The 983,682-nt window shown below is 41.1% G+C and overlaps 1 protein-coding gene, 1 long non-coding RNA gene, 1 other non-coding gene and 1 pseudogene across 5 annotated transcripts; 3 read left to right on the top strand and 1 right to left on the bottom strand.

Moving 5' to 3' along the window:
* The first annotated feature begins 39,608 nt into the window (after positions 1 to 39,608).
* LOC138845111 (small nucleolar RNA SNORD77) lies at positions 39,609 to 39,676 on the top strand. The gene has a single exon (XR_011381825.1). It is a non-coding gene; the product is annotated as a small nucleolar RNA SNORD77 (small nucleolar RNA).
* A 46,026-nt stretch (positions 39,677 to 85,702) lies between these two features.
* On the bottom strand, positions 85,703 to 647,043 carry ADARB2 (adenosine deaminase RNA specific B2 (inactive)). 2 transcript variants are annotated; one of them, XM_051832432.3, is made up of 10 exons: positions 645,650 to 647,043; positions 269,989 to 270,075; positions 258,865 to 259,772; positions 167,587 to 167,701; positions 139,286 to 139,454; positions 134,149 to 134,300; positions 125,447 to 125,615; positions 107,021 to 107,202; positions 88,880 to 89,058; positions 85,703 to 86,952 (listed from the first exon to the last, which is right to left on the bottom strand). In XM_051832432.3, exons 1-10 carry the CDS (start codon positions 645,747 to 645,749, stop codon positions 86,776 to 86,778), a joined length of 2,238 nt encoding a protein of 745 aa, XP_051688392.3. In that variant the 5' UTR covers positions 645,750 to 647,043; the 3' UTR covers positions 85,703 to 86,775. The 2 variants fall into 2 exon arrangements, with proteins under 2 accessions (XP_051688392.3, XP_051688393.1); XM_051832433.3 differs by lacking the exon at positions 269,989 to 270,075.
* On the top strand, positions 119,099 to 119,267 carry LOC127487298 (U2 spliceosomal RNA; annotated as a pseudogene).
* Positions 291,630 to 301,834, top strand: LOC149122768 (uncharacterized). Of its 2 annotated transcripts, XR_016219394.1 has the most exons (5): positions 291,630 to 291,934; positions 292,586 to 292,808; positions 297,541 to 297,631; positions 301,310 to 301,460; positions 301,654 to 301,834. It is a non-coding gene; the product is annotated as an uncharacterized LOC149122768 (long non-coding RNA). The 2 variants fall into 2 exon arrangements; XR_016219395.1 differs by lacking the exon at positions 292,586 to 292,808.
* Positions 647,044 to 983,682: the final 336,639 nt, after the last annotated feature.

Below are 983,682 nucleotides of genomic sequence, written 5' to 3'. Positions count from 1 at the left end.
GGGAATGGATTTGAGATCTGTTTTCGCACCTAACCCGAACTGACCAGTCAGCATCCTCCCTCAGACGTTTTGGAATTATAACTGAGGAGGTCAGTTTCTGATAGCTCAGAAGTAATGGACTCCAAGAGTGAGCCTAACTGTGTTTTTTGCCTGTAAAAAATAACATGAGGTGCTTCAAAGTGCAATGATGAGAAAATTACTAGAATTGTGTGCTCAGGAAAATTATCAAACATGAGTGTGAAAGAAACATAACTTGGGAGTAAACAAGCACAGTGTTCACTGATACACCTTTCTTCATGGAACGTCTGAGGAGATAGGGTCATTTAAAGCAGTTTCAAAACTGGCAAAAATGCCAAGGCATCTGCGTTAAAAAAATGTGTGATTAGAGTTCAGGACTTCAGTGTACTGTTTGATGAGGGACTGAGGTCGTGATTAGTCTTTAGGCTGGTAAATATGTATAGTAAAATTTCAGGGGTGAACACATAAAAACCACTTCTCAGCTCCCATCATTGTATGTGTCAATCCCTCATAATGTCCTTTCTAGAGAGTTCTTTAAAAAATCATAAAAAGTAGAATTAAAATATAAATTTATTTCAGTGCAAAACATGAAATCTGCATTTTTTGTTTTTTTGTGTTTTTCCTTTGAAAAATAGGCATTTTCCATGAACTTTGTGAAGGCTACTCATATCTCTAGAAATCCAGTTGTTTCTTTTGCTCTGGAGAACCTAATACAATGACTTGTTTGATTAATGGTTCTAGGGCTACTGGTTATTCAGATGATGTGAAATACTGAACTTGGGCCGGCGCCGCGGCTCACTTGGCTAATCCTTCACCTGTGGCGCTGGCACCCCAGGTTCTAGTCCCGGTTGGGGCGCCGGATTCTGTCCCGGTTGCTCCTCTTCCAGGCCAGCTCTCTGCTGTGGCCCGGGAAGGCAGTGGAGGATGGCCCAAGTGCTTGGGCCCTGCACCCACATGGAAGACCAGGAGAAGCACCTGGCTCCTGGCTTCGGATCGGCGCAGTGCGCTGGCCGTGGCGGCCATTTGGGGGGTGAACCAACGGAAGGAAGACCTTTCTCTCTCTCTCTCTCTCACTGTCTAACTCTGCCTGTCAAAACAACAACAACAACAACAACAACAAATTGAACTTGTATCCGTACCATACACCAAACAAAAACCAATTCCAGCATCAACTGTTAGAGGAAAAGTTAAAGGAGAAACATTAAAATTAAGAGAATGAATAACTTGTGTTTTTAGGCAATGAAACCATTGATTGGAATATAGAATACAGTGACTTTGAAAAGAACTATCTTGTGGATCTAGATGTGTGAATACTTCATACTCCAGGAATTACTAATGTTTGAACAGTGTTTATTACAGAATTATGTCTTGAGCTCTTGTATTACAATCATCTTCAGGGGATGGCGCTGTGGCGAAGCGAATAAAGCCATAGCCTGCAGTGCCAGCATTCCGTATGGGTGCCGGTTCAAGTCCCAGCTGCTCCACTTGGAATCCAGCTCTCTGCTATGGCCTGGCAAAGCAGTAGAACATAGCCCTGCACCGGCATGGGAGACCCGGAGGAAGCTCCTAGCTTTGGATTGGCCCAGCTCCAGCCATTGCAGCCATTTGGGGAATGAATCAGCTGATGGAAGACTTTCTCTCATCTCTCTCTCTCATCTCTCTCTGGCTCTTCCTCTGTGTAACTCTGCTTTTCAAATAAATAATTATTTTTAAGAGAATCATCTTGAGGGTTTGTTAAAATGGAGACTGCTAGGTTCAGGCTCAGAACTTTTGACTGAGAATATCCAGGGAGAGGATACAAGCCTGCATTTTAAACAAGCTCCTGCTGTCCAGTTTGACTACCTCTGTCCTTAAGGAACCTCTTCCACATATACACTAGAAGGCATATGCAAGGTTATAGAACCAAACTAGAAGCAACCCAAATACCCTTCAGTGTCCCAAGTAAACTGTGGTGTATCTACACAGGGAAATATACTACATGGCAGTAAATATCAGAGAACCACACACCATGACATCCAGTTCTTGATCTTAAGAACATAATATTGAATAAAAAAGGCATTAAGGAGGACCAGCGCTGTGGCATAGCGGTTAAAGCCGCCGCCTGCAATGCCAGCATCCCGTATGGGCACTGGTTTGAGTCCCAGGTGCTCCACTTCCAATCCAGCTCTCTGCTATGGCCTGGGAAAGCAGTAGAAGATGGCCCAAGTCCTTGGGCCCTGCACCCGCGTTGGAGACTCAGAAGAGGCTTTGAATCAGCTCAACTCCAGCCATTGCAGTCAATTGGGGAGTGAACTAGAGGATGGAAGACCTCTCTCTCTCTCTGCTTCTGCCTGTCTGTAACTCTCCCTTTCAAATAATGCAACCCAAAGTAAAAACAAGCAAAACCCACCAATGTTATCTGTCTATCAAAATCTATTGTCACGTTTTTGCGGATATGGGAATAGAGCTAATAAATTTAGTGTCCTGTTCTCTGGCCGGGAATGGAAGGTGGACTGTGGAGGCAGAGGATGGGATTGGAGAGAAACTAGAACTGATTTGGATGGTGGAAACATAAGTCTTTGTGTTTCAATTTTCATACTTCATAAATTTATAAAATTTTAATGCCTCTAATACTATAAAAGAGTAATATAACAATTCTTAGAGAAGATGTGTACTCTGCCAAAGATGGATAAAGTGAATGCTGATTAAATGGGAGAATTTATGATATTTTTGACAGCATTAGTTTCAAATTTTGTTGCATAGCCATATTTTATTCTCTTCAGATATTCGTTCTTTTCCATTTACAAACAGGTAGTTCTATTATTGTAAAATGGCTGACTTTTAGTCAATGTGTACACTCCAAAGGAGGAAATAAAAAGCCAATTTTGTTTCAAGGTAGTGTTCTTAAAAAATGGTCACTAAGGAAATTGTAAAAAGACTGTTACATTGTGTCAAAATTGGGCTGTTTTCAAATATATTTTAGAAACCCTAGCTTTAAAGTAGGAAATGTAATAAGGATTTCATTTACCAGGTGTGATCATAAAACAATAAAAGTAGTTTTCTTATGTTGCTCATAAACTGGGACTGAAGATAATTTCAAATCCAGGAGATAGTCCAAAAATTGTGTTGAGCATTGGCTACATAATGGAATAGAATTTTTATTCTCACAGTTTGTGTTTTGGGAAAATAATGTTTGTTTGGACAGGTGGATAAGTTCTGGGATATTTGCAAAAAGATCATCAAATGTATATGCTACACAAATGCCTACTAGCTCCTGAAGCAATTCAATAAATAATACTAAAGTGTTCTATTAGTAAAAACTTTTAAAAAGCGTCTTCACTTGTATATATTCTCTAAACAATCATTAGATGGAGCTAGTTTTATATTTTCTGTCTTTAAATGGATTTATTGTGTAGTTGACAGACAACACGCTGAGATATTTAAAATTTAAGATTTGATGAGTTGTGATTTATTTACCTATGAAATCATCACCATAATCAGGGTAATGCATGTATCAATAACCCAAAAATGTTGACTCATGCCCATTTTCACTCCCTCAAATTGTCCTTCCCCACCCTATCTCACACTTAGGGAACTACTAATCTATTTTCTGTCACTAAAGATTAATTTGCATTTTCTAGAATATTATATACAATATATATATTACATAATATGTAATTATATATAATATTCATATATATTATACATTATATATTTATATAATATATAACACATACATTTTATATTTACAATTATAGATTTTAATATTATATATATTTTATATTTATAATTATATATTATATGCATATATGATATTACATATAATATAATTACATAATATACACATATGTAATATATATGATAAGTATTTAAGTATTTAGTTTTAGCTTCTTTCAGAAAAATTGTTTTGAGATTAGTTATTGCATATATCAATGTATTTTTTTAAAGATTTATTTCTTTATTGGAAAGTCAGAGTTAAACAGAGAGAGGAGAGGCAGAGAGAGAGAGAGAGAGAGAGAGCAGTCCTCCATCCACTGGTTCACACCTCAGTTGGACACAGCGGTTGGAGCTGCGTCAGTCGGAAGCCAGGAGCCAGGAGCTTCTTCCAGGTCTCTCATATGGGTGCAGGGGCCCAAGGACTTGGGCCATCTTCTACTGCTTTCCCAGGCCATAGCAGAGAGCTGGATTGGAAGTGGAGCAGCCGGGTCTTGAACCGGTGTCCATATGGGATGCTGGCACTGCAGGCCAGGGCGTTAATCTGCTGTGCTACAGTGCCATCCCCCAACATATATCAATGTATTACTTCTTATTGCCAAGTAGGATTTCATCACATGGATATACTAAATTTGTTTAATCCATCGACCTGTCGGAAATTTAAATTGTTTCCAGTGTTTGGCTATTTCAAATAAAACTGGAATGAACATTTGTGTACAAGTCTTTCATGTTGATATTTACTTTCATTTCTCTTGGATAAATTTCTAGGAGTGAAATGTCCAAACCATAGAGTTGGTATATTTTTAACTTTTTCAAAAAAAATGTTTATTTATTTGAAAGCCACAGTGAGAGAGGGAGAGACAGAGAAAGAGGAGAGAGGTCTTCCATTCACTGGTTCACTTCCCAAATGGTTACAATGGCTGGATCTGGGCTGGTCTGAAGCAATGAGTGAGGAGCTTCTTCTGGGTCTCCCACATGAGTGGAGGGGCACAAGCACTTGGGCCATCCTCCGTTACTTTCCTAGGCGCATTAGCCGGGAGCTGGATGGGAAATGCAATAGCTTGGTCTCGAACTGGTGTCCATGTGGGTATAGCTTAAGCCGCTCTACCGGCCCCAGTATATCACTTAAACTTTTTAAGAATCTGCCATACAGCTTTCAAAATGGTTTTACAGGAGACTTCCAGTTTTTGTCCCAGCATGTCACATGTAATGAATTTGAAAGTTGCCTCTCTTTTCCTCATATCAAAAAAAAAAAAAATTAAAGGTCAAAAGCTGAAAATCGATCATTTTTTATTAGATTTATTACAAATTGAGGTCACAGGGCAATTACTGTCTCCAAACTTGAGAAACAGGCAAGCAGATACAGAGAAATGCAGCCTACGTGAAGCAGAAGGTGTTGGAGCCAGAAAAAATTAGGACACTTAATTTTGCTGAATTTATGGAGGCTGAATGTAGTGGACTGGCTTGAGAGTTACAGTTCCTAGAGGTGCAGCTTAGACTTGGAGGTGCCCACAGTTTCATGGGTTTTACTTGCAGAAGCACCTCCCGCTTCCCATGGTGAAGACGAGAATGAGGGTGCTTGGGAGGAGGAAGTAACTACTTTCAATAAAACCACAGCTTTCTCTGTGGCAGAGGTCTGGTGTGTAAGGGAACACTCTTGACCACAGCCTTTTCTAATTTGGAGGAGTGGCGATTTCTCAGTTACCCAGGAAAATACATTCAGAATCTCTTTGGAAGGTCACAGCCAAAATGCATGGGCTCACAAAATGTCCCGAAGGGCCCAGTTGTGGGATTTTAGAATACACACCCGGTCCCCACAACCAGGGTCTCCTGTGCGTGTAATTACAGAAGGTCATGGCTGAAAGAGTTACAGCTTCAGACTGTGTTTCCGGGGGTGGCTGATCTGGCGTAGCAGATAAAGCCACTGCCCGCAGTGCCGGCATCCCATATGGGTGCTGGTTCAAGTTCTGGCTATTCCACTTCTGATCCAGCTCTCTGCTAATGCATCTTGGAAAGCAGCAGAAGATGGCCCAAGTGCATGGGTCCCTGCACCCATGTGGGAGCCCTGGAAGAAGCTCCTGGCTCCTGGCTCCTGGCTTTGGCCTGGCCCAGCCCGTCATTGAATCCATTTGGGTATCTACCAGCGGATGTAAGATTTCTCTGTCTCTCTGTCTCTCTGTAATTCTGCCTTTCAAATAAATCAATAAACCTAAAAAAAAAAAAAAAAAAAGGTGTTTCCAGGGAAGTCCAAGACAGTAAGGGAGATAAAACACAAGAGGATACAGAAGCTTCACATAACACCTACAACAAATCTAACCCTAATAAGCATAACTCCTAACTTGGTAAATATAAATTCTCAAGCTAAAGACCTCAATTCCTTTTAATCAACACATCGTGTCCAGTTTTCAGTAAAAAAAATTATGATGTACTAAAGGTCGAGAAAAAAACAAGAGACAAAGTAAGCATTAGACCATGTTTAGATATGATAGAGATGTTGGAATTATTGGAGAGTGATTTTTAAAACAACTGTGACTTATATGTTAAGGGCTAGAAAAGTAGAACAACAGGTAAGAACAGCTAGATGATATAAGAAGTAAAAATGTATGGTTCATTCGCAAAAGTAGAATATTTAGAGAAGGGGTGAGAGTCATTGCCAGAGGTTGTGGGTGGAGTAATGCTGCCCTCCTGGGTTGAGAGAGATCACTGGGGACTCTGAGAGACAACATTTCAAGATTGGCATTGACTATTCTCTCCCTGGTTTGGGCCTTGGTTGGTCTTTATCTCTTGCATGCCAATAGGCTGTCTTTGAGCTAGTTTTTTAGATTTATTTATTTATTTGAGAGTCAAAGTTACACAGAAGAAGAGAGAGGGAGAGGGAGAGAGAGAGAGACTCATCCATCCCCTGTTTCATGCCCCTGATGGCCATAATGCCATGCTGGGCCAGGGTGAAGCCAAGGAGCTCCATCTGGGTCTCCCGTGTGGGTGGCAGGGGCCCAAGCACCTGGTCCATCTTCCACTGCTTTTCCCAGGCTGTTATCAGGGAGCTGGATCAGAAGTGGAGCATCTGGGATATGAATCAGCACAATAGGATGCCAGAGTTGCAGGCAGCAGCTTAACCCTCTATGGCACAAAACTAGCCCTGAGCTTGTTGGTTTTAAACTGGCATTTGTAAGCAAGTAATTTTTAAATAGAAACTTTTAGCCTTTTTCTTCCTTCTTAAATAATAAAATGTTTAGCTCTGAGTAGAAAATTACTGGTAGCTAGCTTGCATAATAGCTTGCAGATGTAGTAACTACAGTTTAACACACAAAAACCGGATGTCGTCGAAACAGGGCAGAATTGGCTTAGTGGAACAAGCAGACCATTTCTAGAGGCGGGAGCTTGAACAGGAGAGGGAGGGGGTAATTTGCTTACATTAGAATAATAAAAATTATGCTATGTCTGGGAGGGTTGTAATCCCATAGTACTCAGCCAAGGAGGAACTGGGGAGGGAGCTTGGGCACCAGGGAGTAATGTGCTTTCTGTAACCATGCTGGGTGTGCCTACCAGACAATGATCTTGCAAGACCATCATTAAAAGTGTCTCCAAGTCCATTCTTTGAGTTTGGGCATGTGGCTGCTTGTCACAATTTTGAGGGTTTGTTAGCTCCCTGCTAATGCACCTGGGGAGGCAGTGGAATATGGTCCAAGTGCCTGGGCCCCTGCACCCACGTAGGAGAAATAATGGAAGATTTCTCTCTCTCTTTCTGTAACTCTGCCTTTTTTTTTTTTGACAGGCAGAGTGGACAGTGAGAGAGAGATACAGAGAGAAAGGTCTTCCTTTGCCATTGGTTCACCCTCCAACGGCCGCCGCGGCCAGCGTGCTGTGGCTGGCGCACCGCGCTGATCCGAAGGCAGGAGCCAGATACTTATCCTGATCTCCCATGGGGTGCAGGGCCCAAGCACTTGGGCCATCCTCCACTGCACTCCCTAGCCACAGCAGAGAGCGGCCTGGAAGAGGGGCAACCAGGACAGAATCCGGCACCCCGACCGGGACTAGAACCCGGGGTGCTGGCACTGCAAGGCGGAGGATTAGCCTATTGAGCCGTGGCGCCGGCCTAACTCTGCCTTTCAAATAAATAAAATCTTTTTTAAAAAAAACAATGACAATAATTACATCAGACTTCTTATCAGAAGCCATTAAAGCAAGAAGAATGAAGTGAGATATTTAACATCTTGGTGGGAAGACCAAAATCTAGAATTTTGTATCCAGGCAAAAATAAAGAATTAATTTATACATTTTTTTCTAAATTTGCCTATCAATTCTAACAGCTTTTTTGAAAGAGATGTTTTATTTGAAAGGCAGAATAACAAGGGAGGGAGGGAGGAACAGATTTTTCTTCTGCTGGCTAATTCCCTAAATGTCCACAACATCTAGGTTTGTGCAGGACCAAAGCCAGAAGCCAGGAACTCCATCCAGGTCTCCCACACGGCGGGCAGGGAGCCAAGCACTTGGGACATCTTCCACTGCCTTCCTAGGTACATTAGCAGGAAGCTGGATGGCAAGGGAGCAGCTGAGCCAAGGACCAGCACTTTGATAGGGGATGCTGGTATCCCAAGCAGCAGCTTAACCCACTATACCACAACTCCAGCCTCTATTCTAGCTTTTAGAAATAGATTCTGTCAGATTTTCTACATGGGATGTTTATCTACACTGGATGTCTATTTCCTTCCTTTGCCTTGTTGTGCTGGCTAGAACCTTAGTGTAGTGGAAAATGAACTCCCTTGTCCATGTTCTGAGGGAGAAAACACCTAGTATTTTAGCACTGATGAGGATGTTAGCTGAATGGTTTCTGTAGATGTTCCTTATCAAGTTGAAGATGTTCTGTTCATTGTTTGCTTGGGTTTTTATCAGGCATGGTTATAGGATTTTTTTTTTTAATTTTGGGGAGTTAATTGAGATAAACATTGGTTTTCTTTTATATTTTGTTAATATGATTCGCACTGATGAGTATATATATGAGTGTTAAGATAACCCTGGGGCTGGTGCCGTGGTGCAGGTTAATCCTCTGCCTGCAGCGCCGGCATCCCATATGGGTGCCAGTTCTAGTCCTGGCTGTTCCACTTCCGATCCAGCTCTCTGCTATGGCCTGGGAGAGAAGCAGAAGATGGCCCAAGTCCTTGGGCCCCTGCACCCACATGGGAGACTCAGAAGAAGCTCCTGGCTCCTGGCTTCAGATCGGCTTAGCTTCATCCATTGTGGCCAAATGGGGAGTGAACCAGCAGATGGAAGATCTCTCTCTCTTTTCTTCTCTCTCTCTGTAACTCTGACTTTCAAATAAATAAATAAAAAATTTTTAAAAAAATATACCCCTGCATTTTGGGAGATAACACCATTTTGTCATAGTGTCCTCTTCTTGGTTCCATTTCTGGATTTGGTTGCTCTTATTTTGTTAGAGATTCTTGTGTCTAGGTTTATGGGAGATCATACTCTGCGGTTTCCTTGCACTGTCTTTGTTTGGTGTTAGTCTGAGTAAAATGCAGGTTTATGGAATAAATGGGAAGGCTTCCCTCTTCAGGTTTCGGGAAAAGTTTGTGTAGAATTGGTATTAATGATTCTTTGCATGTTTGGTAAAATCTGCAGGTGAGCAACATCAACATGGAGTTCTCTTTGTTTGATTTTAAAGTATAAATGAAATTTATTTTAATCCCTGCAGATGTAATATGCAATGGTTTGAATGTCCCTTCCAAATTTCATGGAAATTTAATTGCCATTGTGATGGTGTTGGGAGGTGGGATTTTTATGAAGTGATGATGGATTAATTCTCTTATCATGGAGATAGCTTTGCTGTAAAACTCTATTTCTTTTATTTTTTTATATTTATTTGACAGAGTTATAGACAGTGACAGAGAGAGACAGAGAGAAAGGTCTTCCTTCCATTGGTTCACCCCTCAAATGGCCGCCACTGCTGGTGCTGCGCTGATCTGAAGCCAGGAGTCAGGTGCTTCCTCCTGGTCTTCCATGTGGGTGCAGGGGCCCAAGCACCTGGGCCATCCTCCACTGTCTTCCTGGGCCACAGCAGAGAGCTGGACTGGAAGAAGAGCAACCAGGACTAGAACTTGGTGCCCATATAGGATGCCGGCGCCGCAGGCGAAGGATTAACCAAGTGAGCCATGGCCCCAGCCCCTGTAAAACTATTTCAAGAGAGAGTGCTGTCTCCCTCCTGTCCTGTGCATGCTGCTTCCCCCGTGTTGGCGTCTCCATGCTGTGACACATTGAGGAGACCCCACTAGATGTGACCTTTGATCCTGGACTTCCCAGCCTCTATAATGGTGTGGAATTAATTTACATGAGTTAAGCCTTGGTAGTTTGTGCTTTTCAAGAAATGTTTTCATTTGATCTAAGCCGTTGCATTTATTACAAAAATGTGTTCATATTATTTCCCTGCCAGCCTTTAATAGATGTGGAATCTGTCATAATGTCACCTGTCTTATTTCTGATATTGGTAATTATGTCTTTCTTTCTTTCCCAGTCTGACTGGAGGTCTGTTAACTTTATTGATATTCTTAAAGGAGCAGCCTTTGGTTCACTGATTTTTCTATTATATTTTGTTAATTTTTTCTGTTTTGGTATTTATTTCTTTTCTTCTAATTATTTTGGGTTTGATTTGTTCTTTTTGCAGTTTCTTATGGTGAAGCTATGATCATTGATTTGAGTTCCTTTTTTTTTTCTTCAGGTTTCCAGTGCTGTACATTTTTTCTAAGTACTATCTTAGCAGCATCCCACAAATTTTGATGTCTTGTTACCGTTTTCATTTGCTCCACAATACTTTCTGATTTTGCTTTTTATTTTTTCCTTCACATTTTAAAAGACTGTCAGTTTCCAAATGTGGAATTTTCCAGACATCTTTGATTTATATCGCAATAAAAAATCGTACTTTCTATGATGAGTTATTGATAAAGGAAAAACAATTGTGAATTTCTCTTTTTCCTTACAATTCTGTTTTTACTTCTTGTTTTTTGAAATTTTGTTATTAGGTATAAAAACATCTGGCTGATTATGTCCTTTCGGTCAACTCATCCTTCGTCACTGTGAAGTGGACTTGTTTATTCCTGGGAGGATTCTTTTTCTGAAATCTACTTCATCTGATGTTGATTGAGGGATTCCAACTTTCTTTTGATTATCTTTGCATATTATAATCTTCTTCCTCTTTAAAATTTTTCTTTATTTGTCACTCTGTGTGTGAAAGCATTTTTAATACACAGGATATGGTTAGGTTTTACTTCAAAATTTTTTTATCAAATGTAATACTTTTGCCTTTAACCGTGGTGTTCAGGTCATTATATTTAATGAGAGTATACATATAGGATTGAACATGCCACCTTACTCTTTGTTTTATCTGTTGTCTCTTTTCTCCTACTTTTGTAATTTTTCTTGGATTGTTTTTATGATTCCATTTTTTTTTCTCCTTAGTAGGCTCACCAGATAATTCTTTATTTAGGAAAAGTAGAGTAACAAAAGCATGCAGGTCCTCTTACCAAAACAAAAGCACATTTCGTTAGCTCTTTGTATTTATGAAACACTGTAGTCACTTTACACTGTTGTTTTCTCAAGAATGGAATTCTGTGTCCCCTTTCCTAGGAAGGAGCTGAGTGGTACCAGACTCCTTATACCTCTTAGTGTAGTCATGAGATTCCAACTGTAAGGTTCTGATCAAACCGCTTCCCCCAGCCATGATGGATTTTCATCTCTTCCCTGGCCTTGCCTTGCTACTACTGCCTATCACACGCCACATGTGTCATTATCACACGTTTTTACCAATGGAATTATTAATGATGCTTCCAACATCTGTTTTTAAAATCCTCCCCTAATGTGTTTGTTTATGAAAGGTATTGTTTTCCTTTTTTTAAACTTTTATTTAATAAATATAAATTTCCAAAGTACAACTTTCAGATTATAGCGGCTTTTTCCCCCCATAACCACCCTCCCACCCACAGCTATCCCATCTCCCATTCCCTCTCCCATCCCATTCATCATTAAGATTCATTTTCAATTATCTTTATATACAAAAGATCAATCTAGTTTACTAAGTAAAGATTTCAACAGACTGCACCCACAAAGACACACAAAGTATAAAGTACGGTTTGAGTACTAGTTATCCTGTTAATTCACATAGTACAACACATTAAGGACAGAGATCCTACATGGGGAGTAAGTGCACAGTGATTCCTGTTGTTGATTTACAATAGACACTCTTATTTATGACATCAGTAATCACCTGAGACTCTTGTCATGAGCTGCCAAGGCTATGGAAGCCTCTTGAGTTCACCAACTCTGATCTTATTTAGACAAGGCCATAGTCAAGGTGGAAGTTCTCTCCTCCCTTCAGAGAAAGGTACCTCCTTCTTTGATGGCCCGTTCTTTCCACTGGGATCTCACTTGCACAGATCTTTCATATAGGTTTTCCTTTTTTTTTTTTTTTGTCAGAGTGTCTTGGCTTTCCACGCCTGAAATACTCTCATAGGCTCTTTAACCAGATCCGAATGCCTTAAGGGCTGATTCTGAGGCCAGAGTGCTGTTGAGGACATCTGCCATTCTATGAGTCTCCTGTGTATCCCACTTCCCATGTTGGATTGTTCTCTCCTAATTCTGTCAGTTAGTATTACCAGACACTAGTCTTGTTTATGTGATCTCTTTAACACTTAATCCTACCATTATGATCAATTATTAACTGAAACTGATCACTTTGACTAGTGAGATGGCATTGGTACATGCCACATTGATGGGACTGTATTGAAATCCCCTGGTGGCTGGCGCCGTGGCTCACTAGGCTAATCCTCCGCCTTGTGGCGCAGGCACACTGGGTTCTAGTGCCGGTTGGGGCGCCGGATTCTGTCCCCATTGCCCCTCTTCCAGGCCAGCTCTCTGCTGTGGCCAGGGAGTGCAGTGGAGGATGGCCCAAGTGCTTGGGCCCTGCACCCCATGGAGACCAGGATAAGTACCTGGCTCCTGCCATTGGATCAGCGTGGTGTGCCGGCCGCAGCACGCCAGCTGCGGCAGCCATTGGAGGGTGAACCAATGGCAAAGGAAGACCTTCTCTCTGTCTCTCTCTCTCACTGTCCACTCTGCCTGTCAAAAAATAAAAAAAAAAAAAAGAAAGAAAAAAAAGAAATCCTCTGGCACATTTCTAACTCTACCGTTTGGGGCAAGTCTGATTGAGCATGTGCAGAACTGTACATCTCCTCCCTTTCTTATTCCCACTCTTATATTTAACGGGGATCACTTTTCAGTTAAATTTAAACACCTAAGAATAATTGTGTGTTAATTAAAGAGTTCACCAATGGCATTAAGTAGAACAAAAAATACTAAAAGAAATAAAGTAGTAAGTTGTTCCTTGACTGGACAAGGGATCAAGTCATTGTTTCTCATAGTGTCCATTTCACTTCAACAGGTTTCCTTTTAGATGCTCAGTTAGTTGTCACCGATCAGGGAGAACATATGATATTTGTCCCTCTGGGACTGGCTTATTTCACTCAGCATGATGTTTTCCATATTCCTCCATTTTGTTGCAAATGACCAGATTTAATTTTTTTTAACTGCTGTATAGTATTCTATTGAGTACATATCCCATAATTTCTTTATCCAGCCTACTGTTAATGGGCATTTGGGTTGATTCCAGGTCTTAGCTATTGTGAATTAAGCTTCAATAAACATTGTGGTGCAGACAGCTTTTTTGTTTGCCAATTTAATTTCCTTTGGGTAAATTCCAAGGTGTGGGATGGCTGGGTTGTATGGTAGGGTTATATTCAGGTTTCTGAGAAATCTCCAGACTGACTTCCATAGTGGCTTGACCAGTTTGCAGTTCCACAAACAGTGGGTTTGTGTCCCTTTTTCCCCACATCCTCTCCAGCATCTGTTGTTGGTAGATTTCTCAATGTGAGCCATTCTAACCGGGGTGAGGTGAAACTTCATTGTGGTTTTGATTTGCATTTCCCTGATTGCTAGTGACCCTGAACACTTTTTCATGTGCCTGTTGGCCATTTGGATTTCCTCTTTTGAAAAATGTCTATTGAGGTCCTTGGCCCATCTCTTAAGTGGGTTGTTTGTTTTGTTGTTGTGGAGTTTCTTGATCTTTTTGAAGATTCTGGTTATTAATCCTTTATCAGTTGCATAGTTTGCAAATATTTTTTCCCATTCTGTCGGTTGCCTCTTCACTTTCCTGACTGTTTCTTTTGCAGTACAGAAACTTCTCAATTTGATGTAATCCCAATTGTTAATTTTGGCTTTGACTGCCTGTGCCTTGGGGTGTTTTCCAAGAAGTCTTTGCCAGTGCCAATATCTTGCAGGGTTTCTCCAATGTTCTCTAATAATTTGATGGTGTCAGGTCGTAGATTTAGATTTTAATCCATGTTGAATGGATTTTTGTGTAAGGTGTGAGGTAGGGGTCTTGCTTTATGCTTCTTCACGTGGAAATCCAGTTTTCCCAGCACCATTTATTGAATAGACTGTCCTTGCTCCAGGAATTGGCTTTAGATCCTTGATCAAATATAAGTTGGCTATAGATGTTTGGATTGATTTCTGGTGTTTCTATTCTGTTCCATTTGTCTATCCATCTGTTTCTGTACCAGTACCATGCTATTTTGATTACAACTGCCCTGTAGTATGTTCTGAAGTCTGGTATTGTGATGCCTCTGGCTTTGTTTTTGTTGTACAAGATTGCTTTAGCTATTTGAGGTCTCCTGTGTCTCCATATGAATTTCAGCATCTTTTTTTCCAGATGTGAGAAGAATGTCTCTGCTAGAAAGGTGTTATTTTCTTACCCATTGTTCAGTGTCTTGCAGAGACTCAGTAAATGTGTTGCTGGCACAAACCTGAACAAACTGAGGATATGTCAGTGCTGTCTTTATTATTGTATTTTTGGGCTGAAATCTTGGGATTGTATTGTTGCTATCAGGATCAATTGATTCTCCGTGTGAATCTTTTAAAAGCACTTATTCACTCACATGTGTACTTTGGTATACTTTAAGGGAGGATGACTTTGTGACTCCTGAGCTGTGGACCTCCCAGTACTCACTTAAGATATTTGAAGTTCTTTCAGGAAAAGAAATAAAGCGTTGTGGTTATGACTGACAAGTGAGGCTTTGCAACTGGAACTGTTCAGGAATTTTCATGCAAATGAAAATGAGCTCATTTAGTGTTGGAGACAGTTGTGAAGCCATATACACATTTTTTGTAAATTTTCTAGTTGGTGGTCATATTCTGTATTTCAAAGATTTCCAGGGGCTGGCGCTGTGGCATAGCGGGTAAAGCTGCTGCCTGCAATGCTGGCATCCCATATGGGCTCCAGTTCGAGTTCCGGCTGCTCCGCTTCTGATCCAGCTCTCTGCTATGGCCTCGGAAAGCAGTAGAAGATGGCCCAAGTCCTTGGACCCCTGCATCCACATGGGAGACCCGGAAGAAGCTCCTGGCTCCTGGCTTCAGATCGGCGCAGCTCCAGCGATTGTGGCCAACTTGGGAGTGAATCAGCGGATGGAGGACCTTTCTCTCTGCCTCTCCTTCTCTCTCTGTGTAACTCTTTCAAATAAATAAATCAATCTTTAAAAAATAATAATAATAATACACAGTGTCTGAATGTATACTTGGCAGTGGTCTTTGGGATTTTTGGCAAAATCCTTATGAAATTTGCAATGATGGTTTGGTACCACCAGTCCATCTTCACATAGCTGCTCCAGTCATGTGCCACCTACTGAAAGCCTTGGGCTTACAGGTGATCCAATCCTTTTATCTAATTGCTGGAAGAACTATACAATTTCTTAGGAATTCTGGATCCCACAAGTAGGAATTATTTGAGGGAATGTTGCTGGATTCCTCTTTCCTGGCACATTTGGAAATCTTTTTCTTTCTTTCTTTCTTTTTTTTTTTTTTTTTTTTAAAGCTATGGGATTTTTAAAAAGGATTTATTTATTTATTTATTTATTTGAAAGGCAGAGTTACAGAGAGAGGTCTTCCATGCACTGGTTCAATCTCTAGATGGCAGCAATTGGCTAGAGCTGTGCTGATCTGAAGCCAGGAGCCTGGAGCTTCCTTCGGGTCTCCCATGTGGGTGCAGGGACTCTAGGACTTGGGCTATCTTCTACTGCTTTCCCAGGGTGTGGTGCCGGCCTCATATATATATATTTTTAAAGTTAACATTTACGACTAACATTGATGAAGCGGAAGGTTTATAGTTCAGATTTTTGCCATTTCTTGAAAGTATTAGGATATCTGACAAGTGGGCCAGCATCTCCATGTTGCAATTAGCTGGAGCTGAAGAGAGCTGCCCCATTTAGATAGCTGAGCATGGCTCAGGTTAGCCCAGGCCCACTTTTCCCAATCATCCCAACTGCTTGGTTCCCGTGAGAATTTGCATTTGTACCCTGCAAAACATATACAGACTGGTTTTCATCTTCAGAGCCAGCGACTGTGCTGAGTTTAACAGACTCCAACACATGGAGGTCCCAGATGTCCTGGGTGACCAAAACTCACTACATCAAAGTTTATTTTTTTGTAGTATTTTGTCATGAAAGCTTTCAAGCCTAGAGCAAAATTGAAAGAGTTTTACAACACAAAGCCATATTTCCACCCATTGGCTTTGATGTGTAACATTTTACGTTCTTGTTTTATCACATATTTATCTATCCATCCTTCTATCTCTTTACCAATCCATTTCTTTTATGTTTAGTTCTTACTTTTTAGGACAGTTTTAGGCTTACAGCAGAACTGAGCAAAAATGGGGTTATTCCATATAGCCACTGCTTCCACACAAATTCAGTCTCCACCAGCACACCCTCCCCCCCACCAGAGTGATTCATTTGTTACTATACTGACATTATTATTATTATTATTAATATTAATGGACGGCATACAGTAGGGTTCACTTTTGGTGTGTAATGGTATGATCTACCATTATGGCATCACACAGAGAGTTTCACTGCCCTAAAAATCCTCTATGCTCATCTGTTCATCTATCCCTTCCTCCTAATCTTGGGGAATCACTCATCTCCTAATGTCTCTGTAGTTTTGCTTTTTCCAGAATGTCATGTGTAGCCATTCATATTGGGTTTTTTACTTAGCAATATGCGCTTAAGTTTCTTCCATTTTTTTCACAGCTTCAGAGCTCATTTTTAAAAATGAATTAATTTATTTGAATGACAGAAATAGAGACAGAGACAGAGAGACAGAGATATCTTCCATCCACTGGTTCACTCCCCGAATGGTTGCAATGGCTGGGGTTGGGCCAGGCAAAAGCCAGGAGCCAGGAACTGCATCTGGGTCTCCCTATGTGGGTGCAGGGGCCCAAGTACTTAGGCCATCTTTAGCTGCTCTTCCAGGCACATTAGCAGAAGTGGAGCAGCTAGGACTCGAACTGGAGCCCATATGGGGTGGCGGCACTGCAAGCAGAGGCTTAACCTATGCAACAGCATCAGCCCCAGCTCATTTAGTTTTAGCGCTAAATCATATTTCATTGTTTGGATGGACCACAGTTTATTTATTTGTTAACTTACTTACTTAAGGGCATCTTGGTTGCCTCCAAGTTTTGGCAATTATAAATAAAGTTGCTATAAACATCTGTGTGCAGGTTTTTGTGTGGATATAAATTGTCAGCTAATTTGGGTAAATACAGAGGACTGCGATTGCTGAATCTTACAGTAAGAATATGCTTCATTTTGTAAAAAACTTTCACACTGCTTTCTAAAGTGTGGCTGTACCATTTTGCACAGCAATGAATGAGAGCTCCCACTGTTCCACATCCCTGCCAGCATTTGGTATTGTCAGTGTTTCAGATTTTGACCATTCTAACTTTTGGTGGTGGAATGTAATTCCTCTCCTAATGTGCGATTATGTAATGATATCTGATGGTGAGCATCTTTCATTATGCTTACTTATGCATCATCTGGGTGAGATGTCTGTTCAGGCTTTTGCCCATTTTTAATTGGGTTGTTCATGTTATTTTTCTTTTTGAATATTTTAATTTTAATAGTTTTTAACAGGTTCAGTGTGCTTTGTAGATATAATTCTAAGAACACAATGATATCCCTCCCTCCCTCCCTCCCTCTCTGCTCCTCTTTCCTTCCCACCCTGCTTCTTCTTCTCTTCCTTTTTTTTTGTGTTTGAGATGACATATTTTAAATTTATATTACAGTAAAAAGGCTTGATACTTTGATGAATAAGAAGTTTAACAAGTAAAAAGCAGAAAGACCCTAATTTAGTGGAAATATAGACAGCTCTAAACAGTAGTGGATGGGAAAATGACCACTTCACTCATATACAGTAAATTTCAAAGTGATCACAGATCACTAAAACTACAGTAGTATAGTGTTCTTAACCATTGGTTTGACAAAGATATAAGATGAATTTTTATGAAAATATATCTATAGCAATACTGGTACACACAGACATTTCTTTCGTTTTTGTTTTTTAAAATTTTATCTCCCACATATAATGGACAACATGCAGTGTTTGTCTTTCCTTTTTTTTAAAATATTTATTTTATTTATCTGAAAGACAGAGTTGCAGAGAGAGGTAGAGACAGAGAGAGGGAGGTCTTTCATCTGCTGGTTCACTACCCAGATGGCCACAATGGCTGGAGCTGCGCCGATCCAAAGCCAGGAGCCAGGAGCTTCTTCTGGGTCTCCCACGTGGGTGCAGGGGCCCAAGGACTTGGGCCCTCTTCCACTGCTTTCTTTCCCAGGCCATAGCAGAGAGCTGGATCGGAAGAGGAGCAGCTGGGACTAGAACCTGCCGGCGCTTGTATGGGATGCTGATGCTTCAGGCCAGGGCTTTAACCCACTGTGCCACAGTGCTGGCCCCTACAGGGTTTATCTTTCTGGGTCCAGCTTATTTCAGTCACATGGCGTCTTCCAGTTGCATCCATTTTGCTGCAAGTGGTAGAATTTCATTTTTTAAAATAGCTGAATGATGTTCCACTGTGTATATATACCACATTTTCTTTATCCATTCATCTGATGATGGACATCTTGATTGATTCCAAATTTTGACTCCTGGGAACAGTGCTGCTATGAACATGGTGTGCAGGTATCTCTTTACTATACTGTGAAGTCTTTTGGGTATATACCCAGTAGTGGAATTGCTGGACCATGTGGCAAATCTATTTCTAGTTTTTAAAGAAATCTCCAAATTGTTTTCCACTAATTTACACTCCTAGCAGCAGTGTAAGAGTGTTCCCCTTTCTCAACATTCTCGCCAGCATTTGTTGCTCTTCTGTGTTTTGGGTTTTATCCATTCTCAACAGGGTGACCTGATATCTCATTGTGTTTTTGATTTGCATTTCCTTGATGGCTGGTGATGTTGAGCATTTTTCCCCTATACTTGTGTGCCATTTGTATTTCTTCTTTTGAGAACTGTCTGTTGAAGTACTTTGCCTGTTTCTCATCTGGATTGGTGGTTTTTCTGTTGTTGAGTTTTTAAAGTTGCTGATATATTTGGGTTATTAATTATTTGACAGGTCATTTGCAATTATTTTTTTCCCATTCTGTTGGATGTCTCTTCACTCTGTTGTTTTCTTTGCTGTGCAAAAGATTCTAGTTTGATATAATCTCATTTATTTAGTTTTGCTTTTGTTGCCTGTGCTTTGGTGGTCTTGTCCAAGAAGTCACCCCCTACACCAATGTCTTGGAGTGTTTCCCCTATGGTTTCTTCTAGCAACTTCATAGTCTCAGGTCTTAAAGTCTTTGATCCATCTGGATTAGATTTTTGTATATGGGGAGAGGTATGGGTCTAATTTCATTCTTCTACATATATGAATCCAGTTTTGCTAGCACTATTTGTTGAAGAAACCATCCTTGCTCCACTGTATGGTCTGAGCACTTTCATTAGCAATCAGTTGGTTCAGGGGCGGCACTGATGCACAGCATTTTAAAGCCTCAGTTTGCAGTGCCGGCAACCCACATGGGTCCCTGACTGGAGCCCTGACTGCTCCACTTCTGATCCAGCGCCCTGCTAATGAACCTGGGAAAGCAGTGGAGAATAGCCCAAGTGCTTGGGCCCCTGCCACCCATGGGGGAGACCCGGAAGAGGCTCCTGGCTCCTAGCTTTGGCCTGACCCAACCCTGGCTGTTGCAGCCTTTTAGGGAGTGAACTAGTGGATAGAAGATCTCTCTGTCTCTTCTGTGCTCTCCTTATAACTCTGCCTTTCAAATAAATAAATAAAATCTTAAACACACACACACACACAAATCAATTGGTTGTGTGTATGTGAATTAATTTTGGGGCTTTCTATTCTGTTTCCTTGATCTATGTATCGGTTTTTATGCAAGTACCGTGATGCTTTCTCTCTCTTTTTTTTGAATTTTTATTAACCTTTTCAACCTTGATTCAGGTAACTACCTGTCTCTCCCATCAAAGGAGAAGGGTCCTGCACATTACAACAAGCAAAAAAGGCTTTTAGGAAATAAAACTTTAAATTGATCCATTATAATTTTCTAAATTTTCTTGAGTACATTGGAAAGTGGGAAAAAGAGGAAAACATGGTACTTCAAACAAGGAGACTGTAATAACCTTAGTTAGGTTGGTAGTCTATATATTTTTCCTCCAGACAACAAAGAGGTTCAAATGCTCTCTGTGGATGCTTTTCTATACCTTAGTAATTTTTTTTCATTCCCAGTACTCCCAACCAGTGTTTGTCTTAACTCTTTGAAGCACATTAAGGAGTCTAATTATGCAAAATAACCCTGGGCAATCACAAAGGGGAACCAGTATTTCTCTTAGAAGTACTGAAAAGCTGTACCTAAACTCCATTATCAGAATTGAGTTGCCAGTTCAAGATGGATAATATGCAGCGGTTAAGAGTTATGTAAAAGGTAACAGAACTTGACCAATACAAGAGTAGGAAATGCAGATTTTAAGATGAGAAGATCTTTCTGGAAGGACAACAAAACACAGTGGAGAACAGGAAAGAAATGGGAGGAGGGCTTAGCTTGCTTACACAAACTTTTTTTTTTTTTTTTTTTTTTTTTGGTAAAGATTTATTTATTTTACTTGAAAGAGTTACACAGAGAGAGGAGAGGCAGAGAGAAAGGTCCTCCATCCGCTGGTTCACTCCCCAATTGGCTGCAACAGCCAGAACTGCGCCGATCCAAAGCCAGGAGCCAAGAGACTCCTCGGGGTCTCCCACGCAGGTGCAGGGGCTCAAAGACTTGGGCCATCCTCTATTGCTTTTCCAGACCATAGCAGAGAGCTGGATCGGGAGTGGAGCAGCCGGGACTTGAACCGGAGCCCACATGGGATGCTGGCACCGCGTGTGGCGGCTTCACCCGCTACACCACAGTGCTGGCCCCTTTACACAAACTCTTTACCTGCTACCACCTCTTTCCCAAGAGGAAAATAAAAAGTTCATGAAAAACATTTTAAAATCTATTGCAAAACGCTACAATAATTTACTGAGGCAATGATAGTTCTGAAGAATAAAAAAGAAGGGAGAATAGGAAGTTCCTAATCAGTATAGGCAAGGAGAACAGTGTATTTTCCCCCATCTCAGAAAGAGAAGATTTAAAAAAAATGTGGTTTGCTTTTGTGTAGGTGGCTATCTGATGACTAACCACTGCAAATGAAAACTTATGGAGACAAGTTTACATGTGACAAAGACAATGCTAAGTGTGGAACATAGATGCTAGCTAAAAGTACAACATGGACTTATTTGCGAGTGGAACAACTTTGCGGTAGCTCCATCCAATCTTAAAATATTTTTAAATCTAAGTCAACTTTGAATTCTTTTTTTTTTTTTTTTGACAGGCAGAGTGGACAGTGAGAGAGAGAGACAGAGAGAAAGGTCTTCCTTTTGCCGTTGGTTCACCCTCCAATGGCCGCCACGGCTGGCGCGCTGTGGCCAGTGCACTGCGCTGATCCAATGGCAGGAGCCAGGTACTTCTCCTGGTCTCCCATGGGGTGCAGGGCCCAAGCACCTGGGCCATCCTCCACCTCACTCCCTGGCCACAGCAGAGGGCTGGCCTGGAAGAGGGGCAACCGGGACAGAATCCAGCGCCCTGACCGGGACTAGAACCCGGTGTGCCGGCGCCGCAAGGCGGAGGATTAGCCTAGTGAGCCGCGGCGCCGGCCTAACTTTGAATTCTTATTGTGAGCAGGAAAGCGTATCCTATATCCCTTCTTCTATCCTTAGTCCATGTTCTACCCCCACATTGAAGGGACACTCTAAGAAACAATAGTGCATTTACGACTGTTCACTGTAGGTGTCTCACTCCCTGTTCCCTGGCATCCCAACCACTGACACAGTGGGCTGTACAGTAAGTCTCCTTTAGAGATGACATTTTTTTATCCTTCTTTCTGGGAAAAAATAAAGAGAAAACTGATAAATTTTGTAGCATGCTTTTTTAATTACTATAGCTTTGTAGTATGCTTTGAAGTTAGGTATTGCAGTGCCTACAGCTTGATTTTTCTTGTTCAGGATTGCTTTGGCAATTCTGGGTCTTTTGTGATTCCATGCGAAATTTAGAATTGCTTTTTCTAGTTCTGTAAAGAATGTCATTAGTATTTTTTTTGAAGATTTATTTACTTATTTGAAAATAAGAATTACACAGAGAGAGAAGGAGAGGAAGATAGAGAGGTCTTCCATCTGCTGGTTCATCCCCCAGTTGGCCGCAACAGCTGGAGCTGTGCTGATCTGAAGCCAGGAGCCAGAAGCTTCTCCCAGGTCTTCTCACGTGGGTGCAGGGGCCCAAGGACTTGGCCATCTTCTATTGCTTTCCCAGGCCACAGCAGAGAGCTGGATCAGAAGTGGAGCGGCTGTGTCTCAAACCAGTGCCCATATGGGATGCTGGCACTGCAGGCGGCAGTTTTATCTGCTATGCCACAGCACTGGCCCCATAGCACAAATGTTTTAATAGTTGTTTTTGATCCTAATTTGAAAAAAAGAAAAAAGAAAAAAGATGGAGGCAGGTATTTGGCATAGGCATTAAGATGCATCTTGGGATACCCACAATGGAATGCCTACGTGGCAGTCCCCACTCTGGTAGAAATTTCAGCTGCCTGCTATAGTGTACCATGGGAAGCAGCACAAAATGGCTCAAATACATTAAGTTCCTGACAACTGTTCTATGCATTTTAAATGTCTTTAAAACTTCCCGCTTGATCCATTCATTATTTAGAATAGTGTTGTTTGGATCCTCCCTCCCTCCCTCCCTCCCTCCCTCCCTCCCTCCTTCCTTCCTTCCTTCCTTCCTTCCTTCCTTCCTTCCTTCCTTCCTAGATTGATTTATTTATTTGAAAGAATTACAAAGAGAGAGAGAGAGAGAGAGAGAGAGGTCTTTCCTCTTTTGGTTCACTCTCAAGATGGCTTCAACAGCCATCAGAGCTGTGCTGATCTGAAGCCAGGAGCCAGAAGCTTCTTCCTGGTCTCCCACACGGGTGTAGGGGTCCGAGGACTCGGGCCATCTTCCACTTCTTTCTCAGGCCATAGCAGAGAGCTGGATCAGAAGTGGAGCAGCAGTTGGGACTCTATCTGGCACCAGCACTGCAGGCGGTGGCTTTAGCCACTATGCCACATTGCTGGCCCCTGCATACTTCTTTGTTGTCTTTCTGCTATTAACTTTTAGATTCTTCCATTACTGTCTGAGAACACACTATACTTTTGGTTTCAATTATTTAAACTTTTCCGAGGTTTGGATTATGACCCAGGCTATGTTCTTAGTGAGTGGTCTGTGAGTGATTGAAAATAGTCTGTTTTCTGCTGTTATTGGGTAGAGAAGCCTCTAAATATATCTTTTGGGTCAGTGGTGTTGCTCAGTTCTTTTATGTCTTTGATGAATGCCTTTCTAGCTGTTAAATAAATTACCAGGAGTAGGATGTTGAAGTTCTCAATATAATTTTTGATGTTTCTATTTCATTTTTCAGCATCATCAGTTTTTGCTTTACCTGTTTCGAAGCTTTGTCGGTAGTAGCATGCACATTTGGGAATCAGTGTCTTCTTGGTGCTTTGGTTTTTTGTCCCTAGTAATTTTCCTGGCTCTGAAGTCTATTTTATATGTGACCACTCTTGCTCTTTAAAATTAATGCTTTCATGGCACATGGTAAGTCTTTTTCCATTCTTATTTGTTTAATTTCAACCTTTCTGTCTGAAGTGGAGTTCTTATAGAGAATGTATATATTGGTCAGGGTTTTTAATTTTTTAAAAAAATCCATGCTGTCAATTGCTGGCTTTTAATTACTGTATTTAGACTTTTTAAAAAATATTTATTGATTTATTTGAAAGTTGGAGTTACACAGAGAGAGGAGAGGCAGAGGCAGAGAGAGAGAGATCCTTGATCCGCTGGTTTACTCCCCAGCTGGCCGCAATGGCCAGAGCTGTGCTGATCTGAAGCCAGGAGCCAGGAGCTTCTTCCGGGTCTCCCACGTGGGTGCAGGGGCCCAAGGACTTGGGGCATCTTCTACTGCCACAGCAGAGAGCTGAATTGGAAGTGGAGCAGCCAGGATTTGAACTGGCGACCAAATGGGATGCCGGCACTGCATCCCACTACGCCACAGTGCTGGCCCCATATTTAGACTTTTTATACTTAAAGTAATTATAGATATGTGGGGGCTTAAACTGTTGCCTGTTTGTTTCCTCTTTACCATTTCTTTTTTCTTAACTTTCTGTTGGTTTAACTTTTTTTTTTTAACCATTCCATTTTGATTTACTTACAGTATTTGTGAGTATACTGCTTCATGTAACTTTCTCAGTGCTTACTCTAGCCAGTACAACGTACATGCATAACTTCTCACAGTCTGCTGGCATCAACATCTTGCCACTTTGAAATAAAAAAGTGTACTGTCCTTCCTACTTTTAAAATATCATTATTATAGGGGCTGGTGCTGTGACATAGCAGGTGGGGCTGCTGTCTGCAGTGCCAGCATCCCATATGGGTGCCAGTTCGAGCCCTGGCTACTCCACTTCCGATCCAGCTCTCTGCTCTGGCCTGGGAAGGCAGTGGAGGATGGCCCAAGTGCTTGGGCCCCTGCACCTGCATGGGAGACTTGAAAGAAGCTCCTGGCTACAATGGCCAAAGCCAGGAGCTACAATGGCCAAAGCCAGGAGCCAGGAGCTTCTTCCAGGTTTCCTACTTGGGTGATAGGGGCCCAAGTACTTGGGCCATCTTCTATTGTTTTTCCCAGGTCATTAACAGAGATCTGGATCAGAGTTGGAACAGCTGGGATGTGAACCCGTGTTCATATGGGATGCCAGTGTTATAGGTGGAGGCTTAGCTCTCTACCCGACAATGTGGGCCCTGGAACCTACTTGATTGGACTTGATTATTAGAGATCCTTTTACTACTTTGTGCTATGTCACATTGCTGTGCCTTTGCCTGTGGAACGTGGGCCTCGAACACATTTTATTCCACTTCCCCCAAACTCCTGGAGAAACTGTGACTTACACCTTAAGATCCTGCCATTGATCCAGCCATCTGTCAAGCCTGATCTTCAGCCACCACAAGATTCCAAGCCACTATCATAATATATTCGTACTATTTTTTGGTAATTCTTCACTTTATTTTATTTTTTACCATCTTGTAACCCTAAGATCCATCAGAAATCATGTCTTATTACTACCATTGAAGCTAATTCATGGTCACACTTGAAAAATGTTTGCTAGATGAATCAGTGACAATGGATCCTTAATAAAACTTGGTTTGACAAAGCATTGTATACCTGTTGTGTTTCCTGGCCATATGCACCCAATACATTCACTTAGGAGATTTCAGACTTCATTTATTCTTGCTGTCTTCCCATCCTACCTTCCTAGGAGATCCCACCTGCTTGTACCCTATCCCACTGTGCTCAGTAGTACAGTTCCCTGCTGAGACACCTTTTCTCTTGTTCACAGCCTGAAGGATCATCAATTTTTCCTGACTCAGTTTAGATGTTCCACATCATGTGTTCAGTAAATTTCTCTAAAATCTCAGAAGAAAACAGTATATACAAACAGCCACCAACACTTTGCAACCTCTAAACTGTCAGTAGCATCTTTTAAAAAAAATCTACCTTTCAATCCAGAAGCATTGAATTCCCAAGAAGTGTCCTAGCCACATTTCTGCCTGGCTTCGGAAAGCTAACACCATCTTAACCTCTTGGCCGCAATAAACAGCTGTGGAGACCACAGCTGAAGGAAGCGGAAAGGCAGTGTGTGGGTTACTATGGCAGTTATCAGTGTTTTCAAATATCACAGGGTGGAAATTGCCGCACTCAGCAGTGTCCATTTTTAATCTGCACATTAGTCCTTTCTGCAAATCAGTCCGTGGTAGGAAAAACTGATCTATTGTGAGATTGAGTGGCTCTGGCAGCCTCTCTTTGTGGAAGCAGGAGAGATAAGGGAAGAGGAAATATTTTCCACAATCTCTGCCATTCTGAAGCCATTGATCCTAACTGACAGGAAAGACATTTTAACTGGTCTCAGGAGCCCGTGTACAGTGGGAAGGCTGGGCTTAGCGTTGGTGGGCAGTGCCTGCAGGAGACACCCAGGGCACAACTAAATGGCTGTCTGCTTTGTCCTTAAGATTCCTTTCCATTACTTCTTCCCTCCTAATCTATCCTCGGGTACCCACTGCCCCCCTGATTTTCCATCTGTCATGCACACACACATAAGCACACTCACACAAGCACACTCACATAACTCAACCATGCACATACCACCTAAACATGCACATATATCCCACAAACATGCAAAGCTGCATCCAGACATCACAGTGTGCTCATGCACACATGCACAAACAGCACGCGTCTGCATACATGTTGCACTTGCAGGGCAGCGATATCACATAAGCATCTGTTTGCACACGCAAGTCTGAAGGCAAGGTTGGAGATGTGCAGAGGACAGATCCACTGCAGCAGGGTGGATGAGCTGCCTTCCAGGACAAGCGTGGTGTTGAGAGTGAGCTGAACCAGAGTGGTGCACTCAGGGAGTACAGGGAGCTTTATGGTTAAATTCTAAAACCCTTTCTGAGGATGGCAGAAGGAAGGGGCAATGCTATCCCAGAAAGGAGACCAGTAAAGGTTACAGGAGAGAGGTAGAGAGTAAGAGAAAGGGAGGAAGGGCAGGAATAAGGTGAGAAAATGTGGCTGGCTAGCTCAACTGAGCACTGAGGGTGGAGAGGGTTCAAATGTGTTGTGCCTTCAGTAGGCATCTTATGTGAGATAAGCATTGTGGCAAGAAGGTTAAGCCTCCTCTTGGGACCCTGGCATCCCACATTCGAATGCCGGTTTGAGTCCTGGCTACTCTACCTCTCATCCAGTTTCCTGTTAATGCACCTGGGAAGGCAGAATATGTGGGCCCAAGTGCTTGGGCCTTGCCACCCATGTAGGAGACATGGGTTGAGTTCCAGGCCACTGATTTAGACTGGGCCCAGCCCTGGTTATAGCAGGCATTTGGGGAGTGAACCAGTAAATGGAAGATTCTCTCTCTCTCTCTCTCTCTCTCTCTCTCTCTCTCTCTGCCTTTCAGGTAGATGAAATAAATAAACATTTTAAAAAGAAGACTTACTCGGCCGGCGCCGCGGCTCACTAGGCTAATCCTCCACCTTGCGGCACCGGCACACTGGGTTCTAGTCCCGGTCGGGGTGCTGGATTCTGTCCCGGTTGCCCCTATTCCAGGCCAGCTCTCTGCTGTGGCCCGGGAGTGCAGTGGAGGATGGCCCAAGTGCTTGGGCCCTGCACCCCATGGGAGACCAGGAGAAGCACCTGGCTCCTGCCATCGGATCAGCGCGGTGCGCCAGCCGCAGCGCGCCGGCTGCGGCGGCCATTGGAGGGTGAACCAATGGCAAAGGAAGACCTTTCTCTCTGTCTCTCTCTCTCACTGTCCACTCTGCCTGTCAAAAAAAAAAAAAAAAAAAAAAAAAATAAATAAACATTTTAAAAAGAAGACTTACTCTATGAGGAACATCAGGTAATATGGCTCTGCCATGAGAACATCCTCACAGTTCTTAATTGTTCAGACAGGACAAGCCCTGAGGGACAGAGCTTACAGAGCTTCTCCCTGATTCCTGTTTTTGTCCTGCTCAGTGGTGTCCCTTGGCAAAGCAGCCTTTGCCAGGACTACTGAGATGAATCAATAATCCATGGAGTTTGCATAATACATCTGTGGCATGAAGGAAACCTGCCATGTATGGATGCTACCAGAATGTGTTCTTATACTTAACAGTCTCATGAGCTGGGGTATAGGGAGAGAAGAATTAATACTGCCTTTATCATAACGGCCTCCAGGTACAACCGTTCTGTTGCAAAAGGTAGGATAGATTTCATTTTTTTTTACAGCTGAGTAGTATTCCACCATGTGTATCAACCACAGTTTCTTTATGCAGCCATCAATGTATAGGCATCTGGGTTGATTCCATATCTTAGCTATTGTGAATTGAGCTGCAATAAATGTGGGAGAACAGGTCATTCTTTCATATGCTGATTTCATTTTGCTTGGGTAAGTTCCTAGAATTGGGATTGCTGGGTCATATGATAGCTCTATTTTCAGCTTTCTGAGGCATCTCCCTACTGTCTTCCTTATGGTTGTACTAATACATTCCCATCAACAGTGGATTAGGGTACATTCATCCCCACCCGCAGCAGCACCAACATGCATTGCTTTTTGATTTCTGTGTGAGAGGCATTCTAACTGGGGTAAGTTGAAACCTCATTGTGTTTTTTATTTGCATTTCCCAGATGGCTAGTAGTCCTGAGCATTTTTCATGTCTGTTGGCCATTTGTATTTCATCCTTTGAAAAATGCCTTTTGCCCATTTACTGACTGGACTGCTTGTTTTGGTGTTATTGAGTTTTTCTGAGCTATTTATAGATTCTGGATGTTTATCATTTATTAGTCGCATTGCTTGCAAATATTTTCTCCCATTCTATCAGTTGCCTCTTCACTTGGTTGAGTGTTTCCTTTGTAGTGCAGAAGTTTCTTTCTTTTTTTTTTAAAAATATTTTATTTATTTGAAAGACAGAGTTACAGAGAGAGGTCGAACCAGAGAGAGAGAGAGGTCTTCTATTTTGCTGGTTCACTCCCCAAATGACTGCAACGGCAAGAGCTGAGCTGATCTAAAGCCAGGATCCAGGAGCTTCTTCCAGGTCTCCTATGCAGGTGAAGGGGCCCAAGGACTTGGGCCATCTTCCACTGCTTCGCCAGGCCATAGCAGAGAACTGGATCGGAAAAGGAGCAGCCAGGACTCGAACCTGTGCCCAAATGGGATGCCGGTGCTCCAGGCTGGGGCTTTAACCCACTGTGCCACAGCGCCAGCCCCATGCAGTGCAGAAGTTTCTTAGCTTGAATAATCCCATTTGTCTATATTGGCTTTTGTTGCCTTTGCTTCTGGGGTCTTTTCCAAGAAGTCTTTACCTATGCTAATATCTTGCAGAGTTTCCCTGATGTTTCCTGTAGTCATTTGATGGTATCAGGTTGTAGATTTAGATCCTTGATCCATTTTGTGTTGATTTTTGATAAGGTGTAAGGTAGGCATCTTGTTTCGTACTTTTGCATGCACGGATCTGATTTCTCCAGCGCCATTTGTTGAAGAGACTGTCCTTTCTCCAGGGGTTGACTTTAGTTCCTTAGTCAAGTGTTTTGCTGGTTGTAGATGTGTGGATTAATTTCTGGGGTTTTCATTCTGTTCCATGAGTACTACACATCTATTTCTGTGCCAGTATCAAGCTGTTTTAGTTATAACTGTCCTGTAGTATGTCTTGAAATCTGGTATTGTAATGTCTCTGGCTTTGTTCTTGTTGCTTTGGCTATTTGGGATCTCTTGTGTTTCCATGTGAATTTTAGCATCATTTTTTCTAGATCTGAAAAGAATGTCCTTGGTATTTTGATTGGGATCACACTGAATTTGTAAATTGCATATGATACTGTGGACATTTTGATGATTTTCATTCTTTTCACCCATAAACATGGAATATTTTTCCATTTTGTGGGCCTTCTATTACTTTAATGTTTTATAAACTTCATTGTTGAGATCTTTTACATCCTTGGTTAAGTTTTTTCTACTGCTGATGGTGAGTCCAGAAAGATGGAATGCAAGTAGGTTCTCCTCCTATGTCCATTGAGCAGATTCCAATGGCACTGAGAAATTTTAGAACAAATTATTCCAATCCTAGTTTTGCAGGGTATGGTGGGGGTCATTACCCAGCTTTCCCAGGGAGACAGTAGATTTTTTTTTTATGGGCTGCAACTGATGTTAGCCCCTAGCAGCTGAGGCGAATCCCCGACTCACATGCCTGAGCATAGCTCTGGCGACAACGCCCACAAACTCCCACAGTTGCAGAATGCAGGGAATCCGTCCTTTGCCCTTCAAGTTGCCCTGACTCTGACGCTGGTAGGAGCAGAACGGAGGGGAGCTGCACAGCTTGAGTATGGTGCTCTGTCCGGGTTGGGGAGGGAGGAAAGAAAAGCAGCCCGGCCTCCCTGCTGTAAGCCCGGCAGGTGTTCGGACCTCAGTCAGCTCTCCAGGCTGAGGTTCAAGTCAGTAGGAGACTGGAAGTCCCTGTCAGCTAAAGCTGGGATTGGCGGGTGTGAGATGATTTCTCTCCACCTTGAGGCAGTAAGGCTCACTGCCCAGATGGCCTCAAGGGCTGGAGCTGCACCGATCTGAAGCCAGGAGCCAGGAGCTTCTCCTGAGTCTCCCATGTGGATGCAGGGGCCCAAGGACTTGGGCCATCTTCCACTGCTTTCCCAGGCCATAGCAAAGAGCTGGATCAGAAGTGGAGCAGCCAAGACTCGAACCGGTGCTCATATGGGATGCCAGCACTGCAAGCAATAGCTTTAGCTGCTACGCCACAGTGCTGGTCCCCCAACTTTTGTTCTTTTCTTATTTAGCACAGCTTAAGTTAACGTGGCTATACACTATTCAGCAATTGTCTAAAGTTATCATTTAATTCTATATTTACCCTAAACTTTTTGAAGTGCTATGTATTTTTGCAAATTTCTCACACAAGAACAAATGCCAGACTTACTACTCTTAGTCAAAAAGTTAGTATGTTAACTTTTTCTGCATATTGATTTGTATCCATCTCTATACTAGGGCAGTAGCCTAAGGAGCACTCAATAAATAGAAAAGTAGAAGTGAAAGCTGATGCCTTAGTTTTCTATTGCTGCCATAGCAAATTACCAGTTAGTGCCCTAAACCAGCACATGTGCATTACTTTTCAGTTTTGTCAGGTTCAAAGTCAGACGTGGGCTTCACCAGGCTTAGTCGACGTGTCTGTAGGGCTGTCTTCCTTTCTGGAGAATTTAAGGGAGGAATCTGTTTCCTTTCCCAGTTTCTAGGGCCCCCTACATTCCTAGTCATAGCCCTCCCCTCTGTGTACAAAGCCAGGGTTGTTGCATCTCTTTGTATCTTCCTTCCGCTGTACAGTCTTCCTGTGACTCTTGTTTTGCCGTCCCTTCCACTCAGGGTCCCTGGAGATATCATTGAGCCCACTCAGTTAATTCACAATAATCCTCCTCTTTCGGGGTCAGCTGATTAGCAAGTTTAATTCACACTACAAGCTTCACACTGCAAGCTTATTTTACTTTGTTATTTTAAAAACTATTTATTTATTTTGGGGAGACAGAGAAAAGGGGAGAGAGAGAAAGAGACAGAGGAAGATTCAATTGCATAAGACAGAGAGAGAGAGAGGGAGAGAGAGAGAGAGAGAGAGAGGGAGAGAGAGATCTTATATCCTCTGTTCAAAGCCGGGGTCTGCATTAGCAGGAAACTGGATTCAGAGCCTGGAACTGGACCCAGATATTATCATGTAGAATGTACCCATCTTAACTCTTTTTTTTTTTTTTTTTTGGACAGGCAGAGTGGACAGTGAGAGAGACAGAGAGAAAGGTCTTCCTTTGCCGTTGGTTCACCCTCCAATTGCCGCCACGGCTGGCGCGCTGCGGCCGGCGCACCGCGCTGATCTGATGGCAGGAGCCAGGAGCCAGGTGCTTTTCCTGGTGTCCCATGGGGTGCAGGGCCCAAGCACCTGGGCCATCCTCCACTGCACTCCCTGGCCACAGCAGAGAGCTGGCCTGGAAGAGGGGCAACCGGGACAGAATCCGGCGCCCCAACCGGGACTAGAACCCGGTGTGCCAGCGCCGCAAGGCGGAGGATTAGCCTAGTGAGCCGCGGCGCCGGCCCATCTTAACTCTTAACTGATAGGCTAAACAGCCCTCTCCGCCGTAAGCATTTTTTTTTTAAAGATTTATTTATTTATTTGAAAGTCAGCTGCACACAGAGAGGAGATGCAAAGAGAGAGAGAGGTCTTCCATCTGCTGGTTCACTCCTCAATAGGCTGCAACAGCTGGAGGTGCGCTGATCCAAAGCCAGGAGCCAGGAGCCAGGAGCTTCCTCTGGGTCTCCCATGTGGGTGCAGGGGCCCAAGGGCTTGGGCCACCTTCCACTGCTTTTCCAGGCCATAGCAGAGAGCTGGATCGGAAGTGGAGCAGCTGGGTCTTGGATCAGCGCCCATATGCTGGCTCTACAGGTGGCGGCTTTACTCGCTATGCCACAGTGCTGCTCCCACCCCTTAAGCTTTCACCCCTCCTTGCTAGGTAATATAGTATAGTATAGGATTTGGATTATACTATACTAATATAGTATAGTATAGTATAGTACCGTATAGGATTTAAGATGTGAAATTTTTTTGAGAGGTTATTATACTGCCTACCACAGCTAGTATGAATTTTATATTACTCTTTTAAGTAATTTCCTTTCTGTGGAAACAATGCAAATTAAAGTAATTGTATAATATTTGAAAATATACGTGTAGTTTTCAGTTTCTTGTGTGTTTATAACATGTGAACAATTTACAGGTTTTATAATAAGTATCTTATACACTCATTAATTGTCAAGCATTCTCTGAAAATGTTTTTGCTGGCTTTTTATCTCTCTTTTTTCCTTTCCAAACCAGATAAAATTGTTTAATGGAAACAATTCATTCTATGCGTCTCAATTGCCATATCTCTAAAATGAGATTTTTGGACATTGTGCCAATTTGTTATAGACATCAGAGTTATAAATATGGTTTTTGCTGGTGCTGGCGCTGTGGCCTGACAATAAAGCTGCTGCCTATAGTGTCGATGTTCCATCCTGGCTGCTCCACTTCTGATCCAGCTCTTTGCTGTGGCCTGGGAAAGCAGTGGAAGATGGTCCAAATACTTGGGCCCCTGCACCCACATGGGAGACCTGGAGGAGGCTCCAGGCTTCTGGCTTCAGATCGGCTCAGCTTTGGCCATTGTGGCCATTTGGAGAGTGAACCAGCAGATGGAAGACCTCTCTCTCTCCCTCTGTGTGTTCTGCCTTTTTCTCTGTAACTCTGCCTTTCAAAATAAATAATCTTTTTTTAAAAAAATACGGTCTTTGTTGGAAAAAATTTACAAATATGATAGATCTTCAAAAAGTTAATGGAAAATGCATATTATGAAACAATGATGCTTGGATTTTATTTTTTGCACCAAAATAAACTTATCTTTTAACTCTATTTTCCATTAATTTCAAGATTATTGATTAGTTAATTAGAGTTAGGGTTAGAAGACTGAGAAAGAGAGATAGAGATAGAGATAGAGAGAGAGAGAGAACACATCCATCTACTGATTCACTCCTCATATACCCACAATGCCTGGGACTAGGCCAAGTCGAAGATAAAAGTTGGAATTTAACTTGGGTCTTCTATGTGTGTTGCAGGAATCTAACTAATTGTGATACCTCCCAGGTTCTGCATTAGCAGGAAACTTGGAGTCAGGAGCCAGAGCAGGGAATTGAACTTAGGCATTCCAATATAGGATGTGAACACTAGAATTGGCATCTTAATCACCAGAATTTTTTGAAGACCTTTGTATAAGAGGAGGCAAGGCATGTCTCTAAATGGTGAAGATATTTGCAAGGTTGCTTATAATTTTATTTGGCATTCTCTTCACCAAAGAGAAGGGGAGTGCTTTCACATACAAAGAATTCACCTAAAATGTTAGTCTGGATAAGCACCTGCACTTTCTAGGCGATGGCTTAGCAATCAATCCTTGAAGTGGATGGAGAGTGGGTACTGGCACAGTTCTTCCTCGCTGTGTTCAGACATTTGTTGCCATACTCAGTAATACATGGAGGGCAGAAGAGCTTACTTGATTATTTGGCTGTTTGAAACTTTCCTAGTTTTCTGAATCTCCCTGAGGCATTTTATTGGATTTCTGGTCTCAACAAATGTCTCAACCGTGTGACATTTGGGTACCCGACAAGCTGTCTACTGGGGAGGAAAGAGCCCAAGGAAAGAGAAACATATAACCCCTCACTGGTAGCTCTCCAACAGTTCAAATAAACAACAACAAAAAATCCCTTGGGTCCTTGGGATGTCCGAGTGATTGGTTTTATGGTTATTGAACACCGCTCTTCAATTTTCGCCCGTTAAGCCCTTCCAAGCTGAACGTCTTCCCATCACACAGAAACCTTTGCTGAGTAACCCTTCCTCCTCCCTGCAGCCTCGGTTGCTTTTCTGGGGTCTTCTCTTCAACCTGCAGCTTCCCTGAAGGTGCCTTGAATGCCCTTTGTGTTGGTCCGCCTCGTCTCCTTCTAATTCTGGTGGAGTCAGGTGTGTCCTTGTCCTGTCGGCTTTGTGTCCTTCCCGTGTCACAGCCGAGCTCACCTGTTTGGGTCTCCAGTTCCTCACCGGTCCTGGGGCTTTTCAGGACCCTAAGTTCTCTGCAGAGCTCACCATGAGGGCAGAGAACCCTGTCCTGGCTGCCAGAACATTTCCAGGCTGATTCCAGACGGGTTTCTCAGGTGCAGGCTAAAATACGTGAGTGTGATTTATGTGCCCGTAGGCACTGTAAGGTAATATAATTGGCCTGTCAGGGCAGCGGTGTTGTTTGCTTTGAAATATGCCTATCAACAACCTCTCTTAAAACTGGTGGGAATGTGTTGTGACTTGCGATGCACTGATTTAAAGAAAACCCCCAGGCTTACCTGGGCCTCATTCATTAACCTTTTCCACATCCACATTTAGAAGCACAGAACAAATTCATCAAAAAACTGTGGCTTGGTTTTCATATTTGAGCCCTGAAAAAGCACTTCTGCTGTAGTTGATGATTTTCAAAAAGCATGAGATCATTTTTATGATGTGGTGTGTATCAAATGCCTGTGTCATGCGGGGCTGTGGAGAAGAGGTGCTGCTTTGCAGTGCTTTGTTGTCATGTGTGTGTCATCAGCTCGTGTGTGTGTGTGTGTGTGTGTGTGTTCTCTTGTTACAAAGGAGAGAACACCATTTTCTGGGTGCAGACTGTCCATATGGGATGCCTTCTGGAGGAGAAATCCCCTTCTGTTATCTGTCAATATACGTATCTAAGTGAGCAGCCCCAAGCTTTAAGCAGAGATCCTGAGAGATTATTTTCTTGTTGATCTTTTTTTTTTTCTCTTCTCACTGTTGTGTTAGGGACGGGGAGCAGTTATGCGTCCCAGCGGGAAATGGGTGAGTGGCAGCCGATGATGCCCATGGTGCTGCCCACGCGTGGGTGCTTCTGAGTGGAGGAAGTTGGAGTGGGGAGCTGGGGCCAGGTTGTGCATCTCTTCAACATCTCTGTGACACTGGCCGTGCTGGCAACACTGATGCCACGGCAGTTAGAAAGCATCATGAAAGGTCTTTAGAAATGTCTACATTTTGGGGCCGGCGCTGTGGCATAGCGGGTAAAGCTGCTGCCTGCAGTGCTGGTATCTCATATGTGTGCCGGTTTGAGTCCTGGCTGCTCCACTTCCAATCCAGCTCTCTACTGTGGCCTGGGAAAGCAGTGGAAGAGGGCCAAGTCCTTGGGCCCCTGCACCCACGTGGGAGACCAGGAAGAAGTTCCTGGCTCCTGGCTTCGGATTGGTGCAGTTCTGGCCATTGTGGTCATCTGGCGGAATGAACCAGCAGATGGAAGACCTCTCTCTCTCTCTCCCCCACCACCACACACCCTGCCTCTGCCTCTCTGTAACTCTTCCTTTCAAATAAAATAAATAAATAAATCTTTAAAAAATGAGAAATGTCGGGCTGGCGCTGTGGCTCACTAGGCTAATCCTCCGCCTGCGGTGCCGGCACACTGGGTTCTAGTCCCGGTCGGGGCGCCAGATTCTGTCCCGGTTGCCCCTCTTCCAGGCCAGCTCTCTGCTGTGGCCAGGGAGTGCAGTGGAGGATGGCCCAAGTGCTTGGGCCCTGCACCCCATGGGAGACCAGGAGAAGCACCTGGTTTCTGGCTTTGGATCAGCGCAGCGTGCTGGCCGTGGCGGCCATTTTGGGGGTGAACCAACTGAAAAGGAAGACCTTTCTCTCTGTCTCTCTCTCTTACTGTCTAACTCTGCCTGTCAAAAAAATAACAATAAAAAAGAGAGGAATGTCTGCATTTTAAGAACTGCTAAGTATTCACCAGCAAAACAATGCTGAGAAGGAAACTTAGGACTCCTGTCAGACTTTCCTCACTGTGTGTGTGTGTGTGTGTGTGTGTGGAGAGAGAGACAGACAAAGTCTAAGTATTGTAGGAGGCCAGGAAGGGATGTGTTAGTGTGTTATTGGAAGGAAGCCTTTGGCGGCTTTGTGAGGGAAAGAATTGTCTTATGTAAGCACACAGGCAAGAAGGAAGAGCCATGTAAGGAGAGGGCAAACATTAATTTGTCATTTGGTAGCTGACTATTGTCTTTAATCTGTCACAGCTCCTGGCACACTTTCCTAGACATTATTTGCATAGCAATTAGCAGGTATTCAATCAATGTTGATTTATTTCTATTTTTAGTTTTTTAAAAATATGGTTTGATCACGATTCTAGCTTCCTTTTTTAAAAATTATTTATTTATTGGAAAGGCAGAAAGAGAGAAAGATCTCCCATCTGCTGGTTCATTCCCCAAATGCCAACAACAGCAAGGGCTGGAACAGCCTGCAGCCAGGAGCCAGAAACTCAGTCTGGGTCTCCTATGGGGGTGGCAGGGATCCAACTACTTGAGCCATCACCTGCTGCCTCCAGGGTGTGGGTGCTTCTGAGTGGAGGAAGTGAACATGAAGCTGAAATAGGAGCACAGCCAGGTATTCCGATGTGGAAGGCAGGTGTTTTAAGCATTAGGCCAAACACCCGTCCCTCAATCAGTATTTTTTTAAAACTGAAAGGTTGTGCAGGTAACTGGGAATGGGGGGAGAAAGGTGATTGCACTTAAGAGAGAATTGGACAAAAGCTCACAGAATTCTTGGAATTTTATATAGAATACATGGAACGTCGTAGGTCTAGGAGGACTAACATGCTGACATGGCTGACATGTGGAAGTTTTTCTTCTTCTTCTTCTTTTTTTTTTTTTTAAATTTATTCATTTATTTGAAAGGCAGAGTTACAGAGAGGCAGAGGCAGGGGGTGGGGGTGGGTCTTCCATCCACTGGTTCATTCCCCAGATGGCTGCAATGCCTGGAGCTACGTTGATCCGCAGCCAGGAGCTTCTTTCAGGTCTCCCACACAGGTGCAGGGGCCCGAGGACTTGGGCCATCTTCTACTGCTTTCCCAGGCCAGAGCGGAGAACTGTATCGAAAGTGGAGCAGCCAAGACTTGAACTCAAGTCTGTTTGGGGCTCAAAATAATCTTCAATGAAAGCTGAGCCGTGACTTCTTGAACCTCCTGGCCATGGGTGGAGGGCTGCAGCCTGCCAGGCACCGAAAGTATTTGGTTTAATACCACGTGACCTTGGCAGGTTCCATTTCTGTTCTGTTTCTGCAAAAGAAAAGACAGTGACATACACTCTCAGAAACTCAACTTTAACTCCATCCTTGGTGCTTCACCAAGGAAAGAGTTTGGAAATCACTTTGACCAATTAAAAAGGAAATTATAATCCTAAGACACCAAAAATAAAGTAAAATGCAGATAGAAAAAAATTAAATGATATTTAAAAGTAACACGTTTCCCTCCTTTGTAACTCTGCCTTTCAAATAAAACAAATCTTAAATTAACACAGTTCTGGCCAGTGCCGCGGCTCCCTAGGCTAATTCTCTGCCTGCAGCGCCTGCACCCAGGGTTCTAGTCCCGGTCAGGGCGCCGGATTCTGTCCCAGTTGCCCCTCTTCCAGGCCAGCTCTCTGCTGTGGCCTGGGAGTGCAGTGGAAGATGGCCCAAGTGCTTGGGCCCTACATCCGCATGGGAGACCAGGAGAAGCATCTAGCTCCAGCACGGTGTGCTGGCCGCAGCGGCCATTGTGGGGTGAACCAATGGAAAAAAGGAAAACCTTTCTCTCTCTCTCTCTCACTGTCCACTCTGCCTGTCAAAAAAAAAAAAAAAAAAAGTAACACAGTTCTGTAAAGTCAATTCAATGTATTAACTGAAATAAACTTGAGAAAAAGCCCCCATTCTCTTTGCTAGCAAATAGATGTCCAAAACTTTTTCTTTGGGCTAAAAATACAGCTTTGCATCTTGCAGAGAGTTAGGACAAGGGGCAGGCTTGCTTACCACCTAGGACCATGATAGCCTGAGCTGACACCAGGAGCTCTTTGCTCTCTGCGTGGGGCAGCTCTTCTTGTGGCAGAAGCCACTACGTTTTCACTTTAGAATTCCTGGAAGAGGTGCGTTTCTGAATGCTTAGCTGTCAGCAGCAGCCGCTGAACCTTCCAGTAAAGCTTCTGCTGTTGAGATCAGGCCGTGCCTCCAGCCGGCTCAAGGCTGTGTGTTTAAAAATGGCCCAATTATAACCAACAGAGCAGCATGCCAGATGCCACTAGCCAGGCAAACACACTCGGCTTTTCGCTGGACCAAGGCAAACCAATCCCGCGGAGGTGGGAGCTCAGGACGAGGGAGCAGTTTCAAGAGACTCGCATGGAGGAGAGGAGCGGGCTTCGTTGGGTTTCAGACCTCCCTTCCCACACTCCAGGCTCCTGTCTCAGTAACAGCACTTTTACCTCCGCATGGGTGATCAAAGGTCAGCTGTCTTCAACAGGAGAGAGAGGGAGAGAGAGCGAGCGAGTGAGCGAGAGCTGTGCAACCCTCAGAGCCAGTGTGTAATTTAGCTTCCTGAAGAGGGAAATTATGAGAATTTCCAATACGGTGCTTTTGCATCACATGCATTGTTTAAACTGAGAGATATTACAGACAGCAAAATGCACGTAAGTGCAATTCTATGATGTTTTAATTTTTAATTTAACTTAATTATTTACTGAGGTAGGGGCAGAGAGAGGAGAGAGGAGAGAGGAGAGAGGAGAGAGAGAGAGAGAGAATATTTCCTTCTGTTGGTTCACTTTTCAAATGCCTGCAACAGGTAAGCCTAAGCCAGGCTGCAGCTGGGAGTTGGGAATCTGATCCAAGCCTCTCACGTGGGTGGGCAGGGAGCCAGGTACTTGAGCCATCACCACCGCCTCGCAGGGTCTGCATTAGCAGGAAGCTGGAGTCAGGAGCTGGAGTCAGGTGTGGAACACATGTAGGATGTGGGTGTTCTAACTGGGAACCTCCATCAGGTCATCATCTGACTCCACACATTTCCAGTTTGCCCTGCAAAGGTGATATTTGAGCTGAGATGTGAGGATTGAGTACATTTTCCAGGGAGAATGGTGATTCTGTTTTTTATTTGTGTCCTGAATGAAGTTGAGTGAAATAAGATCTATTAAATGGGGTATTGTTTGTTTTTTTTTTTGACACTGTAACAGAGACAACCCAAGTCATAGTAGTTTAAAGACGATGGAAATATACTTCTCTCTCAAGTGAGATAATAGCTGTTTTCATTAATCAAGATTAGCAGTGAATGATAGAACCTTCCCAAACAAGCTCAACCCCTTGTTCTTCAAAGCGTGGTCTGTATTTCTGCATCATCTGTATCACCTGGGAGCCTTTGGGACCTGTCTGGTCTTAGGCTCTGTAGTCACAACCTGAATTTTGATGAGATCCCCTGGTATTCATAAATACATTCAAATTTTACATTGCACTGGTTTAAAAATAGGTATTTACATACTATGTGGATTGCATAGCTCATCTGATTGAATTCTGAAGATACCTATCATTGGTCTGATGTATCTGGGGAAAAAAAAAGAGGCTTATTTTCCTCTCCTATTTAAGCCTGGAAATGATCTACTGAGGCCTACTGTGTGCTACATGAAGTCAGTGAACCTATACATACATATATATATTTATATTTATATTTGTATATATATATATTAATCTTCCAGCTTCATTTCTAGGGTCATCTGGGAGTCCAAATAGTTGTACCTGTACTATACATTACACCCATATTCCCAGTAAGGACAGTTCCCAGAAGTTGCTCCCAGCTACACTGACCCCTCATACGCTATCTCATTGGACCGTGGTCATACTCAGCTTTCTTCCTTCCTTGACTGTTTTCTCCTGGGAGCAGGGCCTTACTCCCTTGCACTGACATCTTTGGCTCAGGGACTGCTTCTGTGAGGACCTGAGTCAGGACCGACAGCGAAGGCAAGGCGACTGCCCCACTTCAATTGCCAGCAAGGTAGAAGTACTACTGCTTTCCAGGGCTGGCCCCCGAACCAGGAGCCACGCCGCGTCCTTTGGTTTTGCTTTGCAGTATCTAAGGTCACCTTTCAAGAAGGTTGTATCTCCTTGAGCCACCTGCTTCCAGAACAATTAAATCCAGTTAGATAGCTGCTGAGCCATCAGACCTTCAAACCCCAAATCACGTCTTAAAAGATAAAGAGCCTGTGGGAAGTGATTGGAGTTCAGCTGGCGTGCTGTTGGAGCTGCCTGAATGAAAATCAATTTGTTATTTTTGTTGGTTGGCTTGTTACAAAAAGTAAATAAGTAAAGAAAATAAAAAAATGCAGTAGCTTTGAGGTAGAACAGAAAATTCAGCTAGCATTCTCTGTGTTTGTGAAAGAGAAAACTAAAGATTCATGTTTCTAAGAAATGTCTCTTTCACTTTGGTAGCACCATGATCGTCTGTGATTCCTTAAATTAGGCAGTGCTGGTGCCTTTGTTCTGTGCACATATGCAAATATTTCAGAGATAATCCGATGAATAGTCCAGGGCCCCATTTTGGAACTCGTAGACACTCTGGGTGGAAATGTAACCTAGTGCAGCCACTATAGAAAAAGTATGCAGATTTCTTAGAAAACTAGAAATAGAAATGCCGTATGATTCAGCAATCCCACACTACTGGACATGTATCCAAAAAGACTCGGAATCATTGTGTCAAAGAGATGTCAGATCTACCATGTTTTTTGCAGCACTGTTCTCACTAGCCAAGACAGAGGTCAAACGAGGTTCCATCATCAGATGAATGGATCAAGAAAGTGTGGTCTGTACACACAGTAGAACACTATTCAGTGGCAGAAAACAAATGGGAATCCTGCCATTAGCAACAAAAAGGCTAAAACTGGAGGACAGCATGTTGAGCGAAAAAAACCAGGCGCAGAGAGATGGCATATTCTCCCTCATGTGGCGGGTCTAAAAACACCAACTCAGTCTGAACACAGAGAGATGACCACTAGAAGCTGAGAGACGGGGTGGGCAGACAGAGGGAGCTTGGATGATGAGCAGCAAATCAGAATCTTATCCAAGGAACAAGTTCCTAGTATCCCACAGCATAATGGGGATACTACAGTTCCCAGTAACCTAGTGTATGTTGTATGAACAAACAGAAAGAGGAAGCTCCCAACCTCTGATCATAAAGTCATGTCCAAGAAGGGGACAGGCTGACGATCCTGTTTTTCTCAGTACACATTGTGTATATAGATTGAAACATCACACTGTAGCCCATACACATGTACAATTATTGTTCATAGAAAAGTTTAAAAAGAGACCTGTGTTGATGTCAGGCTATATGCTGGCCCTGTGGAATTCCTGGGGCTTGAGGGGAATTTTGTTTTTTGTTTTTCTCCAAGGGGTTTTGTGTTATTTGGGGATAATATATGCTTTGGGGTACAAGAGCAGTGTTCTTCATGGCAGTTCGGTCACTGAGCAGGCAGGAACACTGTAATGGAGAATACAGAGGAGAGCGTGTTTGGCCCTGTGGTAGGGATACTCACCTCCTGTAGTGGTGTGCCTGGGGTTGAGTCCTGGCTCTGCTTCTGATTCCAGCTTCTTCTTGGTACATATGCTGGGAGGCAGTAGATAATGACTCGTCTAATTGGGTTCCTGGCAGATGATGGCTCAGGTAATTGAATTCCTGGCTCCCAGCTTCAGCCTGGTCCAGCCACAGCCATTGGGGGCATGAACCAGTAGATGGGAATACAGACACACACACACACACACTCTCTCTCTCTTTCTCCCTCTGAACTAAAATAATACATAATATTTAAAAAGAAAATACGCATACTGCAAGCAAAGATTGGCTTTCCCAAGGTCTTAGAGACCCTGAGGTACATATCACACACCAAGAAAGGCAACCTGAACAGAACTAGTCCCAGTCCTGAGACATTTGCATCATGAAATAAGCAGTATGTGTTACATATTAAGTTTGTATAAGAAGTACTGTGCATTAGGTAGCAAGCACTATGTATTACACAGCAAACACCATGGCTTATATATTAAGATTAAGTAGTAAGTATTGTATTTCATGTAGTGCTGCTCCTCTTGCCATCCAGCGCTCTGCTATGGCCTGGGAAAGCAGTAGAAGATGGCCCAAGTCCTTGGGCCCCTGCACCCTTGTGGGAAGAAGGTCCTGGCTCCTGGCTTCGGGTTGGCACAGCTCTGGCCATTGCGGCCATCTGGGGAGTGGACCATTGGATGGAAGACCTCTCTTTTTCTGCCTCTCCTCTCTCTGTGTAATGATGACTTTCAAATAAATAATAAAATAAATCTTTAAAAAAATTATGACTAAGTACTATTTGTTATATCGTAAGTATTATTTCTGACACAGTAAAAATATTTAGTGACCATCATGTATTATGAAGTAAGTACTATGTGCTATACATTAAGATTATAAGTACTGTATGTGTTAGGCAGCAAGTACTATGTAGCATATATTAAGATTATGTAGTGAGTCCTGTGTGTTGAGCGAGTACTACATATTAGGCATTAAGATTATACACTAAGTCTTGTATCTTGACATTTTAGTCTGGCATCTGGCAGCTTCAAACACTTTACACGGCTTCGGAGGTGTGAATCTGATAAGGTCTGGGGAGTTCTAATTGAACAATGAGCCTGAAACTGGAGCTCTGCAGCACTGTTGAACTGAGACCTGACTGCAAGAACAGCTGCCTGTGCAGAATGTGGCCACATCTCCTCTGGCCCCTCACAGTCTTCAGTCCCCAAGGATTTGGGGGGATTTGATACTGACATCACCTCCTGGTGAGCAGTGCCTCTCCAGAATAGACAACAGCCTTGTGCATACAGACAGGAATCTCTGGTCTGTCCCCTGGCCTTGAACCATGCTCAAGTCTATCGTAAAGCATTCTGATGAAATGGAAAATGGTAATTCCATCTCAGACATGCATCATAGTTTATTTACCATGTGTAAATCTTTTTTTTATTGAACACCTCCAAAGTGCTCCGTATTTTCCTTTAGGGTCACAAAAGAATGAGTCCATCATCTCTAAGTGGGATTCTCTTTTTGGGTTTTGGTATTTTCTTAGGATAGAAATTTCCCCAACAGCCACTGGACTGTTGGAAAATACAAGTAGATTTCACTTCGTGTGCTAGATAATTTCCTAAGAGAAGGTCTGTATCTGCCAGTAGAAAAACAAAATGGTCTTCTACCCTAGGGATGGTGGTGGGAAAAATTTGTTAGCAAAAAAGTTTCTCTTGATAATAAAGACACTCTCTTGTTGAACTAATAATGCAATTGTACTAGATCAAGGTTTAGTTCCAGAACTTTGTACCTTTAGATAGTTGGTTATTTAGAATTTCTTTTGCTGGTTTTTCTCACAAGGGAACACACACAAGTACAACTCTCTATCTCTCTTTCTTAAAGATTTATTTATTTATTTGAACGAGTTACACACAGAGAGAAGGAGAAGCAGAGAGAGAGAGAGAGAGAGAGAGAGGTCTTCCATCCGATGGTTCACTCCCCAACTGGCTGCAACAGCCAGAGCTGTGCTGATGTGAAGCCAGGAGCCAGGAGCTTCCTCTGGGTCTCTCACATGAGTGCAGGGGCCCAAGGACTCGGGCCATCTTCCACTGCTTTCCCAGGCTATAGCAGAGAGCTAGATCAAAAGTGGAGCAGCCAGGACTTGAACCAGTGCCCATATGGGATGGCAGCACTGCAGGTGGCAGCTTTACTTGCTATGCCACAGCGCCGGCCCCCAACTCCCTCGATGTTGGGGCCAGGGCTCCCTGCCTGAGGTAGCATTTGTGTCTTGCTGCCTGGAGAGCCCCAGAAGCACTTGCCATCACGGCAAGGTTGTATTGATAATAGTAAGCTGATGCTCAGAGGTGGCCTACCTCATTACAATGAACTAGGAGGGCAAAGTAGATTCCTCAGGCTTCTGTTTCTCTTTATTTTTTCCCCAAGAAGAAGCAAAGATAATAGCAATAATAATAATAATATTAATAATAAACCCTTTCCACTGAAGGAGCACACTTTAAAAATTGATCATATAGAGAAAGGGTAAGCTATTTGATCTGAAATTAATGTGTGAATCCCTAACATAAGCATGTTCCCTGCTTTTAAGTAATGCACTCTCTACAAGTGGGACAAATACATATACAATTATACCCAATTATGTTGACTTTTTTTTTTTTAAGATTTATTGTATTTATTTGAAAGATAGAATGAGACAGAGAGGGAGAGGCAGAGATCTTCCATCTGCTGGTTCATTAATAAATGGCTGCGATGGTTGGGGTTGGGCCAAGCCGAAGCCAGGAGCCTTGAATTCCGTCTGGGTCTCTCATGTGGGTGCGGGGGCCCAAATTCTTGGATCGTCTATTGATGTCTTCCCAGGCACATCAGTAAGGAGCTGGATTGGAAGCAGAGCTGCTGGGGCTTGAACTGACGCTCCCATATGGGATCTGGAGTTGCAGGCAGAAGCTTAACTTGCTTATCAATGCCGGCCAGATGTGTGTGTTGATTCTTCTGAAATAAGAGTTTCTCCTTAATCTGTACCACTATTGGATCAAGTTGTTGAGCACCAGTTAACTAAAAGGAATGGTAGCTGGGTCTGGCACTGTGGTGTAGCAGGTAAAGCTATCTCCTTTTTTTATTTAAAAAAGTAAAAGGAACAGTAGCTATCATTTATCCATGACTGTTTACATATCAGACTTTTTTTAAAAAAAGATTTATTTATTTATTTGAAAGTCAGAGCTATACAGAGAGAGAAAGAGAGGCAGAGAGGCAGAGAGAGAGAGAGAGAGGTCTTCCACCCGCTGGTTCACTCCCCAACTGGCGGCAATGGCTGGAGCTGCGCTGATCTGAAGCCAGGAGCCAGGAGCTTCTTCCGGGTCTCCCACATGGGTGCAGAGGCCCAAGGACTTGCACTATTTTCTGCTGCTTTCCCAGGCCATAGCAGAGAGCTGGATTGGAAGTGGAGTAGCCGGGACTCGAAGTGGCGCCCATATGGGATGCTGGCACTGCAGGCGGCAGCTTTACCCACTACACCACAGTGCCGGCCCCCACATTAGACACTTTTTTAAATAGAAAACCTTTATTTAATAAACATAAATTTTGTAAGTACAACTTTTGGATTATAGCTGTTCTTCCCCCCATACCCGCCCTCCCACCCGCAAACCATCCCATCTCCTACTCCCTCTCCATCCCATTCTTCATTAAGATTCATTTTTCATATTAGACATTTTTACACACTTTATTTCTGGTCTCCTAAATACCATACAAGAGAGCTGCCATTACTCTTTTTTTTTTTTTTTTTTTGACAGGCAGAGTGGACAGTGAGAGAGAGACAGAGAGAAAGGTCTTCCTTTGCTGTTGGTTCACCCTTCAATGGCCGCCGTGGCCAGCGTGCTGTGGCCGGCGCACCGCGCTGATCCGATGGCAGGAGCCAGGTACTTATCCTGGTCTCCCATGGGGTGCAGGGCCCAAGCACTTGGGCCATCCTCCACTGCACTCCCTGGCCATAGCAGAGAGCTGGCCTGGAAGAGGGGCAACTGGGACAGAATCCGGCGTCCCGACCGGGACTAGAACCCGGTGTGCCGGCGCCGCAAGGCGGAGGATTAGCCTACTTAGCCGCGGATACTGGCCTGCCATTACTCTTATTCGATAACAGGGACAACACAGGAGAGGCATCAGACAGGCAAGTGGTGGAACCAGGTTGTAAATTCAGGTTGGATTTTCTCTGCTGTCCACATACAAATCCCACCCACTGGGCTGCATTTCCCAGGAGAGGATCACGCACACTGTTCAGGGGCAAAATGAGTAGTTCTAGGTAAAACTTGCTATGTGCTCTGTCCATATGAAGCATTCAATTTTAATCAAGCTAATAGAAGGTGTCATTGGATGTGGCCAGAAAAGTGTGACATATTTGATTACAGCGGTGGCTTTAAACGCTCTCATCTGCAGTGCGGCGTAAGCATCCTGTGGACCCCAAGGACTGTGCGAGCATCAGGTTAAGTCTGCAGAGTGGGCTTGGCGGGCACAGGCTCCACAGATGGCGGTGGGCACGGGCTCAGTATTGGCGCAGCTGAAGCGTCTTTTGCAGGACTGTGTGAGGCTGCACGCCGAAACGTGTCTTTCTGGGCGGCTGGCTCAGCGCTTCGTGGTGTAACTTCCTTTGATCCTTTCAACAGGCCTTGGGGGTACGTTCAGCTGCAGCAGGGGTTGTAGGTAGAACTGATACATCGCCTTTTCCCTTTGGCTTTAGAGCATTTTATTTATTCAGTCATGTATTTTTAAAAGAAAATAAGGGTTTACTCTTTGCTAGGCAAGTCAAACATGATTTCCTGCCTTGGAAGGGCCATGGAAGCAGGAGACTAAAAGCTGTGTTAATGTGAGTATGAGAGGCTGACGCTGTGGCCTAGCAGGAAAAGTTGCTGCCTGCAGTGCCTGCATCCCATGTGGGCACTGGTTTGAGTCCTGGCTGCTCCGCTTCCAGTTCAGCTCTCTGCTATGGCCTGGGAAAGCAGTGGAGGATGGCCCAAGTCCTTGGGACCCTGCACCATCGTGGGAGAAATGGAAAAGCTCCTGGCTCTTGGCTTCAGATTGGCTCAGACCTGGCTCTTGTGGCCCTTTGGGGACTGAACCAGCAGATGGAAGACGTCTCTATCTCTCTGCCTCTGGCTCCCTGTAACTCTGCTTTTCAAATAAATAAATAAATCTAAAAAAATGTGCAGAGGCCAGTGCTGCGGGCGCAGCTGGTTAACGCCCTGGCCTGAGGCACCGGCATCCCATATGGGTGCTGGTTCAAGTCTCGGCTGCTCTACTTCTGATCCAGCTCTCTGCTATGGCCTGGGAAAGCAGTAGAAGATGGCCCAAGTCCTCGAGTCCCTGAACCCGCATGGGAGGCCCGGAAGAAGCTCCTGGCTTCGAATCGGCGCAGCTCTGGCCGTTGCAGCCATCTGGGGAGTGAGCCAGCGGATGGAAGACCTCTCTCTCTCTCTGTCTCTCTCTGTCTCTGCCTCTCCTCCCTCTGTATAACTCTGACTTTCAAATAAATAAATAAATCTTTAAAAAGTATATGTGAGCATGAGTTATCTATTGTGGGGAACAGAGAGTTGGGAGCGTGGTCTGTGGATGCAGCGCTGGGCGCAGGGCCAGCCCTCCAGTAGCCCACGTCATTCCTGTTCTTGGAAGCCTGCTGACCACCCCCTGATGCCTGTTCGCCCATCTCGCTATCAAAGTCCTGTGTCTGGCCAGGCGAATGCCATGCTGCGCATTAGTGAGACCGAGTGTAACTCGCACGGGGGCATGCTGGCTATTTCCAAGCTTTCCTTCGTGCCAGGTTGTTCCCTGGGGGAGCAATACACTACTGTCTTCCATAAGCCGCTTATGTTGTTGTCTACAAAAGCAAGTGAAATCATGACCTAATGCAGAGCACTACGGACTTGGCTAAATATACTTCACTGAGATTCTTGCTCCTCTTAAGATCTTCAGTCTCTGATTAGGTCTGCAATGGAACGGATCTGGAAGCAGTTGCCCCTGTCCGGTCCAGGTGGGCATCGTGAGCCAGTCATTCTCCTTTCCTTGTCTCTGCCAGCTGAGTGATGGATGGCTGGCACCAAAAACACTACCCTAGCTCAAAGTGTGTCCCAGTGCACAGTTTAATTTTGGTGAGTTACATCTACAGGCTTGTCAAAGAAATCATTGCCTTCACAGTCTTGTATTTAAAAACATATAATGTCCACATGAACTGTACAGCTTCCAGCAGCTTCCAGAAGAGAGCAGCATAGTTTAGGTCTTGCTGTTTCCTCCTTTAGTATCAGAAACTGGCCTCACAAGAGGACTGAGTAGAAAGCCAACGGGGGCTGTGGCATTCCTCCCTGGGTCCCCAGCTGCCAAGGCCACCTGTTCCCGCAAAGTGCACAGGCTCTGAGCTCCTGCTTTCCCTCACTATCAAAATGCATCACTGGCGACATTAGCTTAGCACTGGGTGTCCAGTGTCACACTCAGCATTTTGAATAGGGTCCTGGTCACGTCACAAATGCTTACAAGGCAGGTTCTATCACTGACTATTTTATGGAGGAAGAAACACAGCTGTGAGGGGGCAGGGACCAGGAACGCACTTGTCACCAGCAGGTGTAAGTGCCAGGGTTAATCACTGCTAATCCTGCTTCCCTGGAACCCCCCTCTCTCTCTCTAATTTAAGGGAATGCACTCTTCAGGTATCAGCAGGGTGACTTGACAATAAATTCAATTTAATACAACACCTACTGCTAGCTAATATTTGTATAGCTCATTACAATTTATAATGTAATTTCCTATATAGTAGTTCATTTGATCCTTATATTAACTCCATGTTAAACTTGAGAAAAGGAGACGCAGAGATGAACAAGTTTGGGTAAACTCGTGTCACTAGTAAGTGACATAATTACGTGTGGATGGAGAGCTCTGGGGACATTTACCGTTTTCTCCTGCTCTTTGTGCAGGTGGCAATGAACACAGAAGCCAAAAGAGGAGCCTCTTTTCGGCAAGCATCTTCAGATACTGATCCTTTTTGGCTGATACACCAAATGTTAGAAACTCTGCTTTTTGAAAAGTGGTCTGGGGCCGGCTCTGTGCTGCAGCAGGTTAACACCCTGGCCTGAAGCGCCAGCATCCCATATGGGTGCCGGTTCTAGTCCCGGCTGCTCCACTTCTGATCCAGCTCTCTGCTATGGCCTGGGAAAGCTGTAGAAGATGGCCCAAGTCCTCGGGCCCCTGCACCCATGTGGGAGACCTGGAAGAAGTTCCTGGCTCCTGGCTTCGGATCGGCGTAGCTCCGGCCGTTGCAGCCAATTGGGGAGTGAACCAGCGGATGGAAGACCTCTCTCTCTCTCTCTCTGCCTCTCCTCTCTCTGTGTAGCTCTGACTTTCAAATAAAAATAAAAAAATAGAAAAATGGTCTAGTTTCATCCCCACAATACGTGTAGGAGGCAGAGCCTTCATCAAGGATAGATCTCATCATTCTTATTACAGAACGAGTAAAGCAAATTTGAGGAGTTAAATATTCTTTTCCAAATGACAGAACTAGAAAGTGGCAGAGCCAGGATTTGATTCCAGGTCCATTAATCACCTAACCTTTTTCTCCTGACTCCAACCTACAACAGTGCCGTATGCCTGGGTGGGTGTCAGGAGTGCTAGGAGATGCAGAAGAGGCATCCAAGTCATCCCTTGCAAAAAACTCACTCTCAGCACAAAAAAATCTTACACACGGGGAGACCTCCAGGACATTTTGAGGCAGCCCATCACTCAGTGCACATGTGTATAGCACAGAGGGCACAATGCATGGAGAGGTACAGATAGCACTTTGGAGGGAGAGGGAGCTGAACTGCTTCCAAGCAGGACAAACAGCATTGTGACCCCTGGAGGTCAGAGTCAGGGCAGGCCCTGGAAGGAGAGAGAGCACATAGGCACGGGGTGATTGAGGAGTGGTTAATAAAGCTGCGGCTCCAAATGTGGGCAGGGTTCAGGGAAATTGACAAAGGTGCATGATCCTGGGCTTAGTTAGTGCGGTGGGGCTACATGGATGGGGGAAGAGGCTGAGGGAATATTGACGAAGCCAGCAAGAAGGGGAGTGAAAATGGAAACACTGACTAGATCACACTGTTCCTGTGCTCGGCTCTCTTCAATGCCTCTGGTTTGCTAAGTCCAGTATGCATCACACACACACATGCACACATACATGCACCCACCACACACATCACATGTACACACATGTTCACAGTGCAAAACGACATAGCACACTCATGCATACTCACACACCACACATGCATGCACACGTACACACAATGCACAGCACACACACCATCATACACATACACAATGCACAATGCAGCACGTGTACACATGTGTAAAGTAGAGGTGCACACTCATGTGCACAGGCACACGGATACACACAGCAGATGTGCTCACACTTACACACAGGTACACATTGCTGCGTTCTAACTGGAAAAACACTGAGGCACAGACAGAATCAGAAGGAGGCTTCTTCACCTTAAACGTTTAAAAACAAAAAAAATTTTCATTTTATTTAAAAGGCAGAGAGATAAAGAGAAAGAACACACACACACACACACACACACAGATCTTTCATCTGCTGTTTCACTCCCCAAACAGCTGGGGCTGGACAGGCTAAAACCAGGGCCCTAGAACTCCACCTGAGTCTCCCACAGGGGTGGCATGGTCTGAAACAGTTGAGCCATCACCTGCTAGTGCCACAGGAAGCTAGGATGAGAGTCTGAGCCAGGACCACAGCTCTCTGACATGGGATGCAGGCATCCCAAGCAGCATCTTCACTGCTGTGCCAAATACCTGTCCCTTGGTTCCAGATCTTGCTCCCCTTGGCAAAAGCACCATTCCTGCCTTTCCAGTGTCTAGCAAATATATCCGTTCCCTTGCACCTGAGACCAATTGCCTCCTGCTTCCTCTCCCTCCCTCTCCCCTCTCTCCCCAAGGCCATGCAGCCCTCATCGCCTGTTTTCAGTTCTGTCCCTCACCTTACCTAGAGGCAGGGGATTTTGCCTTGGGTCTGCTTTTGGCAAGAAAGAAGGAGGTTGATAAATGCTTAATTTTCTTTCTCAGGGACAGCAATCATTGTTTCCTTTCTTCCTTTTGTTCTTCTCAAACTACTTATTAAGGAAATGTCCAACCACAGACAAATGGAAAAGGCTGAGTTCAGAGAATCCATCATCTCAGGGCCTGAGTCTCTTTATGTCTGCTCCTGCTCTCTCTCCACCATCAGGCATCCTGTGATTCTTTTGATGTGTACGGTTAACATTGTGTGGGTATTTGATTTTTAAAACCTAAGTCTAAAGGACATTAGGATTGTAGCTACTAACTCCATCACTCACTATTTAAAAACATAACTTAGGAAGATGGAAAACTGGGGTACACTATGAAGAAGATTCTTATATTTTGAGTGACTGTGGCATCTCAAGAGGAAATATTGGTTGTGTCAGTCTATAAAATCTTAGGGTTGAAATGAAATCAGCATATGAAGGAGTTATCTATACCCTCATGTTCATTGCAGCTCAATTCACAATAGCTAAGATATGGAATCAACCCAAATGTACACCAACTGATGACTGGATAAAGAAATTATGTTATTTATATATTGTGGAATACTACTCAGCTGTAAAAAAGAGTTGTACTTTGGAAATTTATATTTATTAAATAAAAGTTAAAAAATAAAAAAATGAGGCTTAATAGGCTAATCCTCCACCTTGCGGCGCTGGCACACCAGGTTCTAGTCCCGGTCGGGCGCTGGATTCTGTCCCGGTTGCCCCTCTTCCAGGCCAGCTCTCTGCTGTGGCCAGGGAGTGCAGTGGAGGATGGCCCAAGTGCTTGGGCCCTGCACCCCATGGGAGACCAGGATAAGTACCTGGCTCCTGCCATCAGATCAGCGTGGTGCGCCAGCCGCAGCACGCCAGCCGTGGCGGCCACTGGAGGGTGAACCAACGGCAAAAGGAAAACCTTTCTCTCTCTGTCTCTCTCACTGTCCACTCTGCCTGAAAAAAAAAAAAATCCTGTCTTTTGTAACAAAATAGATGCAACTGGAAACCAGTATACTTACTGAAATAAGCCAGTCCCAAAAAGACAAATACCATATGGTTTCCCTGATCTGTGGTAACTAATAGAGTACCTAAAATGTAATGTATAGGAGTGAAATTGACATTTTGCACTCTGATGACTGTTTATAGCCCCGACCAGTGTTTTTTTCTTTCCTTCTTACTATTTGTTGAATTCTTTACTTAGTGTAAGGTTAATTTTATGAGTATAAAGTAAACTGAAAGTAGGTCATTGTACACATTAAGAGAGGGATTAGGAGAGGAAGGAGGGAGAAGGGTAGGAGCGTGGGCAGGAGGGAGGGTGGGGTGGGAAGTATCACTATGTTCCTAAATCTGTATACATGAAATTTGTATACCTTAAAGAAAATTAAAAAAAAAGAAACAAAACTTGTAAACATAAAAAATAATCTTAGGGTCTTGTCAAGCGCTGGTTGCTTCTAATTTGTACATCCAAGTCCGGCATGGCAGTCCTCTGGGACACTGATCTCTCTGGCCTGTCCTCCTCGTGACAGCCCGTGAAGCTCTCTGTTCATCCCTCCTGTGTGAAGAACTGCCCACAACAGAGAACTCGGCTCTGCAGGCAGACAGGGGAACTGGTGCTTCCTCCTGCCTTCCTTGCTCTGCAGCCTGCCTGCCTGTTTCCTGGACCGCAGAGTGTGATGCCTGAGAACAGACCTGTCCTTATCCATCTCCATGCCCACAGCAGCTAGCAAGGGCCTTCTGTGCAGTAGATGCTTAATAAATACTCATTGCAAGTTCATTCACGCTGCGTAAAGTGCCCATTGTTGTTGATTCATGAGACTGCGTGAGAAATTCCACTCGCGTTGTTGGTTAAGTGAGGAAAATGAGCTTCTGGGTCACCTGGTGGTTAATTCCAACCTTCAGAGTGCCCTGGCTCCTGTGGTCCACATCTCCCGTGCTGGCCTCCTCGCCACACCTGTGGGAGCTCTCAGGGTCATTTTCGGCCATGCCTGTCAGGGAGTTTCTGAAACCCAGCCTGACACTTTGCTTTATTTTGAAAAATGATTTTGTGTGGAGTCAGCTATGGAGCGAGGCCAGGCAATTTTGTGTGCAGTGAGGGAGGGCTGGGAGGGCTGAGAATTCCATGGACAGCGTAGGGACCTTGTATGCCCAGGCCTTGAACCTGTGGACCCTGAAGGAGGGGCAGGTCAACTGAAAACAGCCCCATTGCTCTGGGCTTGTTATGGAGACAGTTCCATCTACAGCAGCTCTTAAGTACCATTGTCCTTCTGAGCTCGGTGCCTGATTCTTCCTCCATCAGAGGGCACAAGCAGGATGCCATACGAGTAGCTGTGCTACAGGAAGCTCAGCTAAACAAAATTGTACTGCTTAGGGGGAGTGGATGAAAATGCAACTGAGGTCACGGCACGCCAAAGGGAATTTATTGTATGAAAATTCTATTGTAAGAAATTCATAAATCATTATTACTATTTGTTGCGTGCTTACTTTGTGGCCAGGCACAGAACTGAGCCCTTTACCTAACCCTATGGATGAGGATTTAAGTACATCCTGATTAAGTAACTTCCCAAGGTCTGACAAGTTATAAGTAGAGCCTGTGTGTGAATATAGGTGCACACGGTCTCCAGATTTGCTGTTGAAAATCACTGTGTCCCACACAATACATATTTAATGTGTGATAACTGCTATTATTTTTAACATTGATGAAAATGCTAAAAGGACAAAAATCCCCTACTGAGTTGACAGTAATATTGCCTCCTTTACTGACTAGTGAGGGATGTTGGAGGTTGGCAGTGGTCAGGGCAACTCTGTGAACAGGCAATCATCTTTCTGTGTGACTTGGGCTTCTAGCAGCAAGGTGCCTGGTTATGAGAAAGACTCTCAGAGGTGGAGCCTGTCAGGAGATTTGGAAGGAAGACTCCATATGATCTGATTTCAGTGGTCACACTGGTCCATGGCCACCTTGTTTTGTCAGCAATAGGCTCTGTCCAGTTCCTTGGAAGTAGTTCATTAAGTCTAGCCTACCCTCAGATTGGGACTGGAGGAAGAATTAAGCTCTACTTCTTGGTGCTGGTAGGGGGAATAGCTCCTATAACACTGGAAGTCTTCCATAAATAAAATTCATCTCTTCTCTCCATCCTTCATTTAATCAGTTACTTATATTAGTATGCTCTTGCCGGTTTATAGTTTCAAAACATTTGTGGGAAAATGTAACTAAAATACAATATGAATTTTCCAGAACTTTTTTGGAAACATGCTGGTATAAGATCATAACTGTGTAAATAGAAATAATTTTACTTCCACTTTTCCAATTTGAATATCTTTTATTTTTTTTAAACCTTAATCCCTTGGCTATAACCTCCAGTAAAGGGTATTGGATTTTGTCAAATACTTTTCCTACATTTTTTGATGCCATCATTTGTTTTACTATCTGGTATGTTTTCATTTCAGCCAGAAAGACCAAAGTGTTTCTTGGCAGGCACCTCCGCAAGTGACAGATCATCAGTTTTGGTTTGTCTGCGAATGTCTTAACTTCTCCTTCCTCTTGGAAGGATAATTGGTCTTTCTGTGCCTGCCATTTTGGTTGACATTCTTTTTCTTTCAACACTTTGAATGCATCATCCCAATTCCTTCTGACTTCATAATTTCTGATAAGAAATGCTTTATTTACAATGAGGGCCCCCTTATATTCATGAGTCATGTCTCTTGTTGCTTTAGAGATTTTCTCTTTGCTTGCTTTCTCTTGGCTTATTTTTTCATATAAGTTGTGGATTGGCAAATTTGCTTAAGTTTTATTTTCTCTTTTCTTCAGTTTTATAGAAAAATTGGAAATATTGCTCACAGAGTTCTTATTTTTCCTTACTGTTAACATGTGTTGTATTTTGTGCATCTAGCTATGGGTCTCTTTAAGTTTATCCTACTTAGAGTTGGTTGAGATTAGTATTTTTAAATGAAATTTGAGACTTTTTTCTCTTTCATTCCTTTGAGAAGGAGAGAGGGAGAGAATGAGAAAGAGTCAGACAGATGGAGATACTTCTCACCCACAGGTCTCCTTTCCAAATGCCCACAGTGGCTGAGGCTTAGCCAGGGTGAAGCTGGGAACTCAATTCAGGTCTCCCATGCTATGGAAAGCGAAGGTCCAGCCACTTCCTAGGGTGTGCAATAGCAGGAAGCTAGAATGGAGAATGAAACTGAGACTTGAATCCAGGCACTCCAACATGGGACATGGACATCCCAATTGGTGGCTTAACCATTAGGTCAAATGCCCAATACCAACGTTTGAGAAATTTTTGACCACTATTTTTTCAAATCCTCTTTTTCTAGCCCTTTGTCTCTCTCATCTTCTTCTGAAGATTCTTGTTATACTTATGGGAAAAGGTAATTAAAAGATAAACTTATTCTGGTGTAAAAAATTGAAATCTTGCATAATTTTCTTTTTCTGTCACTTTCAAATAAATGAAAATGAATAAATAATTTTTTAAAGATTTATTTATTTATTTGAGAGTTAGAGTTATACAGAGAGAGGAGAGACATAGAGAGAGAGAGGTCTTCCATCTGCTGGTTCACTCCCCAGTTGGTTGCCACGGCCAGAGCTGCGCCAGTCAGGAACTAGGAGCCAGGAGCTTCTTCAGGGTCTCCCATATGGGTGCAGATGCTCAAGGACTTGGGCCGTCTTCTACTGCTTTCCCAGGTCATAGCAGAGAGCTGGAATGGAAGCGGAGTAGCTGGGTCTTGAACCGGCGCCCATATGGGATGCCGGCACTTCAGGCCAGGGCGTTAACCCACTGCACCACAGCAGTGGGTATGTTTTTTAAAAAACAATACACAATTTCCATGAGCTTTTACAAGAACACTTATACATGGAATATTCTAAGGAAGAGACCACAAGAACTATTACAACTAATGAATATGTTTAACAAGGTTGCAGGATACATGATAAGCATACAACAATTTATAATATTTCTATGTGCATTAAATGGATAATAGAAATGAAATTAAGAAAACAATTTCATTTTCAATAGCTTCAAAAAGAATAAAATATAACTTAGAAATAAACTTAATTAAATAAATCCAAGACTTGTACATTGACATTGCTAAAAGGAATTAAAGAACAACTAAGTACATAAAGGCAATTCCATGTTCATGGATTGGAAGCATTAATATCGTTAAAATGAAATATAAAGCTCTCAGAAGGAGATATAAGGATAAATATTTTTATCTTGGGTTTGCTAAAGATTTCTTAGATATGGCAGGAAGAAATGAGAAGCAAAGATAAGTAAAAAATTGGATTTCACCAAAATTAAATATTTTTGTGCTTCAAAGGACACCCTTGAAAAAGTGAAGCAAGTGTGCATAGAATGGGGGAGGGAGATTTACAAATCATTTTTGTAAATATCTGATGAAGTACTGGTATCCAGAATATATAAAGAAATGTTTTAGGGAGTCAGCATTGTAGTATAGGAAATTAAACCTCAGCCTGAAAGGCCAGCATCCCGTATGGTTGCCAAATCAACACCCAGCTGCTCCACTTCTGATCCAGCTACTATTAATGTGCCTAGGAAAGCAGTGGAGGATGACCCAAGTCCTTGGGCCCCTGCACCCAAGTGGGAGACCTGAAAGAAGCTTCTGGCTCCTGGCTTTGGCCTGGCCCAGCCCCAGCTCTTCCTGCCACTTGGGGAGTGAACCAGCAGATAGAAGATCTCTCTCTTTCTCTCTCTGCCTTTCAAATAAATAAAAAATGAAAATATTTAATTAAAAAATAAAAGGACAAATAACACAAATTTTAAAGAGGGCAAAGAATTTGAATAGATTTTTTCCCCAAGAATATATGAAACTATAAACAGGCACATAAAATTACTATCATTAGTCATTAGGGAACTGCAAAGCCAAATCACATTGAAATGCTGCTTCACACTCACTAGATCTCTAACAAGACATGCGAATCATACTAAATGTTGATGAGGACGTAGAGAAAGTGGAATGCTCCTCTGCTGCTTGTGGAAATGTAAAATGAGGCTACTGCTTTAGCAAGCAGTTTTGTGTTTCTCAGAATGCTAAACATAGGATGGCACTGGATCCAGAAGTCCCTCTGCTGGGTATAAAACAGAGAATTGAAAATATCAGTTGAAAACTTGCACATGGTTGTTTTTAGAATTATTATTAATTTTCAAAAAATGGAAACAACTCAAATGTTCATCAACTAATGAATGAATTAACAAAATGTACTATATCCATACAATGGAGTACTACTTAGAAATAAAAAGGAATAAGATAATGACACATTCTGTGACATACATAAAGCTTGAAACATTACTCTGAGTGAAAGTGGCTTCACACAAACCCCACAATTGTGTGGTTACATTTATACAATATCACAAATAGGAAACTACATAGTCAAAAAGTAGATTTGTAGCTACCAGGGGATAGGGAGCATTGGCAACAGGCAGTGTCTAGTAAGGGTACAGTACAATAATCCTTTTTTTTATAAAGATTTATTCTATTTATTTGAAAGTCAGAGTTATACAGAGAGAGGAGAAGCAGAGAGAGAGAGAGAGAGGTCTTCCATCCACTGGTTCACTTCCCAATTGGCTACAATGGCCAGAGCTGTGCCAATCCGAAGCCAGGAGCCAGGAGCTTCTTCCGGGTCTCCCAAGTGGGTGCAGGGGCCCAAGGACTTCGGCCATCTTCTATTGCTTTCCCAGGCCATAGTGGAGAGCTGGATTGGAAGTGGAGCTGCTGGGTCTGGAATGGAGCCCATATGGGATGCGGGCGCTTCAGGCCAGGGCGTTAACCTGCTGCACCACAGTGCCGGCCCCCGTACAGCGATTCTTTTCAGGTGAAGGAATGTTCTGGATTTAAGTAGTGACAATGGCTATACAACTTTATGCTTTCCCTAACACAGGCCAGAATTTTAAGCATGGTACTTGCTACCTAACACTTCCCATTTTTTTTTTTTAATTCAGGGAACTTAGTTGAAGGATAGAATTGGGGAAAGGAGAGAACAAGGTGGTTTCCTTTTCTTCCCCCATTAGACTGAAATTTCTTATTTTTAAAATTTCTTAAAGGGAGATACAGCATTTTCTATAAAACTTGTATTGAGTTCTTTCTTTGTGCCATATCGCTTTTGTCTCTTGTATTTCTAGAAAGGTATTCGCTGTGGATTCTTAGTCCTTGTTTTGGATTTAACTGTCTTGAGTCAAGAGACAGTTCTCTTTATTACTGAAGCTGCAGGGCAGGCAGCCTTGTCTGCCCAGCCTCACAGGCCCCAGGATGACGGGAACTATATCTACTTTATTGTTCTCACACAGCACTGTACTCTTGTGCTCAATAAAACTTCTTTGATGACGAGGAAGAGGGCAGTTTTGCACTTCTTAGAAAGTAGAAAAATGCACATTTACTATTCCAGCTAAAGATCACTAGATCCTGTAGCTGTTGGGATGGGATTTGGCTGGCTTGTTTAGCATATGCAGACCAACCTGCTTAGGTGAGTTATAGTACTGTCACAGAATCTTTGTCTTTAATTTTATTGCAACTTGAACTTTTGTTGGTGCTTGCTCCCACCTACTACTGCAGGATTCCAACTCTCCATAAAGTTTTCTGGTGTGCTTAGGTCCTCTAGCAATGCTTTTAGATTTGTCTTCCTGCAATGAAATGACAAATGCAGGAGTAATATAGGCAGGGTTTTCCTTCTAATACCTGAAGAAAAAAAATAGGTCAGCAGCCTGCCTCTCACCTAAGTAGTTTCTGTTTCACTTGTCCTTTAAGTAACATCAGCACGGCAACAACTAACACAAGCTGAGTGTCTCTGTTTCAGGCACTAAGTGTTTTGTGTATTAACTCCTTTAAACTTTACCCATGGAGTACCTACTATTATTAACCATATATTTTTAGAGATTTATTTATTTTATTTTAAGTCAGAGTTACACACAGAGAGAGGGAGAGGCAGAGAGAGAGAGAGAGAGAGAGAGAGAGAGAGAGAGAGTTCTTCCATCTGCAGGTTCATGCCCCAATTGGCCACAATGGTCAGCACTGCGCCAGTCTGAAGCCAGGAGCCAGGACTTGGGCCATCTTCTGCTGCTTTCCCACTTTCCCGGGCCATAGCAGAGAGCTGGATCAGAAGTGGAGCAGCTGGGACTCCAACCGGCGCCCATATGGGATGCCAGCACTGCAGGTGGTGGCTTTACCCACTATGCCACAGCGCCAGCCCCTACCCATCTTTTACAGATGAAGAAACAGAGACATTGAGAGGTTCAATACTTTACCAGTGTCACATGGCTCATAAGAGACAGAAGTGGAATTCTTTTTTTTTTTTTTTTAAAGATTTGTTTATTTATTTGAAAGGCAGAGTTACAGAGAGAGAGAAGGAGAGACACAGAGAGAGAGAGATCTTCCATCCACTGGTTCACTCCCCAAATGGCTGCAATGAGCAATGACTGGGTCTGGGCCAGACCACAGCTAGGAGCCAGTAGCTTCTTCTGGGTCTCCCACCTGGATGCAAGGGCCCAAACACTTGGAACATTTTCTGCTGCATTCCCAGGCACATTAACAAGCAGCTGGACTGAGAGTGGAGCAGCTGGGACTTGAACCAGCGCCCAGGAGGGATGCCTGCCCTGCAGGCTGTGGTTTAACCCACTGTGCTACAGCGCTGGCCCCAGAAGTGAAATTCTAGCTCAGACAGTCCGGCTCTGGAGTTGGTGCACTCACCACTGTGATACTCAATACCTTGTGGGAACTTTGAGTCTCTGCGACCCCCGTGCACCTCTCTGGCATTCATAGGTAGTACAGTGGCTCAAACAGATGGACAGCTTTGCATATGCTTGGGGGCAATCCAGGCTAAGGTATCCAGTGAGTCCACTGTTCATAACCAGCCTTTCTGTTAGGCAAAAGATCACAAGGAACATGCATCCCATGCTCCGGTGAGTTCCTCTGATTACTTTCTCTTAGTTATTCATGGATATATAGCTGGATGATCCCCCATCTTCCTTGGGTCTGTTCTACCTTTTGTCTGAACTCATATATTGTACACACTGTTTCGACATTGAACCTCTGGGTTGCCAAGGAGTTCTCCATCTCTCAGTTCTTTCCTGCTTGTCTCAGATTTTTCTAATTTCAAACCACCATTAGATAGCCTTTCAATACTTCTTAGTCTGTACTCAAGCATCACGTTAAAGTTTGTTCATGCTATTGTTGCTGTGGGCCATAGCAGTGGTTGACCAGAAAGCTTCTTTGTTGGTTCTTTTGGTTTAGTCACAAGCTGAGTCCTAGCTACAGCTATCCCTGCTCAAATCAAAAAGTCAAAATGAAGTCCACAAACAGTAGGCTTCATCGAATGGGATTTTCCAAAAAGCACAGGCATACGCAGAAACAGTACAGCGGATTCTGAAAGCCCTTTTTGCTCCAGGATTGTGTCTCCATCACAATCAGTCACAAGAAAGTCAGAATGAATATGAGGACTTTGAGAAAGTTGATGGAAAGTGGAATTAGAAGTTTTATTTTGGCACAAAAATCTTGAAATCAACGCATATAGGGGCTCTCTAAAATGTTTATGGAAAATGCATATTATGAAAAATGTATCATGGAATTACAATTTTCTGCATTCCTTTTTATTCTGAACTTATTGGAGTACCTTCTGTAGGTCTCTCTAAGAGATTTCTAGATTTTAATCTCCAGTGTCTGCAACACTTCACACAGTTGCTGGCTCCTAAAATGACTTCCTTGGTAAGGAACTACATGACTAAGACCACACATGTTTATAAATCAAGAACTTGAAGCATCTCTCCTCGAGGCAAGGTAATTTGCCTCCTGCTTTCTTTGTCTATAAAAATGGTGTGTGTTTGACCCTTCCCATTTGTTTGGCCCTGCTCAGTGTATTCTTGTGCCTCTGATGTTACACTGCTCACCCACCCCCAGTGCCTTTATGTTCTCTCAGCTTATTCAAACACTACTAGTTGCTTGCTGCTGCAATCAATTCCATCAATTCCTCATGCATGAAACTTTCCCAAATTATTCCATTTTATAGCTCCCTTTTGCTTCAGATTTAGAACACTATTTTTTTTAAATTTTTATTTTATTTTATTTAATTAACATAAATTTCCAAAGTACAGCTTATGGATTACAATAGCTTCTCCCCCCTATAACTTCCCTCCCACCCACAACACTCCCCTCTCCCGCTCCCTCTCCCCTTCCATTCACATCAAGATTAATTTTCAATTATCTTTATATACAGAAGATCAATTTAGCATATATTAAGTAAAGATTTCAACAGTTTGCACCCACACAGAAACACAAAGTGTAAAATATTATTTGAGTAATAGTTATAGCATTAATTAAACACCTAAGAGTAATTGTGTATTTTTTTTTAACAGGCAGAGTGGACAGTGAGAGAGAGAGACAGAGAAAAAGGTCTTCCTTTGCCGTTGGTTCACCCTCCAGTGGCTGCCACGGCCAGCGCGCTGTGCTGATCTGGTGGCAGGAGCCAGGTACTTATCCTGGTTTCCCATGGGGTGCAGGGCCCAAGCACTTGGGCCATCCTCCACTGCACTCCCTGGCCACAGCAGAGAGCTGGCCTGGAAGAGGGGCAACCGGGACAGAATCCGGCGCCTTGACCAGGACTAGAATCCGGTGTGCCGGCGCCACAAGGCGGAGGATTAGCCTAGTGAGCCGTGGCGCTGGCTGTAATTGTGTATTAATTACAGAGTTCAACCAATAGTTTTAAGTAGAACATAAAAAATACTAAAAGGGTAAAGTATTAATTTCTTTTTTTTCTTTTTTTTTGTTATATAGTTTTTTTTTTATTTAATAAATGTGAATTTACAAAGTGCAACTTTTGTATTGTTGTGGCCCCCCCCCCAACCTCCCTCCCTCCTGTGGCCCTCCCCTCTCCCACTCCCTCTCCCATCCCGCCCTTCATCGAGTTTCATTTTCAATTACCTTCATATACTGAAGATCAGCTTAGTATATACTGAGCAAGGATTTCAACAGGCTGTACTCACACAACCGCACAAGGTATAGGGTATTGTTTGACTAGTAGAGAACACTATTGTTTAGCTCTGTGACAGCTCTTACATTCTCTTCATTCTTCATTTCTTTTGTTTTAAAAAGTTCGATTTCACCAACAAATCTGTCAACTCCTTGGCTTCAGGGATCATGGTAACCATGTATTATTATCCCCAAGGATTTGATACTGTGACTCATTCACAAGTCTCAGCAAAAGCTTACTGAAGAGCCTGGGAGAGTGAGGGGAGCCCACAGTGCTAACTTGAATCTTCCTGGTCGGTGACTATGAAATCCCAGTAATGGTGGGAAGAAGCCATCACCAAGAACTGTAAACAGGAGAATCTTTCTTGCCTATGACAGTACTTGTTACCATTATCATTCTTATTTGTTGACTGTTATTTTCCCCTTTATATAAATCATTTCATTCAATCCTCATAATAACTCTTTAATGTAGACATTATCATTCTAGTATTAAAAGATGAACTGAGATTCAAAGGGAGAAAGGTAGCTATATAACTCAGAGCTATATAGCAGGTGCAGGCCTTTCTGATGCCAGTCTGTATGAAGATGGCCTTCACTCACTGAAAAAAAGCCAACTTGGGCAAACACCCAGGGTAAATCAAGATGAGTGAGAAAGTCACCATGGCATGAATTTGTGTGGAATTCAGTTCAGCACGAGGTAGGCACACTGGGTCTCAGTCTAGGGTCTTTTCTCCCCTTTATGGGCAGGGATAGGTGATCTGGACAATAGGCCATGCCGTGCATAAAGTAGCCCCTGTCTTTTTTGTGAGTTTTTGGATACTACTTTTTCCTTTGAAATGCAAAATAGTCTTTCATAAGAAACAGAAAACTCCAAGACCTCAATCTTTGATATTTATGCAAAGAAGCTTAAGGGCTGCATGAAATTCGTGCAGTAAGGCGTTAGCTTGCTTTGCTGTCCTTCAAAGACAAGCTAGGAAGAATGCAGAGTTTGTAACTTTGTGAGGAAAAGGAGGTTAAGAAATCAGATGCCATATTGAAGTTGGATGGAGGTCCCACTCTCCTGCAGTTCCAATGGGGGCTCAACAAGGAAGAGCTTTGCTCTTTGGATCCCTCCCTCCTTACTCATTTGGGCAATGCAGCTCCTTCAAAGGCTTTACATATTCTGCAGTAAATGTGGGTTTTTCCTTGGTGTGTCACATAGCTATTCACAAAGGCCTCCCATGTCTTCTGAGAAGCTGCGAGGACTCCTCATGCGCCACATCACCCAAGGAGATAGACGCTCCCCTCATTTGGAGGTGCCCTGTATTGCATTCCTGCCCCAGGGCTGCAGGTGCCCTGTGCTGTCCAGACTCAACTGTATTCATGTGGGAGTGAGACTGTCTGACTTTCTTCCATTGTATATTTAGCACAAAGCTTCATTGCCTTTTAGTCCAGTGTAGTAAATTGAAAGTGTTTTTAGTGAAAACAGCAATTATGGGACTAGTGTTCTGGCACGGTGGGTTAAGCTGCCATTTGTGATGTGAACACCAGTTTGAGTCCCTGCTGCTTTGCTTTCCATCCAATTTCCTGTTGATGCACCTGGGAAGGGAGTGGATGATGACCCTACCACCCACATAGGAGACTTGGCTGGGCACTTAGCACCTGGTTTCTGTATGGCCCAAACCCTAGCCATTGTGGCCATTTGGGGAGTGAACTAGTGAAGGGAAGCTCTCTTTCTCTACTTCTGCCTTTCTCTCTGTTGCTCTGCTTTTCAAATAAATAAATCTTAAAAAAGAAGATATAAATTACAATTTACTGTACTCTGTTTTCCTTATCTATTTCATGAGTTCAAGGAGATGGAAGGGAGAAGAGCGAGGAGGAGAGGGGGAGGGAAGAGAGAAAGCTCCCATCTGCTGATGAATTCCAGTACTTACAATAGCTAGGGTTGGATCAGGGTGAAGGCAAGGGCCCAGAACTCAATCTGGGTCTCCCATATGGGTGGCAGGAACCCAAGTAGTTGAGCCATTACCTGCTGCCCCACAAGGTGCACATTAGCAGGAAGCTAATATCAGAGCAGGAATGAAGACTTGAATCCAGGCACTCTGATAAGGAATTCAGGAGTCCCAAGTGGCATGTTCACAACTGTGCCAAGTGCCCCCACCTCTGGCAATGCTGTCTGGCTGTTCTGCCAACCATACCTAGTCATGTCTGAATCCAATAAAATTTGTAACCAATCTGTGATTCCTGCTATGCTGAGAATCAAGATGAAGAAAGAATTTCAAAAGCAGAAATGACTCTTTGGCTTTTTAAGGGTTAACAAAAGATTTCTTAGACACAGCCTTAGGTAAGTAGCAAGTGCCGTGGCTGTTTCTGTTCATTCTGTTTCTGAACCCATTTTTATGTAGGTATTACACTAACTGTCTTTTGCTGGGAGCAGAATATCGGATAAAGATGCATACAGCACATGGTTTTTGTGGAGGGCAAGCTGTAACGAAAAAAGCCATGAGGATAGCACCAAGGAGGAGCCCAGCTTCTGCTTGACCGCATGGGGAGACCTGGGAGCAAGAATTGAACCAAGAGGGTTGGTCTTTTGTCCTCTGTTTGTCATTGGCTGTGGTCTTGCCTGGGGGTGGAAGAGATGCACTGACTCCTGCTTGACTGACAGCCATTGTCTGATAAAAGCAGTAGCTGTGAGCTGTAGAAGTCTACCCTGGAAAACAGTCTGTTCCAGGGATCTCTGGGCAAAAGCAGTGTCTATCAAAGATTCTCACTGGTCAGAAGTTCTGGGAAAATTTCAAGAAGACGAGTTCATGGGACTCATATCAGCTCCTGCTGGCTGTAGCTTTTCCTGTAACAGAAGCTGATACCCACGGTTTCTTTCCTTTGTCACTTCTTCTAGATCCCATCCCTTCTTTCCCCCAGCCACTTGTATTATTGATGCCATGAAGTGGAAGATCATCTGTTGACACCGACGCAGATTTATCCCTGTGGGCGGGGTGTCTGAGCACCTGGGAACCATGTTCTTACCAAGTTCTGGTTGCTGTACTTGCCAATTATATATATATATATATATATATACACATATATGTATGTATATATATAAATATATATATAAAGATTTATTTATTTGAAAGGCAGGGTTACAAAGAGGCAGAGGGAGGGAGAGAGAGAGAGAGAGAGAGAGATCGTCCATCTGTTGGTTTACTCCCCAAATGGCTTCAGCAGCCAGAGCTGCACAGATCCAAAGCCAGGAGCCAGGAGCTTCTTCCAGGTCTCCCACATGGGAGCAGGGGCCCAAGACCTTGGGCCATCTTCCACTCTTCCCCAGTTTATAGCAGAGAGCTGTATCAGAAGTGGAGCAGCCAGAACTCGAACCTGTGCCCATATGGGATGCTGGCACTGCAGGTGGTGGCTTTACCCACTATGCCATAGTGCTGGCCCCACCAATTGTGTTTAACAATAGCTTTGTTATCACCAAAGAGATTCCCCTGAGTGATAAAAAAATGTTGCCTCTTCCCCCTACCACGTACTGTATGATGATCACTGTCCATTTCCTCTGCCAGTACAAAAACTCCCCTTTTCCTACTTGTCCATGGGCATGAGGAGCCTGAAGTGACCTGGCAGTACTTGCTTTAAGAATAATGTGGCTCCTCTGAAGGGAAGAGAGAACTTCCACTTTGACTATGACCTTGTCTAAATATGATAAGAGTCGGTGAACTCAAAAGGCTTCCATAGCCTTGGCAACTCATGACAAGAGCCTAGGGTGATTACTGATGCCATAAACAAGAGTGTCAGTTTGTTAAGTCAACAACAGGAGTCACTGTGCACTTACTCCTCATGTAGGATCTCTGTCCTTAGTGTGCTGTACATTGAGATTTAATGCTATAACTAGTACTCAAACAGTATTTTTCACTTTATGTTTCTGTATGGGAGCAAACTGTTAAAATCTTTACTTAATGTATGCTAAACTGATCTTCTGTATATAAAGAGAATCGAAAATGAATCTTGATGTGAATGGAAGGGGAGAGGGAGTGGGAAAGAAGAGGGTTGTGGGTGGGAGGGACGTTATGGGGGGGAAGCCATTGTAATCCATAAGCTGTACTTTGGAAATTTATATTCATTAAATAAAAGTTAAAAAAAGAAACTTTATGTCTAACATAAATAAATAATTATAAAGCCTGAAAAAAAAAAGAATAATGTGGCTCTTAGAGTGGACTTTGGTGTAGTGGTTAAGATGCCACTTGGGATGCTAGCAGCTAGCATTAGATCTTGAAGTGCCTGACTCGAGACCCAGGTCCTCCACTTCTGATCCAGCTTCCTGCTAATATGCATCCCAGAAGCAAGCAGGTGATGGCTCAGGTAGTTGGGTCCCTGCCGTCCCTGTGGGAGACCTGGATTGAGTTCTGGGCTCCTGGCTTTGATTTGGCCCATCCTGGCTGTCATAGGTATTTATGGAGAGAATTAGTAGATGGAGGATCTCTCTCAGTCTGTTGCGCTCTCTCTCTGTCTCTCTGCCTTTCCAATAATAATAATAAAAAGCCAGCGCTGTGGCTCACTTGGTTAATCCTCTGCCTGTCGCGCCGGCATCCCATATGGGCACTGGATTCTAGTCCGGGTTGTTCCTCTACCATTCCAGCTCTCTGCTGTAGCCCGGAAGGGCAGTGGAGGATGGCCCAAATGCTTGGGAGACCAGGAGGAAGCACCTGGCTCCTGGCTTCGGATCGGCACAGCGCCGGCCGTAGCGACCATTAGGGGAGTGAACCAACGGAAGGAAGACCTTTCTCTCTGTCTCTCTCTCTGTCTATAACTCTACCTGTCAAAAAAAAAAAAAAAAAAAAGGAAAGAAAAAAAAGAATAGTGTAGCTCTTATCATGATCCCTGGCTGAAGCATTTCCCTAAAGTTTCAGACTGAATGCACAAATTCTACAAGTGTATAATGGAATTGTAAAGCAATTCAACCTACTCCCATTTTATATCTGTTGGGGACACAGAACCATGTAATGCCATTGGTTTATAGTATGTCCTACAACCTGATTGACATCATTCCACCCTTGTGAAGAATGACCCCAAGCTAGTTCCTCAGCTGCATATTCACGAGCCCATTTACCACCCCCTCTGTTTGTATGGTCTGATACATGGGACTCAGTGTTGCATCTCTTTTGATGTGAAATGGGTCCATGAGTCTGATCAGGTTTGAAGCTTCTATTGCCAGATCAGAGGCTTTATGTACATGGATAGGGGTTTGGCTAAGATACTATTTGTAGAAAATGCAAACCCATACCCAGTCTATAAATATATGAATGTTGCCGGCGCCGTGGCTCAATAGGCTAATCCTCTGCCTAGCGGCGCCGGCACACCGGGTTCTAGTCCCAGTCAGAGCGCCAGATTCTGTCCCGGTTGCCCCTCTTCCAGGCCAGCTCTCTGCTGTGGCCAGGGAGTGCAATGGAGGGTGGCCTAAGTGCTTGGGCCCTGCATCCCATGGGAGACCAGGAGAAGCACCTGGCTCCTGCCTTCGGATCAGCGTGGTGCACCGGCCGCAGTGCGCTGGCCGCGGTGGCCATTGGAGGGTGAACCAAGGCAAAGGAAGACCTTTCTCTCTGTCTCTCTCTCTCTCACTGTCCACTCTGTCTGTAAAAAAAATGAATGTTTATCAGGATGGATGGCTGTCTTTTTTTCCAGGGCAGAGAAGTCCTGAGGTCATGAATTTGCTGTTGGTCTCTTAAAGGAATGAAGAGCCCTGGTCTGCTCAGTAGCATGTGTGAGGGTTCAGCACCAGCAGTAGCTGAACTAGCCTTGATGATAGGGAGCCCACACTGAATGGTCTATACATAGCCTCTGTTTCCAAAAGGCTACTCTGTCCATGAGCCTGTGGTGCAGACACTGGGATGTCAGAGAAGAGGAGATGGTTGAAATTTACTGTCTTGATCATGCACTAAGAGGGGCATCAATGTAGAATACAAAAATAGCTGTGTGTCTACTCCCATAAGCCCAACTATTTACCTTTGTTTCCCCAGACCTTCTTGTATTTGAATTTCCAACCTTTCTACTCCCAGGCCCCCAACCAAGCTGGTGACTCATTTGTCATGGCTCATGCATCCATACATTTTCTTACGTTGGGCCAACTTTCTCTCCAAACTAAGTGGATTACTCAGTCCCCTGCTTGAAGCTTGCTTTTGGGAAGAATGACCCCTCACCAGTTTTTTGTGGTTGCTTCTGAGTGGGGCTGTGGAGCAGAGTGTCCAGCTGTGGTTTGCTTCCCTGCACTGGGTCACCTCATCAGAGAACCAAGTGCAGACTTTCCCCTCCTCTGTCCATTGGCCGTAGAGAATGACCCCTCACCAGTTTTTTGTGGTTGCTTCTGAGTGGGGCTGTGGAGCAGAGTGTCCAGCTGTGGTTTGCTTCCATGCACTGGGTCACCTCATCAGAGAACCAAGTGCAGACTTTCCCCTCCTCTGTCCATTGGCCGTAGAGAATTCCCCATGAGGCCCCAGGTAGGCAGTAATGGAGAGGCAGCTATGCCACTGTGGTGGTGTTGTGGGATAACGGTCCACTTGTGCATGTGTACAGTTATTCATACCCCCTGGAGCAGCTTCCAACAGATCTTGGAGGTAGCATTTCCAGTTTATGACAGGTTGTTGATAGTCCCTCCTGATCTTAAGATTCTGTGGTCTGACAGCAGTTTCAGGCAATTCTGGATACTAATGTTCCATGATTAAATGCTTGCCTGTACTGAGCCTAGTCTCACAGCAGGAACTGATTTTTGAATAAAGATGGCACAGACTTGCTTCAGAAACTTGTGGGACCCAAACTCTCTTACTGGAGTTTGCCAGAGATGCACACTTTATACTCTTAATTCCATGGGATTTGAGGGCAAAATACTGCAGTTATCAGAGCTGCTTATCCCACAGACTGGGATTGATACAATGTTCCTTCTTTCTCCGAATCTTACCCAAAACCATTCACTTTATGCATCTCTCAATGCTTGGTTCAGATCATGCTTGGTTCAGTCATGAGTCAGAGAAGTACTGTAAGGCATGAAATATGCTGCCTACAAAACTAGAAAATGCCTACTAGCTTTATGTATTAGTTGTGGACGCTTCAAGGCAGTAACTCGTCTTTTGCTTTGGAAGGGATGTCTGGCCTGCCCCAAACTATTGGACCCTTTAAAAACTTAATTGAAGTAGGAGGACCCCAAGTCTGTTTAGGATTTATCTCCCATTCTCTGTAGCATATGTGTCTTATAAAAGCATGCAGAGTATTTTCTACCTCGTGTGCATCACAATGATTCGTATAGAGACCAAGGCAATATCCAGTGTGGTATTGTGATGTCCAGATGGTCCCTTTGGACCGTGTTGTGACCGTGTGGGAGGGGGGAGTCTGCAGCTGTATATGATAAATGCATCGGGTTAAAGTAAATGTGTACTGATGTTCCTCCTGTGCAAATGCAAGATGCTTCTTATCCTCCTTCCTGATTAGTGTTGCCAAGAACTTGTTCTTTGGATCAATAGCCATTTACTACATAACAGAGGCTGTGCTAATATGCTCCAGTAAAGAGAGAAAACGTTGTAGCTGCTTTTGTGAGTTCAATTTGTCGACACTTGTAGTAGTCAATTGTCCTCTACCATGATTCATCTGGTTTTTGCAGACAGGACTGGACTGGTGAATTAAACAGGGATCTTCTGGGGCCCTCTTCTGCGTCTTTCAGTCTTGTGGATGGCACGAATTGTTGCCACTCTCTCAGGCTGTGGTACTGCTTTGATTCACTATCTTCATCCAAAGAATGTACTTTGGAGAGTCCTCTTGATCTTTCCTATTAAAATAGCTCCAATGCTGTAGATTAAGGAACCCATAAAGGTTCTACTTCTAGAATTTCTAAGGATGTTTGTTGCTTATACATCTGTAAACTCAGGAAAGACCACTGATGATGTCTGTGACTCCAGTTGACCCCTTGTGAGATGGACTTGAGACAGATTCCATTTATTATTTCATACCCACGGGCCCCTACTCTCATGGGAAGGTCATTGTGACGCATTTATTTCCTTGGGTGTCAAAATCAATTTGGACACTGAATGCAATAGGTCATAAAAGGACTGAGTATTTCCCTTTCCTCAATGCATGTTACTGTGGGTTATGGCTGTAGGTCACTTTGGGGGGAAGGTCTGGGTGAACCACACTACTCTACCACTTGCAATAAAGTTGCAGGCTCTTCACTTCAATTGATGCTGAGAACTTGAGATACTGAAGGAGAAATCCTAACTTTCCTTATGGTGGCTGACTTCACTCTTCTGCTCATCCATTCTTCATCTACTTTGATTTTATGCATATTGAGAAATATCCTTGCTGATAGACTATCATGTGAACAGCATGTTCTATGAACCACAATCATGGATCCCAGCACCCGGGCCCCTCTAGCTGCTTGTTGTAGCAATGATGCCCTCCTTGCTTCTGACAAATAAATGCAGGCTCCTGGGCTCCAGAACTCTTACATTCCAGAATTCTGTCATTCTCATCACCTCTAGGGAAGTGGTTTCCAAACTTTTCTACATGTTGGAATCAGCTGGAGACCTTTAGGAAATCTAGATGGCCAAATTATATCCCAAACTGGTGGTTTTTCCACCAAAGTAATTTTGTTTCCCAGGGGACATTCGACCATGTCTAGAGAAATATTTGATTGTCACAGTGGAGGTAGGGGATGCTACTGGCATCAGTGGGTCAAGACTAGGGTTGCTGCTTAATATCCTCAAAGCACAGGATGACCTCACACCCCACGAAAAAGAAACTACACTAAAACCATAGATAAAGTAACAGTTTCTAGTGCTCCATAGCGTAATGGAATGGCATGGTTCATGATAGCATATTATATACTGTGTAAAGAATTCCAAGAGAGGAGCTAGTAGGCTACAAATATAAAGAAAAGGAAAAAGGCAGACTAATTGCTTAGTTTGATCAGTTACATTGTATATATGTGTTGAGATATTATAATGCAGCCCAAATACAAGTATAAGTAGTATATGTTAATCAAAATTTTTGAAAATAAAATAGGAAAAGAAATGAAAAACACTCAAGTGATTCTAAGAAGGGTTCAAAAAAAAAAAAAAAAGAATTATGTGCCAAATTTTCAGAACTCCGACCCACGGCAAATAAGCCAGAATGTCTGAAAGTGGGAGCCAGGTGATTCAATGTGCAACAAACTTGGGGATCATTGTTTTGGGAGCCAGCTCTGTGAAAATGTCCCCTGCTGTCATCCCTGGCCTCCCTGGGACAGCCACGTAGAACCTATCTTATTGCTTTGGTAAATGAGGACTCTCTGGAGTGAGCCTGTGCAGTTTTATATGGGGGCTCATTCCAGCATCCCCACTTTTGAGTCCTTTGGTCACTTTTCCTACAGTCATTGGTTAGTCCTTGGGTATTTGTTTCATTTAATGGAAGCCAACGCTTTTTCTTAGCTTTGAATTCAACCTGCAGCTTATTAGAATCATCCTGTTGGGACTCCTCAAGGTGTCTGTTGATTAATTTATGGTTAACTTTCCTGGCGCATGGTATCCAGGGTTTTGCCCAACACTAGTTCAGATGTTACTATGAAAGTATTTATATAAAGTGAAATTAACATTTAAATCACTAGACTTTTAATGAAAGCAGCTGATCCTCCATAATGTGAGTTAAGGCCTTAAGAGGAAGAGAATGAGTTTCCCCTGAGGAGGAGGGAATTCTGCCTCTAGATGGACCTCAGACTCAAGCTGAAGAATTGGGTCTCTAGCCTGCTGGTCTACCCTGTAGATTTTGAACTTGCCAGCTTTCATAATCACATCAGTCTATTTCTTAACATAAATCTCTTTTTTTTCTCTCCATACACATCCCATTATCTCTGTTTCTATGGTGAACTAAGGGTAAATCTTGTATGATGGAAGAGTTCCATGCCTTCATGTAGACAAACTTTCCTTTCTCTAACTTCTCATTCCTTTTTGTTGAATGATATACTCAGGGTCAACTACCAATTCCTGCCAATACATGTTAAAAGATCATGTAGGTTCAGCCGGCGCCGCGGCTCACTAGGCTAATCCTCCGCCTAGTGGCGCCGGCACCCTGGGTTCTAGTCCCGGTCGGGGTGCCGGATTCTGTCCCGGTTGCCCCTCTTCCAGGCCAGCTCTCTGCTGTGGCCAGGGAGTGCAGTGGAGGATGGCCCAAGTGCTTGGGCCCTGCACCCCATGGGAGACCAGGAAAAGCACCTGGCTCCTGCCATCGGATCAGCGTGGTACGGCGGCCATTGGAGAGAGAACCAATGGCAAAGGAAGACCTTTCTCTCTGTCTCTCTCTCTCACTGTCCACTCTGCCTGTCAAAAAAAAAAAAGATCATGTAGGTTCTTTGAAGTCTGACCCCTCTCCTTCCTAGCTAGGTCCTGCTGATGTGAGATTTTGACCTTGATTATTCATCTGGTGGTTGGAGGTCAAGTAGGAGCTCCTCTGGGGAGAAGCATTGTCTACAAAGGAACCCAATCATTTGAGGTTTCTATCTAGTTTTCAAGCAAATAGAATCACCTCTGGCAGGCCCAGAGATCTCAGGATAAGCTAGGTGAACAAAATTGTTAAGTGAATCTATCCTCATATTCCTATTCTCTTAGGATCCCACTCCTTCTTGATTTTGGTGTAGAATTGTCTCAACTGTCAATTCAGCCTCCTTAGAAATTCTGTGCCTGGTTTCCAACTCTGTCTACCCTCCAGCTGCAGGAGATGATTTTTGCTTAAATGACCACCAAAGAAGCTCTCTGACAGCCACATTTTACTCTAAATTGATAATTTATTATCTTGAGTCTTTTGTCTCTCTTCAAGGCATCGATGATACTTAGCAATTATCACTGAATTTGACAGCCTCTGTAATATTGCACAAATGTCGGAGTTATGGCACCAAGAAGTGCATTCCCTTCCACTTGCTGTTGTTCTGTGCACAACAGGTAAAAAGTTTTAGCCACAGCACTAGGGAGCACCAATCTTCCCACCCTTTTTTGCCAGTTGGTTAGAGAGTGCAGAATCCCATTGTTGCAGTATATATTCTAGGGCCATCCTTGATGACAACTATCTTAGGTCATGTTCCCTAGAAGCAAATCCTGACAGAGATTTGGGCATACGACTCATTGAAAATTTTTTCTCAGGAGAGTGGCAAAACAGCTAAGCAAGTCCCTGGTTTCTGCTGGAGTCTTCCTCCAGCTTTTCCCCATGGGGAGTCCAACAGCATGAATTGCAACACAGCACTGGTTTCTTGTTGAGGCAAAGGATATGGCTTTTTGACTTTCTCTGTCAGTCATTGGCTTTGGGCTCTGCCTGATCCGTGGGAAGGTGGTGGTATCTAACTGTCCAAGTGAGGTGACTTCTACTTAGCAAAGGAAAATCCTCCAGAGAAAAATAGTGTCTGTGATGCATCAATAACACTCACATCAGCTGGGGAGTTAGTGAACTAGCCATCAAATTGTTCTAGATTTTGCACCAGCAGGGCCCACAACATGATGCTATTATGTAAATAATCATTGAGGGAAAAGTCTATCTCCTATTCTAGAAGACAAAAATGCTAGGTATTTATTTCTGTGGTCTACTCTTTAGCTAGAGAATTGAATTGTACTCAGACTACCAATAATGCATCCAGATTGAACTTGGCATATCTGATTGGTGGAACCTGGGAATGTACCCAACTCCCTGCCTTTATTTAATATAATCAAATTATGAATACACAAGGATGCTTCCCATCTGGTGTTTATGGTAACTATTTATTCAGCACATAACTGGGATATGGTTTTAGATATTTTTCTTTGCTTCAGAGTTTTAAGCTTGATTCTGCAGTCCTTCTAGTAATTTTGTGGTTAATTCACTTCTTCTACCACTTTTATTGAACCCAATTCCTGCTTAATGGAGCAAAGTTAATCTCTGTTGCTGGCAAATAAGAATCTTGAATGATGTAGAAAGAAATTAGGAAATGTGTTAGCTTAGCATTGTGTAGAAAGTGGACAATACTGAGAAAAGCTCTCTAGCTGAACTGTTGACTTCAGATTTGACATGGATGGGAGGAAACAAACTGTCTACTGGTACTGGAGGGGAACAACTGTTGACAGACGGGTCAATGGTTTGAACACTCGGCTGGGGTGAGCTGGACCTTTCAGTGCTGGATGGAGTTCTCCTCTTCTGCACAAAGGTGTTGATCTCTCATAGGGAAAGAGAGAGATTCTGCAATTTTGGAACTTGAAACTTAGTTCATTTCAAGGAATGCTTATCAGGTAAGAAGTATATGCTAAGCATTGAACCAGATACTGGCATTTATAGATGGATATGGGACAACTTCTGTTCTTGAGGGAGCTGCAGGATACACAGTGTCAGTAATTGGTATGTGTGTGTATGTGGTTTTGTGGGACTCAGATGCTGAGACTCACTATATGGCTGCAGGAGAGGAAACAGGGAAGGCTCCTGGTGAGCATGATGCCAGGCAAGGCTGGGAAGAGAGTGGAGTGTGTTTCATGTATGCAGTGGTTGAAATTATGTGTCAATTTGACTGGGCTATGGGATGCCCAGATATTTAGTCAAACTTTATTCTGGATGTTTCTGTGGGATTTGTTTGGGATGAGATGAACATCAATGGATTTTGGATAAAGAAGATTGTTCTCTTCAATGTGGGTGGGCCTCATCCAATCAGTTGGAAGCCTGAACAGAACAATGACTGAGGTCCCTAAGAAGAGGAATTTCTGCAGCAGATGATCTTTGGATTGGGACTGTAGCTGTTCTATGGTCTTCAACCTGTTGTCTTTCTCTGCAGGTTTTGAACTTCGCAAGCCTCCACAATCCTGTAAGCCAATTCTTTAAAATAGATCTCCTTTTTTATATGCATACCCATCCTGTTGGTTCTTATTTCTCTAGAGAACTAATGCAATGTGTAATAGCAGTGTGAGCAGGGGCATGTGGATGTTTGCCTCCATGGTGTGTTAGCAGTTGGTTGTGGCTACAGCAAAAAGCATGAATGAGTAAAATTCTTGGGTTCTGGCCTCCTTGGGGACCACATTTGGTTTCACAGAAGATAATATGATTCCCTACATGTTTTAACATATTTGGGAAAGTGGGGAGAGCTGCCGGTTTTGAACGGCAATGGTTACTCAAGCCCTCACCCAAATAACCACCCGGGGCAGTCACCAGCCTGGCCTGACATCCTTTGCCTCTAGAACTCCCTGGGCCCAGTTGTCTTATCTCTATTTCTTTGCCAACAGTTGGCACCAAAATCTTGGGGAGTATATTATCATTTATTTTTAAGTAAGCCATTTCAAGTGAGAAATGGAACCTATTTTGTCATAGGGTATATTCAGAGCCAAGAATTAATATGTACAGCTTCAAACCACAATTGTTCAAAAAGTAGGCAGTGACTGGACAATCACTATGGCCCATGGACACTGTTTTGACAACATTCTAACTTGTTGGAGGTCCCCAGTGATTTGTGCTGCAGGTCTTCAAGGGGCCTCAGACCTGGTTCTCTTCAGACTTCTGATGAATCACGTATGTGGCTTGCAACTGGAGTCCCTAGAGGGGCTAGGGGCTTGGGCTATAGTTGTGCCTCACTGCCGCTTCCAGGGACCTGTCATGAATCACTCAGCAGAGAGCCTATGTGAGCACCTAATGGGAAGAGATGGTTGTGATCCAATAGGACTCAGACCTAATGGGTGGGCAGCAAGGACACAGCAACTGCTGCAGAAGTGTCACTTGACACCCAGGGCATGACATAGGTGCATCAGCTGGTGGTCGGGCTCTGGTCACAAAGGATACTTATTCACAGTGTAACTGAGGGGGCATCAAAGGGAACGTGATGTGCTACTCACAGGCTATGTGTTCCTGGCATGGAACCTGCAGTGACAGGTGTGAGCAGGTGCTTTTTCTAAGCAGTAGGATTTCCAGAGCTGTGATTTTGGCTTTTAAGTAATTGTAAGATGCAGTTAGACTTGAGTGAGGGGGAGAGACGTGGTGCAGGTGCAGGAACAACTCTCTCTGCGCATTCTGCACATTCTGTTGGAATGTACTTGTTTGCAAATGAGGTCAGCTGACTCTTCCCTCTGCACATGGTCTGGAATCAGAAGACAATTAAATCAAAAAGTTTGCCTTTGGCTGGGTGCTTGCAAATATTCTCCTATTTTACTCATTTCCTGATTCTTTTTCTCTCCTCCTCAGTGCTATTTATTTACAGGTATTTATTGAATACCTACTCTCTGGTAGACCAGAAAACAAGCAAAATAAAACAAGCAGCTGCTAATCACTGCCCTGGTAGAGGTGACTTTACGGCAGGAATTCTCCTGAAGGCTTACCGTGTTGTCCACACTGTGCCCAGGCCAAGGAGAGTCCAGGGAAGCAGTGGCAACAATGGGTTATGCCAGAGGCCAGCTTTAAAAGTTCCCTCTGAGTTGTCCCCTTGATGTCGAAGTTGTTCTTGTAGGATTCCTTCGGGCCACTCCAGGCTAAGAACTCCCCCTACCCTATGCAGAGTGCTCTGTGTGAGAAGCCTTTGACCTGGCCGGCCATCTCTTCCAACTACTTCAGTCCTTTCTTTCCAGGTTGCCTCTGTGTGCACCACCTCTCCTCACCACTCCATTGCCTTGTTCTCACCTCACATGTGTCACAATCGTGCCCCTTATCTTCCAGTGAGATTTCTCTTCTAAAGCTCACAAACACCCTCTTGGTTGTCAAATGATCCCTTCTAATTCTTCCTACTCTTCTTCTTTAACATTTTGTTTTTCACATGATGTCAGCTTCCTGATGTGCTCTTTTCTCTCAGGCTTTATAAAAACGGCATCATCTGCTTCTTTGTGGAAACTTGGGTTCACTTTGTTCTTCCACTCCCAGGATTTTCTAATCCTAGAAAGCGGCACTGCTCTTGAATTACAAGCATGGCTCCTTTGAGGGGAGCTGTCCTTAGAAGCAACTCACCTGGGCCACCTGCCAAGTGTGCTCAATGTTCCTGAAGAAAAGCAACCAGTATTTTTACAGCATCTTGCAGTATAAAGACTTTCTGCTTTATCTGATTTTACCACAGCTCTTGAGGGTATTACCCTATTTTATATTTGAAGTCCCTGTAAGAGTAATGGTACTTGCCCAAGGTCATATAACTTATCGATGATGGAGAAAGCACTAGAAATCCAGCCTTCTGATTCTAAAAGGCATCATATTTCTATTATTCCACATTGAGCCTACTTCCCCACAGAGCCAAACCATCCATCTTTGAGGAGTTCATTAACGTTGTCTCCCAAAAGTGAATGCAGGACATTAGTCAAAATTCCCCTGCAGCACACCTCAGCTCTGAGCCTGAAGGAGGTTCTTTAAATACCAAATTTCATATTTAGCACAATTATTCAAATGATTTATTTTTTAAATAAATTTTTGAAGTGGTAATTTTATAAAGTTTATTTATTTATTTGAAAGGTAGAGTGACTGAAAGTGAAAGAGAGGGAGGGAGGGAGGGAGAGAGAGAGGGAGAGAGAGAGGGAGGGAGGGAGAGGGGGAGGGAGAGAGAGAGGGAGGGAGAGAGAGAATCTCTATTTGTTAGTTCACTCCTCAAATGCCTGCAACAGCCAAGGCTGAGCCAGGCTGAAGCTAGAAACCAAGAACTCCAATAGCTTTCCCATATGAGTGGCAGGGTGACTACTTGAGCTGTCACTTGCCTACTCCCTAGGTGTGCATCATCAGGAAGTTGGATCAGAAGTGGAGGTGGGACTCCTCCTCAGGTACTCCTATACAAGATGCAAGGTCCCAGGTGGAAGCTTAACCTCCTGCCCCATCCCATACACCCAAGTCGAGAAATTTAATTCTGAAAGGCTCAGGGGTTGAGTCTTCTTTAGAGCGGGTCAGTATTTGCTTTCATTATTATTATCCTTGATCCTGTTCTACTTTTGTTGATAAAAAGGTCTTTCTGGGAAATCTGGCTCTTTAAGAGCAGCGGCTTTCTGAAACTCACTTTGAAGGCTATATTTCTACTATCAAGTTAAACTCAACTAAAGGAACCTGATTTAATAGCTCCAAAGTGGACAAGGGTGTAATCAATCACAGAGCCTAGAAACCGCTGCAGTGGCCATTTTGTCCTTCAATCCTCATGCACACCTATCAAATCTTAAGAATCAGAGCGGACTCCAGTTACTTTGCTTGGGAACATGCACTTAGCTGAAACCTTTTACTAAGACAATATATCATAAACTTCATGTTTTCATGCTTTAAAAAAATTCTCAACAAGAAAGAAAAATGCCACAAGAAATGAGGCCATAGTCTAGCCTAGAGTAGCTAGGGACTTGACAGCCCAGAAGAATGATTTGGGGTTGATAGGGAGAACCCTCAAGTTTAAAGAGGTTACTGAGAATCAAAGCACTTATTTTCAGGGATGATGTATTTTCTCTCATAGGATGAAGTCCTTTGTGACTGACAGCAGTCATTGGGTATCATCCCTGAGACTTGCTCCTGGGAGACCATTAGAAGATTAGGCTGGAGACCTTTCTCTCCTTTGGCCAACAAAGGGTCCTGGCTGGCATACATTCAGAATCTCAAAGCTTTGCGATTTGCTCCAGGTGACTTCTGGACATGTCACAGCACTGGAACATTTGAGATTTGTCAAGAAACATATTTACAAGTCCATCTCTCCTTTATTCCCTGATACTAACCCTCATCCCTGTGTATCCTCTCTATTAGGAATAACTTATTGTAAGACTTCAAAAATAAGAGGCTTCTGGAAATACTGCCACGCAACCAAGAGGAACATCCCACACCCCAACCTGAGATAGAGGGGAAGAATTGGAATATCCTTCGATGTTTACACATACCAATTACTTCCACCTTTGCCCTCCACCTATCTCAAGTGCTTTTGCTTGAGTTAAGTATCACTGCGCTTGATGTGAAATAAGTGTAAACTGAAAAGAAAAAAAGAAATCCCTTCCCTGCCTGAAGGGAATATGTGGTAGAATTTTAGATATGCTGGCACCGTGGCTCACTAGGCTAATCCTCTGCCTGTGGCGCTGGCACCCATGGTTCTAGTCCTGGTTGGGGCGCCAGATTCTGTCCCGGTTGCTCCTCTTCAAGTCCAGCTCTTTGCTGTGGCCCCGGGGAGTGGGCAGTGGAGGATGGCTCAAGTGCTTGGGCCCTGCACCCTCATGGGAGACCAGGAGGAAGCACCTGGCTTCAGATTGGTGCGGTGCACCAGCCGTAGCGGCCATTTGGGGGTGGTGAACCAATGTAAGGAAGACCTTTCTCTCTCTCTCTCTCTCTCTCACTAACTCTGCCTTTCCAAAAAAAAAAAAATTTAGATACTGTCGCTCCCCCTCTTCATGGAGGAACGACACTAAACCCTGTCTAGGCTTCATATCCGAGTCACGGCACCATTATGTCGCTCCCTCTCTTCATGGAGGGACGACACTAAACCCTGCCTAGGCTTCATATCCGAGTCACGGCACCATTATGTCGCTCCCTCTCTTCATGGAGGGACGACACTAAACCCTGCCTAGGCTTCATATCCGAGTCACGGCACCATTATGTCGCTCCCCGTCTTCGTGGAGGAACGACACAGGACCCTGCGCTGTTCTTTTGTCTGCTCGGCCCTCCCCGGGTTTACTGCTGGTTCTTCCCGGGTTGGCTACCGACCCTTCCACCTCCGTGGAGGGGCGGGCCCCGTGCCGCTTTCCCCACTTCCGCAGGGGAGCGGCATACCGCCGGCCGGCTCTCTCGGGGGCTGCACAGGTGTTCCTTCAGATAGATGTTCCTGGTGCATGTTGTCTCGCTCCTCCTTTATAGTCCTCTTCCGCCAATCCCAACTCTGCTACCCATACGCCAAGTACGCTGCTCTCCTCCAATCAGGAGCAGGTCCTACAGTTTATTGGTGGAACTGGAGGCAGCTGTGTAGAAGCTGTTTCTCCCTTCTCAGCGCCATATTGTGGGAGAGCAGATGCATAGAATAAGTCTTAATTCCAGTAACTTAGTCTAGTCCGAGTTGCTCCCAGTTGCTCCCCACAAGATACTGTGATGGATGAGAGGGTTCTTTTTTATTTATTTATTTTGAAAGGCAGAGTTATAGAATGAGAGCGATCATCCATCTACTAGTTCACTCCCCAAATGGCTGCATCAGCTGGGGCTGGGCAAGGCTGAAGCCGGCAGCCTGGAATTCCATATAGGTCTCCCACATATGTGTAGGCTCCAAAGAACTTGGACCATTTTCTGCTGTTTTCCCAGGAACTTTGGCAGGGAGCTGGATCAGAAATGGAGCATCTGGAACTTGAACTGGCATCTACATGGGAAGCCAGCATTACAGATTATGGCTTAATCTGCTGAACTACAACACTGGCCCTGAAAATGATACTTTCAAACAAGAAATCTTTTCCGTGATCACTCAAATTATAGCAAACAAGCTATGTATTCAGCATATTTGTAATTTTTCTCTATTTATAGGTTGACAAGTGAAAATGAAACATTCTTTTAACTAAAATATTTATGTCCTCTTATGGGTATACCTGTATCAAATTTAGGCATTACCCTGGAAAAGAGTAAAATGCATTACTGTAAAAATGTTCAACTGAACTCTGGAATGGTCAGTCCATGCAGTTGTGTAGAACCAAGGCTGTGGCCGGTGCCGCGGCTCACTAGGCTAATCCTCCGCCTTGCGGCGCCGGCACACCGGGTTCTAGTCCTGGTCGGGGCACCGGATTCTGTCCCGGTTGCCTCTCTTCCAGGCCAGCTCTCTGTTGTGGCCAGGGAGTGCAGTGGAGGATGGCCCAAGTCTTTGGGCCCTGCACCCCATGGGAGACCAGGAGAAGCACCTGGCTCCTGCCATCGGATCAGCGCGGTGGGCCGGCCACAGCGCGCTGTCCGCAGCGGCCATTGGAGGGTGAACCAACGGCAAAGGAAGACCTTTCTCTCTGTCTCTCTCTCTCACTGTCCACTTTGTAAAAAAACAAAACAAAACAAAACAAAACAAACAAAAAAACAAAAAAAACCAACACCACCAAGCCTGTAAAAATCTTTGAGTGTTGTTTTGTTTCTTTGCCTTAGTATACATCTGACTTAGTATCCTACAGGAAAATAGTCAGGGACACCTATACTTCACTTGTGTCAAGTTTCGGTAGAGGACTAAGTTCTTAAATACTTACAATACTTTAACTCTTTCAAAGTGTTGTAACATTGTGCCTTTATTAATTTCTCTTAGCAATCTTGTGAAGTCTTGTTTCCCATACTTGACAGTGAGAAAGCCGAGGTGCAAAGTCATGCATGAAATGATTCATTTAATTTTACACAGTTAATGAGAAGCTGGTTCAAGTCTTGAAGGTAAGTCTTTTCATTCCCAGTCCTGTGATATTTTAGCAAGTTCACTTGCATTAAATCTATAAGAGTAACATCTGGACCAGTGACTTACACTCAGAATCTGCTAATTAATGTAGCTATGCTTTAGGGTTGAATATGCCATTTCTTTGGAGTGGGCAGACACTGTATCTTTCACCAAGCCTAAACAGCATAGGATTCCACTAACTTTTGTGCTTTATTTGATGAAAAAAGCCCAACAATCCAGGAAAGAACAATTTTACTTGATATTTTTATTCACTTAACAGAAACATTCACTTATCAGGTATCACTGAAGTGCAATTTACAGAACTTAGGGAAATTAACATATTCAAATTCATATTTTAAGGTTTTAGGTTTTTTTTTTTTACAAATATTACAAATGTACATCCATTGGTACAATATTGCCATTCAATCATGCTTTTTATGTACATACTTTCAATTAAGAATTACTATTTATTAAGTTTATTTTGCTTAAAAAATGCTGAAAATTAACTGGGCACTCCTGGGAAATAATTTTCTTTACTGATGTATATACTGCAGAGTGATAGAAATTTAGTGCCCATGTGAAAAGAGGCACGAGAATCCAGATAATTTTATCTTCAGTTTTAAAGATCCCTCCAACTTTGATTTTAAAATTATGAGTTGGGAAAGTATGATATCTCTTTTTCCAGAGTTTTCATTTCCCTGTGGAGAAGATATTGTTTGGTCTTAATTTCTACAGATGTGGCTATCAGTGTTCATTTTGGTGGGAGGTCAGGCATAATGGGCATATTCCAGTAATCAAAAACAAACAAAAAAAGACTATGGCAAATCCCTGTATAAGAAGTGTCACAAGAACACATGGGGTTGGGGCTCTTCCTTAACCCTGAGCATCAGCCTGCTTTATAGGTCAACCTGGGGTGGATACATGCCCATGAGTTCATTCCTTTTGGTAGTATCAGGGAATCCTTTAGGGATGGGGAAGAGCAGACAATAATAAAATAAAAGGAAGGAGAGTGAAAAAAGAAAGTAAACTAAAGAGGTAGACTATATGGGAGAACAAACAAAGAATGATGACAATGGGTAACCTTCCTCTCTGGTTTCCCAGAATTGAGGGTGGGAGAAACCACTTGAGAATAAAGTCTTGTGCTCCATGCCCATCTACCCTATGGTCCACATCTACTGTATCTTTGTTTCCACGTCCTCATTTCACTATCATCCTTTTATCTGATTCAGAATTTGTGGGAGAAATTGAACAAGAACCACCACCATCACAGCACTCCCAGAAACAGCTGTGCTTCAGCCTTCAATGATGAATCGAGACCATGGACAGCAGCAAGGGAGCCGAATCTTTGCCTTCCCTTCATCCTACTCTGCATTGTCCTGTTCCCACCCATGCCCATCCCACGTTATCCCTCATATGTTATGCCAACTCTTGTGGGTGGGAGACATAACCTAGGCAGGTCTGTGCCAACTAAGAGCTGCTTTGATAGTTCTACATCCTTTTCTGCAACACAGAGGTTTTGATTTTCCACTTCAACCACGAGCTCTACAAAAACTCAAAGCTGGGATCACCTGTCAAAATGTGTAAGACAGTGAGTGGATTTCCTAATGCTGGCTTGGATTATGGACTCTGCAAACTCTATTAGAAACAGATGATAGAGAAACCTGCAAAGGTACTTCAGGGCTTTGCTAAGTGTTAAGTGAGACTTCTGCCAAAATAAGTGGTCCAAGCAATCAAATGATAGTACATAAAAAGAAAGATTTTTTTTTCTAAAATTCCCTTTGGTCTCTATTAGAAAGTGACATTTATTGTATTGTGGGCCAATTAGATTATTTCATTAGAATGGCTTCTTAAAAATTAGTATATCAGCCTACCTAAATTAAAAATGTCTACTATATTTAAGTTTCAAATGTCCTTTACTTTTTAAAACAAGATACTATAGACTCATCTTGAAATTTATAATCTAAAAATAGGATTTCATCAAAATACTCTATTCTATTCTGGGCATTGATATACTATGTATTTACTCTTTATGGCTCTCCAGATGTGGTAAACACTATACCAAGAAAAAAAACCCTCTACATTTAACTTTATTGATAAGAACCACTTCTTGTGAAAAGAAAATTATATAGAAAAAAATATGAGCTATGCATTTATTTGAAAAGTAACTCAGCTTGACGTTTTTGAGGAACAAGACTTATCACAGATCAGTAGTGGCATGATAGATATATACAGATTGAAAGAGAATCACAGGAATAAAAATGAAATGATAGTTATAGACTCACAAATCCTTTTGTTGGCAAAAAGAAAAGCCAAAGAAATCCCAAATTCAATAACTTGATATTATACACTGTTGTGAAACCTTGTGCTGGAGCTGGACAACCACAGCTTGAATGCCTTGGTGACCTTTCCCCTTGGGCTCAGTCTTGTGAAAAGCTCACAAATGATCAGACACCAACTTTTTGATTAAAAACCAGGCAGGGAAACTTAACTTGTTTCTCTCCATGATAGGAAAGAAGTGAGTGTTTTGGACACAGATAATAATGGTGTTCATTTTATTTGGATTTTATTGGCAGGGCTAAATAGGTATGGAAGGAGAACACAGAAAGTGTGGGAGAAAATGACTTTGAGCCATTGTCTGGTAAGAAACACAGGAGGTATGGGGATGGTAGTTTTGAGGCAAATTCAGATGGACAGAGAGGCAGCTGGTGTAACTTAGATGTTTGGATGTTCCCTTTTGTCCTGTCTTCCTTTTCTTTGTCTCAGGTTTATATATATTTTTTAAGGTGACTAGAGGCTATCAAGCACCTATCTGCGTTTTGTTCTACTTACAGATACCTTTGATTAGATCATATATGTAAGCTACTCTCAAGGCTAATTCTGCAGTCAAAAATGCAGGGTGGTCCTAGCCTTATAGCAGTGTTGGGATCTTCCCCTGGACTTTGAACTAAAAGATAAATCCTTGGGCTTCCACCGCTAGTCCTTTTTGTCTGGGCACAGACATGACCTGTCCCTTTCCATGACTGGCCACTTGGGGTCGGCTCAGGCTTCTGCCAGTCCGGAAGAACACACATGTGGCACAATCTGGTCATGGTGTACAGTCCTAATCTGCCTTCCTGTTTGCTTCAGAGAATGGAAGCATCATGTCCTTTTCTTCCCTTCCCTTAAATCCTCTGTATTTTACCCATTCTTAGAAGACTTTATCCCACAACCCCAGCACCCCAGCATGTGGTTTGCTTCCATTGTCTCAACATACTTTCACTTCTTTCACTGCACAGAGCCCAGGATTATCTGGCTTCTCCTCATTTCTCTCTCCATTTTGCAATCACTTGGACAGATTACCCATCCCCCCCAACCCAAGAAGAGCTCCTGATTCTCAGACTCTCATTTGCTATAAACTCTTCTTTTTCTATCAAACTTCTCTGCAGTCTTCATCTATCCTCTCAAGGAGTCTCCTGTCTACTTTATATGATGAATCCCTATGCTAGGGCTAAAAGATGGAATGGAGTTAATATGTGGATTTTTTCAGAAGAATTCTTACATTTTTGGAAAGTTTGGTTGTTTCTGGAGAAGCAGTGCCTCAGACAAAATGAATCATGACCATATAGCTGCAACTTAGGCACTGTGAGAGTATTCTCAACTGGGGATGTAAGTACTTTCCAGGTTTCTTGAATCAGATCACCTAGGTGGTACCCACTGAATCTGTTTGCAGGACCACCTCTGAAATCTTCCCATAATGGTTAAGATGGCTGCTGTGAATGTCAATCTCCTCACGGTGGGAAGAACACCATTTGGAACACATTCATATACTCATAAAGCATATTCACGTTTCTTCAGGCTCAGAATGTTATTAATTAGAGGTTCTGATCCTAGACTTTGACCAGGAATCAGCTGTGCTTCCACACTTTAGAAAAAGGGGTCAAGATATCTAATGACTGAGAGAGAGTTTTGATTCTCTAAGATATGTCCCAGTGATACATCAAGTTATTAGAAATTAATATAAACTGGTCATATTATCTTGGCTTTCACACTGATTTCCTCAATGTTTATGGAAGATTAGTATGAGTCATCTATTTGCAAAAACATTTTCATGTCTTTTAAAACTTTGTCTTGAAGAAGTTGTCTACTACAGTATCCACTTTCTTTTCTAAAAGAATTTGAGTGATAAATTTGAACTTATGTTAAATCCCAGGAAAAGTTTCTATTTTCATACTAATAGCTCTACTTCTTATTATCTTGTAACAAATAGCTACAACTCAGTTTGTTTCGTTTCTGCCTCATTGTTATGATACCTGAACTTTATACTTAAATATATACAGCATGGTGTTATGCTTGCATTTCTTGGGGGGGTGGTGGTCAAGTTGGAACTCTAAATAGGAAGCTTATACTCCAGAGGTGGCTACTTCTGCGTTTTGTTATTTGGCCTAATGAATTTCAGATAGGGCTGTTTTAATTAAAGAAATTATAGACCTGCTAATTCACATCATGAATGTTAGAAATGCATTCTCAGTGGTAAAATAATTCAAGGAACATGGTAGGGAAGTGCCTCATCCTTGCCTGAATCCAGCACCCCTCTTAGGAAGATGTTGAGGAAATGGTTCTAAGTCCAGCTGTAATCTTTGATGCCTGCTGATAGAATCCTGCTTCTTGCATTTTGGCAGCTACTTTATTTTTCTTTCTTTCTTTCTTTCTTTCTTTCTTTCTTTCTTTCTTTCTTTCTTTCTTTCTTTCTTTCTTTCTTTCTTCTTTCTTTCTTTCTTTCTTTCTTTCTTTCTTTCTTTCTTTCTTTCCTTTTTTTCATCAACAAGACGGTGATTGGAGAACCTAGAAGAAAAGAAATCTGGCCTCAAGGCTAAAATCAAAGTGGTTTTTGAAAACTTTTTGTGTGTTTGGTGTCTAATACAATTCAAGTTAAAAATTCAGAATTTGGTGTGAGACTCAGTTTTGTTATTATCTGATCAGGAGGTTGTTGGGCAGTAGCTAACCCTTACACAGTCAGACTGCAATGGCTATCCTTTTCTGTCTAAAGAAACTAAGAGTTGTGATTGGCTGAATAGACCTGGGGCATTCAGCAGTGTCCAGTTAGCAGGATGTTTAGAAATGGTCTCCTTACATCACAGATCTTAACTCATTGGTGCCTTGGGTAACTGCCCCTTTGCTTTGCAAGGATGTTTTTCATTTCTCTGATCCTATTCTACATGTTTAACATTGTGCATCTCAAGTCCTTTTGGAAAGGAGATGGAGTAAGAAACCAAAATGAATAATGAAAATAATAGAACGTTGTTGGATTCTTTTTTTTTTTTCTTTTTTTCTTTTCTTGTGGCAAGGGAGGTGGGGAGGAGGGATGGTTCCATGGCTTTTCTCTTCACGTGTGGCTTATCTTGAAGTGTAACATTTACTGTGCTAGGGAGACCCGAACACATCTGTAGGGAGGTGCATGGCAGGGGAAGGAATACAGGGGAATGGTGCCTGAGGCTTATTTCTAATTGGCGACGCTTCAGTACAACTTGTCAAGGCTGCAGCCAGCACCCCTCCCCCCCGACACACCTTGCCTGTATAGAAGCTCTCCCTTTGACGCCACCAAGAAGACACAGAGCTAACACAACGGCACTTGTACCTGTAGGTGTAGTGGACAGGGTTCTTGGGATGAGCAACCCAAATTCAAGTCCAGTTGCTCATCCAAACTTCCAACACTTGTGTGTGTCCAGAACACTGCAGGAAAACAAACGCAGGGGACCCATGGACACACCATGATGCTCCACGCGCACAGCCTCGTCCTCTCTGGATGTTTCAATAGCAAAGGAGTCTGGTGACTTAGAGAGTTAGTAGAAACTGATCTTGCTCCGGTGGTTTCCTGACCCAGGTGCCGAGCCCTGCTTTCTGAAAAGCCTTAAACATCTGCTGCTTAACAGACTGGTAGGTGTGCGCCCCCAGCTTGGCCTCACAGTACATGGATGGCGTGTCTCCGTGCCTTGGTATCCGTGTGCTAAGCTGTGGACAGCAAAGAGAAAAAGCAAATCAAACTACAAGCAGAAATAGGAACCTCCGCCATCTGAGTTTTGCAAGCAAAACGTCACTCTTGGTCTCAACCTTTTGCTTTTCTTTCTCTTTTCCTTTAGAACAAAGAAACAACACAATAAAGAACAACTGTGTAATTAGCTCCTGCCTTCCACGAAGCCATTCTATGGAATACCCAGTAACAGAGCAGGCTTTGCTTCATCGCAAGTGTCAATGATTAATGAACAAAATTAATATATACCTTGCCTGCTATTAAAAACATAATCACCAGCTGTACTTTTCTTTCTGGAGGAGGAATACGGGCTCCAAATGGGATAGGGATGCCAGGAACATTGGGGCAACTGAAGCAGCTCATGGCAGACAGGAAAGAGGAAGGGGTTTGGCTGATGTTGCTCGCCACTCAGAACAATACAACTAAGATGCTTTCTCTGCCAGGTTTCTGAGTGTATCAGGCAAAGCTTTGAAAGACAACATAAAGCAGGGATCAAACACAGTTCCAATTACACCCACAGTAGAGGAGGTCATGGAGGCTGCAGAAGAGAGGATGGCAAGGCTCCTGGGTGGGGGGAGCTCCCTACCCCATCCCAGGGGGAGTCCACAGATCAGCCCACTCATTGGCAATGTCCCCTTGGGCAGATATGAAAAAAGAGACCCTTTGTTTAACAAGGGAAGGCTGATGCCTCTCTGCCCTCCCAAAGTCTTCAGAGGTGAAACATGGGAAAGCGCCTAGAGCAGGCAGGATGGAGGCCGCCTGGCTTTGGACCTGTGCACACACGTATTGACTTGTGGCAAAGGCAGAACTTGCCACCAAGCTCCGAGCTAAACATGCAATATTCAGCACCATTTTAGTTGACAAAAATGTTTATTTTAAGCATCAGTATGTCCCTCCTGTTCTACTGATTAATAAATCAACCATAGCATTGTTATTCCTACTTGGAATCATTACTTGGATAAAAATTTTAACAACTCATTTTTTATTTGCTGACTTGCTTTTTTTAAAAAATGTTTTTGTTATAATCTTCTATGCTTTGGAAACACATTGTTTAAAATACAGAAATTTTGGTTTAAAATACAGAAATTCTGTGATTATCCCTGTTTATGGAGGAGAGAACAGCCTCTGAATGGTTGAAGTAGAGAAATACAAAGGCATCAGGATTGGGGAGAGAGCCTAATCTGAATGTTTACTACCTTTGCAATTTGAGGAAAATTCGCTAACTTTCCTGAGCATCAGATTTCTTGTATCTAAACTGGGGATAATGCCAACTTCAAAAAGTTTCTGTGGGAGCCACTGTTGTGGTACAGTAGATTAAGTTGCTGCTTTCAATGCCCACACCCCATATTGGAGTGCCAATTCGGGTCCTGCCTGCTTTCCTTCCATCCTGCTTTCTGTTAGTATGCCTGGGAAAGCAGTGGAGGATACCCTGCCACTTACATGGGAGACCCAGATGGTCTCTGGGCTGCTGGCTTTGGGCATTTGGGCAGTAAACCAGTAGATGGAAGATTCTCTCTCTCTCTCTTTCTCTCTCTCTGCCTTTCAAATAAATAAAAAAATTTCCATGAACTTTTCTTATGATACCCTATGTGAGGGGGTCAGTGCAGCGCTTGCCACATTAGCTGTTCAGCAATAAGTTCCCTTCCACTTGGCTTCCTAGGACTAAGCTTCCTAGACTGCAGTGCTGCTGGTCTGGGGATCTGGTTTGGGCAGTACAGTCTTAAATCCATGGGAAAAATGCCATTGGCCTGGATACATGGGAAAAGGAAACACAGTGGGAGCTGGTTTTTGCATTCTGTATCACTCTCACTTCAGACCCAAAGATGGCTCACTCCTGTGATCTTGCCCCGAGTGTGAGCCCCAGTCTCTTGCAGCCAGCCTCTCCCAGCAAGGACAGATGCAACCTACCCTACCATACAGCCGTGCCCACCGGGCAGAGAACACGTGCTTGCAGAGCCTGGAGGAGCCCCCGCAGCTCCTCTTCCCTGTGGTGGCATTAATAATCTCCACGTCCGCATTGCCCACGACCCAGTTCACGCTGAAGTGGGGAGACTTTCCTGGCTGCCGTGCCTCGGCATTACTCACTCCTGTCAAGAGAGAAATAGGAAGCAGCCAAGCATGAATATTCCTGGCCCCAAACAGGGCTCTCATGAGAGCAGATAATGGGAAATAAAATCTGCGTTTGAGTTGATGTGAGATAGTCACACACACATCACCCTGCTTTCCATCTTTAAAACTTGGTCAGTTCACCTGGAGGTCACCATTGTACCTGTAGGAGTCGAGGTTGAGAATCAAGTTCAACCCTGATGACGGCTTCATGCTGCAAGTCATTGCTGATACCTGTTTTTCTTAACCTTTTAATTTAGAGGATTTTATGAGCAGTCTTGTAGTAATAAAGCTCTGTGGAGATTTTCCCCCCTTTCTATGAATATTTGTTGAGTGAATGAACAAGCAAAGCCATGTAAAAACAATCCAGGAATGTGTGTTTATTGGGCACCCACTGTACCCCAGCCTTGTTCAAGGCATAACACCAGACATGGTAAACACCAGAGACCGCTTAGGTTTATAGTTTGGTTGATGAGGAAAAAACTAATCAAGAAAAAATGTAAGAGTTTGGGATAATTAATTAATCAAGCAATGTGATGCAGAAACAACACTGGCTACAAAATTTCTGAGACTTGCTGTGAAAGGAAAATGTGGGTCCCTTTGTTTGAAAATTAAGAATTTCACAGTGAGTGAGCATGGATCATTCTAGGCTGCACACTTCCTGCGGGACTGGGTATGTCACACACCCAGGGAGCTGGTTCTGTCCAGAAAACTCGGAGAGTCCTACTTTCAAAGTGGCTCTCTCCTTGCACACTCTGACTTTTTGTTGGGGTCCACACCATCCTTACAACCATAGATTTCCACAGCAGAGCAGAGGGAGAAAAGCAGGGTGTTCCTGCATTTGCTTCGCAGCCTGGGACTTGGCTGTACTCTCTAGCTCCTGATGGGCCTCAGTTCCTGCCCAGTCATCTCACAAGGTTCCTCACTGTGATCAGAACTTCCTACAGAGGCTGGTGCATAGCAGGTAAAGCCGGCATCCCATATGGGCGCTGGTTCAAATCCCGGCTGCTCCACTTGTGATCCAGCTCTCTACTATGGCCTGGGAAAGCAGTAGAAGAAGGGCACAAGTCCTTGGGGGAAAACCTGGGCATCACAGTTGTAACCAGTGTGTGGGCAGTGGCATGTTACATGTCCCAGTCTCTGTTCAGTCACATGGTCCAGCCACAAAAGTAAGTAGACAAACAACTGTGTCCTGTTTGCTCACGTCAGTGATATTGTGGATATTCACTTTATAGGCCAGAAGCCCTTGTCCAGGGCTCCCTGCTCCTGGAATCTCCCCCTGCTGCAGCTCCCACAAAGCCTCTGCAGGACACTTTCCACCAACCCAACCCAAGTGCACTGCATTTAGGCCACTGGAGTGGCAGGTGCGTGATGACAGCAACGCATCAGGCACTCTGGTAGAGAAGCTCAGGTGTTGAACGTAAAGGACTGGCTGGCTGAGCACAGTGCGAGCTCTTGGGCCCAGCAGACTCCCTGAAGGGAGCCACTCATGCATGGAGTGCAACCACAGCACAGAATACTCTCGGAAGCAGCCCTCAGCAGAGTTCACAGGAAGATCTACTTGACTGTGGATTGCAGGGTCCCAAACCCCAGGATGTCCCCAGAGTCCCCAACTTCATTAGGGATCCAGGGTGCATCACCCTCTTGGACAGAGTGCATCACCCTCTGCCTCCTACCCAGTCTGGTGCCCCAGACTGAAAATCACCCTGTGACCTTCCTCTGGTCGTGGACGCGCAACGTCAGGTGCCCAGGCTAATTCCATTCCTATCAGCTCTTTCTTTTTGCTAGAAGTGATTCACCATGGCAGCTGCCCACCCCCCAGAACTGCACAGGGGGTACAATCTGGCCCTTTGGCAGCATGGGCTGTCCTACTGGGCAGCGACTGCCCTGGCAGGAGGAGGCAGCTGCCAAGGTCAAGGATGACTGGGTACGAAGAGAGGCAGTCACTGCTCCAGATCTATGTGCAGCCAGGCTCCAGGGAAACAGCCTCTCCCTCCCCCACCTTCTCTCTCCCCCTCCCTCTGTCCCTGCCCCTTCAGTCTTCATAATAATGGACACTGACCTCTGAGGCACAGAGCTGGGTCTTCTCGCCACCTTTCCACTCTGAGCTCAGTGGAAAGTCTTGGAGTATCTGATGTCCCCATGAGACCTCCCCGTTCCTTCAGGATACCCGACCTCCCCCTCTCTCCCCCCATTTCTTTGCTCTGGGAAGTTTAGCTGCTTTGCTGCTGTTGGCTGTCAGCACAGACACCTGCTTTGGAGAGGTCTCAGCTGCAGCCTGGCTGGGCTCCTCTCCCAGGACTCCTTGCAAACCTGGCCAACTTCAGCGGGGCCCAGACAATGCTGGGAAGGCAGCCATGAGGATGCTTGTGTCAACCCAGCACTGCTCTGCTCCGCAGGTAGGGACGCAGGGGAATACAAAACTGGGGGGGGGGTACAGCACGGGGAAGGTGCAGGCTGATGGGCCGAAGGGATCTGAGCTGCAAATGGGCAGCTTCTCCCACCCCAGTGCTCTGGTACTACCTTTTCTTTAGCCTTGGTCCCAACTTGTTGGCACGTGGGGAGGGTAGGGGAAATAGCTGCTTTGTAAACAAGACTTCAGCTAATGTGATGCATGCGTGATCTAATTACAAAACCACTCACTTCTCACTACAGTACCATTGTAAGCTAATTTAAGTATGAATTGAGGTTGCAAGGCCCCTACAGTCTCCAATACCATTGAGTTTATCCCTGACTGCAGAGGTGGAAAGTGTGAACAGCCTCTTCATGTGACTTAGGAGTCAAGAGACCCGAGTTTCAGATCATCTTGGTTCCTACTTCATACTGGGATCTCGGCACCGGCCATTCTTTTCCTTATTTTGTTCTCTGACAGTGGTAAAACTTCTCCACTTCACAAGGCAATGTGAAGATTGAGCAAGACGCATAAGAGCACTTTTAAAGCATCAAGTGTCAGGGTTATTGTTATTTTCATCGGAAGGAAGATTTGAAGGTCACCTCAGCTTGTTTAGTGCTCTCCAAGTCATACAGATCAAGAGAGCTCCCAGTCAGCCTGCAGAAAATGCTTCCAGTTTAGTTATAAATCTTTTATTTCAATTATATATCTGCTTAACATTTGCATTTAATACCTCTGCCAGAGATGTTATTGTCTACATGTACTTTGAGCTCCTCCTGTAAGAATAATTTCTTTTCTGTCTTCTGCAAGCAGGGCTAAAACTTCCAAAGCAACACAGAAGGATGGCAGTCTTTTTCTTTTCTCTTGAAAAATGAATCAGCTGCATAGAGGTAGTTCTTGGAATGTCTACTAACAATTCAAGCCAGTAGCACATTTTTGACATCCCTGTAACTGATGGCTGGTATACTGATTATACCCAAGGAGGTGGAATGACTCTGGCAGACTTACTTGAGACTAATAGTAAATTTACCAATGTACAATGCAACATGGAATATCATCACGGAGCCCTGGCGTGAGTCTAAGCAATGTGCTCTCTTTCTGTGGGATAAATCCCACAAGGATGGACAACATGTAGTCAGGAGCAATTGAAAACTTTCAGAGAATAAGCTATTACCTCTGATTGCTATGGTGGAGTGGGGAATGTTTGTTTCATTATTCTAATGGTAACCTGCCCTGGGCTACCTCTTTTCATGTCAGGCTTCTGTACTCCCAGGAGTGTCAACGCTCTGAGGAAGGCCCTTGTTCCCTACTTGTCATGAACAGGCCAACCAGGCTCACTTGTACTTGGTTTCCACATTCCCTTCTTGGATTTCAGGGTGATTGTGTTCTTTTCCCCCTTGTGCCTAGAATTCCTTAAACTGAGATGATCTAAAGATCTACTTGCATGGTGGGTTAGGTTACTTCCAGATTCTTCCTTTTTTTTAAAAAAAAAAAAAGTCTTGGTAATTTATTTATGTTTGGGAGACACTTGGTTTCTAAGGAACTTCTTTACGTATATGAATGATCTCACTGATTAGGCATTGATTTTATAATTTTAAATCAACTTCCTAGGTGCTGTTTTGACATCCTTGTGTACAGACATAAGTAAAGAATCTTCCAGAAAGTTCTTTAAAACACTCATTAATTCACTCCAACTGTACTGATTATCTCCCCAGCCATGGAGGATTGGACTTCTGAAAATGTTTAAAGAATATTAGGGCTACACTGCTTAACTCAGTGCTACATCACACCATGAATGATAGTTTGGGTGGGGCTGGATAAGTTGAACAGGCCTGCAACGACTGCATGTGTTTCATTTTTTTCTCTCTGTGGTCAGGAGCTATGACAATGAAAGAAGGGCACAAATTCTTGGGGACATTCTTCCTGAAGTGAACATCAAATTATTTAAGATTAAAAAGTCACAATAAATTGAAAGTATGTTATTGTAAAAATTAAAAGAAAAAGAGGAAAAGGAGGGAGGTTGGATGTGAGGGGTAGATGGAGTGTAAGAGGTGTGGAATATCATTGTGCTCTTAAAACTCATGTATGAAATACATGAAATTTGTTACCTTTGTATAAATAAAAAATATGAAAAAGAAGTAAAAAAAAAAAAGCAAAAACAAAGAGTCCCTGAAACTGGGGATATGTTGTAAATGAGTTGTTTCATTTTGTGGATTAATATAGTCAAAAATGTGTAAGAGTGAAACTGACATCTATGTTCTGACTGTTGTTTTCAGCCCTGTCTATGTGGAACAGTGATCTTTCTACTTTTTACTTGTTGAAAATTATGGTTAGTGGTGCATGAAGTCTGTGATTATAAGATAAATTGAAATTATGTTAATGCAAAATTAAAGGAAAAAAGAAGGAAGGAGGGGAGTTGGAGGGAGAGAGGGGTGAAGGGAAGTACAGTTCTTTTCTTAGAATTGTATCTGGGGCTAATGCTGTGGCATAGCGGGTAAAGCCGCTTCCTGCAGTGCTGGCATCCCATATGGGTGCTGGTTCGAGACCTGGCTGCTCCACTTCCGATCCAACTCTCTGCTATGGCCTGGAAAAGCAGTAGAGATGGCCCAAGCGCTTGGGCCCCTGCACCTACATGGCAGACCTGGAGGAAGCTCCTGGCTTCTGGCTTTGGATTGGCACAGCTCCGGTTGTTGTGGCCAATTGGGGAGTGGACCAGCTGATGGAAAACCTCTCTCTCTTTCTCCCTCTGCCTCTCTTTCTCTAACTCTGACTTTCAAATAAATAAATAAATAAATAAATATTAAAAAAATGTAGCTATGAAATACATGAACTCTGTCCTCTTTATATTAATAAAAATTAAAAAAATATAAAAAAGTCATAAGGACACAATGAACAACAGTCACAGGTGTAACCCTACTAAATTCTATTCCCATCAGGTTCTTCCAAAGAGTCCATTAGCACATATCTAGTAATCCAGTAGTCTCAGAAAAGTATTACCTCCTTTCCCCAGCTCATAACATTAAATGTCTCCTGGAGATTATCCTCATTTGGTGCAAGATGCCAATGCATGAGAATATGACCGTTGACATGGGCTCAAGTCCTCATGTCTGAACCCAGAGGACGGGAGCATTGTGCCAAGCATGCTCCAAGAAGAGAAGAACGTCCTAGGAGAAGTTCCTATGCAGAAACTTTGTTTCTCCTGTTTCTCATTGTACAGACCACCTTAACCAAGGATTCTGTGAGCTTGCTCTTTGGCATCCAGAAAGTAAAATCACAATCAAGTAGCCTAGGATGAACTCTGGGGGACTTTTGCTTTTAGTTCATGGCAAAACAAGAACAACATTATGTGTTTTAATGTAGAGAAAATTCTACTTGCATAATGTAGCACTGGATTCAATTTCTGTGGCTGCAGTCACACATGGCTATGAACTTCAAGGCTTAAAACAACAGAGCTGTATCCCCTCACAGTTCTAGAGGCTGGAAGTCTGCAATCAAGGCACCAGCAGGGCAGAGTCATCTCTGGAGGTTCCAAAGGTAGGGGAATTCCATTGTGCTTCTGCTGCTTCCAGTGACCCTAAGCATTCCTTGGCTTGTGGTTGTATCACCCCAATGCAGCCTTCTCTGCATGTGTCATGAGGAATTCCTCTTATAAGTATGTTCTTGTTATGAGGACAGAGGTAACCGCACATAGGGTCTACTAAGACCATCCACACTGTCTGCTCATCTCATGAACCTTCGTTTAATCACATGTGCAAGAATCTTTCTTTTCACACCTGGTAGTTACAGGTTGCAGGGATTAGAATTTCATATCTTTGGGGACCACTATTCAGACTTATCCAAGTAGTAATTTTGAATCTTGGCACGATTGGTCTATGAACAAAGGAGGATTCCTTCTGGTGGAACAATCCCACCCTTTGGACACCATTTTTGGGCAGAATGATGGATTTGCAGGTGAGAGAGCTCACACGGCCGCTTCTCAGCCACGTCTGTTTTCCCTTCCATCACACCATAAGAAAGGCAGGTGGCCCACCCTGCAGCACAGCTACCAGGGAGAAAGTTCTCACGCCGATGGGCTGCTTTTGCAGGGAACACCATCACACATGCCTCTGTGTGAGTGAGGTTGGCGTCGTCAGGTAGGATCTTGAAATCTTAAAAAGAATGTCCAAGAAGGGTGAGGAAAAAAAACTCTTGAAAAATTGTGTAACTTGGAGAAGAACAGCCTCTAATATCATTTTTAATAGCTATTTCCAAACAGTCTTGTGACATCTTTACCTAAATAGTTTCTGAATCAGAGTAATCTCTAATGGAAACGAGGCTAACAAAAGCTTGTTAAGCCTGGTATATAACATATAGATGTGTTTGGTGTTTACTAATTTGTAGATATACCACATATTCATCTTTCATGAAAATGTTGAGAGAGGCATTTTCTTTAAAAATAGATCTTTATGAGAATAAGCTGGTCTCTGTCAGTCCATGGCACAAACATTTTGCTGAGTTCACAGGTCTAGAGGGATGGGCTTGACGAGATGGGATGATCTTTTATTTAACTGCCAAAGCTGTGCTAACAGGGTGGGCTCTGGAAACAGACCAAGGCCAGATATCACTTCTATGATGTACAGGAAGTGTGACCTCTGATAAATTAACTAACCTGCCACTGCTCCCTGCTGTCACTCCACTAACTTGATTACTACTAGTGTCAGTACAAACACTACGACTGTTACTACTATCATTATTTAAGAGCAGTGAGTGAACCCACAATGCTTCCATGAAAATGAGTTTTATTATGGTTCGTATAGCTATATAAAGATGCCTTACTTTCAGAAAATCCTTCTTTGCCTTTAAAAAAAGACATTATATAAGTGAGATGTTACAACATGTCTTTAAATAGCAGATGAGCCTACTATATTTGAAATGGAATTCACTTTCCCCAAATTAAATTTACACAAGACATTTCAAGGATATAATTTTTACATGAAGTGAGGCAAGTCTGTAAGACAGGGTAGCATTATGTTTAATTTTGCAAAATGAATGAAGCAGCATGATTCCAGGCATGCCCAGAATCATAAAGTTGCAGGAATAGAAGGGATCTCTTGAGTTTTATATGCAGCCAAGTATCCCCTGGGATCAATTTATCCCCTCCTTCCTCTCCCAAATACACACACACATAAACAGCCACACAGAAGTGGAGCTAGTAAATTTAATGTGTGAGTGTATGGATTTGGGATAACTAACTACTAAGGCTGTATTAATGTCATTTTATTCATTATCATTAACATGAACATCATTATAATTGTCAGTACTTTTATAGGTACTGTTGTGTTTTAACAGTGCATATTCAATGGCCAATACGTGAAATGTACTCGGAATCTTGAGTGGTGCATGAGAACTGAGGTGGATAACTGGCTCTTTGGCAGTGAGATCATCAACACACACGTGTGCACACAGACGCACACACACAGACACAGTATGACAACTTTCCCTTTTACCTCCCTTCATTTGACTAGTTTGATAAAGTGATGGCTAAAGTGGTGGAGGTAAGTGTTGAAGGGTGTGGGCCACAGGCCACCATGATGGCTACCCCATCTAAGAATGCTCTGTGTGAGAAATCTGCTGATGGTAGCAGCCATGTCACCAGGGCAGTGGGGCCTCAGCCTCTTCTCTTAGTAAGAGAGTTCATGCCTCCACTGATTTTTGGGGACTTTGTACCTTGTCTGTGGCTTGTATTTCACATAGTCTGAAATGCACAGGTTCATAGGATGTTTTAAAAGATGGGAGATTTCCGTGGCAGGAGGAAATATTTGCATTTTCATTTATTAATCTGATAATGATATGATCCTTAACTTCTGTAAGGATTATCATTATTTTAAAAGATGTAGAACAAAAGGACCCTGGCAGAAAATATATATATTTTACTGGTACAGTCTCCAGGATGGTGAAAAGCCAAGTTCTAAATTGAATGAAAAATATGGATGGTTTTTATTGTTCTTTACACTGCATTACCCATTTTTTTTTTTTTTTGCGAGGTAAAGAGGTAGAGACAAAGAAATAGTCACTTTCACTAGTTATTTCACTAACAGCCCACAATAGCTGGTGGGGTGAAGACGAAGCCAGGAACTAGGAATTCAATCAGGTCTCTCACATGGGTGGCCAGGACCCAACCACCTGTATCCTCACTAATGCCGCCCAGGGTGTGCAATAACTGGAAGCTGTGAATTGACAGTTGAGTCAGGACTTGAATTCAGCCACTCTTATATGGGATGCAAGCATCCTTGCATGACATGCTAACTGATATATCAAATGCCCACCCCTGCATCACCCATTTGAGATTATGTTTTTGTTTTTTTTTCCCAATTCTTTTTAACACATTTAGTATTTGCTTTAGTATGAATCTAATGGAGTTGGATTTTCTCAGGTTTTGTCTGTTTGGACATGTTATCTCATTATTATTTCTGAAAGATATGAGATTTTAAGTTGAGATTAATTTTCTAATAGTATTTTAAAAAATGCTATCTCATTCCTTTTTCTCTTCCAAGAACCAGGCACCCATCTGAGTTAGTTCCTTTAAAGTTAATCTGTCTGTTATGTTCTGACTGCTGTTAAGATTTTCTTTTTCTTTTTAGTAATTTTACTGCTTAGATGAGGATTTGAAAATTCTTCTTCACAGGTTAATATAATTTTTAGATATATAGCTTGATGCTTTTCATTTCTCTTAGAAAATTATTTCTTATGATCTCTTTAAATAGTATTCCTTCTGTATTTTTCTCTTTCCTTCTGAGACTATTACTAAGTGCATATTAGATTTCCTCACTTTGTCTTTTCTCTGTCTTTTATGTTTTCTTTTTGTGGTGGTTAATTTTATGAGTCCACTGGGCTAGGCTCTGTCAACCATAAGTCTAGATGTTGCTGTGAAGGTATTTTTGATGCTATTAACATTTGATTCACTGGATTTTGGCTAAGGCAGTTTGCCCTCCATATTTTGTGTGGTTCCATCCCAACACTTGAACAAAGACTGAGGTGTGACACAGAGAGGGAGAGACTGCGAAAGAGAGAGAGAGATGTTTCATCTCAGGGTTCACTCCACAAATGGCCGCCATGGCTGGGACTGGGCCAGCCAAAAGCCAGAAGCCTGGAACTCTATCCACATGGGCGGCAGCTGGGCCATCTCCTGCTGCCTTCCTAAGTGCACCAGCAGGGAGCTGAATGGGAAGTAGAGCAACTGGATCTTGAACTAAAGCTCACATACAGGAAGCTCAAAAGACCCCAGACAGAGATCAACCACAAAAGACCTCCAAGGAACATTATAGTCAGGTTGTCAGAAGTCAAGGACAAGGAGAGAATCTTAAACACAGTGAGAGGAAAACATCAAGTTAAATATGAAGAAAAGCCTATTAAACTAACAATAGACTTCTTTGCAGAAACCCTACAGACCAGAAGATAATGGTATGATATATTCAAGATTTTGGAAGAAAAAAAATTTCCAACCATTCTTGTCCTACAAGAACTCCTGAAGGAGGTCCTACATCAGAAGTAAACACCATGAGGAACCTGTTTGGTGATACAGTGTGTTAAGTTGCCTCTTGTGACACTGGCATCTCATATCTGAGCGCTGGTTTGATCTATGGCTGCTCCACTTCCATTCCAGCTCCCTACTAATGCACATGGAAAAGCAGAGAGTATGACCCAAGGACTTGGGTTCCTGTCACCCACATGGGAGACCTGGATGGTGTTCTGGGCTCCTGGCTTTAACCTGACCAAGCCCTTGCTGTTGTGGTCAATTGGGGAGTGAACCAGCAAATGGAAGACCCTCCCTCTATTTCTCTGTCCCTCTCTCTCTCTCTGTTTCTGTCACTCTGGCTGTCAAATAAATAAATGAGTCTTTTTAATAAAAAGAAATAAATATCATGAAAACACAGAATAGTACAAAATTCACTAACAAAGATTCACAAAAAAAGAAAGGAGAATCCAAATTTATGATAATAGAAAGTGAACAAAACACAAATATAAATGGCAATAGAGGCAGAAAGAAACAGAGAATACATAAAACAATCAGTAATCAATAAACAAAATGATAGGCTATTTAGCAATATTAACATTGACTATGAATGGATTAAATTCACCAGCCAAAATATATAGGTTGGCTGGGCAGATGAAAACAATAAGGCTTAACTACATGCCGTCTAGCAGAAACTCACTCCTCAGGCGGCGATGCACAGAGATTGAAGGTGACAGGTTGGAGAAAGATACCACGCAAATGGAAACGGAAAATAATCAGGAGTAGCTATACTCATATCAGACAAAACAGACTTGAAATAAAAACTTATAAAAAGAGGCAAAGAAGAACATTACATATTAATAAAAGAACTGGTTAAGTCAGAAGATATAATAATTATAAATATATATGAACTCCATGCTAGATACCCAAATATATAAAGAAAATAGACCTGAAAGGAGAGAGAGATAGTCTCTAATACAGAAACAGTGGAGGATTTCAACACCCTACTGTCATCAATGGACAGGTCACCCAGACAGAAAATCAACAAGAATACATCAGATTCAATATGTTGAATCATGCTATAGAGAAAATGGACATAATAAACAATTATAGATCATTTTATCCAACAACTACAGAATACACATTTGTCTCAGAAACACATGAATATTTTCTAGACTAGACCATTTATTAGGCTAGAAATCAAGCCTTAGTAAACTGAAAAAAATTGAAATCACACCATGTATTGTCTCAGACCAGAAGTAAAACCAGAAATCAGTAAGAACAATAGAAAGTTTACAAATTGAGCAACATTCTCTTGAATGAATCATTGAAGATTCATCTTCAATGAATCATTGAAGAAATTAAAAAGGAAATAAAGAATTTCTTGAAACAAATGGAATTGAAAGCATATTTCAAAGTCTGTACAATACAGCAAAAGCAGTGTTAAGAGGGAAATTTATAGCAATAGTGCATATATTAAAAAAAGAGAAAGATGAAGAGCAGAGAACACTCCTATCTGCTGGTTCACTCCTCAAATGTCCACAACAGCCAGAGTTGGGCCAGATTGAAGCTAGGAGCTGGACATTCAATCAGGGTCTCCTGAATGGGTGACAGCACCCACATACTTGCTGCCTCCCTATGCACATTATCAGGAAGCTGGATGGGAAGCTGAGGTGGGCTCCATCTGATCACCGGCACTTCAATATGGAAAACACGACAATGCCTGCCCCAAGGACCACTTTTTAACCCCCTCCTCCATTGCTTTATTTTTCCACAAGGGCCTTATATTTTGTTGGTTTATTTGTCCATATTCTCTACCTGGATGTGATCACTCTGACATGTGGATTTTTGACCATTTTCTTCCCTGCTCTATCCCAATCGTGTATTCACATATTCATTGCAGGATTAAATTAATGCTAAGATTATGTTGGTAAACTTCTTGGTATTTTGTATAAATGACATGTATTGACTACAGAAGTATTTTCCTTGGACTGGTGACAATAGGACACAGATATATATTTTTAAAGGTTATGTTTCATACCAAAATATATGGAACATTTGTATGTCACTCTATAATTTATCTACATTTTAACATAAAGATAATATTGCAAATTACTTGTTCTATGGCTAGAAAAAAATAGTTGCTACAACCCACTGAGTTATTTTACAAAATACTGTTATGATCATTAATTTTAGAAATCTCTCCTGAATTAGAAGCCTGATACAGCATCTAAGATTTTTCCACTTAATGTGACAATATTTAAAAAAAATCTAGATTCACACAAAAATGTGAATATAAATGGAAACAGAATGCAAAAATAAGGTGATATTGGGCACAATTTACAGGCTACCACTGGTGTACATTTTGATAAACATCAAACTTTTCTCAGACTAATTAAGTTTCTATGAATCTTGGAAGTATGAAAGGACTTCTGACAGAAGCCTCCACTACTCATTTTTACTATTTCAGGAAAACATGCACTGTGAAGAAAGACAGCTGATGCCCTTTATCACCAATACTGTAATATTGTAATCTGTTCTCCATGTGAACAGAAACAATGAGTCCTAACTGATAGTCCTGGCAATCAATTCTCTGGGTCTGTCTCTCAAATTTCATGTTCATTGCCAAGACCATGCTTCGAGGCTGTGAATATAATCATATAGACTGAGTCTCACATTGAAAAACATATCTGTAACAGATGCCATTAACATGAACACAGAGTTTATTTAACCATCCGGATTTTCCCTTTGTTGAGATTGTCTTTTCTTCATGTAGAAAAACAAATTTAGCCTTGAGGTTGAAAGCTCAGAGAAGCATATATCGCATATATCTCAGCTTGGGAGAACAAGCTGTCAAAGTCACTTTCTATTTCGTGGATCTGTTTTTTCCCCTAAAAATATGAGTATTCAAAGCATATATTTTTATTACTTATTATCCTCACCATTTTTTCACCTTATTGAGCTCACTAGAAAGACAAAGACAGACTCCTTTAGGGTAGCTGTTGTAGTGGTGCAACTTTTGCTTAAAGACTCAGAGTTTGCAACAGTACTGATGTGGGGTTCTGTTCTTGAAGTTTTGCCACAGGTTCAGCCCAGTCTGTGCAGAATGTTTCAAGTATATTTTTCAGCATTTATATGCATCCTCTCACTGTGCCAATAAGGGTATCTTTTTCAGCTTGGCTGATCTTTGTAACCCAGAACTGATTTAGCCGTATCTAAATTGCAGTGCTTCATCCTACTAATAGGTAAACTTCATCTTCTAAGGCAATTCCGCAAACTGACCTTGAGGGACGCCCCAGGAGAATTTCATTTGCTTGTCTGACTGTTTTTACTGTTATCCCCACTCAAGATCTTTCTCTGTTTTGTTGCAAGAAATCACGACTTTCTTTAAAAATCTACATTAACTGTCCATCAGATGGGCAATGCAGTTACTGCTTAGGGGTTGCATGCAAGTGAGATACAGAAGTTTAGGCTCATTTGCATCTCCACAACAATAAAAATCACATTCTAAGCCATCACATAATACAGACTGAAATGTCTAGTCAGATTGCACTTGTTGGGTTAGGGGTAGATATCATTTGGGGTTGGGGTTGGATAAGATGTCTCAGGTGTCTTACCATTATATTATGGTACTCAGTGACAACAGGTGGTTTTGAATTTATCTGTTTATTATTTTTTAAAATCCACTGCTTCCACATTTATGATTCAAAATTCCCGCTTTTATTTATGTTGACATGTTCCCAGATGAACATATAACTTAAAAAGAATATTGAAAAGAAGCTAGATTCCCGGGAAGAAATATGCTAGTATTCAAAAGGTAGATGAAGACGTCTCCCTGGACAGCGGTTTGGTAAGGACAATGGTGTTTGTATTTTTTTTATTTTCTTGTGCTTATGAAGTTTAAATAAATTCTTCTAGCTTCTGCAAACAGAAGAATGAGGACAACTGAGGGAACCAGAAGTATGAAATAAGAGAGCACTTGACACTCATCGGAAAAGAAGTTCTCTTCCAATTTGACTTAGAAATTAAAGAACTTTACTGAAATTTTTGGGGTGCCCAATACGGGAACATTTTCATTTAGTTCCAAACCAGTGGTTTTTGGTCTTTTTTGAAGTCTACCCAGAGCTGTTTTTGCTCTTCAGCCACATCTTCAGATAAATCTTTTTTTTTTTTTTAATTTTTTTTTTTTTGACAGGCAGAGTGGACAGTGAGAGAGAGAGACACAGAGAAAGATCTTCCTTTTGCCATTGGTTCACCCTCCAATGGCCGCCGCGACCGGTGCGCTGTGGCCAGTGCACCGCGCTGATCCGAAGGCAGGAGCCAGGTGCTTCTCCTGGTCTCCCATGGGGTGCAGGGCCCAAGCACTTGGGCCATCCTCCACTGCACTCCCTGGCCACAGCAGAGAGCTGGCCTGGAAGAGGGGCAACCGGGACAGAATCTGGAGCCCTGACCGGGACTAGAACCTGGTGTGCCAGCGCTGCAAGGCGGAGGATTAGCCTATTGAGCCGCGGCGCCGGCTTCAGATAAATCTTAAAACAGGAGAAAGAAAAAAGAGGGAAAAGGAAAGACAGAAGTTGAAACTGGGTCCAAAATGATATTTTTTAAAAAAAGAGTTACTGAAATTCTGTATCGCTTAAAGAATAACCCAGGAGTTAGACTCCTATGAAGACGCCCGCATCCCACATCGGAGAATCTGGGTTTGAGTCTTGGCTTTGGCTCCCAGATCCAGCTTCCTCCCATGCTCATCCTGGGAGGCAGCAGGTGATGGCTCCAGCAGTAGGGTCCTTGCTACTCACAGGGCGGGGACCCCGACTGAATTCCCTGCTTGAGGTCTCAGTTCCAGCTTCACTCTGACACAGTCCTGGCTGTTACGGGCATTTGAGGAGTGAACAAGTGCATGAGCACTCTCTGTTGCCTCTCCCTCTCCCTCTCTCCCTCTCTCTCTCTCTCTCTGTACCTCTCCAACAATAATTAAATACCTAATAAATCATTTTGTAGACCTCAAATGTGAAGCAATTTTTTTTTTCAGTTCCTCGCCTGGCAATACACGAATCATAGTGGTTATCTCAGCTAGTGTGAGTGAACTCTTAGGCAGCTAAGAGTTTTAGACAAGCTTCATTGGGTTGATTTGCCTCGTGCACACCAATTCTCCATTAATCAGATGTTGTGTCTCTTCTTCAGCTGCTCTCGTTTTGCGTGATTAGTTTTTATGTGAGTAAAGAAAGACATCTGTCATAAGAAATTATGCCTCACTGCCACAGGGTGCAGTGTGGTACATTGAAAGCATTTGGGATTTACAATCAGTCAGATCTGAGTTCAAATCTTTGCTTCCTAGTGATAACTCAAGCTTCTTAAGCAAGGTATTGAATTTCTGTGAGTCTCTATCCATATTATTAAAATGGAGATAATACCAATTGCTGTTGGTTGGTGTCAGGATTGATTGGGCTACGTCATACACTTGACATTGGGAGGGAATCCCCACTCAACCTGGGTTACTTCCCTTCTCTAAATGTTAGAGCCATTCTTTAAATGAGGCTTCTGTACTTTTTTCTTTTTTTTTTTTTTTTTACAGGCAGAGTGGACAGGGGGAGAGAGAGAGAGAGAGAGAGAGAGAGAGAAAGGTCTTCCTTTGCCGTTGGTTCACCCTCCAATGGCCGCCGTGGCCAGCGTGCTGCAGCCGGCACACTGCGCTGATCCGATGGCAAGAGACAGGTGCTTCTCCTGGTCTCCCATGGGGTACAGGGCCCAAGCACTTGGGCCATCCTCCACTGCACTCCCTGGCCACAGCAGAGAGCTGGCCTGGAAGAGGGGCAACCGGGACAGAACCCGGAGCCCCGACCGGGACTAGAACCCGGTATGCCGGTGCCACAAGGTGGAGGATTAACCTATTGAGCCGCAGCGCCGGCCTTCTGTACTTTTTAATAACTATACCACTCAAACCAAGCCCCTCTGAATTCTCTCATCTCTCAAGCCCAAGAAAACCGGCCAAAGGCTGTTCATTGCCCATCAGCTATTATTGTTCCAGTTCCAGGACCCTGGAGCTCTGCACACAGCTTACAGAAGCAGATTATAGCTTGGACCTGTGAGATGAACTAAAATCTGTCCAGCATGCACTAACCTCTCAGTTAGTGGCTGAGACCCTACTATATCTATCCTCTGTCTTGGGGTTGAGGGAAAGAGCCAGTGACCTGTGGACAGAAGTGGGGCTTATGGGGACAACATGATAGTGACTAAGAGAAAATGCAATTTGGGTAACACTGCCATCAGCATGTAGGTGTCATCCTGTCTTGTTAATATTTGTAAATCAATGTTTGTTCACTGAGAGGTGAAGTCAAAATAAACAAACAAGTACTTAGCATTCCCGGATTAAACAACATTACCCTCTTTTAAATAGCCTTGCTGAAGTTCACTAACTTTGACGTCAAGTCCTCCTTCACTGGACATTTGCAAGCCTCTGTAATGGAGCAAGAATCTGTAGATTGGAGCAGGAGGTAAAGTCCAAATGAGTTGATTTTTAGCTGACTACCTGAGTGCCACAAAATCCTCCACAATGCTAACAAAAAACTGATTCTTGGCAGAGGCTCTCGGAATCTTAAGAATCGGAATCCCGGAATTCGAAGATGTTGAGGAACTGGGGTACAGGGGTACAGGGGTACACATTGCGGAGAACCCCTCTGCTGTCTCTATTTTAATTTTAAGGTCTGTGATCCTATTTTCCACAACAGTACACAGAAGATTTTCAGTATTTAATTGGTGAATATTGTAGAACAAACGGACAAGCTTGGAGTTACTTCTGTGGCAGGAGTTACCTTTTCCTCTGTGCTTTTTTTTTTTTTTTTTTTTTAGTTCCTACTACTGCTCCCATGAGGCTCTATTTTACCTCTGATCTTATAATTTGGAACAATTCTAGAATCCTGGGAATAAATCGTAAGCCCAACTGCTCTCAGCTGTTTCATTTTATTGGTTTTTATTTTTTTCTTTTCCCCTGGGGGATTTGGTGTGACTTAAACCAGCAAAGCTGTGGGTGTTATTTATTTATTTATTTTTTTGCCCTTGGAACAAGGAAGGTGTGCTCCTCAGGCAGAAGCAGTCTCCTTGCTTCCTCAACGTATCTGCCTGGTTTTGCCATGAGCAGCTCTTGAGAGATTTCTCTCTCCTACTCCAGCCAGGGAAGCAAACACCAAGATCTAATGCGTTCCTCCAGGGCTCCAAGATGAGGCTTTAGGGGTGTTGTTAAAATCTCAGTGTTCCTTCCCTCTGCTTGCAGTTTCCCCATCCCAAGAATTTCCTTAATGTGGAAGTCTAGTGGTCACAGCGGATAAATGCCATCCTTCCAACATGCTAGCAAACAGCTGGTGGACATGGAAGTTCACGGCTTCCTCAGTGTTTGTGTGGTTAGGTGACCCTTGATTTCACAGCTGACCCTGTGTCAAGTGGCCTGGCTGGGCCTCCCCATGTAATGTAGGTGTGTGCTGGGAGACTTGGGAAGGCCTAGGGATCTCTAAGGGCAGGCACTTGGGCTCTGTGGAAGACAGGAATTGTGGTCCACTTCAGTGCTGGCTGAGCCACCTCACTGCCTCTGAGATGTGTGTCCCTCCAGGCCCTACTGCAAGAAGCACTGGGACCCTTGGTTCTAGTGGCCCTGCTCCAGCCGCCTGGACCTGGCTCCCACCTTCCTTCCTGTTCTCTGCATTTCTTCCTCCCTACATCTCCACCAGCAATGTCTCTGGTAGAGCAGCACCAGGAGGGTGCGCCAGGTCCTCTTGCCACCTGCCTCATTAACAGAGCCTTTTCCTTTTTAACTGGCTATGCAGACACTGCAGTGAAAACGACCCAGTGATGTGGGATGAGCTAGGTCCTGTTATGAATTTATAATAATACCCTTCCTATGCTCAGAGATGCACTGTAACCTTTCACCTCTTTGCTTTCTTAAGTCTTCGGATTGTCATGAAGTCTTAAAGAGTCGCTGGCTACAACAGGTGGCTCTGTTGGGGCCTGCACGCTGCTGGCGTGCTTCTGGGATGGAGGCATTGGGTCCCTCAAGACAGGGTTTTCTTACCACTGAGAAGGGGTCGGTTGTGCCGGTATGAGGTGGGCAGCTGGCCGATGTCCTCCATCCTGTGGCTCATGACCCGGGAGAGGTGGCCCGTGTGGTGTAGGCTCCCCACGACGATGCTGTGGAGGTACACGGGCTCGATGAAGTGACAGAGGAGAGCGCCTTGTAGTCCCAGGACATTCCACCTGGAGGGAAGAGCGAAGGCACAGTCAGCGGAAAGTTTCCTTACCTGCTGGGAAGCTGCAGAGAGAGCAGCTACTCCATCAGCCCTGAGCACCCTGGTAGCTGGGCTTGTGCAAAAACACTGGTGACTTTCTGCCCTTCAGCTCCCTGGTCCTTGCAGTGTCGCTCTTTACATCATGCAAATGATGGGAAGGACGCGCCTGGGAGCTCGCCAGGCACAGTGGAGTCATCACGGCGGCTTTGGCCTGTGGCCACTAATGATTTTGAGTGGCTCTTTACGCTGCGGGACTGAGCTCTGACAGTGCCTCTGCATGTTAATAAACCTGACTTCCCTTTTCGGAAAATGAGTTGTGAGTTGGAGAGGAGGCTGGCTGTTCAGCCAGGGACTTAAAGTTAGATTTTTAACAAAAGGCACTCTGTTCCCAAAGTGAAACTGAATTTTGCCTTTATGTTAGCTGGGAAATATTAGAAATTGAATTTGTTTATTTAAATTTAGGGATAATTTTATTTTTTTCTACTCCCTTTGTTCCTTAGCAGTCAGAATGACCTACGGTGTCGAAATTAAATGAAATGACATTAATAGATTTGGGTCTGGGGATAAATTTGCCTTTAGAAGCCCAGATGAGAGATGAATGAAGGCCATGTTCTTTGAAAGAAACAGAGCCTCTGGGCAAATGTTTTTTGCTTCTTCAAGCAAATATTTCAGGGGCATTGTCAGATTTTAAAATTCAAGTGGGTAAGAGATTCCTCGTATCTGTTATTTAAGGCAACATTTTGTGGTTCCCACTTGAAATAATGTGTTCCAAAATCCAGCCTCCATCGGCCGCAAGCATTATGCAGCTAATTTCTTACATCATTGTTCTTTTCATTAATTAACATTTCTCCACTGTTAGAGCAATTATTGTGGTGCCTCCATGCTGTACATCTCTTTTCATGATTAATAAGGAGTCATTATATTTCCCTTCCTGAAGCAGTCAATTAACACAGAATTCTTTCCATTAATTACCGCATGTCTCTCTACCTGGAGAGCAATCTGCTCCGAGAACCTGTGACACCAATTGCTTTAAAAAGTTCTCTTTAAATTTTATTCCAAAAACACAAGCAATTTAGCTGGCAATATTAATTTGCCTCAGAAGCATCGCGGCGAATGAGAAACATCTTTTAATCTCATGCAAGAAAAGGCAGCCATCTGGCTGGTGAGAATTTCAGGGAGCCATGCTCCCACTCTCCCTCCGTAAATGCAGGTCATTAAAGTAATGTGTTCATCTACATAAAACTCAAATGGAATATAAAAGGTAATATTTATATACAAACAATTTAGTCCTACAATTTAAACAGTCATTGGTTTTATGAAACATTTACTTTAGTCTATCAGATTTGCATAACTTCATTTAAAAAAAAACTATTTGTGGTCACTTCCATCAGTCATATCGTTTTTCTCGGAAAGCAAGGAAAGAGCTATCCTTTGGATCCATATAATCCTACCAAAGAGTAAACGTCTAAAATCTTCGAAGGAAAGAACATTCCTGAAAGAAACAGGAGTGCTTATTACTGATGGGGAGGGATCCCTCTGCTTGGCGGTGCCCTGTTTTTCTCACTACTATAGGGCAACACTCTGAGTGAGACTTTCTCTCCCTCATTTTCACTGATGAGTTAGAGAATGGCTACAACACTCAGGAGAGGAGTTTTTTTTTTTTTTTTCCTGATGTCTGAACTTTTTCTCCAAAGAAAACCACCATTAGTTTTGAGTAGTGACTGTGAGATTTGGCTTCTTCCCTTAAATCTGAGACCAGAGGAGAGACCAGAAAGGGAGGCAACAAAAACGAGAGTCATCTTTACCTAATGTTGCAGATGCTGGTTTTGCTGATGTGAAGGATGCCCAGAAAATGCTGCTGTTTCTTGCAAGGGACTCTGGGTTACAGAAAATCTAAGCAGGGCCTGTTAATTCCCGGTCTGTTAGTGGAGTTTTAAAATTTCATATTAATTTAAAGAAGCAAAGTGTAGACCTCCTTTGTCATCAACAAAGCACGTTTTTAAACAAGTCAAGTATTTAAAAATGAAATTAGTTCTGATGTGGTGGTGCAATGGATTAAACCTTTGCTTGCAATGCTGGCATCCCGCTTTGGAGTGCCAATTACACTCCCAGCTACTCTGTTTCCAGTCCAGCTTCCTGCTAGTTCCCCTGGGAAGGTAGGAAAGGAATGGAAGATGGCTCACATCCCTGGACCCCTGCCATCCATGTGGGACACCAGGATGGAGTTTCTGGCTCCTGGCTTTGGCTTGGCCCAGCTCTGGCTGTTGTGATATTTTGGGAGTGGATCAGTGGATGGAAGGTATATTTATCTGTCTCTCCCTCTCTCTTACAAACAAACAAACAAGCAAACAAAAATAAATCTTTAAAGAAAAAAATAAAATTAGTATTCCCCAAAGAAACACCATGGTACTCTAAACAATAAAAGCATGGGCTTTGAACAAAATTTCTGGAACATATTTGAGTGGTTCTGATTCTACAGGATCGTCCAAAGACAAATAACTTCCATATCTGATTTCCTCCTAATAACCTTTACAATAAAGAGAAAATCAACCTTCTCCTTGCCTGGCTATAGGACTTTAAACTTATTCAGCTAACACGATCAATAAAACCAAATGTCTTTCTGAATATAAACTGGAGAATTCTGAGCACTCAGGCTTGGATAGAAAAATACCTCTCCTTTTGTTCAAACAGCTGATATTACTGCAATGTTGACAGAGAAAGAAATCCCATGTCCAGTTTTCAATATAGATAATCCCTAAATAAATATATTTTTGTCTGTTTGTCAATCATTGAAATACCATAGATAAGTGGGAGAAAGATCTTGGAAAAAGGCTGCCTTTCTTTAACCAAAAGAGGCAATCTCCTTGTCTAGTTCAAACCGTGGCCTCCACGTCACAATGGGAATGATGACAAGATTCCTAGAGACAGGCTCTACATCACACTGTCATTACAGGCATGGGCCGTGGAGATGAGACAGAGAACAGGGACTGCCATGGAACATTTTGGACAGCTTGTGTTCCTGCCTGTTGTTTCTGCCACCTTGGTGTAGCCTTGGGAAGAGATGTGACGCTAAAATTAGAATGAAGTCTGCAGCAAAGTCTTCAAGTACCACCGTCAATACATACCTTCTTCATGTAACACTCTTATATCTGTGGGCCAATGTTTGCATGTTTGAATGTATAATACCTATTGGGAAAACTCCCTATTCTGTGTCTGAAGCCAGTGAAGCCCACAGTGAGGATAGGTGAAGTGAGGAGATCCTGCTTTATCTGCAAGTGATGCCTGGGTCCTCCTAAAGATTCTGACATCACTGGTCAGGGTCAGCCTGGGAATCAGCATTTTCAAAGATCCTCGCATGCTTCGAATGTGAGCCAAGGGTGAGGAGTCTCACAGCAGAGTAGTTAGCACAGGCTTGGAGCAAATAAAATCAGGTCAACCCACGTGTTGACACTGGCCGACTGGATCACCCTGGACCACCTCTTGCTGCCTTGAGCAGCAATCTCCTCAGTGGCCTCAAAGTGCAGCACCTGAACCAGCCGTACGGCATCAACGTGGGGAACTTGATAGAAATGTGCATTCTCCTTCCATAGCCTTAGCAGCTCATGACAAGAGCCTTGGGTGGTCACTGACGTCATAAATAAGAGTGTCAATTGTTATATCAACAACAGGAGTCACTGTGCACTTGCTCCCCATGTAGGACCTCTGTCCTTAATGAGTTGTACTATGAGAATTAATGGTAAAATTGTCTTCAAACAGTACTCTATACTTTGTGTGTCTATGTGAGTGCAAACTGTTTAAATCTTTACTTAGTATAGAGTTGGTCTTCTGTATATAAAGTTAATAAAAAATGAATCTTAATGAAGAATAGGATGGAGAGGGAGTAGGAGGTGGATCGGGAGTGGGGGTGGGAGGGCACGTATGGGGGGAAGAACTGCTATATTCTAAAACCGTGCCTATGAAATTTATTAAATAAAAGATTTCTAAAAAAAAGAGAAATGTACGTTCTCGGGCTCTATGCCAGACCTGGTGGATCAGAGACCCTGGGACTCAGAAGCGCATGTTGTAAGAAGCTCTCCAGGTGATTATGATGCTGCTAAAGTTTGAGAAACGAGGGTATTGGTTTTCACATCAACAGTATGGTCCCGATAGTAGCTGCTTGTCAAGGCACTTGAGTACAGGAGAACATTTAATGTTCCTGTCTGGAGGTTGACACCTCCTTCTCTCTGTATTCTTCCCCTGCCTCCATTTTCACATCTTCTTTCTCCCACCTCTTTTGCAAAGACAAGCAATAACGCCAAGCCAGAGACACTTCTGCATAAATAGCCCCTTTTCAGCTGACTAGTATCTTTCCTTAGCCTTTCTAAGTGAAAGAGAAGACCAATGACTCTTTTGACTCAGTAATATTGCTGCTGGAGATCCGTCCCATGGATACTCTGAATAAAATGTCAGGGTAGGCTGGCAGCGCAGCTCAATAGGCTAATCCTCCGCCTGTGGTGCCGGCACACCGGGTTCTAGTCCTGGTCTGGGCGCCGGATTCTGTCCTGATTGCCCCTCTTCCAGGCCAGATCTCTGCTGTGGCCCGGGAGTGCAGTGGGGGATGGCCCAAGTGCTTGGGCCCTGCACCCCATGGGAGACCAGGATAAGTACCTGTCTCCTGCCATCGGATCAGCGCGGTGCGCCGGCCGCAGTGCGCCAGCCGCGGCGGCCATTGGAGGGTGAACCAACGGCAAAGGAAGACCTTTCTCTCTGTCTCTCTCACTGTCCACTCTGCCTGTCAAAAAGAAAAATGTCAGGGTACACGTATGAGGGCAGTCTGCAAAGCAGACAAAATAAGACAAAAGGAAAAACTGGAAATAATCTGATTGCATTTCAATAGGGAGTGTGTTAAATCAAGTACAGTTCATACACAAAAAGGAAACAGCTGTGTTGGTCCCACAGCCTGCCTGAACTCTGCAGGCATGGGCCACCTGTGTCCTGTGTAATGGCTCCCTTGGAGCACGTCACAGCCCTTCTGGTCTCCATGATGCACGTTCTTCTCTGTGGACGCTTTACTCTCCTAGCCAGCCTCCTGCCTGGCGACTCTCCCTACCCAAGGTAGGACAATTGCTGTTGCTTTAGAATCTCCATTCTCTCTTGAGCAGTCACCTCCACTACCATCCCCTCTTTTCAAAGCTCCAGCTGCTGCCTCCTCCTAATATGGGCACCTCTCATTACCAGCACAGTTTTGTACTATTTAAACACAAGTCTAATATGTATCTCAAGATGCATGGTATAAGGTAAGAAGGGGGACTTAACTACATATAATAAGGAGACATGCTACATACAGCTTGTCCATTCACTGAGCAGCTGTGTCATGTTCCAAGGTTAAAATAAAACATCAGAGTGTGTGGTGGATCTCAGTTCTGACGATGGTCTCAAAGGTATCTCCCATCACTCAAGTGCTTCTTAAGTGTGGCCTTGATGCCAACAGGATGGGTCTTGTTATCCCTTTCCTTGTTCAGCTGGCTTGGGATGCCTCAGCTGACAGAGACAGTGGGAGTCATGCTGTGAGAGCTAGCTCCAGGGATGCACACCTGGAGCTCCTGGTTGCTCCCTCCAGACTCCCACAGTCCATAAACAGTAACCAATCCCACCCCCACCGCCTGGCTGAGCTTCCAGTTAATGATCAGCACTAATCTTCCAGCCAGGGGAGAACACCGGCTTGAAAGTGAGTCCCTCAGGGCTGGCGCTGCGGCTCACTAGGCTAATCCTCCGCTTTGCGGCGCCGGCACACCGGGTTCTAGTCCCGGTAGGGGCGCCAGTTCTGTCTGGGTTGCCCCTCTTCCAGGCCAGCTCTCTGCTGTGGCCAGGGAGTGCGGTGGAGGATGGCCCAAGTGCTTGGGCCCTGCACCCGCATGGGAGACCAGGAGAAGCACCTGGCTCCTGCCTTTGGATCAGCGTGGTGCGCCAACCGCGGCAGCCATTGGAGGGTGAACCAACAGCAAAGGAAGACCTTTCTCTCTGTCTCTCTCTCTCACTGTCCACTCTGCCTGTCAAAAAAAAAAAAAATAGTGAGTCCCTCTGCTCCCAGGCTCAGCCCCAGCTAACACCATATGGAGCTTTCTATGAGATTATCAAGTTCTGCAGAAACGGCCTTTGAACAAAATAAGTGACTTTTGCTGTTTTAGGTCACTGCGTTTGGGGATGGCTTGTTACACAGCAAGAGAAAACGGATTTGGAGCCTTTTACATAGTTTCAGGTGATCTACGGGCTACCAGTGACTCTTCTGAAAGTGTGTATACTTCATGGCAATCAAAAGATGACTTGAATAAGGCAACCTTTGTGTGTGTGTGTGTGTGTGTGTGTTATGGATTTTGTGTCCCTCCTGAAATTCATATGTTGAGATCCGACCCTCCAGTGTGATTGTATCAGGAGCTGGGGCTTTAGGAGCTAAGTCATGGAGATGGAGCCCCAAGGAATAGGATTAGTACCCTTATAAAAGAGGTCTCCTCGCTTCCACTACGTGAGGCACAGCAAGAAGGCAGCAATTTAGCAACCAGGAAGCCCTAACTAGGCTCCAAATCTACCAATTTCTGCATCTGGGACTTCCAGCCTCAGGAACCCTGAGAAATACCTTTCTGTTTATTAGACCTCCAACTTGCAATATGTTGTGTAGCAGCCTGAGTAGGCTAAGACACTGACTACAGAAGTTCGGCAGTATGAACATGGGATGTCCACTGATGTCAAGGTTGGGATCAGGGGGACTCTGTGTCATTTCAGATTAATTTCTGCTGAAAGCAATTACTTCCACTTCACACAGCGTCTTGTTTCTCATCTCTGAAACCTATTTCAGAAAGTCCTTTCTCTTGACACAGTATCTCACGCCAAGTCTACCCCACAATAAACTGGCACAATGTAAAAATTCTCTGGAGATCAGCAATGAAATTGATGGTTCCTAATCACACCTTTCCATTTCTAGGTCCTAAGAGTTCCCTTTCCAGTCACCTGTACAGGAGAAAATTCGCTGACCCCGAGGGTGTGACTATGGAAAACACAGTGTCTTCTCAGTCACCAGATGTGTGATTCTGTGGATTCTGAGCTTGGAGCCCATTCTCAGAGATATTACATTTGGTTTCCTGGTTCCTGGGGACAAAGGGCAAACTTTACTTCCTCTAAGAATGTGGTTTCATTTTTCTTTTCTGAAGATGGAAGTCGTAAATGGGAGCTTTGCTGGTTGTGTACCCCTTGTAGGCTCTCATTCTTGTCACATTGCTTCCCACGTGGCCCTGTGTGATGTTTAGTTGGTGTCCATGCTGTCTGTGGAACATCTGTGGAGTTGTCTTAGTTGATGCTTACCCCACTCTCTTGCTTTCTGTTGACACTCATGTGATCTCTTTTTTTTTCCCGACAGGCAGAGTGGACAGTGTGAGAGAGAGACAGAGAGAAAGGTCTTCCTTTTCCACTGGTCCACCCCTCAATGGCCACTGCGGCTGATGCATTGTCCTGATCCGAAGCCAGGAGCCAGGTGCTTTTCCTGGTCTCCCATGGATGCAGGGCCCAAGCACTTGGGCCATCCTCCACTGCACTCCTGGGCCACAGCAGAGTGCTGGCCTGGAAGGGGGGCAACCAGGACAGAATCCGGTGCCCCGACCCGGACTAGAACCTGGGGTGCCGGTGCCACAGGTGGAGGATTAGCCTAGTGAGCTGCGGCGCCGGCCTCATGTGATCTCTTGTTCACTTATCTAGATTGTTAGCCTTGTCTTGCACCAAGCAGCTTTCCGGCTCTGTGCTGTCTCTGCAGCATCCAGGCAGAGTCCTGGGGATGAACTGAGCTGTGTGTGCCAGGTGCACATAATCTGGCCACTCTGGCCACTTCACCGTGTTGTTGCAGAAGGACCAGTGGCAGCAGAAGCAGAAGTATCCTTGATTCATTGTTACTACTTTTATATTTGATAAGCATTATTGAATTGATCACTCCACTACTTTTATCACTAGGGATCACATAAAATTCCACTTAAAAGCTGTAATAAAATCTCCATGCCATCTATGCTAGAGAAGGAGTAGGAAGCTTTTTAAGCCAGATACTGAAATTTAGGGTTGAGTGTTTTAGAAGACTAGCTGTTTTAAAACACAGATATTTTGAATTAGAAAAGTGAATAACATTCTCATTTGGCTTCAATGGAGTTGGCAACACTTTCAACATAAGAAAACTGCCAATAAATCAAGGAGGAGGGGTGTCAGAAGGATTTTCCCCAGGTGAGCTGGGGGAGAGGGAGGGAGAGAAACTGACTGTGAGAGTTGAGCATAGATTTCTATCCTCAGAAGGAGAATACATACTTCACACTCTGAAGCCCAAGTTTAGAAATCAGACAAAGCCTGATTCTCCAGAGAGAAGCTATAATTTTTTACAGTTCATTTTCATGGAGAAAGTTTTAATCTGTTCATTTAAAGACACATTGTGATCAATAATCAAGCTCAGGTGCTTAAAATTAGAAACCATATCTAAAGGAGCATTAGTTCCAGAAGATTTAGATTTTTATATGCTGCTCAACTTTTGATTCTTAGAGACAAAAGCGAAAAACACCCCTCTGGTTTTCCTGTGCTCTCAAGAGACTGGATTTCACCTGTTAGTAAGAACAGAGTCTGGCTTCTTGGAGCCAGAAAACAGACCGTGTCTGCAAGAACGTGAGATTCGGCAATTAGGTTTCTCAACGTGTGTCCCTTGTCCCATGGAGGGGCAGGGTTTGGTTGGTTGGTGTGCTACCCAGCCCTAATCTCTCTCTCTCTCTCTCTCTGTGTGTGTGTGTGTGTGTGTTTTAAAGATTTATTTGAAAGTCAGAGCTGCAGAGAGAGAGAGAGAGAGAGAGAGAGAGAAGGAGGGAGAGAGAGAGGGAGGGAGGGAGAGAAAGAGAGAGAAAGAGAGAGAGGGAGAGGGAGAGAGAGAGGGAGAGAGATCTTCCATTTGCTGGTTCATTTTCCAGAGGGTTGCAATGGCCAGGGCTGAGCCAGAAGCTTCATCCGGATCTCCTAAGTGGGTGCAGGGACCCGGACACTTTGGCCTTGTTCCATTGCTTTTCCCAGGCCATGACTGCACTTAGAGGCTCCCTGTATAGGGAAAGCACCTCCTCTTGGAATCCTGAACTTAATCCCCACCCCAGGAGGTCATATGCAGAAATTCTGGGAATGTAGGCCTGGATGTATGTTTTTGGGGCACTATTCATCTGTATCTGGGGAGATTCCATCTTGTCACTTGTTTATGACAGCCTATTGTTTACTTTCTGCCATGGGCAGGCTCCACTGAAAAAATCCTAAGTATGAACTCTGAGATTTTAGAAAAAAGGCTTTTGTACAATGGCATTATTGAAAACACTATTCATAGTAGCAATCATTTGGAAGCACCCCAGACATTTAGCAACTAGGAATTAACCAGCTGAAGTCATAACTCTCGGAAGTAATACTATGTACATGCTAAAGTGCTCATCATCAAAAAAGGGGGTGCATGGGGTGGGCATTTGTCCTAGTGGTGAAGACTATGCCTGGGATGCCCATACTCCCACAGCAGAGTGCCTGGGTTTTTGTTTCAGCTTAACTCTTGATTCCAGCTTCCTGCTAAGGAGTACCCTGGGAGGCAGCACATGTGTCCCTGCTACCCATGTGAGAGACCTGGATTGAGTTCTGGGTTCCTGGCTTTAGCAAGGCCCAGTCCTGGCTGTTGTGGATATTTGGGTAGTGAACTAGCAAATGTGAGATTCTTCTCTCTTCTCTCGGCCTCTTTGCCTCTCAAACAAATAAAATAAAAAAACAGCAATAATAACAGTATTTAGTAACAGCTTATAAACAAACTGGCCTAAGCAGTCAAATTCACACTGTAGAAATGATGTAAGTTTAGCAAAAAAGATGAGCACGAATATAGCAATAGTTGACTGCTGCTTTTTATCAGCATTGGGATATTGGCTGGCTATTTCTTTTATGTCTTTCAACTTTATTGTGCTTTATTTTTTTAATGATGGAAACCTTCAAATATATGGTGCATTCATTTTGAGCTGTTTTGTCAGTATTGGGGGTATGATAGGTTTATTTCTTGACTCTTTCTTGATTGATGCTTTTTCTTTCAGTGGGAGGCATTTTTTTTAAACACAGCTTTGGGTGATGTAGGATGGCTTCTGGCCATGGAGACTTAGTTTTGTTTTCTAAGCACAGCCAGTTCACTCACAAGGGGATTGAGTCCCACAACCTGGGACATTTGAAGTAGATGTTATCTCTAAGATGCTATTTAGCTTTCTTTTTGACTGAAAAACCTAAAAGCGAAGTTTTGCTTTAAAAAGACTTTTATGGCCCAAGAACTCTCCTGGTAATTTTGATGACTGTTCTAAATAAAAGGGATCTGGTTTTGTTATCTGCTATGTTCAATATCAGTAGTCCATGTTTATGCTTAAAAGTAATATCAAAATTATTTTTGAAGGGAAAAGGTTAGCCAGCCCACCCTCACTTAAATCTTCGAGATGCTTTTTCATCAATGGGAAAGCAAACAGCACAGGGGCTCCCTGAGTGTTCATCAGCTGGGCTTTCCAGCTCTGGGTGGTAGCCGGGGAGAGTGTTGCCAACCCTCACTGCAAAATGACATCCTGGGTGTTACTGCTAAAGAATGATGTGAACTCAGGCAAATGGGGACACACGTGTGTGCCTTAGAAGGGACTATATTCCTTTTTTGGTGAATTTTGTTTTAATTTATCTGAAATAGCAACAGAAAGAGAGGGACACATACACGCAAACACACACACACACACACACACACACAGAGCTAGGGAGATATCTTCCATCCTCTGGTTCGCTCTCCAAATGCCTTCAATAGCCAAGTCTGGACCAGGCCGAAGCCAGGAGCCAGGAACTCCATCTGGGTCTCCCACACGGGTGACAGGGCCCCAGGCACTTGGATCATCTTCTGCTGCCTTCCCACGTGCACCAGCAGGGAGCTGGATCAGAGGGAGAGCAACCCAGACCTGAGTTGCTGCTCTAATGTGGCATCTGGAAGTCACAAGTGGCGGTTTAACCCACTGCACCACAATGCCGGCCCCAGGAGGGAGCCTTCAAGAAAGCAGACGCCCAGGTGCATGTTTGGTTTCACTGAGGTTTCAGTGATTGTGTCTGTGAGTGAATTTGGGGGCCCATGTGTGGAGGAGACCAGGTGCTTGAGCAAAACAAGAGTTGCCTTGGTCTAAGCAGCAGCCCTGTTGCTAAGGAGTGTCTTGGGCCAGAGCCAGTTGCACATTTCCTTGACTCTCAGCTGAATAATAATGATATTACTATAACAGCATCTGACTTATTTACTCCACTTTGAGTAAGGGGTTCACTTAGAGAAATTTGGGGGAGCGTACAATGTTGGCATTGCCGGTGTGGCCTCTTCTGTCCTTTGGATGTTCTGGGTCCAGGGGTCCTTCATGGTCCCCATCCACAGAAAGCTCTATTCTCCAAGCTCTGTGATACCCACTGGCCTCTCAGATATTGTCACAGAACTGGGAAGCAGGTCTCCCAGTTCCTTTTCTCTGTGGCAGCTGTGATTCCAACATGTCAGGTGCAGTAGCCTGTCCTCAACTTGAGTTCTGACCCAGTCTTTCATGTTGTCTCCTCTGTAGGGCACGGCTTCTCTTCTATCTTGATCAACTCATTCTGATCAGTATCAGGTGATCAGCAAAGACAGCCTCTCCATGAGGCCTCTAAGATCTGCTGGAAAAGGAGGCAACATCCCCCCCACCCCATTTTCATGTTGGAAAACCGCCTCTGTTCTGGTGTTGCTAATCAGGGCACACAGCTGCAATTCTGTCTGTTGATTCTGGTGACCTGACAGCTTCACTGCTTATTCAGGATGCCTTTATATCTTTTTTCCTATCACTTCTTGGCCTTTTGGCTAAGATCAAGTGTAGTATCTGTTTTTATCAGTTTAATATATCTTTTCTCTAAAAATATTTTATTTATTTTATTTGAAAGGCAGAGAGAGAGAGAGAATCATTTGCGGGTTCACTCTCCAGATAGCCGCAATAACCAGGGCTACCCCAGGCTGAAGCCAGGAGCCAGGAGCTTCTTCCAGGTCTCCCACATGAATGGCAGGTGCTCAAGCACTTGAGGCTTTTTCTGCTGCTTTCTCAGGTGCATTAACAGGGATCCGGATCAGAAGTGGAGCAGTTGGGACATGAACCAGTGCCCATTTGGGATGCTGGTGTCACAGGCAGCAGTTTAATCTGCTGAGCCACAATGCAGGCCCCGGAATCCCTTTATATCTTTTTTTTTTTTTTTTGACAGGCAGAGTTAGACAGTGTGTGTGTGTGAGAGAGAGAGAGAGACAGAGAAAGGTCTTACTTTTTCTGTTGGTTCACCCCCCAAGTGGCCGCCACGGCCGGCGTGCTGTGCTGATCCAAAGACAGGGGCCAGGTGCTTCCTCCTGGTCTCCCATGCGGGTGCAGGGCCCAAGGACTTGGGCCATCCTCCACTGCACTCCTGGGCCACAGCAGAGAGCTGGACTGGAAGAGGAGCAACCAGGACAGAATCTGGCGCCCCGACTGGGACTAGAACTCGGGGTGCCGGTGCCGCAGGTGAAGGATTAGCCTAGTGGGCTGCAGCGCTGGCCATCCCTTTATATCTTAACGAGGTTGCATAATTATCAAATTAGAGGGCATCAATAAACCTCTAATTGATGCAGACACTATTCCAAGAGCTATGGAGTGGGAGGTAGAGGGGCGACTGGTTCTTGTTCTCTAAGGGCACATGACCTGTTGGAGCGACACAACATAACAGCCAGCACCTAGTGGAGAGAAGATTAGATTCCTTGTAGGTGAACATGGCCCTTATGCTTCTCTTGCAGGGGCTGTTCAGTGCCTGGTGAGCAATCAGAGCTGTCATCATGGCTCAGGGGTAGGGTGAGTGGGGATTTTGCCCCTGTGAATAGCTGAGGTGTCCCTGTGAACTGTGGGTCCCTCAAAGGCTAGATGGAGCAGGGGGAACATAGCTTGTTGATAGCGCCAGGACTTTTCTGAATGGTGAGGAAAGCCTACACATGGATGGAGGGGGGTAAGCAAGAATCTCCTTTCCCTGGCATGTGGGCTGACTCTCTGACTTACGTTGGAGAGCAATGAATTTGTTAAATGATTTCTGGAGAAATGCTAAGGTCATGCAAAAAAAGAAACGTGACACTGTTCATCAAAGGGGTTTATTTGCTTTCCCCTCTTCCTTGATAGAGAATTGGGAATGTCACAGGTGCCTGCGATGTCCATTGCATTCCCTCCTCACACTCGCTGTCTTTACACTGTCCTCTTTGCAGAATAAATGATGGTTACTGTAGGAGTACTAGAAAATGTCTAAAATCCATGCACATAGGACAGGGGAACAACAGATGATATGTAAAGAAATGTGAGAAAAGTTTTTTTTAAACAATGTTTTATGGCTCATTTTAAATCACTGTAAAAATTTCAAGCTTTCTGTAACACGCTTTCATTTTTGCTATAAAGCAATCTTGCCACTGACACTGTAAAATGGAATCAATTTTTATTCATGGAATTCTGTTCTCAGAAGAATGCCTGTTGTTACCTAAGAATATTATTACTTGGATATTATTGATCCAAAAAGGTGATACCCGTGCATTACTTTTGATCTAGTTCCTTTTTCTTTGATATCAATAGGGATTTGCAAAGAAAATTACAGATGTGTCCAATAGATACACTTTTCCTACCTTAAAGATGTGATTTTATTAATTTATTTTCATTTTAATATGTGAAAGTCATATGAAGTAGATGATGAAAAAGATCAGTTGAACATATCTTTGCTTGTTTTTCAAAAAAGCTTGCATCTGTTAATAGATAATTTTCTTTCTTTCTTTTTTTTTTTTTTTTGACAGGCAGAGTTAGACAGTGAGAGAGAGAGCGAGAGAAAGAGAGCAAGGTCTTCCTTCCATTGGTTCACCACCCCAAATGGCTGCTATGGCTGGCACACTGCGCTGATCTGAAGCCAGGAGCCAGGTGCTTCTCCTGGTCTCCCATGCGGGTGCAGGGCCCAAGCACTTGGGCCATCCTCCACTGCACTCCTGGGCCACAGCAGAGAGCTGGACTGGAAGAGGAGCAATCAGGAGAGAATCCGGCGCCCCGACTGGGACTAGAACCTGGGGTGCCGGTGCTGTAGGCGGAGGATCAGCCAAGTGAGCCACAGCGCCGGCCTAGATAATTTTCTAAATTACTAAATATATTTGACTATGGGTAATAAGCATGATGTGGAATAAGACTCTTACTCTCTCAGAAAGAACATCAGTAGGTTCTGTTGATTATAAACACATCCCTAAAATTTACAGCTAACGAAAATGCTTCTTAGCTCTGGTAACTGAGAAGGGCAAAAATTGTGGAGTTCACACAGCAGTCAGCAGCAAAGACAAATTGGTATTAGTACTCACTATACTGTGCTCATGTTTTTCCCAAGTTCTAAACCGCTTTCAGCTTCACAAAGTATTCACACACAGGCTGTCAGGGGATTTCAAGGCCACTGTCATCTCATGTTATCACTCAGGCTCTCATGGATTTTTCCCCCATCCTGCTTCCCATGTATCCACCCCTTTACCCCACCAACACTCATTGTGCTTGTTGTATATACGTAGGTGCTGCATGCGCCCGGCGCTGAACATCTTGCACAGAATAGGACACGGTTCCCCAACTGCAAGGAGCTTACAGTTTAGTGGGAGGGATTAATTGTAGGGAGGAACGATGACCTCGTGGTTACAGGCGTAAGACGGCATAGTCAACCTCAAGCATGCTGTTTCTAGACTGAACATACTTGCTTAGGTTGTTCATGATGCTTAGATGGAACTGTATGCCAGGAACAGTCAGTTCTCAAAAAAAAAACACAAGTGTGCATTTGAATTTCATGGTGTAACTACCACCACTGCAGCCAGTTTCCATCACCAGCATGAGATCACTGAGCACAGACGAGGGAGGAGATAAAAAAAAAAAACTGGGAAAGTGGCACACCATTTTGTAATATTTTCACTACCCAGGTCCAATAGGTATAAATAATTTTGAGAGCATACATGACAGTAAGATAAGTTGAAAGGGGTAATATTTGAGTGTTTATAACCTTTGCTTAACATTATTTATTTATTTTGGCTTATGCAATTTAGTTTTTAGTTATGACCTTGTTTAACAATTGACTTTCAAAATTACCTGCAGACTACCAAGCACTTCTTGAGGACCAAGTTAGTTTCAGTATGACACTGTGCTAGCTACAGTGTATTAGGTGTTACAGTTTTTAGTAAGATTTATTTATTTATACAGTTTTATTAAAATTTATTTATTTATTTATGATGCAGACACATGGAGAGAGCGAGGAGAGAGACAGACAGAGTGAGAGAGAGATAGAGATAGATAGATCTCATCCTCCCATCCATTAGTTCACTCTTTAAATGCCTTCAACAGCTGGGACTAGGCCAGGCCAAAGCCAGGAACCTGGCACTCAGTCCAAAACGCCCATGTAGATGCCAGTGAGCCAAATACTTAAGCGATCACCTGCTTCCTCCATAGGCGCACACACACTGGCAGGAAGCTGGAATTGAGAGCAGAACTGGGTAACCAGAACCTAAGCACTCTGATATGGGATGCAGGCGTAGCAAGTGGTGTCTCAACTGCTAGTCCACACACCTGCCCCTGTTACAGTTTTCCTAGCTGAGTGTGTCCTCTCACCTTTTTTAGACTGTGACTTGTATATCTTTGTGTCCTCAGACCCCTGCCCTCTACAGAGCCTTGAGTGTCATGATTCATTGAATTACAATGTTTCATTCATCTCAATGTTTCACTCAACTCTGTGTGCAAAGAGTCCTTTATTTTGAATATTATTTAAGCCCTAGGTCTGATTTTTTGTTTTTGTACAGAATGGAAAACAGAAGAGCACATGCATTATCAGAAGATTTCTTTGTGAAGCTTTTGTGCAAATAACACACGTTACAGATGCTTATAGCTTTGAATCATTAGCATAACATATGCTCCTGTTCAAAAATGGCGAATGTCTCTCCATTCTGAAACAGCTCATGTCTTAGCATTAACACTGTTATCTTAGGCTCAGAGTCCGATTATAGTGTCTGCACAAGGACTTCCATGGCAAAGGATGTGTTTTGAAAGCCATTGCTTTTGCTCGACCCAGACAGGACTGCTCAGAGCTGGTGGCGTTACTGCTGTCATTGCCATGGTCACCATTGCCCTGTCCTCATCATCATTACCAACAAGCGCTGTTTATCGAGGGCTATCATGTGCATCTCACTGTGACAGATACCATGCAAATCAAGTGGCACCAATGAGCCCTTGAAGGTCAGAGCTCAGATACAGAAGCAAGCAGTACTGTGGAAACAAAACCCTGCAATTTAAGTGCAGGAGATGGGTTGAGGAGGGTGGGGATGGGGATTAGGGTTAGATTAGGGAAAGAGCAATGAGACAGAAGAGGCAGAAGAGCTGCTAGTGGTAAGCTTCAGGAAACCCAATGAGTCAGGGAGTATGAGTGGAGCCCAGAGAGATCGTCACAGCCAAGGAGGAAGATGAAGGTGGGGGGAGGGAAGTACAGGGGAGAGACAGGAGGAAGAGGACAGAGAGATGGATGGTGAGAGACAGAGACAGAGAATGGAGTGAGGGACAGGAATGACTGAGAATAAGAGAAATAACACAGCAAGGCAGAAGAGAAGGAGTGAGGTGGGCTTTGAGGTATTTGGCCAGGGGTAAGGGGGGCATCTTTAAGCCTTTCAGTCACCTCCTCTCTGCTTCATTATGCCCCTCTGTTCTTCACCACCCCCTGGCCTATAGATTTGGGGCTCAGGAACCAAGTGAATGAGAAATAGACCTAACTCTGAAGCCCCAAATCCCCTGGCACTTAACGGCTGAATTCAGCATGGACTCAGGGAGAGTTTTCACTCCAGCCACTTAGAGTCACTGTCGTTATGATGTTTCCCAACTTTTGCCTTTTTATTTTTATTTTTTCCCAAAAGCAGTCTAGCACCAGTCCTAATCAAGGACACTGCCTGAAAACACCCTCCCCCTCCCCACCCCGGGGAGGGGGTGCAAGGTGGACCTTTGGTTCTCAAGGATGTTTTATCAGAGAGGAAAACCTGGGATTTGAGCTGCTCTATTATCATTGATAGAACTGCCAACCACAAATACGATGCACATTCTGTTGCCCGAGTTTAATTTACTATCTATTGATGTCTTAGATCCCAGGGATAACAACATTTCAATTCTGTGGCATTAATTTACTTCATTTTTCGGGGGAGTCAGAGAGTTAATTTAGAAGCCCAGTGCTATCTTCAGACACCAAGAGAATTTCTGTTAAAGTGAACATTGACACTTAAAAAAAAAACTTCATGAATAGATGAACACATTACAAAGGAGGAATACATTCTCTTCTGAAAGATGAGCTCTTTGAGGACTAGAGGCTGTTCCCTTTGATACAGAAATCAGTGCTTTGATTTATCGTCATTAGGCTGTCTGGTGGCTCTGCGGAGCCAGGAGCAATCGAAACCAGGGAAGTAAATGACACTGTTTTTCCTCTAGCCATTTGGTAATTTCCCATGAGAATTCAGAATCCCTGTTCTCAGGGGCTGAGGTTTTATGTGCCTTGTAGCTCTGGAGTTCTCACAGAGGCCACCAAGCGGCCCCAGGACACAGAAAGCAAAGGCAGGGAGGCCTGGAGTGTGGCTAGGGAGTGCAGTGGGCCAGGGCCCAGGTGTGGACGGCTGTCTTTTCCCTCCCAGGACCAGTGGCGCGGGCTCCTCTCCTGGGCTTAGGGCTCGCCAGCACTGTCTGAGGTCAACGCCTCTGACCTCACACAGGACTTCCTCTCAGCTTTGGGTGGCTGCTCTCCGCAGTGGAGGGCGGCCGCCCGGCAGCAAGTGGAAGCCCAAGTCTTTGCTCACAAGCATGGGGGAGTGGGGGGTCCCAGGGCCAGGGAGTGTGCTGAGCGCAGGAGAATGCCCTGGGACATCCTGACAATGATCACCCCGTTCAGGGAAGAGGAACGTGGTGGCAGTTCGCAGCAGCAACCTGCACTTGCTCTCTCGAGCATATGGAACTCAGTACTTGCACATGGCTGTTGAAGGGAGGGGCTGTGCCTTAGGACCCCGACCTTACCCAGGGTTAGGATGTGGGACAGAGCCCGTGGCTTTGGCCATCTCCACTGCGGGTTGCTGCTGACGTTTGGAAGGGTTCAGCGAACGGGGCTGTTACCTGGCGATCTTGTCTGTGCAGGACATGGTGACTAGCTGCTCTCCCAGCAAGACGCCGTCCCAGGTCTGGACTGCGCTGGGGCTCCGGACGGGGACTGTCCCTTCCCCGGACTCAATCTTGGTGCGCAGGTGCCCGCGGAACTTCCTGACGATGTGTTTGCTGCTGTTCACTAGGAAAGAAGAGGCGGTGAGAGGAGGTGAGGACACCTGTCCGGAGACACGGGGCTGCAGCTTTGAGAGGTGGGACAGGAAGTGCGACAGGACGCTGGGCATGAGAAGACAGGCTTTGGAAGTACATGCCCAGGTGTGTGTGTGTGTGGGTAATTCCCTCAATTCACCAGGAGCACTGTTAAGAGCTGGACTCTAGAGCAATATTAGAAGCCAGAGGTTGGCCAACATTCCTGTCAAAGACAGGACTTTGTGGGCCATATTGTTTCTGTCAGCACCACCCAGCTCTGTTGTGGGTCCACAAAAGCAGCTCGGGAGATTCATAAACGAAGGAGCATGGATGGCTCTCAGTACTTGATTTATAGACCCTGAGCTTCAAATATATAATTGATATGTAATTTTTTGCATGCCATGAAACACAGCTCTTCATACCCAGGGGTTCCACATCCATGGATTTAACCAACTATAGATTGAAAATAGTCAAGGGTCTGGCATTGTGGCACCGTGGGTTAATCTGCCACCTGCAATGCCAGCATGCTGTATCTGAGTGCTGGTTCACGTTCCAGCCGCTCCACATCAGATCCAGCTTCCTGCTAATGAGCTTGGGGAAGCAGTGGAAGGTGGCCCAGGTATTTGGGCCCCTGCATCCATGCAGGAGATCTTAGTGAAGTTCCAGCCTCCTGGCTTTAACCTGACCCAGGCCTAGCTAGTGCAGTCATTTGGAGAGTGAACCGGAGGATGAAGATCCATCTCTCTCTCTGTCTCTCTATCTCTGACTCTCTTCCTCTTCCCCCATCGTGTTTCCCTAAATAACACAGCTATCCATACAGCATTCATATTTTATTAAATATTATAAGTAATTTAAAGATGATTTAAATTATATGGGAGGGATGCTATTTATAGGCTGTGCAGAGGATATTTCAAAATGTTAATGCAAAAATAAAATTAAAAGATACATTTATTTTGGTGCTAACATTTGAAGGCTAGGCACAGTTTTTCATCAAATGATTTCCATGAACTTTATGAAGAGCCCCTGGTATGTAAATACTATGTCAGTTTATGTAAGGGACTTGAGCAAAATCTGCTGATTTTGGTTCCATGGAGTTATGAATCAGTTCCTCATGGATACTAAAGGATAGCTGCATTATTATTTTTACATTTCCAGTCATTGAAAAATTTAAAAACCATGCTAAACATTTGGGCCATACAGAAATAGGTGGTGGGTGGGATTTGGTCCTCACTATGGTATGGATTTTAATCCTGGCTCTATCATGTACTGTGTAATCTTGGGAAAGTAACTTAAAACAGTTATTTCCTCTCAAAAATTGGGATAACAATAGTGCCTAGCTCCTAGGCTATGAGGATTAAATGAACTTGCACATGTGGAAGCACTAGGATAGATTGGAGCACCTCAGCTCTTCTTATGCTCCATTTATTACCAAGGCTCTAGCTGGGGCAGCCACTCTGCTGGGTCTGGAAGTGATGTGGCCCCAGGAGGGTCTTCATGCATCCATTATATGTCCTGTATCCTCCTCCCTTCTTTTCTGAAGCTTCCTGATACACACTCACCCTCAAACACCATACCTCATACCCTAGCAATTTTGGAGAACTAGTATGAACAGGAAGAAACTTACATTTATTTTTTCTTTCTTTAAAAATTCTGTATATTAAGTCTGGGTTATGTTTTACTATGGGGATGGTTAGCTCCTTTGCATACAAACTACATATAAGATAGTGTAGTGATTCCAACATTGAGATACATAGTTTACATCAATGAATATTAGATACTTCCTTTAAAAAGCTTCTGTTTAAATTTCAGAAGTTGTGGAAATGGAATTTTTCCCTTTTTGCCCTCACTGGAAGTGCTGAGTAATAAATACCACTTGAATTGATGTGGGAGCTTTCTCCTATAGGCCTCAAGGTACTTTCTAGTGTACTTTCTTGTTGTTTCTGAGGAGAGAGGTTCCTTTACTACACATTTGTGTTAGCAAAGGCTATCTTTTAGGAAGAAAGATGGCTACAATGCTTGGGGAAAGTAGACTCTGAGAGGTTTCAGATGGCTTTCTTGTCCTGTAACCAATCAGATGCTCGGTGAAACCCAACTTGGACTGGCTTATGAGTCATCCATAGAAGAAAGAACCAAGGGGAGTGACTGATCCTGGCTGGCATGATGAACAAATGCCTACGCTCCCCTAGGTAGAGTGTGTCTCTTCTTTACAACTCTAAATGGAACTGGGATAAGATGACAATGGTGATGGTGTTGTTGATGATGGTGATGGTGGAATTGGGATGGTGATGACTGATGGTGGTGGTGAGGATTGTATTGATGATGATGACAAAGATAGCAGGAGTGACAATAAGGAAGATTATAAGACAATGATGGAGATATGTTGGTGATGATAATCACAATGATGATGATAATCTGGGTGTTGACGGTGATGATTGTATATTGAACATAAAAAAGTACATATGACCCAAAAACACATGGATAAATCTTTAAACGTGAATTTTTATACTGTTTGGGTGAGGGAAGGATGGGTCCCTTTATCACTATCGACTTTCTGCAGTTAGTAGCATTGGAAGAGTGGAGGAGCCAGCACATCTAACAGTTTCTATGATGTTGGGGACTTAACTCTTCATTTGGGAGAATTTTCTCAGGGAGCATGGTGCTTGCGGTCCCTTTAATTTCTGTCAGTTATAATGTCCTTATTTTTTCCCGTCACTTCGACTATTGTGTCATTTCTAGACCTCAGAAGTTGTGCATGTTATTAGAAAACCTTTCTAGATTCTTACTCATGTCTCCTGCACAGCTGCTTCCAGGAAGTAGACTTTGTTAATGCCATGACAACAGAGAGAGGTGACTGGAGTTAACAAGTGCTTTCCAGGAGTTACCCCAAAGTTTTTAGTTTGGATGGGTTTTGCCTAAAGAGCCAGGTGTATGAGATACTTCCGAGAGTATTTATTTTTGAAAGTGCTGTGTCTCAGGCTGCCTTCTCTAGTGCACATCCTGATGAGTGTGATCACCCCCAGGGCGAGTCTGAGTGTGGGTGATCTTATAGAGCTCATTTCCTTTGGTTCTTTCCTGGCTAATTGCGAGAGGCAGGAGGATGTTGAAGATGCCACTTCAAGTAGAATGAAATGCCAATCTAGCTAGTGATTGCAGAGAACTGAACTTAAACATCTGACAGTGTGCCTGAGACAGTGGAAGTGTGAAATGTTAAAATCCAGCCTGCTGTGCATACATAAATACTCCAAAATCCATCAGAACTTTCTAGTCCAACTTTGACACTGCAAAGCACCAGATCCTTGTTACTCTGTTTGCTAATAGAAAATCTTTACCTTTTGAGACTGATGGCAATGTGCAGTGTAGATGTTTTATAAAATTGTTCAGCTGAATATTTTTAGGGGACCATACAAAGAAGATGGTGATAAATGACAGGATATACACTCCCTTGGGATCTAAAATTTATTTAAAAAATGATGCAGGGTTGCTACCATGGTATAGTGAGAGAAAGAGTCAAAGATGGAAGTAAAAACCTATCTATAAGATAAAGGAATGGAAGAAAATATATGTAAACGCCAAAATAGCTTTATCTATAAGATAAAGGAATGGAAGAAAATATATGCAAACGCCAAAATAGCTTTTAAAAACTGTATTCATAAGGTGTATCCAAGAATGTATATCTGTGAAGTAATCCACTATTTATAGTAATAATAAATCTGTAACATTTCCCATGTAGTCACGTCGATGACCTTTGCCTTATTTGATGATGATGATGATAATTAGGATGTTGAATTATGAAGCCATTAAAATTCATTATCCTACAATGCATGGATATTACTGTACACTGTATGTTTCTATAGTACAGTAGGAAATAGGAACATAGGAATTTAAGGAACTGTATCTTATATTCCCTGACTTTCTATTGGATTTCGGTACAATCTCTTAGACTGCATTTATTTATAAATAAATGAATATACACATAAATATATAAATATAAATAAATGAGTTGGCTTTGAACAAATGTACAGGAACTTAGCATAAAGTTGTAGATAAATATACGAGATAGCCCTGCTGTTCTTCATGCATCTTGTGGGAGATACACTGGGTAATTTAGCTAATCTGTTAAATTCTTGGAAAAATGGTATTAAGAATGGAATTCTACCAATTTTTTTAAAAAAATCATTTAGGAAAAGGAATTTGCGGTAAGATTGTTGGTGGTTTGGAAAGAGGACAAAAGCTGTTGAAACACAGTGAAAGGCTCTAGATTCTTATATTTTTTTGCTTGCATCTAGGCTTTTGTCAGAATATTCTTGGTTCTAGTCCAGACCTCTCAGAGCCACGAAGGGAGTGGAGTCATCCTCCCGGAGTCTGGAGGGAGCCTCATCCTTCTATGGAGAGGGGTTGTATAAACTCAGAGTCCTGTGTGTGCAGAGACCGTCTCTGAATCAACTTTTCATTTGTGGTGCATGCAGCATGCCAGTCAATGCATTTCCTGCCTTCCCACCACAGAGTTCTGCCACAGAGCTTTGTGTGACCTTTGCAGGTCTTCTACCGGGTCTTCTCCCTGAATATCTTTCCATCAAGCCAGCAAGGAAATAAATGCCTAATATGGACAGAAAAGATCTAAGGGAGCTCAAATCCGGTGGCTCAAAACATGCCTAATGTCCAGAAACTACAGATCCTTGCAACCCCCCAACCCCTCCTCGGCTAATGCATCAGAATCTTGGCCAAGGAGCACGAGGTGGGAATTTGGATTTGAACAAACTTCTCAGGGGACCGTGATAGACAAACCAAGCATGGAAACAATGGAATCTAATATAATTCTAAACCTGCAGGCAACATATCTCCCCGAATATCTTGGGTCAGTTTGCATTGATATAAGAATTGAAGACTCCAGGGATGGATAATTCATGATCTATCTAGCTGAATGTTTATTTTTTTGGGGGGGATAAAAATGAGGAATATGAAATTTCTGAGGGGCAGCGCCGTGGCTCACTAGGCTAATCCTCTGCCTAGCGGCGCCGGCATACCGGGTTCTAGTCCTGGTTGGGGCGCCGGATTCTGTCCCGGTTGCCCCTCTTCCAGGCCAGCTCTCTGCTGTGGCCAGGGAGTGCAGTGGAGGATGGCCCAGGTGCTTGGGCCCTGCACCCCATGGGAGACCAGGAAAAGCACCTGGCTCCTGGCTCCTGCCATCGGATCAGCGCGGTGCGCCAGCCGCAGCGCGCCGGCCGCGGGGGCCATTGGAGGGTGAACCAACGGCAAAGGAAAACCTTTCTCTCTGTCTCTCTCTCTCTCACTGTCCACTCTGCCTGTCAAAAAAAAAAAAAAAAAAAAAAGAAATTTCTGGAGCCACAGGCATCCCAGGGAAGTGGGGCTCTATGGCAACACCAGGGCTCTGGTGTCGTCTCTTAGATGTCTGCCCTCAGGGGGTTCAGATGGATCAGCAGACTTTGAGCTAGGGGTCTCAGGGGGCTCATGAAACCTTTAGAGCTTTCAGGATAGCTGTGTCTTCAGAAAGGTCCCCAGCCAAAGGAGTCACTCTAAGACTGCTCAGGAGTCAAACATTTGCTCCTAAAAATTCCAGATCAGACTCAGATCTCTCATGGGCCTTCTAGTGATATGATGTTTGCTTTAATGGTTGTTTAACACTATCTAGGAGCCCTGATGACGACCTCAGGGGAATGGACTGAACATGTCTGTGTTTTGCAGTCTCAGTGTTTGTGAGCGTAATGACATAGCTGTGAGTTTGGGGGATAGTAGATCCATAGAACATGGACCCTGGGCTTCATTTGGGAACATGGGCCCCTGAGCTGGTGCTGCAGAGAGGCTGGGGTTTCTATGGGTTTAACCAATAGAAGGTAAATGGTGCTGGCTGCTGACTTCTGAGAATAGTCCTAACTGATGTTTTCTCAGCTCCCTGCATCAAACCTTTCCTGCCATTCATACAGATGCCATGGCACTTGCATCCCTGTATACAGCATCCCAGCCCTCCTTGAAGGGTAGCAATGAGAAACACTGCATAGATCAGCACCATGGAGAGCTCCCACCCCTCTTGCTTTCAGGGGAACCTGGTGCTCTAAGTGGAAGCTGCAGAAGATATTCCTGGGCATCTCTCTGAAGGTCCCGTTCAGGCAGAGGACAGCTGGCATTTGGGTTTTCTTGCCCCTTATGGAGTGAATAAGAGAAAGGTGATGCATGACTTTTGGCCAACAAGTCCACTTTACAAATTTGCCAGGTGCCTATCTTCTCTGCTCTCCCGGATAGGAGGCGTTGGGGAGAGATGCCAGCCTAACTCCGAACCACAAGGCAGGCGGTGGCATCTCATTTGTGCCTGGCATAAAGGCAGCACAAGTGGGAGAAAAATGCTTTATTTTTTTCTCCTACAAGCACCTGCCACTTCTCAAAAGCACCATGAAATAAAAGACATCTGTGTCTGGAAGTGAACCCCAGGGTGCCTCCGAGGATGTATTTGTTTGTTTTTCTAAACTACTGACATTGCAAGTTGGAGTTAAGGGCTGGAGAAGCCCCAGTTGTGCTTGATGTACAGAGACAGGGGAAGCCCAATGAGCTAGAACTGTCTCTTTGGAGACCAGCGGGTGTCAGGCATGGCTGGGGCTCCTGCTGTCCTCACTCGGCCCTCTCCTGATTCTTGCAGGGACACAGGGACCAAATAGGAGCTGGATAAGCTATTCCTAACTGCAAATGCTTTGCAGAACTTCCTCCCAGCACTTGGGAGCTCCCAGGTTCGGTCTTCCTGAGAAAAATGGAGAGTGATATCAAGTGGACAAAATTTAATGATTTTATAGGATCAATTTGTATCATGTAGGTCTAGCTTGATGAGCATTTACAAGGAAAACAATTCAGCTCCATGGTGTTTTCCTGTCTTTCTCTTTCCGAGAGCTGCACAGTTGTGCAGGAATGCCCTACACGATCCCACTGGAGACCTGCATGCTTCCTCTTCCCACTGAGGAAGAGCTGTGGTCACTTCTCACATTGTCCAGGCAGGCCACTCCAGCTCTGTCTCCCTTCTGTGGGCAGTTCCTTTAATGATCTGGCATGTATTGGGCTCTCTTTTCTAGATTCTCCATTTAACTTGATTGTCCCATTTACTCTGCAACGGATGTGAAATGTCCTTTAAAATTCTGACATGGGGAATCCCATCCGATCACTCTCCCAAGGGGAGAACGAGAGGTTGGAGAAAAGCCAAAAATCGTAAAGGAGTATGAATTTCTCTGGTCTGACATCCATTCTGAGGACTTGAGGAATAGGCTGAATACAAATAGCATTAAAAAAATTCCCCTTCCCGCCCCCACCTTCTTTATCTTTGGTGGTGGAACTTGTTACAAGCCTGGGAAACAACAAGACACTCAGCAAATGTTTATTTTTCCTTTAGAAATTAGAACACAAATGTAGACTTCCATAGGAAGAAAACCAGAAGGCCCATAGCAAGCCTTTATAACTGTGCACTGTCCATGGTATTTCTACTGGAATGTCCTCTGAACACAGAATAAGCCTTCTGATGTTTCAACACTGGACCAGATCTTTCACTATATACACATATTTATTTATGTTTTGGTGTAAAATATTTTTGTATTTTATTTAGCTGGAATGAAAAATCCAAAATGTTTTGCCTGTGATCATATCTGAGTGGTAGAAATACATATACAGCTATTTAACTTCACTGCTTATGTTGGAAGCTGTTCCTAGGACTGCTTCTGGAAAGGCCTTAGAGTGTGAGTGTGTGGGGTCTCTAACTACACGTGCACATATGTACGTGCAATATATAGACATACAGCACCAATAATAGAATTTCATCTTGTGCTTAAAGAGAGGTGGAGTCATCTCTGGACATATTTTCTTCTACGTGGAGATGCTGAGACCATCAGTGTGACACCAAAAGCAGAGACCTAATCTTGTTTCCACTCCCCCCACCCCACCCCGAGTATTCAGTGTCACCAGTTCTTGCTGACAGAGATGACCAATAAGACTCAAGGGCACATGGTGCCTTCTTTCTCTCTCCACTGATGAATGCTGACAGGGTGGGGTCAGCTGGGGCTGGGGGTTCAACAATGGAACTTGGTGTTAACTTGGGGAGGCACCTTTGCTAGGTGTCATTCACCCATGGCTTACTGATCAAAGCTGAGCTTTATTTTCTCCAAAATTGCAAACAAAGGCAAAGAGAGCCAGTTTGAATTTGCTCCCACCCCATATCATGTTCATTTCCCTTCTCCTTCATTCTGTTCTCTTGCCTGGGATATAGGAATTGTTTGATCTAGTAAAATGAAGTGGAGAATTGTGGCAATTAAATAACTAATTTCAGACCTCAAACTACTCTTCTGCCAGTGCTCTGGGCATTGCAGACTAAGACTTGGAGGTAGGATTATCCAGTTAATTGCAGATGCAATCCACTTCTAGCATCTTAGGGCCCTGGCCATGCTGAACACAGGGTGCTTTGGTTCCGATAGGCTCAGCCAGGGAAAGGAGAGCTTGGGAACTGTTTGTTTACAAAAGGTAAGAATGCTGTCTCTTACGGTCTGTGGTGATCTCGTAGGGAGAGTTGAGTCTTGCGTCTCCGCAGGGGGAAGTGCTCACGTACAGGTGGAAGAGAATGTTGTCTCGCAGCCGATAGCCTCCCTCCTTTAACCGCACAAATATCGATCTCTCGGAGTCCTCTCGCCGCTTGCTAGGGTCACAAAGAGGTTCCGGGTCATTTGTTACAAACCAAACCAGAAATGTTCCCAACAGGTAAATGCTTTTGTCCTGTCTTGCAGAGTGGTGCCCCATTGATTTCCTCCTTTATACTCCATACTGTGGTTTCTCCTTGCACCAATGCTTCTAGAATGAGTAACAATGAAACCACGTGAGCGCAAACACAGTCAGCAGCGACCCTGCCATCCTCACCCACCCTTAACATTTATATTTCAGGTTTACCTTTCATAAAGCCAGCATCCATATGTTCATAAAATTTGTTAATCCTACAGATTCACAAACACTCCAAAGGGCAACATCTCACAGTGGATTGGTGACTTGACAAAGCTTCCAGGTGCAACCCATGTGTGTATTACAGGGAAAAGAGATTTTAAAAGGAGATTGAGCTTGGCAGCCAGAATGACCAGGTCATGACAGTAAGGAGTGAGGAACCCACTTTTCCTCTGCAGCCAACCAGGGTAGATCTGAAAAAAAATCCTGGGTCTCCTAACCTTGGAGGGACACAGGCTGTATGCCCTTTGGAAACCTCCGCACTCACCCCTGAAACTCATATTGGAGCGGCCCCAACTTAGTCTCGCCAGAGCCTGCAGTGAGCCTTGCACAAGTGGCTGCATTCCTGTTTCCCCTCCTGGATTTCATTCTGCCTGCTTCCTAGCCGTCTACATTCTGCCAGTCTTGCTGTTTTTACATGTTCTGCCCCATTGGTGATGGATTCTGTTTTGCTGGGCTCTGAGACTTCACAGGCAGCAGAACAGATATTTTCTCCCCAGGAAACCCTGGAGGCGTCTACCAGCCTTTCTGCCTCTATGCTTTGGCTCCTTCCACTCTCCCCCCGCCCGCCCTCTGCCCCAAAACACCCTGCCTGCATAGATGTGAAGAAGGCTGTCTTCTCTGTGCCCCCTCGGAGCAAATATGCCTCTTCCCTGGGCTTCTCATTGCAGAGCCGGGCAAGCTACATGGCTGTGCTTGAACCTTGTTCCATTTTTCTGGCTTTTTGTGGTCACTGCTGGAGCCCCCGTGCAGGGCAGGAACCAGGCTACGGTTGTCTTTGAATTCCTCCCAGCTGGCAGCACAGTGCTGGGCATACAGCCAGCTCTTGGTAAGCGTTGGCCCGGTTGCCTTCTATGACACACACAAGAGATAAGGGTACTCGGAAATATTTCCAACTGAGCAGTTGGATATTCAGGAAAAAATCTTTCCCCACATTCTGAGAGATTTCCAAGTCCATTCTCCAACGTCTAACTCTGGCCGCACCCTGGAACTGAAGTGGCAATATACTAGGCTGCCGCTCACTGCTGAGGCTCAGATAAAAATTAATTGAGTGTATTAAGGTATTGCTTTTATGTGAGTCTGTTTGGCGTACATTTGGGCCGTTTCCCCCTCTGTGTGGCTTCTGCACGTGCTCATGGGCATGGATGTGTCACTCACTACAGCCCTCCTGAGATCCCATTGTTAGTGGATTTGAGGAGCACTACTTCATTTTAAAATTTTTTTATTATTTATTTTTTTTGACAGGCAGAGTAGACAGTGAGAGAGAGAGAGAGACAGAGAGAAAGGTCTTCCTTTTGTCGTTGGTTCATCCTCCAATGGCCACTGCGGCTGGCGCGCTGCGGCCAACACATCGCGCTGATCTGAAGCCAGGAGCCAGGTGCTTTTCCTGGTGAGGAGCACTACTTCAAAGGATTGGAAAGGGCTGCTAAGAGAGGTGAGGAAGGAACATCTTTGGCAATGAGGCTAACGGTAGTCACATCACTGGCATTAAATAGCCCCATCCAGGAACGCATCTGAGCTGCCAGACCTACGGACGTACATGTCCACTTCTGCTTCTGCTCCTGTTTAGTATGTCTTAGAGACGGGTGCCAGCCTGCCTCTTCCTAGAGCAGACTGCCACCAGAACCCTAGAAACTCCAACACTGGAACACATTTCTGGGGTTCTCAATGGCCTCTTTGTTCCAGAATACCCTTACTAAAAAAACCATAAGCTTGGAGGTGGAGGCACAAAACAGGTAACCTCTCAAAAGCCAACAATAGATGCTTTAGTCACATCACCTAAGGATGAGGTCTAGAAAATGGGACACATTTGAGAATGTGGCATACAGAGAGAACTGGGTCAGGAGAGGGTGACCTTGCCCAGGAGGACAAGGGCTGGCAGGTACTGAATGCCAGAGGCAAACCTGCCACTGTGTCTGATATGACAAGAGCTGGAACTTGTCCGGTGGATACTGAGCCTGTGGCTTGAGGACGAGGCCTGGGGACCAAACAAAGTGGCACCCTGTCTCTGGCATCTTGGAGGGCGTCCTGGCCGTTCTTACAGAAGCTCTGGACACGTGAAGAGGTTTCCTTGGCTGAGAAACTCTCAAAACAGGGCTGGCAAGGGAGAAGAGAGGCTCTCTGTCTGTTGGAAATAATGAAGCCTGGGTTCAATTTGAAGTGGATATAATTTCGTGAAAACTGAGCAGAGAGGTTGACTTCAGCCTTGCACCTTTGCTTGACTGAAATGCCCCTTTCCCAGGGAGCAGCTGACATTGATCTGAGTAACCTCACAATGTAACTCAACACACTTTCAGTTCAATCAGTGCTATGCTGGGTCTCAGAGAGCAAGAGCGCCCATCTCCCAAGACACTACATGGTTTTTGTTTGTTTTCTTTTCTTTATTTCTTTTTAACATAAAGCTTGTTCTGGGCTTAGAACCTGGAGGCTGTGGTGCAAGAGCATTGCCTTGATACAAGTCCACAGTAAGGGGATGCAGTTTAGGCTGGAACTGGGTGGGTTCCTCCCTGTGGGAGAACATCCTTATGCCTCTGTAGCTGGTGCTGTCATCTTCTTATCCCATTGGTGTTTAGAGTTTGAATAACTAACTGGAGAAATACCTTGGAGGGATATTGACAGCATGGAAAATACAGAGATAGCTGTCTTGTGAAGAGATCTTTAACAAGGAATCATCTCAAATGTCCATCAACTCATGACTGGATAAGGAAATTATGGCATATATATGCTACGGAATACTACTCAGCTATAACAAAGATTTAAATCCTGCCTTCTGCAACAAAATGAATACAACTGGAAACCAGTATACTTAGTGAAATAAGCCAGTCTCCAAAAGACAAATACCATATATTTTCCTGATCTGTGGTAACTAATAGAGTGCCAAAAATGTAATGCATAGGAGTGAAATTGACATTTTTAGCTTTGATGATTGTTTACAGCCCCAAACAGTGTTTTTTCCCCCTTCTTACTATTTGTTAAACTCTTAGTGTAGGTTTAATCTTATCAGTATAAAGTAAACTGAAAGTAAATCATGGCCGGCGCCACGGCTCAGTAGGCTAATCCTCCACCTTGCGGCGCTGGCACACCGGGTTCTAGTCCCGGTTGGGGTGCCGGATTCTGTCCCGGTTGCCCCTCTTCCAGGCCAGTTCTCTGCTGTGGCCCGGGAGTGCAGTGGAGGATGGCCCAAGTCCTTGAGCCCTGCACCCCATGGGAGACCAGGATAAGTACCTGGCTCCTGCCATCAGATTAGCGTGGTGCGCCGGCCGCAGTGCGCCGGCCGCAGCGGCCATTGGAGGGTTAACCAATGGCAAAGGAAGACCTTTCTCTCTGTCTCTCTCTCTCTCACTGTCCACTCTGCCTGTCAAAAAATAAAAAAAAAAGAAAGTAAATCATTGTACAAATTAACAGAAGGATTAGGAGAGAAAGGAGGAGGAAGGGTAGGAGCATGGGTGAGAGGGAGGGTAGGGTGGGAAGTATCACTATGTTCCTACATCTGTATTTATGAAATACATGAAATTTGAATACATTAAATAAAATTTAAAAGATAAGAAAATAAAAATTTAAAAAGGAGGGCTTTACTCTGGCCTCAGAATCAGCCCTTAAGGCATTTGGATCTGGCTGAAGAGCCCATGAGAGTATTTTAGGCATGGAAACCCAAGACACTCTGGAAAAACAAACAAACAAACAAACAAACAAACAAAAAAACACCCTAAATGAAAGATCTCTGTGAGTGAGATCCCAGTAGAAAGAATGGGCTATCAAAGAAAGAGGTACCTTTCTCTGAAGGGAGGAGAGAACTTCCACTTTGACTATGACCTTGTCTAAATAAGATCAAAGTTGGTGAACTCAAAAGGCTTCCATAGCCTTGGCAACTCATGACTAGAGCCTAGGGAGATTACTGACGCCATAAACAAGAGTGTCAAATTGTTAAGTCTACAACAGGAGTCACTGTGTACTTGTTCGTCATGTGGGATCTCTGTTCTTAATGTGTTGTCCAGTGTGAATTAATGCTATAACTAGTACTGAAACAGTATTTTACACTTTATGTTCTGTGTGGGTGCAAACTGATGAAATCTTTACCTAATACATACTAAACTGATCTTCTGTATATAAAGAGAATTGAAAATGAATCTTGATGTGAATGGAATGGGAGAGGGAGCAGGAGATGGGAGGGAAGTTTTGGGGGGGGAAGCCATTGTAATCCATAAACTGTACTTTGGAAATTTATGTTTACTAAATAAAAGTTAAAAAATAAATAAATAAATAAATAAAAGTGAAAAAAAGAAAATCTTGATGTGAATGGAATGGGAGAGGGAGCGGGAGATGGGAGGGGTGCGGGTGGGAGGGAAGTTATGGGGGGGGAGCCATTGTAATCCATAAGCTGTACTTTGGAAATTATATTTACTACATAAAAGTTAAAAAAATAAAAAGGAAGGCTTTAATTTGTGGGGTTCTTAGTGATGCCCTGAATGTTTTAAAGGAGAAAAATCAAATGGGATGACCATGCCAGAGTGTGTGCCTGTGTGTGCCTGCGTGGTGTGTGCGTAAAATTCATAGGCAGACAGGCTGTTTCTGCAAAGAGACATGATTCCCTTTCTGTTTCCTGGCTGCTCACCAGCTGCAATGTGTCAAGAGCCTCAGCAGCCCAGAAGACCACCCAGCCCGCCAGCCCCCTGGCAACGGCCCCTTTACCTGAGGTGCAGCTCCAGCTGTGCGTAGAGGAAGTGCAGAAATGCCCTCCTGGCCACAATCTCTGCGTGGCAGTCATTGACCACCAGCCCCTGGTCATTGATGTGCTCTCCGCTGATGCACTTGGTCCCTGAGGACAGGACGATGACCTGTGCCTGTCTGGCGTCCAAGCCTGGGGGACACAGAGCGTGGTCAGAACAGCCCAGGCTTCCTCCCCTCCCCCACTCCACCCAACATGGGACGAATGGGAGGCTTATCACCACTGGCGGCCTTGCTCTCTTTGACTTGAACAAAAGCCCTGATGCTGACCAGGATATGATGTGCATGGTAACGTTTGATTCATTCTGGGGTTTGTGTAAAATGAAGCAAGATGGTACCTGTAGGGTTTTGTTTTGTTCGTGGTGTGGCTTTCACACTTGCACCCCTAGAAGACAGGCTGATGACATTTTTTTTTTGACAGGCAGAGTGGACAGTGAGAGAGAGAGAGAAAGGTCTTCCTTTTTGCAGTTGGTTCACCCTCCAATGGCCGCCTCTGCCTGCACACTGCGTCTGGTGCATCCTGCTGATCCAAAGCCAGGTGCTTCTCCTGGTCTCCCATGCGGGTGCAGGGCCCAAGCACTTGGGCCATCCTCCACTGCACTCCCGGGCCACAACAGAGAGCTAGCCTGGAAGAGGGGCAACCTGTACAGAATCCGGTGCCCCGACCGGGACCAAAACCCGCTGCAGGCGGAGGATTAGCCTAGTGAGTCACGGTGCCGGCCAGGCTGATGACTTTACTTTCAAGACTCTGTTGATGTCTCAAGACCTAGACCAACGTGCTCACCTTTTTTTTTTGCCAAATTGCTGCACCTGACATGCTGTTTATTTATCTGATGGGAAATGGGGGAATTTGCATTTCCCCTATTTCTGCGTAGGAGTCGGGGAAGGGGAAAAGGTGATAGAGACAGGACAATGACCTGCCACTGAGGAGGAGACACAAGGCCACTGTCACACCCAGCTCTGGGGGAAGAGGGAGCCCAGTAGCTGCTGGCTTCCGACTGAGATTCTAAAGGAGAGGAGGGAAAGACCCTTAGGCTCAGGTGCTGTAATCATCCAGACTCTTCCCAGAAATTCTGCGGTCGCCTCATCTTCCAAGGCGACAATGGCATCTTCACTGGAAGACTGGCTGATGGGAATGTGTTAGGCACAGAAGGTAGCTGAAGGCACAAGACAGGCTCCAGAGCCTGAGGCCCCGCCCTACAGACACAACTGTAATCACCAGTGAGGCACTGCCGGAGGCTTAGCAGGGAGATACTTGTGCACATTTGGGGACTGTGTGGTGTGCACTTGCTTCACCTCCCCACAGGGGAGCCCAGCTGTTCCTCAGGGCCTCAGGATTCAAGGGAGCAGCTGAATGCATGTGTCTGGTCCCCCATACCTTTCATTCCACACACACATTTTTCTCAGTCTTGTTCCACAAGGCATGCTCTTGCGTGGTGTGCAGACACCCGCCTTTCCCATTGTCTCTCACCTTAACTGGGGCTTGTTCTAGGTTCGAGAAAATCTCTAAATCTGCGGAAGTCAAGGTCCAGCGGTTTGGAGCAGTCAGAAGTGTGTGATGTCATGCACACAGAGATCTGTACCTTACGAGCACTTATAAAAAGCCTAACATGGGGCCGGCACCGCGGCTCACTAGGCTAATCCTCCGCCTAGCGGCGCCGCCACACCGGGTTCTAGTCCTGGTCGGGGTGCCGGATTCTGTCCCAGTTGCCCCTCTTCCAGGCCAGCCCTCTGCTGTGGCCAGGGAGTGCAGTGGAGGATGGCCCAGGTGCTTGGGCCCTGCACCTGCATGGGAGACCAGGAGAAGCACCTGGATCCTGGCTCCTGCCATCGGATCAGCGCGGTGCGCTGGCCGCAGCGCGCCGGCCGCGGTGGCCATTGGAGGGTGAACCAACGGCAAAGGAAGACCTTTCTCTCTGTCTCTCTCTCTCACTGTCCACTCTGCCTGTCAAAAAAAAAAAAAAAAAAAAAAAAGCCTAACATGGCCATAGGAACACAGCTCAGGCTGAACAGTGTGAGTTCTTATTAATATGGTGGCAGGGCTGCTTTCCAAACACATGGCCTTCCAGCATCACGTTCCACAGGCTAACGCTGGGGCCAGAGGAGTGGTGCCTTGTGGGTGCAGCCCCTCCCTCACATGTTTCCCTTTCAACAGGTGAATGGTCGTGGGTGATGTGACCACGTGCACACGGAGGCCACTGCACCTGGCAGCTCCTGGGTGGGAGCTTCTTGTGATCCTGGCAGCTGCTGCGGAACCAGGCTTGGTTTATTTCTGGGACCACATTGAAGAGCTGTGTCTACGGGATGCATCTGATATTTCCCGAACCTTACGCCCAAGGATGATGTTGTAAATCAGTAACGACAGTGAAAAGAGGTGGAGTTTCCGATTTTAAACTGCAAGATTTTCCACTTCCCTTGAAGAGCCACAGGATGGGTGGCAGAGAGGGAGCAGGTGGTAGAAATGCTGGCACTTTCTGTGTCTTTGCGTGCATGTGTGGTACATATGTATGTGTGCGCGCACATGCGTGTGTGTGTGTGTGTGTTAGGATTCATGGCAAAACCAATGTCTCCTCCAATGTATTCTTGCTTCTACCAAATGAATCTTTGAAAAGTGCCCCTGATTTATAATCTGTGATGACTATTACTCATAGCAAACCTGTTGTTTTTAGTCCTATGTATGTATATCCTGAAATTGATTACTTAATTTTTTTTCTACTAGGCCACTCCATAATTAAATGTACCTTTTATCTGGTTTTAAATTTAATTTTTAAAATTATTTATTTATCTACTTATTTGAAAGCCAGAGTTACAGAGAGAGAGAGAGAGAGATCTTCCATCCACCTGTTCACTCCCCAAATGGCCGCAATGGCCAGGGCTGGGCCAGGTGGAAGCCAGGAGCTTCATGGGGTCTCCATGTGGGTCCAGGGGCCCAAGCACTAGGACCATATTCCACTGCTTTCCCAGGTGCAGGGAGCTGGATCAGAAGTGGAGCAGCCGGAATTCAAAACAGCCCCCAGAGGTGATGCTGGTGCTGCAGGAGGAGACTTAATCTACTGCAGCCCAGCACCAGCCCCTTAAATCTAAATTTTGAAGCATGTTAACTGACACACTGTATCTACTTACTTAAGGGGTATAGTATGATAATCTGAGGATGCATACATGGCATGATGAACTGGGAGTGATGACATCTGCCATCTCCTTGAACATATACCTTTTCCACATGTTGGAAACCTCCAGACTCTGTGCAGTGGAGGATGGCCCAAGTCCTTGGGCCCTGCACCCCATGGGAGACCAGGAAAAGCACCTGGCTCCTGGCTTCGGATCAGCACAGTGCGCCAGCCGCAGTGCGCCAGCCGCAGTGCGCCGGCCGCAGCAGCCATTGGAGGGTGAACCAACGGCAAAGGAAGACCTTTCTCTCTGTCTCTCTCACTGTCCATTCTGCCTGTCAAAAAAAAAAACAAAAACAAAACAAAAACAAAAACAAAAACAAAAAACAAAAGGAGAGACCAATAAATCTTTATTCTTTCTCCTGCTCTCATAATTCTACGTGCAAATGACTATCTCTTTTTTTCTTTTTTGTATTTTAGATATACATATGCACACATATAGATCAATCTTCCATTTATTGGTTCACTCCCCAGATGGCTGCAACAGCCAAGGCTGGGCCAGGCCAAAGCCAGGAGCCGGGAGCCAGGAGCTTCTTCTGTGTCTCCCAGGCCATCCTCTGCTGATGTCCCAGGTGCATTAGCAGGGAGCTGGATGGGATGTGGAGCAGGCAGGAATTAAACCAGTGCCAATATGGGATGCTGGCATTGCAGGGGTCAGCTTTACCCGCTATGCCACAGCACTGGCCTTGTGAACGACCATTTCCTCTTCATTTGGAGGCACACTCTTTGAGCACAGGATCCGGAATTTCCACTGAATGCCGTAAGATGGACTTCCCTGGAATTCTGTGTAATTTGATTTCCTGGGACAATCTAGTCAGTGCTGAGTTGGGAACACATCTGATTCTACAAGTACTGGTGCTGAGATGCTTATTAGTCTAGTAGATATTTTAGTAAAATTGCTGTTTACTGGGCTCTAAATTCTGTGTCAGTACATGGAGACCAACTGGCAGGTCATACCCTACTCTGTTGAGTTCTCTGGTAAATGTATGTCCAGACCATTTCTCAAAAGAGGCAATGTGTAAATTAAGAGCATGCTAGAACAGACTTTCTATTTCCAATAAGGTTTATATGCCCAGATACAGAGGGTGCTGGGCACGACATAAGTATTTTCTATATACTTAACTTTCCTGCTTTGAAATGTTCTCCTGTGAGAACTTAGTTCTAAAGCCTAAATAACACCTGTTCCCCACCCCCAACTTTGGAATTTTCTTTGTGAGATTGAAAAAGGGGGAGTAGAGAGGAGGAAAAGTGTGGGGAGCAACTGGGAGCAACTCGGACTAGACTAAGTTACTGGAATTAAGACTTATTCTATGCATCTGCTCTCCCACAGTATGGCGCTGGGAGAGGAGGAAACAGCTTCTACACAGCTGCCTCCAGTTCAACCAATAAACTGTAGGACCTGCTCCTGATTGGAGGAGAGCAGCGTACTCGGCGTGTGGGTAGCAGAGTTGGGATTGGTGGAAGAGGACTATAAAGGAGGAGAGAGATAACATGCACCAGGAACATCTATCTGAAGGAACACCTGTGCAGCCCCCGAGAGAGCCGGCGGTGTGCCGCTCCCCCGCGGAAGTGGGGAAAGTGGCAGGGGGAACCGCTCCTCCACGGAGGTGGAAGGGACGGTAGCCAACCCGGGAAGAACCAGCAGCAAACCCGGGGAGGGCCGAGCAGACAAAAGAACAGCGCAGGGTCCAGTGTCGCTCCTCCACGAAGGTGGGGAGCGACATAATGGTGCCGTGACTCGGATATGAAGCCTAGGCAGGGCTTAGTGTCGTTCCTCCACGAAGAGGGGGAGCGACAGAAAAGGGAAGAACAAACAGCTGCCAGTGAGACCAGAGGGAAGAACCAGGGATGGCAGAAAGGCGAGGACTGAGGGGAGCTTTGCCCCTTTGGTTGCAGTCAACGGAGGGCTGAGTGCCATCTATGCTCAGAGAGACGCCCCAGCAGAAGACTGCGCCATCAGAAGTGTGACAGCCCTGCACCACATTCTCTCCTGCCTTCTGAGAGCTTCAGCAGCTGGACTGCATGGTGGCCCCTTCTCCTTTTTCTCTCATCGAAGCTGCTGGGGCGTGACTGCCTTCTCCTACCCTCACCTGTTGCTCTCCTTCTAGCTTCTCCTGGTGGCCTCTGTTAATGTGCTCTGAAAAGGAGGTGGGGTCCTGGTCATCCTGTCCACACACTGTTCTATTGGATGGGAGCCTCCAGACCCTTTTTTCCAGTTATTTTGGAATATGTGGTAACTTATCATAGACTAAAGATACTTTACTATGCTACAGAACTCTCCTGTCTCACTGCATTTTGGTGCCTGTTATCTAACCTATGTTTTTTTTGAGAGGAGAGAATCCTCCCCAGCTATATAGGGGGTGTGGAGGGGCAAGACCAGCCTTTCTCCCATTGCCAGTGGCATTTGCATCCTTCCTGCTCTTTTGCAATTTTTTTAAAAAAATTACTTGTTTGAGAGAAAGAGGGAGAGACAGACCCCATCTGCTGCTTCACTCGCTAAAATGTCTGCAGGTCGCTAGTGGGATTTGCCTACCTTAAGGTCTCAGGAAGCTGCTGGATGTTTATTTTCTTATATTTGGTCACCAAGTCAGCAGCTACCTTGCTTTAATAAAAGCAAAAATAAGGCGCAACCAAATGCTTTGTGTTTCCTCCCCAAGGAAAAGTTTAAAAGCAGCGGCTGTCCCTGCCCTCTTGTTGGCTTCTGACATCCTTGGGGCTCAGCCATTCATCAGATGGGTTACCTTCAGTTGGGGGGTGTGTGTCTCAGAGGTGGAGTTGACAATTATTTGTCAACAGGATCTAAAGCTATAGGCAGCGAGGGAAGCCAGCTGCTTCCCCAACACTCTGAGGGTGCCTGGGAGCCACTGCTTAACTCAAAGAGTGAGAGTGACACGTGGATTGTTGAGAAACAGTTAACGAGAAGCCAATTTTATGGAGAAATGATTTTACATCTTCCAGCTTCATTAAGGCAGGTATTTAGAGTAATGGAAAATAGCATTCATAATTATGTCTTAAAGTGTTTCAATATTCAGATATCTGGTGTATATGTAATCTAACTTAGAAACAGACAGCTCTTTGAGAATAGGTACTGTTGCTCTTGATGCCCTGGCCTGATTCTACTCTTTTGATTCCATGGAAATTAGAGCTGTAGAAAAAGGAGCTGCTTTCTCCTCACCCCTCATTAATTCTCAACTCTGCTTGACTCCAGACTCTGCCATGTTCAGTACAATTAGATGGCTTAAGAAATGCATTATTTGCTTTTTCCATTTTCATTAATCCACCCCCCCCCCCCCGCCATGTGCCAGCTCCATGCTAAGCGACATAGGATAACCACAGAGAAATGGCAGACATGGTCTTATCCTTTCACATTTATTTAAAGGGATGAATGCCCAGATACACATGTCTAAAAAAAGAGAGATTGTGAGATGAATATCATATGCATGCTTATAAGGAATGTTGCTGAAATAAGAGCAAAACAAGAATTGAGAGAGAGAGAGAGAGAGAGAGAGAGAGAGAGAGAAAGAGAGGGAGAGAGATTCATATGTGGGAAGCATCTGGAAGAAATTTTCTAAATGGAATGTGAGGTGTGAGGAGGCACCCAACACAAAGTGAATACAGTGGTCAAAGGTATGGATGGGGAAAGCGTAGGCACATATTGGGAGACATTTAAAAGTCTATTTTTCTACCATTAGGGGATTTGTATGGAAAAGTGATGGGGGGGGTGTTAAGCTTCAAAGACAGGAGGAAGTTGATTACAGAGGGTTTTGGTGCTACCTTGAAGGTATTTAATCTAACTGGAAAATGAGATTAACTGTTAAATAATGTTTTGAGCAGGACAGTAATACTATCTGAGGTGAGTACAGAGTGTAGATGAATTGTATGGGCAAAGAGAGAAGGCTGCTTCCTCAGATGGGGAAACAACAATTTAGAGTCTGGACATTGCATAATGAGTAGTTAGGAAATGCCAGCAGGAATGGACAGGAGGGGATTCAGAGAGAAACCTAAGAGGAATGAATCAACAGGATTGGCAACTAACATGTAGAGGATGGGGGAGAGGAAGATTTTAAAATAGATGCTCATTGATTAGATATAAAAAAACCCAAAAAATTTAAATTTTAAAAAAATGAACAGCCAAATTCAGGGCTGACAGTCTTGATTTGGGGATCTTTTGTCGTCATCATCCCCATCAAAGCCCATGGATGAAACTTGATGGTATTAACCAATTTTATGAATTGGAAAACAGAGCTTCATGACAATTGAAAGATATAAGCAGAAAAGTATTAGAAATAAAGGCTTCATCAGCTTGCCTGCAAGCAAACGTTTCTGTTAACTTCCTGTCACGTGGCTCCAGTGGAGGAGACACAGCTGTGTTAGTGGTGGCCACAGTTTGTAAGATGCTGATGTACTGACTGCATAAGATGAGGATCCCTCATTCTTATGGGAGAGAAGTGAACGTGGCTCTCTGCTCTTACGAGTCTCCATGTATGGATATGTGGGATCTGGGGGCAGAAGCAGCCTGTTACTGAAGGGGAATTTATGACAGTCTCCTTCTTTTGGCACTTTGCCAACTTGGAGACCCCTGGTTCCTGGGGGATGGAGGTGAACAGCCATTGCACAGGGGCTTCAAAGTTATATGTACATAACAATGTTTCTAGACTGAAAAAATAAAGCTGTGTATAAACTATGTGTCTTAGGTCAGGCTACCTAGAAGCAAAGGCTGAATCAGGGATTTTTTTTTTAAGGTTTTTTTTTTTTTTTTTTTGACAGGCAGAGTTAGACAGTGAAAGAGAGAGAGAGAGAAAGGTCTTCCTTCCGTTGGTTCACCCCCAAAATGGCCGCTACGACCGAGTGTTGCGACCGGCGCGCTGTGCTGATCCGAAGCCAGGAACCAGGTGCTTCTCCTGGTCTCCCATGTGGGTGCAGGGCCCAAGCACTTGGGCCATCCTCCACTGCCTTCCCTGGCCACAGCAGAGAGCTGGACTGGAAGAGGAGCAACTGGGACAGAAACTGCACCCCAACCGGGACTAGAACCCAGAGTACTGGCACCGCAGGTGGAGGATTAGCCTAGTGAGCCACGGCGCCGGCCTCTTAAGTTTTTTAAAATTTAATTATTTGAAAGGCAGAGTTACAGAGAAGCAGAGGCAGAAGCAGAGAGGGAGAGAGACCTTCCATCTGCTGGTTCACTCCCCAGATGTCTGCAGCAGCCACTCTGGGCTGATCTGAAGCCAGGAGCCTGGAGCTTCTTCTGGGTTTCCCACAGGGGTGGTACAGGGGCCCAAGCACTTCAGATATCTTCCACTGCTTTCCCAGGCCATATCAGAGAGCTGGATCAGAAGTGAAGCAGCCAGGACTTGAACCAGTGCCCACATGGGATGCTGACACTGCAGATGGCGACTTTACCTGCTATGCCACAGCATCGGCCCCTGGGATTCTTTTTTTAAATATATTTTTTATTTTAGAATATTTTCTTTTTATTTTAACACACCTTACAGCCAAAGGCTTAACAGCTCTACTAAATAAAGAGTGCAATAAATAAAAAGTAAAAAGACAATAGTCTCTGTGAGTGAGATCCCAGTGGAAAGAATAGGCCATCAAAGAAGGAGGCCATCTGAAGGGAGGAGAGAACTTCCACTTTGACATGAATTTGTCTAAATAAGATTGGAGTTGGCGAACTCAAGAGGCTTCCATAGTCTTGGCAGCTCATGACAAGGGCCTTGGGTGATTACTGACGTCATAAATAAGAGTGTCAATTGTTAAATCAACAACAGGAGTCACTGTGCACTTACTCTCCATGTAGAATCTCTGTCCTTAATGTGTTGTACTATGTGAATTCATGCTAGAACTAGTACTCAAACAGTACTTTATACTTTGTGTTTCTGTGTGGGTGCAAACTGTTGAAATCTTTGCTTAGTATATACTAAATTGATCTTCTGTATATACAGATAATTGAAAATGAATCCTGATGTGAATGGGATGGGAGAGGGAGTGGGAGATGGGATGGTTGTTGGTAGGAGGGAGGTTATGGGGGGAAAAGCCGCTATAATCCAAAAGTTGTACTTTGGAAATTTATATTTATTAAATAGAAGTTTAAAAAAAAGGCAATAGTCTAACAGGAAAATAGACAAGGACTATAAACAATAATCAAGTTAAAATGTTAAATCTCACTCATATAAAGCAAAATAAAATTAAAATATTTAAAATTAAATTAAAATTAAAATATTAAAATAGTATTAAATCATCGATTCTATAGTAGCATATGATTCCTATCAATTTGTTAGACAAATATTTAAAACGAAGTTTGACAAAGCACTTTGCAACAAAACAGAATCAGAGATTCTTGAGTAGTGGTTTGTTACAATTCAGGGCAGAGGAAGAGGCTAGGAAAAGAGGAGATGTCATTGAAGTCTAGTCTAGGGCTGACCTGAGAGAAAACCCTGGAAGTGCTGGAATATGAAGGATTCTCATCTGTGGAGGCGGGGGTGCTGAGATGTTGTACTCTGTGTCAGGTGATTGTCAGCTGTGGGCATTTCCAGCTTGCTGGGTTCCATTGGCCAAGGGCCATCTTCAGAAGGCTGCAGCTCTGAGCTGCCCCAAGGAACACTGGGGCCAAAAAGGGTTGGGGTGTGAGTGAGGCAGGCGGCCTGGGCGTCACACCAACAGTACCTCCTCCAGTGAGTTACTGCCCTTTGAGTAATGGTGTTACAGACAACAAAATGCAGACTTGTATAGAAGCATTGCTCAACACATAGTGGCTATTAGTCATATCTTTTTTCATAAAATGGCTATCGAGAGTAAAATAAGATCATGTAGGACAACCTGAGAAATAGTCAGGAAAAATGTAAACATCCTAGTTTCTACAGAGTAAATCGAAAAAGTGATCCAAGGCTCCATTACCACCTGAAAGCATCAAGGCCACTTAGTTTGCAGAATTCCATTGAATCCATTAAATAGCAGATAGTTTCAAAGCTATTTAAAGTGTTCCAGAGCATATAAAATATGAGAAATATTCAAATTGGTATTACAAAGTACCTATTATTGGTATATATACCTGAGACTGTACAAGAATGGAAACTATAGAGGGGCCTCACTTATGAATATTAAATATCCTACATAATATGTTTTCCCTAAATAGCTGAGGAAATTGGTAGTAGTACCTTACTACAAAATACGTTTATTCCACAAATAAGAAGAAGGATTACACAAAATGAATTAGAAAAATTTGATCATAATCATAGGTACTGAGAAGGCATATGACAAAATCCAATAATGACTTCAAATAAAAACTCAAAGTAAAATAAAGGGATTTTTAGACACACACACATGTGGCATTGTGCTTAATGGGGAAACACTGGAGGTATTTTACACACTCATAAATAAACCAAGAATGTCCACTATAGCTTCATTATTTAACATCTGCTGAAGCTATTAGTCAACATAAGAGAAAAAAAATTAGAGATACAGTACTTGGAAAGGAGTAGACATCACAAGCACTGTCTGGACGCAGTATGATTGTATCTGTGGAGACCTCAAGAGAATCCAGTTGAAATACTGCTAGAAACAATAAGGGAGTTCAATAAGGTGATAGGGTACAAAGCTAATATACAGAAATCAATAGCTTTCATATATCCACACTACTAGAGAGAAACCATAAAGGAAAAACGACTCCATTTATAATAGCAACAACAAGATAATAGGAGTAAGTTTAGCAAGAAATGAGACTGAACTATAACGAATTTAAAAAACCTACTGAAGGACACCCACAACATTTGAGCAAACAGAAAGACATGCCATGTCCTTAGATAGAAAGATTTAATATAGTGAAGCCCCTCAAAATTAATCTATAAGGTTGACCTGATTCTGTACAAACAGCAATAGTGCTTTGTTTTGAATCAAGAACCTGGTTCAAAAGTGCAGTTTTGTTGTTTGTTTTTGAAACCAGCAAGCTGATTCCAAGGGGAAACCCAGAGAATTCTTAAAAAGGATGATAATGCTGCGTGACAAACCCTAGTAGATAACAAACAGGTCATAGAGGCTCAGTAACACATCACTGTGGTGTTGACGCATGAAGTGAGACAAGTGGAACAACAGAGTCCAGAAATCATGCCAAATGCATACAGGGATTTAGTACAAGGTAAGGGGAAGAACATCTCAAACCACTGGAGCAGAGAGAGAGAGAGCGGTCAATGAATGGTACCTAGTAACTGAAGATACCTGAATGATAAAATTGCATTCTCATCTTATACCATGCACCAGGATAAATTTCAAATGGATTAATATTCAGATGTTAAAAAAAGATGAAGAAGTACTACGCACACCTGTTTATAGCAGCTTTGTTTATAATTACCAAAGCTTGCAAGAAGCCATGTTATTTTTCAGTGAATAGATAAATTAACTGTGGTCTGTCCAGACGTTGAATTGTGTTCAGCACTAAAGAGAAATGAGCTATCAAACTGTGAAAAGACATGGAGGAAACTTCAGAGCAGACTAAGAAGTGGAAGAAGCTATGTGGTTTCATCTGTATGACATTTAAAAATCATTTGTTAGAGAGGAAGATGGGAGGAGAGCACCCACTAATTTACTCCCCAAACGCCTGCAATGGCTGGGACTGAGCTGGGGTTGGGAAATCAATCCAAGCCCCCCAGAAGAGGGGCAGAGCCTAAAGACTTGAGCCATCACTCCTGTCTCCCACAGGTCTTCAATGGGAGGAGGGGCCAGGAGGTGAAGGTAGGTCCTTGGGTGTGGATGGTGGGCATCATTGCTGGTGTCTCACTGCTGGGTTAAACGCTTGCCCTTACCTGACATTTTTAAGCAGCTTGACAAGTACAGCATTGTGACAGACAGCATTTTGCATTTACTCCCTGTGATGTGATGGTTATTTTTTTAAGTGGTAAGACACTTAACATGACATTGACTCACTCAACAAAGTTTGCAGCATACAATGCAGTTTTGCTAACTACAAGGACAACAATGTATGGCAGATCTAGGGAACTTAGGCATCTTGCATGACTGAAATTCTACACTCACTGAACAGCCACTCCCATTCTCTCTCCTGTACTCCCTGCTCCTGGCAATAACCATTCTACTCTTTCTTTCTATGAGTTTAACTCTTTCCGATTCCACATATAAATGGAATCATGCAATGTATTTCTTCCTGTGACTGGCTTATTTCATTTTGTCTATATCCTTAAGGTTCATCTGCATTGTTAAATGTGGCAGAATTTTCTTCTTAAGGCTGAACAATATTCCACTGTATGTACAAGCAACATTTAAAGAAAAATCCCTTGTCTGTTGAAATCAATTAGGTTGTTTCTGCATACTGGTTACTATGAGTAATGCTGGAATAAACATGAGAGCCTCTTCTGTTTTCTTATATAAGAAAATTCCCTTTACATAGAGGGAACTCATGAACTGAAATGACTATTTCTTATGTAGCTTTCAAACACTTTGGACTTTATTTTTTTATTTTTATTTTTTTTTTTTGACAGGCAGAGTGGACAGTGAGAGAGAGAGACAGAGAGAAAGGTCTTCCTTTGCCGTTGGTTCACCCTCCAATGGCCGCCGCGGCCGGTGCACTGCGGCCGGCGCACCGCGCTGATCCGATGGCAGGAGCCAGGAGCCAGGTGCTTTTCCTGGTCTCCCATGGGGTGCAGGGCCCAAGCACCTGGGCCATCCTCCACTGCACTCCCTGGCCACAGCAGAGGGCTGGCCTGGAAGAGGGGCAACTGGGACAGAATCCGGCGCCCCGACCGGGACTAGAACCCAGGGTGCCGGCGCCGCTAGGCGGAGGATTAGCCTAGTGAGCCGCGGCGCCGGCCACTTTGGACTTTATTTAAAACTTCTATTTATTTGCTGTTCCTGCTCCATTTCTCAGGCTACACCTGCCATCTTTGGGGGAAAAATGGAGGAAAGAGTTGTAAACAGCATGTCTTCGGTCCAGTTTCTGTTGCTGAAACAGAATCCCACAGACTGAATAATTTATAATATACAAATGCATTGGCTTACAGTTCTAGAGTGTGGGAAGTCCAAGATCAAGGGCTGGGGGTCTGATGAGGATCTTCTTCTGCATATGGAGAGAGCAAGAGCGGGCAGACCTACGTCCATGAGAACAAACCAGCTCATACAGTCACAGGATTAGTGCATTCATGAGGCAAGAGTCCTCATGTCTGAAGCACTTAAAGGTCACACCACTATGATTACAAGGGCAATTAGGCTTTACCATGGGAGACAAACATCTAAACAGCAGTACAGTCCAAAGTTCTCACTATAATTATTTGGATATGGTGCCCATTTGCCCTTTCTGAGACTGGTGAGTGTTTCAAGCTGATTCTTTCTCTTGCAGGGCACTTCCATAGGTATTTTAGAAAACTCCCTTCCCCTTATCCTACCCCATTTTGAGGATTTATACTTGTAGTTGTCTGTGACACAAAGGAGTGCATCTGACTGGCCTCTTGCATTGGCCTTTTCAGATCTGGGTCTGGTCTGTCCAGTGCTCTACTGCCATTATCTCACCCTCATCTTCCTCCACAGGGGAAGCTGCTTCCAGGACAGAAGCAAGCGATGAGGCTTTCTTGGAATGCCAAGATGGTGAGTGCTATGGTTTTAATGTTCTTCAAAATTCATGTTGACACTTAACCCTCATTACATTAGTATCAAGCAGTGTGACTTCCGGGTGGTGTTGAGGTCACCAGGGCTCTGCCCTTATAAGTGGATTAATGCTATTAAAAAAGGGTTGGAGGGAAGAAGCTAGGTGCCACTTGCCTCTTCATCCCTTTCATTGTGTTAGGACACAATGTTCCTTGCCTCTGGAGGATGCAGTCACAAGGAGCCACGTTGGGAGTCATCACCAGACACTACATCTGTCAATGCCTTGGTCCTGGGCTTCCTGGTCTCTTTATCTGTGAGCAATTTCTGTTGTTCAGAAACAGTGCAGTTTCATGTGTTTTGCACAGTATCAAAACTGGACTATGACACCGAGCATTTCTTCAACACTGCCCCTCTCCCCCCAGTCTAGGCAATTTCTGGGAATATACTTTTACTTATCTAACTGGAAATCTGTAGTTTTTAGTCTGTTCCATTTCTTGGCATAGTTCCTTATGTTATAGCTGATTTTGTAGGAAAATAATGATCACATTTTTATTTATTTATTTTTATTTATTTATTTTTGACAGCAGAGTTAGACAATGAGAGAGACAGAGAGAAAGGTCTTCCTTTTCCATTGGTTCACCCACCAAATGGCCGCCACAGCGCGCTGCGGGCGGCGCGCTGTGCCAATCTGAAGCCAGGAGCCAGGCGCTTCCTCCTGGTCTCCCATGCGGGTGCAGGGCCCAAGCACTTGGGCCATCCTTCACTGCACTCCCGGGCCACAGCAGAGAGCTGGACTGGAAGAGGAGCAACCAGGACAGAATCCAGTGCCCCAACCGGGACTAGAACCCGGTGTGCCAGCGCTGCAGGCGGAGGATTAGCCTAGTGAGCCATGGAGCTGGCCACATTTTAAAAAATAAAACTAAAGGTAAACTACACCAATGTTCAAGAAATAAATCTCAAAATTATAGAAATGAGACATAAAGGAAAGATTTTTAGCACACATGTAGAGTGTCCCAAAGGTTGTGGGGTATAATTAATTGTGACTCCCTATTTTCTAGCACAGTGTCCACTGAATGACTCAAGTAATAGGGTCCAAAACTTCCCTTGAGGACGACTCTTCCACAATTTATTAGCTCTTAGCATTAGATAATCTTCCCCAATATTCAGCCTAAATGGTCTTCTGCACAGTTTCCTTCCATTACTCAGGTTTTATCCTTAGACTCCCAGGCTCCTTGTGGTTTGGATTCTCTGAATATTTGTGAAGAATATCATGATTTGTCTACAATCCCACTTATAGTCATTATGAGAGCAAAATCTGCGTTTTATTTTCAACCTTTTCCTGAGTGTAAATTCTCTTCTCTTCTGAAGTTTTTGTTTCCATTCTCTACACTTGTTTTAATTAGCTCAAAATCAAGTAGATCTAAAAATGCCTGCCTTCAGCATGTCTGGTCTGTTAGGAGCATGACTGGAGTAAGACTGAAAGAAAACCAGTTTTCTTTTGGCAGCAGAGGTTTTTCTTCCATGAGGGTGTTGATTTATGGCTTCCTCCAGGGATTGGAAGACACCAGTGTCCCCTGGGCTTTATTCTCTAAATATTGCAAATGCATTGATTTTAAGAGGAGAATAAGTCATGTGTCAATGTTTTGTGCATTTCCCTGTGAGTAACAAAACATTTACAAAGGATGTCCAGTAGCAAGGCACTGGTAGGCAGATATTTAACAGGCTACAAGGTACAGACTACCCCATTTCTGCTACTTCCCCGAGACTTTGCAGAGGTAAATTTAACTACATTTGGTTGTCTTGTCTGGAAGAAGATTTATAGGACTAAACAAAATCAAGATTTGAAAAATGTGCTTGGTATGTATTTCAAGCTATTTATATTTCACTTCTTCTATAATCATAGCTGTTTCTCTGTCTGCAAGCCGGTTTTTGGGAAGACTTCTCCATCTAGAATGATATTAAAAACCACATCACATGCTCTACTATTACTGATATTATCTACACACCATGTGTTCTTGGCATGAGAACAAGAGGGCTTGTTTGGAGTAGCTGAAAATCAATGCATGTTAAAGGATATCTTCAAAATGAATCTGACCAGTGAATATGTGCCCAATAGAAATTTAACTGTGTAGTCACTTACCTTACAGTTTAAAGGTCATTTTAAAAAAAAATCTATTTTCATTCCCTTTTCTAACCATCTACTCATTCATTCAATGTGTATGCAAGGGAATGGGGTTGCAAACCTATGAGGTCTGAAAACCCCTTCTCATTGGCATGTACTCACAGATCTTGGAAACATACAGGCATGGTAAGTCAGGTAGCTGTCTGTGAGAAAGGCTCTAATAGATCCGTGGACACCTCGTGAGTAGATGGGCATGATGACAGAAGTCAAGACCAGTGTTGGAGAGAGAAGGAAGGGGACTTTGGCCTCAGGCTCAAGCATGCATAGTCATTTGCCAGGCTATCAAGGGAGCAACAGCCAAACAGTATGATCAACTTGCATGAAGACATTGGGGTCTGGAGGGGCACACTATGGTTATGTTGTGGTAGAACTCTATGATGAGGATGTGGTAAGACCCCATGGTCAGGATATGGTGGAAGCTCTTGGACAGGATATGGTAGGACTTTATGGTCAGAATGCAGTGGGACTACATGGCCAGGATGTAGTAGAAAACCATGGTCAGGATGTGGTGAACCTCACTGGTGAGGATGGGGTGGGACTCCATAGTCGGGGTACAGTGGGACTCCATGGTCAGGACTCAGTGGGGCTCCAGCACCTCGAATATCATTCATCACCCTGTGCCTCTTTCCAGTAACTCTTCCCTGAGAGGAGAAGATGGACAGGAGCTTTGCTTGATCCATCGCTTTTATGAGCACTGAAAGAACTGCCCCATGGATCAAAGACCCCATGCAAGTTCCTGGCCTATTTTCCTTATCTGATCAGAAGAGTTTCTTGCTTACTGCTAAAAACATACATGCCGACACCAACCTCCTACCAGCGTTAAACCCTCAAACTTTTGAATGGCCATCTGTCTGAGAGATTCCTGAAAAAATCTGCCTTGAAACATTTCCAGGGAATTCTTACAACCAGGGTGAATTTGAAGAACACAGGTATATTAAAAAAACAGAGGCAGAGTTTTCGTTTTTTCAACTGCTTGTGTGATGCTACACTTTGGGAATAGGACTCTTAATTGAAGTGGATTCTTTGGTTAAGCAATTTGAGAAAAGAAGCCACTAGCCTTGAAAGGCAGATTCTCTGATATTGACATTTGCACACGTACAGTGCTCAACAGATTCAGGGGTGTTCACAAAGAAACCCTTTGGACATCTGGTTAGTGAATCCTAAAGGCTGACACTATTCCATTGCTGAATCAGCCATAAAAGAAAGGGTTTCTAATCTTCAGAAGTTAGTGTTTTTAGAGTAAGCATAGTACACTAGTCACATACTTATTAATTTTCTGGAAAAAAGAATGCTCACAGAGGGCACATTCAGCTTCTCCAACTGGTGTGCGTGTCAGCCAGTTTGGCAGCAATGCTGGTAAGCAGGGAGAGAGGTCCCTGCTACACTGATCTCTTAATGGGGCCAAAATATGATGGAGTATTTGCATCTGGAAATGTTAAGAAAGAATGAGTCGGCTGGCGCCGGGGCTCCATAGGCTAATCCTCCACCTGAGGCGCCGGCACCCTGGGTTCTAGTCCCGGTCGGGGCGCTGGATTCTGTCCCAGTCGCTCCTTTTCCTGTCCAGCTCTCTGCTGTGGCCCGGGAGTGCAGTGGAGGATGGCCCAAGTGCTTGGGCCCTGCACCTGCATGGGAGACCAGGAGAAGCACCTGGCTCCTGGCTTCGGATCAGCACAGTGCACCGGCCACAGCACTCTCGCCACAGCAGCCATTGAGGGGTGAACCAATGGAAAAAGGAAGACCTTTCTCTCTGTCTCTCTCTCTCACTGTCCACTCTGCCTGTCAAAAAAAAAAAAAATGAGTCTGCTAGTTTGCTACTACTCATTCTTTTCCCTTCCAAAATGACTTGGATTATTTTATAGGCACAGATTCATGAGGTTCCTCCATGGGAAATGAGACGGGATCTGTTCCAGGGTGCCATTGTATGAAGTTTGTTCTCTTCAGCCAGAGTCTCCTGGGTCAGTTGTGAGGGCTGGGCTGGCATGCTGATCATATATGATGCTCACGTGCATAATGTATAGTGTGGAGATGGACACTAAATGTATCCTACAAACAATGTGCACCCTGTAAGATTGCCTTGGGCACTGTGGACCACCCAGCAACCCCAAGAGGGTCAGTCAGTGGGTAAGAGTGAGGCTAAAACACCAGCTGGCCAGTAACCTTTGTATCCCTCAAACTTCATGGGCTGTAGGTAAGGTTAGAGGTGAGTGTGGGGTGGAAACTTACAAGAGTTAATAGCTCTTTTGTGGTTGTCCAGCAGGAAGCTGACCAGCTTGCTGGGCAAGGTGACACTTGGGTGGGTCTGTCCCCAAACTTCAGATGTGAATCTGTGATTCATTGGAGTCAGACACTTTAAGCCCCACTGGAGGGCAGCAGAGCAAGGTGGGAATCTAAAAACGGTAGCACCCAGGCAAGGAAACATGTTGACTGCCATGTTCCAGCCATTGAACTTGACTTTGTCCACATGACAACAATGCATCTGATACATTTTCTATATCAAATTAACTTGACTTTTCTAGATTTAACTTCTGGCTGAGCATTGGGCAAACCCAGTAGTATTTCCGGCCACCATAGTCCTTTGTGTGCTCTTCCCGATATAGCTGACGACTCCCGAGTTACTGTTTAACATAACTCAGTCACTAGGAGGAGTTTGGAGCTTGATGAGATATGAACAGGTACTGCTTGACATACGCTGTATCAGTTGGTTTATTGAGCACTAGGTTACATCCTTCCTCGCTTGGTTCTGCTTTAGGGACTGAGAAGTCAAAGTCCTCCCTTTCCAACTCCCCTTATAGCTGAATGAGTCTGCAGGAGTTGTCCTCTTTTCTGCTCAGAAGAGGGCTGGGGTAAGACCTGCAGCTGTTTTGGTACAGAATGAGAGAAAAGCTGGGGTCCTGATACCATGAAGTGCCTGAACTGAGCTTCCTGCTGCCGCTGTTGTCCACTGGCTATGTGAGACTAATACAAAGGGATTTGCTTGGGACCTTGCTAATCAGCAATCTCATTTCCTGTGGCCAGACACGTTCCTAATTGGTATAATGCTAAAATGCATAGAACTCAAGGTATTATAAGGCATACATGATAAAACGTAAGGTGACCAGACTGGCTTAAGAGGTTATTAGTTGTATCCTCAAACATGAACATTGTGAAGAATTTCACTGGATATAAATATGGTAATTTTACATTTAGTGAATCTATTTAAGACCCTCATACTACCCCCAGAAGAAGTAGAATGACAATGAACCCACTGCAATTAATAGATTGAAAAAAATCTGTTTATCTCCCCATTTGGATTGGGCCGAGTGTGCTCTTCGCCCCATTAGTAAGTCATTCTTTTATATCAAAGGAACAAATATGAAACACCTGGTCTGGTCGATGAGCAGTCTTTTCTTTCTTTCTCTGAGGATAACTGACAAGGTCTCCTTACAGGCGTTAAAACCAGAAATAATGAGAGCGCAAAGCCAGAGCTCATAAATAATTCATGGACTAAATATTTTAAGTGACAGTGCTTTCTTCATCTGTAAGCAATTACTTGATGTTCTCATTTTTGTTTTCAACTCGTGTTCTCTGTTTTTAAGAAGGCAGATAGGGGATTGTATTTGAAACAACTCAAAGGGGAATTCTCATTCGGGCCCTAAGAGTCCTTCTGCCCTCTCTCTGTACTTCCTATTACTTTCTAGTCTCTGTGTGTGAGTACTTTGGCTCAAATCTGGTTGGTCAAGTTAAAACATTCTTCCTTGGTTGATGACCTAGTGATACGGGTGCTCACTAAATAAGTACTGAATGACCCTCCCCACAGCGAATCTCTACCCATTCTGTGTTTCTCTTCTGCTGACCCTGTCAACCTCTGGTTCATTTGTTCAGCCAATCATCACCAGGATGACCCCAAGCTGAAGCACCTGGCCTCCATCAGGGAGAGATCAGATTTGCACCTGCGGTCCTCCTGGAGTCCCATCCTAACTCTAACCCGGGAGGGGGTGTGTGGTTCTTTACCTGCATCCTTACTCCAGTCTTCCCTTTCCCGAGTGTCTGCAGATGCTGTCTCCAGAGCCCTCAGTCACAGAGCACATCAAAAGCTCAGCAAGGCAGCAGGAGACAGGGAGCCGGCACAGGTGTTAAGTAGGGAAGTGTGCCAGGAAACAGATGTGTGTAGGAGACAGGAAAGTTGTAGTTTTTGTTACAAAATTGGGCAATAAGCCAAGAGACCTTGATTCTTCTGTGCTAAACCATGAAATCCTGGCTTTCCTTGGTGTGAAATACCCACAAAATTCCAACACAGAGGTGTTTACTGCAGCACCATTTACTCTTCCAATATGCACTACAGAGTAGCTCTTTCAACATCACATAATGTAGATGGAAAACATCTTGAAAATTTAAATATAGGGTCAACTGGGTAAGAGAGGAACATTAACCATGACCCCCAATGCATGTATTTAAAAATCCACGAGTACTTCAAAGGGTTACAGTTTTTCCTGTTTTTGTATTTATTCATTAATTAGCCCAAACCCTTCAGAATATTTTTAATTATACCTCCAACCACACAGTGTGTGGGGTGATAGTCAATGATAATTAACTTGCTAACAGATAATGCATAGTGATTTTCTGAAGCTGATTTCTAACTTCCATTATTCTTCCCTTTACCTTTCTTCTCTGCCTCCCCCACCTCTCTTCCTCCTCTTCATCCTCCTCTCCTCTCTTTCCTCTCTCCCTCTCCCCTCTCTTTTTTCTCTCTTTTGTATGCTTAACCAGAGCATAGGAAGTGATGTTCATGGCTAGGGTTGAACATAGGAGTATTTCAGTATGTTGAATAAAATAAGAAGGTTTAAACACCCAACAGCATTGCCTGGTGTTAGTGTCTTTTTTTTATTCATTCACCAACAAACTTAGTATTATGAGTCTATTTCAAAAAACAAATAAGAGCCTCATTTAAGAGACTGAAAAAACTATGAGGTTCGTTTTATTGCATTGAGAAATATAATATAGTATTGGATTTTCTCTCCCCAGGGAAGCCTTTGAGCAGTTAGGTTGTGGCTAGATTTGAATGTTGGGTTGTGAGCTAGTGCTCACAGAAATGCAGAAGCATTGGGACAGTTTTGATTGGAGTTCCTGATGTCAAAAGGGTCAGCAAACAGTTTCTTCTTTCCTCTTAAAAATCTGTCTTCTCCTGTACATATCTTTATTAAATAATGGCATGTGGTAAGGATTTAGCTTGTGGTAAGGACTCTCGCTCCTCTCATTGCTAATTTCACTCTGGGCATTTCTATCTGCACCTTGTGAGTTATTCTTAACTGAACTATTTCTCTCCAAATGGGCCATGGGTAAGTGGGGTGGATGGGACAAGTGTCTAGTCAATGCCTGCTCTTCTTTTTCTTTCCATTTTAAGGAGTGACGTATAGTATAAATGTTTTAGCATTCATGCTACACAAGAATCAGTCATAGATGTAGTAGAATCTATTCTCCACTTCGTAGTCTAAACGTAATGGTTTAAACCAAAGATGTAAAATCAATTGCCCATCAGTACTCCTTATTGTGCTGAGATGGGAGCGTCCATGAATCTTAATGTGCCTGAATAGATCCATGGAGAAATTTGCTCACCTTCACATTTCTCTGTATCCACTTAGCAATTATTAAGACCAATTGCTTGAAATCCACATGATAATTTACCACCTTTCATCACGGCATGTGGTTTCTGTTTAGTTTTTTTTTCTTTTTTTGTCTAGTCCTTTGTTTCAGCTTATCTTCCTCATGCCTGGCTGAATATAAAGCAAAAGACCCTGCTTTTAATTTTAAGATCAAGGAGATTGCCAATCATTCAGAGGTAGAAATGGGAAGAAAGAGGTTTTGAAATATTTTAGGAATAAACGCCCTATATTCTCCTCCTACCAGGCCTTGTGAAGATGAACTTGCACACATGTTCTTCATATGATGTAAGGAGAAGTTTCAACACTTTAAACAGTCATGATTTATGAAGTGCAAATAGGAAAACACTGTTTAAAGACCGGCCAGCTTTGTCTGGTCCGACTCAATAGCATGATTCTTTATTCAAGCCAGAAGCATGGCATGGACGATATGAAAATACATTTCTTTAATTCACGTGCTCTCTTAAGGTTCAGAGCAATGCATGCAACAAAATCGATTCTACATTTCAAAACCCGAACAAATGTACTGGTGTTCCGTTTTTGAATTAATTGGTACTTTCATATTTTTCACAATAAGACGAGCCTGGCTACTTTCCCTGCAGTGGAGGGGGAGGGGTTAGGAGGCTAACATTCTGTACTGAATTATTTCCATGAAGTCCGACTTTACCAGGATGTTTTCAGGAAATGTGCATTTTCTGAAGGCAGTGAGAAGTCTCTGCAATTTGTGGAGTGATTGGGACTGCACGATGTTAGTCTAAATGGGGAAGAACATTTGTAAAAGCCTTAGTGTCTGAATATGTTTTGCAGGCCAGACTAGCAAAGGAAATTCTGAAAATACACACCAAAGAAATCTTGTTTTTCTGGCTCTTTGTTTAATCAACTCAGATAAATAACTTCACAGAAGAGACCATGCATCTTCACCGTCTGGCCTTGACACTGCCTCTAACGGAAATCTGGAGCCACCCAGGAGAAGGACTCAAGGATTTAGCATTTTAGCTCTGTCCTTCCTCCTGCACTCAAGACTTTAGGAAAGTCATTTAGCATCTTGGTCTTAGTGCCTGCAGTTCTTCAAAGTGATGAAAAAAATAATTCACTGCCTTTCTTACCTCTCAGGGTTGTGGCAAACAACTTGATTAGTTTATGTGCAAATGCTATCACAATTATATGTTTGCATGTCAAACGAAAGCCGTCATTATCAACAGCTGCTTTATGAATTGCCTTCCCGTAGAAACACTAGGCTTTCTTATTAAAACCATACTTTGACAACTTGCTCAATAATGCTATCCATGTTTCTGGTTCAAGACAATGCAGTGAACGATTGCATTTGCTTCTTTCTTTCTGAACCTTCCTGAAATGAAAGGACCTCAAAAAGGAACAAGTCTCACCTAGCAAGAATATTAAGGTAGAATGAGAATCAGATCAATGTATTTTGAGATACATGGATATTCACAAAGTTGATTTCCCATGCACATTTTTTAAAGAAGATTTATTTATTTATTTGAACAGCAGAGTTATTTATTTGAAAGGCAGAGGCAGAGAGAGAGAGAGAGGTCTTCCATCCGCTGGTTCACTCCCAAGATGGCTGCAACGGCTGGAGCTGCAATAATCCAAAGCCAGGAACCAAGAGCCTCCTTTGGGTCTTCCACATGGGTACAGGGGTCCAAGGACTTAGGCCATTTTCCACTGCTTTCCCAGGCCATAGCAGAGAGCTGGATCAGAAGTGGAGTGCCCGGGACTTGAACCTGCACTGTAGGTGGCAGCTTTACCCACTATGCCACAGCGCTGTCCCCTGCTACACACATTTTAAAAGGATGTTTCTTGAAGGTGCAACTCATCACAAAGAGAAAAAAAAAAAAAACAAGAAAATGGCTGTTGATCCTGGAACCAGTGGATTTAAATGGGAAGAGCAGAACTTGGCCAGGCTGCACAGTGATAGGTCCTTGTCTGTTCTGTGGGCAGAGTTTCCAGAGAGAGTTCTCTGGGAAGGAACTGGTTCCATTCTGTGCACAGATACTGTAGCTTTTAGGCCACATGACTTAGAAACTGTGCTAAGGACATACTCCCTTTATTTCTTTTTCAGTAAGAAAAATGAAAATTAGGTATTTCAGAAAAAATTACATGATATTTCAAGAGCTATAAGAAAGTTCAGCTATAAATATGAATCATGCCTTGATTATGAGCTAGTGATGGAAACAGCATGAATCCATATGATCTGACACAAAGGATATTCACTTTCAGGGAAGAATTGTGTTGATGAAGAATTCCATGTGATTCTCACTCACTGCTTGGCTCTGTGATGTTGGTATTTACAACATCCTGTTCCTGTGGATGCTAGTAAGTAGCTTTCGATTCTTACAATCATTCAAACCAAACAAAATATACAAGACTTAATTATAGACTAGAAGTGCTATCATTTATGATCATATGAAAATAAATTTATACTGGAGAGAAGTAGGCTCTAAGAAAAAGGCTGAAGAGGGCCGGCGCTCTGGTGTAGCAGGTAAAGCCGCTGCCTGCTATGCTGGCATCCCATATGGGCGCTGGTTGGAATTCCAGCTGCTTCACTTCCTATCCAGCTCTCTGCTATGGCCTGGGGAAGCAGTAGAAGATGGCCCAAGCCCTTGGGCCTCTGCACCAGTGTGGGAGACCTGGAAGAAGCTCCTGGCTCCTGGCTTCGAATTGGTGTAGCTCCAGCTGTTGCGGCAAATTGAGGAGTGAACTAGTGGATGGAAGACCTCTCTCTCTCTCTGCCTCTCCTTCTCTCTCTGTGTAACTCTGACTTTCAAGTAAAATAAATAAATCTTAAAGAAAGAAAAGGCTGAGGGGCAATTTACAGAACAAGAATTGAAGCTGCAGCATATACATTTGATAGGCTCAGAAATGAAAGTTTAAGTATACTGTCTAAACTTACAAACATAAATATAAAAATGGGAAACCAAAAAGCTTAACATTATAACAGTGTGAGTCAATATACATAATCTAGAATTGAAAATCTGGAAGCACAGAACAAATATAGTGTTAGAGTCACAAGAACAAAATTCTAAAAAATGGTTAGAAATGGTTACTTCTAAGAAGGAAGGGAAGTGAGGAGTGGAATGAGAACATATTGGCTTTCATTAATAAGTTCCCTCCATTTTGAATTTTTAGCATATGGTGGCACTAATTTGATAATAGTAAAAACTATTTGGTTCATAGGTATATATTTTTGCAATCATATGTCTTATTCTCGCTAACAAATGGAAACAAATTTGCTTGAGCTAATTGGTATTAGAGAGTTGATACCTAACCTACAAATGGAGGAGACAAATTGAATTTTTTTACTTCAAAATAACTTTAATTTTATAACTTTGTAAAGAAAAATATTGGTAAATTTAAAAACTTGGAAAATTTTAATAAAATTTAGTATTTTGTAATGCAAAATATTGGCAAATTTAAAAATTTGGAGTGACACATGCTTTTCTGCTGTAGATTCCAGGATAACTCAGTTTAAATTACCATCTTATGCCCTTTTGAGTTTGCAACATAGGAAAGAGGATTATTGACAAGGATGCTGCTGAACTCTGCGGTGATATTGATTATGCATGTGACCCTTGCTTATGGTTGTCAGACTTATTACAAAAGGGTAGAATTTGTGATGTTGAACAAGCCCCTTTGACTTAAGACCTAAGTCGAGTCAGAGTATATGTAACTGTTTCCTGATGGCTGTAGTTTGGGTTGAGTATTATTTCAGTTGCTATTATGTTCTGCAACTCCATAGACCTTTGAACTTGGTGGAATCCTGTACTCTTATATTATACATCTTATCGTTTAGAGACTCATAGTACTTGCAAATATTAGAATGATGTCACATTGGAAAAAAATTACCATCTTGGTCTGCAAAGAGAAGAAGGAAGAGAAGAAGGGCAGGAGGAAGGGAATAAGACATACCACTCCTCTTAGAGTCTGTTAGGCATTTGCTTGAATAATTGAAGCAGAATTAAGATTAAATGGCTCATCAATTTTAAGTATATGAATATTTAGAACTATCTCTATTAGTAATTTCACATTTATTTCTAATATTTTAAAAATCAACACATTTAATAAATTTCTTTTTATAATAGGAATGTGTATCTCAGCAACTTATTCTTCAATGTTCATAAATCACTAATTAGTGATGCTTTACCTGGTGATGTCTCACTTTCATATAATAAATTTAGCTCACATAAACAAATTGCCTGCAAGAAAACAGTGTGTTCAGGGGCAACTTAGAAGTATCATTTTTCCAACTGTTTCAACTGAAGTCTGAGAGTAGCTTTCAATGTTGAGTTTTCTGAAAACGTGGAAAGATATCAGACAGTCACACCTCCAGGGCTAAGAAATGTTGAATAATTACTCACCAAGTCACACTGATGTATACTTTTGGGGTTGGAAGCTTTACTGCACAATAAAGAGGAACATGTCTTGGGTTTTTCTTCCCTCCTCCCTTCTTCCCTCTTACTGCAGATCAAGCTAATTATGTAAGCTGAGCTACCAGGGAATCTGTGGCAGGCATTTATACAGTACTCTAAAATCTTAGACTTCTCATGGTCTGTTCATGTGGTCCTCCAGATCTGTGTACATCACTCTTTTGTAGTTCTTTCTATAGTGGAGTAAAAAAGAATTCTTTATGACCCATTCCCCTCTAGAATATAAAATTCATGGGGGTAGGCACTTGGACTGTTTGATTCTCTGCTGTTTCCTCAGAACTTAGTATGGTAGGAACTTGGTAAATAATTTGCAAATAAAAGAGCGTTAGTACTACTAATAAGTGTAACATAAGTGCTACCTATTATGGGCTAGATACATGTCTAAGTGCTTTATACACGTTAACACAGTTAACTTTGTAAATAACCCTTTTGAGATGTATTCCTAGTATATTCTTTTTTAAAAATTTATTTATTTATTTGAACATCAGAGTTATAGAAAGAGAGGGAGGGAGGGGGAAGAGAGAGAGAAAGAGAGAGAGAGAGAGAGAGAGAATCTTCTATCCGCTGGTTTACTCCCCAAAGGGCTGCGACCGTCAGGGTTGGGACAAGCTGAACCCAGGAGCCAGGAGCTTCCTTCAGGTCTCCCATGTGGGTGGCAGGAGCTCAGGCACTTGGACCATCTTACCCCCACCTCCGAGCCTCCTGCCCAGGCCACCAGCAGGGATCTGGGCCGGAAGTAGAGCAGCAGGGATAGGAAACAGCACCCGCATGAGATGCTGGCATCCCAGGCTGCAGCTTTAACACCTGGACCTCGATGCCAGGCCCTGGTCTCCATTTTCAGGGTGAGAAAATTGAGTCCCAGAGGTGCTAAGTGACTGGCCTGGGAGTCCCAGAGCTATTTGCAGGTGGATTGTGATTCAAATCTAAGCAGGTTGATGCTAGATCCATTGTGTCAGCCTCTATCACTTCTCACTGCTCCCTCAATGATCCTGTTGCACCCAAAGTCAGGGGAGAGGGGGCTGTGTCATTTTTTGTGTCATTACAGAGGCATCCTATTAGTGACTGCTGGCTGGCTGGATTAAAAACATAGTCACATTCAGCAGTGATGATCTTGGTGGAGGTGAACTCAGCCCTCAATTTAGAATCTTTTCTCTTCTACACAGAAGCAAATGTCATCAAGCGTATAAATGAAGGGCAAATGTTAGTGGCTTAGGCGGCATGCGTGCCACCACATACGATGATACAATTGACAAACTCAATTGTTTTGGCTTGGAACATTATACTGTATTTATAAAGCAATTTTACCTTTCAAAGCATTTCATATACTTTGTCTTGCTTGCCAAATGACATTGTGAGGAAGCACTTTTATTTCCATTTTACTAAAATGCTCAAACAGGAAAGGTTAAGTTGCATATCTTTGTAACACATCCAGGACAGGGTCCTAAGAATTTTGCACCTGCTCTAATGTTCTTGCATTAGACAACATTGAAGAGGTCTTTATTGGTAAAAATATGCCAGCCATGTGTTTTTTCAGTTTTTTTTTTTAACATAAATGTTTTTGGACATCAGATATATGCTGTGTCCCCTGGGTGTACCCTCTGTGTCCTCTCCCTTCCCTCCCTCTGAGGGGTCATCTGTGCCAGTGAGTGTATGGATCCCACACTGAGAAAGGTCTTCAGGTGCTATTTGCCCATGGGAATCAGAGACTTTTGAGAACCAACAAGCCTTGGAAGGTCATCTCCACACCAGACTTTCCTCATCCGAATTGGCTCCATCTGCCTGTTTGGGGTCAACTCCCATTGGGGTCACAGTTATTCAGTAGGACTGACAGCATTAGAACCCCAGTCTTTGGTGCATTGTGGGGTGACAGGGAAAGAGGATGTTTTCTTGCCCATCAGCTTAAATGGTTCATACCCAGTGACCCATCTAACTTTGGATTCCAGATTTTAGACATGGCGGTGTGTTAGATTCTTTCTGGGAATGAGTTTGGGGAGACACCAGCCTGGATCTTTCCAGCTTTCTGCAGAGATGGGTTTTGGCAGCTCTGATTATACCTCCAGTTACGATTGGTTTCTCCCAGTAACACCTGGGCCACTGCTCTCTGTGTATTCTATTTCATCTTTTTGTCACACCTTTGTGTGGAAGAGAGAATCCTTAGGAACTCCTCACCCCCCACCTTAGGATCAGGTAAACACTAACATTCTTTTCTTTGGGGTTAACAGTTCCCACGGGAGACGGCAGAGGCAGTTACCTTTGGTCATGACGATTCCTGCCAGTGCTTTGTGGCGGCCGTGCACTGATGTCAGGCCGACTGTCAGCTCGCGGAATTTCTGTGTCACCAACTGGGACACGGAGTCAGCGAATTCCTGAAAGACACAAGCACAGGCCTTGTTGATGGGCTGAGCAGAAGCAGTGAGGGGACAGCTGGCTCTTGTGTCCTCCCTTCCTTGTCTGCTACATCCCCACGGAGGTATCTGGAGGTGCCTGTCGCAGAGCACCCCATGCCACCACATGCATGGGCTGTGTCGGCACACTCTGCCCTAAGGCTTCAGGAAAGACTTTAGTACTATACTGAATCGATGGTGAGGAATTAGCCCTTAGTGTTGTCCACCACAAAAGTCCTGACCCATGAGCAGGAGACTTCTGTGGGAAAATGGTGTTCACTTTCTGCCTCTCTGAGCAGTGAGTTTGGAAGAATCCTCCTAGGAGAACTTGTCTGCAAGAGTCCTGAGAGGAGGTAGAGGGAATCTGTACACACTGGACAACTGGTTATCACTCTCTTCTCAGTCTCACAGAATCAATTTGTCCTGGCACATCTCAGGCTGTACTGCAACCGCAGCTCACTCCATAACCTCTTCTCTTGCTTTTCTGCGCATGTACTTCCCCACATATGTACACATGTGCACAGTCCAATACATAAGGCACGTAGTGCACCCATGCACACAAGAATGTGCATGCACACATATATGCAACTGCAAACATGTTTGCATGCACACACATGTGAACCACAGACACAGAATGTAAACATGAATGTGTGCATGCGTGCATGCACCCAGAGATACACACGCATACCATACCACCCCTCCCTGACGAGTTAGTATTATCCCCATTGAGCTGTGCTACAGAACTACAGAACTGTGCTACAGTACATGCACAGTTGCAAGGCAGTTGGGTGCTGTGGCTACAAGCCCTGGGAGAGGAAACCTAACTGGCGACCCAGGTCTGCTACTTGTGAGCTTCAGCAGGTCATTCGAATGCTCAGAGCCCAATTTTCCTAATTTGTAAGGTGCTCCTTTTCATTTCCATCTGATGGTATTTTTTTGAGCATAAAAGGCACTTGTGCATCTTATATGCTTAGCACTGTGCCTCACACTTGGTAACTGCCTGGAAACGATGCTTGTAACTGTTATTCATATCATTATTATTATTACCGTTTTCCCCCAGTCACTGCAGGCACTGAGCAAATCTTTAAGTAGCAAAATAAAAACCACTAATTTATCCATAAGGTGGGCAAACAAGTTCATTTTTTTTGATGGACTGGATTTTCACGATTGTAGCAGGCACGTTTTGATATTGTGCAGGCGCTGCTGCTGCTACAGACAGTGTCTGATAAATAAAGATAAGAATGACACATAGAGAGTTTAAAACATTCCATTTGTAGGCAAGAAGCCAGGTTCATGTGAAAGCCAGCCTGCATCCTGGAAACAACAGCAACAACAAATCCTGCTACAAAAACAACCCAACGCCTTTATTCCTTCCAATTGCTGGGAAGGATGGGGAGCAGAGAGGGCCCAGGACTGCCTCTTAGATTTGTAGTCATTAAGGAGAGTACTTGTCATTTTAAAGACTGCACTGTAAATAGAGAGACCTCATAAAGGAGGGATGCTGCTTTGGACTTCCTGTGTGTGTGTGTGTGTGTAATGATGGACGAGGAGGGCAGATGATGGGCCCCATTTATTTTAGAGATTGCTTGTGTCCTTGGTGAGGGGACAGGGGTCTGCCTGGCCTAACACCAAAACCAGGCTGCTTGCCGCACCACTGTCACTCCCAAGGGGCCACGGTGTCATAAAATCTTTTTTTTTTTTTTTTTTTTTTTTTTTTTTTTTTTTTTTTTTTTACAGGCAGAGTTAGACAGTAAAAGAGAGACAGAGAGAAAGGTCTTCCTTTTCCATTGGTTCACCCCTCAGATGGTTGCTACAGCTGGTGTGCTGCACCGATCCAAAGCCAGGAGCCAGGAGCTTCCTCCTGGTCTCCCATGCAGGTGCAGGGCCCAAGCACTTGGGCCATCCTCCACTGCACTCCCGGGCCACAGCAGAGAGCTGGACTGGAAGAGGAGCAACCGGGAAAGAATTTGGCACGCCGGCTGGGACTAGAACCCGGGGTGCTGGTGCTACAGGCAGAGGATTAGTCTAGTGAGCCGCAGTGCCGGCCATCATAAAATCTTAAAGATGAATTCTTGAGGCTGTCCATGTCCCCAGACAGCTGGACTGTTTCCTGGAACTGCAGGGAAAATAACCATAACTGGGTCCTTAAAACAGCAGTGCTGGCGGCCAGACGGCTGAGATGGGGCTGTCGGCAGGGCCCTGCTCTTTGGTCCTGACGATCCTTCCTGCCTCTTCTGGCTTCTGGAGGCTCCGAGTGTTTCTGGGATTGTGGCTGCATTACTCTAATCTCTGCCTTCCTTCGCTCTCCTGTACGTGCGTTTTCTGCTTTTCTATCTGTTTTAAGGATGCTTATCACTGGGTTGAGGGCCCACCTGCATAACCAGGGAGGGGCACATCTCAAAATCCTTTACCTGGTTACGTCTCTAAAGACCCCTTTCCCTAATGTGGTCATCGTCTCAGTATCACTTGTGCCTTTGGGGGCCACCACATCCTGCTGTTTGTTCTTCCACCTCGTGCTGTAAGAGAGAGTGTCTGTTTCCCTGCAGAGCTGTGAGTTTGGTTAATTCCTATCAGTGCTGATGGAGCCCAACACTGCATTTGAGTGAGAAGAGGGCATGCTGGTCTGTCTTCCTGGGTCGTGGATGAATGCCCACAGAGGCAGGCAGTAGATAGGAGCCTCCTTGACTTTCTTGGCCTCCTCCACCATTGAGAAGGATGCTGATGACAAGGACTGACAATCATTCATATGAGACCTTCAAACTAAGATGCCTGAGGTTATCTGATGCCACCTCTGCCTCTTCAAGAGCTTGGAGCCAAGCTCTGATCCAGGGCCGGCCGGGGACCTAAGGGCAGTGTGGCCTGTTGCACTCCCCTGTCTAGTAGCACAGAAGGCATGAGACTCGCAGAGTGACAGCCCCATGAGGCCTCAGGCATCCCCTCAGGGTTTGGCCATGTGCTGAGTGTAGGACTGCTAGCCCCACCCTGCCAGTGCCACTTGGCGTCTTCCCAAGGAGGGGTGTTCCTGGGGGCACAGAGCATGGACAGTCCTAACCTGGGACCCAGACACAGATGAGTCCTGACCTCTACAAGGCTCTGGGGTTTGTGGTCCTGAGTGGGTCTGGGAAGCAGAGGTCCTGAGTGAGGGTGGGCGCCTGTCCCTGCTGTCTCCACAGGCTTGGGTCCTGAGGGCTGAGGGGCTCTGTATGATCAGTGAGGCCTGGAAAGACTGGGCCTGAAGCTGACGCTGAGAGGAACCTTGAAGGAAGAGTAGATTTTACTGCATTTCCCTAGTAAGCTTCCGTGACTCAGGTAAAAGAAAATGAATTTTGCCCTCTTCTCTCGGGCTAGTTCCACAGCACGTTGATAAATGAATAGAAAACTGATCAGATATTTTACTTCTAGAAACATCCTGCACTTAATTACAAGGTGCTACTTGTCCCAAGTAGCAGACTCCTAGATGGGATGTGGACGGCTTAACCTTTGGGCTAAATGTCCCACCCCATCCCTTCTTTTTCCAAAGATATTTTCAAATGTCTAAGAATGAAGAGAGATGCCAGACAGAAGAGGCATTGCACCATTTCTTTGTTGTCTATCTGATCAGGTTCCGTAGGCCTTCCAAGCATGATCTCCCCAAACCACTGAGTACTAACACAAAATACACAAAAAACCAACTTCCATTTGGAATGCTAAAGGCTGCTCTGCTTCCCAGAGCTGGGGAAGTGTGCAGACAGTAAAAGCAGAGGCTTGCTCTGTGTCTACACTATCCCATTGCATCCTAATGGGGAAGGTACTCAGGCTCTCCTTTTTAACTATCAAAGCAACATAGCCAGGAGGGGTCAGAGACAGGAATTAAACCCATCAGATTCAACCCGGGCCCTTCGCATCGCACTGGTGAGCAGATGGCTTTGAGGAAAAGCAGGATTCTCTGCAGAACTGTCACGGGCTCCACCCCCTCTGGGTGCAGATGGAAGCAGCCCTGGTATAACAGAATGTGACTCCGTGTGCACTGTCATCCAGAAGAGGGCCAGCCTGTGCATGGAGGCCTTGGGGTCATGTTAGGCCCCTCAGAGCTCCCATGACACCCTCTAGGCTTGCATCCCAGGACGCTCTGCACCCATTATGACCTAATTAGTCCTGAGCCAGAGCCATCCCCTAATGGAGTCATTTGATGAAATGCTGAAGCAGAACCAATCATATTTGGGTTTGGATTTTGGCATTTTCACAGATGAAGGATTCTTCAGCTCACTTCACTCGGCAAGGCAGGCACAGGCCAATGGGACTGCAGGTGGATTGTGCTGTTCTGTCTTCTTCAGGAGCAACAAGGATTCTGGCTTGCAGAGATGACATCAAACTGAGTCAGACAACAACATGGGGAAATTGCTAGCCAGGAGGGACCCCCCCCCCCCAACCTTATTACCTCCAGGAGGCCAAAGACTCCGCTGCCAGGTCCAAGGCCACAGTGCCTGCTGCTACATCTTTGGTCCCAGGAGGACCACCTTGAGGTTAGCGGTTTCTGCTCCTGCCAGAGTGAGGAAACTTCACTCTCCCAACACATCCTCACACCCCAGGCTCCGAAAGCTGTTTCTCAACCTAGCATGCCCCTCCCTGTCTCTGATCTTTCAAACATTGTCTTCAACCAGAAATGTTTCTTGTTTTCATGATTTGGAAGTCCTCTCCAACTTCTGTGCTTAGATTCTTAGAAATGTGGTAACACCCATGTAGGATTAACATATATATATATTTATATATATTTAAAGATTTATTTATTTGAAAAGAGAGAGAGGGACACAGACACAGACACACACGCACGCACACACACACACACACACATGGTTTGGGGGAGAGATATCTTCCATCCACTGATTCACTCCTCAGGTGGCCACAATGGCCAGGGCTGGGCCAGGTCGAAGCCAGCAGCTTCTTCCAGGTCTCCTGTATAGGTGGCTGGGGCCCAGCGACTTGGGTCATTGCTTCTTTCCTAGGCCAACGAGTTGGATTGGAAGTGGAGCAGACAGGACATGAACTAGTGCCTGCATAGGATGCTGGTGTCTTAAGTGGTGGCCAGCTCCTGTGTTTCTTTCTCTCTTTTTTAAAAAGATTTATTTATTTACTTGAAAGACAGTTACAGAGGAAAGAGAAAGAGAGAAGGGGGAAGAGAGAGAGAGAGAGACAGAGACAGACAGACAGACAGACATTTGGGTCTCCCACATGGATGCAGGGTTCCAAGTACTTGGTCCATCTTTGTTGCTTTTCCCAGGCACATTAGCAGAGTACTGGATTAGAAATAGAGCAGCTGGGACATGAACCAGTGCCCATATGGGACGCCAGCATCTTAAACAGTGGCTTAATCAGCTGTACTACAACACTGGCCCCTATCTGTGCTCTTACATGACAAAATGCATTCATTTTATTCCAGCAGCCCCCAAAGTCTTAAATAATTCCAGCATTAACTGTAAAGTTCCAAGTTCAAGGTCGCCATGAAATATAATCCAAATCAGGTATAAGGAGACTCATGGTACAATTCTGAGGCAAAATTCTTCCTTGACATATGAGACACTTCTTTGTTCCCTGGAGTCTTGGTGGAGTCAAGCAACCAGGTCTATCCTCTGAGTGTCGGAGAACTGGGGGATGGTGTGTACTTTTTTTAAGAGTGGATCCCTACATGTTCATGTCTCTAGCAATTTCCCTTTTGCCCTGTCTTCCTCTGTCGCTCAGCCCCTCATTGCTCTCTTCCTGCCCTAGGTAGCTGCAGGCAAAGATCTGCAGACCGGAGATTCTAGAGGGAGGACACCAGAGTTCATCAGTTACCTGCTCCTCGTGCACTGTGTGGTTTTGTTCATATTAAGCCACTGATTTTGGAGAAGGGGGAGTTGAAGATTACATCAACAGCAGAATTTACTCTGGGTAATAGAGAAAAAGAGGAATCCATTATAAAAAAGGCAAATGAAACCTGGAAATCAAATGAAAGAAAGCAAATAGTGCACAAAGTCTTGTAACTTATTATGAATAACAAATGACTTTGGACTCTAACTCATAACTGACAGTGTACATAAGATGGATCCAGGACAAGCTAGTCTTGGGCTGCTCTGACACTTAGGGCAGGTCCATGGTGAGCTAGACTCAGCTGATTTAACATATGCATTGGGATTCCAGTGAGTTGACATTCAGCTCACACGACCTGTGTGATGGGGCCATGATGAGCCAAATGAGCTGATGGACAGCTGAGCTGGCCCCACAGTGGGGAACCATGAAGAGCTGATCTACATGCATTATCTGACATGCACGGTGAGTCCGGATGAAGACCGTAGCTACCCCAACCTCGTGCCTGTCTAGGAACTCTTCAAGCTTGGGTGTATGGATCTCTGAGTGACCATGTGGTGGTGGGGGGTCTTCAGGCCTCTGGGATCACCTTCTCTGCATTGTTCTGCTGGCCATCTATAAACCTTTTAAATACAAGAATGGTGAGTATGGAGGCTTCCCCCATGGCGTGTTTAATTTCCATGTGTTGTTGGTTTGTAGATTCAATCATGCAGTGGGAAACACAGATGAAGTCCCATATGTTTATCTTCTTGGTGCCATTTGACATTGGACCAGTGGAAAAGTGAGATCTGGGACCTGTATGTGAAAGACAGAGTGAAAACTTGCTCACCAAGGGCTCAGCTGTGGCTCAGAGTAGCCCTGAGAGGTGCACAGAGACTTTCAACTGAGTACCTCGGCATATTGCCCTGCAGATACCCCCATTGCAGGCAACAGCCTCAGGGGAGGACTTGGTGCTGCCTCCTTGCACCTCTAAACCCAAGCAGGCTCCTTGAGGACCTTCTGAAATTTTAACATCTCTTGTCCCATCATCCTTTCCTTCAGCCATATTTCCTCTTCCTCCCCCCCCCCTTTCCATTCCCATCCTTTCTTGTCCTCTCCCTTCTTTGAAAAGTCCTTGACATTTGTGTTAAGCATCTTTCTCAAGTAACATTGTGTAAAGGTAAACATAGAAAAAGTAAAGATTTAATAAAAACTTTTCTTCGCTTGGTTAGTGAATTAATTAAAACAGATTTTTCATTAGCTGTTGAAGATTTATCTTGGGGCTGGCGCTGTGGCATAGTAGGCTAAGCCTCATCCTGCAGCACCAGCATCCCATATGGGCACTGGTTCCTGTCCCAGCTGCTCCTCTTCCCATCCAGCTCTCTGCTAATGGCTTGGGAAATCAGTAGAAGATGGCCCACATGCTTGGGTCTCTGCTCCCATGTGGGAGACCTGAAAGAAGCTCCTGGCTGCAAACTTGGGATCTGCCCAGCTCTGGCCATTGTGGCCATATAGGAGTGAACCAGCAGATGGGAGACCTTTCTCTCTGTCTCTCTCTCTTTCTCTGTAACTTTACCTCTGAAATAAATAAATAAAATCTAAAAATATAAAAAAAGATTTATTTCTGTGGGGAGGGTATTATGATGCAGTGGGTTAAGCTACTGCTTAGGAGGTTTTCATCCTATATTGGAGCGCCTGGGATTGAGTCCCACCTCTCTCTCCTTCCTTCCTTCCTTCCTTCCTTCCTTCCTTCCTTCCTTCCTTCCTTCCTTTCTTTCTTTCTTTCTTTCTAGATTTATTTATTTATTTGAAAGTCAGAGTTACACAGAGAGAGAGGAGAGGCAGAGAGAGATCTTCCATCTGATGGTTCACTCCCCAATTGGCTGCAATGGCCAGAGCTGTGCCGATCTGAAGCCAGGAGCCAGGTGCTTCTTCTAGGTCTCCCAACAGGTGCAGGGGCCCAAGGACTTGGCCAGTTTTGTACTGCTTTCCCAGGTCATAACAGAGAGCTGGATCGGAAGTGGAGCAGCCGGGTCTCGAACTGGTGCCCATGTGGGATGCAGGCACTTCAGGCCAGAGTGTTAACCTGCTGCGCCACAGCGCCAGCCTCCCATCTCTACTCTCAATCCAGCTTCCTGCTAATGCATGTCCTGATAGACAGTGGATGATGGTCCAAGATCTTGGGTTCCCAGTTACCAATGTGGGAGACCCAGATGGAATTTCTGACTTCTGGTTTTGGCCTGGCGCAGCCAGGGATGTTGCATTCATTTGAACCAGCAGCTGGAAGATCTCTCTCTCTCTCTCTCTCTCTCTCTCTCTGTCTCTTTAAAACACTTCATCTCTTTGATATTTAACCAGTATTACTTTCTACAACTGCTTTAACGAGTCTTGCATATGGCTCTGATGTCATTCATTCACAATTTCTCTTCCTTGTTAGGGTCTGCAACAGTAGGAGGAGCGCACCTCACTCATGGTCTCACTGACCTATGCACTTCTCACTGTCCAGCTCTGAGAAATGGGATTAGAATGGGTTGTGCCAGGGTCATAATCATTACAGATTTTTTTTTCTTTCCTTATCTTGGTTCACCTTGGCTTCTAAATGTCACTCAGAGGCTTAAAAATACTTTTGTCCTTGGCCACACATATACATTTTCCTGTAAACACACATTACTCTAGAGATGTTTTTTGAGGGAGACTTTTATGGAACGTTTATTTATTGATCTATGATCCTTACTTTTGCTGTTTTAAAAGTTGAAGGAAGAGAAATTGTGAATGACCATTTTCATCAGAAGAAAAAACAGTTGGTATGACATAGGAGGGATTCAGTCATCTTGTTATAGCCTTGCAGAAGTCTTGGAGAAAAAGTCCAGAAAAACCAAGTTTTTGAGCTTTCCTGCTCATTTGCCCAAGAAAGTCCTTTCCCTTGTCTCCACTTTCCACAGCACTGCATCTATGGCACAACGGCTATTTTAAAATGGCTGTGATTGGTTTTTAATTAAATCACATACATGATTGCAACTGTATGCAGTTTTTCATAGTTGAATTTGTGTATGTAAAAGACATTGTCGTTGATTACATGGGGTGTTAGAAGCTAGACAGAAACTTGGAATTCATATAGGGAGACATGCTTGTCTAATTTGACACTAGAAATTTGTAATGTTTTAATCACTTGGGATTTAATATACACAGACATCTTTGGTTACTGCAAACCCAACTAATCAGACCTTGCAAATAACTTGATTTTCTTTCACACCTGGCACTTGGTTTACAGTGGAAGCAGCTAAAGTGCTCAAAACAAGCTTGTGTCTGATGAATTTTATCAATTCAAATTCCAGAGTGTGTTCCTGAGATGGCAAGGAGCTCATTCAGCTACAATGATGGATAAATGCCCCCAAATTGAACATGAAGCCACTTAACTAGAGTGAGTTTTGGAGCACATAGGCCAAGTTATATTGTATTATCTCTTTTTATCACTTTTGAGGTTAATGCTAGACATTTCCCCATGACGTTGGGGACCGAGATACCTCATAATGTAGTCTGAGCAATCTACACCTTCTTTTAATAGCCTTTGATTCAGTGCCTGTGCCTGAGGCCCTGCAGTAGCTACTATGGTGCTTGTGAAAGACTACTATTTCTGTCTACTTGAGCTTGCAATATAGAAGGTAGACAAATGAATCTACATTTCTTTCGCTTTAAATGCTAGCTCCTTTCTAAAGGCTTGCTAAATGTCAGAGCCCATGGTGTTCATTTGTTCCCCTCCACTCCTATACCACTTACAAACTATTCTATCTCTTGGTGCAGCTAGTATGGTGTCTTGGCAATATACTGTATCCTTCTTGTGGACAAGTGGTTAGTATTTTTATTGGAGGTACATTAGTTCATAGCAATTATAGCTATTGTCATTGAAAGCTTACTACTTGTCAGATACTTTCTAAGTGCTTTTAGTGTCTTTCTCAGTTAATCTTTACAAACTGCTTCATGGTTAAGGGGCTGTAATTATCTCTATTTTTATTAGCAAGCATGTGAATTAACTGCAGTTACGTGAGCAGCCCATGAAACACATTATCCAAGTGATTCATTGGTGGAGTGAATTAACCAATGTTGTCAATCTGTGATAAATGGGCACTTCATAAATTTCATGGAAAAAAGAATTAAAAGATACATTTATTTTGGTGCAAAAATTTTTTGAAGTCCACGCATGACAAGAGTCTTCAAAAGGTTCATGGAAAATGCATGTTATGAAAAAAGATGCATGGATTCCAAAAACTGTTCATAAGAAAATAAATTTTTTTAAAAAAAGATATTTTATTCATTTGAAAGTCAGAATGACAGAGAGGGAGAGATCTTTCATATGCTAGTTCATTCCCTAAATGGTTGCAATGGCTAGAGCTGGGCCAGGCTGAAGCAAGGAGCCTAGAATGCCAACCTCATCTCCTATGTGGGTGGTAAGCACCCCAAGCACTTGGGCCATCTTCTGCTGCCTTCCAGGCACATTAACAGGGAATTGGATTGGAAACAGCTTGGACTTGAACCAGTGCTCCGATACAGGATGCTGGAGTCCCAGGCAGCTGCTTAACCCACTGAGTCACAATGCCAGCCCCAATCAACTTATTTTTTAATTCCATTCTCTGCTAACCTTTTAAAGTACCCTGTACAAGTTCTCCACGTTGCTCATTGGTGCAGTTGTGTGGGTATTTCCATGAGAGAGAAGCTACATCTGGGCAGGAACTGGGAGCAGGAGATCAGGGAAGACCACTTGAAGGAGACGGGATCTCTCTGAGCTTTGAAAGAGTGACATGATAAGTCGGCAGAGACTAGAGGAACAGGGACTTCAAGGGGGAAATCACAGCATGAAGATATCCAGAAACAGGAAATTCTTTCTGGGATAAAGACAACGGGCCAATGAGTTTTCCTGAGTAAGGATCTATACAGTAGAAATGAGAATTTAAACCAAAAAGACCACCAAGTTAGAGTGTAGCTTCTTGATGCTGGGCCAATGAGTTCATCTGTTAATTTGATGACTATTTACTGAACATTAATCCGGGTCAGTGACAGGAATGCATCAGTATGCAAAATAAGCAGTCTGCATTTCATGTGGAGCTCCAGTGGTATCAGAGAGGCATGGTGGGTATCCTGTGAGGGACCCTGACCAACAGAGTGACAGAGCCGTGGTCTGCAGCTGTGTGGCAGGTGAGGACATTGCAACAGAGCCTGGTGCTGAGGGTACATCCAAGTCACTGTGGGGTCTGTAGTTTGTTGCTCTGTTTTGTTGTCCATCCTCTTATGTGTAAGCTGAACTATGAGGACAATGACAGGCCTGGGTAGGTTAATGCATTGCACTCTTACTGCACCAGATCTTAGATCCTAAGTCTGGCCACACTCCCCGTCCCACACCATGTCAATCACTCAGTCACTCTTATCAGATTCTTTCTTGAGAATTCTGTGGGGGCTGTTCCCAGATCACTTAATCCCACCAGCAACTGTGGGGATCAGGGGGTTATTGGTACTGTTTTTTATCTGCACAAACTGCGGTTTAGAGACATTTGGTAAGTTGAACAGAGTTTTAAAGCAAGAAGGTGGTTGGGGCAGATATGGGGTTGTTTTGTGTCTGAATTCTTCCTTGTGGCAGTCTGTCTCCATTTACACATCCTGCTGCTCATCTGAGGTGGATTTCTTCAAGGTCTCACACTGTAAATCCTTTGAAACGAACAACTAAGCCCATCGGTGTGGTCCACCTCCAGGCCTGAGTGGATGGGAGTGGGAGATGGAGCCTGCAGGGACCCCTCTGTGGTCTTGTCCACCCCCAGTCACTGAGGGGACATACAGTGAGAAGGCCTGGCAGTGAGGCCACTCCAGACAACCTTAGCGTGGTGCGGGTTGCTGTCAGATACCTCTGGCGGGACAGGAATTGAGGAGGGCTGGAGAGAGGCTGGACAAGGGGCAGGTGAGACAGCACTTTGTGATACAGAAAGATCTCCGCAGAGAGACTAAAATCTGCTCCGAAAAGCCTGAATAATCAGCAGAAGAGTCATTCGCAGCATAAATTCTTTGTTAAATATGAAAAGGAGAGACATCCAGCTGTACTCATTATCGTTGGTGATTTAGCCATTTAGAAAAATGCCTGCAGAAGAGTCCCTTGATAGCACAGGGGGGTTAATGTGTCTTCCACAGTCATTCACAGCCTCCCAGGGGACAGTGTACACTGTGGGGGAAAGTCCTGCTCCTCTTAGGGCTGACTCAGTGGTGCTGGGCGGGATTAGTGGGTGAATAAGGGGCTCTTGAGAATCTTCAGATGATGCCTCAAGCCCTGCCCGGAGACCAGATGAGCAGAGGTCGTAGATATCTGGTGTTTGGAGCTATTAATGCACAAACTGGCTTGGGCTGGACATTTGGATCAGAAATAGTCTGAGGAGAGAGGATTTGGCTTCTCATTAAATGATAATGATAATCAGGTGCTTCTGGTTCCAAAGGTTAAGTGGGGGAAGTTGCCCTGTATTTAATGAGCTGTGTATTACTGTACTTAATGGAAAAACAAAGTGCAATGCTATGATAGCTTCTGCTTTCTGTTGCCTGAGTCTCACACTTTGGCTCTGATTGCCATGGCAAATTACCAGCGTTATTCAGATCAGAAAAATAAACTTCAAATGGGAACAGTGCAAGACTCAAATTTTATTCATTTCCAACACTAATATTTTGAATGGCATAGATAAATAAAATGTGTTCAAATTTGCAATAGCAGTCCTCAGGGTAAAATTGACATTCAGCCAAAGTGGTAGGGATATTAAAATCAATAGATTATAAAGGAGAAAGCCTTTGGTAAATATTTTCCTGTTGAAATCCTATCTTTGGGTTTTATAATGCTGAAATATCAAAAAGGTTAGATTTGCATATGGGTGGGGCAAGATAGAATCTGGGAACCAATAGCAGTGCATTCTCCATTGCCCCTTTGTGCTTTGAACTTTGTCTTGCAGGAATTGGGTGGTCTGTTATGGGGGAGGGTTGGAGAGAGGGAGCTTAGAAGGCCTGCAGCAGAGGGAATGAGAGGTCAAGAGTCCATGTGGAAACTAAGCATTTCCTTGGTGGAACACAGCAGAACTGTGTCTTCCAGAACTGGGAATGCAGGAGAAATGTTGCTAGAAAAGTCACCCAATCAGGCAGCAAACTACGGCTTCCAAGACAACCAGAGACCATGGAAGATGATCTTCCCCAACTTCTGTCTTAACATCTCTCTGTGCTTTCCTGGAAAGGCAGTCTCTATGTCTTGGCCATGCGAACTGTCTGCTGACAATTATGATATAGCCTTGTTAATTTCAAAATCAGATTCTGGTGAAAATCAGGGTCCAACTAAATAATTTAAACAATGGGACTATTCAATTATTTTGTGTCTCAGACTACCTATAGGCAGACCTCAGATTCGAATGAAAGCAAGAAAAATGAAAGCCCTTTATCATAGCCATAGTATGGTGGGAAGAGCCCTCAGCTAGAGTTGAGTTACACCACCACCTTCTCCCAGCTGTGCAACTGCCTCAGTGCTATTAGCATCTCTGAGCCTTGAGGTTCCCTATCTCTGGGAGGCATCATAATAATTACCCCTGGAAGGCTGATCTTCTGCATTTTGACACAGAGACCTAGGCCTGTGGCATCACCTTAAAACATTTCTGGGTAACGTGCTTTTTTTTTTTAAGGAGGGAAAACATGCTATATCCCCTGAAGCTGTCTCTTGTGATGTGAGAGTATGTGTAGAAGGAATAGATAGGGTAGAGACTGGAGACGGCCTGACTCCAGAGCCAGCTCTTCAGTCTGTAGCCAACAGGGATTTGGGTTAATGATCATCTCGAAGATGGGGGATGATATAAACACACGACAGAAGGTGATTGACAGGTTAACAGTGTAAGACTGACAGCATATGGCTTCTCCAAGGTCTCTATGGTCATGTTCCTCATTTGGAGTATTCTGGCTGAACACACCCTGGACCCCAGCACTAGGAGTTACTTTACACTTCAGCAGATTGCAATTACCAAAAATAGCTTGCCAGCATCCCCCCTCCTTCAGGGTCCCAGGGATGTTTCTTCAGTAACTGTCCCCATCAATAAGGCAGGAGGTGGCATGTGACTTCTGAGCAGGGTGATAAAATGCCACCCTGGGTGTCTTGTTCTCTTGGGAAACTCATGGAAAAGCCTCGTAGAGAGGAGCTGAAGCCCCAGCCAACGAGGCTGTGCTCCCAGATAATAGGCAGCCCATGGGATCTGCTGGCGAGTCTCCTGGGGTGGGGTGGGGGGGTGGATGCAAGTCCTCTGGCCCCCAACTGAAGATCTCATCTAATTCTGTGAGACGCAGATAGGGGTCATCTCGGCTGAACCTGCCCAAATGACAGGTTTGTGAGAAACAAATAAAGATGGCACTATTTTAAGTCACTGAGTGTTGACGTTATTTGTTATGCAGCAATAGTAACTAACAGATTTTCTTTGGTGTTACTATATGATAAGGAGTCATACAGCCTACAGAACCTCTTAAGGCTACTGGTAGAGATTTAAATCCTGCCTTTGATGTTTAACCCTCATATGATATCTTGAACATTTTTTATACCTCAATTTGCCTTAACTCTTAAATAAAAATAATGTTTGTATCACTGGATTGCTGTAAGCTTAAATGAAGAGTTGGTGCTGTGGTATAGGGTGTAAAGCCACCTCCTGGAAGGCCAGCATACTATATGGGCACTGGTTCTAGACCCAGCTGCTCCACTTCTGATCCAGCACCCTGCAAATGCTCTTAGGAAAGCAGCAGAAGGTGGCCCCAAGTGCTTGAGCCCCTGAACCCATGTGGGAGACCCAAAAGAAGCTCCAGGCTTCTGGCTTTGGCCTGGCCCTCCTCCAGCCATTGCAGCAATTTGGGGAGTGAATCAGGGGTGGAAGATTTTCCCTCTCTGTCTCTCCCCCTCTCTGTAACTCTGCCTTTCAAGTAAGTAAATAAATAAATATTATTTGAAAATGGTTAAATGAGAGAGGGGCTATAAATGCTTTATGTAATAACTAGCACTATATGCTCAGTATCTAGCACTCAGATATAGTCTGTTTTAATGTTATTGTCCAAATGTAAAGTTTCTTTGAAAAATATAGAAATGCTTCAGATTTATCTGCATCACTGGTAAAATAAAAGATTTCTCAGTAGTGTTTAAAGGATGCATTTTGATACCATTAAGCAATGATGCCGCAATTTTGAGGAACTATATGTTAAGGTAATCTTTTAAAAAAATATTTCTGTTGGGACTGGCGCTGTGGTGTAGTGGGTAAAGCTGCTGCCTGCAGTGCTGGCATCTCATATGGGTGCCAGTTCAAGAGCTGGCTGCTCCACTTCCAATCCAGCTCTCTGCTATGGCCTTGGAAAGTGGTGGAAGATGGCCCAAGTCCTTGGGCACCTGCACCTATCTGGGAAAACCCAGAGGAAGCTCCTGGCTCCTGGCTTTGGATCAGTGTAGCTCCAGCTGTTGCGGCCAATTTGGGAGTGAACCAGTGGATGGAAGACCTCTCTCTCTGCCTCTCCTTCTCTCTCTGTGTAACCCTGACTTTCATATAAATAAATAAATCTTTTAAAAATATTTCTGTTATTTTAAATGGTTTACTTAAGGTCTGCTTTTATCCCAGTTTGGTTAACTGACCATGCTACTGCCAATGTAATTCATTCCCTACAGTGGCACTTAAAGCGCAGTTCACAAGCTCAGAGCCAGTCCCATTGCAATAAAACTGAGAATCAGGTAGGGAATAGAAGCCCCTACACCCAGGCCTGTATGTACACACAGGGCTTCTAGACTTGCTCCCCACACACACACACCAGGTGGAGATCTGCGCCCTGGTAGGATGGATGAGTGTATCACCCCCACTTTTACGTGGGATTGGCATGTATCCACAAGACAGGGTTTGATAGCTGTAAGACCCAAGTGCAACCCAGCTGAGCATCAGCCTGGGAAGTCAGGGGACTGCCTTTACAACTCCTTCTCCAACCATAGATAGTCAGGAAGGAATAGAACTCCAGCAACTGGGGAGCAGGGCACCAAAGGCAACATAGGAGTGCATTGTGGAGCTGATAAAAGCTTCACAAAACAGATACTAACTACCCTCATCTCTAAGCCAGTTCCTATAGTTTGAGCCCCTGGACCAGCTCCAATCCCAAGTGGAGACCCATGACTGAAATCCACTGAACTTATATCCTGGCCAGCACCACCTGTGGTTTGTTGCAGCAGGTTTGGGCTGCAAATATACTTCAGCAGCATGCAACTCATAACAAAGCAGCCAAAAGCCCATACCTCTGACAGGCTGGTCTTGGTAGGCTATGGGCTGTAGGTTTTATCCAGAATTGTGGTATAGGTGGCCAGAGCACTGTTCACTCCATTGCTCCCCCAATCCCAGATAGTATAACACAGACAGTAATTGTCTGCCTGAGGGAAGAAAATGAAGGTGGGTGCCAAGACAATGAATGCAAGCCAGACACCAGCACTCACTCCTGCCAGAGTTTGCACTGGGGCTACTGTGACCACAGCCATGTCCCTGCCAATGTGGATATCTGTGTGACCCCTCCAAGAGTCTGGGCCAGCACTGTCACAACCCCAGCCACAGTAAACTGAAGAGTAACAACCCCATGGTCCCAGACCCTGTCCCATGGGCTGTTACTAAGACCCACACAACCCTGCTGGGGCAGAGAGGAATGATCATACTGCCACTGCAATCAACTGTCATAGAAGAAGATATAGGGAGATTGTACTATGGTGTCCAACTGGAACTAAAGCCAAAAGCCCTACCAAATGAAAATCTGAAGAGGCACCTTCAGAAAAAGCCTTTTATCATGAAAGCCACTCATTGAAATTGGTAGAAACAGCTAATCTACCAGATGCACAAATATCAGTGTAGGGACACAGGGAGTATGAAGAGGTAAGACAATGTGATTCCTCCAGAGGAACACAATAATGTTTTAGAAATAGATTCCAAAGCAAAGGAGATTGGTGAAATGCTAGATAAAGAATTCAAAACAATTTAAGAATGCTAAAAGAGATTTAAGAAAATGTAGACAGATATTTGAATGAAATTAGGAAAACAGTGCACATGATATGAATGAAGAATTCAGTGCAGATAGAGATATTAAAAAAGAATCAAACAGAAAGTTGGAAATGAAAACTTCAGTAAATTGAATAAAAATGCAGTCAAAAGCCTCAATGACAGACTAGATCAAGCAGAAGAAAGAATGTCTGTACTCGAAGATAGGTCTTTTGGAATGCACAAACTAGGGATAAACATAAAAAAATGAAGGTAGCCTCCAATAACTTCAGGACACTATTTAGTAAACAAGTATTAAAACTGTAAGCATCCCTGAGGGCAAAGAGAAGAGCAGAGGTTTAGAAAATCCATTTAATGACACAGTAGCTTGAAAAACCCCCCAATATGAAGAAAAACATGGCTATCCAAGTACAGGAGACCCACAGAATCCCAAATAGACATGGCCAGAAATGATTCTCACTATATCATATTATAGTCAGACTCTCAAAAAAACAGCATAAAGATAAAATCCTTAAATTTGTGAGAAGAAAGCACTAGGTCACTTTTAAGGAGATGCCTATGATATTGACTGAAGATTTTTCAGCAGAAACTTTAGAGGCTAGGAGGGAATGGAATGATGCTTTCATGTTCCGAAATACACTTACCACTAACTAAGGACACTTAACCCACGGAAGTTACCTTTCACAGGTGAAGCAGAGATAAAGACTTTCCAAGGCAAGCAAAGCTGAGGGACTTCTCACCACCAGGCCATCTTTTCAAAAGATGCTTAAGGAAATTATGTGTGCAGAAGCAAAATAGAGATAGCCACCATCACAAAAACATGTGACACAGTATAAAACCCACTAAAAAAAAGATGTTCAAAATAAACAGAACAAATGTTTCCAAATGATAAGACTAAATTATTACTTATTAAGAATGTAAATTAAGTGTAAATTATCTACATTTCCCAAAGAAGAGGTAGATTGTCTGAATTAATAAAAAAGCAAGACCCAAAGATATACTGCCTTTAAGAAACTCACTTTGGTAGCAAAAACATAGATTCAAAAAATTTTAAATCATATCATGTGTGCTTTTCTGACCAAAATATAATTAAACTAATAACTAACAAGTAAAGAAACTCCAGAAATTGTACAAATACATGTAGGCTTAACTACATGGTCCTTAATGAACAGTCATTGATGAAATCAAAAGAGAATGAAAATAACTCCTTGAAACCAATTAAAATGTAACATTATGCACTAAAACTTAGGGGATGCAAACAGTAGTACTAAGGAGAAAGTTTAGTATACACTAAGTTGATCTGTATATAAAGATAATTGAAAATGAATCTTGATGAAGAATGGGGTAGGAGAGGGAGTGGGAGATGGGATGGTTGCAGGTGGGAGGGAGGTTATGGGGAGGAAAAGCTGCTATTATCCAAAAGTTGTACTTTGGAAATTTATATTTATTAAATGAAAGTTGAAAAAAAAAGAAGAAAGTTTATAGCAATAAGGACCTAAAACCAAAGGAAGATATCAAATAAGCAACCTAATAATGCATCTCAAGGACTTAGATAATGAAGAATAAATTAAACCCAAAGTTAGGAGAAGAGAACAAATAATGAGCATAAGAGTAGAAATAGGGGCCAGCGCTATAGTGCAGTGGGTAAAGCCTCCACCTGCAGTGCCAGCATCCCATATGGGCACTGGTTTGAGTCCTGGCTGCTCCACTTCTGAAACAGCTCCCTGCTAATGTGCCTGGGAAAGCAGTGGAAGGTGGCCCAAACCCTTGGGGCCCTGTACCCACATGGGAGACCTGGAAGAAGCTCCTGGCTTCAGTTGGCCCAGCTTTGACCATTTTGGCCATTTGCAGAGTGAACCAATGGATGGACAATATCTCTCTCTGTGTCTCCTGCTCTCTCTCTCTACAACTCTGCCTTTCAAATAGATAAATAAATAAATAAATCTTCTTAAAAAAGTGTAGAAGTAAATGAAATAGAAACTAAAAACAAATACAAAATATTAATGGAATGAGGAGTTGATTTTTTGAAAGGATAAAAACAAAAATGTTGAATCCTAGCTACACTAACTAAAGAAAGAGAAGACTCAAATAAATAAAATCAGAGATGAAAAAAGATTACAACTGATACCAGAGAATTACAGGATCATTAGGGACTATTGTGAACAACTATATGGCTAGAAGAAATGAACAAATTTCTGGACTTAAATAACTTACTAAAATTGAACCCTGAAGACACATAAAATTTGAGCAGATTAATAATGAGTAATGGGATGGAATCATTCATCAAAGGTTCTCCCCTACCCCTCTCCAAAAACAAACAAAAACAAAAACCAAACAAAAAAAAAAAAGGACTAGAAGCCTTCACCGCTGAATTCTACTGAACTTTTAAGGAAGAACTAATACCATTTATTACCAAATTATTCCAAAAATTTGAAAGGGAGAAAACTCTTCCATGCTCGTTCTAAGAAGTCAGCATTACCTTGATACCAAAACCAGACAAGGCAAGCAATAACTGTGGTTCAGTGGGTTAAGTCATTGCTTGGGACATCTAAATCTCATGTTAGAATGCTTGATTTGAATTCTGACTACTCCGTACTTCCAATCCATCTTCCTGCTAATGAACCTGGGAGGCGATGGATGGCGGCCCACATACTTGGGTTCCTGCAACCTGGCTGGAGTTCCTGCTTCCAGGCCTGACTGTTGTGGATATTTGGGGAATGAACCTGTAGATGGAAGATTCTCTCTCTCTCTCTCTCCCTTTCAAATAAACACCTTTTAACAATAAAACCAGGAAAGAACACAACAAAAAGAAAATTGTAGACCAACATCCTTTGTGAACAATGATGTAAAGAATCTCAATGAAGTGTTAGCAAATCTAATCCTATAACACATCACAAAATCATTTATCATGATCAAGTGGGATTTATCCTAGGAATGTCGGAATGTTTCAACACATGCAGATCAATAGACATAATCAATCTTACTAGCAGAATGAAGGCAAAAAAAATCATGTGATCATCCCAATAGAATGACTGTAACCAAGACAGCATGATACTCTTCAAAACAGGTGCATAATCAGTAGATCAGAATAGAGATCTCAGAAATGAATACATACATCTAGAACCAACAGATCAAAAATGCCACAAACACACAATGGGAATAGGAAAATCTCTTTAAAAAAATGGTGCTGGCCGGCGCCGCGGCTCACTAGGCTAATCCTCCGCCTAGCGGCGCCGGCACACTGGGTTCTAGTCCCGGTCGGGGCGCCAGATTCTGTCCCGGTTGCCCCTCTTCCAGGCCAGCCCTCTGCTGTGGCCAGGGAGTGCAGTGGAGGATGGCCCAGGTGCTTGGGCCCTGCACCCCATGGGAGACCAGGAAAAGCACCTGGCTCTTGGCTCCTGGCTCCTGCCATTGGATCAGTGTGGTGCGCTGGCCGCAGCGCACCGGCCGCGGCAGCCATTGGAGGGTGAACCAACGGCAAAGGAAAACCTTTCTCTCTGTCTCTCTCTCTCACTGTCCACTCTGCCTGTCAAAAAAAAAAAAAAAAAAAAAAAAAAGGTGCTGTGAGAACTGGATACCCACAGGCAAATTTAATTTTGATTCTTGTTTAGAACCATATACAAAAATAAATTCAAAATGGATCAATGGTACAAATTTAAGACTTGAAACTAATAGAAGAAAACATGGCAGAAATACTTTTTAAAATATTTTATTTCTTTATTTGAGAGGCAGAGAGAGAGAGAGAGAGAGATCTTCCATCTGATAGCTCACTCCCCAGAAGGCTACAATGGCCAGAGTTGAGGTGATCTGAAGCCAGGAGCCAGGAGCTTCTTTTGGTCTCCCACGTGGGTGCAGGGACCCAAGCAGTTGGGCTATCCTCCGCTGCTTTCCCAGGGCATAGCAGAGGGCTGGATCAGAAGAGGAGGCTTAGCCTACTATGCCACAGTGCCAGGGGAAATATTTTAAGTTAGCATAGACAATTGTTTTTTGGATAAAACCCCCAAAAGCACAGACACCAAAAGTAAAAATAGATGAACTCTTCCTGTCTTTTGAGGGCCTGGGCTACCCTTTCCCATCCATCCACCTGCCACTGACTGACCTGCGTCTACTGCTTTGCTTTCTTAACAGAGATGGCCTACTTCCTTTCAGGTGGACTGTACAACTTCCAGCCCTTCCTCACCTGCTCTGGAGTTTACAGAGCAAGTGCCACTCATTGCCGTAGCGTGGAGAAAGCCAAGCAGGGGCTAGGATACCAGGCTCAGCCACTGGCCTTCATGAAGCAGTAGAGTGGTTTAAAGTTGGCGGTCATGGCAGGAGACCTGGAGATCACCACTCCGAGTTCCTTGTTTGGGATGCGGTGTTGGACTTACTCTTGGCTCTGTCGGTTTTCCACTGGCTGCAGCCTTCTGTGAGTCTGTCTTCAGAAAGAAGAGACAGAAATGAGGAGCTGATGCTACTTGCTGAGATGGTGGTTGGGAAATATATATATGTGCATAAATATATATAGACCTATATATATACTCAGATATATATTCATATATATGTGTGTGTATATATATATTAGCACTTGTAATACTGTCTCTTCAGAGAAAAGAACAGAATGTAATGGCTGGTGCTGTGGTACAAGGGGTTAAACCACAGCCTGCAGTGCTGGCATCCCATATGGGCTGTGGTTAGAGGGTTAGAGTCCTGGCTGCTCCACTTCCAATCCAGCTTCCTGCTAATGACATGGGAAAGCAGTGGAAGATGGCCCAAGTGCTTGGGCCCCCACGCCCACATGGGAGACCTACAAGAAGCTCCTGGCTCCTGGCTCCTGGCTTCAGCTTGGCCTGGTTCTGGCAGTTTTGGCCATTTGGAGAGTGAACCAGCAGATGAAATATATCTCTTTTTGTCTCTCCCCTCACTCTATCTCTGTAACTCTGCCTTTCCAGTAAATAAAATATAAATATTTTTTTTTTGACAGGCAGAGTGGACAGTGAGAGAGAGAGAGAGAGACAGAGAGAAAGGTCTTTCTTTTCTGTTGGTTCACCCCTCAATGGCCGCTGCGGCCGGCACATCGTGCTGATCCGAAGCCAGGAGCCAGGTGCTTCTCCTGGTCTCCCATGCGGGTACAGGGCCCAAAGACTTGGGCCATCCTCCACTGCCTTCCCGGGCCACAGCAGAGAGCTGGACTGGAAGAGGAGCAACTGGGACAGAATCCAGCATCACAACTGGGACTAGAACCCGGTGTGGCAACGCCCCAGGCAGAGGATTAGTCTATTGAGCTGCAGCGCCAGCCATAAATATGTTTTTTTAGAGTAGGTTCTTGGAATAAATGTTTCTTCCTCCTTGAACTAATCTTGATGGGAGTAAAACAGACAAGTATAAGTTGGAAAATTGGTTTCTTGTGTCCTGGCCTTCTAATTTAGATGGGCACCATAGAAACCATTTTTGGAGCCAGAGAAGTAGGCTTAGTTGGGTTGGAGACGTCTTACTTGAGTGACTCAGAAGTCAAAAATGTAGTCAGTTCTGTTGTATACACTTGGCATCTACTTGAAATGGTCTAAAACTCAGATTGACACAGGAATGGCAAAACACTGGAAATGAAAGTGTGTGAAAAACAGCAGATTGGGCCAGGTCTTTAACAGAGTAACCCTCTGAGGGTGGTGGCTGCTGCAGGGGAAGCACCAGCTAAGCAAGTGTGATTTTGCCCTTTGTGACATAAGGGCATTCTGCCGATGTAACTACATTGTAATGTTTGATATTGAAACAGAGAGACTGTTATCCTACCTCACAGAATTCCTTTGAGGTTTAAGTTAGACAAGGCATGTAACATGCAAATTAACACAAGCCAGTATTTGTTAGTATTGTTACACATCACTTAGGAGGATTTGCTTTCTCAGTGTATTTTCTTTAGAGGAACTGTTGCTAATGAACTTTCTGGAAAGACTTTGTGTGTGTCCTCTGAGCCTGCAACAAGTGTATGTGAATATGCTTCCTGTTTAGTAAAGTTTTGGCCTCTGAGGATACGTTAAAGTTTAGGCAACAGCTAAAAATCAGATGGCTAATGAAGATGGTTAAACTGGTAATGCTATTTTTAATTAAAAAATGAATCATAACTCTGGTTTTTTACTGGGAAGAATTTTGGCTGTGTGAAGGCAGCTTCCAGGGAGACATGTTTTGAACAGCAGTAGCATTATGGAGCCTGCTTGGAAGGTGGTTCAAGTGGGAGAGAAGACAGAGACTCCGCCCGTTGCAGATCCACAGAGAGGATGGTACTGAGGCAGCAAGGGGATGGATTGCTGTGCAAAGTGAAGCCAAAGCTATTCTGAGAGCATTTGGAGAATACAAAGAAGTGGATGTTGAATGCTGTTGCCTCAAATTGTTGAGTGCTTCTGCCTCAGTGTTTTGGAAAAAGATCTGAACTTTAAGTAGGGAGACCCGCACCATGAATCTCTTGGTGCCCTTAACAAAGTGACTCGAGCTTCTTTAGACATTGGTTTCTTCACTGGGGAGATGAGACTGATTGTATTTGCCTTTTCTATAAACTCATGACCTGCTGGGTTTGGTGTAGTCACAGAGCAAAATGTGGTGAAAGTACTTGTAACAAATGCCATACAACATTAAAAAGAAGTGACAAGTTCCAGTGCCCCATATCACAGTACCATAGTTCACAACAATGGATTGTACACTGTATAAAGGACTGGCAGAGAGGAGCTGGTAGTGTCCAAACGCAAGAAAAGATAAGGAAATGGAAGGGCTCATTGTCAGGTTTGCTTGCTATGCTGATATATGGCACTGTACCTAATAAAATGTACAAGCATTAAATGTTCATAAAAAATTAAAATATTAAATAATAAGGGGCTGGCGCTGTGCCATAGCGGGTAAAGCTGTGACCTGCAGTGCCGAATCCCATATGGGTGCTGGTTTGAGTCCTGGCTGCTCCATTCTGATCCAGCTCTCTGCTATGGCCTGGGAAGGCAGTGGAGGATGGCCCAAGTCCTTGGGCCCCTGCACCTGCATGGGAGACCAGGAGAAGCTCCTGAGTCCTGGCTTCGGACCAGCTCAGCTCTGGTCATTGCGACTGTTTGGGGAGTGAACCAGTGGATGGAAGACCTCTCTCTCTTGCTCTCTCTCTCTCCTCTCTTGTTCTCATTCTCTGTGTAACTCTGAGTTTAAAATAAATAAATCAATCTTTTAAAAATAAAATAATAATATAAGAAAGCAAATAATAAGTTAAATCAGGAACTCAATGCATTCATGGACCCAAATGGTGTATTTTGGATCCAAAGTCCATCTTAGGGAGAAATTACATCTTTCATTTAGTTATTTTTAGTGACAATGTTAGCAACTTTTCGAGAAAATGATCACTAGTTAGATTTCTGGTTTGACCTTTTTATTAACTGTGTATTTATTATTTTTAAATTTTATGTTCAAATGTTGTCCCACCTTGTTAATTATTTGGACCCTTTATACACTGATTTCTCACTTAAGTATTCCTTCCTCTCTTATTTCATAGCTTTGGTGCTATTATTTTACGATTGCTGACAGAATATTGTATTCATGCGACTGCATTCCTGAGGACAAGAACTCTGTCTCACTCATCTTCATAATCGTACTATGCAGCACACACACACGTTGCGCCCCGACCATCTGCATTTGACTTTGGGAGGTTTGCATGGGCATATCACCCTGAAGCCCTCCCCTAAGAGAAGTCAGAATGAGTGGAAGAGGCATTTGTCAGAGCCATTCCTGTGGACAGGCTGGGCTATTTCCAAATGACCTGGGTAGAAAGCTTAGTAGAGAAACAGTTTCTCAAGTATTTCTGCTTTTATTTCATCTCGATACCTGTTCCCCTGGGGAAGAGAATCAATCAAAATTTATTGAGCAAGACACTAATGAAATACAGAGATAAGTAAGACAAGGTCCTCTATATAAAATGCCCATACCGTGAATCAGGAAATACAAAACATTATGTGATAAATGGTAACTGACAGTTCTCAAGGGCTCTCTGTGTGCGATTCTAAGGCAGCAGTGAGCATCATTTCTGGTAATGTGCATAATAATCCTAAGAAGCAGCTACAATTACTATCCTATTTTACAGATGAACAAGCTGAGGTGGAGAAAAAGAAAATATCTTGCCAAATGTACTCCACTGGGGACCCAGGATTCACACACGTTTTGCCAGACTCCATGGCTTGTGTTGTTTTGTTGGAGATGCTGTGGGAAGGAGAGAGGAGGGGGATGAGGGAGGCACAGGTATAAGTTACATAAGCAGACAAACGTGAGAGCCTAGTGGCTACACATGCAGCCATAGGGATGAGAGGCAACGTGATCCACATTCTTCCTCTTACATAAAGCTGTAAGTTGAACTCGCTCTGTGGTGGGAGTTCAGGACAGCAAATGACCCCTGTCCTCCTGGGGCCCACAGGTGACTGTGTGCATCAGGACCACGTGGGGGCTTCTGTGGCTCCATCAGGCCCCTCCCCATTAGAGTTACTGACAGGGTAGCTCAGAGAAGTCCAACACCCACTGAAGGTTGACAGCTTCCCTGGGCTTCCTGCTCCCTCTTGCTGGGCTTCACGGCCCAGCCCTCTTCTCTCCATGTCTCTGTGCACAGATACCTGTTCATCTGTTTGTTGGTTAAGTAAAACTGCAGTTGTTCACAATTCCCTAAAACATTAGATATATACAAATTTGTTTACACTTAATAACAGTAGCAGTAGCTTTAACAATCAACTTCAAACTGGAATATTATAAAAACATAGAAGATACCGGCGCCGCGGCTCACTAGGCTAATCCTCCGCCTTGCGGCACCGGCACACCGGGTTCTAGTCCTGGCCGGGGTGCCAGATTCTTTACCGGTTGCCCCTCTTCCAGGCCAGCTCTCTGCTGTGGCCAGGGAGGGCAGTGGAGGATGGCCCAAGTCCTTGGGCCCTGCACCCCATGGGAGACCAGGAGGAAGTACCTGGCTCCTGGCTTCAGATCAGCGTGGTACGCCAGCCTCAGTGCGCTGGCCGCGGCGGCCATTGGAGGGTGAACCAACGGCAAAGGAAGACCTTTCTCTCTGTCTCTCTCTCTCACTGTCCACTCTGCCTGTCAAAAAAATAAATAAATAAAAAAATAAAAAAAAAAACATAGAAGATAAACAGAGAGCAACATTGGAAAGAGAGGATACTTTTGTTTTTGTTAAACTGATACTTTCCGGTCTACCCGGGAAGATATTTTGAGTCTGATTTAATTAGAATCTTTAAATCCTCATTAGTGTGCTAACATGAAGATGATAACAGATGAAGTCCTCTGTCTGGAGTTGATTCATGGTTGTTTGCGTTCATCTGGATTTGAAAAGACGTAAACAAGAACTGTTATAGTGCATGCAGAGAAAAGACTCCCTACGGAAAAAGCAGTTGTTCCATGAAGAAAGTAATATCTACTCTCCTCCTTTGTGTTAATTCAGGAAAACTTTTGAATTATTGCTGAAATAATAAGGAATGTTAGCACCCTGTTCGGCAGATGCAGTCATCGACGTCGATGTCACACTGGCCACCAAAGGTCAAAGGAGAAAAGCCCTCAGATTCCTTTGTCTCGTGACTTTGCCCCCTTTTCTGCTCTCTCTATCCTGAAAATAGGATCTGAACAGAAGAAATCAAGTGGATTAAAATTACTGCAGACAATGCCTGTGAGGCACTGACAAAGCTCATTTTTATGAGCTCATGGAGAGAGCTGGACACAGAGATCTGTCACCTCTCTTGTCTACCCATATGTGCAGAAAACACTCTTCTTCCAGTGTTAGTTTATTAAACTTGAACTCCGAAATAACCATCACTTTTGTTCCTAGTTCTATCCTGATTATTTATTTACACATCTGATAATCTTGCTGAAATGAAAGCACCTGGATTTGACCAGGGCCATGCCAGATAACAGGATTCAGCAAAAAAAAAAAAAAAAAAAATTGAAAAAAAATTGAAAAAAAATTGAAAAAAAAAGGCATTGCAGAAATACGGATGGATTAGTCTTTCAATATTTTAAGTTTGCTTGGAAAAAATATAAAATTGGACTGGCTGCTGTATGAGTATTTTGGTGGAAGCATGAGAGAAGCCCTGCAGAGAAAGTAGTGCATGGACTTAGATGTGCTAGATTTCTGTTTAGTGTCAGGAGAAGCCACAGAAGAGCAATGGAGATTAGCAAGGAGCTGGGTGCTTCTTTGAGAAGAGAATACCAAGGACAGATATGGAGCAGAGTCTTCTGTGTTTTGTGCAGACACGTCTGCCTTCGCAGAATACACTTGTCAGTGATTTCATGGTGCTCTATGTTCCTCTTCCGCATAAATGCAGAATGGGAACCCACTAGGGGTGTCTTCCCGCACCAGTCACCAAGTTCCTCTGAGATTCAGGTCTCGCCAGCCAGCAGCACTCAGAAGGAAGTGCCCTGCTTCATTGACGCTCAAATGTTAAATCAACTTGAACTTGTCTGCATTCCGCATGTCTCCAGCTGTTCTGGGAGTGAGGGCAGGGGAGGTGACCTCCTCATGCCTTGGTGACTTCTCTCAGTGCCACTTACTTTAAGACAATCATTGTGTCAGCCTTTGACAAACGTCAGTGTCACCGTTTGCCGGGCGTGGCTTTGTCTTATGCAGGAAAGCTCTCAGGAATCATTAACTGTGGCCAAAGACACTTGGACTCCAAAACAGAATTCGATTTAAAATTCTGGAGCATTTTCTCTGCAATAAAGGAAGCGGTTGTTTTGTTTTCTATCAGGAGGGCCTTTTAGTTTTGCATTTCATATTCTCTGGCTTTGACACATGGATTAATGCACGTCCTTTGGCATCGGCAGGAAGGGTAGAAAACTCTTGGAAATAAAGCTGTTGAGTCTTCCAGCCCTTGCTGAGCAGTAAGGATCACCTTGGTAGTTGCTCTGGGGAAAATGTGCACAAGTGACACAAGCTCAGGTCCTCATCCCCTGGGACACCTCAGTGTCTTAGTGTCTTGCCCAGGGCCTACTACTGGGTATCTCATGAAAGCTTGCTCTCAGGGCCTCTGCATTATGTTATGTGCCGGGATGAGTGGTCAGTATCTCTTCTGGCTGGCAGCAGAGCCCCATCCACACTGCCTGGGTGTGGGCACAGACTCTAGGTGGGTGACCCGCCTTCCTTACACTCGAGTAGTCACCCAGCACTACAGTCTACTCATCTCCTGTCATCCTCAAGGAGAGCCTGGGTTTACTCCAGCTGGGAACAGGCCACCGCCTCGCTGGGCATCTCTGGGATAGGAGCTTTCCCCGTACACCTGGAACTTTTCCAGGTTACTTTTCCTGCCTCTTCCAGATCACCCTGCTTTTCAGCCCATCCTTTCCCTCTCTCAGATTAGCTGAGTCCTACCTGGTAGTAGGTAGGGGAGTAGGTAGTAGGGGAGTGAACCAGGGGAACTAGGTAGTGGAACACTCAGGCATGTCCAAACCTGGACTCGAGCTTTGGAGATAGTTAGTTCCAATATTTGACTTAGACTCAGCCCCAGTCAAGGAGGGGAGCCAGTGGAGGACTCTGGGGCTATCCTTGAACAGCATCTCAAAGGGTTCATAGAAATCCAGGAGGGGTTACCGTGGTAACTGGGTGAGTACCTGGGACCCATGCAGCAGAAACACAGGTTTGCAACTAGAAGTGAACTACACGTGAGTCTGGGTGATGCTAAAGTCTCCTCTGCCTTCAGACCTTTCCCTTCCACCACTGGTGCTTACTTGGACGACCTTTCTGTTCTTGGGTTCTCCCAGCATCAGTCTGCAGTCACACCCCAGTGATACAGCCCCCACCCCGACGTCTGAGGCCCCAAACATGCATCTACTTTCAAAACTGACTTCTTCTAGGCCTCACGACTTTGTCTCCAGCCAACGAGCATGGGACAGCTTTGTGACTTGGATTGTTCCTTTGCTGTGCTCAGGATGCGGCTCCTGGCTCTCCACTCTTGGAACTTTGCTGCCAGGCTGCTTTGTCCCTGGACATTTCCCTTTGAACTTCAGCCAGTACTGTGTATGTACTTCCTTCCAGAACCCAAAGCACTTGCCTGTGCTGTGTACCACGTTTAGTTTTTACATTAATACTTGTGGATCTGTCTTGTCTGTTCAAAGGAGAATTACAGAAGAGATCGGTGCATTCAGGGCGGTACGAGAGCATCTTGGGAACAGGGATCATTGGTTTCTTAACTTCCACAGAGCATAGCAATGGTGTGGACCCTATAAATGTCACTGAAGTGATTAAGAAACAATGAAAAAAAGGAAGTTACTTTAAAAAAAATGATTCGTTTATTTGAAAGACAAAATGAGAGAGAAAGAGAGGAGAGAGAGAGAGATATCTTCCATCCACTGGTTCACTCCCCAAATGGCCACAACAGCTGGGGCTGGGCCAGGCTGAAGCCAGGAGCCAGGACTTCTGGGTTTTGTAGGTGGGTGCAGGGGCTCAAGGACTTGGGCCATCTTCTGCTGTTTTCACAGGCCATAGCAGAGAGCTGGATTGGAAGTGCAGCAGCTGGGACTCAAGGCAGCGCCCAATATGGGATGCTGGTGCTGCAGCCGGTGGCTTTACCCACTATGCCACAGTGTCAGTCCCCATAAGTTACTTTTATAGGATCACTATTCATCACTTTACTATGACGCATACCTAACCCCATTATTTACACAACATATTGTTGATCTGAGATCCTTTTCTGTAAAGACATTTTTCTTTCCAAATCATAACATGTATAGACACTCAGTATTTTTTTTTCTCATTCAATTTAGGTAAGAATTTTATTTAAAGCACACGACACCAGGAGTCAAAAATGTGTACCTCTCAAGATCTTTCACAATGAAACTTGGCTGGGTCCTGTGAGCAGGGCGCAGTTCAAAATGCAATTATTAGTGGTGGGTGATGGGCATTGCACTTTCTAGGAGGTGGTGACTCAGGTGTTGAATCTGAGGCGTCACAGCAATTTCTTGCTGTTAGCCCTCTTGTCAGCATGCCTATAACCCAAAGGCACCACGATGAGTAACTAAGGGGCAAAGTGTCAGCAGCCAGTCGTGTATTCTTCAAATAAGCCCCCTTGTTAAAAGAATAAATCTGACACCAGAACTCATTCTGGCTTTCCTTCAGTAACTTGTGGGGACAGAAAAGCCCAAAGCCTCGTGTTGCTAAGATACCTAACATTCGTCAACTGAAAAGTTGAACCTTTTAGAAAAGCGTATGTCACATTGACATACACTGTGAGAGAGCAAGAGAGATAGAGAGATTTCCAACCAGTTTGTCACAAGGTTTGTCTTATTCCCTTCTATGTGTGTGTATGTGTGTGTGTGCATATTAAAAACTGTTAATAGGTTTTGGAAAGCAAATCCCCACTTTCATTGTGAGCATCTCAGGATTTTATTTTGCATTTTGAGGGCATTTTCTGGAGAGGCTTGGAAATGCCAAACTGTTATACCAATGGAAGTCTTTCCAGTTTCTGTTAAAACCAAAGCTAATTTATTTTTTGTTTATACTCCACTACCTTTGACAAAGCTTCCTCTGGAGATGTATATCTTCATTCTCAGCTCCTTTTGTTTGTCATCTTTTTTTCCCCTTTGTTTTGCAACTGACAAGGGAAAAAAAAAATCTGACATCAACCTTGGAAGATGGTAATGCATTCAAGATATTTCTTCCCCTCTCTCAGATGTGATAAAAATCTTGCCTAAAACCATGTCCAACCTTTTCAGCAGAAAGTCCAGATGGCTTTGCAGCCTGTATAACAGACTTTACTCACTGATGCTTCTCACAGTGTCAGCAGGGCAATGTCGTTTTCACAACATAAATGCAAAACAAAAGACAGCATCTGTGTTTAGGGAGGGTTGGGGGCTTGGTGGGGAGCTGATGGTTGTGTTGTCTGGGAAGAGAGTGCAAACAAAGAGAAAACTCAGAGTTGGCTCAGAGGAAAAAATCTCACACAAATGAGAATTCCATCAGGTGCTATGGATGGTGAGGTGAGGGTGAGATGGCTGAAAATCAAGTGCAGGTAGGAACAAGACAGATTCTTTGCATAAGAAAGAATTAAACTTTTCTGCCATTGGAGGTGAACCGGAGCTGATGCGATCAGTTAAGTGTGTCATGTCTCTGGATGCTCTTGCAGTTCTTTTTTTTTTTTTTTTTTTGACAGGCAGAGTGGATAGTGAGAGAGAGAGAGACAGAGAGAAAGGTCTTCCTTTTGCCATTGGTTCACCCTCCAATGGCTGCCACGGCTGGCGCACTGCGGCTGGTGTACTGTGCTGATCCGAAGGTAGGAACCAGGTGCTTCTCCTGGTCTCCCATGGGGTGCAGGGCCCAAGGACTTGTGCCATCCTCCACTGCCTTCCCGGGCCACAGCAGAGAGATGGCCTGGAAGAGGGGCAACTGGGAAAGAATCTGGCGCCCTGACCGGGTAGAGGCGCCGCTAGGTAGAGGATTAGCCTATTGAGCCGCGGCGCCGGCCTCTTGCAGTTTTATTATGAGAGATTCCATTTCTGATGTCCCCTGGATGCTGAGGTGCTGAAATTTATCATCATCAGTGTGTATGTAAGAATAGAGGCCCAGGGAAAAGTGAGATGGCAGTAGGACTTGGAATGTCCTCGTTTGTCACTTGTTCCTATTTGTTTTCAGTATGAGTAATAATTACTTGTTTCTGGTGGACACAGCACATTCTAGGTGAATGAAATTATTTGCAAATGCAGCTGGTGGGTCCATTAGCTTATCTGGAGAGATGATCATGCAGGACAGAACAGACTTTCTATTTTACAGTGGCAGAAGCTGACTCAAGGAAGACCGCAACCTCTCTGCTTCTTTTACAATAATGTCTAACCGCTTCCATCCAGTGATGATAACCATTGGGTTATTATTTCTTGCCTTTCTTTTCTATCACTCCCAATTTCAAAGCTTTGGTTAACTCATTATCATATGAGGGGAACTTCAAAGAGTTCATGGACATGAACTTTTTTTTTATATTTGATTTTTCACAAATTTTTTGAAGTACCCTTTTGTTTTCCAGCCTGTAAACCATATTCATCACAGAAACAAGATTTACGTCTGCTATGAAGCCATTGTTAATCAGCTCAGCCCAATTCCAACAACGCTGTGTTGCCATAGAATAAAGTGGTGGTTCTCAGTCTCATGTACATAGTATACTCTCCTCTGGAAATATGAAGACATTTCTAGTGCCAAGGCCCCAACCTAGGCCAGTTATAATAGAATGAATGCCTGGAATTGAGGTCAGGTTATCTCTATTTTATTTTTATTTGAGAGTGAGAATAAGGGGGGGGGGAGAGAGAGTCAGAGAGAGAGAGAGAGAGAATGAATCTTCCATCTACTGGTTCACTCTCCAAATGCAAATGCCAAGGCTGGGCCAGGCCAAAGCTAGGAGCTGGAAATATCATCCAGGTCTCCCATATGGATGGCAGGGACCCAGTTACTTGAGCCATCACCTGCTGCCTCCCAGCATGTACATTAGCAGAAAGCTGGAATTGGGAGCAGAGCTGGATCTCAAACCCAGATACACTGATATTGGGATGTGGGTATCCCCAGTGGTATCTTACACTGCATCAAATGTCTGTCCTGACATTTCTGTTTTTGTTTGTTTGTTTGTTTGTTTTCCCAAACAGGCTTCAATGTGTAGCCAGAGTGGAGAATAACTGGCATGGAAGTAAATAGCTGGCTTTCACCAGAATGGCTCGGCATGTGAAAGCATTTTGAATGTTTTCCTTATGTGTGTTCATCTAGTTTCATCTATTTAAACTTCATTGACCCTGGAAGGCCAGGACAATATCTTTCTGTTTGGGGTCATGCCATAATGTTCAGTGCAGAGCTCGACACAGTGACATTTGTAAATGCTGACTGGCTGATTGATGGGAGCTGGGAGCATGACTGTGACATGGGAGTGAGAATAATCAAAAGAGTGAAAAATCAGGAAATGACCTTTAAGGTGCTACAAAATCTTGAAAAGGCTGAGACAGTTTGTTTCAGGAAGATATGTGGGGTTTACATGCATTTGCACCCTAAGCCATCTGCGTTGAAATGAATTGATGTGCACTTTTGGCCTCTTAAAGCCTTTTAGGTAATAGTCAGATAGACCATCAGAATTTCATTAGAATATATTGGGGACAGAATTGGAGATCTTTGATTAAATTGTGGAGAAAGAAGAGCCCAGTGAACATGGAGGAGGAGAGGGTTTGGAGTTCAGGCTCTACCAACAGTGAGAACCTGTTGGTTCTAGCTTTGAAATCTTGGCTTAGTCATCAGAAAGGCTAGAGTAGGTAAAGTGGCTTTTGAAGAGTTTTTGATTTTTAGAGTTATTTAAGTCTAAAGTTTGGACTAATGATCTTATTTTTTGTGTTATTTCAAAATATTCTTCAGAGAAATAGCTTCTAATATAATCTAATATGGAAGATCTAGGGCTTCCTTAAAATTCTGTTAGTTCACAGATTTTAGTAGGAAAAAGTGGCCCTAACTATGGGGTATCAGTAAACTCTTGTTATGAAACAAACCATCCCAAAACTCAATGGCTTCATCAACAAACATTTGTTAGTTACTCAAGAGTCTGTAGATTGACTGGGGCAGGACTGATATTTGCTGGGCTCTGTTAAGAGTTGGCTTCCACCTGTGATTTAGAGTCAGGTCTGCTCCACATACATCTTATCTTCCTTGTGTCAATAGCTACCTGGTACACATCCTTAGTGTGGTGATGGCACATGTGCAAGAATTCAAGTCCAACTGCTCAAATGAATTTCAGGAATTTGCTTATCAAAGTCACCAAATTCCACCAGTCTAAGCAAAACACATGTATAAGACTAACATCAATGGCATGGAAAATATATTCCTTCCCTGGAAGAGGGAGAGAAAGTATTTACTGAACTATCATCTAAAAGACTTCAACAGGCTAAGTTAGTGTAGGATGCAGAATAATATAATGGCTCCAGAAAGGTCAGACTAAATGCTTCTTTTCCTGTGGCAGTTTGTTTTGTAATAGAGATGTCTTGAAACACCATGATCAGAGGAAATGATTTAACAGATTATTGGCTACTGGTATTTCCATAATAAATTTCATGTCTTTCCAGACAGTCACCAAATTGAGATGCCTGATCAGTAGGAGGTATATTGAGGGATGGCTCCCATGCATAGAAGTGTCTTGGAGGTAAGAAGATCAAAGTGTTGGCCTTCAGTATTGGGGAGGCAAGTGCAAGTATGGTAGAGAGAGTTGTCTATAAATTTGCCTGGAATTTCCCAAGTTTAGCATCTTTCTGCTCATAACATATTTAATGACTGAGAAAATTCTTGGGCACAATCAAGTTGGGGAAAGAACAACTCTTTACCATCTCTACTCCAAGCAGAGTTGGAGAAAATAATGGCACCAGGATGAATGCCATCATTTCAAATTCAGGATCACTAACCTTAATGGTTGGTAACCCTGTTGGCTCTCCCTTGCTTAAGATTATAGGCTGGCGCCGCAGCTCAGTAGGCTAATCCTCCGCCTTGCGGCACCAGCACAGCGGGTTCTAGTCCTGGTCGGGGTGCTGGATTCTGTCCCCGTTGCCCCTCTTCCAGTGAAGCTCTCGGCTGTGGCCCGGGAGTGCAGTGGAGGATGTCCCAAGTGCTTGGGCCCTGCACCCGCATGGGAGACCAGGAGAAGCACCTGGCTCCCGGCTTCAGATCAGCGCGGTGCGCTGGCCACAGCGGCCATTGAGGGGTGAACCAATGGAAAAGGAAGACCTTTCTCTCTGTCTCTCTCTCTCTCTCACTGTCCACTCTGCCTGTCAAAAAAAAAACAAAAACAAAAAACAAAAACAAACAAACAAAAAAAAACAAAAAAAAACCTCTCTTGATGCGTACGTTTTAACTACCCTCCTTTTTACATCAAAATTAGCTCTTTATTTACCATTCTTCCTTCATTACAACCAGAAAAATACATTGTTTAATTTCTTGGGCTAGATTCTCTGCTGCGATTCTTGATTATATTGTCTCCCACCTCTTTGGAGACTGTCAATGACTGTCCATACTTTCTAACATTTCTCAGTATTCTTGTTTGCTCATTTTTTTTTCTCTCATTTTTTTCCTATACAAAATGTCTATCTAAGCCAACAAACAAAAGCAAAGTATAAAGAGTTGAGTAATGTATAGCTACAATTAATGTCTACCTGGAACCCCAGAATGTATTCCCATTTGAAAATACAGTAGCTTAACCTCATCCACAGTTTTGTTCTCTAAGGTTTCAGTTACTCATGGTTCATGAGACTGGTTCATGAGAACCAGTTACTCATGATTCAAAAATGGGAAATGGAAAATTCAAGAAATAAACAATTCAAAAACTGAGGTAACAGGGCACATGAAGACAGAGAAAGCAAATTCTGGTCTTAAAGAGAAGCTGCCACCTCGGTGGCCCAGGGGCATGCAACCCTAACTGTAGATTGCAATGCAGCTGCCTCACCCACGTGCCCTGTGATTGTTTATTCAATGGTGGCAACTGAGTCTCTTTAGCAAGTTCAGTAAAGCCAGGCAGAAGATGAATACTTTTTAAACGTGTTGAATGTTAAGAGAGAAAGGTATAAGCTACCGTAAGACCGTAAAACAGGGACCTAAAGAATTTGGGAGACCAGGGAAGTTCCCCTAGACGACGTATGCAAGCAAAAGCCAGAAAGATGATCAAGAGTTAGGCTTTACAACTGTATATGGGTGAAATGCTCATTTTCCATTCAATTATTGTTTATAGCCGTTGTCTATATTCCAACTAACTGAATCTTTTTGTTTTTTACTTGTTAAACTTCTTATTTGGTGAAATATTAAGCCTTTACACTGTAGTGTAAATCTAAAATATTTTACCATAAAAACTAAAAAAAGATACAGGTAGAAGGAAGGAGGGTGGGAGAGAGGGAGGTGGGGAATATCATGTTCTTAGACTTTAGCTACAAATTATATTGAATCAATATTTTATTTTATTTCAAAATTAAAATAAAAATGAAATAAAAAAAGAGTCTTTACAAACTAGGCGATGGACATCACCAGCTTATGTGGAGACTTGTGTTGGGGTTGCTAAAAGACCTCCTTTTGTCCCTTACATATTGTTCAACCGGGGTGATCCCTCCCCTGCTTTTTTTGGTCAAAATTCTAGTGCATCCCAGATGTTAGAAAATTCTAGAGCTACCTAAAGTTGCAAAGATTGACTCACTTGGCAGTTTAAGGTGCAGTGTCCTGTATGCTGACAAACAATTTGAAGTATATGTAAATGAGGACTCTGGCTCCTGGCTAAAAGTCTGTGTATGGTTTTCGGTCCTGACTATGGGCAGTCGCAAGGGTTTGTCTCAGACCTCATTCAAGCAGCTGCTCTCTGCACACAAGACTTGGTGGACAAGCAGTGCGTGGCTGTTGTCTGTGGTCATGGACACTTTTATCCACTTTGACTCGGTACTTTCCCATGCTTAGGCTTCTCCCTCCTGCTTCTGCCTGGCCTCCCAGGTTATTAAAGGGCAGGGGGATATTTTTTTGGAGCTCCTGGGCAGTGAGAGGATTCCTGGTCCTCACCTGGTGCTGTTCTATGGCAAAGTTCATGGACACTGGGGAGCCAGCATCTTCATCAGTATGCCACTAAGTGAATAAAGGCTTGAGAGCCACTTACCTTTGACTCATTGTTCTAATTGATTACCTTGCTTCCAGCAACTTAACAATAAGCTTTAAAGATTTCCTTATTCACTTATTCAAAAGGCAAAATGACAGAGAGACAGAGGGAGAGAGGGAGAGAGAGCTTCCATCTGCTGGTTCACTCCCCAGATGCCTGCAACAGCCAGGCTGTGCCTGGCTGAAATCAGGAAGGCCATCCTGGTCTCCTGTATGAGTGGCAAGGGACTAAACACTTGGGTCATCATCATCTGTTGCCTTTTATTGCCTTCCCAGGACCTTAGCAGGAAGCTGGATCTGAAGTGGAGCAGCTGGAACTCACACCAATTACTTGAATATGGGATCCTGGCATCACAAGCATCAGGTAGACCTGCAGTGCCGCAACACCAGCCCTTCAGTAATGAATTTAAACCACGTCCTTGGCAGGGCTGGGCCTGTGGCAGGCTGACCGCTCAGAGTGGATGCCAGCCTTTTCCTCACTTTCCCCTTTCCCATCCTGGAGGGCAATAGGATAAGTGTCTTGCTTCATTTTTACACTCCATGTCTTCTGGTGTTTATAGAAGATTCTTTCCTTTTCTAGCACTTTTAGAGTTTTTTTTTCCTTCCCCCGAAGGACTATTATAGTGGCCTCTTAACTAGTCTCTCTGCTTCTTATCTATCTTACTTCCAAATCCTCTTAGCTTTGCTGGTAGATTAAATTTTCTCAAATGCAGGTATAATGTCATCTACAATCAAAACCCATCAAAGGATGCCCATGTGGCATGGGATGACTTCCCCAATCCTCCCTCTTTATCTCTAACAGCTGCTCTTAAGCCTCCTCAATCACAATCCACAGCCAAATTGTATCCCTGCCACTCACTGAACTGACTTTGCCCAATTCTACTCCCTACACCTTGCCTCCCCCGAGGTCCCCCGTTCCTCAACTCCCATCAACTCAGCTCACACTAGCCTGCAGATCCAGCTGACACAAATGATGCCTCCTCTACTAATTAATTCTCCTCTCTTGGGTGCTCTTAAAATATTTTTAGGCCAGCACTGTTGCTCAATAGGCTAATCCTCTGCCTTGCGGCGCCGGCACACCGGGTTCTAGTCCCGGTCGGGGCGCCGGATTCTGTCCCGGTTGCCCCTCTTCCAGGCCAGCTCTCTGCTATGGCTCAGGAGTGCAGTGGAGGATGGCCCAAGTGCTTGGGTCCTGCACCCCATGGGAGAACAGGAGAAGCACCTGGCTCCTGGCTTCAGATCAGCGTGATGCGCCAGCTGCAGCGCGCCGGCTGCGGCGGCCATTGGAGGGTGAACCAACGGCAAAAAAAGGAAGATCTTTCTCTCTGTCTCTCTCTCTCACTGTCTACTCTGCCTGTCAAAAAAATATTTTTAAAACAATTCTTTTATGTTACCTATTGCATATTATAATTTGTTCATTCATTTAATACATACTGAATGCTTTTTTCCTGAGGGTAGCAATTGTATCTTCTTCACTTTAAAATCCCTAAGGCCTTAAGAAGGCCCAGTAAACATTTACTGAAAAGGCACAGGGATTTGAAATCAAAATATGTCAATACAAACCAGCTTTGTCACATACTATCTCTGTGGCTTTAGACAATTTACTCCTTTTTTTTTTTTTAGCAGCTTGCTTTTTTCTCATCCATCAAATGAATATAATAACACTTGTTCTTCCTCCTTGATGGCATCACTATATCAAAGGAGAGAAAACGTAGGCAAGGCTTTAGCGGAAGGTGAAGCAGGATGCATGTGTAAAATGCCACTTTTATAATGTTTAGCCTTTGATGTGCTCATGGAGCTGAATGACTCCTGGGTCCCTTTATCCACTCCTTTGCCAGTCCAGGGCATCATCTCCTATTTCAAACTGCGGAGGCCGGCCCCGCGGCTCAATAGGCTAATCCTCCGCCTTGCGGCGCCGGCACCTCAGGTTCTAGTCCCGGTCGGGGTGCCGGATACTGTCCCGGTTGCCTCTCTTCCAGGCCAGCTCTCTGCTGTGGCCCGGGAAGGCAGTGGAGGATGGCCCAAGTGCTTGGGCCCTGCACCCCATGGGAGACCAGGAGAAGCACCTGGCTCCTGGCTTCAGACCAGCACGGTGCGCGGGCCGCAGCGCGCCAGCTGTGGCGGCCATTGGAGGGTGAACCAACGGCAAAAGGAAGACCTTTCTCTGTGTCTCTCTCTCTCTCACTATCCACTCTGCCTGTCTAAATAAATAAATAAATAAATAAATAAAACTGCGTGTTCTGAGAGATACTACTCCAATTCCAGGGCCATCAGTACTTGTTCGAAAGCCCATTCTTCTTGGTCAGATAGGAACTGTGGAACACTTCCTTACTTGTCCTGATCGCAACACAATGATTTAGCCAAGTCGGCAGGCTTAGGGACTCTGAGAGCACTGACTTTAAAGATAACAAAATAGAGGGGCTGAGTTATTTACTTAACTGCATTAAAAATCAAATACAGAAATTACTTCATTTTCGCATGATCATGGAAACAACATAAATTAAACAGTCAAGCAATAGTTACCTACTAAGGCTACCACCAACAGAGGGTGATGTTAGCCTTCTGAATGGGCCTGGTTAGAATTGAACAGATGAATTTTAGAATGTAAACTGGTGATGTGCAGAAGATTTTATTATTAAAAAAATCCATGAGAATATAGACAAACATGTCCAATATAAAATCATCATGAAAACCAACCTTACACAGACAAATTGTTATTTCTTTTCTTGATGTCTCTTCTCTGTCTATCTCCCACCTTCAATCTAAAGTTCACTGGTTTGGCTGATTAAGTACCAGGATTACCAATTAGGATCTAGAATGAATCAGTCAACCCTAAAAAATCATTATAGGATTCCTTGTGGTTTATATACCTCCACTGGATTTTGTGTTGACAAATTTGGTATAATCGTTTCAGGTAGCTTCTTTCTTAAAAAAACAACAAAACTTTAAAATTTCATTTGTTAGAGCAGTTTTAGGTTTGCAGCAAAACTGAGTGGAAGATAAAGAGACTTCGCTGCTCAAACACATGCAGTCTACTCCATTATCACCATCCTGTAGCAGAGGGGTCCCTGTGCACAGTCGGTGAACCTATCCTGGCGCGTCATCACACCCAGAGCCCATAGTTCACGTTAGGGTGCACTCCTGTCTTATACATTCTGTGGGCTTTGACAAAGGTATAATGGCACCTATCCATTACCAAGGTCTCATACAGAGTAGTTGCCCTGCCCTGAAAATCCTTTGAGCTCTGTCTGCTCATTTTTCCCTCTTCCTAACCCTTGGAAATCACAATCTTTTTTTACTGTTTTCATTATTCTTGCCTTTTCTCCCATGTTTTATAGTTGGAATCATATAGTAGGTAGCTCTTTTCAGGTTGACTTCTTTTGCTTAGTAACATGCATTTAAGTTTCCTCCACATTTGTTTCTGGCTTGATAGTTGACAAAATTTTTAGCACCAGATTAATGACTGTCTGGGTGTACCACAGTTTAATTACCTGTGAAAATACATCTAGTTTACTTCCAAATTTTAGCAACTATGGATATAACTTCTCCAAATATCTCTGTGGAAGTTTTCATGCAGACATAAAAACTTTCATCTTATTTGGGTAAATACCAATGACTGTGATTGACAAATCACAGGGTAAGACTGTTTAGTTTTGTAGGAAACCACCAAACTGTCTTCCAAAGTGGTTGTACCGTTTTGCATTCCCACCAGCAATGAATGAGAGTTCCTGTGGTTGCAAATCCTTGTCATCATTTGATGTTGTCCTTGTTCTGGATTTTGGCCATACCAGTCAAGGTGTAGTGGTATCACATGGTTTTAATTTGCGTTTTAAGGTAACTTATTTTCAGTACAACATTTTACCTTGAGAGATGATTCTCAGGTTGGGAAAGTTTTGAATTATGAATCATCTCTTTTTACTAGTCTTTTTAAAAATAATATTATGATAGAGAGCATGGAACATATATTATTTTCTAGCGTTTTAATTTCTTAGCTGCAATTGAGTTGTTGGAGTGTTTTTCTAGGACAAATAGATGTGATTTCTTTTAAGTTGATTTGTGTGATGATCAAATTCTATCAGACCTAAATAGTCGATACTTTTTCTATAAAATAGATTCCCTAGCTGATGGATATTTAGACTAAACTACACCCCTGACAGTAAACTCTGTAGTGTTGGATTGCAGGAATTTGTACTTGAGGGAATGATGTCTATGGGAAGTTTCTGAGGTTGCCACTAGGGAGTTCAGGACTCTGCACCTAGAGGTAATTTATAAATGTTTACTCTCACTTTGGAGGTTATGAGCACTGAACTTGATAGAAAAACATGCCACTGCTCGCAAATACGAGGCGGGTTTCAAGTGGATTCTTGGCTATTCAGTCTTATTGCTCAGTATTCCAAACACCCATTTTTAGCTGGGCACACACTAGCAGTGTTTGCTTGCATGCACAAGAAACACCCAGTGGGCCAGGGTCTGCTCCTAGGACAGAGATTTTGTAAGGCTGTTGGTGGTCAGTAGCTAAATTAGCTTCCAGTGATGTTTTTGTCTGCAGCAGCTTAGAGTTAAAATTTGAAGTTTTGTGAAATATACTAGGTCTAATGAGTACCCTTCCAACAATAGATATTTCAGGTGAAACACACAGCATCATTTTTCTTCCTTAGTATTGGCATCCATGGTTTGGGATCTGGCAGGGTGGAGTGAAATGCTGGGTGTGCTCAGTGAATCATCCCTAGACCTGGCCTGAGCAGGAAGGGGGTTTTTGTCTGATCTGGGTCCACCTCCCTTTCCATGTGCCCTAACTGCCATGTTTCCCTTTTGTCTTTGCACAGCCTCCTGCTTTGATGCATGCCATTCCTCAGTAGTTCTCCTTCAGTTTCCAGCTTTAGCAGCTACAGGGTCTTCTGACTGCTGGTTTGACTTTGGATTCATCCTTCCTCCTGGAATTTCCCGCTTCAACATCTTCCATCTCTGATTCATTTAATTTCAATACTTAGGTTTAGTGTTTTCCCTTGATTAACTTCTACCATTCAGTCTCCACTTTACCCTGGTTTTCAGTCCTTGATTTCATAAAATCCACTATAATTTCCTGCTCATTAATTCATTCAGCAAATGTTTATTAGGGGCCTATTTTAGACCAAGCACCATGCCAAGTACTAAACACAAATAAAAATAAGATGTGGTTTGTTTGTCCTGCTGAGTGAGAAATTTGAAGATGTTTACATTTACACAGTAGGATGGCTCCTGATTTGCACAATACTTTGGGATCAGCAAACCTCTCCAGATGTTGATGTCTACTAGTTTTACAGGAGCAGCCTCAAATAGTGTGTTGACTGCTTTAGGGGTTAAACACTTCGGAAAAACTACAGAGACCTTAATGTCAATGAAAAGAAAACCCTTCTTATTCTTTCTGCCCATAAATATGGATGACTCTTAATAACTTTCCATGAATAAAGGGAAAAAAGAGGAAGAAGAGAGGAATCAACATCAACTTACTCCCTTAACTCTAATGGCCAAGATCTACTACCAGGTTTATTTATTACTTGACCGAGCAAATATTTGCAGGCAGCCCACTCTCTGGCAGGAACAGTTCCAGCACTGAGCATAAAGTGTTGGAGAGACAGATGAAGTTGCGAGCTCAGGTGAAGACTATGTCTTCCTGGTCCTCCTGCACGTGTGGCTCCGAAGTTATAACTGAGAGAAGCTGGAGTGGGGAGGGAAGGAAGGCTCTCCAGGCAGGCTGGCTCCTTAGCACCAATTCCATTTCCCTTTCATCCTGAATCTAACCTCTCTGGAGGAACTGGCAAAGAGGTAGGAAGAGACTGGAGTGAAAATACTCTGAATAGTTTTTAGTCCCTTAGATAAAATGACATTGAGGCTAAAGGTTGAATCTACCTAGTATTAAGTTGATCTACATGACATCAACAGCATCTTCACTTTCTAGCATGGAAATTTCACATGTTTCAAACTAATTTCTAAAATGAATGCTCTGTAGTGAATGAGGATTTGAATTATTCAGATGATGTCTACACTGACCTGTCCATAATCTGAATACAGTTCTAAGCACATGAAAATAAGACAATCATAGTAATTCATGAATAGGGAAATAGTGGAGCTTTACAAAGAATAATTGTGGCAGTTTTCAGGAGAACTGAATTTTTTAATATATTTATTTGAGAGACAGAGAGAATGAGAGTGTTCCCCTCATTGGAACAAAGCCAGGAGCTCAGAACTCATTCCAGGTCTCCCATGCAAATAGCAGGAATCCAAGTACTTAAGTTATTACCTGCTACCTCTTGGAGTGTGCATTAGCAGGAAACTGTCATCAGGAGACAGAGCTAGGGATGGAACCCAGGCACTGTGATGAGGAACACAGGCATCTTAACTGCCAAACTAAATGCCTGCTTCAGGAGAGCTGAATTTAAACCCAAGCTTTGCCTTTAGTAGCTGTGTGCCATCTTGAGCAAATAATGTAACCTATCTAAATCTCATTTATCTAATGAGAGAAAATGGGACTCTCCCTAAGCAGGGAGAGTGTGGACTGCTGGGCATGCCTGTGGACCTGGGTTTCTCTCCCAGTCCTCCTACTTGTGAATGCCTGAGGGTCAGCTGGGCATTGGTGTTGTTGCTGGTGGCACTTTCCTGTCTTGTTCTGGGTTTGATCAAGCTTTTTTTGTGGGCATACTCTGAAGCTAAGGGTGGAGCAGCAGGAGATGGGGAGATAGAACCCCATTTAATGGGTCTCGATTCTTGGTGACAGGCATGTTGTGGAGAGAAACTTTGCACAGACGTTGTCTTTTAAGTGACACCCAAATGCAGACAATAAACTCTTAGCAAGTTCTGGAAAATGACAAAAATGACTCCTCAGGTTTTGGTTTCCAATGTGGGTCTTGACATATGTGAGTACACCCACTCCTTCCATGCTCAGCCATGTTGAGCTTCCATCACACAGGTAGTGAGGAGAAGAATTGGGAGAGAGTCTCCACCCTCTTTCCCCATGCTGCCTCTTCCCTTCCCTGTGAGGGTTCTCGGTCCCACCGCCAGCAATCCCATCACTGTGACTTGGATTCTAGTTCCTCAACAAAGTGCTCAAGCTCCTATCTCTGCCCTGGGGTGATGGAAGTGTAGTTAAACGAAGCTCTCTCTGGAACCAATGGGCTGGATCTTGAGCCTTCCTGAGAATTTAAGTGTAATTTAAGAGACTGGTGAAGAAGTTATTGAGTCACTGTCTTAATCCCCTGAGTTTCTGTACTCACTCGAGTGAGCAGCTTAAATCCTCCTCAGTACCTGTGACCTCTGGATGGAATTCTTAATTACCAGAATCTAATTTCTTCTTCATGGGCACTAGCTGAGCAGCATCTGTCGCTCAAATAAATTCGTGTGAAAATAAAGTATGAAAATCAATAATTCAACTTCAGCGGGAAATGGAACAGAAAAATAACTTTCCAGCTTGCCTGTTTCCCGGTTCCCAGGCAGCCGTTGTGGCTTATGCACTAATCTCTTTTTATTTATTTATTTATTTTTGACAGGCAGAGTGGACAGTGAGAGAGAGAGACAGAGAGAAAGGTCTTCCTTTGCCGTTGGTTCACCCTCCAATGGCCGCCGCGGCCGGCGCCCTGCGGCCAGTGCACAGCACTGATCCGATGGCAGGAGCCAGGTACTTCTCCTGGTCTCCCATGGGGTGCAGGGCCCAAGGACTTGGGCCATCCTCCACTGCACTCCCTGGCCACAGCAGAGAGCTGGCCTGGAAGAGGGGCAACCGGGACAGAATCCGGCGCCCCGACCGGGACTAGAACCCAGAGTGCCGGCGCCGCAAGGTGGAGGATTAGCCTAGTGAGCCACTGCGCCGGCCTAGGCACTAATCTCTGAAATTTGCTTTGTGCTTTCCCCAGAGCTTCCTAAACCTGGGGAGGCGCACAGGCTGTCCAGCCGTGCACCTGAGATGCCGGGATGGAGGCAGCTTCTACAGAGATGTGGCAGGATGCATTTTGGTATCTGCACTTTCTGGAAACAAAGGCAAACTCCAGGAGACTCCTGTTAAGAACCACACCTCTGGGTCAGGGAACGAACTCAGTTAGTCCCCAGGTTGGCCTTGAAGTTGGCCTTGGCAGGTGCAGGTATCCTGCTGTGACCTGAATGCTGATTTCTCTTGACTTTTTCACATTTTTCCCCAATATTGAACAGATCTCAAAGATTATCTGAAATTCCATGTCGCTGGGACATCCTCCTTGATTACTCATCTCTGTAGTGATCATGAAGAGAGCAAAGTTTATCAACTGCTAATTATTTTCTTTAAAGCTGGGCACTGTGATAAGGGGTTTGCTTGCTTCCTTCAATTATCATTGTCATTGTCGCAATAACCCTTCAAGGCAGACACTGCCACTTTTCCCATTTTCAGAGGAGAAAAAGAGCACAGAGAGGTAAGTAATTTGTGGAGTTGGTGGCTGATGGTGGGAAAAGACTCAAGTTCCAGGCACACGGCTCTGCTCCATTTCTTTTCTTTCCTTGATGGAGGCACAACTGACCTACAACTGTGTGGCTCCCACGTAGTGTGTCTGCTCCGGCAAGTGTTCTCCGTGACCCAGGCGTCGGGCACATTCACTGCTCCCACAGTGAGCATCTCCTCCTTAGACACCTGCAGTGCTGTGCTGCATGTGTGTCCTGTAGCACTGTGTATTTTAAGCATTTAGCAATTTTCTTCCTAGATTATGGAGGAAGGGACATGAAGACAGGAAGTTGCAGGACACAGAGGATGGGGTGTCATGATCTTGAGATTTTTCTCACCATTTTATTTGGACAGATGCAGGGATTTCATTCGAAATTATTCAACCTTCATCTCTTAGATAAAACCAGTGGTCATTCATCCATATCTTCCACAAATATTTAATGAGGGCCTAGTGAGGGTAAAGCATTGGGCTATGCAGGCATAGGTGGGTGTGCACAGTGAGAGGAGGGGCATTCAATGCCTTACTTCTGAGGGGTAGGGCCCCCTGGGGATGCTAGCCTGGGGAAGAAGGATTAGGAGGATGATCCCTTTACATTTCCATGCTGACTCATAGCTGAGGATTAAACATCTGTTAGGTACTTGTTTCAGTCCTGTCTCTCAATGCCTTTTTTCTCACATAGTCTCATGGGTGCTTTGCTGTCAGCAAGAGTCCCTACTGTGGATGAGTGGACCATGCGTTGGGGTCTTCTTATGTTCCCAGTGTAATGCACTAAAATTGAATTGTCAATTGCTCATCATAAAAAGTGTTGCTACAACTCCTGAATGGTTATCCCTCTCAAGTGTGGGTTGATCTTTGTGACAAGAGTCCCTGCTAGCAGAAACCACCAACATTTACAACAGTAGATATTGCCACTGTTAATCATGGCTCCCTGTGATGACAGGAGAAGCTAACTCCACACAGCACAGCAGGTATCTTTGCTTCCCCATGTAGGGCAGCTTCCTGCCTCCCCTGGTCACAGGGAAAGCGGGTGAACTGCAGCCATGTAAGTCAATCAGAAGTGCCCTTCAGCTGCAGAGGCCAGACTTCGTTATGCAAAGCTTTCACAAAAATGTGCTTGCCACTGAACTTTGTTTCTGAGATTGTAGATATTACAGAATGCCGGTGGCTAAACATGCTGCCGCCCAACACATTTCGCCAGCCAACTGGCAGTGTTCGAGATCCATAACGTGTCTTTTGCTAACTGGTAATATTTCGGAAATTTACCATGTCTGAAAGCCAGTCGTTCGGAACATTCTGCAGGGCAATTTTTAGGCTCAGCTCTTGAAGAGGAAAGGAGAGGAAAGGCAAGGCAATCTGTGGAAACCAAGTCGATGATCAGGAGAGAGCTCAGGAGCCCTTCAGACTTGAGGGACTGCATAACTTAGGGTGCTTGTTGTTAGGATTTAATCATTTAGAAATGTGACATTTCAGATTCTGCTTTTGGGCTGTCTCTTTTGTTCTAGGAACCATCACAATCATTATGAAAATCACACCGAAAGGAGTCTTTCCCATGCACTGGCACAGCCTGCAAACCAGCCTGCTGCCCCACGTCCACCCTGCCTGCCTGCAGGTGGGTTCGCCTTGCCCGGGTCTGACAGAGGCAGTGTCAGAGGTGGCCACTGCCGCTCCCAGCTTTCGGCACTTCCACTTGGGAGGCTTTGGCCTGGATTGTGTTTTCATCTTATCCCAACTTCCTGCCTGAGCTCTTCCTTCTGTGCATAGTCCCTTCCAGGGCCAGGGTCTCCCATCTTCTTCTTCCCTGCTGCCTGGACCCCAGGGCATCCTTCTCTTTATGATGGCACCCTGGCATTCTGGCTGCACAACCCTCTGACCTTCTCCCACCTCCTCCACCTCTCCCACTTGTGCTGAGTCAGGGTTTCATGGTGGGGTCTGCAAGTATAGCTTGGGGACAGTGCAGCTTAGGAAACTCATTCCCAAGAGGTGAGGACTATCTTCCGGACTGAAGGCAGACAGCCCCTCAGGGAGCATCTCCATTAAACAAATCAGGGACAGAAGAAAAGCCCCTCAGCGGTGAGAAAGGCTCAGAGGTGGCCTTTGCTGCTTTGCGTACTGTCAGGTTCGGGGTAAACTTCAGGGGACTCCTTTGCCCATGGGTAGTTCACTGTTGGTACATGATTTCATGGGGGCATATTTCATCCTCCTAATGATGAGCAAATGGGGAAGAGTTGCTCATGTAGGACTGAGGTCACTTTCATTCTTCCTTTCCCATATTGTGGCTGTCATGGGCACAGACTCTATGGACTTTGTCCCTTGAGGTTAGAGGGTCTGCTAAAGGATCCCTCTCAGAAGTCTCACAGCTCCCCGTCTCTGCCCCACAACTTCCGTCTCTTAAGTGTTTGGGGGAAAGGGACAGGCAGGAGAGATCAGATCTGTACCATCAGAGTTGGTGCCGGTGCATCCTTTAACCCCCACCTCTTTTTTTATTATTTGGCAGATAGAGTTAGACAGTGGGAGAGAGAGAGACAGAGAGAAAGGGCTTCCTTCCATTGGTTCACCCCCTAAATGGCCGCTATGGCCGGAACTGCGCCGATCTGAAGCCAGGAGCCAGGTGCTTCTTCCGGGTCTCCCATGAGGGTGCAGGGCCCAAGCACTTGGGCCATCCTCCACTGCTTTCCTGGGCCACAGCAGAGAGCTGAACTGGAAGAGGAGCAACCAGGACTAGAACCAGGCACCCATATGCAATGCCGGCGCCGCAGGAAGATTAACCAAGTGAGTCAGGGTGCTGGCCCTAACCCCCTCTTAAACCATAGTTCCTGCTGGGATGGGTTGTCCCGGGGGTCCTGGGGAAGATCTAGGGGATTTCAGTGAACTGGGGAGAGCCCTTACTCCAGCAAAGCTCAGTCCAGAGGATCCCAGACCATCAAGACCGACTCAGCCACTGACAGGTAGGAGCAGGCAGGTGTGCGGGGGACTGTCTTGCTAAAGCATGCGGTTTCTACAGCCTCTGCCTTCATTGACTGCTGCTCCAGGCACCCTGCTTGGCTGAGTGAGTGCAAAGCATCCTGAATGCCATTTTTGGCATGGCTGATGTTTCTAAAGCCTTCCAGCCAGCCATATATCATGAAATATTGATATGGTTCCACTAGGCTGCCGCACCTGACATTTGATTTATAGCTTTAGGTGTTCTTTTTTAATTCTAAACAGTCAATGAAGGATCAAAGGAAATGTCATATTTGTAATGTTCAAGCTCAGAGTGGCCACTTCTGGAGCCAGAAAGGGAGTCGCCCTGGGTTACTTCCAACCAACAGGCTCTCTCGAAGCTCGCCATAGGTGGGGTTTGAGGGACTTAGCTGTCAGTCGGCAGGTGGAGACGTCCCTCCCTCTCCGCCCTAACATTTCAAATATTTATCACATTAAATATCAACCTCCAGAATATTGCCTTCGTTTAAGCTTTTCACGTTCCAATGATTTTTTATTATTCTCATCGACCAAAATAAATGAAGAAAATGTTTTAGACTACACTTGAAAGCATGTAAAAATCAATAACTGGATTTTAAAAGATTTAAAATGTCTTGAATATATTCATTTTCAAACATTTTCCTCTGATCTTTAAATAGCTTTTCTTGGAGCATAAATTTTTTTTAAAAGTCAAATATGGAGCATTAAGGGTATAATTAGCATTTTAATTATAACTCAATCATCCTATCTGCTTTGCATAGAAATTAAAGCTTTTATGTCAGGATTTTGGGCACTCACAAATGTTCAGGAGCAATTAATGTTAAAAGTTTAATTTTTTAAAAAAAACTGGGTATGAACTTTGCAGTTCTTAATTTCATTCTTGCTCAGATGGAAAAGCAGAGATGTTCCCACTTGCCATTTAATTTCTGAATTGAACCCATTCCCACTTTGGGTTAGCCCCTGAATCTCTCCCTCTGAGAGGCACAGTGGTGAAGGGTTTGGGGTGGGAGCCGGGATGCCGGGGTTTGGGTCCTTGTTCTTCTAACCCACTTTCCTGGAGCTACAGCCTCCTTTCACCTTGGTTTCGTCGCCCATGGAGTGGGGTTGTGGCACTACTTATCTGGTAAGGCTGTTGTAAGGCTTCAGTGAGAGCCTGTCCGTAAGGTGCTGAGGAAAGAGTGTGGCCATGGCGTCCATGCTGTCCTAGCCTCATTATTTGTAAGAGCTCCGTATTGCTGAAAGAACTAAAAGAACTCTAACCACTCTGAAAGCTATTGATTTTCTTCCTACCCTGGATAAGATTGTTTAAAAAGTGGTCATACCTGCAAATTCTTTGTATTCAAGACGTGCAGGGCTGTTCTTACATCAGGAAATGGCACAAAACCTTGTGCATTTCGCAGACACAGAGCTGCGATACTTGTCTTCTGCTCTTTCCCCCATAAACGCTGGCATGGTGTGAAGTAACAGAGGGCGCTTTGGAAGTCTCCATTTTGCATTAATGAAACTGCCATTTGGCTAAAACTCAACTAGGTTTTCATTGAATTGAGCCCTGAAAATGAAATACTAAAATGATAGATTCCCCCATCATTTTGCTGCGAATGAATAATGTGCTCTGCTCTTTGCTCCTGAAGCACAAGGTTGCAGTTTTGTGTGCGTGTGTGTCTCTGTGTATGCATGTGCACGCTTGTGTGCAAAATGCAGCCTAGCCATTTTTCTCCCAGTTAAACCCCCAATCTAAGATCTGGTCCATTTCCTCCTGAGCTGCCACTGCTCCGGCTGGAAGGAAAAAATCATTTTTATGGGCATTGCTGTGGCAAAATAAAATAATTCCATTTTTAGAAAGGCTGTTGAATAGGGCCCTTCCTCCCAGCAGTTTTTTTTGCTGACTGCCTATCTCTGTTGTACTTTTTATTTTAACCTATTTTTATGTTTTCTATTTTTCTCACTTACACTTAGCATATTTTCTATTTTATTAGGACAAATGATGATGGAGGCAGGCAGACATAATTTAAAAATAATTATTATACTGCATCTCCCATTCCTTGAGTCAGATAACATTCCTGAGACTTAATCACTGAATATCAGTTACATAATCAGGCATAATCCTAAACATAATGACATTGTCACCAAGATCCTGGCATGCATAGTTGACTGGCTTTGTAAATGATCGGGCTGCCTGGATTTTTCCAGGACAGTGTGGATTTACATAAATCTATTTCCAGTGAAGGGAAAATCAGCAAATGTCTTGATTATTATTAAACTAACTTGACTTAGTAAATAAGGCAGCTCTTGAGAAAATGTCCTTTTCTTACGGATCGTCTTCTGATTTGGGCTCAGAGCAGGAGTTTGTGATGCGTTTGGATGGGTTTAGTTCCACTGGGTGTTTCCATCTGTCCCTTGTGCCCTGTGGGCAGCACAGAAGGCTGTGGGCCCTGGGATCCTGTCTGAACCCATCAGTGTGGGGAGGGCACAGGCAGATATGGGGGTTTTGGGAAGAGGGGGTCAGCATGTATGGCCCAATGTAGCCGCTGTGGGCTTCTATCAAAGGTCCAAAATGGACAGGACGCTGGCCCTGCAGCTGTCTTCCTGCATTCCATCCCACCAGTGCTGGGTTCGTGTTATCCTATCAGCCTTCCCAAACTCTCTCTATTCCATAGTAAACGACTCTGCTGCCTAACTCTCCTTCAATACCTGCTATGAATGTGTGGTCTCCTGCTGGACCCTGATCCATAGAAGCAGCCCTACCACGAGACAGCCTTACACCTCTGGATGCATCTGAAATGTTTGCTACTTATACTTCTACTGTACAACTGGAGAATTTAAGATGGTGATGCATAAACCATAAAGTTATTGGACAAAGTAAAATGTATGCCATTTTCTGCTATTTATTATCACCTGAATGTCAGAGTAACACACTCCAACAGAGAAAATCCCCACTCATAGAAAGAACACACAGTCACAGGGAACGGATCCTTCTGGTGAATATGATGAAGCCAGAGTGGTTTCATTCTATACCACTTGTTGCAACTCCTGCAGCCCATGATGTACTAAAAGTTTCCTTTAAATTCAAGCACTGATTGCACCCTGCAGAATTCAAAAACCATCCACAAAGGAGAGAAAGAGCTACTGCACTCGGGCTTCAGGGAACATTGGATAGTAATATCACTCTCCAGTAATAAAATGTGCCAGGTGTGTACCAACATTGGGGAGTGGGCTTGCATTCATTTAATATTCATCCATTCATTTATGGATTTATCAGCTCCACACATAATCACTGAGTGCTCCCTTGGTGCTGGGACATGGCGATGAATGCAGGAGAAAAACAAACATGCCCCAGTGGAGTTCAGGTTCCAGCATGAACTCTGAGCCTCAGGCTCCTCATTTGCAAAACGGGATGACAGCCCTTGCTCATTCAACTCAGGATTGATACAAAGACTGAGTCAGAGTATGTTTGGCAAGGGATTTTGTGATTTGTGTGGTCAAAATGTAATCTGTCCTTGTCAGAAAGAACACTGAAGAGTGGGGGACTCTCTTGTTACTGTGTCACCTATAGAGGACAATCTAATTCCCACCCTTCCTGTTGGAAAAAGAGTCTCTTAGATCACATCCTACCTATTCCAGTGGGGTGTAAAGAGATCACTGTTCTCCAAACAGACATCTATTTGAACAGAAAGCTATTTAGAATGGACGGGGCAGGTTTTAGCAGCTAATAAACATGGCTAATTACCTTATTTTCTGCTGCCTGCTGTACGAATCCCTCCAAAATCTTGGCTGAAGATTATTTAAAAAAAAGTTCTAGAAGCTAAGATAAACAGAGATCTAACTGGCTCAGATGTACACACACACATAAAGTAATAGCTCTTAAAACAATGTGGAATGAGTACAAGAATAAGGATATATATATATATACTATATGTATAAAAATATATAAAAGCAATGTATGATGTAAGAAAGGGGAGATCAAAAAATGTGAAGGAATTATTACTCAGTAAAGTTTTCAGGATGACTGTAAGCAAGCTTAAACTTGTCTGTGTTAAACCTCAAAATATATTACAGGTGTATTGAATAAATTATAAAAATAGCCAAAGAGAGCCAAAATGAATGTTTATCCAAATTTGGGGAGAGAGATGAGGGGAAAGGAATCCCTCTAAGCCTAAACCCAGAAGAATAGATCATGCATTTTGACAAATAAATTATATAGAAATTAAAAATTAATCCATATCAAAACTCCTGTGTCATAATCAAAATAAAAAATGAAACAAAAGATGTATTCAGGCAATGACGACAGATTAGCAAGATCTGAAACAAGGTGGCTATAATCACATCACTTCCACTGATAAGAACTCACTGCATCAATCCTCTCATATCAGAACTTGAGAGAAGTCTTTTGCTTGATTAATGGGTAGCTGGTGTTTTTCCTTTTGTAGAGCATCAGGGACTACGCAATTCATGTTTTCCTTTCTGCCTCCATTGCCAAGATATTCTATGGTCCATTGTAGTACTTCTCTTTGGCTTGCTGTATGTACTCGCTGGGACATAACCATCCCTCTGGGAATTAGTTGGCATAAATGTAATCAAATGATATAGTTGACTTCCTGGCTAGTTAGATAGGGTCTGTCTTGTCTCTTACTATTTCTTACCAATTTAGAATGGTTTCTTTGGATGGATTCTTGGAAGTGGAATTACTGGATCCATATGTATGAACGTTTCTAAAATGTATTATGGAATTGTTTTGTACAAGGTGCTGCTCTCCACCAGTACGTGAGTATGCTACTACACATGCCATCAGCCCTATCGGGGGTCAGGCTCTGCTTTTCCTATCTCTTGTCCCTCTCACCTGGCAGCATCTTCGTGTCTTTTCCCACAATCCTTATACTCACAGTGATCTCAAGCTGCTCAACCACTCCTGTCAAAATGGAAACTGTACGTTGACTTGAGTTGTTCATACTAGACTCTATGGGTATTTCTTCTAGTTTTGGTGCCCAGCAATATACAACTGAGAAGAGCATAGGTCTTGATCAATATTGTTCTTCAACTCAGCAAACAGGGGTTCCCAACAGTATTTAAATTTTAAATAGTATATTTTATAATATCATATATAATATGTAATTTATAATAATATAAAATAAAATAGTAATATACTAGTGATTTGTCCAAATAAATAAAACAGCCAGAGTTAGAGTTTGGCAGCTGGCATCTCTTAAAGGACATCTGTAGGCTATGTTTTTATTTTGGGTGAGACGGCTTTTCTAGATGAGGCCAAAGACTGAGCTCAGGCAAGGTCTTAAGCTATTTTTTTGGTGCAGGCAAAGTGTGCTCTCTCAGGGCAAGAAGAATCACCAGACTATTGTGTAACAAATAGTTCTTTGTTGTGCTATAAAGCCATTTAACCAATATCTACAAAGGTGTGTTTCTCAATGAGTTGCTTGGTCCCATTTGGTATTGACTTTATAACTGTCATTCTGCCAGATAGCAGCCTCAGTGAGATTTGCTGTCAGTCTCTTGGGTTCTATTTTTTCATAAGGAGAGAAAAATGACATGGTCAACTACAAAATAAGAGACAATTCCTTAAGAGAAAAAGAAATTTGAATGCAGAATGGTTGGCAGGCAAATGACAAAATGTTCATTTCCTGTTTTCCAAGCATTTTAATCAAATATTTTGGAAAGTGGGTGGAGTGAATGTGTAGTACAACTATTAACTGAACCAAACTGGCTCAGAACTAGGGTACTGTGGCAGTGTAGAATGACTGGGATTAGTTCTGCAGTAGGAGCATATTTTGCTGTGAAATGTTCTGATTACACTAAAGATGTAAAGTTCCCATCCCCTAGACAACAGGTTTCATTTCAAATTCCATCTGTCAGACTGATGTACCATATGACTCTGTAGTTAAAAACCAATATAAGTAATTTGGAACAGAAATCCATCCTGTTGGCCCTTTATAGTTCTCCTCATGTGATGGCATGCATGTAGATCTCCTGCCCCCTTGCAGAGGCAGGATCCAAACCTTGCTTCACTAACAATCTCCCTCCCTCCCTCCCTCCCTCCCTCCCTCCCTCCCTCCCTCCCTCCCTTCTTTCCTTCCTTCCTTCCTTCCTTCCTTCCTTCCTTCCTTCCTTCCTTCTAGCAGGAGTCAGCTCTGCAGTGAACAAGTCTAGCAAGCCATCCTTAATTCAAAGGCTGCACTTCAACTTGCACTATTTGAAAAAAAGTTCCACTATGAGCAAAGGTTATTATGCTACCTGACATCCTCAGATACGTTAATATCATCCTTGCCTTACATGAAACACCACCCTCTGTTCCATGGAGAGCTTCCTCGTGATGAGGAACTTTATCCAGTATTCCTTTGTACTCTAATATGGAAAGAAGTGGGTCAGGTAGGTTTCATGTTTCCATTACCTGCCTGTGGGCATCTGTGTCCAACTTGAAACTGGGAAAAGCAGTGGAGAGAAAGGAAACTAGCAAACATGGTGGGAAGGAGACAGGTTCTGGAAGACACTTGTAGACTCTATAAAGATGGGATAAAGCCTGCAGCAGGAAAAGAATCTTCCTCTTCTTTCCTTTCCTTGTTGTCTTCTATCTCCTCAGAACAACCCAAGCATTGGACTCTGGAGACATTAATTGGTCCCTGGTGATATTTCTAAATAACTCAGCACCAGAGAGAAGTGCAGGTCTCAACATTCTTTGCCGTCTTTTTTAATGAAAGTCTTTGAAGCTTGGTGAGAGGTGATGGGAAAGATGCAAATCATTAAGAATGGGCCATAAGTTTAATTTCCTGTGTTTGGTTCTAAGTCCTACTTTTTGTTGGTAGAAAGGACTAAACCCTATTTGCTAAAAACCTTGGTGGACACTATCTCTTGGAAACTATTTTGTCTTTTTCAAAAACCTCGTTCAGTGGAGGAGAAAAAGTCTAGGCGTGAGAGCCCGTGAGTTCAAATCTACATTCTGGTCTTTCTCTTTTTCCTCTCCTTGTACTTTCCTAATTCTAAAAACTATTTCAGTATTTTAACTGAGTTTCTTCATTACTGACTACATGAGTTTTTTGTTAAGGTAATATAATACTCTAGCTGAGGGAACTTCACCAAATTGAGGATTGGTGAAACAACAGCAAAGTGATACGTTCCATTTGGAAGGAGAGTGAAATCTTAAGGAAAAACACTCAATCAAGGAAATCTGAAACATTTAGTCTTTTGTGGTCATTTAATGAAGGAAAAATGGAACATAGCTAAACAGATCATAGCAGGTACACACTATTCCACCCTATTGTAATGTAAGTTTCTAAAGGTTCAGAAACAAAGTATACTCTTACACTCTACTTAAGAAGAAAAGATATTGCATTTGTCATGATTTCTATCCAGATGACATGAAGAAACAATATAATTCTGAATTATTTCAAAATTCAATAGTGTGTAACTTTTCATTTTTTTTCATAAAGCAGATAAATGAGATAGTATCAGTATCACATAATTGGAATAGACCTGGTTTAGTTGTGTTTGCTACATTTGGTGCAAGGAGAAAGAATTAACTCGACTCTGCTGAATGTACCACAGTGGTGTTACAATCAAGAAAATAATATACCACTTTGGAAAATTTTAGTGAAAAATTTTAAAAGGCTAAATCAGGACTTCAAAAAGTATTGGAGGCCTGTAAAGAAGGGAAGCCCTTTTATGGAAGCTACTTTTTCCTGTTAAGTGAGTTAACATAGCAATGCATTTGGAATCCTGCAGCCTCTGGTAGTGCCATTTGGTTCACGTGGTTCTCATTATCTTCATCATATTCCACAGATACTTTAGGACACTTTCAAGTTGTAAGAATACATTGCTAGGATTTATACTTTGAGAATTACAAAATGCTGATAATAGAAATCAAGGAAGATGGAAATTAATTAGTTGAATTAACATTATATTCATGGATTGGAGGACTCACATAGTATATAAAAATGTCAGTTCCTGGGGCCGGAGCTGTGGCTCAGCAGGTTAACACCCTGGCCTGAAGTGCTGGCATCCCATATGGGTGCCGGTCTAGTCCCAGCTGCTCCTCTTCTGATCCAGCTCTCTGCTATGGCCTGGGGAAGTAGTACAAGATGGCCCAAGTCCTTGGGCCCCTGTACTAGCTTGGGAGATCTGGAAGAAGCTCCTGGCTCCTGGCTTCGGATTGGTGCAGCTCTGGCCGTTGTGACCAACTGGGGACAACCATTGGATGGAAGACCTCTTTCTCTCGCTCTGCCTCTCCTCTCTCTGTGTAACTCTGACTTTCAAATAAATAAATAAATCTTTAAAAAAAAGTCAGTTCCTTTCAAATCGACCTATTTTTTAGTGTGATTTCTGTCAAAATATCAGAAAATATTTCGTAGATACTGGGAAACTTATTCTAGAATTTGTATGTCAAGGCACACATCCTAGAATAACTAAAACAATCACTTTATGGAAAAGAAAAACGGAAGTGGAAAGACTCACTGTAATCAATATTAAGGTTTAATTTACAGCTATAGTAATCAATTATGTGGTGTTGGTGGATGGATAAACAAACCAAAAATAGAACTCATTCAGGTGTGGGCATGTGGCTCGGTGGGTTCAGCAGCTATTTGGGATGCACATGTTTCATAGTGCAGTTCCAGTTTGCTTCCAATCCAGCTTCTTGTGATGTGGCTAGGAGGCAAGAACTTGGGTTCCTGCCACCCTCGTGGGAAATCTGGGGTGGATTCCCTGGATGCTGGCCTAGTCCTGGCCTAGTAGGAATTTGGGAAGCAAACCAGTGGATGGAAGATCTCACTCTCTCTTTCCCCCTATTTCCCTCTATTTCTCTCTATTTCTCTCTCCTTCTCATCCTGTCATGGTGCTTTACAAATCAACTGATCAATCTTTAAAAAATAGACTCATACAAGCATGCCCAACTGATTTTTTTTTTTTTTTTTGGAGAGGCAGAGTGGACAGTGAGAGAGAGAGACAGAGAGAAAGGTCTTCCTTTTCTGTTGGTTCACCCCTCAGTGGCCGCTGCGGCTGGCGTGCTGCGGCTGGCGCACCGCGCTGAGCGGAAGCCAGGAGCCAGGTGCTTCTCCTGGTCTCCCATGCAGGTGCAGGGCCCAAGCACTTAGGTCATCCTCCACTGCACTCCCGGGCCACAGCAGAGAGCTGGACTGGAAGAGGAGCAACCAGGACAGAATCCGGCGTCCCGACTGGGACTAGAACTCCCGGGGTGCTGGTGCCGCAGGCGCCGGCCCCAACTGATCTTTGACAGAAGTACAAAGGCAATTCTCTGGAGGAAATGCAGCACTTTCAAAAAATTGTGCTCAAGCAACTTGACTTCCATAGGAAAGAAAAAAAAGAATACCAAGTAAGTCATAAATCCAAGATCTTATACAAAAATTTAACTAAAAGAACAAAAGAATAATCAGAAACTTAAACCATAAAACCTTTAGGAAAAAAAAGAAACCAGGATAAATGTTTGCTATCTAGAGCAATGTGAAGAGTTCTCAAACTTGACACTAAAAGTGCAATTCAGAAAATGGAAACATTGAAGAATTAAATTTCATCAAATCAAAAGCTTTTATCTGTGAAATACCTCTTTAGAAGGATAAAACATAAGCTACAAACTGCAAGAATATATTTTCAATTACATATCTGACAAAGAACTAATATCCAGAGAATACAAAAGACTCTCAAAACTCATCAGAAATAAAGTAAACAATTAGAAAGTGGGCAAAAGGCATGAAGAGACATTTTGGTGAGGAGGACATGCAGGTGTTTAAGTAAGTACCGAGATAAGGTGCTCTGCCTCAATAATCATTCAGGAAATGCAAATGAAAACCTTAGGAGATGTTAGCACACACCCAACTTACTGGCTAAAGTGAAAAGCAATATCAGAAGGTGATGGCATGGCAGAGCAGAAACCAGATCACTCATAGGAATGCTGGTGGGGAGGTACAATAATGAACCAGCTTGGAAAATCATTTGACGGTTTGCTGTTAAACTAAACATGTGAATATCCTCCAAATCAGCAGGTGAACTGTTGGGCATTTATCTCAAAGAAGTGGAAACTTAGGCTCACACCAGAAAACAAGTATACCCATGTTTGCAGTAGCTGTATTCGTAATCTCCCCGCACTAGAATCAGTCCAGGTGTTCTTTAGTGAGTCAGTGGTTAAACAAGTCATGATGCACCACACCATGGAATACTACTCAGCAGTACAAAAGGAGGGACTCTTGGCTGGCACCGCGGCTCACTAGGCTAATCCTCTGCCTTGCGACGCCGGCACACCGGGTTCTAGTCCCGGTCGGGGTGCTGGATTCTGTCCCAGTTGCCCCTCTTCCAGGCCAGCTCTCTGCTGTGGCCAGGGAGTGCAGTGGAGTATGGCCCAGGTGCTTGGGCCCTGCACCCCATGGGAGACAAGGATAAGTACCTGGCTCCTGCCATTGGATCAGCGCGGTGCGCCGGCCGCAGTGGCCATTGGAGGGTGAACCAACGGCAAAGGAAGACCTTTCTCTCTGTCTGTCTCTCTCACTGTCCACTCTGCCTGTCAAAAAATAAATAAAATAAAAAAAGGAGGGACTCTTGATACGCACAACAACCTGGGAGAATCACTCAAGAATTATGCTGACTGGAAAAAACAATCCCAAATATAGACTGTATAGTCCACTTATTAATATTTATGAAATGATACATTATAACAATGGAGAATAGATCAGTGGCTGCCAGAGGTTCAAGATGTAGAAAGTAGTGGGAGTACGGTGGGTGTGGCTAACAAAGGGCCCACATTAGGGATCCTTGTGATGATGGATGTTCTGTGTGTCAATTGTGATGGTGAATGCAGAAGCCATGCATGTGTAAAATCACATGGAGCCCACGCACACACTCACAAGTGATATAATTACAAGTGAAGACATTCAAACCAGACTGGTGAATTTTATCAATGATGACATCCTGGCTGTGATAAGTTGTACCATGGATTTACAAGATATATTTATTGAGGACCACTGAGTAAAGGATATATGGAATCTGTATTATTTCTTAAAATGACATGTTAATTTGTGATAGTTAAAGTAGAAATTTTAAGCACTCACACATTCCCATGTGACACAGCACACATGAAGTCTTGAACCTCATCCCAAATCTAAAATCCTAGTATGTGGGCAAGGAAGCAAAGGCAGTGTGCTAAACAAGGTCTCTGGGTGATTATGCAGAAGGGATCAGCTAGAGTGTGGTCCATGGAAAGTATCTAGAATTTACCAATGGACACTGTCCTTCTGACTTTGGGTACACAGAATACCAAGGCAGTGAAAACTTCATATCATACGTCTCTTTCCCTCTTGGTAAGAACTTTGCATTTTCTACATGGCCAGCATCTGCTTCCCATATCTCCTGTACTCCAAAATGTACTCTATGTTCTTGAGTAATTGGAAGTTGATTTTAATCCATGTTTAAATATTTCATTCAGGAAAACAAGACTATTTGAAACACAGCCCATGATCTAAGGACTGCTCATGTTTTAGTCTCTCCTTTCAGATACCATGGTGGTATTCACCAGGTGGTGGTGAGACAGCCTCTCACCACCGATACCCACTACACAGCTCTGTGTTGATGAATCAGATTCCTTCTGACTCTTTCAAGAAAGAGAACATCTAGGGCATGGCACAGTGGTGAATGTCTACTCCTCTCAGAACAGAGGCTTAAGGAGGGGTCTATTGAGGTAAGCATATTTGTACCTGGAGAACTCACTGTTTGTTCTTTAAGTCAATTCGTCTTCTCAAAGTCCTGGGCCATAGAGACCTTGCATAAAGCCTGCTAGCTTCTCAGCTGAAAGTGATTTCTGTACGTTTACACTGCTTGCTTTCAAGACATAGTTCACTAATCATCTCTCCCCTAGGACATCAGTAGACAGGGAAGGCAACAGGAAGTTAAAACAACACATAGGCAAATATGAAGAAATTTTAATCTTAGAAAATTGAGTGTAGTGGAGTTTGCCTTTTTTCACTTGGTCAACTTAGCTATGTTCGTGTTTTGCCTCCAAAGTTAAACATCCAGAGAACAGTAAATCATTTTCTTGAGACTAAATGTAGACCTTTAGGAACTTATAAGGCTAAATAGATAACAATTCATAAATCTTTCTGTGATTGAAGGAATGCTCTTAGTCACTGATTCCCTTAATCAGAAAATACCAAAGCTATGCAGTAACTCCAAGTGAGAATTTATCAAGGAGCAGAAATAGAATTATTTATTTTAAGTCATACCATGCCATTGACAAAATGATGATGATGATGGAACAGAAAAGACCATGACCCATGATTAGGATGCTCCATGTGCTAATTTCACTTCCATCAGTATTTTCCCATAGACTTGAGCAACTTTAGATTCTACATATGCAATTTAACTCGTCTTACAAAGGCAGCCCAAGAGAAGGAGGCAGACAAAGAAGCAGAGGAAAAACAGGAATGTTAAATCTTTTTAAAGAATCTTTCTTGCAGCACTATTTGTGCTAAGAACCATGATAGAAGTGGAACTAGAAAGAGGGAAGCAACAATAGCCTTGTTATTCATAATACTAATACACATCTGATAGCCATAATAATGCCTGAGGCACCTGATTCAAGCTGGAGATGAGACCAGAACGGGATGCCAGGGAATTTCTATGAGGAAAGTGTCTGAAAAATGCTGGGCAGATGAAACAGTTGGGTACAGAATCGGGCGAGGGTGCTGTACTCAGGAGAAATGGTACTTACAGTGGCAGGACATTGCACCTGGATGGGTGGAGCATCAGGTGGTGGAGTTCATTACTGTAGAAATGCACGCTACCTCTAGTTCAGACACATGAAGGGACTTGGCTTTGCAGAAAAGGCTTTGCTTTTGTAATGGAACTAATGGGAAGCCACTGAAGGAGTTTTGAGTAGGTGAGAAATTTAGTGAGATATATTTAGCGTTGTGTAGGACATGTTTGAAGAAAGTTGCACTGGAGAGAAGGAAACAAGCAAGTGTGTCTTGCAGGACTTGGTGGATTGGTGGGAATGTACATTAAGGTGATATCAGCAGGCATAGAATGCCCCTAGGCTTTGAGATGATGAAATAGAAGGATCACACACCTGTATGTTGAGATATTATCATTATGGTACCATGGTTGCTTCCATACAAGGGCGAAGAGGAATTGTGGGAACCCCCGGCTTTAATTAATTAAGTGCAGTACACAGGAATTTGAAGATAATAGTAATATAGTGAATGGTCTTTTGGTGCAGCACTCGGGACACTGTTTTGTATGCCTACATCCCATATCAGAGAGCCCGGTTCAAGAACAGGCTCTTCCACTTCTGATTCAGCTTCTTGCTAATGTGCACCTTGGGAGGTAACAGGATTGGCTTATGTTTGTTGTTTCACTGCCTCCCATGAGGGAGATTTGGATTTAATTTCAGGCTCCTGGCTTTGGCCTGGCCAAGCCCCAGTTGTTGTGGGCATTAGGGAGAGTTAACCAAAAGATGGAAGATCTTTCTGTCTGATGGAAGATCTTAACATACAGGTGTGTGATCCTTCTATTTCATTAGCTCAAAGCCTAGGGGCATTCTATGCCTGCTGAACAAATACACAAGCAAATATTTAGAACAATGTGCCAAGTAGGTTGAGAACGAGAGGTACTGTAAAATGGCAATGGCCTCAAAGAAAGGCTCTTCAACAAGGGTGGGAAAGTGGGGTCGAAGGTGCATTAGGGAATCAGTAGCCACTTGATCCCATAAATAAACAGCCAATGCTATAGATGTTATTTTGAAATCTATCAATTAAAATGCAGTGATTCAACTCAGCCACATTTGTCTTTGTTGAACAGTGCAAGTGTTATTGTATGTTTCAATCATCATCATCATCATCATCATCATCATCACATTTTACAGGGCATAGCTCCCCTGGATTGCTTATAAAGTAGAGGGGAATGTCTTGTTGCTTTCCGCTAGATTATGCTTGTGTCAAAATCACCATCCAGAGCTTTGGCGCATAAAACTCGTATTTCATTTTGCTTATCAGGAAACAGCGCAAGAGAAAGGGGGCTCCAGAAGTTTGTCACTGTGCTAATTTATGATATATCTGGTTCAGACACGTCTCTCTGATTCAATACAAAGTTCACACTCCAACGCAGGCAGCCTGTGGCAGCTATGTAGATAAAGGATTTAACAGAACGCTGCAATATTACATTTCAGCATGACAGAGAGCTTCTTGGCAGCTGTCTCATATTTTGTGCCTGCTGCCAGTTGAGATGTAAAAATTGTCAGACTATTTATTTCTAAATGGAAATCTAGGCGTTAACAATAATGAAAGTCTGAATACAATAATAAGAAAAACCTGCGCGATTAAATTTGTTTCAGTGATTCCTAAGAGTTTGAATAATTAAATCTTAAAACGTATCACTTGTTCAAAATCTTTTCGAACGGAAACAGAACACCCTGACATTTTAAAACAATCATCTGTGGGATGAGGTCGATGGCCAGGACTGGCTGTCATGAGCAGCTCCTTTGGCAAACACAGTCAAGGCACCAGGACTTTCTGTGAATGTTCCTTTTTTTTTTTTCTTTCTTTCTTTTTTTCTTTTTTTTTTTTTTTGACAGGCAGAGTGGACAGTGAGAGAGAGAGAGAGAAAGGTCTTCCTTTTTGCCATTGGTTCACCCTCCAATGGCCACCGCGGCCAGCGCACTGTGGCCGGCGTCCCGCGCTGATCCGAAGGCAGGAGCCAGGTGCTTATCCTGGTCTCCCATGGGGTACAGGGCCCAAGCACTTGGGCCATCCTCCACTGCACTCCCTGGCCACAGCAGAGAGCTGGCCTGGAAGAGGGGCAACCGGGGACAGAATCTGGCGCCCCAACTGGGACTAGAACCTTGTGTGCCGGCGCCGCTAGGCGGAGGATTAGCCTATAGAGCCACAGCGCCGGCCCTGTGAAGGTTCCTAATGCTGGCATGTCCAGGCTCCTTCCCCCACTTTCTAATTCAGCCCCTTAGTTTCCTTTCTGGTTGTGATTTCTGCTCTGTGATTTGCTGGCCTTCCTTGCTGCTTTGGAAGCTGAGGGCCCTTTGGGATAACCTGATTAGATATTTCATTATTTGATCTCCATAGCACTGTCTCTGCGATTGCTTCTCTTAAGATTCACATATGCTGGCTGAGGGAAAGACAACATCCCTCCCATGTGCACTCCCCCGATTCTGGGTGTCATGCAGTAGTCTGGATATTTGATTTGCTTCTTGGAAACAAACAGCAAATAGAAAATTGATATACTTGACAGAGCAGGGTTCGGGCAAAGGTTGGCTCGCCTGATTTGCTGTTACTTGTTAAGAAAGCTGACGAATGTTTTTCTTCGATTCAGGAATAAAGTAAAGAATTAAAAACATTTTCACTTCCAAGGGCACCATGGAGGAGGTGAAAAGCAGTGAGAGGACATATTTGCAGATAATATATTTGATAATGGTCTTACATATTAAGATATGTAATGAAAATTTGTAACTCAGCAATAAAAAGACCCAAATGAAAACAGCACAAAGACTTGAATAGATAATTTCTCCAAAGAACATATAGACATGGCAGATGACATGTGAAAAGCTGCTCAATACATCATATATGTAAGTGTATATTTATGTGATTCATAAGATGGAATATTAGTCATAAAAAGGACTGACATACTGATACATGCTACAACGTGGAAGGAACTGAGAAAATCCTGAAGCCAGACACATAAAGTCATACATTGTGTGACTCTATTTACCTCAAATCCACAGAGACAAAAAACAGTGGGAGGGAAGAATGCTAACAGGTTCTTTCTGGCACTATGAACATGTTCTAAAAATAGATAGTGCTGATGAACTATATCCAAGGGAATTAAATTGTGCCCATTAAAATGATGTTTTTGTAAAATCTATAGCTCACAAAATTGTTACAAAAGTAACAAGACAGAAGTATCAGTAAAAGTTCTAGCTTCATTTTTACTGCCATCTGTCATCTGTACACTCTATGGAGACTTCACCACTATGTGACCCGGTTATAGGCCCATTGACTCATTGACTTGGAATTATGTAGAGAAATTTTCCGGTGTTCTCTTTCTTATAGAAATCTTCACCTATGATAGGGTTGCTGTTATTTTGATGGTATGGAAAATTTTCAGGAAAGATCCTTTTGCAGCTGTCAGATAGACACCAACACTTGGATTTGACTTATTTTTATTGACTCAGAACATCACCCATGGTTTTCTGTAATTATAGTTACTTGAACAAGATAAAATCTTAAATCTGAAAAGCCAGCAAGAGTGGTGATACTTGTTAGCCAGTACTATTTGTGTGTGTGTGTGTGCATAATAGTTGTTAAATAACTTGCTGAAATGGCATAATTTTGTTATTTTATTCCAAGAATTTAAGGCCTTGAGGACAGCAGAGGGTGTTCACTCACTGAAAGTGGAGGAAGGAATACCAAGTTTCCGGACCAGAGCCTTCCATGGTCCCTCCCCATCTTTCCTAAATTTTTGTAATTTTGGTTTTGTGGTGGCATCTATTCCATATAGAAGCAAATGACTGGTTAATCTGGTTGATTCAGACAAGATGCATTCATTTATTTGAGGAGAAAAAAATCCACAAAGTTCCATGTGATTTAGTTGACTACATTGACTATTAAGTAAAAATAATTTATCTGGTAACATTGGAAGCACAGTTACTGTTTTCCCTCTATTAGATTTGCAGTTGTTCACTTTTCCCTATCTTCTTCCAGTTGTAAGGGAAAAAAAAAAACCATGCAGTCAGTTACAGCAGACACTTTTGTTGACAGCAGTAGAGCTACCGCACAGGCAGCCTCATCTGAAGCTAACAGGGACTCTGGGTCTCCAACATGCCTTTGTGCTATTGAGCTGTAACTCCAATTGCAAGTGACCATCTCAGAACACAGGTCCCTTAAGCTCATTACAGAAAAGTGCTTGATCTGCTTCTCATTCAATTGCTCAGCTCATTAGAAGTGCCCCAGACTTAGCTGAGTTCACTCAATTTTTACTAGCTTCTCTCTGGATTTTGATTCACTTTGATGCTCTGCTTGCTTAGTCTGGAGTCATTGTATGTGATGGAATTTTTAAGCAATTAGTAGTACTTTGTTTGGAAGAAACTGGCATCTCAAGGTGTGCAAATTGTGTTCATTTGTCTTCACCTGGCTCTATGAGGCAGGTGCTCCTATGATCCCTGTTGCTGTTTTAAAAAAAAAAATTTAAAAGATTTATTTATTTATTTAAAATCAGGATTACACAAAGAGAGGGAGACACACACATAGATAGAGATCTTCCATCTGCTGGTTCACTTCCCAGATGGTTGCAACAGTCATCACTGGGCCAGACAGAAGCCAAGAGCCAGGAGCATCATCCAGGTCTCCCATGTGAGCGGCAGAAACCCAAACATTTGACCATCTTCCACTCTAGGGACCTGGATTGGGAGTTGAGCAGCTGAAGCTTTAACTGGCACCCATGTGGGATGCTGGCATCACAGGTGGCAGCTTTGCCCACTATGCTACGATGCCAGTTCATGACCCCAGTTTCCCAGAACAGAGTGATTCGGCAAGTGCCCAAGTTATCGGGGAAGCATTACAGGGCAGCGCTAACATTCAGACTCAAAAAAGTCCAGCTCCTGAGTTCATGGTCTGATTCATCTTGCTAAACTGCCTCCTTTTGCTTTGTTGATGCATCTAGATTAATTTTGAGGGTACTTTTTTCCCTCAAAGGGTAATTCCGCTTACATATCAGCATATCTAGACTAATATGTAATACAATAGGTGAAGTATGTGGGATGTGTGTGTGTGTGCATGTAGTGTGTGGACATGTGTGTGTGTTGTCTGTGTGTGCAGTGTATATCTGGTATGTTTGTGTGTTTTGAATGCATATGATGAGGTGTGTGTATATATGTCATATGTATTTGATGTGTTTGTGTGTTGTAGGTTTATGCAAGTGGTATGTATATGTGTGTGGTATATATGTGCTATTTGTGTATGTATGTGCTGTATATGTTGTGTGCATGTGGTATGTGTACTGTGGTGTGCATGTATGTGGGATGTGTGTGTATAGGTGTAACATAGAACATCACATACACACAAAACATTCATACAGAAGAAAACAATGAATAGGAAAGAGGAAAGGAGCAGAGCTAAGCAGGTGGAGGCTGGGGAAACATGCTGACTCATCAACTGGGGACCTCAAAGTGGAGTCAAGTCAAGGGAACATTGGCTGTGCTGCAACAAGTAGGTGCTGCCTAGATGCCATCACCTGCTTTATCAGAATGGAATGGAAAGAAGTCTGCTGTCATAGGCCAGCTCACCTTCCTGCTTCCGCTCCATCAGAGTTACCTGTAACGTGGCAGCAACCGCTAATTCATGGGAGCGAAAAGGCAGCTCAAACTAAAAAGCAAGTCCCTGCCCAGATTGAAGAACTCTGTATCTCTCAGAGAAAATGTATACTGAGCCCTCCAAGGGTCTTTTTACAAATGCTCGTGCACCTCGAATAGAAATGTTCATACATTAGGTCATTCAAATAAGCTGGCACAATTCGACTGGAAGCACAATGAAAGTTATTTCTGGGAGAAGGGCCTGTACCTCTCAGGTACGGTGAGTGGCTGGGACAAAAGGCACACTCGGCCGATGCTCTCTGCTCTGTTGGTCCTTCCCACATCAGCAGTGAGGTGGGGCACATTTCTACAGTATATGTATATGTTTATATTGGTGTGTTTGCAGCGAACATATCTGCCTATCTATATATGTATACACATATATTGTATTTAGTGCTATTACTGCTCACATCTGTAAATCTGGCTACTTGCATATAGATTCCTCTGTTAAGATTTATAACCCCAATAGATGAGTCATTAAGATCTTCAGGGATGTCATTTTCTGTGTTTTTGAAACTTTTCTTTTACAGTGAAAATTCTTTCGCATAGCTAAATGTACTTATCTAGAGATAAAATTCTATTTTTATTAAAATCACCTATTTTTATAAAGATTTAATTATTTTTTGAAAGGCAGAGAGAGAGAGAGAGAGAGATATCTTTCATCTCCTGTTCACTCCTCAGATGTCTGTAATGGCCTGGGCTGGGCCAGGATAAAGCCAGGAGCCTGAGACTCCATCTGAGCCTCCCGCACGGGTAGCAGGAGTCCAAGTACTTGGATCACCCACTGCTGCCTTTCCAGGCTCATTAGCATGCAGCTGGATGGGAATTTTTAAAAAAGGGTGTGTGTAATTCCTTTGTAGAGCTCATGTGTGTGGGGTAGAACTGTGCCATTGCTAACAGAGGGTCCTTGTTCCACAGGATCTGAGTTGTCCTGTTTACCTTGGTTCTTCGACAACACTCCTAATGTGTATAATAATCAGTTGTTCTCATTTCAAACCTCTCCCCAAGTGGAATTCTGAAATTTTAGCCTAAGTCATTTGCTACTTATGAAAAATGCAAATGTGTTTTGATTCAGTAAGTCTGGGGTCAATGCCCAGTATCTGTGTTTTTAAAATATGATGTCCTCATAGATATTGTTTAGGGAGCTGTTTGGTCACAATGTTGGAAACCTGTTGACAAGAGTGTGAGCTCTTCTCATGGGCCAGGACTTCGATTACTCATCTCAGTGTGTACTCTTCACACTCAGCACACTACCTGGTGCAGAGAATGGAAGCATGGGTGGATGGATGGATGGATGATGTACAGATGTGGGGAAGGAGGGAGGGAGAGAGGGAGAGAGGGAAAAATTGGAGGAATGGATATATAGAACCAGCTGCTTTGTAGATAGGCATTGGTTGAGTTATAAACAAACTTTGACAGTCATGTCATTTTGATATCTTAGGAATAAATGAGACCCTGACTAAATAGAAAATACTCTGTCATCTTGGATTTCTGAAGTCATTAGAGCAAAATTTGCACATCCTGATTATCTCATTGTTTTCACAACTAGCTTATTGCTTGGTTGATCCTATTTAGCATACAGAAGTTAGAGGTACGTTTGCATTACAAATAAACTGCCTTTGGAGTGCCTTAACACTGAATTTCAGTTTGAATAGTGCTAAATGGGTCTTCACTTTTGGCTGTGGTAGTTAATATGACCATTCATAGCATGTTTCCATAGATGTTCATAACAAATATAAACATAATTAGCTCTTATTCAAAAAGAATTTGCTTGTAAAACTCAGTGATTTCTAAACATGTCTGCCATTTTAAAAAGCTCAATATGCAAACATTTAAATTTATGGAATTCATAAATTCAACAGTAGTTCATTTCAAAATTTTTCTTTGCTTTATCATGGGCATCTCTGCAGGAAACTTTCAAACAATGAGATCTCACATTACAATTTTAATTAGACACAATCCTTTGAGGAATTTATATAGAACCTCCATTAAAACAATTATTTCATTATTGTGTAGCTATTTTCATCTTTACTGTGAGTTCCTGAGCAGATTTTTATGCTTATCTTTGTTTCTTCAGCATCTTCAATACCTGGTGCCTAATTAATGTTCTAAGCATTTAAAGGATATTATTGGATTTTTTGGCACATCTTTGTATGCATCAAAATTCCCAATTCATTGTGGACCACACCATATTTATTAAATGAATATCCATACTGCAGAAAGGCAGATAACTCCATATTATGATATATGAGTGTTATATAGCTGTGCAAGAAACATGAAGGGTTTAAGGACTCCTTGGATATTTCTTCTTGTCATAAAATAAGAATGACCTTTGCAACTCCTTAGGCTCAGCTGCTTGTGAATTATGAGGGGCTCCTCACGGAAAAGGCACTTCCTGGAACCTACTTACCCTCAGAAGATCACAAGACTTGTCTGTAGAAAAAAATTACACTTTCTTAGTCCACTGAGGACTAACCATGTCAGGTGAAGTTTTATTATTGTCCTTAGTGCTGGGAAGAATGTTTCAGCTCATTACTTTTAGTATTCATCATCAATTCTCAGTGGCAGTAACCTTTATGGAACACGTGTAGTCTCTCTCTGTACTGTGATTCCTCTTGCTACTCTACTCTTCCATCTAAACAGGCTACACAATACTACAGAGGATAATGACTCAGGACAACCAAAAATCAGCAGACAAGAGATTATAGAACTGGGTTCTTTTATTTTAGAAGTAGGTCAAAGATATTTTTGTCTCTTTCTTATTTTTGTGTGTGTTTTAGATATAACCAAGAGTTCACTTTTACAAGAGTCAGTTTATTATCAGGAGAGAAATATAAAAGCTCCTATTATACTATTGTAGAATATACATAGTATGTGTGTATCTCTGTGTGTGTGGGTGTGTGCTTGTTTCTAATTAAGTTTTTGGGTCCAGTAACCAAGTAATGGGAAAGAGAAGGGAGGGACTAGAAGAAATCTCATTCTTTTGTTTAGACCATTCCAATTATCCATATTATTTTACTACATTGACTTCATTGTATTTAATTTCTATTTTCAAATACCACGAGTGACCCACCAAATTGGTCAGATGACAAAAGAGGAATGCCCTTTATTTACAAACATGAGTAATAACAGAATTTGCCTCCCAAGTAGTAATCCAATCCAGTCTTCTTCAAATCATGTAAACTTCATACAGTCTGAGTATCATGCTAATGTTGTGCTATTAGCTGGAACTAACATTTGCTTTGTCTTGATATCACCATTTAATATTAATGTGGCTCTATAAAATGTATTGGAGTCATCGGTGTATATTATCATGTCTTGAAACAAAAGCATCTATTTTAAATGAGAAATACTCATCAAAGCAAGAGTGTATGGAAGAAACTTTGAGGAAAAACCACACTGCCCAAACTCTATGGATGTCTCATTAAAGACAGGGAGAGTATTAAAAAAATGTAGCAGTCATCTTTCTTTTCATTCGTGTCAACTGATAAGTACTTAATCAAACACTACTTCAGAAGTTCAGCCCAATATATTTAAATTCATTCAACCAAAAGTTTAGCTATCTTGGGCTGCACAGTTTCAATTGACAGTTCCCAGTTCACTGCTTCTGGTCCCTAATAAGTACATTGCAGATAAACTTCATTTTTTTTTATCATTCTTTTCCAATTTCCAATTTCTGGTCCTCAGATCCCTGTCATATTAAATGTTCAGTTTTAGCTATTTCCTCCAGGAAACCCCTGTGTAGGCAAAATGCTGAAACAAGAAAATAAGACCTTGCTAGTCTTGTGAGGTATTATCTTGAATGATGCAGAGTTTCATCTATTTAGTTTAAAAGATTCTTTTGAAAGACAGAGAGAGAGAGAGAGAGAGAGAGAGAGAGAGAGAGATGCTTACAGGAAGCACTCCTATCCACTGACTTATTCCCCAAATGCCCTCAATGGTCAGGGTTAGGTTGGACTAAAGCTGGGAGTTGGGAACTCAATCCAGGTCTCCATTGAGGGTGACAGAAGCTCATTTACTTGAACCATCATTTCTGCCTCCCAGAGTCCTCATTAGCAGGAAGCTGGAGTTAGGAATTGGAGCCCAGTATTGGACCCAGGTATTCTAATAGAGGATGCAGACATCTAAATTGGCATCCTAGTTGCTAGGCCAAATGGTCACCTCTGGTGCAGGGTTTTAAAATTTCATGAATTCTCAGTTTAGGATGACCTCAAACATGGACCAGCTAGTTCTCAATTTGGTGATTCTGTCCATTTCATAAATAAATCTAAACTGCTAATGAAAATGGTAGCTCCAATGAGAACAAGCTAATAGTCCATGGATAGATGGAGAGGTAGGAATGAAGAAAGAATGTCTAAGATGAGAGAAGACAAAATTTACTTCCTGCCATCTCCAGCCACCAGGTTCCAGGTTCTTCAAACAGAGTGAAAGAGGGCTCTTTGTTCATTTGCTGGAAAGGGAGGTTAGGGTACCTGCCACCTTGTTTATGTTGATCTTTGCCTCATTCCTGGTAGCTTTGGACCTTAGAGAAGGACTTTCCTAACTCCATATTCCAGCCACTAGTAGTCTCTGAAGCATCCCATAGTCCAGATTTGAAACCCAATTTTCTCTGGATACCCTTTCCTATTCTCCTATTCTTGGTTAGTACATGGCTTTCTGATTTTCTCTGGATTTTCCTCTATGATGTCTCTCTTTTCTGTCCGTCCCAACACCAACTCAGCTGCATAATCACCCACTGGACTGTACTGCAGCATCTTTCTGTCACTCCTTTTGATGGGCACTGATGCACACACAGGGATGTAGTTTTTTTTTTTTTTTTGTCACAGCTAACTCTGTCCTCTGTTGAAAAATAAATCAAATGTGCATGTTACAGAGAGCTGGCAACATAGCAATGATGCATTCACAACTTGTAAAGTCCCTGTGCCTTCTACTGATGTCAGCTGTTAGAGGAGTAAATAAAATTGTCTTTTTGGGGGAATACATTCACACCAATGGATACTAAGACGTGAGAAGTCAATCAGAGTCTCCCACTTGTCTATTTAACAGTTTGTAAAGATGTTAGGATGGACCTGTGACTGTAATTTTGCAATTTTCGCATTCCTTCTTGCTTCCACATCCTCTCATTTGCTTTGATTACAAAGGAGCTTAAAAACAGACAAACAAAATCAAACAAACCAAGCAAAGTAGAAACATCAAGCATCCGTGCCTGCAGTATATTCATGCAATCTTTGAAAATTTTCCAAATCACTACTTGCATTAGGAAAGAGAACTTGTCTAGCATTGATAAGTCGAGCAGTTATAGTTGGTGGAGGAAATGGGAGTATGGTTGTTCTCCTTCCTCCTCTTGTGCTCTTTGAAGTTCTCTTGGGTTCTCTGAAGAATAAAGAGGTGTCCATCTAGGGTAGAGTCTGGCCTCCCTCTGATCTAGTGCAGGTTTTTAACAAATAATTCCTTCCTAATGTTAAAATACAGAAGGTTTGAGGTTATCAACTGCTGATAGAGATTTTCATAGCTGAATTTATCCTTACAGCAGTGTTTTGCATTCTGGCCTTGTTTCCTGGGGGGAGCAAGGGGTGAGTTTACAGTTGGAGGTTGAAAGACAACTAGATAGGGAACAACAGGTCATTGTGTAATTATTGATCTTCATATATGCTACGGTCCTGAACAGGTTGAGAGCCACATTGGTCTAGAATTCATTCAGCATCAAATAGAAAAGCCACCTGTCTTCCCAGAGTAGTTCCTGCAGGATGAATGTTGCTCTTATATGATTAACTTTTTTTTTTCTGGACACTTTCACCCTCCAAACATTCTCTTCATGTGTATATCCCAGGGTATATTGATCATGGTGTTGCTACCATGGCCTGAATTTACCTGGATTTTGTCCTGAATTTAGCTGGAATTAAACTGCAACAGACAGAGGGAAAGTATGATTTGCCAATAATGCCCCCTTACTGAGCCCGTTGTATTGGGAGCTCCACTCATTTTCCTTTTCTCCTGCCGACTCTCACAGATAAGCAATTAAAGTGAAAATAGTCAAATCTGACTTAATAAATTCTTTGAATTTTTATTGCTATTTGTTTTCATTTATTTGAAAAGCAGAGGGATAAAGATAGATACATGAAAGAGAGAGAGAGACAGGCAGACAGACAGACAGACACAGAGAGATATTCTATCTACAGGCTTACTTGTCAAATAGTCACAACAGGTCAGGCTGAAGCCACGAGCCCAGAACTCAATCCAGGACCCCCACGTGGGTGGCAAGGACGAAGAACTTGAGTCATCACCTGCTGCCTCTGAAAGTATATATTTTGAGCATCCCAAGCATTATCTTAACTACTGTGCCAAGTACTTGCCTCATCAAAAAGTCTTACCCTAAGCCAGGATGTATTTTGTTTAATTATTACAACAATCCATTGATGTAGTTCTTATTAATCAACATTCCCACATCATGAAGAAAGGTTAGGAAACTTGCTGAAACTCACACAAATTGTCACTCAAAGAATCAGGACTGAAATTCAGATCCCGGGCCGGCGCTGTGACGTAGCAGGCAAAGCTGCTGCCTGCAGTGCCAATATTTCATATGCGCTCCGGTTCAAGTACCCACTGCTCCACTTCCCATCCAGCTCTCTGCTATGGTCTGGGAAAGCAATAGAAGATGGCCCAAGTCCATGGGCCCCTGTACCTATGTGGGAGACCTAGAGGAATCTCCTTACTCCTGGCTTTGGATCGGCTCAGCTCTGGCTGTTCTGGCCAACTGGGGGGTGAACCAGCAGATGGAAGACCTCTCTCTCTCTCCTCTCTGCGCCTCTCCTCTCTCTGTGTAACTCTGACTTTCAAATAAATAAATAAATCTTTAAAAAAAAGAATTTAGATCCCTTTGACTGCAAGGCTCCTACTTAGAACCCACAGTGCATTTTGCTTTACACTGTCTGGTTATATTAAGCATCATAACATCAAAGGATGCTTCAAAGAATGGTTATTCCCCACTCCTGTAGGTCTTTTTTTGAGACTGGACTGTTATTGGAGGAGTCCTTGAGCCTCTGTGGGTTCTGATTCCTCCCAAGGGAGAGAAGGAGCTTTGGTGTGCGAGCCTTTCCCTCCTTCTCAGTGATTCTGAACTGTGGGGGGTCGAGGGGAGCAGGGAGGAAGGATTGTCTTTGATGCTCTTGGACATAGGCTGGGTTGGGCAGAAAGGTGCCGGTAGGTACCAATCCTGCCTGTGACTGGTGGACATTTAGGAATATTAGGCTCATTCGGGGCTCCAAGTGGGGAAACTGAACATTCTATTGTTATTCATGAAGCCCCCTCGAGCCCCAAGTAATGTCAGTAGGAACAGAACTGCACAGACTGCGGACATTTTCATACACCTTACATCATGTGACCTCCAAGGTACTCAAAGCAGCTCGTTCCTTTGAGACAACTGGGCACTTTATACCAGAGGACATTCAGAGAGTTTGAGGAAGCTGCCCCAGGACACTCAGCTGGTAACTGGTGGAGCTGGACTTTAAACACCAGTCAGCTGACTCCCCACAAAGCTTTCTCCCAATTCTGTCAGAATTGATCTATCCTCGTCTGTTTCACTCCTATGACCAGAGAGATCACAGTCCAGCTGTCCCCTGGTTGTTTTATTCCCATGTCCTCCTGCTGGGGGCCCTTGGGAGCTGAGTCTGACAGTGTGACATCTCAGATGGCATTTCATCTTTGCCATCTGAAAACTGGGAGCTGGCTGGCCAGAGAGAGCTGCCACTGTGCTGGGGGCTGCAGCGTGCTCTCCGGTGTTTCTCATCCTTAGATCAGCTGAGGGCTGTCTCCCCTGCCATAGCTAGGCATGAGGGCTACACTGTGTATAACTGTGCCTCTTCTGAACAGTTCTTTAGGCTTAGCATTTCTGTAGGTTTTTTTTTTCTCACATTGAGATTCAGGAAAATATTCCATGGATGCTGTAGGACAACATGTGTGTTTTGAGGAAGCATACACTCTCTAATTTCTCAATTTACATACTCAAAACCTCTACTCCAAACCCTGCAGTCTGAGTGTCTTTTCACTCAATACTTTTTGTTTTCTTGCAATTGTCACAAATGAAACATGTTTAAGGCAAGGTGGAGAGACTCACAGTGCAGACCAAAGATGATTTTTATCACTGTATTTATTATAATCATCACTTGAAAGAAAATGGTGTGTATATTTTTTAAGTCTCTCCTGCTTGGTATTTGCATAATAACTTTTGTTCTATACACCTTTAATTTCAAGTACCTGAGTGAATTCACAATTCTACTTAGTGCACTAATTTAGAGAAATACATTTTTAAAGTGCTTAATTGTGGTGCTGTTGTTGCAAACTATCATTCTACATTATTACCCTGCGTGCATCATTAAACTCTGAGACATATGGAGGAGAGGGTGATGAGCATGTGAGGGTGAAGGAGGGCAGGGCTGAGATCAGAGAATACCGAACTCTTCTCTCACTGGCCTGCCAGGATCTCACGGTGCCCCAGCCCCAACCCCTAGTGTGGTGCTGTGAACTGGCGGAGTCACCGCATTGTTCTTAAAAAATGGCAACCATATGAGATAGGGGCTTATTATGAGAGGAAGAAACTGGATCTGAATCTGGCTGAGTCCCGTCAGTTCAGCATGTTCCGGGACAGTTGGAGAGGGAGGTAGAGATATGAGATGCCAGGGGATGCAACAGATTTAAAACAGAGCTTGACACTAAACCTGTCTCCAACCCTGATACAGAGTCGGCGCCCAGGCACAGAAGGGGAACAAACCAGGTGGTCAGTGGTGGAAGGTGAACAGGGAGTTTCACCCCTGTCTCCCTCTCTGGACATCACAGAGGGGCAGCAGGGCTGCAAGAGCCAGCCAAGGAGACACACCCTGGTCAGGCAAGAGAAAGTGGGTTATCTCCACTGTCTCCCATCTGCCTGCTGTCCTCAGTTTTCCCTTGGGTTAAGAAAACGAGATCTTAATGGAAAACACCCCTGGAATGAGAAAATGTAAGCTCTGGTTTCGAGCAAAAGACTACAGACTGCACGTCCAATGTAGCAATGCATTTGTATGTGTTGCTCTTTAACTGCTATCAAGTAAGCGGCTGCCAGCATGCTGCATCCAGATTGCATATCTCATGCTGACATATGGGCGTCTTTTACAGGGTTTGGTTCTCCTGCGCGTGTGAGAGCCGCAAGTGAACATTCACTCACAGTCCTCTCTTTTTGCGATGAGGAAACTTAGGCGCTGAGAAGCCTGGGGCTGGGGGGCGGGGAGCTTTTAGGACTGGCTGAGTGTCCTCATAGCACCAGCTCTGCACATCCCCAGTCAGTCACTTTGCTATTCTTGGCATCTTAAAAGCTGCACTTTCGACTCTAGAAACAGGCTTAAAAGAGCTCATCTGAACTTTCATTGCAATCCATCTTCCCCATTCCCAATCATTACATCGCAGAGAGGCAGATCTGCCTGCCAATTTCACCATTCCACAGCTACTGTCTCTGGAGGAGGGCTGATGGTGTCTTAACAGTGCCCAGCCTGTGCCAAACGCACTGCCCTGGCGTGGACCCATTCTGTGAAGTGACAGCAAATTTTGTCATCGTCCATTGTATAGGTTAGGAAACGGAAACACTGAGAATTGCAGGGACGCAGATACCACTGCTGACAGGGTAGCTGCAGGTGGTCCTGCTGAGGAGGCGGCTGTGTGCTGTGTCAGCTACTCAGAAAGGAGCTACAAAGCACATGGGTCGTGAGCCCTGAAAGGCTGCTTCTAAGTCCAGCTCTTCATGTTCATGATGGCCCTTGGAGAAACTGTGGGCACTATGATCAGGCCTGGCATACAATAAGAACTACATAAATGTTTGCTGACATAGTGCTCATAAAAAAAATACCCCCCTCCCCCCGGATTACACAGAACTAAAGCACTAAGTATATACCTAGTGTATACAGTGGTCTTCTCGTCCTCAGTGGATATCCTGCAACTGTGAAAAGTAAAAGGACCCTAAATATATGAACACTTTTTGCCTATGTACCCATCCCTATGACATATGTCAACCTATGAATTAGAAACAGTAAGAGATGAACAGCAATACCCAATTTAAAAAAGTAGAACACTCATAAATAATACACTGTAATAAAAGTTCTCTGAATGTGGTCTCTATCTTTCTCTATGTCAAAAAGGGTTAACTCAAAAAGTAGCACCCAGGCCAGCGCCTCGGCTCACTAGGCTAATCCTCCACCTTGTGGCGCCGGCACACCGGGTTCTAGTCCCGGTCCGGGCGCCGGATTCTGTCCCGGTTGCCCCTCTTCCAGGCCAGCTCTCTGCTGTGGCAGGGAGTGCAGTGGAGGATGGCCCAAGTACTTGGGCCCTGCACCCAATGGGAGACCAGGATAAGCACCCGGCTCCTGCCATCGGATCAGCGCGGTGCACGGGCCGCAGGGCGCCGGCCGCGGCGGCCATTGGAGGGTGAACCAACGGTAAAGGAAGACCTTTCTCTCTGTCTCTCTCTCTCACTGTCCACTCTGCCTGTCAATAAATAAATAAATAAATAAATGAACCACTAGGGAGGCCGACATTGTGGTGTAGTGCTTTAAGCTATAACCTGTGACACTGGCATCCCATATGGGTGCCTGTTGGAGACCTGGCTGCTCCTTTTCTGCTCTAGCTCCCTGTTAATGTGCCTGGGAAAGCAGCAGAAGATGGCTCAAGTGCTTGGCAATGTGGGAGACCAGGAAGAAACTCCTGACTCCTGGCTTCAGTCTGGCATAGCCCTGGCCATTGCCACCTTCTGGGGAGTGAACCAGCAGGTGCAAGATATTTCTCTCTCTCTGTCTCTCCGCCTCTCAAATAAAAAAATAAATCTTAAAAAAATAGAAACTACCATTGCCTGCTTTAGTGAAATGTTAAATCCCTGCTAGCCATGGACAGGGCTGGCCTGGAACCTGCCTTCTGCCATGTGAGCAGTCAAGCATTTGGTCTGATTCTCCTGTAAATGTTTAAGCCATCTCTGCCCTTCCTGGGCTGCCCCATGCGATGAGTGAGTCCAGGGCCTCTGCCACCCTTGCCTACAAGGCCGGTGTTGGTGCTGGAGCTCGTGTGGGATTGATCCAGACCTTGTCTGCTATTGTGCTATTGTGTCACAGTCTGAGGCCCCCTGCCCAATAGTGCCTCACCCCCTTTCTCCTCCCACAGCCCCCCTTGTGGGCCCTCCCCATGGAAGCCTGTTGCCCCTTTCCCCCTCTCGTCCCCTAACTCCAACAAACCTGTTGCACTCTACGGTGTATCTGTGGTCAGCTTCCTGGGAAGCCTAAGCTGACACAAAGAATCAGCAGAAGTTAAAGACTGTGAAACACAGCAGAGTATGTGTGCTTGAGGGTTCAGATACCAAATGTTGATTTTAAAGATGTATTTATTTGAAGGCAGAGGGGAGAGAGAGAGGAAGAAGGTGCTGTCATCTGCTAGTTCAATCCCTAAACACCTGTCATGGCCAGGGCTGGGCTGAAGTCAGAGTCAGGAGCCAGGAACTCAATCCAGGTCTCCCATATGGATTTCAGGGACCCAACATTGTTACCTAGCACCTGCTGCCTCCCAGGGTGTGCATTAGCAGGGAGCTGGGAATTGGGAGCAGAGCTGGGTTCTCCAGTGTAGGCAGCTGGCATCCTAACTGGTTTCTCTCTCTCTCTCTTTTTTTTTTTTTTTTGACAGGCAGAGTGGACATTGAGAGAGAGAGAGAGACAGAGAGAAAGGTCTCCCTTTACCCTTGGTTCACCTTCCAATGGCCGCTGCGGCCAGTGCACTGCGGCCGGCGCACCGCGCTGATCTGAAGCCAGGAGCCAGGTGCTTCTCCTGGTCTCCCATGGGGCGCAGGGCCCAAGCACTTGGGTCATCCTGCACTGCACTTCCAGGCCACAGCAGAGAGCTGGCCTGGAAGAGGAGCAACCGGGACAGAATCCGGTGCCCCGACCGGGACTATAACCCGGTGTGCCGGCGCTGCAAGGCGGAGGATTAGCCTAGTGAGCCGCGGCGCTGGCCCCTAACTGGTTTCTTAACCACTAGGCTGAAGATCTGTCACAAATGCTGAGTTTTAGTGTGTGGTCCTTTAACCACACACTGCTGATGAGGCCCAGGGTGCATGCAGAGTTCCTGCTCCATCCCATTGTGTATGCAGAGATCCTGCTGCATTCTCAGGGCTCTCTCTATAGAAAAAACAGCTCCCACAGACATAAACTCCCCTGGGTGCACTTGTAAAAGCACTGAGATGGGCATGCATAGGAAAATAGCCCAACAAGTCACCCATATACCATAAGAAAGGACAGAAAAGAGGCTTGTTCCAGGTGGGGAAGAGAGGTCTCAAAGGAGGGGGGCTCCTCCCCAGGATGTCTTTGGGGGCTGGGGAAGCACACAGCAGACTTGGCAAGCTCCCTAAGTGCTTTCTTCCTTGTCCTCTGGAGCCTGGTCCCTGGGGACTCTGGGTTTCTCCTATCTTGGATGTTCCTCTTTTCTTTCTCTGGCTCATTTAAATGTTGGCATTCTCCCATTTGCCATCTCCTTTCTGCTGTCTCTCTTCTTTTCAGTGTAACAATGACTCCCAGAGGAAGGAACACCCCCCCACCCCGATCCCAACATAGCCTGTCCCCAGCAGCAAGGCTGCAGGTTGTCTGCTGACAAAGGCAATCTTTCCCCAACTGGGGAGCTCTTAGAGAGCTTCCCTGCCTTCCTGCTCCAGGGAGGTGTCGGGAGGAGCCCAGTGAGCAAGGAGGAGGGTACCCAGTGGGAATTGACCCTACGGAGGGTGGCTAGTAGGGCCCAGACCTGCTCCTTTTCCCTCCCTGACCAGTCACGGGGGCTTCCTGTGGTCAGGGGTCTCCAACTTGCAAGGATGTAGCACCCAGGTGTGTGCCCCTACCCTGGCTGACCATCTTGATTCTCCCCATCCCACTTGCATCCTTTCCGTCAACTCTTTCCTGCTTGCTGGCCCACAATAGTCTCTTGTTTAAAACTAAACACTTTTTTAAGTGTCCCTAGTACTCATACTGTTCTCAGTCACAAGCCTTTTAAAACTAAGGGTGTTCTGTTTTCTTGATGAGCCTGTGAAGTCATTGGATCCTGGGAGGAGGTGGCATGCTAGCTTCCTGAGATTGAGCTCCTTGTTACAGTTCCTGCTCCCTTTGTAATTGTCCTACCAGCTCTAATGCTAACTGGTAACACTTTGGGCAAGGGGCTGAGCTTTCCTTTACCTCAATGTCCTCATCTGTAAAATGGGAACACAAATAGTGCCAGTCTCAAAGGTTTTACAGGAGGGCTGGATGTGTTATTCTGTGTGAAGCACTTAGAATAATATGCAACACAGAGTAAGTGCCTAATAAATATTAGCTCCCAATGTAACCACCACTACCACCATCATCATGATGTGTAATCGTGGGTATAGCATAGGGAGGGAAATGATTGATAAAGCCTTTTTATAGACTTTGCTTAACTAATGGACAGTCATACTTATCAGTTATGGAAATGCAAATTATGATAAAACTGTGCATGGATTTCAAAATTTTGTTGCACCAAAATAAGCATTTTAATTCCACTTCCCATGAGCTTTCTGAAGTACTTCTATACATGTTAATTTTTCTTAAATTCTTCCAAAACTATTTTAATAGGAATTATGGTGGCAGAAGGTGTTGTATGAATATACAGCACACAATGTACATACATTGTATAGACATACATTGTATAAACATTGTATACATGTATATTGCATAAACATTTAGGGTATATTGCACATACATTGTGTAATGTGTGTTGTATACCCATATAGCACAACAATGTATAACACATTGTATGCAGCTCGCATTGTATAAACACATTTTTGTTTATTATAAATAATAACACTATTATTTACCAGCAACAAAAGCTTTATTGCCTCATCAAGAAGGGACTTTCTATAAGATTTTTTTTCCCATGTGTAATAGCAATGAATGACCTTTCATTCTTGTTCTAGCTATCAGTGCCTCTTTTGAGCTAACAGGATATTAAAAATGGCTAGTGAAGTTCAGGGGTAGTTGAATGTGAAGCAAAGTGCTTTTTCTTCTCTAAAACCACATTTTCCTTCTGAATGGACCACAAGAGGGTGTCTGTGGCCACAAAACCCAGAAGGCAGATGTGCTGAAAGGAAGAAAGCTATTTGAATCATTCTTGCTTTAAATTGTTTCAAGTGGCCACAGAGGAGAGAGGAACACAAGGACAGAGAGCAGGGTGTGTGTGTGTGGGGGAGGCCTTTCCAGGAGGGAAAGGTGACCTAGGGATTGACAGCTGGAGGGTTAGACTCAGAGCTTGAGTTTTCCTGGGAGAATAGAACCACTCCAGGGTGTGATAGCCAAACACAAGAGAACTTCACATAGACCCCAGTGACATCCAGTTATGGGGATCCCGGCAGTTTCCGCTTTGACGAGGTGCAGCTTGTCCCAAGTGTCTTAAGCTTTCCAGGGCACTTATCTGACCCAGGAGGGCAGCCAAGAGGGGCTGGGATTTGATTGTATTTGTCCTTGGCAGAACTCTCAGGTGGTGGCCTAAGACTGGAGGCAAAGTCCATTCGTAGGAGGGTATCAAGTCTCCTAAGAAAGCTGCCATGTCTCACCCTCTCCAACCAGACAAAACACCAGCAAAACAAAACACCGCAGCTTCTAAGAAATGAGAATAGATGCTGACAAGTTGATTTTAGAATTCCCGAGACTTTCTTCCTTCTCTCCCTAAGTTGTAGAATTATTGTGTATGGCTGGATTCGCACCTGAACAGTATCTATTCAATCCTGTACCCAAGTTACATACTGAGATCATTGCAGTGAGAGAAACTTGACATTCATTTATAACTCTTAATTTCTGTGTTTATTGTCAAGAAGTTCCTTCCAGGGCCCACCCTACATCAAGCACTTTATAAGGAAGAGTAATCAAACAGAGAAATGCCAGCACAGATGAACCAGGGAGCTCATAACAGCCATTGTACAGTGATTCAGGATATTAAAACTAATTTCAAATGCTAACCTGCTTCCATAATAGGAACACTTATGGTCAACCCCCACAAGATTTATTTAATAAGTGGATGATATCAAAACACTGTACTATGCGAATTAACGGTAAAACTAGTATTCAAACAGTACTTTATACTTTGTGTATCTGTGTGGGTGTAAACTGTTAAAATCTTTACTTAGTATATACTAAGTTGATCTTCTGTATATGAAGATAATTAAAAATGAATCTTAACGAAGAATGGGATGGGAGAGGCAGTAGGAGATGGGATGGTTTGTGGGTGGGAGGGATGCTATGGGGAGAAAAACCTCTATAATCCAAAAGTTGTACTTTCAAAATTTATATTTATTAAATAAAAGTTTAAAAACAACACTGTTTCTAGCCAGAGAAGGTTGTAATATCTGAGTAAGGAAGTCAGGAAAAGTCCTAGTGGTTAGCGCCTTATGCCCATGACACTGGAGTATTACTGATTCCTTTGTGTGCACTGAGAAAGAAGAGGGAGCACTTCAATTTCTATTTTTTTATTTATTTGAAATGGAAAGGGCGGGGAAGAGGAAGAGGAAGAAAGAGAGAGAGAGAGAGAAAGCATTTCCTATCTGCTGTTTCTCTCTCTAGATGCCTGCATCAGCAAGGTCCGGACCGTGCTGAAATGAAGCTAAGAGCCAGGAACTCAATCCAGGTCTCCTCCAGAGGTGGCAGGAACCCAACTGCTTGAGCCATCACCTGTTAGCTCTCGGGGTACAGATTAGCAGGGAGCTGTAATCATGAGCATAGCCTGGACTTGAACAGGCACCCTAATATGGGGGATGCAAGCATCCCAAGTGCATCTTTACTGCGGCCCAAATCAAATGCTGATCTGAGAGAGACAACTTTGAGAGAAGCTGTAACCAGGCACTGAATCCTCTCTCTGCCCATTGTGAGCCTTCCACTTCCCACACAGCATCCAGTTTTCCTCTCTTGCTTTTCAGTTGTAACAAAGGTTGTCTTTTTTTTTGAATAAATGCTCAGATAAATCTTAATTTCAGGTAAACAACAAAAACTGTGTGTGTGTGTGACTGTGATTTACCTGTTAAATCCCTTGTAGTGCATCTACAAATCGCAAGCAAACCTCCTCTTTATTTAGAAAATGCCTTCACATTAGAATGAGAGTGAAATATGTTCTCTTGTCTTTTGTTATATACTTTGGTGCTGAAAGAAGCTATCTCAAAGAATTGAACTTCATAAAAAATACAAATAATGACTAAGGATCATTGAACACTTACTCCACAGTTATAAATATATAACCCTCAGAATGATGGCAGATGGGAAACTGAGTCACAGAGAGGCTAAACAAGCTTCCAGAGAAAAGGCCTCTTGCTAATTCTCTGAAATGCACCATACAGAGCAGGTACCTTTTTTTCCAACTTTTTCAAAAACCCCTGGTGAGTGTGTCTTTGTCTCTAATAGGGATGTATGCACATAGGGAGGTGTATGCCATGGTGGGAGAGAGAGAGAGAGAGGGAGAGAGAGAGATTTTAAAATTTGAACTTCACTTTGAGTGTCGGAGCAGTGGGTTCATCTTAACTGGTTGCTTCAACTCATTAAAGCCATTCACAGAAATTGGATGCAATAATTTGTATCAACCCCATGTTATGATTTCTTAGTGCTGAGGCAGATGGCAGACTCCATATCCTCTCTGTACAGTGTCTTTTGGTGTACACAATCCCAATGGCTAAGAGGAGGTACACTCTTGTTCCACAAGCACCTGGAGACTGCTTGTTGAGAAATGATTCCTTGTTTCTTTCAAGAAGAGAAAGCCAAGGCTAAAGGCTCTTCCTCCTAGGAACTTTGCAGACACATTTTACATTTTTAATATGTGCACTGCCACATCCAGACTCACAGAACCCACTTCAAACACCTGTTACTGGAGCTTCATTCCGGCAGCTTGGAGAGCTTTGAGGTGGCAGTGAAGCCCACACACTGAGTGCTCCCACCCCTCCCTACTGGCATCTCAGCCTGCCCCTGTCTGCCAATGTGTTTATGTGGAGGCAAATGCAAGGGGCTCCTTGCTGGCAGTGGAAAACTCTCCTCCCATCACAGGACTGAATGGCAACAGAAGTCTATTTTTTTTTTTTTTTGGCAGCAAAACAAAGGCTTATTATTTTTTTTCCTACAAAAAAGCATCTAAAGGCCTGTTCCTCATTCTGAAGTGACAAGTTCAAAGAACGAATTGTGTGTGGGACAACTAGGGGCGAGAGGGTGTGTAGGTAACGGAGCAAGGGGTTGGACCTGAGAAAGCAGAACCATCTGACACAGGTGTTGATGGCAAGACTCATTTTTCTGGAGTCCTGGGGCCCCTATGCCATCAGTGCAGTCTGACCCAGAACTTCGAGGTTCAGTGGAGGGGGTTGTATACTGGATGGTGACATCCATCCCCTGAGTCATGGCACAAATTCCCCCCAAGGGAGGATACCAGCTCTGCAAAAGCTGCCAGCAGGTCAGTCTTCCTGACCTTTCCCTCACCTGTACCAGAGCTGTTGGGAAAGCCCTTGGGTCAGGTTCTGTGGGTTAGAGAAAGGCGCTTTTTGCCTCTAGGTTTTGATTTTGCCGTTTGGCTGAATGCTGTGGCAGAGACTCCAACAATGACTTTTCTTCCATGACTGAAATGGGTGTTTTCTCAAAAAGAATGTGGCCAATGTTCAGGTGCACTGGAGCTAGGCCAGGCACTCAAGTTTATACATAGGGTTCCTTTACTTGTTAAACAAGCAAATTGTTATTTAACAATCCAGGACACCACCATTCTCCTACTTTCCAACACTAGATTGTGTGAAAGGAAGGGCTGATGATTAGGTTCCACAAATGGTCAAGATGTTTCACGTTTCATCATCTTGGTTGTTGTGGAAAGGAAGAAATTAAGAGAAGAGAAGGCAATGAAGTTATAGACAAGTACAGTAAGAATGGCTTTGGTGGGTACCTAGAAAGTAAAATATGAATGCTGTTGTTTCTTTGTTTCCCCTCAAAATTAAGTGGAAATCCTTCATGGGTGAGTGGCTGTCCCACCCCAGGTCCCACTGATCCCAGTTCCTCCATATCAGTTGCTAGAATATTGCTCCGTGCTTTGTAACTCCAGTGCTGTTGAAACTAGAAATAGCATTGAGATCTTGTGCCCCAGGCTATTTCCCCTGGAAGAGAAACTGTTGATTCTCTGATACACCCTCACCTTTTGAGCAAAGTGGTGGTAAGATTAGGTGGACAGAAAGACAAGGGGCCAAGGGAACGAGGGCTTGCTCCCTACTGATAGACGCTTGCTCACTCCTGCAAGGCTGAGAGAAAACTCGCAGAGGCTTCAGGTGTGTTAGTAGGTTTAGAGATTCTTCAAAAGGTCAAGGTCTATTTTGCTTGGAGGTCCTGTTGACAGAGTTGCTTTCCCCAGGTCGAGCTTCCATTGTGGTCAGCTGCTAGGCAGGTCCTTGAGGTTTGACTGCAATCCCAATGCCCCAGGGAAATGGCCAGAAGATAGAGCTGAGAAATGTATTAATAGGGTGTGACCACATGTGAACAAGAATGAGCACCTTTGATGAGATGTGATGAGGTCAGTTCTTTTCAAGAAAATCATGGGTCATCAGAGCCTTTTCTTTTTGCTTAGAGAACTTGCAAAGCAGTAGGTGCTGGCTCAGATGTCATTCCAGAATAGTCACAGGCTGGACACGTGGCCAAAGGCCAAGCCAGCACTCCCTGTGCCTTTGTGTACCTGAGGAAGTGCAAGGAGGCCCCCTTGGCTGGAGCTGAGTGAGGATGATGCCCATGGAGTACACTATTAATATCTAAGAAGCCCTTGGCAGAATAGAGTTTCCTCACTCCTGCTAGAGGATATTTCTGGTCAACAGCATGGTGTTAAGCTGTTATGATGTTGCATGAGTGAGATTTCCACATCTATTCTTTTTAAATTTAACTCAATTTAAAATGTGAGGGCCCTTCTATTGCTAATCTGTTTTGGCACAGTTTTATTGGCGAACAGTTTTGTTTTATGGCACTAAGGATGCTGCTTCTTTGGAGGAAGACGAATTAGCACAAGTGTGAGATTAGAAAAACAATCTGTGCAGTGGTCAGAGGCAGCCAGGGGTCAACTGGGTGTCTGGGAGAGGGGCAGACACACGTGTGCAAACAGTCTGCTCGTGTCCTGCAGTGCAGCTGTTAATAATGCAGTCACAGACTCATTCCCTGAGGTCCGCGGCTAATTCGAGGGACAAATTTCATGAGATGGGATCGTGTCTAGGAGCTCTGATTCAAATGTACTATAAAATGCTAAAGCTTAAAAAAAGGGTCATTTCAATTACTTTAGATATTCCCATGGTTTCTTCCCTCTTTTAGCAGTAATAGCTGCAGAGAACAGGGGATGGTGCAGGGTATGGGTCAAATGTTCCGGGCTGCTGAGGAATGGCCAGGAGGGAAACCACAGGCATAATTTCTCCTAAACGGACCCCTGAAGTGTGTAGTCAAAGCAGGGACCTCTATGAGTAGTTTTAAAGGCATTGCCTCTTCTGCTCTGAAGGAAGAGTCCACTTGAATTGTTCTGACCAGATCTTTGTAAACGCTGAACACCACTGTGCCTGATATGGAAATTTACAACTCAAGGAAATAAGAATAATTGAGGATGAAAGAGGAAACCCACGGTTAACTCCCTAAGTTCCCTTTTCAGAGTTATTACCACTTAGGCTTCTCCTTCCTCCTCTTCCTCCTCCTCCTTCTTGCCAGCATTCTAGTGTACTTTGTTCTGTTTTCTAACCAGTTTTCATGTAAAGGAAATGCAGAAAAATACAGCTTTGTGGTTGAATTCAAGCTTTTATGAATTTAACTCTTCGTGCTAATGGGGTGGGAAGTGAAGAGACAAAAAGGCTACAGATTTTGTGATTTTTATATATATATATACATATATATATATATATATAACATATATTACAGGCAGAGTGGACAGTGAGAGACAGAGAGAGAGAGAGAGAGAGAGAAAGGTCTTCCTTTTGCTGTTGGTTCACCCTCCAATGGCCGCCGTGGCCGGCGCGCTGCGGCCAGCGCACTGCGCCTATCTGAAGGCAGGAGCCAGGAGCCAGGTGCTTCTCCTGGTCTCCCATGGGGTGCAGGGCCCAAGCACTTGGGCCATCCTCCACTGCACTCCTGGGCCACAGCAGAGAGCTGGCCTGGAAGAGGGGCAACCGGGACAGAATCCGGTGCCCCGACTGGGACTAGAACCTGGTGTGCCGGCACTGCTAAGCGGAGGATTAGCCTAGTGAGCCGCGGTGCCGGCCGGATTTTTATATTTTCTTAAGATGAACTTCCAGCTAATTAGTATTTACATTCTGACATGGTCTCCTTATCAGTTCTAAGTATCTGGATAGCCTGGAGGTGTCTTGTCCCAGCTGCAGATAAAGAAACAAAGAAGGATTTGCACTGGGCTGCCTGCTGCTTCCTAGTGGCACTTTTGTCAATGGATATTTGCGGAATATCCAGCCTGTGCACTCTGTCTCATGCTGTAAACTGCATGTTTGAGTCTGGCCCTTGTTTTAAAGATTTTTAACAGACCCTTGGTTTTGTCACTCTGGATCAGAGTCCAGTCTTATGAAATTTGTAGCATGAGAGAAACCATGGCCTGAGAAACACCACCACCTGCCCCCGCCTCTTCCACCCTACTCCTCGGAACAGGAAATAGTGAGAATTAGATGCCGAGTGATCACACCTGTGATTGTAATCATTATTGAGAATATTGCATCCTGGTCTTTCAAAATCCAGCCTGCAAACAAGTCTACACTGTGTCATCTTTACTATCGGAAACCCATTTTAAGTTTTTCCAGAAAAATGGTTGTGATTTTGCATTGTATGACAAGAATCACTAACACAGGTCTTAGAGAAAAGTTGGGGGGGGGGGTTCTGTCTCCTTAGAATTGTGTCTGCAAGAGATCAAGACCACCCTGTTTCTTGTTCCACCCATCCTAGACTGGAGCTGAGAATGGCCTTGTGACAGGTTCAGGGCACCTGACAGTGTGGTTCTGATTATCCAATGAGAATCTGGCGAAAGGTGCTTGTTAGGAATGCAGAGTCCCCATCCTTATTTGAGAACCCACTGAATTTTTTGCAGCAGACCGCACAGCAGCATCTTAACCATGATTCCCAGTCGATTCCTGGGAGCCATCACATTTGAAGCCTTTTTTCATAAGCTATTGTTAAAAGAAGAGAGCTCTTATTGAGATGATTCTGAAGCTTTGCTCATAAGTCCAATCTATTGGTAGAAGGCATGAAACACAACACAGCATTTTAGTTGTCTTCTAAGGATGCCATTTGTGGGCCTCAGAACCAGACCCTTGGTTTATTGCCCTGCACATCATGGTCATCTTGGGCATCTTGTGAAGAGTAAAATCTTGGGCTTTGGGTAAAGTACATCGAATACTGGTGTTGTACTTAAGTTCCAGAAATTGTGTAGTTCTCAGAAGAAAGAGTACAGGAAAATTATCTCTGAGATTTCATATTATTTTGTATAGATAGAATGGTTTACGGTTGTACAGACAGGGAGAAGTAGGGGTCTGTTATCTATGGTTTGAGGGTTCCATAATGTATACAGGGAGTTCTATTATGTATATAGGTGATAGATAGATGGCGTATTGTGGGGGAGGCTGAATCTGGAGAGGCCTAGAGGAACTTCCTAAGTCTGAAAACCTGTCTTTAAGTTTCAAATCCCTGGCGGTAAACAACCCAGCCCCAGGGCGCTTTTGCCTAACAATCATTGAGGTGGTATAATAGGAGTGGCTAAAACCCTTTTGTATCACATCACCCCACCCCTTGCCCAATCCGCTGTGTATGCCAGCTATATAAACACCTCCCTTTTACAATAAAGTGAGATCCTGCTTTGACTCGACTCCCCACCGCGTCTGATTGTCCCCCGCCAAGGGGTTCGGGGAGGCTGAGTGGAGGGTGGCACACTTCCCCTCCTCAGCCAAGGCAAGCTGCGGGCAACCTGCCTAATTCTCTGGCGGTGACGAGGAAGAGTCACCGCAATGCATGCTCAGGCAGTGGTCTATGATGCATAGCTATGTGCATTCCATGATGTATAGGTAGGGTTCCAATCCGCACAGATGGGGGTAGGGCCCTAAGGTATGAACAGGGAGGGGCCCCATGATACGGAGATGAGGGATGCATGAAGCATAGACAGGGTGGGGTCTGTGATATTAGATTGGGGCTTCCATGGTGTACAGTGAGTGGTCCCTGCTGCACACACAGGGACGGGTCCACGATGTGCAGATTGGATGATTTAATACTACATAGACAGTGTGTCTGTAATGTGTATACAGGGAGAGGCTCTACGACGTGTATATTGGGGGTTGCATGATGTACAGACAGCAGGCCCTGATGTTTAGATTGGGGGGGTTCCATGGTATAGAGACAGAGGGAGTCTATGAAGTGCATGCAGGGAGGTGTGTCCATGATGCACAGATGGGGGTCCCACGGTGCCAAGGCATACCCATGCTGCAAAACCAGCTTTCCAGATGGAGTGTCGGTACACAGCTGGAAGGCAAAGCAGCATTTACAGTGATTTTTGGAATTTTTCTTTTGATTTTTTTCCCCTGAATTCACACCTTGCCAAGACAGGATTCTTATTTAATAAAACTGCCAGTGGTTCTTGGTCCTGAGTCCCATCATCTCGCTTAGCCCCCACCCAGCCCTGGGGTGTGCATTGCAGGGAGAGGAGGGGAGGGGGAAGGATAATGAGCCCCCTGGGACGGCGTGTGCTGTGATGTGATGAATGGCCTGCAACCCACATGCTGCTCCGTGCCCTTCATCATCCAGTCGGGGTGGTTAGTGGACTGTCAGAGAAAAATAATTTAGCAGCTGTGGCTTTAACTGATGTGCTGCATTCTGGGGTCAAATGACTATTACAAAGTAGTAGCGCTGCCTGGTTTCTCCATCGTGAGAGCTCAGGATTGACAGCATGAAAGAAGAAGGCATGGTGCCCAGAATTCACTGACATCCTTCACATTTCACGTGGGTGGGAAGCAAGAGAGCATCAGGGAAGGGGGAGGAAGGACATTTCCTACTAAACAGGGACCTGTCAGGCCTGGCGGAGGACTGCTGAGGCTGTGCCTTCTTTGTGCTTCCGCGACTCGCTGGCCACACCCACAGTCACTGCTGGGGGACTTCGCAGGGAAGGTGAGCTAACCGACTTCACACCAGGGGCCCCAGGCAGCCGCACAGGGGGCTCATTCCTCTGCCCAGCCCCACACCCAGAAGCAGGGTGTACAGTGGCTTCCGTGGCTACTGTTGGTAAGCTGAAGGCACTGTGAGGAAGCAGAATAGAGAAGATGGAGGTGCCAGAAAAGAGAGAGCAACGCTCCAGGAGACCACTAGGAGGTGCACAGGGACGTACACGTAGAAGCTACCCCTCTTCCAGCTTTTCGATTGTGCATTTATTCGAGGACGGATTGAAAGGCAAGAATGATGGGGATTGCGGTCTACACCTCCCCCTACTGTCTTCTTAGAATGATGTTGGGTGTATAATAAATATTTGAACCCTACTGGATGACAGGAGGGTTGAGAGAGCAAGAGAAACAGCCTCCCTTGATTGGAACCCCTTGTACATACTCTAGATCTTCTCTTGTCTAGCTCTGCTGGAAGTAGGACGTGGTCAGCTTTGCCCATTGCCTGCCCATGCCTGCTTAGAATCACATGAATATTGAATGAAGGCATGGATAAATGAGTGCTCAAACCCAGCCCCGAATCCAAACGAAGAGACCACGGGTACCACCGTCACGCACTTTGGATCCATAGGCAGTATCGCGAAGCAGTATCTGAAGTTTTGGTGATACCCTTCATTCTCCAACAGATTTATGATATCCCAGGGCAGAATAATGGATTCTATTCTAGGTGATATGATGTGACTGTAGCGATTCCAGCCATAACTTATAATTATTGAGTACTTACCAGGAATCCCTCACCGGGCTAAGTGCTTTTTAACTATATAAAATGTTTCTTTCCTTGATTGATGCCCAAAATGAATAAAGATAATTTTCTGTATCTCCTACATTAGTGATGCCCACAAATAATCTTCAGAATGATAAAAGAAAAGACAATTTGCATAAATAAGCAATTAGAAGAACAGGCAGAATAAGGTTGCTTTAAATGGTGTGAGAATATTTTCTAATGCAAGTGGAGCACTCGAGTTTCCAGTCAGAAAGTTGTGCATAAAGGGGCCATAGAGATGATGATGTTGGACTGGTACAGTGAGACTCCAGTCCCTAATTCTCTCTTCTGGCTTCCTGTGCCTTCCACTGTGTTTCTCCCTGCACACACTTGGACCCTGCCTGGGCCCAGGAGTGTGGGAGTCTCCCCAGGCCTTCATTCAAGACCATGGAGGTACCAACTTCCAATAGGACAACTCTCATTCCTTGGCTTTCCCAAGTCTCCTTGGCAAAACAGTCAATCCAGACCGTCACACCGAACACAACTATTTTGCCCCATGCTCCTTTCTTCTGGTGGCAGAGAAAGCAAATTACCACGCGGCCTGGAGAATGTAGCCAGCCCTTCCCGCAGCGTGCCCCTCTCAGTGGGATAGAAGCACCTTCTGCCCAGCCCTGCTTGATTCCTTACCCTCGGGTGGCCCTTGCCCCCGGGGTACCATCCCCCCAGCTGCACACATTCTCCCACCACCCCTGCCAAGTTGCAGCGTGGACATTCTCTTTTCCTCAATTCACAAGATTCTCCTTCTGCAACCCCTGCAAGTTCTCTTAGTAAGGATAGGGCGGGACCTTTGCCAGAAGGAGAGGGTGTGGGGGCTGGAAGGGGAGGTGTGGGGCTGCACTCTGCTCACAAGCATCAGAGGACAGGGGCCTGCCCACTTCTCTGTCACTGGCAGAGCAAACCCCAGGTCACATCCTTCCCAGCATCCTTCTGCCTGGCGGGCAGCTACCTGAGAAGTCTCACCTGTGGCAAGAGGTTACTTTTACTCCTGCTGGGAGTGTGGCCCGGCAGCCGGATGTCGAAGAGGGCCTGCAGGGCGGCCTGTGCGGCCTGGCCCTTGGCCAGCTTCTTGCTGCGTCCTGAGCCTTCGAACGTCCTCCCGTCCACGCACACGGCCATGACAAAGCTCTTGGCCCTCGGCTTCTCGGCCGTCTCCGAGAGGCACACGTACCGCAGACCAGAGCGCAGCTCGTTCAGCACCACCACCGGGTTCCTCTCCCCTGGGGCCGTTGGGGCTGGCCTGGGCCTGTCTGGCCGGGCCTGGCCCATCAGGTCCAGGGTATGGTAGAGCAGCCGCCCGTGCCGGTAGGCAGTGGACAGCAGCTCGGTGTCGACGGGGCGGCAGACTGGGTAGTCCTCATTCGGTGTGGACGGCTCAAACTCCTTGAACAGCGTGTCTGGGAAGTCGGCCTGGTCCGAGGTGAAGTCCGTACACGGGCTTGTGCCACTGCCCATGGCCAGGTGTGCCTGGCAAGCGTTGGGGAACTGCACGAAGGACTTCAGTGCCAGCTCCGCTGCTCGCATCTTCGCTTTTTTCTTGGTGGGCCCTGTGCCCTCAAAGGTGAGGCCGTTCACTTCTACCGCCACCGCAAAGACCGGGGCATGCACCGGGCCCGTCTGCGACACCATCCGGTACTGCAGGCCCGGCTTCAGTTCGTGCAGCTGGACCAGGGCGTTCTTGGGGGTCACCGACCATGAGAGCTTCTTCCAGATCAGCTGGAGTTTGCACAAGTGGCCCCCGTTCCCTTCCTCCAGGGGTCTTTTCCTTTTTATGCTGGGTGCACCACCTCTTGCCCAGTCTCCAGGAGGAGGGGGCCTCATCCCCAGGTTGCTGACATTGCGGTTTTCCTTCACTTCGGCACTGCTGGTACCTGGAGGGGAGAACAAATTAGTCATGACCCAGGGGCACTGGCCGGTGGCTAATGTCAGATTCCATCACCAGTGACCTAACTGCAAACTTGGAATCTACACACACAAAGCTCTTGCCATCAGCACCACAAACCAGGGCTGTGAACTGCTCTATTGGCCAGTGCTGGCTGGAATGGCTATGGAGACAAATTGTCCATGAAGAACAAGAGGGGCAGGCATTGTGGCATAGTGCCTGCAAGGCCAGCATCTCACGTGGTTGCCAGTTGGTGTTTCACTTGCTTTATTTCAGATCTAGCTCCCTGCTGATGGCCTGGGAAAAGCAGCAGAAGATGGCCCAAGGGCGTGGGCCCCTGCCATTCACGTAGGAGACCAGATGAAGCCCTTGGCTCCTGGCTTTAGCCTGGCCCAGCCCTGGTTATTGCGGCCATCTGGGGAGTGAACCAGCAGGTGGAAGACCTTTCTCTCTGTCTCTACCTCTCCCTCTGTAATTCTGTCTTCTAAAAAAAACCTTAAACAAAAAAAGAAGGACTCAGTTCTTGGGGAGCTGTGCTTGAGAACAGCGAGGAGGAATATATATGGGTGAGGAATGTGTCCTGCTCATCGCATCCCCATCTGCTGCTGTAACTGGGTTGGATGTCCCCAACCCTGAGGCAACCTCCCCTGTCTGCCAGTGCTGTCCCCAACACCAAATGGACACGTGGCCACATTAAAGATCAGAGAGGCCTGTCCCATGGTGGGCATATGAAGTCTTCCCACCCGCTGTTGCAGCCTGCAGGCTCAGTGCCCAGTGCTCCATGGACCTAACCCCCCAGCACCAAGGCCCATAGCTCTTCTGCATCATGCATCGTGGTCTCCAACCTCAAAGAGACTTTCTCAAAACCCGACCTCCTCGTTCAGAACCAGAGGTGAGAAAAGCTGGTGTCTCCTGAGCTCTCTGTGAAGGGAATGGCTAGGGCTGACTGAATCCGGTGCAGTGACCTGCCCCCGAATACCCTCATGCTGCCTGTTTTGGTACCTGGTTATTTAGAGTTTAGCACGCTGTTTATTGATAAGTTAGAGTGACAGGGCTGAGTCGTGGTGACAGCAATGATGTGACCTCACCTGAATTATTGACCACCTGACCCTGTGCAGAAAGTGTTTTTTGACCCTGTTCCAGATAAAACAACCCACTGGGATCTCTCAGATCATACATGCTAGGACGTGTTCTTTATGCCTCCTCTGAAATGTGGTTCTCTGACTTCACTATTGGGTTTACCTAGAGCTTCTGAATAGCTGATAAGTCCAGGTCCTTCAGTGCTCTGGGTAGGCCACACTGGCACTGTAAATAAAACGCTCATTCTCATGTAGTGGGGTGGGAACCACAGGTCTGAATGGGTGCAGTGGAGCCACTCCAGGCAGCCCAGGGCGGCAGCTCAGCTGCAGCACGGTGCCCTCAACTTCTCTGCCTGACAGCAGGAACCCGTCTACTCCTTTGATTTCTTCTCCTGGAATTTTTGCTACCTCAACATGTAGACAAACATGAAAAATGTGGTATGTTTTTAAGGACATATATCAACAGAATGGTGGTAATGAATATAAGTACGTCTTCAAAAAGCGTTTTGGGAACAGCAAATCAGAATAAAAAAACACATTCCCTCAGTAATACTGCTGACCCCTTAGCACACAAAGCAGATGTGGACAAACATGTCCATTGCAGCCTAGTTTTGCAAATGTGAGAACTGATAACCAAGCTCCCATAGATAGAGGAATGGTGAATAACTTGTGGCATAACCATACAATATGGAAGTTACATCTAGCTGTGTGCAAAACCAACATAGATGAATTTCAAAAATACAATGTTAGATGAGAAAATCAATTTGCAACATAATTCATAGATTGGAATATCATTGATATAGATTATATGAATACTAGCATTATAGATTATTTGGGCAGCCCTATGTATGTGGTAAAGCTGTAGATACATGCATAATAAAGATACACCCCAACCTCTACTAAGAAAGGGAGAGAAATGAGGGTCAGAGAGCAACTTCGTTTGTATATGTAATGCTTTATTTCTTTTGTACAAATGACCCGATGTAGATTTAACAGGATCATTATTTGCTAAATGTAGGTGAAAGATGCATTTAAAGATAATTGAATTTTTCTGGCCAGGTCATCTTGGACTAATGTTCTCTGATAAAGCTATTCCATTTAGAAATCAGTAGTGGATTGCCACACGCCTTACTGAATCTCTGTTGCCTTTTACTCATGGGTATGCTTCTAGAATGCTAAACTCATGGATCTATTGCAAAATATTCTGAAATCTCTGATAATGAGAAGTACTGTTATCTTTTATGGAGCCCCATCAAGTTCTGGGTCTCCCACCCAGAACCTAGACTGTGCTATGTTTCTTATATCTGAAATCAGTGCCAGGGGTGGGCATTATGAAAAACACTTTGTTGGTGAGGAGTCTGAGGTCCAAAGAGCAGAGATGGTTTCCTGGTGCTGTGTATTTTGCAAACTGCTGGAGCTGTGATTCAGTCCCAGGAATCTCAAATCCCCTCCTCTGTGTTGTTGCTGCAAAGGTGATTTTCATGGAACTGAAGAATCCCATCATCTCCTGACCATTGTACAGTAACACCCTTTTTTGGGCTGGCTGGAGGACACTGATGAAGCTCATCCTGTAGGCTGTGCCCAGCGTGTGATGGGTTCATGAGCTGAGGTGGCCAGAGAAGACCACTCCTAGGTTTTCCTTTCTGCATCTTCAGTGTGTCCCAGAGACTTGGAGGTCTGAGCTCTGAGAGGGTCAGGGGGCAGGTTGTGAATGAGGTTAATCTTGTTAAGTGAGTGGAAACTTGGGGGGTGATTTTTACAGCCAACTCATAACTTAAAAACAGACATTGAGTGCGTGTCTGGGTGTTGATGCAGAGATACATTTCCCTCCAATGGTTGGGAAGTGGGGCTGAGATGATACCTGGCTGACTTGGTACCACCTTCTCCATCCCTTGGTTTATGGCATTGAAATGAGAGAATAATAAGGAAAAAATGCAAATTCAAAAGCACAAAAGAAGCCTTTGAAAAATCAGGTGACTTTGGGAGGTATCCTGATACTTGAGGATTTTTTTTTGGAGTTGCTTGCTGCCTGCCCACTCATCTTGGGGTGAGCCAGTTGGCCATGCAGCCATGACTGTCACCACCATCTCTATCAAGAGGCAAATCAGCTTTCATGAGAATGCTCTGGCAAAAGGCGCTGGGCCTTGTTTTGGAAATGTTTCCTGTTAAAAACTCAACTTCTCACTAGTTGAAGTTTCTAAATTGTGAAGTATTTCTCTTATTTATTTTTTATTTGCTCTTTTTATTCCTACAGGTTTTTTTTCTAACGAATCATTAAATTTGGAGAGGTAGCTTTGTTCAAAAGTACAAATCTGAGAGCTTTGTAGGTTATGGGTATGTAATATTCAGTTACAATCTGTTTTGGTAGAAATAATTACCTTTCTTGTAGCAAGCACTGAGTCTCAACCATTATTGTTAATCGTCACATACTTTGGATCCAGACGCAATGAGCTCCACCACTTAGGGTGTTTTAGGCCTATGAGTAGTAGATCATATTAACCGCAAGATTTCCCAATTGAACTTAAAGAAAAAACTCAAACAACTCAACACTCAACTCCCCACTCCAGATTGCCTGGAACTTGCTTGGAGCTCTCTAATCTCTTACTGATTTCTCACAGTGCGAGGGTTTAATTAAGGTTGCTAATGTGATTAAGTGGCCAACATATCAGATGATCTCTATGGTACCCCAGAGTAGCAGAACTCACAAACCAATGCTTTTCTCTCTACCTGTGTGGAATTCATGTTATTTCAGGCTCCTTTCTTCCACAACTCCTGGTTTCCTATGGTCGTTGTCATTAACGTTTTCCATGGCATAAAGCCTGATGATCAGAATGTGGCATAGGAACCCCTTTCGTAGTAGCCAGTAATCAATAAAAATTGCTGACATGTGCAGACTTCTGCATCTTGTCCTAGACACACTGCTAGAATCTCTGAAGGGACTACTACCCACTCGTTTTGGTGAACCACTGATTTGAGGTCAGAGCCCTTTCCTCAGGCACAAATGCTCTGTTTAATTGGATTGTTGAGTCAAGCAAGGGCTGCTGAGCTCATCCATGGCTTGGGCTGTAGTCGCTGTCCTAGCAGCCACAGGACGTGGGATGGTACAGTGGCCACTGCACAGACCCTAGAGCCAATCAGGCACCATCTTAGTAATTCATGCATGTGTGACTTTGGGCAGGTCACTCCACCTGCCCAAGCTCCATTTATTAAAGACACAAAATGATGATTGCAATGGTTTTTGTCTTGGGTTAGGAAGTGTCGTTATACTCTTAAATATGTATGTATAAAATACATGGGGGAAAATACAGACCCTTGAAATAGTCCTGCTATGACCATTGTTGGCTCTAGGGAAGGGACAGAACCCAGTGAGCTTGCCTTTGTGGCAGGACCCTCCCCTTCCCTCTCCCTCCCCGTTTCCTTCTCTCCCTCTCTCCTTCTCTCCTCCTCCTCCCTCTCCCCCTCCCTCTCCCCCTCTCTCCCTCTCTTTCTCTTCCTCTCCCCCTCCCTCTCCCTCTTTCCCTCTCCCCACCCCCCAACTCCAATTCTACTTGAAGATGCCTGGAGCCAAGTTATGGCAAAGCTCAGATGTCCTGCTGGCATTTTGCGGTAACAATTCTCTGTGAGCTTTTCACAGGACTCCAACTCCAATTTTACATATTAACATTTTCCTCTTCCACATGGAAGGTATTAAGTGCATTACACTCCCTGCCTCTGACCCAGGAAATTATACTCATTTTTTTTCTCCATTTAGTTAATAGATTTCACACATGCAATTGTCATATATAATAGCCTAGAGATAAAATGTCAGGAGCCTATGAAAACTCTCAATCCTAAATACAGACATGAGCAGCTACTTGTCTATGCACATGTTGCTGAGATTATGGTACCACAGATGCAGAGGGCTTGGTTGTCTCCCAGCCCTGTCCTCTACTTCCTGTTCTTGGGGTTCATGAACATACCAGGCTGCTCCTGGGCTGTGAGGGGAGACTGGGACTGCCTGTTCCTCTCTTTGTTGCCCTGTGGCAAATACCCCCTTTGGGACCCATCCCAAACCTTTAACCCTTTCCCTAAATATTTCTGGGTGTCCTTAAGCCCATTCGGTATATATCCATTGACTGAGTAAGAGAATAGATTTTTGGTGTTTTCTCTCTCTCTCTCTCTCACACACACACACATGTACACATATGTACACACACACACCTACACACACATATGACAAAATGGAAGGTGATGGCTGGGTTAATCTGCTTGATTATTATAACCATTATCTCATTATATATAGGAGGGTATCTAAAAAAGTTGACATTATATAATTAGGAGATAGATTTAGTTTGATGCAAAATCTTCAAAAAGTTCATAAAACTGCATGTTATGAGTAAACTATTATTGGATTTCAAAATTTGCACTAATATATATTTAGCTTTTGTTTCCATTTTTCCACAAAATTTTTGATGCTCTTCCATATGGATATCAAAGCATCATGCTGACACCTTAAATGTATACAATAAAACACATAGACAATGGTAAATTTTGACTCAACTTCACACAGACTGATTAGTCCAAGAGATGGCAGTTCTATTCTTTAGCCCAAGAGATGGCCAGTTCTGCTCTTTAGCCCAAGAGCTGGCCAGTTCTGCTCTTTCTTCTGCAGAGCTGAGCAATGAGCTCACAGAGCTGAGCAATGAGCTCACAGAGCTGAGCAATGAGCTCCTCTAAGTCTGATCCAGTGCAGGCAAGCCCAAGCTTTTCTCTGACTGTCACTCTCCAGGACTCAGTCTTCTCCTGGAAAGCACTTTCCAAACTCCACAGAATTGTGCGTGGGCATATTTGTCTCAGGAGCACAGTGTGAATTCCAGCTGATAGGGGATTCTGAACCTCATACACTTACCATGTGGTTCCCAAATAGATGGTCCAGTATGGAGTGTGTGAGGATTATGTGTGTAGAAGTTTGACATGGCCTATCACATGCACTCAGAATGTGTGTTTTGTTGTTCTGTGTTGGTGGATCATGATCACTGAAGACTGAGGTAGCAAAGAGGAAGATGCTGGGAATTGCCTCCTAGGATTCTCCCAGAAGTTCTGGGATTATAGGATTGGGGGACCTATGTGACAAAAGTGATTTAATTCTGAGTATGCATGTTGTATATATGCAGCAATTCAGACAGACACTTCATAACAAGATAGAAAAATTAGTGAATCCTTTCATCCTAGTCTGGAATTCATTTTCCCAAATAATCATTATTCCTGCCAATCATAACTTGCAGACTTATAATATGTTAGAGCTGGGAGAAATTCTGCAAGAAATACATTTCTTTACCCAGGGGGCAGACTGGAACTACCTGTCATGCCAGCTACAAATCAGGGTTCGCTTAAAGTTTTGCCATCCCCAGTCCCCACCCCGGCCGTGTCTCTTTCTTGCTCTATGCATCTTTCTCTATTTCTCATCTAGCTCTTTCGTTCTGTGTTTCTTGTTCTGTCTCTGTCTCTCTTCTGACTGTCTCTCTCTCTTATACACACACACACACACACACACACACACACTCCACCTTTTAAGGCACTCTGTATGGAAGCCATGCGTCACTATCGATGCCCAGAGGGTTCTAGCAGGGAAACAGTGAGTGCATATTAGAGACATAGAGAGAGAGGGAGAGAGCCAGAGAGGAGAGAGAGACAGAGAACACATCAGCTCTGCAGGAAATGCTGGGAGGCAGACAGAGGGCACAATGCTATGGCAACCCAGATGTGGGGACCAGGCAACACATACCAACCTCACTGCCCACATTGGGAGTTGGATTACATTTCTGCTCACTTGAAAATTTTTGATTTGGATTCCAAACACCTTGCATCATGAAACCCAGTCCCAGAGAGGCTGTGTGGGTGGTGCCCCAAGTGACCACAGCCATGTGCACCTGCCTCCTGCCTCAGACACCAGCAGATCATCATGTCCTTCAAGATATCAGAAAATGAGACATCCATGAACTGTGGCATCCATAAGCTAAGGCCTTTCCAAAGAGTTGCATGTGTCTTTCTATTTAGAAAAAAAAGCAGGCAAATAACTTCAAATTGCATTAGATCAATACCATAAGCATCAGTAACAGAACAATCATGAGCAATTTGAAGACTGCCAGGAACTAAAAGAAAATGTTGAAGTCGGGGAAGCATCTGTACAGGAAACTGTAAAACGAAATGATTTCCACTGTGCTTCTCTCACATGGACTTCTCTCCTGAGCTCCCTAAGTACATTAGCTCATTTGACAAACAGTGTCAGCAAACGTACTGCTAAGTTGAAGGGTTTCACGCATTGAAGAATTGCATTTGGGGAGAAAGAACAGCATTTTACAGTCATGGCTGTGCTTAAATGTTTGTTTTCCATGTGAAATATATTCTTCTGGGTTCACTAATTTGATGACCTATGCTGCTGTCGCTCAGAAGTGTAGTAGGTTGGGGGTCCTTGGATGGGGTCTCATTGCCTCTGATGGTGTTTAGATGCCTGTGCTTGCTTGTGACTTTATGTCTCTTCCTCCCCCACTGGCTCCCTTTAGTGCCGGCATCCTCTGCCTGGTCATTATGCACTCCTGGCTTCCTCTCACGGGCTGGCAATATTGGGGTCACCTGCATCACTAATGACAACACCGACCGTATCCATGGGTCTGAAGGGCTCCAGAGAATCAGCCATGCGATGTGCCACGCTGCATTGGAAGAGATAACATTGTTCCTGCTGAAGGTTATTCAGCTGCCAAACAGCTCCAGTGGTAAAGAAAAAAGAGCAATCTTGCTTCAACATGGACTGACTGATGGGAGAAAGGCAGGCAGCCTGGATTCCCTACCCAGACAAGAAGAAGGACACGGTGTGTAGTGGGTCTGACACCAGCCAGCTGTGTCAGAAGGCAAGCCAGGAGAGTCTTTGGGCTGGGGTTTGTGGATTGCAGGATGGTGCTGGTGCTTTACATAGGGGCATGATGATGCATTGGGATGGACAGCCTCTGCACGATGTCTCCTTCAAAGACTAATCACACACGACCCCATGAAGCTGTGCCTGCTTTTTTGTAGGACTCAGGGAGAAAAAAACTACAAAAGGCAGGGAGACTTCCTCCCACCTGCTCCCCAAGGGCACAGGATGTGAACTTGGCAGGCTAACAGCTTTGGCCTGAGTCATTCCTAGTGGGACCTGCTAGTAGTCAGTGGGGAGTGACATGTGCAAATTGGACAGCAGCTCATTGCTCCTCAGTGTTCCCAAGAAAACTTTTCAGAGTTAACCGCCAAGGCAGACAAGTCTTAAACATCTGGAATGGAATGAAAGACTCTTAGCCTATCCTCCACCTCGTGATGGTGGGAGCCTCCTAGACATGGATACAATACCACACATATACTGCAAACATACACACATACAGACACGGCACACACACACCCCATTTGTACACTCGTGCACACTCAGTATATTAGTATATACACACTCTACATGCACAAAGAAGTCTGTTTCTACCTTCCAGGGGTATTTGGATAACAAATTGATAAGACTACAATTGTGATGCTGGAGAGAATTAGTTAGGCATGTCCAGTTCATTTGGACAGATCTCCTTGAACAATCTATGAAATTAGAATTTTTTTTTAAGAAAATCAAAAGCATCTATATAAAGGAGGACAATGCATTCATTGATTGAAAATGATATTTCCTGGAGCCAGCATGGTGGTGCATCAGGTTAAGCCTGATACTCCCCAAATAATCTCTCTTCTCTCTCTCTCTCCTCTCTCTCTCTCTCTCTCTCTCTCACACACACACACACACACACACGAGTGCTGTTCACTCCGGGCTCTCCTTACTGGTCTCAGAACCCCTTCCCTAAAGCATCATGACCTGGCTATGCTGTTTTTGGCTCCTGTCCAGGTACATGCACCAGAGGCATTTCACAAGGGAGACTACAGCCCAGCTCCTTCCTTGTGAAATAGTTGTACAAACCATGTTCTAAGACACTGTGATCTCATTCATCTTCTTTCCTTTTTAGTGGAGGGGAAAACAAAGGAAAGGGAAAAGGAGTCATACAAGAAAGTGGGTTTATTTCCTGTAAACCCGGGGATTCTCAGTCACAAGGACGTTACTGATACTTCTTCCCCTTCAGGTAAGGGTGGAACTCCAGTAAGAATGAGATTCTAATTGAAGAGCAGACAAATGAGACTGTAGATGAGGGTGGAACTTCAGGTGATTCTGGTGAGATTGGGAATGCAGGTAGGGTGGGACCCTAAGTCAGGATGAGAGTCCGAGTGAGCATAGGGTTGCAGGAGAGGTGGGGCTGCAGATGAGGACATGACTCGAGATGAGGATAGGATTCCAGGTGAGGATGGCCTGACATGCGGACAGATTCTGGATAGTAGTGGTTCTGTAGCTAAGCACGGGACTGCAGGTGCAGATATGAGTGTGGGTGAGGATGGATGACAGGTGGAGATGGGACACCGGGCATGATGAGACTCTGGATGACGATGGGAGTGCAGGTAAGGTAAATGCCAGGCTAGCGTGGACTTCAGGTGCAGGGATTCCATGTGAGGATGACACTGAAGGTGAGGATATGTCTGCAGGTAAAGACGGATCTAAAGGCAGGAATGGGAAACTGGATGCAGATGAGATTGGGGTGAGGCTGGGACTGCAGGTAAGGGTGGATTCCAGGTAAGGGTGGGAATGCAGATTTAGATGGGGTTCTGGGTGAGGATGAGTGGAGGGTAAATTCCAACTTAGTGACTTACTAAAGGTGAAAGTGGGACTGCAGATGAGGATAGGGACCCAGAGAGAACGATATTCCAGGTGAGGATAGACCTCCTAGTGAGGATGGGCGAGCAGGTGAGAATGGTACTGCAGATGAGTATGGGACTTCACACAGGTTGCGACTACAGGTGAGGTAAGAATAGGACTTCAGGTGAGGATAGGATTACAGGTGAGAATGAGAGTGCTGGTGACGAAGGGTCACCAGGTGAGGACAGAACTGCTGGGGAGGATGTGATTTTAGGCAAGGATAGGAAGACCAGCAGCCCCTCCCCCACACCCCAAGGGTCTCAGTTTTGGGGAACAGTGGAAGACACCCTGTCCACATATGGAGTGGGGGCATCGCCATCCTTTGGGGAAGGGGTGCTGCTTACTTAGATTGTCTTCATCCTCCGTGTTTGTGGTGCCAGGACTTAGGTACTTGAAGGGAGCGAGGAAGGTGGACAATATGCTTACTTTGTCTGCAAAGAAAAGAAGAACAGGAAATGGGCTTTGGACATCGAGTTTCAGAAGAACTCACTGCTTTCATATGTGCTTCTTACAGAGAGGTTGCACAGGGGAGGTGGAAAGGTCACTTTGGCTTCAGCTACTTCATTCTGGCTCAGTCGTTTATTGAATTTCTGACAGCGTTTTGTCAAATTCTTCTCTCCAGTCAACTTTAAACTTTATGATTTCCGTTTTTCTTCTCTTATTTTTTGGCATCTCCCCTCCCCTTGGTCCATGTCCCTCAAAACTTCAAGTAATGCTCTTCAGGGTAACAACTTTGCATCTCCTTACAAGATGCAGGGTGGGGCAGAGCCTGATATATTAAGGTCACGTCGCAGGGAGGACCAAAGTAAGTGAAAAACTCAGGAATTGGAAGAGAATTATACAAATAAAACAAAAACTATTTGTTTTCTTAATAGAATTTGCTGTGTGGGCCTGAAATGAAAAGCACTTATCAAAGCTACAGCCAAGTCACTAAGAGGTGCTTGAGCTGATGAAGAGGAGAGTTAGGGGCAATGGGAGGCAGAAGACTTCCTGCCAATGAGGAAGTATAGTTGACTGTGTGGGTGGAATCCAAGAGGCTGTTCTTTGCCTACAGCACTGGTGGCTGGGTAATCAATGTCTAGGTCACTCTGGCATCTTGCATACCAGACGCTCTGAGCACAGCATAGTTGAGAAAATGAACCAAACTAGGAAATACCTCCCCTGACCAACAAAACATGCCTCCCCTCCCCTGTACCCCGTATCATGGTCTCTACCATTCCTTCTTAAACGGGAGATTAAAGAAGGGTAGATTGCAAGCACTAATGGGAGAAGTAAAAATGACTCAATAAAAGGACCCAAAAGAAAATGCCCTTGTTTTGGAGATTCCCTCCAATCCAGTGAAACCCCAGAAATTCACAGTGTTTGTTCACCTGTAGAAGTTAGCAGAGAGCCTGCAAAAAACACAGTGCAAGGAGCCTCCCACCCCACCTCAGGTCCCAGATTCCAGCCTCTTCACAGCTCGCCAATTCCCCTGCAGTCTCACCATTCATTATGCTCCATTATGGATCCTGATCACGTTTGTTTTTTAAAAAACTATTACTTATCCTGTTTATCCATTGCGGTCCTAGTAGAGCCATTTCTTATGTCATTATTGTTTAAGGTGCCCCCAGCTCTGGCCAGCAAGCACTCAGTCACTTTCCATCACCTTCTGAGGCAGGTGATCCCAGAGGGCCAGAGTTTTTAGTAAGGTTTCTGTGTTTGTGTCACACCGTTCCTTGTCTGTTCTTGTCATGAGAGGAGAGAACTGTCTACATTACTGTACCAGGACGATCTAAGTGCGATTTCTCATGAAAACGCTAAGTCCTGGTTTTATACGCTGTTAGCCTTTAGGTGTTCAGACTCAGTCTGAGACTTGCTCTTTTTCTTTTGAGGCTGAGCCTGTTTTCTCTTTAGCCAGAGGCCAGGGGAGTTCACATTGAAATTCATCCAGGAGCCTGTTAACAGCTGTTGTTTCCAGTAGAGACAGGCAACAATATAAGGTGCACACAAAGAGAACAATAAATAACTCAAATATAAAATGCCTGCTCCTTCTTCGTTCTACCAAACAAGAGGAATAAACCCAGGGAAATACTGGTTCTCCCCAAACCCTCACAGCCCAAGCTAATTTACTACAAGAGAATGAAATATCTTGCTTGAGTTATAATTTCATTAAGGGAGTTCAATAATGTTACACAAAGAGTGTGAAGCTCAAATGATTTAGTCTGGAGGATCTCAAAATGAAATTACAAATTTTTAATAAAGCGGGACTACCAGCCAAACACCCACAAAAATACACTAAAGTGTTTCAGGGCTCATTTTTAGCAGAATTGTGAAATATATAGAGATTATTTTAGATCCATCACAGTTCTCACTTTCTGGTGTTCCTAGATTTATCAAATGAAAATGCAAGGGACTAAGTTAAAATTTAGTTTTGGATAAATAATTTTTTCAGCATATATACATTTGCAATATTCTGTGGGATCTAGAGCTGTATCTATATCTGTATCTATCTATGTCTTGTTATCTTTATATATGTGTGTGTGTGTATGTACTGCACATCTTTTGTGGGATATATCTCTATATAGATATACATATACACACACTCATGCTAGAACATCATTCACTGCTTATCTGAAATTTAAGGCAAAGGTCTGGGATATACACTTCTCTAAGGAATGTGCCAAGGGCCAATAAGCGAGCGCATGAAGAGATACTCAACAGCACCAGTCAATAGGAAAATAGAAATCAAAACCACACTGAGCTACCACTTCATCCCCTCAGGATAGTTTTTACAACAACAACAAGAACAACCAAATCCCAGAAAAGAACAAGCGCTAGTGAGAGTGTGGAGAAATCAGAACCCTGGTGCCCTGCTGATGAAAGTGTAAGATGGGGTATCTGTTGTGGAACCAGTAATTCCACTTGTAGGACTATACCCAAAATATTTGAACCTAAAGAGATAGTTGAACAGCGATGTTTCCAGCAGCATCGTTCACAGTAGCCTAGAGGTGGATGCCACTCAACTGCCTATTGATGGATGGGTGCTTGAACAAAATGTAGCATAAACGTACGATGGAGTATTATTCAATGTTGAAAAGAAGAGAATTCTGCCATTTGTAACAATACAGTGGAAACCGAGAGACATAATGCTAAGTGATGTGAAGTCTGACACAGAGAGACAACTACTGTATAAGCTCACCTAGGTGTGGAATCTAAAATAATTAAACATAGAAAGAGTAAGAAGAGCAGTGGTTTCCAGAGGGTAGAGAAGTGGATGAAATGGGAACAGTTTGGCCAAAAGGTATGGACTTTGAGTTATAAGATTAATGAGTTCTAGATATCTAATATACATGGTGATTATAGTTAATAATATTGCATCAACTACTTGAAATTTGGTAAGAGAGTAGATTTTAAGTGTCTTCATCACACATACACATTAACAAGAGGGTAACTTTGAGGGGTGAAGGATGTATTAATTAATTTGGTTATGGTAATTAATATACAATGTATATGTATATCAAATCATTACATTTTATACCTGGAATATGTGTAATTTTTATTTTTTTACTAAATGTCTTACAATTAAAATAAATAAGTAGATACATGGCCTCAAATCAAATTTAACTAGATGTTCTATGTCTTATCTGGCATCTCTCGTTATGCCCTACCAACTTCTCACAGATTTTAAATTTCATGGGCCAGTTTAAACAAATTAAACCTTATCAAACCATATGAAAGGGAAAACAACAGTAGAATTGTTAACATTTATTGCTATGAAAGAACATTTAGCAGTACAGAAACTTCTCAATTTGATGCAATCCCAATAGTTGATTTTGGCTTTGACTGTCTGTGCCTCCCGGGTCTTTTCCAGAAATTCTTTGCCTGTGCCAATATCTTGAAGGGTTTCTCCAATGTTCTCTAATAACTTAATGGTGTCAGGACGTAGATTTAGGTCTTTAATCCACGTTGAGTGGATTTTTGTGTAAGGTGTAAGGTAGGGGTCTTGCTTCATGCTTCTGCATGTGGAAATCCAGTTTTCCCAGCACCATTTATTGAATAGACTGTCCTTGCTCCAGGAATTAGTTTTAGATCCTTGATCAAATATAAGTTGGCTGTAGATGTTTGGATTGATTTCTGGTGTTTCAATTCTGTTCCATTGGTCTATCCATCTGTTTCTGTACCAGTACCATGCTGTTTTGATTACAACTGCCCTGTAGTATGTCCTGAAGTCTGGTATTGTGATGCCTCCGGCTTTGTTTTTGTTGTACAAGATTGCTTTAGCTATTCGAGGTCTCTTGTGCCTCCATATGAATTTCAGCATCATTTTTTCTAGATCTGCGAAGAATGTCTTTGGTATCTTGATTGGGATTGCATTGAATCTATAAATTGCTTTTGGGAGAATGGACATTTTGATGATGTTGATTCTTCCAATCCATGAGCATGGAAGACTCATGGTTTTTGACTCCTTTTTTATATTTTTTTAACTTTTATTTAGTAAATATAAATTTCCAAAGTACAGTTTATGGATTACAATGGCCCCCCCCCATAACTTCCTTCCCACTCGCACCCCTACCATCTCCTTCTCCCTCTCCCACTCCATTCACATCAAGATTCATTTTCAATTATCTTTATATACAGAAGATCAATTTAGTATATATTAAGTAAAGATTTCATCAGTTTGCACCCACACAGAACATAAAGTGTAAAATACTGTTTCAGTACTAGTTATAGCATTAATTCACATTGGACAACACATTAAGGACAGAGATCCCACATGATGAATAAGTACACAGTGACTCCTGTTGTAGACTTAACAATTTGAAACTCTTGTTTATGGCGTCAGTAATCTCCCCAGGCTCTAGTCATGAGTTGCCCAGGCTATGGAAGCCTTTTGAGTTTGCCAACTTCAATCTTATTAGACAAGGTCATAGTCAAAGTTGAAGTTCTCTCCTCCCTTCAGAGAAAGGTACCTCCTTCTTTGATGGCCCATTCTTTCTACTGGGATCTCACTCGCAGAGATCTTTCATTTAGGTGGTTTTTTTTTTTTTTTTTTTTTTTTTTTTTTTTTTTTTGCCAGAGTGTCTTGGCTTTCCATGCCTAAAATACTCTCATGGGCTTTTCAGCCAGATCCAAATTCCTTAAGGGCTGATTCTGAGGCCAGAGTGCTGTTTAGGACATCTGCCATTCTATGAGTCTGCTGAGTATCTCGCTTCCCACGTTGGATCATTCTCTCCCTTTTTTATTCTATCAGTTAGTATTTGCAGACACTAGTCTTGTTTGTGTGATCCCTTTGACTCTTAGACGTATCAGTGTGATCCATTGTGAACTGAAATTGGTCACTTGCACTAGTGAGATGGCATTGGTACATGCAAACTTGATGGGATTGTATGAGAAACAGTTATTTCTCAGAAAGGACAGACTGCATCTTCAGAAAAGGGGAGAGAGTGAGTAATTCAATTTTTATATCAAGAAAACTACAATCAATGTTATTTGACGTCTTCATAGTTTCTTTTATACCCATTTGCCAGTTTGGCATCTATATTCAAGTGGTTCAATATGGGGAGCTCCAATAGTTAATGAAATTTTTTTTTGTGTTTTTCATAGTCACTACCTTTGGAAGATCTGATTTCATATGGGTTTCTGATGAAAAAATAGAGGCCATACTTTTACTGAATTCTGGACATTTTGGGTATTCTGAGAGAAGCTGATTCTAGAATTCCCCACACTTCTGGCTACACCTTTCCCACCCCCAACCCCCTCCCCAGCCTTCCCCAGACCCTCTGAGGAAGGAGGTCAACCATAGGCCAGATGTTTGTCCTGGGAAAGTCTGGAAGGGGAAGCCTGGGCACTCCTTGAACCTCAGCCATTCATATCTTTGTTTACTCAGCTCAGGCCCAGGTTATCTGAAGAGAAACCATTGGGAATTAACCTGAGAGAGATGCAACAGATTTGGACTGACCCTGGTTTTGAAATCAAGAGTCATTTTCAGGAAAGTTTTGATCACCATTGGTCATGCCACAAGATGCCCTTTTTAATGCATTACTTAAACTTTTCCAGCACATTTGCATTTTAAACCTTATTATGCATTATAGAATAAATGGCTTTGGACCTTGTTGAAATGATTTTATGTATTTTTAAGCATGTGGGGAAGCATTTTCAGGGTGTAGAAGACCTTTCCTGGAACCACATGAGATCATGTGGTACAGCTGGTATTTACAAAACAGTTTTTCTAAAATGATTATTATTTTTTTCTGATATTTTTACCATTTTGGAACTAGTATACTGTCATTAAGACTCAAACACATGTACTTACTGGAATAACTTTCATGGATTTTAAGATTTCCTTATTGCCTGCTTAGAAACTAAAATGTTCTGAGTTAATAGTTCACTTATTGTTTCTGATTAACATTCTGGAGAAAGGATTATCTTTAAATATGATGGGAACTATAAATTATTTTCCCTGAAAAAGAAATATGAATATCCTGACAATTTTGTATTCTCTATCATGGATTGTATATTCTATATCATGGATAAGTTACTCCCCAGAAATATTTGACATAAAATATCAAGTGTTAAGAAACTATGGTTGAAGTAGTAAGCATGAATGTATTTCTTTGCTAAAAATCACAACATGTAGCCATGCTGAAGATACTTGGTTATTGGGTTATTAGTTATACTGTACAATGAGTAGAGGCACAATGCCGTTCTCCTTGACGCAGTTATTCCAGGTAAAGAAGCTAAGACGTTGAAAGGTTGAGCGATATGTTCAGGATTATCTATAAGACCATGAACATGTTCCGTTCTCCCAGGCTCTGGGTGTCTTCCCCTTTGAGCAAAGGCTATTTAAGGACCTCTTTATGCTTCTGTACCTTTCCTCTGCAGTGGAGGTTTCTTCTGGAAGCATCTCCAAAATTTCTTGGATTTTCTTCCCTATCTGCCTTTGTTAGCTTTAACTTCACTATGTTTCATCCATCATGTTTTTAAAACAAGGAGAACACCACCTTCCTGGTTTCTGGGACCACAGAATGAAATGAAAAGAATGGTGTAGCGAAAAAATTTATTTTAAAGTTTAATTTTAGAGGCAGACCTGGACAGAAACAGAGAGACAGATAGAGAGATCTTCCATTTAGTGGCTCACTCCTCAGTTGCCCGCTATAGCCAGGACTGGACTTGGTTGAAGTTGGGAGCCTGGAGTTCGATTTGCGTCTCCCCTGTGACAGGGATCCAAGTACTTGAACCATCACTTCCTGCCTCCCAGGGTGTACATTATCAGGAAGCTGGGACTGGGAGCAGAGCCTAGGCCCTTTGATATGGGCTGTATATGTCCCAAGTGTTGTCTTAACTGTTACACCACATGTCCACCCATGCATAATTTATGACTCAAGAAAAAATTATATTAATAGTCAGCTTAATATTTAGTAGAGTATCTATATGAGTTTTCTCTAGAGGTGATCCCCTACAATGTGTTCATAAGCAAAAGTTATCAGAGCTATCTGGAAACCCAGGAAAAGACCATACTCAGAACTCTCTCACAATGTGAAAAGAAAGCACAGTTCTCTACATAGCTGTACCCAAATCCACAGAACATGACTTGATACCACTGAGCAGAATGGGGTACAATAATTTTTCAGGTTTCCTTTTCTTTTGGACCTATTTGGATGAAAAGAAGAGAATCAATATTTATTTATTTGAGAGGTAGAGTTACAGACAGAGAGAGGGAGAGGCAGAGAGAAAGGTCTTCCATCTACTGGTTCACTCCCTAAATGGCCACAATGACCTGAGATGGGCTGATTTGAAGCCAGGAGCCAGCAGCTTCTTCTGAGCCTCCCACATGGGTGCAGGAGCCTAAGCACTTGTGCCATCTTCCGCTGCTTTCCCAGGTGCATTAGCAGGGAACTGGATCAGAAGAAGAGCAGCCAAGACCCAAATTGGTGCTCACATGGGATGCCGCTGCTGCAGGTGGGAGGCTTAATCTGCTACATCAGAGGGCTGGCCCTGGTGCGACCAGAATTTAAGGAGAAGGAAGTTGTGCACAGAAGGACAAGGCCCCAGGAGTTTCTGAGGCACTCTCTGATGTCTGGGTTAAGGTTGGGCTGCACACAAGTTGGAGAGAATTCTGTAAGTTATGACAGAGAGCAAGAGGGCTTGTGAAATGGAGTGAAAACCCATGCGGTTGCACAGCACTGAAAGGTAGGCATTCGGATCAGGTATAATGAAGATGCCTCACTGACAAGCTGGAATTCAGTTAGGATCTTAGAAAGGTCATGTCTTAGAACTTGAGATTATCTAACACTAGATAAAGGACTACTTCAAATGTGTCATAACAAAGATTTAAAACAAGCTTGGAGTAAGCAGCAACAAACTGCCTGACAGAAGAAAAGAGCATAAAACCCAGGGTCTCATCAACATGTATCCTCAATGTCTAGCAAATAATCTTAATAACATAATGGTAATAATAATTATAGTAACAACAACAACAACATTACTAGACATTAGAAGAAACTGCAAAATTCAGCATATAGTCAGAGAAAATATAATCAAAGTAAAAAGATGCAGTGATGTTGAAACTGGCACATGAAGCCTTTAGATGTGATAGGTATCTTTAAGATTTTCAAAGAAAATATGGGCATAATGAGTAAATGGATGGGGAATCTGAAGGAAAATGGAAACTATAAAGTGAAAACATGAACATTCGCAAGGGAAAATGTAATATTTGAAATGAAAAATTCATTAAAATTTAATCTAATACTGGTCATTTTAGAAGATAAATACATTTAAAGGCAGGTGAATAGAAGCTACACACACTGAGTCACAAGGAGAAACAAAAATAGTGCAAAGAGAGACTCAGGGATCTGCTGGACAATGTGAAGCTGTTTAGCATATGTATAAGTAGAGTTCAAGAAGTAGTGGAGAGAAACACTCAGGAGCATGTAAACTAGCTCAACCACGATGGAATACAATATGGAGATTCCTGAGAAATCTGAAAACAGAGCTACCACAAGACCCAGCCATCCCACTGCTGGGAACTTAACACAAGGAAATGAAATCAGCATATGAAAGGGTGATCTGTACTCCCATGTTTTCGGCAACTCAACTCACAAAAGCTATGATATAGAATCAACCCAGAATCCACTGATGATTGGATAAAGAAATTATGGTAAATATACACAATGGAATACCACTCAGTCATAAAAAACAATGAAATTTTGCCTTTTGTAACAAAATGGATGCAACCAGAGACTATTATTCTTAGTGAAATAAGCCATTCACAAAAAGACAAACATCATATATTTTCCTTGATTTGTGGCAACTAATACATAGAGTACAAAAAAGTAGTGTACACAAGCAAAATTGTAAGTTTGATTATTGTTTTTAGCTCTTGTCTATACTCTTGAGAAATAGTAGATTTTCTACTTGCTATTTGTTGAATTTTTTATTTAGTGGAAGATTAAGCTTATTATTATAAAGTAAATTGAAGGTGTGTCATTGCAAAAATTAAAAGAAAAATAAGACAGAAAGGAGAAGGGAAGGTGGGACAAGGAAGGGAGGGACAATAGAGTGGGAAGTATCATTATTTTTTTTTTAAAGATTTACTTATTTATTTGAAAGTCAGAGTTACACAGAGAGAAGGAGAGGCAGAAAGAGAGAGGGGGAGAGGTCTTCCATCTGCTGGTTCACCCCCAATTAGCCACAACGGCCAGAGCTGCGCTGATCTGAAGCCAGGAGCCAGGAGCTTTTTCCAGGTCTCCCAGAGGGTGCAAGGGCCCGAGGAGGACTTGGGCCATTTTCTACTGCTTTCCCACGCCACAGCAGAGAGCTAGATAGGAAGTGGAGCAGCTGGGACTCGAACTGCCTTCCATACGGGATGCTGGGACTGCAGGCAGCAGCTTTACTTGCTATGCCACAGCACCGGACCCTCATTATGTTCTTAAAACTGTATATATGGGGGGACTGGCGCCGTGGCTCACTTGGCTAATCCTTCGCCTGTGGCGCTGGCATCCCATATGGGTGCCGTGTTCTAGTCTTGGTTGCTCCTCTTCCAGTCCAGCTCTCTGTTGTGTCCTGGGAAGGCAGTGGAAGATGGCCCAGGTGCTTGGGCCCCTGCACCCGCATGGGAGACCAGGAGGAAGCACCTGGCTCCTGGCTTCGGATCAGTGTAGCTTCAGCCGTAGCGGCCATTTGGGGGGTGAACCAACGGAAGGAAGACCTGTCTCTCTGTCTCTCTCTCTCTCACTGTCTAACTCTGTCAAATAAATAAAAACAAACAAAACAAAACAAAACAAAACAAACCCAAACATACAAAAAAAACAAAAGTGTATATATGGGAGATCGTGTTGTGGCATAGCAGGTTAAGCCTCTGCCTGTGACGGCAGCATCCCATATGGGCACCATTTCAAGATCCAGCTGCTCCACTTCCCATCCAACTCCCTGCTAATACACTGGGAAAGCATGGAAGATGGCCCAAGTCCTTGGACCCCTGCACTCATGTAGGAGACCCAGAAGAAGTTCTGGACTCCTAGCTCTGGCCAAACCCAGTCCTGGCTGTTGCACCATTTGAGGAGTGTACCAACAGATGGAAGACATCTCTCTATCCTCCTCTTTCTGCAATGCTGTCTTCCAAACAATAAAAAAATAAAAAAATTATATACGTGAAATACATGAAATTTCTTCCCTTTATATAAATTTTAAAAAGTTTCAAATTTGTCTAGAAGCACAGATTCAAGTAGGCCATTCAGTTATAAGTACAGAAAACCTAAAGAAAATATACAATGCATCAGGTCAACTTGCTAAGAACGAAAAGAGATAAAGAAAAATTTCAAAGTAGCTAGAGAGAGAGGATGCCTTACATACAGGGCAACTATGGTGAAAATGACAGAATATATATTCAAATTTCACTAAAACACCATTAGCTAAGGGAACTAAATGACAACGTGTTGTAATGCTTATGGGTTGAGTGAGGAACAAGAACCAATCCCATTTGGATACTGAGAAACAGCTGTCCACCTAACTTAAGTTTTAACAATTGCACTTTTTTTATTTACTCAAGGTAAATAAAACACATATTCACAAAAAGACCTGTACAAGGAAAATGAAACTTTGTTCATTGTGGTTGAAAACTGCAAATATCCTTTTCCCCACTTCCCTCCACCAAATGCCCATCAATAGAAGAAAAGATAAATGAATTGTGCTACATTTGTATAGTGGAATACTATTCAGTAAGATAAAATAAAGCAAAACGATCAAAGTATTTATATATATTATGATGTGAGTGCATCTTAAAACATTATGCTAAGGAAAAATACCCAGAAAAGGAAATAAATTATGCAAAGAAAATCTCAAAGAATTGTTTAACTAAAAAGGGGAGAGGGGCGGGCACTGTGGTGCAGCCCGTTAAGCTGTTGCCTAAAACAACTTTGTTCTATATGACTGCCAGTTTGAGCCCCAGCTGCTCCACTTCCAATCCAGTTCCCTGCTAATGTGCTGAGAAAGCAACAGAAGATGGTTCAAGGGCTTGGGCCCCTGCCAGCCATGTGCAAGACCCAGATGGAGCTCCTAGCTCCTGGCTTCAGCCATGGCAGCCATCTGGGGGGAGTGAACGAGTGGACGGAAGATCTCTCTCTCTTCCTCTCTCTCTCTCTCTCTTTCTGTATCTCTTCCCCTCTCTCTCTCTGAACTCTGCCTTTCAGATAAATAAATCTTTAAAAATTAAAAAAAACTTAAAACACAAAGAAAAGGGAAACTAGATGATGAAATAAGTTATTTGATTCATCAAAAAGAAGGTTGAGGATGATAGATAGCAAGTGAGGTGTCTACTAGGGAATAATACGTGATATATTCACTCATGCCCCAGAACTTAGTTTATTTCTAATGGATGTGAAAGTTCAACAATATTAAGAAAGCTTAGACGCTACAACAAAAAAAGTCACAACCTCAAAGATGAAGCCCTTTGGAGCCAGCTTCAGGTTTATATCAAGACAACTGCCTGTGAGAAAACAAAGGGCAAGTGCACAGGTGCGCCGTGGAAGGAGAATTCTAGAAAACCCCAAGCTCAGGCCAGAATTACGTGCCACACATGCCTTCCTAACACCTGTGGACTCAGTTTACCCACAAGGGTGATTTGAGAGACTGCCAAAAGATTAAATTGTCTAAGCCTACTTTGTGGATACAGACACTGCTTTGTTGATAAACAACTTTTACCAAATATATAGAAAAATTTCCAAGAAATTTCAGTGCATGGGAACATCAGTAATTTGGAAACTCCTTTCATGGGATGTAATTAGTTTGCCAGAAATTTTAATAAAAATGGTGAGTACTAAAATATCTAAGAATTTGGTCTTATACTCTGCCTGCTAAAAGAGACAATTTCATAGTATGGGTTATTTGTAAAAATGCACAAGTGGAATGCTTTGGTTCTGTCCTCATTTCTAAAAGTGAGAGTGAGAGTTCAGACTTTCGTCCTACCCTTTGGTAGGCCACATGTATTTCCACATCTAGTGCAGCTATCTTGAACAATTACATAACTAGAGAAAGCAGGCTGACAGTTGGGTTCCACAGAACTCTGTCGGTGCCCTTGGGCTACAACATTTCAGCCTTTTGTGTGAGTTTCCTTCTTATGTTTTCTTTTTGCACAAATACACTGTGACAGATGGCCTCCCTCAAGCTTGGCCCACTTTCTTTCATAACTGTATATTCTAATTGATCCAGGTATGCCTTGAAGTGGAGGCTGCTCCTATCTGGACACAAACAGGTGGGCTACCCCGGGAAGCAAGAAAATCATTAGCCTACATCCAGGCAGGAGAAAGAGCACAGCATTTTGGAGTAAAGGCGAAGAATTTATCTTGCAGATTTCCAGGAATGTGTATTTTAAGGCACTGTTTCCAACAAAAACTAGCTCAGGCAACTTTCAAACAAGATTCTGCGTACCCAGCTGAAACTGTCCAGGGACTAGTGACACCAACTTTATGAGTGAGGCTCCCTCAAACCAGTAGATACTGCTTTGGCCCTGGGACCCTGGCCCCTCAGTGAGCTTTTCCAGTCATTTTTCCCTGTCTGTCCTCTTGTGAAGGAGCTGAAAGTGAATGGACCAGTGGAAGCCTTTTCTATCCTTCAAAGACTCAATGGGAATTGAAAATGAATCTTGATGTGAATGGAAGGGGGGAGGGAGAGGGAAAAGGGAGGGTTGCGGATGGGAGGGAAGTTATGGAGGGGGGAGCCATTGTAATCCATAAGCTGTACTTTGGAAATTTATATTCATTAAATAAAAGTTAAAAAAAATAACAAAAAAAAAAAGACTCAATGGGAAATCAGGTAATACATAAGTAAATTCCTTCTCAAATTTCCCAAGTTCATAGCAAGTAAGTAATTTCTGTGTGGAAGTTGCTATAAGCTTCTGGTAGTGATGAGAGTAACTAGTAATGGTGCAGGTGAAAATACAACCTCTAATTCGTAGGAGCTAGAAGCATGGCTCTCACTTAGTTACCTGGCAAAATTCAGGGCTCCTTTAAGGCCATTGTCCCTTTCTCGTATTTTGATCTCTAAGGTATATTGTTGTCCCCTGGGTATCTTCCACTCCAAGCCAAGGCACCAGGATATTTGTGTGTTAATACTGGACACATCCTTGTGTGGGTTTTAAGCAGAAAATGATGGCAGTGCTGCGAGCCGTCCCAAAGACCATGCAGATACTCTGGGTCTGATGTACATACCACTTTTCACCAAACGTTATTTATTTTTGGAAATAGAAAAAAAAAAACTCCTAAACACAAGCAAAGGCACACCAGATTGTTCTATGTGCTCCTCCAGATGTGAGTGGTGGGCACAGAAACAGATGGTCTGACAAATGATTGACGAGGGAAGGTACATCTTTGGAAGGGAGTCTATCTAAATTGGGAGAACATCTAAAGGTGTGGGTTCACACTTCACTAGAGGAGACTCAGCTTTCTGAACATCTGCCAAGGCATTCTGTGGATTTGCAATGTTCTAAACACACTCCTCATTTTTTATGCTCCGTTTGGGAATGGTTGCGTAGAGAAATTGTGTGTGACATCATGTTCTCCATGTCAGCTCAGCATCCTCACTGAAGTGTGAAGGGGAGAGTGCTACTGCAGGTTCCCTGGCTGCACTGCTGGGATAAAGGCCATGCTGGCAACTCCTGGTTTTGGGGGTCTGGCCTAACGGCCATCCACACTGGATGTGATTGTGTGGATGTGGTGCAGCATGCAAGTGAGGGATGGTCTGGCGAGGAGAGAGGCCAGGGCCCAGCTGCAATGCTGGTGGAGTCTTTCAGGCCCCGACAACCAGACTAGAAAGAAAGCAGCTCCTGTGGAGGATTTTCTTTCCATTACAACCAACAAAGTGGGTGCTCTCCAGAGTTACACTTCCAGTTACACCTGGATCTGCAGCCTGCAGAGCACTTGGCTGGCAGCTCCTCTGTTGATGGCAGCAACCGCCTTCTGGAATCGCAAAGGCAATTATGAAAGTTTTTAACACAGCTGCAATGTATTTCTCACATTGGAAAAAAAAATCCAAGTTTTTACTTTATTTAACGGCGTATCCATGCGCCAACCAACCCGCACACAGAAACCCACACACAGCTGTGTGCTTACGGCACTCATGTCCACAGAAACTATGTCTTTTCTTATTTTCATGTGAGCTGCAAGAAATGCCCCAGGCTAGGATGTCCCCCTACTTTATGCTCCCTGTTTGTTGGTTCTCCTCTAGGCCTGGGACAGAGTTCATGTGAGTTCCAAAATGCTTAAGCCTGAAGGAACAGCTTTAGATGTGCTGGCTTGGCTGGGACGACGTACTGTAGTTTGAAAGTGTTTCCCCTATCCCCCACCCCCACCCCCAACTCCAAATTCCAAATGTTAGAAACTTAATTCTCAAAGTCGTATGTCCATGGTATTTGACAGGTGGGATCTTTAGGATGCGACTGGATCACGAGAGTGCTGCTTCCATGAATGGATTAATTTACTCATGGATTAATAGATGAATGGGTGGCTTAGGATGAGCTCTCTCTCTCTCTCTCTCTCTGGCATGCTTGCTCTGTCTTGCCATGTGATTTCCTCTGCCTTGTTGTGATGCAACAAGATGATTCTCATCTGAGGTCAGTGTTGTGGCACAACAAGTTATGCCTATCCCATACAGGCACCAGTTCAAGACATGGCTGCTCCACTTCTGAATAAGCTCCCTGCTAATGTGCCTGGGAAAGGAATAGAAGATGGCCAGAGTACCTGGGACCTGACCACCAATGTGGGAGACCTGGATGGAGTTCTATTTTCCTGGCTTCAGCCAGGCCCAGCCATTGTGGCCGTTGTGGCCATTTGGGAACCAGCAGATGAAAGATCTCTCTCTCTCTCTCTCTCTCTCTCTCTCTCTCTCTGTCTTTTGGTCTGAGTCTCCTCTCTCTGTAATTCAGCTTTTCAAATAAATAAAATAAATATTAATAAAAGAAGACCCTTACCAGATGCCCAGCAAATGTCAGCATCATGATCTTGGATGTTCCAGAACTATGAGATAAATGCATTTCTATCCTTTATAAATTACTCTGCCTTGGATATTTTGTTATAGCAACAGAAAATGGATTAAAACACCATAGCTGCCATCATAAGTGGCTATTTTCTGTCGGGGATCATTTGCTGGAGCTGAAGGAGCTCTTGGTCAGAGATAGCAGGTGGTCAAGGGCTTTAATGATAGATTAAATTGTAAAGGATTTGGGGGTTGGGATTAAGAGTTTTCATTGCTCACTTGGTTCTGAGGACAAGTGGGTGCATGAGAAAGCCTACTAGTGAAGACTGGACTTTGATTTTGGTCAGAAATTATTCTATTCAAGTTAATCACTTGAAGCTGGTATTTCTCATATCTAAAACTTTACCTTGTAGATCCACATAGGTACTCTGAGGGCTAGAATTAACTTTCATGAGAAATATAACATTTTGCACTGTAAGTGTTCATCCCACACTGGTTTTGCATTTCTTGCTCCATGTGTGTTTCTCTCAAAGTCCATCTTCAATATTGCTGATTCTTTGTGAGTTCTGCATCTTCCTTTCTCAATACCCACTGGCCTTCCTTCCCACTTTTTCTTTGGAGACGTGTCACACCAAAAGCTCTTTCACTTCACGATTTTCCATAACATTTCCACTTTATAAAAAGGTTTGCTCTAATTCGCTTTCTCTGGCCAGACCACTGCTGCCTTTCCTCTGCTAGAAACTTCAACCCTAAATCATGACTTGTGCCAGTGAACAGGGAGTTTCCTGAGTGTACATTCACAGACTTGGCAGTCCACCAGGCTTCTGGAGCCTTGCATTGTACATTAGTATCTCTGAAATATGGTTGTCTTATACACAAGCTATCACAGCATAGAACTCAGATTATGAACCACATCCATCACCTGCCTCTTCACTACCCTTCCTGCTCTGCAGTTCCTCACACAACACTGCTGCACAGGCCAAGTCCAGGAAGGTGTGGGACCTGCATCTGTGTTCCGGAGCATGCTACTCACTGTTTTGGATGGTGGCCCTCGTGAATGTTGTTTGGAACATTTCTTGAATGTGCACACTGTCTTTTTCTATTGTGTGGAGCCCATGTTTCCTCACTTGGGTGTGACTCTTGGGCTGTGCTTTTTGTAATGACATTAAGGTTGTAGAGAGCAGAACCGTCATAACATATTTGTCACCTTGTCCTGCTTAATCCAGTAAACACTCTGTGAACAAAGTACTCTGTGTCCCAGCATGGCCTGCTCTGTCCCCATTTGTTCCATTGTCCTGTGCAATCATTAAAGGCATTCCCTTCTACTCGTAAGGATGTCCTACTTTGGAAGATAAAGTATCAGGTCACCCTACTTAAGAACAAAGCTCTCATTTGTTCATTTTCAAGCAGGTCCCCTGAAGGCCATTGCACTTTTGGATCTTCCATTCTTATGATTCTAAAGCCAAATTCCTCACTTCCTACAACACATTTTACCTGATTATTTTTTGGGCATTTTTGAGTCCATCTGTTCAAATCTGCATGAGTATCTCTAGCATGTCCAGTATTTCTCTGACCCATTTAATATCAGCCATCCAGGGTCCAAACTAGAAATACTTGAATCACTTTTCACTTCTTTTCCTTACTTCACATGTTAAATGGATTACCCATTTCTCTAGCTGGTAGCTTCTAGATCCACACCACTGCTACTGGCACATTAGTTCTCATCTGAGATTTTGCAATGCTCTCCTGTTTTCTGTTTACCAAAATCTTCTTTAATTTGTTTCCCAAATTACATTTATCAGAGAATGTACACAGGTGCAGGAGGTAAGAGAGAGAAGAGAGCCTCTGGTAATCACGTGTGGGTTATTATGGCTGGAGTAGGGGATTCTGAAGTGGACAGCAGCCAGAGAAGAAACAAGGTCAGGCCCTGAAGGTCTCCATCTGCTACACAATGCTGCTGAGGACTAACCCTGAGGACCCCAGGGAATCGTCTAAGTGTCTGGAGAAGGGATTGTGGTGATGAGAATTGCATTGTGTGGAGAACACTACACAGACTTCTAAGAAGAACACGTGGATGAAGGAATTCTGAAGGCGAGGAGCACACTTGGAGGAAGTAACTCTTCCTGTGCAGAACCTTTCATTCTTCAAGCGCAAGGAGTCCTTTCTGACTTTAGGTCTCACCTTGAGTGAGTGAGTGACCTTGGCCATCTCTGTTACATGTTCAATTTCTGAGACTTTTTGATGATCCCAAATAGACCTCATTGAAGGTCTCTATAATGGGCTGAGTAGTTGTTTGGGAAGACAGTAGGAAGAGTGTAGCACATCCGAGGTCTTTCCTCTATTTGGCACCCCATCCTCTGATTTCCCCTAAAGCTTGACAAGCACACCTCGCACTTGCCTGCCTCTATGTGGCCCCAGGATAGCCAATGATTTCCTCTGTGTTTGAGTTCCCAGCTCGGCTGTCCCCGCTATGAGGACAGAGGCACAGGCTTCACTGGCAAGCTCAAGTGGTTCTGGGTTCCAATACGTATACAAGCTGCAATGTCCTGCCCATTTGCCTGACCTCCCTGAATCTCAATTTGCCCATCACTGTCACCATCGCCACTGCCGTCATCTGTATCCTAGAGTTGTTGTGAGGATTAATTACGATGAGTGAGAAATGCACCTTGGTATCCAGTATACAACATATACCTGCTACACTTTGGCAGCGATCAGTTTTATATGATTAAGTCTGATTCATCTCAGTGTGTGAGGACACTTCAGAAAGTTCATAAAAATGAAGTTAAAAGATGCTGTGCATGTTCCACGAAGATTTTAAAGTTCCTTTGTATCTCACAGGACACAATAATTCTCTCTTCAACTTCCTAGGGTTTCTGTAGATATTGTTGACACTTGCATTTCAGTTCTAGCATATCTTTTTATTAATTTTCTAACATAATTTTATTAAACTATTGAACTGAGCTCATTTGAAAAGTACAAGTAGGATATTATGAAAACCTGCTAGCAGGTCATTATGTCCTCCAATGACTTTAGTCTGGTTGTCAGCACTAAGTTCTTGTTCTTCCTCATCACTGTAACAAAGTTGGCTAATTTCACTTCTCTTATATAGATCAGATACTCTAATAACTGAGAATGGAACAATTATCATATACATAATTGTTCAGAGACTAGGTCAACGTGTTTGTACTTGACTTTGCAAGTCTGTCTTTAATTACTTTCCTTAGGATTGAGCTCTGGGCTAATGTATGGAGAGGATATTTATTATTTTTAACTTCCCTAGCAGGCTTGTTGATTCATGCAGCCAGTCTCAGGTCAAGTGAGCACTGATGAACTGTGCTTCCCAAGGCTACCCAGAGCAGGGCTGCCAGATCAAAGCCACTGTTTGCAGTTCAGTGTATGTGGCCACCCACCCAAGATGGGTGCACACTGAGTGACAAACCTACAGCCTGCAGGGTATGGGGTGCCCTTGTTCCTTTCCCCAGTCCTCTGTTCCTCACCTGCCATGCCTGTCAATTTTCAAGGCCGTCTCCAAAGAGTGTGAGATATTTAACTGACGACCGAAACAGCCTATCATTCATTCATCCCATCATTCACTCGCTGAACGATTTATCAGGAACTTACCGTGCCCCAGGATCTAAGAATACAGCCCAGAATTTCCCATTCCTGCCTTATTTTCTCCATTGTCTTCACTACCACCTCTTGTGCTATATATGTTGCTTGTATGTTAAATGTCCATCTCTCCCAATGGGAATGCACGCTTCTTGGGGGCAGACTGCCTGAGCTATTGCTGCTGTATCCTTAGTGTTTAGGACATTGCCTGGCATGGCGCAGGTACTCAGAATTTTTTTAAGCAATACGTGCTGTTCAAGACATCTAGTCTTTCCATTTGTACAAGATGGTGAACAAATCAAATAAGCGCCTTGGTCCCTCCTACTTTCTCCAGGTCTGTGATGACCCTTCCCCAGTGAAGCTCTCTGCACTCACTGCCTTGCAGAGTTCACACGAGGGTTGTTCTCCATGAACTCCCCAATGCCGCGTTCCAGGTTAACCTACTCTGCTTTTCCTAAAGGCATGACAATGCAAAACATGTTAACTTGCGACTTCTTTCCTTGAGATATTTCATATAGAACAAGGAACCATCAGTTAACATACATGAAGTTTTGGTGGTGGAACATCAGGTATTGGGATAGATGCAGGAGAGACTTTTGTGCCTTCCTATGCTCCTCGAGTGAATCCCACACTGAACTCTGCACTGGTTGAGTGCCTCACATCAGAAAGGCCAAGTTTACATTCGGGGAGAAGAGCTTGTCTCTGCATGTGTATGAAATAACATAAGCAAGCAATTTTTACTACTTAGACATAAAGCTGGGAAGCTCAGACTTCAGGGCTGGACTGCTGGCTTCCTGCTTACGCATGTCCTGAGACACAAATTGCCTTGTTCCTTATCCCAACTTCTGTTCCAGAACAGGGGAACCTGGTCAGGCTGGATTTAATCTCACACCTGTGATCACATCTCAAGGAACACCATGGCAAAAGAGAGAAGGAAGTCATTGTAAGCCATGGCACCTGACACCAGAGAGCTGCAGCTCTTCTGTGATTTCACCACACCAGCACTCCCTTCCTTGTAACCCATTTATTTTATTTTATTTTATTTTTTTACAGGCAGAATGGACAGTGAGAGAGAGAGAGACAGAGAGAAAGGTCTTCCTTTGCCGTTGGTTCACCCTCCAAAGGCCGCTGCGGCCGGCGCGCTGCAGCCTGCGCACCGCACTGATCCGAAGGCAGGAGCCAGGTGCTTCTCCTGGTCTCCCATGGGGTGCAGGGCCCAAGCACTTGGGCCATCCTGCACTGCACTCCCTGGCCACAGCAGAGAGCTGGCCTGGAAGAGGGGCAACCAGGACAGAATCCGGTGCCCCGACCGGGACTAGAACCCAGTGTGCCGATGCCGCTAGGTGGAGGATTAACCTATTGAGCCGCGGTGCTGGCTAATAACTCATTTATTAGACCCAAACACCCTCATCTCACACAGCAGTACTCCTGAAGACCCAGAAGACTCATCTGTCCAGCAATGAAATGTTCTCTTTAATTTATCCAAAAACCTTGTCCATATTGTTTTGATTGGTACTGGGGACAGGGACTGAGCTTTCCATAACATCCAGATGCAACCTCAAAATCCTTCCCCACACAAGGATCCACACAGCTGATACCTATTGGTGGGAGCCGGCATGATGAAGATCGTACTAAAATGTCAGCTGCTCCAGGTAATGGACCATGCGTTGTTTAATTTTATGTTTCCAGTTTATAAGTAAGAGTAGAAGCATCACAGTGGCTTAGCAGACTCGCCTGCCACTCTGCTTTGCATGGTCCATCTTTTCCTGTCTTTCCTACTCTCTTTAGAGGTGATAAGCACAGCCTGGAAGAGCATTGCTCTATCTGCTGGGACTCAGAGAGGGAGAACTGTTTGCTAAAGAACCACAGAAGAGCCTTTGTGTGAGCTTCCAAGCCTTTGTGTGAACTTCACCAAACACACTTGCTTTTTCACTGGAAAATCTTCCCTGAGAACCTAGCGCTGATTTTAGCAACCAGCATGAGCACAACAAGTACACCACAAATATAAAAGCAGTTAGTGTAAGATTCAGGGAAGCAGGTATTAAAGGAAACTGAGGACTTAGTCATCAGTTTCAGGTTACTTCCTTTTGCCTGAGCTGGTTGCATATCTCCAAACACCAATGAAAAGTAAGGACTTCCCACACACAGCCTCCCAATGCCAACTGGAGGAATCACATCACTGGGGTACCGTGGCTCCTCCCACAACCTTCATTTCCCAAGATTTCAATAGGATGTCGTTATAACTCAGGAATACAAAGAGGGAAGTTGCCTCACAAGATCTCCTTCTTTTCTCAAAATCTGCTTTCAATTAGATCAATCAATAGGGAGTCTGTTTCCTACCTTGCATCTAAGGTTTGCAAATGAGAATATTTTACGGGACAGATAGAGCACTGGACAAATGGGATTTAAACAGAATTTTAGTTAATAAAATGTCTTTTTTGTTATTGTTTGCTACTGGTTTTCATTACAATTTAGCCATTCTTTCCTTTGTCATTGAATTTCAGTCAATTAGCAGAGGCTTCCAACCCAGTTGTTGGAGTCCCTCCATCTCCCAGCTTCCTGGGAGGTTGTTAACAAATGCTCAAACACAATAGAAGCAGTGTTAACAAATATTCTTCTGAGAACCTTTGTGTCGTGTGCATAGTCGTGCCCCTAAGACTGATTTGTAAATGCGATCTTTCTTCTGCTCAGGGTTTCTGGCAGGTGCACCAGATTGTCACTGAGTGAGTGGGGAGTGGGGAGCTTAGGGAAGGACTCACCAAACAGAATGTACCCAGGCTTCCTAATCAAGACTGTGAGTGCTAATACAAAAGACAGAGGGAAAGGAAAAGCTGAGAGGGGGCTGCTCTCCCCAAAGAGTACACAAAGTGGAGGAGGAGGAGGAAGATGCCTGCCTCCCAGGTGTAGGCACCCAGGAGGGACTGGCAGGAGAAAGCCCCAGTAACCAGGCACATGGTATTCCACACCCTAAATGCAAGGCACCTGCTCTGCAGTCTGCGTCTGGCTCATTTTTGTTTCTTGTGGGTTTGGAGTGTGGAGTGGGCTCAGCAGAGCAGGCTTCCGGGCACGAACCTCACCTCAGGCTCGGCCACCAACTAGGTCTTCTATGTCAGACAGGGGGGACGAGAGCAGGTCCCAGCTGCAGTTTTACAAGAACACCCAAGCAGAGCCTGGACTTCAGCATCCACAACAGCCTTTGGGATGAAAGGTCGCTTGCAGAGCGAAACACATTGCGTGGTAAAATATTAGTTTCTTATTACTTCTAGTGAACAGCAGAGTAAGTAAAAAGCACAAAGCGGGAGATGGATTTTCTGTGAGATAGGCAGCGTTGTGCCGTTCTCTATTAGATTCCATGAAAATCAATCTGCAACCTCGTTCAGCCTGGTAAAATTAGATCTAAAACTATTTAATTTTGTTTCAAGAGTGTTTTTCCCATCCAATGCCTAGCTTGAGGACACACGGTGATAAAATACTCTGAGTTATTACCGGCTCCTGTGCACTTCTGTCTGGGCGAGAATTACATAGCATTATGTGGTTTCTGAGAGATCCGGTGCCTGGGATAAAACACCCTCCACAAACAGCGTGATTCTGCCAGCTTTCTCTGTTATTAAGAGGGCTCATTTTTTATGCTTTTACTTTGCATTCCATACAGTTTGGTGTGAAGGTGTGGCAAATGGATGCTTTCAATTTGTCTGAATAAAGATGCTTGTGTTTGAGAATCAGAAAGCCAAATGCTCTAGAAGGGGTTATTTTGGGGCCGTGGTCACCTCCAGGATATGGTTAAGGCTGCTGTGTTTGGCTGAGTCAGGTGAGGCCTGGATATGGCAGAAGAACATGAGCAAAGAATTTGGAATCATTGATTCTTCAATGGGAATCTTTTCCGCTTAGGGCTTTGGCAAGAATTGAAGAATTAGAAATTGCAAGAGCAAAATAAGAGACTTCCAAGAATGCCTTGTCAAGGCTCTTAGCCTACAAATGACCAATGCCTTAGCCTCCACCACACCCCTGCCAGGGTGCTTCTGTAGTTCACCATCTGAGGCTACCTGCAGCCTTCAATACCAGTATAGCGCCAGTCTCTGTATCTTACAGAGGAGAACAAAACTCCTGGGAGGTAAGTGGACTTACTGTGGGTTTGGTAGGGGCAACAGGAGTGGGTATGTGTGGTCCAGTTATCAACTTTCCAACAAGGTGTACAAAATGAAAAAATGGCATGGGTTGTAACAATAAGTGGAAGCAGAGGCCCGTGGGTACCCGCCGATGTGTAGGAGCCTTAGTTGTAATGGATGGAACAAGAGGAGAGAGTCTATGATAGCAGAGGTAAGAGGTCACCCCTAGACACCAAGGCAGGCATTTGATTTGCCATCTAATCCTCATAGATGCTATTGGTTAGGTGCTGTGCTAGTAGCCTTCGTGTTTCATCCCTGATTTTCAGTTGTGCTGCAGGAGCAATGAGTCACCTCCATCTCAGAGTAGAAGGTCAGGTGCCCTGCTGTTGTACAGTTAACATTCAGCACACCGCAAGTTCAAGTATCGCTGAAGGTGAGGCAGGTGCTACTCTGAGGTCTTCTGCTAGTCCCTTTCCACAAAGACCAGATGCAGCCTCAGAAACCTTCTCACCAGCGAAGTTTGCATGAGGAAGATCACACTAACTTTTTAACCACTCCGGGCAATAGACATTGGTTAGTTTTAAGTTCCGTGATGATTTGGTAGACTGATCTGTCCCTCTGCTGTTCACAGGTCATCTTTTTCTACTTACCCCATTCTCCCTTACAGGTGAGGGAGCTATACCAGCAAACCAGGTATTCCTGTTTTTCTGTGGGAAAATTGTAGTAAGGTCTAAGGGTGAGTTTCCCAAAGTGTGATCGGCCAAACAAACTAGGTACTATTACCCCCCAAACATTTCTTGAGCAAATCCAGTGTGGAATGTTAAATTCTAAAAAATTAAGCAGACTTCCTTATTGAAGGGCTTCTCGGGGTTTACAATATGCGATTTGCTGATATAATTTGAAAACCTCCAAGATGGAGGATGCATGCAGTGTTTCTCATGACCTTGGAAGTGTTTCTCACTAGCATCTCATGGAGCTTCTGTTCCATGAGACAGGCCTGAGAAATGTTGACATATGGACTATCATAAGGCCTAGCCTAATGTCTTTGCATCTGCCCTGCAGTCATTTCCTAAGTAATGCAATGGAAACTTTATTTAGCTTTGAATCGCTGAGCTCCATGGTGAGCATAGGCAATGGGAAGCTAATTTTGTGCTTGGTACAGAAGTCAGAGTTATGTGTAGAGGCATGGTATAGTCAGGGAGGGAGTATAATCTAAATTGACGTTCTTGGGCATAGTTATCAAAAGTCTATTATAGGCGAGGCATTGCCCTACATGGGGAGAGGATCAGCAGAGAACAAAATAGAGGGTGTCCACCAAGAACAATGGCATGTGGACTTTGGTCCTACAACTAGTGTAGAAACACTGACTTAACTCACATAGCCTTGGCAATGTGTATGTAGTAGCACAGTTATATCATTTATAGCAAAGTGTGAAGTATGTGGTAATCTTTCAAAAGCAACATGTGATGAATGGGTTAAAGCAGTAGAAAGTGCTCACATATGAGAGTCAGATGTGGGCTCCCCCTGTAAACAGAGATTTACTGTTTCCACCATTTGACAGCCATAACTTCTTCTGTTGAACTCTCTGTCCCAGGGGCAGCGTCCATTTCTGACTATCAAGTCTACTGGCTGGGTGAGATTGACCACTCTCTGGGTTCTAAGGTGGGGCTCTGTTTAGCTTATTCAGTATAACCCAATCCTCCCTGGCCATAATGGACTCCAGAATTTGTGGAGTGCAGTGCAAAATGAAAATATGAGGTCCTGTGAAAAAATTAAGTGACACCAGACTGGGACCTTTCTAAACGAGATTCATGTGACTCTCTTGTCCCATACACAAAAGTCACTTACTTGCTTTGTCTGTTAATTATTTCATAACTGGGCACATGACTCAATTCAGGCCAATGATAATCAGACCAGACCACGACTCTTGATTGATGAGTCTTGAGCTGTCGTGGTTGTCCTTACAACTGTGGAAACCAGGCATTATATGTAGCCAACGTGGAAGAGAAGAGATTTGGAGGCAGAGAACAATTGGCCATCATGCTGCCACTGGAATCTCATTCCAGCTGGGTCAGAGTCAGTCCTGTCTGTCAACTCTCCAGACCCATGAGCCAAGATTGGATTTTCTGTCACTTGCAACCAAATATATCCTAACATATAAATAATAACTTAAAGTATTTAATTAAAGTTTTCTATTGGCTTCATGTCCCTTATTTGTAAATGCATTGTGTGTCTTTAGGTCACTATAAGAACTCTCGGTTGTCACTCCTCACCTCCTCTGCATCACGGGATGAAAGCTGTGGGATGAAAGCTGGAATCCCATATTGAGTTGCAAGAATAATTAGCGAAGTCTAAGCTACTATTCTTAACACTGTAATACATTTTCTAAAGGATTTTTCTCCTATAGTCAGTAAAGGAACCATTATGCATCAGCACCTGATTTATGCGAGAACAGACACACTTAGACTGCTACTTGGAAACAGCTGAAATGTGAAGCCAGTTTGAAAAGCACGGAGCCTTTACAAAAATGTGAGTGGACCACAGTAGCTCACTATTCTCAGGAAACAAATGTCAGTTTAGTAAGTTGGAGATGATCAGTTATCTTTCCCATAGCTCCAGAGTAGGAGCCATTAAACACACAACAAGGCATGCTTTCTGTGTAATCCTTACAGGCTTTGTAAATTAATGCCATATTGGGGAGTATGTGCGTTCCTCAAGCTCTGTAGTACCTTAAACCTACCTTTACCATTTCACCTACTGTATGGTCCTCTGCTTTTCTGAGTAACTCAGCCACCTGCTGGAAGGTGGCTGGCTCACACCGTGTTATTTGGGTGTTTCCAGGGTTGCTGTCCCATTGATATTAAGAATTGGAGTGTCCATCAGGGGCAATTTCACAGCCCTGATTGCTCATGTCAGGGTGCTGGCTGCTGTCCTGGCTCACAGTGAACCAAAGCTGGAGTCTCTTTAAGAGGTGGGAGCCTCCACTGCCATCTGGGAAGCTCTAGGAAGAGTAAGATGAGAATAATTTGCAGCCAGGGGCTCATCTTGTGTTAGTGTTTTCTTAATGACAAGCTCTGAAGGGCTCTACTGCTTATTTAATTAAAGTATAAGTGTTTTAGTACAAAAGAAGGAGGAACAGGAGATGCATTCTTTGGCCACGGACTGCTATATGAGAGCCAGAGAACAGGCTGGAGGGTTTAGCAGGTTCAAGTGCAGGAACTCTGCTGAGGGCTCTTAGGGGTCTGTCCAACTTCTGGGGACACCTTCCCAGGCTCCTCTTGCTGGCTCTGCCTTTAGGAGCAGTCATGGGGGCTGTCCCTCTCCGGCAGGCGCTGACAGTGTGCCCCTGAGTGTGCAGACAGCCAGTAACTGTGAGACAACAGGGCTCAGTGCTGCTTTGGAGTGCATTTTTTTTTTTCTGTCTGACTGGCCAGCAGTGAAATTCATGGGCATAAAGGGCTGCTGATCAGATCCCTGAAGACCAATTGATGAGTGATTGTTTTGAAATTCTCAAGTGGGAGATGCAACAAAATATAGTAGGATCATCTTTCTCAGCCCCGAAGATTCATTCCCCTGGATCACATATTTTTTTTATTAATTTCTTGTGTTTAAATCCTTGCAAGATGTGTGGCTTATCTACACAACAGGGTCATATGTCCCCCCTCCTCTTTTTTTTTTTTTTTTTCTCCAGTTAAATCTCAGGTAGAAGCCAAAGCTCTTGGTGTAGCAACCTGAGAGGAGACCTTTTCCTGGCATCTCCACCATCCCTTTAGCTCTGCTCATAGCCTGTTGGGTACTGTGGGGCACAGCCAATGATAGGAGATATGAGGAAATCATGCAGCTCAGGACATTGACTCGACGCTTCCTTAGTGTGCTAGTGGCCAGGACAGGCGCAATGCTAATGAGTAAATATCACATATGGAGGATGCCTCAAGAAAAAAAGTCTAAAGAATTCATTTACATGTTTCACCTCAAGTAATGCTCACGGCAGTTCTGCTGAGTTAGCTGCAATTATTATGTTCCTTTATTATACACCAGGAAGCCAAGGCATGGAGGGGTTAAGTAGTTTGTTGAAATTCAGGCTCCCTGACCTCTGAGTTTCCACAAAACAAGAGATATCCATAGATAAGGGTTCCATGAGTCAATGTTTTTCTTGGGGAAATGAACCAGACAATACCCATGTATTCACAATGCACGCTGCAGCCTCCGAGAAACTGTGCACAAAAATAAACCTGTTTATTAACTTTAGCCTATACACTTGCACTGCAAATTGTTCTTTCAAAATAGCCTGTGATGAGACAAGCATAGATTTTTATCCTAATGCACTTTCTGGATGATCAGCAGTTCGTGATGTCACTCTGGATTTACACCTTGGCTCCTCTCACTGCAGGTTAATTAGCCAACATGTTCTGATATCTTGGATGTGTCAGACCCTCCCCAGGTGCTCAGCTGTGGGGCTAAAAGACATGCCTGGGTCCCAGAACACCCACTGTGGATAGTTCAGAGGCAGAAAGGCACACTTTGCCATTGTACCTATATCCATAAAGCCCTAAAACTGTGTGCATATGATACTTGGGAAGGAAGAGGGTGAGGAGCAATGGCAGATGTGGCAGGATGATTGAAATTCACACATGGTCATTTTCCTAAAGAGTTCCTTTCTTCTTCATCTCTGCAACCCCTCTACTTGAATATTATTGGCTCCTTGAAATAAACTTGACTTTGCCTTTTCCTCCCAAGACTGATGGGACTGTCAAACTTCAGAGAAACTCTCAGATAAACTAACTTTGGGGCCAAGTTGATGAAGCACAAAGGATGTTGGAAAATCTAGGTGAGTATATGGGAAAATGTAGACAATGTTATTTCACTTCCTTAAGTTGTCTGAAATACTGAAGGCTTCACGCTGGGTAGGAGACTGCCATCCTTTGTGACTGCCATAAAGGGCATGCGCCATGGTCAGTCTAGGGCCACCAAAGACAGTGCCCCTTTTGCCTTTTCTTCCATCCCTGTTGACATCTTGTATCTCCATGGTCCAGGGCCCTGGCTCCTGCCACATTCCAGGATTGAAAAATGGATTGTCAGTTTTCTCATTTAATAGGTGATGAATGTGGCAGGAGAAAGAGGGAAGTGGAGATGCCCATGGACCAACAGAATGAGCCCGTGCCCTACAAGAAAAAAAAAATCTTTGGATGGCTGGCAGGACATGAATGACCCACGCCTGTAGGAGGGCATCACCTCCTCTGGCTGCGCTGCGGCATAAAGCTGGAAGCCGTAAAGCCCACTTATTTTTATAACCTTGCATTAAATTAAATGTGTTATTTTATACAAGCACTTACAAAGTCCACTAAATATCCACTAACAGCTCCCTTATTCCCTGACACCGTGATGGAGCCAGCTGAGAACTCAGCGAGCGGATCTCCACATTGATTTGCTGTTGCTTTGACAGGACTGATTGGCTTAGCCTCGAAGCATCATTGACTTTTAATTGTCTCCCCTTCCACTCATCCCTCCCTGGCAGGGCCAGGATGACAACTCACAGTCACTGCAGCACCTGCTGGCTTATCTCTGTCTTTTGCAAGTGCCACTGTAAGGGGAACCCAGATCTGATGATGTCTCCTGGCACCACCAAAGGGGAAGTTTCCTTATAAGCAGCAGCTCTTCCTGAGGTGGTTGGATCTGCTGAGAGGGGAAGGGGGGGTCTCTGTATTAACTCGTGGCTCCCACGCCTGTCCCATCAGCCACTGACTGGCTTTTGGGTCTGGCTTCATTTAGAGTATGCTTTCACTTAAGGAAAGAATCAGAGGCTTGGTGAAGCTGAGTGTCAGGAACAGGAGAGCCACTGAGTTAGAAATGTTTCCAAGGATTCCAAAGACTCGAACCTGCAATTCTACTTGGTGGTGGCTTAGTACAAGACTCCTTGACTGTCACTCCTGGCATTGTCCTGGCTTAGCACTACTGGAAAAGACATTCATGGGGTCACTGAGAATTCAAAATCCTGGTGTCAGGTGATGGATGTTTCTGAGACCATTCCACTTGGTTCTGAATGTGGTGCCTTCTCTTCACCTCCCTCAGCACAAGTGCTCCCTAAGGACTCTCTGATTCCTCGCTCCATGCATATGCATGCATGCACCCTCCTCCATATGCTTGCAAATGCCTCCCTTCTGCTCTGGGCAGAGTCTGCTCTCAGTGGTGGTTCCCTGGGTAGCACTGGTGGTCAAAGAGACACCAGACCTTTGTGGCTGGGTGAGAAATGAGAATGTGGAGGACTTTTGGATGAAGAACTAAATGCAGCCTTTGATGGACTTGCAAATGAATACCTTTATTATTGTAGAGAAAATGAAAGCATATAACATTTTAGAAAATGAAATTAAATTTCCTAAAATCCCACCTTCCAAAGGATTACACTGCAATCCATTTTGCAGAATAACATTTTGAGTGATGCAGGTATTAGAAAAAGATTATTCAATTCATAAACATATATAGTATGAATGGATGCATCACTGTCAATGAAACAGTGTTCATTTTTTTCATAGTTTGATAATCCCATTAAATGTTGTATTAGTAACACTTTTTGTTATCTAAAAAAGGGCTTTGAAATGTGAGTTTAAATTCTACATTCCAATACATTCCATTGAAAATATATATCACGATATGTTGTACTGTTCCCATATGGCTGGATATATATATAGTTTCCAATGTTTTAGCTGTTATATATATGCACACATCTATAATATGCATATTTATTTTTATGGACTAAATATTTTCATGCATGAATCTTCTACTGCAATTCTGATTATGTTTTGTTAATGTTCTTAGAAGCAGAATGGCTGAGGGGGTTTTCTAGCCTAGAAATCAAGATGTCTTTTCCCTCTCTTTCTGTAACTCAGCCTTTTACATAAATAAATAAATCTTTTAAAAAAAGATGATTACAATTTGAGTGCTGGCTGCTTTGCTTCTGATCCAGCTCTTTCCTAAGGTGCCTGGGACAGCAGCAAAAGATGGCCCAAGTGCTTAGGTTTTTGCCACCCACGTGGGAGACCCAAATAGAGATCTAGGATCCTATCTTTGGCCTGGTCCAGCCCCGACATTGTGGCCAGTTGCAGAGTGAACCAGAGGATGAAAGGTCTCTCTCTCTCTCTCTCTCTCTCTCTCCCACTCTCTCTATCTCTGCCTTTCAAATAAATAAATAAATCTTTTTTAAAAAAGGAAAAGATGTTATGCATTCCATATCAGAGTACTTGGGTTTTGTTCCTGGATCTGGCTTCTGATTCCAGCTTCCTGCTACACATACCCTGGAAGGCAGCTGTGATGGCTCACGCAATCGAGTTCCTGCCTCTCAAGTGGGAGATCCAGCTCCTGGTCCAGCCACAGATGTAGGCATTTAGGGAATGAATCAGTGATCAGGGACAATCTCTCTGTCTGTCTCTGTTTTCTACCTCTCAAATAAATAAATACATTTTTTTAAAAATAAGAGGGAATAAAGAATATACAGGTAGCATGCTTGTTGGTCAAGCATAAATGTATCTACCTCGCTCGATCTTCACCATGAGTGTTATTTTAAAACATGGTTGTCCATTTGAAACAAAAACAATACATGGTATGACTTTATTTTGCCCATATTTGATAACTAATGAGCTTTTATCAGTGCTTCTGTCATTTGTATTTCCTGGTTAGTGACACAACAGCTTTTTTTTTTTTTTTTTTTTTTTTGACAGGCAGAGTGGACAGTGAGAGAGAGAGAGACAGAGAGAAAGGTCTTCCTTTGCCATTGGTTCACCCTCCAATGGCCACCACGGCCGGCGCACCACGCTGATCTGATGGTAGGAGCCAGGTGCTTCCTCCTGGTCTCCCATGGGGTGCAGGACCCAAGCACTTGGGCCATCCTCCACTGCACTCCCTGGCCACAGCAGAGAGCTGGCCTGGAAGAGGGGCAACCGGGACACAATCCGGCGCCCCGGCCGGGACTAGAACCCGGTGTGCCGGGACTGCAAGGCGGAGGATTAGCCTAGTGAGCCGCGGCGCTGGCTGTGAACAACAGCTTTTACCTGGCTTCCAAAGTGCCAGGCCCTCACCTGCTAGGATTGAGATACCCCAGAATACCAGTCTGTGACTGAGAGCTGGCATCTCTGTGAATCCTTGGGGTGGTAAACTGGGTTTTGTGCTCCAACTGCTTATGACCCCAGTGCTTCTCCATGGACTCAGAGCCAGCTGCGCTTCGGGGATGCTGGATGAGCCCCTTCTCAATCTGTAGGCCAGGTGAATCATGTTTCTGCCCGTTTAGCCCTTGGACATATTTAGTTGATAGCGGATACACCCCATTAGAAACAAGCAGTGTGTTCCCATGGAGGCAAGAGTGACATCTCTGCATCTCTCTCCCAGGGTCCTGCCATGACCATAACAATGACACTTACTGCTGGAGTGACCCCATCTAACCATGGCTTCTCTTTGTGGTGTGTTTTGCAACCTTGTTGTGATCTAAAGCTAAATAGAATTTTTTTTCTCATTTTAGTTGTCTCATCTCCATGGTCACCTAAACCCTCACCTGTGCCAGGTGTGCAACCCTTTGTCATCACTGGTGAAGGTCTTGAACTTGCCTTTACTCACCAGCATATTATCAGGGATGGAAAAGATCAGGCCAAGGGTTTTCTTGAACTAAACAGGTAATTGCACTTCCTGAGAGAAAAATGACAAAACAGGGAATGATTTATTCCCTTTTCCATGCATGCAGACATCAGAGACTTCCGTTAAATTTAAATGTTTGCTTGCATGCTTGTATTTAGCAGAACATAGCTGCTACTCTATGAATGCTATTATTTTAGGGGCACAACTAAAATTTGATTGTTCATGGTGCAGCCTTGAAGACCAGATGTGCATCAGTGCAGCAGCCTCTCCTCCAGAGCAATGATGAGTAAACTCCAAGGCCAAAGTCACGGTGGACTTTGCTGTCTGAGGACTCTCCACCTCCCTTCACTTCAGGGATTAACCAGTCTGGCCTTGGATTCATCATAAAGACAGGCAGAAATCAGTTGCATTATTTCAGACATACACAATTGGAGGTTTGCAGAAATATAAATTCTTCATTTGAATTTCTTTTTAAAAAATGTTTATTTTTGTTTGAAGGAGAGAGAGAGAGAGACTTTCCACCCACTAGTTCACTTCCCAAATGCCTACAAGAGTCTGGGCTGGGCCAGGCTGAAGCCAGGAGCCTGGATCTCCATCTGGATCTCCCATGTGCATGGCAGGAACGCAAGTACTTGAGCCATTACTGCTGCCTCCCACGGTACCCATTAGCTGGAAGATGGATTGGAAGTGGAGTAGCCTGGCCTGGAACCAGGCACTCTGGTATGGGATGTGGGCATCCCAAGCAGCAGCTTAGCTTCTTGTGCCATAATGCCTACCCCTTCATCTGAATTTCTGAATTGCCATTTGAAGTTTGAGGACAGGTCACCTGGCTGAGCAGAGCCCTTTCTTCTTCAAACTCAGTCAAGCAGGGTTTCTCTGTCCTCCAGCTGCTCTTCCCCTCTCTCCCCTCCAACCCCTGCCACATGAGCCTCAGCTCTGGGCATTGGTGTGGATGAGGAAATCTTGGCCTTGGTCTCCACTGTGCCATGCAAGTGTCTACGGGGCTCTGGGGCTTCCTTTCTTCATAGCACAATATCCTCCCTGGTGCTTGGATGTAGGCTACTCCCTGCTCTGCTCTCTGCAGCCCCCTGGGACCAGAGAACAATTATATGTCTTGGCTTTTTGCTCTTTCTTGGGCTTCCTGGAAGTTTGCGTACATTTCCAGGTCTCTATAAGAACCCAGAGTGCCTGTCTCAGTCCACTTCTGATGCTGGCAGGCCTCTACCCCTCCCACTGGTCTTCTGCCTGCCTCATTGGCTGAGGTGTAGGTGCATCTCTGAGGCTGTGACACTGCTCCTCACCTCCAGGTGTGACAACACATCACTCCTTTGAGACATTCTATTACTATCTCAGGGTAGGACCAGACTGGCAATACCACTCTCCCTGCCTGCCTCTCTTCAGGACAATGAGCTGAAGGGGATTAGGATTACCAGGACTTCCCAGGACAATATTTTCTCACTCTTTCCTTACTTACAGCTGGACTCTAGAATTTTTGAAACCACAGTCAACAGATTGATGCTTTTCCTCCTCAGTTAAATTTCTGATAGTGTTCCTAAGCCAGGACGGGGGAGAGGGATGGAGAGGGGGAGGGGGAGGAAGAGGGAACAGATATTTGGTGCACTCCCCAGATAATCACAACATCCAGGTTTGGGACAGATTGAACCCAGGAGCCTGGAACTTCTTCCAGATCTCCCATGTGGGTGGCAGGGGCCCAGGGACTTGGACCATCTTCTGCTGCTTTTCCAAGACCATTAGCAGAGAGCTGGATCAGAAGTGGAGCAGCTGGAACAGGAACCGGCACCCCTATGTGATGTCAGTGTCACAGGCAGTGGCTTTACCCTCTGCATCACCATGCTGGCACAACTCTTGGGTCTTTAAATGAAAATTGCAAAACGTTTTAGAGTTGGCCTTCTTTTGTCTGTTTATTGTATCTTTTTGAAGTATTTGTTGAAAAGAGGAGCTGAAAGCTTACTAAGAGATATTTTAATAAGTGAATTTTAAAAAAATCAATAAGTGCTTGTTTAAATGAAATTTGAGCCTTTGCTGCACGGGTCGTGACTTTGATTTTGTTTTTCAAATAGATCTCCATTTGATTTTCAAGCCATTATATAAATTCACAAAGGTCCAAACCAACAGAATATATTTCTTTTGTGCCAACACATAAAGCAGATTTAACCTGCAGTCTGCTAGAAGATGGGTTAGATAATATTTCATGTAATCAACTCAAGAGCAATAGAAGGATTCCAAGAGTAATGGACCAGATAATCAGTCCAATTAACAGTGACTGGGAGCTTCCCTGCTCAGAACCTGGGCAGAATGGGTGGGTAGGGGGTGGGCTTCCCTGAAATGTAGGGCGTGGCTCTCAGGTCCCTGCTCAGAGCTGTACCTTCCTCTCCTACTTGTTTCGTGTTTTTAAATCCCAATTTTTCTCTCCTGATAATAAAAGAGTAGCTGGCTCTCTAGTGTTGCACTGAGTATCACATGAAAGCCGGTTTTTATGATGCTAGCTTATGTTTGTTTTCTTCCACACATTTCCTTGTCCTTCCTCCACTGCTCCCACCGCAGCTGCAAGGGGGACTTGCCTGTTGGCTCAGAGCTGCCAAGAGGGTGACCAGACCCAGGACTGTGGGACTGCAGAGAGGGCAGGTTGGCAGAGACTCCAGTGCTGAATAGTCTGGGATCATCTAGAAGCCATACAGAGCCCCTTTACCCTCTGTGAGCCACAGGCAGCAGATGTGGTGCTGGAAGTAACTAAGGCAGCTGACAACCTGGGGACTGAGCACGAGCTTGAATAGCTTGGAGTGGTCGCTGGGTGGCAAGGATGGTGGGTGTGCCAGTGCCAACCTCTGTGAAGGCCAGCAGAAGAGGTGTCCCCATCTGAGTGCCTCAGCACCAATCCTTAGCTCAGGCACAATGCCCATGTCCCTGGGAAGCATGTGCCCCATGGACAGAAGCTGCTCCCATCCCTGGAACGAGGGCTCCATGTGTATGTTAGTCAGGGTCTAGAACATGAAAGGATAGATCTTTCTCTCTCTCTTTTTTAAGATTTATCTATTTGGTTTGTAAGTCAGAGTTTTGTGGGGGGAGGCGAGAGAGATCTTCCTTCCAATGATTCACCCCCCAGATGGCCACAACGGCCAGTACTGAGTCAGGATGAAACCGGGGCCAGGAACTTCTTCTGAGTCTCCCTCATGGATGGCAGGGACACAAGGACTTGGGCCATCTTCTGCTGCTTTTTCCAGGCCATCAATAGAGAGCTGGTGGGCTGGCGCCACAGCTCATTTGGCTAATCCTCCACCTACGGCGCTGGCACCCCAGGTTCTAGTCCCAGTTGGGGCACCAGATTCTGTCCCGGTTGCTCCTCTTCCAGTCCAGCTCTCTGCTGTAGCCCAGGAAGGCAGTGGAGGATGACCCAAGTGCTTGGGCCCTGCACCTGCATGGGAAACCAGGAGGAAGCACCTGGCTCCTGGCTTCGGATTGGCACAGTGCACTGGCCATAGCGGCCATCTGGGGAGTGAACCAACGGAAAAGACCATTCTCTCTGTCTCTCTCTCTCTCACTGTCTAACTCTGCCTGTCGAAAAAAAATAGCTGGTTCAGAAGTGGAGCAGCTGAGACTTGAACCTGCATCCATATGGGATGCTGGCTTGGTAGGTAGCAGCTTTACCTGCTATGTCACAACACCGGCCCTGAAGCATCTATTTCTTCATGCCCAAGTTCATGGCTCTAAATTTACAATCACACTGTGCAGGGATTTAATAATCACCAGTCAATATCAGCTACTACTTTTACACTTAAAACAATAACATTACAGTTGAAATTTATAGATTGTTTATCATGTGCCTGCACATTCTATTTTATGAGAAAGCCCCAGTCTGCAGTGAATAAATATGGGAGAACATAAAATGTGGCCCTTGAAGCAGTAGGTAGTGAAGCCTCTTACCCTGGCCACCAACCCTGAGATCAGCATTCACCACATAGCTTTCCTTTTGAGAGACCTGTTTGCAGAGTGCTGTAGATATCCACAAGCAAATGACAAACTCACCCTTTTCCTTTTTTGTGTGTGTCTAGAGGCAGGTGTTTGTCAGTGGTGAATTAGCTGCATGTCCATATTCCATGTCAGAGTGCCTAGTGACTACCCACTCGGCTTTCCACTCCAGTGACCTGCCATTGTGCACCCAGGAGGCAGTGGTGATGGCTGAAGTATCTGGGTCCTTGGCACGCACGTAGGAGACCTAAACTGAGTTCCTGGCTCCTGGCTTTGGCCTGACCCAGCCCTGGCTGTTGTGAGCATTAGGAGCAAACAAGAAGACAGGAGATCCTTCTCTGTCTCTGTGCATAAAAATTTAAAAAAACTTTAAAAACTCCAACAGTCTTCCATAAAAACTGATTTGGAAATTAAGCAATCAATTATGCCCAGATAGAAATGTTTATCAACACTCAATAGGTGTTGGAGATGAGATTGGTGAAGTAGAATACAGAAACCCTTGACTAGTAGTGGTGAGTCACACTGGTTTCTAGTCATTAACTCTAATCATCAACAGTAGGTACTCGCCACATGTGATACAAGAGTGTGTACATTTGGGGGATACTGCAGGTATAATTTTGTCCTCCAGGGAACATTTGGCAATGTCTGGAGACATTTTTGGCTGTCATGACTATGGGGTAGAGGTGATCTTGGAATCAGATGAGTGGAGACAGGCATTCCTCCTCACACCCTGCAGTGTTTAGGACAACCCCAACATACAGAATCGTCCTGCCCCAGATGTTAAGGCCAGGCTGCAGAGGGCTCACAGTTTGAGAACTGAGTCTACTTTCTCCTGCTCCACCTGGCCACATTTCCCTGAGCCAGTTCTCTCTGCTCCCCTCTTCGCGTCCTACAGTCATTTTCCACAATCCTGTACCCCCCTGAGTGCCACATCCTCAGGAATGACCTTCTTCACCTGATGGGGCTGGGCCAAGTCACCAAAACCTCTGCTGATCCCATGGTGACCTCATTTCTGGTCCTTGTAGGCTCTCTCTCTCATCAGACTATCTGCTCTCTGGCCAAGACATGCTTGTTTCAGGATGACATCAGATAGTTAATTCTCTCTTCAGATTCTTCCTGTGCAGGCTCACTGTTAGTGTTTGAAAACTCCCTTTTCTCACAGCTCTGGGTCTCCCTACACACCCTTGAATCTTAGTTTAAAGGGTCACCTGCTATATCTTAGCTGTACTTCCTGAACTTTTAGGTGTAGGTGAACCCATCTATACTCCTCTTCAATGCCTTCAGACACTACTCAAGTCCTACTCCCTGGAACTCTTCTTGATACCCCCATTCCTGCCAATCTAGTTCAAGTTTCTGTCCTGCTCATCTCAGTGCCTCCAGCCGTCCCTCATGGTTGTTTAATTGTTCCAGTCAGCCCCTCACCTACTTGGTTTCTTTAGTGTAGAGGAACACGATGAACACTCAGCTGATGGATAGAGGTATGGAAGCATGGATGGATAGCTAGGTAGGTACATGCATGAATATATGTTAGGATGAGTAGAGGAGTGGATGAACAGATACATGGGCGTATGGATGGGTGGTGGGCATATGGATGTATACATGTCAGATGATAGATGAATACTCTACCTCATCAGATGGTAGGGAATATCTGGGAATAGGGTGACTTTCTCCAATGAAGACTTAAATATTTTTTTGTTTGCTTGTAGTTATGAAATAATTTGATTTGACTTTTCTTAACCATTTCCTCAAATTGGCTTTGTGCCAATAAGCAAAGTGCCTCAATAGAATAGATTATTTCTTAAAATTAAAAATAATAATTCAATTTACAATAAGAACAAAACTAAATTGGGAAAAGTTATTTGCTTGATTTTGGCAGAGTCAAAAGAAAATAATCATCAGCTTTTGTGAGAAGTTATGGCTTCTTCCGAAGCCCCCTCTTCCAGGTAGCCTTTCTCGTTGCCTCTGAAAGAGTAGTGCCTCGTCTCAGAAATTTGATTAAACTCCTATGGTACTTCCATTATAGTGTCTTGTTTAGGCAGCTTTGTGTCAAGAGCTGGAGACAAGACTGATTCTATCACTTGCCAGCTGTGTGATTACAAGCAGTTGAATGAATGTCTAAACTTCAGCTTCCTGCTCTATAAAATGGGAGATAATAATGAAATCAAACTCAAAGCGCATTGTAGAATTTTAGCAGGTAGTAAGTGTAATAGCATATTGCTATTTGTGAAGATCCAAGTAAATATTAGTTGTCAATATTGCATATTTCACTTTCCTGCTGCAAGTTCTTGGATGGGCTGGTCTGTGAAACGTATGAATATATTCATATATACATATTCATAATCCCAAGTTCATATACATATGTACACACACATATGCACACATTCATTTGCTTGTAAGACAATATTTAGCAGATGATAGTGAAACAAATTCATTGAATAAATGAATTATTGAGTGACTGATGCCACCAGAAGTTGTAAGATGCAATTGAATTACAGTTCAGTTGTCACGTGAGTGTTTGTTGAGGAGGATATCAGTCATTTTGTGCAATTCCTTTTCCAGCTAGTTCCTCTTCCAACTTATTCCAAGGGCCCTGAAGTCTTTGAAACCATAGAAGTCCATAGTCAAGGCCATCCCCAGAGGAGCAGGTGCCTGGTCATCAGTTTAGGACTGGTTCTTTGGTGTCATTGCTCCCTAGCAGCCCACTCTCTTTAGGTTTACACCCACCCTATTGATGGACGAGGAGAGGCCCTAAGGGAGTTGCTGCGATAGCTGTGTTGTGCCTCCACATGCAGAAGCTACGGGAACTCCCAGTGCAGAGTGTGCTGACACAGGCTGTTTTATTGTACATCTGACTGCACTGCTGCTCCTGTGAAGTCTAGGGGACAGCATTCTGGGGGTGCTCCACTCTGGGGAACTGGGACTGATGAACTCATTTCTCTCCATGAGAGAGAGCCTGGACCAGAAGTCATGTGGAGATAGTCTCATTAGAGGAACCTCAGAGCAGCTCCTGTGAGAAGAGAGATGGGCTCTGACACCCAGCCTGGGTGATGGCATCCACAGGGGCTGACGAGGAGGGCAGGTGCGCATGGAGGTCTTCCTGAAACCTCTGTTTCAGGAGACATCAAACTCAGTGCCTTGGGGGTTGTCCCTGTAGGAGTGTTTGAGAAGGCATGTGGCTAGTGCCATGTAGAATTTTAACTAGATAGGTAAGAAGGGCAGTCCAGGTAGTTGGGAAGTTTAAGCCAGGTGGTCATGAAGTGTAGACCAGATGGTCTAATGTACAGAGTAGATGATCAGAAAGTATAGATTGAAGACCATTAAATGTAGACTAGATTGTCAGGAAGTGTGGGTTTGACAACCAGGGAGTGTAGACCTGGTCTACCTGGCCAGGAAGTGTAGATGACTTGGTTAGGAAACGTGCAGCATGAGGACAGGAAGCATTGGGGACAGAGGTCTGTAGTTAAGAATAGGAGACCAGGAAGTGATTCCAAAAGCACTTGGATAATTGCCTTCTGTAAATTATCTTACTGACTCAAAACAACAATAAAGGATGGATATTAGTCTCCTGTTTTACAGGTGAGCAAATGGAGATGCAGAGGGATGTGCTATTCCTAAATTATATCAAAATAAACAGAAATAGAACTTGTACCATTTGCCTGACACATAGACAAAAGACCTGCACTCTCCTTCAATTTTTATTGCTAGTTTTTGTCTCATTACTTTCCATATCCCTCCTTGTTCAGAATCCTATAGCACTGATAACTGAAGTAGGTTCTGGTCCCCTGGCTCAGCACACCCTCCCTGACCTTGACTTTGTCCTCATTAGGATGTGCTTTGGCTGCTGCTCGATTGCTCTCAACTCACCATTTCACCAAAGTAGCTGGTACCCATTAAATATCTGCACAGCAAATAACCGGGTGCATGCATCAATGCCAAGTGCTATGTGCCAGCAAGGTGCAATGAAAGATTATGCAGGGAAAGCAGGACACCAGGATGCATGGGATAAGTGTGTGGTAAAGCGCCTACACATTTCTTTGCAGACCAAAATGCTTAGACATTTTAAAGAATAAACTACTCAAAGTAGATTTACAACTATATGTACCTTATTCCATGCCCTTTGCTGGGAAGAAGGTGGATATATTTGGTGAGACTTGGTTTTGAGGCAGAAGGCCTTGGTGGGAGACCCATTCTGCTAAAAGTCCTGGATTTCTGAGCTTGTTTCTCATGTAGGAACAGGAGACTCACAACCATACCTCTGTCAGGTTGTGGGACAACAATGTAAACTGCAAGGCATTGCACAACATCTTTGGCTATCATCAGTCATGGTATTTTTGTCAAACTGTTCCCCAAAATCAGTGCAAGTGCAGGGGAACTTCTTGATAGAAATCAAGTCTGCTTTGAGCATCTGTGACACTTGAGTAAACACTCTAGGTTCAGGGGCAGGGCCTTAGTTTTAATATTATCAAGGGTAGGATCCTTGGTTTTGCTCCTTTCATCAGTATCATCTTTTTTTTTAAAAAAAATTTATTACTTTTATTTGAAAGGCAGAGTGACAGAGAGAGGAGACACACAACACACACACACACACACACACACACACACACACAATCTTCCATCTGCTGGTTCACTCCCCAAAGGGTTGCAAAGGCCAGGGCTGGGCCAGGCAGAAACCAGGAGCCAGGAGCTTCATCTGAGTCTCTAATGGGTGGCAGGGACCTAAGTACTTTGGCCATCTTCTGCTATTCTCAGGCCATCAGCAAGGAGCTGGATCAGAAGTGGAGCTGCTAGGACTCAAACCAGTTCCCCTATGGGATGTCAGCAGCCCAGGCAGTGGCTTTACCTACTGTGCCACAACACTGGCCCCAGCATCTCCAGTTTTCTTGGTGGCTATTTTGCCAGATTCATTCTGGAGCTCCCAGCTGGGATGGCACTTCTTGCTGTGGGAAACCACCCTTGCTAAAGACATACAAGATGTAAAGGCTTAAGGAGAAGCTCTAAGACCTGTTTGTCATTTAGTTTCACGTCTTCAGCATTGCCAACAAAACAATCACAGCATCATGGAAAAGAGAAAAAAAAAACTCTGGTGGGAAAAAGCAATTCTCTGAAGTCTCTCAATAGTCTTGAGTAAGTTATTTTCACTACCATGTTTCACATGAACTGTAAACCCTGTGTCTGGCCTAAGTGGATGAAAGACATATGACTAACTCAATTTTCTTCCTACCTGATGCCCTATCTGACTTCAGGCTGATATAATAGGGATTTTAAAGTGATAGGAGAGTTTCAAATTCCTATAAATCTGTCAAGTCTTCCAAAGTTTCTGAAAGATACCCTGGATAAAAAAAATGCCTCAATTTTTGTTAATTTTCTTCGAAAATGTTCCTTTTCTGTTGCTTGTGTTTTCTACCAGGAACCAGCCGAATATCTACTCTGCCCTTTTTGAATGTTAACTGCATAGCAGAGAGAAAAGGATTTATTTTGAACACTGGATCTTGGTCTGGGAGTGGAACTAAGGCAATGGACATTTAGATGAAGCTGGTTTTCAAAAAAATAAAATAAACTCAGAGAATTATTTATACCCAGAATTCAAGGTGACATGTCATTTAGCTATGTTAATTTGCCTTTTTGATCTCTAGGAAACTACTCTCAGTTAATCTATAGTTTCAGTTTAGGATTTAGTGTACGGAGAATGGAACTTCACTATTGAACTCTCTTTCTTGGAAATAAAGTGGGGATAATATAAGACGGTGTGTGTGTGTGTGTGTGTGTGTGTGTGTGTCTCACCGAATAGACTGAATTACAGGAAAACCAAAAAACAACATTTTTGAAGGCAAAATGTCAGCTCACCAGACAAAGCTGACAAACAGTGATATGCCAAGTGCAGAAGGCTGCTGTTGGGACTCTGTGGTAAATTAAGAGTGATCTAGTAATGTTTGTTGGCACAGCAATCTTATTAATGTCTCATTATGTCTCCAAGTAGTTCTTGTTATATAACCAAACGAATTATATTGTCCAAGGTTATTGCTCACATAACCCACTGGAAATGGTAGTTTTCCTCTTTCATCACATGAATCTAAATGTTAACTAAGTGCTTGTTAGTTTTTCACATTACATTGGAGGGACTTCATTAGCTCTTACATCGCTGGGTATGTGCTTTAAGAGTCTTTAGATTAAAAATGAATCAAAGTGATTCAATTCTGTAAGTTTTGGGCTAGAAATCAAGGTCTCTCTGGATATCATCCAAGTGTAAAATGTAGCACAAATTGCCTTTAAAAATTAATAATTCACCAAATCTATGGGCTAAGCCCAGTCTGGCTTGAGGAGATAAGTAAAATAAATATTGTAAAGTCAATTTTTAATAATCTGTGGCATTGAAATTTAAGCACAAGAGAAAACATTTAACAATTAGGCAGGAATATTTGGTGCATGATTAAATGTGAATAATAATATTTAAAAGCCCCATACCTTACCTTCTAGCAGGAAATATCATTTAAAGTTCTAATCTAGTACACAGCACAGCTCATACCATTTCTTTGTTTAATGAGCTCCTGCCTTGTGATTTTGTGTTTGTGTAGTTACTTTTATAAGTATTTTTATATTGACAGCTGTGTGTAAAGCTGACGAAAAGTAGCACAGATAGATATTTGACGGGGGACCAGAGCAGTCACTGAAAATAATATAATTAGATCCTTCACTAGGCTGGTAACCAGTGGTCGGGTATATTTATCTAATTATTGTGACAGCACATTTACATGTGAGGGGATTTTATTATAAGAGGTTTATAAAATTCAGAGTTGAGGCTGATCTTCTATCTCCATATACTAAATAGAAGTTGGCCTCTGGGCTACAGTTTTTCACGATGAAGAATAAAATCCCTGATGGATGATGGCAAGTCCTCATCTTCCAGAAAGAGGAATCAAAATAAAAGGCAGAGGAAATGAAATAGCCTGACTGAAAAATATATAGAGAGAGCACACTATTCTCAAAGTGTGAGCAACAGCCTATAGTTAAAAACACAAACTCTGTGCTCATGGTACGGATTTTGGAAAGACAAAGAAAAAGGTCAAGATAATATAACTCTGCTTTCCATGCCTAAAATACTCTCATGGGCTTTTCAGCCAGGTCCAAATGCCTTAAGGGCTGATTCTGAGGCCAGAGTGCTGTTTAGGACATCTGCCATTCTATCCCAGACACTCTGGCAAAAAAAAAAAAAAAAAAAAAAAAAGACCTAAATGAAAGATCTCTGTGAGTGAGTGAGATTCCAGTAGAAAGAATGGGCCATCAAAGAAGGAGGTACCTTTCTCTGAAGGGAGGAGAGAACTTCCACTTTGACTATGACCTTGTCTAATAAGATTGAAGTTGGCGAACTCAAAAGGCTTCCATAGCCTGGGCAACTCATGACTAGAGCCTGGGGAGATTACTGACGCCATAAACAAGAGTGTCAAATTGTTAAGTCAACAACAGGAGTCACTGTGTACTTATTCATCATGTGGGATCTCTGTTCTTAATGTGTTGTCCAATGTGAATTAATGCCATAACTAGTACTGAAACAGTACTTTACACTTTATGTTCTGTGTGGGTGCAAACTGATGAAATCTTTACTTAATATATACTAAATTGATCTTCTGTATATAAAGATAATTGAAAATGAATCTTGATGTGAATGGAGTGGGAGAGGGAGAAGGAGATGGTAGGGGTGCGAGTGGGAAGAAAGTTATGGGGGGGGCCATTGTAATCCATAAACTGTACTTTGGAAATTTATATTTACTAAATAAAAGTTAAAAAGAGAAAAAAAAGATAATATAAGTCTGGAGGACTAAATTAACACCTGCTTGGAACCAACAACAGTGCTCTCTTGCAAAGAGGTACTAAAGTTGGTATTGATCTGAAGGCAATATTTCCAAGGGAGTTAGCATTTTGCATAGATCCCAAGGAATCTGCAAGAAGAGGAGAGATGGACAATTCCAGGTGAAAATAAAATAAAAATTTCATAAGATCTGTGTTACTCAGATCTCCTTTCTCTCTTCTTACAACACAATCTCAGGCCTCTACTCTTCTCCATCTACCTCATGTTAGTGAAAAACTTACCACTAAGAGGAGGAGCTCAGGCTCCCCATGCTCCAACTCTGATCAAAGTGCTGACATGAGTCAAGTTCAAGGATGATAGCCCATGTCACCATGGTGGAGAGGATACTGGGTGAGCCAGGGGTGGGGCTTGGACAGGTTCCTAGGTTCCTTGGAACTGCCTGTATTTAACCTTTTTTTTTTTTTTAAGATTTATTTATTTGTGAAACCGAGTCACAGACAGAAGGAGAGACAGAGAGAAAGGTCTTACATCCTCTGATTCACTCCCCAAATGTCTGCAATGGCCAGAGCTAGATCGATCCCAAGACAGGAGCCTGGAAATTCCTTCATGTCTCCCATGTGAGTACAGGGTCCCAAGTACTTGGGCCATCTCTCACTGCTTTCCTAGACCATCAGCAGAGAGCTGGATTGGAAGAGGAGCAGCCAGGACACAAATTGGTGCCCATATGGGATGCTGGTGCTGCAGGCGGAGGCTTAGCCTACCACACCACAGTGCCGGTCCGATTTAATCTTGACAAAAGAATCTCTCCACGTTGGAGTGTGAGTCAATGTCTCATAATGGGGAAAAAGGGGAATATTTTCCTGATCATATATTCTGTAATATTTATCTCCTGTTCAGATTTGTGGAGTTTCCAGGCTAAGTGGTTTCGAGGCTAGGGGGTTTGTTAGAATTTCGAGACCTTAACTGTCCACACTCATTATAAGTCAAAGAAAGGCTCTCGAACATGGCAAATTCGAGTTCCTTATGATTTCAGAAAGGCCACTAAATCACTTTGGGTAACAATTGGCTGATTTCTAAAAGTCTTGGAAGTTTAAGGGTCATGAAGGGATTTGAACTTGTCTTCTCTAGGACCTTTGTCTTGACAGATTTATGTTAACTTATTGAATAACTGTTTATGGATATCTACTATGGACCAGACACTATTTGAGGCCTTGGGGATATTGTAGTAAACAAATAATACAATTACATGCTCTGGAATGCAGACGCACAACAATGTGATGGGACAGCACAATGCTAGAGAACATCGGAGTTAAGAGAACTCATGGCTGTTAGTTAGTGCTGTTTTCTTTGTTGCATGGCAAGATACACCCCAAAATAACCCAAAATGAACCTCAAGGTAGAGGCTATGTTGATGGGGAGATGATTGAGGACAGGGAAGGGGGTGTTTGTCTAGTCCCAAATCTAGCTAGATTGCTCCAAGAGGTCGTAGACTGGAATGGGAAGAAGGAAACGCATTTTGCCTATTCTTACTTTTCCTTTGACCTGCTACTGTTGGTCTGCCAAGGAAGGGTTAGATATGTAACCACTGAATATGCTATTTCACTTTGGGACTATTTAAAAAGAATATGGAAGGGAAAAAAGCCCACGGCATCACTCTGTAATGGTGCAGTGTTCGATTTTAATTTGAGAGCTATTTAGAGCTGAGTAACTTCTGCTCAAAAAGGCCAATTACAGGCCAACATCATCCACAAAAGCCCTGGATCTGTCCATAGAGCAGACTTCATTTTTGATCCCCATGTGTTTGTAATCTAAGGTCAGCAGAAGAAAAAGAACAGGGATATCAAGGTATTTCCAAGGAATGCTCAAAACAGGGTGGAGGCAAACAAGTTAGACAGAATATTTCAAGGCTTTACACTTTCCTGATAAATCTTGAAAGACTTAATAGAAGGTCAGGAGTTTTCAATGCTCTGATAGTGTAAATTTACTTACATAGACAACTGGCCAAGGGTAGAGTTAGTGCTCACGTTATCAACTCTTTCCGGGCAGACAGCAGCTAATGCTTCAGGAGCCAGGAGCTCCAGCCTGAGGCAAGGCAGATCTGGACCCACTTGGGCATTCCATAGGAAGTGATGGGTAGAAGAGTGGGGGTGAAAGGTAGCATGCTATAATTAAATGGAGGGTGGTGGTTGTCAGGGGGAGGGGAGACTGAGTCTCACACTGTGTCAACAAGACTAGCGATAAGACAGGTGTCTCCCCAGTCCATCTCCAAAATCCATGCTCTTGTCGCCCAGAAGTCATCTGGTATGCAAACCAGTGATACACATATATCTGCACAAAGTCGATACAGTTCACCAGTTATTTGGTGAAGGCTGATGCTATCATTTGAATATCTCTGCCCAAACTCATGTTAAAGCTTGATTGTCACTGTCACAGTATTAAGCAGTAGCAGCATCAGGAGGAGATGGTCACAAATAGACTAAGATCATCATTCTGGAGTGGGTTCTTGGTTTAAAGGATGAGTTGTGCCTCATTTCCTCTGCTTTAAGCATGCCTGCTTGCCCTGCTGCCATGTTGTGATGCACTAGGAAGCTCATCAACAGAGGTAGCCCTTCAGTCTTGAGCTAGCCCTCAAGAATTGTGAACCAAATAAACCTCTATTGTTTTTAATTTACCCTGCCTTAGGGCAGCAGAAAATGGACCAAGTCAGCAGTCAGAATTCAGACACACTACAGGAACAAGTCTACCAATCTGTGCATGGGAACTAAGGAACACTGGCTCACAATCAAAATGGAAAGAAACACTGGGCTTTCTGGTACTTATAACGGGATAAGCCTTGTTAGATGATCTTTTCAGAGCTTCACGTGAGAGAGGCAGAATAGGGATGTGTTACCATTTTACAGAGACTCGGCACTCTGATTTAAATTGTCTGTCCTGGAGGCTTCATTAGTGAAGGTGATGCTATGAAGCTCTCTCTGTGCTCAGCAGTCCTGCAGTCCCTCTATTTGTGGCAGATCTCCATCATCTGATTCCAGTTCAACTCTTCAATTATATCCTCTTGCCAACCCCTCCCTGCCCCGCTACCCCAAGCTCTCCTTAAGCTGGAGTTCCAGTCACAGGCTGTATGCACCTGGCTTCATGCTATTGCTCACATCATTGATCTCCTTTCCTTCTGGAATTGCTGTTCTTCTTATCTCCATTAGTCTGATTTATTTATTCCTTGAAACTCGTTCAATGCCTGTGCCTCTCAGAAGCATTCAGTGAGCCCTACAGAAACCTCTCCATCCTTTTCACTCCTGAAACATTCGTGGTCTGAAGTCTCAGTTCCATTTCTCATGGGTGTTAATTGTACTCAATGGGACTCTGAGCTTCTCAGGGGGAGCAAGGACTATTCTTGACTCATCTTGACTTTCTTCCTAGCGCCTGGTAAAGTTCTAACCTTAGGTCCTCAAATATTTTGTTAATTGATATTAACTGCGGAGCATTAAAATTTTTTCAGGGTCCAGCGCTGTGGTACAGCAGGATAAGCCAGTATCCTGTGTGGGCATCAGTTTGTGTCCTGGCTGCTCCGCTTCTGATCCAGCTCCCTCCTAATGTACCTGGGAAAGCAGTAGAAGATGGTCCAAGTGCTTGGGCCCCTGCCACCCATGTATGAGACCAAGAAGAAACTCCTGTGTCCTTTCATTGTGGTCATTTGGGGGAATGAAGCAGCAGATGAAAGATCTCTCTGTCTCTATGTAACTCCGCTTTCAAATAAATAAATGAACCTTTAATCAAACTACAAAAACATTTTATGTGGCTTTGCAAGTAAGAGGAATCTAGAACTTTAGAATAACTGCTTCCTAGTCTGACGGACCCTCTTTATGCCTGTATTCTGGTGAGAAGAAATGCTGGGCATCTCAGTGGAAACCTATGTTAGAGCTGTGGTGACAAGTCACATGTGAGGTAGAGTGCTCTATGATCTTTTCCTGGAGTTTACTGACTTGTGCAAACATTTGTATTCTAGTAGGGGTATTTACAAATGGCTTTGTACACCTGAGGAGAGCTCTATCACTCAGTGTTGTAATCTCCTAGATATTATCTTAGGAAAGTTTAAAACATGGCAATAAGGTCAGCCTCTCAAGGTGCTCATTTAGTGCACATGAAAACAAGTACTTTGTATTCCAAGATAGTGCATAGAGACTGAAAAAGAGAGAGAGAGAGAGAGAGAGAGATAAATAAAAAATAAAAGGCACAGATGGGGCATGGACAGCTTCTCATTGCTTGTTCCATATGATAGAACTCAACACATCTGGTCTGCTACGGAAAGCATCTTTGCACTAATTTGTTTGTCAGTATCCATTGAGAGGACGATCTGTCATCCTGTCGTATTTTGGTTGCCCCGAGATGTTTGAAGACAAGTCTAGCCACAAATTGGAACTGTGGCCACTGGGGAGTAAGTAGGAGAAACCACCAGCTGTTCTAAGTAACATCAACTGTGATTTTGTTTTAGGCTGAAATTTCAGTCTAAGCTCTCCAAAAGCATTTAGCAGCTGCATGTAAAAGAAAAAAAAAAAGCTAATTACTGTATCAGGGAAGTGAGTGAGTCTATTTCTCCTGACTTCCTGGTGTGTCTGTGTGTCCATCCCTACCACTTGTGGGAAAACAATAGAAAGTTGTGGTCAAAATTCAAACAGAATGGGAGCTTTGTCTCGCTCCTTTCAGACTTTCTGATCAAAGGAAGCATAGCATTATTCTGCCATTTGTCTTGGACTGCCAAAGCAAGAATTGAGATTTCATCGCACTGCTTCATTTGATTTCCTGATGGTATGATTTCGTCATGCTTCCCTACCTCATACACCACCTGCTTGTCTCTTATGCACAACAGCATTCTTTATTTAGTTTTTTTCTCTGAATAAATTTTAATGTTTTCAGAGACAGAGACTATTATTTGTACTGGAACACAATAGATGCTCAACAAATGCTATTTGTATTGAATTAACTTAAATCTTTTGAGCAATATGTGAAATGTCTGATCTGTTGTACTGAGTGTGCTGCTGTCCAATGTTTGAAGATACTTTTTCATATTTCTGTCCATTTTCATTCAGATCTTCATGGGGGCTCTGATCACTTTCTTTAGATCTCCTAGCCCTCCTTCAATAGCCTTCCTATGGTCTCATGAATTGCGCGCTAATGAAAGCTAACTTTGCTATTGACATGCCTTTCTCTGACTTGTTCTACTGATCAACAGGTTAGTTTATAAAATGAATTAGATGATTAAGATGGGGATGTTTTAATGTCTCTATGAAGATGTATGGGCATGAAGTACATTTGCTGGGGTAAATTAGAAAATATTGACTCCTGTCAAAAGCTGCACCTTTCATCTATAACTAAGTTGTTAGAAAAAGATGTGCGGATATGGAGGAGAGAGAACAACTCAGTGAGGAGCTGAATGGGTGCATTAATTCATGAAGTGGCATTTACTTAAAAACTCTGGAACTTTTACAGTTTCCTTCTGCTTAGGCAGTCGCTTTAAGTAACAGTATGTTTGTCAGAATGTTGAGTTTCTGTTTTATATTATATATAAAGTGACAAAACAAAACTATTATGGAGACTAGGAGTCAAGATCCCATGTGTAGAGGAGCCTGTGTTTTAAAGAATGGTGGTATTTTGGTCCCTTTCCACAGTGGTAGGAGGCTAAGCAATGCAGCATACAGATTACCACCACAGGGAAGCAGATCTTTAACTTGCTGGTGTCTTTATGTAAAGTCCCATGATTCTTTGAAATGCCCAATTCTGTCATCTTCACAGTATAAAAACAGAGCAAGGAAAGAATAATACCCTACCATCCTTCAAGATTTCAGTTTTTTAAAATCCTTTCCTTTCCCTTTTTACATTTTTACGTTTTCATTGTTGTAAAACAAAGGCCTCTTCTATGTGATGATTTGGAGAACTAATAAAATTGATAAGTGCTTGTATGCGTTGTTCAGGTTGGGATTAAACAGAAGGCTAGTTCTTACTCATCCTCTACAAACTGCAATTCTTGGTCTCAGAAAGCCTACCATGGGGTAGAGGAAAAGGAGCAGTTTTGAATCTGCAGGCTGAGGAGGAGGGGCAGACTTTGTTATATTTAATAAGTTGAGGACTGTGAAGTTCTGAGACCAGTAGGTTCAGTGATGTGATGTAACCCAGACTGCGGGGAGGGCAAGGCCAGCAGGATCTGGCTTAGGTGTGGAACAAATCTGGTGTGCTGAATGGTTATTCCTGGCCAACTCTTGCTGGTCCATGCTTTGATCATTGTGCCTCTTGTCCAACCTCATTCTCCCATTAAACTAGGGATAGCCTCCTAAGTAGGTAATTTTGTACTGGACGCAATATAGAGGTGACCAACAACCTGAAGCTGTGAAGGAAGAGCCTGGGTGCTATCCTCATTGACTCCTGTCCTCAGAGCCTGCCTCTCATGAGGTCTCAGAGTTACAAAATTGACTTCTATTGTTGGTTCAGACCCCTATGATGCAGCTAAAGCAAGGCCAGGAGGGAAATTTATAGCACATTTAACATGTAAACATTCATAATTATTCTAGACATTTATATTTGTGATGAAGAAAGTTCTCAAATCAATAATCTAGGTTCCTGGGGCTGTTGCGGCACAGTGAATTAAGCTACTGCCTGGGATGCTGGCATCCCATATGGGTGCCAACTTTAGTCCCAGTAGTTCCACTTCTGATCTGGTCCCTGCTAATGCACCTGTGAATGCCATGGAACATGGCCAGAGTCTTTGTTACCCACATGGGAGACCAATGTAGAATTATATGCTACTGGCTTGGCCTGGCTCAGTTCATATGGGGAGTGAACCAGTAGGTAGAAGAAATCTCTCTTCTTTTCCCTTTCTTTAACTGCCTTTCAAATAAATAAAATAAATCTTTAAAAAAAATCCAGTGTGGGGCCAGTGCTGTGGTGTAGCTGGTAAAGCTGCTGCCTGCAGTGCTGGCATCCCATATGGGTGCTAGTTTGAGACCCGGCTTCTTCAATCCCCATCCAGATCTCTGCTATAGCCTGGGAAAGCAGTAGAAAATGGCCCAAGCCCTTGGGCCCCTGCAACCATGTGGGAGACCCGGAAAAATTTCCTGGCTCCTGGCTTTGGATCAGCGCAGCTCTGGCCATTATGGCCAATTAGGAAGTGAACCAGCGGATGTATGAGTCTCTCTCTCTCTCTCTCTCTCTCTCTCTCTCTCTGTAACTCTGACTTTCAAAGTAAGTCAATAAATCTTTAAAAAAAATCCAAGCCTCTGTCTTAAGAAACTTGAAAAACAGAGAAATACAAAGCTAAGGCAACCAGAAAAAAATGAATGAACAAATAAAGGCAAGGGGCAATAATCGAAATGAAAAACAAAAATTAAAATAGAAAAATGAATGACACCAAACTAATTCTTCAAGAAAATTGTAAAACTGAAAAACATTTTGCAAGACTTAGAAAGCAAAAGGAAAGAAATCATAAATCACCAATACCAGGGGTCAGATGAGACTATCACTACAGAACCTGTAATCATTAAAAGAATTTTAAGGAAAACTGTGAGCAACTCTGTGTTCATAAATTTGGCACTCAGAAGAAATGGTTTCAAGAGAATTGGACACTAGAAAATCTCAACTAATATGGAATAGACTACCTGGATAGTCCTGTAGCCATTAAAGAAAGCAAAATTGTAAGTAAAAAACACTCATAAAGGAACGACTCAGCTCCCCCCCCATTACCTCAGATTAGGCAGGAACCTTAATATTAACACTTTCTCTTTTCCTTTCCATCAGTCATCACAATTTACTGAGATGGTAACGTTACTGAAGTTTTTCCCCTGATTATCTGATATATTTTATGCCTATTTAGTTTTTTTACTGTGTGTTTCCAGCATAAATCCTGTTACCTTATGATTTATAGAAAAATTTGCCAAATGATTAAATAAGTGATGTCTTTCAATGAGAGAAACATGATTATTAGGTTGGTTTATTTAAATTATGATATATTCTAAAATTATTGCAAAATAGTAAAATTGAATTTATTTAGCTTGACAACATCTTTTTTTAAAGAAAACTTTTATTTAATAAATCTAAATTTCAAAAGTACAAATTTTGGATTATAGCAGTTTTCCCCCCATAACCACCCCCACCCACAAACCATCCCATCTCCTACTCCCTCTCCATGCCATTCTTCATTAAGAATCATTTTCAATTATCTTTATATACAGAAGATCAACTTAGTATACACTAAGTAAAGATTTCAACAGATTGCACCCACACAGACAAACAAAGTATAGAGTACTGTTTGAATACTAGTTTTACCATTAATTCACATAGTACAACACATTAAGGACAGAGATCCTATATAAGGACAGTGACTCCTGTTGTTGATTTAACAACTGATACTCTTATTTATGATGTCAGTAATCACCCAAGGCTCTTTTCATGAGCTGCCAAGGCTATGGAAGCCTTCTGAGTTCAAAAACTCTATCCTTATTTAGACAAAGCCATAATCAAAATGGAAGTTCTCTCCTCCCTTCAGAGAAAGGTACCTCTTTCTTTGATGGCCCATTGTTTCCACTGGGATCTCACTCACAGAGATCTTTCATTTAGGTCATTTTTTGCCAGTGTCTTGGTTTTCCATGCCTGCGAAATTCTCATGGGCTTTTTAGCCAGATCTGAATGTCTTAAGGGCTGATTCTGAGGCTGGAATGCTATTTAGGGAATTTGCCATTCTATGAGTATGCTGTGTATCCCACTTCCCGTGTTGGGTCGTTCTCTCCTTTTTAATTCTATCAATTATTATTAGAAGACACTGGCTTTAGTTATGTGATCCCTTTGACACTTAATCCTATATTTATGATCAATTATGAACTTGAACTGATCACTTTAATTAGTAAGATGGCATTGGTACCTGCCAATTTTATGGGATTTGGAGTCCCCTGGCATGTTTATAGCTCTACCATTACTATTTTATTCTTTTTTATTATTTTCTTTTTCTACTTAATACCATTGGTTGAACTCTTTAATTAACACACAATTATCCTTAGGTGTTTAAAGTTAACTGAAAATTGATCCCTGCTAAAAATAGGAGTGGGAATAAGAGAGGGAGGTGATTTACAGTTTGGCACTCACTCACTCGGACTTTCCCCTAATGGTCGTTTGACAACATCTTCATCATTCACATCTGTTAGCTAATGGGGAGTGTGAGGCACTCTAACTGAGGTTGAGAATAAAGCCCATTAATTGTCTAAATTTTTACAAAATACTGAGTCTGTCTTACTGTTCATGAAGTCCTAGCCAATTACTGAAATCTTTAAAACTATACTTTGAATAACAGCATTTTTTCATTAGAGCATTTTAATCTAAGATGCTTGTTTGCTTCTCTAAATGAAAAGTTCCAACTCAAGGAATTCCAGATATCCTTAATGAACCTTACAGTCACTATCTCTTTTCTTTGTCTGGCAGAACAAGCTTGTTGAACAGTTTGTTGTATGAATAAACATGCCCTATGTCTTCCATTTCTCTTTTGCTTTCCTTGTGGCTCACCTTAGAGCATGGAAGGGGCAGCCTGGAGCTGATCATTCATCCCCTGAGAGCAAGGATGGTCTTTCCTCTGCTCAGTTTTGTAAACTAGAACCTAGAACAAGGGCCTACCACAGAAATCTCTTGTATGAAGGATAAATGATGGAGTGAACCAATGATTTTACAGAAGATCTTACATGCGTATGAACCTGGCCAATATATATCTTTATAAAGAAACACAAACCAGGGAGCCATCTGCTTTCTAGAAAATACATTCATTACTTTATCTTCCTTCTGGTGTGGAAAGAATTCAAGTTGGCTTTACAGTTCTGAAATAAACTTTGAGAATGGCAATTATCGCAATCAAAGAGGGAATAAAGTTAAAGGAGTCATTCCCAAAATTTGAGAATCAAGAAATATAAAAATAGGAGCCGGCGCCGCAGCTCACTAGGCTAATCCTCCACCTAGCGGCGCCGGCACACCGGGTTCTAGTCCCGGACGGGGCACCGGATTCTGTCCCGGTTGCCCCTCTTCCAGGCCAGCTCTCTGCTGTGGCCAGGGAGTGCAGTGGAGGATGGCCCAGGTGCTTGGGCCCTGCACCCCATGGGAGACCAGGAAAAGCACCTGGCTCCTGCCATCGGATCAGCGCGGTGCACCGGCCGCAGCGCGCCGGCCGCGGCGGCCATTGGAGGGTGAACCAACGGCAAAAGGAAGACCTTTCTCTCTGTCTCTCTCTCTCACTGTCCACTCTGCCTGTCAAAAAAATAAAAAAAAAAAAGAAATATAAAAATAGGATAACCATGTGATATAACATTCTCTGCATTGTTACAGTTTGGCTTACTTTAGGATTGGTATGTCTCATGTGCGCCCAATATGCTTTGCATAAAGGATAAGGCTGAACTTAAAAGTGACATCAGATGGTTTACGCTGACAGATTTTCAAGGGATTTGAAGCTATAAGAAGGGAAAGACAACAAATAACCGCTCCAGGGGAAATACATTTAAATATATGGCTAAATAATGTGGATTCAGGTTTTATGTAATCCTTATCTCTACCTTGGGAAGAGAATTATTTCTATTTTACAGATACAGAAACTTAAGTGGCCAGGTTAAGTGATGAAGATCATTTCGGTAGACAACTGCTGTGGGGTAAGCATTCTACCTAATTCTGTTTGTCCTAAACTTCAATTTCTCCTTCTAGGAATATTTGCTACCAACCATGAGTTCAGATTAGTGCTTTTGCCCATAACACTGATAGGAGAAATTTCTGGGAAAGGAAAAAGCAGAAGGTTTGGGAAACAGTACAGTGATATTCTAAAGGCATTGTCATGAGAAAATCTATTTATGTATATACAATATTTGAAAAATACAAGTGATTCCTTTGGAACTTTTATAGCTGTATTCTAAAAAAATATTGTATAACTATATATTGTGTAAATAAATACATCATTCAGCCTAAAGTAATTTTGAAAAATGAATTAAAAGTTTCAATATATAGTTCCTTGTGATATTGTATGTTGTTAACTATAAACTTAACTAAAAGTGCAATTGTTTAATCACCTGAGAAACTGGTGCATATTGGACAGATATAAATGCTGTAGAGCAACATAAATATTTAGTATTTAGGAACTTTTTTGTAACAAAAATAAACAATATTTTTAAAGAAGGTATGAAAAGAGTTTGACTTTTGGATTAAGCTATTAGATTTAGAATAAGCTGATAGTCAGAGAAGACTTAAGATGACGTAAATAGGTGATGTAAATAAAAAGCGACTGGTTAAATTCCACATTTAATGTAGTTTGAAAATATTTTACTTAAACCTGCTTTTCTCTTTGTAAGCTACTATATCTGACAGTCCCTCCCCAAGGGTCTGCTCCATGCCAGGTTTCAGCTCCTGCTGATGAGTCTCAGGTGAGGTGGAATTGGGCTTTAGAGTAGGAATGGGAGTCAGACACCAGGAAAATGAAAATATTCCCATGCCTGGGTACACCTGGGAGGCCCTGAGGGCTCAGTGGATTGCACTTCACTCATCCTGGCTACTGGACAGCAGTGTTTCCAGCAAGCTTGTTGAACTATGGGCTATGAGGTGTCCAGGGTAGGGCAGGACTTTACAAAATTTCAAAGTTTTATAGACACATGAAAAAATGTTCAAGATCACTAGCCATCAGGGAAATGCAAATCAAAACCACAATGAGGTTTCACCTCGCCCCGGTTAGAATGGCTCACATTCAGAAATCTACCAACAATAGATGCTGGAGAGGATGTGGGGAAAAAGGGACACTAACCCACTGTTGGTGGGAATGCAAACTGGTTAAGCCACTATGGAAGTCAGTCTGGAGATTCCTCAGAAACCTGAATATAACCCTACCATTCAACCCAGCCATCCCACTCCTTGGAATTTACCCAAAGGAAATGAAATTGGCAAACAAAAAAGCTGTCTGCACCTTAATGTTTATCGCAGCTCAATTCACAATAGCTAAGACCTGGAACCAACCCAAATGCCCATCAACAGTAGACTGGATAAAGAAATTATGGGACATGTACTCTATAGAATACTATACAGCAGTCAAAAACAACAAAATCTGGTCATTTGCAACAAGATGGAGGAAACTGGAAAACATCATGCTGAGTGAATTAATCCAGTCCCAAAGGGAGAAATATCATATGTTCTCCCTGATTGGTGACAACTAACTGAGCACCAAAGGGGAAACTTTTTGAAGTGAAATGGACACTATGAGAAACAGTGACCTGATCAGCTCTTGTCCTGACTGTTGATGTACAATGTAATACTTTATCCATTTTAGTATCTTTTTTGTTCTAGTACTATTGGTTGAACTCTGTAATTAACACACAATTATTCTTAGGTGTTTAAATTTTAACTGAAAGGTGATCCCTGTTAGGAATCTGGAAAGCATTATGCTGAGTGAAATAAGCCAGTCCCAAAGGGACAAATACCATATGTTCTCCCTGATCGGTGACAACTAACTGAGCACCAAAAAGGAAACCTGTTAAAGTGAAATGAACACTATGAGAAATGGTGACTTGATCAGCCCTTGCCCTGACTGTTGATGAACAACTTAATATGTTATCCCTCTTAGAATTTTTTTGTTTATTTGTTCTACATAATACTTTTGGTTGAATACTGTAATCAATACACAGTTATTCTCAAATGTTGAAACTTAACTGAAAAGTGATCGCTGTTAAATATAAGAGTGGGAGCAAGAGAGGGAAGTGATGTGCAATTTGGGACATGCTCAAGCTGACTTACCTCAAACGGTAGAGTTAGAAACATACCAGGGGATTCAAATTCAATCCCATCAAAGTGGCATGTACCAATGCCATCTCACTAGTCCAAGTGATCAACTTCTGTTCACAATTGATCATAATGATAGGACTAAGAACCAGAGGGATCATATAAACAAGAATAGTGTCTGCAAATACTAGCTGGTAGAATAAAAAAGGGAGAGAATGATCCAACATGGGAAGCGAGATACACAGCAGACCCATAAATGGCACTCTGGCCTTAGAATCAGCCCTTAAGGCACGCGAATCTGGCTGAAAAGCCCAGAGAGTATTACAGGCATGGAAAGCCAAAACACTCTGGAAAAACAAAAACAAAAACAAAAACAAAAACAAAAACAAAAACAAAACCAAAACCCTAAATGAAAGATCTCTGCGAGTGAGATCCCAGTAGAAAGAATGTCTGATTTCATCATCATTTAAAAAATCATCTATTATTTTTCACTTTATGTTTGTGTGGGAGCAAACTGTTGAAATCTTTACTTAATGTATGCTAAACTGATCTTCTGTATATAAAGAGAATAAAAAATGAATCCTCATGTGAATGGAAGGGGAGAGGGAGTGGGAAAGGGGAGGGATGTGGGTGGGAGAGACGATATGGGGGGGAAGCCATTGTAATCCATAAGCCGTACTTTGGAAATTTATATTCATTAAATGAAAGTTAAAAAAAAAAGAAAGAATGGGCCATCAAAGAAGGAGGTACCTTTCTCTGAAGGGAGGAGAGAACTTCCACTTTGACTATGACCTTGTCTAATAAGATTGAAGTCAGTGAACTCAAAAGGCTTCCATAGCCTTGGCGACTCATGACAAGAGCCTAGGGTGATTACTGATGCCATAAACAAGAGTGTCAATTTTTTAAGTCAACAACAGGAGTCACTGTGCACTTACTCCTCATGTAGGATCTCTGTCCTTAATGTGCTGTACATTATGATTTAATGCTATAACTAGTACCCAAACAGTATTTTTCACTTTGTGTTTCTATGTGGGAGCAACTGTTGAAATCTTTACTTAATGTATGCTAAACTGATCTTCTGTATATAAAGAGAATTGAAAATGAATCTTGATGTGAATGGAAGGGGGGAGGGAGAGGGAAAGAGGAGGGTTGCTGGTGGGAGGGACGTTATGGGGGAGAGCCATTGTAATCCATAGCTGTACTTTGGAAATTTATATTCATTAAATAAAAGTTAAAAAAAATTCAAAGTTTTAATCATTGATGTTATTTCTAGTGGATCCATCTCTCTGCTATGGCCTGGGAAAGCAGTAGAAGATGGCCCAAGTGCTTGGGCCCCTGCACCTATGTGGGAGACCAGGAAGAAGCTCCTGGCTCCTTGCTTCGGATTGGCGCAACTCCAGCTATTGCAGCCAATTGGGGAGTGAATCAGCGGATGGAAGACCTCTGTCTCTCTCTGCCTCTCCTTCTCTGTGTAACTCTGAATTTCAAATAAATAAATACATAAATCTTTTGAAAATGAAATAATCTCTAATGCTGTGAAAACCAGGACCATTAGCTTGCGGCAACTTGGGTCCTTTGGTAGTCTTGCCAGTCTGTCTCAGATGCTGTATGGGGGGCATTCACTCTGCACCAGCACTGTGTGTGTTGTCTTATCATCATCTGGGCTGCAGCTCTGCCAAGTACTTCTCCTTTTGCTTCACAGGTGAGACTTTGGAGTTCACATAACTTGTCTAAAATCCAAGGCCAAGAATTTAAATTTCAGTCTGCCTGGGGCAGCATTGGCTCTTGTCATTGGGCTAGTTCCTGCCTTCCTGTTGGACACCCCCAGTTACAAGCACTCATGAGGTCAAGGCCTCAGAGAAGATTCTAGGCTGTACTAATAAAAAGCTTAGTAAAATTTATAGTAATGTTTTAAAATGAGGACTATTTTATAGAAAGAACCTTTATAATAAAACATTTTAGAGTATGTTGCTTTTGAAAATACCACATTTTTTGGGATGATGTTTGTCTCATTTACTAAACAAATGTTAGTTGAGTTGAATGCAAATATCCACAAACTGGAGGAGCCAGGAGTTTGTTTTAGGTTCAAACCCACATCATCACCTTTTGTAATACAATTTCATTTTATAATAGCAGTAAGTCTTACAAGGCTTTCTGTGTGTGCATATGGTGTGTATGTGTGTCTGTGTGTGAGTACATGCAGAATGAATATCTTAATTCAAATATAGCAACTCTTCAAGAGGCACTTACATTTATCAACTGTCTATATTAATTTCCTAGAAATTTACCACTCGGGGAATCATCATGAGGAAACCTAGAATTTCATAACAGCTATTCTTTTCATTCTTTGTAGTGATTAGTCCAAATCACTTTTTGTTTTAAAGAACTTATTTACTGACTTTTAGCAATCACATTTATTTCTCATACATGAAAGCTGATAATGTCTGCAGTTTTTAAGGCAATTATGCCATTCAAAAGCTACTCTGATATTCCAAAATAATAATATGTGGCAGTGTTAGGTTTGGAATTGGGTTGTCCTTCATAATAATACTTTGTGATATTGAAAATACTTTTATAATAATACAAAGGAACATTTACATCATGAACACTTAATTTTTGTTTTCTAAAATTTTCCATCTTCCAAAACTTTTAGGAAATAGAACATTAAAGTATGCTAATGCAAACAGATACATCTAAATTTCCCTTGAGGAGAAGCTACCTTAACAGCCATTTCAAGTTTCACATTTTTGCTCTAAACGAGTGATTTCATTTAAATAAAAAGGTCTTATTTTCTGTGATGAAAATTCAGCTGCTTCATGTAACCCTGAAGCATCTTGATTTATTATTGACTGTATCCTCTTTCAAGGAGAATATTCTTCTCAAAGACATTATGCAGAAAGCCTTATATTTCTTACTCTTTGGCATTTCTTATTAATCTCCCTGTTATCTGTGTTCATGCTAGTTGGATAAAATATTAGAAAAGTGTAGTAGTTACATATTTGGATAAATACAATTGGAAGAGTCAATACATTGTGTTCACCTGAATGAGCTTGTCTATTGAATGCCATTAGCCATGTGAAGGGACTCTTGGAACTTTAAGAATCATTTCCAATAGGGAAAGGAAGGATATTAGGAAAGGTATTTTGCAGTCCTCTTGGGATATATGTTTTTATATATATATATATTTATAATTAAAATAGATTTTGGAAATTTTTTAAAAGATCTAAATTGAGAAAACACTTATAAATTTGCCCTCCAGAAACAATTCTATATATAATGTGTATAAGAAAATATATTTATAACATATTCTATATATGCACATAAAGCTAACTTTATATATGTGTGTATATATGTGTCTATTTACACACATACATATATATACATACATTTATATGCACACAAAGTGTGTGCATTTTTTTTTTTTGACAGGCAGAGTGGACAGTGAGAGGGAGACAAAGGTCTTCCTTTTTTTCCGTTGGTTCACCCCCCAAGTGGCTGCTACGGCTGGTGCATTGTGGCCAGCGCGCTGCGTTGATCTGAAGCCAGGAGCCAGGTACCTCCTCCCGGTCTCCCATGAGGGTGCAGGGCCCAAGGACTTGGGCCATCCTCCACTGCACTCCCGGGTCACAGCAGAGAGCTGACCTGGAAGAGGGGTAACCGGGACAGAATCCAGCGCCCCCACCAGGACTAGAACCCAGTGTGCTGGTGCCGCAGGCGGCAGATTAGCCTATTGAGCTGCAGCGCTGGCCGTGTGCATATTTATTTATATATATATATATACACACACTGCACAGATATGTATAGTTAGTTGTAGTTTGTGGTTTTAGATTATATGTAGGTATAGTTCACACACATTTATGTTATACACAGAATCTACAGAATTACAATTCATATATATATAATATATATATACTGTACAACACAAGGCAGTCCAACCAGTACATCTACAGACAGACATGCAGCCATTGGTTTATAAGCAACATGAGTCAAGCAGTCTCTACTGAAGAGCACTCGTGTGCCTAGCACTGTGCTGACCTAAAAGGCTTAGATGGTGCTTCTCTGCTTTTAATATTGAACTGTGGGTGATGACTCAGCTCAACTACTTGGAAAGTTACTAATGCCAAGGAATCCATGGAGTAGGGAGGGGTCCAGATACATCTGTGCATTGGACGCAGTTTAAAGTCTGTTTGGATTGGCCTCGGGGAAACAGTAGGATTTGGACACTGGTTATGTCCACCGTAGTCAAGCCAGAATTCCAGGCTGGAGTGGCAACAGGAACAAAGAACTGGAGGCAAAGATTGACATGAAATATGCAGAAAATGATAAAATGGGCCACATATAAGATGCATGTAATAGTTTGAATAAGTAAGAGCTGAAAGAATCCTATTTAGTTATTCTGAATATTATTTGTGTAAAAATGTGAATTCTGGACCTGAGATCTAATTTCTTGTAGACTTGGGGTTAATAGACCACATGACTCCACCTGATTCATGAGAATTGAGATTTTAACTGGCCTTGCTGTTTATTCTCTTCCCTTACTCGCCATCTCTATTCCCTCCTTTTTATATTGGGCAGAGTAGGGGTTGGTGCTATGGTGTAGAAGGCTAATCCTCCACCTGCAGTGCTGGTGTCCCCTATAGGAGCTTGTTCAAGTCCCAACTGCTCTGCTTTCAACCCAGATCACTAATAATGTGTCTGGGAAAGCAGTGGAAGATGTCCCAAGCCCTTGGGCCCCTGTACACTTGTGGGAGACCTGGGAGAAACTCCTGGCTGCTGGCTTCAGGCTGGCCCAGCCCTGGCCATTGTGGCTATTTGGGGAATGAATCAGCAGAAGGAAGATCTATCTCTCTCATTCTCTCTCTATATCTCTGCCTTTCAAATAGAAATAAATAAATATTAAAAAAATAAATAAATTAGGAAGAGTAGTGTGATGATGCCAGGGTTGTGAACTGGTGCCCCAGAAAAATATAGACTGGACTTCAAGCATGCTATTTTCACATTAAACAAACTATTTCCCCATTTTATTTGAACAGCAGAGAGCCAAAGAAGGTGGGGTGGGGGAGAAAGAGAATCTGTCACCTGCTATTTCACTCCCCAAATTCCTGCAGTAGCCAGGGCTGCGCCAGGTTGAAACCAGGAGCCAGCAACTCTATTCAGGTCTCCTAACTGGGTGCTGAGGACACAACTTCTCGAATCATCACTCTCTGCCTCCAAGGATGCGCATTAGCAGAACGTTGGGTTGTAAGTGGAACAGGTTCAAACCCAGGCTCTCCAATACGGGATGCAGGTGTTGCAAGCACCAACAACCATTGCACCAGATGTGTGCTTTTGTTTTTACAGTTTTAGTGGGTGGAGGCAGGTCATTTGCCACTGCCCATTTACCCTATTGATAAGCATTTACATTGAAGTCACTGATGAACTGAGCAGAACTTGCAGATTTGGAGAGAGACTGACTGAAATCCAAACTGAACTTGGTCACTTCGTAGCTAACTGAGCTTGGGTCTGTCCTTATCATTTTCATGGGTTAATCATACATATCTCATCTCTCTAACATTCCTCAACCTTTTCTCTATTTTTTTTTCCATTACTGTTTTTTCTCACCATTTTTGGTGCCATCCTTAAAATCCATAACACTTGGATTTAGAGGCTGCTTTTTGGAACCATAGCCCATGTACATTTTCTCAAAGTGTGGCACACTTTCAGTGTCATGATGAAAAATAACACCAGTTACGAGTTTTATTTTCAATTTGAATGCTGAGTTTCCCACAGTCTAATTTATTTGTAGCTTGTCCCAGAAGGAGCTCTATACTGGTTTCCTAAAACTGTCTAATCTTTATTGTAAATCAATCAATATATTGCAACTTTCTTGTCTAAGGTAAGCCATGCACTAGATATTAATTATGAAGTACTCTAATGTGTTATACAAATAGGGGACATGAATGAGATACAAGGCAATAATATTCTCTTTAAAATTGAGAAATGGGGTTCTCAGCAGAACCTACAAGAATTTAGGTGAGTTTCACAGTCTCTTATGCATCACATAACTCATGGGCACACACCGCATCCCAATCCTTGCCAGAGCTGAAGGAATGAATAGCTTTAAGCTGCCAAGGTATGCTCTGATTAGACTTTCTTTGTAGGTCCAATAGTAGGCCAATTTATCAGCTCATTTGGTAATGTGAACTGAATCAGGTAGACCAGATGTCTGCTTTTGTATATGTGTAGTAGAGGCATGGCTTCATTTCTACCAGGTGGTTCATGACTTCTTCCCCTTAAGTTGCTTCTTATTACCAAATTTGAGGAGAATACTCGACTATTTGAAGGAAGAGCTGTAGAAAAATTATTTCTAGAAAAACCTTTTTCCTCTGGTAAGCGAAGTTATCAGAAAACATTTTTTATGGGAAAACAATTTATTTATTAAATAAAAGTTAAAAAAAAAGCCATAAAATTTTTGAAATAGAATTTTTCTACAACTTGCTTTTAATTATAAAGTTAAATACTTCATGGCTTTTGAAATTTACATCATAGTATTATACAGGACTTGCATTATTTAAATTTTTTGTAGTAGAATTTCTCCTTATCACTCTGACCTAACAAGTATTTTCCCTTTTTCCAAGAAGCTTCTTTGGGAAGATGAGAACAGAGTTAGGGTCTTGTTCCTGGTGAGGCAAGGTATACTAAAGTCCTTTTGTAAAATTCCATCCTGGGTATGTCTTTTCTGTGCCTCCCCCAGTAAATATTACCTTGTGGGACTCCTTGATTTCACATTTAATCTAAATCTGAAATTTTCTCAGGATTAGTGTGTGTCAGTGTTTCCTGTTTTAGATACTAAGCTAATTCCACAGGCCTGGGAAGGAAACGCATACAGTGTTTGAGGCTGAATTGAAAAACAAAAACAATCAAAAACAGAAAATCAAACATTTTCATCTAATAGCTACTGTGTCAGTTCAAATAATAACCATGTTATTCCAAGCTCATCCCTTTGCTAGCCTGCTGATAATAAACATTTTATAAAATGAAAGGATCAGTAGTTATCCTCTTGAGAGTCAGGTGCTCACTACTTATGAAATTAAATGAAAAGATCAATGAAAACTCAGTCAAATATTACATTGTATAGCATAAAAACACAGAGAGCAGAAAAGTTCAGTTTAACACTTTGTGTCTTTTTTTTTTCCTTACTAAACTTGAAAGGACAACAAAGAGAGTTCTGATCTAGAACTAGAAATGGGCCAAGAAGAGCTCAAGAAATATGACCACATGAAATGAATGGACAGGGATAAAACAAAAACACGGGAAATGGGAAAATGCAATGAGCGAATTTGAAAAGGAAGTTGGCCACAGCTTAGCTAAGATAAACTAAACCCAGCTAAACTAAAGCTAAACGAAGAAGTCAGCAACGTGTATGAGAAAAGAGCTTCAGTAGAGGGCATGAAAACAACGTTAGCATGGAAGGCTGAATGGAAATAATACCTATGATGGGAAGACCTGGAGAGAAGTGGGTGGGAGAGGAAAAGAAACTGGATTTTCTAAGATGAGACCAAGCACAAACTAATTTCAAATTTCCCTCTAAGTAGGCACAGAGAAGAGAAAACTACCCCAAACATGAAGCTTATCTCTCTTCCCTCTTCTTGGAAGACATGTTGCAAACCCAGAAGTCAAAACTAGTTCATGCCACAGAGGTTTCTGTCTTCCTCATAATTTACCCCCCCCATTCCAATTAGACAGGATAGTTAATTCATAGGTATTAATAATATGCTTTATTTGTTAAATATGCAATTTTGGGCTGTCATATATACATACTTTGATTCCTCTAAAAAACCAAACCATATTTGTATTTAGCCATATCTTCAATGTTGAAATTCTTTTTCTCTTTACAGAAGGAATTGCCATACTTTACAGAAGCGTGTGGCCATGAAAAAGGATGGAAAGTTTAAGTCACAGTGTTATGTCCTAAAACAATCACAGATTGTGATAAACCTTCTTATTTTTTTCAGATGTCAGTGTGAATTTAACTGATTTCATAGCTAATTCCTAACAGCTTGGACTTAAGTGAGAATTAATGGTGAAAGAATAAACTTGTCTAAGAATATTGGAAAAGTAAATTAGTGGAGATAGTAAAACCTGTAAAAGTAAACTTAACATCAATGAGATTATCTTTTCTTGGAAAGTATTAAGAAACAAAAAAGGTAGAAAATATTTTCTTAAGCGAAATGGAGAAGTAGAAATCTGCCACAACTGCAGGTTAATGAAGATGCTGTGCATTCCACCCATCTACCTCTGTCAGTCCGTCTGTCCCTCCCTCCATCCATCCATCCATCCATTCATCTATCCATCCATACGTATATCATTTACACATTATATATAGTCACTATCATATCACATGTTATGAGGAAATCAGGATATAAAATAGATCCATGCCCTAACATAGCTTATTATTTGCTTGAGAAAATGAAAGGTTATCAGTATTAGAAGAGAATACACATTCAGGGAAATTAGGCAAAATGGTGTTGCCCAGAGAAAATGAATATTAAAAGGTAACTGCAGAGGTCAGGGAAGAGCTGATTAGCCTGATGGAAGGAAGTTGGTCAGAAGGGAGAAAACTGGTTGTTAATATTTTAAGGGAAAGATAAAACATAAGGAAACCCTATTCGCTTTTTTTAGTAGAGTCCAAAATGCGACTGCATGAAAACTCTCTCGTTGACTGAAGCTAATTCACCCTGTAATAAGGCTCTATCATTGGGTGAGTATTCTCCATTGTACTTGTGAAGACTGATCTAAATGGGAAAATATCGTGCTCATTGGAATTAAGTGATTGGTACAATGGGAACTGGAAAGAGGGAACAAAGACAAGTGTACAATCATTAGATTAATGCTTTGTGCTTTCATGGAAAAACATGAATTCCAAGTTAGTAGGATTGTGCCTCTGTAGAAGAAAGAGGTTTGTAAACTACCCAAATATATTTATGGTAGAAGGAAGAACAATAACAGCCAATCTTTGCTGGATACTTACAATGTAAAAGCTACTTTTCAAGGGATTTCACAAGTATTGATTCACTCAAGTCTTTTGTTGTTGTTGTTGAAGATTTTTTTGTTTATTTGAAAGTCAGAGTTTCACAGAGAGAGGAAGAGAGAAAGAGGAAGAGAAAGAGAAAGAGAAAAAGAAAGAAAGAGAAAGAGAGAGAGAAAGAGAGAGAGAGAAGAAAGAGAAATCTCCCATCTGCTGATTCACTCTCCAAACAGCTGCAATGGCCAGAGTTGGGTAGTCCAAAGCCATGAGTCAGGAGTGTCTTCTGGATGTACCATGTGGGTGCAGGGGTCCAAGCACTTGGGCCATCTTCCACTGCTTTCCAGGGTGCATTAACAGGAAACTGGATCAGAAGTGGAGTAGCCAGGACTCGATTGGTGCCCATATGGGCTGCAGGAGTGATAGGCAGCGGCTTTACCTGCTATACCACAGAGCTGACTCTGATTCACTCAAATCTTACAACTGAATAATGTACCTATTGTCATGTTTCCCACTTTACAAATAAGCAAAATTAGGCAGAGATGTTAAATAACATAGCATGGCTATACAGCTAGTAAGTGGTAGTGCTGAGATGATAACATAGGAGAGCTAGCCAAGCGCAGTTTAAGGAAGCTGTGCAGCTGAGGAAACAGAACTGGGCAAGGAGTCAGAAGGGCTGGGTTAATGTTCTTGTTCTTGCTGTTAATTGGTGACTATTTAAGGGAAAGCCCCTGAAACTCTCAGAGTTTGTAGATACTTTTTTAAAAGTAATAATTTTCTATTGTATAGTGTTCCTGCAAGGATTAAATGTTAACATATGAATTCAGTTGTAACAACTTTCATTTTGTGGTAGATTTTCATTGATTATGTATTTATTCATTCATTTTTTCACTCAATACTCTTTTAAAAGTGCTTCACTTACACCCAAAGTGGTTTGATTAGTTTAAGAGTATTAAGCCTATGTGATTGTCAAACATTCTATTTCATTCTTCTCCTTAATTTAAGAATAGCCTTCTGTTTCCTGAAGCTCATGACTTCATTAAGGAAATATTTGAAAATTGATTAGTTAATCATTTAATTGTAAAACATGAATGAAACTTCTTAGTTAATGAAAACTAGTGGGTAAAAGCTTAATTATAATTTTATATGCCAGATTTACTAAAAGCATTTTAATGGGAATTAAATTATGTGCCTTTGGTCAGGTCAGTAGGACCCTACACAGAACACTACATAAAGCAAACTAAAACAGTGTAGAGGGAAGTGTTTGACAGTAGGAATTAGACAAGCAGGTTACTTGTTTTGCTTTATAAATCCTGAAATTATCATGTAGAAGTCATTTAACCTCTTTGTGCTTCAGTGTTCTCATCTATGAAATGGATTTTTATGCCTCTTTCCAAAAGGCATTGTGAGGATCAAATGATTTTTTCCTGGGGTCCACGGCAAGCAACAACCAACTTGGCCATCAGGTTATAGAAGAGAGGACGATTTCCATAGAGGATGTCATTGTAATTCCAACCAGAAAACAAAATAAGGTGAGAATATAGAAGTCTAGCTATACAGTTATTGTATTTTTGAGTGAAGAGACCTCATGTGTAATGATGATGTAAAGAAAGGATGAGTTTTACAAACATAGGCTAAAATTGATGTTCTTTAGTTGTCACAGGGGAGAAAAATTATATTCTCTGTGGTATTTGATTTGTACAATATAGGTCTTCCAGAAATCTGCCAATAGTACTTAATCATGCACATGAAGAAACTGGGCAAGAAAGGACCACACAATCATTAGAAGAAACAATGCAAGCCTCTGCAGGTCTGGGATAGTGTTTGTTTTAACCAGCAGCTACTTGATGTTGGGTAAGTATACAGAAAGGTCTTATCTCAAAAGTGGGAAATAATTTTCTTTAGACTGAGCATTCCTGTAGTTCTATGTCAAGCATCTTAAGATTTAAAAAAGTCTATTTGAAAGTAACATAAATCCATCTTGAAACAGAGCCAAGTGTATGTATGGAAATACAAACAACTCAGCACACAAGATAAAATTCATGGTTTGGCATCAAATTAATCATTATTAAATAATTATTGGGCATGTAAAGAGGAATCTAATCAATCAACTGACCAATCAAAGCTAGCTAGATCAATACTAGGATTAGCTAACAAGGAAATTAGGACTATTTTTTATATCATGTGTTCTGTATGTTCCAAAAATTATGTAGTGACATGAAAGTTATAAAAAAAGACTTAATCAATTTTCTAAGGATTAAAAATCACAATGTAAGAAAAACAAGACAAAGTGAAGCAGAACACGAAATTAACAGATTATATGTTGCAGAAGAAAAGATTACTGAATGTGGAAGAAAAAAGGTTATGAGATTATTAAAAAATGAAACAGAGAGAAAAGAGGATTTTAGCTTTCCTGAAGAGGTAGAAGAGATGAGCTTTCTGAATAAAGAAGGGTGGAGAGAAGAGAAATTTTAGGAAATTATGTCCAAAGCCTTTGCACACTTGATGAAAGGTATGAACCCACAGTTTCTCAACAAACCTTAAGTCCTTGTACCCCTGAAAGAAAAGAACTAGAGTTCTACTGCAGCTCTTTGTAAATTATTTAAACTAGGAGCTGACATTGTGGTATAGTGGGTTAAGCCACCACTTTTGATGCCAGCATTCTGTATGGGCACTGATTCATATCCTATCTGCTCCATTTTTGATCCAGCTCCCTGTTAATGGCCTGGGAAAAGCATCAGAAGATGGCCCAATTGCTTGAACTCCTGCCACCTACGTGTGAGATCTGGGTGAAGCTTCTGGCATTTGGCTTCAGCCCTGACTGTCCGGGTCATTTGGAGAGGGATGAAACAGCAGATGGAAGATCTCTCGCTCTATGTCTCTCCCTCTGTCTGTGACTCTGACTTTCAAAATAAATAAATAAATCTTTAAAAAATTTTCAAAAAGATAAAAATCATTTCGTCAGGCAGAGGAATAAAAGATGATATCCAAAGAATTATATACATATATGTGAAGGATTATCAAAAAATACAAATGAGAAGATTGTATAACAATATCTGAACAAAAGGACTTGAAAGAGGACTATAAACCTCTAAGTCCATACTCAGCAAAATTATCTTTCAAGGATGGCAAAAAGGTGACATTTTCATGAAAATGAAATGTCTGAAAGGCTGAAAGCATTTTCAGCAAATCTTCACGTCAATAAGTATAAAAGAGTTCATTTTGGGAGGAAAATGATAGCCAATGGAAATATTGATCTACAAAAAAGAATGAAAAGACCAGAAATGCTCACTACATGGATAATATATATATATATATCACAAAATATACTGACTGTCTATAAGAAATAAAAACAACCTAGACTGAGGCTTATGATATATATATATATATATAATAAATTGTATCAAGAAAGTGTGGAAGATGAAGAAATATAATATGCTTTGAATGTAGATCTTGATAATTCAATGTATGTTCAAATAGAACATAGAACAATAAAAATAATGTTTTAAGAAGTATAATAAATACAGATGTAAATGTCTTCAATTAATCCTAAAGAAGACGTAGAGAGACTGAATTGATACCATAAAGAAATATGATGAATTTACACCTAGCAATGTTAAAAATCACATTAAGGGGCCAGCACTATGGAACAGCAGGTTAAAGCCCTGCCCTGGCATCCCATATGGGTGCTGATTCCAGCCACTTCAGATCCAGATCCCTGCTAATGCCCCTGGGAAAGCAGTGGAGGATGGCCCAAGTCCTTGGGCCCCTGCACACACATGGAAGACCAAGAAGAAATTCCTGGCTCCTGGCTTTGGCCTGGTCCAGCTCTAGTCTTTGTGGTCACTTGGGGAGTTAACCAGAGGGTAGAAAACCGCTTTCTCTCTGTCTCTACCTCTCTCTGTAACTCTGCCTTTCAAATAAATTTTAAAAATCGTATTCAATGTAAAATTATATAAATCCTTGTTTTTAAAAGCAGAAATGGTCAGACTGATGGAAAAAGCAGGCTCTAACTATATTTTTCTTAGAAGAAATGCTCTTAAAATATAAAGACACAAATAGATGAACAAGACAGAAAACTTGAATTTTTACATTGTTATAAGATGAAGTAGACATCGATGTAAAAATTATTACTAAGGATAAAGCATATCATTTCCTAGTGATCAAAACACCAATTCATTCACAGGTCACAGCCACTCTGAAGGTTTGTGTAACCAATAGAGTGTCAAAATACAGAGTATAAAAACTTAGAGAACAGTTTGCAGAAAAAAAAAAAAAGCAAAAACGAAATACACCAATATAGGAGAAATTTCAACCTTTGTTACTCAATTAAATAAACAACTAGTAGCGACCACTTTGACCCAACTGACAATGACATAATCCTCCACCCAAAGATAGCAGAATGCATCTTCCTTCTAAGCGCACCTGTAACGTTTACTAAACTAGACCATCGTCCAGGCCAGGCAAGTTGCATTAAGTTTAAATGGATTTTAATCATGCCAAGTACGTTGCCTCACCACAATGAAATTAAATTGGAAATCAATAAAGGGTAGGTCTCTGAAAAATCCCCAGATATTTAGAAGTGGAACGTCATGCTTACAAATAATTCATGGATCAAAAAAGAAAGCAAAGAAGCAATTAGAAAGTATTTTTGGTCCGATGAGAAGAGGAGGTATTACAAAGAAGCATAAGTGGGGTCCAGCGCTTTGGCATGGTGGCTGGGGCCACTGCCTGCAGTGCCGGCATCCCATGTTCGAGTCCTGGCTGCTCCACTTCTGATCCAGCTCTCTGCTGTGGCCTAGGAGAGCAGCAGAGGATGGCCCAGGTTCTTTGGCCTCTGCACCTGTGTAGGAGACATTGAGGCGGTTCCTGGCTCCTGGCTTTGGATAGGTGCAGCTCTGGCCACTGCAGTCATTTGGGGAGTGAACCATCGGATGGAAGATTTTTCTGTCTCTCTCTGCCTCTACCTCTCTGTGGCTCTTCCTTTCAAATAAATAAACAAATCTTTTAAAAAAAGGAAGCACCAGGTAGCTTCTGCAGGTGGTTGATATGTCCATTAAGTAGATTTTGGTGATGGTTTTATGTGTGTTTAGAACATACATCAATATTTATCAGAGTGCACATGTCACAGGCATGCTGCTTACCATATGTCACTTATACCTCAATTAAGCTAGAATGGCAAAAAAAAAAAAAACAAAACCTTAAAATGTTGGCAAGGATGAGCAATGGGAACCTTTTTGGATGCTGTTTGCATTGCTAGTGTAATAACCAGTTTGGAAGAGAACATCATTACAAACTTACTCCAAGCATATACCCTACAGCCAGTCTTTAATTTGTGTGACAGCCTAGTTAGAGTAGCATGGCTCATAGTAACATAAAACTGGAAACAACATTAATATCCATCAGATGTAGAAAGACTGAATAAACTTTCACATAAATTGTGATCCTCTGTTATCTACCATCTGTATAAAATAATTCCATGTATATGAAGGTCAAAGACATGTGACACTAAAGCTATTGTTTACTCTTTCTTTTTAAAAATTTATGTATTTAATTTATTTGAAAGGCAGACACATAAACATAGAGAGAGAAAGAGAGAGAGAGAGAGAGAGAGAGAGAGAGAATCACATTCTAAATGCAAATGCTTATAATAGTCAAGCCTGAAATAAGATGAAGCTAGAAACCTGGAAATCAATCTGGGTCTCTCAAGCGGGTAACAGGGCCCCATGTACTTGACTATGACCTACTGCATCCCAGGAAGCTGGATCAGAAATGGATCATCCATGACTCAAACCAGGCACTCTGATATGGGATGCAGGCTTCCCAAGCACAGACTTTGCCACACCGAATGCTCCCCGTAAAGTTATTGTTTAAGATGCTGGTCCTCAAAACGTAGCTTGCATCAAAACCAGGGTACTGGGGTCCACTCCAAAAGTTTCTGTCTCAGTAGGCCTGGGCCTGAGACTTATCTAAATTATCAGGTGACACTTTGAGAACCTCTGGCTTAGGGATACATAAAATAAAGCAATGGAACAATTAGGTCAGATGCAAGATGGTGTTTGCCCTTGGGGAGAGGGAAAATCAGGAGGAGCAACAGAGGCTGAAGTTGTACTATCAGTGTGCTAGTTTTTAATCCGGGTAGCTGGATTTACTTTATTAAATTATAAAGAAAAGTATACTTTAGTAACATCGTTTACACGGATGTTGTATTTTACAGTAACAATGGAAAAAATGAACCAAGTAAACTTTTCCAACAATGGAAAAATTAATAGTATAGAAGACAGAAATAAAGAAACTGGGTCAGAAAATTATCAAGATACACCTGTGGAAAGATAGAATATGCAAAATGAAATGAGAAAATGAGAAAAACAGAAGAATAAACAGAAAACATTTGTATGTTATTACTAAGATGAGAAGATCAAGAAGCATCTGATGCAACAGCTCTCTTCATTATTTATCTATGGTTTCCTCCAATGGACTATACACTTTCACAGATGGGACTTCTGTTTAAGCATCCCAGAATGACCAGTAAAATCTATGTAGTAGGCAATTCAAGTACCCATTAGAAGAAAAAAGGGAGCTAAACATCCTCCATGTGAAACAATTAATTAAGTAAATTTGGCTTTTAATTTTGAGGATAAGAAAAGAAAGCGTTGCTGCGGCTCACTAGGCTAATCCTCCGCCTTGCGGCACCGGCACACCGGGTTCTAGTTCCGGTCGGGGCGCCGGATTCTGTCCCGGTTGCCCCTCTTCCAGGCCAGCCCTCTGCTGTGGCCAGGGAGTGCAGTGGAGGATGGCCCAGGTGCTTGGGTCCTGCACCCCATGGGAGACCAGGAAAAGCACCTGGCTCCTGGCTCCTGCCATCGGATCAGCGCGGTGCACCGGCCGCAGTGCGCCGGCCGCGGCAGCCATTGGAGGGTGAACCAACGGCAAAGGAAGACCTTTCTCTCTGTCTCTCTCTCTCACTGTCCACTCTGCCTGTCAGAAAAAAAAAAAAAAAAGAAAAGAAAGCGTTTTTATCATAATTATTCTTGGTCATATTAGAAGTATGGTGGAAAGTGGTTATTTTGTTTAATAAAGCATTATTGAAATAAAAAAAGCAACTAAAAGGATTAGAGAAATTTGCAAAACTGAGAGTATAGGATAAGGATCTGGAATGAAAAGTGGAAAACTATGTGAACAAGCACTATCCAAGAAGAAATTGATTAATGAGGATATTTCAAAAATAATTAAAGGTAAAAACTCCCCACACCCCAAGGAAAGGAGATGATGAAGTAACACTATCACATGCCGAGGAATCTTAGCCTCACATTTAAAGTTATAAAAAAGGAGATTCTTTTTGTTTGTTTGTTTGTTTTGACAGGCAGAGTTAGTGAGAGAGACTGAGAGAAAGATCTTTCTTTTTCCGTTGGTTCACTCCCCAAATGGCCGCTATGGCCAGTGTGCTGCGCAGATCCAGAGCCAGGAGCCAGGTGCTTCTTCCTGGTCTCCCATGCGGGTGCAGGGCCCAAGCACTTGGGCCATCCTCCACTGCCCTCCCGGGCCACAGCAGAGAGCTGGATTGGAAGAGGAGCAACTGGGACAGAATCCGGTGCCCCAACCGGGACTAGAACCCGGTGTGCCGGCGCTGCAGGCAGAGGATTAGCCTAGTGAGCTGCGGCACTGGCCAAAAAGGAGATTCTTAAATTCCTGTGCCTGTCCTGAGTTTCCATGATGTGATGAGTTCCCATATGACAAACTGCAAAGGAGAAACATGAAATTTTAGGCTGGAAGACATAGGTCTTGCTAGAGTACCCGTCCAGTGAAAGCACACATTGATAAGCCTGCACAACCTATACACATAGCATCTGCCATTGCAAAGCAATGTTGTTCAGAGAGCCTCTGTCTTCTCAGGCATTCATGGCCTTAGCTTTGGCGAATAATGATGATGGGGTTAATATACTTGTTGTGGTTCATTACCAAGGCTAGAGATTGGTTTGGGATCTAACTATGGTCAATTAATTGTTGGAGTTTTCTTCTTGGGAACTACTCTGAGAGCATTTCTCCTCCTGTAAAAGTAATGCTCAGGAAAAGATTATGTGAGCCTCTGGATGATCCCCTGTCTGGACAAGAATGGGGAGACAAACATAGCTTGGATTCCCGACACAGTGGTTCATTCTAAGAAACCAAACCAAGTCGCACATTATGTCTGATAATGCTCTGTGTTAGTGGTTCAGCCTTTGAGTATGGGTTTTCTGTTGCGTAGATCTGGAAGGAGCCTAATCATATAGTGCCCCATTCAAACATCTGTTGAATCAATTGGCGATGACTATGGGGAAAAGCAAGAAGTAAATTATTATTTGTTTATCACCAACAGAGGATCCAGTGATGTGTTGAGGACATTTCGTTACTGAATTTAACTAATCCTAGTGATTTGTCAAAATTTTTTTTCTGAGTTAAACTTACAGGAAGTCTGAATTCCCACCCCTCCACCTTTGGCTTTGGGGATACCTACCACAAATTCCTAATCAAAATGCCTGTGCAGCTTGCTTGGTCTGGGGTTTCACTTCCCAGGCAGTGCTGGGTCCCAGCCATTATTGAGTTCCTGACCCATTCTCATGAGCTACATCTCATTGAGGGTTTGGTCAAGGTCTACTTCTAGTACATTCTACGCACTTAGTTCCACTTCACCATAGCCTGTCCTCTCCTGCTACTGTCTTTTGCTTTCCTAGAGATATCCAGTGTAGTGTTACTCAGTCTTGATTACACCAGAATCATCCAGATACTTCAAAAGCTATTTGAGTCTAGGTCTCACCCAACCCCTAAACTGCTGTTTTGGTTTATCTGGTCTGAGGGGGAGCCCAATATTGTGTTCTTATTTTGTTAAAACTTCACAAGGAATTCTAATATGCAGCCAGAGTTGAGAATGCCTTCCCCTTCCACACCCTGTGTAGAGTCTAGATTTGTCAATGCTCACTTGTGAAGAGCCTAGATTCATAAACTAATTTGGCTAATAAGATTTGAACTGCTAGTTCCTTCTGTAGTGTAGTACCTCCAGGTTCATTTTTTCCTGCACATGGGTAGCTTGTCATTCCCTCAACAAATCTCATTCCCACTCTTATGTTATTACAGTATTTTTAATATTTCCAGCCAACATTGATACAATCAGTGGCTTGGGATTCACTCACTCTGAACTGTTCCTTCCCTTGAGAAATGTGACTAATGTGTCTGAGCCTCAGCTTCCTCGTCTGTGAAGTGAAGGTAGTAATAGGTTCATCATATGATGGTGGTGCGGTTTATATCCCCTTAGGAGCAAAGCATCTAGCACAGTGCCTAGCACTTGAAATTTACATAGAACTATTATCAGTCATAATTATACTAATGCTAATAATTAAAATAGCTTTGATGTAGGGTTCATATTCTTCGTGATATACTTTGATTTAAAAAAGGAAGCACGATCAATTGACAATGCTCAGAATTAAAGCTCAGAAGGTTTCTGCAGATTCCCCTGGTTCACATAGCTAGAACAAAGGGGACAACGAGAAAGTAACCATCCTAATGAGAATGCAGATAGTCTTGTTCAAAGTGTGGCAGGGTTTGTAGTGGACAGAGAATTATCATCAAGGGAAAAGACTGTAGAACATCAGCTTATGTAGAGGCAAATATGAGTGTCATGAGTTAGATTGTAAAAATGAAAGAGTAAAAGATGGAATGACAGCAAAATGTAAATTGATTAAAATATAATAATTTAGAATGCAGAGAATAAGAATGATGGGAACATTTTATAAAATTTTGTTGACTTTGTATAAAATGCATAAATTTGAGTAGGTATGATCTGTGATTACCTTTTAATATCAAAGTTTATAAGAACCAAGAAGGAAATGCATATAAAGTGGAGATATTATCATAGGATATTATTGAAAGCAGTCAGAATGAAAGAAAAAAACTGCATAATTGTGACTATCCCACCTGGAGCAATATTGGTATCCACTTGTCCTCTTCCTCAGGGGTATGAGGACCAGGTGTTGGTCTGGTACATGGCAGATGATACAGTGGTATGGCTTCATAATCTTATGAAGGGCAGATTCTACTCATGCACTTAAAAATTATAGTTTTTAAAACTTTTATTTAATAAATATAAATTTCCAAAGTACAACTTTTGAATTATAGCGGCTCCCCCCCCATAACCTCCTTCCCACCCACAACCATCCCATCTCCCACTCCCTCTCCCATCCTATTCTTCATCAAGATTCATTTTCTCTTTATATACAGAAGATCAACTTAGTATATACTAAGTGATTTAGCCATTATGGAGTTGAAAATCTTACCTTAATAATAAAACTAATGTAGATGTAAAACGGAGTAGGATTTTATAGGAAACATCATGAGATCTCACATAAACGTTACATTTGCAGCTGCCTTCATTTGGCTCTGTTCCTAGACAAGGATAGCTTTGACTTATTATTCAGAGTCCTTCAATGGATGATCTCAATGGGCCGTGGCCCCCAGGCATACACAAACTTGGTGTCTGAGAGTATCTCAGCATTTCAGAGCACCTGTCTGATAGAGAAGCAAACCTTTACCCTGCAGATTACGTGACCAGCAGATGACAGCAGTATTATCTCGAGTGTGGGACCATCTATGAAACACCCAACCCTGAAGGATCACTGAATACTGTGGGGTTTATGGTTTTAGAAAACACACTAATTTTTATGTTATTAGAGTAACAAGAGGCCCAATTTTGTTTACCTGTTGATGACAAAAATAATATTCTTAACTGAAGAAGACAATCTGATATGGAGAAACTAAGAGCCACACTACTTGGTTTAACATAGGGCCTCTTACTTCACCTTCCTGTTTTAAGAATGTTGAGTCTATCCTTAGAGTTCTTAAAAGTAAAACAACAGAATCTGTTAAGTAACCTAAAATGTCACAAGATAGAATACAGGCTGTTTATTCTTATTAGTTAGACTTCCTTACCAGGTGAACTTTATGCAAGACTGGACCCAGTGTGAACAATTATTAGCCTCATACAGAAGCTACATGCTTCATTTAAGAAGAAAAAAAAATACAGCAGAAAGAATAATAATACAAACAGGAAAAGAATGGTGGTATCCACATCTTGAAATCAATTACACCTCACAAGGCATGGAACTTGCCTTAGTCCACTTAACATGGGCTCAGTGGAAGAATGGATAACCCACTCATAAGAAGAGTGTCTGCAGGATCTTACATAGAGGATGATGGAATTGTAATCTATGGGAATAGATGCTAGGGGAGCAAAGTGGAGCTCCATCAGATCCACGACTTCTCACCACCCAGAAGCCCCTCCCTGATGTGACCAACAACCCAAGCCTTCCCTCGATATCTTAGGTGGCTCCCTTCCTCTCAGTCAACATGAATTCCTCATGCATGCTTCACATAACATGATAAAGTGTGACCTCTCCCATACACTTGGGAAAAGTGAGGTGTTACGCATTTTGGTGAGATTGTCCCTTATACTGGAATTGAGAATGGATGTTTTTGGTCATTGACACTCCTGCTTCCTTTGTTGGTCTTTCTGTCAGTCTGGATAAGACCAAGTTGATCTTGACTGAAGTGAGAAGCTCTTTTCTTTATTTCCAGGTGGTAGTTAATCCCATCCACTGTTACTTAGATCTGTCATTTTACCATTTTCTTAATATCTCATTTCATTCCTTACTTCCTTTAGAACAGTATCCCCTCACTTTCTTATTTTTCATGCTTGATTCCTATGCCACTCCAGACAGCAATTATCTGTCCCTTTTTAATCTGTGCTATTGAGTTGCCTGGTCACTCTACCCTTAAAATAACAGGTTCTTGAAATGTTCCATATTCATGGATTCTATCTATCTATCTATCTATCTATCTATCATCTATCTATCTATCATCTGTTTATACATCTATATCCATCTATCCATCATCAATCTATCTTCATTCCTATTCCTAACTTCTAATGTGACCTCTATTTACTTTTTTATGACAATGATTTTTTTATTTTTTATTAATAACAATTATACATAGTTATGGGCTACGGTGAGACATTTTAATACATGTATGCAAGATGTACTGGTTAAATCAGGGTAATTACTACTTCCCCTTCTTTGACATTGTATGATTGAAGCCTCGGAAAGTCTTTCTTCACTTTGCTCATTCTTATCTGTTTCCATGATCCTCAACACTAAAAGATCAAATTGCTTTCTGAAGTATTTCTGGAGCAGAAATCAGATTCTCATCCAGAGGGAATTCTCAAGACACACAGAGAATTATATGTAAGAGAAGCACACACAAAACTATATGTAAACCCTGGGAACCAGGTGCTTATTAGCAAAATGTTAAGGTATTCTGGAAGAGGAGGGGACTCCTCAGTGAGCTAGCCCTCCGTGCTTTGTGCAAGTAGCTCACGCAAGATTGAAATATAGTATGTCCAGGTCCAATTTAATCTCTATTAGGCACTCAATGGCTAAATTAAGAACTTTACGGATACCTAATTTAGATAAACCCTTAACTATTAACCTCCAATAATGTCATCATTTCACTGAGTAGAAAAGAAAACATCTGGGTGAGTTCAATTAGCCAAGGGCGTGGATGTGGCCCGTTGAAGAGCCCGTGCATTCTAATTGCGTCTCGCCGACCTTGCTGGGAGATTCCAGTCAGGAGGGAGGGTCCTCGTCGTCCTTGTCCCAGGATAGTCTCTGTGTTTGTGTAGAGTTTTCATGAAATTCCCCACACAGTCTGAATGTACAGGCGAAGGGAGACCCCCTCTCTCATCCTGCAGGAGGAATTTCTCTTGCAGAGTCCTGAGCCTCAATTATAAGTCTATTCCTTTTACTGACCTTTAAACATTGCAGAAAATCATTTTATTTTATCTGGCTAGCATTACTTATGAAAAATATTTTCACACCCTTCGAGAATCTTTATTAAGTTTTCTGCTCAGTCTGTTTTCTGTGGCTGAAATGAAGCTGTTTCCTTTGTCAGCTGTGATTGGAGTTCAGTGTACTATAGCAGGCATGGATTCCGCATTGGTCCCGAGGGACACAGATGTATCCATTCTGAGACCATGACTCTCACACCTCTGGTAACTCAGTAGTAGTAGTCTAAACTATCTGATCTCATTCCATCTCAACTTGTTAGGTTAATGTCTTTCCTTTGACTGCTCATTCTGGGGGGAGGTACTTCTGCTTCTCTAGATAAATTTGATCACTAAGGAGAACTTAATGACAATGGGCTATCTTAGGCTGCTTTCCCTGGAAGCAAATTGGGAGATGAGTTTCTGAGGGCTGGTAGATTTATTCTGGGGCTAATATTAGAAGGTGTTGGTAGGGTGTGGAGAAGGGAATTGGAAAGAAATATGGTGGTCCATGCATTGTTGTTACCCTTGGGGCTTTGGGATATGTCTCAGAGTTGTTCAAGCCCAGATGATAGGAATTTTACCCACCGCCCACTCTTTGCTGGTTAAGGCTGCTGCCAAGAGAGGACGTCTCAAGCTTCCCCCTTCACCAGACATGGTTCCCTCAGTAAAAAGTGCTTGTGGAGGAGACTCCTTAGTGCAGGGGTGCAGTGTTGAGTAAAAGTGGTAGGAACTGATAGTGTTTGCCCTCTGCTCTCATGAGGCTGATCTAAAAAAATGAAAACAAGTATTTTTGCTCACATAATATTGGTAAAATGATTGTGTGTGCCTTGAGTCATCACATCTCTTATTAAAGTCTGAAAAGTCCTAGACTAAAAATAACGAAACTGAACCTGTTTAACTTATGTAATTAGTGTTTTCTGGAGAAAGTTCAGAATCACCTTTCTAACCATCTAGTAATATTATCAAAAACATGTTATGACGTGATAGACTAGTGGTATAGGTAAAATTGGCTCCTTCTTTTCATGTGAAAGATAGCAGAATCTCTATCAGTTGGAGTGTATGGGCAACACTCGTCCTCAGAAATGGGTTAAAACCAATCGCATGTGGGCTTTTCACTCAGCAGTGAGCACTGCGTGCGATGCTGTCAAGCACTCACAGGGTCAGGTGAGGTTCAGAGTCTGAGCTGACTCAGAATGCCTCCTAGGTCTAGGAGTCGTGCGTGCGTGGAGATGCTGCATTGACACAGAGGAGGGGATACGGCTGCACAAGTAAGGACACTGCAGTCATGGACAAAGAGCCCAGGAGGACATGCCATGATCCAAGAGCCCATGGCAGAATCAGGGACCTTTCTCTTCCATGCATGAGATGGATGGGAAATTTTAGCATTAACATACAGGCTCACTGAAGGGAATGACCCTGGCCTTTTCTGTTTTCCTGAAGAGAGGTCAGAGACTATCTCAGCTGTTTGGTGCAGGACAGATAGATGTATGAGAAATAGCATGAAATAGTGTACTTGGAGTCCCAGACAAAGGGAGAGCTGAGGTCAAGGCTCTTGCTGTTGAATACCGTGCCCTGGTGAGTGAGAGGGAACTGCCTGGCCTGAAGGCAGATGAGCCTTCTTCAAAGTCAGTCTCTGCCACTATGAAACAGCAACATTTGGTTAAATTGAAGAAAATAACATTCCAGCTGCAGAAATCTAGTGGCAAGATGGCTTGGCAGATCCAGGGAGAGAATAGCAATAAAAGCACTGGTTAATTATACCACATAGAAATTTTAGCTTCCCAGGGCCACAGAAATCACCTCTGGGTACCATATTTGAATAACTGAGGGAAAAATCCTTTTTGACTTTATTTTTATTTATACTTTTCTTCTACTTTTATTCTGCCAAAAGAATTTCTCAGAGATAAAAATCTATGACAGTGGCTTTCAAATATTCCTAAATCATGATCAACTGAAAAGCCTGATAAAACATGTTTTTCTGATTCTTCCCTAGACAATCTGATTCAGTACATGTGGTACTGAATCAATATACTCAGTGCATTTGAAAACTTTCATTTCTTTCATTTTTAATAAAAGTATTTGAGAGGCAGAGATACAGATAGATGGAGAGAGAGAAGAGATACAGATAGATGGAGAGAGAGAAGAGGGGAGGAGGGCTAGAGGGAGGAAAAGATGGAGGGAGGGAGAGAGGGAGAGAGGGAGAGAGAGAGAGAGAGAGAGAATACTGCTACCCACTAGCTCACACTTCAAATGCCTGTAATGGTTGGAACAGGGGCAGAGCCAAAGCTAGGATCTGGGAATACAATGACGTTCCCCAGCTTGGGTGGCAGGAATTAAATTGCTAGGGCTATCACCTGCTGCTTCCTGGGGTCTGCATTAGCAGGAAGCTGGAGTATGGAACCAGAGCCAGAACCCAATCGCTCCAATGCAAGATACGGGCGTCTTAACCACTAGGCTGACTGTCTTCTCTGAGAACCTGCATTTCTAACAAGTCCCTGGTGATGCTCGTAGTGCTGTTCAGAACCACACTGAGAAACATGGGTGTGTAGTATGTTGGCGCTTACCTATAATTTAATGTCACATCCTCTCTCTTATCCCCCAGGTCTGACAAAAATAGAACACCTTTGAGGAGTAACCTCAAGATGTTAGATTAAGAAGTTCCAAGCCCTTGTTTCCCCATGGAAATAACAAGCAAATGATAGACTGAGTGAAGTCTTTGGTGGTAGTTCTGGAAACCAATCAAGAATCTCTAGGAACCGAGCAAAGACATACTAAAAAGCCACACTCAAAGTGCAGGGACAAGTGGTCTTCTGCTGTCCTCGTCCCACACTGCCACTGTTGCAGTGAGGATCGGCTGGGAGTCCCACAGTTTCATGTTGGTCCTTCAGTCAGAAGACAGAGTGTAACATACTTGGAACATTCTGAATTATCTGGGGCTGCTCAAGAAATCTGTTTCTGTCTGTTGACTGAGAACTCAGACAGGGTCAGTGGCATGAATTGACTATTTGGTTGAAGTGCGGCAGCATACAAAAAGTGTAGAGGAACTGCAGATGCTTGAGACCTGAAGGAGAGAGACTTCAGACAGAGGAACGCAGTAGAAACACAAGACCCCAAGAAGAAGCAGGACTTAGATTCTTAGGAATGTTGAGACATTTAAAAGGAGTCATGCATACAGGGGAATTGAAGACAAAACAAACGCAAGTTCAAGCTCCGGGAATACCCATATACTCAGTAATCATTTGAGAGGAACTTGAGCTTTATGCCCAACAGATTTGTAAAAGTCTTTAAGCCCTATAGAAAGTCTTCAAAGACAGAGGGTGGTTACTATTTCAGATGCTCCATTTTCAACAAATGATTACAAGGCACACACACAGAAACAAGGACACATGGCCTATTCAAAGGAACAAAATAAATCTCCAGAAATGAACTCTAAAGTGACACAGAATTCAGGTGAACTAGACAAAAAATCTTCAAAAAAATTGTCTTAGATAGAAGGGGCCTCAAAATCTGCTTTCTATCTCAATCTCATTTTTCCATAAATGTTATAACACTGCTTATATTCTAATAACTAACAATGCATTGACAAGTAACTAAAGGAAATAATGAGAAAAGTATATGAACAAAATAAGAATATCAACAAATACATAGATATTTAAAAAGAGAAACAAACATTTTGGAGCTGAAAAATACAATTGCTGAGTTGAACAGTTTACTAACAGGTTTCAACAATAGATTTGAATAGGAATGAAAACGAATCAGCAAACTAAAACAGATCATTTGATGATTTTGAGTCTCAGAAATAAAAAGAGCAAGAGAATGAATAAAAGAAAATAATTGCCAAGGGATTTACAGATCACCATTATGTAAACATATCTGTAGATTGCACAAACATCCGAAGGAGAAGAGAGAAAAGAGCAGAGCATTTATGTGAAGAAATAATGGCTGAACACTTTCCAAAGTTGAGGAAATATACGGGTATATAAATACAAGACCCTTAATGAACTGTAAGACAGACAGACCCAGAGACTCACACTATGACATAATCCAACTGTTGACAATGACACTCTTGAAAGTAGAAGAAAAAAATGACTAGTCAGGTACAAGAGATTCTCAGTAAGACTGTGGGCAGATTTCACACTAGAAATATTATGGATACGAAGGCAGTGGGATTACACTAAATTGCTGAAAGTGAGACTGTCAAACCAATAGTCTATGTTAAGCAAAATGATTCCTTAGAAATGAGGTGGGAATTAAGAAGTTTTTGGAAAGACAAAAGCTGAAGAAGTAGTACTCTATAGCTATTTCTGCTCTCTAGGAGATGCTACGGGGCCTCAGTGTTCTCTGAACATAAATGTAACATTCTCCAGTAAAGGTAAAAAACGGACAAGTGTAAAACCTGATACTATCCAATTTTGTTTTGTAAACTTCACTTTTAATTCATGTACAGGATTTATGATTATTTATAGCTCTTATCTTTACTGTTGAGGAACAGTGTTTGTTTCCCTCATACTATTAGATGAACTCTTTACTTACTGTAGGGTTAATCTTAGGAGTATAAAGTAAGCTGAAAATAGATCTTTATAAAAATTAAGAGTGGGAATAGGAGAGAGAGGAGGGATAAGGGTGGGAGCATGGCTGGGAGGGAGGGTATGGTGGGAAGAATCACTATGTTCCTAAATCTGTATATATAAATACATGAAATTTGTATGCTTTAAGTAAAACTTAAAAATATAAATAAAAATAAGAAAACTACACAAATAATTATAAATCTGCGTTAATGGATATAGAAGACATAGGGAAGTAATTTGTGACATGAATAGAGTGAAGGGAATGGAACTACAAAGGAATGAAATTCTGTATGCAATTGAAGCTAACTTGTAATCAGTTTAAAATAAATTGTTATGACTCAAGGATATTTTATATAATTCTCTTGGAAATGATAATGAAAATATATGTAAAATATACCCAAAAATAAATGAGAAGGGAATAAAAACATATCAGTGCAAAAAAAAAATCACTGTAAAATCAAGGAAGGCATGTGCCATTGCTGTGGCATAGCAAGTAAAGCTGTCAGCTGAGATACTGGCACCCCATACGAGTGCTGGTTCATGGCTGGCTGCTCCACTTCTGATCCAGCTCCATGCTAATTGTCTGGGCAAAGCAGCAGCAGATGGCCCAAGTTCATGGCCCAGCACTGGCCATTGTGGTCATCTAGGGAGTAAACTAACAGATGAAAGATTTCTCTCTGTCTGCCTCCCTTTCGGTAACACATTTTTCTTTCTTTTTTTTTTAAAGATTTATTAATTTACTTTTATGAAAGTCAGAATTGCAGAGAGAGAGAGAGAGAGAGAGAGAGAGATGTTTCACCTGCTCATCCACTTCCCAAATGACTGAAATAAATGGTGGGTTCTGGGCCAGGTGGAAGCCAGGGGCCAGGACCTTCATCCAGGTCTCCCACCTGGGTGCAGGGGTCCAAGCTCTTGGGCCATCTTCTGCTGCTTTTGTAGGTGCGCTAGCAAGGAGCTGGATTGGAAGTGGAGAAGCTAGGACTTGAACCGGCACCCATATATGATGTGGGCATCACAGGTAATGGCTTAACTCACTGCATCACAGCACTAGTAAGTAAGTAAATAAATCTTTTACAAGATAAAAATAAAGGAAGGCTATAAAGGAGGAAATAAGAAATAAGAAATCATGAGATATATAGAAAAAATAAATCAACAGGATTGAATCCAAAAAAAAAATTACAAAATCAGCCAAACAAAGAGCGGTTTTTTGAAAAAATGAATAAAATCGACACACCGTTGGCCCAACTAACTAAAAAAAGAAAAGACCCAAATCAATAAAATCAGAGATGAAAAAAGGAAATGTAACAACAGATACCACAGAAATAAAAAGAATCATCAGAAATTACTACAGGGACTTGTATGCCAGCAAACAGGGAAACCTATCAGAAATGGATAGATTCCTGGACACATGCAATCCACCAAAATTGAACCATGAAGACATAGAAAACCTAAACAGACCCATAACTGAGTCAGAAATTGAAACAGTAATAAAGGCCCTCCCAACAAAGAAAAGCCCAGGACCAGATGGATTCACTGCTGAATTCTACCAGACATTTAAAGAAGAACTAACTCCAATTCTTCTCAAACTATTCAGAACAATCAAAAAAGAGGGAATCCTCCCAAATTCTTTCTATGAAGCCAGCATCACCTTAATCCCTAAGCCGGAGAAAGATGCAGCATTGAAAGAAAATTACAGACCAAAAAAAAAAAAAAACCCTACCAGTTCCACGAAGTCTTCCCAGATTGATGAGAACACAGATGTTTTATCTTATCTCAACCTTTCTAGACCTTTCTATTGATCATTCCCATCTCAGTTATGTAGGGGATGCTCTGTCTCTTCCTGCTGCTCATCCTTACGTGGCAATCTGTACCTTCCTGATCAACTGCGCTGTCTGATTTGCCATCTGTATGTCCTTATCAGGACGTTGTTTTCAATAATACACTGAAGGATCATGTTTCTTTTCTCTTCTTTCTTGTTTTTTTTTTTTTTAAAGGTAGTCAGTGAAGCACCAAGTAATATAATTACAACTTAATAAATACTTTTTTGTTGATAAAAAAGATATATAGAAAGATAACAAAATGATATAAATTCTTTCAGTAATTACTTCAAGTGTAAACATGACAATAGGTCTGCTCTGATTTCATCATCATTTAAAAAAATCATCTATTATTTTTCACTTTATGTTTCTGTGTGGGAGCAAACTGTTGAAATCCATACTTGATGTATACTAAGCTGATCTTCTGTATATTAAGATAATCAAAAATGAATCTTGATGTGAATGGAAGGGGAGAGGGAGTGGGAAAGGGGAGGGTTGTGGGTGGGAGGGACGGTATTGGGGGGGGAAGCCATTGTAATCCATAAGTCGTACTTTGGAAATTTATATGCATTAAATAAAAGTATAAAAAAAAATTCCACTATCAAAAGATTGGTGAGATGGATTAAAAAACAATATGCATCCATCTACAAGGGATTTATTTTATATATATAGACACATATAGGTTGAAAGTGAAAGGATGAAAAACATTCCATGCCAATAGTAACCAAAAGAGGGTAAGGATAGCTATATTAATATTAAGCAAAATATGCCTTAAGTAAAATTTTTTTACAAAATACAAAGAAGTATGTTATGTAAGTGGCAATACAGCAGAAATATAGCAAATATTTGTGATAGTAACATTATTTGAGATAATGTTTAAAAAACTTAAAAAGTTTTTAAATGGCCCTAATGTTTACTGATGAATGAATCAACAATGTAGTATGCACATACAATGGAACGTTTTTCAGCCTCAAAAGGAAGGAAGTTCTGACACATGTACAACACAGACGATCCATGAGCTTATTATGTCAAGTGAAACAAGATAGCCCTCAACTATTCTGTAACACCACTTCTGTGGTACAGTCATGAAATTCGTAGTGGCAGGAAGGAGAATGGTGGCTGCCCCAGGGAGAGCGAGGAGTTAGTGTTTAATGGGTACAGAGCATACATTGGGGAAGTTGGAAAGAGTTCTGTGGACAGAAGGGTTGTGGGGGATTGCACAGCAATGTACTTGATGCCATTGAACTGAATACTTGAAAATGGTTGAAAGGGTGAATTTGTGTTAAATATATTTTACCACAATCACAAAAAGAGAGGGGGGAGGAAGGGAGGGAGGGAGGGGGAGAGAGAGAGAGAGAGAGACCCTTGCCAAGGCTTGAAAGTAGTTGTTCCTTGTCTTTTGATATTCTCCACAGTTCTGGGTTGTGCCATATTGCTGTTTTAATACTAACAGACTGCAGAGGAATTCTAAATAAGTTTAATCACATCATTGGAATTTGCTTACAAAACGTTAAGACTGGATTCAAATTCCTTTAGGGTTTTGCTTTTCCCTCCGCAGGAAGAGTGAATACATTGTCACTGAGCAACGCGATTTTCCCAGGTATGATTTATTTACAAGCAACTCGAAGTCCTGCTTACATATCCAAGTAGTCCACAGATGGTTGTTAGCAAGGACTGCAGGTGAAAAGAAGGCGATTTGTTACGGAGCAGATGCTTCCCTGCTCTTCTGCCAGATGCAAATCAAATACCACCTGGAGGAAACGTAATCATTTGATATGTATTTAAAAATACTCACTCTCTGAATTTAAAATGTTAATTTATAATGACTATAACTAGCAAAATAATTAGGAAATAGAGATTTACTAACTTTGGGTGCCAGATAATTCAGACACTGATAATATTGAATTACTTGTGTAAATGTGGATTAAACAACTAGACCTAAGTAAACAAAAATGAACAAAAATTAAAAGAAAACAGAAGCAATGATTGAATAATATTCCATAGTTAAAAACAATTTGATAATTCTTTATGGAAAGTTAAACTTTCTGGTAAAATCCAACACTAAGTTTGGAATGTTGCCTCTTCATTCTCTAAAATGATTTATTGTGTCAGACACAAGTTTTTTCATAGCAACAAAAACTTTGTTTCTCAGACTGTTACTTTTTAAAAAAAACTTTTTTTTTTTTTTTTTTTTACAGGCAGAGTGGACAGTGAGAGAGAGAGAGCAGAAAGAAAGGTCTTCCTTTACCGTTGGTTCACCCTCCAATGGCCGCTGCAGCTGGCGCGCTGCGGCCGGTGCACCACGCTGATCCAAAGCCAGGAGCCAAGTGCTTCTCCTGGTCTCCCATGTGGGTGCAGGACCCAAGCACTTTGGCCATCCTCCACTGCACTCCCAGGTCACAGCAGAGAGCTGGCCTGGAAGAAGGGCAACCGGGACAGAATCCGGCGCCCTGACCGGGACTAGAACCCCGGGTGCCGGTGCCGCAGGTGGAGGATTAGCCTATTGAGCCAAAAAAACTAATATTTTCATACCACTATTTTTGAAAGAGACTCATTTGGCTATATGTATTTGTATGGGTTTTCTAGGCAAATTAACAACTGAGATCAACTCAGTTTATAATTCCATGAACAAGTAAATATTTAAAATCAGTTATATATATTTGTATGTATATAAAATCTAATTTTGGCCAAGAACATTGGCAGAGATAAAGCTTAGAAAATATTTTTTGCAACCTAGTTTACCTGGTTGTTAGAATAGACACCAATGCTAGTCCTTGAACTTACGTTAAGCAATACTGGGACCAAACAAATCTAACTTCCCTGCTTCTCCAGGAAGTATCTGCTCCTGAAAGATGAGCATGTAGATCACCTGGATTGCTTGCTCATCAACACCAACAGCTTGCTCATGGGGATTCCTTTCCAGACCGTTGTCTACCACGCCTACCAATCTAATGTTACATGATGGTCTCTACCACATCCCACTCACTTTTCTGCTTGCAAGACCTGCCTTAATGTATCCTGTCCCAGGTCTCCAACTTTGTTTTTCCCTGTCCTAATATTCCACTTTGAGACCCACTAAGGCTCCACCAAGATGGCATTGTCCTGTGGTGTCTACCAAACTTTGCTCTGCTTCACCAAAAGATCGTTGTGTCGTCTTTTTGCCCCATGCATACCAATTTAACCTTTTTTTGCCTCATATGTACCAATTTAACCTTTTACTTTGGGTAAAATGAAATATTGATATTTCTTTAGGAATATAAGATCTTTTGACTACCCGAGAAAGAGCAATTCCTTTTTCTGGAAAGAGATTTTATTCACGATCTCCTGGGACATATTTTTATCCTAAACAACATATTTTACTCGAATTAAATAAAACACATTAAAGCTACAAAAAAATCTAACAATAATTTTCTGGGCAACTGAAATAAAAATATATTTTAAATGTAAGACTGGCTTGGTGTAGAAGAGTAATAACCAAGAGAGTTGATTAGAGTTGTGGAAGTAAAAACTCATAATGTAAACAGTGTTGCATGGGTAACTCAACCCTAGAAAGGTTTTGAGTTGGTTGGGGTGAGCAGTCATAACGCAGAGTTCACTCCTCATGTCAGGTTCTCTCTTCTGATGCTGGCAATATGAAGCTTCCTCCAACTGTGGACTGGAGACACACTTCATTAACCCATGTGCATAAAAGCAACTCTGCCTCCTGGGAATGTCTGTGCTGCCTCTAATATATTCATATCTAAATCTCTGTAATTCTCCATAGGAAAAACAGTGGATATGCACATTAAAATTTCTTGCAAATGCTTCCCATCTGTAAAACAGGCACTTCATTTGAAATGTGCAGTTGCCACAAATGTGCTGGCCACAATGAATTGCTAAGAAAATCAGTAAAAGTGCGACTGAGAAATAAGCCGCTGGAGTCTCAGACAGCCTTATTTCCTCCCTGATTTAATGATCAATTATTTTCTATGGTAGTAAGTTCTCATTACTTTTAGATATTAATTTTGAGTTTTTATCAATAGCTAAAAATAATGAAGAAAAGCTAGCCATAAACTTAGTCTCCTGCCGGTGAACTTTTGGTGGCACCATGTGTTACTGACTCCAGGAGAAGGTCCTCCAGGAAGAGTGGAAGACCTTCCAGTGTTGAGTTTCTTCCTTCGTAGCCCTATCGTCATGCCCTCTGGTTCTGAAATGCCAACATCTTTGCCAGCCTTTCTAGGGTTGTGTATTGCCAAGCCACTGTCCACTCCCATTATTCTTCCGAGGCTCAGTCATTCCTTCCCCATGCTTCTTTGAAGGCCCTGCAGTTACTCCACATTATAGGCTGACTTGTATCCCTTCAAAATTCACAGGTTGAAGACCTAATCCACAGTACCTTACAATTTGACTGTATTTGGAGATAAGGTCTTTTCTTCTGTTAAGATTTATGTAATTTATTTGAAAGCAGAGTGAGAGACAGAGAGTCAGAGAGAGAGAGAGAGAGAGAGAGAGATGTCTGAGAGATGTTCCATCTGCTGGTCTAGTCCCTAGATAATCACAGCAGTTGCTGGGAGTGGTCCAAGCTGAAGCAAGACCTCAGAACTCCATCTGGATTTACCACATGGGTGGCAACGGGCCAGCCACTTGGACCATCTTTTTTTTTGCTTTCCCAGGGGCATCAGCAAAGAGCTGGATCAGAAATGCAGCAGCTGAGACTGAAAGTGGCAATCTGATGTGAGATGCTGGCATCAAGAGTGGTGGCTTAACCTGATGTGCCACAAAGCTGGCCTCTAGAGATAGAGTCTTTCAAGAGGTGATGGAATTAAAATGAGGCCATGAAGGTGGTCCCTAATCCAGCATAGCAGGTGACCTTATAAGAAGAGGAAAAGAGGGTGCAGACTCACACAGAGGGAAGATCATGGATGACAGATGGAACCAATCCTACTGACGCCTTAATTTCAGACTTCCACCTGCCAGAACTGTGAGGATATACATGTATTATTGGAGCCCTCAGTCTGTGAAACTGTTTCAGCAGCCTGAACTCATAGACTCCAAGAAGATTTTATGGATGCACTGTCCTGAATGCTGACCACTGTCCTATTCCATGTCCCTACTAGGCTCTTGAAGTCTCTTTCCTGTTGGAGCCTTCTCTTTCATAAATTAGCCTTGTTTGTATGCCAGTTTCCCAATGATTGTGATCTTTTAAGGAGAAGGACACCTTTTGTAAACAGTTTTGAATAGCTTTTTTTAAAAAAACTTCTTGCCCATGTAGTACCCAAATAGGAAATGTGTCTGTGCTCAATGTCCCTGGCCTATTGAAACAGCAGCAGCAGTGGCAGCAGCATGTTCTTCTCATGCCTTCCTGAAAAAACCGAACTACTCTCCCACCAGCTGACATTATAACTTCAGAGGTGCAACACTTCCATGTTTACATCTGCAGTTGGTAAATATATAAGGACTTTTATATGTTTCTGCCTGTCCCTTACTCTGGTAGCTAATAATTCACTAATTCTTAAATAGCTAGGGCAGTACTCGCCTAAAAGAATCTAACAGTGAAAGCTTTTGTAAAATGAAGAACTATCTAGTAATGCACAGAATTACTCCCTAATGTGTATTTAAAAAAAAACCATTAGATTTGTATAAAATGGGGCAGACCAAATTTTCAAAGCAGCAAATATGAAAAAAATTGTGTACAACATACTGACAGGGTTTATGACCAAATTTAAATGTTAATTTGACCATTATATATCCTGTTATTTTTAATTTTGGTTACTAAGATGAGAAGAAGTGGTTAGTCTGACTCAGCTGAATTGTCTTCTTTAAAATCAGTATCTGCTGCATGCCGTGGATGGGACCATCAAAGGATCATTTCAGTAACAATTTTACACTCCAAATCTTGACAAAGAAAACCTCGCTCAATGACATCATGAAAAATATCTCAAAACCAAATTATTTCTATGTCAGCATTGCTGATTATAACTCTAGCCTCTGTGGGTCATTTTCTGTTTCGAATAACTTGGCCTATTGTCTTTATAAGTACACATGTACTTGTCAGATTGGCAGTCCCGATGTTTGGTTCAGAAAATATGGCCCCTGTAATTATAGTTCTTCCCAGGGTGAGGAAATGAGAATCCACTCGTAATCCTTTTATCATTGAGTTGGATGATTTATTTCTCAGCAAATGAGAATAGAGAAATTTCAAGGACAATTTATCTAATTCTTTTCCTGTGTACAATATTTTCTTAAAAAGAAATTTGCTGTGATCAGAAGAAGCACATTTCCAGGAGGGATTCTTTAAAGATACTGATCTCTTGTGCATTCCCTGACCTCTGAGAAACCTTAAATAATGGTCCCCATTAAGGTACAAGGTGAGTTTCTAAATAATTTTTTTCCTTAAAGCATCACAGATTATTTCAATAATTATTTTAATAATTACTCTGCCATCATGTTTCTGTTAGCCAAAGCAACATGATTAAAGTCTCTGTTCAGTTTCTCTGTCTCATTTTTCAAAACAACATAATCATCTCCCTCCCACTCCGTGCTGTTGGCCCCTGGCCCAACTGGGCAACCTTCAGCCCAGAGCCCGCTTGTGTCTTTTCTTGAGGCTCTGCTGGTTCACCTGTCAAAATACTATGTTGCGTGTTAATATGTAAAACTATGTAAAACTGGCTAAATGTCCTCAAAAGTACTTTTGGTGAATGACAGCTTTAATGGGACAAGTAAAATAATGGCAATATACAATTGCTGACACCCTGTAACAGAAGCTAGGGTGACAGTGTAAAATCAAAATCTGGCCTCTGGGGATCAACAGGGCCAATTTCTAACCAAAAAGATGATGATGATGGTGATGATTTAGTAGATTACAGAATAAGACTGTGGGCTTAAGAATTACCTAATTTGGTGAAGTGTGTATTGATATATAATTATGAATAAAATAACTTCTAAATATGAATATTCTTTAAAATCAAAACAAAATTATTACCCATTCCTAAAGTCTTCTGAGTTTTCTTGTTTTTTTTTTTTTTTCTAAAGAATGATTTTGTTTTATTTAAAGAACTACAGAGAAAGAGAAAGGAATATATATATTTATTTTACATATTATATATATATACACACACATATATATATATATATAGAGAGAGAGAGAGAGAGAGAGACTCCATCTACTGGTTCACTACCCAAATGGCCTCAACGGCTGGGGCTGGGTCAGGCTGAAGCTAGAAGCCTGGAACTTTGGGGGTACAGGAGCCCCAGCACTTGGGTCATCTTCTTCTGCTTTGCTAGGTGCATTAGCAAGGAGGTGGATTAGAAGAGGAGCAGCTGGACTAGAATTGGCACCCATATAGGATGCCGGCATTGGAGGAGGTCACTTAACTCTATGCTACAACATTGGTCCCTGTGTTTTCTTAATTTGCTATTTATAGGAGTGCTGGACAGGTCTGCTTCTTAATGACCATTAGCCATTCCCTCTCAGGGCCTATCATTGCAAGTTTTAAAATTGTTTCAGAAAAACCACTCTAGATGCCAAGGGAATGGGGGTATTGGGACTGAGGAGGGTGTAGTAGGTGGTGACAGGGTAGGGCGAGAAGTAGGACATTAATGCAGGAGACTGTGTGGAAATTCACATGGGCCTGAGTGAAGGTGAGGTTTAGGGTTTATGAGCCATCAAGAGGGAAGTGCTCTCTACTCACTGGTGACACTGGAGTCCAGGCAGCAGAGGGAGCACTGGAGATGACAACGTGCCCCTGACTCGGACACGTGGGTGGGTGAGGGGCACTGTGAACTCAAGCCATTTTTCCTAAGAGCTTCACAGTCTTTTGTTGTTGTCTTTATTCCTGTACTTCCCACACAGAACCACCAGCCGTGCGCACCTTGCTGGAGGGTGGAACAGATATCTACCTTGTCTTTGTGCCACTGCTCCCTACCTCCTTGGTGGTCCTTGAAAAGATTCTGTGTGTGAATTAACAAATGGGGCATTTCCAGGCCATTGTTTTGGTTATGGACACAGTTATGGACACAGATGGAAGTCACAGCAGGTTAAATGTCACTGGCTCTTCCAGTGAAAATGGTAAACCGAGGTTTAATGAATGCACATTATATTTTATATTTTGAATGCACATTTTATATTTTGATTAATGAAATGCTTTCTTTTTTTTTAGTGTGAACAACCAACAAAATTTCCATTTTATTTTCCATAATAGACCAGAACATGATTGTGTCTAAACTCTTGTAGCTGAAAGGATTTGGGGTACAGCCTTATTTTGAAATGCACCTAAATAGATTGGGCTTCCTTAGTATTAAGGACTTTTGCTCTTTGAAATGTACTACAAAGAGAATGAGGAGGAACCGGCACTGTGGCGCAGCGGGTTAAAGCCCTGGCCTGAAGCACCAGCATCCAATTTGGGTACCAGTTCTAGTCCTGACTGCTCCACTTCCGATCCAGTTCTCTGCTATGGCCTGGGAAAGGAGTAGAAGATGGCCCAAGTCCTTGGGCCCTGCACCCACGTGAGAGACCTGGAAGAAGCTCCTGGCTCCTGGCTTTGAATTGGCGCAGCTCCGGCAGTTGCAACCATCTGGGGAATGAACCAGCAGATGGAAGATCCCTCTCTCTCTCTCCTTCTCTCTCCCTTCTCTCTCTCTCTCGCTCTGCCTCTACCTCTCTCTGTAACTCTGTCTTTCAAATAAATAAAATAAATCTTTTTTTAAAAAAAAAGAGAATGAGGAAAAAAAAAAACCTCAGGCAGAGAGAAGATATTTGCAAGTCACATATATATCATAGGACCACTATCTCAGAACTCAATAATAAAAAAGACAAATACCCAATAAAGATGGGAAAATGACTTAAGCAGATCATTTATCAAAGAAGAAGTATAGGTGGCAAATAAACACATGAAAAAATCAGCAACATCATAGTCTTCAGAGAAGTGCAAACAGAACTCCTATGAGACACCTCTATACATCTATTAAAACAGCTAAAATTAAAACAAACAAAAAAGAAAATCTGATATTTCAAAAGCTGGTGGGGACACAGGACAGCCAGAACGTTCACACGGTGCTGGTGAGAATCCACAGTAGTGCGGTGCTTTGGAAGAGTCTGGTATCTTCTTTGCTAAGTTACATATGCACTTACCATGTGACTCAACAACATTATACTTTGGTAATTAACTCAAAGGAAGAGAAACCTTACATTTCCATAAAAACCTTCACATGACTGTTTTTAGCAGCTTTGTTCATAATCACTCCTAACTGGAAACAGCCAAAATTTTTTCTATTGGTGAGAATGTATAAACAAACATGAGTCCATCCATGCAATGGGACACAACTCAGCACTAAGAAGGCAGTGTGATACTGAGGCTCAGTGAAAAAAGTTAGACTCATAGGTATCCATGGGATGATTCTATTTATATGATGTTCTTAAAAAGGCAAAATTAGACAAACAGGAGACAAACCAGAGTTCTTCATGCTGAGGGCAGGATCACCTACAAATGGGCATAAGGGACTATCTCTGGAGTTACTGAATTATTTTAGACCTTGATAGTGCTTTTATAACTACATGTGGTTGTCAAAACTCAGAGGTCTGTGCACATAAAAGCATATTTTACTATATGTTAATTTTTCTTTCATCAAAAACCCTTAGATTATGCACATATTTTAAAGACAATCACAAAGAAAGAAAGAAAAGGATGATAAATTGCCTCTGGGGCAGGTCCTAGGTACTGGTTTTGGGTGTGTGCTACTTTCTAGGAGGTTGCCTATGGATCCCACTAAAAGCAGCCACAATAAATAAGTGTTCTCTGCACTCGTTGCTGCTTTGCTCTTTTCTGCAATGCTTGATGCCATTTGAGCTCCATGGCAACTTTGAGTAGAACAGCTCTGATTACCTCTACTTCACAATTAAGAAAACAGATCTCTCAGCAGAGGCATGACTGAACTCAGCACAGTTTGCAATGGTGAATGCAATCTTGTCCCTTGATTTCTAGTATTTTGTTTCTTCTGTACATGGTGTGTTCTAACCTTGACTTCATAGTTGATGGATTTTTTTCACTAGTGGTGTTTAAACAAAATACTTCATGCTTATTTTTCTTTATCTTTGTAGAAATTCCTGGAGAATATAGAAAAATGAAGTTCAAACATTCTTCTCTAATGTAAAGTCATCTTTCTTCAAATGCAAACTTTCTGGCTGTTCTATCAGGCAGCTAGCATGAGCCAGCAGATCCTGGCACTCAGGCCTCTAAAAAAATATCTTTTTTTTTTTTTTTGACAGGCAGAGTGGACAGTGAGAGAGAGAGACAGAGACAGAAGAGAAAGGTCTTCCTTTTTCCGTTGGTTCACCCCTCAATGGCCGCTGCGGCCGGCGCACCACGCTGATCCGAAGCCAGGAGCCAGGTGTTTTTCTTGGTCTCCCATGGGGTGCAGGGCCCAAGCACCTGGGCCATCCTCCACTGTACTCCCGGTCCACAGCAGAGAGCTGGCCTGGAAGAGGGGCAACCGGGACAGAATCTGGCGCCCTGATCAGGACTAGAACCCGGTGTGCCGGCACCACAGGCAGAGGATTAGCCTACTGAGCCATGGCGCCGGCCAAAAAAAAAAAAAAAAGAAAGAAAAAAAAAAAACCTCTTCCAAGTGGAGGTGTTTGTGCAAGGGAAGAATAGGCTGCATCTCAGAGTTTGTTTCTTTCTGCTGTAGAGGTGCTTGCTTCCTGGGGTGTGTGAAGAGCAAGTGAGATTGGTCTTGAACCAACCGTAATGGAGAGCAAATGTGAGCTGCAACTTTTCTTGAGACCAACATCTTGCTTCCTCTTCTGGAAGGCAGGGTATGACAATGCATTCTAAGTCCAGGTCAGGAGGCCACCACTTCAGGTAGGGTCTGGCAGCTGGTGAACTTACGGGTAGTGGTATGTTGCAGAGCCTCAGTTTCCTCATTGGTAACAGTGTGCGTGATCATCTTTTAGGGGTAAGAAAGAGAGGGAATGAAATGGTACACACCAAGTCCTTTGCACAGTGCCTGCTCTTGACATTCAGTGAACGTAAAGTGCTCTGCCACCTTCAGTGTGTGCTCTGCATGCTTGCTGAGCCCACAGTCCTCATAGCATGCAAGTGGTCTGGGGATGGGCTCATTCTACCCAGATCATCATCATTGCCAGTCTTATCCTGTGTGTCTGAGTGAGACAAGTGTGTTAGATGTACTGGAGGGGACTTCCTGATCTGCTGTTAGTAGAGGTGATGGAGTTTGGGGGACCAGTGGGATCCAAGTAGGGGAGTGCACTTTACATTCTGAGCTTTTGTTTGATCTTTGCTTAACCATTAGCTGGAGGCAGCCTTTCATGCGCCTAGGCAGAGAAATGAGCAAATTTAGTTTGCTAAACTCCTCATTTTCTTTTATGACATCTGTAGATTCCTATGTTTCTGTCATCTGGTAGTCTTGTGGACCTCAGAGAGAGCTGAAGTTCAGATTCTTCAGGGAGAAGCTGCCATTGATGGCTTTTGATGAATGAAAAAAAAGAAATTTAAGATGATTCTTTCCCTCTTGCTAGATCTCATGTAGGTCAGGGAAATTCTGAGTAACCCAAAAAAAGAGTTGTCCTGAGAATTTTCACATCATTCTCATCCAAGAGTTTCCTCAGCATGTAAATTGTTTGCTAAATGTATTGAGATCCTTAGAAAATGTCATACACATGGGCGATTATGTCTTAGAATCCCTAGGGGTGGGAGCTATGTATCAGTGGTTAGGTTGATTTTTCCAATGTCATATGAACAGCAAGGATAGATTCAGGCAAGACCTATTCACAGTTGAATAATTACCCTCAGAGAATAGAGTGTTGGGAGTGTGTGTGTTTAGTTTGCAATAGAATAGTTTTCTCAAAGCTCTGCCATGGTGACTGCAATTCTCATCCTTAGAATCCATTATTAGACTTTTCTGATATTGTACTCATGGAAGACCCAAAATGAAACCCAAATTTGTCTGTGAAAGACTAGTACCTTAAACCACATACATTCCCCATAAGACTAGTTGTCAGAGGCCACCTGGGTATTTGATATGGATTCTGTTTTAATGTAGGCACAGCCCTGACTCTTGAGGACAGAATGGTGGGAGAATTCTACAGAGAGGAAAAAAAATGAAATTCTGAATGTAGGTTTTAGTCCACCATCTTTGAGGGATTGGTCTTGACCAGGTGACTTCATGTTTTGGTTCCAAAGCATTTACTGCATATCTATCTATCTATCTATCTATCTATCCATCTCTCTCTCTCATCCGTCATTAGCTATCATATATTTGTGTCTCTCCTTTCTCTGCCACATTATGATCAATTTTCACAAACTAAGAACGAGACTTCCTAGTTTCTATCTATCATGTAAAACTTACAACACTTCATATCCCAGCATAGTACTCACTTTTCTGTAAGTTGCTATAAGTTTTCTATAAGTACTCACTTTTCTAAGTTGGTCTAACTTAGTTTTTAACACTAAAAGTGCTTATCAATTTAGCTGTTGGCTACTGATTTGAAGAGATACATAAGATTCAGGAAGAAGGGTTATGTAAGAAAAGCATCAGTGTTTTTCAAGATCCTGTCAGGGCTTCAAAGCAAACATCTCTCTGACAGGACCAAAGGAAAAAAATTCCCAGTCAGGTTTTCAAGAACTAATTAAGGCACTATAGTTTCATGAGAAATATCTTCTCCATTCTGGTCTGTCTCCCTGTTCCTTGAAAATTAGACTGAGTTTGGAAAGCAAATCAGAGAACAGTTCCAACTGTGTTTGTGTTTGGACTGTGTTGACATATAAAACCCCATTGCTTCCACTCCTGGCAGTGGAGCAAGATGGAGGCTTAGGGACAGGGTGAAGTGACAAATACAAAAGGCACTGTGCCACCTCTGTGTGAGAATTAAACCATTGCTGAAACCGTGCCCAGCAAAACCAACACACTCTGACTATTTACTGGTCATCTTTGTTCCTGTGGGCATGGAAAGCAAAAATCAAAATGAATAATATAAGCATTCCTGATACAGTGCTGGCACTCCTTGCTTTGGGAAAATAAAAACAAATGTTTATGCTGGCTGATTGTAAAATCTACTACTTCCTTTATTCCATCTTGTGCTTTTAAATAGAACACATTAAGCTCACCAGGGGAAGCTGGCTCTGACACAGCACTGCATCCCTCTTCATGAAATGAAAGCAATCTGTCTGGCGAGGACATTGAGGACCAGTAATTTACTACCTCAGCTGTAATTTTAAATGCTCCCCCACTGCAGGGATTGAAGCTTTCTTCCTATAATTATAGTGGAATCAAAAGACTAGCACACTAATGTATTGAGGTACTATACCCACTATTTATAATCGTTGCTTCTCAGCCAATATGTTTTTAATATGACATCCATACAAGGTTGTTGGGATCAATTTTGTCATTTCTTTCTGTTTTTTTTTCTTTGACCTAAAATAATATTATTACTTGAAAATTTAAATATTTGAGAAACTACAACCAAAAAAACAAAAATGCCAGGGAGGTTGAAATAAAATTAATCCCAGTTCCTATTTAGTCTGAGATAGAATAACTCCTTGAGATAGAGACCAAGGATGGAATGTGAAGGACTGCCTGACACAGAAGCAGCCACATTGGAAGAGTCAACTCCACATTCTAGCCTTCTCATTTTAAGTCTCTGATGAGAGCAGCCGCCTTTCTTTGGGAAAATCTCCCGCTCCTCAGTGTCGTGGAGTCAACTGAGGGATGCTACCTGGCGTTTACACACGGTATAAGTTGATCTAACTCCTGTCTAACTTGTCTAAACCACATTTATATGATTATCTCATGGAGCACAACCCTATTCTAGCAATATCCTGTCCAAATACCCAACAACGGAGAAGGTAGCAAGCAACAAGTGATACAGAAGCTGAAGGACATTTGTAGGTCTGCCCAAAGGGTAGTTTGGGTGACTGAGGTCAGGAGACTCTTCTCCTGCCCTCATAGCAGCATTTTTCAATCTATTCTTGCCATCAGACCAAATGGCATCTTCCTTTTTCCTATAGCAATGGGACTACATGGTAAAGCTGGGACTGAGGTGACTGTGGGCAGTAACCTCCATACCCAGGAGCCACACCTTTTGTAGCTTCTGAATTATTCAAGATGAAGCCTGGAGGAAACCTGCAAGAGCTATGCCTATCACTTTCTTATGTTGCAGGTGAGAACACTGCAGCTCAGGAAGTTGGAACGACTTTCCTGCCTGGCACAGCTGGGATGATGATCAGGGCCACCTGATCGCTGTCCTGTTTTCCTTGCATTGCTCTCTAGGAATTGGTTGTGGCCTCTAGCTGCATCTATTTTTTCTCTTTCCTATATAACATTCTGATTGCAGTCATTGAAGAAGTTGCTTTTGCTAGAGATGGGAACAGGGTTTCATTTGGGTTGCTTCTACCCCATAACAGATATAGAGAAGTGGCTCTTTACTGCCTCTCTGCTGTAAAGCATATTGTTATCTGTTTAAGGCAACTAAAGGTTCTGACCTTCTCTGGACTAGTAAAATGCAGTGTTCAGTATTTAGCAACTGCATCCCATCCTGACTCACTTCATCTTTAATTCCTTTCCTATTTGGATTTTTTTTAGTACTCTAATCTTAAGCATGAGATACTCCAAATTTCACTTAAGTTAGCTGATGAAAATTACCACTTTTTCAATACCCACACCGTCACACTTATATATGTTAAATTTTAGAGATTGTCGAGAAGTTCTAAATAATGAAAATCTCTTGAATAGATTGGTGGGAGATTAATTGGCTCAAAATTGCTGAAACTGACTTATTGATCTGATTGGTTTGATGGTAGTTTTCGTAGTTCACAATTTATTCATGCCTGCATGCACCAAATATTTTTAAATAGCCTGCCAGATTATTCTGGAGAGAGAAAAATAACTAAAAATACTATTGTTATCCTTAAGGCACCTCTGGTCTACAAGAGAAGACATTAACATTGCCAGTTTTAATAATAAATATTATATTTATATATATGATATAAGGGAAATATATATAAATATATATATAAATATAAATATATAAATATAAATATATATAAATATATATATATGATATAAGGGAAAATAGATAAAGTTCAGGAAGTTGAAGTAAAGGTGAAAACTACTAGAAATATTGTAAAGGATTCGATGGTAGGTGCAGAAGCATGGATGAAGGAATAAATGTTGAATTCGTGGAACACCTCCCGGCCAAATGGAAGAGAGCAAGTCTTAGGGATGAGAATAAACAGGACTATCACAAGAGATGATGAGCCATTTAGTTTCAATGAAGTGAAGTGTACTTCAAATGGACATGGGCTGAGAACTTGAACATGAGCCTGGGTAGTTTGGATTTTACCAAGGTAGCAAGAAAGACCTGCAGACTTTCTGCTTTGGAAAGTACTTTCAAAGCCATCCAGCCTAACCATCTGTGCTCACATGTGAATCCTATGTGAAATGGTCCTGGCCACAGTCCAAGGTGAAAGATGCTCTGACCCATTCAGCAAACATGCTTCTGTTTGTCTGCAGCAAAACTACTCAAATAGAGCAACAACAGTTTTCAATACAAATATATTTTGACGTCAGTATATATTTGCATAATTTATCAAAAGGTGTACCAATTATTTATATTTCAACTACAATACAGGCATTTTTCAGAACCCATGTACTGCAAATCAGAAGCCAAAATATTGTTGTAAATTTGTATATCCAAACACTGTGATCTCTGTGGGTTAACAAATGGCATATAATCATGTAATCAGGGTGAAAAGTGACAACTTGCAAACATGACAATAATATTAATAATTAACAGGTGGTATACTCTCAAACCACAGAAATTTCAGCTTTCAATGTGTGCATATGTGGTGCTGGACAAGGAACCAGTAGGTACACAGCACTACACACTGAGATCTGTATCCTAATCCTAGTTCCATCACTTACTAGCCATGGGACAGAAATCACTTACTCTCTCTAAGTCTCTATTAGCAAAATAGGACATAGTATCATCTTTTTCATAAATTTGTTGAGGATCAAGCGAGTTAATTGTATTATAAAACATATGGAGCACTGTAAGTCCTCAACAAATGTTAGCAAATATTGCAAGTGGGAGTTGAGGGATCTACAAGCCTATAGTGACTCTCAGGTTCCCGGAGAAGTTGACAGAAGGTGGTGCCGGGTGCCAGAAGTAGTCATGGCAGACTGGGAAGTGGTGAAGGAAACATATAGGAGGCACAACAGAGCACAGAAGAGAAAGTGGTCATTCCAACATGGAGATCAGTGAGTCTTAATAGAGACTGAATTGTGAACAGGTGCGGAAAGTATGATGGGGAGAGAGATAGGCATTCTGGGAAAACAGTAAAGCATACACGAAAGCAGGAGTGCAACTCTGGATGACACATCCAGAGCGAACAGGGGTGTGGCTGGGGAAATACGAGAAAAGTTGGTGGACTTGGTTCTTCCACTGAACTATGCTGATATGTCACCGTTATGTTCTAAGCATCTAGCAGTCAGTCGAACGTTTGGCTCTCAGTATTGAATGAGTTCATCTGTGCAGAGGGGAGAGAGTTCAGATGTGGAAATGCTTCATGTACGCCCTGGATACAGGTGGAGAAGAAGATGTGGGATTTGAGTTTCCTGGGTAGGATGTGGATATGGCTGAATGAAGGATGAAAGCATTCAAGGCGGATGAAGAGTTGAATTAGATACCCATGTTTAAGAGCAATGCACAGAATGAGAGGAGAAAGAAGCTTCAGAGAGACAAGAATGATCAATGGTGTCATGTGTCATATGGGGTCCGACTCAGTGAAGGATGCAAAGAGGCCATTAGCCTCGGCGACACACAGGCCATTGCTCACCTTGGAATGAGTGGTTTCTGCACATTTCCTGTACCATTCATCATACACTTGTTATTGTCTGCATCACTCTATTGTCACTGCCCTGTGCCAGCAGACATGTCCATTGGTGACAGCCGCATCCTAGTCAGTGATGGCTCATGTTAGATGCTTAGCCAATATGTATTTCAAAATATAATAATGAGAAGGAAGCAGTCCTCCCAGGGGAGGGAGGTGTGGACAAGCACACAGGTTGACCCTAGGCAGGAGGGAAGGGACACTCTTTCTCCTAGATCGAAGTCACTGAGCCAATTTCTTTTCTATATTTTTTCCTAGAGGATTATGGCCATTTCAAATAACTAATGTGGAGCAAAGGAAAACTTATCCACAGACAGGTTTTAATAGCTTATCTGGGCAATTTTCTTTCTTGTGAATTTTTTGGTTTATTTAGCTATATATTCACCGAAGGGAACGGCAATGGAGGGAAGCAGAGCTTCGGTCCTGTTTTTTATTATTATTATTATTATTATTATTATTATTATTATATCTGAACAACAAATTGCTTTCTCTAGGCCTCAATTGCTTTATCTGTAAATAGGGAGAGCAATGTTTCATCCACCTTACTAAAGGAAACCCAGTCACATAGTCTCCTGAATTATACTGTGCAGGTAGGGAACTCTTTTTGAAACAGTCATTTAGATTGCACCACAGTCTAAAAAATTGAAAAGGAGGCAAAACACATTAAAAAGGAGGAAAGACACATTAAAAAGAGAAAAGATCAAAGTGCCTTATTTTTTCACCTGAAATGTTCTTATGTTATGTCATATGAGCCACGTATAGACTTACTATAGGAATTCTGTGGATGTTTTATGCAAATAGGTATTTTGCATACATTTGGAACTGAAGAACTGAAATTTGAAGAGATAGGGCTGACCAGTGGAAGGAAAACAAGTAAATCAATTAACCTTTTGTGTCTTTTTTTTTTTCCCTCAAGATACAAACAGCCCCTGGGAAGGAGCCAAGGAAATGTTGCTACAGGCCAAGGAGATAATTGTATGAATTTTCTGTGTGACAGAGAATGGTATCTATTCACTCTAAAACACTAACATTTTTGTTTTTCCCTAAATCTACTTGAAATCATTCATCTTCTAGGCAGTTAAACATTACAGTGAGAAAATTTTCAGCTGCTTTGAAAACAGTAAACTCTCTGCTTTTCCAACAAGACATGCGTTTGAAGGTGGGAATTTGTCACTACCCAATTAAAGAGAAACCTACTAGAGTAAAACAGCCTTTATAGAGAAGGGATAGGGATGAGAGAGAGAGAGAGAGAGAGAGAGAGAGGACACTGCCAGAAAGCTTTGTGAAGAGTGGGGGTTCCGTGGCTGGAAGATCTAGTGAAAACAGGAGGGAGACCACCAAGCTGGGAGGTTTAAAGGGTGTCGGAGTGGGTCCCTTGTAGTGAAGGGAAGAGAGCACGTTTGTGGAGGGCCAGGCTGAGGCATCCTGACTGCACTCTCTGCTGTTCCAGATGTGGACCCTTCCCATGGAGGGGCCCAGCCTTTGTTAAGCCCCAATGAGGAAAATTCTGCACACAGGACCCTGGACAGCTGTTTGTGTCAGAGTCCCTCATTGTGAATGTGCTCATCTAACTTCTAGCTTTTATGGGGTGGATTCAAGGCACCAGAAAGGCAGCCTAAGCCTTCTGATTGACAGCCTGGGAAACCAAAGGCCCTGGAACGCATTTGGCGAGTGGTTATTGCTGCCGCTTCCATGGAAACGCACACAAGATTGGGGGAGACAAGGTAAGGTTTTAAAGACAGCCTTCTTTTTATAACTTCCCCTTACCTTATCCTCTTCCATCTGGCCACCGTTCCCATGGCAACCGGATCAGAAAGGCCATCATCTGTGAGAACTATGATTTGCACAGTGGATTTATCAAGGGTGAGGCAATACCTGGCACATCCAGGGGAGGCAGAAGTATCCTTCCCAACCACACACCTCTGAGTCATCTGGAGGGTGACCGGATGGAATCCAACAGAAAGTTCCAGGAGGTCATGTGCCAGACCTGGGCATTCATGAATGTATGCAGTCACTTTAAATTCATGCGTGTAGGACGACATACAATCCACAGTAATTTCCTTCCTTAACAATCAGACACAAAAATGCTGGGTCACCCGTGGGTTGAAAAATGCATGGGCTGCCTGTGGGTTAATCTGGGGAAAATCCGAGTAGCTTCTCCCAGGATACTCACTGAGGACATGAGTTAGTAACCTAACACATCTTTTTGCCACATGAAAGTGAGCCACTCTTTGGGGGCAGCTTTGCCTCTCATTCACCAGCTGTGTAAGCCTGGGGCAATACAACTTTTGCAAACCTTGGTTTTCTCCTTTGATCAATGGAGCTAATGCTCCTTATTTACTGTATAGGGCTATTACACTGATCACAGGATGATGTACTTGAAGACAATGGAAAGTAGCAGACAAACAGAAACAGACAGGAACCAGAATAAAGTGTCGCCCTGAGCAGTTCTTTCAGATGACAGATATAATGTTTAGTTGCCATGGATTATCTTTGCTATGAATTTCCTTGACTTATATGGAGACTAAATCTATATGTCACTTTATGCTATCTTTAAATCCAATTTGGGAGCTATACTGTGAGCCACAGATGTGTTGGAAAATCCTGTGGCAGGTATGACTTTCTCCCCAGAACACTTCATGTAGGTACACAGCATTTTTTATACTCCTTGTTGTGGTGGAGGTGGGTAGTAGGCTTATGCTCTGCAAATCATCTCAGGGAAGATTTTCTCTATAAGAAAGATTTAAAACTGTATTTATGAAATGCATGAAGATCATATACCTTAAATAAAAGGTTTCTAGGTGAAAAAAAGAGAAAGAATCAAAGCATATATGTAAATCATTAAAAAGTTGTCTGTTGGGATTTCAGTTATCCCAAGTGAACTCTCCCATTTTGTGTCTGCACTGAGTTTCTCTGTTGTTAAGTGAAGAATCTCTGTTCAGCCTGAAAACCTTTGAGCCTGTGAGTAAAGGTTCCAGGGTGCAGATGAATAGGATGAGTGCTGCTCTTACAGGTCTACACTCCCGTCATATTTGAGATTTGCTGACCCTTTCCAGCCCCAGATGTTGGGCAATGCTGTGTAAAATGCATATCATTTAATTGTAACCTTATTTCTTATATTCTCAGCAAAACTCTGAGATAAATAGACAACACAGTTGAAACCCAGGAAGGAGCTTTGGACTGGGATGGTGCTTTTATTTTTTATCCTGGCTTTGACATTGGGTGTGAAGAGTTCAATGCCTGAATGTAAGTAGGGTTATGAGAGTCCCCCTCTTGTATAGTCTATGCTTTCTTAGTCTCTACCTTTACATAACTTGATATCCTGGATCCAATTATTAGATTTGGAGGTGAAATGTCCTTTCTCTGTGCAGTTGTTTGAAACTTGGTTTGTTTGAAAGATGGTTGTTTGAAACTTCTGGCTTCTCCATAGGATAGTGAGCATTGTCACCAACTGTTGGCTGTCAGACGAAAAAATGGGACCACTGTGAAGAGGAGGTGGCCTTCAAAGTGATGGGTCTTATACCGAGGGATTCAACAGCCTGTAGACCTGTTCCCCAGGGAGATACCAGTAGTCCAGACACAGTACCTGAGGTGGGGATTAGTAGCATGGATCTGGGGAACTCATTTAATGAGTGGGACCGCAGTGGTTCTGGGAAGGCACAGCCATTTGCTGTGGGTGCAGTCTGTCAGCCCATGATGTCCTGTCTGGGTTGACCAGGCTTCTAGCTGGGGTAAAAGAGCCAATTCTTACATCATGAGTAAGTCAGGAGCCTAGGAGCTCCTTCAGTTCTGGGTAAAGGCCTAGAGTATACATCAGGACCAAAGCAAGCTACATGCCATGTGGACCCCAGGAGCCCCAGGAGGAAGACCTCATGTTGCATAGTTTTGCTGAGTCCCTGGAAGTAATGATTCATCTGTGAAAAATGGCTTAAGAGATTCTTTTCAGATTCTCTTTCCCATGCATGCATGGTCAAGCTTTACATGGGCTCAGAGCCTGGACGGAAGACAGAGATGACAAATTTCAGTACAGCAGCTGGAAGGAACAGGATAGGAATAGGAAGGAATAGGATGGAACTTATAGCCTAGGTTTTGACAAAACCTTATTCTTAAGAGGGAACACAGCACAGTATGCTGGAAGGAGCACTAAATCCAAGGTTTATTTCTCATAAACTGCAGGTAGAACGTGGGTAGAAAGAGGGAAGAACACACTACAGAGGGGGAAAGAGTGAGAAGAGGAAGCTCCAACATATAACTGTAGCCAATAATGTCAGACAGTAGGTCAATTTGCTTACTTGAGGGGTGCATTTCGCAATTGATTTCTGCTCATCAGAGCTGAGAACAATAATTTACAGGGAAGAATATTTAAAAGACATGCAGTTCATTCATTTGTATAGATATGGTTCAGCTTTTCTTTCAATAGTAAGACAAATCATCAGGGAACTGCACACTTAAACAAGGTTTTTTTTTTTTTTCCTGTATAGAAATGCTTTCATTACATTGCATTTTAGATTATTCTCTCAGTTTATGTATGGAAGAAATTCAAGAAGCTATCTTTAGAAATACTTCATGCACTAGCAATAGAAGCAAACTCCTTCAACATGCTAAAAACCGTATACGAAAAATCAACAGCTGACATCACACCGAATGTTGAAAGATGTGCAGCTTTTCTTCTTGGGTCAAGAACAAAACAAGGAAGCCTGTTTTTGCCACTTCTATCCAATGCAACACTGAACATCTTAACAAGAACAAATAGGTAAGAAAAAAGAAACAAGAGGCATTCAAATTAGAAAGGAAGAAGTAAAACTATCTATGATCATAGAAGACATATGTAGAAAGCCATTAAGGATAGATTCTCCTGGAAAGACACCCGATGGAGTTAATAAATACATTTAGCAATGCTATGGGATATAAAGTCAACATACAAAATCAGTTGCATTTCCACACAACGAGGTATGGAATCAATGATTCCATAAAATGAAGAAATTAAAAAAATCAATTTATAATCTCACCTGAAAATATAAAATACTTAGAAATAAACTTAACTGAGGAGGTAGAAGACTTACATTGAAAACTACAGAACATTGCTGAAAAATAATGAAGACACAAATAAATGAATAGACACTCCAGGTTCATGGATTGTAAGACTTACTGTAGTGAAGATTATTTATCACCCAGAGCCATCCAGAGATTCCCTGCAGTTCCAGTCAAAATTCCTGACATTCTTTTTCTATATGAGTAGAAAAATCCAACCTAAAATTTATGTGGATTCTCAAAGGTTTTAAAATAACCAAAAGAGGGGTTGATACTGTGGTGTAGAGGGTAAAGCTGCTGCCTGCAGTGCCAGCATTCTATATGAGCGCTGGTTCGAGCCTTGGCTACTCCACTTCAGATCCAGCTCCTTACTAATGTACCTGGGAAAGCAGCAGAAGATGGCCTAAGTGCTTAGGTCCCTGCACCCACGTGGGAGACCTGGAAGAAGCTCCAGACTCCTGGCTTCCAATCCGCCCCACTCCGACCATTGTGGCCATTTGGGGAGTGAACTAGTGGATGGAAGATCTCTCTCTGCCCCTGCCTTTCTGAAACTCTGCCTTTCAAATAAATAAATAAATCTCAAAAAATCTTAAAGAATAAAAAAAACAAAAGTGGCTGGCGCCGAGGCTCAATAGGCTAGTCCTCCACCTAGTGGTGCCGGCACACCGGGTTCTAGTCCCCATCGGGGCGCCGGATTCTGTCCCGGTTGCCCCTCTTCCAGGCCAGCTCTCTGCTATGGCCCGGGAGTGCAGTGGAGGATGGCCCAAGTACTTGGGCCCTGCACCCCGTGGGAGACCAGGAGAAGCACCTGGCTCCTGCCATCAGATCAGTGCAGTGTGCCGGCTGCAGCGCACTGGCCGCGGCGGCCATTGGAGGGTGAACCAATGGCAAAGGAAGACCTTTCTCTCTGTCTCTCTCTCTCACTGTCCACTCTGCCTGTAAAAAAAAAGTTGGGGAAGTCATACTTTCTGATTTAAAAATTTGCTTTACTACACAAGCTAGAAAGTAAATCAGGGGCCGGCACTTTTGTCTAATGGGTAAAGCTGCCACTTGCAGTGCTGGCATCCCATATGGGCACTACTGCACTCCTGATCCAGCTCTCTGCTATGGCCTAGGAAAACAATCAGGATGGCCTAAGTGCTTGGGCCCCTGCACCTACGTGGGAGACCCAGAAGAAGCTCCTGTCTCCTGGCTTTGGATCAGCTCAGCTTTGGCCATTATGGCCATTTGGGGAGTGATTCATTAGATGGAAGACTTTTCTCTCTCTGCCTCTCTATAACTCTGCCTTTGAAATAAATAAGTAAATAAATAAATAAATAAATATTTTTTTTAAAAAAGAACTACAAATCAACAACATATAAGAAAACAACCCAAGTCAACAATATACTATGTAGTTGAATAGACATTTATCCAAAGAGGATACACAAATAGCCATTAAACACATTAAAAGTGCTTAACATTACTAATTATTGGAGAAATAAATAATAAAAACTATGATATAGCCCTTCCCACATATTAGTATGGCTATTATTAAGATAAAACAAAGTAAAATGAAATAAAATATTTTCTCCATTTGTGAAGATGTGGAGAAATTGCAATTCTCGTGAACTGTATAAGAATGTAAGATAGTACAGCCATTGTGGAAAGCAGTATGGCAGCTCCTCAAAAAAATAAACATAGAGACCGTATAATGCAGAAATTCCATTGCTGTGTATACATTAAAAATATTGAAAAGAGGAACTGAACAGATATTTAAACACCAATTTATGTAGCAATGCTATTCATAGTAACCAAAAAGTAGAAATAACTCACCTCTCCATTAATAAGTGAATGGATAACTAAAATTTGGGATACACATGCCATAGAATATGTCAGGTTTTAATGCTATAACATGAGTGCACCTTGAAGACATTGTGTTAAATGAAATAAGCCAGTCACAAAAAGGAAAAGTATGCAATTTCACTTAGAAGCAATTACTACAGTAGTTAAATTACATACAAAAAATAAAACAGTGGTTTATAGAGGGTAAGATAGGAGAATGAGGAGTTTCTGTTTATTTGTACAGAATTTCAAGTTGGAAGATGAAAGTTTCCATGGGGATGGCTGTACCATAATGAGAATTTTCAACTAAATTGCACAACTAAAAATGGTAAATTTTGTGTTCTGAGTATTTTATTATAATAAATAAGAATGGTTAAATGTACACACAACTGAGCTATCTAATAATATTCTTGCTACATGAACTCAAGGAAGGTGTGGGGACTTTTGTCCTCTGTCATTATCATCTACATGGAAACTCACACCAAAGCTTTCTTGTCTGTGTTCTGAGTTTCATTGGAGGGACTAGTCTACTGTGTTCCCTAAAGCAAGTCCAGAAAATCGGAAAATGGTCAAGTTTTCTTTTACAGTTGACTTTTTTTTTTTTTGACAGGCAGTTAGACAGTGAGAGAGAGAGATGGAGAGAAAGGTCTTCCTTCCATCGGTTCACCCCCCAAATGGCCACTATGGCTGGCGTGCTGCGCCGATCTGAAGCCAGGAGCCAGGTGCTTCCTCCTGGTCTCTCATGTGGGTGCAGGGCCCAAGTACTTGGGCCATCCTCCACTGTCTTCTTGGGCCACAGCAGAGAGCTGGACTGGAAGAGGAGCAACCGGGACAGAACTGGCGCCCCAACTGGGACTAGAACCCAGAGTGCCAGCGCCACAGGTGGAGGAATAGCCTAGTGAGCCATGGCACTGGCCTACAGTTCAACTTTAAGGCAGTTCAGAGCTAAGTTTCTAAGTTTCTAGTTCCATTTATGAATTGCATATGTATGTGTTCTAACTTGCCTATGATATTTTATTCCTCTTTTATTCTGTTTCTGGGCATGATTTTTCATGTGTTTCTTTTTCAATTTTGTTACATTAGGAACATAACTGGTATCACTGTTGTGAACTATAGTGGGGTAGTTGTTAATAACAAAGTGATCATTATAACTAATTACTGAGCTAGAGTAGAACTTTTTACTTCTTTCATTTTTTTTTCCCTAAAATCCTCATGGTTGAAATTATAAAGTTAAATGATACTCCCATGTTCAACAGGGATCACATTTCAGTTAATTTTCAACACTTAAGAATAACTGGGAATGGGAGAGGGAAGAGATGTATAATTTGGGACATGCTCAGGCTGACTTGCCCCAAGTGGTGGAGTTGGAAGCATACCAGGGGATTCCAATTCAATCCCATCGAGGTGGCACTGTTCCAGGTGATCAATTTCAGTTCACAGTTGGTCATGGTGGAGGGACTGGGAGTCAAAGGGAGCACATAGACAAGTCTAGTACCTGCTAACACTAACCGATGGAATAAATAAAGGGGAGAGTGATCCAACATGGGAAGTGAGATACTCAGCAGACTCATAGAATGGCAGATGTCCTAAATAGCACTCTGGCCTCAGAATCAGCCCTAAAGGCATTCGGATCTGGCTGAAAAGCCCATGAGAGTATTTCAGGCATGGAAAGCCAAGACACTCTGGCAAAAGATCTCTGTGAGTGAGATCCCAGTGGAAAGAACAGGTCATCAAAGAAGGAGGTACCTTTCTCTGAAGGGAGGAGAGAACCTCCACTTTGACTATGACCTTGTCTAAACAAGATAAGAGTCGGAGAACTCAGAGGGCTTCCATAGCCTTGGAAACTCATGACTGGAGCATAGGGAGATTACTGATGCCATAGACAGGAGTGTCAATTGGTAAAGTCAACAACAGGAGTCACTGTGCACTTACTCCTCATGTAGGATCTCTATCCTTAATGTGCTGTACATGGAGATTTAATGCTATAACGAGTACTCAAACAATATATTTCACTTTGTGTTTCTATGGGGGTGCAAACTGTTGAAATCCTTACTTAATGCATACTAAACTGATCCTCTGTAAAAAAAAAAAAAGAAATTATCAATTCCCAACTTGACTCTCACTGGGATTAAACATGACAATAGGTCTGCTCTGATTTCATCATCATTTAAAAAAAATCATCTATTATTTTTCACTTTATGTTTCTGTGTGGGAGCAAACTGTTGAAATCCATACTTAATGTATACTAAGCTGATCTTCTGTATATTAAGATAATCAAAAATGAATCTTGATGTGAATGGAAGGGGAGAGGGAGTGGGAAAGGGGAGGGTTGTGGGTGGGAGGGACGGTATGGGGGGGAAGCCATTGTAATCCATAAGTCGTACTTTGGAAATTTATATTCATTAAATAAAAGTTAAAAAAAGAGTAAAAAAAAAAAGTTAAATGATACTCAAAATAAAAGCTAAAAATAACTTGTAAATTTTAAAGTGGCATATACCAATGCTCTTTTCTACTTCAGCAACAAACGTATTTTACCAGCCATTGCTCTCTGATGCTCTTACAGGTCTTTCAGAATCTATACAACCCCATTACTGAAACTACATGATTCTAATGGTGTAATAATTTGGAGCATCCTGAATAGCAACTTTACAATTTGGCACTAATTCCAAGAAAATTTTATAGTGATTTTTGTCCTAGCCATACAAATGTATACAGAAAGCAGTATTTTGCTCTCTAGAGAGAAAATAATTTCCAACAGCATTTTGCTAGAGAAGAAATAAAGATCTTTGTGGAAAATCCAGAAACCTCTTTGTTCTTTTTATACCAGGATATTATTTTTCTGATTTCTCAATAGTGCTGTTTACATGACCATACCCAGAAAGTCTGCTGGATCTTATTGGAGTCCAAGAAAACTTTCTAATACTGTCATGCATTCTTTCTCACGTGGAGTGAACCAAATACTAAAAACAAATGAAGAGCAACAAAGCAGTCCTAGAATTGGCTGAGTCTGGTTTCATTGTTTTGACTTGTCAGTGATTCTCTACTACCTTTTTGTTTTCACTGATGTTCAAGAGTCAGCTGTGCCCTGTGATACTGTCTTTTTTTTAATAGACATTTACAAGTTTGAAAGATGGTGAATACAGGGATGATTACAATATGTCGTTTAATCATGTTAGAAAGTTGAACCGGTTCAACTTTCAAAGTATTTACAAATCAATAGTGTTAGAAGTACCCCTCCAGTTTCAAATATGACATGGAGGTAACTTAAATGAAAACATCCTTTCTTATTCCACTGTGTGCAGGGAGATTTTTCTTTTACTGAATGAAAGAGTCAGCATCTCATTTATTAACAATGCAGATACACATCAAAGCTACTATTGAATCTGTCTCTCCCCATTTATTTTGCCTTCCTATTTCTACACCCTATATTTCTTGTTTAACAAATTGTTCTTGATGTGACGTATTCACAATAAGCCCATAAGCACAACTGAAACACAATTTCCTGCTCGCTTCAGTCAAAATACATTAATCCTCTCTATATTTCCCAGGACAATACTATCTCTCATGTGCAGACTTTATTTCTCTCATTTGGCTGCAAAGGAGAAAAATCCTTGAAAATTGGTTTGAAAAATGACACACAAAAAGTCAGGGCTAAAATTCCTTGTGCACACAATTTAAATAGCCTGATTTTCATGATGCATCATCAAGTTAAACACATGTGATAGAAATTAAGAATGAAAAAGCATCACACAACTGAAGGCAACTGTGTCAATGCAACCATGTTGGCTACCTTCCATCAATCAAAGGCAGTGTTGGAGCCACATCACCCTTAGACTTCCCCTTTTTTCAGCTCTCCAAGTGCTATCTCCTTGAAAACTTAGAACTGTTTTAAGGAATAGGATGGAAGCAAATGAAATTTAGTCTCCTGAATACTCATTTGGTAGTGAAATGCTTAGCACAGCTAAAAATAATTTACCTTGATATGTAGGTAGATATATGTTTATAGGAAGTAGGTGCAGATATTGTGTGTAGGGAATAGGAGTATATATACATACATATGTAAGAGAGTTGGTATGTATGTTAGCAGATATGTATGTGTGTAGGTAGATATGTAGGCACTTATGCATGTAAGCATATAGTTATGTGTATATGTAGGTATGTAGATAAATATGTATATAGGTTGTTGTATAGATATGTAAACACATTTATACATAGGTAGATACACATATAGAAATGTATACAAATATGTATGTAGTATGTATGTATGTAGGTATATAGGAATTAACATCTGTAGGTATATAAGAGGTGTGTAAGTACACAAGTAGTTAGGTATATAGATTCATATGTGGGCACATGTGTGGAGGTATGTATGTAGATAAAAACATTAGGTACATGTTTAGGTGTGTATGTAGGTTTTTGGCACATATGTACATATGTAGGTAGGTACATGTGAAGGTACTTTAAGTGTTTGTGGAGGGGCCAGGGTTGTGGTGTAGTCAGTAAAGTTGTCACCAGTGATGCTGGAATCCCAAGTGGACACCAGTTCATGTCCCTGCTGCTCCAGTTCTGATTCAGCTCCCGGTTAATGCACCGGGAAGGCAGCAGAGGACGGCCCAAGTGTTTCGGTCTCTGCCACCCACATGGGAGCCCTGAATGCAGCTCTTTGCTCCTGGCTGGCCCAGTCCTGACCATACCAGTCATCTGGGGAGTGAACCAGGGGATGGAAGATAACTCTCTCTCTCTCTCTCTCTCTCTGTAACTCTCTGAAATAAATACATCTTAAAAAAGTTTGTGGAGAAGTGAAATTAAAAGAAAGCTTATTTTATTGAAAGGCTTTAAAACCTTTGCAAAAATTTTTCATAATGTGGTTCTCAGGAATTTCTGAAGATTCTTCCTATGACTTAATTTCAGAAATTTTACATCAAAATAAATTAGCCTTTTAATTTAATATTCTATGCTTTTTGAAATTTTATATGTATGTATATAGTCATGTGCATATATAGATATATAAGTGCACATGTAGTACATACATGGGTATGTAGGTGGATTGTAAGTGTACATGTGGGTAGTTTGTAGGGAACTACATAGGTACATATGTAGGTACACACACATATGTGATATATATATAGGCTTGGAAGTAGGTATCTCTGTAGGTGTATACACGTGTGGCATGCAGGTAGGTTTGTACATAGCTATGAAGCCCCGTGTGCCAGTACCTACTAACGCCTGTCATACCCAGTTCCTAGCCACTGCCTGCTTTGCAGGGAGGGCCAGAGGAGTACATCAAGTGTCCCAGGCCTTGCCAGCTGTCGTTGATTACCAGCCTCATCTGATCCACAAGGCTGAAACACTAACTTGTTCATTGCCGCCCTGTCACCTTGTCGTGACACATGCTCTGATGGGATGGGATAATAATGCTCCATCTTACGGTGAAGGCTTCAGCTTTCACAGAATTGTTTGATGTGAGGATAAAGGTGGCAATGAATCTTCTTTGTTCTTCCCTCAGTCTCACCCTCCTTGCATATATTGGGCAATATATGCACTGGGACCTGTACCAATTCAAATTCAGACTTTCAGTGTGATACTAATCGACAAACTGTTGGCCTTGGCTTGGAGTGCTCAAGTTTCATCCAGTGAAAAATAAAATATACGACTTTCCCTCCCTCTTCTGGCTGCATCATCGGATTTCAGCAATTGAGTGTCTGAGAAGGACTGGCAGGGAATTAAAATCTATTTCAGCTGGTGAAAACCCTGAGGCGCTGTATTTTTGGTACATGCAAGGCCTTAGTTAAAGGAGGAGAATCAGAGTTCCTAGAGGTGCCACATCAGCTGCCCATCTATCCCCAAGTTTTGTCATTGAGCCAATTATCTCAAGCCGTAGCTGTAAAGCTTGTCAGAAAAAGAACAATTAAAAAGTGTATGTGTGTGTACGCATGTGTGTGCATATGCATGTTCATGAAACACTCATACGTGTTTTATTAGAGCTTTCGAGATGGAAAACGTGACACATATCTTATGTGTTTGAGATATGATATGTAGAGCTCTAGTTATTGCATTATTCAGTCCCAGATCATTAATATATTGGTAACTCTAGATAAATAATTAAGCGTATTATCTTGGAAGTTGTACAATGCAGATAAAAAAATCTGAAAATTTGAGTACAGGGGATTGAAAACACAAATTTGACAGTGTCTGACTAGAGTTAGGAGAATTGGATTTTAACACAAAACAGCTTTGACTACAGATTAAGCAGTGAAGACAGTTTTTATACAACAACATTCTATTGTATTTTTTCTTGGTCTCTGTTTTTTTTTTTTTTTTTTTTGGTAGTTATGTGTATACTAGCATCACTATGGACCTCAAGGAAAAGTAGCAGGGCAAAAGTGATGATGCATGGCCGTCAACAAATATTCTGCCTCAAAATTTTGAATGACAAGTTTTGGTGGGGACCAAGATCACCTCCATATCAGTATTGCCATGTGGAAATGTGGCTCCAGGACTAAGAGATGTTTCAAGAGAACTCAGACATATAAATTTGAATGTGAGAGAGACTGCCTAATTTAAAATGTCAATGATATAGCTACCATTATTAAAATTCAGATATAAAATATATGTGTATTTGTTTTGGGCTTGGAAGAGACTAGGAGAGAACACACAGAATTTTTCCTTAGTTTCTAATTGATTGGAATTTGTATGGCTCCCAGTCCTCATTCTGTACCAAAATCATCTGCAGAAGCTTTAGAAAAAGACAGAGGTTTTACCCCCTAGCCCAGGAGATTCATTGAGTCGACAGAGTATATGTCATTGGAACTCCTAGACACCTAGGAAAGGCCGATTTCAGCCCTCATTCCCCTTGGTCAGGGTCTTCAGTAGCAAACTTGAAAATCAAAGTTGGTAACTGCATGGAGCCCAGGCAAAGGAGTAGAAAAGTTCTCATTTGTTTCTGATGCAATGTATGGATTGGGAGCCCTTATAACATTTACATTGCTTGAGCTTTTGTTTATAAATTATTACAAACAAGCAAAAAAATACCCAACAAGTAAAGCCTAAATAAGCATTCTGTGTGCACATATGCATACTCATTAAAAAACAACATAATGTGGCAAGGCAAACCCTCCCTGGTACAAATCCACAGGAACCACACCTAGTGTAGTTCAGCAACTGGGTCTTTTTGCATTTGTCAGGGGCAAACAGACGAAGTGCCCCATTAGTGAGAGAAGCAAAGTTCATGCTTGATGATGACTCTGCCCTGACTTCCTCCAGGTTCTGAGCTCTCATCTAAACACTGGAACCTCACAGTTCATTTTGGATGAGGGGTTGGATAGGGTGAAGGTCACAGGACACCACTTAATTCTAAAACACAATCTGATTTATTCCTAAAACATTATCAACCCAAAAAGAATGTATATAACCCGCAATGGATGTGGTTGAGGGAAAAAGTTTCAGATAGTATTGAATGTGTAAAAAAGATGTTTCTTTTATAGTTCATGTTCACAGGCTCATGTGCACCAATGATACATTCACGTTTCTGCAGAACTCAAGAATGATCAGAAAAACAAATGGGTAGCAATGAATCCTCTTCCACTGTGAATTAAAAGGAATTGCCCTTGGCAAGGTAGGAGAGTTCAATATGATTCCCGAGAGGTGTGAGGGAGAAAAAGCCCGGATGGACAGGAATGAATGGGATTCAGGAAAGGCTATAGAATCTTTCCATGTACTAATTTGAATGTTAATAGGCCAGCTCCTTATTTTTCAAAAATCGCAGAAATTTCTAGAGAAGGTCATGGATCTGTTGTTAGGCTTGCTTTGTGAAGGCTTTCCATATAAAAGATCTATTCTACTATTTTTATATATACTAAAATCTCAAATGTATTTCTACTTCATAACTTATAGGCTTTTGAGGTGAGTAATTTTGAGCTAAGTAATTTCTTTGAAAAAATATAGGCATATCTCTGATTTGGTGAAAAAAAAAAGTACAAAAATCCTGCAGTTAGGACTGCCTTTTTAATCATATTCAAAAATGATCCACAGCAAAATGAAAATGGTAATATTTGTTCATACCACATGACTGGGTCTGGGTAGCCAATGACCTGTATCTGGGTTGCTAGAGTGTGATGTATTACAGTTCCTAGAATTTGCTGCAGGCAGAAATCTTAATTAAGGCCTTTCCTAAAGAGTGACCTTCAGGGAGTACATTACTGAATTGATGTAAAAATAGACAAATGCCCAAATGGTGCTAGTGAAATGGTGGGAGCACATTGGATATACGTTTCATATCATAGATTATGTTCTCAATGATATTGGTCAGGTTGTGGGACTCCTTCAATGATCAATCAGCCTTACTCTCCAGCAAAGAATATTTTAATATTAGGGAGAGACAGAAGAGATTTATTCCTTTATTTTTTTAGTGAATGCACGTCCTATTGCTTACATTCAAATATTCTGTGTCTCATTGCGTAGATGTTTATCTATAAATTCATGGCTTGCACGGGCTCTGTGAAGGATGATATTCCCTGAGCCATTTCTTCTGCTAACCAGACATATATTTATCTGCATTTCCTTAGGTGGAAAACTCTGTAACACATGGTTAGTTCTTGAGGATACTGTCTGGCTGGGCCCATTTTTACAAGGGGATGATTCCTCTTAGCAAACTGGGACGAGACAGGATGACCTTCTTAAGCGGTCAGAGAGACTTGATCATTCCGTTTTTGCCCCCTCATTTGAGAGACATCAGAGACATCCTCTACTGAGGTAAAGCTGGATTGCTGTACTTCAAGGTACCCAGACTTCTGGCCGGGGCCTGTCAGTGAAACTATGTGGCTTAAGTCGGTCTGCTGTATTTCCTTCAAATTTCTTGGGGCTGTGTGAAATACTACGGCCAAATGTTTCTCAATCTGCTCATCCCGTGGCCAAAATTATTCCTTGATATTTTAACTCTTTGACCGGCTTCTCATTTATCCACAGCCTCTCACGGATTCATCTGACCTTGCCTCTAGGCAGGGGATGATCATGTATTTCTGAGAGTTTCTGCACACTGGGCTTCCACAACCCCTCCCGAGCTGTTTGTACACAAATCCACCATTCACCTTTCTCAGCATCCTCCAATCTAGCACCTTTCTGTGATTCTGGAGAAACACACGTCTTTACTGACTCAGCTTAATGTGTTTGCCCAGGTGTAATAAATCCACAGATTTAAATTCTCCTATTTGCATTAGCAGAGGGAAGACAAGGATGCCAATCAATCTTAGAATTTTTCCAAACTACAAAGAAAACCATAAAGATGGAAAATGCTTTTGAATAATAATCCTTAGGTTAGGGAAAATCCTCAATTATTTCAATCTGCCTTGTCTCTAAACAAGAGCAACTCTAAAATTCCTAACCAGCACCCACTCCATAAAATCCCAGAATAAGACTATTTAGGGGCAAAGTGATTATAACAAAATTGTAGTATGGGGGAAAAAAAAAAACAAACCCTGGCTGATTTCAGACTTCAGCATGTAAAGATAAAAGACACTGGGGCCGGTGCCTGTGGTGTAGTGGGTTAACACCCTGGCCTGAAGTGCGAGCATCCCATGTGGGTGCCGGTTCAAGACCTGGCTGCTCCACTTCCGATCCAACTCTCTGCTATGGCCTGGGAAAGCAGTAGAAGATGCCCCTGCATCCATACGAGAGACCCAGAAGAAACTCCTGACTCTTGGCTTCTGATTGGTGCAGCTCCGGCTATTGTGGCCAACTGAGGAGTGAACCAGTGGATGGAAGACCTCTCTCTCTCTCTGCCTCTCCTCTCTCTGCGAAACTCTGACTTTCAAATAAATAAAAATATTTAAAGAAAAAAAGATAAAAGGCACTAATCCAGTTATAAGCATTCCTTGAGCAAGGCATCTGGTGAGACTGAATGAGAGGGAGAGAAGTATGGGATATCTACATTTTATTTATTTATTTATTTACTTATTTATACCATACACAGTCATATAATGAGGGCATAGGTAATGCAAGCTGCTACTACACATGCAGATAACTGAGACGTCATCATCTTTGCTGTCCAACAATCAAATGAGGAGAAATTCGCTGGCTGTACGGTAATTAAGTCCATGCAAAGTACTGTCATCAGGACATAGCAAAGAGCTAGGGAGCCTATGTGAATAGCTATTTCTAAAATTGTCATTAGGAAGACTTTACCCAGGCTACCCCATGGGAAAGTCCCTAGAGAAATATTGTGTCACTTTGCACTGCAATAATATATCAGCAGTAGCAGGCAACAGTATACCACAAATTATACGGAAATGATAAGAGCAGTAGGTTAAATGTTGAAATCATCTTGCATCTTTGAGTACCTTATTGTTTAGAAGGCAAGTTCAATTACAAGGGCACTTCTAAAAGTTCATGGAGAAATCGAATTGAAAGATAACTTTATTTAGGTGCAAAACAATTTTGAAATCCATGTATAGTTTTTTCATAACATAAATTTACATGAACTTTTTAAAAACTGTATACATAGATTCAAATATTTTTGTATCAAGTAAATTTATCTTTTAACTCTATTTACTACAAACATTAACTTACTCTCATATATTAGTTCAAATGATTTATATAGAAATTAGCTGACGTAGCTATTTTTTTAAATAAGTGCTTGAAGGCCTAATATAACCCAAATCAAATTAAGGCAAGAAAGAGCTGATCTTGGCTCTGTTTCTGAAGCCAATACCCTCTTCATCTTGTGGACTTCACAAGTCAGCAGATAGGATGGTGAATTTAAAACTAAAAGGTGTGCAATGATTAAGAAATGGGAACTTGACGCTAAATTATGACAGAAGGTTTAGTATCCGTTGGAAATAATGAAAAAGCAAGTGAATAAAGTGATTTCTTTCTATGGTCTTACAACTTTGCAATCTCTTTTTAGGAACCATTTTAAATTCTTTTGGTTTAATTGAAGTTTTATAATCCCATTTACAACCAGCTTCCTTGCACCTACAGAATGTGTCATTGCCCTTGAATTGTAGAGAAAATCCCAATAACAAGTCAAAAAAGGAAAGGAGTTCAGCAGTATATTCTCAAGGGACGGACACCAATTCATTCTATTACCTCAGTGGTCATTCTGCCTGAAAATTAACAGGACTCATTAGTGAGGTATCCCAAACCAAGGTACACCATTCCGCAGAAAATGAAAACGAAATGAACAAAAGTAGATTGAGTGAACTCCAAAACCCTTAGAAAATCCCACCCTGGGCCATGTTTGATAGTGACCGTGTGGTGTTGTATGTTTATCCCTACGTATCCACACACCATCCTGTAACAGTGACAAGCTTGCTTGTAATTCAGGAAAAAAAGAAAAAGAAACTAGAGTCACAAGCTGGTTTTCATACTCAGCCTTTGTGATTCACGGCTGAGTGCTTGCCTCTGCGAGTCTCAGTAAAAACTAGATCACACTCCCCCTGCTTGTCCAACTGGAATGCTGTAAAAATCTAAGCAGCTAAAAGATGAGAAAAACCCTAACCTGTAAAATGTACAAAGTAAGGCCTACTGTCATCTCTCTTGGCCATTGTTAATTGTTGATAAGTAACTGGTGATACAAGCTTCATTCATTCATTCTGTATTTTTTTTGTCAAGTCTCTGCTTTATTTCAGGGAGTTAGGTAGAGAATGAGAGAAGTTTATAGATAAGTGGCACAACATAGTGAAACATCTGGCAAATAATTAAATGAATAAGATATGCACACACGGAGTCCACATTGTAGTGCAGCAGGTTAAGCTGCTGCCTAGACACCAGCATCGCATATGGGTGCCGGTTTGGGTCCTGTTGCACCATTCCCATCCCACTCCCTGCTAATGGCCTGGGAAAAGTAGTGGAAGATGGCCCAAGTGTTTGGGTCCTTGCCACACACATGGGAGACCCAGAAGAAGCTCCTGGCTTTGGCCTGGCCCAGCTCTGGCTGTTGTAGCCATCTGGGGAGTGAACCAGCAGATGGAAGTTCTCTGTCTCCTGAGCTCTCAGCCCCACCCTATAATAACTTTGACTTTCAAATAAATAAATAAATCCAAAAAAAAAAAAAAAAAGATGCAAGACCTGACAGGCCACAAGCACCTTTGTATGGTTATGTGGTATGAAATTTCAGTTTCTATTCAACAGATTTAGAATTTTTTTAAAAGATTTTATTTATTTGAGAGGTAGAGTTACAGACAGTGAGACAAAGAGACAGAGACAGAGAAAGATATTCCTTCTGTTGGTTCACTCCCCAGATGGCCGGAATAGCCGGAGCTGCGCCACTCCAAAGCCAAGAGCCAGGAGCTTCCTCCAGGTCCCCAACATGGGTGTAGGGGCCCAAGCACTTGGGCTATCTTCCACTGCTTTCCCAGGCCACAGCAGAGAGCTGGATTGGAAGAGGAGCAGCCGGGACTAGAATCAGCGCCCATATGGGATGCTGGCATGGTAGGCGGAGGATTAACCTACTGTGCCATGGTGCCGGCCCCAGATTTAGAAATATTTTATCAGAACTTTTAAACTATGCAGTAGTAACTGTCTAATGCCTTTCTTGGCTAAGTACATGGTGAAATTTTCTCCCAGTTAAACAACAAAATCAAGGTCTAACTTTTTGGCAACATGAATTGTAGTAAGATATTATTCTCTCTGATAAGGGGCATATTTATGGTCTTACCCTTAATGTGCAAGATAGAAATAACCACACATCACAGAATCCTGGTATTACTGTGCTAGGCAGAGTATAAGTGATAGTCTTATGCTTAGTATCTAGTAAATAATAGATAAGAGTAATCCATTCCCATAGTTTGTCACTCAAGACACCAATTTTAGGTATTCAGTAGGAAAGTTAGAAAAAAATAGGAATGAATATTAAATACATTTTTTATTTTAATTTTTATCCTCTTATAAGGAGACTTTAAAGTCTTAAAGGAATGAACATATTTTTTGACAATATTTACATGTCTTTCTGGAAATCAGCTTTGGATCTGAAGTTAATGAACCACCTTTGATTTAAATATTCTCCAATGTGGATTTCTGCTTCTTATTTACTTTATTTTAAAAAAGATTTATTTTTTTACTTGAGAGGCAGAGTTACAGACATAGAGAAGGGGAGACAGAGAGAGAGAGAGAGATTTTCCATCCACTGGTTCACTCCCCAAACCACAACAGCCAAAGCTGGGTTGATATGTAGCCAGGAGCCAGGATCTTTCTCTGGGTCTCCCATGCAGGTGCAGGGGCCCAAGTGCTACCCTCCACTACCCTCCCAGGCCATCAGCAGGGAGCTGGATTGGAAGTGGAGTAGTAGTGGATATTGGTGCCATAGGCAGATGCTTAGCCTACTACACCACAGTACTGGTCCATACTATTTTTTTAAGATTAATTAATTAATTAATTTGAAAAGTGCAGTTACAGAGAGGAAGAGGCAGAAGCAGAAAAAGAAGTCTTCCATCTACTGTTTCACTCCCTTAATGGCTGCAACTGCCAGGGCTGGGCCAAACCAAATCCAGGAGCCAGGAACTTCATCTTGGTCTCCCATGTGGGTACAGGGGTCCACGCACTTGGGTCATCTTCCTTTACTTTCCCAAGCCATAGCAGGAAGATGGATCAGAAGTAGAACAGCCAGGACTTGAATCTGTGCTCATATGGGATGCTGGCATCACAGGTGGTGGTTTTAACCTGCTATGCCACACTGCCAGCACAAAACATGTAAATATTTGCATAGGCAATAAGTTAAAATGCTGTACTTATCAGTGAACCTTTCTTTGACTACTGAAGCCACAATAATAACGTTGCCATCTAAGAATGCTAAGTGAAAATGACCCTTTGTTCCAATTTTTTAAATCTGTGGACTGCAACAGCACTCTTGGGGACAATAACACACACAATAGATTAAAAGCCTGTTAAATGTTATTTCCAGCTTGGCAGTGCACCAACTGCTAGGTTACCCTTTAGCTTTGCTTCTTTTGAAGTATGGCAAACGCACTATAGCTAGGTGACAATAGTAATGTGTCATTTTAGAGGGATTAAATAACTGTTCAAACAGAATTAGTTTAACTGTCTAATCCCAAATATAAAATTCAGGCAGAGTAGTTTTTCACTCCTGGCTTGCCTACTACGTGCTCTACTACCAAAGTAAATTTATGGTCTAGCAAAAAGTATGCCTGGCAAATTAGTGCTACTTGAAGACAAACTTTCCCTGTGCTCCCAAACTACATATCTCTCCTACACTGAAATTCTGAAGTTACTTCTTATTAAAAACCTAAAGACTGTTATTGGTGGCATGATTTTTATAGGATTTCTCTTTTTTCCACACTTTACATTATCAATCAAATCACATGTACAATTTTTTTTCTAAGTAGGAAGTCTGTGATTATTCACTAATTTTAAATAGTCTGATTTTATTTAAAATATTTTTGAGACCACCATTCACATGGTATGACTGATTTGGAAATTGAAAGTAGTAGAAATAGAAATTGATGATCTGAATTAGTCTGTTACAAAATTAACCTTGCAAGTATATTTCCACAGTTATAGCACATGGATTTAGGTGAATTACATTTAAAAGCAGCCAGTTAGACAATCCAGGTGGAAGAAATATCCAAGTTGTAGAACAAGTATGCAAAATCAATATAAAGTAGTTCACCTTTACATTTATTAGCAAAACCCCTCAGAGGACCTGTGCCTTGCTAAGGACAAGAGTAGAGATCATAACGTCTGAATTCAGTGAGATGTGTCTCTGAGGTTGTGTTGCCAAGTGAAAATACATCCGATGCAATGTTACCATGCAATGGATTTAAACATTTATACCCAGGTTCTTGAGTAGAATTCTGTCCCTAATGCTTTAATTGGGCAGAAAATAATCAGAGCAGTCCTCAGTTTTTATGATGTGTGAGTTTGAGATGAACTTAAGAAATATTCCATGCCTTTGAGGGAGAATCTGGAAATTCTGCCTTTCTAAGTCATCATAGTTGTAGCATCATCACCATCATCATCATCACCATCATCATCACCATCCTCTTTCTCTTTCCTCCCCATCCTTCTCCTCACCTCTGCTGTTATCATGTAACTTAAATTGCATCATATGGAGAACAATGCACACTGGATTATGAATAATTGGTACACAACGGAGTAGTCTTTGGCTTGGTAGGCTAAGATAGGAAGTGGAAATAATAAAATATTAAGAGTTCTAGAATAGATGTTCATAGCACCATGTGCCAGAGCAATGGATTGGAATACAGACGCAGAGAACCAGATTCAGCCCTGCGCGGAGCAGTTACTAGCTTTTCCACCCAAGACATACCCTTTTACTCTGTAACCCTAAATTGGCCCTTAAGTGAAATGGGATAATAATAATGATAACAATAATAATAAAAATTGCCTTAGAATTTGTTAAGAATTTCACAGAATACCCTTATCAAAATCTCCATTTTACAAGGAGAAAACCAAATTCATAAAAGTTTAGTACTATGTACAAGGAAGCACAGATGTTTAATGGAGTTTGGATATATATTAGAGTCTTTCTGATTAGTTAATTCATGCCCAAGCACTTGACTGTACTGCCTCCATCTTATGCAGTTTTGCACATTTAATGCTTCTCTCCACTTTTCAAGACTTGCAAGAAATTTCTCACTAAGTTTGCTGAAATATGTAGAAAATTTACTCCTTTGTTTGAGATGGATTTTAGAGAAAGAGCTCATTTAAAGCAAATGTCAATTTTCAAACTGTTTTTTAATTAATTTATTTTTATTTCTTTGAAAGACAGAATGATACACACACAGAGATGGAGAGGACGAAAGGGAGAGAGGGAGAGAGGGTGAGAGTCTCATCGGTGGATATGCAGTTTACTCCCCCAAATGGCCACCTAGCAACAGCCAGGGCTGGGTCAGGCTGAAGCCAGGAGCCAGGAACCCCATCTGGGTCTCCCATATGGGTAGTAATCCAAGCACGTGAGTCATCACCCATTGCCTCACAGGAGAATTTACAGGAAGTCAGATTGGAAGTGGAGGTGTGACTTGATCCCAGGCATTCTGATATGGGATACAGATGACCCAAGCAGTAACTTAGTCACACCATAATGCCTGTTCTGACAAACTCCTTCAGATCTACCAGTGACCCCCTCAGTTGTATTATACACATATTGTTCCTCTTAATTCTTGTAAAATATTGAGCCAAAACTATTCATAAATTAGATATATTTGTATATATACACACACAACCACCAATTATGCTCTTTTAGTTTTCCTAAATCTCTCTTCAATCTACAATCATCCTTTAAAATTAACCTATTCTAAGCACTTTGCAGTGACAGTATCATAACCAGTGTAGTTTAATTTAACATATGATTATTGCTAATTAAAATTAACTTCTTGTGTAGAAAATAAAAATTATATATACACATTGCTTCTGCATTCCAATTGTTTATAAGTTAATGAGGAGATCTCATATACACACTTGAGCTATCTGCATAATTAATTATTTCAGAGTTGAAATTCCATAGAAACTAAAGATGCAGGGACATTTAATGCTGGTTGGTGGGATGGAGAGGGTTTCCTGGGCGACATGGAACTTGAAACACATAAGAAAATGTGTCAGGAGAGGATGGGGGAGAGGAACTCATTTCCAGAGGTAAGAAAACAATAACACTACTACGTTGATTGAAGGAAAAGTTTTCATGAAATCAAATATTTGTGTGTATATATACACAAGTAGGAGCTCTCATTCTGTTCTTTTGATAGTATAAATTGGTAGCTACCTTATCAAACTGCTTGGAATTATTTAAAAATTGTGAATTGTACATGTTCTATAGCCAAGTAATCCCACTCATAAATTGATGAACAAGGGGTACCCCAGGATACAAAAAACTATATTGTAAGGACCCAAAGTGGAAATAACTCATCTACATTAGGATGGATAAACATAGTGGTGGCACATGTCAAAACATATTCAAATTCCACTGTTAACAGAACATGCCACATACAGTATCATGGATTAATCTCACAAATACCATGTAGAATAAAAGAAGATTACGTTCATATGCTTTTATAGAGAATTCAGAGATAATCAAAAACAAACTATACTGTTTAATGATGCATATGTGATAAAATTATAATTTTAAATATGGTGGGAACTAGGAAAGTCAGCTAAGCTAGAGAAGGAGGGGTGCCATCAGAAAAGAACTCAGGAGTTTTCAGGGGTGCTGATGGACTTTTGCCTCTAGCTGTGGGTATTTTTTATTGCCATGTTGGCTTTATAAATATTGCTGACTATGTTATGCATATCTCTATAATATATATTATATTAAAGGAATAAAAAATCAGAAGTGATAGACCTTAAAAGGGGAGAAAAGTCCTTAATAAGAACTTAAAAGTGAGAATGTGTGTAAGATAATTATTGAATGTGACTTAAGGATGGTGTCATAACTGATGACAAAAGGATACGTGTTTGGAGGGAGGCAGGGGGCCACACAGAGGTCTTATGGAAGCCTAATAAGAAAGCTCAATTTCCAAACATATTGGGAAATTTCTAGTAATTATTTTTAATTAATATTTATTAGTGATTCAATATATATACATATATAATATATAATTCCACGTGTATAACATCACAGTGAGAAAGAGTAAAGAGAAAATCATTTCAAAAATGTTGATAGACCTTGGGCATGTATTTTCTTCTTTTTGTCCCCCTTCTTTTTATCTCCTCTTCAATATACCTCCACCCTCACTATCACTCTTCACTCACTCATTTCCCATTTCCCATTGCCCACTCACCACTTATCACTCATTAGTCAATAATCACTCACACATCATTTGTCACTCACTAGTCACTCATTACTCAATCATCACTCACTCACCACTATCACTCACTAGTCACTCATCACTCAACCATCACTCACCACTATCACTCTCAACCATCACTCACTCACCACTTATCACTCACTAGTCACCCATCACTCAACCATCGCTCACTCACCTCTATCACTAGTCACTCATCATTCAACCATCACTCACTCACCACTATCACTCACTCATCACCCATAACTCACCCATCACTCACTCACCACTATCACTCACTAGTCACTCATCACTCATCACCTTTCACTCACTAGTCAACCATCACTCACTCATCTTCTGTAATTCAGTACTCACTCATTACTCACCCATTACTCATCATTCAGTTGTTGCTCATCACTCACTATCATTACTTCCCATCACATACCACTCACCCATCACTCAGCATTCAGCCGTTGCTTGTCACCCATCATGCATTATCCACTCACCATTTGCCGCACACTTATCATCCATCACTCATCACTCACCCATCACTCATCACTTACTACTGGTCACTCATTACTTTAATAACTAGTCACTTATCACTCCCTCAGCAACCCTTCTGACTACATGAAGAAGTGACTTCCGTATTCTTTTAACCTTTAACCAGCTGATATTTTAAAGTGACAGCCCATACACTATAATTGCCTGCACTACGTATTTTGTTGACCATGATGTGCTTATTTAGATAGTTCTGCATAAAAAGCTAGATATTTGGAAAAACAAGTCAAGCCTGGACCTCTGCTTATGCATAGTGCCTCCTGCTGATTCCAGGTCTGAGGTAACCATTTCCCACAGTCCCTCCTATCTCTGTATATACACACCCTACCAGCTCCTACCTCTGTACTCACATGCTCTACCAGCTTTCATTTTTTTGGTAATTATCTATCTGTTCCCTCTTGCGACTTCATTTCCTGCCATACTTTAACATACTAACTATGTGTTACATAAATCAGAGTGCTGGCATGTTTATCTTTCTAGAAAATTATATTGGAGCTACTTTGAAGCAATTATTCCAGTGGGAATTTTATTTTCATAGCTATCAAAAAGGGCTGCATGAAAAATAATTGCAATTTGAAATCCATCTTGATACCTCTAGGTAGGTGTTAAATATTAACTCATTTACTAATGTAAAATAATTCAATTAACTCTTTCCTTATTCATAAATGCCTACAGAATAAAAGGGTAAAAATATTGGGGGGAGTGAATAGGAGCAAAGAAAATGTTGATTAGGCTAATAAAATAGAAATATAACAATAATATTTAATTCTGTCCAGCTGTTATAGGTGGGTTTTATTCACATTAAATATGGGTATCCTAATAGTCAATGAAAAGAAATTATCATCATCTCTTAAAAAAGGCACAATAATCATAGGATTAAAACAAGCAAACAAACTCCCCCACCTAATCTGGAAAAGCCCTGTAGTTGCTGTCTCTGAAATTTGGAGACATATTTTCTATTGTGTTTTTAGAAGAAGTTATGGATGGTATGTTTGAGCTTCCAAATGTATGCAAAAAAGGAGTTTTAATTTGTTATCTGTGGAAACTCTTTTGAGTTTCTTGCAATTGTATATAGACTGTAGTATGAATATCTACATAATTTTTCTTGAATTAAATAGACTTTCCTCCAGGTTCTCAAAGACAATCCTCTAATGTATTCCAAAGGCCAGTTGCATCAGAATCATTTAGAGAGCTTGATAAAATGCAGAGTCCTGGGCTCCACTCAAACCAGAGTTGTTGAAGGTAGAACTCAGAATCTGCATTAGAATGGCAATCTCTCTCTCCCGCTCTCTCTCTGTTTACACACACACACAACCACCTAGTATACATTTACCAAGCTAATACATGTCTCTCTTTCTCACAACTATCCTTAATTCAACTAAAAACAAAAATATCAAAAATCAATTTAGCAAGAAACAATTCCACAAAGGGACCCAATGAAGACAGCTCAAATATATCATTCTCCAGAAGTCTGTTTTGATCCAAGGGTAAAATATAAACTAGCCAGGGGGAATTTATGGACTTCATGTCCTTCAGACAATCCTCCATAAATATCATTTCTCCCCACTGGGCATTTCAAGAGGATTAGAAAGCAGAATTCAAGGTTTTCTTCACTGACAAGAACCATTAAGGCAGAAATTCCGTGTCTCAACTAAGGATGAAGCCATTTAATTTGTTAATCAACTGGGAAGATGACAGGATTAAGATTCTATTCTCTTCTCTCTAAGAACTCTGCCTGACTCACTAGTCATGATGCTACCTGATACAAAAGTAGGTCAATGGATGCTACACTTTGGAATAGCCTACTGAGATCTGAAATTAAAACTACAATAGTGAGGCCACTTCCAGAAGATCCAGGGCAATCAATGCAGCCAGGTAAACCAGCAGGAGAGGATGCTATAAGGTAGCTACTTGGGAAGCATCAAGAACTGACCTGCTATCTACTGTTTTCACATAGAAAGAACGTTGCAACTTTGATCACGCAATCAGGGGTGACCTGTGTTCCTTGCTGCATCTCTCTGCCTTTGATGCTAAATCATCTATAAGCAGAACTGTTCAACCAGTCACGCTATGTCAAAGATCCTTTACTTGCTGAAATATTTTTAATTTTATATTTCCCTTATCCACACCAGGAAAGAAGCTTTATTCTGAACCATGCAGAGGTATGCATGCACCTGCCCACAGACACATATATGCTTAATCTCTCATGAGTGATAAAATGTGCCTCCTCAAAATCCCAAAATTCTCTTCTAGGTTTCCTATTGCCCTCTTTCAACCCCGAATCAGTGACACAGCAACCCATGGAAGAAGGAAATCTCTTGTTTATTGGTTTCTGAAAAAGATTTGGGCTATGATAAATAAAGCTAAAGCTGTGAGCTTGCTGCAGGCCTCCTCGCTCTGCTGCCAGTGTGGGGGCATCACACCTGTGGATGGGAAGAGTCTGAATTTGCCTCACTTCAGTGCGTGAGCTTGACCTAGGGGTGAAGTGACAGTTTGTGTGGTTTAAATCATCCACTTTCCAATCTATATTACCTTAACATTTCGTTTTTCCTCACAGCCACTGTCAGAAAGTGGAAGAAATGGGATCACACTGTCTGGTTATCACATTTAAAAAAATCAGCAAGCGTCAAGAAATTATTTTTCAATAATTTTTGTTAAGATATCAGTATTTTGGATGTATCGCTATAATAGCATGACCATATGGTGCCATTTATTTTCTCTCACTTTTTATTCATTTCATTATTTTATCTGCTGCAATTTAGTACATTATCTTAATTATGTTTTAAATAACTCTTGAAAAAAAATCATTCAGAATAGCAATGAGATTAATGCTCAGCACATGTGTAGCATGTATCTTTTGCAACAAAACTTAATAGGAAAAAAGCTAAAAGAATGCAGCATCTAGAATTTAGATTCCATTTAGAATCTTATTTGTTTAAGTTACTCTCTTCCCAAATAGTACACATATCGTTAACTTTTCAAAAGGAAGCCACTTATACATTATATTATATAATTGTTATAATGTAATATAATATAAATATCATTATATTATACAAGAGGTTTATTAAACAATAAAATAAGATGGTTCCTGTGTTACCTACGAGTAAATGCTTTTACCCCTCACATTCCCTACCATGTAATCTTTATGATTATCTCATGAAAATTTATATTCGCTTTTATACAGTGATAATTTATATTCAAATACAAAATTCTTAGTACCATGTCCTTTCAATTTAAAAACTGTTAATTATGTTCATTAAAATTTATCTTTAAGGATCTAGATAAATGTGGCTCCATAAGGCTCCTGGTACCAATGGGTTGCCTAGAGGGTTGACTACATCATAAGGTAATTAGTACTCCTAATGTAAGAATTGAGGCTTTGTCCTGACAGAGTCCCTGACAACACCTTCTTGAGCAATGACCCTGTCCTGGCGTGTCTGGTCTGAACAGGCACCGTCACACTGTGGGAAGTCCCTTAAACTGCCCAGCCATCATGCTGGTTCAAATAATATCCATGACAACCATGGCTGGTTTATCATTCATCCATCTGCCTGATACCTCCCTGATTTTTCTTTGTTTGACAAGGTTCCTTGCCAATGGTCACAGCATTGTTATTTCAGAAAGACTTGTCTCTTTCTATTCTTCTGCCTCTTGTTTCTACACCCCTCAGCTGGCTACACTTTGGCTGTAGCGATCAATTCCAGTTAGCCCTTTAAAAGTTCTCCCTATGCCTTCAAAAGCAATGATGGAAATGGAATCAGCAAATATAATTATCTGCACCCCTATGTTTATTGCAGCTCAATTCACAATAGCTAAGACATGGAATTAACCTGTCAACTGAAGACTAGATAAAGAAATTATGGGATAGGTACTCTACGGAATACTACACAATGGTAAACAAAAATGAAATCCAGTCATTTGTAACAAAGTGGATGAATCTGGAAAACATCATATTTAGTGAAATAAGCCAGTTCCAAAGAGACAAATACCATTTGTTATTCCTGATCTGTGATAACTAATAGAGCACCTACAAGGAAATCTATAGAAGCAAAATTGACACTTTGAGAGGCAATGACTTGAACAGCCCTTGTCTTGACTGTCAAGGAACTGTTTCTTTTTTTTTTTTTCCTTAGTAAAGAATGGGACTGGGAATGGGAGAGGGAGGCAGAGATGAGGTGGGAGAGCAAGACTGATGGGAAGAATCACTACATTCCTAAAGTTGTACTTATGAATTTTATATTCATTAAATAAACAGTTTCTTTGGGAAAACAAACAAAGAAACAAAAATAACAAAAAAGTAATGATGGGGGGCTGGCATTGTGGCACAATGGGTTAAGCAGCTGCCTGCAATGCTGGCATCCCACATGGATCTTAGATCGAATCCTGCTTTCTCCACTTCCAGTCCAGCTCCCTGCTGTTGCACCTTGGGCTCCTGAACTCAGATGGGAGACATGGAAGAAGCTCCTAGCTCCTGGTTTAGGCTTGACCCAGCCTAGGCAGTTTCAGCCATTTGGGGAGTGAACCAGCAGATGGCAAATCTCTCTCTCTCTCTCTCTCTCTCTGTAACTCTGTCTTTCAAATAAATAAAATAAATTTTTAAAAAAGCAAAGACAGGAATCACCAAAGCACAAAAGCAGTGTATTCAACTCTAGCACTACACTCAGTAGCAGTAAATAGTTCATGTTGACTGTTTTATTTTGTCCATACACTATATTTTACATTTAGCTTAGCAAATATTTCTTTTTGTAAAGGGCTGGATATTAAGTGTATTAGGCTAGCCAATCTAGCTGACTCATAAGTACTCAACTCAGTTGATGTGGTACAAAAGCCACTACCAACATCCCGGATGCAGTTATTTGTACAAGTTCTTTCCCTTTCAGGAATTGGAAGTGGGAAAGAATCCTAGATCTGTTCCAAGTCTCTCATTCCCAATTCCTTCTCTTTCATGGCATCCACCACTCATCCCCTAGCACTGTCTGTGAATGGGCAGGCTCTCTCTCTTGGACAACATCCTGTACATCCTTTCTTTACATCCCACAAGCCAATTCTACTGTCTGCCAAGCCAAGCACCTTCATGCCTCTGAATCTCAGCTCACCTCTTAACTTTCCCTCTAAAAATGTGAAATAGCCCACCTAGCTCTGAAAATTCCAACTGTCTTCCCATACATTTTTTTTTGCAGAACGTGTCTATGTATACAACACAGAGAAATGCATTCCTTTCCTGACCGTCTCACTATCTATCATGGACTAGGCTCACTGCACTGGTGCATGGTTCTCCACACGTGTGGATGTTGTTAAGCTCATGCCATAATGGAGAACATTATGAAGTGTCTTTCCACTCCAACTCTACATGGATCAGCTCCTTCAAAATGCCAGTCAGCAGGCTGGAGGCAGCCCATGGCAGTCTCCTTCAGCCCACGACAAAAGTAGAAAACCAAGGACATCAAAGTGAAATTTTTTACCAAACATTTTTTCAGTATTTAAAAAATCTTACAAAAATTTTATTATTTTTATTTTGCTACTAAATTGGCAGCCTCACATTGTACCTGACATTCTTGTTTTGAAATTGAACTGGATTATGAAGTCCCCAAATCTGAGACCCATGTTTGGGCATGCATACAACATGCAACAAGCTTCCGATTGCCTGTATGTCTTGTGTTACCCCTTTTACCCGAATCCTGGATAATCAGAAAGTCTGTAAATGATGATGAAACCAAAAAGATGACAGCCATGAAAGGAAGAGAGCACATGCAAGTTATATTAAAGTAGGTCTTTTTTTTTTTTTGAAGTAACAAATAACTCAGATGCCAGTTTTTTTGTTTTTTTTTTTTTTTTTCCTCCCAGGGAAGTTTTATGGTTGGGTTAGCTGAGTCTCAGGGAGGTTAAATGATTTCCCTAAGGCATCATCTGACACACATCCACACACACCTTCCCACTGAAAAGACTCGTTCTGCTTGAGTTAGAACCCAAGCACCTTCCAGCCCTGAGCCATTTGCTCTAACTACTGCACCGAGGGACCCCGGATGGGCAGCTTGCTACACAGCATCCCTGTAGGTCTGCTGTTCTCATTTCTTGCCATCTGTTTTCAACAAACATCTTTTTTTATATTAAGAAAACTCTGAGCCAGGAGCTTCTATCATTTTTTTATTTCTTTGTGTGTTATAACACAAAAAGATAATAAATAATTTTTAAATTTTATTCTTTTTTATATCTTCCATCCACGATATAAAAACTAAAATGCACTAAATAATGATGTAATTGCTACCAGTTGTTTCTTTTAATATGATAATATGTATTAATCATTGATCTAATAATATTTTTAACCATGTTTTAAGTAAAATCATATGCATATAATTACAAGATATGTTTGTCATTTGTTGCATGAATCATTTATAATATTTTTTCGTACACTACCTCATGATATGATGCTATTGATCAGGAAGAAATTTAATGACATATGAATTTGTTTATTAAAGTTTGAATTTGGTCATATGGTTTTTTTCAACTGTACCTTCTGCAAACTTTGGAAACAGAGATATTCTATCTACAGTTTTTATTAATCCCGGAGGAAAACATTAGAATATTTTATGGAAGCCTCCAGAATGATAAAAGTCTTAGATCTAGAAGAGAGCCAAGAAGTGGTTCAGTTCAATCTCTCTTTCACTGTGTGAACCACACTACATTATCTCCATATTTTTAGGCACACCCTCTGAAGACCAGACACCTGAAAAATCATCTAAGGCATTTCTTATGCCCATGTGTTCATTTTAAGAACATTTTATTTAGGCATGCTCTTCTAGAAAAACAATAGAACACGGCTAATAGTGTTTACTGAGAACCATCCAGATTCCAGGGATCCTATAACCCTCTTTTCATACATTCTCTGTGGTTTTCCTCACAGCTCTCTGAAATGGAGTTTATCCTCCTGTTCATCTTATAAAAGAGGAAAATTAATTTTGGGGATGTAAAGAAGATTGTTATTAAAGTGTCTGCTGTAGGCTGTTTTTTCCCTCCTCCAGATTCCTATGTGGAAACTCTAATACCTCACTGGGAATGTATTTGGGAGGAGATTGGGTCACGAGAGTAAGGCTCCTACAGATGGGATTAGTGCCCTTCTAGGAAGAGACAGGAGAGAGTTTACTTCTTCCCTCTCTGCAGTCCTCCAAGTGAGGGCACAGTGAGTTGGGTGCCCTCTGCAAACCAGCAAGTGTGTCCTCACCAGACACTATATGACAGTATGTGCATCTTGGACTCTCAGCCTCTGGAACTGTGAGACACAAACGTGTGTCCTAGAAGCTACCCCACCCATGGTATTTTGTCACGGCCACCTGAAGGGGTCTAAGCTGGCATCTGAGTTGATCACGGTTCTGATTCCTAGACTGTTGCTTATGCATTCATGTGGTTGCTGAATGGCTATGTAAGAGTAGGGGCAGGAGACAAACAATGAGAAATAATTAAAATAAATATTTTTGTGGGATAATGGGAGACCACATTGTTGTGTTGAAAAGAAACAGAGTATTTGCTATTCTATGAGTCTGCTGTGTATCCCACTTCCCATCTTGGGTTGTTCTCTCCTTTTTAATTCTATCGATTATTAGCAGACACTGGTCTTATTTATGTGATCCCTTTGACACTTAATCCTATCTTTATGATCAATTATGAACTATACGAATTAATGGTAAAACTAATATTCAAACAATACTCTATACTTTGTGTGTCTGTGTGGGTGCAATTTATTTAAATCTTTACTTAGTATATATTAAGTTGATCTTCTGTTTATAATTAAAAATGAATCCTAATGAAGAATGGGATGGGAGAGGGAGTAGGAGATGGGATGGTTTGTGGGCGGGAGGGTGGTTATGGTGGGGAAAAACCTCTATAATCCAAAAGTTGTACTTTCAAAATTTATATTCATTAAATAAAAGTTTTCTTAAAAGAAAAAAAATAAAAAAAGAAAAGAAACAGAGTGTGTCTCAAGTGCACTGGTGTGAGGAGGAGAACCCTATTTTAGCTGAGAAAAACCCACTAAGTCCCAGAGTTAGGAAAGAGTAAGACTAGACCAGCTGGGAAGAGAGAGTCATAAACAAACCCGCAAGAAGCAGGGATGTAACAAATGGCACCGTTTCAGGGTAGTCACCAGGCAAATGCTGCCTGAGCCACTCTCCTGTTAGTTACAGTCTTCTCTAAGTGCTTGCTTTCCGCACATAGGTTTCAAAACCTGGTCTTTGCTCCTTTATTCACAATGGTGATCTGACTGCTGCCCTAAGTGAAGTCTAAGTTCCTCATAGAGATGTCCATGCTCGGTCAGGGACTGAAATCTACTGATGGACGTTGCATTTCAAGCATCAGCTCAGGCAGAGAGGGAGAATGGAGTCAAGTTTGAATGACTTTCCTGGCCCAAATGGAGAGCTGACCCCAAACAGCTGAGGAAGCAGGGTCATATTTGAAGGCACTCCTCTGCCTACTGGTGGATCCTCTATGCCGGTCATGGGCAGAACATGAATGATGGCAATTGTGTCATTAGTATACACGCGGTTCTCCTGGTTGAAGTGTGGGGAAAGCCAAGGAGAAGGAAACCTGGCAACACTGGCCTCTTTCTGACTACAGCACTTTCTTTGCCGTTGTATCCACGCCGAGGCAGATAAAGAAGGGTTTTCTGTCTGTCACCTTTTTGATTGTTGGGATACTAGTAACGTGGTCAGAGCTCTTCCCTAATATTAGGTATGCTTTGATCCATCGCCACAGTATACTAACTGGTTGACTTTGGGAAAGTCAATGGATAACTCTAAGTGTCACACTTTTTTTTACCCAACTTGGTCTGGTTTTATTTGTTTGTTTATTTATTTACAAAGGGAACAGATTTCATGTATTTCACATGTATAAATTTAGGAACAACAATACTTCCCACTCTCCCTCCCCTCCTTCCTCCTCCGTCCTTTCTCATTTTTCTTTTAAAATTTTTAAGCCCCACATTTCTAAATTGCCTAATAGAGATAAATAGAAATTCTCAAGCCATATGTTCATTAAGAAGGTAAAATGAGATCATGCATAAATATATAAAAGATATATAAAAGATATATCACTGCAGGTGGCCAGTAAGCCCTTGAGAATTTTTATTGTTTTTGATTAATTAAATACATTTGAAGGGACCCCAAAGGGATGCAGAGCCATCATTGGTTATTTTACTTCCTTCCATGGCTGGGACCAACATTTTTGAAGAATTTCAGTACATGTTGCTGTCAATGATGGGACGGCTGAGGATCACATGCTGCCAAGTCTAGGATTGCTTGGAAGCTTGGCTTGAATAAGCCATTGGTGAGCCTAAAACCTCAATTTACTTATTTATAAAATGAGAGGAATGCAGCAAAGTCTCACATAAGAAACCAGGTCATTTAGGTATATATTGCTGTTTTAGGAGTTGACCATACTTTCTTGGTACCTAAGAAATTGCTCTAATCCAACTATATCTCCCTGCCCAAATTCCTATGTTGAAAGTTCTTTGTCAATGTGATAGTGTTAGCCTTCAAAAAATGAGGAAATTATGAAGGCTCTGCCTCCACAAATGGGACTTAGCAACCTTATAAAAGGAGCTGAAGGGAACATTCTCAGTCCTTTGTTTTACTTCCATCCATGCCATTCTGTGAGAATACCAAGATGGTGTCACGAATGAGGAATGGGTGCCACCAGACACCAAGCTTGCTTCAACCTTGACCTGAGACATCCAAGTCTCCAGCACTGTCAGAAATAAATCTGTTTATAGATTACTCAATCTCATGTATTTGATGGTAGTTTCACAGACTAGGAGAGAAACCAATCCTGATTTTAGTAAATAACCAAAGTCTGAAAAGTTCCTGGAAACTCAATAGTCAACACAGCTCATCTCAAGGTTGTTCACTCTCCTTTGACTTCAGGTGAAAAAGCTGTCTGACTTGGCTGGACCTGGGGCCTCACTATGAGGGTTGGGGGGACCTGAGCTCCAGGTTTCCTAGAAGGATAGTCTACAAATGGACTGCATTTCAGAGTGTTCCATGAGTAGCTGGTAGCTCAAGACCCTGATAGTTGCACCTTGGTTCAGCTTTCATTGTGTGCCATGCATTAGATGATTTGTGTGCTTTGTAGACTATCGGCCACAGTATGCACAGTACTTCACTTCCTGGGTAAAATGATTAATCTCTTTGAATTCCCTAGTAAACACGTTCCATTGGGGGGGGTCACTAATATGCTTTATGACCTCACTGTCAGAGATGATGCCATTACTAAGCTTGATAAATGATTCTTTGGGGCATTCCTTTTAATTTTATTTTTTATGCAATCATGGGGGACTATAACCAATAAATTTAGCCTGATGCTTTCTCACTATTAACTAATTCTGAAGAAGCCCTCTGGGGTTTGCCATTCACAGACCCTTCAAAGAATTTGTGCAGGATATTGGAAATGATATTCACCATGGGACAGAGGTTTTAAGGCCGGAGCTGCTACTGTTTTCTTTGCCATTAGAGTTACAGCCTTGCTAAATGTCATTTAGTCAAAACGCAGGATTTTCCAACAAGATTGACTATTTATCTTTAATAAATTCCTTGACTCACAGAAGAGGTATTAGATTATTTGTTTGAGAAAGGATGTGTTAAGTGGCAGCAGACTGCTGATGTACAGTTTCTCATTAGGTCCTTGCAGGCTCAAAAGTGCTCAGATCCAAATTAAGCTCCAGAGTCTTTTTGGAAAACATTATAACAGCTGTGAAACAGAAAAGGGAATTTAAATGACAGGCCCTCCTAGCAATCTTAAAGAGGAATCCCTTCAAGCCTTTTCTGTGTTACAAAGCCACAGGTCTGGCTATTTATGATTTCCTGAAGTCAATGCTGGGACTTTTAAAAATTGCATTTTAATTCTTGGATTGTTTCAGAGGTTCCGCTGTCTTAAAGTCCCATTTGCTGAAGTTGTTTTCCACCACTGAGGACATGGATTGCCAAATGATTCTGTTCCAACTAAGTCTTGAATTTAAAAGTGTCTTTAGCTATCTGTAGGGATAGTTTCTCTTTTGACTTTCATATTAATAAGTCTATAGGAATATCTTGGAGATGAGGGGCAGAATCAATGACATTATGGTCCCTATTTTATTGTACTTATTGCTAACCTTAGATCAAGAAATTCTGTTATGGTCACTTCTCCCCTAAAGTGTATTAGAACACTAAAATATTTTGCCTCAGAGTCAGTAATATCATTATAGAAGGAACTCCTGAAACCTGAGATGGAGTTTAAATTTTTTCTATTTTCCATTTCTGTATGTGTTGATGGGGGTGACTGGGTGTGGTATTGTCTGGATGTAGTTCAAATATTGGTGAATGCTAAGGTGAATATCTAATTTCAGGAGATAGATTGCTTAATCAAATGACTTTTATTCATTTGATAAATATTTATTGAACACCCACTTACTGGTGGTTTCTGTTCTCATGCTTGGAACATAACAGCAAACAAAACAACAGTAATCTCTTCAGGTAGCTTATATACTAGTTAGCAATGCTATGTGTGTGTGTGTGTGTGTGTGTGTGTGTGTGAGAAAGAGAGATCAGCAACTGAAAAACCCCATGAAGAACAAAATAGCAAGGTCAACAAGCAGATCTCAGATGGATATATCATTGTTGAATACAATGTGATTAGGTAAGCCTTTCATTAGAAGCCCAAAGAAAGCAAGGGATCCACTGAAGATGAATAGACTCATCATATATAAGAGAAGTTGCTACCTTCTATACACTAGGTATCCAGCTAAGTGTTGTACATTAGCTGTCTAACCCTCAACTGAATGATGATATTACATATCCATTTCACAGATGAGAAATCTCTCTTTCCGAAGAAGTTAAGGTCACACAATATTAAGAGGGAGAGTTGTGATCTAAATCTAAGAGTGTATGATTTGAAAGCAAATCTTTTGCCCTCCAAGTTTCTGTTCTTGTTGCCAGATGATACACTGTCACAGGCCGAAGCTCCAGCCACAAGCAAGGGACACACAGAGGTTGGGACAGCCAGTTGTCTCACAGGGAAGTGGAGCAGGAGTTCATAGGTGCTTCAAGGAAATTAGTAGATGGTGCTGAGCTCATGCAGGAAAACATTTAGAGTCCACATCATGTTCACTTTTGTCTTCACACAGGGCCTTTTACACAGAAGCATCTAACAAAAATTCATAATATAGAATAGAATCTGCCAAACAAATTTACCTGACACATTTACAGTTGGAGAGAATGTGTAAGTCCAGAATGAGACCTATAGCAATATTGCATTGTCTACCAAAAAGCAGTAGATTTTAGATGATCTTATCACATATACACATACACACAAACATGTGCACACACACACACTAGGAGTAACTATGGGCCAGCACTGTGGCCTAGAGGGTAAAGCCGCTGCCTGAAGTGCTGGCATCTGATATGGGTACTGGTTCCAGTCCTGGTGCTCCACTTCCGATCCAGCTCCCTGCTATGGCCTGGGAGGCAGTTGAAGGTGGCCCAAGTGCTTGGGGCCTTGAATGCATGTGGGAGACCCAGAAGAAACTCCTGGCTCCTGGCTTTGGATTAGCACAGCTCCTGCTATTGAGGCCATCTGGGGAGTGAACCAGTGGATGGAAGACTTCTCTCTCTCTTTCTGCCTCTCTGTAATTCTGCCTTTCAAATAAATAAATAAATCTCTTTTTTTTTTTTCAAAAAAAAAAAAAAAAAAGAGCAACTATGGAAGACAAAGCACTTGTTACTTTGTTAGACTCCAGGCTTTCACTGTGCAGTACATAGGACAGTGCTGAAAGCTACTTCAGTTCAGAATTATAAAACATATGACCAGATGTGGGATGATTTTATGACTTCTTGTCCAAAGTGCATATTCAGAAGTTCAGTGTCTAATGGGGGATAGATTTTCTTGATAAAGAAGTTCTAGGATGGTATAGTTTATCATATTAGCACCAAGAAATCAGCCAATTATATTTTCTCTCTTTCATTGCTTACTGAGAACTTTTACTTTCTTTAAATGGCTAACTAAATCAATAACTTAAAATTTTTTAAACAGGAAGTTTTTGATCTGTATTAACATGTTAGCTCCAGAAGGGCATTGTGGTGCAGCAGGTTAGGTTGTCATTTGGGCTACTTGCATACCATGTTAGAGTGTCAGTTCAGGTCCTGGCTGCTCCACTTCCTGTTACACTTCCTTTTAATGCACCTGGGAGACAGTGGGTGGCAGTCTGAGTACTTGGATTCTTGTTATGCCCACAGGAGACACAGATGGAGTCCCTGGCTCCTGGCCTTAGCCTCGACCAGCCCTGGCTGTTGTGGACATTTAGAGAGTGAACCAGCAGATGCAAGATCTTTCTTTCTCTCTCTCTCTCTCTCTCTCTCTCTCTCCAGCTTATATGTAAATAAACCTTTAAAATATTAACTTGAATAAATCTTTGTGTTGTCACAATCTCTATGTCTTCATTTTACTCATGTACTCTCAATTGCCTTCTCTCTTTTTGTCCCATTATGTCTATTTAATTGGGCTATTTAATTTTTTGGATGCAGATGTATGTAAACAAACAAAAAAGTTACATAAATGTGTGTCATATTGCCAACATAGAATAGTGCTGGATATTCAGAAGGATTAATCTAACACTTTGGACAGCAGCCAAATTAGTTTAACATACTATTGTATAATCATCTACTTTAGTGTAATGGTTATGAATTTTCAATTGTATTTAAATTATTGGAATAAGAAATGAATTTGGAATTTTAATGTCTCTCAATGACCATAAGAAACTAAATAATTTTTAGTGTTCATTATCTCAAAAATATTCTTCACCTAATCTCCATATTTCAGTAGGATACAATTTCAGCCTGGATCAGCACTACTTAAAAGAACATTCTGGAATAATGAACACGTTCTTGATCTGGGGTGTCTTAGATAGGAGATTCCAGGGCCCTGTGCCTCTTTGGTGCTTGAATTGTGGCTAGTGATACTTCCCAAGTCTCCTCCCTGACTCATCCAGGTGATAATTCCAAATCTAGTAAGTTCTCTGTAGTAGAGTATGTTTACACAGTGAGTTAAACCTAGCTTCCACAGCTTCTACCAAAGGGACTCTATCCTAAACTTCCTAACTTTGGGTGCTGATAGGATCAACAATGTGCAAGTCTCTCTAGATTAAGGAATGAAGAGGAGGCTTTAAAATGGTCTGAGAAGACTTTCAAGGGCTAGACCACCTTGAGATAGTATGCAGAAGGGGCTAAAAAAAAAAGCAAGCTTCCTGTTTATGTCCAGGAGGTGTTTATTAGTCCAAGGACTACTTGTTGGTTTTGCTTTTAACTAACTTGAACTAAGGACTCAGCATGACAAAGAGACCAACACTGGTTGCAGGAAGCTGGATCAGAAGCAGAGCAGCCAGGACTCAAACTGGCCCTCTAATATGGGATGCCAGCAATGCAAGCTGTGGCTTAACCAGCTGTGCCACAACACTAGCTCCAGGTTTTTAATAGTTTGCACAAAAATGAACTTCTCTTTTTATGCTGTTTTTCCATGAACTGTTTGCAGTACCCTCAGATAGCATATTTCAAAGTAGTTGGAAGAATGGATTTTGAATGTTTTAACCAGAAAAAAAATCATATGTATTTGAAGTGATGGAGATGTTAATTACTTTTATTTTCTAATTTCACAATGTATACATGTATGAAACATCACATGGTACCTCGTAAATATTCACAACTGTTAATTTTCAATTAAAGATAAAATAAAACTTTAAAATAGGAAATGTAGCCAGTGAGACAAAGAAACTTAATTTTAAAGGTTATGTAATTATGATTAAATTGGAGTAGCTAAATGTGGTTACTGCATTGGACAGTGCAGATCTTAAGAGAAAAGCATAAAATTGCCACAAGAGAAATTTAAAAATTCTAGTTTACTCACATTTTTGTTGGGCTTTATGTTGAGGAAAAGAAATTCTTTTTTTTAAGATTTATTTTATTTATTTGAAAGGCAGAGTTGCAAGGAGAGAGAGAGAGAGAGTCTTCCATCCATTCACTCCCCAAATGGCCACAACAGCTGGGGTTGGGCCAGACTGAAGCCAGGACCCAGCAGCTTCTTCTGGGTCTCCCACATGGGTGGCAGGGGTCACCTTCCACTGCTTTCCTAGGCACGTTAGCTGGGAGCTGGATCAGAAGCTGAGCAACTGGGACTTGAACCAGGGCCCATGTGGGAAGCTAGAATTGCAGGTCCTATGCCACAGTACCAGCTCCATAAAAGGAATTTTTTTGTGAAGGATAGTTCTACCTTGCCAAGCATGGAAATCTATGCAGTTTGGCCATGTTGCAGGAACTAGTGGGACCTCAGTGCCCATGGCAGTGCTGGTCTGAGCACTTACTGTATTCTGTGGAAACTCTCACTTATTGAGGCAGGAGATGACTGCCGTGGCCACAGTGTAAAAAGAAAACAGAAAGAGGGGAAGGAGAGAATAAGATGGAAAGGTCATCATGTGAGCAAGTGCTTATTGCCGACAAGAATTGAAAACCCTTGTTTTATAGCTGAAAAACAAATCTATTGGCCAAGTTCAAATTAAATCATAGCTGGAGGCTTTTGGAAAAACTGCTGCAGCAGCGATAGTGCAGCATCATAAAAAAAGGAAGAAAATTGGAGAAGAAATCTATGCAATAGCCAGGAAGCAGCCTGAGTTTCTGCCTAAATGGGGACAGAAAGAAGTCTGGATGTACCAACAACACCTACCTGAGCGCAGTGGGGCATACAGTGTAGCTGACCATACCTGGAATGCTAAGTTATGCAGTGGAGTTTGGGTACCTGGTACCCTTTGGCTGCTGCCCCTGAGATCTAACCCCCTTAGCTGACAGCCACACAGACAAGAGCTCAGGTGAGCATCTGCTTCCAGGTGGAAAATCCTGTCTGGGTGCTGCCATGACTCATTCAATCTCAGCTCGCAACTATTCCAAATTTCTAGCTGCATGTTGCAGAACAGCATGAATATCCTCACAAGGTTATCTTATAGTCAAACCAGAAGTTGGTACCAATCCTGGCATAGGGAGAATTTAAAGAACTGGCGAAACTTTTTAGCTTCAGCATGCTTTCCAAGCCCTGGAAACTTGCTTTTACTCCCACACTGGTTCCTCTTACCTTCATAACGTTGCTGGAATTCTCATCTACCCACTACAACCAGTATGATTCAAGAACTGAAGGAAAAAGTAACTCAAGACCCCAAATATTGTATGTAAGTCTTTAAATATTTAAGGAGTTTGTTTTTTAAAAAGGTGATATTTATTTATTTTTATTTATTTATTTTTTGACAGGCAGAGTGGACAGTGAGAGAGAGAGACAGAGAGAAAGGTCTTCCTTTGCCATTGGTTCACCATCCAATGGCCGCCGTGGTCGGCATGCTGCAGCCGGCGCACCGCACTGATCCGATGGCAGGAGCCAGGTGCTTCTCCTGGTCTCCCATGGGGTGCAGGGCCCAAGCACTTGGGCCATCCTCCACTGCACTCCCAGGCCATAACAGAGAGCTGGCCTGGAAGAGGGGCAACCAGGACAGAATCTGGCGCCCCGACCGGGACTAGAACCCGGTGTGTCGGCGCCGCAAGGCGGAGGATTAGCCTAGTGAGCTGCAGCGGCGCCGGCCTAAGGAGTTTCTAAGTATCAACTGGCATCTGTAGCAGTGATGCAATTCTTAACGATCTTATGACCTGATTTCTCTAATTCTTTCATTATTCTTTGTGAGATTTAAGGGAAGCCTGCATTGCATTGCCACACAAATTAATTCCTTATTTTTTTTCTCTCTACTCATCTTCAACACCAAATGTGCAGTCCCATGGTTTTTCCATAGTTATGCTTTGTTTCCATATTTGTGGGTAAGAAATCTGGGCCAGCTTCTGACTTGGATAGACAAAATCTAAATGAAACTCGAACCAGGCACTTGTATTTTGGTAGATATCATCGATGATCACGGAAGGCAGTGGGCATGTGAATGCCTGATTGTCCACCTCCTTCATGGTGGACAATATGGAATCACATGTGTTCTCCCCTGAACCCTGTGGTTTCTCTGGGATTAAGGTCCAGTTGCTCCTGAGGTAGCTTGGCTTGAGGTTGTGGCTAACATTCGCTGAGCTTCCTTCTTTCTTCCATTCAGAGTCCTTCATCTTCACTCCAAAGAAGCCACCTCCACACATCCCTGCCTGAGGAGCTGTCCAGCCTGAGAGATAAGGGCAGTGTGGAGAGCTGTTTGATAAACAACTACCCGTTCAGCAGAGGCAACTTTTCTTTGATTCTTTGCTCTTGCATGAAGTAGAGCTCTGACTCAGATGCTTGCAGGCAGCTTTTATTCAAACACACTTTCTTGACACATGCATTTCATGCTCTAAACATCTGCTTATTTACCTATGTTGGCTGTTGTGTACTTGAGAAAAGGGAGGTTAGAGTCATTTCTTTTGATAATTCCATCCCACTTCACATCAAATAAGAATTAGAAAAAAACACACTAGTGGATTTGCATGTTAATATTGTCTAAGCCAAAGCGCTCCAGGAACACCACGGAGTACACTTCCAGTGGTAAGGTGACAGAAATATGGAAGGAAAATGAGCTAAAGTTTGAGAATAATCTATAAAATTATAACAAAGGGGTTGCAACTGCCCTCACTTGAAGCATTTGGACTCTGCAGACAGTGAGAGCAAATGGTGGACTTGCCAGGTAGTTTATTTTAAATGTGCCTGTTTGTGACTCAGCCTTACACATGCTGGGTTTGAGGAGTCATTATTCATCTGAAGCAGCGGAAAAGATCAGGCATCTCCCTCGTGCCAGTCAGTGCTTTCCTGGTTTTTCAACCGAGCACTCGTTGTGGGGAGGAACATTTGATCCCAGTGATTCTAGCTACCAGGCTGCTTGCTCACTGGAGGGAGGATTTTCCATTAAAAATTTTCAAATTCAAAATTTGAGTCAGCTACACTCAGTGTATGAGAGATACTGTGACTCCGATGTTGCCCCTTAAAGTAGCTCTTGCATTCTGCCTCCGTTTATTTGCAAATGGCAAAATTTGCTTACATGTGAAATTGGATAGGAAATGATTACAGTTAATTTTTTCTTCTTCATCCCATTTTAGCCAATCTACATCTAAAGGCAAAAAACCAAGGGGATGTAGAAGAATCTTGGAATGCTGTAATGCTCCAACATAGTAAGTGTGTAGTTCCAGTTGGTGGCTTGGTAAATCAAGCCTTCATATAGAGATTTAAGCTATTGCATTACTACTTTTTTTTATCAATGTTCACCCAAAGAATTTGCTCACACAGCATGTTCCCAAGGCTTATAATTAATAATTCTGTCAGGTTTCTCATATATGAATTTCTAAACCACCTTCCCATTGTGGAATATATCCAATGAGTGGAAGTCACTTAACAAAGAATGGCCAAAAAAGCTTGCCACTAACAATGATGAGCTTGAGTTTTAGTCCCAGGACTATTGTTGGCTACCAGAAGTCATTCAGTTTTTTTCTGCTTCTTCACTGAGTTATCATGATGTAAAGTATATGAGGAAAGGGTTATTGTCTCTGTCTTTTTCCCCATGACTACAGCTCCATGTCAAGGATGGTACCCATGTGCTAGATGCTCACTAAATAGTTCTTGAATGAATGAAGGATGGCATTGGTCATATCCCTTTCCATTCTAAGTTAATACTAAACAGACTTTCTTAGTGGGAGAAGTGAAAACAATTCAAGGGCAAAGAAACAGATTAATTCAAGGGTTGATAACAATTTACTTTATACATAAAAGACCAACCATTAAAAAATGCTACATAACAGTAAAATTCGTAGTTACATAACTCTTACAATCAAGTTGAAAATATATTTTCTATTATTGGGACTCTATTCCTCTTAAGTAGAAGCAGTAGATGTAAGAGGATGGATAAAATAAATTGAAAGTATGTAATCACAAAAATTAAAGGAAAAATAAGAAAGGAAGGAGGAGAGAGAGTGGGAATAACCATTATGTTCTTATATGAAATACATGAAAACTATTTTCTTTATAAATTAATTTAAAAAATTTTAAGGGCTGGCATTGAGGTGTAGCCTATAAAGGTGCCACCTATAATGCTAGCATCCCATATGAGCACCAGTTTGAGTCCTAGCTGTTCCAGTTCTGATCTAGTGCCCTGCTAATGTGCCTGGGAAAGCAATGGAAGACGGCCCAAGTATTTGGGCTCCTTCACTTATGTGGGAGACCTGGTAAAACCTTCTGGCCCCAGACCAGCCCAGCTCTGGCCATTGCAGTCATTTGGAGAGTGAATGAGCTTAAGAAAAATCTCTCTCTCTCTCTCTCTCTCTCTCTGTAAATCTGCCTTTCAAATAAATAATTAGATCTTTTAAAAAATTTAAAAAGAAATCACAAATCTGGTTAACTATTCCACCACTTATTTTAGCCACCATTCTTCGTTAAAAAAAATGAAAACAATAGCAACAAAGAACCCAAAACCTAGAAAATCTGTTTCAAGACAAGCAATGACTTTTACAGTCAGTCATGATGGTTCCCAATTTTACTTTTAAGTCTGCATTTATCCCTCTTTTGTATGCCATGCAGCTTCTGCATCATCTCCGAAGATGTGTTTGTTTAATCCTTAACAAGTATCCTATCAAGACAGTGTTCTGCACATCAAATCTCCTTGACAGAAATACATGGAGCTGGATTTCTCCCAAGGTGTAGTGGATGGAATCTTCAGGTGTGACATCTGCATGTCTGTATGTCTAAGAAGCCCAATGGAGTGGCCTACAGCTGAGCCAGATGAGCACCTCCTTTTCCCAGTGCATTGCTACACTGCAGAATGAATCCTGAAGCTGTGCCTGGGCCTCTCCATGAGCTCATGCTGTTTGTCATTGGACTCATTTGACTTCTCTGTTGCTCTACTATGCTCGTTACACTATTCAACAACAAAAAGATCATTCAAGATCCGGCGCTTTTCACAGTTTGTTAACAAAGCCATTGGCTCAACTAGTTTTCCATCTGGTATATATTTTTTGTCTCTTTTCTCGCTCTGGTTCCTTGAAAAAGCAATTATAAAATTCTCAAATAATTGCTCGTTGAGGCTACCTTCTACCAACTGAAATGTCTTTTCAGAGACTTAAGTACTCTGCACAGATGATTCAGGACTGAAAATGTAGTTGGAAAAGTTCACATTGGTATATGTCCTAGTGTTCTTTTTTATTAAGATCAAAAGGCAGAAGCTGTATAAATATCCACATGCAACCTTTAACTTGGTAACATATTTACATATTTTGGGTGGTGGGCTTTCTTGGGTTTCCCAGAGGACAAAATTTTCTACATCATGAAGATATGAAACAGTATTCAAATATTTAGTAAATATATGGTGTTAAGATAAAGACCATCTGGATGGTTCTTAGGCCTCCTCTATTTCTGAGAATAAGGTAAGATAACAATTCATACCAAAAAGTTTAATTTGGCAGACTATATTTCAGAACCATCAAGTGAGTTAATATAGGTTTAATTCCAACGTCAACCTAAATTTACATTCTTTTAGTTCAACAACAAGCAGAACAGATAGGGTGATTCATCCAGTGGGTACATGGTTTTTAACATTCACATATGCTCAACAAAGAGAGCTTGTAGGTTGAGTTACAATGACTATATACTTACATGCTAGTCATTGAATCTTTGCATATTTAAAAAGTACTGCAAGTTCTATTTGTCATGTGTATGGCATTATTATTTCCCCTCTTCATAAATGAATTGTGCTTCCAGGTGTCCTGAGGTGGCAATAGAATCCAGTGGTTATGAGCAGGTAGTTGCTTGGATCAAGACAAACACTCAACAAGATATCAATATTTTCATTACTAGGACTGAGATTGCTGTTATTGTGATGTGGTTACAGTTATATGCTAAAATACACGGGTCCCTTTCATTCCTCAGAGAGTCTGCAGTTTGAAGTAACTAATGGAAACAACATTCATCTTTATGCAACAAGATAGACAAGGCTCATAGAAAATCACATGTATTCTCATGGATCCCAAGGATCTAACAGACAAAGCCACAGGACACCTTCTGCAGGACAAGAATTCTCCAAAAGGACAAGGATCTAGGTACAGGGCATCTGAAACCTGGGGAGACTTTGCAAACAAAACAAGGCATTTGCCAGAGGCCTTTCCTGTAGTCAATATCCCTGAAAGTGGTGGCTGGAGGAAAACATCTCACCAGCCAAGGATCAGCTGAATGTGGGTATCCGTGAATCGTCAGGCTCAAAGCTCCTTTTCTTTACTGGTGTAATTTTTCCATTTAGGCATTCTTGTTAACTCTTTTCTTTCAGTCAATGTGTGGGAATGTGCTTGTATGTAGCATAGGTGATTCCTTGCATAATAAGGGCTTTTGCATATTAATGTAAACCCTCTAATAATTTACCTCTTTCTAGCAAGCATTTTCCTTTTCTCCTTCCTTGGAGCTTGTATGTCTTAGTTGTTGAACTTCTGTATTTTAACCCTGCTATTCAGTAGCCTCACTAGGATATTTCAGTTCTACTTTTCAGAACATTTACAGGTTTTATTTGGTGGAGTTGGTGTTTCTGAAACTCCTTTATGTGCAACCATGAAACTTACCAGCTACTCCTAAATACATGCCTCATTTGTGCCTGTTGTTTCCCCATCGTATTAACGACTTCTCACTTCTACTAGAGTGAGGATTACGATGTTATTGCTTATAAAGCCTTTAAGCCCCCTCTTTAGGTGTATTTCAGATCTTTAACTCCTTCTACTAACACGCTGTCTGCTTGGGCTAAGGATGGACAGACAAGATGGGAGAATGAACTGCTTGGAAGCATTGGATTCTCCTCTATGCGGACTGTATCCCATCTCTTTAATTCGGAAGAGCACCAATTAACATTCCTACTTGCAAATCACAAAAGCTAACTAACAAAATCTAAAATAAGCCGGTCACTCCTCAGTTTCAGTTTTAATTTTCTTCACTGGGGAATAAACATGGCAATCATACATGAATCACTGTTTGATGACAAAGTAATTAACAGTTATAACAAATTATTATCAGCTTATATATCTAATGTAGAATTTGAATGTAAATTTAATCATAAGAATTAGAAGCAAAATTTTGTATAAGCAAGAACTAAGACATGGTTGTAATTCTCTATGCTCTATTATAGATGAGGAGGCTAAACCCCAGCACTATTACTTTAGGAGGTCACACAGCTTTGTGCTGGGCAAACCAATAAACCATTTCTGGGATCTGGGCTGTTTCATCTCCTAAAACAAGACTTGAACCAAGCACGTGCTTTTCAGCTCTGTCTGGTACCTCACATCAATCACATCAGTCTCTAGTACAGGGTCCTGTATTGCAAACATACTCTAGTTTCCAGGTATACTCATTGCATTCTTTTCTGTGTTATTCGAAATATTTTTAAATAAAAATTAAATGGGCAGAACCCCTACCATAATTTAGTTCCAATATTCTAGATCATCTGCTGTCATTGGTACTGGTTATACTAGTCTCATGTCTTCCAAATTAATAATGGCTCTTTCCAGCCGGCGCCGTGGCTCACTCCACTTTGCGGCGCCGGCACACCAGGTTCTAGTCCCGGTCGGGGCGCCGGATTCTATCCCGGTTGCACCTCTTCCAGGCCAGCTCTCTGCTGTGGCCAGGGAGTGCAGTGGAGGATGGCCCGAGTACTTGGGCCCTGCACCCCATGGGAGACCAGGAGAAGTACCTGGCTCCTGCCATCGGATCAGCGCGGTGCGCCGGCCGCAGCGCGCCAGCTGCGGTGGCCATTGGAGGGTGAACCAACGGCAAAGGAAGACCTTTCTCTCTGTCTCTCTCTCTCACTGTCTACTCTGCCTGTCAAAAAAATAAATAAATAAATAATGGCTCTTTCCTTTTCAAAAACAACTAATGACTTCACTTATTACTTTGAATAAAGACAAAGCTACTGGGGTTTAATTCCCTCTAAAACCTAGTTAGAGCCTCCACATTTCTGTTCAATCACCATATCAGCACAAATCAAGAATATTTCCACTTCTAATCTGTTTTCCTTTTAACCTTCTATTTTATAAATTTGTTCTGTGCAAATGCATTGTATATTATAAACGTTTATTGAGTGCCTTCCACATTGTTCCAGTTGATCTCAATTATTTGTTCACTTATCATCTATTAATTTATCCACTTATTTTATTTGGATTTCATTTATTTGTTCAACTCTTACTATGTTCCAGGAAATATCTTAGGGATAGGAACATAGATAGATGATTGTAGATGATAGATGGATAGATAGATAGTTCACTATCAATAAGATATACAAAAGTTTATAAAAGAGTTTAAGACATAATGAATTCTTACAAATTAATGAATGTATTTGGTGCAACAGAAAAAGAACAAGTTTGTACTTTATGATTACTAAGCCCTCAAGTCTAGTGGTATTTTGGTTGCATTGGAATCACTAAATGTGTAAGTTCCACTATAGTCACAGCCATTCATTCCTAAGATTCGGTAGGCAGTATATAAAACCCATATTATTAGGACTCCTTTAGCATTCCTTCTCCAACACTTACATGCATCTACTTACATGGACTCGAGAGATTTTTCAAACCAGTTGGCATCACAATTTTAAGTGTTTACCGAGTTCCTCAAACTGAACTAGGTGATGGGTGAGCAAGAAAGCATTTTCTACTGAGCCAAAGCCTGAAACCTTTGGAGCAATGGACATAATGAAAAATTTAATATCTCCCACTTCCCTTTCTATTGCTTTTTTTGTTTGATTTTCATGGGATTCTATTTCAGAGTATTTGCTGTAGATAGATGCTTTCTTTCCCTTTGCCTTTGATTAAACGTATGGTGCAGTTAAGTGATTATATAGGGGGAGGTAGTGGGAATGGGATTAGAGCACACACATGTAAGTATGTGTGTTGTATGTGTGTGCATGTACACACATGTGTGGGGCTCCAGGAATCACCAGCTGTCAATGTTGTGGAAGTAATATGAAGGTCTGTAACCCCATACTAAGATAATATTGGCAGCCTCAGAATTTGCAGCCTAGCTGAAATAAACTACACACCAAAAAATAGTCAGAACAGTGAAACCTGTGCTTAAGCTTCAAGATTCAAAGATGATTTATACCTACAAATATATAATTCTATCTCTTTATACCTTTTCATTTTCACAGTTAACTGCCAATTTAAGTAAGCATTCTTGTTTCAGTTATGAGCTTTAGTAATAAAATAATAATGACTTCAGAAATAGAACTAGATTCTATAAACCCTGGCTTTCACATCAGGAAACCATCCCAGAAAATGTTTTATGTAATAATAGCTGTACAGACAAGGACCTTACATAAATAATTTCTTTCCCTTGTATATGTTTGGGGAAGGAGGAATTTCACATTCTGTATGTGACGCGTACATATCAAGTTACACACAGATTCATTTTTGCATTATCTGTTGCCCTGAACATTTGAAATAATAATAATAAAATGGTAGTATGAAATTATTAAGTATTTCCATAATTCCTTTCTTCGTAAAACTCATAATTTTGTCTGGGGAGTGGATCTGACATCTAAAATCTGAAAACCTTTTTATCACTTCACTACAAGTTTTTGTGCTCTAAAACCTTTGAAAATCATTGTCTGTTCTGAAGCGTCCTTATCTCTGTTTTGCACAGTTTACCTACACAGTGCAATTCCATGAGTATCTGCAGGACCTTCCAATTCAAAATATTTCAATAGCCTGACAAATTCTGCCACCATCAGTGTGTGTTGCCCATTTCCAACTACTTCAGCCCTGTGTCTCTGAGTCTTGGTGAAAAAGGTGGCCTCACAGAGGGCAGCTCACAGAGGCGCCTGTCATGTGTATATGTGTGTACATTAGTGACCAATAGCCAGACAGCTGGCCTTGTGTGCGTGGTGGAGGAGTAGGTTGATGAGGAAGAGAAGTCCAGGGTATGTTCTGTGAGAGGGCTTCATGGGCGACATTAGTTTGCGAGGGAGCAGGACAAAGTTGTACATCCTGAGTGGGTGCTTATGAGAGGTGACAAGGATGCAGATGGGAGGTCAGACGGATAGCATTGAGTAAACTGAGCAGACGTTGATGAGAATATAGTGAAACTCTGTTACTCGTGTTGTGGACCAGGTGTGTGCTTTGTTCAATCGGTGTCCTAAGTGACAGCACTGACAGTGTGAAATGGTTGCTTCCTGGCTTCCCTCCTGTCCCTGCGTTGTGTGTTTTGTCACACACATAGGTACCATAAACAAGCACAGATTGCTACTCTGCTGTATTATCTTAGCTCACATCACTCACAGTATGAATCCTGGCATAGTATCATCTTGAGCATTTTAATTTGCATTTAATAATAATATGACATACAGTAATTACTCCCTTCACCAGAGGTAAGATTTCTAAAGCACATCTTATTCTAGACTTTTGGGATCTTCAGCATTCAAGACAATATCAATCGAGTGACGAAGAGACACTCTCCTACTCTTTAGCCAGGAACTTAGTCAAATTCTCAGGGAGAAAGATAAAATGAAAGGATTTCTATGTGGAATATATGCAACACAGCTCATTTGAAGAATGTGAATCTGGCACACATAATTAGCTTAGAAATTAACTTGCTGCTTGATGTACCCACATCCCATATCGGAGGGCTTGGTTAAAAGTCCCAGCTACTCTACTTCCAAGCCACCTTCCTGCTAATGTCCACCCTGGAAATCAGCAATGATATCTAATGTACTTGGCTCCCTGCCACACAGATAGGGTTCCAGGCTCCTGGCTGCAGCCAGGCCCAACCCTGGATGCTGTGGATATTGGGGGTGGGTGGGTGAAGTAATAGATAGGGTATCTTTTTTTTTTCTCGGTCATACTCTCTTTCAAATAAAATTAAAATAAATAAAAATTTTAAAGTAAAATAAGAACGTAGTGCTTACTACAAAATCTTGCTTCCAATTCCTCATGGAATTCCATTTCTTGTACTCTAACACACTCATTTATTCTACTTGTATTTTAAATACCCACTCATTTTCCTTATAAAACACTCTTTTACCATTAATTTGCATAATACAACACATTAAGAACAGAGATCATACATAGGGAGTAGGTGCACAGTGACTCCCGTTGTTGATTTAACAATTGACACTCTTCTTTATGTCTGTCCTTAATGTGTTGTACCATGCGAATCAACGGTAAAACTACTTCTCAAACAGTACTCTATACTTTGTGTGTCTGTGTGGGTGCAGTCTGTTGAAATCTTTACTTAGTATATACTAAGTTGATTTTCTGTATATAAAGATAATTGAAAATGAATCGTGATGAGGAATGGGATGGGAGAGGGAGTCGGAGATGGGATGGTTGCAGGTGGGAGGGAGGTTATGGGGGGAAAAGCTGCTATAATCCAAAAGTTGTACTTTGGAAATTTATATTTATTAAATAAAAGTTGAAAAAAAGATTAAACAAAACCCCACTCTTTTAAAATAAAAAAAATCTTATTTATAAAAAGAGAACACATTTTATGTATTTCATAAATACAGTTTTAAAAGCATAATCATATTTCTCATACTTTCCACCCAATCCTACCTTCCTCTTCCCATTCTCCCTCCCTCTTTCTTGTTTTTCCTTTTTTTTCAGTGACATACCTTCATTTTCCTCTACAATCACAAGCTTAATTCTCCACTAAATAAGGAATTCAGCAAGTAGTAAGTAGAAAACCATTGTTCCTCAAGAGTGTACCAAGGGCTATAAATAATAACCACATTTCAAAATGTCAATTTTGCTCATATTCATTACATTTTTTTTGTACTCTGTATATTAGTTATGAATCAGGGGGAACATATGATGTTTGTCTATTTGGGACTGGCTTATTTCACAAAGCATAATGGTCTCCAGCTGTACCCATTTTACTGTGACAGATATGATTTCATTCCTTTTTACAACTGAGTAGTACTCCATATGTATACATATATATCATAATTTCTTTATACATTTATCATTTGATGGACATCTGGATTGATTTCATATCTTAGCTATTGTATGTTGGTATGCTATGAACATATTACAATAAACATTGTAAGTTGACATGCTATAAACATAACTCTTTCATATGATGATTTCATTTTCTTTGGATAAATTCTCAGGAGTGGAAGGGTTGGGTCATATATGATAGGTCTCTTTCAGATTTCTGAGGAATCTACTTACTGTCTTCCATAATGGTTGAATAAGTTTACATTCCCACCAACAGTGGATTAGGGTACATTTTTCTCTATATTCTCACTAGCATTTGTTATTTTTTAGTTTTTGAATGACAGTCATTCTAACTGGGGTGAAATGAGATGTCTTTCTGGTTTTTAAAAACACTGAGAAGAAAATTCACAAGTTAAAGGAATCCATACATGATGTGGATGGGAAATTCTGCCAGAGATAGAGATATTGAAGAGAAATCAAACTGAAATATTGGAAGTGAAGAATTCAATATGTCAAATAAAAATACAATGGAAAACTTTAATGACAGACTTGGTGAGGCTGAATAAAGACTATTTGGCCTAGAAGACAAATACTTGAAAATATCTCAGTCAGACACATGCACACACACACACACACAAATAGAAAAAACAAAAATAGTATTCTAGATTTATGGGATACTATCAAATGACCAAGCATAGATGTCTTTGAAGTTTCTGAAGGTGTGTAAAGAGAGAATGGATTAGAAGGCCTATTCAGTGAAATAACAGCAGAAATTTCCCTAATTTGAAGAATGATAGGGACACTCAAGTACAGGAAGCACATTAAATTCCTAAGACATGACCAGAGGTGATTTTCATCATGACACATTACAGTCATACTTTGAAAAGTAAAGCATAAATAAAAGATCCTAATATGTGCACAAGAGAAATGCCAGATTACCTTTAAAGAATCACTCATTAGATTGACAGTTAATTTCTCAACAGAAAGTCTACAGGCTAGGAGAGAATGGACAGGCCAAGTCCAAAAAACAAACAAACAAACAAAAAACCTAACATCCCAGAACCCAGAATACTCTACCCTGAAAAGCTCTCATTTACAAGTGAAAGAGAAATAAAGACCTTCCAAAACAACTAGGAATTGAAATCATTAGTCACCACTCTTCCAGTCTTACAAATGACTCTGAAGGATGTGGTACACACAGAAACAGAGAAAGATAATCAGCATCATGCAGCATCATGAAAGAATATGACAGCAGAAAATCTCCTTTTAAAAGTTCAAAGGAAATCAAAACAAACAATATGAATATTTACTGAAAAATGGCAGGACCAACCTATTACTTATTGATAATAACCTTGAATGTAAATGGCCTAAATATAAAAAGCACAGTGTAGATGTGTACTTGTGAGTTAGTTCTCTTTAAAGGGTAAGACCAACTGGTGCCCAACAGTACACTTTGATGATTTTATGTGGTTTTCTTATAGTAGCAACTTGGTGAGTATTTTGGTGGTGTTTGAAACAATCTTCATTCTTGCTTTCCATTTTAAATCAATCAAGCTAAAATAATTAATACAATTTAAACCCAAATCAATACCCTTAATATGTCTGGCAAGAGTGATGCTATTTCTGTTTGGAAGAGAGCCGATGATAATTACAGGGTTATTAGCAAGTTAAAAATATCATATTTCATGATGCTATTTGGCCTGTTAGAATGGGAGTAATATATTAGAACATTCCCTTCCATTTGATCACTCATTTTATTAAAGGAAGAAGAAAGCCTTCCAGCTTTGAGATATTTAAAGTTGTATTGGTGAGAACATCAGATAGATGATAGGGCAGAGAGAGCAACCCAGCCACAGCAAGAAAAGAAGTGGATGAGTGATGGGTCTTTGCTGTCACTAACATTCACAGATCTATCATTCTAGATGCACAAATTAAAATTATTCACTAAGCAAGAATGCCATTGAACTGTACCTTATAAAATTCCTGGAGTAAGTAGAAAAATGCCAGGCTGATATATCTGTGCAGTAAGAGACATATAATCATGCCACCATCAATAATAGCCCCTACACTTTATGGACTCTACTCTTTTTAAGTCAGTTATGAAGGAACAAAAGGCACACACAGCCTTTTGCTAAATACACAGCAACGGATTGCATACTACCTTCACTATCAGTAACTCCATCAGAAGTAATCAGAAGATCTTTTTATTTAATATATTTGAATGTTATTTTATTAAAGTTATTATAAGGTATAGGGATTCCGCATCTCTAGTTAATTTAAATGTCTATCCCTTGAGCCACTGGCCTGCCTAGATTTTTCAGGTAATATCATATAATGTACCTCCATTTCTGGTTCCTTCCAAACCATGCTGAAATTCATTTTTTTAAAACCATGGACTGGGGCCAGCGGTGTGGCACAGTGGGTTAACGCCCGGGCCTGAAGCGCAGGCATCCCATGGGCGCCAGTTCTAGGCTTGGCTGCTCCACTTCCAATCCAGCTCTCTGCTATGGCCTGGGAAAGCAGTAGAAGATGGCCCAGGTCCTTGGGCCCCTGTATCCACTTGGGAGATCTGGAAGAAGCTTCTGGTTCCTGGCTTCAGATGGACATAGCTCCTGCTGTTGTGGCCAACTGGGGAGTGAACCATCAGATGGCGGACCTCTCTCTGTCTCTTCTCTCTCTGTGTAACTCTGACTTTCAAATAAATAAATAAATAAATCTTAAAAAGAAAAACCATGGACACACTTTAATTTTTCTTTAAATATGTGACCCAACATATCATGCATGTACATCTATGAATAATTTTTTCAATACTTTTTCTGTATGTCAAACATTCAGGTAAGGACTTACAGATATGCTGAGTTACTTCTTTTATTTCTTATGATAATTCTATGAGGTACAAATTTTATTCCCGTTTTATGGATTAGTGAACTATGACACAGTATGATAAATTACTTGTGTAAGGTCTTTCATGATATCAACTAAGACTGGATTTGCACCCATCTGATTTTTTAATTTTTTTTACATGCACCCACAGTTTTCTCTTATTATTGCTAGTCTATGATCGTCTTTACCTGTGGTTGATTTAGCTCTTCCTTAAGAATGCGATGCTTTTCATAGTCAACATAATTGATCAAAAGCTGACCAACAGATTTTGAAATGAGGCAATGACAGTCTAAAAGGTATATAGTTTTTGTTGATGCCTGAAAAATGTGTGGAGGCAGGATTGAAAGCAAATTTATCTGATGATGTGTTGTCTCAAATAGGATTTACATTCAACATGTAAATTGCTATAGACTGCAACAAAACTGCCCTTGTGTTCTCTAAGTTTCCTGTTTTCCCAGTCCTCTCTACCCTAACAGAACTTGCTTCAGTCAACTTTCTGGTGAAGGCTGTTGGTTGTGAAATAGATTGGATTCAGGAATGTGGGCAGCACCACCATCCTTCTCTGTGGGTTACCACTAGGCTTTCCTTACAGACATGGGCTCTGCTGCTTTCTCCACAGCAAAGTGTCATCAAGTTATTCAACTCAGGGTAACTAAAACTGTGTTTCAAATGTAGATAGAGGAGGAAGATGAGAATGGTGATCTGCAGAATTCTGAACTCCCTGTGGTCACCATATGCATTCTGCCCACAATTGTACCATTCCCTACTGCTTGTCTTCATTGAGACAGGGGATCTACCTCCTGTACCCATGGCCTAGGGCTTTCCTTGATCCAGAGAATCCCATGACTTCCTGCTTTGTTAGATGGAATACTGTTCCTCTTGTCATCTTTTCTATGTTGCTCTGCTCAAGTATATCTTTGTTGGCAGATTCTAAACATTTTCAAAACTCTCCAATAAAAAAAAAGCAATTCTTATTGAACCTCTTATCACCCTTTTGTTCAGTCGCTTCAAGGAGATGGAGCTGAGATCCTCCCAGGGTCACTTGCAGTGTCTGCAGATAATTTTGGTTGTCCCAACATGTGGAGGGTGCTACTGCTATCTGGTAGATAGAGGTAAGAGATGTAGCTGAACATTCTACCATACACAGGACAAATGACAAAGAATTATTCATCCACCCATGTCAATAGTGCTGTTGTTGAAAACTGCTCCCTACAAACCTATGTGTGTTGGAAATGTCTGCTCCCACTGTCTGCTGAGCTTTCTCATATCCTGCTCACTTGACACAACGCTTCAGTGGGACCTCTGGCCCCAGTGCCCTCCTGAAACTGCCATGTCAGTAGTTGTTGATGATCTTTGTCATGATGACTAATTGGAGGGGCATTGTTTGCATCTTATCTGGTGTGGCCTCTAAACCTAAAACATCCCACATCTGCAGTCTTTATCTTCTTCTTGAGATATTTTCTTTGTTGATTTTTGTTGTTTGGCTTCCAAACTTAAAATTTTTGCCATGATCATTTACACGTCCTTCTTTCTCCAGTCTACCCTGGTTTGATGAGTTTGCTTCACTGAATTATCCATCTGTACCATCAATGTCTTGTTACAGGATCACTTGATAGACTTTGGGAGATGCCTAATTTGTCTACAGAGGGAGATAAACTTCCATCTGGTCCTCTCTTCATAATGAAACAGGATGTTCTTTTCTACTCATACACCTAATGACAACACCCTCCGCTCAAAGCCCTTCGGTGTGAGTCAGACTCTTACACTGATTTCTTAACAAGATCTGCGAAGTCATGTGCATTTTGGGTGTTCCCAAACTCTCTAAACACAGCTCACATTGTGCCTTCCCTCATCGTCAGGGGTCTTTGTGGTTTCCTACTCACCACATGAATTTCTGACATGTGCCTTTGCCCTGAGGTACATTCTTCTTCACTTTGTGGAATCCTACTCATTCTTCAGATTTAGGTCAATTGCCATTTTTTCAAAGAAGTATGCCCTGGTCACATTCTCCTTACTATTAGGTGAAACCCTTGGATGAGAGGATTTCCAACTAGTCCTCACATGGCAATAACTTATTAAACTGTGTCTCACTCTACCCCTCCAAGGCCCAATACCATGCTTCATAAAGAATAATCATTGATTGATTAAATAAGTAAGTGAGTGACTGTATATGGCTGCCTTCTTGAATGTACACAGATCATTTTACAAATCTACCCTTTTAGGAAAAAGGCTAATAGTAAGGCCGCTGTGTACCACCCAGATTTCCTTTCAGATATCATTTGGTGAAAGGGATAACCAACATAGAAATGGTTTGAGTCATTCCTGAGTCTCTGGCTGTGTATTTTTCCTAGATTAAAAATCCTTCTTCCTGTATCCAAATGTATGACAGATCTACAATTCAAGGGTCTTCAAAAAGTTCATGGAAAATTCACAATATGAAAAGGATAAGAATGGGTTTCAAATTCTTTTTGCATCAAAATACACTCCCACTAACTTGTTATAAAATGTCTGATCAGGATCTAGTTTGAGGCACTAATCCTGTTTCAGAGTAACATAAATTATGCTAGATTTGGAGCAAGAACAACTTGAATTTATGAAGAAGCTCAGGTGGAAATACGGGGCATCATTTATGCTTTACAAAAATTTATGAGGACAATGCCTTAAAGAAAGCAGCAGTTTAAAAATGAATAACTTGCTTTTTAAAAAAGTATTTATTTGTTTAATTTATATGAAATGCAGAGAGACATAGTGAGTGAGAGATGGGGGGGATACAGAGATCTCTCTTCCGTGATTCCTTCAGGGAGTGAAATACGTAATATAACCTGCTGCCTCCCGTGGTAAGCATTATCAGGACTCTGGGATGGAGAGTGGAGTAGAGACTTGAAGCCAGACACTCCAATATTTACGTGAGTACCCCACATGATGGCTTATCCATTGCACCAAATACCCCCCCAACTCATTTTAAGAAGAGATGAGTTTATGTGGGTGATGAAATCTTCAGTGGTAGAACATCCACATCATTTTGCAATGAAATAACTAATATCACTTTCATTCCAAGCAAAGAACACTGACAATTACAGAAACAACAGCCAACACTCTAGTTATCTCAGTTGGTTCAAATGACACAATTCTGAGTGAAAAATTGAAGTTGAGCAAAATTTCTGCTAAATGGAGGCCCAAACCATTGAGCTAAGATTAGCCAAATAGCAGGGCTTTCAATATGGATTTTGAACATGGACTCTGGCTGAAAAGACCATGAGAGTTTCTCAGGCATGGAAAGCCAAGACACTATGGCAAAAAAAAAAAAAAAAAAAAAACCAAAAAAACACACCTAAATGAAAGATCTCTGTGAGTGAGATCCCAGCAGAAAGAACAGGCCATCAAAGGAGGAGGTAGCTTTCTCTGAAGGGAGGAGAGAACTTCCACTTTGACTATGACCTTGTCTAAATAAGATCGGAATTGGTGAACTCAAGAGGCTTCCATACATAGCCTTGGCAGCTCATGACAAGAGCCTCGGGTTATTACTGAAATCATAAATAAGAGTGTCAATTGTTAAATCAACAACAGAGTCACTGTGCACCTGCTCCCCATGTAGGATCTCTGTCCTTAATGTGTTGTACTATGTGAATTAATGGTAAAACTACCTCTCAAACAGTACTCTATACTTTGTGTGTCTGTGTGGGTGTAGTCTGTTGAAATCTTTACTTAGTATAAACTAAGTTGATCTTCTGTATATAAAGATAATTGAAAATGAATCTTGATGAAGAATGGGATGGGAGAGGGAGTCGGAGATGGGATGGTTGCAGGTGGGAGGGAGGTTATGGGGGGAAAAGCTGCTATAATCCAAAAGTTGTACTTTGGAAATTTATATTTATTAAATAAAAGTTGAAAAAAATGAGAAAAGACTACACGACATGGTTAAATTCCCAGGATCCTCAGTTTCTTAGAGATAGAGCAAATGTCTGGTATCATATAATCAGTTATAAAAGTGTCTCAAATTTGGTGGAGTAATTTGTTAGAAATTGGTTAGAAATAAAGGTTATATTTTTGGCTTTTATATTTAAATTTCATTTTCCACAAATGTTTTGAAATACCAGTTTTCCACATTGGTTATAACTCAATTGAGCATTTTGCTCATTGAGTTGATAACTTTACAGACTATTATCATCAAATATTAATATTATATTTCAAATCTTATTTTCTTCATATAAGAACATACACAATCTATATTCTGTGTCTGATTTCCAATATGACTTCAAATTCCTTGCAGTGTTCTATGTATTTTCTGCAACCATCACATAGTGTCTTAGGCTACAAACTTACATCAAATACTTTCATGTCTATAGTTTGAGTTATAGCAAAATATCCCTGAGCACTGTCCCCAAAGAGTTAATTATTAATGCTCACACCATATACTTTCCAAAGGCATTTTCTTATATCACTGATGCATTGTTCCCTGAAGACAAATCATCCTTTGAATGTTCTGTTGATATTGTTTTCTGCCTCCCAGACACTAGCCTATCTCATATTCTTCATACTTACTTTTTAAAAGAAACCAACAAAGCCAATACCAGAATAGTTCTTTATCTTTATTGTCCTAAGGCAGCAGGCCAGGTCTCCCACATTATTTCTTCTTCTGATCTTGGATGATCAATGGCTCCCTATCTCTGATCAGAAAGGAAGTATAGGCAACCTCCACAGCATGATGTGTCCTTCTGTTTGGTTTCATGTGGAGCCTCAACAGCCTGGCCCTGAGCAGTGGCCCTTTTCTCACGTCTTATGACAAATGAACTAAGGATATTTCCTCAAAATGTTGTGTTTACGCCTAATCCTTCAGAGAAAACCCTTTTGAGAAAGGAATAATTAGTCTTCCGCCCATTTTGCACACAGAGAAACAGATGTCATGATGAAGTAATTGAATGAATAAGTTGTCTCCTGGACTTAACAGAATAAAAGCAAGTTAGAACACAATGCTTTGAGGGCGCTGGTTTTATCTAATAGGCAGATCAAATACCCAGAGGAAGCACTATCAACACAAGGCACATATTTTTCATTTGCTTTGTAACACAGTATTTGAGGATAAGTAATTATAAGTGCATATTGTGTGGGGGCCAACACTCTGGCTTAGTAAGCTAAGTATCTACCTGCAAGCTTGCATTCCATATGGGCGCTGGTTCATGTCCTGGCCATTACTCTTCTGATCCAGCTCTCTGCTATGGCCTGGGATAGCAACGGAAGATGTCCCCAGTGCTTGGGCCCCTGCATCCATGTGGGAGACCTGGAAGTAGCTCCTGGCTCCCAGCTTCAGATCCAATCAGCTCTGGCCATTCCAGCCACTTGGGGAGTGGACACGCGGATGGAAGACCTCTCTCTCTGTCTCTTCGTCTTTCTGTCTGTAACTTTACCTCTCAAATAAATAAATAAGTTAAATCTTTTTAAAAAAGAGCATATTGAGTGAACAGAATCAGAACTTTGTTGGTTTTCCTTAAGTATTATTTATGGCACAGGATTAGATTTATCCAAATTAGATATGGAATATTAAAGGTTTTTTAGTCAGTTGGGTCTCTGAAGGTCTTCATATGGCATTATACCCAGATGCCCTACCCTACAACTTCCCCCAGGATTTGTTTAGAGAAGACCACACTCTCATACTTATTCTCCACCACCTTATCATATTCAAATTCTTTCACTTACAAATTCAGAGCACATTTATTTGGAACCAGCTTTCAACTACCCAGCTCCTCACACTCTGCAGTCAATGTCATTTAGATAGCAATGTTTTAGCAGGATAGGAATACTTCCTAAAGTGACTACGGCACCTTTGAAAGACTTGGCAGGTTTGACAAGCTCTTTTAGGAAGACTGTCTGGATTGGAGGAACTTCACATGGAATGATGTGTACACTTTGAAAGCAGCCCTGGGGATTTGCTAGTACATATCCCTTGACTTTAGAAGCTGCTGCACATTCCACTGTGTGGGAATATCACACTTTATCTATTTTTCTTTCAATGCATCCCTACTCCCACCTCTGCTGTGTTGCTAGCAGGCATGTTTTCTGATTTGTATACATATGCATTTCTACAAGACATTTCTGTTATAAAGTCATATGTTACGGGGGCCAGCACTGTGGTGCAGCGGGTTAAGCCACTGCCTGCAGCACAGGCATCCCATATGGGTGCTGATTTGAGTCCTGGCTGCTCCACTTCCAATTCAGCTCCCTGCTTATGTGCCCAGGAAAGCAGCAGAGGATGGCCCCAGTCACTGCCACCCACGTAGGAGACCTGGAAGAAACTCCTTGTTCCTGGCTTTGGCCTGGCACATCCCTGGTTGTTGCGGCTATCTGGAGAGTGGACCAGTGGATGGAAGATTTCTCTGTTTCTCCTTTTCTCTCTGTAGCTCTGATTTTCAAATAAATTGATAAATCTTTAAAAAATAAAAGCTACTACATTGTCCCTGTTGATATCCACGAGCAAAAGATGTGATTTGCTGAGAATTGGGAAGTATCTCTCAAGGATCCTAAATCAAAGTAGATATTTCTTTCTCTTATTCTTCCCTAAATTCATTCATTTTTTCCTTTGTGTAGTAATAGTCACATAATTTGGGGAAACTCTGGGTCTTTTAGTTAGGAGGGGAGGATCCTGCCCCAGGTTCCTGGCGGACGAGGACAGGTGCTCCATACAGCTCCGTGCAGTCCAGTAACGGGAAATTGCAAGAGTTCATTCTCTCTTTCCAGGCTCTTCCTCTGCCTATTCAGCATCTTCTCACATGAGACATTAGGTGATCAATTGGTGACATTTAGATCTGGCAGTGTAGTGGAGGGCACCCTTACTGGAGGTTTAGGGTCAGCTCACTGGATGGACTTTGAGCAAGTTCCAGGTTGTCTTTGAACTCAGGTTTCACCAACTAAAAAATGACTGAGGGGGCCTCAGTGGGGGGTGCTGACCAGAGCACATTCTCTTCATCTCCTTGATGGTTCTGGTTCTTAGAGTCAGGCAGCGCTTGGCATGAGCAGTTTAGTAAGGTTCTCCAGGTGAATCTGGATGGAGATCCCTAGGTAATCCACATTCCGTCAGTCTTAGACACTCTGGGTTATTAATGGACAGCTGTGGATGTTCTGTGTGATTCTTACATACCTGTCCATACAGAGACACCTTTTACAGAATTTCCCATGACTACGAACAGTTTAAAGCTATCATTTGCCATGTGTTTGCAGTTTATCTTACACCAAGTCTATAAGCATAAGCCACAGATGAATGTTGGAATTCTAACTATAATAATGAGCTGAAAATCATGGTTTTGCATCTCATATGAATCTCAGGCCCTCTGCACAGCATGATCTTGTTACATGCTATTGACTCAGAGGAGAGCAAATTACCTTTAGAATTTTCTCTGCATATTCTATAAATTCTACTCCAACTACACAAAATACTGCATTTGACATAGCTAAAATACTGGTCGAAAGCTACCAGCAGAGCTTTTGAACAGACTGCTTTGATCATTTCTTCCTTCCCGATTTTCTCTTTTCATATGAGGCACAGATGTTTGGAGAGTACTGATGTTTGTCAATGAGTTTATTGATTCTTAATTTTCAATTAGTGGTCACTTTTAAGTTATTCTGTCTCTGGCCATCACACCATGAGCAAACTATTCTGGAAAGAGATGGGATTAGGTCCATCCATCATCCATCCTGGGTACTTCCTCTATAAAGCCAATAAAGAAAGAGGAAGGTCATTCTTAGTTCCCAAAACCTGAATATGGGCCTTGGTACTGTAGGAAGTGCTAGAGAAGGGTCTGTGGCCACTATTGTTCTCAGAGGTAGCAGGAAGTCCGTGGTTGGTTATGAAGTGTGGATTGGCAGAAGCAAGTGGCATTTTCCCCAAAGGCCAACCTGAACCATGGTTTCTGCAGGATGAATGATGAAGATACTTAGCATAGTTGTCCTGTGAATGTTTTTTTTTTTTTTTGAAAACTTAATCACTCAGATTGTGCTTGTTCTTTGACAGAATTCCAGTGTTTTACAAATACCTATGTTTCTCATTGCTTTGCAATTTCTGTTCTCATTTGAAAGAAGTGGAACATGAGGCACAGGGAGACAGCCAGATTCTCATCCATGGCTGAGTCCCATCTGTGCTCTCAGCATCTCTGTTACAGCTCAAAATTTAAGGTGATATCTGTTGTTTTCTCTGAGAAATATAGGGTTTATTAAATGTTGACAATTATCTTCAAAAGACTAGGTCACATGGTCTATGTACAAAAACAAACATAATCGAATAGGAGCCAGTTGTTTTTTTTTTTTTTCTGAGATGTGCATTTGACATGAAATGAATGCATTGCCTGAGTCTGCGATGGCTTAATTGTGCAAAACAGACCAGATCTCTGCCTGGCATTACAACTAAGTGGGCAGAGCAGACATCATGGAAGGTGCTCCCAGCTCTGGCAGGGGAAGAAAAAGCCAGAAGCAGAGATAAAAATCTGGGTGCCTTTACTCCAGGGACCCTTCTATGCCTTTTATTGTTTCTTACCCCAAATCATCATGCCCAATCTGGAAGTAACTTTTCCTTTTTTGACAGCCGGAGCAGGAGAGGCATCAATCTCATCACTCAGATCTCAGTTAGTGAAAGCCCTCATCACCCTGATGGGAAGCTCTGGGCTGTTTCAAGGGCAGAGAGTTTGGAGGTTGATGGTTGTTTGTGTCAGGTCTGGAATAGTGGGGAGGTCAGCATGGAATGACAGTCCCTACATCCCAGCAGGACAGGGAGCTCTCCTAACAGATGCCTCTGCAGAGGCTGAGACAGCTTGCATTTCTCCAGCTGCCCCCTTGGTGAGCACCTCCCCTTGCTTGGGTGGAGGGGAGAGTCGTGCCTGAGTGGGAAGATGGCCAGGTATTAAGAAAGGGATGGCTGCCCAGGGGTGAAGAGACCGGCCACAACCATACCTGTGTTTCTTTGAATCACTGCTTTTATCTTCTCTCAAATTATAGCCCTCTCTCTGTGAACGGTACGTGTGTAAATTCTAAATCTACTCACTGAGACCTCACGAGGATGTTTGCTACCGTCTTTTCCATGGGCATACTTTACGCAGGACCACCATTTTTTGGCTATCTCCTGACCCCAACCTGCCACAGCTCTGGGATCTTTCATGTTTGCTGGGAACTCCTTTAGTAACCCTGGACAAGGATGGCAGTGAGGGAACCTACAAACACAAGACCGTTCTCACTGTGATGCCATCTTTCCTGTCCTCGCTCCCCACATGGGGGAAAGAAAGCTCAGAGAGGAAGACAGGACATCCTTGGCTTTGTTCAGCAGCTACTCTGACCTGGCAGTCGCGGCTCCTTCCAGTCAACCACCGAGGAAAGTCAAGGTTTAGCCTCATTGCCAAGTAGACTTGTGAGATTTGGAACTCAATGAACTGAACCCTCCCCTGAAAAGATAAAGCAATTTAGGATGATCTCAGTGGAAAACAGGTATTACTGCCAACAGAGTGTGAGAATTACAGCTTATGGGTGGAGTGGGCCTGTAGCATTGTGGAAGGTCATGGGACAGGAAATATGGCCTTTGTAAATGAAGAAAAACTCCCCTATGGCCATCATGGTGGGCTAAGGCTAGAGAGAGTAACTGTCCTTAGCAAATGGTGGCTGTGATAAATCATTCAGCTCAAACTCTTTAACACAAAGCAATGACATAGGACAATGGCTGACTCACTTCTTTATGTTACAATTAATATCAGCGTATTTAATGCCATTCAACTACATGATGGTAGAGTTGGCTTGCCAATGTGCTAGTAGTCAGTTTAAAGGGTGAGCTTATGATTCATGAGAAAGGTTTTCTGGGTTTGGTAAGCCTGGTCAAACAGCCCTCTGCTCTGTTTTACAATTCCCCAAAGGCTGTGTAAACAACATGGGCCCACTTCCCTGATGGTGTATCAGGGATCATATCTAAAAAGTCTTGAGTGTTTCAGAAATATCAGCTCCCCAGAATTTATCCACACCCTATTGGGCAGTGCTCCGAGCACATTGTCCCATCAGCTGCAGGCTGGGTGGGCGAGTCAGAGCCTCTGAGGCAATGTCGGGAGTTTACCATGGGCTATTTATAATCTCAATGCCAATGATGATAATCAAAAACCAAAACATTTATTTCAGAAGCCAGTACCAGTTGGCTAATGGCTTGAAGCCCATTCTCCCAGCTGGTCAATAATACCTTTATTTTGGTGGGTGGACACAAAAGCATGACGCCTGAACCTGAAGATGTAAGTGTATGTGTGTGGATGGAGAATGGAGGATTTTTCAGTTGACATAAATCCTGATAATAAGATGCACCTCAGCACTTCAGCTTGTCCTCAAGAAACCAACATAAACCTATAGGCATCCAGGCAGTTCCTGTAATGAGCACTTCACTTAAATGAAGGGGAGAAATAGCATCCTGTTTCCTTACTCTAGGGGAGGAACAGGGCTGGGTATTGATCTTTGACTTTTGTTGAAGCAAACACTCATTGCATTTCCCTATTTGCTCTAGGTAGTAATGAGCCCTGATTACTGCTGCCTGGGAAAACATCACCTTTCATACTGATTTGTGGGTTACGACCCCAACATTGCTGTGAGAGTGAGTCCTACCAGGAAGCTGAAGCCACTTTGGAAATATGTTGGGAATGTTTGGAGCCTCATGCTGTTGTAATTCATGGCTCTGTACTCCATTCACCAAAGTAAGCAGGGGGTTATTGTCTTTGCCACAAAACACAGTGCCTTAACACAACTGGGGTGAATTAATGATGTCTTAGAATGATCTTTCCAAGGAACAGTGCAAATCAGAAGCTTTAAACAGTAGCTTGGAGAAAGATTCATTGCATGTTCCATCTTCTCCTTGGTAATAATATCAGCATATTAAGTACCTATATAATATTTATGATGAAAGAAACGTTCTTTTGTCCTCCCCTTCATCATCTTATTTAGCCATCTTGGCCCCATGTGAGGCCAACCAACTTCTAGGGTGTACTCATTCTGAGAGAGAGTGTTTTTCTAATCCAATCCTCTTTCAGAATTTTCAAATATATCTTCCTCATTACTAAACCACATTTACAGGTTTTTAATTATTCTGTGGAGGAGCCAGCATTGTGGAACAGCTGGTTAAGCTGTTGCTTCTGATGCTGGAATCTCATATTGGAGTGCTGATCTGAGTCCTATCTGTTCTATATCCAATCCACCCTCCTGCTAATGTGCCTAAGAAAGCAGCAGAAATGGCCCAAGTACGTAGGTCCTTGCCACTTATGTCAGAGAGCTGGATGAAGTTACCTGCTCCTGATTCCCAGCTTTCTCAAATCTCCACTATGGGCCAGGCCATCTACTTACCTGGGTTCACAAGTTTGGGGCTTCTCAAAGTACTCAAGATGTGTTCCCTGGAACTGTCAAGAGCATAGAAGGGGTCTTTCCACTGGTGTTTCCTCTGGTCTTTTTATTTTACACAGTTAGTTGTTGTAAGTTGAAGCTAGTGGAGTTAAGTGTATTAGGGAACCTCATGAAGTTTAGCAGATGCTTGCAAAGAGGGGTAGAAGAACAAGTTATTACCACATAAGCTCTTCATTACTTCTTCAAAGAAAATGATCAGTGGCCACAAGAGAGAGAAACCAGAGCAGTGGAGGCCAACAGCTACCCCCTGCAACAGACAATCAATGAGTGATTTTTTGGTTCTCCCCATTATTCCCAGGAGGAGCATTTGCATGAAAGTAGTGTTTGAATCCTTTTCCTCCAGGCTACTAAGAGCAAAGCTCTGTGCTAGACAGAGAGATGAACAAACATCTCCGTTTTCAAAGAGCCTCTAGCTGATGGAGTCATGAGTATTTACTCTTATTAACATTACTGAGCTGTGAGTTCCTTTTACAGACCTGAATGCTCTTCTTTTTCTTGTTGTATCAAATATCCACTCATAAGCTATCTTCTCCTTTTACAAGTGACCCAAGGCCACCCTCAGTGTTGTTAAACACTGAATGTACTCTAGTGGAGGACATAAACAAATCACTGCAATAGGGTACAACATACACTTTGATAGAAGGTCTGAGAAGTCCAAGGGCTCCATGTTCTAGAAGTACAGAGAAAGATCCATTCAGTCTGCAACACTGGCACCAGGGGAAGATACACTGAGACAACTCAGTAGAGTCTTGACACCTGAACAAATGGAAAGGGCAGAGTTTCCAGGGCCAGGTAACATAATCAAGGGCCATGGGGGGAAATAAAGCACAGGGCTCATGAACAATGACATGGGGTTTTCTGAGAACTATAGCATAAGCTGGATTTCAAGATATTATAGATGTTCAGCATTGGGTAATGAGAAAGAGCTAAATGTGGGTCAGATTATAGATAGAACAGGACTCATGAAAGACTTGAGATCAGAAGCGAGGAAGCATGATAAACATTTCATTAGATTTTGTGACTTGGAGCTAGGGATTTTAGGTGAAAAAAATACCAGAGACCATTTGAAAACGTCTTAGGAAACATTGTTCCATATTAACTTGAATTGGAGGATTTGAGAAGTTAGGTATATGGTGCTTAAGATTCGATATCAAGTAAGTAATGAAGCCAGGGTGGGGCTCAGGTCCTCAAATATGGAAGTCCAACTCTCAACAAATAGATTGTTTTTCTATATTCATTGCTAAATGGGCATGTCTAGTTCAAAGGACCTGTGGAACAACTGGGAAAGGAAGTGGCCAGCTCTGGAGATGCTGTTGGGTCAGCCAGGGTAAGAGTGAGGGTCACGTGCACATTTGAAAAATGAGAGGATTTTTTGCAGGTGTCTGCCTGCCCTATCCTACTGTTCAGTTGTTAGGGTTTGCACAGGAAGAAAGCACATTGTGGACTCTTGGGACAACTCGATTCACATAGTGCTCTGGTATGGCCATTTCCAGGCTGGGAAGAGGAAACAGGCTCTAGTCATAAGGGCGTTGGCCTCAGTAACACTGTGGACATGACTTTCTAATCTCAGGGTTGAGAAAAATGCTTCCACTATCTCAGTCTTGGTGGAGCCAAGACAGTGTAACAAAGGAGCTTCTAAAAATTGGGCTACCATTCTACCGTGGGCCCCTGGCTCCTGAATTTTCGGGGAAGATGGAGCAGAAGAAACCAAGGAGAGGCACTTGCATGCTACAGGTTGTTAGCACTGGTTTCAGCTCTGACATCCCTGTGGGTTGAGCATCAGGAGCTCATTGATAACCTGGCCAGCACCACTGCTGAATTTATGTTGAAAGTGAGAGCCATTTTTCAGAAAGTTAAAGAATCAGTGGAATTTCAGGATCTGTGAGTTTTGTCACTATTCTTTTAAGAGACTTATTCCAGAAGGAAGACATACAAGAAGAAGAAAGGGCAGACAGTCAGGGAAAGTTTGATTGAGAGCATGCTTTTGGGCTAAGGGAAAAGCATTAGGGGAAATGGAGAAACTAGAATGTTGCAAGATAGTTAATAGAATGAAATCCTGAGAGAAACAGGAAAGGGGAAATAAAGCATCCATGGGAATAAAGAGAGAAGATTTTGAGCAGACAACTGGCTCTGCAGTTTGGAGAGAAGGAGGGAGCAGCAGCAAAGAGGTTTTCAAGCTGTGTAGTGCGAGGTGGAGATGCGGTCAGAGTTCACAGTAAACCTGGAACTGCTAATAATACACTCACCTCCTTGCCCTGTCTGCCTTCTTAACCTCCCTTTCTGGCTCACCTTTGCAGAGCCAGCTTTATAAGTAAGAACAATAGGTTCTTGAGCCACACAGGGCCCTGGGTCTCTAAGTAGTGGGCATCTTACCTTCAGACACTCTGGGGAACAGCACACTCTCTGCATGATTGCTTTTCTTCCTCCCAAGACACCTCTCTTTTGGTCTTTGGGTGAGCGTGTTTCCTCTTGGTTGATACCAGTCTAAATTCTTTCCCTTAAAAACCCTTCATATTCACAGTTGGCTCTACACTGCTTACATTGCACCACTCCTATCTCAACCAAAACTTTTTTTAAACTGGTATTATGGAATGAGCATTGTACTAGACACAGGCAAGAAATTCAAACCAGTAAAAAAATCCTTTCTGGTGTTTTCAGCCCAGCTGAGGAGCAAAAATAGGTGTGCAAATACTGGAACTTAAATAGCATTGTATGTTGGGTGATGACTGAATGACATAGACTCACAGAACTACAGATTGGCTACAGAGAATCTCTGTAGCATGCAGTGATTAGTGAAGCAGTGACACTACTGCCTATCCTTAAATGTAGACAAGACTCATAGAGTTGTATGAGAAGAAGGCTGAGACAATTATCCGGGAAGGGAAATCTAAAGTCTCTGTCTTCTGTCCCCGCCTTCCTGTTACTCATGTTGTGGGGAGTGATCTCCACCTCAATGGGGATGAGAAGCAGCCGTGATGGGTCTAACCCTACAGATGTCTGGAGGACGCAGGGCAGCTCTTCAACTATGTGGAAAGAAGGGTACCAGGTGATGTTGATGGCCTTGGCACCATAGAGTTTTGCCCACCTTCCTGAATGTCTTGTGGGATGGTGATTTCAATTTGTGACATGACTTCTTAAGGGAAACTTACAAAATCTAAACAATTTACCACTTACTAACCTTAGTATTACAAGTGATGCATGTCTTCAGTAACAGGAAATTTTCTACTTCCAAGAAAATATCTATAACCTGGGTTGCTGAGAGAAGTACAGGCTGGTTCCGCCTTCTATTGCTACATCTGACCTGTGACACTTCCACACTGCTGGTCTAGATCAAAGCCCTTGGGGTGGGGATACCTCTCAGAATCTTACTGATAATGACATCAGGTGTAAGTGCAATGCTTCATACCACTCTGTGAAGTTATTGTAGCTATGCTGCCTTTCTGTAGCAGCACCCTAGGGACTCAATGCTAGCAGAAAAGTATACAGAAGGCCACAGCAGGGTCAGGAAGGAGCACACTCCTCTATCAGGTGTTTTCAACAACCAATCAGTGGTGAGTGCAAATGTTTGTAATGGGCAGAGTCCTTTTGCTCCTTGGAAACTTTACAATTTCTTAGGCTGAGAAATCCTAGATATTTAACACCAAATAAACAATTATTATAACATTATTGCTGTGCCCTTCTCTTGCCTCTCTGCAACAATGTCATGAAAGATTTTGGAGTCTATGGAAGTTGATTGACTGGAACTGGAGAAAAAAATTGAACAACATCTATTTGTGCATGGCTCTAACTCATCATTTTTATCTGTGTACCCATGCTGTTGTCTACATCATATAGATACATCATAAATAGTGTATGTTTATTACATAAAGAAGCACAAAGATAGAGTTTTTGCTCAAAAAGTATTTTATAATAGGAGTGTGTGTTGAGAGAGAAAACAGGCAAAGCTACTCTCTGCTGTTTAGAAATGGTTGTTACCCTGGTGAGATTCGGGATTGAATAAGTGCCGGGCAATTTTTAGCAGGGCTGGAAAAGTTCTGTTTCTTTATCAAGTGCTTGAGACACCAATATATTTAGTTTGTGAAGATTTTGTGCAATTACACTTAGCATCTTCCTTCTTCCCCCGGATTTATCTTGTCCTTTGATAACAATTTAAAAAATTTTGGAAATGACCACTTTAGAGAGAGTTGGTCACCAGAGAATACGTACTGATTTTAAATCAACTGGTCAAGTTTAATCTCTCCCGGTAACCTTTCAATTGAGAATTCCAGGGTCCTTGGAGATACCAAAGAAATGCAAACCATTCAATTACATGCTCAGAGTCCTGTGAATTGTTTGCAAGCTAAAGGGTAAGTGCTATTCCTACTGATGCTGGAGACATCAAAGGACGGTTTAGAACCACTTGGAAAGTGTATAAGTCTTTTGGAAATGGCTCATATTATTCAGATAAGTTTCTAAAGTGGTTGTGCATTGAAGTTTCTTGTTAGTTTCGAGGAAGGCCAGTGTGCAATTGTTTCTTTCCATTTTAAAATAACTTCTATCTTTGAGAGATAGCAGGTGCTTTTTCTTGTCAGTGTATTCTTTCTGTGTCCACTACACAGCACAGCCAGTGAGAGACAGGAGCGGTTATTATTAATACAATCAGGATCTAGCCAGGAATTCAGAGCTGTTAGGAATCAAGATGAAGCCCGTATTTAAGGCAGGGCAAAACACAAGCTCATAAGGATTTGTGGGAAGAGTCAATCAGTTTTGTTTCATTTCACTATAGCTTCATTCCTTGGTGCTTCTGACACTATCTCATAGGGTAGATGAATCCCACATTAGTTGCAGTATCAATGGTGCTCACTATAGTTTTCTATTTTAACCAGCGGTTCTCTTCTGGATGTTACTACTAACATCTGTCTCCAAGAATTATAACTCATGTATGCAGCCCCATACCTGAGAGGGAAGTAGCATGACAGAGGATGGAGAGGGAGAGAGAGGGGTCAAAAACAGGAAAAACTACCAGAACCAGCCAACACACGACAAAATTAGAGCCCTTCTCCATCAACCAGTGATGATAAATCAAATAGGACTTTGAAGAAGCAAATGCTCCCCCTGGCTCCTCCTCCAAAGTCAGGCTATGGAGATTCTCACGGAGTCACGCGTTCTGCCAGGACTCTGCTGTTCATCTCGTCCCTAGGCAACAGACAATCCAGCTTTTATCTCTCCCCAACTGAGCACATGTAAAACACTGGGGAGAATCTGTCCTAGATGTTAATAGAATCTTTATACAAGAGTCAGTCTGATTCAGAGGGTGCAATGAAATGAACATTCGGCAACACTTCAGCATCAATGTAGCTAAGTTCTCAGCAAACACAATATACCAAAGTGATACTGCGCTCTGTTTCCTCAGATTAAATATATCTCGTCCTTAGATTTATATTGGCACTTTATGGCTTCTGCAAATGACTGCCTCAGCTCTGCAAAGTAATTCCACCCTGTCATATTTGTCTTTGGAAATTGTAACAAATTATGGTGATTTATAACATCAAACTCAACTCTTCCATTTTTCCCCAGACGGCAATGTCGCTGATGGCGAGATTCTGGGCCATCCATTTATTCTGGGTGGAAGGTGACAGTCAGGCATGTTTCATCTGCTGCCATGACACTTGCTTCCCTTTGAGGGGACCCTGTCAACATAACTCAAGCTGTCCTGAGGTAGATCAACGCCTCCTCTTAACTGTAGCCTCTTAATGAGGTGTGACTTCTCTGGGTTGAGTGAGCAGGCTCCTGCCCTGAATATCCTTGTCCCTGATCCTCCCGCCCCACCAAATCCTGATCAATAGAAGTTAAATGTTGGTCTGCAGTGGTACAGGCACTGAGTGGCATCAGAGCCTGTAGGAAGGTACAGTCCTCTTCTTCTCCAATCTTTTTACTATTATTAGTTTTAAGGAAGTGAAAGTAATAAATTTCTCTCTCTGAGCTTTTTAGACAACTGAGACTCCTGGCCTTTTGGAATGGAAAGAAAATATAGGAACCCAGACCCACCAAGCAGGCTCAGATATCATGGTTGACTGGCAGGATTGATTCGTTCTGCTGTGCTATGGCCTGAAATGTTTTCCCCCAAATTCGTATGTTGAAGCCCTAAACACAGTGGGGTGGTTAGGAAGTGCTGGGTCTTTGGGAAGGGGTTGGGTTTGGACAAGGCCACAGGAGATTAGTGGATGAGGTTAGTGTTCTTTCAAGAGGAGGAGAAACCCAAGGGCTTGCGCCCTCTCTGCCTCTCTTCTATAAAAGCACTCAGTGAGAAGACATGCCATCTGCAAACCAAGAAGAGGGTCCTCTTCAGGAAAGGAGAGCCCAGTGTCTTGATATTACATTTCCAGTTTCCAGGATGGTGAGGGCATAAATCTATCTTGTTTAAGCGGACCAATCTGTAACATTTGGTTATGGTATCTGAGTAGGCTAAGATATCCTACTATGACATTCAAGCTCATTTAGGATTAACAGATGGATTATGCAATGACAGGAACAGTAAGAAGCAAGTACAGGCTGGCACTGTGGCTCAATAGGCTAATCCTCCGCCTTGTGGTGCTGGCACACCGGGTTCTAGTCCCGGTCAGGGCGCCGGATTCTGTCCCGGTTGCCCTTCTTCCAGGCCAGCTCTCTGCTGTGGCCAGGGAGTGCAGTGGTGGATGGCCCAAGTGCTTGGGCCCTGCACCCCATGGGAGACCAGGATAAGCACCTGGATCCTGGCTTCAGATAGGCACGGTGCACCGGCCACAGCGGCCATTGGAGGGTGAACCAACGGCAAAAGGAAGACCTTTCTCTCTGTCTCTCTCTCTCTCACTGTCCACTCTGGCTTTCAAAAAAAAAAAAAAAAAAAAGAAGCAAGTACAGAGAACTTAGAGAGGAAATTGGGCTGGACAAAGCCTTGATTGCTTTGACTGCCATTCTGGTTCAGCGTCTGTTGTTTCCAGTGCAGAGTAACAAGTGTATTGCTGTGGTGTTCACACCTCCACAGTGCTCACCCTCACATAAGCCCCTCTACTGACTTGTAACAGTCAACGGTGGTGGGCATTATTCTCATGGGACAGGCGAGGCGTCCTTGTACACAGAGGGGAAAGAGACCTGCCTAGCTCAATACAGCATCAACACCAGCACTGGGACCTGAGACTGTCCATTCTAAGAGTAGAATACCTTTTTCACAATTAGTGCAAAGCAATGACAATGTCAGAGTGGCTCAAATATGAAAACCTGAACAGCAATGATCTGATTTGCTAATATAGCAGCTTTGGGACTGTTACACATTACTTAAGATTTCCAAAATTCTGTATCTTTTTGTCCAGCAGTGTAACAATTAGATTACCTGCTTCATGTGTTTAAGGAAAAAGTTTATGAGAGTGAAGGAAATAAAATCCTTCCTAACATAAGTCTTGCACACATTCAGCGCTCACTAAATAGTAGCTGGTGCAACTTTCCCCATGCCTGGGTGTAGACTGGTCTTCTCTTCCAGGAACTACATACAGAAGAGATTGAACTTGCCAGAGATAAAGAGTGTTGTCTCCAGGACTGTATGAGTATGTTGGTCCTATCTTCCTAAAACTGAAGAGAGAAAACAGTGGAGAAGCTAAGTGTGAGCTGGGCACTGGTGAAGCCAGGCTTTCATGGGATTCTGAAGTTACTCATCTGGGATATCTGGTTGTATCCATCACTTCACAAGGCGATTTAAAGGAACCTGGTACTGTTTGCCAATTTTGCTCTTATTTACAAGGGCTGTATCAAATGTATGCTTTACATGGTAAGTGGGAAGTGTCAAAGTGAGTCACATATAAAGTGGTGACAAAAGAAGTCATTTTAATAGAATTACATAATGTAAAACAAATCATCAAAACAGCCACATTAAATACAGTTTGCATGCAACATAGCATTATCCAGTTTTTGACATTCTACAGAGAGGTATTGGATCTGAGGTAACTATGTTTAAAAAGCACTTTGCAGAATTTCTGTTCTTTTAGTGGTTTAAAAGCAGTGATAATTTTTGGTAGCTGACAACCAAACAAAAAACAATAATTGAATAGTACCATTTTACCCAGAAGGCAAGCTGATAATTAGAGGGGTAACAGACAGTTTGGATTTTTTTCTGAATAGTGACAGCTCTGAGATTTTTTTTCCCTAAGCTGGGAACTGAATCAAAGGCCCTATTCTCAACAATAAAAGAAGAAAACTGGATTTTAATTTCTGTCCCTAATTCCTAGCTGACAATTTTTTTTTCCTGGTTCCTAAAAGGAAAATCCACAAGCCCTAAATTGAGAAGGGTCCATCCACTTTGTAACCTGGGAAATACAGAGAATTTCTCAGTAGCCAGCATGGTCAGAAATATAATGTCAATAAACCCAGGTTATGCCACCTACCGCATGCTAGAAAACCACCACCAGAGGCCTCCTGGCTGCCTAGTGGCCTCATGAAATACTCCACAGGGACAGGGGTCTCGGCCACACTTCAAAGAAGAGAGGCTCCCGGCTCAGGCAGTGCGGATGGTGTAATCACAGCCAGCTGCACCTGCAGGCTGTTATACAAGTCGTGTTTTCCAACTTGCACTTTGGTTGCTGGACTATTTTAAGCGCCATGGAGAGCAATGATGTGACTTCTCTGCTTCCAGTTGTTGGAGCAGATGGGATTCCACCCCTGAAAATCTAGAGGGTGCTTCCCTTTCTCTCTCCTCTGTGTAGCAGGATGATGGCTTTCAAACCCAGAAAAACGTGAGTCAGACATGAAACCTCGGGAGACTGAAATGCAGCATTCGACTCCATCTCTCATGCTAGTGTTCATTTAAGAGGACTGTGCCACCAAATCCTTCAAACTTTAAAAGCATGACTTCTGGGAAAGGTGCTGTGCAGGTGGGTCTTTAGAACACATAAAAGGCCTTTTGCAATCAATACTCTGGGAACACATTTTTAAAACAGCTCTCCACCCTACTCCCTTTTGTAGTGTATGCTGAGAAAAAAGCCCATTATTTAGTATTCCACTTTCGATAGCTCATTGTATCTAAAAAGAGATCAATTAAAGCTCTCGCAAACCTCTCAAACTTAATTGAAGGCCAATTTAGACATCACAGTAACACAAAGATTATGCTGTCTATTGTTGCATGTATTCAGTCTTGGAACTATTCATGTCTCCCACAAACCCTCTGCAGATGAAGAGATATCACACTGGAAAAGAAATGTTAACATCAGAAGAAAGATAAATTGTCACCAACTTCATTCTTCAACGGATGAAGGGAGCTTTTGAAATAAAAAATACATCTGAAAAATGATGTGATGGAAATATTTGTGCCTGTATTCTTCTGAATAACCAGGGACTTGTATTCATTATTTGTCCTTTGTAAAGGGGCAGCACTGGGCTACCTTATTAGTGCCAATAGAAAAGACGTGTTAAATTTATAGGCTCTCTGCTGATAGAAGGTAGCAATGGTCAGAAATCTCAAGTTCATCCCTTTCCAGTCAATTTAAGAACTTATCACTTGCCAAACGGCACTTTGTAGTGTTGCTGGCGGATCATGCATAGCTCTTCCTGAAAGCAAGATTTTGCAGTGAAGAGAGAATGCAAAGACGATGACTATAGAGACTCAATGTGTGGGTGATGGTGGTTTTGATGTGTTTTCTCATCCTGCAAGTAGAACTATCCAGAGTGGAATCACACTGCCCCAGCTTGATATACAATGATGTTTATTTTTTTAAAGAATTGTTTTATTTATTTGAAAGACAGAGGAGAGAGAGGTCTTCCATTCCACTGTTTACTCCCCAAATGACCGCAATGGCCAGAGTTGAGCTGATATGAAGCCAGGAGCCAGAAGCTTCTTCCAGGTCTCCCACATGGGTGCAGGGGTCCAAGGACTTGGGCCATCTTCTACTGCCTTCCCAGGCCATAGCAGAGAGCTGGATTGGAAGTGGAGCAGCCAGGAACTTGAACCAGTGCCCACATGGGATGCTAGCACTGCAGGCTGGGGTTTAACCTGCTGTGTCACAGCGCCGGACCCACAATGATGTTTTCGTTCCATTGATTCATGAATATCTTATAACACATGAGAAGGCATGTGGGGTTAACCTAGCTTGGGTGGCCAGCAGTATGGCACCAGCCATGTGTGACTGGGAGTGTTTAGAAAACACCTCACCTTGGGCAGCCTCAGATGGTGAATTCCACTGCTATGCTCCGGGCACAGCCAGGTTCGCAGGGGCAGTATTGGAGGAACTGTGGCCTTTCACATGATCTGCAGACTGGGGGAGCACAGAGTGGCTCCTTGCCTGGACTTGAGTGGACCCCATCTGGGAGCTGCCAGGGTGGGAAAGGGCAGAGGTGGGCAGAGTGACAGGGAAGGGAGGCTGTTTGGGTATGAGGTGCAGCAAGTCATGTGAGAGGACGATGCTAGGGCCTGCAGCAGAGGGCACAGGCACAGAAATGTAACTAAGCATAGAAATCCCCACTCTGAAGTCCAGGCGACATGTCAAGTCTATGTCATACGTGCAGTCAATAAACTACAGAGTATGTAATATGGAAACACATATAACACAAAGTCAGTATCATGTTTATATAAAATGCAAAGTCCATGAAGCATGTAAAGTACATAGAACACATAAAACTCTGTAGTGTATACAAAGTGTATAGTAGGTTAAATCTACATAAGAGATGATGTCTATATAACATTTGAAGTCTACATGGGGCTGGCGCTGTGGTGTAGCAGGTAAAGCTGCCACCTGCAGTGCCGGCATCCCATATGGGCACTGGTTCCATTCCTGGCTGCTCCACTTCCTATCCAGCTCTCTGCTGTGGCCTGGGAAAGCAGTGGAAGATGGCCCTAGTCCTTGGGCCCCTGTACCCACATGGTAGACCCAGAAGAAGCTCCCATATGGTTGCCAGCACTGCAGGTGGTGGCTTTACGCACTATGCCATAGTGCTGGCCCCAAATGGTACTTTTTTTTAAAAGGTCTAGGTTTATTTTATTCATTTGAATGCCAGACTTACTGAGGCAGGAAGGTACTGAGAAAGAGATAGAGATAGAGAGATAGAGAGATGATAGAGGGAGAGAGAGAGGGAGATGAGAGAGAGAGAGAGAGAAATTGAGATCTTCCATCTGCTGCTTTACTTCCCAAATGGCTGCAGCAGCCAGAACTGGGGCCAGATAGAAGCCAGGAGCCAGGAGCTTCTTCTAGGTGTCCCGTGTAGGTCTAGGGACCCAAGCATTTGGGCTATATTCTGCTGTTTTCCAAGGCACATTAGCAGGGAGTTGGATAGGAAGTGGAGCAGTTGGATTCAACGGGGCCCCATATGGGATGCAGGCATTGCAGGAGGCAGCTTACTCACTGCCACAATGTCTGCCCCAAATGGTCCTTGAGAAGTTTGAAGCTGGGGGCCATGTGGTAGTACAGTGGGTTAAACCACTGTTTGTCTGAGGCATCTCCTGTCAGACTGCTGGTTCTAGTATGGCTACTTTACTTCCTATCCAGCTCCCTGCTAATATGCCTGGGAAAGCAGATGATGATCAGGTGCCTGGTTCCCTATCATCCATGTGGGAAATCCAGATGGAGTGCTGGGCCTCTGGTTTCAGCTTGGACCAACTGCAGTCTTTATGGCCATTGAGGAGTGACCCAGCAGATGGAAAATCTCTCTCTTGCTCTTACTCTCTCACTCACTCTCTCCCTCTCTCCCCTTTCTATCTCCCTCTCTCACTCAGTCTTGCTCTTGCCCTGTCACTCTTTCAAATAAATAAATCTTAGGAAAAAAAGGAGTTTTGGTGAGCCAACTTGTAATGTATCTTCTAGAAGGTAATTGGAAAAAATTAGCTGATATTAGTTCATTGAGATTTGCCCTCATTATTCTGTATGTCTGCCTTGTGAGCTGCCCAATTCATCTTGAAGGGTGGTGTGGGCCTTATTCTGCACTTCTTAAGGAGCATGCATTCTACTGTGCAAAACTTTCAAAACAAAAGAGGGTGGATATGATTGATACTTGTATACTTATTCTGGAAGGCCATCTGTGTTTTGTTCCCCATTTTCACATACATTTAAAGATAATTCAATGTGATTAAATTCAAGTTTATTTGGACATTTGGGGGGATATTTTCAACAATGAACGATAAGTTAGGCTCGAGTAACACAGAGGCAGGGATATATTCTTTGTATGCAAAGTTTCAATTTATTCAGGATTTCATCTATTTCAGGTTGATTTCCCCCTTCTACTCATTCCTCTTCTCTCTTTTAGGAGGATGACAACTGTTAACTGGAAACACTGTTGCCACAGCAGACCAAAGGCTATTACCTCATGGTTGTGGGTAGTGTGGCATCCAGATGGGGAATTAGAGGGACTGATGCTGGACACTCTGTGTCATTAAAAGCAACAACAAAAAACCATGTAGGGGCCAGCACTGTGGCACAGTAGGTTAAAACCCAGGCCTGCCATGCTGGCATCCCCTATAGGCACCAGTTTGAGTCCCAGTTGCTTCCCTTCTGATCCAGCTCCCTGCTAATGCATCTGGGAAAGCAGTAGAAGATGGCCCAAGTGCTTGGGCCCCTGTATCCATGTGGGAGACCAAGAAGAAGATCATGGCTCCTATCTTCAATTGGCTCAGCTCTGGCTGTTGTGAGAATTTAGGGGCTGAACCAGTGGAATGAAGATCTTTCTCTCTCTCTCTGTCTCTACCTCCCTCTGTAACTGTATTTCAAACAAATAAAGTAAATCTTAAAAAAAAAAAAAAGAAAGCAAAACATGTCACTAGTGGCACAAGGCAGAAGATACCAGGCCTTACAGATGGCCTCCAAGGGTCATCTGGCCAGCACTGTAGCATTCAAGTGTTTGGAATGTTAAGCCATATACATTTGGTTTAATTAACCAGGACAGTGAGGATTCAGAGAGCAGAGAAGTTTGTATTTATAGCCCTCTACTTCAACTGAGTGGAAACCTTCCCATAGAAGTCCTGTTACAACTGGAGCTTAAACTAGCACTCAAACTCTTAGACCAGGTTCCAATCTCAACTGACCCTTCAACTCTGTGCTCCCCCAGGCAGAGGCTGCCACTGGTGGTGGTGATGAGGTCTATTAAAATTGGGAAGGAGACGTTAGTTTCCTTTATAGCTGTAAAATTTTCACCTATGGCTTGGATTTTGAAAAGACTGACTGTCCCCCACCTGATCGTTGGGAGAAGAAAGGTGAGGAACGAGAACCAATGCCTACAAACACACACATTCTCAAAATCCCAACCCTCCATCCCCAGGACATTGGAGTCAAAGCAGCAACTCTTTTCCTTCCTTGCCCTATGCGTGTCAGCTCTAAGACAAGAGTATAATCTTTCAAAGGTATCGTTCTGCCCATTAAGGGATACGCTCAAATCTCTGTAGAAAAGCTAACCCACAGTGGGAGAAAGGTAATGATTTTTAGGAGACCACAGCTGGGTTAGGGGTGAAAACAATGCTGGAGAGGTCAAAAGGGTCCAGAACCTATTACAGTTCTCCTGATAACCATTCCAACTAAAAAGGCTCTGACAAATTACTCCCCACAAAGCTGGATAAGCCTTTGATATGCATCAGAGTAAGGCTGGGCTGGTGGCTGTTGTGACAGAGAAGAGGAATTTTGTTAACACATTGCCTTGTTTTTTTTTTTAAGAAAGAGTGAACCACCCAATAAACATTGGGATCAGGAACAGATAAGGTTGACTAAGGCAAGCACAGCCCAGCAGGCAGTCAAAGAGTAAACAGAAGCCATTAGTCAAGAGTAAGACCTGGATCAAAGGCTGCATAATAAAAACCTGAGGATAAGCTGTGGTCTACTCTGAGAATGTCTCCATTGTGTATGCAGAAACATGTGTAGGTCACCGTATTACATCTGAGGAAGCTGACAGGGAGGCTACTGGGCAACACAGACCCACAGAGCTGGGAGGCATGAATCAAACTGAAGTTGTCATCATGACCACATGCTGCACTTAATCTTTGACACGCTGGTCTCTTCTGTGTACGCTTCTTCCACTCCACATGTTTATTGGATACCTGCATGGAATTGGCAGTAGAGTGTAGGGGTTAGCACCGCAGAATCTGCAGCCAGCCTTGTCGGGGCTGAGTGCTGACTGATTCCACCTCTTACTTCCTGGGTGATATTCAATGATTAACTTCTGTGTACCTCAGTTTCCTTACCCCCACAAACAGAACAAAAATAGGACAACCTTTGGCATTATTTTAAGGATTAATGCATTTAACGTGTATTAATGTATTTAAAGTGCTTAGGGAATGTCTAATACATAATGAGCACAATACAAGTACAAGTTATGAGTTGTCTAGCTTTATTGGGTTCCACAAGTAAAAGGAGTGCTTAGTGTCTGCCCTTGGAAGGTTGGCAGTGTGTCCTATTGAATAAATCATCCACACTCAGCAAGCATGATGCATGTGAGGGCAGAGGAAGCAGGGGGCAATGAGGGCCATAGTCCCTTCCCACCCTGCAGGCGCTACAGAAGGCATTGGGATGGAGTAACTTTAAAACTTAGAGAATAAAGTTTTTCCAAGGACTAAAAAATGATAACCAAGTGCCCCAGTCTACAGGATAAGAGCAAAGAGGGCTGGTGACACATAAATAGAAGCGGTTCTATACAACCAAATATAGGGGGAAACAGCAGTTCTCAAATTGCTACTGCAGAGCCAGTGCCGCGGCTCACTAGGCTAATCCTCCGCCTGTGACGCTGGCACCCTGGGTTCTATTTCCAGTTTGGGCACTGGTTCTGTCCTGGTTGCTCTTCTTCTAGTCTAGCTCTCAGCTGTGGCCCAGGAAGGCAGTGGAGGACAGCCCAAGTGCTTGGGCCCTGTACCCACATGGGAGACCAGGAAGAAGCACCTGGCTCCTGGCTTCAGATCACGCAGCGCGCTGGCTGTAGCAGCAAGACCTTTCTCTCTGTCTCTCTCTCTCACTGTCTAACTCTGCCTGTCCAAAAAAAAAAAAAAAAAAAAGAAACAAATTGCTAATGCAGAATCCTAAGGACCTTTTTCATATACAGATTCTGATCCACTAGGTCAACACTGGGGTAGTGAGCTCTGTGTCCAAAAATTCCCAGGCAATATCCCCACATTCTGGTCCTCTGAGTATATTTTCAGGAGCATAGGTATACATTAGTAGGGGATATATCCAGGCAAGAGATTGTACTGGTTGCTAAAAGGACATGCAAGTATCTACAAGTCAAATTTACAAGATCACCTTTGGATCCTAAAAATTATAGGAAGACATTGAAGTTTTCAAGCATGAGGAGGATGCACTCAGATTTGTGTTAGCAAGGATAGTTTTTGGCTGCTACTTAGGAAGTGAAGTAGGGGAGAGCTGGTAAGTGGGTCCTGGGGACATTATCACCTGGACCAGGTAGGGTAGTAGTCTTGACAATGGAGAAAGAAACGGCTGTTTAGCGATAGTCAGGAAAGAGACGGCAAGACCTGGCGATTAGATGTGAAGGAATACGGAAAAAGAGGATATGGGATGATTTGGGATTCCTGCTCAAGTGGATAACAGGCAACACATAACTAACATGCTTGAGTTGCTCAAAACAAGTGCATTCTCAGTAAAGGCCTTTTTCAAGAATGACCTTTGGACAGCTCCCAGAAAGGAGCCCTGAAGCCTGGGAGTGTTTTGCATGCCTCAGGCTTGGAGCCACACTTTACTAGTCTGGGCATGTATCTTAGCTGACTAACAATGTGGCTTATAGCTGTTGCTTGATTTTCCTTTGGAAGCCTGGGGTCTGAGTAGCTATGGTCAGTCACATGAACACCACTTGCTTAAATGACTGACCCCCAGTACAAACCATGGATGCCAAGACTCAGGTGAGCTGTCCTGGTTGGCAGCACTTTGCCCGTGCTGTCACACATTATTGTCATGAGAGTTAACTGTTTGAGCAACTTCTCTGAGAAAGGACATCTGAGAACTTATACCTACCTGGTTTATCCTGAACTTCGCCCATGCATCTTTCCCTTTGGTCACTATAATCTGTAGACCTTCACTGTAAGCTAAACATGAATGTGGGTCTTACTGAACCTTGAGAGAACTTCTGGTGAATTATTGAGCCTGAAGGTGATCCTGGGCATCCCAGAATGCTCAAAGATTCCTTCACTGAAGTGGTGAAAGTTTCAAGTGGGTCTAGAAACGGTGGTGATAAATTCAATTTTATAGACTTTGAGTTTGGTAAGACTGATGAGACATCCAAGTACAGATGCCTGTAGCCACTTGCAGCAGGAATAGATAGAGAAGTTCTACAAGAGGTGTAGATTTAAAGGAACCTGCTATATAAGTTACAATTGAAGTCATCGGTGTGAATTAAATACCCAGGAAATGTAAAGGGAGAAAATAGTCTAGGACAAATAAAGATAAGCTTGCATGGTAAACAGAAAAAAAAATGAGAGGAAGAAAAGCAGATGTGAATTGTGTCATAGAAGCCATAGTATTTAAAAGGAGATTGTCACTCATATGATGTGTCAATCACTTGTTGTCAAAAAGTCATGTGAAATGGGGACCTGGAAAACCACCATTGGATTTAGTGACAGAATCATTTTCTGACCTGAGCTAAGAGTTTTATTTAAAAAGACAAAACTAAGAAGCAGGTGTGGGATGGGTTGAGGCATGTCTAAGGGTGACTAGCCACGAATGGTAGGAAATCTGGCTTTGAAGGAATTGAGGGAGGAAGAGAGGTCTTTATGGTTGTTCTTAAATTAAACATGGAATGCTGATTGGAAAGATACTAAAGGAGAGGGAGAATTTTAAGATATCTGAGTAAGAATGTAGGAGGGTTTCATAATAGGGTGGGAGTAGGGGCTAGAATATAGCACACAAAGTACAAAGTACCAGAAGATAAATCACTTTAGCTTTCCTATTGTAAGGGTGAAGTGAATTAGGAACTGGAGTAAACATAAACAGACATCTAAGTTGGGAGTCGGAAGACAAGTGCCCTCCACCCTGAGAAAAAAATACTTAATCTTTTCAGCAGGAGCAAAATCACTTTTTGAAAGTTCTTGGAATAGGGAATATTTACTCATCCTTATTATTCCCCAAATTATGCACATATTAAGCACATCCCAGTATTTGATGATTGCTAAGGAATACATGTAGAAGGCACAAAGGTAGAAAGGGAGGAAAGAGAGGATGGGAGCAGGAGATGGGAAGAGGGAGGGAATTGGTGGTGGCAAGACAGGGCACTCTGACTATGGCATTTCCCACCCACGTACATTGATTTGTCCTAACTGTGCCTCTAAGATCCACCTTGGCCAAATAGCTTAAAAAGGAAATCAAACACAAACAGTAACAAACAGTAACTCCTTATTCTCCATGCCTCTTTAACAGAGGTAGCCATCATCTTTGTTCCCATTTTCTGGACTGTGAAACTTGTGCTGTGAAAGAGACACAGGAAGAAATGGGAGCATGTAGCAAAGTCATTAGGAACTCCTGTTCTTTCTCAGTCTCAAACTTCTTTTAAGCCAACAGTAAGTCTAGAGAAATGGCCAGTGTTAGTGCCTCTCATCTCATCTCTTGAATGCTGAGTTTATACCAACCAGTTAGATATCAACAGGAACAAGAATATTTAAGCCAGAATGAAATCTTTTCATATTTGTCACCTGACCAAGGGATTTCAAGTAAAACTTTGTAAAGTTTTCCTTACCCTTCAGTGTGCTCTACTTTTCTTTTAAATTATTGCAACTGTGGGGCAGATGAAGAGCTGCGGGAGAAGAGAATTGGTTGGCATGTTGTTGGGCAAAGGTTGTCCTTAGTGTGTGTGCTGTCCTGGTGGGTGCATCTTTGATTTTGTTCTTTTGCTTCTACTGTGTCCCATCCAAAGCTTTAGCTTTTATTAATTATATGAACTTATAAAAGAGGGAATCCCCTTCACCCATTAAAGTCCTATATTTTTAGTGAGATGCTAGAAGGGACATAAAGGGAAACACATACATAAACAAAGACACCCCACACAGGAAAGGATCAGATCCTTTTTCTCTCTGCAAGCAGCTCTGAGAGTCCAAAGTCCCTTCTCCCAGAGTTGCAGCCTTCATATGCAGCCCTTCTCCCCACAAGCCCAGCTGGCCAAGGAGCCCATTCTCTCTGTACTTGGCAAACACATACAACTGTATTTGATTTGTTTTCCTCTTCCTACCCCTGATCAAATTTTCAAGCACTTCTTTGTTGCTTTGTGCTCACCTCAAAGCACCATAGAAAAATGCCTTCCTTGCTGTACCTTTGGCCTGACAATGGGGAACAGCAGCTATTTTCTAAGAAAGACATTCTTTGGAGAGCTTCAATGAAATTGCACTGATGTTTCTGGCTCTGGAAACCTCCACGGCACCATAGGTCTTTGAAAACCAAGGAAAATGCGTCAAAATGTTTTCTCAGCTAATGGCTTCATAAAAGGGCGCACATGCTCCCTGGCTGATTAAAGCCCAATGGCCCACGTGGCCCGAAGTCACCCAGGACCTCAGAAGCGTGAATCCAGGTCCTCTTCAGGGAGGTGCATGTGGCCAGTTGTCACAGAATGCACGTTAGGTAACCACGTGGCTTTGGAAATAACCAGTCTGAGAGTGGAGATAGCTGCAGAGGTCTTAGGACTAGGAGAGACTTGCAAGAACATCCAATAGACACCAAGATTTTCCAGATGTGAAAACTGAGAACCCCAAAGAGTTTGCCATTTGGCACGAATGGAGGATAATACATGGTTAAAAAACATGTGCTGTTTTTAAAATACAAAGAACAGCAGCAAAGGAGCTGTTCTGAACTGAATTATGTCCTCCTAAAATTCTTTGTCTGGCCGGCGCCACGGCTCACTAGGCTAACCCTCCTAGTGAGGATTATAATCATATTTATATTATAAATTATAAATAATCAATAATATTATATTATATAATAATATATAATATATAATAGAATATAGAATATAGAATATAATAATATATTATATTATAATAATTTAAATATAATAATAAAATCCGGCGCCAGCACCCCGGGTTCTAGTCCCGGTCGGGGCACCGGATTCTGTCCCGGTTGCCCCTCTTCCGGGCCAGCTCTCTGATATGGCCAGGGAGTGCAGTGGAGGATGGCCCAAGTCCTTGGGCCCTGCACCCCATGGGAGACCAGAATAAGCACCTGGCTCCTGCCATCGGATCAGCGCGGTGCGCCAGCTGTGGCGGCCATTGGAGGGTGAACCAACGGCAAAGGAAGACCTTTCTCTCTGTCTCTCTCTCTCACTGTCCACTCTGCTTGTCCAAAAAAAAAAAAAAATCTTTGTCTTGATCTTAGCCCTCAGTCCCTCAGAATATGCCTGAGGAGGTAGGGTCTTTAATGAGGTAATTAAAGGAAACAGGGTCATCAGCAATGAAACAAGGACATAAGCCTCAGCCATCTCAGGTGTCTTGCTACCCTTGCATTCTTTCAAGAGATCAGTTGCATCTCATACCCTGTATTTTTTTTTTTTTATTTTTGTCAGGCAGAGTGGACAGAGAGAGAGACAAGGTCTTCCTTTTTGCCATTGGTTCACCCTCCAATGGCCGCTGCGGCCAGCACGCTGCGGCCAGCGCACCGCGCTGATCCGATGGCAGGAGCCAGGTACTTCTCCTGGTCTCCCATGGGGTGCAGGGCCCAAGGACTTGGGCCATCCTCCACTGCACTCCCTGGCCACAGCAGAGAGCTGGCCTGGAAGAGGGGCAACCGGGACAGAATCCGGCGCCCCGACCGGGACTAGAACCCGGTGTGCAGGCGCTGCATGGTGGAGGATTAGCCTAGTGAGCTGCGGTGCCGGCCTTCATACCCTGTATTATTCCCCAGGCCACCACCCTCTGCATTCTTCCCCTGGTCTGGAGGCCAGTGGGTCAAACTTGAATAACCAGAATGCAGAAACTTATCTCAGCCTACTGCCCGCACCCTCACCCCTAGCCCACCTAAGATATAAAAGAGCCTCTAACACATGTTTGGGTTATGAGTATGATGGCAGCTGGTCAACCTCTGTGGATTTATTTTCTCTGAATAAATTCAGTCTGGCTGTGTCTCCTCTCTGTTCTGCTCCCTTTTCTTACGTTTGGTACTCTGTGTGAGGTGGCACCAATTTGTGCCTCTTTTTCTAACATTTTTGGTACCCCATATGAGGAGGCACTGATCTGCACTCTTTTCCTATCAATTAGACTGGGTCTTAATCTGACCTGATTGTGTCCTTATCGCAAAGACTGTGGCACAGACACACAGGTAGGGAAGACGCAGGAAGAAGACAGCATCGGTAAGCCAAAGAGAGAGGCTTCCGGTAGAGCCCATCTGACCGATACCTGGATGTTACAGGTCTTCTTGCCGCCAAGACTGTGAGAAACGAGTTTCTGTTGTTTAAGACACCAGCTTGTGATACTTGTTATGACAACCCTAGGAAATTAATTAAGTTCTTCAGCCCCCACCCCCACCCCCAAGGGAAAAAGCAATTCTTTAGCTGCTTTGGGAAAAGAGAATACATTATTCAGGTTAGGTCACAGTGGTGTGACCCTTGCAATCAGACTGCATTTCTCAGTGATCCTATAGATGCAAAGAACGTGCAGGCTCTGGCCTAACAACACCGGCATAGCAATTAGTAGGCACTTTTCCTTCCTGGAAGGCTTCTTCCTTTGTGTCCTACTGATTGACTTCCACTGGCTGATTGTGGCATAATCTCTGTTGTATTGACTGAGTTAGTAGACTGGCCACTTCTGCTTCAATGTGGGCCATTCATTTCAAGACATATTAGTGAGGGCTGTGTGGACAGCGCTGCCATGTGTACTGAGCAACTTGCACATTTCACATATTCAAGTGAAGAGCCTCCTATAGCACTTAGAGAATAATGTGACCTAGACCTTAGGGATGAAAGGAACTTTAAAGATGTAAAACGGGTCTTTGGTTTACAGAGGATGAAACTGGATCCTTAAGTCTCTCTGCTTCCTAAGTCAGTCTTGGTTCTACTGCCTGAGGCAGCTTATTTGCAAAGGATACTTAGAGCACTCTGCAAAGGGAAAAGTGCCTTTATCTACAGTGGCTATCAGCGGAAAAGGCAGTTACAGGAAGCAAGGTGCCTAGAGTTTAAAGACTACTGTCTGACCACATGAAAAATACACAGTAATGAATGTATTTGACTAATCTGCGTGTTTCTTCTAGTTTTTTAAAAAGATTTATTTATTTAAAAGGCGGAGTTAGGGAGATGGAGAGGGATAGAGAGAGAGAGAGGTCTTCCATCCACTGATTCACTCCCCATATAGCTGTAGAAGCCAGGCCTGGGCCAAGCCAAAACCAGAAGCCAGGAGCCAGGAGCTCTATCCAGGTCTCCCATGTGGCTGCAGAAGCCCAAGCACTTGGGCCATCTTCTACTGCTTTGCCAGGTGCATTAGCAGGGAGCTGCATCAGAAGTGGAGCAGCTGAGATACAAGCCAGAGCCCACATGGGACTGCAGGTGGTAGTTTAACCCACTATACCACAGTACTGGCTGCTCTTCTGTGTATTTCTAAGAAAAGATAATTTGGTTGAACCAACACCTCCTTCCTTCATATTTAGGGTTATTAGTGTAAATATTCTTTGGCCATGCTTTTTCAGTGAAAGTCAATCCGTCATGTGCGTGTCAATTCTATTTTCTCATTAGTAATGGTTTTTTAAAAAAGCCAAGAATCCTATTTAAAAAAAAAAAACACACCTTTGAGAGCCAAAAACAATTATTCATTACTTGTCACTGGGAGAATAATTATGCTAACGATCAGAGGCAAACTCAGGCAAGCAAAGCAAAGGGTGGATGCTGCCTCGCATGCCCTTCCGTCTCCTGTTCTGTGGATGCCAGGATGCGCCCATTGCCTCTTACCCAGCCTGTGACCTCACAATGTCCCTGCATTTCCAGTAAGTCGCATCACTAGGTCTATGATGCTCATCAGACATAGATTCAGGTTCTTGTAAGCTTTTATTATTATTATTATTACTACTACTACTACAATTTATTTATTTCATTTGAAAGGCATAGTTACAGAGAGGCGGAGAAAGAGAGAGAGAGAGGGAGAGAGAGAAAGAGAGAGAGAGAGAGGTCTTCCATCCACCGGTTCACTCCCCAGATGGCTGCAATGGCCAGAGATGCACTGATCTGAAGCCAGGAGCTTCTTCCAGGTCTCCCACATGGGTGCAGGGGCCTAAGGACTTTGGCCCTCTTCTACTGCTTTTTCAGGCCACATCAAAGAGCTGGATTGGATGTGGAGCAGCTGGGACACAGATCAGCACCCTGTGGGATGCTGGCTGAAAGAGGCGGCTTTACCTGCTATGCCACAGCGTCGGCCCCAGCGTTTATTATTATTATTTTTAAAGTAAGCAGCTGTACACAATAGTCTAGAAATACAACAGGTAAACAAAGGAGAGATTGTTCTCTGGTCTCCTGGGTGCTCCTGCAGATCTTCCCTTTGCTTCCCCTCTGTCATGGGATGGAAGTCCAAGAATGGGTTAAATCTGACCAGGAGCCGGGCTGTTAACAGTGAACTTTGAGATACCAAACAGATGAGTCTGAGACAACCTGGGCTGAGCTGGGGTTGTTGCAACGTGGTGTGAAAAGCAGATGATGGGCCAGCGCCGCTGCTCACTAGGCTAATCCTCCGCCTTGTGGCGCCGATACACCGGGTTCTAGTCCCGGTCGGGGTGCTGGATTCTGTCCTGGTTGCCCCTTTTCCAGGCCAGCTCTCTGCTGTGGCCAGGGAGTGCAGTGGAGGATGGCCCAAGTGCTTGGGCCCTGCACCCCATGGGAGACCAGGATAAGTACCTGCCATCGGATCAGCGCGGTGCGCCGGCCGCAGCGCACCAGCCGCAGCGGCCATTGGAGAGTGAACCAACGGCAAAGGAAGACCTTTCTCTCTGTCTCTCTCTCTCTCACTGTCCACTCTGCCTGTCAAAAAAAAAAAAAAAAAAAAGCAGATGATGCAACAGCTGAAGCGGACCACAGGGAAGATGAGCTGGCCCTCAGTGGGAAGGACTGGACCCCAAGGAGGACATGATTGACTGGCCCTCACACTGGAAGGACTGCAGCACACAGGGTGGGCATCAGGGGAGCTGTATAGCCACGCGTAGCCACACAATGGAGTTGAGCTTTGGTAAACATGGAAGGGATTGTGCTCCAGGGTGTGTTGTAGTTTGGACATTGCTCTCATCTTCAATAGTCCATGTGTTAAGAGTTTAGTTTCCAGAGGGCAGTACTGGGAGGTGGCATGGAACTCTTATGAGGTGGAGCGCAGTGGAACGGCCTTAGGTTAGTTTGGAGCATGCCTTTGAAAGGGATTAACATATTTCCTGTAGGCCCTGCCTGGTCTCTCTCTGGCTTGTTTTGAGATGTGTTTGCTTCCTTCCATATGCACTCCTACCATCTGCTAGAGGGCCCTCACATGAACCTGTGCAATGCTGGTTGGGCTCTCAGCCTCTTAAACTGTGAGCTAAATAAGCCTCTTTGCTTTATAAGGTCACATTGCCTCAAGTATTTTGGTATAGCACTGAAAATGTGACTCATACAAGAGGCTTCCTCCTCTGAATATGGTGGGATCTCCAGCATGGAAAGAAGCCTGGAGAAGCCCTGGTTTGGTACATATGCAACTTGGAGCCTTGTCCCTCATAGCTGATTGTAATACAGTCCAGTCTGAGCTAAGAAGCCACTGGGCTACAAAGGGTTAAAATGCTGCTCCTGAGTATGTCCCCCTGAAGGTGGCGCTGGGTGCTATCCATAGGACAGGCCACTCAGTGGAGCTAGTTCACAGGCTGAGAGACTTCCTTTTCTGAGCTCAGGGTGTGCTCCAAGGGCAGGTACAGTGTGTCATGCCCAGCTGGTACGCAGATTGAACCCCTAGGCTGCGTTTCCTTGGGGGTAATAAAAGATGGGGAAAGATTGGCAGATTTTCTGTTGGTGTTCACAAGAATGTGGGTGAAGAGGAGCAGAAAACACGGCCTGGAGTGCTCAGATCTGACACAGCACAGAGTGTGTGGGAAACAGCACAGAGTGTGGGATGTTGTCCTGCCAGAGCCTTGATCGGGGTCACACGGGCAAGGATCTGGGAACACCTTTCTTGAATCACTCAGTAAATCTACAGGGAGGAGAAAGATCTTCCTAAGCATTCAGAGGTCAGATCACAGCCTCCGAGTCAGGCCTGGTCCAGCTGGACATTCCTCTCGAGGAGCCATGGCATACATCTGTGTGATCCTGGCAGGTGTTTTCATTGGATTTTCTGTTTGTTTTGGTGTTTGCTTTCTGTGAGATAGAACCATTCATTCATTCATTCAGTCACTCATTCACTAAGCATCTGTAAGGGTTTCTGAGGCAGAGACTGTATGTGAGGCTTGGGGTCCATGCCAATTTGCTCTGGGCACATCGTGTGACAGGAGGGAGAGCAGTCCAGCCGAGAGCACAGGGCTCCCTGTTGGAGACACTGCTCCATTCACGGGGAAGCACCGTGTCGTGTCCTCACAGCCTGGTGTGAAAGAGTCTGGGAGGGAGTGTTCTCTAAACAGCACAAACACCAGGTGGCTGATAACACTGGGAAATGACTGCTTTACTCATTAATTACCAAATAAATGTCACTTTGCTGGTACAATATATGCAGTGATTTTCGTCATAAATTGACATCTGTAAGTCATAAATTGCTCCGTTTTAGCTGCTTTTAATTGCTAAATTTTCCCAAGCTACACGGTGCACACATTTTGGATCCCGTTCAAACTTCTCTGGCACGTGAGCGCCTTCTGAGAACTGGCACTCGGCTATGAAAACGTCGGATTCTGACGGTTTCAGCAGGGCAAGAGTTACCAGCTCTCTCACAAAGGCGTTCCTCTCATCACAGGAAAGAGCATTCAGCGGGAAGAAAGACGCTTCTTTAATCAGAGAGGCGATTCTACAGGCTCTCACAGGAAATAGGCGTTTTCCCTGTCAAAGATGGAAATCAAAGGGAAGCAACGATGCTCTAATAGACTTGAGGCAGGCGCTGCTATTGCCCTGCTCAGAGACACCCCTGCTTCTTCTCTGTTTGATTTCAAACAGGTTATTCCTAGAGGAACCCAGAGTCCTTTCTACTGAGAAGCCTAAAAATATAAGCTTTTGAGAGTGCTGCCAGAGTAGGTTCAGAATAAAGAAGGTATTTGGAGCACAGGCAGGGGGAAAAAAAAACTTGTACTTTTCTTCCTCTAAGCATAAAGATGATCACAAAAATAATGAGCTACAAGAACCTATTCACATGTATGCTCAGAAGAAACTGTGTTTTTCCACGTCTCCAAACACAAACTCCATTCATCTCATTGGCAAATGAAATCCATACTCACTCAAATTGATGGAATTTTGAAAATTACACAAATGAAAGGTAAATGAGACTTGGAAACCACTGGTCTGCGATGTCAGAGGGGGCTACGCTGGCTCAGAGCCTACAGGCTTCGTTGCCTTCTTCCTGTGCCCTGTTCTGCTCTGTTGTCTCAGAATGGCCTGGGTCCTTGGATCCTAGAACAGTGCTGAAGCCTGATTCTGCAACCCTCCCATGTGCCTTAGCCTTGACTCAGGGGAGCCTGTGCCTCTGTCTGCCCCCAGTCTAGGGAGACAGAATCTTGGATGTGCCTCCACCTGTTGGTCCCGGCTCTGGACTCCCTATGCCATTCTTTTTTTTTTTTTTTTTTTTTTTTGACAGGCAGAGTGGACAGTGAGAGAGAGAGAGACAGAGAGAAAGGTCTTCCTTTGCCGTTGGTTCACCCTCCAATGGCCGCCGCGGCCGGCGCACCGTGCTGATCCGATGGCAGGAGCCAGGTACTTATCTTGGTCTCCCATGGGGTGCAGGGCCCAAGGGCCTGGGCCATCCTCCACTGCACTCCCTGGCCACAGCAGAGAGCTGGCCTGGAAGAGGGGCAACCAGGACAGAATCTGGCGCCCTGACTGGGACTAGAACCCGGCGCCTCAAGGTGGAGGATTGGTTTAGTGAGCCGCGGCGCCGGCCTTCCCTATGCCATTCTGCCTCCATCCCTTCAGCCTGGGGACAGAGGAGACTTTCAGCCTCCTTCATGGCTGCCTTTGGACTTCCCAGCCCTGTGCTTGACCTTGGAATCAACCCCACCCTGCACTAAATTCCTTCTGGTTTAAACACTCAAAGTGATTCTCTTCCCTGGCATAGACCCTGACAGAATGATTGAGGTTTTCCCTCATTCAAAACACACAGGTGAGGACCTTGACCCTACTCTACCCAACTGTGCTGGCCCCCATTGCCCAGTTCCTGGCTGGGACATACTGTGATGTTCCTTCCCAGCCAGGAAATCATTTTATTCTTCTGTGTTCTTCTCAGCATCCAACAGTACTTGACTCATCTGGAATATTCAAGAAGCCTTTTAAAATATCAAGCAACACGTGTCTCATAAGTCTGCCTCACCTCTCATTTTCAAGGTTTAGATTATACTTGATTGCACTACGACAAAGGCATAGGTCTTACATACCATTTGTGTGTTAATGATCCTTTTTAAGAAAAGTGGGAGGGGCCGGTGCCCTGGCATAGCAGGTAAAGTTGCTGCCTGCAGTGCCATATCCTGTACGGACACCGGTTCGAGTCCTGGCTGTTCCATTTCCGATCCAGCTTCCTGGAAGGTGGCCCAAGTACTTGGGCTCCTGCACCCACGTGGAAAGCCTTGAAGAAGCTCCTGGCTCCTGAATTCAGATCAGCCCATCTCTGGGTGTTTCAGCCATCTGGGGAGTGAACCAGTGGATGGAAGATTCTCTCTCTCTCTCTCTGCCTCTCTTTCTCTGTAACTCTAACTTTCAAACAAATAAGTAAATCTTAAAAAAAGAAAAAGAAAAAGAAAAGTGGGAGTGAATGATGTTTTAGAAAACCTATCTCCTGTGATCTCAGAAGGGAATGAAATGTGGGACTCAAGGGACAACCAGTAGTCTCTGTATTCTCTAAAAATTTAATGTGTTTTTTTTCAGCTTCAATCAAGAAACTAAATAACAGGACTAAAATGTGAAAAACAATTCATAAAAATAACATTGTGAGAGATTAACATTTCATTGCTAGAGATGAACAACTTCAGAGAAGTGCTTTCTCCTTTGTTTTTATGAGAGTAGCTAGGTTTATATTTGTTATAAATACTCAAGTTCCACATCCGAATCTGTTTAGACAAGCATTCTACTGTTGAACCCTTTTGTATATTCTTTGTTTAAAAATTATTTTGGTGTCTAGGAAAGTTAAAGACACAAGTTTTTCTCTTAAATTTGGATTATTCATCTAATAAATCATAAGATGGGAATGAGACTGATCAGCCCCATAATGTATTTCTCCAACAGTTCTTTTAAAAAGAGCCACATTTTTCATATTTTTTTCTTCCTAGATCCCCAAACTGAACCAAATTTGATCTTGAAAAGAATGGCATATTAACTCTGCTCTCTCCATTTTTCCTTCCAAGGGGTAATAACTGATTAATTAGAAATATTATTTGACTCAATACATAATAGTCTTAGCATAACAGCAAGCATTTTTAAGGATTTAATTATTTATTTGAAAGGTAGAGTTACAGAGAGGCAGAGGCAGAGAGACAGAGAGAGAGAGAGGTCTTCCATCCACTGGTTCATTCCCTAGATGGCCGTAATGGTTGGAGCTGTGCTGATCCAAAGTCAGGAGCCACGAGCTTCTTCTGGTCTCTCACATACGTGAAGGGGCTCAAGGACTTGGGCCATCTTCTACTGCTTTCCCAGGCCATAGCAGAGAGCTGAATCAGAAGTGGACAGCTGGGACCAAATGGTATGCCGGCACTGCAGGCGGCGGCTTTACCCACTATGCCACAGCACAAGTCCCAGACAGCAAGCATTTAACAATATGTTCCATCTACAATATGCAGCAGAAAATCAGACAACAGCAATGCATGTCAATGAGCATGGTCATTGTGCACATATGGCAGGTTAGAAAGTTCAAGGTCCCCCATAACAGGAGTCTGGCAGACCCCAAAGTTCCAATAGCTTCAGGAAAGTAAAGTAAAGTAGGGAGAGCAGTGCCTCCCATCAGGATGGGCAGGTAGTGTCAACAGCCCAAGATGGAAGATCTGGCCAAGTATTGCAGGGACCGTGACTGATTTGTGTACACAACAGGCCGTGAGTCAGGAGGCTGGTTGTTACTGGGGCATTTGAATATCTGTGTGAAAGTCTTGTCTCTGAATGAGATGCTGTGGGGTCACACCATAGACAGAAAACTGCCCTCTCTTCCAGATATATCATGTCAACATGCAGGTGAATGTCACCTCTTCCTCCAGCGGGAGGCCTCACTTCTTACTGCAGATTGGCACTCTTATATGCCTGACCTAAATTTCAGACCAGCACAATGTGAGCCACAGGTATAATTAAAATTTTCTAGAAGCTACTGTGAAAAAAATAAATGAAACAAGTAAAATTAATTTTAATAATAAATTTTATCAACCTAGTATATTCCAAACATTATCATATAATATCTCATCAACAAAAAGACTTTAAAGAGGATATATATATATATATATATAGGGGTAATAAGTCTTTGGAATTTGTTTTGAAATGTTCATTTGCAGCACCTCTCAATCCAGGCACTTACTTCTGCTGTTCACTAGTCACATGTGCCTAGTGGCTGCTGTATTGGATGTGATAGATCTGAGTGACTTGTATTTCAAATGTCAGATAGACATTTCACTTTCACCATCAACCTCAAGCTGGTTCCTTTTGCAGATTTCCTGGTTTTGTTTTTATTGACTCCACACTTCATCCAGCAAATTTTTCAACAAATATTTCCTAGGGGCTTACTATATGCCAAGTGCTGTTTTAAGCACTGAAGATTCAACAGGAGGACTAAAACAAACCACAATCCAAATTAGATACTTTCTCCATTCAGCAGGCAAGTAATTAAAGGATCCTTCTGAATCCACTTTTCTTTAACCCTAGATTCTAGAGAACTGCCAAAGCCTCCTCTCCCTTTCTTATATACTTCTAGGTTCTGAATTTGATTATGTATGTTAATAATAGTTTCCTAAATCAATCTTACATACTTCTATCACATAAATCCTTCAAAAGTGCAGGTCTGATAAGGTAACCCTGGTCCACAGATCTTCAAGGGCTTTCCTGGAACTGGTACAAAATGAATTTTCTACATCAGTTCCTGCTGGCTCACTTTGTGTTAAACTGATTTCCACACGCTCCCTCTTGACCGTTCAGCTAAAGTCTTCCCCATCTTTTTTTTTGCTCCTGCTACTCACTATCCTAACACACTCACATCAGATCATGTTATGCCCATGCTGGAATGTTTTGGTGAGTTGCAGTCACCTCTTGAAAGAAGCCTCTTCTGTGGGTTTGCACCTCCCTCAGGGCTGTTCCTGCCCATCTAAAGCTTCCTGTTACGTATACCGTGGTTCTCCATGGAGTGTATCAGGCTCCCCTCCTCTATGTTACTGGTGATTACTCTGCCTGGAGCAAACTCTTTCCCACTTTCCTGACGCCTTCTCCAGCCCACTCAACTTTTGCCTATTTTTAGGTCTCGTCTCTGGCAGCCTTGAGCTGGTCAGCCCTCCTGCTCTCATGTTCTCTTAGTCACCAAACTTTCTGTGATCACATTGCATCATCCTTTATTAACTATCTCTTCTTTCTTTTGGGGAAAGAGTCTTCATATGGCAAATGCCTTTCTGTCTTGAGAAGTTATACTATACAGGCAATAGACATTTGGCTCAATGGTTAAAACACTACTTAGGACATTCACATCTTCATCTCATATTGAAGTATCTGGCTTTGAGTCCTGGCTTTCCTCCAAATTCTAGCATTCTCCTAATGTACACTCTGGGAGACAGCAGGGATGGCTCAAGTACTTGGGTCCCTGTCATCTACATGGCAGAACTAGATTGAGTGTCCAGCTCCCAACTTCAACCTGACTCAGGTATTTGGGGAGTGAGCTGCTGGATGGGAGATCTTTATCTTTCTCTCTGCCTTTCAAATACCCATAAAAATATAAAAATTAAAAAAAAAGAACTGGAACATTAGGGTCAGACAGACTCCCTCAGTTAGGAATTGCCATGAAACCTGCAGAAATTCTCATCTCATCTGAATTTGTTCCTCAAGGGTAAGACCAAGATTATAATAATACTCAGTGGGTGACGTCGGCAAGATGACTCACTAAAGGCACCTGGAATGCTGCCCTTCACAAAAAGGACACAACAAAGGAAAAACAAACACTAACCCACTGGAGCGTTGTAGGGAGAACCAGCATACAGTAGGATGTGGCAGAGAGCCCTTGGAACTACAAAGCACCTTCCATCTCATCTCCCCCATTGATATCAACTCTGAACAAAGAGGGACTCACACACAGGAAACCAGGTGGATGATCAAACCCACGACTTATCTGTTAAAGCCCCAGGAAGCTTCAGGTGGCCACATCCATCCTGCTGAAGATTGAAAACCACCTGGATGTCCCAGCACACCCTCTTGCCAAGCAATGAAGCTAACAGATAGCCTGAACTTTGGCTTGGTTCACCAAAACTCTAAGAAATAGATGGGTGGCCCTGACCATCCTTCTGAAACCTGCAAATCAGCTGGACTGTTCAACCTACCATCCTTTAACCTGGATAGTTGCCAAGTGTGCCTGCACTCTATCCATATATGCTTATATAGCGACAAATTATCTGAACTGGAATTTCTCAAAAGGGGATATGTGTGGCCAGTGATATATGAAGACACTCTCAACATCATCAAGAAACAGGAAAATGCAAGTCAAAACCACACTGAAGTATCATCTCACCCCAATTAGAATGAGTATGATTGAAAAGACAAAAAAATGAATATTAATGAGAAAGGGGAATTCTAATAAAATGTTAGTAAGAATGTAAGTTAGTATGTCCATTGTGGAAAGTAGCATGGAGATTCCTTAAATATTCCTTAAATATTAGAACCATGCTAATCACCAATTCTGCTGCTGGACACATATCCTAGGTAAATGAAATCACTCTGTTGAAAATATATCTGCACTTTCATGTTTACTGCAACACTATTCACAAGAGCCAAGATGTAGAATCAACTGAGGCAACCACAGACAGATTAATGGACCAAAATTATGATGTATAAAGATGAATACATATGAATATTATTCAACTATAAAAAGAATGAATCCCTGAATTTGATGTTGATGGAATTGGAGGACATTGTGTTAACTGAGGAATAGAAAGACAGATTCTTCATGCTTTCATTCACAGGTGAAAGCTACAATTTGATTCTATAAAGGTAGTGAGTAAATATGGGTTATCATAGCCTGGAAAGGATGGGTGGGGGGATAGAAAGAGTCTGGTAAATAGGTTTAAAATACCATTAGATAAGAGAAAAAAATACTACATAGTAGGGTGACTAGAGTTAATAATAGTTTATTACATATTTTTAAATATATAGAAGAAAGGATTTTTTGAATGTTTCCAAGAGAAAGAGAAATGATTCAGGAGATGGCTGTACTGATTATCCTGATTTGATCATTTTGTGTTATACTTATATATGTGTATCAAAATAGCACACTGTACTCCATAAATATGTTAATTAAAAATAGTGAAACAAGGATATTATAATAGTACCTATCATTCCAGTTACATGAGATAATGCTAATAAACTATCTACTAATGTATTGGCTCAGTAAATATTAGTAATTACCTATAATCATTAATTTATCTCCAATACCTGTTTAATTGTGTTTCCAATACACGTAGGTGTCCATAAAAATATTTCTAAAATGATGAATGACACTTTGCCTGCTGAAATTCTTCCTGGAGCTTTGTCCTATGCATCAGGTGGGGCTGAGTTCAAATCATGGCTCTGCCAGTTACCAGCTTACATTTGTGGAAAAGTTATTTAACTTCTTTTTGCCTTAATTTCTCCATCAGTGTAATGAAAATGATGACATCTCCCCTTGCAAGGGCATTGGGGGTTATCATGCGGACTGGAGAATGCATGTGAATTAGCAGATGGTCAATGCATGTTTCTGCTGTTGCTGTTCTTGCTTCTCTTGGAATCCTCCTTTACAAAATGTTTCCTTAATCCCCTAACCAGAAAGACTCCCTTCCTTTGCTGGAATCCAAACACCTTTTGGGCCTCTTTTATGGTGAATGCAGTCGATGTTTTGTGGAGATATATATCTGTGTGTCACTTCACACACTGGATGTGTTCTGCGGGCAACAGCCTAACTGATTCATTTTCTTAATCCCTTTGACAACATAAAAATGAAAAGGCCATTAACAAGTGGCTGTTGAGTGAATTAAAAAAAAAAAAAACACCAATATAGCTGAGTCATTTTATGGAACAAAGACATCCCTGCCCATGTACATACACACATACACATACACTACAACTAGGATGTGGGGAAGGAAAAATGGAGAGATACGTAAATAGATAGATAGACAGATAGATAGATAAAGATATAGATAGATATAGATAGATAGATAGATAGATAGAAAATTGCCTGTACATGACATTGGATTTTTTAAAGATTTATTTATTTGTTTTGAAAGTCAGAATTATACACAGAGAGAAGGAGAGACAGAGACAGAGAGAGAGAGAGAGAGAGAGAGAGAGGTCTTCCATCTGCTGGTTCACTCCCCAACTGGCTGCAATGGCCAGAGCTGCACCAATCTGAGGCCAGGGGCCAGGAGCCTCCTCCGGGTCTCCCACGGGGATGCTGGGGCCCAACAATTTGGGCCATCTTCTACAGCTTTTTCTGGCCACAGCAGAGAACTGGATTGGAAGTGGAGCAGCGGGGACCCGAACCGGGGCCCAAATGGGATGCCGACACTGCAGGCAGCAACCTTACCTGCTACGCCACAGCGCCGGCCCCATGACATTGAATTTTAATGTCATTATTGTTGGTCTTCATTTCCTGCAACTTTCTGAATTCTGTAACTTCGTAATAATATTGATAACAACTTTCAAAATGGTGGTCTGCAGTATAAATTCACATGTGCCATGATCTGAATCACCTAATTTCAAGAGAATCTTGGCAGTAGCTGTGCGGACATTGTCTTGATTTCAGCTCTGTATCCCAACTCCTTGCAAACAGCATTTATGTTTTCTCCCCCCTAACATGCACAATTGTGTGTTCTCCTCTCTTGTAAGGATATCCTGACTGTCCTTCCTTCCCATCGTGCCAGTACCAGATCTTCCACAGAAAATTTCCTTTGGAACTTCTCATGTTATGTTACTTCCAATGCACCACAGACTATAATTCACCCAATAATCATTTATGTTTCCTAATCTGTGTCTTTGAGTTTATTTGTGAAAGCTAGTGTGGATTCAATGTAGTGAAACCTCTTCTTGTGTCTTTTTAAAAATATATGTAGATAATCATCATATACAACACATTTTTAATGTGTGTTCATGAACCGATATATATAGGTGTGTGTGTAAGGGGATATATTTCTTCTCTTTCTCTAAATACTTCCTTTTATCCAATATTTTCTGTTCTTTTTAAATTCACTGTTTTACTTGGAAATTTTTCTTAAATATAGGAGAGAAAATTTAAATATAGTAGAGAAAATTCTTAAAAATAGGAGAGAAAAGGCTGTTGGGGAGAAAAAACATGAATATGGGCCAAACTCCCAGAAGAACTTAGAAATAATTACAGGGCCTTTTTGAAATGTATCTGATTTCTGCCATCCAAGATAAGAGATGACTCTGAATACTATAATTTGTTCATGCAGGATAATTTACCTTACTTTCTAGTCTGTTTGGTGAGGGCACACTACTTGGTTTTGATTTTTTTCTTCTGTTTCCTTTGATGTGTCCAGGCCACCTATAAATTTTATTTATGGTGTACCAAAGGCATCTATTTCATCAAAATATTAAGACTTAGTGTTTTATCTGAAGAAGATTCCAGGAGAGAGGAGGAAACTTTCAGTCTCTTGTCTTGGGAAAAGTTGTTTTTAAAAATGTTCTATGTGGGCCGACGCCGCGGCTCCATAGGCTAATCCTCCACCTGCGGCGCCAGCACACCGGGTTCTAGTCCCCGTCAGGGTGCCGGATTCTGTCCCGGTTGCCCCCCTTCCAGGCCAGCTCTCTGCTGTGGCCCGGGAGTGCAGTGGAGGATGGCCCAGGTCCTTGGGCCCTGCACGCCATGGGAGACCAGGAGAAGCACCTGGCTCCTGGCTTCGGATCAGCGCAGGGCGCCAGCCTCAGCACCCCAGCTGCGGTGGCCATTGGAGGGTGAACCAATGGCGAAATGAAGACCTTTCTCTGTCTCTCTCTCTCACTGACCACTCTGCCTGTCAAAAAATAAGAAAAACATGTTCTATGTGACAGTATGGAACATTAATGCTAATAATTGTTCCTGATACCTTTTTTTTTTATAGGCAGAGTGGACAGTGAGAGAGAGAGACAGAGAGAAAGGTCTTCCTTTGCCGTTGGTTCACCCTCCAATGGCCGCCACGGCCAGCGCACCGCACTGATCCGATGGCAGGAGCCAGGTACTTATCCTGGTCTCCCATGGGGTGCAGGGCCCAAGCACTTGAACCATCCTCCACTGCACTCCCTGGCCACAGCAGAGAGCTGGCCTGGGAGAGGGACAACCGGGACAGAATCCTTCGCCCCGACCGGGACTAGAACCCGGTGTGCCAGTGCCGCTAGGAGGAAGATTAGCCTAGTGAGCCGCGGCGCCGACCTCCTGATACCTTTCAATCCTAATCCATATATCTACATATTTGCCCAATGCTTTTTTTTTTTTTTTTTTTTTTTTGACAGGCAGAGTGGACAGAGAGACAGAGAGAAAGGTCTTCCTTTTTCCTTTTTTCCGTTGGTTCAATCCCCAGTGGCCGCTGCGGCTGGCACTCTGCGGCCGACGCATTGCGCTGATCCGAAGCCAGGAGCCAGGTGCTTCCTCCTGGTCTCCCATGAGGGTGCAGGGCCCAAGCACCTGGGCCCTTCTCCACTGCCTTCTCGGGCCACAGCAAAGAGCTGACCTGGAAGAGGGGTAACCGGGACAGAATCCGGTGCCCCTTCCGGGACTAGAACCCGGGGTGCCGGTGCCGCAGGCAGAGGATTAGCCTATTGAGCTGCAGCACCAGCCTGCCCAACGCTTTTCTAGAGAATAAAGCATTATCTCAGACTTTTTTTGTGGAGGTTGCTCCAAGAATGAGAAAGTTAAAGATCTCAATACTTTTGTGAACATGTTTAGGTGAGTCTAGTAAGATATCTGCAGCAGCAACTACTACAAAAGTGTGTGATTGAAAGCATTTAACACTTGCTTGTAAGATTGTTCTAATTCATGCAAAACTTTGATTTTTAATCTATACTGTAGGGTGATCTGCTGTTGAGTTTGTCAAGGACAGGCCTTGCTTATGCCCATTATGTTATATAATTTTGCTAACACTCCCTTTACCACTTAATAGAGTCCTGGTTTGCTCCATGTTGATGGCCTGGGAAAGCAGTAGAAGAAGGCTCAAGTGCTTGTGCCTCTGTACCCACGTGGGAGACCTGGAAGAACTCCTGGTCCCTGGCTTCAGATTGGCTCAGCTGCAGCCATTGTGGCAATTTGGGGAGTGAACCAGCAGATGGAAGACCTCTCCCTCTATCTCTAGTTCTCTCTATGGCTATTCCTCTCAAGCAAATAAATTAATCTTAAAAAATAGTACATTATCCTTATATATGTATGTTTCCTTTAACGGAAATTACTAAGAAATTTTTTCCTTTTTCTTTTTGGGCAATACTAATTTGTTTTCCCAATTTGTGACTCTGAAGACCAGGTACCATGAAATCCTAATTGCCCTCCCTCAGTAACTGTGCACATGACAAAGTAAAGATATTTGGAAATAATGAACTGAGTTTTAGCTGTTAGTGGAGAAGCACTGTAGGGAAAAAAAAAGCACTGTCATTTCTGGTAAAAACGATTATCATGGGACTCAGTGATGTTTACTTTCTAAGAGCAGATGTCTGATTTAAGGAATTGCAATTCTAAACACTAGCTAAAAATTAGTGTCACTGTTTTAGATCTGGTGACTGGTACTCCAAGCAAAAGCTAAAAGTCATACAATGCTTACATTTACATATTATATGTTATAATTTCTATACAGCCATTTTAAGCATTAAATCATCAGATCACATTGTATATATGCTTTACACTTGATTTTTCACAATTGCGTTCCTTGCAAGAACTAATGAATTGTCCTGTGCACGGCTGTAGCTCACAGAGCACTTGTTGAAGGAATGGCAGCTTTATGAATGAAGAAACTGAGTCTCTGAAGGGTTAAGTTCATTGTTGTTCAACCGCCAGACAGACCTGTGATTTAAGTCCTCCATGCAACCAGGAGCTATCTTTTCATTCTATTCAACAGAAGCCATTCAAAGCCTTTCTCTTGTCTTGGGCAACTCCCTTTTGGGGGACCCATGTCATAGCACTGGTTGTGACATTCATCCTAAGTGCACAGGAAACTTAACAGGTTAACAAGAAACAGGACTACAGGAATTATCGATTTTATCTCAGTGACCAGCAAGAGACAAGCTGTGTGGAAATCCCCTGGATAATAGCGTCACCTCAAAGGCGCCCAACTCCACGACCCAGGAGTGCATTTCATAGAGTGTAGACATTCAGCAGAATGTGTGGGTCTGGCTTCCGTGGTCCTGGTGATTCTTTGATTTGACTCTGCCTGGTATTGTTCTACAGGGACAGACAGCCTCAGGCAGGCTCAAACAGGTGTCAGGGAGAGAGGGAGCTCCTACACCAGCAGCACAGAAAAACAGTCCTAGTTGCTCTTTTACAGGAGGGTCTCCAACTGGCATGGTTGTACACAAACAATTTCACACCAATCAATATGGGTCATTTGAAGTTTAACCCAGATGCCTGTGGTTTCAGTAAAAGGCCATTTGCCAAATCACTAGTATAAAGGCTACCACAATAAAGTAAAAAAGGCTGTAGATCTTCACATGGAGTTAACAGTATAACCCTTTCCTAACTGTTTAGAAACAATGCTCATTAAAAGGTTAAGTGTCTTTGATTTGGTATATTGGGCCTACCTCCTCAAATATTAACATTTAAATCTAATATATATATATATGTGTGTCAAAGATACACATGGATTAGAAGGACAAAACATATATGATAGGAATGGTAGGATATCTTGTTTATCTTGAATAATTGTGGCTATTTTACTTCATCCAAATGACAAATTATAATTTATGGGATGACTTGGAAGGGAGATGGCAGAAGGTCCACGGGAAAGAGGCAGAGGAAGAGAAAGAGGAAAATGGGGACAGGAGGGAGAGGGAGAGAGGAACACACACACACACACACAGAGAGAGAGAGAAGGCAGAGATACAAAGACAGGGTTAGAGGGTGAAGGCCAGAGACAAAGATAAGAGTGAGCTTGATATGGAATTTTTAGTGCCTTGTGTGGAGTCTAACAGATCAGAGAGAGCACCCATCTACTGTTTCACCCCTGAAATGCTGCCACAGCCAGCACTGGGTCAGGCTGAAGCCAGGAGCTGGGAACTCAATCCAGGTTTCCCATGTGCATGGTGGGGGCCCATCATGGTTGTGTTCCAGAATATGCATTGCTGGAACTGGGAGCCATAGCCAGGCATCAAACTCAGGCAGCTATTTTTGAATTGTGTGTCGTCTACTGCATGATTATACACACACACACACAGACACAAACGCACACACAACATATCTAATGAGTCTCTGGATTTCAGGAAGTGAAGAGCAGCATGGGTGCAGAGAAGGTACGCTTCTTGGGGAACGAATGTCTTTCTAAGTCCCCTACGGGAGATGGCTGGTATACCCAACATCTGTAATACATAATGAGGTCAACAAAGGTTGCCTCTGGGTTCTTATGCAGTCTATTTTTCAGTTTCTAATTTTATTCTTAAATTCCATTCTGATGAGCTGAAGGGGAGGAAGCCTTAGGAAATGAGTATTTTTGCCTTAGCACCTATCTCCTTTTTAGAAATTAGATATTTCTGTTTGCCATATCTTCAAATCAATTACAGATTTAATTGCCTATAAATCTGATCATCTTTAACCTTAGTACTCTAGACACATAGAAATTATTTTCTGAAATGTCTTTTTTTTGTTTTAGACTGCAATACTATTCAAAACATTGTAAGATATTATGCTCAAGACTTTCTTGCAAATGACTTTTTGAAAGAATGACAGAATTTGGGGCCACTTGTTTTTCATCTCTACATTTTCATATTGCCTTAGGATATGAGCAATTATTATTTAAATCAAATAGGAAACTAAGTCATTTATAGCATTCATCATTGTTTTCTTCCTTGAATAAGTTACTAAATCATTTTCAAGAACTCCATTTTGGAAGTAACAGTTCTTTTGTGCTTGGAAACTACATCTGTTGATTTTTAGCGGCAAGAACAAATTTCCTGTCTCAGAAAAATAAATATATATCTTAAGATTGCCATGAAACTCCAGCCTAATGTAGGGAATTTAGAATACATCCTTTTGTAACATATCCATTTGTAGCATTTTGTTTTGAATGGTAGTTTTTAAGTTGGATGCACTGCTATTTAAAGATGCTTCTAGTTTGATAGGTTTAGGTTGAGATTTAGTTTGAGGATAACATTTTGATCAGATACATTACAATCCTGATTGCCTTAGCTATCTCTCTTCTCATGCTGTAACTGTTGGGACCCATCAACCATGACTTACTCACCTTTGAGTTCTTTAGTGTTCAGAACAGTCATTGACACTTAGTAGGTGATTAGTAGAATTTTCAGTGACAAGCAAAAGACGGAGCTGGACAAATAATATGCTCAAGGGCACTGATTTGGGACAGCCTCCCTCCCAAATGTGTGTCTCTCCCTAGCCTGACAGTTTTAGGTTCAACTTGTTTCTTTGTAGAGATTTCTACTGAAGCACAGATCTTTTACCTGTGTATCATTGGCATATGGCGTTATTTCTATTCATCAGAAACTCTTGCCATCCCCTGGTGTAGCACATCAAGGAATCAGTCAGAGGAGAATGGTCACATAGAAATATGGGAATCTTGATAGGGAAACACTAAAGGGTATGGGGGAAAGGTGCTAAAAGTAGGAGGGTGGGGAAATGGGAAGCTCATTTAGACACAGTCATCTGCACAGTGTGTTGACCTGGAGGAGGGAGGTGCCATTTACTTTCTGAAACTCTTCAGTGGGACTCCGGACACTCTAGTCTGGGGAAGTCAACCATATGACTTTAGTGATAACAATGAAGACGAGAGATTCTGCATTACTCATCCAATGTAAATAACATACGTAACATTGATTCTGGAGGCATAACCCAGAACAGGTGAGTTTGGGGTGAGAATTTAATTATAATAAGAATTGAGTGATGTGAAAGAATCTGAGCTTCTAAGGAGGATGTTAAATATGCCTCAAATTAGGGTGCATTGAAAAAAAAGAGCATGTCCTGAAATGTCTTCTTCAAAAATCTTCTTCTCTAGAGCTGCCCATTCAGTGCAGAGGACTCACCCTTGCCTGCAGGTATAGTGAGTCATTACTTCAGTAAAATCGCACTCTTCTAAAACTATAACTTTTGATCTATTCCCTCTCTTCCTCTCCCCTTTTTTTGAAGTGTTGAATAACAGGCTTTATTTACAGTTTCATGAAAAAGTTTACGTAGTCCTTGTTGGTAATATTATAATTTAGTCCTGTTGTTTTTGCTTTCTCTGATATTTTTCTCTTTATAAATTTAGCGAGTAAAACAGAAAGAATGTGGAGCTGTCCAAAGCACCACCACTAGGATTCAAAATGTTTTCCTGCTGAAACTGAGAATAGTAGAAATTAGTAGTTGTGCAGTTCCTGGGAAGCCAGGAAGCAAGAGAGTGGGTTGCGGAACTCATTTGTCAATCTTCCTCTTTTTGATTGCCGGCTAGAAGACAACACATTTGCACAAAGACTTTCAGGTCCTATAACTTGGAAAAGAAGCCCTAATTTCTTCTCCAAGAAAGCAAGCTCATCTTATGAACTCTGGACGTGGCTTAAGGGAGGCTTAGCTGTGAGAACAAGCTCCCACCCCAGTCCTTGATCGTGTAGATGGCTTCTGAATGCCTATTTTATCGTTCAGTTATCTGAGCGGCCCCCTGAGACAGGAAGGGCACCTGTTCCTTCACAAAAGGAAAGCGTAAGTTTAGGATGGTGATCACATGACCAAAGTTATAGACTCATGCCTGGAGGAACCTCAAATGGATGGTGCTGCCATTCTTAGAAATCTACTACAGGGCTTTACAGCTGGTCATTCTTGTGTGTACCATGTGTCCATCCAGTACCCTTATTCCCTTGAAGGTCCCTCAGGGTAAGACACAGGACAGTGTGCAGATAGTGTTTTAGAAAAATGGTTTCCAGGGAATGGAGTCAGAGACATGTGGTGGGACATAGAGAAGGGGGAGGAACCATCCTTTGCCTGGTCACTTTTGAGGACTCTTGTTGACTGTGTCCCAGAACTGTGCCAAGCAGACAGTAGTCAGGGCTACTTCTCCATGGGTTAACTCAGTTGGCAAGGCTGGCCCATGTCTGCAGGTGGCTGAGCAAATGTATGTGTAGGTGAATATTCAAGTGAGGGTGCAGGTGATTGGGTGAGTGATTGTGGATCTGCTTACTATAGGTATCTAGGAGGAGGAGAGATGAAAAAGCATAAATAGGCTGCCTGGGGAGGCTCACAGCTGTAACCATCCTCATTCAAATGATGATGAGGGTTATTGTCCTTAGTAGCACAAGGGTTGGTATGCAATACAGAAGTGTCCCACATTCATCCTCCTCATTTATAAAACAAGGATCACAACTGCCTCAACAGGGACTGACTGTGAACGTCAGTGACATAGATGTGTGCAAAACTTGGCATAATACTTGGAAAAATTGAGTCCTCAAAAATACCAGTTAAAAAATAAACAAATTACTTTGTAAAGAGAGAAGGGCAAGGAAAGGAAGGACTGGGGGGTGTGTCCTGGAGTGTGGAAGGCTTCCGATGGCACCTGCCGCAAGCTGCAGGGAGCAAGATCAGGACTCCACGTCAGGACATCTCCACACTTCCGTGCTGGGCAGGTGGTCAGTGTGTTTCTGAGCTCCAGATGCTCCTACAGCCCCCGTACTCATTGCCTTTTCTTCCCTTAGTTAATGCGCACATCTGACTCTGCCACAGCTGGCTCACTGTCACTGTTGTCCACCTGCTGCCCCTGTTGTCTAAGGGCCATGGATAGCCTCAGGTGCTCTTTGTCCACCTCCACCATCCTGAAGTGCCCACTGTGTCCAGAGCAGTCCTTGCTACTTTCAGGGGCATGATGCCAGGAGCCCATGGTTTTTGAAGCTCAATGACACTTCTCAGCAGAGGCAGATTTGGGAAAATTCAGGAAGCCAGAAAGGGAAATGGAAGATTTGAAAGTGGTCTTTTACTTGGAAACAGACATGAATTCCTTGTGACGTGTCTGGAGTGAGCTGGTCACTGTGCCAACCTGGAACCAGGACTGTCAAGCTTTGAAAGAACTTGTCAGAAATCCATCACGGTCATCATCATTCGATGTTTTCACTTTGCAAATGCTGAAGGACTGCGGCCTCACTTCCAGGGCACTAGCCCTGTTACCTGGCATTTTCTGGAATAAAGCTTGGTTATGGTTGGCCAGCGCCGCGGCTCACTAGGCTAATCCTCCGCCTTGCAGCGCCGGCGCACCGGGTTCTAGTCCCTGTCGGGGTGCCGGATTCTGTCCCGGTTGCCGCTCTTCCAGGCCAGCTCTCTGCTGTGGCCAGGGAGTGCAGTGGAGGATGGCCCAAGTGCTTGGGCCCTGCACCCCATGGGAAACCAGGATAAGCACCTGGCTCCTGCCATTGGATCAGTGCGATGCGCTGGCCACAGCGCGCCAGCCGTGGCGGCCATTGGAGGGTGAACCAACGGCAAAAAGGATCTGTCTCTCTCTCTCTCACTGTCCACTCTGCCTGTCAAAAAAAAAAAAAAAAAAAAAAAAAGCTTGGTTATGGCACCCTCCCTCAGTGCCACTGAAGAGCTTAAAGTTGTGCTCACCATGGGATGGGAACCTGTGAGGTTGACGTGCATGAAAAAGACTGAAGATAATGTCAGCAGAGAGCTGACCCTGTGCCACGGAGTATCCTTCTCTCCTCTCACCCCTATCCCACAATTCCACTCATCTACGTTATTTCACAAAGAAGACAACAACAAGCACATAAGATTAATTATCTCCAGATCAGAGAAAGTGAGCTTTTTGTGACCATGAATGGCCTTCTGCCCCACCTGCCTTACTTAGGTGGGAATTCTCCCCAGTTCAGCCTTCCCTCCCTCTCCCCTGCCCTTCTCAGTTCTCAAACCCCTTAGACCACCTTTCCCATGCACAGGAGAAAAATAAGTCAGCTTTCCTTCTGGAGGCTGACAAAAGAAAACTATGTTGGGTTTCTGCATCTGTTATAAAGGTCTTGAATATGGTAAGTTGGCCGCTCTAACCTGGTTGGCTGGCCCTGTGTGAGGCTGAGGCCTGAGGCACAGGAGGCTGTATTTGGGTCTTCAATTTAGTCCATTCATAATATTCAGCCACTGTGAGTCCCACTGTACGCCAGCTCCTTAAGACGGCAGATAAAAGCAACATGTAGCTGGAAGTCCCTTGACCAGAAACCAAGACACGTAGATGTTAATTCCTAGTCTGCCATGAACTAGGTCACTGAACTTTCTGAATTCTTTGTTCTTTAAAACAATGACAATGATACCTCCCTGATGTACCCATCTTTGTTGTTGTTTCTTGAGGATCAAAATGTCTTCTCTCTGGAAGAGCTTTTGAAGAGAAACAAGAGGTACACACAATGAATATATAACCACGGTTATTTTCCGGGCTGCCAAAGGGCATGATTGAGCTCATTCAGGTTTTAAGAGGAGATGAAACCCATTTCTTCAAAGACAGCACATCTTAGCAGCCACTGGGACTATATTTTGACAGCTAAGACAGGAGAAGGGAACAGACCTGCAAATACTTGCAGTTAGATCTTGCACTGGGATATCAGCCTAGAAAGCAGCCTGCTCCAGACAGTATGGAGTACATCCAGTTGCTGACTTTGGGAAGCACATGGGCTTTCTGCCCAGGGAAGCATACCTACTCATCCAAGGAATTAGACATCCAAGAAGACCTTAAATAACAAGGTGTCGAGTTGTGTCATACTGATCAAAAACACAAAACGTGTTCCAAAGAGAAGTAAATGCAGACTGGAGGAATTGAAAGTATTGGGAGAATATGGTGGAGACTGGGGAGAAGGGGGATTTTCAGGTCTGGCACAGATGAAGGTACAAGGAAGCAGGAGGGTGGGAAGTCAGGTAAGTTAGATCAAGGCTCTTCCTACCCAGTCCTCTCACTTGGAGCAGTCTCACGCCCATCTGCTGTCTACTAGGTCTACAAAATATTTCACTAAGGCCAGCGAGGATGTGGAGAAATCATGGAGGGGATTGAAAGGAGAAGCCTGGGCTCTCATCTGGCTCTGGACCTGCAGGAAGGCAGTCCCGATCTCTCTCCCTCTGCCAGCTCCCATAGAAGCATTCTGCTGAGTGTCAGGAGGGGTTATGTGGCTGGTCTGGACAGAGCACGTAGATGGGAACGGACCCCACACACCTGCTGGGTGAGAGATGCATTCCCTTTGGGAGAGGTTGTGAGGACAACAAGAGTCCAAGACCTGGAGCAGATAAGAGGCGTCAGACTGATGCCCGGGCTTTGAGACACCTGGTGCTCTGGAGCACGAGGGTGCTGGAAATGTGGAATTTTAGGAAAACAATGTGGAGGGAAAAGAGCAGAAGCGACAGGACAGATAGGTGCATCAGTCAGCTCCATAGCCAGTAACCAGCATCTGACTGGGAGCTCGGATGGTAGGAACTTACTCTCTCACAGTCCCAGAGGCTGTGTTTGTGAGGTCAAGGCATGGGGAAGGTTACTTTCTCCTGAGTCCTGTGTGGCTTGCAGCCAGTCATCTTGTCCCATTGCCCTCATATGGTCTTCCATCTGCATGTGGCTGTGTCCTAATCTCCTCTTGTAAGCACATCAATCAGATTGGATTAGGGTTGAGAACAACCCCATTTTACCCTAGTCACCTCGGTGATAGTTGCATTCTGAGGGACATGTACCTTTCTATGCACATTCAGCCTCTAACAGGAGGGTAGTATAGTATAGTCAGTGGGTAGAACAGAAGAGACAATTTGAAGAGTGCTTTTGGAGTATCTAGCAACACTAACTTAGAGACCGAGACCCAGAGGCCAACAGTGGAAGGATTGTGCTGATAGACAGAAAACTGGAATCCACTGAGAAAACTCTGGGAAGCACTGTTTTAACAGGCAACTGGATTTCCTGACTCCCTTTTACAGGTTGTTAAACTGAATTGGTTTTGTGGGTGAATTAAGATTATTGATAGAACAGAATGAATCAATAGCAGTAAAACCATAATAAGTAGTGTTAATTAATTCACTCCTCACAGGATGGCTTGCTTGTGGTTGGATTTTATGAGCAGAGCAATTCTGCTGTTTTTGTTTCTTAAAAAAAATTTAAAACTAATATATTCCCTTGACTGCTTAAGAAGCTGCTATAAATTAATAACCGGGTTTCTTAGCTCATTAAAAAGGTAGCAGTTTGATTCTGTATTCTCACTGCTGATATTTCTTTGGGAGGAAAAGGCGTATGACTTCTTCTTGTCAACTCACAGGTGGTAATCATGGAGAATAATGGGCCTTAAAGATGCCAAAGCCACACACTTCACAGTGGAGAAATGCACAGGGTGAAAAATACAACAAACTGGCAAGCAGTGTTTCAGCCTAAGTACCCACTGGATCAGAGAGTTGTAACGAATTCTGCTTTTAAATACTCTTTCACAGTCTCATGTCTGCATAACACACTGTAAAAATACATGTGTTGGGACTGTTGCTAGGATCTCTGCACCCACATGGACCTGTCTTTCTCACTCCTCCAACCTCTTTTCCACCTGCTGATGCATCCTTGTGGCTCCCCTCACCAGTGAGAGAGTCCTTGGATCTAGGACTGGGAGAGTCAGCCGAGAGGCCATGGAGGCAGGCAGGTCAAGTTCCGTGGTTTTCAAGTGGGGAGACTCATGACCAGAGAGTCTGCATGGTTCGGCTTTATCATCAGGAGCAAGGCTGAGTCTTTCACCCTTATCCATCTCCAGTCCTGCCTTCACTGAACAGCACCTTGCAGCCTGTGTTCCTGGCAGACACAGCATAGTCAGGACCCCACAAGACATGAATAGGAACTTGTATTTATGCAGAGGACACTCAGTGCCCATTGCACTGAGGCTTTCCCCCTGAGGTTTGGAGCATCTCAATGCAGTGACCACTGGCAGTGTGTGAGTCTGTCCATACCCCCGTCTACCACACATGTCCAGAGCTAACAGGATGGTGGTGATAACCTCTCACTACCACAGTCTGTGACTGGTTCAACCCTATACTGGTCATCTGTGTGGTCCTTGATCAACTATGCCCACTCTGTGCAGATGGTGCTCCCTACCACGCCTTCCCTAGCTGGTCAAACCCAACTCTGGACACCCCACAGTACCTCCCTCCCTCCAGGGCTACTGGCTTTATGGAAAAGTGCTGCCTATAACATTCAAGAACAAGAACTCAGGTCACACATCCAAAGTGAGTCAGGAAATCTGGACTCAGACAGACGTGGTTTATCTTCTGCCCTTAACTGCAACAGGGTCCTGGAGCCTGCTTCTTCTCCAAGGCTCAGTGTCTGCTGCTGAGGCTTGGAGGCAGTAAATTATCTCCACCAGCATCCGAGAGTGAGGGGATACCTTAAGTGCTTAGCATAGAACCTGAAACATCGTGCCATGCAGCAGATTCAGCAGTCTTTATTCACTGAGGTTCCCTAATGGTTGACTTAACAGGTTCTTTGCATTACTTGCCAGTGGATCCAAAGGGCACTCCCACCTACCCCCCACCAAAAATTCTATGTGCTGGATTGATGATACAACCAATCATGTCCTAGAATGTCAGTTGCCAGACTTAACAAGTAAACATGTAGGGTGCCCAGTAAAAGGAATTCCAGATAAACAACAGATATATTTTGGTAACAGTGTGCCAACTATTGCACAAATATGGCTATACTAACAATGATGAATTGCTATTTATTAAAATTCAAGTTTAACTAGGCCTCCTCTGTCTTAGCCAGTTCTACCCCAAATCAAGGATCCCTGTCCCTAGGCTAGTGTTGACATCACCAAGACTGAGGCCACTGATAGCGGATGGCATGAGATAAATGTGCCAGGCAGTGTGATTTAGCTGGTGAGGGTAGGTGCCCTTGAGATGGTGCAGGGACAGAGTGTGGGCAGAAGCAAACACAAAACTTTTTTCTGCCCTGATGATGGCTTACAGGTGATAAGGGTAGTATAAACATTAATAGCGGGGCCAACGCTGTGGCTCACTTGGCTAATCCTCTGCCTGCAGCACCAGCATCCTATATGGGCGCCGGGTTCTAGTCCTGGTTGCTCCTCTTCCAGTCCAGCTCTCTGCTGTGGCCCGGGAAGGCAGTGGAGGATGGCCCAAGTGCTTGGGCCCCGCACCCACATGGGAGACCAGGAGGAAGCACCTGGCTCCTGGCTTTGGATTGGCGCAGCGTCAGCCATAGCAGCCATTTGGGGGGTGAACCAACAGAAGGAAGACCTTTTTCTCTTTCTGTCTGTCTCTCTCATTGTCTATCTCTATCTGTCAAAAACAAACATTAATAGCAACTTTTTTTAGAAAGCTTTTATTTAATAAATATAGATTTCTAAAATACAACTTTTGCATTATAGCAGTTTTTCCCCCTATAACCACCCTCCCACCCGCAAACCATCCTATCTCCTACTCCCTTTCCCATCCCATTCTTCATTAAGATTCATTTTTAATTATCTTTATATACAGAAGATCAACTTAGTGTATATTATGTAAAGATTTCAACAGATTGCTCCCACACAGACACACAAAGAATAAAGTACTCTTTGAAGACTAGTTTTACTGTTAATTCGCATAGTACAGCACATTAAGGACAGAAATCTATATGGGGAGTAAATGCACAGTGACTCCTGTTGTTGATTTAACAATTGACACTCTTATTTATGACGTCAGTAATTACCTGAGGCTCTTGTCATGAGCAATAGCAACTATTTCTATATCACGTGTTAGGAATGATGCAGTGTGGTTTATGTGTGTTGTGGCTGAGTTGGAATTCCTAGGATTGAGGGTCCCTCACTGTGACTCTTTTTGTAGATACGGTCTTTAAAGGGGGTGATTAGGGTAAACTGACATTGAGGTATGCATTAACCCAGTATGACTGCAGTTCTTACAGGCAGTCTTATGGATATAGACACACAGAGCAGAGATCATGAAAAGATGCAGGAGAAGACAGCGTCTATAAACCAAGGGGGGAGACCTCAGGGAGAACCAACCTTGACCTTGATCTTGGTTCTCCAGCCTGCAGAATAAATCTCTGTAGTTTAAGCCACCCAGTCTGCAGTACTTTGTTAGTTAGCCCAAGCTGACTAATACAGCGTGTTTTATCTCATTGGTGCTACCACCACTTTATAGGATGGGGAATAATATACCTGTTGCAAATATGAGCAAAAATGAAGTTAGGAAGGCTACTCAGTGTTTCCCAAAGTGATGTGGAGTATGTGGAAAAATGTGGACTCAATTCTAGGAAACAAATGAGAAAAAAGTAGGTTCAACACATATAGTTTTAGTCCCACTTTTTTTGCTTTTGTTTTTGTAATTACGTTAATTGTGCATGTTTTTGAGACACTGTAATATAATAAGTCAATACATGTTTCAATTCAGGAGAGCTGGCATTTTTATTTCTGTACAAAACAAATTATGGTATTTGGCATTTTAATAAGCATTGTAAAAATAGTTTGTTCACTAATATTCTGTTATTTTTTGGACAGTCTTCAAGTTTAAAAATTGATTGGCAGCATTATTTCATATTAGGTCAAATGCAATGACAAAAACCCTATGTAGCCAGGTCTCCCAGGGGACTTCAGTGAGAGGATGTGCTGAGACTGTTCCCAGGCAGCCAAACTCCGTTTTGCCTCCAAGATCACTTTCTTCAAGTTAGCCATGCTTCATTCCATGATACTTCCCAAACACACACACACACACAGATACATACATGCAGAGGCAGAGACACAAGCACACATAGAGAAACACACAGAGATATAAGCACACACACAGACACATGCCACACAGACATATAGCCACATAGATCTCCAGACACACATAGACACATATATACACACATACATATATGATTATACACACATGTGCATACAGTACAGGCATTGCATACACATCTATGCACATACACAATTATACACATATGTATACATACCTCCTCACATGTACATACAGCCCCTGCTTGTGACTCATGGAAGGAAAAGGACTTCTGACCAGTGGCTACAGGGTCAGTAGCTGTCAGGCTGACTGCAGCTGATGAACTGGGACATTTGAACTCCTGGGTGTGGACTTGGAACTGGGACACAGAAGGACCCAGGCATTGGCAGTGAGTGCTAAGGCAAGAGCAAAGGCCAGTTGGGGGCTACAGATATGAGAGAATCATGATTGCCTGTGTGGCCTCAGTTTACCTCTACTTTCTAGCTCTGATTGTCTTAGGTCCCTATTACACTTCCCTTTCCCCCAGGTTCTTAAGTGTGTCAGCAGTTCCTATATTCACTCATGTATCACTTGGGAAGGTAAATCTTATATTCATGAGTGGTTAGGCTTTTTCCTGCCATATACAGAGTCCTTAAGAAATCCAACAAAAAATAGAAGGCACAACTGATTTCCTCAGATTGTTGCTATGTAAAATGGAGCAGCACTTATTTTTGTAGTTGATTCATGTAACTTTCGTATTTTATTAAAGAAGCATGAAAATGGAGAAATTATGGCATATGCACATCTCTAACTTAATTATCTCTGTTGGATTCAAGAAAATTGTTGTCTACGATTTGAAATATTGTTATTCCCCTGCAAATGGTACACATTGTCACATGTGTTCAATGAGAGTTTCCCGGTTTATATCTGGTATAATCATTGGCAGGGAAGGAGACTCTAAAATACCTCCAACTAGGCATCATAATAGCATTGGTTTAAAGATGCTGAACACCTCCTTTTTCCACATAAATCAGAAATACTTCAGAAAAATTAAGATGAAATAAAAACTCCAAATCAGAGCTGGTAGAATTAAATATCTAGTTTGTCATATGAAGAAGAGCAATGATAAATATATTCTCTCAACAAAATAATAATTCCCTGACTCCAACTGACATTTCTAACCTTATCACCTGTCATTTGCATCTAAAGCCTTCTGTTTCATTTGATCTGAGATCAGAGCTCCCCGCATGGCTCTGTGTGGTCTGGTGTGTTCTGTATTTCATGTGACATTCTTTGCCTGAAATCTCTAACCCTTTTCAGGTATCTCTTGCAGCCAACTCACCTTCGAAATCCTAACTGATCACTTGGAAAGCATTAGTTATGCCCTGTTTACAAAAACATTACTTCCACTCTGCAAAGATTTATAATTTGGCAGATGAGACTGACAACCAAATCATCTATTATGGAACAATGTCCCATAATTGACTAAATTGCATGCTGCATTTCTAAAATAGTGTATATATTTTTGGTCTGAAACTGTTAGTTATCTCATGCATCTTCTTTTTTGAAAGAAATGTACTAAATCTGTTATTTAAAAAGAATATTTCTTAGTGCAATTTTATATTCATAGTGAAATGAACAGGAGATACAGAGATTTCCCATATAACTCCTAATCCTCCCTCCTCACACATCCACATGCATGGCTTCCCTCACTCCCAACATCCCTTACAAGAGTGGTGCATTGGTTACCATCAATGGACTTACATACACATTCATATTACCAAAGCCCATAATTTACATTGGCAATTAATCTTGGTGTTGTGCATTCTATGGATTTGGACAAATGTGTAATGACATATCTCTACCATCATAGTATCACAGACAATAGTTCCACTGCTCTGAAAATCTTCTTTGCTCTTCCTATTCATCTATCCCTCTCCTCTCCCCTCTGATAACTGCTCCTCTTTTCACCAGCTTCCTAGTTTTGCCTTTGCTAAAGGTCACATAATATAGGTGACATCACACAGTATGCAGTCTTTCCAGATTGGCTTGTTTCATTTAGTAATATGCATTGAAGTTTCCTCCATGTCTTTTCTTGATTAGTTCATTTTCTAGTGCTGAATACTCATCCACTAAAGACCACCTTTGTCGTTTCCAAATTTGTGAGATTGTGAATAAGGTTTCTATAAATATCTGTGTGCAGGTTTGTGTAAGACATGTTTTCAACTGGCTGGGGTAAATGCCAAAGAGTGATACTGTTAGACTGTTAAAAAAAATTTGAACTTTTAGATGTTCATATAAATGCATTGATTAAAAACAGAAAAAAAAATGCTGGGTGAAGAGATATGTGCTATGGAACTAATAGCTCTGAAATTATCTTCAAGGAATAGAGAAGAAGCTAAATTATGAGGTCAAACTAGATCTTTCAGAAGTTCTCCTCATGCAAACTTTTCCTGTAAAAGCTAGAGAGGAAGTACACGTTCAATTCAACTGCATCAATATACCCAAGATTCTCATGCATTTAATTGTAGAGGGTCATTAACTAACTCTTCTGGCTATGGAGCACTTGAGTGGCTTTCTCTTTGAGATAGTGTTGGGTGACAGTGAAGAGCGAGAATCCTGGAACACACTAGCCTGCTGCACTTAAGAACTCTTGATCTTAGGACAGTTATGTATCTTTAATGTGACTTGCAAAATACAATAGTACTGTCTACCACATACATGGATCATTTTTGAATAGTTGTTAATATTACCTCATGATATTTTTTAGTATTAAATGCGTGAATGTGTGTATGTCTATTGTGACATTTAAAAATACAGATACAGAAAAATACACACTCATAAATAAATAGATGAAAGAATATAGAGAGACCAAGACAGATCTATCTATCTATCTATCTATCTATCACCTATCTAGCATATATAAATACATATGGATAGGAGAGAGAGAGAGAGAGCTGTTCTACAATTATAATCCTGGGATAGTGCCTTGTGTATGATAAACTTGACTTTAGCTATTTTTACTGCCCTAAAGCAAAATGCTGCTTTATTCTCCTCAGAGTCCTCTCCCTCACCCATCTTAGTTGGCACTCCAGCTGCACAAACAGTACTTGAATCGAGGTCCAAGCACACTTTCCTAATCTAATCAACTCTGAAATACTTGCTGTCAAGAGCTAACGGCCTCTTGAAGAAACTTGGGGCTGTTCCATGTTTCATTTACATGATGGATGAGATGCAAAATGGACTAAGTGGTAGATGAGCACCTTGGGACAAAGGAAAACCATCTCAGAGCTTGTCTCCATTCCAGCTACCTCAGCTGCAGTGAGAAGTGATATAACTATGCATGATCAGAATGGCTATTGGCAGAACAGGAGGCCACTCAGTGTCCCAAGCCTGATCTTGGGTGTTTCATATCAGCACCAGCCCTTGGTCCACAGCTTGTATCTCTTTAACTCCCAATTCATAAAACCCTCGCACTCCAGTCCACCTCACACTTGCCTCCACATTTCATACATAAGGATGAAAAGCTGGTACCCTAACTGTCCTTGCTTCTCTAACCTGTCACTATGCCAACAGATATATTGGTTCTTTGGGAAGAGCCAGGCAATGGAAGTTACAACCACATCCATGCACTGCATAATAGGAACTGTCTCTAGAGAAAATAAACCACGTGTGTGGTATTTCACCTTCTCTTGAGATGAATGGCAATGGTATTTACAAAATTATTACCAATTCTGTTAACAATAAAGCTATGTTTCGAGTGTTGAAAGCATGCTAAAGGTCTGGTGCTGTGCTACAGCAGTTAAGCTGCTGTCTACATCTGCAGCACTGGCATCCCATATGGGCACCAGTTCTAGTTCTAGTTGCTCCACTTCCCATCCACCACCCAGCTAATGTGCCTGGGAAAGCAGTGGAAGACAGCCCAAATGCTTGAGCCCCTGTACCAATGTGGGAGACTTGGAAGGAGTACCTGGTTCCTGGACTTGGCCTGGTCTGGCCCTGGCTGTTGGGGCCATTTAGGAGTGAACCAGTGGATGGAACATCTCTATCTGTCTCTGTCTGTCTCTTCCTCTCTGTATCTCTTTAAAATAAATAAATCTTTAAAAAAGAGTATGCTAAGTAATACACTCAAATGGCCAGTGATTACTTAGGCCTGAATTAAAGCTACAACTGATGGACTCCATGACCGTAACTCTAATGTAGATGGAACCATCCCAAGGCTACTTAAAAACTTTAAAAAGCGTTGCTCTTAAAAACTTCACATGTATCCCATCTTTCAAGGAAACATGATAGTCATAAATCAGCTTTAATTAGACCATGCTTATCGTCCTTCTTGGAGTTCCCTTTTATGATCAATTTCATAAACAAAATGTCTCTAGCCACACCTTGAAACTGTAAGAATTTTTCCATCTCTGTTGAACCTGTTAATTATATTAAAGGTCAACTATAAGCCTGCCCTCAGTTAATGGTTTAAATCAGTTGCTTCTCTATATTCCCATAGGTATTGACTTTGTATTTCTTATAATAATTTTGTTTTTGTTCTTTTTCCTGGTAGTTGTAGGATTTCACCTATCATCATAAAGCAATTATTGGTGTGTGTTCTGACAAAAGGACAAAAAATTGCAACTTAGGCCGGCGCCGTGGCTCAATAGGCTAGTCCTCCGCCTGTGGCGCTGGCACCCCGGGTTCTAGTCCTGGTCGGGGTGCCGGATTCTGTCCCAGTTGCCCTTCTTCCAGGCCAGCTCTCTGCTGTGACCCGGGAGTACAGTGGAGGATGGCCCAAGTCCTTGGGCCTTGCACCCGCATGGGAGACCAGGAGAAGCACCTGGCTCCTGGCTTCGGATCAGCATGGTGTGCTGGCCACAATGGCCATTGGAGGGTGAATCAACGGTAAAGGAAGACCTTTCTCTCTGTCTCTCTCTCTCTCACTGTTCACTCTGCCTGTCAAAAAAATAATAAAAATAATTGCAACTTAATACTATGGATCAATACTTGACTAAGGTTACTTCCACAGGGACCGTATTTCAACATCAAATCATCCCAGAAATCAACAAATGACAAATGCTGGTGAGGATATGGGGAAAGAGATCCTCTGATCCACTATTGGTGGGAATGGAAACTGGTGCAACTACTGTGGAAGACAGAATGGAGGTACCTCAGAAATCTGAATATATACATACCATAATGACCCAGCCATCCCACTCCTGGGAATCTACCCAAACAAAAGAAGTCAGTATATGAAAGAGTAAGTTGTACTCTCATGTTCATTGCAGCACAATTCACAATAATTAAGATATAGAATCAACCCAGATGTCCATCAACTATTGAGTGGATAAAAAATTATGGTATATATACACTATGGAATACTACTCAGCTGTAAAAAATCCTGTCCTTTGCAACAAGATGGTCACAACTGAAAACCATTATACTTAGTGAAATAAGCCAATCCTCAAAAGACAAATATCATATGTTTCTACTTGAAATGTATTATATTGGAGAGAAATAGACATTTAGAGAATGGATGATTGTTTATAGCCCTTGTCTCTTCCATTAAGGAACAATCTTTTGATTAGTTTGGTTTTGTTTTCTTTCTCTTCATTCTATTTGCTGAACTCCTTTACTTAGGGAAGTGTTAACTATATAATACAAAGTAAACTAATAATAGATCAATGTAAAAATTAAGACTGGGAATCCGAGAGGGAAGGAGGAAGGGTTGGGAAATGGGCGGGAGGGAGGGGAAGCCCCACTTTGTTCCTAAATCTGTATATATGAAATATATGAAACTCATATCACTTAAATAAAATTTTAAAAAAAGAAAAGAAAAATATACATGGGGTATGATTCATGTGATATGACATTCTAAAGAAGGCATAACTATAGGGTTAGCAAAAAGGTCAGTGCCTTCCAGAGGTTGTGCACAAGGGAAGGATGCAAAAGCAGAGCACAGAGGTTCTTTAGGATAGTGGAGATATTCTGTATGATACTAGAATGGTAGATACATGTCATCATCCATTTGTCCAAATCCATCGGACAACACTGCAAGTGAGCTTGGATGTAAATGGTGAACTCTGAGTGATAATGATATGCTAATATAGGTTCATCAGTTATAAGAAATGCACTACTGGGAGGAGGAGTGTTGATAGTGGGGCAGTCTGTAAGTATGCAGGGGCAGGAGGTATATGGGGAATCTGTACTTCCCACTCAATTAAAAACAATGCAATAAAAAACAACTTGGCTGTCTAGAATCCAAGGCTGTGATTTCCTACTCTTGCATCAGTTATATGAAGACCGAGGCAGGGAAGAACATTTACAAGTGGATTGACCACTGCATTTGAGAGCAACCAAGTCATGGACTTAAAATGCTTAAGACAAGTTGGTGAAAAGGTCAGGAATGGCTCGAGCCATGTTGTCTAGTGCATTCTATTTTACTTAAGCAGACGAGTGAGACCACTGCAATGGGAAGATCAGCACTGGTCTGAATTTTAATGTGCGCCCTTGTCCGGATCTTACTTCCCTCTCATCACCTGTACAGCTGACCCCAGGAGATTCCTTCATGTTCCTGCATGAAATGATAACTAGAACTTCCTCAGGACTTTTGTCTTTCAAGTGAAACTAGAGTTGATGTTTGCCTGAAAAATGAGGAAAACTGAGTCCCTCCTAAATGTAATGGGTTCTGACTTCTCTTTGATTATTTAATGTAAATTGAACAACATCCTCATTACTGTAGTGAGAGAAAAAAATGTGTTGCAGAAATGCGATTTCTATTCAAGAAGTAGTTTGGATTTGTAAGTAGTCTAAGGGAATACATAAAAAGGCCCCTTTATTAACTCGTTAAAATGTAAAACAATAAACAGAAATGAAATACAATGTAATGAAATCAATGTATAGGCTAGGGTTGCTTTTAATTATAACTTAAATTAACCAGAGTATCTCCATTGTGGAAGAATTCATTTCCCAAACAAAAATGAAGTCTATAAAAGTATACTCAATTACACTGGGGAACTGCAAATTTTGTCTTTTAGCACTCAAGAGACTTTTTTTTTATTTCTCGTTGAAATTATTATAACTACTTGTTACTCATTTCCTCTACCAAAGGTTGTCATCTTCTTTCTTGTTTACACATAATTTGGTTGCAAAATTGGTTTGCCCCTAAACAATTATTTTGACCTTAAAAGCTAAAAAAATGAATAGTGATTTCTATACGAAGACTCCAGGGTATTAATTAAGCTCCTTGCACTGCTGGGGCCCTTGAGAACTTCCTTCAAAGTCCCTTTGGCAAGAGGGGAACTACTGATGGCTCACCCCCTCATCCAGAAAACAGAAGAGCTCTGCTTTGTTTCCAATATGTAACTTTACTGCTCTTTTTGGGAAAAAAATGAAAAATGAACATTTACAAGAAAGACGTTGCTTCAATATGGCTACTTAAATTAGATTAGACAGAAAAAAGTATTTCTATGTGAATACAATTACAAATTTGCTTTATTTGTTCATTTGCTGCTCTGTGTGTGTGTATTTGTGTGTGTGTAGTCATGAAAACATACAAGACAAAGGTAGATATTGAGAATTAGCATGAGTTCACAGGTGATCAGCATATTTTTTTCTTTACTGAACAATGACTTAGCTCTAGGAAATATTTGCTTCCAAAGATGAGACTTATTTGACTATAATAGCTACTTATCAAGACCACACCCTTTCAGTGGCTTGCCTTGTATGCTGACCAATTCTAACCTCTGAAGTCATAAATTCTGTCCAGTCTCCAGAGGTTAACTGACTTGCAAGCTCTACCTGAGAGTCACCCATTTCAGGCCCTAAAAATCCTAAAGTTATCTTTTCTAATTTTATTTGGAGACACTAGGTGTTTATTCTATTCAGCAGTAGATCCAACAAACTTAACTTTCCTTGATTAACAAAATCCTTCTTTAGGTCTGTATTGTGGAGTCAGTTATGAACATAAAGAAATGTGATAGGTCAAATGATGGATATTTTATAAATTATCTTTAAAAAATGCCAGATGGTAAGATGCAGGTAGATAGATTGAATGGTGGCTCCATCAAGAGGATATACCAGTACTGAATACAGAATAATGATTAAGGCTTGGTATGTGCCAAGATTCATCCTTACTCAATACAAATATCACCTGGATGAAGACAAAGAAAACCTTCTCATGAAAGCCATGCTAGAAAAGCAAACAATGTAAGGAATTCCTGAACTGACAAAGAAGAAGTTGAGAATGAGAAGAAAGCATAAGATAAAATGCAGCTGGATAGGTGTAAGTTCTTACATTTTGATTCAATCTCAATTAATCAGATATGAATGATGATTTGGTTTTGACAAAAGTTGATGAGAAAATGACTTGGGAGTGTCTATCAGATGACAAGATTGATAGGGACTAAGTCAGAATTCTTTAAAATGATAATATGGTCTTGGGATGAATTTGTGGAAATATGGGGCCCACTTTCTAGTTCATTTGAATTCTAGTTTTCTCTGTCTTGATTAGACTGGTACATCCCAAATTTGAGGTGGTGTGTAGTGTCACATTGCCTGCAGGGAATTTGCCGGAAACTTGAATCTTCATAACTGTACAGAGCTTCAGCATCCTGTTCTATGATGTGGGAATAGAACACCAACAAGCTGTGTGTGATTATGCATATGCATATATGCACATCTGTGTGCATGCGTGTACCCTTGTGTGCATATGTGCAGATATGTATGTATGTGCATGAGGATACCTTAAAACTTTAGTGGGAAAGATGGAATTGAAAGATTAGTTTAACCAAGCTGTTAAAATGCAGGTTAGGCTGCTCACCTCCCATATCATGGTACCTGGATTCAGAACTGGCTGTGGGTCCTGATTCCAGCTTCCTGCTAATGACCCTGGGAAGCAGTGGTGATGATTCTGTAATTGGGTTTCTCTCCATCATGTGAGAGACTTAGATTGAGATCCTGTTTCCTGGGTCAACCCCTGGCCTTGCCTATAACCATTGTAGGCACATGTGGGAGTGAACCAATGGATGGAAGTGCTTGCTCTCTCTCTCTCTCTCTCTCTCTCTGCCTTTCTACTTCTCAAATAAATAAAAATTTTAAAAAGTGAACATTTGGTGCAAGTCAATTTGAAATCCATGAATAGTTTTTCTAATAGTAATTTTCATGAACTTTTGTCAAGACCCTTTTCATGCAAGCATTTCACAATTTTTTCATCTTAAAATACCTATTTTTAAATTTGATTTCCATGAATTTTTATATATGTGTCTATGTGTTTATGTATGTGTGAGTGAGAGAGCATGGAGTTTCATTCAAGACTTATTAACTGATTTTTTTCTCCACACCACTGATTTGCCTTTTTAATTAATTGGACAGAAGACATTGGCCAGCTTTCAGAGGTCTTCATAGGATGACTTAGTGGAGGCTCAAACAAGTCTTCACAGGATTTGTCTAAGCCTTTTTTTTAAAGTTTTATTTATTTATTTGAAAGGCAGAATTACAGAAAGAGTCAGAGAGAGAGAGAGAGAGAGAGAGAGAGGTCTTCCATCTGCTGGTTCAGTTCCCAAATGGCTGCAACAGTGGAGTCTGAGCCAATCTGAAGCCAGGAGACAGGAACTTCCTCCGGGTCTCCCATGTGGGTGAAGGGGCCCAAGGACTTGGACCATCCTCCACTGCTTTCCCAGGCCATAGCAGAGAGCTGTATAGGAAGTGGGGCAGCCAGAACTGGAACCAATGCCCATTTGGGATGCTGGCACTGCAGGTGGCCCCTAAACATTTGTTAACATGAGTATTTGTCACACTAACAGTGGTCTCTGTCTTTTCCTTCCTGAAATCTACTTCTTGTGGCCATGTTCCCAGCAGATGTGAAACCTCATCTTTCTGTCAAGTGTTTCCAAAAGACAGATTGCTAAGTGCTCTCTTGCTGTTTGTAGGTGAAACAGTGATTCATTTTTTTCTTTTATAAATCTGCTAGCACTGAAAAAAAATCGAAACTATCACTACTCTCTTTGTAGATCTTCAGTTTCTTGAGCTAGTCATTCCAAAACAGAGCAGATTTTGAGATTTTCTTAGGCTTTAGTAAGAGGAGGGAACCCGTGCCTGAGTTCCATCCTTGGGTTGACTGACAGGGGCCAGATCCATTATCAGATCTAGATGCACAGAGATAAAATAAAGTGGACATGTGTGGAATCTAAACACACTTAAAGTGGGAATTTTAAGGATCCAAAACCCTATTGTTCCAGTTCAGGGTCTTTCTACTTTCTCTTGCCCCTGTTAAAAATCTGATAGGGTTTAGGCTATGTGGTGGAAAATGGACAGCACCTCTGCTGACCCCTCCCTTTGCGATCATTTCAAAAACACACTGAATTACATGATTTCAAAGCGCCAAAGAGTTCCCATTCTGCCCATCCGGCACAGCCTGACTGCTTTGATAAAAATGTTTTACTGCTCACCTGCCCCACAGAAATATTCAGCATTCTGAGTCTCGCTTTGGGCTGTTCCAAGTAAGAGCAGCCAGAGGTGGTGGCCTTGGGACGGACAGGGAGCGCCAGGGTAAGCCCTTTTCTGAAGAGGCAAGGGAGGCTCAAAAGGTTAACTGTGATTAAGGTGACACCATTTCCACCTAACAGCTGGCCAGTGGGTTTAACCCACTGTTATCCTTGCTACAAGGGCTTCTTTGCTTCCTCATTGTTTCTTCCGGAAAATTCCTACTGGCCCAGCAACACTCTGTGTGGGGGATCCCTCCTTCCTCAGTGGTGTGAGTCCTGGACCTCACCAGTCCCCAGGCTAACTCAGCTGCCCCACAGTGGGCTGCTGTCTTTGTATGTGCTACATCTCCACGGCACCTACTGGCATATTAAAGTGAGCTTCATTCACTTACTTGATGAGCCAGATGACATGCATTGCATGCCTGCACCAGACCAGGTAATATGACAGTGCTAGGGTAATCTGGTGAGCAACCACAAGTAGATTGGAAAAGGCACCATATGTACTGCTGATGATCACAAGACCATAGAATCATCCAAATAATGGGGGAAAATATATATGTGTCCACAGCCATCTCCTGACTTGTAACACTAGGCCAATGGGAATATGAAACACACTGAACAGCAGAGATGGTGAGCATTCCCCAGAGCAGAACAGAGTATTTACAAAGCAAGAAAATGAAAGGGGATATATGGGTTGAGCTGTTCTGTTAATTTTAGGCATGTATCCAAGCTTAAGAATTTTCTATCAATTTATCATATTAAAAATAGTTAATGGCTGATTTGGCAGAGGCACCTGCAAACTATAAGACAGGCACCAAAGAGCTCAAAGGATCAGGGAACAAGGACTGGAATAGTGTCTGGAGTACTCCATGAGTTTTGGACATTAGCTTCTTAGCAACCAATGTAGGCCTACAGAGCCATAGTCCCTTATCCACATTTTTGAAGCTTTAAAAACACAGTTTGCATTACAGAACTCTCCTGGATACAAAACTTGACCTGAAGTAATGCCAGGGTTCCTCATTTATCCCACTTATTCAGAATATTCTTGTGCTCTAATGCACATTTTGTTAGCATGGCTTCCTAAACTCCTCTGGGATATTATTTGATCTGTACTGTATTCCTTTCTTGTAAATACTTAAACCTCTTGAGTGTCGAAGCATTTTTGGAGTTGGGATGGTGGACAATTTTAACAGCTCTATTCCAAGCTCTGAATTCAGAAAACAAACACAAGAGAGGGTCCAGCAGAGGACAGAAGGTTCAAAGCATAGATCTTGGAGCTGGCGAGACCACACACATGTGGATCCTGTCTCTGACACTCTTTCTAGACATGGCTCTGACATGCAGCTTCACTTCACTTTCAATTTGTCAACTAAATTTTGGGGTTATTGTGAATATCTCATGTCATATTCACGGGTGACAGCAGTCCCTCAATAATGTCTAGCTCTTGCTATTTTAATTTTCTGGGTTTTGGTACGCCAGCTAATTAAGACACTCTAATAATTAGGCATGTTGGGATTAGCAACTAATACCAGAAATTCAAATTTTAATTAGATGTGGAAGAAATAGGCTTAGAAAAATAGTTTCATATTTTGAAACCTAAAAATTGCTCCTTCCCTTGTGAATGGATTCTTGGTGATTTTTCAAACAAGATTTATTTTACTTATTTGAAAGGACGAGTGATGGGGAGGGAGGAAAGAGAGAGAGAGAGGGAATGAATCTTCTCTTTGTTCCTTTGTTGCTCCACTCCCCAAGTGGCTGCCATGGCTAAGGGGTAGGCCAGACCAAAGCCAGGAGCCTGGAATTCTATCTGGGTCCCCCACATTGGTGCAGGGGTCTGGCACTTGGGCCATCTTCAGCTGCTTTCTCAGCCACATTAGCAGGGAGCTGGATCAGAAGTAAAACAGCTGGGACTCAAACTGGTGTTCATAAGGGAAGCCAGCATTGTAGGTGGCAACTTAATCTGCTGTACCCAACACAGGCCTTCCCTTTGGTGAGTTTTAAATCCAATTTTGTTTCTTTAAGGGTTGGTATTGTGGCACAGCATCTTGAGTCCCAGCACCTACACTTGGATCAGGCCCAGTATGGGTGAGACATGGCAGGTTAGAGAACCCATGCTGAATTTCAGACACTGTTATATAAAAAGTACAGCTGATGATCTCGCCCTGTCAAACTATCATCATGCATCCAGAGCCACTCAAAGGGAACTGGTCAAGGTGGTCTTTGGCATCTACTTACTTTGTTTCTCACCTCTTTCTTAAAAATGCACTTTTACTCCAAACTACTCATCTATTCCCATGACACAGCATTAAAGCATTTCCTGGTAGCAGTCCACCAGGGCCTGTGTTGTTGTCCAACAGGTTAAGCTGCTGCTTGGAATGCCTGCGTCTGGTACGGAAAGTCCAGTTCCACTCCTTGCTTCTTCTGCTTCTGATCCAGCTCCCTGCTAGTGCATCCTGGGAGACAGCAGATGATGGCTCAAGTGCTTGGGGTGCTACCAACTTTGTGGAAGACTTGACGAAGTTCTCCACAAAGCTCTGGGTTCCTGTCTTTGGCCTAGCCCAGCCCTGACTTTAACTAGGGCTTGGAGAGTGAATCTGTGGATGGAAGATCTCTCTCTCTCTCTCCCTCTCTCTCTCTTTCTCTCCCTCTCTTCCCTTATTTAAAATAGATGAAAATAAATAAGCTGTTTTTTTTTTTTTTTAAATGCGTCTACCATTTGCACTGAGTGATGATGTGTAGAACTCAGTGCTATTTTGGGGCTGGTGTCTTCATTAGAGCCTTTTGAACTCATTTAGTGCCCCTTTCAGTGTGGTATTGCTCTTTTCATATTAATATCTGCCCCATTGATAGAACACACACAGAACATACATTGTCATTTTTTTCCACATCAAATGAATTACCATCTTCTATCTCCTTGTATCTCTCTGTATTTCTAACTTTCTCTCTCTCTCTCTCCCACACACACATACACTCACCAGGAATCCCAACCTGTCTTGTTTGACAAGGCAGCTCGATTGTGTTATGCTTGTCCAACATGATTCCACTTATGCTGTTACATGGAAAACTCCTCAGGGCAGAAACTTGGTTCAGCACAATTTCATCTATTATTCAGCAAGCTCTGTGTAGTGCTGGTATCTTGTAAGTGATAAATTATTATAACGAAAGAAAATCTGCTCATGAGTTAGTCCTGGAAAATGCAAGATCAAATTCTTTCAGCCAGCATTAGTCACCTGTTTCACAAGTCCAAGCAAAAGCACTCTGATCCCTCCTGGGAGGGGATGTTCACTTCTTTGACCCTGAACTAAGGAGTATCTTACTAGTTCATGTCTTCCTCAGATTCTGTGTCATGGGGGGATTGAGTTACAGTGAATTTGAGATTTTGTTTTAAAAAGTTGGGAAGATGATACTGAGAGCATCAGACAGCTGAGGAGGGGAATAAAATCCTTCATAATGGTAATAATACTCAGAGTCCCATCAGTTAACGCACAACAAACTCAACCCCATCTCAGTTGCTGGCTTCTGTATTCTCTTCTGTTGCTCACTGCCAGTACAGACCACTGGTGGTGTCTTCTGTACTATCTCATCATGCACCTCCCTCTCCTCTAAACTTCGCTCTTTAAGTGTGTTTTCTTGTTTAACACACTGTCAGGCACACCATGCTCAGTTGTCTTACACTGATTTAATTTACAATAAATATCCTTTGGGTAATATGTAATATGAAATAAAAGTGATGATAACAATTATATTAATTGGTTAATTATATTTTATATTAATTATATTAATTTCCGAAGCATATTCCATTGTATACCATTTCTGTGAAAGAATATGTAAGGGCTTAGAAAAAGGGAGAGCATTCTGTGGTTTTTACAGTTTGGAAAAGGATTCTTTAAACTAATTAATCAATTAGTTTGCCTCCTTATTAATGTGGCAGTTCTCAGACATGTTCACATGCAAGCATATGTGAATATCCATGTATATTGTATTCAACTTTTCTAAATTTACCTGAGCTCCATCCTTCTCCCTCTTTTCCCCTAATATAGTGCTTGGTGGATGCTCTGGAAAAATTGATAAGAATAATCCCTTGTCTGAAAATAACATTTGATAGTATGCAAAGTATTTCCAGAGTACATCTTAATTGTGACCCAGCTCAGGAAGTTGGAGGATATAAAGATGCATACAGCAGGCCCAAGGCATGAATGAAGACCACTAACTGCACAGTTAGTTCCTCCCTTGAATTTTACGTTACACACATTTGCACTATCATGGACCAGACCCAGGTGTCATGCTTTCTGTCCACATAGCCATAGCTTGCTTTCTTTCTTTCTTTCTTTCTTTCTTTCTTTCTTTCTTTCTTTCTTTTCTTGTTTATTTGACAGATAGAGTTAGACAGTGAGAGAGACAAAAAGAAAGGTCTTCCTTCCATTAGTTCACCCCCAAAATGGCCGCTACGGCTGCAGCTATGCTGATCCGAAGCCAGGAGCCAGGTGCTTCTCCTGGTCTCCCATGCGGGTGCAGGGCCCAAGCACTTGGGCCATCCTCCACTGCCTTCACGGGCCACAGCAGAGAGCTGGCCTGGAAGAGGAGCAACACCAGGACTAGAACCTCGTGCCCATATGGGATGCCAGCGCCACAGGTGGAGGATTAACCAAGTGAGCCACGGTGCCAGCCCCTCCATAGCTTTCTTCTCTCTACTTTTCTGTTAAAGCCCTCAGTGTGATGAGGCCATTTGCATCTTAGCCTCCAAGAACTGAAGCTTTCCACCAAGTTTTATTGGCAAGGAATTTGGCATGGATGCTTTGTATGAGCTAATGTTGCTAATTAGCTGTCAAATGGCCCAAACTCCTTGAGTGGGCTGAACACTGCACAGCCCAGGCTCTCTGTGTTTGTCAACACCCCATCGTGCCAGCCCAGGGACTCTGACAAATGCTTCATAATAGCTTTAATACTACTGGAAACATTTGCTCATCATTTTCTTGGCTGACCAGAAAACTCCTTTTCAAAAGTAACATTTATACCAGCTTAAGCCACTGGAGCAAGATCAAGTGAAAATGTTGGAAATTGTTTAATCAGTCTCAGTTATTTTGCAGCCAGTGGCATGCATTTAGATCTTGAAAACCTTCTATAGATACATATCTACAAACTGGATGAATTTTACATTTAACACAAACTGTATGTAAAAAGAGGTCTGAAAATTCATTAAATTTTTAGATGGTGTTGTTACTACTGAAAGGCTTTAGGTGAATTCAGTTTTTTTTTAAACATATACTGGAGAGCATTTTAATTATATTAAAATATTTTTTGGCATAAGTGAAAATTTGAGTTTAAAGGTAGCTTTACCTTCTAAATCTAGGAAATTTGAGCGTAAGTAGGGTCATTGCTAAAGACGACAAGTGTGCCTTACTTGCAAGTCAATCATTCAAGTCAAGCATTTGTTGACATCTAGTTTTTATCCATGGGGGATGCTGCATATGCTATGTAGCATATATATTTTTTTATTTTTTATTTTTATTTTTTTGACAGGCAGAGTGGACAGTGAGAAAGAGAGAGACAGAGAGAAAAGTCTTCCTTTGCCGTTGGTTCACCCTCCAATGGCCGCCGCCGTCGGTGTGCTGCGGCCGGCGCACCACGCTGATCCGATGGCAGGAGCCAGGTACTTCTCCTGGTCTCCCATGGGGTGCAGGGCCCAAGTACTTGGGCCATCCTCCACTGCACTCCCGGGCCAGAGCAGAGAGCTGGCCTGGAAGAGGGGCAACCGGGACAGAATCTGGTGCCCCGACCGGGACTAGAACCCGGTGTGCTAGTGCCGCAAGGTGGAGGATTAGCCTAGTGAGCCGCGGCGCCGGCCTGTACCATATATTTTTGAATTCTCAATGATGAATGTTTGTTGAACTAGTTGTTATTTAGCATTAAAGGACTTATATTTTCCTGGTTCAAGTCTCAGCTGCTCCACTTCTGATCTAGTTCTCTGCCATAGCCTAGGAAAGCAGCAGAAGATAGCCCAACTCCTTGGGCCCCTGCACCCACGTGGGAAGACAGAGGAGGCTCATGGCTCCTGACTTTCAATTGGTCCAGCTCTGGCCGTTGCATCCATTTGGAGAATGAACCAGTGGATGGAAGACCTCGCTATCTTTCTCTGCCTCTGCCTTTCTGTAACTCTGCCTTTCAAACAAATAAATATTAAACAAAAGGAATTTTAAAATTAGGTATCACTTCACTCAACTCCTTCATTGTATCAATGGGTAAACCAAGACGTGCAAATGTGTGACCCATCTTGGACAAGGTTAGTCTATTCACACATTGACTCATTCATTCGATGAACATTCATTGAGCATCCACTATCTGCTCAATACCTGCTGGCAGGTGGTGTTGTGTTGAATCTGAAGACACATAAGAAATGGTCTTTCATTGGGAGCTTATAATTGTAGTGAATTATTCATAGACACACATTTCTAACATGAACAATACAGGGTGCCAGGTGGGGTCTGGGATCTGCTGTGAATGCCACAAGAAGCTAAGGCTGAGGTAATGGTATATTTATAATGTAAGGGCGGTTTCTCTGAGTGGATAATCTTTGATTCAGCTTTTGAAAAATGAGTAGAGCATTGCAAGTTACAGAAAAAAGATGAAGACTTTGTATTTAAAAAAAGATGATATTTAAAGTCAAAAAATACACCAAAGAATGGTATGTCCAGAACTGACATTGTGTTCAGAGAAGAGAGCCTCAGAGAAGGAAAGAGCCAAAAAAAGTACGTCAGACAGACAATTTGGGCAACCAATGATAGAGGACTTTTGGAACACATGACCTAGACTCATGGCTTTATCTGAACTTGATATCATCCAAGAATGTCATGGAAGATCAATACAATCAGATTTGTTCAGACAAAATAGCACCTGAGTGCCCTATGTGAATGCCAGAGGAATGCATAGGATATGTAGGAATTTCAGGATACAGACTGGGATGTTTCTCCCAAGTTTTACAGTGCAGCTGCAAAGGCAAAAATCACTCAATGTGAAGCAGCCTTCATGGACATCGGCTCATCTCTACACAGTGAGGCTTTGAGACACAGACTGAAGAGATTGATGTGTCCTGAGACTTTGCAGCTTTTAAAGTCTGTGTCTCAAAGCCTCACTGTGTAAAGATGAGCCAATGTCCATGAAGGCTGCATTGTATTGTATGACCCTTGTTAATGTTTTCCAAAGTCTTCAAGAAGTCTGTGATATCATATATGAATGTTTTCTTTCTGTAGTTTCATAGTCAGTTTACCTCTGCATTTGTGTTGCCTAATATTTCTTTAAGGTCTGTTCACAGAAACAGTAAAGGATACTCAATTCACACAAACAAAAATGGCAGGTGCAAGGCAGTTCGCATGACTGTATTTTTTGGACTACTCTGCTACACATGTTTTTAGAATATTTGTCTTCTGATCATTCATATTGAAAAATGATGGTCCCATAGTTTGAGTTGGTACTCTATGACAATGATATTCTTAGACAACAAACAAAAGTGAAAGCCAAGAACAATAATGTCATGACTATTTTTCTTATTTCTCATTTTCCTGGGAGAAAAAAAGCCCACCGAAAAATTTTGCTTGGGAACATGCTGCTTGCCTAAAGTATAAAGAGGATTCCTGGGGCTGGCACTGTGGTGCAATGGGTTAAGGCCCCAGCCTGCAGCGCCAGCATCCCATATGGGTGCAGGTTCAGGACCTGGCTGCTGCTCCTCTTCTGATCCAGCTCTCTGCTATGGCCTGGGGGGCAGTGGAGGATGGCCCAAGTCCTTGGGCCCCTGCACCCGTGTGGGAGACCTGGAGGAAGCTCCTGGCTCCCGGCTTTGGATCACCTCAGTTCTGGCCATTGTGGTCATTTAGGGAGTGAACCAGTGGAATGGAAGACCTCTCTCTCTGGCTCTATCTCTCTCTGTAACTCTGTCTTTCAAATAAATAAAATAATTCTTTAAAAAAAGAGGATTCCTTATATGAAGAAGGATTATTTTTAATTCCCTAAAAGTATTGTTACTCTATAAATGATTTAATAACATTAATAATAATAATATCAACAGGTATGAGAATAAAATCTAACACCAGGAAAGAAGTGTAACTTAACAAATATTTATTTGCAAGGTCTTGGCTGAGAGCTGTTCATAAGCCTCCTGAGAGAGTTGATTTTTTTTTATCAGGGAGAGAATCTACAGGCCAAACACCTTCTGTGCAGCAGCTCATGGGATGGATAATGATGGTAGCCAGTGACTAGTGATGGAAGCCTCACCCATGGCCAGGGCTGAGGAGTGATGGTTTCCCAGAACGGGAAGATGGGTCAGTGCTATGGGGAAGCATGCCCTGTTGCAGAGTACAGCTGAGCAGAGGCCCCACTGGAAAGACCTGTCAGCTCTCTTGTGATAGGGCAGGCATATCAGCATTGATGAAGGACCAGAACTAGGATGACTAAAAAGTAGGAAAATCTTGTAATACAAACATGATTTACCAAAGCCCAGAGGATTTAGCTCTTTTTATTCAATCTCCCACCCTTGGTACCAAACAGTCTTCTTTGCCTTATGTAAATACAGTAACAAAATTCTCAATGACAAGAATTCTCTCCGTGGCAGTGCCTTATGTTACAAGTAAGATGAACCTTCTGCCCAGGAGCTACAAGACTTATTGAAGTTCACTAGAACTACTAGCCACTCTTTTAAGGAATTATGATTATATAAGCAAAGAGCATAAAATAATTATATGTTATGCTGATGGTGTCTTTCTTTTGAAGAATTATAAGCTTTCATTAAAATCTTGTCAGTGACAGTAATGAAATGAAAATTACTCCTTTCAAGTGAAGTCCTCTGGGTGTTTTTCTTTTCTCTCTCTTTTAAATATTTATTTATTTATTTTCTTCTGCTTCAAGGGAAGAGACAGAAAGGAAAATAGAGTTTTTCCATTCATTGGTTTACTCTCCAAATGCTCACAACAGTCAGGGCTTCATCAGGCCAAAGCCAGAAGACCAGAACTCAACGTGGATCTCCCACATGGATTGCAAGGGCCCTAGCATTTGAGCTGTTTTATGCTGCCACCAAGGCACATTAGCAGGACACTAGATTGGAAGCAGAGGAGCTGGGAATCCAACTGACACAGACTATGGGATGCTGGCAACCCACGCAGCAGCTTAACCTGCTTTGCCACAACACCCGCCTCTTTTTCTTTTTTTTATTTAAGTGAGTTTGTAGAAAAATAAAGCAGATATTTAGGTGATTACAATTTTTATGATCTTTAAGGAAATTCTCTATCACTCAATCTTACTCAAAAGCCCACGAGTCTACAAGGAACCCGTCTGGAAATGAATGTAGTCAATTACTAAGCTAAAGACAGTTCCATGAGATCTTCAAGCAAAATTCCATGCTTACATGAGATAGAGTTTCCCTATGTAGTTCTACATGGTGAGGAAACTACCAAGGATGGACCAGAAAGCTCTAGAAGAAGACAGATCAGTGGGAATGCAGCCTCGGGCTGCTCAGGGGCTGATTGTCGGAGGAGTTCTGGCACCATGTGGTCATTTGGTAGGTTCTCCCTGAAAAGGGATGGAACAGAAAACACTTCCCAAAGGACTCATAGCTTCCAGAGGCAAGGTCTGATCAGCAGGCAGCATTTGGGTCTGTACACATAAGCAGAATGGAAATAGCAGGTTCCCCACAGCCTGAGGCACCCTGGTAGGAGTAAGTGAAGCAGGTGCAGGATGTGGTTCCCATCAGTAAGTGCTCTGCATCTCAAGAGCTGCATGCACCTGTGATATTGAGTGAAGTGAGGTTTGCAGGTTCACCTTGTGGCAGATTGCTAGCTGTGTGATGGGGACTTCAGCTTGTATGCTGTACACACATTTCCTTATTTACTGAACAAAAAACACAAGTCATGGGTGTGATGCTGATCAAAGGATTTAAAGGACATTCTAATTCGTAAAATGAGAAAATGTGTGCTATGAGCTAATGGTGCATCTCGAACATAAAATTCCAGCTTCCCAGTTGATGGTTTGGTATTGGCCATCCTCCACCAACTTTGTCTTGCTTGATAAAGGGCTTCAGGGTCTAGGGGTGGCAGGAAACAAAGATCAAAAGTCATGCATATGCTCACTATTCTATTACCAGGGACTTACTTATGTGCTTCAGTTTGCTGATCTGTAAAATGAGGATGACAATAGGTCCAAATTCATAGGGTTATTGTGAAGATTAAATGAGAAAACATATACAGTGCTTGGTGCTTTGACTCATTAAGCATCCAGTAACTATTAGTAGCTGTTAATATTGTATTGCTATCATCATCATTATTATTGCTACTATCTCACATTCAATCCTTTCTACAATGAGTGCACAAGCTCTGGATAGAGTGACTCTTGATAAGGAACTAGCTGAAATGGAGAAGATAATGGATAATAGGGTTTGGGGGAAGCAGTGCTCCTGAAAAGACTCTAATAGATTCTTTAGCATACTTTCATGGTACCATAAAAGACATCCATTTTGTTTTTTGGGAGATGTATCTCTACCAGTTAACCCTTAAGTCACAGCAGAACAATGGGATATGATGCAAGTCAGTAAAAAAGAGATAAGGGAAAAAATACATAGCTTGTTAAGTATACTTTCTTCTTTCTAGGAGCTTCTGTGAAAATAATTTCAAAAATATAAGTAAAACCTCCAAAACTTATTTCTACTCTTTAAAAAGTTGTGAAAACTCCATGTAAACTGTCAGACTCAAGAAGGCTGGCTATGTGCAGCATAAGTAATGAAGAAATTGGAGTCACAGGAAGTGTACATCTGTCTACAGGGAGAAGTTGTGATTTGAGGACATGCTTGGAAGGCATTTGGCCTTGAATTTGTTGCTAACTCATAGCAATACTTTACAGGAGATGGCATTGGCAATACCTCACTATCAAAATCCACTGTCCCGTACTTCTGTGACCCAATATTATTGTACACAGTGTACGGGACAGAAACAGTAAACAATCTGAAGAAGTAGATGAGTCAAAGTTTATGTCCATGCTCACCCTTATGTTTTGCCCTGCCACTCAACTACTGCATGTCGTTGGGCAAATTCATGATTCTGTGAGTCTTGGGTCCCTTATGCATAAAGCAGTGATGTTAGTGGCACCTGTTGCAGGGGTATTTGTGAACTCTACCTCCGAAGACAAATATCAAGCATTTAACAAACATGCAGTTCTCAAAACAGATTACTTGGCAGCAGTGATGATGATAGTAAGAACAGCAGCAATAGTGTATGTGCGTTAGCAGCAGTCACAGGGTCTTTTACTTTTTTATTGGAAAAAATAATGTCTACATGTGGAGAGCTGGTGGTAGTACTCAGGCGCAAAATCAGAAATATTTTCGTTGTTCAGACTATTGAGAGTAGGAAGTCAATTTTCCATCTTCCTTGAGATATGTTAGCTCCTAATTCCACAGAAACACATCAAGTCTGGTTTTAAGTTCCAGAAGGTGCTCCCTACAGGTGTTTGCTCTCCATGTTAATGGTAATGTGAGCTCAAGTTTCAGTGACCAAGGGGTGAATATTGTCATGTATCAGGCAGGTACCTGTATGCATCTGTCAGAAAGAGTACAAGGTGAATGCTACCATCTGATTTTAAGCTAACTTTGTCTAATTCTCTCACTAACATGGCCTATCTGGCCTACCTCATTGCAAAATAGGTTGTTCCCTGTGCACTCAGTGAATTTTTCCCATCTCAGCCTTGCCAGATGCTATCAGTTTTCCTGTAACAACATGATTTAAAGCCTGCTTTTTTTTTTTTTTTGACAGGCAGAGTGGACAGTGAGAGAGAGACAGAGAGAAAGGTCTTCCTTTGCCGTTGGTTCACCCTCCAATGGCCGCTGCGGCCGCTGCGCTGCGGCCGGTGCACCGTGCCTATCTGAAGGCAGGAGCCAGGTGCTTATCCTGGTCTCCCATGGGGTGCAGGGCCCAAGCACTTGGGCCATCCTCCACTGCACTCCCGGGCCACAGCAGAGAGCTGGCCTGGAAGAGGGGCAACCGGGACAGAATCCGGAGTCCTGACCGGGACTAGAACCCAGTGTGCCGGCGCTGCAAGGCGGAGGATTAGCCTACTGAGCTGCAGTGCCAGCAATAAAGCCTACTTTTTACATAACCATCTCTCTTAACTATTTTCTCTCAGCAAGATAGGCAGCTTTTCCAGGAAAGGACCCAAATCTGTTCCTTCCTACATAAACCTTGATATACAGCATGTGCATTTGTAAATACACAATACTGAAAAGCTGGTTAATATCCAAGAAACTTTGGAGGGAAGACAAAGCATCGATAAAAACCATACCACTACATTTAAACATGAATGACAGTAGCTGTTGTCTCAATTTTGGGATTCTCCCTCATATCTTTCAAAGATATGTTTACGAGTATGTATTACAGGGGCCGGCGCTGTGGCGTAGTGGGTAAAGCCACCCCCAGCAGTGCCGGCATCCCTTGTGGGTGCTGGTTCTAATCCCGGCTGCTCCACTTCATATCCAGCTCTCTGCTATGGCCTAGGAAAGTGGTAGAAGATGGCCTAAGTCCTTGGACCTGTGCATTCATGTGGGAGACTTGGAGGAAGTTCCTGGCTCCTGGCTTCGGATTGGTACAGCTCCAGCCGTTGTGGCCAATTGGAGAGTGAACCAGTGGATGGAAGACATTCTCTCTCTCTCTCTCTCTCTCTCTGCCTCTCCTTCTCTCTGTGTGTAACTCTTTCAAATAAATAAAATAAATTTAAAAAAGAATATGTATTACAAATCTTTATATATTACAGTTAGAAAAGTTCAATTAAAAAAAAGTAAGTCAAAGACAAGCAAAACTATTACTGGGGGGTTGTGTCCCATTCTTTCCTTAGAAATCGATGACTTAGAATAAAACATGGGTATCCCTAATAGAGTCCACCACCATTTTAACAAATTCACCCCCTGAAGTTGAGCCTAATGGAAGCAACAGGCAGGAAAGTCAACAGGAGCCAGTGTATCTTTGGTCTTATGTGCAAACTGAGGAAAGAAAGTGCTCTGCAAGAAAATAAAACAGAGGGCACTGAATATGGTAAAGAAGCTCTACCTATTTTCCTATTGATGTCTAGAGGGGAGAGGTTTATAGTCCAATGAGCAACCCAGCCACCCACATGTGGAGGACTGACTTCTCTTGATGCCAGGGGTGTATCCACCTGGTGGGTACCTGCTGGATATGTTTTATGGGAAATCACATCACTGGGATGAGCAGGAGTCCTTTTGCAAGGTTTGTTTTGTTCCGTGAGAGTCCCAGAAAATCAGGTCTACTCTGCTTTTAATGTTACTTCTGCTCCACTTTGTATTTTCCCAGTGTTTCCCTCCCCTAAATTAGTTATTCTTTACAACATCCCTGAGAGGGTGAATCACTCCCAAAGACAGATCTTTGGAAGAATGGAGGAGGAGACGTAGTTATTTTTCTTCCCCTCTTTCCCGCATCTCTTGGCAAGTCGATTCGCTCTCCAGTGATGAATGAGGAGGTGCTCAGCCTCTTTGTCATTGAGGAAGCGGACTCCATCACAATGCACAGTGGGATGTGAGGCTACCCCAGCTATTTCTTCAAGAATGAGCCCTGACTGTAGCTGTCTGAACAACAACAGAAAAAGAAACCTTCGGTCGGGGTGGAGGCAAGGATGACAAAGATTAACTCTTACAGAAATTGATATGGCGGTCAGCTTGGGATGACAAGTAGGGCAGCGTCACAGCCAAAATGGCACTTGGTCTTCCCGTGAGGACTAGGCAGGCTGGCCTGTGTCACATCAGTCAAAGACTCCAAAGCAGCACCAGCTTTGAAGCTGGCTCCTCCTGTCATGGCCCAACTCTAAGGATTTTAGAATCTTATCCTCCGAGGAGGGCCAATCCTCAGAGCCCTTTCACCTTTATGGGTTGGGAATGCTCGTGTTGGGTGAGGTGTGCAAGACTGAAAAGTCCTGTTTGTAAAAGAAAGCCCTCTGAGGTCCTACCCATGGCATCTGACATTACTCTGATTTAAATTGTCTCCTTGGCTAATAAGGAAAATTTGAGTAGCACTGAGATGCCAGCTACCATATCGGGTGTTTTTTTTTTTAAGATTTATGTATTTGAAAGGCAGAATGATAAAGAGAGAGATAGGGAAGGATAAGATGATAAGGAAGGAGTGAGGGAGGGAGAGAGAGGATGAATATGAATCTCCCTTCCTTCCACCGGTTCACTTCCCAAGTGGCCACAACAGCTGGGTCTAGGCCAGGGTGAAGCCAAGAGCCAGGAACTCCACTTGGATCTCCCACATGGGTGGCAGGGGCCCGGTGGTTGGGCCATACTCTGATACTTTCTGGGGTACATTAGGGAGCCAGATCAGAAGCATAGCAAGTTGAACTCAGACCATCACTCTGATATGGGAAGCCTACACTGCAAGTGGCCGCTTAAACCACTGCACTGCAATGTTGGCTACCCATATAAAGTTTTATGCTGACACTTAAACTTCTTAAGTTTATACTATAATTAAAAATTATCATGATGAGTATATATAAGAGTATAAACATTATAATTGTGTACACATTTAGAGCTGCAATTAAATTACATAGTGAGGAAACTGAATGCCCCCCAAATTTAGTCATTTGCTCAATGATCAAGTACAGTATGAAATACCCAACCATCAGTCAACATTTATGCTGAATTTACCAGATATATATATAGTTGTTTCAGCTACTATAGGATCTGATAATTCCATCCCAACTCTTTAATAAATTCTTTATAACATGCCAAAACATCAATGTTCTGGGAGTTAGTAAATACAAATATCATAGCCTTTCTTGCATTATCTCATTTTAACTCTTACAACAATTCTTCAAAGTTGACATGCCATCACTATTTAGAGAAGCAGAAAGTGATATTAAAGGTTTAAGTTACTTCACTGTGGTCTCCAGGCTAATTGGTAGGGGACTTTTGGCCCTAAATTCTCAGAACCCAGGGTTTCAGCATTTTAGGAGCAGGAGAAATGAAGTTGATAGAGAATTACACGAGGGATATGGTAACAGCTACTTCATTTGCCCTGACACAACTTATATTTACATATTACAATTAGAGATATTTTAGCACAATTTAAGAGGTAAAACATAAAGCTCCTGGTTTTGTAATGTATTGAACCTTGTATCCGCCTTTTATTTGTGCTGTGATCTTGTTGAATTACAAACCGTTAGAAAACTCAGTTCCTTCTCTGGAGTAATAACCTCACAGTCTTGTTAAAATCAAATTAAAGGTAATATTGTAGTATAACACTATGGTAAGTAATTTACAGCTGTCACTGTTATGCTTTTTTAAGTTATTTATTTATATTATTTGAAAGATACATACAGATAGATTATAGAGAAAGAAAGAGAGAGAGAGAGAGAGAGAAGAAAGAGGAAGAAAAGGAAGGAAGGAAGGAAGGAAGGAAGGAAGGAAGGAAGGAAGGAAGGGAGGGAGGGAGGGAGGAAGGAAGGAAGGAAGGGGCGGGCCTCTGATCTACTGGTTCATGCCCAGGAAGGCAGAAATTCAATCTAGGACTTCAGTGTGGGTGGCAGGGACCCAACCACTTGAGTCATCTCCTTCTGCCTCCCAGGGTGTACATTAGCAGACCACTAAAATTGGGATCACAGCAAAGAGTCAAACAGAGGAATTTGACTAGGGGAATGCAGGCTTCCAAAGAGGAGTCTAAACTGCTGCACCAAATGCCCAGCCCCATATTTTTTTTTAACTTTTATTTAATGAATATAAATTTCCAAAGCCCCATATTTTTTTTAAAAAGGGTCACTATTATTTAAAGGTGGATCACATTAAAAATGTTTTCCTTTAACGGATACTTGCACATTTGAACAGTCTTGCAAGGTAAAATACGAAGATGTCACAATAGTCTCCTGACTTTGGCTAAACTGGATTTCAGTTTGACTGTTCTAGACCTCTGAAACTCCTTCCCTTCAAATCAAGTTACCAAGGAGGTGGCCTAGGATTTGAAATCTGCAGCGAAATTTTGGTTTCAAATGGGCAAGTAGAACCATTTGAATTCTGTACATTATGGCCTGCCCCTTGAATATCATTCTGAAGCTTTAGAAAATTTTTCTCTTCAATCACTTTGCATTAATTGTGTTTTAGAATTGTTGTTTTCTGAGAATACCTTTGGGGCTCTGTACATGAATTTGGGGTTACAGCTTCTTTGTGTGGGTGATATGCGGTGTGGTTTGATTTTTTTTTTCTTGGTTGATCCATGTAAGACAGGAAACTGGCAGCTACTTCTTAGAAGTAGATGCTGTATTTATATCAGTTTGTGCCCCTCTTGGATTGTGGAAATTTAACATTTCCAATGAGGGAGAAATACATTGGAAATATGGAAATGGGACTTTGAGAATGTGGAATTATTTATCAACAACGTGATTCTGCAAAGTGATTCAAGAGCATTTACCTGTGGCCCTTGCACAGAAGGGTTTTACATACAAATGTGGAAATTGAGTGTCTCCGTGTGTGTGTATGCATGAAATGAAGCCTCTAAATTTACCTCGTTTTCCTCTGGACATACTGTTTACACACAGCTGCACACGTAGTAGCGACTGGGAACAGGGCATTGCGCACAATGTACCCTAGCTTTCTACCAAGGGAGAAACAAAAGGCTTCACATTTTAAAAACTTTCAGGCAAGATTATTGTTTGTTGAAATAAAACACACACACACACACACACACACAAACAACCAACCCACACACACAGATACACAGCACTTCAAAAATAAAATTAAAAATAAGCTTATTTTGATGCAAGATATTTTGAAATCTATGCAGTTTTTTTCATAACACATATTTTCCACAAACTTTCAAAGGAGCTTTTAATGCAAGGATTTCACAATCTTTTTGCAACAGAGTAAATTTATCTTTTTTTATTTTTTATTTTTTGGACAGGCAGAGTTAGACAGTGAGAGAGAGAAACAGAGAGAGAAAGGTATTCCTTCCGTTGGTTCACCCCCCAAATGACCGCTACGACCAGCGCACTGCGCCAATCTGTAGCCAGGAGCCAGGTGCTTTCTCCTGGTCTCCCATGTGAGTGCAGGGCCCAAGCACTTGGGCCATCCTCCACTGCCTTCCTGGGCCACAGCAGAGAGCTGGACTGGAAGAGGAGCAACTGGGACAGAATCTGGCACCCAGACCGGGACTAGAACCCGGGATGCTGGCGCCGCAGGTGGAGGATTAGCCTAGTGAGCTGCGGCACCCGCCAGTAAATTTATCTTTTAATTCTATTTTTTGCACGAATTTTTGATGAACCATTATAGACATGCATATTTATTTATACTTAAGTTTATCTATCTTGTCACTGAGGTGAAAAACTAATTTTATCATGAGACTGAAATCATACTTGGAAATCTCTTAGGGCAGACAACTGGGAAAGTGAAATAATAAGGATGCCACATAGGTAAGTTCAGAGTTGAAAGAGCACTGGCACTGTTTATCAGTTTATATCAAATATCCTTTCTAGAAAGCTTGTGAGGGGGTGTGACAAGAAATACTGATTTTTAAGTAGTTAGTTGATAAAACTGTGGTTTTTTTTTTCCACACGGAAATACATAATCTATTCCCATTATTCTTAACGCCAAAAATAACTGCTATGGGTCTATTTTTGTAATTGGGTATTAGTACTTCTATGTCTACTCTTCAAGTGAGAATGTGATAATAAATTCATGCACTTGTTATTGTGTTGTATACTTTTGATTTGGTTCTAGATTCCAAGGGCATACCACCTCTAGCAATAAACTTGGTGAGAAAGTATGTGTGCATCAAGTTCTGAATAATACTACAAGTTTCTCCCTGTTTTATCATCTATGCTAAGCTGAAAAAGTATGCTATTGCTTCTTCTGCTATTTACGCCACGACACCAGCATCACAGCTAAAACTCAGAAGACTGGAATAAGGCAAACAGCAAACTTACTGTGGTCAGAGAACTCAGAAGGCACATATTCCATGCAATTATTCTTGTAGTAGCAGAATAAATCCATTTATTCATATAATGGAATTATCCTAATAAATAGTACATTAAATTTTCCTGTTGGGAGAGCAACTTAGACTTGATAAAAATTTCATCTTTACAAAACAAGAAAGAATAAGCTATTTCCAAAGAGACTGCCAGGGGAAAAGCTGGTTTTTAAGATGATTTCTTTTTTTTCTTTTTTTTTTTTTGTCTTTCCTTCTTTTGATAACTCAAGATTGCCTCTGTCTCTCAGAGGTTCCCATGTGCCTCTGAGTCGCAGAGGATCCCATATACCAAACAGCCAAGGATTTATGGGGAACCTACAGTGGTTTGCTGGCCACTCATTTATTATTATTACATGCAGCTTTGACTTTAATTATGCCACCATCCTTATATTACAACTGTTGTCAGAGGCGTGAGGTGGTATGAAATGTCATTGATTTGCCCTTTCTTCTGTTAAAATCTAAATCCTGTTTGAACAGAGTGATGAGATGGGGTTCAGGATCTGGTAAAAAGTCCTGGGTGATAATTTCGTGTTGGGTAGCCAGGGCAAGTGAGCAGAAGTCCCCTTTGTTGGTCAAGGAATCTTTACATTCAGAATAATACTCGGTATGTACCCATCAATTATTTCTAATATATGTACTTTTGATTAAGATAAAGAAAATGTATATTACTTATGAAAATCATAACAGCTTTTTATTATTATATGTATCTGAACACCCAACCTGCAATTACTACTGGATGGGGATCCAAGAGACTTCTAATATTTAAAGAGACCCCTTGCTTTTCAAAAGGCTGCAATTTTTGCACCAGATGGCTCAATAATGGGACTAGAAATGCTTAAAGGTTTCAATGTACATTGAGAACGTGAATTTATGGACAAATTAGAGAATGTTAAGAGGGCTGGAAGCCCATTATTTGGTAAATGGATGTCCAAAGTCAATGTTATTAAAATGAAACAAAATATTGATTTTCATGACAAAATGTCTATTGAATAAGCAGGTTGGGTGAACAGCAACTCAGTTGGGAATTTTGAGCATTCAAATAATTATCATGGTGTTTCCCAATCAATTTTTAAGTGATTTAGCCAGGAAGTATGGCATTTACAATATTATGTTTTTTTCACTTGGAAATTATGCCCAAGATCACTGCCTGCTGATTACTCCTTGGCAGATTTTCAGTTACTTTTTCTTTTCTCTCCTCCCTTTCTTTCCTGCTGCCCAGCTGTTCTCTGGGTTGCTGTCACCTTTGTGGGGTCTTCACCCTAAGGCAAATGTTCTCAAATCTGCTTCAGGACTAGCAGAATCCATGTCACCTGGGAGTCCCATCCCAGACCCAGAGCTGGAAGCACTGGGCCCGGAGCCCCCAATCCATACCCAGCAAAAGTTCCAGGTGGTTCTGGGAAGCACCTGCTGAACACTTTATAGTCAGGCTGAGGAGAGCCCTGTTTACCAACCTGAGAGAAGGCAAAGGAAGGGAAGAGAAGGCTTGGAGCCTGCAACTGGAAACAAGCTCTCTTGACAGGAGGCTGAATCTTTGAACAAGAACAGCGAGGAGTCACCCAAGTCTGTGTTGACACCCAGGCAGGAAGAGACCATGGCAGAGCTGGGGAGAACCTCACGGTTGTCAAGAGGTAACAAAGCAATCATTTCTTTCTGGTTGAAAATTTTTCTCTGCAAATCTGGCAGTCTTAGAGGTGGCAAGGGACCCAGGGGAGCGTGGGTCAGGGCACTGAGCGAGTTGACCAGTCTCAGTGCACATGGACCTGGAGACACAAGGCTGGTGCTTGCTTCCCACATGGGGAAGAGGAGCCCATGCAACCAGGGAGTGTTTTAATGTAAATTAATCCTGAGATTCAATTCATCCTACTGAAAGAATGTGGGGTTTTGTACTTTTTTTTTTTTTTGGTCTATGACAAAATGTGGGTCAAATGGACCAAAGAAAGTAGCAAAGAACGAGCATTCCCTGGCTTGCTTAATTAAAGTCTCTTCTAAAGGCAAGTGAAAATCGTTAAAAACTAAACAAACCAAAAAATGCCTGTGGGTTGGATGTGGTATATACCAGGGTAGCATGCTGCATGTGATACCTGCATCTCATATTCGAGTGCCTGGTTCAAGTCCCGGCTACTCTGGCCTTCCAGGCCAGCTTCCTGCTCATGAGCACCCTGGGAGGCAGCAGATGATGGCCCAAATACTTGGGTTCCTGCTACCCACATGGGAGACCCAGATGGACTTTCTGTTCCTGGCGGAGGCCTGGTCTAACCCCGGTGGTAATGGTCATCTGGGGAAGTGAACCAGAGGATGGAAGATCTTCCTATCTGTTTCTCTCTTTCTTTCTATCTATCCTTGACTTTCAAGTAAATAAATGCATGGTTATAAAAATAAGTATGCCTGGCTGGCCACAACATGCACTATTTTTAATTTATATAATACAATAACAAATGTGAAATCATTCATTTTGGGAATAAGGCCTTTTAAACAAATAACATGAAGCTTTAATTTTCTTCCTTTAAGTGCCTGGTCACTAGCACTAGTGGACTTCAGTTATGCTGCTATTGGCTGGGATCCCAGGTGAGGAGGCCCTGTCCTTTCCTTCTGTTCTTGGTAAACATGTCACCTCTTCCATCAGAGGTTAGAAAGGGAGCATCACTTACCACTTGCTAACAATGCTGGACTTTTCAGGCAGGAAGCGAAGGTGAAAGGACCTGACATGATGGACTCAAAGGCATACAGTAGACAACTGGCATCCCTGGACCTCACCTTGGATCTTTGGATTCTAGTCATAGAATAAATGTGTTTGTAGCTGAGATGCATGTTGCAGACTGCTGCCCTGGCATGGAGGAATGATGATTGGCCATGACGCTGAGCATGCAGCCTGGCTCCCAGAGCCTGCCCTTGACCTGAGGGTCTTAGAAAAGGATTTTTCAGAGACCAGGGACTCCACATCAGTAGCACTTATTCCCTGTAGCTTTGATCCCTGCATGATGGAAACCACAGCAGAAGGCATTTGATTCAAGAGGAGTCTGACCAGCATTTTCTGACATGCGCGAGGTCCTACGTGATCACAAATACTGGAAACCACATAGCTTCATTACCCTGAGACAAATGTTGGTTTCTCACAGCCTCTGCTAGCTGACCATTCTATAGGGTTAATGGCATGTACCTCCAAGTGTTGCAAGAGGTTTAAGTGGAAAGTGGCTTCTAATAGGTAAGCTATGGCTATTTTCAGCATGGCTGCCTAGCTTGATAATGCAGAAGATTGCCTGTTTATTGATAATGCCTAACACAATGGTGTTTAATAACAATGGAATATAATCCAATTAGCTCCTGGAGTATAATCCTGTCATGGCTGGGAATTAAGTCCACATACATTCATTGAAAACCGATCTAGGTTATGGGGTGTGGGGGGGAGCTAAAAGGGTAAAATACAGGCTCTGTCCACAAATGATCTATCACCTTGATCACAAGACAAGATCCATGCAAATGCAAAGTGATTTGATACAGTAGGAAAGGGAGTGCCAATGTCTGGAGGATGGCCTGCGAAATCCACAGGATGTTAAAAAAGGAAGAAGCATTTTAAAAGAATCTTTTGTAACTGCTCCACAGTTTATTTCATAGATTTATGCTAACTGGGTCCCTCAGTCCCACGGCTAATGAGGAGTCAGCTTGCCTGTGTCGTGCTTAGCCATTTGTCCAAGAGAATTTAAATTGTAATCATCAGCAGGAAATAGTGAATGTGAGGTGCATAAAAGTACTCTCTCTGTGTCTTCAGTGGCCATTGACGAAGAGGAGGGAGGGAGGAGTGGGAAAACAGGAAGATTTTCTTTCTGTCACATCTCCACTTGCTTTGTCTTCAGTCCTTGTTCAGCAGTTGTGGGCAGGGTTGATAATTCTAGCATATATTTAGGTATAACTTTCAAATAATAGTTGAGTAGTGTTCAAATCATAGTTGAGTAGTGGCTTCCTCTTCTTCCTCATCTTTTTTTTTTTTTTTTTTTTTGCTACTCCTGTAGATTTTTTGGGTTAGTATGAAATAAACAGAAACTGAGAAAGAAGGACACCTCCTCCTCCTCACTCACCAGACTGTAAATTAACACCAGGACCTCCAGGAAAGATGCAGGCTGGGCTAAGGCATCAGGGCTCTCCAGCTCTCCCTGTGTGGAGCCCGACCCTCACTCCCAGAAAAGCGTTTCTCAGATTTGTTCAGGTCACAAGTGGGATGGAAATGAGCTACTGGGCTGCTGCTTCACACATCCGGATTTAATAGACTTTTTTCCACTGATAAAAGACCACTAATGAGTTCATTTTCAAGCTATTAAATTGGCTATAATAGCTAGTTCTACTGATGATTGCGCGGAGACCTGCTGGTCACAGTGGGTTTTGTCTCCTTGGTTAACTCTTTGCTGCCCTGGTGCTGTGATCTAAACAATACATGGGAAAGGCTGTGTCTGTGGGGAGGAGAGGGTCACTCACCTGCCAATCCTCTCTGTCTCTGCATTGCAGGTTCTCATGGCTCGGAAACATGCACCTGGGCCTCACGCTGCCCTGTCTCACTTCTCTTGCACGTACCCAATGACTAAATCTTTTCATTCCTTATTAAAGACCTTTAGTCTCAAGTTAGGCCATTCAATGACAATGGTTGGGCAGAGGGTAGTTTAATATTCAATAAATGATTGCATGCCCTCTTAATTGTGTACTTAAAAAGAGAAATCTATAGAACATTGCTTGTAATCAGGAAAGAGTGCCTAAAAAGCAAACTGGTAGAATAGTGCCCCTTATTGGCATGCACAGGCTTAGGGGTGTGGCTACACTCAATATATTAGGCGTGTGTGGACAGGGCAAGTTGTGTAACTGAAAGGAGTGTCTATAGTCAATGCAAGGCAGGCAATTAGCAAATAGCCTCTCCAGGTGTCTGGTTTAAATACACTTCTCCAGCGTTTAAAGCCAAGTAATTAATAGCAGGGTGCTTGCAGTCCCAGTCTGCCCTTTTCATTATGATTTTAGCAGACCAGCTTCAGATCGACTGCTCATGCTTCCATTTATTATAATTTTGTTTTTAGCTATTTAAGCAAAGGTGCCCAGAGACCTTCAAGCTTGGGCAGCCACCGACTCAATTGGATTGCTGGATTTTTTTTTTTTTTATTATTACTGCCTGTTTTCCTTTTAAAGATTGTTTTATTATGAGGGGCCCAACAGGTCAGAGACATTAAATTGCACAGTGATAAACTATAATGGGCAGCAATTAATGACAGTGGCTCATCTGAAACGGGCTTGTGGCTAAGTCAGGCAACGGCTGTGGGTCACCTCATGCAGCCTGGCGGGTGGGTGTGTGGCTCAGACACAGTTCAGGGTTGAGCACTTTGAGTCACACTGATTTCATGAGTGTCCTTTGACACTTGCCTTGGTTTCTCATTGGTGGGACACTGTTCACTGCAGGCTGTGTTAAGGAAATCCTCACACGGGAGTCCACCTTTCACTTAGCACAATGCTTTCTGCCACCTAAGTTAGAATCAACATTATCAGTGAGTGGTTTTGCCAATGTGTTCTGCCTTCCTAGATGTCTGAGTTCTAGCTAGGAGGGTTCTGTTGCTGCTGCATCCACGGAGCTCTTCCTGTCTCCCAACTCCAGGGCAAAAGCACATGCAGCATTGCATGTGGCACTGCCTCTTGGCTTTACCTTTTTTGTAGGAACTCTTATTTTCTTCCTTATTCTAGCACATATTAGCAAAATCCTGGTGTATTAGTTTCCAACTGTCATAGGAATCGCTAAAGACAGGGTGACATATCAAGGGCGATTTAGTCTCTCGCGATCCCAGAGGCTGGAAATTTAAGAGCAAGGTGTTCGCCAAGAAAGGTTTCTCCCACGTCCTTTCTTTTTTTCTTTTCTATCTTTCTTTCTTTCTTTTTGACAGGCAGAGTGGACAGTGAGAGAGAGAGAGAGAGAGAAAGGTCTTCCTTTGCCGTTGGTTCACCCTCCAATGGCCGCCGCGGCTGGCGCACCGCACTGCCAATGGCAGGAGCCAGGTACTTATCCTGGTCTCCCATGGGGTGCAGGGCCCAAGCACTTGGGACATCCTCCACTGCACTCCCTGGCCACAGCAGAGAGCTGGCCTGGAAGAGGGGCAACCGGGACAGAATCCGGCGCCCTGACCGGGACTAGAACCCGGTGTGCTAGTGCCGCAAGGTGGAGGATTAGCCTAGTGAGCCGCGGTGCCGGCCTTCTCCCACGTCCTTTCTTCTTGGCTTGTAGATGGCTGTCTTTATTCTGTGTTTTCACAACATCGCCCTTTTGTGTGTATCTATGTCCTGATTTCCTCTTCCTATACAGACACCAGTTGGATTGGATTAGAACTCATGTTACTAAGACCCCATCTGCCAACACAGGCACCTTCTGGGGATCCAGAATTAGGACTAAACCATATGAATTTTAGGGAGGGACACCATTCATTCCATAACACCTGATATGGCTAAAATGAAAGGGTGGCTGAATTGCAAATGAGTGATAGGAAATTTGGTCCACAGTACAATGCTGATGTTGAACTAGCTTGTATTTTGCAATCCCTGATGACGTGTGTATTTGTAGCTCTAAAATCCAGTAAAAACACACCCAAGACAAGAAGAATAAAGAAGGAAACTTCCCTTTCCAGGCTAAGCTTTCCTCCTAAAAGGCTGAGGAATATCATACATCGCTGACCCTCACTAAGTCCATCTTGGAGGCCCGGAGTGAAAAGACTGCCCATTAAAAGTAGCTGATCTTTCTTTTTCTCTTTGGACCTTCAGAGTGCTGAAGGCCTATAAATCAGCCTGTGCTCTCAGTCGCTGCTAAAATCTGTAATACTTGGTTCCTCTTTCAACTTACTCTCAGAACAAATAATTTAAGACACTAAGACACTGGCAGTATATTTGATCCAAGGGGGAAATTCAGTCCTATTCCTTTGGAAATCACCTGTCTGGATGATATTCTCCCTCCAGTAATTGATTTTCTCCCCCTTGCAGCCTCACTAATCAAGACCTACAGCACTGGAGCTTACCACTTCCCCAAATGCTGAGGCAAGGGAGGGTCCCACCAGGCTGAGAGCCTTGCTTTTGTCTCTCCTTCACCACCCACGCCCTGTAAGTGCATCCCGTCCTCTCCTCTCTCTCCGTGGGAAAAAGGCACAGTCCTTGTGTTGACATCCTCAAGACAGGAATCTGACACATACATTAGGCTGAAGGAAAGAGGAAAAAAAAATCTTTTGCCTTTGGTGTAATTTCAGCCCCGGTGTATAGGATTCATCCCAGACGACCTTCGTTCAAGGTGACTTAATATATTTTCCCAGCAATGACATTTTGTGTGTGTGTGTGTGTGTGTTTCTCTTATCCACCCTTTCCCTTCTGAGAGAAACCCTTGCAGTAGCAGGAAGAAACAGCAGAGTCAGGGCCCTGGAAGCACCTGGATTTTTCGTCACCACGTGAATGGCACTGTGGGTGGTATCAGTCTAGTGAACTCTTCCCTACCTCAGGACCCTCTGTCTTTTTTTGCCTTATTGCATTCTGTAGTGAGTAATGGAGGTCAAAATTGGTTGAAATAGAGACTTTGAAACTTCTAAACTGACATCAGTTTAGAAGATGTTACCTATTATAAATATTACTCATTTTCACAAATGTGAGGGAGTTACTATTATTGTCCTCATTTGTGTATGAGAAAATCGGGGCTGAAATCATTCAATAACAATACTCTTGGTCAGTAAGTGGCAGAGCTTATAGTGTGGGCGTGGCTGGTGTGAACCCAGAGCCTGCACTAACAACTATTAGACCAGCCTATGTGTGGCTCTTTTCTTAAACCAGAGGTCAGGAAAGTGTGGCCTTTGGACTGAAGCCTGACAGTAGAATGGGTTTTGTTTCTTTCTCTGTTTTTATGCATTTATTATTTCATCACCCATGAACTAACAGTGAGTTTTTTTAAATGGTCACGTTTTAAATGACTCTATAAGTAGCTATCTAATATCTTGAATTTGTCTTCCGGTTTGCAAAACCTCCAATGTTCACCACCTGTCCTTGAGGGATAAGTTTCCTGAACACTATTTTAAATTATCTGATTTTCATGATTAGTCATTGAAAGAAATTTTGCTTTAAATTAGAGTGTCTTAAAATTTGATGAAAGTCATTAATAGAGGGGTATGAGCAAGTCAGCACTGTCATTTACTTTTAGAATCACAGCCCTTACTAAATGACTTTAGCAAATCCGTAGAGCTTCACAATATAAATGCTTGAATGGATAGCTCACCCAGGGTGTGTCTGTCAAACACACAAGTAAAGTTTACTATTATACTAATATCTCAAGAATAAGGATGTATTGCAGGAGAAACATTCAAAGAAAGACATTTTATTTATAGGTAACAACAGCATTCTTGGAATGTCTTTGAGAGAAAATGACACTTGGTCATGACTGAAATATAGTAAATTGAGTAGCCTACAACCAATTCCATGAAAAGTTTTTTTAAAACAAAAACATGAATTTATGATTCTTCAATGAAATGCCTGTATAATCTTTTTTCTACTATCTCTTATCATTACTATTTTGAAGTTATATTTATGAGACAATCTTCAAACCTAAGAATTATCTATAATTTCAAAGGGAAACTTGAAAGTCTGCTACAGCAACTCTCTGGAGTAATTTGTTTAGAATTTCAAGGAACTCAGTTCAGTCATCCAAGACAACAGTGAGTTTTAAAGCAGGTGTTCATTTTAATTAATGCTGATCAGAGTAATCTATTAACACTTTAAGTGTATCTAGGTTTACATGCTGTAATCTTGTTTGTCCATGAGATGCAATTTTACTGGAAGTTATCTTTTGGTACAGTCTTCAAAGGTAGAGTTGCATAGACATGTTTCTGATTAGTTGTTTTCTGCTGTTTTATGATTAGAACATGATGCCTTCATGTACAAAGCTAATAACTGAGATAAGGCTGCAGCACAATGTTGCAAACCTACAGCGTTACACCTATGAGCAGAAAGCCAGCGGTTGAACATGCTCAGGGAGCACAGAGAGATTCGAGGAGTTTATTTCTCCAGGCTTACAAATTTGATTACTATAGAGTACAAAGCTATTAAAAATATGACCTTTCTATTTTTTATAGCTTGGAAAAAAGCCAGATAATAACTTTGTTTGACTTGGTTAGTATGATAGAGTGCTTATTCAGATGGAAATAAAATGACTTTTCTTTACTGGAAATTATACCTTGAAGTCTAAATGTCCATCATCGATATAACACACAGACACGTTAATTCAGGCCTGAAAGCACCCAAAGCTGTTAAAGAGAGAAATATAGCATTTCCATCTTCTTGAGAGGAAAATATATATTTTTGTACAGATGTCATCAACTTAAAATGGTAAAAGGTAAAACTATTGTTTTAGGAAAAGTGAAGTCAAAAAACTTGATCATATGATACTATCAGAATATTAAAATGATGCTGTCTTTCATTCTTCCAAGATAAATAAATACTGTTTTCTCCTTAGACCATAATTTTCTCTTAGGTACTTTTAACCCAGGAAAAACAAACACATTAGGATGTACCAACTCACATTTTAACTTAGACATTACAAAATATACACAAAAGCAAAACATTTATTTTCCTAAATTATAGATTAAAAGTTACTATGACTTGGAAGTTGTTGCTATCTGGTTAACAATGAGTGAAGAAAAAAGTCCTCTGTTGCTTATTCCCACACAGGATGTAGGAAAATATATTCCATCAATATGTGGAAACCATGAGGAGATGCATCTCCTTTAAAGAATTTTAGAATAATACTCTTTGGGGTCTAATAAAGTGAATGGGTCCCAAAAGTTGATGAACTTCTCTTGTGACAGCCCTGTTGTGGCAGAACCACATTACGCCTCTGTCTTCCAAGATGTGTGTGTGGTAGACTGCTTAAAAACACCACGAAAAGTACTTTGGAATCCTAGCTTTCTTTTTTGCTATTAGAAAATAATGACACAATTTGCAAAAGCAGAAATAGGTGTGTAGGGGCCAGTGCTGTGACACAGTGGGTTAACACCTTGGCCTGGAGCGCCTCCATCCCTTGTGGGTGCTGGTTTGAGACTTCCGGTCCAGCTCTCTCTGCTGTGGCCTGGGAAAAAATTGGAAGATGGCCCAAGTCCTTGGGCCCCTGCACCTGCATGGGGGACCCAGAGGAAGCTCCTGGCTCCTGGCTTCAGATCGGTGCAGCTCCGGCTGCTGTGGCCAGTTGGGGAGTGAACCATCAGATGGAAGACTTTCTCTCTCTCTCTCTCTCTCTCTCTCTCTCTCTCTCTCTCTGCCTCTCCTCTCAGTGTAACACTTTCAAATAAATAAATAAATCCCACAGGGGATGGAGGCGCTCCAGGCCAGGTGTTAAGCCACTGCACCACAGCGCTGGCCCCACCTAACACAGGTTTCTAGAAGGGATCAGAAGGCACACTGTGGTTCGTGGTCTCCTCTTGCCTGCCAGACCTTCCCCACACAGCCCTACCCCCTGTAGAGTTGGCATCTGCAAACCTGCCTTCCTTTTCTGTGCTGATCTGGTTCAACAGCACTCGTGGGTTAGAGAACATCTATCCATTACCAGAGCAATGTATCAACTTTAATGTGGAGCTCAGTAGTTCTAGAAAGGAAAGCTAGCCATGGACCTAGCTGCAGGAACCACTGGTGTTGTATTTCCATCACCCAGAGGCACTTGACTTTGAATTAAGATGAGTGAATGCTTTAGGGTTCAGTCATGGCACACGATGTGCAGATGGAGTGCAACCCTCTTGGAGCAGTGTGTGTCTTGCACTAAACCCTATGTTTATGGCATTCCCTTCATGTTCAGAGTCTATAGGATACTTGGGGCTGGGGGTAGATTGGGAAGCTGAGTGTTGTTGCTCTTCTCTTCAAAGGGTTTGCTTCTGTTTTATCCCACAATCCCGGGCATGTTGGATTTGGAGGTACAGTGATCAAAGGAAGGGTCATGATTTCCTTATAGAAGGGGTTAAGATTGCTCCATGGAGATTATGTAAACCAATTGGGGGAGGCCATTGTTTTGAATGTCATAATTGCTCTGAAGGGAAATTGTGATAGTCCCACTTAACTGGGGGCACCGATGAAACCTGGTGGGGCCAGCACTGTGGCGCAGTGGGTTAACACCCTGGCCTGGAGCACTGGCATCCCCTATGGGTGCTGGTTTGAGACCCGGCTGCTCTACTTCCTGTCCAGCTCTCTGCTGTGGCCTGGGAAAGCAGTGAGAGATGGCCCAAGTCCTTGAGTCCCTGCACCTGCATGGGGGACCTGGAGGAAGCTCCTGGCTCCTGGCTTCGGATCGGCACAGCTCCAGCCGTTGCAGTCATCTGGGGAGTGAACCAGTGGATGGAAGACCTCTCTCTCTCTCTCAGCTTCTCCTCTCTCTGTGTAACTCTGACTCAAATAAATGAATCTTTAAAAAAAGAATAAACCTAAGTTAAGAACACACAGGAGTAACTAACACTCTGATGTGCATTTTATTTGTCAATGGAAAAATGTGACCACCAAATTAGGAAAGAATTGTTGAGAATCAAATCCTGTAAGGATGAAGGTTTGTCTGACTGCCTCATTCCAAAGTTAAATCTGCAGAGGGGCTGGCAGTACATAAAGGGAAATTTATAAAGTTGGTGGCAGGAAAATACTAGAATTAGACATGTAAGCTTCATCGTCTCCTTCTGATGACTATAGTAGCTATATTTTATGTTAATTTTATTTTTCGCCCCATTTCCTTGGCATCATATAGGAAGAGCACTGATGGTGGCCTACATTTCAACAGAGGATCCCAGTGCAAGTGCAACTGAGTTCAAATCACCTTTCAAAAGTATTGCTGCTGGTGGACCTTTGTGTCTCTCTCATTGGGAACTTGAATGCTTCGTCGGGGGGTGGGGTGAGAATCAAAGAGTGAACAGTGCTGGTCCTGTATTTCCCTGTCCATATTCAATCTCTACCCTGTTGTGCTCGGCTTTACAATCTGGCAAAGGGAGTGCTGAGGATTGCAGTCCTCTGGATTCTGTTGTTTCAGCCAATAGGCGTGGGCAGACCTGCTTCAGCGCGTGGGAGAAGAGTTCTGGGGTACTCTTCCTGCCAACGTCTGGTCTGTTTGAACGTTGCTGTGTCATGGCTTTTCTTAGCTGCGTCGTCTCCCTCCAATATGGACCTGCTTGAGTTCAGATAACAGCTCCTCCTGTTTTCCTTGAAAGTTCCATACTCCTGAGCGCTTCACTATTCTCTTTCACTTCACTCACATTCGCAGTGTCTTTGAGAATACTGCCTTTATTAAGTTCCATCATTGATTCCTTTGAGTTTGCCATCTGTTGCTGGCCCCAAGACATCAAAGTTCTAACCTTTTCTATAACATTATGCCTGGAGGACAGTTGTGTACCTGCTCTGTACATTAGAATAATAGTGGATTTATTTATGAGCGTTTTCTTATGTAAAAATTATTCTTCTATGTTTCCAATTTCATCAAAAATATTACAACCTCTGAAAAGAAGTTGCAGGCAGGATTTCCAGAAATGGTAGATTGAAGGGACCATCAAATCCTTTCCTCAAAGAGTAAATATAAAGCTATAATTTGCCCCTCACTTCCCACAGTCAGAGGAGAAACTGCACGTGGGCACAGACTGCAGAGGCATTCAAGAATCTTTTTTGGAAGAAATTGATAAGCATATGTAAAATAAATAGAAAATTTAAATACAACAATCTTAATAATTACATTAAATATGAATAGTCTAAATACCCAAATAAAAGGTGAGCTTGTCAGAATAGATAAATAACCAAGACTTAATTGTATCTGTTCTGTAACTTACACACCATAGAATTAATGACAGAAATAACTACAGGTGCAAAGTAAAAAGAACATATATCCCATGCAAATAGTAACCCTAAAGAAAATTATATTTTCTGCTTTACTTATTAATAGAATAGTTACATGGAAAATTAGGCAATACGGAGAAAACTTAAACAATAAAATTATCCAGTTCAACCAAATTGACAAATATAGGTGCCCCATTTGTTATCTACCAAGTATCTGATATTTTCAAAGACAGGTGGAGCACTTTACTGGATCATAAAACATATCTGAATAAATTTGATAAGATTTACATTTTCCAAAGTTTTCTCTGGTTACAATGGCATTAAATATCAGCAAGTGAAAGAAATGGGGGAAACCTCTCAATATTTAGAAATTAAACAATATGCTCATAAATAGCACACTCATCACTGAAGAAATCACAAGGGAAATAAGAAAATATTTTAAATGAAATAAAATAATGGCCTCACAAAATTTGTTGGGTACGATCAAGACAGAATTTAGATACTAATTTACAGCTTTCACACCTATATCAAAAGGAAGGAAAATCTCAAATCAGTTATCTGCACTCGAATGTGAAGGAAGTAGAAAAATCAGAGAAAACTCAAACCAAGACATAATAAAGATTAGTGAGGGAAGCTATGAAACTGCAAACAAAACTACGAACACAACCGACAAATCTTAAGGAAGACTGATCAAGAAAAAATGACAGAAGATGCAAGTTATCAAAAATCAGAAAAGGAAAAGGAAAAACCACCACCAAACCACAAAAGTTAATGGATCATAATAGAATGCTGTGAATAAAATTATGCCCCAAATGAGTCGACTTAGATGAAATGGGGTATCTCTAAAAATGCACAACAAAAATTACTAGAGAATATATAAAAAATATAAGTAGGACAATAGCAGTTAGTGCAATTAAGTTAATGAGTAAATATTTTATCACAAGAAATGTTCAGGCCTGGATGGTATCAGTTGTGAATGTATTCACTATTATTAAAGAAGCAAGAGTAATAGACTAACAATACCTTTAGAAGAAATAAGAAGTTTTCACAGACTTCTCCAGAAAACAGAAGAAAAGGGAGAAATTTCCAATTTGTCCAATCATTCCAACTTTATATTGATACCAATCCAATGATGTTACACAGAAAGATACCATAAACTATTATCCTTTATCAATACGGATGTAAAAATTATTAACAATATATAATGAACCTAATCCAACACTATACATAGAGAACAGACACACACATATTTATATTATACATCAAGAACAAATATGATTTTGGTCTCAAATGAAAGTATGGGTTAAAATATGAAAACCAATTAACAGAATATACCATATTAACTAAATTAGTTAAACCTAAAAAAGGCAAATATGAAATATTTGCATGTAATAATGTACAAAATCATGGATGATTGAAAGATTTCCATAAGATAGAGAGCAACGCAAGAGTAATCACTTTCATACTGAAATTCAATGTTGTGCTGCTGGTTCTATTAAGCATGTTAACAAAATAAACAAAGACAAACCACAAGATCAATAAAGGCATCCAGCAGGGAAACAGGAAAGAAGGAAGTTAAACTGTGCTTATTTGTAGATGACATGATCATCTATGTAGAAATCTGAAGGGACCCAATAAAGATCATTAGGGATAACAAGTGATATTAGCAGATTACAGCATATAAGATGAGTATAAACACATCACTTGTATTTTTATTTACTATTAAGTATTTGAAAATGAGGAATAATAAATGTTGCATTTATAAGGGCATCAAAAATAAATAAGTAGGAATATATTTAACAAAAGACATGTGGAGTTTGTATACTGACAATTATGAAACATTACTGAAATAAATTAAAGAATATGTAAATAAGTAGGGAGACACTGTTTGTGTATGGATTAAAAGACGCAGTAATGTCAAGATAGCAATTCTTCCCAAGTAGTCAGCAAATTTAATGCAATCCTGGCATTCCTAACAGACAAGAGTTTTATATAATACAGATACTCCTCAACAGCGCAGGGTAAACAAATGGTAGCATATACCCAACATATAAAACAGTATTCTGCAAATCAAAAGTATAAATTTTTATAGATTATTTTGATTAATCTCAAAAATTTGTACAAATCGGAAGATACCACCTGTTGAATGACCATTGCTATGAAATACTCAAAAGAGGCAAATATATGGATAGACATGAAGTCAATCATTGGTTGCATAGATCTGTGAGTGGGAATGAGAGGATTCCTTTCAAGTGGGCATTAGGGGGCTTCTTAGCTGTGGTGTTAATTGCACAGCTGTAGACATTTACTACATTATTCATTTCATTGTGTATTTATTATGAGTGGATATTTATGATGGGGAAATGACATTTCAATGAAGCTGTCACACATAAACAAATGCATTCTATAGTACTTTCTTACCACTGATTCGATTACACTTCAGCAAGTGTAATAGTGTTATTTTGGGAAAACTTTTTTACAAAACTGGACTTCACATAGCCTTCTTGAGCCTCTATTTTAGTCACTGACTGCTGATTTCCATCATTAGCACCCAGAAGCCTCCTCAGCCTCCGACCTCTTGTTGTATGTGCAGTGCTAGTTCTTTATAGTGTCATGCTCTTGAACTCTCAGTCTCACTATTTATCTGATCTTACCTTCTCTGCCATAAAATAGCATACAGTTGTACATGAGTGCTCATTGCTTTGTATGTAGACTGCTTGTCTCTGTGACATGTCAGAGCTCTCCCCAATACAGAACCAGGGACTTTGCTTCTTTTTGACCTCAAGAGTACTCAATACAAGAGCTAACATCTATAGAGCTTGTTAGAGAACTATAGCATTTAATTTTCAAACAATGCTGTAAGTTAGACACTTATCCTCATGATTTTATGCATAATGCAACTGAGACACACCAAGGTGATATTATTTGACCACATATCTCAGGTAACTGAAAATGGATTCAGAATACTAACCCAGACTTATTCCATTTTTAAAAATTAAGGACAGTTTTGGATTATATCTGTTTTCTGATGGGACAACAGATATGACTCACTTGCCTGTATTGTGGTTTTTCAACAGGTGGCATGAACAATCCTATCATATAAATGACCATGACAGGTTGTGTGTTGTTTTTCTATACATCCCCATTGTATCCTGGGGCCTTGTGTGTGTTTTAGATGCTGCTGACATTTCTTGCAACAGCAAAGTCCATGTCTGTAATCAAACTAAGTGAATCTTCACTAGGTTATAACAACTATTCCCCTATGAAAATAACATTGATTGATATGTTTTTAAGAGACTGACATATGTAACTCTTTATTAAAATTATTAAATAACTCCTTGAAATAAAAAGTAGTCATGTAATTAATAGTTATGTACTGCATGGCAACATAATTATTCATTACCAATATACAGTAACAGAATGACTTCCAATTTTATTTTCAGAGTCTTCTTAAGGTTAAAACAGTACAATATAAGGAAGAAAACCAGGAAGAGAAGATGGCTGTTCATCAGCACTTGCTATTTTTCTTGAATTAGGATAAAGCAAGTTTAAAGACTAAATTATGAATGATGTAATGATATTTTTATTTAAGAATGTGTTTAATTTCTGAAATCCTTATACTCATATATCAATAAATATATTACATATGTTTAGAAGAGTTCTAGCAGTTTGTCTGACTTATTTTTAGCTAATTCTCTGGAAAAAATGTTAATTTATCTGTGCCTGTTCAGAACTGGCAAAACATAGGTCTGGTATTGTGGTACAGTGAGTTAATCCACTGTTTATGATTCTGGCATCACAGATTGAAGTGCCAGTTGGAGTCCTGGATGCTCTGCTTCCAATCCAGCTCCCTGCTACTGTGCCTGGGAAGGCAGCAGAAAACGAACCATGTATCTTGGCTTGCACCACCCACAAGGGAGACTCAGATATTGTTCCTGGTTCCTAGTTTTAGCCTGGCACAAACCTGCCTATTGCAGCTGTTTGGGGAGTGAACCAGTAGACTGAAGATCTCTCTTTTTTCCCCTCTCTGGGTCATCCAGCCTTAATAAATAAATCTCTTAAAGAAAGATTTGGCAATACACTTCCATAAATTATTCAGAATTATTGATGAGTCTTGAAATCCAAACTCCAAGAGGTTTTTTCCACAAGCACAAAAAATAGAGTCTTACACAAGAAGGTAGAGTCTACGAAATTCAAGCACTGAATCCAGGCACTATGTGGAGTGTGAGGCCTAAGTCACTGTCTACCTTCGTTTAAGAGAGAATAGCCTTTTCCACAGATAATAGAATCTTGGCAGTAAATGTGAAATACAGACCAACTGACCCAGTCACAGATTGGTGAGGTAAGGTAGGACTGGGTCCAGCAGGGCCCAAATTACAAGGACTTTAGTCTGGACTGCGATGGTTGGATTTTTCAGGACCAAGGACAGACACATAACCAAGCTCATACATTAGAAGCTGCAGAAAACAGGCCTCAGGAAAGCTAATAAAATTCTGGAATGCAAGGTTTGTGTTTAGAATCTAAGCTTACATTATGAAGATCATTGAATAGCTTGCGGGTAAGTCTCCACTTGCTTACTTAAGAATTGAAAGAGCATATACAGTTTATGAGTACAATCAAATTGATATTTGGCAAGATTAAACTAATAGCAAAATACAATATTGAAAAGTGGCTGTTGACAATCAAACAATGAAAACATTATAGCCCTTGTCTGTTCTGTTGAGGAACAGTGTTTTTTTTCTTCATACTATTTGTTGGACTCTTTTACTTTGTGTAGGGTTAACCTTATGTTCATTAAGAAACCTGAAATTAGATCTTTGTAAAAATTAAGAGTGGGAATGTGAGAGGGAGGAGGAAGAAATGTTGGAGAGTGAGGGGGAGGTAATGGAGGGTAGGAAGTTCCTAAATCTGTATATAGGAAATACATGAAATTTGTATGACTTAAATAAAATTTAAAAAAGAACAATCTGGAATGACAGTCTTCAATACTTTTAGCATGTAGGATTCAGTTCAAAATTTCTTAAGACCTTCCAACATTTCTTTCCTTTATACCATCCTGTTTCTGTTCTTTTTCTTGCTGCCTTCCTTCTTACCCCTGAGAAAAGCTGGGCATTGCGTTTCCTGCCTATGCCCTGGCCTTCCATTTCTCTTTCCCCTGATCTATGTTCAATTTCTTGCATGGATGCTGGTGATGACTTGACTTCTACCACGAACTCTACATCTGAGCTGTCAGCTTAGGTTCATCAGACAATCCACATGTGGCATCCACTTAGCATCCATGCTGTGCTTCAACAATTCTGCCGGACCATTCTAGATGGTGACTCTCCACTAGGCATTCATGGAGGTGGACCCCAAAACCAGAGTTCATAGACCATCCCTATAGGCAAACTGGTTTCATCTCAAACTTACACTGGCTGCCAACCTCTGGTAGCATAGGGGCTGCCTCTGGGCTCAACGGGGAAAATTAACCTAAATGACTTTCTACAGGCATAAGCAGAGAGAAGAGGGAGTGAAGAGGTGACAGACCTTCCAGGCATCTGCCATTCCTAAACCCAACAAAAGTTTTTCATGCAGTAACCTATATATTCTGAAGTTGTCCAGTTTTTATGAACAGACTTGGATTTCTGCTGTGATGCTGTGTCTCCCATTCTCATTAATTAAAACACACTGTATGCTTTTCTCAAATAATTTTTTCTTTGCCATATTGTGATGCTCCTTCTTTGCCTAAGAAACTCATGTCCTTCCTTCACCCCCAGGTTCAGCTAACCACTTTTTGGTCACCTCGACTGGAATACTGCCTCTCTCCTCATGTGTTCATGTGCAACCCAGTCACCCACACATGCTACACTCAGCTCCTCAGGTAAATCGTTGGCTCCTCACACACCGAGACTCAGACTAGACTTATACATTTTAATAACTCTCAAAGTGCACAAGAAGGGCCCTGACGAGGCTCAGATTGATTTATTGATTTAGAGGTTGCTCTTTCTAGCCAAAGTTACTGAAGATTAGAATCCTGGAAGATTGTATTATAGAATTTGAGACATGAGAAGGACTTTGGTGATCATGAAGCACTTGATGCCATTTTGAGAGCAGGATCAATCTGTGCATTCAAGATTGCCTTGTACAAAGGAAAGAAATCTTTCTCCATTCCTTCTCTTGATTGTCTTTTGCTCTTAATTTTTTTCTTCTCTCACCACCTTCCCATATCAGTTGGAGATTAAAGGGCATGGCACAACATCAAACATACAAGTTTTGACTTTAAACTTAAATCCCAGTCCTAGAACAGGTAGCGTAATCAAAGGCATACACTATAATAAGTTTGTGTAGAAGTTTATCTACACATACAATGCCATAGCTATGCAATCTAAAATTCCTAGATTTCTCATATAATTAACTTTTTCTCATTTATTTATCATCAGATATCTTATAAAATTCACACTTAGCACAGGGACAAGGATGGGATAGGAATTTTCTCTGGTTTTCCACTCTGTGACTGCTTTCTTTGCCACATCCAGCCTCCACTGGTGGCCTCTCTCCCTATCATTATTCACTTGTTCTCTAATTCTCAAAGTAAAATAAGACCATCTGAGATGAAACTTTAGGAATCCATTGTCTTTTTGATAACATTTCTCTTCATATGACTTTACTATGGCACTTGGAAACATGTTCTGGCCCAGGTGGATGAGCCAATCTCTTCTAAAGGTTTCCCTTGTGCTCTCTCTCTCTTTCTTCCCCTCCCCCACCTGCCTTTTTCATAACTGTGTTAAATTTCCCTCTATGTTTCTCTCTTTCTTCTCACTTCAATTTTGCAGTCATCAAATTCTATTAAAAATCCACTAAACTAAGATTCCCCCAGGAGCAGGGATTCTCCATCATTGATTTTGTCCTCAACTCTCAAGCTTCTCTGTTTTGCTCCTCATCACACTGTAGACAATGATGAATTAATAAGTATGAGTTTATCAAGTCATTTTATGAGAAAGAGGCATATGTTCAGAGCTCTAGATTATTCTAATAAGGGCACTAATTTAATTTTATAATGTTTTTCATCCATTATCAATATTCAGCCCATTGAAAGGAAAATAAATTAATTGTCCAGGGCAACACAGCATGGGGTACTAACAACTTTAATTGACAAATTCTTGGAACTTGGTTGGAATTCTGATCAATTTGTGTGGTGAGGACATTTATATTCTCTGATAATGCCTTGCAGAATGATCAATATCTATCCCTTTTCCTTCTTAGGCATTCATGTCAGTGCCATACAACAGGTAGATGTGGTGGCAAGTGGCCATCAAAGGGCAAGTGCTGGCACTCTGCTGCCCTCCAGTATCTCCCACAAACACTACAGGTAGGTCTTTCACTGTCCTAAATCAGCAGGATTCTTTCTTGCTGTTGTTTTCAGGCCTGGAAAAGCCAATGACTGAGTGTGGGATTTGTCTGTTACTCTGAGTGACCTTATTTCTACCCTTGTCCATCTGTGGGTTGTTTAGAGGCATACGCAGTTGCTGAGTCCCGAGGACACAACAACCAAAGAGAACACTAGCAAGTAGGTCCATAAAATGGGATGGGAGTAAACATATTAAGAAATTCAGCTCTCAGTGCCTTCCTTCTGCTTTTTCTAGTACACTTAGAGGGGAAGATATGCTTAATACATGCATCGTAAAGGGCCAAGAGGGGCCTCATCAGTGCTTTATGATAACTGAGTGTAAATCCTCCTCGCAATGGGTAGTTGCCATGATTAATTGCATTCTGTCGACATTAGGCTGCGTTATTATCAGCTGCTTGCTGTTCAGCACTTGCTAGGCTGTTAATTATTGTTGTGTGGCTCTAAGGGATGTTTTCAAAACATTTTAGAATTCTGCTACTGTGATGGCACAGGGAGGAACTTAATAAGTCACTATTCTACATGAGAAAGACAAACATATTTTTAAAAAATGGAAATAATTTAATAATGACTTACCCCCCTAACTACTGCTGACAAAAATGCATTTCTAACATTTTGCTAAATTTCACCATTTAGTTTCAGCTGTATTGATCTCCTGTTCTATTCTGCACACAAATAGAATGGAAATACATCCTGAGTGTTGAAGTAAGTCAGATTCAGGGAATAAATTGAAATTCTGAGGTGTTTATAACCTGGACATTTACATTTTTGATATAAAAGTAATTGTTAGTTCTTTTGTGAATCAGGAAGAATACCAAAAAATAATTTGCTGGTGATTCCACATCTCTTCTGTAAACTATGGAGCAAAGAACAAACTTAGGCTCATGTCTATTTTCTCAACGCTCTTTCTCGGCTTCTCCTGGTATCAACATCCAAATGAACAATGAATCATTTTTGTCTGGGGTTGGTATAGACACACTAAGGTGCCTACCAGGAATTTCTGCAGATTGCAGCTTAATTCAAGATCAGTCTATGCTTCTTGGTTCCAAGAGGGGGATGGACAAGTACCTGGATTTCATTTTGCTTCACAAGACACTTGGTCAGAGTGTTGGCGTGGTTTTTTTTTTTTTTTTTTTTTTTTTTTTTTTTTTTTTTTACAGGCAGAGTGGACAGTGAGAGAAAGATACAGAGAGAAAGGTCTTCCTTTGCTGTTGGTTCACCCTCCAATGGCCACTGCGGCTGGCACGCTGTGGCTGGCGTACCGCGCTGATCCTAAGACAGGAGCCAGGTGCTCATCCTGGTCTCCCATGGGGTGCAGGGCCCAAGCACTTGGGCCATCCTCCACTGCACTCCCGGGCCACAGCAGGAAGAGGGGCAACTGGGACAGAATCTGGTGTCCCCACTGGGACTAGAACCTGGGGTACCGGCGCCGCAGGGGGAGGATTAGCCTAGTGAGCTGCGGCGCCGGCCTTCACAAGACACTTGGATGATGAGTACACAATTCAAGAGAAAGACACTTGGGCTGTCCTGTTCTGTGGGCCTCACAAGGAACTGAATGAAAGTCATCATCATTGAAACAAGGGAGTTCCCTTAGCGGGCACAGGCAGTCTGAACTGGCTGAAGCTACATGTAAATGTTTTCTTTCAAATGCCCGTCAACAGCATTTGAAAGAGTAATGCATTTCTTTATATTCAGGAATTTTTGTGCTTATTTGATTTATCTCTCTTTTATTCCAATAAGAAATTAAGACCCCATAGAAACTGACTTCAAAACTATTCCTTGTTGACTAGCCTAGACTTAGAACAATGCAGTTTCTATCTGTTTCTCTGGGGTTCTTAAAGATGTATTTATGTGACAATTGTGAATTTAGTCCTCACAATGCAATTCCCCTGGAACTGATAGAAATCTCTCCCCACCAGATATTCTGAACATCTGCAAGTGGATATTGATTCATGTTCTGCAACTTTATCACATCATCCCATTCAGTCTGAGCTCACAGCTCCCACTGCCCCTACAAGGTAATCCCTAGCTTCTGGATGTTTCCACTGTGACTTCTGTCTCTGCTTCTGCAGGCAGCTGTCGATCTTTCACAAGGTGCCTGATTTCCGTTTAAAACTCTCTCCAAGCTTCTCTACCCCACATCTCAGTCTCTGTTTTCTAAACCCCTATAGGCTTATGATCTGAGACACACAGTGCAGAGCAAAATGGCAGATAGTTTGTTCTTTTTAGTGACTTCCTGAGACAAGAGGATGGGAAACATTGCCAGGTTGTGTTTCTGGAATTGCCAGAAGGCAAATGGGGGTCGGGGTGGATGCTCATAGAAAGCAACTTGGCTATCGCTTGTGACTATGATGTGGCTTCCACAGCCTGTTTCAGACATGCAATGGATATTTACTGAATAAAAAGACATGCATATATAATGATCTAAACTGAGAAAGTGGAGTGCTAGGGGAACATTATGGCGAGGCACAGAAAACGAGATAAAAGGGAGGCTGAGGAACAACAAGACTTCTAAAGACAGCTGACCTCATTCCATCGTTCGCTTGCTCAACACTTGTCCTTGAGTCTGTGTCCTAGTAGGAATCTGGAACACATCCATTTGACACTTTGTTGCTCAGAGTAACCTAGCCAACAGTCTAGAGTTTATTGTTCAGAGTTACAGTTTACTTATAACACAAAAAATCAACAGCACTGGGTATTTTGGCTTTGAGCGTGTCAGTCCAGAAATAGCAGATCATTATGTCTTCAAACATTTGGCTAATATTTGTGAAGGGATCTTTATAGGCCAAAAACCACTATAGGTCAATGAATGAAGCACACAAAGGGGTCTTCCTTTCATGGAACTTACATTCTTGTGAGGGCAACTCTGGGTAACACACATGCATATGAATCATTTTATGTAATGATAAATGTTATTGGAAGAGCATCAAGTGAGACAACTGATGGTGGCTCACTGCTTAGCTGGTGTTATACTTTATCTTGCAATCAGTGCATTTCTTGGGAAATGGAGGCTAGAAATGCACTCTATATCCGACTTAGGTTAAAATAACTCTCAATATGAATAGTGAACTATATATTCTGATAAGAAGTTGAACTTAGTCTCCACACTAGTTCATCTATTTGGATTTTATTGGTTGATGATAGCTCTGGCTGCAATTATTGCCAGAGAAATATAACAACTCTATAAGCCACATTAGTGAATTCTTACACAGGGTGGTGATGTATTAAAGTTCTATGTATGTTATATTTTTGAATTATAGAAATATAAGAGAAATAATTACATGTTTAGCAAAGTAACAACCCCATTGTGAAACATGATAGCAAAATGGCCCATAAACTAATTCATCATCCATGAATTCCTAATTTGCACAGAACAAGAAGAAACTAACATTAGTAATGCGCTTAATTAATCTGAAGCATCTACTCTTTCTTCCTCATCTTCCCTCTTTTATTTTTTTTTTCTTCCTCCATTCAAATGCTTATCAAGAAACTGAGACACACTTGGAACCATTGGCAGGCCTTGAGACTTGCTGGGGACACAGTTGGGAGCAGATCCCTTAAGCTTCCTGCTTTGAAATCACCTAATGTTAAGATTCTTTCATTCCTACTGCGAGGCCACATTGCTGGTGACAGAGCAGGTGTGGGCTCAGAGCCATATGGTAGTATGCCAACATCTCACAATCTTTCCAATGTACTCTGCTGCAGGGGCACAAAATACGCTTTCTACTAATTAGCAATATACAATAATATGTTCATCATTCTTTGATGCATGGAGAGGACTTGTAGATCTAAGAAGTAATATGTAATTCTTTCAGCTTCATTTATAAATGTAGTGAGGAATCACAGATAAATGGACAGATGAATGGGCTGATATATAGATTTGGCTCTTTGATGTTTTTGTTATGCAGATTTCGTATAAAATAAATCACTACAGTGCAGGGCAGTAAATACTCTCCATTCTCCTCCTGCTCCCATATCTAGAAAAATGTGACTCTATACATTTTTATAAAGGGGGACATGCAATTTTAAATGACAAGTTGTAAAAGCAATTATTAGGATTTAATCATATTATTGCAGTGATTTTGGAAACCAATATTGTCACATAACTTCTAAATAACAATTGTTCTCTTAAAATTATCACTTTCTCCTTCTGAAACTGTCATCAAAATGTGTCATTGAGCATAGTCTTAGTGTGGAGCTTGCTGCTTGTGTTATCTAAGAAAAATGTGATTGTTCTTGTAGAGAAAAAAGAAAGGCAATGATAAGGGTGAGAGACATTTTTAATAAAATTCTATTGATTTTCAAAGTTATAAATCTTAGAAGCATAATTGTTTTTAGCTAACATCTAAACCTTCCTGGGGCCATAAGTGAAGCTAAACTGGATGATAAACTCATCATTATATTAAACTTCCTGTGAATATACACGGCATGCATCTTTTTTTAAGATATCTTTTTCTTTCCTAAAGATTTATTTATTTATTTGAAAGTCAGAGTCACACAGAGAGAGGAGAGGCAGAGAGAGAGAAGTCTTCCGTCCGATGGTTCACTCCCCAGATGGCCGCAATGGCTGGAGCTGCACCGATCTGTAGCCAGGAGCCAAGAGCTTCTTCCGGGTCTCCCACATGGGAGCAGGGGCCCAAGAACTTGGGCCATCTTCTACTGCTTTCCCAGGCCATAGCAGAGAGCTGGATCAGAAGAGGAGTAGCCAAGTCTCGAACTGGTGCCCATATGGGATGCTGGCGCTTCAGGCTAGGGCATTAACCCACTGTGCTACAGTGCCGGCCCCCACAGCATGCATCCTACACATCAACCACTTAACCACACACCTGTGTAGTGCATACAGTCAAACACACACACTCTCATATGTATGTACATATAATATACATATACACATGTTCGTGCACACACACAATGGGTAAACACTGAGCACTGCCTTTTGACTATACACATGATCATATTGCTGGGCCTATGGAAAGGCCAAGGGGTTGAGTCATATCACTTGCTCCTCAAGACAGGTTCAATTATTCTCTAAGTCTGTGGGCATAAGGTGGGAAATAATTTACCTGGTACCCTGGGAAATCAGGGAGTGGTTTCCGTTTTTTTATTATTATTTTTTTTAAAGGGCCTCCATCTGCTGGTTCACTCCCCAGTTGGCCATCATGGCCAGAGCTGTGCGGATCTGAAGCCAGGAGCCAGGAGCCTCCCCCGGGTCTCCCACGTGGGTGCAGGGGCCCATGGTTTCCAATCCTCCATAATCACTGCATCATACCTGAGCTGTAGAGTCACCTCTTCTTATTTGTTGAAGAACTGTAGAAAGTGGCATTTAATGACTAGACGCCTTGGAAGTTAGTAGTTATCAAGATCCAGTCCCACTTGGACAGTCATTTCAGATTAACTTAGGTGTCAACTTGGGCTAAAGGATGCCCAGATAGCTGGATAAACATTTCTGGGTGTATTTGTGAGGGTGTTTTGAGATGAAGTTAGATTATGAATTTGTGGACTGAGTACAGAAGATCCACCCTCACCAATGTGAGTGGGAATCATCAAGTTCATTGAGGATCTGAATAGCAAAAAGAGAAATAGAGAAAATTTGCTCCTTATCTGAGTTGAGACATCCGACTTCTCTCGACCTTGGACATCAGCATTTCTAACTCAGATTGAATTTTACCGCTGCCTTTCCCATCCCTAACCCTCATTTTTAGGGCAGATTGCGGGATTTCTTGACCTCCATAATATTGATTGCATGAGCCAATTCCTGTGAGCCTTCCTGTTCTATTTCTACCTTTGTCATCTCTATATCTATCTCATCTTTACCTATCTATATATCTCAATTCTGTTTTTCTGGAGAACTTTAATACACACACCATTTCATGTTGTGTAATGCTAAGTAGTCTCCAAGGTATTTTCACATCAAGTTTTGTCATTTAAACGCCCAAACTGGTGTACAGGGATAGGCTATCCTATAGGTCTGCCTGATGGTTCAGGCAGGCTGACCTAGGCTTGGAAACAATATTGAAAGATGCTTGACCGAAGTTTGTGCTTCTTTGGCACGATAGTGACCAGAAGCCTGAGGACCAGCCCACTCCAGGATCACCTAAATCCTTGTACTCACACATAGAGCCTTAAAAGCCTCGCTGGTGGTTCTTTGCTGACAATGGGCTTCTTAAAGCATAGAGTATGAGGGAAAATTTCCCTCTCCGTGGTCTCTTCACACCTTCCCCTAATTTGTGCGTTTCTCTTGCCTTTCTAAGCTGATGTCTAGCTCAGTGCATGCTTCCAAGTAGCCTCTGTAAGTTCCTGATGCTGCAACCATGATAAGGGAGACACTCAGCTCCTCACTGTTTCCTCTTTCCTCCCAACCCCCTTTCACTGCCAAGCATGTGCCCCACAGATGTGTCTGCTGCTCGCCCAACATCATCCTTTGGCAGCACACACTTACAGCTATGTTGCCTACAGAATCATTTGTTAAGGAAATCAACAGCAGGGCACTTTCCTGAAACTCTCTATGTATACAACGCAGGCAGGGGATAAAAGCAACCTTAGTTCTGGCCAATCCCATAGCTATTCGTTTGAGAAAATGACCCCTTCCCCTTTTCTGCTTCTCATTCCTATCTAAGTTTAGGATAACATACATTCAGATATAAGAGCTTTTCCTTCTAGTTCACCTTTTCTACCCTGTAAAGACTTCCTTTCTTTTGAATTTTGCAGGTTATAAACACTCCAGTTGTACAGGTGTTTGGAAATGAATCTGTTGAATACTGTCATATATATATTTCTAAACTCAATTTTTGTTTATTATAAAATTTATAATTACTTCACAAACTTTAAAGTGGTATGATATTCACGTAGTATTTTCATTTGATATACTTTAAAGAGATATATATGCATAACAAATATAGTTTTATTGATTTCAATTCATTGCCAGAATAACTAACACTGTCAAATGAAAGCAATATAAATGTGCAAATATATATTAATAATCTAGTTTTAACCAGCTATAATAACATTTTCATTAAACCTGTGGTTACTTTCCAAAACAAACACTTCCTAATTTTTCTGATCTATTCCTGTTCTTATAAATTCAGTCACAGTTGGGTGCAGTTAAGCAAACCAAGCTATATTCATGGAAGCCAATTTTCATTTAAACTCTTGAAAGCTGTTATAAACTCAAACATTTCTCTAGGATCCAATACATGTTAAGTAAAATAAGTACATTTGTGAAACTAAAAAGATCATAATGTACCCTGAAAGAGTTTATGGCGTTTTTATAGTCTTAAATTTATCTTATATACACTAAAGCCTTTCACTTATCACCATCATGCATTTCACTTAACACCATCGGTGTTAAGGTTTAAACATACAAACAGTTTTAATCAGTTATCTTGAGAACAATCATCTTCATTCATTACTTAAAGTACTTCTTATAGTGAGACAGTAATTCATTCAGTAAAGAGATTTGAGTTCAACTATATGCAAAATGCTGGGGCTGTAGTATTAAACTCAGCAGGACAATGCCTAGGAAATTATCTATTTAGTAATAAAAGTGCATAATTACATATAATTTATGAAACTGCTAAAGGATTTTCATCCAAGATAGCCTTGTGATCACATCACCATACTTCTCCAAAAGCCTTTACATCAAATTTATTCTTGAGGGGATGGTGTGTGGCTCAGCAGATAAAGCCACTGCCTGCATGCCAGCATCCCATTTAGGCACCAGTTAAAGTTCTGCCTGTTCCACTTCCTATTCAGCAAACTGATAATGACCTAGGAAAAGCATCAGAAAATGGCCCATGTGTTTGGGCCCCTGCCACCCATGTGGGAGATCTGGCTTTGGCCTGGTCCTGCGTTGGCTGTTGTAGCCATCTGGGGAGTGAACCAGCAGAGGAAACATCTGTCTGTCTCTCTTTTGTCACTATGACTTTCAAAATAAATCAATAAGTCTTCTTTTTAAAAAATGTATCCTTGAAAAGTCCTGGTCAGGTGTGACTCCGCCTATTTCTTTGTGAGTATCTCCAGTGTGCATGCTGTTGGCAGTAGCTGGTGCCTTGATTAAACACTCCTCTTTCATAAGACCCTTCAGACGGGTTCAAGGCTTTCTTACCATCTCCAGGTCTATTTACTTGCTGGGGACAGAATCAGCTGCCTATATTTCTCATACAGATTTTAAATTGTCATTGATTTACACCCCATTTCTTTCTACATCATGCTGAGTGACTGGTCCCTTCTATCGTCCCTGAATTTTCTGGCTTTTCTCTGTACTGCTCCTTGTTTTCATCCCTGGATCATTGCTGGCATTGCTGTCTAAGCACCACCACTTACCCACAGACCTCTCATCTGGCAAACAGAACAATCTGGAGACTTGCATTGCAATTAAAGTAAAACAAAATCCTGGCAACTGTATGGTATCAAGTCCACCGTTCCAAAGTCCACACACAGCTGCCAGTGAGCTTGGTGCTTCTCCTGGTCTCCCATGTAGGTCAGGGCCCAAGGACTTGGGCCATCCTCCACTGCACTCCTGGTGCCCCAAACGAGACTAGAACCTGGTGTACTGTCGCTGCAGGAGGAGTATAAGCCTATTGGGCCACGGCGCTGGCCTTGCCAGTGAGCTTTCTCTTGGGTGACTTCTGAGATCATGGTTTCTGTTTCCTTAGCTATACCTTGATATTGGGTAATGGCTTTCCAGCACACATAACAGTAGAAAAAAGCTCACAAAAAACACAGGCGCAAGTAGTGGCAAGTAGAGGAGGAACAGCACGGCCGAAAGGGAAACTCAAAAAAGAAACTGATACACAGGCTGAGTTGCTTGAAAAGAACCTGAGAAGCTCTGCCTATGGAATGTGGAGCTGTGCTGCGCACACCAGCAGTGACAAGAGACATGACAGTGCTATGACACATAAACACGTCAGTAAGAAAACTTCGATAATGATTTACTATTTGAACTCATTCAATTGTTTATAAAAACATTTCTGGCCAGCGCCGCGGCTCACTAGGCTAATCCTCCGCCTTGCAGCGCCGGCACACTGGGTTCTAGTCCCGGTCGGGGCGCCGGATTCTGTCCCTGTTGCCCCTCTTCCAGGCCAGCTCTGTGCAGTGGAGGATGGCCCAAGTGCTTGGGCCCTGCACCCCATGGGAGACCAGGATAAGCACCTGGCTCCTGGCTTCGGATCAGCGCGGTGCGCTGGCCGCGGCGGCTATTGGAAGGTGAACCAATGGCAAAGGAAGACCTTTCTCTCTGTCTCTCTCTCTCTCTCACTGTCCACTCTGCTGTCAAAAAAAAAAAAAAAATTCTGATCAACTGTTTTGGGTCACTTTTATTTAACTTTGGGCACTTAAAAAGAACAGTCTTTGTATTCTGGAAAGTGTCTTTATGATTTAATACTCATTCAATATTAAAAGGTTATTGTTTTAAATCTAGTAGAAAGATATCCCCAATACACGGAAGCAGTCACACTGAACAGGACAGGGATATTGTACCATACACCATTTTATTTTAAAATGATTGAGATTTCTTTTACTGAAATTGTCTCTGTGATAGATGACATCAGATACCTGGCAATTTATTTTTCTGCCAATGATGATCTAAATCCTGTCTTAACAGAATCCTTTAAATTCTCCATCTGGCCAATTTTGAAGCAGGAAAGAATGAGTGGTGCTGCTTGTCACAAGAGTCACTTTTTAAAAAAATTTTTTTTTGCAGGCAGAGTGGACAGTGAGAGAGAGAGACAGAGAGAAAGGTCTTCCTTCGCCGTTGGTTCACCTCCCAATGGCCGCTGCATCCAGCGCACCACGCTGATCCAAAGCCAGGAGCCAGGTGCTTCTCCTGGTCTCCCATGTGGCTGCACGGCCCAAGGACTTGGGCCATCCTCCACTGCACTCCTGGGCCACAGCAGAGAGCTGGACTGGAAGAGGGGCAACCGGGACAGAATCCGGGCTAGAACCTGGAGTGCCAGCGCCACAGGTGGAAGATTAGCCTAGTGAGCCACGGCGCAGGCCTAAGACTCACTCTTTAATTATCGTGTTTTTCCTGGATTAGAACAACAGCATAGTGCTTCCTAAATCTAGATTACTGGTGAAGAATGCAAATCTATGAAACCCAATAATTCCTGAAAAGCAAATACACTTTCTTTTAGTTGATTATGAAGATTTTTTTCTTAAATAATTACCTACAACTTTAGGTTTCTAGAGTGTTAAAATTTTCAAAAAATTTACAAACTCCATTTGTCCCTTGATACTGGAAAGTTACAATCTTTGACAAAATGTAGGGAAATAACATAATAAGAGAACTTTCTGTTCTCCATCAGGATTATTCTTCTGATAAAATTTCTATACTATCCCTAGAAATTATATATGTATAATTTAAATTTGGTACCACTCTTACATCTTCATATAATGATCTATTAATAATTGCTCTCAAGGCTGGCGCCGCGGCTCAATAGGCTAATCCTCCACCTAGCAGCGCTGGCACACCGGGTTCTAGTCCCGGTTGGGGCGCGGATTCTTTCCCAGTTGCCCCTCTTCCAGGCTAGCTCTCTGCTGTGGCCAGGGAAGGCAGTGGAGGATGGCCCAAGTGCTTAGGCCCTGCACCCCATGGGAGACCAGGAGAAGCACCTGGCTCCTGCCTTCGGATCAGCGTGGTGCACTGTCCGCAGCACGCCAGCTGTGGCGGCCATTGGAGGGTGAACCAATGGCAAAGGAAGACCTTTCTCTCTGTCTCTCTCTCTCACTATCCACTCTGCCTGTCCAAAAAAAAATTAATAATAATTGCTCTCAAAAATGACTGCTTTCAATAATTCACCTCCTCATTTAATTAAATTGCCAGATTTGTCTTTATCCAAGCAAAATAAACCTATTTTTCCAGGATGCTTTTTTTTTCATTATTGTTTTTTTTTTATTTTTTTATTTTTATTTTTTGACAGGCAGAGTGGACAGTGAGAGAGAGAGAGACAGAGAGAAAGGTCTTCCTTTGCCGTTGGTTCACCCTCCAATGGCCGCCACGGCCAGTGTGCTGCGGCCAGCACACTGCGCTGATTCGATGGCAGGAGCCAGGTGCTTCTCCTGGTCTCCCATGGGGTGCAGGGCCCAAGCACCTGGGCCATCCTCCACTGCACTCCCTGGCCACAGCAGAGAGCTGGCCTGGAAGAGGGGCAACCGGGACAGAATCTGGCGCCCCGACCGGGACTAGAACCCGGTGTGCCAGGGCCGCAAGGCGGAGGATTAGCCTAGTGAGCTGCGGCGCCGGCCCCAGGATGCTTTTTTTTAAAAGCACTTTTTATTTCAGAAAAGTTTTAAATTAACAAAACAAAAATGGTGAAGCAGTACAGAGAGTTCCAGTATATTCCACACGCAGTTTCTCCTGTCACTACCATCTTACATTAGTATATGTTTTTCACAATCAATAAGCCACACTGTGCTTCCCCAACTATTAACATCCCATAGTAGTATATTTGTCATAATTAGTGAACCACACACCCAGTTTTCCCAATTTTTTTTAAAATTCTAAACTCCTTCTATCCCTTTAGGATGCTTCACAATGCTTCCATCTCTTTTGTTATTTCCCTAAAGATATTGTATCCAGAGTGCTGGGTGGAAACATGGAAACTAAAATGGCAAATTTATCTCTACGGCTTACAAAAGTAAACAATAAATATTTGTATGTGAGCACAGACATTCAGAGCTGCTTCTACCAGCAGATAAAGACTGAGAGGTTTGGGAAGAAAATAGATATTGAATACTTGGGAGTAGCAGCTTGAGGCAGTTTTCAACCTGCAGGAAACTACAGCAATGAAGAGTTCCTTTCCCAAATCGCATTCACTGCCATTATATTTCTTGAATTACCCTGTCAAATTCAGCCCCCAAAATAAATGAAGCTACTTTTAATCATTCCAGGAGAGACAGAGGACAGATGTAGATATTACATTTCAATATATGGAAATAGTCTCCAAATGTCGTTAACTTTTGAATTAACAATGAGCCTTGATTGCTTGAAAAAAATGACATATTTCTCCATTTAGAGTTTGGGACAAGAAGTTAATTTAAATGCTAAAAGTACATATATTTGAGTAACTTGATGTCAAATAAATCTTTTAGCATTAATATAAAAATGGCATTTATAAAAGCTATAATGAATGTAGCTGAAGGCATGCTTTTTTACTCAATTGAAACCTCATAAAGATTTAGTCTATTGTTCTACTTTTATTAGTTTTTTTAAAGACAATTATAGAAAAGGGTATATATATACACACATACATATACACAAATATTCCATGTTAGTATTTATAGAGCTGAATACTAGCCAATCATTGCTCTTTGTGCCTTATTTCATTAAATGGTATTTTACAGTAACACTACTAGGCAGATAACTTTATTGCCGTCCGTTACAGGTGAGGAGATTGAGATTTGGGATTAGGAATTTTGCTATAGGTCAACGTATCTAATAAAAGGCTGCTCCCACTGCAGTGAGATCTGAAATGTGCATGAGACAATTCAGTCAGGTCTGGACTAAGCTGAAATCAAAGGAAACGCTGCCATTCACTGTTCATCTTGTATTTGCTTAATATGGTGAGTCAGGTCCTTACATATTTCTAATTTGTGTATCCACCTTGCAGGTGATACAGATAAGATTATGGTTTTGTTTTTGCTTTGTAATTGAAGCAGAGAGAATGTGGCTGATTCACTCATGTTAACAGAGCTTTGCCCACTGGGGAGAGGCAGTCTCAGTGAGCTTGGTTTGGGACTATCAGGGTCATTGCCTGTCATTACAGGCAGAGTTTTTGCAGCTGGGGTAGCCACAATATAAAACATGCATCTAATAGTGCCAGAAAATTTTAAAAGAATGGAAGGGACCATCATTCCGTGAATGAGAGTGCTCTCCTTCTGTCTGCCAATCCCTGGCCCTGGAGCTTGGCCATTTGGCTCAGGACGCTGTTCTCTTGGTAGCCAAACTCTTTGTGTGCTCTGTATACACACGTATTATGGAAAAGGAGTTCCCACAGTCTTCAGAGATGCTCCAGGGTACCAGGAATAAGGAAAGTCCCAGGAAGCATCATGAGATTTGAATCTAAGCCAGCATTTTCTGTTTTATTCTCCCCCTGCACCCAGACTCTGGGCCAATCCAGAAAGTCTGATGAAAGCTCTAGTACCACTCCTGACTTTTGCCAATGTTTTGGTTTGATCAAATATGATGAGAGACTCAGGCTAAGCCCCAAATCCACACATTGGCTTTGTAGCAGCAGACAGCAAGACCCTTAATGTGACTACCTTACAATACAGCTTCAGATTCCAACGGAGCATCCCAGGGGGCAGAGTGTAAAGTGTGTTTTAATGGCTCCTGGGTCAAATGCTCAGATGCTGTTGGTCAGAGGGCAAATCAGCTGTGCTTTAACATCTGTGGTTATGGGGAAATCACTCTTTATCATGGTTTTATTTTTATGTTTCTTTGAAGAAAGCTTATTGTGTGATAGGGAAATTTGTTAGACATTGTAGAAATTCAGTTTAACAGTTCATACTCATATTTGTATGATATATGTGTAAGTAAATATATAATATATTTACGTAATATAATTGTAATCTTACTCCTTAGATGGGTTGGGTTAAATTTAAGCTATTTCCTTCTAAATGTTCAGTATTTTTTAAAATATGGAATAGCTAGAACAGGAGGAATAGAATATTATTTTTTCTATAAATATGGTAATCACTAGTGATGTTTTTAAGAAGTGGTAAAAAAGTGTAAAACACACAAAAAGCAACCCCACCTCTTAGGGAAGGTTAGAAGTAAGTTTCAGATCTTGTAGTTTATCATAGATGCAGGGTGCATGTGGCTCGTTCATGATTTGACTTGAAATATGAGGAAAACACAATTGAGGGGGAAACAAAAATATCCTTTAAACTATATGCATTTAGCCAAACATCTCAGGCATTGTATAGGTAATAGATTGACCTCAAGCAAATCCTGGGATGCCCTGGGAGATTTACATGATTGTGTGATATACTATACGTGTGTGCAAGTGTTTATCATAAATATGTTCATGGGAGATCCTCTGAAATACTATTAAATTATAAAAGAAATATTTTTATCTTTGTATGTCAGATGAAAAAATACTGGTAAGAGAATAACTTTTTGAGAAGTGATTAATGGTACATGATGCATTTTAGTAATAGAAAATAAAGGATATAAAAGGAAATTTCCAAAGGAGACAGCATAGTGCACATAACTCATACTGACAGAACAAAAGCTGCTTTGTATCTTACCTGTCAAAAAATAGCACAATCTCAGAATTTACTCTCAGCTTACGTTAATGTATGACATGAACTCAGGAAAAGTTTAGTTTCTAGTCAGGGGTGGGGAGCCCTTTATCTGCCAAGAGCCATTTGGATATCTATAACACAATTCATGAGCCATACAAAATTACCAACTTAAAATTTAGCCTATTAGCCTGCTGTAGATGTTTTGAATTTCAAGCCCCACCCGTGGTTGCCTTGGCAGGGCCAGACCGGATGATTTTGTGGGCTTTATACAGTGTGTTGGTCAGATCTTCCAACCCCTGCCAGGGAATAATGTGTTAACTGTTTCTGACCTCATGTTCATTTATTCAAGATAAAAGGTAAGACCAGCAAATCAAGGAAAGACAATATATCACAAACTTATATTTAAGGAAAAGCATATCTCTAGTTAGTATGGAATCCATCCAGGTTAGAACTCATTATGTGACTTACCATCTAATATAAAATAATTCAACAAAAAATTTTACAACACTTACATCTAAATTAGTAATTGGCAAGGAATCAATACTCACAAAAAAGACTCATAAAAGCTGGTAAATCTCAAAGCAACAGTATGAAATGAGATTGTTGACACTTTAACTTGTCATTTACTAACCTAGCATAACTGAGTTCAATTGCTTACTGTAATTTCGTAGAAAAGATTCATGGGCTGGTACTCTGGTATAGTGGGCTAAGCCTCTGGCTGCAGAGCTGGAATCCTATATAGGCGCTGTGTTTTTTTTTTTGTTTTTGTTTTTGTTTTTTTTGTTTTTTGTTTTTTTGTTTTTTGTTTTTTGTTTTTTTTTGACAGGCAGAGTGGACAGTGAGAGAGAGAGACAGAGAGAAAGGTCTTCCTTTTGCTGTTGGTTCACCCTCCAATGGCCACCGCGGCCAGCGTGCTGCGGCTGGTGCACCACGCTGATCTGATGGCAGGAGCCAGGTACTTATCCTGGTCTCCCATGGGGTGCAGGGCCCAAGTACTTGGGCCATCCTCCACTGCACTCCCTGGCCACAGCAGAGAGCTGGCCTGGAAGAGGGGCAACTGGGACAGAATCTGGCGCCCCAACCGGGACTAGAACCTGGTGTGACGGCGCCGCAAGGCGGAGGATTAGCCTGTTGAGCTGCAGTGCTGGTATAGGTGCTGCTTTGAGTCCTGGCTTCTCCACTTGTGATCCAGCTATGGCCTGGGAAAGCAGTGGGAGATGTCCCAAGTTCTTGGGCCTCCACACCCATGTGGTAGACCTGGAAGAAGCTCCTGGCTGCTGGCTTCAGATTGGCTCAGCTCCAGCTGTTTCAGCCATCTGGGGAATGAACCAGCAGTTGGAAGGCCTTTCTCTCTGTCTCTCCGTCTCTGTCTCTAACTCTACCTCTCAAATAAATACATAAAATCTATAAAGACAGAGATCCAGAGTCCCATCTAGTTTAATGTTTAAACCACAGCTTATCTTTTAAGGAAAGAAAAGGCGTGTGTTTATTTGCAGAACACAGCAGCTATTGGAGTTTAAAGCTAAAAATCATCTAAAATTAAAGAGCAGCAAGAGACAATGGCTTTAGGATGGAGGAAGTACCTGCTTTCCTCAATCTTTGTTGTAATAGTAGAGCAGCAAGATCCTGGGCCCTCAAATATCTGAGTTTCTGTTAATGAATCATTTAGTGGCTGTACTTTCTATAATCAATCTGAAGATTATTTACCTATGCATCTTTTTTAAAAAATGTGTTCTGGTAAAAAGTCGTTTACACATCACTGCAGTGCAAATAAATTTGACATTTATTACACATGGTTTGGTTTTCATTTTTCAGACGAAAACGTCTCCTTCCCAATGTCTGCATCATTAATGACTTCTGTTTTGAAAATTTGCTCTGGAAGCTTAGAAATCAAAATCTAAACTTACTTTAGATCATAAATCCAAAATAACACGTTTCTGCTTATGTTACATTAAAAACATTCAAGGATTTGCTTACTATTTACTTGTTGAATGAACAATCCGCCTAAACATTTTAACTTCTGATCTTATTGAATCCACTTAATTTTGCCCTGAGAAAGCAATGTAGTTCCTATATTCAGTTTGCACATTTGTGTGTGGCCAGGTAAACACTGGGAAAAATGGCTGGTTTGCCACATGCATATTTTGCCAAATTTATTTAAATATTCAGTAATTATGACTAAATATTTCCTACTTTTTATTTTTCAAATCATATATTACAACTAATCATGTTATATGATCAGAATAAAGCTTATTTATATAATTTATAAAAACAAAAGCAAATAAAGCAATGATAACTACACTTGACCTTGATCAATTACGAATAGATACAATTTACCTGAAGGTTTTCAAAATTTCAAATCAGCTTATAGGCATCTCATAAGAACACACACCTACATCACATTCAGACACATTCATGCACACTCCCACACTCCCACTCACTCACTTACACTCACACACGTACTCAATTCCTTTGCTGAGGACAGCAGAGTATTCTAGAAGAAATTCGAAAGGTAATTAGGCTTCAAAATCAACTCCCTTCATCTGGGAAAACTCCATCCTGTTTGTCCCTTTACCTATTCGTTTCACAGTAGCATCATCATTAACCTATCTGTATGAAAGCACAGTGCTAAGAGGCTCATGTGTATCATTTCACGTAATCCTTCCAGTTTACTAGGATATAGGAACTCATCTCTAATTTACAGATGAGAAAACTAAACTGTAGACTTTAAAGGCTATAGAGCCGCTAATTGGCAGAGCTAGAATTGAAAACCGGGCTCCAACCAACACTACTGTCTGCCTTATCTAATGTACTACATCATAAATAAAACATGCCCTAAATACAACCAAAATGTGTTAAAACAAGTTCTTGTATAAAGGATACTAGTGATTTTAAAATGAAAGTAAAACTTCATTTTTCAGTTTTTGATGCAAAATTGTTGTAGCTGTAAACTTTAGCCATCTGGAGATCAAAGGCTAGTGACTATATTGTACCTACACTCATTCTCTTGTCAGACATAGCTATTGCCTGTTTTACTTGATATGTTAAATTCCCCCAGACTAGAAAACTTCAGGTCATACCTAGGACAAGGTGACCTAGAGGATGGCTTATAGTGAGGAGGCTAGGATTACTTAATGTCTTTATATGCTCCCCTCCACCCAAAAAATAAAACAGAGGCAATGATTTTAGTTTCACAAGATTATATAATGATTATATACACCCTCACCCCCAAATAAAAATGGAAGAAATGACTTCAGTTTCAGAAGACTGAGGATAGAGATGAGTGAATCGGAGGAGGCAGCCTCTGTGACGTCTTGGAGGACAATTAAGACTGAAGTCTTGCTGTCATTGGAATCAGCACCACAGACAGCTCCCCACACTCTTCTTCCTATTGATGGAGAGACTGCTTGAAGACCATTAAAATCCCTTCTAATCCCTTCATTTAGTTCCAAAATTGACCAATTATTTCTTTAAAGAGACATTCTGGCTAATTATCTCTCATAAAACCCAATTCCATATCTCTAAGCCTCATTCTAAGAATGATTTGGAATTCTGTAGTGACAGAGACAAGGTGCCTGGTGTATTCAGCTGATTGCCTGAAAACTTCCCCTTAAGCCTTGGATGTTACATTAAGTCAGTAATGTGAAACCAGAGGCAGTGTAGACTCCTTTCCTCATACTTCATTGTGAAGGGCTTCATTACTGAATTTCACATAGCCCACACTACCATCTCCTAGCTCTCCTTGGCTCAGGGTAAATAAAGATTCTAGGTTATCTCAAAGGCAGGAGTGGAAACAACTAATGCATGCAGATGTGGCATTGTTAAGATATTTACATGGACTGAGGATAAATGATCAAATTCCCTGTGTCAACCACAAAGAGCTCAAGTATAATTTTTAAATGCAGAAAGTATTCCTCCAGGGCTTTGAAATTCTCTTCCTCCAGGCTGTGGCTGCATTTGCAAGTGTGCCAAACTATGCCACTGCTGATTTACTATGCTGAGAGCAGCACTCCATCAATGTCCCTGAGCTGCCACTGCCACCAAGCTCTCCCTGTCCCCGGGCATCTTGCTTACAGAAGAAAATTATTCACTTGCTTGTATGTTACATGCAAAACAAACTATTTTTAGCTGCCTACATCTATCACCTCACTGTGCAATCAAGGCTTGGTTGGGGGAGCAGAGAGAAAGACAAAAGAGTGGGGATTTCTTAAGATTTTCCTTTAAAACAACAACAACAACAACAAAAAACAAAACGAAGCAAAACATGTGCACACTAGTGGTGACACAGGTTATCATACACAGTGACAGAGAAATGTGCAGGCTGTTCCAATTGCTGTCACATGAGCTTTGTCTTGTCCTGCCAAGTATCAGCACGAAGTGGACAGTCAATGATGACTGTAGTGTCTGTGCAATTTTTCTTGTCTGCACAAGAGAAGAGCCACAGAGTTCCTCACTGCTGATGGAAATCATGTCTTGAAAAAGAGTATGAAGCCATTTAAATGACTTTCCTGATAGAGTGATAGATTGCATTGACATCACATTTCTTTTAGGTTTAGGATTTTTGCTTTGCTTTGTTAATGTTTAAATTTATGACATGAGATTTCACTCTCAAATGACGATGCCTAGGGGCCCTTCACATGTGACTTTGTAATTCTAATTTTCACAGGAAACATTTTCAATAAGGTGTGTCATGCCTATACAAACACAGAAAAAGATCAAGGCAGAACACACTATGCTATTTTCTAGTTGAATAGGGTCTTCTTGTGGTTAGAGAATGTAAAAGAAACAGATATTTGGGAAAACACCAAATAGATAGGAAGGTGCATTCAGAAAAGGGAGTCAACAGAGACTTTGGGGGAGAAGAAAGTGGCTCCTGACATAGGAGACTTCTGGTCATACGGGAACTAGGGTTCTGATAATTTAAGATACTGAAGTCAGAGTAACCAATAGTAGAATTGACTCAATGCTAAATTGGTGAATTCCTTGCCTATATCTTGTACAGATGAATAGATTAATTCAAAGTTTCAGGTAGGGTGGGACCAATGATAGTTTTTCAGTAAATTGTTATTGAGGAATTAGATGGACTGAGGTAAGAGATTCAGGCAAGCTAATAGAAAATGGAGTTATGCATGGCTCTTGGAACTCCTACCGTCCCAGTCAATACCATAGGTTAGTAGTATATGTGTGTCAGGATACACCATCATACTAATTTTCCAGTTAGAGCTGCTGAGTGGAGAGTTCTTTAAGTTGGCAAGATGATAGCATATTCAGAAGACCAACTTAGATTGTAGCAGCTTCCTCTCCTGGTCTAAGGATATTCTCAGTTAAAAAAAAAAGACTAAACTAAAACTGATTCTTTATATAAACACACTTCTAACCTGTTCCAAGACACATTGCAGAATCTTTGTTACTTCTAACTCAGCTCTTTCTGGTACACTTCTGGTGCTTAATTGCCTTCTAGACTCATCATTATATAAGCTTTAATTTTTATTGTAACTCAGAACTGCTAACTTAATGTCTCTCCCTATGCTCCATATCATTACTGTATCTATTTATTAGAAAGGAAGGAGAGAGTGAGAGCAAGCAAGAGAAAGGTAGAGAGAGAAATCTTGCATTCACTGGTTCACTCCCTCAATGGCTGCCATAACCAGGGATAGGCCAGGTCAAGTTGAATCTAGCAGTCTGGGACTCATTTCAGTTTTCCCACATGGGTGACAAGGACTCAAGTACTTGAGCCATCATCTTCTACCTCCCAGAGTGTGCATTTCCATGAAGCTGGATCAGAAGCCAAGCCAGGATTCCAATCCAGTGAACCTGACATGGTGCGTGGACATCCCAAGTCTTTACTGTTGCATCAAGTGCCTCCCTCTATCATTTACTTTTTCCTACATCCTTACACTCAGTTTCTCTCTCTCTCTCTCTTCCCCTCTCCCCCTCCTCTTCCCCCCTCTTTCCCCCTCTTCTCCTCTCCCCTTCTCTTCTCTCTCCCCCCTCCTCCTCTCCTCCCCCCTCCCTCTCTCTCTCCCCCCTCCCTATCCCTCTCCCTCCTCCTCCCCCTCCTCCTCTCCCCCTCTCCCTCTCCTTCTCTCTCTCCCTCTCTTTCTCTCTCTCTCCCTCTCCACATATTCCCATCCCTTACTTTTCTTTGTACACCAAGGCTTATTCACTCATAAATTCAGTCACTCTAGCAGAAGGTGTGCCGTGAGATACACCCATTCCCTGCTTCTGTGGAACTCTCCATTCATAGGAAGGTCTGACAGACACTGACAAATAATAACAGCTATGAAAAAGTTTAGGAGATGCACAGCCGAGGCACCCAGCCAATATGCAGGGAAGTCTGCAAAATGCTCCAAGAGTAAGAAGCATCTATCCTGACTCTAGGGATGCATATGGCTTAGCTATGGTCAGCTTTTAAGGGATTTCCATTAGAATGCATCCCCAGTTATCTACAGGGCCTACATGCACTGAAAAATTAAGGATCTGGATATAGAACCTAGTTTTGGTCATTTTCTGTAACTCTTAAGTCATTAGCTGTACTGGGTTGCATCAAACACAACCTAATTACATGCCTCAACCCTCACATATGCCAGACCTATATACATCTTAAAGGTCTCATTTTCTCTTGGTCTTTGTTTTCTCTGTATATGTGTTGTGTATCATTTGAGTCCAAACACAGTGGACATTCATGTTATTGAATAAGAAGAGAGGAAATTGGACATTTAAAGAAAAAACTCCAAATGGCATATGGATATCAATTACTCTTAGGAAAGAGCCCTTGCCTTTGGGCTGATGGTGTGACTGTGCAGTGAATGACATCGCTGCTAATGTGGTAACATTAAACCATTATTTTGATCTCACAGCAAAGTACAAACCTCCCCATCATCATGGGAGCAGTACCCTAGAATCAAAGGCATTGGAGCTATTCTTTCGTACCTGGAATCAAATTGTTTCCTACAATTTCTACCTTGCAGCAAGCCATTTCTATTTCAAACTTCTCTATTCTACAACAGCTTGATGTCTCCTAATCAAGGTCCTATATTTATTCATTATTTTTTAAAATTATTGTTCTTATTAGAAAGAGAGAGCATCCTCTCATTGATTGGTTTACTCTTCAAATACCTGCAATAACTGGGACTGGGCCAAGCAGAAGCCAGGAATTGGAAACTCAACCCTGGTCTCCCATATGGGTGGCAAAAAACAATCACCTGAAACATCACTTGCTGTCTCCTGGGGTTTGCAATGACAGGTAGCTGCAGTCAGCAGCCAGATTTTGGAATGGGAGTCAAGCATTTCTGCATTGGGCATGGGCATCTTAATCCCTAAACCAACCCCCTAACTTTAATATGTTTTCATGTTTGGGAGTTGAGAACATGATGCACCTTCTGAACTTTTGATAAACACAGTAGACTCTAAACTCAAAGTGGTGGGGAATGTCCTTCCCACACGGTGTATAAGGCCTGCAAAACTGGAGCTTGTGTTGTGGCATAGCAGAATAAGCCGCCACCTGTGATGGTGGTATCCCATATGAACACTGGTCAGTGTCCTGGCCACTCCACTTCCAACCTAGCTGTCTGATAATATGCATAGAAAATCAGGGGATGATGGTCCAAGTGCTTAGGCCCCTGCCACCCATGTGGGAGACCAAGATGAAGATCCTGGCTTTGGCCTATCCCAGCCCTGGCTGTTGCAGCTATTCGGGGAGTGAACCAACAGATGGAAGATCTCTTCCTTCTGTCTGCCCTCTCTGTAACTCTTTCAAATCAATCAATAATCTTAAAAAAAAAAAGGGCCCACAAAATCATTCACTCTGGCCCTAACAAGACAACTGCAGGCAGGGCTCAAAATTCAATAAATTGGATTTATTGAATTTAAATCAGTATAATTTTTAAATTGATAATAAATATCCAAATGTCCTTTAGCAGAGAAAAGTTTCCTCACTCCTGCAAGGGTATGCCAAAGTGCAAGTCTGGTGTGCACCACAGACTAAATAGTAACTGTGCAACACACTTGGATGTAAATTGGCCATTGCCTTTTTTTAAAGATTTATTTATTTAGTTGAGATTCAGAGTTACAGAGAGAGAGGGAGAGATGACAGAAGTTTCCACCTGCTGGTTCATTCCCCGAATAGCCACAATGGCCAGAGCTAGGCTGATCCAAAGCCAGGAGCTTCCTCTGACTGTCTCATGTGGCTGCAGGTTCCCAAGCACCCAGTCTATGTTCCACTGCTTTCCCAGGCCATAAACAGAAAGCTGGATTGGGAAGGAGCAGCTGGGACACGAACTGGCACCCATGTGGGATGCTGGTACCACAGGTGGAGGCTTAACCTGCTACTCCACGTTGCTGGTCCCTTGCCATTGCCTTTTAACCAGCAAGAAGCAGGTCCCCTATGATTCTTGAAATAAGGCAGTTATCAATAAGCAAGGAAATGGAAAGACCCACAATTTGGGGTAGGATAAAATCCCAAACTGTATACCATGTTGCCACGAACACTCATGCGTTCTGGGGTCACTGCTAATGTTCTGGATTTTAGTTCCACATGGCTTTTGAGGCATAATTTTAAAAAGATAAGCAACTTTAGAGAACTTCACCAACATAAATGAAGAGTCTGCATTTTTAAAAATTTACTTCAATATGCCTTTCAGGCACATTACAAAGTATTTTAGAACACTTTCTTTTTGTAGAAACATTGCAGAAAACAACTGCAGGATTCTACCTCCCTCTTTAGCTGGGGTCCCTTCTACCACTGAGCCCATATAGAAATACATACAAATAGAATTTCATTAGGAAGTATCCGTAGTTGGAAATTCTCATTTATGAACCTGAAGCACCAATAAGGTGATGCAAGAAATTCTAGATAAGCAGATACAGGTCATCTCTGAAAGGAATAATTTCTAGAACTCTAATAAGATTGCTGTTTACAGAAATATAGGTATACTAGTAGAAAGCTTAGGAAACTGGGAAAAAATCCCACCATTTTTTTGGTTCCACAAAACTACTGCTTCTCTCTTTTTTTCTCCCTCTCTCCTGTCTCTCTTTACAAAATGTAACATTTTTCTGGCCTCTGAGCTTGTGAAGGTTATTATATGGAGTTTATACTGCATCTGCCCTAGACTCTCCTTTGCTTCCTAAAATAATTCATCTTCCACAGAAATACTCTTTTTACGGGGCCGGCGCTGTGGTGCAGCAGGTTAAAGCCCAAGCCTGCAGCGCCAGCATCCCATATGGGTGCCGGTTTGGGTCCCGGCTGCTCCTCTTCCAATCCAGCTCCCATGTGGATGCAGGGGCCCAAGGGCTTGGGCCATCTTCTACTGCTTTCCCAGGCCATAGCAGAGAGCTGGATCAGAAGTGGAGCAGTCAGGTCACAAACTGGCGTTCATACGGGATGCCGGCATTTCAGGCCAGAGCATTAACCAGCTGGGCCACAACGCCGGCCCCAGTAAAGCACATTTGATTTTGAATCTGTTTCCCAAACATTTCCAGGACTCTTCATAAACTGAATTAAATCAGACTGTTATTCCCAATTTTCCACAGATAATGGCCTTTTCTATCCTCACCTATATATCCCATCATCCTTACATCACATTTAGTCCTTCCTGACCATTCTAATATACAATAATTTCACCCTTCTATTGTCTCTATTGCTTATTTCTGTCCACTTTTACCTTCTTTTTCTTTTTTTAACATTTTCATTTAGCTTTAAGTATTTGAAAAGTAGAGAGACAGTAAGAGAGATGTATTTTATCCTCTGTTTCACTCTACAAATGCCCATAGCAGTTGGCACTGGGTCAGACTGGAGTGAACTTCATCTTTGTGAAATCATTTGACCTGTTATCTGCAACCTCCCAGGGTGCACATTTGCAGAAAGCTAGAATCTGCAAAACCAGGCCTTGAGCCCAGATGCTCTAGATGCAGGACGCAGGCACCTTAGCTGCTACATCAAATGCCTGTGCCTGTTCTTCCTTTTTTCCTAACCACTGACTTCTTTATGCAAGTCATGACTATCTCAAATGTTTTGGCTCATGCAAGGAATTCTGATTTATTAGTACTTCCAAGGAATGATCCTATAACCTGGGACAGATTGCCATTCAGACCTGAGAGTGTGTCCTGGTTTGATTAAACATATCCCTCGTGCTGGCTTGGGTGGGTTGTGGCAGGACAGCCGCTAGATAGGAGCTAGACCCCACCTGATTCCAGTTCCAGTTCCAGTAATGACTGACTGGCTTACTAAGCCACTGGTTTTATGGGTTTCAATCATATAATCCCCAAAATACCATGCATTATGACTGACAGGTTAGTCTCAAATTCTTCCAGAGTTCTTGACTCCGTGATCTGCACCTAATTATTTTCAAAGTCATCTAAGACAGTGTCTGATCTCCTGAGATGTGATGGTTATGCAAAAATAGGACGATTAGGAAGCCCTGCTTCCATGGTTGGGTTGAACTGCTCATTTTACCTTTTGCCTTTTTGTAATCACTAACACAATTACAAACTCCCTCTGAAGGTCTTTAAAATGTCATTTATGGATCAACAATTAAATTGTATTTGCTATTGCTGTTGTTTCAAATAGAGAATGCATACCATAAACACTGGGGTAGTTTCTTCAAGACTTTCCATATGCATGACTGTTCTCAAATTCTAATTTGAAGCAGAGTTAAACACCAGTTTTTCTTTAAAGAAGGACATTTATAGGCCAGCTTATTAATTTTTTTAAAAAAATCCCTCAATGTTTCTAGAAGTTATCCGCTCTAGATTCACATCACTTTAAAAAATGCTAGATTTGCAATGGGAGTTATCTGGTGTTTTGGTTAAGTCAGCTTCCACCCTATGAGGTGGTGAAAACACTTTGATAAAGATATTTGACAAGCCCAGTACTTTACAAGTTGTGATGGAGGAAAGGGATAAAGATGGAAGGTGCAGCTTCGTAAATAAAGCCAGGTAAGCAAACTTGAAGCACAAATTAAAAACCAACAGCAGCAGGGAAATGCAATTGCTCCCTGTCTTTTTCTTATGGACTTCTTAGCACCTTCCAACCTTGGGGTTAGACACTGTTCTAACTACATCAGAAATCCTCTCTATCAACCCCCAAAAGTTTAATTTAATCTGCCCCTTGCCATCTTAAATTAAACTGGGCACACAGCTCATCCCGACCGTCAGCAAGGCCTCTCATGATGTGGAAATTCAATTTCGTATTTACCCACCACCGCAGAGGAGGCATAGGAAGATCTGACGTTTAATAGACACAGGTGACAAATGCGTGCCTCACGTTTTCTTAGCGGTGGGACATACCCCCTTAGCTATGGTACGAAGTCCGCTGGAAAATGCAGATTCCCACAACCACTTAAATTGTGTGTGTGTGTGCGTGTTGGAGACGTCTTTTTAGTCCATTAGGACCGGCCAGCAGCGCAGATCAGCTTGACTTTCCGAAGCTCTCTCCTTGCTGAGGTTGTCTCAAGGATGTTGGCGAGTTCTGTTTTTCTTTTTTTTTTCTTCTGTGCCAAGGTGAACCACACAAATGTTTCAGATGTTCAGCTGTCCCCTCATGAGACAGACGGCTCGGCTTCTGCATGGCGTTGGGGATGGGAGCATGCCAGTCACTGGCCAGCGAATGACAAATTACCTCTCTGCCAATATCAGAGCTGGGACAGTTCTTGCCACAGCATCCTCCAGATGGGCCTAATTAAACTATTAGCCAATGAGCAAGGTCTGATGGCTCCATTAGGAACCCTCCCGCGCTTAAGTAAACAGCTCAGAATAAATAGTCCCTCCCTGGGAGTGTGCGTGCGCCCGGAGCCTCCGCCCTACTCAGCTCCATAGCTCTGCTTGTGGGGTGCCTGGGCTTGGGCAGGCCATCTTCTTGTAGTTCCCGGGACTCTCAGACCCACCATGAACAGCACGATAGTGGGCGACCTGAGGCGAGAAGGCTACACCCCCCCACCGGCTGACTGCCAGGGTCATTTTCACCATCAGCCGCATCCCCATCTGCTTCTGCTCAGTCCTTCACTCCCCCTAAGTAGCTGGCACATCCAGCATCATCTCTGAATTCAGGATGCCTGTCCCTGTTTAACTAAATCTGTTTTTCCCTGCATAGAAAATTTAGACAAACACTGTTTGTCATTTATAATTATCGCCGCATAAGGGACACATTTTATACATAATGAATGAGAAGGCGCTGAGAAGCAAAGTGGAATATCTTTTCCAGAGGTTCCTGGGCCCAAGTGCACATTAATCTAAAGAGCAATGGGGGCTGCCAGGACCCAGTGGTGTCTTCTTCGTCTCTGCAGGCTGACAGCCCACAAAGGCAGGGAGCTCACCTTGCATCTAGGGGACTTCTCACCTAAACGTAGCTCCCAGGGGTCCCGGCTGACCCTGATAGGGACAGACAGATGGGGAGAAGGGCTGTTGTTTCAACCTCTTCTCTGTTCCATGTTTTCTTAAAAAAAAAAGGTCAGCTTAAAAAACAGCAGTTCTTGAGCAAAGAAATAAGGACAATCAAGATAAAAGCATGAGCAAAGGGACAAATGGAACGTTAAAAATTGAAATACACTATAAATAGAGTGATTCTGAATGGGAAGAGGCTGATCCCACCAAGCCTGCTGGAGTCCTTTGGGCTCCTCAAATAGGATGGGGACCATACATTTCTCTTTGTGATTAGGATCATTGCCTGTGACTAATTGTGAGTTCTGACTGATTTTCTCCTATCTTTGATGTTCTCAGAGGTCACATCATATGCTAATGAGAGCAGTTCTGTCCTCTGTCTGCCTCTCCCTGAAAAGGATGCAAGTGGCCCAGGCAGGCACAGTCCCTCAGGACACACAAACACACCACACACACATACACACACACACACACACACACGATCTTAAAAATGTTCATGGGAAATGTGTATTATGGAAAGCTATGCATGGATTTCAAATATTTTTGCATCAAAATAAACTGGTTTTTTTTGACAGGCAGAGTGGACAGTGAGAGAGAGAGACAGAGAGAAAGGTCTTCCTTTGCCGTTGGTTCACCCTCAATGGCTGCCACGGCTGGCGCACTGTGGCCGGCGCCCTGCGCTGATCCAATGGCAGGAGCCAGGTGCTTCTCCTGGTCTCCCATGGGGTGCAGGGCCCAAGCACTTGGGCCATCCTCCACTGCACTCCCTGACCACAGCAGAGAGCTGGCCTGGAAGAGGGGCATCCGGGACAGAATCCAGCGCCCCAACCGGGACTAGAACCCAGTGTGCTGGCGCCGCAAGGCGGAGGATTAGCCTAGTGAGCCACGGTGCCGGCCAAAATAAACTGATTTTTATGTCTGTTTTTCCTTTAAACATTTTGAAGTATACTTGTATAATAGCTCAGACTATTAGGGTATTTACTTGAGAAGCACTCATTAAGCACCTACTGTATGCCAAGCTTTCTAGGGATACAGCAGGGACCCGGGCTGAGAAATCCCTCACTCTGTGTAGTTCACCTGGTGCCACTCTCAGGCAAAGTCTGCCTGCTTCAGGATGCCATCTCCTCTCTCTGGGGTTCTTCAGTTGAGTCCCAGAGCTCAGGGCTCTCAGCTCTCCCATTCTTGGCTTTCCTCTGCTCTCAGGAGAAAAGGAGAAAATTCATCAGGGAAAATTGCAAACAGCTAATTTGCATTCAAAGGTGTACCTATCCCACACAGAGGTGGGTCTTTGATACAAAAGCAAAGACTAACAACAGGAGTCATTTGTTTGATAGGATTGCTGCTTATTATTTTTTTTCCTTAATTTAATTTACTCTTGCTGCTCCGAGGAACATCCCTACTCTTCTTGGTTTGGTTTTGACATTTTCAGTCCTTATGAAACCAAACCGTCACCATTGTGAGGTTGACTTTCTTGGCACTGGCATCGTTACCAAGAAAAGGAATTTCTTACCAATGTTTGGTGAGGATTAGATGCTGCCAAACTGGACCACATGTTTTCACCATAAATGAACCTCCTTCTATCTTCCCTTCTAGTTTTAGTCCTACTTAAGGAAATAAACAAAGCAAGCAGCCAAGTGATAGTGATAATTACAGACGTATGTGGAATAGAGAACGCTCTGTCCCCTGTTCTTTGCCTGACTGGTTGGCTCATCTTTCAAGATCAACATCCTCTGTGAAATGTGCACGGTTCCCTTAGATGACAGCAACGTTCTCCTCCCGTGATCCAAGGTGACAATCCCTGTCACAATTACTTGTCACAGAATGGGTGGACATGCAAACTTAGAGCTCCCCAAGGAAAGGCTGGCCGCTGGCATCTCCCTGTGCTGTGGTTTCCCAGGTGAAGTGAGGGAGGCAGGCTGCCCAGTGGAAACCTGGGCAGAGAAAATGGAGTGGAGGGAGTTTGGTGACTGGGCGTTGCTGGCGTGTGCACCTCAGCTGAAGGCTGAGAGGCTATTTCTTCATGATGGACTTGAGTGTCAAATGGGGAGGAGAGCCCAGAAGGACTGTCTCTGAGATGTGGGGTCTGGCTGCCTGAACAGAGGCTGTGATGAAGGTGAAGGATCGTGGAGGAGGCATGACTGGTGTGGGGCAGCTATAGGACTCTGAAATGGGGGGCCGAGGATCATAAACCCACTTAATCAATGATCTTTGATGCCTTTCATGGCTCATGGCAGTAAGCTCTGCGGGTACTGTTGCTCTGCATTATATTTTATATTTTCATCCCCAAATATTGTTCAAGTCTTCTGGACTCAAGACTGAATCTAATGTTAAGGACATAGTAGAACCTCCCTAAAAGATGTTTCATTAATTGTAAAGAACTTATTTTCTTTTCCTTTAAAATATCTCAACCTAGGATTTTTATTAATACAATTCTCCATCAACATCAAGAAACCACTGAAGGGCTGAAGGGCTTTGTATTCAGTTCCCTCTCATGACCAAGGAAGAAAAATATGAATAAGTACGCCATGATCTCCACACTGAGAGGCCTCATAGTCCCTGGGAAAAATACTAATATGGGCATAAACCAGCAAGCACAGCAGATGGATTTGAGGTGGGGTTGGCTCTGTGGACATCATGTCCCCAGCTGGCAGCCACCAAAGGCCTTAGGTTCTTTCTTATACCTGATAGCACTTGTCAACATCTCTTCCTCATGCCTCCTTCTTCCATTGTTGAGCCCTTGGTCTCTCTTGTCATTTCTAATGACTCAGCACAGATATTGTGAGCCACCCCAAGTCCATTTCCAAGAAGGACAGATGAGTCATCAGTACAAAAGTCAATCAAGACCATCCCCACAACATCACCTTGCTCCATGGCTGTCTGTGGTTCAGATGTCAGGCTCGGCCCTTATGGATTCAAATGTGACTACTGTGGTTCTTTGATGGCACTGGGAATGTGGGCCAGACACCTCCTCAGTAGGGACTTAACCCACTCCGGGCTGCAACTACTGTCCAGGAAGTCCCTGGCTGCCCTGTGAAGGGCCAGGCTTCCCCCATCGATTCCCAGCAAGATCAGGTACTGCAGGAAATACTCTTCCTGGAGATCTCAGACCCCTCGACAACTGTGGTAGCCAGGAGCTTCTCTACCTTGCTACTCTGTTCCCTTTTAGCCACAGTGGTGTCCTATCTGACCACCCTCCCAGTCACTCCTAGGAATTGTCTTATATACTCTCACAGACATTTCCCCTGATTGTTTAGGGACAATCCTAAGCAAGCTTCTAAGAGGATTTCCCACACCTGTTCCACCTGCACCAGGTGCCTCAAAAAATGTTCCTCCATCCATCTCATTGCTTTATCCAGCAACTTTGGTTTCTCTTTGACTTCTTTCTTTCTTTGATGCTCCATACTCAATGCACCAGGGATACCAAGGCATCCACCTTTACACTATCCCAGATCCTTGCCTTCATTTCATCACTATCCTCTTGTCCAAGCTATCAATGCCTTCTGATGGTTCTGTAGTAGCCCCTTGCTCACCTGCGGCCACTCCTGCACCTTCTTTCTTATGCCCTGCCTCTTGCCTTCCTGTGGGATTTTTACTTATTCTTGTTAACTGCTTGTCTGCCTCTCCCTCCAGAAATTGCATCTCTTGAGGGCATGTCATTTTCATTTGTCTCCCAACATCTCCCAGGGAGGACTAAGCCCTGACATGTGGCTCTCACTGAATGAAGTCTACTTTCATACAGGCTGTTTGCTAAGGATGACAACACAATGCATTCCTGATGATGCCACTGAGGAAGCTCACCCTGGCGAGGTATATGTGTGCTCAGAGACTGCAGATGAACTTTCCTCCCAACTGCCTTGCCCTTGTATCTCCTTCTCCACTCCTCACTTCTCTAAGATCTGTTCAGACTTCAATGACATGAACTGGGCTGTGTGGGTCACCCACAATGAAGTGCTAAGGTGGTATGAAGGTGCTGACAAATGTATGAGAACCAAAGTATCAGAGTTAATTTTTCCTTCATTGCCCTATATTAATGTGATGCTGAGTGCAATGTATAGGGAGTAGCATTAAGGAGTTTAACAGGTTAGAAGAAACCTTGACTTCTCAATACAGGTTCCTTGGAGGAGAGTTGTAGGGGATGGAAGGATGGGGATGAGAAGGAAGGAGAATTTTAGAAGAGGTTCATGAACTGCACTTTTCTCTTGGGATTTCCTTTTAGGGTGTCAGGCTGTTTAGCCATTGTATCAGTCTGGTTGTTGAATTGGGTAGTTTCTGTGACCACCCATTGTTTTGGAAGATAAATGCTGGATGGGGCCGGTGCTCTGGCATAGCAGGTAAAGCTGCCACCTGCAGTGCTGGCATCCCATATGGGTGCCAGTTTAAGTTCTGGCAGCTCCACTTCCAATCCATCTCTCTGCTATGGACTCGGAAACTGGTAGAGGACAGCTCAAGTCCATGGGCCCCTGCACCCATGTGGGAGACCTGGAGGAAGTGCTTGGCTCCTGGCTCCTGGCTTCAGATCGACCCAGCTCTGGTCATTGCGGCCATTTGGGGAGTGAACCAGCAGAAGAAAGACTCTCTCTCTCTCTCTCTCTCTCTCTTTCTGTAATTCTGCCTTCAAATAAATAAATAAATTGTAAACAATGATAAACTGCTGAAACAGTTGGGGACTGTTCAGCCTAAAGCCAAACACAGGATAATAAAAATGGGTTCCTACTTGAAAGCTCAGGGCCTAGATGCAAGATTTATTCATACACTGACTGGCGTTAATGAGGAAGAGAATAGAGGAGACCCAAGCTTCTAAACTGTTTTCCAGATGCACTGTTTCAGGGCTGAGTTTTCTATAAAGCTCATTGAGTCTATTAGAAGTAAATACTCTTAATCAGTAAGCGGCAAACACCTCTGTAACACACACTTAATTATAACTAATGTGCTATTGATTAACCATTTATTTTAACAGAACCACTGTAAAACTGTCTTCTGTATTTAACCATCACAGTAAGGGGTAACTGGAATCTTTGTAGTTTTAAATATCCTGTTCTCTAGGTGAAAGTTCAGCATTTTGACAGACTCTAGAGAGGAGATGGAAAACCAGATTAGAAAAACTGGGATAAAAAAAAAAAACTGTAAACAGGAGAGAGTGCCTTTTTAATTGGAAAAGTCCCTCATGGGCACAACAGAAATTCATTGCCATGGCTGGTATCCCTTCTAGCTGGCCACCACTGGGACAGGAAAGGTTTTGACTATTTAACATTTCTGAATTATTCATTTTTATTTATCTTAAAGGCAGGGAGAGAGAGAGAGAGAGAGAGAGAGAGAGAGACAGAAGGAGGGAGAGAGAGGGAGAAAGCAAGGGGACCTTCCAACTGCTGGCTCACTCTCTCCAGAAGTCTGCAACAGTTATGGCAGAGCTAACTTGAAGCCAGAAGCTGGGAACACAATCCAGGTTTCCCAAATGGGTGGCAAGGACCCAAACCCTTGAGCCATTAACTACTGCCTGTCAGAGTGCACATTAGCAGGAACCTGGAACCAGAAGCTGAGGAATGGGACATGGTCCTAGACATTCTGATATGGAATGTAGGTATCCCTAGCAGCATCTTAAGCTCTGCACCAAATGCCCAACTCCTGTTCTGATTATTATTTTCTTTTTTTATTATTTATTTATTTATTTTATTGACAGGCAGAGAGTTAGTGAGAGAGAGATAGACAGAGAGAAAGGTCTTAGTTTTCCGTTGATTCACCCCCAATGGCCGCTACAGCCGGTGTGCTGCGCCAATCCGAAGGCAGGAGCCAGGTGCTTCTCCTGGTCTCCCATGCTGGTGCAGGGCCCAAGCACTTGAGCCATCCTCCACTGCACTCCCCGGCCACAGCAGAGAGCTGGCTTGGAAGAGGAGCAACCGGGACAGATTCTGGCGCCCCCAACTGGACTAGAACCCGGGGTACTGGCACTGTAGGCAGAGGATTAGCCAAGTGAGCCACAGCGCTGGCCTGTTCTGATTATTTTCAACAGCATTGCTGTTATTGTTAGCATTATGGATGTCAAATTACCTCTTAGAAGGAATAAAAATACGCATTTTTATATTTATATTGCATATGAGCTTATAAAGTTAGTGGGTTTCAATAAACCTGGTTTTAAAGTAAGCCTAGAGTGTTGAAAGTGAGATATGTCTCATTTATCTAACTTCATCAAGACAAAATAATGCTGAGGTTTCATATTACACACAATGGAAATAAACTTATGTAAGAGTAAAATGTGCCTAAAATTGTAAGCACTTTCATCACCATAGTTCTTGCATATTTTACTTATTTCCCTGCTTTTAAAACAGAAAATTCATTATGCTTTTATCTGTTTCAGGCATGATGCCATCTGTATGGATATCAATTGATATCCTGGAAAGTAATTTTAAAGTAATTCCCTTTGGGTTAATGGAATATTCAAGACAATTTCTGCTAAGGTGAGGGTCCCAGGTGACCCCAGACCCAGGTATCCACAGCTCATCAGCACCTGGCAACTTCCCTGGATCCTTGTCTAACTTTACTATCCTCTTCTGCCATATCTCTTAACCTGAAAGAGAAATAAACATTCTTCATTCTCTTACTGTACAAATTGTGTAAGATATGATGCTTACTGGGGGGGAGAACTTTGATTGTTAACTTCACACTGGTCATAGGGGTAGGCAGTCATAGCATTCAATTATAGGACAGTACTTGAAAATGTCATGGAAAATTCATTTAAAAGAGGAGTTAATTTTGGTGCAAATATATTTAAGAGCCATGCATAGCTTTTTCATAGTATGAATTTTTGTGAACTGTTTAATGACCCTTCATGTATATATACATGTGTGTGTAGACACATATACACTTATATTAAACATAAACACATACACATATGGTCATGAAAATGAAAAGGGATACTCTTTGTACTTACAGTCCTCACGTCCATGATTTGCTGTGTGTTCAGAGTGGATATTTATGAAAGGTCTTCAAAAATCTCACGGAAAATGCATATTATGTAGTAAAACCAGGCATGGGTTTAAAAAATTTGCACCAAAATACAAACTTTAATTCATTTCCATGAACATTTCTCTATAATGTTTTCTATGAGTTTTTCTATAGCAAGCCTCTGACTTTGGGCATGATACATTTCTTGTGGCATAAAAGATTTCCTCTTTTTTTTTTTAAAGATTTTATTTATTTATATGAAAGGTAGAGTTACAGATAGAGAGAGGGAGAGACAGAGAGAGGTCTTCCTTCCATTGGTTCACTCCCCAAATGGCCACAACAGCCGGAGCTGCACTGATCTGATGCCAGAGGCCAGGTGCTTCCCGATGTCCCATGTGGGTGCAGGGGCTCAAGTGCCTGGGTCATTTTCTACTGCTTTCCTGGGTCATAGCTGAGAGCTGGATTGGAAGAGGAGCAGTTGTGACTAGAACCGTTGCCCGTATGGGATGCCGGCAATGCAGGTGGAGGATTAGCCTACTGTGCCATAGTGCCCACCCTGAGGCTTCCTCTTAATGTTGCGTTTTTCACTGTGACTGAAGGTGTGATCACAGTGCGATCATTCTGCATATGAGTAAGCTCAGAATCTGACTCTTTACTGAAACTGAACTCAGGACAATGTGCTGCTTCCTGGTACCCAAGGATTCATAATAATTATAATTAATAAGTTAAAAGTAATGTGCTTATGCTATATGGAAGATAGCTTTAAATTGTTCTCAAAGATTAACTGTCAAATTGTCTGATGAGTACTATGTTTTTTTTTTTTTCTCTGTCATGTGAATTGAAGGCATTGAATAGGCCAGAGAATAACAAAGGAAACTTGTTAAAAAGCAAGATGCTCTGGTGGGCACGGTGGTGCAGCAGGCTAAATTGCTAGTTGGGCTGTCCCAATCCCACACCAGAATGTGGGAGCTTCAGTCATCCTCCTCACCAAATCCAGCTGTCTGCTAATGTTTCTCTGGAGGGCATCAGATGATGGCTCAAATACTTGGGTTTCTTCCACTCATGTGGAACACCTGGATGGAGATCATGGCTCCTGGCTTCAGACTGGCCCAGTTCCAGCTGTTGTGGGAATTTGGGGAGTGAACCAATAGGTGAAACATCCCCCACCCTGCTACTTCTCTCTAATACTGTATTTCAAATAAACAAGATACATAGATAATATATAGTTAAAGTACCTAGATACATAAAGGTAAACTATTTAGAAACTCTTCCTAAAGCAATGCCACCCATTTCATTTTTATTTTCAAAGATATTTGTGAAGTTCAGGATTACTGGCTCATTCGGTGATGACAAATACCACAATAATATATTTTTTAGCAAGTGCACCACAAGAAAGTGTGCAGACTTGTAAGAAGTTCAAAAAGAAGTCTTCAGATTCAGTATCTCCAGGTGGCAAATTTCTTCAGATCTAGATTTTTCAAAAAAAAAATATGAAAGCAGCAAAAGGTTATTAATCAAAGCTCAACAGCGCATCTCGACTTCAATGCTGTGCTTCTGGTAGTACTGCAGATTTTAATTAATGGCTTGCTCATTGCAACTAGGAAGTGAGATTTAGCCTTGGGAAAAGAAAGCAAGGAATAACTCATGAAGTTGGAAAAATCCATATTCTTTTATGTTTAAGATGTTTTTCTCTTTTTAAAAGCACTAAAGAAGAGATAATTTCTCTTAGTGAAAAATGTCAAACACTTTCTTTGCTCATCATTCAGACAGATTTGGGGATAATGCAGCAGGCAGGCCAGACCAACGTGGAAACTACAGCTTATGGACATCTTTTGCTAAAAGCTCTTGAGACTCCCAACATAATGTAACAATTCAGGGCGGACATTTGGTGCTGTAGTTAAAATGCCACTTGGGGAGGCTGCATACCATATTGGAGTGCTTGGGTTCAACTCCTTCCTCTGCTTCCAATGCTAGCTTTCTCTAATGCACACCTTGGGAGACAACAGGTACTGGTGTGCCTGCCACCTACCTGGGAGACCCAGATTGAGTTCCCAGTTCTTGACTTTGACATGGCCCTGCCCCAGATGTGTGCATTTAGGGAGTGAACGAGAGGATGTGAGATCTATCACTGTCTGTCTCTCTGCCTTTCAAAAGAATTTTTCAAAGATTTTATTCATTTATTTGAGAGATAGAATTACAGATAGTGAGAGGGAAAGACAGAGAGAAAGGTCTTCTGTCCATTGGTTCACTCCCCAGATGGCTGCAATGGCTGGAGTCGCACCGATCCGAAGCCAGGAGCCAAGTGCTTCTTCCGGGACTGCCATGTGGGTTCAGGGGCCCAAGCTCTTGGGCCATCCTCTACTGCCTCCTCAGGCCATACTAGAGAGCTGGATTGGAAGAGAGGCAGCAACCGGGACAGAATCTGGTGCCCCCAGTGGGACTAGAACCTGGAATACTGGCGCCACAGGTGGAGGATTAGCCTAGTGAGCCATGGCGCCGGCCCTGAATTTTTTTTAAAGGATGTCACATTTCCATTGCTGGAAGCTATTATGACCACTCTGAAGGACTTAAATACGACGTATCCAATAAACTGAGTGGAAAAGGTTTAGAATTCCAGAATCAGAAAGCATAAGGGAAGCTTCCTCTGATAGGAAAACACTGATGGAATGAGAGAGATGTCAGAGAGTTCCTTAGAAATTCAGAATTGCATTCTCTCTCTGTCTTTCTATTGTTCCATCCATTTAAATTCAGGATAGAATAGTGCCAACAAAGCTCCTAACTAAAGGACAAGCCTGTCACAATGAACTGCACTGGGTGTCTGCTTCTGGAAGTCCCTTGGCAATGAGGGCTAAGGAGCTGATTTGTTCTTAGCATCCCCGCATCACAACGGAGCCTCCGACTTTGAAGTACAGTGTCAAGTGCAATTAGTGGAAATTGCTTTCGTGTTGTGTACTTTGAACTAACCTCCTTGTGGAGGCCTCTATAGTTTCAGGTTCTGCTGTCAGTATTGTTATCCTGAAAATCTTACTGAATTTCCCCTTCTCAGTCTGAAATGCCATGATCTGACCAAGTGGGGAAAAATGGTTCTTCTGAGACTGATTTTTTTTTCCCAGACACTGCGGTTCTGTTCAATTGAATTCACTCAAGTTGTGGTTAACATAAACACTACGGAGAGTATGACATGTCAAATTAGCAGCTTTGCAAATCTCCTGTTAATTGTCAGCCTAATTAAAAAATTGCTAATTATAATGTTTATAACTTCAAATAACGGCTCAGCTATAAAGTATGGCCTGTCAGGTGTAAACAGGGGACTGGAGGGAAAAAATCAATCGACATCTGTTAATTTATCAGGAGCACTACACCAAATTGAAAAACGGATTGCCTATTGCACTGTAAATCTGCATTACAATAAAAAGACCAATTCATTCAACACTTGCTTAATAAATGATAATGACCATCTTTACTGGCTTGCCCCAGGGTTTCTCTGCTTATCAAATTCCCATCCGGTTTCAGAGAGGAAGAAAGGCAAAGTCAGCCACACAGACAGGATAGAAGACCTCCCGCAAATTAACTAAAGATCAGTGTTTAACAATGTTCAGTCCTACACAAAAGTGACAAGAAAAAATAATGCAAAAACAAATGAACAATAAAACACCAGAAACTAAAACATGAAAAGACACTCAGACTCAGAAAGTTAAAGTGAGGAAATTTCCCTGAAAAGATTCTGGAACCTGGAGGCTCATTGCTTGTCCACTTTAATCTGAATTCTCAGAGTATCTACAACCTACTGGATACTGTACAACAAGGAAGTTGAAACACAATCAATCTCTAAAATCAATACAAATCTAGACCAACTCTCCCATCCTTGGCAAACTTGCTTACTTACACCAGATATGCAATCACTCCTCATGTCTGCTTGGCACTGCCCTACATTGGATTACATTATCATGCTCTGTTTCCTAATTTATTCAAGGTCATTCTTTCCATTCCTTTCATGTTCTATAAGTATCTGAGGATAGGGACCTCTGTAGCTGCTTTCCTTCCTCATCACCCCATGAGGATCTGTGGGGAGGAGAGCACAGAATACAAACTCCATGATGTCTGCCCCCTGCTCTTTGCCTTTTTGATAATGCACACTAAACATTAGCTAACTTTCCTGTAGGGAAAATCAAGGATAAATGACTGAAGATGCATTAACAAGCACTCAGACTTTTTCTAATCTTGACTAAACACACACTTACTGAGAATTTTATTCTGTGACATGGATTATATTAAAACAAGTCAGATACAGATGTTCCTATCCTTAGGAACTTTATAGACTAGTGGGACTACATATACTGGGCTGCACTCAGTACATTTGAAAGAAATAGCAGGCAGTTGTGCCAACCATGTATACCCACGTATAACAACTAGCAAAGACATGATAAAAATCTCTTCTTCAGGGCTCAATAGCCCCCATGGATTTTACATTATCAGCTTGAACAGATGGCTAGCCCATGACCCCAGAAACAGGATTGATTGCTCTCATTCTTACTTTTCTCCACTATTTTCTGGACTTAGTTTATCAGGTAAGTGCAGAAAATCAGCAGAATTTGGAATTAGGCAATACAGGGTATTTAAGGATGTCTTCCCTTTCCCCACACACTCAAGGTTGATGTCCTTGCTTCCCAATTATCCTAAACCGTTTTTGTTTGTTTGTTCACATATTTTCTTTATTCAAAAGGCAGAGACACACAGAGAGACATGGACAGAGATTGATCTGCTATCCATAGGTTCCTATCCACACCTCAACTACTATCCTATCCAACGGCTATCCTATCCACTGCTATCCACTCCTCAACTGCCTGCAATAGCCAGCCAGGACTGGCTGAATCCAGATGCCTGGAACTCGACCCAGACCTTCCATGTGGGTGGGTTGAGATCCAAGGATTTGAGCCAGTTGCCTCTGAGGGTGAGCATTAGCAGGAAGCTATAATCAGAAGTGGAGCTGAGATTTGGACCAAGGTACTGTGATATAGGATGCAGGTGTCCTAACTGGTATCTTAAATCCTGCAGCAAACACCCTCCCCTCTCCTGAAGTTTTGATTTTTATATTTGAGATCTCAGTCTCTATCTGTCCTCTCCTCCTTTTGGTGTGTTTAATCATATTCTATTGGCCTTTTCAAATTCCCTTTCCTCTGGTTCACAGTGTGGCATATTCCCTCCAGTTCTGCACATCTTAGCTTGAGGTAGAGTGGGTTTCCATGATTTTCTATGTTACAGATGACCTGTGTCTTTTAGGCTGCATATTCTTTCCCTATCCAAAATCTGTCATCTCATCTCCCCAATAGAGGAAAGACAGAATTAGGAAGATGAATCATCTTAGACCAGATGCTTATTCTGATGCTTATTGTCTTTATTTAATTGGATTCCTTAGAATTTGTTCTCACCAGCTTCGAGAGGCAGCTATGCTGTGGGGGCAGCCCCCAAAAAGCACAGTGAGTAGAGAGAAGCTAAGAGGAACTTGTATCCCAGCTCAGAGAATGAGAGAAGGTGAACAGAGGAGCCAGCACAAAAATCAGCATCCAAACAGAGAGAAGGATTTTGTGCAGAGAGCTGGTGTTCATTGTATAAATACATGCCAGCAATAAAGTGTTCATAATCACTTTCCAAAACAACCATCAGATAATATTAAAATTATTCCCATTGTCAGATGAAATATATAGTTATTAACATGCACAAACTTATCCTAAATCTCCCAAGCAGAAAAGTCTCTGGGACATCAATATCTTTACTTCCATCAAACTTCACTTACATTGACGCAGGAAACAGGCTAAGAGAAATGAATTGGGCCAAAGAAATGGAAAGTGCTTGTATTATAGCAATAATAATTGCTTTCACCAATAAAGCTCAAGTTACAGTGGTTGAGCATAGCATAGTGAGGGAAGAATAGTGCCTCAAAAATGTCCACACCCCAATCCCAGGGACCCGAATGTGTTGCCTTGCCTGCCTGAAAGGACCTCATAGATTTGAAGGTTATTGATCCTTGAATGGGGAGAGAATCTATGTTATGTTGGTGGGTCCAATCTCAGGTAGACAGCTTTCTCCCACCAAGGTCAGAGGGATTCTGAGGGGGTGAGGAACTCAACCCACTGTAAGCTGGAGGGGGACATATGGAAATCAGGAGTAGGAATTCATTCAGGCATGAAGAAATGTGCTGCTACAGTGTCTTAGGGAGTATTTAACTGCCCTGAAAAGTATTTGTGCTCCATCTATTCATCAATTTCTTCCTCCAGTCCAAAGCAGTCTCCAATCTTTTTACTGTATAAGTAGTTTAACTTTTTCCAGAATGTCACTGAGTTGGAACAATGCACACTTAAGATTCCTCCATGTAAGTTCATGACTTGATAGTTCATCTCTTTTTAGGGATGAAGAATATTCCTTTGTCTGGATATACCACAATTTTTCTATCGACCTATGGAAGGGAGCCTTGATTGCTTTCAAACTGGGAAATTATAAATAAAGCTTCTGAAAACATCCACGTGCAGGCTTCTGTGTGGATCAATATCAAGGAGCATAATCACTTAACAGTATAGTAAGACCATATTTAGCTTTGAAAGAGACTACCAAACTGTATCCCAAACTTTGCCCTTCCATTTTGCATTCCAACCAGCAATGAATGAGATCATTCATTTGCAGGATGCTCCACATTCTTCATGGACCTGACTCAACAACATGCACAATGCTACTATGGTGACCACCTTATTAGGAAATATCATGGTTCATAGAACAGCATTGTATTAATGATACTTCAATTATTGAATAACAGTAGTCAATCTTTACTCCATGCACGTCATGTGCTAGGTATTTTATAGTCATCATCTCATTTAATCATCTCAGTGACCTGTTAGGCATATACTATTATCTCTCATTGTTGGTAGAAAACTGAAAACTGGGGTTTAAGTAACTTCCCAAAGATCATAATCAGCAAACAGCAAGATCAGAAGTTGAAACTCAAATTTGGCTGACTTGGAAGCCTGCATTCTTCCCACCCTTTGGCATACTCCCTACACTGTGTCGCTACATTACTTATGGTCTAAAATGCCTTCTCAAGCTTTGTCAAGGGACATTCTATGTCCAGCTGAGTTGTGTGGGTTTAATTGCCTAGAATGAGATGAGAGAATAAATGAAGCGAAAGAAACTTTTTTAAAAATAAATCACATTGCAGAGATGATGGAACCATAAAGAAATTTAAAAAATCATGAAATTTAAGGTTTGCCATGTATACATATTGATCAAGGACAAGGTAAAAAGAGTCCCGGTATTTTGTCATTAAAAATCACTGGAGTTCCCAGAACTTCTTGTATTAAGAGTTTCTCTTTTCCCAAAGGAACTAGTGGAACCATAATTAAGGGGGGAAAAAAAGCTTAGGTCATTGCTAACTTCCAACTTCAACATCTTTAATTTTGGTTATTTCCCCTGGGCTCCTTTGCTTATTGCCCTAGATCTTTCCTTGATATTTAAGGCTTTGCATAACAGTTAATACAAAACCTTCACAATCATTTGCAGCTAATTCAGAAAGCGCATCATATGGGGATGTTGTAGTAGCAGACACTGCATTTGGTCATGAAGAAAAGCCATAAAGACAGAAAAGGAGCCTTAGATGTAAGGATCCCTTGTCCGTCCAGGGAACAACCTACCTTGGATTCTACTCCTAACATGTGAGAACATATCAAATCTTGAAAATGATCTTGCCATATACCTTCCATTTCAGATGTGCCATCCACCTGAAGCTCAAGAGGTCAAATCACCTGGTATAGTGCTTTAACTAGGTAGTGGATGGGTTAATGTAGGCATCTGATTTCCTGGCTCCAATCCAGGGCTCTTTGAACTGTGCTCCATGCCAAGAAATGGTCATTGACAATCACGGAAATTGTCAGCGGTGAGAAAGTAGTACAGAGAAATCAAACACCTTCTCCACTCAGAAGAAATCAAGAGTAGAGAAATACAGGAGTGATTATACTGGGTGCAAGGTCAGTGGGAGGAGAAAGGCCTTTTCCCTGGAAGTCCCTGGAGAGGAGACTCTTCGGTAGGAATTTTGTTTCCTAAAGGGGCATTCTACAATCAGCAGCATTGATGCTTCTTGGACTTGCAGATTTGCAGAATTTCAGGGCCTACACCGGACCTCTAGACTTAGTAAAAGAAGAGTGAAGAAAGAGCTGCAGAGGATAGGATGGAATCATAGGTGAAAATGGCAGTATTTTTCAGATTCTGTTAGAGTTTCAGGGATGTACAACTCGACCTGCAGGAAATAAGGGGACAAATTATAGACCTTTGAGATGAGTAGCTAAAGTCTCCAGGCTGGGAAGCAATGATACATGGGGACAAGTAGGGGCCAACTAAACCTCAGAACAGTGAATTCATGTGCCAAAAGGCAACACACCTATAGAGTATCAGAGAAGGGTGACAAAAGGATTTATGGCAGTGTACAAAAAAGAGGGAGAGTAGTACCCACTACAGTAGAGAACAGAAGGGAACACAAAAGAGAAATATGGGAGACTTTCTGAGACAACACAACTTCAAAGGCAAAGAGAAGCAACAAGGACCTTCCACCCCATCAGAATGGTCTAGGTGCTGCCTTTCCAATCAATAGGTTTCTTGGTTCCAGTTCAACCTCAAGTCAGAATCTTAGGAGTAGAGTCGAAATACCACCTCTCTCTCACTCTCTCTCTTTCTCTTGGTGATTTTCATGACTATATCTGCTACATGAGATATCCAGATTGTATTACATAAATCACATTTTCTTGAGGAAAGCTGTCCGAGGTTTTTCTATTGGGGATTACAGCAACATTAAGCTCATTCTTTTTCATGGTTTCCCATAACCCTCCCTGTCACAGGTAACCAACATCTTCCTTCAGGTGAATGCACAGTTTCCATTCTGAGGATAATGTCAAACGCTGTGCTTGAAAGAGCCTGTTAGTACTTGGGTTCCTAATGTTTCAGTCTTACTCTGCGGCTTCATTGTTTTGTTTCACAAAGCTATCTGAGCACTGGAAATATATGCATCTACAGACAGATGTGGCATATTACTGATAATCGTCAGCCATTTTTAAAGGATTTATTTATTTATTGAAAGGCAGAGTTATGGAGAGAGAGAGGGAGAGCCAGAGATCTTTCATCTGGTGTTTCACTCCCCAGATGGCTGCAACAACCAGGTCTGGACCAGGAGCCAAAAACTCCATTTGGGTCTCAAATATGAGTGGCAAGGGTCCAAGCACTTAAGCCGTCTTTCACTGTTTTCCCAGGTGCATTAACAGGAATGGATGGGAATTGGAGCAGCTGGGACTGGAATGGATGCTCATATATGAAGCCAGCCTCTCAGGCGTCAGCATAACCAGCTGTGCCACAATGCTGGCCTCGTCTTCAATCATTTCTAATTAATATTTTAAAGAATCTGAGACTTCAAGGTGATCATCATTTAATGATATAAACTTTGACACTCTTTCAATTATCTGATATTATGTGTTCATCCAATTGAAGTTGATGAAGCATTTTGTAGACTCATTTGCTTGTGTTACATAGGAATTTTGGCCAAGATGTATTTTTATCTATCTATCTATCTATCTATCTCTATCTATCTATCTATCTATCTATCTATCTATCTATATAGTTTCAGAATATGTTTGTGCTCTGAAATTACCCCTAATATAATCTACTAAAAGTGGAGGGTTTTTTTTTAGTTATTTTGATGAAATTTGTAACAGTATTAGCAGTTGAATTTAGGTAATGCTTCTACATTTATAGAAGGCACATTTATGTGAGAAATTATTTGCATAAATTGTCCCAAAAGGAATTTAATTTAAAACCATAGATTTCATATCATGTTGCATTGGAAAGCCGTAGATGACAAATCAAACATTAAATGAAATGTCACATGGTAATTGCTCAAATACTGTGATAGCAAGATCTCTCTGGTTCTGCCTTTCTTTTTGTTAGATATCAGGTCTGAAGCACATGTTTTATGAGGGCTATAAAACATATGAACCTTCCATGTAACTATTTTAAAGGACTATACAGACATTCAAATGTGATGTAGTTTAGTTTCTGTTGAACTCATATATCACAGGGTATAAGTAAAACAGCACACCAAATTAGAAATGGGGTTCTTTGTAAACATCTTTATCAATGAAAAGGTTTTCATTTGCAGATAATACCGGAGATTTTTCCAGGAAAATAAATCATGCATTTATAAACAGCAATTGCTTAAAAGAAGCAAATGAAGTGATTTTTGATCTCCAGTGGAACTGAGTGATCCTTGTTTTCACAGCTGAATATTCAAAGGGATGTTTACCATAATTGGAGGATACTTGACAGTTTAAGTAGCCCACACTTAGCAGCCTTCAAAATAGGCCCTAAATTATTTGTTGCAAACCCTTAGATAAACAAGAAGAGTGCTATTCAATTGTCCTAAAAAGCCACAAATGGGAGGCATTTCTGGGTTGTCCCTAGTGATTTCTGCATGTAGCAGTAAGTTCTGGCTTTCATTGGATTTATATCCTTTTCCTGAACTCCACAGGAGCTATCTGTCAAGTTTAATAGACTTTTTATGAAAACAATATTAGCTATAGTTATAAACTTTAAGGCGCAAAATAGGGATTGGTGCCTCCCCTATGGTCCTGTTGGCAACCTGTGGGATTAGAACATTTGGTCAGCTCTCTCTTGTGACGAAGACACTCTCCTTGACCAAACATTGTCCAAGCAATTCTGGACCTTCTCTGGCAGATGCCCTGTCCTTGTCTTGCCAAGCTTAGTTTTACCAAGGACCCTGCTAAGCCAATTTATTGAGAATCTTTCTGCTTTCTCTATAAGATGTTCCTCTTAGTAACTTTCCATCCTTCACTGCACCTGCAGGCTATCAATCTCCACCTATTCTAGATGCATTTGAAGTTGGGTTCATTCTCCCTCTGCTATTGTAATAGTATTGCACAAAATTGTTCTTCTTTGCCTGCTGTGGTTTTTGTTTACATTTGGTATAGCTTTTTAGAATCCAGCTTTATGGCAATTTTGCTCATTCAGAAACGAGGCTTTAAGGACATCTGAATAGTTAAAATAAGTTCTCAAAGTTTAGGCACTGACACTTTTGCTCCTAGTTCAATGGGAAATCCCTCAGAGAAAATTTGCCAATATCCTAGATATACATAACGAAAAAGTTTAAATTTCTGGTTTTCAAACTGCCAACCCATTCAAATTAGCCAACTAGAGAGAGGCAGGAGTGGCTGCTATGCTCACTGACATGGGAAAAAATGCATAAACCAGAGAAAACACAAGGGTAAAAGCTCAAATAGAAGAAAGCAATTTGGACCATATAATGCAAGTAAAAATATATCCATAATTTCAAGAATCTTTCATGTATTGTCCTGGTGCATATTATGAAAACCTATTTTCACAATGATAAAACTGAGTCTCCAAGGAAAGACTGATTTATGAATGATATACTTTTTAAATATAGGGAGTAAAGACATTTAATATATTTTTTAATTTATTTGAGAGGTACAGTGACAGAGAGAAAGGTATTCCACCCACTGGTTCACTCCCCAAAGGGCCACAATGGCTGGAGCTGGGCCAATCCAAAACCAGGAGCCAGGAGCTTGTTCCAGGTCTCCCACATGGGTCCCAATGACTTGGGCCATCTTCTACTGCTTTCCCCTGCCATAGCAGAGGGCTGGATCAGAGGAGGAGCAGCTGGGACTAGAACCGGTGTGCATATGAGATGCCAGTACTGCAGGTGGAGTATTAACCCACTGCACCACCACACTGCCTCCTTAATCTTATAAAGTGCTTTAAGAAAACCAATTTTCCCACTTTGCTGCTTACAGGGTGCAACTTCTGACTTCACAGGGCATTTTTGTTACATTCAGGGGGGCTAATCTTATGAGAATTTATGATGGCAAAAGATTTATGACCAGGGACAGAGCTATGACAGGTGCCATCACCCCACCATGGCTCAAGGAAGGGGCAGTGGAAATACTCAGTTTTATTTTTATCTTGGAATGATTGGTAATGAGTGTCCTCCTTCTATCCTTTGAACATATGAAAGGGAAAGCCACTGAGGAATTAGGAATGGAGTAGAGTTTTGACTTGTGAAGCAAAGCTTCAGCTTGCTTCATGCCTGATGATGCAATAGGAGCAAAACCGTGAGCACCTGTTATAAAATGCAAAGATGGTTTCAGATGTTTGAGATAGATGTTGGTCCTGCACACAGATGCTTCCATCACCTTCTGGGGTAAATGTGCCCCAGCACAAAGAGCTCCTTTTCTCTTTTTCCTAAGTATTTCTCAGCCTGTGTAGACCATAAAGTCATGAAAACTTCAGTCTCCCTCTAGATGGAAGAGCTTGAGGGCATCTATAATCTTAGTCCATCCATCTGCAGGGTTTCTGCCCTGTAGAGCATACTCTTTGACCTGCTCCTTATTGGATGGTTCATATTAGTCTGAAGTTAAAGGAAGGAAATTGATTCCTAGTGCAACTATGCAAACTGAACTTGATAGTGTGATGCTGGCTAATTCTCATGGTATCAGACAGTTTAGCATGGTCTTTTGAATCTTCATAGTGATTCCCTGAATCTAGAAAGGACTGTGCAAGGGTTCAGTGAGGTCCTGAAGGGACTAGGCCAAAAGTGTCCCCCAAAAAGAGTTTATGTCAATTCAAAGAAGAAAAAGGAGATCCTAGGAACAGGTGCATTAAGTCTCTTCTACACATCCAACTTGAGTGAGACACACACAGACATATTGACACATGCACACAGACACACAAATGCAAACAGAATCAGATACACAGGAAGGATCCATGTGTGTGTGGATGGAAAACCTGAATTTTCTGTCCTGAAGATTGAGAATATTTGGGGGCTGACATTGTGGCATAGTGGATGAGGCTGATGTCTGCCACAATGGTGTCCCAAGTAGGCTCTGATTTGAATCCTGGCTGCCCACTTCCAATCCAGCCCCTAGCTAATAGCCTGGAAAAGCAGCAGAGAGGTCCCAAGTGTTTGGACCCCTCCACCCATGTGGGAGAAAGGGAAGAGGCTCCTGCATCCTGGCTTAAGACTGCCTAGAGGGGCTGGTGTGGTGGCACACTAGGTTAATCCTCCACCTGCAGCTCCGGCATTCCATATGGACACCAGGTTCTAGTCCCAGCTGCCCCTCTTCCAGTCCAGGTCTCTGCTGTGGCCTGGGAGGCCAGTGGAGGATGACCCAATGGCTTGGGCCCCTGCATCTGCATGGGAGGCCAGGAGGAAGCACCTGGCTCCTGGCTTCGGATTGGTGCAGCTCCGGCTGTTGCGGCCATTTGGGGAGTGAACCAACAGAAGGAAGACCTTTCTTTCTGTCTCTCTCTATCACTGTCTGTAACTCTACCTCTCAAATAAATAAACAAACATCTTAAAAAAGAAGACTGCCTAGCTCTGGCCATTTTGGTCATTTTGGAAGTGAACCAGTGGATATAAGATTTCTCTCTCTCTCTCTCTCTCCCCCCCTCTTTGCCTTTCAAATAAATAGTTGAATCTTTAAAAAACTAAGAAGAAAAAGAAAAGAGGGTTCTTAAGCCCCAGCCCAGGTCTCCTGACCTGGGCTCTGCAGGTCAGCAACCAGACCAGATGGTTCCTGGGCACCTTCCTGCTTCACAGGTCCTGGTCTGATCTCCCCAGCCACCACTCCAGCCTTGAACCCCAGCCCGGATTCTGAGTGTTTAGAATATTTGTAAAATATCTTTACATTTTACCACATATCAAGCTCTTACTTTCTTCTGCTAGAAGTTAATATGTACATTAAGCTGTGGCCTTTCTGAGTCTTAATGCCCGTACAGCAAATGGCATTGAGCTCCATCATTAGCTCAAGAATCCTGGATGCTGCAAACATAAACACTGCATCATATTACATATTAGTTACATCACAGTGAGTGCAAAAGGTGGCAATAAGGAAGCTTTTGCACGCTTGGTCATTAATCAAGATCTCCTTTATAACACATGAACTTTTAGAAGATACATTTATTATCTTTCTCAGCATTTGAACGTGGGTCCTCGGAAGGCTGAATCCTGTGGCAAATGGGTTCTGCATAGACCACATTAATTTTAAACATTTGAGGCCGGCGCCGTGGCTCACTAGGCTAATCCTCCGCCTTGTGGCACCAGCACACCAGGTTCTAGTCCCGGTCGGGGCGCCCGATTCTGTCCCGGTTGCCCTTCTTCCAGGCCTGCTCTCTGCTGTGGCCAGGGAGTGCAGTGGAGGATGGCCCAAGTGCTTGGGCCCTGTACCCCATGGGAGACCAGGATAAGTACCTGGCTCCTGCCAGCGGATCAGCGCGGTGTGGCGGCCATTGGAGGGTGAACCAATGGCAAAAGGAAGACCTTTCTCTCTGTCTCTCTCACTGTCCACTCTGCCTGTCAAAAAAAAAAAAAAACCAAAAAAAAACAAAAAAAAAACATTTGAATACTTTTCTTCCACTTAAAAACAAGGAGCTTTTACAGTATTTTTGATTAACTGACTTTCCTTGCAAAAATGGGATCTGGTTTTCTTGAACCTGTGTCCTCTCGCATTAATAGGCAGCCAATTCTAACCAGCAGCCACCATCATCATGTGCCCTCCTCTCTCCTGTGGTATACAATGACTTCCCTGCTGTCTTCTTCCTATGATCTGCCTGAGGTCTGGAAACACTCAAGACTGCAACAACTGAGGAGGTTCAACGACTTGCATTGTGGTTTCGAGCACTGAGACTGAAAAAGGGTGTGACTTAGTAAATACCCCACCAACCACAAACACAGGTCTGAGACCAGACTTCTGGCTTCCTGGACTTCCCAGTGTGTTTTTGCCTCTTGACAGTGCCCTACCTGCTACTGTATGAGAACGATTATGAGCAGGCAATTAGAATGTCTGTGCAGGAGCTGTGGCAAGCACCGATCTCAGACAATGGGGAACTGAGACGTCTGGAAGAGGTGGAGGAGGCAGAAAGTCAGAGTCTTAGATAAACGTGAATTACATTTATTACACATCTGCAGAGTGAGTCAGCTACACACCTCAAGCCTTTTTCTTATTTTGATTTTTAAATGGAATTGCAAATTCTTTATATAAAAGAAAGAGAAAGGTCAAATATGGGTAATTTCATCTTCCTGCCACACATCCACTTTTCAAATATAATTTTCCAGGCTTGCTGTCTGTTCTTATTTCTCCCTTTTATTTTCCCTCTTTTGAGTGACTGAGCCTATTTCTGGGGCAATGAAAATGCTAGTAAGGCACAGTTGTCTGCCTGTGCTGATCTTGTCTCTCTCACCCACGTTTAGATGCATAGAAGTCTGCGATTTGTTTTTCTCCCTCCTTAAAACTTCTTATCTTTTAAATCTGGCTGAAGTTACCTTACCATGAAAGAGGAGACATGATGGTTTTTTTGTGCTTTTTATTTGTTTCTAAAACAACTAATACTTTTTTACATCCAGCCACAATGATGCACACTTTGAGTTCGTTGTCAAATAGGAACTATTTAGTAAGCACCACACATTGTATCTGCTTTGGTCTTTCCAAAAACACATACCTGCAGACTCAGTGATTTCATGCATGATGTGGAATAAGGACAAAGCAAACTTGCCCCATTTGGGTAGTTACACACACGCCAATCTCTGGATTCCGTCACCTCTGTTACAGCTCTCAGCAGCATAGCTGTTCTTTATGCACATATACCTCACCAGCAGCTCAGCGTCCAGCACAGTTAGGGAAAGATGGTACGTGGGAGTGTGGTGGGAACAGTGGGTCGCTTGCCCACGATTCACTGTTCTCTCACACATTAGCAACCTCAACGTGCAGTATTTTCCAGTCTCCTTTGCCAAAAGGGTTCTTGTGGACTGCAAGATGTGTAGGATTTCCAGGAGGATGCTGCAAGTTCATTGAGCCATCTGGGTCCCTTGCTATTCCAGAAGTCTCATCTTAGGTAAGGCTGTACCCTCAGCTTGGAGGATAGGAGGCAGCGTCTGGAGATCATGCAGCATAAAGACAGGGACTCAGGTACAGAGGCCCCATAACAGCTCTGCACCTGTTAGATGAGTAGGAAATTAACTTCTTTCTTGTTTAGCACACTTCTGCTTTGTTTTCTCCTCCTACCCTCAGTGAGATATAATCCTATATGTGCAGAAGTTTGTCATTAACATTTATTTAATGAGTGCTGATGAGTGCTTGCAAATTATCAACCATCTGGGATTAAAGTGAAGATCCACCTCTGAGCAGGTAAACTGAAAAGGGGAAAATACATTCCTATCCGGGAGGAGGGTTTGCTTCTGACAGATGACCCTTGCACATTCTCTGCACAGGTTCACCCTCTCCCACCTTCATGCCTCTGTGTAGTTCCTCTTGTGTTCTGCAGTGTTCATTGTGCCTGTTTCCTCCTGCTAATGCATATTCAGCAACTTCCACATGTTGTTTCCTTGATGGAATAAGTAAGTTATTGAAGACAAATGATTTCACAAATGAGACAACTGAGAACTAGAAATGGAGGATAATTACTCAGAGTGGTTTTCAAATCAGTGAGGGGAAAACACATTGTTAACCTCCGGATTTCATCCACTGCTCATCAAGTGTTTTCAGGCTTGTTTTCAAGAAATGCTAACAGACCAGATAAGGACAGATAGTCTGAAAGAATGACTATTCCCGCCTCAAACACATGCCGACTGGACCAAACATCTCCACTCCTTATGGATGCAGCGTCTTCCAGGGCCAAGAGTATCGACATGAACATTGACCACGATCTTGGCACTGGGAAAATCTCCAAATCAAATTATATAAACATAAATTTTATTACAATGAAAAGGAAAATATTGTTCAGGGAATATGTATACATATAGACATTCATATGTATTATATTATCAGATGCAAAACAAGTGATTTGTTGGGTTTTATTCTATACATTTAGAAGAATTTGTAAAGAAACTTATATCACAATCCAGAACTTAGAGAATCTTTAGAAAGTGTCTATCATTTTTTTTCTTAGAGAAATATTTATGAATTCAGGTCATTGAAAAGAACAACCCATGAAATTATGGAAGTTTAAAAAACTAATTTTTGGCAGTGGTCAACACAGAAACATCTTGTTTGAATTAATTAACTTTGTTCACATAAATTATACATAACATGATTTGTTAGCATAGACTACATCTGAAATACTGGATTGTTCTAAAAATGATAAGCCAGGATAGCCTTAGAAATTAGGATTCAATACTACAAACACGGCATTTCCATGAATGTGCTGAACTCCTTTGACTGATCAAACTCGTTGTGTTGATGAAAAGCGAGGGGCCTAAACCTTCCTGGGCTAAGTACCAGTTCAGTTCCCTAACCACCACTTTCTGAGCACCAGCTGTATGCAGGACTGAGCTGAGCCTTCATGCGTGTTTCATGAAGGGTGACTAGGTTGTGTTACGGTGCAATCACTTCTGCGATGACATCATAGGCAAGCCTTCACTGCCTCAACTGTAAACCAAAATCTATAGTATCTACTTTATGTAAAGCAGTACTATATCAAAAGACTTAGCATACATAAATCAGTTAGAATAGCAAATGTAAATATTTGGTAAATATGCAAACAAGAGAAACAGTGTTAGTAATCTGAACCAAGTTCTGTAGGAGAAATTGTAGTCATTGCAGTGAAATGAAGTTGAATGCTGGATGTGAGGAATGGGAAGAGGCATCTGGGAAAGGCTACATTGGCTGGCTGCCCAGAAATCAGCTCTTACGTTGTGGGTGCTATTCACGATTTCTCTTTCCCTACCTCAGAGCAAACAATCCTTGGAAAGATCTATTTTTAAAAATCCCTTAACCTCCATGTTAGGGAATTGACAAGGGTGATAGCCCCAGCAGCTTCAAATTTGTAAGTCTTAATTTCCTAACTTGAGAGTGGCATTATACTGAATTTCAGGCAATGGATGCCTGCATCTGTTCTGGTTGCATTAGGTTGCCTGAACCTCACTGGTTAGTGTTTTTGAAAGATTGGGGGCACTCTGTACTTTTCAATAGGTGCTGCGTGCTACCACAGAGGTTTAACTAACAGAAGGCTTGTCAAAGAAAAGGCAAAAAGAAAATTTTATACAACTCAACATGGCATTGTGATACAAGAAAGTTCATGGAAATGCATGTTATAAAGTAGCTATGGAGGAATCTAAGAAATATGTTGTACCAAAAGAAATTGATTTTTGAATGCTATTTTTTGTGAACTTTTTGGAAGTTCTTGGATATTCTTGATTTGATAAACTGCACAAAAATTATTAGCCAGAAACCTCAAGCTATTTGTGCCAAGCCCTTTGTCCATGTTGTGGTTGAAGAGGTTAAAGAGCACATGCTATTTTTGATTTCTAGCCTTTGGATCATACTGTGATGCATTGACATGAGTAGTCCCGAGGGTCCCGTTCTGCTCACTAATCGACTGCAGGCCTATAAAAGAGGAAAAACACAGCTCTAGATGTCTGACACTTAAAAAACAGTCTGAGGAGTGTTTACGTCATTGAAATAAAATAGCATCTTCAAAACTTTCTCTGCTATTCTCATGATGATACCAGAGGAGAAGGTCTTAGAGATTTTGGACTCAAAAACGTATGGACTGATTCTAAGAACCCCAAGACCTAGCATTATCATTAAGTATCTCTGAGCCAGTGTCCTCATCTGTAATATCTGAGATAATTCTACTTTCAAAGGACTTGTATCCAGCACCCCTGAGACGTGAGTAAACAATATTGAATGAAATGCCTCAAGTATAATAGGGGCTTATTAAATGGAAAAGGAAAATGGATTCTGGCAATATGGAAGACCTCAGCAAGGGCTAAGGAGAAGCTCTGATTCCCCTCTCTCCGGGAGTGCAGACTCTTGACTGCTCTGGATGGCAGCTCACCTGCAGGACCTGCAGATTTTGGGAGCAATCAGTCAGTGCTGAATCCTCTCAACATTTAGGATTTTTGGTAACTGAATGTCTCATCTAATTAGATGAATACACATAGTAAGGGCTGCTCCTCACCCCGCTTTTAACATAAGTCCAAGTGAATTTTTTAAGTGCTACATTAATATATGCCTTGACTTTTAGTTTTTTATTATTTATATTTTTTGATTTGTCTGAAAGACAGAGAGATGGACAGACTGAGAGAGATCTATCATTGACTGGTTCACTGTCCAAATGCCTGCAATGATCAGTGCTGAGCCAGGCCATAGCCAACAGGCTGGGAACGCAATTTTGGTCTCCCACATGGGTTGCAGGGAATCAAATACTTGACCCATCATGTGCTGTCCTCCAGGATGCGTATGAACAGAACGTGGAGTCAGCAGAACCTGGACTCCTGCCTAGGATAAGGGACTGAGGCTGTCCCAAGTGACATGTTACCTGCTACACCAAATTTCCAACCCTCCACACCCTCCTCCAGCATAACACTTATTCTGGAAGGCTCCTGGGTTATAGAATCCTGCTCTGAAGGTTCACTTGCATGATAAGACAAAAATACCTCTGGGAGGTTTAGCCAATGTATAATATTTTGTAAACTATAAAAACATGTAATGGGGGCTTATTAAAGAGAGACATTAAACATCTTACTTCTGCTACAGGAGACAGGAAAATTCTTACTTTCTTAGACCAACCTGGCACCTTCTTTGTGTGCAGCTCACATTCCTGAGGGTCTCTGATGTTCCCTAACCCTGCTGCTCTGTCTGTGGCCCTTGCTTCCTTAAACAAATCCAAGCAGGTGAGTCATTGACTTTTTTTTTTTAAAAGATTGATTTTATTTATTTGAAAGGCTGAGTTACAGAGAGGCAGAGACAGAGAGAGAGAGAGAGCTCTTTCATCCGCTGGTTCACTCCCCAGATGGCTACAATGGCCAGAGCTGCGCCAATCTGAAGCCAGGAGCCAGGAGCTTCCTCCGGGTCTCCCACGCAGGTGCAGGGGCCCAAGAACTTGGGCCAACTTTTAAAGCTTTCCAAGGCCTTAGCAGAGAGCTGGATCAGAAGTGTAGTAGCCAGGACTTGAACCAGTGCCCAAATGGGATACCAGCACTGCAGGTGGTGGTTTTACCTGCTACAGTGCCACCCCATCATTGACTTTTATAGACTTAGGTGTTTTAATTTTTTTTTTTTTTTTGGAATCTGTGAACATTTTATAGCAAGATGTTTAGAGTACAAAAAGTCCTTTCAATGAAAAGTTAGTTCTCATTATGCACCTCAGAGTGACATGAATATGACCCTTTCCCCCACTAAATGATGGTTTATCCCTCCTTTATTTTTACTTCCATTATTTAAGAGTTTCATGGGAACAAAACATGGTGTTTGGGGAACATTGAAGTGTTTGTTTTAAAAATTCCAAAGGCTCCAATTTTACTAATATTCTTCCTTCCTTCCTTCCTTCCTTCCTTCCTTCCTTCCTTCCTTCCTTCCTGTTTTTCTTTTTGTCTTTCTTTCTTTTTAGGATGAGAAGAGCTTCCTAAGTGCAATAATGGTCACAGGACAGTCGCAAAGCAAATGGGAAGGAAAAGTCAGGTAAGGCTCAGGAGCTAACAGAAGCCCAGGTCCCACTTTTGAGCCTGTGCGGCCCTGGCACATCTCTTCGGTCTTCACCATTGTTCCAGCATCCCTCTGCACGAGTGCGAGCACTCTCCTGCCCCATTGGCTTTGGAAAATGAGGACCCTGACTGCTCACCTGGCAGCAGCTGGGTTCCCCTCACTCCAGCACTGAAGAAGCACAGCTTATGTCCTGAGAGGTGGAGAACTTTATCCACTTGATCATTTTTAAATTGAAGAATAAAATAATAACTAAAACAGCATGTTTGGAATTGAGAACTTGCACACTAAGGTGTGGGCCAAAATAACTGTTTGCCTTTCTGAAGGCTCCATTTTTTTTTTTTTTTTAGCAAAGACTGGTTTGTTTCAAAGGAGTTTTTCATTCAATTCATTGAATTAAAAACGCAATTCATAGCATACACGTTGATGACATGACACCTTTTAGTACTGAAAAAAACAAAATAGGTGTAACAGGTTTGTTCAAATGAGGCCTGGCATGTTTTCTGAAAAACAGAACATACTGGGTTTGGCCAGAATGGTGCTGGCATTATCTCAGGAAGACAACAGAGGCCTGCTCATGAATATGTATGAGAATGTTTGTCAGCCCTGCTGGACAGAAGCCTGAGGCCAGTGGAGAGCTCCCCATGGGAAGAGGATCCTTGGGAGCTGTAGGAGAGAAAGTCAGAACAGCTAGAGGAGAACTCAGGGTCCCATGCTCTTCAGGGTGGGTTCCTCCTCCCTTGGTAAATGCAGCGTTGATGCAAAGCGTTGACAAGCCGGCTGCCTTTCCACTGTTGGATTCTGAGTATTTGAAGAACTCAAGGAGGTTCACAGCTTCTCCAGCTACAACACCCAGCTGGATTCAGATGAGCAGTCTCAGAGGATTCCAGCTTATTCTCACTCTGGCTGCCCTCTGTGGAGGGGCCAGCATTCCAACCTTCCCATGCACTCCCTGGAAAGAGCACACCCAGCTCAGATGCTCTTTATATTGATTTATTTTGCATCCAGTAAATAATGCTATGTACACTATATTTCACAGGTGGCAAAAGATAACTATATCATATAAACACAGCCTGCTTCTTCCTCTGATTGTCTCCTGAATATTTCTAATTAACTTAAAAATATTTTTAAATATTTAGTTATTTATTTTAAAGGCAGTTCCTATGACTACAACTTGTGGAGTAGAGGAATATCCTGGAAGTGGCGATGTTAGCATGTAGCAGGGGGACAGAAGTCACTCAGTAACTGCTCATGACATCAGTGTGAGCAACTGTGCCTCTTCTGTTCCAGCAATCAGCATGGTCCCTACATCATGTGACCGGAAGCTGTATAATCTGTAACCTGGTGATTTAGGTCTTAATTCTCCTCACACCTACCAGGTCTTCCTTTTTTGCATGCATTTTCCTTTCCTCTACAGCTGCTTGAAAACACAGAACGTTAAAAGTGTGTTGTTGGTCTACTCGCCTCAAATCTTTTCCATGGGATCCAGGACAGTTAGAAAGTTAACACAGTTCATGACGAGGAGCCCATTTCTCTTCAGGAGACACCTGCACTTGTGGCTAAACCCAACTGTCAGTTTCTCCACCTGTGTCATTGGTCCTGACAGGGAGAGTGCTCCTCTGGCCTTCCATATCATGGATGCTTCAACGCTTGGAAGTAGCTTTCTCATTTCTTCACAGAATCTTCTCTCCTCTTATCATGACTGTTCACCTCTCTATTGCTTTTGTACCTTGTCTCCATCCTACTAGTCTCTGGTGCTGACAATTGGTCCTAACTGCATGTCCTCTCAACACAAAAGAAGGACAGGGTTTTCCACATCTCCAGAGAGTGAGCTGGCCCCTGCACAGATATCTAGGCCAATGCCCACTGAATTGGGACACGACTAAATTCTCCAGTCATTTTCCTCTCAACTTCCATCAGTCACGATTTGGGGCAATTCTAACAATAAGAAACTCATGTCCTGTACCACATTTTTGGAGAGGTGGCTTTAAACAACAAATATGGAACATTTGCTGTTTCATCTTTCCAAAGATAACTCAGGCCATTGAGAAATGAAAGGCAGAAAGGTGTAATCCTTCTCCTTTATCCTTGGACGGAGGGTGATTATGCATTCTGGGTTGTCTGGGACAGTCCTAGTTTACGTCAATTGCCCAACATAATTATTAATAGTGCCCTCTCTCACTTTTAAGAGTGTCCTGGTTTGGATGATAAATTATATGAGAACCCTATTTGGAGGAGATCTGTGCTGTGTGCCACAATAGCCAAGGAGTCTTTATTTCCCTGCTTCGTCATATCATCAGACACATATCTTTCCAAGCAGAGCTAATTAGAATTTTGCATAAATGGAATTACTAATGAGAGATTTACCCTTGTGCTATTATTTTGGCTTGAAATCTGTCCTGGACCGAATGGCTGATTATAGTCAAGGTGATTGGGTACCACTCAGTGCAACTCCTGGACCCTTAAAATCTCATTTCCTGTGACCTGGTTAATTGAGGCGTTTTTATGTTAATGTCTCATTATGATCATGGAAGGGAGAGTTTCAGTTACAGGATTTAGATCATTCTCCACCACAACCACCACTACAACTTCCAGATTTTAGAGCTGCAGATTCTTCTAGTACACATTGAGCATTTAAGCCATGGTATAATTATCTCTTATTTAATGGAAAAATATTCAAACTACCAGTTCATTTAGATTCAGTGGTATGAAATTAAACTCAAGAGATATATGTTACATGGACAATTGCACAACTCCATTTCTCTTTAGTCCGTGGGTTACCCCTCTTATTTTCTACTTGACATTCATTTTGGCAGCTTCACTTTTGTCTCACTTAGAAATACTCCAATGTAGGAATCACCTTCATGTCTATTCCAATCAGAAGCAGGTGCATCGCGGGATGGTTAGGACCAAACAAACATGTCAAATAGAGGTTGAATGAAGAGGAGAGAATCTAGACCCTCCACAACCTTGGCCCCCCTCTATCCCTTTAAAACTCATTTATCTACACTGTTTCCTATGCAAAATATGTAATTAAGGCGAAGTGGCTGGTGTTCGGGTCACTTTCAGAACATAATTACACGTTTCATACTCTCTTCCTTAACTGCACTTATTTTGACTTTCTAACTTGGAATAACCTTTAATCTCTTTCTTCATCCCATTTCCATCTTTTACTATCAAGAACTCATGAACACATGAGTTCTAGCTCAGCTTCTTCCACAAAGACTTACTGGTTCATCTCTGGCTGAGATGAGCTTTCAACTTGTCAGGATGCTTCACACAATGCTGTACTGTTTGCATACACACGCATTCTCCCAAGCCAAGATAGAGTCTATTGTATGCTCCCAACAACATTTTCTAAGATTCCCAATATAGATGCACTGAATGAAGGAACAGTGAAGATATTTGTTGTTTTACTAGACAAAAGCTCATCTTTCTTCTATTACTTTTGCTAAATCTTCAATATGATTTTGCTTTAACAATTTACTTTGGGAGTGTCATGATGAAATGACTACCACTGGGATTTTGCTAGATTTAGTGCAATAGAACAAATGCACCTGAGATGTGTGGGCATTGGGGGTGAGTTTTCAGGGCACAAAAACAAATTTGAAAAATATAAACTCTTGCATTCTATGAAGGAGATTAAAGCTTCATCAGATAAAACAAAAATCTTTGTTCAGAAATTGTCATCACCACAGTAGAACACAATGTTGTCATGCAAATATTCATGGCTGAGTGTCTAAAGACAATTGGTCAGGGACCCTTTTGGAGTCACGTCTTCAAAATCAACATGAAAGAGTTTGAAATACCAGGTATACAATATCTCTGATGAACACAGATAAAAAATCCTCAACAAAGTACTAGCTAATTGAATCCAACAACATATCAAAAAGATTATCCACATAAACGAAGTGGGATTTATCCCAGGGATGCTTCAACATATACAAATCAATAAAGGTGATACATCACATTAACAAATCAAAGAATAAATGCCATATGATTATCTAAAGAGGTGCAGAGAAAGCATTTGATAAAATGCAGCATTCTTTCACGATAAAAACTTTAAGCAAATTTGGTATAGAAGGAACATTCTTCAACAGGATCAAAGCAATATATGACAAACCTTCAGACAGCATCATATTGCATGGGGGGAAAGCTGGAAGCATTTTCACTAAGATCCGATAAGGATGCCCACTCTCACCTTCACTATTCAATATAGTCCTGGAAGTTTTAGCCAGAGCCATTAGGCAAGAAAAAGAAATCAAAGGGATACAAATTTCAAAAGAGGAAGTCAAAGTATCCCTGTTTGTAGATGACAGGATCTTTAATATAAGGGCACCAAAAGACTCCACTAAGACACTATTGAAACACAGAAGAGAGTTTGCAAAGTTGTAGGCTGCGAAATCAAAACATAAAAATCAATAGCCTTTGTATACACAAACAATGCCCTGGCTGAGAAAGAACTTCCAAGATCAGTCGCATTCATTATAGCTACAAAAAATTGAAATACCTTGGAATAAATTTAACCAAAGATGTGAAAGATCTCTACAATGAAAATTAAAAAAACTTAAAGAATAAAATAGAAGAAGGCACACACAAAAAGGGAACATCTTCCATGTTTTTGGATAGGAAGAATTAATATCATCAAAATGCCCATACTACCCAAAGATATTTACAGATTCATTGTGATTCCTATCAAAATACCAAGGACATTCTTCTCATATCTAGATAAAATGATCCACAAATCCATATGGAAACATGACAGACTCCAAACAGCTAAAGAAATCTTAATAAAAATGAAACTGGGGCACTACAATACCAGATTTCAAAACATCCTGCAGGGCAGTTATAATCAAAATAGCCTGGCACTGGCACAAAAATAGACATCTAGACCAATGGAACAGAATGGAAACCCCAGAAATTAATACATGCAACTATAACCAATTAATCTTTGACAAACAGGCTGGAAAAAGTACAGCCTCTTCAATAAATGATGCCAGGAAAATTGGATCTCCATATGCAGAAATATGAAATAAAACTATCTTACACCTCATACAAAAATCAACTCACAATGGCTCATTGATCTAAACCTAATAACTGAAACTATCAAATTGCTAGAGAAAAACATAGGGGAAACACTACAAGGCATTGGCATAAGGAAAGACTCCTTGGAAAAGACCCCAGTAGCACAGGCAATAAAAGTAAAACCAGACAAATTCTACACACCAAAGGAAACACTCAACAAAGTGAAGAGGCAACTTACATCATGGGACAAAATATTTGCTAATCATATATCTGATAAAGATTAATATCTAGAAATATAAGGAGCTCAAGGAAGTCACAACCACCACCAACAAACAGTCCAGTTAAGAAATGGGCAAAGGACATGAACAAGCATTTTTCAAAGGATGAAATTCAAATGGCCAGCTGACACATGAAAAGATGTTTGGGATCACTAGCCATCAGGGAAATGCAAATAAAAACCACAATAAGATTTCTCCTCACCCCAATTAGAATGGCTATCATCAAAAAACAATAAATCCTGTGAGGATGTGGGGAAAAAGTTACCCTAACACACTCTTGGTGGAAATTTAATTTTATAAAAATATTTAAAAATACATAATACAACAATTAAGGAAGACAGTAAGAAGATTCCAAAGAAATCTGAAAATACATCTACTATATGACCCAGCCATGCCATCCCTGGGAATATAGCCAAAGGAAATGAAATCAGCATATGAAAGTGTTACCTGTACCATCATATTTATTGTAGCTCAATGCAAAATAGCTAAGATATGGAATCAACCCTGTTGTTCATCATCTGATGACTGGATAAAGAAAAGGTGGTATGTAAAAATAATGGAATACTACTCAGCCATAAAAAGGAATTAAATATTATCTTTTGCAACAAAATGGATGCAACAAAATGGAGGCAGTTATAATCAGTGAAGTAAGCAAGACACCAAAAGACAAATATTTGTTTTCTCTGATTTCTGGTATCTAATATATAGAGTACAAAAAAATGTACATGAATGAAACTGACATCTTGTGACTTGATTATTATTTATAAGCCTTGTCTATGTTCTTGTGGAACAGTAGTCTTTCTACTTTTCCACTTTTAGAGCTTTTTGTCTAAAGGAATATTGAGCTTGTTATAATAAATCGAAAGTATGCTACTGCAAAAAATTAAAGAAAAAGTAAAGAAGGAAAGAGGAGGGAGGGACAGAGGAAGGATTGAAGAAAGCATCATTATATTCTTAGAATTACATTTATGAAATTCATGAAATCAGTTGTCTATATATTAATAAAATTTTTTAAATGTAATAAAAATAAAAATGCTAAGTTTAAAGACATCACCTGGCCCCAGATAGCACAAAGCTACTACAGCCACATTCTAGGAATAAAGTACATTCTTCTAATTGCAGAAGCCACCCTAGCCTGCATACTCATCATTCTGACTTGTTTACAGCTGATTTATTGTGCTTAGACAGAAAAAACTTACCATGTAGTAGCCATAAAATAATTTTTATGTCCAAGCCATGCAGACCAGCATACATTTCTCTCAAATTCATTTCCTCAAAGCAGTCTATTCCAAACCAGAACACATACAGCATGGTTGTTAATGTCCCTTTTCCTAAAAATTTGCAAAAGAAAATTCCTAGAGAAATATTAGTATGATCATCACTATTTCATTTCTCCCTGTTATAGGAGAGTTCAGAACTCAAAGAGACAAACATAGTTTTGAAAGGGGGGAAAATCGCCTTAAACCAGGAATTAGGACACATGGATTGTAGTCCTGGCTCCACAATAAATTATCTGTGTGACTTTCTGCAAATTGTTTGGCCTCGGGGTCATAGTTTCCTCACCTGTAAAATGAGGTGATTGCACTGGATGATTCTGAGCTTTCCAAGGGCCCTACTTTGCGGTTCTGCAGTGAGCTCAAGCTCTCCAAAGACTCCATGGCTCCAAACCACAGACCTTGTTACTCCCAGATGGCCACATTCTGCCTTCATAATGGTGCTGAATGACATGGAGTTCATGTAACCAAATAACATCATCAAGTGAGGCTTGGGTATTCAGTCTGACTCCATGCAAATAATTCATCTACATTGCAAGTGAAAGGACAGCACATGGAAGCAGTGATTCAAGGACATGTGGGCATTGTAAGAGCAAGCTGGCATCAATGCCAGTGAAGGAAAGGGCTGTCCCTAGGATGGATCGTGTTGGGAAGAGCAGGTGACAGCAACATAATATTTTCCCTAAGCTTCCATGCTCATAGTCAGAATGCAGCATTCTTCCTTAAAGTCATGTGACATGCAAAATTCCAGGTGCTAGCACAGAGAGATATTAAAATAGGTTGTAAGGCCAGCACCACGGCTCACTAGGCTAATCCTCCACCTTGCGGCGCCGGCACACCAGGTTCTAGTCCCAGTTGGGGTGCCGGATTCTGTCCTGGTTGCCCCTCTTCCAGGCCAGCTCTCTGCTGTGGCCAGGGAGTGCAGTGGAGGATGGCCCAAGTGCTTGGGCCCTGCACCCCATGGGAGACCAGGAGAAGTACCTGGCTCCTGCCATCGGATCAGCGCGGTGCGCCGGCCACAGTGCGTCAGCCGCGGCGGCCATTGGAGGGTGAACCAACGGCAAAGGAAGACCTTTCTCTCTGTCTCTCTCTCACTGTCCACTCTGCCTGTCAAAAAAAAAAATAGGTTTTAAGGCACCTTCTCACATACGTTCACATACCATGACTCACAGAGAAAGAACTGAAGTTAGGACAGGAAAAAGTGGACAGATATTCCATAAAGATTGAAAAAAAATCATGGGAATAAAAGAGCAGTGAGCATCAAATCGGAGAGGGATTCCAGCATTAAGCCTGTAGCTTGTCAAGGTGGTAGAGACTAAAACATGAAAGGAGGACCAGGACAGTCATGTTTGGATCTGGATTCTCTCTGTTTTTGGGGAGCCACTAAGGGTCTCACCTGGAGGAAGAACAATCAGATAATTTTCCAAATGAACAATAAATTAAGGAAAGCAATATGCATATTAAAAAATTTTAAATTTACTTTTTTTCCCTGAATGTCAGTGTAAAAGAGAGAGACAGAAAGGGAGGTAGAGAGGGAGGGTAGGAGGGAGGGAGGGGGAGAGAGAGAGAGAGAGAAAGAGAGAGAGAGAGAGAGAGAGAGATTTTCCATCCACTAGTTCACTCTGCAGGTGGATGGAATGGCTAGCACCAGGCCAGGCTGAAGCCAGGAGGTGCCAGCATTGCAGGCAGTGGCTTTACCTACCATGCCACAACACTGGCTCCACCTGTATGCATTTCAAGGAGAAATATACACACAGAGAAATGATCACCTGAATATCTCTCCTTAAAAAAATCAGTCACTCAAAAAAAATGACAAAACCAAATGAAACCAAAACAAAAGTGATCAGCAGAATTATGTAAGTGGTTGTCTCCTCCCCAAGTTACTTGCTTCTTTGTATTTAGCCTAGAATGAAAGTAGGTTCAGATACAATTTCTGGATGCCAGTATGGTCTCCAGCTGCAGTGCATTTCACATAAATGCTTCATAGAATTCGAAAAGCATTCTGCATCTACACAGGCTTGTACCCACAAGACAAGGTGAAGCATACCCAAGTCACCTAACAGCTTTTGCTAAAAGCATGGACCAGAGGAGTTGAGAACATTCAAGATGATTGGAAGAAATTTAATGGCATGTATTTTACCAAAAATGGGAGGATATTTAGATCAATGGGAAATGGAGATACCCTTGGTATAGCTCGTTAAAATATAGTTCAAAATCTTTAATATGATCATGGAATTGGACTAAACATGTAGAATGTTATTGAATGTTGTAATTAATCATATCAGGGACAATTACTGCTTATATGTGCCAATTTGTATGCTCTTCTTAATTTTCTTATGAGATATACATTACTGCTCCTTCACAGATGAGAACAATGGGGCATTTGTTCAAGTTTCTTAACTAGAAATAGTATGTCTAACTCCAAATAAAAATTCACTTTTCCACTGACTCATGCATCTCTCAGTTATAAATTAAACCTTATTTCTGAGAACATTAACATTTTTTATACAGGGAAGCCAATTTCATCTGGGTAATGCGACTTTTGAAAAATGATTCTAGAATGAGAAAACAGGGTTAAAAAAGAAAAATACGTGAGATCACAGGAACAATATCTACTTCTTTTAAAAAATGGAAGGAAAGGGAATGAGTATTTATTCAGATTTAGAGCTCACCTTGTCCACTGGCAAGCCACTCAACTTATTTTGTGGTTACCTAATGCTAAGCAGTGCCCAGCTCCCTTGATAGTTCTTGGATGTCGATGGCAAGTTGTCAAGCGAATTGAGTCATATTCAAGGAAAAGAATCTGTTTTTTTTTTTTCCCCCAGATGAACTGTGTCTGAAGTTCAGTTCAGAGACTGGAGGAACAATGCTAGCTTCACCAACTGACTAACAGCAAGTCAAGATAGATCCTGGCCGGCGCCGCGGCTCACTAGGCTAATCCTCCGCCTAGCGGCGCCGGCACACCAGGTTCTAGTCCCGGTCGGGGCGCCGGATTCTGTCCTGGTTGCCCCTCTTCCAGGCCAGCTCTCTGCTGTGGCCAGGGAGTGCAGTGGAGAATGGCCCGGGTGCTTGGGCCCTGCACCCCATGGGAGACCAGGAAAAGCACCTGGTTCCTGGCTCCTGCCATCAGATCAGCTGCAGCACGCCGGCCGCGGTGGCCATTGGAGGGTGAACCAACGGCAAAGGAAGACCTTTCTCTCTGTCTCTCTCTCTCACTGTCCACTCTGCCTGTCAAAAAAAAAAAAAAAAAAAAAGATAGATCCTAATAATACACGTTTAGTCAATTCACTTTACACATCTACCATATTTTGAAATACTGATGAGAACAGAAAGAGGAGAAAACAAATCATAACTGTTCCCAAAGCAATTGCAGTGTGGAAACCATAGCTTGATTTGGATGGCTATGGACACGCAGATACGGCAAGTCATATTGTAAGAAAATAGTGGGGACTGTGACAAGGCAGCGTGTGATGAATGCGTGCTGTAGACAGTGCTTCTCTGAGTGGAGGGGGCCCTGCTTGCAACTGGTCTATTTCCAAAGATTTATATAAAAAGTGACTTAGGTCAGTGTGAAAAACCTGTCAATGTGTCAAATGTTAGAAGTTAGTGTGGAAGTTTTTGTGCTGTGATCCAAAAGAGATGCTAAGTCCCGCTTTAAGGGGCGTAAGTATATTTTAAGACTCTAAAGAACACAGTTTAGTGAGTGTACGTGGGAGAAGTAAGCTTCTAAATGATTCTCCAAAGCACAGATAAAAACTCAATCTATGGGATTCTAAGATATTAAATCCCAAAATAACGTCCTGAAATTCATGACACAAAAATAGGCTTCTTTCTGAAAGACTTTTTAAGAAGACTGTGTAAACATGAAGAATCTCTATCAAGTACTAAACGTTTTAGTGCATTTTAATCTAGAACCATAGAAACCATAAAATATTTTTTTCAGAATACAGAGTGTTTAAGATCCAAAGTTGGATCTTGTGCTGAAGAAAGTATATACACACAAACTCCTACCTATATATCTCTGTAAATTGAGAGGTAAATAGATCTACTTATTTGTGCAGAATAAATGAAGACATCCCATGAAACTTTTCAAGCAGAAAGAGTAGCCCATAATAATAATTGCAGGGGGGTGCTTTTGTTAAGGTCTTAGATAAGACCACAACTAACGTGAGGGTATCAGAACTGGATAGTCTTCTAGATTTACCTCTACTCTACTCTTCTCACTTAACTGAAGGTTCATACATTTGACAAAACAGGATGCATAAACACATTTTAACCATTTTAACCCTTCATGTGCCATAAACCCTCAACTATTTTTTTTTTATTATTATTAAATGGTAGTGAGCCAGGTAAGGTTTTGGCTATTGGAAAAAGCTGATTTCAAGGGAAATTCCTTTAGAGTGGAGCACAAATCTTACCCAGACGCCAAGGAAAGCAGTTACAATTCTAATTCTTTTTCTGTGCTCACAGGTGAGTGGGAGTTGTGGGACTGATGGGGAAAGAGAATGAAAGAGGATTAAATGAAGACTTGTGTATAAGGGATGCTGTGGTTTAAGGAGACAAAATATGTTCTCCTATGGGCAGAACATTCTTGTTATCCAGTAGCTGTGTGTGTGTGTGGGTGTGTGTGGGTGTGGGTGTGGGTGTGTGGGTGGGTGGGTGGAGAGAGAGAGAGAGAGAGAGAGAGAGAGAATCCACTAGAATAAGCACACGTAACTATCAATTTGACTCAGGTGGCAAGATCAATCCTAGGACACTATGTGACATGAACAGTACAATGTATGTGATTTCATTCTTGCAAATGTCATTGTTTTCCTTCTCTTTTCAGTGCCTCTTACCTTACTAACAGAGTTCTAAATAACATGTAAGTTCAGAAAGAGATCACAGAAAATGAATTTTGGGGATGTGCACTGGCATGCTGGGTTAAGATGCCGCTTGGGATGCCTGCATCCTGCATCGGAGTGCCTGATTTGAGTCCTGGCTGCTTCATTCCCAGTCTGTCTTCTTGGGAATGTTTATGGGAAACTAGCAGATGATGGCTTGAGCACTTGGGCCTGCACCACACATGTGGGAGACCAGATGGAATTCCAGGTTCCTGGGTTTGATCTGGACAGCCCTGGCTGTTGCAGGCATTTGGGGAGTAAACCAGAAGATGGAAGATCTCTATTTGTAACCCTCATCCCTCTCTGTCACTTTGCCTTTCAAATAAATAATAAATAAATCATTAAAAATATAATACAGTTTTAGTAAGTGATGAGTCCTTGAGAAAATTTAGAATTTATTCTGGAGCAAATTTCAATGTATGCTCATTTCCTTATAAAATGGAACACAATAAATAACAAAGCAATTGTTAAATATGTACAAATATATTTCTATTTTAAAATATGGAATAATCTTTTATTGTTTGTGCACAGCACCAATTCAAACAGAGAAGAGAAATGACACAGGAAGATTTCACAGCTCTTTATAAAACTATGAACATCAACACCTCTTTAAAAAAAATACATGCATCCAAAGAGCCCTACCCAGACCTGATAGAGGTTGCTACATAAAATATGACAAGCACTCATACACCGTGGAGAAGGGCTGGATGGCAGAGGGACCTTTCACAGAAAGGGGATATGGGCTGGGCTAACAGGACTCTAGGTCACTTCCACCCAGGACAGGGGTGGGCTACAGTGTGAATTTTGTCTGGGTCTGATACTCCCCCAGATTCTGCTAAGGCTATCCAACCTTCCCAGAATTACTTCTCTGCAGCTTTTTGTCTTTCCTTTTCTTTCTTAATCGAATCAGGCCTGAAAGGATAAACATTACTAAGGGAAATAATCCTGGGTATTTGAAGACTATTAGACTTTTCACCTGCCTCTTAAAATAGTTGACAAAAACAAAAAGCAGAAACAAATGGGAGCGAGTTAGTGGAGAACAGCACTTTAATTTGAGGGCTGGTGCTGATGGTTGCATCATCGATTTGCAGGTGCAGGGACAGGGCAGAGGCAATGGCCAGGCTTCTCCTTGGCCTGTGCAGATAGTTAAGTGAAATGAATGGCTTGGTTATAAACTGGTTGGAATGAATCAATTGAGTTGAACAAAGAGAGGATCATGTGCGGGAAGTTAGAACCAAATAGGTTTAAAGTAATCATAGTTTGAAAGCTACAGCTGCTGCAAGCTCTTGCAATCATGAAATTGATGAGCAGTTAATTTGCGTGAAACTAGAGAAAGGTCTAATGGTGTTTAGGTGATAAGAAACAAAGGCTGCAGGGTGCTGATGGAGCCCATCAATCTTCAGGGAATAGCTGAATGCTCATCACATGGGAAAGGAACTACAGGACTGTGAGTGAGACGAGCTTCGGCAGCACAATTAGATGATGCTATTGTCTCCCCAAGCTTGTCTGTACATGCGTGCATTATTTTGCTAATTAAGTTGTGCATGCTTAAAGGTTAGAGGCTACACCTTATATCATTTCACAGAGAGGGCACAATAATGATAATATTATATTAATCACATCAATTAAGAATACTATTATTAATATCATATTAACATCAATGCATGTTTATCATTGGTCACTCTCCCAAATGAAGACAAAGCCTAGACACACATACACTGAAGTTGCATGTGTGAAAGCTTCCGCTTATGAGTGGTCAAAGTTTAAAATTAAGAATTAAAATTTTCCACATTATTTATATCCTACTGCCCTTTTCTCAGATACATTTGACATAAAACATAAGGTTGCCTCCCCTCCCCCAGAGTGATCACTTAACTGCTATTGTGTGCTCAAATCTGTTTAGAGGAAGAGTTTCTGGAAACTCTGAGTTCTCTCTTAAGACATGAGTGCTATTCGCACATTTTCACCATAACTGTCTGTGGGAGATGTCCTCTCTGTGCTTGTGTGTTAAAAATGTTTACAAAATCTACTGGATATTAATGGATAAACCCACGATAGCTGGGCCCAAAATCCCTTCACCCAAAAATCTTCAAATTTCAAATTTGGTGCTAGGAAAATTGCTTCATCCTTTCTCTTGGTTGATTTTATCAGTGATGTTAGGATTTCAGATCTTAAAATAAATTTATAACAACAACATAATGTGTATTACATTATCTAAATGCTAACATAATTTTCTTTGCAAAAGAAAACTTTGATGAACAAGATTTTCCTGTAAAACGCTGAAAGGCTGACTCAGGTCCATGACTGGATTCTGGCTGTCACCAACAACAGTTTTGCTGTGGGTTTTGATGGAGACCAGCATGGGGCCTGGGAAAAGTCTGGGGTCTGGGGAGCAGGGTGTAGGGACCACTGCCTTCAGACACTTGATGGAGGAGAAAGCTACGTCATCCACTCTGCCCACCAGACCCTTTTGGCTATACTGTTTTCTGGAATAAGGAAAGTTAAATGAAAACAAAAATTAAAGTTACTAGTGCACATAAAGTGACAGTTCTACACAGAACAGTGTGAATGTTTGCATGTCACATGTGTCATTAAATTCACAGTCTCCTTTTAAAAATGCTCCAAGCAGATGGCACTTTTCTTCATATACATGGTGAAGGAAGGCCTCAACAACACAATTACCTAAATAAAACAAAGTGACCTACTCCCACCCTGCAAATAACAATAAAAGTCAAGGATGCTCAGGGTTGGCTGATTGGGTGGAAGGATGTGAAGAAGTTGGAGCTCCGATTCAGGTTTCTGGACATAAACCGCTGGTGGAGAAACTGAAGCCGAGAGGCAGTTAAGGCTCGCAGAGCTGTTCTGGCTACCCTAACCCTGTCCCTGACTTCACACCACAGGACGATGTCAACCTGGCTTCAGTCTGGTGATGCAGGGCATTGGGTGGGCTCAGGAGGGGTCCTCTGCTGGCCTGCTTGCCATCTCTTCTGCACTTCCGTGATCCAGTTCAGGGTCTCATTCTGAGCTCCCAGACATGGAAGTGGGCAGCAAAGGGGTGTATAACTCCAAACACACATTCTTCCAGACAAGACACAAATGTTGGGCAGAGTAGGTGTCTCATTAAGACTTTGTGCCTAGGGGCCGATGCTTTGGCGTAGCAGGTAAAGCAGTGCCTGCAGTGCTGGCATCCCATATGGCTGCCGGTTCTAGTCCTGGATGCTCCACTTCCGATCCAGCTCTCTCCCTCCTTGAGTTGTTTATGCATTGTATGGAATATATAGGATCTTTGAGATAAAGGGGCATCACTACAATATGCTCAACAAGGCTTGGTGGAGAACATGCAGCTCCAGCCATATGCAGAATTTTCCCCACAGTTTCTATGGACACACAAAGTATTCTATAACAAGGGTACACCACATTCATTGATTAGCTTCCAATTGGTGGGTGTTCAAGTTGTCTGTGGCAGATTTTGCCTCTTAAGAGATGTTGCAATAAACTTCCTTGTTCAAAATCCTATATGTTGCATAAATACATATGTGTGCAAATGCAAGTATATGTGCATACCTGCTGTCTACATGGAATTGTTGAGACATAAGACACTGCTGATATTGATTCTGGGGTAATGGGAACTGAGGAAATAAGGCAACGTGTGCATATACAGGTATATATGCATTATGTAGGTATCAGATAATAAAGGAGCTAAATTTCCCATCAAGTGGCAGTCACCTCGCCAATTAAGTAGGTATCTCTTTGCCTATATCTCTCAAATATTTTTAAAATAATGTATTTGGAAACTCCACTACCAATGAAGCAATTATGAAATAAATTTCCTTTGAAAACACAAACAAGACTAGTGTCTGCTAATACTAACTGATAGAATAAAAAAGGGAGAGAATGATCCAACATGGGAAGCGGGATACACAAAGAAGGAGGTACCTTTCTCTGAAGGGAGGAGAGAACTTCCACTTTGACTATGGCCCTGTCGGAATAAGATCGAAGTCGGGGAACTCAAAAGGCTTCCATAGCCTTAGCAACTCATGACTAGAGCCTAGGGAGATTACTGATGCCATAAACAAGAGTGTCAAATTGTTAAGTCAACAACAGGAGTCACTGTGTACCTACCCCTCATGTGGGATCTCTCCTTAATGTGTTGTCCAATGTGAATTAATGCTATAACTAGTACTGAAACAGTATTTTACACTTTGTGTTTCTATGTGGTTACAAACTGTTGAAATCTTTACTTAATATATACTAAATAGATCTTCTGTATATAAAGATAATTGAAAATGAATCTTGATGTGAATAGAACGGGAGAGGGAGCGGGAGATGGGAGGGGTGTGAGTGAGAGGGAAGTTATGGGGGGAAGCCATTGTAATCCATAAACCGTACTTTGAAAATTTATATTCACTAAATAAAAGTTAAAAAAAGAAAAATCTACTTAAGCATTCCTGATATCAAATAATTAGTGGTGTTAGGCAGAAAATAAAACATTGCATCCTAAAATTCCAGCCATTCTTAGATACAAGTCACATTAAAATACAAATGAAAAAAGGTTAATTTTCACTATGAACTCACAGCTAATGCACAGGGCTATGAGGTACTTATGTTTCCCAGTTTGTAGGAGCACGTGAACCGCTGAAGTTTAAGGAATGATGGTTTCCTGCACAAGAAACACCACCACATACCAGCCACACTTGTCCTCTGTGTCCTGTTCAGACATCAGCTCTGATTCCACCCTTTTTTTTAGGATTTAATTATTTATTTCAAAGGAACAGTTACAGAGAGGCAGGGGCAAAGGCAGAGAGAGAAGTCTTCCATCTGCTGTTTCACTCCCCAAATGGCTGCAACCACCAGGACTGAGCAAGGCCAAAGCCAGGAGCCAGGAGCTTCTCCCTGGTCTTCCATGTGGGTACAGGGACCCAAGGACTTGGGCTGTCTTCTACAGCTTTCCCAGGCCATAGCAGAGAACTGGATTGGAAGTGGAGCACCCGGGACTCAAACCGGCACCCATATGGGATGCTGGCATTGCAGTTTACAGCTCTACCTGCTATACCACAGTGCTGGCCCCCTGATTCCACCTTGTCTGTTCCCTCACAGTAGTGAGCTGCTTCTGCTATACATTCTTGGTCTTGAGTACTTGCTAATACCTGAGGTCGTGTGTCTCTCTGTGTGTGTGTTTACCATTTGATATCTACCATTTTAAATACATTTAAGTTTTAACATCTCATTACTGGCATAGAGTGAGGGCTTGGTAAATAGAATGTGTTAATGAATTAATCTGAGTCCCACAATCATTCAATAACAAAACTCTTGGCTTTTGGCAGTGAAGGCTTTCTGCAATTGGAGAGCAGCAGTAGCTGACGAGGAAAAGTTAGAATTCAAAATTATCATATAAGAAAGCCTGCAAGAATGGCAAGAATTAATAGTGAAAAATCCTTTCTCTCCTTTGAGCACTTATCAAACAGTAAAACTGATTTAATGTGTACAAGCATTTCCTATTTGTGTTTGTTTAAACAATTCATGAAGGAAATCAGAAAGCAGGAAGTTGTTTCATATTGATAGAGACCAGTTTGGCCAGATGGGATGTTGCGTAGAATATACTGAGTTTATGGAGTCTCCAACTTTGGGTTATGTTCAGGGTTAGTCTATCCTGTTAACAAGTCAACACTTCCATAAGAGTGTGTCCCTAGTCCTAAATTCAATAGAGGTAGTTTTAGACTCAAGCCATAGAACCTCGCTAAAAACACTGAAAGATTACTAAGGAGATGTGTGCCCCCTTATTCCACATAAAGAGAGTAATAGAAGATGCTTTATGTGTCTATGATTGACTTTCTTATTTTTTAAAATTTATTTGTTTATTTGAAAGTCAGAATTATGGAGAGTGGGAGGGACAGACAGAGAAACAAAGCAAGAGAGAGAGATCTTCCATCCACTGGTTCACTCCCCAGATTGTCGCAATGGCCGGATCTGGTCCAGGCCAGCAGCTTCTTTCAGGTCTCCCATGTGGGTGCAGGCCCAAGCACTCAGGCCATCTTCTGCTGCTTTCCCAGGCCATTAACAAGGATCTGGATCAGAAGTGGAGCAGCCAGGACTCAAACCAGTGCCCATTTGGGAAATCAGCATTGCAGGGTACAGCTTTATTTGCTATGCCACGGTGATGCCTGAATCCCCTAATTGACTTTCTAATGAGGGTTATTCCTCTGTTTCTTTCTTAAAACAATAAATAAATAATTTTACAGAATGTTTAAAAATAAAAAGGACTATATATATACTGGCCAAAATACTTGCTAAGGCACAGCAATGGCAGGGTTGAGGAATTTTTCCCACCCCAAATGGCGACTGAAGACTATATTGGTTAAGATGTTAGTGGAGACTGGCAGATTTCTTCATCCACAACACTCTGAGCTCAAGCTGGTGATTTTAATAAATTTTGCTCATTGTTCTGCCTTTTCTCTTCTCACTCATTGCTGTCCTCCAGGAGGCAGTCCCAAAGCTTCCCATCCTTGGAACGCTCTTCCCCTTTCCAAAAAGAAGGATTTGAGATCATCCTTGACACATGACTGGAACTCATTAGCACCAGTGTGCTAACTCCCTCAGGTATTTGCTAAGTCTTTTATCTCTAATTATGGAACAAGTGGCTTTGTCTACTGTTAGAGTCTGTGCTACACTGGGGAGTGTGAAAGCCTGGGGTTTCTAACCTACAAGGGGCCTTAGAAACAATCCATGCCCAGCTCCTCATTTTCCAGACGAATGACCTGAGTCAGAGAGATTAAGTGGCTGTCAAGGTCCCCAGGTCTAGCCTTGAGGGCAAACCTGCTTGGCTACTGGTGGATGATGCAAAGTGCGTAAGAAGAGCTGAAGACTACAAAAACAGAACCGGAAACCACGATTCTTTTACTCCTGTCAGTATGCCCATAGAGTAAAAGGAAAAAAATGTAACTCAAAACAATAGCTTAGCACACTAAACTAGATTTTTTCCTATTAGATATCATTTAGAATTATTTCATTTTAACACAGAGATATTTGCAAATTAAAAAAAATTAGTAGCAGACTCACAGATGATAACATTCTCATAAAAGATACTACAAATGATTGAATCTCTAACATATTTGAGTCCTGTGCACATGGCAATAAGCATGTCACATCCAGTATGCTAATGCGACAGTCTCCTTTGCAATACTAACCTGAAAGCATCGGGGTAGAGGTGAAATTGTTAAAGCCTACATTAAAAGAAAAATTACTTCAAATTTCTGGAGCATTTACACTGAAGAGATGTAAGAAAAATAATACAATTCTTAAAATCCCCTTAGAATCTCCTTAGAATTAGGGTATTGTGTGATGTCCCTTTACTTTCAAAATGATTTTTTAGAGTCGAAATTCAGCTGTGACTTGCCTACAAGCAAGCTGTTTGGATAATTCTCATCAATTCTTTCTAAATAAGATTTATTTTATTTATTTGAAAGGTAGAAGTACAGAGGTGAAGGGAAGGAAGGAGGGAGGGAGGGAGGGAGAGAGAGAGAGAGAAAGAATCTTCCATCTGATATCTGATGCTTCACTCTCGCTGAATAGCTGCAACTACTGGGTTGTGGGCCAGGCCCCAGCCAGAAGCCTAGAACTCTCCCTGGACCTCCTGCATGGGTGTAGGGGTTCAAGCCCTTTGGCCATCACCTGATGCTTCCCCAGGCACATTAGCAGGGAGCTGGATCAGAAGTAGAACAGCCGGGAATCAAACCAGCACTCACATGGGATGCTTAACCCACTGTGTCACATGATGGCCCCAATCCTGGCCCATCCTAAAGTTTCCCAAAGCATACACTATAGAACACTCACTTCCTGCAGTGGCAGCAGGTACTGCACACAGAAATTACTATTTATTTAAATAGCCCAATGGATATTTAGGTAAAAAAGGCTAAAGAATTTCTTGGAGCCTTTAATGCTTTAGTCCAACATCATATATATTTCTGTGGTATGAGGTATGCAAATTTTCCTTATTTATTTATGACTATAAAAGTTTTATTTGCATTTAATTACAAATAGTACACTTTTGTAATATTCTAAATACCTTAACACACATATTATCTATAAGAAGATATTGATTAAGCTTCACTTCTTGGTGTGAAACTCAGAGTCTTTGAAAACCATAATTATAAATAGCAAACCATTCCTTATATAAATTAGATGCTATTCAGCTAATTCATTATCTTGCAAATGTTCAGGTGGAATATACACTCCCTAGTAAGGGACATTGTGGTTATATAAATAGTGTATATATTTATTTTGCCTCCTGGATGATGATTTTTAGCTCTTATTGGTTTTCAATTGAATACAATTGGGCCTTATGCATTCTATATACACTACCTGAAACAGTTAATTGCACTTTGTTGTCTCCAAGAAGTGACCTGCATGAAGAGCTCATGAGACAAATGCAATGGTAACATTTAATGGGGACTTCGAGGCCTGTGCTATTTCACAGTTTGGTACAATTGGCTCATGTTATACTTGGTTAGTACATACACCTAGAATATCAATCAACATTTAAGATGATTATTCCTATGAAAAATATTTCAAAATAGAAGGGACTGCATATAAGGTATGTTTTGGATAATTAGAGAAACAGGTCAGGCACATCTACCTGTTCAGCCCAACTTTTGCAAGAAGATAATGGGCCCATCAGCGGGGAGGGGTTGAGGCTAGTTCAGGGGCAGGGTGAGCTGCCAGATCGCTGAGCATGTAGGGGTGAATTCATTCTGTTACTATCAATTATGTCTTTGTGGATGGAAGGAAAATGTGGGTGTATTGTTCCATGTGTATCCCAAGAGCTCAGTTTTGGGAGAAGCTGCTAGAAGAATGGCCTCCTACTTGCACTTGAAAGGTTTCTTAACTCATTCTGATTTTCAGTTGAAAGAGCAGTGGCCTGAGACCCAGAGGATCTGGTCAGGAGACCAATTCAATCAACATGAAATCCTGCAAAAATCAGGTAGCTTCTCTGAGCCACAAGTTGTGCAACAGAGGCTCCCTGCTCTGCACAGGAGACACAGAGACCCCCTGTCCTCGAAAGAACAGGGTCTGTAGAACTTGTGGAAGCTTCCAGAATCACTTTTACCAGCGAGGCAGTCTTGGGGTAGATGGTGTGACCCTTAGCCTCAGCTTCCTGAGCTGAAACAGGTCACATGAGCAAGGGGCAGAACACACACCGGAAACTCAATGATGGTCCTTCTTTTTTCCTAACAAATTCTCCACATTAAAGGTTAATGGTGGGGACATCATTGCCACTGATTCAGTCATTCACTTATTCATCGTGAGTTGATTGAATAATTTCTAAATATGTGTAGTTGGGGGGAGTGCTCTGGATCTAAATTACACAGAAAAGAGGATAGGATCAAGGGTATGTATGTGTGTGTATGTGTTGATGTGTATGTATACGTGTGCACCTGTATATGAATGTGTGTATACGTGTACATGTATGTGAGAACATGTGTGTTGGTATACAAGTGAGCACATATTCTTGTCTATGAGAGTGTACATCTGAATCTATGTGCATATGAGTATGTGAATGAGTACATGTACACATGTGTATGTGCACACATATGTACCTATATGTATAAGTGTGCATGGAAGGGATGGGAGTGAGATTGTGATATGACTTATATGAAAGTGCATACATATTCTTTTCTTTAGAAAACAATGGTAAAATCATAATTTCTCTTTTTTTCCTTTTTTTATTGATTCTTTAAATTTTTATCAATTCCTACACAAATTCCTTACACTGTGATTAAAATTCTCTTCCTGTTGCTTTGTTCTTTCAGAGTATTTTAACACAAAATAGGAGATACTTAGCCATGGGGGAGACATATGGTAGAATCTCGATTTTCAGGTAAGCCATCTATCTGCACCGACTGAACGGCTTGCTGAGATATAAACTCTAATTGGTCTGAACTGTGGTCTAGAACTCAGGGAACCTCCTCCTGCAGGGCACTCCCATTTCTGTGGTTTATATGTGTTTACCAGAATTCATATCTTGGTACCAATGTGACAGAGTCAGCAAGTGGAGCCTCGGGAGAGGTCTGCTGTGCTGTGCCCTCATGAATAGATTTAATACTGTCACCTGGGAGTGAGTGAGGTCTCACTTGCCATTCTGCTTTCCGTCATGCATTAGAACAGCACCAGAGACCCAGCAGATGCTGCTAGCACCATGCTGTTGGATATTCCTGCCCCCAGAGCCATGAGCTACAATAAACCTCTCTTCTTTATAAATTACCCAGCCTCAGGCATTCTCTCATTGCAACAGTAAATGGATGAAGACATTTCACAGCTCGAGAGAATCGCATCTCAGTGTGGCTTATAAGGTTCTCTTACACGGTGAGAGACCCTGGGATGAGGGGTATTGAATCTTCATAGAGCAGCAGTTGCCCCTCCATCGCTCCTTTGCAGCAGCCCTGACTCCCTCACCCCCAGGCTCCAGAAGCCTCTCGAGGCTCTCACGTCCATGTCTTCTGCTGAGTCCACCTCATCTCTCATTTGCACAAGGGTTGCTCAGGCCTCTGCACAGGATCACAGCTGCAGGTAGGGTTACACACACACACACACACACACAGTGTTTCATGGAATCAGGAATATTATACTCCACCTCGATTAAGGAAGGAAAACCAAGTAATGTCATGATATTACTTTAGGAAATACTGACGAAAGTAGATATAATTTTCCTGAATGCAATGCTGTCCGGGCCTGCTCTCAGTTTCACCAACTCATTACTGAACTTCCGAATGCTAGCCAGTTAGCAACATTTATTGAAAATGGTAAAGCAAACCAAAATGCATTTCTTAAAAGTATCTCATCACTGGAGGTTTTATAAGGAAGGAAGGAAAGAGAGAGGAAGAGAGAGAGAGAGAGAGAGAGAGAAGGAAGAAACTAGGAAGAAAAAAACTATGCATATATACTGAGAAAAGACTCATACACACAGACCAAAACTTGCACAAAAGTCTCTTCTCTAATGAGAAATGTATCATTTATGTGTCCAGCCTGAACACCAGACAGAAGTGGGTATGAAGGGATGACTTTGGCTTCCTGCTACACCTTTCCCATGATATACTGTGTCATGAGCCCATGGCACGTTCATAAGATCTGAGCTCAGTACCAAGTGTGTGCTAGTGCCAATGCTGTGAGGATGATATTAAGAAACCCCAATGAGGGGCTGGTGCCATGGCTCACTTGGCTAATCCTCCGCCTGCTGCGCCGGCATCCCATGTTGGCGCCAGGTTCTAGTCCTGGCTGCTCCTCTTCCAGTCCAGCTCTCTGCTGTGGCCCAGGAAGGCAGTGGAGGATGGCCCAGATGATTGGGCACCTGCACCCATGTGGGAGACCAAGAGGAAGCACCTGGCTCCTGGCTTCGGATCGGTGCAGCCCCTGCCTTAGCGGACATTTGGGGAGTGAACCAATGGAAGGAAGAACTTTCTCTCTGTTTCTCTCTCTCACTGTCTAATTCTACCTGTCAAATAAGTTAAAAAAAAATGAAAAAAAAAGAAACCCCAATGAAAATTCTTCAATTGATTCTGTCATCCTGAAAATCACCTAACTACGAGTTTCCTCAACACTGTTCATCCCCTATCTGTGAACTGAATACATCCCTATGAGAGAATTTATCTTAAAGAAAACAGCAAGGTAGAAACTAGGTTATTAGTTCATGAAAAGCAGAGAATGGATTGTTTCTTGCTGAGATCTCTCAAGGCAAACCATATCATAATATGCAATCCATAAGGAAAAAAAAAAACACAAATTCCTTACTTTGATTAATTCCAAGTATATGCAGAAATCAGGATCCACACCTCCTCCACATATGCCTCCAGCTCCACTATTTGTTAATTTCTTGAAAGCACCTACCTGCACAGTCCTGATACTTATAGGCCCATGAGGATTTCTCAGCCCAGCCCACCACTGATTTGTTTGTTGTCCTGTTACTTCTACTCTGGAATGTCTGTTCAGCCCTCCTTGTCATCTTCATCATCTCAGCTTCAGCCCAAGGTCAGAACTTCTCTGATTTTGTGAGGTCAGCTGCCTCCAGTGTGGTCTTCTCAGGCTATTTCACCTGTGCACACCCAGCCACCTCAGCATAGTTTGGAAACTGAATTGAGGCAATGTAGCTTATGACTTTTTAGTCTTTCTGGAAGTAAATATGCTTCCTCGTGGCCTTTGCAATCTTCTGCTGTAGACATTAATGAGCAATCCCATTCCAGGTGCCCATTCTTCCTTGATCCAGTGAGTTCTCCCAAATGGTTACCAAAACCTTCTCTTTCATCTCTTTCCCGGGGCAACCTGGGGAAACCTGAGAGGTCTTTGACATACGGAGTTGTATCTTAGAGACTCAATATAAATTCTGTAAACAACTCTGTAACATGTGTTCTTATGTTGTAAGAAGCTCCTCCTTCATGAAAATATGTGAGTAAATTTTTCTACCAAGATATTTTATCATTTGGGCTTGCATAATTTGTATCCACCCTTCAGAAAACTGTAAACAGTCCCAAAATAGCAGCTTATTTTATGAGTAGGGTTGTTACATGTACTATAGGAGCTAAGTAAGCCATTTCTAAGCTAAATATCCTGATTTGAATTAATCAGATGTTTAGGAGACAAGAGTAGTTTTATGCTTTAAATTTTATCTGTTGCCTCTTTCTAACAGCCCGAATCACTGATTTTTCACCTGGCCAAAGATACAGATTTGTAAACAGCTGAGGGCATGTGGGGCTACTGCCCAGCTGCCTGTAGGAAGCAGAAGGCTTTGAGGCCACTTTCATCCTCATGAACTACCCTCAGCAGTGAGGCTTGGCAGCCACTGCAGGGGATTCTACTAAAGCCCTGAGATATCATTGTGAGAGCAGAAGAAAAGAGATTCAAGCTCTACCCTCTGGTTTTCCAGGGAAGTGAAGATCCTGGTTTCTTGTCAGAATGTGTTGTTCATTGAAGGCGGTAGAATTGAAACCTTTTCATCCCTAATGCCCCAGAACAGCCCCAGGCTAACATTACATTTGGGAATGGGAAATGTGTTAGAGTAAAAACTTGATTAAAAAAGCAATTTCTAATGTTGGAAAAAGGCACAGCCATGTGTTGTATGAGAGGGTAGCTAGAATTGGAGGAAAAGATTGAAAATTGATTTTATTATAATAAAATAGTGAAGTTAAAAATGGTTTAAGGGGCAAATAGTTTTTTTTTAAACCTCATTTGGTCAAGGCTGATTCTTGAACAATTACAAACAAGGAATACCATCAAATCACAGATTTTCTCAGCACCGGCTGCAACATAACAGAATTGTATTCAGCTGAAATATCAATTACTTCCTAGTACAGTCTATTGTATAAAGTAATATGTATCTTCACTATCGGGAGACATGTAAAAAAGATTAGAAGTTAAAGAAAAAAACAAGACAAAGAGGTAGAAGGGATAAAGCAAAGCTCAGATTTCATCTGTCGCTCCCCCTCTTCATGGAGGAACGACACAGGACCCTGCGCTGTTCTTCTGTCTGCTCGGCCCTCCCCGGGTTTGCTGCGGGTTCTTCCCGGGTTGGCTACTATCCCTTCCACCTCCGTGGAAGGGCAGTTCCCCCTGCCACATTCCCCACTTCCGCAGGGGAGCGGCACACCGCCGGCCGGCTCTCTCGGGGGCTGCACAGGTGGTCCCCTTAGATGTTCCCCTTAGATGTTCCTGGTGCATGCCGTCTCTCTCCTCCTTTATAGTCCTCTTCTGCCAATCCTAACTCGGCTGCCCACACACCGAGTACGCTGCTCTCCTCCAATCAGGAGCAAGTCCTACAGTTTATTGGCTGAACTGGAGGCAGCTGTGTAGAAGCTGTTTTCTTCTCTCCCAGCGCCATATTGTGGGAGAGCAGATGCATAGAATAAGTCTTAATTCCAGTAACTTAGTCTAGTCTGGGTTGCTCCCAGTTGCTCCCCACATCATCCGTTGATGAAGAAGGCTCACTTGACTGCTAACTAAAGATGAAAGTTGTTATAGTCTATGTAACCAATATTGAGAATCCCCTGTCTCATAGGATGAAGCTACTAACTATTGATGGTTAAATTGTTCATCCTTTTTTGAAAGCAGTAACCATATGTACACAGTGACCTAAGTGCGAGGACAATTAATTATTATAGCACTCTATGTAACACAAAATTTGTGAAATAACTCAATTGTCAATAGCAGTGGAGAAAATATGACTTTCATTAGATAAAATTGTCATGTATCCATTTAGGATGGGCTTTCAAACTCTTCTTTTTAAATTTTTTATTAATGTTATAAGAACAGATTTCATGTGTTTTATAGGTACAATTCTAGGAAGATAACCATACTTCCTTCCCTCTCTCTTGAAATGAACTCAGCAATACCAGTAGGAGAGGGGCGGGGGCTGGGGAAGTGCTGCGGTCATGGATGAGGACATGAACTTGCTGCTCCAAGAAGGGGCTACAAGAGAAGGGGAGACAAGGGAGGGTGCGATCGTAGGAGATGAGACAGCAGGCTTAGCAGGAGTTAACCAAGGGTCAGGGAAATGTTCGGAAAATCAGATTCAGCTGAAACTTTCAGACATCAGTTAGATTATTGCTCCCAAATGCCAAGTGTGGCTATTGCTGTGAGTTGCTGAAGCAGTGTTTTTTGTTCTTCAAAGTTCCCCATCAGATGATTTTACATGTGTCACTATCTGAAGCCATTCTTAGAAAAAAAGAAGCCTCTTGGTATTATGCTTCTCTATCGGTTCCAGTTGCTAATCGTCTCTGATGTCTGAGTATGTAGACAATGACTCAAAGGGCAATGAACTGCTATAATCCAAAAGTTGTACTTACGAAAGCTATATTTATTAAATGAAAGCTTTCTTTAAAAAAAAAAAAAAACAGATAAATTCACTGCTTCCTTGGTCACATTTTCCCATCTGTAAAGTGGTGTTAATACTACGGCATCATAGGGTTACCAGTAGGCTCAACTGTGAAAATAATTTTTAAAAGTGTTTTGTAATTCATAAATATTAAAGACGTATCAGGTACTTCTGGAAAAAAAAGACAATGAAAGGGACTGAAGGTGTGTTTGGAAGTGGCTTGAATATGGAGATCAAATTTTGATTTTTTTTTTTCCTTTTAAAACTTTCTTCCCTAGATATTCTAGGATCAGAAAATCACAAAATATTTTATGGGTGAATTTTAATAGTTTAATTTCTTATTTTTAATTTATACTTTAGAGATTATCTTCTTTTATTCTTTATCTGTGGTTCTAGTCTTCATAAATGCTTAACCAGCCATTAGCTTTTACAGTCTAACTAAAGTGAATGACACTGATATAAACAGCATAAAACATTGACCTGCTTTTTTATTCAATAAAGGAAGAACATACAGGATCAGCTACGTGTTCTAATTTACTCTGTCTGCTAAAATTCAGGCATTTTCTCCACCTGCTCCAACGCATAGATGTCACTTTTCCTCTCCTAAACAGAGCTATCGACTAGTGTCAAAGCTCATTGACATCACCGACATCAAGTTGCTAGCCACAGAAAAGCAGAAAATTCCATCTTTGAGAAGTAAGTATAAAGAGAATGTGGGAAAAGCAGAAGACGAAATAGAAGCAGAAGAAATAAATACTCTCAAGCTTTAAAATCTTACCTTCTTTTCTTGCAATTCCATGGGCTTGTTTTTGTTCTGGAAGCCATGAGAAAGCAATCTACAGTTTGTGTATTCAGATAACATATTTTGTGTTCACTTTCTCAAGCCAGTAAACCCAAGTGGTCTTCCAAACAGCATTGCCAGTTTCTTTCGATTTATTCAAGTATTTTTATTTCAAAGAAGAAATGTTCCTACTTTTCAACAAATTGGGAACCTGGGCTCTAGGCTACAAACCAGAGAACTGTATACTTTCTGCAGTGGTCTGTGGAATCTGAAGCCTGGTTACCCAGATATTGTTATCTACTTCCTACTAATCAGATCAGTGATCTTAGACCCTTAAATAAACACATGTGACTACTCATCACACAATGAACACACACCATGGCAATGACAATGTAACTGGAGACCATCGTAGAACCAAAAATATCTTCTCCACTGTGAGGCTACAGTAGAAAATGGCAGATGGAGTTCCTACAGGGGCAAAAGTGTTCTGCCAGAACTTCCAGATATAACTTTATATTCTCTTCTCTCCAGGTATCTAGTCCAGAGTCAAGAGTGTATTACAATGGATGGGAAAAAGTTAAGACTTTAATTTCATCAAAGTTATATAAGTTATTTCCATTGTAACAAAACTTGGTTCAAACGTATGCCCTCCTTCATGGGACTCCTTTTTTTGGATCTTCCTTCTCCAAATGTCCCAGATTCCTGAACAATTCAACAGTTCAATACTCAGTGACCCCAATCTGTTCTTGACCTCCCCAAACAACAGTCCTCTTATTATCTCAGCTTCCCATCTATCTCATATGAGGTGGCAGAGGGAAGGCTCTAAGAGGGACAAAGAAATAGAAACGATAGTATGATGTTTCTTCAAGTTATCATGAAGACCTTTATAAAGAATTTTCTCCTTTCTTTAAACATTTATACTACCCAGTGATACCTCATTTGTGTCTCTGATTTGTGTAGTCTTCTCATAGCTATTTTCCTTCATAGAATTGTTTAGACCCAGTTTCACAATACTCTGTTTTCGTCCACCTTCAAATATTGCTGATTTGGGGAATTAATTTCATTATCTTATTGGGATAGTGTTAGCAAGTTGTTTCAGTAGCTTGCTCTGTGAAGGGTAGTGTAGCTAATGCTGACCTTAGGATGGGCAGTCTCAGGTTATTCAGTGTGTGAACCAACAAGTAAACAGAGATGCATTAGTGAACTACATTTGGCTTGCTTAGAGTTTTTCGAAAGAAATAATTTGTCTTCTCCTTTGGTTATAACCTAGACAGACGTTTGGCTCCAAAGACTATGAATTAGGGCCTGCCTTGTAGTGTAGCAGTTTAGGACTCTACCTACAACACTGGCATCTGAAATGGACACCAGTTGGAGTCCCAGTTGCTCCATTTCTGATCCAGCTCCCAGCTATTGCACCTGGGAAGGTAGAGAAGGATGGTCCAAGTGCTTGGGCTCCTTAACCTATGTGGGAGACCAGGAAGGAGCTCCTGGCTCCTGGCTTTGCACAGGCCCAGCTCCAGATTTTGCAGCCATTTGGGAAGTTAACCAGCAGACAGATCACCTCTCTCTCTTTCTCCTTTCTCTGTAGCTCTACATTCAAATAAATACAATTTTTTTAAAAAGGAAGACTATGAAGTTAAAGTTTAGGATTAAAGCCTTCAAAACAGCATAAAAGTCAAACTCTCTATGTTTTATTCACCACAAGTGGAAGAAACCAGAGTGGTTTATACACAGAGAAGAGGCAGCTCCTGACTAAAAGGTGGGATCGGATCACAGGTGGGATTTTCAGAAACTTTTTCGATTTATTAGGACCATTTGTGTTTGTTAAAGTGAATTAATATATTTCAGTATTTATGAGAAGTAGAGGCATTTAAATTATTTAAATTCAATAAAAAATGAACAGAGTTTTAGCTTCCTTTTATGCTTCACTTGTTGGAATATAAAAATAAAGAAAAATCCTATGTAAGGAAAAAAAGAGTTGTTTACTCCAGTTCTTTCTCATCATGAGAGAAATGTTCATGGAAAGGCTTTACCATTCTAAAGTGTGTTACAGCCTAAGACACAGGTCTCTTTAGGAGAAATGGCACATTGGGTCTAGCTCACATTAAGGCTGAAATGACAGATCCATAGTCTTGGAACTGTACAGCACAAAGCAGTTCTGTTTGAGATTCTGCATAGTGCAGGCTGCCTCCTGTTCTTTGGAGGGTCAGTTTCTTGATGGCAAGGATTATAATTGAACTTGATAGCATCCAGTGCTTTGTACAGAGTGGGAGATTATAGGAACTCCAGAAAAATGCTATATGTTAGAGCTGGGGTGAGAAAATTAATGGGAATGAAGAAAAAGGAGCTTAGGTTCCCCAAGCCAATTCACATTGAGTTGGCACCTTACCCAGGACAGGTTCTTAAGTCAAGGCATGCCTGAAAATGCACAACATATCTCTCAAAGAGGATGCAATACTCTGTTCATTTATAGAGTTGAGCAGTGGAAAAACTCAGCCTTCACTACATGTGCATTAGTTTTCTGCTGAAAGGGGAGTATGACTATGTACCATCCCTGCTCAGAATCCAGCCATGAGGCATGGGTCACTAAAGGCTTAGATTCCATTACTCAAGATGGCAATGGAGAATATGTAAGTATTGTTGGATGTCACTCCTCCTTGAGCTGCTGAAATGTTGTCAGAGGTTTCAAGAGGCAGCCTTATGTCAGGAAAAAAAGTTTAGGTTCATGTGCTCTTTTTGCCATATTTGCTATTTTTTTTATTTTAGATTTTATTTATTCATTTGACAGGTAGAGTTAGAGACAATGAGAGAGAGAGAGACAGAGAGAAAGGTCTTCCTTCCATTGGTTCACTCTCCAAATGGCCGCAATGCCAATCCGAAGCCAGGAGCCAGGAGCTTCTTCCTGGTCTCCCATGCGGGAGCAGGGGCCCAAGCACTTGGGCCATCCTCTACTGCTTTCCCAGGCCACTGCAGAGAGCTGGACTGGAAGAGGAGCAACCTGTGCTAGAACTGGTGCCCATATGGGATGCCAGTGCTGCAGGTGGAGGATAAACCTAGTGTGCCACAGCACTGGCCCCATATTTTCTATCATTTTAAGACACGATTTTTCCATTGATGCAAAATGGAAATAATAAGGTCTACTTCCACGGTGAGAATTCAGTAAGGCAACTTGCAAAGATGTAGTTGTTACACACTAAGTTATTATCAAATATTAAATCTGTTCCTCCTTCTTTCTTCTTTCTAGAGTCCCTGAACAATCAATGCATCAGCCTCTGAACCACATCTGTGAATACCCAACACCTACTATTGACTAGAAGAATGATGGTGGATATGGTGTGGAAATATGTATGAAGGAGAGGAATATGATGGTGAATGGAAGGAGATGGTGAGGTTAGGAAGTGAGAACAGTGTTTCAAGTTGAACATTTTTTAATTTTTAATTTTTTTTTTTTTTGGACAGGCAGAGTAGAGAGTAAGAGAGAGACAGAGAGAAAGGTCTTCCTTTTTCCATTGGTTCATCCCCCAATGCCCAATGGCTTCTGTGGCCAGCATCCCATGCTGATCCGAAGCCAGGAGCCAGGTGCTTCTCCTGGTCTCCCTTGTGGGTGCAGGACCCAAGGACCTGGGCCATCCTCCACTGCACTCCCGGGCCACAGCAGATAGCTGGACTGGAAGAGGAGCAACCGCGACAGAATCTGGCACCCTGGTCGGGACTAGAACCCAGGGTACTGGCGCAACAGGCAGAGGATTAGCCTATTGAGCCACAGCACCAGCCTCAAGTTGAACATTTTAAACACAGAAGAATGGCAGGGAATGGTCTGATTGTGATGAGCCTTTTAATTCTCTGTCTTGATAACATGATGTCCTAAACTGAGTCACTGCTCCATAAAGATTTCTTGCTGAATATTCTTACTGAATAAATTTCTGTATTAAAATTCCTAAGTGGAGACCTACTTATGTTCCTATTACGCTTACTTTCCCATGGTTCATTGATCAATCTCATAAGGTAATGGTTTAGACTTTCTAAAAATTGCTACACTGTGCACATAAAGTATGGCTAATTAATCACAAAAGATTGCTTTGATGCGTTGCAAAGTATTCCTTGCCTAAAAAGCAACGTGTTCTAGTCTTTTCTATGTCCTACCAAACACATCATTATATATACATGTAAAGAATCTATCTGTTGTCCATGCCACAGATCCCAATTTCTACATTAATCTTATTTGGATTTGAGTTCCCAAAAGCAAATTAAAAGTTTTGTTAGTTGCTGATTCTAACATGGACGATGATTTTTCTTTTTTTTTTCTTTGCATTTTTTTCTCATTTTGATATTATCTTTCTTTCATACATTTGATCTAATAGAAACTTAATTATATTTCATTAGATGGAATGACCGTCATTGTGGATGATGACAGGCTTCCATATGAGAAAGAATTCTGAAAGTATCTTCAAAGATATGTGTGTGTGTGTGTGTGTGAGAGAGAGAGAGAGAGAGAGAGAGTAGGAGAGAGAGAGAGAGAGAAGTAGAGAGAGAGAAGGAGAGAAAGACAGGGAAAGAAAGGTAGAGTTCTCATGATGTTCCACACTCTTTGGTGTTTTCCCCTAAACTGTATAGGATCACAAACCTAGTTCTTACAGGGAGGAACCTGAAATATTCCTATGTTCCTCTTCTTTCTCTTACCTCAACCAGATGACTACCTCAGTAGCTCAGCTGTGTTATTGAGACATTTCAGCGTGAAATTTGTTTTTCCTCAGTGAACTTTAAGCAGAATTTAAAGTGCCAAGTCTCTAAAGCCAAGTAGGGCTATTAAGAGATAATTACTAATTATGCTAATTTGAGAAGTTGCTGCTATTTTCTTCCTTGGTCATTTTACATGCAGCTCTCCTGAGAGAACAGTCCCCTTGCAGTGCTAATAACCTTCCTTCTGAAGTGTTTGGTGGAGGACAGTATGTCCTATATCTCCACATCCCAAACACAAGAAGGTTTACAGTAAATCAGAAAATGCAGTGAGAACTGGAGATGTTTACTGGTAATTTATGCCCTTCATTAATGATTTATGCTAGTTACTAATTTTTTCATGCCAACAATAGTTACTTTCCTTTGGATTCAGTTCTCAGGAGTAAATGTAATTTCCAATGTATCTATACTTTTTCTCCTCATCATTCTAAATCTTCACAATGAATCCCAAGTAGATGAACATTCTACAGAATCTTATGACACTGAATTAGTTGCCATGGCCATTGCATTTCTAAGATATTTATCACTTTTTCTTCTAAAATGGTGCTATTAGAAAAAAACATGATGGATCAGCAAAAATTAATGATACACTTCCCTGGATTTGAAGTTGATTGTATAAACTTGTATCTGGAATTAGGTCAAGGTACATAGAAGACACTTTGGAAACAATGAGAATGAGATGGAAAATATCACCTACACATGGTGTTTGGAGCAGAATTTCCTCTTGATCTTGGCTTGTCCCTGCCCTTCGTTCACTCTACCGATGGAGGAGTGGAAAGACTTACCTGACTGCACAGCTGATTCATTTACCTGGGCTCAGTGTACTGCACTTCCATGGGCAAAGTCCAGAAGAGGATGATTCCAGGTGACCCACTCTTGAGTGCTGGCCTGTTGCTAGCTAGGAGGTTCTGCTGTCCTTTCTGGTGTTCTCACCCTACTCCTACCCCAGCCCTAACTTTTTTGGCCATGGAAGCCATGTTGCAACTTCAGCCTCTCTCCTTATATTATTCTTCATCTTGGTCAGAGCAGAGTGGAAAAGAGGAAGACTCCACCAGCTCCAGAAGCAATATCAAAGACTCCCCAGTGCTACCGCCAGGTCCATCGGGATCAAACTGAGGAAGCTACATTTTAGAGCACTCTGTCCACATTGGAGGTCAGTCTGAAAACTCTCGAGTGTGTCCATGCAGTGGTTGTTCTGGGTTCTGCACCTGGCTAGCCCAGCATTCACTAGGCCCCTAGAAACAGGCTTTGTGTGACCAGCGAGATCAACCCTGAGCATGACCTGGAAAACTAGGAAGGCCAGTATTATAGCTATGAGTCTAATAGAAAGTTTCATTCTTTCTTGGTGATGCAGAGGGGAGGTGGTTTATGCTTGAGCATGAGAAACCAAGAATGAACTTGTCTCCTATTGAAGGGGACAACCTCAACATCCAGACTGGGACTCAATTCCACAGAATACTTGAAACCCAGGGAGCAGGCATGAGGCCCAAGCTCAGCTGGAAAGACACTGAGGGGAACTTCCATCCCTGGCCATGACCAAGAGTGATCCTGACAATATCCTGTTGACTGTTGAGGGGATCTGGAATATTGATAATTGGCAGGTTTTGTTCATTCACATTGTCATAGGGAATCTCTTACTAAGGTGCTTTTCTACCCTTGGAAGAGAAGAAGGGTGACAATGATAAGCAATTTGGGGACATTAAGAAGTAATTTCCCAGCTGTGTGGTCTGAGATAAGTGACTTACTTTCTCAGTAACTCAGTTGTATCTTATGGCTTCCGTAAAGCGGGAACTTATTTCCTTTTTCCAAGGCAACAAATGCTAATAGTGTTTCTATTCTGTCTATTTTGTTGTTAATTTACATGTATAGTCTCTTGGCTTTAGAAGGAATTGGAACAAAGGAGGCTCTGACGTTTCTAGGTTATTCCAGATTGTAGTAGAATTCTCATAGCTGCTTATAATTTAATACAACTCTGAATTGTGCTTTAGTGCCACCCACATCATCCTAATAAGGAATTAAAACTTAAATAAACTTTCTGGTTATTTTATCTATTTAACATTAGACTGATGTTTATTTAACTTTTGTTGCTTAAAATATACTCATTAAAGACAAAGAAATTTATAAAGTTTATATCAGTATGCTATATTAAGAAAAGCTATAAGACAACAATGCTATATGCTCTATCTAAAACACATGTTCTCAAATTTATGTGCCAAAGGCCTAGATGACAATGCATTTGCTCATAGTGGGTACTCCAAATATGCTATATGTAACCTAGCCAAGCAAAAATGTGTTGCTTTTCATCCTGTGAAAACTATTGTTTTTAAAGGAATTCACAAAACTTTTTATGCAGGCAAAAATCATATAGTTTGGTAGATTCTGTTTTATACTAAGATAAGAAGTTACCAGGTAATTTACAATACTGACACCTTTATTTTTCTTTGCATACTTTTTGCATGAGCAAATAGGTATGGGGCAAGCATGCCCTGTTGTGCTCACAGGTGGAACTGGCATGGCCCTACAGAGTATGATTCGAGGGCGGTGAAAGTCTCCTTTCATTCCAGCTAGAAATCTCTCCCAGATACAGAAACCACTGTTATTTTAACTGCATTGGGGCAAAAATTGTTTTTCTTACTAACATGAAGCTTCTTAGTCATGACAACACGGTTTTCATCAGTCATGTGCACTCCCCTGTGAAATAGTCTATCAAATCCTTTCCAGTTGTCAACTAGCTGCCATCAGAGTTTAGTAATGACCAGTTGGAGAAAAAGTCCAGCTGTTAAGAGGCAGGTGAGGGTCGGGCCCTGTGCCATCTGAACTCAGATGGAAGACACCGGGCATGGAGGAGAATGCTACACACACCTAGGAAGTTGGCAGGTGATACAGGGTAAATGCAGAAGATACAATGTCATGGCTGGCTAGTCTATTTCAGAAAAGCTTAAGTTGACTAATACAAAGTCTCAAATGAAATATTCAGTGTCCCTGACCAGCATCCACTCACCAGAATTATAGAATTGTCCTGGCTGTGTAGAGAATTAGGAGAGAAAATGAACCTGGGCCACACAGCTCTGGGATATTATAATTTTAGCAGCAGCTAGCAGGGTGTGGATCTTGGTGAAGGAGAGGGAAAAGGAACAGGATGCTTATACACGATAAATACAAACACAGAACTGTGACTCCTGCTTATGTGTAAAAATTCACAGCAGGGAAAGGTTTGATCATATGGTTTCTAGAGGATTTTAAAGAGCCCTTTTAAGGCCAAAATATTCTTTTGTTTGACTAAAAAGAATCGGGAAGATACTGTGGCTGATCCTGAACATCTCTGGTGTAGAGGCATGTAAGGAAGGAAGCAGAACAGAATTAAGCTATGGGCATTAACTGAAAACCTATGACAGGTGAAGCTCTGTGCTCCAGATCTGGTGGGGGACAGGAAGAGATGAAAGGTGCAGTTTTGGTTGCTCTCAAGCTAATTATCATTATTTTACACTTTCTTGTTTCCTTGAAGAAATAGCACTAGGTTGAAGGACTTGAGATACGAGTATACTATAAAAAGAAGCAGGCAGTCCAAGTTTGGATTAATGTCAAATGCTTGGTTAACCAGTAGTTTATAGACTATTTCCTAGGGTTCTAAGAGTTTGCAAAGCTTAGATGTTTTCATTTTGCATGATTATGATTTCATTTGAAAGATATTTAATCAGACTTAGTGGAACAATAGGTACCTGGGAAATTTAAGGGTAAGAAGGTACTCCTTGGGTTAGAATGGTAGTGAAAATACACACACAAAAAAACACATTTTAGCCATTTCTATAAAAAATTGGAGGTTAGGATTTGAAGACACTGGAGGTAAGTGTCTCTGATCAGTTTTCCACAAGGGAGAGGAGGGGAAGAGGAGGTGCAAATTTAGATAGAATTTATGATTGCCTAGGAAGCACCTCAACAAATTGCAAGGTGCACCTCTTACACTAGAACCAGCATCAAGAGCAAATGGAATTTAGACACAATTTTTTTTTAAGAGTTTCAACAACATTTATTGCACTCAGCGTAGTAACACAACTTCACCTTCCAGGACTACAGAGTATAAAACAACTTCAAAGGAACATGGAGGAGGAAACAGTCATCCGGGTGTGAGACGAGCCGGCGCTAGAGCGCTCAGGACCGACCGTTTTACACAAGCAATGTTGATTGAAAACAACTACCTGTAGACACAATTTTTTAAAAGGCTAAGTGCTAATCTTTGTTTTACTTATTGAAAACTAAGGATAAAATCATTCACTTATTGAGCATTTCTAATCTGTGTGGAACCTTTAATTTCTTGGTCAAAGCTGGCCTTTGGGCACACATTTAAACACTGTCAACACCCATTTAATGCCTTTCAAAATCTGTGCATACATTCAGAATGGATAAATGGTACTCTCAAAATTTACTCCCAAATGATAAAAGCTAGGTCCATTTCTTACTTTTTTCTTATATTTTGTATTTTAATAATTTGAGTCACTTGCATTGTTTTAGATATGATCCTCTCTTCCCATAGAAAATAGGAAGCCTGATGCGAACTTGCCTGTGTGGCCCTACCAGCTACGCCAGCCTGCACTATGTGAGTGACTCAAAGAAACTCGTGAGGTCTTTCAGTGATCCGGGTGCATATTTCGTGACTCTCCCTGGTCAGCCCACTGGAATCTTCTACTTCCAGTCCAGCTCTCTGCTGTGGCCCGGGAGGGCAGTCGAGGATGGCCCAAGTGCTTGGGCCCTGCACCTGCATGGGAGACCAGGAGGAGGCACCTGGCTCCTGGCTTCGGATTGGCGCAGCGCACTGGCCATGGCGGCCATTTTGGGGGTGAACCAATGAAGGCAGACCTTTCTCTCTCTCTCTTTCTCACTGTCTAACTCTGCCTGTCAAAAAAAAAAAAAAAAAAAAAAAAAAAAAAACACCAAAAACAAAAACAAAACAAAACAAACAAACCAGATGCTTCATTCAAACCTGAATGGGATTATTTTATCATTATAATATTCAGTTAGTTACATCAGCTCCCATTCTTGACTAAATCAAGTAACCTAACTTTTTAACTTCATATGACTTGACATCTGGGTTTGATCGGTTTCATTTGAAATCAAGAAAGCTCTAATTCATATGTTGTTTTCTTTCATTTTTATTTTTAAAGAAATCTCTATTTATTTAAAAGTGAGAGTTAAAGAGAGAAAGAGACACAGGAAAACCCAGAGAGATCTTCCATCAGTTGGCTCACTCCCCAAATGACCATGTTGGCCATTGCTGGGCCAGGTCAAAGAGAGGATCCAGGAACTAGGAGCTTCATCTGGTTTTGCAGGCACTTGGATCATCCTCCATTGCCTTCCCAGGCTATTAGCAGAGAGTTGGATCAGAAGTGGAGTATTCGGGACATAAACTGGCACTCATGAAATGCTGGCATGGCAGGCAGCAGTTTTATCTGCTAAGCACAATGTTGGCCCCTCGTTATTTTTCTTTTTGTCTTGGTTACTCTAGAGCCACGTACCTTACTGAATCCTCAGTTGCAGGCGTCATATCACCCAAGGCTTTTTCAAGCTAACCTGTCAATCTACTTTCATTTCAAGGCTTTATCTATGCCTTTTTTGGTGTTGATCATAGAAAATTATTTACATGCAGAATTCCTTTAAGAAGGAAATGAAAATCACTCAAGCCATTTTTAGTATTTTTCTCTTACTGTATGACGCTTTTGATTATCCAACTGAAAAACTTTCGAGGTTACTGCAAATTAAATGTGATTTTGCTAAAAATCATGAGTGAAAATTGACCCCAAAGCTACAAAAATACTGATGTGTAAGTGTCTTGATGCAGAAATGGAATCATCTTTGAATGATGCTGTTCAAGAGGAAAGTAACTAAGGCTGTGGGTGACTCAGAGAATGAGTCAACACCCATTTCTGACCAGTGTGTTTCCCATGTCTTGCCTTCTTTTGTTATATTTAAGAGGTCCTGAAAAGGAAATGATATGCTATTTCTTAATTACAAGTGGAAACTAAATCCATTAGTTTTCAGCCAAAAGAGTGTGCATGAGCTGTACCCAGAAGATTCCTAGAATGGACAGAAGACTTGAAGGATCCAGAGCCAGGTGACAGCACCATGATGTCCAGGCCTCCATCAGCACTGTTCTTCCTTCTCCCCCAGCTGTAGGACAGCTCCTTACTGGACAATGGCTACACTGAATGGCAGCTGTGGGTTGTGTTTTGCATAAACTCTTTGGATTCATAATTCTTAGAGATGTTATATTCCATCTTGTACCTCTGCCTAAGCTCTAGCAATAAACTACCCCTATACATGACATAAGGGGGCATCACCCCCACCCAGGAAGGGATAGAGTAGATAGACAGATAGATAGGACAATACAGTGTATGATGCTGGCTCTGAGCATCCAAAAGAACAGGGGTGGCCAGGGGCACTCTGGCACAGTCTGCTCTAGGGAATGAATCTCCTGGGACCTCATTTAAAATGCAGAGCCACGGGCTTCACCAACAGCACTTCTGACTCCACACTGCCAGAATGGGAGCTCAGCTTGTGTTCTCTAATGAGCATCCAGGGTTCACACGTGGAGAACTACTAGGCTGAGGCAGTCAAAGCCACAGTGTCCTGAGCCTTTTCTTGGGATGCAAACATCTCCTTTCAATTTCCTCTGGTTCATAACAAAGAGACCTTGCAAGTTCATTTGGATTGTAGGTGGGAGATGTTTCCTACTTTGCTGAAATGCATGATTTTCCAAAAAGCTCGTTTTTTTTTCATTTTGATATCTTTCCAGAGAAGTTCCATAACACCCCAGGATATTAGTCTAATGTACTGCCTCGGCTATCTTGTGCCCCAGCTTGCAAATCTCATCACTGTGCACTACTTAATATCTTTTATTTCGTGCAGTATTTCAAATCTTATGCTGTTCAGAAAAAATATGAAAACTTTTAAATCAGAATAAACGATTGCCTCATTTTAGCTCCATAAATTGGGAGTATTCACATGTTATCCTTTTGGCAAATTATTGCTAAAAGCAACATTTTACAAGGATCTTGGCTTAATAGTTTAGTGGAATAATTGGTACTGTCTCATAAGTTACAGAGCATTGAGCCATATGATTTTACTTTCAAGTCAGGATCCTTATGATTAAAATTAGGAATTATTTCTCATTAATCCATATACTGCACGTGTGTCATGAGATGATCAGGGAAAACATGGGCACATCAAAATCTTTTAAAACATGTGGTGAAGTGGGATGGTTTATTCAAGGCAAATTTTGGGACAGTGTAAGCTGTAAGACTGAAAAAGAGGGGAAAACAGTAGAAAAGATATGAAAGTGAACTTATGACTCTTATTGAGCTATATATGCCTGATAGCTTGGCAGTTTTTGCTAGCACAGGTGTTTCTATTTGTAAGAGTTTCACAAAGTTAATGCAACCATCTTTTTTCCCCTAAAATGAATATACATTGGACATTATCTATTTGATCTTCCCATGACCTTGCTGTAAATGATTCCAAAAATGTAATATGATTTAGAAACTTTACAATGGAGAGAAGCAATTAAATATAACTGAAAGCAAAATAAGTATGGTTTTGAGTAAAACAGAGGGGGATACTAATTTAAAAAAAACTCTATTACAAGACACAGATTTTTGCCTTTCTCTGCTTAGACGGACTTCAGAAATAATGCCCATGGGGTGGGTAATGTGAGGAACAGGTTAAGCCACTGCTTGGGATTCCAGTATCCCACATCCAAGTGCTGGTTCCAGTCCCAGTTGCTCCCCTTCTGATTCAGCTTCCTGCCAATGCGCTGTTAGAGGAATCATTTAAATTTGCATGAAGTGGCAGCCACTGGGGCCATTAGCTGCTGCTTCTGACACTTGGATCTCTAACATTCCTGCTAATGCATACACTGGGAGGCAGAAGGTGATGGCCCCAGACTCTAGTTCTTGACACCCATGTGGGTTCTCCTGACTGAATTCTTGTTTCAACCTTGGCCTGGCCCAGAAGTTGTGGACACTTAATATATAAGCAGATGGAAGGTCTCTCTGCCTCTGTCTCTCTGCCTATAAAATAAAAATTAAAAAGTAAAGTGAATAAATAAAAATTTTTAAACATTCAACTGTATAAAAATTGTGCAAAGACTTAAAATCACTTTTAAAAGGTAAGGTGGCAAAAATATGGCAAAAAGTGAAATTTTATACTCTTTTTCTTATCAATACCCCCCTGAGCAGTTTAACAACTATTTACATAGTGTCTACAGTGTACTGTGTATTCTAAGTAACCTAGCGATGACTAGGTTATATATGAGAGGATATGCACAGGTTACGTGAAGATACTATGGCATCTTATTTAAGAGACTGGAGCATCTTTACATTGTGGCACCCATAGTGAGATGGGGTGTCCTAGAACAAATCCCTTGTGGATACTGAGGGAGGGCTATGTAAAGAATTTTATGCACTGGGGCTGGCATTGTGGCATGGCAAGTTAATCTGTTTAGCTGAAATGCCAGCATCCCATCTAAGTGCTGGTTCATGTCCTGGCTGCTCTACTTCTGATCCAGCTCCCTGCCAATGGCCTGAGAAAAGCAACGGAAGATGGTCCAAGTAGTTGGGCCCCTGCTTCCCACGTGGAAGACCTAGAAGAAGCTCCTCCTGGCTTTGGCCTGGCCCAGCCCCAGCCATTGCAACCATCCAGGGAGTGAACCAGTGAATGGAATCTCCCTCTCTTTGTCTTTCCCTCTCTCTTTGCAACTCTGAATTTCAATTAAATAAATACATATTTTAAAAAAAGGAGTTTAGGCATTGTTAGAGTACCATCACACAAAGAAGTTTACAAAAGCCCATTCAAGCCAGTTTATCATATAGTTGAATTGATGTACCCTTGTTAGACTGACATCTGGGTCTCAGATGTGTGTAACTTATGCTTTGAATCCTCCTCCTCAGCTCTTCCAGTTCTGAGTCTGGAGTCTCCCTCACGTCCACACATTTGGTCAGATCAGGAAGGTAATAAAATTGCCTCTGTCTGCCCTAAGTTCAGTGACATCACAGAGTTCCATATTTTTATTTCTGGTGACCAAATATTGATACTCATCAATTCGTTATAAATAAAATGCATCAGGACGTGATTTGTTTACAAGGAATTTTTCTAAAATCCAAAAATCCTACCTGTGTTTATGTAAAATGACTTTATAAATAAGATTGTGAACAGATGGGAAGAACCGTTTTAGTCAATTTGTGTGTAATGGAGTTGTATATACTTTACTTAATGGTAAAAATCTCTTTGTTATATGGTAGGAGCACAGTGCATTTTCTCAGGAGGATCTCGGTGATTTAGCGTTCTAAAAATCGACTCTGTCAGGATTAGTCACCAGACAGTGAGTTCAAATATCTTCCTTGACTATTCTGCACCCAAATTTATTTCCGTTATCTACTTCTTACTCATTCACACACTGAATTTAAAAGAGAACCTATATATTTACCTGTGGTTTCAATTTAATTTTGACTTTGTATTGCTAGCATAGACTCTGAAGTAGCTTAATCTAGGAAATTGGAACATTAAATCTATTATTTATGCAAAAAATAGATGAAAAATTTCTGCTGCACAAGCACAAAGAGACAAACATTCAAGATAATGCAGAATGTTTTCATTGTAAATCCAAATGTACAATAACCAAGAGCATATTTAAATCAGATGAATATCCATTGTAATATTTGGATTCTGTTCTAGGGCTTTTCTGAGCAATAATAAGGCTTTCTGTTTTATTTTCACTGCAAAATATTAACTAACTTGAATATTATAACAATGTTTATATCTAGACAGTTTGTGCACACATGTGATGTTATGGAAGTGTGTGCTGTGTTTACCTTCATAACACATCACCTTTGTTTTTGAAGGAATAAAATTTGAATTTCCTCACATCTATTCATAATTCATTATATTCCTTTAATATTTTGCTTTCTATTACATTTAATAGATTTTTAAATATAATATATATTTCTTACATATCTGAGAAATGAAGATGTTTACACGTCTGAGTTTTGTTCATTAATCTCTAAAGTTTCCTTTAAAATTCCATTCAGAAGATTGCATTAATGATGCTATTTCAATGAGTTAAATCACAGAGAAGGGTGTACAAATACCTCCATCTCTACATACTAGCATATGCACAAACACATGCACCCTCACCCACTCACCAACATATTCACTAAAATACTATGAGTTCGACTGTATGCTATTTCTGAAAATGCAGGTACAAAACTCTCTTTTGAAGTCCCTTTTGTATTACAGCTCCATGTCATAGTTCTTACAGCTACCACTAACATACTATTTCTGAGACACAGGTTTTAACAGCAAAGTACAGAAGTTTTCAGAGCAGGTCCCTACATGAAATGAACTCTACCTGGCCCAGAAAACATTTACTCCTGTCTTTCTAGGGACCTGTGCTCTTGCGACCACCTCTCTTCATGTTCAAGTGCATTCCAGAGCCATGGTCCCTCCAAGAGCATCTCCTTCAAGCTCAAAACATATAGATCCCCTCTAGCTCATTTAATCTGGATTCCCTAAGTAGTAACGTAACATGCTTTGGATCTCATCTCCCTCATCCATAAAGAAAATTTGCTGTTTTGTTATGGGTCTCTTAAGCTCATTTTTTATCTCTCAGTAAGAAACAGCTAAGACTGATTCTACCAAATATGGGAAAAAAAAAAAAAAAACACAGGCAGAGTTGAAAAAATTAGCCTCCTACCATTACATTGTGGATACAACCTTTTCTGCAGTCATGAAAATACCCACAACTTTTCACCAGAAATCGGCTTCTTTTGAGGAGTCTGAAGAGGATCAAAGAAAAGGCAAGAGAAAGTAGAACTCAGACAGGTTTACACGATCCTTTCGGATGGCAACGCTTATGACACAACAATGCAGGAAAATTATCTGTACATCTGATCAAGTCTGATGTTTATCTGATTGTCTATGAGAAATATCATGGTTTATCCACTGGGGATTTGATTATGATGAAATGGAATGTATGAATATAAGGCCCTTATTGAGGTAGTGATAATGTTACTGGGAAGAGAGTACTGATAGTCTAACCAATGCTTTAGTTTTCAGTAAATGTTTCCAAACGTGAATAAAACTCTGATTTTTGGTGTGTTAAGATGGGCTGACTTGTGTTTCTCCCAAATTTTTTATGTACTAACCCTTAGTACCACAGAATGTGACCATATGTGGAGATATAATACTTAGAGATGGTTAAGTTAAAATGAGCAAATCCCCTGTACACGCATCATAATACTAGAATTCAAATCCTATTCATATTTTCTAGATAAGGAAGAAGTTCAGCAGCAAGGAATCCCTACAACTTTCATTTGATAAACACATGGCCATCTTGTGAATATTCCTTTGCAGCTAGGATCCGGTGGTCATTTAGCTACTTCCTCTGCAGTTACACCCATCTCTATGTCCAGCCCATGCAACATCACTAAGTAAATACTTGTTAACCTGGTAAATTATTCTAACTATGAGAACTTGTTATCTGTGCCTCCTTGTTGTGTTGAAGGATGCTAAGTCATTGTCAGGTGGATAGCATTGTTCCCTTGGAGAGATGAGAGCGAATTTTCTGCCAAGTTTGTTTTTGCTCTCAAGTGCCAAGTGCATCAAGCTTCCAAATGTTTGGGAAGCACCTCCAAAGACCTCAGAGGCACTAGTACCCACTGAGTTGCCTCCTGTGCACAGCACCAGCAGGATCTGACTGGTATCATGGGTCACCAACAGGCATCGCCTGGGTGCTCTTTATTCTTGTGCTCTTGGTCCTATTGTGCTTTAGTGAATGACAGTCTAGTAGGGTTTTGGTAAATCTGCATGTGCTCTTGAGTAGTAAGAGAAGTACCAGATGGGCTGATGCCGTGGCTCACTTGGCTAATCCTCCACCTGCGGCACTGGCACCCTGAGTTTTAGTCCTGGTTGGGGCACAAGGTACTAGTCCCAGTTGCTCCTCTTCCAGTCCAGCTCTCTGCTGTGGGCCAGGAGGGCAGAGGAGGATGGCCCAAGTGCTTGGGCCCCTGCACTCGCATGGGAGACCGGGAGGAAGCACCCGGCTCCTGGCTTGGGATAGGTGCAGCGCCGGCCGTAGCGGCCATTAGGGGAGTGAATCAACAGAAGGAAGACCTTTCTCTCTGTCTCTCACTGTCTATAACTCTCTCTCTGTCTCTCTTTCTCTATCTAGCTCTGCCTGGCAAAAGAGAGAGAGAGAGAGAGAGAGAGGTACCAGATGAAAGAGTAAGGGACTCACCCCCTCACCCCTTCGTGGAATAGTAGGCATTAACTTTGGAAGGTGGCTGCAGAACTTCTACGATGACATTAACAAGAATGGGGGGCAGCCAGAATGCCTACTGTGGCCACTTTCTAAATGTGTTACTTGTGGTTAGTGACTTTTTTTTTTTTTTTTTACAGGCAGAGTGGACAGTGGGAGGGAGAGACAGAGAAAGGTCTTCCTTTGCCGTTGGTTCACCCTCCAATGGCCGCTACGGCCAGCGTGCTGCGGCCGGCGCACTGTGCTGATCTGAAGACAGGAGCCAGGTGCTTCTCCTGGTTTCCCATATGGGTGCAGGGCCCAAGGTCTTGGGCCATCCTCCACTGCACCCCTGGGCCACAGCAGAGAGCTGGCCTGGAAGAGAAGCAACCGGGACAGAATCCAGCGCCCGCCCCGACCGGGACTAGAATCCGGTGTGCCAGCGCCACAGGGGGAGGATTAGCCTAGTGAGCCGCAGCACCGGCCAGTTAGTCTCTTAACTGTCTGAAATCTCCATGGCTTACCCTGTAAAATGAAGACAGTAATCATCACCACCCTGTCACATCGTGGGAAGACTAAGTGAGCTGATATATGTTAAGCTCCTAGGACAGTATAAGTGCTCAGTAAGTGTTAGTTATTAATTTTTAGTTCATTTTGCCTAAGGGTCAAATGGGCAGTTAAACAGCCATGGTATTGCTGATTTACACTTGAGTAATGAAGCCAATCTTGTGGAAAACATTAAAGGATAGATTCAACTAAATGGATGTTTAGGATGTATCCTCCCTTGTATTGTATTAACCTTTGGGGTTATGAAAACATTTTACAAAATAGATAAATCCAATACCATGAACTTTTAGTTAGTTTATCTGTGACATGAATGAACTGCAAAGTCTTTGATTCCTGGGCCACAGTGATAGTCAATGATGCCATATAATCTTTTCTCTCTCTATTTTCTCCATCCAGGGTAGGGAGTCTGTTTTTGACATGAACCCATACTAGAATTCTATTCCTTCTTCTTCTTCTTCTTTTTTTTTTTTTTTTTTTTTTTTTTTTACAGGCAGAGTGGACAGTGAGAGAGAGACACAGAGAGAAAGGTCTTCCTTTGCCGTTGGTTCACCCTCCAATGGCCGCCACGGCTGGCGCGCTGCAGCCGGTGCACCGAACTGATCCGATGGCAGGAGCCAGGTACTTATCCTGGTCTCCCATGGGGTGCAGGGCCCAAGCACTTGGGCCATCCTCCACTGCATTCCCTGGCCACAGCAGAGAGCTGGCCTGGAAGAGGGGCAACCGGGACAGAATCCGGCGCCCCGATCAGGACTAGAACCCGGTGTGCCGGTGCCGCAAGGCGGAGGATTAGCCTAGTGAGCCACGGCGCCGGCCCCATTTCTTCTTCAAAAATATGTTAGCATCAATCATATACCATTGAGTCAAACTCAGACTGAACATTTTCAAATGATCCTTGTGGACTGGGGCTGGGGTACGGGTAAAACAGAGGGCTGTGACAAGAGAAAGTGGTCTTCCCAAGGTAAGACCAAGAGAGAAGCATGGAAGAAAGAAACTTGTTTTAGATATAGAAGATACTGCATTCATATCTGAGGCTGAACATTCTCAGCCAGATGGATTTTTTGATATTAGTGATGGGAACTCTAGCATAAGGAAACAACCTTTCAGAGTATATGGACACAGATCAAGTCATCTTAGGAGACAGTGATAGTTCAACCTGAATCTACAAAAAGAAAAGACCAAGCATGTGAAGAGTAAGGACTATTTCCTCAACCACACTGGATTAAGAATTAATGCTTTTGTAGTAAAAGAGGTATGGTTGCTAATACCAGAATTCTACTATATATAGGTTATACTTTATTAAGCCACATGCATACACATAGTGTACAGCTTCAATACATTATATTATTTTAATTTTATTAGCTTGCATTCTTGGTTTCCCTGATATTCAAATTCTGAAACATTCCTAAGCACTAGTATTGATAAGTGACTAGAACAAACTATTGCAGTCACTATTATTGTGGCAAAAAAAAAAAAAAATGAGTAGTTCAAGCAAGTAATACCTACTAAGGAATTCTTCAATTGGTGCATTGTGGATGTAGGTTCTACACTGTCTCTTGCTTAGTACTTATGAGGGTACTTAAAAAGTTCTTAGAATATGGATTAGAGGGTAAATGTATTTTGGTGCCTAAAATTTAAAATCTATTTGTACCTCTTTTCATACATTTTACATGATTTTTTAAAGATCCCTGATATATGAGAAATAGATATAGATTATAAATTGATAGATGGATGAGAATAGATAGAAATAGATGGGATTCCAAGGTTATCTAATAAGTAAGATAAGAAAGACCAAGAACCTTGCTATCTACATAGAAACAAGGGACAGATTTGATGGCTGACCTATTTTTTTACAATCTATCTGTTTCAGACGGTGAGTGGAAATGGGAATACCAACATCTTCCATGACTATATAGATGAGGTCTACTTAAATAGTGTTAAACAGATAAGTATTTTCAGGCAAAATGATTCCATCCTTGATCATAAAAAAAAAAGTCATGCAATATTATCAGTAAGAGCCTATAATTTAACTTACTCTCTTTGGCTTGATGTCAAACTTCTGTACTACACATAGACATATGGCACTGGCCCTCAGTAATAAGCAACATGGTGACTAAGTACTGGGATAGTGCTTGGGCCTTCCTCAAGGAAGAAGCGAGGGGCATCAGTTACAGGTATGGGGCAGCTTTAAGACAGGCCTGTGCTTCGGTACGGAAATGTCCACTGCTCAAGCTGAAAACACAGAACAGAGAGGCTGAGACGCATTTCCCGGGAGTCAGTCTTAGAAAGTTTGCTCAGTGAGAAGCACTCTGGTCTCTCTGAATTTGTTTGGGTGAGAGGGCATCATCTTATTTTTTACAAGCACATCCTGAATAGCTGGCCGATCATGCCAATCATCTAAGGACTAATTTGTCAAGCAATAGAAGTGTGCCCCTTCAAGCCTTCTGGAAGGGAAGTCATGTAAAATATCTCTTCCACATAGTCACAGAAGAGGCAGAACCACATTGAGTTTTGTTTTCTGACTATGTTAGAACATTCTCCAGCGCTGCAGTGACTGTTTAATCCCTTCCATTTATCGTGGTGACTGACAAACAAAGGTGTTCAATAAATGTTTGTTGAATGGATAAACCCCAATTTACATAACTCTGACGTAAAAATAGATCAGATAGTGTTCTTTATAAATTTACAGCCTAAATCTGATAATTCTACAATAAACATTCGTTGATCTTGTGCAATGAGATGCTCACCGTGCTAATCTCTGAGAACACAATGATGCACGCCATGATGTTCATCTGCGAGAAGTCACAGTGGAGGCAGAAGCAAGACCTGACACTCCAACCTCTGGAGAATTCCACAAAGCAGTTGGAGAGACTGCATTCTTCCCTAGCTGGCATTATCTCCTAAGATGGTTTATGGATGTCATGCCTGTATACTAACCCGGCATTGACTGCTGCTTATACGTAAATTGCTATAGCTCATAAGGTCTATGCACAATCTGCTTAGAAAAATTTCCTTGTTAACAGTGTTCTGATTTTTTTTAACTTTTATTTAATAAATATAAATTTCCAAAGTACAGCTTATGGATTACAATGGCTTTTTCCCTCCCATCACTTCCCTCCCACCCACAACCCTCCCATCTCCCACTCCCTCTCCCATTCCATTCGCATCAAGATTCATTTTCAATTATCTTTATATACAGATCAATTTAGTATCTATTAAGTAAAGATTTCAACAGTTTGCACCCACACAGAAACACAAAGTGTAAAATACTGTTTGAGTACTAGTTATAGCATTAATTCACATTGAACAACACATTAAGGACAGAGATCTTACATGAGGAGTAATTTTGAAATAAATTCTTCTTTCAACATCAAAATCAACTTTTCCAGTGAGTTTTAATTGAGTAGCTGTCATATTTTGATACTATTGGGGAAACTAAAAATGTTCAAACGTTGAGGTGTTTATATTTTGATGGCTTTAATTTTATACAGAAATTCCACATGAAACAATAAAGAAAACATAATATAAGTCTGATTCTGTAGACAATACCTGATATAATTTTATTATACTTTATTTGTTTTCTATTTCTTTTTATACTATTTTTTTTTTCACAAAAACTTGACCATAGAACCTAGTCTTGTGTCGATGTCACATTAGGTTGATTTTGTTCCCCGTTTTTTGTTGTTATTGTTGTTTGTTTTTGCTATCCCCGCACACAACATAAGCTCAGAGAGAAGGGCTAGGACAAGTTTCTTTCTGTTAGGTCTTTGCAGTGGCTAGCTCCTTGCCTAGCCCATAGTAGATAAAGTTGTAAATAAATAAATAAATAATTCAAACCAAATACGGGTCTTGTCTGAAAACATACAATATTTAAGGCAAAACTGCAAATAGAACAGAAGTGTATAGCATGCTGTGTACTTTTAAATCAGGTATCATTTCTGTATTGACAGCTACCTAAAATAAAATACAGAAAGATGAAATCTTATGTGGCGCAAGAAAAAAGAGACTCACAAGTTATTCTCTATCTTTCTTCCTGTATGTCTCTCCATCTCTCTCCCTTAAAAAATTGTCATAGTAGTGTGGTGTTGCTTCTCTCTTGTTTTATGATGTAAAAAGGCAAATTATTTTGTATTAGTGGCAGAAACCAAAAAAAAAAAAAAAATCTGTTTCGTGTGAAATATGCCTAAAGGAAGATTTCAGAAGATAATGTTCTGGAAGTTTTGCCATTAAGAAATTAACATTTTCCTCAACACTAAACTATCATTTCAAACCAACATCCAATTTTTTCAGAGTCTGAGCTCTCAGAAATTTAGTCAATATTTTTTTCCTATATTGCTGTTCCAAAGTTAGAGAATCTTTTAACATTTTAATATTCAATGATTCAACAAATGCTTATATATTTTAAATTTTTAGCCTACCATCTCTATATGTTGCATGCAAACATTAGTAATCTCTAATAAACACAAAGCATACATTTCTATGACATGAATTCTATTCATTATCTACATACAAAAGTCTACATCATGATGGAACTTCTTTGAAACAAAAAATTGAATTAAAAAATCAAATGATTATCTGAGGTTGTATGAACTCTCAAATTTGTTAAACTTAAAAATAATCTTGTCTATTTAAATCTTTAATATGTAAATATTTCCTTTAATTTCAATTACTGCTGAGTATACATCTATCTGCAGATATTCAGAGTGGGGTGGTATAACAATATTGGAGCAATGTGTTAACTACACATCAAGCCCACCTTTAGAGGTGACATCATTTGCTCTCAGTTCATTGTTTTTCAAGGGCTGTCAAAGTTAGTGTATTCCACATGCTATTGTCTTGGATATTTTTCAAATGCTACTCTTGCCCTAGTACTTTTCCTAAGGATATAAAAATGATTTTTATTTGAAAATTGTTTCATCTTCAGAAATAAATTAGAAGCAGGGAATTAATCTAATTTAAAATATGCTTTAAATTAAGAAAATCACTTTCTGTTTGAATTCTGTTCGAATCTGGAGAGTGCGTAAAAAGTTTCATCTATAGTCTTGATATTTAGAGTTGAATCATGTATAAAATATCTTTATGTCTGTGGCTCAATCAGACTACATATGCTTTTGTTCATCTAAGGAATATTAAAAGGTATTTTTCAATAGTCTTTTTTCTCAATCAGCCAGTGCAGAAAGCATCCTTGGTGTTTTCAGTTTTGTCCAAGTGTGTACACATTTCAATACCTTCGACATTTTCCTTCCTAGGCCCGGACAGTCTTAATATAAAGAGGATGGGTATTTCCTTTAAGCACACAGCTATTTTCACAGGCATGAGCCCAACATGAAGGCAGCATCTGTTCTAGACAGGGATGAGTGAACCCAGCCAGACTTGGGGTTTAGATGAGGTCAGAATCTATTTTACTGACATTTCTGTCATGTTTATTAAATTGCATTTTGCCAAATGCAATTAAACTTTTAGGAGATACTGCATTTCTTTGAAAGGGGGAAATCAGTGTGCTTCCGTTGGTCTTTGACTAACACAATTTTTAAAAATCCATTATCAGTGTCCTAGGTATGTGCTCTGAGCTGGCTTGTTATAAGCCTCAAGCCCGGCTTCAGGAGACAGTGCTATCTCCACTGTTGTTTGTTTTCCCCATGAGAGAGAGTTTGACTTGGGTTAGCATTTTCAGTTAGGGATTGGCTCCAGTTTGAAAGAACCATCCTATTTTAACACCACATTTGAGAAGACATATTGGAGAAATCATGTAGGACATTACAAAATGATGAGGCAGTAGGAAACAAGAATTGGAGATTTCATCGCAAATAAATGGAGCAGCAAAGATTAATTAAATCTCTAAAATTCTCCAAAGCACATCTTGGTTAAAGTATTTAAAGGGACACTTTCCATGACATGCAAATCACCTGAAATGTTGAGCTTTCATTTCTGTGTTAGATTCACTCCATCTATTAAAAACCCCACAAAAGTAGGAGTCTAAATATATTCTGATCAACACTAGCTTTATTTATTATCCAAATGGTAAAACAGCTGCAGAAAGAAACCTTGGTCTGTTTAATAAATGAGTTATCTGTTGGCATAGTTTTGTAAAAACACTCAGTGAAGTGAAGGCACCCAGATTTGAGTCAAAGTGTTAATGCAAGCGAACAGGTACTTACACTACAACCGAGGACTGCCTACTTTACCTGAAATCTTCCTTCCCAACTGAGGGAGATGCTGGTCATGAAAGGCATGGAGAGGCTTCAGCTCATGTGAATACTCATGTTAGACCTGAATTAGCAGCTCCACAAATTAGGCAGCTCTAATCGTCCTCTCTGCGTCAAAAGTGGCTCAGTGAAGCCACTGTCGATCCGTGATTTTAAGTGTGCACAGCTCAAAAAAGCTTTGAAATTCTCCTCTCTTTAAATCTAAATTTCACCTGAAGGTTTACATTATATTCTGCTTCAATCTTAAACATGAATATCATTTTTCTTTGTTTATGGAAATGCTTCATTTATTGGATACTATTTCTTAATCAAATATAAAACCTATTTCTTACTATAAATAGGAAATGTATATGAACTTTTTTGCTACCTTTTTGGGAAAAATAACACTTGGTAATTTTATAATTTAAAAACAGATGATAGTGCATTCCAACATATTTGTGTTTTATAACACAAAGAAGGCATTTATAGCCATTTTCTTTCCAGAAGACAGATACTAATTGTATTCATTCCCCATCAATAAAATAATAAAATGTAATTATTTTGCTGCCCTTCATATTCCATACCTACAGTTGGAATGAAAGATGATTAAACATTACAGGGTGTGTGGGAAGACCCAGACAACTCAGATTAACTCTTCATTTTCAAATATGTATACTGCTTTTCAGAAAAAGACTGCTGTCTTTGCAAGAGACCTCATTTATTTGGGGGCAAATATACAGATCTCTTAAAAGGCAAAAATCTCAGTCTCTAAGTTGCTAGTTCTTGGATGTGGTTTGTGGGAAGCTAGATACATGCATAAAATTGCAGGTGGAGAATGAGGTCTAAGAGCTGTGTTTGCCATTACATTGCCTACACAGTCAGGAAATCCAACGCAGCAGCTTCTCTTCTCTATGAATTTTTAATAAAATAAGTAAATAAAAGCTAACTTTTAGCCACTGTATATGGATGTCTTGATACCTAGGTAGTAAACTTAAAACGATATCTTGATACCAAGATGGAAAACTTAGAAAGATCTGGTTCTAAATTTCCAAATTTCTACATTTACTCTTCCTTTTTTTTTTTTTTTCTAATGTCTCACAAGAACAAGTCAGATTTACATGTGAATCAGCCACTTAGAAAGGAATTTTTTTCTTCTCTTTTTGAAAGTAATGTCCCTTTATTTGATATTGGTACACTTATAGCAAATAATAAACAGTTGTCTTTCCCAGATCAGGTACTTAAGAGCATATATTTCTCTGAGTGTAGGGAAATAATTTGATGATAAAGATGGGGTTAATTTAGGTTCATCTTATTTGTAAATACCTAGCAACACGAGTCAGGCTTCTTGGCTCCATGTCAGCCAGTGTGAACTGCTGTGTTGCTTTTCCATGTGATATCCTACAACCAACACGGATAGTGGTAACGCTCAGTAGGTTGAGCATTCTGTGTAGGACATGCATACTGTTCATAGTTCACTTGCCATTCCCCTTTTCTTCTTTTTTTTCGGTTTCAAAATGTCTATACGTGCTTTCAAAATTGTGCTTACAATGTGAAAATCTGTCCTTTTAGAAATCTTGTTTGCAAGTAAAAAAGAGACAAACTTACCACTGCAACCTGTGTTTAGAAATAGCATTTTAAATGATTTAGGCTAAGTGGTATAATTATTTTTGGTGTTGAGAGTTTGCTAAAAAAAAAACTGTTCATATTTCAAAAACACTGACACTCCATTTCCAGTATTTTAGAAAGACACAGACAGGTATAAAAATTACTCCAATATTTTATCTGTCTTTACTGTGCATGTACATACAAAGTAATATAAAACAAATATACATACATATAATTTTTAAATTGAGCATTGGCTGTGTTCACATCATAATTTATATATCTCAAAAAAGAAAAATAGTTTTCCTATTCTGCATTCTTTTACATAATTCTGTTCTGGAATGACACTTCTGTAATAATCAAATCACCATTATTTAGATATGGATACATGAATCCTGTATTTTCATTCTAAATTCAAGTTCACTGATCAAATCTAATCCCCTTGAAGCAACCTCAAATTACTGCTATTACATGGGTCACTGGAAACCGGAGCCACTAATACAAATTTTTTAAAAAGCAAAAGCAAAATAAATAAATAAATAAATACCCTACACAGTTAGATGCTGGCTAACAGCATAATCAATTTGATTTTATCACTAAATTCAATCCTTCCTCTTGAGCTGTCAGCAAGCAAGATAAGCAGAATGTGTCGGAGCTGGAGCAGTTGGAGCAGACGGACTGAATCTCGCCAGATGACACGGTTGTGGGCTGCGCTGGCATGGCAGGGGACGGAGAGTCACACCGCCACACTCCCTCATCTCCAGCACAATCTTTCTATTTCATTAATTTTTCATGGAATTGCATTTCACAACAAGCCAGCGTCTGCCATCCATCTGCTCTACTTATTCTGTCCCTTTTGCCAACTTTTTATTTGCATTTCACAACACCTAGCAACCTACTATACTCTCAACTACCTTTCAGGGATTCATCACTTCACTTTTATATGGCTCCCTTGTGTTGATGTTCTCAAAATTCATTTGCAGTTTTCTAAAACTCTGTGTAACCAACCAGCCTGGAACAGTACCTAAATTTCAAGAGCTAACTTGTTTTGCTCTCAAATGCCTCAGAGACAGCGATCATGAGCCAACGCTCAAATTCAAGTTTAACTGACTTATCAAATGCTTGTTTATATAGTATTTCAAATAGGTCTTCAAAGTCCCTTCTCCTCACTAGCTTATGAAGATCAAAACTCCTCATTTAACTCTATCCTCCAATTTGCCTTGTGAAACCAGATGAATTTTATTGGTTCTCAATCTATTTTCCAAAACCCTTGTAAGTGCCTTTGTTTTTTAAATAAAAAAATTTCCAGAAATATAAGTTAATTTTACACATGAATGTATAGTTATGTATAATAATGAATAGAATATCAAGATATTTTATTTTCTAAATGCACTTAATGCTAATATATAGCTTCTTTTGGAAGAAATACATTCACTAAGAAATAAGCAGACAAAACACCATTTCAATAAATGAAAACATTTGTATAGTTTCTCAAAAATATTACTCTGAAGTCATCCCATGGATCAGAAATTAATTGAAAAATTTTAAGTGACCTATTTGTATATAATTACTGTTTTGAGCTGATACCAATAAAAACCTAAATCTTCGCCTTCATTATTTTGGATCAAAATGTCAAAATGCATTCTTTTCTTATAATAGGCACATGTCCAGTTCTTTTCTAATATAGGGAGATACTGCCCTATATAACCATATAAAATAGATTTGATTGTGCATGATCACCTTCATGATTCTGCCAAAAACAATAAAGTGCAATCTCTCAGTGCTCTCTGTGAGAAATAAAATACACGGGTACTTAGTGATGCCAGACAACAATTTCCCTAAACTACTAGTGCTACTATTATTCTCCAAAAGTTATGAATAAAATAGATACAGAATAAACTGATGCACCTCATGTGTTATATAGGGTATGAACAGTGATTTGCCGTATGTGTAAAAATGAGATGTTTTCCCTGATCGTCTTAGGATTTTTAAGTTGCTTGTCTTTCTACTTATCAAAGTCAAATTTTGGTGTTTCTCATTTGTATAGAAAATGTAAATAATTAATATATAATTTCAAAGAGAAAATTTCAGCAAAAAGTAACACGTGGAGGAAATGTAACAGTGTAGAATATTAGTCCTAATAGCACTGGTGGAATTGATGATGAGGTTTACTTTGAGTATCTTTTTAAAGTTTATCTGTAAGAGAAATGCCAGCTCCTGTCAGTTAATCCCTAAAATTCATATTCTGTGACTAAGTTTCATTTTCCTTTTTTTTTTTTATTTTAAAGATACATACTATTTCCTGTGTGGTGTGATGACTGTGAAATAGCTGGTATCAGAAAGTATTTAATTTCCAAGACGGTGGATTGTATTTAACAATGAAGCATTGAATCATCGCCACACTTCAGCTGCAGCTAGAGTGTATCATTTCAGAGCTCATTGACTGTTTTGACAATGAAAATCCTATCATACCAAAGCTACTTTTAGGGTATATCTATAGAAAATGAAAAGCATTTCACAACACTGGGAAACTAAAAGCTATGATGTGTCTTTTGTCCATTACAATAGGTGGAAATATCACTTACAGGAAGAGCCCTTATATTGTGCTTATGAGCAGTGTCTTCAGTTAACACAAAATAGAGCCTAACTGGAACTCCTTAACACTCATCCACACATGTGGAATTGAAATTGTGACAAGCATAGAGTTTAATATTAGATACACTTAATGATTGCTAAGATCCGTCACTATCAGGACATAATTTGAACTCACCAATGTTTCTTGCAGAATAGAAAAACAAACATTGGTAATAAATAATAATTATATCTATAAGCTGAATCTATTCCCAAGAAAATGTAAATAGTTACCATGCTTTTTATAGTTTCCTCTGTTGTCTTCTAATTTAATTACATATGTCTACACTAACTTTTTCTCAAAAAGTTACTATTTCTGAGCTTGATTTGACTTTCCTACCAAATAGCTGTCAGCAGGTGCTATGGGAAATTCCCCTCACACAAATCTACCAGTAATAGGAATTGGCATCCACATCCCGATTGCCTGCTCCTCCTTCAATTTTTGAGCTTGAAAATTAAAACACTTTGTATATTAAAAGTAATCAAAGTATAGAAATATGTGCAATAAGATTTTTATTCTGCATGGCTACAGTTAAGTTTATAGCAAAAAACAAAACAAAACAAAACAAAAGGTCTTCTTTCAGGTTTCTCTCCTCCTCACCCCATTTGGAAGCTTTTTAAGATATTGCAGCTGATATTGTCTTAATAAAAAGGCAAATATTTGAATAAAGGACACACTTTTCATGAGTTTATATTCTATATATTATGGCACAATATTACTCCTTACTCTTCCACTTTAAATATTTAAATAGATTAAAACTATTGGTAAATATGAACACATGAAGTGTAAAGATGGTGCTTCCTTTTCTGTCTTAGGCATATTCACAATTCGATTTCTTGATTTTGTTAAAACTGGCATCCCTTTTTGTTACCATTTTCTTTGGAGGGTACTAAGAGTTGTGTTTCCAATGCTATTTTCAAATAGCAGAGTAAATGACACACATGCATTTCAGCAGTGCAAGAGTTAAAATCTCCCCTTTGGAGACCAAAGATTTTGAAATCTTTTAAAGAAGTTATTGGGCCACATCTGCTCCCAATGATCCTAACATGCAATTCTAATGAACGACTGTTTACTGTCGACATTTGTCTCTTCAAACTGTCTGGCTAATTTCTATTGTTGGAAGAAGTCATAAAAGACTTGGGGACTGGCAGAAGGGTGGTTAGGAAATGGTCTGGCAGAAACTTACCTTGGGCTGCTACAAAAATGAGAATTCCCTAGGGAGGATACCCCAACTATCGCTGACAATGCATCATGCATTAGGAAAACTGGAAAATCTGGTACATTTTTGTTCTACTTTTTCCGATTCTTTATACCTCTATATATTCACTTCTTAAAAAAAAAAAAAAAAAGGACATGCTTCCAATCGCGATAAAAACTAAACTTTCCCTCGCAGACTCACACTAAGGAGCTGACAGTAACCCAAGTTGCTCTGGAAGAAGAAGGCGCGGCACTGGAAGAATCTTTGATTTCTTTTGTGGAATGCGTGCAGGTTACTCCCTTGTAGGACATTGCTCTTAGGAGCAATTGTTCATTTCACACAAGCCCCCCGAGTGGAACCTGAGGCATCTGATGGCCCTAACTTCAGTAGCCAAGAGCACACACTGACTGTGTGTCCCTAGCCACCCCTCCTCCTGCTTCTTTTTAAGAGGATGCAATGCTTGTTTCTTTTCAGGTCTTAATTTCAGCTTATTTCTGCAAGGAAGAGCCCTGTGTTTGCAGAGCAGTAGGGTCCCACACTTAGTACAAACTGCTAGCCAATTTGAGGAGGCGAATGCCCGGCTTCTGCCTGCTCCTTCCTCGACGACAATTTGGATGGCAAGAACCAGCGGCAGAGCTCCCGGCCTTTTATGTATGTTGGCTTAAGCGACTACTGCCGTTGGCATAGCATCTTGCGAGAACGTGGCCTCGGAGTGGGGACTGAAGCAGCGCCAGCCCCGGGTGTGCTGTGCCGGACGGCGAGACCAGGAGGAGCGCAGGTCCCTGTCCTCAAAGGACAGACGCCCCTCAACCACTGAGCTTTCAGCCTCCCTGCCTGCTGGCTCCTGCCAAACACCTTTCTCGCGCAGCGGCTGGAGGAAGCCCCCGGGTATTTACATAGGGAACCTGAACTCGCCAGCACCTGCTCTGGCGTGGCCATCCCATCCGCAAAGCCCAGAGATCACAAGAGGAAGGAAGGGGAGCGCGCAGAGTTGCGGCGCGCAGGCCGGCGCACGAGAGCGGTTCTTACCTTTCCTCTTGGACCTCCTCCTCCTCCTCCTCTTGGACTTGCATTTGAGTTGACTGCTTAGCCCTCCAGACCCTCTGCCGCTCCCCAGGACGGATGCCATGGCTGAGACCCAGTCGCGAGGACCGGAGAGGAGTGCTTTCTTAAGCAATTTCACCTTTCTCTCCCTTGCCGCCGCCGCCGCCGCCGCCGCCGCCGCCGCCGCCGCCGCCGAGCAGGCTGCTTCTGCTTTTGCAAATCGGTGAGCGGGTTCACTTTTTAAGACCAAGGACGCGAGCGCGCGTCTCTCTCCCTAATTGTTCTCTGGCACTGGGCGCTCCTGCTGGTCTGAGAGACTGCGCTGGGAGCCCCAGGACTGAGCCTGTCCCTGGGGCAGCAAGACCCGGGAAAGGTGCGCCCGGCCGGCCGTCCTGAGCGCTCCGGAGCCCTCCTTGGGCTGCCTCTTCATCTGGGCTCCCAGCGCCAGGCTGCTACTTTTGCACCTCTGCTAGTTGTTTGGCACCAGCCACTTCGAAGCCAATCACGCAGGGAGCTTGTCTATTTGCTGCTGCAAAGTCTAATTGGATCCAATCACAACTGTCTTCTGGCTCTGACATCAGCAGCAGCACCAGCCCGGTCGCCCTCTGGCAGCTTGCAAACTCAGCTCCCGTTTGGACGCAGGGAGCTGCCCAGGACCTGGTGGAAGAAGGGAAGGCTGTTCACAGGGAGCGACATCAACGCGGCGCTGGTTGGTCTGGGAGAAGCCCAAGCGGAGCGCAGAGGACAGGAGGGACCCTGGCCTGGGGGTGCCCAGGCTGCCTGCCGCAACCATCCAGAGGGACAGCTCGCGATGCCCAGAAAAACGCAAGGACAGCTTTCTCCAACGCGACAGTTTCTAACTAGTTAATTCATTATCACGCGTATTGTGTCAAGAGGGGGAACTACCTCTCTCAGAAACACAGACTTCTCTCTCCCTCGAAAGGGACTTTTTTTTTTTTCCAATTCCCCTGGGCAGACAGGCGTCCTAGAGTTGTTTATGTCTTGGGTGGTGCGTGTTTGTGTCTTTTCTTCCCCTTTTATCCCCCCTTCATAGCCTTTGGCTGTTGCCTTTGCAAAGGCAAAGTGTTGCATAAAGACGGAGGTGTTGGGATCTGAGTTTGCATTGCACACAGAGGGGTTTTGAGTGCTGCTCTATTTAGAGAGCAGTGGCATGAAATGTAGAGAGGTCTCTCATCTGATAGTTTCATTGCAGAATGTAACATTTGGGTGGAGTACAGTCGCATTTAAGAAGAGATGGATTGCAAATTGAAATATTTTGGAGCAATGCTTTTTTTCAGGGATGACCTATGTTTCAAAGACTAAATTTTTGGGCTCTAAAACTAAAGTAAAATTTAAGGAGGCACGTGATCCAGAAATTGCCACTGTATCTTGTATTCAAATCATGTAAGTTGTTAATTATAATAATAATGGTTTGAAAAAGATCCATGCTAAAAATTCATTAGATGGCAATAACATGATGATGTAGAAATGACACACATGCTTTCTGTTATTTGCTGCTTTATACGTATCTTCTCAAGCTCCTTATGAGTCTAGAATTTTCCAGGTAATTTTCCTTACATAATAACAAATAATTGTTCTAGGAAATGTTGGAGGCAATCAGGGAATTTGTGTGTTGGTAAGGGATGAGCAGACAGATCATATCTCAGTTTTCACTGATGAGAGAGACATTCTACTTTAAATCCTAACTCCACCTTGGAGATCTCAGGCAAGTTATTTAACTATGCCTCAGTTTCCTCTCCATAAAATGAGGATAGCAATAGCACCTACCTCATGGGCTCATTCATACATATGAATCAGTATACACTGTAACTAGCACATATTAATCACTCAGTGATTTTTCCTATTAAATTCATCCAGCAAATAATTTTGAAATAATGAGCGAATTTACAGGGAGGCCTCAGAGAGATGGAGTTTGCATATTTCCCCCTTAGAATGTTTAGCTCTCTGGTTCTCTGATGGCCGCAATCAGACCAGCAGCCTTTTCCTTGTGCTGTGTCCAACACTTCTACTCCATCGTCCGTACGGCTTAGTGTTGCTGAAAATTTCCAGTGAGAGTTTTAAAAGCACATGGCCTGTACACTTAATCTACAGCATGAAAGATATTCAAGAGCTTAAACTGTATCCAGTAATGCAGCTGTGGGAATTCAGTCAGTGAAACTTCTGAGCTTCACACAATACGCCTGCACTAATCCAAAGTTGTCCTACTTATGGGTCTACAGAAAACTCGTCACTGAGTTGAGTCACCAAAGGAAGACACTTCAGAAAAAGCACTACAAACAAATGCTCAGTCACTGCAAGGCTATTGGTATTTATTAAGGCACCCTTCAGATCCCATCATCACATAAAGCAAAGATGCTGCCTATGGAACTTGTATATGCTGACCCTTGTTTTATCAGGAAAATAGAGATGGCCAAGAGAAGACAGAACTTCTAAGTTACATTTTTTCTTCTGATCTTGGTAGGGAGGGGGAACAAAATTGAAACCTGCGTTTTATCATAGTTTAGATGTCTTTGAAAGTTAAGATCAAAATCATGAAAAATCTTGACTTTTTTCAATGTTCTCCTGGTTTATTTACTTTTTGTGTATTTTAAGCAAGTGATATTTTAACAGTTAGATGCTCTTTTGTGTATTTTATTTAGTTTCCATGGGATGATGCATCATAGATGATGCCAGAGTGATGGAGGACAACAAGAGACATTTGTTTCTCTTTCAAAGAGAAGTATTTTTTTAAATACTTATTTATTTTTTTTGAAAGGCAGGGTTAGGGAGAAACAGATATCTTCCATCCTCTCGTTCATTCCCCAAATGGCTGCGATGGCTGAAGCTGAGCCAAGAGCCAGGAGCTTCTTCTGGGTCTCCCACATGGTGCAGGGATCCAAGAACTTGGCCCATCTCCTGATGTTTTCTCAAGTATATTAGCAGGGAGCTGGACTGGTGGTAGAACAGCTGGAATTTGAACTGGCACTTGTGTAAGGATGCTGACATTGCAGGGGATGGCTTAACCTGTTATGTCACAATGCCAGCCCCAAGTTTGTTTTGTTTTTTTTTTCCCAATGATTATAAAATTCTCCAAATACATACCTCAGAATACTTTAGTCCTGAATTATCCTTCCTGGCCATTATCACAGCAGACTATTTTACTAATAGCCTTTGCTAGTTTTCTGAAGTCATTAATGCCAGAAATTTTATAAAAAAATTTTTATTTACTTATGTTTTATTTATTTTAGAGACATATCAGTGGAAGAGAAATCTTTCACCCACTGGTTTATTCCCCAAATGCCTGCAACAGCTGGCATGGGACAGGCCCAAACTAGGAACTTCATCTGGGTTTCTGATATGAGTGCAGGGAGCTGGAGTACCCAGGTCATCATCTGCTGCCTTCCCAGGTACATTAGCAGGAAGCTCGATCAAGAATGGAGCAGCTGGGACTTGAATCATTGCTCTAATATGGGATCCAGGTGTCCAAAGCAGTGACTTAACACCCTGCCCCACACATCTGCCCCAGGGAATAGTTTTAAAGAATTTCACAAGGACAAAGATTTGTATTCAACCACAGTTTCTAATATAGTTCATTTTTTATTTTAAGCAGAGCCTAAGTGAGCAATGTTGGTAATCTGCCATTCTTCTGATGAGCCTTTTTGTTTTTTATCTTTTTTTTTTTTTTTTTTTTTTGACAGGCAGAGTGGATAGTGAGAGAGAGAGAGACAGAGAGAAAGGTCTTCCTCCAATAGCCACCGCAGCCAGCGTGCTGTGGCCGGCGCACCGCGCTGATCCGAAGGCAGGAGCCAGGTGCTTCTCCTGGTCTCCCCTGGGGTGCAGGGCCCAAGGACTTGGGCCATCCTCCACTGCACTCCTGGGCCATAGCACAGAGCTGGCCTGGAAGAGGGGCAACCGCCGCAAGGTGGAGGATTAGCCTATTGAGCCACGGTGCCGGCCTGTTTTTTATCTTCTTAGACTGCTTCAGTACATGTTGGTTGTCTAAGAAGATGAGCAGCAGTTGGAAGGAGCATTAGGATCAGCAGCCAATCTCATCTCATTGTCCATCAGGAAACATCATAGATATGATGTTTGTGTCTAATCCCAGATCATCTCAGAGAACAAAGACCTGGAGTGAGGCTCCCAGGAGGAAACAGACTGGCCAGAAAACCAACTGCAACGGAGCATGAACCTGTCAGCTGGATGAAGAATAGGAAGGAGCCCTCTGTTGGACTGGAGGCACAATACTTTCTTTGCAGTTTGTACTCATAGCCAAGTGAGTTGTGTCAAGTAATAAATTTATTCAATAAAGTCCAAATTGAGGATCTCCTGTTGAATTTATTCATAGCACCCCCATGACCTTCCCCATTGGTCTTAACAGTACTGTAATGCTTCAATTATTTGATGTGATGTTTCTGTTTCTTTCCTGTCTGTATCTCCATAAATTACTAAAAACTAGGAGAGTCCAATTCATGTCTATTTAGCTCACATGGCAGAAAAACGGAGCCTGGGACTGAATTTTTTTTTTCATAATGGATAATGGTATTTACTACTTGGTCAGTGAATGCTATGCGTAAGTATAGCAAAAACCTTACTATTGATTTTCCTTTAATTTCCATAAAGCCTCTATGAAAGCAAAATTGAAAAGATGCTCATTTGACATTTTATTTGTTTATTTATTTATGAGAGGAAGATAAATAGATAGATAAATAGACAGACAGACAGATGATGGGTAGATAGATAGATAATAGACAGCAAGAGAGCTGGAAGCCAGGAATTTCATCCAGATGTCCCATGGGAATGACAGAGAACCAACTACTTGAGCTGTCACCCACTGAGCCATCACCAACTACTTGAGCCATCCCACTTTGCTTATTAGCAGGAAACTAGAATCAAAGCAGAACCAGGACGCAGACCTAAATATAGGAATATAGAATGCAAGCATCCCAACCAGCCACCTAACTGCTAAGCCAAGCATCTGCTCTGATGTGCATTTTAGAGATGAGGAGACAGATTCAGATAATTTAAGGAACTTGCCAAAGCATGCATGGGTCAGTTAGGAGTCACATTCGGATCACTGTTAACTTTTCAGCCTGGAATGTTTAACACTGTTCCACAGCCTGAGTATGAGGCTGGTTAATTTTATGAATTTTCACAAGACTTTTTGAGATAGAGGAAAGTATATTAACAAGTGACTAGGCACATTAGTGAATTTATATGTGTTTGCTTAATATGAAAACCCATAGAGCGTAGAAGTAACTCCTAAATATTAGAAGCTGGCTCTCCACTTGGACTATACCTTCCAACATCACTAAATGCAGCAACAGCTGAACCCTGATCTGTATTTCTAACATTCAAGCACTCTGGATTTATCTCCTTTTTATCAGAATAAACTTGATGTAGAGAAAAGACCTCATCCTCCTTTTCCAACTGAGGTTAATGAGGACTCAAGGTGTTGATGTCTGAATCCAAGTTACATTGTCAGATAGCACAGAACCAGCGTCTGCATAGAAAGTTTCCATGTATTCCCAAAAAATAACTTCACAGACTCACAAAACTGACCTGATCTTATAATGCTATAGTGAAGACCTTGAAGTACACATCATGAGGTACCACCACACTGATTGCATCTTTTAATCCCAATTCAAGTTCTCTTAACCCCATTCTTTCCAATAAACTCCTTGCTTTTTCCTCAAATTACACCTACCTTTTATAGCCTTGATGGTTAAAACCAACTCACAATGACTTCAACTCTTTATATTTATTTATTTAAATGGAAGACACACACACACACACACACACAGAGAGAGAGAGAAAGAGAGAGAGGGAGGGAGAGAGAATCTCAATATCCACTGGCACTGGCTCAATCCCCAAAAACCTGCCACAGCCAGTTCTGGAGCAGGTCAGGGTGAGGAGCCAGGAATTCAGTCTGAGTCTCCCACATGGGTAGTAAGGATCCAACCAACAACTTGGGCCATTACCTGCTGCTTCCCAGGGTACACATTAGCATGAAGCTGGAGTGGAAAATGGAACTAGGATTTGAACACAGGTGCTCAGATTGAGATGTTGTGTCCCAGGTGGCAACCTCATCACTGCACCAAACATTTACTCCTGACTTCAGTTCCTAAATGATCATAATATCTGCATTTCCAGACAGTTAATTTAAATATATGATTAAGCTCATTTCTTACTAGTTTTCAAAAACCAACAAGAAAACTGCCATAAACAAACATGGCTTTCTTGTAAACAGAAGAAAACTTAGGTACCATCCTCTTCCCCACCAGACTGCTTTATTAGATAGAAAATAGCAGAACAAAGTTTCCCCTGGAGATATTTATGTTTGCTGACTCACTACATCATCACATGTGACACTAAATTATTATTTCTTACAAACAGAGAAATAGCACAAGAGGGCTTTTTTCACTCTTTCATCTTAAGCCATTGTTCTTAAATCTAAATAACTCACATCAAAGAACTTGGGCATGGGATCTGAAAGTATTGCAAAATGATATTCCAAGATAATGTCTGCTATATCAAATGCATTCTTATTCACATTCTTATGAAGGGTATGGAGGCAGCCTGGTGAGGACTGGGAGGGACAGTGGAGAGGTCCCAGGAAGCAGAGAAGCGTCTTGAATACAAAAGTACTCTTTATAGGATGCTCTGACTAGCATTATTTCTTTTCCCTTTGTTCACTTTTGTTTCTCCTAGGCAAGCCTATGGAGTGAGAGCACCAAATGTGTACCTAGAGAGTTTCTTAGTGAATGTGATGTAAATCCGATTTGCCAAGTGTCTTTTCCAGACTTCCATGCCATGCTGATTGCTGCTATAAAACAACTACAACAACAAAGAATTATTTTGGCATATACGATTTTTATTGGTTAATATCACACAGATTTTAATTTTCCAATATTTTCTACCTTCAAGAGGCAACTTGCTTGAATTCTGTATTAATGTCTAAAAGAAAACCACTGGGGCCGCTGCTGTGGTTCAGTGGGTTAAGCTGCTGCTTGGAGTACCCAGATCTCCTGAGTGGGAGACCCACCTCCATTTCTGATGCATGTTAATTGCTGCTAATGCTGGGACAAGCAGATGATAGCTCAAGTACTTGGATCCCTGCTACCCACATGGAAAACCTAGGAGTTCAGGGTTCCTTACTTTGGCCTACACAGTCTGGGCTGTTGTGGACTCTTGCTCTCTCTGTTGTTCTTTCAAATAAAATAAATATAAACAGCAGATGCCTGTTGGAGTCTAAGCTGCTCCACTTCCAATTCAGCTCTTGCTGATACTCCTGGGAAAGCATCAGATGATGGCGCAAGTACTTGTGCCCCTGCCACCCATGTGGGAGGCCCAAATGGAATTCCAGGCTCTTGGCTTCAGCCTGGCCAAGCCCTGACTGTTGCAGGAATTTGAGCAGTGAACCATTGGATGGAAGATTTCTGTTTCTCCCTTTTTCCCTGTAATTCTGTCTTTCAAATAAATAAATAAATCTTTAAAAAATAATAGAAAAGAACACTACTTGGAAAATACAGGCAAAGATAAAGTATCTTGTATTTGCAATCACAAGATCAGATGTCAAATTCTGCTTACATCTCTCCTGTATCCAATACATTGGCAATGCCTGTTTACCTTCCTGAGTTCTATTGTAAAACGAGGGAAATGAAAGCACAAAAGTACTAGGGAGATAAAATAAGCACAAGTATGCAGAGTTCCATGTGAATGAACCCTGAAATGCTGAAGTCACGTAATGCAATTTTTTGTCTCCCTTCAACATGCAGTGTATTAATTTTAATCATTGAGTCACAAATGGCCAAAAAAAAAAAAAGGCATTCAGAATAAGGTGGTCTTAGGGATTCTAAGACAGCTTCCTTCATAGGGATCTTGCAGGCTCCTAGGCCCATCTCTCATGCACTATGGGTGACCTTGAGTCATCAATCTTTTCTCAGGTTTAATTGCAACAGCTGATTCCATTTTCCCCTACAGGTTTGGGTGCTTCTTAAGATAATTCTTCCAGCTGCAGAGAAAATGTGCAGAATCTGTGTTTTATGACTTATGTGACCTTTTGATAGAGTAAAGTATGGTATTTTTTACTACTAAATATTTGTGCATGATATGAGAAATAGCATGAAATACTACTTCCCCAATTGATAGATTCAATTACTTACATTTACATTTAAAATACTTTTGGTTGCTTCTTTATGAAATTTGAAACTTTAATCTTTTATTGAATCATAAAAAATACCATTATTTAAAGCTACATTAATGTGTAGCCTACCTTAGAAGTCCCTTCGAGTTTTAAACAGACACAGTCCAAGAGTTAATATTTTTTTTTACTTTTTAAATCTTTTCTTGGAACCAGTGATTTTCAAAATGAACCATGTCATATCCCCAGAGTGCTGTGTGACAGCATGAAGAAAGAAAGAAAACAAAACACAGATGGAATTAATGGTTTGAGATGTTAATCAATGTAATAAATTGAAAGGAAAGGATGAGAGCTTGTCAGGAATACATTTCTTTTATTTAAACTGGAATAGCTGATGTCACGAATTTATGTTAATTTTCTACTCTGATGTTTAAAGCCTAAACACTTCATTTCCTCCTCTGGTTTCCCTGATTCTTGCATCATCCACGATATAGACTGCATGTATATTACAGGACTCTCATAGGTTATTTACTCTTTATCCCATTGGCCAATGATGAGTATATGCAGAGAAGTGATCAAACAACTGCTTGTCCCATTGTTTACATGGCTTGAACAAGAATATGTTGGCCTATCATGGTACTAATTAAAAAAAAAAACAAACCTGCATTGCAATTTCATATATTTGGGGACAGTAAGAGCTAAGGAGTTTCTAGGATGAATTTAGAAGTGGCCTTGTTGCTGGGTCCTGAACAGGACTGAAAACTGGGAAAGCAGAATGTTCTAGATCAGGGCTTCCCCAGAGAGACCCCAGAACGCCACTGTAACCTCTGCCTGACTGGGTTTTAGAGGTGCCCAGTGACAAGCCCACATTACAGGACACTCTGCCTCGTCTGGCCTTTTGAGCCTCTGATACAATTAGCCACCACAGCAGGGGTGGGAGGTTTCTTTATGAATAAAAAGCACTTAGTTCTTTAGCTGGGTGAATGTGATCCTCATGAAAGCTAAGCAGAGCAGCCAGGAATGTAATATAACTGGAACAGCTGGGGCAAACAGTACTTGCTGAAGGTGCCTTCCTCAGAAGATGGCTTCAGTGGCATGGTGTCCATCCAATAGGCTTAGATAAGCCATATACGCAAATTCCATGGAATGCATGATTCTTATTTTTCAAGATCCAGGATCCTCACAGAACAACCTTTGCTTTTAGAACTATCATATATTTGGAAAATAAGCCACCTTTCACTCTTTTCTGTGAAAAACAGAAGCAGTGCCTACCATCACATCACCACCAAAACTATATATGACATCCAGAAAGCAAAATGAGTATGAAGTATATAAAGATAATTGAAAATGAATCTTGATGTGAATGGAATGGGAGAGGGAGCGGGAGATGGGAGGGTTGCAGGTGGGAGGGAAGTTGAGGGGGGAAGCTATTATAATCCATAAACTGTACTTTGGAAATTTATATCTACTAAATAAAAGTTAAAAAAAAAAAGGAACCACACCATGTCACCCCATGAGTCAAGTATACTGAGTGGAGACAAGACAAAGACTCATCCTTGTGGTAGAGGCAGATACATTCATGGGTTCTTTGTTGTGTTTGAGAATAAATGAAAGAAGGCAAGCTCATTAACATCTTCTTCTACTCCAACTACACTTTTCAGTCTAATTCTGGAAAGCCTCAGTCAAAATTCTGGCCCTTCATAATAGTCCTAGAGATGTTGGGAATTCTCTAACATTTTCTCAGAATGAAGCACTCTTTCCTGGGTCCAGTGAACCTGTCACAAATTCACTCCTGTGATTTCTTCTTCATCTTTTTAGTGCTCAAATTATTTATACTTCAGTCCTTGGCTTCCAAATCCCATCCTGGGGGAAATTCCCACTGAAGAGCTGAGACTAGAAAACCCTTGGCTCATTATCTATGCAGTTGGAAGCATTTTTCCCTTAAAGTGTTACGGTGAAGATTACAGGAGCTAACAATTGTGAATGTTATTGGGACAACAGAAATCTGTGGCAGGTACAAGAAAATAACTCAAGTCAGCTACTGTCTCACAAATCACCTTGCCTATCCATCATCAGTGAGTGGACTTGTACAATTCAGAACCAGAAAAAGTGGCCCAGCATCATGGCAAGGGAACATAGTTAAGAGAAGGCAGAAGCAGCTAGACTGCTGGTAGTTTGGGTGATTCCACATTCTTCATTAGAAGGCAAAAACCATTAGAATCTACCTCATAGGATATTATGCAGCTGAAATAAATCAACATTTTTAAAGTCCTTGAAATGGTGCCTGGGACATGATGTATACATATTTGTTAAATAATAATAAAAATTCGAGTGACCACAGGGTTGGAGTTTCAATCTGCGTATCCGTTGTGTACCATGGGAAATTTTTAGCTGCATTTCTCAAAGGTAAAATTCTTTCTCTTTACTGAATCCTCCAGATACAAAGTAGGCTGAACATCTTTCTTTCGTCCCAAGCTAAATGTTTGCACTAGATAACGTGGGGCGTATGGTACCATGAATACTTTATTAATTCATGTCTTTATTTTCAGAGCACCTTTCTCTGTATCACAAATATGGCTAAAAGAAATATGGGAAATAGTATGGGAGAAACAATTGTATTATTTGAAAAATAAATTATTCAAAAAGGAGATCATTTGAGAACTTTCCATGATTAATGAAACCGAGCTGGTAAAACACATTCCCCTGGGGTATACAGACAGGACATGTGGCCCAGAGTGGGTTTTTCTGCCAAGCAGACCAGCATTCCTGTCTCAACTGGGTCATCTATTGGCTTTCCAATGTTCCTCTCTTCTGCCAAACAGGAATATAAATATTCATTTTACAGCAAGGTGATCATTAGATGAAATTATTCGTGTGAAACACCGCATTCATGAGTACTCACCAGGAGCATCTATGCTACTCCTTTGTAGTTGGTCTGCTTCTCCAGAAAGATCAGCCTGCTTTGACTTGATATTTGCTTCTCCATGAGTACCTTTGGCATAATGTTCTTGTGGCAAACGGGCAATTTCCACACTTCGTACTTTATAACTTTGGGGGAATTCAGTTGTCCGAGTTGGCGTTTTTGACTGGGTACCCTGGCTTGTGTAACATCTGGCGGTGAACTGATGGTTACAAAGAGCTGTTTAAAGTCACACTGGTTCACATCTGAGGCTCCGAGATGGCTCCCAGTCCCCAGAAGCCAGCCGCCAACCCATCAGGAGGAGATCCGATTTTTCTGCGATCCATGTAAATTGCAGTTTGAGTGCAATCAATAGATGTGACAAACAGCCAATGCTGGCAACGGGGACATAATGAAGGTGAGGCTGTGTAAATGCTCACAGATAACAATGGGGGAGATTACAGGGCAGCGCTGTATTGAATAAGTGCGGTGCCAAATGAGCTGCCGCACTCGGGTCAAGCTTTTCAACTGCTCAAGTGTCTGCGCTCTTGTCCTCCATAATTGTTAGTGGCAGCAAAGCTGGCGGACCTGCGGAGGGCATGTATTCAGCTCGCCTTGGCTCTGCATCACAATCCGCTGTGGATGCCACCAGCTGATTGGCAGTGCGGCGACCACCTTCCCTCGGACAAGACACCAGGACAACACCAGGCCCCCAGCCCAGCAGGGAATCCAGAGGCCCCTTATTAAAGCAATAATGCATTCTAGACTCTCGGAAAATCACTTTGGCTATTACCAAAGTGTTTTTGGTTTCTTTGGTATCCCGGAAACAGCTTCTGATAAATGGAGGTAAGTATGCGAATATGGTATTTCTTGTAAATAATGGAAAATTTAAGAGATGGCAATTTGAAAAATTCAATCTTACATCTACAACCTACTTGTAGAATATCTTTTCAGGGATTTCCATATGGAAGTTTGATCATTTGGTTATGTAATTTTCATGAATTTTATCATTTGTGAATGTATTTCTGTTTTCCTAAAACTATATTTTCAAATTTTCAATTTACATTAGAATATTACTAGGTGTTGCCATAATTGCTTTTCCATAAGGGACTCAATGGTCTATGCCTGAAATGATCACTTATTTTCCCCAAAAATCATGTATTAATTTTAAATGTATTGCTTTAGATTATTTAAGTCTTCAGTTATCCTGGAAAATCAGAAGATCCTATAATTGTCATTTTAGTAATATACATATTCAAATAATTTTAAACCAGAAAAATAAATTGGTGAGATCTCTGCTCTCAAGTTGATTGTATTCGCACACAATATGGGAACTGGACAGCAACTGGCAGCAAAAACTTCTAGAAATGGAAAGCAGAGAAAATGAGGTGGCAGGCATAAGGAGGGCCCCCTCATGGTTAGCGAGGGGTGTGTGGGAGGATCCACGGTCCTCACTTTTGCCTTTCTTAGCCATATCGCGTTTAAGCCACATATTCTGTCATTGATCTTTGTTGCTCAAATGGCATATCTGATAGTCTCATGTACATGATATTTCTCCAAATATTGATTTGTCCACATAATTAAGAAAAAAATATTTCAATGAGGCTAAAATTGTAATGTTCATTACTGAGCAGGGAGTCATTTTTCAGAGCTTAAAGTCACAAAAGTATGTTCCTTTAGAGAAAACAAATCCTTATTTTATTTTATTATTTTATTTATTTATTTTAGAAGTAAATAGAGAGAGAAAGAGAGAGAGAGAGACTTCCCATCTGCTGGTTCTCTCCCCAAATGCCTGCAAAAGCTTGGAGTTTGGAGCTCAATCCAAGACTCTCACATGAGTGTCAGGGTCCCCTCTGCTTGGACCATCGCCTGCTGCCTCCCAGAGTGTGCATTGGCAAGAAGCTACCATCTGGAGTAGAGCCAGACTTCATACCCTCTGATATGGGGCATGGGTATGCCAAGAAGCACCTTAACCACTAGGCCATATGATTGCCCTTGAAATGTTTTGTTCTCAAAAGTGAGAATTTGGGTTGGATTTCTGACAATCAACACAAAAGAACATTGGTTTTTTATTTGAATTATAAGACTTTTAGTTTCCAGTAGGTCAAGTAAGGTGTTTGGAAATGTTCACGCTTGTCCTTACAGTAAGAAAAAAGCCGAAAACTTGAAATGTAACAACTCTTCTTAGATCCTTTACAGAAGTAAGGTCACAGAGCAAACTGCTTCCCTGAAAACTGAAGAGATAAAGAGGTGGATACAGAGAATCACAATTTACCAGAGCAGAAGTCCAGGAGGATGGGAATAAGAGCCAGGCAAAGTAAGAAAATCTAAACTGTACTTGAAATCGCTAGACCTCAGTGTGGACAAGTGTGGGGAGATAAAATCTCCTAGGAACTTCATGGTAGAGGGGCCCCCATGCTTTTTGTAAGATTTAGCTCTAGGAACTCAATCAGGTTCTCATGGTAAGTATCAGAGAAACATTCTTGGTTAGTGGAGGGGAAAGGTAATATAAGGCATTTTTGAAAGAGGCCAGGGATTTGTTTCATCTTAGAAATGTCTTCCCTCAAGAGAAACTATTTTATCAGCCCTGAGTCATTGTTGTTTTATCAAAGCCTCTCCTAGTTGTGTAGGAAATACACAAACCACACTTAAGCTTTTCTGCCTGAACAAAATCGGGAGGTGGGCACCATAAAAACACAGATATTCTCAGAAGTATTCTTACAAGAAAAGATTTATTTATTTATTTGAAAAGCAGAACAAGAGCGAGAGAGAGAGGGAGGGAGGGGGAGAGGGAGAGAGACACCAAGACAGAGATGTGTACGTGTGCATACACACACATACACATACACAATCTTCCATCTATTGGTCCACTCCTCAAATGATCACAACATCCAAGGTTGGGTCAGGCTGAAGCTGGAGCCATGAACTCCTTCATGGTCTTGATACATGTAGGTAGCAGGGGCCCAAGTACTGTGCCATCTTCTGCTGCCTTGCCACGCTCCTCAGTAGGAAGCTGAATTGGAAGCAGGGCAGCCAGGATGCAGGTGCTGAAAGCAGTGGCCTCACCAGCTGCACCACAACACCAGCTGCTCAGGAAGCACAGGCTGTCTATAAGACCAAGAGTTTTTGGATACACCCCCTTTCTCCCTGCCTACCACCACCACAATAGAGCTCACATGTGGTTCCAGGGGCATATGACTGCACATCTCAGACCCTATTTAAGAAGAAATCTCTAGAGAAGCCCAAAGACAACTGGAGAACAAGAAAAACGAGGACATTGGCCTCTGACAACTGCAAATGGGGCAAACAGGAGCGTGGCCTTACCTCCTGGCAGGATAAGCATAAAACTTCACACTAAACTCTAATTGCCTCAATTCCTTTGACATGGTACATCATCTCTGGCTTTGAACAAAAATAGCAGTTACAATGCATACTAAAAGACAAAAACACAGTTTGAAGAGAAGAGCCAGCATTAGGATGAGACTCAGACATGGCAGAGATGTTAGAATCACCAGACCAGCGGTGAACTCAAAAGGCTTCCATGGCCTTGGCAACTCATGACAAGAGCCTAGGGTGATTACTGATGCCATAAACAAGAGTGTCAATTTATTAAGCCAACAACAGGAGTCACTGTGCACTTACTCCTCATGTAGGATCTCTGTCCTTAATGTGCTATACAGTGTGATTTAATGTTATAACTAGTACTCAAACAGTATTTTTCACTTTGTGTTTCTATGTGGGTGCAAACTGTTGAAATCTTTACTTAATATATGCTAAACTGATCTTCTGTATATAAAGTGAATTGAAAATGAATCTGGATGTGAATGGAAGAGGGGAGGGAGAGGGAAAGGGGAGGGCTGCGGGTGGGAGGGAAGTTATGGGGTGGGGAAGCCATTGTAATCCATAAGCTTTACTTGGAAATTTATATTCATTAAATAAAAGTTTAAAAAAATCAAATCCAAATAGGAATAATGTAGAGAGGTTGTTATTCATGAACTCAAAAATACATGAACCAAACCTACTAAGTTATTAATATCTGTGCATGCAGATGGTATTTTTCAACAAAATCTGCCTAATAAAAATAACTAAACCATAAAAAAAAGAATCACCATACCAGGAATTTAAAACGGCTGTGGTGAATATGATAACATTATGACATGGTTGGTTACACCACAGCTTGCAACTCTGGTATTCCATATCACACCGGCAGTTTGAGTCCTGCCTACTTGGCCTCCACTCCAGCTCACAGCTAATACACCCAGGGAGCAGTGACGTAATACCCACGTGGGAGATCTGGTTGGAGTTCCTGGCTCCTGGCTTTGGCCTGGTAAAGCCCTGGGTGTTGTGGCCATTGGGGAGTGAACTGGCAGATAGAAGGTCTTTCTTCTTGTCTTCCTTCACTCTGTCATTCTGCCTTTTGAATGAATGAATGAATGGATGAATTAAATACATCTTAAAAATATTTTAAGATCTCACATAGAAAAAGTAGACAACCTGCAAGAACAGATGAATAACACAGAGATAAAAATGATAAGAAAAAATCAAAAGGGAATGATAGACATCAAAAAAAGCAACATAAATGGGCAATGCCTTGGATGGACCTTCTAATAGAACAGGCATGACTGAGGAAAGAATAATTGAGCTTGAGACTGGCTCTGTGGAGTGTTTGGTAAAGCCAACGCCTGCTGTGCTGAGATTGCATATGGGCACTGCTTTGAGTCCTGTTTGTTCCTCTTCTGATCCAGGTCCATGCTAATGTGTCTGGGATGGCAGTAGAAGATGGCCCAAATGCTAGGACCCCTGGTAAATGGGAAACCCAGAAGACGCCCCTGGCTCCTGGCTTTGGACTGGCCCACCTGTGGCCCTGTGGCCATTTGGCGAATGAACCAAAAGATGAAAGATTTCTCTCTCTCTCTCTCTCTCTTTCTCTCTCTGTAACTTCGCCTTTCAAATAAATAAATAAATCTTTAAAAAAGAATCATTGAGCATGAAGAAATGTTAAAAGAAACTTCCAGAACTGAAATGTAGATAAAAATACAAAGAAAGGCATGAGATATGCAATAATTAGGGGAGAATTACAGAAGGCATAATGGGAAGAAGAACTATAAAGAAATATTTGTAGTAATGGTGATTGAGAATCTTCCAAAATTGATGACAAATATCAAGTCATAGATCCAGGGAGTTTGGATAATATCAAGAGGAAGAAATATCAAATATGCTAATATCTAGATTTGTTCTATAATATTCGTTTATTTGAAAGACATAGTTACAGACATATACTAAGGGGAGTTGGGAGGGAGAGAGAGAGAGAGAGAGAGAGATCTTCCATCCACTGGTTCACTCCCCAAATGGACTCAATGGCTGGGGTTTGGCATAAAACAAAGTAAAATATAAAGTTTAAAAGAAGGTATACAAGGAAGTACCTTAGCTGTAGAGGAACAAAGATGAGAATTATACTGGACTGCTCTTCAAAAACCATGTAAGAAACAAGAAATAAATTAAATGAAATAGTTGATTGTTGAAACAAAATCTACCAACCTTTCATAGGTTACCATATGCAGCAAAACTATATTTCAAAAGTGAAGAAGAAGACAACTCTCTCCCTGGAGACAATATTTTCAAATGACACAAGTATAGGAAACATACAAAGCAGGCACACTCTACAACAAGAAAACAAGCAACTTATTAAAAAGTGAGCAAAGTATCTAAAAAAAGTACCTCTCCATGTAAAACATACAGAAGGCAAAAAATTATACATAGATCTACTAAACACTATCTTTAATGAAGAAATTACAAATAAAAACAGCAGTAGGATTCTACTGTACACATACCTCGTGGAATGGCCAAATTCCAAAACACTGGTAACATTAAATGCTGGAAAGGATGCAAAGGACCAGAAACTCTTATTCATTGCAGGTGGGAATGCAAAATGGAGCAGTCACTTTACACAGTTCGATAGTTTCCTAGAAAACAAAGCACAATCTTACTATATGATCCAGTAATCATTCTCCTTGCTGGTCACCAACAGGAGCTGAAATTTATGTCCACACAAAATCTGAACAGAAGCATATACAGGACCTCCATTCATGGTTACCAAAACTTGGAAGCAACCAAAGCATCCTTCAATAGCTGAATGGATAAACAAACTGGTATATCCTTGAGTAGAATATTATATGGTGATAAAAAGAAATGTTCCAGGAAGCCTTAAACTGACATGAAGCATCTTAAATGCATATTGCTAATTGGAAGAAGCCAATATGAGGGGCTAGCTTTAGTATGAGTCCAAGTGTATAAGATAATGGAAAAGGCAAAGGTGTGAGAACATTCAAAAGACTGGTAGTTTCCAGGTGCTGAAGAACAGACAGAATGAAAAGGCAGAGCATAAGGGAGTATTAGGGTAATGATATTACAAGAGTGGATGCATGCTATGATATATTTGTCCAAACCCACAGGATATACATCCCTAAAAGGGAGTCCCAATGTGAACGATGGGCTCTGGGTAATAATGATGTCCCAACGTGGTGTCATCACTTGCAACCAATGTACCATATTAATGCAAGATGTTAATTTTAAGAAATCAAGATAGGAGAGAGGATTGGATGAGAATTGTTGTTGCTTCCACTTTGCCTGCAAACCTAAAAGTAATCTAAAATATAAACTCTACTATCAATCAAAACTATTTCTGGCTTTATATATATGAGATTAAATCATACAAGATTACCAAGTGCCTTTATGGAAGGGGACATTCTTTTAAAAAAAAGAGAGAGGTAGAATTTACTGATAAAGAGATGGAGAGACAGAGATAAAGGTCTTCCATCTGCTGGTTCACTCCCCAAATAGTCACAATGGCTAGGCCTGGGCCAGACCTAAGCCTGGAACTGGGAGCCAGGAACCAGGAGCTTCTTCTTTTTTTTTTTTTTTTTGACAGGCAGAGTGGACGGACAGTGAGAGAGAGAGAGACAGAGAGAAAGGTCTTCCTTTTACCATTGGTTCACCCTCCAATGGCCGCCGTGGCCGGCACACCACGCTGATCCGAAGCCAGGAGCCAGGTACTTATCCTGGTTTCCCATGGGGTGCAGGGCCCAAGGACTGGGCCATCCTCCACTGCACTCCCTGGTCACAGCAGAGAGCTGGCCTGGAAGAGGGGCAACCGGGACAGAATCCGGCGCCCTGACTGGGACTAGAACCCAATGTGCTGGCGCCGCAAGGCGGAGGATTAGCCTAGTGAGCCAGGGCGCCGGCCTAGCTTCTTTTGGAACTCCCAGGTGGATGCAGGGGCCCAAGCACCTGGGCCATCTTCCACTGCTTTCTCATGCTATTAGTAGAGAGCTGAGTAAGAAGAGGAGCAGCTGGGACATGAACTGGCATTCATAGGGGATGCAAGTGCCATAGGTGGTGTAACCTTCCACGACACAGCACAGGCTGGAGTGGGCCATTTTTAAAGCAGGTTCGTATTCTATGGTAAGCGGCTTGATTCTCTAAGAGCTCCTAATAATGAGTGACTCTGCTTAAGGTGAGACCTATTAGGTTGTGATTCTGATGTTGAGTCTTCTGGAAAATGAAAGTATTGCTAAATCAGGAACACACTTAAAAATATTATGTAACCCTAATTATCTTGACTGCTTAGATTGCACTAGCCACCCAGAAATAGTATTTTTCAATAGATGCCTGAACTGGTACAGTTTAATGTAATTCATTGATTTAGCACAGCTCAATTTCATTTAAAAACAGCTGAAATCACAATATCCTTCAGTTAGTTAAAATAATTTTCAGTACTTAGCTTTTCAATGGCAAAATGGCAAGAAAACAAATAAGCATCAGAATTATTAACATTCAAAAGTCTTCCAGAAATATTTCCAGCTCAGTGGAAAGTTACCATAGAGGATGAAATTCAAGAATGAGAACTTTTTTTTTTTTTTTAATTTGACAGGCAGAGTTAGACAGTGAGAGAGAGAGACAGAGAGAAAGGTCTTCCTTCTGTTGTTTCACCCCCCAAATGGCCGCTATGGCTAGCGCTGCGCCGATCTGAAGCCAGGAGCTTCCTCCTGGTCTCCCATGTGGGTGCAGGGCCCAAGGACCTGGGCCATCCTCCACTGCCTTTTGGGGCCACAGCAGAGAACTGGACTGGAAGAGGGGCAACCGGAACTAGAAGCTGGCGCCCATATGGGAGGCGGAGGATTAACCAAGTGAGCCATGGCGCCGGCCCCAAGAATGAGAACATTTTAAATCTCCATTAGTGATGTGGAGCTAAGTGTGATGACCCCCTATCCTAGGCTGTCTTTATGAGAAGGTAGGGAACTACCATTTGCATCAGCTACACGAGGAGAATGAGGGTCTCTGCTCCATACCCTGTACCTGGGGAGGTTTGGGAACACCTGTTACGCAACATCTACACAGGAAAGCTGAAGAACACTGATCCTGTACTATGTACTGGGGAGAAGATTTGAGGATACCTTTGAATTTTCTGCTCATGAAAGTTGAGGGTGATTATTGGAGGACTGAGGACAACGGTTTTGCCATATCCACACAGGAAGTTTGTGAAGCACTGTTCTGCACTATATACCCAGGACGGCTGATGAGGGCCACTGTTCTGCATTATCTCTCTGTGGAAGGTGGAGCAGCATTGATTTGCATCATCTATCTAGGACAACATAGTTCTGAATGCCAACTCAAAGACATAAATTTATCAAAGGACATAGGGAGTTTAACATACTTATGCAAAGAAATGGATTTACGTGAATTTAACAGCATCTACCCTAGCTTCAACTTTCATGTAATAGCTAAGATAAAAATTGCAAGAGCATGCTGGTTATTTAAACCTATTGATACTAACCACCCTCAATGAGTATCCTATTCAAGAGTTATGGTCTGGGAGCTGGCATTGTGGCATAGTGGGTAGAACCGCCAGCCTCATCCCACCGGGTGCTGGTTCCTGTCACAGTTGCTGTACTTGCAGTCGAGTTCCCTGCTAAAGGCCTGGGAAAGGCAGCAGAAGATGGCCCAGGTGTATGGGTCCCTGCCACCCATGTGGGGGACGTGGATGAGTCTCCTGGCTCCTAGCTTCCGTCTGGCCAGCCATGGCCATTACAACCATTCTGGGAGTGGACCAGTAGATGGAAAAATCTCTCTCTGTGTGTGTCTCTCCCTCCCTTTCTCTCTGTAACTCTGACTTTGAAATAAATATTTTTAAAAACAAGAGTTGTGATCTGAACACAATAATTAGCAGAAATGGTCTGTTCAAATATAAGTAGAAGGTCCCCTGTTGTGACACAGTGGGTTAGGTGGTTACTTTCTTCTTCTTCTTCTTCTTTTTTTGACAGGCAGAGTGGACAGTGAGAGAGAGAGAGAGACAGAGAGAAAGGTCTTCCTTTGCCGTTGGTTCACCCTCCAATGGCCGCCGCGGCCAGCGCACTGTGGCCGGCGCACCGCGCTGATCCGAAGGCAGGAGCCAGGTACTTCTCCTGGTCTCCCATGGGGTGCAGGGCCCAAGCACTTGGGCCATCCTCCACTGCACTCCCTGGCCATAGCAGAGAGCTGGCCTGGAAGAGGGGCAACTGGGACAGAATCCAGAGCCCCAGTCGGGACTAGAACCCGGTGTGCCGGTGCCGCAAGGCGGAGGATTAGCCTAGTGAGCTGCGGCGCCGGCCCTAGGTGGTTACTTTCAAAACTGGAATTGCTTCTCAGAGCACAGGGTCCAGTCCCAGCTGCTCTGCTTATGATTATACTGGTGCTGATGGTACTGGGAAGACAGCAGATGATGATCAAAGTACTTGGGCTCATGCCACCAAAGAGGAAGATCCAGTTGGACTTTCAGGATCCTAGCTTCAGCCTGGTACAACGCTGGCCATTGCAGATCTTTAGGGGAGTGAGCCAGCAGATGGAAAATCTCTCTCTTTCTCTCTCTCAGTCCATGTCTCCCAATCTCCCTCTGTCACTCTGCCTGTCAAATAAAAAAATATTTAAAAAATATATAAGTATAAATAGTGACAACGTCATAAACAGTCATTTTCCCATGGTGTCATTCATTCATACAAGTGTGTATTTTCAAACCTAAGTGCCAGTTATTCTCTTAAGCACTGGCAAATGATAAACTGAGTTAAACATGGTATTTGTCTTTTAGAGGAAGTATGGAGGGAGGACAATAGCGATTTCAGTAGAGGTTAAGGGAAAGGATTGTCACAAAGGGGTCCACAGAAGAGAGTAGGTGGTGAGAGACTGGGAAACTTTCAGGACACATGTCTTCACAACTGAGCCATAGAGTAACTGTATATGTGTATCTTGGGACAATGCTTCAGTTATTGATTTGAAAGGGAAAGAACTGTATACTTATTTAAATAGTCCGTCAAAAAATCATGAGGACAGATAGTTTCATCAAACTTTCCCATGGGACATAAACAGTTAAGGAGAGATGCCTTGGCTACTCTCAGGTCATTTGAATCCTTTTCTCCATGCCTGTGCTCAAGTGCATCTGAGCTTTTCTTTCATGGAAAGGTTCATGATATGACAGCCACAATACCTCTCAACAGGATGTCCCAGAGGACTTGGAATGGAGACAGCTTTCTAAAAATGGCAGTGAGGAAAAACAATAAATCGACATCTCTATAAAAACCAAGTGCCTCCAACCAATAATACTACACATTACAATTTCTACAAGTGTGGAAAAAAATTCCCCTAGGATTTGCTACCAACTATATTTCAGGATAGTTATTAAGCACATTATCCTGAATACTTTTCCTTATAACTCAAAACAGAAATTCTTATGATCCTTACATCTGCTACCAGCTGGCTGATTTTTAAAGCTTTATTAACACAGACGTGTTCAGTCCCCAAATTTTTGCTTCACATTTGTGTTATGCTTTTTTTTAGTCTTTATTTTTATTTACTTGAAAGAGTTATAGGGAGGTAGAGACAGAGAGAGAGAGGTCTTCCATCTGCTGGTTCACTCCCCAAATAGCCGCAATGACCAGGACTGGGCCAGGCCAAAACCAGGAGCCAGGAGCTTCTTCTAGGTCTCCCACATGGGTGCAAGTGCCCAAGCATTTGAGTCATCTTTCATTGCTTTCTCAGGCCAAAGCAGAGAGCTGGGTCAGAACTAGAGTAGCTGGGACTCAAACTGGTGCCCATATGGGATGCCGGCACTGCAGGCAGTGGCTTTACCTGCTGTGCCACAGCACCAGCCCCTGTGTTATACTTTTATATTTATATATTCTGTCTTTAAAGCCTTTTGTTACAATGGAAAAGAAATGAAAGAGCAGTTTCAAAATTCTCCATATCTATTATTAACTGAAATCTTCAGACCTAAATAAATGATTTCCATACACTTTTCACTGGGCTTCCTGAGTGTTTAATTTAGGTATATAAATATTTTGTTCTAATCAGTTTTTTTTTTGCCATTTTTTGCAAATTATCTATGCTGATGCTCTTTAGAAAATTAAAAAAAGATTAAAATGAAATTTATATGTCTGGCTTGAGACTTCTTGCACAGGATTTTGCAAATCAGTCATTAATGCTGTAATAATGATAAAAAAGGCCCTTTAATGTATGCTTACACAAATATGTTAATTTGAACATGCACAGACATAATTTGCACTTTTCTTCCTCATGTACTAGTTAGGTACAACTGTTGACTAAAGTTGTTTTGGATTCTTGCATTATATGTTTCTATGGTTTTTGAAATGAATCATAAGGTAAATTGGCAGGATTCATGTTTTTTTACATAAGACAAGGTATTCTCTGATATTTTAAATGCATATACTTGCTAGCAGGGGGTGTGCAATGTTCTGTAGCTCAGCTTCACTTAACTGTTAAAGTCATGATGTGAAACTGTTTTGTCTTTCCGGTGTCACAAAAGCATAGGAGACATTGATGCTATTTAACATTTTATCAACTGAGCAAGAGAAGAGATACTACTTCTTTGAGCAACAGGCAAAGGTCACACAGCTAATGCTGACCCTGCCAACAGTAATACACGGTACAGGAAGCGTGGACAATTATTGCTCAACTGTATTTTGTAAGACACAAGGGGTCATAACAATAGGACTGTTATGCTATAGGGGAGCAATAATTCAAGTCCTGTTTGCTCGTGTGGAGCTCCAGCAAGCGGGTAAGGTCAAATGTGTTCATGCTGTCAGAGGGAGGGTTGAAATGTGGAGAGCAGGCTGGAGGGAGCCCTCAAAGCAGGCTTCACATCCGCTGGGTGTGGGGTGAAGAGGTCTTGCACAGGAGATGTGATCACCTCAGAGTTCTTATTATCACCTCATCCTTGGAAGGGGGAGATGAATCTATCTTTTACCTCCGGAACATAGATTTTATTGAAGTCCTAAGTAGGCTGTAGCGCATCAAAAGTTCTTCTGACCGCTGCTTCCCTTCCTGTCCTTCTCCCCTCACATCGCACTCTCACTGTGTGCTTCCCAGAGCTGCTGCCCGCTTTGTGTTTGTGTTCAGATGCTGGTGTATAAGAGGACAGATTCTGCAACATAAAATAACCCCAAACAGAACAAAACAGAGAAAATGAGTCAAAACCAGAAAGGTCCCCTTGACGGTATCAGAAGTGATCTGCATTAGTACCTGTAATATATCTACAGTTAATTTTTTTTTAGCAGAATTCTTGGCAACAGAGTTTTCAGTATTTAAAACATCCCTCTCTCTCCTCTTTCCTTCAAATAGCGCTAGGAGGTATTTTCATTGCCCCAGTGTAGCTCATTTCATAATTCAGGGTTGGAAAGAACAACCTAGCATCAGTTTTCAAGTCTAAAAATTCATGATTATCCTATTTCCCCAGCAATGGCTTTTTCTGTTATCGGGTCCTAGGAAGGAGCAGGGCTATCCATTTTAAAAAGTCATACTTTTCAGGTTAATATAAGGAGCCATAAAACGTCTCTATCCCTTGCACACTCGCGCATGCACACACACCCACCCACCCCATACACACCAGGAACTTCTACATAGGACGCTAGGAAACTAGTCTACCCTGTATAGCCACAGGGGGTCACTGGAGAGCAGTGCTGGTCTTGCAGGCTTAAGGAGGAACGTGCTTCTCCTAACTGTCTTCCAGTTGTCAACAGTCACATCTTCCAAGCCCTCAGAAGTACTCCTGTTTGAACAGAGAATGATTATATAAAGAACAGGCTGTGCTTTTAGTTGAAGCAAGGGAATATAAAATGGAATCTTTCTCTGTGCTTAATAAAAGCGAACAAGATTTACAGTAACTGGCTTTGTGAAGACAACTTCCCTACAGACACTGTCGTGAAAACAAGGGTCTTGGTGCTTAGGTTACACATGCGAAATCCCTGCAAAGAGCTGAGGAAAGATGACAACAAATCTGACCTTACAAGAAATAAGTGAATAATTTTATTACATGTGAAGAGAGTCATTAATATAGAAAAAAATCTTCAGAAATGAATGGAGTACCATAATGCTTCAGAAGAAATTTGAAAAGCATAATAATAACTATTATGCTTCATCTAGTAAGATGGACTTGAACATTAAAATGCTAAATCAAAAATCTGAACTATGAAAGTATTTTCTTATTTCCTTAAATAACTTACTGTGTGATTATGAATGAGTAGAGTTCAACAATTTATATTCTTATGCAATCAAATTCCTGAAGTAAGTCTATATATATATGTATAAGTATACACACAAATTAATAAAAGAAGTGATTTTTAAAATGAGAGAGGGCCAGCCTTGCTTTGCATCTTGTTGAGCCACTGCTTGCCATGCTAATGTGCCATATTGGATCCCGGGTCAAGTGCTGACTGTTTCACTTCTGATCCAGCTCCCTGATAAAGCACCTGGGAAAGTCGTGGAAGATGGACTAAGTATTTGAGCCTCTGCCAACCACGTGGGAGACCTGGTTCCAGGCTTTGGTCTAGTCTAGCCCTGACTATTTAGCAAGTGGATGGAACATCTCTGTTGGCCTCTCTCACTGTTGCTTGCTCTTTCTCTCTGTGCTCCCCTCTTACCTACTCTGTTACTGTGCCTTTAATAAATAAATTAAAAAAATAAATAAGAGAGGGGGCCAGTGCCATGACTCACTTGGCTAATCCTCCGCCTGCGGTACTGGCATCCCATATAGGTGCCAGGTTCTAGTCCCGGTTGCTCCTCTTCCAGTCCAGCTCTCTGCTGTGGCTGGGGAGGGCAGTGGAGGATGGCCCACGTGCTTGGGCCCTGCACCCGCATGGGAGACCAGGAGGAAAACCTGGCTCCTGGCTTTGGATTAGCACAGCATGCCGGCCATAGAGGCCATTTGGGGAGTGAACCAATGGAAGGAAGACCTTTCTCTCTGTCTCTCTCTCACTGTCTAACTCTATCTGTAAAATAAAAATAAATTAATTAATTAAGAGAGAACAACTTAATTTTGGATTAGAAAGGCAAAATGGATTTTTAAGAATTTTCAATTATCAAGACTGAGTTATCATCTATGTAAATCTGGATTATTGAGGGAAAAATGTTAATCAATTAGGAAATACTGGAGTGTCTGCTATAGATGAGGCATTTGACAATATATCTCAAAATTGTCTCGGGGACTCTTTTTATGATAAGCAATCTATTTTTCCCACCACCCATTTATCTGGCTCTACCATGGGCTCAGAATTGGAGATTCATAGAAACTATCACAGATTTATGATTTGACATTTGGCCCAAGCTAATAACCAACTGTATTGGTCATCATTTGAAAGATATGCTGGAGTAACAAATGATCCCAGAATCTAAAAGACTTAAAATAACACAGTTCCATTTCTTTCTTTCTTTTTTTAAAATTTATTTGACAGGTAGAGTTATAGAAAGTGAGAGACAGAGAGAAAGGTCCTCCTTCCATTGGTTTGTTCCCCAAATGGCCACTATGGCGGCAGTTGCTCTGATCCGAAGTCAGGAGCCAGGTGCTTCTTCCAGGTCTCCCATATGGGTGCAGTGGCCCAAGCACTTGGGCCATTCTCTACTGTTTCCTGGTCCACAGCAGAGAACTGAACTGGAAGAGGAGCAACCGGGACTAGAACTGGCACCCATATGGGATACCGGCATCGCAGATGTAGGATTAACCAAGTGAGCCACGGCGCCGGCCCACAGTTCTATTTCCTGATCACACTGTGCGTCAGCTGTGATCTTGCTCCACAAGCCCTTCCATTCTCAAAGCTGGATAATGACAACCTCCAATACTGGACTTTCTGTGTTCAAGGTAGCAGGAAAAGAATAATGACAGAACCACAAGGTAGTTTTCAGCAGTTTCCTCTGATATGGTATACATAGCTTCCAGTTACGTCCCATTGACCAAAGCAAGGCACTTGGTTTAGCCTGAAATCAATGGGATGAGAAGTATGATCCCATCTGGGGAAGAAGCATGGACAACAGGGAGCAGAATATAATTTTTCACATCCATCTATGTGGACATGGGACAGATACCTGAATAGAGAAAGCAAGGTGAATTATTACATATCCTTAGATTGTTCTTTGTCTTCCTTTTTTTTTTTTTCTCATGTTTTGGGTCATAGGAGAAGGTGTATGGATGGAAGACACTCTTTCTGTTGGGAACTTGAGATGACATACTGTCATAGCCCATGGCAGCTGTGGCAGCTGGTAAGTAGAAAAAATAGACCTGAGCAAATGAAGCCACAAGGGCAAAGGAGCAATGAGAATATGAGAAATAAGAAATCTGGTGGCTCAATCATGCCTGGCTTTCGTGCAAATTGGAAGATTTCTATATTATTTTCAAAAACAGTTGTATTTGGGCTTCAGTCACTTCACATTAGAATGCTGATGAAAAATGAGTTAAAATAACATTAGGTGACTTTTATGCCCTGACAATATTTCATAGTTTTCTCAGTAGAATATGGTTTCAACAGATGTTGAACCCCAATAAACATCCATCACCCTAAGTTCTACTTCAGTATCTGTTTATGGAGAACATAAACTCACACACTGGGTTTCTGGCATAAAAATCAGTAAATAATGAGCAAATTTGGTATTTTAATCTAGGAAACATACAGATTATACATTAATGTACATACAAGATAGATCATAAAGAAAATTTGTAAATCCACAGGTTGGTTCTTTGAAAAGCAATAATAAAGTTGATAAACTCCTAATGAAACTGATCAAAGATAATGGTAAAATATATGTATTTACATAAGACTAACAAAATATAGCATCATCGGGAGTTCTGATAACATTAGAAAAGCAGTAAGATAATATTGTGAACACTTTCATATCAAAATAATAGGTCACAATTGAAACACAATTGAAACAATTCACCTATATTGATAGAAAAACATAAAGTGCAAATACTACATTTATGAAAGCAACTTAACTTGTTGTGCCAATCATCTTCATTTAAAAAAAAAGAACTTGGGGTAGGTGTTTGGGATGGTGGTTATGACATCACTTGGGAGGCCCACATCCCAGATCAGAGTGTCTGGCTTCAATCCCAGTTAGTCCAGCTAATGCATACCTTGGTAGTTGCAGATGATGGCTTGAGTTCCTAGGTCCCTGAACCCATGTGCAACATTAAGGTTGAGTTCTGGGCTCCTGGCTTACCCTGCCCAAGCCTTGGCTATTGCTAGCATTTGGGAATGAATCAGTAGACAGAAGATAATATTCCTCTGTTCCTCTCCATGACTCTTTGCTTTTCAAATAATAGTAAAAAAGAAAATAAATAAAACCTTTAAAACACTTCCACACTCAGATGATTTCTTGCTGAGTTTTGTGAAATACGAAGGTAGAAGTAATTTCAATCTTAACCTCTTTCATAAAAAGAGAAGAAAACATTTTATTTGTGAGGATAGCATATTGTTGATGCTACAAGACCCTGGGGCTGGTGCTGTGGTGTAGTGGGTAAAGCCAATGCCTGCAGTGCTGGCATTCCATATGGGTGCTTGTTCTAGTCCCAGCTGCTCCTCTTCCCATCCAGCTCTCTGCCATGGCTTGGGATAGCAGTAGAAGATGGCCCAAGTCCTTGGGCCCCTGCACCCGCGTGGGGGACCTGGAAGAAGCTCCTGGCTCCTGGCTTCAGATCGGCGCAGCTCCAGCCATTGCAGCCATCTGGGGAGTGAACCAGCGGATGGAGGATTTCTCTCTCTGTCTCTGTCTCTCTCCATAACTCTGTCTTTCAAATAAATAAAATAGATCTTTTTTAAAAAAGGAATTGTGAGTGCTTGTAAATAAATAGACAAAAATGAATCTGAATAGACTTACAAATAGAGCTACACCAATGCAATAAATTGAATTTGTGGTTTCTACTCGGTACAACATCCTTGCTAATTATATTGATGGTGCATGCTAAGGGAGGACTCTATAGCTTTGGGGAGACACATTGAGATGGAGACATAAAAGGATAAATACATTAGCTTCCAGTTTAGCTCTTGGATGATAAATTGATTTAAAAAATTATATCACAGTGATACCATACCATGTATTACAATAGAAAGCACAGCTCTTAAATACATAAAATTTGATTAAAGGTAGATACTATATCTAAATATAAAAACTAAACCATGTTTTCTAACATAAAACATAGAATATTTTCCTAGACTCAAAATAAGGCAAATATTTCTTAGAATTAAAAATCAGTAAGAACACATGAAAAAATAAGTTAGATTTCATCCCAGTTTGAAAAAAAGCACAGAATTTGGGGCATCTGTTTGGCACAAGGTTTGAGATGCAGTGTTTGATGCTCTCATCCCATGGTACCTTGGTTTGAGTCCCAATTCCAACCTCTTACTAATGAACACGCTGGGAGGCAACAGGTGATGACTCAAGTAGTTGACTGGGTTCCTGCCACCCACATGAAAAACACTGATTGAGTTCTTGGGTCTCATTCTGATCCAGCCTTGGATGTTGCAAGCATTTGTGGAGTGAAGCACTGGACAGCATTTCTCTGTCTCAATGTTTATCTGAAATTTGAAAATAAATAACAAGTAAAAAATAAAATTTCCCTTCAAAGGCACCCTTAAATATGTAAATGGGCAGTGTGTGAGAAAATTATTTGCAAAATATGAATTTGAAAAAAACACAAGCATTCAGAATATACAATGGATCCCTGAAAATCCACAATAATAAAAAAATGGAGGGAGAAGCTTGATTGATATTTTATAAGCATACATATGAATGGCCAATAAAATCCCAAAAAAAAGGCTCATCATCAACTGTCTTAAAAAATCTCCATTATGGGGCCAGTGCTGCAGTATAGAGGGCTAAACCTCCACCTGTAGTGCCGGCATTCCATATGGGCACCTCTTCTGTCCCAGCTCCCTGCTATGGCCTGGGAAAGCAGTAGAAAATGGCCCAGTGCTTTGGCCCCTGCACCTACATGGAAGAAGTTCTGGAAGTTCCTGGAAGAAGTTCCTGGCTCCTGGCTTCAGATCAGTATAGCTCCTGCCATTGCAGCCATTTGGGGAGTGAATCAGAGGATGGAAGACCTCTCTTTGCCTCTGCCTCTGCCTCTCTGTAACTCTACCTCTCAAATAAGTAAATAAATATTTTAAAAAATCTGCATTAAAACATCAATGAAGTAGCACTGAATTCCCACTGAAATGACTAAAATAAAAGTACTTTGCAATAACAATTATTGGTGAATAAGCTGAGTAATAAGAATTGTTAAATGTTGTTGCTAAGTGTATACATTTTCCCATCTTGAAAAAAAAAATCTGTGGAAGTTTCTTATGAAGTTAGAACATATATCTTTTCTTTGATACAATAATTCCACCCCCTAGTTATCTAAGAGCAATGTAAATTTATGACCACAATAAAAGACTTGTAAAAAATTGCTTATAGCATCTTTGTTCATAGTAGATCCAAACTGGAAACCATTAAAGGGTCCATCAATAGTAGAATAGATTTAAACAAATTGTGGGTTATTTATAAGTGCAACACTGCTCAGAAATTTTATAGATCTTTTGAATTACAGAAGACTTTTGAAAAAAAACACAAGCCTTCAGAATATACAATGGATCCCTAAAAGTCCACAATAATAAAAAAGGAGGGGGAGAAGCTTGATTGACATTTTGTAAGCATACATACGAATGGCCAATGAAGTCCCAAAAAAAAGCTCATCATCAACTGTCTTAAAAAATCTACATTATGGGGCCAGAATTGTAGAATTACAGAAGACTTTGTAATTGTAGAATTACAGAAGACTTTTTGAATTACAGAAGCTGGACATAAAGCAAATAAAGACATACTGTGTTATTTTATTTACATAAAGCATATAATATAAAACCAAATCCATGGTAAAATATAATGATAAAATGTTGTTTCTAGTGGAAAGAATGGGCAAAGGCAAGAAAGAACTTTCTGGTATGATAGAAATAACAATTTTTTTAAAAATATTTATTTATTTGTAAGGGATAGTGACAGGAAAGAGAGAGGAATCTTCCTTTTTTTTTAAAGATTTATTTATTTATTTGAAAGTCGGAGTTACACAGAGAGAGAAGGAGAGGCAGAGAGAGAGAGAGAGAGAGAGAAAGATCTTCCATCTGCTGTTTCTCTCCCCAATTGGCTGCAACGGCCAAAGCTGCGCCAATCCGAAGGCAGAGCCATGACCTTTCTCCAGGAGCCCAAGGACTGGGGCCATCTTCTGCTTTCCTAGGCCATAGCAGACAGATGGATCAGAAGTAAAGCAGCTGGGACATGAACCGGCGCCCATATGGCCCACTATGCCATAGTGTCAGCACCTGAGAGGAATCTTTCATATACAGGTTCACCCCCTACATGTCTGGAATAACTAGTGCTGGGCCAGGCCAAAGCAAAGAGCCGGGATTTCCATCCAGGTCTCGCTCTGGAGACAAGATCCCAAGTACTTGAGCCATTATCCACTACTACCCAGGTGCATTAACAAGAACCTGGATCAAAAGCGGAGGCAAGGGCCAGTGCCGCGGCTCACTAGGCTAATCCTCCGCCTAGCGGCGCTGGCACACCGGGTTCTAGTCCCGGTCGGGGTGCCGGATTCTGTCCCGGTTGCCCCCTCTTCCAGTCCAGCTTTCTGCTGTGGCCAGGGAGTGCAGTGGAGGATGGCCCAAGCACTTGGGCCCTGCACCCCATGGGAGACCAGGAAAAGCACCTGGCTCCTGGCTCCTGCCATCAGATCAGCGCAGTGCGCCGGCCGCAGCGTGCCGGCCACGGCGGCCATTGGAGGGTGAACCAACGGCAAAGGAAGACCTTTCTCTCTGTCTCTCTCTCTCTCTTACTGTCCACTCTGCCTGTCCAAAAAAAAAAAAAAAAAAAAAAAAGCGGAAGCAATACTGGTATATCCAATTGTCAGTGTTGCATACTTGGATCTATACATTTATATGGAGATAAGTTACCTACAAAAGGGATATACAAATGGGTAATGATTTGAAGTGTGCACAATCACAATCCAATAAGAATGTATGTATACTACAAATTACTGAAGTTGGGTGGTGATTATATTGTATGGTTTATTAATACTGCTCTTCCCACTTTATATTTCAAATTTTTATGATATTTTTTCTTTTTTTTAAAGATTTTATTTATTTATTTGAGAGGTTAGAGTTAAAGACAGTGAGTGGGAGAGACAGAGAGAAAAGTTTTCCTTCCATTGGTTCATTCCCCAGATGGCCACAACAGCCAGAGCTGCGCTGATCCAAAGCCGGGAGCCAGAAGCTTCCTCCCAGTTTCCCATGTGGGTGCAGGGGCCCAAGGACTTGGGCCATTTTCTACTGCTTTCCCAGGCTATAGCAGAGAGCTGGATTGGAAGAGGAGCAGCCGGGACTGGAACCGGTGCCCACATGGGATGCCGGTGCAGCAGGCGGAGGATTAACCCACTGCGCCACGGAGCCGGCCCCCAAGTTTTTTCTACCTAACATTGCATAACTTACCTGTATTGTGTGCTGGTCTGCCACTCTATGTCGTGGTCCTTTTGTTGGATTTCTCTGTGGTAGTAAGTGGGTGTAGAGGAGAGAAATTGGAGAAAGGAGGATTTGGAATTTATACTCTTTTTGAGGAAGATCTCATGAGATTAACAAGTTGAGGAAAGCCAGTTCACTTATATGTACAGAAACATTTTTAATACATATTTCCAGTTCTTTGTGTAGGAGTAAATGAATGAAGTTGTTGGAAAACATTCTTTTTGTGCATACTTGCGTATGCCCATGCATACTGACGCCCTCTACAAAGACATTTAGTAATAGCTTTCACCTCATTCAAACTTCTTAGAGAAGGGGAATTGTATGGAATCTGAATCTTGCTGGGTATACTATGTATGTGTGATACTCTAGTCTATATCTTCCTAATTTGCTTCAGAAGAGGCTCAGTTTTCCAGATGAATCGTTGTTTTAAGCCAGTCTCTTGTGCCAAATCACTTTGTGAGTTCTATCACTCAGATCTGGAATGGGCTGCATGTCCGTAGCAGCCAGCTAGGGGCAAAGCTCTCAGGATGCTCACCTTTCGTGGGCACATCATCCTGCTCATCAGCATAGGATATCCATTGTTCTGGAGGACCAAGTCTGCCTTGAGAAGTTAGAGAATCCTGGACATCCATCAGCATTACTGATGTGCTGCGAGCTCCTGAGTTTGGCTGAAATATCGTTTTTACTCAAATATATCAAACTTAAGATAAATTGATTTTTATTCCTGATGCAATTCTCCAATTACAAATGTAGTACAAAGATTAAATCTCATTATCTCGGTCTAGTCTTGTCCATGGTGTTTAAGAAATTTGAGAGACAGTCATTTGGTGTATTGGTTATTTCACTACCTGGGACACCACATCCTATACTTGAGAAGTGCTTAGTTTGAGACCCAGTTACCCTGCTCTTGACCCACCTTCTTGTTAATGCACACTCTGGGAGGCAGAAGTTACTGACTCACATTCACAGGTGCTTTGAGGCTCTGATAGAGTTCCCAGCTCCTATTTTTTGTCTGGCCCAGCCATGGCTGTGGCATGCATTTGGAGAGGGAGCCAGCAGATGGATGATATCACTCTCTCGCTCTCTCTCCCTCTCTGCCTCTCAAATAAAATGAAAATAAACAGCTACAATTTGAAATAAAAGAGAACTTTGGGCTTGAATGTTCTCAGGATGACACTGTGAGCTCTCCAGTTTACCATAGCGTGGCTGTCCTTTTCCATCCAAATTCTTCCATGCACTCTCCTACTTCATTTAAGGATTCTGCTGACATTCCCTGAAGAAAGACTCTTGAGTTTGATGCTAAACCAAGAAGAAGTCTGAAAATTCAGAAGCAAATGAATGGAACACTGTAACTATGGTAAGTATTGGAATCAGTTCATGCAGTGGTATCTGCAGTCTGAAATATGAGATAGAAAGAAAGTTATGGTATGTTTAAAAATGTAATAATAATGCTGATAATGGAATACATTGTTTATGAAAATAGTTTTATTTGCTATTTTTACAGCAGATTCATGGCTGCATTAGTGACCAATGATGTACATAAAACTATGCATATTTTGTGCCAAAGTGCTTTTGAATTTTACTAATGTCTATAATAATGGATTGTTTTGCTATAACCATACATTTTAATCAATGTTGATTTGCTTTATTATGAACAATCCAATGATATTAAAGGAAGTTTTTAGAATTCATCTGTTTAGAAGCTATATTGTTATTGTTTATCAATAACTTACCAACAACAGTGTGAGTCATATATATTATTATTATAGCCTTTTGATATCAAATATTGCTGAAGTTAATATTATGAAAAATGCACAAGCTGCATGGTAATTTATGTCTCTTAGCCCATATAAGGCCTTGGAAGATAATTTTTAACAAGTTTTGTACCTTATATATGGTTTGAAATGTGAAAATTTTCAAGAACCATTTTTTTTTTCAGATTCAGGTGAAGAATGTAGCATGATTATTAGATTGATTATTTCTGAACCCAAGTTTTAATTTTGAGTTTTAAATCCAGAGATTTATATTTTAGTAGTTCTCACCAACACATTCTTCCCTTACAAAAATCAGAATTTTAAATTTATCAAGATGCTATTTTTTTGGTTGATACACAAAAGCATAGGAAAGATAGTAAAATATTTATTCTTTTAAAATGACTTTTGTCTTTTATAAATTACTCAAAATAAAATGAATTTCAGAATCAGAGGCACATCTCTTCTTTTTCTGAGATTAAACTGTAATACAAAATAAAGTATGATAAGTACCCATGGAATCCATTCATTGGACATATGAGAGACTACTTTTTTATGATCAAGGTAGGCATTTTGAAGAGCTATGCAATTCAATGATTGTTGTAATACAGTTTACTAGGTAGGCTGAATTTGGTCTGATGGTTCTAGAGTTTTCTTCACTAGAACTTCCCCTGCTCAGCTAAGCCCAGCCTCCCATTCTCTTTTAATATGTTCTTCCTAATTCAATGTGAACCAAAATAATGAGGTTTCTACCCTACAAGCCTTTTAAAAATTGACCCTAAAATTAGTTCTAAGTGAAGGCCTGGGGAATACATAGGACAAAGGGGCATAGATGTATATATGTTGACTGTTTAGAGGCCCTCTTGACTCATAGATTCCCATTTAGTCTCAAATAACACGTCACATGAATGATCTCTAAGTCTTGTTTCCATTAAATCACAATAAAGTATTGAAACAAAAAGAGCTATGTGAATGTTTAGGTCAATAATTTACAAACAGAACTCTGAATAAGGAAAGAACTGAAGTGATCAGTTTTACAATAGTCAGACTTTGGCCATATATGCAGAGGGAATCAATGTGATCACACCTATGCCTCCATTTTAGATTTATTCATCACAAGATGCATTGCATTCTCCATAGCTGTTTATGTACAGAACAATAAGAATACCACTTGGATCATCAGAAATCCAAACACATGCCAAAAAATCCACAGCATTCTTCCATTTAGTATCTACTAGGAAGAATCAAGATTTCTATTTTTTAAAAGCTAAGAAAAGTTTGGACAAGTAGAAGTCGCTTCAAATATAATTTTTAGAAGATTTTATTTATTTATTTGAGAGGTAGAGAAAGTGAGAGGCAGAGACAGAGAGAAAGGTCTTCTGCCCGCTGGTTCACTCCCCAAATGGTTACAACGGTCAGAGCTGCACCGATCTGAAGCCAGGAGACAGGTGCTTCCTCCCGGTCTCCCATTCCAGGGCAGGGGTCCAAGGACTTGGTTCATCTTCTACTGCTTTCCCAGGCCATAGCAGAGAGCTGGATTGGAAGAGGAGCAGCCGGGATGAGAACTGGGGCACATATGGGATGCCAGCGCAGCAGGCAGAGGATTAACCTATTGCGCCATGGCGCCAGCCCCCAGATATAATTTTTCTTTGTGGGTGGCTCCAATCGAAAAGGAAACAAAGTTGCTAAGCCTTTGCTCCAGTTTGCCACACTTCCGTATCACAGTGACTCAGCGTTTCCAACAATCCAAGATGGCCCCCGGGGGAGGTACCTAGCCTGACAGGAGACTTCAGTATTTGTGAACAGTAGGTGTCCTCAGCTGTGATTGGCCCTTGAGGGCATGCCCGGCTCGTGTCCTGCCTTACCTTTCTGCTGGTTGGCTCGGTTCCCTTGTGCCCAGGACAGCCCCCTTTCTGTGTCTATAAAAGCTCTTCCCCTCCCAATAAAGTTGAGAACCCAGCTGCGCCCTGGGCGTTGACTGATCTTCTGGCTCTGGTGTGGTTCCTTTGCTGCCGACACTCATCATCCCTCTTGGCCCCTGAGCTCCCCAGGCTGGCCCTGAGGAGCTCTATCGGACCTGCTGCCCCGTGACAAGAGCAGCATTTCTTAAGGTAAAATTAGTCTCTTAACGGATGAATTGGTGGTACTTAAAATTTCCTTTACCTGTGTAACCTGTGGAGTGGCAGTAAAGTCTGCAGAAACACCACAAAGAAAATAAGACAGAAAGAAATATAGAAAAAAGAAAATAGGTTGCTACCTAAAATCCAAATTTTTTATTGATTCAGAAAAATCTTAAAATGGAGCTGCAAACCGCCCAGTTACCAAATGACATCTTAAAGCAAAAAAACAGAAAAGATTCGAATTAGAAAGAAATTTTTGGTGAAAAGGGTGGAACATTCCATTGGGTTAAGGCTTCCAGATGCACCCAACTCCTCTAATTATCTATGAACAGGCACTGAGATCTATGATGCCATTCTTGACCTGAAAAGTCTTGGTCCAGAAGCTGAGTTGTTTTCTTTACCTTACTAGAACTTTCTCTGGTCAAGAGTATCACCGTCTAATGATGATACAATGTTATAAGCAATAAATACTTGAATTGTGTGCTAAATATTTAGCATACAAAGTGGATTCTCATTTTAAAAAATATTTATTTATTTGAAAGAGTTACACAGAAAGAAGGAGAGACAGAGAGATCTTCCAAACTCTGTTTCACTCCCCAAGTGGCTGCAATGAAGCCAGGAGCAAACATCTTCAGCCGAATCTCCCAACTAGGAAGCAGGAGCCCAAGTGCTCAACTCATCTTCTGCTGCTTTTCCCAAACCCTTGGCAGGGAGCTGGATCGGAAGTGGAGCAGGAGGTCTAGAACTGGTGCCCCTATGGGATGCTGCTGTCGCAGGCGACAGCTTTACCTACTAAGCCACAACTCCAGCCCCCATAAATATGATTCTAAAAAATGAGGGTCCATGGCTGCCATTGTGTTGTAGCAGGTACAAGTGTTGGCATTCCATAAGGGCACCAATTCATGTCCCAGCTGCTCCAGTTCCACTCAGCTCCCTGCTAATGCCCCCAGGAAAGCAGCAGAGGATGACCCACGTCCTGGACACCTGCACCCACGTGGGAGACCTGAAGAAAGCTCTGAGCTCCTGGCTTCAGCGTGGCCTAGCCCCAGACATTGCAGCCATTTGGGGAGTGAACCAGAGGATGCAAAATTCTCTCTCGCCTCCTCTCTGCAACTCTGCTTTTCAATTAAATAAAAATAGAATTATTTCTTTTTAAAAGAATCATATTTGTGAATTTGCCTACCTAGGAAAATGTGTTATCCCAAACCAACAATCACTGCAGGTTCTAGGTTATTTGCAGGCATTCAAGGATACATTTGAAAACAGTGAAAAGATTGACTCACCAACACATATGTCCACAGCTGTGAAGTGATACTCTGTGGTTTTCTTTCAGCATTCATTCTGTCAATAAATATTCTTCCCAAAGCTCACTCAATGCCATGCATATTTCCTCCCTCCCTTCCTTCATTCCTCCTTCCCTCCCTCCCTCCCTCTCTCCTCTCTCTCTTCCTCCCTCCCCTTGTCCCCCCTGCTCCTCTTCTTCTTCTTCTCTTCCTCCTTCTCTTCCTCTTCCCCCTTCTCTTCCTCTTCTCCCCGCCCCTCTTCCCCTTCACTTTTCCCTTTCGCTCTCTCTCTCCCTATCCCTTCCTCCCTCCCTCTCTCTCTCCCTATCCCTCCCTCCCTCCCTCCCTCCCTATCCCTCCCTACCTCCCTCTCTCTCTCCATATCCCTCTCTCCCTCCATCCCTCCCTTTGCTTTTACTTGATGATCTCCTTGTATAAAATGGTCCCAAATGCAGCACTGAGGGGCTGTCTAGTGTTCCCAAGGATAAGAGGCTGTAATGTGCCTTGCAGAGAAAAATCTCTCCTAGATAAAATTCCTTTAGGCATGGGTTATAGTACATGGGTTATAGTACTGTTGGCTTTGAGTTTAATGCCAGTGAATCATGTTATATATTAAATGGGGTGATTTAAAACTGAAACACACATTAAACAAGGTTAGGTATTGATTATTTGAGGCAAAAATTGTGACCAGAGGCTTTTAGGAACATAACCCATCATTTCCTCAAAGAGTGATGGTTTAGGCTAATTCAGTGTTCACAATAAACTTATAGAACATGACTACTGCAAATTAGGGGAATTGATTTTCTTTAATCATCACAACTCATTCAGTTAACCTACTCCTTTCCAATGCTTTCTTTCCTTTTTTGTGCCCATCTATCTGTTCAGGGATGGGACTATCATCAGGATCAGGGGCAGATATAACCCTATCCTCACTGCCTTTACAGTGAAAACAGACATAACTCACCCATTAGGTGGTTATCCAATTGCTTAAAAGGTCCACTATGAAGAAGTTACAGCAATCTCTGGGAGCATAAATATAGAGACCATTTTTCTGAAGACAGGTTTCCATAAAGAAGTGGGAACTGTACTGTGAAAGCAATTAGTTGGATATAGGAAAAAGGAGGAGGCAGAGAGCTCTACTCCTCTTATTTCTTTAAATGTTTAAAGAGATGGAAATACTAACTACTTGATTTAATCTTCACACATTTAATACACATGTTGATATATCATACTGCAACTCATCACTATGTACAATTAAAATAGTAACAAAATTAATTAATTTAAAAGTACAGATCCATAAGGCAGAAGGAACAATACCTGTATTGTTTGTTAAAGAAATTATTATTTAAGAGGGAGAGGAAGAAGAGAGTGAGAGAGACAGCACATGTGCTGCTATTCTCTGGTCCACTCCTCAGATGTCTGCTGCCATGGATGGAGTTTGGCCAGGCTGAAGCTGGGATCTGGCAGGACAATCTAGGTTTCTCATGTGGGTGGCAGAGAACCAAGTACTTGAGCCATCACCTGCTGTCTACAAGGGTGCACATTTGAAGAAGCTAGAATCAGGTCCAAAGCTGGCACTCGAAGATAGGCACTGTGATACAAGATGTGGGCATACCAGGCTATATCTTGACTGCTGGACAGATAACTGGCCCAACAATGCCTTTTTAAAGGTTCTATTAACAGAATACAGTGATGCTTCAGGGTAATGGGTGGGTGATATTTGTCCATATTTAAAGATGAGGGAAAGGCTAACATTGTGGTGCAATGTGTTAACCCATCATTTTCAACACTGTCATGCCATATCTAAGTGCTATTTGGAGTCCCAGCTATTCAGCTTCATATCTACCTTCCTGATAATGCACCTGTGAAAGCAACAACAGATTGGCCCATTTGGAAGACGTGGATGGAGCTCCTGGCTCCTGGCTTCAGCCCAGCCCTGGCCATTGGGGCAATTCAGGTGGTGAACCAGTAGAAAGAAGACCTCTCTCTCCTCTCTCTCTCTCTCTCTCTCTCTCTCCCTCCTCTTTGCCTTTTAAATGAATAAAAATACCTCCTTCCCTTTTTAAAAAAAATGATAAGGAAATAGAGATTGGGAAATGAAGCAATTGCTAAAAAATCATATATTCATATTGATTCACTGCTGGATAGATGTGGCTTTTTTACTGAAACCCCTGGTATTATTAACTTAATTCTCCCATTCTCTGCCATTCCCCATCCATCTGCACTACAACTTTCAACCACAGTGTCTTTTCAGTTGAATATTATTTTCTATTCAAGAGAGAATAAGTGGTTTCTTTATCCAAGCCTACCCTGAAGTCTTAATTTTTCTGTTCCAAGAAAACTAGCACCTGACCATCATCTTAAGCAGATCCACAAAAAAACAGCCATATGCCTTTCAGGCTTAAATGCCCAGGAAACCTCATGAATTAATTGCATTTTGTATCATTAACCTCCAGGTTGGATTAGGTCACCTCGATTATAAGCTGATGTCTGAAAGATTGAAATGGGTGAAAAAAATGTTCTGTCACACTAAGACAACATTTCCATTCTCAGTAACATTAACCCCCAATGCCTTGGGACATAAACAAAAATGCCCATCAGTCTGATTTATTTAAAAATCTTTTCACAGCTTTCCTACACACATGCTCATGGATATGCATTTCCATCCTTTGTTTGCATAAAGTTACTTTCAAAAATTGTTTGCTGCTGTGACAAGATTCTATTGCTGGCATTTTTGTTGCTTGTTTATTTGTTTGTTTTGAATTAACAGATACTTACAAACACATGCCCATTGATTTTTAACATGTGTGATATCACAAAAACCTAAAATTGTTAAATCATTGTAAATGATTGAGTCTACTTGGCCAACCAGAGTCTGCTACAGTTTGCCATGTAAATAAATTTCCCACTATGCCTCTGATATCAGATCCTTGCAGACAGGCAGTCTCTGACTTCTGATGGCTCAGCTTATGATTGCTCAACTTTATAGTGGGGCAAAAGAGACATGCATTCAGAGCTGTACTGCCAATTTTGAATTTTGGTCATTTCTTGGGGTAGGGATGTATGGTATAATACTTCCTGCTAATCTGAGCAGCAGCAACAAGTGGAAAGAAGCCCCCAGTCAGCCCTACCATCACCAGGGGAAACAGCTGATATTCTACATCATACTGTGTTGCTAAGCTGTCACATTCTGTAGGGTAAATATATTAAATTCTTTTTTGCACTTACTCATCATGTAGGATCTCTGTCTTTAATGTGTTGTACAATGCAAATTAACGCTATAACTAGTACTCAAACAGTATTTTACACTTTGTGTTTCAGTGTGGGTGCAAACTTGAATTCTTTACTTAATTCATACTAATTGATCTTCTGTATATAAAGATAATTGAAAATGAATCTTGATGGGAATGGAATGGGAGAGGGAGCGGGAGATGGTTGGGGTGCGGGTGGGAGGGAAGTTATGGGGGGGAAAGCCATTGTAATCCATAAGCTGTACTTTGGAAATTTATATTTATTAAATAAAAGTTAAAAAAATAAAAAAAATCTTTTTTGACTAATGATGTTTTCCATTTATGATGGTGTTATTGCAATATTATTGCATCTTTGATAACCTATGTGAAATTATCATGTGACATGCTGATCCTTACTTCAGCTTTGAATGAAATATCCTGACTTACTTCTACTTACTGTTGTATATATGTGCAGAGAGGAACAGCAGTTTTAAAGTAGGATTTTCTATGCTTTGCCTTCTCTATGGAAGCTTCATGAGTCATTTTGCTTTGGAACAAATGAAGGCAGTTTCAAAAGTAAACTAAAAATTTTCAGCATAGCTCTATATCCTAAATCAGTTCAAAGAATGCTATCGTCCTAGATTTCTTTCTCCAATTCTTCTTTATAATCGAGTCCAGCCTCCTCTGGTTTTCTTCACACTTTACCTACAGCCTCAAAGTTGTCTTGTTTTCGAGTCTTGGTGTTGCAATTACTCTCCTGGTGGAAACAAAAACAAATTCACTACAATATAGGTCAAAATATTTACTTATACAATGTTACTTGAAAGATACCTGTAAAAATCCTAACCTACTTTCCCTCAGAATTTTTCTGCAAAATTGTGCAAACTGCACCATCATAAAATAAATTTTCAAGCAGTCTCATGTATGCTTAAAAGATTGGTAAGTTGGGGCCAGCGCCATGGCTCAATAGGCTAATCCTCTGCCAGCGGTGCCAGCACCTTGGGTTCTAGTCCCAGTCGGGGCGCCGGATTCTGTCCCGGTTGCTCCTCTTCCAGTCCAGCTCTATGCTGTGGCCCGGGAGTGCAGTGGAGGGTGGCCCAAGTCCTTGGGCCCTGCACCCTCATGGGAGACCAGGAGAAGCACCTGGCTCCTGGCTTTGGATTAGCGCAGTGTGCAGGCTGCAGTGCGCCATCCGCAGTGGCCATTGGGGGGTGAACCAATGGAAGGAAGACCTTTCTCTCTGTCTCTCTCTCTCACTGTCTACTCTGCCTGTCAAAAAAAAAAAAAAAAAAAAAAAAGGATTGGTAAGTTGGGAATTTAGCCTAGCTATTAAAATACCCAGTTAAAAAGCTCATGCACATCTCAGAGAACTTAGGTTCCATTCCTTGTTCTTGCTCCTGACTCCAAGTTCCTTCTAATGCAGACTCTTGGAGGAAGTGTTATTGTTTCCCAGCCACTTGTGTGAGACACCTGGAATGAGTTCTTGATTTATAGCTATTGCATATATTTGAGTAGTAAAACAGCAGTTAGGATTCTCTCTCTCTCTGCTAGGATTCTCTCTCTTTCTCTCTCCCTCTCTACCCCATCTCTCTGCCTTTCAGATAAATGCTTAAAATAAAATAAAATAGGGTTGTGGCATATGCTGATCCATTCCCCATCCACATCTCTTGCTTCCCTTGCTGTATCTCAATATTGAGCACCAAAATGGTTACTCACTTCTCCAGTCTTCCTTGCAGCAAAATGCAATCTTGTGACCCTTATTTGGCCAAGGAGATACATTAAACTCATGCTAGATAAGGAGATTTTCTGGGAAAATACTTCCTTTTGCAATGGAAGTAGTAGCCAGTGTCACTAATAGGGCACAGTCATTGGGATAAGGGACACTGATAGGCATAAGATTATGTAAGTAGGAGGGCAAGAAATAACAATACTAAGAACAACCAATGAGGGGCTGGCACTGTGGTGCAGTGGGTTAAAGTCCTGGCCTGAAGCTCCCACATCCCATATGGGCACCGATTCTAGTCTCGGCTGCCCCTCTTCTGATCCAGCTCTCTTCTGTGGCCTGGAAAAACAGTAGAAGATGGCCCAAGTGCTTGGGCCCCTGCACCTGCACAGGAGACCTGGAAGAAGCTCCTGGTCCCTGACCCCTGGCTTCAGATCGGCGCAGCTCCGGCCATTGCGGCCATCTTGGGAGTGAACCCGGATGGAAGATCTCTCTCTCTATCTCTACCTCTCTCTGTAACTCTGTCATTCAAATAAATAATAAATCTTAAAACAGAAGAACAACAGAATGGAGAGACAGTCAAATATTCATAATATTCTGAGTAGTACAAAACTTGAGTACTTGTTATGTTAGAATAATTAAATATTTTACTTCCTCGAAAACACACACACACACATCCACACACACACACGTCCTTGCATTTGAATACAACTCTAATCAATTCATTGTGGAAAACTCTGTTGGAAGCTGAGAGATAAGTAAAAAGACTCATGCCTTCTCTGATATTCAGCATGATGAAGCCAAAAAAAAAAAAAAAAAGTATTGGCAAGAAGAATTTGCCTTTCCCATGCCAGTTCTCACTGCCCCACACAGTATTCAAGCTTAGCTGACATGAAATCTTTCATCTCTAAAATGATCATGCTAATCCCTGCTTCGTAGACTTGTTATATAAGATAAAAGAAAGGTTAAACATAGTGCTAGGGGTCCTTCCCATCCATCCAGAAAATGATGTCCCTACATTCCTCTCTGCTTGGCAATCTGGTACAGAATAAAGAATTAGCCCAAAAGTCAGCAACATAAAAGGACCTGCCTGTTATCTCTCCCAGTTTCTGAGGTCCTGACTAGTAATGGCATTTCATCAAAGACTTGACTGGTGAGGACCTGCTTCCAACCCCACTTAAGTGGTTGTTGGCCAAACACAGGTCCTTGATAGCTTTGGCCTAAGTCTTTAGTTTCTTTTCCTTTTTTTTTTCTTTTGATTAAAAATTATTTGAAGGGCAGAGCTACAGAGAGAGGTAGAGACAGAGAGAGAGAGAGAGGCAGAGAGAGAAAGAGAGAGAGAAAGTCTTCCATCTGCTGGCTCACTCCCCAACTGGCTGCAAAGGCAGGAGCTGGACCGATCTGAAGCTAAGAGCCAAGAGCTTCTTTGGGTCTCCCACATGAATGCAGGAACCCAAGGACTTGGGCTATTCTTTGCTGCTTTCCCAGGTATGTTAGCAGGGAGCTAGATTGGAAGTGGAGCAGCCAGGACTCGAATCAGTGCCCATATGGGATGCTAGTGCTGCAGGCCGGGGTTTTAACAAGCTGTGCCACAGCATCAGCCCCAAAGAATTTTGTTTCTTTTCACTTGAATCTCTTCATAAGCTGCTAGAGTGTCCCTAGACACTGCAGCTGGTTTCCCCTAAAGCAAGTTATGGGATAGACAGACAGACAGAAAGAGGGGAGAAAGGAATGGAAGAGAGAGGTAGACAAGGGCGATAGAGAGGGCATCCGAGTTGGAAGCAGCAGTATTTTTATTCCTGATGTTCCGTAACTCCTGCAATTTGCTCTTGATCAGACCTGGTATAAGTGTGAGTACCAGGAGGTAGGGCTCATTGAGGACTGCATTAGTCAGCTCTGCACTGCTGTAACAAAATAACTGAAGCAAGCTACTTATAAAACAAAGGTAGGCTTATTTAGCTCATGGTTTTGGATTCAAAGCCATGGTGCCCACATTGACTCAGCTCTGGTGAAGACTACATGTGAATGGCAGATGGAGATGACTGGCTTGTGAGCAAGCAGTCCTATATGAAGCTAAGAAAGAGAAAGAGAAAGAAAGAGAAAGAGAAAGAGAGAGAGAGCGAGAGAGAGAGATATTGGGCCAAATTCAGGCTTCTGTAGGAAGTCTTCATGAGAGAAATCTTCCGAAGGCAGTGTCTTAGTGATCTGAATACCTCCACCCCCAGTAGATCCCACGTAGGAAAGCTCCTACTGCCTTCCAACAGTGACACGTCTTTGACACAAGGGGCTTGATATGTAAACTATAGCAGGGAACATCTTGGGGGCTGCCTACCACAGTCCCCCAAAATATGCTTAGCTGCATACTAGTGTTAAATTACTTGAAGAAATAATAAATAACTACTGAATTGGTAGAGAAATAACAAACTTCAAAATTATGGCAGCACAGACCACGGCTATCCAATAGAAATAAAAGGCTAGTCACATCTAAAGGGTCTTCCAACAAGTGCATGGAACACTCACAGTATCCTGTAATTCTGTTTTCCCATGAGCCTTCTGAAGCTCCTCATCTATGGGCCACATGTAGAATTTCAAATTTTGTAGTAACCACATTAAAAAGTCATACCTTTGAATAGCTTGAGTTTCTTTAAGGCTCGATTTCTTTGCCTCTGAAATGGGAAGGTCTGTACTTTCTAATTCCCAGGGTTATTGTGAAAACTGAATAGAAAATTCTACCAGGCAGTGTGCTGAGGACCATGCTCGGCTGTAGTACGTTTCTAAAATTGTTAAGTACAGACATGACTAAAGTGGCTCTCCGTGGATTTTCTGTGAATGCGGTTCGTGTAGTCGCTGTGAGAGAAACAAAGCAACTGACTAGCATACAAATAAATTTGATGGGAGATTGGCTATTGACCTCATAAAGCCCTAGAAAAAATTGAATAATGTGATAATTGTAATATCTCTTGCAATTGCTCTGACATGAACAAGATTTTTTGACAATGTTTAGCCCCAAACAACATTTTAAAAAATCCAGTTTTTAAAAACTGCATCTTCCTTGCTATGATTACATAAATTACCCAGTGGGTAAGGTTACTCAAATGAGATAAGCCAGAGACACCTCTCTATTGCTATGTTGCAGCTTTTGTTCAAAGGGTGTGATTACATAAAATACTGGTCTCCTGAATGCTAGCATCAACTGAGAGCACATGAATTTAAAAGCATTATTCATTTCTCGTTCTTCTAAAAATGACGTTTTATAGCAATTTGTATTGGATTACTCTGTGTGGGGTTTGTGCGTGCAAGAGTGAGGGGAGGGAGAGAGTTTTAATAGAGGGCAGTAACACTATTTAATCTTCTTTTTATCAAGTGAGTTTTCAAAATATACTTAAAATTCTTACCTCACAACTTTCTTTATGGCATATTTGGCTTTATGCTAAAGTGAATTCAGAAGATCCTATTAATGAAGATGGTTTAATGGCTATGCATTATTATAATCGACTTCTTTGTTCTACAGTTTCTCCTTGTGCCATAGACTAAGTCATTAATCAATGGGTGCTGAAAAATAATTGTCTGGTTCTTAACAATTGTCTATTGTTGAAACATTTGGAATTTTAAGATAAAGATGTACAGGCTGCTCTAAAAAAATGGTTTAAGATTACCCTTCATGGAGTTGTGGACATATTGTTGGAAACGTGGAGCAGCTGACCCGGTTTTAACACTTTTGTGAGTCTCCTTGTTCAATTGCCTATTCAAATTGTGCTGAAAAAGTTGACTTCATTAATGTCAGGAAATAATGATTTCATATTTTTCACTGAGCTAACAGAATTACTAAATGCTGAAATATCATAGAATTCTTTAGCGTTTTAATAATCACAATGGTAATTTTTCATCTATTCAATGCCTTTTTTTTAACATGATACTCCCATCTTGGGTATCTGCTACAAATAAGAACCCTGTACATGACTGATTAATATTCAGTAAGAAATGTATAACTACATCATGCTGTTTTAGGAGCTCAAAAGTAGGTATGTTTCTCATTGAAAATGCTGTAACTTGAAAAGTCAATAAATACATTTCATGCCATCTCATACTATAATAAATTGCCCCTTAAATCTGTCAAGATAGAAGTCTAACTCACATCTTGGAAAAACGTGAATTCTAAATTGGAGGAAAAACCTATGCCTCGATTTGCGAATGTAACTCATCTTCATGTAAATTTGCTTGTACTTCTATGTCTCCCCAGGCAAGGTTTCCATGGGCAATCTTAGGGTATATTTATTTTTGTATAGCACTAACAAATTACAGATCTAGTTAATAGCTATTTTAAGAGGTTTTTATTTGATGAATGTCTGAGAAAACATTTCTTAATTGGAAAAGAAATAATTGCATTTCTTTCAACACCTTTACTGCAATGGAATCAATCACTTTTTAAAAATAATCCCAATGTTTATCTCTTAGTAAATTGATTTGTATACAATAAGTTTCCATGGAAAACTCATTTTTATTTCTAAATTCATTAATTTTGACAAAAATTAAAAGTATAAGGATACACATACACACACACACATAACACAAAGAGAACATTTTTGTGAATGATTGCCAGAGAATATTTTCCATACTATTTTTTCCATTGTGGACTTGTTTTCAGACTTTTGACTTAATATACAGTTTGCTTATTTCTATCAAATGTGCCATAGGAACTTTGAAAGAAGGTAGAGAGTTAAATATACAGCTAATTTATCTAATTAATTATATGATTTAGGTTTTCTGTAATATAACTTTCTTTTTTCACTGGTTCTAACATGGCCTGAGAAAATTAACTAAGAGTCTGTTTTTCTGTCTCTTTTTACCTTTTTATCTCCTGTGCTTTCTGCTTTTTGAAGGACACTGCTGTGTTTCTGTTAGTCTGGATTGGTCTTGAATTCTAGTGTTTAGTTTTGCTAATCACTCTTCTTTCATCAATAAAATTGCTTGTCTGATGTTAATATCTTGACTTCTGTCTTTCTGCTTGAATTTTTCTGGCACACCTTTTCTCATCTTTTGTTTTCAACTTTTTTGAATGACTTTTTGTTAGTAGGGTTTTCTGTATGTAGCACAGAACTCAACTTCGTATTGTTTAAACCAGAATACATTTTTCTTTTAGTAGAAGTGTTAAGTTCTTTTAGTAATACGTGATATTTTTATATTTGATCTTTCATATTATTTTCTCTTTTTCTTTGTTTCTTCTGTCTTTAAAAAGCATTCCTTTTGGTAAACGTTGCTTTTCTGAGTATGTATTTTTGACATTTAGAAATGTTTCAAATTTTGTGACCATAATTTTCTTTATGATTATAATTTGAATGTTTAATCATTGAATTATCACCAAAATAATCTTCCATGTACCAAAGCTGTTTTATTTTTACTGTGGTAAGGATGATCTTGGTTTCAGTTAGGCAGGGGAAGGAAGGAAATTTGGGGTATTTATAAGGCTATATATTAAGACAACTCTTTGAATGCAGGGACTTGAGATAGAGTTTGGTCAGGATCACCTATGGGATTACAGATAGCTGCGCAAGAATTTTGAGAGTCTTGGTATAAATAGTTCATAGACACTTTGTATTAGAGAACTGACAGGTACTTAAGAAAGATCCTGGAGTAAAAATAATTTACATGCAACTTTTATTTTCCTGAAATAGTGGCATTAACTTGATGAAGACAGTGGGAGATAGTGTTGAGATAATATGTACGGTTATGGGGCAGGCGGTCTTAGTAATCAATGATGTGCTTACTTTATATATGTCTTTTTCAGTCCATTCTTTTTCTGTTTCCCACTCAATTTAGTAAATAAAATTACATTGCCTACTTTTATCCTGATGTGTTTGACTGTTCTGAAAGTTATATTACTAGGATTTCATTTCACTGCAGGATGTTGAGAGCTACAAGAGCACCTGCTTGCTACCTCACCCCTAGGAAATGTCTGGTGTCCTCCAAAATCCTTTCTGTGAGATTCCCTCAGAAAAGTGAGGCTATGAAACAACTGTGGACTGAATTCAAATAGGGACTATCCCATAAAAGTGAAATGATGGGGCATACAAACTGCTTAATTTTTAGCAGAGCCAGAGAAAAAGATAGAATCCTAAATTGAAAATTAAATTAATTAAAATGTTAAATTTGTGTTTGGAAGTGTTCCCACAAACACAATGTCAGGCTGTTGGTGGGAATGTAAACCAGTACAACCACTATACAAAAGAGTATAGAGCTTCTGCAGAAATCTGAATATAGACCATCATAGGATCCAGCCATTTCACTCCTGGGAATTTATCCGAAGGAAATGAAATCAGCATATGAAAGTTTCTGTCCCCACATGTTTCTAGCAGCCTAATTTACAATAGCTATGATATGAAATCAACCCAAATGTCCATCAACTGATGACTGGATAAAGAGAATGTGGTTTATATAAGCTATGGAAAACCACTAGATCATAAAAAATGCAATTCTGTCTTTTAGAACAAAATGTATGGAATTGGAGATCTTTAAACTTAGCGAAACAAGCCAGTCCAAAAAAGGCAAATATCATAAGCTTTCTATGATTTATGGTAACATGTATAGATTTGGTTATTGTTTATAGCCCTTACCTATACTCCTGAGAAACAGTAACTTTTCTACTTACTATTTGTTGAATTCTTTATTTTTTTTGAACTTTTATTTAATAAATATAAATTTTGAAAGTAAAACTTTTGGATTATACAAGTTTTTCCCCCCATAACCACCCTCCCACCCTCAAACCATCCCATCTACTCCCTCTCCCATCCCATTCTTCATTAAGATACATTTTAAATTATCTTTATATACAGAAGATCAATTTAGTGTATACTATTAACTTTGTGATTACAAAGTAAATTGAAAGTATATCATTGCAAAAATTGAAAAATTTAGAAAGGAAAGGAGAAGGAGACAGGCAGGTGGGAATTATCATTATGCTCTTAAAACTATATATACGAGATCTGTTCCCTTTATATGAATAAATAAATTATTTTTAAAAAGCCAGTGTGAAGTCCTAGTAGGTTGGCTACTGAACCTGCCAAATATCTCAGAATGAAATAAAACCAAATTTACTTTAACTCTTCTGAGGAAAATAGGAGGAACACTATATAAATAATTTTATAAGTCCAGTGTTATCATGCCACAAAATTATTCAAAAGCATTATTAGGAAATGAAACTAAAATCAGTATATTAAACCAATTTCAGATAATAGCAACCCTAAAAGGAATGTTTTATTGAATAACTTTGGACATTAGCCTTGCCAAAGTGACACAGAAAACTGACCTTAAAACCAGCGCAATAATGTAAGAAAAGGAGATAAAAGGTAAGTAGATTTGAAATAAATAAATTAGGCTTTTCCTTAAAATCTATGAATTGCATGATATAATATGTAGACAACTGACGGGGCCCAACAATAGAGCTACCAGAACTGTTAAGTGCAAAGTTGCAAGATGGAGGCAATACTCAAAAATCAATTGTATTGTTGCATGAACTACCAATTGGAACTTGAAAATGTAAATTAAATATCTTTTATAAAAATCTGTGGAATGTATTAAATATAGCAAATAGGTACACCGTGTTATGTGAAAAATTATAGAACATTGATGAAACAAATTAAGGGAGACTTTCACAAATGTAGAGAAGTTCCATGTTCATGTATTGGAAAATTCATTACAGTTAACAAGGATCACTTCTTTCTCCATTAATCTGTGGATTTAACACAATGACAATCAACTTTTTTAGCAGGTGTTTTCAATTTGGAACTTTAAAAGGTGATCCTAAAATGAATTTAAAGCAAGCGACCCAAAACAGCCAAAATAATTTTTACAAAAAAGAAGAAAATGTGAAGGTTTAATTCAACCTTATCTCAAGATTTCCGAAAGAGCTATTTTTTTTTTTTTGATATCTTACTCTAGTTCCTGATCCTGCTTTCTGCTAATGTGAGACCTGGGAGGCAGAGTCATGTTTCAAATAATTGAGTTCCTGCCACTCCTGTGAGAGATGAGGATTTCTATCTCTCTCTCTTTCTCTCTTTCTTTCTCTCTCTCTCCTCCCCACCCCCAATCTCTCAAATTTAAAAAATAAGATTTCATTACAAATTAAAAAATAATACTGAGTAAATACAAACACAAGCCAAACCAGAGAGAAAATCTCAGCAAAATACATACATTATAAGGGAATTGTATTCTGAATAAACAAATCTACAACTCACTAATAGCAAAATAAATGACCTAATTAAAAATGGGTAAAGGGGCCAGTGGTGCTGTGGCACAGTGGATAAAGCTGCCACCTGCAGTGCCAGCATCCCATATGGGCACTGATTCGAGTCCCAGTTGCTCCACTTCCAATCCAGCTCTCTCTATGGCCTGAGAAAGCAGTAGAAGATGGCTCAAGTCCTTGGGCCCCTGCACCCATGTGGAAGACCTGGAGGAAGCTCCTGGATCCTGCTTCAGATCTGTTCAGCTGCAGCCATTGTCACCATTTGGAGAGTGAACCAGCAGATGGAAGACCTCTCTCTGACTTTGCCTCTCTGTAACTCTGCTTTCAAATACAATAAATAAAATCTAAAAATAAATAAATATATAAAATAAAAACAGATAAGATAGGTGAATCAATCAAGGAAAGACGGGAAAGATGGGATGGACAAAAATTCACATGAAAGGTAAATTTGATCGATTTTGAATATAATTACTCATTAGAGAACTGGTAGCCCAATCATACTGCCCACAATTGCATGATGGATACACATGTGTATTATGTAGACAGAATTATGAATAACACCTCATAGTATTCCACATCCTAATGGATTATAAATTATAAAACAGGGCTATTACTTTGAATTACTCAAGTGGAGCAGTGCAACATACAACTCTAAACAGCAGAGGACAGAAAAAAGGGACAGAGCAAGAGAGGGACTCTACCTGTGGTTGCAAAGGAAATAATTCTACTCAAAACCTTCCAGAACGGAACACACTCAGCTGACATAACCATATTAGTTCAGTGAAACCTTGCTCTGACTTGTGACCTACAAAACTGTGTGCTCCACATTTGTGTTGTTTTAAACTGTTAAGCTTATAGTAAGTAAGACACAGACACATACAAGTGTGGGTATGGAATTGTTTCTCATGGGCATCAAGAATGCAAAGGTTTACAACCACTTGGGAAATGATTCCCATTTTTTAAGATTGTATTTATTTATTTGAGAGGTAGATCTAAAGACAGAGAGAGAGAAAAAAAGAAAGAAAAATCTTCCATCTGCTGGTTAACTCTCAAAATGGCCTGAAAGCCTGAAGCTGAGCCAGTCTGAAGTCAGGAAACAGGAGCTTCCTCTGGATCTCTCATGTGAGTACTTGGGCTCAAGCACTTGGGCTATCTTCCCCTGCTTTCCCGGACCATTAGCAGACAGCTGGATGGGAAGAGGAGCAGCCGGGACATGAACGGGCATCTTATGGGATGCAGGCGCTGCAGGCAGAGGCTTTGCCTACTATGACCACAGTACCAGTCCTTTCCACTTTCTTACAATGGTTAAAAAGCCATGTATCCAATGACCCGATCACCCACTCCTAATGTTCACTGAGAAGAGGTAAAAATATACAAACCCATGAATGTGACTGCTTACATGGCATCCTTATTTGTTACAGTCAAAATCATAAAATGCCTATGTGGTGGTGAATAGCTATGCCAGTTCACCAGGTACATCTCTACAAGGAAATAGCAATAACACTCAGCTATAAAAACAAAAGAAGCAAATAACATGCTGATAAATGCAACCACAGGGATGAGCAGTAGAGCATTTTCTAAGTGCAAGGAGCCAGACACGAATGATCCCTTGCTGTATTACTTCATTTATATGACACTTGTGGAAAGGTGAAAGTATAGAGGTATGAATACAGTCAGTGGTTACCAGTGACTGGGGGTGGGGAGAGGCTTGATTAACAAAGAGGCACAGAGAGCTTTTAGGATCATGAAACTGAAACTGTCCCTTGTCTCATCTGCAGTGGTGCTGCAAATGTACACTTGACAAAATCGACGGAATTATACACCCAAATCCAGCAAGTTTTATGTTCATTGTGCATCTATACATCTGGATTAAAATAATGCATTATAAATATGATCAGAATTATATTTCAAATTTTTCTGTTGTAAGTAATATTTTTGAATCTCAAGTATTACAGATTAAGCAATAAGTAAATTGGCTTTACGTTGTGGACTGAGTTGTGCTCCTCCAAATTCACATTGAAGTCGGAATCCTCAGTGTTCCAGAAAGTGACCCCGGTGGTGACTAAGTTCAGATGGGGTCCCTTGAGGTGTCCCTGTTTCCAAATGTACGATGTTATAAAAAAGGAAAAATTTGGAACACAAGACATGTAGAGGGAAGGCTCTGTGGACACAGGAGAAGGAAGCTTTCTACAAGCAAGGATCAAGGCTTGAAATGCATTTTTCTTGACAGCCTGAGACAGAATCAGCCCTACCCACATCTTGCACTTGCACGGCCAGCCTCCAGAATTGTTTGCAAACACGTTGGTCTTGTCTAAACCACCCCATTTGTGATAACTTGCTGTAGTGCTGCTTGCAAACGAATGCTGTAAACTCCCCGTCTTTCCTCCCTTCCTTTACACTTTTGTTAGTTGAATCACTGTGACATTATTAGTGTTATGGCATTTACATTTTGAATTGCTACTCTAATCTTCATGTGTGTTTTGGACTTAGTTTTATAGTAAAATATATTCAATTTGTTCAGTCAGACCGTTTGCTCTAGTTCCCCTGGCATCTCTGGGTTGACTTTTTTGTTTTGTTTGTGTGGCTTAATTTGGAACTTGTATTCATTTTGAGAAAATGATTTGTAAACAGTTTGAAATAAAACCAGTTAAAGAGAGAAAATACCATTTAATCCTATATCTAAAGAAAATAAGAAAACCCACATACACACAGAGGCTAATGCCATGTGTTGCAGAATTCATAAAACTGATTCTAATCATTGAAATTTCTGCATTTTTAAAATATGAGAGGTCTTTGGAAGGTTTATGGAATGTGTATATTATGAAAAATATGGTTAGTGATTTTCAAATTTTTTTGAACCAAAATAAATGTATCTTGTAGTTTCATTTCGATGAACTTTTTGACTTATCAATGACTTGTAGATATAACATAATTGGTTTAAATCTGCCATTGTGCTTCTTGCTGCAGATATTCTTTCTTTATTTTTAAAAGATTTCATTTATTTGCTTGAAAGATTTACAGAGAAAGAGGGATACAGAGAGAGAGAGAGAAAGAGAGAGACAGAGAGAGAGAGAGCAAGAGAGAGAGAGAGCAAGAGAGAGAGAGAGAGCACGAGCGAGAGAAATCTTCCATCCACTGGTGCACTCCAGATGGTTGCAGCAGCCAGACCAGGATTAGGCTGAAGCCATTAGCCTGGAGCTTCATCTGGGTTCCCTACATGGGTGGCAGGGGCCTGAATACTTGGGCCATCTTTTGCTGCTTTACGCAGACCACTAGCAGGGAGCTGGATTGGAAATGGAGCAACCAGGACATGAACTGGCACCCATAAGGGATGTTGGTGTTGTAGGCTGTGGCTTTACTTGTTAGGCCACAATGCTGGGCCCTTGAAGCTGATATTCTAATAGGCTAGGAACTAGTATTCACACCTTGATCTAATGTTCACTGGGCTTCCTTGCCTAAGAAGAGCAGGGGATTTGAGGCCTCGCTCCAGCTCCTGGAGGCACTACCCCAAAGATGTTCCTGCTGTAGCGCCCCCACTGTTTCTGCATTGTTTCCACCCAGACATGGATAGGTGGAGTGAATGTCCTCCCCGCACTGGCTGTGGAGGTTGTCCCTGCCAGTGAGAGGCCATCACAGGTTCAGGCCCCAGCCAGGGCCCTCTAGAACTATGAGCTCCAGGATGGCTCTAATGGTGCACAGGGCCGTGAGAGAGGAGAATGGCAGATACCATGAGGCCAGGGTCTCTGGATGGTGAGGGCTGTAGCTAAGGGCACTCTAGATGGAAGTGAAAAGGAGTGATTTGTGGACAGCTGGAATCTCAGTGGCAGGTCTTGTGCGTGTCCCTGAAAGATGTGCTAATGGCGTGTTAGAACTCAAGGAACTCCAACAGGAGGTGCTAGGTCTGTGCACCTGCGGCTTCTCCTTCAGTCTGGCAATGCTAGCCTGTGCCCCTAAAGGACTACAGTGATCTTTGGTGGTGTCCTGGGCCTTCAGACCTGGTCAGAGCCGGGGATGAAGATGGGGTCTGTCCCATACAAGACAGGATTCCTGGAATTCCCTGGAATCTCTGAGTTACCCAGGAGGCTGCTAACACAGAGATCACAGAGGGAGCTGATTAGACGAATAAAAGGAGGAAGCCGCTGGTAGAACCTCATGTAGAATGACTTTGCTGGGCATTTCTCATTTTTCGCACCTGCTTCATTCACTGGTTGTCCAGGCACACCTCCCTCCCACTTTCCCTCTTCCTTTCTCTGAGCAGAAGCTGTATAATTGAGGGGGAGCCCATCATGTACCCACTCCTTTAGTGGCTGCTTTGATTGTCCCTCTGGGAGAAGAGCTACAGATCTAGTCCTTTGAGTTTCCCTTTTCTCCAGCACCATCTTTGCTCTGACTATTGATTCAAATGGAGAAAACGTCTCTGTAAGTTCTTACCATCAGTTATAGTTTTTGTTTATGCTGTACAGCCGTCCACCCTTTAAACAGCCTTGTTGATGAAAAACTATGTAAAAAAGCTTACCTATTTGAGTGCTCAGTTTGAGGAGTCCTAGTTAACTCATGCAACTGAACAAGCATCACAAGAATTCAGTTTTACAGGACTTCCCCTGCCCCCCACCCGATGTTCACTTATCGCCATTTATACCCAGTCTCTGTTGTCTCCCTGGTCCCAGGTAAACAGCTGCCCTCTGCTTCTTCGAATTTTTTAAAGCTTTAATTAGACATAATTGACATACAATAAATTGCATATTTAGGTTATAATATATAATGAGTTCAAGCATATTTGAGGAGTCTTCAAGAGTTCACAGAACATGCATATTATTGGAACAGGCGAAGAATTCCTCGAGAAGACCCCAGAGGCACGGGTAATCAAAGATAAAATAAACAAATGGGATTACCTTAAATTGAAAAGTTTCTTTACAGCAAAGGAAACAGTCAGGAAAGTGAAGAGGCAACCAACAGAATGGGAGACGTTATTCGCAAACTACACAACAGATAAAGGACTAACAACTAGAATCTATAAAATGATCAAGAAACACCACAGAATCAAAACAAACAACCCACTAAAAAGATGGGCCAAGGACCTCAATAGACATTTTTCAAAAGAGGAAATCCAAATGGCCAACAAACACATGAAAAAATGCTCAGGATCTCTAGCCATCAGGGAAATGTAAATGAAAACCACAATGCGGTTTCACCTCACTCCAGTTAGATTGGCTTACATACAGAAATCAACCAACAACAGATGCTGGCAAGGATGTGGGGAAAAAGGGACATTAATTCACTGTTGGTGGGAATGCAAACTGGTAAAGCCACTATGGAAGACAGTTTGGAGAGTCCTCAGTGTGGGGAGCAACTCGGACTAGACTAAGTTGTCGCTCCCCCTCTTCGCAGAGGAACGACACAGGACCCTGCGCTGTTCTTTTGTCTGCTCGGCCCTTCCTGGGTTTGCTGCTGGTTCTTCCCGGGTTGGCTACCGTCCCTTCCACCTCCGTGGAAGGGCGGTTCCCCCTGCCACTTTCCCCACTTCCGCGGGGGAGCGGCACACCGCCGGCCGGCTCTCTCGGGGGCTGCACAGGTGTTCCCTCAGATGTTCCTTCAGATAGATCTTCCTGGTGCATGTTGTCTCTCTCCTCCTTTATAGTCCTCTCCACCAATCCCAACTCTGCTACCCACACGCCGAGTACACTGCTCTCCTCCAATCAGGAGCAGGTCCTGCAGTTTATTGGTTGAACTGGAGGCAGCTGTGTAGAAGCTGTTTCCTCCTCTCCCAGTGCCATATTGTGGGAGAGCAGATGCATAGAATAAGTCTTAATTCCAGTAACTTAGTCTAGTCCGAGTTGCTCCCAGTTTCTCCCCACACTAAGTTACTGGAATTAAGACTTATTCTATGCATCTGCTCTCCCACAATATGGCGCTGGGAGAGGAGTAAACAACTTTTACACAGCTGCCTCCAGTTCGACCAATAACCTGCAGGAGCTGATCCTGCTCCTGACTGGAGGAGAGCAGCGTACTCGGCGTGTGGGTAGCAGAGTTGGGATTGGTGGAAGAGGACTATAAAGGAGGAGAGAGACAACATGCACCAGGAACATCTAAAGGGAACATCCGAATAACATCTGAGCAGCCCCCGAGAGAGCCGGCCGGCGGTGTGCCGCTCCCCCGCGGAAGTGGGGAAAGTGGCAGGGGGAGCTGCCCTTCCACGGAGGTGGAAGGATCGGCAGCCAACCGGGGAAGGACAAGCAGCAAACCCGGGAAGGGCCGAGCAGACAAAAGAACAGCGCAGAGTCTAGTGCCGTTCCTCCGTGAAGAGGGGGAGCAACACTCAGAAACCTGAATGTAGTACTACCACAGGACCCAGCCATCCCACTCCTTGGAATTTACCCAAATGGAATTAAAGGTGAGAAAAAAAAGAGCCATTTGCACCTCAATATTTGTTGCAGCTCAATTCACAATAGCTAAGACATGGAAGCAACCTAAATGTCCATCAACGGATGACTGGATAAAGAAACTATGGGATATGTACTCTATGGAATACTATACAGCAGTAAAAAAACAATGAAATCCAGGCATTTACAACAAAATGGAGGAAGCTGGAAAATATCATGCTGAGTGAAATATGCCAGTCCAAAAGGGACAAATATCATATTCTCCCTGATTGATGGAAACTAAACGAGCATCTAAAATGATACCCATTGAAGTGAAATGGACACTATTAAATTTTGATTATTAAATAATCAAAAAAGCAATGCATGAATTTCAAAAATGTTTTGCACCAAAATAAACTTATCTTTTATAATTTTTCTGAAAAAATTTGAAGTACCCTTGTGTATACCAGTGAAGCCATCTTCACCATTGGGGAAATGAACATACTCATGTTCTCCAAAATTTCCTTGTACTCTTTTTTTCCCCTTTTTTATTTAATAAATGTGAATTTACAAAGTGCAACTTTTGTATTGTTGTGGCTCCCCCCGCCACCTCCCTCCCTCCTGCGGCCCTCCCCTCTCCTACTTCCTCTCCCATCCCACCCTACATCGAGTTTCATTTTCAATCACCTTCATATACAGAAGATCAACTTAGTATACACTAAGCAAGGATTTCAACAGGCTGCCCTCACACAACCGCATCCTTGTACTCTTCTGTAGCCTTCCAATATCTTCCCTGCCCCTGACTTTCTCTGGTTAGATGCTAGATATAATTTCACAGTTTCCATTATACACTGCATTCTATAGTATGTAGTACTTTTCATGTAGCTTGATTTACTCAGCTTAAGTAAAAGAATAAGAATGAGATTCAACTGTTTTTGAGTTGCAACACCATTATTTTGTTCAATAGTTTTCTATTGTATGGCTATACCATGATTCATTCATTATTCATTCACTTATTGATGATCATGTAAATTGATTCTTTTCTTTGCCTATTAAAAGTTGTTGAGAATATTCATGTTTAAGTCTTAGAATGGACATAAAATTTTATTACTGTTCATAAATACCTGCAAGTGAAATGACTCTGTCTTACAGCAAGTATATTTTAACATTTTAGGAAAGTATCAAACTGATTCTAAAATTCTTGAAATTCAAAGTATTTAGAATATCCAAAACATCTTTGAGTAAAGGAATGTGTTGGGGAATTAATTCTACTTGTTGCAAACCTATAGTAATTAAGTCAGAGTGACATTCCATTGCATATATAAAAGGCCAATAGAAAAGGGTGCTGAGCTCAGTAATGCACACACAGACAAAGGTACAACTGAGTTTTGAGAAAGGTGAAAGTGTAATCCAGCAGAGAAAGAGGAATGTTTTCAGCAAATTGTCTTGAATCAATTGGCCATCCATATAAGAGAGAATTAATTTTAATCTGTATTTCCCACTATAAAAGCTACATGGATCTAAGCATAAAGCCTAATAATATAAATTCCTAAAAGGAAATAGCAAAGCATCTTTGTGATCATGGTGTTGGCCAAAAGTTCTAGTTAAAACTAATGCACTTATGCTTTTTTTTTTCTTTTTTCAGATTACCCTTTGTACAAACATGCTTTAAACTTGGGTTCCTAGAACACAGAACCTGAGCCAGTGTTCTGGGTTGGTACTCTGCTATGGAGCCTTGCAATCCCAGGACATCAGTAGCAAGGGAAAATGACTGTTACTTTGATGGGATGTCAAGGCTATTGTTTCCTGAAAATGGATATCTCTTCAAGGTCTGTGTGGAATACCTGTGTCTCAGCAATTTTCTAGAAGGAGAGGTAAGCAGTAGAGTGTTAGAAATGTATAGGTTAGTCCTGTTCTCTCTCCTGTTCCTGCACTGGATGGGAGGGGCGCTCCTTATCAGTGTCCAGTTGCCTTGTTCAGTACCACCTCCTACTTAGCCTTGAGAAAGATGCAGCTGATGGTGACGTGGGCAGGTATGGCATAGGTGATGGAGGGGACCCAGCATAGTACAGAGGCAGTGAAGGTTCTGCTGTAGTCTGTTCTTTTTACTTTCTTTCTTTCTTTCTTTCTTGACAGGCAGAGTGGACAGTGAGAGAGAGAGACAGAGAGAAAGGTCTTCCTTTGCTGTTGGCTCACCCTACAATGGCCGCCACGGCCAGCGCACCACACTGATCTGATGGCAGGAGCCAGGTGCTTCTTCTGGTCTCCCATGGGGTGCAGGGCCCAAGCACTTGGGCCGTCCTCCACTGCACTCCCTGGCCACAGCAGAGAGCTGGCCTGGAAGAGGGGCAACCGGGACAGAATCCGGCGCCCTGACTGGGACTAGAACCCGGTGTGCCGGCGCCGCAAGGCAGAGGATTAGCCTAGTGAGCCACGGCGCCGGCGTAGTCTGTTCTTACTGCAGGGAACGGCAGAGCAGCTGGAAACTGTACTGAGCAAACAGATGAAACTCAAAACAAAGGCCCAAATAATTAAAGTCAAATAGTTATCAGAAAGTAGGTAAATTGGATACAGTAGGAAAGCTGAGTAAAGATAGAAGAAATCAAGAGTGAGTTGAAGGGGCTGGCGCTGTGGCTTGGCACAGTGGGTTAACGCCCCTGGCCTGAAGCACCAGCATTCCATTGGGACACTGGTTTGAGAATTGGCTGCTCCAGTTCCAATCCAGCTGTCTTCTGTGGCCTGGGAAAGCAGCAGAAGATGGCCCAAGTCCTTGGGCCCCTGCACCCACGTGGGAGACCCAGAGGAAACTCCTGGCTCCTGGCTTTGGATTGGCACAGCTCTGGCCGTTGGGGCCAATTGGGGAGTGAACCAGTGGATGAAAGACCTCTCCCTCTCTCTCTCTCTCTCTGCCTCTCCTCTCTCTGTGTAACTGTTACTTTCAAATAAATAAATCTTCAAAAAAAAAAAAAAAAGAGTTAGAAGGAAGTGTGCAGACCAGCTGGACAAATAAGTATAAGATGCATCATTTTCTGCGTGCTGATTTTTACCTCTGTGCCATGAATATGTAATGTAGTAAGAATGTGTGTTTACTTACTGAGAAATAAGAAGGGCAGATACTATAATTTACATTTTATAAATAATGATGTAATGCATTTCTTTTGCAGTGTGGAGGGAGATTCTCTAATTCACAATAGGTATAGGTGTTTATTTTTGCTGTATTATGATTCCTGCTCCATATAATACTAGGAAGCAATGCTCCTCTGGTACAGAATATTGAAAGGTTTTGCTAATTTACCACTACTTAACTTTGAAAAATGACTTTTATTGGTATTGGAAAAAAATAACATTTATTACTGGTGGGAATAAAATGCCTTAAAATTCTTTTCCAGGATAATATAAAAATAGATTTAGATGGTTATGCCTGTAGATGAATTGGTTCCTCATAAATATCATTCACATTCTCTTTCTTCATCTAAGTGTCTTAAATTAAGTATATCCTACGTTTATGTACGAACACTGAGTTAGACTGCATTTTACTGGGTTCAATTTCCTTCTAACTATGTATTCTGTTTATTGAGTGATCTAGAAATTTTACTAATTACAATTCTGCTACCTAATTGCCCACCTTCATTCAACAAGAACTGAGCAAAAAAAATCAATATATCCAATAAAATTATATGGATGGATTTAGATCAAGTAAGATTTTAATGCCTATTCTATTTACTGTCCATATTCTGTCATTTTCCTTAAACCTTGTTAATATTTCTTTAGCTTTACTTATTTTGCTACTAGATATCCTCCAACCTTTGGGAACAGCTGTAAGAACTAGGACCAGGCTATGGCCCTCCACCTGCCTGCTCCACTGTAGGGCAAATTCATGACTAAAGCCAACCTGAGAAGGTTAAATCACTCCAGAGATTAAATGTATCTGATTTCATTTCTGTAAGGAAGCTTTAGGAGAACTTACTCAAAGTCTTCATTTCATACATAAGGACTCTTAGGCCCTGAGAGATGATTAATTTGTTACCTAGCTTGTGAAGGTTAGAGCCAGAAAGAGGCCTCATGCATCCCAAATAAAAGCTCATTCCTCTTTCAAACTATATGGTCTCATTTGTGAGGTGGTTTCATTTGTGAGCTTTCTGGGTGTCCCTCTAGTCGGGTACTTCTCACTCACCTTTGCACAATAGCTTTTGCAAAGTAACTTCATGGAACAAAGACCACAGCTTTGGGAGAGATGCCCATGTCAGGGTGAAAGAAAGAAATAAAATCCACATGGTTATCCAGGCCAGTTTAGTTAATACTTGCAAAATGGGATAGCAGATATTTCCTGCAGTTAAAACATCCTCACAACCACAGACCATCAAATAGCAAATGTGCACCAACTTTTAGCTAAGGAACATAAAATCCTTATTTGCCAGAAGTGAAAGCACAGGAAATGTAGCCCTCACTGTATCAATGGAGCTAGCAGGAAGGTATTCCAGATCCATCTTGGATCAAACATAAAACTGCTGAGAGGTGGTGCACAAGGTTACCCATGGATTTCTTCTACAGAAAGTCCTTATATTTTCAGCATTTTTGTATTCTCGTGTGCAGTGTCTAAAGGGAACCGGTTCAGATAAGACTAAATAGAAATACGTGTCTCGGGTAAATGGATTTTAAAACTCTCCTGCTTAACGATTTAAAAGGAAAGAAGGCAGAAAGGATTTAATGTGGTTTTTATTTAAAATTCTGATTATGTTCATGTACTGATGTCAAAGTCATATTGCTTCATGAAATATATTTATTACTGGAAATGTCTTAGAGAGTAGGGTTTTGTGTTTCTCCAATTACTGTAACCTAAATCCTGTAGAAGTTAGAGTTGTTCCATACAGTTGCTAGGCACTAATAAACAGACATAAATCTGCCCATGAATCAGAGCGTTTCGGATCACTGCACTTAGAAGTTTCTGTGCTAATTGACATTTGATTTACATAATTAAAGATGAAACAATGTCTTAGGAATTGTTTATGATAGTCTTTAGTATTCACTTATTTCATGGAAGGGTTCCATGACTATAACAGATTAAGACATTGATTAGAGAATGATAATTTTAACTTTCTTCTTTTGGGGAGTGGTATAGAACCATAATATATACTTAAGATAAATCTAGTGAACCAACAAACTATTAGAGAAGGCAAATGGACAATGAAGAAAACCATCTCCAAACCCCTTTTTCAGGTACACTAAGTGGTGTTGGTGCTATTTCCCTAGGTGCTGACGAGCTGCCTGGTGTTTGTGTACTTCAGTGTCAGGATGCTCTACTGCTTGTTCAAATTGTGCTTGGAAGGTAGACTCTCTTCAAGTATTGGGATGATATTTTCCCTCTGACTTTATTAGGCTGGGTCATGAATTAAATGGAAAATCCACTTAGACTTATAAATATGAAATTTAAAAATATGCATATAAAATTTAGAGTAATAACAATGATGCAAACCTATTAACTTTCAGTGTATTTAATTCTTTTAAAGAATTTTATGTGTTTTGTGCCCCTTTCCTAGAGGTATGTCATAAATAAAAGTGATTATAGGGCAGCTGGGAATATGTGCATCATTCAGTTTTAGTGTTTAATGTACAACAGAGAACACAATTAAGTTCAGTTTATTTTTATGTTCCCTTCTAGTTGAGTGGCATATCTAAGGCTACTGAAAAATCCATGCTGGAGACATGAAAGAGACACGTGGTTTTGCAGAGTGAATGTGCCTGGTAAATGATATTTTGCCTTTAACAATGAGTTTAATGTAAGTGTTGCTCATCTTACACCTGCGCGAACACTAAAGGAAGCCGCCCTCTGTTACCTTAACAATTATTTAGTTTTATGTGGCTTCCACTTTTGACACTGTCCCTGAAATTCATCATTATCCCCTGTTTATTTTATAACTCTTCATTTTTCACTGATTTCGCTAGACCTTCTTTGTAGCTCTTACCTTGTATTTTGTACTGTAATTTTCTTTCTTCCCCTACCTTGATAATCCTGACAAGTTACAGTGCTAGACAAAGGCCAAGAAAGAGAAATTTAGCATGGCTGTTTGGGAAGGTTTACCTCTTTATAAGGAACCACAAGAATTTATTTTCCTAAGTACAGATTTGGAGAACCCCATTTTGGTCCAAACATTCACGAATGAAGTTGAGTAGTTTATTTAACAATAAATTGCTATAAACTGTCCCTGTGAGTTCTGCATGTTCAGGAGTTAGAGAAAGTGAAATATAGTCTGGGGCCCCATTATGGAAGTAACGTTGACCCATCATAAGCTATGCAGAGAAGAATGAGCAGGGCAACTCAGAATATCAATCAATTCAGACTTAGTGCGCCATTCCTATTACAAGACATTGTGCTCAACCCACAGAGGGAACCTTCTCTGGTTAACTTGAAGAAGACATGGAAGAGAGTTGTCAAAGTTTCCAATGACCAGAAACCCTGTTATGATGGAGGTAGATGACTTGTTCCACATGATTCCAGAAGATTGGACTAAGGTTAATAACTAAGCACTAAAAAAAGATACACTTTGCTGTACAGAGTAAGAATTTATGAATTTTGAGGACTGCCTTTCAACCAAAAGAATTTTCTTTCCTTCTCTTCTCCTCTCTTCTCTTCTCCTCTCTTCTCTTCTCTTCTCTTCTCTTCTCTTCTCTTCTCTTCTCTTCTCTTCTCTTCTCTTCTCTTCTCTTCTCTTCTCTTCTTTTCGACAGGCAGAGTGGACAGTGAGAGGGAGAGACAGAAAGGTCTTCCTTTTTCTGTTGGTTCACTCCCCAAGTGGCCACTATGGCCGCTGACGCTGCGCCTATCTGAAGCCAGGAGCCAGGTGCTTCTCCTGGTCTCCCATGCGGGTGCAGGGCCCAAGAACTTGGGCCATCCTCCACTGCCTTCCCAGGCCACAGCAGAGAGCTGGACTGGAAGAGGAGCAACCGGGACAGAATCCAGTGCCCTGACTGTACCAGGACTAGAACCCGTTGTGCTGGCGCCACAGGCAAAGGATTAGCCTGTCGAGCCGCGGCACTGGCCTCTTCTCTTCTCTTCTCTTCTCTTCTCTTCTCTTCTCTTCTCTTCTCTTTTCTCTTCTCTTCTCTCTTCTCTCTTCTCTTTTCTCTTCTCTTTCCTCTTCTCTTTTCTCTTCTCTTTTCTCTTCTCTTTTCTCTTCTCTTTTCTCTTCTCTTTTCTCTTCTCTTTTCTTTTCTTTTCTTTTCTTTTCTTTTCTTTTCTTTTCTTTTCTTTTCCTTTCCCTCCTCCTCTTCCTCCTCCTCCTCCTACCCTCCTCCTCCTCCTCCTCCTGTTCTTCTTCTTCTTCTTCTTCTTCTTCAAGATTCATGTATTTATTTGAAAGTCAGAGTTACAGAGGGAAAGCGGGAGACAGAGAGAGGTTTTCCATCTGCTGGTTCATTCTCCAGATGCCCGCAATGGCTGGAGCTAGGCTGATCTGAAGCCAGGGGCAATGAGCTTCTTCTGAGTCTACCATATGTGTGCCGGGGCCCAAGGACTTGGGCCATCCTCTGCTGTTTTCCCAGGAGAATTAACAAGGAACTGGATCAGAAGCAGAGCTGCCTCATATGCGATGCTGCCCTGTAGAAGGTGGCTTAACTTGCTGTGCCACAGCATTAGCCCCTGAGGATTTCTTAAAAGGATGTGAAACAAGCTGATTTCTAGTTGGTTATGAGGCTTGCTGTCAGGCACAACCTCCCAAGAGTTTGCTCAGCTCTTGAGAGGTAGCACTGGAAATATACATTTATTGATGGTTTACTAGGCTGGTGGGAAATCTAGGAGCTTCATATCATTATCTCCTTTAGTTTTTGCAGTGATTCCATGAAATGGGGACAAATATTGGCCATGTTTTAACAATGATGTCACTGCTGCAGGAAATGTTGCATTTTAAAGAGAGGTTCCCATCTCCAGAGACCAATCAGTGCCCCCAGAGACTTGTCTAAATCTAAGGCATTCTACAAATTTCAGAAATTCTGCCCAAGAAAAGGAAAAAGAATGAGAGGAAGACACTTGAGGAAGAAGCCATCATAAATACACTACTCCTTTGTGTAAAATATTTCATGCTAACATTCAACATTAGTCTTTGTTCTATGTGTTCCTCTGTATGTCTGCATCCAGAAGTCAAGTTTAAAGCCCCTTTAAAGCAAGGTGCGTTTGTGGTTTGGACTCCACCAATGTGAAGTATTTGTAGTGATGTTGAAGAGACTGTGAGTCTCAAATGGAAGCTATAGGCAGGTGAGTAGGAGCTTGGAGGTCTGGCAACAGCTTTGAGGAGTGCACCTGGTAACCATTGAGCTGTGCTAACATTTCTACCATGTCTGGTTTCTGGAACTTCCCTGAATCACATTTCTCTAAATATGTCTAAATCCAAATTGCCTTGAAATCAGAAGAGCTTTTTTAATTTAATTCTGTTTGAATACTGACCCATGCACTACTGAAAAAAATATGATTCTTTCTCCATCTGCTTGGGCCTATTCGGAGTCTAAATTTTAGTGTTCATGTAGACAGTGGGCATCGGAAGAGCACTAGGAGGATATATTGATAAAAAGAAAATGTGCGCCTTTGTGGAGTGCAGCCTTGCCCTGCATGCCAGGCTGGGGTGGGCACCTTCCTGCAGCTGTGTTTCCTCAGACTCCTCTACTCCATCCTCAGCTGGAAGTCAGGCTGTAAAAATGCCTGTGTCCCTTCACAATGCATGCAGTGCCAGGTCAATAACCTGGTATTAAAAGGAAATACTGTTTGGAGTCAAGAGCTTTGGACCTTTTCTATCCCACCAATTTGCTCTCAGCCCATGATTATAAAATTCAGCCCTCTGGTTTTATGTCCTTTGCTATCAAATGTGGAAAATTTACTACATAATCCTTAGAGGCTCCTTCCAGGTATAAAGCTTTTGTATGCATGCACCTAGTCTCAGCCAAGGCATTCCTCATTGTGTGTGTTAGCAAATGAGAAGTGTAGATCATTTTTAGATTTCCTAAAATTTTCATAAAATGTATTTGAGATGTGCTATATAATTACTATATTATTTAATTATTATATATTACACATATATGTTATACACACATATACACATGTACCTATATATCTACATATAGCAATACATATATTATACATGTATTTATGTATATATACATATGTGTGTGTGTGTGTGTGTGTGTGTATATATATATAGAGAGAGAGAGCAAGAGAGAGAGAACTTCTCTCCATTGGTTCATTTCCAAAATGCCTGTAATGTCTGGGACTGGGCCAGGCTGAAGTTAAGAGCTGGAAACTCAGTCTAGCTTTCCATGTGGGTGGCAGATAATTGATTACTTGAGCCATCACCATTGCTTCCCAGGGTCTGCATGAGCAGGAAGTTTAGAAACTCAAGTAGGAGCAGGGTATGGAAGGGCATTCACATAGGGCTGTGGGCATTTTTTTTTTTTTTTACAGGCAGAGTGGACAGTGAGAGAGAGAGACAGAGAGAAAGGTCTTCCTTTGCCGTTGGTTCACCCTCCAATGGCTGCTGCAGCCGGTGCGCTGTGGCCGGCTCACCATGCTGATCCAATGGCAGGAGCCAAGTGCTTCTCCTGGTCTCCCATGGGGTGCAGGGCCCAAGTACCTGGGCCATCCTCCACTGCACTCCCTGGCCACAGCAGAGAGCTGGCCTGGAAGAGGGGCAACCGGGACAGAATCTGGCGCCCCGACTGGGACTAGAACCCGGTGTGCTGGCACCGCAAGGCGGAGGATTAGCCTAGTGAGCCGCGGCGCCGGCCATCTGTGGGCATCTTAATCTGTGAGGCCAAATGCCCACCCCTTAGTGCATTGTAAAGAAGGAATGTGACTTAAACGTGCCCAGTACAAATAAAAATTGAGAAAATCTTGATTAAACATTTTTTAGACATAATCTCATTGTTCTTTGGAACAGTACTTGCCACAGTTTTTGTTTATACTGTTTGTGGTTCCAAGAGTCTTAGAGTAGAGAATCTCAGTTGTTCAACTAATTAACCCCCAAGTATACCTGTATAGTACCTTATACCCATTTCTTTATATTCTGCTTTCAAGGTGATAGTTTCAGATATGAAATGAACTCCAACTCAGGTAAGCAGAGCTTTTACCTGAGAAGACTATTGCAATGGGTGAGGCTGGAGATTTGCAACTTGAAGTAGCACTTGATCTCAGCATCTCTATGTTTTGTCTCGGGTCAGTCAGAAAGGAGTTCTCTTCTGTTTCTTAAAATAAAATATGTATTGGGGCAGATGTTGTGGAGTAGTGGGTAAAGCTGCCACCTGCAATGCTAGCATCCCTTATGCCCAATGGTTGATGTCCAGGCTGTTTCACTTCCAATCTAGCTCCTTGCTAATGCACCTGGGAAAGCAGCAGAAGATGGCCCAAGTCCATTTCAGCAATGGACGTGGGAGACCCGGACTAAACTCCTGACTCTGAGAAAGACAGTGGCTAATGGAGTTGGGGAGTGCTGTGAGCAAGGGCATGGTTGCATTTGTGAGTGCTACCTTTGAGATCTGCTGGATATTGGCCAGACGTTGTTTAGGAGGATTATTCTGTATTCTAATGCTTAATGAAAGGCTGTTCACAGCTCAAGGGCATGGAGGTCAGAGAGAAGCCTGAGCAAGTTGTTCAACATTTTGTCCAGGTTGGTCTTAGAGGCATCAATGGGATATTTGGAGAGTCCATGTGTGTTCTTACACTCATGGGTCCTACAAGGAAGGAGGGCTCTTTGCAGCAAGCATTTCTTCTAACATAAAGAATTACAGGTCTTTGCACTGTAGCTGTTTATTTCTTTGGACCAGAAGGCTCAGAGAAAAGTGACAACTGTTGGTAGAAATTGAAAGTTAGAATCGTTAATCTGCTTCAGTACTGTCCAAGTTATATGAAGCTTTCATGGCCTCTGGGAGCCAGGGCATTCCCAGGGGGTGATGGCCTTGGATTGGGCTCCCTAGAAAAAAGGGAATCTGAGACAAGGGTTTGGATGCAGGGTATGGACTTTGGCATTGCTCATCGTGAAAATCTCCACAAAATCAAGAAGGCAAGATGAGTGTGACACAGGGCCCAGCAAGTTTGGGGTGTCTACAGAGAGGGAGGTTTGGAGTATAATTAGTTTTACAGAATTCCCCTCTCTACAGAAGGTGCCCGGATGTTGTGCTTCAGATGCATCAGGTTCTCTTGGCTGTGGGCCACTCCTCAGGACATGGCTTTTATTGACCAATGATAATTCCCACTGCCAAGAAGGGCGTACTTGAGAGTTGTCACCAGATAACCTCAGAGCAGTGGGAGGTTGACTTCCCTGCCCCAGAAAGGGCTTCTGAAAAGAAATTCACTCAACAAGACGACGAGCATCCATTTTCCATGTTGGTTTTCTTTAGTCTATGTGTTAGAAGTAATATGTGAGTTACATTATTTTTTTCTTTTTTATGATTTATTTTTATTTATTTGACAGTTACAAAGAGAAGTAGACACACACACACACACATACAGAGAGAGAGAGAGAGAGAGGGAGAGGGAGAGAAGGAGGTCTTCCATCCTCTGGTTTACCCCTCAAATGACTGCAATGGCCAGAGCTGAGCCAATCTGAAGCCAGGACCAGAAGCTTTTTCGGGGTCTCCCATGTAGGTGCTGGGGTCCAAGTACTTGCGCCATCTTCCACTGCTCTCCCAGGTGCATTAGCAGGGAGATGCATCGGAAGTGGAGCAGCTGGGACTCCAACCGGCTCCCACATGGGATGCCAGTGCTGCAGACCAGGGCTTTAACTTGCTGCGCCACAGAACCAGCCCCTAGGGTTAAATTATTACACTGGGGCCACACTGTGGTGTAGCAGGTAAAGCTGCTATCTGAAAAACCAGCATCTCCTATAGGTGCCAGTTCGTGTCCCAACAGTTCCACTCCCAACCCAGCTTCCTGCTAATGACCAGGAAAAGTAGTGGAAGTTGGCCCAGGTGTTTGGGCTCCAGCTATCCAAGAAGAAACTCTTGGCTCCTGGCTTCAGCCTGGCCCAACACTGGCTGTTGTGACCATTTGGGGAAATCTGAGACAGTGGATGGAGGATCTCTCTCTCTCTAACTCTTTCAAAATAAATAAACAAGTCTTTAAAATTATGATCACATTACTTGGACTTCTTTTCTTTATTTAGGTTGTCAGTTCCAGCATGATCCAGAGATATATAAATATGTGAATCATTACTGTAGAGAGAGTATTATTCAGCAGTGTTTCTGAATGGAAATTGTACTGGGCTGCTGGGACCTCAGTCCCATTCCTAGTTCCAGTCCTGCCAGTACCAGTTTTCTCTACATATGTCATTTTTCCAGGAAGAATTTTGGAATCAGCCCTGATTCAGAGCCTTGCTTTGGCAAATAACTAACTGTTGTATGATATTGGGCAAGTCAATTACTTACAGGGTCCTCAAATTTAAGTTGGCACTAAAAGTTACCATGAGAATTCAATGGGTTGATGTATGTGAGCACAGTGGCTGCATTACAGTGTGTGCCCATGAAAGACTGGCTGTGATCACTGTTATAATTCATACCATATCCTTACCTACGTTACTGATTTCCTGTCTGTGTAGGTAGTACCTGTCCTTAGACTGAAGGGACTTTCATCCACCCTGGAAGTTGAGCCTCTCTTGGATAATCCAACATATCATGTAGTTCTACAGAAACTGACTCTCCATACGCATTTATTGATAGCACATAGAGAAAGATTCCTGCTGAAGATGTGGCTGCATCCAATTGTCATCCTCTCAATGTGAATTGCATGGTTTATGCCTCTCAGTATGCTTCCTGGTCAGGAAGGAGACAACAAGACAGTAATATGCTCTGGGGATTTTAAGTATCAGCCTTTAATATTCCCCAAATGAAGGAAAGAACCAAGTGGGATGAGTCTGGGATGCTGAGATTTTAGACATTAAGCAGAGCCATGTGTTTTGTTTACTTGGTTAAGCTAAGCAAATATACCAAGAAAACAGAAAATGAGTGTAGCTCAAAGGATTTGTGGAAAAATGGAATTAAAAGGAAACTGTTTTGGTGTAATTTTTCTCTTCATATGCATTTTTCCATGAACATCATAAAGTCCTCCTCATGGAATCCATAAACAGACTCTCTCTCACTCCACTGTGTGTATGTGTATGTGTGTATATGTATATACATACACACATGTAGACATATATATCATATAGATATATACATATATCACATATAGATCTATATATCTACATATAAACAGACATATCAGATATGATACAGACATATTAGATTATATATATATATATACAGTTGATTTTTACACAGACTATTTAGTGAGGAAAACACAGCCTTTCTAATAAATCATTCTACACCAACTAGCTTTAAATGTGTGTAAAATAATCATTTTCATCTCTTCCTTGTATTATATAATTCTAAATATGAAATTTATAACTATAAAACTTATGGGCAGAAACAAGATAGGCAACGCACTGAGAAGGGTTGGGAGCTGCAACTACAGAGGGGCATTAAGGCATTATGAAGTGATAGGTTTGTTCAGAATTCTCACTGTGGGGATGGTTTCATGTATCTGGGTCCAAACAACAAATTGCAGCGTTTAACTATGGACAGTTGGTTGTATGCCAATTATACATCAATAAAGAAGTGAAAATGTGAAAAAAAGAAACAACACTGTGTAAAAATAAAGGTTAATTTTTAAGCAGTGTTCATGGACTGTGACAAACATGGGAGTTTATCATTGACCTCAGTGTAAAATCCTCACAGCTCCCTATGAATAACCCTCTGAAATAGGGAGGATTTTGTTCTCTTGGTAAACTGGATGTATATTCTACAGTCAAAATCAAATGGAAAAAAAAGAATAGAAAAATATCTCAAACTGACCTCAGAATGATTTTCATCCTGAATTGAATTAAAAAGTTTTTCTTTAAAGTATCCTCAATTTTAAAAAAATGCTGTACCTGTAAAAGTGATAGTGAAATCAGTCATGCTTGTAGAGTGTTTTTCTTTTCTCTAAATTGTGGCTGTTAGAATAAAAGTTTAAAATATAGTCAAATATAAGATATTCATTTGAAAAGCACCATGCATGCCATATTTAACATAATTATAACTTTTTCATATTTTATTAACAACAAAGTCATATTACGATAGCAAGGCATATTAGCATATTTATAATTTTACCCTTTGTGCCCAGCCAATAACTTGCAAGCTCTCTAATTTGAACAATCTTTTGTTTAAATTTAACTACCTTCCCATAGCTAGCAACACCATTGACCTCAATGTCAGGCAACATTATCTGCTCAGTAATTTGCACCAATAGCCTCATTGTATTTCATTTAGCAGAAGGCTTATCAGAGAAAGACAGGAAGAGAGAAACCCACAGTTCTTTGTAAAATAAATGGAAGTAATAATAATAAAAAGATAAGACTTAAGGAAGCAGATTGAGAAAGCTTGTGGACAGGTGGCAGAGGGACTGATAGTTGGTCATTTGTTGCAATGGGAAATTCAGGAACACAGCAGGGCAACTGCAGTAGTGAGTGGCTTTAGGGCAGAAAAATGTGGGCCACCACCTCTTGGTTTCAATTTTCAGTGTCTAGGAAACCCCATTTCTGGCTTTTGGGTTTTGAAATTCCAAATCAGATTGCTGTTTTGAGTTCCAGTTACTCAGCTTCCAGTTCTAGCTCCCTGCTAATGCATGCTGGAATGTAGCAGATGACAACTCAAATGTTTGGGCCCTTGCCATCCAGTGGGAGATGCAGATGGAATTCCAGGCCCCTGGCTTTGGTTTGGTCCAGTTCTGGCAGTTTCAGGCATTTGAGAAGTGAACCAGTGGATGGAAAATACCTCTCTCTCCTTTTCTCTCTGACTCTGCCTTTCAAGTAGGTGAAAATAAATAAACATTAAAAAGGTGCAGTGGTATAAATACCCTGTAAAGCATATAAGTGAGAAAAAGAATTAAGATAGTTATAAGGTTGGCCAGCACTGCAGCTCAATAGGCTAATCCTCCACCCAGCGGTGCCGGCACACCGGGTTCCAGTCCCGGTCGGGGCGTCGGATTCTGTCCCAGTTGCCCCTCTTCCAGGCCAGCTCTCTGCTGTGGCCAGGGAGCGCAGTGGAGGATGGCCCAAGTGCTTGGGCCCTGCACCCCATGGGAGACCAGGAGAAGTACCTGGCTCCTGGCTTCAGATCAGCGCGGTGCGCCGGCCGCAGCACGCCAGCCGTGGCGGCCATTGGAGGGTGAACCAATGGCAAAAGGAAGACCTTTCTCTCTGTCTCTCTCTCTCTCTCACTGTCCACTCTGCCTGTCAAAAAAAAAAAAAAAAGATAGTTATAAGGTCTTTGAACACTTGAAAGGAACTCCTGATGTATGCATCAGTCCTTCCTTTTTTCAACAAGTCTTTATTTAATATTGCATTTGTGCTTGGTACTGGAAAAAGTCTTTGCTCTCATGGAATGTGCTTGCTAGGGAGCCTAGACAGAAAACTAAAAATTATGAATAACAAAACTACCTGACAGTGATAGCACAGAGCACAGGAAGAAAATAGGGCCATATGATGGAGAAGGGCTATGTGCTCCACGTGAGTGGGGAGTCAGAAAGGCCTCTGTGAATAGCAAAGGAGAGGCACACACACAAAGATGAAGATCTGTTAAGGAGAGAGCTGGTGCCCAGTGCTGAACAGAGAGACAAGGATGCAGAAGAGGGCTTGAAGGAGCTGGGTGTACTGTGAACAAAAGCAAAGGTAAACACAGCCGAACACTAATTCAAATGGTGTAGATTGATTTTATCCCATAACCGACAGTAGTGGAAGAACACAGCTCCATCCAGATTTGCAAGGAGATGACTGGTGTTTTAAAGGGAGAAGGAGGGAATAGAGAAGGAGAATGGGTTGGCCAGGAGAGTCTGGGAAATGAAGAGTTACAGAGCAGAAAGGGAGTTGGTCCAGGTATGGTACCTGGCTTGCAGAAGTTACATTCCTTTTTTTAAAAAATATTTATTTATTTATTTTCAAGTCAGAATTACACAGAGAGAGGAGAGGCAGAGAGAGAGAGAGAGAGAGAGGTCTTCCATCCGATGGTTCACTCCCTAATTGGCTTCAACCAATCCAAAGCCAGGAGCCAGAAGCCTCTTCCAGGTCTCCCACACAGGTGCAGGGGCCCAAGGACTTCTACTGCTTTCCCAGGCCATAACAGAGAGCTAGATTGGAAGAGAAGCAGCTGGGACTCTAACTGGTGCCCATAAGGGATGCTCGCGCTTCAGGCCAGGGTGTTAACCCACTGAACCACAGCAGCAGCCCCAAAAGTTACATTCCTACCTGTCACAGAAGCTGGAAGTCAAGGACTCCACTCTTCCTGACAATGACATTTCCAAGAAAGGGCTCTCAGGTCCTAGAGAAAGACACTCCTGAGTTACAGAAAACACATATGCAAATGCTCTTTGCCTTAGCATGGTCAAAGATAAAACCCATCACAGTTTGAAAATAGCATAAATTGAAAATGCATTTCATACAGCTAACCCATTGGACATCCGCAGCTTAGCTTAGTCTGTCTTATACCTGCTCAGAACACTTTCATTAGCCTAACATTGGGTAAACTCTAAGTTCGTTTTATAAAATTAAAGGAGTGATCATTTAGCCTAGTAGTTAAAGTACCTGTGAATCACATCAAAACATTTGGCTGTGATTCTCAACTCCAGCCCTTGACTCCAGCTTACTGCCTAGGCAGATCCTAGGAGACAGCAGGCTATTGTTCAATTAATTGGGTTCATGCCACCCATGTGGAAGACCTTGATTGCATTCCTGGCACCCAGCTCCAGGCTTTCAGCTGCTGGTTTTGGCCCAGTCACTGCAGGCATCTGGGGGGAGCGAACCAGTAGATGCGGAATAATCTCTTGTCTTTCTCTCTCAGATATAGGAAACTTTTTTAAGTTAGGCAAAATTATGTAACACAATGCTTATTTTATACTAAATCATTGACTATCTTGTGTAATTCATTGACTACTGTTCTGAAAGTGAAAGACAGAAGGGTAGCATGAGTACTCAGTGTTAAAATGCAGAGCTGAAAGTATACTGGGCCTGAAAATATCTGACACATTGAAATACAGTTAATTGCTGGAGATGGGCATGTTGCAGGAACAGAGTCTCCAGTTACTGGATGGGTGCTACACCTCCGTGAAGTTTCTCCTTATTGCATATCACTTTCGCACCACTGTAAAGTCAAAAAGTCGTGCCAGGTGTGGACATTTAGCCGACTGTTAAGATACTGCTTAAGATTCCCGCAAGCTGGGGCCAATATTGTGGGACAGAGGGCTAAGCCACAGCCTGCAACATCTACATCCCGTATGAGCACCAGTTCGTGTCCTGGCTACTCCACTTCTGATTCAGCTCCTTGCCAATGCACTTGGGAGAGCAGTGGAAGATGGCCAGGTACTTGGCTCCCTGCCACCCATGTGGGAGAAACCCCTGGTATCTGGCTTAGTCCAGACCCAGCCTCTGTTGTTGTGGCCATTTGAGGAGTGAGCCAGCAGATACAAGATTCTCTCTCTCTCTCTGTAGCTTTGCCTTTCAAAAAATAAGTAAATCTTTAAAACAGCAACAACGAAAATGCCTGTGTGTGAGTGTGGGTGCAGCAGTTATGACATCACTTAGGCTGATGCCTGTATCCCATATCAGAGTGCCTTAATCACATCTCACTCTTATACTTCTGATTCAGCTTACTGGTAATGTGCACGTTAAGAGGCAGAAGATGATGGTTGAAGTACTTCAGTCTAAGTTACTCATGTGGGAGACCCAGATTATTTTCTGAGTTCCTGGCTTTAGCTTGCTTTAGTCTTGGTTGTTAAAGGCAATTGGGAGTGAACCAATGTGTAGAAGATCTCTCTGGACTCTCTGTCTTTCTGTGTCTCTTTGTTTTTCAAATAATAAAAATAAATGAATAAATAAAATTTTAAATGCCTGCATCTCATACTGGAGTATCTGGATTCAATACCCAGCTCAATCTCCTGACTCTACCTTCCATCCAAAGAACACCCTGGGAGGCGGAGGTGATGACTCAAATAATTGGGTTCCTGCCACTTACATAGGACATCTGGATTGTGTTCCAGGTTCCATCCACAGCCCAACTCCAGCCATTGTGGGCATTTGAGAAGTGAATCAGAGAACAGGAACTATGTTTCCATCTGTCTTTGCCTCTCAAATAAATATCTAAATAAAATCATAAATCATTTTGATTTGGGGGCTATGCTTCTCAAAGGGATAGAGGAAGGACTTCACAATTGTGGCTCTTATTAATAAATACTCCAGGAAAATGTGGCCAACATCAACAGATGTTCACTAAAATAAATAGCAAATTCTCCCAACAGCCTACGGTCTTCTCAGGAAGGGATTTTAAGGGGACTGGAGTCATCCTAGGGTTCCAGTCTTGAGCTGTTAGAAACTAGGTTACTCTTTGCTTCAGTCTTGTACTGAGGTACTTAGGACAGATGAAAGCTTTTTGCTGAGAGGCTGTAGTCCTTACAGAACAAATGAGACTCCGCATGAGAAGAGGCTCTGATGCACACTGTCCAAGTTTTGTCAAAGAGGGAATGTCATCATAGCTGCTGCCTTGGAGGAGGTCACCTCTTGCTTTTCTTCCTTTGCCCAACACAGAGCACCCCAGTGGCTGTGCTGACTGCAAGGTACACCTCTTCTTGGAGAGGGTGCAGCTTGCTAGATCAAAGCCCTTGCCCTCATGTGGGCCTTAGATCAAAACACTCTCTAAAATTCCAAGACATGGAAAAACAGCGGTTGTGATTGGCTGAACTACGTCTCCCTCAGGATCAGCCATCTATGGTAGCAAAATTCGCATCCAGCAAGTGGTGTGTTACTATGGTCCAGCAAAGTATAGCTCTGGCTCCCCCAGTGTTCTCATAAATGTCTCTGTACCCAGTTTCCTAGCTGAGTGGCCTCAGAGCAGTTACTGAGTCTCTCTGTACTTCAGTTTTCTCATCTTTAAAATGGGATAGAACAGAATTGGCATTAATGAAGTGGCTAAAATGCCTTCATTCCATGTAGGAGTACCTGGGTTCAAATATAAGCACTGGCTCTTGACTCCCCCTTCCTGCTATCCAGACACTTGGAAGCAGCAATGAGGGGAGGGCTCAAGTGATCGATTCTCTGCCACCTTGTGGGACACCTCAATTGCATTGCTGGTTCTCAGCCTTTGCCTGGACCAGATCTAGGCAATGTGGGCATCTGGGGAATGAACCAGCAGATGCTAGCACTCTCTATCTCTCTCTCTTTATCTCTCTGCCTTTCAACTAAATAGACACAATTTTTAGAAATGGAGATAACAATAAGACTTTCATCACCCATCTAAGAGGAATTGCAGGCATACAGGGAAAATGGTCAGATTGTACATAGCATTGGGACCCACAATCTGCAGCTATCTCTGGAAGCCAAAACCCAACCTCTTCAGAAGATAATTCCAAGCAGTCAAGACTCTATCTTTAATAAGTGAGAATCTCCCTATTTTTTGTTCTTCCTCCCTTTATAACTTAGTACCAAGCAGAGAAAGATACAGTCCAGTGGCCAATCCTGAGGACCCACAGCTGCTGGTGAACACCCCAGCCTCCCAGGCCTACAGACTCCATTTGGGCTCCCCTGAAGCCTTTCCTCTCTCTCGTCATACAGCTCCCCCACTTCTCTCCCTGTCTTTGAATACAAGTGGCTATGTCAGACGACCTGCCGGAGCAGGCCCTGAATACTTAGCCCTCTCTTGGTCTTGTCTGGGTAAACTTTATTAGTTTATATCTAGGAGTGCCTAGAACATAGTAAGTGCTCAATCAAGATTAGCTATTTGGCAATCTCAATCAGATGTGTCTGTGAACAAACACTTGTATGCTGGGCAATTCAAAACTTCTTCCTGTGTGTTCATCCATTCAGAAGATGATGAACTCAAGCCATTAAAGTATAAGTAGATATATTTGTCATAGAAATCTGGGTGGGTGGGGTGGGTGGAAGGAAATGTTATTTATAACAATTACAGCTGATCTGGTATTTAAGATACTTCTGGAATAACTTGTGTTTCTTCTTTTTGCAATAGAATGATAACTCCATTTTGGGTGAGAGTTTATAAAGAACTAGTAAATAAAAAACAGGATAAACATTAATTAAAAATCTGATAAGCAGTTTCCTTGAAAAAGTCATAGCAAATGGCCAGTTAGGTGGCATGCAGGGTACCAGAGAACTGAGATAGATGGCTTGGATGGAGGGAGGGTCATGTGCAGGAACTTGGGGGTTGAGGGATAAAAATCAGTGTTTCCTAATTTTTTAAGGAATTTAAGTTGTGTGCGGGGTGATGCCTCTGGCTTTCCAGCTCTCAGAACTCCAGTAAAAATTGTAATGCTCTATGTATTTCACAACTGAACAGGATCATGTAAAAGGACAATGTCTCTTATCACAGGATCATTACCAAGAGACTCCAAGGAGTGTCAGATGAGAGAAAGCCTTAAAAAGTTTGCATGATTCAACTGAGGGACAGAGACAGGATTTCAGAATTCATAGGTGGGATGCCACAATTCCCAATCACACTGGAAGGAAGACTTGATCCGGTTTTATTTAAATCTCAAAGGACAGAGGATTCCAAATGACATTCAATTAAATTTAAAAACAACCACAAAATATAATAAAATAGAAAAATAGCTGATCTACAATGATCTTTGAAGCTAAATTAAAAGCTTATAGTTTTTCTGCTGGGTTCTACTCAAATGTGTAGGTATCTAATGTTATTGTGGTTTTTGACTACAGTCTATTATTTCTGTTATATTCAGACCACAGAACTCACTGTTGATAGAATTATTTTTAGTATTAGGTATTATTAACAGTCTAAAACATTATAGTGCAAATTTCTTATACCACTAGATACAGAAGAAAATCAGAAGAAAACAAACCAGTGAACACATGCACAACTACACACACACACACACACACACATAGGTATGTGTGTATACACACACACACACACATATATATATATAGGTACCTTTGCTAATTTGTTTAGTGCCATTTTTCATATAGAATCCCTGGTAGGGGACATCTTGTTCTGAAATTTTTATTTATTTAAGCCTTAAGCAATGACTGAGAAAAAGTTGGAAATGTAAGCTTTCAACATTATGAATTCTTTGTTAGGAATGTAAAATGCTGATTTTAGTAGTAGCTATCAGCAAAGCGTGGGGCCATAACTCTTGAAAATGTCAATAGAACTACAGCATTGCTGTTAGCTCTGTGGTCAATCAATAATGACAAAGACACCATGAGGAAAATAACAGGGCAAAGGTTCTGAGTGGCATGAATTCAAACTCAGTTCTGCTACTTACTAATTATCAGACCATGTTCATTTGTAGACCTCATTTTCCTGATGAGAATGGATATTAATAATTACCCTTCAAGAATCATTTCTGTAGAAACATATAATATGCCTAGCTCAGTGTATGGCACATGTAGACACCAAATAAATGGCCATGAAATTTGGTATAGTGATTATCCTCACTAATGTTGCCATTATTACAGTTGGTAATAAGTTGAGTAATACTAATTTCAGTTTGTGTATTGATCCAACACAAGGCTACTTTAAAATCTTCAGCATTGGCATGTTACAATATCAAGCTGACCTGATTGAGAAGAGTATTTAGGCCTTTGAAATTGAATTCTTTTCTCTAATCATACATTAATATTGCATCTGTTTATTATCTAGAAGAGGAAGAAGACAATTGTAAGAGACTTTCATAGGGATTTCGTGCTGTGAAGGACTTCCAGAAATTTAATATGTATATTAATATATAATATAATATTAATATTAATATATTAATATATATTATATATATTATATAAATATATATATACACACACATACATATACATATTTGAAAGACAGAGCAACAGAGGGAGATCTTCCATCTGCTGATTCACTCTCCAAATAGATGCAACAGCAAGGACTGGGTGAGGCCAAAACCAGGAGCCAGGAACACCATCTGGGTGGGTGACAAGGGCCCAAGTACCTGAACCATCTTCCTCTGTCTTCCCAGGTACATAGTAGGAATATGAGTTGGAATCTGGGACTCTAACTGGCACTCTGATAAGGGATGTTGGCATCACCAACAATGGCTTAACGAATGACACCACAACACTGGCCCCTAACCAGCACAGTGACTACAGTTAGTTAGGCTAATAAAAACAGACATTTATCCAAATCATGTAGCTAGTAACAGTTATAATATATTCGAACAAGAATCCGTGACCCCCATCTACCACTCCAGAGCTTATGCCTTTTAAAATAGAGAATACATTTGGGCTTGTTAGCATTACAGAAGACTTTTCTGATGTACCAAAATTAAATGATGCAACAAAAGGTAGCTATACACAACCAGTCAAGTAAAACAATCTCAGGCTCTAATTCACAGTTGAATCTTGGTGGTTTCCATGGTAATGGGAAGTTGAGAGAGTTTTCAAATAGAGCAATCTTGTACAGGAAACCTATCTGGTAATTTTTCCAACATCTCATAAGTGGTTAATCAGGCCACATCCACTGTGATGTTACTGGAAACCGAACTGCAGGGAGAAAACAAGCTCCATGTCAGTTTGTTGCTGCATTCCGTACGTGTGTGCTTACTCTGTGCTTGACTCTGGCCTGGCCAGCCTCATAATGAAATTTGCAGGAAGCACCATGCCGCTCAGGTTTGTAGGCACTCACTGTCCATTAGAAGGAAATTAATGTTTACCACCCCTTGACTGATACGTTTTATTGGTGCCTGAGTTTGAACCCTGGTTTCCTTAGTGTGTTCTGTGTCCCTGTCTGATGACCCTTAGGCAGGCCATTGACTGAATCACAAGTAAAAAGCAAAACAGGGAGAAACAAACACAATAGCGCATGACCCCTATAGCTTTCCATTCATCAATTACTTTGTTATAGAAATGATAAAGTTTTTGTTCCTTGTAGACACTGGGTCAGAGAGTCATCAGATTCATTGTGCTGCTTATTTTCATGTGTTTAATCAGTATAATGAAAGGGTGACATAGATAACAAAATTGTACCAGTTAGCTTCAAATAAGAATACATCCTCTGATGCAAAGTGGCCAAAGGACATATATTTAAGGATTCTGGATGGTTTTTGGAAGACAGGAAGAGCTGACCCTCAGTCCTTTGGAATGGTTTGAACTTCACCATTCATAGCACATAATCAGCAGTACAGAATTTTAGCTGTTTTAAGAATACATCTGTGAAGTGTGTTGGGCTAGCAGCATCCTATTTTGCTTATGATATATTACTTTCAGAGAATAAAAAAAATTCATTAGGCTAGTTTGGTAATGTTCCACTCTTGTGTTCAGGGTTTGATCTTGTTTTCAAATGTAGTAGACATGAGTAATGAAGATATGAAAGATGGAAAAAAAAGTCACGGCATTTACCTTCCAAGAAGTCATGACCCTGTGGCAACAAATAAAAAATGCCAGGAAATGGCCAAAACAGTAAATGAACCCACTGAAAAGACAAAAGGAAAAGGGGGGCAGTCACAGCAGTGGAGGGAGATGGGAAGGGCTCACGGGGAGAGAGATGACAGGTCACTGGAGGGACTTGAGATTGTAGGCCAGGTCAGCTCGGACAGGGACATGCCTGTGTTATGTGTGAACTCAGAACTTGGGCTGGGCACCTGCCTCTGGGCTCTGTTTGAAAGTGAGAACCACGAGTTTTGTTTGCCTCCCTCAGAGCTGTGAGTGAAACCGGTAGGTTTCCTGCAGGCTGGATTTATTTCAGCCTCCCTTTGTGACCAATGCCCACATTCCAGAAACAATGAAGATGGAGCATCTGCCCTGGTGACTTGTGCGGTTTGTAATTTCAGATAGCAGGCTTCCTGCCTCCTCTTCGGGTTAGGGAACACTGCTCTTCTCTCCCTCTACAACAGAGTTGTCAGACTTAGCAAATAATAATAATATTGGTTCTTTCAAAATATCATAGTCAATTCTATTGCAGGAAATATTTTAAAACATTGCAATTAACCAATAATTGACACAGTTATGATACTGAGTGTTCATATCTAATAGTACAAACCTACTTATTTTAACTTGTTCAAGAATACTTAGTGTCTTTCAGGATAGTTTTATAGACATCCTGCTGAAGTTCTGGAAAATACGAGAATCTTCCCTTTGGATTTGTACTGATCTCACTCTTGTCCCTTCTTCCCTTCCTTCCCTCCCCACCCTTCCATTCCTCCTCTCATCCTACCATGGATAGTTTAATCACTTCCATTAAACATTTTATGTGTTTTCTGTTGGCATAATATAATATTGCAATAAATATTATTGGGGTTTTTGTGTGTTATTTTACAATATGCTTGATAAATTAGTATTTTTTAAAGATTCATTTTATTTACTTAAAAATTTATTTCAAAGAATTACAGAGAGAGAAAGAAAGAGACAGAGAGAGGTCTTCCATCTACCAGTTCACTTATCAAATGGCCACAATGTCTGTGGCTGGGCCAGTCTGAAGCCAGGAGCCAGGAGCTTCTTCTAGGTCTCCTATGTGGGTGCAGAGGCTCAAGGATTTGGGCCATCTCCTTTGATTTCCCAGGCACTTTTAATCCAGATCCTTGCTTATGTGCTTAGGAGAGCAGCAGAATAAGGCCCAAGTCCATGGGCCCCTCCACCCACCCGGCCCCATTATTATTTTTAAGAGTTACTAAAACTTGTTTTGAGTTTTCCATTTTATTCAAATGTGTGGATAGCTGTGTGTGCACATGAGTCTTCATGTATATTTGTTTATGTGTGATTTCCCCTCTTCCAACCTGTGTTTTAACTTCACAGTTAGATTTTTTACTTTTGGCTTTATAATCTGCTTTAATTTTCTCTTTGCACTATGGTTAGAAAATATGTTTTTTTCTTATTTTTATTCTTTGGGACATATTGGCATTATTTTATCAGCCTACGTTAAATCAGATTTTGAGAATATCCTGTATGTAATTAAATTATATTAAAATATGGTACATTATCTATTTTGATATAGAGTATAACTTATAGAACTAGAAAATTCTTATAGATTTAGGTTTTCTGTGCATCAGGGTAACTTTATTGTGGAACATAAAGTTTAGTTGGATAACTTTCCTATTTTTTTGTTTTATTTAAATAAAGGGAGCAGATTTCATGTATTTCACATATACATTTTTAAGAACATAATGATCCTTGCCACCCTATTCTCCTTCCCTCCCTCATACCCACCATCTCTGCTCCTTCCAATCTTAGTTTTCTTTTAATTTTTATAATGACTAGCTTTTAATTTGTAACCACAAGCTTAACTCTCCATTACATAAAGAATTCAAACAATTACTAAGTAGAAAAGCCACTGTTCCTCAAGAGTGTTTACAAGGTCTATAAGCAATGATCAGATTTCAAACTCAATTTCACTCACGTACATCACATTGTTTTTTGTACTCTGTATATTAGTTACCACACATTGGGGAAATATAGGTATTTGTCTTTTTGGGACTGGCCTATTTCATAATGCATTGTCTCCAATTGCAACCATTTGGTTGTAAAAGACAGGAGTTCATTGTTTTTAATGCTGTGTAGTATTCCATGGTGTAAATACAACACAATTTCTTTATCCAGTCATCATTTCATGGACATCTGGGTTGATTCGATGCCTTAGCTACTATGAGATGATCTGCAATAAATATGGGAATGAAGATAACCCTTTAATATACTGATTTAGTTTCCTTTGGGTAAATTCCCAGTATTGGAATGGCTGGGTCATATGGTAGATCTCTTGTCAAATGTTTGAAGAATCTCTATTCTGTCTTCCATAATGGCTGTACTGATTTACATTCCCACCTATGATCCAAAAATCAAAAAAAAAAAAAAAAAAGGAACAAATTCTGGTAAGGATGTGGGGAAAAGGGTACCCTAATATGCTGTTGATGGAATGTAAACCATCTTCTCTTTTTGTTATTTGCTCTTTATTTTGGACTGAGAGAAATGTATTACTTCATTTTTATCATGTTTCCAACTGTAACTACGTGACTCCTGTAGTTTGTGCATTATGGACCTTCTCTATTTTAGGGTATTGCATATTTCTACTGATGACTGTCATATCTTTCAGCATTTTGAAGTAAGTGCCTTACTTTATCTAATCAAAAGTGTTAACATCTGAGTTTCTCTGTGTTTTTTCCAGCATTTGTCAAATATCAAGAAGTGGCACATGGTTCATTTTAATTTGCATTTTTCTTGATATTATAATATTTATTATTGACTTTCCCACCACCAGATTATACTCTTTCATTGTTGTTCTAATAGACAATTTGGTGTAATGTCACAAATATCAGAAAAAAGGGATATTTGTACTGTAGATTTAATTCTAAAAAAAAAGACTATTCCAAATAAGTAATGCCAACTTAGAGAAAAGGGAAACTTTCATTGAAAAATAAGATCAACGAAAACTGAAGCAAAATGAAGCTGCAAACATGATTGGGCTCATGCCAATTAAATACATTTACATAATTATCTAAAGCCTTCATACAATCAAAACTCTGGGCCCAAAGAGTTCCACTGTGAACTCTGTTACACATTTAAGAAGGGAATATTTACATAATTATCTAAAGCCCTCATACAATCAAAACTCTGGGCCCAAAGAGTTCCACTGTGAATTCTGTTAAACATTTAAAAGGGAATACTTTAAACTGTGAATTATATCAAACATTTAAGAAAGGAATATTTTTCACTGTGAGTTATAGCAAGTGTCTAAGAAAGAACTACAGTTTTACATCACGTATTTCAGAAAACTGAGCAAAAAGAAACATTTCCCAGTTAGACATAAAATGTAACTATATTACTCATGAAATTTGGTCTACAAGCCAAAATCACTGATATTCTAGATGGAAATGTAACTAATGATAAATTGTCAGATCATATTCAGAAATATATGAAAGATAACATAAAATAACCTAATGGAATTAACCTAGGGATACAAGTTTAACATTTTAAAATCAAATGATGCAATTTGCCATATTAATATAATGGAGAAATAAAACCCATGCAATTATTTCAATGCATAAAACATTCAATACTCATTAAAGTTAAAAATAAAATGCTCAGCAAAATTCTTAGGAAATTTATTTAATCTGCTAAATGTTAAGTGTAAAAACTCTATAGCTAGTCTCATACCTAATGGTGAAATATTAAATAATTTTTCCAAAGATCAGGATTAAGGAAGCCATACATTATGAGCAATTCTATTAATCATTATACCAGAGATCTGACTTGGATGATATTGCAATAAAGAATATAAAATAACTGAAACAGTAATAGGAATGCACTGCACACTATTGACATGGCCAAAATCCAGAATAATGAAAAAACAGGGGCTGCTGATAAAGTCATCAATGGGACTCTCTAGTCATTGTTTTGGGGAATGAAGAATGGTACAGCCATTTGGTTTTTCCCTTTTTTCCCTCAAATATTTATTTATTTTTGAAAGAGTTAGAGAGGAGAGTAAGAGAGAGAGAAGAAAGAGAGAGGAGAGAGAGAGAGAGATGAGAGAGAGAGAATCTCCCATCTGCTGGGTCACTACTCAAATGGCCACAATGACCAGGGCTGAGCCAGATCAAAGCCAAGAGCCAGGAGGTTCATCTGGGTCTCCCACATTGCTGGCATGGGCCCAAGGAATTGGGCAGTCCTCTACTGCCCTCCCAGGCCCATTAGTAGGGAGCCGGATATGAAATGGAGGAGCCATCTGTCAGCATGGCTGATGGTTGGTTAATCTGCTGCCACAAGCGCCAACACCAGTGCAGCCAGTCTGGAAGACAATTTGGCCATTTCTTACAAATTAAGCATGTTTTTACCATATGATTCTGTGATTACACTACTGGATACTAACCTAGATGACTTAAAACTCAGGTCCACACAAAAACTGCAAATGGATATTTTATTGTAGTTTAATTCATAATTACCAAAACATGCAAGTAATTAATATTCTGTTCAGTAGATGAGTGCATGCATATACTAAGGCAAATCCAGATAATGGAGTATTATTTATAGCTACAATAAAAACAGAGTCATCATCCCATAAAAAGGTATGTATGTAACTGCAGGATATTATTTTAAATGAAATAAGTCAAGTACAAGAAGATGAATATCACCTGATCTCATTCATAAAAAGCCCATTTCATGGAAATGGAGAGTATAAATGTGGGTTGTCAGAGACTGGAGTGTTTCAGGAAGTGAGGCATAGGGAAAGGTTAGATCAATGAATAATAAGTTATAGTTAAATAGGAGGAGGAAGTTCTAGTATTTTATTGCATAGTAGCAATATTATTGATAATGAAATAGTGCGCTGTACATATATTTCAAGAAGCTAGAAGAGAGGATTTTGAATGTTTTTACTGTAAACCTGTGAAAGTGTCTGAGGGATTGGATATGCTTGATTGACAGTTATGTAATGTATGCATGCATTGATGCATCACATGGTAGGACATGCCTTTAGTGGGCAGTTCAGATGTCCGAATCCCATATCAGAATGCCTGGGTTCAAGTCCCGACTCTGTTCCTGACTTCACCTTCTTGCTAATGTGCACTATGAATGGCAGCAGGTTATGTCTCCGGTAATTAGATCCCTGCCATCTGTATGGGAGACCAGTCTCCTGGCTTCAGACCCGGATGTTGCAGATGGGAATGTGTGTGTGTTTCCATCTCTCTCTCCTTCAGTTTTTCTCTCTGCTTGTCAAAGGAATAAATAATTTTTTAAAAATCACAGTGTACCCCATAAGTATATACTTTTCTGTGTCAGGTAAAATTTTTAAACAATTATTTTAAAAATAAAAATATATAATTTTAAAGATGGTCAAAAGTGTAAATATCTCACTAATGATTTTTATGTTGATTACATTTTGAAATGCTAACATTTGGACTGTACTGGTACATCAAATATATTATTGAGATAATAAAGAATAAAACTTAAGTGTGCCGGCGCTGCGGCTCACTAGGCTAATCCTCCGCCTTGCGGCGCCGGCACACCGGGTTCTAGTCCCAGTAGGGGCACCGGATTCTGTCCCTGTTGCCCCTCTTCCAGCCCAGCTCTCTGCTGTGACCAGGGAGTGCAGTGGAAGATGGACCAAGTCCTTGGGCCCTGCACCCCATGGGAGACCAGGAGAAGCACCTGGCTCCTGCCAGCGGATCAGCATGGTGTGCCGGCCGCAGCGCGCCGGCCGCAGCAGCTATTGGAGGGTGAACCAACGGCAAAGGAAGACCTTTCTCTCTGTCTCTCTCTCTCACTGTCCACTCTGCCTGTCAAAAAAAAAATACTTAAGTGTGCAATATCAAGTGTAAGAAGCCCAATTGGAAAGGCTACGTATTGATAATTCCAATTTTGTGACATTCTGGAAAAGGCCAATCTACAGAGCACTAAAAAGACCAGTTATTATCAGGGATTAAGAAGGAGAGAGGATGAGTAGGTAGAGCAGAGATGATATTTAGAGCAGTGAAATTATTCTTTATTGTACTGTAATGGTCATTATACTATCATTGTACATTTGTCCAAACCCATAGAATATACAACACCAAGAGTGATCCCTCATGTAAACTGTCTCTTGGGTGATGATGATGTGACAATTCTAAAAAAAAATATTCTGGTGAAGGGTTTTGATAATGAGGGAGACTGTGCATGTGTGGGGGTAGGAGTATATAGGAAATTGCTCAAGGTTGCTGCAAACCTAGAACTGCTTTAAAAATAAAGTCAGTTAAAAATAGCAAACAAAATTTAAAGGAAATTTATATTTGAAAGGAAAAATTAACTCCAATTTCATATTTTTTCACATACATAGAAAATAATCCTAATAAACATACTGAATTCAAAATTTTCAGTACAAAATGTTGGTATAAATGTGTCAATTGTATTTTTATCTGTGAACTTCAAACAGTTGAAGTATGAAATTAAAATGAACATTCTATTCACAATAGTATCTAAAAATAGCAACTTGGTAACATATTTAACAAAAATGTGTGGCATTTCTCCACTATAAATTATAAATGAGAAAAAATTAGGAAGACCTGAAAAATGGTGAGATATACCATGTTCATGAAGAGTAAATATTTTTTTTTTATTTAACAGGTAGAGTTACAGACAGTGAGAGAGAGAGAGAGAGAGACAAAGAGAAAGGCCTTCCTTCCATTGGTTCACCCCCCAAATGGCTGCCATGGCCAGCGCTGCGCCAATCCAAAGCCAGGAGCCAGGAGCTTCTTCTTGATCTCCCATGCAGGTGCAGGGATGCAAGCACTAGGGCCATTCCCCACTGCCCTCCTGGGACACAGCAGAGAGCTGGACTGGAAGAGGAGAAACCGGGACAGAATCCGGCGGCCCGACCTGGACTAGAACCCTGGGTGTTGGCGCCACAGAAGGAGGATTAGCCTATTGAGCCACGACATCGGCCCTAGCCAATGCTTTGACAAGAAGAAATTAAGGTTTGAATGATAAATATGGCCCCACTACCATGGATCCTCAATTGACTCAGCTTGGCTTGTGGAGCACCACTTGCACAGAAGAGAGACTACTATTTATACATATTTATTTTATCACCTGTGGAGCTGACCATCTCAACCTACCTAGCATTAAGGTCAGACTCTGTCATGCAGACTCTCATCTCCTGAGTTATAGAGAATATGCTGAAAACTAGTTCTAGGATATGCTCATAAGGGTAGCCAAGCTGCAACAGAGTTGTAATGTACTCTCTCTAGGGACCTGCAGGTGTTATTGGGAAGTGTGGCCCCCTGAGTCATGGGATGGAGGCTTTTATGTAAGAAGCCTTTCCCTCAGGCTAGCTGAGAGAAAACTCCCCTGACTGGAGAGTGATCATCTGGCAATACAAGGTCTGCTTCCACGAAACTTCTCCATCACTCGTTGTCTGCAGCCCATTAACTGAAGTCAGTCCAACACTGCCTGATTATGGAAGCATACACTCTCTTCTCAAAAGAATAGGATGCATGGAAATCAGTGACTGCATACTGGCAGGTCCAGACGAATTTGTGTAAAAGATCATGAGCCTATTCCATAGGGTGTATAGAATGTAAGACTGAACAGGGAGATATCCTTCATGTGACAGCATTCACCTGTGATGTGAGATTTAAGGCTTTTGCAAAAACATGGAGTGATTTCATGGGATGTATCCTTAAACTGCATATATCAAGGACTAATGGTGTGTGGATGCGGGGATATTGACATTTGCATAGCATAACAAATGTCAGAAGAGTTAGGTCTATATTAGAATGGATTCACTCTATAAGAAGGGAGAAGTTTCTTTCTGACCATGTACCTATCTGGGGCCAAAGGGTATTTTCTTTGCATGAAAAATGTAGCAATGTGTCCCCTTTTGTGTAAATTGATAGCAAAAAATGGTTTTCCTGGAACATGACTCTAGTACCAATGGCTCAGTTAGTGTACGAAATGAGAGACATGAGGTGGCAACCTCAATCATCAAAAGTCATGTGACTGGCTTAATTCACTCAGCATAATATTTTCCAGATTCTTCCATCTTGTTGCAAATGACCGGATTTCATTGTTTTTGACTGCTGTATAGTATTCTATAGAGTCCATGTCTCATAATTTCTTTATCCAGTCTACTGTTGATGGGCATTTGGGTTGGTTCCGGGTCTTGGCTATTGTGAATTGAGCTGCAATAAACAGTAGGGTGCAGACTGCTTTTTTGTTTGCCAATTTCATTTCCTTTGGGCAAATTCCAAGGAGTGGAATGGCTGGGTTGAATGGTAGGGTTATACTCAGGTTTCTGAGGAATCTCCAGACTGACTTCCATAGTGGCTTAACCAGTTTGCATTCCCACCAACAGTGGGTTAGTGTCCCTTTTTCCCCACATCCTCTCCAGCATCTATTGTTGGTAGATTTCTGAATGTGAGCCATTCTAACTGGGGTGAGGTGAAACCTCATTGTGGTTTTTATTTGCATTTCCCTGATTGCTAGTGATCTTGAGCATTTTTTCATGTGTTTGTTGGCCATTTGGATTTCCTCTTTTGAAAAATGTCTACTGAGGTCCTTGGCCTATCTCTTGAGTGGGTTGTTTGTTTTGATGTTGTGCAGTTTCTTGATCTCTTTGTAGATTCTGGTTATCAACCCTTTATCTGTTGCATATATTTTTCTCCATTCTGCATTCTGTTGCAAATATTTTTTCCCATTCTGTTGGTTGCCTCTTTACTTTCCTGACTGTTTCTTTTGAAATACAGAAACTTCTCAATTTGATGCAATTCCAACAGTTAATTTTGGCTTTGACTGCCTGTGCTTCTGGGGTCTTTTCCATGAAGTCTTTGCCAGTACCTATTTCTTGCAGGGTTTCTCCAATGCTCTCTAATAATTTGATGGTGTCGGGTCGTAGATTTAAGTCTTTAATATGTGTTGAGTGGATTTTTGTGCAAGGTGTAAGGTAGGGGTCTTGCTTCATGATTCTGCACGTGGAAATCCAGTTTTCCCAGCACCATTTGTTGAATAGACTATCCAGGGATTGGTTTTGTATCCTTGATCAAATATAAGTTGGCTATAGATGTTTGGATTGATTTCTGGTGTTTCTAGTCTGTTCCATTGGTCTATCCATCTGTTTCTCTACCAGTACTATGCTGTTTTGATAACAACTGCCCTGTAGTATGTCCTGAAATCTGGTATTGTGATGCCTCTGGATTTGTTTTTGTTTATGCTGAGTGAATTAAGCCAGTCCCAAAGGGGCAAATATCATATGTTCTCCCTGATCGGCTACAACTAAATGAGCACCAAAGGGGAAACCTGTTGAAGTGAAATGGACACTATGAGAAACAGTGACTTGAGCAGCTCTTGTCCTGACTGTTGATGTACAATGTAGTACTTTATCCATTTTAGTATTATTTTGTTCTAGTACTATTGGTTGAACTCTGTAAATAACACACAATTATTCTTGGGTGTTTAAATTTTAACTGAAAAGTGATCCCTGTTAAATATAAGAGTGGGAATAAGAGAGGGAGCTGATGTACAATTTGGGACATGCTCAATCGGACTTGCCCCAAATGGTAGAGTTAGAATCATGCCAGGGGATTCCAATACAACCCCATTAAGGTGGCATGTACCAATACCATCTCACTAGTTCAAGTGATCAATTTCAGTTCACAATTGATGACACTGATAGGTCTAAGAGTCAAAGGGATCACACAAACAAGACTAGTGTCTGCTAATACTAACTAATAGAATCAAAAAGGGAGAGAACGATCCATCATGGGAAGCGGGATACACAGCAGACTCATAGAATGGCAGATGTCCTAAACAGCACTCTGGCCTCAGAATCAGCCCTTAAGGCATTTGGATATGGCTGAAGAGCCCATGGGAGTATTTTAGGCATGGAAAGCCAAGACACTCTGGCAAAAAAAAAAAAAAAAAAAAAAAACCTGAATGACAGATCTCTGTGAGTGAAATCCCAGTGGAAAGAACGGGGCCATCAAAGAAGGAGGTACCTTTCTCTGAAGGGAGGAGAGAACTTCCACTTTGACTATGACCCTGTCGGAGTAAGATCGAAGTCGGCGAACTCAAAAGGCTTCCATAGCCTTGGCAACTCATGACTAGAGCCTGGGGAGATTACTGACACCATAAACAAGAGTGTCAAATTGTTAAGTCAACAACAGGAGTCACTGCGTACTTACTTCTCATGTGGGATCTGTCCTTAATGTGTTGTCCAATGTGAAGTAATGCTATAACTGGTACTGAAACAGTATTTTACACTTTGTGTTTCTGTGTGGGTGCAAACTGATGAAATCTTTACTTAATATGTACTAAATCGATCTTCTGTATATAAAGATAATTGAAAATGAATCTTGATGTGAATGGAATGGGAGAGGGAGCAGGAGATTGGAGGGGTGCAAGTGGGATGGAAATCATGGGGGCTGAAGCCATTGTAATCCATAAACTATACTTTGGAAATTTATATTTACTAAATAAAAAAAAAGTCATGTGAGCCTAGTGATTACCACCTGTTGAAAGGCCAGAAAAATGCCTTCTTGTTCATCAGCCCTCCTGGAGGTTACTAAGGATAATGCTATCCCTTGTAAAGAATTAGGAGGCCAACCAACTAAGGGACTCTCTATTGACATCATTATGATACATCATAACAACCAGAACAGACAAAAACAAAGTAGACAAAGGCAGTCCCAATGAAAATCATATTCTATTACCATACTCAGAATCGACTGATTCTAGCGGTCGCTGACATATCTTGAGAAAGTTCCCTGCCATGATTTGCAAGTATGCCGGGAAAATATTTCTCTGGTCTTCTAGAAGGAGATGAGTCCTTTGCTAGGGTAACCATTCTCTGAAGACATATGTACAATTTTCATGAGGCATTACAAATGATTTCTTGGCCAACACAGCATTAACAGACGTGAAATGATTTTTGAAACCTATTGTTGGAAAATATCAGAGGAACTTGACTTTAGATGATAAGGATGGAGGTGCATTTTCATGCTCTGAGCTTAGACTATACTATAAAGTTGTCTACCGTAACTGACTACAAAATTAACTATCATAGCTAACGATATCATACAGATATTAGTGTATATGTATATGGTAATGCTAATTCACTAAGTTGATGGCTTTATGCTAACTGGAATTTGTGATTAAGACATGAAAATTACCTGAGAGATCTGAGAAAGTAGTCCAACAGAGATGGAGAAAATACTACATTTCAGGGACCTGAGAGATCAGTGTCATGTTTAGAGGATTATAATGATTAAATTAGTCTGGGATATCCACTTGCTCCATGAAAGGGTAACCTATTACACATTGCCCTTACTGCCAGCACTAAGACGTCGTACAATGCTTGTGGACCTGCAGAATTTTGGAAGCATTACTTGATAAAGTAATTCAATCTGGCCTGAAAGCTGTCAATTTTAATTGGAGCCCAGGTCAAGAGAATTCTCTACAGCAGGATCAGTCTGAAATACAAACTGGACTTGTCGGAGGGTGATGTGACTTAATGCTGAAATAATGTTAATGGATAGGAATGATGTTTGAGGTGTTCAGTAAGCTCCAGTGCAAGAAATGCAGTATATGCTTCAAGAGCCACCTATTACCAACTGAATATAACTGAGTCCTCTAATGCATAAATTCAAGTAAGCTGGAATCAGTCATTCTCCTGGAAGTACCATGTTGAGAATCAGATCTGAGCCTGTCTATTGGCATGAATAAATGGACAAGTAGGTGACCTTGATTCCTTGTTCACAACGATGTCTATTGCTCAGTGTACACCTTTGCTTTCATGGTGAATGCCCCATGACTGATGTAGCCATATATTTTTCATGTAAGTCAGGACAATTTTGATAACACAAAACAGACTCTTTAAACATTTTTTTTGTGTGTGTGAAGCTCCAGGCACAAATCAGAATTCTACAAGTATCAGAGAAATAAACAAGATGCTTGTTTATCCACCTCAAAAGGAAAGAGAGCTGCCTTGAGCTATGACTATGTATCATCTGCCAGCAACTTGCAAAAGGACTCTGGAGGGAATGAGGTGGAGGATCCAGCAAGAAAAAATCTATAAAAAGCCCCTGAGTGCACCTATAGGAGAGAGCTACAGGTATGGTGATCCTGGAATTTTATATGAATGCTCACAGCTTTAGAGAAGGCTCCTAACACTAAGATAGACAAAATGTGAATATAAGGAAATAATTCTTTCATAGGAAAATTTGAAATTTTGCAGTATACATCTGTTCAAAAACTCTTTGAGATTCTCTAAAGTTTCTACTTGGGATGGGTAAAACATTTAAGCTACATAGCAGGAGAACAAAGAAGTTTTTAAAACTAATGTTGGGTTTTCAAAGGAAGAAATTCTTTATCCCAATATTCTAACAAATCTTAATTAAATCATCACAATTGTGCAAACCAGCAGCAGTTGTGGGTTTTGCAAAAAGAAGGAACTTCTTTGGCAGTGAAATGTATTAATTTTTAATGAAAACTGAGAGTTATAGTTAAAAGAACTTTTAAAAACTTATTTAAAAGTTAAATAAAATAATACACTACTGTAGTGTTCACTTTACAATAAGGAAAATCAATAATAAAAATGCATCTGGAGTACCTAGTTAGACTCAAACATCTTTTGCTCTGTCAGAATGCTTTAAAACTAAGTGTTAGGAGTACTCACAATGCCACTTGGAATGCTCCTATTGTTTATCAGAGTACCTGGGTTTAAGTCCTGACTCTGCTTCAGATACAGGTACCTACTGATGTGCACCATGGAATGACTGAAGTAGTTGGGTTCCTCCCACTTACATGGGAGACCTGGATTGGGTTTCCAGCTCCTGGCTTTGGCCTCGAGGAGTCCTGGCCTTTGTGGGCATTTGGGGGATGAACCGGGGCATGGGAGCTCTCTTTCTGTCTCATATGAAAAATGTTTATTGAAGACTTTATCTGTCTTAGTAAGAAAAAATGGCACCACGTTTCTACCACTCATGAATAAGTTAAATATTAGGGAGGATTATAAAATCTTAGAAGAACTTAAAAATGTGTAGTCATTCCCTAATAATATTCAAAAATAAAGAAGTTAAGTACTTTTGGGGAGGACTTCATTATTTTGCCCTTAAATCAAGTGTTATGTAGGACAATGCTTTAATGTTTTGATAAATTCCCTTCTAGTCTATAGCTATCATTTGTCTATTTATCTATTATCTATTTGTGCATCTATCATCTGTCCCAGTGGAAGATTTTAAAATTCTCAACCAGAAATTTGAATATAAAGAACACAGCATCTTCAATTAAAGGTAAGGGGAGAACATTGGTTCTCATATCACAAGATAACCATTATTTTTTGAAATGACACTGAAATCCTCCATAAAATGTTACAAATAAGATCCATAGTTCATTTCATCTACTTCCTAACAGTAACAAAAATTCAGATGAATGTTAAAGCACATTAGGAGACTGTGACTAAAGCTTCCCAGACTGTCTATCCTAAGGACATATTATCATTCAATTACTCTTCACTATTGCCTAGTTGGGCTACTTCTCGCTTAGGTCCTTATCAATAAAGCCATCATAAACAGATTTGCACATGCATCTTTGAATCTCTGATTACAGAAGTGAAGGTGAGGTTGATTTCTGGTGCTGAAATACTGAGAGAAATATTTGAATTTTAAAAGAACTTTGACAATTCCAAATGAATTTATAGTCTTCTAACACCTTATTTCCATAAGCTGTGTGTGATAGCTCTCTTTTCACATATCCTTTGCTAAGATTTAGCATTCTTGTTGAAATATAAGTTACGCCTTTTGGTATGTAAATTTTAGTATCTGGTAAATTTTGCATTTTGTTGTTTATGTATGATATTGTTCACATTTTCATGTATTTATTGAGCATATTTTTCTTCTGTAGATTTTGCATGTATTCCTGTTTTGTAAAAGATTTACTTATTTATTTGAGAAGTGGAGGGATGCAGAGAGAGAGAAAGAGAGAGAGGGAAAGACAGAGAGAAAGAGATTTTCCATCTGCTGGATCATCACCAGATGGTCTCAGTCCCCAATACTGGGCTGGTCTAGGCTAAAACCATGAGGTCAGAGCTCCACGTAGGTGGAAGGGCCCCAAATACTTGCACCATCCTCTGCATCTTTTGCAGGCACGTTAGCAGGGATGTAGATTTGTAGCAGAGTAGCTGGGACTTGAACTGGCACACAAAATGCCAAAATTTGCCAGGCGCCAAAGGTGGCAGCTTAACTTGCTACACCACAATACCTGCCAATGTATTTCTGTTTCTGTGTTTCTGTGTTCGTCTAAAATATGGCAAATAGAGGTTGTTTTTTGTTTTTTGTTGTTTTTTTTGTTGTTTTTTTTTTGTTTTTATTTTATTTTATTTTATTTTTTTTTGATAGGCAGAGTGGACAGTGAGAGACAGAGAGAAAGGTCTTCCTTTTGCCTTTGGTTCACCATCCAATGGCCGCCGCGGCTGGCGTGCTGCGGCTGGTGCACCACGCTGATCCGATGGCAGGAGCCAGGTACTTATCCTGGTCTCCCATGGGGTGCAGGGCCCAAGCACTTGGGCCATCCTCCACTGTACTCCCTGGCCACAGCAGAGAGCTGGCCTGGAAGAGGGGCAACCAGGACAGAATCCGATGCCCTGACCCGGACTAGAACCCGGTGTGCCGGCGCTGCTAGGTGGAGGATTAGTCTAGTGAGCCTCGGCGCCTGGCGGCAAACAGAGTTTTAAATTCCTAATTATTCTTGGCCAGCGCCGCGGCTCACTAGGCTAATCCTCTGCCTTGCAGCGCCAGCATACCGGGTTCTAGTCCCGGTTGGGGTGCTGGATTCTGTCCCTGTAGCCCCTCTTCCAGTCCAGCTCTCTGCTGTGGCCAGGGAGTGCAGTGGAGGATGGGCCAAGTGCTTGGGCCCTGCATCCCATGGGAGACCAGGAGAAGCACCTGGTTCCTGGCTTCGGATCAGCACGGTGCACCGGCTGCAGCAGCCATTGGAGGGTGAACCAACGGCAAAGGAAGACCTTTCTCTCTGTCTCTCTCTCACACTGTCCACTTTGCCTCTCAAAAAAAAATCTTTATTATTCTGCAAGCCAGTACTTTTCTGAGTTTAATGAGTTTGAAGCTGAGAGACAAGTTTAGGAGACAGAGACAGAGAAGCAAGAGACAGAGAAGCAAGGGGGAAGAGGGAGACATAAACAGGGAAAGAGAGGGAGCTTAACATGATTTGCTATTCTTTGCTGAGTTGTTTTAATAAAATGTTACATAGGCCAATAGTCAATTGATGCTATTTTATGTGTACTTATTCAGAGTGATTAATATACCATTTTACCTGGTATTTAAGTTAAAGTCTTTAGGTTCAATGAAGGACAGTGAATGACTGCATTTAAAATAACTGTTTTATAGTGGTTACTTGTATCTAATAATTTACTCAAAGACACAATGTAAGTATTTTTATTCATGCTCCAAAAGGAATTGAGAGCAGTAATCCTTTATTTTTTTTGGAATGTGTGGAATGATTCACTGACAAAACAACTTTATAAATTGAATGCACAAAAGAATTATTTAGGATTGGAAAATTATGGCATGAAACTCTATTTATTTTACCAGAACTGTGTGAATCTGTGAGATCGTGTTGTCATCTGCTTGTTCTGCTCCTTCTTCATAAGGAAACTGTTTCTTCCTCTGTGAGGAACCCTAGCAGCCCCACAGGATGCTGTGGAATGGATATAATGTGAAGTGGTGTGCTAGCAAAGCATATAGCCAAGAAAACAGAGGGCTTAGAAAATTGGATTCCAGAATCAATTGCAGTGGGGGCATCCTTAATTTCTCAGTTAAAAGGGTAACAAGTTGATAAAGGGCACATAGGAATTAAGACTCAGATAAAGTTTGCCTTAGAGCTAAACTTTGGTCTGAATTCAGAGGCTGAGAAGAACCATAAAACATATCAGAAAGCAGATGTTCATTAAGAGTACATGGCCCTACTCAGGAATACTAGCTATCAGGGAAATGCAAGTAGCAACCACAGTGTTGTTTTACCTTTCACTAGTTAGAATGGCTGTCATCCAAAAATCAAAAAACAATAAATTCTGGCAAGGATGTGGGGAAAAGTATACCCTAATCCACTCTTGGTGGGAATGTAAACTGGTACAACCATTATAGAAGACAGTATGGATGGCCGGCGCCGCGGCTCACTAGGCTAATCCTCCGCCTGTGGCGCCAGTACTCCAGGTTCTAGTCCTGGTTGGGGTGCCGGTTCTGTCCTGATTGCTCCTCTTCCAGTCCAGCTCTCTGCTGTGGTCCGGGAGTACAGTGGAGGATGGCCCAAGTGCTTGGGCCCTGTACCCACATGGGAGACCAGGAGGAAGCACTTGGCTCCTGGCTTCTGATCATCACGTGCACCGGCCATAGCGGCCATATGGGGGGTGAACCAACGGAAGGAAGACCTTTCTCTCTGTCTCTCTCACCCTAACTCTGCCTGTCAAAAAAAAAAAAAAAAAGAAAGAAATCTGCCTGCCTGTCAAAAAAAAAAAAAAAAAAAGAAAAAGAAAGAAAGAAAGAAAGAAAGAAAGAAAGAAAGAAAGAAAGAAAACAGTATGGAGATTCCTCAATCAGCAGTAAATATCTAGACCATATGACCCAGATATCCCACTCCTGGGAATTAACTCAAATGAAATGAAATCAGCTTATGAAAGAGTTATCTGCATTTCCATGTTAATTGCAGCTCAATTTACAATAGCACAGATAAGGAATCAATCCAGATATCCCATAGCTAATGACTGGATGAAGAAAATGTGGTACGTGTACACTATGGAATAGTACTCATCTATAAAAAAGGAATTAAATCCTGTCTTTTGCAACATAATGGATGCAACTGGAAACCTTTATACTTAGTGAAATAAGCCAGTCCCCAAAAGTTATATATATATATATATATATATCATATAGTTTACCTGCTCTGTGGTAACTAATAAAGTACAAAAAATGTAATGTATGGGACTGGCGCTGTGGCACAGTGGGTTAACACCCTGGCTTGAAACACCGGCATCCCAAATGGGCGTTGGTTCCATTCCCAGATGCTCTTCTTCTGATCCAGCTCTCTGCTATGGCCTGGGATAGCAGTATAAGATGGGCCAAGTCCTTGGGCCCCAGCACCCATGTGGGAGACCTGGAAGAAGCTCCTGGCTCCTGGCTTCAGATCGGCACAGCTCTGGCTGTTGCAGCCATCTGGGGAGTGAACCATCGGATGGAAGACCTCTCTGTCTGCCTCTCTTCTCCCTTTAAAAAAAGTAATGTATATGCATGAAATTGACATTTTGAGATTTTACTTTTTTATGCCCTTTTGCTTACTGTTGAGGAACAGTGATTTTTTAAAAAAAGATTTATTTGTTTATTTATTGTTACACAGAGAGAGGAGAGTCAGAGAGAGAGAGAGAGAGAGAGGTCTTCCATCCTATGGTTCACTTCCCAGTTGGCCACAATGGACAGAGCTGCGTGGATCCGAAGCCAGGAGCCAGGAGTTTCTTCTGGGTCTCCCACATGGGTTCAGGGGCCCAAGGACTTGGGCCATCTTCTGCTGCTTTCCCAGGCCACAGCAGAGAGCTGGATTGGAAGAGGAGCAGCCGGATCTCAAACTGGTGCCCATATTCGTTCAGGCTAGGGCATTAACCCACTGTGCCACAGCACCGGCCCCAAGTGATTTTTTTTTTCTTCCTATTATTTGTTGAATTCTTTATTTAATGGAGGGTCAAGCTTATGATTATAACAATAAACTGAAAGTATGTCATTGTAAAAATTAAAAGAAAAAGCAAGCAAGCAAGGATGATGGATGGTGGAAGTGTGGGAGAGAGGGAGGGTAGGTGGAAAGTATCACTATTTTCCTAATTCTGTGTATATGAAATATATGAAATCTGTTACCTTTTATAAGCATAATGGAGTACATGAATTTTGGACTTGTAGGATATTTTTCTTATATGATTTTCTTTGTCTCTTCGCTCATAGTGATGGCTTTTTCTTCTTTTGTATAATAGTGCTTTGAGGCAAAAAGCCATCCTCTGAAACAATTAGTTTCACTTAATTCCAGTATCTATTATGTCCCATACCATCTACTGATTTGTGTGGGACTGGTTGGTGTGATGCAATGTGAATGAGCTATGGGCTGTCCAGATATTTGGTCAGTAATTATTCTGAGTATGTCTGCAAGGATGTTGTAGGATAAGGTTAACATGCAATTAATAGACTAAATAAAGCAGGTTGCCATCCATAATGTGAATGCGCCTCATTTAATAAATTGAAGGCATGAGTGAAAACACAAAAGCTGATGTTCTATGAGGAAAAGAGATTTCTTCTTGTCTGGCCATCTTTGATCTAGGGCATTGGCTAGATTTTGGCAATGCCAGTCCCAATAATCATGTGAGCCAATTCCTCATTTTATAGAATATATCTGTATCTATACATTTATATTATCTATATCTACATATCTATATAATCTGCCTTTGGTTTTCCTGTTTCTCCCATGGAATCTGAATAATCCCCCTCAAATATTTTTTCTTACATTCAGGAATGGAGTAGGGGTGCTGGCCAGATACTCAGCTGAGGAGTGCAGAGGAGGATAGAAGAATCAGTGTGGCTTAAGACTCTTGCATTTATTAAGTTTTTTTTAAAAAAGACTTATTTATATATTTGAAAGACAGAGTTACAGAGAGATGGAGGGAGGACACACACACACACACACACCCAGAGATAGAAAGAGAGAGAGAGAGAGCGAAATCTCCTGTCTACTGGTTCACTCTCCAAATAGCCGTAAGACCCAGGGCTGGGGCAGGCTGAAGCCAGGATATTTTGGATGTGAATATTTGTCTATTTGTCCACTACTATGACAGAGATAATAATTTAATACCCCAGGAAATATGTAGGAAGAAGATATTGTGTTACTGACTGCCCACATGGCCCCCAAAGGCTTGTGCTTAAACACAAGGGAGACAGTCTGGGGACAGAAGTTCTGCTGATGCCTCTCCTGTTGGAGCTGAAGAAGTGCCCTGAATAGCCCAATGTCACTGCTAGTAATCCAGGGATGACAGCAACGAACAACACTGCCATTCTGAGCATCTTGTGCACAAACACACAAGAGTGCCTATGCAGAACAGAAAACAGAACGGGTGCATATCAAAGTTTCATGTGCCAAGGGGGGACACATCTCAGTCCCCAAAAAGCAGAATTCAAAGGTATAGAACCAGAGATAAAAATGGAGACATTCCAGCTGACACAGGATTATTTGCAAATGCTATGAAAATTAATGATAAAATAAAATAAATGGCCAAATGTTTTGACAATTATACCTTGCCAAGATTGGATCATGAAAAAATAGAATACTTAAACTGAACAATGAGTAGCAAGTATGAATCATCGATAAAAAGTCTGTCATCAAGAAAAATCCCAGGATCAAATGGCATCACTGCTGAATTATACCAAACTTTTAAAGATGAATTACCACTTCTTAAATTATTTCAACAATGTAGAAAAGGAGGAAATTCTTTCTATTTCATTATTTGAGGGCAGCGTTACCTTGATACCAAAACCAGAAAAGGACACAACAAATAGGAAAGCTTTAAGCCAATTTCCTTGATGAAAATACATGCAAAAATCCTCAACAAAACACAGTCAAATTGAATACAACAGCACATTTTTTTTTCCAGGTAGAGTTAGACAGTGTGGGAAAAAGACAGAGAGAAAGGTCTTCCTTCCATTGGTTCACCCCCCCCCCCCAAATGGCTGCTATGGCCAGAGCTATGCCGATCAGAAGCCAGGAGCCAGGTACTTCTTCTTGGTCTCCTTTGTGGGTGCAGGCACCCAAGCACGTGGCCCATCCTCCCCTGCCTTCCTGGGTCACAGCAGAGAGCTAGACTGGAAGAGGAGCAACCAGGACTAGAACCTGGTACCCATATGGGATGCCGGCACCACAGGCAGAGGATTAACAAAGTGAGCCACAGCACCAGCCCCCAACAGCACATTTGAAAACTCATTTATCATGATCAAATGGGATTCATCCCAGGGAAGAAAGGGTGATTCAACCTATGCAAATCAATAAATTTTACATACCATATCAACAGAATGAAGGACAAGCATCATATGATTGTCTAAATAATTACAGAAATGGTAATCGATAAGGTTCAAAATTCCTTCATGATAAGAATTCTGACCAAATTTGTTATAAAGACACACCACCTCGGTGTAATAAAGGCCATATAACAAATCAACAGCTAACATCATAAAGGGGAGAGCTTACTTTTACCTCTTTTAGTCTACATAGCACTAGAGGTCCTCAAGCAAGAAAAATAAGCAATGAACATTCAAATTGGGTGGGGAGGAGTCAAACTGTCACTCTTTGTAGATGACATGATCTTTCATATAGAAAACCTCAAATATTTCACCAAAAAGCTGTTATAAATAATAAGCAAATTTAGCAAAATTGCAGGATACAAAGTCAATGTACAAAAATGAGTGGTGTTATTGTACACCAATAGTGAATCATCTGAAAATAAAATCAAGAAAGTAAACCCTGCTTCTGAAAATTAGTAAAAAATAAAATGCCTGAGAATAGATTTAACTACAGAGGTGAAAGATCTCTAGAATGAAAACTGTAAAACACTTATGATAGAAAATGAAGAGGGCAAACACAAACAAATGGAAATGTATCTCCTGTTCATGGATTGGAAAATTCAATATTATTAAAATATGCATAATACCCAAGGAGATTCAAAGATTCAATGCAATCTTCCATCCAAACCCCAATGTCATTTTCCACAGAACTGGAAATAATACTGATAATATTTATATGGAATAAAAATAGATGCCAAATAGCCAAAACATACTTGAGTGAAGAAAACAAAGAAGAAGGCATTATACTCCTTGACTTTAAAGTAAATTATGAAGCTCTAATTTAAACAGTGTGATATTGACATAAAGTCAGATCCATTCACCAGTGAAACAGACTGGAGACCTTAGAAGTAAATCCACACATATACAACCAACTTATCTTTGACCAAGTTGCAAAAAGCATGCATTGGAAAAAGAATAGTCTTTTTAAATAAATGGTGCTGAAAAAAATAACATACAAACATGCAGAAGAATGAAACTAGACTCTTATTTTTCACCATGCACAGAAATCAACTCAAAATGGATTAAAGACCTAAATGTAAGATTTGAAACTATTAGAATAAAACATAGTGAAAACACTTCAGGACATAGGAATAGCAAAGACAAATGCATAAAAAAATCAAAGCAAAAAAAAAAAAGACAAATGGGATTTCATCAACAAGTACATGAAATTCTAAAAGATGTTTCTCAAAGGAAAACAGAAATTTCATGAGATTCATGAAGAAAACAATGCTCAACATCACCAATCATCAAGGATGAGATATCATCTCATCCAATTAAGATTGGTTCTTACTAGATAGACAAATAGAGCCATGGCCCACTGTTAGAAGAATGTATATTTTTAAAGATTTATTTATTGATTTGAAAGGCAGAGAGAGAGAGAGGAATGTTCCATCATTGGTTCACTCCCTAAATTGCTGCAACAGCTAGGGTTAGACCAGGTCAAAGCTAGGAGCTTGGAACCCAATCTGGGTCAAACACATAGAGGGCAGAGTTCCAAGCACCATCTTTCGCTGTTTTCTTGGTCACATTAGCAGGGAACTGGAATAGTAGTGGAACAGCTGGGACAGGAATAAGCACTCATATGGGATGCTAGATTAGCAGGGGACAGGTTAACCCACTGCACCAAGACGCTAACCTTAGAAATCTACATTAGTACATTCATTGTGGAAAAGAGTAGAGAAGTTCCTCAAAAAAACTACAAATAAATCTTCTGTAACATCCAGAATCCTATTCCTGGGTGAATATCTATGGAAAATGAAATCATTACATCAAAGAGACATCTGCATTGCCACGTATATTACAGTGCTATTCGTAATTAGCCAAGAAATGTAAACAGCTTCCACCAATGAATGAATAAAATATCATCTACCAATACATGAAGAAAGAAAATGTGGTATATGTGACTCAGCCATACAAAGGATGAAATCTTATCATTTGTACCACCATGGGTAGAACTAGAGATTAATATGTTAAGTGAAAGAATCCAAGCACAGAAATGCACAGAAATGCAAAACTCGCACTCATAGATGGAGTCTTCAAAAAATAGGTGAGATCTTGGCTGGCGCCACAGCTCAATAGGCTAATCCTCCGCCTGCGGCGCCGGCACACCGGATTCTAGTCCTGGTTGGGGCGCCGGATTCTGTCCCGGTTGCTCCTCTTCCAGTCTGGCTCTCTTACTTGGCCCGGGAGTGCAGTGGAGGATGGCCCAAGTGCTTGGGCCCTGCACCCCATGGGAGACCAGGAGAAGCACCTGGATCCTGGCTTTGGATCAGCACTGTGCGCCGGCTGCAGCGGCCATTGAGGGGTGAACCAACGGCAAAGGAAGACCTTTCTCACTGTCTCTCTCTCACTGTCCACTCTGCCTGTCAAAATAAAAAAATAGGTGAGATCTCTGCGAGTGAGATCCCAGTAGAAAGAACGGGCCATCAAAGAAGGCAGTACCTTTCTCTGAAGGGAGGAGAGAACTTCCACTTTGAATATGGCCTTGTTTAAACAAGATCGGAATTGGTGAACTCAAGAAGTTTCCATAGCCTTGGCAGCTCATGACAAGAGCCTCGGACGATTATTGACGTCATGAATAGGAGTGTCCATTGTTAAATCAACTGTGTTACTGTGCACCTGCTCCCCATGTAGGACCTCTGTCCTTAATGTGTTGTACTATGAGAATTAATGGTAAAACTACTACTCAAACAGTACTCTATACTTTGTGTGTCTTTGTGGGTGCAGTCTGTTGAAATCTTTACTAGTATATGCTAAGTTGATCTTCTGTATATAAAGATAATTGAAAATGAATCATGATGAAGAATGGACTGAGAGAGGGATTGGGAGATGGGAATCTTCCATCTGGTGGTTCACTCCTGAAATGATCGTAACTGCCAAGGTTGGGCCAGGTTTACATGGATTGCCAGGGCCCAAGTAGTTGGACCATCTTCTGCTGTCTTTCCAGGTACCTTGGCAGGGAACTGGACTAGAAGAAGAGCATCCAGAACTTAGAATGGCACTTCAACATGGGTGCTGGCATAAGCAGAAGCTTAACCCATGGTATGCCAGCATCTGTCATTATTTTAAACCAAAATTTGTATTTATTCATTTGAAAATCATAGTAATAGAGACAGGGACAGGCATCTTTCATCATCTTGTTCATTCCTCCAGCATCTGTATCAGCAGGGGGTAGGGCAGATGGAAGCTAAGAAAGAGGAACTCCATCCTGGTCCTGTACATGAGTAGCAGGAACCCAAACCATCATCTGCTGTCTCCCAGGCATATTCGCAGGAAGCTGACTGGGAAGCACATGTGTGTTTCAGGTGGGGACTTGATTGGCTGTACCATTTCACCTGCGTCCCTTCTTGTTTAATTTGGAGAATTTTATACACTGATCATTAAGGTAATTATTGATAATAGATCAAACACCTGCCATTTTGGTGTTTGTTTTGCATTTTATTGTAGTTTCTTTCTTTATCCCTCTTTAGAATCTTAATTTGTGGTTGTTTTTCTTTAATGGTGTACTTTGATTTCCTGCCTATTATTTCTGGTTACCAGGAAGCTTACAAAAATTTGAATTTGGGAAGTATTGTAAGAATGAATCAGTAAAATCATACTAACAGCAGACTTAGGGTAAACCATGGCTTACGGTACTATCTAGTACTGAAATAGCAGAAGTATCCATAAGCTCAGAGAAAATGAACAGACCGCTTAGAATTTCTACAATGGCAGGCACAAATGAATTCAGATTATTATAACTAATGCTTCATTGCAAAGATGATATTATATACCAACAAACATCAAGAACTTCCATGGAACCATGACCTCACCTAAAGAGCAAAATAAGATACCAGAAACTGATATAGACTGGTGGTTGCTCATATGTGGTCATCCCTTTTTGGAAGAGTTAATGTTTTAATGAAAAATGAGAAAATAACAGTAGATCCCTTAAATACAATCATAAGGATTTGGAGAAGTTAACCAGACAGAAAACACAGCCCTGTGCATTTGAGAAACAGGAAAACACTTAATGGAGGAGTGGACTTCTGAGCTAAACATTAAAGGGCAATGTGGAGTGAATTTTTTGGCACAACAGTTAGGACACTGCTTGGGATACTCTTATGCCATATCAGAGTGCTAGGGTTGAAGTCCTTGCTCTGCTTCTGATCCAGCTTCCTGCTAATTCACACACTGATGGAAAAAATATTTGAATCCTTTTCACACATGTGGGAAGCACTTTATTGGGTTCCTGGCTACTGGGTTTGGCCTGGCCCATCCCTGGCTTTTGCAGGCACATGGGCAGTGAACCACTGGATGGAAGATCTGTCTCTGTCCCTCTTTCTGTTGCTTTGGTTTTCAAATAAATAAAAATAAATCAATTACTAAATTTTTAAAATACTATGTTATTGCATGGTCAGTGTATATGGGAAGAAAACAGAGAGAGTAAGGATAAGTGCAAGAGGGCTGTGTGTGGATGGTGTGTTAACATAGGTTCTGTGTGAGTGAGTGTGTGTGTGTGTGTGTGTGTATGCATGTGCTTGGCTTTCAAAAGAGTTGTAAGGAAGTAAGGCCAGAGAAGTATGTGTGTACTAACCAGAGATTGGAAATTCATTTTTCAAAAGTTGTCAGATTCACACCAGCCAGTAGATAGTTGTGAGTTTTGATAGAGAAGTGTTATTCATGCTTATAAAGCTAATCTACAGAGGAACTTCCCAAAGCGAAATATTGAAAGGATGGACCTGCAAATGTCACTGTAATTTGGAAATCATAGAGGAATTCAGCCCTCATGGTTTTCACTCAAGTCTTAGGGAAGTCTTCCAAACATAAAATAAAAATTAATATGTTTTGTGAATTCCCTGAGATACTTTATTGAGATTCTTTCATATGATAAGCTTTAGCATGCTGTTTCAACTTTTCATTTTAAAATATTTAATCTGTGCTTGAAAATTAATTTATATAATGAAAAATGACAAAGCTCCTCACTAAGTTGTAACTGGGTTCAACAAGATAACAGTTGAATAAATGAACGTCTAACCTTTATTCTGCATAGTGATTTGACTGAAAGCAGGCATATTTTTGCAATCTAATTTTAATGAAAATTAAAATGACCCTTTAGAGTTACTTTTACCCAGTATCTACAGTTGTCTGATTTCATTATATTCATTATATGGATGTGTTATAAAAATCTTACATTCAAAACCAGAAGCAACATGATATATACATGAGCTGTAAGAAAATTATAAATTAAGAAGAGTGAAAAATACCCTATATTATTCATATATTTTTATTTTACTTCTTGATAGTCATGTAATTAATAAAGGCTAGATATTTTTAGTACAAAACATTTTCATACTTAGTAACCACATGTTCATTTTTTAAAAGATTTATTTTATTTACTTGAAACACAGAGTTACAGAGAAATGGAGAGACAGAAAGGTCTTTCATCCACTGGTTCACACCCAAATGTCTGCAATGGTTGGAGCTGAGCTGATCTGAAGTCAGGAGCCAGGAGTTTCTTCCGGGTCTCCCATGTTGGTGAAGGGGTCCAAGGACTTGGGCCATCCTCCACTGCCTTCCCAGGCACATTAACAGGGAGCTAGATTGGAAGAAGAGTAGCCAGGACTAGAACTGGTGCCCATATAGAGGCCAGCACTGCAGGCGGGGCTTTAATCTGCTGTGCCACAGTGCTGGCACCCATAGTTTAACATATAATAAATGAGATAATGATTTTTTTGTTTATGAAACTCTAAAACAATATAAATGGTCTTTTAAAATCTTTTAAAAAAAGATTTATTTGTTTATTTGAAAGGCAGAGCTGCAGAGAGAGAGAGAGAGAGAGAGAGAGAGACATCCTCTGTCAACTGGCTCACTGCCCAAGTGGTTTCAATGACTGGAGCTGGATCCATCTGAAGCCAGGAACCAGGAACCCTCTCCTAGTCTCCCATAGGGGTACAGGGTCCCAAGCACCTGGCCCATTCCCCCATTGCCCTCCCAGGAGCACCATCAGGGAGCTGGATTGGAAGTGGACCAACTGGGACCTGAACTGGTGCTCACATTGGATGCCGGAACTGCAGGTGGTGGCTCAACACCCTATGTCACAGGGCTGGCCCCTCCTCTTAAATCTTAAATGACAGATAATATATAGAATGTAAAGGGCTCATAACTGAAAGTCAGATGCTAAATGAGGAATCTTCCAAATGTTTATGGAAAATGTACCTTATCTGTAATACTATTATTCCATGAAATTTTTGAAGTATCCTCTTTATATCCAGTTCTGACTCTGAGTGTCTTGGGTTGAGTGACTTTGCATTTCTGAGTCTCTGTGAAGTTATCTGTGCAACATACCATCTCAGCTTTCATTCAATTTGCCATGATCAGATCTTCTTATGTATCTATGACTTAAGGAATTTAAGAAATGTTAGTTTTGGGGCCAGCGCCGTGACTCACTTGGTTAATCCTCTGCCTGCAGCACCAGCATCCCATACAAGCGCCGGGTTCTAGTCCCGGTTGCTCCTCTTCCAGTCCTGCTCTCTGCTGTCATCTGGGAGGGCAGTGGAGGATGGCCCAAGTCCTTGGGCCCCTGAACCCACATGGGAGACCAGGAAGAAACACCTGGCTCCTGGTTTGGATCAGTGCAGCACACCGGCCGTAGTGGCCATTTAGGGAGTGACCCAATGGAAGGAAGACCTTTCTCTCTATCTCTCTCACTAACTCTACCTGTCAAATAAATAAAAAAAGAGAAATGTTAGTTTTAGCTCAAATATGTATTTAAGCCTGAGGAATAGAGCTATTTGGTTTATATGTTAGAAAGAGTATAATGAATTATAAAGGAGTACAATCAGTTTCTTCTGTAGTCCATTTTTTTAGAAGTTGGTAATTTTGATGAGTCTCCAGGTACAACCATTTTAAGTAGAGTAGTCATTTCACTACAGTAACAAAAGGGTTGCTGTCAACAGAGGGAACTGGAACAGACGACCAGTGTAAATTAAATCAGGTGATTAGCGTTATTATAATTTCTATTGAGAGAAGTAATTGAGAATACATGTATATCCATATATATATATATTTTTTAAATTCATTTACTTGTCAGGCAGAGAAGAAGAGGGAGAAGGTGAGGGAGAGGGAGTGGGAGAGAGATCCTATCCTGTGGTTCACTCCCCAAAGGCAAGCAATGCTGGGGCTGGGTTGGTGTTGGTGAGAGCCAGGAGTTGGGAATGCAACCCATTGGTTCACATGGCAGGAAAACTAATTATTCGAATCATCACCCACTGCCTTAAAAATCTTCATTAGCAGGGTAATAGAATTAGGAGTGAGGTCTGAGGATCCAGCCCAGGCATATAGAAGTGGATGCTGATGTTTCAACCTGGTGTTAACTACTATGTCAATGCCCAATCCTGTGGAAATATTTTTTAAGATTTATTTATTTATTTATTTGAAAGAGTGATGGAGAGAGTGAGAGACACACATGGAGATATGGATATAGAGTTAGATATAGACAGAGATATATGTATATATCTGTGTATCTATATCTATATCTATATATATCTATCTTTATATATATATATATATAAATAAATAAAGAGAGAGAGAGAGGGAGGAGGTAAGGTGTCAGTCTCTCATCTGCTGGTTTACTCTACAAATGCCCCACAATAGTGAGGGCTGGGTCAGGTCAAAGTCAGGAGCCATGAACTTCATTAGGGTTTCCCATGAGGGTGGGAGGTTCCGAAGTGCCTTGGACTGTCATCTGCTGCCTTCCAAGGTACGTTAGCAAGAAGCTGGATCAGAAGAGGTGCAGGGCTCCTGCTGGTACTCTGTTATAGGGTATAGGTGTCCTGAGCAGTGCTTGATTTCCTACTCCATTGTGTTCACTACCAGAAATATTTTAACTGTGAGTATCAGGTTTTTTTTTTAATAATTATGTATTTATTTTGATAGAGTTGCAGAGAGAGAGAGAGAGAGAGAGAGAGAGATGAGGAAAGGGGGGAGAGAATTTTCCATCTGCTGGTCCAATCTCCAGATGGCTCGAACAGCTAGCACTGGGCCAGGCCAAAGCCAGGAACCAAGAGCTTCATTTGAGACCCCCTCGTGGGTCCTAAGGGCCCAAACACTTTTTCCATTTTCTGCTGCTTTTTCCATGGCATTAGTGGGGAGCTAGAGCAGCAGTGGAGCAGCCACTACATGAATCTGTGCCCGTATAGGACGCCGGCATTGCAGGCAGTGGCTTTACCCGCTATGCCACAATGCCACTCCCTTGCATCAGTTTCAAGTGTAAAGCTGCAACAATTAGTTCCCCTGTAACCATTACGAACACAAGTTAGCAATTGTTTGATCCAAAGCAGACAGCAGGCACCTTGGAGGAACTGGATGGTTCTCAACAACAAAGGTGAAATGATATTTTCTAAGGGTAGAAATTTGATGTCGGCCTTGGGGAGGCAGGGATCAGTCCTGAATTGCTTGCTCTTTGCAGGGATTAGTGAAAGTGAGGATTAATTAGGGATTAGGTGCTACCCTGGGTTAAGGACTGTTTAGCAATTGGGTATCCAATTTCTAGGTGGAAATAGCAAAGCAGTTCTGGGGTGTTATGAGAAAGGAAGCAATAGCCACTCAAAGAGGAGGCCATTATGTCATTTTTACAGCTGCTGCCTGACCTCAGGAAAGCACTTCTTTGAAATGTGCATCTGGCTTTATCTACATCTGTCCTCCAAGTCAGATCAATGGCAGGGCTGTGCTTTTTTTTTTTTTTTCAATATAGCTTATTATTATTCTTTCAATCCTACATGACTTTGAACTGTTTCAAAGTATAAGGAAATATTATGCGTGCTAATATGTTTGTTTATAGTGGCTAAAATAAGCTAGTTTAGGGAAGAGAGATAGGTATTCCTGATGGAACTGTTGAAATTTCCAGGAATTGATTATTTTAATGCAAGGGTGTATAGACTCTATAGCCACTAACATGGTTTATGTTCCTGCTGCAGAACTTAACTTAGGCGTAACAACCACTATCTTTAGCAGCGTTAATTTCTTCACCACAGATGCCAGTAATGATACTTTTGTACAAGTTGATATGAGAATTAAATGAGGCAAGGCAAGTGCAATGTCTTCTTTTTTCACAACTAGTATTTTGTAGATATGCCATAGTGAACTCTTTGTTTACTTCTTTGCCTCTTTGTCTTCTTTAAATTATTTCTGCTTCATTCTTTCCTACTGTATATGATTCCAGATGGAAGCAAAAATGATAGAATGTTGAAAGAGATTTTCCTTTCCTAGTAGAAGCAACTTATCCAAAAATCAATAGAACATCGTTTCAAATGTTTCAAAATGGTCTATGAATGGATTTTATTATTTTACTGCACCTAGATTATAAGTCTCTCACCATTCTCATTCTAAATGCAACACAAATCTGAACTAGCTTGTTTAACAAAAAGTAATAAGTGCTATTGTTATTGATCAACTCTCTTCACTGCTATCTGTCAGCTTCCTTGGGAGTAAGGGCCAGCCTTTGACATAACCACATGGGATGCACTGTGGTATGATCCATTTGGGTTGAACTCAGCTACAACCATGGATTGTAGCTCCCTTACCCTTTATTATTTCAGTTGAAGGATCATGCCACGATAGAGATTTTCCTTTCCTATTTCTTCAGAGTGACCTTGTAATTAGAATCTGGAAGTTGTGGTATGGTTAACAGCCTCTAGGACAATGCAACTCTTGAGTAATGAGAAACATTAAAAGAGATAGTGATCTGTCTCCTGGTCTCCCTCTATGGTTCTGTTCTGAGGTGCAGAAGGTCAGCAGCAGCTATCTGGAAGGCAACCTGCTCCTTTCTCTGAAGTTGTATGCACTTCATTTACTCCATGGAATTTTCCCTTTTGTTGTCTAGGCTCACCACTTCCTTCCTTCCTTCCTTCTTCCCTCCCTCCCATTTTCCCTCCCTTACTTCCTTCCTATTTTCCTTCCTTCCTACTCTCCTTCCTTCCTATAATCAATTTTAAGTACAAAAAATGTAACAATTGCATTGAAGCTGAAATTAGCAACTCAGGAATCTCTAGAACATATGCAAACACATGGAGATTGAACAAAACACTCCTGAATGAAGAAATCATAGAAGAAATCAAAATAGAGATCAAAACATTTTTGGAACAAATGAAGATGACAATACAACATCAAAAATCCCAGGATAAGTTTATAGCAATTGGTGCCTGCATCAAGAAATTGGAAAGGCACCAAATAAATAAGCTATCAATGCATCTCAAGGATCTATAAACAAACAGCAAACCAAACCCAAAACTAGTAGAAGAAAATAAATAATTAAAATTAGAGAAGAATTCAACAAAATTAAAACAAAAAAGATTGGCCGGTGCTGTGGCCCACTAGGCTAATCCTCTGCCTTGCGGCGCCGGCACACCGGGTTCTAGTCCTGGTCAGGGCGCCGGATTCTGTCCCGGTTACCCCTCTTCCAGGCCAGCTCTCTGCTGTGGCCAGGGAGTGCAGTGGAGGATGGCCCAAGTGCTTGGGCCCTGCACCCCATGGGAGACCAGGATAAGTACCTGGCTCTTGCCATTGGATCAGTGTGGTGCGCTGGCCACAGCACGCCGGCCGTGGCGGCCATTGGAGAGTGAACCAATGGCAAAAGGAAGACCTTTCTCTCTGTCTCTCTCTCTCACTGCCTACTCTGCCTGTCAAAAATAAAAAAAAAAAGATCAGCAAAACAAAGAGCTGTTTTTTTGAAAAAATAAACAAAATTGACACACCATTGGCCCAACTAACCAAAAAAAGGAGAGAAGACCCAAATCAATAAAATTAGAGATGAAAAGGGAAATGTAAAAACAGACACCACAGAAATAAAAAAGAATTATCAGACATTACTATGAAGAGCTATATGCCAATAAACTGGAAAACCTAGAAGAAATGGATAGATTCCTAGACACATACAATCTACCTAAATTGAGCCATGAAAACACAGAAAACCTAAACAGACCTATTATCAAGATGGAAACTGAATCAATAATAAAGACCTTCCCAACAAAGAAAAGTCCAGAACTAGATGGCTTCACTGCTGAATTCTACCAGACATTTAAATAATAAACTCCACTTCTTCTCAAACTATTCAAAACAATTGAAAGAGAGGGGATCCTCCCAAATTCTATGAAGCCGGCATCAACTTAATTCCTAAACCCAGAAGAAAAAGATTCTATAGAGAAAGAGAACTGCAGACTAATTTCCCTCATGAATATAGTTGCAAAAATCCTCAACAAAATTCTAGCCAATCAAATCCAACAAGACTTCAGAAGGATCATTCACCTGGAGCAAGTTGGATTTATCCCTGTTATGTAGGGATAGTTCAACATTCACAAATCAATCAATGTGATACATCACATTAAAAATTGCTGAACAAAACCTATATGATTATTTTAATAGATGCAGAGAAAGCATTTGATAAAATCAACACCCTTTCATGATGTAAACTCCAAGCAAATTGATACAGAAGGAACATTCCTCAACACAATCAAGGCAATTTATGGCAAACCCATGGCCATTGTCCTACTGAATGGGAAAAAGTTAGAAGCATTCTCACTGAGGTCCAGACCATACAAGGATGACCACTCTCACCATTGCTATTTAATATAGTCCTTGAAGTTTTAGCCAGAGCCATTAGGAAAGAAAAAGAAATCAAAGAGATACAAATTGGGAAAGAGGAAGTTAAAGTATCCATATTTGCAGATAACATGAGTCTATATATAGGGGATCCAAAAGACTCCACCAAGAGACTATTGGAGCTCATAGAAGAGTTTAGTATAGTAGCAGGATACAAAATCAGTACACAAAAATCAACAGCATTTATGTACACAGACAATATCACGGCTGAGAAAGAACTTCTAAGATCAATCCCATTCACAATATTTACAAAATATCGGAAGTGAAGCAGCCGGGACTTGAACCATCACCTGTATGGGATGCCAGCACTGCAGGTGGTGGCTTTACCCTGTATACCACAGCCCAGCTCCAGAAAAATCTTTGTTGTTAATAGGACCCACAGTTTACAGTATTTTATTATGGCTACCCACAATTAAAATAAAAGTATGGCATAAATGGTTCAGAATAGATTGTGATTGGCTGGAGATGGGAGGGAAGAGAACACTGATGAAGATCTTGAAAAGGAATTTTTGCAGTAAGGAGGACAAGAAAAATACATTGTTTTCCTTACAGTGCATTGGTATTCTTGCTGAGGCAATCACAGCTCAGTGATTGTGGTCAGCAATCCACAGGAAACACTTGAGGCTTCCTGCACACACACAAACTACAAGGATGGGGTGATGCCTGCTTCTTTCCCTGCTTTCTAGAATGGCTCACAGAACAGTAAATATTTGTGGAATGAACCAAACAACAAAGTTTTCAATTGTAGTTCTGCCATATTTTTCTCTTGGGGATAGTCTTAACATTACTGGTTTTCAATATCCTCAGCTCTACAATGACATAGTTGTAACTACTATTGCTGGCAGTTTTCATGGGAATCAGTGTGCTAACAGTTTGTTACACGGTCAACACTTGTGGGGAAAGAGGAGGAAGTAGGATGGAGCAGAGGGAGAAGCTGGGTGGGGGAAGGTATGCAGCTGGCATGGCCCTTCAGATTTGCTCTGAGTTGGCACCATTGGGTGCAAGAGGCTGCATCATGTCCCCCACATCTTCCAGACATGGGAAGCGGAGCCCCAGGAAAGGTTCATGATGTTCCAGTAGAGTAGACAGCCTAAGACCCTCAGCAGCAGCACTGTCCTCCATCTCTGGTAAGGCTTTTGCGTGGCACAATACAGTGGCCACATACTGACACAAATGTGGTGGTGACACATATGGAATCATTGCAAACTGCTTAGTCATAGTTATCATTTCAAATGATTCAAACAGGAACAAAATAAGTCTTTGCTTGTTGTATCACTGAAAATTCAATTTAATGATAAGCAAGTTGTTTTTCTTTCCATCCAACTCCTTCTGTTCCTCTACATCTTACTTATAATTGACATAACTAGGATGAAATATCAAATAGTGGATGATGCGTTAATCTCTCAGTAACTAATTGCTTCATTGGGTTGACTTTTTTAGAAGATTTCTCAAGGCTGGTTATTTCAAATGCTTTCCATATCCCTTTGAACCCAACCTAGCCAACTTTGCCCTCCAGGTGTGTTTTACCAGATTTGATTTACTTGTTACTATTTGTGTTCATTCTATTGTTTTATATGTGTTAATTCTTAAAATGAAAATAAGTTACAGTTCCAAGGATTCTGCACATGTGTCAGTAGAGTCCAAGGTTAATATGAAAACAATATCCTTTAGAAAGTTATAAGAAAGGGAACTGTCAGACTTGAAGCATGTCATGGGATCAGAGAGGATAAAAAGGAGCAGAAGATGGCATGGGAATGAACAGTGAGGGAAGCAATGTGCTGAAGGAGCAACGTGCAGATCAGTTACAGTAAATCTTCCTACCTGGTTAAACAGGAGCAAGAGCTTCTTTCATGGCATCCTTTTATGACAACAATTCCATCACGGAGATGCATTATTAAGTTCCTATTACAGATGCAAGAAGCATTCTGGAAACTGTTCCTAATGTTGGCTTTCTCTAAGGATGGTGATTTGAAATCTTACAGCTTCAATATCAAATGCATAAGGATTTATATCTCCTCCAAATAAAATTATAATATTGAATTTATATTTTGAAGTCAGAGAGGATATGTTGTTTAAGGTTAAGCATTTATACTGCATGCTTTTTTTATCACACCATGACGGTTTTCCAGTGAAGAAAGATCACCTGTGCTCTATTTTGTTAGTGACAAAAATAATTATGTTACCATAACTTGCTTTGAAATAAAGTTTCCTGTTATGACAGAAAAACACTGGTGCTGCCTATCTCAGTTAGAATATGTACATCTGATAAAGATTTCATGCAGCAATTTTCAGACTTTATTTTGTTCTTGCCATACACACTCAGACATAATTGTTAAATTTTAAGCTTTGACAATCAGTGGCTCATTGATTTCCTATTAGGTTTGCTGATAAATGGCTGCTTCTATTACTTTGTTCTTTGGACCATTGCTGTTTAATTTTGAAACATCTTGATTCCCTCTCCCTCTACATACTCTTTAAGAGTAAATAATCATTATTTCTGCCCCTGTTTTAACCTTCTTTAAAATACTAGTGATCTGGTAATGCATAGCTATTCCATTGTTTTCGTCTTTGCCATATCATTATTAAATGTCTGTATGACAGAAGTATGTGACTGAAATATGTGACTGAAATATGCTTTTAAAATTAATCAGACATTCCTTCAGTAGGTTAATATAATCAATTTACAATTATTTTCTAGATAGAAATAGTTTAAATTAGCCATACTATATTATATTTTCTTGTTAGTATGTATTTTGATGTTTTTATATTACATTGCTTAGTAATACTGATGGATTAAATGTTATGGATTTTCATATCATATTCCTAATGGAAGATTATTTTATAAATCAATTTAAAACACAATATATTTATCCAATATCAATGATATTGAATAACTTATATGACTTCCAATGGCATAAATGTTCTTCTGTCTCCAAATTCTACACTCATTTCCTGCAAAAATTAAAGGCTTATCTTCACTAAATGTTTAATTTTAGGTTTGCTTTAAGTTCATTTATTATTTTTTAAGTTTAATTGTTTTTTATTTTACATTATTTTTCATGTTAATGTGATATTAATACAAAAAGAACAGATTCTATATAGCTCATAGATACAATTCAGGGAATGTAATCTTTTTGTTTTCTCTTTTCCACCCAACCCTGCTCCCATCCCTCTATCTGTTTTTCTGTCTTACCTTAAGCATCTTTAATTTTGGGAAAGTTTTAAACAACTGCCTTGACATTTGTAAATCACATTATCAACAGTTACTGTGATTGGCCGGCACCGCGGCTCAATAGGCTAATCCTCCGCCTTGCGGCGCCGGCACACCGGATTCTAGTCCTGGTTGGGGCACCGGATTCTGTCCTGGTTGCCCTTCTTCCAGGCCAGCTCTCTGCTGTGGCCCAGGAAGGTAGTGGAGGATGGCCCAAGTGCTTGGGCCCTGCACCGCATGGGAGACCAGGAGAAGCACCTGGCTCCTGCCTTTGGATCAGCGCACCAGCCATGGCACCACTGGAGGGTGAACCAATGGCAAAAGGAAGACCTTTCTCTCTGTCTCTCTCACTATCCACTCTGCCTGTCAAAAAAAAAAAAAAAAAAGTTACTGTGACCTACCTCTGAATTATTCTGGGGATAATGTGTATGTCTATTTCTTGTCTGTTTTATCTTTTTCTTTTTATTGTTCATTATTTTTTCTTGCCTTTTTACTTTGATTTTTAAGTGTTTCAAATACTGAAAAGCATAAAGAGGAGTAAATTTTACAATTTTTGACACTTTGTAGGATTCACTTCATAAGTAAGTATTGTATGAACACAAGCATACTATTTTTCCTGAAATCAGGGATATTAATAATCACACAATGTGGGATTCGTTACGAGGATCATAAAGTGAGGCTATAAGGGTATATTATTAGAGAAGTGGTATAATTCAGTGATCACAACATCTATACATAGCTACATACTGGATAATATATTTTATACTATGTATGTATTAACATATTTGTGAGAGAATACATGTGTAATTTGTCTTTCTGTGTCTGCTTTATCTCACTTAATATAATTATATCCACCTTTTTAATTTTTATGTTATTAAATAAACATGTATTTTTTAAAAAATATGTATATATAGTTTATTTATTACTTTATATGAAAGGTAGAGAAACAGGGAAATCTTCCTTCTGCTGGTTTACTCCCCAGATGCCCAACATAGCAAATGCTAGGCCAGGCCAAAACCTGGAGCCAAGAACCCAATCTTGTTTTCCCACATGGGTGGCAGGGACTCAAGTACTTGGACCATCATGCTGCTTCATAGGGTGCACATTCCAGGAAGTTGGATCAGAAGAGGAAGAGCTGGGGCCAGAACCAGGGACTCTGGTTCCAAGGGGCATCCTCATGACTGCACAGACACCCACAGCTAGTATCTCTTATTTGTATGCATTTGAAATATGACCTAACCAGAATTTGTCTAGGAGACCCAGCTTCAAATCATATTTAAATATATTGATCTTCCACTCCACACACTTTTAGCAAACGTGATCCCCGTGTTTTGAGGGGCTGACTTTCCTTCACCGAATAGCGTTCATGAGTCAATGTGAAAAGGAAGCCATGATCTCCCGCACGGGGCTCCGTTTCCCATTTGGATCACTATGGCATTTTCCTGGTGGCCTTTTCTGAGCGTGGCGGCACCTAGTGGCTCCATGACAGCTCTCATGACATGTGCTGTGGTTGGTTCTCCTTTTCCTGGGAAAAAGCGTTTTCTATCTGGAGTGTTAGGAAGTCAACCAATTTAAGGGGAGAGGGGCATTGTGCTCAGGAAAGGTAAACGGTTGTAATTCTTTCCTGAGTTTCAGAGAGTCCACTGCAGAAGAATTCACGTTAGACACAGGATACAATGAACATCAGATAATTCACAACAAACTAACTCAGTGCTGGTTTGAGGCCAGATTAGCTGAAGGCACCTCATGGGGAACCCTCACCGCCCTCTGGCTGACCCCCTGATACCTTGCTTCAGCCTATCTACTCTTCTGGCCGTGGGTGTGGTAGAATCAAGTGTTCTGGGGTCAGACAATTTTGCTTATTCTAATTGGAAGGGGGACCAGTTTACGGAAACAACTTAGGGAAATTCATATCACTATGGATTTGTTGCTTCTGGGTAGGTACTCTGTTCATGATTTTTATCCAGTTTTGTCTTTTGATGACCAGAAATGCATTCTTTCTCTAAAAGGGACTTATCCTGGAAGAACAAAGGTAAAGAAAGCTCTTCTAAGGAAAGTCCACTGTTGGTCCTTACTTGAGCAATGGCTCATTGCCTATGAGCTTCAACTTGCTCCTCACTGACTACTCCGCCCCTCATTATTGTTCTCTGCTATATTTGGCTTTGAGATTTTGACAGAGAGAAGGAGAGATAGTCGGGGGGGGGGGGATAGAGAGAGAGGTCTTTAATCTGCTGGTTCACTCCCCAATTGGCTGCAATAGCTGGAGCTCTGCCGATCTGAAGCCAGGAGCCAGGAATTTCTTCTGGGTCTCCCACACGTGTGCAAGGTCCCAAGCACTTGGCCATCTGCTATTGCTTTCTCAGGCCACAGCAGAGAGCTGGATTGAAGTGGAGCAGCTGGTACTTGAACCAGTGCCCATATGGGATGCCGGTACTGCAGGCGGCAGCTTTACCTGCTATGTCACAGTGCTGGCCCCACTTCAGTATCTTTTAAGTCTACCATAAATGCCTAAACTTTGATATCACAGTTACAACTTCAAATGAGCATAAATAAATATTTTCTAATGACTAGCATTGCCTCTCTTTTTTTAGAATTTACTTATATTTATTTGAAAGGCAGAGTGAGAGAGAGGGAGACACACACACACACACACAGAGTGAGAGAGAGAGAGAGAGAGAGAGAGAGACAGAGATCTTTCATGTATTGGTTCAGTCCCCAAATTGGGCTGTACCAGACCGATGTCCAGATCCAAGAGCTTCATCTGTACCCTCCATGTGTGTGCCAGGGACTCAAATACTTGAACCACCTTTTGCGGCTTTCCCAGGGAAAATTAGCTGGGAGCTGGGTCAAAAGTGGAGCAGGTGGGACGCGAACCAGCACACATAATACTGATACTGGTGTTGCAGGGAGTGGCTTGACCCACTATGTCACAACATAGACCCAAACATTCCCTCTCAAGATGGGAAATGCAAAAAAAAAAAAAAATGCATTTAACCAGCTGAAGCTTATTAATTAATTCAATCAGTGGTGTGATTTTTGATATGCCTATGAGAAACATTTATGAAGTTATTCAGTAGGCAATTTGGAGTTCAGAGAACATAAAGCTTTGGGGGTGATTATCATACATCTGGGTTAGGTTCTTTGGGGAAATGTGTGATATAATATCAAATTCATTTAGGGACCAGCACTGTGGCACAGTGGGTTAAATGCACCTGCAGCACCAGCATCCCATATGGACACCAGTTGTTGTCCTGTCTCCTCCACATCTGATCCAGCTCCCAGCTAATGTGCCTGGGAAAGCAGAAGAAGATGGCCCAAGTCCCTGGGCTCTTGCCACTCACATGGGAGACCCAGGAGAAGTGCTAGGTCTTCCACATAGGTAGTAGGAATGCAATTACTTTAGTAATTACCACTGCCCCCCAGGGTCGATATTTGAAGTAATTTGGAGTCAGGGCCTGGATCCTTACGCTGGGTGTCTTAGCTGCTAGGCTAAACAGCTGCTCTGTATTCCCTAACTTAATCCTCATATTCACTAGGAGATAGATTCCATTATTATATCCATTTCACAGAGATGGAACATGTGGGCCAAAGAGGTTAAATAACTGGTATGTAAGACTTACTCGTTCACTGGGGTGAGATTGGATAAATCATGAGAAATGATCTTTGGAATCACACGTATGTATAAAAGAAGCAAAAATGAAGTCAGCAATGCAATTGCCAAGAGGCTAGAGGGTCAGGAATGGATTGGGAAAGACGTGGCGGTGTAGAGATTGAGGGAGGAGAGCGGTCACAGAGGAGTGCACTTAGCAACTCGACACGGTGATTCCAATGAACGAAGGGAATATGTGGGAAAGACCTTCCAGGTCCCTCGCAGCCTTTCTACGAGCAGTTTCCAGTTGGAAGTTTCCACTGAATTATGGGCACCAGAGAACTGGACTCTCCAAAACTCATGCAAGTTGTTTAGAGATTGATTTCTTAATGTTAGCAGTTGATGGCTTAAGGGTAGAACTTTGATCTAATTGTGGTGGCTAGAAAAAGGGGCTGGCAAGAAGCTTCAGGTGACAGCAGGTGCATGCTCAGAGGGTGGTTCTCCATGTGTTGATTAGTTGAGTTCAAGTCTGGCCTAGTTTCTTTCTTCTTCCCGGTTAACCGTGTGATCATCCCTCTGCACCTGTCCTGGTGAGTTTCCAGAAGACGCCAGACTATGGAGCCATCTGATCTTGAGCTGAAATCTCCGAAGTGTGAGCGAAATGAACCCTTGTTGTCCCAAGAAGCTCCTTTTGGCTATTTTAGTTAAAGCAATGAAAAACGGACTAATAAAGACGGGGGGGAGACGTGAAGCCTGGATTCGTTTTTCAAGGAATTCAGATGTGAAGCAGGTGAAACAGATAGTGTGGTTTCTAAAATGCCACAGATAGAGAAACAGGTGTGTGTGTGTGTGTGTGTGTGTGTGTGAGAGAGAGAGAGAGAGAGAGAGAGAGAATCACAGTAATATAGTTGAGACAAAGTAAACAGTGAAGAGACAAGAAACCAAACACTGAAATCCCTGATGTCACCAGTTTATGAGAGTGCAAGATCAGGAATTTGGATCACCGGGAAGATTAGCCTTCAAAGGGCAGAATGTAGGTATGTGGAGATAATCAATGCTGCCTGGAAGAGAGGAATACAGAAGCAGAATATGTTTCTGATGAGTAATTCATCAAGGCAGAATAAAATGACCTTGTCTTAATTCCACAGCACTTGCTCAGTAGTGCAAGGTGAGACCACTTCAGGAACTTATATATGTGGCTGTGGTCCTTAGAAAGGAATCCCTGCACACAAGAGTAAGTTGGTTCCACATCACTCTTATAGGCCACTCCTTTATTAGTATTAAAACAAAATTTTCCTTAAACACATTTCCCATTAAAACGACCAGAAGCTTTCTGCTATATATATATATGTGTGTGTGTGTGTGTGTGTGTGTCTGTGTGTGTGCATTCTGTGTACATGTGAGGACTAAATATCTTTAAGAAACAAAGCAAAGTATGCACACACACACACACACATGAACACACACATTTACAAATACCCTCACACCCTACATTCTTCAAGCACACAAATGCCATCAGCATTTCATCTCTCTATAGCTTTCTGAATTACATCTGCTGCATACCATTTGCAACCTCTAGGAAGACAGCTGAAACTATCTGTTAGGGGTGTCACACATTACATAATTTTGTGTGAGGGCCAAGAGGACAAATAGTGTCTCTTACTATTTGGCCCAGGATATCAAGTGCAGGGCTCTTTTCTGAATCTCGATAATTGTTTATTGATCCATTGGTAGTGACGTGTTTTAGGACTTCTTTGATGGACATGAACCCTCATAGCACCCCAGAGATGGAAAGGGCTGTAGCAATCCCTCTGGATGGCTTACTTGTACCAGGTAGGGGAGCTTTCTTCTTCTCAGCCTCCTTATATAATGCAATAAGATGCTTACTAAAAATACAATTTTAGAATTTTTTCCCACTTGGATTGGAGCTGATTTGCTTTACACATTCTTTGGAGAAAAGACTGAAACTCTGTCAGCTTGCATTATGAGTCAGCTGTCTATATTTATGACATGGATTTTATGGAGTACATATATTTGTTTGGAAATGATACCTGAGGGAATAAGGAAATCAAGATGAATGTCTTAGATTATTCTTTATGATACCCAAGCAACTTACATATTCTAGCAGCTCAGTAAATGCAAGCATGCCAATTAATTGTTTGGAATTTTGAGTAGGGAAAACCTGAGAGAATGAGTTTTTCATTATTTTTTCTGAGTGAAGGCAGCACTCATGCTAAGAATGATATTGCTGTTCAAGATTACATATATGAACTCTGCTATTATTCTACACCCTCCACTTGCACAATTATTTGTGAAGTGGAGGCCACATTTTTTGGTTTCATAAGCAGGCTTCAGAATTCATGTTAACAGCAGATTAAAGCCTCGGTTAGAAAAATATCTTCTACCTTCAGCATAAATTAAAGTATGAACCTGGGTTTGGGTGACTCCCAAGATGTCAGGGTAAAAGTATGTTTCTCTGATTGATAAAAACATTGAAGGCACTTATTGTTTGCAGAAAGGAGCAAAGAGAGATGGTGAGGTCAGATACTGAAGCCAACAGGAACAGGAGCTTGGGAATTAGGAATGTGTGATGTAAACTGGATCCTTGTAGGAATTATGGCCACATTCTGACCCCCAAACTTGCCAATTACCGCTTCAAAGGTAGAGCATACCTGAACTGATCAGGGAGATCTTGGAGAACGTGTGTGGAAGTTGGGACTAGGGATTTGGGGTCTCCAGGCTCTGGCTTTCTACCAGCCAAGAAAACAATTGAAATGCAGAGGAAAACCTACATTCAACTTGTATTTTTGTGGTAACTGAAAGACTCTGAAACAGCAACGATACTGCCAGTGTTTAAATATGTGATAAGTTTTATTATCAAGATTCAATCAACTCAGCAAACACTTCCTATTAAAAGTACACTGTGGCAAGTTTTATAGAGGATACTAATGAGCTTGTAATAGCTCTAGTATATATGGGAAACAGAAAAAGAATTTGATCAGAGTTAAAAATAGCAAAGAGTATTGGGAGAACATGAGAAAATGACCAGTATGGAATAGAAATACAAGGAAACTGCTTTGCAACGTTGAAAATAAGGGAATGGAGTGGTGGGGAGAGATGCAGATAAACTCACTGGAGTTCTGCCGTAAATGCACGGCACAGGGCAATACACAACATCAATATGAACCAATTCTCTGCAAACATACCTTAATTTAAGATCCATAAAACTGCCTGCTCGAGACCCCGAGGCCATGCCTCCTCCCCAAGATCTCATCTCTCCTCCACAGTGTCCAGTTCAGAATACTCATTTCCTCATGTCCTCTTACTTGGGTCCCAGAATTGTGAGCCCATTAGCAGCAACTCCTGTGAGCCACAGTTCTGTTTTTCACTTCCTCTTTCAGTGGGTGTTTGGCTGCTTTGGGGGTAGGGGGGCTGTGGAGGGGGCTGTCTTCTTGGTCCTTCCTTCCCTGGCTTTCTCTCTCCGAAGTATCTGAACCACTAAGTCTGTTCGCTTTGCTCCTCACCGAGTTCCCAAGACAGCTCCTCACCGAGTTCCCAAGACAGCTCCTCTTCTGCTTCTGCTAAACACTCTAAGTCTCATGATACCAACCTGCGCTGACTCATTCCTCCAGCACCTCTCCTTACAGCTACTCCACACTCGTAGGCCTCTACACAATGGAACATTGTTTCAATGGAGCTGTCCATGACCATTCTGTTTAGTGTCAGCCCCTTCCATTGCTCCCTTCCTTCCGGCTTCCTGATGTGATTTTTCTCTAGTGTACCTGCTACCATTCCACAAACCCTATATTCTACTTATTTATGATTGGGCTTTTTTTTTTTTTTTCATACAGTAATGATCCCTGAGAAGTGAGATCGTTCTACATTTTTTTTTCTTTGTTGAACTCTAACAACAGGGCCTTTAATAGTGTTGGGCACACAGAGACCCCAGTCCGTCCATTAGTGCTTATTTCATGAAAGAAAAAATAGTTTGCTACATGTTTCTGATCAAGCCCTTTAGAAGCTGGGAGGATTGATACCAGCAAACCTTAACTGGTTTGCTCCAGCTAATCTGGCCATTTCTGAATCCGAACGGACCCGTTTGTAAAGAAACAATGAATTCCTATGTCAGGCCCATGTCCAAAAGATACCTTGGTAAAGATATAATTAATTAAATCATTGATACTTTTCTATGGTTTTTTATGTAAATGATATTACATAAGTCCCAGTGGCTACTTTCCCATCATGTTCCTTCTCTTCCTGTGTTGAAGCTTGTCAACGAATGAATACATTTATGCATTCTCTCATTATTCTACATAAACACCTTGGAGTGTTAGGGCTGTACAAGAAAAAAGTCACCAAAAAAGTAGATAAATCATCTGTATTTAAAGTGCATTTTTGGACATAGTTGGTAAATTATAATTGTCTCTCTTTATGATTTATTCATTACATTACATCTTTCTCAGGCTGCTTTCAGCATTGTTTGGGGGAGCTTCAGCAGAAACTGCCTACCACGCTCCTCCTCTCAGAATAAACCCACCACAACACTCCAGGAGCTAATGTTGCCACTTGCAGCTGTCTGTCAGTGCTGGTACTCTGCTGAGCAGCAATGGGAAGCAGCGGCTCGACGTACAAGCATGTGGAACAGAGAAGGCACAGGGAATTGGAGCCTAAAGCCACTGTGTTGTAGAAGGATTGCTTTCCCTATGAATACTGCAGTGGGATTGGAGGAAGGAGTTTCATTCTCAGTACATAATATGGCATAAAGCCTCTTAAACTTTTACAAGAAGAGCTTAGCAAAAGTTCCATGTACCAACAAGCATTCTAATATTCCTACCCTTTTCTAATATCTGTGACTGACAATGCTGGAGTGTTGTTTGAATGCCTGTTTGAAATTTTCAAAAGGATCACAAATTTAGTATTATCAAGTGCACGTATCAACTTGGGAGAAATGTATCCATAAGTACTATACCAGGTAAACCTCCTCTGGACAAAACACTGAGTACATTCTGGATATCCTTTTCTATTTTTATTCTTAATTTTCTGGGGACTCCCATGCACTGGCTCCATGTTTATGTTGCTCATTTTTGTTTAAAATATCAATCGTCAGTGATTTTTGGAAATAAGCTAAATCTCAAAGCAAATGTTCTAAATAAACTTTTGAGGTAAGAAAACAATATGTGTGGCCGGTGCTGCGGCTCAATAGACTAATCCTCTGCCTGTGGCGCCGGCACACCAGGTTCTAGTCCCGGTTGGGGTGCCGGATTCTGTCCTGGTTGCCCCTCTTCCAGGCCAGCTCTCTGCTGTGGCCCGGAAGTGCAGTGGAGGATGGCCCAAGTGGTTGGGCCCTGCACCCCATGGGAGACCAGGAGAAGCACCTGGCTCCTGGCTTTGGATCAGCACGGTGCGCCGGCTGAAGTGCGCCAGCTGCGACAGCCATTGGAGGGTGAACCTACGGAAAAGGAAGACCTTTCTCTCTGTCTTCTCTCTCACTGTCCACTCTGCCTGTCAAAATAAATAAATAAATAAATAAATAAATAAATAAAAGGAAAACAATATATGCACATATATGCAATTAAAAAATCCTGTTGTGGGGTGGGTCTGTGGCATAGAGTGTAAAGCTGCTACCTGCAGTGCTGGCATCCCATATGGGCACTGGTTCCAATCCCAGCTGCTCCACTTCTGGTTCAACTCACTGATATGGCCTGGGAAAGCAGTGGAAGATGGCCCATGTACCCAGCTGGGAGACCAAGATGAAGCTCCTGGTGCCTGGCTTTGGAATGACTTAGCTTCTGCCATTGCAGCTATCTGAGGAGTGAACCAGTGGATGGAAGACCTCTCTCTGTTTCTCTCTGCCTCTGCCCATGTAACTCTGCCTTTCAAATAAATAAATACATCTTTTATAAATTCTATTTGTTGCATTATTTTGAGTAACTATAAAATGTGTATTTTTTATACTTGGGAGTTCATGAATGAGATAGAGCAAGCATTATTGTGAATATAAGCTACAAAAATATAGTCTGTTTTCAGCATTTAATGCACTTGGAAATTTGATTATTTGAACATTTTACTAATCACAGGCTAATTTAATGTATTTTGCTGTATCATGGTTTAGGACTTTGGGGTTCTAAGAAAGCAAGAACGAAACTAGTTAAAGAGTTTATTTTAGAAAGGACAGAGTTAGAGATACAGAGCGTAGGGGGTTCCTCCTGCCTAAACAGAGAGCAGGGGGCTTCAAGCCAGGATTCATTCCACTTGGCAACAGGCAGAGGCTTGTTGGGGGAGATCACGTGAACAGTCTGAGAGATACCTGGATCCTGATGAGGTGGATGGGGTGGGGGGTGTGCAGAAAGGCTCTTTGATAAAATTGGCAGTGATTGTCTCAGCAGTTTGGAATGTTCCAGGTGTGGGACTTTGCAAGACATCTAGCCTTTAGATGATCTACTTAGGCCCAATTTCACCGGGGTTGGGGTTAACTATCTGTGCCTCAGTGGCCTGACAGGTTCTATCATTTTTCCTACGGGTACGTAATAAATAACTGTTTATGGCTTCGTTGACAGTGATCTACAGAAATTGAAAAAAAAAATAAAGCTAAATGTCCTACTTTACTCTCTAGGCACTTTTGCAAAGTTCTCCATGAGAACCTGGAAGAGAAAATTACTCTTCCCCCTGGGAAGGCAAATATAGACTTCCGACCATAGAACGGTTTCTATCCAAAAGAAGATCCTCCCAAACAGGACCAAGTTCCAACAAGTTTCTAAGGAGCTCATAACATGCTTGTTATGAAGCTGTGAGGATTGCTGAGGCAAAGCATCGCAAACAGTGGTTTAAGCATCAGACAGCTATCTTTTCATAGTGTTGAAGGCAGGAATTCCAAGATCAGGGTGTCTACAGAGTTTAATTCTCCCAGGTCTTCTTCCCTTGGCTTGTAGATGGTTAGCTTCACACTGTACCCTCACATAGTCTTTTGTTTGTGTGCATCTGTCATAATTTCCTCTTTGTATAAGGAGATCAATCATATTGATTAGGATTAGGGCACACTCTAGTGATCCAATTTAACCTTAATTACCTCTGGAAAGACTCTATCTCAAATTCCCATCGCATTCTGAGCTACTGAGAGTTAGGACTGCAGCATATAAATTTCGGGCAGCACAATTTACGTTAGTATTTCCTTTCTCTTCACCCACAAAAACATCAGTGTTCTTCCATTCAGTCTTTGATCTTGGTTTACACAGCCCAACATCCACACAGGCTCACAGACTAGTGAAGAATTTGAACTCATAGGAGAAGTTATTATTTTTTCTCCATTTCTCCAATATTCCTCTGGTTGCCAATTCCAGAAATGTATGAATGCATGTGATGAAATGACCTTCCATTATAGCGAAGGGGGAGTCTGGTTTTCTTAATGTGATTCTTACAATAGGTACATGGCTAGTATTGGATACACACAGCATTACCAAGATATGTATCTTTTAGAAAAATCAGGTAGATAGATGAAAATCAGACAATTCTTTAAAAGTCATAACATCTAAAAGTTTTCTTGCAATAGTTAACAGGGAATAGTAGCTAAATGTAATACTCAATCTAACTCTCATTTTAAAAGATGAGATATTGCACCTTTTAATATAGAACTGAAGCCAAGGTGGGTCAAGAAATTCAATTTATGGAGGAACAAATTACTTGCATGGAGCATCTCTATCTTGGAAAAATATATCTGTTAGCAGTAACATATGGACTTCCCCTTAAAAGCATACGTTTCTTTCAGATTCCATTAAGAATGCATTTTTCTAAATACTTACTCAAACTTTATAAACAAGCCAAACAACATATGGAATGATTGGTATTTCCATAAAATATGATCCATGAAAAGTCCTATAAAGTCTTACAAAGTATGTTGCACATTTCTTTATCAAAATAACAAAAGCAAGAGAAAAACAAAAGCAAAGCATAGTTTTCACTTATAGTTAGTTCATTTATAGTTAGTTTTTTTTTTAAATTGTCCTCTCTTCTAATATCTACTTGCTTTTCTAAGATACTCTGTTATTTTGACTAAGTACTGAATGCCATTTTTTAGGCAAATGAACTCTTAATTTTTTAAAGACTTATTTATTTATTTGAAAGTTAAGGTTAGAGAGAAAGAGAGAGAGAGGAAGAGAGAGAACCAGAGCAAGTGCTTCCATCTGCTGGTTCATTCCCCACTGGTTCATTCCCCAAGCAACCACAATGACCAGAGCTGGTCCAAGCCAAAGCCAGAAGTCAGGAGCTTCATCCAAGTGTCCCACATGGTACCCAAACACTTGGGCCATCCTCTGCTGCTTTCCCTGGGCCATCAGCAGGGAGCTGGATCAAAGGTGGAGCAGCCAGGACAGGAACTGGTACTCATATGGGATGCTGGAATTGGGCTAGGTCGCTTAACCAGCTATGCAACAACGCCAGCCTGGCTGAATGAACCCTTTTGATGGTAACCAATACATTTTTCTATAATGTTATGAAAGAATCAGTGTCAAGCCATCAACACTTCCACCTGTACCATGCTTATTGAATCTTTGGTGATGGGAATATTTGGAAGTGTCATAAAAAGATTTTACAAGGAATCCCTTTGTCCTGAAAGGTGAATTTTCCTCTGTGCTCAGAAATAAGTTTGTCTATCTCAAGAACATTAAAAAGTGACCTGTGTGTGATGATATGACGTATGGTGTAGTTTCTAGGGAGGAACAAGGCACAGATTCCTGCATCTTTAACTTGCTTCCTTTTTCTTGTATACAAACAAGTGAATGCCAACATTCTTAAAGTCCAGCATATGTTCTCCATGTGTTTAGAGAACAAAGGGAGCAATTAACTGGTTGAGCAGGAGCACTGAGAATGAAAGTTTTACCTGCATTTAAGTTGCCATACTGCATCCATTCACTCAATTTGTCTGTCAGTTGCCATCTTTGCCCTGAGAGCCACCACTTGTCATGGTCTATGTCCTTTCCCAAGACTGCATTGGTTGAGAAGTAAAAGAGGTGTCTCTTTGAGAAGGAGCATAAGTGCATGTGTCCATGTTTATTTAAATCCACTCATGTCAAGAATTGCCTAGCAACATGGTACAGAGATTAGATTCAGGATGAGGAGCAGGATTTAAGGCAACAATGAGATGAGAACATTGAATGATCAAATGTCACAACTGCTTGTTCCTTTATAAGGAAAATATATGATTAATTTCCAAATTATTGGCTGTATAAACACAGATCACAAACTGACAAACTCTACATGTGTTGGGTTTGAGTAAAACGATATCACCATCCAATTTGGTTATCCCATATCTATACCTATAGTTACCAATAGTTACCTTTCTCCAACAAGCCAGGAATGGGGGTCACTACATTATAACCACTCCCTGTATGGGTGTGCATGGTATAAGCAGTTGTGGGCATGTTCATAATGCATATAGATATTAATCTGGGTTCCCAATAGAAACAGAACCAGTAGGACACAAATAGAAAAAAAAATTAGTTGCACAAAATAGATTCACACCATTATGAAAGCTGAAAAATCCCAGGATCTGTAGTCAGCAAGCTGTAGACACAGAAAATCTGAGTTGGAAGTTCTAGCTCAGGTGCAAGGCAGAAGACATGTCCCAGCTCAAAGGCAGTCAGAGAGAGAGAGAGAGAGAGAGAGAGAGAGAGAGAAACATAAAACAGGAGAGAGGAAGTGAAGAGAAAGAAAGAACTATGCAAAGGCACCTAGAAGTTTAGTTACAGCTTTATTATTGACTAGCTATTAGAAAATTGGAAATGTATTACACTTTGAAGATTATAATTTTTGAATTATAAAAAAGTTACTTTAGATTTATTCTAGAAATAAGTGTAAAAATGCAATGTTAAAAGGTAAGTATCTTCAATAAAGCAGGAAAATATTTCTAAACTATGAGGCAATCTAGATGAAATAAACAAATGACAGTCACTTTTCTCCCGTCTTTGGTGACTTAAAATATTATTTTTTGAATTTTGCTTTTGATGCTAGTATAATCATTCTTTTGTGAGTTAGGATGGTAGTGTCATTTTAATGACATAGAAATTTAAGGTACAGGCCAAATGAATTGTATAACTTGTCATAAAACAAAAGTTTTTTAGAACATTCATTAAAACACAGTAAATTTTATCAATATTTTGTGTCTCATCTATGCATTTGGGTTCAAATGAATGTACTGAAAGTTTCTTGCTACACGTTATAGTAGGAATTCTTAGAAGCCATATAAACTTAAATACATATTTATGTGTGTCTGTGAAAAGTCTTCAAAAATTCATGGAAATGCATCTTGTATGGAAGTTATAGATGGTTTTAAAACCATTTTTGACCAAAATAAAATATTTTAATTTTAACTTTCCATAAACTTTGAAAGTAACTTTTAATAATGCATTTATTTATTCATTTCTTTAAGAGGGAAACAGAAAGAGAGAGAAAGAGCACTCAATTCTGCTAATCCACTCCCCAAATTCCCACACCTGGCAACTGGTTGAAACCAGGACCTGGGAACTCAATCCAGGGTGCCAGGGCCTCAAGTACTTGGGCCATCACTACTGTCTCCTACACTCCATGTTAAGCAGGACACGAGAATCAGGAGCCGAGGTGGGACTTGAACTCAGAAACCCTGAATTGGGAACTGTGTGACTTAACCTTTAGGCCCAATGCAAACCCCCAACGATGAACTTTTTGAAGCATCTTCATATATAATATAATAAATCTAACATTTTTAAACTGGATTTTCTTCTTTAATTGAAGAAATTCAAGATGCAAAGGAAAATTCATTTTCATTTGAATTCAAAATATTAAATCTGTCTGAAATGGATAAAGGCTATATCAACTATAGATCTAGAGATGTCTAGATGTGTAAACTAAACATTCTAAATGGCTCTTTAAGTTACAAACCAATTTGTCTTTGCAAATGGATCAACACAGTTTCATGAAATTTGTTCATTAGGCCTCCATATGGGACATGCTGTGTTAAGAGATGAATAAAAACAATTTGGAAAGAATCTATTATGTAAATAAGGCATGTGGATGAAAAGGAGAGCCCAGTATTTGTATGTTTAGTTCCTTCCAATAATACTAGTCTACATTTGGAATTTGCCTCTGTAGCCTCCCATTTATTGAGTAAGGAAATACAGGGGAGGTGTAATTTTGTAATTTTCCAAGAAAGGAAATATTAAGTTGAATTATATGAAATGTATATATTTGTGTGTCAATTATTAGCAAATTCTTAGGATACAATCTAAATAGCAATTTAACAAAATCTATATCCTTAAATTTAAGGAAATGTGGATATTCACTCAGACAACACATGGAGACTCAGATTTTATATAAAAGCATTATTTGAGGAGGCTGAGTAGGTAATATTCATCCTTAGAAGTTTTAGGTAATAAATTACTATTCTAAAAGATGTAAGTAAATTCATCAGGATGAAGGCATGAAGAAAACTATGATATCACAGGCAAAAAGTGATTAGTTGGTGTGTAGATTAATCATGTTTCTGGATTAGCAATCACCACACATAATTTTTACTTTAAGATTGTCTTCCTATCCTTCATTCATTTTATTCCCATTACAATTGTCAACTCTTTTTTTTTTAAAAAAAGCATTTATTTATTTATTTGAAAAGCAGAGTGACGGAGAGAGACAGAGAGAGAATTTGTGTATCATATGAGTATGCTGTCTATAAGATAGGTTTTCAATCTTATTATGTGTATATGGGATGAGAAGAGATAATTATTAGCTTTTATGTGTTTTTCATATGCAAAAAAGAATAACTACCAATAATGTATTTACTTATTAATGTTTTCCTCCAAATATCTCCTTCATACTCCTTAATTTTGTGTTTACCAACCACTTGATTTTTAAGATAAAATTCACATACTCCAAAATCAATCATTTTAAATTATATAGTTTAAAGAGCCTGTAGTATATTTACTGTGTTTTGCACTCATCATTACTATCAATTCCAGATCATTTCCGTCTTCTCAAAGGAAACTCTGGACCTATTAGGAGTTGGGTCCATGTCCCTCTTCCCTTTTTGCCTAGCAACCACCCATTTACTTCATGTCTATATGAATTTGCCTATTCTTGACATTTTATATATTTGAAATCATATAGTATATGAAACTTTATACCTAGCTTTTTATACTTAATGTTTTCAAGATTCATCCATATTGAGCCATGTGACAGTATTTAATCCTTTATATGGAGGAATGATATTCTGTTACAAGGATATAGAGTTGATCTTTATTATCTATAGATTCTGTATTTGCAAAACCCTTACAAACTAAATTTTATGTGTAACCAGAAAACCCATAGCGTTAGTGCACTTGTGGTCCTTTGTGTAAATACAGAGTGGTGAGAAATTTGAGTCACTCATCATACACATTCTAAGTTAAGAAGCAGAAATATGACTTCTTGTTTCAACTTTGGTACTGTAAGAAATCATTCTCTCCATAGATTATTTTATACCATAATTTTCATATTTTGGACTTCTGCTGCTAATTTCCATCTTTAAAGTGGTCCCCTGGTGTAATGCTGAAGTGCTGTCTGCTACACCTTAAATGCAGGAAGGCTGCGAATGTGGTTTATGGAGAACACACACATGTTAGACAGGCATTGTTCAGGTATGAATTATGGTGCCAGGAATTTAATTTTAATGAATTATGATACACACAGAAAGCTGAAAGATGGAATTTTCCAGTTTGGAATGTGCCATCTGTGGGAGCTATGGGAAAGATAGAAAAGCAGCTGAATTTGTGGATTCATCAGATGATGACCAATAAAAAGTGTAGTAGACACCGTTATTGGGAGAATGAAAGCCAAAGAAATTTACAGTCACATTACACAGGGTCAGGAAAACGTTAAGCCCTCTTCGGCTAGTGTAGCCTGGCTCAGACGTTTCCAAAGACAATTTGATTTGGCGTGAAAAATGTTGAACTGGCAGGTAAAACAGGTTCTGTAGATCAGCAGGATGTGGAAGAATACATAAATGCTGTAAGGATTATGTAAGTTATGTCAGAGCTATTTTTGTATTATTATTATTCTGGAAACTAGATATTTATCAGATATGTGATTTACAATTGCTGCAGTAAGCTGTAGTTCAGCTTTCTTAGTAATAAAACACAAAGTAATTTTTAAAATAAATTTGTGAAGGATAATTTTCCTGTTTTTACTTGTAAAAATAACGAGGGATGTGGAAGAACAATTCTTTGACACTGAAGAGACTGGTTTAGGTACTTTTGAATACCTAAAGAACACAGTTAACCTCCAAATTTCTTGAGCTTCCACTATCCATGCAATGACTTGTGAAATGTATTAAAGAAGGGAACTGCCATGGAAATGCACATAAAGGAAGGTTATGTGTGGATCAATTGATGCAAGTGTGACCAAAGACTTGAAGCAATGTAATCCTGTATTTCCTCTAGGAACAATGGATCATATTCTCCAAGTCAGTGGTTGTGGAAATTTGATTATTTAATTATACTTATGTATTTACATATTTGAGAAAGAGAGAGAGAGAGAAAGAGAGAGAGAAAGGCCAGGCTGAAGCTTGGAATGAGGAACTCAGTCCAACCTCTCAAATAACAGCAGGAACAACTTTTCTGGAGCCATTAGGATGCCCCAATAGCAGGAAGCTGGAGTCAGGTGGCAAAGCCAAGTATTGAAACCAAGTGTGGTTTAAAGTGATAACTGTTTTTGGTTTGATTTTCATTTCTTTAGTGATTAATTAAGTTGAGAATATTTTTTGTGTCTTTTTTTGTTATTTATGTATCTTCTTTAGGGAACTTTCTATTCAAATCTTTTGCCCTTTATTTATATTGAATTCCTTTTATTGTGGTGTTGTTAGAGCTATTTTTGTATTACTATTATACTGGAAATTAGATACTTGTCAGATATGTGATTTACAATTGTCGCAATTAGTTGTAGTTCAGCTTTCTTGGTAATAAAACACAAAGTAATATTTAAAAAAATTTGTGAAGAATAATTTACCTGCTTTTACTTGGATATCTTGTGTGCTTGATACCATATCTTAGATAGTGCAGCTTGATTCAAGGACAAAGAGATTTATTCTTATGTTCTCTTCTAAGAGTTTTGTAGTATTAGCTCTGTGATATTCATTTTGCATTAATTTTTTGTATATGGTGTGAACTTGGGATACAAAATCATCCTTATGCTGTGGAGATTTGGTTCATTCAGCACTGTTGCTGTAAAGACTCTTTTCCTAGCAATGATCTTGACATCGTGGTCTAAAATCAATTGACTACAAATATGTTAATTAATTCTATCACTTACAAAGATATGACTAGATTATGCTAACATTCTCTTGATTACTGTAGTTTTGAATTAAGTCAAAATCTGGAAGTAGATATATTTCATCTTAGTCTTTTTCAATATTGCTTTAGCCATTTTGAATACTTTGAATTTACATATTCAACATAGGATTTCTTTTTAAATTTTTGATCAAAGGCAGCTCTAATTTGGATAGGAATTTCATTGAAACTATAAATCAACTTGGAGAATATTACAATTTAAGCTATTTTTTCCAAACTGGGGAATGAGATAATTTTCCCTTTGGTTAGATCACTTCAAATCCTTTCAACAGTTTATTGCAAATATTGATATATAAATCTTTTTTTTTTTTTTTGACAGGCAGAGTGGACAGTGAGAGAGAGAGAGACAGAGAGAAAGGTCTTCCTTTACCGTTGGTTCACCCTCCAATGGCCTCTGGGGCCAGCGTGCTGTGGCCAGCTCACAGTGCTGATCTGAAGCCAGGAGCCAGGTGCTTCTCCTGGTCTCCCATGCGGGTGCAGGGCCCAAGCACTTGGGCCATCCTCCACTGCACTCCCGGACCAAGGAAGAGAGCTGGCCTGGAAGAGGAGTAACCAGGACAGAATCCGGCGCCTCGACCGGGACTAGAACCTGGTGTGCCGGCGCCGCAGGTGGAGGATTAGCCTATTGAGCCACGGCACCAGCTGAATATTGGTATATAAATCTTACACCTCTTCAGTTAAATTTATTCCTAGGTATTTTATTCCTATTGGTGTTATTTTAGACATAATTGTCTTTTTAATTTATTTTCATATTGTTTCTTGCTGGGGTATAAAATGATAACTTGTTTTTGTACACTGATCTTATATCCAGCAACATTTCAGAAATGTATTGTCTTTAAGTATTCACTTTTTTCTGGGTTCCTTGGGGATTTTTATATATAAGTTTGGCAGGTCTGCAAATGGAGATAATTTTATTTCTTTTTGACCAGTTTGGGCTTGTTTTATTTCTTTTTCTACCCTCATTTCCCTGGCTAGATGTTCTAGTCCAGTGTTGGATTACAAGCAGTGGGAGCACACGTGTTTGTCTTGTTACTGATTGTTGGAGAGAGCTATTAGTCTTCAACACTATGAATGACATTTTGGGATTTCCATTGATACTAAGGCAGAACACTTAGACAGTTTCCTGTTATTCGTAGCTTTTGAGTGTTTTTGCCAACAAAAATGTTGAATTTTGTCAAATGATTCTTGTCTATTGATATGAAAATATGGTATATTTGTATATTAATGTTGTTTATTGACTGATTTTCATTTATTGAACTAACCTTACATTCCAGTGATAAATCACATTTAATAATGGTTTATAATCCTGTTTATAAGCTGTTAGATTTGGTTTGTCATATTTGTTCAAGAATTTTTTCATCCCAACTTATTTATCAGCAATATTGAGCTAAAATTTTATTCTGATGTCTTTGAAATCATAATAATAATGCTAAGTCATGTGTTATGCATTCACTTATGTTTTTGGAAGATGATGAGAAGAATTGCTACTAATTATTTATTAAGCAATTTATAGAATTCATTGGAAAGGCCAACTGGAACTGGGATTTCCTTTTTGATTTGATTTTGATTATTAACTTATTCTCTGAAGAGTTGTATGTATTATCTGATTTTCAATTGCTTATATTATGAATTGTGGAAGTTCTTTCACTTCAGCTTAGTTTCCTAATTTTTGGCATTTGTTTGTTCATATTATTCCCAAATAAATTTTTTAATATCTGTGAACCTGGTAGCAATGTTCCTTCTTTCATTCCTGATTTTAATAATTTGTCTTCTTTATTTCTTAATCAGTATGCTTAAAATCTTGTTGATTTCTTTCAAGAACCAAAGTTGGGACTGGCGCCGTGGCTCAATAGGCTAATCTTCCACCTGTGGCGCCGGCACACCGGGTTCTAGTCCTGGTCGGGGCGCCAGATTCTGTCCTGGTTGCCCCTCTTCCAGTCCAGCTCTCTGCTGTAGCCAGGGAGTGCAGTGGAGGATGGCCCAAGTGCTTGGGCCCTGCACCCGCATGGGAGACCAGGAGAAGCACTTGGCTCCTGGGTTTGGATCGGTGCAGCACGCCGGCCAAAGCAGCCATTGGAGGGTGAACCAACGGCAAAGGAAGACCTTTCTCTCTGTCTCTCGCTCACTGTCTACTCTGCCTGTCAAAAACAAACAAATAAACAAACAAAAAAAAATCAAAAAAAAAAAAAAAAACCACACCAAAGTTGGAATTCATTGGTTTCCTTTATTGTATTTCTATTATCTATTTCTTTTATTTCCCTCCATTGTGTAGTGTTATCTTTGTTTTGATTGTTTGGTGCAGTTTGCTCTTCTAACTCTCGTTCCTGGAAAGATTACTTATTTTTCTTCTTTTCAAGATATTTTTAGTTATAATTTCCTTGTATGCCATACATTTTGCCAAAGCTTGGTTTTAGTTTCTATCAATGAATTTTCTAGTATCCTTGTGATTTCTTTGTCCAATTGTTAATTACAGGTTGTTTAATTTCCATATATTGTGAATTATCTTCATTTCTAATTTCTTTAGTCAGAGAATTATGCTAGTGTCTAAATATTTAAATATATTAAGATCCATTTTATAGCCTACTATGTAGCTTATCTTAAAATATCTAGACCATGTATTCTAGAGGGTATTGTACATTCTGCCAGTGAGGTGGAGTGTTCCATGGATAGGTGTTTAATAAGCTGGTAAGTAGTTTATATCTTCTATTTCCCTATTGTTCTTCTGTTTCATGGTCCTGTAGATAATTAAAGGGGCTCTAAAATTATAATTAATAGAAATTTCTATTTTTTCTTTCAAATTGGTTATTTGAAAAATTTTGATTTCACAGATACAATTATTAAGAAGACAACCAAACTTCCGTCCCTCCCTTTCTCTCTCCCTCAACCCCAGCATTCTTTCCTTTCTTATTTTTTCCTTTAATTTTTGTAAAAATATAATTTCAATTTACTTTATCATCACAGATTTATGTACCACTAACCATAATGTTTTGATTATAGCTGCCACATCTTGAAATCTACTATGTTGCTTCAAACTTTGTTTTTGCTATTTAAGATTGTGTGGGGAGCAACCGGACTAGACTGAGTTACTGGAATTAAGACTTATTCTATGCATCTGCTCTCCCACAATATGGCGCTGGGAGAGAAGTAAACAGCTTCCGCACAGCTGCCTCCAGTTCAACCAATTAACTGTAGGACTTGCTCCTGATTGGAGAGCAGCGTACTCGGCGTGTGGGCAGCCGAGTTGGGATTGGCGGAGGAGGACTATAAAGGAGGAGAGAGACGGCATGCACCAGGAACATCTATGGGGAACATCTATGGGGAACATCTAAGGGAACCCGTGCAGCCCCCGAGAAAGCCGGCCGGCGGTGTGCCGCTCCCCTGCGGAAGTGGGGAATGTGGCCAGGGGGAACTGCCCTTCCACGGAGGTGGAAGGGATAGTAGCCAACCCGGGAAGAACCAGCAGCAAACCCGGGGAGGGCCGAGCAAACGAAAGAACAGCGCAGGGTCCTGTGTCGTTCCTCCACGAAGAGGGGGAGCGACAGATTGCTTTAACTATTCAGGACTTCTATTTCTTATGAATGTTAGCATGACATTTTTCTAGATAGGTGAAGAATGTCCTTGATAATTTGATTGAGATAGTATTGAATCTTAAACTGTTTGGGTAGTATGAACATTTTCATATTAATTATTTAAATCCACAAACATGGAATATTCTTTCATTTTTTGTGTGTTTTATTTTTTCTTTCCTTAATGCTTTGTGATTTTCTTTGTAGAGATAATTTACATACTTGTTTAAATTTATTCCGAGGTATTTAAAGTTTTTGTAGCTATTGTGACTGGGACTGGTCTAATAAGTTCTTTCTCAGTCGGGGCATTTTCTGTGTATACAAAGGTTACTGATTTGTATGTGTTTTTTATTATCTGTAACTTTGCCAATCTCTTATGAGTTCCAATCATCTCTTAGTGGAGTCTTGGTTCCCCTATAGAAAAGTTCATGTCATCTGCAAACAGGGATAATTTGGCTTCCTCCTTTCCATTTTGTATCCCTTTGATATGTTTTTCTTGCCTAATGGCTCTAAAACTTCCAGAACCATATTGCATAGCAGTGGTGAAAGTGGGAATCATTGTCTGGTTCTGCATCTTAGTAAAAGTGCTTTCAACTTTTCCCCATTCAATCTAATGTTGCTTGAGGGTTTGTTTTGTGTTATCTTGATTGTGTTGAGGTATGTTCCTTCTATACCCAATTTGCTTAATGGTTTTTGTCCTGAAAGGATATATTTTGTCAAATGCTTTCTCTGCATCAAATCTGTTATTTTTTGTTTCATAAGTTTGGATTTCTTGCTAAGTTGCTATATATTTGTAGTTCTTATATGCTTTTGACAGATTAACTCTACTAAGTATAACATGTTTTGTCTCTTCTAAAGGTTTTTGACTTCAAATCTGCGGGTCTGATATTGTACAGTCTTTCTGGGTCTCTTGGTTACTATTTTTGAGATTATTTTAACCTTTAATTGATTTGTGTCTCTGAACCTAAAGTGTGTATCTTGCAGACAGAATATAGCCTAATTATGTTTTTAAACACATTCTAACGATATTTTCCTTTTGAATGTAGAATAAATCTCATACATTTAATGTAATTTCTCCTAAGTGAGGAATTCTGTCACTCACCTAACTTCCTCTATTCTTGTCTGCTTTTGTGTTGACTAGGTACTTTCAAGCATACACTTTCAATTACTTAGTTATTTCATTTAGTGTTTTTGATATTTTACCTCTTACATTATGGCAATACAGTTTGAATTAATGCCAACTACATCCTAAAAGTATTCAAAAACTTTGATTCTTTGTAGCTCTGCCCCTCTACCTTTATCCTGTTATTTTAACAAGTTGCTTATTTATATACTTCTAGAATCAACCTAGGTTTATAATCATTGCCTTATTCAATCATTTAAAATAATATAAAAAGGAATTATAATCAAAATAATTCACTTGCACTGTCTTCTGTATTTATTTATGCACTCCTCTTCCCCTAATTTCTTTATGTGGAATTGAGTTATTTAATATTGAGGAAGTTTCTTTATTATTTGTTATAGGTTAGAAATACTAGCAATAGACTCAGTTTTAATTTATTTTTTAATGTCTTAACTTCTCATTCATTTTTGAAAATGCAATTATTCTGGATGTAGAATTTTTGGTTCACAAGGTTTTTTCTTTGCTTTGTTTCCCTATAATATTAGTTATATTATTCCAGTGCTTTCTAGAGTACATTGTTTATAATGGAAATCTGTTGTTAACTTTATGTACAAGCATCCCTTGTATGTTATGACTTAACTCCGTCTCCCTGACTTCAAGATTCTTTGTTACTGAGTTTCAATAATTTGACTGTAACATGTTTCAGTGTAGGTCTCCTTGGTTTTTAATCTGATAGAGTTTGTGGAGCATCTATGTGTGGATTAATATTTTTCATCGAATTAGAGAAATTTTAGACATTTTTCCCAACTATTATTTCTGCCTCCTTCCTCTTCTTTTGAGATATAATTTTGTGAGTATGCGTTTGATACTCTGTCAGATATTGAGGGTTTTTCAATGTTTCAATTTTTTTCTGTTTCTCAGACTGTGTAATGGAATAATTGTTACATTTACTGATTCTTCTGTGTGTACAAGTCTACTGTAGAATCTCTGGAGTGTATTTTTTCACTTTGTTACATGATTTCTCAAGTTTTTTTGATTCTTTTTTATAATATCTATTTCTGTAAGTTTATTAGAACTGATGTACCGAAGTACCCAAATTAGTTGGTTTAAACAAAAAAGAATTTATTGTCTCATGGGTTTGGAGGCCAGAGTCCAAACTCTAGGTGTCAGCATAGGTGATCCCTTCCAAGAGCTCTGAAGGAAGGATCTGCCCCAGATCTCTCCTTTATTTGGATTTTTTTTTTAATTTTTTGACAGGCAGAGTGGACAGTGAGAGAGAGAGACAGAGAGAAAGGTCTTCCTTTGCCGTTGGTTCACCCTCCAATGGCTGCTTTGGCCGGCGCGCTGCGGCCGGCGCACCACACAGATCCGATGGCAGGAGCCAGGTGCTTCTCCTGGTCTCCCATGGGGTGCAGGGCCCAAGCACTTGGGCCATCCTCCACTGCACTCCCTGGCCACAGCAGAGAGCTGGCCTGTAAGAGGGGCAACCGGGACAGAATCCGGCACCCCAACCGGGTCTAGAACCCGGGGTGCCGGCGCCGGAAGGTGGAGGATTAGCCTAGTGAGCCATGGCGCCGGCCTCTCCTTTATTTGTAGGTGGGTATCTTCTCCCCAAGTCCCTGAATATATCTTTCCTTTCTAAGTGTCTCTATGTCCACGTCTCCTTTTTATATTGTATTAAGATCTATTGTAGGCCGGTGCCGCCTGCATTGCCAGCACCCCGGGTTCTAGTCCCTGTTGGGGCGCCGGGTACTAGTCCTGGTTGCTCCTCTTCCAGTCCAGCTCTCTGCTGTGGAGGATGGCCCAAGTGCTTGGGTCCCTGTACCCGCATGGGAGACCGGGAGGAAGCACCTGGCTCCTGGCTTTGGATCAGCGCAGCGCTGGCCATAGCAGCCATTAGGGGAGTGAACCAACAGAAGGAAGACTTTTTCTCTCTGTCTCTCTTTCACTGTCTATAACTCTCTCTCTCTTTCTCATTGTCTAACTCTGCCTGGCAAAAAAAAAAAAAAAAAAGTCTATGATAATGTACTCATTTCAGCTTGAATCTCTTAGAGTCACATTCTCAGGTACTAGGAATTAGAATTTCAATAAGTGAAATTTGGTGAATGTGGGCAATTTTCATGGCTATCATTAAACTGGGGAGGGATAAACAATACTGGGGTAAGTTAAAATTCTCCAAAGACATGACTCTTTTTCTTGAATAAGTGTTCCCTAGAGCACTTGAAGCCTTCCTTTGATTTCTTCAGCTCCAAAAATACAGTTCCAATACATTGTGCCAATTTTTACAAATCGCCTTCACTAAGGAATGGGGTGTATATTAATAATTCATAATGCTGGTTCTCTGTAACAACAGCAATAACCAAAAAAACCCCACTGCTAATATAATCCAGGGAAAAAAGGGAAAAACATGTTCTGAGGCCACTTATCACCCCCTGAGTCTTGCTTGTAAGGAAGGTTTTGCTTTCATGCGAGGAGAAGACTAGAGGGTTGGTTTTTTTTTTTTTTTTTGATTTTTTTTTTGACAGATTTAGACAGAGAGAGAGAGAGAAAGGTCTTCCTTCCATTGGTTCAGCCCCTAAATGGCTTCTATGGCCGACCCGAAGCCATGAGCCAGGTGCTTCCTTCTGGTCTCCCATGTGGGTGCAGGGGCCCAAGCACCTAGGCCATCCTCCACTGCCTTCCTGGGCCACAGCAGAGAGCTGGACTGGAAGAGCACCCAGTGCCTATATGGGATGCCGGCACCACAAGTGGAGGATTAACCAAGTGAGTCAGGGCGCCGGCCCCCTAGAGTTTTTTTCATTCAAATCCAACACCCAATAGTACAGAAAATCCATTGTATGCATTCCAGAACAAACTTTTATTTCTGGATAAATAAAATGTAACTTGCTTGTGGCCCACTTGTGGGTAAACATATCTATTGTAAAAATCACAACAAAAAGATAAACAATTACTTTTCAATGAGATGCAAGTTTTTTCTGAACTCAGTGGTTCTATAAGAGGATGTGAGAAAACAAGAAAGATTGCATCCAGCACAGGTGAGACATTCTATAAAAATTCTAGTACCTGCAGCATTTAAAGACAACAAGGATATCTAATATTTACAGCTATGTTGTGACACAGTCAGCTCAAACAATGATAGTTGCCAACTCAATGAGCTGTGGTGTTGGACTACATCCTCAGTAGTTACTAGAAAGATAAATCTAACCAACCAAGAAGTCAAGAAGCTGAGAATAGGAGCTGAACCTGTGCTGAACCTAGCAAATGCTGACCCATTTGTGTATAAATGTGTTCACTGGGGAGTAGCTATAAGATAAAGGTGACACCAAGTTGATATTTTTATACAGTTTTTAAAAAATACAATTAATTAATTTGAAAGGAAGAATGATAAAAAAAAAGCTGAGATCTTCCATATGCTGGTTCATCCCCCAAAGTGGTCTCAACAGCTGTGGTTTGGTTAGGCAGATACCAGAAAATGTCTACTCTGTGTCTCCCATTTGGTTGAAAAGAACTCAAGTACTTGGCCTTTCATCTCTGCCTTCCAGGTACATTGGAAGGAAGCTGAATGGGAAGCAGAGTAGCCAAGACTCGAACCAGCACTCTGTTATGTGACAATGATGTCCCATGCTTAGTTTAACCCACGGAACCACAATGCTCATCCAAACTGATGCCTATGACATACTATAGGGAAATATCAAATATCATGGAGATGTCCAAACAATGGGGAGATCGTGTATATGAGGCAGATCAAAACCTGAAAAACAAAAGCAGCACTGTGGCAAATAAAAAATTTTGGTTCTTTTGGTTTGAATGAAGGGTTGGGTTTCCCATGGCAGTGTGGCAGAAGAGGGACATCAGAGTGTGTAGACCGTTTTGCTAGCTCTCAGATGTCCAAGGTGATGTCTCCCTGAATATTCAGAAACATTAGAAAATGTCCAAACTTTGACTGAACTTGTATCTAAATAACACTACTCTTTAATTTAACCTGGAACCCTGACCCTGTGCTACTCTTTTCTTATTCCCAGAAATGATGACTGGAATAGGACCACTTTTATCTTACTTAGCTATTTCCTCTTTGATCTCTGCCCAAATGTGATGATTCCAAAATGCAGCTCCAAAGAGACATTTTGATAGACGGCTGTACTTTTGAAAGTTTAAACTAAATACTTATCATTATTTATAACTTTCTGTCGTATTAGTGCACTATTTTTGCCTTGCATAAATACAAAAGTTACCTCTTAAACCATTCCAGATAAAATTTTTATACCACTCCTTACCGCCTCATTCACTTTCGTTTTAAGTTTCTCTTTTCAAATACTATTATCCCCTCAAGCGTTGCATGCAATATTTCTCTGCTTGTTAGCCTACTGCCTTGTTAACTCTGATTCCTTATTTCATGCATGGTATTTGTCCATGCTTATGATCTAGATCTCACCTACCGTCAATTGAATTGAAAATCTCTGCAGTGCCTCTTTTAGCAATGAATCTAATACTTTATTCTCATCAGCACTATCTTCCATACCATTGCATCTTAACTTTTTTTGATGCTTTGTATCAATTTCTCTATTCCAGTTAAAATTATTACTCTGTCACATCGTCAGTTAAGCAATAAGTATCTCTCCCAACCTCTCTTGCTCATTCTCATTCTCCCTCTCTTATAAACAACCTTGAGTTTCACCTTCAATTGAGATTCAGAGAATTAGAATATCCATAATATTTCCAGCAAGGGCATTTGTATACTTTTATTGAATGCCTATGGGAAGGGTGCTTTGCTTTGAATTATGAAGTACACATAACTTGTAAGACATTTCCACTCTCAAGCGGTTTGCTGTCCACCACAGAAGTTAAGATGTGCATTTGCATGCATGAGTATAAATTCTTTTGTTATGCAATGGAATATGAGTACCATATGGGTAGCATGTAACCTGGAAGTATAAATTAAAGTGAGAATCACAGCTTGCTAAAGTGACCAGAAATCACATTATGGAAGAGGGGCATTTACCTGGAAACCGGAACAGCAACCAAGGTGCTGATGGGTGGGGAGGCTGGTAGAGTATAGAGACGATGGTGAGATTATTACCAGGGAATATAGGTAGGCACGTATTATTTTTAATAATCTATGTTTATAAACATCACATTTATAGAAATTGAATGTAAAACAGAATAGAGTACAGTTCCATGAAAGCAGAAGAGTTTCAGACTCATCTTCATCTGCTGGTAGTGATTAGGATAGCCATGCACCTGCAGATACGATTTCATTTTTTGCAAGAAAGACTTGCAGATTTCCAGATCCCTTTCAACCCTGATGTGAAAGCAGTCATGCTTTTTGAATAGTAACAGTATCACACCATTTGGAGTCTTCTAAACAGTGTGCAGATTGTAGATCCAGGAGCCTTGAATGTCTGCGCTTCAGAGATTGTCTCTGGTGAAATATGGAAGAGAAAACACGGCCTTGGGTCTCTGGTGGATAGCAAACATACTCTTCTTCTTCTTTGCTGAAAAGAAATTTCTCAGACCTGTACTCCTAGATCACTTCTCCTTTAAATGTTCCTTTTGTTGTTTCTGTGCATGTATGAAAAGTTTGTGGTATGAAAATTTCTCCTGGTTATTCAGGATCGTCTTGGCCCTTGTCTTTTCTAGGCCACACTAGAACGTCCAGGACTAGACAATGATTATGCAGGATTCCAAGACATGATCCAATCCTGCAGTAATTAAAGTGCAGGTGATGGTGGGGGGCCTGAGAAGAATGCTATCTAGAATGAGTGGTTTTTGTTGGTTTGATAACTCATTTAAGCACATAGGAACTCCATGAATATTACTGAATTCCAAAATACAAAAATAACTCAAAAAAGAAATATGGTAAATATTTTAAGTAATTATATATTCTGTGTTAGACCTTCTGATAAAAAATGTTATCAATACTTCTCCTGCTGCCTTCCCTTGGATAAGTATAGAGACATGAAAGTTGATTCTTTTTGAGATAATAAAAATGATTTGCAGGTTTTTTCTGGGTTAATCACAATACTAACAGCTAGTGTTTACCTAGTGCTTGATATGTTCCACTAGTTATGCTATTTGCTTCATTCATTATTTCTCTATATTTTTACAAGAATTCTGTGATAATAAATATAATTATTATCCCTGTTTTATAGATAAGGAAATAGCAGAACAGAGAAATGAAATAATTTATTGGGGATCATATAATTTGTTAATGATAGAGCCTGGATTCAGAACTAGATTTTCTGATGCTTTATTCATACTTAGCTGTCGCTCCCCCAATCGCGGAGGAACGACACAGGATCCTGCGCTGTTCTTTTGTCTGCTTGGCCCTCCCCGGGTTTGCTGCTGGTCCTTCCCTGGTTGGCTGCCGACCCCTCCACCTCTGTGGAGGGGCGGCTCCCCCTCCACTTTACCCACTTCCGTGGGGGAGCGGCACACCGCCGGCCGGCTCTCTCGGGGGCTGCTCAGGTGTTCCTTCAGATGCTCCTGGTGCATGTTGTCTCTCTCCTCCTTTATAGTCCTCTTCCACCAATCCCAACTCTGCTACCCACACACCGAGCACACTGCTCTCTTCCAATCAGGAGCAGGATCAGCTCCTGCAGGTCATCACTCAAGTTGGCGAGAGGCAGCTGTGTAGAAGTTTACTCCTCCCCAGCGCCATATTGTGGGAGAGCAGATGCATAGAATAAGTCTTAGTTCCAGTAACTTAGCCTGGTCTCAGTTGCTCCCCACACTTAGCCAATAGGTCACCCTGGCATCTCTTTATCGTCTACACATTAGCTCCTTAGTTCTATTAGCTTGTTCACGCCACAGCTTAAGTGCATGCTTATGTGTCTGTGCACCTAATGGCTGACTCTTGATTTTTCCTATGTACACACACACACACGCATACATACAATTTGTTTTTAAATATTGGTCTATGATGAAATTTATTCAAGGTCTAGTCAATTTCTGCATTTGATGACATTTAGTCTTTTAAGTCACTTTCTTTAAAGGCGATTAAATGTCCTCCACACCTCTGATTACAGGATTTTTCATCTTCTGCCTTACTTTATTATTTATATTAAACTGAAAATGGTTCCAAACTACCCTATAATGTATGAATATTTGTGAATAGCTCACCCATCACTGATGATGAGTGGGTCATTCATAGCTTGCAAAATATACACAAACTATTATTTCACTGAAAATTTTTACCACACATGCAGTCCTCATGGTACTATTACTGTTGATGTATTGGGCTTAATTTGAATGTGAAACAAAACCTCCAAAAGTAGTAAGCCCCAGGGCATGTACAATTATGAATAAATTAGAGAAAATAAATCACGCCATTTTCTATGGACATTTTCATTAAAAGTTATATGATTTTTCTCTTGCCCAGAAGTAATTTTAAGAAGTTGTTTACATATTTGTAGACACAATGTTCATTCCTCAGTATCACTTTGCATAAAACGATTGGAAACATTTGATAGAATTGACTGTATCTTCCCCGGATTTGGGCTATAATCCTGAAAAACTACCCAAATGCCCTAATCCTTAAAGTTCAAACCCTAAAACACCAACATTTCACAAAATATAATTCTTGAGCATATAATACTTTTTCCTAAAAGGTATTTGTGTACATTTAGCTTTTTTCCAATTTTTGACAAACATACAGAAATAAAACAAAATCCTCCATACACCACTTAACATAGTGAAATAGGCAATAATAACATGTATGTCTTTGCAAAGAGTCAGTTGTTAGCAGTTGTTAGCAGACAGTTGTTAGCAGACAGATCGTATTGGTAAAGAAATAAGTCAAAAATCAAAATGTGTAAATGCACATCACTGTGGTTGGTAATTTTGTGCAACTATCTCTATAACTATGGACAACTGAATTACTACAAGAAAGAACTCTAATTTTTGATCATGTCAAGCAAAACACCATGTTTGGCCATTGCTCAGTATATAGTCATCCAGAGCTAAGATTTTGATAAATTTTATGTTTTCCAAATTCAAAGGTACAAAAAGAATACTTCTTCATTTGTTGCGGAAGTTTTGATATTTTTGAACATATGCACAGTGCTTAAATATGACATCACATTATGATAATGCACTTTACAAGTTCAAATGTGTGAAAAATGCATATAATGAATTAGGACTCTAAAAGTCTGTACGATTCATGCTCTCAGTATTAGAAATGGTGTGAATGTGTACTATATAGCATAATTAACTGTAAATACAAGATACAATTTAAAATATTGGAGAAAGGAGCCAGTGCTCTGATGTAGCGGGTAAAGCTGCCACCTTCAGTGCTGGCATCTCATATGGGCACTGGTTCGAGTCCCGGCTGCTCCATTTCTGATCCAGCTCTCTGCTATGGCCTGGGAAAGCAGTGGAAGATGCCCCAAGTCCTTGGGCCCCTGAGTCCACATGGGAGATCCAGAAGAAGCTCCTGGCGCCTGGCTTCAGATCAGCTCAGCTCTGGCCATTGCAGCTATTTGGGGAGTGAAGACCTCTCTCCCTCTCTCTCTCTCTCTCTCTCTCTCTGCCTCTGCCTCTCTGTAACTCTGCCTTTCAAATAAATAAATAAATCCTAAAAAATAGTGGGAAAAATGAAAAAGGAAAAAGAAAACCCAATAACAGTAGTAACAACATGTGTCTAAAATTTGACACATGAAAAAGTCTGCTACAGGTGTATATTATATGGGCAATTGCATGGAGGCAGCGCAAAAGGAGAGATCTACTCTGATTAGAGATCATTAACTCTAGTTTTGAGTTTTGTGTCACTATGAATCATTGCTGTTTTATTTCTTGGTTTTTTGAAATTTATGTTTATTTACATTTACTTTAAGACGGGGGGAGAGAGAGAGAATGAGAGACTATTCCATCTGCTGGTTTATTCCCCAAATAATTGCAACAACCAAGGCTGGATCAGACCATACTCAGGGGTCTACCTAGAGCTCCACTTGGGTCTTCCATGTGGTTGGCAGAGGTCCAAGCATTTGAGCCATCCATGATCTGCTGGCTCCTAAGATGTGCTAGCAGGAAGCTGGATGGTAAGCAGAGATAGCAGAACTCAAGCCAGCACTCAGATATGTGATTCTGGTGTCACAATCAGGCCTTAGCCCATTGGACCACAGTGTCTGCACCTGCTACTTTTCCGTTAGGGCAGAATTCCCCTCAAATATTACATTGATACTCATTTCCTAAGTGATTGTTTTTGAAATTCTCCTATAATTAACATACTACAACATGAGCACCCCTTATTACATTTTTCAAGATTCTGTGCTATGCTTTTGTGTTGTATCGGGTATGTCAAAATCCATTCTGAATGCAGTTATAAACAGACCTCAAATTTAGTGTAAACAAAGTTGGTGATCACACAGCAACAGAATTGCATGTATTCTTATCCTCTGACATACATCATTACTTTCAGAATCAGTTAATAACTTCACTGGGTTCTTCAGGAAAATGTGACTTTAATTCATTAAAACCTCCTGGATTTTTTTTTTTTTTTTTGACAGGCAGAGTGGACAGTGAGAGAGAGAGATGGAGAGAAAGGTCTTCCTTTTCCCATTGGTTCACCCCCCAATGGCTGCTTTGGCCGGCATGCTACAGCTGGCGCACCGCGCTGATCCGAAGCCAGGAGCCAGGAGCTTCTCCTGGTCTCCCAGGTGGGTGCAGGGCCCAAGCACTTGGGCCATCCTCCACTGCACTCCCGGGCCACAGCAGAGGGCTGGACTGGAAGAGGAGCAACCGGGACAGGACCGGCGCCCCAACCATGACTAGAACCCGGGGTGCCGGGTGCCACAGGCGGAGGATTAGCCTATTGAGCCGTTGTGCCGGCCAAGACTTCCTTGAATTTTATCAGCTGAAAGAAACGACTGAAGATAACTGGTATATTTTTAAAATTCAATTTTTTCATTGTCATATTGAATGGCTAATCCACTCATCTTGGCATGAATGAAAAAACTGTTGGTAGCACTGTGAAATTCACTTTTAGAAGCCTTAATCTTGTCTAGTTTCAAATATGTTTCTGTGGTTTGAAAATTCAGTAGAAATCCATGTTCATCTGCAAAGTCCACCAAAGTTTCAAATCGGAGTATTTTTAGTACTTTGCTCTTTCTAGTTGTAAATATACAAATTAGTGGATAACTTCTAGAATTGTATTATCCAACAGGGATTTTAATTGTATTAACTAGATAAAAGTGGGGATAGTTTTGGAGGTACTATGCATTAGGCAATATGAATCAGACACTAATTTTTCGGGGCTAGATTTAGTGGTAGATAGAATTCTATCTTCTACCACCCAGGAACAATAGTTTAGGATTATACATGTTTTGTAATGTAAGAGGGACCTCTTTATCAGTAACTAGCTTTGGTTCAGAAGATAGCTGAGAATTTTCAACTTTTTATTTTCTGAGTAAATGTGTTTGTTGAAGGAAGCCTAGTGCTGTGTGTGTAGAGGCAGAAGTAATACAAGATTGGATAATTTTGAAACCATCCTGCATACAATTGAAAACACCCTCACTGCCCTCCTAGGACTTGGCTTTCTACCTCTTTTACACAGCTTTGCTTTTTGTTTTTTCTCCCACAATGGGGATTGCATTTTTTGAAGTTTTTGCTTTCAGAATATTGACATTTAAGATTTTAATTCTTAGAATTGTGATTTTCAAGATTTTGGCCTTTTAAGATTTTAGACTTGAGAAATTTTGCTCAATATTCATTTTATTTGAAAGGCAAAGAGACAGAGAATCAGAGAGACAAGACAGGTCTTCAATCCGCTTCTTTACTCCTCAAATCCCCTCAATGACTAGGGCTCACCCAGGTCAATGTTAGAGATTTGGCAACTCCATCTGGGTCTCCAACATGGGTGGCAGGAACTCAAGTATTTGAGCCTTCACTTGCTACCTTCCTTGGTGGGCATTAGCAGGGTGCTGAATTGGAAGCAGAGAAGCCAATGTTTGAACCAGGTACCTTGATAAGATATGTGGAAGTCCTCATTGGCAATTTAACCACTGAGCAAATTGTCTGCTCCAGACTTTAGGAATTTGACCTCTTGGGAGTTAAATGTTGGATATTATGGCATGAAATGTTATTTCTTTCAGGATTATGATTAGCATCAACCTTCCTTGTAATATGCTTTGCCTGGATCCCATGACAATTTCTCTTGATTTTCCTCCCATTGGCCTGCTACGAGTTTTCTCTGAGACAGTTCTTTCCTCCCCATTTTTAGATGAGGGTTAGCCCATAAACATCCTTTGATTTCTGTTCACTCTCCTCTTTACTGACTTCATTCATTCCCATGGATTTAAAGTGAGACCCCATTTGTGGTGCATCAGTAAATGTTATAAACTGAAGATATTCACAAGTGAAATCGTCTCCCCTTCACCTTCAATCATAACCTTGTTCTTGAAAAGGCTTCATTTTAATATACAGTAATTTGACTCTTCAAACTCTTGGAGCAAAACTCACAAATGCCTTCAATTTTCTCTTCCTCTCAGTTCCCACACTTAAGTCACAGGATAATCTGCTGACTTTACCTTCAAAACCTACAGAATCTGATCATTTCTTGTTAATCCTGTTCTGCAGCCCCAACCAAATTGTATCTCTCACCTAGTTGATAGCATTCACTGCCTTCCAGTTGTGTTCTACCCAAGACCACCAACATGATGCTCTCAAAGTAGGAATATGTCATTTTTTTCAGCTTAATTACTTCAAAAGAAAAGTGAAAATCTTTTCAAGGCTCACAGCCTTATGCAATCTTATCTTCATTATCTCTATGGCTGATTCAAAGAAACGTTTCTACTCAATGATTCACCCTGAAAACATTGGCTTCCTTAGTTTTTCATGATAGATTCACAATAGAGTAAGCAACACAAAAAAGATACTAAGCTAATATAATAATAGATAAATTAGTTGAAATAGATGCATTGATCAAAAGTCAGAGATCACGTCATCCCAGTCTGTGCTTCTAACATCACATCTCTTTCCTAACTCGGACCCTCCTACTTTCATTTTTCATTTATAAGAATTCCAGGGACTGTGATATGGACTCACCCAGAGAATCTAGCATAATCTCCTCCTCTTGAGGCTCTTAATTTAATTACATGAAAGTATTTTGTCTCGTTAGGCAGTATGTTCATATGTTCCTAAGACGAAAATAAAGACATTGTTGGGAGCCATTATTTTGCCTACTATAGAATCATAGACTACTATGCACCAGTTAAAAATCTAAAGCTTAATTAAGATAATAATGGGCACCAGTTCAAGTCCCAGCTGCTCTACTTCTGGTCCAGCTCTCTGCTATGGCCTGGGAAAGTGGTGGAAGATGGCCCAAGTCTTTGGGCTCCTGCACCCACATGGGAGACCTGGAAGAAGCTCCTGGCTCCTGGCTTCAGATGGGCACAGCTCTGGCTGTTGTGGCCAGTTGGGGAGTTAACCAGAAGATGGAAGACCTCTCTGTCTCTCTATCTGCCTCTCTCTGTGTAACGCTTGACTTTCAAATAAATAAATAAATCTTTAAAAACAATTATTTTAAATTTCTACTTTACTAAATACATTTTTAACTTTTACTTAATAAATATAAATTTTCAAAGTACAGTTTATGGATTACAGTAGCTTCCCCCCCATAACTTCCCTCCCACCTGCAACCCTCCCATCTCCCGCTCCCTCTCCCATTCCATTCACATCAAGATTCATTTTCAATTATCTTTATATACAGAAGATCAATTTAGTATATATTAAGTAAAGATTTCAACAGTTTGCACCCACACAGAAACACAAAGTGTAAAGTACTGTTTCAGTACTAGTTACAGCATTAATTCACATTTTACAACACATTAAGGACAGAGTTCCTGCATGGGGAGAAAGTGCACAGTAACTCCTGTTGTTGACTTAACAAATTGACACTCTTGTTTATGGCGTCAGTAATCACCCTAGGCTCTTGTCATGAGTTGCCAAGGCTTTGGAAGCCTTTTGAGTTTGCCAACTCCGATCTTATTTAGACAAGGTCATAGTCAAAGTGGAAGTTCTCTCCTCCCTTCAGAGAAAGGTACCTCCTTCTTTGATGGCCCATTCTTTCCACTGGGATCTCATTCGTAGAGTGAGATCATTTAGGTTTTTTTTTTTTTTTTTAAACACAGAAAAGTCCTCAAAATTCATAGTAAAGGTGTATTATGAAAATCCATGCATAGATTTCAAAACTCTTTTTAGCACTAAAGCAATGGAATTTTGAATTACTTTCATATGTATCTTCATTGTTATATACTATGCCTGATGGACCTTTCATTATGTTATTAAATTCATACCTGGCTTAAAATTATCATAGAAATTCCCTTGTAACAAATGCTAGTTATAGACAAAGAACTGTTCTTTTCCTGTGTGGTGTCATCCATCTCGAAGTCTGGGTTTTTGAAGCCTTTGGTCTTGGCTAATATAAGGAGATTTGAAGAGTGCCACAATAGATCTACTTATTCTAAACAGCCATTTTAGAAGAGATTATTCAAAATATTCTCTCTCAGTGAAAATGGCCCTGTATCATTTCACATATATTTGAGTGTGCCTAATAATAACAGGTACATTTGCTTGTGTATTCCCTGGGCTATTATCATTTAATGACAAACCTTGAAATGAGTAAATTATGCCATCTCAAATTGAATTGGTGTGATTTGATTTCTACTGGGGATCTCATAAAAATAAGAAGACATTTCTTAGGAAACAAATGTGTTGTTAATTCAACAGAGAATAGAAAGTATGTTTTTGGTTTGCTATCAAACAAAGAACCTTTTTGTCATATTTCGATAAATGACATTAAACTTAGTACAGTAAGTAGTGTCCAGGGATTTTAAGTGAAGTTATGTTATAATTGTGTTTATACAATAAAAAAGTTATATATTTTTTTTTTGGACAGGCAGAGAGGAGAGTGAGAGAGAGAGACAGAGAGAAAGGTCCTCCTTTTGCCGTTGGTCCACCCTCCAATGGCCGCTGCAGCCGGCGCACCGCACCGATCTGATGGCAGGAGCCAGGCACCTATCCTGGTCTCCCATGGGGTGCAGGGCCCAAGCACTTGGGCCATCCTCCACTGCACTCCCTGGCCACAGCAGAGAGCTGGCCTGGAAGAGGGGCAACCGGGACAGAATCCGGCGCCCCGACCGGGACTAGAACCCGGTGTACCGGCGCTGCGAGGCGGAGGATTAGCCTAGTGAACCGCAGCGCCGGCCTCTTTTTTGTTTTTAACAATATAGGGATACAATGAGTTGAACTCGCATGAAAATAAATGCAATATACAAATATTGAATTTTTCTTTCTAATAAGAATTAGAAAAGTGAAAAATTGAAAATCTGGCAAAAAATGATGGACACAGAGGTCAATAGACTTCTTTATATTTTTTTGTGATAGAGAAAAGAATATTTTGAGTGATTGAGAGAAGTGATGGATTTTTTTTCACAGTTAACATTCTATATAGCACTGTAATTCTTTCTGTTAGAGTGATAATTACAGCTTCCCACCAAGGGCATAGGGTAATCACTACTTGGAGATGTTTACAGGTGAAAAGATACACTGAAAGAAATATTACTGTATAACTTTATAGGTAATATTAGCCTTCTTTTAAAATTATCTCCAGTCTTTGAAATATATCATACTTCTCATCTGCAAACCATTTTCATGACTGAACTCTAATACAGGGTATGGAGAAGGTCACAGAGAACTTAATTACTCAGTATTCAGTTTGATTTAAAAAATATTGTTTTTCACTAATTATATGAGTCATGTTCATCTGTGGGGTACTATCCCTAAATTATACCTCAAAAGTTTGTATGACATTTTCTTAACTCAATGTTTCTTTCAAAAGTTTCCTACATCTGTATTACCTCCCTTTCAATTCTCAAAGTTGGGATTTTCATGATTTTAAGCATGAATTCCTTTAATAACAGCAAATATATTTGCCAATATGGGTGTATCGATATGCCTTTTAGGAGCCAGATGCTTTTCCAGACAGAAGAGATATAAAGATTAAAAGTCACTCCAAGGATTCTAATAGTGTACAGCTGCTAGTAGATGGTACTTTATCTTTTAGTTGAGGTTAACAAACACATATGCATATATATATATATTTATGTATACATAAGCATAACTTACATGAATGTGCACAAATTGACAAATGACAGACACATATGCACAAACATGATCAGAGTCCCCCATACTTTTACACCTAGATAGTCCCTGAGCTAGATATGCAAATGCCTACTTATGGTGTGAATATATAGTATAATAAAAAGCATAGCCTTTTTTTTATTTTTTATTTTTTTAGAGGCAGAGTGGACAGTGAGAGAGAGAGAGAGAGAGAAAGATCTTCCTTTTTGCCGTTTGTTCACCCTCCAATGGCCGCCGCGGCTGGCGCGCTGCGGCCAGCGCACCGTGCTGATCTGAAGGCAGGAGCCAGGTGCTTATCCTGGTCTCCCATGGGGTGCAGGGCCCAAGCACTTGGGCCATCCTCCTCTGCACTCCCTGGCCACAGCAGAGAGCTGGCCTGGAAGAGGGGCACCCGGGACAGAATCCGGCACCCGGACCGGGACTAGAACCCGGTGTGCTGGCGCTGCAGGCGGAGGATTAGCCTAGTGAGCCACGGCGCCAGCAAAGCATAGCCTATTAATTATATACACCTTTGGAGAATTCCTAGTGTTATGATTTTGCTAGCGTCCTTCTTTTCCTCATCACCATGATCAAATCAGTTTCTTATTGTTCCATCTGCTTGATCATAGACTTGACCATGTTGATTTTCCACTACCAAGCCTAGATCTTCATCTGTGTTGAGTTTTGTAGTACGCTGGATTGAGAGACCTGAAGTCACTCATCACTGGGGACATAAATATACAAGAATGCTCGTGGTAAATAGTAACACTGGAGTGGTAACCACCAACTAACTTATGGATCTGGGCAGGAAGATCCCAAACCTAATGTCACTAGTCCAGTGACACAACATGTCAGGGGAAGGTGCACCTAAACTGATACCTGGTCAAACAGAGAATTCAGGACCTAGAACTTCCATTCTGTACCACAGCATCAGGGTAGGTATTACATTTCTGCAGGAAATTGATCAGAGGAAAGGAGGGGTCTCTTGGACAGCATCTGAATACCTAAGGCTTTCCACAGCAAAGTTTAGACAAGAAGGAATATGAAAAGAACATAGGTGTGGGATTTGGAGTCCTGATCAAATCGAGGCTCATGGCCAGAGACAAAGTCTTCTGTTATTCATGCCTGGTTAATGATCACATGATGATAAGATTTTTTTACAAATGCTCTCTATACACACTCCCACAATGAATACTCAGTATGTTATTTACTACAGTTGCTTTCATTGTTTTTAAAGACATTTATCCCCATTGGTTTTGTAGCTTGTGATTCTATAGTTTCTTTTCCTCATGCATTTGACTGCAAGCCCTCAGAGGATGGAGTGCATCTGTACAGAGTGTATCTATAACCCTACAAACAGTTCTCAAGGAACATTGATAAAAGTATATTAAAAGGGGCTGGCACTTCGGCATGACAGATAAAGCCACCACCTGCAGTGCCCACATCCCACATAGGAACTGGTTCAAGTCCTGGCTGCTCCACTTCTGATCCCATTTCCTGCTATGTCCTGGGAAGTCAGTGGAAGATGGCCTCTGCCCCCATGTGGGAGACCTGGAAGAAGTTCCTGGCTCCTGGCTTCAGATTGGTCCAGCTCCAGCCATTGCAGCCATTTGGGGAGTAAACCAGAAGATGAAAGAGCCTTCTCTTTGTCTTTCTCTCTCTCTTTCTCTCTGCCTCTCTCTAACTCTGTCTTTCAAAGAAATAAATAAATATTTTTAAAAAGTGTGTTAAAAAACAATATATAGATATTAATATAAATAAATATACATAGTAATTCAAGTATTTACATGAGACAGCAATCATAAATTATTCTCTTATAGAGTTTCTAGTTATTTCCAGAGATAAAAAGGTAAGTAACATATTCATCTTCTGACAGTATATCAAATGCTAGGGAGAAAGATAAAAAAGGAAGTGGAATAAGAATGCTGAAGTACAGAAGGCTTGCTGTTTTAAATAATATGCTCAGGGGAGGCTATCCTGGGAAGGCTGGATTTTGATGTAGTCTTGATAAAGCCAAGGAAAGAAGTAACGAAAAAATATGGTAAAAGATGCTTCCAAACAGAGGGTTTAGTAAGTGCAAAGGCCCTGGGTAGTGGCATAACTGTTCTGTTGGACGAACAAGGAAGCTAATGTGGCAGGAACCAAACCTGCAAGCAGGGAGAGTGGGAGGAGAAGGCAGTGGAGTGAGGTGGAAGCGCCCTTGTGGGGGTTGGCTTCATCTATCTGAGGTTGACAGCCCCAGGTATGTCTCAGAACTCAGACTTTCCTAGAAGTTTATTGGAAAGGTAGCTTTCTAAATAGAACTTATTTTGAAATAAGTTTTAAGGATAACGCACCATACCATCTCATGAACACACTACCCTCTTTGGGTTTTGTGACAGCATCCTGTGGAGAGACATTGAAAAAAAACTACAGATAAAGTGTTCAGAAACAGCTAGCATTTCAGTTCAAGCCACATTTTTTTCTTCTCTGGAAATTTCACAATCAAATGAGGATTTAGGATTTTGAGGAATTGAGAATTGTTGAAAGTATTTGGGATGCTGTCCTTTAGCTTTTATTTAGACAAGTCCAAGGAGAGTATTTGAGCAGAAGGGAGAAAAGACAGACATACCTCAATGCCATTTCTGGTTGCTGTGTTATGATTATGAATAAAGACATCTAATAAAATCACTTTGTATGCTCAAAAATATAAAGCATATTCTGTGTCTCATTTTCTTCAATGACCTTGATGGCTTCAAAAGTTTGTTGAAAAATAGCTAAAAAATACCAAAAAATTTGAAATCCATGCCAAATTTTTATTTATTTATTTATTTGAAAGTCAGAGTTACACAGAGAGCGGAGAAGCAGAGAGAGAGGTCTTCCATCCAATGGTTCACTCCCCAGTTGGCCACAAAGGCCGAACTGTGCCGATCTGAAGCCAGGAGCCATGAGCTTCTTCCAGGTCTTCCACATGGGTGCAGGGGCCCAAGGACCTGTGCCATCTTCTTACTGCTTTCCCAGGCCATAGAAGAGAGCTGGATCGGAAGTGGAGCAGCCAGATCTTGAACCGGTGCCCATATGGGATATCAGCACTTTAGGCCAGGGAGTTAACCCACTGAGCCACAGCACCGGCCCCTCCATGACAAATTTTTTTCATGGAAAATTATGCAATATTATGCTTCAAGTTTTCAAAATTTTGTATACCAAAATAAATTTATGTTTTAACTCCATTTCCCCACAAACTTTTTGAAACAGTCTCCCGTGTTAATATTTTGTAGGTAATATGTGATATAAGTAGAAAGCCATACAATGGATTGCACTGTGGTTAACTGGTTCAGTGTACACAACTTACAACATTTAAGTTCAGGCTGGAGCCACTGCTCACTTGGCTAATCCTCCACCTGCGGCGCTGGTACCCTGGGTTCTAGTTCCGGTTGCAGAGCTGGATTCTGTCTCAGTTGCTCCTCTTCCAGTCCAGCTCTCTGCTGTGGCCCGGAAGTGCAGTGGAGGATGGCCCAAGTGCTTGGGCCCTGCACTGCATGGGAGACCAGGAGGAAGCACTTGGCTCCTGGGTTCGGATGGGTGCAATGTGCCGGCCGTGGCGGCCATTTGGGGGGTGAACCAATGGAAAAGGAAGACCTTTCTCTCTGTCTCTCTCTCACTGTCTAACTCTGCCTGTCCAAAACAAACAAACAAAAAACCCAACATTTAAGTTCATATAGTGATGAGCTCTTTTTCCTCAGGTCTTTCCTATGAAGGATTTCCTCAGATGAAATATTTTCTTTTAAACTTCTGTGCCTCCTCTATATTTTTTTGAATTTTTATGGCTTATATCACACCCTACTATGTTTTTATCATGTTACCTGTAGACTTTTTTTTAGAGATTTTATTTATTTGAAAGTCAGAGTTAGAGAGAGAAGAGGCAGAGAGAGAGAGAAAGGTCTTCCATTCTCTAGTTCACTTCCAAATTGGCTGCAATGACCTGAGCTGCACCGATCTGAAGCCAGGATCCAGGAATCAGGAGCTTCTTCCAGGTCGGTCGCCCTTCTACTGCTTTCCCAGGCCATAGCAGAGACAGGATTGGAAATGGAGCAGCCGGGACTCGAACCTGTGCCCATATGGGGCCAGCATTGCAGGCGTAGGCTTTACCTGCCAAGCCACAGCTCTGGCCCCTATTTGTAGACTTTTAAATAAATGTCTATTTTCAGCCCTGATAACAATTGTTGCCACAGCAATCTCATTGCAACAGCTAATTACAAAGTGATATCCTAAGCTATCAGGGTCTTACCCCTTCTTAAGGAACTTCTGAAAGTGTATTTCATCTTCTTATGTTTGTACTCTGAAACAACACTGTGTATGCTTGTGGTGTACTCCATAGGTAGTAAGGAGACCTTTGTTTTGATCTGGTTTTTTTTTTTTTTTATTTTTCAATTCATTTTCCTTATTGTAGATGCAGCAGGAGGGAATAGGAGCATGTCTTACCTGGGAATAAAATCATCCAGTAAATTGCTTTCAAGAGCTGTGATGGCCACTCAGCATGTTGGGCATGCCAGAGACTTTTCTTGCTGTCCATGATGTGCTGGCCAAAGCATCTCTTCTTTGCCCCCTGGTAAGGCCATTTATGTATTGATTTGTCATTTGAAGTGATGCAATTGGAACAGTCTCCTTCCTGAAATAATTCTCTAGGTTTCTGTATAGACTTACTCTTTTAGGTGGAGAAAAGATTGGTTGAGGGAGGCATCACAGAAGGATCCAGCACTGTTTTTTCCCTCCTGGATCCCAAGATGAAAACACACACCTGTGCTGCGAATCACTGGTCTCCATGGGTGCAGTTTCACACTGAACTCAGTGTTTTGCTACTGCAAGAGCATGAGTGAGGCTGTCATCATGAATTGATTCCCTCTAGGGCCTACAACTCTACCCCAGAGAGATGCCCTGGGGCTGCTTCTCCCTGCTTTACAGGGCAGAGGCCACCTGCTTAGACATGAGAGTAAGTAGCCAGCACTGCCTCACCTGTGCCTCCTCGCCCTGCGTCCTGTGCTATGGAACACCAATCAGTTTGCTGTCTGCTCGATATTCTCTTTAGCTCTCCACTACAATGTGAAGCCAAGAAGGAAAGGGTTTAATGGATGTTGTTTTCCTGAGCTTAGGCCAATCAATGCTTGGTAAGTCTTTTTTTTTATTATTCTTAAGTTTTTAAAATTTCTTTTCATTTTTTATTTGAAAAGCAGAGGGAGCTGTGTGTGAGTGTGTGTCTGCAAGAGAGAGAGAAAGAGAGGAGAGAGAGAGGAGGAGGAGACCGTAATCCCCTGTCTTCCTGTTCACTCCTCAAATGCCCCAACAGCTAGGACTGGGCTACAAGCCAGGAGCCCAGAACTCAATCCAGATCTGCCAAGTGGGTGGCAGGGACCCAAGTGCTTGAGCCATCATCTGCTGCTTCCTAGTGTTCAGCAGCAGGAAGCTGGAGTAGCAAGTGGAGTTGAAGCTCCAACAAGGCACTGTTACTTAGGGTACGTGGGTCTCAAGCAGAGTTGCTACTGGTGTGCCAAACACCAGCAGCCACGTTGTCTTAAATACTCGTCAAATAAATAAATGCACAACCATATTAGACATTAGGGTAACTGCTTTAAAAATCAACATGGGACTTGGATCTGGGGACACTGACTATTGAATCACCTTGGGAGTTAATAGGTCTGTTCTATTCAGTCTGTCACTCTCTCATGGCACCAGCAACATGTCCACATCTGTGATTAGAGGGCTCCTCTTTGCTCTGAGCATGCCCTTGGGGCCCACTCACAGCCAGCCCTTCAAGTAATCATGACATGTTTTGTTTCTATTTTCCCATTTCTCAACATGACACTTTCTCCTAGTAATTACCATTTCACAATCATGGCAATGCACTACCCAGATAAGTCCTACACAGAATTGCTATGTTAAATACAATGATTGAAAAAATAATGGAGAAGAGGGCACAAGGTCAGACATGTCAAAAATGTGTCTAGCTATTTCTGAACAACTGATTTCAGTCATGATATTCATGTTTTGAAATGATATGATTAAAAGGTAATTTTATATGCTACAGCCCCATTTTCCTATAATTAATAGAAAAAATATAATTAATAGAAAAAAAGATAAAGATTTTAAAAAAATGGACACAATTAACTAAATATTATTCCATTTGAATGGTTAGTTTAGTCACAAAGTCCTTGCATGAATGTCATTGTTTTTTACTGAACTCATACTAAGCTAAGAAATCACTCCTTGCATTAGCATGGAAGTAATTAAAATGCAAGTTAATCAGGTTTTGTTAAGTGTTGTTTAACACTGATATTGTATTAAGGGATGTGTAGCAGTTTTGAAAAACAGTATACGGGCCGGCGCTGTGGTGTAGTAGGTAAAGCTGCTGTCTGCAGTGCTGGCATTCCATATGGGTGCCGGTTCTGGTCCCTGCTGCTCCACTTCAGAACCAGCTCCCTGTTGTGGCCTGGGAAAGCAGTAGAAGATGGCCCAAGTTCTTGGGTCCCTGTGCCCACGTGGGAGACTTGGAAGAAGCTCCTGACTCCTGGCTCCTGACTTCAGATATGTGCAGCTCCAGCCATTGCGGCCAATTGGAGAATGAACCGGCAGATGGAAGACCTCTCTCTGCCTCTCCTTCTCCTTCTTTGTAACTCTTTCAAATAAATAAATAAATCTTTATATATATATACATATATATATATCAAATTACATTATCTCTAGTGTCTCTTTCAGCTTGAAGAGGGTCTATTTTTCCCCCCAGGTGTTTCTGTAAGGCCCTGTAGATTGTCATTATTACTAACATGGAAGAGATTAAAATACAAGTTACTCAGACTTTGTTAAGTGTTATCTAACACTGATATTATATTAAGGGATGAATAATAGTTTTGAAAAACAGTATAACACGCAGTTTGTACCCTCCAGGAACAGCTTTTAGAAACCTGAACCAAAAAATGGAGAAGAGAGTATAGAACGAATGGCAAAGGACTGGCAGAGCTCAGAACTCAGAGCCAAGGTCAGAGTGAGCTCAGAGCATTCTGAAGTTCCATGAGCTTCTTGGAAGCAGGTGCCAGCACTGAGTCTGCCCAGGGGCCTCCCAGGAACCCTGATGGCCTTCTCTGAAGGTTAATTATATATCTCCCAAATAAGCACGGGCTCAGTAGTAGGCACTTGGTAATGGGTGGATGGGAGAGAGGGAGAAATAAGAAAACAGTCACAATTCTGAGTCTCGACAATGGAGAGAATTTGGCAGGACACTGGGTAAACAGGGCTTAGAAGAACTGGACAAGTGAAGAACAGGATTTAGAGGCTACGTGGACCTCAACAAGGGAGCAGCTCCCCCTTGCTGCCCTGGAGCAGAGGGAGGAAGCAAGCTCAGAGGAGCCCAAGGCTGGTGCACCCTGCAGAAGCCCGATCCCAAGGCCATCCCATAGGGCAGGCTGCGGTAGGTAAAAGTACTTGCTCCCCTTTATGTCTCCCCTATCTCCCACCAGCACCTTCATGTTCCTGGAAGTCAGCTGTTACCTGAGCCTTCAGGGGAAGGGCCCAGATGGTTAGGAGGAGAGAGAGAACTGGCTAACAGAGGTGCTCATACCCAGTGAACACCTAAGATGTGCTCCGGGCCTGAGGCATTCTATGACGTAACTTCTAAAGATCAGAAAACAGAATCCTAGAAAAATTTAACAACTTTTTTTTTCTCCTATCTGAAATTTTTGTCCTTTGACCAACATTGTCTGCAACCTCCACCTCACACTCTCCCAGCTCCTGGAAGTCACTATTCTACCACCGTACTCAATTTCTATGAGTTTGACTTGTTAATAACTTTTTAATTATTTAATTATTTGTTTATTTTGAGAGGCAGAGAGTTCCCATCTAGTGGTTCACACCTGGATTCCCACAATGGCCACATAGCTAAAGCCAGGAGTCAGGATGACAATGCAGGTCTCCCCTGCACACAGCAGAGACCCAAATACTTGAGTCCTCATTGCTCTTTTATGGGGTCTCCAATGGTAGGATGGTGGACTCAGTAACTATAACAGGGAATCAAACTTAGGCACTCTGATGTAGGATGAAGACATGTTAACCTCTAGGTTAAATGTCTGACCAGAATTCTACTTTTTTTAAATGTCACAAATAAGAAAGATTCTATGTTACTGGCCTTTTTGTGTCTAGTTTATGCCACTTAACATATAATGCAGATCAAGAGATCTTTTTGGCAAGACGGTGACTACAGTTAATAATAATAGAAGATATTCATGAAAAATCCTGACTGTTAATGAACAACTTAATACATTATCCCTCTTAGTAGTTTTTGTCTGTTCTACTTAATATGACTGGTTTAATTCTGTAATTAATACACAATTATTCTTAAGTGTTGAAATTTAACTGAAATGTGATCCCTGTTAAACATAAGAATAAGAGAGAGAAGAGATGTACAATTTGGGACATGCTCAAGCTGACTTGCCCCAAATGGTAGAGTTAGAAACATACCAGGAGACTCCAATTTAATCCCATCAAGGTGGCATGTACCAATGCCATCTCACCAGACCAAGTGATCAATTTCAGTTCACAATTGATCATAATGAAAGGACTAAGAGTCAAAGGAAGCACATAAACAAATCTAGTACCTGCTAATACTAACTGATAGAATAAATAAAGGGGAGAGTGACCCAACATGGGAAGCGAGATACTCAGCAGACTCATAGAATGGTGGATGTCCTAAACAGCACTCTGGCCTCAGAATCAGCCCTAAAGGCACTCGGATCTGGCTGAAAAGCCCATGAGAGTATTTCAGGCATGGAAAGCCAAGACACTCTGGCAAAAAACAAAACAAAACAAAACAAAACACCCTAAATGAAAGAGAGTTCCCATCTAGTGGTTCACACCTGGATTCCCACAATGGCCACATAGCTAAAGCCAGGAGTCAGGATGACAATGCAGGTCTCCCCTGCACACAGCAGAGACCCAAATACTTGAGTCCTCATTGCTCTTTTATGGGGTCTCCAATGGTAGGATGGTGGACTCAGTAACTAAATGTGAGTGAGATCCCAGTGGAAAGAACAGGTCTTCAAAGAAGGAGGTACCTTTCTCTGAAGGGAGGAGAGAACCTCCACTTTGACTATGACCTTGTCTAAACAAGATAAGAGTCGGAGAACTCAAGGGGCTTCCATAGCCTTGGAAACTCATGACTGGTGCATAGGGAGATTACTGATGCCATAAACAGGAGTGTCAATTTGTAAAGTTAACAACAGGAGTCACTGTGCACTTACTCCTCATGTAGGATCTCTGTCCTTAATGTGCTGTACATTGAGACTTAATGCTATGATGAGTACTCAAACAATATATTTCACTTTGTGTTTCTATGGGGGTGCAAACTGTTGAAATCTTTACTTAATGTATACTAAACTGATCTTCTGTAAAAAAAAAAAAAAGAGAGAGAAGAAATTATCAATTCCCAACTTGACTCTCACTAGGATTAAACATGACAATAGGTCTGATCTGATTTCATCATCATTTAAAAAATCATCTATTATTTTTCACTTTATGTTTGTGTGGGAGCAAACTGTTGAAATCTTTACTTAATGTATGTTAAACTGATCTTCTGTATATAAAGAGAATCGAAAATGAATCCTCATGTGAATGGAAGGGGAGAGGGAGTGGGAAAGGGGAGGGATGTGGGTGGGAGAGACGATATGGGGGGGAAGCCATTGTAATCCATAAGCCGTACTTTGGAAATTTATATTCATTAAATAAAAGTTAAAAAAAGAAAATTGCTAATAGAGTCAGTTATTTTTATTTATTTTTTTAAAGATTTTTTTTATTTGTTTGAAAGAGTTACAGAGAGAGAGAAGGAGAGTCAGAGACAGAGAGAGAGGTCTTCCATCCGCTGGTTCACTCCCCAATTGGCCACAATGGCCAGAGCTGCGCGGATACGAAACCAGGAGCCAGGAGCTTATTCTGGGTCTTCCGCGTGGGTGCAGCGGCCCAACGACTTGGGCCATCTTCCACTGCTATCCCAGCCCATAGCAGAGAGCTGGATTGGAAGAGGAGCAGCTGGGACTAGAACTGGTGCCCAAATGGGATGCCGATGCTCTATGCCAGGGCTTTAACCCACTGTGCCACAGTGCTGCCCCATAGAGTCAGTTATTTTTAAAGATTTGTCTATGCATTTCAAAGGCAGAGAGAGAAAGAGAGAAAGAAATAGGGAGGGGGAGAGAGAGAGAGAGAAAGATTTCCATCCCCTGGCTCACTCCACAAATGACTGCAACAAAGGTTGGGTCAGGCAGAAGCCAGGAGTCAGGAATTCTATCTGGTTCTCCTGCTTCGGGGGCAGGAGTCCAAACACTTGGGCCATCCTCTGCTACCCCTTTGCAGGAAGCTGGATGGAGAGTGAAACAGCTGGTCTCAAACCAGCATACTCCAATATGGCATGCTGGTGTTGCAAATGATGGCCTAACCTGCTGTATCACAATGCTGGCCCCAGATAGTCAATTTTAGGTGTTCTTGCCACATCAAAAATAACTATATGAGTTAATGTGTTTGTTAATGTGCTTAAGGTAGCCATTCTGCTATGTATCCATATTTCAAAATGTTATGTGTGATCAATATAGATATTTTCTATTTGACTATAAAGAAATGTAAAAGAAATCTGGAAATTGTCCACAAATACATGGTCTGAAGAAAGGTACACTTTTTGTATCTATGTGAGCAACAGAAGGCCTGAAGTTCTTGGTTATTTATTGTAATATTAAATTCTACCAACCAAATTGTAGAATTACAAAGTATAAGTTTAAATACAGAATTATAAAATTTCAAAAACAATTTTGTATGATTACAAAGTTTCTATAGGTATGAAATTGTGAATTTTTCTGATTGTGCCGAGTCATTGCTTTTCCCACTGTAGGTACAAAAAATCCTTGAGTGAGCAGGTACATTATGATTCAGTAAACACTGACAAAGCATTCTTTGTTGAATTGGGCTATTTGGTAAAACAGTTCATTCTGGAATACAAGCAGCATTTTATTAATGGTCCTGGGTTTATGTATGAACTAATGTGACCATCTAGTAGTTCTTAAAACCACTATAGTTTTTCTAGCTTTGCTTCTTTCAAGAGTCAGATGCCCACAGTTCTGTCTAGTACCTCAAGGAGAATTTCAGAGGGTTTGACACATGATCAAGTTCTGATGGAATATTCCAGATAGAAATCAAAACAGAACAAAATAATCAGCAAAGAAATCAGGATTTGGGAAAGCGATTTGTCATGTAGTTAAAAGGCAATATTCTTAAAATGACTGCTGTATATTTTTTGGAATGGTCTTATTGAAATCAATTATAATTAAAAATATTGGTATCAGTTAATTTTATTGATCAGTTCATATTTTCACATTACTTATTATTTGTTATTTTGAAGTCATGCCTAATTTATCGTTTGATGCATACTGAAAGCTCTTCAGGTTTTGAATGTTAGGGAGCATTAGATGGGAGAACTTGATTAGTAAAATAATAAGAAAAGAAATGGAATCAATAAAAGAAATGGAAGGGGTAAGAAGATACAGCTGGGCTAGCACCATAGCACAGCAGGTTAATCCTCTGCCTGTGGCGCCAGCATCCCATATGGGCACTGGTTCTAGTTCCGACTGCTCCTCTTCCAATCCAGCTTTCTGCTGTGGCCTGAGAAAGATGGCCTAAGTGCTTTGTTCCCTGCACCTGCATGGGAAACCAGGAAGAAGCACCTGGCTTTGGATTGGCACAGCTCCGGCCATTGTGGCCATTTGGGGGGTGAAACAACGGAAAGAAGACTTTTCTCTCTGTCTCTCTCTCTCTCTCTCTCTCACTGCCTGTAACTCTACCTCTCAAATAAATAAATAAAATCTTAAAAAAAAAAAAAAAAACCAAAAAAAAAAAAAAAAAAAAAACAGAAGATGCAGCTGTTTACCATCCTGCTTTCCCTGGAAGAGATCTTAACATACATCCCTCAAGGCATGTAGGTTCCACAATTTTGCAGTTATATCCCATCTGTTTGTATACTTTTTGTACATTTCTCCTCAACTGCTTTATAGAACTGATAGTTAGCATTGCAAAACTATAGGGATTATGTATTAATCAGATGGCAGTCATTCACATGTATTTGATGTAGTAGTAAATGTAGATTCCTCTTAAGCTTCTTAAAACTGCTGAATTAAAAATAAGATCATGACATATATCATCTCATGAAAAGTACACATATTCACTAAGGAGGCTGTTTATCCATTTCTTCCTATTTATGCAAGGGTCAGATTATTAAAGATTTATTAGCTAAAAAGAGACAAGTAGAAGTTTGTGTATTAGACCACAGAATGTTTCCTGGTTTAAAAAAAGAAGAGCTCTCAAGTTCAAATAAGTTTTATATTTTCAAAAAATTGTAAACTGGTTAATAGGAATATTCAGTTAAATGAACTGTTTTTACAAAAGAGATGAGATGATAGAAAAACAACTTCATTTAAGAAGAATATTTAAGATTATTAGGTCAAAAAATGTCCCACTGTAAATCAATATATGAAGAACTTAATACTTTAATATATGTCCCTCTATAACATGATGATGCAGTTGAAGTGATGTATAATCACCATTCATCAGACCAACACATTTTAATTTCTTACCACGAGAATTAGAACTCTAGCAAATAATTCACCCTAGAAGCCTTGCATTTGTATGGGAGCATGGAGTCCTCCAAATTATTATTTTTTTTCTTAAGGCCAAGAGGTTTATTGTCAGGTGCCTCCCTGTGCACAATAGCAGCCTGTCCTGGGAGAACAGGACTTACATAGATAGCTTTGTAGAGGTGAGAGAGTGGGAACAGCAAATCCCGTTAGGGTGTGGGTGGAGCTGATGCTTGTGATTAGGCCATTTGGTCACCTGACTTCTTCTATTTTTTTAATATTTTTTTGACAGGCAGAGTGGACAGTGAGAGAGAGAGACAGAGAGAAAGGTCTTCCTTTTGCCATTGGTTCACCCTCCAATGGCCATGCTGATTCAATGGCAGGAGCCAGGTGCTTCTCCTGGTCTCCCATGGGGTGCAGGGCCCAAGCACTTGGGCCATCCTCCACTGCACTCCTTGGCCACAGCAGAGAGCTGGCCTGGAAGAGGGGCAACCAGGACAGAATCCAGCACCCCAACTGGGACTAGAACCCGGTGTGCCGGTGCCGCAAGGTGGAGGATTAGCCTGGTGAGCCGCGGAGCCGGCTTCACCCGACTTCTAGTAAGCCAAGCTGGGCTTAGGAAGACCATACCATTTTACTAACATTCCCCTCTTCAGTTTTTTATAAAGCAAGTGTTGTATGGGATTATATCAGCCCCCAAAGTCCAGGAGGGGTGGAGGGATGATGATCTATCTTCTAGAGCTGTTTCCTGCTGACACTGGGTGACGAGTTACTCTACGCTGGCATGGGGTGAAGTCTAAAGTTGTCCTGGGTGGGAAGCCAAGTATATTCATGTAGTAGCATTTGGTTGACCACCTGGTTTGTGAAGGGTTTGGGTCATTCCGTTATCACTTCCTGTAAACACGTAAACAGACAATGTAGTATAAAAGCCAGGGTGACAGTAGTAGCCAATGGTCCTAGGAGTGACATTAACCAAGTGATGAGGGGGCTCCATAGGGAGGGAGAGAGGAGGAGTCTATCTGCAGAAAAAGTTCTGAATAATCATACAATGTCAAGTGGTGAGGGTGGGGAGGACTGTCAATACACAAGGGTCCAGAATAGATGCATTGATGTTAGAGTAGAGGGTGTGATTACAAAGGAATGAGGCCCAAGTGGGCTGGACAGGGTCTAGAACAAAGGGCAGAGTCATTATTAGAGGACATGATAAAGGTATTGTCTAAACCACAAGCAAGTTTTCCCATTGAGAGACAAGTAGAAACTCACACAAGGGGCTTGATAATAATCAGGTGGGCTTTAAGGTCTTGCCAGTTATGAGGCCCAGACCTATCTCTTCCCCTGGGATACATCATAAGGGAGGTGCGAACCTACTTGGGGAAGACACTCTGTTTGTTGACTTCCATTACCTAGCTGGCCTGGGAGGAGAGCTGGTCAGGTAGAGGTAGGTGACATTTCTAACAGCTAATCTCAGCTTTGCAAACATGATCAACACAAACCTAGCCAAGTATCTTTAAATCTCTGTAGACAGCATTACCAACTGTAAAATGAGAGGGGTGGTGAACATTTTAGCTTCTTGTCTTTTTAAAATTTTTTTTAATTTGAAATGCAGAGAATGACAGAGTGAGAGAGCGAGTGAGAGAAAGAGAGGAGAAATTGCCCATCTTCTGGTTCATCCCCCAAAATGCTCCCAACAAGCAGAGCTGGGCCCCGCTGAAACCAGGAGCCAGGAAGTCAAAGTCTCCCACCTTGGAGGCAGGGACTCAACAGCTTGAGCTGTCACCTGCTGTCTTCCCAGGGTGCACATTAGCAGGAAACTGGAATCAGGAGCAGAGCCAAGACTTACACTCTGACTCTGAAAAATGGGATGCAGGAATCCCAAGTGGTGTCTTAACTTCTAGGCTAAATGTTTGACCCCCATCTCCTCTTTTTATAAATGAATGCAATCCTGTGTCTTTCTTTGATGGTCAGTAACTCACTTGAAGTTATGGAGATGCAGCCTTCCTTTGCTTTTAAAAAATTGTGTAAATGGGAGCCATCACCATTTGGGAAACCGTTTATTTTGGCCAGAGGAGACAGTGTGTCATGTGGACGTTTCATACAGTTTGGTATAAGTTCATTTTCTTTTAGACTCATGCTGGAAAAATAAAGAATTTCTTTTGCTGTCATGAGACCTTAAGAATATGGGCTCAGAATTTTAAGGACCGGATCCTGAGCTCATCTAAAATTTGGACTAGGAGGAAGATGAGACCCAAAGAAAGAAATAAAAACTGGGATAGAAACCAATATTTCAGACCTTCCTAAAGGAAAATGCATCCTTCTATTTTCTGCAGTTAATAACAGAAGATGATAACTCCATGACAGTTAAAGAAACTTCAAGTTGGGCTCCTCACATAGCAGCTCATAGATTAATAACACTAAGCTGAATCAACTTTGAAATCCCTTCATGGGAACTGTTCCCAACCAAACATGGCATTAGTTTCAACTAAAACTGAGAAATTCTGTTAAAGCAGAATAGAGCTTTCATAGTCAGCACGGTGTATCAGGAGTAATATGAAGACGGTGATGGCCAAGTAGGGATGGAGGGAGGTGCTGAAGGGATCAGAATGCTAAATTAGAAAAAAAAAATAATGTAATGATTAGGGTAATACAAAGGAATGAAAGGGATTATCCAAATCAAATTTCAGAGAAAATTCATTGATGAGCTTGGACTTAATTCCACTTTCAGAAAATACATACAGAGTAAGGTCTAAGGGTTGCAAAGCAAATGAGATCCTAATACACAGGATAAAAACTGTGTAGAATACACAGAAAGGAATCAAATCCTATGTTAAGAAAGGAAGAAAAATATAGGAAAGAAACCCAAAAGTTTATCCAGTTCTTTTGTTATAAGGAAATGAAAACAGAATCATATCCTATATCATTTATTATTTTTCTATATAATGCAAATAAGTCAACTCTTGAAAATGATATTATTTTCATCCTTTGGCAAAGATAGAGCCATTCTCCACTAATTTATTATACCTATTTATTTGACTTATATAGGTAAAGGATACCTTTAGAATTCCGTTAACTGAAAACTTCTGGACTTAGAAGACTATGGGAATGTCAGTCAACATTTGGGTTCCAAAGATGAGAAAAACTGCTGCATTAATAAAATCTTACTTTATCTATAAAGGTCATCATCATCATTACCATCATCATCAACAAAGGGTGCATAATAGGGTTGACTTTGAATCATGCTGTAAACATTCAAGTTCTAGCTTCATGATTTCTAGCTGAGTGAACTGGTCCTACTTAAGCTTCTAAAGCCTTAGTTATTCCATGTATAACATAAGGAAAATATAAAACTTCATTCAGGGTTGTTGTATGGAATCCATTTAAGAATACAGACCTGATAATGGTACTTGGTATCTGGGAAGTTGTAATAAATGTTGAGTTTTTTTAAAGATTTATTTGTTTATTTGAAAGGCAGAGATACAAAGAGAGGGTGAGTAAGAGAGGGAGGTCTTCCAGCTGGTGGTTCACTCCCCCAAATAGCTGCAATGGCCAGAGCTGGGCTGATCTGAAGCCAGGAGCCTGGCGCTTCTTCCAGGTCTCCCACATGGGTGCAGGGGCCTCAGGCCTTGGGCCATCTTCCACTGCTTTCCCAGACCATTAACATGTAGCTGGATCAGAAGTGGAGCAGCCAGGACTCAAACAGGCACCCATATGAGATGCCAGCACTGCAGGTGAAGGCTTAACCTACTGTGCCGCAGTGCTGGCCCCAAGTGTTAACTTTTCTAAATCCAAAATTTTTCAGAAGAAAAATGTTAAAACACATTAACTTGTATCAGTCATCATCCTCATAGTCAACACTTCTGTCATTATCAGAAAAAATGGAGTGTAAGTATTTCTACTTTGTAATTATTGACACTAAATAATTATTGGGAGTTAAAAAATAGTCCTTTTTTGAGGCGTGAGGGAGAGTGGTGTACTGTGGCAGAAAGATAATGGGAATACCAAAGGCTATTCACTTAGTTTTTAAAGGAGTGGGTCAGGAAATAATTTTTCCCTAAAAGAAAGCTTCTTGTGGAAATTTAGGAAAAATCTCATGAGGCTATTGAGGACAACTGAAAGAAGTCTTGTTCCATGTTGTTCTCATTCCTAAAGAAAATGACAAAAGAGCATGTCCTGGTTGGGAAACTCCTGATTTGTAGGAAAGTTGGGGATGGGAATTGTATCTTGATTGCCAGAACCGTGAGTCCACGTTCATCGTATTACTCAATAAGCAAGGATACACACATTCTGTGTGCCATGGCCTGGTAATTGATGTGCTTGGTATGTGACCACTTTTTGATACAATCAAAGTGCTAATTGCCTACCACTTATAAAAGTAAACAGATGAGGCTAGAACTTGAAGTTTCTGAAGTGAAAATGACATCTTGTGATTGGATTATTTCATAGCCCTTATCTATCCTCCTGCAAACAGTGGTTTTTCTACTTTCTACTTGTTGATTCTAAATGGAGGATTAACCTGTGAGTAAAAAGTAAATTCAAAGTATGTTATCACAAAAATTAAAAGGCACAAATAAGGAAGGATGTATGAAAGAGGGAGGGAGGCAGAGTGGCCTAAAACTGTATATATGAAATACATGAAATCTGTTTTATTTATATAAATATTTTTTAAAAAAATACACTTTTCTTGGAAAAATATCTTCTAGAGGTGAATGGAATTAGAAAGCACTGGAACACTGGAAAGCCCTCAATCAATAGCATACCTTCACAGATGTCTGTGGTTGGACTGCATTGTGGCACAGTTGGTTAAGCCTCTGCCTGCAACGCCCACATCCCATATGGTGTCTATTCAAGTACTGGCTGCCCCACTTCTGACCCACTCCCTGCTAAATTGCCTGGAAAAGCAACAGAAGATGGCCTAAAGCTTTGGGCCCCTGGAACCACAGGGGAGACCTGGATGAAGCTCCTGACTCTTGAATTTGGTCTGGCCTAACCCTGGACATTGTACAGGCCATCTGAGGAGTGAACCAGCAGATGGAAGCTATCTCTCTCTCCCCGCCCCCCTGTAATTCTTCCTTTCAAATAAATATAATAAATCTTTGTTGTGTGTGCTTGATCATTTTTAAAATTTTATTTAAGTTATATGTTTCATGTATTTCATATATACAGATTTAAGAACATAGTGATACTTTCCCCCTACCCTTCTTCCCACCTGCATTCCAACCCTTCTTCCTCCTACCTCTCACATTCCCACTCTTAATTTTTACAAAGATCTATGTTCAGTTTATGCATTGATTGTATAGTTAACCCTACACTAAGGAAAAGAGCTCAAAAACTAGTCTGAAAAGAAAAAAATATAAAACACTTTTCCTCAACAGAAAACACAAGAGCTATAAACAATCATCGGATCTCAAAATGTTCATTTCACTTCAATACATTACATTTCAGGTGCCCTATAAATTACCACAGATCAGGGAAAACATCTGATATGTGTCCTTTTGGGACTGGCTTATTTCACTAAGTATAATGGCTTCCAGTTGCATCCATCTTGTTGCAAGACAGGATTTCACTCTTTTTTTTTAACAGCTGAGTCATATTCCATAGTGTATATACACCATAATTTATTTATCTAGTCAACAGTTGATAGACATCTGGGTTGATCCAATATCTTAGCTATGCAGGAAACCTTCAAAAATATACGAAGGTATATATGGTGATAATGAGTGTTTCAACAGTAAACACAGAACTGGGAACTGTGTCCCTACAATTTATTGCAGATGGTAAACATATAAATGCGTGCACTACTTATTCTCATTTGTGGGTTTGAAAATAAGAGGCTGACAATAGTTGGTATTAAGGAGATGTTTGAAAGATGGGACCTGCAGACATCTAGCCATTACCCCAGCTCCAAAGTTGTCCCACAGCAGAAGCTCCGTATAGAGAAGTAAATCATTGTGTTCATCCACTGGAATCTAGCAAATATAACACCAAGTTGTTGCAGATTCATTTGCTGCTAATAGATAAGCAAGGAGAACTGTCTGCGCAAAGGAATCATAAGAAAACTAGCCAATAGAGGATAATCACTAGGTGTGAGAGTCAAAAACCCACAAAGAAAACTGAGACTTAGCTCTGCAAGACTTTGTCCTGAAGTAGAGACCCAGATGACCCTCTTCTCTTCAGAACAGTTCTCAAGTTCTTGTCCCTCCGTGACCCAGGCAGAAAGGTAGAAACCTGAGCTGTGACAATAATACCAACACAGGCATGTTTTTACAAATTCTCTGGTGTGGCTTTATCTGCAAGTTCTAGAAGTATATTTTATTAGATTACAGTAACTTAAGAATTATAAACTGTGTGGTTAATACTAAAAGTAAAAGAATAACTCATTGATGTGTTTAGCCAATGGAAAATGAATGAATAACAATAATGCTTCATTATTCAGTAAAATAGAAATGAAAGAATTCAAAATTTGTTTCAAGTAGAAATAAGTAGAAAGTTAATGGACATAAATAAAACTCACTGGATTAGTATAAACATGAAGTATACTTGATTAACTATACAAAGATTAAGTTTGCCTCACTGACTAAAACAATGCAATTCTTCCTAAATGCACCTTTTAGGAAGCCATTTCAATATAAGATGAACATGTTGGAAATTTTGCTTGAAGATTTATTTATTTATTTGTTGGAGACACAGTTATAGACAGAGAGAGAGAGAAACAAGGCAAGAAACATCTTCCATCTGATGGCTCACTTCCCAAATGGCTGCAATGGCCAGAGCTGAGTTGATCCAAAGCCAGGAGCTTCCTCCAGCTATCCCACAGGGTACAGCGACCCAAGAACTTGGGCCATCCTCTGCCGCTTTCCCAGGTGCATTAGCAGGGAGCTGGATTGGAAGTGGAGCAGCTGGAACTTGAACTGGCACCCATATCGAATGTGCTCACTGCAGGCCATGGCTTAAACTGCTGTGCCACAGCATTGGCTCTGAAAATTTGTAAAAGAGAAAAAAAATGTCATGAAAGCACTAACCTCTGTCATATGCATATTAATACCAAAGTGAGCTGTAACAAGAAGCATTTCTAGCTAAAAAAGGAGATACTCCATATGAGAAAAGTGTCAATGGAATAAAAGGATCATATGCTAAATCTATGTGTTCACTACCCAATAGCTGGCTACTATTTACAGCAAAAGGAATACAACTAAAAGAATAGAGGCTTGTTTAACTAAGACATAAGGTTTTTTAGCATGCCTTGCTGATGACTTAGGGAACAAAGGACAAAACATAAATACAAAATTATTTAAATTTAAATACTATCATTATAAACTAATGTTCATTTAGTTATTATGATGTGCCCAGCTATGATATAGTGCATATTGTTTTCAAGTCCTCAGAGAAGATTGACCAAAACTGACCATGTGCTCATCATAAGCAAATCCAAAGATATTAAATGATTTGTAATTATGGTATGATGATGCCATGTGTGAATAACATAAGGATTATTGGAAAATTTCTAGCAACATGAAAATTAAGCCAATGCACTTGCAAATAATTCAAATTAAGCTAATACATTAACGAATAATTTGTGACTCAACAAAATACTTAGAGAAAATATTTTAACAAGAATGCAGAATTGATAATAGGCACACAAAAGGACATCATAGGTTCTTAGAAAATAGGATTAAAGTATAGTTACTTATATGTTTATATACAGCATGTATATTTATATAAAACATGACATCATTTCTCAAAGTAAGCTCTGTGAAGTTCAAAACACTTGTAATCACTGATATCAGTCATTTAGTCCAAATCTAAGTGAAGATATTCTCTAAACATATGTATAAAAAGACTCAAATCTAATTTATCTAAAATACATCTGTAAACAGAATAATTACAAAAGGCAACCCAGCAGAAAGTGGGCAGAAGATTGGAATATGAGCCAGAACATGAGTGTTTTCCAGTAATTATTTGATAAAAGATCAATTTGATTTGCTTTCAGATAAATACAACTTAAAATCATGAAATGATCACAAAATACACCCTCTCCAGTGACAGAAAAGGAAAAAAATTAGATATTGATGAAAATCCAGAGTAAAGAAAACTGTCATTTACAATTCCTGGAATGTAATTTGATAGACCCATATTGTGAAATTGTTTGTCACTATCTACTAAAACTCAACTGCCTTAGAAATTCTACACCTATAATTTCACCTAAAGACATTTTCAAGCCTATTCATAACAACATTGATTCTAGCACCAAACATTAGAAGAAATTTCAATGTGTGTCAATCAAGGAAGATACCATATATTTCAAACTGAACAATTAATACTACATGACAAACAGCATGGACAGACTACAGTGACAAACACAAACATATCACTAACATATAGCGTGAATTTCAAAAACATAATATTGAATGAATTAAGCCAGTCACAAAAAAGTATAAGCCATGTAAGTCTATTTGTACATTAATAAAGTAGAAATAAGGCAAAATATATCTACGTGGTTAGACATTGGATTATTGTTTACTGTTAAGATATAATATTGGCTGGTGCCGCGGCTCAATAGGCTAATCCTCTGCCTAGCGGCGCCAGCACACCGGGTTCTAGTTCTGGTCACGGCACCGGATTCTGTCCCAGTTGCCCCTCTTCCAGGCCAGCTCTCTGCTGTGGCCCGGGAGTGCAGTGGAGGATGGCCCAAGTGCTTGGGCCCTGCACCCCATGGGAAACCTGGAGGAAGCTCCTGGCTCCTGACTTTGGATAGGCTCAGCTCTGGTCATTGTGGCCATTTAGGGAGTGAACCAGCAGGTGGAAGACCTCTCCCTCTGTCTCTACCTCTCTCTGTAACTCTGTCTTTTGAATAAATAAAATAAATCTTTTAAAAATATAATATTGGGGATAGGGGGATTCTGTGGCACAGTGGGTTGAAGCTCTGGCCAGCAGTGTCAGCATCCCATATGGGTGCCGGTTTGAGTCCTGGCCGCTCAATTTCAATCCATCTCCCTGCTAATGCACCTGAGAAAGCAGCAGAGGATGGCCCAAGTCCACAGACCCCCACAACATATGGGAGACCCAGAAGAAGCTCCTGGCTCCTGGTTTCAGATCAGCCCAGCCCTGGCCATTGCAGCCATTTGGGGAGTGAACCAGCAGATGGAAGACCACTCTCTGTCACTACCTATCTCTGTAACTTTGTCTTTCAAATAAGTAAAATAAAATAAATCTTAAAAAATGAATGAGTGGAAGTAGCCACATATTAGCTTCTTGGAACTTATTATAGAGATAAAATTTGTTAAAGCAAACATGCTGAAACTTATAATTTGCACATTTTCTGTATAATTCCACTGCTCTAAATAAATTGCTCTAAAATGGAAAGTAAAACTTTATGTACCTATTAATGAGGTCTATATGTAGGCATGTCAAATCCAGGGAATAAGTGGAAACATGAAGGGAGAGAGCATTGCAAATATCAATATACATGAAGACTCACAAACACACACATATACAAAGCACGCATGAAGACATATGTACACACAGACCATCATAGATGTGCACATGCACCCACATGCATGTTTGTTCACATGCATATGCATGATTAGATGCTTCTAAGATAGTATAAGATATATAAAATTAGATAGTGAATTTAGACAAGCTATTAATATGTTTCAAGCAAGGGACCTTTATATTTATATTGCCTATTAAAATAAAATGTTATTTATGTCAGAAAAAGTCAAAATGTTATCTTTTTCTGTAGATAACTTTTTTCAATTAAATGAAATCTGCAATTAATATTTGGGTCTTACAACTGGAAGAGCTTTGTAACAAATTCTTCCTCTTAGATTGAAGTAGTTTCTTCTATGTTTCAAGTTAGTTTGTGATTAGTCAAACAGGGATGTTATTAAACACTGGGAAATGATATTAGTCCAGTACTCCTTACATTATTTTTTATTTCAATGCAGACTCTAGGGGAAGAAGTCAAAATTTTCATTCCATATGATGATCTCATTAACTGTGTTAACAATATTTTGATTTTTAAATAAATTCTACTAAATATACTCCAGAATGTTTTTATTTACTAATTTGAAAGATTTATTTATTTGGGGTTGGCACTGTGGTGTAGTGGGTAAAGCCGCTGCTTGCAGTGCCGGCATCCCATATGGGTGCCAGTTTGAGTACCGGCTACTCTACTTTGGATCCAGCTCTCTGCTGTGGCCTGGGAAAGCAGGCCATTTTATTTAATTTTTTAAAGATTTATTTATTTATTGGAAAGGTAGAAGCAGAGAGAGAGAGAGAGAGAGAGAGAGAGAGAGAGATAAAGTAAGAGAGGTCTTCCATCTGCTGGTTCACTCCCTCAATTGTCACAGCAGCCAGAGCTGGGCCTATCCGAAGCCAGGAGCCAAGAGCCTCTTCTGGGTCTCCCAAGGACTTGGGCCATCTTCTACTGCTTTTCCAGGCACATTAGCAGGGAGCTGGCTTTGAAGTGGAGCAGGCAGGATTTGAACCACATGCATATGGGATGCTGGCATCACAGGTGAGGGGCTTAACCCACTGTACCACAAAGCTGATATCATTTTCCTTTTTTATTGGTCACTCAAAAGTCATGAACCTTAGCAAATTGAAAATGATTTAGTTTCATGGGAGAAAACATAAGCATTTTGGTTTACATGCTAGAGACCATTTTCCTGACTGTAAATGTGAGGGCATTAATTGCAATTTTAACTGTGTGGATTGTAAACTGGGACATCTTAATCCAATGCCTTAAGGTCTGTCAGTCTTTGATTTTACATTTCCAACTGGGAATTAAATGCCCAGTTCATGAAATAGGTAAGCTTTTATCTTTGTTTTCTATTTCTCTAAGAATGATGCCTGCTTAGAATAACACTTGGCATCTCTTAAAACATAAATTAGACCAAGTGTCTGATAATAACAATAGATAGAAGTAAAAGTAAAGAATGATCCAACATGGGAAGCAGACCACACAGCAGACTCATAGAATGTCAAACACCCTAAACAGCATTCTGTCCATAGAATCATCCCTTAAGGCATTCGGATCTGGCTGAGAAGCCCATGAGAGGATTTCAGGCATGGAAAGCCAAGACACTGTGGCAAAATGCTCTACATGAAAGATCCCTGTGAGTGAAATCCCAGTGGAAAGAAGGGGAACCATCAAAGAAGGAGGTAACTATCTCTGAAGGGAAGAGAGAACTTCCATTTTGAATATGAAACTGTCTAAATAAATAGCCTGGGCAGCTCATGACAAGAGCTTCAGGTGATCACTGATGTCATAAATAAGAGTTTCAATTGTTAAATCAACAACAGGAGTCACTGTGCACCTGCTCCCCATGTAGGACCTCTGTCCATAATGAGTTGTACCATGAGAATTAATGGTAAAACTAATCTACAAACAGTTCTTTATACTTTGTGTGTCTGTGTGAGTGAAAATTGTTGAAATCTTTACTTAGTATAGAGCTGATCTACTGTATATAAGGATAATTAAAAATTAATCTCAATTAAGAATGGGATGGGAGAGGGAGTAGGAGGTGGGACATGAGTTGGGGTGGGAGGGCAGATATGGGGGGAAGAACTGCTATATTCCAAAAAATCTGTACTTATGAAATTTATATTTATTAAATAAAAGCTTTCTAAAATCTCTCAATTAGTGTTTGTTGAATAAAGAACAAAATTGTTGATAGTCAATATTTATAAAGCATCAAACTTAGCATCTGTTGTATTTAAAACTTGTAGGAAATGGTGATTTGGTACTGAGTTAGAATTTTGAAATATTTTAATACATTTGATAAATTTGATAAAAGATGATATTGATAAATTATATAAAATTTTAATACATTTGATAAAATATGTTTGGGAACACTTGAAACTGATGAAATTCTGGGAATTAAATTGTATACTGGTTTTTGTTTTTAAGGAGAAGAGATAGCCTACCTTGGATTGGGGTTTTGGCATTCTGCTTTTCTGACCTTATGGGAAAAGGTCACAAGTCACAAGGACCTTGTGAATGATTTCATGAGACCTGGGGACATATCTAGTCATCCTTAATAACTGTTTGACAGCCATGATAACAGAGGGCCCTTGTACCTTCTTTAGTGTGGCCTTCAGAAAATTAAAGCCAAGTTTGTAGATTTCTGATGCCTGAGAAGTGATGTCTGGTTTGTATATTAATATTGTAAAGGTGGAAATTACAACATCATTTTTGAGATGTCACTCTCAGAGACTTTGGCCATCCATATGTCAGGAAGTAAGATGGGTTAATAACATAGTGGGATTTTCATGAATGCTTATGAGAGATTTCCTGAGAAATGAGGAGTTGGGAAAAATGCCATTAAAATTCTATCTATCTATCTATCTATCTATCTATCTCTATCTATCTGTCTATCTACCTACTTACCTACCTATCTATTTTTCTATCACTCTATCATTTATTTATCTGTATCTATCACCTATCTATTGTCTATTATGTATCTATCTATTATATATTATGTATTCATCCATAAATATCTTTTTCTATCTGTATATCAACCTGTATGTATATCTTTGCATAGTCAATCTGGGACATTTTCTTCAAATCGCAGGTGTAATAGTCTAACACTTTGTTACTCAAAATAAGAATTTGGTTATTATGATGGTGATTATGATAATAATAATGGTAACAATAAGAGTAATGTTTATGGATATAATTCAGTATGATCTCTTTTTTATTTTTTTTTTAAATTTATTTGACAGGTAGAGTCAGAGAGAGAGAGAGACAGAGAGAAAGGTCTTCCTTCCATTGGTTCACTCCCCACATGGCTGCCATGGCCTGTGCTATGCCGATCCGAAGCCAGGAGCCAGGTGCTTCCTCCTGGTCTCCCATACAGGTGCAGGGGCCCAAGCACCTGGGCCATCCTCCACTGTCTTCCCAGGCCACAGCAGAGAGCTAGACTGGAAGAGGAGCAGCTGGGACTAGAATCGGCACCCATATGGGATGCCGGCGCTGCAGGCGGAGGATTAACCAAGTGAGCCATGGCGCCGGCCCCTTAGTAAGATCTTTATATGAGTGAGATCAATCATCTACATTTTAATATTCAGAAAATGCAAATTCATTTTATTAAGCCTGTTTTTACGAATGGAGTTTGAGGCACAGGGAGATAAGTAATTCTCCAGGGTCATGAAGCTGACTTGGTTCAGTCTTGTTCTTAGTGCAGTCTCAAAAGAGGCACAGCTCAAGAGAGAGAAAAAGAGAAAAAGAGAAGGAGAGAAGGAAAGAGATTTCTCCTATTTGTTGATTCACTCCCCCAAATGCCCCTGAAGTTGGGCCTGGGCCAGGCCAGCCCATAGCTGGGAGCTGGGTACTGTATGTAGCTTTCCCACCTGGATGGCAGGTACCCAGTTATCTGTGCCTCCCCTGGTGTGTAGCACTGGAGACTGGAATCAGGAACAGAACCAGCACTCAACGTGCAGAAACTTGGATATGGGATGCAAGCATCTGAGCAGTGTCAGACCCACTGTGTCCAATATCTGTCCCTACCTCGGTATGCTATGCTAAATCTTGATGGGCTAACGTGCTTCATTAATTGATCAAATTATTTGTTTATGAGTCTCACTGAGCCTTCTCTGACCTTCAACCATCTGGCTGTCAGTCACGGTGTGCAGAAAGTTAGATTTATCATTTACAGAGGCCAGAGCCTATTTGGGAAATGAGTCTAAGCCTTGCCTATTTTATTTGCTACAGCCATGAACAACAAAAGTAAGAAACAGTAACATTCTCAATGAAATGACAGAGGGAAATAGGAATGAGATTATTCATTTTAAAATACAAATGGAAGTTTCATGTCAAAAAGCTAACATGGAGGTTGGTGTGAGGGTGTGTATTTCTTTCTGTGCATTTTCTTATGTATATAATATAAATTTATACTATGTGTTTATATATTTCTAAGATTATTTAAATTTTCCTTCCATATATATAAATTAACATATATCACATCATATTAAAATAATCTGATTGTCATGGTTTTTGCTTCTCAAAATGGCTTTTGGAAGCTTGGAGACTTGACAATTTATACAAAGCATTTTGTGAAGACTTGAACAGATTTTTATTTTTGAATGAACTAAATATGCCAGAGATTTCTACATTGCACTGTAAAGGCAGGAAAAAACTCAGTAAACCAAAAACAGAAGTATATCACATTTCATGCGTTGACTTAACATTTGTGAGAGTGAATAGCTTCAATCCACAGAAGAAATTCAGAAAATATTTGTAGGATTTTTTAGCAAGTTTTTAACCTTATATTAAATGACCTTTGTAATTCATTTTGAAGAGTTTGTATTTCTGGTGGATTATAATTATTAAAATTAGAATAAAATTCATATTATTCATATTGAATATTTTTATTAAGAAGAGAAATAGAATTCCATGGACATTTTGCTGATAATTATAATGAAATATAAATTGACCTGAACATATTCAGTTGTAGGCAAGGTGGGAAACATCTTTCAAACTGCCCATGCCTGATTTAATGCATTGTTTCCACAAAGCTAGGTAATGGTTTGTTTCCAGGTGTGGAGGTTGGTGAGGTTGTTTCTAAAGGGAACGCTGGCGTCAGACAGCAAGAGAACCATGCACAAATTTGTTTGATCCCCAGAGGCTTAACAATTTAATGAGCTATTTTCAGGCAGTGTCCGTTATGGGTGACAGTCTAGGCAGACCATCTCAGTGTCACAGGACGAGGTCAAGGAGGGAATCTATGACTTGGGTGACTCAGAAGCCTAACATCATGGCTGCAGAAAGAAACAAGTTGGATAGAGTCATATGTAGCTCTATATAAATAGTTCTCACAGTGTTTAGTTTCAAATTTTGAAATTTTTTCTAGCCACTGTAATTTTTAATTTTTTTTTAGCCACTGTAATTTAACTTTGTTTTATTTTAAAAGGTTAGCAATGGAGCCAAGCTACGTGGAACCAGATGAAACTGGTAATTCATGTAGTAAATACATTTTAAAATCTAAGTTTGAGATGCAGTTCCCAGAGACATGAAGAGATCACGAGGTCATAGTTTCATGTCACCGTCCTGGGCTGCCGATCATTTCCCCTGGTGCCTTTAGATGCGACTTCTATTAAACAGGGGTGTGGGGAGTACAAGATAAAGATTTTATGCAAATACAGTGACTTGTAGTCCAGTTCAACAACTGTGCTTTAGAGCACAACTGATAAATTTTAATGTTTATTTGTTTATTTTATTTGAAAAGCAAAAAGCCACACACACAAAAGCACACACACCATACCACACATGCATACATAAAGAGAGGGACAGATTTCCCCAAAGGCCATACATTTAGGGTTAGGCCAGGTGAAAGCCAGGAGCTGGGAAATCAGTCTGAACCTCTCATGCGGCTGCAAGGCACCCAAGTACTTGAGCCACCATCTGCTGTCTTCCAGGGTGTGCAATACTGCAGAACCCAGACTTCAACGCAGCACTCCAGTATGAGATGTGGGTGTTCCATGTAGCATCTTAAGTTATGCACTGAATAACTTCCACCAACTGATTGTTTCAATGGTGAATACTGTAACCAAAGAAAGTTTCATTAAAATAATCAAATCTTACATAAAATTTTAAAAACAACACACCAGAAGACTTGGAAGGCTTCAGATTTCCTACATATTTTAGTTTAACTAGTTCAGAAATGAAACTTGAAATCCAGAAAGCTAATATGAAAGCCTGAAAAGAAACTTTAAAAATGCATTCAGTTGCTTTCATTACACTCTATGATTTTCCAGTTGGAATGCACTTTCATATTTAAAAACTTCAAGGTTTGCTTCAATATTTGAGAAACTATAAATATCGGAAGTCAAGTCCAGGCCCTAATTAATGCTTACATCTGGATTCAAAACACAAATCTTCTGACAGTAATTCCTAGATGTCTTCCACTCTATCACAAAGGTAAACTGATTTCAATCTCTATCTCTCAAGACATTCAATTAGTGGTTTATTAGATGTATGATTCTGAGCCAGTTAGTTATTTCCTTTTACTTCGATGTAAACATTTTCTTATTTATAAAGTGAGGATAATGATATCACCTATGTGATAAGGTTGTGTATTGCAAGTTATATGAGTAAAAGACATGTAAACTCATTGGCACAGTTCCAGGCAATTCTGGGTGGGCAAATTTTTCAGTAAAAACCTGAATAAGTAATTGAAAATACATAAATAGCTGGAATACTAACACTCACAGTGTGGACTCCATAATCATATCAAGTTAGTCTTACAGATTATGTCATTTAGACAATGATATATATGTCAGATCAGTCCAGGTAGATAAGCTGTCATTGAATTCATGAGGATATTAAATAATCCTCATCAGAGGGAAACTTCAAGCTCACAAAGCACTAAAGCAGAGTAATAGGACTTCATGGTCAAAACTTTGGAAGACAATTTGTAAATCAAAAAATAATAGATTAGGACATGCATGTTAACTTGAATGAACAAATCATCCTTACATGTTCTCATGAAGGTTTAGATTATGTGGCAATGCCTCAAGCAAGTTGAGATTTATTGGATTTGTTTTATGGGTCAAAGAGTCTCTTGATTTTCATCTCAACTCTTATGATATATTTAAATGAAGATTAAAAAGTTTGGGAACATCTGGGATTGAAAGATTCATATTATTTATTAATCAGGAAGATGCAAGTGACTAAATTCACTTGATTTCAAGTTATTGATTTCAAAACTTACATATTGAAAATGTCCATCATACAGCACTTCTGTGTGATTTGAAAAAACTTCATATGAAAATTCCAATTATCACTGTGTGTAAAAATGATTTTGAATATCATCTGACAGATACTTTTTGAATTTACTGTTTAAAACATGAAGAAAACATCTAAGAATAAGAATTCACTAATAACCATTCACTATATTTAATATATGATCAAGATGTTGGAAATATATATGTATATACACAAATGTCCTATGAAATTGCCTTTGGTTAGAAGTAATGAAACATTTGAAAATGTAACTTTTTATTATTTATATATAAGCCAAGTTCTTTTTTTAAGATTTATTTATTTATTTGAAAGTCAGAATTAGAGAGAGAGACAGACAGAGAGATATCTTTCATCTGCTGGTTCACTCACCAAATGGCCACAATGCCCAGAGCTGGGCCAATCCAAAGCCATTACCCAGGAACTTTTTCCAGGTCTCCCACATGGGTGCAGGGGCCCAAGTTTCTGGGCCATCTTCCACTGATTCCTTAGGTACAATCGCAGGGAGCTAAATCAGATGTGGAGCCATCTGGCACTGCTCGTGGAGGCTTTACTGGCTACGCCACGCCACAGTGCCAGCCCGGAATCAAGTTTTTTTTTTTTTTTTTTTTTTTTTTTAATGCTCATTTGTGTACCTTTACTTGAAAAGCCAATTTAGAGAGAGGGAGGGAGAGAGACAGAGAGAGAGAGAGATCATCCATCCATGTGTCTACTCCTCATCTCCCAAATGCCTACAACAAGCATTGACCACGCCAAAGCCAGAATCCTGGAACTCCATCATGGTTTCCCACATGGGTTGCAGGGACCCAAGTACATGGACCATCATCTGCTGACTTCCCAGGCACACTATCAGCAAGCTGGATCAATAGTGGAAGAGCCAAGACTTTAACTGGCACTCTGAAACTAATGTGTGCATACCAAGCCACGGACTTAATTTGCTCTGCCACAATATCTACTCTGGAAACCAATTTTATACAGTGTAAAACACAGACTAGAATTCAGGCAAACTGCTGGGATGCAGTCTAAAATATCTCAGTATATACCAAGTTAAATTTTGATGGAGTTGATCTACTACAATTTTGAAATATCGTATCCATCTATTAAATGCCAGCATGAAACCATAAAAAATATTAAGGAAATAAAATAACATCAATTTTAGGAACACATTTCAGCCTCACCTGGACTTCTTTGGGTTGTTTCTTTTGTATGTTTTCATTTTATTTTGAAATATTTTTGATTAATATGCAATACTTGAACATTTTTATGGGGTACATTACAACATCTCAACACACAACATAGTGTAACTAATCAAACCAGGAAACCAGCTTTTCCATTTCCTTATCTTTTCTTTATGTTTGGAGCTTGCCAACTCTTTTCTTCTACTTCTTATACTGGATTATTCAGCCATAAAAAATAATGAAATCCCGATGCATTTCTCCATAACTAATTTAAGACAGTTCAGGAGTTGGGACTTGATCAAGGTAGGATGTGATTGAGTTTTATTCCTTTCCTGCATTTTAACTGTAAAACAAGATTTCATGCATTTCAAATCCAATTAGTTTACTTGGTAAAAGTGACCTTCCCAATAACCTTTTACAAATACAGGATGCTGGGTTCTGTTTATCATTAGCAGAGAGAGCCATGCCAAATGCTACTTTTAAACCTATTTTATGATTCAAATTTAGTAGATCGAATAAAAAAAAATACCTTAGGCTTTGCAGCTGCATCCATTTGTACATGCAAATTCAGTAATTGCTTATATAAATTGAGTAAACTGTACATGAAAACAAGCTGTTAAATGTTCAATTAATCAGATTGCAAAAATTTTTCCAATGTTCTTGCTACCAGCAAATTCTTGCCCAGATCATTCATATGAGCTGGAAAACAATTCCATATTTCATCTGCACATGCAACAGGGTTTCTTTTTTTTCCCTGGGGGTTGGCTCTGATTCATTCATTCTTCAGTGTTAGGTTGTGCAAGCATTAAGTGTCAGACATAGAGATTGTATAGTGTGTAAGTCAGGTACATCTCTTCACCTTAACTATATTTATTTTTTAAACACTAAACAAGCCATGGAAATAAAAACAAAATTACTTTATCCTCCAGTTTTGTTTCTATGACTGTCTTTATTCTATATGTCTCTCAAAAGTAGGCAGAATGATGCTACAGTGTATCTTGGGATACACTTTTCACTTTGTTATTAAAATTTGTAAAAAATAATTTCTGAGCTTTTTGCAAATTCTGTGTGTGTAAATGAGTGGGTCAACTATGCTCACTCACGGTGCTGTTACTTCCAGCTTCCTGGGAATCCATACCATGCATTTGTCTGCCATTCTCTGTGTCATTCAAAGTCTAGAGGTCATGAGAGGGGTTGTCAGACTCCTGTGTGCTCATGGTTCACTTGGAGAGCTTGCTTCAATGCTGATTCCAACCAGGTGGCCTGAAGTGGGACTGGGGAGTCCCTAAGACTGAGCTCTGGAGGGCTGATGCTCTGAGTCTCTGGACTGCATGTGGAGTAAGCAGGACCGGCAGCATGCTGCATGCCATGTTTGCTTACCCGGCTTCTAGACTCATCCATTTGTCTTGGAAAAATGTAATTTTGTTAGGGAGGGAGGGAGGCATTGTTAATGGAGATAAACAGACAAGGACAGGCACTGCACTGATGTGTACCAAATGAGGAAGCAGGTATCAACAAAGCTCATTCTGAACATCCATTTCTTTTTTGGATGAAAAGAGTGGGGGTTTAATCTATTGTCTTCATTACAGGAAGCCATAGCAGCTGCCCTGTACTACCTCCATGGAAGAAACCCTCCCTAGTGCTTCTCTACATCATCACAACAACCACTTCTGCTACCTCTGTCTGGCATTCAAGACAATGAAGTCCTGGAGCAGTTAAGTAATTTTCCCAATCTCATCCTACCAGTAAGTGAAGGAGCTGCAGTTCTCAGTCAATTCTGTCAGGGCTTCCACTATGCAACATTTTTCCCATTATCACTTAGCAATCTCTGTTTTCCATATCTTGATACTACCACTGGCTTGGTGTAATAAGGCATATTGTGCAGAGAAACGAAAGAACATTGATTTTATCAACTGATATTATTTAAAACCTCGATGCTTCACATAATTCATGTTTTTTGAAAGAATAATCTATTCAAGATTTTGGATTTCTACATTTCTTAGAATTAATATAGTTCAATGGTTACAGAATTCTATTGAATTTCTTATTAATATATATATATATACAACATTAAAAAAGTCTTTTCATTGCTTAAGATGTGAATTTGGATACATGGTATTAAAATCCTTTCTAAAGTAAAGAAATAACCTGTCCATTGCATTAGTGCCAAGGGTTTCAGAAAATTGGATTTTTTTAATCAAATAAACTTTCTTCTGTTAAAAATCAAATATATTGAAAGAGAAATAAAATGGTATTTTTATTTGGGGGCATATTCTTCCTCCTTTTTGCACATAACCTTTACACAATTAGTCTTTGGCATTTTGCTGGAAATATAGTGAGATCTAATCATGTTTATCACCTCTGTGACGAGACGCTGTGACATGACCCCCAGAGAAAGCACTAAAGCTCTATTTCTGGGAGGCCAGTTTAGAAAAGACATAGTTCTCCTTTCTTCTGACTTTTGTCAGGCGACATCTGGAGAAGTCTGTTTAGTTTTCACATTTTTACATTAATACAGATATAGACAAAATGGAGCATTTAAAAAATACTGGTGGGGATGATCAGATACCTTTTGAGGAACTGTTGAAATGCTAGTCTGGGCAAGTGGAAAGTTAGAGATAACAAGTTTTCCAGGTACAGAAGGATTGACCTCTGAATCCAACCAAGCCAATGTGTGAAATTCAAAGGAGGCAGATTTTGGCTCAATGGGAAGAAGCTGTTTATCTTGAGCACTGGGCATGAAAACATTGCCTCCGGCTGTTGTGAGTTGTGGGTGCAGGGAACATGCAGGGGTCAGGAATCCGCATCCTGCAATGCTGTGGAAGAAATTAAAACATCAGAAGAGGAGTGAGAACGGGTTATCTCTGTGGCCCTTTCTGATGTACAGATTGGGCCACTGTCATTTGGTGCTGGTTACCTGCAGGCAGACACTGATAAGAAGTAGACTGGTCTGGGCAGGGAGGCCTTGGGCAAACCTGTGAGCTATTTGGGGTTTATTTTCCTTCTTGTCATGTGTGTCTCACCTTCACATATCTTTAGCTCTCCAGTTTCTTTCTGACCCAACAACCAGGTTCCTCTATTGAAACGGCAGGTTCAGTCCTAGAGTTCAAGTTTTTCCAATGGCTTCCACTCTGCTTCAATGTAACTTGCTTCGGAAAGTACCTACATAGCTCCCCTTAGGACCCTAAGGGACCATGCAAAAGTGGGTTACAAGAGTCAGTTGGAAAGACCTCCTGCCAGCATGAGGGTACTGTAATAATTTTCTTAGGATATTGCTGCCTTCATGGCTAATATAGGAGTTTTTATCACAAGGGCAAGCCAAAGAGGGGATGTTGCATATTACCGCCCTTTCTTAGAAACCTTCAAGCCATATCTGAACAGCAGTCATTTTCTCTGTTTACATAATTGCTGAGCCTGACGATAAGCATCTAGAGGAAGAACAGACAAGACTTGAGGCTGTCGTAGGAAAGACTGCATGGTTGGACAATACAAACCAGACCCTGGAGCCTGGGAACAAAGGGGAAATCCTGCATGACACTTGTCTAGGTTGAGTGATTAGGCCTACATACCTTGCAATAGATAGTACTATTTTGGCATGAGTCCCATGTATGTGAAGGAGTATAAGTTAAAGACAATATCAATATCTTTAAAGGGAAAATAAATATTGTAAGGGAAAAGGAGCACAGAACAGAGAGGAGACAGGGTATGAACTCGCACCCAGAACAATTTTATTCAAGAAAAATAAATTTGCAGAAGTGGGTGACCAACTGCCAATGTGCACACAGACCAAACAGGTGACAGAGGACATAGTCCCCCATCAGGCTGGGTCTTGTATATCTTAGGGTGGGCTAAGGGTCAAGACTGGGAGTGGGTGGCAGAAGTTGGAGCTGAGTCTTTTCATACAGGGTTTTTCAGGTTTTGGGAGCTTACAAACCTGGAAAAGAATGCACAGTTGGCCAGCGCCACGGCTCACTAGACTAATCTTCTGCCTGTGGCGCCAGTACCCCTGGTTCTAGACCCGGTTGGGGCACCGTTTTCTGTCCTGGTTGCTCCTCTTCCGGTCCAGCTCTCTGCTGTGGCCCGGAAAGGCAGTGGAGGATGGCCCAAGTGCTTGGGCCCTGCACCCACATGGAAGACCAGGCGAAGCACCTGGCTCCTGGCTTCGGATGTCCATTTCTATAATAATTGTTTACTAAATGTTTTCAGGTCTGTCACTGCAAATCTGGATTTTAACTTATTAAGTAGTCTCTTAGTAATCAATTTTTCAAACAATTGTGGGAGAGAACCTAATTTTTTGCTGATACATGTCTTGATTTGGGGAAAAGGAGCAGGAAGACTTAATAAGTCAAGCAGAGGTGAATTTAATCCCAAAACCTACTTTGATATAGTACTTAAGTTCTTCAAAATGTCAGTGTTACATCCATATCAAGAACTGATTAAAAGAGATATTAAGCTTGTGCATTTGTATTTGTGTGTTTTTGTTATTTATGTATTTTGTTATTTGTTATTTATGTATTAAAATATAAAGATCATTATACATATATGGGTTTGCAAATATGTGTGTATGTTTATAAAATAGGAGAAAGAGAGAAAAGACAAACTAAAACACAGGCTAAGTATGATGTAGATGATCAAATGATTCCAGTTGAAATTTAGAAAGCTCAGAAAATCTATCTGGGTTTGAGGTGGAAGGGATATGTTTCTTATCAAGAGTGAGATATTTGCAGAAACACCCAATTCTGGATTCATTCACTGATTTATTCTTTAATTCAACATATATTTATTATTAAATATCTCACCCACAGTTATGTGCCTGAAAGTGTGTGTGGACATAGAATGGTAAATCAAAGAGATCTGTTCTCTTCTCTCAAAGCCTAGATTCTATTAGGAGTTATATTCATCGGGTCATCATCCAGAAACAAATATAAAATTTCAACCATGACAACTGCCTTAAAAGAGAATCTGATGGAGCACTTCACTTGCAGGCACCAAACTAAACTTGGATTCAGGGAGGACTAGAATGATAATTGAGGGTGAGCTTTGGGTCTAGCAGTTAAGAAACCAGTTAAGAAGCCCATGATTGGCCGGCACTGTGGCTCACTAGGCTAATCTTCCACCTGCGGTGCCAGTACCACGGGTTCTAGTCACGGTTGGGGCACCGGATTCTGTCTCGGTTGTTCCTCTTCCAGTCCAGCTCTCTGCTGTGGCCCAGGAGTGCAGTGGAAGATGGCCCAAGTGCTTGGGCCCTGCACCCACATGGGAGACTAGGAGGAAGCACCTGGCTCCTGGCTTCGGATGGGCACAGTGCGCCGGCCTTAGCGGCCATTTGGGGAGTGAACCAACAGAAGGAAGACCTTTCTCTCTGTCTCTCTCTCTCACTGTCTAACTCTGCTTGTCAAAAAAAAAAAAAATTATAAAAAAAGAAGCCCATGATTAAATCTGAGTGCCTGAATTGTAGTCTTAGCTCAGATTTGCAAGTAGACAACTGCTCAAATAGCCAGGTCTCTGCCACCCATGAAGACCTGGGCTGAGTTCCCAAGCTCCTGAATTTGGCTTACAGACCATCCCTGGACATTGTGGGCATTAAACAGTGAACCAATTGATGGGAATTTCTTTTTTTCTCTCTCTCAATAAAAAAGAAAAAAATGTAATTGACTTACTAAGTACAGTCATAGATATATTCTGATAAATCTGTATGGATTAGTCAGCTTTTCATTATTTTTACTAATTATATCTGAGAGGAGCCTCTTTTGGAAAGGTTTGTTTCAGCTTACTGTTGGAGGTCACAAGATCATGCAAACCCTGTAAATGACATCTGGTGGAGGCTGCTCGTGGCAGGTGTAGAGGCACAGGTTACATGGTGGGCCAGGAAAAACAAATAGAACCTAGGCCAGACTAGAACGCAAACAATCAAAACTACCTCCCAAAAGCATGTCCCCAAATACATTTGATCAGGTGCACCTCTTTGCTGTGACAACATGTGCTCACACCTAGTCCAACAACCATTACTATTAAAACATCATTAGTGGCCGGTGCCGTGGCTCAATATGCTAATCCTCTGCCTGTGGCGCTGGCACACTGGGTTCTAGTCCTGGTTGGGGCATCGGATTCTGTCCTGGTTGCTCCTCTTCCAGTCCAGCCCTCTGCTGTGGCCCGGGAGTGCAGTGGAGGATGGCCCAAGTCCTTGGGCCTTGCACCCGCGTGGGAGACCAGGAGAAGCACCCGGCTCCCTGCTTCGGATCAACGCGGTGCACTGGCCACAGTGCACTGGCTGCAGCGGCCATTAGGGGGTGAACCAATGGAAAAAAGGAAGACTTTTTCTCTGTCGCTCTCTCTCACTGTCCACTCTGCCTGTCAAAAAAATAAATAAATAAACAAAACAAAAACAAAAAACAAACAAAAAAACATTAGTAATAAGACATCAGAACTTAACACATCTGCATGAGTTTTGGGGAGATAAATTCCACGTACCCATAATAATATGTGTATATCTTAGAAAAAAGACTACGCATTTACAGTATAACTAAGGTTATAGTGAGATGAATTGGAAAAACAAGAAATACACTCTTAGTAATTGACAGAATGATCAGACACATGAGGTGGATGTTTGGTGCAATGGTTAATGGACCTCCACACTCTATGCTGGACTTCTTGGATTAGAGTCCCAGTCCTGCTACTGATTTTAGCATTCTGTCAATGTGCATCATGAGAAGTGGCTGGTGACGACTCAAGTAGTTTGGTCCACACCACCCTTCTGGAACACCCACACTCCTGGCTTCTCTCTGACGCAGCCCTGACTGATTTAGGAATTTGGAGTGACAACCAGCAAATAGATGATCGTTACTTATGTGTCTCTGTCTGTTAAGCTCATTCTGCCCAACACCCACATCTCTGCATTAAAAATAAAAGGAAAATAATAAAAGTTGTAAAAAATACTGAAATGGAACAATTAGCCACAAAAATTACAGTATAGAAGCCCTGAACAAGCTTCATTCAAACCTGTTCTGATTGACAATTACTGAGCACTGAATCTAACAACCAGGATTATATAGAATTTTCAACTGCACATAGACAAGGCGTGAAGATAGACTATATTCTTGGCCACAAAACAAATATCAAAACATCTTGATATTGTCACAAGAATAGACATGTGGGCCAATGGAAGAGATTAGAGATGGCAGCAATTAATCCCTGAATCTACAACCAACATATCTTTGACAATGACCTTAAATCATTCCCAGGACAAAAGAAAGTCTCTTCAACACGTAGTGTTAGAAATACTGGATCTATGTATGTGGAAGTATGAAACAAGACCCTACCTTACATCCTATTCAAAAACCAACACACAACAGATCAGAAATATACCAAACTGATAGAGAAAAACAGGGGAAACACTGCTAGAGATTGGCATAGGCAAAGACTTCTTGGATAAGACCTAGAAATACAGGCAATTAAGGCAAAAATAAACAGATGGGGTTACATTAAGCCAAGAAGCTTCTGTACTGCAAAGGAAACACTCAACGAAATGAAGAAGCAACAAACAGAATGGGAGAAAATACTTTAAACTACACATCTGATAAAGGATTAATATCTAGAATGTATAAGGAGCTCAAGAAACTCAATGACAACAAACAAACAACCCAATTAAGAAATATGCTAACAGAATACAAATGGGGGTGGTGGTCCAAGATAGCAAAATAGTGATGGGGTAGTCTGATTTCAGCTAAACAAAATTAATACTAAAAAAGTGGAGGAAGTACACTCTTAGGATAAAGTTGCATGGAAAACTGCAGTGGGAGATCCTATGAAAGCAGTAGAAATGGCTTGGACCTGTGCAGAAAGTGCAGACACACATCAAGAAGCAACGAAAGAACAAAGAAGTAGCAGCTTGGATGCAGGGAAAATGTGCCTGCCCTGGCAAACCAGGTGAGATCTGATGGCCTGAGCCCATGCTGCTGTTGACAGAGCTGGGGAGAGAGCTTAGCAAACTGCACCTTTCTGAATCCAGCCAGGATCCCTAAGAGCAATGGGGCTACTGCTCACCAAGAGGTATGTCAGGGGGAAGTGGCAGCATCTCTCTCTCTCTCTCTCTCTCTCTCTCTCTCTGTTTCTCCCCCCCGCAACAGCAACCTGCAGTCACTGGCGGGTGGGATGGTACCCTTTTGGACATAAGCAAGTAGCAGCTGCTCCAGCTCTTGTGCACACATGCAGTAATTATCTGGGTCGCCCTCCACCCAGTCAGTCAGCAGGGATAACCAGAGCAATTAAAAAGCAACTGACAGGCATGGTCTCCATACGACCAGCTGCACGCACCCAACACGTGGGAAGGCGGAGCCATCCCTACGGAACAGAAGTGCTACTTGAGTGACTCTCCTAAGCACCCAGCACAATTGTGAAGGGAGTGGGGCTGTTGCTGGTGGGTATTGTGGGTGCCTGTGATCAGAGATCTTACCAGAGAGAAAAACCCACATTCCCCACTGACACTGAATCTGATTGGGAGGACTGGAGGCAATCCAGAGGCCTGGGACACACATAGACTGCAGTGCAAAGCCTTAGCAACAGAGTCTGCGAGATGGAAGAAAGAATAGCTGAGCAAGAAGACAAATCTGAAAATTTTACAGTCAGAAAAGAAAGGAAGAAATTAAAGAACTTAAAAACAGTGTTGGAAATCTATGAGATACTATCAAACAACTGAACATATGAGTCAGGAGTGCCTGAAGGTATAGAAAGAGAGAAAGGACTAGAAGGCCTATTTAGTGAAATAATTGCAGAAAATTTTATTAATTTGGAGAAAGAAAGGAATGTCAAAGTATTAGAACTCCTAACAGACATGACCAGAAAAGATCTCCACCATGACACACTATAGTAAAGCTCTCCACAGTAAAGCATAAAGAAAAGATTATAAAATATGCACAAGAGAAATGCCAGATTACTTTCAGAGGATCTCCATTTAGACACACAGCTGACTTCTCATCAGAAATCCTATAGGCTAGAAGACAATGGCAAGATATAGTCCAAACCTTAAGAGAAAAAACCGGCCAACCCAGAATACTGTACCCTACAAAGCTCTCATTTATGAATGAAAGTGAGATAGGTCAGCGCCGTGGCTCAATTGGCTAATCCTCCACTTGTGGTGCCGGCACCCCTGGTTCTAGTCCTGATTGGGGCACCGGATTATGTCCTGTTTGCTCCTCTTCCAGTCCAGCTCTCTGCTGTGGCCCAGGAGGGCAGTGGAGGATGGCCCTGGTGCTTGGGCATCTGCGCCTGCATGGGAGACCAGGGGAAAGCACCTGGCTTCTGGCTTTGGATTGGCGCAGCGCACCAGCCCTAGCAGCCATTTGAGGGGTGAACCAATGGAAGGAAGACCTTTCTCTCTGTCTCTCTCTCTTTCTCACTATCTCTGCCTGTCAAAAAAAAGTGAGATAAAGAACTTCCATAATAAAGAGAAATTAAAAAAATTTGTCACCACATGTCCAGCCTAATAAAAGATGCTAAAGGATATGCTACATAGAGAAACACAGAAGGAAAGCCATCATCATGAAATAATGGAAGACAGAAAATCCCCCAGTAAAAGGACAAAAGAAATCCAAATTAAACAATAGCAATGTTCATGGAAAAATGGCAGAGTAAAATAGTTACTTATCAATAGTTACCATGAATGTAAATGTCCTCAGCTTTGCAGTTAAAACACATAGACTGGCTGAATGATTTAAAAAACAAGACCAATATATTTTCAGCCTACAAGAAACATACTTCACCAACAAAAATATATATAGACGGACAGTGAAAGGATGGAAAAATATTCCATGCTAATGGAAAGAAAAAAAGGGCAGGTGTAGCCATCCTAATATCAGACAAAATAGACTTTAACACAAAAACTGTTAAAAGAGACAGAAAAAGACATAATAATGATTAAAGGATCAATACAACAGGGAGGCATGACAATAATTAATGTATATGCCCCCAACTAAAGGATGTAAAAGAACTATTAATGGATCTAAAGGGAGACAAATACTCCAATAAAATTGTAATAGAGGACTTCACCACCCCACTTTCATCAATGGATAGATCAACCAGACAGAAAATCAACAAGGAAACAAAAGAGATAATCGACACTATGAACCAAATGGACCTAACTGAACTCTACAGAACTTTTCACCCCACAGAGGCAGAATAAGCATTCTTCTCAGCAGTGCCTGGAACTTTATTTAGGATAGACCATATAGTAGGCCATAAAGCAAGTCTCATCAAATTAAAAAAAAATGAAATCATATCATGCACCTTCTCTGATCACAATGGATTGATGCTAGAAACCAACAACTCAAGAATCTCAGTAACCTATATAAACACATGGAAGCTGAACAACATGCTCCTAAATGAACAGTGGGTCATAAGAGAAGTCAAAACATTTCTGAAAATGAATGAAGATGACAATACATCATATCAAAACTTATTGGATGGGGTTGGCACTGTGGTGTAGCAGATAAAGCTGCTACCTGCTGTGCCGGCATTCCATATGGGCACTGGTTTAAGTCTCAGCTGCTCCACTTCCAACCCAGCTCTCTGCTATGGCCTGGGAAAGCAGTAGAAGATGGCACAAATCCTTGGGCCCCTGAACCCATGTTGGAAGACCTGGAGGAAGCTCCTGGCTCCTGGTTTTCAATTGGCACAGCTCCAGTTGTTTCAGCCAATTGGGGAGTGAACAGCAGTTGGAAGACCTCTCTCTCTCTCTCTATTTGCCTCTCCATCTCTCTCTGTGTAACTCTGATTTTCAAATAAATAAATAGATATTTTTAAAAAATCTTATGGAATACAACAAAAGCAGTGTTAAGAGGGAAGTTTTTTTTTTTTTTTTTTTTTTTTTTGCAATTCAACACACTTATTTATTTATTTGACAGGTAGAATCATAGACAGTGAGAGAGAGAGACAGAGAGAAAAGTCTTCCCTCTGCTGGTTCACTCCCCAAATGGTTGCAAAGGACAGAGCTGCATCAATCTGAAGCCAGGAGCCAGGTGCCTCCTCCTGGCCTCCCACGTGGGTGCAGGGGCCCAAGCACCCGGGCCACCCTCTACTGCCTTTCCAGGCCACAGCACAGATCTGGACCGGAGGAGGAGCAACTGGGATAGAACTGCCACCCATATGTGATGCCAGCACTGCAGGTGGAGGATCAACTCAGTGCACCATGGCACTGGACCCCAACACACTTTTATGATGAAAACCTTAAACAAATTGGGTATAGAAGGAACATTCATCAACATAATCAAGGCAATTTATAACAAACCCACAGCCAACATCCTACTGAAAGGGGAAAATTGAGGAAACAGACATGGATGCACACTCTCACCATTACTATTTATTACAGCCCTGGAAGTTTTAGCCAGAGCCATCAGGCAAGAAAAAGAAATCAAAGGGTTACAAAGAGGGAAGGAGGAATTCAAAGTATCCCTATTTGCCTATGACATGATTATATATATACAGAACCCAAAAGACTCCATGAAGAAACTATTAGAACTCATAAAAGAGTTTGGTGAAGTAGCAAGATATAAAATCAACACACAAAAATCAGTAGCCTTTGTATACAGACTTGCCATATCTGAGAAAGAACTTCTAAGATCAATCTCATTTTCAATAGCTATAAAAAAATTTAAATACTGTGGAATAAATTTAACCAAGGACATCAAAAATCTCTATGATGGAAATTACAAAACAATAAAGAAAGAAATATAAGAAGACATAAAAAAGTGGAATAATCTTCCATGCTCATGGATTGGGAGATCTTCTTCAACATGTCCATACTACCAAAAACAATTTACAGATTCAATGAGATCCCAATCAAAATACCAATAATATTCTTTGCAGATCTAGGAAAAATGAAGCTAAAATTGATATGGAAACACAAGAGATCCTGAATAGCTAAAGCAATCTTATGCTATAAAAGCAAAGTTGGAGGCATCACAATACCAGATCTCAAGACATACTACAGGGCAATTATCATCAATACAGCCTGGTACTGGCAAAAACACAGTTGGATAGACCAATGGAAAAGATTAGAACTTTGGAACTCAATCCATGCACCTAAAACCAACTAATCTTTGACAAAGGAGTTACAATCATTGGAGCAAGGGTAGTCTCTTCAACAAATGGTCCAAGGAAAATTGGATCTCCACACGCAGAGCATGAAACAAGACCCCTACCTTACACTTTACACAAAATTTCACTCAAAATGGATCAGAGATCTAAATTTTTGACCTAATACCTTCAAATTATTAGAAAACATAGGAGAAACCCTGCAAGACATTGGTATAGGCAAAGAGTACTTGGGAAAGACTCCTGAGGTACAGGCAATCAAAGTAAACATTGGCAAATGAGATTACATCACATTGAGAAGCTTCTGTACCTCAAAAGATACATTCAGCAAAGTGAAGAGACAATAGACAAAATGGGAGAAATTTGCAAACTATGTAACTGATAAAAGATTAACTCCCATAATCTGTAAAGAGCTCAAGAAACTCAACATCTTTTTTTTTTTTTGACAGTCAGAGTGGACAGTGAGAGAGAGAGACAGAGAGAAAGAGGTCTTCCTTTGCCATTGGTTCACCCTCCAATGGCTGCCGCTGGCCGCAGCACACCACGCTGATCCGAAGGCAGGAGCCAGGTACTTCTCCTGGTCTCCCATGGGGTGCAGGACCCAAGCACTTGGGCCATCCTCCACTGCACTCCCTGGCCACAGCAGAGAGCTGGCCTGGAAGAGGGGCAACTGGGACAGAATCCGGCACCTCAACCAGGGCTAGAACCCGGTGTGCAGGCGCTTCAAGGCGGAGGATTAGCCTATTGAGCTGTGGCGCCGGCCAGTGACCAGACATTTTTCAAGAGAGGAAATTCAAATGGCCAATAGACACATGAAAAAATGCTCAGGGTCATTAGCCATCAGGGAAATGCAAATCAAAATCACAATGAGGTTTTACTTCACCTCATTAGGATGGTTCTCATACAGAAATCAATAAACAACAAATGATATCGAGGATGTGGGGACAAGGGTAACTTAATCCCCTGTTGGTGGGAATGCAAGCTGATACAGCCCCTGTGGAAGACACTATGGGGATATCTCAGAAAGCCCAGCCATCCCACTCCTGGGAATTTATCCAAAGGGAATGAAGTCAGGTAATGAAAGACTGAACTGTATCCCCAGTGTTCACTTTAGCTCAATTTACAATAGCTAAGATATGGAATCAACTCAGGCGTCCATCAACTGAAGACTAAATAAACAAATTATGGTGTATATACACTATGGAATATTATACAGCAGTAAAAAATGAAATCCTTCCATTTGCAATAAATTGATGCTACTGGAAACCATTATACTTAGTGAAATAAGCCAGTCACAAAAAGACAAATACCATATGGTCCCTCTAATCTGTGGTAACTAGTAAAGTACTTTAAGTGTAATCTATGGGAGCAAAACTGACACTTTGACATGCAGTGATTTTTAACAGCCCTTGCTTTGACTGTTGAGGAACAATGTTTTTCCTGTTTTTATTTGTTTATTTTTTTGCTTTTGTTCTTTTCTTCTTTTTTCTTCATACTATTAAGCAAACTTTCTACTTAGTATAGTATATTCTAACCCTATATAGCATAGGGTTAATCTTAGGAGTATAATGTTAACTGAAAACTGATCTCTGTAAAAAATAAGAATTAGAAAGGAAGAGAGAGGAAGCAGAAAGACAAGAGTATGGGTGGGAAGGAGGTAAGGTGCAAGAATCACCATGTTCCCAAATTTGTATACATGAAATGCATGAAGATATATTCCTTAAGCAAATAAAAAAAGAAATAGGCTAACACTATGAATAAGCATTTTTCCAAGGATGAAGTACAAATGGCCAACAAATACATCAAAAGATGTTCAGGATCACCAGCCATCAGGGAATGTGAATAAAAACCACAGTGAGGTTTTATTTCACCCCAGTTAGAAAGGCTATCATTCAAAATTCAAAGACGTATAATCCAAATGAAAAAATATTGGAACACTTAATCATAGATATATGCATATAAAATAAGCTCATTTTCAGTATCATTAGTAATTAATGAAATGCAAACTAAAATCGTAATATGATGCCATTAATTTTCTACTAGAAAGATCAAAACAAGAAAAACAAAAAATTGACAGCACGGAATGGTTTGGGGTGGAGCAACTGGAGTGCTTGTATATTATTGCAAAGCAAGGTGATATAACTGATTTTGAAAATAGTTTGCAAATTTCTTACATAATTAAACATTTTCTTTACTTGTACTGACATTGATTCCAGGGAAAAAGGGATAAATAGACTGACCTCTTCAGGGCCACTGATATTTTCTCTACTTCTGAAACTGGACTTAAAAGACCCAGAAATTCTACCATAATGAAATGAAACATATAATAAAATTAAGTATCAATTCCTAAAAAATAAAATTAAGTAATAGATGGATGATTGCTTTAATCATAATTGATAAAATATGGGAAGAAAAATTACCCGTCAGCTTCTAAATAAATAAACAAACTGTGATCAATTCACAAATAGAAAATGAACCAGCCCTAAAATCAAATCTTACAGTGATGTAATTGAATCTCAAAAGCACAATAAAAAAGCTCAACCATGAAGACTACATAAGTCTGAGTTTAATTAAAGGTCATCATTAAAAAGACAAAATTATGGGAGAAAGATCAGATCATAGTTTATCAGAGGTTGTGAATGGGAATAGAAGAAAGGAATAGACGATGTGAGAGTGATGGAAACATTCTTGCTTTTTGTTTTAGTCCTTGCTAAAGGTCTTTAAATGCATTTTACATACTCATATATTCCCTATAAGGGTGAAGTTTGCCAATTATTCCTCTAACAAGCCAATGTTAAAAATTGAAATTTTACTATAATACAGAAACTAGACTGCAAAACAAATAGCACACATGATAGAAGCTAGTGAGGTCCCTTGGTTGCAAAGATGGTGTCTACAATCATGTCTACGTCTAGTTTGATTGAATTAGTGAAGGCATGCATTACTTATATGACATACTCTGAAATTCAGTACAAACAACTATCATATGTAGCTAGGATCAAAACTTACAATATTCTACTGATATCACATTTTAGAAAAATGAGCCAAATGATACCATAGCACCTAAAGCAATATTTTCAGTGTTATATCTTCCTCCATCACTGAATAAAGGCTCCTATAAAAAGATTTGGAGCACTGCACTGTAGGCTACGTCTCATGGTGATAATAGGAATGCCTACCCCTGGAGGTCTTAAGACCTCCACCTTTTGTGATTTCATAAAGAGAACATTTTCTTTACTTCTACTGACATTGTCTCCAAGGCAAAAGTGATACCTGGGCTGACCTCTTCAGGCCCACTGATATTTTACATACTTTTGAAACTAGACTTAAAAGAATGACTTTTCCCATGTTCCTCACAAAGAACAACTTTATTTTCAGTCTTTTTCCAGTTATATTCATAAGATTCTTTCATAAAATATGCTATAAAATTTATGGTTTTATTAACTTATTTTTAATTGATAAATGATAATTGCATATTAATGGGGTACAATGTGATGTATTGATTGATGCATAAATTCTTAAATATTCAACCAAGCCAACTGACATATGGATTACAAGTTTTTATGGTAATTATGTTAAATTTTATTTTTAGTAATTCTGAGATTTATAATACTTTACCTGTGCTCAGCATACAGTACAAAAGATTACAACATGGTACTCCAGTCTAACTGAAACTTTGTGCCCTTTGACAGCTCCTCTTTCCCCATGGCTTAGTACCGTACCCCTCACCGCAGCCTTTGTTGACCATCTTTCTACTCTACATTTTTATGTGATCAACATTCATAGATTTCATACGGAAATGAGACGGTAGGATATTTGTGCTCCACCCATGTGATTATAAATCACAGAATATCCTTCTTTAAAAACCAAATATTATTTTATTAACTTTTAGAATTCCTGTATATATTGGAATAGTTAATATTTCACTTAATCTTAAACACAATTTAACATACTCTGTACAGGTAATTCTAGCTAGCCTAATACTGTGCTATATTTATACCCAAGAGAACATTTGACAGTCTGCCTGCATTTAATATATTTAATGGAAATTTAATGTTCTCGCAATTGTTTTTGTCCTCTTAGAAGCGCTGAATTATTTATGAATAGCTTCAAGTCTCTCTAAGTAAAACACACTTCTTCCAATGAGCAAAAACACGGTCAGCAATCACAGTTCAGTGTGGGACACAGTCACTAAAAACACCAAACCCAATGCTGGAGAATGACTTTTTCCAATGTGTGCCAGTTTTGGCCCTTCCAACTTGTAGATTAAAATCATGTAGACTTTATTCATGTGTTAACATCAGAAAATCTCTTCCTTCTTACACTTACTTTCCATATTTTTTCTTATATTAACACACACACACACACACACACACACTTCTCTTTTCATTAGTAGAACAACTTCATGATCATACATTTGAGGACCATGAAAGTAGAGGAACCTGTGATCTCTGAGTAGTGCTCTTCCCACCCAAGGCAGATGTTGGTGGGATTCATGGGTTACATATTTTCTTCACATCCAATGTGTGATGTGCTCAAAACCCCTGGAATGCATTTTGCTTTCCCTTGCAGTTAATTTATATTCCCTGTGACATGTCAAAGAAATTTATCTGTGATACTGTATGGTGGGAGAGATAAGCACATTTAAACTTCACCTCCTCACTTAATACATGGACCTTAGCCTTCTCTTGTATAAAAAAAAGAACACAATAATAATTACCAGACAGGGTTAATTTGAAGGTTTAAGAAAACATTTCTAAATTGCTAGCACAGGTTCTTGCTAACGGAGAATCTGAAGCAGGGTAGTGATGGCTCAAATGTTGGGTCCCTGCCACTCACTTGGGCAACTTAGTTTGAGTTCCTAACTTCCAACTTCAGGGCTAGTTGGGAGCTGTTGACGGCAGTGGAGGGTGGGCATGAATCTTCAATTAGGAGCTCTTTCTCTGTCACTCTGCCTATCCAATGAATTAATTTAAAAATTATACATGTTTATGAGGTAACAGTGTCATAATTCAATACATGTATACAATGTATCATGATCAAATCAGAGTAATTAGCATCTTCATCTCCTCAAACATTTGTCATTTCTTTGACTGGGAACCTACTAGCTCTGCTCTTTGAGGTCTTTATGAAATATATAATAAATTGTTATAAACTAGAGTCACCTCACTATGCTATGAAAACTACAGCTTACTCCTCTCATTTAACTGTATTTTGGCATTCATTATCTGACTTCCCAAGAAACTGCTGTTTAAATTTGTTTCAGGATATTTTTGTGATATCTTTTAATGTCACAAAATCACATGATAGGATCTGTTTTTGCTGGTATCAGTAGAAGACATGAGATACTTCTTTCTTCTTTTCAAGATTTATTTATTTGAAAGGCAGAGAAATGGGGGTGAGGCAAGACAGAGAGTGAGGGAGAGAGAGAGGAGAGGAGAGGAGAGGAAGGCATGGGAGGGGAGGGGTGGGGAGGGGAGAGAGGAGAGGAGAGGAGAGGAGAGGAGAGGAGAGGAGAGGAGAGATCCATCTGCTGATTCACTTCCCAAATGACTGAACCAGACAGGGCTGGGCCAGGCTGAAATAAGGTGCCAATAATTCCATTTGGTGTCTTACATGGATAGCAATGGCAAAAGCACTTGGGTTATCTTCTGCTGCCGTCCCAGATCCATTAGCAGGAAGCTGAATGGGAATTGTTTGGAGCAGCTGGGGCTCCAACCAGCACTCTGATATGTGTTTCCAGAGTAGCAAGGCCCACAGCACCACAACACTGGCCCTTACTTCTCCACTGTTACTGATTTTCACTGGTTAGAATGGCTCAAGGCTGGAGCATCAGAGAGTATAGCAACTCCATTCTGGATGAGTTGCATTGTTTACAACACTTAGCATGGTTTCTGTATTCAGTTAAAATCACAGTGGTTGCTATACATTAGCTACCACAAATCAGGGAAAACATGACATTTGTCTTTTGGGGACTGTTTATTCCACTAAGCATAATGGTCTCCAAGGGCTTTCATTGTGTTATGAAAGAAAAACTTTCATTTTTTATGGCCAAGTAGTATTCCACAGTGTATACAAACCACATTTACTTTATCCAGCCATGAGCTGATGCACATTTGTGTTGATTCCATTTGATTCCATATCTTAGCTACTGTGAATTGAGCTGCTATAAATGTTGAGGTAAAGATAACTCTTTCCTTTTTTTTTTTTTTTGCTGATTTCATTTTATTTGGGTAAATTCCCAGCAGTGTAATGGCTGGGTCATATAGTAGATCTATTTTTAGGTTTCTGAGGAATCTCCATACTGCCTTATACATTGGTTGTGCTAGCTTATTTTCCCAACAGTGTACTTTTCCTCAAATCCTTGCCAGCATTTGTTGTATTTTGATTTTTGGATGATAAAAACTAAGTAAAATGCTCAAGAATTTTCTCTTCTATTTGATGAATTTAGTTTAAGAAAAAAATTGTATAGAAACTTGAACATACCTATAGCTAGAACACTATAGATTTTTTAATCCTTAACGGAGAAAGAGTTTGATAATCTGAAGCAAGCTTTTTATAGCATTCATGTTACTGCAAATGAATAATCAATACTATTTCCAAAGCTGTAAGGGGTAACTTTTTTTTTAGCAATATGGTTGACAAGGGCGAGATTTCAGAAAGGAAACCACAGTCACAATTCAAAAAGTTATAGTCACAGAGTAATTTAAATGGGTTGATCCAAATTTGTTCACTTATTATAAATTTCCCTTGTGCTCTGAAAGGTGATCATTGTATCAGGTCTTAGGTTGACTGGAATACATGTGTAAACTTTGCATTTGAACTAGAGGGGTTAATTACACAGGTAGATTAGTCAGAAACATAATAAATGCCTGGAGAAATTGTTCTTAGCAGAGAGGTGCTTACAAAATATGATCAATATTAAGTGATCAACTTCTTTGGGAGAATCTGGGTCATTTTAGAAGATAAGTGTCGCTCCCCGTCATTGTGGAGGAACGACACAGGACCCTGCGCTGTTCTTTCGTCTGCTCGGCCCTCCCCGGGTTTGCTGCTGGTTCTTCCCGGGTTGGCTACCGTCCTTTCCACCTCTGTGGAAGGGCGGTTCCCCCTGCCACATTCCCCACTTCCGCGGGGGAGCGGCACACCGCCGGCCGGCTCTCTCGGGGGCTGCTCAGATGTTCCTCTTAGATGTTCCTGGTGCATGTTGTCTCTCTCCTCCTTTATAGTCCTCTTCCACCAATCCCAACTCTGCTACCCACACGCCGAGTATGCTGCTCTCCTGCAATCAGGAGCAGGATCAGCTCCTGCAGGTCATCACCCAAGCTAGCGAGAGGCAGCTGCGCAGAAGTTGCTACTCCCTTCTCAGTGCCATATTGTGGGAAAGCAGATGCATAGAATAAGTCTTAATTCCAGTAACTTAGTCTAGTCCGAGTTGCTCCCAGTTGCTCCCCACAATAAGTAATATTTGAATTGGATCTTGAAGGATTAGAATGTATTTGATAGAAATTAATTGATTTTATGAACAGCTGCCAGTTTGTAGTAGCATAAACACTGCTTACTCTTGCTGGGGCCCAACCTCACCAAGAACAATGTGATGTTGGTCTTTCCTTGTCCCCAGCACCTAAGGATACAGCCAATAAGGCAAGTGGCCAGAAACCCACTCTGTGTGCCTGAGCTATGAGAAGAGCAGCACGGCCATTTAGGATTAAATAGCAACACAATTGCCAGTGAGCTTTGAAGGCTGAAAGTTAAAAGGCATTTTGTGTTCTGTCGTTCTGAGATTCTTAGCACTCAAAAAAAAGGAGCTGCCCATGGGATTTCCTCTGAGGTTCTCCTAATTTCTCTGTAGTTCTAAACACATTGCACAATGTTGTCAGGGATTACTATGGATAGCCAACCCCATTGTGCTAAACAAATCAGTAATTTGGAAAAATTACAACCCTGGATGCCTTCGTTGGCACCACAAGCATGGCTTTCCTGCTAATTGTTATAAGAGAAAAAAATGATGTGCACACACTGAACCAAGGGAGGGTTCTTTGCGAAGGTGGCATGTGGTAATTCTTCAGCGAGGCAGTAAAAGCAAAATCTAGGTGATTTAACTTAGGCCAAAGGTGTTTGGAAATCCTGTGACTCTTACAAGAGTTATGTTGAAGCAGAAATGGTATATTCTGTCTTGAAGTGTGAACCACGTATAAGTATTGTTTAGCAACTTGTTCGCAGTGACAGTGTCCTGAATAGCTGGTTAACCATGAAAGAGATATTTATGGACAAGTGCCTCATCTTGCCAGTGAGACATAGAAGCACAGGCATGTGCGCACATCTTAGTTATAAAACCTAAAACAGGATAAGGAGTGTCACATTGTTTTTTGTTTTGTTTTTGCTGTTATTGACCCTTCCTCCCTAGATCAGGCCTGAAATTTTGCCAAATTTCAGCAAGGAGGTATTTTACGTCAAAAGTTCACCTGTTTATCTTATTTTTAACATTTTATATTGAGGGAAAAGGAGTTTTCATAATTCAAGCTTTTCCTTTCAGACATAATGAAGCATCACAAAGATACACTCATTTTACCTAAGTGAACGCCACCGTCCAGTAGAGACAGGAGCTTCAAGTTCTCCAGAGGCAGAAGCGAGTGAACAGAACCTTAATCCCACAAAGCTCACTTTACATTTCATGGTAAGTATGGTTTTAAAACATAACAGAAGTGGAGTTGTGCTGCAGCAAGTTACGCACCCTGTGGGACACTCCTATCCCTTGTCTGAGTGCTGATGCATCCATTTCAGTTTCCTGCTGATGAATCCTGGGAGACAGCAGGTGAGGGGCCAGTGATTGGAGTCCTGCCACCCATGTGGGAGAGTCACGTGTGGAGCAGCCAGGACTTGATCCAGTGCCCTTACGGGAAGCTGGTGCAGTAAGTGCTGGTTTTATTTGCTTCAGCACAGTACTGTCCCTGAGACTTAACTTCTTGAATGTGATATTTTTCCCTTATTACAGGGAAATTTGCTATCACATGTCAGAAATCTCAGTCTGAAAAAGATATACACAGTTTATTACCTGAACAGAAATATTAAGATGTACAGTCAAATAAATATTAACTTCCACAGATTCTCCATATGTCATATGTAGGCCATGATTTTCCAAATTTTCCTTCATCACATTTTTAAGTAGATGGAACTAAGTGCCTTTGATGGATTTTGTTAAATAGAGAAACTTTAGATTCTTGCCCTGGGTGGTAGCCAATTTTGTGTTCTACAACAAAGTACATAGGGCAGGCTGCTTATGCAGTAAGAGGGGTTTGTTTAGATCATAGTTTCAGCAGTTCAATGTAGAAGCTGAAACTAATTTATTCGGTTTGGCCTCTGGTGAGTCAGGTGGTGGTGGCAATGGTAGAGGCACAGGTTGGAGTGAGAATATCACATCTCAGCCAGGACACAGAGAGAGAGAGATGAAGAGAGACCAGGATCCCACAATTCCTTTGAGGGGAAGTCTAAAGTGGTCTAAGGATCTTCACCAGGCCCCACCTCCTGAAGACTCCATTACTCCCCAATGGTGCCATGCTGAAGAACAGGCCTTTAACTCGTGAACATTTTGGCAACATCCAATATCTGTACCACAGCACTCTGAATTGTTTATTCCAGAATGTTCAATTTATTTAAAAATTTGCAGGTGTGAAAATAAACAATTGATTCCACTTCTTCTATTTCCTTTAATTGGACACTTTAGAACCATAACCATGAACTTCTCTAGTAAAATAATATGTGCACATTATGAGTGAAAAATCTAAATAAAATGAAAATGCAATGATGTCAAATTGTAGTTTGTCAGGAAAAAGGGTGACAGTACTTATGCTAAATACTTTATATGGATGATTTCACTGGTTGTATTCGAGCAGAAACCTTTGATGAAAACAGTTCCTAGGAAAAGTAAATTTATGTTCAACAGACTGTTCCAAAGCAAACTAACATTTACGGATTCTGTCTTAGGAGACCCATCGTGTGGACTTGAAACTATGATTGGCCCTGAATCCTTTGCTTTGAGACTTGCTGGCATCTGCCCCACTGAGCCCTGTGCCTGCAGCAGAACTGCAGTCAACACGACTTTAATGTTCAGATGTGGCCTTGATGTCATTTGCTCCCTTCCTAGCTCTGTGTAAAGAACTCAATGCAGTACACAAAAAACAACCTAACGTAAACTCTTGTTGATGCATTGCTTGTCTACATGATCAAATGATTTTATACCCCTCCTCTTCAATCAGAAGGAAGATAGATCAAGTGCATTAAGTCAGATGGAGCACACCAACCACAAGTGACACTGGAGAAAACAGGCATGGCAGACATGGGCTGCAGTCACAGGCAATGCAAATCCATTCAGCACTTAGGATTCTTCTGTTCTAACATACTCATGACGCAGCACACTCCCCTGCTCCCAGATTTTACAAAGTTCTCTGGAAACATGACTCCATATTCAGAACTCTCCTCTGCCCACAATTCTTGTCTAAGCCTACCCATCATCTCTTTGTTTTACCTCATATGATTCTAATCATAAATTATCCCCTGAATTCAACCCTATTTCAGTAGGGTTATAAATCCCCAATATGCCTTGGTGTCCATAAACCAAATGTGTCTCTTCAGAAAATGAAATTTTGCTTCTGAAACTCGCATCCTTCAGCACTAAGCCTCTCCACCATGGGTCCCACCTCTACTTCTGCTTCATTGCCCTTATGCTCATAGTCTGGCAATTCAAGCTCAGACGTTGTCCTGCATAAATTGCAGACAGCCCATCCAATAACCCAGTCTCTGAGGACTTGACCAAACTTCTCCCATGCCCACTGCATCCTTTCTACCTGCTTTGTATTGTATTTGAAGCAGTCATAAGTCTTGTCATGATGTGGTATTCTTCCTCATCTACTCACTCACCATAACCTCCACATTTCCGTCCACAGCTGTTTCTTCCAGACTGCTTTCTCAGTTAGTCCCATCACAGCTCTCTGGGGATTCCAGTGGACTGTCCACACATCAGTTGCTCCTTTTCCCCTCATTCTCCACTATTTTTCGTCATGTTCTTCTTTCTTCAGTTTGTTATTTCCTTTGATACTATTTCTGGAAGTATAGGTGGCAAGAGAGGTCTACTCATGTTTTCTACTCAAAAGGACTTTGTTCACTCAAAGTCATCACTTATCAAGGAGGAAAGCACCCATCTCAATATTTTCGTTCTGTCTTTGCAAGTCAAACTACTTCTCTGGAAGGTGGAAACCTCTGAAACTCCTTTTAAATCGCATGGTTTTCTTTACCTTGCTTTGTTTCCACATTCAGACTAAGGCATGTTTGCATGATGATAGATTCTGATTCTGAGAATGCTTCTGACTCTAGCATTTCCCATGCCTCTTATGTTTTTCTCTTACAGCTATATGCTATAGAAACCAGCTGATTCTGTCACTACTTGCATGCCTTTTATGCTGCTGTCAGAATGCCAAAACTGTAACATATATTGGATTTTGTATCACATTGAATCAGATATGTGCTAATGACTTCACATGTGATGATGATTCTATGACGTCACAAATATTACTAATGTTATAGATGATAAATTTGAAACTAGAAGGTCTAAATTAGTTGCCAAGGGCATTTGATATTTAAGTCTGATGGAATAAACATTGGAAGACAGGTCTGACTCCAGAACTCTTCATCAGTCTGCTAGAATACCTTTTCAATAAAAGTATCCCCTGGCTTCTTAGCAATAGACAAACATGTAAACCAAATTAAATAAGCAAATAACAAAAAACCACTCTGTGTATTTGAAAATGATTGGTCTCATCAATAATGAATGCATTTATGCAAAAGCAGTGCTCCCTGTTAGGTTAAAGTACTTGGCCACTCTAACACAGAACTTGATTCTCAAATGTGCCACAGTCACTAATACAGCTGGGAGCTACAGTGTCTTTAGAGGAAAAGTAGCAACTTCGGCTAACAAGTAAGAATTTATTTGATTCATAAAACTGGCACCTGGGCTAGCATTGCATAAACAGTTTCAAAACAACAAAATTCCAGAAGCTCCAAGGCACTGTAACAAGTTAAAGCCTCGATTCCTGCACCAACTTGCAGGATCCTCATCGGCTTGCTGTCTGGTGTATTGGGCTTCAGCACAAGCAGAAATAACTGGGAAGCCAAGAGAACAAAAAGTCACTGGCTGGGATTTTGAGGGACCCTGCAAGCTGATGAGCTGAATGGCCAGAGGACTCAAAGCCAGGGCACCTCATAGTATTTCTTTTCTCAGAGATATAATAAAAAAATTGGGATGAATGCTTTCAACTTCATACCAGACTTGTAGAGGCCAGACTTGTGATGATTTACCTTGTGATGATTAACCTCAAGAACATTTCAGCTGAAAAAGGATACATCTATTAGCAGTTACTTATATGTACAACTCCATTAAGTTTTCACAGTAAACATTTTAGCCTGATCTCCCTTCTCAAAAATTCTCTTAAGAAGATTAGCCTCATAACTGGCAAGGCCACAGAGCCCACCTGATTATTTTCAAGCTCTTTCTGGCAGTTTCTATTTGCCTCTCAATGAAAAACCTGCTCATGGTTTAGACACCGTTCTTAGGGCCTCTAATAATGACTCTGTCCTCCATCTTAGATCCTGTAAGTTTAGTTGCTTGTTAGATTCATTTTCTCTAGACTTAGAAAAGTAAAATTGCAGGTGGCCATGCACATGAAACCTCTGATGGAAGCAGTTTCTGCAAGCAGGCACTGCCTCCCTCTGAGAAGCCACCTCCTGCTTAGAAGTCATCTCCTGCTGGAACCTGTCTTGACCCCTTTCCCAGAGGCCCCTTTTCAGCACGGAGCAGCCAGAGCGATCATCGTCCAGTCACCCCTAACAGATGTTAGGGTACATTCATGTTAGGGAGGGGATGTGAGGAGTCAGATAGGTTAATAGGTAGTCAGGGTGGTTCCAGTGGAATTTGGGGTAAAAATATTTGCTTCCTTCCCCAAAAGAACATTACCTTTAGCAAGAATAAAATGTCCTCCTTCCTTCTGAATCTCCAAATTTACCATGAGAATAATGAGGGAGTGATGATTGCATTTGAGCTCCAAGTTTATTGTGAAAACAAGTTACCTATCCCACCCTTCTGGATGGTTTTTTTGTTTTATCATGAGAAAGCCAGATAGAATAAAGGATTGTAAATCAGGTCTTTGGATGGGTTTTGTCCCAGCCTAGTAACTGAATGATAATCTGACTGTCAAGTTTTGTTTTCCTTTGAAATTATACTTAAAACCCCAGTGCCACAGGGTCCTTTGGGTTCTTCCCTCTCTTGGAAGCCCCCCTCCATGCTGCTATGGCTAAATCTTTGTAAATCTCAACAACAACAAAAAAAGATGAGCAAATCCACTTACCCTCAGGAATGATTTCTTTTTCTTTTAAATTTTAAATAATACATAATCATAGCACAAATTTATGCAGTATGGTGTGAACACTTTATACATGTACACCATGCACAATAAAATGTATGATGATCAAATCATGGTAGTAGCATTTCCATCACCCTAAAGATTATTTGTTTGTGTTTGGAGTCTTTAAGCTGCTCTGTTTTGGTTATCCATAAAATACATGAATAATGGTTATAAACCATAGTCACTCTGCTATGCTTTAGACCGCTAGAACTGTTCCTCTCATCTAACTATATTTAGTATTTATTATCAAATCTCCTTCTTATCATCAATTCTCCCTACATGTCCCAGCCTCTAGTAATCACTACTCTAAAAAGCAAGGGTTTCTATACAATCCTTTAATTTTTAAGCTATATACCATTACCTCTCTCTCTTGTTTTAGTCCACCCCTTTTTCATAGACTCATTTATGGTTCCATTTTCCATTTATTTGTGTATATATATATATGTTTAATTGCTATGCATAAATGCAAGTGTAGGGGAAGCATAGCTTTTCACTACTGAGTTTATTTTTCACCCTTATCCGCATCTTGAGCTACGATAAAATTATTTCCTCATAAGGTGCTTGAATCAGTGCATGTTCTGGTGGAAACTGAGATGACAAGGAGGGCAAGCCCTTTAGAAACATTCTTCCTATGAACGTTCATCTTTTATGTGTGACTAGTGACATTACTTTTTTAGTACTTATTTTACTTGAAAGGCAGAGTGACAGAGAGAAAGAGAGAGAGAGAAAGACCTTTCATTCATTGGCTTATTCTCCAAATGGCTGCAATGGTCAGGGCTGGACCAAGACAAAGCCAGGAACCAAGAACTCCATTTGGGTCTCCCACATGGATGACTGTGGCCCAAGCACTTGGGTCATCTCCTGCTACCTTTCCAGATAGCTTAGTGGGGAGCTGTATCAGAAGCAGACCAGCCAGGTCTCAAACTGGCATTGCTGGAGGCAGCTTGACACACTATGCCTTGATGAAATACCAACTGCAAGTGAATATAAAGGACTATATCATATTAGAAAATTGCCAGATTTGTTTAAATTTGTAAGGTAATGAAATACATGAAACCTGTTCTCATTATATAAATAGAATTTTTTTTTAAAGAAAGAATTGTAAGATATCTAGTAATCATTTAAAAAGGAGGAGGGAGGGATAATGTCACAACCAGCCAAATATTCAACATCTATAAAGTTCTGGGATGTAGTGGGTAAAGCCACTGCCTGTAGTGCCAGCATCCCCTTTGGGCACTAGTTTCAGACCAGGCTGCTCCACTTCCGATTCAGCTCTCTGCTATAGCCTGGGAAAGCAGTAGATGATGGCCCAAGTCTTTGGGCCCCTGCACTTGTGTGGGAGACCCAGAAGAGGCTTTTGGCTCCTGGCTTCAGATTGACCATTGTAGTCATTTGGAGAGTGAACCAGAAGATCTCTCTTTCTCTCTGTTTCTCTCTCTCTCTCTGCCTCTGCTTTTGCCTCTCTGTAACTCTGCCTTACAAATAGATGAATGAATATTTTTTAAAAATTAAAGTTCTTAACACATTATCTCACATTTAAAACTTGAATAAAATAAATATATTACAGCTTAAGTGAGATTCTTCTGTATAGTCACAGTGCACTCTCAAACACAAAGAATTTTTCTCTGATCTCTGTTTCAATGTAAATAATGGGTGCCACATATATGTATTTATGAATTGGTCTATGTTTATCTTTGTATCTATCTGTCTATGAACAGATATTTTATATTTATATTTATATTTCCCATATTTTTTAGCTCTATTGAAAACACTTGGAACAGAGAACAAAACATATTTGGCCACTGAAATGTTCCAAATGAAAACACTTTCAGAGGTTTTAAAGTATCAACACATCCATCCCAACAGAGGGTTTGAAGTTATATTACATCCAAGAGGCATTTAATGAGATGGTTTTCAAGGACTAGATTGGCTTTATCTTTGTGGCTAAATCCCTTAGTAAGAAGGGCAAAGCGCTTAATGTCCCAAGTGCTTGTTAGCCATTGGCAAGCTTGGAATAATGATACACATCTTTTCTTCCTACAGTTCTTTTTAGATAACAGCGAGAATGGAACATGTATTGTGAAAAGTCAAAAGTTCTGCACAAATGTGAGATAGTGCCCCAGTCATCTCCATCCAGGAAGGTTTTATTTCTTAGCACTTATATTGTGCGGCAGATATTCAGCACCGTTATTTTTGATTCAGGGGTTGTGAGTGGCAGAGGGCATTCTTGTTGTTATAAAAATTCATTGAGAAGAGAGGCACCTTGTCACTTTCATCTCTCTCCTGAAAAGTGCCTTCACAGTCCCATGCAGATGAGAGCTATTCAATAAATATTTGTTGATTGAACCAAGAGGGGAAATGACAGATAACTGGAATTAACATGAAGCAAATGATATGCGATGCCAGAGGCATTTTATTAGATTGCTGAATCAGAAAGGTCCCTGGAATTGTACTTACAGATAGACCATGTGTGTATAAAAATCCACAGAATTTTATTTAAAAAAAAAAACAGAGGGCTTGGATTTTTCACCACTCATCTCTTTCTTATCAAAAAGCGTTGCAGTTCCCAATGCATCCCTCTGTCCCAGGCAAAAAATTCTTCCCCTCAGTGAGCTGTCTCCTTAGTCTCCTCCACTTCAAAGAACGCTTAACAGTTTTCCTATTCCTTTTGAGGAGCTAGGCAGATCTTGGATTCTCAGTATCCTCTTGATACTTTCCTTAATTCACGTTTAATTTCTATAACACTAACCTAAAATCAAATGGCCATTATATTTTATAGCACTGCATATAACTGTATTGCACTGTTATGAACACTTCTGAATAGGTTCATTTGAAATTTCGGTTATGTATTTCAGAATGTCACATGCTCTTGAGGGTATACAGGATCCCATTGCTTATATTTTCGAGTGTTTCTATTGTTTCATGGGTGGTATTGCTGAGCAAAACATGACAATTTATCTCCGCATCTTCTTGCTCTTTCAGGTTGTCACTACTTCTTTACTCCATGCATCCATAGGGGTGCAGTGAAATCCCTATGTAGAAGCAGAAAACATAGCTATACAAAATAAAGATAATTGAAAATGAATCTTGATGTGAATGGAATAGGAGAGGGAGCGGGAGATGGGCGGGTTGCTGGTGAGAGGGAGGTTATGGGGGGTGGGGAAAGCCACTATAATCCAAACGTCGTGCTTTGTAAATTTATATTTATTATATAAAAGTTAAAAAAAAGAAAATGGGGTTATTCCATTGACTGAAAAAAGTAATATTCAAGTTTCTAGAGGCTAATACTTGCCTGGAAGTGTATAAATCCAATTAAGTAGAGAAAGCAGTTTCCTTGCTGGTGGGTTTCAGTTTGTGTTTTGGTCTTCTGCTTTGGTGTTCATCTGACCTCTATGTTCTCAGATTGCCTCAGTTACTTGCTGAGTAGCAACTTACTTTCTGAATCACTTCTAAATCTGCATTTTTTCTTTTACTAGGACTGTACTGATGATAGATAGATTTATAAAATAAAGTGGTACATGCTAAAAGATTTGTTCATCTTAGAGAACATCTCTTTCCAAATGTCTGTATGGAATTCCTTAAAGTTAGAAATTGGGAAATATAAATATAATTTACTAAATAAACATAAATACTGTGCTATTTTGAAATTCTTGGAAAATGGAATTAAAAGGTAAACATTTTACTGCAAATTTTTAAAATTCATGTGTGTCTTTTTCATTACATATGTTTCCATAAACTTATTAAAGTATCCTTGTATTTACATGTGTATAATTATGCATATGTACAAATTAAATATCTACAATTTCAGAGAAAAGTTTAAACTCTTCTTTACTCAGCATCTAAACCATTAATTATGTATGATATGATGCCTGACTTTTGCAATGATAAATGCTGCATTTTCAATGCAATGGATGTTTTTAATAATCTAATGGTGAAATAAGATTGAGATGAATCTGATTTATAAAGTCATCAAGTCAAGACCTGAGGGAGATTAAATGTTTATTGTGTCTAATTCTACAGGATGTGTAAGAATGATGAAAGTTGATATAATAACTTTCTCTAAATCTGGAAATTTTATTTTTTTAAATTTTTAACTTTTATTTTTTTTCTATTTTTAAAAAAACTTTATTTGTAAATTAGAAGCAAACTAGCAGATTTGTATGTTAATTGATCTCTACAGGTTCTCAATTATCTCACAAAGCCTGTAATTCATTTATTTAGACTTACCTGGTAATTGCATTTTTTTTTGCTTTCAAACTTTTATTTAATGAATATAAATTTCCAAAGTACAGCTTATGGATTACAATGGCTTCCCCCCCATAACGTTCCTCCCACCAGCAACCCTCCCCTTTCCCACTCCCTCTCCCCTTCCATTCACATCAAGATTCATTTTCAATTCTCTTTATATGCAGAAGATCAGTTTAGCATACATTAAGTAAAGATTTCAACAGTTTGCTCAAACACAGAAACATAAAGTGAAAAATACTGTTTGAGTACTAGTTATAGCATTAAATCTCAATGTACAGCACACTAAGGACAAAGATCATACATGAGGAGTAAGTGCACAGTGACTCCTGTTGTTGACTTAACAAATTGACACTCTTGTTTATGGCATCAGTAATCACCCTAGGCTCTTGTCATGAACTGCCAAGGCTATGGAAGCCCCCTGAGTTCACTGACTCAAAGTGGAAGTTCTCTCCTCCCTTCTGAGAAAGGTACCTCTTTCTTTGATGGCCCATTCTTTCCACTGGGATCTCACTCGCAGAAATCTTTCATTTAGGTCATTTCATTTTTTTTTTTTTTGCCAGAGTGTCTTGGCTTTCCATGCCTAAAATACTCTCATGGGCTCTTCAGCCAGATCCGCATGCCTTAAGGGCTGATTCTGAGGCCAGAGTGCTGTTTAGGAATCTAGTTTTCTACTGAGTTCCAGTGGCTAGAATGAGCCTCACAAAAAAATATAGTGCACATACTTGTTTTCCATTTTTTTAAAATATTCAATTATAAAGTAGACATACAAATCCATTCTATATGATTTCTTAATCAAAATGTAAAGAATAATGTACTCCACAATAATGCAACAGGAGAGAGAGGTACAGTTAGAACAATTGAACATTGATTACCAAGAATCAAGATTCCCATGGATCAAAAATTGCAGGGATGATGTCAAGAATGAGTAAATCTCTTTAAACTGCTCTAGCAGGATTCTTGCCAAAAGTGAACTAAGCAAGGACAAATAAAGAAGCCTGATAATGAGGACCCGTTGAGGAAAGGACTCAGAGGAGAGAAACTGAATTTGACCAATGAGAGTCTTTGAAAATGCATGAAAATACTATACCACAGCATGGTACAACTTGCAGTCATCTAAAGTTTGTACATGCATGTTTATCCAATGTACATAGTTTAGTCAGTTCGAACTTCTTATGATAGATATTTAGCAAATGTCATAAAAGATGAACAAAAGCCTTTAGAAACATCTTCAGCAAAGTTCTTTTTCCTAATTTTTTGGAATGCATTAAATTATTATGCATCACTAATATATGCTTATCGGGGGATTATTTTTGAGGCTTTTAACATTTAAGATAGAAACTGATGAAAACATAAATTTATTTTACCTTTCATAAATAAGTCAGTTTTCATAAATGAACATGACCTTTTCTTCTTTTCATGGAAATTCATTTGAATGCAAATCAAAGTGCCATCTGACACACCAAAACACTTCTGCAACTTCATTTTTGTTTACCACCAGCAGGCTTTCATCCAAGTCAACTCAGAAACACCTACTACTATTGATAGAGGGCACACAATTTTCACCTTCAAGCATTTAACTAAATCCAATTCTTGGAAGAACGAGGTCCCTTATAATACAATACTTTTAAATTAGACAGCATTTTTATTAAAAGATCTTGTAGTTCAATCTGCCTCTTTCCAAAATCCTTTTCATGAATTCCCAGAAGGCACTAATTTCCCCAATGATGTCTTTAATGATCTTTGAGGCAAAATACAGACAATGCACTTCATAGAAACCTGAAATCTATGTCAACTACCCATATTCCCAGAGTCAGTCACATACCTAACTGAGCCATCATCTCCGAGAGCAGTGAGTGTTTCTCTATTGTGGTCCAGTTGTAGAGTATTTTCCTAAGACATACTTATAGCCTGTGTGTCAATTAATCATTGTAGAATGCATTCAGTGTGGTGGCCTGATAATGTCTCTACCACCCTTATAACATGAACATGTCTTACAGGGAAAAGATGCCTTTGCAGGTGTCTTTAAAGTTATACACATGAAAATAGAGCTCATTGATGTGAATTCTATTTAATCACGCAAGCCCTTAAAAGTGAAGTTTTTCCTATTGCGGGAAAGGGAAATGAGCAGAGTGACTCCAAATGTGAGAACACTGCTGAGGGCAGCACATGGTAACCTGAGAAGGAATTCTGACAGTGTCTAGAAGCAAAGACTAGCCCCTTGCTGAGAGCCGTCAAGGAAACAGGGACTCCGTCCTCAGACCACAGGGAACTTGTCTTAGTCCATTTTGTATTGCTTTAACAGAACTGAGATAAGTAGCTTATAAAAAAGAAAAGAAAAGAAAAGAAAAGAAAAGAAAAGAAAAGAAAAGAAAAGAAAAGAACGAAATGCTTACTGCTACAGGTTTTGAAGCTGGGCAGTCCAAAATCAAGGCGTTAACATCTTGTGGGGGTCTTCCTACTGTATCTTCACGTCATGGAAAGAAGAAGGGCAAAAGAGAGTTAACCCATCCCTTTAAGTTTTTTTTTTTTAATATAGTTGCATCAATCCATTCATGAGGATAGAGCCCTAATAATCTAAACACCTCCCCAAAAGTTCTCACCTGCTAACACTGCACTAGGGTTCAAGTTCCCAACGGATGAGCCCTAAATGAAACATTAAGGCAATAACAGAACTGAATTCAGCCAGCAAACTGAATGAGTCTGCAAGTGGTTTATTCCTGAGAGACAACTATAAGAAATTCTACTCCACCAACTCCTTGATTTCAGCCCAGATGACCCTATGCAGGGGAACTAGCACAGCCCAATCTGGACTTCTGACCTATAGAACAGTGAGATAGCAAATTTGTGTTGTTTTAAGCTGTGTGATAATTCACTAAGAAAGCAATATAAAGCTAACAAAGAGAATAAAACTTGACATTCTATGAGTTCATGGCACTTTACCTTGTTTGAGTCTCCAAGGAGCCTGCAGGTTTAAATTGAGAAATTACTTCTGAGTTACCACAGGTAAAAATGAAGAGGACACTTTAGGAATAAAAATTGTACCAGTGGAAAGTATCTGAAAAGTTTCCTTGTTTCAAATTGTCCCATACCCAGATTTGGACACCTAGGTTCTTGCACGGCTTGAGTATGAGGTTGAATTCATTAAATACTTGCCAACTCTTCCTCAGTGTATCTTTCTACCAGTCAGTCACCAGCATCCAGAGTGGCTACAGGCGCAGCTGTATATAGCAATGCAGAGCCTGATGTCAGAATATCAGATACACCTAGTCATTAGTGTTGACATAACCAAGTACTCTTGGGCTGCCCCTTGGGTACTGACTTTGAATGTCAATCTGAGTGGAACTTACATTCATTTTCTCCACTTTGGATGCTGCCACTAAGTGTGCCTCATTATCCTAGAGACCAGCTGTAGTTACTTCCTGAAAGAGATCCTCCCCTTCTTCATTTGCTTTCTGATTCACATCATGTCCTAGATATCTTAGTGGTTTTCCAACAAGGCCCAATTAGATGTTGAGAGAATTGTGTTTTAATGGAAAAATACAAGATTTTGGAAAAAGAAGATAACTGGGGGATACTTTGTATCAAATAACAAATGTGTTGATCAGATAGTAGATGTGTGGGTGTGCGTGTGTGTCCAGGTGTGAAACCCAAGACTCTGATGAGTCTAGGTGATTCTGAGCAGCTGGTCTAAATTGCATAGCTCTAGGGATGCATCACTATTCTTTTCACTTAATATTAGAGTGGCCAATCATTTGGCAGAATTTATGTGTTAATCTAATGTACATAATTTGTGTTTAAGAACAAATGACTCATGACTTGTTAAAAAGTTTTTACTTTCTAAACCCTGGAGAGTAAACTAATTAGCATTTTCAGCAGTTAGTAATGTAACAATCTTTATAGCCCCTAACACCTTCTTGTCCATGGCCTCCTTCCAGTATTCTTGTTCCAGTGACCTATACCATAATGGCTACAACCTGCATGTTACCCTGGTAAGAGAGATATAAAACTGAGAAATGCACTGATAAGGCTAAACAGTATATATTTGTGCTCTATATAACTTGCCTTTGGGAACCAATTCCCTAAAATTGGAGCATTTTTATTGAAAAACAATAAAATAGACAGTTAAAATCAATTGAATGTTTGACCTGCATGTAAATGAGATAAATCTCAGTGGTATCCCATGGGTATCATGCCCTTGGGTTAAGGTGGAAATTGCATTGTCATAACATTGTCAACAACCTTGTGTGATAAAATCTCATTCCAATTCTCCAAAGAGACAACAAATGTTATTGGTGTGCTCTCTGCTGGAGGATTGATCTCAATTTGTTGTTCCCCTTCAGCCTTGATATTTTTCCATTTGATGATTTGCAGTGCAGAAGCCAAGAGCATTTTAGAGGCTGCAGTTGATAACCAGGGTGGGTAATAATTGAGTCAAACAGCTAAAGTCAGCTGGTATAACTTGACCCTGTATTGTATCATGCGTAGTGATGGTGCTGATGTGGATATTAGTGAATTGAACTCCTAAACTCTGACCTATATTTCTAAACTTATAATAATTAGGTACACATCTCGAGGAACAAAGGAAGAAGCAGAGTGGGAGGAAGTGCAAGAGAGAGGAAGAAGGATTGAGACAGGGGAGACAGAGAAGAAGACCAAGAGGAAAACGGAAGGAAAAGAAGGAGAGAGACAGGGAACGGAGAATGCCCATGTGAATTTTTCAAATATTGCAACTAATTTTCTCATTCAATTTATATTCATTGGCAAATATTGAATCTTACCCACACTTCAAATTGCCTTTCTTGACACATTATGACAAAAGTGATTCTCATGTCCATATAATTATATAGGTATTGAGATATTTTTATTTAGGTCTCTTGACCAGAAAGAAATGAAGAGATGTGGCCTGCTTGGTGGGTTACTGGCTGTGTGAAGTGTGGCCTGAGATGACACTCCCGCACTTCAGTGAAGAGACATCCAGCTGCAGACCTTGGCTGACCCAGGCTGACCCACCATGATTATCAAGTAATAGTGAAGGGGTGTGGGACGCTAGTATCTGTGAGAGGTTCTCCATCCTCTTGGAGCTCAGGGTCTAGATGAGACAACAGCAACATAGGGCGGAACAGTTAGGAGATAGTACATTAATAGGATAATCCCAGCTGGAACCAGAAGGTGAGAGATCACAGTGGCCAGCATAGTCATAGGATTCAGATTAAGGATATGGGATGGGTTGAATTAAACTCAGAAGCATATTCTGTGGGTTCATGGGAAGTTGCTACAGATTACTGGTTCATGTAGAGTCAGGAAATGGTGGTGCCTAGGTGCTATAAGGCTGCTTTGAACGCTTGCTTCCCCTCTGGGCATACTGAATATTACCCAGAATATTTTGGAGAATAAACTTATCCTTCACAACCTGTGCAGAGGAGTGGAGATTTTCTATGACGTGCACTATGAAATGATGAGCATAATGCATGAAACCTGAGTGAGTAGAATTGTTAAGATACATTTATCTAATTCATGCCCATGTACATATTTTTGTGTTCTCTAAATCATATCTAAATCATGTTTATGGAGAAGAATATTCTCTTCAAAAAATGTGGATGGGTAAGCATTCAGCCAAGCATTTAAAATACGTGTGTGTGTCCCACATTAGAGTGTCTTAAGTTTATTCCTGACCCTAGATTCTCTGAGTTCTTTTTTTTTTAAATTTATTTATTAGAAAGGCAGAACTATAGAGAAATAGGGAGACACATACACACACGCACACACATACACAGATCTTCCACCTGATATTTCACTCCCCTAATGGCTGCAATTGCCAGAGCTGGGCCAGACCAAAGCTAGGAGCCTGGAGAAGAATCCAAGTCTCCCACATGAATGTCAGGGGCCCAAGTACTTGGGTCATACTCCATTGCTTTCCCAAGTTCCTTAGCCTGGAGCTGGATCCAAAGTGGAGCAACCAGGATGCAAACTGGCCCTAATACGGGATGCCGCATAATAGGTCCTGGATTTAAATGCTATACTCCAACACTGGTACCCTTGGGTCTGGGTTCTGACCCCAGATCCCTGCTAATACAGATCCTAGATGCAGTAGTGGTGTCTCAAGTAGGTGTGTCCCTGCCATCCATGTGGGAGACCTGGATTGTTTTACTGTATTCTAGCTTTGACCCTGACTGTGTGTCAGCCATTTCAGCCATTTGAAGAATAATCCTGTGTCCTGCGGATGGGATATCATTCTGTCTCTATCTGTTGGTCTCTCTCTGTTTTACTCTCTTTCTCCTCTCTCTCTCTCACTCTCTTTCTCTCTGTATAACTGCCAATCAAATGAATAAAATAAAATAAAAAAGTATGGGCCATAGAAATGCAACTTACAAGCACAATATTTTTCATTATAGGGATAATTTGAGTTTATAGAAGAGTAACATCTTCTTGGTTGAGTTTTAAACCAAGATGTCTATTTAGAATTCTTAGAAAGATAACTCAATCATCATGTTTAAGCTTGAAAAGTGACAGTTAATTGTGAATGAAACAAATCAAAAAACATTACTCAAAAAAAAAAATTTATTGCTTAACAAAATAGAAGCAAATTGCAAATTCTTTTTACTTACCCTTCCTCTCAAGCTGTTTACAATTGCTGTTTGTATACTCATATGGGGTAGCTGTTTTACTGTCCTAGAAACAATAATATTTTAGATTGAGGTATTATTTTAAGCACACAATGAGCTTAGGGCCATTCCACACTAAGTGGAGCTAATGATCATCAACAGCTCCTCTAGGGAAGAAATAGTATCCACTGGTAACAACTTTTAACTTTGGTTATCAAAGCACTTAAGTCAGCCACAGAGGTGTTCCAACCCCTCCTCAACAGAAAGAACCAATGTAATGTGCTCATGTATAAATGAATTGTTTCCCTTCCCAACCACATAGTACTTCAAGCTGGTGGCTACAATAGTATGAGGTCAAAGGATGTAGCATGACTCACTATGATTTGTCACTGGATTGTTAAATTATCTTGGCCTGAGGATGTCTCTGTACTTAAGCCCATACAAAACAAGCTGAAATCTAACTTGATGCAAATACTTGAGTCTCAGTTAATCACAGCCTCTGAACTTCAGTTAATCATACTCCTATTCAGCTGAGTCCAGTAAGGTAAAACACAGAGGGCAATTAGGAAAGAAAAACAAATAAAGCACATCAATATTGGAAAAAAGGAAGTCAAAATATCCATGATTGAATTTAACTTTTTTTTAAAGTATTTATGTATTTGAAAGGCAGAGTTACAGAGAGGCAGAAACAGAGAGAGAGAGAGAGGTCTTCAATCTGGTGGTTCACTCCCAAATTGGCTGCAATGCAAACCAAGGAGCCAGGAGCTTCTTCCAGGTCTCCCATGTGGGTACAGGGGCCCAAGGACTTGGGCCATCTTCTACTGCTTTCCCAGGCTTCAGCAGAGAGCTGGATCAGAAGTGGAGCAGCTGGCACTCTAACCGACACCCACATGGGATGCTGGCATCACAGGCAGAGACTTAGCTCACTACACCACAGCATCAGCCCCAACATATTTTTATACAAGAAAAAACCTAAACACTCCACCAAAAACCTATTAAAACTGTAAATCAATTTTTAAACTCACAAGATATAAGATCAGCTTACAGAAAACATTAGTATTTTTATATACAAATGAAAAAATGAAAATCTTGCTGAAAGAGTAAGAGAAAGAAATCCCTCTCACAAGATTTAGGAATAAATTTAAACAGTGAAGTGGGAGATCTCTACAAGGAAAATTATAAAACATTACTGAAATAAACATCAAGGACACAAAAAAATAGATTCCTTGATCAGTTTGGAAGAATTGATAGTGTTAAAATGTCCACACTATGTAAAGCAATCTACAGATTCAATGCAATATGCATTACAATACCAATGACAGTCTTACAGAATCAGAAAAAAAATCATAAAATTCCTATGTTCCACAAAAGATCCAGAATATCTAAAGAGATCTTGAGCAAAATAATATCAAGCTGGGAGTATCACAATACCTGATTTCAAAGAATACTAAAAAGCTATAGTATGGAAAATATGGTACTGGAATAAAAATCAAAACATAGATCAATTGAACAGCCTGGAGAGCCCAAAAATTAATGTACAAGCATATCAGCTCCACCATGTTTATCACAACACTCTTCACATTAGTCAAGATACGAAATCAAGCAAGCTGTCAGATGAATGAAGAAAGTGAGGTATACTTTCACAATGGCAAACTACCCAGCCATTAAAGAGAATAAAATTGCAGCAAAATTATAGAATTGCAGAACACGATGTTGATTGAAATAAACCAGACAGGGAAACACAAATACTACATCTTGTCCCTCATATGCAAAAGCTAAATAACAAACAAACAACAAAAAACCCCACCCAAACAAAAACACAAACAAAAAACTCAATCTCAACACAGAATGTTGATGACTAGAGTGGAGAGGTGTAGAGAGAGAGAAAGAAGTAGTTAAGATAAAACTATATCAGGAATTCAAGTATGGTTCAGTAACTATGACAAGTATATCATGTTAAGATGAGATGTTAATAATAGTGGAAACTGATTTATCAATTGTGACAAATATATCATACTAATGTATTAATAATAGAAGTTGGATGTGGTGTATATGGCAACTTTATTTCTTCACAATTTTTGTAAATAAAAACTATTTTGAAACAAAAAAATAGAAACTATTAAATGCAGAAAAATAGATGATTAAAAATAAAATTAATTTATTTTAATAAATTAATGAAAATAATTTAAAAATTAGATGAAAAAATTTAATCAATTTATTTTATTTAGTTTAGGTTAATTTTAATAAACTTTAATTGTAATGTTATTAGAGTTTAAGTATTAATTGACAAATATTACCTTTGTATACTATGTACTTATGAGGTATCATTATTATTTTTATATATGTGCATAATTGACTGATTAAGTAATGGTAATTAACAAATTGTTGTCTCAATTCTGATCAATTTTGTGGTGAAAACATTTAAAATCTACTGTGCTTGTAATTTTGCAATATACAATGTATCATAGATTAATACACATTTTTTAAAAGATATATTTATTTATTTGAAAGGCAGAGTCACAGAGAGGCAGAGGCAGAGAGAGAGAAGTCTTCCATCTGCTGTTTCACTCTCCAGATGGCTTCAATGGCAGGTGCTACAGAGCTAGCTCCATAGCTAGGAGCCAGGAGCTTTCTCTGGGTCTCCCACAAAGGTTCAGGGGCCCAAGGATCTCCCAGACCACAGCAGAGAGCTGAGTCGGAAGTGTTCATAGGTTAAGGAAGACTAGATAGAAATTAGTCGTGAAAATTTACTTGGAGAAGTTATACCTTTTATTTTCTATCACATTTAATGTGAGTATGCTATATCTTTTTTCTTTCTCAATCACCAAATGTATGCATTTTTGATACTATCAATTTAAAAATAAACATATTACTACATAGGTTTTTTTTGTTTTGTTTTTTTTTTTTTTTTTTTTTTTTTGGACAGGCAGAGTGGACAGTGAGAGAGAGAGACAGAGAGAAAGGTCTTCCTTTGCCATTGGTTCACCCTCCAATGGCCGCCGCGGCCAGCACGCTGCGGCCGGTGTACCACGCTGATCCGAAGCCAGGAGCCAGGTGCTTCTCCTGGTCTCCCATGGGGTGCAGGGCCCAAGGACCTGGGCCATCCTCCACCACACTCCCTGGCCACAGCAGAGAGCTGGCCTGGAAGAGGGGCAACCGGGACAGAATCCGGCGCCCTGACCAGGACTAGAACCCATGTGCCGGCACCGCAAGGCGGAGGATTAGCCTAGTGAGCCACAGTGCTGGCCCACTACATAGTATTTTAAGGCCTTGGCTGGCTGTTCGTGTTTTAGTGTTGCATATTTCAAATAGATTCCATTTTGTTGCCAGATCAGAATCACAGATTGGTGTTACTATGAGCTTAAAATAAAGGAATAGAATGAAGGAGGAAAAAAAAATAAGTCTTTTAGCACATGCCCCTCCTTATTGTCAACAATGGTTTTTTGTTTTTGTTTTTTTTTTTTTGCTCTTAATAATACCTGCAGCATCTAGAAATATACTCAGACTTACACAACGTATTTACCCAAATGAAGGCTGAATCGGGAAAAAATGTAGAACAAGAAAAATAATGTAAAGAGAACAAATAAGTGAAACATGGGTAAAAGGAAATGCAGCAACATTTTCATTTGAATGCAGCAGATTCAAATTCATCAATGCTTTGTCTTAAGGGGCCCATTTCTTGACTGAGGTGCTCAAAATACTCCCTACAGCTTTACTTGGCAATAATGGTGGCCACTATTATTTTTGAGACAATGTATAACGTTCATTATGACTTTAACAACCATTAAAAATGAAATAATTTTCAAAGTAATATTTTTATCTTAAAATATTTTGTAGTTATAAAATATATCCTTCAGACATATAGAAATGTAAATATTTCCAAAGCAAAATCATTAAACATGTTAACTCTTATCAATCAACACATGTCTTAATCACTTCATTTAGACAGATGTTGGAACATCAAATTTTATTATCTTATACAAATTGAATTTGGGGAAAAGCATGTGCATCACAGAGTACATAGAGTAATTAGTTTAAGCCAAGGATATGAGTATGCATTTTGATTTTCAAGTGGAGTACAAATGCTGCTGTCAATTTTGTGACATTTAAAGCATTCCGTTTTTAAAAAATACGTACACTTGTGCCTTAAGTCATGATAATGTTATGCAGATAGTGAGACCCATTTTCCTAGAGCTTAACATGGGAGAATTGAGACCTTCAAAATATCTGTTCTTCCCATCTCACCTTGATTATGTCTGTTCTTCAAGATGTTTATTGCTTATGGTGTTGTGAGTAGAAGAGGAAGTAAGAATAAAGACCAGAGAGAAGCTTAGTGGTCAGGAAGATGCAGAAAAATTTGTCGGGGGTTGGCCTTAAGAGCACAGTCTCATAGACGCTAAATACAAACTATCTAGGAGGCAGACTGAGAAAGAACTCTTTCTCAAAAATTTAGTGATGCCCTGCATAATGGCAGTATATGGTTTAACAGTGTATATGGTTTAACAATGGTCCTGTAAAGTGACATCGCCTGTGGATGTAGCCATCTCTGTTTGTGTAAGTTCACTAAATGATATTTTGCAAAGGCTAAATCACCTAACGATGTACTTCTTTGGAAGTGACCTGATCATTAAGCTGTGCATAACTGTAGTTGAAAGTGTGGCTTGGATTGGCTACAGAGTGCTGCCTTCTAATATACAGAAAGTCAACATCTATTTTAAGGGAGTTGTACATACAAATGTGACACCAACTTGTGCTAGCAGAGGAGGAGGTCCATGAAACAGCAAAGAGGCCCTGTCCCATCTTCTACAAGCATTGTAGTTGGAAAGGCCCTTATCTGCAAAGCCAGCTGTTTTGTTGCGTGTTGTTGGAAAGGAGGGATGTTTTGGTGGTTGGAAATAAGAGCCCACAGGGTGAGAAGTCAACAGCCAGAGAGACTATGACACAGGGAGCCACTTCAAAGGAACAGCAGAGACAAGTGACCTGGGGCTTAATGCAGGGAAGTGGACTGCAGAACCATTTCTAAGAAGCAGAGCTGAAGTCCCAAAAAGAACACATCCAGTGTTTGGCAAAGGGGTTACGTTAACCATGCCTTGGCAGGATTTCAGAGTTAATGGGACCAGGAATTACACCAGGTCTTGCATTCCTATTCTATGTAAGTGGGGCTATGTATTCCAAGTGTGTTATTATCAAAATGCCACTGCATTGGGATGTATGCAGGACAGGAGGTAAGCTACCTTTTAATTCCTGGGCTTCTGTATCAAGAGGAATTGAGTTTGTGGAATGATATCTGGACATGATTTGAAGGACAAGGTCCCAAACTTTGAGTGGAGGCCAAGACTGAATAAGACATGAAATACTTTGGTTAGCATCAGGGAACATTTCATGTGGAAGGAATCTCAGAAGCCAGGGAGTGGATTATATTTATTTTTGCTGTAATAGTCCCAAGTGAGAAACATCAATCTTGGTGTGAAACACACCAAGTGAGAGCTCTCTCATTGGACTTCCTTCGGTCAACAGGGCAATAGCATATTTGATGCAAGCACACTCTTGCCAAGTGCTTGCACTGTGAGAGTTGCCATCATTTGCTGTTTATGGAACATGGCCGCTAGGGAAGTCTGATTGATTATGAAAACCTTTGGTTTGGCCCCCACCTGCCATCCTGGCTGACAGCGAGTCAATGAACAAATATGTGAGGGAAGCCATCTGGGACCCATAAATGCTACCACAGTGCCTTGAGCAAAATATATTCTGTGTCAAGGACAGAACTTTAAAGCAAAATGATCTGATTTACTTTGAGATTTCTATTTCTTAGATTGTTTCTTTATGGCTTCTTACTCAAAAATAAATGTGTGGTTTTCATTTGCAATGTGATGAGAAATACTGTTCCTTTTCTTTGTATCTAGAACTCGCTGAATAAATATTCCATTGAAATACATAATGTTCAAAATACAGATTTTGAAAAATATGTAGATCAGTATCTTTTGGGCAGAATTAGCATAAGATCCTATATTCCTTGTTTTATCCATAACATTATGCCTGACATTTGTAAAGAACATTAACTTACCTTATTTCTCTTCTAGTTCTTATTGAATGTTGCAGATGATAAAAATCCGTATGGTAAAGTAAAAGTGGATGTTAATTGTAATATTTTCTCTTATGTTGGTAAAATACATATATGTGTGTATATATATATATATATATGGTCAGCTATTTATGACTAAATTTTTTGTTATTATTATTTATATAAATGTTCTCCCTAGATTCGGCACTTATACAGTGAAATAACTGAAAAGTATATTTACAATAGGAATCTTATATGTTTAGCACGGTTCCCTTCCAGTTGGATACACTTTATCTTTAGCTGTTTATTTATTGTTCTCTGAGTGCTATCATTTTGTGATTATTACTATCATTTTGAAATAGGCAAATGTGTGATGCTGATGGTACTAGCTGGAGATATCCTTGAAATGTGTAATTTCAGATGCTCACGGGATGCAGAGACTGACGTTGGCATCACTTCTCAAGCTGTCAGAGTTCGGGCATGGCACTCATAGCAGATGTTCCAGGAGACTTTTCCACATGCGCTGTTAAAGCAACACTATAAGGGACAGATGTGTTGGTTGTCTTTTTCGATTTTTTTAACCACTTAATACAGAAACATCATGCAAAGCAGGAGAAAATAGACTGTAGTTTATGAATGCATCCCTTTACTTTAAAAGGTATGTAAAGCAGGTTTTGACTTCTGCTTTAGTTACAAGAATGGATGGCACAAGAATAGCTCCTTCCAGTCTCAAAAAGCAACCATGATGCTAAATGAAATGTGAGAAAAGGGTGTGATTGCTTTCAGGCTTGGACAAAGACAGTCCAGTATTGTCATCCGTTTGATGGCATTTGTTATGGAAGAGGGAATTGATGAAGGTGCTTCTGCAGTCACACGGTTCTTGTTGTGGGAACCATTTCCTACCTCGGAGTATACTCTGGGTTCTCCGCAGAGTGTATTAACCTCACTGAGCTCAGGAAGCTTGGAGCATCTAAAAGAGCTTGAATCTCTGGGTCTGAGCCCTGGAGAATAGGAAGCTGCATGGAGTTCAAGGCTGTAACATTGCATTTTATGCCTAGGTTGAGGAATAATAAATTGTCTCAGAATAAAAGGTTGTTCTGAGCTTAAGAATGGAACTGAGATACTAAAAGTTAGAGTCTACTGGAGTTCTAACTCAAGTATATTGTAGAAAACTTAGTAGTTCATTAAAGCCCTGTACATGAAGTAGAATTCAAGAAAGACCATAGGACAGATAAACCATTACACAAGGCCAGTGCTGGAACCCACTCATTACCTTGCAGAAGCATGCAGGGAGATGACAAACACAGCCCACCTGCAACTGAGTGGAAACAAAATCAAAGCAAACAAGCATGGACATACTTCTCTTTAAAAAAATCATTTGCAGGGGAATTTAAAGCAATTAATGTTTATATTAGAAAAGAAGAACTTAATGAAATCAATGAGAAAAGTGTAAACCTTAAAAAAGAAGAAAAAGAGAACAAAATAAATGTGAGACAACTGAGGAAGAAAATAATAAAAATAAATGCAGATATCTTTTAAATTCAAATAAGGACAAAATTAACAAATATCCCCAAATCCAAAAGCTGCTACTTTAGAGTGACAAGTGAAATAGATAACTTTTCATTTATAATTGTTAATGAACTAATAATCATGATAGTAAATCAATAATAATGGGAACAAGAGTAAGAACCTGAAATCTCATGGTCATTCAAAGACTATTAACATGAACAACAATTTCATATCAACAGATGAAATACACAAGTTCTTTGGAAGACACAAATTGCTAAAGCTTATTTAAGGAAAGCATGAATAATCCCATATTTAATAAATATGGGATCGTTTTTGTTAAAATTCTTCAGACAGAGAGAACCTTGAACAATAGTTTTAGTAGTAAATTTTATAAAACATACCAGTTATAAATAAGAGCAACTGTATGTAAACTCTTGCTTTTATAAAGTCAGAATCTGTTGAACATCCACCAGAAAAAGACTTTATAAGGAAATCACTGTTCATTATCCTTAATTATTATAGACTCACCAATTAGGAGAAAATATTAGCTTATGAAATTCAATAATATATAAAACATAGTATGACCAAATGGTATTTTCCTAAAAATTCAAGGTTATTTCAACTTCTGAAAATCATTCAATTTAATTTACCCTATTAACAGATTTAAAAAGTATGTGATTGTTTTAATGGATATCAAAGATCTACTTAAAAATTTCAACATCCATGACAAAAAAAACTCCCTTTAAAAGTGGAGATATAAGGGACCTATTTTATCATGAAAATATATAGATACAACATACTGTGGGGTAAAATAATGAATCATGTTCCCTATGATCAGGAACAGGACAAAGATAAAACTGATTTAATTTACAAATATCAATCTTCTCTATAGAAGATTCCCAAAATTCTATTGAAAAATAAAGATCCAAAGCCAACAATTAACTTTGGAGCATTATAGGTCACAAGATCAATACCATAAATCAACTGTATTCTCACACATTTTCTGTGAAAATATAGAAATAAATTTAAGCTATCAATAGCATTTACAATAAATGTCTAAAACCTAGAATACTTAGGTATAACACCATCACATTTTGTATCCTGAGAACCAGAACACTGTTCTAAAAAGTTAAAGACACACCAGATATATTTAGATATACATCATATCTTTGCATAAGAAAATTAAATACTGAGAGGCTAACGGCTGTCATTGTGTCATGATGAGTTAAGCTCCTCTACGTCCTATCCATCACGTTGCTAATGGGCCTGAGGAAGCAGTGGAGGATGTCCCAGGCATTTGGATCATGCCAACCAGGTCGGGGATCTGACAAGAGTTCGAAGCCCGTGGCTTTGGCCTGGCTCAGCCCAGGTTGTTGTGAGTTGTGGTCATTTAGGGAGTGAATCAGCTGATGGATGATTTCTCTCTCTTTCTCTGTCACTCTACTTTTCAAATAAATGTTTTAAAAATTTCTAAAAATATGTTAATATTCCACAAATTGATATTTTTAATATTGAATTGTAGCAGTGTTTTATTTAGAAATTTATAATCTATTTCTAAAATTTAGAAGATAATGCAGAAAGCCTAAGAATATTCAAAACAATTTTGAAAAAGAAGACTAGAGCTGGATAATGTATATTAACTGATTAATATACAAATTGAAAATGCATTAATAAAGACATGGTAGTCTTAATATTAAAGGTATTATAAACTTGTTATTAACAAAACAGAGTAGGGTATTTAGGAATAGACTCATACTTTTATGATCAATTAACTGTCAAAAATGCTATTCTATTTTAATAGAGAGGAGAAAATAATCTTTTCAACAAATCACCCTGAAACAATTATTTCTCAACTTTTACCTGACATCATAAAAATTAATTAAAAGTGGATCTTAGATTCAAATGTTAGAGATAAATTATTAACTTTAAAAAACTAAAGGAGAGAATCCTCATGGCATTGGCTAAAGTAATGATTCTGGTATTACATAAAAGTTTTAAAAAGCAAATTCTTCAAAAGTAACTTTTTAAGAAAAAATAGTCAAGTCACAATATAGGAAACAATAATTTCAAAAATATTTTTTTCTGATTTTAACACATACCCTTGTATTTAGACTATGTGACTAATCTTTTCAATTAAATAATAAGAAGAAATATCAAGTGCTATTAAAACTGGCATACATTTTATTGGATATCTAGGAAAGAAAATGCACAGAGAGTAAATGAGCATACAGAAATGCTTAATATCATTAACCACTTGTGAAATTCAAATTAAAACAACTATTGCTCTTATTATGTATGCTCTATGATTGTTAACACTCAAAAGACAAATCTTGGAAAGTATATAAAGCAAATGGAAATCAAGTAAATCTTCATATGGAATGCACAGTATTAGGGCTACTTTGGAATATAATTTGTCAAATTCTTTCATAGTTAAACATACATTTACTTTATGCTGTAGAGTACATATTAAACAAAAACAGGATAAATCAAGACATATTAACAAAATACTTATGGTTTAATATTTACAATAGCTTTATTCAAATAGCCAAAATTTTCAAAATATCCGATGTCTATCAAACGCATATGGATAAGTAACTGTGGCTATATCCATACAGTAGAATATTATTTAGCCCAAAAGAAAAAAAAAACCTTCTAATACATGCAGTAACCCAGAAGCACTTCAAATCAGTTATCTGATTAAAAGATTCAGACATAAGAAATTACATATTTGTATAATTCATGCGCATGGACTTTTAAATTTTGCACCGTGCAAACTTTAGTGAAAAAAAAAAAAAAACAGATAAGTCGGTGCTTTGGCCTGGTGACATGGAGTAACATGGGAGGGAGTAGGTGGGAAGTTTTTTTGTAAAGGGAACATTCTATGAGTGTGTTGATAGTTATGTGTCTGTATATGTTGCCAAAACTTATGTTGTAAAGTTAAGAATTTTAATAAAATGCATTATACCTCAAAAAAGCTTATATTAAAATAAATAAAGACTTTAACAGACAAATAAAAGCTGAGAGAAAACATTGCCTGTAGTTATGTACTCAGATGGAAATCTGTGTCAAAGGAAAAAGAAATTAGGAGAAGCCGTATAAATTATAAATACAGGCAGATACATAAAAGATGTTTCTCCACTTTTTAATCTTTTAAACTAATCATCAGTTTTTAATTAAATATGGTAGCAATGTGTTTTTAGATTTATAACATATCTTGATTTAAAATGGATGACAGTGAAGTAGAAAAAGAGGATTGAGGAATTAGAAGCAAGTTATTTAAATATTCCTGCGTTATATGTGTAAGTGCTCAAAGATAAAGCAATAGCATGTAAACCCAAGAGCTACCTCAAAAATAGAGTTCTATCCTTAAGCCACCCATAGAGGTAAGATCAATTCACAAAACTCCTTGATTAATTCAAACACACACATTGAAAAATAAACAGTGATCAAGTGAGACAAATAGAGAACACAGAGAAACATGGTAATTTTAAAACCAACCACTTAAAAATTATATCAACTATAAATATTCTAAGCTTACCAAAAGGCATCTGCACTCCATGTTGTTTGCTTCAGTATCACAAGAGCCAAGAAATGTAAACAACATAAGTATCCATTAACTGATGAATGGATACACAAATTGTGACACATGCATATAATGGATTTACCAAAATCAGGGTAAAATCCTGCCATCTGTGACAACTTGAGTAAAACTGGATCATTATATGAAGTAAAATAAGTCAAGAATAGACAGAAAAATGCCGTTATTTCATGTATGCGTGGTTAAAAAAAAGTTGATATAGCAGTTAAGACTGTAATAGGCCAGCGCCATAGCTCAATAGGCTAATCCTCCGCCTGCGGCGCCAGCACACCGGGTTCTAGTCCTGGTCGGGGCGCCAGATTCTGTCCCGGTTGCTCCTCTTCCAGTCCAGCTCTCCCCTGTGGCCCCGGGAATGCATTGGAGGATGGCCCAAGTGCTTGGGTCCTGCACCCGCATGGGAGACCAGGAGAAGCACCTGGCTCCTAGCTTCGGATCAGCGTGGTGCGCTGGCCGCAGTGGCCATTGGAGAGTGAAACAACGGTAAAAGGAAGACCTTTCTCTCTCTGTCTCTCTCTCACTGTCCACTCTGCCTGTCAAAAAAAAAAAAAAAAAAAAAAAAAAAGACTGTAATAGTGGTTAGTGGTTACTACAGACTGGGGAGCGTGGGGAGGAGCGAAGGATGGCAAAAGATTGATGAATGGGTATTACATTATACTGAAAGAGTAGAAAAGTTTCTGGTGCTCTATCACACAACAGAGAAACTAGGGGTAATAGCAATGTACTGTGTCTTTCCCCTTACAAAGCTAGAAGAAAGGATTTGAGGGTTTTCACCATAAAGAACTCTTAAATGTTTGAGAAGCAATATACATATATTAACCTGATTGAACATTGCATAGTGTATACCTGAATAGAAGTATCATAATGTAACTCATAAAAATGTATAATTATTTTTGCTATAGTTACATAAGCTAAAATTTGAAAAACTAAGCTTAACAGTTAGAAGGTGGAGAGCATCTCTTGGACAAGAAAGCTAACTACCAAACTTTATTGAAAAAAATCAAAGGCAGTATGAATTTTTGTACCTATCATAAAAATAAATTTGTAATTAAATCTGCATAATATCAATTCTCTCACATGTCATCTCTTGCAACATTTTCCAAAAAATAGAATATTTGTCCTTCATAAGAATTTAGTAATTGAGGGGCTGGCGTTGTGGCACAGCAGGTTAATGCCCTGGCCTGAAGCGCTGGCATCCCATATGGGCGCTGGTTTGAGACCCGGCTGCTCCACTTCAGAGCCAGCTCTCTGCTATGGCCTGGGAAAGCAGTGGAAGATGGCCCAAACCCTTGGGCCCCTGAACCCGCATGGGAGACCTGGAGGAGTCTCCTGGCTCCTGGCTTCAGATCGGCACAGTCCAACGTCCAACCATTGCAGCCAAATGGGAAGTGAACCATTGGATGGAAGACCTCTCTCTCTCTCTCTCTGCCTCTCCTCTCTCTGTGTATCTCTAACTTTCCAATAAATAAATCTTTTTTTAAAAAAAGAATTTTGTAGTCAAATCCAACAATATATAAAAAATTATTATAAATGATCAAGTTTATCTGAAGAAAGCAATTTTGATTAACATTTGATAATCACTCAATATATTCTACATATTAATAGACTTTTTAAAATATCTATGTGATTTTTTTCAACAAATGCTGAAAGAATATTCAAGAAAAATCAACTCACTCATTATAAAAATTCTCAATAAGCTGGAAATAGAAGATTGCATCTTCAACCTGAGAAATGATGTCTATGAGTAAGTTAGAGCTAAAATCAGGCAGAGTTAAATTTCTCATAAATTATGGTAAATGTGATGGATGTCAGTTCTCCTTACTTCAATTTTGTATTGGAAATAAGTTCCCAGCCCTTGCAATATGGCAAGAATAAGGGATGATATTCATACATATTGAAAGGGAAGTGTAAGTGCTTTTTGTATATTACTAAGCTGTATATGAAGGAATTTTTAAAAAATCAACTATTAGAAGTTCAATTAACAAGTTAAATTAGCAAAGTTTTAAAATATGAGGTTACATATAAAATTGATTTTATTTCCTTACGTTAGTAACGGACAATTAAAGTTCAATAAAATAATATTTCTAATACTAACAATACACCAAATCCATAAGGAGAACTCTTTTTTATTTTTATTTTTTATTTTTAAAATTTTTATTGGTATAAGAAGAAAAATTTCATTTGTTTCATACGCACAATTCTAAGAAGATAACATACTTTATTTCCTTCCTCTTTCCCTCTCTCAAATACCCTCTTATGATTTCAGTTCCGTCTGTAATAAAACTCTGTACTTCCCCGGCTATCTCAATCGGTAGAGCATGAGATCCATAACAAGAGTCTAAAATTCCCAAAACAATTAAGCTAGAAAAATTACAAAACAAAAAAGACCAAAGAGACACTTAAAAGACTTTAAAAATGCATTGTTAACGTATTATTTTGCACCAATTAATCTGTTAGTTCAATAAAACAGAAATAAAATTTCCTGTACGCTTTCTTTTGTGGAAGTTGACAAGCTGAGTAACCAAAAGATATAAGAAATAGTAGAGGGGCAACGCCGTGGCTCACTTGGTTAATCCTCCACCTGCGGCGCCGGCATCCCATATGGGCGCTGGGTTCTAGTCCCTGTTGCTCTTCTTCCAGTCCAGCTCTCTGCTGTGGCCCGGGAGGGCAGTGGAGGATGGCCCAAGTGCTTGGGCCCTGCACCTGCATGGGAGACCAGGAAGGAGCGTCTGGGAGTGAACCAATGGAAGGAAGACTTTTCTCTCTGTCTCTCTCTAACTGTATAACGCTGTCAAAAAAAAAAAAAAAAAAGAAAGAAAGAAATAGTAGTAGTTAGGGTTAATATTGTCTTATTCATGACTTAATATAAACTTGCATTGATTAATAGACTTTGCTTTTCAGATGGTTAGAAAATTAAGCTAATGATTCAAACAGGAAGTCCAAAAATATGTCTATGTGAATTTTGTCATTTTATTTTTAACAATTATTAATGGTTAGTCCTTACAATAATATTTGTGAAATAACACAATATTTATCTGTGCAACTTTCTTGGTGTTTTTTCTTTTTTTCTTTTTTTTTTTTTTTTTGACAGGCAGATTTATTGAGAGAGAGAGAGAGACAGAGAGAAAGGTCTTCCTTCCGTTGGTACATTCCCCAAATGGCCGGCATGCTGCACTGATCCAAAGCCAGGAGCCAGGTGCTTCCTCCTGGTCTCCCATGCGGGTACAGGGCCCCAAGCACTTGGGCCATCCTCCACTACCTTCCCAGGCCACAGCAGAGAGCTGGACTGGAAGAGGAGCAAGCGGGACAGAATCCGGCACCCCAACCGGGACTAGAACCCTGGGTGCCAGCGCCTGAGGAGGAGGACTAGCCAAGTGAGCCGTGGTGCTGGCCTATCTGGGCAACTTTCAACAGTGGTCCTGACTACATAGAGAAGTAATTTAAAGACAATGTAAACAGTTGCCTGGACACTGGGTGCTGCAGGTGGAGTGCTTGACTTCCAGTTCCACCTTAGCTTTCTTTTTTTTTTTTTTTTTGACAGGCAGAGTGGACAGTGAGAGAGAGAGAGACAGAGAGAAAGGTCTTCCTTTTGCCGTTGGTTCACCCTCCAATGGCCGCTGCGGCCAGCGTGCTGCGGCCGGCGCACCACGCTGATCCGATGGCAGGAGCCAGGAGCCAGGTGCTTTTCCTGGTCTCCATGGGGTGCAGGGCCCAAGCACCTGGGCCATCCTCCACTGCACTCCCTGGCCAACCTTAGCTTTCAACTCCAGCTTCCTACTAATGTTCATCTTGAGATGCAGCAGGTGATCTCTTAATTACTTGGGTCCCGTCCACTCATGTGAGAGAGCTGAATTTATTTCCAGGCATCTGGCTGCAGCAGCAGCTCCAGCTATTGCAGACAGCTGGGCAATGAATAATCACTGGATGAACAATTTCTGTCTGTCTGTCTGTCTCTGTCTTTTAGCTAAGTTTAATGAAATCAATTTAAAATAAATAAATAAAAATTCTAATAAAACCACTAAAATTATGTCTTCTAAAAACTCAAAATATTTTCACAGTTTTTAGTTTCGCATCATTTAAAAAATGTTTATTTCACTTGAAATGCAGAGTAACAGACAAAAAGAGAGGAAGACAGAGAGAGAGAGAGAGAGAGAGAGGCCTTTTGCCATTGTCTTATTCTCCATATGCCCACAATTGGCAGGGCTGAGCTATGCCAAAACCAGAAGCCAGAATTCCATCTGGATCTCCCATGTGAGTGACAAGAGATCAAACACTTGGATCATGAACTGCTGTTTCTCAGAATGCATTAGCAGCAAACTCAACTGGAACCAGAGTAGGCAGGATTCAAATGACACTAGGATATGAGATTTCAGCATCTCAAGAGGAAAGTTAGTTTGTTGTGCACAGTGCCACCCATGACACTTTTTTAAAAAAAAAAAAGATTTATTTATTTCCTCGAGAGAATTAAACAGAGAGAAGGAGAGGCAGAAAGAGAGAGAGAGGGAGGGAGAGGGAGAGAGAGAGAGAGATAGAGAGAGAGAGAATCTTATCTGCCAACCGGCTGGAGCTACGCCAATCCAAAGCCAGAAGCCAAGGGCTTCCTCCGGGTCTTCCATGCAGGTGCAGGGGCCCAAGGACTTAGGCCATCTTCCACTGCTTTCCCAGGCCACAGCAGAGAGCTGGAAATGGAGCAGCCGGGACTCAAACTGGCGCCCACATGGGATGCTGGCACTGAAGGCTGTAGCTTTTACCCGATATGTCACAGCCCCAGCCCCGAGTAACACTTTTTTTTTTAAACAAACAGTACAGAACAAAAAGGTGGGCCATCCATTTTTAAAAAATGAATTGTGATTTTAACTTAATCATAATTGAACATTTCTTCTCTAAAGAAATTGTAAGAGAAATAGGGACAGATATTTTCTGTACGTGTATATATATTTGCAAATGCCTCAAAAAGATTTTTTCTATAATACACAGCTATTTCTGATTGTAAAGTAAAAAGGTAACCAAAGACTGGAGAGAACACTTGAGTGGTTGGCTCATAAAAATAGATATATAAATGAGTAACAAGCAGATCAAAGGTGTTCACCATAATTAATCACTCAGAAATTACAAGTTACAACCTCAACATGACATGTGCAGTTCAAAGTTAAATTAAAATGATTGAAGGGGTGGACGTTTGGCACAGTGATTAAGTTCCAGTTTGGGAGCCCACACACCCACATAGTAGAGCCTGGTTTGGGCCCTTGATACTCTATTTGTGACCCAGCTTTCTGCTACAAGGTAAAATCTTGGAAGGCAACATATGATGGCCCAAGTACTTGGACCCCTGACGCCCTTATGGAAAATCCATAATGACTTCTAGGCTCCTCCATTGGCCTGGAACAGCCCTCTGTGTGTGGGTATTTGGGAAGTGAGCCAGCTGTTGGAAACTCTCTCCATTTGTTTCTCTTTCTAGTCGCCTTTCAGATAAAATGAAAATACATTTTCTAAATGAAAAATTCTAACACTAACTATTGGCAGGGCAGTGGGACAACTGGAACTTACAGGCTTTGGTACTTGAAATGTTAAAGATTATGACTTTTTTGGAAAAGCATTTAAAATTTTAATAAACTTAAATATGCATGTTAATGGAATCCAAGTATTTTTACTTGTATATATTTACTCAAAGGAATTGAAAAAAATAAACAGAACATTTTAATTCTCATATCAAAAACACAATTAAAAACAAAATAGAAACGAGAAACAGCATAAATAAAGTGGAAGAATGAGTAATCAAATTATGGTATATTCATATAATGGAATAAGCAATGAAAAACGAATGCCAGAAATGCATGTTATGAAAAATGCCAGACATGGGCGGGTGCCGCGGCTCACTAGGCTAATCCTCTGCCTTGCGGCGCTGGCACACTGGGTTCTAGTCCCGATCGGGGCGCCGGATTCTGTCCCGGTTGCCCCTCTTCCAGGCCAGCTCTCTGCTGTGGCCAGGGAGTGCAGTGGGGGATGGCCCAAGTCCTTGGGCCCTGCACCCCATGGGAGACCAGGAGAAGCACCTGGCTCCTGCCATCAGATCAGCGCGGTGTGCCGGCCGTAGTGTGCCGGCCGCAGCGGCCATTGGAGGGTGAACCAACGGCAAAAGGAAGACCTTTCTCTCTCTCTCTCTCTCTCACTGTCCACTCTGCCTGTCAAAAAATTAAAAAAAAAAAAAAGAAAAATGCCAGATATGAAACTGTACATCTTATATTTCCCCATTTATGTAGGAAATATCAATCTTTATGATGAAAATGAAAATAATTGTTGGATGGGAAAGCATGGATAGAAGGAGGAATAAGAGAAATTTCAGGGTAAAAAAAGTATTCTTTGCATATCTAGATGGTGGGAACATTGGTTTATAAACATTAAGAAAGTGAGATCGATAATTATGGCTTGTATCTTTACTATATATACATATAGACCGATGAAGAGAAAGTTGCAATGCTTTAATATTTGTGTTGTTTTTTAGCTAGAATCTCTGGATTTTTTTCAAAATAATTCACTACTAACATGCTTCTATTCTCTGGGAAAAGAAAAGAGGCATAAACCTTGAGCTTAAAAAAGAGACATAATCTTAAAGTTAATCAATTTCTCAATTTACCCTCATTGAACTTTTCAGTATAGGGACGCTGACCTCTTATCTTACAAGTCCCCAAACAAACTCAGGTAGCTGTATAACACATTCAGGCCGAGGCAGAAAGTATTTCCCTTAGTAGTTAAGGCCAGAGATTCCTATAGTCATCTTGTGCCTCTTGTAGTTGAAAATAGACATGACTTTTTGGCCTAAAATTTTTACAAATGAAAACATGGAATTGCTAATTATCTTTAAGAGTTTTTAAATTTATTAGTTTATATTGTAGAATAAAAGTCATCTATTTATTAAATCAAATTTTTTTAGAAAATTATTTGACATATTTCCATTAAATAGCTCCATCATCTTTAGTTGCCAATCCAGAAGAATGCTGTTTCTCAACAGACTTATTATCCTCGTGTATTATCTCTTCCTGGATTTTACTTGTCCTTTCTTATCCTCAGGTGGTGGAATTCAATTTTTATATGACAAGAAACTGAATAACAAATATTCTCAGCAAAATTCCATATTTTTCTATAGGTAATTTTGTTGTCTTCTCTAAGGAAGATACATTTTTCTCCATATTTTATATTTTTATCAAAGAAACATTTGTGAGTTTGAAATTTACTATATAAAGTATCAAAATAATGGCACATAAAATGAGAAAACTTCATAAAGTTTGTGAAAATAAAAATAAAAGAACTTATTTTAAATTCACCACATTTTAATCATAGTACGCATTTTATGCAAAGTTTTGGATCCTTAGTTTGCTTGTTTTCAAATTTTTTGTACCAAAAATAAATGTAACTTTGCATTCCAGTGCTCCATGAAGTTTTTGAATTATCATCTTATTCATTGTGCTAAACACAGTTAATACCATGCAGAGCCCTGTACTTCTGTCTGCCAGTGCTCTGTTATCATTATCATCAAATCCCAACTCTTCACACTTGAAATTTACTTGAAATTACTTGAAAATTCTTTTTTAAAACTATATGATATATTTATATATATATAATTATATTAAATATATATGTATATATAGTTTCTGTTCCTGATAATGCAATTTTGTAGAGCATTATGAAATGAATGTGTCCCTCTAAAACACACTGGGTGGAACCCTCATCCCCAGTACCTCTGAATATGATTGTACTTGGAGATAGGGCCTTAAAAGAGGTGATTAATGTGAATTGGTGTCATTAGGGTGGACCATAGTCCAAACTGACTAGTGCCCTTCTACAGAGAGGGGATTATGAGAAACACACACACACACACACACACACATGACCAGGTGAGGTCTCATGGAAAATGTAGCCATCTATGAACCAAGGAGAGTGGCCCATGGAGGAGGCAACCCTGACAACGCCTTGATCTCAAATTTGTAGCATCCAGTATGGTGAAAGAACCAGTTTTGTTGTTTAAGCCCCGCAGAGTCTGAGGTTTTGCTTTGGGCTGACTCAGACAGCTCCTGAATTTGAAATCAGTAAAGATCTGTAGTATGTAGTACCTATTACACGTGGCTCTTGCTTTCCCAAACTTCCTTATCAATCCACGAGGGAGGAGCTTTGTCTCTCTGGGTGGTGGTCACAAAGGTAGCATGTCAGAGTCAGCAGCTCCTTTACTAATGAATGCTCAGTTCAGAGATGTCAGGAGCTCTGCCTCCAAGGAAGATCCACGGGATCCCGTTCTACCAGGTTCTGTTCTTTGGCGATGTTTTTGTGATTTGCTTTAAACATACACCCACACTCATACACACACACACTCATACACACATACTCATACACCCACACTCAAACACACTCATATACACACTCACACACACTCACACACACGCATACACACATGCTCCTACACACATACTCATATACACATGGGCATACACATACACTCATACACACACACATATATACCCACACTCATACATGCACACATTCATACACACTCAAATACACCCACACCCATACACATATGCATACACACTCATATACACCCACACTCATACACACATGCATACATACACACTCATAGACACAGGCCCATAAACACACTCATATACACACACCCATGCATACAAGCATACATATACTCATATACACATACTTGTACACACACTCATATAAATAGACTCATACATACATGCATATACACACTGATATATACCCACACTCATACAAAAACACATGCATACACACTCATACACACATTCTTGCACACACTCATATACACCCACACTCATACACACACACACTCATAAACACACTCACACACACATAGACACATGCTCCTACACACATACTCATATACACATGTGCATACACATACACTCATATACATGCACTCATATATACCCACACTCATACATGCACACATTCATACACACTCAAATACACCCACAACCATACACACACTGATATATACCCACACTATACAAAAACACATGCATACACACTCATACACACATTCATGCACACACTCATATATACCCACACTCACACAAAAACACACTCATATACACACACGCATACACATACACATACACTCATACACACTCATTGACACACATACACTAGCAGTCATATACACACACACTTTGACTTAGTGCATATATATTCCTTCATAGTATTCTAACATACTTGCTTGCACATTCTTGCATTGACACAGATAAACACTCATCTTTCTTGTCTGCAGAATATCTGAAAATGTCATCTTTTTGTCTGGACTATTTAAGGTAGTTTTTGTAGCTGTAATAATATAAGAATAGTTTTTAAAAATATTTTTTGCCAGCGCCGCGGCTCAATAGGCTAATCTTCCGCCTGTGGTGCCAGCACACCAGGTTCCAGTCCCAGTCGGGGTGCCGGATTCTGTCCCGGTTACTCCTCTTCCAGTCCAGCTCTCTGCTGTGGCCCGGGAGGGCAGTGGAGGATGGCCCAAGTGCTTGGGCCCTGCACCCGCATGGGAGACCAGGAGAAGCACCTGGCTCCTGGCTTTGGATCAGCATGGTGTGCTGGCCACAGTGCACCGGATGCAGTGCGCTGGCCGCAGCAGCCATTGGAGGGTGAACCAACGGACAAAGGAAGACCTTTCTCTCTGTCTCTCTCTCTCACTGTCCACTCTGCCTGTCAAAAATATTTTTTACCTTTTTAAAGACAAATTTTATTTATTTATTTATTTGAAAGTCAGAGTTACACAGAAGCAGGGGGGAGGGAGAGAGAAAATCTACCATCAACTAGTTCATTCCCCAAATGGCCACAATGGCAAGAGCTGGGCCAGGCCAAAGCCAGGAGCCAGGAGCTTCTTATGGTTCTCCAGCGTGGGTTCAGGGGTCCAAATACTTGGGCCATCCTCTGCTGTTTTTCCATTTCATTATCAGAGAGCTGGATGGGAATTGGAGCAACCAGGACATGAACTGCTACCCATGTGCAGGCAGCAGCTTTACCCACTAGGCCACAACACCCGTCCCCATTGTTGACCTTTTACAAATTCTGAGGTATTATTTGATCCCTTTTTAGGCTCATTTATTTCCAATAGAAATGAGACTGTCATTTTTGCCTATTGTTTACTTATATGTAATCTCCTTGTTTGTATAATGTTCCCATTTTTCCTCATTTCTTTGTTTTCTAGTAGTTTTATTGTTAAGTATAAATATGTGATTTGTTTTAAATTTTTTCCTATTACAGATTTACAGGTTTCTTGTTTATGTGAGTTGATGTTTTCTTTTTCATTTGAGAAAATTCTTTCAAAATATCTCTTCATATATTTATTCTGCTCCATCTCTCTCCTTTTCTCTTTGCACCAATTACACATGTAAAACACCATTATATATTTACTGCAATATTACATACAGATTAAATTCAGTTTTTGTTCATTTTAATCTACAGTATTCATCATCTTTAATTTTTTTGATATGTATTTTTTTTATCTTTTATTTAATAAATGTAAATTTCCAAAGTACAACTTTTGGATTATAATGATTTTTCCCCCATAACCTCCCACCCACTCACAAACATCCGATCTCCCACACCCTCTCCCAAACCATTCTTCATCAGGTTCATTTTCAATTATATACAGAAGATCTACTTAGTATTTACTAAGTAAAGATTTCAACAGTTTGCACCCACGTAGACACACAAAGTATAGAGTATTGTTTTAGTAGTAGTTTTAGTGTTAATTCACATAGTACAACACCTTAAGGACAGAGATCCTACATGGGGAGTAAGTGCACAGTGACTCCTGTTGTTGATTTAACAATTAACATTCTTATTTATGACGTCAGTGATCACCTGAGGCTCTTGTCATGAGCTGCCGAGGCTATGGAAGCCTCTTGAGTTCACCAACTCTGATGTTATTTAGACAAGGTCACAAAGTGGAAGTTCTATCCTCCCTTCATAAAAAGGTACCTGCTAATTGGTGGCCCATTCTTTCTGCTGGGATCTCACACACAGAGATCTTTCATTTAGCTCAATTTTTTTTTTTTTTTTTTTTTTTTTGCCACAGCGTCTTGGCTTTCCATGCCTGAGAAACTCTCATAGGCTCTTCGGCCAGATCCGAATGCCTTAAGGGCTGATTCTGAGGCCAGAGTGCTGTTTAGGACATCTGACATTCTATGAGTCTGCTGTGTATCCCACTTCCCATGTTGGATCATTCTCTCCTTTTTAATTCTATCAGTTAATATTAGCAGACACTAGTCTTGTTTATGTGATTCCTTTGACACTTAGTCCTATCATTATGATCAATTATGAACTGAAACTGATAACTTTGACTAGTGAGATGGCATTGGTACATGCCACCTTGATGGGATTGAATTGGAATCCCCTGTCACGTTTCTAACTCTACCATTAGGGGTATCTCCGATTGAGCATATGCCGAACTGTACATCTCTTCCCTCTCTTATTCCCACTCTTATATTTAACAGGGATCACTTTTCAGTTAATTATAAACAACTAAGAATAATTGTGTGGTAATTAAAGTGTTCAACCAATGGTATTAAGTAGAAAAAAAAAACACTAGAAGGAATAAAATAGTAAGTTGTTCCTCGACAGTCTTCTCTCTGGTTGATCTGTCTATTGCTGAAAGTGGAATATTGACATCCCCCAGTACTATTGTATCGGAATCTAAGTTTCTCTTTAAGTTCCTTAATATATCTTTTAAATAACCCAGTGTCCTATAATTAGGTGCATATACATTTATAATAGTTACATCTTTCCATTGAATTGATCCCTTAATCATTATATAGTGCCCCTCTTTGTCTCTCTTAACAGTTTTTGTGTTAAAGTTTATGTTGTCTGATATTAAGATGGCTACGCCAGCTCTTTTTTTGGTTTCTGTTGGCATGGTATATCTTTTTCCAACCTTTCACTTTCAGTCTGCATGCATCTTTGTTGGAAAGATGTGTTTCTTATAAGCAGCAAATAGATGGGCTTTGTTTTTTAATCCATTTAGCCAGTCTGTGTCTTTTAACTGGAGAGTTGAGGCCATTTACATTCAATGTGACTATTGATAAGTAGTGACTTTGCCCTGCCATTTTTCCAAAGATATTTCTTATATATCTGTTGAACTTCTTGTGATCTTTTACTGTGAGATTTTCTTCCTTTACCTTTTTTGGTTTGATGGCCATGTTTCTGTGTTTCTGTGTGTAACACATCTTTAAGCATCTTTTGCAGGGCTGGACGAGTGGTGACAAATTCTTTCAATTTCTGTTTGTTATGAAAGGTCTATTTCAGATTCAATCACAAATGAGAGCTTTTCAGGATATAATATTCTGGGATGGCAGTTTTTTTCTCTTAGTGCTTAGGCTATATCTTGCATTCCCTCTTAGCCTGTAGGGTTTCTGTAGAGAAGTCAGCTGTGAGTCTAATTGGAGATCCTCTGAGAGTAATCTGACGTTTCTTTCTTGCATGTTTTAGAATCTTTTCTTTATGTTTCACTGTGGTGAGTTTGATTACAATGTGTCGTGGTGAGGATCTCTTTTGGTCATGTTTACTAGGGGTTCTATGAGCTTCCTGTACTTGGATGTCTCTTTCCTTCTCCAAACACAGGAAGTTCTCTGCTAGCATCTCACTAAAAGGCCTTCTAATCCTTTCCCTCTCTCCATGCCTTCAGGAACTCCTATAACCCAAATGTTTTTTTTTTTTTTAATAGTATCCTGTAGATTCCAAACAACATAGTTATCTAATTTCCTCTTCTTTTCTTTGGTTTGACAGTATACTTTCCTGTGCTCTGTTTTTTAAGTCTGATATTCTCTCTTCCGCTTCACTGATTCTGTTTTTAAGGCTCTCCAATGTGTTTTTTGTTTGTTCTATCGAATTCTTCATTTCATTTTGATTTCTCTTCAATATCTCAATTTCATGTCCTACTAAATTCCTCATTTCATTTTGACTCCTCCTTAAGCTCATTGTCATGAGAGAGATTTTCTTTCCTGTCCTCTATGGATTTGTGTAGTTCATGCATTTGTTTTTGATAACTTCTAAATGTTCCTATCATAAATTTTTTGAATTCAGTATCTCGCATTTCTTCTATTTATCATCTTCATAATCTTGTCTTGGAGTGTCAATTTCATTTGGGAGCATCATGACGTCTTCCTTGTTCTTGTTTCCTCAGTTTTTGCATTTGTTGTTTAGCATTGTGGAGATATTCTTTGGTTTCTTCTTTTTTCTTTCTTTCTTTTTCTTTTTTTCTGAGGTGGCTTTCCTCATTATACTATGACTCTAGGTTAGTTGGACTGTCTGCTTTTGATGAATCTCTAGAGGCTTGTGATGGGTGTGGCCAGAGAGCTCTATTCAGTTCTTCAGGGTTAAGGGTGTGCCAAAGGTGACACACCCATGTTTGGTGTGGTAAATCTTCTCTCTTTCTCTCTCTCTCTCTCTTTTATTCAGAATGGAAGTAATTCCGCTCAGCTGAGCTCTTCTCCTCAATGACTATCAGTGCCTGAGCACTAGCCACAGTGGGTATAATATTTGCCCTGTCCCAAGGACTACAGAAAGGATCTTTGCAGTCCTTAGTGTAAGCTCAGATTGCCCTGCAATGTCTCTCACCGGGTAGGCAAGGCTGCCCGAGTTTGTGGCATCTTCCACTGAGACCACTCACGTCTCACCCACATCATGAGTTCTCCCACCCACCCTGATTTTTTTTTTTCACAGTCCCGGTTCATAAACTCCACACATTCACTAGGTCTTAACTTCCTGTTATTTCTCCACACCAGAGTCAGGTTTTTCTGCTTGATTGAGGGTGGGTGCAGCCCCAAGCTGGCTTAGCTGTTATGTATGTCCAAAATGGTGCTTGCTCTATCTTTTCTCATGCCTTTGTAAGGTGTGTGGAGAGAGTGATTTGTGTCCGTTCTGTCCCTTTTATTTTTTTCTCCCCTCTAGTTAGGCTGGTGTACTTTCCCCCATGGGGTTTCAAGCCTCATTCCCTCTAGGCACTTCCTGCTGCTTTTCCTCCAGTGTCTCAGGCTACCACGGTTTCGCCTCATCTCTCTTTCCAGCACTGGTGTGGAGGAGAAGATTCTTGGCAGCTGGGCTCCTAGTCTTGGGCACTCGTGTCCTCCCTGTAGATCCACCATATCCCTCTAATTTCGGAAGAGTTTCCTCTGCAGTTTTTTCCCTAATTCTTTCCTGAGACTTCACAATCTCCATTTTTATTAAACTATCTTTTCCTGGACTAACACTGAGCTCCCTCCCTATTCTGCCATCTTGGAGCCCCCCTGTTTAATTTCTAATTTTTTTTTAAATTTGTTTGAAAGTTAGAGTTACACAGAGAGAGGGTGAGATGGGGGGGGGAGAGGAGAGATAGAGTGTGAGAGAGATAGAGAGAGATAGAGAGAGAGATATCTTCCATCCACTGGTTTAATCCCCAATGGTTGCAACAGCCAGAACAGGACCAGGCAGGAGCAAATATCCTGAAACTCCATATTGATCTCTCATGTGAATGCAGTGGCATCTTCTGCTGCTTTCAAGGGTGCATTGTGTTTGGAAAAGCTTGGGGTTCTGGCCTTCTGTATCTCCAGAAAAGAAAGAACAAAAAGTAGATGGTTTGCTTTATTGAAGTGAAGAGATAGCAGCAAAAGTCTATTCTTGCCAAGAAATGGCAGGCCGGACAGGCATAGGGCTGGGTTTTGATTTGATCTGGTTGCCAAGGGAACATGGCACCAGGGATCTCCAGAAGCCTTGGAGACTTTTGCTTATCTTGTTTTGGAGGCTGAGCCATTTTGCAGGTGGCTAGAGGGCTAGAGAGAGAGGCCATGATCAGATCTCTCATGGTGGAGTGGGGGGTGGAGAAGGGTGACATTCTTGTAGTCCATATTGATCTTTATGTCGAGCAGGGAGATGCCGTGGAAGTGGAGCAACCAGGAATCAAACCCATCACTGAGGGTGGCATAACCTGTTGTGCCACAATGATGTCCCATCCTCTTTATAAATATACCAAAGATGCTCATTTTCTGTTATGCTTATTTTAATTTTTTGCATTTCTCTTAGATTATTGTAGTAGTAGTGTTACTATACTAATTCCATGTCTATTTATGTTTATTGCTAGCTATTTCACTAGTTTTCTAAAATTATTTCTCCATAGATTATTAGGAGTTTTTTGTTTTTCCTTAATCCTAGTGTGATAATCCCGGTTTTGTCTGCGTCTGTGTTTGATTTAATAAATTTGTGAAGAGTAATTGAACAAAAATGCAATAATGAATAACTAACTACATAGTTACCAATATATCATTATAAAGGTAAAGTATCCTTCTTAAATTTTAAATATCTGGTACAGGTTAGAAATTATATTCAAACCAGCCAACTTGTGTCCAGTATCTACAGTATCTACTTTTTAACTACTGCTCTTCAACATCTTTTGTCCTATGTTTTGCTGGTCACAACAAATATTACCTTGTGGTTTAGTTCTAGGTTATTCTATAACTTACAATAGCTATAGATGGAATGGCAAAGTTTAGTTGTTGTGACAGCCTCCTCTTAAGCCCATTTTCCCAAGTTTTTGAGAAATATAAATCTATACCCTCATCATTTTTGGATCGGATATAAACTTTCCTGGGGGCAGGGAGCAGACCATTTTATAAATGATACAAACAATGAAGAAATCCATTAAGCGTGTTGCTTTCCACAGAATATGTTTCTGTACATCCACCCTGGTTGTTCTTGGATCCTGTCTGTTGCCACATGTAGTACTCAATTTTGTCAGCCACCCATCTTCCTCCTTGTGTTTTTCCACATGAAAATCTATTTACTAGGCAAAATAGCTTCTTCCTGTTTAATAAAATATGGCAGTTGTCTTAAAAAATCTTAGCAACACAAAGTGGTACAATTAGATGCTTAGAAAGTAAAGTTCCCTCCACGTAGTTACATTTTAATATTATCAGCTGTGCTTTTATTTATACAGCTGTGTTCTTTGCTGTATTTTCTCATATACATTTAAACACATGTCTTCATCGTAGAGTAAAAAGACACCATAATACTGTTTTTGGGTATAGAACAAATTACAACGCTATGTGGTTTTTATTCTGAACCTCAGGTATACTAAGTATTACAAAAAGATTTTCCCCTCAGCTAGATCTAATTGACAATCACAGCAAATTTCAAAAAGTATTAGAACTCCTATATTTTATCTTAAAAATTATCTTCAGATGCTGGTGCTGTGGTGTACTAAGTCAAGTCACTGCTTGCATCACCAGCATCCTATATAGTTGCCATGTTCCAACAGGGAACAAACTCAGTTCCCTGTTAATGGCCTGGGTAAAACACCAAAAGGTGGCCAAGTGTTTATGTACCTGCAACCCACGTGAAAGACCTAGAAATAGTTCCAGGCTTCTGGCTTTAGCCTGGCCCAACACTGGCCATTGTGGCCAACTGGAGATGGAAACTAACTTTCTTTCTTTCTTTCTTTTTTTCTTTCTTTCTTTCTTTCTTTCTTTCTTTCTTTCTTTTCTTTTTTTTTTCTTTTTGACAGGAGAGTGGACAGTGAGAGAGAGAGACAGAGAAAAAGGTCTTCCTTTGCCGTTGGTTCACCCTCCAATGGCCGCCGCAACCAGCACGCTGTGACCGGCGCACCACGCTGATCCGATGGCAGGAGCCAGGTACTTCTCCTGGTCTCCCATGGGGTGCAGGGCCCAAGCACTTGGGCCATCCCCCACTGCACTCCCTGGCCACAGCAGAGAGCTGGCCTGGAAGAGGGGCAACCGGGACAGAATCCGGCTCCCCGACCAGGACTAGAACCCTGTGTGCTGGCGCCGCAAGGCGGAGGATTAGCCTAGTGAGCCGTGGCGCCGGCCTCTCTCTTTCTTTTAAAAATTGATTTGTTGGGGCTGATGCTGTGGTGTAGGTGGTAAAGCTAAAGCTAAAGCCACTGCCTAAGGTGCCAGCATTCCATACGGACACCAATTTAAGTCTTGGCTGCACCACTTCCAAACAATCTCTCTGCTGATATGCCTGGAAAAGCAGCAGAAGATTGCCCGGTTCTGGCCATACCTGATCTATTACACTGGTACTGTAGGTTTTAGTTACCCTTCCCCTCCCCCCAGTTGCTCATTTTTTTTTTTTTTTTTTTTTTTGACAGGCAGAGTGGACAGTGAGAGAGAGAGACAGAGAGAAAGGTCTTCCTTTTTCCGTTGGTTCACCCCCCAATGGCCACTGCGGCCGGCGCGTTGCAGCCAGCACACCATGCTGATCCGAAGCCAGGATCCAGGTGCTTCTCCTGGTCTCCCATGTAGGTTCAGGGCCCAAGCACTTGGGCCATCCTCCACTGCACTCCCGGGCCACAGCAGAGAGATGGACAGCAAGAGGAGTGACTGGGACAGAATCTGGCACCCCAACTGGGACTAGAACCCATGGTGCCGGTGCCACAGGCAGAGAATTAGCCTATTGAACCATGGTGCCGGCCCTGGGTTTTATATTTAATTCCTATACCTGAAGGCTTAGCAAGTATTTTCCTTTACTGATATCTTGCTAACCACATTCAGATATTATAGATAGAAAATTGCAGTCCAAGTCACATTTTATTGCAATTTATAGTATCTAATGCTCTCCATGTGCAGATGCTAGAGAGAAGCCTTGGCCCCAGCTTAGATTTATGCTTTCTCTCTACAAGAGGTTGTGTAGTACTTCTGTGCCAACCTAACCTTAGACTAATTGCACAATTAGTGCCGTAATGTAAAGTCTCTAAGCTAAACAAGTTCCCTCATGACGTGATTAACTCCTGGGATATTAGGCAGCAGGAGCCAGTCACAAAGAGCAAACTAATTAATGTTGGAGGACAAGAGTGAGGACAAGCGAGGTCATGCAGCTGGCATGCTTGCGACAAAGCCAATTGCTACAGAAATAAAATTTCAGCAGCAAGGGAGATTTTCAAACAGAATTCTATTATTTTTTTTCCCTTTTCTCATTTTCTCTTGTCTTTGCATGAATGCTATGAGGGAGTATGGGAAGAAAGAAATTATTATAATTATCCAAATATAAGAGAAAAATGTAAATAACCCTCTTGAAATGTATAGCAGATAAAACTTGCTCAGGGAGCGGCTGCCTCAGTGGCTGGATGAACGCTACAAGTAGGAGAAAAGTCTATGTCCTCACCGTATACTTGATTTGCAAGTGCAAGGAGCATGACTGATATGGGCCCAAGTCTAATGAATTGATTTTTTAGGCAGTATTAACACCAACTCTCTAATATATGCTTACAGATTGACAAAACAAAACACAAACACAAGAGGGCAATACAATTGGCAAATAAAACATGACATTCCTAAAACTTATGGAACTAAATGAAGAAAACCTTTCTAGAATCAAAATTTGGTAACTCAAAATTCTCTTAATTAACCATACCATAGACAAATATGAAAAAAATACTGTTCATTGTTTGTGGCCTTTTACTTACACAAATTATTGATGAAGACTGAGAAACAGTGATTGGAATCCCTATCTGAATGTACTATGATGATGTATATGAGGGATACATGCTAATGATTTTGATAAGCCAGATAGAGAAATGTATAGGGTACAAGAAATATAATATGTCATATGATTGTGACTGAAACTTTGAAAATCCCTTGACCCAAGTGATTTATGACATATTAAACCCAATAATCTATAGTAGTACCAAGTACCTGTGATCACAAATAAACCCATACTTCTGAAACAGATAATATATTCAATAAGCAAATATAATGCTTAAGGTGCAATGGAATAACTAGAAACCAAAATAAATCCACTTTGAGGATTTAATAATCTTGAGGAATAGTTAAAGGAAACAACTGGAAGCTATATAGCACAGTCATATATAACAAAACCCCTTTGTGCAGATCACAATGTACATTACCATGAGATCTCGGAAACATGGGAGTGAAGACCTCTTTCATGCTTTGTTAAACCCAGTTTCCGGTTTTCCCTTTAATCCACAGGACTCGATTTCAAATATTTAAAATGGAAAACTATTTTTTTGACAGGCAGAGTGGACAGTGAGAGAGAGAGAGAGACAGAGAGAAAGGTCTTCCTTTGCCATTGGTTCACCCTCCAATGGCCGCCATAGCAGGTGTGCTGCGGCCGGCGCACCGCGCTGATCCGAAGGCAGAAGCCAGGTGCTTCTCCTGGTCTCCCATGGGGTGCAGGGCCCAAGCACTTGGGCCATCCTCCACTGCCTTCCCGGGACACAGCAGAGAGCTGGCCTGGAAGAGGGGCAACCGGGACAGAATCCGGTGCCCCAGCCAGGGCTAGAACCCGGTGTGCCGGCGACGCTAGGTGGAGGATTAGCCTATGGAGCCGCGGCACTGGCCATAAAGTGGAAAACATTTCTAGCATATACTGGTTTAAGGAATAAAATGAAATATCTCTTATTTAATTTTATTTAAGTTACACAAGTTTCATGTATTTCAAATTTACAGATTTAGAAATATAGCGATATTTCCCACTCTAACTTCTCTTTAGCCCATGTTCCAACCTTTCTTCCTACTCCCTCTCCCATTCCCACTCCTAATTTTCAAAAAAATCTACTTTAATGCTACACTAAGTAAAATAGTTCAACAAATAATATTAAGAAAAAGAGCACTGCTCCTCACCAGAAGAGGCAAAGGCTGTAAATAATCATCTAGTTTCAAAATATCCACTCCACTCAAATACATTACAATTTAGATACTCTATTAGTTACCTCAGATCAGGGAAAACATATGGTATCTGTCTTTTGGGGACTGGCTTATTTCACTAAGTTTAATGTTTTCTGGTTGTATCCATTTTGTTGCAAAAGACAGGATTTTATTTTTTTTTTTACTTTTGAGTAGTACTCCATACTGTATATATATTATAATTTTTATTCAGTCAAGAGTTGGTGGACATCTGGGTTGATTTCATATTTCCACTATTGTGAATTGAGCTACAATGAACATGGGGGTGCAGATAACTCTTTCATACGCTAATTTATTTTTGGTTTGGATAAAGTCCCAAGAGTGGGATGGCTGGATTATATGGTAGGTCTACATTCAGATTTCTATGGTATCTCCATACTGTGTTGTTTTTTTTTTCAGGCAGAGTGGACAGTGAGAGAGAGAAAGAGAGAGACAGAGAGGAAGTTCTTACTTTTGCCGTTGGTTCACCCTCCAATGGCTGCCGCAGCCGGCGCACTGCACCCTGTGCATCTCGCTGATCCGAAGCCAACTGTTTTTGACAGTGGCTGCACCGTTTCACATTTCCACCAACAGTGGATTAAGGTACCTTTTCCCACCACATCTTTGCCAATATTTATTATTTGTTGAATTCTGTATGAGAGCCATTCTAACTGGGGTGAGGTAAAACCTCACCATGGTTTTGATTTGCATTTCCCTGATGACTAGTGATCCTGAGTATTTTTTCAAGTGTCTATTGATCATTTAGATTTCCTATCTTGAAAAATGTGTGTTTAAGTCCTTTGCCCATTTCTTAACTGGATTGATTGTTTCTTTGTTGTTAAATTTCTTAAGCTCTTTATAGATTCTAGATCTTAACCTTTTATCAGTTTCATAGTTTGCAATTATGTTCTCCCATTCTGTTGGTTGCCTCCTCACTTTGCTGAGTATTTCTTTTGCAGTGCAGAAGCTTATCAGCTTGATATAATCCCACTTGCCAATTTTGGTTATTGGCTTCTGGAGTCTTTTCCAGAAAACCTTTGCTTAAGCCAATATCTTGCAGACTTTTCCCAACAATCTCTAGTAATTTAATGGTATCAAGTAGTATATTAGGTCTTTGATCAATTTTGAGTGGATTTTTATGTAAGGTGTAAAGTAGGGGTCTATTTTCTTTTTTTTTTTTTAAAGATTTATGTATTTTACTTGAAAGTCACAGATACACAGAGAGAGAAGAGGAGAGGCAGAGAGAGAAAGAGAGAGAGAGAAAAGTCTTCCATCCTCTGGTTTACTCCCCAGATGGCCACAATGGCCGGAACTGCGCCAATCTGAAGCCAGGAGCCAAAATCTTCTTCCAGGACTCCTACGTGGGTGCAAGAGCCCAAGGACTTTCCCACTGCTTTCCCAGACCATAGCAGAGAGCTGGATCAGAAGTGGAGCAGCCAGGTCTTGAACCGGTGCCCATATAGGATGTTGGCACAGCAGGAGTTAGCTTTTCCCTCTATGCCACAGTGCCAGCCCCAGGGTGTTTAGTTTCATATTTCTGAATGCAGAGATCCAGTTTTCCCAGAGCCATTTGTTGAAGAGTCTGTCCTTGCTCTATGAATTGATTTTAACTCCTTTGTCAAAGATAAATTGGTGGTTGATGATATTGATTCATCTAATCCATTAACATAGAAGGTTTTTCTATTTTTATGTCTTGTTCTACTTATTTCTGTAATGTTTTGTGATAAAGTATCTTTTTATTAATTGTGCTAAATATCACCAGCAAGTAGTAGCTTTCTTTAAATATTTAAATGTTCAAGGTATCAGCACCAGTGGGTTGGAATCTGCAAAGTATTCATTGAACTCTGAAATTACACGTGTTTAGATCATTCCTATGAAGGCTCTGTCACCATTAGTTTACCATGACAAAAATAAACTAGCTTTGAAGGTCAGTTGAAGGGCAGTTGTGACAAAAGTAGCACAGTGGTTATGCAATGACCTGGGACACCAAAATCTAATATTGAATGTGGCTGGGTTTGGCTCCTGGATCTGCTCCCATGTCTGGCATACTGCTGGTGCACACCCTTGGAGTTAGTGATGACTTGGGTCCCTGCCACCTAGATGAGGGGCCCAGGTTGAATTTTGGCTTCCTTGCTTCCACTGGGACCAGTCCTGGCAGTTGGGGGCATTTGGGAAGTGAATCTGTAGATAGAAGTCTCTTGCTCTGCCTCTTTCCCTTCCCTCTGTCTCTCCTTCCCCTCTTTCTCTCCCCCCCTCCCAACTCCTTCTCTCTTTCTGTCTCTCCTCCTTTGCTCTGCCTTTCAACTATTATTTTTTCAAAGAAGATTTGCTGAATGTCCCCTCTGATGCTCCACAGGCTTATCATAGTAGTAATTGTGTGTTCTGGCTTCAGTCTGCTCTGGAGAGAAGAGCAGATGGACAGAAGGGTGCCACTTTAGGTTGCAATTTATTTGTAATCTTTAGATTTATTCATAATCTTTAGAACATTGTCGGGGCATTAGTGGGCTTCCCAGTAGGTCCCAGACTAAGACTCAGACACTTATCTTCTTTCCAACCTTGGCCTGGAATAAAAGCAGTACTTTGCTGGATTAAGCTGCTAATGATTCACTGATCCAAGGAGATTATTATGACAGTCAGACTAAGTTTCCTTTTGGGGAATAAGACTGACAATGAACAACTTTCTGCTCTAGCACAAAAAGGAAATAATGTTGCCACATGTCCTCAAATGATAAAATGGAAAATGATTTCAAATTTCAATGCTCTTAGTTCATTATGTCTATGTTTTGACTCTTCCTTCCTTTGACTTTCTCTATCCTTGTAGTCCCATTTACCTGGCAATCTGCCCCTAGAGTCCAAAAAAGCACATTATGTATATTATCTAATTTCAGTTGAAAACGTTACATATATATATATATATATACATAAATATCATAATGTACTAAGTTTATCATTCATTTGTATTTATGTAAAAATATCAAGGCAAAGCCTGATTTTTGTGATTGTCTCAGGTTTTGCTGGTTTATTTCTCCTTCTGGGTGCTGAGTCCTTTTGAGCAGGCTCAGCCCAGTTCTATCATTGCAGCCTGCAAGAAGACACACTCCTGGGGTCGGATCATTAGAGACGCTTTAATCCTTTAGAATAATTTGTCAATACTATTTACACCAGGGGCTTCCTTCTACAAATCCTTTCTACGTAAGGCAAGAATAACACAGGAAGGAACGATTTGTCTCTGATCTCTGAAGAGAAGGAGAGCAACAGGAATCCTTAGGAGTATTCCCATCTTTTACACCTGCCAGGAGGAGATTAATCAAAGACATCTATGCTGTCTGATGTACAATCAGTTACATAGCTGTGGTGCCATTGATCAAGGTACAGTAGAATAACAGAATCACAGCATCCACATTGTTGGAACAGAAACCGACCCCAGGGCGGGCGTATTGCTCACAAGACAACATCTGTGATGAAGTATTAACTCACCACTCCTAAAGTCTCAACAGAGTCAGTGTGGTTTTCATCCTTGCTAAAATTTCATTTTCAAGTTGTATAAATACACAGGGTTCCTTATCCACAGTTGACTTTTATTCTAATCACATTATCAATATTTCTAGTATTGAATTAATTGTCTAACCAGTTTTTCAGTTGTTGATTTTATACACACAGGGTACTTTTCATGTAATTAAATGTGATCTTATTTAGCTCATAATAAACATGTGAATTACACCTTAATGTAGTTAAGTGAACTGAGATTTTTCACTGTCCAAGATGCCTGCAGCAGACATATCAAAATATAAAATCTTGTAAGTGCTTCATTCAGGTCCCATAGTAATCACGGTGTAGGGTTATTTTTTTATAAAGTTTGAGCCACGTGAGCACACAGAACAGATACCACTGTGGAGAGAGTCCAGGAAATGATGGGGACCCGTGGTCAGGCTGTATCACTAATTTGCTTGCACAAGTGGCTTTTATTTTTCCTGTGTCTGTCCCATCATCAGAATGAGATCCTCCTTCGTGTCCTAACTTGCAGTTGTCCTGGTTCTACCATTCTGCTTAATAACAGAGCCATTTACTCTCCTTGAATTAAATGTGAAACATATGAACTCTAGTTCTGTGCAGAGTATGTCTGTATTTAAAAATTACACAAGGTGAAATTTACAGTAATGTACTTAAGTTAGATATTCCAGACCAGGTGCAAAGACAATATTATAAACCTTAGGACTTTTAAAAAAAGGAACAGAGTGTGGTTGAAGTAAAACACAACATTTCTGGACTTTTGAAAGAATAAAACTATATCCCTGAATCAATATATGAAATACATGAAATTTGTATAATATGCATACCATAAATGAAATTTAAAAAAAGAAAGAGTAAAACAATTCTCAAATACCACACATGATTTTAAAAATCAAAAATAACACAGAACAAATATTATCTAAGAGGAACTTGGACCAGGGGAAGTAAAAATTGGTTTTAACAAGACAGAAAAATAAAGTGAGTAAAACAAATGAACATTACACATTAGAGTTTAAGATTGTCAGTCTAGAGACAAAGAACAGCTCAGAACTTGTAAACAGTAGCAGAGTCAGTTACATATTCTAGCTAAGAAGTAGAAACTACCAAAGAGTTTCTCACAATATTTTACGCATTTTTCTGTATTTAGGATATGCTCCAAAAGTAAATTATGTGAATGAAAAATGTTGCAGTATGGTAAACCAAGCATAATAAGGAGTGTACATTTTCTAGCAAGAGAGAACTGTAAGAGAAAAAGGCCACCCAAGACACTGCTGGTTGACAGGTAAGCAATATGATCATTTGACACACTAAAAACTCAAGAAATATGCAAAGGAGAAACAGAAAAAGCTGAATTGTCGTAGTGCTTTGATTGGGTTGTGTTTTGGACCCACACGTAAAGGAAGAAGGACAACAAGACATAAACAATCACTCCAGGGTTGAGTCAAGCCGCTCAGAATGATACAAGGAAACATCCAGAAATCTGAGATCTCTATCAAAAACTATCAGTAGTCATCACCATGTCAAAAATTGTATATTTTGGTTTAAATCTGATTACCTTTATGAGAGTACTTCAAAAAGTTTGTGGAAACTGTATTGTGAAAACTATTCACAAATTTCAAAATTTTTGAATCAAAATAAGCTTCTTTAATTTCATTTTCCATGAACTTCTTGAAGGGCCCTCAAATTATTCATTAAAATGCTTTAAACTATAGATGAATTACACTTATTCTTACAATTCTGCTTTACATGTCTTGTTTTTATGGTGTTAATTATGACAGCACCCTATAATGTTTGACTTATTCCTAAAATGCATTGTTATGGGTATAGAATATTCAACTGTGTGGAGGTATAAGGATTAATATAATTGATGTCAATTATTAAACATAGGGAGGATTTTTCAAAAATATTATTCTTTTATTAAAAAAATATTTATTGGAGGCTAGCACCATAGCACAGTAGGTTAAGTCTCTGCCTGCAGCACAGGCATCCCATATGAAGGCAGGTTCACTCCCTGGATGCTCTTCTTCCTAACAGCTCTCTGATATGGCTTGGGAAAGCAGTAGAAGATGGCCCAAGAGTTTGGGCCCCTGCACCCACCAGGGGAGATGAGAAAGGAGTTCCTGGCTCCTGGCTTCAGATCAGCTCAGCTCCAGCCATTGTGGCCATGTTGGGGGTGAAACAGCAGGTGGAAGACCTCTCTCTCTGTCTCCTTCTGTCTGTAACTCTGCCTGTTGAAAAAAATAGATAAAAATCTTTTAAAAATATGTATTTTGTTTATTTGAAAGGCAGAGCTACAGAGATAGAGGGGGAGAGACAGAAATCTTCCAGGTTCTGATGTAGAGGAAATAAGGCTACAACAGGGACAAAGGAAAGAAAGTGGACCCCAACACCTGTTAAAGTGGCTGCTCCCAGGTATCTGTGAAGCAGCTGTGTCTGGTTACCTTGTCTAGGGAGGGAAGATGTCCTAAGCTCGGCCTTCTGAAGCCCCAGGCATAAATTTGTCCTATAAATCTGCCCCAGGTGTCTCTTTTGTAAACATGTCAGACCCACCAACCACTGGAAGTGTGCTGAGTCATGTAGGCTGCAACTTAAACCCACCAATGCTCTAACGGTTAAGGTATGAAGCCGATGAACCTATAAATATTGAAAGAAACTTGAGTTTGATACTCAGTTCTCAGGAAATGATGCCAAGTGAGCCACTGGTGTTAAAGCAGCCCTTGATCCTAAACTATCTATGGTGACTGGACGAAGGGAGTTTTCCCACACCAGGTTTCTGTAACATTGATTTAGACCCCAAATGACCGCAATGGCCAAGGCTGAGTCAGACTGAAGCCAGGAACCAGGAGCTTTCCTCATTTTGCACACATGGGTGCAGGGGCGCAAGCATTTGGGCCTTCCTCCACTGCTTTCCCGGGCACATTAGCAGGGAGCTGGATCAGAAGTGGAGCAGCTGGGAGTCAAACCAGCACCCATGTGGGATGCCTGGAGTGCAGGCAGTGGCTTTACCCACTATGCCGCCCCTCTGCCTCTGGATGGTATAAAGGGAAGTCTAACATTAGGGAGGAGCAGTTTTCTTTACGGGGAGCTTTTCCAATGTGGGCGATTTGCTCTGGTAAGGGTTTTGTCATGGTTTGGGCCTTTTTTGAGTGTTGACTGTTTGTTCACTCTCTCACTATCTCTTCTTTCTCTGTTTCTGTCTCTCCAGCTGGACTGCCTTAGTTCTTGAGGTTGTGATTTTGCTTGGAACTAAATGATTCTCCTTTCCTATACATCTTTATGCCTCCTTCTTTGAATTCTTTCTTGTGTTGAGAGGAGAATTTTCAATTGGCCTAGCTGGGAGTCCCATGACCCATAACTCTTTGATTGATTTAATCATCTGTTAGGGTTCTCCTTCTATCAAACTTAGATTTTATTAGATTTATGTATAAATGTTTATATATATATATATATATCATTTCAGATTTTATACTACCGTAAATGTTATTGTGTTTTTAGCTTAAAATCCAATTTTTAATTCCTGGTGTATAGGAATGTAATTGATTTTTATTTATTAATCGTGTATCCTGCAACATTGTCATAATTGGTGAGATTTTTTGTTGTTTATTCTCAAAAATTTTCTATATAAATTTCCTCTATAGGACATGCATGCAAAAATAGTTTTATACCTCCTACCAAATCTGTATATTTATTTTTTTCCTTTTCTTGTCTTACTCTGTTAGATAGAATTTCCACTCTGATATTGTGAGAGGACACATTTATAACTTATTCTTGATTTTAATAGTAAAGCTATTAGTTTCTCACAAATATAGTGTTAACTGTAGGGTTCCTGGGAATAATTATCAAATCCCATTAATTTCCCTGCATTCCTGGGTTTCTGAGAGATTTTACTTATAAATGAGTGTGTCTTTTTTGTCAACTGCTCTTTCTGTATCTAATGATATAAGAATTTTTAGCCTTTTCATATGCTGAATCACACTAATTGATTTTTAAAGCTAAAATAGTCTTTAATACTAATTATCTTTAAATGCTCTTCATTAATTCTGAGGATAAATATTTATAATTTTTCTTTTGCCAACTTTACTATTTGTATGCCTTAGTCATTTTTATATTGGCATGGTATTCCTTATTGCAAATTCAAGTTATGAATTAAGTGAATAAACTGTTTTCTCTTATATATCTTACAAAAATGTGATCCTAGTCTGTTATTTTTGTTTCATCATACATATGGGGTTTCCATACCATATATTTCTAACTTTTTTATAATTTAGCCTAGCATACTGAGACCTCTTATGAACTGATAACTAATTGTCTCACTCAGCAAATCACTGACACATTCTAGATGGATCTCAGTGCCACCATGTCTGGATTAAGACTATTGAAACCAATTCTTAAATTAATTTTTACTCTAAAAAATTCTAAGCCACCACCAGATCATTTTAATAGTGATGCTATTAACATAAAACTAACAGATCTAGTGGTGTTCATAGATACAGTTCTAAGAAGATAACCACACTTTCTTCCTTCCTTCCTCTCTTCCTTTTTTCCTTTTAATTTATGCAATAACATAAAATCAGTTTATAATCACAGCCTCAATGCAACACTAACCATAATACTCAACAAGTAAAAAGTGGAAAGGCGACTTTTCTACAGGAGAATAGACAAGGGTTAAAACTCAGTTTAAATTCATGTACAACTGGCATGCTTTTCTTTTGAAGATTCTTGTCGGGAGATAGCAGGAGCACATGCCTTCCTGGTTTCTTTAGAAAAGCTATTTCCAAGTTAAGAGGATGGTATTACTCTTAAATCACTCTTATTCTTCTACCATTGTTTCACATTTCTTAGCTGAATTTCAGCTGTAGTTGAAAATTTGAAATATTCATCCAAGGAAATAAAAGTGATGGAATTTAAATTGTGTGAAAAAATTAATATGTGTTGAGATTGTTCTTATACAAGTTTGAATGTGATAATAATTTACTGGACTTTCAACTCTTGCCCATGGGCAATAATGTGAAAATTTCCCGACTCTTGAAACAAGCGGTCCAAATAATGCTATTTTATATGACCATATTCAATAGGCAATTCAACCACTTGATTCACCTAAACATCCCTTAGACCAGGAAATACCTTTTATGGAACAGAAGTGTATTCTTTTCCACATGTAAATATAAAATTTTGGGGGACCTTGGATCCATACTTTCTCAAATCTTAGCAAGTTCTAGAGATACACTCAAAGCAACTATTCACAGAAGTTTCTCCTCTTGTAGTGTAACCTCAAATCTCATCAATACATCAGTCAAAAATGTTTTATCTAATCAAGGAAATTCTCACTCAGATCCTGTACCCCAAGTTTTAGGTTGTAAGAAATAAGGCTATCATTCACGTTCATAGTCAATGCACATGCAAAAGAGAAGTCAAGCATGGAAGAATGAACACATGCACATGGAATCACTTGCACACATGCATGCATGGTGACAAGAACTGATTGGAAAATGAGGAACAGCAGTTCACCTAGATCTGTACATCTGCAATGTCATCTAAGTGGCTATTTTCCCAGGTAACAATTTGTGAATAATGAATTCATTTTTAAAATCACAGAATCTTATTTTGGGGGTGTAGATACTCTGAGCAACCAGTAAAGGCAATGAGTATATGAAAAAAAGTTTAATCTTAAGGTGTCAATATGAATGCAATTATAGCACATGTGCATGAAATAAACAAATCAAGAATTTAAATTTTTTCTAATATTATGATAGACAAATCACATAATAAGGATGCATATTCTGATTGGACTACTTTATTTCATTTATTTCTAGGAGACTGAGGAACTGAAAACAGTACCTGTACAGCAACTTATTTATATCATGAATTTAATAAAGGAAGATTTTGTGCAAGCCGTCTCTATACTGTGCCAGACTGCACAGAGAAAGCTGCCTCTGAGGGTTGTACCCATCCAAAAAAAAAAAAAAAAAAAATAGAGAGAGAGAGAGGGAGGAAGGGAGAGAGAGAGACAGAGAGAGACAGAGAGAGAGAAACTGCAGTGCCTGTTGGCCTGTTGGTAGATTTATTTTATGACATGAATGCCTGATGGATGACATAGAAACAAGAAACCTATAAAATGGTTTTTGCCAGTTGTTACTTTATTTAACAGATAAGAAAAAGGAAGTTCCCCTGACAACTGATCTAAATCACAGGATTTTAGATGCGAAGATGAAGATTAGGCTACAGCTCAGGGCTAAAGATTCTCTGCAGTGTTTTATTGTTATTTCTTCAAGCATATGGACAATTATTCATTTATTTTGTGGAATAGGTAATATACAAATATAAAACAAAAAAAGTATGAAATTTGAACGATGAGTATCCTTTGATCTCCATCTACCCGATTCTGTTTCTTCGACTTTACTAATTATACTGAGTTTACACTTATTTATTTATTTATTTTTGACAGGCAGAGTGGACAGTGAGAGAGAGAGAGAAAGAGAGAAAGGTCTTCCTTTGCCGCTGGTTCACCCTCCAATGGCCGCCATGGCGCACCGCGCTGATCCGAAGCTAGGAGCCAGGTGCTTCTCCTGGTCTCCCATGGGGTGCAGGGCCCAAGCACTTGGGCCATCCTCCACTGCACTCCTGGGCCATAGCAGAGAGCTGGCCTGGAAGAGGGGCAACCAGGACAGAATCCGACGTCCCGACCAGGACTAGAATCCAGTGTGCCGGTGCCGCTAGGCAGAGGATTAGCCTGCTGAGCTGCAGTGCCAGCCAAGTTTACACTTATTTTTATGGAGAAACATATACCCACAGATTGATATGTTTCTACTTGATATTTCTTATTTGTCTTGCTACTCAAGTAAACATGTTGACTCCTTCCTAAAAACGACACCCACTAGAAACTGTGCTTTATTGATGCACAAATTTTATTTACTATATACTCTACTAAGGAATATTTTTCTTTTGACCAAATTGTGTTTGCATATATCATGTTCTAAATAATTTTATATACTCATCATTTCCCATATGTGGTGGGTATCTGTAGAATAACACTATGGGGAAAAGTTAGGAGAATGTTATCTGCATATATGTATGACTTCATTCACATAAATGTAACCAAAAATAAGTTTATTTTGCTGCAAACATTTTTAAAGTTATTAAAGTTTTTAAAGATTTTATTTATTTATTTGACAGGTAGAGTTACAGGCAGTGAGAGAGAGAGTAAGGTCTTCCTTCCATTGGCCCACTCCCCCGATGGCCACAATGGTTGGAGCTATGCCGAGCCAAAACCAGGAGCCAGGTGCCTCTTCCTGGTCTCCCATGCAGGTGCAGGGGCCCAAGCACTTGGGCTGTCCTCCACTGCCATCCCGGGCCTCAGCAGATAGCTGGACTAGAAGAGGAGCAACCGGGACTAGAACTGGCTTCCACATGGATGCCAGCGCCGCAGGTGGAGGGTTAACTTTCTGTGCCAGGGTGCTGGCCCTGAAGTTTTTTTTTTTTTTTTTTTTTTTGTAGTATACATTTCCATGGATTTTAAATTTATTTATTTGACAGACAGAGTGAGGGAGGGAGGGAGGCAGGGAAAGAGAGAGAGAGAGAGAGAGAGAGAGAGAGAGAGAGAGAGAAAGGTTTTCCATCCGCTGTTTCCCTAAATATTTGCAACGGCTACAGCTGACCTGATCCGAAGAGCCAAGAGACTCTTCCATGTCTCCTGCATGGGTGCAGGGGCCCAAGGACTTGGGGCATCTTCTACTGCTTTCCTAGGCCATAGTACAGAGCTGGATAGGAAGTGGAGCATCTAGGTCTGGAACTTGTGACCAAATGGGATGCCAGCCCTGCTGGCCTGGGTTTTAACCCGTTGTGCCACAGCGCCAGCCCCTCCATGAATTTTTGAAGCTATCTGGAAGGTATTTTTAGGTATTGTCAAATTATCATCAATTGAATTCTACTGATTTGTGTTTTACAGACAATTTATGAGACAATTAGTTAACTGATGCCCTGCATAGAAATATGTCTTCCTATATAATCACCATAATCTTATCACTCAAGTAGAAAAAATATTGTTTTTCAATTGATTTTCAACTTTTATTTCTAGTACTAAAAGTGTGGACATTTTTTCATAAGTTTAAGAAACAAGACTATGGTTCATGTTAAGATACTGACAACAGCAATTGTTGCTGTAATATTAGCTGACTGTTTTTTGTTTTATTTTGTAACTGTAACTTACCTTTAGCTTCTCATTGTGCATTCTGATCATGAAGATCTGTTTTTCTGTACATGTGTATGGGAGAGAGGGAGATCTGATTCTCTGACATTTTCTTATTTGCAAAACATTTAGGAAAATATTTCCTACTGTGAGATTATACCACACTTTCTAATAGCTATTTTATTGCTTTTAAACTTATATTATAAACTATTATTGCACTCAAATTATTTTGATTTAAGATATAAATTGTTCTAATGCATCATATTTCCAGCTGACTAGCCAACAATACTTATTGATCTTTTCTCACTGGATAAAATACCTGTTGTCAAATCTGTGTATTAAAATGTACGAGTCAATATCTGGGCTTTAGACTGCATCCCATTGGTGATTCTGTCTATAAGCACAATAATACTGCAAAGTGTTAATTAGGTAGCTTTTTCCTTTTTTCCTTGGATGTAATTTGTGCACCTCCCAGATTGATCTCATCCCACCTGTTTCTTTCGATTTTTTTTTTTTTTTTTTTTTTGCAGTTGGACAGCTCCCACTGAGACAGCAGAGTCTCCAGGGTGACCTCTTTGCTCTTGTTTACGCTCTGTCCTCTTGTACAATTAGTGTGTCTTACGTGGTTTGCATTTGGTGTTGAGAAAATTCCAGGGCCAGGCTTCTACCAGACAGAACCTAAAGCTTCTTTAGGCTCTTCCATCTCTCTAGGGGATTTGGATGTGCATTCAGTATCAGGAAACAGAGGGAGTATGAAGGAGGGTTTCTTCTCTAAGACAGGGCAGAGGAGGACAGTCATGCAGTTCAGGGGCAGTAGCATGGCCCTGTTCCTTTCAATCCTCCCCACTTGTCACTAAAAAGCCCTGGCATAACCAGCAAGAACAGGATGGTTCTGAGGGGTAGAAAGAACAGGGTGGGCGTTTGGGAGACATTCCATTCAACACCCTTTCCTGAAAAATAAAATGTCAATGTGTTAACTAAAGAAGGAATGAATGGTCTGCTATGCATATAGGTGTATGGCGTGTAAGAACATTTATGACACTGTTATAGCTTACACCATAATCAACGGCGACAAGTTGAAGGCTTTTCCTCTAATATCAAGAACAAAGATGCCCAATCAGCTCACTCCTTTCAACATAGTACTCTAAGTCTCATCCAGAGCAATTAGGCAAGAAAAAGAAATAGAAGTCATTCACATAGGAAAGTAAAAAGTTGATTTTTCTCCGTTTTCTGATAACATGACCATATATATATATATATATATGGACTACTTGAAAAACTGTACCATGAATGTCACATAGTTTAAAGTTTCCATTTCTCTTTGTTAAGAGTATTTAAGTTTGGTTATCTTAATATAGAGCTTATAATAACTTTTCTGGGCATTCTATTGAACTTTTTTCACATAGGATGATACAGTGTGTATAATGAGAATTTTACTTCTTTGTTTCAAAAGATAATATAGTTCATAGTTCATATTTTTGTGGGTTAGCATTTCAGTAATACAGAGAATGAATATGGAGAGACACCCTGATCTGATCTCAGGTTCAGAGAGAAAGCTTTTGATAGGCAAAGCAAAATATAGTTTATGATGTGTTGAATTTCAAATATCTAGAATTTGAGGGATTCAGGTGCAATAATTTATGAGTGACAGAAGCCTAATTTTCCACATTGTTGATAAAGAGTATGTATTTAATCAAGGCTGAGCTATTTGGAATCTGGTGTGTCATAGGCCAACTCTTAAAATAGATCTAATACATTATACTTTTAAATAATGTAGAAAATGTGCATAATGATTACAGAACAGATTGCTTTATATATTGTTTATGTTCTATTACGTCAAAGTAAACATACTTCTCTATTTCTTTCTTTTTTTTTTTTTTTTTTTTTTTTTTGGACAGGCTGAGTGGACAGTGAGAGAGAGAGATAGAGAGAAAGGTCTTCCTTTTTCCATTGGTTCATCCCTCAATGGCTGCTGCGGCCTGCGCGCTGCAGCCGGCGCACCACACTGATCTGAAGCCAGGAGCCAGGTGCTTCTCCTGGTCTCCCATGGGGTGCAGGGCCCAAGCACTTGGACCATCCTCCACTGCCTTCCCAGGCCACAGCAGAGAGCTGGACTGGAAGAGGAGCAACCGGGACAGAATCCGGTGCCACGACAGGACTAGAACCTGGGGTGCTGGTGCCGCAGGTGGAGGATTAGCCTATTGAGCCACGATGCCGGCCTCTCTATTCCTGACATAAAAAAGTTTGGTGAGCAGCAGGCCATTCTTGGCCCTCTCTAAGAAATAAAGAGATGAGGGAGGAAAATATGACAGTGAGAGGCAATCTGCGAGATAGTGATCAAGAAATCTTACAGTTCAGGATGCCATGGGAGTAGAAGGAGAGTAACAAAATATAAAATAATAAAATGGACACTAGAGAGAAGAGATTTTATGTTTATCCTGCTTTTTTGTAGCACATAGTAGATCAGCTGAAAATAAACTGTGAAATAGATTTTCCTCAATATTTCATTAAAATAAATATTTTACTTTTTAAACACTATTTGATGTTTATAAACAATCTGATAAAAAATTCAAGCAATTAGAAGAAAAAATTAACAGATTAATGCAAGAGTAGGAAACTGTTGTTAAAAATGAAGGAAACTAAATCAATCTAACATATTATTGAATACATTATGTAATTCAATGATAGATGTTGAAAGACTTGAAGATAGATAATAACTCCTTGCATAATTGGAACCAAAAAATCTTTAAACTTGACAAAATTTAAAATATGTTTTCTATTCTGTTTTTATCCCAAAACAAAAAAAGAAATTCAGATTCTATTAGTGTGAAAAAAGAGCATTATATTTTATTGGTTTCACATTTCTAAGACTGGAAACAAACGATTGGCAATATTTAAAAATGTCTAGAGTTGGCTGGCACCATGGCTCACTTGGCTAATCCTCTGCCTGTGGCACCGGCACCCCGGGGTTCTAGTCCTGGTTGGGGCACCGGATTCTGTCCCAGTTGCTCCTCTTACAGTCCAGCTCTGTGCTGTGGCCCGGGAGGGCAGTGGAGGATGGCCCAAGTGCTTGGGCCCTGCACCCGCATGGGAGACCAGGAGGAAGCACCTGGCTCCAGGCTTCAGATCGGCACAGCATGCCAGCCGTAGTGGCCATTTGAAGGGTGAACCAACGGAAAAAGGAAGACCTTTCTCTCTGTCTCTCTCTCTCTAACTCTGCCTGTGAAAAAAAAAAAGTCTAGAGTTTAGTTCCTTATTTTGGAAAAAAACTAAAATTTAAAATACCAGAATAAGAACTATTAAGTATCACATGATATTGATTTTTACTATATTAGTGAAATAATAAACTCACTGAAGATTAGGATACTCCAATTTTTGCAATGCAATTGCTCTTTAAGGAAAAGACAAAAAAATATGTCTGAGAGCAAGAATTTGTCCTGGAAGCTGTTAGGATGCCTGTGTCACACTTCGTAGGGCTTTGTGGTTGATTCCTTGCTCCAGATCACTATTCTGACCTCTTGCCAATGTAAACCCTGGAAGATACCTGGTGATGGCCTGCCACCCATATAGGAAACCTGGATTAAGTTCTAGGCTCTTGGTTTAAGCCCAGTCCTGGTCATTGAGGACTTTCAGAGCATGAACTAGAGAACTGGAGCTCTCTTTGTCTCCTGTTCCTTTCTGCATCTTTTGCTCTGTGTCTGTCTACCTCTCTGCCTCTCAAATAAATATAAATCAATATACATTAATATTTAATAATAAATAAAAAACAAAATATCTGGACAAAACAAGATATTTTCATCATGATTATATCAGGTATACTTCTGATCCTACATATTTTCTGGATTCATTTTGCCATTATTGGCATATCCACACATAATATGAAAATTGTGCAAATAGAAGTATCAGTTTATGTATCAACCTATTCCAGATAGTACCTCTCTGGCTTGTTGTTTTACTATTTGGCAACATTCTTTGGATCTTGAAGGATTTTTAGCAATTTGTCAGTACATCTCAAGATTATACTCAACCTTCCCAATGTTACAGCATCTTTTACTGTTACCATCATCATCATCTGTTACTCATCAGTCATAATTATTCTCAACATCACTGAAACTATCATTACAGGGTAGCTAATACTTAACAACAAACTCCTACAGCACTTGCCTGATTTTCTGTTAACCTTTGCAACAAGTCAGTGAGGTAAATGATAATCTCCCCTACGAAGGAACAGCTTCAAGTTTACTGAGTTTAAAATTACTCAGAGCTAGAAAGAGGAACACTGGTAAATTGATTCTCTCTCACCTCAGAAAGTAGATTAACTTCTTTCTTTTATATTAAGAATATGGTTCTATTCTTAGTACCCAGTGAAAACCTCCCCTAGGACTGCACGAGAGTTAGAGAAAGAAGATATGGTGGGAATGAGGTGGATGTGAAAATAACTTCTTGATAACGGAAATGAAATTGAATGAACTTGGGTTGGTTGATGTTGTTTTTGGCAATTTATTTAGTGATTTTGATATTTGATATTTTAGATATTTGTGAATATATTAATATAAAAGGGAAAGTGCCATATTCCAATTAATTACCTCAGAATTGCTCCTTGTATCTTCTAAGGATTTTTATATAAGAAAAACAAATGTAGCTTTTATTTAAAAAGAATTATTTTATTTATTTGAAAGAGAGAGTTACAGAGAGAGGTAGTTCCAGATAGAGAGAGGTCTTCCATTCCGCTGGTTCACTCCCCAAATGACAGCAACGGCCAGAGCTGAGCTGATCTGAAGCCAGGAGGCAGGAGTTTCTTCTAAGTCTCTCACGTGGGTGCAGGCACCCAAGGACTTGGGCCATCTTCTACTGCTTTCCCAGGCCATAGTAGAGAGCTAGATCGGAAGAGGAGCAGCTGGGACTCGAACCGGTGCCCATATGGGATGCTGGCGCTGCAGGCTGGGGCTTTAACTCACTGCACCACAGCATCGGCCCCCAGATGTAGCTTTTGTCATGGACTCCCCAAACACATGAAGGTTTAAATGTGGATTTGTGAGAGGTCGACATTTTACTGAATATTTCATGGGAAAATAGAAAAAAAATGCACTTCACAAGCATGGGCAGCTTTAATCATATTCTCTTCAGACATCGCTGTGATTGTCCCTGAAGCTCTCTTCCATTGCCTATGGCTTCACTTCCTCTTCTCTCTCATACCCTTCAAACTCCCCAGTGTTTTCAAGAGTAAGTTAGCTCTGGACAGTCATGGGGAAAAATCCACTAATGAGGAGAACCTTGATAGATAGAATTCCTAATACTAATAAATATTATAAGACTGCATGTTTTTCTGACATGACCCTGGCAGTCATCTTTCATGAATGTGAGATTATTATTTGGTATTTATTCAAGAGAACTGGTAGCTTCTGCTAGAGACTGGGGAGTGAATTCTGCTTCCAATAATATTTTCTCCATGGCCTTCGGTCACTTATAACTTTTGCTTATTTTGCTTTGTTTTCTGACTTATACTAGTTTACAAGCTTGAACAGCAGGATAAAATCAATTCTTTTCTATACAGGAGAAAAAATGCTGGTCAGGAACAGAATATAAATGAGATGACCTTATAAAGGATGGATCAGGATAGTATCCCATTGTTTCAAATCACTCCTTCGCTAAAAGTTGCATATGGTTCTAAGATCTGATAACTACAACAGAATTTGGCACTGATCATAATAAAACCATAAAAACCAAACAACAAACACCCTTTACCATCTATAAGATAGGTGCAAAGGATATTTTTTTTATAGACTTGCCTTTTGCTGCTGAATTTCAGGTGGGATTTAGCAAATGTCAATGAGATGAAAAAGAATGGGGGAAATATTGTCGCCCCTAGCTATTACTTGTAACTTTGTGAACATATGTAAATCTCCAAGTGAGGTCATGTGTTTTGCAATATGTAAACCATATGTCACCTGTTATGTTAGATATTATGGAGGCTTGTACATGTAGTCCTGAAGCTGGAGATAACACAGTTCCTGGAGTTGCTGTTCACTTGGCTAGAGTGAGGATGGCCTCTACAGAGAGTTCTGCAGCTGTATTCTCTCTCTCTCTCTCTTTCTCTCTCTCCCACACACCATAATGAATATTTGATGGTGTTTGTATATTAAACAACAGTAACAGAAAAGTGTGTGTGACCCATGCTTCACAGTAGATATACATGGATTTTACAAAATGTGTTCCTGGGACTGGAGTACTGGCATCCTATATGGGTGCCAATTCAAATTCTGTCTGCTGCACTTCTGATCCAGTTCCCTGTTACTGTAATTTGGAAAGCAGCAGAGGATGGCCCCAGGGCTTGGGCCTCTGCGCCCGTGTGGGAAACTGGGAATAAGTTCCTGGCTTTGGCCTGGCCCAGCTCCGGGCCTTGCATCCATTTGGGGAGTGGAAAACCTCTCTCTCTCTCCCTCCTTCTCTCTCTCTCTCTTTCCCTCTGCCTCCTTTCCCTTTCTCTCTGTAACTCTGCCATTCAGATAAATGAAATAAACTTTTTGAAACATGCATGCTGTTTATACATCTCAAAACATATGGATCTATCCTTCCAATTTCCAAAACAGGATATTGGGATGGTAGATTTAGATTTGTGAAGCTTGGGACTCCTTATGTTTTATTTAGTCACTAATTAAATGGAGGGAATGCCAAAGAAGAAGTGCTATACAATTTATAGGCTACAAATCCTTTCTTGCTGTAGAGAACAGAATTCACTACTCATTTTGTTTTTTGAAAGTTCATTTACTTCATTTTCATCAGGCAGAGTGTGAGCACAGGAAAGAATGAGAGCAAGAGTGAGAGTGATAGCAAGAGCAAGAGAATCTTAATTCTGGCTTATTCTTCACATACCCAAAACAGCTGGGGCTGGGCCAGACCGAAGCCACGAGGCAGAAACTCTGTCCATGCCTCACATGTGGGTAGCAAATACCCAAATACATGAGCCATCATCAGCCGCCTCTCTAGCAGGTGTTCATTAGCAATATCAGCAAGCAGAGCCGTGATTCAAACCCAGGCACTCCTATGTAGGATGCATACATCACAGGCAGTGTCTTAACTACTGTGCTGCAATAATTACCCCAACATCTATGATTTTTATATCTATTTTCCCACATTTTTAGCTTCAATATTTTTGAAAGTCACATCCAAAATGGAACATTTTCTCCCAACTTCTTATCTATGTATCTATTTATCATCTATCTGTTTCACTAATAAAAGTTTGTCAAGTGTTAAGGGCTGTATTATTATTATAAATTATCAAGTCATAATAATAATTTCCATTGTAATAAAGTGCCTGTAAACTTTGTTTGTCATTGTCTCTAATTAAATTATGTTATCTGACTCATATTTCAACATCAGTAATGGCTTCAAATTCCAAGATATTACCTATGAAGTTGAACATTCTTTCAGCTTATGATGAGCCAATCAAAATTGCATTAAACTTTTCTCACATTGATAATAATGTTTGCTGTTATAAAAACATACCTGGGATATTAACCATAAAAACAATCTGTTTTCAATTTTTAAAGACATATTTGAGAGGTAGAGAAATAGAGAGGAGAGGGCAATTTCCCATTCGCAGGTTCATATCCCAAATGTCTGCAACCGTCAGGGCTAGGTTGGCTTGAAGTGGGGAGCCGGGGATTCAATGCAAGTCCCACAGGTGCGTGGGAACCCATTTCTCAAGCCATCACTACTGCCTCCCATGGTACACATTAGCAGGAGGCTGAATCAGTGATGTACATGTAGGCATCTTAATAGCTGGGCCAAATGCCTAACTCCAGTAAAACTTTTAATGATAAGACCTTTATTTAGAAGTTTCATTTAATTAGCTAAATTTTTTGAGTTTCTGTATTGTATTCTTCCATGGACCATGGTTAATGTCATTTCCCAGTGTTTCAATATGTCATAAACACTAACAAAGTGAATATTTTAAATTTTCATATGAACGAAATTGTCTTTTCATATAATTGTTGTAAAATCCAATAATTTTACTCTTAGATGATCTTTTTATTTCAATTTTTATCATATTACTTTATTTCTGTGACAATTTCTACATCTTTGCCAGAGTTTCCTTCATTTAATTACATAAAATCCCCTTCATCAAATCAATCTTCATGGTTTAATAATAAAGTTATTTCTTTCATTTAAAGCAAAAGAAAATATTGATGTATTTTATGAAAGCTAAATCACTCAAGTAATTGCATTTTTAAATGATTGTTCTTTTTTTCATTAACTTCCATTAGAGGAAATTTACAAGACCTTATGAGAATTTCAAACTCTTTCATATCTTTTACCCTAGAGATTAACCAGCAAATCAGAACTTCCTTAAGGAGTTCATTGTTTCCATACATGTTATTTAACTCTTTGTGAAACTTATTTGGCATGTGTTAGAAATCAGTTAAAGTAATTACATTTTTATTGAGTCAAACAATGCCAGAAGAAAACCCTCAGAAACTTTCTTAATATTTTGGAAGAAATAATAGGTTTCCTTTCTATAATTTTATTATTCTGATCTGTGCTAAAATCCAATAAGGTTTGCATTGCTAGATGGAAAAGTTTTACCAAATGCTTGGCATACAATGTTATATATTGTTCCTTTAAATATCATCAGATAAAAAAATGGAATATTTCTTAAGTCTTATGATTTACATTTTTTGAGGAATTCATCAATATGTTTGATTCTCAAGGTCAAAGGAAATGTGCATCAAAATTTTCATCAATTAGCATATTAATATGATGTTCATACAAAGAGAACAGATTACAAGTAATTCATAGATACATGAATTTCACATTTTAAAGAAATTAAGTGCATTAGAGATAAGTACATTTTCATGATTAATATTTAAAATGTATTATCTTGATTTTTGATTTCTCAAATATAATTTTCTCATTAAAACATACATTTTTATGATTTATGTATTTATTTGAAAGGTGGAGTTACAGAGGGAGAGAGAGACAGAGAGAGAGAAAGAAAGAAAGAAAGAAAAAGAAAGAAAGAAAGAAAGAAAGAAAGAAAGAAAGAAAGAAAGAAAGAAAGAAAGAAAGAATCTTCCATCTGCTGGTGAACTCCCCAAATGATCAAAATGGCTGGAGCTGGGGCTGATCTGAAGCTAGGAGCCAGGAATCAGGAACTTCATCTGGGTCTCCCATGCAGGTGCAGGAACCCAAGGACTTGGGTCATTTCCCACTGCTTTCCCAGGCCAAAGCAAAGAGCTGGATTGGAAGTGGAGCAGCACGGTCTGGAACTGGAGCCCGTATGGGATGCCGGAACTGCATAAGGCAACTTTACCCGCTATGCCACAATGCCAGTCCCCAGATGCATGTTTTTCTACATATATAGCACATATAGCACATATGTAGATAAAGATTATTTTTGAAGTCTTAGTAAGTCTTTTTTTTCTTTTTTTTTCTTTTTTTTTTTGACAGGCAGAGTGGACAGTGAGAGAGAAAGACAGAGAGAAAGGTCTTCCTTTTGCCGTTGGTTCACCCTCCAATGGCCGCCACGGCCAGCACACTGCGCTGATCCGATGGCAGGAGCCAGGTGCTCCTCCTGGTCTCCCATGGGGTGCAGGGCCCAAACACTTGGGCCATCCTCCACTGCACTCCCTGGCCACAGCAGAGAGCTGGCCTGGAAGAGGGGCAACCGGGACAGAATCCAGCGCCCTGACCGGGACTAGAACCCGGTGTGCTGGGCCACAAGGCGGAGAATTAGCCTAGTGAGCCGTGGCGCCGGCTTAGTAAGTCTTAAATGTCTGAAAGTGGTTGATTATTTTGATTTTTCAGTAGACACTGTTAAAAACATTCATATTTTAGTGTTTTTTTCTTTATCAGCTCTCACGAAGAATTTTTTTTGTCAGTTTGTAGCATAAAGTACTTTAAATAAGAATTTTATTTTTCAAATGATTGAATTGGTATTTTGGTCTTAAATCAAATGTAATTCAATTCTGGTGAATTATCTAAAGTATCACACTTTGAGGTTTTAATGCTATGATTCACTTGCCTTCAATATCATATCACTAGCCATAAAAATCCCGTTATATTTTCTTGAAATAACTAGATACAATTTTATTAATTCTTGCTTATTGCCAAAATATTTTTGTGACTACTCTAATTTTTTTCAGTTTCACATTTTTCCAGGCTACTTTATTTTATATTAAAATTTTCTTTCTCATTCTTACTTTTTTCTCATTTATTTTTTGTAAGGAATCCCACATGGGTGACTGGGACTCAAGCTGAGTCATTATCTACTGCCTCCCAGGTATGCATTTAGTAGGATGCTTAGATCAGTAGCAGAGTAGCTGAGACTCCAACCAGGCGCGGACACAGGATGTGGGTGTCCTACATGGTGACTAAACTGCTGTTCCAAACATCCATTTCCATGAACGCTGGGTCTTATTGTAGCTTTATTTTTTTTTTTCAGAAACATTCATAGTCTATTTTATAACTGTACTAATTTACTTTCCCAGAGAAGTGTACAGGTTTATCCTTTTCACTATATACTCAACACTTTTTCTTTGATTAGAGTATCCTTTCATGTCGGAAGTGATATCTCCTTGTAAATTTGATTCGCATTTTCCTGTTGATTAATGTTGTTGAACACAATTCTGTGTACTTGCTGACTATTCTTATATCTTTTGAAAAATGCCCATTTTAGTCAACTGCACATTTTAATCAGATTTCTTACATTCTTTATTTGCTAATTTGTGTGAGTTTCTTATGTATTTCTCAGATAAATGATTGGCAAGTATTTTCTCCCTTTCTGCAGGTTGCCTTTTCCTTTTGATTGCTTCTTTTGCTGAACATGAGATTTAGTGTGGTGTAGTTCCACTTTTTTATTTTCACTTTCAATGTCTTTACTTAGCATGTTATGGAATAGAATAGAGCAAGTTTAAGGACATTTTCCATTATGATTTCTTCCAGGATTTTTATCATTTCTTTTAGATTTATGTTTTTCACCCATTTGATTAGTGTCTAAATCCATTCTTTTCCCTGAAGGTATTCAATTTTCCCAGTACCATAAATAAATAGAATATGCTTAATACACACCTATCAGTAGAAGAGATTAATATTACCATACGGTGTATTTTTTAAGATGTATTTATTTATTTGAACAGCAGAGTTACAGAGAGGCAGAGATAGAAAGAGGGGGTGTTATTCCATCCTCTGGTTCACTCCTCCAAATGCCTGTAGTTTTGAGACCTTTGTTAAATGTTAGTTGACTGAATGCATATGCTTGGATTTATTTCTGTTTCATGAATCTATGTCTCTCTCTCTCTTTCTCTCTCTCTCTCTTTTGCTGGTAGTATTCTGTTTTGATTGCCATAGCTTAGTCCTGGTTGAAACCAGATTTTTAACATATTTGATTTTTATTAATATAAAGAAAACATATTTCATATCATTCATTGGTATAGTTCTATGAAGATAACCGTATTTCCCTGAATCCCACCATCCCTCCACCAATTCCTTTCTTTCCCTCCTTTATTTTCTATTCATTAATTTTTGGAAAGACTTAATTTTGATCCACCCTATAAACACAGGCTTAATTCACCTCTAGCCATAATATTCAAGAAGTAGAAAGTAAGAAAACCACAGTTCCACAGGAGAATAAATGACATCCAGCTTTATCTTGTTGCTCAAGATTGCTTTGATCATTCAGAATATTTTGTGAGTCCAAAAAAAAAAAAAAAAGTATGATTTTTCTCTGTGAAACATATTGCTGAACTTGCAGGTCACTTTGTGTTATGGATTCCTTAATAAAATTAATTGCTCCAATTCATGAATTAAAGATATGTTTAAAGTAATATAATACAGCAAAATTCTTTCATTAATGTTTTATTGTATTCAGTGCACAGACTTTTACTTCTATGGCTAAAACTATTCCTGAGCTTTTTATTCTTTTTGATGCTATTTTAAACAGTATTGCTTTCTTGATTTCAGGTTTGTATAGATCATCATTTTGTGTAGAAGTACGACTGATTTTTGTATGTTTAATTTTGTATGTTTCGTTCTTCCTAATTAATTTATTAGTTCTAATTGTTTTATAATGGAGTCTTTCAATTTTTTTCTACACATAAGATAATGTTTCCAGCAGAGATGATGTTTCTTCTTTATGATTCAGATACATTTTATTTATTTATTTTTTCCCCTACTGAGTTTAAGAAAATATGCATGAGTGGCGATTCTTGCTGTGGTCTTGATTCTACAGGTAAAGTTCTCAGTCTTCTACCTCAAACATAATAATAAGCTTGTGTTTGTAATATATGTATTTACTATGCTGAAGTACATTTCTTTTTTTTTTTAATTTATTTGACAGGTAGAGTTATAGACAGTGAGAGAGAGAGAGACAGACAGAGAGAAAGGTCTTCCCTCCGTTGGTTCACTCCCCAAATGGCCACTATGGACGGTGCCGCGCCGATCTGAAGCCAGCAGCCAGGTGCTTCCTCCTGGTCTCCTATGTGGGTGCAGGGCCATCCTTGCACTTGGGACATCCTCCACTGCACTCCCGGGCCATAGCAGAGAGCTGGACTGGAAGAGGAGCATCTGGAACTAGAACCCGTTGTTCATATGGGATGCCAGCGCCACAGGTGGAGGATTAACCAAGTGAGCCACGGCAAAAGCCCCTAGTACATTTCTTTTATACTAAATTTATTAAGATTTTATTATTATGAATGGATGTTGTATTTTGTCAAAGGCTTCTTTAATCCACTTCGTTAAAGTGGATTATCACATTTATTGATTTGTGTAAGTTGAATTAACTTTGCATCCCAGAGATAAATCTGACTTGATCTTGATGTATGATTCTTTTAATGTGTTCTTGAATCCAGTTAGCTGGTATTCCATTGAAGACTCCTGAACAATGCTGATCAAGTCTTGTAATTTTTTTGCTTGTAGTGTCCTTTGCTGACATTGATTTTAGAGTTATTGCTATTCTTGTAAAATAAGTTGGAACTATTCCTTTTTCTATATTTGGTCTGTTTTGAATTTTTATATCTATTTTTAATTCAGTTATAAAAGTGATATGCGGCCGGTGCCGCAGCTCAATAGGCTAATCCTCCACCTGCAACATCGGCACACCGGGTTCTAGTCCCGGTTGGGGTGCCGGATTCTGTCCCAGTTGCTCCTCTTCCAGTCCAGCTCTCTACTGTGGCCTGCGAGTGCAGTGGAGGATGGCCCAAGTCCTTGAGCCCTGCACTCTCGTGGGAGACCAGGAGGAAGCCCCTGGCTCCTGGCTTCAGATCAGCACAGTGCGTTGGCAGCAGCGGCCATTGGAGGTGAACCAACGGAAAGGAAGACCTTTCTCTCTGTCTCTCTCTCTCTCACTGTCCACTCTGCCTGTCAAAAAAAAAAAAAAAAAAGTGATATGCTTCTAGGAATTTACCTTTTTTAGGTTTACCAATCTGTTGGAAAATAATTGAACAAATTGCCTATTATGATCATTGATAATTCTATAGAATCCACTATAGTGTCTTCTCTTTCATTACTGATCTTATTTATTTGATTTATCTTTCTTTCTTTGTTGAATATCAAGCTGAAATTTGTCAATTCTCTATCTTTTCCAAGAAACAGTAATTTTTTATTTTATTAATGTTTTGTTTTAATAGCTTTTATTCTGTGTTTCATCTGTTTATTCTATGATATTTACTATTGTCTATTTTTTGCAAACTTTGGGTTTGCTTTGTTCTTTATATAGTTACCTGAGGTGTAAGATTAGATTATTTGAACTCATTTATTTTTTTATAATGTAGGAATTTAACATTATAATCTTCTGCCCTGAAGTGCTTTTGTTGCATTCTATAGTTTCATTTTCTAATTAATTTTATTTGCTGTGGAGTCGTCTTTATCTCCTAACAGCATAACTGTTCCTGTTTTCTCTTGATTAGTATTTGTAGTTTTTCATGATGTTAGATGAGCACAGGTTAGTTTTCCTCAAAAAGTCATGAGTTTTACAAGACGGTTCTTTCCTGTTGCATTTTAAGATAGAATTCAATTCCCTACAGATGTTTTATCAACTCTGCTAATTGCAGGTTGTTGTCTTCTCTAGTATCGATCCATGGCATGGAGGGGATCAGGGGAGGAATTCCAGTGAACTCATCTCCATCTTATTACTTGAGCCTCAGAGTCTCCATCCACTCTTCCTTGTTCTCTTCATCCTTCAGAATCTTCCTATCATTGCTTTAACAAATGGCTAAAGGTTTTTAGCTATACTTAGTGGGAGGGATACTTCTCTTTGTGTGGGTGGAGAAGTCTTCTCTTCCTTACATTTTATAATTGTGAGTTATATGAAAACTTTTGATTTGTGTTGGTTTATCCCAGTCAATAACTTTCTAAAACTTTTACAACTTACAAAATGTTTCCTTTCAGTTTGATGTCTTTCTTAGCTAAATATTATCTAAATGTGATTTAAGTTTTGATATTGCTTTATCAATATTCTTAACTTTATTATTAATTGTATTAGGCATGAACTCAAAACAATTTTATGTGTTTTCTTATTTTTATGTATATTTAGGATTATGTATCACCTGTTATTTATAAAAAAGGAGTAGAGTTAAGAACATAAAATGGAAAAACCTTAAATTAGGTAGAGGAAACACATCTCAACACAATAAGGACTATAAATGATAAAAATGCAGCCAACAATATACTGAATGAGGAAAAACTAGAAGTATTTCCACTAAGACATAGAACCAGACAAGGATGTTCACTGTCACCACTCTTATTCAAAATAGTTTAAGAAGTTTTAGCCAGAGCCAATAGGCAAGAAAAAAAAAAAAATGAGATGTACTTAAGTGTGAAAAGAGCAAGTCAGATTATCCAAGTTTGCAAATGACATGACTCTATACATAGGGGAGCCAAAAACTCCAAGAGAGTATTAGAATTGATGAGAAAATTCATAAAGTTAACCAAATACAAAATCAACACACAAAAATCAGTAGCATTGTGTTTATCAACAGTTACCTTTCTAAGCAAGAACTTAAAAGATCAGTCCCATTTACAATAGCTACAAAATAAATTAAATACCTTGGGTATTTAATGTGAAAAATCTCTACTTTGAAAGTTTCAAAGCACTAGTGAAAGAAATAAAAGAATACACACAAAAAAATGGAAAGACCACATTCATGGATTAAAAGAATTAATAGTACCAAAATGTACCTGTTACCCAAAATAATTTCCTGATCCAATAGACAGTTAGACCAATAGAATGAAATACAAACCCAGAATTAAGCAATGCATCCCCAGACACATTATCTTTTACAAATGTGCTAAAAACATTCCCTGGAGAAAACAGATTTTTCAATAAATGGTGTTGGTTACATTGAATTTGTACATGCAGAAATTTGTAACTAAAAATCAACTCAAAATACTTCATAGGTCTAAATGTAAGGCCTCAAACTATGAAACTACTGGAGAAAAACCAAGGAAAACATTCCAATACGTTGGCATAACCAATGACTTTTTAGATATGACCCCAAAAGCATAGAAAATAAGAGGAAAGGGAGACAATTGGAATTATTTCAAAGTGAGAAACCTCTTCACAGGGAAGGAAACAATTAAAGAATGGGGAGCCAATAGACAGAGCGGGAGAAAATACAAGTTATGCAACCCATAAGGGATTGCTATCCAGGGACTGGTGTTGTGGTACAATGTATTAATTTGCTGTTTTGTGTTGTAGGCATCCCATATCAGAGTGACAGTTTAAATCTCAATAACTGTTTCCAGTCCAGCTCCAGACTGAAACGCCTGGAAAAGCAGAGGAAGGTGGCCCAAATGCCTGGTTCCTCGTCATTCATGATGGGCATGAAAATGGAGCTAATGGCTCCTGGCTTTGGCCTGGTCCCCAGACCTGATTATTGTGGACTTTTAAGGTATGAAGCAGCAGCTACAACCTACAACCTCTCTCTCTCTCTCTCTTTCTCTCTCTCTCTCTCGTTTTTCTCTCTGGTCTTTCTTTCTCTTTCCCCCCTATTTTTCTGTCTTTCAAATAAATAAACACATCTTTATTTAAAAAAAAAATAATATTCAGGGGCTGGCACTGTGGCACAGGGGGTTAAAGCCCTGGCCTGAAGCGCCAGCATCCCATATGGGTGCCGGTTTGAGTCCCGGCTGCTCCTCTTCTGATCCAGCTCTTTGCTATGGCCTGGGAAAGCAGCAGAAGATGGCTCGAGTCCTTGGGCCCCTGCACCCACAGGGGTGGTGGAAGAAGCTCCTGACTCATGGCTTCGGAGAAGCGCAGCTCCGGCCATTGCGGCCATCTGCAGAGTGAACCAGCAGATGGAAGACCTTTCTCTTTGTCTCTACCTCTCTCTGTAACTCTGTCTTTCAAATAAATAAAATAAATATTTTAAAAAATTAATATTCAGAATATATAGGGAGTTCAAAAACTTCAACAAAGTAAACAATCCAGTCAAGAAATGGGCAAAGAACATGAGTAGATATTTTTCAAAAAAAGAAATACAGAAAACAAACACATGAAAAAAAATCTCAGTATCACTTGTCCTCTGGGAGATGAAAATTAAAAAAAATCATGATGAGGTATCTTTTCACTCTAATTAGACTGGCTATCATCCATAAAATAACAAATGATGAGGAGGATGTAGAGAATAGGGAACCCTAATAAACTGTTGGTGGACATGCAAATAGGTACAGCCATTATGTAAAGCACTATGGAGATTTCTAGAAAAGCTAAAAATAGATATGCCATGTGAGCCAGTTATCCTATCTAGAAGGAAGTGAAATCAGCATATTAAAGAGATACTGCATTCTCGTATTATTGCAACCTAATTCACAACAAAGATATGGAATCAATTTTGATGTCCATCAACTGATGACTGGGTAAAAACAAGTTGATATACATATATATATTTATATGTGTGTGTATGTATATATGGTTGCATGTTATTCAGCCATAAAAACTAATGGAATCCTAATATTTGAAACAGAATAGATGACACTATAGATCAGTATGCTAAGTGAAATAAATCAGACATAGGAAAACAAGTTGGATGTTTTCTCTCATATGTGAAAGCTTATGTATATATGCTTAATATATCATATATAGTATTAAATTTGCAGATGCTATATCATTTGATACATAATCATAAATATTGCCTTCACTGAATTATTACCCTGACATAGTAATATATCCTTCTTTCCTTACTAAATGATGTTTTTTACAAATCACATGTTATATGGTATTAATATATTCACTCTTACTTAATAGAAAAATGGTATGTATGCATATGCATAAATATAACATATACATACATGAAAAAATGTTGGAATATGTAAATGTAAAATCTGAATTTATACATAGAATACATATTTTCAATCAGCAAATGTAATTTTTGTAAAGATTTTTATCTATTTATTTGAAAGTCAGAGTTACACACAGAGAAGGAGAGGCAGAGAGAGAGGTCCTCCATCCTCTGGTTCACTCTCCAGTTGGCCACAACGGCCGGAGCTGCGCTGATCCGAAGCCAGGAGCCAGGAGCTTCTTCTGGGTCTCCCACACGAGTGCAGGGGCCCAAGGACTCGGGCCATGTTCTGCTTTCCCAGGCCATAGCAGAGAGGTGGATAGGAAGTGGAACAGGTAGGACTTGATCCAGCACCCATATGCAGCACCGGCAATGCAGGCGGTGGGTTTACTCGCTATGACACAGTGCGATCCCAGCAAATGCAATTTTAAAACCACAAAATATATTCTCATAATACTCTAAATATAAAATTTTACTGCTGAAGATGTTCCAGTGTTTTTTCCTGAGGATATTTCTTATGAACAGATGACCTGCTTGGTTGCTCTCTCTACACTTTGGTACGCGGAAGTTGCTCATTGTTTGTGTGCAGAACCAGTAGGTCCCACGTCAAGGCTTTCGAGTTTTCCGGCTCCTGATCCTCACCCAGTATTAGGGGAACTTTCCTTTTCCCTTCATGGATTACTCTCTTTGATGTGGGCCTCCTTCCATCAGTATATAAATTTCTTCTTTTATCAGGACCAGGATTGACATAAACGTATACATCACCTAAGTATGGGCAAGGGATTGTTCAGATATTAACACAAAATAGTAGTTAGAATATAATTGGACAAAAATCTATAACTGGAAGGAGTAAACCCCATCTAAAACCTTCCTCAATTTCCTTTCATCCACACATGTGGTCACTGTCTCAATATTTTACCTTTATAAAAACCTTAGATATTATTAAAAAAATCCAGTTCGCTTCACATTTTTGAAATGTTTAGAAAAAATATGGGTGATTCCTTATGTTAAAGAGAAATCAACTAGAAAAATTAGATTATAAAATGGTCAAAGGACAAATTGAGATTGCATGTGTTGTGTATTTGTTTTTATTTTATTTAAATCCTTTACCTGCGCATTTTAAGAAAACTGCAAATATAGAAAAGCAGTGAAGAGTTAAATTATATGGAAATTCACTTAAGATGATTTCCTAGTTTTAAGCTCTTGCACCTCTTTCTGGATGGGCATGAGAAAGAGGGTGTGGAAATTAGCTTTTGGATGGCACGGGATTGAGAAAGATCAGCTTAGCGAGCAAAGCCCTGAAAAGCAAACTTCTGTCTGCCGGAACATTCACATTAAGGGATGTAGCCTTTCCTAATCCTTTATCCTGGATGTGCAATAATGCAGTGCCCTTCAGGAAATTAAAGCTTTAAAATGACAGTTATAAATTATATTGATGGATAAGGAAGATGATGAAAAATTGCATTTCTGAGCATTATTTTGTAAAGTGTCTTGATCAGGTTCTATAAAAGATGATTTGTAAATGGTAATTACACTTGGGTAAAGGCACAGATCCTGCACTTTGGGACTGTCATGGAATATGTACAAAGTGTTTAGCAAATTAAAGATATTCGTACTGGGAGATGCTGATACCGAAGAAAATGTCAAGGTTCAGATTTTTAAAATCAAACTAATATATTCAAATTCTGATACTACATCATCAAAAGAGCTCAGTGTTGATATGGAAGTCAAAATTAAAATTGCATGAACTTGCTATGTTTAAGGAGATAAAGATAACTCAATCAGTCTCTGTAAATGTGATGTGAATAAAATAAAAAGTAAGGTGTATTAGACAGCCAGTGTACAGCCTTTATCCTCATACCTTCTCCAGTTTTATGCTTCCTGAAGAAAAACTAGAATTAGGAGCATGACATTTTAATGTTAAGTCTTTCAAACTGATGATTCGTTGTACATCAAACACTTTCATCAAAATTCATAAACTTGGCAATATTACAACCATTTTTAATAAGGTGAATAAAATGTGACCTTCTCTAATTATACAAAAATTATAATTCTTATAGACATCCTGGAAAATCAACTTTATTAAATGCCTCTGATTCCTCATTGACTTTTTTTTAAGACAATAACCTATTAGCTCTGCTTACTCCAGCAGTTTGACATTGTTGTTTAATAAAATTGTGCATGTAGTTAATAATGTTTTAAATTGTGCTTTGCCTGTCAAAATGCATTTTGTGTGTTTCCCATATTCCCAGTCCCACAGGGTCTGTGAAATGAGTAAACTTTTCATTTGATCATCCTCTCAGTGCTATGCTGCCAAAATAAAGCTTCGATGAATGGGAACCTTTGCCTTCTGGTTGATCTATCAGAGATTAACATGGTGAAAAGGGAAACATAATTTTAGCACTTTAAGGGACTAAAATAAAGTCAATCTAGACTAAACAACTAAGCTGATTATACATGCTGAGTTAGTAATTTAATAAAATTGCTCTCATCTACCTTAACGATGTTTCAAATTTATATTGTTGAATACAAAAACTTGTGTATGCAGACAAAAAAAAAACCTACCTTACACATGCAGTGATGGTGAGACTTCAGAATTAACTACAAGTGATCAGTTGGTGAATATTCTATTGCTTTACCTTTAATCCAGGACACCACAAAACAAAATATACTTATATCATAACCCTGAACTTCTAATTATAAATTGCTACAAAATTGATAGGTTTTACTCCTCTGTGTCTCTTGCATTTTAACTTCTTTCCGTAACATCTCCATGCAAATAACTTCTTTTATCTGAAAAGATTTATAGCATTTGACAAAGTAGACTGAATTCATTTGCCTTCATTTTAAAGTGGCCTTTGAAAGCTTTGGTATCTCTCATATGGTATCTCCTTCTCTGGGCGTCTATGCCCTGTTGTTACTTTAAAATTCTATGTGTCCCTGCTAAAACTCTATGTGTCCCTGCTGTGGTGTGGCAGGTAGGCCTCCTGCAGTGCTGGCATTCCATATGGGCGCTGGTTCAGTCCTGGCTGCTCCACTTCTGATTCAGCTCTCTGCTCTGACCTGGGAAAGCAGTGGGAGATGGCCCAAGTCTTTGGGCCCCTGCTCCACAAGGGAGACCTGGAGGAAGCTCCAGGCTCCTGGCTTCGGATCAGCGCAGCCCCAGTCATTGTGGCTAATTGGCAAGTGAACCAGTGGATGGAAGACCTCGCTCTCTACCTCTGCCTCTCCTTCTCTCTCTGCATAACTCTGGTTTGCATGCTCTTTTGCTGCTGGTAGGTAGACCCAATTTCTAGCATCCATTATATTTTCTCAATGGCAAATACATTTTCTTTTCATTTGCCTTATTTTGTAATGGATATCATTCTTCTATTGGATTCAAGACTGATGGAGGGTTGAGATAGCATTTCTTATCTCTGTTTCTGCCATTTGCCAGCGTCTTGTACCCCATGGAAATTCAAATACATCATCTCTTCAAAATACTTGTAAATGAACTTGCAATGAAAAAAAAAAAGCTTGTATGTTTTCAAGTGGTCTGAATGGACTACTTGAAGGCATGGAAGGCATTTTTTCATATTTATCCTCAGATAGAAGTGTCTATAAATCAATAAAGTGATGATGAACTTTAGAAGACTCATATTTTTGAATGACCTTCTAAAGAGAGTCTAGTGTTTCTTGATACTTATAAAGCATATTCTATAAAATCAGCATGATCCCTGCTATATGGCAGCATGTAAGTGTAATAGAGGCAGACATATTCTGGCACTTCTACAAAGAGACACATTATGTGGCTGAGCTGTGGTTATCCGCAAAGAATAGACAGTGTTAGCTTTAATCCCTCATCATTGTGCCGGAATATTTTTACCTATTGAATGAAGATCGAAGGTTTTAGAAGGAGAAAACTTTACAAGATCATGCAGAGAATATTTTTTTTTTCTTTTTGGAAAGGCAGGATGACATAGAGAAAGGTGGACACACACTCACACACACACAAACACACACACAGAATCTTCAGTCTGCTGGTTCATTCCCCAATGTCCACAACAGCCAAGCCCAAATCCCAGAAATCAATCAGGTAGACAGCCAGGTCTTCAATAGTCAGTCAGCTCTGCCTCCTCCCAGGGTGCACAATAGTAGGAAGCTGGGTGGGAAAGCAGAGAAGCTAGTGCTTAAACCAGGCACTCTGATACAGAATACTTGTTTCTCAAGCAGAAAATTAACTGCTGTGCCCATGTCAGCTCTCCTCTCATTCCTTTCTCCTCCTCCTCTTCTTCTTCTTTGTATTCCTTTTAAAGATTTATTTATCTATTATTGGAAAGACAGAAAGAGAAAGGGAGAGAGATCTTCCATCCACTGGTTCAATAAAAAAATGCACACAAAAGCCTGGACTGGGCCAGGAGCTGGGGAAACGCCATTCAGGTCTTCCATATAGATAGCAAGGGTCCAAACATTTGGACCATCTTCTGCTGCCTTCCCAGGTGCCATAACAGGGAGTTGGACTGGAAGTGAAGAAGCCAGGACTTGGACCAGCACTCAGGGATGTGGGTGTTGCAGGTGGCAGTTTAAGTCTCTGTCCCACAATGCCTGCCCCCTTATCCCTTCTTAAACAAATTATCCATTTTTACAGAGTTCATTCCTTTTATTTTTATTTTTTAATTTTTTGACAGGCAGAGTTAGACAGTCAGAGAGAGAGAGAGAGAGAGAAAGGTCTTCCCTTTTGCCGTTGGTTCACCCCACAAGTGGCCGCTACGGCCGGCATGTTGCGACCGGCTCGCTACACTGATCCGAAGCCAGGACCCAGGGGCTTCCTCCTGGTCTCCCATGCGGATGCAGGGCCCAAGCACTTGGGCCATCCTCCACTGCACGCCCGGGCCACAGCAGAAAGCTGGACTGGAAGAGGAGCAACCAGGACAGGACGGGCGCCCCAACAGGGACTAGAACCCAGGGTGCCAGTGCCGCAGGTGGAGGATTAGCCTATTGAACCACAGCGCCGGCCTTCATTCCTTTTAGAAATATTTATTTCAGAGGCACAGACACACATACACAAAGAGAACAGAGAGAGACAGAGTACTCCCACCTGCTGGTTCACTCCTCAAATACCAGTGGTTGCTGGGGCTGGGCTGGACCCAGAACCAGGAGCCAGGAATTCAATCCAGGTCTCCTACATGGTTGGAAGGAACCTAATCATTTGACACATCACTGCTCCTTCATGGGGTTCACAATAGTAGAAAACTGGAGCCAAGCGAGGAACCAGGAATCAAAACCAGACACTCCCTTAGGGAACACAAGCATGCTAACTTGCAGGTCACATGACTACCCTAAACTGTTGATTTATTTGGGATATTGTCCCCTAAAAATTTTTTGAAAAGCATGAATTATTTCACCCTTCTTCCACCTAATCCTCACCATAAACTGGATGGTTGTTCTTGCTTCAGTTTTTTCTGAATTCATCTTGTTCTGATCAGTTGTTTGTTCTTGCAAACTGATATCTGATCCTTGTTAGTGCCTCAAATTGCATCTGTCCGTAACAAGTTGGCATGAGTTTATCTTGTTGTTGTAAAATAGTTAAAATCAATGAAGAGTTTTTCATCATATATATTTTCCATGAAGATTTTCAAGACTTCTCATATTTTTATTTCTTAGGAAGTTTTCATTGGAAATACTCATTACAGCAACTGTCTAAAGTAGGGAGTATATATCCATTCAAGATAGAAGAAAGAGCACATACCTTGATATTGTTTTCTGTTTGTGACTCTATGAGTTATAATGCATAAATTACCATTGTGATCCTGAAAACTCTATAGGAAAATCAGCTACAGGAATTTCTCAACAAATTGCTAACTTAAATAAAGTTAGTGTGGCAACATTGACTGGCCGAATGTGATTGGGTAAGATACAAGTAAATTTATTTTAAGAGGGAGTGTAGGAGGAAGCATATTCAGCACAATGACACAGAGGCTCTGAACTCCAAAGTAGAACAGTCAGAACGAGATGTAGTTGTATGTATGTGTGTGTGTGTATACTTGTGTGTGTGTATACCTGTGTGTGTGTATACTTGTGTGTGTCGGGGAGAGGGAGAAAGACAGAGATTGAGAACAGTCAACATTTCTACTTCTCTATTTGACCTTCACAGAGTATGTCCACTAGTAAAGTAGTGCCACCTCACATTCCCACCCCAGCTAACAAGTGGAGGCTATTAACTGAGATAATTGAGGGAGGCACCTGGAACAAACTATGGAAGGAAAAACATTGGGTTGTTTATCTCTTAGAATCAAGGTTAATTTACATGAGTATATGGGTGGCTTCCTCAAAAAAATAGTCTGTTCCTGATGTGATTAATTCCTCATGAAGTGTCATCAGTTAGACTTTCTCTTGCTTCACTTGAAAGCATAAATTATATATATATGTGTGTGTGTAGACATATATATATAAAATTAAAATTGCAAAGATAATAAATAAATCAAAAGTGTTACACTATATTGAAAAGGCTAACAGGATAAGCAGATCACCACAAATGATGATAAAGAGATGTTTAACGTAGATAAATACAAATATATGAATATATATATATATATATAGTCTTATTCTTTGTTGAGAAATAAGGAAGAAATTCTGGTTTACCCTGGGATTAGGGAGATTTAATATGTGTTGTAAACAAAAGTGTGTTTAATGAATAATCCTGTAATAGAATTTTATTTGGAAACTATGTGCTATTCCCTACATAATTTAATATACAATATAGATAAATCTGGTAGGGAGAGTATGTTTTCTATTTTGTAGATATGAAAACTGAGCCTTACAATGGTCTTGCCTAAGGTCTAGCTCACGGTAAAGTAAGGACCAGGATGCAGGATTTCTTGCTCTGGGGAGCTTTGCTGTACAACTCACTCATTAAAGGAGAGTCTAGGACCCACAAGTTCCATGAAGGCTGTGGATACATTCACATCTCTAAGAATATTTTGAGAAAACTTTAATGAGTAGAAAAACAATGGGCAATGCAAATTGACATTGTGTGCCAGAGATTAGGCCAGAGAATGTGCAAGGTAAACCAGTCCATAGGATTTCCTTTACACATGGAGTGGGAATAGTTTGCATTTATAAAGAAATGCTATTTACTTCTCAGGGAGAATTGAAGTAGCTATGGTTTTTCCCTTCCCTGTTAGAATGGAGGAACAATTGGCTCTGGAAAAGCATCTACTATTCATTTTAAGTACCCAATAAAAGTCCTGTATATATACTTGAAGTGCCAGGCAGAGGAGAGGAAATTAGAAACCTAGGAAATATTTGAACACAGGTTTGAGGTTATTTGAACTACTAATGGAAATACAGTACCAACAACATTTATTACTAATGGACTGGAGATATGATTAGACTTTCTTTGTTAGCATGCACAGCACCTGCTGACAACTACTGATTTTATTTCAAAAGAGCTGTCTTTACCTTCTTACACATAGATTGTTTGACTGGAGGGAGCCAATTGTTGGAATATTGAAGTATTGTGACATTGTAATCAAGTCTGCATGCAATTTTCACTGTAAAAAATTTAAATTTATTTTGAAATGAAGGAAATATTTTCTGTTAAAGAAAATTCTCATTATATGTAGGAAAATTTCAATGAATTCTGAAATAATTTTTGATTGATAACATGATAGCAGGTAGAAATTTTTTAAAACATTTAAATCTGAGGGCTGTTGTAAAATCAATCATTATTTCTTATTTTAACAGACATCATAATACTCAAAAAATTAATCATGCAAAGAGAAGACACTCTAGTAATATGTCATTTATCTCTAGGTTGTTTTTTCTGAATATCTTTGGAAACCATACAATTTTCACAAAATTTTTATGACCATAGGTGTGCAAATTATTAGAATTTAATTTGCAACTTGAAGATTGGTTGTAGAGATGTAATAAAAATAAATATTTCCACAGTTTTTAGTCAAAGTGTAATAGACATCCCTTTAGCATAAAAACAAAAAAAAAGTTAAATATGAAAGGAGCAATATTGATAGATGGTGTGTATTTATAGATGAGTAAAATACATCAATATCTCTGTTACATATATCTTGTAAGCACTAATGGCACCTAGACAATTCAAAGGCTCTGAGCTCTGTTACCACTTTATCACCCATTAATCACTACTATAATGCACTGCAACTTTTCTAGATATTTTTTCTTTATTAATTTAATACACAGTAAAAAGACATTTCTAAATTATGTGCTCTTTCATAACTTCAGCTCTCTCACTTATCGAAAGTGTACACTGTGGTATCTTTTCAAGTGTTATTTAATACCTTGCCATTAAATAGTCCCCAAATGCTTTCAAAATAATCAATTATTTTTCTTTTTATCGACTTTTCTATTTTAAAATATTTCAAATATAGAAATGGAAGAGTACATTGAACATTTTTCTTAGATTTAAAGTATTTTCATGATTAAACTGTTATTATTTTTATTAAATACTAGAGACTATTTAAATGTGGCTCTAGGTTTGAAGATCACAGGAAAACAGAAGATCAGCAGTGTGTCTTATTTTAAAATTACTGCATATGTGTGAAATTGCCCCCTTTTCATTGGATTATTTTTGATGACCACTGCCTATATTCCTGCTGAACTATGTTTTTTTTTTTTATTTTTTATTTGTTAAACTCTTTAATTAATGGAGCATTAAGCTTTGACTGCATTTTTTTTAAAAGATTTATTCAGTTATTTGAAAGTAAGAGTTACACAGAGAGGAGAGGCAGAGAGAGAGAGAGAGAGAGAGAGAGAGGTATTCTATCTGGTGGTTCATTCCCAATTGGCCACAATGGTTGGAGCTGAGCTGATCTGAAGCCAGGAGCCAGGAGTTTCTTCTGGATCTCCCATGTGGGTACAGGGACCCAAGTACTTGGGCCATCTTCTACTGCTTTCCCAGGCCATAGCAGAGAGCTGGATTGGAAGTGGAGCAGCTGGGTCTCAAACTGGCACCCATATGTGATACAGGTGCTTCAGGCCAAGATATTAAACTGCTGTGCCACAGCACCGGCCCCATGACTGCATTGTAAATAAAACATTATTTCAAAAATAAAAAATGGAGAAAGATAAGAACGGAAAGGCTAGCAGGATATATGACATTTAATTGGATGAAAAGAATACTTCTAAGATCACTGTAGTCAAGTTTATGGTCTTGCTATATTGTTAGTCTCTATCTATTTTAAAAATTTCTTTATTAATATGTTCAGTCTGTAAGTCACTGTGTAACTTCTACTGAATTTCAGTATCCACTCATAGAATATTTAAGGTGAAATTTTCTACTTACACCATTCTGATTTTGAAAGCTTTTGAATACAATGCATTTCTGGAGTTCTCATTCTGCCTAAACTTTCTGAACAAGATGATGGCTTTGAAGAAGGATAATGATATATTATAACCAGCAGATTTTTACACTATTATGTTTTTCTAAGAGCCCAATCTTAATTATTCATTTATTCTTCTGATTCATGTCACAAATACCCCAACAGCTAGACAGTGCCAGGGCCAAAGCCAGGAGCTAGAAATTCAGTCCAGACTTCCATATAGTTGGCAGAAGCTTAACCACTTGAGCCTAACCAGTGCCTACTAGAGTCTACATTGGTGGGAAGATGGAACCAAGAACTGAAGACAAGAATTGAACCCAAGTTCTCTGATGTGGCATGCAGATATCTTAACTGTTAGGCTAAACACCTGCTCCACAAATCTAATCTTTAACCACATAGCAATCAATTGAAATGTGAAAAACACAGTACAGAGTCTTCTTTTAAAAAATATTATCAATAACCATATTTCCCCAATTACCTTTGCCATAGCAATAATTGATTATTTTTTCCTATTATTTGAATCAATAAATGTTTTTCTATTTGACAAAAAAGTGTAGAGGCTATTGGCTGGTCATTGTTCTATTCTCTTGTGTACTCAATGTATAACACAATAATAATTGAATTAACAATGAAAGGGAGAGCAAGATGAAGACGTTGATGACTTTCTGACATTGCTACAGTGAGGATCACAGGCTGCAACATTGGGCAGGAAAATGACAGCCAGAGAAGGGCATGGAGGGCATAATAGGAGAGAGACATTGTGAAGAGGATCCCAGGTGGGGAAATGTAGCGTAGGTGAGAGAGAAGACAGCCACCATTAGAAATGCCCTTATTCCTGTGCATTTAGCCTAAAAAAGATGCTGAGACAACATAGTTAGCAACTGATTATAGATCAAGGGAAACTCACTGCCTTTGTCCACTCGTTTGACAAATAATTATTGAATGACTAGTACTAGCCAGGTCCTGTTTTGTGCTTTTGTAATACATATCCAAGTAAGTTTAAATACTTTTGGAGCTTTGTGTTAGTGGGAAAGTCAGTTAACAGTAAATAATAATCTATTATATAAGAAAATACACAAGATGTCAGAAGATAGAGAATGTAATGGAAAATTAAAGTAAAATAAGTCAAGGCAAACAGAATGGGGGATAAATGTAGATTAGCTAAGTTGTCGGGTTCCATTTTATTTAAATTTTGTTACTGCAAAAAGATTTGACAAAAATGCATGTGTCAGCCAGATGAACAAAGAAGGGAGGCATGCTAAGTGGAGAGTACCGCTGAATTAGACAGCCTAAATGGAGAACATGCCAGCGATGTTTCAAAACCAGCTGCAAGGCTAGTGTTAACTGGATTGCCCAGCACGAAAAAGTCGGCTCATGAAATAAGATGCTGGATCATGCAAGACCTTTTAAGACATTTCATGAGCTTTAGTTTTGCTGGGAAGTAATTGCCAAATATTTTCTATATGACTGACATAAATGCAAGAGAGCAGAGAGGTCCAAAATAAGTTTCATGTAGAACAACTGGCAAAAGGCAATTGGCAACCTACTGAAAGAGAAAAAGGCTCCATTTGTAACAAAATATATTTTTATGAGATGTGGAACAGAAGTGCAAATGTGATGTTTGATTTATCTATTAGCCAAATAGAAAAAGTGAATATACACATACATTTGTAATTAGGATCTAAACTTCCAATGATATGTCTTTACCTATCTCACATCTACACCTAATTTATTTCTGTGCTTAGACTATAGTAACCATGTAAAGCTGTAAGATGAAGGACAGCGTCATGAAGAAAATGAATGTAGAGAGAAGACGACCAAATTCTGGAGGTGAAAGATTCCAACATTAGGAAGAAAAAAGACAAAGGATGAAAATGAGCATTTAGGAGGATGTTCCAGTCAAGATGCTTGCAAACTGGAATCACTAGGAATGGTAGGGTATGGAGTTCATTATAGCAATTGGATTTTATATAAGGAGCCGAGCTGGTTACACAGTTTACGTGTGGTCGCCGCTAATGTCTCTAGCACTGGACCAGTTCCTTAGGTAAGCAAAGCAGAAGGAGTTTTGGTAGGGGGTAGAGGAGCTACAGGTTTAATTGGGTTCCCAACAATGAGGTGAGTCAGTGAGTTAGTAAGAGGATCTTGTGCCCTGACACTGCCCTTCCAATAGTATAAAGGACATGGGTGCTTACTTACAGCTTTCTCATTAATTGTCTGACCTCTGCCCTTAGTGTGTTGTACTATGAGAATTAATGGTGAAACTACTACTCAAACAGTGCTCTATACTTTGTGTGTCTTTGTAGGTGCAGTCTATTGAAATCTTTACTTAGTATATACTAAGTCAATCTTCTGTATATAAAGGTAATTGAAAATGAATCATGATGAAAAATGGGATGGGAGAGGGAGTGGGAGATAAGATGGTTGCAGGTGGGAGGGAGGTTATGAGGGGAAAGGCTGCTATAATCCAAAAGTTGTACTTTGGAAATTTATATTTATTAAATAAAAGTTGAAAAGAAAAAAAAATGCCTTGTGGCCCAAGAAGATTGGCATTGTGAAAGGGGATTTCAAGAAATATAGATCCAGTTTGGCTAAATTGAAGCAATTCAAATCAATCTTTTGTTTTAAATTATATTTAAGGTCTACATATATACAATTTTAGAACATATTGATTCTTCCCACTCTACCCTCCCTCCGACACACATTCCCACCGTTATTCCTCCTCTTCTTCCATTCCCATTTTTATTTTTTATAAAATATTTTCAGTTAATTTTATACACGTAAGATTAACCCTACACTAAGTAAAGAGCTCAACAATTGTATGAAGAAAAAAAAAATACTGTTTCTCAACAGTGGAGACAAGGGCTGTTAAAAATCATTGTGTTTCAAAGTGTCAATTTTACTCCTACAGATTACCTTTTAGGTGCTCCGTTAGTTACCACAGATTAGGGAGAACATATGGTATACGTCTGTTTGGGACTGGCTTATTTCACTAAGTATAAAGCCAAGAAGTGATGGTGACCTACAAGCTAACACAGAACAGTGATTTAGGGAAGAGCAAAAAGTCAAACGTGATACTTTGTGCTGGTAAGGGAGTGAAGTTGGAGAAGTTACCAATCAGTTCAGAAACATAGAGGCCATTCATAAATTACACTAGACTAGGTTAAGTGGAGTTGGAGAGGTTACCAGTTTAGAAACACAGAGGCCATTCATAAACTACACTAGATTAGGTTCAGTGGAGTTGGGGATAGGTTAAAAAAGTAGAGTGAAGTAGCTTTAAGAGAGAAACAGAGGAGAGGAATTAGTGACAAGATTGGGCACTCTTTGCTAAAAGAAATAAAGAAAATAAAGAGAAGATAATAACTAACCAGGGAAGTGAAATTGAGTTTACTTTTACAGATGGAAGAAACAACAACATTTTTGCAGTTGAAAAGAATAAAGCAGAAAAAATCAATTAAATTAAAATAATTGGTGAGATAAGAGAGCAAGACGTTTGTCCGTAGCAGTTAACAAGTGATAGGAGCTGAGACAAAATTATGGATTAAGCTTTATGTAGAAGCAGGCCTAGCTCTTCCATGGGAAGTAGGAAGGCAGCACATAGGACCCTGGTGAAGGCTGTGGAGCGGAAGTGCTGCAGGCTGTCTGTGCAACATCTCACCTGCTTCAGATGGGAGCAGGAATTCATCAGCTAAGGGGAAGGCAGGGGTGGACATTTGGATGTTTGCAGAAATCATCAGTAGTGAGATGATTACCTTGGAAGAATGAATTGATCCAGATTTTCTTTATAAGATTTATTTATTTATTTGAATGGCAAAGTGACAGATAGAGGGAAAAGCAGAGGGAGAGATTCCAGTCGCTCTACTGGTTCACTTCCCAGATGGCTGCAATGGCTGGGGCTGGGCCAGTCTGAAGCCAGGGGCCTGGAAGTCCGTCTGGGTATCCCACATGGGTGGCAGGGTCACAAGCACTGTGACCACCTTCTAATACTTTCCCAGGTGCGTTAGCAGGGAGATGGATAAGAATTGGAACATCCAGTAATTGAACTAGTGCTCATGTGGGGAGCTGGTGTTCTAGGCAGAAGCTTAACCTGCTGTGCCACAACACCAGCCCCTGATAAAAATCCTATCATAATTACGCGACAACTATCCACACTCACTTGGAGTTCACGGCTATAGTCTATTAAATAAATAGCAAGATATTAGCCTCATTTTTAATTAGAGAGAAAAGGATCTTTACTGTGTAGCAAATTTGTAACCTTCCAAAAGTCTTCTATTAGATTACACCAGCAGAAAAATGCCACACTGGGTGTGCCGAAGCCAACTCTCCTGGGTATTATTTACATTGAGCTTAGTGTAGCAGTAGTTCAAATTTAATAATATACCCATGATAAAACTCATAACCTAAATTTGAAAGCCTTTCAAAAGCACTTAGTAAGGTGAAAGCATAGGTGAAACTAATTATAAACTGTAGGAAGTGATGTAGGGAGATTAACCTACCTCATCAAGTTTTCTCTTTAGCGTCAGTACAAACTAAGCCTCTAGTCCTCTGACTGTGGCCTCTTTATTGCAGCTGCAAGGCTTGCTAGTTGGGGGTTTATATAATCATTAAACAGCCTGCAAAGAGAATCACATCCACAGATAATGAGTGCATACCGAGACAGATCAGTCATTGCCATCAACTGCCACCACAGCCATATGCAGTAGATTTTATCTTTATTTTGGTATTTCTCCAGCCCATCAACTACGTTTTACTCTTTTGGTCAAGCTGCTCCCCTGTGCTTGGTTCAGAAACAAGACACAACATTGCACTTCTTTATTCACACTTAGAACACAGAAGAATAACATTGATTTCTGATTGAAAGTTGAGAGAATTATGCAAGTGGATATCTTCAAGTCTGCAGTACTTGAGGATACATATGCATACACATGCACATCAAATGGTGAAAATACTATCATTTGAATTTCTTAGATAGTTGTTAAATATTTTTGAAATATAATTGACACTTTCATTACTTCCCATTTTTATTCCCCAGAAATCCACACCTATAATATAGAGGAAGTTTGGAATATTCAGAAAAACAGCGTTGAGGATCTGGCATTGTGGTGCAGTGGGGTAAGCCACCTCCTGCAATGCCAGCATCCCATATGGGTGCTGATTTGAGTCCCAACTGTTCCACTTCTGATCCAGCTCCCTAATAATGCATCTGGGAAAGTAGAAGAAGATGTCTCAAGTGCTTGGGAAATGGTAGCACACCAAATTGGATAATAAAAATATCAAATTAAGGAAGATAGGGATGAATAGGTGGGAAGAATGTAGGAAATCCCCAAAAGTTCCCTGGAACACTCTAATAATCAATACTTATTGCATGAACAATGCTGCCATTCTCTTTGGATAAAGTCTGAGTTGGGGCTAACTATTAAGACAAAAATAGATTCATTTAAAATATTTATTTACTTGAGAAAGAGAGAGAGAGAGAGAGAGAGAGAGAAAACAACTTTCCATCCATTGGTCATCTCCCAATGGCCACAATGGCTAGAAACTGGGAACCTAATTCAGGTCTCCCACATTGGGCAGCAACACAGCTACTGACCCATAACTAGTCCCACACAAGGTCTGTATTTAGAGGAAACTGGGACTGAACCCAGAAGTAGGTCTTGAACCCAGGTACTCTGGAGTGGAATGTGAGTATCTTAACTGCCAGACTAAACATACAATCTCCCAAATTCTCAGCTCTCCTTTTATTTTTCCAATTTTCATTCTAACACTTTGCATTGAGAGTAGTTCTCTACAAAGTGAGTTGCAAAGAGAACCCAAATGCTTTCTCTAGGAAGTTGAATGAATTTAGACATTTCCTGTGGAAACTGCAGATAATTGGCTCTGTATTTGTTTCAAAGTTACACCACTAGAACCCTTTAAAGTCAAAACAAATGTCATTTTCTCTTAGAGCACAAATTTACTCATAATTCCAGACAATGAGAAGTAGTAATCCAGTCTTTTCACTGGGGCCTCTTGCATTCAAATATTTATTTTATTTGTATGCTTTAAAACATTTACAGCCTTGTGGCTCAATGCTCTAAAAATTAGGATAAATCTGAAGGTATGAATTTAAAGGTATGAATTTGAATCTTAAATCATTACCCTTTTATTTTTTTCTATATCTAAGATTTCTGTCTCATTTACTTTATTTTTTTTAAAGATTTATTTTATTTATTTGAAAGTCAGAGTTACAGAGAGCGGTAGAGACAAAGAAAGAGGTCTTCCATCTGCTGGTTCACTCCCCAGATGGCAGCAACAGCCAGAACTGCGCCTATCCGAAGCCAGGAGCCAGGAGATTCTTCTGGGTCTTCCACATGGGTGCAGGGGCCCAAGGACTTGGGCCATCTTCTACTGGTTTCCCAGGCCATAGCAGAGAGCTAGATCAGAAGAGGAGCAGCCGGAACTAGAACTGGCGCCCATATGGGATGCCAGTGCCTCAGGCCAGGGCTTTAACTCACTGCACCACAGCGCTGGCCCCTGTCTCATTTACTAGAACATAGAACATATAAGACAGAGCTTCATTGTAACAGATATTCACTCCATGTTACATTCTCTTATATCCGCAGTGGAGTGATGGAAGCACACACTTACCAAGTAGCGGTTCCCTTAAAAGTATCAGTGACAATTGATCATAGATCACTTGATAAAAGTCATCATAGCAATGAGTAACACACAAGATCCAACACCTTTGTGGAGCTAGCATGTAATAAAAAGACCAATAGCAAACATCAATAAAGGAGTCTCCATAGCCAGAGCTGAAATATCTGAAATCGTATGTTTTTGATGTATGTGATATACTCACTTTGGAAAAGAGTAGAAAGTTAGCTATTGCTTGAAGTAGGTCTCTGTGAGTGGGGAGTTTATTAAAAAAAAAAGACTACAATCCAGTGTTTTTCTTTGTTTTTTACCAGTTTCAGTCTCACTAGCTTCTCTCTGCCCTCCTCTGCCTTTATGCAGAGAAAGCAACAGCAAGACAAATCAGAGATGAAAAGTGGAATGGAAATCCTTATTATCATGACTGTAGCTTGACATATAAGGAGAGATAAGCTTTTTCTCTCATTTGCTGAAAATTTATTGGGATGAAGAATGCATAGCTTTACAAATATGTACAGATAGTATTTTGTTCTTTTTGGTTGTCAGTAAACAATTCTCTTTAGTATAAGGATTAATCAAGGGAAGGCTATAATTCAGGGTTGCATTGAAGGGTATATCATTTAACTGACACATTAGATAACCACCTCTTATGAAGCAAGATGATCTCCCCAACTAAAAGACAATGAAGGCAGATACTTCATGTTAGACATATGAACATAAAGTTGTAAATCACAACATTTGGAGCCCTAAGCAGGCCCAGGTATTTTTCTTTTTATTTTATTATTATTTTTTCTTTTTTTTTAATTAGTCTTCACAGAATCAATATAGTTTCTAGATACAATTATAAGAATATAATGATATTCCCTCTCAGCATCCCTCCATCCCCCTCCTTTTTGGTTTTTGAAGTAACATATTTTAAATTTACATTACACTAAAAAGGCTTAATGCTACACCACAGAGAAAAGCCAAAAGACCCTAGTTAGTGGGAATATAGAAAACAGCTGTAAATAATAATTGATTAGAAAAATGAACATTTCATCCACATAGATTTTAAAGTAATCACAGATCATTAAAACTGTAATAATATAACATTCTTTTTTTTTTTTTTTGACAGGCAGAGTGGACAGTGAGAGAGAGAGACAGAGAGAAAGGTCTTCCTTTGCTGTTGGTTCACCTTCCAATGGCTGCCATGGCTGGCACGCTGCGGCCGGCGCACCACGATGATCCGAAGCCAGGAGCCAAGTGCTTCTCCTGGTCTCCCATGGGGTGCAGGGCCCAAGCACTTGGGCCATCCTCCACTGCACTCCTGGGCCACAGCAGAAAGCTGGCCTGGAAGAGGGGCAACCGGGACTGAATCCGGCGCCCCGACCGGGACTAGAACCCCGTGTGCTGGCGCTGCTAGGTGGAGGATTAGCCTATTGAGCCACGGCCCCAGCCAATAATATAACATTCTTAACCATTGGTTTAACAAAAGTATAAAACAAAGTTTTATAAAATTATATTTGTAGCAATAGCAATACTGATACACACAGACATTTCTTCATCTCTTTTGCTTATTTGTAACACATTTTTTAAAGTTATGTATGCTTTCAAAGTTTTCTGGACTCAAAAATATTTTTTAAATAAAAGTTCTATTTAAGCCGGCGCCGTGGCTCAATAGGCTAATCCTCCACCTTGCGGCGCCGGCACACCGGGTTCTAGTCCCGGTTGGGGCGCCGGATTCTGTCCCGGTTGCCCCTCTTCCAGGCCAGCTCTCTGCTATGGCCAGGGAGTGCAGTGGAGGATGGCCCAGGTGCTTGGGCCCTGCACCCCATGGGAGACCAGGAAAAGCACCTGGCTCCTGGCTCCTGCCAGGATCAGCGCGGTGCGCCGGCTGCAGCGGCGGCCATTGGAGGGTGAACCAACGGCAAAAGGAAGACCTTTCTCTCTGTCTCTCTCTCTCACTGTCCACTCTGCCTGTCAAAAAAAAAAAAAAAAAAAAAAAAAAAGTTCTATTTATACTGCACAGAGACATCTTATATTCATGTTCAATATCAACTTATGATTGCTTGTTATCTATGCTTGTGGCAAAACAGAATTCAGTAAAACAATTTTTCTTTAATTATAAGTTGATGAGTAACCAACATAGACAAGGTTATAATGATTCCAACATCATTTGCTCAGGCCCCCAGCCCAGGTTCCTTCTGTAGTCAGTTCAATTTCCTGAATTCTCATTAGGGCCTAGGATACTTTGAAGAAGGAATCTGGCAGTGATGAGCAGATTCCAACTGAAAAGATATTAATCCTCAAATACTGTAAGTTTTATATAGAACCGAAAGGACATTAGTAATTAATTTCTTTAGTCACTAATGGCTTTGCTGAAGTAATTTAAGTTGATCTTTAGAGTTCAAGTTAATCTATTTTGTAATGTAAAAGGGTATTTTATTAAATATTTATTTACTGCTTTGTTCAGCCTTGGATCTCAGTAAGGTGCTAATAGTCTTTTGCTCACTGCCCAATGGTATCTTGACACCTGTGTCCTTTATATCAGCAAGAATAACAAATGATAACATTGCTGCCTTAGGGGGAATCTGGTACTTTGGGTGTCACTGAACTTTCTCAAATGTGGTGAATAAGGAAATTAGTATTACATGCAAGAAAGTGAAAAGCTGAAGAAAACAGACACACTTCATCTTCAGTGAACATTCTTGAATGTGTATCTACTCTTTCTGGTATCATTATCTGGTGTCTCATCTCTGTCTCTTCGCTGTGCCAATCTGGAAGGTACTTATCTTTTCAAGCGATTGTGTGGAGTGGCTCTATCTTTGTGCTTACTCAAAGGGAAACCCAGAGCCAAATGCTGGAGTGATAAATTAAAATAAATAAATTATGTAACTGTAAGTGTTTACAATTGATATCACACTCATTTTCTTGGGAAAAGGAAGGGGTACTTGTTCTTGCTGTCATTTATATGCTATATAAAGAATCACCCATATTTCTAGGATCTCCAGGAAACTGTGTTCCATCAAAGCTCATCTGGACTTCTGTCACCTACAGAAATTTCATGCATGCTTTCTTTTACTAAAAGTTGTCTTTGGCGGGAGCCCTCTTTGATCATCCCAAGTATATTTGCTGTTCTGAACATCAATGACAACCCAATTCCCAAACTACTTTTATTCCTGATGGGAATTCTTTGAGGCTTTATCAACATTAGAAAATGTAATTAGTTAAAAGGAGTGGCTTGGATGATGCCTTTAGATTTTTGTCGAAACTCAGTGACATGTGTACAAGAGAACAAACCCAGCCCCATCATATATCAACATCTGATTAGAAGGTATGAGGCTTCTGTGTGTGTTATGTTTAGTTTTTCTTTTCTTACTACCATTAATGGGCAGCACTTCTGTGATTTACAATATTTTCATTGCCTATAACTGTTGCATACTTCTTTGGTTTGGTTTACAAAAGTGATCTAGAACAAGGAATTTTAACTTAATGGTCAAGAGAATATGAATAAAAATAAACAGGAGGGCTGGCTTTGTGGCATAACAGATAAAGCTGCTGCCTGCAGTGCTGGCATCCCATATGGGCGCCAGTTCAAGTCCCGGCTACTCCATTTCCAATCCAGCTTTCTGCTATGGCCTGGGAAAGCAGTGGAGGATGGCCCAAGCACTTGGGCCCCTGCACCCACACGGGAAACCTAGACGAAGCTCTTGGCTCCTGGTTTCAGATAGGCACAGCTCTGACCTCTGTGGCCAGCCGGGGAGTGAACCAGCAGAAGAAAAACCTCTCCCTCTCTCTGTCTCTCCTCTCTCTGTGTAACTTTCTCTTTGACTTTCAAATAAATAAATACATCTTAATAAAAAGGAGAGAAAGAAATATGTAAAAGACTCGTTAGAGCCTAAGAGAAAACCAAAGAATGCCAAGACATACTTTATGAATATACCTTATTTAAGTATTTTATTAACAATATTTATGTATACTTATGAACAACAGTGTCACGTTTCAAGGTAATCAATGTTTCCCCTTTTTGATATTTCTTAGTTTGGTAGACATAAATTTTATGAAAATGGAGTCGTCAGCAGCATGGTGCTATTGTGTAGGACTTTAAAGTATAAGCTGTATAATAAACAGCGATATTTTTATTGCAGTGGATATAATTTGTTGAACTCACCTTTGTATGTACCCAATTGCAGCAGTTTATTAGCATTAAGTTTAAGGGACAATATTCAAGAAATGTTTCCTGGTTAATATTTTTAGTACATTATATTGGGTAGTAATATGAAATAATTAATTGCTTTATGGTGCAAGAGTTACTTCAAATAATTAGAGGACATTCAGTAAAATTAAATTACATAGGTCCACTTTTCTGGGAAATATTAGTGATTATTTTTTCCTCTCATTGAAGTGGTCAGTGCCTTGGTTGGAAACAGTATAACCTGATGTGAAGTTCTGTCTCACATCTCCAACTAGCTGATTCAAATTAAAACCTCCAACGACTGCCTGTGTGCTTTGCTGACATCATATCTCCAGGGAAGAGACTAAACAATAATTAGCTTTTATTATGTCCTAGTTACCAGATATATAAAGCAAACATAATCAAAGCATCTCTCAAGAGTGATGAAAGGATATTGGCTCTTGAAACCCTTTCTTGGGATGCACTCTTCAAGCCACATGTGAAAGCCACTGTGTATAGTCATGGTAGCCAGAACTTCCATGTAGTTCTAATAACAAGAGGAAATATGCTTTGAGTTCCTTCTGCTACTTATTTTATTATTTTATTTTTGAGATAACATTTTAAAATTTACTCTATAGCCAAACGCTTAAAGTGCCACTGAATAAAGAGTTCAACAAATAAAATCTAAATAGACCAAAGTTCAGTGGGAATATAGGCAAGGGCTATAGACAATAATCAAATGAAAAGTTGTCACTTTCACTCATATACTGTAAATTTAAAAATAGTTTAGCTCACTATATTCATAGTAGTATAGCTTTTTTTTTTTTTTTTTTTTTTTTGACAGGCAGAGTGGACAGTGAGAGAGAGAGACAGAGAGAAAGGTCTTCCTTTGCCGTTGGTTCACCCTCCAGTGGCCGCCGCGGCCAGCACACTGCGCTGATCCGATGGCAGGAGCCAGGTACTTATCCTGGTCTCCCATGGGGTGCAGGGCCCAAGGACCTGGGCCATCCTCCAGTGCACTCCCTGGCCACAGCAGAGAGCTGGACTAGAAGAGGGGCAACCGGGACAGAATCCGGCACCCCGACCGGAACTAGAACCCGTGTGCCGACCCTGCAAGAGGGAGGATTAGCCTAGTGAGCCGCAGCGCTGGCTGTAGCATAGCATTCTTAACAATTTGTTTCCAAAATTTAAAAACAAAGTTTGACAAAATGCTCTATTTGCAGGAGAACTGATACAAAGAGATATTTCTTTCTCTTTTTTAATTTTTTTTTTTAAATTAAGTCCCATGTATTAGAAAGAACATGTGGTATATCTCTTTCTCTGCCCCTATTAGTTAAACGTAGGGGGGTTATATGAAAATACATTGTTTCCTAAGCATGTATTTCGAAAGTGGTCCACTATTTTATTCCAAAACCTTATTGAAACTATACAAACTGTTTCTATTGGATTTAGGTCGCATGTCCTCAATTATATGAAAATGTTATTGCTAAATTTCAAGTATTCTTCATCTATCTTAATATCCTTTCTTTTACCAAGTTACTCAGTGTTGTTTATATGTAATAGCTGGTGTTGCATAGTCATATGAGTATGAAAAGCATTATACAGTATCAGCTGCTCATTCCTTTTATTAGCACTCATAATACTTCTCTATTCTCTTCCCAGTCTTAAGTTATTACTCTTACTTTAAGGAGTTTATTCATTTTTTTATAAACAAGTGAATACAGAAGATGCTACGTTTCATGCTTGCAGCAATTCCACGTCTACTTGCAGCTCTATTTGTAAAGTTTAATTAATTCTTTAATCCTGCTGCTGCTTTTGTTTCACTAGCTAATACCCTGAACAGTTTTTAAATGGGTATAAATGTACTCTGCTTTGTTGACATGCTTAAGTGCCTCTTCTAAGCTGTTTTACATGCTGCTGACAAATTGAAGACATTATTAGACTAGAAAAAGTAAATAATAATACTTTTCATGAGAAATCTAATCTAAATGCATTGTAACAGAGCTCTAAAAAATGTTCACACATTTCCTGTGAAGTGAGTTTAGGGAAAATGATACTCATAATTTATGGGTAAAATGTTTATTCTATAGGATCACAAGGCATTTTTCAAAATCCACTAAGTAACAGGATTTTCTTTTCTTTAGTCCAGGATTTTCTTTTACCTTTGGTGAGCCTCAGATCACTTTTCTACTATCCTTGATGAAAATCAACAGTGCCCTCTCCAGTGATGGGACTGAGTCAGTTCCATTCATGTGAACAAGTTGATTCAACAACTCAACCAGCATCATCACAGGTTTCTGTGACTTCCCTGAAGTGGTCACTACAGCAACCATACTCCTAAATGTCAGCTCAATTTCACCTCCTTCATTTTCTGGCTCTTGAACCTATCTTTCACACACACACACACACACACACATATGTATATATATATATGTATATATATACATGAAAGATATATATATTATATATATATATATATTAGGACCTGCAAGAAGGTCCTAATTGCTGTCCAGAAGTCCCTCCAAAACATTGTTTAGAAATCCATCTCCTAGTCCCAGGACATCACAGCACAATGTAATTCATGTTACACCCAATGTCTTCTATAACATGACTACTTATTCATCAAATACTTCTTGCTTTGTCCTTTTTCTCGGCAATGTATCTTTTCCATGTTAAACATTTATCTTCATTCTGTTACCCATCCCTTTTCCTGAATCATTAACATGCTGGTCATACATTTAACTACTGTTGAAAAGTGATAAAATTAGATATATTTAACCGCTCTTTTTGCTTTTGTTAGTCTGCCAATGAACTGACTGAGGTGTTCATTAATTTGCCTATTTATTCATTGATCTATGAATTCTTGATGATCACATTTTCTGTACCAGCATCTGTGCTAAGTGAAGAGGAACTCGACATTGAAATCTTGTTACGGGAGAAGATAAAAATGTATAGCTGGACTAGAATGTGTTTTCTGGCTGTATATCTAGGATAACAAAATTTTCAAAATTTATAGAAATGTTTAGATGAGGTATGCTTCACTTTTAAAGAAAATCATTTATTTGAAAGGGAGAGAGAGAGAGAGAGAGAGAGAGAGAGGCTTCCATCTGCTGGTTTAGTCCCCAGTTGCTGGTAACAGCCAAGGCTAGGTCAGATGAATCCAGTAGCCAGGAACTCCATCTCAACATCCAACATGGGTGTTAGAAATCCAAGTACAGGCCGGCGCCGTGGCTCAATAGGCTTATCTTCCACCTGCGGTGCCGGCACCTCGGGTTCTAGTCCCGGTCGGGGCTCCGGATTCTGTCCCGGTTGCTCCTCTTCCAGTCCAGCTTTCTGCTGCGGCCCGGGAGTGCAATGGAGACTGCTGGTAACTTGATCACAAAATGGATGACTTAGAGCAACAGAAATGTGTATCACAGATCCAGTGAATTGAAAGTCCAACATCAAAAGTCTGACAGGGTCATGTGCTCCCTGAACCTGTAGGGTAATCCTTCCTTGCCTCTCTCATGCTTTTTGGGGGAGATTTCTGGCAATCTTTGAGATTCCTTGGCTTACAGTTTTAGAATATCAGTCTCTGCCTTCATCATCACCTGGCATTCTTCCTGTATCCTCTGTTCTCCTACGACTGTTGTAGGTTGTATTGGGTGCCGAGACTACTCCAGTATAACCTCAATTTAATAACATCTACCATGACCCCATTTTCAAATGACATCATATTGGAGGTATCATGGGTCAGGGATTCAACATTATCATTTTTGGAGGGACAAAATACACTTGAAGACTAGTGAAACATTGAGGAAATACAATAGTTTCTTTCCCAGCAGGGCTTCATTGATCTTCATTGGTGAGACCGCTATATGAAATATATGCTTTTTTAAAAAAATTATTTGTATGACCAACTTACAGAGAGAAATAAAAGAGAAGGAGAAGGAGAGGGAGAGATAGAGAGAGAGAGAGAGAGAGAGAGAATCTTCCAACTACTGGTTGATTCCCCAGATAGCTGCAAAGGCCAGGGTTCAGGAACTTAATCTAGGTCTCCCACATGGATGGCAAGGGACAAAGTACCTGGGGCATCTTCCACTGCTTTTCCCAGGCCATTAACTAGGAGCTGGATCAGAAAGGGAACAGCCAGGACTTGAACTGGCACACATATGAGATGGTGGCATCATAGGTGGCAGCTTTGCCCGCTTGCCAGAGTTGGCCCTGAATACATGTTTTGACTAATATTTTCGTATCATTTTGAATAGCAAGCATGCTTTGTTCCACACAATGTTTTAACAAATCATTAAAAAGTTATTTATCCATTTGCATTCCAAATGCATATTTAGAGTTGCATTTATGGGACCATAATTCAAAAACAAACAGCAATTTTTAGTACAAAGATCTGTGCTGGTAGCTGTAAATTGTCATTTATAAAACAGTTTGTGATACTGGACTAATTTGCACTATCCAAAGATAACATTGTTCTGTTATGTGCTATTAGGGTGTTCTCTCATAAACTGTCTGCTTTCCAAAGTCAGTCTGAAAAACAGTCTCAACTACAATCTGCATCACTTAGTGATGGAGACTGGATCTGAGACACTTGCAGCTAGGCATTGTTGTCAGCGCACGAACATCAAACAGGGGCTTTTGGCCAGAGCACCTCTGGGCAATGGAATCTCTGGGACCTCCGCTGATTATGCAGGCCAGGGTTAACTGAAATAATGTCATGTTAGCCACACTTCCTCTTATTTGCCTTTCCCATCCCTCCCATTCTCCCTCCCTCCATCCCTCCCTCCCTCCATCCCTCACTTCCTTCCTTGCTTCCTGGCTTCCTGGCTTCCAAGAACAGGTTGTCTGTTGACAAATGGAGTGAACAAAACAAAGAAGTAGTAGGACAAGAACACATGTATTATTTTAGGACAAAAGCCAAGGTAAGCTTGTTAAAAGAGGAAGATTTTGGAAATACCTGTATCTTCCTGGGTCAAGTAGCAATCTGGTTAATCTGGATCCACATGACCATGTTGCTTTGCAGAGGTCAGTTAGATTTGTAACTGTTTCAATGGAGGACCACCAGCACCTGATGCAGAAATCTTTCTAAAGATGGAATTAGCTAAGTGCATAAATTCATATTTGAGGGAAAACAGAGGAAAAAAAGAATAATAATCTCTCATGTTTTTTCAAGATTTCTTTACACAGAGTTACACAGAGAGAGAAGAGGCAGAGAGAGAGAGAGAGAGAGAGAGGTCTTCCATCTGATGGTTTACTCCCCAATTGGCCGCAACGGCCGGAGCTATGTGGATCTGAAGCCTGGAGCCAGGTCTCCCACACGGGTGCAGGGGCCCAAGGACTTGGGCCATCTTCTACTGCTTTCCCAGGCCATAGAAGAGAGTTGGATCAAAAGTGGAACAGCCAGGTCTCGAACCAGCGCCTATATGAGATGTCAGTGCTTCAGGCCAGGGAGTTAACCCGCTGCACCATAGTGCCTGCCCCCAAATCTCCCATTTTTTTTTTAATTTTTATGTTGTTTCAACATAAATTATTTATAGGGCAATTCAAGTTATTTGTTCTTTATAGAAATATTCATGTTTTTTTTTAACTGATTCTTGGACCAAAAGCATTATGCCCAAGTGAACAGTCTTTTAAAAACACTTAACAACAATGACAAGCGTCTCAAGGTTATGCCCTATCCTGTTTTTCCCCTTTATGCCATTTGTAACAGCTATGGTCTCTGACAGTTAGTTAATTAAATGTGCCCACAGTGTCTATGTTGGTTGTGCAATTCTTCTAAGAATGCAATTTTTAAAGGTAGCAGGAAGAATAGTTAACCTTGATGAGTCTGTTAGCCACTATAGAATTGCATTCAAGGAGATGAGAAAAAATTAGGTTGCTTGTACAATGCATAAATAAAAATCCCCTAGAAACAGCCTGTTGTTGAAGGCTCATAATCTATGTGGTGCTTCAAAAACAGGATGGGAAAAGGAATCTAGTGATTGCACAATTGAAAAAAACAGCCTGATGCCAGCCTGGGTTCTCCTTACCTATTAATTTAATTTGTTACATCTTCCTGAAGAAGTGTTACATGACACTTTTATTATGGCTGTTTAAATGGTTTCCTTTGATTCATGTTTAAAAACTGTTCAATTTGAATTGGCAAATTGTATTAGGGTTTGGTATAACACAAGCAATACTCAGCATTTTATTTTTATCTCCAACATCATGATTAAATTAAGACATTTGCTGAAGAGAATAAGTTAAAGCTACGTCGGATTGGGGTATGTATAATATTTTTTTCTATTTTTAAATTTTTTATTTATTTTATATTTATAATTATAATTAATTTTTAAAGATTTATTTATTTATTTGAAAGACAGAGTTACAGAGAGGCAGAGGCAGAGAGAGTGAGAGAGGTCTTCCATCCATTGATTCACTCCCAGATAGCCAGAGGTCCACTGATCCGAAGCCAGGAGCCAGGAGCTTCCTCCTCCAGGTCTTCCACATGGGCGCAGGGGCCCAAGGACTTGAGCCATCTTCCACTGCTTTCCCAGACCATAGCAGAGAGCTGGATCGGAAGTGGGGCAGCCTGGTCAGAGATAATTGGACTGTAGGTGGCGGCTTTACCCACTATGCCACAGTGCCAGCATCTGAGACAATTAATATAATAAAGTGAATTCAGAAAGCAATTCTTAATATGAGACTAAGAAGCAGATATGGGAGTTTTATTTTTAAAATTATAAAATCCACGTTTTGTATATTTCTTTTTTAAAAAGTATTTTAGTAGTACATATTTATAACATATGGTGTGACATTTAAACAAATGTACACAATGTGTACTGATCAAATCAGGATAATTAATCTTTCCTCTTTAATATGCTCAATGCTCAGATGATGAGAAGGCCCACAAAAGTTATTCTTGTTTTTAATATCTTTGATTTATTGCATTTTGAAAATGTATTGCAATTTCCACGTGCATTGGCTATCCTATAAGGAAGAACTATAGTAGTTCCCTTTATAAACTTCAATATAAAGACTTGCTCAGTGTAGTTAAGAAGCAATGAGTAAATGACTAATGATATATTTTTAATTTGATGCTTGCAAGAGATTATCTATTATCTATCCACATTTAGAAGAATGTGGACTTGAAGTAGAAGTTGAAGAATTGGTTTCAATCCATGAAATATATAAAATCTGTTCTATGGGAAGAGGGTATAACCTTTAAAATCTTTGGTTTTATTCCACACCTGAATCAATGGAGAGTTCTTAGAGATTGGGAGCAGAAGTGTGAAGTGTTTCTCTGTATGTTTATAGGACCAATCTTTCTGCTGTGGTGAAAACAGCTCTGATGGTGCTCATATAGGAGCAGAAAACCAAACTGGGTACAAGCCTACTTAATCAATCCAGGTGAGTTATGATGACTTGTACTGGGGTGTGATTTATAATGGACTGGAATGATCCTGAAATCATTTAATTTCTCAATAGATTGATATGGGTAGGAGAGCAAGAGAAAATTCACAAATGCAACCATTCCACATGGTTTGAACAACTGAAGACATGGAGTTGTACTGAACCGTGGAAAAAGGCGGGTGCATTTGTTTTGGGTGGGGATGGAGGGCAGTTCACTTTTGGATACGTTGAGTCTTTGATATCTATTACACCTCAAAATGAAGAATCAGATAGGCTGTTGAATATGTAAGGCTGAATTTGGGATCTTGGCATATCAACTTGAGTCGTCTTGTCATAGGTCAAAGCCCTAAGTGTGATTTTCCAATCTACTAAGCGACATTTTCAGGAAGTTCACCTGGGAGGCCTCATGGGGACAAGCTGACCTCTATGGAGACTTTGAGCATGGCCTATGCTTTAAAGCCCATGTGGGGAAAGGGGAGTTTGCAGAGCAGGATCAGGCTTCCCTGAAGGCCATGAAGCTACACAGAGCTGAACTCCCAGCCTTGACAGCTCTATTAGGAGGCCCTTCAATTGGGGGCCTTCGACTAAGGCTTTCCTCAAGTGCGTCTGCCAATACTCCTTATGATGGCAGGAAAGGAAAGACCCTTGAACAAACTTTTCTGATGCAGGCTCAGCACATTTCTGCTCCTCGCTTTTTCCTCACTCTCTTTGATTCCCAGCCCTGTAAGACTCTGAGAGTTTCCTTAGGGCTCCCTCTGTAGTGAGATGATTTGCTCTGTCTAGTGTGTATTGACACACAAGATCCTCAGTTGGCTCTCTTCTGGGAGAACAATGAGAAGCTGGTGCTTCTCAGGTTTAATTCTCTGTTTATTACATTGCAATACACTGGTGGAGGTATAACTATGACTTTCATTTCTGTTTTCTGTCTTACTCTGCTAGTGTGACATCTGGCGTTTCAGTTCTCTGGATCTCAAGCTCAACTCTAGACAAGCACATTTTATTTTATTTTACTTTATTTTTTGACAGAGTGGACAGTGAGAGAGAGAGAGACAGAGAGAAAGGTCTTCCTTTTCCGTTGGTTCACCCCACAATGGCCACTGTGGCTGGCGCGTTGCAGCCGTCGCACCACGCTGATCCGAAGCCAGGAGCCAGGTGCTTCTCCTGGTCTCCCATGCGGATGCAGGGCCCAAGCACTTGGGCCATCCTCCACTGCCTTCCCGGGCCACAGCAGAGAGCTGGACAGGAAGAGGAGCAACCAGAACAGAATCCGGCACCCGGACCGGGACTAGAACCTGTGGTGCCGGTGCCACAGGTGGAGGATTAGCCACAGGTGGAGCCGCGGCGCCTGCCAAGCATATTTTAAAGCTGTGATGCTGGATGAGGCTGTAAAGTAGTAAATGTTTAGAGAAGAAAGGATAGGAGAGAAGAATGTGTATTTGCATATGGTGACATGGAGGGGCTTGTGAGAAGAGAAGAGTCTATTATTGGAGAATGTCTAGGTGGGGCCATGATATGCTATTTTGCATGACAATTGAAGAAAGTGCATTGGAAAGCATGCAGTTATCTCTATACATTATCTTTATACAATGCTACTGAAATGGCAAGTAAAGTTAGAAATGAGAAATTATCACCAGTAGGACAATATGTAGGACATTAGTGAATTTAAAAAGAGTCTTTTTTTTATTTTATTGATTTAATGATTGTGGTAAATTAGAGTGAGCCTATATGAGGATAAAAAGGGGGGGAGATTATAAATATCGGATATATTCTGTTTTCAGAAGTTTGCTGCACAACAGAAAAGACATGGTCTTCCACAGTACACGAAATGAACTCAAGCTATTTTTTCAAGAGTTGTCAATACGAATGACTCTTATACTCATTGTGGGAAACAGGAAACATTGAAGTAGACAATAGAGCTGCTGAACAACGTCATTCAGCAGGCAAGAGCAGCTGAAAAGAGCATGATTTTGCATGAAAAGATGGAGTTTTCATGTAGGGTAACAGCCATCAGAGCAGGAACAAAGTAGAAAGGGCATTGGTAGCCTGGCGTTTCCCTTCTGATTCCCTCAGTAAGTCCAGTGAAGTTAGAAGCAAGATCAACAGCTAACCTTGATGAAGGAATACTCAAAGTTTAAGAATTCATAGTTTTGAAAATTGTAAATTTGTTTATGCGAAGAATTACTCTAAATATCCAGTATCAACACAGATAACTCTGGTTTTCCCTATAAATCAGGCCTACGATAGGTGCTCTACTGCAAGCATGTGCTCAACCCAGACTGAAGAACAAGTATGACTTTAAGGGAATGAGACTTTACAGTGAGAAAGCAGCACTAGAAAAGTCTACGAAGATACTATGTTATGTCTAGTAAAGAACTGTTTCTTGGAGTTGGAGAAACTTCAGTTTCTGGAACACTGGTCAGAATCCCCAGCATTATTAAAAGCAGCAGTTATGATGTGAGTCCTGCTTGCTCCATCCATGCCACATGAAGACAGAGGCTCAGACTAACTCTTGGTAATGCACTCATGCTGGTGTCCAGAATTTCTGAAATGTTCCTGACTCCATAATTTTATCAGAGATCAAAGGAATATTATAAAGTTGAATTTACATTATTATGCATTGTTAATTTGTCACAAACATCAATAAAATTGGTGTTTGCCATAGAGTACTAGTTACATAAATTCTACTGCTTTCCCAGGCCATAGCGGAGAGCTGAATCAGAAGTGGAGCAGCCGGGACTCCAACAGGTGCCCATGTGGGATGCCAGTGCTGCAGCTTGGGGCTTTAACCTGCTGCGCTAGAGCACTGGTCAAGTTACATAAATTCTATAAAGCAGATTCAAGTAGTCCATCTTTGGAGCAACAGGATACACTGAGAACAAAAATTTTAAATATTAAAAATATATAAATCAAAACTTTATAAGGGCCGGCGCCGCGGCTCACTAGGCTAATCCTCCAACTTGTGGCGCCAGTACACTGGGTTCTAGTCCTGGCTGGGGCGCCAGATTCTGTCCCAGTTGCCCCTCTTCCAGGCCAGCTCTCTGCTGTGGCCAGGGAGTGCAGTGGAGGATGGCCCAAGTACTTGGGCCCTGCACCCCATGGGAGACCAGGAGAAGCACCTGGCTCCTGCCTTTGGATCAGCGCGGTGCGCCAGCCGCAGCGCACTGGCCGCGGCGGCCATTGGAGGGTGAACCAACGGCAAAAGGAAGACCTTTCTCTCTGTCTCTCTCTCTCACTGTCCACTCTGCCTGTCAAATAAATAAATAAATAAATAAAACTTTATAAGAATATCTACTATGAAGAAGTTTTAAAAAATACATGTATGCATTTATTTGAAAAGGCAGAGTTACAGAGGGAGGGAGAGACAGAGAGAAAGATCTTCCATCTGCTGGTTCATTTCCTAAATGGTTGCAATGGCCGGGATAGGGTCAGGCTGGCCAGGAGTTTCATCTGGTTCTCACACACAAGTGGCAGGGATGCAAGCATTTGGGCCATCTTCTGCTGCTTTCCTAGACATATTATGAGGTAGCTTAACTGGAAGTGGAGTAGGAGAGGAAACAAGTGCTATGGTAGGCAGCAGCTTAACTCTCTATATTACAATGTCCACCCATGTTATGAAGAATTTTATCTTAAAAAGAATACCCATACCCATATGTTATATCAGTCAACCAAATGACCATCATTGAACATTATAAGTTTCAAGTATTGTGGTTTTATTTTAATTTTTGGTTCCATTAAGAACTGCATATAAATGATACAGTAAAATCTTTCCTTTAAACTGTTATCTCTTCAAGGACAAAGCTTGTCCTGAAATTATTTTCTGTTATTCAGAACAATTATCAGAACATGAATATCAAAGGGATACTTAATACATATTTATTGAATTTTATCTTTTAGTCTCCTGAAAGAAACATCACCTGGCAATCATATTTTTGACAATGAAATTTTTAATATCATGAGATATTAAAAACATGTTTTAGATTGCAAATGTTTATTTCTCTTAAGGGGGAAGATACTTAAGAATCCTTTCTTTTCCTATCCTCATAAAGTATTGGCAGAAGCACCTGAGGAAAGTCTTACTGGAAGGTCTCCATTAAAAAGGTATCCAAATACACACCTGTGCTGGGAGTGTAACCATGTACAGGAGCACAGCCATCCCTGGACTCTTGATCCTGTGTGTGGAGGGTGGAAAGTGGAGGGTAGGAGATAAACTCCTGGACTTTGAGGGCAGTTGAAATAGGAAGTATCAAAGCCAACAAAATAAGCATTTAAGGTATGTTTGTGCTACTTGATTATGAAAGAATGAGGCAATTAATCCAAGAAATGGTTTTGTTCCCGATGAGACATGCTGTTTGAAATTTTTATTTCTAGCTCTAGTTGAATATATTGGCAATTTTAACCAATGAATTTAAGTTTCGATCTTAAGAATAAAAGTACATTTATTTTGTGATGCAGAGTATTGAACTGTGGATTATAACAGAGCTGAACATAAAGCTGAAGTAAATAAAATAAAACTGCTATATATATATTTTTTTTTACAGACAGAGTGGACAGTGAGAGAGAGAGACAGAGAGAAAGGTCTTCCTTTGCCGTTGGTTCACCTTCCAATGGCCACCACAGCCAGTGCGCTGCAGCCGGCGCACCATGCTGATCCAAAGGCAGGAGCCAGGTGCTTATCCTGGTCTCCCATGGGGTGCAGGGCCCAAGCACTTGGGCCATCCTCCACTGCACTCCCTGGCCACAGCAGAGAGCTGGCCTGGAAGAGGGGCAACCGGGACAGAATCCGGTGCCCTGACCGGGACTAGAACCCGGTGTACCGGTGCCGCTAGGTGGAGGATTAGCCTATTGAGCCATGGCGCCGGCCGCTATATTGGTTTTATTTATTTATTTATTTATTTTGACAGGCAGAGTGGACAGTGAGAGAGAGAGACAGAGAGAAAGGTCTTCCTTTGCCGTTGGTTCACCCTCCAATGGCCGCCGCGGCCGGCGCGCTGTGGCCAGCGCACCGCGCTGATCCGGTGGCAGGAGCCAGGAGCCAGGTGCTTTTCCTGGTCTCCCATGGGGTGCAGGGCCCAAGCACCTGCGCCATCCTCCACTGCACTCCCTGGCCACAGCAGAGAGCTGGACTGGAAGAGGAGCAACCTGGACAGAATCCGGCGCCCCGACCAGGACTAGAACCCGGTGTGCCGGCGCCGCTAGGCGGAGGATTAGCCTAGTGAGCCGCGGCGCCGGCCGATCGCTATATTGGTTTTAAAACAATTAGGGAAGATTTCTAGAGCTATGGCACAGAAAATACTGTGAGAAGAATACACGCCACAGTCACTTCTGACACAACACAGTTGAATAAATGTCAGCAAACGTCAGAGCAGTACGTGAAGTCAGAAGCTCATCTTGCCAGAAAGGTGAACGCTTGTAACAGACACAAATTTGAATGTATCTTCTAAGAAGAATGAAATTCTCGGTCATTGGCCCAGCTTGTAATAGGCGGGAAGGGAACGGTGTACTTGCGATTAGGCTAATCTGGGACCCACAGAACACCGACATCCGTAGGGAAGAATGAGCTGAAAAAGTTCACAAAAGACACAGGCAGGAACTCGGTTGCCGTTTGTGAAACTGGCTCAAAATTAATTATAATAATACAGCTATGTCAACATAAAAATGTTTTGTTATACAGCCAATATTTATTTCTGAAAATCAGAATTCTATATAAATTATTTAATTAGCAACTCCCTATTATTTTAAATGTGAAATTATTTTATTTGCAACTCTAAACACATAACGGGTGTCCTAAAATATAACTGAATTAAGAAAACTAACTGTACATGAACAGTGATTATATTAGGAGATAAATTTTCAAAAATTTATCCCCAATTAACTATAATATATATTTAATTTAAAAAGTTGTTTTGGGGAGAGGAATTTATCTCTCAGCATCAGCAAAATTCAAGATGTATTTCTTAGTGCACATACAATTAGCTTTGTAAAATACTCACATGATTATGATGTTCATTAAATTTTATTTTCAATTTAACAACATTTTTCTAACATTTTATTACTATAATAACACAACATTTAAATGATATAAATAAATGATTTCTCTATAGAATCAGCTTAAATTAAACAGAAGTTAAAGTTGATCTTAGAGTCTGACACGGTGGCGTAGCAGGTAAAGCTGCTGCCATACTGGCACTGGTTCAAGTCCCAGCTGCTCCACTTCCAATCCAGCTCTCTGCTATGGCCTAGGAAAGCAGTAGAAGATGGTCCAAGTCCTTGGGCTCCTGCACCCATGTGGGAGACCCGGAGGAAGATCCTGGCTCCTGGCTTCAGATCAGATCAGCTCAGCTTCAGCCGTTGCTGGGAAATGAACCAGCGGATGGAAGATCTCTCTCTCTCTCTCTCTGCCTTTGCCAGTCTGCAAATCTGTCTTTCAAATAAATAAATAAATAAATAAATCTTTAAAAAAATCAATGCTTGTGAGAGCTCCAAGCAGCCCCCCTTCCTGGGGTCTTTGGTTATAGTGCCTGTGGGTACCTTTGCTATCTAGCACTACCTGCTAAGATGATTGTACAGATGGGCTCTGCTTAGATGTTTTTGGTTACCCATTCCCCTGAATTCCTCCAGTGTTGGGCCATTGTCTCAGAGGCTGATTGGCTTTGTTTCTCTTGCTATGCTCTCATCCCAGTGTCTATGTCCCGCTGGTTCCTGTGATTACCCTACTGAGCTCTGGCGTTCTTCCTTGAACGCTTATTTTGAGTTGCAGCTATTTGTTTCTTTCCTTGGTTCTTCACTTTAGAGAAAGAAGTGAATGTTGGACACTGCTATTTGGCCATCTTGGAAGCTTCTTAACTGTCTGTTTTTAAAAACAGAAATATAGAGAGGATTCCAAGATGGCAAAATAAGGAAGAACCTTTCTGCTATAGTCTAGGGGAAGATAGTTTTAAAAAAGTGGAGAGAATACGATCTCAGGGAACAGGGGAAAACAAACTGCATTGGAAACTCTATAGAAGTTAGAGGGATGCTGTGGATCTATGTGGAGGGTGTGGACATGCAGCAGGAACATGCACACGGACACAACACAGTACCCCAGAAGCCGAGAGCTCAGCACCAGCTTTGGAGAGTGAGGTGAGACTAGATTACAGTAGCCCAAGACATTGGCGAGAAAGCTGTGGGGAAGGCCTGGCATGAGTCTGGCCTGGAGTGGGGGATGGTGTACCTGCCAACCTAGAGGGGAAAAAGCGGCATGTCTGTCTCTCCCCGAGCCCCCAACAGCGATACCCTGCAACTGGCTGGGAGAAGAGGGATGCCAGCTGTCCCAGTTTATGTCCATGTGCCCAGCAACCAGCCAGGAGAAAATACCTGAGTCTAGCTGGGAGGATTGGCAGGGGGCTGGGCACCCATGTAGGACTGTGAGGTGCCCCCAGCCTCCCAACACGTCACAGGCTTTGGGGCTTAGACTGCCTAAGCAGAGTACCCACTGGCTGTGGGAGTATCTCTGCTTCTCTGTGGACAAGTCGGACTGGCAGGGAGGAGTGGATACTTGGTACCCCGTGACTGTGGGAACCTTGTGTGTTGGGACTGTGGAAACACTGTGGTTTTGTGGGAGGGCACAGGGCATGGCTGGGTCTCAGGGCAGACACTGGGGACAGTGCCACATGCTCAGGGCTCCCTGATTGCCTAAGGTGGGTCATTGCTGCAGGATTCGTACTCACAATTAGGACTTCATGGATCCTCTTGCGGCAGCACAGACTAATATTACAGCCACTGGGGCTAGTGCCAGGGCATTGGTTGCCTTGGAGGAGAGGAGGTGAAAGTGAGACTAGGTCACAGAGCTGATTAAAAAAAAAAAAAAAAGATTTACCATGCCCAATCTTAGATACTCCCCTCACCTTGGAGCCCTGAACAGAGCTCCCTGGCCACACCCAGCACATGCCTCTGAGTATTCACTGAAAGAGCAGACACTCCATTAAGCCACAGAGGCATAGCCCAAAGATAAAAGACATCAGAGGAAAAAAGAAATTAGCAAGTATCTCTACAAATGCCTGAAAATAAGCACAGCAATTCAAGAAACAAGAATAAGGAAGACAATATGATGCCCCCCAAAGGAACACAACAGTACTTCAATATTCTAATGTGAGCATGAAAAGATTGATGAAATGCTGGAAATGGAATTCAAAATAATAATCATAGGATTACTCAGAAGTAATGAAAAGAAAATCCACAAATTAAAAAATCCATATGTGATATGAATGAAAATTTCCTATAAAATTGAGATTTTAAAGAGAAGTCAAAATGAAATACCATAAATTAATAATTCAATAGATCAAATAAAATATGGTGGAAAGCCTTAACAACAGACTCAGTGAGGCAGAAGAAAGAATATCTTAGGTAAAAGATAAATCTGGAAATCTTACAGTCAGACCAAAAAAAGAAAAAAAAGAAGAAATTAGAAAAATTAAAAACAGTGTTGGAGATTTATGGGAAATAATCAAACAAACCAACTTACCATCTTAGGAATGGAGAGAATGAATTAGAAGTCCTTTTTAGTGAAATAATTTCAGAAAGCTTCCCAACTTTGGAGAAAGAAAGGAAATGAGGGCTTGTTCATTATTATAATTAAATTTTTATAATTGTTATAACATGATTATTAACAAGTGAAACAGAAGAGGGTAATAAAAGCATTTTAAAGAAGGTTTGAGGAGCCCACAAAACTACAAAGCTAAGCATTTCAGCACCGTTTTGTCTGTGCCAACTGCTATATATATTTTGAAATGAAGTAAATTTTACCTAAATCAGCTTCTATGCTTGAACAGAAATAAATTTGTTCCAAAACCTCTGTACATAATGCAATATTCCCTAGCTTGATGGTGCAACAAACTGAAGCCCATTCTAAGATTATAATTTTGTAACCAAGAAACAGATTCTCAGCCAATCACATCAGATGAAACTCCAGCCAATTAGCAACTCAAAGTTGCCTAAACATCACCATAAGAAAAATCCTGATTGCAGACAATAAGGTTTGTTTGTATGTCATTTTGTTTCTCTGGTTGTCTATCAATACAACAACTACAGTTCAGTGCATTTGGTGTAATAGTTAAGACCTGGGAGACATACATCCATGTTAGAGTGCCTGAGTCCAGGTTCCATTTTAGCTTCCAATTCCAACTTCTTGTTAGTGTGCAACCTGGGAAAAAGCAGCTGATGGTTCAAGCACTTTGGTCCTTGCCATTCACTGGGGGCCCTGGATTGAATTCTGAGTTCCGGGCTTTGGCCTGGCCCAGCCTCAACATTTGCAAGCATTTGAGGAGTGAACCAGCAAACAGGAAATCTCTGTCTCTGTCTCTCTGCTTTTAAAGTAAATAAATAAGCATAACCAATGTATCTGATGGGGCAGAGGATTCTGAACTATCTTATGTTTAGAATTCTGCCTTCTTCTACAACTTTTTCATGCTCAAGTAAACCTAGTGAAATTTAATTACTATGATTGTTTTATTTTGGCACAAGAGTGAGATATAATGAAAAACACATATCATGAAGTATTGATTGTTCATATCATGTTCATATAACAGTCCTCATGGAAGTACAGGGATTATGAAATGCAAAAAGCTTTTGAGTATTTTGACAAAATTTAAAAATATTCAAGTAGTGAAGAGTAAAACAAGGAGCAGTAGGTATGGATGAACATAAATTTCTAAAGGACTTTATGTTTTAGAAATAAAGTTTATATGAGAAAACATTTAAAATAAAATTTGTAAAAACTCTTCTGCTCTAGAGAGAATTAAGGGTAAGGACATTCATCATAACTTGTCTGAATAAGTTTGGGTTTTAAAGACTGTTTTCACTTTTAGATAAAGATGTACTATCTTTAATTTGGGAGTGGACAGAGATTCTATTAAGTGAATAAGAATGGATTGGCCCCATGGAAACTTCCATTGCATCTAGCTATCTGCATGTTGTTTTCTGAATTAAGAATATACCCTTCTTGAGTCTGATTGCTATCCTAAAAGTCTTCCTAATTATCTTTTTAGAAACTGTCTTGTTATCCCATCTAGTTTTGGGGCATTACTTTGTTACTTTTCCTTATGTATTAAATATACCCTTAGGAGATCAGTCAGAGTCAGTCTGTTAATTCCATAAGCTCATTTCATCTAAAAGCTCATTGTGCCCTAATCTCTAAATCATTGTTCTCAGCTTCATCTGTCGGATGTGTACAATGTACTTTGTACATGGTTAATACCCACAATCTTCCTATAATGGAACAGTGGAGTCAATCCATTAATATGTGCTCTCTGCTTAATACCTTCCATGAACTCCACCTGTTTTAAATATTTGGTCATTTAGCTGCATTAATAATATTAATTTTCTGAGTTTATAATTAAATATATTTTCAACAGCAACTCCAATAGAAAAGAAACGCATGCCCACAATAGAAGGAGAGATGGATAGTCCAGGGGAGTTAAGAGGCTACAATTCTGACTAGGTGCAGCTGTGTTAATAATATGTTTTCTTTTTTCAAAGAAGGTTTATTTATTCATTTGAAAAACAAATGGGGTGTGAGAGAGGAGAGAGAAGAGATCTTCCGTGTTCTGGTTCACTCCTTGAATGTTCAAAGCAGCTGGGGCTGGGCAGTCTGAAGCTGGGTGTCAGAAATTACATCCAGATCTCCCACATGGGTGATGGGGGCCCAGATACTTAGGTCACCTTCCGATGCCTTCCCAGGCGATCAGCGGAGAGCTGGATCAGAAGCAGGGCAGTTGGGACTCGACCCAGTGCCCCTATACGGAATGCCAGTGTCACATGTGGTGGTATAACCAAATGTGACACAACACCAGCACCAGGATGATTTCTGTGAGTGATTCTTGAGGAGAGGATATATTTCACTCATGGTGGGGTTATAGAAATCATCAAACATTATTTATGCTGTAAAGTGGGAACAATGGGAAACTTCACAGGTCCTTTGGATTTATTACTAAAGATAAGTATATGAAAAATTAGTATCAGCTTTATTTGGATAAAGCCAGTTGTACACTTTAAATAATGTAAAATTTAATTATTTTATGGATGGGAATTCTTAATTTATTAATAGGTTTTCAATCATATTGGTCAGCTAAAATTTGCACTGTGGCATAAAAATTTGTCAGGCATATATGAACTGATAAGATTATGTAAATATGGTGAAATTCAATAATCTATTCTAGTGTTCAGTAATGTTCCAGAGAAGGAAATGATGATTCTTCAATGGACACAAAATGATGTGCAAATTTCAAAATAGATTGTGAGATCCATTTGGAATAGAATAACAATTTACTTCAAGGAGAATGTCTGGTGTTTAGTGACTCTTTACCATGCAGAACAATATCCACTATTTCTCTCATAATTTGGCATTTCCAGAAAATTTGCTATGTAACATGTACTGACAGCTCAATATAATAAAGTGTCAGAAATGTATTGGATCCCAGAGAAGATTCAACAATCCTCCTCGTTTATACACAAAAAAATTGTGTCTGTAGCAATTGATCCCAATACTAACAGGTGTTTCTGTATAGTGCTTGCTATTTTACAGTGTACTTAAAGCACCTCTACAAAGTAGGTATTGTATTATTCTCATTTTATAAATGAGGAAAGACAAAGGTCAAGAGATGAAGTTACTTGATGAGTTTATATAAGACATCAAGGTGATCTGAACCAGAACAAAACAGAACATTAGGATCCAATGCTGGAGGTTATATTAGTGCAACACATTGAATGAATACATAGAATGAATGAAGTTCCCACAGTCTAATAGATTTTTATTTAAAAAAAGTATTTTGAGAAGGAGAGAGAGAGAGAGAGAGAAAGAGAGAGGTTCTTCACAGGTTCACTCCTTCAATGGCTGGAGCTGGGCTGGCCCATAGTTGGGAGCTGGAAACCAATGCAGTTCTCCTATGTAACTGGTATGAGCTCAGGAAGCTGAAGTCAGGGTTGGGAACCAGGAATCAAAGCCAGATACTCAGATAGGGGACATGAGCATTTTAATTACTAACTAACTGCTGCCCCCTGAGCTTTTTTGTTTTTAGTATTTTTTTCTTTGCTGAGATAATTTTTATTTATTTATCTTTTTAAATTTTAATTAGTTTTGAACAGATACAATTCTATGAACATAATATTCCCTCCCTCTTTTTCTCCCTCCATCCTTCCGTCTCTCTCCTTCCCACCCTCCTTCATTTTCCCTTTCTTTCTTTTAGTTTTTGAGATAACATATTTTAAATTTACATTACAGTAAAAAGACTTAATACTTCACTGAATATGAAGTTTAACCAAAAAAAAAGCAAAAAAAAAAGCACTTATTTTAGTGGGAGTATAGACAATGGCTATAAACAATAATTGAATGGAAAAATGACCATTTTAGTCATACACAGTGAATTTTAAAATAATCACAGATCATTAAAACTATAGTAGTATGACATTCTTTTTTTAAGATTTATTTATTATTTGAAAGGCAGAGTTACACAGAGAGAGAAGGAGAGGCAGAGAGAGAGAGAAAGATCTTCCATCTGCTGGTTCACTTCCCAATTGGCCCTAGCTTGCTGGAACTGTGTTGATCCGAAGCCAGGAGACAGGAGCTTCTTCAGGGTCTCCAACAGGGTGCAGGGGCCCAAGGACTTGGGCCATCTTCCACTGCTTTCCCAGGCCATAGCAGAGAGCTGGATCAGAAGTGGGACAGCAGGGACTTGAACCAGCAACCATATGGGATGCTGGTATTGCAGGTGGCAGCTTTACCCACTATGCCACAGCGCCGGCCCCAAAATAACATTTGTAACCTTTTTAAAAAATTATTTATTTATTTGAAAGGCAGAGTTAAAGAAGTAGAGAGAGAGAAGCAGAGATTTTTCTATCCGTTGATTCATTCCCCAAATGGCTCCAACAACTGGCTCTAGGCCAGGCTGAAGCCAGAAGCCTGGTACTGCATCTGGGTTTCCCACATGGGTGTCAGAGGCCCAAATATATCACCCATTTTCTGTTCCTTTCCAAGTGATTAGCATATGAAATGCCAGTGTCAGAGGCTGTGGCATACCCATTCCACTACATCACCGACAATCCCCCTGACCCCAGTAGCTTTTTTTTTTTTAAGATTTATTTTATTAATTTGAAAGTCAGAGTTACACAGAGAGAGGAGAGGTAGAGAGAGAAAGGTCTTCCAACTGATGGTTCACTCACCAATTGGCTGCAAGGGCTGAGGATGCGCCGATCCGAAGCCAGGAGCCAGGAGCCAGGAGCCAGGGGCCAGGGGCCAGGAGCCAGGAGCCAGGGGCCAGGAGCTTCTGGGTCTCCCATGTGGGTGCAGTGGCCCGAGGACTTGGGCCATCTTCTACTGCTTTCCCAGGCCATGGCAGAGAGTTGGATTGGAAGTGGAGCAGCTGGGACTCGAACCAGTGCCCATATGGGATGCCGGCACTGCAGGTGGCGCTCTACCCACTACTCAACAGCACTAGACCCCCTCACAGGTTTTTGAAAGTGGACTGGTGAAGTCACTGTCTCTGCCCTGGATCTGTCCATACTGTAGAGCTCACATAATTACACCTTTGCCCCAAATCTGAAAAACCTATTACTAAGTTGGTAACCATTCTTAACCCAATTTCCTGTGTTTATTTCCATATTTATTAGACCTGATTCCGTAATTGTCCTGGTTCTATTTATTTCTTCTGGCACTTTCGTTCCTCAGGTGACACTGACTTATCCCTAAGGATACCAGAACTCAAAACGCAAAGAAGTCTATCTCCACTTCCCACTTGCTCTTTCTTATTTTATCACCCTTATTGTTGGCTTTCTAGACGGAAGCTTGGCCATTTTTCCTGTGTCCTATGGGTCAAATTATTATTTTGAAAAGGTTTTCAAAGTATCTTTTAAGAAAAGACAGCATTTTATAAGTCCCATATCTATTTAAAAAATCCATTTCCATTTTAATCACTCCCTATAAAAATTTTAATGACCATATATCAGCAGAGCTATAGGCGAGTTATTTAAAAAGTACCGTGAATAATCCCCAAAGTCCTTTCTACTTCCTGAGAGCCGGTGATAGTAACAGATAATAATAATTTAACACACCTCCTAGTATTAGCTGGCTCAGTAAGAAGCCATCCCATTTGGCCTGCAATCGCTTCGTCAATCACACTTGGGCGAAAGCCACACTGAGCTTGCTCAGTGTCACACCATCTCATTATACTACGTAAACTACAGTAGGTCAAACTTGTAGGAGAGATAACAAGTGAGCAATTCTCACTGTGCTGTGCATCTTACTGAATAAATACCCAGATGTTGCGCTTAACATAGAACAAAGCCTAATAGGTGTCTTTCTACTTGTGTTGAGGTATCTTAATTGCTACCACAAAAAATAATGGATTAATCAATGACACTTTCATTCTTGTGGAGTTTTTACTGAAGAAAAATGTGTTTTTCTGAGTAAAATAAACTGAATTTTCTTCACATTATTTTCTCTTCCATAACAGCCGTGGTGACATAAAGGGATTGATTATACAGCACATGCAGTTTTGGTTGAAATTTCTGCCTTTTTTGGTATCTTCTAACATGCATTCCTTTAGAATTCAGATTCTTTTTGGGTCATGATGAAGACTTGAATAGTAGGTTAATGTAATTACAGTGGGAATAAAGGAGGGGAGGGACAAGAACATAGGTAATGGAATGTTGCTGTTGCCTCTGGATTTGTTCAAAACACTGATGTGGGGCCCTCAATTGATGTGTCTTATTAAAGTGTTTGCACACAACTTTTCCTGCCTTTTTTTTTTTTGTCTGTATATTAACTCGTGCTGAGTATAGGGAAAAAGATGTGCTGAATAGACCTTAGACTAGGAAAATTGGGAGGTTGATTTTTCTCTCTCATTCCACTTCTATGACTAAATTACTTTGGCCTCTTGGCAAAGAGCATGCAGCGACACTGTGAGGACTGTCTAGCTCCTTTCGCGCCTGTGTTATAATTCTGTGCACCTCTCTGACCTCTGTAGCTTCATTTTCTCATAAACTTCACTTGTTCCCTTGGAGCTACTCTGTCTGCAAAAACATGAGAATGCTTTCGAGTTCTGGGGCAATCCATAACTAAGGACTATTGCAGGAGTATGAACGACCAGATGATTCACCTCCAGTTCAGACAAACTCTGGGGCACAGTTCACATCCAGAGTGTACACAAGATTAGACTAAAGCTATCCTCTGTGGAGGAATTATTTTCTGATTGCACTCCTGCTGGCGTTCCTCATCTTTTCTCTCCCTCTTCTTCACCTACTGCCTGGTTTCTCCCGGGAACCGCACTTTCATCAGCTATGTGAATACCTCCTAAAACAATCACACTGACTTGTGTTCCACTCCAGAGAGTCTGGTGAAAGACTCAGACTATTCTCTCAGTATTGTAATATCTTCCACTGGGATCATGAATCAAGTAACACATCTGTAGACTAACTCCTGATTCTTGGATCTCTGTTTAAAATAGGGTCCCCTGAAAAGGCTATCCAAAGCGACTCCCTAAGACTAAAGAAGGATTATCAGAGAAATCCATTTTGAACTATGAAATGATCTCAGGAATCGTCTATGCCAATTCTCCCATTTCATGAGTGAGTCACTGACGTTGAGACAATGACTGGTCCATGTCTCTGCACAATGATAAGCACAACTGTGAAATAGAAATCATCGTCTCCTGAATCTGAAACTACGCTTCTTTCTGAATGAAATTGTGTTATGAACATTCAGCAAATCAAGTTCTCATAGCCTGAGACTCATAATCACTGTAGTTTCAAGAGAAAATCATCTTTCTTGGTATTCATACTCAGAATGTTTCAGCTCAGCTCATCGAATTCAGACACTAGTTGAGCCTGGAGACCAGTAATATTAAGAAAACTTTCTTGTAGTATGACTACTACTCTTGAATTGTATGCTTTATTTTATTGTTTATTAGCATTGTTTTCAATATAATATTATTATATGTATTTATTAAAAAAGTTCATGCAAAGTTTGTATCATGAAAGCACTTTGCACACTATTTTGAGGGACTAAAAGAGATAAAACTTGAGTTTGAAAAGAGTCCTTATAAAAATAGCATGAACTCTGCTAAAACGGAGGCAAGAAGAAACATCTAATTCATGATGAAGGTTAAGTGGAAGACTGACAAAATCCTTGACGTTTTATGAAAAGCTTATGGGGACAGTTTCCTGAAGAAATCATCATTTTACAAATAGAAAACTCATTCTGAGAAAGGATGACTTCAACACTCCACTCTTATCAATGGACAGGTCATCAAGACAGAAAATCAATAGAAATACATTGGAGTTGAAACGTACTATAGAGCAAATGGACCTAACACACATTTACAGGACATTTCAACCAATAGGTACAAAATACACACTGTTCTCTTCAACACATGGAACAGTTCTCGGATAGATCATATAGCAGCTCACAAATCAAGTCTCAGTAAATTTATAAATATTGAAATCATACCATGTGTCTTCTCAGACCGTAAAAAATAAAACCTGAAATAAACAATACAACGAACAGTAGCAAACTCACCCATACTTGGAAATTGAACAACTTACTACAGAATGATCAATGAGTCCTTGAGGAAATTAAAAAGGAAATAAAAAACTTTATTGAAGTAAATGATAATGAAAACACAACATATAAAAACCTGAGGGACAGCAAAAGCAGTATTAAAAAGGAAGGTTTTAGCATACATTAATAAAAGGGAAACGTCTTAAAGACCTAATGATATTTCTCAAACACTTAGAAAAACAGGAACAAACCAAACCCCAAATCAGCAGGAGAGGGGAAATAATAAGGCTCAGAGCAGAAACAAATGAAATTTCAACTAAAAAATGAAAGATCAAACAAAAATTTGGTTTTTTGAGAAGATAAGCAAAATATATAACATTTTAGCAAGACTAACAAAGAAAAAAAAGGAAAAATAGCTAAAAAAGTAAAATTAGAGATGAGAAAGGAGGCTTTACAACTGACACCACTGAAATACAAAGGATCATAAGAAACTACAATGAAAAATTATATGTTAATAAACTTGAAAATTTAGAAAGAATGAATAAATTCTTGGCAAAAACTTAGTGACATTAAATCATGAAAGTATAGAAAATCCAAACAGACCCATAACAAGCAATGAGATTGAAGTAGTAATTAAAGTGCTCCATCAAGGAAAAGTCCAGGACCTGATGGTTTTACTACTGAATTCTACAAAACTTTCAAAGAGCAAGTAACTCCAATAATTTTCAAAATACTGAATGGAGTAGAACATTGTCATATACTTTTTATTAGGATGGAATGACTTTGATAGCAAAACTGCAAAAGACATGGCACAAAAAGAAAAATACAGATCTATATCCTTAATGAACATAGATGCAAACATTCTCAACAAACTACTAGCAAATTGAATCCAAAACTACATCAAAATGGTTGTATATCAAGATTAAGTGGAATTTGTACCAGGAATGAGAGGATGGTTCCACATTAGCAAATCAATAAATGCCATAAGCATATCAATAGTGTGAAGAACAAGAAGCATATGGTCATCTCCAGAGATGCAGACAAAACATTTGATAAAATTCAACACCTCTTTGTGATACAAAACAACAACAACAACAACAACAACAAAACTTTACAATTTTTGTATAGAAGGAATACACTTCGGCCAACTCCATGGCTCACTTGGCTAATCCTCTGCCTGTGGTGCTGGCACCCCAGGTTCTAATCCCAGTTGCTCCTCTTCCAGTCCAGCTCTCTGCTGTGGCCCGGGAGTGCAGTGGAGGATGGCCCAAGTGCTGGGGCCCTGCACTCCATGGGAGACCAGGAGAAGCACCTGGCTCCTGCCTTCGGATCAGCCCAGCGCTGGCTGTGGCGGCCATTAGGGGAGTGAACCAACGGAAGGAAGACCTTTCTCTCTGCTTCTCTATAACTCTCTCTCAGTCTCTCTCTCTCTCACTGTCTAACTCTGCCTGTCAAAAAATTAAAAAAAAAAATAAGGAATACGCTTCAAAATTATAAAGGCTATATATCACAAACCAACAGCCAATATCATATTGAATGGGGGAAAGGCTGGAAGCATTTCCATTGAGATCTGGAACACGACTAGGATGATCATTTTCACTATTGTTACTCAGTATAGTAGTGGAAGTTTTAGCAAGAGACATTAGGGAGGAGAAAAGAAAAAAAGGACATCAAAATTGGAAATGAGGAAGTCAAATAATCCATGTTTGCAGATGATGTTGTGCATGGAAAAACCCAAATACCTCACTGAAAATCTGTTAGAATTGATAACTCAATTCAGTAAAGTTTCAGGTTGCAAAATAAACATACAAAAACCAGTAGCTTTTTGTATACTAATGATGAACTCACTGAAAGAGAAAATAAGAAAGAAATCCCATTCATAAGAGTTCCAAAAAATCAAATATTTTAAAGATTCATTTATTTATTTGAAAGGCAGAGTTCTAGAAAAAGAGAGAGAGAGAGAGAGAGGCCGGTGCCGTGGCTCAATAGGCTAATCCTCCACCTAGCGGCACTGGCACACCAGGTTCTAGTCCCAGTCAGGGTGCCGGATTCTGTTCCGGTTGCCCCTCTTCCAGTACAGCTCTCTGCTGTGGCCAGGGAGTGCAGTGGAGGATGGCCCAAGTGCTTGGGCCCTGCACCCCATGGGAGACCAGGATAAGCACCTGGCTCCTGCCTTCGGATCAGCATGGTGCGTCGGCCGCAGTGTGCCAGCCATGGCGTGTCAGCCATGGCGGCCATTGGAGGGTAAACCAACAGCAAAAGGAAGACCTTTCTCTCTGTCTCTCTCTCTCACTATCCACTCTGCCTGTCAAAAAAAAAAAAAAAAAAAAAGAGAGAGAGAGAGAGAGAGAGAGAGAGAGAAAGTCTTCCATCCACTGGTTCACTCCCAAAATGGCCATAACCACTAGAGCCGGGCCAATCCGAAACCAGGAGCCTGGAGCTTCTTCTGGGTCTCCCACATGAATGCAGAGGCCTGAACACTTGGGTCCTCTTCTGCTGTCTTTCCCAGGCCATAGTAGCTGGATTGGAAGTGGAGCAGCTGGGACTTGAACCGGCATCCATATGGGATGCAGACAGTGCAGACGGGACTTTAATTTGCTTTGCCACACCATTGGCCCCAATAATTTTTTTGAAAGAAAAACTTTTTATTTTGAAACTATAATTCAGTACCTAAATGGCAATTTGTTTCATTGTAGTTTATATACCAAAACCTGACCCAGATTGATTTTCCCACTTAGCATTCATTCTCCATGCAATGTCTAATATCACACAGAACAGATTCGTTATTGCAGAAATAATTATTTTCTTTGTCACACTTAAACCTTGAATCATTTATTGCCATGAAAACAGCATGATAACGACAAAAAAAAAAAAAAAAAACAGACAGGTCAATGAAATGATATAGAGAAACCACAAAGAAACCCATGTGTCTGTGGCCAACTGATGTTCAACAAAGGTGCCAAGAGAACTTACTGAGCAAAGAGCAGTTGCAAGAACTGGGTATCCATATATTGAAGAATGCAAACAAATCCTTATCTCAGAAACCAAGCAAAATTGATTAAAACCTTAAGTGTAAAGCCTGAAACGTTAAACCTACTAGAAGAAAACAGAAGAAAATACCACGACACCTTGATCAAATTCCGCATGTATCAAAACTGCACAGTATGACCAGTATAAAATAATTGCTAATTAAAAATTGAGTAGAAATAAATCTCAAGTGTTAGTTCAGCATGTGTTGCAGTGGTGTATGAGAATATATCTTCCTGACATTCCCAATAACACACGTCACTTTTCTGTGCTATGCAAAATAAGCTGCCACTCTTCCAAACTCCAAATGCCCTGTCTCCCAGAAAAGCATTTACTCCGTGTCTGACTCCAGACTTTCAACATTCCCTCTCTCCTGCTTACACACAAGTCATTCAAAGATGGTTCTCAATATGCCCTCACCACATCTACTGGTTGGACTGCATCTGTGTCTGTCTCTGCCTTCCTTCTTGAAGTCTTGGGCAATTGGTATCCTAACAAGGTCAAACCACTGTCTTGATGGGCTCGACCCCTTGCTACCACATAACTCACAATCATGACCTGGCAGTTCTCCTTCATCCTCAGTCTCCCTCTCTGCCCTGGTTCATTCCCTTCTTCCAACTCAGGTTGCAATTTTGAACATTTTGAAATAGAAATATCTTGTCCTTTCATTGTCCCCATTTTCTTTTCTCCCTGTAATGTACTCCTTAAAAGGATTTGTTTAATCTTATCTCCCATTCCTGTCTTGCCTTTTCTCTTCAAACCCTCTCAGCCAAGTTTTCACCTATTTGCCATGAGACTGCTCTACTAATGTAAAATACAATTCCCATTTTGCTAAGTCCAGGACTTAGAAAAATATTTTGCATGGAGCGTGAACTTTAAAAATATTATTGAGTATGTAAGTGCTCAATAAATGCTTGTTAAATGGAGACCTAGGAGGAAAAAAAGGAATGACAGACAATTCCTGTGGTTTCTTCAATGGCTCAGCTTCTTCTTCTGCACGTTTCATTCGCTGAACTGTCTGGAGACTTCACTATCTAAGCTTGTCACATGAATCCATTAGGGCCTGTTATTTCTCTCTTCCACCTTGCCTCTCATGTTACTATATTGCTTACCTTATCTGGCAGTCTAGGGGTAAAAAATGTGTCTCACAGAGCAGGTGCTTAGGATGATTATACGGTAGAACATGGGGTCCCAAGGGCCATTTTGTATACATAGGATTCTCTTCTCTACTGTAAAGGGAAATAGGTGGAAAAAGTTAAAGTCCCTTTCCTTTCACATCATATCTTAAATCAAAGGGTGAAATACATGTTGTATATAGGAAGCTTCAGACACATTGGCTCATAATTACAAAGCAAATAATGTGGCAATTTTTGCTGATATGTCTGAATTGAGAAGCAGTTTGGCATTAACAGCCAAGAAACTGTATGCTTATCAAGGTAATAGGACTCTTCAAATATCTCATAGAAAATGTGTTATGTAAAAAAAAAAAAAAAGAATGAAAACTATGCATGGATGTCAAAATTCTCTTGCACCAAAATAAACGTTTCAATTTCATTTTGGCAAAATCATTTTAAGTCCTCTCATACGTTTTCGCATATTGTACCTTTAAGAAAATAGGCAGAGCCGGCGCCGTGGCTCAATAGGCTAATCCTCCACCTTGCGGCGCCGGCACACCGGGTTCGAGTCCCGGTCGGGGCGCCGGATTCTGTCCCGGTTGCCCCTCTTCCAGGCCAGCTCTCTGCTGTGGCCAGGGAGTGCAGTGGAGGATGGCCCAGGTGCTTGGGCCCTGCACCCCATGGGAGACCAGGAAAAGCACCTGGCTCCTGGCTCCTGCCAGGATCAGCGCGGTGCGCCGGCTGCAGCGGCGGCCATTGGAGGGTGAACCAACGGCAAAAAGGAAGACCTTTCTCTCTCTGTCTCTCTCTCTCACTGTCCACTCTGCCTGTCAAAAAAAAAAAAAAAAAAAGAAAATAGGCAATTAGCCTCTGTTTGTATTTGCAGGGAGAGTAGCCCAATGACTGAAGCGGAGAGTAGGAACAGGAGGGCATGGCTTTAGTTCCTACTGCCTCAGTAGTTTACCTGAATGCAGCCAGTACAAGGGACCCAAGACCGAATGGGTTTGATACTTTGAGAACAAAGCAACAATATGCTTTACAATAAGCACCAAAATATTCTCCAACTTAGGACAAACAGAAAAAAAGTTACATTGACATATAATAATATGTAAAGTATGAATGAATCAGTTAAATAGGAAAACGTAAATAATCAAAATTTATATGCAACAGTGTGCCTTTATACATTTCCTTTACTCATTATTTTAAAATGTTTTTCTAAGATTATTTAATAAATTGATAGGCCAGTCAATTATATCTTTAAAAATAAGAATGTGTTTTCTCATGCCCCTACCCACTTTCCAGTAAGTAATTGCTCTCCAGTTTGAGAACACATGAGGAGTAAGGGATTTGCTGTTAGCTGCAGGCCATAGGCTGGGGTGGTCTCCCATATGTGGTGTTTTTTGCTTCACTTCACCTTGGAGATTAATTTAAATCATGTGTGCATGTACTAGTGGGGTTGTTTTCAATAAGATGTGCTACTGAATGATATGCTACTTCATTCTACTAATTATAAGTCAAACTCTAGGTAAGAAAAGGAGAAAAAAACAACATTGGAGAAATGGTATTTAAAATGTACCACATTACAAAGCATGACAAATCAGAGTGAATACTCTTGGCACCAAAAAATATTTTATAATTACCTGGTTAAACTAATTAGAGAAGTCATCATGTGCAGAAATGTTTAGCTAAAAAGCATAGATATGTCTAAAATAAATGGGATAAAAAGTGAAGTCACTTTTATATCATTGTGAAACCTTTATCTCTTTTCTTTCCTATGGATCATCCATAGACACTGCATTTTTATTTTTCCTGATGCAAAGTGGTCATGGTGCAGAATATGATTTCTTTTTACTCTCTTTGCTGAAAACCCTACAGGTCAAATAAGGCATCTTCCAGCTACCTAGAAATGTAAATCAGGGGTTCAGTAGGATAGGTGGTGAGGACATGCATTTGCAGGAAAAGGTGATGAGTTAGAAAAAATGCTTGGTACACTTAATGATTAAACATTATAAAGTGTGTGTAACTTGGAAAATACAGAGACAAGAAAAAGTGTCAGGTATCAGCTTAGCAAAAGCAAAGTGCATTCACTGTAAGTATATTTGCTTCAACTATCATAATACATTGGGCTACTCTTTTATGATTGTTTATAAATTTAGTAATGTGCAATGAGAATTTTTGAACCCACAAAATAATCTCCCACAAGAACTTTAAAAATGGAGATGTTTCCCTTATCTTTTTGTGCCACAATCACTCAGTTCCTCCCCTTCTGTAGAATTCAGAGGTGACTTCTCTAAATAAAATTTGTGAGTGAATAGTTTCAGGATATTAACAATATATTTACGTTAATCTTTGCAATTTTCTGAGGGTCTCATATTGACCCTATTTCAGTCTTCCAAAGTAGGAAGGAAATTCACATCCGAATAATAAAACAAAAATAATCTATTTTAATCTGAGATCCGGCATTAAACTTTGAAGTTCTCAAGAGAAATGACAGATACAAAGGTAGTTAATTCTTCCAACCTCAAGACCTTGATTTTTGAATCTCAATGTCACATAATTTTTGGCATAAAACAACAAAAATCGGGCCCCAGGACTTAATAACTCTCATGATTGATTTTTTTTCCCCATCAAAGGATTGAATTAACCAGAAGTTGGTTAGAAAAAGAAATACATTTCAGACAGAAAGTAGTAAGACTTAGGAAGAATGAGTTGGGATATGGTAATTCCAAACTAAGAGAACTGCAAATTGATTTTGACATTTCTGAAATAAAATTTAAGTCTATACAATTGGAGGAACAGGGTGAACATAGACATTGTGTGCAACATAAAATTTGCATTGAAACTTGAAATTAGAGTTCACAAGAATTGAAACATGTATAAATCATTGCATGGCAGATGTTTGATCTTCCAGTCATAGACTCCAGCTGGGATGCTTAAACACTGGAGTAATGGGGTTCCTACCCAACACTGGAGTAATGGGGTTCCTACCCAACACTGGAATAATGGGGTTCCTACCCAACACTGGAGTAATGAGGTTCCTACCCAACACTGGAGTAATGGGGTTCCTACCCAACTCCAGCTCCTGACTCCTGTTTCCAGGTAATGCGTATGCCGGATAGCATCAGCGATGCTCTAGTAATTGAGTCTCTTCCACCCATGTGGAAGCCATGAAATAAATTCCCAGCTTTGGGTCAACCTTGTTGTGGCTACTGTGGGCGTTTGAGGAATGAACCACAGCATGATAACTCATTTTCTCTCAAATAAAATAAATAAATAGTTTCATATCTCTATAAGTATAATAATTCTTAGAAGCAGAAGTTAGTGATGAAAGTGTCTTGGCCAGTTCCGCGGCTCACTAGGCTAATCCTCCACCTGTGACGCCGGCACCCTGGGTTCTAGTCCCAGTTGGGGCGCCAGTTCTGTCCTGGTTGCTCCTCTTCCAGTCCAGCTCTCTGTTGTGGCCCGGAAAGGCAGTGGAGGATGGCCCAAGTGCTTGGGCCCTGCACCCGCATGGGAGACCAGGAGGAAGCACCTGGCTCCCGGCTTCGGATTGGCGCAGTGTGCTGGCCATAGCAGCCATTTGGGGGGTGAACCAACAGAAAAGGAAGACCTTTCTCTCTGTCTCTCTCTCACTGTCTAACTCTGCCTGTCAAAAAAAAGTGTCTAATTTAGTAACCTATTATTTAAATATATGCCAGAGCATGTCCTGGACATAAAAAACATATTCAGTTCACCTTAAAGATAGAGGGACATACAGACACACAGTCTCTTTTTTAATGGTATTTGCATTCTTGCTGATTCAGTTTTCATTGCTTATATTTTACTATGAAAAAGATGAAATTGGAGTCGAGTTATCTTGATGATCTATAAGCCCATCTGCAAATAAGCATTAACAAACAACAGCCACACAGTGAATGTTATAAGTAAATTAATTGGTTAATGAAATAAGTAATGACTTTAACATATAATTTATTTGTACTTTTTCCTGTGTTGGGTAAGAAAAGCAAACAATAATTATATAAAAATAAAATGCAATTAATTTCACAATTTTACAAAACTGGTGGATCATTCTGGTGGTGCATTTTTGATTGTTATTTGCTTTCTAAACTTTTATCAAAAACACTACTTGACATTATATATCCTACATTTTTGGGATCAAAAGAGGTCATACTCTACTAATCTATATTAATATAATGAATATCATTCAATATATTAATGTTTTGCATGTGTTGAAATAATTTTTCTGGCCAATGACATCATGTACTACTTGATGATCTTTTATATTAGTAAGTTACATTATGTAAGAAAATGCCTTAATGATTTTTGAATGAATGCAGTTCCTAGGCCAGGATTCTGAATATTTCTAACTATATATCACACTGAACTCAAGCTAGATTTGATGTATTCAATTCTTGAAGCTCCTTCCTACATATGGAAACTGAATTCAATAATCTTTATCAGTGTATTAAACCATGATACAGGAACGTATTAGCTGAACTTTCCTGTGATGCTTCAATACTCCCGACTCTTCTTGTAAATATAAATGCAGATGCAAAGAGAAGTGGGTTCACAGTGGAATTTTCTCTCTAGAAAGCAATATTCAACCACTTAGTCGAGTGAGAAAACATCTGAAATATATAGAATGCGTTTTGAAATGCCCCAACCCCTTTTCTTTCCAGCTGAGTGAGCTTCTAAACACTGTCTTCTCATTTAAATATTTCCATCTTCCTGCCATATGCTGTGTTATTTTTTTAATGGAAAACGTGTGGTTAAAAGTTATCAGCAAAGAGTTTTTTTTTTTTTTTTTTTTCAACAGATAAATAACCAGGTGGAGCCGTTCTTACCATTTAAAATAGATTGGACAAAGCCTATCAGGTTGCATTTGTTTTAATCTGAGCCCTGGTGGAAGAGATTAAAAGAAGCAGATTTGCTCATCACAAGTAGAAGACAATCGCTCTCATCCGTCTTTTAACTGGATTTGGCATTGTGCAGTCATAAACCAGAAAGGCATGTTAATCCATAAATATCACCTTCCCCACAGCTCAATTTTAAGATTAGAAAGTCTATTCAGTTGTGTGTGTGTGTGTGTGTGTGTGTGTGTGTGTGTTTCCATTTCAAATAACAGGGTCATTAATAAAAAAAACACATGACTGAGAGACTTCTGCTGCTTTCCATCTTCATAGAAAATTCATACTTCCTCAGGTCAAATATTCTGGAGCACTATTAAACTGACACAATTGGGCTGGCATTGTGGTGTCATAGGTAAAGCTGCTGCCTGAGGCACTGGCATACCATATGGATACTGGTTCAAGTCCTGGCTGCTCCACTTCCGATCTAGCTCCCTAATAATGTACCTGGTAAACCAGTGGAAGATGGCCCAAGTGCTGGGGGAGGGGGGGGAGGAGGAGGAGGAGGAGGTGGAGAAAAAAGAAACTAATTGCCAAAGATAGACCAAAATTAAACTTAACAGAAGACATTTATTGGTCTAATATTTGGGATTGACTATGTGTTCGTTGCTTTCACTTATTCATACTCAGCCAATTATTCTGCAAAACAAGATGAGTTGCTATGGCAGACATACTCTAACGGGGCCCAGTGAGGCTTCCCTCTGGTACAAATGCCCTTGGGCAACCCTCTCCTCCTGAATGAGGCCTTTGACTTGCTTTAAACAAGTCAAACACGGCAGAGGTGTGGGGTGACTTCCAACTGCGATTGCCATGTGGTTGAAGAGCCACATTTTGTCTCCTCACTTTACCTACTCAGTGGGAGCACTGGCGAGGAACTGAGCTCCTGAACCTAAAGGCCTGCAAGAAATGGAACCATGCGGACAAGGCTTGTCAACAGCGTCATCCCCAGTCAGACCTCAGCTCCAGTCCAGAATTTATTGTAGATGGGAAACCCTGGAGCAGAGGACCTAGCCAAGCTGTGCCTAGCTTTCTGATCCACAGAAACTCTGATAAAATAAACGTTTATTGTTTTATTCTGTGAGTTTGTGACAAATTGCTACACACAGCAGGAGATAATTAATAGATCATTATTATAGCCCTGTTATAGTTATAGCCATTAAAGTCTCACTTCTAACAATTCTTCACTTCTAAGGCAGAAAACAAAACAAAAAATTAATTAATTAAAAACTTAAAAAATTAAATAAACAAAAAACAAAAAATATGATCTGAAACTATAGTAACTGGGCTTGAATCTTACCAATTGCATTTTTAGCTTGCCTGTTAGGGGATTGTCACTTTTAATCTGCTTTTTGATTTTCAAGGCACTCATACATTTTGTCATCAGATATTCATTTTTTAAAACATGTACTCATTTATTTATTTGAGTGGCAGAATGACAGAAAGAGACAAGTCTTCCACCTGCCAGTTTACTCCCCAAATGACTACAACAGCCAGGAGGCGGGAATTCTATCCTGGTCTCCCACATGGATGGCAGTGGCCTAGGTACTTGGGCTACCTTCTGTTGACTTCCCAGGTGCAGTAGCAAGATGTTGGAACAGAAGTAGAGCAGCCAGGATTTGAACCAGCTCTCAGATATCCATGCCACTCTTCCAAGTGGTGGCTTAACCTGCTATGGCACAACAGCAGGCCCTGTCTTCAGATATTCACATGCAAAAACAGTTTGGAGTCCATACTGCTAATGCTACAGATTTGGTACTCACTAAATGCCCAGCTTCACAACTCCTGGTTTTCACTTTGCAGAGAAATATCTAAATGCCAAATAGCATTTCTGTTGTCATTATTTCAGAGGATTGCTTAGGATCCTGGGAGAGTCATTATTGCTATTTGTGAACAGATTCCACACTAGCAATATTCAAACATTTAACCTATTAAATGAATGAATGAATGAATGAGAACAGAAACCTTACACTTGTCTTTGATTTTAAAAATCTCTTAATGTTACATTAACAGAATCAAGGGTGGTGGCTATTTCCTAGTCTCCTTTTAGGTAAGCATGACCATGCCAGCAAGGACAGGACAACAATATGTTTAATTTTTTCATTGGCTTAAAATATGTTATGTAGTTATATACTGACAAAATCATTCTAAGGCCAATGGAGCGATTTTATATTGCCTTAGATAATCAGAATACATGAATTAAATCAGTAAGACATTGCTTTACTTACCCAGCATTAAAGAATCATTTTTAAGAGATATTTTTATTTATGGGGTCGGTGCTGTGGCAAAGTGGGTAAAGCCACCACCTGCAGTACCTGCATCCCATGCCAGTTTGCGTCCCGGCTGCTCCACTTCCAATCCAGCTCTCGCCTATGGCCTGGGGAAATAGATGAAGGTGGTCCAAGTCCTTGGGCCCCTGCACCCACGTGGGAGATCCAGAAAAAGCTCCTGGTTCCTGGCTCCTGGCTTCAGATCTGTGCAGCTCCGGCCGTTGTGGCCAACTGGAGAGTGAACCAGCAGATGGAAGACCTCTCTCTCTCTGCCTCTCCTTCTCTCTGTGTAACTCGGACTTTCAAATAAATAAATGTAAAAAAGATATATTTATTTATTTGAAATGCAGAATTACAGATAGGCAGAGGCCAAGGCAGTGAGAGAGAGAGGTCCTCTATCCACTGCCTTACTCCACAAATGACCGCAACTACCGGAGCTGGGCCAATCCAAAGCCAGGAGCCTGGAGCTTCTTCTGGGTCTCCCATGTGGATGCAGGGGCCCAAGGAACATCTTTTGCTGCTTTCCCAGGTGCATCAGCAGGGAGCTGATGTTAGAAGCATATGTTAGAGAATAAATTTTATGGATTTTCTAGCATAGCAAGATAGGAAAGTAGTACATTAGCAAATACATGAAGAATGCTACTCTACACTATTAATAAATTTAATTTTCAGCACGCACTAAGTATTAAGTATATGACCAAGCACTGTACTAATGACATTCCTGTTCTTAAAGTAATTAATTTCCACAAAGGCCATATGTGATATTCTAATTTTATAGATGAGAAAGTAAGTTTTGGAAAGATAATAAATTCTCTCAGAAGTGATACATTCAGTTATGTAGGAGAATAGAAATTTAAATATAGCTATTCAAATTTTTAAAAAGATTATTTATTTATTTGAGAGGTAGAGTTATAGGTAGAGAGAGGGAGAGACAGAGAGAAAAGTCTTCCATCTGCTGGCTCATTCCCCAAATGACCGCAACAATAGGAGCTGAGCCCATCTGAAGCCAGGAGCCAGGAGCCAGGAGCTTCTTCCAGTTCTCCTAAGTGGATGTGGGGGCCCAAGCATTTGGGATATCTTATACTGTTTTCTCAGGCCATAAACAGAGAGCTGGATCTGGAGAGGAGCAGGTGGGACATGAGCTGGCACCTAAATGGAATGCTGATGCCACAGGCAGAGGCTTAGCATACTGCACCACAACGCCAGTCCCAGCTATCCAAATTAATTACTAAACTCTTCTGCCTTTCCACATCAAGACTATCTATATATGCATATATGTATAAACATCTCAAACACTTTTCACACCTCCATAGTCATCGTTGAAGCACAAACTGTTATCATCATCATCATCATTTTATTGATAGCCAATCATTAGTAAATTCCATAAAATTGTAATTTATTTCAGTAAAAAGGGAAATGGCAGAAATCTTACCATATTAAATAAAAAAATTTCTTAGGAGACGCTTTGCCAATGATACAATTCACCAATTCTGTTGTTAATATATTCATTTTTTTTTTTTGACAGAGAGAGAGAGAGACAGAGAGAAAGGTCTTCCTTTTCTGTTGGTTCACTCCCCAAATGGCTGCTATGGCCAGCGCACTGCGCCAATCTGAAGCTGGGAGCCAGGTGCTTCCTCCTGGTCTCCCATGTGGATACAGGGCCCAAGCACTTGGGCCATCCTCCACTGCCTTCCTGGGCCACAACTGGGACAGAATCCGGTGCTCCAAATGGGTCTAGAACCCGTGGTGCCGGTGCCGGAGCATCAGCCTAGTGAGCCGCGGCGCTGGCCAAAATGTTCATTTTCAAAAATCTTATTTATTTATTTGAAAAACAGAGTGGCAGAGAGAGGCAAGGGTGGGGGGATTTTTTCATCCACTGGTTCAATCTCTAAATGCCCACAACAGCCAATGCTGAGTGAAGTCAAAGCCATAAGTACTCTACCCCGGTCTCCCGTGTTTTTTGGTAGGAACCCAAATATTTAGGTCATCATCCACACCCTCCTATGTGCATTAGCAAAGAGATGAATCGGAATCAAAATAGCTGGGACACAAATCCATACTCTGATAAGACAGTTCCCCAAGTGGCAGCTTAACCTGGCCCACCACAATGTCTTCCCCTGTTTTCAACCATTTCCTTACCTTACTATTGTAAATAACTTGGGGAATTATAATGAAGTTTGTAAATACATTGAGAATAATGTGTTCAGAAACTTCTAGGTCATAAAATACCAAATATATTAATTATTTGTATTCAATTTTATTTTCCACTGGGGTGGGGTCAGTTTTTTAACATTAGTCAGTGATCCCCAAATCCATTTTTTAATGAGAGTATTTAAGGGCAGTAGCAGTCAAAGTCTCAAAAACAATTTTAGAATTGCCATCATCAATCGATTTGTTAATATTATTCCTGAGGTTGATAATTTTTCCAATGAGAACTTCATAGAGAGGAAACAAAAAAATCTTATCAATGTGCTCCTATTTTTAATAAAATAATACGTTATAACAGTATTTCTTTCTAGTGAAAAAGACTATGAGGCCAGCGCCGCGGCTCACTAGGCTAATCCTCCGCCTTGCGGCTCCGGCACACCAGGTTCTAGTCCCGGTTGGGGCGCCGGATTCTGTCCCGGTTGCCCCTCTTCCAGGCCAGCTCTCTGCTGTGGCCAGGGAGTGCAGTGGAGGATGGCCCAAGTGCTTGGGCCCTGCACCCCATGGGAGACCAGGAGAAGTACCTGGCTCCTGCCATCGGATCAGCGTGGTGCGCCGGCTGCAGCGGCCATTGGAGGGTGAACCAACGGCAAAGGGAAGACCTTTCTCTCTGTCTCTCTCTCTCACTGTCCACTCTGCCTGTCAAAAAATAAAAAAATAAAAAATAAAAAAAAGACTATGAAGCAGTCTTTTCATATATGATCTTATAATTGCAATAGAGGCACATGGAAGCGAACACAGGAATTCCAATCACTATAATTGGGCTCAAGTCTGTTTACTTACCAGATAGGTTAAATGGGATAGCTGGCCAAACCTTTTCTGTCTTATTTTCCTCAAGTGCAAAGTAAAGAGATGAACTCATGAGATTACAGGAATTAAACAACAAATATTTAAATA

The sequence above is a fragment of the Oryctolagus cuniculus genome, chromosome 13, assembly GCF_051225735.1.
Source record: "Oryctolagus cuniculus isolate XC-2025 breed Fujian yellow rabbit chromosome 13, ASM5122573v1, whole genome shotgun sequence".
Taxonomy (NCBI): Eukaryota; Metazoa; Chordata; class Mammalia; order Lagomorpha; family Leporidae; genus Oryctolagus; species Oryctolagus cuniculus.
The sequence above is the reverse complement of the archived record's forward strand: the minus strand, read 5'-3'. Positions and strand labels throughout refer to the sequence as shown.

What these genes read in the sequence shown, in the direction of transcription:
- ADARB2 (XM_051832432.3), bottom strand. Translation starts at nt 645,749, where the DNA reads ATGGCATCCGTCCTGGGGAGCGGCAGAGGGTCTGGAGGGCTAAGCAGT. An exon ending in AGGAATCGTCATGACCAAAG is followed by an intron (nt 139,455 to 167,586) that starts GTAACTGCCTCT and finishes TGTGTCCCCCAG; the next exon opens with GCTTGGACGCCAGACAGGCA. An exon ending in CAGCTGGAGCTGCACCTCAG is followed by an intron (nt 134,301 to 139,285) that starts GTAAAGGGGCCG and finishes TTGTGACCCTAG; the next exon opens with CAAGCGGCGAGAGGACTCCG.